At 45.9% G+C, this 1,153,433-nt stretch overlaps 3 protein-coding genes across 4 annotated transcripts in view; 1 reads left to right on the forward strand and 2 right to left on the reverse strand.

The window, feature by feature from the left end:
- Positions 1-14,361: 14,361 nt before the first annotated feature.
- LOC147730672 (peroxisomal bifunctional enzyme-like) lies at positions 14,362-527,617 on the reverse strand. Its single transcript, XM_086954100.1, has 7 exons — positions 527,506-527,617; positions 257,690-257,767; positions 201,001-201,104; positions 171,625-171,809; positions 122,960-123,071; positions 68,133-68,237; positions 14,362-14,723 (listed from the first exon to the last, which is right to left on the reverse strand). Exons 1-7 carry the CDS (start codon positions 527,580-527,582, stop codon positions 14,362-14,364), a joined length of 1,023 nt encoding a protein of 340 aa, XP_086810226.1. The 5' UTR covers positions 527,583-527,617.
- A 306-nt stretch (positions 527,618-527,923) lies between these two features.
- TMEM41A (transmembrane protein 41A) lies at positions 527,924-698,697 on the forward strand. Its single transcript, XM_086955433.1, has 5 exons — positions 527,924-528,302; positions 589,691-589,844; positions 621,979-622,140; positions 689,282-689,420; positions 690,066-698,697. The coding sequence occupies exons 1-5, from the start codon at positions 528,187-528,189 to the stop codon at positions 690,287-690,289; spliced, it is 795 nt and encodes a 264-aa protein (XP_086811559.1). The 5' UTR covers positions 527,924-528,186; the 3' UTR covers positions 690,290-698,697.
- A 17,417-nt stretch (positions 698,698-716,114) lies between these two features.
- Positions 716,115-1,153,433, reverse strand: part of MAP3K13 (mitogen-activated protein kinase kinase kinase 13) — a 624,460-nt gene continuing 187,141 nt past the window's right edge. Inside the window, exons 2-16 of one of the 2 annotated variants that reach the window (XM_086955435.1) lie at positions 1,122,815-1,122,883; positions 1,122,469-1,122,547; positions 984,626-985,200; positions 953,314-953,497; positions 901,340-901,531; positions 895,560-895,718; positions 856,291-856,449; positions 854,082-854,190; positions 852,668-852,777; positions 848,961-849,077; positions 843,544-843,681; positions 798,593-799,349; positions 791,046-791,116; positions 746,859-747,156; positions 716,115-723,558 (exon numbers count right to left, since the gene is read on the reverse strand). In XM_086955435.1, the coding sequence (XP_086811561.1) occupies positions 723,457-723,558; positions 746,859-747,156; positions 791,046-791,116; positions 798,593-799,349; positions 843,544-843,681; positions 848,961-849,077; positions 852,668-852,777; positions 854,082-854,190; positions 856,291-856,449; positions 895,560-895,718; positions 901,340-901,531; positions 953,314-953,497; positions 984,626-985,127 (2,898 nt within the window). In that variant the 5' untranslated portion in view covers positions 985,128-985,200; positions 1,122,469-1,122,547; positions 1,122,815-1,122,883 and the 3' untranslated portion in view covers positions 716,115-723,456. Of the gene's footprint in view, positions 723,559-746,858; positions 747,157-791,045; positions 791,117-798,592; positions 799,350-843,543; positions 843,682-848,960; positions 849,078-852,667; positions 852,778-854,081; positions 854,191-856,290; positions 856,450-895,559; positions 895,719-901,339; positions 901,532-953,313; positions 953,498-984,625; positions 985,201-1,024,962; positions 1,025,314-1,122,468; positions 1,122,548-1,122,814; positions 1,122,884-1,153,433 lie in introns of those variants that run through there. The other variant, XM_086955436.1, reaches the window with a different exon arrangement.

Raw genomic sequence — 1,153,433 nt, forward strand, 5'->3', positions numbered from 1 at the left:
GCTCACTACTCTGCGCTCACTACTCTGCGCTCACTACTCTGCACTCACTACTCTGCACTCACTACTCTGCACTCACTACTCTGCACTCACTACTCTGCACTCTGCACTCACTACTCTGCACTCTGCACTCACTACTCTGCACTCTGCACTCACTACTCTGCACTCACTACTCTGCACTCACTACTCTGCACTCACTACTCTGCACTCACTACTCTGCACTCACTACTCTGCACTCACTACTCTGCACTCACTACTCTGCACTCACTACTCTGCACTCTGCACTCACTACTCTGCACTCACTACTCTGCACTCACTACTCTGCACTCACTACTCTGCACTCACTACTCTGCACTCACTACTCTGCACTCACTACTCTGCATTCACTACTCTGCACTCACTACTCTGCACTCACTACTCTGCACTCACTACTCTGCACTCTGACCTCACTACTCTGCACTCACTACTCTGCACTCACTACTCACACTCACTACTCTGCACTCTGCACTCTGCACTCACTACTCTGCACTCACTACTCACACTCACTACTCTGCACTCACTACAGCTTCCTTCCACAGCTAGAACTAGTGCATAATGTCAAAACAGAGAAAACAAGGAAACACACTGAAGCTGTCTGTACCACGCCAAGTTCACATTTCGAGCAGCATGTGTTAAATCACGCTTTAGACTACTTCTCTACTCAAAAGTAGTACATTTCCTTCAAAAAGATAAAAATATGACATGCAAACAGTAATGCCGAAACAAACTGTTCAGCATGGGTTCTGATTTACATGAAAACATTAATTTCACTTAAAATAATAATAGTTTTTAGCTAAATTAAATTTACATTTGGATTTAGGGCATATTCACATATTTTTAGTAAATTTAAATGTCAGTGGCAGATGGACACGCTTTCATTTAGCAGCCAAATATACAATAACTCTTACTGCCCCCGGAATTCCGCCGCGGCCGCACCGGAAGTCAGGCAAGGTCGCCTGTGACGGGGGCGGAGCCGCGTCCGGACCGGAAGAGGAGGCAGGCGGAGGAAATGCGTGGAGCGGCCCGGGGCTCCTGCGAGCGTGGAGAGCCCCCGGGGCCGACAACAGGACGTTGCACGCGTGTTGCGGGGCTCCCTTGACCAAGAGGGAGTCCCGGGATAGGAGCCGCAGCGTCAACTCTCCCTGCCGGTGCGGAGAGCGGAGTCCCTCAGATTGCCACAGTAAGTTAAAGGGGAGAGGGGGGGCCGGTGCGCGCGCGTGTGTGTGTGTGTGTGTGTGTGTGTGTGTATGAGTGGGGGGGTTCTGTATGTATGTGCGTGCGTGAGCGCTTCTGTTTCTATGTATGCGTGTGTTGTGTGGGAGCCTCGCGCTGCGCTCGTACTAATGCGCGTGCCAGTTTAGATTCGCCTGCGCGCGGCCAGGAGTGTCTCCTGGGAAGCACGCTCGGTGACATAAGATCTCGGCGGAGACGCGCTTCCGCGCGTCTTTAGCCGAGACCTAAAAAGGGGCGAAGATGAGCTCCTCCATAAACATAATAAACAAAGCCGAGATAGGGATATCCTTGGGGGTACCGGAGACAAGCAATGCAGGTGAAAATGAGGGGCTAGCACAAGGAACAATAGGAGTAAACATAAGCCCGCACCATGACTCTGAGCCTGGGGCATCAAATGAGGAAATAGTAAATGTAACAAAAGCCGGCATAGGTAGCTGAGAAAATCTTAGCCCCAAAATAAAAGTGATCTCCTGGAATATCGCAGGCCTTGCCAAGAACTTAGTAGACGGGTCATAGAATGAATACATAGACCAGGGTGATATAGTACTCCTCCAGGAGACCTGGTCGTTAGAAACCCCGCATAGACTAGGCTACAAAGCACATAGCATAAATGCTAGCCAGAGTGGCAGAGGTAGGCCATTCGGAGGTTTGGTTATATGGACAAGTATCACACTAGAAGTAGAAGTAACGCCCTTATATACTGACTACCTAGATATATTGGGAGTTAAACTAATGACTTTAGAAAAAAGGGTTATTTATCTACTTAACGTCTATAATAGACCAAATAGCAGTGGTAAAGAATCTCTAGTAATAGAACAACTGGGTACATTCTTTGACTCAATTGAGTCTGGGTCAAGCATAATTGTAAATATGAACCCATGGTGGGAATGAATGATCTCTTTGAAGACCAAGAAACGGCATATAGAATTCCCAGCCTAGACTCCATTAGAGAAGTAAAATGCACGGTTGCGGCAGCCCAAATCATGAAAGTAATGGTGGGACATTAATTACGGGCGTGCAATGGGCGCCTCCCATCTGATAGGCCCAGCGGTTCTACATTTTGTAGAGGCAACATACATAGTCAGATAGATTATATCATAGTTTCTATGAATCTGTGGCATATTACCATAGATTTAGTAATTGGTAATAGAGTAGAGATCGATCATTACCCTCTAGAACTTTTATTTGAACCTCATCCCTTTAAATCTACTGAGGTATTGGCGGAGGGGAATATCCAACAAATTGCTGAACTATGTATAAGCAAAAACAGGCGTACATTGAAATGGCCTTATATACTGACAAAAGATGCCATAATGATAAATATATATAATGCTTTCTCCAAAACTATTAGCTCATTTGATGAATTAAGAAAAGGGGATGAAGATGTGCAAAAACTGCATCATACTTTGGTAGAAGCCCTCCATCCATTGCTGACAAAGTTATATAAAAAGGATGATGGATGTAGTGGTAATCTAAACACGATGGCTAATCCTTGGTTTAACAAAGAATGTAGGAAAGCAAAGCTGGAGCTAATACAGACAATTAAAACAAAGAGCCCTATAGAAATTAGCACAAGCAGGCACAAATATAAAAGGCTATTAGCAGAATCAAAAAAAGCCTGGGACAATGATATATGGATGGTTTTAATCACTGCTGCAAAATCCGAAGATCAGGTAGCCTTTTGGAGCATATTTGCAAAGGGCAACAGGTCTGAGAAAAGCTCAAAGGATTTTTTCCTGGATGAGAAAACCTGGGTTGACCATTTTACTAACCTTTACCAAGACAGCAGTAATGGCACATTTGCCACAAGAAATGTCCCAGAAAAAGAAATATGCAATGAGACAGAATTGCTTTTTAGTTTAGAGTCAAAAAAAGCAATAGCAACTATTAAACCAGGGAATGCGCCAGGTCCGTATAAGATCCCAGGTGACCTGCTAAAACACGATCTAGAAGTTTGGAGCCCCTATGTTAATTTTCTATGCAATTCAATAGCGGCTGGGACGCCGATCCCTGACACATGGAAAGGGGCAGAGATCGTGACCATTTTTTAAAAAGGAGACCGTCACAACCCAGCTAATTATCGCCCTATCAGCTTAATTGATATCCTACAAAAAGTATATGCTCAGTGGAGAAGTGTGGCTCAGGGGTTAGAGTGGAGAAGTGTGGCTCAGGGGTTAGAGGCGGCAGACACGGAAGCTGAGATCGGTCCTGGACCAGGGTTCAATTCCCCGCCTCGGCGGGTCTTGGGCTAAAAATTCCACGGACTCGATAATTCTCGCTCCGGTGCCTTCTCGACTCACGGGTTCACACTCTGCGACTCTGGGCAATAGCTTGCTTAATCTCCACAACGGCCCCTCGCGGCGGGATGCCTGACTTTCACCTTGTGGATACCCACTGGGGCTATCACACAGGGGAATATCAGGACGGGTTCCCTAAGCAAGCGCCGGGACACCCACTGCGGGTAGCTGTGCGCTATATAAGCTCAACTACATTTACATTTACATTTACATTTTACATTTTAAATAGATTATTAGAGTGGATGGATGAGGAGGAAATTTTAACAAAGTATCAAGCATGTTCAGACCAAAAACAAGCCCCATTGACCAAGTTTTTAGGTTCTTGTGAATTTATTGGAAATACGTAATTTTTAGGGAGGGTAGCCTATATATAGCTTTTATAGATTTAAGAGCTGCATTCGACCTGGTTCCCCAACCTCAATTATGGGCTACACTACAGGGAATAGGAGTACCTCCAGAGTTATTAAGGCAATTAATTAGGCTACACACAGGGAACTACGCAATGGTAAAATGGGGACCAAAGGGAGAATTACCTAAACCAATCCCGGTGAGAAGAGGAGTTAGACAAGGGTGCGTGTTGGCACCAACCCTCTTCTCACTTTATGTAAATGATATCCCCAAGTTCTTTTTAAATTGTAAGCATGACTCCCCACACCTTGGGGAGGAAGCGGTCCCGGCTTTATTATTCGCCGATGACACCATTTTAATCCCTCAAACCCCCAAGGGATTACAATGCTTGATGGATGCTTTTAATTGCTGTTGTACACAAAAAGGTCTTGAAATAAACTCATCTAAGACTAAATATATGGCTCTGAACCCCCACAAGTGTTTTTAAAAAAATCTTGTTTTAAATAGTCAGCAATTAGAATATGCTGATAGTTTTAATTATCTGGGAATCACTCTGGATAGTAAAATGGCTTGGAAGGGACAATTAGAAAAAAGCAGGACAACGCTGCTTCAAATTTCGATCCCCATAGTAAAGAAGCATAAAGCCAGTACTTCCAAGGCTGTTTCCCCGGCTTTGGAAGTATATAAATTTAAAGCCCAATCAGCAGCCCTCTATGGGGCTGAGATCTGGGGCTCTCACTGTAAAAAGAACTTGGAGCGGGAATAAAATAAATATTTTAGACAATTGTTAAAACTCCCAAATAGGACACCTTTGTTGCCAGTACCTATGGACTTGAATATCAAACGCACAGATCACTGTGCTGTACTAAGACCGTTATTGTTGTGGATAAGGATCTGGGTGACCCCAGAACTAATCCACTATAAAGTTGGGCTGGAGGAAATTACAAAGGTGGGCCGACCAGGAGATATCCCATGGCTGAAACATGTAATGTCCTGGATGGAAAAACTAGGCCTGCCCCATTATTGGAGTGGCCCTCAAAAACTTACGCCACCTTGTAAAAAGCATTTAAAATTGACTTAATGGAGTTATATAGCCAATAGTTTGTTGAATAGTGCCACTGCAGGTTCTTTAACTTTGAGGTTCTTATCTTTTAAAGATGTTGCTATTTGAGAACCCTTTCTAGATGAGATAGAACCGCCACTAGCAAAATCATTATTTCTACAGTTCAGGTACGGAATTTTGCAAATAGGTGCTAATACATCCAACTGGAGCAGAGAGAAGGGAGAAAAGGGAAGTGACCTTTGCCCCCTATGCATAAAACCAGCAAGGGAAAATGATGTGCACATATTATTTTTTTGCACAGCATACATTACTGCAAGGAAACATTGGATCAAACCCCTTTGGAGGCTTCTAGGCACCAGGAGTTGTAGTAATGCTTTGCGTATTTTAAGAACTGACTCTTCGCAAAAATAGTTTTTGCTGTAAGTAGTTATCTATTTAATGTATTTTTGACAAGGAAGAGAAGGGGTTTAAAGCTATAAAAGGAAAACAAGTAATATTATCCCTGCCCAGTTCACAACGTAGGCCAAAATAAGCACTTGCACTTTTGAACAATTGAGACTGTATGATTCATCCGTTCTATTTTTGTATATTTTTAATGATGTGAAGGTTTTAATTTTGAAAATAGATGGCCAGCATGTTTTATTGTTATTTAGGGACTAGATAGGTTTTATGTCGAAGCGGAGGCTGTGTATTTTTAATGTTGAGCTAAGATTGCTGCCCCATCCTTTGTGTCCTACCCGCTTTTGATTACATATGAAATTAAGGAGGAAGTTCGGAAAATGTAATATTTTAATTGTATCTTTTATGGTTATATGTGACCGAAATAAAGATTAAAATAAATGAAATGAAATGAAAATGTCATGGCTGCCATTACAGGACTTGGGGACTGGGTACCCAAATCCTGCACACAAAAAAATTAAAGTGATATTGCAGTACCATTACTCGGGGGAAGGGGAGGATGTAGATCCTAAAAGGAACCTCCCCAAAGTCAATTTAAACACATTATTATTTTGGAATAATACAGAATACAGTACCCGACAAAGCACCACTGTGGTGCTGCAGTACTATTACCAGTCAAAAAAAAACAAGGGTCTGGTCAAAGATAAGACTTTGTTGCCAACTGCCATTTTGAAGTCTAAGCCTTGCACAGTGGGCATTAGCTGCCTGCAGAGGGTTGGGAGCAGGGTCAACCGACTGCTGCACACTGCTGAACTTGTGCGCATGAGAGGGTTGGGTGCCTGTGGGAGGGTTGGGCACCAGCAGTGGATTGGACGCAAGGCCTTCTTGAAGGCTAGCTCCTGTGGCCATGCCCTGCTGCACACAGAAAAAGGTTGTGTGCAGCTGGCATATGCCAGTCCCAGCAGGTTGGGTGCAGGGGCTAGCCACAGACCAGGCCCTCTTGCCAACTACCACAGCGCACAGTGGTGGCTGCTCCATGCCCGTTTTGGACACGGGTTGTCTAAGGAAATTGGGCAAATGCTCAACATTAATAATTGAAAAATAATGTCATTTAAAAAAAAAATCTGAAAAAAACAAAGATTAAAGTGACAGCATAGTTTGGTATGGAGAGAAAGATCTGGGCTATGTAAAAAAAAGATGGAAATTCACTGAAAAAAACTGTTTGAATTTTCATCATGGTTAGGTAATAAAATAAGATAACTAAGATGACTAAGGTTTAAAAAACAAAAAACCCTTGAAAATTGCCAGTGAAAATTTAGGGAACTAACCATAAAGTATGCCCATGCCAAAAACAGCTTGGACCTACATATTACATCACTCATGACATGCTAAATTACATCAATGGTGACATCTCAAATGACATCACTGACAACATCATCCAGTCATTTGACAGCGTCCTAAAGGGTTTGTGGACTTGAAGTAATTCTACGTACTACACCTCTACCCAATCAAGTTACAATGGACATAACCTATGACCACACGCTGGACACAACATATCTGTCCCAGGTACCCTCATTTGGTTAAGGTTACCTTCTTTCTATTGGTATTAACCCACTTCAGAAACAAAATGCTTCCTGAGACTTTATTTGTATCACCCATTTGAACACTATCTAAAATAGAGCCTGTACTCTATTCACCTTAATGAGATCACCTTTTTAAAGACAATGTGACCCGCAGGTATGCATTTACCACTGATAAGACATTTTTGCCAGGTATTAATGACAACCCTCTGAAGTTTGCTACACACATTCTTGAGATGAGCACAATGCTAAACAACCTGAGACCCATGCTTAAAGCACCTCAAAATGGGCCACCTCTACATACTACAATCTTTAACAATTGCCAATGCCTCAAAATCTTCAGCAAAGGGCTAGACTAAACATCCACACTTCACAAACGTCCTTGCTACATAGAATTTGTCCATAGCAGTGTTTTACACAACTTAACATAGCACATGCCCAGACATCATCTGGAGGATAATCTATTGTTAGCAGAAGCTTTGCCCATTCTCTTTGATTTTCTGCAACAGGATTTGGCTTTAAGCCGCAGCCTACTTTCATACACCCTCTATAACCCACACAAACTGCACTAAACATTTACCGTATTTCACTTGGAGTACTATTTGCACTTAAAAACATTACTGGTTTGTAAACGGTGCACAGCACCTATACCTTTCAACGTGCAGAACCTAACTTGCCTCCAGGGCTCGCGCTATTTCCATTCTATGCACCCACATAAGCACACACAGTAGCTCTATGCTGTGCATGACTACTGGCCCTTATTAATACCTTTCTTTTATAAAATGTTGTAAGGTCTTACGAAGTAATGTGAATAACAAGTCAAGTCATTATACTTTTATTCGACACATGTATCATAAAAAGTACAAACATAAAGTGCACACATAATTATAAAAACAGTTCATTATTTACAAAAATACATATAAGAGTTATGTGGAAAAATTGACTTGATGAGCATTTTTTAAAATCTTAGTCCTAATGATCCAGGCACATGATAAGAACTTTGCAACCCCACAAATAGTAACCATAGAAGAGGTGTCGGAGATAAGAATACGCAAAGCTGATTTGTAATCTCTAACACCAAGATTCTTTAGTACTGGTTTTAACCATTTCTTCCTAGGTAAGATGTATGCCTTACAGGCAAAGAAAAAGTGGCCCAATGATTCTTCGGGATTTATACACCCTGGACACATTGTATTCTCTTCCCTCCTATTGTTCCATCTAGATGTAAAAGTTTTGAGGGGCAATGTTCCATGTCTAAATTTAAGATATAAAGTCCTTTCCCGAGGAATCTGAATAAAATCCAAAAACAATTCCAATTTTAGGGTGCATTTATGGGTCAAAAAAGTCTCGGTCAAATGTCCCCAGTTTGGGTTCTGTTGCGCCTTGGTCTCTATCCAATCCCAATATAATTTTTTCACCATTTGTTTTGGTGGAGGTGATTGGGATACCCAAGCGTCGCTTAAACCCACACTTACTACAAGCTTTTTTAAAGCATTTAGCCACTTGATTTTGCCTGAAGTGTTTAATTTTAGCATTTCATCTAACACAAGGGCATAGTTAGCTAGTTCGGGAGTCCTCCTCAAACGAACCCAATATAAGAGGGGACGGAGCTGGAGGATGTCCCGAATAGATTTTCTACCCAGGTCTAAGAATAAAGGTTTAAGTGGGGTAGAGGATGGAAGCGACACCAAGTCCCTCATAAACTTGTTCTCTGATCGGACGTGGTCGTTGGTATTCTCATTGCCCCACAATTCCGAGCCATAAACAGCTGAGGCAATTGCTTTCCCCTCATAGACTGATAAGGCAGGGGCAACTGGCCTGCTTACAGAGAGACGTTGGTTTTTTAAAATAGCGCCGGAAACCCTTTTAAGATTTAAAATCATTTTACATATATGGGGTTCCCATTTCAAATGATTATTAATCCTAACACCAAGGTAGTCAAACTCATCGACCACCTCTAAAGGAGATCCATTCAAGGTCAAGTGGATATTCCTATATTTCCTCTTGGCGGTCATAACCATTAGTTTAGTTTTGGTTGTGTTTATTGTAAGTCCCCGTTCCTGACAAAAAACACTGAACTGATCGAGAAGGGTTTGGAGACCTGTGGGGGTTTTTGATAAGAGGAGGGTGTCGTCGGCAAAGAGGAGGGATGGCGTTTTCTCCCCAGCCACAATGGCGGCATCGGCCGGTGTATCTTGCAGATGTTTCACCACCCCATTTATAAAGAGGGAAAATAAAGTAGGGGCTATCACACACCCCTGCCGCACCCCTCTATTAACAGGTATACTCTTAGTGAGTTGCCCCTGCGCCCCCCAGCGTATCTTCGCATATGTACCCTCATGGAGTTTAATGATAAGATTTAGCAGGTAGGATGGGAAACCCATATCCAGTAGGACGTTCCAAAGTTTAACACGGGGTATTACATCAAAAGCCGTTTTGAGGTCAATAAAAGCCAGGTAAAGGCTCCCTTTGGCTATTGTCACTGTTTTCCAGAAAACTGCACAAAATCTGAAAACTTGGTCAATGGCCCCAACATTGTTTCTGAATCCAGCCTGAAAGTGGGACAAAATGTTTCCTTCCATAAGCCAGCCCTCAATCCTATTTACAATTACCCTGCCAACTACTTTTTGAATAACATCAATTAGACTAATTGGTCTGTAGTTGGCAGGGTCCTCTCTCTCACCCTTTTTAAAAACGGTAACAACTTCAGCACCCTTCCATGAGTCCGGTACCTGGCGGCCTAAATGAATAAGATTCAAAACATTTACAATAAAATCAGCCCAGACCAGTGGGTTAGACATCAATAAATCACCCGGTATTCCGTCCGGGCCAGGTGCCCTACCCGGTTTTATTTTAAGGATTGCCTCCTGTACCTCACGGGGCGAAAACAGTACATCTGTAAAGCCATCATTCCGATGGACCGTACGATCAATACCTAATATAGGGGGTACTGGCGCAACTTCTAAGGAGCCTACGCCATATAAATTTGAGAAGTGGGAATACCATTGGGACTCAGTTATATGGTTTGGTATGGGCTCAACGCCTCGTCTATCCATGACGTTGATCAATTTCCAAAATGCAGTGGCATTTTTCCCATGAGCCGCTTCCTTTAGAGCCTGCCAATGATCCTCTTCCCAATCTTTTTTGGCTTTTGTAATACTAGTGCGATACTCATTTCTAGCTAATCTAGCAGCTGGGGCATCCTTATTTTTAATAGCTAGTGAAATTGCTTTCCTTTTCTCTCTACAGGAGGCAGTATACCAAGGGTTCCCCTTTTTTTGCGTGCATTTAGACAAATGACCTCCCTTGTTTTTTTTAGAGAAAAACATACTGATCTCCCCTATTAGGTCTTTATACTTAGTTGCCAGCCCCGACCCCTGAAGCTGGAGTGAAATTTGGTTCACTGGAACCAGGGCAGATGAGGCAGCCGAAACTAGAACCCTAATATTCTCAAGTGTCCCCTCATTGCACCTAACCACATTCCATTTAATCCTGCGATTACAGTTAGAAGGGACTAGTTCTTTAGTAATCAGCTCATTGTGAACCTCCTCACCAATGTTGTCTCCCCAGAACATACCCATGCAAAGGGGATTATGGTCGCTATCAATCCTCTGACTGACCTCCATATCAACCAGATTAGCCCATGACCCTATATCCAAAAGGATGTAGTCAATCCGTGACGGGCAACCTATTCGATTGAAGGTCATAGCGCCCATACGATCAGATGTGGTACGGCCATTTAAGGCACATAGGTCATATGCAGACACCAGGGCATTCAACTGAATAGCTCGAGCCGACCACTTCTTAATTGGGGCCAGAGATAAGGATGGAATTAACTGATTTCCTGGCTTATTATAACAGCCCAAAAATTCATCCTCATCAAGAGGCTCAAATGTACAATTAAAATCACCTCCCACTAATACTGAGGATTTAGAAGGGAGGGCAGAAAGCCTGTTGTCTAACAACTCCAGTATTGGAGACAATTGCCCCCCTGGGAGCCCCCTGGCATAAATACAGAAAAGTTCGAAAGCATTCCTGGCAGACTGCCTTTTAACAGTTATATGGAGAATATCATTACAGGGGACATAATTAACAGTAATCTTACAGTTCAAATCTGTCCTGATCCAAATAAGTAAACCCCGATGGGCGCCCCCTCCCAAGCTGTATTGCAGGGACAAAAAACGTAGAATAACCCTGTTTGTGTTCTGGCTCTACACACCAGGTTTCCTGGAACATACAAATGTGGAAATCATCTACAAAATTATTCCATTCCGGATCGGGCAAATTTTTCTTTAAGCCGGCTATGTTCCAGGACAGAATTTTAACAAGGGAAGGGGACAGCATAGGTGTATCCATGGCGGCCTGAGTATCAACATCCCCTGACAAGGGGTCTGGAATAGTGCTACCCTGGTCAGGTACTTCTTCCCTAATAGGAACAATAGAACCACTATCTACGGTAGAAAGTACCCCACAGCCCCTGGCATCTTCAATACACTGGGGTGATGGTCAGTCCACTTCTTCCAACCCACTAAATCGATTGTAACAAGGGAATAAAGGATAATTGAGCTGTGGGCCCCACCCTTCTCCATTAAAATGTGTATCCCCCTTCCACTGATGCCCCCTCCTCCTATGGACTAAGTTCCATCCTTCCTCCGCAGGCATTCCCCATTGTTGCGGATTCTGGTATGTACCACCTCTACCCAAGCCTTTCCTAGCAGGCCTCATCCAACTCCATCTAACATCCTCATGGCCCTCCTGCATATAAAAAAAAGACAGGGGTTTGGCTGATACCACTGACTTACTATCACAGGGAGGAGTTGAACATATAAATTCTACAAGTCGTGGGTCCTCAAACGTGATAACGACACAATCACCCTTTATACTTTTCTTCTTCCCACCTACCCATGGTGCCCGTTCGACCATAAGTATGTTCTTGTTTAGGCTGGGTGGTGGAGGGTAATTTTTGTCAAGCCAGTGGCATATTTTATTTTTAATCGCCCAGAAGGGCTCAGAAGTGGATATTGGCAGCTCAGGAATCCCTGTCAGAACAACCACGTACGGACAAGCATCTGGTGGTAAATTGATGTTACGTCGCGATGTGGTTTTTCTGGACTGTGACTGTGGAATGATAGGAGCTGGGTTGTTAGGAGTCTTTTTGGTAGCTGCATTTCTATTCACTGTACTTGGACATGTAGAAGTGGAGGGTTTGATATTATTCACTGTATTAGTTGCCGGCAGAGAAGGAACTGGAAGGATAATTGCGGGAGCCGGAATACTCCCCGTGGGTGGATTTGTGACGACAATCCCAGTGTTAATAACAGGCGGTGAAACCACCGGAATAGAGGGGCCAGGGGTAATCAGCCTAGGGTCTTGTAGGGCAAGAATAGTAGCTAATTGATGTTCTATGTTAGAAAGCCTATTCTCCAGGGGCAAAAGCAAAGATTTTAACAAACTAGACATAGACTCCATTAGGGAGTCAAGCCCGTCTCCTGAATTAGTTAGTGAGTCATTGCTTCCGCTCATATCCAGAAGACTGGCCAGACTGCTATCAGGAGTTATATCGTCCGGAACCCCTAAAGATAATAAATGGGGGGTAGAATCTAAGGGGTCAGACTCAGTTTGAACAATGGGTGCCTGAAGAGTCCCATCATTTGCTATCGTCACACCTGTATTGTCCCCCCCGGAGTTGGAACCCATAGACCCTTGTAAAGTGATGACGGGATTGTCTATAGGAAGATTTGTTGGGTTCACAACAATTGAAGTTAACGTAATGGTGTCTGACCCAGCCGTAATAGAAGAGTCAATAACATCATGATTAACTATCACGGGTACGTGGGGGATATTAGAGGGTAGTGTGCTCATGACAGGGGCATTAATAGGAGTTAGTGGTTGACTGCTGGCGGGAGTAGAATCATTAATGGGGTTCCCAGCAGAAGTAACAACAGGGTTTATCAAACTTGGCGGCGGGGAATGCATCATTGCAATGTTGCCCAATGAAGATCTTTTTGCGTGAGCAAGGTCCAATGATACCCTCCTTTCCATTATAGAAATGCCCTCGTCTATCAAAGAGTGTGTTCGAGAAATAAAATTATCTAGGGTACCAATTACTTTTTTAGTTTTGACGTTTCCGGCTCTCTGGCTCCTAGTTTTACGAGTAGACATCTCTGACAAATAAAAAAAGGAAACAAGCTATAGTAAAATACCTCAACAAATGACCCAAAGATAACAGTAAACACAAGGTAAGCAAATAAGCTAACCGGAGAAAAAGTGACCCCAGTAGCTTCAATCAGAAAGGCAACTGTAACAATCAATACGAGCCTATGGTACAGAGGACTAATAAGGGTGCGCCCAGACCAGGCACTACAGGCCACGGAGGGCCCGCCCTTTGCCCGGGCTTAGCCCCGGGCGTCCCGCACGCGTCCCGCGTAGCGGGGGTCAGACGTTCCCAATATAGTGATGAGGTGGTTGGGGGCGGGGCAAGCAGGGAGAGCGTCCAGGTGCAGGTGATGGCAACCCAGGGACTCCTGGGAAATGGAGTCCCTGTCCCTCACCTGGCGCTCGCAGCCCTGAAGGAGTGTTCCTCTCCCGCCCTCGGGTGCCGCAGATGACTCCAGCGATGATCCTACTCCTTGCACGGAAACCCAGGCAAACGGGCGATGCGGGACCCGCGCAGCGGGTACCGCGAGGTTCAGCGTGGTCAGCAACGTCCAAGATCCGGTTAACAGCAGGCGTGTTGCAGGGATTAGGCGGTGAGCTGCCTGATCAGTAATTGGCGGTATAGGCGTTTCCCACAGTGTCCTGGAGAGGCGGCACCTTTAGCTCGGCGGTCGGGGGCGGGGCAAGCAGGGAGAGCGTCCAGGTGCAGGTGATGGCAACCCAGGGACTCCTGGGAAATGGAGTCCCTGTCCCTCACCTGGCGCTCGCAGCCCTGAAGGAGTGTTCCTCTCCCGCCCTCGGGTGCCGCAGATGACTCCAGCGATGATCCTACTCCTTGCACGGAAACCCAGGCAAACGGGCGATGCGGGACCCGCGCAGCGGGTACCGCGAGGTTCAGCGTGGTCAGCAAGGTCCAAGATCCGGTTAACAGCAGGCGTGTTGCAGGGATTAGGCGGTGAGCTCCCTGATCAGTAATTGGCGGTATAGGTATATCGCCAAGTGAATAACAGTAACAAGGATATTGTCATTTGAGGTGTCATCAGTCATGTCATCAATGATGTAATTTAAACGTCAGTTCTTATGTCTTTTTAAAACCTAACACCACCTTTCTGTTTTCAGTGAATATTAGTTATTTCTTAATGTAAAGTAATCTCTTATTACTATAAATATCCATTACATCACTTTAACTTTGTTTTCAGTGAATCTGTGAGCGTGTGAGATTATAATTACAGTATTGTGCACTTCACATCTATTTACCTATCACTGCGGCTACCCCAATAGGATGAGGTGAGGCGGATTTCCAGTTGGCTCCTGAAGGTGTCGTCCATTTAGCCACTTTTCTTTCTGCAAAGAAGGCATACTGGCGGGCTGCTGCCTGATCTCTGCCCTGTTCTGAGTTAAAGATACTATACAACAATTCTCTTTCTTTCAAAATTCCTTCAGCAAATGGCAGTTGCACTGCAGCTCGGATTGCGTCCACGCAAAGTTGATGAGATATGGCTCCACGGAACTGCTTCTTCAATTTAACTTTTGCATCATTAAAAATAGTTTCCACGTTTGGCGGACACTGGATGGGCTTCATGCAAAGTCTGCGAGATTCCAGTGGCTTGCCTGCAAAGGACAAATAGTATCAGGTGAATAAACAAAGAATGCATATATCTATATATGCATATACCTGAAAATATATTGTTTAAAACCTCCTCTAAACAATTAACTTGCTTGACTGCATGCCAATAGCAAATGTCCTACTGCATTTCTACCACCCATAAGCGTATCTATTAGATGGTGTAAGGCTTACTCAATTTAATTACCACAGAAGAATGGAGAGACGACTTGGAAGTGCCCAAATTACCTAGAAGTGTTAATGAATTCCTATCAAAAGAGTCACAGAGAAATAAAGAGTATTGGAAACTTTATACTAAAATCCTCTATCTCAAACCCAATACATTGGTTACATGTAGCTAAAGAAGAGACAGAATACCAACAATAGGAAAACCATTTCTCATACACACAAGAATAATACAAAACATTTCTAAATCACATCCATTACCTGTACCTTCAAATGTGGCCCCTGGGCCCTTGTGCATATCAAGACTATCCCCCACTTCAGTGCTGTTATTGAATAGCTGCACAGGCTTTCCCTTAGTTATGTATTACAACCACCCTAGGACATTCGATAACTCAAAATCCCTAAGTAAAGAAAGGACATCGGATTGGTAATAAGTATTCCACAGAAGGCTTAATGATTCAAAATTATGGAGAAGAGCGATAAGCTTATGTCTATTTTGGATGATCATTTTTTTTATTTTAATTCTAATCAATAGCACTGCAAGACTGAAGAAGCAGAAGTGTAGAGATCTTAGAAGATAGAACTTCACAGGAATGCTCTTCTAAATTTGATGACAACACCTTTAAGGTGTCAGTTTTTGCTGACGATATCCTAATCACATCTCCAGAGGCCCAGAGCTTACTTCATGCCTTGTTCCCACTCCTTAAGGAATTCCAAGCAGTCACCGGCCTAAAGGCAAACATCACCAAATCTGATGGTTAATTTTAGTGTAAGGGAACCCCTTAGCATTCTTGTTGTCCAGGACAATGCAATTCCTATTAAATACTTGAGCATCCTCCTAATGCCATCCCGCTTCACCTGCACCAAAGTCACCTCGTCCTGTGAGAGGCTAAGTCCTCAATGGTGGCCTGGAAAAATAACTCCCTTTCAGGGATGTGGAGCATTGCTAACACATACCTTTTACTTGTCCAGAGTGATGCCTCTTCCCATCAACAGGGAGGATATTGCTTGCCTATATGTTGTATGTTTGGGAAGAAAAGCGTTTGAGATTGGCCTTCAAGTCTTGAACAATACACCCCAAGGAGGGAGGGGGGTTGGTAGCCCTGACTACCAGGCATCTCAAATATGCTATATGGTAGAGTGGCTTAGAGGGGAACGGATAAACAATGGTCCTTCATAGTTCAGAACCTTGCAACCAGACCATTGGGTGAGGTACCGTAGCCAAGAACATGAATTTAGAATCCATGCGGCTTAGCACTTGTACTCTTTTCAGATCCAGAACAGGATCTTGCATAGTAATTTCAAAGCTCATGCCACAAGTGCACCTAATCCCTTTTGAGAAATTCCCCCAGCATCTCGCCTCCTTCAAACACCAACAATTTTGCCAATCATGCCCATGGTAGGAGGATCCTCTATAACATACTGTTTCATTGACACCTTACACAACACCACCTCCACATCATCAATCCTACCTAATCCCGAGTCCTGCTATTGCAGATGCTGAGGCATAGGCTCTTTCATGAACATCCTATGGCCATGCCCCCGACTGGTAGACTTATGAGACACTACCTTTCTTGCAGTCTCTCAGATTCCAGGCCAGGACCTAGACAAGCTCGCCGAGTTCACCGTACTTGGCAGACCCTCAGTGGGTTTCTGTTTACTCTATTCCACTGTGAGCAAAATGAAAAAGTTACTTACCTTTGGTAACGCTTTATCTGGTAGAGATTTAATTTTGCCGCAGATTCTTTACCTTAGAATTCCTCCAGTCATCAGACTGGATTCTGAAGATTTTTCGTGAGCAATTCCCCTGCGCACTGGTGGGTGGCGTTGATCGGCTCTGTGTCTGTCGTCGTGGTTGTCCACACCAGAAGTGCCACTGTGGTACCTATATAGGCGCTAACCAGGCACACTGACGTCAGTTACTTGTCATGACTTTCCACACTAGAAGCGCAGAGCCATTAAGAACACTGACCACCAGTGTCTCAACTAAGACCCTGTCCCTAGAAATTCGTTCTCAGAGTGAGTAGGATGGGTGGGCCGGTAAGGAATCTGTGGCTAGATAGTCTCTATCAGATCAATATTATCCCAAAATCAAAACATAAGAAATGGGGATGGAGGGAAATCAGTACCATAGATGTGTACTCTATAATTCACAAGCCATCGGGCCTAAACAAGAAATAAAACATCTGAAACTCCAGAAACAATTCAAACTTGTTGCTCGCATATACATTTTTGCTGGCAAAGGTAATAATTTGAACTGCACAGTTATGGGTGAACATTGTACTTCATAAATACAATACTACTACTAATATTATTAATAATAATATCTATTATTAATGTTAAGAATTATTAGAATATGTTTAAGCATCATAAACAATAGTTATGATTAGCAAACCAATTAAGGAACATTTTATCTACAACTATTAATAACAAATCTCGGGTGATAGCCATTTAAGGTTATGGTCACCAACACATGTACCTTAATGCCCTCATAGCCAAGCTGAAGCAGAAAGACCACAAATTTGGAGGATTAAGATGGCCCTAGTGATTGAAAATACAAATCTGGGTTAAAGACAGATCTAGCTCCTTCCATTTGCCCGGGTAGGAAATTATGATTATGAGCTAAAAACAAAACACTAAATTCAAAAGATCACCTATATAACTATATCTTCCTCAATGCACGGTTCATGAAGTCACACAAGACTTTATAATCAGATGGGGCAACATTTAGACCAAGATTCTATGACTGGCAAAGAACTGTTTAAGTGTTATGACATTTAGATAAATTGTTCTTCGTGTCTTCTGGTACCTGTTCATTAGTTCATGAGGCAACATGCACCTCACACAACACAGAATTCAAGGAAACGTACTTTACTCACCACCTTCAGGAAACACCTCAAGGTTCAACTCTTAAGACAATTTCTAAATGAAAACAAAGCCAATTGGACTGACTTCAATGTGGTAATGGATGAAATCACAGGTATGGAAAGTGTGAACTTATGAATACCTCTGTTTGATTACTTTAAAGGCTGAAAGATTGGCTTTGTCGATATTTCTTTGGTATACATGTGTTAATTCAACCAGCAAAAGCTTCAAATTTAGTAGGCTGGCTAGCAAACAGGAGAGCTACTTACAGGCCGATGGAGAACTACCTCTAGCTCACGAGCTAGTCATTGGAGAAGCCTGAGATATCCTCTATAGTAAAAGGAACACGGATATGAAAAGCTATCTACCAAAAAGTAACTCACAAAGGCGATTGAGGAACTGAAGTACCGTATTTTCCGGCGTATAAGACGACTTTTTAACCCCTTAAAATGTTCTGGAAAGTTGGGGGTCGTCTTATACGCCAGGTACCAAACTTTACGGTATGTGTTCATGCGTTTTTACATAGTGCGGACTTCACCCGAAGGTTTCAGAACGCTTCTCAATAGAAAATGGTGCATTACAGGAGGAAAAAGTGACATGTGTGCAAGTAGAGGTACGGTATAATATTGAAATAAATGGAGGGCACTCAAACACAAGAACTAATGTTACGTAGGTGATGGTGGCACTGTAGAAGCACTGTGCAAGTATCGATAGCAAATAAAAAGTAATAGGCAAATAGAACAAATGGCGCCGTGAATGACCAAAATCGCTATGCAGGACTGCGTTGGAAGTGGGGGTAGTCTTATACGGCAAGTATAGCATGAAACCTACATTTTATCATGAAAAGTAGGGGGTCGTCTTATACGCCGAGTCGTCTTATGCGCCGGAAAATACGGTAGTTAAGTCCCAGGATAAAATTTCTAAACCCTGACTTACGTCGGGGCATAAATGTTCAAATCTTCTTAAGCCAGCTATAGATTGAGAATATAAATAGGGGCATAGTCTCCTTTGGCAAGCACTCATGAAAGACACAAATAGGAAACACAGTATTATTTTTTATTTCAAAAGATTTTATTATTTTGAGGGAGCGCATAAGGAAATAAGGTATAAACATTAGTGATACCATAGAAATCAGATAAGTACAAGCAACATATGAGGCTAAAAAATAAATGTCTCGATGCATATGTCTAATAAATTAAAGCTACTGAAGTCAGGTAAATAAATCACTAAAAGGAGAAAAATTAAGAAACAGTAGCCGTAACTGTCAAAAGTAACACTATCAGGTAATATATTAAGGGAAAAAAGGGGAGGGAGAAGAAAGAATAGAAAAGAGGAAAAAGAGGACAGGGAAAGGAAGAAAGAGAAGAGAACGAGAGAAAAGAACGAGAGAAAGTGGACTTCCAAAGAACCTTCCTAAAAAGGAGAACACCATTTAAACAGACAAATCAAGGGGAAACTGAGCAACCAACCCTTTCAAGGCTGAATCCATGTATGAATCTAAGGCAGACCAAACACCAGCGGATATGGTAGGAGAAAGATGAGCATGATCAACTGAAGTATGAGCACTCCGTAAATAGGAGACCCAAGCCCACCAGGTATGATAGGAAAGTGAAGAAAAAGACTTCCATTCCATGAGAATGATTTTCACTGCCACGGTTAACAACAGGTCCAACAATTGCAATTCCGTAAAAGCCAAAGGAAGGGGGACCGGGGCAGCTAACGGGCCTAATAGAATTAATGGAAAGGAAAGGTGGAATTTAATACCAAAAATAATCATAAGATGCTTATGTATTAGATCCCAAAAGGGTTGGAGGAGGGAGCACCCAAAGAACATATGCTGAAAATCCCCAGGTAACAAACCACAACTCCAACACAAGTTATCGTCTTTAAGATGAAGCGAATGCAAGCGAGTAGGAGTCCAATGAAGGAGATTCATAGAGAAAAATTTAGATTGCATTAGTGAAGGGGCAATTTTATTACGAAGAGAAAACTTACCAATAAGCTGCCAGGTGTCGGGAGAGATATGGTCCGTAACGTCATGATCAAAGTGATGCAACCGTTTCCGTTGTGTAACAGTTGGGGTAGGTAATAGAGAAGACGATAAGAATTTATAGATTCTGGAGGCTACATGTCCAGACAGTATCCATAAGTGAAAAAGAGTGATTGTGGGGGAAGAAGGATGAAGGTGCACCTTGGCAAGTGCTACTTTAATCTTAAGGAAGGTATAAAAATCCAAGTTAGTTAAAGAGAATTGACTTGCTAAGGAAGAAAAAGGTAACGGTTGATCATCAGCATCATAGTGATGTTTAACAAGCGAAATCCCTTTGTTAGCCCAATAGGACACCAGAGAAGGATCAATATTGATTTTTATTTTAGAATTTCGCCAAATAGACGACCATCTAGATTTATGCAATGGAACCGCAACTCTTCTACCAATCTTGCGGACCGCAGCAATAGTATCTAAAATAATGGAACGGGAGAAAAGGATAGAAAGGGTGTTCGTAGTCATAAAAGAAGCGATCTGTAGTGGGGAGGCAAGAGTTTGTTCAATCAACAGCCAAGATGGAATATGAATAGAGGGGGAAGAAAACCATAAAGCACCTTGAGATGCCAAGAAGGCAACTTGGTACTTCTCCCAATCAGGAAGATTACATCCACCCATGTCACAAGGTTGACGCAAAGATTTATAGGCAATCCTAGCCCGTTTATCATTCCATAAGAATTTAGAAGTGAGAACATCAATTTCATGAAAGAAGGAAGCAGAAAGTTTAACCGGAAGCATAGAGGAAACAAAATTAATAATAGGGGTAATCATCATCTTAAGCGTTTGCAGGCGACCCCACCAAGAGATGTGTTTCGGAGACCAGGTTTCCAAAAGACGCCGCACTTTAAGAATGGTTTGGGATTCATTATAAGAGACTGTAGCAGCTAAGGAAGAACAAAAATAAATACCCAAATATTTCAATTGTTTAGTTTGCCACTTAAAGCCAGCAGACCCCATATGGTGAGAAAAACAGTACGCATTCAAAGGGAACATCTCAGTTTTATCCTTATTCAAGGTGTACCCAGAGACCTTTGAAAAGAGACAAATCGTGTCAGAAATAGCAGGGATGGCCAATGCAATGTCATCAGAGAAAATAAGGACATCATCTGCATAAGCAGCTGTTTTGAAACAATGCGAACCAAAAGAAAAGCCTTTAATATCTGGGTGGAGGTCAATCAGTCTGAGAAGAGGGTCAATGGATAATAAAAATAAAAGAGGGGATAAAGGGCAACCCTGTCTAGTACCTTGGCGAAGGTTAAAAAAGGATGAGGTAGCACCATTAACTTGTATGTTAGCTCTAGGGCAAGAATACAGAGACATAACCATCTGAATAAAGGAGTCCCCAAGATTATGGGCACATAAAATCGCACGCAGGAAAGGCCAAGAAACCGTATCAAAGGCCTTCTCAGCATCGAGTGCCAAGGCCGCAGCTGGAAGTTGAGAACGTTTAGCTGATCCAAGAATGTGACAGAATGTTCGAAAATAGGAAACACGGTATTGAATGTAACTGCGTAACAGTTAGGAGACAACCAAATGTGTTAATTCTATGCTGTAGTGAGAATAACAATGTATAGAATGCGTGTACATGATAAACGACAAAGTACTAAGGTTTCTGAAAAACTCAATTAAAGCACCAATAAAAAGATTTTTTTTAAAAAGAAAATATAAATAGGGGAAAATGCAGTTCTTCTGTAGCAAGCACACACTGAAAGCCTACCTACCATATGCAGTGACCATAACTGAATGTCTTCACACACAGCTCGAGTTATAAAGCATTCTGTCCTTAAAGGCTAACACCCACATGGCCTGTCTGCTGTAAACATTTTCAAACAAGCTTCACAGAGATCAGGAAGAATAAAGCAAAGAATAGAGAGGATGAAATAGGTGGACTAGGCGTGAATTTTAATTTTTGGGTCGGGCATGCTTTTCCCAAATTGGCTACCTGATGTCTTGCAATATTAAAGATTTTGTGACGTCGAGCACAATGTAAACAAAAAACAATAGTGCATCAAACGCTGACTAGCAGGCTTGCAAATACATGAAAACTTACTGTAAATATTTTGACAAAGCTTCTAAACAATCGTAATTACAATACCATTATTAAAAGAAAACTCTTGTTGCCTCTGTGCGTTTTATTGTGGAAGGGCTGGTAAGGTTGGGACTGAGCACTGAGTCAGTTATCTATCAAATAGTTTGCCTCACATAGATGGCTCCCGGTTTTTCTAAATGCACTGGGTCTCGTGGATGCGTGGAGACTGTACCACCCAGGAAGTATCCAACATACCTTCCATTCAGGGGCACACAATAGCTTGTGTCGCATTGACTATCTTCTTACCCCGGCGTCCCAAGTGGGAAATATTTGAGACATTTGACATCTTGCCCGAGGCATATCTGACCACTCCCCACTATGAGCAGAGGTGGTCATGAGCAAGAAGAAGGTAGGGAGAATAGCACCCATTAACCCCTGGTACTTGCGGAATCCGGTGGTAAGTGGTGAACTGGTAAAAGCTACTGATAATTATTTTCTGGAAAATAGAGAATCCGTACGGTCATCCTAAACCCTGTGGGAAGCCTTTAAAATGGTAGTGGGGGTCAAGCAATCTTGTCTTTAACCGGGGTGCGGAAGGAAAAGTTCAAAGACCTAGCTCGTTTGGAGAATGAAATTCTCCTAATGGAGGAAGACGAGGAGGGGCCAGTGACTCAAGATAGACACCATGCCTTGAAACTTAAGAGAGATGAGTATAGGCCCATCCTTACTGACATGGCCAAGTCGCTGAGCAGAGACAAAGAATGTAATGTAATGTAATGATGATACTTGTAAAGCGCACTGTTACCCCATCTCAGGGTGTCCTGGCGCTGAAGACCGCTGGGGAACCCGTCCTGGCTTTCCCTGTGAGATGGTCCCTTCTGGGTATCTCCAAGGTGAAACCAGGCATCCCCGGCGTCTGTGGGGGGCCGTTGTAGAGATGAGGCAAGCTTAATGCCCAGAGTTGGCGAGTGTGATCCCTGGTTAGATTAGGCACCGAGGTGAGAATTATCGAGTCCGTTGACCCTGGTCCACAACCCTGCCGCGTCGGCAATTGAACCCTGGTCCCGGGCCGTTCTCTGCTTCCGGGTCTGCCGCCTCTAACCAGTGAGCCACACCACTCCTCAAGTCATACAAGACTGTATGACTTGGGGGACAAGGCTGGAAAGTTATTGGCGTGGCTTGACAAAAAAGAGCTGGCGAGCACACTAGTGCCTGAACTATTAATGTGGTCAGGGGAGACTATAGACCCGCAGGAGATTACCAATTAATTCGCAGAATACTATCACTCTATATATCGAGCGAGTTCCTCTTTCACAGAAGAGGACTCGCAAGCCTTGCTCTCAGACATATCACTTCCTAACCTGACTTCTGACGAAAGGGAAGTGCTCGACAGTGACTTCACTCAGGCAATCAGAAACCTTCAGTCAGGTAAAGCTTTGGGCCTTAATGGGCTCCTGATCGAGCTATACAAGCTGAAGCCAGAGGTACCTGCCCCACACCTGCGGGCCATGTTCATTGAAAGCCGTGACGTAGGGCTGCTCCCCTTGGAACAAAGGGTTGCCACAATGGTCACCATACATAAAGAGGGCAAACCCAGAGACTTGTGCTTTTCTTATAGGCCCATATCGTTATTAAATGTGGAGCCTAAAGTGCCAGCGAAGCTCCTGGCTGGTAAGTTGGCTCAATGATTGGTAAATTAGTACACCCAGAGCAATCGGGCTTTATTCCTCACCAAAACACTGCCTTAAAATTTGAGGAGATTGCATAGAGTATTGGGGCGACAGGACACGATCCGAGAAGCAGCTGTAGTGGTTTGGCTAGATGCCACGATGGCCTTCGACACCATTGAGTGGCCGTACCTGTTTGCAGCCTTGACTAAGATGGGATTTGGGCCCAACTTCATACAGTGGGTGCGCCTACTATACTCGGAGCCCCTGATGCAAGTAGTCATCAACAATAAAAAGTCGGAAATATTTGCGCTGAGCAGGAGGACCCGGCAAGGCTGCCCGCTATTCCCTTACATTTTGCCCTAACCTTGGAGCCACTGGCAGAGTGGATTCGTAGAGACCCAGTAATCAGTGGGCTGAAGTGGGCCGACACATGGGAAGACTGAATCTCTTTATATGCGGATGACATTTTACTCTACCGTGGTCCCCTAAGGCATCGCTCCACAGGGTACTTCGCATATTCACCAACTTTGGGAAATACTCGGGGTATACGATTAACTGGAGTAAATTCCTGATGTATGTTCTCAGTGGCGAGCCACCCCCTCTCCCGGTGCAAGAAGCAAAAGAGGGCTTCTGATACTTGGGAATATTCATCACAACTGACCCCAAAACCAGTTATGAATGCAACATGCTCCCCCCACTGCAGAGGCTGAGGCGAGATGGGGCAGCCGGGAAGACTCTCCCGCTCTCGCGGTTAAGAAGGGCAGCGCTGTTCAAATTTATGTCATTGCCACGCTTTTCTTATGCGCTCCAGAATTTCTCAGTCCCAGCAATATATTTTAGTATTAAATCGATTTTATTGGCAGAACACAAGGTATGGCAAACACAGGACAGCATCGCCTACAACCCAGTGGTAGTCAGTTCAAACGCCTAGTCAGTTCAAGATAGCAAGACAATGAAAGAGAAGCACACTCAGACTGATAATTAACACAGCATGTCTCCTACAACCCAGACCGGGTCTGCCGCATGCATAAAATGGGGGAGTCAGCAAGCCACCCCCATTATGATGGATAACTACAAAGACTGGTGTGCTGCAAAGCTTGTGAGCAGTAGTAAGCCAAAGCGTGTAACAGATAGTGACGCATTAGTAATTCTGCTTTTGACAAGAAACAAAGAAGAGTAAGAAAAAAAAGGGTCAACCCCAAAATCCACCCCCACCTATTCTCCTCAGTGAGCAAGAAACAAAAAAAAAAAAAAAGGAATCCAGCCTGTAAACACTGTTAGATGCGGAACCCCGCAGAGTCTGGAGGGTTGAGGAAGGCCAGTGGGGAAAGACCACATTAGGCGGCCGCACCGTCATCGGGAATCAATTTCAGAATCTGGTGTTAACTAGGGCAGGACAGTTCCCAGAATTTAGTGGAAAGGATGGATATAAAGGGAGCCCAAATCTTGGCGTAGTCTGCGCAGTTCCCCAAAGTAGCCATTGAAAGTCGTTCCATGCCTAAGAGGTACCATAGTTGATGAAGCTGTTGTGAGTGCACCGGAATCCTGTCTGATTTCCAGCCCGCCAGTATCACCTGATGTGCAGCATTCAGCGCTAGCGCCACCTGTCTCCCTCTAGAAGAGCGCAGGGGAAAGGTCAGTGCGTTGGGCAAGCCTAAGAAAGTGTAAGCTGGAAGCCTGGGAATGGTGGTGTTGAAGGCCTTATCAATATCATCAAGTATTCTCTCCCAGTATCTCGTGAGCTTTGGGCAGTTCCTTAACAGGTGGAGGAGGGTACCAGGGCTACCACAGCCACGCCAGCAGAGGCCATCGCATCGAGAGTGCCACTTGGCTAGGTGGGCTGGGGTATACCAATAAGACGCAATTTTAAAAGCAGTTTCAGCGTGTCCCATGGAATAGTCAGTATGTTGGGACCTATAAAAGACATCCTCCCATTCCTTATCTGACAGTGTGCGTCCTAGCTCTGCCTCTCAGTGCCTCTGTCCAGCCGTGCGTACTTTCCGAATGCCTAGGGTGAGAAAGGAGTATATTTCAGAAATAAGTCTGCGATCATCCTTTTTACTGATGAGCCATTTCTTGAACGGCCTCATCGGCCTAGTAGCCAAGGGGCGGGTTGTGGCACCCGAGATTCAGTGCGTTATTTGTGAATGTAGGAAGAGATCGGAGCTGGAGACGCCGTTGTCCTCCTGCAGCTCCCCGAAGGGAATAAGATCCTAGATGTCAAATAAATGCCCTAAGCACTTTCAAACGCCCTCCAACTAGCGCATAGCTACTCTCTTGTCCATCCTAGGTGGGAAGGCCAGGCTTGAGAAGATCGGGGTCATTGGCGATGAAAAAGTAGTCAGGTTAGCCGTCACAGAAACCCTATCCCAGACAAGCAGTGTGGGGCAGGTAACTGGCCCGGAGTAGAGCCCCTGTGCACGAGCAGGTCTCAGCAACCAGGCCTCTCGCAAGATGTGGTGACCCGCCACCGTCTGGTCCATGAAGACCTAGTATTTCTCAGTCATGGGACGGCTCCATTCAACAAGGTCCCGTAGTGGTGAAGCTTGGAAATAGCCTGTAATGTTAAGAAAGGCGAAGCTGCCCTCTTTCTTAGGGCCTTGCAGCAAAGTCCTTTGCCGCCGAGGAGAGATTGGGCTCCACACAAAGCGCTCAATTTCGGTCTGGATGTGGCAGAGTGAGTGCGGCTGGGGTTCCAGGGGGAGCCTTTGAAAGAGATACAGGGCCCGGGGAAGTACGTTAATTTTAACAGCAGCCAACCTCCCAAACCATGTCAAAGGCAGGCGCTGCCAGAGGGCCAAGTCCTCAAGGATGCGGGAGAGAAGCGCTGAATAGTTCACGTCCAATGTCTTAGTGAGACTTTTGTGGAGTACCAACCCAAGATATGTAATACTGTCTGACACCCAGTCGAAGGCAAATTGGGCCTGTAAGGAGTCGACTGTTGGTTGTGCTGCAGTAGGATTAAGTACTTGAGACTTCTGCATATTCAAGCCAGAGACTTGGCTGCAGGCCAGTAGATCATCCACAATAGCCAGCAGTGAAATCAAGGGGTAAGCCCCCGAGAAGATGACGTCATCAGCATAAAGGCTAATGAGATGGCCATCCAACCCAAACGAGATACCTTGCGCCATTGGGTTATCCCAAAGCCGTTGTGTGAAGGGCTCCAAATAAAGGGTGAAAAGTAGAGGGGAGAGGGGGCAGACCTGCCTCGTTCCTCTCCCCACCACAAAGCCGTCCGAGAGCAAGCCGTTCACCCGTACGGTCACTGATGGAGCGCAATAAATGCTCGCTACCCAACGCTGAAATCCGGCCCCCAATCCGAAACGCTCAAGAGTGGCAAATAAATATGGCCAATGCACACGGTCGAAAGCCTTTTCTGCGTCGACCGCCAGCAGTAGGGCTTCTTCATTAGACCGTTCCACCTTGTCGATTAAGTGGCAAATCCGTTTGGTATTGTCCCCACACTGCCGACCCGGAATGAAGGCAGATTGGTCCGGGTCGACCAAGCTGGGCATGCGAGGATTCAATCTGTAGGCCAGGATGCTCGAGAACAGCTTTGCGTCGATGTTCAGTAGGGCAATTGGCCGGTAGGAACTGCAAAGCGCCGGGTCTTTCCCCGGGTTGGGGATGACCAAAATAGTAGCTTGCAACATGGAGGCCATAAGGAAGCCCGTGTCCGCAAAGGAGTTAAACAAACGGGTGAGCAACGGGGCCAGTTTGGCGCCAAAGGTTTTATAAAAAAGGGTGCTAAAGCCGTCTGGGCCCAGAGCCTTCAGGGGCTTTAACCGGGCAATCGCCGAGATCGCCTCCTCTATACGTATCGGGGCCTCCAGAGCCTCAGCCTCACTGGGAGGGAGAGGGGTGACTGCCGCACCCTGTAGGTCCTCAGTGAGATCATTCAGAATGGAAGGATCCACAGAATAAAGGGTTTCCTAAAAAGATCAGACACAGCAATAGATTTTAAAGAGGTAGAAAGTCTCCAGAGGGAACTGCTTTGGGGGGGCGCCCTTGTATAGCCTTCTCTAAGTTGGTAAGACGGAGGGATTGGACTCCCAGGTATTAAAAAGTACTATTGGGCGACCCATCTGGCTGCAATCAATCGTACCGTAAATGGGATGACCCAGGGTATAGGATGGACAAGGGTTGTTGCCGGAAGTAATTATAATTTGGCCCTCTATTCCAAGTCCAAGAGATTTCCCCCGACAGGACCGACCAGACACTCACTGCAAGTGTGGAATACAGTCAATAGGAGCTTGGGGTGGGAGCGGAAGCTTACGCAGGCTACCCCTCTTTGGGATTCGGAACAGTTGGGTACCCTGGGGAGCTCGAAGGGCTTCAACAAGTGGCACTTGATAGGGATCACGAGAATTGGCGACCTATGGAAGAAGGGAGAAGTGGTCTCGTTCACCGACCTGCAACAATAGTATGACCTGGCCAACACAGAGTACTTTGCAAGTGAGGCACACACTCATAACACAGCTGCCAAAGGGGATAACTCCCCCAGAGTCCACACCAGTTGGAAGACACATTGCTTGATGGGTACCCACAAACAAAATCCGTGTCCCTGACTTATAAAAAACTGATCAACAACCCCCCAGACCCCCTTGGGTTGCTATGGAAACAATGGGAGGGAGAGAGGGTTGGGTTGGAACTCGATGATGAAGAGTGGCAAGAGGCAGTAGCCTCCCCGCGAGAGGTCGCAATCTCCTCCAGACTACAGCTGGTACAACTCAAAATCCTCCATAGAATTTACATTACGGAGTCTTGGCTGGTCAAAATGGGCAGAGCAGACGACAGTATGTGCAGAAGGCAGTGTGGCCAGACAGGCACATTTATACATATGTTGTGGGAATGTGCATACATCCAGTATTGGAAGGAGATTCATGACTGCATTGGCGAGGCCCTCGAACTAGAGATGAGAACAGAGGCTAAAAGATGTCTTTTGAATGTCTGGTCCCTACCGATTTAAACAGAAAAGATAGAATATGGGTCACCCTGGGCCTAATGGTAGCCAAAAGAAACCTGGCTCTACTGTGGGGGGCACGGGTACCGCCCACTGTGGAGGCATGGGAGGCGGACACGGATTGTTGTTTGATAAGGGAAAAATATGTCTATATTGCGAGGGGATGCCCAAAGAAATGGATTTCTATACAGACTAAGTGGAATGACTATTGTGGTAATATATGTGTCCCACCAACTGTGGGACGGGGCTAAAGACGAGGCCCTCTTTCTGTGCCCCCACAGGTGCAACAGGATCAAACCAGCTTGTCTATTCCTCTGCGGTACTCCAACAAATCCGTAGGAATGCTTCCTTATCCGAGGGGGTTCTGCCAAACTGCTCCATCAAGTTCCCAATGCAGCTAGAAGGCCCAGTAGCGTGCTGCTGCTGTTCCTTTCAAAGCGACGTTATGTCAAACCCTCTTACACCTAATCACATTCCCAGATCATTCAAGAAAGAGCAGCATACCTATATGCTATGTAACATTAGATCCCTTCCCAAACACCAGTTTGACATTTGGGACATGTTAAATTCCCACTCCCCTGAGATCTCTTTTATGACTGAAACATGGCTGAATGACACCAACCTCTCGTCTGTCAAGATTGCGATCCCCGAAAATTATAAATTTATGCATCTTGACAGGAAGGGTAAAACAGGGGGGCATATCCATTGCCTATAAACAGCACCTTAATATATCATGGGCTCACTCACGTCAGGATGAGCTGTAAACTTCACAGCCTCAGAGTGTTGGACGGCCGCATTAGTCTATAGACCACCTGGCCCAAAAAATGCTTTCTCTGACACACTCACAGATCTGATAGCCACATATGCCCTGGCAACAACTAAGTTTATAGTACCTGGAGATTTTAACTATCATGGGGGACAAACCTCCCTCTCAGAGGTTAACAAACTGTTCTCAGACATGGAACATATGGGCCTTTATCAAAGAATCTTCGGTCCCACGCATAAGGGAGGCCATACTCTCGACCTAGTTTTCACTAATATCGAGGATTTTAGATGTGACCATCCACAGCCTTTGGTATGGTCGGACCACCTGATGATTAAGTTCACTTCCCCCCTGTCAATCCAGGTCCCCTCTGGCCTGCCTAATGCCATGGGCCCCAAGGGATATAGGCAATGGGACAAACTCACCCCTCAGGACTTTGAGATGGCTTATCGGTTAGCAGAGGGATCAGAAGACCTGGATGTAGAGAATAGACTGTCAGAATTTAACAAGGGGATGAAGGAGGCACTGGACTTCATTATCCCTCTGAAACATAAACCTAGTCCCACTCCCAGCCGAATGTCGGCTAAATGGTTCACCTCAGATTTGAGACAGGAAAAGTTGTCATGTAAAAAATTTGAAAGGCAATGGAGACACAATAAAACCAAGCAAACAAAACAACAATATAAAGTCGCACTCGCCACATATCATCGGAACCTTAAGGCGGCTCGGTGCGCGTCCATTACTAATCAAATTGAACAGTCCAAAAATTCGGCTAAGGCCCTTTTCGATATAGTAAAAGATTTCGTAGAACCCACAGTATGCAAATTACCCACCATTGAGACGAAGGGTCTATGTGACTCACTGGCCGAGTTCTTTCATGAAAAGATTGAAAAGATCTATGCAAACTTTTCCATGGATATCCAGGTTAGCCCCCCTGCTCTAGACAATTTTGAGGATGACCCTGTTAGCCCTAGTTGTCCTCTTGAATATTTCGACTTTATCACTTTAGCAGAGACCCAAAGGGCGTTAACCTTTGCCAAATCAGGATCCCCAATGGATCTATGCCCACCTAAAATCATGTCACTCCTATCCCACATACTAGCCCCTACAGTACAAAAAATGTTCAACCTTTCCATTAGCGAGGGGATGATCCCTGCCTCATGGAAGGAGGCCTTTGTACGCCCTATTCTGAAGAAACCCACGGCCGACCCGGCTGAACTTGCTAATTACCGCGCCATCTCCCTGCTCCCTCTGTTGGGTAAAATACTGGAAGGCCTGATTAACAGCCAACTGAATAGATACCTGGAATCAAATAACATCTTGGATTCCTCACAGTCAGGCTTCTGCTGAGGATTTAGCACAGAGACGGCCCTCCTATCTGTGACTGACTCCTTGAGAATAAACATGGACAGAGGTGGTTCAGCCATCCTGATTTTGCTTGACCTCTCCGCAGCCTTTGATACCATCTCTCATTCTAGGCTCGCGGAGAGGCTAAGCGCCTGCGGCATTCAGGGGCTGGGCTTCAAATGGCTTCGGAATTTTTTGGCAGACTGTTTTCAAACGATCATATTTTGTCCCCACCAATCTAAAAGAACTTCATTGGATAAGGGCGTCCCCCAGGGCTCCTGCCTTAGCCCCACGCTCTTTAATATCTATATGGCTCCGTTGGGTAAGGTGGTAGAAGCCCTGGGGTTTGAAATAATATCGTACGCCGATGACACCCAGCTGCTTTTTAACATCGGCCAACATCCCGAAGCTGACAGAATCCGCTTTGCTAAAGGGATCTTGGCAATCGCCAAGTGGATGACTTCCAACTGTTTACAACTTAACCCCAGCAAGACGGAAGTCATGCTTTTCGGGAAGGCTGAAGCACCAATGAGTGGTGGCCGTTACAACTGGGCCCCCCTCCCATTCCGAAGCCATGTGTAAACAATCTGGGCATAAAACTCAAACAGTCCCTGTCCATGCGTGAACAGGTGGCCGCAATATCAGGGGCATGTTACTACAGACTGAGGCTACTGCGAAAGATCCTGCCATTTATCCCCATGGAACATTGGAGAACCATAAACCAAGCCTTAGTCATGAGCCGTATGGATTATGGCAATGCTTTGCTGGCTGATGTGGGAGCCACAGCCCTGCAAAAACTGCAGGTCATTCAGAACACGGCAGCAAGGCTGGTCCTGAACATGCCAGCAGGCACCCCCTCTCGACCCCTGCTACGTCAGCTGCACTGGCTGCCAATTAAACAAAGGGCGTTTTTCAAGATCTGCTGCTTCACTTTCGGCGCGCTTCAGGGTCAAGGCCCTCGGTATCTCCAGGACAAACTAGTAAGATCTGGTTCATTGCAGCTACTTCAGGTGCCCCGCATTAGGTGACCTAGAGTAAAGTGCTGAGATGCCCCCCGGTGATTCGTGCGCTATAAAAGAGAGAATAACATAACATAACTGTCCCCTCTCCGGAGGATCCCCATATGCCATAATTGGAACTACGTTATTGCCCCATGTCAAGTACTGTGTAATGGTGGACTGTATAAATGTATTAGTGAAATGTGACCAGCCCTATCGAACTGTGTACAAAAAGTTGTCTCTTTATTGTTTAATAAAAAGATTTAACAAGCATTGCAATGCAATAGGTCTCGCATTTGTGAGAGGTAGAGCTATTGGCGTTGTTAATGACAATGTCTTTTACCCATACATTTTGGTTTGGTGTTTGCTTGGACTGACACAGATGGGAGTTAACAAAGGAGATGTGAAGGGAAGAAGGAAAACAGACAGGGGGTGGGAATGGAAGAAGCCACAGGGACCTCATGCAGTTAAAAGTTAAAATGTGTACATATCAAATTAACATTTGCCACAAGAGCCACAAAGAACATTAAATACTATCCCCACTCCTGTTTTCCAGTGCACAAGAGACTGAGAGGCACCAAAACAGTAATAAGAGTAATATGTTGCCTGACAAAAAATGAGCACACATTGTATGCTTTACAAATAAACACTCCTGCAGGGGAACTGCTTTATGCCGTGCATACAGAGACCTTGCAGGGGTACGCAAAATATTTAATGCACTTCCCTAAAACACTCCCACTGGAGGAGCCTGAAAGGTACATTAATACTGAACACTTGGTAGACACACACTTTGAATTACTTTTGCTGTGAAATACACAAACTGAGATGCAAGCACACCAGTTACATTACCTGAAAACACACACATAATAGCACATCAATCAACATGTGTGGGACTGCCACATCACCGCATCGTTGACAGTCCGACCACCATTGATGACTGTATTACTGCCCGCCATATTTCAATGGCGGGTGGTTCCCTGGCACTCGAAGAGACCGATCGCCACGCACACTTTTCCCTTCCATAGGGAAGGGAGAAGGCTAGGATCCTTGTGTCTTGCAGAAAGGAGAGAAAAGGGTGTATCTGCTCTTCAGGAAGGATATACAATGCAGAAAGGGCCGGAATAGCCACTCTGGCATTTCCTTTGTGGGCTGCAAGCTAATGATGCTTAATTTAAGTTGGTGTCTGTAGGTGAGGCGAACTGTATTCTTTGTTAGAGACCGGTACATTATTTAAACCATCAGACTGTAAAACTGAACAACAGAAAGGCATCAAGAGTTGTTGGCAGACGGAGGAAGGGAAATATGGAAAACAGAGAATAAGGAGAAAGCAAAGATGAGAAAGAACCTGGAAGAGTGAGATAATGTGGAGGGAGAGTATGTTGTTGGATAAAGGAGGCAGGAGATGAAATCAGATAGACAGCCTTGGTATTCAACAACCCAGCTCCGACACAGATTCACTCACTACCACCCTTTAATAGTGCTGCCCAAGTCTCCATACCTACTCTCTCAGAACCATAAAATTAGTTATATAGCGCCACTCATACCAGTGCAGGGTGTCAACACTTTACATCATTCACACTACACAGAGGCAGTCAATCATAGGTGTGTAAATCTGTGTATAGGAAATGTTAAATAAAACTACAGGGTGTAGGAGTCACATGTCATCCATACTTGTAGACAGTATTGTTTAAGAGTGCTTGGTCTGGATGTTGGAAAGTGGGTTAATAGTAGGGGCAAATGAATATCTGTCCCCAGCAATAAGGACACTACCTCAATATATAGCTCCATACCAGTCTTTGAAAATTATTCTCATGCACAACCCTTGCTAGCTACGTAAAGCATTTAAAAACACCAATTCAGTAAATAATTAAGACACAACACAATAAAAATCCAACACCAATTTCTAAAATTAAAAAATATTTTTCTCTTTAAAATGAAAAAAATCCAATGCAGGGAAATGGGAAATATGACTTTTAAAATTTTTTGCACGATATAGCACATAGAAACGTATATCCCCTTTTGGTACATCTGGTCATGCTGGACCTGCTCAAAGTCAAAGTTTCAGGCCGACCACGATAAAGCCCTGCAGGGGCTACTCCTTGAGGTAGGTCTCGGTCAAGGTTTTTACCTTCTGACTTAGAAACTTTTCTGGAGCTTTTCTTCACGGGGTCCGCCGAAGCTCTCAGCCACCCCTGATTCCGTGAGGGTTCGCCAGCATGTCTTGCAACGAACTCCCAGTCAAACTTATGGAAGTCCAACCTGTGGGGCTTTCCAGCGGTACGAGCTAGGGATGCAGGCTGGCACACAGTTGATGGTGGGTGGCTTGGCTCTCATGGTTGGCCCGGTCACCTTTTCTAGGTTCAGAATTAGAAATGTTTGCAGAGCTTTTTCTTGCAGGGTCCCTCAATGCTTTCACTAGGCCGTATTCGGTGAGGGTTCGCCAGCTTGGGATTCTACCTATGCCCGATCAAACTCTGGAAGTCGGACCCCTGGAGCTTTTCAGCCGAAAGAACCTGGGCGGCAGGCCAACTCATGGTTGATGGTTGTCGGCTTGGCTGGCCTGAGTGAGTCAGTCCATTTATAGAGCTTTTTACCATAGTTGCTCCAAACTTCTCCAAACCTCTGGAACGTCTTCCTGAAGTTTTCCAAAGGGTCTCAAAGTGTCCAAAACTTACTCCACGGGTCTGGAATCTCCAAGATGGTCCTTGAAATGGACTTCAGTTACCACAATCCACTTGTACAAAACCCTTTCAAATTCACTGGTAGTTCTCCAGGCTGGGGATTCTTGGTGGGCCAGGTTAGCTCTGTTAACCTTCAGCTTGCAGGGAGTCCACTTGGTAGTCCTTTTGAAGCAAGGTTGTCCATAGGACTGTAATTCCAGATTGTGCAACAGGCACAATCTTCAGTCCAGAGCCTGGTTGGTTCAAATCAAACTCCTCAGCAGGGACCCTTCTTCTCCCAAGTTTGAAGCAGCATCATGTGAGAGGCTTTGTCCCATTCAGATACTTATTCCAAGTTCTCTGGGTCAAGGAGGAGGGCACTCCTGTCCAATGAGGTGCAGGGCAATGCTCCAGGGTATGACCACATCCTCTAAAGTGGGGCATTATTTTCCCAAAGAGAGCATCAATTCTCCAAAATTCATCATGGCTGATTTTCCAGCAGGAGGAGCAGAACTAACTCAACCATCCTACAGGATGGCTTCATATACCTAGGTCCACTCCCCTTATATCTGGGAATTCATCCTTAATCCCCCCATCCGGCTGTGGGAGAGGTGTAAATGAAAGTGATTTTTCCAGCTTGTCTCCTTCTCTTGAAGAGCATTGTTTACTACCACTCCCCCTGGCTCTGGCATTCCTATGCCCAGCAACCTCTACTCTCAGACAGGCCACCTAACTCCAGGGGTAATTTATCACCTCTTCAAACAGCCAGTCCAATCCATTTACCTCTGATAAATCAAGGCAGGGCTGAATTGTGGCTTACAGACAAGAAAATCTTATAACTTCTTGTCTGTACATTTTAGAATAAATTCAACAATACCACATTGTTGCATTTATCATTAACATTCTTCTGAGCCCTTTAAGAGACACTTACAAATACAGTAAAAACACCTTGATACACTAGGGTGCACTATGGGTTAGGGTACCTCCATGATTAACATGACCTCTCCTATACGGCCCTAGTACATGATAGGGCATGGGGAGTCGTTTAATCCTAGTTGTATGGCTTTCCTTTCTCCAGGTATTAATTAATAACCTCTTGCAATGTTAACCTATGGGCTGGGGATCTGCAATGGAAAAATTAACTGGCCAATTTCTCCAATACCAGGGCCCGTATAAGGATCCTCCTTATACCTACAGGACCTCCACCCCTAGAATACACAGGAAAGACTTTAGGGGTTCTGATTATATCAAAATATTGCAGATCCTCACTTCACAGTGCTCCTAGCACAAAAGCCGATTTTCGGAAGCACTATACTACAGTGTAGGCAGTGAAATGTGCAATTTCACTAAACCCAGGGCATATAACACTCATTTTATAAGGGCCCTCCTTGTAGATACCTGACCTCTAACCCCATGGACACGTAGGGGAACCCATGGGGAAACCTAATATGCCCCAACATTGTAGTTTATCAATTTGTTAGTGCCCTAAACCCAAAAGTCAAGATTGGGCACAATTTGCATTTTAAAAGCAGTACTCCAACACGGGTCTGCTTTTAAACTGACCTCAGGCTACAGCAGTGCACACATGCAAGAGCAGAAAGGGGTTCTGGCCTCTAAACCACTATGCCCTAATATATACTAGGGACTTAAAGGTAGCTTCAATCCCGTGCCCTATTATGTACTAGGGCCGTATAGGAGAGGTCATGTCAATCATGGAGGTACCCTACCCATAGTGCACCCTAGTGTATGTAGGTGTTTTTACTGTATTTCTAAGTGTCTCTTTCAACATAGCACTGGCCCTGGGCCTGGTTAGTCAGAGGCCAGGGTCAGTCAGAGTCAAGTACCACCAGTACCAGTCAGCAAAAAGTTGGGGAGTGCCCAGGGCACAGATGGCTTTGCAAAACTAGAGAAGCACAAACCCAGAATTTAAAACATAACACCATGGTTGGGGGTTCTCTTTAATAATCGGAATTGATTTCCATCCTAATTAAACCATTTTCAAACTTTAGGATAATGAAAGACTGGGTAAAAATCATAATGTTCTAATCTATACCTTGCAGTTTTCATGCAGCTCTTTGATGACGGTTAATAGCTCACTGTTCAGTGTTAGGATTTTAACTTATAAACTGCAAATAGCAAAAGAATCTCTCAGTCAAAAGCAGTAACTCACTGACCTATTTACATTATATGCATTTTGTGATCTGCGTGGTACACGATCTTTGTAGCGGGCATATTACCCCACTGTGGCTACCTTACCATGAGTCAAAACTTCCAGTACTCAGACCTCTGATCTCTCTCAATAAAGATCATTACGTAATCACCTAAGTTATCTTCACATTTTTATTGTTGCCTGAAAATTTCTGGAGACCAGGAATGCAGCAGCAGATACTTTTCAAGCCATAATGCACTTACAACCATGACGCCCTTACCCGAAGTCAGCATCCTTTTTTGCTTGGTGCATGAAGATGCAAGATTCATATACATTGTTTTTTTAACATTTGGTCTGATTACTATGTGAATGTAAACAACAATAAAGCATACATGCAAACTGTGACTACATGCCTGCTTTTCTCAATATTTCACTTCAAAACTATGCGAATGTATTTGTTTAACGGGTGGTGATTTGTATAGGGTCAATGGAAAATCCACAAGGTTGTCTCTGTCCCCCTCAGAATTTTAGTGTCTCCTACGCCCCAGAATGTAAGGGCATTTATTAGATGTAAAAGTGGTAATTTTAGGAATAATACGAAAGGAGAGGGAACTGCGGTGAGTGACAGTTTGTTAAATAGGGGCTGGCAGGCACTGCCGGCGGAGCTGTCACTGACAAAGAAAGGGCAAGCTAACGGGCACAGGGCAGCTCAGCTCATGTTCAGGTGGAGTCCCGCCGGATTCGAGAAATTGAGACAAGAGAGTGGTGCAGTTCACCTGTGGCATGGCGCGGTGATGGTGCCACAACAGTGCCACCATCAGGTGGCACTGTTGTGGCAGAATAGCCGATTGAGCTGTTGAAATAAATCACGCTAGAATTAACAACAGAAAATCAATTATTTTTTAAACATTTGGGTTCAAGTAAGACCACCGCTCGCTCGAGTCATACATGAGTTACAGCCGTGACTACAGTCAGTAGGGGTGTGAAAGAATGCAACACTGCTACTGAATCTCAGTTGCATGGGCCGCCACTGTCCCAAACCTCGCGTCTAGTGGGAACAAAGCACGGATAGCTCAGTCATAGGGGCACCATAGGGAGGGGGCAAGAGGCCTCGTTCCCTGGAAAGGGTACACACACACAAACTTACGTGGTCATAAATATGCCTTACAACACACATCGGAAACTTCCAGGGAGGCCCCCGTGCAAATGAAGCGTGCATCGGGCAGTCCAAATTCTAGTTTCTGTAACAATGACGTCTGTGTGGGTTCAGCTTGCTGCTAGCGGTGTCCCACACACTGACCTGAGCAGACTGCAAAGCGGCGCCCCAGATGAGGCTGCCTTCATAAGAATATCAATCGGTTTGATGTGCCATGCGTTACCGCACATGGTGGGGATACTTCCTCAAGGAAGCGGCGGCCATGGCGTGCAGAAATTTGTCATTAAATCCAAAGTTCATCAAGACGGGCACACTTAAGGTTGCCACTGGTTTTAAGTCTGGCATGATGACAGATTTAACTACTTCGTCACGGCATGATTTAAAAATAGATAAATAACTAAACAAGTGGTCGAGTACTCGAAAGTATGGACAAGGGGTTGCGTTGAGGAGCCAGGGCACGGGTGCGAGGAGTAGCCAGGGCATCGAATTGTGCCAGCTTGCTATTAGGCGCACAAGCACGCACGACATGCACAGCAAGCCAGATGGCAGCTGTGCACGTCACACGCGTAAATTTGACAGCAGCTGCAAATCCGTAGAGAAGAGTAAAGATGCAGAGACTAATGTAGCGATAAACACACGGGTCAGGGGAGGGCGCCTTAACGAGATCGGTGGCGTTCGAGCTGGATTAAATCACTGCAGGGACTGGGTGCGGTGGGATGGAATGCGTGCGCGTGAACTCTGCACTACCCTCTTCGCGAATGGACGCTACCAGCAAGCGCTAAACAAAAGCCGTTGTTTTCCTCTCTCCTTCTTGATGTTATGCATGAAGAAAAAGCACGTCAACATTGTCAACGGGAGCTGAAGCACAGAGCAGTGAGCACCGGCTGGTGAGACGTCTCCCATTCCGCAAGTGCCGGCCTACTGCTTGTGTGCACCTGCCTCACCAACAAGCGAATGCCTAGCGCGATCGCCCAAAATAAAAAACAAGTGGTGCGCACGTCACGCCTGTGTGGGCACAATTATAGCTCCTCCCACGGCCTATTGGTGTCTATTACGCGCTTGGTGCGTGTAATAGACACCAATAGGCCATGGGAGGAGCTATGCGCATGCTTCGGGCCAATTGCGTGCAGTCTTTTATGATAAGACGCACGCAAAGGCCAATTCAGGAGCTGAATAGGAAACGCACAAGCACGAGCGTGTGCGATTCCTAGGTCAGCTCACAATCCCCGTTTTTTACCTACTATAGCTCACGCGATTTGCTTGAGTACTGCTACGCAGTGCACCACAGGTGGCGAGACCTAAAAAAATAAAATGTCTAAATGTTTAAGATAAACCCTTAAAAAGATAAACAAAATCCTCTGTCTTATGTCAAGGTCTTGAAGCAGAGCAGGAGAGAACCATACTCATGTATATATTCAGCCTCATCCATTGAAAAGTGGAAAGTTGTTAAAACTCTCTTGCCAAGCAGGCTGTCTACAAATACAGTGAGCTGTGTTAAGACTGTAGGGCCAGCTTTAGCATTGGTGGTGCCCAGTGCGACAATCTGTGGGGCACTTGTCCAACAGCAATGACCTGCTCCTTCATAGATTCCCTCACTAACACCCTCCAATGGTGGCGCTCATCTCGCCATAGCCTCTTTATGTATTTTATTATGGCACACATCCCAATTTAGAATGTCAGAGTGATTTGCATCACAAACATTATACAGAGACCACGAGTCATACAAGTGTGTAAATCAATGTATAGGATACAATGAGGACTACAAGGTGTAGGAGTCACATGTCATGAATACTGGTATCCATTTTATATTATGAGTGATTGGCCTGGGGAGATGAAGGAGCATATTTACTTGGTTTTCACCCAACATAGTAGCTAAAGTTGTGCCCTGCACTGTGTGAAAAGGAGAGAGCACAATACCACCATATCTTCCAAGGTATGATGCTGTTTCCTTCTCCTCTAGCCCATGGTGTACCTTGGGCTGTCTTTCTCTAATACACACACCCTTGCACCATAGCCGGGGGGAGGGGTGATACCATGCATAGGTTTTACTCTGAAGGTTGCCAGTTTAACACTTTGTATATGTGCTGTACAGTGCAGTAAACATGACAATGTTTAAAGGTTTATAGAAAATAAATCTTTTCTCCAAGTTTACGCCTGCCTCAGGGAGGTTGAAATTGTGATGCAAACCCCTTTGTGACAAAGTTAGTATACAGGAATTAGCATCACAATCCATGAATCAATGCATAGAAACTCCCATTTACCACCCATGGTACGTCTTCTTGAAGCAAAGAACAGTACAGTGTTACTTTGTGTTACTTTAGGGTATTTTCCAACACAGTTCCAGATTTCTGCTGGAGATTAAACCCCAACACTCTGTGCACAAGATTTGCATTACTATTCAAAGCGTTACAAAATACAGTCCATAAGCTCTGGATTGGAAATGTAACAATAATTAAGGGTTGTACGTACCTAATAAAATTGTATTACTATCCAAAAAAACATTTTCAGCAATCTTAGATTGAAAATATAATATGGTTCTAAACTTATGCTTGCAAATTGCATGTAGTGCTTTGATATCAGGCTATTGCTCAAAGTACTACATTAGAACAATTATAACTTATAAACTCCAAGTAACAAAAGGATCTCTGTAACATAAGCAGTAACCCACTGAACAATCTACAGAGAATACAAAACTGTATATTACTTTTATAGGCTACTTTATCATGAGTCAAAACTGAGTAGATAAATCAGAGATCTCACCATAAGGTGCATTAACCACCAACGTTATGCCATTAGAATCCCCTGAAAATATTCAGCACACAAATATCTCTGAAGGTTACTCTCAACTCACCTCAGCTTGTCATGCAAAGGGCTCCCCCTCGTGACTGGCGCTCAGTGCGATGCCACTGGTCACACCGCCATAGGCTACAACTAACATGAGGCATGTCTTAGCTTCTGGCTAATATTCTCCTGAACAGATGTTAACTAGCTTGGGGCCAATTAAAATGCAGTATTCTGGATGCAGATGAAGTGTTATGGATTAAAAAAGATAGTACTTTTTTATTGAAACAGGCAATACAGTGCAACAGATTTAAGTGCAATTTTCTGGATTTTTAAAACATTTAACCGTTCCTTTTTGTATTATTAAAAAACATAGAAAATGGGTCATTTAGATTATGGTAAGGGGCTTCTATGAGACTTTCTTCCAAATCACACGACGGCATCCAGATTATGTATGCAAAAAGGGGGGTTAGGCCCCCAAAAGCCCTAAAGAGAATCTGCCGTATGGCCAACTGCTTCGCATTCGCAGAAATTGCACATCTAAAGATGGTTTCGAAATGCATGCAGGCACTTTTTGTGACCAGATGTAAGTAAGAGGGTACCCTAAAAAGATGCTTAAACATGCCAAATAAAGAGCGTGGTTTACTCCAAGGGAGACACTATTACAAAAGAAAGAAAAACCTACTTTAGATAGATTGGTCTGTGTATCCACCTTCGGACCAGGGACAAATACGTTTAAACAGATAATAATGCACAACTGGCATTTATTGGAAAATCTAGATGCGACATACACAAGACCATTGTTTGCGATGAGAAAAAGCAAAAGTATTGGCCAAGAATTGGTAAGAGCAGACCTTCCCAAAAGAGAATTGAAACAAGACTTATTGTCACCATGGGGAATGAAACAGATTGAAGGTCATCACAAGTGTGGTAATTGCATTGCTTGTGAGAACACTGTAGAAGGAACAGAATTTGTACATCAAAATATCAAATGGAAACACTCAACGTTTACTAACTGCAGGACGAAAAACGTAGTCTACGCGGTCATTTGCCCATGTGAAAAGATTTACATAGGTAAAACAAATCAACAAATAAACCAAAGAATAACACAGCATCGTTCTTGTATTAAAAGGAAAGTGAACACAGCCCCTATGGTTGACCACTTCATAAAAGAGAGCCACTCTGAATATGATTTTAAATGGACAGTATTGTTATCTGTGAATGCGTCCAAAATCACTGCAGATATCGATTCAATGTTGTTGGCTAAGGAGGCGTATCTAATAATGAAATTTAACAGTGTCTTAACAGGCCTGAATGAGATGTCAGAGTTGTCAAGAGCTTAAGAATAGTCCGGACTATGGCATTTATCTAATAGCCAATATAATATGCAGCCACTTGTTTTATATGAATTGTTAAAATTCCAGGCATGGAAGTTGTTTTCCAGACAAATCCACATTAGGAGGTGTACACTCTTTGAGCCTTTTCTAGGTTGTGCTGCACCACAGCTGGGGACCATTTGCTGGGGACAGTTTTTTCTCTCCACACCAAGTTGTCCCGGGTGAACGGGAGGCGACCTCTCAAAACTTGGAAGGGGCTATACCCTACCACCGTGGGGGTGATCCTGTACACCCACAACATGCTCTGTACTTCTGCCTCCCAGTCTTTCCCTTGCATGATGGCTGCCTGTATGGAGCCCATTAGCATGCGGTTGAACCGCTCCACTTGGCCGTTACACGCTGGGTGGTAGATAGCGGTGTGTTTCGATTTGATCCCATTCCTCTTCATGAATCGTGTCCATTTGTCTGAGACGAACTGAGGTCCGTTGTCACTAAGTATTGTCTTTGGTATTCCTTCCCTTAAGAACAGGGAAGTTAGGAACTTCAGCACTGTTTCGGTGTCCATGGACTCTTGCACGTCAACCTCCGGCCATTTTGAATATTTGTCGATGACCACACACAAGAATTTATTTATTCCTCTGTTGTCAAGCACTGGTCCTAGGAGGTCAACAGCTAAGTCTTCCCACGGGTTCTGAGGGTTCTCGAATTTCCCTAGCACTGGTCTGAGAGGTCGAAGTATTTTGTCAGCTCCTTGGCATTGTTCACATTCTCTCACCTGCCTTTCTATTTGGGTATCCATGCCAGGCCACCAATACATTTGTTTCACACTGGCTTTTGTCTTTACGATGCCCAGGTGTCCTTCGTGCAGTTGGTTCAATAACGTCGGTACAAGGGCTTCAGGTGGGATGACTCTCTCACCTCTGTACAGGTAGACTCCCGAGTCGCTCAGGGACAGTTCCTCCCGAATTTCATAGAACTTCCTCACCCCCGCTGTGAGCCTCCGTTTGTCCGGCCATCCTGACGTGAGGTGTTGTTTGACCTCAGACTTCTCCACGTCTTGCTCATAAGCTGCTGCCCATTCTTGCCTGCTTATTGTCATCTCATGGTCAGCCATATTCGCTACCATCTCATCCATGTCCGGTGCGATTTCCGGAGCATCCTCCATGGCAGAAGCTCTACTGAGGTAGTCAGCCACCCTGTTCTGAGTTCCTGGTAGATATTCGACATCATAAGTGTAGTCCAATAATTTGAGCGTCATTTTTGCAATGCGCGGGGTAGCAGTGTCATGGCCAGAGGACGTCAGGACCTTGACCAATGGTTTGTGGTCTGTTTGGAGTTTGAACCTGGTGCCCCAGATAAATTGTCGGAATTTGCACATTGCCCAGGTGACCGCTAGCATCTCTTTCTCAATGACGCTATATCTTTGTTCCGTGGGAGAGAGAGCTCGTGAAGCAAAACTGATAGTCTCAACTGAACCATTCGCCCTCTCCTGTGCTAGCACCGCTCCCAGGCCTTTGTCACTGGCGTCCGTTGTCAGGATGGTGCTGCCTGAGGGGTCGTAACCTTGCAAGGGGATGGCCTCGCTGATGTCTTTCTTTACGGTTTCAAATTCACTTTGAGCTTCAGTATCCCAGTCGAACTTTGACTTGTCTCTGATGAGCTGTCGCATCCTGTGCGTTTTGGTGGCAAAGTGTCTCACAAATTTACTATAGTACTCGGCCATACTGAGGAACGACCGTACCTCTTCTTTGGTTCTCGGGGCCTTGGCTTCCTTGATGGCTCTCACGTTCTGTTCCTTGGGAGATATGCCGTGTGTCCCAATCTCGTGTCCCAAGTAGGTGACCGATGACATCCCTATTTTGCATTTGCTCCACTCCGCCGTGAGGCCTTTGTCTTGCAGCACGGTGAGGACCTTGGTCAGCTTACCGTCATGATCTTCTCGGGTGGACCCCATTACCAGGATGTCGTCCTGGAAATACTGGACTCCTGGTATTTCTTTGAATAATCGATGCATCAACTTTTGGAAGACCGCGGCTGCCGATGCCAGGCTAAAAGGCATGCGGCGGAATTGGTAGCACCCAAAGGGCGTGATGAAAGAGGTGTATTTTCTGCTTGTGGGATGCAGGTCGATTTGGTGGTACGCCGACGTGAGATCAATGGTTGAGAAGTGGGTGATGCCTTTTGTTCTCGCCAGCATTTCCTCGATTCTGGGGAGGGGGAACTTTTCGACGATGAGACACTTGTTGAGTTCGCGGATGTCCACACATAGACGGACTTTGCCATTGGGCTTCTTGGCTACCACCAGGGGGGCCAACCACTCTGAACTGTCTATGGGTTCTATGATGCCCTGTCTTTCCAGCCTCTGGAGTTCCTGTTGTATGGCTTCAATGGTGGATATGGGGATGTTTCTGACCTTGTGGGACACCGGTGTCGCCCCTTCTTTGAGCATTATCTTGTGGACGAATTTGTCCAGTTTTCCTACTGTTCCGTCAAATACCTTGGGGTAGGTCAATTTCCAATCTTCGCCGTTGGTGGTTCGCAGTTCTTCCGTTAGGAGGATTTGTTCCTTGCCGCCAGGGTCTAATTTGATTCCTAGGTCTCCAGCATCTCTCCACCCGAGTACAGAGGGACCCCTCTCCGCCACATACAATTTGCAGGTGCCGATCTCCCTCTGAACTCGAACTTCAATGGACGAAAGCCTATCATGGGAATGGTGTTTTCGGTGTATGAGATTGCACGAATGTCCGGTGGGTGTAGTTCGGGCCCTACTACGGGTGCGAAGTCTCCTTCCCATATGGACCGTTGCACTATCGTCCAGGGAGACCCCGAGTCAACGGCCACATGCACTTTTACTCCGCCGATGAACATGTCCGTGCGTGGTTTGTCCGTGCGTTTTCCTGTCACATCTAGTACCTGACCTTCTATACACAGTACCATGTCGCCGTCCTCCAGATCGTCCTCCGCACAGATTTCTGACGGTGCTGACTCCACACACTTTACCGTGGACCTCTTCCCCTTTTTGCGGCATACTTTCTCAAAATGGCCGACCAGGCCGCAGAACGCGCATCTGGCGCGAAACGCCGGGCAACGTTTGTCCTGAGCTGAGTGAGCTGTGCTCCCGCACCTATAACATGAAAACTTGCTGTCTGTGGACTGTCGACCCATTTGCTTCCCTGCCCATCTGGGTTCCTGCTTCTGGTCTCCGTATGATCCTTTTTGCTTGTGTGTGGTCGAGGCCTCATCGATCTTGTTGACCATCTGCTTCTGCGTGCCTTCTTGTTTGGCCGCGTCTGCACAGCGCTTCGACATCTCTGCTTTTTTCACCATGGCTATGACGTCCTTAAGCGATGTTTCGCTCTGTGCCCATAGTTTGTCCTGGACTGATTTGTTGGTAGTATGCATAACTATCTGGTCCTTTATATACTCATCTTGCAGTGTTCCATACTTGCACGTGATGGCCAGACGCCGAAGTGCGGCCACGTAGTCATCTATTGATTCACCAGCTTCCTGTTTCCTTTGCTGGAAATTGTAACGGTCTATGGATACGCACACGGCGGGGCGAAAGTGGTTGTCTAGGTCTTCTAGCGCATTCTTGAAGACGTCGTTCTCTGTTGCGTCACGTTCCTTGGGCACTATGTTGGCAAACACCCTCACCCCTTCGGGACCCAGGTTGTGGAGCAACAACCTCTTCTTCCTTGCTGGGGCATATGGTTCTCCATTCTCATCCTCTAGCGCTTCTATGTAGTTCCTGAAGTACTCCCTCCAGTCTTCCCACTTCATTTGGGGTTCACCTGGTCTGGGTAGGAATGGGATAGGGGCCATCAACGCTGAGGACTGGTTTGCCATCTTGGGTTCGCCTCTGGGTGCTTCTACTTGGGCCCTGGGGCTATTGGGCGCACTGGAGGCTTCCGCTCCACCTGCGGCGTCTCCTTGGCTTCTGGGGCTGCCTGGGGTGTTATCCCCTGTCCCTTGCGGTGAGTTGGTGGACTGCTCGCCCTCCTCTGGCTTCTGGTTTGTTCCTTTAGTTGCCAGTGTGCTGGCTGAGAGACCCCCCGCCTCTGGGACGGCACTGACCTGAGGGTTTGTCAGTGACTGGTCCCCTGCCGAGTAGTGGGGGTGCGCTGCTGCCACGCTCTATGCTTCTTCGTTGGTGCTGCTTCTGTGCGCTGCTCTCTGGGCCTGGGTTGGTCTCTTGAAGTTCAGGATCAACTCCCAGTCTGACTGTGTGTGGACAGTGGGGTGATCCCACCCTCGTCGCCACTGTAATGATGTTCTTGTGTCCCCCACACAGTGCTCAGAGCCTCTTACGTTTGGAACAGCTTTATTCCACATAAAGTAACAACTACAAATCACATAGAGCGCCGAGCGTCTATCTAGCTACTGCTACAGTCGCCAACTGCCGTTCTCTCCTTTCGCGCCCTACGTTTTCTCCTTCTGCGCATGCGCGCGTGTCTCGCTCTCGTCTACAGCGTGACGCGTCATCGCGTTCACGCTCGTAGACTAGAGCGCAACACCACAGGAGGTGAGGCTCAGAAGACAAGACAGTACAAGACTTGCCAGCCTTCCGAGTTTCAAACGACATGACGGTGGCTTTATAAAGACTTATTCGTTTTGAATAATAATATTTGGGCTACTAAAATAACAAAATGAGAGGTCCATTCGAACACCTTAACAGGTTGATGTTTCCACATCATGATTAACTTAGTTTGCTTTGTATAAAAATATGTTCCGATTAAATGGTTCCCAAAATTCTTTTGACGGAAACTACGGTTCCCAGATACCAATTGGGCGCCACCCTGAATGTCAGAGACTCACATAATAACTTCCGGGTTATCGCGCTGGCGTCTAACAACCATTCGGTGGCGACCGGCGTGGGTGGAAAGTACGAACACGGCTTTGCCCTGCAAGGAAAGAATCACAAATCAGCAGGTGAGATACGCGGGTCCGCTCTGGCTCACTCGCGTCTGCCCACAGTAATGTAGAAAACGCCACTGACGAGATTGTTTGCCCCCAGCAGAATAAGAATGGATTAATACGAAAGCAGACTCTTGCCGTAAGAGAGGATATTGTTATAAAAGGCAGTACTGATTATTCAGGTAGGATTTGCGCCGCAATTTTTATTACATCATTAAGGAAACTTTTTTGTAAAGCATCGTTTTAACAAGCGAATGCTCCCTTTTGCAGGATATCTTTTGAGAAAAAACACGCATACCCCCAAAATTTAAAGGAGAGTAATTCATCCACATAAAATAAGGTATTCCTTGAGTTTTTTTGAAATTCTTTCCCATTCAAAACAAGTGTAGCCCACAGGTTCATTTCGTATAATTGGTTTGTTCTTCGAGTAAAACCTCAGCCCCGCCGCCTCAGGATTGATTGAAGTTACCCTGTTTTCTTCTGCTAGGAGGCTATCAGAAGGTATGAGTTTTAGCCAAATTTACCAAATGAAGTGTGTTAAGGGTAAAAAGGAGCACAAGTAGTGATAAATGTATATACTTTTGTTGTTTTAGATTGCCTCAATATGCTTTTACTATGGAGCCCTGATGAAATTCCGTAAAGGAATTAACCGTGGCCAGAAACGCGTCCGCAGATTCTTTATTTGATATAACTATTAAATCAGGACATCTATACTGAATTTATTTGTGAAGGGTTCAGTTTTTCTGGTTGTACATAATAATCTTTTATAATTTGTATAACCAAACGTGATTCGTTCACGATTCACATGATGTATTGTGCAATCTATGAATGTGTGTCATTGGATTATTATTGATTTTGTTCATTGTAAATGTCCATATGTAATTATAAGTTTGAATTTTTTGTAGACCTTGTTCGGGTTTCTTTTGGAAATAAGAGAGTTCCCTATTCAAATTAAGAATTAATGATAAAAACAAATGGGTAAATAAACAGCCCGCACCACTAAAAGCATATAGTGTGGTCATTTTTCATAAAATAGTTGGGATTTCAGGTACTTTTTTCTTTACACAAAAGGCATCCAGATTATGGCATGGGGCTCACCAGGGATGCGGAGACCTAGGGCTCTGATCCCTTGGTAAAAGCCACTCATCATAGATTCCCATCTGCCTGGCTTCTCGAGACTATTGTTCTTCATGATTTTGAATCATTTTTCTATCCTTACAAGTAGACTCACTGGTTTCCTATTACCAGGTTTCTGCAGAAGTACTATTGTGTTCTCTCTTACATGGTCATTAGCCTCCAAAGTGCTATGAATCTACCGCAAGGTGTTTAGAAGTGCTGTACAAAACCCCATGTAGGAAAGTAAGATCTGCTTTCATGGTCTCCCCACTTTTTGCTGGTGTCATTATGTTTTACTGACTAGCCTGACTGAGATACTGCTAATCAGGACCCCAGCCTCTGTGCTTTCTCCCTAAATTATACATGGTGAGTACACCCCCAGATTGGCTACTAGTTTACCCTTGTAAGTCCTTAATATATGGTACTAAGGTACCCAGCGCATAGGCCGACCAGGGGTCCCCTATGGGCTGAAGCATGTATTATGCCACCCATTGAAGACCAGTCAAATTGTGACTACAGGCCTGCTGTTGCAGCCAGTGTAAGCAGGTGCTAGCACCACTTACGGTTTACCTATATCTGAGGTCACTTCACTTAAAACCTATAAGTCATGCCTTTCAATCCTGAAGGCAAGGTGCTTGGTTAGTAGTGTGAGGGTGCCCCTGCATGAGCAGGACACACATAAAACCTAAGGAGTCTAGTCTACCGGGTTTTTAAATGCATCAGCCATTACGATACATAAAGTGGTCATGCGTCATTACGCGATGGCTAACCCAAAACTGTAACAAATCCTGTTGTGTTTGGTATCAAATAAGTTGGAATCATTCCCAAACACCGTAAATTCCATGCACTGTACAGCTCCTCCAGGAGGCCCTCAGTACTCCTAGTACCAGTCTTCTAGATCCGGACAGCAAACTATGAATGCTGCCGACCAGAGACACAACTCTGTCCTCCTGCTGCTGAGCCAAGCTCGAGCAGGGGAAGGCAGGACAATAGGTTTCCTGTCACAGGCAGGAATGACCACTTCCCAGACAGGACTTAGTGTATTGGGACAGGGTGGGGGCACATGCCAGCACCACCAGACTACTTTGAAGGGCACATTTGGTGCCCTCCTTGCATACTCTAGTTAGAACCAGTTCAGTGAGCCATGGGCTCCCACTGTGGCATGAAACTGGACAAAGGACATGGGAGTATCCTACCCACTATCCAGCCCCTCCTGTGAGAAGGACCCCTGAATCATGCCTAACCCTTTAATTAGGGTACATAAGGGCTTACATGTGGGTGGTTCCTTAGATTCGTCGTGGGACAAGATTCAGATCCAAAACCACTCCATCTTCAACCATCTGGGCACTTTGGTGTTGGCTGGACTTCACTTTGGGAACCGAGACTGCTACTGGGAAAACTAATGCTGCTCCTGGTCTCATCGTCTTGCCAGTCTTCTGCGTTGTCTGCGCCTGTACTCCATACAGGTTATTCTACAGGGCTGTGGACATCCAAGACACCCGAAGGTATCTCCCTTGATGAGAAGGAGTCACTTCCCTGCATCTGCAGGTACCTTAACAAAGCTGACCGGTCTGCTATTCCTGAGCTCTGCCAGACTCCAAAAGGTTTAGCAACATAGGTGGTGGTTCTGCAACTCCCTTGAGGCCTGCACTGTCTTTACGGCATGTTTGAAGCCAATATCCCTTGTCAGAACCGCTGGAGTAGTAGCGCTGTGCACTGTTTTGACTTGCTGCTGCCAAGGCTTGTTGACTCCCTTCATCAGAGATCTTCAGGCTCCAACAATCTCCAGCCTCAAGCAACTCCTGCCACCAAGATCTTCGCTTGCACCACATCCTCTACACTGTGGGCCTTCATAATTTGGTGAGCTGCTCGAGGTCCTCTTGTGACTCCAGTGCCTTCGGTTTGTGGGTCCTCTTGAGGGTCTTCTTTGGCTCTAGTGGTCTCCCTTGCTTGCTGAATTACCTGCTCACGGTGAGTCACTTGGACCTTGCTGGTCCCGACACAGCACCTTTTTTTGCATATCACATTGGTTGCCTTTGCCAAGGCTTGTTGGTGCTCCTGACTGATACAGACCCCCTGGCTCTTGACATCTGACGTGGGACAGCTCGTAAACGGCTTCTGTTCTTCCACAGTGTATCCTGGTCAGCACAGCTGCAACTTCAAGGGCACTGTCAACTCTCCTGCATCTCCGACATCAGTGGCCATTTGTCTTCCTTTTCTCCTGGTCACTCCTGAGAGGCATAGACTCTGTCCCCTCTGCTTACAGGTACCTCTCATCTTGAATCCAACTTTGGTTTCCCCGGACTCTTCACCTTCTTTGCCAGTGGCATCTTCACTGAAGTCCTCTATTGTAGTCAATTCGCACCTATGCATCCAGCTTCCCTGGTGTAGGTATCCTGGTTCCCGGGGTATTCACTGGTGGGGTGACTCTACAACCTTCCATCTTCCACAGGGTTTCTTCAGGGTCCTTTGGGAAGGGTTTTTTCCCTAAAATCTGCAACCGCTTCTTACCCATTGCCTTGTATTGAGCATGCAGTCGTATTACCACTATGCGCACAGCCTTCGTGGGGTTCGTGGTTACTTAGCTTGGGTGGTTCCTTGGGTCCCTGGCTCTTCTACGTCTTCTGGGTCCAGTCTTGACTTAGGTTGTGGCACCCATTGAAGACCAGTCAAATTGTGACTACAGGCCTGCTGTTGCAGCCAGTGTAAGCAGGTGCTAGCACCACTTACGGTTTACCTATATCTGAGGTCACTTCACTTAAAACCTATAAGTCATGCCTTTCAATCCTGAAGGCAAGGCGCTTGGTTAGAAGTGTGAGGGTGCCGCTGCATGAGCAGGACACACATACAACCTAAGGAGTCTATTCTACCGGGTTTTTAAATGCATCAGCCATTACGATACATAAAGTGGTCATGCGTCATTACGTGATGGCTAACCCAAAACTGTAACAAATCCTGTTGTGTTTGGTATCAAATAAGTTGGAATCATTCCTAAACACCGTAAATTCCATGCACTGTACAGCTCCTCCAGGAGGCCCTCGGTACTCCCGGTACCAGTCTTCTAGACCCGGACAGCAAACTAAGACTGCTGCCGACCAGAGACACAACTCTGCCCTCCTGCTGCTGAGCCAAGCTCGAGCAGGGGAAGGCAGGACAATAGGTTTCCTGTCACAGGCAGGAATGACCACTTCCCAGACAGGACTTAGTGTATTGGGACAGGGTGGAGGCACATGCCAGCACCACAAGACTGCTTTGAAGGGCACATTTGGTGCCCTCCTTGCATACTCCAGTTAGAACCAGTTCAGTGAGCCATGGGCTCCCACTGTGGCATGAAACTGGACAAAGGGCATGGGAGTATTCTACCCACTATCCAGCCCCTTCTGTGAGAAGGACCCTTGAATCATGCCTAACCCTTTTGTGAAGGTTTGGACTGGGAAAAGGAGAGACGCTACGAACTGAGGTATGTGGGTAACCGTTTTATTCGTAGGTTCATTGCTTTGGGTTCTCGAATCTTCAAGGGTGCATATAGTGCAAGATCCAATAAGGCACAGAGTACAATAGTCCGGGTTTCCCTCCTCGTTTGGGTGTCCTGTTTCTTTAATCCCCGTCTTGGTTTTCCCTGGGGAGTCGTCTCTGGTCCTGACGTAGGCTCAGGAGAAAAGGAAAAGAAACAGCCGTAAAGTGGCTGGGACCGGGATTAGCGAGTGTGAGGGGGTCAGGGAAGTGAGGGATCACCAGGGTACTACCACCTTCTACAGCAACCTTTGTGTGTTGGCGGAAACAGTGCACGGGATTAGTGACCACCCTCAGGCTACCCCGTCCCACCCCGTTATTTAAACAGTCCCTGAAAACGCCCTCGTACCTTGTGGAGCCACACTTCTCCCCTGGAAGTGTGGCAGGGCGGCTCTCGGTACCGTTGGCCTCCTGGCTTGTCGAGTCTCTGCTCCCGTGGTCCTAGAAGCGGTTCTTCGGCACTTCCTTCTTCTTCGTCTTTGGTGTTCTCCTCGTGGGTCGGCTTCTCTCCTAGAGGTTCCCTGCCGACAGACAGAGACTGGTCTTCCTTAAACGCCCCCGGCTCCTCTGATTGGGTTGGTTCATATGACGACGCCCCTCCTGATTGGTCGACTGTCGGAAACGCCGGGGGACACACCCCCAGCGTCACGGAAGGGGGGTCCTGTGACGGGGTCAGCGAAGGCAGAGGCGAGGAAATCCAGGAGACGTTCAAGGGATCCTGCGGACGGGGTGGAAACGGACAAACGTTAGCAGGTACACCCCGTCCGTCCGAGTCAGGGACCGTGACCTCGGGACACATTTACTTAGGGTACTTAAGGGCTTACCTGTGGGTGGTTCCTTAGATTCGTCGTGGGACAAGATTCAGATCCGAAACCACTCCATCTTCAACCATCCGGGCACTTTGGTGTTGGCTGGACTTCACTTTGGGAACCGAGACTGCAACTGGGAAGACTAATGCTGCTCCTGGTCTTATCGTCCTGCCAGTCTTCTGCGTTGTCTGCGCCTGTGCTCCATACAGGTTATTCTATAGGGCTGTGGACATCCAAGACACCCAAAGGTATCTCCCTTGATGAAAAGGAGTCACTTCCCTGCATCTGCAGGTACCTTAACAAAGCTGACCGGTCTGCTATTCCTGAGCTCTGCCAGACTCCAAAAGGTTTAGCAACACAGGTGGTGGTTCTGCAACTCCCTTGAGGCCTGCACTGTCTTTACGGCAAGTTTGAAGCCAATATCCCTTGTCAGAACCGCTGGAGTAGTAGCCCTGTGCACTGTGTTGACTTGCTGTTGCCAAGGCTTGTTGACTCCCTTCATCAGAGATCTTCAGGCTCCAAGAATCTCCAGCCTCAAGCAACTCCTGCCACCAAGATCTTCGCTTGCACCACATCCTCTACACTGTGGGCCTTCATAATTTGGTGAGCTGCTCGAGGTCCTCTTGTGACTCCAGTGCCTTCAGTTTGTGGGCCCTCTTGAGGGTCTTCTTTGGCTCTGGTGGTCTCCCTTGCTTGCTGAATTACCTGCTCGCGGTGACTCACTTGGACCTTGCTGATCCCGACACACCACCTTTTTTTGCATATCACATTGGTTGCCATTGCCAAGGCTTGTTGGTGCTCCTGACTGACACCGACCCCCTGGCTCTTGACATCTGACGTGGGACAGCTCGTAAACGGCTTCTGTTCTTCCACAGTGTTTCCTGGTCAGCACAGCTGCAACTTCAAGGGCACTGTCAACTCTCCTGCATCTCCGACATCAGTGGCCATTTGTCTTCCTTGCCTCCTGGTCACTCCTGAGAGGCATAGACTCTGTCCCCTCTGCTTACAGGTACCTCTCATCTTGAATCCAACTTTGGTTTCCCCGGACTCTTCACCTTCTTCGTCAGTGGCATCTTCACTGAAGTCCTCTATTGTAGTCAATTCGCACCTATGCATCCAGCTTCCCTGGTGTAGGTATCCTGGTTCCCGGGGTATTCACTGGTGGGGTGACTCTACAACCTTCCATCTTCCACAGGGTTTCTTCAGGGTCCTTTGGGAAGGGTTTTTTCCCTAAAATCTGCAACCGCTTCTTACCGATTGCCTTGTATTGAGCATGCAGTCGTATTACCACTCTGCGCACAGCCTTTGTGGGGTTCGTGGTTACTTAGCTTGGGTGGTTCCTTGGGTCCCCGGCTCTTCTACATCTTCTGGGTCCAGTCTTGACTTTGGTTGTTGTTTGCCTTCCACTATTTTAGTATATGGTTTGGTCTCCGCCTGGAGACCACTGTGTATTTGTGCTACTTACTTGCTCTATTATCAAATTATTGTGTGTATTGTGGTTATATCTCCGGGTAGGAGATATTGCAACGTGTTAGTAAGTGTTTATAATAAATACATATTTTTATAACTACACTGTGTGGTTCTTTTTTCACTTAACCTACACTATAAGATTAAGTTCTGGTAAAAAGAGCTGCTTTACACTCCTGGGCTAAGCCTGAAGGCTGATCTCCACAGCTACAACTTAGAGAGCTTCTTAACCCCTTCGATGCTGATGACGAGCTCAGCTAAGGGAAAAATCACCGCAGCAGCGATGCGGTTAAAGTTGTCTAAGCCCACTAAAATCACCATAAGGGTTGTCTGGGTTTGTGCAGGGTGCTACACTTACACAAGTGTGCACCATATGCTAAGCCAGCCTCCTACACCCCGGATGAAATAAAACCAAAATGCATTGTGCAATTCAGTTTTTGTTTTCTAACAACAGTAGCTAAATTGGTGAATAAGGGAAAAACCATTGTGTAGCTATAGTCATTGTACTCCATGTAATCAAGCAAAAAAAGGAGTACAACTTCCTTGAACTATAAAACATGGCACCATACATTAATCATCCATTTTGTTTCCACCTGTGATACATTCTGTGAAAAAAAAGGTTTTTAGGGATCCTGGATTTGCCCTCACCCTGTTACAAATCTGCAAGATGATAATGTGGGATGGGTCAATAGCACAGTTTTGTTGCCAATAAGGATCAAACATAGAAAACATCCTCTCCAAACAAAAAAAACCTAGGGGTATATTAGCAAGAACCTTGTTAAAATTATCGCCGTTTTAGTGTCAGAAACTGCTGCTAAAATGGCGATAATGGGCTTGCTAATATGCCTTATAGAATTCCAATAGAAACCCAGGTTAGATGTGCAGGACATCTAACCTGGGCTTCTATTGGAATTCTATAACGCATATTAGCAAGCCCATTATCGCCGTTTTAGTGGCAGTTTCCTGCTGCTAAAACGGCAATCATTTTAACGAGGTTCTTGCTAATAGCCCCCTTCATTCCAGTAATCTTCCAAAATATAAAACAAGACACCGAATCAGAATTTCAAACGCTTATCAACAGCAGGGCAAACACCGTCACATTTTTGTGAAATTGAAGAGTAAAACCTATGACCTTCACGACTGCACTAGCTCCATAGTGAAGGGACTGCTAGGCTGACACGAGAAGGCGATGAGATGGCGAATTTACAAGAAGATAGAGTAATTCAGGAGTCTGCATGTTGCTCACTAGGTGAACCTACTACAGAATCTGAAATATCTGTAGGTCAATGCACAGGTAAGATGCCATACATCATGAATAAAAATGCAATCAAGCAACGTCTGATGAATGTGAATGGCTAGTCTGTAACTGACAAACAATACAACCAATGAGTGAGAGGGCTTGACCTTTTGCCCCTTTTCTGTGTAGAATATAATTATGTACTATGAATAATTCCATTACAAGTCAAACCCCCAACGCACTCAGAAGTAAAAAGAGAGTGGCACAGCAAATGTATTATTACTTTACAGTCGTTGGTATTTACCAGCATCCTCCACTGGTACATGGTTGTGCTCAAACTATAAACCAATCAATCGTCTGACCTTTTGTCTGCAAGATGCATTAATGCTAGTGAACGTATATAGAATTACAGATGGTTAACAGTGAATTACGGGGATGTTTTCACCAAGGGGTTCTGAGTGACATTAAATAGACAAAAAGAGAGCGAAACTTGAGTTGTCCATGATATCACTCATAACCCCGTGGTGAAAATACATCACCACAATTCACTCATTACCCATCTATAATTGTATGGTATGTGCAGTGTTGGGAAGTAACCTCCAAGCAAGCATGCAATGGCCACACAAACACAGCGCTTTAATTAGTGGTCTTCTAAACTGACCCATGCCTAGCTCCACAGTCTTTTTATTCAATGCGTCTGGCCGTACGCCAGACGTTCTCATTACACTCACGCAAGCGGGGGTCCACAAGTCTACCCCCTGGTACGTAAAATACACTGTGGTGTCCCTAGCTCCTTGTGACACTAAATTCCTCCTACAAAACGGGAAACAAAACATCAAACTTTAAATGTCAAACATTAAAGGCCCACATTGCTGTAGTCCATCATGATCATGAACATTATGAAAGTTCTCTTCGGAGTTATTCACGACGACAGCAGCGCCATCCGCCTCTTGTCAGCCGCACACAAAGGTACCGTCCTTGACCACCCCTGGCATGGGGTCTGGTGAGAACCCCCTTGGACTCGAAGCCCCAGCCGGTCTTTTGCTTCTGCTGATTGCTGCTGGGGAAGTATTCAGTGTATGTGACGGAGGGACAGTTGAGAGTGTTGGGAACAAATCTTCTGAGTAAGCGTACCATTCCTGGTTCTAGCTACTGTCTTCCTCCTTGTCTTTTAGCGGGTCGATGGATGTTATTTCTGGTATGGATCTCGGCGGAATCCTCTTGAATTGAGACACATTCCGTGTGACACACTTCGTGTCTTTCTGAGCTGCTACTTTCCTCCGGGATGGCAATCTTTCACCAACACGTGGTCACCCACTTTGAGGGGACTCTCTTTAGCTTGCTGCTATTGGGAAGAGTACTCGTTGTTGTGGAGTCTTCGAGAGTCAGATCGGTTCGAACGATTGCACAAACTCTCTCATGCGGGGTGGTGGGGAATGGTGTCCACCTTAGACCTTCCGAAACGCCGCTTGCTGAGGGAAACACCTGTTGTGGAATTGGGGTGAGTCTGTACTCTTGCAGGAACTGGTACAGAGCATATTCAATACTGGTGCCTTGGTCTACCGTGATCTGGATCACCTTGGTGAGAATTCTCATCAGACACTCCACCTCCCCATTGGCTTGGGGCCACCGGGGGGTTATATGGCAGTGTTTGATGCTTCGGGGTCTCAGGTAGTTATCCAGTTCAGAGCCATTGATGGGTGCCCATTGTCGGTGTTGATCTTTGCAAACAGGCCATATGTGACTATGAGTTTCTTGAGCTTTGGGACGACCTCAGAGGCCAATGTTGTCGCTACGATTTCAACCTCGGGACAGCATGAGTAGTCGTCTGCCACAAATAACATGTGTGCTACATTGGGGAGGCTGCTGAAATGTGCATTAACTCTCTGCTATGGGGCACTCGGACCTACCTCTGTGATGACGTGTGCAGGCTGGTTGGGCTGGTTCGTTGCAAGGCAGACTGGGTGTTCCTGTACTACCGTTTCCACCTTCTGGTCCAGTCCGGGAAACCATACCTTGGTCCTGAGACTACTCTTGGACTCCACTATGCCTGATGGGGATAGGCGGGTTTGGGGGTCAAGCATGCCTGGAAAAGAAATTTGCTGGGTTCCAAGTGCCAGGTTGGTAGCTCACCGTGAACTGGAACTCCTGCAGCTGTAGGATCCATTTTTCGATCCTGGGAGGAGGCCTCGACTAAGACCCTTGGAACAGCAGGATCAGCGGTTTGTGGTCCCTGATGACAGAGAAGGGGTGTCCATAAAGTTAGATGAAAAAATGGCGGCAACCCCACAAGATGGCGATCGCTTCACGCTCTATTTGAGAATAGCGCTGTTCTGTGGGTCCAAGTGTGCAGCTGGCATATGCCACTGGTCTAACTCTCCGCAATCCTGTTGTTGAGCTAGCACAGCCCCCAGACCTGTGGGGCTGGCATGGACTACTAGCTGTGACTCTCTATGCAGGTTGAAATACACCAGAGTGGGATAGGCTGATAGGGCGTCTTTTGTCTGCCAGAATACTTTCTTCTGTTCTGGCCCCCTCACTCAAGGACTGGACGATTTGGTGAGCTCCATGAGAGGGCCGGAGATGTCTGATCTATTTTTCATGAAGCTCCCACAATACGTCACCATTCCCAGGAAGCTGCAGACTCCCGATTCTGAGGAGGGGTGCAGGAGCATCCCGGATGTCCTTTACTTTTTCAGGGTCGGGACCAATGCCTTTGTCTGAGAAACTATCTGAAAAAGCTGATGTCCTTTCATAAAAAGTAGCATTTCTCTCGGTGTAGTGTCAGCCCATGTTCTGTTAGCCGCGTGAAGACTGCCTGAAGGCGGGTATGGTGTTCCACTAGTGTAGCCAAGTGAACAAGGATGTCATTGCTCACATTCAGCACACAGTGCAAGCCATGCAGGACGTTCTTTGCGATGTTCTGGAAAACTTCGGCAGTACTGGAGATGCCGAAGTTTAGTCTGGCGTTTTTCCACAGGCCGGCATGTGTTGAGAATGTAGTAATGGGCCGACAGTCCAGGTGTAGCGGGATTTGGTGGTAACCCGACCTGAGGTCCACTTTGGAGAACTATTTAGAGCCCAACAACTCCCCAATGATGTTGTCTATGGTCGGCGTAAGGTGTCGTTCAAGCTTGATCGGTAGGTTCGGGAGCCTAATATCCCCACAAATGTGGACTGCGTCTGTCTATTTGAGCTTCTTCGCCATGAAATTTGGTAACACCCCTCACCTGCTTGATGATGCCTGCCTTCTTCAAGAGCTTCAGTTCGGCCTCTACCTTGGGCCTAGGGTGGAAACCTATCCTGCGATGTCTGAGAGGAACGGAAGCTATGGACTAGACAATGTGAAGTTGAATTTGAATTTACAGGAATTTCTATAGCGCACGTATACTCAGCGGTTTCATGGCGCTGCCAGGCGGTTTGAATGGCCAGCACTGCCAGGCAGCCAATTCCTTCAAACAGGGGTGTGAAGTCCTGCAGGAAGTGGTCCAGATACTGTTCATGCATGTTGAAGACGAACTGAATGAGATTGAGATCTTGAGCAGTGCGGCAGCTGAGGAGACTCCTGACCCTTCTTGCAACACGTACACTCTCGCCCTTCATTGGGTGGACTCATGGTACAGGTCTGCATGGAACACAGCACTAAGCCGTAGAGGAGAGCAGTTGCTGAAAGTATATACTTGCCTGCTAGTACGAAGGAGAGTTGGTTGGTCCAGCAAGCTGGAGTAGACATCCTCTGCAAAGAGATTATTGATGCTCAGTATCTTTGCAGGCTGAGACGGTGTGTTCCTGCACTCTGACTCGGCACATGGGGGCTGTCTGATGATTAGCTTTGAGGGTGTCAAGTGTTCGAACTACATGAACAACAGCTGCGTCATCTTCATCCATGTCGTAGTCGGACACAACAGGTTCCAGTGTGAAGGTAAGGGCCACCACACTACCCTCATGGGTAGGTATGCAATCCTTGTTTGGTGAACCCTCATAAAAGCTTGGCGGGGTCTTGTTTATCCACTTCCACCTAATTTTGAATGTCATTGAGGGGCTCTTCCTTGATGGAATGGATAAGTTAGGGGACAAGTTAGGGTCCATGTGGGCTGACTGAGCATTTGAAAGTTCCTTGCAGCGACCCAAAGCCAGTATGTCTCTCACAGTCATGTTGGGCTCCTGGAGGATCCTTTCCCTAAGAGTGGTGGATGCTCAGCCCTGGATGAACTTGGCGTCTGGGAGAATGCAGATGCTGACAAGTTCTCTCAGCCAACTGCGGACATCCACAGATTCCTCCGGGTGTAGCCGAGCCTGGCGCAGGAGGAACTGCTCATAGTCGGGGTTGCCAGAAGGTTCAAAGTGTGCCGTGATAGCGTCCCTCAGAGGTTTACGTAATTCCATGGGGTGCCTGCTTCCTCGACCATCTTCGATATTTTATGGGTGGCTGCCCCATCTAGATGCAGGAGCATGGGACAGCTGTGGCCTGCAGGCATCTCAACGGCCTCCAAATAGTTTTCCAACCACTCCACCTATGCTTTCCAGCGGGCAGCCTGGGAGGGTGGTTCTAATGCAGAGATAGAAGCTTGAGGCTACGAGGTTGACCACAAAAGGGGCACCTGGAGGCTAGAGAAGCTCACTGTCAGGAATCTGAGGCACTGCAGGGCCGGTAGCTGGACAGAGATCTCACGTGCTGGACAGACAGTAGGGCCTACTATGAACGGAGCAGGTTGTAGGCGGGTGATGCTGCACAGATTCCTTTTATAAGCCACCCTGAGGGGTGTCAGTGATGCAGAATATATGCACTGGCTCGTTTTGTTCTGCTGGGAATTGGAGGGGTGGATCACTGACCTCTGGAGGCGCTTCTCTGGGCAGGATGTATCTATGTTGGGCCCAGTAGGTCAGCACCAGGCTGCCGTGCAGATACACGCACCGGCAGGCGAGGCAGGGCACTTGAGCTCAAGATGCGGAAAGAAGGAGAGCGCTCCACCAGTCGGGCTCAACGAGGGAGTGCCACTGTCAGAGGATTAAAACAGGCCAATGCACTCGGTCAAATGTAGCGCTGACCAGAGAGATCCTTGGAGTCGCCGTCACGGATACCAGTTGCTGCACGAGGTGCAGGCAGCACGACCGGCCCCAGAGAAGTGAAGAGCTGTAAACAAGGTGGGAAGGGGGGAAGCACACATGGATAGCGCAGGCCCCCTCGTCACCAGTGTAGTGTTGGGGAGTAAGCCCCATGCATGCATGGAATGAAATTAAATGAAAATTGCACTTGTATAGCGCGTAACTACCGGGAGGCCTCGCAGCGCTTTAGACTGTATACTGGTGGCGAGCTCAGGGGAGATCAGCACATCTTTGCAAACAAGTGCGTTTTTAAAGCCTTTCTGAAGGAAAGGTGGTTGTTGATTTCTCGAAGGGAGAGGGGGTGGGAGTTCCAGAGCCTGGCTGCGGTATGAGAAAAGGAACGACCACCCCAACGGGCTTTGTTAATTTTGGTGGTGGTTAACAGTTGCAGAGAACTAGAGCGTAAGGCTCTGGACGGTGCATAGGGTGTGGCTATAAGGTGCAGGATTGCTGGGCCAGTGCGGTGAAAACATTTGTGCACAATGCACATGGCCTTGAACTGCACTCTGGCCGCTACTGGGAGCCAATGAAGCTCTTTCAGAGCTTTTTTTGCTGACTGCCAACGGGGGATGTTGTACAGTAAGCGGGCAGCACAGTTTTGTGTGACCTGAAGCCTATGGGTCACTGCTGCTGGGGCTCCCATATAGAGGGCATTCCCATAATCCAGGCGAGAGAGGATCAGGGCCTGGACCATGATCCTCCTAGCCTGGAATGGGAGCAGGGGAAGCACCTTACGGAGCATTTTCATCATCCCGATACAGGTAGAGGCGGTTTTTGTGGCTTGGGCTGAAAAATCAAGCGCTTTGTCCAGCCAAACTCCCAGGCTCTTAATCTGGGGTTTGGGGGGAGGAGGCGGGCCAAGAGATGGAGGCCAGATGGATGCTAGGGCAGATGGAGGGGGGTTGCCCAACAGCATAATATCTGTTTTCTCCCCATTAAGCTTGAGGTATGAGGATTGCATCCATCTGGCAACAGCCTCTAGACAGGGACCTAAGGTGGAAGATGATCCCGCGGAGTGGTCCAGGGAGACCACCAGTTGGGTGTCATCTGCGTAGGTAACATTATGCACACCGAAGGGATGGACTAACCTCTCTAGGGGCTCCATATAGGCGTTAAAAAGAGTAGGGCTCAGGGAGGAGCCCTGGGGTACTCCACAGCTGAGAGGATGTTTTGGGGAGACCGACTCACCCTCAAACACCTGGAAGAATCTATTATCCAGGAAGGAGGTAAGCCATTCCAGGGCCGCGCCCGACGGAGAACTCCTGAGGCGGAAAGCCGGGAGCAACGATCTTTTTAAAACTTGTCTTTTAAACAGCGTATCTTGTGTTTTTAATACCTGTTGTGCACTGAAAACCCTGGCATTTCTGCGATAGCGCTCAGCAGCAGACAGCTGTTGTTGTTGCCCTAGTCCCGCATCTTGCCGCCACTTCCTGGTTGAGGGACCCGCCAGACACGCCCACCGCGGCTGGCCACGCACCCCTCTCCCACGCAGTCACTCTCTATTTATTATGTGCCTCGGCAGGAAGCGCAGCGGACGAGCGCAGCGGGCGCGACGAATGCGCGCCGAAGGAGCGCATAAGGCAAGCTCGTCTGCGCTCGTCCGCGCCTCGGCAGCGCCCGGTGCGCCACCCGCGGCCCCGATCTCCTCGTCCACCATTAGCTCTCCGCACTTGACGCGTGAGGCTCTACTCCTCCTTAGAGACTTCGCTCATGAAGGTCAACTGTCCTTCCAGGACACCGCCTATCCTCTGCACGATTTTGCGCGCAAAGGCTTATTCACAGGTGGCCTGCTGAATGTCAGGTCCCTGCCCAAACACGCTCACGAAATCGCCCAGCTCATAGATAATCACCACCTTGATGCTTTATTCCTGACGGAAACATGGACCCACTCTGACTGCAATATAGAACTGGATTGGGCCTGCCCACAAGACTTCAAAATCCTGCATCTCCCTCGACCTAAGGGTCGGGGCGGTGGAGTCGGTTTAATCTATAGAGCTTCTTGGTCAGTAAAAACTATTGTTATGGACCCAGTGGTCGGGACCGAAATACTTGGCCTCTGTATCGATTGTCATCTTGGAACGACTTTTACGGCTGTGATTTGCTACCGCCCGCCGGGAGCGTTCAATTCCACTCAGCAGCAGTCGCTCCTCACCACCCTTACTAATATGGCTACCTCTCACAACAACCTGATTGTCTTGGGCGATTTCAACCTTTGGCCCAACGGCAGCCTAGATTCTGCCCTTAACAATCTCCTACTTTCCTGTGAAGGAATGGGACTTTCCCAGCTAGTGAACAAACCCACACACTCAGCGGGGCACCAGCTCGATTTAATCTTCTCCTCCCCCCAGCTAGCACTTCTGAGCGATATTTTGCCGATGTGCTGGACCGACCATGCACTCATCAAATTTCATATAGCAGGCAGCAGGTCTTGCAGACCGGCACCCCGCCACGGCCTTGAACCCCCGTACAGAGACTGGAAGGCTCTGGACAAACTCAGACTGAATGGCCCAGTATTTGAAGTGGAAGACAGTTTTTCCATTACTCAACCAGTAGAGGCTAACTATCTATCCCTCTGCACAAGGATTTCCAACATCTCGGAACGCCTCGTCCCTCAGAAAAAGGGCAAACCACAGAGACGAGTACCGGCCCCATGGTTCGACGACTCTTTAAGAGCTCTCAAACTAGCATGCAGACAAGCAGAGAGAAAATGGAGGCAAGGTTATTCTGACACCCACAAAACTCTTTGGAAAGAAAACCTCCGGGAGTACAAAACTGCCATCGCCCAAAATAAGGCTAAACATTACTGCTCCATCATTACCAACGCCACCAACAGCTCAAAAAGTATTTTTCAGATACTCAAAAACTTAACCAATCCAGACTGTGTCATCTCTACACAGCCTCCCACCCAAGCCCTCTGCGACAATCTTGCAGTGTTTTTCATTAATAAAATAAACACCATTATTCAAAACCTGAAAACACCTCCCTCTTCGGGAACTTCCAACACGCAGGGACCGGACACCAGCTCTCAAAACTTGTCGTCTCCAGGCTCTGTCCTTTTGGCTAGACTACGGGAATTTCCCCCAATCCCGGCCTCCGAGTTTGAAAGACTGGCGCTTGGTATCACCTCGGGTTCTCCACTCGACCCCCTGCCTCCAAAAGTTTGGAAAAATTTTGGAAATGAACTTTTTGGCACTATGCGCCTAATATGTAACCAGTCTTTGCACAGTGGCTTTGTCCCAACCCCGTGGAAACAGGCGTTAATCACTCCTCTCTTGAAGAAACCCTCCCTGAGCCCAGATTGTCTTTCAAACTACCGACCCATCTCCCTGCTGCCTTTCCCAGCGAAAGTCGCCGAACGATGGGTCAGTTCGTGCCTGTCCGCCCACCTAGAACAGAACAAACTTCTTGACGATCACCAGTTTGGGTTCCGTCCTGCCCACGGCACCGAAACAGCAGTCTTAACAGCCATGGAGAATCTTCGCATGCGTGCAGACAGGGGCCAGCCAGTGGCGCTGATACTGCTGGACCTGTCTGCCGCATTCGATACGGTCAACCATGGTACGCTGCTGCAGAGACTTGGTGAAGTGGGAGTGGAGGGCACTGCACTGCTCTGGTTTCACTCCTACCTTCGGGACAGAAGACAGGCTGTCTCCCTTCCCCCATTCCAATCCACCTTTGCTCCAGTACCCCAGGGAGTCCCTCAGGGCTCCTCCATCAGCCCCATCCTTTTTAACGTGTACCTCATCCCGCTAGTCAAGCTAATCCAATCCTTTGGGATCAAAACAATAAATTACGCTGATGACACGCAGCTCATCCTCTCTTGGGAAGGTGAAGATGCCATTCCTTTTTCCACCTTCCACGACTGCCTAAGAGAGACGGCTGGATGGCTACACAGAAACTCCCTCCAGTTTAATTCCTCCAAAACGGAGGTCCTGTTCTGTTCAGGCACCAAGATACCCCGCCAGTTTCCGAATGAATTCTGGCCCCCAGAGATTAGAGACAAACCTCTGCCAGTTGCCTCGGTTCGCAACCTGGGAGCCATGCTTGACAACAAATTAAGTATGGAAACCCAGGTAACGAAAACTGTGGGGATCTGCACAGCCCTGCTTCGCTCACTGCGGAAAATCATGCCACTTCTCCCGGCACAAGCCCGGGCGTCGATAGTCAGGTGTACGATACTTAGTCGCCTCGACTATTGTAACGCCCTGCTCCTGGAGTCTCCAGTCACGTTGATGGATCGACTACAGCGAATTCAATCTGCCGCCGCCAAGCTGGCTCTTGGCTGGACGAGGAGGGCTTCGGCCACAGCAGCTCTGGCCGAGCTACACTGGCTACCCTTAAAACAACGTGTGGCTTTCAAGTCCCTCTGCATTGTCTTTAAGGCTCTGCACGGACTTGGACCCAAACCTCTGCAAGCCCTGTTTCGGTGGTACACTCCTGCCAGAGATCTACGCTCATCCTCGGCCTGTCTGGTAAAGGTACCCAGATTCAATAAAACCAGAACAGGGGGCAGATCCTTCAGGGTTGCAGCGGCCAAGTTGTGGAACAGCCTGCCCACTGACATACGTCAGATTTCACAGCTTCTTCCATTCAGGAGACGTATCAAGACCTGGCTTTTCCCCCAATAAATGTCCGTCTGACTGTTTTCCCGGTTATCCGTCAGCAGAGTATTCTCCAGCGCCAGGAAGCCTGCAAGGTATCAGTCGCGCTTTATAAATACTCAAAATAACAAAAAATAAAATAAATAATAATGCCCAAACCACTCAGCCGATGTAATAGAGTAGAGTGGTTGACCGTGTCGAACGCGGCACTGAGGTCAAGTAGTATGATGGCAGCCTTACCTCCCTGGTCCAGCACAGCTCTAGCTTCTTCCATCACCGCCAAAAGAGCGGTTTCGGTTCCGTGCTGAGGGCGGAACCCTGTCTGAGAGGCACGGAGCAGGCTATTGGACTCGAAGTAGTCCACTAAGATGTTATTAACGTGCCTCTCAAGTAGCTTGCTCATCCATGGAAGTAAGGAGATGGGGCGGTAGTTGGCCAAGTTGTTCTGGTCCAAAGTAGTTTTTTTCAATAAAGCTTTGACCATCACACACTTCCAAGGGGGCGGAACGGTTTTGGAGGCGATGGAGGCATTAAGGACATCTAAGATGACCGGACGAATAACGTCTATGACCTTAATGAGAGTCTGGGGGGTGCATGGTCATTAGGAGATCCCGAGGTGATTTTAGGGATCAGCCTGTCTAATGAGGAAGGGTCAAGGAGTGGAAATGTTTCGAGCGTACAAGGGGTTGGGGGATCAGGAACCGGAGGGGAGATGGGTTTTGTGTTGCAATCACCGGTGGTAAATGAAGAGTAGATGGCCTAGATTTTCTGGGAGAAAAAAGTAGCAAGATTGTTGCACCGGGTTTGTGCGCCGTCTGATGATGGACGCTCAGGGGGTGGGGATATTAAAGATTTAGCTATTTTAAAAATTTCCTTGGGCGCATTAGCAGCCATATTAATTTTCAAGTCGTAGAAGTGCGATTGAGTGGCATAGATTTCCCTTTTATAGAGTTTTATGGCGGCTCTGTAGTCGGCCTTCCTCTGTTGAGAATGGTCCTGCCTCCAAGCTCTCTCGAGTTTGCGACATGATTGCTTCATGGTTCTAAGGACGGGTGTGTACCACGGAGCAACCTTAGATCTTGGTATTGATTTTAAGGGGGTAAAAGGGAGAACTTGATCGAGGGTGCTGGAGATCCAGTTGTCGAAGTTGATCGTGGCAATGTTGGGGTTAGTGGACCTCTGAGGAGGATGTTCAGTAAGGGCAAGTTCCCATTCAGGGAACGGAAGAGAGGACCATTTCCTTCCCCGGTGCTTATTAGGATTATGGAAAATAGGGGGGCGGGGACTATTGGACCAAATAAAAGGTATTAGAAAATGGTCCGTCCATGGAAGTGGGATGGGGGTCTCAACTTTTAGATTATCTAGGTTGCTATAGATATGGTCCAAAAGGTGTCCCTTGATGTGAGTCGCAAGAAAACCCTTTTGGCAAAGATCGATAGCCTGAAGGTTGGACCTAAGGTTGTTGGCTGAAGTGTCACACGGGTCGTCCAGGTGCAGATTGAGGTCACCCAGCAAAGTAAAATTTGCTGAGGAAAACAGGGCGCTAGCGAAAATAGAAACAAAGTTGCTAAGGGCGCCAGGAGGGCGATAGGCCAACATGCCAGAAAATGAGGTGGTGGGCGAGAACTCTAGGGTAAAATAAAAACTCTCACACGTAGGTATAGTGGAAGAGGTGATGCGGCATTTATAAGTATCTCTATAAATGATGGCGAGTCCGCCACCTCTGCCCGACTGGCGGTCTAGGCGTTTCATGGTATAGCCTTGAGGGGTCGCCCACACAGTAGATAGATCGCTTTCCAGCTGAAGCCATGTTTCTGTCAAGAAGAGAGCCTCAGGATTGAGCTCTTCTATCAACATGCTAAGCTCTGTGTGGTGTTTTGGTAGAGACCGACAGTTAAGGAGAAACATTCTCCATTTATGTGAGGGTTGTGGTTTATCGGTGTATGCGGGAGATAAACTCCAGTCACATGAAGTACAATGAGACCCAGTATTGGACGGAAGAATCGAGTGAAGGTACAAAGAGTTGGAGGGGGGACTTAGCAAATGCAGAAAAGAAGAACTATAAAAGAGGCGATTTCCTACCATGGTGACAAGCCAAGAGAAATGCAGGAAGCTGGAAGCGTCTGGACGCGGACTGGCTTCTCTTTGGCGCATCTTCGGCGCAACTATGGCGCTACCGCTGCGCGAGAGAGCCAAAGTATAAGTAGATTAGGGGATGGTAGAGACTAGAGCGTCACCCTCCAAAGATGGCCGCCCGGCGTGGAGTGGCTAGGAAGTGAGGACGCGTTACCTCCCTCCACAGCAAACAGCAAGAAATGCTGCGGTGGACCGGGGAGTCAGCGTGTGAATGAGGCAGAAGAATAACAGTTTTAAAATACAGTCAACACAACAGTTTTAAAATCACTGCTTGCAGCAATGCGAATAATCTGCCAAGCGCTTGCACAACGATGTTCTCAATTCAACAATTTGTGCACGAGTGCGCTGAGCCCTTTAGTAGTCAGGGGGACGGTAGAGACTAGAGCGTCACCCTCCAAAGATGGCCGCCTGGCGTGGAGTGGCCAGGAAGTGAGGACGCGTTACCTCCCTCCACAGCAAACAGCAAGAAATGCTGCGGTGGACCGGGGAGTCAGCGTGTGAATGAGGCAGAAGAATAACAGTTTCAAAATACAGTCAACACAACAGTTTTAAAATCACTGCTTGCAGCAATGCGAATAATCTGCCAAGCGCTTGCACAACGATGTTCTCAATTCAACAATTTGTGCGCGAGTGCGCGGAGCCCTTTAGTAATCAGGGGGACGGTAGAGACTAGAGCGTCACCCTCCAAAGATGGCCGCCCGGCGTGGAGTGGCCAGGAAGTGAGGACGCGTTACCTCCCTCCACAGCAAACAGCAAGAAATGCTGCGGTGGACCGGGGAGTCAGCGTGTGAATGAGGCAGAAGAATAACAGTTTTAAAATACAGCCAACACAACAGTTTTAAAATCACTGCTTGCAGCAATGCGAATTATCTGCCAAGCGCTTGCACAACGATGTTCTCAATGACTACACAAACGCAGTAGTTTAATTAGTGGTGTTCTAAACTGAGCCACGCCTGGCTCCCAGGGATTTTTATTTAGTGTGTCTGGCTTTAAGCCATTCTCATTACATTCACGCACGCGGGGGTCCATAAGCCTACCCTCCTGTGCATAACATACACAGTGGTGTCGCCCAGCTCTTTGCGACACTACTATATGCATGGCCCCAAAATCATCTGCCTTCGATTGTTACGCAGTGGCAGAGGGGTAACGGGGAAGCCATACATAATATGGCCTCTGTAAATTACCTGCCATCCTTGACTAACCCCCACCACCTTCCCTGCCATCCTTCCCCCTCCTGCACCTGTGCTTTCTGCTTTCGGTCAAAGCCGACAAGCAGCGCTACACTGACGAGCTCTAATAGAGCCCAGTCTACCTGGCTTGGAAGGCCTTTATGACATCAAAACAGTGGGTAACCACTTTTGTTATCAACTGTTATGTCATAGCAGTAGGTATTGAAATTCTTAACAATACAACACACGTTATGATTTTTATGGCGATTGTATTATTTAGCAGAGGTATGTTATAATTAAACATTTTAAATCCACAGATTATTTATTTTTGTTTTTCTGAAAGAAAGGCCCTCATCTCTTTAAAACTTTTTTAAGCATGAATGTTTAAGCTCTATACATACCAATGACTTTTTGAGCAAAGTGGATTGCTGCTTTGACTGCGTTGTCTTCAGTGACTGAATCTACAAGCCCCAATTGCAGTGCTACCGGTGCAAGTACAACATTTCCTGAGAGACACGAAAATACAAAAAAATGCAAGAGCAAGCATGAGCAAAATACAACAAATTCAAGGTTTTATCATCCGGACTATATATAAAACAAGCATTGGCAATAAAAACACTTCTTGCCTTGGCTAGCTGGTGTGATGTTATGAAACCGGAGAAGGAAAACAGAAAACTAATGGTATTTGAATGTAACAGTCATATGCTTGCAATACAAATTATAAATTTCAATATAAATTAGCTTCTTTAATCTTCCATTGCTAATCGATCGCCCTTGAAAGGGGGATTACAATGTATGCAACGGGGGAGGGGGGGGGGGGGGGGGGAGAGAGATGTCGAAAGGCTGTCACACAGCTGTGTGGTAAACTCAGGACACTAGGACAGGAAATGGGAGAATTGTGATCGTATTAAATATAAATGTATGTAACTGGGCAAAGAGTTCACTAAGGCAGAAGACAGGATGCGCAGTTTAATTTTTTTTAATATAAAAACGCATGATTTAAATGTATACATTTGAATTATTTACAAACTACACACCTGATCACGGAAGATTGCATCGTGAACACCTGCTCCAAACAGAATAGGAAGAAAAAGCATTGGAAAGGTAATGCATGAGCGTATCTACCGGGACATTGAAGTGTACTTCTTGGCGAACGTGCAAGTGGACCGAAATAAATGCCCCCGCACAGTGCAAGAGAACCAATGGCTGACGTGGGCTGACTCGTTGCCCCAAACTGTATGCTGAGGTGGGCAGAAGCTAAGTGGGAATGACTAGACCAATGGTTGAAAAGGGCAGACCAAAATACCTCTATTCATGTATATATGCTTTATTTAGGAATTGTTTTGACCACTTGAGGCTGGCAAGACAGCTAAAGCGGTCCATAAGCCAACCCTAATAAATAACACTGCCTGGGCTGAATAGAAGCACACAAGAGATGGAGAGGCCGTGGCTTATCGAATCCGCCCAGGTCTCCAAGCGGCTGCACACAGTGACAGGGGCAGGAGCCGCCTGGGCTTCAGTACCCAGCCACCTGCATATGGAACGACCTGCTATCCGCTTAGTATATTTAACTGGGGGGTGGCGCAGTCTCTCTGACTCGTTGCCATGTGTCATATTGTTGACTAAGAAAACCGGATGTTGTAATTCTTTTGTTGTCTGTAGAAGGCAGGTTTGATTACCAAAGGGCAGGCACAGGATTTTTGAAGAGCACACCTGTTTAGGCATTTAAAAAGCAAAGTTAATAATTAGCACCACTGAGAAAGAAGGAGTAGGAATTGGGTACATTAGTTTTGACTTGAGCTAGGGGTTGCAAACAGTGACAGCCTCTCGATGGCCCATGATCTTTGCAACAAGTCTGGAATGCAGACAGCTGTTGCTCGGATGACACATGCTTCGCGCAATAAACAGACCATGCAGTGTCAGCGTAAAAGGCCATTTTATTAGACCAGAACTGCGAATCTGTACATAACAATAAATCAACAATAACAGTAACAGCAAACCCCCACTCACACTCCCCCCCCCCATTCGTTTCATTCATTCCGCGTCATCACTAAGCCCTAGCGGCTCCAAACACCCTTCTCTTGGCCGTCAATCACCGTCTTCCAGCCCCCAGTCATTGCAAACTTCCATTCAAACTTCGGTCCGTCCTGTGCCAACTCCCCCCCCAAGGGATGGGTATGCCCGCTCTTGACCCCCTGTCCCTTCGAATCCTGCCTACAGCAGCTCTGGCCTAAACTGGCAACGCTATCGACCAACCCAGAAACCACCTCCAACTGCCGGGTGGGTGGGTGGCCTTTCGAGGTCCCTCCCGATGGTGCCAGGCGCGGAAAAGAGGAAGATCCCTTCCTCCCCCGCGCTTAAGTACCCACTCCCTAACTCCTCCCCTTCCCCTACCTGGCCTATCCCCTGCGCGAAAGACCCCGGGGAAAGACTAGTCTGCGACTCTGCTCTCCCCGGGGCCCGGCATTGCGCAATAAACAGACCACGCAGTGTCAGCGTAAAAGGCCATTTTATTAGACCAGAACTGCAAATCTGTACATAACAATAAATCAACAATAACAGTAACAGCAAACCCCCACTCACACTCCCCCCCCCCCCCCATTCGTTTCATTCATTCCGCGTCATCACTAAGCCCTAGCGGCTCCAAACACCCTTCTCTTGGCCATCAATCACCGTCTTCCAGCCCCCAGTCATTGCAAACTTCCATTCAAACTTCGGTCCGTCCTGTGCCAACTCCCCCCCCAAGGGATGGTTATGCCCGCTCTTGACCCCCTGTCCCTTCGAATCCTGCCAACCAGTGGACCCCCTGTAGGGCGGTTCACTGCCCCACCCCCCCCAGGGCCGTCCGTCCGTCGCTGCACAGTCACTCCCGCCGGCACCATATAGACTCGTTCCACAACTTGCTCACCACATCCCGCAACTCCATCATGTACCACACATTACCCAGCCGAGACAGGTGCACACCGTCCTCCCTGAAAGCTAAAGGCTCCTCCAGTCGAATCCCAGGATGCGAAATGACCTTAACGTCCCTGTCCGCACAGTACAGTCTCATTGCCCGATTAAGTTTCCTCCGGGCCTTCTCAATGGCCCCATGTTTCATAGCTCCCCTCCATACTTTCCTGGGGACCAGCTCCGTCCAGGCAATGCAGGCCCCCGCCATCCTTGATTTCAACACTTCCAAGTCCCTTTGCATAAGCTGTAACAATGCCAATCCAGACAGTTGCACCAGGTCGTTCTCTCCCAAATGAATGGTCCCTCTGTGGGACCATCTTCGCGAGCCAGGGCAGTAGTGCCCCCCATCGCATTCCGCTCTTTCCCCACCATTTCACCTCGTGCAATTGTCCTCTCAGTCCCAGGTTACGGCCGTAAACCTGCTGGTCAGCATATTTGGATGCCCAGTGCACGAATGAGTGCCCAACGATCCAAGTCACCGTCCTACCGCCCGGGCCACCCACGCAACCTACGAAGAAAAAGATGTTAGAACAGGCAAACAAAAACAGTGCAACACCAACAACTTGCCTGGGACCCCACTACTTCCTCACATACCGCTCGCAACAGCGCGACTTCCAACGTCCAATCCTCCTAATCCTGTCCCAAGACCAACCCAGGCGAGCCGCCGCTGTCGCAGCCCCAATGCGAAATGAATGGGTACCGTAACCAGTTCCATCAATCCCCAATCGACCCAAAGCCATACGCAACACCGCCAACAGTTGGCCAGCCGACACTCTCGCACCAGAGGCATGGCAGAAAATCTCTCCACCCCGGGCCCCAGCCGACCCCCAGAAAGACCTCCACTTCTGAACCGGGCAAACCGCCCCGCCAGACTCATTCAACCACACCCACTTGCCCCTGCCCACCTGATCCGTCTTCGAGCGACCCAGCCAGATCCCCAGATGCCCCGCATCCACACGCACATCCTCATACAACCTGCCCGCCCCCCGTCTCGTGCCCAACAGCTCAGACACCCGAAACGCCCCAAAGAACATCCATACCATGCACAAACGAAACAGTCCCACCTCAACCCGGTCATAACAACAATCCGGCAACACCCCAACCAGCCGAACCAACAAATCAAACGTCACTGCCTCCCGCAGTCGGCCCCCCCGGCCCCCCTCTCCCAACCCCACCCCCGCAACATGCGAGCCAGCACCACATCCTTGGTGGGGTCAAAACCCAAAAACAAAACACAGTAAAAGGAAATACCAGCCAATTTCCCAGAGATTGTAGCAGCAGTCAGACCCCGGTCCATACATGCCAGCACATAGCCCCTCAAACCCTCCAGCACAGCCGACTCCCCACTCACGACACCGTCCACCGTCCAGCCCATAAAAGTACTAAATTCAGACCATGCCAGACGATAAGTCCTCCTCGTGGACGGAGCCAACGAACCCTCCACCAGACCAATCATCCTCACTCCCCCAAGGCCCAGATGCCGGCCGGCAGCTCGGTCTTGCAGGCGTCCGCTCCCGGCGCCAGGTGTCGGAACCGCTGCCACTGCGAACGAGACAAAGCATCCGCAATGTCATTATTCGCCCCAGGGACATGCTTGGCCCGAAACACCACATTCTACTGCAGGCACGCCAACATGAATCTGCGCAACAGCCGCAGCACTCGCAGGTCCCTCGCCCTCTGGTTATTAACAAGGTCCACCACCGTCATGTTGTCAACGTGAAAGAGCACAGTCCTGTTCCGAAAGTCCTCCCCCCACACCACCAGTGCCACCAGCAATGGGAAGCACTCCAAAAAGGCAATGCTCCTGCCTTGCTTGATCCAGGAGGCCGGCCAGCTCTCCGCACACCACCGACCATCCCAGAAAACACCAAACCCCGCTGACCCAGCCGCGTCAGAGAAAATTTGGCATTGCCAGACCGCCTTTTCTTCATCAAAATCCAAAGGCACCCCGTTGAAATCCTGCAGGAACGTAATCCAAGTCCTCAAATCCGTCCTCACCCCCAGGGAAATCCTCACTCTGTGATGCGGAAGCACTGCCCCCGACATGGCCATGCCGAGCCGTCTGCAGAACGTCCGCCCTGCCCGCACCACCCTGCACGGAAAATTAAGGAAACCCAGAAGCTTCTGAACCGCCCGCAAAGGGATCCGCCGTTCCCCCACAGCCCACTCCAAACACGCAAGAATCTCCTTCACCTTAGCTGCCGGCAGGCGCGCCAACCAGTCCACCGAGTCCAGTTCAATCCCCAGAAACGTGAGGCAACAGCTGGGACCAGCCGTCTTCTCGGGCGCCAAAGGCACCCCAAACTGCACGGCCAAGGCCTGGAAACGCGACAGGGCCCTGCCGCAATCCCCCGACCCCGCCCTGCCCAGGAAGAGGAAGTCGTCCAAGTAGTGAGTGACTTCACGGCACCCACTCACCCGCACCATGACCCACTGCAGAAAAGTGCTAAAAAGCTCAAACAACGCACAGGAGATGGCACACCCCATGGGCAGGACCTTGTCCACGTAGATGGCTCCCCCGAACTGCATGCCCAACAGCGCAAAATCAGCCGGGTGAATAGGCAGGAGCCGGAAAGCCGACTTAATGTCACACTTCGCCAACTCCGTACCGGGACCACACAACCGCACCATCCGTACCACATCGTCCACCGACGCATACAGCACCCTCGTGTCCTCCTCTGCAATGAAGTCATTCACCGACCACCCCTCTGGCCACGACAAGTGGTGAATCATCCTGAACTCCCCTTCCTCTTTCTTGGGCACCACCCCCAAAGGAGAAATGATCAGATCCGGCAAAGGCCAGTCAGCAAACGGGCCTGCCACTCTCCCCTCCGCCACCTCCTTGTCCAACTTCGCAGCCACCACTCCCGGCAACTCCCTCGCCGATCTCAAATTCTCAGCCCACCGACGCTCCCTGGGACCCTGGTAGCCTACCCTAAAGCCCTCAGTGAAACCAGAGAAGAGCCGCGCCGCGGCCTCGCGATCAGGATAGCGCGCGAGCCACGGGGCCATCGCCTCCACCCTAACCGGAGTAGGCGCCCTTTGGGCCAGGCTGGCCCCGACCCCTCGCGTTCCTCCACTGCTCAGAGGGGGTGGTGAGGGAGAGGCACTGCGTAAGGGGGTGCTTCCCGCTGCACTTCAAGCACTCGTGCTTGAACTTACATGGGTACCGAGAGCAGAAACCCCGATTGTAGCTCCAACACGCCCCCGTAGTGGGCCCCCCGGGTTTGGACGGCTGACCGGACACAATGGTGCTGGGCACAGTTCCGCCCCCCGCCCCGCCCTGGGCGGGACGCGTCGGAAAAGACCGATACAACACCGGTAAACCACTGGCCGTGTTAGTAGAGGCCGACGAGTGCGAAGACGCCATCCACTGCCTCCAAAGCTACTTTGTCCACCTCGCCCCAACTCTTCTCCGGATCAGCGCTAACCCGGGCCCGAAACTCCTCGTCGTAGCTCAACCATACAAACCCACCAAACTGCATCTGGGCCTTGCGAATGATATCCATATACTTGAACAGCGCAATCGCCCGGTCCAGATACTTCTGGCAATACACGCTGGCATAAATCAAAAAGGCCGACGTCCAGTTTTCCATAGTTATAGGCACCCTAGGCCGCCTCGTCAACTCCCACTCCTCCTCCTTGGAGCCCTCCTTAGCCTGAACTTCCTGATGCAGCAACGTTAAAAACATCCACAAATTCGTGTTTCCATATTTTGTCCCTCATTTTTTCCGACAAGTGCGACCCCAAAGGCATCGCCAACCCCATGTAAGGCATTTTCTTCGGGACCTTTACCCCCTTTTCCTCCTTGCCATCACCTTTGTCCGTTTGCACCCCCAAAGTCACCGACTTACCATCCACCTTCTTACCATCCTCAGGTGGACTGCCTGACGGCGCCCCCCCCCTCCCTCACAGACCCATCCCCCACACCCACTGACCGGCAGGTGCGTTTACGGCCATCCCCACCCCGAGGAGCGTCATCCCAAGCCGCCCACTAGGCACCCTCACCTGTCAGTGCCGCCGTCCGCTCCCGGGGCCTTCCTCTGGACTCCTTTCCACGGACCACCATGGATCCCGCCTTCTTGCTCGTCCCGGGCTCGACCTGCAACACACCAAGGTCGTCGTCTCCCGCTGCGCGGCCTACGCCTTCCAAGTTATCCCGCACCTCCCCCTCTTCCAATTCTCATCACTGTAATCCAGCTCAAGCACCGGTTCCAGATCCACTCCATCGCAGGCCACATCTTGCACAGCACGCTTCACACCTTTCTGCACACATCCGCGGCCACGCATTCCGGTGGCGCTACGTGCCGAAGTCGCCCGATCCCGCGGAGGAGGGACAGCCGCCGCGGACTGCCCTACTTCTTCCGGCCTGCGTCTCGGAGCCGTGGTGCGCCCCGCTAGGCCCCCCTTCGCTCTGCCGACAACCGCCGACTTGGAACCCCTCCCGCCCCCCAGGTCGCTCGAACCTGGCAGGGCCCCGGCACCATCGGGCCTCAAAGCCGTGCAGGCCGTCCCTACTCCGGCCGCGCCCCTAGGAAGGTGGGCGGCCGGCCCTGACTTCTTCAACCTTGCTTTCCTGGCCTCCTCCTCCTGCCTCTCCGCCTCCCTCTCCTCTTCGGAGGTGGGGGTGGGAGGACCCTCAATCTCAGGGCCCCAAACTGCACCCACTCTGACCCTCGTCTCCTCAGCCCATCTGACCTCCTGAATCTGCTCCAGAATCCGCTCCCCACGCGACCTCTCCTCCCAGGAAACGGAACCCCAAATCAGCGGTGGGGGCGGGCCGTAGCCAAAGAAATCACTCCCCCGGGGGAAAAAACCCACCTGCTGAAAACCCTGCACCCAACCCGGGCCGCCAATGGGGACCAGAGCGGGCGAAGCGCTCCGGCCCGCCGGAAACCCAGGCGCCAACGGCCTCACAACGGCCGGGGTGCCTGCCCTGGAACCCCTGGACAAGTCAATAGGGGCCTCCCCCAACACCCCGCCCGACTCCCGAAGCACAAACCCAGACCCATCCTCCTGGACAGAGACATCCTCCAGTCGGACCAAAGGCCCAGAGGCCCTACTGCCACCCGGCGACCCCACCGGACCACAGCAGGCCCGGCCGGGGCGTCCGCCTGCCCCTCCCCCTGCAAGGCGCCGGCCGGCCGGCACCGTCAGGGGCCCGCGGAGCGGAAGCGCAGGAGGCGCGGCCGTCACGGCCGCACCCGAGGCCCCAGGCAAAAAATCCAGCGGGGGGAAGGGCCGCGCGGAGGTTGTCCTGCGCTTCCCGCCCCGCGCCGTATCCTTGGGAACACCCCCCCCCCCTCCTAACCCCAGACCCCCCCCTCCTGGTCCGGCTCATCCTCCAAGCAGGCGAACACCGCTGCCTGAACCCCGGCTGAGGCAGCCCTCGTGCCCCTCGTGGCCCCCACCCAGGCTTGATCCATGACCCCAGGCCTAATAAGATCGTTGCGGCCGGCCCTAGCAAGCAGCAACAAGGCCTCACGGACCTGTTCCGCAGACACACCAGACATCCTACCCAAGCAAGAGAACAAACAAGAGCAAAAGCTAAACCCCAGCTGCAGTGAAACAGCTCCGAGCAAAAATTCCCCCAAAAGTAGGACTAGGCCTCAAACTAAGCACTAACTAACTCCTTTCGAGCTCCCTCCCGATGGTGCCAGGCGCGGAAAAGAGGAAGATCCCTTCCTCCCCCGTGCTTAAGTACCCACCCCCTAACTCCTCCCCTTCCCCTACCTGGCCTATCCCCTGCGCGAAAGACCCCGGGGAAAGACTAGTCTGCGACTCTGCTCTCCCCGGGGCCCGGCATAATGTGAGAGGAAAACTGGAAGATCAATTCACAACTCTGGCTTGAATCTCTCTCCTTTCAAAATAGAGAAAGTAATGTTACTAAATAGGAAGATGAATACATTTGGACCTTGCACTCTTGGGGACAGCGGGTGCTCTCCTTGGGATAGCACCACCTTCGATCCTGAAGAGCTACAAGACTAAAGATCGCGGGTTAATAAGGCTGACCAATAAGTCACAAAAATCCCAGTTCCATGGTGTGCTACCAGAAGACTGAGAAGACCTGTTGTGCGGGGTCAACAATAGCTATTTCCAAGGCAACAGAAGTCAATGGAGCAAGTGCAGGAGTAACCAGCACGAAGAACTACCGCCTCAGAAAGGTGCATTGCACCATACTTCCTGGAGCTTTTTCAAGTCTGCAAAAGGTGATCACCGTCATTTCCTGCCACAACACCTGGAGCTCTCATCAGAAACAGTTCAAATTCATTTAGACTGCTTACATTTTGCACTGGGACCAACCGCTGTAATGAATCTGACTACAAGCATGAGCGTTCACTGGTCGGCCTGTCTCCGCCCATATTGCCGGGTCTGAGCTTTCTACACCAGAAGTCAAGTGTCACTGCTTGGTACCCCTTCTTGTATGCAACGTCCTTTGGAACTGCCTAGGTACAGTCCTCAGATTTATACTACTACACATGAACTTGCTCCAGATGTGTGAAAGTAGAAATTCCTACTGGAAACTATAGCTTTATTCCACCCGGATGAATGCACTTGTGGACTTCCCACTTAAACTGTTGAGTAGACCCAAGAGAAATGTAATTTATCCTGCCATAATCGTGTGTGATATCCAGCATTTCACATTATAATTGCTATGCGGAATGCCTGAGATTACGCCATCATGCCTTACTGCATAATTGTGACTTTGTCCGAGTAAAAATCCTATCAAAAGCAGAACGCAAACTAAATGCGAGTCCCTCCTGTTTGTGTTACACCTAATTTTGGGCTATATTTTAGTGCCACATGCATCCTCATGCAAAACATGGATGCAAGGATGCATTTCACGGTATAAATGGTGAATTTCACATAACGTATCATTTTGGAGCATTTCTTAGAAGTTCCACAAAGGATATATAAACAGGTCAAGCCAACAACTACCTTATTTTGCCCTCACATTATTGAGGGTAGGAGAAGGTAGATTATGTATATCCAAGCATAATACTTACAAAAAACATATCAGCAAAGCCAGGACTTCCTTTGTTAAACCTAAAATCAACTGGGCAAACCCGAGAAACTATTCAAGCCTATAAAAAACATTTCAGCTCCCTTTTTCACTCAACATCTCTGACTTTGAGAACAATGGCAAGAAACCACTGCCTTCTTCGAGATTGGTCTCCCACTTGCCTCCATCTCCTTAGTCCCTTTCTTTGATAACCAGAACACGCAAACAATCTGGTCGCTGTTCCACTAGATTTTCTCAAGCTATGCTGTCTAAAACTCCTGCCGATTTTAAACCTTCTCACTTTTCCAAACAATCTCTACCAATTTAGTAAACGTCACCAGTCCTTCTCTTATCCTGTTACTTAGATCTCTGGTCGGTGCCTTCCCAATGAAGCAAGATATTGTTTATGCGGCCCTGAATAATTGCTAAGTCATCCTGTTTCAAAAAGAAATAGTGAGTGGACCCTCTGGCTCTTAAAACGTTCAAATGCACTTATATCTGGTGAAACAACTAAGGGCCCGATGTAGGTCGGTCGGTAATGGCCGAAAATCGGTATTTTCGGCCGTTACCGATCGGTAAATAGGTGAATGGTATGTAGGGGGCATTATTTTACCGAATCGGTAAAATTACCGATTCGGTAATTTTACCGATTCGGTAAAATAAGTAATCGGTAAATTTACCGATTCGGAGCCACCCATATGTAGCTGGGACTCTTCAGAGTCCCAGGAGCCTTACGAATCGGTATTTTACCATCAAATCCAATTTGATGGTAAAATACCGATTCTGGTGTGCATGAACATTTGTGCATGCACACCTATGCCATGTGACAGGCAGACCTGCCCTTAGGGCAGGTATGCCTGCCACATGGCACCCGTGCCTGTTTTGGGGGTGCAAGAGGGTGTCAAAGTGACACCCCCTGCACCCTTGTGTGAATCGGTATTTACCGAATCGGTAAATATCGATTCGGTAATGCCCATTCATTCCTATGGGCTTCAAAGCCCATAGGAATGAATGGGCATTACCGATTCGGTATTTACCGAATCGGTAAATACCGAATTCATCCGATTCGGTATTCCAGCACATCTGGAATACCTAGATGTCGGACCCATAGATTTACCGATTTTAAATTACCGAATCAGTAAAATTCGGTAATTTAAAATCGGTAAATATTTCCTACCTACATCTAGCCCTTACTCTCTTCATCCATGCAAATCACCCAATGCATTTCGGGAATAATCCCTTCTTCGGGGGTTTCTAAGATGCAAAAAAAATTAATCTTGATCAGTTTCATAATAATCATTGTTAAAATAAGGGGGAGTTTAAATATTAAGCATGGGGAGTGCTCGAAGCTATTAATGCACAATAATAATGTAAGTTATCATTTGTGTATAGATTGTACAATAGAGAAATATGGTAGATAATAATTTGCTTATTTTAACAATGATTATTATTAAACTGATCAAGATTAATTTTTTTTTGCATTTTAGAAAGCCCCGAAGAAGGGATTATTCCCGAAATGCATTGGGTGATTTGCAATGAAAACGTGGCATGAGGAAACAGTGATTTCCCTGTGTTTTTTTGAAAAGCAGGAACAATTAAAATGGATATAATGGATTGAAGACAAGCAGAGAAATATAAGGATTAACATTTTTGGTCAAAATGTGGAATAATGAAAAGGTTGATTCAGAATTTAATTAATTAAATTCATTATAATAGGCTGTCGCAACTATATGGTGACCGGAATCCGCTTCCCTTGGGTTTTCACTTGTTTGCAGCGCAAATGGGCGGAGCGCATAGAGCTAGCACACCGACAAAGTTGAAAGTGACATTAGAAGTATCGTTGAATAATTACCAGAGAACAAAGGAGTGCACCTCTCCACTATCCATGTGTTACTGGATCCATATTTTCCCAGCACTAACCTGTGCATGGAGCCATCAGGCTCCCTCTTGAGCTGGTCCAACTGATCCTTTCACCTCTTTGCAGAAGTCACACAGCTGTACCTCAAGGCTATATTCCAGATGGCATTGCAGACCTCACTCACACCTAAGAATCCTTCAATCCTGGTCGTTTTTTATCATCTCTTGAAGTTAGATTCTCATGAGACAGCTGTCCTCTTCTTTCTCTCCTTAATTGCTCCATCCCAGTTTGGATGGATGCTGCAAACCTACAAGACCATGAACCCACTATAAACTATCCTTCCTGGAAATTTTCGGGGTGATCTGTCAAGCGAGGGCCAAGAAAACAGGGGCCTTCCAAAATGCGTTTTTATAACGCAATTTCCTAGGGGAATTTTAGACCGCAATACAGGAAAAACCAGCAGAACAAAATTACACCAATTTTGGCAGAAAGCTATATATTTAATCAGAAATTTTAGGTCTCACCTGTGACAGTGTATGTGCTCTCGTTGGCGAGCAATACTGTTTACTAGAAGGGCGTGGAGCCCACGCATTGCTTACCATTTGTTGGCTTCACTGTCACTTATTAGTTGCCTCCTAATTAGTTTCAATTCCTCTTCTTTCATCTGGGGCATGGACCAAATACTGATTGCCTCATCTTGATTAGTGTCCTTTGGCTGCTCATGCTGTGATGGAGGAACTATTGTCCTTTCTTCTTCCCCTGTCGTCCTTGTTTATTTTAGTTGTAGCACTCCATAAGAATGCATGTGCTTGCAAGCCGTCTCCCTTCCACCCTTTTACACACTCCGCCTCCAGCTCTAGATAATAATCTTCAAAACAGGGCAGCATACATGGAAACAGCTTTTGCAGCAACAAAAATTTCCTGGTCTCATGCCATGATACTGTCATTTATTCTTTGCAGATTATTCGTATTTTGCAGAAAATCTGTGCATTCTAACAAAGCATTTATGAAACAGCAACCTGCTTATTTCCAAAGCTCACAGGTGATTATGCCCACCATGGAGCTTTGCTCCACATGGCTAAATAACCCATTCCCCTACGCTCTTGTGAAAGCAACCAATGCAAAACAGCATGAACACCCCTGACTCCCCTCTCTTTCCTGTAAATAAAAGTACCAGCATTCTGTACTGAAGAATACGAGAGCACGAAGATAACAGGCCGAGAACACGCGCTACTCCAGAAGCCGATACAGTTTATTGCACAAAACAGCCCTAGAGTCAGCACCTGGGGATTTGAGCGTGCAGCAACTGTGAACACTACAAATTAAGGGCTAGAGACATAACCCAAAGTGCTAAATTTTAGATTGGCATATCTGACACCAATGGTCAACACTAGGTACACGTACAATTGCACATATTTATAACAGTACCTATAAAACTACAAGCCCAGTAATGCACAAAGACAGTGCAGGACACCGCATACCGGAGTCAGATTGTGAGAAAGCTGCCCCGACCCTTCCCTCCCCGCGCTTAGCTGGACACGGGGTCTTGACAGTCAGGATAGGTCTGGATTTACACCCCCCACCCATGCCACCTTGCCTCGCCCCTCTTCTCATTTGTCACAACATCCTCCCCAGAAGTATCTGGGGCTTCTTCACATCACAAGATGAATGTTAACTGGAAGTAATAGATTCCACTATGTGGAGAGGCAGTGTGTGCACTGTAGCTATCCAACATGTGCTTCGTTGTACTCCTGTCTGTTAATTCAGTGCTCTACTCACATCAATAAATGTTAACTGTCAAGTGCTCATGACAATTTGGCCAGCCAAACCATCATGCGCACTTGCTTTTCTCCACCAAGCTGCATTGTACAGCTGGGTGTAGAAAGCAATACAGGCTCCCAGTCCATGTCTGAGCGCCGAACCGAGGTGCCAATAGTATTCCCAGCATGTGAGCAGCACTGGGATTGGGAGCTGGGAGCCTGCGCAGTGTGCATGGATCAGGGAGAAGGCTGCGGCCATCGGAGCAGGTAAGTGCATTTTTTTTTCTTTATAATTAATTTTTTCTTTGTGTTCCTCCTGCCCCACCACTTCTCAATACGAGTGGCCGCTCCTGCTTGTTCTAAATGGAATGAAGCATTTTCTTGCCCAAGTCGATAACGTATAAACCTTTTTTGCACCAGCCCAAAAAAGGGAATACATCTCCTTCATATGCTCTAAAATACCAACTGCATTCAAGCATGCCAAGTAGGGATCTAGTTACCTACAGACATCCAAAAATGCCCAGTATCTTAACCGCAATAAGAGTGCCTCATAGTGAATCTGTATACCTACTGCACTACAATTTACAGCAAGCACTGGGAGCATGGTGCATGACTGAAAGTAAAAAAAAGCCCTATTACGCGGGCATGGCACTTTTGTTTGTTTTGCTTTCAGACATGCTGCTGTACAACATAACTAAAAGAATAGTGACAAAGTTAATAGGTCTCTCGTAGGTGAAACCTATGGGCTTTGCGAATGCTTGTTGTGATTTGGTGTGAATCCGTACAATTGGCTTTGACAAATTAAGGTGAAATATTTAATGACATCTGCGCGTGGCTGAGTGATTCGATTGACGGGCCGTGAAATCAACAGAAACATTGCGGCTGCCATTTTGAGTACACGGGCATTCGGTTCCCTTGTCTTGAGTTTATAAAACATATAAGGTACTAGAGAACAGGGTAGGGGTATGTGGACCCCCAGGCCTTTATAATGGGGAAGAAAGATCCCCGGGTCAAAATATATATATATTTTTCATGCCACCACTCCAGTGGAACCCAGCACTCCCTCCTCGCGTGGTCCAGCGGGAGGGAGTACGGCAGGACCGGAATAAAATGTGGGGTGGGTGTCCATGGGGTTGGCAGACTGCAGTGGGTTGAGCCCAACGTGCCCCATAATGCATGGTTGAATATATTTGATTAGGTATGGTAATAATATTTTACTTTTCATTTTGAGAGCCCCAGAAATTCACTGAAAAAAATCACTGAAAAAACAAAGTTAAAGTGGAGTTATACGTAGGTAACGTACTAAGATTTTAACTTGTGTCACTGAAAAATGGAAATTCACTGAAAAAACACCAAGGTTAAAGTGGAGTCATAGATAGGTCTTCTAATAATCTAAAAACAAATGTTTTAAAGACAAAAAACCTGAAATTCGCCATTAATAGGTAACTGACATAATTATTATAACATGTACCCTCATGATGCACTGCTTAGGACTTCACATTAAATTAATCATGACATCTAAAATGACATCATTGATGATATCACTGATGACTCCTCAAATCTATGGGGTGCAAGTTATACTTAGGCCAGTTACACACACACATATATGTATATATTACCTACTGGCAGTTGCCAGTAGGTAGTTATTATTAGGACCATGTTTCCATAGGAAAAGCGTTTTTTGACTTACCTCTATCTTTGGCACTGTTTGACAAATTTTCAAGACATTTTCCAAAAAGTGACCCGGTGAATCTTGTTGTGCATGGGAATTCTCGGAGCAATACATCAAGGTGGGGCAGGAAAACAGGTGGGGGTTTAAAAAAAGTGTTTTTTTTGGTCCACAGATTATGCTTTTTGTTATTTGATGCAGTAGTTTGCGAGATGTTAAGGCATATCCAAATTTGTATATCTATGATTGCGAATAATAACAAGCTTGTACAGAGATCTGCAGAGGTCTGATTAGCTGCCAACATTTCAATCAGGAACTGTTAGGAGCCATAATGGGTTTCGATTCAGCCGAGTCCCGAAAACAAAATGCAAAACAAAAAAAGGGGGGGGGGCAGGGTACAAATTCCCTAATCCGTTAGCCAATGGACTCCGGCAAGGCAAAAAAGCATTTGTTTTTAAAATCAGTAATGTAATTTGAGATGTCATCAGTGATGCCACTGACCATGTAATGAATGATGTAGTATGTGAGGTCATAAGCAGTGCATTGCTGGGGCGTAAGTTATAGTTAGCTAATAAACTGATGAATTTCTATGGTACTCTACGAGTGAAATCTGAGCCTAACTATAATGTCCCTGCAACCTTTGTTTTTTTCAGAGAATATATATATATATATATATATATATATATATATATATATATATATATATATATATATTGATGGACTGGACATTACTGACAGCACAACATGATGACGGCATATCTATAGAGCTTTCAGGACTGCATTGATTCCACATTCAAAATGGAATCTTCACTCATGATGCTTTTTAAAAATTCAGCTGTGTCATCTGTGAAGCCACTGAGCAAACCATCTTGTACTACCTGAGGAAGGTGGAAGCTGAAACTTTGTAGTGGAAATATATTTTTGTTCTTTGGTGAATCTATCTGTTTGAGTCACTTCTTTCTTGGATATTTTATTTCTTTGTGACTCATTGTATCCTTTGGGATCAAGATGTTTGCCCTGGCTGGTTGTTGTTTTCTTGTGATCCTTCATTTTCAAGTATACTGTTTTTGGGATTACAAACCTGCATCCTCCCTGGATCCGACATTCAAGCCAGAAGCAACCCCATGTCAAGAACAAATCTACATCCTAGGTATGCGCTGTTCATAAAGAGAAATTCAGTAAGTGCCAATTTACAATAGCACATTTACAAATCTATAGAAAACTTAACATCTATCCTATGGGGTTGGAGGTTAAGACTAAGCCACCTTTTAAACTAACTCTTTGGGAATTGGTCGCTACATTGACTATTTTACTGCATAACTCATCAATGGGCCAACTATTGGTATCTATTAAAGTAACCATTCAAAAAATGAAGATGCTTAAAGCGAAGCTACAAAAAGAACTGAAACTTTTAAAGAACACAATAAGTGACTTTGAAGTGGCACACATACTACAGAGGATTGAGTAGTAAAAAAGATGATAGCCAGGAATGCTATTGAAATTAAATCTGCAAAACTAAAAAGAGATATGTTAAGATTTCATATACCTCCTCTTCCAATTTACCACTTCATAAAACATTCTGTTTTTGGAGATGTTCTTGCCAGTGACAGCCCTGTGAGCAAACAGCATAAAAAGAATAGAAGATTTATAAGACAAAAAAGGCTGCATAGCATCAGCCAGCTACAACCTTTCCAGACATCCGACCCAGTTATTGACTTGACTGGAGGGCTCCTATCACCAGGTGAATTGAACCTCTTGAGCAAAGGCTTCTATTTCTGTCCTGTACCAAAGGACCATAATACGGCTAACATGATGACCTAAAAACCTTCGAGAGAAGATGCAGACTTGCAGAATACTTTTCCAATAATTCTAATGTTGGTCTGCCAAGCTACCATCCAGATCCATTTAAGAAGTTCCACCATTCCAAGTCACGGACTCCTCAATGTTGTAGAAATCCTCTTCTTGATACATACATTTTATCCATCAATAAACTCATCAAGGAATCAACACCTAAAAGGATTTTTGATAACATTACTTGAGAAGAAAGAAAAGCTATCCACCTCCTTCAACAGAGAATGGATGTCATTATAAAACCGGCAGACAAAGGTGGTGCAGTGGTTGCCATGAAAGTAAGCGATTATATTGAGGAAGGAATGAGACAACTAATGGATACCAACACTTACAAACCTTTAGAAACTGATCCCACAGAAGAAATGAACAAAGAAGTTAAGAACATGGTTGTAAGGTACAGGAGCTTAAATCTCATTGATGAAACAACAGCAGATATACTTGTTCATCCCAAACCAAGACCAGGGAGGTTTTATATGCATCCCAAAATTTACAAAATGAAAAGTCCAGGGCATCCCATCATCTCTAGCAATGAAACAGCCACTGAGACACTATCTTTATTTGTCGACCTGCACCTCAAGCCCATTGTACAGGAACTTCCATCATTTGTTAAAGATACCATTTACTCCCTTCAGAATACTCCTCAAGCTACATTTGATGTTACATCATTATACACCAATATACCACATGAGGATGGGCTTATGGCATTATCTGAAGCTCTTAATATAAGAACTGTGAAAAAGCCATCAACAAATGTGCTTACCAACTTTGCAAGAGTTATCCTTAAATCCAACATTTTACATTCAATAGTAAACACTATCTGCAGATTCAATGGACTTCCATAGGCACTCGGATGGCTCCATCCTATGCAAATATCTTCATGGGCAAACTAGAGAACTGTATACTTGCTACTTCTAGCATCAAACCACTGCTATGGCTACGATACATTGATGGCATGTTTATAATATGGAATGAAGGAAGTAGAACATTGGAACAATTTACAGCTTATATCAACAATATCCATTCTACCATCAAATTTACCAGCAGCAATACTAAACAGAACTATCATCTTGCTTTTCTGGATGTGCTACTCACCATTCATGTATCTATTTTAAACAACAAGGGGACCCCAATTAGTGTCAGCGAGGGACCTCGGGGAGCTTTATCATATAGAAACAACAATGGTCCCTGGCAAGGAGACGAATGAACGAAAATGAATATAGACTCAGTCAGTTCTATATATAGAACTGACTGAGTCTATATTCATTTTCGTTCATTCGTCTCCTTGCCACTCACCATTCATGAACACAAAATGACAACTGATCTGTACCACAAGCCTACAGATGCTCATTTGTATCTAAACTGGACTTCATGTCACCCACACCACACTAAATTGAGCTTCATCTACAGCCAAGCACTCGGAATAAGCAATGAGAAAACCTGTAATGACCATCTACCAGAACTTGCTACATTATTTTAAAGGCGTGGCTATCCTCTGCATATCATACAGCAACAAATTGACAAGTCTTTGCAGTTACACAGAGAAGCACTTATTTGGAATCGGCAGAAACAAAAGTGACTATCATCCATCAGCTCCTAACGGCAGAAATATTATGCAAAAAACAGTTCCCTTACTGTCCACTTGTGAAAAATTGCAAAAGGTTTTTCCAAAACCGCCAGTCATTGCTTACCGCAGAGCTTCAAATTCATGATCTCTTATTGTGAGAGCTGAACTCAAGCACACTATAACAAATGCAGGGGTTCATTGCTGTGACTCTAAAAGGTGCATCACATTTGCATATCTTTTACAAACATCATCAGTAACTAGTTCTGTTACAAGAAGGACCTATGTAATAAGGCAGCATCTTACATGTCGCTCAACATGCATTATTTATGTGATTCAGGGCCAATGGCAAAGCTGTAAAAAACAATATGTAGGCCAAACAGTGAATGACTTCCGTACACGATTGAGGAACCACAAATCAGCAATAATAAGAAAATTGACCAGCATGTAGCCAATCATTTTAACCTTGTGGATCATTCACTATCAGATTTGAAGATTTTCCCAGTGGAACATGTTTCAAAGGAAGAACTACTGGACTCCAGGGAAAACTTCTGGCTGTACCGTTTAAAATCACTGCACCCAGATGGACTGAACATTACTAACAACACAACCTGATTACTGCATATCTCTAGAGCTCTCAGGACTGCATTGATTCCACATTCCAAATGGAATCTTCACTTATGATGCTTTTTGAAAATTCAGCTGTCATGTGTGCAGTCACTGAGCAAACCATCTTGTACTACCTGAGGAAGGCAGAAGCTGAAACGTTGTAGTGGAAAGAAAATGCTACTTACCAGTATGCATCTGTTCTTGGCATGTAGAGCTGCAGATTCGTACACTATGCATTAGATGGCCACCTGGTGTTGGGCTCGTATGATTGTAGGTTGTTGTATTCTTGGAGAAGTCTTTGTAGTCACGATATAGGTGACTCCTCCCTTGGACAATACTGCGCATGGGCATCGGCTCCATCCTTAGATTGTTTTTCGCCATGATGGGGAATGATGGAGAAGGCGCAATGTCATCAGTTCTGCGCGTTGGAATTTCCAAGGCGGCACTCGCTCTGAGACGCTTTTCATCGCGAGTGGAGTTACGGTCTGTTGTACGCCTTTCCGCCTATACCACTTCTGCCCAGAGTGCTGAAGAAGATCAAGCGCGACCGGGCACAAGTCATCCTTGTGGCTCCGGACTGGGCACGAAGATACTGGTATCCCGAGCTACTCAGTATGGTGTTGCGGTGGCATGGCTGGAGGGGTCGTCTCGAAGGGGAGGGAGTAGTCCCTTCAAACGATTTGTAGCACCCACATGTCCGACGTGACAGTGCGCCAGTGAGAGTGGTGAAGGCGACCCCTGCCCCACACTGGCATCACATGGGCCAAAAAGCACAGACTAGGAGGGTTGTGAGGCGGATGCTGCAGGGGAGGGTGTGGACTGGCCTCGTCGTTGTCCCCGACCGCCTCCACGGCGATTTCCACGGCCGCCACCGCGTTGGATGTTAGTCTGCGGTGCGTGGCTGGCAGCACGTGTGGGGGCGCCCCTTCCTTGGACACGAAAGGAGCGAAAGGCACCCGTTTGCTGGCACGGGGCCGAGAGGCCCAAGGACTAGGCCGTAGCCCTAGAGTCCCTAAAGCGCTCAAGCGCATGGTCTGCCTTGTCGCCAAACAGGCGACGTTCATCAAACGGCATGTCCATCAGCGTGTTCTGGACATCGGCTGAAAAGTTGGCGGACCTCAACCAGGCGTGGCGACGAATTGCCACCGTCGTTGCCATTGCTCTACCTAGTGAGTCGGTGGTATCCAGCACACACCGGATAGAATATTTCGCTGCATCCCGGCCTTCCACAAGGGCTTGGCCGAGTTTGGCCCGTACCTCCAACGGACACTAAGGCAGCACTTCACAGAGAGTGGGTGTAGCGGCCCAAGAGGCATGCAGTGTTGGAAGACCACAGTCCCAAACTAAAGGAGGAGAATATCTTCTTACCATAATTCTCATACCTCTTGGATTCCTTGTCCGGCGGAGCCGACGGGAATGCGGTCTGGGAATTCGATGCCTGGATGACCAGGCTCTCGGGGGTGGGTGGGTGGACAGGAAACATGGGTCGCCCGGGGCCGGGTGGTGGTGTCTGGCCACGTTCCTATCTACGGGCGAACCCGTAGCGGGCCTGGACCAAGTGCCCAAAAGAACGTCGGTCAAGGCATCATTAAAGGGCAGCAGAGGCTCGGCCGAGCCTGACTGCGGTTTAAGGACCTTGGTGAGGAGGTTAGTCTTCAAGGCCGTGACGGGCCTTGGCTGCCCTCATCAACACCACACTGTAGGTTGCCCCTGTGAGAAGTTGGCCCGATATGCAGCGTTCGCTATTCTAGCGACCGCTATGTATCGTTCCAAACGACCCTAATGATGATTGGTTGTAAGTCAACCTAAAGACCAGCTATCCTAGTAGCGTGGATACGAGCAGTCTAAGGCTAAAGACTCGAGAGGGCGTGTTAAGCCAGCTGTTTACCACACATGTACCCCTTGAACACCAAGTGAAAGGACACCACACAAGTGTTATGAAAATAAACAGGATATTTATTGAGATTCACAACAGCCCTGTACTCTTTATGAGGACAGGGTACTAAGCACAAACCAAATCTCTTAGGAAAATACTTCAAGTGCACAATTAAAACAAGTGTCCGAGGACACGGAAAGTTTAGAGGTCTCGGGCGGACCCGATAAGGCAAGTCGGAAGCGAGGGACTCGGGACCCTAGAGTAAAGAGGCTATGCAGGCACCGAAATGCCGAGTTACCTAGCCACGAGGGCTGCGGCTGCACAAGTCTTACAGGCGTCGGGGTCTTCGCTGACGAGCCAGGAGCCGGAAGAAAAGGAGTTGCTGGCCGGCGACCAGTGATGAATAGTTCGTAGAGATCCAAGCCTGGATCAGAGATCGTTGATACCTGAAAGCAGAGGGGACCAAGTTCGTACTACTAGCCAGTAGTCAGAGGGTACCAGGAGGGCACCGGTTGGCCGTCACCTCGACCAGGTGAGTGGGCGACGCTAGGCTCTGCAGTCTCACAGACCAGGAGGCGTTGTCGGCGACCAGGATGGAGGTGCGAGCTGTCCCACGAAGGATGATGCTGTCGGCGTCGCTGGGCCCAGGATTGGGGCAACAAGCCTTGGCAGATCTCAGGGCCACGTGGTAGGCCTAAGATGGCGTCTTGAATGGACCAGGAGGGTCCGGGGTGCTCCTCTCGGAAAAGGGGAGCAAGGGCCGGTCTGGAGCAACCAGACCAGCAGCGTTGATTGTCGGATGTCGTCACAGAAGGGCACAAGCCAGCGGCTAGTGACCAGACAACGTGCTGAGCAGCGAGCAGAAGGGCCCCACGCAGATCGTGGAGATGCTGGGAGACTGCACTTCGGTGCTGGAGCGGCTCAGGGTCGGGGCTTCTCGGACCCCAGAGCACTCACCAGAGAATGGCTTCGATGGTCGTGCTGGTTAAGAAAGCGTGCAGGTTTTGACGATGGCCGGTCCCTCGAGGTCTCGTCGCACCCACAGATCACAGCTGAGCTGATGACGTGGGTAGAGGTCAGAGGTGCCAGGGAAGCCGGTTCTCGTCGAGCTGGGCCGTCGGATTCCTTGAGGAAGGACTTACAGCAAACCGCAGAGTTCTTAGATGGTGCCCGCTGATGCAGGGTGACTACTCCTTAGTCACAAGGGAGAAATCTTGAGAAGAGTCTCGAATGTCCTTTCGTAGAAAGTAGTTCTTGATTCAAAGATGATCTAATTTGGAAGGGTCCCCGCTCCGGTCTTTATCCTAAAGAAAGGGGTGGGTACATGACTAGGTCCTGCCCTAAGGGTGGGACCAGGAAGGGGGGTAGTTACACCCCTCTCCCCTGCCGGACTTTCCCCAGGCCAGGGCTGGCGCCCCTGGAACTGGTTCTAACCGGCAGATGCGTAGTGAGCACCGGGGTGCCACTCCGCAGTCACCTTCTCGCAAAAGCCCTACCTACCCAGAATACACAAACCCTGTCTGGGACGGTGCGAACACCGCCCTTGACAGGAAACCCTTTGTCCAAGCGCTCCTCGCTGGAAGGACTCCCAGCAGCAGGAGGTCAGACTCGTGTCTGTGGTGGCAGCATCCATTTTGTGGAGCTGAGGCTTTAGTTAACTTTAACTGGGGTTCACAGTTACGTACATGTCGTGTCCCTCTAGAAGGGCGGAATGCTAACCTCATCGCCAGAATTGGTGAGGGGGCCGCATCCCGATTCGTATGACACCTTACTCGACATGTCTTGATAACGCGACACCGAAGTTACCGATGTGGTACGCGTTATCATGGAACAGCCATTGGGTCGTTGTTCCGCAAGCTGCAACCGGGCTCGGCTCGGGCCAGAGCCTAGTTCACACGAGCCCACGCACTCTGCCTTCAGGATTGTCAAGGCCTGCCATAGGAGTGACTGATAGGAACTCGTGCGTCCATTGTACGGTTAGATATAGGGCTACTATACCTAAAGCAAAGGGTGAGTACACGACTTTGCCCCAGCTGTCATGCAGCCAGTTGTGTCAAATTTAGGAGGCCAGCCAGGGGTGGCATAATACATGCTGCAGCCCCTGGCGGCCCTGGGTACACCTATGCCCTGCGTTACGGGGTCTGATAAGGTGGCCCAGTACCAATTGGTAAATGCACCTAGGGTACATGTCGTAATTTAGAAAGAGAACAGCCAGGCTGTGGGTCTGAATGGCAGGCCCACAGCCAGAGAAAGTCGTAAACCAGTGAAACAAAAGCAAAAAATGTGGGTGATCATGGGATTGCAGACCCTACTCTCCTACATGCCCCCCCCCCAAACGTTGGGACAATAAGCTAACCTTGACCAGGTGAGTCTTCTTGTTCTAAGTGGAAATATCTGGAGAGCCCATCGGCATTGCCATGATCAGTGCCAGGTCTATGTTCCACTGTAAAGTCCATCCCCTGTAGGGAAATGGACCACCTAAGCAGTTTGGGGTTTTCACCCTTCATCTGATTTAGCCATAAGAGGGGCTTATGGTCGGTCTGAATCTTGAAGTGAGTGCCAAACAAGTATGGCCTCAGCTTCTTCAGGGCCCAAACCACAGCAAAGGCCTCCCTCTCAATAGCTGACCAATTCTTCTCTCTAGGGGTCAGCCTTCTGCTTATAAAAGCAATGGGCTGGTCTTGACCATCAAAATTCAGTTGAGATAGAACAGCTCCCACACCCAACTCAGAAGCATCTGTTTGGACAATGAATGGTTTGGAGTAGTCTGGACTCTTAAGGATAGGCGCCGTGCACATGGCCTGCTTTAGGTCATCGAATGCTTTTTGACAGCTCGCTGTCCACTGAACCTTTTTTGGCATTTTCTTACTTGTCAGTTCATTTAATGGTGTCACGATGGAACCATAGTTCCTGACAAACTTCCGGTAGTAACCAGTCAGGCCCAAGAAAGCTCGAACCTGAGTCTGGGTGGTTGGAGGAGCCCAGTCCCTGATTGACTGTATTTTGCTCTCCAGTGGCTGAACCTGGCCTCCACCTACAAGGTGGCCCAGGTATACAACCTGTGTCTGCCCTATCTGGCACTTGGTGGCCTTGATAGTGAGGCCTGCTGCTTGCAGAGCCTCTAACGCTTTCCGCAGGTGGACCAGGTGATCCTCCCAGGTGGAGCTAAAGACGGCAATATCGTCAAGATACGCCGCACAGAAGTCATCCAGCCCAGTAAGGACTTGATTCACCAACCTTTGGAAGGTGGCAGGTGCATTTTTCAGACCAAAGGGCATTACCACAAATTGATAATGCCCACCAGGGGTTGAAAATGCTGTCTTGGGCTTGGCATCCTCAGCTAACCTGATTTGCCAATACCCAGCTGTTAAGTCAAATGTGCTTAAGTAGTTGGCAGAAGCCAATCTATCTATCAGCTCATCTGCCCTTGGTATTGGATGGGCATCAGTCTTAGTGACTGCATTGAGACCCCTGTAGTCTACGCAAAACCTCATCTCTCTCTTACCACCCTGGGTGTGAGGCTTTGGCACTAGAACTACGGGACTAGCCCAAGGGCTATCCGAGGGTTCGATGACTCCCAACTCCAACATTTTCTGCACTTCAGTTTTTATGCAGTCTCTAACATGATCAGGCTGCCGGTAGATTTTACTCTTAACTGGCAGACTGTCACCAGTGTCAACCTCATGGGTACACCAATTGGTCTGACTGGGTGTCAGAGAAAACATATGTCTGAAAGACTGAAGAACCTGTTTACAGTCTTTCTGTTGATGCTCAGAGAGGCTGCCACAAAAGACAACACCATCTACTGACCCATCATCAGGATTCTGAGTGAGCAGGTCTGGGAGAGGGTCACTCTCTTCCTCCTGTCCCTCATCTATGGCCATGAGCAAACTCATGTCCTTCCTGTCGACATATGCTTTGAGCCTGTTGACATGGAGCACCCTGTGGGGGCTCCTGGGAGTTCCAAGGTCCACCAGGTAGGTGACCTCTCCCTTTTGCTCAAGAATTGTGTGGGGCCCAGACCATTTGTCTTTGAGTGCTGCTGGGGCCACTGGCTCCAACACCCACACCTTCTGTCCGGGCTGGTAAACAGTCAAGACAGCCTTTTGGTCATGCCAAGCTTTCTGGAGTTCTTGGCTGGCCTTAAGGTTTTCGGATGCCTTCTCCATGTATTCACGTGTATAAAATAAAACAAGCAAGGGGAAGGTAATTGCACAAAAGCAAGAAATTCAACCAAATGTATTAAAAAAATTATATCTCACTTTTAATTAATATAACAAGTTTAAAAACAATAAGTTCACACAAAAAGATTAAATCAATCTGACATTTACATACAATACAGTCTAATTTATAAAATCGTCACATAACAAAAAATGTATCCTAAACCATAATACAATATACAATAGTTAAAAATTACACAACAGGTGGCAATTAATATTCGACGCGCGTTTCGGCGTTCAAAGCAACGCCTTCTTCAGGAGCCACAAGAATAACTTTAAAAGACACCTAATGACAAAAGACATAGAAAAATATACATTAACGATGATATCTATCTACACATGCATAAAAAACAATACATTTTAGACAATAATTTCTTCCAATTATATACATACTAGCGCAATAGAACCTCCCTACACATTTTAGGCAATATATCATTTGCAAAAAACACGTTACAAATTTGAATACATGTATCTGAGCAGTTTGTGGTGTCTCTCTATTCCATATAGGAGAGAAACTAAGAAAACAGTTATTACCGTATAATAACTCACAAAACTGAAATAAAACCAACTAATGTTCACAACCAGTGGTCACGTGATTCTAGCCAGGTATCTTTTCATATTTCTAAAATTTAAGGTTTTCACCTAAGATAACCAGTCTAATCGAAATGGGCTGAGGGTGAACATTTATTAAAAAGAGCATTGTGCAGGATAAAATACGGAAAGTAACAAATCCCCAGAAAGACAGTATGGCCTAATAACCATGAAGAAAGGGTTTCCAATGTTAAAAAACTCTCCTAATGTACGAAAATCCGAAAATTGGATCAAAACAAGTGCTAATGGGTATTACACACATTGTACGTTCAGGCTTACCTCTAAATCATAGAAGCAAAAGCCGAACTCAGAGTATATGAGTATGTTTGTGAAGACGGCTTCTCAGCGAATGAAACTATAAGATTTAGTTCACTCCTGGCTTCTCGGTTTCTTAGTTTCCAATGAGCTTCTAGATAATATCAGAAAACTACAGATCAGCCTACAGGCAATTCGACGCTTTTTCGGGGTGCTCTATACTTAATAATATATAACAACAGGCTTACCTCTAAATCATAGAAGCAAAAGCCGAACTCAGAGTATATGAGTATGTTTGTGAAGACGGCTTCTCAGCAAATGAAACTACAGGATTTAGTTCACTCCTGGCTTCTCGGTTTCTTAGTTTCCAATGAGCTTCTAGATAATATCAGAAAACTACAGATCAGCCTACAGGCAATTCGACGCTTTTTCGGGGTGCTCTATACTTAATAATATGTAACAACCAATATAACCATATCTTACCATGATTATGTTTCAGGATAATTTCTTTGACGGATAATTGGTAGTTAAAAATATCGATGCACGGTCCCACTATTTGTTTATTATTTCGGATTCTTTGTAGCCAGTTACTACAGGGAAATTTGAGAGGATACAGGCTTTTAGTTAGTTTTAAAGACCACATTAGAAGGGATTACGTATAACAAACAATTATGTGAGAATACCCTAGATGTGCTCACCGTATATAAAAAGAGCGCTGCCTTCAAAGACTGCTAGCATCTCGGAGACATCGACCGAGTTTTAGCGGTTTTGTTATTCACCGGCTTGTCTTGCGAGGCTTTCGTTGGCACAAAGTTAACCACGAAAAAAAGGATAAGCTGAAATAAAGAGCCGCTCTTTAGTAATTATATACTACACTATTATAGATCTAATATAGTTATTTAAGAGTCTTACAGCAAGTTCTTACCATGAATGCACGGACGTTGAGCGTGATAACCGCCGACGTCAATATGGGACCGTTGGAAAAGAGTTACACCTGTGAAAGTCACATGTCCATTTTAAATATGCTCTGACACGTGACTCCAGCTATCCAATAGGGAATCAAACCATTATACATAGTGGTAGATTATCTTGCACAATGCTCTTTTTAATAAATGTTCACCCTCAGCCCATTTCGATTAGACTGGTTATCTTAGGTGAAAACCTTAAATTTTAGAAATATGAAAAGATACCTGGCTAGAATCACGTGACCACTGGTTGTGAACATTAGTTGGTTTTATTTCAGTTTTGTGAGTTATTATACGGTAATAACTGTTTTCTTAGTTTCTCTCCTATATGGAATAGAGAGACACCACAAACTGCTCAGATACATGTATTCAAATTTGTAACGTGTTTTTTGCAAATGATATATTGCCTAAAATGTGTAGGGAGGTTCTATTGCGCTAGTATGTATATAATTGGAAGAAATTATTGTCTAAAATGTATTGTTTTTTATGCATGTGTAGATAGATATCATTGTTAATGTATATTTTTCTATGTCTTTTGTCATTAGGTGTCTTTTAAAGTTATTCTTGTGTCTCCTGAAGAAGGCGTTGCTTTGAACGCCGAAACGCGCGTCGAATATTAATTGCCACCTGTTGTGTAATTTTTAACTATTGTATATTGTATTATGGTTTAGGATACATTTTTTGTTATGTGACGATTTTATAAATTAGACTGTATTGTATGTAAATGTCAGATTGATTTAATCTTTTTGTGTGAACTTATTGTTTTTAAACTTGTTATATTAATTAAAAGTGAGATATAATTTTTTTAATACATTTGGTTGAATTTCTTCCTTTTGTGCAATTACCTTCCCCTTGCTTGTTTTATTTTATACACGTGATTGAATTTTCCCTGAGGTACAAAAGTATCATATGTTATCAGGGGGTCCTTGTTACTTACACTATAATTCTCCATGTATTCAGCCATCCGCGAGCGGAGGCCAAGCACATAGTCCACTATGTTGGTTGCAGGTTTTTTGAGAGGTCTCTCCCATCCTTCCTTCACCAAACACAGGGGTCCTCTTACAGGATGCCCGTACAAAAGTTCAAAAGGGCTGTAGCCAACCCCCTTCTGTGGGACCTCTCTGTAAGCGAATAAAAGGCAGGGGATCAGGACGTCCCATCTACGCCGAAGCTTTTCAGGTAGTCCATGAATCATCCCTTTTAGGGTCCTGTTGAATCTCTCAACAAGCCCATTGCATTGTGGGTGATAGGGTGTAGTGAACTTGTAGTTGACACCACATTCCTTCCACACAGCAGTTAAGTAGCTCGACATAAAGTTTGCACCTCTGTCGGAGACGACCTCCTTAGGGAAGCCCACTCTGGAGAATACTCCAACTAGGGCTCTTGCCACAACAGGTGCTGTAGTGGTCCTAAGGGGAATAGCTTCAGGATACCTGGTGGCATGATCCACTACCACCAGTATAAACTTGTGCCCTGATGCTGTTGGTGGTTCCATGGGACCGACGATGTCGATCCCCACCCGTTCAAAGGGCACCCCCACCACAGGCATTGGTATAAGGGGGGCCTTTGTCGTGCCACCTGACTTACCACTGGCTTGGCAAGTGACACAGGAGCGGCAAAACTCCTTGGTATCTTCGTTCATATGAGGCCAGTGAAAGTGCGAGACAAGCCTGTCCCACGTCTTCGTCTGGCCTAAGTGACCTGCTAAGGGAATCTCGTGGGCCAAGGTAAGTAGGAAACCACGCTGAGACAAGGGTACAACCAGCCTCCTGATCATGCCAGGCTTGGGGTCTCTTGACTCAGTGTACAGGAGTCCATCTTCCCAGTATACCTTGTGGGTACCTGTGGCGTTCCCAGCAGCCTCAGCAGCAGCCTGCTGTCTGAGGGGTTCAAGAGAAGGGCAGTCTAACTGGTCCTTCCCCAGGTCTTCCCTTGAGGGTCCCCCTGAACCCAAGAATTCAACTTGATCAAGTTCGAACTCTCTCGGCTCAGTTTCCCTCAATTCCTGTAGGTCAGCCTCCTCTGAGACTTGATCCACGACCTGGGGCAAGGGGGAAGGCGCAGCCTTAACCCTACCGCTCTTTTTCTTGGGAGGTGTCTGGTCCGTTGTTCCAGGATCCAGCACCTGTTCAGTGGGGCATTTCCTGACCTGTGACCTGGTCACAGCGAACACATGTGCTGGCAAACCTAACATTTCCATGTGAGTCCGGTGCTCCACTTCTGACCATTGTGATGACTCCAAATCATTGCCCAACAAACAATCCACTGGGAGGTCTGAACTAACTACAACCTTCTTTTGGCCAGTTACCCCTCCCCAGGAGAAAGCTACAATTGCCATACTGTGATTGGTAGTGACATTGCTTGCATTGGTCACCAGGAATTCTGTACCTGGCATGATCTGTCCAGGGTCCACAAAGTTAGGTGTCACCATGGTGACACTGGCACAAGTGTCCCTATAGGCCTGAGCCATTTTTCCATTTATGAAAGGCGTCTGTCTGTATTTGCCCAAAGTATTGGGACTTACGTCAGGGGACATATCCACATCCCCTGTACTGACAAGGACAGCCTGAGTGAGTGTACAAACTAAGTTGTCACGCCCCTCAGAACCCAGGGTTAACCCTACTAAACCCTTGGGAGGTGCACTACCACTGCTGGCTGTACTAGGGGGCACAGGTGCCTTAGGGGCTGCAGTGGCAGGAGTCTGCCCTCCTCCTTTCTTGGTGCACTCACTAAACCAGTGAGATTTACTTTTGCAGTACTGGCACCATCTTTTGGATTGGCCTTCTTTCTTCTTTTGGGGAGCCTGACCCCCACCCTCTTTGGGTTGTTGGGGACCTGTCGAAGACTTCTGGTCATTTTGTTCCCCCTTAGAATCTTTACCCTTCTGGTCTGCTTTCTTCTGACCACCTTGATTCTGGCCCTGGTTCTGTTTAACTCTTGTACGAACCCATCTGTCTGCCTTCTTTCCCAATTCTTGGGGAGAGGTCAGATCCGAGTCGACAAGATGCTGATGCAACAACTGGTTCTGACAATTGTTTAAAATTTGTTCTCTCATCATCAAATTATACAATCCTTGGTAATCAGTAACCTTACTGCCCAGCAACCAGCCCTCAAAAGCCTTAGTGGCACAATCGACAAAGTCAGACCAATCTTGAGACTGCGTTTTCTGGGTATCCCTGAACAGCACCCTGTACTGCTCAGTGGTTAGGCCAAACCCTTCAACGAGTGTATTCTTCAAGACGTGGTAATTATTAGCATCCTCTACCCTTGTGGTGAGGAGCTTGTCTCTTCCTTTACCTTCAAAGGAGAGCCACAAGATAGCTGCCCACTGACTCTGGGGAACACCTTGCACAGTGCAGGCCCTCTCCAAAGCAGTAATCCATTTGTGGATGTCGTCCCCTTGTTTAAAGGGGGGCACTATCTTACCAAGGTGTTTCGTATCAAAACTCCTTTCCCTATTACTAGGTACAATGCTGCCACCAGTGGGGACTACCCCACTTAACTGTTGCTCTCTAGCAAAGGCAAGCCTTTCTTTGGCCAGGGCAAGTTCTTCCCGTTCGATCCTCAGATTAGACGCCCTTTCCTTAGCTTCGTACACTCTCCGCTGAGGGGACGTCATCCCTCTTTGCGAAGAGTTGTGAGAGCCATTGGTTTGAAGGGATCTGCCAGAGTTTCTTGACAGAGATCTGGCTCGTCCATTCCCAATGTTAAGCTGACCTGATAGTGGCCCCAGGAGTCCCCCAGTACCACTGTCATGTTTGCTTAAGTTGGACCTGCTTAGTCTACCGACTTCTACCTGTCCCTTATCTGCCTCATCCCCAGAGGGATCCTCATTCTCATCGTCCTCTACATCTTCAGTCTCAGTTGAGAGGTGGATGAGGTCAGGATCGCCTCTGGTTCCCTCAAGGGGAGGCATGTCTCCTTCTGGATTAGAAGAGCTGGGAAGGGTCTCAGCTTTTCTGGCATCATAAGTCTCCAAGAGACCAATCAGAAAGGACGTTGTGGGGTTAGACCCCTGCTTGATCTTCCTGGAGTGACACACTTGTCTTAACTCCTTGAAGCTCAGCACAGTATATCTTGAAGGGATGACCTGTGGAGGGTCAACTGACACAAGGGGAGACTCAGAGTTTCCTCCTTTGTCCGACATACTGTTTCTAGTGTGGTGTAAGTGATGCACCTACCTACACTATGTGTTTACCTACTGTTCCCTTGCTAAGAGTTGCAGCCAAGGTGTGCTAAGCCTTGAGGAGCTGCAACAGCTGGTTCAGTAGAACTCAGAGTATTCTAAGCTTTAGTTATATGTACTAACAGTACTTATGCGATCTTTCAACAAGATATTCTTAGGATACGTGTGGTAAAACAACAGCAAGCTCAAATCCCAACCGCTGCTCACCAATGTGAGAAGTTGGCCCGATATGCAGCGTTCGCTATTCTAGCGACCGCTATGTATCGTTCCAAACGACCCTAATGATGATTGGTTGTAAGTCAACCTAAAGACCAGCTATCCTAGTAGCGTGGATACGAGCAGTCTAAGGCTAAAGACTCGAGAGGGCGTGTTAAGCCAGCTGTTTACCACACATGTACCCCTTGAACACCAAGTGAAAGGACACCACACAAGTGTTATGAAAATAAACAGGATATTTATTAAGATTCACAACAGCCCTGTACTCTTTATGAGGACAGGGTACTAAGCACAAACCAAATCTCTTAGGAAAATACTTCAAGTGCACAATTAAAACAAGTGTCCGAGGACACGGAAAGTTTAGAGGTCTCGGGCGGACCCGATAAGGCAAGTCGGAAGCGAGGGACTCGGGACCCTAGAGTAAAGAGGCTATGCAGGCACCGAAATGCCGAGTTACCTAGCCACGAGGGCTGCGGCTGCACAAGTCTTACAGGCGTCGGGGTCTTCGCTGACGAGCCAGGAGCCGGAAGAAAAGGAGTTGCTGGCCGGCGACCAGTGATGAATAGTTCGTAGAGATCCAAGCCTGGATCAGAGATCGTTGATACCTGAAAGCAGAGGGGACCAAGTTCGTACTACTAGCCAGTAGTCAGAGGGTACCAGGAGGGCACCGGTTGGCCGTCACCTCGACCAGGTGAGTGGGCGACGCTAGGCTCTGCAGTCTCACAGACCAGGAGGCGTTGTCGGCGACCAGGATGGAGGTGCGAGCTGTCCCACGAAGGATGATGCTGTCGGCGTCGCTGGGCCCAGGATTGGGGCAACAAGCCTTGGCAGATCTCAGGGCCACGTGGTAGGCCTAAGATGGCGTCTTGAATGGACCAGGAGGGTCCGGGGTGCTCCTCTCGGAAAAGGGGAGCAAGGGCCGGTCTGGAGCAACCAGACCAGCAGCGTTGATTGTCGGATGTCGTCACAGAAGGGCACAAGCCAGCGGCTAGTGACCAGACAACGTGCTGAGCAGCGAGCAGAAGGGCCCCACGCAGATCGTGGAGATGCTGGGAGACTGCACTTCGGTGCTGGAGCGGCTCAGGGTCGGGGCTTCTCGGACCCCAGAGCACTCACCAGAGAATGGCTTCGATGGTCGTGCTGGTTAAGAAAGCGTGCAGGTTTTGACGATGGCCGGTCCCTCGAGGTCTCGTCGCACCCACAGATCACAGCTGAGCTGATGACGTGGGTAGAGGTCAGAGGTGCCAGGGAAGCCGGTTCTCGTCGAGCTGGGCCGTCGGATTCCTTGAGGAAGGACTTACAGCAAACCGCAGAGTTCTTAGATGGTGCCCGCTGATGCAGGGTGACTACTCCTTAGTCACAAGGGAGAAATCTTGAGAAGAGTCTCGAATGTCCTTTCGTAGAAAGTAGTTCTTGATTCAAAGATGATCTAATTTGGAAGGGTCCCCGCTCCGGTCTTTATCCTAAAGAAAGGGGTGGGTACATGACTAGGTCCTGACCTAAGGGTGGGACCAGGAAGGGGGGTAGTTACACCCCTCTTCCCTGCCGGACTTTCCCCAGGCCAGGGCTGGCGCCCCTGGAACTGGTTCTAACCGGCAGATGCGTAGTGAGCACCGGGGTGCCACTCCGCAGTCACCTTCTCGCAAAAGCCCTACCTACCCAGAATACACAAACCCTGTCTGGGACGGTGCGAACACCGCCCTTGACAGGAAACCCTTTGTCCAAGCGCTCCTCGCTGGAAGGACTCCCAGCAGCAGGAGGTCAGACTCGTGTCTGTGGTGGCAGCATCCATTTTGTGGAGCTGAGGCTTTAGTTAACTTTAACTGGGGTTCACAGTTACGTACATGTCGTGTCCCTCTAGAAGGGCGGAATGCTAACCTCATCGCCAGAATTGGTGAGGGGGCCGCATCCCGATTCGTATGACACCTTACTCGACATGTCTTGATAACGCGACACCGAAGTTACCGATGTGGTACGCGTTATCATGGAACAGCCATTGGGTCGTTGTTCCGCAAGCTGCAACCGGGCTCGGCTCGGGCCAGAGCCTAGTTCACACGAGCCCACGCACTCTGCCTTCAGGATTGTCAAGGCCTGCCATAGGAGTGACTGATAGGAACTCGTGCGTCCATTGTACGGTTAGATATAGGGCTACTATACCTAAAGCAAAGGGTGAGTACACGACTTTGCCCCAGCTGTCATGCAGCCAGTTGTGTCAAATTTAGGAGGCCAGCCAGGGGTGGCATAATACATGCTGCAGCCCCTGGCGGCCCTGGGTACACCTATGCCCTGCGTTACGGGGTCTGATAAGGTGGCCCAGTACCAATTGGTAAATGCACCTAGGGTACATGTCGTAATTTAGAAAGAGAACAGCCAGGCTGTGGGTCTGATTGGCAGGCCCACAGCCAGAGAAAGTCGTAAACCAGTGAAACAAAAGCAAAAAATCTGGGTGATCATGGGATTGCAGACCCTACTCTCCTACAGCCCCCTTCTCCGTAGCCACGGTAGGAGGTGAGACAAAGCCAGTGTCTGGCGATGTGTCCAGACCACTGGCATCCCCAAGTCCACCTGTCCAGTTCTCTTGAGACTGACACTCTCTGGTTAGAGGGTCCTCAGACCCCTCCCAATACTCCTCATCACCCATCCCCTGATAATCAGGGTTGTCAAACGATGAGGCCGGTTCATAGAAGCTAAACTCTCCAAGCGGCGTCGAAAGCGCCGCCTAGCGGCGCCGTTCCGACGCCAGAACCGGAGCGAGGGAGGCATCGGGCCTGAAGCGGATCCAGTGAGATCCTGCACCGCAGCCCGAAGGCGCAGGCGGTGTCGGGGCCGAAGCACCCGACGGCGTCGGGGCCGAAGCCCCTGACCCGCTAGGGGCCCCAGACGGGTCCGCTGGGCCCGAAGGCGCCATGGAACCCGTCGGGGAAGAGAGGTTCCTCATGGCCATGAGGAATCGCTCGATCTCCCCCAGCGTCGCGCCCGGCCCAGGGACCGGAGGGTGTGGAGCAGGCCGCGACGCCCGCGACTCCGGCGGAGCCGCTTGGGCGGTGTCACCCGAACCCCTGGCCGCGTCGCGCGAGCGTCGGGGGCAGTCGGAAGAGCGATGACGTCTCTTCGACTTCTTGTGTTTCTTACCTGACGACAACTTCGACCCGGAGCAGCGATGCCGACTCTCGGAGCTGTGATGGTTCCGGCCCTGCGACCTGTCCCTCGACCTCCTGCGGGACCGGGACCTCTCTCGGCGCGGGGGCCGACTGCCGGAGTTCGAGTCGCTTGCGGGACCGCTCCCGCCTAGCTTTCGAAGTAAGGGCCCGGCAGTCGAGGCAGGCCTTGTCGTCGTGGTCGACGCCGAGACAGTGGAGACACCGACGGTGAGGATCCGTAACCGACATCAGTCGGGCGCAATCTTCACAGGGCTTGAACCAGGCATCCCTAGGCACCGTCTGGAGTCGCAAGACTCGAGAAATATGATCAAAAGAGATCAAAAAAGACTAGTCAAAAAGTGACTAAAGTACTGCTTTATCCAGATTTGCGCTTGCTGGTGCGGAAAAAAGAAGAACTGACGTCAGCACGCGGAGGCGGCGTCTAAGTACTCCGACGACGTCATCACGGCGCCCACGACGGACGTGGAGCCTACCGACGCGCAAGGGTACTGCTACGCAAAAATTTCCGGATCCAGTCTGACGCCTGGGGATATTCTAAGGTAAGGAATCTATCACTAACGTGTCTCTTTCAGATATAGTGTTCTAAGGACAGCCTGGCCTACTGCAGCTTGCTGCTTGGCTTGCACATCAACACAATAGTGTTTAGTGAAGGTGTGTGGTGTAGACCATGTTGCTGCTTTACATATGTCCCCCAATGGTATATTTCCTAAGAAAGCCATAGAGGCTCCTAGTTTGCGAGTGGAGTGTGCTCTAGGAGGAACTGTTAGTGTGCGTTTAGCTTTTTGATAGCATATCTGTATACACTTTACAATCCCACCTTTAGAGATAGGGTTGCTTTTGTGTGGAGGAGAGAAAGATACAAACAATTATTTTGTCTTTCTAAAGGATTTAGTTCTATCTAGGTAGTATAGCAGAGCTCTTTTAACATCTAACGTGTGTAAGGCCCTTTCTGATACAGAGTCTGGGTTTTGGAAAAACACAGGTAACTCTACAGATTGGTTTAGGGGAAAAGGTGAGATAACCTTTGGAGATATTTTGGATTAGATCTGAGAACCACTTTATTAGGATGTATTTAAAAAAATGGTTCTTGGATAGTGAACGCTTGAGAGGTGATGGCAACAAGGAAAGCAGTTTTCCAAGTGAGAAATTGCAGTTCACATTTATGTAGAGGCTTAAAAGGGGGTCCCATGAGTCTTGTAAGGACAAGATTTAGGTTCCATACGGTAAAAGGTGGCAGCCTGAGAGGGATTATTCTCTTTAATCCTTCCATAAATGCTTTGATTGCAGGTACCCTAAAAAGAGACAGGTGTTGCCTGTTTTGTAAATAGGCTGCAATTGCTGCAAGATGTAGGCGTATGGAAGAGTATGCCAAATTAGACCTTTGTAGATGTAAAAGGTAGCAAATGATATTTTGGATGGAAGCATCCAGTGGATCAATTTGATTAGCTTTGCAATAAATTGCAAATCTTTTCCATTTAGCGCCATAACACGCTCTGGTAGTAGGTCTCCTAGCCTCTTTAATGATATTCATGCAGTCTGATGGTAGGTTGAGATAACCAAACTCTAAGACTTCAGGAGCCAGATCGCCAAATTCAGTTGGTTTGGGTCTGGGTGTCTGATTTCTTCATGATTCTGTGTTAACAGCGAGGGTGTGAGCTGTAACTTTTGATGTGGAACCAGAGAGAGGTCTAGTAGTGTGGTGAACCACGGCTGGCGTGCCCATGTGGGAGCTACTAGTATGAGCTTGAGAGACTGTTGTTTGAGCTTGCACACCACTAGTGGACTTAGGGGGAGAGGCGGAAAAGCGTACGCAAATCTGCCTGACCAGTTCATCCATATTTCATTGCCTTCAGACCGTGGGTGTGGGAACCTGACGGCGAAGGTTGGGCATTTTGCATTTTCGTGGGTGGCAAACAGGTCTATGTGTGGGTGCCCCCACTGTTGGAAGAATGGCTGAAGAACTTGTGGATGTAGTTCCCATTCGTGAATCTTTTGTGACTGCCGACTTAACAGATCCGCTATCTGATTATGAACCCCTGGAAGGTGTTCCGCTAACAGATATATGTTCTGAGGAATGGCCCATCTCCGAATGTTCTGTGCGAGCTGGGACAGTTGCAGAGAGTGTGTCCCCCCCTGTTTTTGTATATAGTACATTGCTGTCATATTGTCCGTCCGAATTAAGACAGCTTTGTTTTGTACTTGAAATTGAAAAGTTTTGAGTGCTAAGAATATCGCTAGCAGCTCTAGATGGTTGATATGGAACAGCTTTTGTTGGTTGTTCCATCGCCCTTTAGAAGTATGGTGTAAGAGATGGGCTCCCCATCCTGTGAGGGATGTGTCTGTGGTGAGCACTATCTGTGGAACAGGCTCGAGGAACGGCCGTCCTCTTGTCAAGTTTTTGGTGTTGTTACTGCTGACAGTAATAATTATTCATGCAACGCTGTAATGCTTTTTTAATTATAATGTGCTGATCTGTTTGCAATGCTTTATCTCTAATTAATATTGCAGATGGATTATGGTTGCTGAGGTTAGTGATGGATTGAGGTATTAGGAAATGTGATTTTGGTCTTTAAATGTGGTAAACCTGACCTCATGTAAAGCAGTAGTGTACACAGTGTTAGAGCTAGAGCTACTTGTGTTATAGGTACACTACAGTACCCAGAATGCACTGTAAGGGAAATAGGTTCTGAGCTATCCCATACTGCCGTGGGGCTGACCAGGTGAGGAGGAGGTTGTTAACCCTCCAGGTGCAAGGGGCTAGTGCCTGGCTTTCCTTGCTCGTTCAATCTCGGGCAAGGAAACAGGGATTCATTAGAACTCCCCATGCCAGGATTCTGTGGACCTCTGTGGTGTTTCCTTGAGTATGGTACCTTCCCTTCTTTTTTTCCAATTCCATTTGTTCCCGCGCGATCTACACAAGCTGTGGACCCGACCTGCCATGCCCTGCTGTGCCCCTTATCCTTCAGCGCGAGCCGCGCTGCATCGGGTAGTTCAATCCCCCTTGTGAAGTCTCGACTCCTGCAGCGATAGACGCGCTGCAACGTTTCTTTTCATTTAATCCCTGGTGACTCATTTCGTCCAGCGTGAGACGCGCTGCAACGTTTCTTTTCATTTAATCCCCGGTGCCTCATTTCGTCCAGCGTGAGACGCGCTGCAACGTTTCTTTTCATTTAATCACCTGTGCCTCATTTCGTCCAGCGCAAGACGCGCTGCAATGTTCCTTTAAACCCTCAGCTATGCCTCCTCATTTGTAGCGCTGGTAGCGCGTCAAAGGATTTTTGTGCAAAACTCTTTTCTTTTTTGTACATATTGAAAAAACTTAAATAAGCGCTGTGGTGCACCGCTACAATTATCTATCCTTTTGAACTCAACCTTGTTTTGGAAGTCACCAGTAGTGGATAGTCCATCCATTAGGAAATTACTGACACTATCAGTTGTACCTGCCTGTCAAAACGGATCTTTCTATAAACCCTGTATAAATACCCTGGATCTCTAGACTGCTCTTTTTGCCCACAGTGTTATATTCATTTTAAGAGACCAAAGATCTTTTTCCTGCACACTCCAGTGAGACCCTTCGCAGCTGAGGCACAAGCAAGTGTGGGATGGCACACAATAAAGGGTAATAGTGTAGGAAAACATTAGTATTTACTTATTAGACTTTTGTTGCACACTTACGAAGTTTGTTTATTTTGTACAGGGATTTCACCTTCGCCTGGCTTTGACCCACCTCATTTTGGCTTGGACTACTTTATTTTGGCGTCTTTACTTGGTCTCTTCATTTTCCAGGGTTACTTACCCTTCTCTGTTGTGTTTCTTGGTGACACAGAGGGGGTGGTACCTTTGGGAAAAGTGGAGAACTTCGCTCCTGGGGAATGTTCCCTCTTGGCGGGAATACCTGTGGAACCCGACAGTCCTGACACACGGAGGAGGGTACTGTGATTTTTTGGTCATGAGCCTTTATGGGTCAAATGTAATGTAATGTTATGTTCTGCTATCCAATTGTATAGACCGCATGGCAACCCAAACACGGGCTTCCCAACGCTGACAAAGGCATTTCCACCAGCCTTATGTATATTTGTAAACTACTGCAAAGTATTTAGTAGTGTTTGTGTAATAAATGTACTTTTCCTTTTCTAAGGAAAAAGCTTAGACTGGACATTAATTAGTTATAATTGCATGCCAGTGAAAGGTGATTAGTAGCCCACTCCACCTCCCCTACTAGGCCTTGGATTGTGCTGCATCACTACCCTGAGAAAGTCAAGAGCTTAATGGGGTGATTAGTTTCCAGAAAGGGGTGGAATGTTGACCCATTTTTTGAACAGGCAACCCAACTAATGGCCCATTTACTTACATAAGCAGGGAAGTCCCACTGGTAACCCTTATGGGTTGGTGTTATATGGTAGGCGCCCAAAGTCTTATTTTTTACTAATACCAATCACACAATAGTATTACCAAACCTTATCTGCAGCTTCATTAAGTTACACATTAGCCAACATTGTATTAAAGAACTATCAGATGTTTTTGATAGCTGTCAAGCTCACACATTACTTATATTTTAGCAAAATTAAAAAGAACAGGAAAGTTAGTTTTAGAAAAAATATATACCATTTGTATGTTTATTTCGGAATCACGAATAAGTCACAATGATCACAGTTAATTAAAACAATTTTACAGTAACATGTTAAAAAGCATTCAAAATCATTGGTATAAACAATAAACAAACAATTTATGCATTTGTCAAGTTAAAAATGTTCACAAGAACAGGGGTCGACGCGGCGTTTCGGTTCTGGGACAACAATTAAAACCTTCTTCAGGACCAAGTTCTAGAAGGAAACACACAATTACTTTTTTGTGTTTACAAATCTTTTTTAACAACAACGCATAATCCTAAAACAATTCCTGTGGCACTAGTCTAATTCTAGTTTTTGGTAATGTTATTGGTATATGTAAAAGACATTTTAGTTACTGATCAGTAACTAAAATTATATATATGTATATGTAAAAGACATTTTAGTTACTGATCAGTAACTAAAATGTCTTTTACATATACCAATAACATTACCAAAAACTAGAATTAGACTAGTGCCAACTGCGAAATAGCTGTAGTATGTTCTTATAGACAACAGGAATTGTTTTAGGATTATGTGTTGTTGTTAAAAAAGATTTGTAAACACAAAAAAGTAATTGTGTGTTTCCTTCTAGAACTTGGTCCTGAAGAAGGTTTTAATTGTTGTCCCAGAACCGAAACGCCGCGTCAACCCCTGTTCTTGTGAACATTTTTAACTTGACAAATGCATAAATTGTTTGTTTATTGTTTATACCAATGATTTTGAATGCTTTTTAACATGTTACTGTAAAATTGTTTTAATTAACTGTGATCATTGTGACTTATTCGTGATTCCGAAATAAACATACAAATGGTATATATCTTTTCTAAAACTAATTTTCCTGTTCTTTTTAATTTTGCTAAAATATAAGTAATGTGTGAGCTTGACAGCTATCAAAAACATCTGATAGTTCTTTAATACAATGTTGGCTAATGTGTAACTTAATGAAGCTGCAGATAAGGTTTGGTAATACTATTGTGTGATTGGTATTAGTAAAAAATAAGACTTTGGGCGCCTACCATATAACACCAACCCATAAGGATACCAGTGGGACTTCCCTGCCTTTTCAACTTTCCTCCCCTGTCCCAGAATTGACAGACAAGGGGGCCTCCTTCACTTTTCTCCATTTACTTACATAGCCCTTTTAGAAAATGAGTCACAACCGGTGACTTAAACAGGGATGGTTGGTCCGGCCGATGCTCATGCTCAGGAGTTTAAAATACCATAGTCAGTGTGCCCAATCTGGGCAGCAAGAATGACATTAGTCCGGTCATTCCTGATCCTCTTGAGAATGCTGGGCAGTAGTGGCATCAGCAGAAAGGCGTGAGCGCCACTTGAGATGATGAGCATCTGAGAGTGAAAGTCGCCTTGGAAACGCCAGCATGCAGAAGTGCTGACTTTGTGTGGACTCGGCAATGGTGAATAGATCTAACCAAAGTGCTCACCAATCTTTGACAAGGCTTTGCACCACCTCTGGAAGGAGCCACCATTTGTGATCTGCTAATCATCGACGGCTGAGTTTGTCCGCTCTTGCATACAGAGAGCACGCCACATGTTGAACCACCAGGGAAATGCCCTAACATCCCAGTAATGTCCAGAGATGCTGAGCCTCTTGGCACAGGGTTCACGACCCCACCCTGCCCTGCTTATTACAATACTACATGGTGGTGGTGTTGTCTGTGAACACCTGAACTGGCCTTCCCTTGATGGAAGGAAGAAAGGCTTTCATTGCCAGTTGGATCGCTCTCAGCTCTAACAGATCAGTGTGGCTAAGACTCAGCTGGAAACCATAGTCCTCTGATCTCCAAATCTCTCAACAACCCCAGCCCAGGAGAGAGGCATCTGTCACTACAGTCAGCTCTGGTTGGGGAAGGGAGAGGCATCTACCGCTGACCCAATCACTATGGCAGGTCTTTTGCATTTCCTTCTGCTGTCTGGACCAGGGCAGATATATAGCCCCTGATGCTGCACCCAATAGGACTGCAGAGCCTGCATATACCAGCAGGTGTGTGTTACCAGGAAGATGAAGAAGGCCATGAGGCCCAGCAGCCTCAGAGTCAGTCTCATCAAAATCCAGAATAGTTGCTAAAACATCGAATCACAGCCTGCATATTCTGGACTTGCCGCACAGGAGTTTAAGCCGGAAAGTGCACTGTATCCAAAAAAACTCTGATGAAAGGAAGTGTCTGAGAAGGAGCCAAGTTTGACTTCAGCACATTTATAGTGAACCCCAGAGAATGCAGGAGGTCTGCCATAGTCTGGAGGTAGTAGATGACCGCCTAGGGCGAGACTGCCTTCAACAGGGAATCGTCGAGGTAGAGGTAGACTGGAACACCCGACATCGCGGTTGTGCTGCAACCACCGCCATCGCCTTGGTAAACACCCAAGGGGCTTTGGTGAGGCCAAAAGGGAGCACACCAAACTGATAATGTGCTTGGTCCACCATGAACCAGAGGTATCATCTGTGGGCTGCTGGATGGGAGTGTGGAAGTAGACGTACTTCAAGTCCAACACTACTATTTAGTCTACAGCCTCTAGGGCCGACAGAACCTGAGCTAATATTAGCATCTTGAATTTCTCCTTCTTCAAGAAGAAATTGAGAGAGTGCAGGTCTAATATAGGGCAGAGGCCTCCATCCTCCTTGGGCACTAAAAAGGGGCGTGAATTACAACCACTGCATATTTCTGATGCCACCACCCTTTGGTCAAAAGGGCCAGAACTTCCTGACGGAGCACGGAGACGTTACCTCTGTCAGCTGGTCTGAGGATGGTGGCATGAGTGGTGCGGTTTCTAGCAAGGGGATGGAGTAAACCAACTGAACAATTTGTAGTAGCAACTTACCCCAAGTTATGGACTACCAGCAAGACAGGTGATGATGGATCCTGCCAATAACTGGGTGCCCTTGATGGTACAAGGGCAAACTAAAGTGCATTAGAGACTGCAGCTACTGGGGAGTTTGGGGATGGACTAAGTGAACCTCTGGTTGTGTACCCTGAGGCTTATGGGAACTGCATCTGCAGCTATGAAAGGACTGCAGAGTCTGTTGGCCTGGCTGGCTGGGCAGGTATGGACACAGTTGGTAGCCCCTACCATAGCCACAGATGAAGTCAAAGCCAGAATGGGGTTGGCAAGGGGACATGGAGGGGACATGGAGAGAACATGGAGAGGCCCAAGAACCTGGCAGTGGCTCAGCTATCCTTAAAGCCCTCCAGCATTTAATCTACCTTGTCTCTGAAGAGCCAAGTGCCATTGAACAACTGGTCCATCAGGGATGCCTAGATATCCGCTGAAAAGCCAGCAGATGTCAGCCAGGTGTGGTGTCTGAGTATCACTGTCAACACAATCGTTCTGTCTAGCAAGTCCTCATATCCAGTCTGCAGAAAATGCAATAGCCTCTGTCAGTATGGCTTCTGCATCCTTCTAGACCGTAAGCAGCACTTGTGCAACCAATTCCCAAACCATGTGGGTATATTGCCCAGAATGCATGTGGTGTTCAAAGACCACAGTGCAAGGCTGGTGGAAGAGAACCTCCCCTAGCCAAAGGTGTCTAGCTTCTTGGATTCCCTAAATGGTGGTTAGGTAGGAAATGCGCCACAGTTGGCCTTGCAGGTGGAGGTCTGTACAGCAAGACTCTCCGAGTGGAATGCTGTGTGAGAAAAGTTGGGTTCCCAGGAATGGGGCGATGGTGCTAGGCAATTGTCCTGTGCAGGGCTTGCCCCAGGCCCCAAGCAGGACATCAGTGAGGGCTTCGTTAAAAAGGGAGGAGAGGTTCTGAGGGGGCAAATCCCAGTTGAAATAACTCAATCAAGACATTAGTCTTGACTGGCAACGAAAGAAGTGTAAGATCCAGAACCTCAGCAGCCCTTCTTACCATCCTAGCAAAATAATCCCCTTCCTCCCTAGGCACACTAGGAGGAGAGACCAGCCCAGTGTCTGTAATGGTGTGCACACCACTGGCATCTACCTGTTCCACGTACCAGTTATCCTCAGCCACATCAAAGAGGTTGGGGTAAGTACCCTCAGATCCTCCCAAATCATAATCCTTTCCCGACCTGTCGAAAAAAGGAGGCATTGGCTCTGACTCAAAAGGTTGAGTCCCAGCTGGCGCCAGAGTATATGTAGGGCGACACCAATACGGCTCCATATCAGAGGCAGGCATAATTATAGGGTGGACGTCCCGGGAACAATGTCACTGGAACAGGCTCCGGGGAAGGTCACGATCACCCATTGTGAGTCATTCCGGGATGAGAATCGGATCCAGGTGACCCTACTTGAGCCTACTGGGGGCACCCACCAAACCCATGGGGTCCAAAGGCGTTCTAGAAGGGTCGGCCCACCACAAATGAGGTGCATGGCAGAGAGCGGATTCAGAGGCAGGCTCAATGTGGGAACTGGGCCTAGAATGACATTGTTTCCATGTCTCATCCAAAGATTTGGAATGGCGCAGTAAAGTCAAAGAGCGCATCAACTTCTTAGAGTTTTTTTTACTTTTGGTGGGAATTACCCGACAACTTTGAGCACAATAAGGATCACCTGCAAACGGGCCAGCGACCTTCCTCGCAACCAAGACATAGAGCGATGTGGAGGCGACTGGTGCAGGGCAACTAGGAGCTTCAAGGAGCGCGCTCTCAACACCTATGGATTTATGGTGCAGCACACCTTACAAGTCTTAGAGCTGTAGTCCAGCTCCAAACACCAAAGGCAAACCAGATGGGGGTCTGTCACAGACATCTGTTTGTGACCGCAATCAAAAGGCTTGAACCCCACAATTATTTTAGGGGGGGTCCCGCTACCACAATGGGAAACAAAGTCCCAAAAACAGGTTTAAAAAAATATTTAAAAAGTCAGTCAAACATTGACTGGTGGTAGCTCTCTCCGGATCTACTCTGACTCGCGTGGAAAGAAGAGACCTGATGCAAGCACACTCGGGGGAGCAGAGATACTGCTCGAAAAGTTTACGACACATGAGGGTTATTATAATGTAAGGAATCTGCAGCTAGAAGTTTATATCAGATATACCACATACATACATACACATGCCAACTGGTCCCACCAGCTCACATTGTGTCATCAAGACAACAGCCAGATTGCACAGCTCCATGGTAATGCTAAAAGCGGAGCTTGCCTTTCTGGCAAATACAGGGTTAGATTATGATGTAATGCACTTATGCACTTTAAAGCATAAAGTGATTTAAAGATTTAGAGAAGCAGTGGTAAAAGGGCAGAACCAGGAAAGGTGGACAAATAGATAGGTGCAGATAAGGAAATAGGTAGATAGATAGATAGATAGATAGATAGATAGATAGATAGATAGATAGATAGATAGATAGATAGATAGATAGGTGTAGATATTTAAATATATGCAGATGGTTATAGATATATGTGAAGATAGATAGGTAAGAGAGTGGAGAGGGATTGGTAGAAATAGGTTTGTGTCTTCATATAAAAGGGGAGCAAGTGCAAAACGGTAAGTGGGTGGCTGTGTGCACCCTAATGAGATGGGGCTAGCTGCACATAAAAAACAAGCATTGGCTTAGCCAATAGGTCTCGCTTTTTGGACTTTATAAGTATTTACTTAAGCAGCACAACATCCTTGGTGCAACAACATCAACTGTTGCATGGCTAAACACGTATAAGATCCCAAAGGCGAGAAATATTGGCTATGCCAATGCTTGTTTCCTCTTTCAATGTGTGCTGCATTCTACAACACACACTGAAAGAGGTTAATGCCTGTAATGATTGTTTTTGTGCAGGAAGGTGCCTCTTCCTGCACAAAAACAATCTCCCCACGAAACAGTGCAAGGGTGCCTGCGTTGGTGCATGGCTGCAGTTTGTGCGCCAGCGCAGGGGGAAGCACAGAGATGCAACATATTGTAAATATGTTGTATCCCTGTGCTTTGAAAGTGACTCAGTGCGGCGCAGCCAAATGGCTTGCGGAATGCACTGAGTCACTTTCATTGTAAATCTGCCCCAGGGTACTTACCTGTCCCAAGTTTTCTGCACTCTCATATAAATTCTTAAGGGCTCTTCTGATCGCTGGAAATTTAAGCCTGCTTATCTTTGTCAGCTTCTGGATACACCCAAGATTTGTTTCTTTGTTGCACACTTTTTGCTCGGGGTTTTACGTACAGAACGTTAATATTGTATTTCTTTTACAACCTTGTATTTTTTTTTGTTGAAATGTTTATTTTATGTTATAGAAACACAAAGAACAAAAACAGCGGTGACCCCGCACATCTTCCCACACAGGGGGCACAATCAAAAGCAAATAGCAGTGTCAGTCTATGGCAGCAAAGTTGCATCGAATCCGCAGCCAGTCAATGCCGTAGGGCAGTGGTGCAAGAGTGGCAGGAGCATACTGCTAAAGGACAATGTGCGCAAAATACAGCCAAAGGTGGGTAGCCTTCCGCGCCCAAGAAGTTATCATGTCCAGATTGAGAAGCATTGGCCTTTCCTGTGGGTGCCGCAACAAAACAGATAACTAAAAAACTAAACAACCCCTCCCCCCCCAGTGGTGGTGACTTCAGACATTCCATTCAAACACACGGATCCTAAACTAAACCTGAAAGAGGTGCAGTGATCGCAATGAGGATGGGCAAACCGCAGAAGGTAGACCTTTAGAAAGAAAGCTAACCAGGGGGACCCATCGTAACTGGAAGTTTTTGAAGTTACCCAGGAAGATGTCCGCCACTCTCTCCATACTAAGCAGCCTTCAGAGCCTTGCGTGCCATAAGGAAATCGCCGGCGCCTCAGTTTTTTTCCAAGCGGCGGCCAGAGTAAGTTTGGCCGCTCCAAGACAGAGCCACAGAATCCGTTTGTCAGCGCGCGTCTGATACTCAAGGGCTGGATCACGAAGAACCAGCAGAACACAGGCCATAGAGTCCGCCTCAGGATAGCCAAGTATCTCCTTGATATGTGAGAGGATCTCATCCCAATATGGTCTAATAACCGGGCAATCCCACCAAATGTGGCGGAAATCCCCAAGCAGGCCACAGCCCCTCCAGCACCTGTCAGAGGTAGCCGGAAATATGCGATTGAGTCTGGCTGGGCACATGTACCAGTCCATGAGCGTCTTAAGGTGGGCTTCCCTCAGGTGCAACGAGTGATTAAATGTAGCTATATTTCGCCACAGCGCTGACCACTCTTTATAGGAGATATCTCTCCCCAAGATCTCCTCCCAATGTCCCATGTAGCGGGGACGAGGCGCCACTGCTGATATGAGCAAGAGTTGGTAAATAAAGGAGATGACCCCTTTCATGGCAGAGGTCCGGAGTATGAAGGCCTCAAAGGGCGAAGGGGGTCTCGTAGCCGCCTCAAGAACCTCGGGTGACGTGGCCCAATGGAGTAATTGGATGTGGTGATATCGTTCCGACGGCGGAACACCGTAGTCCCTCATACAATTGTCAAAGGAGAGGGGAGTATGGCCGTGAAATAGATGGGTCAAAGCCCTGCAACCCCCTTCCCTCCACACTTCGAAAGGCCCCTCCCGTAGCGCCGGCAAGAAGGCCGGATTAAAATGTAGGGGTGTGAACGGGGAAGGAAACGTGGTCCAGCGCTCATCAGCAGCCAACGTATCCCAGACCTTCAGAGTGGTACTAGTCGGAGTACTAATGTAGGCGTTCGGGGGCCGGTCCTTCTTGGGCTTCCAGGCCAAGTCCCAGACTGATCTGCCAGCGACATTCCTGTCCATATGCAGCCAGTGTTTCTCAGACGTTTGTTGGGACCATTCCACCAGCACTCTTAACTGTGCTGCTTTGCAATACAGCTGTAAATCAGGAAGGCCCACGCCTCCCTCTCCCCGTGATCATCGCAAGACCGCGAAGGAGAATCGCGCTCGGCCCCCCTGCCAGACAAATCGAAGTATCTGGGTCCTAAGGCGTCGAAAGAAGTCCCCGTCAAGGGGAATAGGCAGTGCCTGGTAGAGGTATTTAGGGAGGAGGACCATCTTAATGGCATGGATTCTGCCCAGCCACGATAGGTATTTAGGCTTCCATCGTTCTAAGTCTGCTCGAGTCTTCGCTAATAAAGGTGGGAAGTTAGCCGAGAACAACTTTCCAATCGTAGGCGTCAGATGAATCCCCAGGTAAATTATGGAGTTGGAGGCCCAGGCCAACGGTGTTAAAAGGCGCACTCGTTCCACCTCTGAATATGAAAGCGTAAGGTTCAGCACATATGATTTGTCGTAATTGACTTTGAAGCCGGCCACCTCCTCAAAACGCAACAAGGCCCCCCGAATACACGGCAGCGAGTGTACTGGGTCCGTGACAGAGAACAGGATATCATCCGCAAAGAGAATAATTTTATGTTGTTCCCCGGTAAACGGAAGGCCCTGAATCCCCTCGTGCTCCCGTACCGCAATCGCCAGCGGCTCAATGCTCAAGGCAAAGAGCAGGGGGGAAAGAGGACAGCCCTGCCTAGTGCCGCGAGAATGCGGGAAGAACGCCGTAAGGTGGCCATTCACCGCCACCCTAGAGCGGGGACTGCAGTAATTCGCCTTCACCATAGAGATGAATTTGTCCGAGAAGCCGAAGGCCATCAGGGCATTGAACAGGAAGCCCCAGTTCACGCGATCAAAGGCTTTTTCAGCATCAAGGCCTACGAGTACCGCCGGGATTCGGACCTGTCAGCTTTTTCTATCAGATGAACCACCCGCCTAGTGTTGTCGTGGGTCTGGCGCCCCTTAATAAACCCAGATTGGTCCGGATGTATAATCGCTGGCATCAAATCCTGTAGCCTATGTGCTATGATTGTGGAGTATAGCTTGGCGTCGATGTTAAGAAGGGCTATGGGGCGGAATGAAGAGCAAAGGGCGAGATCCTTCCCTGGCTTAGGCAAGACCGAAATCATGGCCTCGGCGAGGGAGCCGGCTGAAGAGCTGGTGCTAGCCATGTCATTAAAAAGGGAAACGAGAAAATCGCACACCTCAGTGGCATACGATTTGTAAAAAAGGGCGGTGTAGCCGTCTGGATCCAGCGCCTTGTGAAGTTTCAAATCTTTGATGGCATCAAGCACCTCCTCCCTAGTAATCGGAGCCTCCAGTAATTCGTTCCACTCCTTAGAAACCTGTGGAATGGGCAGGTGCCGCAAATATTCCTGTTGGTCATCAGCGTCAAGAACGTCCCCCGTATAGAGATCCGCATAGAAGCGGCCAAAAATGGCAGCTTTAGTATCGTCACGGTACTAAAGTTCACCCGTCGAGTCGCGGATCCCTCCGATATACTCCTGCTCCCTCTTGTCCCGCAATTGGCGAGCCAGGTGTCTCCCCACCTTACTCCCGTGCGAATATGATAGTCGTCTCAGCCTCAACAACGTAAATTCCGCCCTGTTGTTGTAGTGGGCCCTCAATTTCCCCCGAACCGCCGTCAATGGACGGAGGGTCAACTTTGAAGGATTAAGTCTATGGGCCTGTTCAAGTACCGCCAACTCAGCCTCCAACTCCTCCCGCTCCCGGCGCCCCATCTGATTGAGATGAGCATTGAGGGCTAAGCAGGTGCCCCTGATTGACGCCTTAAAGGCGTCCCAGGTAGTGGAAATCGAAGTATCAGACACCGGGTTGAGAACAAAAAACTCCCTGATGGCCCTCCGCAATTCCTTATTTGAGGTATCCTCCCTAACCACCGATGCCGGGAAGTACCATTTCCGCTGCTCGTCGCCAGCCGGCGACCAGCGCAGATTGAGCACGAGCAGACTGCGATCGGAGACTGATAGTGGAAAAATTCTAGAGTCGAGGACATCCCCCCTAAGAGCTTGACTTAGAAAAATATGATCCAGACGAAAGTAGGAGTGGTGAACATGTGAAAAAAACGTGTAGTCTCGGGACAGGGGGTGTGTGGAGCGCCAGCTATCAAGTAAACCCAGCTCCCCAACCAGCCGCTGTGTTTCAGAAGAGAACATACCCGTTTCAGCCCTGTGAGGACCAGAGTTATCCATCTCTCTATTCCACACCAAATTAAAGTCCCCCATTAAGAACAAGTGTCCCTCAGCAAAGTCTCCCACCTTCTGCAGTAAGCCTTGGATAAACCCATTCTGTCCAGCATTGGGGACATACACCACCACGAATGTGCATAGCTTGCCATGGATAAGACCCTTCACCATCAGCCAGTGACCATCCTTGTCACTGCGCACGTCCACAGGTTGAAAGTGCAGCGCTGCACGGAAGAGAAGAGCCACACCCCTATGTTTCGTGGATGCCGATGACCTATATATGAGGGGGAAAGTTTTATGCTGGAGGCGAAGCTCATCCTTACGCGCCAAGTGAGTCTCCTGGAGACCCACAACGTCTAACTGATGGTCCACCACATACTTCCACGCCGTCTGACGCTTTTGCGGGGAGTTCAAGCCTTTAACGTTCCATGTCCCAATACTAAGAGGCATCATTAATCAACAGGTCCACTCTAGCTACAATCACATCACGTCTCCCCCCCACCCACGCCTCCATCTCCACCAACCACAGAGAAAGCAGGATGACATCCCAAATAGCCCTCCCAGCCCCCACTATCCAAATAAAAATTTGCCAGAGCCCTCGAGCCTAACCGCACCCCTCCCGTGCACACAACAACCATCCGCAAGAGTACCAGGCGCACACTCCACCACACACCCACGTCACCCCCAACTCCCCAACACCCCCCACAGGACCACCACCCCCACCCAAAGGAACCCCAAAGTAGGCCCCAAACCAACAGAACAAGAAGAGACACAAGAAGGTGTACAGAGGACATGGAAGACTAGAGTACCGAACCACCCCTGTGGGTAGAAGTCCATGAAGTCCTCCAAGGGGCGAGGACGGGACACCTTATGTCCCATAGACCACATACCGGGGTGTCTTCCCACAAAGTACAGATTTACCCACGGTACCTGCAAGACCATGTCCCTCCAACGCCAGGCAGAGGACAATCCACGGCTCAAGCCGCCCCGGAGCCAAGCTGTGAGTCCACCATAGTGGCTGATGCTTCTGAAGCTACCGCCTCACCCCTTTCCTGGAGACTGGTCGCTCAATCTGGCCTTCTCCGCTCCGGATCCCTGCCCACTCTCTGCCAAGAGGAGAACCGCCGTCGTCTCCGTGACGGAGAGCCACTGCTCCCAGGAGAAGGATCCGTGTCCTCAATGCCCAAGAGGTCCTTTGCCACCTGCAGCGATCTGATCTGCGCAAGCCTATTTTGCCATCGGAAAATGATGCGGAAGGGATGACCCCAGGAGTAAGCAATGTTACGTTCCCTCAGAAAGGTGGTCACAGGACGAAACTCACGCCTCTTTTGGGTCGATGCCGCCAAATCCTGGTACAATTGAGGATGATGACCCCGGAACTGCAATGATGGAGTCTCCCGGGCCTTTCGCAGGATGCGCTCCTTTAACTGAAAATCGTGGACACACACCAAGATATCTGGCGGGGGGCCCCCTCCATGTCTAGGCAGCCCGACCCTATGAGGCCTGTCCATCTTGATCTCATGGAGCTCCTCATCATCCAAGATCTGTAGGAAGAGTGCCAGGACATAGCCCCTTAGATCACCAGATTCCCCGTCCCAGGGCACCAACCTTATGCGGATGTTGTTTCTGCAGGAACGATTCTCCAGGTCCTCCGCATGCGCTTGAAGGTCCAGGTTCTGCTCTGTGAGCCGAATCACATCCTGTTGCAACTGGTGCACATCGTTCGCCACATTCAAGTCATGATCCTCCAAGGTGGCCACCCGCTCACCGATACCGTCCACATCCCTCCCTGACGCGATTAGGCCAGAGTCACCAAAGTGCAGTCAAGCAACGAGCCCCAGCACGACCGGCCTTCCAGGGCCCCGAGGCCAGCGTCAGTCAGTGACCCGCTCCTCAACCTCACTCAGCTCCGGTCCTTCTGCGAGCTAGGTGGGCGTGAGGGCCGATTCTCCCCATAGTCCGCTCCAGGCCGGGGGTCCCTCACCGGGCCTCAGCTGCAGTCTAGATGCGTCGGCGCTCTGCAGGCAGACCACGTGGCCCCAGGCCTCTGTCCCTTAATGGCGGCCCCACGCCGCAGCACCAACACCAGCCAAGCAGGGAGAAGGGCGTCCCCCCTGAGGCCCCCGACTCTATCGAGCCGCGTGGCAACTCGCACCGATCACCCCCAGGAGCGGGTCCAAGACTGGTCGGGACGCTGCTCTGCAATCGATGGGGGGACCCCACCGCAGCAACGCCGATCACCCCCGCAAGGCCAAAGTAGATCTTCCTTCCCTTCCCCCTGCCCCGCGGAGATCAGCGGCAGCAGACAGCTCAGGTATTGGGAGGGGAGGGGGGTGCTGCACGAGCGCGGCGGGTCACTTCAATGTCCAACCCTCCGCCGGCCCTCTCCTGCCGCAGGCCTGCTCCTAAGCTCCGGCACCCGCCTCAACCCGAGGGCGGGGACTTCCAGGCCGCTCTGCGCCGCGGCCCTTGCAGCCCTCCTGCTCCGTCGTGCCGATCACCCCCAAGAGCGGGTCCAAGACTGGTAGGGACGCTGCTCTGCAATCGGTGGGGGAGCCGCACCGCAGCAGCGCCGATCACCCCCGCAAGGCCAAAGTTGATCTTCCTTCACTTCCCCCTGCCCCGCGGAGATCAGCGGCAGCAGACAGCTCAGGTATCGGGAGGGGAGGGTGGTGATGTACGAGCGCGGCGGGTCACTACAGTGTTCAACCCTCCGCCGGCGCTCTCCTACCGCAGGCCTGCTCCTAAGCTCCGGCGCCCGCCTCAACTCGAGGGCGGGGACTTCCAGGCCGCTCTCCGCCACGGCCTCTGCAGCGCCCCTGCTCCGTCGTGCCGCCTCCGGGGGCCCGGTTCACTCAGCCCGATTGCTCTCCTGGGTGGCAAGGAGCACCCCTGGGGTGAGGTCTCCAAAAGCGCACTGCTCCGGGGTGCTATACAAAGCTCAGCGGTAATCGGCGCCGGAGAGACAGCAAAACGCGTCTCACTCCGTCGCCATCTTGGCCACGCCCCCCACAACCTTGTATTTTAACAATATTTGATCTCTTAACACAACTGATTTGTTTTATATGTATTCTATGATATTGATGTATTTAGGAAATCTATTTATATTGCTTTTTTATCTGCTTCTATTTTATGATGTACACTTGTATGTTTTTTAACAAAAATCGAATAAAGGATTATTGATTGATTGACTAGCACCCTTCACTTTTAGGCACTACCTCATGCCCATACGCATTAGGAAGTAGAAGTTTATCTACATATGCCACTGTGTCTATTCTTGAATTAGTCATACCCATGTGCAGCTAAGTGCCGTCTGCGACACAATTTGAGCATTTTTGGACATAAAGTCACGACTAGGGTTGCCTTCTCACTCATGATATTATGGACAGGTTCCAGTCCTGAACGGTTAACCTACAATTGATTCCTATGGGATTAGTTGTTCTAAATAGGTTATAGGAAGCAAAGCAAGACTACAATACCCAAAATGCACTAGGGTTGTCACAGAGTAGCCCAAAACTGAAAACAGTATTGATAATGACAGAGGGAGGTGCTGACCGTGCAGCTTGAACCAAAAGCCATCCCAGTTGGGCCACACAACACTAACACATTTTCTGTTCATTCATACATTAGAAGCGAATGTTTTTCGCTTCAAATTCACGATAGGGCGCATCAAAAAACAACAATAAGGTACAACTCTGGTCCTTGAAGACAACATGAGAGTACTACAGTGTGACAGACACACACTCTTCCATACACAGCACTCCCACAGAGCAGCATGCAGTTCTTCGACAAACGCACTCTAACGCCTCGTCCAGAGCAGGAGGAGCTATATAAATGCAGCACCAGTTAGACACAATATTGTGACTGTATTCTCTACACAATGTTAGACACATGAAGCAGCACTGGTGAGTGTCATCTCTGGGGTCATGTTTCATTCTTTGCCTCCATTACACTTCCACCAGGAGATTTCTAAGCCCAGGGTCGGGCAGAGAACAAGAGCAGCTCTGAAATACTTTGTAATGCCGCCCTCAGAGGGTTCCAAAGGAGTGATTCCAAGCCCCGCTGGGTGTGTGGGGGACACAAGGGTTGAGCGCAGTATTCCTTTCACAAGCAAAACAGTATTCGGCAAAATAGGGGTGTCCAACGACTAACTCCCAGAAGGCATTTGGCTGATACTAAAGCCCAGGGCTAGAACCTGGTGTATCTGGTGATAACAAGTGAACCGGTAAGCTTAAACATGGAAGCGTTCCTGCGGAACCTAAAGGGCCTCAACCTACAACTTATAGCCTAGTGTGAGCTGGTTTCTACACGGAAGACACCGCACAGGCCCTGACGTTAACCCGGAGACAGAGGCCTCCTCTTACCTGCCGGAACAGTACTGCCTTCTGCCCAGACCCTGCCAGCTCGTGGAGTCCGCTTCAGTCTGCACGCACAGCAGCGGGCACCGCTCAGGTCAGTCCGGAGTTAGGTATTATCCAAGTAAGTAAATAATTATGTGTTGAAATTAAACTGAGCGCCTCCTCTGGGAACACAAATCCGCTTATTCACAGACTGCATCACCCCCTCTGTGCCAGCTGCCATATCAGCAACCCTCAGTGCCAAACACCGGAGAGCCGTCCTCCCCCCTTCACCCGGCTCAACACAAGACCTAAGTGCAAGCCCTTTAATTATTTATCTGTTGAAACTTTTATTCTAAAAGGTGTGTGGTAACTCACTTTTGGGTGAAGGATTTTAGTGCTATAAGTAGACCTTTATAAAAGACCAATGCTCATCACAAAATGTTAGCCTTGCTCCACAAACAAATGCATAGACCTGAATAGCTTTAACATCTATTATTTTAAGTACTCTTAGGAAAAATTCTGCCTTTTTGGGTTTTAATGACAGCAGCACTTCGAATAAGAGTAAATGATTTATAGAAATTATAGAAACATCTTTCTGCTTACATAAAAAAACAAGCACAAGTGCGTGTGTGCCTCGCGTTGCAGCAGGGGGAGGGGAGAGAGGCGGGGTCCTGCGCGATTCCTTTGCGGGAGCGAGCAGCAAGGCGCGATAATTGATAACCACTGCTCGCTCCCGCAAGGGAATCACCAAACGTGCATGCGTTGCCATTGAAAGCAATGCAACGCGTGCACGTTTTTGGGCGAAAAAGGGAACCGATGGCTAAAGGTCTTTTTCCTATGCAACGCATGCGTGCTGCGTAGGCGAGACCTAATAAAGTAGACAAAGTTGACGGAGGCCAACAACAAATGGGCCACAGAGGCATTGGTGCTCACAGGTTAGAAGTGGTTATATGCACACAAGTAAGAAGGCCTAAATGCCTGCATTTGAAGTACAGAGCAGTACAGAGCTGGCCGGAAATTGTGTTCACCGAGGTGACATTGGGGTTTGGCGCACACAAAATAGGTGGAGCCAGGTGAGGAGGCTAGGTGACCCCAGATAATTCAGTTCGTCCTGTTTAAGCCTAGATATCCGTGTAAGGCTATTTAGAAACAGGTAATAAATAATAACAATAATAACAATATAATAATAATAATAAATCCTATGTGTAAAGCGTGGACAAGGCGCTGGGGGCCATCAGGAAGATAAAGTCAGCTATTGCCCAGAGTCACATGGAGCTGAGTTGCCTTCGGGGATCAAACCTGAGCCTCGCTCTATGGAGTCAGTCGCTCTGGCCGCTGCGCCACACCGCTTCCTTCAGGTGACAGAGGTTAGGCGGACACAAGTGATAGCAAGCAAGATACCCAGGTGAGTGCCAAGTGTATATAGGTGATATCAGCCTCCAGTCCTGCAATGTACCCTAGCCTGGTTGATTATTCTGGTCCTGTTTGAAGGTGATGAAGTGTACTTCTTTCCATGCAAGAGCTAGCTTACTGCCTGCCTAGTCCCATTAAATATAACTCTTAACATCCCTATAATTGAAGTAAACAAGCTGGAACAGAAGGTTGAGAAAATAAATCAAATTACCTGTTGTGATCATTTCAAGAGCAGGAAGTAGCCCAATAAGCCGAGGAAGTCGCTGTGTTCCTCCTGCTCCAGGAAATATACCAAGGAGTACCTCTGTGAGACCAAGCTGGGCCTAAATCAGAGAATTGGGAAACACAACACAAATTAGTTTAAAGTATGATCATAATCTCCAGTCACACCATTGTCCATCATGTTATTTGAGCTATTAACCTTAAATAGGCAACACAGAGAATTATAATGTGTTTCAGTGTCACAGTACTAAGACCTAGCAACATGTACAACGGTACCATTCAACGTCAAAAAGCAAGCAACAGAATCTTTCAGCAAGATCACAGGTTGTTCATCATTTGCATTGCAGAAGTTCATATACTGAATCACAAACAACAGCAAATAACTTAGGAAAAACACAGCCAGAACACACCAAACAACCACTGACAAGTCTTTCCTGAAAGATTTCACCCTAGAAAGAAGATGCTCACAGAATCCAAGTATATTAAAACATAAAAAGAGGACATTAATTTTTTAGCTTGATTGTGTCTCAGTCAAAACACAGAATGGCATCACAGTGTTACTTTAAACATACCACTGCTTACATTAGCACAAGTTATTGGTGTGCAGTGTTAGTAGTTACACTTCGAGGGCGTTCACCTTCAGCTTCCAGGGTAAATGTATAACAAACGCCAGAGAAACATTTTGAGCATGAATTTCTGTACTCAGAAGAGTATGGTTCTTGAAGTCCAGTTGACAATGGATTATAGACCAAGGATGTTAAGGGGGAGGGATACAGAACTGGGGTAGTAATAACAGAGGAGACCGGCCAGTCCTAAGCAGTTCCTTTATCGTCATCTATGACAACTGTGAAGATTATACCAATCATCCTCAGACTCGTGAAGTCTGAAAATGTTTGGACTTTGTCTGCTGGAAACTCAAGACTGGGTGGGCGTGCATCACTTAAAACAATGCTTCCAAACCTGAAACACTAACCTGCAGGGACTGGAGATCATTTCTGGCTGCCCTGACTGGGATGTCAGAAATGGGTGAAACACCAAAACCAGTGAGCAGCGTAAAAAGCTTGGAGCTACAATGGACTCTACTCTACCTCTCAAATGTCTTCTCGTGTCGACACATCTGTGCAGAATATTCACGTTCCGTGGACTTTATTAAAGTGATAAGGCTACCACAACTCTAGCTCGCTCTATATGTACTATTCATTCATACGTGCATAAGGACACCATTACAGATTTTACAAGCAGAGTTCATGTTCACTTCTTCATGTACCAAACAAACTTTGGCATCCTGTGCAATTTAAATCACTGTTGGGCCTTTCTTTCTCGCCCTGGGACAGTCAATGATTACTGGACATTACATGGCCATTAACCACTTGGGCAACAAGGCCTGGGATACCACTGAACTCTGATTACAATGGCCAAGTACTCCATGGACCTGACTCTCCAAAGTTAGTTTGAGAAAAGAGTCAATACTTATTCCAAGAGGTAGCATTAGATTTGGAAGTCAGATATAGTATGAAACAGTAATCATACAAAAGTGTTATAGTCCTGCGAGGGTTATAGCTTTCTAAAAGGAGTAAGCATATATTTACACAAAGCAAATGATGTGGGGTGAATTAAGTAATGCAAAACACAACAGTTGAAGGACAGAATGCAGAACAATGTCATACATTCACCCCAGTACAGAGATCTGGGCCTAAATCCATTTTTTTTTGCACTCCACACCACCCCAGTTCATACATGGCCAAATGCAAATCAGCCTTGACCCTGTGCCTCATGGGAACAGTCCAGCCCGAACCGCTAAGCCATGTCTTTCCTAGACAGGAATCAAGCATCCTAGGACCGGTTTCTGGCTATCAGCCGTCTTCAGCCAGGATAGCTTGACTCCAGTGGTGTGGAGAGCATGGGACTCACGTCTGAGTATACCCATCCCACTCGGGTGGACAAATGCAAAAACAACAGTTGATGGACAGAATGCAGAACAATGTCATACATTCACCCCAGTACAGAGATCTGGGCCTAAATCCATCTTTTTTTTGCACTCCACACCACCCCAGTTTAGACATGGCCAATTGCAAATCAGCCTTGACCCTGTGCCTCATGGGAACAGTCCAGCCCGAACTGCCAAGCCATGTCAGGGTATGCTCAGACACGAGTCCCTTGCTCACTTGGCCACTGGATTTAAGATAGCCTGGCTGATGAGGATTATGAATCCGAAACCGGTCCCAGGATGCTTGTTTTCGGTCCAGGGAAGACATGGCTTGGCAGTTCGGGCTGGACTGTTCCCATGAGGCACAGGGTCAGACTGATTTGCATATGGCCATGTCTGAACTGGGGTGGCTGAGTGAGCTAAAGAATGGTGATGGATTAAACCCAGATCAGTTGACTGGGGGTGAGGGTTTGATTTGCTCAAACGTTCCGTCCATCATCCCCTTTTGTATCACTGTGAATTAAGTAATGTACAACACTTCCAGTTAGCCAGTAATCTACACACTGGTTATTATCAGCAATATTACTCAGTCCTAAAACTGTTTATTCGCTGGTAACTCCAAAGGTTACTACCAGATTTATCTCTTACACTGAAGCAATGACTGGTAACAATTTTTGAGGTGTTTGCCTTTAACTACTTTTCTCTGCAGCTCATAATTGAATGAGCAGTGCTTCAGAGATTGTACCCAAAATCCAAACAACCCATCCCACTCCAAATGTAAACTGGGATTCCTAAAACCACTGGATAGGGTTGCTACTTTTTGCAAAGGAAAACTGCAAAAAGTCTCAAATGTCTGGTATCTTTGGTTTACTAGGCTTCTAAGACCTCAAACTGGTAAATGGGGTTATTTAATACAGTTCAGGATAAGAAATGACTCACCACGGGTGCCAAAGGAGAACACACCCAGAGGATCTAGGGTGAAAGGGGCAATCCCTAAAGTTTGTCTTGTCTCAAAATGAGCATCTCTGGATCCCAGAAAGGGAGAGGAATGATGTAACCTTCTCACAGCCACATTCTCTGATAGCATTGGGTTATACGTTGAAATGCTCAAAAGCAGATATTTAGGGTGGCAGCAGAAGGCACAGTATTTCTGAATCTCTGGCATGTCCTTGGCTATGTCTTGCTTCATAGTTTCAGTGTAGAACCAGCTTGGATGATGACGGCCTAGAAGATGGATAGCTTATCTTCCATGAGGTCTTTTGTGTGAAAGTCTTTCTTACAATGAAAAAATATATTTTGTCTACTGGGCTTGCTCCCAGTTAGTGCTGCAGATCTTGAATGTGAAGCCAAGGCAAAACATAGGTTTTAACCCAACAGAAGCTGTACTCATGATTAACCGGAGACACTGGCAGAGACCCAGGGCGCAAACAAAAGATTCTATCTTCCAATGCCCAGTCAAACAAAACTAATGGAAAGCAACTTTGCAGGTTACGGACTTGATATCTCAATAAAAGAGTGGGGGATACACAGACACTGGCATCTGCTCTGGGAAGTCGCAGGCCAGGCCTACAAAGAGGGGTTGACTTACTGTTAGGTAGATAAGGAGACCTGGCTATCCAGGCAACCAAATCTGTTTCACTTTGGTCGAGATGAAATGTTGATATCAGTCAGAAACCAAAATAGAGTTAACCAATACAGAACACTAGCGATACAGGCCTCTGGGATTTTTTCAAAGACAAGTAAAGCAGAATGGCTTTAATACTGTGTAAAGGGCCACCATATTGTGTGATATGGAATGCCACAAACAGATGCTTACAGGACACATAACATTTTCTATTCAAGGCATGTGTGGCTGTAGATACACATGGTGTGCATAGACTGTAAAGCAGTCCTGCACAACAGAGGTGGCTAACCTGTGGGTGTTGCAGTTGTTTGGAAAAGTGTACATAGCACTGCCAGACACACATTATCTTATTGGCGAGCTATAACATTTACACTGTAGTGTTTAGTGAAAGTGTGTGGTGTAGTCCAAGTAGCAGCTTTACATAAGGCAGCTGCTGGTATATTCCCCAGAAAGTCAATAGATGCTCCTTTATTTCGACTGGAGTGTTATCTAAGAGGAGCAGGTAAAGTTTTTTTAGCTTTGGCATTACATTGAATGCATCTAACTATCCCTCTGGCAATAGCTGTTTTGGATATAGCCTTTCCTTTATCAGTTAGAGAAAAAGCCACAGAAAGTTGTTGAATCTTTCTAAAAGTTGTTCTACCAATATGGTACATGAGTGCTCTCTTGATATCTAAAGTATGGAGCTCTTGCTCCACGACAGAGTCTGGTTGTGGAAAAAAGACAGGTAGGTTGATTGTTTTTTTTTTTTACATATTTTTATTGACATTTTGCATTTACAGTGACATTTTGCATCATGTAGAGATTCATCAGATCACATTTACTTGTATTTATATCATAATACATTGTTATTTGTGCAGTTATTAGTCGAGTTTCTTGTCACTAATAAGGTCTTTCTACAGAGAATTGCTGAATATAACTGGGGGGAAAAAATGGGGGGGGGGGGGTGCGCATGTAATACCGGGTATAGGTGTCAAATGAGGTCTTCGGGAGGCATGTGCCCCGGAAAATGGTGGTTCCGCGAGTTACCAGGGGCGAGGGGGGACCTGTGGTCGGTCTAGCTCCGGGGGTCCGGCTTACACTTGAGGCGCATTGCCTGGCAATAATACATAGCAAAGACAGGTAAGGTTGATTGATTGAGATGGAAAATCACCTTTGGAAAGAATTTGAGGTTGTTGCAAAGGACAACCCGGTCTCTATGGAGTTGGAAGAAGGGTTCTTCCAAGGGTAATACATTAAACCTACTAACACGCTGTTCTGACATGGTTTTTGGCTCTATTTCGGAGTGATGAAGACTTTAAGCTTGCTAACATCTATAGTCTGTATTCTTACCTTGTGTTGGCCCTTTTAAGCCCTTTTTTCCAGACCTAGAAGAGGATAGCTGCTTTATATGATGATAGATCCCTTATTCTTGACTCTAATCCATCTATTGCCTATTGGCTTTGACATAATTATGTGTCCTTTCATTATCCTGCCTATAGTAGAGGGTGGATCCTGTGGTCCTGACTTTATATTACACATTGGTATGGTTTGTGTAGGTACTCTGACAGAGCTAAGGGTTATTTCATCCTTCTCAGGCCTACAAGGCCCAGAACTATAGAGACTTCATTTTGCTTTCTGTCCCTGCAGAGCTGAGATGCTTGAAGGGTAAAGGTAATGTTTATAGTTAAGCCTGTTGTCTGCTAGGGGAAAACCAGCCAGGACTGGTTCTTATCGGAAGAATGTGTTTGTCTCTTGGGCCCAGACGTAACATGCAGATGCGCACTGCGGTTGCGCGGAGAGCCCTGGAGCTAGCACAGGAATTCGGTGGGAGGCAGCCCTCTGTTGGAAATTTCCATGAGGGGAGAGGATTCCATATCAGTGAAGTGCAGGAGAGGAGGAGTGGTCAGTTTGGTTCTTGAAGAGTGAAGAGTAGAATGTTTGCTGGAGCTGAAAAGTATAGTTCAGTTCAATTGGTTTTCTGGAATGGAGAAAGAAGGCAGATGATTGCTGAAGCTGGAGAGAGCAGTCATATGAACAAAGTTGGAACTATCAGCTGGGGCTGCCAGTTTATCAGAATGCATTAAAGCAGATGGAGGAGTTGAAGCTGCCAGCTGAAGCAGTTGAGCCAGAGGAGTGAAGCTGTGGTGACGGAGGGAGAGAGAGAGAGCCCTGATCCCACCAGAGAGAGAGAGAAACATTCCTTCTAATAGGTGAGGTAGTCTGAATTAGTCTGCTTTACACTTACACCTTAATCTTGTCTTTATTCCCTAGGCTATTGTATGTCTAATCCTTTTTCTTTTAGCGGTGTGTTACAGTTTCTGTTAGTTACAGAGACCCCGCAGATAACCTTGTCCTTATACTGTATGTCTAATCCCTTTTCTTTCAGCGGTGTGTTACAGTTCCTGTTAGTTACAGAGACCCCGCAGATCTGTGTATGTGTCTATTCCCATTCTATTGTTATTGTAATAAAGATACCCCAGTTCTTAGTGAACCAGTGTGCATGTGTTGTTCTTATGATAGTAGGAGCGTTTAAATCAGGGAGTAACTCTTGCATACAGTGTGTGTCTCTTGTTCTTAAAGCGCAGGTAATCTTTCCTTCTAGTCAGGTGTTACAGCCAAAACAGATGCTGGCCCTGATCCGGTAAGTAGCCACTGAATAATTAGGGAGAGAGAGGAGCCCTCAGCTAGGGAAACATTGATACACTAAGTGATTCGGCCATCCCATAATATTATTGTAGTAGTGAACCTTTAGTGAATAGTGAGAGAGACTTCCCAACATAGAGAGAGAGAGAGCTGAAGGTATTCCTAGGAAAGTGATCGTCGTTGGTAAGCGGCGTTAGAGAGCATCAGGTGGAAGCATGATGTGTAGGTCCGCCGGATTGCGGATCGGGCTGTGAGTTAGAGAACACTGGGGGGACACCAGTGCTTAGGTCCGCCGGATTGCGGATCGGGCTGTGAGTTAGAGAACACTGGGGGGGACACCAGTGCTTAGGTCCGCCGGATTGTGGACCGGGCTGTGAGGAAGAGAGCACTAGGGCTGCAGACCGGTGTGTAGGCACGCAGGATTGCAGAGGTGCCGAGTGAGCACTGACTGTAGTCAGTGTGTAATGGTAAATAATCAGAACTGCCCCAGGGTAGATTAGTCTGGACCCATGTGGTCACGAGACTACGAGGTATGAGTGTGGTGTAGAGCATGGACGTCCTTAGTAATCAGTGAGTATTCCTAGTAATCCCTATAGATTTAGTGGTGTTTCTGATGATATGAGCTTGTTTATTGCGAGTTCCCCATCCTCAGGTAGGTACCCAGGTGCCTGGATAGATGGGTCCTGAGGAGGGAGGTGGTTACGTTTTGGCCAGGTTGGTGGTGCTCTGGTGAGCTGGTTCTATCTGGTCTGAGAATCTGGTCATAACATCTGGCGTCACGAATTGTTTACGTAGCCTGTGTGCGCTGTATTGTTTTTATCTTGTTGGCTTGCACTCGGCACGAAAATTGGCCTATGGGCTTGAACAGTTGGAGTGTAAGGAGATTGCAGTACATGATGGCATTTGACTTATGCAGGGTGGAAGAAATGCTTTTCATCTTGGTGTTTGAACTGTCAGGCTTGAAGGGTGACATTATATGAGGGAGCCAATTACATCTTGGTATTGATGCAATTGTACATATGTGTGTGAAAAATGCTTTTAAATTGCCCATTAAATTGCTTGCTGCATTTGCTTATGCTGTGCAATGTGAAATGTATTCAGTGTAATATGACTTGTGGAGTTCCTTGTAAATAGCGCCATGTGAATATGGCTTGTGAGGAGCATGTTCTCATTTTGACTTGCTGTGTTCCTTCGTGAATTGCGCCTTGTATATATGCCTTGTGAAGAGCATGTCATTTTTTTGGGACTTGTTGAATTTCTTGTAAATGTGGCTTGTGAATAGCGCCATGTGGTTATGGCTTGTACAGAGCATGCTATTGTTGCGTTAGGCAGGAGAGAGCTGGATCTCTTTCAATTGCTTGGAGAAAATGTTTTGAAGATGTGCGCACGTGTTATTTGAAAACGTGGAGAGATAAGTTCTTGAATTTCCCATGTACTGCAGACATTGGGGAATGATTGTGTTTGAGCTGCCAAAGGGTTAATATCTTGGATTGAGACGGCAGTATTTATTTTAACATGCTGTTTAACATGCATGGTTATGTGAGCTGACACTAAAAGTCAGTGATTGTTTAGATGTATGATGGTTTGATTTGACTTTTTCATTGGTTGCTGGGTCTGCCTATGTGCTTTGTCAGCTTGCTGACAGAATGGTAACATCTTGCATGGAGAACAGAAAGCAGTGTTCGTTTCACATTCTATTTGAAATGCGTCCACGAATTTGTGTGGGTTTGCCTTTGAACACATGATTTAATGTGTCTGACTCGGAGGTCGGTAAGTTATAAATCAACCAGTCGGATTGAGATAAGGGTTTTCAGCTGTGGATGGCACACGAACCAGTGTTTTAGAATTAGTGCGTTAACGGTTGTGAAGAACAAAATATAAAAACAGACCCATCATGGAATGTGCTTTTAATTAGTGAAATGCAACCGTGTGCTTTTAAAAAAATGTGTTCTAGAAATTATACATTATTATTTTTTCAATGCAAGCTGCCCTTTAGAATAGCGTGTGACAGTTAACCCACTTAGTTAGAAAAATAAATGGCTATCTGCAAATATAAATCTGGCCCTTTTAATAGGTAGAATAGAAAAACTTGCACACTAAATTATGAATTCTTGGTTATGCAATGCAAAATTACATGTTGCCCCTTGTTTAATTTGATGGTGTTTCACATGTTATTTTTAAAAAGAAAAAATGAAATGTGTTTGCATGCAATGTTGTTCTAATATTTTTTTCCTTTCAGCAAGTAGCAGTACTTTATGACAGAATTATTTTAAAATGCTAGCATGTGACTTAGTTACAAAAAATACGTCTTTATTAATTTGCTTTTTAGCACGTTTCAATCTGCTTCGGTTAGTTAGAAAATAATGGTCAGTATTTCTGGCCTGGGAAAGGCTGTATGTTTTCAGTTTGAAGGCATTTGTTTGACCTTGACTGATATGAGCCCGGCATCTGTTCGCGGCTCAAGTCTTGAAAGGGTGGAGGCCGTGGGTATCTTCTGAGAGCAGAGAGAGCCAGCTTGTTATTCTTGGCTATGTTACAATTTCTTTCCGCGGAGAAATGTTTATGTAAGGGGGGGGTCAAGTCGCTCTTCCTTGCTGTCGGCGCAGACAGCTTAATTGACTTCAGATAAGGGATCCTTGCACATGCAGAATAATTGGCAGACGCTTGGCCCTTGGAGTTAGATAAATACAGTAGGCCCAGTGAGCTTCCCTGACTAGAGATTAGAGATGCTTAAACAGAATGGTTGGCAGTAGCTTTGCTCCTGCAATGAGATCAGCATTTGGCAGTGATTCAAAATTACATCACAGTGTAGCCGAGCTCCTGCTTATTATGGTTGGAGCTAATTCAAAACTTTGAGCGCGAACATCTTTCTGAAGGAAGGGGCTGTTTCTCAGATGAGTAAGGAGTAGCCAGGCCCCAGCCCTTCTGGCTGTGTATGACAAAATTAGATTTTGCCCAAACAAATTTAAAGAATATGAAATAAATAGAATGTTTAAATCATTCCTTGGATTTAGAAGAATTATTTTCATGAATTAGGAGGTTTCTTTCGAAAATAAAAAGCACTAGGGGTGCTTTTTCAATGGAAAATGTATTTTTGCAAGATTGATGATGCGTGTTTCTTGTTTCAGATGGCTTTATCGTGTGGGGGTCCTGGATGAGTGTCATTTTCTTATTTTGGAGTGCTGTGTTTTTTTGTTCTCTGTTTATTGTTTTCGGAATGATTGTTTCCCAACCCCCAAAACCCCCGAGGCTGAATCCAGGATTAGAAGCAGACGTACCAGGCTGAATCCAGGATTAGAAGCAGACGTACCAGGCTGACCAGACTGGAGGATGTGCGTCCTTGGCACCGGATACAGATGAAGATGGAGAATGATGGCCTTTGCAATAGACTTTCTTCGTGAGAAGAGACCAACTATAAATTGACTATTGACTGCCTTAGCAGTCAGGTTGAAATTACAGATACTCAATTTTTGAAAAAATTTTCATTGACCTGAAAGTAATTCCTTGGCCTGCATTCTTGAGCCTTGCATTTTTCCCATGTTTCTATTTCAGATGGACATTATGCCACTTTTGCAGTTACCATATACAGGCCCCACTTGAAAAAAAAGTCTCACAGTCCTGTTCATGGTTTTGATGTTTAAGCAGTGCCACATTTATTCAAGATTTATATATATATTTTGCTTTTAGTATGCTATGCTATTTCATTATTGATACACTTGTTTACCTTTCACATATTTCATAGTTTTCCTGTTTTCTGCAAAACAGTCTTGCCAATGGAAGAGAAAGCAGTGTTTTAAATGATGGTGCACACATGTGTTCCACAGCATAATACAGTGAGGAACTAGGTGCAAACTGTTTTATGATTTGTGATCTTTACCTATTGCCTTTGGCATGGTTCACATTTAATTCTATGATCTTTTAGACAATATATACACCACATTTAGATAATTTTCTTTGAGTTATTTCTTGATATGCATAGTGCTACACCAGCTATTTTGTAGGAATGGGGTTATCCTTATTTTCCTGTTATTACACTTTCACTTTGATTTATCAACTCTTATTTAGAACAGTGGGATTAGTTCCAAGGGTGGTCACCCTAGACTTTAAGTTGTCCTGGGAGGTGTGTCTTTTATTCAGGTTATGTCCTACATCTATTAGTAATGTTTGCCCAGACCTTGAAGACCCTTTGTCATGTTTATTTGTCAGATTTCACCAAATCCTTTCTTAAGTTGACCAAAGTTGGTAGGCCTCATTTAGGCCCATTGTTATTTCCATTTCACAAACATATCCCTACATCAATAGATTTCATCAGTTATCACTAGAAGTTGAGGCACATTTAGTTCGAGGGTGCTTTGGTTAGTTTCTGTTGTTATCAGATCACTTTTAGTTACATTTCAGCATTCAGGTCAAGGGTGTTTTGATTTGTTTTCAGTTGGTTGTTAGATTTGTATTACCTATATCAAGTTTTAGGTGGAATTTCCTTAAGTTGTCATTTATTTTATGGAGACTTTTGGTTTTTGGTTTTGTTGATAGATTATGTTGATGTTTGTTTATTAGTTTGTTGTTGTTTATAGATGTTCACAAGATAAAGTCTAGGTTGGAATGTTCCGACATGGTTTTTGGCTCTATTTCGGAGTGATGAAGACTTTAAGCTTGCTAACATCTATAGTCTGTATTCTTACCTTGTGTTGGCCCTTTTAAGCCCTTTTTTCCAGACCTAGAAGAGGATAGCTGCTTTATATGATGATAGATCCCTTATTCTTGACTCTAATCCATCTATTGCCTATTGGCTTTGACATAATTATGTGTCCTTTCATTATCCTGCCTATAGTAGAGGGTGGATCCTGTGGTCCTGACTTTATATTACACATTGGTATGGTTTGTGTAGGTACTCTGACGGAGCTAAGGGTTATTTCATCCTTCTCAGGCCTACAAGGCCCAGAACTAGAGAGACTCCATTTTGCTTTCTGTCCCTGCAGAGCTGAGATGCTTGAAGGGTAAAGGTAATGTTTATAGTTAAGCCTGTTGTCTGCTAGGGGAAAACCAGCCAGGACTGGTTCTTATCGGAAGAATGTGTTTGTCTCTTGGGCCCAGACGTAACATGCAGATGCGCACTGCGGTTGCGCAGAGAGCCCTGGAGCTAGCACAGGAATTCGGTGGGAGGCAGCCCTCTGTTGGAAATTTCCATGAGGGGAGAGGATTCCATATCAGCGAAGTTAAGCATGGGCGGAAAATCCGTTACGCTCGTGGATTTTGCGGATTTTCGGGAAATCCGCAATCCGCGAGATTTGCGAATTTCCCGCAAAATCCGCAAATTCGCACGCAGCGGATTTTTTTGGCGGCGCGCGGCGTTGGTGATACAATTTTTGCGGCGCGCGGCGTTTATCATCGTTTGCCGAGTTGTTTTTTTCGATAGTTTGCGAGTGCTGCGCCATTTTGGATCTTGCTGTGTGATCCCGCGGGAATTGGCGAGCGCGATTACGTCATCGCGGCTTGCCAGCGATAGTTTGTCAACGCGAGTACGGCGAGATCACGTCTCGCGGTACTTCGCAATTGCGAGATTTGAGATGCGGCGAGCGAAAATATAAATTTGCAATTCTGCACAAGAAATCCACCAGCAAGCAGCATAAACCTTCTAGAAATGATGATTTTTATCTGAATAACTCCTTAGTTTGACATTTGCCTGCACTTTTTTAGCGAGGAGTCCATTTTGGGGAGGGGGGCAGGGGGGTGGGAGGAAGGAAGTGCCCCACAGTCTTCAACTTCCTGTTCCTGTTCAGCAGGCTCCTCCCAGTGCTTTGTCCATCTCCTGGTCACTTTTCATTTGGGTCTGGAGCTGGAAGGATTACTTTTTGTGGATGCTGCTGGATATTTGGATTTGAGGCCTTTTTGACTTTCTTTGGATCACTGTTGGATTAGAAATTTTACAAGTAAGTTTGTTTGGGGCATTACAGTTGCTGCAATTAAAATTTTGGAATTTTCGATTTTTGGGCTGTTTTGGGGCCTTTTGCCCAGGGGTACTCAGTGGTGGGTGGACTGAGTCTTTCTGTGGGGTGTCTTGAATTTAAACATCATGGAGGGGCTGGATGGCTTGGGATTGTGCTTATTTTTCAGTGATTTTCGTTTTTTTGGGCTGTACTTGTGGCCTTTTCACCAGGGGTAGTGAGTGTTGCATGGGCCTAGTCTTTCTGTGGGGTGTCTTGAATTTAAACATCATGGAGGGCATGGATGGAATGGGATTGTGCTGATTTTTCTGTGTTTTTCGATTTTTGACCTGTTGTTGGGGCCTTGACCAGGGGTAGTGAGTGGTGCATGGGCCTAGTCTTTCTGTGGGCTGTCTTGAACTTTAACATCATGGAGGGCATGGATGGAATGGAATTGTGCTGATTTTGCAGTGTTTTTCGATTTTTGGGGGTGTTCATGGGGAGGGACATGCCATGTGGCTGGTGGCCATTTTGAGTGCAGCTACAGGCACTGGCCATGTGCTGGCAGGCAAGTGGCCATTTTGAATGCAGGCTTTGTTGTTAGGCCTCCAACCATTTTGCCTACTTTTCAACCTTTATTTATGCCCAGGGGTAGTGAGTCTTGCATGGGCCTAGTCTTTCTGTGGGTTGTCTTGAATTTAAACATCATGGAGGCCATGGATGGAATGGGATTGTGCTGATTTTGCAGTGTTTTTCGATTTTTGGGGGTGTTCATGGGGAGGGACATGCCATGTGGCTGGTGGCCATTTTGAGTGCAGCTACAGGCACTGGCCATGTGCTGGCAGGCAAGTGGCCATTTTGAATGCAGGCTTTGTTGTTAGGCCTCCAACCATTTTGCCTACTTTTCAACCTTTATTTATGCCCAGGGGTAGTGAGTCTTGCATGGGCCTAGTCTTTCTGTGGGTTGTCTTGAATTTAAACATCATGGAGGCCATGGATGGAATGGGATTGTGCAGATTTTTCAGTGATTTTCGTTTTTTGGGCCTGTACTTGTGGCCTTTTCACCAGGGGTATTTGAGTCTAGCATGGGCCTAGTCTTTCTGTGGGGTGTCTTGAACTTAAACATCATGGAGGGCATGGATGGAATGGGATTGTGCTGATTTTTCTGTGTTTTTCGATTTTTGACCTGTTGTTGGGGCCTTGACCAGGGGTAGTGAGTGGTGCATGGGCCTAGTCTTTCTGTGGGGTGTCTTGAATTTAAACATCATGGAGGGCATGGATGGAATTGGATTGTGCTGATTTTGCAGTGTTTTTCGATTTTTGGGGGTGTTCATGGGGAGGGACATGCCATGTGGCTGGTGGCCATTTTGAGTGCAGCTACAGGCACTGGCCATGTGCTGGCAGGCAAGTGGCCATTTTGAATGCAGGCTTTGTTGTTAGGCCTCCAACCATTTTGCCTACTTTTCAACCTTTATTTATGCCCAGGGGTAGTGAGTCTTGCATGGGCCTAGTCTTTCTGTGGGTTGTCTTGAATTTAAACATCATGGAGGCCATGGATGGAATGGGATTGTGCTGATTTTGCAGTGTTTTTCGATTTTTGGGGGTGTTCATGGGGAGGGACATGCCATGTGGCTGGTGGCCATTTTGAGTGCAGCTACAGGCACTGGCCATGTGCTGGCACTGGCAGGCAAGTGGCCATTTTGAATGCAGGCTTTGTTGTTAGGCCTCCAACCATTTTGCCTACTTTTCAACCTTTATTTATGCCCAGGGGTAGTGAGTCTTGCATGGGCCTAGTCTTTCTGTGGGTTGTCTTGAATTTAAACATCATGGAGGCCATGGATGGAATGGGATTGTGCAGATTTTTCAGTGGTTTTCGTTTTTTGGGCCTGTACTTGTGGCCTTTTCACCAGGGGTATTTGAGTCTAGCATGGGCCTAGTCTTTCTGTGGGCTGTCTTGAACTTAAACATCATGGAGGGCATGGATGGAATGGGATTGTGCTGATTTTTCTGTGTTTTTCGATTTTTGACCTGTTGTTGGGGCCTTGACCAGGGGTAGTGAGTGGTGCATGGGCCTAGTCTTTCTGTGGGGTGTCTTGAATTTAAACATCATGGAGGGCATGGATGGAATGGGAGTGTGCTGATTTTGCAGTGTTTTTCGATTTTTGGGGGTGTTCATGGGGAGGGACATGCCATGTGGCTGGTGGCCATTTTGAGTGCAGCTACAGGCACTGGCCATGTGCTGGCAGGCAAGTGGCCATTTTGAATGCAGGCTTTGTTGTTAGGCCTCCAACCATTTTGCCTACTTTTCAACCTTTATTTATGCCCAGGGGTAGTGAGTCTTGCATGGGCCTAGTCTTTCTGTGGGTTGTCTTGAATTTAAACATTATGGAGGGCATGGATGGATTGGGATTGTGCTGATTTTGCAGTGTTTTTCGATTTTTTTGTGCTCTATAACTGAACTGATGTTCCTCTGTCTTCCATTTTTTTTAGGTGCACAAGACTCAAGAGAACCACCAGTGCCAGGAAGAAGTCCTGCAGCGGTGTGTGTGTGCAGCATAACGTCACGCGACGTCACGTCTGGCCTCAGACAACTCTACAATTCGTGCAACTGCGGCCTGCTGTCTGACCTGCTCTGAAGATGGCCCCGCCCCCAAAGAAAGTTCTCCGTAGCTCCTCTAGCAAGAAAGTTGCTAGTAAGGAGCAGAAGAAGCAAGTTACCAAGGAGGCTGGTGTGCCACCCGCCACGTTTTTTGGGAGCAAAAAAAAAAGTACGCCTGCAGCAGCAGGATCTGCTGGGGACCAAGCTGGGAGCAGCACCCCTGCTCCATTGGGTTCAGTGCCTCCACCACCACGCCAACTTAAGTCAAAGCCCTTGAGTGCTTCAGAGGCAGTCAGTGTACTTCTCCAATCACCATCGACCAGTGATGTTGGCTCATCGCAAGAAAGTAGCAGCAATGTCCCTGAATCAACACAGGTTGTTGTAACTCATCTGACAAGTGTTGAACAACCACAGCCGCAACAACAACACCATGTGCAAGTACACGCCCAAGTACATGTGGAAGGAGAGGCAGCAAAAGGAGATGCGCAAGCAAAGGTGCATGGAGGTTCACAAGTGCCCACAATAGTTGTTCCTCCCGAAGTAGGGGCACATCAGGAAATCGACAATGAAGCTGAGGTATCATTGGAAGCCACTCCTCCTGATGATCATTCATTGTCTTCCACATCCCTAGCAAGGAAAAGATCAAGGGGGGTGTCTACATCTTCTTCAAGCCCACCTCGTTCTGATGCAAGTGATCTGTCTTGGGAACCACAACTGCGGTCTGACAGTGAGGCACACCATGATCTGACACCGGTACCTAAGCGTAAAAGGAAGGTCGTCCAAAAACTCAAACCTACGGAGTGTGATGAGGCTCAACAAGAAGTGACAGATACTGCTGGTGATAAAGCCTCTCACGATGACGACGAGCCAGTCATCACAAAGGTCACTGCAGCCCCACCGGGCATGCAGCAAAGAGACATTTTGACCCTATCCCGAGAAGCTGCTGAGCGTGATGATGATGTCGGCGAGGAGGCAATGGAAATGGAATCATTAGATTTGGAGTTAAGTAGTACACCAAAACCTACCGCTTCCATATTTCTTCCTCGCAAGAAGGTACCCACCTCGTCCTCTACCTCAATTCGTGGTGGTGAAAGTGCAAAACGTACTGAAGTTCGGCAATCCACATCCTCCACTTCATCTGGCATTAGCAGCAGGACCACCACCACCAGTATCGCCGCCTCCTCCGGCCCCCGAAGACATTTCAAGTCTCCAGTTTGGGACTTCTTTAGTGTTTGCCCAAAAAAGGAAAACGTAGCCATTTGTAGCCTTTGTAAGCTTCGATTTAGTCGTGGTAAGCTTGGTTCTAACTATGGTACCGGAGGCCAGAGAGGTCATCTTGAGAGAGCGCACCCTGTCCAATGGTTTCCGCACCTAGAGGCGGTCAAGAAAGCCGGAATTGCACGTAATGAAAACGTTGATTTTTCATCTGCTGATGACGAGGAGGTAGAAGACGATTCAAACACTTCACTTACACCCAGTTCCCATGTCAGCAGCACACCCCATGGGAGCCACACTAAGAGTGTGGGAGAGAGTGAGACATCAATGCGGAAAAGTTCATCAGCGAGCGTAACTGGGTCGAAGAGATCATCATCATCCCGTAAATCCTTGGTCCAGGGCAACATTAAAAAGATGTTGTTTACAGAAGCGCAATATGAACGCAACCACCCAATGACCCGTCTGTATAACACTAAGCTGGCTAAAATGCTAGCTCTGGACCTTCTCCCTTTTTCTTTTGTAGAAGGGGTTGGTTTTCTAGAATTAGTGACAGCGCTCTGCCCTAAATGGAAGGTTCCTAGCCGGTTCTATTTTGCCCGAGTTGCGGTTCCAGCACTACATGAAGATGTTCTGAAGGTGATTGGGGCAGCTTTGCAGAAGAGTGCTGTTCACACTATACATCTGACAACAGACATGTGGACCAGTGGCGCAGGCGCTGATTACATGTGCATCACTGCACACTGGGTCTCTTTTTCAGGGGCTAAAGCAAAGCTAAACGCAGGTGTTGACACGAACATTGTTTTTAACGGTGCTCGGAAACATGCAACACTAGCCATGTTTGGTTTGGAGAAACGTCACACAGCAGAAAACATTTTGGATGTCTTTAACACAAAGGTCCTTAACTGGCTGTCCCCACTAAAACGCAAGGTTGGTTATGTTTCCACGGACAATGGCGCCAATATAGTTAAGGCCATGAGGGACGGTTACTATTTCAGAGTGCCGTGTTTGGCGCACTGTATAAACCTGGTTGTCCAAAAATTCTTGGGTAATAAAGGCAGTGCAGCGTACAGTGTATTGGACACCTGCCGAAAAATGTGCAAGCATTTCAGCCATTCTTTTAAGGCCCGGAAGCAGCTGAGGAGCCTGCTATATCAACATCAAATGCCAGTGAAAGCACTCATCCAGGAGGTGGTAACACGTTGGAACTCAACCTTCTACATGCTTGAGCGTCTGTATGAGCAGTATACGGAACTCGATCAATATTTCCTTAAAGAGGGTGCAGAGGAGCTGAGGATGGGTGGGCCGCAATGGAACATAGTTGAAAGCCTGACACGCATGCTTCGTCCTTTTGAGTTCTTCACGCGTGCAGTCAGCAAGGAGGACTCTAATTTGGGAAAAGCTATCCCATTGTTGTACATGCTGGAGGACCAACTGAAGGAGGTGTGTTCTGTGTTTGGAAAATATAAAAACCAAGACTCTTTGCTTCTGGCTGAGCAATTATTAGAGCTCCTACAAGGTGATGAACGTCTTAAAAAGATCCACTCAGAACAGCATTACATTTGTGCTACTATTCTGGATCCACGCTACAAAAAGGCGCTGGCAGGCCAAGCATTCTTTCCTTTTGATGATGAACATGTTCCAAAGTACAAACGTTGGCTAGCCTTGTCAGCCAAGAAGTTTGAAACAGAACGGCTGGAAATTGAAGGAAATGGCAGTACATCAGCAGGCCATCCCCAGTCAAAACAATCCACTTCTGCACCTGTGGCTGTGGCACAAGTGACCTCTCAGCCGTTAAAGACACCGGCAACCGGATCATCTGCACGAAAGACAACAGAAACATTGGAGGCTGAAGAGGATTGGCTAGCTCTGCGTGGGTTTGGTTCTCAAAATGTCAGAGGCACAGCAAGAGCTAAGCAAAGTGGAGGAACCTTGGATGAGGACCTTGAGTCGATGGTGAAGGACTATCTGAATGACTCAACAGAGGTCTATGTTAATTCTGACCCATTGGCGTATTGGCATGGGAAAAAAGAATTGTGGCCACAGCTCACCAACCTGGCTTTAAACTACTTGTCTTGCCCACTCGCAAGCGTGTCTTCTGAACGGGTTTTCAGTGCGGCTGGTGGGATTGTAACTCCCAAACGGAGCCGCCTCTCGCCCAAAAATGTGGAGAGGTTAACAATGATCAAGATGAATCAGCACCTCATACCACCAGATTTCAGAGTACGAGAGAGCGTGCCGGATGAAGAGGAGGTGGGCAGCAACATAGATGAGGGAATTTCTACTCTGTCAGGTGACACTGAGCTCACCCTGCCTGAATTCGCAGAGTATGATGATGAAGCCTTATTCTTATTCCTGGACCGTGATACCGAGCCCTGAAAATGAGACAACGAATCAATAACTTTCTTTTTCATCCTTATTCACTTTTATTCCTTTGTGTCTGTCTTTCTTTGTTGTGCACAGTTAATATAATTCAAACTTTAATCAGATAATCACAAAAACAACCCCATCAGCAGAACTGTCTTCACTTGTTTGCTAATTGATTTGAAGGTGCCGCAGTCTGCATTCCTCAGGTTCACAAGTTCAGAAGAACATGCTCCTCTATCCTCCTCCTCCAGACTCCTATTTCCATCAAAGCAGAGGGCTGGTTTACGCCCAATGAAGAAAGACTCAGCACTTGTGGGGGTGTTGTTCTACCTCTTTGAAGGTGAGTTGACGGGTCTGGGGCCATTGCTGGGAAGCACTAAAAGTGGTTTGGACCAAATCCGAGGCGGAAATTGTTTTGTGTTTTTGATGACTTGCTTGCCTTTGAGGTGCTCTTAGGGGGGGTTCCGTCTGTTTGTGGGTGAGTTTCGTGGTCTGGGAGCATTGCTGGGACACTCTAATCTTGATTGCATTTGCTTTTCAGGAAATCCGTCGTGCCAACCCCGACTTATGGCCTAGCTACGCAGCGCGTTTGGACCGAAGGCCCAGAAATATTGCAAGTATGAGATTTTGCTTTTGGCCTGTTTGGGGGTGTTATGCTTCTTGGCGGGTGGGTTGCCGGGTCTTGGGGCATTCCTGGGAAGGTCTAATACCGGGTAGAAGTGGTTGGGACTAAATCCAGGCCGATTTTTTTTTGGCTATTTCTGACATTTTGCTCTATGTAGCGTTTTCGGGGGCCTGTTTGGGGGGCTTCCTGGTGTTTGTGGGTGAGTTTCGTGGTCTGGGAGCACTGCTGGGACACTCTAATCTTGATTGCATTTGCTTTTCAGGAAATCCGTCGTGGCAACCCCGACTTATGGCCTAGCTACGCAGCGCGTTTGGACCGAAGGCCCAGAAATATTGCAAGTATGAGATTTTGCTTTTGGCGTGTTTGGGGGTGTTATGCTTCTTGGCGGGTGGGTTGCCGGGTCTTGGGGCATTCCTGGGAAGGTCTAATACCGGGTAGAAGTGGTTGGGACAAAATCCAGGCCGATTTTTTTTTTGGCTATATCTGACATTTTGCTCTATGTAGCGTTTTCGGGGGCCTGTTTGGGGGGCTTCCTGGTGTTTGTGGGTGAGTTTCGTGGTCTGGGAGCACTGCTGGCTATATATACTTTACTTTGCAAGAGGTTTGAAGCAAATCCATGGTGGCAGAGGGGACTTAGGGCCTAGCTGCAGAGCGCGCGCGGAGTGATTTGGGAAATTTGTGAAAAATTGACTAAGTCCCCATTTTTGTACTTTTGCTCTTTGGCTGTTTGGGGGTCTTCTACTCGTTTTCTCCTGGGTTGACGGCTCTGGGGCCATTGCTGGGAAGCTCTAATACCGGATAAAAGTGTTTTGGACCAAATCCCAGGCGGAATTTTTTTTGTGTTTTTGATGACTTGCTTGCCTTTGAGGTGCTCTTAGGGGGGGTTCCGTCTGTTTGTGGGTGAGTTTCGTGGTCTGGGAGCATTGCTGGGACACTCTAATCTTGATTGCATTTGCTTTTCAGGAAATCCGTCGTGCCAACCCCGACTTATGGCCTAGCTACGCAGCGCGTTTGGACCGAAGGCCCAGAAATATTGCAAGTATGAGATTTTGCTTTTGGCCTGTTTGGGGGTGTTATGCTTCTTGGCGGGTGGGTTGCCGGGTCTTGGGGCATTCCTGGGAAGGTCTAATACCGGGTAGAAGTGGTTGGGACAAAATCCGCGCGGAAAAGCCTTTAGTTTTGGCACTTTTTGTAACTTAGGGTTTGTTAGGGTTAGCCCTAGCAGCAGGATTGCATGTGTTTCGGGGTGTTCTAGATTTTTCCAACTGAGTTCTGGGGTCTTAGAGCACTCGTGAGAATGTGTAATTTTGGTTGCAAGTCATTTGAAGAAAATCCATGGTGGGAAAGGGGGGATTTGGCATAGTTAAAGAAAGCCTTTGCCACTATTCTTAACTTAGGGTTCGTTAGGGTTAGCAGTATTTCTATTGCATGTGTTTGAGTGGGGGGGATTTCGAGTCTTGGAGCGATGCTGGCTATGGCTACTTTTGCTTGGTTGCTTGCAAGTGGTTTGAATGCAATCCACGGTGGGTAATGGGTAATTAGGAAGGGGGTACTTCGGCCTACTTTTACTTTCAAAGTAAGTTTTGTCACCAGTTTTCTGCTAGGCCTCGTTTTTTGAGATTTGATTGGGGGTCTTCTACATTTTTGCGACTGGCTTTAGTAAGGGTCTGGGTGGGAGCACTGCTAGGAAGATCTAATTTTGTTCTAAAACACAGTTTACAGTACACCTAGCTTGAGGGGCAAGATCCGCTACATTAATTTGCCCATACTTATTTATCCTTCAAAAGGTGACTCAGAGTACGCACTTTCAAAAATATTGTACTGTCTACTAGGAAAATCAAATTGTGACTTTTTGCACTCCACAGCCTACATACCTTATATTTATTTATCAGTGGTGTTGTAATATTATATCACTTCCTGTTTTTCGTTGAATAATTACAGGCCGGGTTTCAGTCTCTGCAATGGGGAAAAAAGGATGGAGTCAGGCTTCACAGTAGCGAGCCACAATTCAGCATCAGGCAGGCAGTGGACAGGGTGTATTCTGGTGACCAACATCGATGGACGAAGCGTCGGCTGCAATGGAGGAGTGCCGCTAATAGGAGGATTTTTTTTCTGCAGGCAACTTACTTACCACTTCCAACAGGACCACTACAACCACATAGATACAGTATCCCTTGCCTTTTTCTCTGACTGTGACTGCATTTCTTGGCTCTGTCTCGGCTTCTAAATTGATCCCTTAACACATCACTTAGTCCACTCCACTATCACATCTGCACCACACATAGTCATTTGTAAGTGCTCCTACGTAATTCGCAAGTCGCAGCACGCCCCAGGCCGTAGAGGACTGGGATGGCCCCAATGATGAAGCATGTCACCAAGGGGCAACCCTGGTGAGTGAGGGGACACCTAGAAAAAAAGCAATTTCTCCTTTTCTATCTACTATACCTTCTGTCAGGTTACGCAGCCCCTAAGCGCCTACCGTACTATGAAACTACATTTCCCATGAGTAGGCGGGAGACTTGCAGGAAGTTTATCTGGGGAACAGACGCGCTTCCTGTTGCGCGTTATTCTGGTTTCTGTTCTGCACCGGCATGAGAGCGGACGCTCTGCATGCTTTTCTATCGTGTCTCCTGTGGACTATCACCTTCCCCCCCCCCCCCTGAGGCTCAGTGGGGAGCGCTTCCGTGTTCTGTCCTTGGCGGTAGACGGACTTCACGCGTCTTCAGGTAAAGCCGCTCTAAACTCTTCGGCCGCCCGTGCGGTCAGCTGATTACTGCCTGAACGGATTGTTAAGGGAGGTTCTGTGACTGTTTTCTAACAGAATTCTACCTTTGCTGAATTCCTGTTTGGTTGAATTGTGTGTGGCGGAGCACAGTGGCGGTCTATACCACGTGTTACCGTTCACATCGGGGATCGTTTTTGTACTATTAAAACGGAGCGCGGTAGTAAGGACAACTACGCGTCTCCGTTGTATAACTGTGTATTTCAAAGGACCTCCATAACTGGGCATGTAGTGAGGTAACTACAGGCTACCCCAGTTCTCTTTGTGTAGTGCACCGTGGGGTGTGTTGTTGGCAGAATTCAGTGGTGGTCGCAACTACGTTTTTCTGTTTGACCTTCACCAAAGATTCTCTACTGGGTCATTACTTAGAGAGCGCAGTGTTGTAGTTCTTGCTTCCTACACACTACCGTTTCCCTCTTCCTTTTTGTTGGACCATACATCTTTGCTTTGACTATTTGGAACCCCCTTTGTACATTGAGTCCTCTACCATGTTTGTGGTATGTTGTGAGTAGTGGGTTTGATGTCTTAGTATAACGCGAGTGTGTTTGGTGCGACAGGAGTGTGTTCGTTAACTATATGTTTATGTGTTTCTTAGGCCTTCCTCACAGATTGTGGCAGAAGGGCTATAGTATTTCCTATCCAAGGTCATGTTTTCTTGGTGCTCAGGTACTTGTCTACTTCCTTGGTTATTTAGTGAGACTATATGAGAGTAGCCTTGTATGTTAGGACAGCACTTCACTGATGCCTGTCTTGTCTTCTGTTACAGGTATCCTTTCCCTGCTGACCCTACCTTTACCCATCCCACATTTTTTATTTTAGTTTGTTATTTTTCTCCCCCGCCTAATGGCTCGAACACCCTGTGTTTACACTTCTGGGTGTTGGTGACATTTGGAGGTGGAACCATATTTGCATCGACTGGATCACGGGGAGTAAACCTGACACCTTCCAGACCAACCCCATTGAGTGTTTTTTTTTTTTTTTTTGCTCCCCATCTCAACCATGGCTGGCCCAATAGTACCGTGGACTGGGAAAAAATGTGATTTTGAGAAAAAGACATACTGTCTCAGTGCAGGACTGGTAGAGGGTCGATCGTAGTGAGAAGGCGCCCGGACCCTACAGTCATGTCGATTTCACTGATAATCACGAACCCTTGTGTACTATTTCGGTAGTGTATGCCATTAGCCAGATTCCACCATTGCCGTAAACACCAATTGACCTTAAAGAAACAAGGACGTAGGTGATAGAGCAGAGAGAGTGTGTCATGGCTTCATAATCATTGGAACTGTGGGGAAAAAAAAAAAAATAAAAAAAAATAAAAACACTCTCCTTATTGGGACCAGTCTAGTTTCAACCAAAAAGCTCTTTTGTCGATTTTCCCAGCCCTAGAAAGGTCCAATTTTGATATATGAAGCATCGAAGAACTCCAGTCCCACAACGCCGGTGGAGAGGCCTCTTTCCAGCGCCTACAAATCTCACGTCGAGCCACCAGCATTGAGTAGAACAAGAGGTTGTTATTAGTACTACGTTTTTTGTCCATTACCCCAAAAATTACCAGGCTAAGATCTATATTCACAGTAGAACCTATTGATGATGTTAGTGTATTGCCTATTGATTGCCAGAAAGATGTTAAAAGTGGACAGTCGTAAAACATATGAGCATCTGAGGCTGCGACTTGGCCGCATCGGGGACAAGCCACTGGTGGACCTGTTGAAAATTTGGACAACCTCTGGGGAGAATAATAAGCCCTGTGAAGGGTAAAGAGATGGTTTCTGCGTAGCCAGGCAGGTTTAACAATATCCCAAAGAACGTTGCAAGATGTTAGCCAAAGTTCATTCACATTTGCTGCAGGCAATAAAGAACCCCATAGCTGGACCGGAAGGTGAAATGTTCCGTCTATTTCCTCTAGGATTAAGTTGTAAAAGTAGGAAACCTCTTTACATTTTGGTGTGTTGCCAAGTAAGCATGGTTCTAGTTGGCTACTTCCTCCCAAAGGTCCTTGTTGAAGGCGTGTGGAACCCAATTTTTGTGCTTGCGCCCAACTTGAGATTTGCAAGAATTTAAGTCTGGAGAGATTGGGGCCTACCTGACTCACTAGATGTTCCCAGGAAAGCATTTCCCCTTCAAAAAACAAATCTCCCCATGTTGAAATTCCTGCATCTTTTAGTGGGCTTATCAGTGCATCCTTAGTCCAGCCCGGCGCAGCAGGAAGGTCCCATATAGGAGCACCATTAGAGTAGTAGCCTATTTTGGTTGTGGTTCTAAGGTTATACCAGGTTCTTGCTAGGTCCTGCAGTACCTTCAGCTTGATTTTCTTAAAGAATTTGGGGTCTCCAAACTTAAATAGAAACCCCAACTGACTTAGGCCTTCGCATTGTAATAATGCTGAAAACATTAACCCAATACCCCGGTCTGATGGAGTTTTAAGTAGCATTCGGGCATGTGTCAGCTGAAAGGCCCAAGCATAAATCTGAATGTCTGGGCCGGCTAGTCCACCCTTCTCCCTACGACGTCTTAATTTATTCCAAGAGATTCTAGCAGTCTTGTTCCCCCATGCAAATGAGGTAATGTCACTCTGCATCTTGGCTATCAATTTCTTATCAAAGTAGAGTGGTAAGCTGTTAAAGATAAAGGTTAGTCTAGGTAGGATGGACATCTTAACTAAGTTTGAACGACCTAGGAGCGTTAATGGAAGATGTCTCCAAGAACTCATTAGTTTCCTACATTCTTTAGCCACCATTGTGAAATTTGAATGGGCGATCAGATTAATGTCTTTTACAATTTTTATGCCTAGATATCTCATGTTGTCACAAGGTTGTACTGGGAGTCTCGGTATTATGCTGTTCCATGCCATAACCTCAGTCTTTGTGGCGTTAACTTCATAGCCAGAGATGTTACCAAATTGTTGAGCTAAGTTTATGACTGTCGGGAACGCTATGCTGATATCAGAGGTTATGATCATAAGATCATCAGCATACAAAGATACTTTTTTTTCCCAATCTCTATATTTAAATGGAACGATGTTAATATCATCACGAATTATTTGAGCAAATGGCTCTATATAGATATCGAAAAGTAGAGGGGAAAGCGGGCAGCCCTGCCGAGTGCCCCTTGTGATGGTAAATGGTTCCGACAGTCCGCCATTAACCAAGACTGAGGCCGATGGGCTATGGTACAGTAATTCAACCGCTCTGCGAAAGGCCCTGCCAACGCCAAATTTTTCCAAGGCCCCCGACAAGTATACCCAATTGACCCTGTCGAAGGCCTTGGCTGCGTCCAAGGTGAGAATGGCCAAGGGTTGCGATGAACTGGTTGCCATATCAATCGCTCCTATTAAGTCATATATCAACTCATAGAGTTGGCGACCTTTAACAAAGCCCTTTTGGTTAGAATGTAGCACTGCGGGGGCTACCTGACCTAATCTCTTGGCTAGTAAGGACGCGAAGATCTTATAGTCAGCGTTAAGAACTGAAATTGGGCGATAGGAGCTGCAGGCGGTGGATGCCTTCCCTGGTTTCAGAATAAGCGTAATAGAACCCCATTGAGTGTTGTTGTGAATGGATTTATAGTGACCAGCAAGGCTCTCGGGTATCTGGCTACAGAGACCTTATGTTGAATATCGTTATCAATAATTCCACACAGGCCCTGTACTGTCGCATTCTTTCTTTCCACAGTTGTCGAATGTACTACTTACTTTTCACTGACATGCATGCAGTAGTGCATGCACTTTCAAAGATTGATGGATAGGTTTGTACCCAAAGATTTGTTTATGTTCACAATTGTTTGTCTATGCTGTGCTATTTTTTCTTGTCTCCCAAAACCTTTCCCAAAAACCCCCGTACCCATCCATTTTTCAAACCCTAACCCTCTTCCCCCGGGCTGTGTGGTTTTGATTGATGTGTGACTAAATTATTATTACAGCAATAAATCCACACACTTGCTGGGGAGGATAAGGTGATAGCAACAGGCTGGTGAAGAAATCCGAGGATATATTCTTACTCTGCTTGACAAAGAACCATTGCTAATGTGAAAGAACTTCAACCGAATTAGTAGTTATACTTTACCATTTGTTAGGCTACAATGTGGCACTGTTCTACTGTACTTCTGTCACCTGCTATATTCTCAGTTGTACCGTTGAATTGCTCAGGAGGACAAACCAGATTTCATTTTCTTTTTTTTCATAGGCATGCAACTGCCACTGTGTCACACCACTAGTACCACCGCTATGAGGAAATTTTATCCGACCAAGATTGCCAACCTTATTCGGTGTTTCCCGTGGAGCCAGCCCTGGGTCTAGCCCTACTTTCAAACACAAATTACAGGTAAGATAAGCGTTTGGTGGTTTGGGGGTATAATGGAGTATTAGTACGAGAGACGAGAGACTGAAGGTAGTACTACTAAAGTCCTAGGACTCTTGGATTCACTTCACTTAGTCTGTGAGGCACTTAGTGTTGAAAACATTTGGGCATTTACACTTAAAGGAAGAAAATGGAACTAAACTTTCAGGAAAACAGTCAACGTTAAACCCCCACCCACTAGGCAAGCAGTAAAAAACAGGTATGCTCAGATAAAGTTTGAAAAAGTATATTTATATCCCTAACAAAATAATCTCCCGCAAGACCCTCCCTAACCCCAACGATTGTCCTTCAAAAGTCCCCAAAAACCCAACTCCCAATTCCCACCCCCCAAAAGTCTCTAAAAAAGGGGCAAGGGACACTATGGGTGGATGCTGTTAACTTTTTGGGCCAGGGCATCATGCTCCTCGCGGAGCAAGGCGAGCTCCTGCTGAAGGCGGGACACCATCAGGGTAGTGCGGCGCAGGCGTGCCTTCACTGCCTTGCAGGTGCAATGCCTGTGAGAGGCAGCTGTTGGCCTTGCTGCTCGGCGGTGGCGTTTGCCTTTGGCAGCCCGGCTCAGTCTGGGTGGACCACTGTGCTGGGTGGCAGCCCGTGGGGCCACGGAGGCCGATGCAGACGACGTTGTTGTTGTTGTTGTCGACTGCACACTTTCCTCGTCCTCCAGGGCCACCAGCCGCCGATATTCCGCAACAGTGGCCTCGATCCTCCGTTGCCGGGCCGCTCTAGCCAGCTCCTTCCTCCTTGTTCGTTTGGAAGGAGCATCTATATGAAGAAAGAAAGACATAGTCTGTAACCAATGCTCTTTAAGATTAACTCAATCATTCAGCAGAAATTTGTGTTGCAGTACAACTAGCAACTTGCAAGCGCATTACATAACTATTGAGGCCAGTATCTATCTAACCTCACACTTCTTCATCCTTGCTCTAACATTAGTGGGAGTTTAAGGAACAAATTCTACGAGCACTGTGGACTTCCATTGGAGTCGACTATGAAAGTACACCAGTCTTATTCTTCTTCTTATCTCTTGTTTTGGAAAATTGGTACGTTATTTTCTGCAAGCCGGCATAATGCCAGCGCAGTAAACTTGCACCCGAGAAAAAGAGACGCACGCCATGAGGAGTGACCTAGACTTGCGTTGCGTTACTGTACCCGTCCAGTACATGCAGGTGGTGAAGCTCTTACTTTTCTATTACGGGTGGCACTGAGAATACTCTGTTACAACTCAAGGGCTACTGCTTAATTAATTTAACTTTCACCCTACAGTGGAAATGAGTACTAGAAATGGAAAATTGAAGAAGATAAATAATCTGATTATCTATCACTTCACATGGGATGTTTTTGCTTATATATGGGATGACTTTAGGTGCTTTGCTTTTTATTGAGTGACCAGTGATACATCCACACATGAATGACTGAGTACTACTAAACTTATTAAGAGAGGTAGGGAGTGGCCACCGTAATAACCGGATCTATGCAGTGCTTGCAATACAAACTACTGCTACTATTTATGGTAGTATTTGGACAAAATTAAAAGTTCTTTTCCTTGCCTTTCCTACACTGGAACGGACGTGCGGGTGCAGTGTTACATGCTCTTCAAAGTTACACTTAGTTCATCCACTGACCGTCTACTCTCTCTAGATCATGGGTACTCACAAACTTTCTCTCAGGGGCTACATTTACAGTGTAGTTTGGGGCCGAGGGCCGCACTGGTGGGGGCGGAGTCAGAGGGGGCGGGGCTAAAGCAAAACGATAACTTGTGACCATGAGGTTGCACACAGGTCCCTGCAGCAGATGCCCTCATCCACTGAGCCACCAGACCCAGCATTTACATACATCTCTCTCCCTCCTGCTCTCCCTCCTGCCCTCCCTCCATCTCTCTCTCCCTCCTGCCCTCCCTCTCCCTCCCCCTCTGTCATCTCACTGTGTGTGTGTCTATCTGTGTCAGCCTTCAGCCCGGGTTGAGACCGCTTCCTCAACGCGCACACACAGACAACAACACCAAAGTACTTAACAGGTCTTTAAAAGACCATTAACATATTATTGAGGCTTTGTTTGTTGTAGCGCCCCTGCTTCTCCACCCTGACAATCACTGCTTGCCCGGCCCCACAGAGCAGATGCTTTGTTCTATTTCACCTCTTTGTGGCCTTGCATCTCCACTCTGCTCTGTGGGGGCCGGGGGAGCAGTGATTGTCAGAGTGGAGATGCAGGGGCGCTAACAGGTGAAATACAAAAAAGCCTCTGCTCTGTGGGGGCCGGGGGAGCAGTGATTGTCTGCAAGGTCTGCGCACCGCCAAGGAAGGCTTGCCGGGCCACCACCGGCCCGCGGGCCGTACTAGGAGTACCCCTGCTCTAGATACACATATGCTATCTAAGAGTCAGATAGTAGCATGATCCAGGTATATGGACACATACAGTTTCTGTGTCACCCACCCAGGCTGTTGTCCTTCCACCCATCATTGCTTCATCATTCACCCAGCCATGCATCTCATATTCTTGCCTTCCCAGCTAGTCTTCAATCTCAATAAGTAAGGAATATATAAGAGCTTACCTCTGGCCGCCACCACCACCGTCTCAACTCTCACAGCCGCCGCCTCCTCCCCTGAAGAATCGCCCTCCGCCTCCGTGTCGAGCACCACCACCTCCACACTGGCCCCGCACCAGATGTTCCACCTACAAAGTACATTTAAGAATGTTAGAATAAAGCACTCACTAGTCTTTGGTCTAGGAATGAAGACATGTGAAAACAATGTAATTTGTGACTGTCTACGTTAAAGTTAAAAAAAATGTCCCTTTTTCCAGGGAAGGTTGTCTTGCTGCACTTTTTGGCACAACTGATGAAGGCTGTTTTTTTAACACGCACCATTTTTCTCCACACAGACAGAAGATGGACTTCTAACAACAAGATCAAGTTGAAACCAGGTGAGAGCTCGGCTCGACCACAAGAAATGTCTTCAATTAATCGTCAGCACTAACCACTTTTCCATTATCAGTTAAACGTTTAGTTTTATTATGACTTCATTTTAATAAATGTGTTTACTTTAAATAAAGCTTTTAAACTTAAATACAATCTGTGTTTTTTGGTCCAGACTAGAGTGACTGAGCGAAAGGTTTTGCAATTTTTGCAAGCATGAGTCCAGATAGAACAGGGGGGCGTGGCTTGGGCGCCGATGGCGATGGTCGCCTGAGAGCTCGGCTCCGGGACTGAGCCCGGAATTATCCTGTAAATCGGAGGCTGCGGGGCACCCCAGACCCCGCATTCTGCTGAGCGGACCGACGGAGACCTGCCGGGGCCCATGGTGGGGCTCGGACGAGGGTTGATCCGGAGTGAAACCGAAGTTTGCGGAGTTGCGGAGTGCGACCCAACATGGCGCCCGGACCTCTTTGTCCCCCTGGTCGGTCCCACTGATTCGGAGGAGCGTCGCGAGCAGCGACTTGCGCCCGGCTTTGCCATCCCCGGCTGCTCTGTGCACTATATATCAATTTGATCTGACTTTTTACAACGAGTCTGCACTCGGTTGGGTGACTGGGCGGATGCCCACGATATAGGGGACCCCGGGAGCGGACGCCCTGTGATCCAGGCGGTGGCCCAACTCACGACACCGCACCTAGCTACGTTTTCCTGGCCAGTCCACTTCGATGGGGGGCGCGACACTTTGGCGCCACAAATCGTCCGGTGGAGTTGGTGACCCTCACCCCGGGTCTCTAGCGGCTGAGCGGGCCTGCCCGACTCGGCGGCGGTTGTCTCCGCCCCCTCATCGGTGCCCTCGGACGCCGTGGCGGTGGCGTGAGCCGAAGCGGAGAAGTCTCCACAGGCCCTGGAGAAGGAGGTCTCCCATACTTGATTTGAAGACCAGTAACCGGGAGGGTCGTGGTCGGAATCTGCACCCGGTGACGCCTACGCCGGGACCTTCACGGAGTGCCCCCGGTGACATGGGGAAACCTAGAGGAGCCAAGGGGACTACCCCGACTGCCTCGGACTCGGAAGCCCAGGACAAAGAGGAACATGGGGACTCAAAGAGTTCTGGTGGCGCACCGATGCAACAACAGTTCGACCGCGTCCTGGAGGCGATAGCGACCACGAGATCGGCCCTCCAACAGGACATTGCCCAGGTGGCGACGAGCCTAGGCCTCCTCAGAGCGGACCACGGTAAACTGTCAGACCGGGTCAAGGAAGTGGAGAGCTTGGTGAAAACCTTGGAGCCGGCGCAGCGAACCTTGGCTGCAACGATGAAGGATGCCTTATCCCGAATTGCGACCCTGGAGCAGAGGGCGGAAGATGCGGAAGGCCGCAACAGAAGGAACAACATCCGTGTAGTGGGCCTCCCGGAAAAGATTGAGGATGGCGACATGGTGACATACTTGGAGACCTGGCTCCGTGACACGGTGGCCCCGGAGGGGCTATCCTCCTTCTACACTCTGGAGCGTGCCCACAGAGTTCCGGCGCGGCCACCGCAACAGGGACGCACCCCGAGACCGGTGGTGGCGCGGTTATTGCACTTTCGGGACAGGGACTTAATCCTTAATGCCGCCAGACATAATGGTCCATTCAAAGTGGCGAACAGTCAGGTGAACATCTTCCCGGATTACACCTACGAGACTCAACGCAAGCGGTTCTCCTTCCTGGCGGTCAAGCGCGAGCTCAGGAGCGAGGGCATCCAGTACTCGCTCCTCTATCCTGCAAGGCTCCGCATCATTGTCGATGACAAAACTCAGTTCTTCGACACCCCGGAGGATGTCTGTGCCTGGCTTGAGCTTTACAGGACAGGGAAAGATGGCTTCGGCTCCTCGTCCCAACAGGCAGATGAGCCGGAACAGAGACGGCGATCCAGGAGGATCAGGAATTGCCGCGGCCGCACGGGAGGGCCCTCAACTGCAGAGACGTCGTCGGAACGGAGGGGAGTGTTGGAAGTCTTGTCGGAGTTGTCTGGTGCACGGGACGAAACCATTGAGGAGGAAGACAACCCGGGTGATGAGGAGGCACCATCGGAATCGGAGGACTCAGTGACTGATAGTGCCCATACACCGGTAATCACACCGAAGTCGGTGGAGGACCTTTTGGATGGACAAGGGTAACAAGGGGTGCTGCCTTATTTTGGGTGGGGGCCCGGCAGGGGGGAGGCGGTTGCCGTCCATTGATGCTGACAAAGAGGGAGGGAGGGGTGGGGTGCCCCTGTTCCTGCCCCGAGGGGTTTTTGGTACTGTTTAGGGCTTGTTTTAGTCCTGGTGGCCTGAGCGTCGAGGGCCCACTGCCTCCGCCCGGCCCGCACCTGGGCCTTAAGGCCTTCCTACGGTGGCGACCGTAGGAGTAGTGGGGGTTATTGGGTTGATAGAAGGCGAGGTTTGGATGGGATCTGGATGGTGCAGTTTGGGTCCTGTTCTGGGGTGGTTGGGTGGGAGTTCGGTTTGTTCTTGGGTTGTTTGGTTTTGGTTGGGGAAAATGGCCGCCATCAGTGCTGGGATGGATGATGTTTTTTCTTTGTGGGAGCCCGGACGGGGAGACTGTGCGAGAACAATATGGGACAATGGCTGATGTTGCTAACTTGAAATGTGTTACTTGGAACGTAAGGGGGCTTCATACCATGTCCAGGCGCCACAAAGTCCACGCTTATTTAGTGCGTAGGGGAGTGCAAATGGCGCTGCTGCAGGAAACTCATCTGACCAAGGCGGAAGGGGCGGCGCTACAGCGTAGATGGAGGGGGCAGGTCTTTTCCACGTCGTACTCTGCGTATGCCAGAGGGGCGCTAATATGGATCAGAGCAGGGGTCCCCTTCCAAGTCACGAGAACAGTGATAGATCCGGAGGGGCGTTACGTGGCCATCTCGGGCACTCTAGGAGGGAGGGACTTGAACGTTTGCTGTGTGTACGCTCCTAATGTGGACCAGACTGCCTTCCTTTCCAGGTTATCGGGCTCGTTGGCCCACTTCTTCTCCGGGCCCCTTCTGCTTGGGGGAGACTTCAACTCCGTAGTGGACGTGGATATTGACCGCTCCCATCCACCACTTCCCGATTCTCCGGTTCGTCGCACGGCTAAGGGTCGTCAAGATTGGCAGACCCGATGGGGTTTGACGGACATCTGGAGGGCGCATCACCCCGCATCTAGGGATTATTCATACTTCTCGGGCCTGCATGAGTTGCATGTCCGACTGGATGGCTTTCTTGGGTCGCCCGAACTGGTTTCGGCAGCGGTCCGATCTGAGTACTTGTCCTGAACCATTTCAGACCATAACCCACTCCTGCTGGACCTTCGCTGGTTCCCCGGGGCGCCGGCGGTGCCCACCTGGAAGCTGCGACCCGAGATTCTTGAGGACAGTGTTTTTAGAGCGGACCTGGGAGACAAGGTATTGGAATATTTTGCGTCCAACGGCGGCACCGCGAGTACACGAGCGTTAGAATGGGACGCTTTTAAGGTAGTGGTGAGGGGTTACTGTATTTCTAAGAAAGTGGGCATGAGGCGCGTTATTCTGGCTGACTTAGATGCAGCGGACCAGCAACTCCGCGAGCTTGAAATTCGCCGCCCTGGACACCCGGAATTGCAGGTACGAACGGCGGAGGCGAGGGAAAAGGTAGCGGCAGAGGTCGAACGGCTTCGCTGTTTTGATTATAAAGCCTATGCGGTCCGATCCATCGCAGAGGGGGACAGATCGAGCGCGCTGCTGGCATGGTTGGCCAACCCTACGCGCCAGTCCCAATTGACAAGTATGTGTGCGGCAAACGGCACCCAGGTACACACTCAACCGGAGATTCTTAGCTGCTTCCGGCATTATTATGAACGTTTGTACCGCAGTCGCTCCGCACGAGACCCTGCCCGGCTCGATAATTATCTACGTCCACTGGAGCTCCGCGCAGTGGAGCAAGAAGTGGCGAAGGCCCTGGGGTCCGACATTGAATTGGGGGAGATCCGCGGCGCCATTCAACGGATGGCGAGAAACAAGACCCCGGGCCTGGATGGCCTACCCGTGGAGTTTTATGCAGCTTACGCTGATCTCCTAGCCCCTCGATTGTTGGTGGTCTACAGGGAGGCGAAGAGGCTGGGGCGACTCCCGAGCTCGATGTGTGAGGCGCTGGTGGTTCCTCTCCTCAAACCGGGACGAGACTCGTCCGACCCGGGGTCTTACCGTCCCCTATCGATGTTGACGGTGGACTATAAAATACTGAGCAGCATCTTGGCCTCGAGGCTGCTGGGACACATGAGTTCCCTAGTGCATGAAGACCAAGCTGGTTTCATCCCACGGCGAAACACGACTATGAATATTCGCAGGCTGTTCCGTTTGCTGGGGGAACCATTTGTGGATGCCCCGTCCCCGGTCGTCTTGTCGGTGGACCTAGAGAAGGCTTTTGATAGCCTCGAGTGGGACTACCTCTGCACGGTGCTGCGGAGATTCGGCCTCGGGGAGGGCTTTGTCAGGTGGACCGCGGTTCTTTATGCCTCTGCATCAGCCAGGGTCCGGGCGGGTCCACTGATTTCCTCACAGTATCCGGTAGAACGAGGCACGCGGCAAGGGTGTTCATTGTCCCCACTTCTCTTTGCGCTGGCGGTGGAGCCGCTCGCGCTGCACCTTCGATCGGGAGCCCACTATACGGGCTTGTGGACGCCTGCGGGCCCGCACTATGTTTCGCTGTATGCGGACGACCTATTGCTCTTCCTAGAGGACCCGCTCGACGCTTTACGTGGAGCGGCGGTGGCGCTCACAGAGTTTGGGGAGGTTTCGGGCCTCCGAGTGAACTGGTCCAAGACCGGTCTCTTTCCGGTACGCAAAGGTGCTCCCGCCCCTACCCTACATAGGGAGATTAGATGGGAACCCGACTGCTTTAAGTACCTTGGGGTGTTCGTCCATCACGACCAACCCGACCTCCTGGATGGGAACATTGCCCGCAGCATTCGAGCACTTCGAGGCTGCATGGACTTTTGGGCCACGCTGCCGCTTTCGGTGGCGGGACGGATCTCCCTGCTTAAAATGGTGGCGCTTCCCCGGCTATTATATTATTTTCGGACTCTACCGATCTGGGTCCCACCGGCCACGTTTCGACTGTTACGCTCTATGGTGGTCGGATTCCTCTGGGGGTCGGGCCGCCGGCGGGTAGCCCTCAAAACCCTGATGAGGCCGAAGGACGAGGGGGGGCTCGCGGTGCCGGACTTTGAAAAGTATTATTTAGCGGCGCAGCTTCACACCTTCACCCAGGAGATCGTCAGGGAATTCCGGGGCCCGGAAGACAGGAGGGGAACGGGCATGGCCAGGCATGTTCTCTCCTTTATAGCGCTGCGACAACGTTTGGCCCTGCGGGATTTGTCGATGGAGGAGCGGACTGTCCGCCTGTGTTGGAATCGGGCTCACGCCCGAGGCCAACTGAGAACACCATATGCGCCTGATATACCGTTAGGGATGCTGACGGCCCTCCCCCACGGAGGGGATTGGTCACGTTTGGCGGCCTGGGAGGATGCCGGCTTACAGCTGGTTGGAGATCTGTACGAGAACGGAGCGCTCTTGTCCTTCCAGGATCTTATCGACCGCTTCGAGATCCCCCGTGGTGATTTTCTGCTGCACTCGGCCATTGTCCGAGCAATCCAGGCACACTGGAAGAGCGGGCAGGAGGAACCCCCCTTATCTCAGGTGTGCCAGTACGTGATGATGTCTGCGGGCACGGTGAAGGCGGTCACTTGCCTTTACGGCAGGTTGATTAACGAAGGGTTGGCTCCCCTCACCACTCTGAGAAACCGCTGGGAGGAGGACATTGGCAGGGAGATCCCAGAGACGACCTGGGCCCAGTTGGTGAGACGAGCCTGGAAGGGCACACGTAACGCCCGTTTCCAGCTGGTCCACTATTACGTTCTCCATAGAGCGTACCTGACCCCAGTGAAAATTAGGCGGTATTTTGCCACGAATTCGGCGGAATGCCCTAGGTGCCCAGCTCAGGAAGCGGACCTCCTACATATGTTATGGGCCTGTCCGGGATTGTCATCTTACTGGCAGGAAGTAGAGAAGACCCTGGAGGAGGTGACGGGGAGATCCTTATCATTTGATGCGGCGGTGGGGCTCCTACACTGGTTCCCCCATACCCCCAGGAATAAAATTTCTAGTAAATTTATCGACCTAGGGCTCCTCCTTGCTAAACGAGAGGTGACCAGGAACTGGAAGGCACGAGTTGGTCCGACGGGCAGCAGATGGCACAGTGAGCTTTTGAAGTGGGCGGCGGGGGAGAGCGCGCTGAGATATCAACTGGCTTGGAGGCAGCGTAATGAGAAGGCGCAGGAGGCCGCGTTGGAGTGGGAAATGTTGGTGCAGGCCCTCAGGGATTATTGTGCCCCCAGCGACTCTGAAGGTGAAGAAGCGACTTGCCCCGAGTCCCGGTAAACATTTGCACTGTTAGTCCTATTGCTTTCCCCGTGGGTCCCATGGCAGATCCTGTGGCGGTGGCTCCCAGGCGCTGGTGGCGGGGTTGGGTGGGGTTTCTTTTGGTTAGTAGTATTTTGAGGGTGGGGGTTTTCTTTTGGGTTTATAGGCTTGTTTGGAAAAGCAGATGACGGACAGTGGATCATCCGGACCAGCTCAAGCATCCTGCTGAGCCCCCATTGCATATCGCCGCCCGACCCCAGGGTTGTGGGCCGGATGGCTGTGTACGAAACTTACGGTGGGGGGCCAGAGGGTTTTACTATGTTGATATTGCTTGTGATACAATGCTGGTCGATATTGTAACGATTTACTAATTCCTGCAATAAAAAAATATATTTTAAATAAAAAATGAGTCCAGATAGAACACTTCAAAAGACATTATGGACAATCCCAGAGGACTGCACTAAGTTGATAGAGCTATTGCTGACTAGAATCATGGGAGTTTCGCCAACCGTGCAATCTTAGTTAGCTACACAGACAGACTAATAAGAATAATCTAGTAATACCACAGGGAGTCATAGTAGAGGCAGGATAAGAATTTAGATACAGTCTACAAGAAGAGCAGAGACAATTTTGAAAAAAGTCAAATGAGGAACGCTAGGAAAAATAGGTACTAGTCTAAAATGAAAACTTACTGGGGCCAGCAGAGGAGCCCTCGCCTGCCCGATCCTGGCCCTGTTGAACAGCATCCGCCGCCTGCTGCTCCTGTGTCCTCCTCTCGCCCCTGGGGGGAGCTGACGTACAACATGAAAGAAAGAACAGAAAACATGGATGATTGTTGCTTGTCAATGTCAACCAAATCAAACATTTCAAAAGAACAATAACAAAATATTTCCGCGAAATTATATTGATTATGGTTAGTTTTCATTTATTTGCGGACCTGTGACTTCGAAAGTCACGTAACTCACTAAACAAAGTACTGAAACGTTCACCTAGGACTGGCAGGCAGCAGTCCGCAGGCAAGACGCAAAGTGACAGACAAACTCCATTGTGATTTCAGTCAGATCAGTGACAACACTAACAGTTGCCTGCTACATTACCAGTCATTTAAATAGTCAAACTATCAATCCACCGCCACTATTTTTCTTATTGTCAGGGGTATAAAGGAAGGGGCAGATTTAAGCCCTTGCGGCTCTTTTGCGCCGTTCTTGCGTGACTTTTGTGACGCAGCAGCTAAACAAAAAAGGGCGCCATGGTGCGGCGTATAATATTATAACAACGTGACGCATTTGGGAGATGCATCCCGTTATAAAGCCCTGCGCCATCAGGGGGCGTTCCGGCGCAAGGGAGGGCATTCCTGCGCTGGAACACATCCTAATAGTGGCTGATGGAAATCTACAAAATTTCAATCAGTCACCTTTAGGACAATGATGCGTCACACAAACCCTGCACCTGCTTGAAGCAGACGTACGGCTTGACCCAGCATTGGGGAGATAGGGTACCCCAGAGCATTGATGGAGCTGCGCCATCGTTGCGACGCAACTCCAGCAGTAAAGCTTCGGTGACGTTTTGGGCCCATGGTGCGCCGCATTGCAAATACGGCGCACCATGTTTGGTGGTGGTAGCGGGCCGCACAATTAATGGCGCATCCCTGCTACTTTGCAGGGATGCGACGGTAATTGCAATTCTGCCCCTTAGGGGCATACTTACTTACGCGTTCTGGCGCATCTCCAGAGATGCGCCAGATCAAATGCGTCACGCAAAACTACCCTTGCGACACGGCAGATGTGCCTCATTTACAATGCGGCGCGCCCTGGCGCAAGGGTAGGCACTTGCGTGACGCATCTCGTCACGTAAGAGCGGCGCATCGCTGGAGTCACGTCTCCAACGCAATGCAACTCCAGTAATGCTCAGGGCCACCCAATACTTAACATGCTGTGTCAGTCCTTTCGCCTGCTTCGAGCAGACATAAGGAATTGAATTGACGTAGCAGCGTCGCAGAAGTGCCTGCGTTAAATCTTGTAGATTTCACGCAGGCAATTTTGCGAGGCGCACAGCCGCTGGACCGCCCACCCTGCGTACTAGGAACGCACCCATTGTGGTGCAGGCCCATGGCTTTATAACGTGACGCATCTCCCTAGATGCGTCATGCTGTAAATGACTCGCAGGGATGCGGCACGTTTACGCCGCTGTTGCGTCACGCAAGGCAACGTAAACGTGGCGCAAGGGGCTTGTAAATGTAATCTGCCCCCTAGTGTCTAGCATTACGCAGTTCTGTAAAGTACACTCATACATAATAGTTACTCAGGCCAATGAGACCACGAAATAGAAAACAAATAAGCATAGTAGCAACGCCACTGAGAAGGAGAGCAGTGCACCTGAAATGCACAGAAGATTTTGAAATATAATTTAACTACAATGTAATCGTCATCAGCGGCATTATTGGCTTGCTCCATGTAAAAAACAAATATTTGCAATACAACAACACAGAGCAGGAGAAAACATCATAGTAGTGAGTGATTAAATGGCTACTACTACTCACCAAGCCCGGGGATCTCCAAGCCGAGCTGGTCCAGCAGGTCGCGCTCGCGGTCCAGGAGGTCCGTCCAGCGATGGGTGACCTGGCTGTAGGTGCGCTGGACCCCGTAGAGGTGGGATATGGCCCAGCACACCTTCTCCCACCGCTTCCGGCGCTCCCGCATGTTGTAGCCGCCGGCCGCGATCCTGCCGCCTCCCGCGATGGTCCTGGGCAGGCAGCGCTGGACGAAGTAGACCAGCGCGCCCACTTCCTCCGGGCTGAATATCTCCCGTCGCGTCACCTGCTCCCCCCTCAATCTCCCGCATGCTGTCCTGGCACTGGGTCCAGCACTACTCCCCGCCGCCGCTGCGGCCCTCAAGTGCCTGGGCAGCTTCACGGCGCCTGGCTTGACCATGGTCTGGGCAGGTAAGGTAGGAAGAAGTAGAAAATTAAGAAAGAATAGGATAGGGAAGAAGAAAAGAAAAGAGTTTAAAAAAGTAGTTTAAAAGTAAAGAAAAATAGCAGAAAAGACAAAAATATACAGCTAGGAAAAGAGAGGGATAGATAAGAAGCAAAATCGTAAAAAAAAACTGAAAACAAGCAAAGGATGGCAAAGATACCAAGAGGATTAAACACCATGCCCAGACACAGGAAATGAATGGAAAACAAGATGGCCGGCGCCCGTTCACGAGCGCGAAAGTAAGTTCGCACGAGATTTTCCTCGCGATCTCGTGCGAACCTCTAGATTTCCCGCGCGATCTCGTGCGAACCTCTACTCGCAATGCGCTTACTGCGCGAGATTATACATAGCGGGCGGAAACGGAAATACGTCACGCAAACAAAATGGCCGCGCCCGTACTCGACCTTGGGGTAAATTCGCGCGTTGCGCTGCAAGCGGCTCGCGAATACTGCAAAAAAACTCGCGAAACAACAAGCCGCAAAAAAATAAAATGCTCATTCGCACGAATTGGCGGCTTCCGCGGTCGGTTTCGCACGACGCCGCGCCCAGCGAATAGCGCGAAAAAAACCGAAAAACGATTTCAGCAAAAGCAAAAGCAATGAGCAGGTGCAAAAGGTCAACCTCATGATTTGTAACGATTCTTTGTAGTGCTTCCTGAGGGGGCCCTCCAGAATTCGGTTGCCTGCTTGCAACTATTGTGTGACCCTGCTCTGACCTTAACTGTATGCCACAAAGGTGCTGATTTACAGCTAAAGGAGCAGACAAGCAGGTGCCAGGCTGGAACTTGAAATTCTTTCAGTGACACATTAATTAGCCCCTAATTCATTATTGTCAGTTGGGGCAGGGCAGGTGTTGTTAATAAACTAACCCCAAATTAATTCATGTCAGTTCAAGCAGGGCAGGTGGGCTTGCTTTTCCCCCCCATCTTCTACAGTGATGATGAACCAGAGGGTGGCATTGATGTAACAGAGGGTGGCATGGGTCAAAGAGAGGGTGCCAGTGGTAAAACAGAGGGTGCTGGGAGGCTGTGATGATGAACCAGACGTAGAAACAACATAGTCGCGACCGTTGCGAGCCGACAAGTAAGTTCGCAATTGCGAACTAGTACCAAATCCTCGCGAACTGGTAGAAACACTTGCGAACACAAAAAAAAAAAAATCCGCAAATTTGCGAGAATTCGCGGATTTTGCGGATTGCCAATTCGCAAATCCGCAAAATTCGCGAACGCGAGATTCGCAAAATTCGCCCATGCTTAAGCGAAGTGCAGGAGAGGAGGAGTGGTCAATTTGGTTCTTGAAGAGTGAAGAGTTGAATGTTTGCTGGAGCTGAAAAGTATAGTTCAGTTCAATTGGTTTTCTGGAATGGAGAAAGAAGGCAGATGATTGCTGAAGCTGGAGAGAGCAGTCATATGAACAAAGTTGGAACTATCAGCTGGGGCTGCCAGTTTATCAGAATGCATTAAAGCAGATGAAGGAGTTGAAGCTGCCAGCTGAAGCAGTTGAGCCAGAGGAGTGAAGCTGTGGTGACGGAGGGAGAGAGAGAGAGAGAGAGCCCTGATCCCACCAGAGAGAGAGAGAAACATTCCTTCTAATAGGTGAGGTAGTCTGAATTAGTCTGCTTTACACTTGCACCTTAATATTGTCTTTATTCCCTAGGCTATTGTATGTCTAATCCTTTTTCTTTCAGCGGTGTGTTACAGTTCCTGTTAGTTACAGAGACCCCACAGATCTGTGTATGTGTCTATTCCCATTCTATTGTTATTGTAATAAAGATACCCCAGTTCTTAGTGAACCAGTGTGCATGTGTTGTTCTTATGATAGTAGGTGCGTTTAAATCAGGGAATAACTCTTGCATACAGTGTGTGTCTCTTGTTCTTAAAGCGCAGGTAACCTTTCCTTCTAGTCAGGTGTTACAGCCAAAACAGATGCTGCCCCTGATCCGGTAAGTAGCCACTGAATAATTAGGGAGAGAGAGGAGCCCTTGAGCTAGGGAAACATTGATACACTAAGTGATTCGGCCATCCCATAATATTATTGTAGTAGTGAACCTTTAGTGAATAGTGAGAGAGACTTCCCAACATAGAGAGAGAGAGAGCTGAAGGTATTCATAGGAAAGTGATCGTCGTTGGTAAGCAGCTTTAAAGAGAGCATCAGGTGGAAGCCTGATGTGTAGGTCCGCCGGATTGCGGATCGGCTTGTGAGTTAGAGAACACTGGGGGGGACATCAGTGCTTAGGTCCGCCGGATTGTGGACCGGGCTGTGAGGAAGAGAGCACTAGGGCTGCAGACCGGTGTGTAGGCACGCAGGATTGCAGAGGTGCCGAGTGAGCACTGACTGTAGTCAGTGTGTAATGGTAAATAATAAGAACTGCCCCAGGGTAGATTAGTCTGGACCCATGTGGTCGCGAGACTACGAGGTATGAGTGTGGTGTAGGGCATGGACGTCCTTAGTAATCAGTGAGTATTCCTAGTAATCCCTATAGATTTAGTGGTGTTTCTGATATGAGCTTGTATATTGCGAGTTCCCCATCCTCAGGTAGGTACCCAGGTGCCTGGATAGATGGGTCCTGAGGAGGGAGGTGGTTACGTTTTGGCCAGGTTGGTGGTGCTCTGGTGAGCTGGTTCTATCTGGTCTGAGAATCTGGTCATCACACACGCCTGAGTGAGGAAATAGCAATTCAAAAAATGCCACTTTACAAGAAGAAATTGAAGGGGGCAAGTGTGAAGGGGCTCAAATTGAGGGCCCATGAGTCATGTGAGAACAATATTAAGAGTCCATAAGGGTGCAGGTAGGACCCATGGTGGATTCACGCTTTGGACACCTTCTGTAAAGGCCTTAATTACTGGTATGTGGAAGAGAGAAATGTGTTGCCTATTTAGAAGATTGGCAGCTACTTCGGCTAGATGTAATCTTTTAGAAACTAAGGCTAGGCCAGAGATCTGTAAATGAAGCAAGTAACAGACAACGTTGTACTGTAACTTTAAAAGGGTCAATTTGTTTGAAGTGACAATAACATACAACCTTCTTCCATTTGGCTGCATAGAATGCCTGAGTGGTAGGTCCAGAGGCTTCCCAGAGAATGCTCATGCACTCAGGGGGAAGAATTAGCTATCCAGATTCTATGATCTCAGGAGCCAAAGCGCTAGGTTGAGGGACCTGGGATCTGGGTGCCTGATATGTCCGAGGTTCTGCGTGAGAAGGTCCGGCCTGCTGGGGAGCTTCTCATGTGGAACAAGAGAAAGGTCTAGGAGAGTTGTGAATCAGGGCTGGCGAGCTTAAGTGGGAGCTATCAGGAAGACTGTGAGAGACATTTGCCTGAGATTCAGAACCACAAATGGAAGAAAAGGGAGAGGAGGAAAAGTTTAGGCCTATGTCCCTAAACAAATCATTCATACTGCATTGCCACTGGACTATGGGTGTGGTATGGTTTGGGCATTTGGCTTTGTCCTTGGTTGCGAAGAGATCTATTTGAAGGAAACAAGCAATGCTTGTCCCCATACTGGATCCATGGTGGATGCTGACCCATCCATACTCAGCAATTACCGCCCCATTTCCCTCCTACCCAAGCCTGCCAAGATCTTGGAAAAGGTGGTACAGGAGCAGCTGGCCAACTACCTGGAATCTAACTCCCTATTGCATGACTCTCAATCCGGATTTAGATCCGGGTATAGTACTGAGACGGCCCTCCTGGAAGTATCAGAGACTATAAGAGAAAGCGTGGACAGAGACGAGGCTGCCATGTTGGTCCTCCTCGATCTGTCCGCAGCTTTTGACACCGTGACCCACTCTATAAAACTGAATAGACTCCATGATTTAGGTATTCAGGGCACTCCATTGGCGTGGATAAAATCCTATCTAACAGGCAGAACACAACATGTATTGTGCCGTCCCTTTCTGTCAAAAAATAAGATGCCCCTCGAGTGTGGTGTCCCACAGGGTTCGGTACTCAGCCCTCTGTTTTTTAATGTCTACATGTCACCATTGGCAAAGGTTGTGGAGAGCTGTTGTGTCAGAGTGGTCTCTTATGCTGATGATATTCAGCTTATCCTCTCATTTAGAGACCACTCTGACAAAGGGTTCGACAATTTTAAATCTTGCCTTATTAAAATTGTCGATTGGATGACATCTAATACATTAAAACTGAATACGGATAAGACTGAGGTGCTGTTTTTCAATTCAAAAACACCCCTGCTGACGTCTATATGGTGGCCGACTGAGCTTAACCCACCACCTATCCCCGCCCACTCTGCCCGGAACCTTGGGTTCCACTTGACAATGAACTGTCATTCAAAACTCAAATCCAAAAGGTCACATCTGCTTGTTTTGGCAAACTAAAAATGATTTAAAAAATTTCCCCTTATCTTTCAAATGATTCAATGAGGACGGTGGTGCACGCCCTCATCACCTCACATTTGGATTATGCCAATAGTCTGTATGTAGGGGCACCTGCATACCTTTGCCATCGACTGCAAGTCGCCCAAAATGCGGCGGCAAGCCTGATTTGTCATGTCCCCTATCGGCACTCCATCTCCCCTTACCTGAAGAATTTACATTGGCTTCAAATCTCCTATCGCATACAGTTTAAAACCCTGGTCCTAGCTTTTAGAGCGCTCAATGGTCATGGGCCGCGCTATCTCAGAGACAGACTGCAGCAGGTTAATACTGCCCGCTCTTCAACACCTTGGGTGCTAAGGGTTTTCCCGCTGTGTGCTGCTTATAAGGCTTTCCCGTTGTTCATGACAAGGTCAACTCGTCATAAGCACAGCTCAACCGTGCCTCATTACGAGCTGACCTTGTCATGAGCATGGAAGGGGTTAAGATCCAACCACCTCCGTCTCATACTTCCTCCCCGTTTTCATCATTCAAGAAGAGGTGGTAGAGCTTTTGCGGTAGTCACCGCCAAGCTGTGGAACTCCCTGCCGCTGGACCTCAGACTTACTGAATCAGAATGCCTCTTCAGATCCAAGTTAAAAATATACCTGTTCTCACGCTGCTAGTTGCCTAATCACTGATGTCCCTGTCCTTAGGCCCGGGACACCCCCGGTGGGGGGTAGCCGTGCGCTCTATCAAATTCCATAATAATAATAATAATAACCCCATTTGCAAAATGGTGGAGGATTTGCGGGTGGAGTTGCAGCATCCGGCTGAGTAGGTTGGTAAACCACTGTTCATCCCCGGACGTTACTCCACTAATAGGTAGATATTGGGACGTCAAATGGTTTGAGACAGATGAGACAGTTGTGGAGAGCGTGTTCCCCCGTTTCTGTAGGTAATACATGGCTGTCACATTGTCCATCAGGACTAGGACAACCTTGCCTATTAGGTGAGGTAGAAATGCTTTCAATGCTAGGTGAACAGCAAGTAGCTCTAGGTAGTTGATGTGGAGACCAAGGTATTTATTCTCCCACAGGCTCTGGACTGTCAAATCCTGTAAGTGTGCATCCAACCTCATAAGTGGTGCATCTGTTGTAACAATGGTGTGTGGAACAGGGTCTAGGGAAGGTCGGCCCTGCAACAGGTTGTTAGTGTTCCCCCTAGATCATTCCATTGATCCTCTGTCTGAGACCACTGTTGAGCTAAGTTTTCCAGCAACAGACTCACATGTAGCCTTAGAGGAGGTACTATGGTTGATCAGGAGGCCATCATGCCTAAGAAGCACATGACTGCCATGACTAAGCTGCTTATTTAGTTGAAACAAAGGGATTAGTGTTGAAATGTGTTTGAAAAGGTCCAAATTACTCTGCCCCCAGTGTTTAGAATGCATTAAATAAATAGGAACAAAGGCAAAATTGCCCCAGTGGGCAATGATGCTTTCTCCCTAGTGATGGAAGGACATTAAAATAAATCAAATAAGAGAAACTGTGTAGGGTTAGGGGAAGAGGGAGCAGCAAAAAAGATATAAAAAATAGGAAACAAAATGTATAAATTAAGGAAAATCAGTAGTGATGAAAAAGGAGAAAAGGGCAGAATAGGTCGAGCCTCTTCAGACTGATGGGTAACCTTTGAATTGTTCTGGTCAATGGGGATGGTCGTCTGAAGATAATGAAATAATCTATTTTTGGCTTACTTTGAACATTCTACAGTTGATGCTATTCTTTCCAGAAGATCCTCTGACAGCAGCCAATTTTCATCTCTTGTCTAGAAAGCGTTGGGATCAGAGAACAGTTTGTTCAAATGCTACTGCAACTATTGTGAGTTTGCTAGCATTATAAGGACAATCGAAATTGTGATCTTTAGGATCTTGTCAGGACAGGTAGCGTAGGTGGCATTACTGCACAGGAGTAAAGACACCCAACAACCATAGTCTACTGAAAGAAATGATGCTTGAATTGAACAGTTCCCTTCCTGTAATATTTGGGGAAAGTTTTTATGTAAACTTTAATGATTAGCTCTCCAGCTCTGGATCGTGCATGAATGCTCCCAGAAGGGGGTAAGACTACGAATGGCCTTATGTGTTCTATTTGTTTTGAATTTTCTGGATATTCTGGATTTGGCTGATGTCTGGTGCACTCATATTAGGATATATATTAGTTTGAAATATTTAACTAAAAATTCTATAAGAAATTTGGTTTTTGGTTGACTGGACCTGAGCAGCAACCACAATCCTTGTCCGGTGAGGCACAAACCAAATCTAAATTGACGTGTGCCCAACCCTCTGGTAGCTTGCCGTGGATCAGTCAGGATTCATTTAGAGAGCAGTGTTTAAAGTACCTGTGCAACACTTATAATAGTAATAAAGTAAAAACACCACACAAAAAAAGATCCAATAGGAGGGTAGAAAAATAGAACCTTCTTTAATAAATAAATGAGCGGTCTGCGTATTGCACAGAGGTACTTCAGTATCCTTTGGTGATTGGAAGTTTTGCTTTTCTTCTATTTTCCTTCCTGTCTGCAGATTGACTGTTTATTGTCATCAAGGACTTTACAGTACCAGGCTGCTGAAGGCTTTGGCTTGCATTTACGTGATTTCATTGGGGAGTGGAAGTTCACATAGTTTTCCACAAGAGTGTTGAAATTGTTTAGAAAGGTGTTAGTGTCTGGTGTGGAGCTGAAAGGGTAAGAGCCAAAGTTAAGTATTGGGTTGTCTAAGGAGAAGTCGCCATAGGATCTGAGGGTTTGGTCTTCTCTTTTGTGTTGACATTCATTTGTTGGTAAGATGCTGAGCAGGGATATAGGGATGGAAACGTATTTTGTCCAGTCCAGAATATGGGTGTTCTCCATTGGATTGTTGGTGATGTTGAGAAAACAAGTTTGAGGATGTAGTCCTTGGAGTATGTTGCTTGTGTGAGATGCTGTAAGAGGGTATTTCTGTTTCTTTTTTTTCAGATTATGAGGCCTGGGAGGTTGAAGTCGCCCAAAAGTGTGGTATGGACATGGCGGATCAATGGGGTGGTGAGAAGATCTGAGAATTCATCAATGAAGTCCTTGTTCTACCCCCTAAGACCTAGTCATCTGGTTCTTCTGCAAAGATGCCCTTCTTGTCCTTGGTACCTCCTGGAGGCAAGGGATCATTTTTCTGACCATGGAGAATCACTTCTAAATCTTGGGTACAAGGGAAAGCAGGATCAAAGGCCTCAGTCCTTTACTCAGCCAGATGTTAGTCAAGTTTTTTGGAACTGGACATGTTTCAAGAAAACAGAGAAGAGCATCACAGATAAATGGTGGAGTTAACCATTGTTTTCCAAACACCTCTTTTTCCTCCAAACAAACCAAATAAACTAAGCCGTCCACATTACATGTAATATAATGGATAGCGAATTACATAACATAACGTCCATAGACGTTCCCTCCTCTCTACGAAGGAGTATAAATCCCCCAAATGAAGTAGAGTAACATCTGAGTGAATCACTCAATTCTATTCTTGCCCAAAGTCTTATTTATTTAATGAGTTTTATATAGCGCTGGCTAGACCCGTGGGTATCAGAGCGCTTTTCCGTTAGGAAACACATTATTACACAGTTAAAAAGAGTTACAGTTTACATCGGTTGTACGAAACACATTTAAGGAGTATGGAGGAGGGATAAATATGGCGGAAAGGGTGAAGGGGAAGGGTGTAGGGGGAAGAAGGGAGATAACGGCAGGAGAGACGAAGGAAGGTCTGCCCAATGTCCGGCTGAGTAGGTGATGGCCGAGGAGGGAATCCACAGCCCATCTCCCCTATAGCTATCGGGATAGCTCCACCGGGCATCAGTCAGGTAGCAAGGTCTCAGCAGGAGAGGGAAAGTTCACAGGGTAAATGTCCTGAAGGGTGTGCAGGATCCAGGTTGGATGAGGGCTAAGATCAAGGTCTGGTCAATGACCAGTTGTTTGATTTTCCAAGAGTCGAAGTACATAGTGGTGAGGTCAACAGTGGCGGCTATCTTGTGGTCAGGTAAAGTTCTTCTCGCTTAATCCTCAGGCTGATCCGGTTTATCCCAGTAGGTCTCAAACCAATGATTGCTGTTTCAATCTATTTCGCGGCATTTGAGCTGAAGAAGCAGTCTTCATGACTAATCCTCCAGGGTGGGCATCAAGATCTCCCTACAATAAGTTAGTTGCTATGGATTGTTTGGCAGCCAATAACATGTGGGCGAGTGATGATAAATCATTCTTTGTAAAGCCTTTTTAACACCAAAAGACTTTTTCCCAACACCTGGATAGATGGGTTTTATTACAACCCGGCAGGGACATATGGGAGGTTTAAATGAGCGGGCCAATGCTATTCCACACTCTCCACCAAATATGATCTGCTGGCGCGACTTCAATTAACTCAACCTACAGATGCTCGAAGGGGGCAGGAGGGTAGCGAGTAGAAGAGAAACAAAGTAGACATTTCAGTTTCATCTCCTCACGGTCAGGATTACATACTTTTTTTTTTTAAGAATGCAGAACAACTGTAGCAATGGACATGCCAGAGGGACAGCATGTCTAGATATAAAGATAAGCACACACAGGTTGATTATGAACATAAGAGTTAATATATACTGAGCAAATCCGAAAGTAGCATGGCTCACCTGAATGCTCTGACAGGTGAATGGCCCAGGAATGTCAACAATACAATTCCTCCACCCCACTAAAAGCAATGTCTAATCTGAGTAGCATACTGAGAGTGTTAATCGGACACTGAAAAGGACAACTTCCACAAGATCCAAACAATTAGACTCATAGGTTAAACTAACACCTCGTAAAGCCCCACCATACAATCATTCATTAGGAGACCACTCATATTAGGAGGGCCACTGGAGCATTAGCAGTTACCCAAATTAAAACAAGCTCATCGTTGTGGACATTGCCTCGCTGGCACACAAAATAAGCAGGCCTGCTGTAAAAAAATCTAGCATTTTAAGATGTCTAACACCACAGCTAAGAAGGACAAAACAGTAAAACATATGCTCATGGACGTTGATTCACTGAATTGCCAGGGATAATGGAAGGGACAATACATACCCTTTAACCTCGATGGCATCACAGAAAGGGACATCATAGGACCCTTGAGACGAATCTGTTACTAGGAAGGCATGTCACATGACCCTAACATCAAAACAATTGACAAAGCTGAAGTTCCATAATAACTGCATGATTGGTATAAGAATATAACACAGGCAATGTCTATTTTAGATACCACCTATACTATGGTGCTGACCTGATCTATGAAAATTGTGGGGCATAATAATTTCCCTGAATTGTAGTGAGCGAGCAAAGCAAGAAACCCTGACCTTTTCTACAGGGGGTTCTCCCACAAGATAAAATGAACAAGCATAGTGCATTTTACAGCACACTTTTCACATACATTTGCTAAATTTGCATTAAGCACTGAAAGAGCACTCCTTACATATTCAAATCATTTCATGGTGTCCCAAGCATATGAAACCAGACATTACCCATTTTTTTCAAAATGTACTATGGGTATCCTTACATTCAACAAATCACCTCCAGTGTGCAAGGGCGAGCATTTCGTCATGGCTGCACCCTTATGCCATGGGTGTCCCCTTATATCAAAAGTAAAATATGCCAGGGCCAGAAATTAGCAATTTATGCCATCCATATATTATAGGTGACCATTATTTAAAAAAATACCTAAGTATGTCAGGGCCAGCATTTTGTCATGGGTGCCACCATGTAGTAGTAATAACAGCAACACATAGTAGACCATTTTATGTCATCCATATATTATAGGTGACCATTATTTAAAAAAATATCTAAGTATGTCAGGGCCAGCATTTTGTCATGGGTGCCACCATGTAGTAGTAGATAACAGCAACACATAGTAGACCATTTTAAAATGGGAAAACATAAAAGCAGATAAATATTACAAAGAAATTAGGATACCTTCACATGTGCTACCCTGTAATGACAACCAAGAGCAATCTCCAGACCACCTCCGAGAGCGACCCCTTCAATAGCAGCAATTACAGGTTTCTCACTTTTTTCAGCTGCGCTATTTAGATCCTCCAGAAAATTTTCCGGTGAGTCCCTCTTTTGACCAATGTTTTCAAATGTTCGTATGTCAGCACCTAAATAAAAGAACATTAAAGAAGATGCTTTTACTGATGTTTGCTCACCACCAATATCTCAGACACTACACTTTCATGACCATTACCAAGTCGCTAGATATGAATAGCATTGCTTACGGGCAAACTACTGCTCGTGAATGTAACCAAAATACCTTTTGTAGTATTACATAGCCCAGAGGGCAGAATAATGTTTGTTTGGGATGTGAGCAGTGCTTAATTTGTAATAGAATAACTGTTGGTGGCCATAGCTCTGCTCAGAACCACGCAGCTGGTGCAATTAAATGCCAGCACACTCAATAACAAGGTTGCTTAGTCTTGAATTTGCCTGAGGCCTCATTCAATCCAGTACTACACACCTCCTGCCACTTTATTTCACTCTTGCAAGTTCCTGCCTTCTCCTTGTATGATAGTGATGCAGAATAATGAGTGATAGTCCTCGGAAATCAGTGCTGGTGGCCCCTGGCGCAAATAAAGCCCTGGATGTTCGCTATGTTTGATGAAGGCAGATGATTTCCTATGCTCCACAACTGTGTTAAGTATATAGGGGACAAGGGTTCACATTTAATATAAAGAAAAATATTCCTGATTCAGACTGAACTGAACGCATAGGACTGGACTGAACGTATAGATCAATATTTATCATGCTTGCACATTGACTGACATATGGGTAATGAGACCAGCCCAGGTGAGAGCTGCTTTCCACCTCGACTGGAACAGTCCGGTGAATCTCACGGCACCAGGGTTTCTGAGGCTGTTTTAATTAAGATGCATACTAATGAATATTACTTGCATCCGAATTAACAGCACTGGAACTACTGCAGAATAACTGATAAACTGGCAGAAGAATCACCCTAAATACACTTGAGGAGTTTTAAGGACCTGCGTGAGCAAATTCCCCACCAAACTAATGTCACACAAGAAAAGAGCCATGGGTCCGGATTAGGAGGAGGTTAGTTAACTGTTTAGATAAGGTATGTTATGTTATGTTATGTTATAACAATTTATTGTGCGCACAGCGACTCCAGCGAAGGAGCGTCCCGGCGCAGAGACACGGAGCAACATAACACAACAGGGAGATAGTACCACAGAAGGAAGGCTAAAACAGGAAGGTCTTAATGGCTCTACGGAAAGACAACAGGTCCTCGAGCAGCCGGATTTCAACTGGGAGGGTGTTCCAGATTAACGCAGCTTTCACCCTGAAGGAGCGACCCCCCCATCCTGCTGAGCCTGAATCTGGGGACAACAGCATGGGCCTGACCTTGAGATCGGAGGTTGCGGGTGGGGACATAGAAAGAAATAGAGTTGGCCAAGATCTCAGGGCCTATGCCTCTTAGGATTTTGAAGGTCAAACACAAGACCTTGAAAAGAATACGCTTCCTAACCGGAAGCCAGTGCAGGGAGCGGAGGACATTAGTCACCGGGCAAAACCTAGGTAGGCCAACAATGGCTCTCGCCGCGGCGTTTTGCACCCTCTGCAGACGGGTTAACTCAGCCTGGTTAGCCCCAGCCAGCAAGGAGCTTGCGTAGTCCAGACGAGAGATGATGGTTGCCTGGACTACAAGCTGTCTGGTAGGGGCATTGAAGAATTTAAGCACTGGCCTTAAACCTCTTAAGAGTCCAAAGCAACAGGCTGCAATTTTTTTGGTGTGCCCTATGAATGTGAGACCAGCGTCTAACCAGACCCCTAGATTCTTCACCTCCGACACCGGGGTCGGAGTGGGGACCAGCTCCGAAGGCCACCACTGATCGCCATGTCATGTCATGCAAGATGGGGGGAGATTCCCTTTTCAGGACAGTTCCCCTCACACACCAGAGGTGTCATGCTTCATCATGGGGGGGACTAGTCTTCGTGTGTGCTACAACCTCCTCTCTACGAGGGAGGAGCTCAGAGATGTTTTTATTGAATCAAAGAGGGTGTACTAAACCCCTATGTGAGCTTGGTGTGTGCATGAAAAGGGTGCAGTGCTGTAATGTGGGAGGTTAAAACTGGCTACATGGTTAGCTATATTGTAACTTTGTGCCATCCTGTGCCCTGTGCCCTTTTTTGTCTTCTGTACCCCTCGCCGTTCCTCCTGTGGTTTTCCCGTCGCTGCGTCCTCTGCGGCCCGCCCCCCGCTAGCTTCACTCTTGCCTTAACATAACAGTATTGCGTGTTGCCAGTTATTTTGTCATGTACCATCCTGTGCCCCCTTTTGCCTTCTGTACCCCTCGCAGTTCCTCACTTCTGTTTCCCGCCGCTGTGTCCCCAGCGGCCCACCCCCCTGCTCTTCCATTCGTCCACTCCCGCCTCCTAGCTGCTCCTCCCTCCCACCTTCCCTTCTTATAGCGGCCGCGCCGCTGGCACGCCGAAAGCATGGCTACGGCAAGCCCGTCAGCAACCGCCGCGTCTGGACCACGCCCAGCTCCAGGACCCCTGACTCCCGCGAACGCCACGACGCCCGTCTCCGCCACGACTCCAGGACCCTCCATGCACACAGCACCAGACGATCATGCCCCTGCTGCCTGGCCGCCCGAAGCGCACCCAAGGACCTTGCTCCTGCCGGCCAGGAAAGAACCCAACTACCTCAGATGCATCCTTCTCAACACCCGCTCCGCCCGCAAATACGCCGTCGAACTCTGGGACCTGCTTGGCTGAGCCTCCCCAGATGTCACCTTCCTGACGGAGACCTGGCTGAACCCCTCCTCGGCACCTGACATCGCCAAAGCCATCCCAGAAGGCTACAAGATCACCCACAGGGACCACACCAACGAAGTAGGAGGAGGAATCGCCATTGTCCACAGGAACACTCTCAGAGTCTCGACCAACACCGAAGAAACCCTCAGCACCGCCAAACACCTGCACTTCCAGATCGGCACCGACCCCAAAACCACCCTCAGAGGAACCCTCAGCTACAGCACCCCCGGACTGCGACTACAGTTCAGCAACTCCATCGCCGACTTAGTCAGCAAACACGCCCTCGCCTCCACGGACTACATCCTCCTTGGGGACCTGAACTTCCACCTAGAGAACAACAACAACACCAACTCCACCACCCTGATCGACAACCCCGGACTCAGACAACTCATCACAACCCTCACCCACTCTGCCGGCCACACGCTTGACCCCCACGTCTCCTTCAACCACACCACCGAACTCCAGTTGACCGAGCTGCATCCACTTCACCTTCCGGAAACCCACCACACACCATCACACCATCTGGAGACCACCCACCGCCCCGACACAGCCGCCCGCAACCTCAGACAGTGGTTCGACAACTGAGCCAACACCCTTACCCCATTCAAGAAACTCTCTAACAGCCACACCAGCAAGAAAGCGAGCTGGTTCACTGAAGACCTCCAGGCCTCCAAGCAAACCTGCCGAAATCTTGAGAAGAACTGGCACCATGAATGTACACTGGATAGCAGCGCAGCCTTCAAAAACTCCACCCACAGACACCATCACATCATAGATCCACCAAAAGGGCCTCCTTCAAAGACCGCCTAGACAACAACGCACACAACAGCAAAGAGCTCTTCAACATCGTGAAAGAACTCTCCAACTCCAGCTCCAACACCAACAACATCCCACCTTCGCAAGACATGTGCGACTCGCTTGCCACCTTCCATCGCAAGATTGCAGACATCCACAACAGCTTCAACGCCACGACCGCCACGACAACCAATGAGACCTCCGTCCCCACAACCAACATCCGCACTGACCGCCTGCTCACCTGGACCAACATAAACAACAATGACAACATCAAAATCATGAACACCATCCACTCCGGATCTCCGTCAGACCCATGCCCACACCACATGTTCAACAAAGCCAGCAACGCCATCGCACCCCACCTCCGGAAAGCCATCAACATCTCCTTCGAGACAGCAACCTTCCCGGAGAGCTGGAAGCACGCCGAGATAAACGCCTTACTCAAGAAACCCAAAGCGAACCCCAAGGACCGTAAGAACTACCAGCCGATCTCCCTGCTCCCGTTCCCGGCGAAGGTCATCCAGAAGACCGTCAACAAACAACTGACCCGCTACCTCGAGGAGAACAGCATCCTGGACCCGTCCGAGTCCGGGTTCCACAGCAACCACAGCACTGAAACTGCCTTCATCGCCGCCACCGATGACATCAAGGCTCTGCTAAACAACGGAGAAACCGCAGCCCTCATCCTCCTGGACCTGTCAGCCGCCTGCGACACGGTCTGCCACCGCACACTACGCACACGCCTCCACGACGCCGGGATCATAGAGAAGGCCCTGGACTGGACCACCTCCTTCCTCTCCGACAGAACACAGAGCGTTAGCCTCCCCCCCCCTTCTGCTCCGAAGCAACCATGATCATCTGCAGCGTACCCCAGGGCTCATCCCTCAGCCAACGCTGTTCAACATCTACATGGCACCGCTCGCCTACGTTGCCCTACTTCACGACCTCAACATTATCTCTTACGCCGATGACACCCAGCTAATCCTCTCCCTCACCAAGGACCCCCACAACGCCAAAACCAACCTCCACAAAGGAATGAAAGCCGTTGCGGAGTGGATGAAGAACAGCCGACTGAAGCTAAACTCGGACAAGACAGAGGTTCTCAACCTCGGATCCAACCCCTCGACACCCCCTCCCGCCAGCTACGCTCTTCCAACCAAGCCCTTGCTGCTGTACCTCGCATCAACAAAACCACCATGGGAGGAAGATCCTTCTCCTACCTGACGGCTAAAACCTGGAACTCACTTCCCATTCACCTTCGCCTCACTCAGAACCACCTAGCATTCAGAAAGCAACTTAAAACCTGGATATTCGACAAGTAATTCCCCACCCTTCTTCAAGCGCCTTGAGACCCTCTGGGTATGTAGCGCGCTATATAGATTAATTGAATTGAATTGAATTGAACACCCACAGGCCACGCATGCAACCGAGGGGTAATCCTCGACTCTGCTTCAACATCCTCCGCATGCTCTGCAACATCTACTAGTGGATCCCCACCAAAACGAGAAGAACGGTCACCCAGCCTCAGCCAAACTCCTAAAACGACTTCAACGCATTTAGAATGACTCGGCTCACCTGAACCTCGACATCCCTCGCCGCAGCCACATCACAACCCACCTGAGAGACCTGCACTGGCTCCCCGTCAACAAGAGGATAACCTTCAAGCTTCTTAAGCCGCACTCGCCATGCCCGCTGGATTCGGACTAGTCGCAAGGCTCACATCGGAGCAGCCGGCAGGACAGTAACATTACTGCGAGACGCGATATATCCCGCTCTAATTGACGAGCCCAGAGACCATCGGGCACTGGCGACTGAGGTTGCCCCGGTCGGAGGAATTATCCAGTTTCCTTCCACGACAGGACGCTGTCCAAGCTGTAGTTCCCGGAGGGATCCTATTGGATCGGGTGTGCTGGGGTCTTTTCACTTGCTCTGAGAGGTGTCTGACTCTGTGCGCCCTGGACGTTTTGGGTAATGTTGGGTAAAGTTGGGTGGGTGGGATCCATTGGGGGAACTGCTTGTGTCATCATGTTGGGGCCTGGGACAAGATTCCACCGCAACAGATACTCCTTGTTTTTTGAAGTATGGGGTGGGGGAGTGGGGAGGGACATGTTGGGTTTCATGTTGTTTGCTTTATGTTTTACGCACCACACACCCAAATCCATTCTACGCCACTGCCACACCGTTGGTCATTGCACACTTTGAAGACTAGGGATGGCTCTCGCCACAAGCAACTCTCAGTTAGGAGAACTTAATATTCTTGCTTGGAATGTTCGGAGACTGCTGAACAAGATCAAGCGGGCGGTGCTTCACTTAGCGAAGCGGTACTCGGCGGACATCCTATTATTGCAGGAGACTCATCTTCTGGGCACTAAAGCCCCCTGCCTTTCCCGGTATGGTTTTGCTACGGTGTACCACTCCGGTTTTGCGAGGGGTGCACGTGGCATTGCGATACTCATCCACCGCCGAGTGCCGCTTCAAATCAAGCAGCAATGGCTGGACCCGGGCAGGCACTTCACGTTCAGCTCTGGCACCAAAGCTGATGAACAGATTACACTTGGGACTGTCTATGTCCCTCCACCGTTAAGCCAGACATTCATAGATGGAATTACACAGGTATGGGGGGACCTCCCGGGCGGTCTGACGATATTGGGTGGCGACTGAAATGACGTCATGGCCCTCCTTGACAGGTGGCGTGCTAGGCGGCCTGATGTACCTCCTCCCAGATCCAAACTGAATATACTGGCACATACACTAGGTTGGACAGACTCGTGGCGGGCATTTCACCCTTCGGAGGCCGGGCTCACCTATACATCGTCAGTTCACCCCTCTCCCTCACGTCTGAAATACTAGTTCCTCCCACATAGCTACATACACAGAATGGCACTCACATCTATCTTGCCCCGGGGTCTCTCTGATCACTCGCCGGTCCAATTCAAGCTGCACCTGCTGACCCCTCGGGCTCCGTGTCGGTGGCGCATGTCCCCATGGCTTCTCTGGGATGCCAATTATTAGGAAATTATAACTCGGGCGATCGCCGATTATCTCAGTTTCAATGTAGGTACGTTCCCGTCCAAAGCTACCATAGGGGAGGCTCTCAAGCCCACGGTTAGAGGTGCCGCCATACGTTACCGCTCGGCCGTGCACCGGGTCTGAACGGGTTCCCCTGTGACTTTCTGCGGCCCCATATGGGAACCTTGGGGCCTCATCTGCTATGGGCGCTTCACGAAGCCTTGGAGCAGCGAATTTTGCCCCCAGATTGGCGGCACGTCAAAATCGTGGTCTTCCTCAAACCCGGTCACCCTCCATAAGATCCGGGTTCGTATCGCCCCATCTCCTTGTTGAATTTTGAGCCTAGACTCCTGAGGAAGGTTCTGGCCGACCGCCTCCGCACCTGCATTCAGGATTTGGTACATCCGGATCAGGCGGGCTTTATGACATAGTGGTCCACCTGACACAATATCAGGCAGGTGCACAAAGCGGTCGCAGAGGCCCCTCGCCTGGGCCGCTCTACGGTAGTCATGTTGGTTGACATTGACCAGGCGTTTGATTTGCTGAGCTGGACCTACCTTTTTAAACTCCTTGAGGCTGTTAACTTGGGACGAGGTTCCGGGCATATGTGAAACTCTTATATACGGATCTCACGGCCTCGGTTCATGCAGCTGGTTGCTGCTCTGCTCTCTCAGATCCGCAGAGGCACGAGGCAGGGGTGCCCCCTATCCCCTCTTCTATTAGCCCTTGCGATCCAGCCTTTGGGTGTGTGGGTGCACCAGGACCCGGTTCTCTGGGGGCTGGACTGGTCGCCGGGGTACTCTGACAGGATAGCGCTCTTCGCCGACAATGCTCTGTTTTTTATGTCCGATCCCTTCGCTTCTGGGCCCGTGTCCTCCAAATTCTTTGAATATTCGGGTAGACTTCTGGACAATGCGCCAATCCGGCAAAATCTATCCTGTTCCCCATCCACGGTGAGCAAAGAAGTCAGGCTTGGGCCTCGCAATTGATCATTGCAGACACAGGCCTTAAGTACTTGGGGGTGTATATAATGCGGTCTTCCACTGCCGCTTGGATGCGCAATATAGCTCAGCTGCTCCCCGCTGTCCAGGATGAAAAAATGATCTGGTCCCATTTACCGCTATTACTCTATGGCAGTTCCACAATCTTCAAAATGGTGTCTCTGCCACGCCTGCTGTACATGCTCCAGAACTATCCGTACCCTATCCCCCCGACGTGGTTTCTCCAAATAAATGCACTACTGAATAGGTTCCGCTGGTAAGGGGGTGAGATCCGCGTGGCGCTTGCAACATGCATTCAGTCCACGTATTGCGGTGGCCCACGTCCGCGCGTACTACGGGGCTTCGCTCCTTTTGGTGATCAACGAATGGTGGTATGGTTCCAAGACAGACCCGGCCTACGCCATGGAGCAGCTCACCATGGCGGGTACCCCGCTGCTTCACTTTCTATATAGTTGCTTGTCCCTGGAGGCGTTTCCCCGGCCTGCCGGACAGTTATTCAGACCTGGAGGTGGGTGGTTGGTCCATGGGTTGGTGAGGTACGCTGACTGGCGCCACTTCTTTCTGGCAGGGAACACACCTCCGGCCCGTTGTGGCATTCGTGGGGTTTCGCAGATGGGATGATATCGGGATCTCTACTCTCTGAGACATCATGCAGAGGACCACTCTTAAATCATTTCAAAGGCTGCAGGCGGACTTTGACCTTCACAAATCACAGATTCATCGCTATCTGCAGCTCTGTTCCCCATTGACCCTACTGATGCGGCATTTTGTGTCACTGCCTGAGTTGCACCCACTAGAAGGCCGTCTGTTGATGGGGGATCTGGGAGCCCACAAAATCTGGCAAATTTATCAAACTCTCAATTCACATTCCACGAGACTGTTCACAGCACATGGGCGGCGTGGGAGGCAGACCTGCCTGCCCCGACAGGCGATGACTTGGCCGAGGCACTGGCTAGCCCCACAATTTAACTATCTCCATAGGATATATTAGACGCATCTTCACCTCTGGAAAATAGAGGACATTCAGTCCCCCATTTGTCTCCGTTGTGGCACGGACGAGGTGTCGTTCCTTCACTCGGTGTGGAGTTGCGGGGAGTTGCAGCTCTTCTGGTCTTGCATGCTGTCTTGCATGAGGCATGTTCTGGCATGGGACATCCGACAGTTCCCAGACTGGCGCTTTTACACAGCACGGAAGACATCGGGGGAAACAGGTATAAAAGACACTTACTGTATCTCGGTCTCACAATAGCTAAGACAGACATAGCACAACACTAGAAAGATACGTCCAGGAACCAGTATAACTACCTTGAAAACGGCCATGGATAGTTGCATGTCGGCGGAGGTTGCTGTGTTCCAGGTGAGGGGTTGCCCGCAGAAGCATGGGAAGATCTGGGCCAAGTGGGCCTAGTACAGGGGTATTAATCTGTCATCGATGGCGCAGCCAGCCACCCAGGACCCTATAAAACGGCTGGTGGTGAGCGATTTACCAGTTTAAAGTGTTGATGCTGCAAAGACGTAGACAGGAATCTCTACGATATGTGCATATAATGTTTCTAAAGTATGTGTGGTGTGCACTTGGGGGGGGGGGGCGTTTGTCTTGGTCTGATGTTCCGCAGACCTTAGGGGTGGGTAATGTACAGTACCTAGAGACCTTGCTGTATGTATTTCAAATGCACTGTGCCTGCTGGGCTTCGATCATCTGGTACTATGGAAAATCAATAAAATCTGTTGTGGAAAAAAAAATCATGCAGATGTTTTGTTGAACACTTCTTTGCATAAGAGTGATAATGAAGATTTAGGCCCGTAAATATACGTGTAGGAATGTCTTCATCATACACCTGAGTGCATCCTAAACGTTTCGATTGAATAACTTGGTTTAGGCAAATTCGTGCTTACGATCAGTTTTTTGGGCAGCCTGCCTATCAGTGCAAATATGCAATACATGAGCTATGACTTTACTTTTGGAAATAAACATTGTGACTCCTCTGCATTCCCCAGGAGGTAGCTGCCCTGGAACTGCTGCGGTCTGAGAGGGCATATTAACTGAACTGAGTATGTTCTTTATGTGAATTTGTGGAGCGCGGCTAATCACTTGTGGGGGTATCCAGGCGCTGAGGAGGGCAGGCCTTTTGGGTGTGAGGGGGAAAGGAGATCATGCCAGTTTCGTCAGGAAGAGCCATGTCTTAAGGTTTCTTTGCAAGTACATGAAGGACGGGGGAGGTATGGAGAAGTTTCGGGGGGGTTGTTCCAGGTCTTGGCTGCTGGGTTATGAGAAGGAGCGTCGTCGGCTTCTCGCCGTATGGAAAATGAAGCCCGCCCTCACTGTACTTATTTCTTTTTGAGTCTTTGCCAGACGTTAAAACTTTACTGAATTCCATCTTCTTAGTCACATTGTCTTGTCTCCTGACTTCTCAGTCACCATCATATGGGAAATCCTCACCCTCGCCACACATTCTGAGTATCCTATTGGTACATTGTCTTGCCATTGGCAGACAAGGCCCTGTCTCACCTCTCAGTGTCACACTAAAACATGGAGAGGAGATATTGATCTGGGCCTGGATTCCAGACACCTGGACCTTCCCATGCTCTGAAATGAAAAAGGTCCAGCAGATTATTTTACTAAGAAATTCTACCCTGGGAATATATTCATGAAGGCCTCTTGAGAAGAAACTGACCTGTAGCAGCTTTCAGCCTGCAATTCCTCTATGCGCTCTCCAACTCAATTGTAACAACCCCCACAGAGCTTATCTGTAAAGTTGAAACATCCAACCAGTGCTTAATTTGTGCAAGAAGGAGGCCAAAATTCTTCACAGCAACCAGCGGCTGGTGCAATTAAAGGTCAGAGTGCCGAATACCAATGTGGACACTCTTTAATTCACTAGCAGACACCCCCTGCCTCTTTTTCTCTTTGTTGCAGGGTTCAGCTTTTCCCTTTTGTGACGATGTTGCCGACGTTCCGTTCTGTGTGCTTTTCCCCCTCTTGCACTTGGTAACCATCTGATGCGGTAAATATGTACTGGTCCCCAAAAATAAGTACTGTGGCCTCCCACCTGCTCAAATTAAACACTGCATCCAACCTTCCATAGATGGCATCACAAAGTGACTCATCACAGGTTAATCCAGTAACATTCTCTCCCGGACCACAACACCCCTGAGAGAAAGGCGGGCCGGCATCGAACACGCCAAAAGTATGGCGGTCGTGCCGGCCTCTGACGACCACAGAGGTGGACCTGTCGCGCACAGTAGTGACGTGACAGGTGTGCCTCTATCGCGACTGGTTAAGGTCCTGAACGTGACCCGGAAGGGATTAAGATCACTTCCGGGTCACATGTTGGGACAACGCCAGGCTGGTTAGAACCGGCCTGGCAGGAAAAGCAGCATAAAAAGATAGGGAGCAGAGGAGTCATTCTCCACTGGCCCTGGCAAAAACACTAAAAAACGGCAAGGCACCAGGGAAGGACAGAATAGTCAACCAAGCAATCAAGATGCTCCCAGATACCGCAGTGGAGCACCTTGCTGAGATATTTAACGCATGTATGCAGCATCAGTATTTCCCAAACGCCTGGAAAGAAGCAAGAGTCGTCGTATTCCCCAAGGCTGGGAAACCACTGCGAGATCCTGCAAACTACCGCCCCATAAGTCTGCTATCTGGCCTATCAAAACTCTTTGAAAAAGTTATCCTCGCCCGTCTCGTGGATTTCGCGACAAGCAACAACCTCCTTGCTAAAGAACAGTTTGGGTTCCGGAAAGACCACTCAACCAATCACCAACTCCTCAGAGTTGTGGACATCATCAGCCATGGATTCAACATCAACAAGTCTACCGGAGTAGTCTTTCTGGATGTAGCCAAAGCATTTGACCGAGTATGGCACGAGGGACTGCTTTACAAACTTATCAAGCTCCAGTTTCCCAGCTACCTGGTCAAGCTACTGTCCAGCTACCTGACAAAACGGACCTTCCACGTGGCGGTGCGAGAAGAATGCTCATCGCCACGCCCTATTCTTGCTGGGGTGCCTCAGGGATCAATCCTAGGACCATTCCTCTTCAACATATTCACAAACGACATCCCCACGGACCTAAAGAAGACTGATCTTGCCCTTTACGCAGATGATGTTGCAGTCATCTCTCAATCTTTCAGCGACAAAGAAGTGGCTAAGAACCTGGAGACATCGCTCTGCAGACTCTCCGAATGGTACAGCGACTGGCAGATAAACACAGGAAAAACCACTGCAACATTATTTACCAGGAAGCAGAACAGGAACCACCCACAGATCCTCCTCAATGGGGCACGGTCAAATGGGAAAACAGCAGCTCCTACCTGGGGGTGACTCTGGACTCTAAACTCAGCTGGAGAAACCACATAGAGAAGACCTGCCAGAAAGCAGCATCCAAACTGGCTGCATTATACCCACTCCTGAAGACTAAGTCGATGCCCATGCAGAGCAAGGTACGAGTAATCACTGCAATAATTCGACCAACTATGACATACGCTTCACCAGTTTGGAGTGGCTGCCGCCCACATCTTCGGAAGGACCTACAAAAACTACAGAGTAAGGCCTTACGGATTGCAGCAGGTGCTCCCATGTTCACACGAACAGCAGACCTCCACAGGGACCTAGGCATCGAGATGTTGGACGACCATCTCCTCAAACTCAACAGAACATTCTACAATGGACTGGATCAAAAAGAAAACCCACTGATCAGAAAACTTGCAGATATCTCTACAAACCCATTTGACCGCTACCCGCGCCCCATTGAAGCGCTAACCCTGCGAACCTGAAACAGCAACGCAGCATCCAAAAACTCATTACTGCCTGAAGGCAAACGCCGGCAGATACGCAAAACTCACCGCTGCCCTGATGGCATAATAGCCTCGGCAAGCACCTAAAACCCGCTCACTGCCCGATGGCATTATAGCCGCGGCAGGCACCCAAACCTCAATACTAACAGAAGGATCTACACAGACAAAGACGAGGCTCTTGAAGGAAACATGCTGACAATTCTGCAAACACTACTGACCGCTACCCGCGGCCCATCACTAAGCTGACCATGTGATGCAACCTCAACTGTGACAAAGCGTCACATACCAATAAGACAACCTAAACAGCGACTACAAAATTCCAAACGAATATGGAGTAATGAGGCTATTGCCTCGGTATCCAAAAACTCACCACTGTCAGAAGGTATCTGACAGGAGAAGACAAGAATCAGGCCAGAGTCATTCTCTTTGCTCCTCGCTCCCCCAGCCTGCCAGGTCAGCCTCGCTAGGAGGTTGTACTTTTATTTCCCCACCCACCATCCCCTAAAGCAAATGTTTTGTTGGTGTATGCTTTGTTTTCTTTACAGGTAGGACATGCATAGTTGTGATGTCTAAAGTTGTAAATCTATTGCCGTATTTAGTGCAAATCCTTGGTCCTGACATCTGTACTTATCAATGTAATCAATGTAATTCTATGTTTTCTGCGTATTTTGTAAATATTGTAAATATTAATTTTCGATTACATTTTTTATGTTAATAAATACGGCTGGGGGTTATTTACGACCCCCTCATCTAAAACTCTTGTTATGATATTATCTGGGTCTTGACAAGGGAGGAGGGGGTATAGGTAGTACCAGGCCAAATAGTCATTCAACGATATTCCAGACAAAAGGTAAACAGTGCGCCGCATTATACAGGTGTCTATGCTGAGAAAACACGTGACTATGAAAACAAGAGTCGCAGTCCAGCTGAAGCACTCCTGCTTCAGGTAAGGGACTCCCTTGCACTAACAACCACATTTTTGCATCTCAGGCGCTCCATTACTACCAGGTACTCCGCTCTCTGCACATTAACCCAGATGCCTGCTTTGCTATTTTTTGAACTGCGGTCCGATGCTGTGGTCCGAATCCCCCTTCTTTTGCACAGTGTCTTCCCAAATGAATATCCCTTGTTTCTTTACATTCGGTATGAATTATAGTTCAATTTAGTATGCCCTAGACTCCATGTTGAGTTCTTTGAGCCTGCCGGTTTAGTCCAATTGTCCAGGTACAGCTGAATTTTACAACCAGATTCCTTTCTACTGTTTTGTACTACGAATGATAACTATAACTTGTTTTATGTAGCACCTCATATTGCAGTTTTGCCACCTTTTAAAAGCTGTAAGTAGCAGTTTTTAAATTTTCCCGAGTCAATGCCCCTCAGTTTACCTCAGAAGGAGGCGCTGGGATTTGTGACCACACTAATGTCAGCAGTAAACATGTCATCGCGGAGTCATTTCACCAGCTCTCTGGTTAGAGACCATTCTCCTCATTTAGGTTTCTTGATAGTTTATTCCTGGGCGGGTCTGTCTGTGTTTCGGTTATGCTTTAGTGTAGCAAAGGCTTCTGTGTTCATCTATCTTTGCGGCGACCCCAGCGTAACTATTTTCATTTCTTATCTGTACGATATCGCCACTGCTACGTTCCCACCTGGTTTTAATGTTCCAAGACATTTGGGCTAACGACAATTCTTAAATTCTAGCCACGTCAACGACAGTATCCACCTTATTCGAATTATATTTTTATATTGTTGTAAGCAAGCTACATGGGTATGAGCAGAGGACGAAGTGCATTAAAAGAAGCGTGGGTACTTTGAAGCTGCGTGCAATTTGAGGAAGAGTGAGTGAGCGTGGGGGCGGGGCCAAAGACATGACTAAAAAGACAATATTCTGTAACTTTCACCTTCAGGTAACTACATATAAAATACCACATAGCTTAAATGAAAAATAAATGTAAGTTGAGTTAAACAGTGAGAAATGCACTAAGTACATTATGAAACCTCTATTAGGTAATGCACTGCGGAGGTCTGTGTCTGTAACCAGAGAGCCACAGAATTGAATCCTGGTGGGTGCGGTGGAGAATAGTGACTTGTGTATGTTAGTACTACAAAGTCTCAGTCTGTAACAGAAAGTACTGTGAATATCAAGCCATTATTTCAAACTTGCATTACACACGGTAGAAGATAGGCGGATACAAAAATGCACCAAAAGGTTTAAGGGAAAAAAAAGCTTCTAAAATGTAGATTTTACTAATACCAAGACTGTACAAAGTGCAATTTTTTATAACTATCCTTTAGAAGCACACTCTTCCCAGGACAGCTGGAAACTCCCTGTCAATATACCTCCCAGACAGAATAAATCTGTGTCATCAGGAAGCTTTAAGTGATTCCCTCACTTAAAGCCAATACCGCCTCTCAAGCAGGCGGCACATTGACCAGTTGTGCTGATTTACATTTATTTCAGGCAAGCGCGCACCCTGGCAAGAAGCCTTGTTTAGCTGTCAAGGAATCCTGTGTCTGAAACTGGCAGCTAGCCCGTAGTGTCGCTGATGGCCCTTCAAGAACTTGTCATTTAGTTTTTATTTTTAATGCAGCGCTGGCAGTTTAAGTGCGAACGCCTGACATGATTTAATTTAGAAGTCTAGCAAAGTGCTGTATCTGGAGGAGAGGATTAGAGGGGGAGGCGGCGCACAATGTGAATCTGGGGGTTCTCACTAAGCATAAAGAGAGCATGTACCTATGCCCAGCATTACAGGCACACCCTAGTGAACAAGGCCGGACTATGCAGAAAGGGCAGTCGAATGGGATTACTTCTCGGCTCGAGCCCTCTCATTGCATCGTGCCAGAGACTGTTAGGAGTACTGTCTCTCAAAACCATTGCTGTGGAGTGAGAGAGCACCAGGATACTTATTAATATCCTTAAGAGGTGGGATATTTTGTGAACTCCTTAGTACAGATTATACAATATACCCTCTTAGGCAATATATGGGATATTGCCCTGTAATGCAGCATCTGTCCCCATTTATACAAGGTCTTAGTGGTTCCCTCCAGATAATCCTTCACCTCTAACTCTAGACACCCCCAATGATGACCTTTAATTGCACACACACCTTAGCAGCGTGACTGCTGCTCCCATAATCCATCTGGACTATGTGCTGCATATATATTAGCTTCTAAACTCCCCTATATATGCGTAGACGTACAAGGGAATCTGATGCAGCCTAAAGTACATCAGGGTTTAAATACAAGAACCAGGCTCGAATTAAACCAAAACCTGTAAAAAGGTGCTACCTTTTCAATGCATGTTTTTAAACAAATGGCACAGTGTCCCCGATTTTTTCTTGTAGCGGTCAGTATATCCCCTCTAACGTAATAACGCCCAAATCCATTTATTCGTGTAAAGCACACATACATCTTGTAAACAGGAGTCTGAGAGAGACAAACCATGAATAAATATATGAATACATAAAGTAATGGACCCATGTCTTGCAGATGATGCAAAACAGAAATCATAAATATATAATCAAATTGGAAAAAAATGGTGCTCCATGTTATTGTTAGATCCTGAAGAAATGTTTTGCCTCTGCGCTGTTTAAAACCAAATGTTTCAATCGGTTTCCAACAAAGCCTAGCCTGCAAATGCAAGCCTCTCCCTGGGGCCCTTCGCATATCTAATCAGCTGTCGGCTCCTGACAATCTGTGCAGTGTATACTCAACGCAACCGCATGGGTCACCATTCTAGGGGGTAAATGGTCATGGTGAATGGGAGGGGTGGGGGAGGAGGAGGTTTTTGGAATAAAGAGAAACAAAGCTAGGGTATTTAGCCCTTCAAAAGGTGGGGCATTGGTCTGAACACTCAGCTCATCCAGGGGAAGCCCACTGTGGAATCCATATTGTGTGTCAAGGAGACATCCTAGGCTGCGCGGCAAAAGGACGGGTGAAGTGCGTGTGAGAGAAGAAAGAGAGTGGAAGAGTCAAAGGCAAACACAAGGGTAGGAAGGGAAGGGAGGACAGGGCTGGCATCACGGAAACGTAAGAGTTCTGGAGGGGTTGCTGGGCAGAGCCGAACCGAGAATAAAAAAATCAGTCTTGACAAATTCCCTCATATCTGCCACCATTCTGTGTAGTCTGAGTGAGTGCAATCAATCAAGGGTTGGTGAAGCACAAGCTACTCACCCGAACGGGTCTCAAGGCGCTGAGGGACTGGGAGACAGGGGGAGGGAGGAATGCGGGGGGGGGGGCGCAGTTCCCAGAAGTTCAGGAAGCTCCATCGAAGAGCCAGGTCTTTAGGTCTTTTAAGAACTTGGGGAGTGATGGAGTCTATCGGAGGTGGAGAGGGAGGGAGTTCCATGCCTTGGCAGCAAGGAGGGAGAAGAAGCGTCCTCCTTCTCTGGTTTTCTTGATGCGAGGTACCATCGTGAGGGAGAGCTGGGCCGAGAGGAGGGAACGCGAGGCGGCGGTTCATGTCGGCGGGTCCGGTGTTGTGGAAGGCATTGTGAGCGTGGGTGAGGAGTTTGAAGGTGATTCTCTTCTTGACGGGGAGCCACTGTAGTGTCCGTAGGTGTTGGCTGATGTGGCAGTGGCACGGTAGGTTGAGGACTAGTCTGGCGATAGCGTTCTGGAGTTTGCGGGTGAGGTTGTTGTTGATCCCGGCTTAGAGTGTGTTGCTGTAGTCCAGTCTGTTGCTGATGAGGGCTTGTTTGACGGTTTTCCTGTGTTCGAGGGGGATCCAGTTGTAGGTGCAGTGACTGGGCGTGCACACACAGCATTTGTACCTTTGGCTTTTACTTCCCTTGCTGCATTATTCAAATATAATTTCAAAATGTACCTATTGCACGCACATTATGTTAACAGAGATTAGAACACTAATGAGTTTTCAATAATAATGAGTTTTCAATTATAAGGCCTCACAGCGCAAGTCCCAGTATGCCTAGAGCTTTTGCAAAAAACGCGGGAGGTCAAGCTGCTGCACGTGGGGAAGAGGTTGGAGGAGAAGGGGACAGGCAGGGGGATGACACACTCACAAATAAGAAAGAAGTTTGTCAAAAGCAGATGAAAAGTAGTACTTGGACCATGGGCCACTGATAAGAAAACAAACGATGAACAACAGGTAATGGCAAGCGACAGCCAATACAAACGGAGGAAAAGTAAGTGGCAAGCACACAACCAAATGAAAAGTAAGGGCGCAATGTAACCCCTTTATACATTTATATTAAATACAATAAGTTGCAGCAAGCGCTGTGCAGGTGAAACCTAAAAAGTAGAGGGACTACTGTTCTTGTATTAAAAAAGTATTGGCATGTCGTGCCCCTCAGATCCCACCCATTTCGACCACTATGAAAAATAAACTAAATCCAGACCTCGTTTGTGTAGGAGCGGCATCAAATGCCCTTCTGCACTATATATTTTCTGCACAAATATAATACAATTGTTTGCTGTGGCTAATGACAGTGTCTTTTTTTAGCTTGCAGAGTTGCAAATTAGAGATATTCATATTGCCGAAGTCTGTTGTACTAGTTTTATTGACTCGAGAAGCATGCCGGGCTAAAGCTCTGCTTGGGTTCAAAATTGTAGGCTGTAGGGCACTTAAAGCTCTCATCAGTAAATGCTAAACTCACTGAGCTATCTCAGGAGTTCATATTCACATAAATGATCTTGGTGCTGGAAGATGATAATATAAAACCTATATAACACAAAAAGTGAAGTATTATTTATGATGGTTTTATTAGAATCTGAATATATTTTTGGTACAACATCCTTCAAATCTTCTTGACTATACTTTACCTGAGGTTTCCTTACCTAGCTACTTCCAAAAGGCAAGGACAGATGACCAGGGTCAAGGAGCTCCATTACTTATAGGTCATGTAAATGGGAAGTTTAGTTTAGATTGTTCTCTTATTGAATTTAATGCACCACTCTCTCACCCCAATGAAAAGAAATAGGGAACTGTAAATTGAACCCACCTCCAGTAGAAGACGGCTGTCTTTTTTTTATAGGTGACTAGTAAACTTTCCATAAACAACCCTTTTACAAAACAAACAGTAATGCAGTACATCAACCAGGAGATTCTTACAATCATCTGTAGAGTTCTTATGAGGTTGACACAATTCACGCCTGGACTGCGTCCAGCGCCAGAACTCTTGGCCCCAGCCGATGCCAGGGCACCCGATTGAGGTACGACAGCGCCCCCCCTCACCACACTCAACACCGGACGACCAGCTGCCTGCCACCGAGCCACCCCGAGAGGCACCCACGGACCCTTCACCTGCCAAGCCTGCAAATTCACCTGCCTCCAAATCTGCACCCCGCCCACCTCGCCACCGTCGCACGCATACACAACATCAACATCATCTCCTATGCCGACGACACCCAAATGATACTCTCCCTCACCACCAAAGCCAACTTCCAGGACGGAATGAAAGATGTCGCAGAATGGATGAAGCACAGCCGTCTGAAGCTCAACTCTGACAAGACAGAGGTCCTCATCCTCGGGCAATCCCCATCCGCCTGAGATGACTCCTGGTGGCCCACAACGCTGGGCAACGCACCAACACCCACAGACCACGCACGAAACCTGGGATTCATCATGGACTCCTCCCTCACGATGACCAAGCAAGTCAATGCAGTCTCATCCTCATGCTTCAACACCCTGCGCATGCTCCGAAAGATCTTCCGGTGGATCCCCACCGAAACCAGAAAGACGGTCACCCAGGCCCTTGTCACCAGCCGACTGGACTACGGAAATGCCCTGTACGCAGGAACCACAGCCAAACTTCAGAAACGCCTTCAACGCATACAGAACGCCCCCGCAAGACTTGTCCTCGACATCCCTCGCCATAGCCACATATCCGCCCACCGGAGGAACCTGAATACCTCAACAGCCGCCTCTCGTTCTACACTCCCACCCGCGAGCTCCGCTCCACCAGCCTCGCCCTCACCAGCGTCCCACCGATTCGCAGAAACACCACAGGAGGAAGATCGTTCTCCTACCTAGCAGCCAAGACATGGAACTCCCTCCCTGCACACCTACGACTGACCCAGGACCATCTCACCTTCAGGAAACACCTCCAGACCTGGTTATTCGAACAATAGCAGGCACCCCCCACCCCCTCCCTTCAGCGCCTTGAGACCCTCACGGGTGAGTAGCGCGCTTTACAAGTGGATTGATTGATTGATTGATTGATTCAGCACAGTTGATTTGGCTGCCTAGGTATGTCTCAGTTATGTATTTGTGAACTTCTAGATATGAAATTTAATGCAAACAGACTTTGATCTTCACAAGTCGCAGGTCCATCGCTATTTGTAGCTCCGCCATGCCCTGATACCCCTGCCCCGGCAGCTGGAGGCTTTACCCGAGTTTCATCCGTTGGAGGGTTGCATGTTGATGGGGAGTATTGGGGTTCACAAAATCCGGCAAATTTACCAGACACCCATCACACATACAAAACCCGGGAGGCATGGGCCGCCGACCTGCCGGCCCATAAAGACGATGACTGGGCTGAGGCTTTGGCTAGTCCTCGATATGCGGCTGTGTCTACCAGATACAGAATAAACCAGTTCAAATACCTCCATAGGGTGTATTACACTCGCCAGAGACTCTGGAAAATGGGAGCTATCCAATCTCCGATCTGTCTCCGCTGCCACGGGGATGATGGTTCATGTCCTGGCGTGGGATATCCAGTAAGACCCAAGACTGCCGCTTTTACACAGTACAGAGGACATTGGCGGAAATCGCTACAAGAGACACCTTTTATTTTTGGGTCTCACCTTGGCAAAGCGTGGCATAGCACAACATTGGAAGGACTCGTCCCCACCCGGCATCACCACCTGCATAAAGGCACTGGACAGGTGCATGTCTGCAGAGAATGTAGTGTCTCAGACAAGGGGATGCCCATAGAAGCATGGAAAGATCTGTTCCCGGTGGGCCGCCTATAGAAGCATCGAATTACCCCCAGTGTGGCAGTCTGCTGCTCGTAACCCCATTGAACAATTAGCGGGATTGCAAATTACCTGTTTAGTGCCTCAATGCTAATGAAAAGTGGTTGGGAACGCCTTAGGTATGAACTTGTAATGTTTCTTAAGTATATATGGTGCGCTTCGGAGGGATGGGGGGGGTTCATGTTTCCTTGGTCTGATGTTCTGCAGGAAATTGGGGATTTGTATAAGGTGTCCAGACATATTATTTGATGCGCTTCCTCTGCATTTTTCTTGTTGGGCTTTTCCCATCAGGTATGCTGAAAATTCAATATAATCTGTTGTTAAAAAAGATATGAAATTTAATCTGGGGTTTGTTTTAGTGAGAGCGGACATATTCCATTACACATGAAGCTGTTAAAGATATGATACTCAGAACTTTGAATTTATGTGTTTGGAAACAACTAGACCTTAAAGGAGCCCTGCCCAAACTACAGTCTTCATTAGTTACGTGGTTAGAAAGCATAGTTAAGTCTTCTGCAAACCTTTCATTGAAACTTGAGATATTATAGCCATAGAGGGAAAGGAAGGAGGGAAACTCATGCCATTCAGTAGGAAGGCCACTAAGAAGGAAGGAAGCATGTTGACCAACATGGAAACCGAGAAAGCTTAAGTGCCAAAGAAAGCTCATTCTATTTATTAGATAAGCGTATAAACTAGGTTGAGGCTCGATTTTTAAATTGCACAATTAAAACGTCTGAAAGTATTCAAGGTATGCAGAGAGCAATTACACCCACTTGGGTGGGACCAGATGTCCTCGGCACTTAAAAGTAAGGATATTCCTCTGTCTTTTGGGCCCAATAGCAAAGGCAATGGGCAGACACTATGTTTTAAGAACCATAACCACTGAACTCAAAAATGGAAATGCTATTTAGATCGTTGTAATAAAGATCATGGGTGTAGGAAGGTGGAATCTGACTATATGGTTACCCCCACTTTTTTCCTGGTGTTTTGCTGGTTTTCGACTTAGTTGGACTGGGACCCTGCTATTCAGGGCCCCAGTCTATCTGTTTTCCCTATAAAATGGACTCCATGTACTTTAGGTACATACCAGATTGGTTACTGGTTCACCCTTGTGAGCCCCTGTATAGTGTACCATAGGTGCCTGGGGCATAGGTGCACCCTAGGCCTACCGGGGGCTGCAGCGTGTATTGTGCCACCCCTGGTTTCCTTTCCAAACTGACACCACAGGTCTGTTCATACAGCCTGGGTAAGTTGGTGTAATCACCCCTTATTTAGATATAGTATACCTATACCTATATCTATATATACATATAGACACATATACACCTATAAGTCACTCCTATGGCAGGCCTTAACAATCCTGGAGGCAGAGTGCTTGGTTTTATGTGAGAGGATGTCCTAGCATAAGCTGAGCCCCTCTGCAGCTTTTGGAACCATCTCCTTGTAGCTGTTCTATGATATAGCCATACCATATACTATTAAGTACATTATAATCCTCGCGGTTAATGCTAACTTTGGTTTGGCTTTATCAAAACATGTCGTGTAAGGTGTCAAGCACTTTGGAATACTACCGCCCAGCCAGTCCTGGCGGCGGGGGTACCATTCCACCCTTTTATAGGGAGAAGACATGTAGTTACTGGTTTACCCGGTTAAAGTTTAACAGAGCCTCAGCATCACAAATTGGATGATGCTGCCACAGACACGAGTCTGATATCCTGTTGCTGGACGAAACTCCAGCAGGGGAGGCCTGGACAATAGGTTTCCTGTCCAGGGAGGTGCCAGCACCTCCCCAGACAGGCTTTAGTGTATTGGGGCAGGGAGGGCTGCATTCAGTGAATGCTTTCCAGACACTGCCTGGGGCACACAAGGTGCTCCATGCATTTTCCAGTTCAAACCGGTTGCTGGGGCACTCTGCCCCAGCTCTGGCGCAAAACTGGACAAAGGGAAAGGGGTGTAACGACCCCCTTCCCAGGTCCACCCATAGGAGGGAGCTTAAGGGTAGTCCAGCCCCTAAACTTAGTATAAGTATAGGAGCTCAGTCACTAGGAATTTAGATTACCCTGGACGAAACTTTGAAACATAAATCCTGGACCTTCGAAATTCTATTTTGACTGTAAGACGGAAGACATCTCCCTTGTGGTCAAGGAGTGACCATCCTGTTCATACAGGCACCAACAGTAACTTTGCCGGTCTGCATTTTCGAGGCTCCCGCCGGATCCCGAAGAATCTGCGACACAAGACACAGACTTTCAAACATCTCTGACCCCGACCTTTGCTCACAGCAAAGCTGAGACCCGTGGCGGACACGAGAGACGTGGGACCGGAACTCCTGGACATCTGCATTTTGCAAGCTGCACTCACTTCACAAGGTAACTCAAAGTTGTGCATTGGGGTGCTTGAAGCCCCAGACCCGAGCACCATTTGCACCGAAGCTCAGAGGCCCCCACTCCACGAGTGACCCGTAGGCCCTGCTTTTGCATTTCAGCTCGACACGTCTTCCCGGTTCCTAGTCCGGTGGCAAGTGAGCCCCAAGAATACTCCATTTTGAATCTAACTTGCTCAAGGCTTGCTCCAACTTCCCTGCAAAGGAGAAGTTCCTCAGACCTTGCTGGTCTGCACCAAAGCCAATCTTGACATCCTGTGTGGGTTGCGTTTGCCAAGGCTTGTTGGTTTTAATCTGGATTCCGAGACCGCAGTCAACTAGATCCTTCATGGGTCATCTTGAATCCAGCTCCTGGTTGTCGTCGAGTCCTCCAGGTCCTCGTGGCTTAAGAGACAAACATCACTTCTTCATCTGAAATCACCCGACATCTGGTGGCATCTTTCTATTGCCGCCCTGGTCACTGGCAAGTGACCCAGACTCTGTCCCTTCTGCTTTCAGGTTCTACAGATCTTCGATCCACCCTTGGATCCACCCAGACACTTTTCCTCTGGTCGCCTGCAGCACTTCTTTGCAGCTCTCCATTGAAAACTACGACGAAATCTGACACGAAAAGACACCTATGCACCCGGCTTATCTGGGAGAGGTAACACGAGTACTCCGATGCTCCCCTGGGTCTTGACTCTCGAAGTGTCCTAGTTTAAAAGGGTTCCATCGTAGTCCATCCGGAAGTGTCCTTAAATTGTATATTTGTAACTTCTACGTTTCCCAAATAAAGTCAATGGTAACCTGCGGCTGTGTTTAGACACTGCACGCGTCTTCTGTGTGCCTCCTACTTCCTAACCTTTGGTTGTTTAGAGTAGCCCCAGCGATTCCACAGGTCCCAGGCCTGCTTTCTAATTCTCTCATGGTTCTTATACCACTATTTTAGTATATGGTTTGTGAGACCCCTAGGGCATAACGTATACTGTGCAACGTATCGTATAGTAATTGAGTACCTTGTATTGTACATTTACCTCTTACCTCATAAAGAGTGCAGAGGGGTTGTGTTTAGAATAAATACATATATATTTGATATATACCTTGTGTGGTGTCCTTTCATTTGGTACTCAAGGGATTATAATTGGTGAAACAACTTGCTTAATACGCCCTCTGAAGTCTTAGCCTGACGACTTCTGGTCCATGCTACCACTAGGATAGCTTTCTATAAGGTTGACTTTACAAGCACCATCAATAAGGGTCGATTAGACTGGTGCAAGGGGCCCACTAGAACTAGTGGACATCATATGCCAGGCTAACCTCTCACAATGGGGTTAATGAGAGTGCAGATCCCTTACATTAGCAGCACAGAAACCGTACAATCCTTCTTCATCACCAATTTAATAACAGATGTGAAAGCATCTGGGGTGCAGGGCACTGATGAAATCCCCACCGCTGTATGTAGACTAACTCTAAAAAAAAACAATGCTATTATGAAGGCTTTCTGTATTCAGTCAGGCTATGTATGCCCTTATAAATTATTATATGATGTTAGGGGATCCTATTTTTTTTATTTTTTTTTACAGTTTATGAATGAGTGAGAGGGGTCAATCTGGCTAGTTAACACTGTTGCTCTTTGAAAGATGGTGGAAATTGTTCACCAAGTAGCTGCTTCAAAACCTAAAAGAGCTAGTGGAAGAAGGAAGTGTACTATCTAGAGAACAGAGGGTGGTGGGCTCAGTGGTCTATGCTAAAGAGACGGAGCAGGCTCCACATCTTCTGAAGTGACTTCAGTCACATCATACGACACCACAATGGCAAGTAAGGTCAGGATTCTTCTACCCTCCATTAACAATGGTAATAAATGGCATATTATATTCTGTGCATCTGTAGTTGTTTTAATATAAAGTATTTAACAAAATCAACATTTAAAGGGTTACATTGCCGACTACTAGGAGAGTGGTTTCCCTGTATAAAGTAATTGTTTCATGCAATTCGTGAGTCAGTAAAAAGTGTATTTCTAATGTAAATTTTCCCATACCTAAGTAAATACCCCATATTTGACCTTTGCACTGCAGTGATAAGTGCGTAAATATGCCTTTATTGGTATAGTTTCTACAAATAACATGATATATATTTATTTTCGCTAGCATGGCATTTATGCAGATGCGAGAAGTGTAATATACTATTTCTTACCATTGTTCTGTGTGAGGAGGTCCCATGGCCCATGAAAGACAAAGCCTTGAGTGGGCCATGAAGCCAACTCTTCATTGAACAGCTGTAATAAATAACATACAATACTCTGGACATCCACACATAGGATTTAGGCCACTGTCTTTTTCATATGTATTTGTTTTCACAAAAGCTATTTAACCAAAACCAGCATTGAAGTGGTTTGATTAGCATAGCAATTTAAAATCATACTAAAAAGCCCTTGTGACTGTTAGGAGAGTGGTTTCCCTGTATAAAGTATTTCTTCCATGCAATCTGTGAGGCTATAAAATGTGCTTTTCTACTGTCAAGTTTGCTATTCTGTGATAATAAACTTGTATTTGAGCTTGCACTATTGCGGTAAATGCGTGAATGCATATTTGGAAGTACAGTTGCTCTACATAACTTTTTGTTGGGTCACATTGATTTTTACTGCCATAGCACAAATATATATTTCAAGTCTTTTCGATTGTGTGGAAGGAACACCCCATGGGTATAGTTGTCCTTTCTGAGGGTGCCCAAATAATTTTTATTTCTGTTAGGATCCTCAATCCTTTTACCTGGGTACTATAATAAATATTCCGACAGAATTAAAGTGATACATAGTTATTAAAAAGGCTTCCATCCAGTTGTTCACAAGATACATCTCATCTCTCCCTAATGCTGTGGTGATGCCGTCCCTTATCCCCAAAATTGAGGATTAATGGCTTGGTGGTTCTTATATAATCAGATAAGATTATCCTCTTACACATGGCTCTGATTGGTCTTCACCGGAAATTTGACAGGTTATATATACATATATATATATATATATATATATATGCAAAAAATCAACACAATGAAAAGTAGCATCATGGTTATTGCTAAAGGTCAGGCAGTAACAAAACATAGGTAGTGGCTGAAGTGTCCCCTTTAGAAATAGCAAACACACACACAACCGTGTTTCCATAGGAAAAGCGTTGTATGACTTCGCTATATCTTTGCCGCCCATTGCCGAATCTTCAAGATTTTTTTTTTAAAGTGTGCCAGCGATTCTTGTGCATGGAACGTTCCGGGGTGGTCAGGTAAGCCGGGGGCAAGAGGTGGGGGCAAGAAAAAGGGTAGGGGCAAAAAAAAGTACGTTCCCCAAGTTTATTCCCATAGGAGTACACAGCCCGAACCGTTGAACGGAATTACACCGAATTTGGTAGGAAGGTAGATTTGTTTACACAGATTATGCTTTTCATTATTGGGTGTAAATCCATTCAGTAGTTTACTCAATATAAAAGGAAATCCAAATTTGTATAACTAGGATTGCGATGACTTTGTGTAGCTCTGGCAGAGATCTGCGGAGCTCTGATTGGTTGATAACACTTCAGCCAGGCCAAAAACGCATTTTTAAAAAACGAATTGCCTCAAAATTGTGACATTCACTGCAAAAATAATTTACAAAAAAAACATGTATGGGCTCCCGCTCCTATTTTGAAAAGGGCCCCTAGGTGGGTCAGGTCCTGGGGGTATTTTATTAAAAAAGGAGAGAGGAACTAGGAGCCAGGGGACCACCAACTCCCTGGGGCTTGATTTTAAACAATGGAGGGGGCAGTGTGGACCCCCCACCATGAGCCCTTGGGCATACCACCTCTCTGGGGCTTTAAATAATTAATAGAGGAGTGCCTCCTGGACTCCCCCCCCCCCTTCTGGGCTGTTTTAAGCCCCAAGGACCACCACCTCCTTGGGGCTAATAGAATAATGTGCAGGGGCCACATATAGGGGGGCCGCCCAGACACCAGTGCCCTGGAGACCACCACCTCCCTGGGGCTAATGCAACGATAGTGAGAGGGCCGCACTGACCTCCCTGCAACCTGGGGACCACCCACTTCTTGGGCCTAAAAACCCATTTCGAAACGGGAGAGGGGCAGAATGCCCCCCTCCTGGGCCACACACAGTCCTCCCCAGCCCGTGCATAACAAAGGAGGGGGGGCGCGCAGCCCCCCTCCTGGAGCCACATATGGCCCTGGGGACTGCCACCCCCTTAGTTTGGCTCCTGCAATGTCCTGGGGTGCCCACCCATGGGACATAGCTGTTTGCTTTTGCCAAGCAAAAGGAAACACTCTAGTTACAGCAGGCGGGAGCTGTCAAAGTGCTCCCACCTGACGGAAGGGGTGGTTTCGTATCTTTCCCTGCTGCCCACAGGCAACTATTGCTCCTGCACAGACGGAGCTGCATTTCCAGCAGCTCTCTAAGTGCAGCAGCTATTCCAGCTCCTGCAGGAGGCGGAGTGCCGACTATGACCGCAGGGACCTTAAGGATCCCCCTGCTGACCCCAGCATGAACACCAAGTGCCCTGGCAGGGATCAGGTTACCCAGAGATACATGGTCAGGGCCCGTGGGATGGTGTCCCCTGGGCCTAAATCTACCAGGGGAGGGAGGCCACGCATCCCCCTCCCCATTGAATAATGGCCAGACCCTTGTGGATGGGGTGCCCGGGGCCTAAATCGCCATTACATTTCATAGACAACACAGTCAATTTTGAGGTGTTTACTAACTGTTTGCCACACCTCCTAGATGGCAGGCAAGGCATTCCTCAATAGCTTATGCGCTGTGCTCCTTCATTGATAATATGGTATAAGTGTAGGGTGCTCAGCAGATACAGAATGTGTGCCCAGTCAATGGGTAACACAAAAGAGTGTGCACTAAAAACTGATGATAACACCTGTTGAGCTCCCAGGACACTTTAGTAATACAGCCATCAGTGTACTCATGCACGCACTCACACAACCACTCAGACACTCTCATAGCCATTAACAGGCCCATTCAGACACTCCTGCACCCACTCACAGACCCACTCAGACACACCCACTCAGAAACTCATAAACCCACTTACAGAATCACTTATACTCTCTCACACCCACTCACAAGCCTACTCAGAGACTCACACACCGACTTACAGGCCGCTCAGAGACTTAAACACACTCACAGACCCACTCAGAGACTCACTCACAGACTGACAGACACACACACATGAAGGAATTCACCTATATATAGGATTGTTAGCTCTTAGCAATTTATCTTGGCAGGCACATATTTAGATGGTCAGTTTACTTCAATTGCTAGAGGTTTGTTAGACCTACATACTTTGATGGACAATAGCCTCAGAGGAAGGTGCCCACATTGCCTCCATGGTGTTGTGTGAGGCTGAATATATCTTAGAGCAATATCGCACACTGCTGAAATCCTTTGATGGTATGTATTGAAATTGCGTTTGAAGCATTCGCCTCGTGCTGGGACTGCATAGAATTGTTTATAAAAGTTATGCTCAAATTGTAAGAACATTTGATCAATTATATGTGGCTCCAGTAGGCTCTCTAAACTGTGTGAATTAACAAGTGAAATAAGGGAAACTTGTAATTGTAGTCGCTTAGCTAAAGGCAATCTGAAAAAAAGAAATCTGAAGAAAGTGCATTTCTCTCCTTGTCTCTTTTTCATTGCTGGCCTCTCCCTTCAATGCTTCATTTACTTATTTAGATATTTCTTTTTTTAAATACATGTTTTTGCGAGGGCCCTGGTAGGTGCTCTTTGTGATCAGGCAGCTCGGTCCTTGCTCCCTGACCCTCACCCCGGCTCATCCATTGCTCCCCCTGCCAATCTATTTTCTATGTATGTATTTATGTATGTATTTATTTTACAAACACAGACTTTTTTTGAGGACCTGGCAGCCCGACATTTCTGCCAGGATACTCGTTTCGTGCTCTTTCACCCTGCGCCTCAACTTGTTCATTGCTCTCCTACACCTTCAACTCCACTTCCCAATCCATTTTTTATTCATTAAAACTACTTTGAAGAAAAAAAAAGAAGTATGTGTCAGAAACTGGAACACGACATATCCCTGGCTAGGACATACTAGACTGCTGCAGACACCGAAACCCACTGAAGAAAATAAAATTACAATATCAACAAAAAATACTCATTTTGGTCAGGAGGCTGGCAGCTGCAGCTACTGCCAGGCCGTTTGCTTCTGTTTGTGCTTGTATGCATGCTTTCTAGGTCTCGCCCACCCTGAGAGCTTTAGATGTCTGGTTGAGAAAAGCCTTTGTCTTCCTCTTCATGTGATTCCCCTTCTTTTGATTGGCTGATTAGCATCCTTCCACTGCTCACGTTTAAGGAAATACTTGTTTACAACACAACTTTGTCAAATTCATAAAATTGCTGTAGAAACACCACTCCCTCATGCCTTAAACCGGATTATCTGCGGATAATCAGATTTTGTCTTCACTGCATGACTTCATTGTGTCACTGATTTTTCCGCTATAAGTCCACCCTAAGGGTGCTCTCAGGTAACCACAGACTGCATCTGTGCTACACAAAAACAATCAAGAAAACACATTAAATTTCCCAAAAATATTTTGATAGTGCACGTTATACATGTTTACCTGCACTGAACTTGCCATTTTCTCCACAGATAACAATAGCTTTTACAGCAGGGTCGAGCTTGACTTCCTCCAGCACTTTCAAAATAGACGCTGTAACCTGTCGACTAATAAATAAAATAACACATTAAAAAGAAGCGTAGTCAGGGATATCTTAATTCTGGCCCTAGCAGGATCACTTGCAACCTTTGCAAAATACTGATATGGTTATTTTGTTAAAAGCAGCCAAATTATTGATCAGAAAACTGGAAGCAAGCCCATTTTGTATGAGGGCTGCTGTATGGTGTTCTGCTTATTTTAAGGACTGAACAATAATTTGAAAAAATATTTTGAACAATTGTGAGAGTATTTAAAGCCAGCCTTAACAGAAATGGTGAGCATTAACAGTCCACAAACAACGAACAATCCATAACACACACTTTACCTTTTCAGCCACCATTTCATTGACAGATATTTGATATGTACGGTTTCTAAATATATAAGGCCAAGGCCTGATGTAGAAATGGATGGTAACAAACATATCAGAATAACACAGGTGATTGAATTTCTTCCATAAACTTGAGTTTCTAAGGCGATATTGTTGGTGCCATGCTGTAAGTCCTTCAGGGCAGAATCTTATGGTGAAAATAAAAATGATGAGGACTTCGGGTGCATTTTCGAGGTTTTAACCAATGAAGCAGTTATTGAGCACATTAAATGTGGCATATGAACAACACCAAATGTTTTTTTCATTGTGTACTATACTGATACTAAGTTTAGTTGAATAAGAAATCTGCAAGATGCATGGATTGATCACATTGAATTATTAATTGTGGAAGCAAATTTTACAAATAATAATTCAATGCATTTAATGAATATTGAAGTTAAGCAATTGTAATATTTATACTGTGTTATGTTTAGGAAAGTGATTAAGTTAACATCAGTGGGCCTAGTTGCGCTTCAATTGTACTTTCAAATGTGTGCGAAGTAAAAAGTTTTAATTCATTTCATGCTTTCTTGTTTCTCTGTCTGTGCACCGAGAACCTGCAAAAGTGACCTTCAGTAGTCATTAATTGTAGGAAATCCAATTATCCTTACTATCCTGCTTGCACTGTATCCATTTAAGTTCATCTTTATGTGTGCATAATGTTCCTTTAGGAAAGAAAGTACAACTGGGGAGAGGAGTTGGCCTAACGACAAGGGAAGTCGACCTGGAATCGGGGAACCAGATTCGAATCTCGGCAATGGTGCTGAACATCCTGTGATTCTGGGCAAATCACTTAATCTCCCCGTGCCTAACAAAAATGAATGTGTCCTCATGTATCTATACTTGGGATTTTCCTCTGTTCTTCTCTTCCTCTGAATTGAGCAATCCATATGACAGAATACTCTTTGATTCATTATTTGTTTAGAGGTAGACCTCAAACAGCTTCTGGCTATTGATTAGATAGGGATCGGCGTCCACTGAATTCATGATTAACATTTATTTGCACTTTGTGTATTTAAAACTGATAGACTAAAGATTATCTTTTGCCTTCTGTAAATATTCTTTAGTTTTAATAAACCTTCTATTGTACTTTGAACCTTGTCTCATGTGGATTTTTCAGTATGAATTTTCATACGAGAACAGTCCAGGTTTACATGAAGTATTCTAGGGCTCTCACCTTTTTAGAGTCACATATAGCCCCAATCCATCAATCAGCCCTCTTAATGCTGAAAAGCACCACAATGTGTCCCAGTATGAAAAGAGCATTGGTTGGCTGTAACTTTATTACCAGTAATGCTTAAGGCATTGTTTCTTAAATATAAACAATATTCTACCTAAATTCAAAGAAGTACTGAATAAAAGGGAATTCATATTCCTAGCTGGTGGTCTGTAGTGCACACCCACTTCTGACTTCTGGCCTGGGTAAGCCAATGATTTTTATTTCAAAGAAACATCACACAATAGCTCAGAAAGGGAGGACATTTTTACAGCGAGGCCATCTAGATCACAGCTTTAACTAGCCCCTGTGAGTGCAAACTTCATTTGAGCGAAGAGACTACCCAGCCAACAGCCATATGGGGCTAGAGCAGATCAGGACTTGGAAGTGGAGGTTCCTATTTATGTCTAGTGGGAGTAATTGAACTAGCTTAAGTTTGTCTTTAGAGACTTTGTGAGCTCAGCACAAGTAAACAAATGTTCCACCATTTTGAAGGTTCTGCAATGAAAGGGACTTAAGGGTAGACTTCTTATGACAGCAGATCAACAGAACAGGATCTCATTGGTGCACAACGAGGAAGAATGCAGCTGGGGATAGCTGGTGTGACCTTTTAAAATTACCTATTTGACTCATTTCCAGCAAAGAGCTAATTCAAATCGAAGATATAAAATAGGAGACCTTCTATATTGACAAATTCCAGAATGTTTGGCACAGTTTCTAGCTCTTCAAACCCTTTAACAAAAATCTCCTCCAGGGATTCTGGTGCTAATTCTTGCTGTCCCCAAGTTTATAGGGCTCCAGATGTTGTCAGTGAAGTAAACTTGTCCTAGTGGAAGTTCTCTTTTGTTGCTAGAGATTACACAAAGTGCGGGAATTAGCAAGCTGTGACCACCTGAGATAACCATCTGAACATTTCTCATGCCTGTTATTGTAAAACTACTGAGGAGAGCAAACGTTACAAATATTTTTATTTTTATTTTTATTTTTTGGTATTTAACAAACAGCCAAAACATCAGCAGGAACATTTGGTACAGGACAGGTTCAACATCATGTACATTAAGTATTGCCACGAATACAACCAAGGGTACATTCACGTAGTAGCTTCTCCCACATCTCTCCTTCTCGCTCCCATCTCGCATCAGGAGTGGTCCAGGCACTTTATACATTCTTAGGGCCTATGTTATGCTGCCTAGCTATTTTGGGTCTAGCGTGGAATGTTGTGTCATATGTGTCCCATCCTCCATCATGTCAAGGACATAATACCGCAGCCAGGGCTGCCAAACCTTCCGGAATTTCTTGGGGCACCCTCTGGCTGTGTATATCGTTTTTTCAGCCCCCATGTAAAGGTCCAAACTAGCCCGCCATTTTGCCATGGCGGGTAAGTCCGCCTGTCCCCAGTACTTAGCAATGTCAAACTTTGCCACTATGAGGCCTAAGTTACTCAATAGGAGTTTATATCTGGGGACGACAATGTCAGTGGAGAAGCCCAAGAGGTTATATTTAGAGTCCATTAAAATCTGGGTTTCTAGTATGCTATTTAGTTCCGGTATTATATGTACCCCGTATCTGTGTATTAGTGAGCCTCCCCAAAAAGTATGTGTGAAGAAACCGCAGTCTGTTATACAGCATAGACAGTAAGATGTTTCTGCCCATCGTGTGGATTCTCACTCTATCATTGTAGACCCTATGCAGGACCTTAAACTGTATCAGTCTCAGCCAGAGCTTAATCGCTACCTCCCTCGGGTGCATAAGTGCAGCTTCCCAGTCGATATCTTCTAGAGGGCCTTTAGTTTCTTCCCAGCGACTTCTGTCTTTTAGCAATCTATCAGATACATTATTTATCAACGTTTGGTATGTCCAAGAAACGGCCTTCCAGGGTATCTCTTCCTGCAATAATCGCCCTTCCAGTGGTGCATATTCAGGGATATCTGTAATATCAGGCTTTTGTGTTCCTTAAGCGCACCGGAGTTGCAGGTACTTGTATCGCTGTGTGATTGACAGACTATACTGTGCTTGGAAGTCTGTGAAAGTAATGAAGTTACGTTTCATGATTATATCTCCTAATGTTGTGATCCCCACTGTGTACCAGTTTCTAAAGCCCCATAGTTTTGAAAGCTTCGGAAGCTGGTTACCTTCCCATATCGGTGTAGACCTAGTCAGTCGTTTGTATCACTGCATTTGCTTTTCCGCCCCTTTCCAGGCTTCAATTGTCCTTGGTGTCGCTGAGAGCAAGCCTCTCACCCCGCTCCGCCATATAGGTAATGTAGATGGGAATGTTTTTGGAATTTAAGCCTTTCCAAGGCATATGTTGGGTAGTCTCCCGGAGCATGACCCCATTAGTTAATAACTATTAAATGTGCTGCCCGATAATAGGCTTGAATATCGGGCAGAGCTATGCCTTCGTTATATTGACTGCGCTGTAGCACTTGTAGTGCAACTCTGGCCCCCCCCCCTCTCATAAAAAAAGTATTCAATTCGTCGTTTATTGCCATGAAGATCGTTTTTGGGATCTTACAATATGTGTCTTGGAGTATATATAATGCTTTGGGGATTGGTATCATCTTGTACATACATGGCTGCCTTCCCTAACAGCGTCAGAGGAGGACGCCTCTACCTGACCACATCCTCAACAAATTCAGCCAGGACATGCCTGATGTTATGAGTAAGGCAGTCCATCACATTAGAGATGTATAGACCCAGATACTTAAAGCTTTCTTCTGGTACCCGGAGGTACTCCGGAATTACATGTGAGTCTACGGGGCTTCCTACCGGATAGAGATTTGATTTTCACCAATTAATGTTATACCCTGCATGTTTACCATAGTCCTTTACTAGTTGGAATGTCAACGGGAGTGTCGTATCTGGGCTGGTGACAAAGCAAGATGTCGTCAGCATATAAGGAGATTCGCTCATCTCTTAGCTGGTCTTCGTCATCTTGGAAGGCCCTTAAGCCTGGATGGGTTCTGATCTGCCATGCCAATGGCTCCAGGACCAATGCAAATAATAGGGGCGACCTTGGTTAGCCCTGTCTAGTCCCCCGTTGAATTGTGAAGGTCGCTGATTTAATCCCATTGACTCTAACTTGTGCTCTGGGATTGGTGTACAAGAGTTCCACCCATGTCCTGAATTCCGGTCTAAATCCCAACTTTACCAGGACCTGTCTCATGAACAGCCAATGGACTGTGTCAAAAGCTTTTTCTGTGTCTAAGGATAAAAGAATCTGTGGGCTAGGCCTCTCTTTCACAGTGTCTAGCCAATTGGCTAGTCTATGTAGGTTGAGACGCGTGGCCAGTCCGGGCATAAAGCCTGACTGGTCCCGATGAACCAGTGAGGTAATTACTGGTAGAAGCCTCGTCGCTAGGATGGATGCTAAGAGGTTAGTTTCGACATTTAGTAACGAAATAGGGCGGTAGGAGCCGCATTTGTCTAAGGGTTTACCGGGTTTCAGTATAACTACCACTGTTGCCAGGTAGAGATCTGGTGGTAGCATCCCTTCCTCCTGTGCTGCCAAGAACATGTTTAAAAGGTGAGGGGCTAATAAGCTCAGGTTCTGCCTAAAAAGTCAACTGGCAGCCCATTTTCCTTGGTGTTTGCTTGGATTTTTGCTTGGCTTTGATTTCCTGTACTTCGATTAGGGTGAGTTCTGCCTCTAGGGTATCACTGTCATCCTGCCCCAAAGTGGGCATATCTATGCCGTCAAGGTAGTTTGTTATTTTTGTCTCCTCCAATAGTGGTCTAGCCCTGTAGAGGTCTGCGTAAAAGTGTGTGAAGGCTTCTGCTATAGGGCGTGCTCATCTTGGATGTGGGTCACCCAGCTCGCCTCCCTGTCTTTTTGACTCAGCCAAGCCAAAAGTCATCCCGCCCTATTCGGCTTCATATAGCCTATGATGTATGGCCGGTATTTGGGTCTGCAGCTCCCGCTCCGCCAGGGCATGGAGCTTCCCACGCGTGACCACCAGTTGTCATAGTATAGTGAAAGGATGAAGAATAATCCAAGTGAATTTAAGTTCTTTATTGAAGTACAAGAAAGGATGTATCCAGTATAGCGACCGGCCAGAGCGACAGCAAGTTACAACTGCCTCCAACCATTCCACATGCCACCATTTCAGGATGGAATATGAATCATGGTGGCATGTGCTACACTCAAAGATACACAACATTAATTAAAGGTACATGAAACCCAACACATCTTCCCCCGTAACATTTGAAACAAAATAATAAATAACATATAATATTACAATTAAAGTATGAAGAAAAATTATAAAAACTATACATAATCTTTGTACTTGATGGGAGGTTTTCGTACTCTTGCAGAAACTCTGATACCAGGTTTATCGTGTGTGATAGCAGGTCCATGATGTGCTGAAACTGGCACCTTTTTAGGTTCCAAATCTGAGTTAATATGCAATTCTTGATTACCAGATTCAAAATGTGAAGAACCAGACACACTTTGATTTTGCATGCCAGAGTTACCATGCAAACTTTGTTTAGACAATCTTTCCATGTGCCACCACTTTCCATCCTTTAACATCACAGACCTGCCCCTTACAGAAACAATTTGTTGGGGACACGAAAACTTGGAATGACCCTTGGCAATGTAACCAGAAAGCTTCACTTTAACCCAATCTCCTTCTCTGAAACTAACTTGTTTCCTTCCTTTAATTGGTTCCTTTGTAATGTACTTAGCCTGAGCTATGAGACAATTAGCCTTTACCAAATCAGAATTAATTTTGGGAACACTCAAATCACGCATCCAAGGTCTGACTAACTTGGAAGAGGCTGACCTCCCTTTTAATAAAGTAAAAGGAGAAACTTTAGTGGCTGCATTGGGAGTGGCACACAAAGCCCAGAGGAAATTGGAAAGTTCTTTCTTCCAGTTCAAACCATTTACCATAGACAACTGAATGTTATCCTTTATAATTCTATTACAGCGTTCTACAAGGCCATTACTGCGAGGGTGATATAAAGAAGTAGTGATGTGTTTAACGCCGAAATGAGACAAAAATTCTTGAAATTCTTTCGACACAAATTGTACTCCATTATCCATTACCAGTTCAATAGGAGCACCTTCCCTTCTAAAACAACGATTGAAGCAAAAACACCACTTTATCAGTAGTTGCAGCCCTTACAAATTTTACCTCTGGCCACTTTCACCCGTAATCTATTTTTCATCCAAAATAAACATGGGACCTATGATATCTAAAGCTAGTTTGACCCACGGTTTGTCAGGAACAGGAATGGCTTCCACCAGACTGGGAAAAGTCACTTGGGTTTTATCACTAGTGGCACATGAAATACAATCTCTTACAAAATGCTCTACAGAACGATCCATGCCTGGCCACCAAAATATTTCCCTAAGTCTCCTTTTCATTGCTCTCATACCAATGTGTCCTTCGTGAGCAATCCCAAGACTTTACTCTGAAGAGATACCGGAACAACTAATAAATCTAGTCTCCTGAGCATACGACACTCAAAATTTAATCCATAAAAAACATGTTTAAAAGCATCTGTCTCCTCTCGTTTGGATGACCAACGTTTATTCAGCATAGCAATGATTTCTTGTAACACCACATCTTGGTGGACTGCTGATTTCCACTCTTCCTCTGAGATACACGTAAAATCTGAATCCACTAAGGAAGCTACAATACAAAATTCCTCCTCTTCGTTCTGGCTAGATTGTTCTGTGGCTAAAGGAAGTCTAGACAGACAAGCAGCAAAAATGTTCTTTGCGCCGGGAATATACTCTAACTGAAAATGAAATTCCATTAACCTGTAATGCCGCTTAGCAATACGTGGAGTACCATTCCCAGCACCGTTGGTCGAAAACAAATTAACAAGAGGGTTGTGGTCCATTCAAATCGTAAATTTAGAACCCCATAGATATTGTCTGAAGTGCTTAACACCCCACCAACACGCTAAGGCTTCTCGCTCCACGACTGAATAAGTTGCCTCAGCACCCCTCAAAGTGCATGAGGGGAAGGCTGCAACTACTTCTTTTCCATCTCTTTTTTGGAGTAATACACACCTAGACCGTATTGGCTGGCGTCTGTGACTACAATGGAATGATCATGTGTGTTAAATGCTGTAAAGGAATTGCATTACTCAACTCCAACTTTATAGACTGAAATTCATTCTCAAGATCATTAGACCGCTCAAAGAGTTGATTTTTCTTCGTGAGTAATTTCAAACCATGTCTGTTACTGCTACAGTTAGGTATAAAACTCTAACATACCAAAAAATTATCGAAGTTGATCTTTGTTTTGAGGAGTGGGAAAACACTTTATAGCAGAGACCAAATCTTCTTTGGGTTCTACTCCCTTTGCTGATAATTTGTAACCCACATAATTTACTTCCTGTACTGCAAATTTGCACTTCAGCTTTTAAAGTTGCACCACGATCTGCTAAAATGGATAGCACAGTAGCCAGAGTTTTATCATGAGATTCTGTGTCTTTTCCATAAATTAGCATATCGTCTTGTAAACACTTAACATTAGGTACATTGGCAAACATGGACACCATTACTCTCTGGAATATAGCTGATGCCGTTGCTAGCCCAAAGGGCATTCTTCTAAAGCGATAAGCACCAGAAGGTGTAACAAATGAGGTAAAAATGACAACACTTTTTTTAGAGTAATTTGTTGATATGCCGATGACATATATAAGGTAGTGAAGACCTTTGCACCTTGAAGAGAACCGAGCATTTCCGTGATATTCAGAAGGGGATGTCTATCTACCCATATTCTGTGGTTAAGATCTCTCAAATCGATGCACATTCCGAGTGCTCCATTGGGTTTTCTAGCTAGAACGACTGGAGAAAGTCATTCTGAGCTTTCAATGGGCTCAATTATCTTTTGTTTACATAGGGAATCTAGTTCCAGGGATAATTCTCTTCTCATGGCTAGAGGAATTCTTCTAGATTTGTGCACCACAGGTTGGGCATCATGCTTAAGGGTGATTTGATGGGAATACCTTTCATCTTACCCAGAGTTTCACAAAACACAGTTGGAAAAGCAGATATCCAATCATGAGAGTTTATGGTGCAAACAGGTACAAAATGATCTCTGAGTAGAACTTGTTCCTCACTGTTGGGATCTAAAATTATACCCACATTTTTCTGTTCCAACCAACCCAGAAGTGAAGATTTATCATCAGCAACATACACAGTAGCTGGAGTCGAACGCTCTTTGAAAGTTAAGGTACACTCAAATTCACCTAAAACTTCAACAGGTTTACCACCATATGCTACAGGTTTGATGAATGACTTCCTTAAGGAAATACCAGATGATTTTAATTTGTGCCAGTCTTCAGGACCAATTAATGTGAAAAAGGAACCTGAATCAGCCATCATAGCCATTTGATTACCATGTATTACCACTTGACAATAAGGACGCTTAATGTTTGAAAATTGTAGTTTCGAAATCTGCGAAACACCTTCCTCAAAAGTGGGAGTGGATAACATGTTTTGAGACTCAGTAACACACATTTCATGAGCATCAGACAACATCATAATTTCATTACCATCCTCACTGTCCGAACTGGGATCAGGCTCAGGTTTGGCCTCAATAGCCAGAATTTTCTTAAAGGAAGATTTGACATTTGGATTGGAACTAGCATATGTTATTTTGATTTACAAACCTTAGAAAAGTGGTCTTTCTTTTTGCATTTAGCACAGAATTTGTCCATGGTAGGACAAAAAGGAGCATTTCCCAAATGATTTCTGCTACCACACCTATAACATTCAAAAGTTTGACGTTGTTTGTCATACCTAACATCTTTCTTGACTACAGTCTTGTCTATAGCTAGGGTAGGTGCCTTAGTGTCTAAAGCCATTTGATCCATATACATGGCAGTTGATGCTATATTTTTCACTATTTCCAAAGTTTTATCTAAAGTAAGATCCTGTGTAATTAGCAACTTTTCTTGTATCTTTTTGCCATTTATTTTTCCAACAATTTGATCTCTTAACATTTCATAATGAAAAGTTTTATAATCGCATGTAGCAGCTAAAACTCTTAAATCACTTACAAACGTTTCAATAGATTCACCAGGTAACTGTTTCCTCATAAAAAATGTATGTCTCTCCATAATAATGTTACGCTTCTTTTTAAATCTAAGATCTAATACCTTTAAGGCTGATGCATATTCATCAATGGCATCGCCCTCACCCATGATGACAGAAGGAGGAAGAGGTTTTAAAACTTTCCTTCCTTCTGTACCTAAAGAGTGACGTAACAATGCACATTTTTTCTTTTGAGTGAAAACATCTGCTTCAATGGCTTCTAAATAAGGCTTCAAAACCCTCAAGCCACAATTCCATTCTAGAGAAGAGCTTCCAGGAGTGGAGAGAAAAGGAGGAGGTGGCAAAATAGATTGTTGCATTGTAAGAAATAATTCTAAATAATATCAAATTAATTAAAATGATATATATCTTGAGGAGAAAGAAAAACAAAAATACAGTTCCTGTTGAAATGGAAATATATAGTTAACACAAATTAAATGGCAATATATGCATAATAATATACAATGTGGTTATGATATGTAATTATGCAATAAATGTAAGCTTCACATTCTAAGATTGGTGTGAAACTATTTTAAATCTCTTCAATTAAAGAAAAATCCACTCAGAAGTAAGGTGTGTGCATCACCGAAGAGCACGTAGAACCTTTCCCAACTAATGTGCTTTATACAGTTAATCAAACAATGAAAATGTTGAGAAGGAACACTCCCAAAATGCGGATTAAAAGCAAGTTGTATTAAAACATTTCCACAGCTAGAAGTCGACGATCAGCATGAAAATAGAGTAAATGCTGCGGAAATGAAAGTATTAGGTGAAAACAAGGTTTGAAACACGTAGCAGTCACTGTTGTTAGGGAAACAGTAAAAGCTTTGACGCTCACGTAGTAAAAACACTTTGGCGTTAAATAGCCAATTACTGTTGCTTATATAAACAATGATATGACGTAAGGACACTTCGATGTAGACATTTGATCCACGCTCTGGGTACGTTTGAACACAAGCGCAATTGCCTTCACGCTTGACCGAGGAAGAGAATGCATGCGCTGTTTACTTTCAATGAGCAGCACGAGTCCTTTCACGCGACCCCCTTCACGCTGAAATCAGGCGTTGAAAAGAAGTAAGCACTCGTTATTCACATATAGAAATATTTGCAAGTTTAAAGTTATATGCTCAAGGTCATCCGGGCTCCACTTTTAACACGACATTTGTCTCCGCGCTTGGCTGCACACAAGTTGTTTAAATTAAAACTGACAGCAAACTTTCCTTTGCGCTTGGAAAGGGGCGACCACTCGGTCCCCCCGAACGTATGATCGGGTGCCCTGATCCTCCCGGGAAACCATTTTGGGCGGGGGGCGTGTCTCGGCTGGTATGCCCGAAGCGGCATAGCCGGGGCGCGCCTCTTTCCCGCCCAAGAGAGGTTGTCCTAGACACTCACACCGATGACCACGCCCAGGAGGCGTACCTGGGGCGGGTACACGCCCCCCCGAAGAAGAATAAAGAGAGCGGGAATCCGAAGAAGCGTCCTCTTGTTCCTGTGCTTGGAAGGCTGCACCCACTCGTTGCTCGTGAGCCCTCGACGGAACAAGGAGCCATTTTTGAGAACTTGTAATTCTTGTGTTTCTCTTTCAGTGACTGTACAGCGAAGGATCCAGGACCGTGTCGATCGACTCGGAGGAGATACTCGAAACCATGTCTGGCAAGAAGGCAGGAAAGGGTTCCGTGACAGACCAGGTTCTTCGCATGTTGGTGAACAGGATGGCGAGAATAGAACGGAGCATCGGGCAGGTCCCAGCGCTTGGTCGAGATATGGCGGGCATCAAGAAACAACTGGCCGCAATGAACAAGCCTGGTAACCCGAAGAAGGGAATAGGTCCGATATTGACAGGTGTCGTCCCCGAGGGTAGAGGGAAACGGGTGAAGAGGAGGGCGGCAGCAGGGGAGGATCCGGCCCCGGAGGTGCCCCCGGTCAGCCCTGCCGTACCAGTCGATGACCCAGTACCAACCCCAGACGCGGGTCAACCGATTCCGGTTGTGATTACGCCCGCTCATGAGGAGGATATGCCTCCTGAATTGGCCACACAGTTGGCCGCATGGCTCAGTAAGAAGGCAGGAGGTGCTGCGGCACCAGGAGACATGGCCGAAGAGGCCAAATTACTAATCGAGCAGTTGCGGAAGTCACGAGATGCCGCAAAGGCGAATCTCCCTCTTGTCTCCCCACAGGCGACGCCGGAAGGACCGGCAGCAGGTCTCGAGAAAACGGCGGGAACATCGACCGCACCAGGTAAGCTTGCCTTGCCAGTGGCAGGGGAGGGCTCATTGCCCTCAAGGAGGGAGAGGGTGGTTCAACATATACCATTGGCTACAAAAGAGTTGATCTGGGCAGACAAATATGTCAATATGTTTTCGTTGTTAACTGACCATCGCGAGATGGAGTATGCTAAAACACAGAAAGACTTGTGGCACCCGCGCGTTTGGCGCGCCAAGATGTCAGAGTTCAGGGTGGAAGAGATGATAACTAATTGGGCTAAGGCCTTTGCAATGTTTACTGCGATTATTGGGGAACGTAAGCCCGAGGTATTGCCCGAGCGGTCTTGTTATCAGGCACGTATAATGGATTTTTATGAAACGTATGAGGGGGTGAATGGAAAGGTTACGACATGAAGTTCCGTAAAGCAAAAGAGTATGATGCCTCTCTGACATGGGATTGCCTCGACTCCATTTCTTGGCATAAACAGCTCCTGCCTGGGGCAGCAAAAACTTCCTCGGCAGGAGGGAATTGGTCGGGGGTTTCCCGCCAGAAGTCTGTGGTGCCCTTTTGAGCGGGCCCCGGCGACGATCACCAGCCGAAATCCGGCGGGAATGGTGGTAGGCGGGGGGTCTGTTGGGGCTTCAACAGAGGCAGTTGCAACAGACCGCAAGGTACCTGTAAGTTCAAGCACGTGTGTGCGGGTTGTGGGAGTCCCTCTCACACGGAGAGTTCATGCAGATCAAAAAATAGCGGGTCGGGAGGTAAAGGGGGGCCCAATCAGGACTAAAGTGGATTGTTGGGTACAATTGCCTACTCCCGTTGATCTCATGGCTATGACTCCTTGGTTGAACAAATACCCGGATTATGTCTCTGCTGGGGTGTTACGGAAGGGATTCTTATATGGCTTCCACATCCCGGCAGGGGATTTTCATGGGGAACCTTTTTGCAGAAACCAGCTTTCCGCACAACGGAATCCAGATGTTGTGGAAAGAAAAATCGATAAAGAAGTGAGACTGGGCCGAGTGGCTGGGCCATTTCGGCTCCCGCCAGTGGCAGATTTTGTCTGTTCCCCGTTAGGGGTGGTCCCCAAGAGGGACCCAGGGGAGTTTAGGCTGATCCATAATTTGTCTGCTCCAAGGGGCTTCTCAGTAAATGATGCGATTGACCAAGAAGTCTGTTCGGTGCGGTACGCATCGTTCGATGATGCCGTCACCATGTTAAATCGCCTGGGCCCCGGAGCGCTGATGGCGAAATCCGATATCGAATCGGCGTTCCGGTTGCTCCCGGTATACCCACAGGATCAGCGTTTGTTAGGTTTTGCATTCCAAGGAAGTTATTACATGGATAAATGCATGCCGATGGGTTGCTCTATTTCCTGTGCCTATTTTGAAAAATTCAGCTGTTTCTTAGAGTGGGCATTCACCGAGGCCACGGGGCATAAGCATGTTATGCATTACCTAGATGACTTTCTGTTCTTGGGAGCGGCCGGCGACACGAAATGTGCGCAGGCGCTACACGATTTTTGCATCCTTATGAGGGAGTTTGGAGTGCCATTGGCACCAGGTAAGACGGTTGGACCATCTACTTCACTCGAGTTTCTGGGAATTGAGCTCGATTCTGTGGAGGGGTGTTTCCGTTTGCCAGTGGGAAAAGTTTCTAAATTTAGGGCTTCCCTGGAACTGTGCCTTAGTAAGGCGAAAGTGACCCTGCACCAGTTACAGCAAACAGTGGGTCAGCTTAACTTTGCCTTGAGAGTGATACCAATGGCCCGCCCCTTCTCACGCTCTATTGCACAGGCTATGGTTGGTCTCAAAGAAGGACACCACCGCACAAGACTGTCTGCAGAGGTTCGCCAGGACATGCGCATTTGGTTGGCATTCTTGGCGGACTTCAACGGTCGAGTGGTGTGGAACAAGCCGCCAGCGTCCTCGGACGAGCTGGGTTTGTGGACCGACTCAGCGGGAAGCGTGGGATTTGGCGCCATCTTTGGTAATCGATGGTCGGCGCAAACGTGGCCGACGTGGTGGCACACCAGCGGTCTCACAGGTAACATAGGGTTCCTCGAGCTATTCCCTATTCTTGTTGCGTTAATGGCATGGCCGAACGAATTCCGAGACCGCTCGGTGGTATTTTGGTCTGATAATATGACTGTTGTCGAATGCATCAACCAACAGGCAGCACGCTGCAAATGGATCTTGAGATTGTTGAAGGAAATTGTGCTGCTTTGCATGAGACTGAATGTACAGTTCAGGGCGAAACATGTGCCGGGTGTACTGAATCATGCGGCTGATGCACTCTCTCGTTCACATATGCAGGCGTTCAGGGTTTATCTACCTACAGCGGACCTAGTGGCTGCACCATTCCCCGAAGCGCTCTGGCTAATCGGTGCCCCGGATTACAAGACCTCGTGGCAGCAAGCTTAGCCCCCAGGACGAGGAAAGCATACGAAGGAGCGTTTCGTTCCTATTGTGCATTTTTGGGTCCGACGGGGAGTCAGACCTGGGGTCGGGAGGATTCCTTCCTTGGGTTCCTGGTAGCACTGCACAGAGGGGGCCGATCAGCGGCTACGGCCAATAGACACAGGGCGGCCATCTCATTCATGGCGCAGGTGCATGGCATCGAAGACCCAACGGGTTCCTTTTTGGCGAAAAAAGCCCTTCGCGGCTGGCAGCGCCTCGAGGGTCGCAAGCAAGACGTGAGGCGCCCGATTGGCTTAGAAAGGTTATCCCTGCTCATGGCAAAACTAGGCACGACATGCTCCTCCCAATTCGAGGCGGTGCTGTTCCGAGCAGCTTTCGCATTAGCGTTCCATGGGGCTATGCGGGTGAGCGAACTGGTCGCAAGAAATAAGAAAGATGTGGAAGGTGGCTTGTGCAGGGATCACATCCTAATTAGGGGTGATTCGATGATAGTCACGATAGCTAAGTCCAAAACTGACCAGGGAGCGATGGGAAACAGTGTTGTTGTCCAGCGCATGCGAGGGTCCCCCACGTGCCCGATAAGGTGTATAGAGGAATACTTGGCACTGAGGGCGGATACATGGGGGGGGAGTCTGCTGAGGCACATCGATGCCACCCCACTGACGAGGTTTCAGTTCCAGAGGGTGCTAGCACTGACAATCGCTGCGGCGGGCATGGACCCGTGCGATTTCGGGACCCACTCCTTTAGGATACGGGCTGCTACTGAGGCTACAGCCAGGGGTCAGAGTTCAGGAGAAGTGAAACAGTTAGGACGATGGTCCTCGAATTGTTTTAAAAGGTATGTGCGATTGCACATGTTGTGAAGTCAAGTTACATGCACTCACGCTTCTTGTCTTCTGTTTGATTTACAGTTTCGCGAGCATGTCATGCGGGGCGGAATTTACAGTCGACCCAGTACCAGGGGACCAGCGGTCGTGGAACACCGTCTGAGGAGAGAGTGGTTTGGGTCGTGGGCCACTCATACGTGAGGCGGGCCGGGGACGTATTCAAAGCAGGTGACGCGACTCGCGCAGCTGGGGAATACAGGTACAGAGTGGCCTTCCACGGAAGGGGCGGGCTCTGTGTTGCCCAATTTGAATCATTTATGGAGGGTCTCTTAGGGCGGCAGAGGTCACCGCCGTCGGTAGTCATAGTACACCTGGGGGGCAACGACTTGGTGACTCTGGGTAGACGAGTATTGCTCGAGCAAATATTGTCAGCCGTTAGCTGGTTGGCAAAAAGAATCCCGGGGTGCACGATTGCCTGGTCCCATATGGTTCCCAGAAAGGTGTGGCGGGGGGGCCTTTCGGTGTCAGCACTGAACCATTCAGTGAAGAAGGTTAATAACAAAATTGGTAGATTGTTTCGCTCGGCGCAGTTGCATAGCATTCCGCATGGGTGTATTCGGGGGGATCACATGTACCTGAATGATGGGGTTCACCTGTCCCGGGAGGGGAATGTTTTACTCATAGGAGACTTCATAGCTTGGCTAAGGGGTTTGAGGAAGCATGACCTTTAGGAGGGTTTGGGGGGGCCGGATAGCCGGTCAACTATCCCGCCTGTGGCGGTAAGGTCATGATCGGTGAGCAGTAATTTCAAGGTCCCTAGAGGGGGGCGCCACCCACTATGGATGGGAGCGCCCGGGGGGAGGTGGCCATTGGCCCCTCCCACTGGGAGGCGGCACCCACTAAGTATGGGTCGCCTAAGGGGAGACGGCCATAGGCCCCTCCCAGGGGAGGAGGCGGCTATATGCCCCTCCTATGAATTTCCCGGGGCCCGGATATCCGCGACGGCAGATGTGAAGAGAGTGTGGGGGTGGGGGGGGCGGGGGGGGGGGGGGGGGTGGAGTCCACGATGTCCTTCCTACGGATACCTCACACGGGTGCTCGGACGACCTTTAAGATGGCGTCGAGCGGAAAGACCCCCAACAAGACAAGGGAAATTACAGTTGGCCATGAGGGTACAGTCCTCTGCGCGTCCGTCACTCACACCGTGAGGGCGAGAGTTTTTGGTAGTAGGGATCTGACACCGGTTAAGACCTTGCCGTTGGCCCTTAATGCTAGGATGTACAATTTTAATTTAGAAAGTATGCATTTGCAGGATGTTAGACTCGGCTAGGATACCTTTTGTATTAGAGATTTGTTAAGGTTAGCCAAATAACATGTCTTCATCGAAATGTAATAAATGAAAATTGTACATGATTATGAAACTTTTATTTAATGTTTTAATTTTGTTTCATATTTTAATAAATACGGCCGGGAGGGTGACTCCCTCCCGCCTTCCAAAAGTTCTGAACTGCGTCCGTCTTCCCATCCTTGGGGATTGTGTTGGGAGGGGGTGACGGGCATCCCGGGCATATGGTTGTGCTTGCTCGAGTTTCCTTTAATTAACAAAACATTCCTTTATGCGCTTGGCTGCACATACGTTGTTTATTTTAAAAGTAACAGCTAATTTCCATTGAGCTTGGTTGAATTAGTTTGAGCTTCGGCACAATATAGTTTATTTATAAACTGAAGATAATTCCGCTGTCACAGGTTATGAAAAACTGACATTAAGCAACACAACGTGGGTTGATAAGTCAATAATTCTTTTTGCTAGCAGTAAATAAATCATGCTGGGAGCTTGGGCAGGAGAAGGTCTTGAAAAATAATAGAGGTAAATGGAAAAATCCAAATAGAAACAATGACGTTCTTACCAAGATTCGAGTTCAAGTGAACTACAGAGAAGTAAATGCTGTTCAAAAGGTGTACAGCCTTATAAATGGGTCTGTGCCAGTCCAGGGTTCGTCCAATCGTCACCAGTTCTTTATTGAAGTACAAGAAAGGATGTATCCAGTATAGCAACCGGCCAGAGCGACAGCAAGTTACAACTGCCTCCAACCATTCCACATGCCACCATTCCAGGATGGAATATGAATCATAGTGGCATGTGCTACACTCAAAGATACACAACATTAATTAAAGGTACATGAGACCCAACAAACAGCCGTGTCAGTGTCTGGGGTTATACTCTTCTCTAACTCCAGGAGTTTGCACTCCAGAGTTTCTATATGTTGAGTGTCTTCCCTGCATTTGCGAGCAATTACATCTTGTACTCTGCCTCTGAGTACTGACTTATAGGCCTCTCATAAAGTGGCCGCTGAGGATACAGAGTTTTCATTTTCCTGGAAGAAGAGTGTGGTCTCCGCTTTTATGGCTCCCACTAGTGCTATGTCATGGAGCTCCCAGGCATTCAGTCTCCATCCCAGGCATCGTCTTGGCCTCCCTTCCTGTACTGAGAGCCATAACGGTGAGTGATCAGAAATGCCCCGTGCCAAGTAGTCTATCTTGTCAATCGTCTAGATTTCTCCTGCTGGGGCGAAGAAGTAGTCCAGTCTAGGAAATACCTTGTGTGCCCCTGAGAAGAAGGAGTAAGTTCAATCTAATAAATGGTGGTGGCACCAGAGGTAGGTCAGCCTTAACGACTTCACAAAGTCCGCCAGTGGGGTGGGACCTCAGGTACCTGGTGCTATCTGTGTGCGGTCCAGACTAGGATCTAGAACGCCATTAAAGTCACCACCAATGAGATGTATAGAGGATCCTGAGTCAAGTAATATCTTGGCTACTGCTTCCATCGTGCCGGGCTGTAATCATGGCGGGGCGTAGACACTGACAAGTGTAAATTTGCATTGTCTCCATGTTCCTTGAATGGCGACATAAGTCCCATTAGGTTCAATCCAGACTTTTGTTGGATGAAAGGGGAAGGTTTTCCTAAATAATATGGCCACCCCATATGCCCCGGGGAAGAATCCCGCGTGTGCCAGAGTGGTGTATAGTTCTCGGCCAATGAAAGCGCAATGCGTACCGCACAGGTGGGTTTCCTGCAAGAAAACAACATCGGGTTTAAGCCTTTTAATATACCTGTTGACTAATCTCCTCTTTATTATGCTACCGAGCCCATTGACGTTCAACATCAACGCAGTGTATGTGTCAGTGGTCAATGTATGTGGTTCTTATGATTGTCCAGTCGGGTGTCGGCTGGTACCTCTGCTGGTCCCCTATCCTCTGACCCAGTCTTCCGAGTCCAAGATTCCTGCTGTGGAGTACCTTATAACTAATATGAACTTCCAAAACTGTGGAGTAACTTTTCCCCTACCCACCTCCCCCCGCCCCACTTCCTCCCCCAGCATTCGGCCATTCTCTGACCCATCAACATAACAACTCGACGTAAGGACGGTTTGAGAAGTCAGTAGTCCCACCCAGCCCGTCTAACTCCTAAACATTAAAACTATGCCGATAAAGGATATAAAGTTTTCAAAATAATGTTCCTCCCAGGCAATGGCTTAGTCCAGTAGTGCCTGGGGAAGGACTCCTGTGGCTATACAGTCATGTTTCCATGCCCCTATCTCAGCTTTCCTGGTCACCATCATATTGCTGTTGTTGTGTGCCTTCTGCAACTAGTGTCCCCGCTGCTAGGGTCTCCATGCGATTGATTTCTTTAATGTGCGGGTGATCGCTGTCGGTATCCCCTAGGGATTCTTTGTCCTATTGATCCTTGTGTGTGCTATCCCCCTGGTTGGAGTATCCAGTTCTGTCTTGCGTCTGCGTCGAGTGTCCGCCAGAAGTCCCCCGCCGCTGTCCATATGGGGCACCAGCCACCGGGGTCCCGTCCATTTTTTATGTCCTTGCTTAAGTAGTCTTTTCCTTTTTATCCTCTGCGGCTTGGGTTCCCATCTCGTTGTCTCTTCCTTATCTTGTAGCTCACTGATTTTCACTTTCTGTTGCAACCTTGGGTGCTCTTCGATCCAGGCTCAATCTTACTCAGGGTTCTGAAAAAACTGTGTTGTGCCTTGATAACCTTCAGTTTGGCCGGGATCAGGAGCATGTATTGCACTTGCATGGCTCTCAGCTTGGCCTTTACTGAGTCAAATGTTCGTCTCAGTTTCTGTACCTCCCTGGAGTAGTCGGGAAAGATCATGATCTTCGCATTGGCCAGCTTAAGTTCCCCCATCCGCCGGGACTCCCAGAGTATAGCATCGCGATCTTGATAGTTGAGGAATTTCTCTATTAGCGGACGCCGAAGGGCCCCCGGTGGCGGCTTTGCGCTCGGACTCCTATGAGCCCGCTCAATGATGAAGCAGGGTGAGAATTTCACCGCAAGGAGGAAATAACATGCTTTAATTAGGTCATCTTTCACTTCCAAACTCATAGCAAAAATGTAATTGCAAATTATAAATATATAGAAATGTTATATTGCGGAGGATGACACAGATGTTTTGCTTGCCCGAAATTCATGGTGTGGCTCCCTTCACCCACACAATCCACCAGCAACATGGTCAGGATGGATTGAAGGACAAAGTCTTGACTTCGGTAGTGCAGACAAACTGACACATGTATCTGTTTATCCTGGTGCTATTACTGGAATTTAACCCATTACATTTTAATATTTAACTTTAAAGAAAATACATATTACTTCAAAATTTCCAAACTGTATTGTTGATTTGGTTAGTTGCTCCAAATGTACAAAATACATTTCTCCCGAGGAAGGTCTCGCTATCTGATGCACACTATAAGGGGTGATCTAGGGATTTCTTATAGAAGGGGTGGTCAAGAAATTCTTTATAGGAACCTCTGTACCTTTTTAGTAGTCGGACAGATTGGGGCTTGTAGGAGCTCAATCACAACACACATCAAGACTAATGTTTCTCTCTCAAAGGGCTTAACAGTGCAATCTCTTCCAGTTTGATTCTAGTCAGAATATTCAGTTGGAACCAGGCTGTATAAACTTTCTTGTTCACATATCTCAGAGAGGCAGATTAGTCAAACGGAGATGCTAGGAGAAACACTGTGAAGAGTCACGTCAGAAAGCCTTGTATGAATGCAAGGTTGAATCATTCTGAGTTTGATCTATTTCTTTGTCTGATCAAAATTCTAATTACTGCTGACATCAATGTTTAAAAGGTGTGAAAGCAGGGGCTATCATCAAACCCTGGCATTGATCAACCCTTTCTGGGCGTATGATGGCCACCGCTGGTGTAAAGGATGTTCTGCACTCTGAACTGTTGACCAACGTAACATTAAGAATAATTAAGTATTTAACCTACAACAATACTTCAAGGAAAAGTCGCACAGCATCTGTGCACAGATGAAGAGAGCAAATTGAATAATTAAGAGCTCACTCATTTGATCCAAGGTCATGTTTTTTTGGGCCTTCAATATCTTTACAACACATCTAAAGACTTTGGGTGAGTTTGTATTCCCCAATAGTCATTCAGTGAGTGCCTGCTAGGTTGCAAGGGCTCTAAAGATACATTGTTGGATCATCCTGAAAGCATGCAAACCCAGCAGTTTGGTGACTGTTGTCTGCTTAAGGTTTTTAGTGACTGCTGGTATCTGACAATCTACACATTGCAAGTCGAGTGTGGGAACTACTAATTTCACACTTCAGGGCTTCATCTATCTTGCAATGATAAATGCATCTGCTGTGGTGTGGTCTGGTTGTTGCATTTGCAATCAATGACTGTTGTCATTCTGAACCCTTTTATCGGCCACCGTTAATATAAGGTGGAAAAGAAAAGGTGCCAATCAGCAAAGAAGCACTTTCGAGAAACTGTTGATTTGTTTCTGGATGGCCTATTATCTGTTCAATAAATGTGGTGTTCACTCCTTGAGTTTCCTCTACATCCCTTTCAGATAGAATGGATACCACAGATCTGGCTGCCTGATTCCCTCTTCCTTCTGCCATACTTCCTGGATAATTCACCAAAATCAAGTGTGCCAGTGTCAACAGCTGACACTTGTTTGGAAATTACTCCAGTGTGGCCTACCATGTTCAAAAACAAGAGATAAGCAAGGTAGGCACCTCATGGGAAGGTGACTGGACCGTCTGAAAAGCTGACCTACTTATACAGTCTCTTTGGTTCAACCAAAAATGTACTTCATGGTATAGTCTAGAGTTAAGCTGTCGATCCCAAACTGGTATGTTGCTAACCTTTCGGCAGTCCACAGATATTCCACAGGCTCACAGACAGACACGTTTTATAAGTCTGCTCTTCCACATAGGAGACGGGTGTTGCTCTTTCTTCCGGCCTGGCTCTTTTGAGCAGGATGTCACAGTGCAAGCTCGGTCTTGGTCTTAACTAACTCAGACCTTTCCATGTGATGTGCTTTCTTCAAGAGCACTCTGATAGGAGACTGACAAGGTCTCTCACTTCTAAATCGGTCTCTACGCTCCTTAATATATCACTCACCTCCCATCTTCCCTCTAAAAATAGTTTCTGAAACTTCTTGTGATCCACAGGCTGAGTACAAGATGGGTCCTTTTAGAGTTATCTATGCTACAGGAATGTACAAATTGTTTATCCATTCCTCAATGACTTCCACACCTGTACTGCAATAGTATTTTCCCAAATCCATAAAGGTTTCTCTCTACAGATTACTTTTGCTATTTGTTTCTTGATTTTTCTGCCCTCAGGACTCTGGTTCTCTAAAGGGAATTCCTTTGCCTTTCCTTTGAATCCTGCTACAGCTAGATCCAGATCTCATCTACTCCAGTCCGTATTTTATGAGTGCCAAGTTACACTAGTATTATCCATCTTGTATTTTACTGAAGGCTCAAGATTCACAAGTGAAAACACGTTACTATATGGACGTTGGCTACTTAAATTCTTTCTGTAAGCACTCCAAATATCCTCTGTTTCTTTTCCAATCAAATCAAATTGTTCCTTACTTCTGGCAGCGTTGACAAGAGAAGAAGATGCAACCATTGCATCCAGCCGTTTACACAAATAGTCAATTAAGATTTTTTTATTGCAGACATGTTCTATAATTACAGCTGTGCCTAGCTTGCAGGAGTATGTTCCTGCACCTATTGTGGAATGTGATCTCTCTTATCTGTTCAGGAGCAGTTAGTTTTAGGAGACCTTCCTTCTAGAGACAACTCGGGGCTTGTTACCCACCATGCACATCTACATCTCTCTAGAGCTGTGTAAGCTTCCAAACAAATTATAAATGAAGCTCCATCATTGTCTAGGGCATAGGGCACACATGAGTTCCTTATTTACCCCATGCGGTCTTCTTGGGATAATAAAGACATATAGTGTTGCATGGTATCATATTACAGTCCATTGCTTGGATAATCTCTTCTGTATGCAAAAGAAAACATAATTCTTTTTTTGTGCTACAATACACGGTTTTCTTGCACTGTGCCAAGTTCACGTTTTGTGTTCTCATTATGCAAGTGCCAAAGCACAACACAATCTGTTACTATTGGTTAATACCAGCACCATATTTCGTCCAGTAAGTGTTAATCATGTATTTCTGGGAGAAACTGAATTCTGAAAACTCTAAATATAGAGCTTGTTCATCAAAGTAAAAGGCAATTGATTAACAATTTTAACACAACCAGGCAGAAATGACAGAATGTGTATAAAACACTATTTCTATATTCCTCTAATGCAAGAATACACACAATCAAAATAAATGCTACATAATATTGTGCAGGTCACCTCCCAACCAACCAAATAAGTCCTTAATAGCGATTATTAAGGAATCGCTATTAAGGACTTGCAAAACGGGATTCATGTAGGAATCGCTAAATAAATAGCGATTCCTACACATTTCTTATTTGCGATTAGCAAATTGCTAATCGCAAATAAGATAGCGATTTCAAGGGTGCCAGGGGTGTCCAAAGGACACCCTGTAGCACCCCAGAAAAGCAAATTTACACAGGTGTTGCGCACACACGTCCAAAGGACATGTGTGTGTAACATGCAACAGATAAAAATGCACTAAAGTGCATTTTTCCGCTATTTACCACGAAGTGAGACTGTGTGGTAAATAGCAGCCAAATATTGCTAAGTCGCAATTTAAATTTGGTTAATGAATTGCATTTAAGGAATCTCTAATAGAGATTCCTTAAATGCTATTCCTCGCAAATATGCGAATTCGCAAATAGCGATTTTTGCATTTGGGATGATGAATCCCAAATGCAAATATTGCGCTCGCAAAGGGCCAGATTCTCAGAATCTGCCCCTTTGCGAGCGCAATTACCTTTCATGAATCTGGCTGCTAATGTCTGAGGATACATTTTGAGGTCCTACTTGTCTATTGGAAAGGCATACGTGTTCACCCGTTTTTAGGGGGCAAGGGAAATATTACTGAACTTGACAAAACCCAGGAACAAGTACAAGAAATAGATCCAAGAGACAGGACAGAGGAAATAGGGTAACCAAACAGCAATCTTTTGGCTATTTTAAAATGTAAGAACCCCCAACTGCAGCAGGATTAAAAGTGTTGTACAGTGCTTTGCTCCTTCCTTGAGCCAGCACTCTGGATCTCTCCCTAGGTTCTAGGTTCTGGAGTTCTCCTTCGCCTGGTTGGCAGTTGGAGCTGTGGTTGGACGGGGGGCTGTTCTACCTATACCTGTGCTGCAAATAAACCTCTGCTTCACTTACCAGCTTGTTGAGTCAACTTCTCATTTATAACATTTGGCGACTTGGACTTGTGGAGTGTCCAACCATCTTCTCTCCGTGTATTGCTGCAGCCAACGGAACCACTACAGTGCGGTAGAACCAAGAAACCCAGAAGTCCCTCAAGAACCCCGTGTGGACAGCGAGGACACCGACATCGTTTCCACTTCAGTGATGACCGCCTGAAAAAATTAGTTTTCTTGATGTTTTCGTTGTTCCAAGATTTCCGAAAGGTCTTTGACGTCATCTCATCCGCCGCGCAGGAATCACGGTGAGTTGCCTAGCAACGCTAACTCACACTGTGCTCTAACGCATATAAACACAAGCGGCGTAAGCGGCAGCGTCATTGAAACGCAAACGGCGTCTGTAACGGCATCTTTGGAACGCAAGCGACGCTAGCTGCAGCGTCTGACGTCAGCGACAGCATCACTGGAAAGCAAGCGGCAACACCGGCAGCGTCACTGTAACGCAAGCAGCGCCGTTGTCGACATCTCGAAAACACAAGTAGCAGCGGCATCACCGGAACACAGTCGGCAGCGTCATTAGAACGTTTAACTAAGCGGAAACGTCAGCGTATCCAATTCTGACACCTGATGTGTCTCTGAAGCACATTTCTTTTGTGCATCGACCCTCGCTGCAATCCAGTGTTACACGCACGCCATATTTGGCCATTTTGTTGGTATTTGCCTGTGATGTTATTTATCTCCATGGAAACGCTCCTGATTGAGCGTTAAGCATCGCTTCTTTACCACAGACTTTCTCTTTTGAAGTAAGCATTTATTTAAAAACTCTTTTTACATTACTGTTTGGTATACTTGTTTCTCTTTACCCAGCTAGTAGTATATGAACATGGCTCAAGCGATCAATGTCGCTCTTCCTCCTCAATTTTTGTCAGAACCAGGCAATCCCCCTATAGCCTGGGAAGACTGGATAGTCATGTTCCATAATTATATTGAGGCTTTGGATGGTGAGGACTATTCACCTAAACGGAAAAAAGCATTGTTAATGACCACTTTGGGTAAAGAGGGACAGCGCCTGTTCAGATACTTACCACAAGTTCTACCTGCAGGGTCACAAGCTGACTTTGATGAGTTTAAAGAGGCTGTAACAAGATTAGAAACCCGTTTTGGTAAAGAAGAGAATCTTATCCTTCAGAGATACAAATTTTATAAAAACAAATAATTAGCTGAAGAAAGTATTGATGAGTTTGTAGCGAGACTGCGTGAGTTATCAATCAAATGTAACTTTGGCCAGATGGCAGACAAATTAATTAGAGACCAGCTAGTTGTTCAAGCCAACAATAGAAAAGTACAGGAACGTTTGTGGGCGGCGAAGAACCCAACTTTGAAAGACGCTATAGAACTTGCCAAGGTTGTGGAGGAAAGCGAAAAGTGTATGAGAGAACTACAGAAAAGTGGTTTGGAGTCCAAAGTGGCAGAAATCTCTCATAAGAGCACTTTTAGCGAAAATAGTGAAGATGAAGCTACTGCCATTGCAATTGTTAGGAAGAAGGGTTATGTTCTTCAGAAAAAGAATGTACAACAATCATCTTTTAGCAAAAATAATCAAAAGATGTGTTCTAGATGTGGTAGTTTTTCCCATTCTTCGGATGGGAAATTTTGTTTTGCAAACAACAAAGAGTGTCTACGGTGTGGTAAGACGGGACACTTCGCTAAAATGTGTAAGAATAAGAATAATTCGAGAATTACGGTTGTTAATGAATGTGATGATTTGAGACGTGACGTCAACAAAATCTTAGTTCTGACTGACACTGTGTGCGCGTGTGATAACCAGAGGGGTAATCCTTTTAAGGATGATTTTGTAATTGATGGGAAAGTCATTACACTCATGGTTGACACTGGTTCAAAGTGGACCATAATTCCCAATTCATTAATGAAGAGTGTGTGGGGTGAAAGAGTTTTGAAGACATGCGACATCTTCCCGTCTGGTTACCAGGGTGAGAAGATTGACATACTGGGCTTCTTCGAAGCTGATATTGATTTCAAAGGAAGATCAGCTCGTGGTAAAATATATATATCAGCAGATGGACCAGCAATTTTAGGCCGTCATCATCAATATGATCTGCACATAGTGGTTGATCCTAGATCTGTTAATCCTATTTCAATTGTCGAGACCTCATCCATAGAGGATATATTGGCCCGATTTAAAAATGTTTTTAGGGATCAGTTGGGTGAACTGATTGGCTACTCTCATCGCATAATTCTCAAGGAGGGCAGTTCACCTGTACAACACAAAGTAAGGAGGGTGCCCTTTGCTTTGCGAGACGAAGTTAAGGCTACTCTTGAGGAGATGCTCCAAGGGGGTATCATTGAACCCATCGAAGCATCTCCTTGGGTTTCGCCTGTTGTGATCTCGCAGAAACCAGACAACAAGATCAGGTTCTGTGTGGATCTTCGCTCCCTAAATAAGTGTGTTGTAGCTGACGTATTTCCCCTACCAAACATTGGCGAATTGGTTTCAACCCTTAAAGGAGCAAGGTTCTTTAGTAAGTTGGACCTTAAACACGCCTACCAACAAATTTGCCTGGACGAAAGCTCAAAGCATTTAACTGCCTTCATCACCAGTGAGGGCACATTCCAATTCACCAGGCTACCCTTTGGGCTAGTCTCAGCTGCTAGCGTTTTCCCGAGACTTGTCTCGGAAGTCTTTAAGGGTCTTGATAAGGTGCTGTACTTTCAAGATGATATCTTGATTTATGGCAATTCTCTACAGGAACACAACAAAATCTTACAAGATGTGTTACTTAGAGTGGATGAGGCTGGTTTGACATTAAGAAAAGAGAAGTGTGCCTTTCTGTTGAGAGAAATAGAGTACTTAGGATTTTGCTTGTCAGAAGAAGGCATCAAACCCAAGAAAAACTTACTTGAAGCCATTGAGTTAGCACCCTCCCCAGTGGATAAGGATCAACTTCGGTCCTTTATGGGCTTGATCGAGTTTTACTCGAAATTTGTAAGAGATTTCTCTTCCAAGACTGCTTCCCTCAGATCCTTACTTAAAAAAGGTGTCAAATTTTGTTGGACCACTGAGCACGAATCCTGTTTTAAATTGATCAAAGGGGAACTCAAAACTGCAAATGTACTCACCCCTTTTGATACTGCTCGGTCCTCCATTCTCATGGTTGACGCCAGTGCCATTGGCCTTGGTGCGGTCCTCTTACAAAGACATGGCAGTGTTGAGAAAACCATAGCATTCGCGTCTAGGCCTTTGTCCGCCTCTGAGTCTAACTACTCGGTAATAGAGCGTGAGGCTCTTGCCGCAGTCTGGGGAACAAGTTACTTTCGTACCTACTTGTGGGGTTACAAGTTCGTTTTGCGTACAGACCACAAGCCCCTTTTAAACGTCTTAGCTCCAGGTGGGGCTGGTAAGGGTTCCCCAAGGTTGGCGAGACTGGCTTCTCGCTTGCAAGATTATCAGTGTGAGATCGAATTTGTCCACGGGTGGAGAAATATCCAAGCGGATTGCCTATCTAGGCTCCCTATTCCTTCCACTTGTGGTGGTTCTGAGATTAAGTCCGATGATCTAGCGGTTGCTGTTATGGAGGATGTTTTGTTGGTGGGCGGTGGTTCATTTTCCCGTGATGAATGGTCCAAGGGAATGGAGGAAGATCTGACCTTGAAGGCTGTCATCAGTCTCGTCTCTAATGGTACGAGGAGAGAAAGTACGGTTAGTCCTTCTGTCAGACCCTTCCTGAAAATTTTAGATGAACTTTCTTTAGAAGGTAAAGATGTTTTGATGCGAGGTGATCGTTTTGTCCCTCCCAGTCTATTAAGAAGGAGGATTCTAGACTTGGCCCATGAGGGACATTTGGGTCAAAGTCTCACTCAACGCCGTGTCAAACAGAACTTTTGGTGGCCCTCTATTGATAATGATGCAGTTGATTGTGTTCTAAAGTGTAGCTTCTGCAAAGAAGGGGAGAAGCGCCTCAAGGTCTTGGGCTCTCGGCCCGCACACAAAATTGTTTTTGATGATACTCCCTGGCATAGTGTCTGCATAGACTTCATAGGTCCCATGAGTGAACTACCCACCGACCACCGCTTCGCAATTGTTCTAATCGATTGTTTTTCAAAATGGCTGTGTGTACAATTTGTAAAAGAGATCACCACTGATGCCACCATTAAGTTTTTGAAGGGTATTTTTATCAACGAGGGGTATCCTTCTGTCCTCATCTCAGACAATGGGACTCAACTCACCTCCTCGAAAATGACTTCATTTGTTAATGAGTGTGGCATCAGGCATCAGAAGACTAGTCTTTACAACCCACAGGGTAATGGCCTTTGCGAAAGGGTGAATCGCCTTGTCAAGGGTGTGATTCAGATGTTTATTGAGACTGGCTGTTTTTCTGATGAGCGTGTCCAGGAACTGGTCTGGGCCTACCGCTCCACACCTCACAAGAGTGGTGAAAAGTCTCCTTTTGAACTTATGCGTGCTCGCACTCCTGTAAGCAAATTGACCCCTGCTTGGTTAAAGGGTTCTGGCGGCGATGTCCCCTTAATTCATGACAATACCCTTTTTCCCATCTCTGTTGGTGACCTAGTTAAGGTTAAGCCGGGAAGACTTGCTAAGGGTCTCAGCAAGTTTAGGGGTCCTTACAGAGTCAAGAAGGTTTTTCCCCACTTCATCGTTTTGGCCAATGGTGAAAGTTGGAACTTCCGCAGAGTAGCACTCTATCAGAAACGTAAAGATTCTTCTTCTGATGACCTGTTTCCTCCTCAGAGTGTTGGTTGTAATGGTTATTTACTGTCCTCTGGTGGTCCTTATGTGCCCATCCCCTTGTCAACTGGACGGGGGGAGGTGGGTGGTGGTGATGCCTCCACATCTTCATGTTCCTACTATAATGGTTCTGTGGTTAATTCTTCCGCTCCTGTCTCTCTTGCTCCTGCTTCTGTATCTTGTGTTCCTGTTTCTTCCTCCTCTTCCTTGGTTGATGCTAGTTTGAGGAGCTCTCGCTACCGTCGCCCACCCATGTACTTGAATGATTATGTGCATTAGTGTTTCTTTCTTCTTTTCCGTGTTTTCTTTCCTTACAAAGAGGGGAGATATGTTGTACAGTGCTTTGCTCCTTCCTTGAGCCAGCACTCTGGATCTCTCCCTAGGTTCTAGGTTCTGGAGTTCTCCTTCGCCTGGTTGGCAGTTGGAGCTGTGGTTGGACGGGGGGCTGTTCTACCTATACCTGTGCTGCAAATAAACCTCTGCTTCACTTACCAGCTTGTTGAGTCAACTTCTCATTTATAACAAAAAGATTATTGCAGCATGTGCAGTGTGAAGGGAATAGTTTGCAGAAGACAATGTACTTCAAAGAGGTAATCTGTCAAGTTAGTTATAATGAGTATTTGTGTGTGCAAGAGACCAACACAGGCACAAAACTGCATGCGCCTGCATTACCTTTGTACAAGTATTAATGTATTTTTAGGCATGCGAGTTGCCAAAATATGCTTCTTGTGTAATAGTTAAACGTTGGAAGTTGGAAGTTGAGTACTTGATTAGGAAAGTAGGACAAATAAATTATTTAGCCATGGACTCGGGAAGCCTGAGAAAAACAGCTGTTACATAATATGATAATGCAGCACACCAGATGTCTCCATGGAATCTGAAATTAACATGTAGCAAATAAGAGGGTAGTTCAGGACAGGTAAGTGAATCTCTCAGGACCGGCTTCTAAAGGAATGCTACTGTCCCCTACACTGTTACATGTGTGGTCCCGGGCAAGCTTTCCGGTGCTACAAGGAACTAACAGAAGAAAGGATTGTAGTGCCTCCTTTCCACTTAGAAACCTTGCCTTGTGGATGACCAGAGCACTGTGTGGAGGCTCTTACCCTTCCTGACTGTCGTCGCTGGATTTCTTCGTGGGAAAACTCTACACCTTGCTGGACCCGCTGCGCGGGTCCCGCTGCGCCTGCGCCCACTGAGAGGCTCGTGTGGGGAGCTGGAAACTTCCTGGACCATTTGCACTCCGGCAGGGCTGCGAGCAGCCTAGCAGGGACTCCATTGCCCAGGAGTCCCTGCGTCTCACACTTGTGGCAGCTCTCCCTGCCGGCCACGCCCCCTGGCTGATTAAAAGTGCACAAGATCTACAAACCTGTGGGAAACCTTGCCTTGTGGATGACCAGAGCACTGTGTGGAGGCTCTTACCCTTCCTGACTGTCGTCGCTGGATTTCTTCGAGGGAAAACTCTACACCTTGCAGGACCCGCTGCGCAGGTCCCGCTGCGCCTGCACCCACTGAGAGGCTTGTGTGGGGAGCTGGAAACTTCCTGGACCATTTGCACTCCGGCAGGGCTGCGAGCAGCCTAGCAGGGACTCCATTGCCCAGGAGTCCCTGCGTCGCACACCTGTGGCCGCTCTCCCTGCCGGCCACGCCCCCTGCCCTACCCCAGCTCTATTTCAAAGCTAGAAGTTACCGCTGCGCGGTAGCGACCGGGAGCGACCGGGGGGAAGACTGGGCAAAGAGCGGGCCGTTTGAGGCCGTTCGAGGTCTGAAGAGTCTGGGCTGGGCCCCACCCCTTTCGTCCTTCCTTGTACCTTTTCCCTGCTGTTTTCACCTTATTATATCTGTCTCGCTAGTCCAGTTGGAGATGAGTACACGGGTAAGCCGCAGCAGGGCTGCCAAGGGGAATGCGAAACAAAATGGGACCCTAGATGACTTTATTAAGAGGACAAACTTTGCTATAGATAAGGAAATCTCCAAAATGCAACAACGTGTTTCCTTAGATTTGGAGGCTGCTAGGAGACTGTCCCAGGACATTGCTAAGTCTAAAAAATCTTCCTTGGGCCACATAGCGTCAGCTTTAACCCCTGAGCGTTTGGTTAATCCGCAATGTATTATAACGCATGTGAACGTCCATCATATGCCAGCTCCGTCCCTTGCGACATTACCAACCCTGAGTCCTTCACATCAGTTGGCTAGCCAAACTTCTACAGTGGTTACCCAGGACCCAGACCCCGGGCAAACAAATGTTGGTGCTTCTCAGATCATTATGTCACATGATGATCCCCCATGCACCAACACCAAAGATACAACACATAAGAGGAAACGCAACACGAGGTCTGCTTACACACGAAAGAAGGCTAAAATTGCTAGGGCCCACCAAACTACTGTTAGCAATCTTCCTTTGCATGGTGTTGAAGGTGGAACTTCTTCTGTTGTACAGACACCTCCAGGAGTTGTTGAGGATGGCGCCACCGTGGACCATTCCAAGGGTAATGTTACAGCAGAGGACATTGGGGTAGAACTAACTGACCAGGAGGGGAAGGATGTGGACTTTATCAAAACGGTCTGGGAAACCCTAAAAAAGCTGCTATCTCCCCTTGATCTAAGACTGTCACGCATTGAGAACCATCTCTTAGAGGTGGAAAAGAGTATCCTAGCCCTAGCAACTCTTGCTTTGCGAGGACAGGAAAACACTAGTACTCCAGATGGCAACTTAGCTCCACCGATAACTAACACTACTCCCCATGTACCACCCTCAAGCAGGCCAATACCCAAACCTCAAACTAAGGGTTATGATCATAAAGCCCCCAAACCCCCTCCAAAGTTATTGAGGCATCCGAGTACACAACCTGCTACTCATGTTGCAGCAGGAATTGAACACAGGTCGAATGTTAACAAGGCTGATTGTCCAACCCCCCAGGTCCCACAAATTAAAAGTAATTTTCGTGGGGGTTACATAGATCTTCCCCCTGATGCAAAGCCATATGTGGTGGTCTTGACAGGTGTCCCGGAAATTGAGAACGACCGACAAGAAAACCACTGGTCCTTAAAGAACAAGGTTACCCACTGGCTAAATGTGAACAGACCAATCCCAAATGGTATGAGAAGTAAAATTCTAATGGTGCGCAGGGTCCCCTGGGTAGGCCCTTCCCGGAAATCTTACCCAGGCGATTGTATAGTTGTGTCCTTTGAGGACCCACATACGGCTCACCATATATGCTCATGGTCTACCTATGGGGAAGACTCAGCCATTGTACCTAGGCCTTTAACATTCTTTTATCCCCCACGCCCCTACAATAACTTTGGGGGGGAATGGTCCTTAGTACGCCATCAAGCCCGAGGAGGGGCAAGAGACAAATGGCAAGCACCGCATAGTGGGTGGCTCGGGGCACCAACATCCAATAGGTTTGGATGTCTTCAAGAAGTAGATTGACTTCCCATGCCTGTTGGTTTTTCATCTCCTGCCCATGTTCCACCTTCTTGTGCGGTTTCTGACCCTCTACCTTTCGCTAGCAAACCTATTGGATTCAGGACCTATTCTCCCAGTCACCTACTGGAGTATGGTAATGAAGAAGGGGGGTTGCGGGAAATTGCTAACAACATCACAACCCCAGACACAGCTCAGGAAACAGCCCCTCTTTTACTGTCCCCCTTAGCACCACACCTACTGGTACCACTCATAAGTAAAAGGAGTAATGTTGTTTGTCCCCACGATACCTTGGTATGTATCCCTGATAAAGAGGAGGTCAACGTAACCTCACATGGGGTTACTACTGAGGCCATAGGGTTAACACAGAGTCCAAGAGGGTCTTGCCTTGTCTCTGCCCCCCCTGCAATTGCCCCCGCCTTGGGGCTGAGTGTTTCTGGAATTCCATCGTTAAAAGTCCTTAGTTGGAATGTTGCAGGTCCTGCACGTAACATGGACAGTCCCGATTGGATCTCGTTTGTGGAACCGTTCGGGATTTGTCTATTGCAAGAAACCTGGTCCCTGGAACCGCGCCACAGGGTGGGTTATACAACATTTTTTGTGCCTGCATCCCAGGTATTTGGAACTAAAGGTCGCCCTTCTGGCGGCCTTTTGATCTGGGTTAGTATTACACTAGGATTAATTATAAGACACATCCCCACTAAATCTCCTGATCTGCAGAGACTATCCATCCATTGTCAGGGGGGGCAAAAGCTTGAAGTGTTTAACCTCTATTTAAGGGGGGCTAGGGGTGGTGGTTCTAGGCTTTCCTCAACAGGAATTGAGGAGGAGCTTGGTACCTGCAACACAGACTCCTTGATCATATTGGCTGGAGACCTAAATTGTTGTTTCGAGCCACTAGCCTGTGAGGACATATTAGATATATGGGAAGATGATGCTAGGAGAGGTATTCCCTTGCTCTCTCTAAATCCAATTAAAAAATGGACTCCTAGTGCCATTGATATCAATGGCCTTTGTATGGAATCTGATCTCAGAGCGACTAATGGCAGATCCAAGTCTGACACCAAGGGAGCACATACCTATAATAGGGTGGGGCACACCTCACGTATTGACTACATTCTGTTGAACCATAAGCTTTGGCCTCACCTTCAAGACATGGAGGTCCTACCGACTTCCGATAGTGACCACAATCCACTAGCCCTGACCCTCACTCCCCCGTGGCAAGGCTTGCCCCCAACTCAGCCACCGCACACATGGAAATCATCCCATGATATAGTCCCTTCGAACTGCGCTAGGCGGTTGAAATGGAACAAAGTTGCCGCGGATGAGGGAAGGATAGCCCAAGCAAACTCCATAATGCCTAGTGTGGAGTTGAGGATTGATTCCTCGGAACTTAGTAACTCTGAAATCTCTAACGTCTTTTCAGAAACAACTCTAGCACTAAGTAAGCTGTTTGTTGTCCCCCAGGGAAGAGCTAGGGATAAGAATAGAGCCATGTCTAAGGGTAGAGCTAAATGGTATACTTCCACCTGTGCCAAAGCCAAACGTGAACTTATACTGGCAGTGAAATCTAAAGTTCCTGGCCAAATCAGCCTTGCTAGGAAAAAGCACAAAAAAGTCCTGTCTATCGCTAGGGGTGTTTACGAAACTAACTTTTGGAATGATTTAATGATGGCTAGTTCCCAGAAAGATTCGAAGGCCTTTTGGGAACTGTTGAGAGCCAGGGATAAACCCGTTGACTCTCATCTGACATGTAACATCACGGGGGAGGCCTGATTTGCTTACTTTTCTAAGCTTTATTCTCTTGCTGTGGGTTCTGTAGACGCTACGTCGGATCCTCCTCACCAAGTGCCGGTTGACCACTTAAATGAAGACCACTTCTTTCTCACTGAGGAAGTTGAAAGGGCAATTAAGTGCCTGTTGCCAACAAAGCTGCAGGTCCTGATGGCATTCCTGGTGACTTAATGCGGGCCAATCCGGAGGTGTGGAGCAAACTCATTGCCTTACTCCTAAATGCAGCACTGATGGGGGGATGTTTGCCCGATTCCTGGAGGGGCGCGGAGGTCGTCCCGATCTTTAAAAAAGGTTGTCGGGACGACCCCGCCAATTATCGCCCAATTAGTTTGTTAGACTCCACCCAGAAGATAGCGGGCAAGGTAGTTTTAGGCAGGATCCTTCAGTGGGTTGATGACAATCAAGTACTGTCAGACTTCCAGGCTGGTTTTAGATTCGGAACAGGGACCATCGAACAGACATTCCGCTTACTGATGTTATACTGGAAAGTGGTCGTATTGGGCAAGGGCAGTCTGTACCTCGCATTTATAGACCTACGGACTACTGCCTTTGACCTGGTCCCACGCGCCCAGCTGTGGAGTGTCTTAGAGGGCTTGGGTATTCCCTCCTACCTTCTTAGCATGCTCACCAAGTTCCATGAGAGTAACTTTGCGCAGATCAGGTGGGGAGATCAGGGCCAAAAAACACCACGTATTCCTGTAAATAGGGGAGTCCGCCAGGGTTGTGTGCTAGCCCCCACCCTGTATTCTCTTCATATTAATGGGGTGGTGGAGCATCTCCTTAAACATCCAGCAGATGCACCTTCCCTGGCTGGCAGAAAAATCCCTACTCTCCTATTTGCAGATGACACCCTCCTGATCTCAAAGACTCCAACAGGCCTCCAATCCTTACTATCCAGCTTTAAACTATTCTGTGATCTGAGGGGTCTTGCCATTAATGTAGGCAAAACTAAGTTTCTGGTTTTAAACCCCCCAAGGAAAACTGTCACTCCACCCACCTTGGACTCAGCCCCTCTCGAAAGGGTAAAAGAGTTCGATTATTTGGGTATCCGCCTCTCAGATTCTATGAATTGGAAGGCCCACCATCAAAAGATTTCCCTGTCACATAAGAGGTTAACAGGAGCCCTATTGAAGGAACAACGTGCTTCGTCCCTCAAACCAATTGGTGCTGTTCTTGACATCTATAGGACAAGGGTGGTGAGCGCAGCTCTGTATGGGTCTGAATTGTGGGGCGTGCAGAACGCAGACTTCTTGGGGAGCCTAGAAAACAAATTTTACAAAGACCTCATGAGACTACCGCATGGCACCCCTTCCCTCCCACTTTTATTAGATGCGGGCACCCGCCCAACAAAAGATCAGGCGAGGTTACGTCCCCTTCTATTGTGGGCACGAATATGGAGGGTACCAGAATTATCCAGTTATGCTGAAGGCTTGAGGGAACTCCTCATTACATCTGGCTGGCCCAAGGTCCGCTGGCTTAGAGAAGTTAAGCGGCTTCTCTATGACCTAGGACTTGAAGATGCCTGGGCTAATAGATCTGCCCCTCCAAAAGAGATACTTAAGAAGCTATACTGGTCCTGGGTGGCAAATGAGCGAAACATTAACTCCAAACTATGTAGATCTACTGCAGAATTCTTGATGGTTAAGGAGCTCCCACTTAGAGAACCCTATCTAGATATGATCCACAAATCTTGGGACAGGGCATTATACTTTAAATTTAGGGTGGGTGTCTTGCCACTAGGACAGTTAACATCAACTTGGAAAACATCGTTTCAATCTAGTCCATATTGCCCTTTTTGTGATAATAGACAAGAGACAGTCCCCCACCTAATGTTCGAATGCCCAGCCTATGCAGCCCCGCGCTGCGTGTGGCTAAAACCGTTATGTAGGAACCTTGGCACTAGATCTTACTTGGAAGCGTTACGCATACTAAGATCTGATGCCCGCCCCCTGTTTGCGTGTTGTTTGGCAAAATTTCTGGGTTGGGCCTGGCGTATTAGATCCGCCAGACAATTGAGTCTCCAATAATATGTACTGTATTGCACTATTGCTCTCCTTTTTGCTGCTATCAAAATTTCTCCACTAATGAGTGTTTCCCCCAATCGCATTTTGAGGGCTTTGCCTTTTTAACATTTTTTAATGTAGGATATAATACCAAAATGTACTGCTGTTTTATTTACTTACACTTTAATGCTAGTACGGTGTTTTTATATTTCTTGTATTGTAATGCTTTTATGATATGACTAAAATATCGAAATAAAGCTTTTCTACTACTACTACTTAGATCTTGCTTTTGATGCTTTAGATGCAAAGCATTACATTTATGCTACCTCCGACTTACTACAGCCAATATTAAGTCACATGTTAGTAAAATGTTGAATGCCATCATACGATGCGGTTGATTATTGCAGATCCTTAATGCAGAAGGAAGCACGAGAAGTGAGGTAGCTTTTTCTTGCTGCGATTTAAGCAACAGACCAATATAGAACAAGTGCTGACCTTAAAAGAAAGCAGATGGATCTGTTGCACTGATAATATCAATAAAGGTTTAAATTTGTCAACTGAATGGCACACCTTATTCTGTAAATCTTTTTTTTAATAAATTTTTTATTGAAGTCCATAGTCGCATCATTAATTATGACATACAAACAAATTTAGCAAAAATCATAGCATACAACATAATCTTGTAACAAAATCAACCGGGGAATACGGACATCCATTGACATTCATTTTGATCTACAAAATCGTATTAACAATTAATCAAAATATGATCCCCAGATTTTTTCAAATTCTCTAGCCCCCCGATCCTATGAGCGTACATTTGTTTGCTTTTTCTGACTTTTTGCTTTCTGAAACCATTCCTGTACCGAGGGAATCTGCTCTGAACGCCAATTCTGCAGTAACAATGATCTAGCCACCGCCATTACGATGTACACCAGTTTTGCCAGTTGGTCTGGAAGTTTGAGATCCGGATCGCAATCATACAACATTAATTTGACATTCAAGAAAATCATAATCTTATAATGAGTTCGAAGAAAAACAAAAATGTTATCCCAGAATGCCTTAATTTTAGAGCAGTGAACCATTATGTGAGACCAATTGGCTGGGGCATATTGTAAACATCTAAAACAATTTGATGGATTATCAGTGTACATCTTGGCAATAGCCGCAGTAGTACGATACAGAAGCCATTTACTGAAAAATAACATTCTGCGCCAATTGGCTCCCCTTAATACACTAAAATTAAATGTAATAATGGTCTTCCAAATATTCAACGATAGCCCATGATTTTCTTGTTCCTGCCATTTTCTAATTGCTTTTGAACTTAAATCCATCTCCCTACTCTGTGCTAAGCAGCATTTCCATTCCCCAGGTTTCTGTACCCGTGGATCCATGAAAAGATCATTAGTCAATTTGCTAGGTTGGCTAAACTGCGTTGGATCCATTTATCCCAAAATTTTATAAATCAAATTATAGGAGCCTATCAGCAAAAAATTCCCCCGAATTAAACGTACAATCTCTGTCAGGGTTATCCAGGATCCATTCTTTACAAAATCCATTAGCTTAGTGAACCCTGCCCGCCCCCAATTTTCGACTATCTCCAATCCTATTTTAATCCCTAAGGAGAATGCACTAATCAGGGGAGTTATTAAATAAAGAGGAGAAGAGAGTATCTTTTAAGCATGACACAACGTCTCTTAAAAAAACAGGTCAATGTCTTATAGCGAACAAATTTGGGTGATTTAAGTACCTGAAGAGGGGAGGGTATCAATCTCAAGGCAAAATAAATCAAAAAAGACATTTATAAATAAGTTCTGACCGTAAGTTTGGTTTTTGAATCTTGCCAGATTCTGTGCGAAATATGCATTGTATTAGTCCCTAAGATTTGGTAGAGAAAGACCACCTTTCTCCGTGTCCTAATACAAGGACCCTTTTGCGATTCGTGGTGTCTTTTTTGCCCAGACAAAGGCTGAGAACAAAGATTATACTTTAGAAAAAAACGCGCCCGGTAAAAAGCAAGGAAGGTCGAAAACAAAAAATTAAATAAGGGGAGGACGGACATTTTTATGAGCGCCACCCGTCCAGGAATAGACAATGGCAATGAATTCCACTGTGCGAGCATTGTACGAACTTTTTGAAGAAGAGGGTCAAAATTAAGTATATACAAATCTTTAACTGAAGCAGAAAAACAGACCCCTAGATATCTTTTGGGTCTATTATTTACACAGCTGCCTATATCAGGATGGAATTCAGGATCTATACCACCACAAACCAAAATTTCCGTTTTCTTATTATTAATCCGGTATCCCCCCAAAAATCTGTAGTGCCCGAGATTGCATGTCCAGTTTGATTAATAACATAATATCGTCGGCATATAATTTGATCTTGGCCATAGAAGGGACGGGAGGAGAAATATTTACACAATTCCGAAATGCAACGGCTAGTGGTTCAATAAAAAATGCAAAAAGAGCAGGTGACAATGGGCATCCCTGTCTCGTGCCCCACTTAACTAATACTGATCCCACCATGGCTGTATTGATAATAATATTGGCTTTGGCACCCGTGTAGAGATTCTGAATTAAATTGATGATATTTTTTTGGGATCCCAAAATGCTGTAAAATAATAAAAAGTGTCGCCCAAACCACCAAGTCAAAAGCTTTTTCCGCATCTAATAACAAAATTAATGCCGGGACCCCCTGTGTCTCAAAAAATTCTAATGCCTCAGTCAAATAATGAGTATTAGTTATCAATTGTCGACCTGCGATGAAACCATTTTGATCAGGATGGATCAAATCTGCTGAAATAAAGTTGAAGCGTGTTGATAATAGTTTTGTGGTGATTTTGTAATCAGAATTTAGTAATGTGATAGGTCTATAAGAGTAGGATCTTTAGGTTCCTTCCCCTTATTCAAAAAGCTCACCATGGTTCCTTCCCGAAAAGAATCTGGAATTTAACCGCCATCCAACATAGAATTTAATAACTGTAAAAAAAGATCGGAAAAGGAACTGAAAAAACCTTAAAAAATTCGGCAGGAAGCCCATCGGGGCCACAAACCTTACCATTTGGGAGGTCTTTCACCACAAGCTCTATTTCTTCACTGGTAAATAGACTCGCCATTGTCAATTGATCTATTTGAGAGAGAGTAGGCAATGGATGTCTACCTAAAAAATCAGTTATCTTTTGATGGTCTATGTTATGTTGTGTACTATAAATCTTCTTGTAATGGGAAAGCATTAGCAACCCTATCTCAGCCGACTTTGATGTCTCAATATGAGTGACTGGGCATTGTAAGCAACGGATCAAATTTGCGACAGCTTGTTCTCTGGCCTGCCAAGCTAAAAATTTCCCCATAAAATTACTTTCTTCGTAAATTTTTTGCGATTGCCTACGAAATATCTCTTCACTCTGGGCAAAAAAATGTGCACTAAGTTTCCGCTTGGCCTCATTCAGTTGGTTTTTAATACTGCCAGAGGGGTTCTGCTGTCGTAGGTCCGTTAGAACCTGTATTTTTTGTTGCAGTGAGTACTTTGTATCCCTAGCAGCAGACAATTCTGCTGCATCTTTTCCCTATAACTATACCCCGAATAAAGGCCTTTAAGGAATCCCAGACAATATTAAGAGGAGCCGTGTCGATGTTACGGGCGATAAAATCTGTGATCTCTAGTTTTAATGATGCAACCCACGCTTCATCATACAAATATGTTTTATTGAACACCCATCTTTTGGGGACTCTCGTATTTTCCCCCAGAGCAAATTCAATGACTAACATCGCATGGTCAGAAAACCCATTGGGCCAAATTTTCTGATAAAAAAAGTTAAGTTGTCTAGATACGAGAAAAAAATCAATACGGGAGAAGGATTTAAATCTCCCTGACCAACAGGTAAACTCTTTTTTAATGGGTTTTGCAGACGCCTTGGGTCACAGAGATCCAGTGTTGTCACGTTATTAGAAATAGATCTGAATGATTAAGATTTAATCTGCTTTTTTAAATAATTAGTAGAGTCCAACTTTGAATTCATGAGAATATTAAAATCGCCACCAATGACAATATCCCCTCCGACCATCAGTAGATTGAAACAGGTCCTCATAAATCTCAGAGTTATCATCCACAGGGGCATAGAAACTGACAAAAGTAATAGGTCTTTGTCTATTTTTAATTTTACATGTAGCCCAGCACCAACGACCCGAGCCACACTGTTCTGTCTGTATGACTTTCAGCATATATATGCTAATTTAGGAAGAGCGCCACTCCCCGTTGAGACTCGGTAAACAAGGAATAGCCTTGATACGAAGCCCATGATTTAAACATAGAGAACTCTTCGATTTTAGTAACTGGAATATGAGTTTCCTGTAAAAGTATTACAGCGGGGTTTTCAGACTTAATCCATGTTTCTATGGCTCGCATTTTTTTTAAATTATTTAACCCGTTGACGTTAAAGGAAATTATTTTCAGACCCATTCTAGTAGACATTCAAAAATATTCAAAAACGTATAAACTTGGATGAAACATTGCAGAAATACTACACATTCTCTGTCTATCCACACTGACTTTTGTCACTTGCAGCTGGCAAAAAAAAACCTCAGTCAAAAAAAAAAATAGAAAAAATAGCGGCAAGGACTTCATTTCTTTTTCTTTTTTCCACCCCACTCCCCCGTGCCCCCAACCACATCACCCCCCATCCTGTGGCCATTCTCCAACGCCTACTTACTTACCCCACGCAGCCACAGAGCTCTAACCCCTGACATTGAGGGGTTGTGTTATTACACCCCTAAACCCCCCAGACCTCCTGCCCCTCGTCCCTCCCTCTCCACGAGCCCCTAAGAGCACATTATCAGCATTTCAGAGAAAGAAGAAAGAAAAAAAAATGTACATAGCTTGACAAAATCAAGCCCTTTTAACCATGCGAAATATCTGTTAACAGCTCCTGTGCTTCATCAACATCTGACAAGATATAAAATTTGCGCTTAACCAAAACTTTCAATTTTGACTGCTGGGCAATCGTAGCTTGAACTCCCATAGCTTTAAACAAATGCAAAATTTTAACAAACTCCTTCCTTCTGCGAGCCGCGACTGCGGACATATCGGAGAAGATCGGGCATTTAATAGTTTCATTAACTGCGAATTGTCTCCGTTGAATAGCCTTGGACAGAATTGTTTCTTTTATCCGGAGTTCTGAAAAGTTTAACAGAATGGTACGTGGGAGTGTGGAATTAGGGAACGGCTGAGCTGGGACCCGATGAGCACGAGTAATCGTTAGGTCACGCTTAAATTCTGGAATCACTTTGTGTTGTAGAAAAGAGGTGACCCAATGAAGCGTGTTGGATCCCTCTATTCCTTCTGGAACCCCCACTATTCTGAGATTAGATCTTAGATTATAGTTCTTCAAATCGTCCAGTTTTGTTTCCAATCCCCTTAAGGACTTAGACATAATTTTGACATCTTTCTTAACCTCTGTCATTTGACCCTGCAAACTAGAAATTCTACCCTCAGCCTCTTGTAGACGAGCAGGGAAGGTGGACACTAAATCTTAAATTTTATCCAATCGCTGGTGTATTGAAGCCAGTTCAGCTGTTTGGAACCTCTTCATCTCCCTTACTTCATCTAGAATCAGATTTACCATATCTTTGACCGACATCTGCAGCTCCCCCACAGTCTCGGTGTCCATATCAAAGATAGGGCTAACTAGATCAACAGAACCCGCAGATCGGAGATCAACTTGTAACACTGCAGCATTTACCTTTTCGTCTCCTCCTTGACCTACAAGTGGTGGGCTTTTTTCTCCATGTGGTGAGGTGGTAGCGGGCATTATATTAGCTGCCGCTTTTAAACCTGGGCACAAGTTATCTGGCAACACTGAAAAAACAACAGGCTGAACTGGACTGCTTGCGATAGTCATAGTAGTCTTTTTTTCGAACAGAGGAAATTGCTTTGGGACTTTGAGCGCCCGCGGTGTCTTAACTTTGTTTGCGTCCTTCAGACCATCTTTTTTTTTTTTTTTTTTTTTTAGTCCTCATTTTGCGACATATATGTTTAAGGTTTTACTCGGGAACCCATTTCATCCAAACATTTTATGCCTTCACGACCCCTTATTGGTCTATCGGAGGAGGGGTGTTTCTCACATCCATTGTTTTTAGGATTTGGGAGCTCCTGTGACCTTTACCATAATCAATAATTCTGGTTACGTGGGAATGAGCTAGCCTTCCTGGCTACTCGGCGGGAATGATTCCAGTCTGAATTATTGTCTCCGCTTTAATCATAGGACTTTGTTTTTCGAGACCACATTCGCTCATTAAGAGTCCTGCTCCAAATTATAAAAGTTTTCCCAGATTTCCCAAAAATTAAACTTTTTACCCGGTTTCCCTTGTCTGTCATTTCTATTAGTTTTTATTACTGAGTTTAGCCAATCCCCATACTGAGGCGGTGTTGGTTTAATCCAATTTATACAAATTTGACGTCTAGCCAGAAGTATCAGTACAAACAATAGGCTTTCTTGGTTTTTAGTTAACTTAACCAATTCGTTATTCAAGTCAATCCCAAAAATAATAAGAGTTATACTTACATTTACTTGTTTTCCCAGAGCCAATGATATCATCTTACCCACTTCTTTCCAGAAGGTGTCTATCATGGGGCAGTCTATAAACATATGTAGATCATTTGCCCTTTCCAGTCCGCATTTTGGGCAAGCTTTGACGGTGGCACCTTTGAATTTAGATAGTTTTTTAGGGGTCCAATATGCCCTATGTATTGTAAAAAGATGATTTCTCTTCAGCGCGGCTGGTTTTATGTGAGACCAACACTTTTCCAACGATTTTGTCCAAATTTTATATACATCTACATCTGGTATGTCATTTCTCCATAATGTATCTAGAATCTGTACATCTTCTTCTCCTGCTGTGATTAAAGCCCAGTACCACCTAGATATTTCCTTTTTTATTGGGGAGGATTTCAGCATTTCTTTCTCCATGTTTTCATTTCCTTCTTTTTTATCTGTGATCGATTTTGCCCAGCTTGTCAATTGATAGTACTTAAATTTGGACACTGTTTCGTTTGTATTTATAGCTAACTGCTTCCAGGGGATTATGATACTTCCTGTCATCAGTTTACCCCATTTCACAATTCCATTTTCCTTTAAAGGGAGGGCCAAGGAGTCTTTTAAACATTCTGGAGTGCCTGGCGAATCCCAGACCATTTTGAACGAATTGCCCAATCTAAGCCACCTCCAAGCCAGTATTCGTTACCCCCGTCTCCACTAGCACCAAATTACCTCCTGGGCTAGTTTGATTAGGTAAAACTGTAAGACACCCCTCCAGTTCATCTGAACTTTCAGAAGAGTGTATGGAAACCTCTTCCTTGCAATCATCTTTGCCCGCAGATTTAGCGGCATCTGCTGCTTCTTTAGCTTGCTGACGGCAGGCCTTCGCCTTGGCTCGTGCATTCAGGAGTTTACCCACATTAGGCCTCTCCAGCGATAACTCTCTGAGCGCGGAGAAAGACCAAGGGGAAAACAAGGAACTGGATGCTGAAGTCCTGAGCAAAAAATGCAGCAAAGCTTGCGGACACCAGCTCAGAAGCCCGAAAGTAAAGGTGAGTGTTCAATGCAGTATAGCCAGGTATTGCACAAAAAGGGTTTTACAAAAGAAAACGTCCACCAACACCTTTGTGTGCCCAGTGCCCTGAGCTTACCGCTGCCACTGGCGCTGCGCGCAAAGTTCTCTGTACGGTAATGCATTAAGGTGGAAAGGACTCAACAAACGCCGCTGAACTAAAGAGTAAAAGTCATTGGGACAGAAAGCGAGTCCACAAGTCCGCAGGTCTGTAGGTCAGCGGTCTCAGATCCACAAGCCCGTAAATCCGTAGGTCCACATGGGTCAGAGCTCAGAGAAGGCACGGAATCAAATGCTTTACGCCCTCGCTGATTTTCTCCCGATTCACCCTTAAAATGAAGGTTTCTTTTGAAGATGTTTCATTGCTGTAATTCCAAACGCCGAAGAACGCTCAATCTTTTCACAGAGAGCGGGAGCCGGCAGAACGCCAGCTACCTTCCGCCATCATCCTCGTGGAGGGGAGGAGCCAGGAACAGGGTGCACAGGTGCTACGTGGAGGCGTGGAGCTCCACCGTAGCGGTCCGCCCGAAGTTTATTCTGTAAATCTGACTGTATTTTTATACAAAATCTATGAAACGCGGTTAGAAAAATTGTGTATATGAATTTGGTCTTCTCAAATGTATGCATTATATAACATACTATGACCAGTTTCAATTTCTGTTCAACATATAATGTTCTTAAGAATTCACAGAATAACCTCTATATCTGTTGATTATTGTCAAGTACCAATTGTGATATACTAAGAAAGCCATATTGATATATAACTAAGACATTTTTACTGGATTGGATTGAAGATATTGTATATATACATTCTTATTTGGTGAATGGGATGTCTCTTCATCTATAAATCCATTCTAACTATACTCCTTGGACTAATATATACCTTTTCAAACATTCTATGATACTCATGATCATTCAGGTTATAAATCTTCAAAATATATTCATAAAACAGAAGAATGTGTATTGAGCAAGAGTACTACATCTTTTGGCTGCCATAACCAATCGATTCACGTCTTAAACACATTTCAAGATGGCCACAATTTCTATACAGATATAGCCTAACACGAAGTATGACTAACTCAGTAACCACGAGTATTGAGGTTACTTAAACTTTTGTCCTAAATTTATGAAGAACATCGTGAATGATCACGGTTATTGAATTACTAAAACAGGTTGATTAGGGCCATCAACTCATCAAAACAAGTTATTGGAGTCAAGTCAAAAGATCTTTATTCGGATGTAAAAAACCATCCATAAAAGTACAGGTACATCACAACAATTCATCCTAATAAAAGCAAAAACAATCATTTAAAAAGCTGATAAAAGGTGGCACAATTGATTTCATAAAATAGCCTTCCAGTGGCATTATTTTAAAATACAACGTATAATATGTTTAGCCAGGCTTTTACTACAATAGAGGCAATACACGATCTAATTAACTATAATATGTGCAACAATACAGTCGCTTAGTGCACATATACAAGAGTGCAAAATATGCAAAAACAGTGCAAACTTTATCAGACCATATTCATTGTTGCTCGAGAACTAACAGCGGATTGGAAAAAGCAGCTAACTCTGAAGATTACATCATCAGTACCTAGCATCAATAAATCTCTAAATGCTAAGTTAAAATCCATCAAGGCATTCTCTCTAAAATATGGAATTAAGTAATGTTTAGTATATTTTACATAAAAACCACAGAAAAACATAAAGTGTAAAAGGCTTTGTTTACCACCTAAATTACAGGGACAGCTTAAATTTTCCAAATTTTTATTAAAGCCTAATGGGAAGCAGAGTAGATTTTTAATGCTCCCGTCCCTAAAGCAAAACAACAAGCTCCTATTCCATCTGCCCAATTTTTTCCGCAAGTAGCCCTGAGGCATATTGTTAAACTTACCAAATGTTTCAAGAAGGGGGATATACTTTATAATAGTAGGCTTTACAAGCTCGGTCATTTCCCTCTCCTTTCTGTACTAGTTATACAAAGCCCTTTTTACTATGTTCTTATGTAAGCAGTCAATAGTTGGGGGTGATGAAAATAGATGCCCCTTCTCCAAACTTACTAAGCTTTTCTCTACTGCTCTGAGCCAGGGTATGTGATTAGCCTGCTCACATTTTAAACAATCCGTTATAATTTTGCGGGTTAAAGAGGCAGCAGGATTTTGCCATATTTTCAACCAAAACAAGGCGGGCCTAGATCTTATAAAATTCTCTACATATGGGAAATTCAATTCCCTATGACAAACATAAGTTGGAGCAGAAATTACCCCCCAACCCAGAACCTTCCTACAGAATCTATTCTCTTCGGTCTGTATGTTGGTACAATTCGAATAGCCCCACACCTCTGCACCATAGGTTCCTGTTGGTAGACATTAGGTTTTGTAAATTTGTAGCAGTGGTATTATAACCTCAGCGTGTTTGGGTTGGCGGAGGCTAATAATAGATTTGATGGCTTTGCCCATTTTGTTCCTCCCACTGGCAACATGCGGCTGCCAAGATCCAGAATCTGAAAACAACAGATCTAAGTAAGGGAAAGTGCTAGTGCTTTTTAAAACATTATTCCCTGAAACAATATGACAGATTTTATGCTTTTTTGGGCCACAGGACATTATAAAAGATTTGCTAAAATTAGTGTATAGACCAAGGTCGCCCATATATAAAACAAAGCCTGTTATTAAAGTGCGTAATGCATTGGGTGTGCGGCCCATAAGGACCGCATCATCAGCGTAAAGAAGTGCGGGAAGTGGTTTTCTGTTAATATTCGGGACATCACTAGTCAATTTACACAAAGAGTTGCTCAATTCATTTATGTACCAAATAAAAAGCAGGGGGGCCAGGACACAGCCTTGTCCGACCACCCTGCCAATGAAAATGTCCCCTGAAACTTCACCGTCATTATTTATTCGGACGCGGGCTTTCAAGTCACTATGTAGGTGGGCTAAAAAATAAACAAGTGACTCATCTAACCCATAATTTGGCAAAACAGACCATAAGTGGGAACGATTAACAAAATCAAAAGCTGAACTTAAATGCATAAATCCCAAATACAATGGGGATTTTTTGGCAATGGTGTATTTAGCCAATATTAGATTTAAATTTAAGCATTGCTGTACAGTCCTCACATTGCTTCTAAAGCCTAACTGACATGGATGTAAAATCATATTTTCCTCTGCCCAGATCCTGATCTTGTTAAAAATAACCCTACCTAAAATCTTCAAGGTGTTGTCTATTAGGGATATGGGGCGATAACAGCCAGGGTCTAGTCTATCGCCTTTCTTAAAGATTGGAACAATAAAGCTGTTTGACCAGGATGCCGGGATTTGGCTGTTAGATAAATTATTAAAAACATTGCACAATAAAGGTGACCAAAAATCGGGTTCTGATTTAATTTGGTCGATGGATAATCCATCGGGACCAGGTGCTTTATTACTTGCACTTTGGGAGATAGCATCTTCCACCTCCGTTATTGAGATGTTCAATGCCGTAGGGGGGTAATGTATTTCAGTTAATGGGTGTGGTGCAGCGTAAATGCTTGAGAAATGGTCTACCCACCTATCCCCTGATATATTGCAGTTTATGGGGGTGATATTTGATCCAAACGATCTCAAATTCTTAACCTCACCCCAGAATCCAGCGGCATCTCTGAGTGCCGCTGTGCGTGCAAGAGAATCCCAGTGATCTTTTAATAGCTCCTCTGTTCGTGTTTTTACGGAGCGCTTGTAACTTGACCCAAGTCTCCTCACCAAAAGCTGGTCCCATGGATCGGCCTTAAGAGCAGCCTGAAAATCACGGTTTGCCTTGGAACATGAAGTGTCAAACCACATAGGATTTTTATGATTATTTACGGGCGGGTTTAGAAATCTCCTTTTTTATGGCCCTACACAACCCTGTAAAAGCCTCGATAATGTCATGTCCAGAATTATCACAAGATAACAGACAGACACTAATGAAGGGTACTTTTTAATTGTACGGGCTAGGACGCCCTTATTGTCTATCCCCTTCCAAACTACCCTAAGATTATCTGTTGACGTCACCAGATTTTTTGCCCCCGGTTCTTTACGTTTACACGGTTTTTTAAAGATTTAAAAGTTGACAGAATAGGGTTATGGCAGGAAAGATATAAAAACATAATCTATTGTGGTTGAACTCCCACCCCCAACATAGGTGGCCACTGGTCCTGTATTCACATTAGTATTTACCTTCTCTAAGACATTGACTATGTCTTGTGTGGCTAGATGACTCAACAGTTCTTCCCCTCTTTTACAGCGAGGGGTTCGAGAATAAATGGGGAGCATTAAAATCACCTCCAACACAAATGCCATAAAGTTTACCATACTTTTGCGCATCCACAATTCCATCAATAAAATCAAACAACCTTATAAAATTTGTGTTTGGATGTGTTGTGAAATCGTTATTATGAAAGTTAATTAAACATACCTTTACCTTATTAATATAAATCAGAGCCTGGAAATTCATATCATTGGTCGTCAGGGATTCAATTTTGGCTTCTGATGTGATCTTGACCCAAATAGATAAGCCCCCACTTGGTCGGCCCATGGCCGGAACGGCTGCGGTTTGGTTATGGCAGCTATAACCCTCAAGGAGCAGGGAAGTAGTGCACCATGTTTCTTGGAACATTAAAATATCATAGTTAGTGACCCAATCTAACTAGTCCCTAGATTACATTTTTGTATTTAAGCCAGCAATGTTCCAACTCAAGATTGTTAGTCTATCTGAGAATATAGGGGTGGCAGTGGCATAAGTGGTTATTTTCGGGTAAGATGGCGATACAACCTCGATATTACCAATCGACACCTCTATAGGGGAACGGGTTATCAGTCCTTCAGCAGGTCCAGTTGCATTAAGGTGATCACTGCATGCTATGTCTGGGGGGATAGCTGGTGGTCAGTCCTGGGTCTCTAGCTCAGATAGTATGCTGTATCTATTAAACAGTGGGTAGGGTGGTGGGCCAGGGCCAGGTAATCTCTGTGGGGGCCTGTAAATATAACCCAGCGGAAGTGGAGTTACAACAGTTGAAGGACTAGGATAGAAGTTGTTGCTATTGAGTATGAATCTTGCTGTTGAAGGGTGCCTAAAGTTAATTACAATGCAATCTCCATTGATGTTCTTGAATAGGGGGCCAACCCAGCTCACGCGGCGGACTGACAGAATTTCACTCGCAATATTTGGCCTTAACCCTTTATGCTTAACCAACCAATTGATGCACTTGTTATTCAGCTGGACCCAGGACTCACCTTGTCCCTCCTTCAGCAAAGGTACACCTGCTAAGATTAGAACGTAAGGGCAAGCTTCTGGGGGCAGGTGCAGTGCTGGCCCAGGAAGTTTTAATGGCCTAGAGTCAGCAACTTGTCCCTTGTCGGAACCCATATTAGTTGTGTTCCCTGTCTTCCTAGTGTCTGAGCTAGGACCTCCTTTTGAGGTACCAGCAACCGCACTAGCGGGGCACGATGGTCCAACTGCAGCGGCAGAGGTGTGCTATGATACTGTTACAGATTTACCCTTGCCTGCAGAGACATCCCTGGATACAGTATTAGTTACTGGTGTGCTACTAGGGGTAATTGGCCCACCTCCCAAAATGGCCTTACAAGCAGTCTCCATATCTTTCAATAGCCGTTCTCCCCTCAGTAGATCAAGACTGATTACCACTTTCCTTTTTACATCTTCCTTTTTTACCAGATTATCCAGTCTATCTAATCTTTTAAAAATTGTATTAAACTGTTTGATCATTTGACTTTCCATTTGTTTAAAAATTGTATCCACTATAGTCTCAATAAAATTCCCATGTAGCTTTTTTTTGAGTAACACTTTCATTTATAGGCTCAGTCTGTGTACAGGCGAAGTTTTGTCCTGCATTAGAGGGACTTATAGCCATATCCCCCTCCACTGATTGCATAGAGTCATTGATATCAGTGACACCCTCTGATGGTTGTTTCCCTTTGTTCCACATACTCTGAAGTGTAGGTTGACTTTTGTTACATGGGGGTTGTTTTCTTTTATTTAATGTTACTTTCGCAGGGCCTCTTTTCCTTTTCTCTCCAACAGTCTTATTACTCGGGGTCAGGGAAGAATTAACAGCTGGAGCATCAGAATCCTGCTGCGAGTCAATGATAATAGTTGGACAACTGCCCCCAGGTTGAGCTATTGGTGGAATGGCCGACGAGGATGGTTTAGTAATTATAACCTTAGGAGATAGCGGCACTGCATTGGTAGAGCAATCTTGCTGGGGTTGTGAACTCATGAGGCCCATTGACATTCTCCTCTCAGTATTAGCAATTTCTGTGCTAACTAACTGAAAGGCATTTTCCAACATGCTCTCAAAGGTGAGCGGCAGCACAATAGGACCTTCAGGGGCCTGAGTAATGGTGCTGGTATTTCGTTTCCCCATGATCTATATGTGGGCTCATCTTAATAACAACTTAGAGGGGTGGCCCTCCCGTCCACTGATGTCCCCTGAGGGCCACAGAGGGCCCGCCCTTTGCCCGGCGTCCCGCGACGCATGGGGGTTCGCAGGCTTTGTAGCGCCTCCTGGCGCAGACATGACGCTTCCAGCATGCCCCGCCGCAGGGGTCGATGGGGAGCAGAGTCCTCCGCTAGGCGGCCGCGGGGCTGACAAGAGCGGCGGCGGGAGGACTCGTGCAGCACAGCAGCAGGGTAGGAAGGTGGTCCAAATTGCTATTCAAAATGCCCCAAGTTATTCAAAAGCCTCACCCGCTCCAATGGGGGTTCGCAGGCTTTGTAGCGCTTCCTGGCGCAGGGATGACGCTTCCAGCATGCGCCGCCGCAGGGGTCGATGGGGAGCCAAGTCCTCCGCTCAGTGGCCGCGGGGATGACAAGAGCGGCGGTGGGAGGACTCTTGCAGCACAGCAGCAGGGTAGGAAGGTGGTCCAAATTGCCATTCAAAATGCCCCAAGTTATTCAAAAGTTATTTGAGTACATGATAAGCAGGCCACGAAACACATGGATACATGTATGTACGTTAGTCCGATTTTGATCTCCAAACGGGACAACGTGGCAAAGGGCAAGGGTTTAAATAGATGCTGTAACACACTAAGCATTCCGAGAGGCCGACTTTTGAGCAAGCTTTACCGACTCTGGGATTCACGTTGTGGTAATACAGGTAATTACAATCTAGGCTAGAATATAATATATGTAAGAGTGGTATATCATACCATTAGTTATCAATATCTTCGTTAATGAAATAAATCAAGGATGTGTTTTCGCATCGTTTGTTAGATTTATCTATCTTTGGCCAGTTTGCGTATAGAAGAATTTATCCTGGTCTTCAATTGAAGTAATATTGAAGTAAGATCTGTACTTTTCCCGTTTTGAATATAAATATGTTAAAATAAGTGTTGGATTAAGATCATAATCCTTTAACCCGCTAACAGACTATTTTTATTGTTGGTTGCAATATAAGAGGATAAATACATAGGTCAAGGTTTAATGTTCCTGTTTGTATTTCATTTATAGTTGAGAGGTGACACTTTGATGAAAGACACACGATCCCTCCTCCAGTCACTCAACATGGGTTAATTATGACTAGTACAACTTGAATGATTACAATAAGCATAGCTCAAGATCATATGCGATTTCTCTTCTGAGAATGAAACGGGTCATCTTATTTATAGTCTAGAGGTGACGTCTGGATAATGACACACAATCCCTCCCCCGGTCACCCAATAAGGGTCTCTCATGTACACTAGAATATGTTTGACTATAACAAACATTTCTCGAGATAATAATGGATTTCTCAATTGATAATGACCCGGGTTAATTTAAGCCTGACATATATAAATAGACTATCTGTTCAGTTGGCCTTGGATATTCGACACAAGCTCAAAGCTATTCTTGAAGGTATAAACAGTTAATTTTGAAACATTGGATACACTTAGATAGATCTTGTTATCCAAATGCAAAGAACTTCTTCCTTATTTTGGGAAGTGAGTTAAAATTGAAGATGCACCCCATGCAGAGAGCTTGAATTTAGGTGGTTGTATCTACTTTCATTAAACATATATTTATGCTTTCATCCTCTAGCTTTGTTTGCTGGATAAGTTGTAGGCATTTGTGCTACTACATATTGGTTTGGATTCTAATACCAACAATCACTTTCAATACTGTTGAAGTAAGTGATTAAACAAATCTTTTAAATATCTTTTGACCTGCTCTTTTTACGTAGTCATGTGAAACTATTTCCTCACGAGAAGGGTGGAGTCTTCCTTATGGTCACTTTTATCTGTCTTTCTAAACACATCTCATTTCAATTCACACAGGTGAGATTCTCATTAAAATGTTTTAATATTACACGGTAATCATTGTTTTTTCCGTGTTTATACAGGTGTCATTCATCTGTATTCGTAAAAGTCCTGAAGATGGCCATGGGGATGTAAACAGTTGTAGACCGAAATGCTGACATTTACATCGATTTCCTAGATCATTGTATCAAAGGCAAAGTTTTTTGCAGAATTTAGTTACACTGCCTTGGAACTATCAGAAAAAGGTGTCCACAATTGTGACCAAGAAGGATATACAGAATTGTAACTTCTAGTGGCTTTGTTCTTTGTATGATTGTGTACCCTTTTTAATTAATGAAATTTGATTAATATAAAATTCAACTTTTAATATATACACCCGTGTGATAAATTTTTCTTTGATAATTTGTTTGTATGTAAAGAATTGGAACTTGGTTCTGGAAATTTGAATTGCAAACTACTTTGATAGAATTTGTTAACATTGAATGCAATAATTATACAACTTTTCGTTTAATAAACCCCTTGTAGGCCGATTTACCCGTCAATATTTGTTTGCCCATGCGGTCAAGGGTTAATTGGTTTTCCTATTTACTTTCAAGAATCTTTTTGCACTGCATGAGAGGCAACTTAAGATGAATGGGATGGTAGAAAGTGCAGCAGCAATGCATGGCCTTGGCATCAAGGATGGCTAAAATCAAGAGTAAGCACATGTCAAAAATTCCATCAGCTGTGCAGGTGATGGCACAAGTACTCAACGCTAAATGCAATATTGGTACATGGGCAAATTGGTCTCTGACAGTGACCAGGAGTGAGTCTGGGATGAGGAAGTTGAGGTACGGATGGCAGATGTAGGTGATTAAGAAAGTGAGAAAAAGGGAGTGGCAGAAGTTTGTTCCTTGGTATAAAATTAAAGCAAGGAAAATGAAGCACATCCACCACAGAATTCATAGATGATGCATGACTATAACCAATATAAATTATTAGACTTAATGTGTATGTTTAGACAAAACCTGAAGGAAGGACTTTTTTACATAGCTGGTGAGCTTGTGGAATACTAGTGCAGATGATGCATTTTTTAATTTTTTTTTTTTAAAGACGTTTATTATTGTTCAAACGTGCAGTACATATAGCAAAGCCTACAACCCTGCGGGCCAGCTGCAACAAGGCGATGGATCGTGAGGGTAAGGGTGTACAGGGGAAGGTGCTCCGTTGCACCTTACTTGTCTTCAGTGAGCTAGTCTTCAGGTACTTTGGTCATATCACACTTGTTCAGCACACAATTATTTCTGCAAGTGACGTCTTATTTTTCATTTTTCCTATAAGTAAACCGTTAACTCTGCAAACAAAACAGAACAGTTCGTATCGGTGTGTCCCATTTTTTTTGTAGCTGCGCTGCCTCGTGCCCTTCAGGCATGCATGGCACCAAAACCCACTGAACGGAGCAGTGATCACTGAGGGCGTGTCAGTGGAGTAGGGGGCTAGTGGTGTGCGTGCACAGATTGCCTTAGACCTGATGTAGGACAGCCTTAGTGAGCAGTAGGGCCTCACTGGTTGTCGGCCTAGTGTGTGGTGCGCTTAGCAGACGGATGGAGTAGCCTAGCTGCGGTTTCGGAAGATGCTGCCCGCGCCCGGTCTCGCGGCCCTAGCGCAGATGATGCATTATTGACATCCTGAGTTATTGACAATGGGTTCAGTTACCAATCATGCTATGTTGGGGCAATAGGGTAAAATCAGCAGTCCCTATTACAATGGATTTCAGATGTACTTACTGTACTCCATCCAACCAATCATAGCGCACAACAGCTGAATCAAATGTTCAGCTGCAAGAGTTGGGAATGAGAGCAACCATGTATAGTCCGAATTTTCAGGGCCCCAATATGGAACCTCTGACTATTTGTTAAGGTGCCACCACAAATGAAGGAGCATGCTGGCTCTGCTAGGACCTGCCAAGTGGCAAGGAATAGGGGACATGGTGCTGTTAGACTAATTAGAAGGATTGGATGCATCTAAAGTGGTATGTTCTGTGACGTCCAACAAAAGGGAGGGTAAAGAACAAACCATACAGGTCACCCTATAGCAAATGGGATTTGACTAATTAAAGCTGTGGGTAGAATATGGAAATGGAAGGCATTACTGCAGCAACAGCAGAATAGTAAAAGCAAGAAATCCATATTAAAGGTTAGGACCAATTGGGGGTGAGCGCATTGTAAGAGGTATGCCTTAGAGATGGGAGGTCAGGTACACATCTCATAGTTTGTTAGAAGATTAGTAAATGGTAGGTAATGGAATTGATGGATATGTGAGGAGAGGTAACAGTCCAGGGAAAGTGTTATTGTTAATGGCTCTGGAGAGGGGGGTTAAAACTGAATCTAAAACCGCTAACAATCGAAATGTCTATTGGTAAAGGATCACCTTCTACAGCTACTGTGTAATAGTTCAGGTGCCGGAATAATTAATTGTGCATGGACATACTGATAGAGAAAATGACATTCGTTTAAGAGGGAAAATGTGTGTTTGGTATAAGGAGTATACAGCTTAAGAAACACAAGAAAACTTTGGTCGAACATCTGAAGTGAAACCTGTTGTATGAACAGCCCCTTCTGAGCCACTCTACATTAAACACTATGAAATACCAGAGAAGTACATGAATATTTTCATCACAAACCAGAAGTTATCAGAATCTGTGGTACTTAGGGCAGCAATTTCCCCTTTTAAGTACCATATAGTCATTGTGAAAGCCAGATAATTCTTGCAATATGATAATGTTGTCCTAACAGATTTGTTTATACTGAAAGAGCTACCTGAACAGTTGTTTGCAGTAAATCCCAGTTATAGCATCAGATGCAGATTAATGACAATGAAGCAAACCAGGATGTTGTATTCATGCGCAACATTTACAGTTTGCCTGTGCACTTGCTACTCATCACAATGTAGCATCACCCCAAGAACATGGAGAATATAAAGCTTGGGACCTTGACCTTGCTCAAGGTAATTCAGTTACAAAGGGGGCACAAAGGAAATAATGTCACAGATCCCGCCCCTAAAGTGGGGAAGAAAGTATAACCTGATGATGAGGGAGACAAAATATCCACAATCTAAGGAACAGCTTTAAAAGTCAGCATATTTGAGCCTGACTTAGTGGTGGAAGTAATGGGGAATCTGCCAAAAGCAGGCAGATATAACACACGCCCTACTGGATACGGCCTTACCCATTTAGAGAGTGAGGAAGAGGCCGGTCAGATGGCAGAGTCAGCCCCATAGTTGAGAACACCACAGTTTCTAGCAGGGCTCGAGTCAGGGGTACACGCAGGTACACGGCGTCACCCCTGCCACAGAAATATGCTGAACGTGTCCCGGTGTAATTTTCAGACACCGGGACACGTTCAGCACGTGACGTCATGAGGTATTGTCAGTCCCCCACTTCTTTTTATAGGACTTGTGCCCTGGTTTCTAGCAAATTTCTGCTAAAAGTGATAGTACATCAGTCCCAATTTTAGGGTTGCCAGTCTGGCACCACTTTCAGCTTTATCTCCTAATAGATTGTCCTGCAAACCATGGTGGGCTAAAAAGGGAACCACACAAAAAGGGTGCTTAAAATACCGGGAGACTTTTTCCTCAGTGTCAGAGACTGCTGAATGTGTACCCATGCATGGAAATACCGGTCCACGGGTTACATGTTGTGGCAGCAGTTCCACTACGCTACCTGGTCATGCCCGGACAGAGATTGCCTCTCCGTCCCCGACAAAGCTTTTACTATGGAAACAGGAGCCACAGACCATCCATCCTCCACCACTGTAGAGCAAGGGTTTCCTCCAACGCACTGGTGGAACGGGGAGCTGACAACAGACCACTAAACTAAACTTGGGATTTGGCCTATCATGCATACAGTGAGGTGCTGATGCAGCACACATTGAAAGGAGCCTTTCCCTCTGCCTAGATACAGCAGATAATCTTGCCGAAGGTACATCACGTATGCGACGACCCAGTGGTCCCTATGTGACAACTGACAGGGAGTGCACTCCACCGAATTCCAACACACAAAACGCATTGCCTCAGAATAGCTCGCTGGTGCCCGCTTTTCGGGAAAGGTCCTTACAGGATCTTTCTTGCATATACCCTGCCATACCCATAATGGCACACCGTTTCTGATCGTTTTCCGCCAAAGCTGTGAATGATCTCTCCCCCGTCCTGGCATGATGATCAGCTCATGAGAGAGTTCCTTCATAGTTCTGCTTGCCCCGCTAGAGTTCTGCTCGGCGCACTCCGTAACAGCATCGGCCATGAAGGGAGGACTCATGAAACCACGCAATATCCTCTAAGAGTAAATTAAGAGGGAAACCAGAGGGATATTTTCTATAAAATAAGGAGATCCGGTTCTTGAATTTGACAATGCGATGATGATTATATGTTATTTGTTATATGTTGTATGTGTAAAAAACGATAAAAAATATATATTTTTAAAAGTATTATAGAGTCATACAGGTGAACAGCTCCAATATACTAAAACATATTGTTCACCCTAACAACATATACAGCTTTACACACTATCACTAAACTCTCCTAAGCAAACATTTATAGAAATTGCATCTCTACAATCTAACGGACTCCTCAAGTATCTGGACAAGTCACCAGTCAAACTACTCCCAGTCAAAGAGACACATGTTTTTTGTAAATATCTTCGAAGATATACCATTTAGTATGAGTGATGTTTTTTGCCCTTCCCAGTGACTTTCAATACTGTGAATCATAACAAGCTAAAAGAGCATGTGAAACTGATGGCAAGACAGTCTGCGGTAACCCTGGCTTGGTTTCTCGGCCTTTTTTCATGATGCAAATCATTATATGAGAATAATGTCCTTTTCTAATCCAGTACCTTGCTTGCAGAATAGAATAGTATCATTATGATGCACCCTTTTTTTTAGATATTATTATAACGAGACAGACCGCTGTAAAGAGCAACACAACGGAAGCACGAGAGTGAGCACAAGCAAAGGCAGCGTGTATACTAACCTTAAAGCATTCACAGGTGGGTTTCGTATGGTTATCACAGCGACAGGACCCACAGTCTCCTTTAAAGCGGACATTTTCCTTATTCAGACACAGAAAAAAACAGAGAAGTTAGTCAAAAAGACAGGACGCAAACGAGAGATAAAGCAGCTCGGCTCGTAGACTTTGAACTCTGGGTAATAAGTGCAGGTGGACCTCAGACCGGCCCCTCCCACGCAAACATTCAAGCTGCTGGCCGTGGCACGAGCCAGGAGCTGGCAAGAGCAGCGCGATCACGCATGTGAACCAAAGAATCCTTTACCTATCTGTGCTCGCGCGCTCACACCTCGTACTTTACCATATTATTTCCTTTAGTGAAGCTTTCCTCGACCTCTGCCTTGAATCTCTCCTCCTTTTCAACTCTTTACATACTCTCAACCGAAAAGCAATCATCTACTCACTTGGGGACATATGTATCAAGCAAATTCCCATTCGCCAACGCCGAAATTCGAAGAATTTCGGCGTTTGTGAATGCAAATTTGCTAAATGGTATGAATTAAGGAAAATCAGGTGCAAAATAAGTAATCACAAAATTTGCGATTCCTTACTTTGCAATTGCATTTAAGGAATCGCAAATTTTTCGATTCCTTAAATGCAATGAATGTAGCAAAAAAAAAAATTGCAAATTGTCCTTAAGGAATCGCAAATTACCACCAACTTCAAGTTGGTGGTAAGTTGCGAATTCCTTGAAAAATGCACATTTTTGCATTTTTCAAAGTGCCATGTGACGCACATACATGCCCTTAAGGCATGTATGTGCGCCACATGTGCACCCATGCTTATTTCAGGGGTGCAACAGGGTGTGTTTTGGACACCCCTGCACCCTTGAAATTAATCTCAATTTGCGATTCTCAAATTGCGAATTGCAAATTGAGAATAACTTCCCATTCATTCCTATGGTGCTCCTGGCCCAGAGAAATGAATGGGAAAGTATTCCTTAATTGCGATTCGCAATTTGCTAAATCGCAATTAAGGCATACTAAGAATTCGCAAAAAAATTGCGAATTTGTACATACATCCCAATTTGCGATTCTGAAATATTTCCCATACATCCCAATTTGCGATTCTGAAATATTTCAAATCAGGTTGATGATACATATGGCCCTAAGCCCCTTCTTACGTCTGTCTATCAAACTCCTAAGATTGTTCTGACTAATAGATAGAATTACCAGCCTGATAATCTCTTTTTCAATACACTAAGTCTCCGATTGCCCGACTTCCCAGAGGTATTTTTTATCCATAAGGATTTTAAAAATGAAGCTCACAGTTCATCTGCTCCTCGTGATATTTCCTGTGAGGAAGGCTTCATGGGTGCGCTGCCTGGATCAACACATATTCAGAGTGTTTTTATCACCTCACTGGTGCTGGAAAAACTGCCAGCCCTGGCATTAGTAATATATTGAATTACTGACCAGTAATCCCATTACTCAGATTCCATCTTCCTTATCCCAGTTCTGACCTAATACCACGCAAGGACTGGGTCAAGGAAGATGGAAACACAGTACCTGGAACCAGTAAACAATCTAGGTATTACTTCCTCATTCACTGCCCTGCCCCTACTAACACAAGAAGACACACCTGAGCCGTTTTATGCTTCATCCCCAAAAAAGTTACCACATGATATGGCCACTCAACACACATCTTTCTTCAAAAGGTGAAACAAATGTACCCCCCTAATCAGACAGCATGGACCAGAGCACACAAGTACCAGGTTTACCCCTATACCAGCAGATGGGCCACCCAGTCAACCAAACCACTGGCCATGGCAACAACAGATGGTAGCCATCTACTTAAGGCAGTATTGAATGGTATGATCCCTTGCCATGAAGTCCCCACAAATGATAATCAAGCTGCCAAGCAGAAAAAAATTGTCAGCAGTGCGAAGCAAGTGGGTGATCACAGCAAGCTGAACATCCAGGGCATGGAGACAACCCTTCCCTAAGGAATACTCGTCCACAAAGAAAAACCCAAGGACGAATGCCTGCTGACAATGAAACGAGGTGGCAACCTTCAGAGCAAACACTATGCCACAACAAGCAATCCAGGAAGATGCAAAGATAAGGAGCACTAGATGCCGGAGATCTCATCTCACACACTAGAAAGAAGACCTAAAAAGTCAAAAGCTGCATGCTCTGAAAGAAGGCCACCGAACATCATAAGCCTGAAGGGCTTGTCCTGGTTAGTGAAAGAATTACATTCAAAACTTTCCACATCTGAGGAAATCAAAGAGTGATGGAGGGTATCACCCAAATGGTAACTAGGGAAACAAGCCCTTTGTCTAGCATGACTCTGCAGCAGGAATCAATCAGAATGCCTAGAAGGTGAGCCTCAGTGACAGTGTTAAGTATTAAAATTTAAAAAGGCGTTGAGCACTTGTGAGAATATATGATTTTAAAGAGATTTTTTAGTTGGCACAGCACATGTGTGTTTGGAACTCGCAGCAAAGACCATGAAAAAAAAGCACTGGCACTGGCACAGAATCAGTAGCAATGCAGACACAGAGTACTTTAAAGTACGAGTAGGTCGAGGATAGAGACAGGTTTGCACACAGACCAAATATTTCTGTGGTAGTTGACAGAAATCCAAACCAGAAAGTTTGGCAGAGAGACAACGCCGAAACATGTAAAAAGATACAAGGATCAAAAGGAAGATAACAAAACAAGAAAACAAAATAGGTTGGAAGAAAAAAATTGCCATTTATAATTCCAATGACTCCAACTTTGTAAGCATGCAGTGCTGGTGCCTTGCCCACTAGGCACCTCTAGGAGCAGCTTGCGGTACTGTACCTAGACATGCAGTGCTGGTGCCTTGCTCACTAGGGACCTCTAGGAGCAGCTTGCAGTACTGCACCTAGACATGCAGTGCCGGAGGCTTGCTAACTAGGGACCTCTAGGAGAAGCTTGCGGTACTGCACCGAGACATGCAATGCTGATGCCTTGCTCACTAGGGAGATCTCGTAGCAGCTTGCGGTACTGCACCTAGACATGCAGTGCTGGTGCCTTGCTCACTAGGGACCTCTAGGAGCAGCTTGTGTAACTGCACTGAGACATACAATGATGGTTCCTGGCTCACTACGAAGCATTTACAATGCACTAGGTCTCACATTACTGAAAGTATGGGCTATTGGCGTTGCATTATTATTTGCAATGCAAATACGTCAAACTATCAGTAATGCAAGGCCTATTGCATTGCAAATGATTGTTTAAAAATGTTATTAGTGCGAACTCGACATTGGGGCGCTTACATGAGCACCAGATTACATTACATAAGGTCAGAGTCATTATGTTTTTTAGGCACGGATAATAAGCGATTTGCCTAGAATCATAGAATGTTCAGCAGACGCCAGGACTCGAACCAGTGGTTCTCAAATTCCAAGGTCGCCAACTCCACAACCCACCCACCACCCTCCCCTCAGCCATGAGATCAATATTAAACAGTTGCACAATGTGGTACGGAGCTGTGAACCCTCGTTTTTCTACCCTATGCAAGACCTCCCATTTCTCCCTCATTATCAAAGCCACTCTATGGCGCAGATAGCATTGTTTGTGAGCCCCGCCCCAGACTTCTGCATTTCCTCCCATTCTACACATTCTAATGATAATAATAATACAATTAAGGCAGGGTAAGTTTTGTATTTGTGTGAAAGACCTACTAAAAGCGGATTCCTCTGAATACAAAAACACAACGCATATGCCATATTTTCATTTGAGCAGAAGGTGCCACTACTAAACCTCAACCGTAGCATGCTGCGTGATACATACTGTCGCTGGCGCACGCGCTGCTCCAGGTTAGTCCAGTGTTACCACTGAGTGGAGACAGCACTTTTGCTACTTGTTTTCCCCTCCAAGGGGCCAGGGAGAGTGTCTGCGGGTGTGCCTGGGAAATTACTCGGAAATCCACAGAGCTATAGAGCATCTAGGTGTTGTGTGAGGGCAGGCTCTGGCTGCAGTTATTGCTAAAGGGGAAACTAATAGGTCACGGAAGCTTGCTGCAATCAGTGGGCCCATGTCAGCTGAGAGCTCTCTATTTTGGTGTTCTGTCTGCCAATGCAGTGCTGTGTGAACAAGTTGTGTATGTTTTATACACTGTATATTCAGCAGACTTCTGTTCACAAAACTGTTCAGATCCTGATGAGAGCCACAACCGATCTTTAGCTCTGAGTTCATCATTGCTGTGTGTGTTGGTACTGTTTTGCCTGGCAACAAAAGAGTGTTTTTGCTACCAACCTTGGGCCATGCATTTGCCTGTCTCTGGATGATACTGCTGGCCATTAGGCAGTGTATGTGAATTATTCTTGAGCACACACTGCCCTACCCTGCAGGAGGTATGACTGGGCAGGAAAGCCTGCTTCTGAGGCACTCAGACATCAAGGCGATGAGCACAGCTCAAACGCGAATGAATGATTCTTTCGGACGCTCTTCCGCAATTATTATGGCCAGGAAGTGCCGGAGGACCCCCCACCCTTCCGTTAACCAACATTGTTAACCAGGACATGAGAGGGATTTCTTTGAGAGGCGGGGGGTTTTACAACCCCCGCCGTATTTATTAAAACATACAAATAAATAAAAAATTGTAAATAAACAATATTTAAAAATTACGCAGAAAACGTTCCATGACATTCTATTACAATTGAATATATACAAATATCAGATGGCTAACCTTAACATACTTCTAGTACAAGGTATTTACTATCCGAATCTAACGTAACAGTCATATTATACAATATTGTTTTCTGCATATCCTATTTGGGCCTACGGCAAGGTCACTAACTGGTGTCAGATCCTTATCACTTAAACCACGCCCTCCTATCGGAGTGCGCATGCGCAGAGGGCCCATTTAATGTGGGGGTACACCCCCTCCCCGGTTACCCCCGTACACAATATTAACCACGCCCTTCCGTCAAAATGCGTATGCACAGAGGGCCCGCTTACCGTGAGGGTACTTCCGCCTCCCGGTTACCCCAGTACGCTCTATTAACTCCATTAAAGGGGGCCCTTGCATCTCTGCGCCATTTACAGGCGTCATTATGCACCTGCGGGTGGCCAACCAGTCTAGAGAAAGCGTGACTCTCCTCTCCCCCGTACCCATGTAGCCAACAGGCTGTAACTGCCCCTGGAGTCCAAAGTTGTTTTCTTCCAACAAACTTAACAGCTTTTAGATAGATCCTAAATACTCCCAATTTTAAAAAAACAAACGTTGCCACAAATGTCCCAAATGGGTAGGCCGGATTTAAAATTAAAATTACCTGGTTAAACAGTTTCCAACCAGCACACTAGACAATAACTGGTGCAGCAGTAATTCGTATGGAAAGGCCAAGGGACTACCTTCGCAGGGAAATATCAGTGTTGTGGTCCTGCCCAGATTGGTAATTCAGTGTTTATTTCCACCATATTTAAGTAAAGTGGTGAAGCTAGGATTGGATGTAAAGTCTCTTTGTGGTTTCTGTTCATCGGAGTTAACTACCCACTTTCATTGGAATCCTGTTAAGGTGTTTTATAGCACTCACTGCTTCGTTGTGCCTCTGCTTTAGCCCCCCAACAGTTTGATATAATGGGGGATAGGGTAGAAGTAGATTGAGACACATTTTCTTTAGGCCCTAGGGCAGTAGGTGAATAATGGGCAGCATCAATGGGCGACCGCTTGTTTATCATTGGCGTTTCAGGTCTTAAAACTATTTCATTTGATTTGGATGATGCAGTTATTCATTTTGTAAACTTGTCTCTGCAAAGTCGTCAACAGTGAGCATTCAAGTCTTACTCCTGGAGACGGTAAAGGGGATGGAACCAAATACAGTACGACACTGTAATAAGTCTCAATGAGCTCAATATCCAGCCTAGTGATAGCTTTTGAAATGGCCTTATGCAGAGGACAGAGCTGTGGAATTAAACCCCGAAAATGCATTATTTAATGGCGGGGGTTAGGGATTTAAACCTCTAAATCGCTCTGTGACTCAATCTTTCTGCTCCTCAACAAAAGTCTTCTGATATGTCCGCACAAGCAATTAAAATGTCCACACGAGTGCAAAGTGCCTATGCTAAGTTGGCTAGTCTACTGCAAGGACGTCCTTTTTTGCAACAATTATTTAGCAGATATAAAAATAATAATAAAGGGCAATGCAGATGTTCATATATTTTAGCAAATTCATGTTTTGTTCTTATTAAAGACAAAGAGGCGAGTATTGTGCTTTCTTTTCCTACTTTATAAAGTACATTAACAAAGGAAAATTACTAAATTTGACAAGAAACAGTCGAAAGGCACCTGCAAAATACCAATCAGAACACACTCTGCTCTATAACATTATTGATAGAGAGCATAAAGTCCTCTTTTATTGCAATAGAAGGCTATTTGACAAGAATGAAACCGAGGAGTAAGAAAAACAATACAGGCAGCTACAAACAAAGTAAGGACAAAAACAATGCAAGGAGTTCTTGATATAAATCAAACAAGCATTTGCAATGCAATCGGTCTCACCTTTGGGACCTTGTATGTATTTACCTATGCAACACATTATTGTGGGTACAGCAACATTTACTGCTCTAATGCGCATGAAACAGGGAAAGGGTGCAGAACCACAGGCTGTCACTAGGTATCCCTTGATAAAGTGGTAGGTTTCGGAGTGAAGGAATCTATAAGTGAAACACATTTGGCCAAAGTGAGACATTTAAGAGGCTACATTTCTAAGATCAATACCCTGTCAAAGGCCATGAAAGTGTTTTTGCGCAGACACAGACTGCCCTAGGCCATTTCACAGGGCATAGTGGGAAGGGACTGGATGACAGCAAAGGAAGATACAGGGAAGAAGGGAACACAGTATTATTGCATAGTTCTTTCTTGTGCATAGCCTACACTAAGGCTGTTTCATAGCACTAAGTGCAAAAAGGGCAAAATAAGGAAGACAGAATCGAAGCTGGATGGCGGGTATAGAGGAGGACCAGGGGTGCATAGCTGCCAAGTTTACAAGTTCTATGCGTGATATGCCACTCCAGCCTAGCTTTTTCTATGATTTTTGGGGCATTGTATCTTTTTTAGAATCGAATAAATAGGACTACATGACACCTGGACAAAAGACAGGCTGCACTCCGATGGTCTTTAACTGATCCTGGGAAATGGTGCCCCATGTTACGTGCAGAGCATCCACCTTGCAATGGCAGGGAATATGAAAGGGGCTGCCTCCTCTTCCTGCATAACTTCTTGAAACAGCAAGAGTCAGGGATTCACGAGACAGTGCTTCCAAAGGTGTTGGCAGGCAGGCAACTCTATGTCACACCTTTGCCAAGTAGGACCTGTGAGCCTGACTGCTTATGGCACAAAATGACATACCAAGGTTTCCATGGCTCTAGGAAAAATGTCCCTCATCCCCCAGTTTAAAAGAAACCAAACTTTAATTTATATACAGTGGCTCCTTAACCAGCAGGCACTCGGTGGCATTGCACCTGCTGCACTATTCATAGCTGCGCCCTGGATGGCAGAGCAGTAGCCCTTTATATCTGTATATTTTGACATAAACTTAAGAAACCTGAACATAATGGTTCAGGTGCTGAAAATAACTCCTTTAGCTATACAGAACATGGTTGTCTTGCTCCACATTTCATCCTCATCTCCCGATTTCACCTCTGACTTCGGTTTCGCAGTCATAGCCCAAGACGATAATTGATAAAGCAATGAATGTAAATATTTTATTTGCTTCACAAGAATATAAACAAAGTAAACAGCAATTTAATGCTTCACTGCCAAAGCACAGGTTTATTTATTCATTATATTCCTTTTATCAAACAATCCGCTTATAAAGGCACAATTACTGAAAAACGTAATAGTTGACAACAGCACTCCTCCAACAAATTCTAAACCAGGGGTCTCCAACCTTTTCTGTAGTGAGAGCTACTTCTGGTCAGTGAAAATCGTCGTGAGCTACTAAACCCCAAGCAACTCACACATTTTTTCGGACCCCTGATCTATAAAGCACTTAACTCAATTATAACACATGCTTCAACTCTGCGTAGTCCATTTTCAGAAAATGCATAGTTCTTCACTCTGTTCAGCAACACACTGTCTGCTAAGCCTTGCACTCTCTGCCCAGTCTTCTACTTCCAATAATCTAACTCCACTCCCTTTGCAGCTTTTTATTTCATCAAAATGTAGTCTACTTTACAATGGTTTACTTTGCAGTCTAGTTTTCGTTTAACTCAATTATGTTCATTACACCTCATGCTGCACTGCACAGATTTCAGATGGCAGCATTCTCTCTGCACCATCCTGTCCTACACTAAGCACATACCCATTTTCATTGTGCGTGCTTCAATCGAATCTAAACTATCATTAAGGAATACGCTGATCTCACACAGAGGGTTACAGAGGCCACAACATCACTATATAAATACAGTTAAAGTGTGGATTACAATAACGAAAAGGGTCGTCCCTGTTCAGATATGATTCATCAGTATTATAAAAAAATATATATATAAAAAAATAAACGAAGAAAATATGAAGCTTTGAATGAACGAATATGACGAGCTATTGTAAGTTTAACAACTCGCATTAATTCATCGAAAAGAAGATTAACTGGAGTTAAGAGAGCCCAGCTTTAGCAAAATACTATTGATACTTTGCAAAGAAACAGCTGGTTTCACGTCGTGTGATAATATGGCTCAGAAGAGTCCGGCAGGGGCAAGGTCGGAGAGGCAAAAGGCTGGGGTGGTGGAGGGCAGCGGAGGAGATACAAATCCGAAAGGAAAGGAGAGAGGTCTCTAGAACAGTGAAGAAGTACGGGATGAAGCAGTGAAAGAATAAAAAGTGTGAGGTGAGATCGGCATACGAAGAGATTGCAGACGGATGGCAGGCCGAGGGAGAAAGACTGAACACAAAAGACTGACAAACACAGATGGAAGAGGCAGAACAAGCATTTACAATGCAACGGTCTCGCCTTTGAAAAAGTTAGAGCTATTGGCATTGTAAATGACAACATTTTTATTTGTGTTGGTTTTGAAAATAGATAAATGGCACTGTCATTTACAATGCCAATAGCTTAATCTCTCGCAAATGCCACACACAAACACATAGACCCACACAGAGTCCCACACACATACATACCTACAGAGCCACAGGCAGAGCCACACACACACACACACACACACAGAGCCACACACTTCCAGTAGTCGGTGGGCAGCGTGGAGCAGACCAGCACCCAGCCCGACAGGGCCAGCAGGAAGGCCACGATCTCCCCCGCCATGCTGGCCATGGTTTGCGAGGGTGACGGGGCACAGGTGTCAGAGCTGAGGGCACGGGTGAGGGCAGAGGGCACAGGGGTAAGAGCTGAGGGCAGAGCGGTGAGAGCTGAGGGCAGAGCGGTGAGAGCTGAGGGCAGAGCGGTGAGAGCTGAGGGCACAGGAGTCAGAAGCAAGGGCCTAAGAAGAGCTGAGGGCACAGGGCAGGGTAAGGAGCTGAGGGCACAGGTGTAAGAGCTGAGGGCACAGGTGTAAGAGCCGAGGGCACAGGGGTAAGAGCTGAGGGCACAGGGGTAAGAGCTGAGGGCACAGGGGTAAGAGCTGAGGGCACAGGTAAGAGTTGCGGGCACAAGGGTAAGAGCTGAGGGCACAGGGGCAAGAGCGAGGGCACAGGGGCAAGAGCGAGGGCACAGGGGCAAGAGCGAGGGCACAGGGGCAAGAGCGAGGGCACAGGGGTAAGAGCGAGGGCACAGGGGTAAGAGCTGAGGGCACAGGGGTAAGAGCTGAGGGCACAGGGGTAAGAGCTGAGGGCACAAGGATAAGAGCTGAGGGCACAAGGATAAGAGCTGAGGGCACAGGAGTCAGTGAGGGCACAGGTGAGGGCAGCGTGCTGAGGGCTGGAGGCCTGGGTTGAGGTCAGAGGGCACAGGTGCCAGAAGTGAGGGCCTAGGAAGAGCGGAGGGCAGAGGGGTAAGAGCTTAGGGCAGAGGGGTAAGAGCTGAGAGTACAGAGTAAGAAGTGAGTGAGGGCCTGGGGTGAGATCCGATGGCAGAGGATTCAGAGCTGAGGGCACCTGCGAGGGCAGAGAGCAACGCGGCAAGGGACGAAGGCCCTGCTTGAGGTCAGAGGGCAGTACGGTGCAAGAGTTGATGACCAAGGTGTAAGAGCGCTATGTCGGAGCCGGGCACCGGTCAGAGCTGAGGGCACAAGAGGGGGTGGAGCAGATGGACGCGGGGCTCAGAATAGAGCCCTTCAGGCAAACGCACTGGTTAAACTTGGGAAACAGCAAGTGGAAATGCGCGGGTGCTGGGGTGAGAGCAGTGGTGGTGAGGGTGGGCGTCACTGTGGTTTCTTCTTGCTCCAAGTTCTTGCCCCGTGGTTGGTGTGTGCTCTCCAGACCATAGCTTCTCTCCCGCAGTGCTTCTACCGCACCCTCACACACACACACACACACACCTGGCCACCAGCGGACTCCTCCCACCACCCTCCCCCTAACCCCACCTAACAAAGCAACTGGGTCACAAGCAGGGAATAGCGTGCACAACAAGGGTTTCCCCTGCTTCTGCCTGCGTATTTTGGCTCCAGGGGGCCCTAATCTTTTATGTAAACCCACAATACCAGACGGCAGCCTGACAAGAATTTAATACACCAAGAAGTCCGGAAAATATCGGCAGTTGCAGTACCGAAAAAAACATGCAATAAGAACAACTGCTCTGAAAACCAAAGCGACACACCCATCTCATGCAGTCTGCCCTTTCTGGAATACCAGGTTCCAAAGGACAACTTGCAGTATTCCTACTGCCTGCCCTAGATGACAATGACCACGTCTGCGAACATTCAGTATCATCTTTAGAATGCTACCCGTGTAAGACTTCACCGATTTAGGAAGCCAGGCCTCCCTACCCACTGCAGCATGTCTCTTCGTGCCCCTATTACTACCTAGTAACCTCCACCTGACTAAAAGTTGCTAAGTGGCAACACGGCACGTTTGATACTTCTTACATGTTGTTCCTTTTTGGACAAAAGACAGTACTTCGCAACGTGGTATTCTTCAAGCCACACTTTCAATTTTAAAAGCAAAACCAACAAGTTCTATACATCAACATGTTGTATGTAGTCCAAACAGGCAGGAGTGGTTAAATTACTGCATCATCTATGCCACGCTGCTGCGACCACTTGGCATGCCACTTCTTTCACCCAACCACACTAGTACCCCATGACCTCAGCAATCCTCTTTCTGCATCCCATGCTGAAGACCCACCATCTCCTACTCCCTCCCGTGCTTCATACGCACCAATGAGCACCTCTCCTGTCATTGACCTCTCCTTCCACAGTGGGTGACCCCCCTCCCCGGGGCTCACCTGGACTGTCAGAGGCTTTCTGGGCCAGCACAGGGTGGCGGTGGCGGAGGCAGCCTCTCTGCGGGGCTCGGTGAGCCGGAGGAGCGCGACGCCTCTGATAAAAGCGGCGGCCGGTGGCACGCGAAGGGCGCCCACACTACGGACACAGCACCAGAGGGCACGCAACGCCATGACTGCTCCCACTGTACTCCGCACCGGAAGAGCAAGTCAAGGAGGGTAGACTGGCCGCGGAAACAATAGAGGGGAGGAGTGTACAAACAGGAGATAGAGCGTCTCCCAGACTAGAGCAACTACAGAGCGGTGAAATTGAGAGTCGCCTCAACGGCTAGAGCGTCTCCAGCAGAACCGAGCTGGTGGGATAGAGCGACTCCAATGTCACTCACAACTGTCATCCGCTTTCATCGCTCTCCTTGACCGTTTTCAGTTACTGTGTAGGTCTGCAGAGCATGAACCTGATCGCTTAAAGTTTTGCAATTTCTTAAAAAAATAAAAACATTTCCGAAATTGTCAAGGCATCAATTCTTCTTGTAAAGGGCCGTAACTGTATTATTTATAATGGGAAACAGTTCCAACAACAAGCACTCACCAGAGGACGATTTCAGGACGATTTCTTCCGGCTGGCGGCGGTCGGGGGAAATGAGTAAACGCCTACCTCCGAATGACGGAGAGAAAAGGGGCGGGACTTAAAAAAAGACCCAGAAACACCCACGAATCGCGTTGTGGCGGGGGAAAGAGTGATTGACAACCATCTCTTCCAATGGCTAGCCTCCATTTATGGAGCTAGCCAATGGAAGAAGGGGCGGGTGCAAGTCCCCAATACTGTGCTAACATAAAATCTCGGCCTGCTCCAACACTGCTGAGCAGTGTACGCTAGGTCGAGACCTAAAAAGGGTTTCCGATTGAGTCCACCAAGAGAGATGCCGGCCCAGCCCTCGAGGTATGCTCAGTAGCAGCACCCTCTGTCAGGGGGCGTGGAGGGCCGATAATACCTCCATTGGTGAAGGGACAAGGGAGAGATAGCAGCACAGCCTTAGCACTGGGATGGAACCCAGGCCAGGAAAGGGGCAGCCAGAAGCGTGGGGGCCATGGGCAAACTTCGCCCGGAGGCGGCAAGCCCTCCACACATCGCAGAAGCCCGTGAAAAAGGGGATGACCAGGATTGGTCATCCCAGAGTAGCCGACGGCCCCCCCCAATCAGGGGGCGAGGTGGCAAACAGCTTGGGGGTTTAGGAAGGGGCGCTGGCCCGAAGTCAGCTCTCAACCCCCCCCCCCTCCCTCCCCCCCACCCGCTGCAGGAGGAAGACTGAATCCCACCCACCCAAACCAAAGGAAGAGGGTGTTGCAGCCGCAAGTAGAGGGGAGGCAGAAGAAACCCAGGAAAGATACACAAAAGAGAGAAAATTTACTAGAGGTAGATGGAAGACACACAGTGTCCTTGGGATGCCTCATGGCAGAGGCACTGAGGAAGCTAATGACGGCACACAACCACAGGCAGGCTAGATGTGATACTCCCACAGGGCCCTTGGGATGCCTCAAGGCAGGGGTACAGAGGGAGCTAAATGACAGCAGAAAGCCACAGGCAGAATAGAAGAAATGCTCACACCGGGTCCTTGCGATGCCGCACGACAGGGGCCCTTGAGGAGCAGGCGAGTGGCCAACAAAGGGTTCAGGGCAAGCGGAACTGCACTTGCAGCCGGGGCAGGTCCTGATGGACGCCCACAAGATTCGTTAGCAAGGTGAAGCTGGGAACCGTAGACCTAAAGGCCTGGCAAAAGGCGCACCTCACAAAGTTGACTGTCTGGGAACAAGCAACGAGAATTAATGTACAAGGACAATGAAGATATACAATAACATGGATGTTTCTGAATGACCAAGTGAAATTGTGTAATGTACAACCATGGTATGTTTAAATAAACTTCGACCTTTCAAGGCACCAAATCATGTTGTCAGTGGAATAATTAAAAGGTAAAAGGGACGCAGTTATGCGGGCGGGCGGGGATGGACTCACCCTTGGGAGGGGTTAGCAGCAGTCATGGCATCGGAGCCGCCCCAGTGCCTGGCCTCCACCACGTCCGTAAAACAGTAACGTGAACTCTGCCATGCAGATTCCTGTGCATCCCACGAGTAGTGTGTGGGCTGAAAAAAAAAAGTAGGGACCTCGGAGGGGTGGTGGGGCTGGCAAACACAGCACCAGGAGATGCAATATAAATGAAACAACAGCGTCCCACGAGTGGTGGTGTGCGCGCAAGTGAAAATAAAATAAAGCTGCGTTCTTGGAATGGTGGTGGGGGCGGGCAAACACAGCACAGGGAAACACAATATAAATGAAAGAACAGCGTCCCATGAGTAGGATGCACGCAAATGAACATTTAAAAAAGCAGCAATCTCAGAACTGTGGTGGGGCTGGCAAACACTGTAGAAAGCACACATGGCATGCTGAATGTAACAAAGCATGTCATGCCTGCAAGTAAGAGACACTCAATAAACAAAATAGTGCTAACACTGCAAAAAGAACAGTTGATGGATAGAATGCAGAACAATGTCATACATTCACCCCAGTACAAAGATATGGGCCTAAATCTTTTGCGGCAACTTAAGTCAGGATCCCTTAACTTGCTTAACTTGGTCTCAGAGATTGTCTCTCCTGTTATTCAGGACGTAATAAATTCTTCCTTTTCAAGGGGGCAGGTCCCTCCTCTTTGGAAACAAGCGAGAGTTAAAGCTTTTTTTGAAAAAGCCCAATTTAGACCCTGATGATTGGGCCAACTATCGCCCATCTCTTTGCTGCCAGGTATTAGTAAATTAGCAGAAAAATATGTGGACACCTTACTGGCAGCTTTTTTTAGAGGAAAATAACTGCCTCCATACCACCCAGACCGGCTTCAGGTGCCATCAGGGCACGGAAACCGCCCTTCTTGCCGTGGTTGACGAGTCTAGAATAATCTTGGACAACGGAGGCTGCGCTGCCAATATTTTGTTAGATCTCAGAGCAGCCTTTGATACAGTAAACCATCAAATTTTGATCCAAAGACTCAGGGAGGTGGGGGTAGCTGGCACGGTCCTGGAATGGTTGCAGTCCTTCCTGGCAGATAGTTCATTTGTGATCTTTGAAGAAGAGGTTTTCTCGAAGCAGATTCCTTTACAGCAGTGGTCTTCAAACTTTTTGATGTCGAGACCCCCTTGTCAAACCATTTTAGGCGTAAGGACCCCCTACTGACAACATTTTCTAGAAACTGGTTCTTCTTGTCATCAACATTTATCGATAACTATAAATGCTCGTGTTATACCTGCCATATTTTGGCATGTTTCTCTGGTTGTTTTCCTTTCTGACCTAGTTTTGCCTCTGTTTTTGCTGGTTCAGTGTCTCTGCACATTTCCTCATTGCTGTTCAGTATTAAAGTGCAAGTGCTCCTATTATAAATTGCATTATGGATTAATGTTTCCATGTTTGGCATGTTTGACTTACTTGTAAGTCCCTAGTAAAGTACTCTGAGGGTGCCAGAACCTGTAACTCAAATGGTGCTGGTGGTCCTGCAGTGCTGATAGTGCCACTCACCCAAGCAGCCCTTAAAAGGGTTATCAGACCTGCCACTGCAGTGTCTGCGTGAAGTTTGTAACTGCCATGTCGACCTGGCAAGTGCACCCACTTGCCAAGCTCTAATCTTCACTTTTCTTACCTGTAAGTCATCCCTAAGGTAGGCCCAAGGTACCCCTGTGGGCAGGGTGCTGTGTATGTTATAGGTAAGACATGTACTGGTGCGTGTGACATGTTCTGGTAGTGAATTACAGCGCATTTCATTTTTCACTATGGAAAGGCTATCTGTCCTACAGGATAGAATGGGATATCCAAACCAAAGGTCATTGAGCGTAGGGGTGTAGCCAAAGGTGTAGCTAAAAACAAAGGGCTGTATTTATGAGGAATTGGCGAAGGACAGCGCTGCAAGTCTTCTTGCGGCGCTGCCCAATGCCAATGTGAAAGGGTTGTATGGCATTACAACGCGGGCTTTTACCCCGCATGCCATTACTTCGCGGGATTACAACGAAAGTCGTTACAACGACTTTCGCTGGAGGGCGCTGGATAGTGGAATAGTTTAATTTTCTATTCCAACTCCAGCCCACGTTGACAGTAGGGAAGGTGTTGGATAGAAAATTAAAATATTCCCTATCCAACAGCACCCTCCAGCTAAAGCCGTTGTAACAACTTTCGTTGTAATGGCATTGCGGGGTAATCCCCACGTTGTCATGGCTGTTCTCCATGTGAAAGGGCAGGAATAAACTGGAATTATGAAATACGGTGCATTCCAGTTCTTTTCCCTTCACAAATTGCTGCCTAGCACCAACGTTGGCAGAATTGTTTTTGTGCGGGAAGAGGCACCTTAATTCACCAAAACAATCCTGAGGGGCGTTTTCCTATTTCTATGAGAGCTCAAGAATGCAGCACACATGGAAAGAGGAAATAACAAGGAGAAATTAGAACATTTCTCCTTGTTACGCCTCCACTGGAGAGGCGTCAGTTTTTGGAGCTGCCCCAGGTTTACATGATTTTGTAAATATGGGGCAGCATCAAAATCCATGGACTTTGCGTGGGAACCCCATGCAGAGCCCATGGAATGCCTCCTTGACGCAAAGTAAAGCAACGCAGTGACTTGCACTGCCATGTCTTACTGATTACTCCATATGAGGCAATGCAAAGCCATGCAGGGTGACTTAGCACTGTCTCATAGGTATGGTTGAGATGGTTGCGCCACCGGAGCATCAAAAAAAGTGATGCTCTGGCGATGCAAGCCTCTCATAAATAAGCCCAAAATATTCTTACGTTTTTTAGGTATTTCACCTTCAGGTATCTACATATAAAATAATGACAAAGTGTAAATGAAAAATAAATAAAATAAGTTATTGCTTAGTGGGAAATGCACTGTAGTACATTGTGAAACATCTATTAGCTAATGCACTGCAGAGGTCTGTGTGCAACCAGAGACCCACAGAATTCAATCTTGATTGGTGCAGTGGAGAATAGTGATGTGTATTTTTAGTGCTACAAAATCACAGTCTGTGACAGAAAGCACTGTGAATATGCAAGTCAATGTTTTATACTTGCATTACACACAGGGTAAGATACAATGCTGTAAAACTTGTGAATAGTTTTGCAATACAATGGTGCTTTCAAAATGTAGGTTTTTATAATACCAGACCATATGTAATGCAGTTTTCTGTTTTTTACATACCTGCCCCTTCAACACCTCCTTAGGGCACAAAGGGCGGTGTAAATGCAGTTAAAATTAAAAGAGAGAACTCCCCAGCCCAGTAGTTAACTCTTTCCACTTCAACAAAAAAAAACACACATATTTCGCTTTCAGGAAGAGACAGAACTGCTCCCAAGCATCCTTTACACTTGCAGATTACCAGCGCATTTGCCTTTCATTCAGGCAAACAGCTGATAACGATCTCAATCAGCCGTCCCAGGAGGGCAGATGGCTGTCTTTTCACAGAGACAAGTGAAGCTGGGGAATCTGCGACCCCCTTCCTAGGGCTCCAGGACCCCCCAGGGGGTCGCGCCCCACAGTTTGAAGACCTCTGCTTTACAGTATGGAGTTCCCGAGGGATCCTCTTTGAGTCCCACCATGTTTAACATCTACATGAGGTCCCTTGCGTATGTGGTACTCCCCTGTGGGATCCATACTGTTACTTATGCTGACGACACCCAGTTGGTGGTGTAACTTAGTCAGCAAGACAAAGCTGATTCGAGTTTACCGTCTTGTATTGTGAAGGTTTCTGAGTGGATGGATCTGTCCTTTCTTAAAATGAATGACTCCAAGACAGAAATTATGATACTGGGCCATGCGGCACCCATGAATTTAGATCCCATGTGGCCTAGTTGTCTTGGTCCCCCTCCTGTACCGAAAAGACAGATTAAGAGTCTGGGAGTTTGGTTTGACTGTAACCTGAACTTTATAAGGACATAAAGTAGCTGCTAGCTGCTATGGTCTTCTCAGGCTGATAAGGAGAATTCTTCCTCTTCTTCTCTTTGAAGGCAGGCGTATGTTGGTCCAAGCACTCATTTTATCCCGTTTGGACTACGCAAATGCAGTTTACTTGGGTGCACCACAAGGAACTATAAAGATCCTGCAGATTGTTCAGAATTGTGCGGCCCATCTCTTAATGAAGGTGCCTAAACGTAATTCTGCTAAATTGGCACTTAGTCGGCTGCACTGGCTTCCTGTCCAGGAAAGAATCAGGTTCAAGGCAATGTGCATCGTTCACAAGTCCATTGCTGGCAATGGCCCTCCTCTGATTCAGTCCATGGTGCAATTATACCGCACCAATAGGACTCTTTGATCTAATAATAAGCGACTACTTGTAGTCCCTAGGATTAAACGATCACGGACTGAAGGCCGAAGGTTTCCTTACAACACGGCCAAGTTCTGGAACCAGCTTCCAGACGTCATCCGTCTCAAATCTGATTATCTTAGGTTCAGGAAGCAGTTGAAGACTTTTCTTTTTCCATGATCGGGGTGAATGATAAGGTTTCACAGGAAGCGCTGGGATGCCCTTTGGTAGCCATGCGCTATACAAGGGCGTATTCATTCATCCATTCATTGATTGTTTTTTGCTCCCCATTTTATTGCAGTTAGTTTGAACCCAGCCATATGCATGTCAGTCTTGACCCTGCGCCCAATGGGAACAGTCCAGCCCGAACTGCCAGGCCAGCTCCTCTCTGGACTGGAAAAAGTATTCTAGGACCGGTTTCGGGGCTTCACCCCTCATCAGCCAGGATAATTTGTGTCCAGTGGCATGGAGAGCACGGGACCCACGTCTGGGCATACCCATCCCACTCGGGGTGACAAATGCAAAAAGAACAGTTGATGGACAGAATGCAGAACAATGTTAACATTCACCCCAGTACAAAGATATGGGCCTAAATCCATCTTTTTATGCTTCCCATGCCATTGCAGTTTGAACCCAGCCATATGCAAGTCAGTATTTTATTTTTATTGAACAGTTTTTATTGATGAAAAAAGAAGAGAAACATAAAACAATAATAAAGCAATAGTTGGGTCCACAATACACATTTAAACACTTCAGTACAGATGGCATTTGAAAAACACTGTACACGCCCTCCCGTTTAATCATAGTGATAATGTCCGATATGTCCACCAAGTAACCAACACATAAGAGATCAGATTTGCAAAGCAGAAACATTCGCCAGGTGGTACTTATTAAACGAGGGATCACCTTATTCAGTTCCGGGTAAGAGCACAGTATCGATATCAGAAATGTCCAATAGTGTATGTCATGCAGATATTGCTTTATTATCTATTCCACTTCCCTCATTTGTGGTCCCATTTCTTGGGGCAACCCCTGTGTTTGAACTCATCCTTCTCGGCGATCATTGCCCTGTCCATGTCAACTGCCCAGTCGGGTAGGGTCGGAGCCGCCCCCACCTCCCATTTTTGCACAATATTACGCTTTGCGATGGCTCTCCCCAGTGAAGCCCACGTTTTCTCTGTTTGCGGTAAATCAGTGGCTTCCCATATATTTAGGAGACATAGTTGGGGGGAGGCCTTCAGAGTCTTACCAACCGCTCTCTCCATCTGCTTTGTAACCCTACTCCGGTATTGTTGCACTATTGAGCAGTTCCATAGGATATGAAAAAAGGTTCTCCGTTGGTGGTATTGCTGGAGGAGTCAGTACTACCTACCCATTTTGACCAAGATCCCGCGTCACAGTATACACAATGGAGGATCTTCAATTGGACCAGGCGCAATCTCATTGGGACAGCCAGTTCTCTGGGAGAAGCCAAAGCATCGTGCCAATCATCCTCATCTAAATCCCCTAGATCTGCCTCCCAGTGTTGCCGCAGACACACCACGGGGTCAGGGTGATTATTTAACAGCTTTTTATTTCTATGGGATATGTTTTTTTTTAGGCATAGGGTCAAGTATCAATCTGTCCTCCAGTGGAGAGGCCTCGGGTATAGGGGCATCCTTAGGTAAGGTGGCTGTGACTGCGTGGCTAATTTATAAATATCTGAACGTCTCATTTTGCGCTACTTGGTATTTAGTCTGCAGGTCTGCAAAGGTGGCCAATTTTCCCCACCCACATGTCCCCCACTGTCGAGATGTCTATCATGTCCCACCTGTCAAACTCAGGGCATCTGCTGATCTGACCCAGTAGGCCTGGTTCCCAGAGTGGTGTGGCTTTTGTGTGTTTGTTATGCCAGCCCCATCTCCTATTCACTCCATGCCAGACCCCCACTGTGCGTGCAGCGGGTCTCAGGAGGGTAAGCTTGCAGGGTTTGTATAGAGTGCCCTATTACATTCCGCCCGTCCCAGGAGCCATCGGTCTGTACGGAAATTTGGGTCATTGTATTCCCCGTGTACCCATTAGTTGATTGCAACCAGTTGGGATGCTTGATAATTAAGCTGCATGTTGGGTAGTGCAATACCCCCATCACACCATCCCATCGTCAGTTTTTTATGACTATATGCGGGGCCCAACCATCCCACAACAGCCCTCGCACCACGCTTTCAATACTGGAAAAACAAGTGTCAGGAATCGTAGTAGGGGTGTTTGCAATGCATAAAGGCAGCGTGGCAGTGCTAACATCTTGAAAAGTGCAAGAACAAATAAGTTGGGGGCCGTTCCCGGAGTGATACCTCCAATATGTGTAACAATCAATAAAGAACACAGTTGCGGCACCTTTAGTCGGGTACCGGAGTCGTAGGTCGCCAAAGGTTCGAGACCTTTGGCGACCTACAACTCCGGTACCCGACTAAATTATTTAATTTTGGAACCTGGCCAGATTTGAAGGGAGGTACTTTCTCTGCGGGGGAAATATAATTCCTTTCTTGGGTGCGAAGTTCTACTGACTAAGGTCTCTATTTTCAACTGTCGCAATCACCCTTCAACCTAAAAGAACAGCGATTCATTTTTGGTGCTTATCTGTTAGTAATGGGACTGTATTAAGAACAAATTGATAAAACCCCTGGGGAACATGAATGTGGTACCCTCAGAATCGTTTTAAAAAGTTCTACATTATTGGGACGCCTACTACAAGGATAGATTACTCCCCTATAAACGTGACGTTTGGTTTCACACCAAATATACCGTTTTGCCCTGACGAAGTTCCCGTGGCACAAAGGGGAACGAAAGGCGTTGGCTGTGCCTTTGATGATTGAAAAAAAACTTTGATGCTGAATAAAGAAGAGACTTTTAAAAATACTTTTTGCCCTATTGACTTCAATGGAGTGCACCTTCCCTTTTGTTCTTGTATACTGGTTGAATTTAGACATCCTTAAACAGCGTATGTTGGAAGCGACTGCACCACCTGATAATTGGAAGACACGGAATTAATGTGCTTGACCTTGGTCTGCTGTTTGTGCTTTTATAGTGTTTAATCTTGAAAAGTGAAGCCCATTCCCGGAGAGTAAGGGGAGGGACCGCCAATGTTTAGGGTCGGATCGAAGTCGGGTGAGGGGTACTAGCTAGTTTGACTCATAGAATAAGGTCAGATCTGGAGTAATATATATGCCGAGGTACTTGCAGCCCTGTGATGCCGCTGGTATGTCATAGCCCCTAGGGTTGTGTGTCGATGTACCCACAGCACATAAAATTAGGACTTAGGCCAATTAATAGCATACCCCGAGTGGGTGCCAAAGATAAGAAATATATGGAGGACGCAGGCAGAGAGACTGTGAGGGTGAGGCCAAATATTGGAGTATTTCGTACACATGTGAGGAGATACGGTCTTCGTGGTCCTCTGTCCACTTCAGACCCCTGATCTCCGGGTCTCCCCTGACCCAAACAGCCAATGGCTCTAGTACTAGGGTAAAGAGCAGGGGCGACAGAGGGCACCCCTGTATAGTGCCCCTCACCAATGGGAATTGCCTAGAGACGTGATTGTTAACTGTCACATGAGCGGTCGGTTGGACATAGAGCAGTTGGATCCACTTTATAAAGTTAGGTCCAAATCCCTTCCTTGTCAGCACTGCAAAAAGAAAGTCCCACTCAATGGTATTGAACGCCATAGATGCATCCAAAGATAGCAGAGCTGCGTCCTCCCTGATCGTATCACGTCTGCCCAGGACCCCATGCAATCGGTTTACGTTCAAGGCTGTGTTCCTAACTGGCATAATCCCTGATTGAGCCGTGTGTACTTGCTAGGAAATACAGGGGCTGAGTCAGTTGGCCAACTATTTTGCTAGTATTTTCACCTCAACCGTCAGCATTATTAGAACATTGGAATGTTGGGAGCTCCATGGAAAACAATGGAGTGCTCCGGGCTTATAATGGCTGGTATAAGCCTGGAGCTCCAACATTCCAATGTTTCTTTATTCACAGCTCTGGCTGTGAACAAAGGGTTCAGGGAGCCTGAGGGGATTCCAATCCCCTGACGCTCCCATAAGGCTTTGTTTTTTTGTTAGAACATTCTGTCCTCTAGTGACAGAATGTTCTAATAGCCTTATAGCCCTTCGCAGATGGGCTATACCGCTATTAAAGTCCCTCTCCCTTGTTAAAGGCCCTCGCCTTCGGCTCGGGGCCTTTAATAGCCGGTATAGCCCTCTACGGCGGGCTATAAGGCTATAATATGGGACGATAGGCTCTACAATTTTTACAGTTTTAGCAGTCTCTTCCACTTTGAAATAGGCATGTTTAAAGTGTCTGCAGCTCTACGTAAGCACAGCATCAGTCCTAACCTCGTGGGAGGGAGCTGTATTTATCCCTGACATGTTCTAGTGCCATGTATGCACCCCTATTGTGGGGCACCACTGCCTATGGATCCGAGAGGCAGGACACCTCTTCCTCAGGCACCCTCTTTTGCCAATTGCGGGTGCCACTGATGCCCTGCAACATTGGTAGCAGCATAATATTTCTTTTTTTTTTAATTTGCTGCAAAGATATTGCTAAAAGATGACAAATGTGCCAGTAAATCTGTTCTAGCTTACTTAATTGGTTACATAGAGGCTGCATTTTAAAATATCTTACAGGGTTAAGATACCTGTTGTAGAGACCATTGTGTGCCCTGCAATTTCAATGGGATTTTAATAGAGGTAAGATAACTTTTGCTCCCAGCTGAATATTGAAATAAGAAAGCCCTCCTACTGACTACACGTTGCGGCACCCAGCCGAATACAAACAGCTTGCAGGCGCTGCTGAGTTATCAGACACCAGGATAAATTCCGCATTTTTCTCTGGGAAATCTCCCCTTTCTCTTTTCTCATTTTCAGTTTTGTTCTTGATTCCATCACTTCTCATCCCTATAATTCCCCTTCCAGTGCTTCTTATCATTCTCTTTCAAATTGTCTTTCCTCCTTACTCGCTCAGTTCGGTTATTCATTGTTTTTTCTCTCTTTTTCACTCCAATTTTCTTCCTCGGTTCTTTTCAGTGCGTAGCTCTTCCTTTCATGCCTTTCCCTCCTGCTTTCAGTTTGTCCTTCCTGCCTCTCTCGTGCATTCACTTCCAGCACTTCTCATTTGTCTTCCAATGTCTTCTATCTTTGTCTCTCGTTTATATTAAAACTCCCCACCTCTCCTCCTCTTCTCTTCCCTTCTCTTTGCCCCCCTCCCCCACTTCAGCTCTCAAGCACTCATCGCCCCCCTCCATTTCCTCTCGGGGAACCTTTTACTCATTCTCCTCGCAACTCTATTCTCCTGTCCCACCGTTCTCTACATCTTGTACTCTTTCTCCCTTCTGTTCCCATCTCTTCTATTCATCTTTTCCCCATCTCAACCTCGTTCTGCCCCCCTCAAGGCCCCTCCCTTCCCTCCCCTCTTTAGCCTTGGCCTCCTTTCGCACACCTAATTCTTCTATCCCAGCTCTCCTTTGCCATCTCTATCTTCCTCCCACCCTCTGCAACTCACACCTTCCATGTCTTTCCAACCTTTCCCTTTCTAGCTCCTTCACGCTTCCTTCACATCTCACACTTCTCTCCCCTATCGTCTCTTCACCTTCCCCCCTCCTCCAATCTCTCTTCCCCTCGCCTCTACATCATCCAGCCCTCCCCCGTTTGGGCCCCCTCACGTCTCATTCACAGCTCCCCCCTCTCCACGCTGCACATCTTTCCGTTCCTCGCAATTTGCTCTTCATTTAAATGCCCGCAGTTGCCGCTCGTCATATCAGCTCACCTCCCCCCACACCTCCTTTGCCTGCTCCACCACACGATGCACAGGCTGTTCGAAATCTCACTTTCCCTAGAGATTCACCATGGGTGGGAGGGGGGCGGGGTTACTTCTAGGAGTGAAGCCGCCGTCTGTTCTCAACAAGGGCGATGTGTAGGAATACACACGTGGGGCCAGCATACCAGCTGAGCAGGTCGGGCGAGATCTGCTAAAAAAAAAAAGACTTCCCCCCAGCTCCTGAAATCATAGACGGACATTATTGTAACTGATGCCTACAAAGGCCTAACAAATATCCCCCACATTTTGACATTGCGGACAGCTGTTCTGTCATCACAGACAACTAAAAGGGGCCTCCTTCCAAGCGCTGACCAACCGTCCAAATTTCGCGGGCAGTTTTGTAAAAATCGGGGGATTTTTACAAAACTGCCGATTTCGCGATTTTTTTGCAAATCGCGAAATCGCGAAATCCTGGAGGGTCTGATTAGAATGCGTAATAATGCTATTATTCAACCCCCAAACCACTTGAGTGAATTTAGGAACTATGAATTAATAGGGGGCTACAAATTAAACTCAAACAAAACTGAAGCCTTAGCCCGTAACGCAGATTTAAACTTTCTTTCACCTTGTCTGAGGCACAAGCCGCAAAGTCAGACCCAATCAGATATCTGGGGATATGTGTCTAACCAATAGCAACAATTATACAAATTAAATTATGTAAAAATGCAAGAAAAAAATCAAGAGAGTTTTAGAACAGTGGCTTTTACTCCCCCTAACATTGGTGGGAAGAGTTTCATTAATTAAAATATCCATACTTCCGTTACTTATTTTTCTCTTTATTAATGTCCCTATTAAAATAAATGTGTCTTTCTTTAAAGAAATTGAAATTCTGATTAGAGAGTTCGTCTGGGCGAAGAAAGTTTCAAGGGTTAAATTGACAGTATTACAATTATCGACTGCACAAGTGGGTCAGGCTCTACCTCACTTAAGAACTTACTATGAGGCTGCGTTTCTTGATCTATTAGCGGGATTAATGGGATCTAAGAGCGCCAGAGACAGCTTCTTTATTGATAAAATGATACAGGAACCCAGATCCCAAATTCCAGTGTTTTTAAAAACTTCTACACTCCCAAAAAAACAGATACAAGACATTGAAGGACTACTCTTCCAGACTTTAGTCCTTCTTTAAATTGACAAGTTCCTCTGAACTACAGTACTTGAAACTAGGGGAATGTAAAAGTTTCGGCCTCCAGATTCGATCAAGCCATTTGAATAATTGGTAAGGATGCAGGTTAGGTGAGTTAAGATATTTTGTTATTCAAAATAGGGTGATCTCCTGGCAGGAGGCGTTGCTAAGGGTCGGGAGTCAAAGGAAACCTGCCTTTTTTGGATATCTACAAATTGCCCATTTTGTAAAAAATGTAAAGGGTATTCTTGATACACCGAATAAACTTGTGGTAGCTCTTTATGGGGGCTAAAGTAAACAGTGTAGGGAATTGGTACTGTTTGCTACTTGATCAGGGTCAACTACCCTTGATAGAGAACCATCTGGAAAGAATAGTCTGTGAAACACACTGTACAACGAATGGGAAGCCCTATGCCACCTAGGAAGCAAATCACTGCAAGCAGCCAATTTCAAAAGGATTGGCTGCTCACCACCCCCTTTTGTACCGCTTTTGGCCGCCATAAGTGTGGCAGGGTATGCTCAGACGTGAGTCCCTTGCTCACTTTGCCACTGGATTCAAGCAAGCCGGGCTGAAGACCTCGGAAGCTTGTTTCCGGTCCAGGGAAGACATGGCTTGGCAGTTCGGGCTGGACGGTTCCCATGAGGCACAGGGTCAGACTGATTTGCATATAGCCATGTCTGAACTGGGGTGGCAGAGTGGGCTAAAGAACGGTGATGGATTAAACCCAGATCTTTTGGCTGGGTGTGGATGTTTGATTGATTCAGATGCTCCGTCCATCACCACCCCCCTTTTGTACTGCTTTTGGCCGCCATAAGTGTGGCAGGGTATGCTCAGACGTGAGTCCCTTGCTCACTTTGCCACTGGATTAATGCAAGACGGGCTGAAGACGGCTGGAATGCCAGAAACCGGTCCTCGGAAGCTTGTTTCCGGTCCAGGGAAGACATGGCTTGGCAGTTTCGGCTGGACTGTTCCCATGAGGCACAGGGTCAGACTGATTTTCATATAGCCATGTCTGAACTGGGGTGGCAGGGTGGGCTAAAGAACGGTGATGGATTAAACCCAGATCATTTGACTAGGTGTGGATGTTTGATTGATTCAGATGATCCGTCCATCACCACCCCCTTTTTTACCGCAATTTCAAAAGGATGGCCTTCCTATCTCGTTGGCTAGCCTACCTTACTCCGGAAGCACTGGAGAAAAGATATCTGGATGCCAAAAATAGGTGCTTCCGTTGCCAGGCGGATGGAGAGGAGGGCTGGCTACATATTTTTCTTTACATGTCCTAGGTTGAGTCTCTTTTGGGAGGCAATCTTGGCGGACCTAAATCGGGCATTCGGAAAGAGAGTTGTGCCAGAGGCCGAGGCTTCCCTGTTTGGACTTTGTAGTGACAGAACGATTTTATCAGAGGCCGAGGCAACTTTTCTCTCTGTTTCTTGTATTGTAGCTCGTTCTTTAATACTTCAAAATTGGAAATCCAGGGATGTTCCTACCCACAATAAATGGCTTAATAAAATTTAAAAAATGCGGGCTTTTGAAGGAGCTTATGCAAGATGGGTGGGAGCTTTTAGGAAATTCAGTAAGAATTGGAAGTTTTTAAGAAATTTAGAAAACTTAATGGAGGGATAATACTACCCGCTATTTAGAATTAAATAGATGTCTTATCATTCTCCGATATGGTTTTGGATGAATTAGAATTACTGGTTGTTAAGTAGTCAAGAACTTGAATATTGCAATTTAGCAATCTAGCATAAGTAGCACTAGCACTTTCATTCTCTTATTGCACTTTATTGCAATTTTTGCACTTTGTCACGTCGCAACTATTAGTGATTTATATTTTATTTGCTATAGTCATGTTTTAAAAAAGAATTGTCTCAGAAAGAAGAAGCTATCGTTTCCGTGTCAAATGGTTTTAATGTTTGCTCAGATCTAAATGTTTGTATTATGTTCTTAATGCTCTGCTCAATAAAAAAAATTAGAAAAAAAATAAAGAGTAGCGTTTCTTTGATGTGGGATACCTTGAGCGCCCAGGGATTTATAGTGAGGGCGGTGCGGCGTGTGGGTAGTCCAAGTGTGAGCGTTGTGAGGACGGGGGAATGATCAGAGACTCCACGCGCAAGTCACCTGGACTCAGTGAAAACATGTATATCCTGAGCATAAGTGAACACGTGGTCAATGTGTGAACGACTATTGTGAGCCCAAGAGTGAAATGTAAATTGCATGGCGGTAGGGTTAAGCTGTCTCCAGATATCCACCAAGCCCATAGCAGACAGGAAAGTCGCCAATAGAGATTCACCGGGGGGTCCCTACAAGGCGGAAGGCGCTTCTTGTCGCCATCTACCGCCAAATTAAAGTCCCCCCCCAGCACCAATAACCCCAAGGGCAAGTCAAGCAGGAGCGCTCCGAGGTCACGCAGTGTGGGACGCTGAGGTCCAGGGGGCATATACAACATTGAGAGTCTGTCCCTCCCAGGTGTCAAAGAGCGCTACGTACCTACCCTGTTCATCCGACCGACTATACGGACATGATCTGTGTAGGGACACACCGGCCCCATGAGAACCCGAAGTAAACCCTGAGTGAGCGACCAAACGATATCCCCGTCTATTCAATGCCCCGCATGAGTTGCCAATTAAATGCGTCTCCTGGAGAAGGACAATCTCTGGCGCCTGCCACTTCAGGTAGTGGAGAACTATGTCCCGCTTGATTTTCTCTCCAAAGCCATGAACAATCCATGTACGGAGTTTAAGAGCTAAATGAGGTCCCGTGTGTATTGGTAGGTGAGCAATGTAGAGCCGTGAAACAGATGGCATGCCTACGGCTGGATAGTGAGAGTAGTGGATGTAGGCGGGCATGTGATGTATCAGTAAATCAGACTGTGTATTCATAGAATCCACAAGTGGACTAATGGACACATCCATACCTACTTCTGTGCTCCCTATGGTGATGTGATAAAAACATAGAGAAGGAGAAGTGCTGCACAAAACGACTTGACCCATCAATGAGAGAGAAAACAAACATAAAAAAGCGGAAGGAACATGACTGTGGACATATGATACAGTAGAGAAGGAAAATTGCTGCAGAAAGTAACAGGACCCAACAATAAAAAAAGAAACAAACAGAATCATCATAAAGAAACAAACTTCAAAGCAGCTGAAACAAACCTCTCTAGTCCCCCAACACCCACCCTCCACCCTGCCTCCCAGCACAACGGGTACAAAACTACACCCCACCTCAAACTTGCAGAGTGGCTGTCACCCACCCTTAATAGTATTGGGAACGTGGTCCAACCGTACTCCCTGAAGCATCAACACATGACAGTTCTTGCATCCCCAGCATTTGACCCCACAGTGTGCAAATCTGACATGGTGAACTTTAGTCAAAAAGCATTACAAAAGACAACAATGTCAGCACCACTGGAACAATCAGCAACGTAATGCTGGACATTTAGAATCTGCATTGTGTTAGAGGTCAAGTAAAGGGTGGTCGACGCCAGAACAATCTGCACCTATCAGGCCTTTGCTCAAGAAGACAATTTGACCAAGGAACAGTTTATTACACTTTCAAACCACTGATCTCGTAAGTGGGATCACTTGATGTTGCGTCCACACTGAAGCAAGTCAGTATTGACCCTCGCCCGATGGGAACAGTCCAGCCCGAACTGCCAGGCCAGGTCCTCCCTTGACTGGAAACAAGCCTGGACCTAGCATGGCAGTTGGGGCTGGACTGTTCCCATGAGGCCCAGGGTCAATACTGATTTGCATATGGCCAGGTTCAAACTGGGGTGGTGTGGGGTGCAAAAGAACAATGGATAAAAACACAGATCTTTGTGACTGGGGAAGAATGTCTGCATTGTTCGGCATTGCATCCATCATTTGTTCCTTTTGCTACCGACTAAATAAAGCATCCTGTCTAACATCCGAAGTAACAGGGTCAGTCACCATGGGAGGTTACAAATAAAGACAAGGCAGTACTAAGGAGGTACTAAGAAGCCTATTTACAAATCAGAAGCCAGCATTTACGAAGGACAATGAGACAAGTCAATGACAAATATGGGCAAAGAGTGGGCGGGGCTTCTATTCCATACTCTAGTACAACAAGTCTCGCAGAGCAGAGCATGCGCGCCGACTCTAGGATCAACCTAAAAATAGCAATGAAGAATGAGACAACTTTCCTAGTTGACTGGAGGTCAGAGAAGTTTCTTGTCAATAAGAGCCATTAGGAAGGGGAAGAAAACCTCTAGCATTTGTGGTGAACTTCAAACCTTCAGTTTGCAGCAGGAGAAGGGCTAGATAAAGTTCAAATAAAAGGATGGGTAGTGAGGGCTTTTAAACGTAATAGATTGAATAATGCTCACCTCAGTGTCTTTAGTAAAATTAAGACTTTTCTTTCCTAAAACCTAGGGGAATCTGCATTAATGTCAAGATCAGAGGTTGCTATTATGCTTTTTAAAAATATATTAAAAACAGTAGTAGCAAAATGAAGAACATGTTAACAATATAAGATAGGAAAAAGTTGAATTATCGCACCAATCAGCATATCTAAAAATTTATTCAAGATTCACCCTGAACCAAAAGGCTTTGGAAGTCTTGACTGCCTTAGCGGGATGCGCCCTAAAGGTTCCTGTGTCAATGCAGGCAAGACTCATAAATCAACAAGCATAGGTTGTGGGATGAAACCGGCTGGTGAGATTTTCTAATACTAAAAGGTGGGAAGAAGAATACATTCTAAGACTATTGGTTCTCTGGTCATAGACTTTAAGGCAGTTGCCTACACACAAGTTATTTTGAGGAGGAGAATATGTATAAATCACAGTTGTTAAATTGGCCTTAGTTTGACAACATAAATTGAAACAAATACCTTTTGCGAGAAGAAATATCTAAACTGACTGTACTTTCAACACAAAGGATTAGGAAAACGCACTTCTTTAGAAAGCCACACATCAGGGGATGTTCTCCAATAGTCAGGCAGTGTTCTCCAATCATTTTTCCATCCACACAGACGCATGTTCAGTAAAGACAACAGAAAAATAAGTGTTAACTGTTCTGTAAGAGTTTCTTTGACTCAGTAAGAAGGCTTGAAATTCCACAATTAACACTATATCTGCTAAAAAGGGATCGAAATGTTTGAACCAATTTAGCCACCCCAAACATTCAAAGTGGATCAGTAGGCTTTAGTGGTTACCTGAAGCCAATTCTGTTTGATAGATTGAGCAACTTCTGACAAAATGCCGGACATTTCCTTGCCGACACAAAATCTTCAAAGATAGAAAAAGGAGGGGCTGATTCAGTAGTAGTTTGTGGCGATTTCCTTCAGGATTCAAGAAAAAACTGGAAACCGAAGAAACCTGAATTTTACATTGTATTGCCAATTCCCAAAGGAATGGATATCAGTCTTGGGATGGTCAAAATGGATGTTTAAAAACAAAGAGAAGCGTCAGGCCTCTGCACCCGAGCGAGAACTCTGGCGATCATTTAAAGAGAGGAACGGTATAATTAAGACTTTGGGAACAATCTTGTAAGAATGTATCTCTTGCAAGAGCCTGGGGATTCATTATCCAACTAAATGATAGAGGGGAGACTTTAATTTAGAAGGGAGGCAAAAAGATTGGGAGATAAAGGACCCCACTTGAAAAAGGCTTTTTGAAGATGGGCGAATACAAATGCCTCTCGCTCGAATCCTGAAGGTCTCCTGAGCGCTAATGCATTATGGAATTTAAATTTCCTGGAAGATATTAAGCCCAAACAAAGAATTTGCTTTGTGAACAAAATACTCAACTTTTCTTGGCTAACTCTGCAACAGGTTTGAACATTGTTCCTCTTGGGTGGTTGGCGTACTTGACTGCCGCGAGATTGTCCATTTAAAAGAGAGTTGAGCAACTTACTCTGTGTCTGGTGAAGCTCTGTATTGCAATGAAGTCTGCAACCTTTTGTAAACAATGTATATGTCAAGACAACTCTTGACTATATAAACATGATTAAATGAGAGGAAAAGGGCCTGCTTGATTATTTAGAGAACAATTGTGAGGAATTGCAAGGCTGGAGTAATAAACCGAAACAGAATAGTCTTTGTACCATGTACTGAAAAGTGATTTTAAATAGTGGTAGGAATGAAGTAAACATATAGGGCCCGATTCACAGCACTGACAAGACAAAATCCTAAACTTACTACCATTTTCGTATTCACAGAAGTCACTTACTCATTTTGGTATTCACAGAAGTTAGGAGTCCTAACTTTAGGACTCCTAAATGCCTTCTGTGAATACCGAAAGCCTTAACCCCTTCCATGCTGGTGACGAACCCCAGCCGTCACGCTCCACGGTGCTCGTGTGCTGATGACGGCTGGGGTTCGTCACGGCCCTGCCCTGTTCGTTCGGCGGCCGCACACGGGGGGAATCGCGGCCGCACGGAAGGGGTTAAAATTAGGATTTTTCTCAGTTTAGTAGAAAAGTTAGGACTCCTAACTTTAGGACTCCTAAATGCCTTCTGTGAATACCTAAAGTCTTAAAATTGGGATTTTTCTCAGTTTAGTAGTAGTAAAGTTAGGACTCCTAACTTTAGGACTCCTAAATGACTTCTGTGAATACCGAAAGTCTTAAAATTAGGATATTTCTCAGTTTAGGAGTCCTAAAGTTAGGACTCCGAACTTTACTACTACTAAATTGAGAAAAATCTTAATTTTAAGACTTTCGATATTCACAGAAGGCATTTAGGAGTCCTAAAGTTAGGAGTCCTAACTTTACTACTACTAAACTGAGAAAAATCCTAACTTTAAGACTTTCGATATTCACAGAAAGCATTTGGGAGTCCTAAAGTTAGGAGTCCTAAAGTTAGGACTCCTAACTTCTGTGAATACTGAAATTAGTAAGTGCCTTCTGTGAATACCAAAATAAGTAAGTGCCTTCTGTGAATACCAAAATGGTAGTAAGTTTAGGATTTTGTCTTAAGTTAGTTCTGTGAATCAGGCCCATAGTAGGCATTTAGTTGGTGGCAGACAAACACCGTGACCCTATGAAGCCCTGAACAAAATGTATTCCTCGCCAAGAAAATGTTGGGAAGTTGGGGATCTGAAGGCTTACGGTCCGTCAACTCCAGAGTCCAGACTAGATAAGGAAGCTGGGGAGAAATAAGCCCATTCACTTGACTGGGCAAAGTGACAGCAGAACTTTGGTTATTGAGAGGGGTGAGGAAATGCACACACACGTAAAGACCACGTCATGAAAACCTGGGGGAAATAAACTGTTAAACAATACTAGAGTAAACATACACATATAATAGCATATAAAGAGAAAATGTATATATTAACTTGACAATGGAAAAAGGACAAGCAGGTAGACTTAGTGTGAGCAGAAGAAGAAATACTGAGAGTGGAAGAAGAATTAGCTCAGGCTGTGACACCGGAAAAACTACATCTCCTTAACCTGAAACAAGACGACTTTAAAAGCATAGCGGAGGACAGAGCCAGGGCACAGGGCAGAGACACGCAGAGCAGAATCTATGAACATGGTGATAAGGCCGGGAAGCTAATTGCATGGTTGGATAGGAGGGAATGGGCGGCCCAGTCTGGTGCCTGAGTTACAAGTCGAGGACAACATCCCCATAATTGAACCGCAGGAAATAGGTGACTAGTTTGCAGGCTATTATCAAACGGGTGTACCACAAGACTGGTAAATACACATATGAAGACAACAGTGAATTGCTTATAGAGATCAGACTTCCCACCCTCTCAGTGAATAGTGAATTATCAACTCGGGAAAAGCGTCAGGTCCCAATGGCATTCCAATTGAATTGTACTAATTGAGAGCGGACAAGATAGCCCAGTACCTCCGTTCGATGTGCATAGAGAGCAGAGACATGGGGATGCTCCCCTTGGATCAACGGGTTGCAAATATCGTGGTCATTCATAAGAAGGGTAAACCCAATACCAGCTGTGGGTCCTATAGATCAATATAGCTGCTTAAAGCAGAACCTTGCAAAACTATTAGCTATGCGTTTGATTAAAGTTATTGATACACTAATGCATCCCGATCAGTCAGGCTTCATGCCACATCGAAATACCGCACTCAATTTACGCCAATTGCATGGTGTTCTGGGCAGAATACCAAATATCCTAGAACCCGCCATATTGGCATTCCTAGATGCCACCATAGCATTCAATATAGTTGAATGGCCATATCTCTTCGCTGTGCTGGACAAATTGGGATTTGGTTACGCCTTTAGAGCTGGGTCTGCCTGCTCTACTCCAGCCCCATGGCTCAGGTTGTTGTGAACAACCGCAAGTCTCCAGCTTTCTAACTGAGCCGTGGCACGCGCCATGGGCGCCCACTGTCTCCGCTCCTCTTTGCATTAGCCTAGGAGCCCCTGGTAGCATGGATCCGTAGAGATCATGGGATTCAAGGGATGCGGTGTTCTCCGGGTTGGGAAGATAAGATATCGCTATACGCAGATGACATTCTGCTGTATCTGTCCTCCCCAAGAGCCTCATTGATCGGCCTCCTGGACATTCTCGCGGTGTTAGGGAGATATTCCGGATTCACCATAAACTGGTCAAAGTCTGTGGTCTACGTTCTACAGGGAGAACCACCCACTCTCCCGAGGGACTGCCTGAAACAGATAGTGCCGGACGACTTCCGTTATCTTGGCATCTTCATCATGCTGAGCTCGAAGCTCCCCTTTGCCCGCAACCTGTTGCCACCTATACAAAGGCTGAAAAGTGACGTCAAGCACTGGAAGTCTCTACCCCTCTCGTTGTTCGTTAAAGCGGTCCTTTTCAAAATGATGGTACTGCCCCGCTTCCTATACGCTCTCCAGAACTCAATGGACCCAGTTCTCACATCTTACTTCAAAGAAATAGAGAACCTTCAAAGAGATCTCTTATGAGACGGTAAGCCCCTAATTGCCTAAACCAAATTGACCCTTAATTGGTATGACGTGGGAAGCCTCCCAGATATTAGGAAGTATTATTGGGTGTCCCATTTGGCAGCTATAAACCAAGGGATTTATGGTTTATCGGGTGACTCTGGGTATGCCATGGATAGATGGCTACTCCCAGGGGATAGGGGGGGTGGAGTACAGCAGAGCCCTATATGCCAGGCCCGCAGGTACCCTCTCACAGGACCGACTGCGCACTCGGTCTATGTTTGGCATGTAACTAACATCGAGCTGGGATGTGACCGTAGACTTACCATGGCAACTCCACTGTGGAACTCAGAGAGGCTGGGATGTCTGTGACAGTCCAAGGGCTTCAATAAATGGGACCTTATTGGAATCTCACAGATGAAAGATATCTGGGGTAAGGAGTCTATTCATCCCTTCGCCTCCCTCCAACAGCAGTACCGGCTTACGAATTCTGAATATTATTGGTATCTTCAAATATGGCATGCCCTGCTCACCAGGTCAATAAATACAACAAGTATTTACAATGCAATAGGTCTTGCAGCATTAAAATTTGAGTTATTGGCATTGTGTATGACAATGCCAATAGTTATAACTTTTGCAAATGTGACACATAGCATTTGTAATGCAATATGTGTTGTATTTACGTGACTTAGATGTATTGATATTCCAAATAACAATGGGTTTTAATTTTTTTAATAATTAATACTTAAATAAAAGTTATTGTAATTGAGTCGGTGGAAGGGTGAAGCTACTGCGGTTTGTGACTAATAAATTCCAAATTCAAGCTAGGAGAATTGAATATAAGCGCCTGATTAATTGTGCTAAGGCAGAATGGGACCATGATAAATGGGTAAATGTAACCGCTGCACTTGCAACCAGAGACTCAAGTAAATTTTGGTCAATCGTGAACACAGGGTCAGGAGAGCCATTACCGGCCGTCGAAGCAAATATAGCAGCATGGCACTGCATAGGGCCCAAGGCAAAGACACAGTCAGCAAGTGTTTGGAGGAGTAGCTGGTTACTAAGAGCGAAAGTGGAATGTTACTGCATCGTAATGCAGTATTTTTTTAAGTGCTGAGTTTTCTAATTGGAGCATTGGTGAGGCAGTCCTGTTGGATACGGATGAAATTCTAACCTGGGTGCATGCTTTAAGAAAGCTGCTGCCTTTTGTTGTTTTTTTATATAGCGCTAACTCGACCAGAAGGTGTTGGGGCGCTTTAAATGAGCACCAGTCACGTTACACAAGGACACATTCATTATTGGTAGGCACGGGGAGCTTAAGTGATTTCCCCAGGATCACAGGATGTTGAGCCAACGCCAAGGCTCGAACCTTGCTCCCCAGCTCCAGGTCACATGGGCACCTTGTAGCTTTAGCAACCTTTAGTGCACGGATATGTGAAAGGCACTGTGTTAGAAAAGCATCAATGCAAGGACATATATGAGAATCTGAGGAGTTAAAAGCCTTCATGTATTTGAAGCACTATCCTCCTTGAAAAGCAGAGCATTATGTATGTGTTCAAAATGCTGAGATTCACAATAATTGTTTTATAGGTTGCATAAACAAACTACTTGTCGCCAATACACTGTGCCTAACTTTTTGGTGAAGTAACCGAAACACCATCATAACAAAATCCATTGGAAAGTGTAAATATCGGCAATTTGGAAATGAAGGAGGTTTATTCAATTTTATTTGAAACGACAATACAATATGCTACTAATCTGAAATGGACACATAGTAAACCCACACAACATTTTGTGCTATCATATTTTAAAACTGTTCAATCCATCCCTGCCAAGTAAGATTCTCGCATGAACCACCGCAGGAACGTCCTTTCCCAACAGCAAATCAGGAAAACAATAAGGATCAAGAGAGGGGGCTCGTTATCAACAAACACTGATGCACCAAGTGCTCCATAAAGGACCGTCAACCGGGAGAGTCCGCTGCCTGAAAGCTGCAAAAACTGCATGAACAATTATACACCTCTTATGGGCCTGTGCTCACATACAGTCTTATTGGCAAGCCATACATCGCACTCTACGGGAGGTACTCAATATCGACCTGCAGCCCGAGGCCCGCAGGTGCTTCCTAAACATTTGGGAACCCACGGATCTCACCTCTAATACTACACAATGGGCAACTCTGGCACTAAAGATTGCGAAAAGGAATATTGTCAGCCACCTACACTGGATTATTGGGAGGACTTAGATTGGTGTATGTTTAGGGAGAAGGTGCCCTGGGAAATGGAATAGAGTGTGGGGGCCATGGAACCAATGCAGAGGTGATATCTGTACTCCACCGACTCCCTTGCATTAATCTGAGACTCTTGAGACCCTTGATTTGTTTTGTATTGTAAAATGCGACTTGATTTACTGTGTTCCAGATTGAAAATTCAGAATTTGTAATGTCTCTTGCTCGTGAATTTCAATGGTGAATTTTGTGGATGATGTTTAATAAAAAGATTTATTAAAAAAAGAAAAGAGGACTTATTTTCAAGCAAGACTCATTTACAACAGATCATGTTTTGATTAGTGCACTGCGCTTGCATTTCCAAAGGTCATTTCTCCAAATGTTTTATGAAAACTGTAGTAGTTGTCTTCCTTGGCTCCTAAACTTTATAAAGTAAGAATAGAAAATATAATAGGAGCCTCCAGTCTATAAAATGTGGTACACTGTGTGGAATTTCCAGCTTTGGTACTTGGTGAGCCAGAGATAGTTGACTCTTTGTCAGGCACACAGGCTGTAATTTGTTTTTCAAAAGACTTGTCACTTTAGCTCTAAAATATTCAAATTAGTTATAGCCAGCCCGCAGCCGACGCGGCACCATACTTCTACAATCCATCATTAGCTTGAGGCATCAGAGCCTGTCTGTTGAGAGCTCTCAGGCAGCGGCTGGTGCCACTCTGGCTGCAGGGGTGGGTATAACTCATTTCGATATTTTAGAGAGCTAGCAAGCAGCTGAGCTAATGTGACAAATCTTATGAAAATTAATTACAGCTTGTGCGCCTCAGCCTCTTACTCTAAGTCAGGCTTGCCTGGTTCTGCGACGGGTTGGGTAGCCTCCAAGTTGGCGCGTCAGCTGATTGTAAAGACAGTAATTATGATCATTTATTGGCAGCTGTGATCGTCCCGTTTGGTGCAGTTGGGTCCCACAAGCCCTGCCATTTCCGGTGCTTTGCAGCAGTTTTAAGATCTTCTTAGCATTTCTCGTTGATCAAACTGGTGTCATTTAGGCGGGCGTGGCTTGCGCCCGGCGTAGATGGCCGCTCGCCCGTAGCTCTCAGAGAAAGACGGGAGGGGAGGCGGACTAACGATGCCCTCTCGCCCTGCAGACTGAGCCCATTTTGGAGGAGTGTTCGTCGGAACCTGTGAGGTGCATTTTCCTGGCATTTGCGGCTAAAGGTATTTTGCTGTTTCCAAGTTTTTCACCCTAATGTGGCTCTGACACCTTTTCTCCGCCGCCATCTTGTGACGCTCGGAACGGCTTTTCGCGCCGCTCCCCACATCACCGCAACTCCTTTCTTCTCAGCTCAGCTGACTCCATTCCTGCGTGCTGCGCTGTTGTGCACCCCTTTGAGGTTATTTTCGACACAGGATGCTCGAATTTTGAGGCTTTTCTTCAGTATCCTCAATCCCTGGCCGCCATTTTGAAATGCTGCCTTCCAATCTCCTCAGCATGCATAGACTGCTTCATTCTGTGTAATGCCTGCAAGTAGCTTCTCATAGTTGCCGCATTGAAGAAGAGCTGTTCTACTGATTTGAGGTGAAGTTTTTTCTCGCTGCATTTATATTTTCTCTCACGACTACATGTTCTTCATGTTTCTATTCAGAAGTCTTCATTTTGCTGCCAGGATTGCTTTTTTCTATGCCTTGATGTTTTCTCAGCTTTTATCTCCACGCCGACTACGCCTACATCACCTCAACGTAACTTTTTAAGCTGGCATATACTTCCTGACAGGATTTGGAGCTAACACTTTTGCCCTGTGTCTTTTCACGCTGATATTTTTTACTTTTATTGACTTGCAGCTGTTTCGCCTGCTTTTCGATTTCCTCCTTGCAAAGAGCCTGATTCCATTGATGCTCTGGTATCTTTGATCGATTCTAATCTGCTGATACTTTTTCCACAGCATTGCTTCTTCTTATTCCCCTATATTGGACCTTACTTATGGGTAAACTGCTCAAGGAGGCTTCTCATGATAAAACCACTGCTCGTAAGTTCCTGATTCATACAAGCTCACGGTATCAGTGTTTGGCCATGGAAGAGTCAAATACCTCCTCCTCTCAATCTGCTTCTCTTAAGAAGACCTCTCCACCAGCAGGTAACTCTACTACTCTTAGTGGTAAGGCTTCCTCCAAGAGACTAAAAAAGGATCCACCTTCTCCTCCTACGTCAACCTCTTCAGTCACCATGGATTTACTCCTTGAGGAAATCAGGGCTTTGCGCCCCTTTGTTGAGGAGACTACTGCCACTCTCCAGGAAACCACCTCTAATCTTCAAGAACTTTCCAACAAATGGTTGACTGTGGAAGGTCGTGTCACAACGTTGGAACACAATGTAGACTCCTTAAATGCCTCTGCCTCCAAGGGTGACTCCCTCTGCTCTCAGGTATCTAGTCTCCACAAACAAATTGAAAATTTGGAAAATAGAAATTGTCGCAACAACCTTCGTATTTATGGCCTGGTGGAAAATTCAGAGGGATCGGATCCAATTTCTTTCTTTAAGTCCTTCTTGCCTAAACTTTTGAAACTTCCAGAAAGCCCTCCGCTGAACATCCAAAGAGCGCATCGTCTGGGTTCTTTGCCACATCATACACCTGCTCCTTCAATGAGTAAGCCCAGGGGAATGATTCTTTACTTTCTTGAATACACAGACCTTTTGAAAGTCCTAGCAGCCGCTCGGGCACTGAAGAAAATTACTTGGTCTGGAAATACTTTCTTTTTTGTTCAAGACTACGCAAAATCAACAGCAGATCGTCGCAAATAATTTTCGGCATTGAGACCCCAGTTACGCTCCATCTGTGCCAGATATGGCCTCTACCATCCATGCCTCTTTAGAGTTACTGTCAACAATAAGACTACTTCATATGAAGACCCACTGAAACTCAAGAGCTTTCTTTACTCCTTCAATGCTGACTCCATAGATACTGCTTCTTCATCTGCTGCTCCATAATATGTCTTAGTATCTGTTACATTTTTTATCATCTACATATATATTCTTCGCTTCTTTCTAGGTTGTGCCTATGCACTACTTCCCTGTCGCTTTATTGTTCATGTAGTTTAATTTTCTTGATTCTATCCTCCTCTCCTGTTTTCTAGTCCTCCATCTCCTATCCCTGAGATCTTCCTTTTTTCTATGCTTTCCACTTCTACTTTTTCTCGTTACTTGTTTTTTCTTTTAGTTGATTAACATGTTTCTTCTCTTCACAGGTTGTCTACCCATTACTCCTCCCTCTCCTGTGTTCATTTGTGGCTCGTTGGTGCTGTTTCCCTCCTCGCTTCTCCTCCGTGAGTCCGGATAAGCGTCATTCCTTCGTATGGCCTCCCACCCTCCCTCCCTGCCTCCCTCCGTTTGACCTACAGTTTATGTAAGTTGTCATTTCTTTCCTTCTCTCTTCTCTTTATGTTTTCTTCTGTTCTCTTCAATGGTTCTCCCTCTCTTCTTTTCTCTCTTCTTGTTCTCCCTATATTTTTCTCCTTTTTCTCTCTCTTTTTGCTTTACTTCCTCTTTTACCTCCTTGCTTTACTATTTCAGTTTATTTTACCGATTCTGTTTGTTTCTATGGATGTTCTGTTATATTGTATGCTTTACGTATTATTGTACTATTTTTATCTTGTTACATTCAGAGTTACCTCATGGAATGTTAAAGGATTAAATAATCCTTTTATAAGACAGCAAGTGTTATCTCACCTGTCTAACTTAAAGACTGATATTGCATTGTTACAAGAGACTCATCTTTCTGATGTTGAAACTTCTAAATTAACAAGACTTTGGGTTGGTAATGTTTTCTCTTCCCCAGCTCTAGGGAAAAAGAATGGGGTGGTTATCTTAGTTCATAAAAAATTAACAGTTTATGTTATTCATCAAGAATCAGACTCCGATGGTTGTTGGGTACTTATTAAATTGCTAATTGACAATGTACCTTTGGTTATTTTTAATGTGTATGCCCCAGTAACTGTTGATAACACTTTTTGGCCATTTATTTCTGATAAGCTGGTATCCCTTGACAATGATTATATCATTTTAGGTGAGGACTGTAACCAAATCCTTGATCCCATTCTTGATAGGAAATCTTCTGTTAAATTTGTTAATTCTAAAATGCATAACCAATTTACCTCAGCCACCCGTCGTAAACCCTTAGTTGATATATGGAGACTTTGCCATCCTGATCTCCAGAAGTTTAGTTACTTTTCCCCTCCACACAAGACACAGTCTCGCATTGATTATCTTTTTCTCAGTAAATCCTTAACGCAGTGTACACTAGCTTCAGAAATAGGCTCTATTCTTATCTCTGACCACGCCCCAGTTTTTGTTGATTTTGATTTAGTCCCTTTTTCTTCCCCCTCTGGCAGATGGCGTTTTAATAACTCCCTCCTTGCAGACCCTAAATTCTCTTGTCAATCCAGTTCTTTTATTACTGACTTTTTTGCTGTCAATTCCACCCCGGACTCCTCTCCAACAATGATTTGGGACTCTTTTAAAGCAACCGCTAGAGGTTTTATCATTAATTACGTCTCCCAGAAGAAAAAGAAATTAGAGAAACAGTCCTCCCAACTTTTAGCTCAAATTAAACAATTAGAATATGCTTACTTTCATTCCTACTCGGACGCCTCTTTAAAAGAACTCATTACTGCTAAGGCTGCCTTCAATAAATTATCTACTGATGCTGCTGCTTCCTATCTTTTAAAAAGCAGTGCTCGGTACTATGGAGGCCAAAATAAAATGGGCAGGCTTTTAGCTAATTATTTGAAAATTCGCCGCGATAGAACTCGGATTTCCTCTATAATTGATTCCTCTGGTACTTCTCACTTTAAAGATGATGACATTTTGCAGGAGTTTGTTTCTTTCTACAAAGATCTCTACACCCCTGAGTCCTCTCCCCTTCCCTCTGAGTTATCCTCTTACTTTCATTTCATCCCTCCTTTGCCCTCTTCCCATGTTGATTTTGCCTCACTTGAAGCGGATATATCCCTCCAAGAAATATCCCACGCTGTATCCGTTTTAAAGCGTGGTAAAGCCCCTGGCCCTGATGGCTTCTCTATTGAATTCTATGATCATTTTTCGAAACTTCTTCTTCCACACTTGCTTGTTTTATTTAATTCATTTATCACACATGGCTCTTCCCAAGGTACCTTTCAAGATGCTATGATCTGCCTCATCCCCAAAGATAACAAAGATCCTTCTTTTTGTAAAAACTACCGCCCCATTTCCCTTGTTAATACGGATTATAAGATTTTTGCCAAATTACTTGCCCTGCGTATTGATCCCATTTTACCCGAACTTATAGGTCCTGAACAATCAGGTTTTGTGAAGGGACGTTTGTCCTCTGATAACTCCAGAGTTTTCTTTAATGTTCTTAGTAAGGCTTCTTCCCTATCCTACCCACTTGCGGCCATCACATTAGATGCTGAAAAAGCCTTTGATAGGATTAGTTGGAACTTTATGTTTCGTGCCCTCACTTGGATTGACTTTTCTCCTAAATTGATATCCCTCATCTCCCTTTTGTACTCCGGCCCTAGAGCTTCTATTTTTGCTAATGGAAAACTTTCTGACTATTTCTCCCTCTCCAGGGGTGTCCGGCAAGGTTGTCCCTTATCTCCCTTATTGTTTATTGTAGCCTTGGAACCTTTTCTTACCAAACTTCATCTAGATGCCCAAATCACTGGTTTTAACCCTGGTCCCCATCAAGTTAAATTGTCGGTATATGCAGACAACATTCTTTTCTATTGCTCTAACCCCGAGTCCACTCTTCCTGCCTTTTTATTCCAAGTTGATGCCTTCTCACAGGTTTCGGGATACCGTCTCAATCGTGACAAATTTGAAGTTTTACCCCTTAATGTTTTATGTCAACGTCACTACTTTGATCATACTGGTTTCTCTTGGCAGTCGACTAAAGTAAAATATTTAGGATTATGGTTTTCTCCTTCCTTATCAGACACTTTGAAGGCTAATTTTGATTACATCACAAAGAAATTGAGTGACTCTATTACTAGATGGCATCCCCTTTTTCTTTCATGGTGGGGTCGTTTGGACTCCATCAAAATGATGCTAGCTCCTATTGTCTTATATTCTCTATCCATGATTCCCGTCCGCATACCCTGCTACTATTTTAAACGGCTAGATTCACTCTTGGTGAAATTTCTTTGGAAAGATAAGCCTCCTCGAATCGCCTTATCCTCTCTCAAAAAAGATAAACAATCTGGAGGTCTTACATTTCCAGACTTTAAGGCATACCACCATTCTTTCATCCTTAAACAGACCTCTCGCTGGCTATCCACGGATACTCCCACTTACTCTCCTGTTTGGCTTACTTTGGAGAAATCTCTTATTTCACCGTTTACTTTCTCAGAGATTCTTGCCTTTTCAGCCAACGTTTCTCTCTTGAAGTCCCCTGTTATTGCTCATTCCCGTCATCTCTTAACTCCCCTTTTACCCTCTTCTTATCCCTCTCTTACTTCTTTGTCTCATCAATCTATCTGGCATAATAAGTTACTTCGCATCAAGAATCGCTCCTTTTATTGGAAATCTTGGCAATCCAAAGGTCTCTCTTGGATCTCCCAACTTCTATCCCATAACGTTCCTCTCTCTTTTACAGATCTTCAAATTCAATTTTCTCTCCCTGCTTCTTTTCGGAAACAGTATGACCTATTACTTCCTGCTCTTCTTCAGTATCTTCAAACTCTTCCCTCTTCCTCTGAAATACCCTCCTCTTACTCTGCTATTCGCCCACTTTTAGACTCTTCCCCGCCCGCTTCTCACTTTTACAAATGTCTCATGACTTCACCTCATCGACTCAAGTCGAAGACTGAATTGACCTGGGAACAGGATTTATCAGTATCCTGGCCCATCTCTCTAATGGGATAAGCTATGGTTAAAAATACACAAAACATCCAGAGCTGCTAATACCACTCAAACCCTTTACTTTGTCTATCATCGTCTACTTTTTACTCCACAGAAGTTAGCCACTTTCGCCTAAATGTTGGTCTTGTTCCTGTACACATGCAGATTTACTTCACATGCTGTTCCACTGCCCCAGCATTGCTTCCTTTTGGAAACTAGTCTTGTCTCGTTTACATAAGATTTTTGGTTTTACACTCCCTTTCTCCCTTCCCAATGTCCTTTTAGGTTCCTTCTCCCCTTCTCACTATAAGTTGCTCTACTTGTTTTTGGCCGTTGCATTTCATCTCATTACCTCCAATTGGAAAGATTCCACTAAAGTTAGTTATTCAGCCTGGTGGAATGCTATTTGTTTTCATCATAGACTGGATACCAACTTTGTTACCCCCGTTTCCCTGGCTGTTAAACGTGACATATTATGGATTCCTCTCACTACCTACCTTTCCAACACCTCTCCCCCTCCTCAAGTTAATACTGTTAATTACCAACATCCATCTGATGTTCGCAAACCACCATGATTTTGCTTATTTCTCTGTTTTATTTCGATTTACCGGTTTTAATGCTTATTTATTGCTTGCTGTCTCACACATTTTTTATTTACATTCATTATCTGCATACAATGTTATATTTTATGAATTGCCATATTTCATCTCCCTTTTATTTTTATTTATTTTCCCTTCCTTGTTTTTCTCTGTCTCATGATTTAGCTATAGGTGTTTATTGATTCCGTTTTATTATATCTTCTTAAAATTCATCTGTATACCTTTTATGCCTCTCATTGTTTGAATGTATTATACTTTGTATTTTATGCTATGTTTTTGGTTTCAATAAACTTGAACTTTAAAAAAAAAAAAACTGGTGTCATTTATGATATTTATGATTCCCTTGACTTCACTGCTTGATTTTGCTTGCTAGAAAGTGTCACTCAGAGTCATTGAATGTCACTCATAATTACACTTAAATTATGAAAATGTCACACATAGCAATCTGAAACAACTATGGTGATGCGGACCACCACACTGAAATGCGTTGGTCCAACATCTGATGTGGGGTACTTGGCAAGTATTTACCAAATAATGAGCACAGAAGATTAACGTGTGACTAGATGGCTCAGTGTCGTCACCAGGACACCACATTCCCAGTTCAATGTTTTTCTTTGACAGTTTATCATTAAATCTATTCAAATAAAAAAAAAATCAATATTGCAACTTTCACAATACAAGTGTTTTGGTTAAATAAAAAACCTGCACTGGAAACTAGTTAGCCCACAAGGAATCCTCTGCCCCCTTCACCCCTCGCGACGCATGCAAATATCGTCTCGGACTGGTTTCCAAACATATTTTAACACTGAAAGGAAAGTATGACAAAGTCCTACCATAGTTGAAAGAGGTTCTCCCAGAATCTAGGAGTCCTGGGCCATTTGATATGAGCCTGCAACAGTAAATAACTGAAAGACCATTACAATAACTAACTAACGTGGTGTTAATGCTCTGCAAACAATGTTTAATTAACCCACAACGGCAGGAACCCCAGCTGAAACTCACGAGGCAGAAACGGGATCCAGGGGAACTTACTTCTACGGTGCAGAGAAGACCCAAGATGCTCCAGTCTACCGATATCTTGCACGAATTTCTGTAACACGCTGCAGTTTTTCGATTACCAATTGCAATATTACAAATAGCGCCCTACTCTCCGTAAAGCACTTCAACGTCTCGTCAAGGGTAGTAAGTGCTATAACAATCCAATTACAATTACTCCTTTTACTTCCTAGTAGCTACGCAACGCATTTGCTTCACAAATGTGAGGACGTAAAAGCACCCCCGCGCCAGCCTTTCTCCCGTTCCCTCCTACTTTCGAAGTGATTTTACCTTACATAATCTCTGTAGCTTTCGATTTCCTTCTGGTCATGTGATTGTTTTTTCAGCTCGCAGGGGTTATCTGAAAAATACAGCAACTCTCTAAGAACGTACATTTTGAGTTTATGTGCCAAGAACAGGTCACATAACTAAATGTCAACTTTGATATTTAGGAGAGGCTCCCGGAGACCCGTCGGTGATTCTTTTTTCATACAAAAATTATAAACATGTTTACCCTTTATTTAATTTGCCTACCGTCTCTCATAACTGGCTACACTACGAACACATAAAATTGCATTAATATAAACAAAAACAAATAGTGATAGAACTGAAAGAAGTCCCTTACAGAGCCATCTTGTCAAATGATTGTATACTCCATGTGTAGTCCATTGCTGTCACAGCAGCGTAGTTGTTCTTGTCTTTCAATTGTTTTAGGCCTCATTGCAGTAGTTCTCTCTCGTCCGCAGGACTATGTTCCCACCCTTATCTAATCGTGCTGGTATTGATTGCTCTTCTCTGCCCTAGATTCTTTTTTTTTTAAAAGACCTTTATTGATAGCATAGCCGTTTGTCAACATATATAGATCTTACAGTTCCCATTACATTGGAAAGTACAGCTGGAGGACCAGATGAATTATACTCAAGTTACACTGTACACAGCCAGAATGCCGGCATCCCGGGGGCCCGGCGGCGTGATGTCACGGAGCTGGTCAGCATATACTAGACATATATCCCACTGTAAGCCTTAAATAGTGAAGTAGTTCAGTCGGCTGTCTTAAAATGCAAACATGACATTGCGGTCTTGTAACAAGAGAACATTAAAGGAAACTACCCCACAAACCCCCCCAACTTCCCCCCCGGTTTGCTCTCGAATGTGCTCTCGGAATCCGTCCCAACCTCTCATTGCTAATAATGTTGTGCGTATCCTTCGTGTGTTGAGTGCCCTCCCTCCACCCGTGCCACCCAATACTCTAAACCCCCCCCCCTGTCCGCCCCCCATTAGGGGTACGTCTACACTTCGCCTCCCCCGCTCCCATTCTTCAATCTTTAGTCCTCCCCTCGGGGTGGGCTACCCGAACCCAAACCACAGTCCTCCCCCTGGGCCTGAAGCTCAGCAATCTCGGAGGTGTCTGAGCCACCCTCCTCCCCTTTGAGTAGATATTCCTTGTAGAGGTCCCAGAAGTTTTTCGGCCTGCTTCGGGGCGGAAGCAAGTCGCTGTACAGTTCCGTTTGGGTGCAGCAGTACTGTAAGTCCCTAAGCCATCTCGCTTTGGTAGGGAGTGGCCCGCGCATCCAGCAAGCAGCGACCACTCTCCTGGCTAACAACAACGCCATATCCACCATCCTACGCAGTGAGGGGGCTAGCGGTTTGGAAAAGCCAAGGAGCGCAAGTGCCGGAGATCTCAGCAGCGGTTCCCCCAAAATCCGGCCTAGCTCTGCAAATACTTCCTCCCAGAAGGACCAAACTCCCGGGCAATGCCACGCTAAATGAAAGAAATCAGCGACCTGTGCTCGACAGCGTTCACACTCCGCGGAAGTGCGAAGGCCATAGCGTTGCAGCCGTTCGGGGGTGTAGTACACCCGCTGAAGGAACTTGAAGTGCACCAACCGGTGCCTGCCATTCAGAGAGATTCTGCGAGTGTTGGAGCAACAATAGCGCCACATGACGTCGTCTATGGGGGCCTGGAGATCAGCTTCCCACGCCGTTCTAGCTTTAGAAGATTGTGAAGTCTGATGTAACACCCCTAACTTGTTAACCTGTGATACCAATTTGGCAGGCGTTTTGGTTTTAATAATATACGTCAATTCGGGTAACTCTTCAGGCTCCTCTAGAGTGGGGCCCAGTACCTCCCTGCAAGCCGAACGGAGCCTGTGGAACTGGAATCTCTGCAGCAAGGAGGGGCCCGTTGTAGTGGGGGGGAGTTGTTCCCATGTTTTCAGAGTACCTTCCAAGAACAAATCCTCCATTTTTACTATTCCCAGGGCACGTAGGGCCTCTATCACACCTTTCTCGTTAAGTGGGTCTAGCCAGAGTGCCCAGGCCACCGGCATCAGTGGAGAGTACATCAGCACACAACCCCGCGCTCTCGCTAGCGCATGCCAGGCGTGATTGGTCGCCTTAAGTGAGTCCATCTGTCCGACCGAGCGGTCCGTAGGAAGGCAAATCGTGGCAGGCAGGGGGAGCGGGTCGGCAAACAGCCTCTCTAGAATGAGATGCGGCGTGCGTGCGTCACCATGTATCCATGAGTGCAGGTGCGTCGCCTGCGCCACTCGATAGTAGCGTTCCATATCAGGGGCCCCCAATCCCCCCCTCTCACATGGGAGAGTCAGTGTTGCCCATTTGACTCGTGGTTGTTTCCCGCCCCAGGCCAGCCTGATCAAAACCTGCGTGAGCCGCTTGAAGAAAACCCTCGACAGGACCACCGGGATGTTAATGAAGAGGAATAGGAACCGGGGTAGCACTATCATCTTCATGATGGCAATCCTGCCTAGCAGCGAAAGTGGGAGTCTTATCCAGGTATCTACGTCATCTTCCAGTTTAGTAAAGGCGATGCCATAGTTGTCCCGGATCAGGATCTCGGGGTCAGTATGTAGGCGAATGCCCAAGTATCTGACCGGGTCGTCTGTCCACTGTAAAGGGAACTCCATGTCAAAGGGCCGTGTAACCGGGGTCAGGGGGAAGGCAATAGACTTGTCCCAATTCACTCGGAGGCCAGAGAGTGACCCAAAGCGGGTTACTTCTCTGAGGATCGGGGATAGGTTGGACTCCGGATCACGCACGTAAAGCAAAGTGTCGTCGGCGTATGTCGAGATACCTATTTTATAGGTGGGGAAGCTGATACCTTCCAGACTGTGGTATTCTCGCATGGCACAGGCTAGTGGCTCCGCTACCAGCGCATAGAGCAGGGGCGACAGAGGACATCCCTGTCGTGTTCCTCTACTGATGTGTATCGGCTCCGATACCCTATCTCCCAGTCGTAGACGGGCCGAGGGGTGATGGTACAGTGCCCCTATCCTCTGCAAGAACGGTTCGCCCAGGCCCAGTTTCCGCAGCACTCTAATCATGAACGGCCATTCGACAGAGTCGAACGCCTTTTCCATGTCCAGAAAAATCGCCAGCGCGCGGTTCTCCTGTTTGACATGCTGCATCGTGCCTAGCACTGTGCGGATGTTATAGGTTAAGTTCCTGCTAGGGACGAAGCCAGCTTGCTCCGGGGCGACCAGCTCAGGGACCAATAGGGCCAGTCGGTTGGCCAGCACTTTGGCATACAGTTTTGCGTCTACGTTCAGTAGGCTGAGCGGTCTGTACGAGCTGCAGAGATCCGGGGGCTTCCCCGGCTTGGGGATCGTTATCAGCAAAGCCTCCCGCATGGAGAGTGGCATCTCACCATCCTCGCAAATAGTGTCAAAGAGGGTTATTAGTTGTGGGAGTAGAAGATCTTTAAAGGCTTTGTAAAAGCCCACCGTGAGGCCGTTGGAGCCCGGAGCGCTACCCGACTTCATGCTCCCCAGGGCCTCTAAAATCTCGTCTTCGTGTATTGGGGCCATCAGAAATTCCCTGTCCGAATTCTTAAGGAATGGCATGGAAATGTGATCTAGGTAGTCCTCTATCTCGTTTTCCGCGCCCCCTGCCCTGGATCGATAGAGTTCCGTGTAATAGCGTCTAAAGGTCTCTAGCATTTGATCTTCCTCCGTGATCCTGTCACCCTCCAGGGTCTGCAGTTCTTCAATCACTAAGGGTCTCCGGGAGCTCTTGACCATACGAGCTAATAACGCCCCTGGCCTCTCCCCCTCACCATATGCCCGGGCTGTGGCGTATTTTCCCATGAAGAGAACTTCTCTGTCCGCAAGCGTGTTGTATTCCGACAGCAATTGCGACAGCGCCGGACCATCCTCACTACCAGGTGCCACAATTCTACGGTTCTCTGACTCCGCCAATTTTGTTTCTAAGGTGGAAAGGTCTCTCCTAATGGCGCGTAATACGCTAGAGTGTTTGGACATGGCCATTCCTCTAATGAACACTTTGAAGGCCTCCCAGACCGTGAAGAAATCGTCAACCGAGTTGATATTGGTAGCAAAGTAATGTTCTATGTCTTCCGTCAGTTCCCCACGGAAGGCGTCGTCAAGCAACGCAAAGGGGGGGAATCGCCAGGTATGGGGGGGAATCCCCTTTCTGTCAGTGGACAGTCGGATCAGTATGGGGGAGTGGTCAGAGAGTGTGCGTGGCAGAACCTCACAGGAGCATATACCACCCAGGACCCGATGGGAGGCCAGCCAGTAGTCTATCCTAGTATGTATGTTGTGGTAAGCAGAGTAGTGTGTAAAGCCTCCCTGCAGGGGGTGTTTGTCCCTCCAGACATCAATTAGGTCCAATTTGGTCATCTCCGCTTTCATATAGACAGCAGATGCAACCGGTCTCCGAGTTGGGCCCGCGGAGCGGTCCTTCGCGGGGTCAAACACGAAGTTGAAGTCCCCCCCCCACAACATCTTAGACTGGGCGTGTGGTCTGCATTTTGCAGACAGGGTCGTGTAGAACTCCGGATCATCATAATTGGGGCCATAGACATTCACTAACAATATATCCAATCCTCTTCCCACACATCTAGCAAGGACATACCTACCCTCCAAGTCCACATGCACCGGGGTCAACTTCAATCTCGAGGAGGGGTTAGCCCAAGTAAGCACCCCACGGGCGTGTGTAGTGAAACCCGCTGCCACGATATTACCCGCCAACCCCCTGGTTTGTAACATCCTGCTGTTGGTAGGCAGGTGGGTTTCCTGCAGTAAAGCCAAGTCTACCTGATGTCTGTGGAGGTAGCTAAGGACCTTTCTCAGCTTGCGGTGGTCATTTAATCCCCGCACATTCCAGGTCATGAGTTTGAGTATGTGGTGAGCCTGTGTATGAGCAGACATTACAGCGCTAGACCTTGCAACATTATACCGACCACTTTGTGTTCAGGGGCAGAGAGAGCACAACACTGTAGGGCACAATTACTATTTGTGGCTAGCCAGCCACTCCATACATTTACATTTCCATAAATCAAGTCATACGCAGCAAACCTCGGGTTCTTCAACATACCAACGTAAAAAATTCCAACTAAACAATCCTTGTTCCCCATCCCCCCGTCCCTCACCCACCCACAGCCGACCACCCCCAACCCGGCCAGACTGGTCCCCGCAATAATCCCCACCAACCCAAAAACCTTTTAGTCTGTTAGGTAGTGCGAAACCCAACTCCCTGGGGAGTGTCACAACCAAAAGCACTGGGGCAAAGCGCGCCAAAACTGTGCAGAACCAACAACGGTCACAAAGTACATTACCATTTCGGTACCTCAGTTCAGCCCCAAGTCTATTTCAGTGCCCATAACGAAATGCATCTGTGGAGAAAACAAGGGGGGGGGGGGATCCCCTCCTCCCCCTCCCCAGCGCCCCCCGACCCCGAACCCGTGCTCCAGCGTCCTTCCACAGCGGTGCCCCGCCCTGCCCTCCCCAAAGCCCATGCAAGGAGGACACTGTGCATTGCTGTCTCCTTCCCCACCCCGCCAGCCACAGTTCCCAAGTTTACGTGGACTTACTGCCCCCATTGGGGGAGGTGTAGCGCAGTCACGGCGGGGAGTCAAGTCTCATCTTCTGAAGGGAGGGTGATACATTCCAGTAGTGTCCTCCTAGTCTTGATCATCCATGTTCGACGCCGCTCCTGTGTCATCACTCTGGTGCTGTCGATGCTCCTTGCGCTCCCGGGTCCACACCTTCAGGGATTTTTGCAGTTCTTTGGGATCCGTGAAGAAGTACGATTTCCCACCTGTATTGATCCTTAGCTTGGCAGGGTAAAGCATCGCGTAATCGAGTCCTAGCTCGCGGAGCTGCTTTTTATGTGGTGCAAACTGCCGGCGCTCCTCCTGTACTTTGGCTGTAAAGTCTGGGTATAGGGAAATGTTCATACCTTCCATTTGGAGCTTACCCTTTTCCCTAGCCAAGCGCAAAGCTGTGTCTCTGTCTCGGTAATTCAGGAGTTTCGCGATGATGGGACGGGGAGGCGCGCCAGGCTGTGGTTGAGGGCCCAGCGTGCGGTGCGCACGCTCCACGATGAACATCGGGGAGAAAGCCTCCTCCCCAAGCAGTACTTTCAACATGTTCTCGACATAGAGTTCCATCTTGCCAGTCCGAGTCGATTCCGCCACTCCCGTTATGCGAATGTTCGATCTGCGGGAGCGTGCTTCCAAATCCTCAGCTTTGTCACGGATGACCTGCAGCAGTCTGCCAAATTGCTTCCTATCCTTGTCCCATTCGGTTTGTGCTTCCTCTGCTTCTGTGAGGCGGCGTTCCGCCATATCGAGGCGCTCCGCATGTTTGTCTACTCGTTCCGACATGCGGTCCATGCGGTACGACAAAGCGTCAATCTTGGAGCCTACCGCCTCAATGCTGTTTTGGATTCCTTTTTCCATAGCAGCCAACAGCTCTCGGAGCTCTGTAGGAGCCGGGGACGCTGTTGCTGGTCCTTTAGGGGAAGTTTCCGGCGCTGGCACCTCGGTCCCCTTCGGCTTGCGTCGGTCAAAAGAGAGCTTCGCCTGGGTAGTATCATTTTTCCCCATGATTCCTTCTGTACGCAGTGTAACACGGCTCCGAAGGGGACCTCTACGTCCCAGGACAGGTAGTGTTGCAGGGGTGGTGCCCCAGCCGCCTATACTCCGCAACCCGAGGCCTGGCTTGGGCAAGAGGAGCGAATGAGCCAAGATGGCTACCTTAGGGAAGGGTTCGTCGCTGTCGAGCGTTCTGGTCAAGCCCCTGCACCTCGCTGTGTGGTCTTAGTCCCCCTGCCCCGCCGCCGACAGTATCTTCCAGTATAATCGCTGAAACGCGGTGGCCTCCGTGTGGGTCAGGGTCTGCCCGAGTCCGTGGCCGTCTCAGAGTGTCTGTGCCCCGCGCTGGATTGCCGGTGCACCCCCGGTGCTCCGCCGCGGTGCCTCTGCGTGGGGGTGCCAAATCGTACTCTACGGGGTGCCGGGGTAGAGCAGGGGACCTCTACGTCCCAGGACAGGTAGTGTTGCAGGGGTGGTGCCCCAGCCGCCTATACTCCGCAATCCGAGGCCTGGCCTGGGCAAGGGGAGCGAATGAGCCAAGATGGCTACATTAGGGAAAGGTTCGTAGCTGTCGAGCGTTCTGGTCAAGCCCCTGCACCTCGCTGAGTGGTCTTAGTCCCCCTGCCCCGCCGCCGACAGTACCTTCCTGTATAATCGCTGATACGCGATGGCTTCCGTGTGGTTCAGGGTCTGCCCGAGTCCGTGGCCGTCTCAGAGTGTCTGTGCCCCGCGCTGGATTGCCGGTGCACCCCCGGTGCTCCGCCGCTGTGCCTCTGCGTGGGGGTGCCAAATCGTACTCTACGGGGTGCCGGGGGAGAGCAGGGGGATGCCCCGTAAGCAAAGTGTTTTCTCGCGCTGCCAAGCGCGGAGCACCCCGTCTTCTCCAGTGATCGGGGCCGCACGTCGGGTGACGTCGCTCGGCCCGTGACACAGGACAGCCCGCTGCTGCAGGCCTGGTCCGCCGTCTCTCCGCGACGCAGATCTCCGCGTTGATTTCTCGGAGGGGAGAGCTCGCTCGGGTCCGCCGGTCTTTCAGTCGGGTCCGGTGGCACTGGGGGGCGCAGAGTCCCAGCACACAGTAAATCAGGCACTTTTCAGGATGATTTAACAGGATATTATCAGGGCTTAGATGAGGAGCCGAGAGCTCACGCGTCCGACATCGACGCTGGCTAGCTCCGCCCCCCCCTCTGCCCTAGATTCTTCACTTTGAAGAACTTGTACAACTTCATTTTCCGAATATACTTAAATAAATCAATTCGGTCTGCCTATATTCGAATTCTTCAGTTGGGTAAAATGTCAAACCTAACCTCAAAACGTACGCCTCTGTTGTTAAAGTTTTTCTTGTAAGGTTGACAGCCGTCAGGTTATCCCTCATTGTTTGATGTTCCTGCCCCTCCTGTTCCTGGTAATCTTGGAGTTTGTGCCGGTGTTTCCAGCCGCCTCTTCTGGTGACTCTATGGGTTTTGACTCGGGTGGTCGTCCTTTGCCTCCCCTCAGCCACGTCTGCCACATTAGGCTGAATTCCTTGTGAAAAAGGCTCTGGCATGAGGTACCCAGGTTTGGATTACCACCTTCCTCAACAGACTGCTCTGCGCTGGTCACCTCTGATTCTGAGGTGTCTTGATGCTCCACCACAGGTCGTTTCTTCAATCTCAGGTCACGTCTTTGGGCGTCGTACCTTATAGCAAAGGTCAGTATCCTTCCTAGTTCGTAATCCTTGGTTTCCCTCTCGAATTTCTGTTGCTTTCTTTCCTAGATCTTGTTCTCATAGGTAGTTAGCCGTTTCTTGATGAGCTGTTTCTCTTCTGTATGTTTGATATTGTCCGCAGTCTCCAAGATGCTTTGCTCAAGGGTTTCTATTTCCACCAGTGTCTTTTCACAGTCACTTCACACAAATATTATCTTCAGCATCCCCTGCGATGAACCTGCGGTAAGTTTGCCCATTCATTGAGCAGTTCTGGGTCCGGGTTCTCGTACTCTGTTCACCTCAATGTAGTTCTGTAGCCTCCCACGATTTCCTTATCTCCCTCTCATCAATCAATCAATCAATCACAAAATTTGTATAGCGCGCTACACACCCGGAGGGTCTCAAGGCGCTTGGGGGAAGGGGGTCCGCTACTGCTCGAACAGCCTGGTCTTGAGTTGCTTCCTGAAGGAGAGGTGGTCCTGGGTCAGGCGGAGGTGGATGGGGAGGGAGTTCCAAGTCTTGGCCGCCAGGTAGGAGAACGATCTTCCTCCCATGGTGGCTCTTCGGATGCGTGGAACGGCGGCGAGGGCGTGGCTGGTCGATCGTAGCTGGCGGGTGGGAATGTAAAGGTCAGGCGGTTGTTGAGGTACCTGGGTCCCAGGTCCTGGAGGGCCTTGTGTGCATGGGTGAGGAGTCGGAACGTGATTCTCTTGCTGACGGGGAGCCAGTGCAGGTCTCTCAGGTGTCCGGAGATGTGGCTGTGTCGCGGGATGTCCAGGATGAGTCGTGCGGAGGCGTTCTGGATTCGTTGGAGTCTTTTCTGAAGTTTGGCTGTGGTTCCGGTGTAGAGGGTGTTCCCGTAGTCCAGTCGGCTGGTGACGAGTGCCTGGGTGACCGTCTTTCTGGTTTCGGTGGGGATCCATCGGAAGACCTTTCGGAGCATGCGTAGGATGTTAAAGCATGATGATGAGACGGCGTTGACTTGTCTGGTCATTGAGAGGTAGGAGTCCAGGATGAAGCCCAAGTTGCGTGCGTGGTCCGTTGGTTTGGGTGCGCTGCCCAGGGCGGGGGGCCACCAGGAGTCGTCCCAGGCAGAGGGTGAAGATCCCAGGATGAGGACTTCGTCTTGTCTGAGTTGAGTTTCAGGCGGCTGTTCATCATCCACTCGGCTACGTTTTTCATCCCTTTGTGAAGGTTGGTTCTGGCGGTGATTGGGTCGTTGGTGAGGGAGAGGATCAGCTGGGTGTCGTCGGCGTAGGAGATGATGTTGAGGTTGTGTTGGCGTGCGATGGCTGCGAGGGGGCTCATGTAAACGTTGAAGAGGGTGGGGCTGAGTGATGATCCTTGTGGTACGCCGCAGATGACCTCGGTGGCCTCGGATCGGAACGGGGGGAGGCGGACTCTCTGGGTTCTTCCAGCGAGGAACGAGATGATCCACTCTAGTGCCTTCTCTTGGATTCCGATGGTCTTTAGGCGCTGTACTAGGTAACACCATTTGAGAAGACGCCACGCGATGGAGCCGGCTTGATTCATATTTTCAAATAGTTACTTTTGGGCTATCTGACCCTATCTAGAAAAAACCTAATGAAATTGGAATGTGTCTTCACAAAATAAACGAATAAATCTTTTCTAACCTGGAACCTATTCTGGAGGAAATTTAAGTCAACTATTTAAAAAAACTGAGAAGAGTTCACTCCAACTGTTTGTAGCCCTGAAGAAGTCCGTGGAGGACGAAACGCGTTGGCTACTGCATAGAAGAAATGAATAAAGATTTAATCTCCCAAAATACACCTAAGGACTCTGCTACTCAATTCATTGCATAATTTTGGACTTGTGTTGAATGCTCTTTAGTGTAACAGATTTCTGAAATACTTACGTGTGTGCTGGATCAATTGTTAAAAATTGTTTGTTAGAACAAGCTTCTTGTCTTAGGAGATCTAGGGAAAGGAATCTCCGATCCGTGTCACCACTCTAATAAGGCATTATATAGGATAAGTGCAATTGTGCTGTAAACCCCATTTCCCCCAAAACATTTTTGTAGCTTGCTGTACTAGGGTGCGGTGGCAGACAGTGTTGAACGCTGCGGAGAGGTCCAGGAGGATGAGGGCCGCCGTTTCCCCGTTGTCGAGCAGGGCACGGATGTCGTCAGTGGCTGCGATGAGGGCGGTCTCGGTGCTATGGTTGTGCCGGAAGCCAGACTGCAAGTGGTCGAGGGATCCGTTTGTCTCGAGGAAGGCGGCAAGCTGTCTGTTTACGGTCTTCTCGATGACTTTGGCAGGAAAAGGGAGGAGCGAGATGGGGCGGTAGTTTTGAGGTCGGTGGGGTCTGCTGAAGGTTTCTTCAGGAGGGCGCTGAGTTCGGCATGCTTCCAGCTCTCCGGGAAGGTGGCGGTGTCAAAGGAGCAGTTGATGATGTCCCGGAGTTGGGGTGCGATGATGGAGTCGGCCTTGTTAAAGACGTGGTGGGGGCATGGGTTGGTTGGAGATCCGGAGTGGATGGTGTTCAACGTGTGGATGGTCTCTTCGGTGCTGATCGGGGTCCAGGCACGGAGGGTGGTGGTGGGGGGCGTTGGTTCGGTGTTTGGGTGCATGGTCTGTGCGCCGAAGCTGTTGTGTATGTCGGTGATCTTGCTGTGGAAGAACAAGGCAAGTGAGTCGCAGAGGTCTTGTGATGGGGTGATGTCGTTGTTTCCGGCGCTGGGATTGGAGAGCTCTTTGACGATGCTGAAGAGTTCTTTGCTGTTGTGTGCGTTGTTGTCTAGTCGTTCCTTGAATGCTGTCTTCTTGGTGATGCGGATCAGCTGGTGGTGTTTGCGGGAGGCGTGCTTGAGGGTGGTCATGTTGTCTGTAGTTGGGTCTTTGCGCCAGGCTTTCTCGAGGATGCGGCAGTTCTTCTTGGAGGTCTTGAGGTCAGCGTTGAACCAGGAAACATTCTTGCTGCCTGGCCTGCTGGGATGGTTTTTCAAAGGTGCGAGGTCGTCGGCGCAGTTGGTGATCCACCTTGTCAGGTTGTTGGCTGCTTGGTTGGGGTCCGTTGAGCTGGCAGGAGGGTTCTGGCTCATGGATGTGGTGAGCTGGTCGGTGGTGATCTTGTTCCAGCTCCTGCGGGGAGCCTGATGCGGGTGGCGGTGGGTCGTGTTTCTTCTGAAGCTGAAGTGGACGCAGCTGTGGTCTGTCCAGTGGAGTCCGGTGGAGTGGCTGAGAGAGATGTGCTTGCTGGAGGAGAAGACTGGGTCCAGCGCGTGTCCGGCGTAGTGGGTGGGGGTGTTCACTAGTTGCTTGAGTTCTAGGTTGGCGAGGTTGTCCAGCAGGGCGGTGGTGTTGTTCTCCAGGTGGAAGTTGAGGTCCCCTAGGAGGATGTAGTCAGCGGAGGCGAGGGCGTGTGGGCTGATGAAGTCTGCGATGTCATTGCTGAATTGTGTGCGAGGTCCTGGGGGTCTGTAGATGAGGGTGCCTCTGAGTGTGGTCTTGGGGTCAGTGTGTATTTGGAAGTGAAGATGTTCGGCGGCTGTGAGGGTGTCGTCGGAGTTGGTCGTGATGCGGATGGTGTTCTTGTGGACGATGGCGATGCCTCCTCCTGTCTGGTTGATGCGGTCCCTCCGGGTGATCTTGTATCCATCCGGGCTGGCGATGGCGATGTCGGGCGCTGAGGAGGCGTTCATCCATGTTTCCGTGAGGAAGGCGACGTCTGGAGATGTGGTGTCGAGTAGGTTCCAGAGTTCCACGGCGTGTCTGTGGACGGAGCGGGTGTTGAGCAGGATGCACTTCAGGTGATTGCTGCTATTGCTCGGCTTGGCGGGTGCAGTATAGGTCCGGATGCAGGAGAATTTGCAGGATCGGCAGGTGAAGGGTCCGTGGGTGCGTCTTGGGGTGGCTCGGTAGCAGCCGGGGATCCGGCCGGTGTTGAGTGCGTTGAGGGTGGCGGCGTCGTAAGTCTGGCGGGAGGGCTGGCTTCCGTGGGGGCCAGGGGTTCTGGCGCTGGGCGCGGTCCAGACGCGGACGGGCGCAGACGGGCTTGCCTTTGGCGTGCCTTCGGCGCGCTTAGGGCGCGCCCGCTGCGCGAGAACGCTGCGCGTACGTGCGGACTCTGCCATAAATGGAGAGTGGGGGGGGCGGAGCGAGGGAGGAGCAGCTGGGAGGCGGGAGTGGGGTAGCCAATGGGCGGGTAACAGAAGCGAAAAGGGGCAGGGCTGCAGGGGAGCAGCGGCGGGGATCGGGGAGGGGGAGAAGCGGTCTTTCCAATTGTAGGTACTTGTTTCTCAAACTTAGAAGGCCTGTTTTAGATGCTGCTCCTTCGCCTCGTGCTCCTGCTCCTTGGCGATTTTGAAAAATGTCTGTTGCCACCTCACTAAACATCTAGTGATGCTATCAGTTTGCCTGCTAACTCGCTCTACTGCACACAACGCACTTGAGCTGACGTCTTCTTACCCACCTGACTCCTCTAGATGTCCGCGCCTCGGGGGTTCACGTATTGTCTGGGACTACCGACTACCCCCTCCCTGTTCTGTGCACCACCACATCAACCCTTAAAGCAATTAGCCATGCGAGGAGTTTTCTTTGGAAGGCAGTGGCAGTGGGTCTGGCGACCCCCCGGCCGTATTTAATAAAATATGAAAACAAATAAAAAATTGTTGAAATAAAACATTACTTACACAAGCATTAAGATGCAAAATTCTGACATTAGATTTACAGCAATGTAGACAGGTATGAAAGGGCTAACCTTAACAAATGTCTAATACAGCGTGTTTCCTAACCAAATCTAACATCCTCATCTGAATTTTGCATCTTATAATTTATGGGCTTACGGCAAGGTCGCTAACCGGTGTCAGATCCTTATTATCCAGCTACGCCCTCACATATGAGTGCGCATGCGCTACAGGGCCCGGTTACCAGGAGAGTACGTCCCTCTCCCGGTTACCCCGTGCGCTCCGTGAACTCCATTAAACCGAAAGGAGGGCCCTTTCACTCTGCGCCGTTTGATGACGTCATACTGTACGTGCGGGGTGGCTAACAGCCCAAAGAAAGCATGACTCCCTCCCCCGCATCCTTCCGACCAAGCGGATATCCTGCCCCTGAAGTTCTAGGAGAGAGCATTGGCACCTGCCCCTGGGTGACCCCATTCCAGAATGGTGACGCCCCTAAGGACCTTAAATTGCTGCTCACCGATCATGACCTTACCGCCTGACCAAGGATTACAATAAATACGACAAATATGGCACCTGTGAAAGGGAAAAAGGCCTAAGGAGAAAAACAAGCACACGCACTTTAATGCACACAAAATTGTTCGAATTCCAATACTACCGCCTGTAAAAGGGAAAAAAGGCCTAAGGAACCAATGCAAGCCAAACAATTTACAATGACATAGTACCATTAACGGTAAGACCGACCTATATACGAATTAAAATTCTGCTTCAAGGGCTGGTGGGTGGGAAAATTATTCAGCCCTTAGCTGGGGGCACGGAGCGGGCCTGGAGAGCGTGGGGGCAAGAGGGCGCCTCCCGCGCTCTCCCAGCCTTTAATCTGATTATTAGGTTGGGGGCTTACCAGCTCTCGCTGGCCCCCCTCCCCTTGACCCGGAAGCAATCCTATCGCTTCCGGGTCAACGGTGAGCCGGCACCAATCGGTGGTGGGGCGCCCCCCCGCCGTGTCATCAAGACGCGGCGAAAAAAAGGGGGGGCACGCCCCACCACCGAAGATACGGGGGGAAGGGGAAGCCGGTGCCCTGCCATACGTGCGTGGGAGCCGAGCATCCCCCCCTTACCTTTCTCCGGCTTGTGCAGTGGTGCAGGTACTTGTCTCGGGCTTCCCAGAGCTCCGTGATGTCTGGCAAAAGTACCCGCACTCCCGAACGGGTGCTACGGTCCTGCAGCAGCAGTGTCGCTTGTAATATCCAGCTCCTCACACAAAGTAGGATAGACCAGCACTCCACTCTCGTTAGTTCAATCTGATTAAAGATTTATAGGCGAAAAAATTCAAAACAAACGCGTTTCGGTAATCCTGCCTTTGTCAATGTCGGCGGGCACTGTTGTCATGGCGATTTTTAAACACATGATTCGCCCTTCACATCGAAGATGGAAACACAAAATAAATGCATTACTACAGACGCCATATTGGAACATGTCTGGGACTCCTTGAATTCATTATAGTTCTATAAACAATAAATGTGTATTACATCATAGGCACTCCATGCATCAAGAAAATTCATCAATCAATTGAATTATAGTCATTCTCTATACGCAGTATATACACACATAGCACAGTTATTATATGCAATCTCACCGCTGGGCACGTTAATCTATTGCTTTGATCTGAGTGGGGTGTACCTCTTAGGTGTCTCTTCAAACGGTGTATCCAGACAACTACATCTATTTAAAAGCTTATATTGCCCTGATTGGGCTATAAACCTAGTGCTGCCTCATTGGTAATCCCCCATCTGGGCTTTGTACCCTTTAAGTGATACTCCCCATTGCGATGAGTGAACGCACTACAGTGATTGAACTTGTCTTAGGCTGTGTCGTGACTTACATATATATATATATATATCCAAACCAACTCCTACTCAACACCGGAAGAAGGCACGCACAAAAGGGCTGCAAATTAAATGCTTCTTTATTTCATCGGGCGTTTTGGCTGACACAGCAGTCTTTTTCAGTCTAGCAAGCGCCATTAAAATCAAATAATTTATACCCCATCTCAGTCATAGGCATAAAAGAAATTTCATAAAAATGAAAGAGGTAGATCAGTTGTGCAGTGCTCCACCTCAAACACATGATATGCTGTATAAGAATACCGAAAATATCATAATATCCAAAACACTATTAGTAGCTGGTTTAAATATATTTGACACCAAAATATAAGCCCGCTTAGTGCAGAAAAGATATGCCTACACATTGAATGCATAATGCATTCACGACCACATTGTCTTATATTATATATTAAAGCTTCTAAATGCACACTGAACATATCGCCTGCTTATATATAAAACCTGTGATGCTCAAATTAATTAAAATAAACTCCATTGTATGGCGCAAACCCCCTCCGGATATGCAAAATAACTAAAATAACATGGAATCTAATCGAAGGTGCAGAGTACAAACAAATATATATATATTGTATGAGAGAGACAACAATCACATAATTAGATAAGTTTGGGCTTGAAATAATAAAGGGGTTGTGTCCATAAACCTTGCTCTTTTTTCGTTCACTGCCTGACTTTATTTACACATTAATATGTCATGAATGTATTAGGGCACAACAACAAAAGGTTGAAAAGTAAACCTTGGAGACTGAAAACACTATGGGGCCCATTATGATAACGGGCGGATCGCCAAAACCACCGCCCACCTCTAATTTCCCCCCTGCCACATTACCATGGCAGGGGGACCCCGACGGACGGGAAGACCGTCCTCCGGTTTTTCGTTGGTAGGCAATCCGCCTGATTGCCTACATGGCGGAAAAGCTGTTTATATGGTGGCAGTGTCTGGTGGACACCGCCATCCATATTTGTATGCAGGCGTTGCCACCACGGAAAGGCAGGCGGTTCTTAACATTGGGGGCCTGAAGCGGGCCCCCAGGGATTCTGGGGTTGGGGGGTGCACATGGGGGGTACCTATGGTACTTCAGTGACACGGGGGTTTTTTAGAAAATAGGACTAAAAGGGCGCGCTGCCTGGGTTAATACGTTACAAAGTGTGTGAGAAGCAAAACAGTAGTTATTGTAGTGCGTGAAGAGCAGACGGCAAAACACCCTTAACCGTCCAAACAAGTCAAAAGACAAAACATTTGTACATAGCCAGGCTCTCGCAACTACATTTATGTATGTTCCAACAAGGTACAATGACCAAAGTCAAAAGGAAGCGCAGAAGCAGGTTCTCTGATGTAAGTCTTCTTGTCACAGCAAGATGTTTATTTTCTCCAGACTTGAAATAATACAAACGCCGACACGTGTTTCGTCGTGTGCGGTTGAGTCACACGACTCATCAGGGCTTCCACTCCGATTCCAATATGTGGATGGAGTAAGTCTGGACCTCAGAAAGCTCTGTATCGAGCAATGGGTTTACTAGGAGATTATGCAACAGTAGATGCTGTGTGGCATAATGTTCGGTTGCAGTATAAGGGTAATAGTTGTCTTATCCCACTGGTAATTTTCTTATGTAGAAATAGCACTGCTAGTTGCTTTGTAGTAAAGCGGTATCCCCCAGCAGTTCCATGCACAACATGGCAGACACAGCGCAGTGCCTGCCATGTTGTGCATGGACGTGCACAATATGGCAGCACCGCCGGCCACAATGTCACGAATGCTGGGGTATTCAGAGGCCACGCCCCTTTTTACAACACTCTGCAACACAGCTCCATGGCACTTACTGGAAGTACCTGGTGGGCTAGTTGGCCCCTAGGGGACCTCTGGATTGAAGATAAAATGCACCCCGTGGCGTGTTTTAAGTTGGGGGATTAAGTCCCCTTGAATCCTGAGGTCCCCTGGCGGCCAACTATCCCACCAGGTATCTCCAGTATGCGCCAGGGAGCTGCGTTGCAGAGAGGTGTTCAGAGGCCATGCCCCTTTTTACAACACTCTGCAATGCAGCTCCCTGGCGCTTAGTGGAGGTATCTAGTGGGCTAGTTGGCCCCCAGAGGACCTCTGGATTGAAGAGGAATTCATTCCCCAACTTAAAACACGCCACAGGGCGTGTTTGCACACATATCACCTCAGGCCCCACCCACTACCTTCACCACTGTGCAAACGCGCCCCGTGGCACGTTTTAAGTTGGGGGATTAAGTCCCCTTGAATCCTGAGGTCCCCTGGCGGCCAACTAGCCCACCAGGTACCTCCAATAAGAGCCACAGAGCTGCGTAGCAGAGAGATGTAAAAAGGGGCGTGACCTCGGAACACCTCTCTACAACGCAGACCCTGGAACAAACTGGAAGTTCCTGGTGGGCTAGTTGGTCCCCAGGGACCCCCAGTATTCAAGGGGAATTTTATCCCCCTCTTCAAAAGCGCCAGCGGGTGTGTTTGCAAAGTGGTGCAACGAGGGAGCCTGGCCACCGGCCGATCCCGTTTTTTGGGTTTTTTTTTTAAAGAAGGGTGGCTGTGTAGCCCCTTTTCTTTTACTAATTTATTGGCCCTGGGGACCCCATGCCCCAGAGCCTGTCCCCAATTTTTATTTGAAAAAAAATAATCGGGAAGGGGGCCGGGTGGCTCCCCTCCTAAAGCCATAATTTGCCCTGGGGACCCCATCCCCCAGGGCATGGCCCTTTTTTAAAAAAAAATATTATTTTGGAGGGGGGCTGCTTTGCACCTCTCCTCTGGCTAGTTGTGGCCCCCCAGGGACCGTTTCTTTTTTTTTTAAATGTTTTATTTTTTGGGAGGGGGGCCATGTGAACCCCCCAAGACCACTACTAGCCCCGGTGGACCCCTTTCCCCGAGGCTGGCCCTCTTCATTGGGGGCTGTGGGGGGCATTGCTTTTCTATATGGGGAGCAGCTAATATGCTGCTCCCCATATGGAAAAGCAATCTGCTTTCCTATTTGGAAGCACCTGCTCTCTCTTCCAAATAGGAAAGCAGTTTGCAATGATAGGGTGGGAGCTGCGAGGGGGTGGCAGTCCCCGGGGCTGGGGAGGCCTGAGAGCCCACACTACATAATTTTCAAACGCCCAGGGGGGTGGTGGTACCCAGAGCCCCCCTCACCTAATTTGTAGTTTTGTATTAGCCCCGGGGGTGGTGGTCCCAGGGCTGGGGTGGCCTCAGAGCCCCCACACCTACTTTAAAGTAGCCCCGGGGGGTGGCGGTCCCTAGGGCTGTCGGGCCTGAGAGCCCGCCCACCCAATTTTAATAAGCCCCGGGGGTGGCGGCCCCCGGGGCTGAGGGGGCCTGAGAGCCCCCCGTACATAGGTCGGGGGCTAAAAACCAAAGATGCGCGTGAGTCCGCGCTTCTTTTTTAAAACATTTCAGCCAAAATTTGCGCTGGGTGCACGAATCTCAACAATTTTTTTTAATGCTTTTTTTGGCCCTGGGGGTCCTTGAGCAGGCCTAGGGGGTCAGAGTGTTTCTACCCTGCCCCCATTTCGCGCTTTTTCAACGTTTTTCCTTTGGTTTCTTGTGCCTCGGTTCTACCGAGGCACAAGAAGGCTGCCACACTTCCTGATTTAGAGTGTTGACAGCCACCTAAAATACAGCTTGTGCATGGCAGGGTGCGTGTAGGCTGCGCTTAGGGTACGCGAATAGGTCCGTGGATCCACCACGCCCATAGATATATAAATGAGTTTAACTGTCATTTTCTCAGGAACTACTGAACGGATTTACACCAAGCAAGAACTACCTCTTTGCCAAATTTGGTGTAATTCCGTTCAGCAGTTTGGGCTGTAGCTGTGGCTAAAGTCCTATAGAAAATTGCATGGGGAAAACGCGTTTTGGGACCCCCCTTTTTTTCTCGGTCTCCGCTTGATGAATCATCGTGAAACTTTGAGGATAGGAGCAGACCAACGTTATTCCAAATAGAATGTTGTGGATTTCCTATGGGTAATAGGTCCTAACTATAATTACCTATTGGCGACTGCCAGTAAGTTATATATATAACACAGGAAATAAAACAGTTTCAATTTCTTCTATGAATGCGAGTATAACATCGGGCAGTGAGGCGGAAAACGAAGCTGCGGGATCCTCCACGGTGGGATCAGAAAAGCTTTCATTAGCCCAGGAAGTGAGTTGCTTGTGCCAAGATCATCGCGACACTCTGCGACCGAGAATAGAAGGGAAAACACAAGCAAGCGGCTCCGGAACAACCAGAAACGACGGGCAAGGAGAAAATGCCGGCGTTACAAAACAAACCAGCAAAAAGCAAACAACCAGAGGCCGTTGGAAGAAATCAAAGAAAAAAACAGCGCTGAATTAATAAAGGAAAAATCAATCATCAACCTTTCAAAAATCCCTTTATCACCTAATGACGAAATGATTCTTGGATTAGGCTTATCGTATTGTCCGCTATCTAATTTTAATTATGCGGACACGAGAATGGACTCATACCGTTTTGTACGCAAGCTAAAACTGAGCAAATATTTCTTATTACAACCAAAAAGAAAAAAGCAAACAGGATTGCATACTAGGCCTTCATTGTTAGAGTCAGCTGATCGACCAGTGTTCGATGAAATTTGGGACTTGCAACAAGAGGGAGGTGTCTCTGGAGACTTACCTTTAATGACATCAAGGGAAGATCAAGGAGCCAGTTACACTCATTTCAAGCCAAAGTCCACTTTTCAGCCGATTCTGACAAATGACAACATGGATGTGTACCATGATTTGGTTATCAAAGAACTTAAACAACTATATGTAAAAACCAACAAAAAACATGAAGTCGCTAACAAAAAGAACCAATGCTACTATAATCTGATTAAAAAACTGGAATCAGATAAGAATGTGATCGTCCGCCAGGCCGATAAAGGCGGAAACATAGTCCTTTGGCCACGGGACATGTATGTAGCAGAGGCGGAAAAACAACTACTTGACACTTCTTGCTACAGAAAAAGCAACATGCTAGCTCTTAGATCTTCTTGGCAAGAACAAAGTTCTAAATTAATGGCATGAAGGAGTGCCAAGTTATTATCGGATGATGAACACAAATTCCTGAAAAAAGACTATCCGGTGATTCCGACATTCTATTTGATACCAAAAGTACACAAGGACATTGCAATGCCACCTGGACGTCCGATAATATCGGCGATAAATAGCTCAATGGAAAACATCTCTCGTTATATAGATTTTTATCTCCAGGACTGGGTAAAAGGTCTTAAATCCTACGTACAGGATACTTCTGATTTCATTAGAAAACTGAACAATGTGGTTTGGGACTCTAATTGTTTACTTATAACACTGGATGTAACATCATTGTATACCTCGATCAAACACACTGACGGGTTACGAGCTGTAGAATTTCACTTAAACAAACGACCCATGAACTTTTCTGCACACAACAAAATGCTTCTGTCTATGATACGAATTTGCTTGGAACAAAACTTTTTTCTATTCAATAACCAGATGTACCAGCAGGTCCGAGGTGTCGCAATGGGGTCATGCTTCTCCCCGAGTCTAGCATGTCTCCACATGGGGCTTTGGGAGGAGCATGTCCTGGGCGGCCCCTTGGAGGGTACAATGCAGGAACATGTATCATTGTATCTACGATACATAGATGATTTGTTCTTAATATGGCGAGGTTCAATGACAGAAGCGCAAGAATTTGTTGGGGACCTTAACAAGAACAGTTTAAATCTGCAGTTCACCTCTCACATAAATGATAAGTCAGTGGTGTTTTGGGATACTGAGGTTTATGTCGCTGGCAATGGGTTAGCTACCAAAATGCATAGGAAACCTACAGCCGGAAATACGGTATTGCATGCCTCTAGCCAGCATCCTTATCACCTAATAAACAGTATTCCCTTTGGGGAAATGCTGCGAATTAGGCGGATATGCAGCTCGGAGTCTGAGTGCCACAAAATACAGGAGGAAAGCAAGGAACGTTTCTTGGCTCGAGGCTACTTAGTCAAAACAATACAACAAGCAATAAATAGGTCTTTAACAATATCTAGAGAAGAGGCTTTAACTGTGAAGGAGAAATCCAGAGAGGGGTTATCCGAAGAAAAACTGATTACACCCAGAGTTATCATAACTTTTAGTAAACAGCATAAGGAGATTAGACGAATTTTCTATAAAAACTGGAACTTAATAACAGGGGACCCTGTTATTGGTGAGTTCGTAGTGAAAAAACCAAACATCACGTTCAGAAAGTCTATCTCTATGTCTGACAGACTAGTGAATAATTTTTGGGAAAAACCTATTTCAGATACCTGGGGTGCCCTGGGAGGTGGTTTTAAAAAATGTGCTGTATGTAAAGCCTGCAAAAATTGGTGTAGCAAAACTCAATGTACAGTGCCTTTTAACAGCAAACCTGTACTGATTAAAAAACGCATGTCTTGCAAAACTGATTTTGCAGTCTACGTGCTGCAGTGCCCGTGTGAGTTATGATATATAGGCAGCACTCGCTTGCTGGTACACAGACTGGTACTGCAGCATATCAGAGCAATTGTGAGTAAAGACCAATCTTACCCCGTGGCACGTCACTTTGAAAAAGCACATAAAAGTGATCCATCTGGCCTTTTATACTTTGCAATTGACTGTGTTATGCCTCTGAAAAGAGGAGGAGACAGGGATGCTAAACTCCTCCTGCTGGAAACTAGATACATAATCAAACTTGACAGTAAGGCCCCACGGGGCCTTAATGCAAGTGAAGATCTGTACACATGCTTATAGGCACCTTGAATAAGAAATTATATTATCTGTCAGATCATTAAAATGGGAGATATTAGATTTTAAGCGACAATTCAACCGTGACTTCCGTATATTAAATAGATGTGTCTGCCAATATGGGAATGACAACTGTTTTACATCTTGGTTGGTGCGTTCAAAATGCTGCCTTAAGTAGAAAGAACAACTTACAATCATAAATTATGAACTAATTACCTCCCACTCCATGAAAATTGAAAATGAGTAAAAAATTGTTTTCAAAAATACTTATAACAAAAAGAAAGAAACATAATTGAACTATTATTTCTTTAAATTTGACACAAACATGCACTTTGGTCTTTCTTTTTCCCGGGGTCACGATGCAATATGGTACTTTAGCTGAAATGAATTAAGATATTTGAAGTTGTTTTATACGACTTGAATGTACTAATTTTTTTGAAATTTGAAATGGTGTTCTCTAAATTATATATTGACATTTCCTTTATACAAACTTCTGGTCATAAGATTGGCTTATGAAATACATAAGAAATAAGTTTTGGTAATAATTTGCACTAAAATTGCTTTAGTTTGCGCAATATAAATGCTGCTAGAATCAAATTCAGAGAGGATTATTTATTTAGACACTGTGTCTTTTATTGTAAATAAGATGTATATATCATGAATTTTAGCTATTTATGAGGTACTATATATATTTCTCCTAAAAAAATTGAATCTTAGCTGCTTGTGCACCGAGCTATTTTTCTACTGTATATAGAAGGTTAAATGAATTGTGTATATATTCTTCTGTATGATTAGAAATGTTATAAACAGGGCACTGTGCCTTTTATTTATAAAGAAAACACCAATGTTTGACTACGAACAAAATGAGAGACATTAATGAGTTAATGTGGGCGGATTGCTTTTACAAGGTTCCGCCTCAGTGGAGTTCACGAAAGCAATAAGTACCCTCTTTTATGTCCAGTAACGTATCATGTGATCAAGCCACTGGCTAGAGGCGAAACGCGTCATGCAGGACTGCTTGGGTGTTAAACATTTGATGGAATAAACACTACTTTTGCACAAGAGCTGGGTCTGGCTTGTTCGTTCTAATCCAGTCGGAGTAGCAGAACTGGGATGCGGCAGCGTCGAGCGATACAAGTGAAATATATATATATATATATGTATATATATATATATATATATACTGCACTTCCCAAGTGCATCACTGCACCGAACAGAACCACAGACATGGTAATGGTAATGGTAATGGTTGCTTGACAGATTTTTATTTACTGTGCAAAAGAACATGGATGCCTCAGACGCGTTTCGGACACCCGGCTGTGTCCTTGTTCACTACAAACAAACGGGCGGTAAGGCGAACATTTAAAAATCACAAAGGGCGCCAAACAGTGATGTCACTGCGCAAATAGCAGACAGGGAAAACATACTTGTGAAACAATTTTGTAGTTCTTTGCCTTCAAAATGCCTATACATAAAGTATCTCTACACAAAGTAATTTCATCATAAATATTTTTTCCTGGCATTAGTATGTTAAAATATAAAACATAAATCACAGATGTGTGTACACAAAACATTTTTTATTAATATTGCACGAATGCATCATTTTTTAAAGTATGTTCTATCTTAATGCTTATGTCTTCGTTAGCTAAATTAAAAGTGCTCAAATGCAAATCAATCCCGACTTAAAAAATATATATATATATTTACAGTGATTCATCTTAAGTATTGCATCAACAGTGAGCTTGTTATTATAAAAATGCTATAGCCTACAGACATTGTTATCTTATAGATGGAATTCGATACTGCTAATTGTATTTCATCAATGTACACATGTTAAATATTGCACCAGTGAAAATATTAAAAATAAGGTATTAACCCTACTGTGAATTAGAGATGCATAGCATTATTGCAGCGTCATGGATTCTTTCAATAGTACAAATACAAAAAAGACACTTCAATATAACATCCAATGGTCCATGTATATATCTGTGTGCAAACGTTTAGATAATAGGCAGGCATTCTAAAGTATCTATGTCAATACAAGGAAAAACGTCCCTAATGTGTTCCTCTAAAATGTGCAAACAGTACTTAACAAGTGTCAAGTGTAGTAAATGAAAAAAGTTAAAAACTAGTTAAAAACTATTATACTACGGGGATATGGAATATGATAGATCATATTCCTATAGCAGCAGGGTGAAAAATATTGAAACCACTATCTTATAAGTAATGCTAATATTACTTATAAAGGAGGTAAAATAAGGTAAATATAGATACTTGGGTCAATCCATGTGTGGAACTCAGTAACTGAATACAAAAACGAGAGGCAATGGGTCGACTGAGCATCATCCAATGCTAATTGTGAGTCGTGCGTAATCCAAAAGATTACGTTAAAATGTAAAGGCTACTGGAGAAAGAATCAAATAAGTCATATGTAAGCAAGATCACAAAATCAGATGGAAATACATGACAAGGTGTATGCATGATCTACTATAGATCTGAACAGAACAGGGAACGTCAAGGCACTAAAAGGTCCCCAGTTGCATCTATAGGAAATTGTACATGTCTTCCCCAAGACTAAGCCCCATTGGGGACTTACTGTCCAGCTCTATTATGTACTTCGACTCTAATTGCCGTAGAGTCTTTTCCCTGTTGCCCCCCTGATGTTAGGTGCCACAGCGTCAATGACAAAGTATTATAAGCAAATGAGATTGTTGTTATGAAAAGCTTTAAAGTGGCGGGCCACGGAGTAGGCTGGATCAGAGTTTACAATCGCTCTAAAATGTTGCAGCACCCATACATGGGCTTGTAATTTGCTGCTGCTCACATAATAAAAATTGCAGCTACATTTAAGGATGTATACTGCGAATTCAGTACAGCAAGTATAGTGTGCTTTCAAGGCGATGGTTTTGTCTGTAAAAGGGGTAGTGTACATGGTGGTGTTGATACCGAACTTACACGCCTGGCATGAACTGCACTTAAAAATACCTTTGCTTGGTGCTAGCCAGTTTGTGGTTTTGGCAGTTTCCGGGCTATTTTTGACCAACTCATTGCGCATGGAATATGCGCGTCTAAAAGTGGTGGTAGGGGTGGCAGGGATGACTTCTTTAAGGATGGGATCTGTGAGTATAATCGGCCATTGTTTCTTAATGATGTTTTTAATCATGTTGGCCTGTTTACTATACCCTGTGATTAATCTAATTGTTTCTTCATACTCTGTGTCTTTATGAGCATCATTGTCATCTCTTTGACTTTTCCTGTTAGGGTCTAGAAGGTTGTTACGGTCATGGGTTTTGGCTTTTCTCATGGCTACCTCCAAATTGTTAGGGGCATAGCCTCTGCTTACCTATCTTTTAAAAGCCTCTGATTGGTGTTGTTGTCTGGATTCTTCAGTGCTGCATGCTCTATGGATTCTTAAAAATTCACCATAGGGAATACTAGCGATGGTGTGGCTAGGATGGAAGCTGTCTGCATGTAGAATAGTGTTCCCAGATGTGGGCTTTCTATACAAGCAGGTTTCAATTTTATCATCTTTTATCTGCACTTGAATATCTAAAAAATTGGTGGTTTGTTAGTCTATGTGAGCTGTAAATTTCAGATTTAATTCATTCCTGTTGATGTCATTCACAAAATTTTCTGCTTGGAGCTTAGTACCTCGCCATACAATGAATACGTCATCTATGTAACGCCAATATTTAATGATATGTTCAGACCAAGCCTTAGCATGTAGTACCATGAGGAAATACTCCTCCCGCCAGCCAACGTGGAGCCCGCGTAGCTGGGGGAGAAGCATGCCCCCATAGCCACACCCCTCAATTGTTTGAACACAGTGCTCTCAAACATGAAGATGTTATTATAAAGACACCATTCAATCATCTTGGTAAGCATTTCATTATGGCGATGCATCTCTATAGGTCTCTTGTTCAAATAATGTTTAACTGCCCTTATCCCATCCAAGTGGGAAATGCTAGTATAGAGAGTGGATATGTCCATTGTAAGCAATAGGTATTCACTATCAGTTGTATCTTTGATGTAAGCCAGTAAGTTAATGATGAACTCTTGAAGGAAAAAGTCGATATATTTTGAGGTGTTTTCAAAAGTACTGTTTATATAGGTCACAATAGGTCTCCCGGTAACCGGTATTTTGTTCTTATGTACTTTAGGTACAAAATAGATGTTGGGTATCATGGGGAAGTCTTTATTTAAAAGTTGAATTCGCCCTTGGAAATGAGGCTGTCTCTCTTCCATTGGTGAAGATCATCTTTGTAGTTTTTCTGAATAGTTCTCACTGATGCCATATTGGTTTTGGAGTAACATTCAGTGTCATGAAGGTGACGATGGGCCTATTTAATGTAAGCTTTTTTGTCCCATAACACCAATTTGCCCCCTTTGTCTGATTTGTTAATCACAATAGTGTTATCATTCTTCAATTTCTTCATTAGGGCAAAATATTGTTTCATTTTGTTATTCGGTGGATTGTGCTGGGATTGGATTTTATGTTCTAATTTCTCAGTCACCCGATCATGATAGATCTCAATGGCATCACGCGGCATATTAGGAACAAACGTCGATGTCGGTGTGAACGGACTTGTCCCTTGCTTGGCTATGTCTACTCCTACATTATCAGCTGCCTCCTGTGTCCCAGCGATGTCATCGATATTTTCTTTGAGGCAGTGTAAAGTGCGCATTAACCCCTTCCATGCTGATGACGTACCCCAGCCGTCATGCACTACGGTGCTCGTGTGCTGATGACGGCTGGGGTTCGTCACGGCCCGCCCCTGTTCGTGCTGTTTACAGCACACCAGGGGAATCGCGGCCGCATTGAAGGGGTTAAGGATATATCTATGGCTTGCAGGTCACCTGAAGCAATGGTGTTGGTGTTATGCACATTTGTCTGCTGTTGTTGTGTTGCCAAATTGTTTTTGATGGTGAAATATTTTTTTAGTTTGATTTTACGAATGAATTTAAAAACATCGATGCCTGTGCTACTGTATCCAAAGTTACTTTCTGGGCTGAAAGATGATCCCAATGATAGGAGTTGTTTTTCGGCTTCATTTAAGACCACATCACTTAGGTTGATTATAGTATTTTCATTTATAAATTTTTCTTCCTCCAGTACCGGTTTGGTTGCCTCTTTCCCCTTATTGCGGGAGCATTTCCATCGTTCTCTCCTCCTTGCATTGCGCCTTTACTTAATGAGGCGTTTTGACTCCTCTGGCGTAATGTCTGTTTGCGCTGCATTCTGATGTATTCGAGTTCTTCCGCCAGGGTAAGTTGACCTAGATCCCCTCGTTTTGCACCTGGGTTACTATCATCAGAATCCTCTTCACTTGGTACCAGGCTGGCATCGGATACTGATAAATTTGAATCGCTAGTCGCCAAGTCAGGGTTTTTTAGGAGTCATAGCGCTTTTTTGTGCTTCATTGCCCTTCTGTTTTCGTAAATTGTTAAATTTTCGTGCAAACATAAAAATTAGCCCCAGCTCGTAATCTTGTTTGTCATGGGCAAACGTATACGCTTTTCTCGCCTTGATGGTTTCCTCTTGTTTGCGCAATCTATCGTTCATCTCTTTGGTACTTTTGTCAATAAAGTCTTTGCCTTTCAAATGTTCCGGTTTGCAAAGTTCATTCTGTAGTCGTTCAATTTCTTTCTTGTTTTTATCTCGGTCGATCTTAGCATACTTGACCAGGAGGCATACCAAGCGCATTGATGCTTCCAAGTTGCTTTCTGCCCATTCTTTTAATAGAAGTGGATTGGGACTATCGAAGCTTGGTTCTAACATTATTCTAAGGCCCCTTGGTATGTGACCCGCTTCGTGATACTTCACCAGTGATTTTATTTCCCACCATTTAGTGAGCTCTCCTCTGCAGTTCTTCTCCAATGCCTTCATCAAGTTTTTGACATCATTGTTACTGCCAACTTCCGTGGGTTTGTCTTTACTGCCCCCTTGTGGAACTTTTGGTAAATTTAGAAACAATTCCTCAGCTACTTTCTCCCGTTCCCGTTTGTCTGACATGGCACTACGATAATGTTCCAAATGTTATGCACAAAGAGCTGGCTCGTACTGGCTTTTGCAACACCTCCCCAACTGCACGGATATCGTTTATAGCGGTACAAAAGGGGGTGGTGATGGACTGAGCATCTGAACCACTCAAACACTCACACCCAGTCAACAGATCTGGGTTTAATCCATCACCGTTCTTTAGCCCACTCTGCCACCCCAGTTCAGACATGGCCATATGCAAATTAGTCTGACCCTGTGCCTCATGGGAACAGTCCAGCCTGAACTGCCAAGCCATGCCTTCCCTGGACCGGAAACAAGCTTCCTAGGACCGGTTTCTGGCATTTCAGCCATCTTCAGCCCGGCTTGCTTGAATCCAGTGGCAAAGTGAGCAAGGGACTCACGTCTGAGCATACCCTGCTCAGAGTTCACGCAGCATGCCATCAATGAAGGGCTCCATTTTGGATATGGGCGTGTTTTCCGATAGGCCAAGAATGCATATATTATTTCGCCTGGAGCGTGCTTCTAAATCCTCATTCTTTGTACTGATCACCGCGAGAATCTTCTCCATTTGTAGGATCCATGTGCGTGCCTCAGCCCGTTCATCATGCCCATCAGTCACCCAATTTTCAAGGACATCCAAGCGATGTTCATGTTTATCCACCTTCTTCTTAACAACATCCAATCCAGTCACCAAGGCGTCAATTTTGCTGTCTATGGATTTCATCCCTGCACGAAGCTCGAGTATTATTGTTCTGGTGTCATCTTCCGCGTCGTCCAACAGGCCCGAGGCACCTCTCGAATCCTCTTGCTCACCCAGGCCATCAGTTGTGCGCGTCGATCTTTTGTTTTCAAAGGTCAGCTTCGCTTGCTTGGGCTCCGACTTGCCCATGGCGATCTGCTATATGGACCGACCACCTGGTAGTAGCAACAAGCCGGCTGGGAATCAAGCTACAAAACAATCCTGCCACACAACAACACAGGTCACTGCCCTGTAGTGTGGTGCTCTCGCGTAGGCCCAGCAGGGCCCAGCAGGCGCGTAGGTCTTGTGATCCAGTGCCACGCAGCTCTCCCGCAGGCCGGGCCACACTTCCGCACCTCCTATGCGTCTCGCTCCTCAGTGCCGCCACTACACACAGCCAGGCCTCAGTTGACTGTTTCTCTCATTCGCCCCCCAGCCGCAGAGCTCTCAGGGCAGGCACCCGCGGACTAGCTCAGGCACTGCCACCACCCCGGCCACCTCAGAGGCCCCCCCTCAGAGGCCCCCCGCAGCCGCTCGACCGCTCGCAACCTACTCGGCCCTGCAGTGAGTCAAGGCGGCCAGCAGGCAGCAACCCCCTGCCCACGAGGGATAGCCCAGCGCCCAACCAGCCATAGTGAGCAGCGCCGCTCCAGCCTCGACCCCCCGCATCCCCGCAGTGCAGGCCCCACTGGGGCGCCGCCACACCGAAGGGCGAAGCACCCCGCTAGGTCCGCGCAACCAGGCCCACCAGGCCTGACCGTCCCCAGCGCCTCTCTCACCACACCAGCGCCTCTGATGCAGGTCTCGTCATCGTGCCTTATATCCACAGCTATCAGCAATTGCAGCAGTGCAGCGTCTCTTCTCCGGCCTCAAAGTGCGAAAGCATACAGTCGGCCTCACACAGAGCAGCGCGGGCCGTAGATCTCCAGCAGGGTGAGGTTGCGCTCTCCGCCAGCCAAGGCCCACCGTTACAGCCGGACCTCCGCACTCTGCCGAGCCACAGCTCCTCAGCAGTGAGCTGGCTCCGACAGCAGAGCCGTCAACAGTGGTCCGCCAGACGCACCGGTGCAGTCCTAACACGGCAGCCGAGCCGGGAAGCCTCACTGGGTCAAAGCGCTCAGGCCGCTCGTCGCGCCGGCGCCATTTTCTCGTTCCCCTCGCTGGTCACTGGCTGCCTCGGTCCGTTCGGATGGGGAGCGCGGGACAGAAGCCACCACAACCGGTTCAAATCATGCCGTAGGCATCCCGGGGCCCACCCAGGGGTTTTCTACGAAGCACAGCAGTTCTGAAAGGATGGTATTTACCCAGTGTTTGGCTCTGGCGTGCGGAGCTCCCCTACCAGGCAGCCATTCCGCTTTGCGCCGTAGCCACGCCCATCATCTGCGAATAAAGTTGTTTTACACTGTTTGCCACCTACCTCAATCCCCCAAATGTTAGGATTAGCTTCACAATGATGGTTCAAATGCCTCTTCGTTAGGGCAATTACCAGAGGGGAGAGTGGACCCCCCTGTCTAGTTCCTCTGCTCAGGGGAATTGAGGAGGATATTACTCACTTTATTTCAATTTGCGCCACTGGAGCAGCGTAGTTGGCCAGTAAGTAGGTAATCATGTTGGGCCCCAAACTGTTTTTTTTTCTCAATAATTCTTTTTATTAAGCATCAATATAACGAATAAGTCTCAGAACAAGCCCAAACTGTTTTTTAAAGGAGGGTCTGAAGATAGTTGTTGAAAAGAAAATCAGTGCAAATAGTTTTGAAGTATTTATTCTCATAAAGGCAGCACAGCAACAGGGTGCGATTGGCCAGCAATCAGGGACAGTGCAACTGACTAGATTGCCTGGCAGGAGCCACAAAGTTCTAGATGGAATTAGAACACACATTGTAAAATGCAGAATACATTGAAGAGGGAGTAGGGAAAGAGAAACATAACAAGCACAGAAAATGCAAATACAACATACCTCCCTTTTTTCAAACGGAAACAGACATAAGGCAAAATGTAGAGCTATCTATTGAAATCCGCTAATATTTTGGGAAATCGTCTTAAGCTATCTGACACTTTGACTCTAGAAACAACTGTGTCTTCAGGATGGTTGTGATCTTCAGGGGGAGAGTCTCTTACTCTATTAGATACATAGGGACACTTGGCAACAAGCCTAGCATTCCATAACCTGCCATCTTGTGTGATGACGCTGTTATCAAATGCTTTAACAATCTTCATGGACTTGCCAAATTTATCAGAACATTTGCTGGTGAAACCAGGCTTCCTATCTCTGACCCAATCACCAATTTTGAAATTGGGGAGTTTAGTATTACATTTGAAGTCATACCACCTCTTGGTTTTGAATTGTTTTGCTTCTACCCTTTGTGCAACACCACTTACCATTTCATCTGAGAAAAACTTGTTTTTGCACTTCTCTTTGAACAACCAAGGACAGGTTTTCGAAGCAGACTCTCGTCCTTTCAAAAGGTGGGAATGACTAACTTATGTAGTGGTCTGAGGCGTAATACGGTATAACCAAAGTTTCTATCTCATTGAGTTCTTCCAACTTTCTCCCACCTTGACCACATCAGACACATAACCCTTCAAACCCTAATAAAGAGTTCAACGCCATTCTCATGCGGTTCGTATACCGATACATTGTGGTGTCTGATATTTTCGCACCCTTAGGAAAGTTTCCATTTCTGTGGAAGTGAGTTGCACCCCATTATCAGTCACGAGGACTGAAGGACAACCCTCTCTGGAGAAAACGTCTTTGAAAAATTCTATGACCATGTTAATGGAGGAACTGGATGCAAATTTCACCTCTGGCCACTTGGAGTGGTAGTCTGCAAGCACAAATGAGTAATGTGAATCATGTGGTAGACACATAAAAGGACCAGAAATGTCAAAAGCCACATTCTTCCAAGATTCATCAGGCCACTCAGAACACTTTCAAGGTGGTATGTTAAATTTCAACATTTTCTCGCTACTGATGCAAACTTCACATTCTCTGACGGAGCGATCAACCATGCGATCTAAACCTGGACCTTAGAAATAATTTCTGACGCACCGTTTCATTGAAGACATGCCAGGATGACATTTGTGTGCCAACTCTAAAATACATTTTTGAATACCAAAGGGTGGCACACATGTCCCATTTTATACATCAGTTCTCCTTCCAATTCTAATTCATCTGACACCTTGAACATAGGCATGAATTCTTCTGCCAAATTCCTTTTGTCTGGGCATCTCTTGAGGATGTACTCCTTGACAGTCTCACTAATAATAATGGTGATAACCTGCACTCCTAAAAAGTATAAACTTTTTATCAAATATTTAAAGTACGTCATGTTAAACTTAATGGTGCGGTCCTCAGAGCGTGACTAGCCCCTGTCAGGTATTTAATACAACAAATAACAACCAGAAAACTGCTTGCATATGAGGACGCACTTTTCACATGCCCTTACGGTGCGTACAATTAGTACAAAATGCAACTGAAAAAAGATAATCTCAGCATAATCGCCTGTGATCTCTGTAGTTCAATTCCGATAATATTCCTTGTACAAATGCATGGTTACAATTTCACACCATGTTTTCAATGTAAAGAAACACTTTAAAATGTAAACAAAAACAGCAATTTTTTGGAAAATTCAAATAACAATCGTTATTTCTCTTATTTTATTCTTTTGGTCATTATCTTCATTGCTTGAGGCAAAAAAAATTACAATTCCTAATGCATTTCGGTGCAACACCTTCATCAGGGGAATACTGCAATCGAAACAATGTAATCTTTAAGCAACATAACTGTCTTCTGTCTTAAAATACATTAATAAGATATAACAAAAGGCTTTCAGGACACCACCAGCGGTCCCATCAATAATTAAGCAATAAATAAAAGTAATAAGTAAAAGAGGAAGGGAAATTACACATGAGAATAAGTGCACATGTATAGTCTATTCATTGCCCTCAGTGATCAAAATCACACACAGTGCACATTGTTGCCATACTCTGTAAAAATGAAAGAAAAGTGTACTAGATATCACCCAGTGTAAGTGCAGCTGTGCCTGCTCCACGAAAAAAAAATCAAAAAAGTGTGTCAATGTGACGAATTGTGAACACGCGACCGTGCTAACAAAAATGCTCACCTACGCCCAGTCTAAAATGCTTAGATGTTTAACAGGAGTCTGAAAAAATAGTCTGGAAAAATAGATGGAACATAGGTTATGAGCCACGTACTTGGTTGCATGCGTTCGTCTATTTTGAAATGAAAACTCGCTCGGTATCTATACTTACAGTTCACTAGAACTGTCTATCCGTGCTCACACCAGCCTTATTAGCAATGATTCACGTGGTCTAAAGAAAATGGTAAAAAATAACTTGAAAAACCCTCAGTATAATCACATCATGCAGGTATCATATATTATAAATGAAACACGTGTTTAAACAAACAAACCTCGTACACACTTGTCTCTGTTAATCCAGCGGCCTTTCTCTGCCGTGTACTTAATGTCGGTTGAGACACCAGCGTCTCAGCTGTAAAAATCCTGCCTGTCCGTGTGATGTAACGGACAACCCTCAACACTGGAAACGGACTCTTGTAATGTTTGATGTTATGGGCCCTGGGCCCTCATGTTAGGCGCAGCAAGGATGGACACGGACACCAGGAATGAGTGGTAGGAAAGGTCCTGAGCACGTGCGCTCAGCCTCTTTTATTGGCAGCGTCATGTGACACCATGACGTCTGTGGTGGGTGGGTGTAGAGTGTGTTACATTACACAGGAACACTAGAACGTGTACACACCAAGTCACTACATCACTCCCCTTTTTAATCAATGGAAAGACCCAACTTAATAATTCACATTTGGGGAATTAACTTATCTCAGGATGCAGTGAAGTGTTCAGTTCCACCAAGCTTTTCTATCCGCCGCAGCTTGGGAATGGGCGGATGGAGTTCAGTCTGTTTCGGGGAACTTTTGTCCGCTTTAGCACAGGTTGGTGGTGCTAGATGGAAACAGTCTGCAAGCAACTGGGTAGCCCCTTTGTACTCACAGTCTTTCAGTTGCTGACTTCCGTGGTCACGGGTGCGGTTGGAGTTCTTGTGGTTCGCCGTGGAATGATGGTTACGTACCCTATTTGGCCTTGGACTCACTGTGGAAACCTATTTTGCACTGACATATTCTTCACTCTGAACTGTGGCAACGGCCACGTGGATTTACTCCCTTCCTTCCTTAACTGTGGCAACGGCCACGTGAGATATACTTCCTTCCATTCTTAACTGTGGCAATGGCCACGTGGATTTATTTCCTTCCGCTCTCCAACTGTGGCAACGGCCACGAGGATATACTTCCTTGCGCTCTGGCAGTGGCAGAGGTGCCACATGTCTCTCCTTTTCTTCCTTTCTTTTCACGGTGACAAACGTGCCACGCAGATCTCTCCTTTTCTTCCTTTCTGTTCACAGTGGCAGACATGCCACACAGCTCTCTCCTCTTCTTCCTTTCTTTTCGCAGTGGCAGACGTGCCACACAGCTCTCTCCTCTTCTTCCTTTCTTTTCACGGTGGCAGACGTGCCACACAGATCTCTCCTTTTCTCCCTTCCTGTTTCGCGACATCACTCGGTCCGATCTTGCATCTTCTCTCCTGACCTGGCTCCTCCATGCAGGGCGCGCCCGCTGCATGTGTGATCCTGGTTTGTCCCCGACTGGAACACTTCCTCCTTCTTCCTCAGCTTCCTGAGTTGGTGTCGCGAACCCTCTTCTCTAGATTCTTGTTGGTGATGTTCGTGGGATGGTGTTCAGAGACCTTGACTAGGTCGAACGTCCTGGACCATTTGGCGGTCCGCTCCTGCTGATGTTTTGGCAGGTTTCTTCGGTTGTCCTGTCGGACTTTCTGATGTAGTATAGAGAACCCGTCGCGGGTCATACTTGGTACGCGATCTTTCTGTGGATCGGCTTCTGGGGGCGCCACGCTTAGTGGTCGTCTTCGGTAACTGTTCTGCACTGTGGCGTTACCTGTGCCCTTCTTCCATCTCATGGGGGCTGTGCCTTGCCACGTGGCACGTTATCTGCGCCCGTACTTTTCAAGGCTCTCGGACACTTGTTGTGTGTCGTCGGTATTTGCAGCTTTTGCTGGCGTCGTTTTCTTGCTGCTTTGGCTGACGTCCAGTACTTTGCTGCTTTGGACCGTCGGGTACTTGCTGCATTGGCTGGCGTCAGGTTGTTTGCTGCTTCGGACCGTTGGCGGGAGTAGTTGATGCTGCGGTGATCCCCTGTGGCCACTAGGAGTCACTTCTCTCCCCGTCTTCTGATTTCGGCAGTTTTTTCCTTGATCGTTCCTCCAGAGCTTGGCAGTCGTTTTCTCCAGACGTTTTGTCCTTGCTTGGATGCTTGGTGAGGCGTTGATGTTAAGTGAGACATTCGCGCCTCTTCCCACGTCGCTTCAGAAGTGGCAGCCGCCGACTCCTTGCTGGTGCGTGTGGGTGTCTTCTGCGCAGAGCGCGCTTTCTGGATTCGGGCGTTAAGATGCTTTCCCTTGGGGCGCTACTCCGTCTGTTGCCTCTAGATGGTGCTAACTTCTTTTGCGTTGTGCAATGCTTGTTTCAGTGCTGGAGGATGTTGGTGCACTCATGCTTTTGGCCACTGGGTGGCAGAGTTGCTGGATCTGTTAGCAGCCTGTCTTGTCTTTCCCGGGTGTGCACTCTACTGCTTCAGTGCACAGGGGGTTGGAGCTGCTGCTGAGAATAGGTGAGTCACTTTTCCTTGCTTTAGGTGTTCCAGATATATACTGAAGCATAAATGTACTGAAGTCAGGACGGCATTGCAAAAGCTCAGTTTATATCCCTTTGTGTTGTGCAGGCTTAGATGCTGGGGGCCAATTTGGCAGTCTTTGTGGGTGCACCGGTGGTTCCTTTTGTTTCAGTGTCCCGGTGGGGCTTATGTAAACTTTTGGCGGTGTTGACCGCTTTGCCAGCACTCTGCCCCTCACGGAGCACGCAAGGAGGGGGCTCTTTGAAGACGGCAGCGCTGGCCGCGTGCAGACGCTCACTTCACTCCTGCTTCCCTGCACTCTGCTCCTCACACGGAGCACACGAGGAGGGGGGCGCCTTCTGATCTTGGCAGCGCTGGCCGCCTGCAGACGCTTGCTTCTCCCTGGCGTCCTCTCCCCGTCCGCAGCCGCCTCGGCAGTACTCACGCGGGCGGGGGGGAAGGTGTTGTACTCCGGCGGGGAAGCGCGTCGCTCCGGTCACTCCTGTTCTTGGTCCGCTGGCCCCACTTTCGCCGGTCTCCCGCCGCTGCAGCTTCTACACGCACACGCTGCGCGGCGGAGACCTGCCTTGCTTCTCGCAGGCCGCGGGTGGGCTCCGCTGGCTCTGCAGTGACTGTCCTTCACTGGGCGCTACCGGCGGGCCGCGGGTGGGCTCCGCTGGCGCTGCTTAGTCTTTACTTCGCTGGGGCGCTGCCGGCAGGTCGCGGGTGGGCTCCGCTGGCGCTGCTGAGTCTTCCTTCAGTGGAGGTGCCGCCAACTGGTCGCGGGTGGACTCCGCTGGGCCGGACCACGTCGCGAGGGGGGTCGGGAGGCGGTTAGCTACTCCGCTCCCTCCCCCTCGTTGATTTTGTTAACTTTCGGGTCCGGCCGCCTTCCCTTCACGCCGTGGCTTACTCTGGGCCCCGCCGCTTCCGTTACACACGCGGCGGGGGCAAGGGATGACTCGGGCAGGCCGCGGGTAGGCTCCGCTGGCACTGCTTATTTACTGGCACAGTTAATGTTGGGCACTTCGCCCCAGGGGCTCACCTTCGGCCGGCAGGCCAGATGCTGCGTCGCGGTCGTGGCGGGTGGACTCCGCCCGGCCCGTGCACCACTCTGGTAGGGTTCTTGCTTTGCGGCCGTCTCAGGTGGGCTCTGGGCGGTCCGCTCATTCCTCGTGGCACATGTTGGTGGCGGCTGACGCGGGAGGCTACCGTCGGTGTTGTAGGCCTCTTGGTGGCTGCTGGGCTCCGACGTGCTCACCGGCTACTCGGCTCGCTGTGCCTTGCTGCAGGGGGTGCCCTTCAGGCGGGCACTCTCTCCCCCTTTTCCTCAGTGTAGGGTAGTGGCACGCATGGGTTTCACTACCGACCTCGTCGCCATTGTAATGTTTTAAGTTATGGGCCCTGGGCCCTCATGTTAGGCGCAGCAAGGATGGACACGGACACCAGGAATGAGTGGTAGGAAAGGTCCTGAGCACGTGCGCTCAGCCTCTTTTATTGGCAGCATCATGTGACACCATGACGTCTGTGGTGGGTGGGTGTAGAGTGTGTTACATTACACAGGAACACTAGAACGTGTACACACCAAGTCACTACAACTCTGTGCTACCACTAATGCGAATTTGGAGATACCGAAGAATCTAACCAACTGTTATGCGAAAACACACAAAATAAATAGGACGGAAAATTAAATCAGGGTAAAAATAAAATAAAGTGACACCAATAAAGTAGTTCCTCTTTGGGTTCTGACGTGCATTGAACTACAGAGATCCCAGGAGATTATGTTGAGATTATCTTTTTTCAGTTGAATTATGTGCTAATTTTGCGCACCGTAAGGGCATGTGAAAAGTGCGTCTTCATATGCAAGCCGATCTTCCTTTTCACTGAGTCTCCAGGACTCTTCAGTATAATCTTCAAATGCACCAGAAATCACATCTTGGATGGTGGTTACCACCTTAGAGTCATCAAGCAGTCACTACAGCTAACCTGGCAAAGTAGTTGAGACATGAAATCGGCCATGGCATTTTCCTTTCCAGGGACAAACTCTGGGTTAAAGCAGTTTTCCTGCAATCTGGACGTAAGTCTCGCAATACGGGCCATGGAATTCTATCCACCACCTGGGGAGAGAATGTTTACTAGAAGTTTGTGGTCCGTTCTTAATAGGAATTTGCTTTCCCATTGCGGTAATGATCAATCGTCCACACACAGGCCAAAAGTTCTTTCTCAATCACAGCATATCTGCGTTCTGTCTCATTGAGAGTGCGGGAGGCAAAGCACACATTCTATTCATCCTTCCCACACCTCTGAGACAACACCCCACCTATTCCGTACAAACTAGCATCAACTGTAATGATACACTCCTTGTTCAAACAGAATGGTTTGAGAGTGGGAGCCTTAAGGATATCTGTTTTGATGGACTCAAAGGCTTGTTGTTGCTCTTCTTTCCATTCGAAAGCCATTATGTGTCTCAACAACTTCCTAAGAGGTTCAATTTTTGATGCAAAGTTGTCTACAAATGTACTATAATATTCGCACATGCCTGCGAAACATAGCAATTGTTCTTTATTTGTGGGGAAAGGAGCATGCCTGCGAAACATAGCAATTGTTCTTTATTTGTGGGGAAAGGAGCATTGATTATACCATCAACATTCAATTTTTTAGGCACTACACAGTCACCAGATTAGGTGCAGCCCAAATACTTCACAGTGGTTTTACACTTATTGGCTTTGAGGGTTAAACCACTTTTTCTCAATCTTTCATAAACTTCCATTAAGTGCTTAAAATGCTCCTCCTTGTTGCTTGAAAACATTACGATATCATCTTGGAAGCACCTAACAAATTTGTCAGCATCCCTGAAAATGTTAAATATAACTATTAGAAACACAGAGACCGCAGATGTCAAGTCAAAAGGCATTCTGGTATATTGGTATAGGCCCTGCAGTGTGATAAAGGCTGTAATCATCTTGGAGTATACAGTAAGGGGAATCTGGTGGTACCCTGACCTTAGATCCAATGTGGAGAATACTTTGGCACCCTCCAGCATTGAGACCATTTCATTGATGTTAGGGAGCGGGTGACAGTCTACAACAATACAAGAATTCAATGCCCTAAGATCAACACAGACTCTCAATTCTTTGTCGGGTTTTCGTACTAAAACAATGGGAGAAACCCATTCGGCTGAATCAATAGGCTCAATGATTCCTTCAGACACTAATTCATCAAGCATATTCTTCAGCTCTTCTCTGACATTTAGCGGCACACCCCTAAATTTTTGTTTTAAAGGCGTGACATCATTCTTGAGTCTGATTTTGTGCAAAAAATTCTAGTTCACCCAAAACATCTGAAAATATATCTTTGAATTTTTCCTTAATCAAAATGTCTTTTTCATCAGAAGTAACCACTTCTTCAGAAGTAACCTTCTACAGACGTGTTCTCATCTAACATCACAGGTTCTTTCGCACAGGGATTAAGGATAGTGCCCAACTTTATTTTTTTTAATTTTTTTTTTATTGAGAATTGACACAGTAGCAAAAAGACAGCATAATCCAGGTATTATATAACAATTAATATCACATAATTCATATATTAAATCATCCTGACAATACAAAGATACATAAATATATAAGCTTAGAAAACCCAGATAGATAACATTATATAAATATATACATGTAAATCTTGTAAAAGAAATTGATAAAATACACACTGAGTATTAATAGGTTAAATCAGAGCAATATTAGTAGATATACCCTCCCTCCATAGCTTCACTGGAGCCCACATTTTACAGCCAAAGTCCCGCAGTTTTTTGCCTTTATACAGGTACAGCGAAGATTCTATGTTATGGATAGCGAGGAATCTGGCCATCCACATTGAGAAGGTCGGGGGAGAGGAGTCCTTCCAAGCAGCTGATATTAGGATCCGTAGAACGGCCACTGCTAGAAAAATTAGGGCTTCTACTTCTCTCCTACTACTCAGCCCTAGCTTACCATCAATCCCGAGTATCATAGCTGTTGGGGATAGACTGATTTTTGAGCCTAGCAGCCCCTCCAGGAATTTTTCGATCTCGGTTTTAATTGTGGCAAGTTTGTCGCAGGAGAAAAACATATGTACCAAATCGGCCGAGTCTTGTTGACATCTCGGGCATTTACAATCCTCCCTCATACCCCAGTCATGTAACTTAGAGGGAGTGTAATATAAATTGAAGATAGTCATAAAGTGTTGAGCCTTCAGATTAGAGGACCTAAGTACCTGCTTATCTAGAGACAAAGCTTTATCAAGATCTACATCTGGGTCTTGTAGTTTCGCTGCCCAAGCTGCCTCATGTTTCTCCAAATCGTTAGGTAGCCTGTCCACCAGCTCCTGATAGACTACCCTGATCCTATCGCCATCATTCAATAAATAATCTAGGATAGGGCTGGGAGCGAGAGAACAAGCGGCTAATAAATCTGCGTTGAGTGTTCGTGCAATTTGGATATATTTAAAGCTATGGCCCATAGGTAGATCATATTTCTGCTGAATAGCTTCAAGTGACATCACCTTGCCATTGCACGTAACATCTCCTACTGTCTGAATGCCGTGTTGTTCCCAACTTTTCCAAGCCCCATCCATACTTAGGTTCGGGAAGAAACCTGATTGCCATAAAGGTGTATGTCTATTGATTCTGGGAATCTGCAAGGATTTCTGTAGCATTTTCCATAGGTCCCAGGCTCCTAGCGTAACCTTAAGCCTTGGTTTCTTAAAAAATCTGCACCAGTTTTTTCTTAACAATGCACCTGCAGCTTCTTTCCCCATGAGGAGCTCATATATTGAGGGGAGAATATATAGGTTTGAAGTTGGATCCAGAGAATGTCTCTCCCTGCTACCCGCTTTGAATAAAATAGACATCTGGGTTATTAAGCAGGCCCAATGGTAGAAACTTATATTTGGAGCGCCCAGACCTCCAAGTTCCTGGGGAAAAGACATATACTTGGCTGCCCTTCTAATCTTGCCATATTGCCACATAAAGCTATTAAAAATGGATTCAGTTTTATTTAACACTTGTTCCTCAATTAGAAAAGGGATAGACCTATATAAATACAAGAGCTTGGGCAGCATTGTCATTTTCAGAACATTTGTTCTGCCGATAAGGGACAGATGTAATGCATCCATACGTTTTAAATCTATTTCTATTTTTTTAAGGAGTGGATTGAAATTATCTTGTATAATTGACCCTGTATCCGCCTTGATAATAGCCCCCAGATAAATAGCAGAGTCAACATACCGTTGGTCCATTTTTATTATATTCTTTGAGCAAATCACCTGTGTTTTTGCCTCGTTTAACCTGTACCCTGAATAGTGTCCGAATTGCTTGGTGATCTCAACTAGTATTCGCATGGTCTCTGCCGGATCAGGTGTAAGCACCGCCAGATCGTCAGCGTATGCTAAAATTTTACTCTCGAACCCGTTGGTTGTTACTGGTTTGATGCTGTTGTTTATCAATATCTGCCTGGTGAGCAGGGACACCCCTGACGAGTGCCCCTTTCTATCCTAATTCCATCCGAACTCAGGCCCATCATCTGTATACGAGCCGATGGATCGCGATACATGGCCCTGATACCTGTTAGTATTTTTGGGCCAAAGCCTCTCTCCTGTAGTACATCCCAGAGATACTGCCATCTAACTTGGTCGAACGCCTTTTCGGCGTCGAGGAGGATCATGGCGATCTCTTCCCCCCCAGCATGGGCTACAAATATAGAGATGGCTCTTCTCACATGGTCCGTTGTTCCACGGCTAGGGATGAACCCATGCTGCCAGGGGGAGATGAGGCCACCGATGACTCTCCCCAACCGCGTGGCGATAATTTTGGCGTACATCTTATTATAAGAATTTATAAGAGAGATCGATCTGTAAGATCCGGTGCTTTCTTTTGGCTTTCCCTTTTTATGAAATACAACTATATTGGTATCTCTCCAGGTATCAGGTATTTTACTTGTACAGATAATTCCATTAAAAAGATCTAGCAAAAATGGCATAATCTCGTTCCTCAGGCATCTATAGAGCTCCAGGGGTATACTGTCGGGGCCAGCAGCCTTACCTGCGGCCAGCTGAGATAATGCTTCCAATACCTCTTCTATTGTTATATTAGACTCCAGGTTTGCCATTTCACATTGCTTCAACCTGGGGCCTAAGTCTGGGTAATGTCTGCCTGAGGTATTCGAAAGTATATCCCCTGCTTCTTCCCTATACAGACTTTTATAACATTTTGCAAATATCGATACAATATCTTGGGGTACAGTGTAGTCTCGTCCCTCATCGTGTATACATGTTATGGCATTTTTAACGCTATCTTGCCTGATTCTTAAAGATAGCGCCCTCCCAGCCTGCTCCCCTGTCTCGTACATTTTCTTCTTGTATGTTCAATACTCTATAGATGCCTTTTCAGCCATTTGCTTCTGTATTTCAGCTTTGATCAGACAGATTTTGGTTTGGCTCGGAGTACTCTCCTTCCTAGTGCCCAACTTTCATTGATCTCTCCATCCTAGGACATTTACCCCCTTGACAGCAATGTATAGCTTAATAAAAGCAATTCTTGTTATGAAAGGGAAGCTTACTTCCAAGTAACCTACCACATCTATGCTGTAACCATCATAGCTCTCAGCAATGATGCCAGATGGTAATACTTTAATAAAAAAAATCTAACACACTGCTTAGTTCATCTAAGAAATACTCTTTAGAAATAATAGTATATGGTGAGCCCGAACCAGCCATGAGATCTAGAGCCACACCAGCAACTTCAACCATGCACATGGGAATCTCTTGATGTGCTCGGGGTCAGGATCATTCATACTGGAAATTCCTTCAGAAAGAGAAACTACAAAACCCTTGTTTTCTTCTGTAGACCCACAACACTCACATTTGTGTAGGTCATTACTCTCTGATGTGCAGGACACCTTACCACGTATGGGTGCAACATTCCTTCTTAAATCTTTACAGACGGAAGCAAAATGCACCCATTCTGCCACACTTCCTACACTCTTTGTTGATAGCAGGGCACCCTCCGTAGGAGGCCATGTGTGTTCTGCTGCACACCTGTAGCTTTACTCATTTCTCTCATTTCTGTCAAACCTTTTAAAACGCCCATAGTTACTGAAATAAGGGGTATTCAACCCTGAGGACAAATTTTCACTACGTTGTATTTCTGGACTTTTAGTAGCACATATCTCCTCGTTTGATTCTGTCTTATTACTGTTAGTGTTCCTCACAGTAAGCATCCATTTTGCAGATTGTTCTAACGCCTTGGCTGGAGAAATAGCTTCAGATAACTTTGGATCTCCGAATTCCCATAAGCGTTCTTGAGTTTTTACATTTTTTTAAGTGGACTGTTATCGGATCCCTCCTCATTTTGTCGCACATGTTGCCAAAATTGCAATGTAAGCTCAAAGATCTCAAAGAAGTCAAAAACTCATCAAAAGACTCACTTTTGTTTTGTACCCTCGTATAAAATTTATATCTGTTGAGAGCTATGTTGGTGACAGGTTCAAACCTCTGTTCCATTCTCTGTAAGGCCTCTTTGTACACGTTGGTACCTTCACCTTCACCTTCAGTGGGAGGAACTTGAGGTAATGCTCTAAAAACAACTTGGCCCTTGGAGCCTAAACAGTGTAGAAATATACTTGTTTTCCTTTCTGCTCCCATGCACTACCCAGCAATAGTCCTCATGTAATTTAAGAATTCTTCTTTCCATCGTGTCCAAGAGATTGGAGGATCTCCCTTATTTTGTAGGAACTTGTCAGGCGAGACAAATTGCATGGTTCTTGTAGAGGAAGATAAAAGCACATTGTGACAAACTTGAGAAAAGAATCTTAGGTAAATGGAACCGACTGTATCAAAAAGCTTACTTTAGTATGTGTCTGACAGTAAATATAAATTTACAGTGCAATAAATTTCGACTACTTTGTATACTTGAGTTGAGAGTCAAATGGAACACGTGCAAAAGGAAATTGAATAACCTGGGTCAGGGACAACTTACTTGCATCGAGGACTTATCAGTAAAGCTGCTCCTTAAAATACTGTTACAGTGCTTGAAATGTGCGACCATGAAATAATGCGCTAAAGATAACATCAAATGAATTTGAAGCACTAGAAATATATGCTCCAGGTGGCTTGAAATAAATGCTTCAAGTATCGTCAAAGATGTGGAGCACGAAGACACTTTAAGAAAAAATGTGAGAAATTGCACTTCTCATAGGTACGTCGCACTATACCAGCAGGTAGTGAAGCGTTGACAGAAACGTACGTGAGTATTTGTGCCAGCCTTCACCAGTGACGCAACACGGAGAGATTTCTCCGTTGAGAGGTAGCCATGGAAACGGTGGTGTTTGCAATTAGCCACGTAGCGTGTTACGTCACTGCATAACGTGTGTGCCTTCTCACCGTAACTAGGGAAAAGAAGAAAGAGGAGTCTGGAATCCTGTGTCAGACTTATCTTTCGTCACTTGTCTCGCTCCTCTGGCACCTGCAGGTATTTATTTTTGAAACTTGGGTTCCAATGTTCCTTTTACCAAACAAATCAAAATGTTGAAAATCCTAAAAACAGCATAGGATGGTTCTTTTGATAGCAGGTTTTCGACAGGTGGTTTCTTATGGTAGAATCCTTCTCTACAGTTCAGAGAGATGCACTGCGAAGGCTTAAACAGATTCTTCAATGGGTTCAGGAACACTCCACTCCTGCCGCAAAATGTTGGTAGGGGTGTTCCTCTCCTCATCTCGTCGCCATTTGCTGAAAAGAAAATCAGTCCAAATAGTTTTGAAGTATTTATTCTCATAAAGGCAGCACAGCAACAGGGTGCGACTGGCCAGCAATCAGGGACAGTGCAACTGACTATAGATTGCCTGGCAGCAGTCACAAAGTTCCAGGTGGAACTGGGACACACACGGTAAAATGCAGAATACATTGATGAGGGAGTGGGGAAAGAGAAACATAACAAGCACAAAAAATGCAAATACAACAATAGTGCCAGTCCACACAGCCAAAAGGCCTTGTTCACGTCAAGTGAGAGGAAGATGATCTTGGTCCGCTCTGCTATGAAGATAAAGTTGACTGCCAATCTAACATTATCTGTAGCCAGTCTGTTCCAGGCAAATCCAGGCTGCAGCTTGACAACAATAGCGGCAATACGGAATGTAATCGGGAGACCAAGATAGAGGTGACTATTTTTACATCGAAGTTGAGTAATGCAATGGGTCTGAACAAGAAGCAATTCATTGGGTGCTTATTAGGTTTTGATAGAAGCATTATTACCGATTATTGACATAGTAGGAGCATCTGACCCAGTGTGGAGGAAAGAGTTGAAGATCTTGGCCAGAGGTTCTGACAGCAACTTACAGTGTGCTTTAAAGAAAAACACTGAGAAGCAATCTGGCCAGAGGCTTTGTTAGGTTTCAAGGTGTGAATAGTTTTATTTACCTCCTCAGGCGTAATCGGCTTGTCTACTTCTTGCAGGAAGGTGGGGCCTATGTAAGGGAAGACAAAGCCATTCAGTTAGCCCTCCTGGTCCTCTGAGGCTGGTGGGCTGAAAACAATCAATCAGTGACACTTGTATAGCGCGCTACCTACCCGTAGGGTCTCAAGGCGCTGGGGGGGGGGGGAGAAGGACCTTCCTCCCGTAGTCGCTCTTCGGATGCGGGGGACGGCGGCAAGGGCGTGGTTGGCTGATCGGAGGTGGCGTTTGGGAGCATAGAAGTTGATTCGGCTGTTGAGGTAGCTCGGGCCCTGGTCGTGTAGGGCTTTGTGTGCGTGGGTGAGGAGGCGGAAGGTGATTCTTTTGTTGACGGGGAGCCAGTGAAGGTCTCTTAGATGTCCGGTGATGTGGCTGGTTCGTGGGATGTCGAGGATGAGTCTGGCTGAGGCGTTCTGGATCCGCTGGAGTCTCTTCTGGAGCTTGGCGGTGGTACCGGCGTAGAGGGCGTTGCCGTAGTCCAGACGGCTGGTGACGAGGGCCTGGGTGACGGTCTTCCTGGTCTCGGTGGGGATCCACCAGAGATCTTCCGTAGCATGCGTAGGATGTTGAAGCACGCCGAGGAGACGTTGTTGACTTGCCTGGTCATGGAGAGGGAGGAGTCCAGGATGAAGCCCAGGTTGCGTGCATGGTGTGTCGGTTTGGGTGCGGTGCCCAGGGCGGGGGGCCACCAGGAGTCGTCCCAGGCGGAGGGTGAAGAGCCCAGGATGAGGACCTCCGTCTTGTCAGAGTTCAGTTTCAGGCGGCTGGTCGTCATCCACTCGGCTACCTCTTTCATCCCTTCGTGCAGGTTGGCTCTGGCGGAGGCGGGGTCGTTGGTCAGGGAGAGGATCAGCTGGGTGTCGTCGGCGTAGGAGATTATGCTGAGGTTGTGTTTGCGTACGATGGCCACGAGGGGGCTCATGTAGACGTTGACGAGGGTGGGGCTCAGATATGACCCTTGAGGGACGCCGCAGATGACTTCGGAGGCCTCTGACTTGTACGGTGGTAGGCGGACTCTCTGTGTTCTTCCGTCGAGGAAGGAGATGATCCATTCCTGCGCCTTGTCCTGGATTCCAACGTTGCTGAGGCGCTGTACTAGGGTGCGGTGGCAGACAGTGTCGAATGCCGCGGAGAGGTCTAGGAGGATGAGGGCCGCTGTTTCTCCATTGTCCATCAGGGCTCGGATGTCATCGGTGGCGGCGATGAGGGCGGTCTCGGTGCTGTGATTGGCTCGGAAGCCGGACTGTGAGGGGTCGAGGGATCCGTTCGTCTCGAGGAAGGCGGCCATCTGCTTGTTGACGGTCTTCTCGATGACTTTGGCTGGAAACGGGAGGAGCGAGATGGGGCGGTAGTTCTTGAGTTCGGTGGGGTCCGCTGTTGGTTTCTTGAGGAGAGCGCTGAGTTCGGCGTGTTTCCAGCTCTCAGGGAAGGTGGCGGTGTCGAAGGAGGTGTTGATGATGTCCCGCAGGTGGGGTGCGATGACAGCGTCGGCCTTGTTGAAGACGTGGTGGGGGCAGGGGTCGGTTGGTGATCCGGAGTGGATGGAGTTCATGGTGCGGATGGTGTCTTCGGTGCTGATCGGGGTCTAGGCGTGGAGGGTGGTGGTGGGGGGTGGTTGTTCGGTCAAGGTGTGCGTTGGTTGGTTGTTGAAGCTGTTGTGTATGTCCGCGATCTTGTTGTGGAAGTATGAAGCGAGGGAGTTGCAGAGGTCTTGTGATGGGGTGATGTCGTTGTTTCCTGCGCTGGGGTTGGAGAGCTCTTTCACGATGTTGAAGAGCTCTTTGCAGTTGTGTGCGTTGTTGTCCAGTCGGTCCTTGAATGCTGTTTTCTTGGCGGCGCGGATCAGCTGGTGGTGCTTCCGGGTGGCAAGCTTGAGGGAGGTCCTGTTGTCCGGTGTGGGTTCCCTTCTCCAGACTTTCTCGAGGGCTCGGCAGTTCTTCTTGGAGCTCTTGAGTTCGTCGGTGAACCACGGGGCTTTCTTGCTGCCGGGTCTGCTGGGCGGGGTCCTCAGCGGGGCGAGCTCGTCCGCACAGTTGCTGATCCACTTCGTGAGGTTGTCGGCGGCCTGGCTGGGGTTCGCTGAGCTGGCAGGAGGGTGCTGGCTCAGGGAGGTGGCGAGCTGGTCTGCTGTGATCTTGTTCCAGCTTCTGCGGGCGGCCTGTTGCTGGTGGTGGTTGCAGAAGCATTAAGAATATTGGTTGTGTCTGGGTACGGTCATAATCGAGCATCCTTTATAATGCGATATGATTTTTAGTCTGTTTATTTCCTAACATGTGTACTGGCAACTTATTGGCCTTATATCCTTTTTTGTAGTTTTAGTTAGGATACAGCAGTTTCCGTGCCTCGCCCATCAGATAAAGCTGCTCCAGTTCTCCCCTGACCTCTCGTAGCTGTTTATACAGCTTACTTGAGCCCGATGCCCTATGTTGTGCCTCCAATTGTGCCAACTGGGCTTCGAGGTCTAATGTCTTAGTTTTGGCCAGTTTGGAGAATGTTGCTGTGTGAGCTATGATTTTGTCTCTCAGCATGGCCTTAGCTGCTTCCCATGAAAAGGTAACGGAGATCTCTATTGTATCATATTCCTTGAAATAGTTCTCGAGGGACTCGCGTATCTAGTCCCTCAGTGGCGATTCTTGGAAAGCAGTCTCCGATAAAGGAAGTGGGATGCGGGAGTATGCCTACCTCTAGTACATGGGACACCGGGGTGACCTAAGAGAACCTGAGTACCTATTGTGGCCACTAAGGTCTGTGAGGGTAGAGATTGGGATATTAGGAAAAAAATTAATCTTGTGTGATTAGTAGGTATAATCACTTTCTTCCAGTTGCGTTTCCCTCCACATGCCCATTAAATGTTTAACAGCAAGGCCCTGCAGTAGTGTTGGGGGACGGGGTAGGTGTTATAGACCGTTATCAATGTATCTAATGCGGTATCTAAAACAGTAGTGAAGTCCACCCCAAGCATCAGGTCACCCCTAGGGAAATCCACAATCAGTGAAAGCAGAAAGTCAAAGAACAGATCTTTGTCCATATTTGGTCCATAGATGGGAAACAGCTTAATAGTATGAGTACTGAGTCGGCCCGCAGACCCACCACTCTACCCTCCCTGTCCACATATCTCTAGTTCATTTTGAAAGCTAGATTACATCTGAACAACATGGCCACCCCGCTGGCTTTGCTAGCACTAGGCGAGTGGAACTGAAGTTGGAACCAGTAAGAGCAGAGGCTCCTGGGGTCAGCCAACAACAGTTGAGTTTCCTGGACGATAGCTATGTCATTCTCCTTGGCTGAAGCCATTTCAGTAATGCTTTCTGCTTCATAGGGGAGTTTAGCCCTTGTATGTTGTGGGAGGTTATGGTAAGTTGATGTGTCATTGGCTGGGGAAGGTTGCTTTATGAGAGCGCAGACACAGGTCAACTAGTCCTCCGTAAAGAAGATAATTTGATCCCTGTTGCCAGAGAGGTACATCCAGTAAATGTGTGCATGGTAGGTTTTTACAACCCTTAAAGACATAGAAAGGGGAACATAGGGTAAACAGTACAACATGAAGCGAACCAATATTTGCAGTCTTGTCAAAACCTGGCAAACAAATGAGGTAACTCACATACCTACTATGAGCACTGACGAAGCACCGATAACAGCATGCTGTGAAGCATAACAGGGACACCTGTTGGGGCCAATAGGTGGGCTGCCAGATGGCCCTATATCCTAGAACCTCACACACATACCCAGGATCCATACCATCTGACGGGAAAAGTGGATATCACCACTGATTAAAACTGTGGGTGGAAAGGAAGCGCTAGGGGAACGACAGAGAGATAAGTTGGGCAGGCGTTTATACTATTCATACCTTGACCCCACCTCTTCCTCCTCCCCCCTGTCCGCAGGGAGTGGACGCTGGTCTCCTGTGCCCTCTGATATAGGACAACCTCCTGCCCGTTGGGAGCATCGCTGCCGGACAGGTCCCCCACTGCTCACAAGGGTCCTATGACAAGATATGGATTGGTCTATCCCTGGCCAAGCGGCACACAGTGCCGCATTCTAATCTAGGACCCCGATCAATACTGTGACCTTATGCCCCTATACGGCTATAATCCATTTATTCCCCTATAGCGGCATAAACGATCAAGAGTGATATTTCAGAAACTCGTCTCTGGCCTAACACGATCAGAGCCACATTTCAGAATCTCTTCCTCTGCAGCTCATTAGAGCAAATGACACAGCAGAAGCCACTATCTAAGATTCCTAGATTACACTCCGAGTTCTTCAACAAGATAAAACTCAGCAACCTGGGAAAACCCCGCTTGCTATGTTTTGATTAGTAATAGAGCTTTAATGAGCACTGAGAGACGATCACTTCCTAGTGACATCTTTATTGACGTCTTATGTCCAAAAACTTACGTCAAACCAGGCACTTTTCAGGTATAAATATTACCAACGTTGCCTTAAGCAAACGCTGCCTCAACGACATCGATGATAGCGATGGTGTGGTGAACATAGGAGCAGAACAGCTGTCCCCTGCAGAGCCCAGCAGATACAAGCTGCCCACGGACGCTGCCCCTCCTCCTCCTCGACGCGCTGAGAGAGACGCTGTCTTTTCTCCTGCCGAGAAAATCCAGCTCCGCGTTTCCAGCCTACTCTTGCGAGTGACTGGGATATCGAGTCCTGGAAGGAGATACAAGACCTCCAACATTCTGTTCCAGAGGTATGGTGTTGACTAAACCCTTAGAGAGAATTCTTGAAGCAAACCTTGGCAAAACCAACTTAACTAAAACTGCTACTTACTTACTCCCTCCCAAGTATTAGGCTTAGGTCAGGTACACTGGGGTAGGCGTAGTTAGAAGCACCAGTTGAGTACGTTAGTCAAATGTATATATGAATGTATATATTTTATTCATTTTAACCATTGTATGGCTAAGAAACCATATCAATGCTTTTACAGTATTATTTCGCAATCCTCATTTTACTCTACGCACTTTTTATAAAAACTAGTCTTGCAATTGTGGCAATTCATTTCTCTTGCACGAGAAGAAAGACTGTTCAATAAATAATACCTTTTTATTAAAAACGCCCGTCTCTCTATTCTCTGCATATTGGTGAAAGTAATCTGCACAAAACTGACTGAGTAAAATAACTGTCTATTGTTTCACACGACTCTAGAGATTGACTCTTATTCTAAGGAGCAAAGTTGTCATGTTTATGTGGTTGTTGGAAAACTGAATCCCTTCTTGTCTGTACCAGGGAAGCTGATCACTTCCTATTCAGTCAAGAAAGTTTCCAGTGACCTCTGAGCTAGTTGGTAACAAACCCAATTAAGTTTAGCATAGTCAGTGGAGACCTGGAAGATCCGCACTTCTACGTCCATACTACTGTTTATGTTATTCCAATGCGCAGGGCCTATTGGGAAAATAGGAACTACACTACATGGCGCCCAACGTTTGGTAAGGCGATAAAACTAACGCAAGACGTTAGAGTAACTCAGTCATGCATTTTTCACACAGAACCCTTTCTACCGTAAATACTCCAATAGACGTCTGGAGTGGGTGAAAGGTTAAAATCCACCTGAACTTAGTAGGAAGAGATTCCTATGTAACGCTCTGGTTTATTCAACGTTGAAGGATACAGTGTTCCAAAATATTGTGCACCTAATCTTTGTCTCCTTGGAGACCTGCTCTGCAAAACCTTCCTGACAACAAAATGTCAGACGATGATGCCGCAGTAAATGCGACTCTGCAGGGTCCCGATGGTACAGGAACTACTGAACCGGGTGGAATAATAATCCCGGCACATTTAAGAAAATCTATAACGTCAAAACTATAGAAAATGGACTGACCACACAAGGTGGCACAGTCGTCTTCGTGATAGAGGCACACGAATATCGGCAGACAGAGGTATTCTATTCTTGGATAAACACACGAGTTCCACTACTACATAGTAGGGGATCCACCGGATGAGTACGCTCCTTTCGAGGAGATTGAAATCCCATTAAAATTCCAAGAGCATTTGCTCTGGTTTAAAGGCGCCCTAAAACATAATGATCATATTACCAGGCTCGGTCCACTAGGTAGACCAGGAGCAACGTGGCCGGTTCTAGCCAGCTACACACCACATCCAGACATTGCAAAAATGTCTAGAGAAGAACTTTTAGCACAGCTAAAAACATTAATTAAAATACATAGGCAATTAGTCCAATATGTAATGCGGACTGCTACAGTCCAAACAGCTGTTAACATACCACAGCTGACCCCTCATCAGAGGAACACAAATAAAATTACACCACAGAACATACAGTCATGTCTTGGTAAAACACCTATAAAACGGGAACAAATTCCTTTCTGGTTAGTGCAGAAAATTACTCAAATAGAGGCAGTGTTTCCGAATACTACCCCTATTGAGAAACATGGGGGTCACACCACACGTGGAGGACTGTGACACTTGGGGTACAGTCTTGCTTCCATTTACACAAAAACACATGGGGTTCCGTCAATGGCGGTAATACCAGAAGTGCTAAAACAGATTCAGAATGAATACGTTCCAGAACCTGCTTTAACTCTTGGTATGAAATTACTGAAAGACTTCAAGCAGGTCTCGGCTATATTACTAGCCAATATAAAAGGAGAAGCAGCATCTGTGGCGATCCGCCAGAAATTGAAGGAAACAGATATAACAGATAAACCAATTGAGCTTGCCAGAATCATAGAAAAATGCTATGAAGAACTAGGTAGAGACAGCTTGGGTGAAAAACAGTAAAGCCACAACTGCTCGAAAATCCTGAAAAATGATTTATTAAAAATAATTCAAACACTCCTAAAAAGAGCTGGGATGGAAATAAACAATCCACTCCCAAGGAAAAAGTTTTCCAGTCCAGAGGAAGGTCTCCTCGACGGAGGGAAAGAACTCCGACTTGAGAACACCAGTCTCCCCAGAGGGAGCCCTCTGATAAGAGATATAACCTTAGAATAGGGATATTGTATACAGAAAATGGTAGTGGTGTTTCCAAACGATTGAAAATAACCACACATACACTAATGACAATATAATTGGAGATAGTATTTGGATAGTCACAATTCTTTCAAAATATCAAAGACAGAGTGCTACATGGACCAATGTCCCCCACTACCAGGAAGGAACACAATTTATCAAGCCAAAGGTTTGAAAAATAAACATATGAGCACTTGATACTGGCACTCTGCAAACCAGAGTGCCAGTATCAAGTGGTACCAGACCGTGGATTACGCTTCACGTATTTCTGTAGCTAGTGTGTCGGTGTTAATACACACCGCAGAGACACCATCGTGACTGTCGATGGGTGCTACCATTACGTCTCATACTATCTGAACCGGACGTTTGTGTACCTGAATTCTGCAGCTACATTGACGCGTTTCGACAGTATTCATGCTACAAGACTCTATTTCATTGGCCTTGAAAAAGTCCCAGTACTGATTTATAGTACGGACGAAACACGTGTCGGCTGTTATTTTATCATTTGGATTACCACTTCTAAGAACTAATAAAAAGGAAAAGGTGACATAACATGAACTTTATCCATCATTTTGTCCTGCACATTACGAATATCTGAGGACTCTATTTGGTTTGACTGGTGTTTAGACTTTTCATTACATCAGTCTTTTATATACTGGCATCGTAGGATTGTGCTCTCTAGACCAATTTCGCTCATTAGAATAGGGATAATTTGAAGAGGCCTGATAGATATCAAAGTATTGATACACGTCCCTCTCGATCTTTTTCGCAGAAATCGGAAAGAAGAGGACGGTCAGACCCAGGAGAGCACACCATGTCCAAAGACAAGGAACCTGCTCAAAGTAAAAAATCTCAATTTCCAAGAAAGAAGGTAGCCAGTATTAGAGTAATCGAACATGCCGAGAATACTGAGGACACAGTTGAAAAACGGGGAGTGGGCACAGACAATGCTAGACAGTGCAGCAGAAATCACCATAGCTCGCAAGATCCTGATGAGTCATCTGGAGACAGTGGACACGAATAAATACATTCAGGTGGAAACTGCCGACACCAGAGTTAGCGAGCCCCATAAGATATACGAAATAACCCTGCATATAGAGGGTGATAAGACTAGGAGAATAAGGGGACTATTTTGGGATAAACTCTCAAAAGGCTATGACATTCTGTTAGCTGAAAAAGATTTGCCCCCAGAGTTTGTCAGGGAGTGCCCTCGTGGCGAAGAAATGATTATGCCTGCCTTCTCGAATCACATTCCGATTCACAAAAAATATATATATGCAAGGAAATGGGCAGTAGCCCAGGCACCAGCATTATATAAAAATCATGTAGGATGGGATGAGGGCTCTCCTCCTCACAAAATCCAGTTAAAAAGTCAACCGACTGCACAAAGGCAGTATCCCATTAAGCAAGAAGCTAAAAAACAAGTCAGGGAGATTTTAGATCAACTTGAATACCAGGGGGTGATTGAAACATGCGCCTCTCAAATGAACAATCCTTTGTTTCCTGTCTCCAAACCAGACAATTCATATCGTCTAGTTTTGGACTACAGACACCTTAACGCATGTTGCAAAACATTTGCAGTACAAAATTCGCATAGTGCTGCACTAATGAATAACATAGTTAGGAAAAAATATAAAACGACATTAGACATATCAAATGGTTTCTTTTGTCAAAACATTGCACCAGAAAGCAGATACTTGACCGCTTTCTCAGTAATGGGGTCACAGAAAAATTTCTGTAGGCTCCCACAGGGATTCAAGAACATGATGAGGCATTATCCTATGTAGATGATATCTATATCACAGTTGACGACTTGGAGACTCACTTAAAAAGAGTGAAAACCATTATACTTGGGTTCGCAGCAGAGGGTTACAAATTCAACTTTAAAAAGTCTCGAATTGCCCATCTGACAGTATTATTTTTAGGATACGAATTGTCAAGTGAAGGAAAAAGCCTAGCGGACAACTTCTTAGAGAAGTGCGCTGTACTCCAAGCTCCAAAAACGCTGAAGAACTTACAATCGATTCTAGGCTTTCTGAATTTCGGTAGAACTTACATTCTAAATTATGCGGAGAGGGTTAAACCTCTCTACGAACTAATTAAACCTGATTTTAAACCAATCACTTGGACTCAAAAACACACAGAAATTTTGAGATCACTGCAAACAGACATGTTAGCAAAAACAAAACTAGATACACGTGACAATACACGCGATCTTGTAATCCGAATCATCCCAGGAAGATGCGGATTCACGTACCTGACCTCTAATGAGGGAAAAAAGGTACCAATTTCCATTAAATCTCACTTGTACACACAAGCGGAAAAAACATTCAGTCTCACAGAAAAAACCGTGAAAGCAGTGGAAACTGCATTAGCGAAGGAATGAGAACTAGCACATGGTAAAGGATCAATATCCTCACAGCGGAATCCGCCTTCGAGGCGCTATTCAGCCCAGTAAATCTGCCCAAAGTGTCACTGGATCCGAAATGGATACAGTGTATAGATTCTCTTGGAGCGGAAGATGTGAAATACTATTTCGCCCCGCAATTCGAAAAACTGAATGAATTCACATATGAAGAAGAATATCCTCTGCCAGTCGAACTTCTGCCTCTCCCACAGTACGCCTGTATAATCTATACAGATAGATTTGTACAGCATTTCAACGTAGAGAGCAAATCCTACGATGCAGCCTGCGCGATTGTTAAAGGTTGCTGGCTGTGCGGTAAATTCAGACCGAAAATAACAAAAACTGAATCAGTTAGAAACTGTTCGGCTCAGAGAGCTGAAATCAGATGTTTAAAGATGGCGCTTGAAAATGCAGGACGTGAATTCCCGACACTAATCGTGTGCGATTCGCATTTTTGTGTCAACTATTACAATAACAAGTTACAGAGCTGGATTGAAATTGATTACAAAGATGACACAGGTGCCACAATAAAGCATAACATGCTTTGGAAACAGGTAGTTCTTTTACAGAAGGAACTACAAAAGACTCACGTGATACACTCTCTGAGTCATCAACGTGATGGCGTTCACGTTGCAGGGAATTCATTGGCTAATACAGCCTCAGCGGAAGCAACTAAACCGGCTTCCGTAGCCACAAAAAAGCGTTCAGAAAAATACATAGACGGGGAAACCATGCTGGCAGTAAAAACGTCCGTAAAAGGCGACTGTGCAGCACTACCCGTGAACTATCCACTCAATTATGCATACGTAATTGATGCAAAATCCGTTCCTTTTGCTCGAATCCCTGGAGTGGGGGATAGGATAATTCCAAACATGAACCGGAGAAAGTTATTACTAGCAGACGCACACATGGGTGAAGGTCCTAGGCACAAAAAGATCAAGGAATCTCTGACTGAATTACAATCAGTATACTGGTGGCCGGGAATGAGCGTGCAACATCAAATATATGTAAAGAACTGTCCCGACTGTGACAGGATCGCAGTAGTGAACTGGTCCAGTCTGTTGCCCGGCTACCAATTAGAAACAGCGTAATGCTGTCTACATGCCATCCAGCGTCCTATTAATTATTAAGGCTAAATCCACTTAAAAAATGTGGCCCCAGCGCTCGGCTGACGCCAGAACGGTTATAAAAGATCTGCGAGTCTTTATCAGCACATACGCTATTGCCATGTTCCATTCTGACCAGGGTCCTGCTTTCAGCTCTCAAGCTTATAAGGAGGCCATGGCCAGCATGGGCGTTGGCTTGCGGTATTCTTGTCCGTCACACCCCGAAGGGAACAGTGTGGTAGAAAGAAAAAAACGGGACATAAAGCAATCTATAACAGCGAAGGTATTAGGTTCGGGTGATGGGTGGGTCAAACATTTAATAAGTGTCCAGTTAAGCCTAAACAACTTGCCAAGAAATTCTCTAAAAGGTTTCCGCCCATATGAACTATTGTTCGGAAATAGAATGCACATTCAGGACTTAGATAGTCAGGTATCAGTGGTAAAAGATAAGAAAACAGACTTTGACATCAAAGACCGTTTGGCTGTTTTACAGGACTTTAATGAAACAAGAAAATCCTTAAGCAACATAAAGTTAAAACAACAGCCAACTACCACTGACGAGGCACCACCAGCCCCAGCAAGGCCTGTCTGGATTCCAAAGATTGGGGATCTAGTCAGAGAAAAAATAGCGGTGAAGAAGGAATTTGGGCCTTCTTACAGAAAAGCAGTACCTGTCTTAGCAATCAACGGAACAAGATCAGTAGTACTACAGCCCCTTGCTGGTAAAAAGGAGAACAGAGTTGTATCAATCGACCTGGTAAAACCACAAGCATGTGTCCTATAATCAACAGTAGGCCCAGTGGACGCCCGAGAAACAACAGAATTCCCAAACTTGCAACAATCCAAGAGGTTCAAACTGAAAGACTAATCACATTCGATAAGCCTGCAGTGCGCAGAGAGGGACTATGCAATAATGCCATGGAACTCGTGCCTCTTGAAACACAGATTGAAACAGTTTGTCAAGAAACACCAGTCTAGAATGATGTGGCATCAGAATGTGCTACCGAAAGACAAATTGAAAGAACAATCCCAACAATTGACAGAACTGCCTCTGGCTACTTCATCAATTTCGATAACTTTTCTGAAGATCAAAACGACGCTGAAGTGATGCCAGAAATAAAAAAGACTTTTAAAGAAAAAGCAACAGAACTCTTTCAACAAATCAAAGAAGTATATCTGGATGCACCATTGATTGAGCATTGGATTATTTCAGGGGTATTCATACTCCTACTATGCCTAATTTTAGTTTTAATTTTAGGAATGTTTATTATAATTCAATGGACACAGCAAGTCAGAACATCAACTTAGTCCTCAAAACACACAGATCATCCCATGTGAAGAAAAGAGAACTGTCAACAGTAAATGTCACAGCCATTCCAATACCCGGCGGGGTAGTATGGGACAAAACTGACTATGAAATATATGGTCCGGTCGAAATCCTGAAATATCCTCATCAATTCAAGGTTTCCTTAAGTGACTTTGTAAAACCTAGTACATTCTCTGATGATTGGGACTTTGAAAGTATTAATAATATGATGTCTGATTTAGTAATGTCAGCAAGATTCACAGAACATGATTATTTACAAGGTTCGTCTAGTTATGAACAGATGTTCTGCTACACACACTATGGTGATCATTACTTGCATAAATCTGCACAACCTAGAAATGTTTTTAAGTATAACCAATGGGAACATTGTGCTACTCCACCTAAAAGCAGTTCTAAAACATTCTATGAGAAATTTCAGTACTTCTCAGGGTTTAACACCAGTGATGCAGTGACGTTTTATTATAAACTGTTAGATAAAACAGGATTGAAAACTATGCTGACAAATACTAAATTGATATATTCAGAAGCATTTTATGAAAAAATGCTGACATTTGGTTTTGATTATTGGAAAAATAACATTGAAACAAAAACAATCAGAGGTACAAAAGATTGGCAGGTACAAGGCATAGAAGCGCTATTTCGAGCCTGCATGATCCCAGAGCAAATAATGTTTTTAAATGAAACAATTCACCAAACAACCTGTCTTGGCCTAGCTAAGATTAAAGACCTTAACAAACCGTCTATTTCAAAGCCAATACCTGATAATACAACTACTGATATTGAAATAGACGTATCCAAAATTTTACATCTAAACAGAACACATCCTGATTGGAAAAAGTGGTTAATCTGGCCTACTGACACGAATAACTGTCAAGATAGATTCCTGAACAAAACACAGGGGTTAGCAATGTCCAGACCACACCCTAGATACTCCCAGAGACAACATCCAGGGATAGTAACAACATACAGTGTAGGGAAGCTGTGCCTTGAATGGCTAGAATCATCCACACTGGCTGAAATTAAGCAACACTTATCTTTACTTAAAGATGGTGCTGATTTGCGCGATTTCATTCTGGGACCACGCAAACAACGTCAAAAATGCTTCATAGCGGCTAGCATCTATGCGCCATACAACGAGGCTTGGAAAGTCACACAAATTGAAACAGCTGAAAAAATACGAGAAATTGATTGTATTAATTTGGAAAAATCACTTTCTGTAGTGGACAATGGGTTAATGACTCTGTCCTCCAGAATATATTCACTGGACAGTATTGTATCATCTGCCATAGATATAATAGACAAAGACTTGCTAATGTTACAGCATGGCCAGTCACAATTGCGTTCTATTGTACAGTTAAGCTGGACGCTGCAAAATCTTCGTTCAGGCTATGTGCCTTGGCGTTTAATCAACACAACGTCATTGTTTTCCATCTTTAACCTTACTGATAAACAAATCAGCTTGGCACAGAAAGGAGCAGACTATACAATCCTGAGCATCGAAAAACTTGAGAGATTACCTTTGACAATGTCAGAAAGTCCTGTCATTGAATGGAGAATACACAGGATTATCACAATTCCGATAACAACTTTCCGATTTAAAAATTGCCTTGAATACATACCTACTGGCCAGTATGAACGATTGAGTAAAGGATACGTTAAGTCAACATGGAAATTACCATACACACACACATGCTATAGTGACAGCAACAAAAATGTATTTCTTAGTGGTAAAAACTGTAAACATTCACTAAGCGGTATACTTTTGTGCCAGGGTATTAATTTACACGGAGCCTGTGAAGGAAATTCTAATAACCTTTCATGCCACCAACATGTCACACCTACAACGCAGATAGAGCCTTTCTTTAAGCAGCTCTCGAACAGGAGTTACATTCTAAGAACGGATCGCAGCTGTTGTGGCCTTTTGCCAGGGAAAGCATATCTCGTAAGCGTAAACTTCCATGGTCAAATGCTGTATGCAAGCATTGTTTCCAAACCGCCCTGGAGACACTGAGACTCCCATATGGCCTTGTTTCTCTTCTATACGAATTGATACTTTAAGAAGAATGAAGTCTGTGCTTTTGCAGACAACAGTGCCCATCACGTCATCAAAAGAGACGTATGATCTCCTAGTTGCAAGGACAACATCAGAGATTCATTACCTTTTATCAACAAATTGCCCCGTGCATTTCACAGAAATGCTTAGCCAACTCCTTAACATGTCTAGTGCCACAGGCATCCCAGGCATATTTAAGACGATTTTTACGGGACTGCTAACACCATTCAAAGCAATTCTAGGAATCATTCCTAATTTTGTCCATTCAGTCTTTGGCGGCATACCCCTGATTTTGGGACTTGTAGCAAGCATTTTATTTTTGACCCTCCTGCTCCGATATGGCAAGCCAAAATTCAGACATGACTCCGGCAGGAATGGAAGAAACGATCCTAGCAATACGCTACCGGGACCGAATAACTAGAGTCCTTGGATTGGCCAGGCTGAGAGATCTGAACATGACCTGGTTTCTTTCATTCAGACCTATATGGCAGACCTGCATCTTACCTGTGCTTCGATGTATGCTATGCGGAGATGAGTGCGTGTTGGACATCTGTCTTGCACTTCCATCAGCAGTACCAATGGATATCGATACTTTGCTAAGTCCTATAACGGCTCACGCATTGTGTTGTCCCCAGCGGCTACCAACCCTGATGACGGCATTCGTTGAGACTCCTGTGCTACGACTAGGTGGTGACAGTGGAGCGAGAAATAAAAGCAACATCACCCAGGTACGACCTTCTGTGAGCATTGCTGATCCAGACTTTAATGATAGCAATCATTCTCACACCTGCCAAGTTACAGCATAATCGAACTTGGTCGAACTGTCACCTGATTTTGTAGACCAATTTTTGGAGAGCCTGTCTGATATGATGTTCTCCCCCGAACAGAAACAATACTTTTAGAAAAGCATTCCGACACACAGCGTTCCCATGAACTCTGAATTCGGCCTTCAGTTTTGATCAATAAAAACTGCTGAAAAGCGTTGGAACTCTATTCCTCCGTTCAACAAGAATTTTTTTGAATTGAACACTTTTTTTTTTTAAACCTTTATTATGTAAAGAGTGATACAGTTACAGACCTACAACCACAGAGGCTGGTCAGTCAAACACGACAACATCGACATCAAAGTACACAGCTCTTCAGCCGACAACCCGAGGGTCCGGCAGCGATATTTCGCGATGATGTAGAAGCAGGTGGTATAACTAGGAGCAGTGAAAGGTTTCACATTTTTTCTTTTATATAAATAAAACCACAGACAATACACAAAAAAGATCGAGGCATAGCTATGGATAAACTGGCTGTCCCTTATGGCAGTGGGAGACGGGCGAAAGACATGTTACAATATAAGAGAGGAGAAATATCGGGGAGGGTGGGGGAGGAACCCAGGAGCAAAACAATACAGTATAGTCAACAAAAACTAAGTACAGGGAACGCTCGGTCAAGGGAGAAGAAGCGGATCCGAAAGATCGGTGAATGGGGGGTGCAAATCTCTCCATGGTATGCGTTCCATTGACCCCATATCCTACTCCACTTCCCGGGTCTGCCGCGAGAAACATATACAGTCTTCTCTCTAAACATCGACCAGTCCATATTTTCTTTCCACATTAAAAGCGTTGGCGACCTTGGGGAACCCCATAACTGGGCTATGTCCCGTTTAGCGACCATATTACCCAATGTGACCCATTGAGTTTGAGCAACAGTACAGTCATTCGGTTCCCAGACATTCAACAGACAACGTCTGGCCTCGGACAACAACACAACCCCCGTCACTTCACCCATAACCGCATGCACTCGGCGCCAAAACGTCGCCACCTCCGGACATTCCCAGAGAGTATGCAAAAAGGTAGCCAGCATACCACATCCGCGCCTACACAATCCATCTGCAAATAAACCCATATGTATCAGTCGTGGGCCCGTGACATATACCCGATGCAGTATTTTGAGTTGCACCAACCTAAGACGTGCCGGAATCGCCACCTCCTTATGGGAAGATATCGCCGCCTCCCAGTCTTCATCGTCCAATTCTAACCCGTCACTGGTCCAGGTGTTCCGCAGTTGCAGAAGGAGATCCGAGCGATCGTTGATCAATTTCTTATAAATAAGAGATATAGTGCTGTCGGGGACGTATTCATCAAGCACTCTATCCTCAAGAGGGGAGGAATCCGGGATAGTAGTTTCAGCCGGGAAAACCGAGTTAATCGCATGGCTGACTTGGAGATAATGATAATATTCCCTGTCGCTCAGTTTATATTCCCGCTGGAGTGTCTCGAAGGTCTTAACTTTGCCCTTGGCCCAGAGGTCGCCCACCCTGCTGATACCGATGAGATCCCATCTGTCAAAACCCTTCGACGTCCACAGACCACCTAGCGCTTCTGCGGCATACAATGGGGTCGATTTCGTCAATTTATCCGTCCATCCTGTGGCGGCAGTCGCGTTTCCCCAGACCCGCACCGCCACTGCAGTAGGGCCTGTGAGGTGCTTCCGGTCGGCTTTAGAATAGAGCGCTGATTATAATCCCCCCCGGGGAGTTGCCATCTGTCCATCTTGAACGTGGGGTTCGGGACAGGACCGTACATAGCGTGGTTCAAAGCACTCAACTGGGAAGCCCAGTAGTAACGCTTGATGTCAGGCAACGCGATACCTCTATCGTACCATGGCAAAGTCAATTTCGCCAGTGCTATACGTGGTCGCCCACCCCATACCAACCGCCTCTGCAAGCCTTCGATCTCTCGGAAGTAGCTGGCAGGTACCAAATCAAGTGTATTTTGAATGGCATACAAGAAGCGGGGGAGAGACATCATTTTGAACAGGGCCGTCCTTCCCAAGGGGGAGAGTGGCAAGCCGCACCACGCCGCAACATCCGACCGGAGCCGAGAGAGCGGAGGTAACAAATTCCGCTCATAGCGGGATTTGGGGTCCAGTGAGATGTAGATCCCCAAATATTTAAAGCCATCCCTAGAAACCGGTATCGGACAGTTGCGAGGTAGAAGAGGCTCATCATTCGTGAGTGGATAAATACAGGATTTGGCCCAGTTAATGACCAGACCGGAATTCCTCCAGAAGGAGCGTAGCACATCGAACAGGACGCCCAATGACTTACGAGGAGAGGTAAGATACAACAAAATATCATCAGCATAGAGTGATATCCGGTCCTCGAAGTCAGGCGACCATCGGATGCCCTTAAGCGATGGTTCCCACCGCAACCATGCAGCCAGGGGCTCAAGAGCAAGCGCAAAGAGGAGCTGTGACAAGGGGCATCCCTGTCTCGTTCCCCGTCCGAGGGTAAAGGGCTCCGAAGCCCTACCATTAACCACAACCTGTGCCAGCGGCTGCTCATACAAAAGCCTAATACACCCAATGAATTTAGGGCCGAAACCAAACTTAGCAAGAGCAGCCCACAAATATGGCCACTCAACCGTGTTGAAGGCCATCGAGGCATCGAGCGAAACCAAAATGGCCGGCTCTTGAAGAGACCCCGCCCTTGCTAAGACGCCATGGAGGCGACGCAGATTGAGCGCAGTATTACGGTGGGGTATAAATCCAGATTGGTCCCGATGGATCAAGTCTGCAATCACTGTAACCAGCCGATTTGCCAGAAGTTTAGCGAGAATTTTGGGCTCAACGTTCAAAAGCGAAATCGGCCGATACGATGAGCAATGATCACGGGGCTTGCCATCTTTATGGATGACCACAATGGATGCCAACCTCTGATCTCGAGGAAGAGAGCCGAGATCTCGCGATGACAGGAACATCCGACGAAAATACAGCGCCATTTTGTCGGGGCAAAGTTTATACAGTTCCACCGGTATCCCATTTGGGCCCGAGGCCTTCCCGGAACGGAGTGACCGGATAGCGAGCGCTACTTCATCAGTGGAGAAATCCGCCTCCATAAGCTCCTTGTCCGAATCCGACAGGCTGGGAAGGGCGATATCTCGAAGCAAAAGATGCAAATCCTCTTCCGGCCTATCAGAGACCGGCGCATAAACCGCCTGAAAGTGTTGGGCAAATGCTTGGACTATATCAATCGGGTCCACGACACGCTCACCATCCATACGCTCAACAACAGGCACCACCCGGTTCAATCTATCCTTTTTGTCCAGCCATGCAATCAACTTTCCCGCCTTATCACCAACATCATACAAACGCCCCTGTTGCTCACGGTGCATCGCCTTGGCCGCATCAGTGACCAGCGCCTTATAATCAAATTGTTTCAGGGCCAAAGAATGCATCACCTCCGGAGTGACCCCGGACTCCATCCGCCCCTCCAAGTCAGTGATCTCATTTTCCAGTTCTACCACAGCAGCATTCTTACACCTCCTTTCGCTGGCAATGAGGGACAAGGCTTGACCACGAATCACTGGTTTATAGGCCTCCCACAATGTAACCGGGGAGGATACCGATCCCTCATTCTCAGCGAAGTAGTAGTCCATACACTTCACTACCTCTGACCTGATCTTAGGGATACGGAGGTGCCAGGGGTTAATCGGAGCGACACGGCCCTCGGCACTCAATTGCAAGTCAACTGTAAGCCAAAGCGGGGAATGATCAGAGCTCCCCCTGGCCAAATGCCTAACTTCCTGCACAGAGACCATTTGTGCTGCTGGCAGAAGAATATAATCTAATCTCGATAGACTCCCGTGTGCACCTGAGTGGAAGGTATATTGGAGCTGACCAGGGTGTAGCTGTCTCCAACAGTCAACTAACCCGAGTGTATCCAGGAGCTTCCCGAGCCAGAGCCGAGACGCAGGCAGAGCTCTGGGGGGGCTACGATCCTCATCCCCACTAACTACAGAGTTAAAATCGCCACCCACTACCAGTATGCCATCAGGAAGCCCCAGGATCACATCACCCAAATCAGCAAATGTGGTAGACTGTAGGCCAGGGGGGACATATTCAGACAGAATGGAAACCGTTTTCCCTTCCCATCGACCCGTAATAGCCGCATAGCGGACCCTGTCGTCTAACACTACGTCATCTATCTCCAAGGGGAGGGAAGTACGTACCAGGACCCCCACCCCTCTCGAGCCAGATGTGAATGCTGAGTGTGCCACCATAAGGTAGCCACGTCTGTTCAGCGTGCGGCATGCATTACAAACCAAGTGCGTCTCCTGAAGCAAAATCACATCTGGGGCACAGCTTTTCAAATATTGCAATACAACACCCCGCTTTATTCTATCTCCAAGACCGTTAACGTTCCAACTCAGCATTGTAGGAAGGTGGATACCTGACTATGGTTGCCCCCAACTTTTTGCCTGGTGTTTTGCTGGTTTTCCGACTTAGTTGACCTGGGACCCTGCTATTCAGGGCCCCAGGCCTACTGCTCTCTCTGTAAAATGGATTCCATGTACCTTAGGTACATATCTAATTGGATACTGAGTCACCTTATCAGCCCCTGTACAGTGTACCTTAGGTACCCAGGGCATAGGTGCACCCAGGGCCTACCAGGGGCTGCAGCATGTATTATGCCACCCCTGGCTGGCCATCCAAATCTGACACAACTGGCTGCACGACAGCTGGGGCAAGGTGGTGTAATCACCCTTTGCTTTAGATATAGTATTTCTATATCTAACCCTAAAATGGACACATGTATTCCTATCAGTCACTCCTATGGCAGGCCTTATCAATCCTGAAGGCAGAGTGCTTTGAATTATGTGAGATGGTGCTCTCGCATGAGCTGAGCCCGTTTGCAGCTTGCGGAACCAAGGCCCAATAGCTGTTCCATGATAACGCGTACCATATACTCTTAAGTGCATTATAATCCTCGCGGTTATTTGCCAACTTTGGTATCGCTTTATCAAAACATGTCGAGTAAGGTGTCATACGAATTGGAATACTAACCCTTCGCCAATTCTGGTGACGGGGTTAGCATTCCACCCTTCTAGGGGGACACGACATGTATGTAACTGTGAACCCGGTTAAAGTTAACTCGAGCCTCAGCATCACAAAATGGATGCTGCCACCACAGACACAAGTCTGACCTCCTGCTGCTGGGAGTCCTTCCAGCGAGGAGAGCTTGGACAAAGGGTTTCCTGTCAGGGGCGGTGCTAGCACCATCCCAGACAGGGTTTTGTGTATCCCAGGTAGGCAGGGCTGAGAGGAAGGTGACTGCAAGTGGCACCTCGGTGCTCACTGTGCGTATGCCGGCTTGAACCAGTTCCAGGGGCACACCAGCCCCTGAGCTGGGGAGAGTCCGGACAAGGGAGAGGGGTGTAACCACCCCCCTCCTGGTCCCACCCATGGGCAGGACCTAGTCGCGTGCCAGCCCCTTTCTTTAGTATAAAGGTAGGAGCAGGCCCCCTTCCCAGATTAGATCATTCTGAATCTTGACTACTTTCCACGAAAGAACTCTTGAACATTTCTGAAGACTCTCCCTTGTGGCTAAGGAGTAGCCACCCTGCACCAGCGGGCACCATCTAAGCGCATGCGGTTTGCTGCAAGTCAATCCTCCGGATCAAGACTGCCCAGCTCGACGAGACCCGGATTCCCTGGCATCTCTGACCTCTACCTACATCATCAGCCCAGCTGAGATTCGTGGGTGTGACGAGACCTGAAGGGACCGGCCATCTTCAAGACTGCACGACGCTTATCCAGCACGACCGCCGAGGGATCCTCGAGTGAGTGCTTTGGGGTTTGAGAAGCCCTGACCCTGAGCAGCTTCAGCACCGAAGTCCAGCCCCCCAGCATCCACGAGATCTGCGTGGGGCCCTTCTGTTCTTTGCTGCTCACCGCGTTGTCTGGCCACTTGCCTGTTGGCTTGTAGCCCTCCTGACGACGAACCACGACACTACCATCGCTGGTCTGGTTGCTCCAGACTGGCCCTTGCTCCCCTCTAAAAGAGGAGCACCCCAGACCCTCCTGGTCCACTCCAGACGCCATCTTGAGTCCACCGCGTGGGCTTGACTTTGCCAAGGTTTGTTGCCCCAATCCTGGGTCCAGCATCGCCGACAGCAGACACCTTCGTGGGACAGCTTGCACCTCCATCCTGGTCGCCGACAACGCCTCCTGGTCCGAGAGACTGCAGAGCCCAGCGTCGCCCACTCACCTGGTCGAGGTGACTTCATCCGGTGCCATCCTGGTGCCCACCTAATCACTGGCTAGTGATTAAGAACTGAGTCCCCTCTGCTTTCAGGTCGGCTCCATCACCGATCCAGGCTTGGATCACATCGAACTTCATCACTGGTCGCCTGCCAGCAACTTCTTCTTTCAGGCTCCATAGACTGTAACGAGGATTCCCGACGTCTTTTGAACCCTATGCAGCCGCAGCCCCTGGGCTAGGTAACCTGAGCATTTCGGTGCTCCAACATAGGTTCACTATCTAAGTGTCCAGATCCTTTTTCGTTTTCAGCCTAACTAGTCGGATTCGTCCGATAACTGTAACTTTACGAAATACTAGTATCCATAGACTTTGTCCCGCATCCCGCGTGAGAGTGCACACTCTGCACCCGATCTCCCTAGGCCTCCTGCTCCTAACCTTAGGGTTCTGTAGTGTAGTCCTAGCGATCCTGAAGCCTCTGGATCTTGTTATTTACCTGCTAGTATTTTGCATTCCACTTTTGTAGTATATGGTTTTTCGTGCCCCTCGGGCATTTGTGCAAATTGTGCAACTTAAAGTATTTTCGTAAGAGTTTTGTTGTGTGCTTAGCTCCCTGACTCATAAAGAGATCAGGGTAGACTTGAAAAAGATCAGGGTAGACTTGTTATAAATAAATATCCTTTTATTTTTATAACAACTTGTGTGGTGTCCTTTCACTTGGTGTTCAAGGGGTATATGTGATGGTATAACAGCTGGCTTAACACGCCCTCTAGAGTTTAGCCTAAAGACTGCTCTTGTCCATGCTACTAGGATAGCTGGTCTATAAGGTTGACTTACAACCAATCATCAATAAGGGTTGTTTGGAATGATACAAAGTGATCACTAGAATAGTGTGCACTATATATCAGGCCAACTTCTCACATGCATCCTAAGCTCCCTCCCCCATCCCGGCACTGAGCACCCAGCCCCCCTCGCCCGGGAGTAAGCACACAGAACAAACAAAAGGATATAAAGCAGCCTCGAAAGAAACAAAAGGGAAAAGACCCCCCCACCACCCTCACGGAACCCTGAAAAACACCCCCCCCACCCTGCACCCCTGCATTAGACCAGAAAGCCACCCCAACTTGCAGTGTGCTTGTCGCCCCATTAAACTAACCTACAAGAAGAGAGAGAAAGCCCCCAGAGGAGGAAGAGGAGGCCCGATTCCCCCCACACCCCGGGTACCCACATTATAAAGCAAGCCCATTAAAAAGCCACTGCTAGAAGTCCAAAGTAACCAGTTCGCCGTTGCAGACTCACTACTCCTGTTCAGCCAGGCCTCCCTCGGCACCTCTCAAGCTCTCGCCGCTCGTGCGATTCGATGGTAATGTGTCCAACCAGTCACTGGCGACTTCGGGGCAATCGAAGAAAAATGCCCGCTCCTCATACTCGATCCTCTGTCGGGCAGGAAAAAGCATGGCATATTTCAGGCCCATATCTCTAAGCCCTCTCTTCACCCCGGTGAAACCCATACGCTGTTTCTGCACCGCCTGAGTGAAGTCCGGATAGAAACTGACCAAGGCATTGTCAAATTTGGTGGGACCCGTGGTTCGTGAAGCTTGCAGGATTGCGTCCCGGTCCCGAAAATTAAAAATCCTGGCGATGATGGGTCTTGGCGCGGCCCCCAGCTTGGGCTTCCCGCCGGGAACTCTATGTGCTCGCTCCACGGTAAAAAAGTTGCTGAGGCCCTTAGGTGCAAGATGTTTAAGGACCAGGTCCTCCACCAGAAGGTCCGTGGAGACGTCCGCATAGTTCTTCGGAACCCCCACGATGCGGACGTTGTTGCGCCTGGCCCGGCTCTCGAAATCCTCCAGCCGGCGTGCAAGCAGGTCGTTGGAGGTATGGAGAGTGCGAACCTCAGCATGGAGGTCCGAGACATCAGTGGTCAAGCTCGCAGTTTTAATGTCCAGAGACTTGACCCGTTCATTCGTCGTACCCAGGTCCGCCCTGATGAGGTTAACCTCGATCGCCACTGTGTCGATCTTTGCAGCGAGAGTTTCATATTGTTGGCCCATAGCAGTCTGAACACTAGTAATGGCACCCATGATGTCCTTTAGTGTCAGCTCTTCCGATGAAGGAGTACCATCTCCAGTCCCATCAAGAGCCTTGCTCGCTCCCCCCGGGGATCCTTTCGGGCGGGTGTAGCGCTCTATGGTCTGGGTTTGAATAATACCCCCACGTGCGTGCCCTTGGTGTTCCGCTTCTCGGCATCCGCCTTACCCGCCATAGTCGGCTGTGAACTCCCACGGAGTCGTTTTGATCTGGTCAGAATGATCCCGATCTCGATGGACCCCAAGGGCAAGCGGGCGAGGCACCAGATCAAACGTAGGATCTGCAGCTAGGACGAGAAGTCGAATGGGGCAGCTGTAGAGCGTCGTCAACAATGGCCCAAAAACGAAACCGAAAGTACCACAGGGGCTATGGGCGTGCCAACCTGGCCGTTGTTGTTGAGTTGCCACCTGGGTACCTCGGGGACTCAAGTCCGGGGATGGTCCACGATATAGGCCGCAGATTTTCAGGACGCAGCAAGTCCGGTTTTCGGCGTCCAATTTGAGTTGCGAAAAAATCCTCAGAATCAGCAGGGCACAATCAACAAGTACCCGTCGTTCAAATCAGGATTTGTGGCAGGATAGATGCGGGAGGCTAAGAGGTTCTCGGGAGCCCTGTGCTCACGCGTCCATCTTGGATCCGCGCGAAGCTCCTCCCCCGAATTGAACACTTTTTAAAAATATTTTCCTTTTTCTGGCACGGAAATTCTTTGCTTAAAGTAGACCTATTCATAAAGAACAGAAGCTTCTGTTTTTAGGTAATTCTAGAGACATAATAACTTTACATCAGCCTCTAGCAAAATTTACAGCAATGCATTTATATGTGATGAAATTATCTCGCCTTTCTTTACTGTATTAAGAGGTATTTCATGTGTAATTTTTTCGCAAAATCGTTCATTTATTACATATGCTATAATTTTGAATGATTTCTATGCTTAAAGACATACAGTACAATCCATGTATTTCAAATACGCCATTTCAAATGCAAATATGTATTTTGGGGTGGGTAATGTTACACATGCATCTTATTGCTATAGTTTTTAGTAATTTGATGGAAATAAATTCGTGGAGTGGGTGTCGCGTTCTAATCTAGGACCCCGATCAATACTGTGACCTTATGCCCCTATACGGCTATAATCCATTTATTCCCCTATAATGGCATAAACGATCAAGAGTGATATTTCAGAAACTCGTCTCTGGTCTAACACGATCAGAGCCACATTTCAGAATCTCTTCCTCTGCAGCTTCCTCTGCAGCTCATTAGAGCAAATGACACAGCAGAAGCCACTATCTAAGATTCCTAGATTACACTCCGAGTTCTTCAACAAGATAAAACTCAGCAACCTGGGAAAACCCCGCTTGCTATGTTTTGATTAGTAATAGAACTCTAATGAGCACTGAGAGACGATCACTTCCTAGTGACATCTTTATTGACGTCTTATGTCCAAAAACTTACGTCAAACCAGACACCTTTCAGGTATAAATATTACCAACGTTGCCTTAAGCAAATGCTGCCTCAACGACATTGATGATAGCGATGGTGTGGTGAACATAGGAGCAGAACAGCTGTCCCCTGCAGAGCCCAGCAGATACAAGCTGCCCACGGACGCTGCCCCTCCTCTTCCTCGACGCCCTGAGAGAGAAACTGTCTTTTCTCCTGCCGAGAAAATCCAGCTCTGATGTTTCCAGCCTACTCTTGCGAGTGACTGGGATATCGAGTCCTGGAAGGAGATGCAAGACCTCCAACATTCTATTCCAGAGGTATGGTGTTGACTAAACCCTTAGAGAGAATTCTTGAAGCAAACCTTGGCAAAACCAACTTAACTAAAACTGCTACTTACTTACTCCCTCCCAAGTATTAGGCTTAGGTCAGGTACACTGGGGTAGGCGTAGTTAGAAGCACCAGTTGAGCACGTTAGTCAAATGTATATATGAATGTATATATTTTATTCATTTTAACCATTGTATGGCTAAGAAACCATATCAATGCTTTTACAGTATTATTTCGCAGTCCTCATTTTACTGTACGCACTTTTTATAATAACTAGTCTTGCAATTGTGGCAATTCATTTCTCTTGCACGAGAAGAAAGACTGTTCAATAAATAATACCTTTTTATTAAAAACGCCCGTCACTCTATTCTCTGCATATTGGTGAAAGTAATCTGCACAAAACTGACTGAGTAAAATAACTGTCTATTGTTTCACACGACTCTAGAGATTGACTCTTATTCTAAGGAGCAAAGTTGTCATGTTTATGCGGTTGTTGGAAAACTGAATCCCTTCTTGTCTGTACCAGGGAAGCTGATCACTTCCTATTCAGTCAAGAAAGTTTCCAGTGACCTCTGAGCTAGTTGGTAACAAACCCAATTAAGTTTAGCATAGTCAGTGGAGACCTGGAAGATCCGCACTTCTACGTCCATACTACTGTTTATGTTATTCCAATGCGCAGGGCCTATTGGGAAAATAGGAACTACACTACAACAGCACTCATCGTATCCCCTCACTCCTCTGACAGCGGCCTCATGGACACTGCCCCACCAGTGGGAACATTCAAACTACTTCTTGCCTCAATGGTTGAAGGCCTCATGGATCTGGATGGCCTTGAATCTGCAGTCGCCATCGTACCGTCCCACAGATCCAGACCTTTGTGGAGTGACTTCTCTTGTATGGCTGGCGTTGTCATGCGCTGGCCCTGCCAAGTCCTGGGTCAACAGTTTAGACCCTGTTGGCCTGTGCTTATTGTTCATATTAACGTGCACTTTTCTTCTTCTAGGTTGTACCGCACTCTGAGGGTCCTCCGCTCCCACACTGTCTGTACCCAAATCACTGCACATGCCATGTGGCGTCCTCTCGTGGAGTAAGCGACTTCCACCGACCTATCCTTCCCACTCGACTGCCCCACAGCATTCCATGATGGCAGTGCGCTGTCAAGTTATTGCTTGCCGCCCTCCCTCCCCCGCTCGCTCCCGCTCTCTCTGTCTCTGGCCTATCCCATGTCGGACCCTCGCACTCATCACAATGGCTTATCTTATAGTATTCACTTATGGCCACTGACACCAGTGTTACATTTTTCACTTTCAACGTGAAAGGACTCAACGCTCCAAACAAGAGAAAACAGGTGAGGCGGAATCTCCTCAGAGCGCCAATGTTATTTTCTTACAGGAAACGCACCTCCTCCAGCACGACACCCCTTGCATGGCATACCCCATTTTTCACTAGGCTTATGTTTCTTCTAAAACTGCTGGGGTTGCAATTCTCTACTTCACAACCTTCTGTTCCAAGGTCCTGTGGCTGGTCCAGGATGGGGATGGTTGTTTCTTGAAGCATACTGTTCATTGTGGCTCACAACTCCTCACTCTTTTAAATATATATGCTTCCACCCACCCACACAATGCTTATCTCATGAATAAGCTCAATGTGGTGGTGTGGTGATGGGGGCAGACTTAAACCTGGTCTGACCCTACACTTGATTGCAGTGATGCCTCCTTCCAGGGCACTAGTGCTATCTCGGCAGCCCTCAAACATGATATTACTGACATGGGCCTGGTTGACATATGCTGATACCGCCCCCTCAGACACCAGGTATTTTCCATTCCTTTCCCATGCCTACCAGTCATATTCAAGTATCAACTACTTCTTTCTCATCAACTGTGAGACCTTGACAGCACCCTCATATTGGATATTTCAATCTCCAACCATATGCACTTAAACTGACATGGTCTAGAATGGGTAGACAACCTGATCTTGCCTGGTGTGGAGACTTCCCCCACAGCTCCTATGTGATATCTCAATGCATACACCCTGGGAAAGTTCAAAGCCACCATTAGAGGTGCTATCACTACAATATCTATAGCTTGGGCGAGGGTGGCCTAGCTGGTTGAGTCGGGCCTGACAGCTGACATCAATGACCTGGAGCTTCTGACCACTTTGCCTCGGCCCAATAAACGTCATTTAGCCTTATTGAGGGATCATCTAAGGGCACAGTATACAAACAAGGCAGAGTGATCGCTGCTTCCTCTGAAACAAAAATACTTTGAGGGAGGTGACAAGGTGGGAACCCTCTTGGTGCAAAAGCTCCTGCAGCAACCCTGGGATTCAGACTGCGACGTGTATCAGAGCTACTTCAGAAACGTCCAAGCAGCATGAGACTTCTACCAAGCCCTTTGCAATGGTGACGTGGACTCTCAGGACATCTTTGACAACTACCTTGTGGGCTGTAGATGGGACTCACTTGACCCACTCCACTCGGAGCTGCTTGATGCCTGTATCTATATGGAGGAGCTTCAACACACCATGGAGAGCCTCCCCATGGTAAAACTCCAGTTCCTGATGACCTCCCAGTGTCCTTTTATCATAGATTTTCCCACAACTACATGAGCATCTCGTGGCTTTTTTAAACATTTTCACAGCCACCTCAGGGTTCAGTCCCACCATGTCAGAGGTGGAAATTTCAATGATCCCAAAATCGGGCAAATACCCTTCCCTTTGCACCTCATATCATACAATTGCACTTTGAAGCATAGACGCAGAACTTTATACTAACAAAACAAAGTTCCTGGTCCTAAACCCACCCAAATAAATGGGCCGCCCCCGGTGTTGAATTCCGTGACTCTGGAGAGGGTGTCTGGATTTGATTATTTAGGCATCCGTCTGACAGACTCAATGCATTGGAACTCACACATCCAAAAGATGCTTTTAAAAGGGTGGGTTGCGCCCTCCTGAAGGAGTAACGCTCCTCTACAACCAAGCCTATTGCCCCAGCCCTCGAGATTTATCAAGCTAGGGGGGTTAGTGCTGCTTTGTATGGGGCGCAACTGTGGGGCACTTGCAACCTCGAAGTTTTAGCTAGATCAGAGACCAAATTCCTGAAAGATCTGTTGGTTCTCCCCCAGAGCACCCCTTCAGTACCTGTACTAATGGATATGGGTTGTTGATCAATCAAGGATCAAGCCCAAATTCGCCCCTTGCTGCTCTGGGCTCGACTGTGGCGAGTGCCCGAGCTAGCCCCATATCCAGAGGCCTTAGCAGAGGTTATGGCTCTGGAGGGCTGGTCCAAGATTAAGTGGCTGAGGGACGTGAAACATCTGCTAGGAGCTTTGGGGCTTGGGGATGCGTGGGAAGCAAGGACCGCCCCCCCCCCCCCCCCCCCCCCCCCCAAGGCAGTTCTAAAGAAACTTTACTGGAGCTGGGTACTCTGTAAGAATTCCCTTGATGTAAAACATTGTAAATCCACGGAGGAATTTCTGAAGATGAAGGAAGTGGTGGCCTACGAACCCTATCTCGACACTATTTCCAATCCTATTGACAGAGCTCTGTATTTTAAATTCAGAGTAGGCAAGCTACCTGTAGGTGATTTTACCTCCCGTTGGAATCTCGCCTACCCCCGCTCCTCCTCCTGTGCGACCTGCCCATCACGTGTAGAGTCGGTCGCTCATATTTTCTTTGAATGTCCCGCATATGCACGGTCTAGGCAGAGATGGCTCAAACCCCTGTGCAGGCAGCTAGGCACCCGGCAGTACAGAGAGGCGCTGCGTATTTTAAAATCTGATACCTGTACCCTGGTTATATGTTGTGTGTCCAAGTTTTTTAAAATGGGCATGGATAATTCGTCTGAATAGGCTTTCTGTGACTATTTAATGCTTGTTTTATCTGTTTTGGTTAATACGATTTTATCGGTGTAAATATTATGCAGTTGTTTTTATATGATTTTAAAATTGTTGTATCTGCTTTTATGATATTTTTATATCGAAATAAAGCCATTCATTCATTCATTCACTAAAAATCTATCCAATAGACTGGGGCCCTACCTTCTAGGTCTTATAGACCTAGATTTGGCTTCATACATAACAGACAGGGGGTGAACAAATATTGCCACCTGGCTCATCTAGTGGAGAAAGAAATCACAGTGCTATGCTATCCCCTTTTGCCTTCCTTCGCTTGATGCATAGGAGGCCTTTTATAGGGTCAACTGGCCCTTCTAAAGGTTAGTACTCCATAGGATAGGTAACAGCACTGTGATGATCAACAGGATAATGGCCTCTTACTCCTCTCTAACTGCTAGAATCCACATTAATGGAGGCCTATCTCAAACTATATACTTAATGAGGGGCAGCAGACAAGGCTGCCCCCTCTCGCAGCTTCTGTTTGCACTGAAAGTAGAGCCCTTGGCAGTTTTTATCTGACAAACTGAGGACATTGTGGGTATAACCTTTTGGGGGCGAACCCATAAATCTTCCTGGTTCATCAATGACCTTCTATCGACTCTTGCCCAGCGGGAGTCATCCCTTCCAGCACTACTAAGTACTTAGTACTTTGAGTGCATTTGACTACGTCTTGGGTTTCAAAATCAACATGTATAAGTCACAAGCATTGAATTTAAGCATTCCCCCGCTGAACTATTGGCATTATAATCAGGGCAGCTTCTCTACTAGGGCGGAGTAGTGTCACCCAATTGCTTTCTCGCAGTGCGAAAAGCAGAAACATGAAATGTTAATAACGCAGTTATTACCATTTTATGTGTGGTTGTGGGTGGGCGGATGGGCAGGGCTGCTATGCGAGCAGGGCAGGGGAGAAGTGGTGTGCCTGCCCACTCCCAAGTGTGAAAAGACTGTTTGGTCGGCCCCCTGGGAGCGCCCAAACCAGTAATGCGCACTCTTCCCTTCTCCATGCAGGCTGCAATGCAGCCTGCATGGAGAACATGGCCTCCTCATAAGCCCCTGACTGGGCGGCATCCCAACCAATCACAACGCTGCTTGCTGCATTGTGATGGGCTTAGGGGAGGGAGCCTGGCTGTCTGCCTCCTGTTCCTGCCATGTGCAGGAGAGCAGGAGCAGAGCAGACGCAGGACCCGGCCGGCGGAAAGGTAAGTTTAATTATTTAACCCCACCTCCCTGCCTGGGCCTATGTCTTACCCCAAATTTATCTACATAGACAATGGCCAAAGGGTCAGAATGTTGGAAATCCGTCTTGGAAGACCTTTGATATTGGAAGTTCCTCCAGGTTTTATCGCTAGGTCGTTTACATGAAGTAAAGATGTGTCTCTTGCCAAAACTCCTTTACCTCTTTCAAAGTCTGCCCACATCGATCCCTCAAAATGAGATCATGCACCTCTAATGTGACATATGATACTTTATTTGGGGTGGGAAATGTCCTTGCTTTTCTACGGTATTGATGCTACCCCAAGCTAGGGGAAAGCTGGGGTACTCTAACCTCTTTGAATATTACTGGGCTGAACACGGACGTTACAGCCAAGAGTGGGTTGTGCACAAAAGCGACAAGTACTGGTTTCATATGGACCGGGTTGTGGCTTGTCGACGCCACCTGGTATCTGGTGTGGTTCCCCAAATATACGAGGCTGCAGAGCGCCCATATTGCAATCCCTACAAGAACAGTTCTGGAGATATGGGACAAAATAGCTTTAAAAAGATACCTCACAACCTTTCCCTCGCCCAACATCCCCTTGGCACGGATGATTGACGGTACAACGCGTACCGTCACAACGCATCCCTTTAGCACGCATCCCTTACAACGCACGTCGTTACCACGACTTGCGTTGGGGGTGCGGATTTCGAATAGTATAATTTACTATTCTAACACCAGTCCCCGTGGACCCTAGGGAAGGTGTTGGGATAGTAAATTTACTATTTTTAATCCTTTAGCGCCCTCCAGCGCAAGTCGTGGTAACGACTTGCGTTGTAAGGGATGCGTGCTAAAGGTACTGCGTTGTGAAAACTTCGTGGTAAACGATGTTTACCCCTTGGCACATAATCCAGATTACACTCTAGCCCTGCCACCACAAGTTTACAGCGACTGGAGGACGGGAGACTGCAGAACTCTCAGGGACCTGTTTAAGGGCAAATCCTTTAAGACATTTGACAAATGTCGACAAGAGTTCTGTCTCCCTGATCCACTAGCAAATCAAATAGTCCTGTTTTTTTAAACATACATTTCATTGATTTTAGATAATCCAGTTCACAATGGTACGCAGATCAAAGTGAATATCACAAGCAGTCCATTAAAGTAGATGTCAACAATAACTGTTCTCATCACAGCGATATCACAGTGTTATGTTATTACAATCAAGGTAGTCTTGTACATTCTAGCATCGTACAGTAACAGTCTACAGGGGTCACAATTCTGCGTACAAGCAAAGACAGAGAGGGTAGGAAGCAGTCATAAACTATTAGTGTGGGCCTCTATGACCCTTATTCATTGAATGACCTCACTTTCTGCCTGTTTCGTTTACAGATATTGCGCATAATGACCCCAAAAACGTTTAGGGCGTTTTTTAGGGGGCAGTAGTTCATCATAAACATCTGACTGGGTTTTGAAGTACAGCATAGCTCACTCCCACTCTTTCACATCCGGTATAGGCCCACACATCCATCTCATCGCTATCCATCGCTTGGCTAATAATACGCCCATAGAGATCAATTTCCTAACTTTCTTATTCAGAGGGTTAGTGCACCCCCATAGAGCTAGCAAAGGGTCAGGCGAGAGGGATAGGCCTGTAATATCGTTTAATAAGTGAAAAATGTGTGTCCAGTACTCCACAACGGGCTGGTATGACCATGCAACATGCAGAAACCCAGCCTCTGCCTTCCAACAGCGCTCGCATAAATCTGAATGCCTAAGCCCATCCATACTAATATAATAAAGAGAGAGCCCAAACCTTTGAGGCGGGTAATCTCAGGAACCACAGCACCAATCACAACACCCAATACAGCGTTGGAAAGGGCAGTTGCAGCAGAAGGACATAGGCTATGCAGACGCCCACCATATACATTTAAAAGGTAAAAGAACTGTGCCAGCAAAGTAGTCCCTCGTGGGCGTGTCTGCATTGTGCTGTGGGCGTGTGCTGGGGGCGTGACAAATGCTGGGGGCGTGTGGTACGTTCTGCCCTTCATGCCATGTCTCATATTGTGTGCTAATCCCACCCTGCTCCCTTTAAATACCCCTGCACCCCATAATCATAACCCACCCTTACTCCTTAAAATACCCCAACGCCCTTAAACACTAACCCATCTTAACCCTATAAATATACCCTGTACCCCAAAACCCAAACCTATCCCTAAACCCTAAAAATACCCCTGTACCCCAAAACCCAAACCTAGCCCTGAACTCTATAAATACCCCTGTACCTCAAAACCCAAACCTTCCCCATAACCCTAAAAATACCCCTGTACCCCAAAACCCAAACCTACCCCTGAACCCTAAAAATACCACTGTACCCCAAAACCCAAACCTACCTCTGAACCCTAAAATACCCCTGTACCCCAAAACCCAACCCTAGCCCTGAACCCTTAAATACCCCTTTACCTCAAAACCCAAACCTACCCCTGAACCCTAAAAATACCCCTGTACCCCAAAGTCCAAACCTAGCCCTGAACCCTAAAAATAACCCTATACCCCAAAACCCAAACCTACCCCTGAACCCTAAAATACCCCTGTACCCCAAAACCCAAACATAGCCCTGAACCCTAAAAATACCCCTGTACCCCAAAACCCATACCTATCCCTAAACCCTAAAACTACCCCTGTACCCCATAACCAAAAACTATATCTGAACCCTTAAAATACCCAAACACCCCAAAACATATACCTCAGTACCCCAACTTACCTTATCCAAACATAAAAAAAACATGCTTTTACCATTCATGCATTTGCAACGAATTTCGTTGTAAATGTATGCGTGGTAAAAGCATATAAAATGTAATGCCATGCGTTATAATGGCATTGCGGAGTCATGGTACTTTCGTAATGAAAGTATGCGGAGTGATGGTATGCGGAAAGAGAGTTGCGGAATAAAGGGTGTTTACCCTCCCCCGGTAAGTACATTGGTGGCACGGCGGCCCACATCTCCAGCAACATACTCATATTTTTTCACCACCCATTTGAAAAATGCACAGGTCTCTCTCATTGATGGCCAGCACCGACATACACTTTTAGACACACCTCCCGCCACAAGTTCTAGAATTGCAAACTTTAGAGCTGAGGAGCTACGTTCGAATCTCGGCATCAGCTCAACATCCTGTGATTCCAGGCAAATCGATTTGTCTCCCCGTGCCTACCACAAATGAATGTGTTCTTCTGTAATGTAAACTGTGCTCATGCCATGTTGTCGAGTTCGCGCTATATAATATTGCAAGGAAAAATAAAGTAGGGAAACTCGAGTTCACACACTACTGAACGCGCACTCTTAAGTGCATCAGCAGTGCACTGTGAATCGGAGCGTTTCACAGGCATGTCACTGATAAGAAATGCTACCAAAACGAAATCCTACAAAACAATATACTACTGGCCGGCAGCAATTCATACCCGGACAACGTCGGGACGGGCTGCTAGTATCGATATAATCTCAACGGAGTGTAGTGAACCCTATTGAGGTACTTAAAAAGGGCCAGCCTATGTCGCCCGTTAAGCAAAATCTTCTGTGTGGCCTCACAGCAGTACCGCCGGATCTCATCAGAAAGATCACCCCCTAAATCGTGCTGCCACTCCAGTCTGGCCTTAGTGTATTGGGAAAATTTAAATGCTTGTGAGCTGGCATAAACCTTCGACACTAACTTATTAGGGGAGGTCAAACGGATCACTAGCGACAGTGCCGGCAGCTCCGGTGGTTCCTTCAGTTCGTCCCCTAGCAAGTCCCTCATTGCATGACGCGCTCTAAAGAATTGAAATCGCGTGAAGGAGGTATGGTCGGGTACACCATCCACTATTTTCTCCGAAGTGTGCATTCTTCTCTCCACAAACAGGTCACCCATCGCATGGATATTTAAAACGCCCAAAGAGTGAATCGCTCCTCGGTCAGTGCTGAGGCTAAACCAATGACACCACTCCACCGACATGAGCGGGGAATATAATAAAACGCCAGACTGCTTTCTCAGCAGGCCGTGCCAGGCGTGGACCATGGAGTTTATAGAGTCTAGCACACTACTGCACCGGTCAGGGGCCTGAAAAAGACTGCGAGGGAGGGGGTCATGGCTAGTAACTACTTTCTCTATTTGTAGATGTGGCAGATTATGTGGGCCATGGATCCAACTGTGGGAGTGCGAGCACTGTGCCATCCGGTAATTTAGTTCTAGGTCTGGTTCCCCTCCAGACCCCCCACAGAATAAGGCAGTGTAAGTATGTCTAATTTAACACACACAGTTTCCCCGTCCAAGCCAATTTACCTAGTAGGGTCCTTTGTGTCTTAAAAATAGGTTGGGGTATCACGATTGGGAAATAACAAACAGGAAAGGGAATCTAGGGAATATGATCATCATCATCAGGGACACATGCCCAACCAGCGAGATAGGAAGGCATATCCACCGGTCATTGTCTTCCTCCAATTTAGCAATGGCTCTCCCATAATTTGCCCTGATAATTTGTTCCGCATCAGAGTGTATTTGTATACCCAGATATCTGACCGGGTCTGTCGTCCATTGGAGAGGGTAGTCTAAATCAATCTGCTCTGTGGCCTGGTTCAGAGGGAAGAAGATGGACTTGTCCCAATTAATTTTAAGACTAGACACTCCGCCGAATCGCAGCACCTCACATATAACCAGAGAGAGATTGGTGTCCGGGTCCCGTATGTACGATAACATGTCATCCGCATAAGCAGAGACAACAAGATTATAGCGTGGGAACCAAATGCCTCTTTTACCATTATATTCACGAAAAGCACAAATCAAGGGCTCCGCGGCAACAGCGCAAAGTAGAGGCAACAGGGGGCACCCTTGTCTCAGGCACCTGGAGATTTGTATGGGAGACAAAACATCACCACCGAAACGCACACAAGCTGTGGGGGAATTGTATTATACTGATATCAGTTTCAAGACGATCTCTCCATCTCCACGTTGCCTAAGCACCACAAGCATGTATTTCCACTCAACCGAATCAAAGGCTTTTTTAGCGTCTAAGAACACTGCAGCCGCCTTAACGATTGGTTTAACGTGCTGTAGGACCGTGAACACTGTTCTCAGATTATAGGTTAGCGTGCGGCCGAATATGAAACCCGCCTGCTCAGGGTCCATCAAAAAAGGCAGAAGCGGTGTCAGTTTATTAGCCAATATTTTTACAAAACGTTTTGCATTAACATTTATCAACGAAAGGGATCTGTAAGACGAGCACTCATGGGGATCCTTGCCGGGCTTCAAGATGGTTACTATGAGTGTCTCACGCATATAGGGGGCATAATACCGGTCTCACCCAGTTCCTGATACAAAGTGGACAGTTGTGGAATCAGTAAGTCGCTGTAGGCTTGTAAAAAGCCACAAGTGTGAGCGTGAGCCCATCTTGGCCTGGCGCGCTTCCATCTCGCATTCCTCATCTAGAATTGCTCGGATAGTTACAGACTCGTACAGTCAGCGAACAATTGTCACTAGCTCTGAACCCGGCCTGTCTCCTTCACCGTTAGATCTGGCCAATGCATATTTCCCCATGTGTTTAATCTCTCTGTTAGCTTCCTCGTGATATTCCTCCAGGGTGCTTTTCAGTTGTTCTGTAGCCTGAGGGTCTTTACTCTCAAACACCTCAGCTTCCAGGACACCTAAACGATCGTCCAAAAGAGCAAGTCTACCCCTATTAGAAAGGAGCACCTCGGAATGTTTGGTCATGGCAACCCCGTGTATATATACTTTAAACGCCTCCCAGACCGTGGCAAACTGATCTACAGAGCCAACTTTAATGGCAAAGAATTCAGTGATAGCAGCAGCTAATTCAACTTAAAATACCGCATCCAGTAGGGAGTACTGGGGTAAACTCTCTTCAGAAAGGGGGGGGGGGCATGAGGGGATGTCAATCGTAAGCAGAATTGGAGAGTGGTCAGAGTAGGAGCGTGCTAGCAATACCACATCTGCTCTAGCCCTAGCAGCCGCAAGGCCACCTAAAGGGTCCCTTCGATCGGTCAAGCAACGGATCTAAAACACAGTTAAGATCCCCTCCCCAAATCAGTGGCAATGGTTGGCAGCGCTTAATAAGGATTAACAGTGTGTGGTAAAACTGCTGGTCATCATAGTTAGGTCTGTATGTGTTTATAATTAGAAAGTCAGCATCCCTACCACTGCATCTGGAAATGGTAAATCTGCCCGCAGGGTCCGTCTTGCATTCTTCGAGCTGTATGCTTGATTTGGGATTAACCCAGGGAAGTATGCCCCTAGCATGTGAGTTAAAGCCTGCGCATGGAATGGCCCTGCCAGGTTGCGTCTAGTGAGCATAGCGCATTTAGGGGCAAGATGCTTCTCCTGCAGTAGCGCAATGTCTACCTCCTTTCTACGCAAACACAACAAGACTATCCGCATCTTTCTGTTGTCATTTAGGCCCCTCACATTCCATCTTATCAATCGCAGGTGTCTCCTATAACCATGTTCACGTGCACTGCACGTCATCCTGCCTTCACACATATTGTAATAGTCTCTGCTGCTATTGTACAAACACTATTGTGAACTGTCATACTCAGTGTGACCATGTGAGCTGTAAAAAGGAAATCACACCCCCTCTACCCATGCCAAGACATCCCTAATTAGTCATTGGCGGCATACTTCCACCCCCCTGTTAATTGTTAGTGCCGATAGCAAAAATACTACACGTGTAACAATAAAGACTATTCCACCCGTGGCGTGTGAGTGTGAGACGCATTGGGGCAGATGTTACCGGCCATCTCTTCAGCATGGTCTCAGTGCCGCTCTGCCACCTACCAAGGAGTAAGAGACTGACACTGGAGACGCTAGGTCACTCAGGTAGTCTCATAAGCCACTAATGATGAATAGCATCTCTCACCCTAGAAGACACCATTGTATCACACTAAGAAACTAGGCTTTCCAAGTGGAGGTTGTCCTCCACATACAACTGAACATCAACTTACCCGTGAAGAAGGCACCTTTGAAAGGGCAACGTACCCAAGCCCCCCAGGCCTTCTCTGGCAAACTACTAACAGGATGGAGTGACACCTCAGACTGGCACACAATGTCACTTATCAGTCATTTTCGTCAAGACCACCGCTCTCTTCAGTAGCTTGACCGTCCTCCATCTTGTCTTTCCTGCTCTTTCTGGTCAAGTTCCAGTCTTGGAAGGCTTTTTACAGGGACTGAGGGTCAGAGAAAATCTTTGCCTTGCGTCGATCATCACTCTGAGCCGCGCAGGGTACCTCATTGTGTATTCCACTTTGTGCTCCTGCAACTTCTGTTTCAGTGGCACAAATTGCTTCCTGGCCTCCTGGACTCTAATAGTAAATCCGGGAACAAGGAGAGAGAAGAGCCTTCATATTGCAAGTCGCCCAGTTCTCTGGCCTTTCACAGCGCTGCATCCTGGTCTCTATAGTTGAGGAGATTTGTTATTATAGGTCGAAAAGGAGCACCCAGGGGCCGCTTGGGTCCCAGCGAGCAGTGCGCTCTCTCCAAAAAAACATAGAGGAGAAGGTCTCAGAGCCAAGCTGCGTGGTCAGCAATCGTTCTATAAAAGTCTCCATGTTACCTGTCGCAGTGGACTCAGGCATACCGGTAATACGCAGATAACTACATTGCAACCTGGCTTCCAAGTCCTCAGCTCTATATTGCAAAATAGACAAAGCTCTCTCCATTTGTTTTTGCACAGTTGTAGCGTCGGTTTTGCACCTCTTCCGTTTAATTAATCCTGCGTTCGGCCATATCAAGAAGCTCCGCGTGTTTGTCAACTCTCTCAGTCATATGGTCCATCCTGTAGGATAGGGTATCAATTTTTGTGTCTATCGCTGATAGTCCTTTTTGCATAGTGGCAAGGATTGCTTTGATTGCGCAAATTAGATCGTCCGACATTGTGTCCGGCTCTGATGCAGCTGACTCTGCGGCATCATCTCTATGCCGAGTTTTCCTATGCTCAAAGTTCAACTTGGGCTGTATTTTATCTGGTTTGCCCATGGGAGCATCAGGCAGGAGAAGGGCAAAGCACCCTGGAAAAATAGCAGCCATCCCCCAGCCGCCCTGTCCGTAAGATATCACAGATGCTTGACAGGGGCAAATGGCACCCAGGGTTAGTTTAAGAACTGCCACTGTTCCTGCCTGACCTCCCAAAAATCGTGGGACTCTGCTTTGGTACCACAGGGTGTGGTAAGTTCTCACTGTGGACATCCAATTGCACCCAGCCTCAGCACAGCACCATAAGGGAAGCACAGTATTGGTGTGTAGTGTTGTACCCACATGCCGCACCTTAACTGCTGTCTCGGAGGCCCTCCACAGGCAGGCCCGCCGGCACGGCAAGTAACCGCCAGTCCATGCGGTGAAGCGCGTCACCACCTCCCAGCCGCAGAGGCCGCAGCGCCGGGATGCAGCGGCAGTCAGGAGCCTCGCTATGACGAACCCAGGGGTCAGACCTTCAACAGGTAGGGGGTCTCGTCGCCTCTGCTCCGCAACAAGGATAAGTGCAAGCAAATACGCACTACCGCCACCGCAGGAAACTCCTCTCTCCCCAGAAGTCGCAAAACACAGCGTAGAGGCCGGCCGCGTCCGAGGCTGTATCTTCGGGTTGGCAGGGTTGTGTGATTCCGTTGTTTCTGCCTCCGATTCACCACAACGAGAGGACAGCAGGCACAGCATCCAAGGTGAGAAAGCAGGATTTTCACTGCCAATAATTGTCGGATAAGTGTGGCGGCGATCGGAGCTCACTGAACAAGTGGCCATCTTTGGGCCAGGCAAGCTCCGCCCCCATCAAATAGTCCTGGTTTCTTGTAGATGCAATGTAACTCGTTGTATCAGATTACTTGATGTTGTGCAATGTCAGAAGAAGGAATCTATATTGTGTGTAGGACAATATACCAATCACAGTTGTATAATTCACATGTTTGTAAGCCACACCCTTATGTACATCAGCCACGCCCATTTGATAGACCACCCAGTAAACTCATTCCGCTCAAAGTGCTATTGTGGAGAACACGAAGAACACAATTAAACACATATTTCACAACACTGTACAAGTCCACCACAATATAGAAGACCGAGAGCATGTGTATTTCAGTTTATGTAGGCCACACATCCCTGGTGAAAATCTACAGACACTGCACATCACCTGACCAACGACCCCGCCGCCGCCAGAGCCAACCTGCACGAAGGGATGAAAGAGGTAGCCGAGTGGATGACGACCAGCCGCCTGAAACTGAACTCGGACAAGACGGAGGTCCTCATCCTGGGCTCCTCACCCTCCGCCTGGGACGACTCCTGGTGGCCTCTCGCCCTGGGCACCGCACCCAAACCGACAGACCATGCACGCAACCTGGGCTTCATCCTGGACCCCTCCCTCTCCATGACCAGGCAAGTCAACAACGTCTCCTCGGCGTGCTTCAACATCCTACGCATGCTACGGAAGATCTTCTGGTGGATCCCCACCGAGACCAGGAAGACCGTCACCCAGGCCCTCGTCACCAGCCGACTGGACTACGGCAACGCCCTCTACGCCGGTACCACCGCCAAGCTCCAGAAGAGACTCCAGCGGATCCAGAACGCCTCAGCCAGACTCATCCTCGACATTCCACGAACCAGCCACATCTCCGGACATCTGAGAGACCTTCACTGGCTCCCCGTCAACAAAAGAATCACCTTCCGCCTCCTCACCCACGCACACAAAGCCCTACACGACCAAGGCCCGAGCTACCTCAACAGCCGAGTCAACTTCTACGCTCCCAAACGCCACCTCCGATCAGCCAACCACGCCCTCGCCGCCGTCCCCCGCATCCGAAGAGCGACTACAGGAGGAAGGTCCTTCTCCTACCTGGCCGCCAAGACCTGGAACTCCCTCCCGACCGACCTGCGCCTGACCCAAGACCACCTCTCCTTCAGGAAGAAGCTGAAGACCTGGCTGTTCGAGCAGTAGCGGCACCTCCCCCCCCCAGCGCCTTGAGACCCTACGGGTATGTAGCGCGCTTTATAAGTGTCACTGATTGATTGATTGATTGATTGACTGAAAGCGCTCCTAGCCAACTTTATCCAACACTATACATCAATAATGTGGTTAAGACACTCCATACACACCCTTTCCCCCAGAGCCACAACACCGTAGATAAGGCTAGGGGCGTTGTATACCTGGTCCAAACATATCTTGTGGTCCCTGTACGCAACATCAAAGAATGTATGTTCTCATCACATCTGAATGGTTCCCCTTTTGTTCAGATCAGTGATAATGTACAGTCACACACTCACAAAATCTACATGTGTGGACATCTCAGAAGCTGGTGTGATGATGTGTGAAAAAAACAGTGTCACAAAACAGCACCTCCTCATGAATACCATAGCTATCATTTTGTGCGTCACCCTCACATTGTTCATAAGCCAGATCCTGTTGTGACATTGAAAATACATCAGTGTGGATGTCTCAGGAAAATAAAACACGCCTCCACTTCTAAAGCACTGTAATGGGCCTTCACATATCACCCACATGAAAATGGAAAGTCAGATAAATGGTCTTCCCGCAAATCACGGTCTCATATATTTAAAGGCCACGCTGTAAGGACTCCCTGAAGATGTGGGTTAGCCAAACCAGGGGGACTCCTGGAAGGCAACGGGCCAAGTCCACAGTCCATGTTGCACCTCCATCAATGTCTCCATGGGCATAGGACGTGTGGCATGGGGTATATCAGGGACAACCAATATTGTCACAAAGTGGCATGCAAATATGGGCAATGTGTAAGTGCAAGAGCTTAAAATGACGCAACTGCAGTTTTCAGACATCTATGAAAAGTATGTGGAAAGAACACACATATAAATGCTTACATGTGCCTCCAAAGTGACAAAAAGCTATGGCAATCCCAATCCCCTAGGTGTAGTGTGACACGGGGCATCTCGAGCAGTAACCAAGTAGGTTGACCGCCAGACGAACAGAAGCCGCAAGTGACGGACACTGGCCGTCTTGGAAGTTCTAATGCCCATGAAGCGATAGTTACCGCCTCAAGTGTTTTTCTCCTGAATGAGGAAAAGACACACCCTTTTACACCAGATCACAATTTTGTGGTCTTTAAATTGCACGAGGGCTGGGCACACACCTTAGAGTGTGCGTACCACCCCGTACAATCTTCACGGTCCTGACGAAAACCTTAGAATCTTTTTAATGGTTGAAACATGTAGACCTTATTATATATTTTTTCTTATAATATTCACATAGCACGCTTCGCTATTTTTAAACGTATTACACTTCTTGAGACACCAAAGCCTTCCTAATTAGGCACGGGTGCCACACTGATTTTAAAGGGGTTCATGCACTCAGTAATAAAGTCTTGAAGTGAGTAGTATTGGCCCCTTTTTAACACACTTTTTCACTGTAATTTTATGCACATATAAAAGAAAAAGAAACCCGCTCCACTGTAGTCAGGTGTCGCAGCACACCCTATGGGCACTCGGCCTATAGGGTGGGACCCCAATGATGAAGCATGTCACCAACTAGGTTGGTGAGTGAGGGGTCTTATTAAAGGACATGCATTGTCCGGTAACGGGTTGGGGCACACTGTGCTGACCTGAGCTTTCAGCTCTAGAAGCAGAGATGTTTCTGTTTTTCTCCCTCAGGGGGTACTCCTCCATTGTTGTTATAATTGTAGTGTGACAAATACCTACTTTGCACACATTAAACACATATCCACCCTACATCTCAGGTAGTACTGCAAGCCTGAAGACGTGTACATTGGTCAAGGCAAGATGTTATACTTACTATAGCATATACCACCAAAAGCAATGCCTGCCCCAATTGGAACTCATCCCACATACACATCCATCGAACATTGAGCCTCAGCCTCTGTAACTTGTCGCAACGTATAACTATACTTACCACTGCAAATGGATCAGCTATCATGGTGAAACAAACACAACTGTTGTCACACATCCCAATATATCCTATAACAACAATTAGCATCAGTAGCAATGGCAGGAAAAAGGTCTACATAAACAATAAAGTTTTAATTTAGACAACATATCAGTGTCTGAAAATAAAGACCAATGGCCAGTCCAAAATAGGGGATGTGGTCGAGCACCATGCTGTGCCAAGTAACTTGCCAACCAGATAATTACTAAGGAAACCTTCCCAGGAAAGGGGCATCTAATGGGCAGTCCAGGCACCTCCAAGAAGTTATTTGGGTGGGCTGGTATTTGTATTGGAGGGGGCTGGGGGCTTTGGAGGGCTGGGTTCTGGATTAGGAGGGATGGGTTGGTTTGTGGGAGGTGTGGGTTGGTCTGTGGGAGGGCTGAGCTTGAGTTTGGGTCAGATCATATGGGGTATAATGTGGGCTTTTAGGGTAGTGATGGGTATTGGGAGGGTAGTAACAGGTTTAGATTTTTTTCTTTTCTGATTAGAAGATCTGGGGATGGGGTGGGGAAGAGGTCCTTTGGGTTTTGGAAAGGGGTGGGCTGTTATTAAGATGGATGGGTTTCCTTTTCGTAAGCCCTTGTGTGGTAGGGAGTGGTTTAGTAGGGGAGTGCAGGTGTTTTTGGGATTGACCTGAAGTGGAAGGGTAGGGGTGGGAAAGAAGACCATTTGGGTTTAGGACAGGCAGTTGTGGTAGGAAAGAGGTCAAGGGCAAATAGGGTAAGTTCTTTGGAAGATTAGGGAGGAGGTAAGGCAAGGTGCCGGAGGTAGAGGGATGTGAGATCTGAGGTGTGGATGTGTGTGCTGTGCATGTGTGTAGAATGTTGCTGGTGCTTGGTAATATGTGCTGTGTCTGTGGCTGACAGTGTGGGTGTTCTGTCTGGGTGTTTGATGCCAGTAGTGGCTGTGACTGGTGGTGTGGGTGTGGTGTCTGGGTGTGTGATGTCAGTAGTGGATGTGGCTGGTAGTGTGGATGTCTTTTTGCTTCTTATGTTTGTCTTTGCATGGGCTGCATGTGGATTTTGAGGTAGATGCATGCTGATGTGTGTGTGTGCTTTGGGCAAGTATGGGAATTGGGATAGTGGATGGGAAAGAGGCAGGAGGTGGGGTGGAAATCTGGAAATGTTGTAAGGGAAGGATGCTGTGAGTGTGGAAGCCAGAGCCTGAAAAGATCTCTGTATGCTAGACATGTCGGCGTGAATGCCTTCCATCTACGAGACCATCTGAGTAAGCTTGGGGCTTTGCACCTGAATGGCATTCAGCACTGCAGTCTGACCGACAGAGATCTACCTCAGGATATCAAGTGCCTCCACACTCAGTGCAGCAGGGGAGACAGTGGAAGGGGGTGAGGTGCCTGGTTGAAGGAGATGCTCCCCTTATGTATTAATGCTACATGACCTGTGCACAGTCACACATAATGGTGTCATAACAATAGTCTGCTCCAACTGCTGTGTGACCTTGTCCCAAATCTGCCCTCATGTGTGTAGCAGGCAATGTCATTACCCTGTCAACCTAGGCCCTTGTAGCAGACCACAGTTACCTGATGTCACCAAATGGGATGTCCACATGGTATGCATAACTACCTATCCACACAAGGCCCTGCAATCAGCAAATGTTCAGGTGTCTCTAACCCACAACATGTAGAATTGTCGGGCACCTGATACAGAGAAGTAGCAGCAACAGGTGACTAGCAATAATCAGTTGACATGGAAGTGCCCATCCACACTGTTCACCATTCCCAAATGACACTTTTACATTTGTCCACTTCCAAAGGACACAGTTGATAGATGCACTTGAGCAGCCTACCTAGGTGTCACATATAGTACAGAAGGTTACAATGAAGACAATCTGGCTACAAGTGTTGTGAGATTGCAGCACAAATAACCATTGTACATTAGCCTGCCTAGGAACATCCCCAGTCAAGATTGGTTCATGTGAGCACACCTTTTCAAATGTCATTCATTAGAACACTGAAAGTATTTATTTATTTGAAGAGTTTTATATAGCGCTGGCTAGACCCAGAGGTATCAGAGCGCTTTTCACGAGTTACAAAATGACATTCGTTACTGGAGCCTAAAATACCAATAGGAAAAGACAGTGTTACACAGTAACATGAGTTCTAAAGTAAAGCATAACAAAGAGAAACCGTCTGGAGGGGCATAGAGGGGGAGAAGTAGAAAAGGTATTGGAAAAACAATTGGATCGGACCCGCTAGGGGGAAAGTATTTCAGAGAAACCCAAAGTCAGAAGAGAAAGTCAGACACATTTTCTCTTCTGGGAGAAAGTCGCCGATGATGAGAAAACATGGGCACACTGGCGAGAACCTACCAGAAGCCCCAATGGGGAAGAGCATGTGAGGTACTTTCTCTCCTTCACTCACATTTTTCCGCAAATATCTCTTGCTTGTTTTCATACACCTGCTCAGTAGGGGGGTATATCTATATGGAGATGACTGATGCACATATTTTGTTTTAAAAGAAATATCTGGGCATTTAGGACTAGATAAGACTGGTAAAGGTTAAAAATCAGCAGTTGGGTTGAGGTAGTAGCCGCCCGGCACTGGTCCTACAAAGTAAAGTAGTGTATGCCCTTTCTAATCAGGTCTTTGTTGTTCATTGTGATGAAAAGTAACATTGCCTGTAAGTACTGGAAGTGTTCCAGCCATGTGTGTCATTGACACATTTTGACCTGGGTAATGACATCCATCAATGTATAACTCACCCACCCATGTCTACAAACCCGTTTGTAATTTCCATCTACTCTGTATACCCATCACTTAATTATATTGGCATGTACACACTGGCCAACACATGCAAATATGATGGATTCTGATTGAAAACCTAGTACAGTCTTTGATCATGTATGGAACAGTTGTGCATGTGACAGTAGAACATGTAAAGGTACACATGCCAGCATGTAGTCAACAAAACAGATGGCACCAGTGGTGTTAGTCACTTCATGATACTGTATATTTCCCAAGTACCAAGGGGATGTAGTGCATATATTATATGCCATGCCAAAAGTAAGTGGTCCACCTTCACATGAGACACAGTAGTAGGGAGCATCACTCCAGAATGACAGTGGCCTGTTTGGGACCACTGTCACACATGACATCAAAAGATAATGTGGGATATCTGAGACATTAGGCAGCCATGTGGAAACACAATTTTGACTGGACCCTGCTTAGATCCTGGTTACATAGACAATAGTCTACGGTGAACACCATGCACCTATTACCAGACCTACATATGCAACAACGTTCCCATTGCGTGGGACATGAGTCACCTTCAATCTTGAAGGGGAAATGGCCGCCTGTAACAAAAGAGAGTTGGTCATTCATAATGATTTACTCAGGCCAATATTCACTCCCTCCTTGCTGTTGTTGGGCTCTCAACTGCCCATCAAGGTCCCGGTATGCCACTACCAGTATGCGGGCCATTACGTGGGTCAGGGTCCGATGCGTGCCCCTGTGCACAGTCCCAGCTGGACCTCCACAATCTTCTGGGTACAGCGTTTCAGGTCTACCCACCTTTTCCCACAGTGAACACTGCGCCGACAGGACCGCACCTTCCGGGCAATGGCTTTCCACATGGACACCTTCTGATGGGCATTGAACTGTATGGATTTAATAGATAAAGAGACTGAGTGGACATGCACAATATAGGTCTCCTGCCAGGGTGACCCAGAAGTAGTACACAGCTATTATAGCCACTAACCACATTGCACACATTATATGTTTGAAGCACAGATAATGAGTGCTAGAAAAACCATTACTGCACACTATTAAAGTCCTCTGAGTACTACCCTCTATCCTGATCATGCCTAGACTGATTACACCAGATTACTAACATCACGTAGCCCTGGCCCCTTTGCACGTGTGCTCTGAAAGGTGTTACCATGTGGCACAGCACATCATTGTGTTCTCCTGAAGGCTACAATAGTAGTGCAGCCCTGGACATACACCCAAACTGTCTGGACAAATGACTTGATTCAAACTGTCCAAGACATCACTGCTAGGATTTCATTGAGTACATTCAAAGTTTTGAGTCATAAACAAAGAGTTGCCATGTGTGTGACTGAGAACTAATGGGCATAAAACAACATATGGGAAGTCCTGGCATCACTTGACACACTTTATGCCATATGTGGCAGTATGTATAGGACAACATCAACATACCATTGTGCATGCTGCATGATTGTACGTTATTACACAGCAGGTGATGCACTTCGGAACTGCACTGCAGATGTAACCACCTATCTGCAGTGAACAGTTGCGTGGCTCTTACCTTGTGATTGGTGTGTGGCACGGGAGATGTCCAGCTGAGTGACCCCCACGCAGGCTGCAGGGTTGATGGTGTCCTCCACCAAGTCCTCCAGTGATGTGTTTGCAGGAACTGGGGAGTCTCCTCCCATGGCCAGTCTCTCCCCCACTCTCTCCGCAATGCGCTCCTTGGCACAGCCTCTGAGGTCGTACCACCTCTTCTTGAGGTCATCGATTGACCGCTGTGTCATTCCAAGGGCGTTGACCTTTGCCCTGATGCGCAGCCAGATGTGCCTTTTGGTAGCCTCGGGCACCTTCCGGGACAGCTTACCAAACAGCTGGTCATGGTCTCTGCTGACTCCCTCTATCAAGTACTTCAGCTCTTGTTCAGAGAACTTTATTTTGCACTTCCTGCCTGTGTCTCTGGATCCTGCTGCATCATGGGACATTCTGGAATCAATGTGTGTCCTGTCTTGGGACTGCAGGGAGTGTCTTCTGGAGCTCAGTGCTGTGCCTTCTCCTCTATCCAGCTCTATGTTCCAAATGAGGCATGGAGCTGCCTACTTCCTGGTTGTGATGTCATCATTGGGCTCAAAATGTGACTTCCCGTTTTTGCGATCTCGCAATCTACGAGATCGCTATTTGCGATTTCGGTATTTGCTAAATCTCAATTTGGGGTTGGGAAACAACCGATTCTGCGATTTAATAGCGATTTTGGGTAATTCGCATACGGCGATTGTGGCCGATTGCGAATCGCAGTGGATTCGCAATTTTGATGATGCATCCCATTCTGTGAATTCTAGATAGCGATTCGGTATTTTTTGCTATTTAGAATTCGCAGAGTGGGTGCTTGATGCATCTGGGGGTTAATCCTGTATTCTGGAGGGATTCTGTTCCCTTTGTTAGTTTATTTATTAGTCCCTAAAGTTCACTGCTGTTTGGTAGTTTACTTGCCCACAGTAATTTCTCCCAGAGGTTTTCGGTATGTACCCTTTTTGCCTCTCTGCACGTTTCCTTGTATGCCTTTCTCATTTTTGTGATCTTGCTGTAATCTGTGTCTTTTCCCAATCTGGCCGCTAAGGCCATTACTTTTGCTTCCTTTGCGATATTTTTCTTCTGCTCTCTCAGCTTTGTATTGTACCATGGTTCTTTTCTAGATCCGTACCAGGCTTTTCCTGCTGAGCCTGCTGAAAATTTGTCTAACAAAAACGTGCTCAGGTTCTCCCAGTCCTGTACTAATAAGTGAGCGCCTAGTGCCTCATTATTCCCCACTTATAGTTTCACTGTGTTCATTATTTCTTCCATATTTGTTCCTCTCCAGTTAAGTCTCCTTTGATTATGCACTTCAGGCATTACAACTAAGGATGCTGTGCTCTTTTTATGCATCAAATTCAGGTGAAATACTGTTTCTTGGGGACATGATCACTCTCCGGAGGAATTTTTATGGAAAAAGATTCCACTAATTTCAATAGGTCCTTACTAATTATAGTATAATCTATAGTGGATTGTTTCTTTCCACTTAGGTAGGTGACTCCCGCTGGTTGGTCTCCCTTTGTATTCCCGTTAAAGATGACAAAGCCTAGGGATTCCAAGTCTTGCTTCCATCTGGTTAATTCAGGCCCGCTTTGACATCCTTTCTTCTTTAAGTGAACCCCTATTAAATTGCAATTGAAATCACCAGATATTATCATACCGTAGTTTTGATATATTACTTGTAGGGTTTTATTAAGTTTGTCAAGTTTAGCAATTTTTCCAGTTTCTTTGTCTTTTCCGGATGGATGTAGATATTTAAAATCAGTAATTTCCACAAAGCTATGTGGATGGGACGCTTACATTCCAGTTTAAAAACTTGTATCCAGTTTACGCCGGAATCCAGTTCCTCTACTTTCCAGTTATATTTTACAGTTAAGTACCTTGATAGGCCCCCCTAGGATGTCTGTAGTTTGAAACTTTTTCTGCCATTACGTGGTATTTTTCATATCCTGCTATATGCCTTGGTGTTAAATTCCAAGTTTCTTACAATAGGATTATAGCGAAATTTCCCAAAAAGGAAATCGTTTCTTGATCATATGTAAATGTAAATGTAAATGTATAGGCATTTATATAGCGCACTACTTACCCGGAGGGTCCCAAGGCGCTTCCAACCGCTGCGAAACCCTTCCTGGCTTCCCTGAGAGATGGTCCCTTAATGGGTATCTCCACGGTGAGACCAGGCATCCCCGGCAGTCTGGTGGGGCCGTTAGTGAAGATGAGGCAAGCTAATGCCCAGAGTTGCCGAGTGTGATCGCTGATCAGAGTGGGCACCGAGGCGAGAGAATTATCGAGTCCGCTGACCCTGGTCCAGAAACCTGCCGCGCCGGGAATCGAACCCTGGTCCCGGGCCGTCCTCTGCTCTCGGGTCTGCCGCCTCTAACCAGTGAGCCACACTACTTCACATTCATATTCCATTTCCCTAAATCCATGGGTGTTCCAGGAGCAAATTCTTATTGTTTCTCCTTTTTGAACGAATGATTGATTTGCTCCACACTGATCCCTTCTCTCCTTTTTATTTTCATCAGGGTCGCTGTTGGTTCAGGATATGTGGGACCCAGGACCAGTCTCGCTGTTCTTCAGTCCCAGAATCTGGCTGTCTGATAGTTAGGCTGTTTAAATGTGTATCCTGGTTTGCTTGATATATTGGGTTTGTACTTCTTGCCCCCTTCAACACAGAAATTGTTGCTGTTTGATTTACTTTAGGTGCCTGATTTGCCTCCTCATTTAATAGCGAATATGGATATTTTATGCGCTTTGGATATGTTAGTGATATACCCCACGCTTCAAAGACCTTTATTGCGGAATATATCAACTCTATTATTTTTTTTGACGCCCATGTTGTACAAGTTGCTTCTGGTTTTGTCCCCTTATCCACTTGCATGAATTCAACTGCCAAAAGGTCTGCTGTTGTAATTTCCTTTAATTTTGGAATTTCCTTAAACAGTCTCATTAAGTTTCTCCTGTTTAAAGTGTTCAGTCTGCCTTTAGATGAATATTCTGGCATAAAAATAAATTTATGGCCATGCTCTACTAGGTTGCTTTGTTGTTTTCGGCCTGTGTGCAATTCCCGTTCTTCCCTACTAGGAGCTTGAAAGTTATTCGATTGATGGCTTGCAATCTCTACCATGACCCTTTCTTGTGTGGGTTTTTTCGGTCTTTAGTCCACCCTGTTGATTTTTTCTTGCTCTATCTTTGATGTTTTCTGGCTTATTTCCAGCCAAGAATTTTCTGTTGTAGGTTCCCTTTCAATCAGTAGCTTGCATATCCTTCCTTCTTTGTTCAGGGTAATTTTTATTTTATTACTGTAACGGGGTCAGGGTGGGAGGCCCTGAGGACTGGTGGACCCCTCTCCCTAACCCCCTCACTTCCCCACAGACTGATACTCCGAGGGCAGACTGGGACAGCGTATCGGAAAGGGACGATGAAAACGACCCCGGCGCCTTTAACTGGGAGTACAATGAATGGGACGAGACTCCGCCCCCTTCTGACGTTGATGGCTCCAGACTGGACAAAGGGCAGGAAGTCCTGTATGGGAGGTGTGTCATCACCCCGGAGGTCGGAGAAGGAAGCGGAGAAGCGGGACCGGAGACAAAAGAAGAAAACGGAGAGGACGAGAGACACGAGAGCGGAGGAAAGCCAGGAGGCCAACGATATCGTGTTCCGCCGTGCCACACTCCCGAGGGAGGAGTGTGGCTGTCTCAGGTACGGCGGCGTTGGGCAGCCTGGGTGGGGAAAAAGAGTGCCCCTTAGTAAATACTGTTGATAACCCAGTGTGTGCCTTTCCCGTGTTTGTTCCCATACCCTTCGCCCCTCCTTACCCCTACCGTTCTCCTCACTCTCTCCCACCCTGAGCACGAGCACGTCTATTCTATACAAAGCACTGGTGCTCCCTCACTTCCACTCGGTCCTAAATCGGGTACGCCGGTATCAGGTCATTAAACTAATGGCTTCCCTCTGTTGGTCTCTTTTTCCCTGACGGTCCGGAGACGGCGTAGAGGAGGAGAAATCGCAGACACCAGACAGAAGATATCTCACCCTGAAGACTCGTCACCACGGACAACCTGGAGTTTGCACGAGAGAGACTCACTTTACGAACCCTGCGCACCCTGAAAATAAAACCCAGTTTAAAAAGATACTCGGGTCTTCAGCCTCTTACTGTTTCCGAGCCCATTTCCACCTCCCCTCCCACACCCACGCCCACAATTACTAATAGTTTTTGCATTTTCTTTTTGCAATTCTGTTTGTTCAAATGTTGTAAATGCTCTATTTGCCCGGTCTACAATCTCAGCATCGAGTTTCTCTGTACTTCTATTTACTTGCTCCATGTTTTTTATTTCTATGTTTGGAAAAACATTTAATTCCACCCGATTCGTTTCTTCTTCCTGGTTTTTTATTGCTAATTTATGTTCCAACCCTTTGTCCTCCGCCTCCTCTGTTGCCTTTGTGTTATTTATCTTTTTTTCTCCCACATTCGAATCGGTAAATGTTTTCCTGTGGACCCTTGTGAGTGCCTGATGTTTACTTTGCCTCGAAATACTAGGACTCCCCGTGCCATCTGGTGCTTTTATTCCTGGACTGTATTGCTCTACCTTTGTGGTATTTCCATCTTGGTCAATGCTTATTTGACTTGACTTTTGAGTGAATATTGCATAGGTTTGACTTCTTTCCTTAATAGCATTTTTACCGGTGTTGTTCCTAGCTTCCCGCGCTCTCTTACATTGTCTTTTTATTGGATTGACTAAAAAACTTTGTGTATCTGTTGTTTTATTTCCGCTTTGACCATTACTTTCTTCATTTGTTTTCTTAACTTCTATCAGTTTTATACTATCTTCATGCGGAGGGACAGGCCTTGTCTTTCCTTGTCCTCCAGTTCTAATTTTTCCCCATTTTGCTCTATTAAGGGTTTTTCTCCTGGCTTTCCTGAGGATTGTGCAACACACAAAATTTCTGTCAATATTTCAGGAAGGAACTCCAGTTTATCTATTATTTGTCCATATCCGCAACTTTGATCCAACAATTTGCATTTATTTTGTGCAACGTTATTGTTACCTTTTGTGATTTGTGCTGTGATTTTGTCCAATTTTGTGTTTATTCCTGCTATATGCACTGCGATTAGGTTCATAAGGTCTACTTGAACCTCTAATTTATCTGCTTGAAAGTTTAAAACATCATTTGCTTGCTGCAGAGACTTTAGCAATGATTCACTCCAAGTATTTGTTATATTATTATTGTGTTCCGTCAAAATCCCCGATATTGAGTCAATTCCGCTGACTGATGAGATCCTAATTGGCGACTGTATTTTTTCTCTTTCTTGGGGTCGACCGTTGTTCTCCTTGTTTTGTTCCTCCCGTTGATCCATGTTAAATGGGAATTTAATAGGTGTTTAAGCTGCCCCCCCTTCCTCCACGTTTTCCTTTTTTTAAACGGGTCGGGTTCTGTGGTGTTCATTTCCCTATTTGCCTGTAAAACCTCTTCCGATTGTGCATTACATTCTAGAGCTTCGATAAGTTCTTTTTCCTCTGAAATGGAAAAGGATCTTGACCACTCTAATTTTTGTACGTTGTCTTGGTTTTCCGTTTGGCCTAAATTTCCTTTTTTCCGTTGCCTTTTTTCACTTTCTACGTTTTGTTCCTCCTCCCTTTTTCCTTGTGTAATCGATGATTGGTGCACCTGCGCTGTTGTTTTTATCAGCCATTTTTACCTTTGAATTTTTTTCTTGAACAACTACTCCTACACTTTTTTCCTGTCCACTTCTAGTGTTTTTGTTGTTGTTGTTGTTGTTGATTTGTTTGTAGTTCCAAGTGAAAAGGGCTAGTTTCTCCTGATTTTTTGGGAATTATTAGGTTTATCGGTTTTATTGAGCTTTGTAAGCCAGACGTCTCTTCAGTGGGCGCGTAAATTGCAGCCATTGGATCTTTTAGAAAATAGAATTTTTGCTTCTGGTTCTTCCCCCCAAACTTAAATAATTCACGAGTTAAAAGTGGAACCAATATCTTTTTTTTGTAGTATAGGCTCCTCTTTTATTTTGCTTTTATTTGCAATCCGGGTTGGGTCTTTTGTAAGCACCTTTCTCCTGCTTTTTCGCGTAGGTGCTTGCCGAATTTTTCCTGACTTCATACCCTCTATAGTTGTGTCAGGTGCTTTTGCTAGTTTGTCTTTGCTTTTGAGCGCAAGCACCTGAGTGGTGTTACCAAATATTCTCTTTTAGAGTATTGTAATCCCACTGTGCAGGGAATGTGAAGGATAGGGAGTCTGGTTCTCTGCTCCTCAGTGACTGCCACTGTTTCTGCTCTCTCCACTAGCTGTGGGCTAGTATGCTACAAGGACCACGGGAAGCTCACCTGAAGGAAGAGGGAGTTTTTACGAGTCTTCTAAAGCAGGTGCAGTCTGAAACCTGCTCTGAGCTCCTCGAGCTGACTGAAGAGAAACAAAGTAACACATTACATTGTTTCTCTTCAGTCAGAGCCAGAGCCAGGCCAGAAAAGGGATGGGGGTGGGGGCCCTCAGAGTTACAGGCCTGGGATGTGCATTTAGAGGGCTCTGTAAGTAAGAGTGTTAACCCATTGATCAGGGACATCTTAAGGAATTTGGGGGCCCAGGGACAAACAGATTTTGGGGGCCCCTGTTCAGAACAGTATTGAATTTCTGATCCTATTTTAGCTCTATTATGCCATCTTTGGCCAGGTCAATGAAAATGCACAGACTCACTCTTCTAAATTCTAAATGTGTTTATTTCTAATAATTCAGGGACAGTGATGTGTGTTTTCAATATTGTAACACAGCAGCAGCTAACTAATATTACTGCGAATAATCTCTCGAGACCCCCTCCCATTTCTCATACATGGGGCCTGGTTTTGATCTGAAAGAAAAATATTTATGGATGTTTGATGAAACCTAAACACAACATTTGGCTGCAAAATGCCCGTAATAGACTCTCACACATCACCCACAAAATAAAAATAAATTAAAGGTAAACAGTATTTAAAAGATTTTGTGTAAAAATTAGTCAGTCATCAGGGCAAGACTCTGCAGAACAGAACTGGCTCTGTAAGGGGGCCACTTGAAAGGCTGGGTCCCTGGGCAAGAGCCCACTTTGCCCATGCGTTAAAACGTCTCTGCATCTGTGCACCTACCTGCATGTACCCACGTGTGCCACCCATAAACCCTTACCTGTGACTGCACCCCCGGCCACCACCTGTGGTTCAAATTTATTTTCGTGTCCCCTGCCTACGAGCAGGAGACACACTGTGCGCCCCAGGTATGCTCCACCCTTATTCCCGGGCGAGAGAGGTGCTACCCACGCACCCTATGCAGGGCCTTATCAGTAATTAGGAAGTGCCTTTAAGGAAAAACGGAAGACGGCCAATCGACAAAAGCCACCCAGGCACCAGCTGCAGGGGCACCCAGCCGATCACGCATCCTCATCATCCACACAGTTTAATAATCCTACGACCTTCCTGTTACTGGTCAAAAAAGTTGTTCAGAAGACAGCCGTCCAATCGTTTGCCTCTCTGTAGAGGGCACAGAGCAATTGGTCATTATTCGAGTTGCCATTTTGTGTAATATTTGCGCTGGAGATACACAGCTGTCTAAAGGCTGATAAGGCAAAATAAAATACAGTGTTTCTAGGTGAGTGGGTGCATTGTGTGTTTGAGCGATTAAAACATTCTGAAGATCACTACACCTTCCACAGGTCCCATAATTAAAAAAATCAATAGTAATTATTTATAGCAAAATAATTGCTGTTACTTATTTATCTTGAAGAGCTAACGATCATTGATAAAGCCAATAGTCCTGGTTGATTTTAGGTTGTCAGTTGTAAAAAAAATGTAGATGTAGTGCTTATATAGCGCACGTTTCACCCCCGAAAGGGTCTCAAGGCACTGTATACATACCGCTGTGGAATCCTTCCTGGCCTTTAGCTGTGAAGTGACCACTCCTGGACACCCCCCAAGGTGAGGCCAGGCATCCTAGCGCTGTTGGGGCCGTTGTGGAGATTAAGCAAGCTATTGCCCAGTGTTGCAGAGTGGGACCCATGGTTAGAATAGGCACCAAGGCGAGAATTATCAGGTCCGGGGAAATTAAGCGCAAGACCTACCTCTGCATCAGGGTCTGCCGCTCTAACCATTGAGCCACACTTCTCCAATTAATTGATTAGTTGTGTTATATATCTGGATACAAGTACTGAAAGCTAAAAGAGGAACCAAAATACCGATTGGTTGGCACAATATCAGAATCATAGAAATGTAGTTTACTTCTTTAAGTCACACCCTTAATTACATAGACCACTCCCCTTTCAGAGACCCTCGCTTTTTGCATCCCACGTAAAGCCCTTGTCAGTGGCGTCAAGAAGGCTCTGCATGGTACTGGCTGCATCATTCTGTATTAGGCCGGTCCCTACACATTCTTCTGCTGTATCGCAATTCTTGTACGTGAAGTCATTTATAGCGCTTCACAACCCACTTAATCAGCTCTAGTTAGGGTGATGAACTGACATAGGTGCAAATTCAGGACAGTGAGTGTAAAAATTTAGGACAAAGGGTTAAAATTCAGGACAAAAATTAAGGACAGGAAGTCGGAATTCAGGACAACAGGTACGTTTTACAGACACATCAGAGGAGGTTGAGCAAAAGTATATCAGAAAGTAAATAGACAACCACTTAAGTACAAGTGAAAATAAGTTTATATTAGGTTGAGCCAATTGTGTACTTCATAGTTTTTCAGTATGCGCAGCTTTGAGCAAATGTGCAGGTATTTTTGTGGTAACAAAACTACCCCACCCCACCTTTCCAGCCTCCCAGGGAAACGCATGGTGCCCGGTCCAGCCAGTCCGGCATTGCAACCACCCTCCAATGGTGCCCCTAATCGCCACAAAGACCCTCTCTCATGTGTATTTAATTTCTTTTATATTGCTACTCATCCCAAGTAAGTCGGACAGGGTGTTGGGTGTGTTACATCACACACATCATACAGAGACAATGACTCATATAAACGTGAAATTCAATGTATAGGAAATGTTACTTAAGATAATGGGGGTTACAAGGTGTAATCATTCTTTCATCCATCATTCAATCTTTCACCATTCATTCTGTCCTTCCCTCTGTGTGCCCATCTATATCAATATTCAACCATTTGCAAGCCTATCCATCATCTATCCTTCCATCCATCCATCATTCCACTCATTTATCCCCCACCCATCCTTTTACTCATCCATACCTCCATTCATCCTTTCACCCTATCCATTCGTACACATCCATCCAATTTTCCACTCATCCATCCATTCACTCATCCATCTAGCCATTTAACCTTTAACCCATCCAGCCATACTTTCCTGTACTCATTTATCCACCCATTCACCCTTTGTCATTCATCCATTCTCCCTTTCTCTCTCCATCCCCTTTCACTTGGTCATCCATCCTTCCATCTATTCATCTATCTACTCATCCACTCATGAATCCATCCATTGACCCTATTACTCATCCATCCTTTCACTCATCCATTCATCCTTTCTCTCATCCATCCACCCTTTCACTCCGTCACTCATCCATCCATCCTTTCTCTCATCCATCCACCCTTTTACTCCTTCACTCATCTATCCACCCTTTTGTCCATTTACCCTCCCTTGTACTCATTTATCCAGCCTTACATCCACCCTTTCACTCATCCATCCATAGTTTCATCGTTTCACTTATCAATTCATGAATCCTCCCATCAGTTCACTCATCCATCCACCCATTCACTCACCTATCATCCACCCTTTCACTCATCCATCCACTCATCCATCTTTTTACCCGCCCATCTACCCTTCCACCCATACATCCATGTATTTACCTTCTTTCATCCTTCTATCCACTCACTTATCCGTCTATCCTTTCTCTCATTATCCATTCATTCACCCTTTCATTCATCCATTCACCCTTTCACTAATCCATCCATGCATCCACTTATTCACTTTTTCACATTCATTATGAGCTTAGCCTTTGTCTGCAGAGTTGCAGACAGAAGGGGCCCATAAAGTGCTTCACCCCTGCTGTAGTTCATAAAGCATGGGGTGGGACAGGGTAGGGATCACTATACCCCTGTACATAGGCAATCCAAAAAAGGTTGAAGATATGAGTTATGCATGAAGCACAGTGCCACTGTGACATGATGTTGTTTTCAGGGCTTTAAGTGGGATGAAAAAACTGGGGGGTAGCTCTGAAGGGGGTGTTCGATGTAACTAAGGGCATGGCTTAAAATATCTAAGCTAAAAATCTGTGCTTAGCATAGTGTGCCGCCCGACTGGTAATTTGCTGCTTCTTTCATTGCATCCAGATATATACCACAACAAGTAGAGTTACACCTACAAGCCAGAACTATTGGCTTCGTCAATGGTTGTCAGTTGCATAAAATAAAAAAGCAGCAAGCGTGGCTTTGTCGATTATAACACTGAAAATGCGTCCGTTTTAAAATGATGAGACAGTAAAAGACCCATAACCCTTTTTTTAGGTCTCGACTATTCTATCCCGCAGGGATGGATAGGCGAGTGTATCGTAGGCAAAAAAAACTCTTGACCAAGTGCGGATTCAGTACAGTTCATGTGGACACAATCACGCGCATTGTCACCAGCTGCCACAACCACGCGCATTTTTTTAAGAGCTTTCATTGGCTTCTATACACTTCGTGCGCGTGCACCATCTCTCTCTTGCCACACGCATTCAACTGCCCAGGCATCCCACCCCCTCCCTCCCTCTCCAGCGCGCGCCGCGCTCTCCGTTTGTTGACAAATGCAAACAGGCAGCCCACCCCCTCCCTCCCCATATGTTCGCTGGAGTAGTCTTTCAGCTTTTCAGCGTGTTCCACTTCAAAGGCTGCCCCTCCCCCGCCTGCTGCCTCAGACTTGAAAGGAATGGCTCCCGCTCCCACCCCCCCTGGCCACAGCAATGCCGATTGACTATAGAACGTTAAAATACACTGTGAAAATGTGCATGGACTCCTCTTCCTGTGAACTACTATGTTAGGGTATCCGAGGCCGTACCCTGCCCCCACTCTAGCTTAATGCTACACGCAGCCTCTGTCTCAGCTGCCTGATCAGTATAAGTTACACTCAGGAACACAAAGTGCGCAGAGTTACTAAACAGCATTTTGTCACCTCTGGATTTGACTAGGTGGCATGTTGTCCAAAGCTGCAAGGGAAGCTGACAATTGGAGGGGTGCGGGAGGAACAACAAACATGTTATGTTATATATACCGACCGACGCAGAAGTTAGCCTTTTACTCCATCTTCGGTACTAGTTCTTTCTGAGTGTCTAAAGGCACTTTTTAAATGTCTTAGATAGATTTTTATATACTTCCTTACTAACCTCCACACCCTCTGCCGAAGTGAAGGGTGGTGCCTTGTCAGTAGTTGCAGTATATGATGTTATTTGAGAATGGTCAACTGTATTCAATTTTTTTGTTACTTATATATGTATAATTGCATTTATTTACACATTTCTTCTTAAATCTTTTTTCGTTCACAGCCCTGATGAGGTCCCGGATGGGGACGAAACGCGTCAGCTGTTAAATGTGTTTTGCTGTCATATGTGTTCAAATTTATGATGTTTTTCACATGTAAAATTGTATATATATTTTGTTTGAAAGCTGACTGACTTGAATATTTGTTCAATGAATAAAATAAATATCAATGCTAAATAGTGGGGGTTTTAAGAACCATTTTGCGATACCATTTGAATGTTACTATAGCATTTGATTCAGTCTATGATTTGATTCAGCACACTCCCTTCGTCTCTTGAGTACTTTTAGTATCAGTGTGAGGTTTTAGACGGTATACCTTAAAAGGTAGAGTGTGCATTTAGATATTGTTTAAAGCGTTGATACATTTGTGTGAGACTTCCCTTAGGTGCACATTGAGCAACCCTTAAACCGTGATACCTCGTATAGCTGACTTGGTGGGGTGACACATAATTTATTATTGCCAGGATGAATATATTTATTTCACAAAACAGAAAGCGGCTGACAAAAGAATAAGAAGTTTCTGAAAGTAAACAGTTCTTATCAGCATCCTGTTTGCCCTCTGCTCTTCATTTTGATCTACCTGCCATGGGTCGCAAGGGGAGTGCCATGGGTCACAAGGGGAGTGCCATTGGTAGCAAGGTGTCGCAGGTGAGATCCCTGGCGACTTCTAAATGATAGTCCATGGTTGCATCCTTTCTCTTGGTACTTTCATTGGCTCCTGCCTCTGCTGCAGTGCCTCATTAGGAGCCCCTGCCTCGCAGCTAGCACTGACTACTGGAGAAGAGCACATGCCACCAACCTCTGGAGGGGCTAGGGGCCTGGATTCGCCAGGACAGTCCAGGTTTTTCACCAGCTGTCCCATTAGATTTCGAAAATTTTAGCACATGTCCTGGTTTTCAGAGAGGGTCGACTAAAGACATAGGGAGGCATGTTTTTACGTGTTTCATGGGCAGTATGGTGGGTCGTTGGCTTGAGAGCTCCTGACTGGCATGGAGAATGGGGGGGCCCCTCCATGTACTTTGTACGGGGGTCCGCTCAAGTTTTGTTATGTCACTGCGCAAGCCACCAACCTCTGGAGGGGCTATGGGTCTGGATTCGCCAGGACAGTCCAGGTTTTTCACCAGCTGTCCCATTAGATTTCGAGAATTTTAGCACGTGTCCTGGTTTTCAGAGAGAGTCGACTAAAGACATAGGGAGGCATGTTTTTACGTGTTTCGTGGGCAGTATTGTGGGTCGCTGGCTTGAGAGCTCTTGACAAGCACAGAAAATGGGGGGGACCCCTCCATGTTCTTTGCAGGGGGGCCCCCTCAAGTTTTGTTACGCCACTGGTGTCATGCATCATCAAAGGGCGTGCCTCAGCACTCTGATGCAGACCAATGTACAGAGTAGAGCTGAGGGGGGTTTGTTTCCAATTGATGTGGAGCCAAAACCATTTATTCTGTCCTGCCTGGATATAGGATCCTCACAACACAAACAAATCTAAAACTACCTCAGGGAGCCTCCACCTCATCTTTAATCTGCACCTCTCCTGACAAGTTTCATAAATGGCTGATTGAGGTATGTCTGGCTCATCAGAATCTGTCACTCCTACCTATTAAATTATTAGTCTACATGTTTCGGCTTCAAAGTTGCCCTGTATGGTCAATCGCTTTCATCCAGACTGGGATCCCAACTGCCTGTGCACAACTCACACTCCCCCTAGTACAAATACCTTGTATGCTCAGGCATGTGTGGGGGTTTGTTGTTTATATCGTCGCCTTACTTAATAGTAATGTGACTCTCCCCCCGAACAATCCGAGTTTCATCCCTTTTACTCCTATAACCGGGGTAGTAATGGTAACGTCTGTCTTTTGTCACATTTTCATCAGAGGAGTGCTGTTAGCCTTCTGCCATTTGCTACCCTCCGTTGGTGTTGGCATCTCTCTGACAACAATTTAGTGAGGCCTCATGTGTGTTGAGTGCTTTGAGGGACTGTACAAATGTCTCACATAAACCACACTTACTACTCATAAGAAACATACACAAGTTAGGGTGTAAGGCCTATACATATGTTATCACATGTGGCATGAAATGATTTGCAAATACAACATTGGCAACAGTAGGTTTATACATGCATAGATATGTGCAAAGAACCAGTGTAGGGTTTAGGACTGTAGGCACATCACTTTGATGATGTGAACTCCACAAAGTGCAGTGCCACATGAACCATGACATAATTGTCCTCTGTTGGGGCCTCACCATCTGACTTGCTTCCTGGAAGTCACCACACAGAGCAGGACGTCCTGCTGAAGAGATAAGTAAATGTATTATTTTATTTGTTTTATTGTGCCCCCCACCACCCTCTATACAAGCCAGCTGCAACTGGTTGCAACATCCTTAAACAAAAAGAGAGGTAGGGAGAGTTGATGTGACACTCTTATTCCCCGGTTATGATCAGTCAACAAGAAAAGAGTGCCCTATGGTTTATTTTTTACCACATTTACGGAGCAAAAAGAAAGTACAACAAACAGCCTGATTTAGGGTGTTTTTGAAGAAAGCCCTCACTCACCACCTGGTGATGACATGCTTCATCATTGGGCTCCACCAAAGAGACTGAATGTCTCTTTGGTGTGCTACAACGCTAGGTCTACTGCGGAGCTGGTAGGTGGGAGTTAAAGCGTGTTTTTGTGCAAAACTAAGCTAGTGAGTGATGAGGGAATAAAAATTAGTCTGTAGTGTATCAACCGGAACTTTATTCCATGATCACTAAAGACAGTATTTAAAATCAATGTGTATAGAAGCAGTCCACATTTAGTTGAGTGGTAGTTTCCTAGGTATCAGTCGACATGTTTCTTGTCATGAAATTAGTGTAAATTTACCGGGCAATCCCAAATGTCATTGATGGCACATATTGCCTTAGTATCACCGCAAGCCAGTGAACAGGTCTATAACAACAGGAAGCACTTTCCTTCTACCAACATGCAAGTGGCATGTCTAGCGGATTTTCACATCTCACATGTCTGTGCTAGATTCCCAGGATCTGCCCAGAACTCCTTAGTAGTGCGGAACAGCACCATACCCCAGTTGATGTCACAACTACTACTGGTGAGGGCCTGGCTCGTTGATGAGTAAGATGTGTCCAACCTTTGTATGTGTGATGTCTGGTCTCATTTTCTGCAAATGTGTGACTCATTATTGCACCTATGTCTGTCTTACATCCGCCCATGGTTCTTGGCACGGCGGAGGAATGCAACAACACCAGGGGAAGTCTGCATTAATGACACTCATGGTAGAACATGACAGCCAGTGGAGCATGCTTTTGGGCTCCTGAAGGCCAGATTCAGAGGTCTGGACAAGACTGAGGGAGTCTTCCTCTATTCACTCGGGAAGGTGTGCAATGTCAATGTAGCCTGCTGCATGCTCCACAAATCACTGACAGAATATCAACGTCAAAAATATCGAAGTCAAAAATATCGGAGCTGAAATCTCGACATCAAGAATATCGATGTCCTATCTCTACATTATGGTAAGTACAAAAATATCGAGAGAAAAAATATCCTTGTCAAAAATATCGTTGTCAAATACATTGGTTTTTTTAATGTTTAAAAATAATATAAAATTAAGTAAATAATACATATATTTAAAATAAACATAGTTAAAATATGTTTAAAATTATAAGTAATACATATAATATTTAAAAAAATTAACATATACATATAAAATATAATATATATACTTAATATTTACAATAAATTATTGTAAAAACGTATAAACTGTTAAAAACATTTTATACATTTTAAATACATGCATACACATAAAACAATAATATAAATAAAAATATAAAAAATATATATAACAATTTTTTTTAAAATGTAAACAAATTATACAGTACATTAACTAAAACAGTAAATATTGGATAGCGTAGGGGTAAAAATACAAGTTCCACTCCAGAGAGTGCAACAGTAGGGAAAGTGTTGGATAGCGTAGGGGTAAAAATTACTATTCCCACTCCAGACAGTTCAACAGTAGGTAAAGTGTTGGATAGCATTGAGGTAAAAATTACTATTACAACTCCAGAGAGTGCAACAGTAGGGAAAGTTTTGGATAGCGTAGGGGTACAAATTAGTATTCCAACTCCAGAGAGTGCAACAGTAGGGAAAGTGTTGGATAGCGTAGGGATTAAAATTACTATTCCAACTCCAGAGAGTGCAACAGTAGGGAAAGTGTTTGATAGCGAGGAGTAAAAATTACTATTCTAACTCCTGAGAGTGCAACAGTAGGGAAAGTGTTGGATAGCGTAGGGTCAAAAACTACTATTACCACTCCAGAGATTGCAACAGGAGGGAAAGTGTTGGATAGCGTAGGGGTTAAAATGACTATTCCATCTCCAGAGAGTGAAACAGTAGGGAAAGTGTTGGATAGCGTAGGGATTAAAATTACTATTCCAACTCCAGAGAGCGCAACAGTATGGAAAGTGTAGGGTAGCGTAGGGGTAAAACTACTATTCCCACTCCAGGGAGTGCAACAGCAGGGAAAGTGTTGGATAGCGTAGGGGTAAAAATAACTTTCTAATAATTAAAATACTTTTTTTTAAATAAATGATAATTTAATTATTTAATAACAAAACATTTATTAACAACACCAATAAAAATTACTTAAAAATAATTACCAATTAATAATTAATTAACAATTAAATTGATGATAAATACAATTAAATCATATTAAAAATGTATTACCAAATATTAATTAAATAACAAATAATTAATTTCCAACACCCAAAACAATAAGTATTAAAATATATTTAACAATTAATTAACAAACAATTATTGATAAATACCAATAAACAATAATTATTCAAAAATAATTACCAATTATTAATTTATGAATAATAAAATAATTCCTAAAACAAAAAGGATTAATTATTAAAAAATTATTGCCAATTAAAAATTAATTAACAATAAATTAATTAGCAATACTCAACAATAAAATAAATAATTACTTAATTACAAATAAATTACTTCCCACCCTATTGCCCTATACACTCACAGCACACTTCAATAATAAATTAATACACTTAATATAATTACCAATTAATCAATTAATACAAATGAATTACCAATTAATAAAAATTAATTACCAATTAATAATTATTTAACATAAAATTAAGTATCATTACCAGTGAATAAAAATAAATAATTACTTAATTACAATTAAATTACTTCCCACCCTATTCCCCTATAAACCCACAACCCACTACAGAACTAAGAAGCAAAATTTACTGAAAAATACTGACTAATTCCTAAACAAAAAAAAATCACAAATTTACTATAATTAAATTACTTCCTGCCCTAGTCCCCTATAAACCCACAACCCGCTACGGTACTAAAACGAATAATTTACTTTAAAAAAAATTACTAAGTTCTAAAAACTGGATACATATATTCTAAAACTAGTACAATAATTAACAAAAAATATAAACACAAACATATAAAATATATAATAAAATACATAACACAATGTGGTTGTTGGACAAAATCATTTTAGTCTCTCTTCACATTGCCTAAGTCTTCAATGTGTATGAACTGGATCTAGGTTTTGCTTTGTCTCATCATTGTATGCCACAGAGGGCGTGGCACACCACTGACAAATGTGTGTGACATTCCACCAGATGCAACAACATTGGATTGGATTAAACCTATGCCCTGAAACTGTTGTAATGCCATGTTTTGGTTCCTTGTTTTCAATGAAGTGGGATTCCTATTTTGAAGCTGTTGATTTGGCTCTAGCTGATTCCAGAAACCAATTGTCGTTTGGCTACTCTATTTGGCATTCTCCGATGTATCACCTCTAACCATGTTGCTGAGGTGACATTTGTGGTCACTGACACAGATCATTTCAGTGATGTATCACTTTACTCTGTTTCTGACGTTAGGTTGGAACAATGGAATTAAGATGTCATGAGACTGTAAATTTGTATGTCTGTGTTGGGGTGACATGGTTGTGATACTCAGTTGCACATTTTTTACATTCAAATGTCCAATCATACACAAGTAGCCTCTATTTACATTTGGTGGCACACATGATAAATTAAGTATTTGCTAGTTGTGAATAAAACTACATGAGCTAATGTTTTTGTGAAAAGAGATTTTATTGTAGTGCATATTGTGAAAAATGTTCACTAAATACATAGCGAATTGGTGACTACACAGGAGTATAATTGTCATTGTTGGTGGTTGAAACCTTTTTGGTAGGAGCCACATTGTCTGATATCCAATGGCCAACAAACTCCTCCCATCAGAAACGAAGTGTGTACAAGAATAGTCAACAAAGTAGGACATATAGTGCAAACGTTCTTCCTGGCTGTGGTGGGTGTCTTGCCAACTGTTGGGATCTTGTAGAATGTAGGCATTGTGGATGTGGAATGTGTATTCTTGAACAGGGAGTGAAAGTTGATGCAAGCCTGCTTTCCTGTCGCTCCATACTTAAAGATGCTTGTCAATAAATGCAGATTTGGAGAAATACTCACCTGACTCTGTATCTTTATATTGGAGACGAGCGAACTGACAGGGTCCCAAGCATGCCTTCTGCGTGCCGTCCATGCCCTCCTGCACCTTCATTACTTTGTTGTTGCTGTGAGTGAATCCCGGTTTTCCTGTGTTCCTTTCACTCGGCGAGATCTTCTTGCTCTGCTTAGCTGATGCGTTTCCATGGGTTTTCGCCCGATTCCTCCTTTGTGTCATTTCCTGGAGTTTCCATTTTTGTTGCTTTGAGGGCCTCATGGATAGTCTGGTCGTTCCTAAGCAGCACGCTTTGTTAATGCGCCTACATCACTTCTCCCAATAGCATTGGATGGATTTCTCCTGGTTTTCTAATTCCTCTGTGCCGGCAACGTAATTTCTTCTGGCAGTATTACAGGACTCTCTTCGTTGCAAAGCAACCTGTGCCTGCAACGTCATCCTCACGGCTTTGTAGAAACCATGCGTACCAGTTTCTCATAGAAGATAAAAACAAAATAAAATAACAAGCGGTGCCTGGCACACCAAGGAATCCCTAGAAGCATTAAATAACGCATAAAACAACGTTTACAGTAAGGATGCAGTGACAGGCACACCTTATAAAGCCTGTCCTCATTATTTCAAAATTTCAGTGATAGGCACATATTATCTAATGCATAAATTTATGTGTTTTCACTCTGATCATTATAATTAGTTTCAGGTGTTTTCCACAATGATTATAATAGTTTAAGGTTGTTGTTATTCAAATATTTGCAGGCTACGCACTTGCTTTACATATTCTGTTTGGGTATTATTGTTAGTATTTCAATGATTGAATTACACACCTGATACATATATATGTATTAACTGATTTTGTCTCTACTTCTCTCTTCTTTTTTTTCTGCCATGTATCAAAGCATAGTTCCTCCACCCTCATTTTCTCCTTGTACGAACAATGCTGGTGTTGACTGGGAACTGTGGAAAGAAAGTTTCTAAGTGTATATGGCTGCTAATAATGGTGAAGATTTCACTTATAAAAAGAAATATTGCTTTATTGCACCATTGTTTAGGGTCGGTGGGTAGACATCTCTTAAAACATTTACCACGTCTGTCGATTTTGGGGGAAGTTGATGTTGTTGATTTTATGTCTGCATGAGGATGCTAGATATGAGATTCAAACTACATAAAAATGTAGTGCTAGAAAAGCATACATTTCGTAAACGTCATCAATTGCCAGGAGAACCAATTAGACTTACGTTGGAGTTTTAAGGATGTTGGCGTCCACATGTGAGTACAAGGAGTTTGAAGAAGACTTGATCAGAAACCAAATTGTTGAGTACACCTACAGCAAAAAAATTCAAAAGACCTTACTAGCGACACCTAATCTCACTTTACATACAGTGGTAGAGTTAGCAACAGGTATTGTGAGCACTGCATCTTTTATGTCAGAAATGTCTCTTGGGGCGATCCATCGAACAATAAGGCAGCTGTTGTTTGTGTTTGTGACAAAAAGAAAGAGAATAGAAAGAAAACCAAAATATCATTATCCTACAGGTGTGGTAATGCTAATCATTTAGAAAATTCAATGTTATGCCCTGCTCGTGACAAAGTATGTTCTGGCTTTAAGAAAAAAGGGAATTTTGTACAAGTGTGCCGATCTAAAATGAAAGCTAAGGTATCCACATCTAAGCTTGGAGTAATGTGTGCAAACAATAAGAACACTCATCCGATAACAGAGATGAAAGTGTAGTGTTGTGTGTGGATATAATTCCCAGTGAACCACAGGACAAAAGTGAAATTATGCAGGTGGATAGCAATCCCATTAAAATGCCCTGTTGTCAAAATATGGTCAATGATATTGCAGTCACCATAATGGCAGATTTTGGTTCTCCATTCACGTTGTTAAGGATTGATGAGTGGAAAAATTTGAATGGGGTAGAGTTGGTAAAGTCCTCCATTAAACCTTTAGCGTTTGGTGGGACACCTATTGACGTTGTGGGAGAATTTAGGGCCATACTTTCCTTCAAAGGGAATAACACATCTGCTGTTAAATATGTTGCCACACATGGTACTTCATTGTTGGGGTGGTTAGAACAACGACATTTGGGAATCATTTTGGATCCCAATAGTACTGAGCAAGTATTGCTCAAGAAAGAATTGTTGTGTGTAAATGAAGTACAAGAGTCTGATTGAGTGTTCAGATTTCACACGTTTTTTTCTGAAACACGTGGGAGGTTAGAAGGGTTCAAACATCGTATTCAGCTAAAATTTGGAGCCGAACCAGTTGTACATAAGGTACGGAGAGAACCTTTTGCCATCAGAGCTGAGCTACGGAAGGAACTGGACAAGTTACAAAGTCAAGATATCATAGAACCAACAGAAAGTTTGGAATGGTTATCTCCCATAGTTCTGGCAAGGAAGCCAAATGGCAGTTTGAGAATGTGTGTAGACCTCAGGGACTTAAATGCCAACATATGGGTGGATCCATTACCGACCATATCAGACATTCTGTCTTGAATTAAGGGTGCTGGTTGGTTTTCTACTCTAGACATGACCTCTGCTTACAATCAAATTGTTTTTCATTAAGAATCTCGTCATTTGACTTAATTTGTCACACCAGAAGGAGCTTTTTGTTTTAAGAGGATGCCTTTTTGGACTTTGTTCTGCGCATGCAGTGTTCTAATGACTAATGGAGGTGTTGTTTAAAGATGTAAAGGGTATTTTATGTTTTCAAGATGATGTGCTAGTGTTTGGTGATTCCAAGACCAATCATGACAGACGTCTTGCTCACGTTTTGAATGTTTTAGAACAGAACTGTGACACTCTTTAGAGCTGATAAGTGCAAATTTGGTGTGTCCGAAGATACTTATTTGGGGCATAAGTTGAACCCAAAGAAAGTTTAGTTAAATCCATCGTTAACGTCCCTGTGCCTCAAGGAAAAGTTCAACTCAGATCATTCATGGGGTTGATGCAATATTATTCCAAGCTTATCACAAAGAACACATGCTATGCATAGTTTGTTAAAGAAAAATAAGAAATTTGTATGGGATGATTCATGTGAGAAAGAGTTCAGTGATGTGAAAAGAGAGATTGCAAGCTCCATTCCTCTACAACCTTTTTACTCTAAGAATCCCAGTATAATTATCACGGATGCAAGTCCATATGGTTTGGGAGCGGTCTTCCGTCAAAGGAAAAATGGGAGAGAAGAAGTGGTTGCTTTTGTCAGTCTCACTCTCAAGGTTGCCGAGGCGTCAGTTTGTTGGTGGAGTGTGAACCATTTTTGACAGTATTTGTGGGGCACAGAGTTTGTTGTTAATGTAGATCATAAACCTTTGATCGACATGTTTACTACGAAATGCGCTGGCATGGCGATTCACAGAATTGTCAAGTGACAGTACAGAATGCAGGAGTATTGTTACAAAATGGAGTATATTCCTGGTATCAAGAATATAATGGCTGACTGTTTGTTGAGGTTTCCTGTGAGAAGTGGAGGATGATGTGGTGATAAGTGAGTTAACAAATGTATTGCAGAGTGCTATTTCTAAATCCGAGTGGATTGAGGCTTTGAAAAGTGACTGCACACAGAATAAAGTGATTGAATATACTTGTAAGGGGTGGCCCAGAGGAAAACTTCATGATGATCTTTTGGATGCTTTCAGAAAAATTGAATCAGAGTTATCTATGGTGAGAGATGTATTGAGACGAGCTGATTTGTTAGTGGTACCTTGTAAAATTCTGGAACCTGCTCATGAGGGCCATATTGGCATGAGAGCGATGAAAAAAAGGGTGAGAGAATTGTTTTGGTGGCTTGGTGTTGACAGTCAAGTGGAACAATGTGTTTCGCTAGTGATAAGACGCAAGTCATATTTTCTAGTCCCATTGTGGCTGTTCCAGTTCCGGATGTTGCACTGTCAAAACTGGCTTAGGACATAATTGGCCCGGTGGGTGTAAGCCATCCTCACATGTAGTATGGCAGTGATTGTTGATTATCATACTAGGTGGTCGGAGGTAGCCTTTGTCAATAGTATTACTTTCTCTGTAGTGTAGGGGGTGCTGAAAAAGCAGTTTTTTCGTGAAGGTGTTCCAGAAGAAATTGTCACTTACAATGGGCCGCAATTCATATCCCTTGAGTTTGAATCTTTTCTAGTTCGTTTCGGTGTCAAACATGATACTAACTCATTATATCAACCAAGGAGTAACGGTTTGGTTGAGAGGTGCAACAGGATAATAAAGGAGAACATACAATTATATGTTGCAAGTGGGTTAGACTGGATTCAAAAGGTGAGGAATTTGGGCTCTTTGCACTACATGCAGAAACCAAATTTTCTCCTTTTGTATTACTAAGGGAGATTGCCAGGATCACTGTTGAATAGGTTGAGGTTGGAAAAGAAAATAGTTCCTTCAGAAGTTTTGCGTGGGGTGAAAGAGAGGAGTGTGGAAGCTCAAAACAAGTACCTCTGTGTCCAAATCTCTGGATGTAGGTGAAGGAGATTACGTCGGGTGAGAGTTCCATTTAGAGGTGCAAGGAGGACATCTCGCTTCTCATCACCCAAAAGAGTGGTTCCTGTTAGAAAGTATTCAGTAATACTTGAGGATGGGAAGTGTTGGAACAAAGGCAAGTTATCTGTTGTGCACAAAAGTAATCCAGGGGTTGTGGAGTAAAAGTGTGTTGTTAACCCTGGTGTTGTTCTCAGAAGGTTTGGTAGGAACTTTCACTTGCCTTCCATGTTTCAGGATTATGTTTTAAATTAATGATTTTGTCACGCTTCTGTCTGGGTATGTCTTACCTGATCAGTCATGTGCTGTCATATCCATTTATCCTTTTTGATGTTGAGAGGTACATGTCATGCTATATTTTGTTTTCCATTATTATCTCTTTTCAGTTCCTATGTACTGACTTTTGTGTGTTGTTGTTCTATTGTTGTGTAAGGGGAAGATGTGTTGGGATCTTGTTGCATAATCTAGAATGTAGAAATTGTGAATGTGGAATGTGTATTCTTGAACCGGGAGCGGCAGTTGATGTGAGCCTGCTTCCCTGTTGGTCTATACTTAAAGATGCTCTTCAATAAAAACAGATTTGGAGAAATACTCACCTGACTCTGCATCTTTATACAATCCAAATCTCCTGCTGCAGGCTCAGGGGTGTCTGAGGAGTCTTCATATACCAGGGCCTCCCTTCCTGTGGCTGCTGCAGATGTAAAAGGGCAAGATGTAGTTGGACCACAGTAAGGGGTAGGTGGTGGGGGAAAGTCCTGCAGTGTGTGTTGTTGATGTCCCTCAGCACCCCAATGAGCTTGCTCATATTGTCATTGTGAGTGTCCAGTCTCTGGTCTATGGAACTCTGCAGCTGCTTTATCTCCCGGAGTTTCTAAAGTACCTGGCCCATCACTCCTTGATTTTCCTCATAGGTGTCCTGGACTCAGGCGATGTTGGCCTGTGTGTCAGTGACACCAATGGCCTCACTTAACTGGCCTACATTTACCCTCCTAGCACCCCTACCACCAAGGGTCTGTGCCCTTGGCCCAGCCTGCGCCCTCTTACTGGCTCCACCATCCTCAGTGAGAGTGTTGTCATTGCTCACCTCTATAGAGGTCCATTAGGATGGCGGCGGATTGCCCCCACCAGGCCAGCGATGGTCACCGCCGGCCTGGCGGGGGCAATCCGCCCGCTATCCGCTCTGGAATGACCCACTGCCATATTAGTATGGCTGGGGGGTCCGCGGTGGACAGAAAGACCATCCGCTGCATTTCCGCCCCGGTCGCCTTGAAAGGGTTTATATGGTGGCGATGTCTATCAGACACCGCCAGCCATATTAGGATGGGCCTTTGAAGATGCTTTTCCGTGGCAATGCTGCCACGGGAAAGCATGCAGTCTTTGCTATGTGGGCCCCCTGCGGCCCCCATGGTGAAGGCGAGGTGGGGGTTGCACATGGGGGGTACCTGTGGTACCCCCCTGCATTTGCATACACAATGCGGCAGGCACGACGCGGTGCCTGTTGCTTTGTGTATGCAAAAGCATCACAAGCATTTTTAGCATTGTGGCGGGCAGTGCTGAGAGCACCGCCCACCACAATGTTAAACATGCATGATGCGCCCGCCACTGTGGCGGGGGCATCCTAATATCCCCCACAGGACCCCTGCCCTAATGGCGGGCAGTCCCTTCCCCCGATGGGATGGGATGGCGGGTGGACTAAGTCCGCCCGTCATCCTAATGACCCCCATAGTGTGGGATTGACCTGTTGAGACATAAAGTAGATTATTATTGTTGTAAGTGTGGTATGTACATTCCACATAATTTGGTACACAGTGAGTTCAGGCCTGGGAGGGACAAAAGTGCTGGAGGTTGACATAGTGAACTATCTCTGCTGTGTTTGACTATTGCAAGCCTTTGGGAGACATCCATTTAAAGGTTTATTTGCCTGATAATTGGCTGCACTGATATGCTTTATGTTGACATGAGGGATGGACATGGTATCTCCCAATACCTTGAAGCCAAGACAGTGTAGAAATTACATGCGTATTAGTAAATTCAAAGACCCAGCTGTGTACAATACAGGCATACACACTATTTGGTAGTAGGTTTTGCACTAGTAATCATGTGTGCTGTGCAGTATCAATGGCTCACCTGCCATTACATATCAGCTGTGTTACATTCACACATTACTGATATTTCAGTTACACTCTTGATATGGTGTAACTCATGTTCTCTTTCTTTTCATTCATGGAGACCAGGTGAAGTTCAGGCGGAGTAGGCAGACATGCCTGAGCAGAGCATTGTTTGTAAGGTTCTCAGTCCATATGACATGGGATCAGTGGTGCACAGACAAAATATCGACTCCAAAATATCGAATGGACAAAATATCGAGTTAAAAATATCGACAACAATAAAATATCGATAACAAAAATATCGTTGGTCAAAATATCGAATAAAATAATGATAAAAAAATATTGAGTACAAAAATATCGACTAAAAAAAATTGACAAGACAAAATATTGATAAATAGTCAAAGTAAAAAATATAGATAATATGTAGAAAAAAGGTTAAATTTTTTTATTTTTTATTAATAGTAATATAAATTGTAGTTAATGTTTAGGAGCGGGATGTTGGGTTAATAGGGGATAAGGGTGGGGAGTAATTTAATAATAATTAATTAATTAATATATGTTTGTAAATATTTTTAATTAATAATTAATTGGTAATTAATTAATATTAATTAGTTAATTAATTAATATAATTTTGTACATATTTTTAATTAGTAATTAATTGGTAATTAAATAATATTAATTTGTTAATTACATTAATTAGAGTAATTTATTTATATATATAATTTTTAGTTATTGTTAATTAATTAATTGGGAAAAAATAATATTAATTATTAAATTAAATTAATTACAGCTAATGTGCTAATATATTTACTTTATTGTTATTGTTAATTAATAATTAATTGGTAATTAAATAATATTAATTAATTTTGGGTAAATGAGTATTTTTAGGGTTCAGGGTCAGTTTTTAGTTTTTTGGGTAAAGGGGTATTTTTAGGGTTCAGGGTCAGTTTTTGTTTTTTGGGTAAAGGGGTATTTTTAGGGTTCTGGGTCAGTTTTCAGTTTTTGGGTAAAGGGGTATTTTTAGGGTTCAGGGTCAGTTTTCAGTTTTTGAGTAAAGGGGTATTTTTAGGGTACAGGGTCAGTTTTCAGTTTTTGGGTAAAGGGGTATTTTTAGGGTTCAGGGTCAGTTTTCAGTTTTTGGGTAAAGGGGTATTTTTAGGGTTCAGGGTCAGTTTTTAGTTTTTGGGTAAAGGGGTATTTTTAGGGTACAGGGTCAGTTTTCAGTTTTTGGGTAAAGGTTTTTTTTAGGGTTCAGGGTCAGTTTTCAGTTTTTGGGTAAAGGGGTATTTTTAGGGTTCAGGGTCAGTTTTCAGTTCTTGGGTAAAGGGGTATTTTTTGGGTTCAGGGTCAGTTTTCAGTTTTTGGGTAAAGGGGTATTTTTAGGGTTCAGGGTCAGTTTTGGGTTTTTGGGTAAATGGGTATTTTTAGGTTTAAGGGTCAGTTTTCAGTTCTTGGGTAAAGGGGTATTCTTTGGGTTAAGGGTCAGTTTTCCCTACTGTTGCACCCACTGGAGTGGGAATAGTAATTTTAACCACTACGCTATCCAACGCTTTCCCTACGCTTGCACTCTTTGGAGTGGGAATAGTATTTTTTACACTTCTGGTATCGTACGGTAATATAATAGTATCTTATTTAATTATAGTATGTTACTATATATATATGTTTTAACAAATAAGATTGTAAAACATTTTTTTTATTATTTTCATGTATTATTTAATTATTATAAGATAATTTAAGTATTTTTAAGTATATTTTAGTAATTAAATTTGAATAATAATTTAATTTAACACTGTTTTTAATAAAGTCGATATTTTTTACAACTATATTATTGTAAACGATATTTTGTACTCGATATTTTTGTACTTACCTGTTTGTAGATACAAACTCGATATTTTGACTGTCGATATTTTGTCCACGATATTTTTGCAAGTCGATATTTTGTCCCTCGATATTATTTCAGTGATCCGGGATCAGTGTTGCCATTGCTGACAAGTGGTATGGAGAAACATCACTAGTGCATCTTGTTAAGTGTTGCAGTAATAGGGCCTCATGGTAGTTGTAGTCATTTCATTCTCTCCTACCCCACGCTTGACCAATGGCTACCTAACTGTGAGATGAATCTCAGTAGCCACATGACTGACAAGAGTATGGACAAACATACTGGTGCCTCTTGTTAAGTGTTCAGGAAACAAGGCCTCATGGTAGATATAGTTGTTTCAATTTCGACTTTGCAACACTATCAGAACTGCTTTGTGTTGAATACCGGTTAGCAAAATGCTGTTGTTGTGGGCCATTCAGTTATACATTTGCACATATAATGGGTCCTGGCATGATGATTTGATGGAAGTGCACTTACAGACAGCAGTCCCACATGTGGGATGTAATGGATGAAGATACATGTGGGCTTATGTGCAGGGCTACTAATTGTAACTGCCAATCACACATCTCTCATACTTTAGCTACTGTATATGGGAAAAGTGGATGAGATAGATGATAGCAAGAGGTGAGATGTGTACAGTACATTGATTTATTGTGAGAGTTGAGTTGGTGTTACTTATCAGTCTCCACTCCCCCAGGTATTACTGTCAGGCCCTCAGTATGCAGGATGGCATGCAACTTTTCCTCCACAGGTGTGAGTTCTATAGGTGGACGGGAAGTGCCACCGCCAGTGTTCTATGTTGCCAGGTGGTGCCTGGAGGCGAGGCTCTTTCCCCTCGTCGTCAGGTGGTGCCACCCCTTCCTGATGTCCTCCTTTGTACGCAGGGTGGTATCTCCAGCATTGACTTTGTTTTTTTTTTTTTGGGGGGGGGGGGGAAACTTTATTGTGCAAAACAACATCATTACAGAGATGGGCCTACAACCACAGGGGCCGGCCGCTAGTGTATGTAGATCAATTACTTGGCGTCAAGAAGCAGCGACTGATCCCCAGAGGTCCAGCAGAAGTACAGGATACATGTTCGGCAACTCAGGAGGTAGGCAGGATATAAATATTTTAAATTTTTTAGAAAAGGAACAAAAAGAAAAACAAGAGAACAAAACTCAAGGCGAGAAACATTTTAGTAGATGTCGAGCTCCAGCGGGGGAGACCTGCCATACCGGATAGAGAATCAGGAGGACAATAGAGATGACCGGGGGGGAGGCAGTGGGGAAGTCAGGACAATCAGCAAAGGAGTACATTATTCTAGGAACCTCAGGGTCAGGGGGACAGAGACATATCCGGAGTGTCTTCGAAGGGGGGCGTACAGATGTTCCCTCGGTAGGTGTTCCACTGGCCCCAAATTTTACGCCACGCCCTAGGCTTGCCTCTAGCCAAATATACCGTCTTCTCTCTAAACATGCACCAATCCATGTTCTCCTTCCATACTGACACGGTGGGAGGCCATTGGGAACCCCAAAGCTGCGCAATATCCCTTTTGGCAATCATGTTCCCAAGTGCCGCCCACCGGGCCTGGGCAACGTTGTAGTCATTCGGCTCCCACACATTCAACAAACATCTACGAGCCTCAGGCAGCAGAGCGACCCCAGTGACACACTCCATTACGGCATGCAGGCGGTGCCAATACGCCGCGATATCACAGCACTCCCAAGGATATGAAGGAAGGTGGCACTCATTCCACATCCACGTCTACACAACCCATCCGAGTAGAAACCCATAGCAACCAAACGAGGACCCATTACATACACACGGTGAAGAATTTTGAGCTGGACGAGACGGAGACGGGCAGGAATGGCGACCTCTTTCGGGGAGGATAGTGCAGACTGTCAGTCCTCGTCATCCAATTCCAACCCGTCTCCGGTCCAGGCCTCCTGAAGACGCACAAGGAGATCCGCCCAATTGTTGTTTAATTTCTTATAAATCAAGGAAATCGTACCATCGGGCAGATGACCATCGAGTATACGGTCCTCAAGCGGGGAAGATTCCGGGACAGTGGTACCGGCCGTGAAGACCGACAACAAAGCGTGACGCACCTGTGCATATCTGAAGAACTCCCTCTCACTCAACTCATACTCACTCTGAAGCTCCGCGAAGGATTTGACCGCACCTTTCACCCAGAGATCACCCACTCTGCTAATGCCAATCGTATCCCAGTTCTCAAAACCTTTCGTTGTCCAGAGGCATCCCAATCTTTCCGAAGCAAACAAAGGGGTCGCTCGCGTCAGTCGATCATTCCATCCCGTGGCCACATTGGCATCCTTCCACACACTCACTGCAATCTTAGTCGGTCCCGTTAGGTTCCTCCCCGCCGTCCGAGAGTAGAGCGCTCTGTTGAAGTCGACACCAGGTAACAGATATTTATCCATCTAAAAAGCCGGATTTGGACCGGGTGCATACGTAGCATGGTTGATGGCGGACAACTGGGAGGCCCAATAATACCTCCTGATGTCCGGGAGCGCGATGCCCCCGTCATACCAGGGGAGAGTTAGTTTTGCGAGAGCGATACGTGCGCGACCGTCCCAAACAAGTCTCCTCTGTAAACCCTCCACCTCCCGAAAGTAGGTCGCCGGAATAATATCAAAAGAGTTCTGAAGTGCGTAGAGGAATCGGGGCAGGGACATCATTTTAAATAGTGCCGCTCGACCAAGTGGCGACAACGGCAATCTACGCCAATGAGCCACGTCCAGCTTCAAGCGACGGAGAGGAGAAAGTAGATTATGCTCGTAGCGGACAGCCGGGTCCAACGATATGTAGACCCCCAAGTACTTGAAACTGGATTGTGAAATTTGAATGGGAAACCTTACCTATTCGGCAAGGGAGGAAGGCCGCCGGAGATGACATACACACACGATTTAGACTAATTAATGATCAAACCTGAGTTTTTGCCAAAAGAAGTGAGGACGTCAACTAGGGCGTTAAGGGATTTGCGAGGGGAAGTGAGATACAAGAGAATATCGTCGGCATACAACAAAACTAAATCGGGGGTCCACTTAATGCCCTTTATCGATGGTTCCCATCGGAGCCAGGCCGCGAGGATTTCTAGGGCAAAAGCAAAGAGCAGGGGGGACAGCGGACACCCCTGCCTAGTACCCCTCCCGAGAGCGAAGGACTTGGACACCCTACCATTTACAACAACCTGAGCCAGCGGATCCGTATATAAAAGTCTCACCCAACTGATAAATCCTGCACCGAAACCAAACTTCTCCAGAGTGGCCCAAAGATATGGCCACTCTATCGTGTCAAAGGCCATCGTGGCGTCCAAGGAAGCCAAGATGGCCGTCTCGGACAGAAACTCCGCCCTAGCGAGAACGCCATGTAGGTGCCTCAAATTAAGAGCAGTGTTCCGGTGCGGAATGAAACCAGATTGATTCGGATGGATCAGGTCACAAATAACAGTGAGTAGACAATTAGCAAGGACCTTGGCGAGAATCTTCGGCTCAGCATTCAGTAGGGAGATAGGCCTGTATGAGGCACAACGGTCACGAGGCTTGTCCTCCTTGGGAATTACAACTATAGAAGCCAGACGCTGGTCACAAGGCCAAGATCACGCGACTCCGTAAACATATCACGAAGATAGGGTGCAACCTTATCCAGGCGCAATTTGTACAATTCAATAGGCAGGCCATTTGGGCCCATGGCTTTGCCAGAATGGAGGGAACGGATCGCAGTCGCAATCTCGTCGACCGACAACGATGCCTCCATACACTCCCGATCCTCTTCAGACAGGCAGGGCAGCGCGATGTCCCTCAGCAATAAACAAGAGTCGTCCTCATCTCTGTCGGACACCGGGGAGTAGACCACACGAAAATAGTCAGCAAAACATTCCACAATCTCGCCAGGGTCAGTCACATTCACACCGTCAGAATTTTGAATCACAGGGACCACACGATTCACTCTCTCCTTCTTATCTCTCCTATTTCGGCCTCCAGACTCAACCTCCCCATTCCTAACTTTTTTGGTCTCAGCTATTAAAGATAGGGCAAGTCTGCGAATAACAGTTTTGAAGGCTTCCCACAGGGACACTGAGGAAAAAACAGACCCCTCATTCTCCAGGAAGTAGTGGTCGAGCGACTTTATGAGGCAGGTGCGGGTCTTGGGGTTGCGCAGATGCCAGGGATTGATAGGGGCGACCCGCCCGCAGCGTGCAGCCCCGTATCGAAAATAAGTCACACAGGAGAGTGATCCAAAATGCCCCGGGCCAAGTGGCTAACCTCCCCTACGTAGGAGGGCTGGACAGTGGGCATGAGGAAGTAATCTTTTCTGGAGAGACTCCCATGAGCCCCGGAGTGATAGGTGTATTGACGTAGGGTCGGATGCATTAACCTCCAGCAATCCACCAGACCAAAGGTGTCCAAGAACCCACCAAGCCATGATTGGGAAGCGGGAAGGTCCCTGGGGAGGGGTGGCGGTCCAAATCGCCGGACAGTACAGAATTAAAGTCCCCAATCATAAGGAGAAGACTATCAGGGAGCCCCAGCATCATCCGACCAACATCCGAGAAAGTAGAGGTCTGGAGGCCTGGGGGAACATATATCGTGACTAAAGAAAGAGTCTTACTCTCCCACCTACCGGTGAGGGTGGCGTAATGCCCTCTGTCATCAAGCATGACATTATCAATCACCAGAGGGAGGTAAGACCGGACCAGTATACCAACCCCTCTAGAACCAGTGGTGAACCCGGAGTGTGCAACCAATCGGTAACCCCACCTATTCATAGCGTGACACACATTGCCAACCAAATGCGTCTCCTGCATGAGTACCACATCAGGGGACAAACGACTTAAATATTGCAGTACAACACCCTGTTTTATACGATCCCCCAATCCATTGACGTTCCAAGATATGAACTTCAACCCACTACCCCCCATCCCAAAAAGTGTTGCATGAGTCTCCCCACAAAGAGCAGGACACCTGAAGCAGAGAAAGAACCAATATGCTGCCTTGAGAAAGGAAAACACAAACACCCCCTCCCACCCCCCAACTAAAACCCGTTACAACTCCCCCCTCCCTGCACCCCTGCAGTAGACTAAAAAGCCACCCCAAAATGCAGTGTGCCTGTCGCCCTAACAATCCCATTCTACAAAAAGACCCCGGAGGAGGAAAGAGGCCCGTCCCCACCCGTCACCCAGGAGTGGACTACCATAAGGCAACATATACAAAAAAAAGCACCCAGCTGAGCGACGTCCAATATTCCGAGGTCAGGGACCGAAAAGTCACTTCTGTGTAGGCTCACCACCCTCGGCACCGCCAGGGTGCTCCATCCGATCGACTCGGCCAGGCAGGGAATCCAACCAGTCACTCACAATTTCCGGGCGATCGAAAAAGAAGGTCCGTTCCTCATATTCCACTCGAAGCCTGGTAGGGAAAAGCATTGCGTACTTCAATCCCAGCTCCCGGAGACGTCGCTTAACCCCCTGAAAGCCCATCCTTTGTCTCTGGACAAGTTGAGTGAAGTCCGGGAAAAAATTGACAGAGGAGTTTTCGAATTTCACCGGGCCATGTACTCTCGATGCCTGCAAGATCGCATCACGGTCTCTGAAATGAAAAAGTTTTGCGATGATAGGCCTCGGAGGGGCGCCCGGCTTGGGCTTACCACCCGGGATACGATGTGCACGCTCCACAGCGAAGAACTTGCTCAGTCAAGAAGGGGCAAGATGGGTGAGGATTAGATCTTCCACCAGGAGGTCCACCAAGTGAGTCTCGGGATTTTCTGGAACACCTATGACGCGAATGTTGTTGCGTCTTGTCCTGTTCTCGATATCCTCCAGCCGATGGGACATTAGGTCATTGGCCGATTTCAAATTCCCAAGTTCGGTTTGGAGTTCTGACACATCGCCCGTGAGGCTGGAAGTCTTCAAATCCAATGACTTCACTTTCTCGTTAGTTTTAGACAGGTCGGCACTGATCAGAGTGACGTCAATGGCGACCGTGTCGATTTTACGAGCCAGAGCCTCATACTGCTGGCCGATGGTTTCCCTCATGCCGGTAATGGCACCCATAATGTCCTGCAGGGACAAGTCAACAGGAGCAGAATGGTCGTCTCTGGCGTCCTCCGGGGTACGGCTGGAAAGCCCGGTGGATCCTTTGGCTTGAGTGTACCGGTCCATAACGTTTGTCTGGACCGGTCCCCCACGAAGAGACGTCTTGGTCTTCCGCTTCTCGGCGTCACCCCTGCCCGCCATACTGGAAGATGCGCCCCGGAGGGGCCCGCGCGACCTGGTGAAAATGGCCACCGGCAGGCCGGGCGCCAACAAACCACAAGGGTTGGCTCGTACGCCAAGAGAAAGTCACAATTTGACCCAGAAGAGCTAAAAAGAGGAAGCAGTGCTGACACTAAATGGAGGCTGGATTGGTCCCCAGCTGGGCGAAACGGTCTCTCAATCAGACCCTGCCAGGATCCGGAAACAAAACCGAAAGTGGAGGTACGGCCACCAAGGAGGCCCCACTGCCGTTGTTGTTCAACTTCGTCCCGGATCCACAAGCCGCCAAGTCCCCGGCACAACCTCCAGGTGGGCCTCAAAAGTTCAAAGTGCTGTAATTTCGGTTACCCATGTCCGATTTCAATTCTGAAAAGAGTTATGGACTAAGTCGAGGTTCATCTTCGAAAGTCCGTCCAAGAAATCAGGATATCATCAGGATAAATTGCAAGGAGTGGCGAGGGTCCGGGGAGCCCTGTGCTCAAGCGACCATCTTGGATGCGCGCTAAGCTCCTCCTCCCAGCATTGACTTTGTTGACTATTCTGTCGCACATTTCATTCTTCCTAGCGAGGGAGTTTGTTGGACTTGGGCTCCAAACACTTGTGGCTCAACTGTAATGATTTCATCCACCATCACTGACAACTTGGTGTCAAAAACCATGGATTTTTAGCAGGTGACATGTTGAATGAAATCAGGGAGTGCCAGTGACGATAATGCAAAATGGATAAAAACCAAGGAATGAGACTGTGTGTAGTGCAATACATGTTTGTGGAGTGTGTGTGATGGTATAGTGTAGTAAGGACTGCCTTCTCTCACAAACAATATAGTGTGTATTGCTGTGCTGCAGTGTAATGGCAAAGGATCATGGTCTGAGATGGGGTGTGTTGTATACTTTGAATAGTAGGTGTTTCCACTTTGGCTATAGCCATTTGCTGTGTAATTTTTGACAGCATCCAATGGACACTTTTGTGATGTTTTCCAGTATCGCAACGGTCTATCGCTGTGGTGTGGCTGACAAGGGAATGCCAGTACTTCTGATCGTAATATGCTTGGTGGACGTACCCCAGCTCAGACTGCATCGGAATCCCTATTGGCAAGTTTTCCGACCACCGCAGTCCAAGCAGGAGTTTTCCTACCACTGCGGTCTATGCAGAGAACACTCCGACCGCCGCAGTCGGAGGTTAGGACTGTGTGCTCGGAATAGGGCCACAGCGGTCGAATGGTTGGTCTGACCGGCATCGTAGTCAGCCCATAGTTACACTCATCTCTTGCAAGACTTTGTTTCATATCTCAAGAACCATTTTTACCATGAAGAATATAGACACGTTTTAGGGTTTCTCATTTCTTATTAGCGACAGAAAGTTCCAAGGGGATCTATCTACCACCTCCATTTGCCTAAATAACCATTTATATTGTGTTCCAACAGCTGTCCATTCCCCAATCACACTGCAAGTTGGATGCTCTGTAGTAGGTCACAGTGTAGGAGGGTCCTAAACTTCCCTCTTCCTACAGGCTTCTTATAAGTGTTGCACTTATTCTAGCTCTTTTCCCCACCCAGATAAACGCAATTAGGTGTTGTTGGAGTGACCAGAGAGGTCTCTGTGGGATAGGGACAGGCAGGACTTGGAAAAAGTACAGAAATTGGGTTAGAATATTAATTTTATTAACACTGATACTGCCAGTCCAGAATAACTAAAGGGAATGAATTCCAGGTCTCCAGGTATTTCGTAATCTGTTTCCTCAACTCAGCTGGCTTTACTCCATCCATCTATTTGTCTAGTGATATTTAGACCAAAATATCTTAGTGATGTTACAGCCTATTTAAAAGGGCATATCAATGTTAGATCATCAACCTCCTTTTCCAAAAAGTTGGAGAGATGTCAGGGTTATGGCTGGATTAGTTTTAAAGCCAGAGACCTTCTCAAACTCAATCAATATGTAAACCACTACTGGTAAAGATTTGCCAGGTTTTGAGAGAGTTAGTAAAATATCATCAACAGGCAGACATTTGTAAGGCAAATGCTTAAATGTTGGCTCTCCTTCATATTCTTCAGCATAACTGCAATGTCCTCAACTGCTAAATCAAAAAGGAGAGGGAGTAGGGAGCATCTTGAACAGATATGATGGGATACCATTAAGTCTGATTCTTGCCTTCGAACTTCTATAATTAGCTAGGATCCAGCCAATCATCACTGAGTCAAACCCTATTTTGTGTAGTAATAACTCATGGTACTTCCAGCTCACCCTATCAATTGCCTTCTCAGTATCCAAACTTAACAAGACTCAAGTATGTTTTTGCATGTGGCTTTCTGAACTGAATGGACAACCCAACAAACAGTGTTGCTCCTCTGTCTGTTTTGCAAAAACCTCACCTAGTCAACGTACACCACTACCAGCATGTACTCCATTATTCTATCTGGGTAGACTTTTGGGAAACTGTTTAAGACTGTGTTGAGAAGGGCCATTGATAGGGTAGCATGTGCATCTTGCTAGACAGAATTAAAAAGTCTTATTAGTAGCTCCACTAGAAACACACTATAGGTCTTATAAAATATCATTGTGAAGCTGTGTTTTCAAAGACCGTGACTTGCTAGGAACTCTCTTTTACTGCATTTCTAGGTTTGAATGTCTCAATGGGCAGATCCAGGCCTTCCCTCCACTTGGGGTCAGAGGGGCCTAGTGATGGAGAAGTACTACAAATCATTTTTCTTTTGCTTCTTCATCTTAAGGTTCTTGTAAATTCAGGTTTTGGGAGACTTACCTTATTGTTTCCCTATTGTTGGGCTCCATGTGTATCAGCCTCACTTGCTGCCTATGTATCCTTCCTATAAATCCTTCAGTCTGCTGTACACATATTTGTTTGGCTAACAGAGTACCCACTTTATTGCACCGGTCATAAAACTTGTTACACAACCTCAGTAATTGCTGCTGCATTCTGTTAGTCCAAAGAACACAACTTAGCACATAGCATTGCTGTCTGTCTTTGGTTCCTAATATAAGGCAGTTTATCATCCAGCTGTTCTATGGTAGATAGTTCCATTGTTAACTTATCTTCTGTTATCCTGGATTCTCGCCTTTTGGCCACCAAAATTTCCATGGCCCCATGTACCACAATGGCTTTAAAGGCATCCCATCTATTGACTAAGGTGGCCTTACTTTCTTGATTCAATTCAAATATTCTGATATCGGGGGGAGAAGCAATGCACGAGACCAAGATGGCCGTGTGAGCCCATGGGTCCCGAGACCCCAGCCACCTCCGGCACTATCCTGCCCACTATCCTGAGCCCTGAACAGGGAATCTAGCGGCCGACAAGAAGCGATGCCCGGCGCGGCAACTCCGAGCAGGATCTGAGGTCGGGTCCTCGAGATCTGCCGTCCGCCGGATCGAGGCCTGCCGCCCTGCAAGCCGGGGCCTGTGGTGAGCCCGATCCCCGACCGCGAGTGCATCAACATCGAGGCCAGAACCCGGAAGTAACCGGTCCGGCCCCGCTTACGTAACTGCCTCAGCCTGGCCCTGCGGCGGGGCTGCGTTGGCAAAAAGACTATCTGGCGTGCCTATAAGGGGCGAGTGCTGCATCAGAGCCGCCCGGTGTGGCGGAGAGGCGTTGCCAGGGGGGAGAGGAGACGCAGGGTTAAACCGCGCTGCAGACGCCAAGTCCCTGCGAGTCACGGTGCCCGTAGGATGCCCCTGTGGCTAAAGATCATATACTGAGGAGAGCAACCGTGCGTGGAGCCTCATACTGTGCGGGGGAGGCGCCGGGACGGAGAGGCAAGTTCTATCAGTGGCTGCAACTCAGCGAAAGCTGGAGCGGTGCCAGGCACAGGGCTTGGACCCGATGGGGCTAGGAGACGCACACTAAATTACTGGCAAGGGACAGAAACAACTGGAATTACTTGCAGACTGTGGCGGCTGGCAGAGAGCTGGCGGGCCGAATGCAATCCAGGATAACTGCCATGGTATAGATGGTGGGGGACGCCAGCCGTGACTGTCTTGATGTCTGTCCTGTAAGTGCAGCTCTGAAAAGTGGTAGCCCGCGTATCTATATGCTCAAAATACGGAGGTCTGGTGCGGAGGGAGACAGAGACGTCTAGTGATGCATTCAGGCGGTGGCTTGGCAGCTACAGGTATTTGTGGGGGCAGAGTTCACGAACCAAGGAACCTACAGCTGCAGGGGTCTCCAATATAAGCAAAGCTAAAGCGGAATATAGCCGACCCCCGATCTGGTGCGCTCAGTTCAGGTTCACAGCATACCGCGGACGAGTGACACCCACAGCAATGGCGACAAAGCTTGACTCCGATAAGTCCACAGCCGAGACCTCGAGTGGGCGAGAAACGTGCAATCTAATAAGCTGGATCGCTACACAATGCCCATGGGGTCCCCGGTGAAGCTTAGGAAAACTCAGTCGTCGGGGGGAGTCGCGATTGGAACCCCCACAGAGCCAACGCTGACAGATCTCATGGCTGCAATAAACAGGGTCCAATCTTCCCTAGAGGGAAAGATGGAGTCCATGGACAATAAACTGGATGCAGTCACAATTGAGGTTAACCTGATTCGCGCTGACCTCACTAAGGCTAGCGAGAATGTAAAGTCGCTTGATATCAAGACCGCTAGTTTAACAGATGACGTGGCTGAATTGCAACGGGAGGTGTGCGACCTCAAGGCATCTTGAGACGCCACGGACCGGAAGCTTGATGACTACGAAGGCAGAGCCCGGAGCAAAAATGTTCGCATTCTTGGAATTCCCCAGAGGTCAGAAGCTCCCGCTCCAGACTGGTTCATAGAAGATATTATCCTTAACCATCTCAAGCCGAAGGGACTCAGCAATTTTTTCACCATTGAAAGGGCCCACAGAGTGCCAGGGGGAAAACCTAGACCTGGGGCGCCCCCTCGCCCGATGATTGTTAGAGTGCTTAATTTTCGGGATCGGGATGCTATTCTGCAAGCAGCGCGGACGGGGCCCCCACTGAGGTACGAAAACACGACTCTCTCCTTCTCCTAGACTTCACTCAGAGGGTGCAGAGGCTGAGACAAAGCTTCCTCCCAGTGAAAAGGAAGCTCTGGGACAAGGGATTGCGATATGGTATGATGTATCCGGCCTGATTACGAGTGGAACTGGAGGGGAAGGCCTGGTTTTTCGATAATCCAGAAGTTGCGTCTGACTGGTTCAATAGTAGATTTACGGCTGGGACCGAGGGTCACGAGCTCAGAGAAGAGGTGGACCTATCAGAACAGTAAAGTTGTAGCCGCAGGGTTTTATGCACTGTCGGAGAGAACTTACTCTTTGGGGGAAAATTTGTAGCAGTTTCTTCTTTGTCACGTCGGTCTCAATAAGGGTTGTGAATATGCTCAGGGCGCGAGATGTTACTCTGGAGGGTGGAGGTGGGGGGGCAACGGTTACCTCCTCGTTACTACTTTTAATTAATCATAGGGGGGGGTATTGGGTGACAAGCACACTGCGAGTTGGGGATGGGCATTTGCCATATGCAGGGGTGCAGGGAGGAGGGGTGGAAGATGGGGTGGGAGGTGTGGTTTTGTTTTGAGATTTTTTTGATTGTAGTATTATTTGTATTGTTTGTCTTCTTTTCGGAGGGGAACATGGGGGAGCTGTGGTTTTGTCTTGAAAGCCTTTTGTACGTAGCATTGCTTGCATTGTTTGGTTCTTCTTGGAACTTTCTTTTTCTTTATGCATCAGGTGGCAAGGTGGCAGTTGAAAGATGCTTGTGTAAGTCGAATGACGCACGCTAGCCAGGTATCGGGGATAAAGGTGCTTAGCTGGAATGTTAACGGCCTGGGTGACAGAATCAAGAGAGGGATTGTGAATCAGCTTGTTAGACGACACTCCCCGGATGTGGTACTATTGCAAGAGACACATCTCATTGGTAAGCGCTGCATGGCCCTTCATAAAGGAGGGTATAAATTTGTAGCACATGCTGGGTTTACCACAGGGTCACGGGGTGTCGGTATTTTGATGAAAAGCTCCTTTCCTTTGGTAATTCAGGTGACGTGGTCTGATATCTGTACCCCCTGGCCTCAAATCTGATACGTTACGGGATCCGGGAGTAGTCTTCCTGACCCTGCCTCTGGGCCTGTTTGTATTGGGGGGTGACTTTAATGCTGTACTTGACGGTGAGATCGATCGACATCCGGCGCGGGTAGTTAGACCGTCGAAGAGGTGGCTGCCGGATTTTCTTGATACAATGGGGCTTGCAGATAGCTGGTGGGTACGGAATCCAACGCACGCGCATTTCACTCACGTGTCTGCCGCGCATCATAGCTTGTCCAGACTGGACTACGTGTTGATACCAGCGGTTATGGCAGAGACGGTTAGGGAGGCGCGTTATCTTGGCAGGAGTATTTCTGATCATTCCCCAATGTGGTTACACGTCGAGCTCGGGCAAACGGCGGTAGGCAGAGTAGCCCCCATCAGTGCGTGGCTCATAATGGACCCAGCCACCAAAAAAGAGATAGTTGAGATGTCGGATCGTTACTTCCGGGAACATGTGGGTACTGTTGACTCAGCGCAATCACTGTGGGAGGCATACAAGACAGTGATGCGTGGTGAGGTCCTGCCTCTGGTGGCCGGGAAGAAAAGGAGGCATCAGGCAGAAGTGGTCAGGGCAGAGGCAGAGGTGATTCGGTCAGAGGAGGGGGTGGCGAGGTTGGTTCCTGAGTGGCAGGGTACGGATTCCGATATAGTTATTGATCCGCAGGCAGTTGCAGATGCATTCGCGGATTACTATAGGTGGGTATATCCCACTGTCGGTGGATATACGGAGGCAGAAAACAGTGAAGTGATTAAGGATATTAACATGCCTAAATTGTCCGATGACGATAGGGGATATTTGGACTCCCCTTTCACAAACGATGAGGTTGCGCAGGCGTTTAGGGGGGTAAAATCTGGGAAGGCTACTGGCCCAAATGGAATACCAATAGAGCTGTACAAATTGAATGCCCATAAACTCGCCCCTTAAGTCCGAGCCATGTTTATAGAAAGCAGGGAGGTGGGTCGACTTCCATATGATCAGCGGGTGGCGAATATTGCAGTTATCCACAAGGTAGATACGTCTAAGACACTCTGTTCCTCATATAGACCCATTTCGCTGCTCAACGCTGAGCCTAAAATCCTGGCAAAACTTCTCGCTACCAGATTGGTTAAAGTAATCACAACCTTGATACACCCGATCAGTCTGGCTTCATGCCGCGCCGTAACACGGCTCTGAATTTGCGGAGGCTACATGGAGTCCTGGGCAGTTCCCCGAAGATACACGAGCCTGCGGTCCTGGTCTCCTCAGATGCCACCATGGCGTTCGCTAGGGTTGAGTGGGCTTACTTATTTGCGGTATTGGCAAAGTTTGGCTTTGGACCAGAGTTCATCGGTTGGGTACGCTTATTGTATGCGGATCCCTTGGCCAGGGTGGTTGTGAACAACTGTAAATCAGCTGACTTTCCGTTGGGGAGAGGCACGAGACAGGGATTTCCTTTGTCCCTGCTTCTCTTTGCTCTTGCATTGGAGCCTCTGGCGGCGTGGGTCCGGTGGGATCGGTCAACACAGGGCTTGCGGTGGACGCCGGAGTGGGAGGATAACATTTCACTGTATGCAGACGATATCCTGCATTATCTTACCAACCCCAGGGCGTCTTTGAGTAATTTTCTGGATATTCTTGCCATAATTGGTAGGTATTCCGGATTCGCTATAAATTGGTCGAACTCAGTGCTCTTCGTCCTCGTGGGTGAAATCCCGGCGTCGTGTCCGATTCAGATAGAGCCAGTGGGCTTTAAAAACCTTGGTATCTATGTAACACTTGACCCAAAACTGTGTTATGCCAACAATCTGGGTCCCCCTTTGAGCCGGTTCCAAAAGGATGTGGAGCGCTGGAAGGCACTCCTGCTGTCCTTGCTTAGTAGGGCAGTGCTGTTTAAAATGATGGCACTCCTCTGATTTTTACACGTGCTTCAGAATACAATGGACCCGATGCCTATATCCTATTTTAAAGAAATAGAGGACCTTCAGAGGAAGCTTCTCTGGGACGGAAGACCCCGAATAGCCTTTACCAAGCTCACTCTCCCATGGTATGACGGCGGGATTGGACTGTCAGACGTGCCAGAAAGAACTATTGGGCTTCGCAGCTTGCAGCAGTGAACCATGCCGTGTACGGGCCCCCGGAGATACAGGGTATGCCATGGACAGAGGACAGGTTCCAGGCGGGGACATCACGAGGGCGCTCTATGCCAGGCCCGGGCGGTTTATGCTTATGGGTCCAACAGCACATGCAGTCCATGTGTGGCATGCTGCCAATAGGTATCTCGTCTGGGAAGGGAAACTGACCATGGCCACCCCCCTGTGGAACTCGGAGAAACTTGGGAGCTTGTGGAAATCCAGGGAATTTGATAAGTGGGATCTCATTGGAATCTCTTGGATCAAGGATGTTTGGAGGGGTGATACGATACATACCTTTGAATCCTTTAAGCAACAGTACAGTCTACATGATAAGGAGTATTATCGGTACCTCCAGACTAGGCATGCCCTCCTCGCCCACATACCCGGGGGAACCCTGCTTCCAGAGGCCTCTCCTCTCGAGGACCGAGTGTTAGACAGACATCTCCCTGAGAAAATCAATCTCTTAAATATACAAAAAGCTTATTAATCATATGGAAAGCCCCTGGGACTTATCGGATCACAATGGAGCGCGGATGGGATAGAGCTTGATGACGAGGACTGGACAGAGGCGATTTCCTCCTCGAAGGTGGTAGCGATTCAGATGAGGCTTCGGCTGGGGCAATTACAGATCTTGCATAGGTCGCATATTACAGGGGCGAGATTGGTGCGTATGGGGCGAGTGGAAAGTGGTGAGTGCCGAAGGGGGTGCAGAGAGTTGGGCACCTTCATGCAAATTCTGTGGAACTGCGTGGAAGTGCAGGAGTATTGGATGAAGGTTAATGACGAGATAATGGAGGCCTTGGGGGAGAGGATGGAAAGGGGCGACCACTCGGTCCCCCCGAACGTATGGTTGGGTGACCCGATCCCCCCGGGAAACCATTTTGGGCGGGGGGCGTGGCTCGGCTGGTATGCCCGAAGCGGCGTAGCTGGGGCACGCCTTTTCCTGCCCAAGAGGGGTTGTCCTAGACACCTACACCGAAGACCACGCCCAGTAGGCGTACCGGAGGAGGGTACACGCCCTCCTGCAGAAGAATAAATAGAGCGGGAATCCGAAGAAGCGTCCTCTTGTTCCTGTGCTCTGAAGGCTGCACCCACTCGTTGCTCGTGAGCCCTCGACGGAACAAGCAGCAATTTTGAGAACTTGTAATCTTGTTGTTTCTCTTTCAGTTATTTGGAGTGCGAGGAGTCCAGGACCTCGTCGTCGACTACAAGCGGAATACTCGAAACCATGGCTGGCAAGAAAGCGGGAAAGGGTTCCGAGACGGATAAGGTGTTACGCCTATTGTCGAACCGGATGGCTTGCATGGACCGAAAACTCGGACAAGTCCAATCGATCAGTAGAGGTTTGGCGGAGGTAAAAAAACAGCTGGCTGCACTGAGCAACCCGGGTCATCCTAAGAAGGTAATAGGCCCGGCCTTGCCGGGAGTCGTCCCCGAGGGTAGAGGGAAACGGGTCAAGAAGAGGGCGGTTTCGGGGGAGGTCCCGGTTCCAGAGGTACCCCCAGTCGCCCCCCTCATGCCGGCAGACAACCCGGTACCAAACCCAGATATAGGTCAGCCGATCCCGGTTGTGATTACTCCCGCTAATGATGAGGAAATGCCTCCCGAATTGGCCATCCAGTTGGCAGCATGGCTCAAGAAAAAGGCAGGGGGCGCAGTGGCCCCTGGAGACCCGGCCGAAGTGGCCAGAATACTAATCGAGCAATTGCGGCAGTCGAGAGATGTCGCAAAGGCGAATGTTCCTCTTGTTCCCCCACAGGTGGCACCGGTAGGACCTGCAGTTGGTCACGAGAAGACGGCGGGAACAACGGCCGAACCGGGTAAGCTCGCATTGCCAATGCGGGGGAGGGTTCAATACCCGCGAGGCGGGAGAAGGTGGCACAGCACATCCCTATGGCCACGAAAGAGTTAATATGGGGAGACAAATATGTTAACATGTTTTCATTATTAACTGACCATCGCGAGATGGAATATGCTAAAACCCAGAAGGATTTGTGGCACCTGAGCGTCTGGCGCGCCAAGATGGCGGAATTTAGGGTGGATGAGACAGTAACGAACTGGGTTAAGGCCTTTTCTATATTTACTGCAGTTATGGGGGAACGTAAACCCGAGGTGATGACTGAGTTGACTTGCTACCAAAATCGTATTATGGATTTTTATTCAATGTATGAGGGGAGGAATGGAAAGGTTATGACATGAAATTCCGGAAAGCGAACGAATATGATGCTACTTTGACTTGGGATTGCCTGGACTCGGTGTCATGGCACAAGCAGCTCCTGCCAGGGGCGGCAGGTACGTCCTCGCCAGGCGGGAGTGGGTCAGGAGTCGTCCGCCAAAAGCCCGCGGTGCCCTTTCGAGCGGGAGCCGGTGGGGATTGCCAGCCTAAGACCGGCGGGAATGGCGGCAAGCGTGGGGTCTGTTGGGGCTTCAATCGAGGCAACTGTAACAGACCGCAGGGAACATGTAGGTTCAAGCATGTGTGTGCGGGCTGTGGGAATTCCTCACACTCGGAAAGTTCATGTAGATCTAAAAATAGCGGGACGGGAGGAAAAGGAGGGTCTAAGCAGGAGTGAGGTAGAACGTTGTGACCGATTGCCTACACCCATTGATCTCATGGCTATGACTCCTTGGTTGAACAAATACCCTGATCATCTATCCGCTGGGGTGTTGAGGAAGGGATTTTTACATGGCTTCCACATCCCGGCGGGGGATTTTCGGGGGGACTCCTTTTGTAGAAACCAGTTATCGGTACAGCTCAACCCAAGCGTGGCAGGGAAGAAAATAGCAAAAGAAGTCAGCTTAGGGCGAGTGGCAGGGCCTTTTCATCGCCCACCGGTGGCGGAGTACATCTGTTCCCCGTTGGGGGTTGTCCCAAAGAAAGACCCAGGGGAGTTTAGACTCATTCATAACCTATCTGCTCCAAGGGGGTCCTCGGTGAACGAGGCCATTGACCCAGAAGTTTGTTCAGTGCGGTACGCATCGTTCGACGATGCCGTGGCCATGTTAAATCACCTGGGCCCCGGGGCGCTGATGGCGAAATCAGATATCGAATCGGCGTTCCGGTTGCTCCCGGTACACCCACAGGATCAGCGCTTGCTAGGTTTTGCATTTCAAGGGAGTTATTACATGGATAAATGCATGCCTATGGGTTGCTCCATTTCTTGTGCCTATTTTGAAATGTTCAGCTGTTTTCTAGAGTGGGCATTCACCGAGGCCACAGGGCATAAGCATGTTATGCACTATCTTGATGACTTCCTGTTCTTGGGAGTAGCCGGCGATACGAAATGTGCGCAGGCGCTGCACGACTTCTGCATCCTCAGGAGGGAGTTTGGAGTCCCATTGGCACCAGGTAAGACGGTTGGACCATCTACTTCACTGGAGTTTCTGGGAATTGAGCTCGATTCTGTGGAGGGATGTTTCCGTTTACCGATGGAAAAGGTGGCCAAGTTTAGGGCTTCCTTGACGCAATGCCTGGGCAAGGAGAAAGTGACCCTGCACCAGTTACAACAAACAGTGGGTCAGCTTAACTTTGCTTTGAGGGTGATACCAATGGCCCGCCCCTTCTCACGCTCTATTGCACAAGCTATGGTTGGACTCAAAGAGGGGCACCACCGTACGAGACTGTCGGCAGAGGTTCGCCAGGATATGCGCATTTGGTTGGCATCTCTGGCGGACTTCAACGGTCGAGTCGTGTGGAACAAGCCGCCAGCGTCTTCAGATGAACTAGGTCTGTGGACTGACTCAGCGGGGAGCGTGGGATTTGGCGCCATCTTAGGTAATCGATGGTCGGCGCAAACATGGCCGACGTGGTGGCACTCCAGCGGTCTCACAGGTAACATTGGGTTCTTGGAGTTATTCCCCATTTGGGTTGCTCTGATGGCATGGCCTGACGACTTCAGGGACCGCTCAGTGGTGTTTTGGTCTGATAATATGACTGTTGTCGAATGCATTAACCAACAGGCAGCACGCTGCAAATGGATCTTGAGGTTGTTGAAAGAAGTTGTGCTGCTTTGCATGAGACTGAATGTACAGTTCAGGGCGAAACATGTGCCAGGCGTACTGAATCATGCAGCTGATGTACTCTCTCGTTCACAAATGCAGGCGTTCAAGGGTTATCTACCTACAGCGGACCTAGTGGCGGCACCATTCCCCGAAGCACTATGGCTAATCGGTGCCCCGGATTACAAGACCTCGTGGCAGCAAGCTTAGCCCCCAGGACAAGGAATGCATACGAAGGAGCGTTTCGTTCCTATTGCACATTTTTGGGTCCCACAGGGAGTCAGAGCTGGGGTCAGGAGGAATCCTTCCTGGGGTTCCTGGTAGCGCTGCACAGAGAAGGCCGATCAGCGGCAACGGCCAGTAGGCATAGGGCGGCCATTTCATTCATGGCGCAGGTGCATGGCATAGAAGACCCAACGGGTTCCTTTTTGGTTAAGAAGGCCCTTCGTAGCGAAACTAGACGAGACGTGCTCCTCCCATTTCGAAGCAGTTCTGTTCCGGGCAGCTTTCGCATTAGCATTCCATGGGGCTATGCGGGTGAGCGAACTGGTCGCAAGACCAGAAGCTCAGAGATGTATACTAAATGTGTGGGAACCCACGGACCTGAATGTGTATCGTAAGCAATGGGTAATGCTGGCATGTATGATAGCCAAACTGAATATTGTTCAGCTTTGGGGAGCCAGCCAACCACCTCGGGTTACTAAATGGGTGGAGGACCTAGATTGGTGCATGTTCAGGGAGAAGTCGGTGTATGTGGCCAGGGGTTGTCCAGAGAAATGGGGAAAGGTCTGGTGAGATCTGCATGCCCCAGGCGCGGCGGGTAGCGGAGGAGGCGCAGGAATCCCCGTGATCTTATGAATCGTATATTGTTTTATTGATTCTGTATGTGCGATATTTTATTCATTTACTGTGAAGTTATCACCTCACCTGATGTATTTTTCTTTTCTTTTGTTAATTTGTTATTAAAAAAAATGTTTAAAAAAATATTCTGATATCTTCTGAGCCAATTTCTTCCGTACCACCAGATTCTCCAGTAATGCCTGGTTGGGCTTGACCCTGGTCTCATATCACCTGAACGTGTGCGTTAACCGAAGAACGACATTTGCTGAAGTCAATCTGCGAAACATAGTTTGCAACATACAAATTCAATGTGTGTGAGTTTTGTGAACATGCAAATAAAATGCTCAACATCTCGGTCAAGTGTACGCCATTAATTGTTCAATCTCCATTCAAGTAGTAGTTTCTTAAGGTTGTTAGAGGCCACCTCTGCTATGTAGCTCCCCACGGGACCTCTGTCCCAGAAGGGATCCCAGGCTAGAATGAAGTTGCCTCCCAACTTCATTCTTTGCTAGCCCTTCCATTAGTTTATCTATGGTGTTTCTGAGAAATTTGTTTTGGATAGTGTTTGAGGAATAAACATTAATATCTGAGGTGTGGATGTGGTCCCTCTGGGTGTGTATCTTCAGAAAACCCACTCTAGATCCTGCACCAACTTCACATTTCCCCCTATAAAGTTGCTCTTTCCCAGGATCCTGACATGGCCATTTTAAATGAGTTCCATGTCCAGAAATGCAGTGGATAATCTGTGTGGCTCATTCTGTAGAGGTCTTGTCACATTAGACGAGTCTCTTGGAGAACAAAAAGGTCTGGCATGTAGCTTTACTGCCACAAATTATGTTTCCCGGAAGGAGCGTTCAGTCCTTTAAGTCTAAGTGAGATTTGTTTGATCGTGCCAGTTTAGGTGTCATGCACTAGTTATGGCAGCTAAGCACACTCATGAGCATATAAACATAAAATTTAGAGAGGAAGCCCTAAACAACCCCAAACAAGAGTAAATACTAATTAACATCAAATACCCGAATAACCCATTTTGGCTCTCTCAGTGTGATCCATCAGCCGCATGTCAATGTCCCTCCTCTCATGTCCCTCTTCTGCCTTTCAGATGCCCGCCTTTGAATTAGGATCTCAGGTCTCTCTCCATTCACTTGGATTGTTCACGTTTTTTGTGTGTACTGCTGCTGCTCAGGGGAACGCTGTGAGTCACTTTCCTGAGCTGAGTGATTACTTTCTCTCTTTCCCTAGAAATTGCTTGTCTGGAGGGTCTCGCCCCCCTGGATTCATTTGACACAGTTATCCATCTGTTCAATTAAGGATTCAACCTAGACCAGGTTTCTGGTTGAGATCCATGTTATTGGCCGGATGTTACTTCCTCTGGCAGTTGAAGGATTGGCTGTCTTCATGGAGAGAGCTGGTATTATACTTTTCATTCTCCCAGAAGGAAATCAGCCTAAAGAAGTTCCCCCATCTATAAGGTATCTTTTGTGTGTGGAGGAATTCTGTGACTCATTTATAGGATCTCCTCCTTTGTAGTGTAGTTGTTGAAAGATCTTAGAAGAGTTGTTTCACTTTGTGTCCTCCAAACATACTGTCTCCTTTCCCCAATGCAATGGAGCACTCTTGTGATAATGTCCCATGAACTGTTGAAGAGTGCCTTTTGGGCCAACATGTGTGCAGTTTCCTGCAGGAGGAAGGTGACACCTTCTTCCAGAGCAGGCCCCTAGTGTATCCTTTCCTGGGAGTCATTAGTAGGTCTCCTAGGAGGGCGGATAGCTGTTTTGGCGACAGGACCTTGTGTGCTACTGGTTTGGGCACAGGGGACTAAAGGCAAAAAAGTGGCAATTTTTATAAAGTTGCACACTGCAACTGGTTTCACCAATTTCGACCTGAGAATCAAGTCAGGCTTAATATAACAAATTGTTTGATAACTTGGATGACCCACTTTGTTCAAACCATTTCATAGCTAGCACAGTGGAAGGGTCAGGGTGTCACTCTGTACTCGCCAATTGGGCTACTACGCATTACCACAGTAAAAATAACAGTTTTGCGTTTTTACTATCAGAACATGTAAAATACATGTGAGACATTAGGACTCGATAGGCCTGCCATAGGGGTGACGTACACATATTCCAGGTGGAAGTTTGGCTTTGTCATTACTTTAAATGACAAAGGCAGGCTAGCAGTTTAAACTGCCCTTTCAGCCTGCAAATGGTGGGCTGTTGAGTCTCATTTTCCTTGTGTCACACCTAGGGTGGTACAACCACTGCTGACTCTCTAACTTGCATGCCCTGGGTACCATTTACAGGGGACTTACAGGCAAGTTAGCTTAGCTAATTGGGTATGAGGTACTCATTGCCAATTCCATACCAGAGGAGCATACACCACCCTAGCACATGCGGGACTTCTGGATCTCAGGGGGTAGCGATATAGATAAGGAAAGCACCCCCCCTATGAGTGCTGAAAACATGGTTGCTCCCCTAGGTTTATACGGCCCCTGGGAAAGACGTAATGTAATGATAATCAGTGCCCCTCCACCCCCCGCACCAGAGCTATATCTTGGCTAAAGTCACAGATATCCTTTTGGAGACGACCTCTTCTACACACATCTGAGTGGGTGACTTTAACGAAGAAATATACCCAGAACGTGACAGGACATTCAGGTGGGAGCACGCCCCTAGCCCAATTTGTCACATCCCTGGGTCTTATTGATTTAATGAGGAAGCAACATCAATTGCAATGTGATTATTCCTACTACTCAAGGTCCCATAAGTATACTCTTGAGTTGTTTATATTGTCACACCAGCAGGCGAAGCAGATATTTTGAGCAGAATACCTAGCAAGGGGCCTTTCTGACCACTCTCCACTGTGGGCGACTATAGGGCTTAAACACAACTCTGCATGCCACCAATACTGAACACTTGGGAACTTAGAGACATGAATACGATGTGTGAAATTCATACCAAAACCAAACTATACTTCTTAGATAACAAAGAATCAGTTGACTCAGTTGTTACAGTATGGGAAGAGTAAAAAGCAGTTATGCGAGATAGAATTCAGAATATCATTGCCTATAAAAAGAAGGCGGCAAACCGTGAAATGGAAAAGCTTGAATCAAGACATTTGAACACAGAAGCCAAACACATCCTCTGACTGCACCCGTCACAAACAACAAAGAAGGAAAGTCTGTGATCTGAGTATATTGAACTGGCCACTGACGCAGTTCGCCAACATATGCTTGCCACAGAGCATCGGCTTTACGAATCCGGAGACAAAGTCGAGAAACTTTTAGCATGGTTAAAATTAGCGGGAAATGGAGGCCCGGTGGATATCGCATATACAGAGTGGTGAAGGCCCCATTTACTCCACTGATGCTGCAATGCTGGGAGAATTTAAGAGACATTATACCGAACAGGAGGACAAAAGCGCTTTGGCGGATTCTGCCCAGATCGATAACTACCGCGCAGATATTAAATTCCCAGTCTTGCTTACCAACAGCAGTGTATCTCTCGATGCAGAGATCTCCCTAGAAGAAGTGAAAAAAGCTATCCTTCACTTAAATTCAGGCAAGACCCCAGGCCCCAGTGGGCTCCCGGTAGAATTTCTCGAAAAGCAAGCAACACTTCTGGCCACCCCCATGGCAAGGTAAGATTGTATCCTCCCGACAGACCTCTGTAGGGCCATCATTATAGTGGTACATTACCCAGGGAAGTCCTCCCGCTCCTCCACCTCCTATCACCCGATCTCCCTTATAAATGCTGAAACTAAGGTTCTAGCGAAGATTCTTGCCACCTAGCGCCTAAGCGTAATCACTACCTTCATACACAATGACCAGCCGGTTTCATGCCGAAACGCTCCACCAGAGGGACCCTGCGCAGGCTTTACAACTGGATTGCACAGGTCCAACATAGGTCTGACCCCCAACTTTTTCTTTTACTGGATGCCGAGAAGGCCTTTGATGCAATTCATTGGCCTTTTATGAAGCAAACCTTCAGTGATGGCTCCTTCGCAGTAGTAGAGGAGCGTCGCCCCACTGCTTTCAAGCAGTGCGACAAGAGGAAACACGACATGATAATAACTTTCAATTATTAACATGTTATGTTTCCTTTGCGGGTGGGAAGATAGGCGGGGCTACTCTGCTCACGGAGCAGGGCAGGGGCAGAGTGGTTTGCCCACTCAAGTGTGCAATGACTATTTGGTCAGCCCTCATGGGCCGCTCAAAGCAGTGATGTGCACTTCCCTGTTCTCAGGCCTGGCTGCCTGCTTCCTGCTTTTGGAAGTGGACTCAGGGGAGCAGGAGCACAGAAGATGCTGGACCCAGGCTTGAATAATTGTTTGTATTTTTTATTTCTAAGTCCCGCACAACATCCCCGCGGCCCCAGCATGCACCTGCCACCCCCACCCATGAGCCATGCCGGCTGCCCCTGCAAAACTTGCAGAAGCTGGGATGTGGACCCCAGTTCCGAGGATGGGTAATTCTGTTATACACAAATCTGACAGCTGTGGACAGAGTGAATAACATGCTATATCTCCTGACTTCCCCATTAAGAGGGGAACCCAACAAAGTTGCCCACTCTCCCCACTCCTCTTTAGAGCCACTGGCATCCCTGATTTGAGCCCATCCCGACGTGACGGTCTTTGGAATGTAAGGATTCCCTATCCCAGAGAAGACAATCTTATTAAATGCAGATGACATTCTGCTCTATCTCACTCTGCCTACAATCTCGATACCGACGGTCTTCCAAATGTTTGAAAACTACCGCTACCATGCTGAATATACGATAAACTGGGATAAGTCTGTGATTTTTCCCATAGGTGACCCCTTTGACCCGACTGATCTCCTGCGACAGCTCAACATTACTGAGGAAAGATTACGCTATTTAGGAGTTTATGGTACGTCGAACAAGAAGCGATGTATTCAGCATAATATAAAAACTATTCTAGGTGACTTGCATTCAGATGCAGCCAGCAGGAAGAAAATCTCCTGGACACTCGTGGGAAAATCTGCAATGTTTGAGATGATCACCCTGCCAAAACTAATATACGTTTTCCAAAACACATACTACAGACTCAAAGTGGAGGTATTTAACAATATCAAGACCAAGCTGAGAAAACTCTTGTGGCATGACAGAGATCCGGGAATCGCAGTCCGTAAACTAAAATGTAGCCCATAGAACGAGGCATAGGACTCCCCGATCCCTGGGCCCACTACTGGGCATCCCATTTATTTATGATTAATGACTAGGAATATGTAGATAGGAACCATCCCACCTCTGCCCTGGAACAGACCCAATTCCATAGGCATTAATACCATCACTTCCTTTATGACGGAACAGGGAAATCCAACCCCCTACCAGCTAACCCAACTTGCTTAAGATGCCTGGGACAAGTCAAATTCCTTTATTAGAAGGAAATACAAAACGGAAAACACCACTATGGCTATTCAAACCCCTAAAATAAATCACTACATTCAAGGGTTTTGCTTCCTGGGACAACATAGGAATCTCCAAGGTGGATGACGTACTGAAAGGTGGTGCCCTCATGCCCTTTACCTCCCTACAGTGTGATTTTCAACTCAAAGATTACCAGCAGTACAAATACTTACAGTTAGCACATGCATGGGAAGCCGACAATATTTGTCAAGACCTCCCAGAATATGCCCTCTTAAAAGGAAGACTCCTATTGTATGAACTATCTGAAAAAGCGCAATCATACATGCATAAAACAATCAATAACAACATGCTGGATGCCTTCCGGAAACTGAGGCTAACATGGGAAGCAGAGGTGGACACACTTAAGGGCATTGACTGGGAGGCGGCACTATTGTTACCGAGAAAAGTGTCGATCAGGTCCTGGCTCCTCCTACAACTAAAAATCCTTCACATATTGTGAATATATTGTGACAGGGCCTGCCTCTATAAGATGGGCAGAGCATACTCACCCAAATGCCTGCGGTGTGGGAGGTACCGGGGAGAACAACAATATATTCATGGAGATGTAGGTTCTTCTTGCAGCGGAGGCTGGTGGGTAATACATTTTGAGCTAAACCATCCGAAAAGATTAGAACTGGAGACCAAATAATGCCTCTTTTAATAGCAAGCAAAACAGGGGTGGGATATGCTCTGTTAAGTCTATGATTATAACAAATGCTGCACCACCAATCTTGATAAGAAAGTTCTGAGGAGCGTTTCCAATGTTTTGTAATTAACTGAGAAGCAACTTCAATTATTAAATCAAGTATAACAATTTTACATAAACTATTTTCTCAAATATCTGAATGACGTCTGAGAAAACCTTTTAAAAAAGAGAATGGAATCAGCAAAAACTATAATAACATTTTTTACACAAACATTCCATTTACAAAATGCCATTTTAATCTTTATCAAAAATGAGAGCACCTTCAAATACGCAAGTTCAGCACGTCTGTGGTACAGAATACTATTTTGTTTGATTTAAAAGACTAAACATTAGCTCCATATAGAATGCAAATCTAGCCACATATTACACGCACTTGACTGCAGACTTGCCGGTTAGTTCATTAAGGGCCAGATGTAGGTAATCCAATTTTACTGACTCTAAAATACCGAATCATACCGATTCAGTATTTCAAAATTGGAAAATGGGATGTAGGTAAAAAAAATCGGTAAAAAATAAAGATTCAGTAAAATTTGGATACGAATCGGTAAATACCGATTCAGTAACACCCATTCAACCCTATGGGCTTCCAGGCCCATAGGAATGAATGGTAATACCGAATCAGTAAATACTGATTCGGAAATACGAAACACACCCAATTGAGCCTGTCAAACAATCAGGAACACCCACCACACCCCACAACAAAGCAACAGAGGAACCAACCAATCAAATGCAGCTACCCCACCCCCAGGAAGTGGCCACACCCATGCAGGTGCAGAGCAACTGAACAGCATTGAGAGCAGTGAGGCACTGCTCTCAATGAACAGAAGGAAGGAGCTGAGCGGAAGAGGAAACTCAAATTCAGCACAGCTGAACTGCAAGTGCTGGGACTTTGGCAAGCAGTCTCTGCATGTTGCAGAGCCTGTGAAAAGGAACACTTGGCTGGGCATCCAGTCCAAGGTGAATGCCATTGGGGTCACAACCAGGGACATTGATGACCTGAAAAAAAGGTGGTATGATCTTCGGATCATAAAAAAAAGTTTGCAGCCCAGAGAAAAGAAGCTGGTGCCACAGGTGGAGGAAGGAACCGTGCACCTGCACTTACAGACCTGGAGCTGATGGTGGAGTCTATGGGATAGGGGATGCTGACAGCTCAGCCAGAGCTGCAAGACAACAAGGTAAGCTGCATGGACATAAATCCCCACCCCTTTCCCTGTCCCCCTTCCCCAATGTGGTAGTGTGCATCACACTCCAGTATAGGTTTTAGGATTTACCTGCAATGCATCATGGGAGACATAGTCATAGAAACATATATCAATACAGTCATCACAGAAAACAGCAAGGCATGCCACACACTACATCCAGAAGCAGTTGAGGACTATGCAATTGTGTGACATGAATGTGATTTAATAATGACACACAGGTGTATATCACCACTGAGCCAATGTTCATATCTGTCCACAGGAGAGTCATCGCGGAGTACAGTGCAGGAAAGGGAGAAGAGGGGATCAGCAACAGAGCGGAGTGAGGATGCAGACAAAGGTGCAGGTCATGGGCAACATCGACCGGGGGATTGGCTCCATGGCAGAGAGCATGCAGTCCATGGCAGAGGGAATGATAGACATGTCACAGTGCGTGAAATCTCTCTGTGAGAGACTAGACTCTGACCACACAGAGAGGCGCCGGGATCGACAGTGCATGCACCAACACACAAAGGCCATGAACCGGCTTGCCACAGCAATCTCCCTGCTATGTCGGCGCTCTGTCGCCATGCAAGATGGCATTGTGCACTGTTGCACGGATTTTGACAAGGGGGATGTGGAGAGGCACCTCTGCCATGGAGCTACTGCTCACCAACCAGGCAGCCACTGCTGGGGACACAGGTGTCGGGGACACAGAAGACTCTACCAGCAGGAGTAGCTGTAGCACTCCTGTTCCTGACATTCGAAGGAGCAGCAGGCGCCAACCTGCTGACCCAGCCTCCAATGCCACTGTTGCTACCCAGCCTCGTGCATCCCGCACTGTTGTGCGTGGGTGCAAACAATGAGGATGCCCACAACCCACAGGACATGTCACGGTGAGGCAACCTGTGACCACCCAGTGGGGTATTCAGACATTGAAGTACCATGGTGTGCTATCAGTAAATTGCCGTAGTGCCCATTAAACTACGTCATTCAAATACAAAGCCTAGCTGTGTCTCCTTACTTACTTAGAAATAGCTGTGTGTGATCTCTGCCCGTCTCAGTCTCCCATCTGTGCCTTGAGCTGCTCCTGCTGCATAGGGCTCTGGCTGTTCAGTTCCATCATCAATTTCCTCATGATGTGTTATTTCCACTTCTGTGCCTTTCTTGGTGGCAAGGTTGTGCAGCATTGCACAGGTCGCAATGATTTTACAGCAGATGATAGGAGGGTACTATCGTGCTCCTCCACTCTTGTGAAGACAGCAGAACCTCCTTTTAAGGAGTTCGAATGTGCGTTCTACAACGCTGCGTGTTGCTCTGTGTGCCACATTGTAACGCCTCTCACTCCTGGTAGATGGATTAAGGTAGGGGGTGAGCACGAAGGAACGCACAGCATAAGCGCTATTGCCTAGGTGGAAAAGAGAGTGCCATTAGTTACATACTCATCATACATTCATCTGCAGTTACTATCAGGGTGTGTCACAGTTGGTTACCTAGCAGGTATCCGTCTCCAAATTCTCCAGCAGCAAGGTGTGTGTAGATCCCACTATTCTGGAATATGTAAGAGTCGAGGGTGCTACCAGGGAATTTTGCCACAATGTCTGTTATGATGTTTCCTGCGTTGCATATCACCTGCACATTCATTGAGTGTGTTGACTTCTGGTTCCTGTATATATATTCTGTGGCTGCAGGTGGGCAGATTGGGATGTGGGTGCCATCTATGCAGCCTATGACGTGAGGGAAGTGTGCCAGTTGATAAAAATCAGTTTTGGTCTTCACCAGTTCCGCTTGTGTGGCAGGAAAGCTAATGTAATAATGTATTCTCCGCATCATGGCCTCCAGGAACTTTCAGAAGTAAAGGGATAAGCAGCTCTGGGACACGCCACCTACCGCAGCAATGACACTCTGGTAACTCCCAGAGGCCAGGAGGTGTACTCTACACAGCACCTGCACATGGGGTGGGATGGCGGGCGCCCTTGGTGTTGGGTGCTCCAGGACTGGGTGCAGGTCAATGATCAAGTCCAGGATGGTTTGTGGGTCAAGCCTGTACCTCTGCAATATCTCTGGCTCAGTGAGTTGAAAGAGCGTAATCCTCTGCCTGTAGACTTGCTCCTCCCTTCTCCAGACCCTCTCTCCTGCTGCCTGTAGCCGTAGCCGCCTTGCAATGACGTGGAATGCCGCCATTCTGGTCACAGTGTTGCATTTTGGGTCCTTTTTTATAGCCTGCACCTGGTTACCACCTGTTTTCACTCCATGATAAATAGCGACTCTTAAATACCGAATTTCATGAAATTCGGTATTTTTTAGCTTTGCTACATTTCAATGGTTAGTTTTTACCATTTCTTATTTACAGATTCGGTAAATAGGGATTCGGTAAATTAGAATTCAGTAAATTAGAATTCGGTACTTTACGATTCGGTAAATTCCGATTCGGTATGATACCGAATCATATTTACCGAATCGGTCTATTTTTTACTCCTACATCGCAATAGCCCAATACCGGTCGGTAACGGCTGAAATTCGGTATTTTCGGCTGTTACCGACCAGTATTTGGCTACCTACATCTGGCCCTAAATGCATTGTCATCAGGGCTTGGTAAGGAATGTCTCTCACACCATGTTTAAAGACTATCACTTTTAATACATACATAACTAAAGCATAAAGTAGCAGCGCACTGTTATTTGCAATCAATTAGCAGATTTTACATTGAAATGGCCACAGAATTAATCACTGATATGTGGTTTTAAAACTATCTAGTGTACAATGTTTGGAAATAAAGTTTCTGCAAATATTTGTCACTTGCACATCACCAAGTAAAGTGTTCTGATTTGTTTTCCTCCAATTTAAATATTTGTTTGCATCACACTTCTGAATTACAAAATAAAATACTTTAATCCTATTTATTTATTTATTTAGTGTTTTATAGAGTGCGACGTGATCCGTTAGGGTATCAGAGCACTTTACAGGGATAACACGTTGTATACAAGTACAAAATAGTCAAAGAAAAAAACACATGAGTTTAGTAGAAGAAGGTGAAACATTTGGGGAATAAAAGGGTGTATACAATGTTCAGATCATAATGCAGAGAAATCCAGCAAATACATCTGTGGGAGTACAAGGTCAGTACAAGATAGATAGCAGCCAGTCAGTCCAAACTCTAACGGCAACAAATATAAGCAAAGCTACTGAGCAGTGTGTGTAATGCATGATTTATGAGAGAAACTTGCCCATTAAGAAGGTTTTGGCTTCCTTTTTAAATATTGATAGAGAGGGAATTTTTCTGATGAAAGATGGTAGCAAGATCCAGATTCTTGGTGCGGCCCCAGAGAAATCATGATTGTACGTTTTTTCCTTTCGGAAGCGGGGTGGCTGGAGCACAAAGTCTCTGGCGGACCTGGAGTTCCTGGCTCCTCCAGAAACCATGATTTTCTGGGTTAGATATGCTGGGAATTTCGTATGTAGTGCTTTGTGGGTGATACATGCCAGTTTGAGTTGATGTGCCTTCAAGAGGAAGCGAGTTTAGCGCCTTCAGATGCGGCGAGATGTGGTTGCATTTTTTTACACCTTTTAAGAGTCTGGCGGTGGCGTTGAGGCGAGCTTTTAGGGGGCTGTGGAGATCTTGGGCAGGCCTGAAAGGGTTGAGCATCCGTATTCGATTCTGGAGATAACCAATGCCTGGACTGCCATTTTTAAGTCCAAAGGCATCAAGGAAAGGTTATAGTCTCCTCAGGTAACTCAGGTGAAACATGGCAGTTTTAGCCATCAAGTTGATGTGGTCTCGCATATTCAGCTTGCTGTCCAGGGTTATGCCGAGATATTTGGCAGATTCCACTATGGTCGGTGTGCAGTTTAGTGCTGTGATCGACTTGGTCTATTCCCGGATATCAGTTTTACTTTTAGGGGGGGATTAGAAGGAACTCCATTTTTTGTGCATTTAGTTTGAGCTGGTTGCAGGCGAGCCATTGAACAGGCAGCTTTAGGGCGTCATTAAAAGAGTACATCTCCTCTAGAGATGGGATTTTTTTTCTTTTTTTTTACTTTTCACCCTCCCATCACCAAACCCCATCCCCCCTTCCCTCCCCACCAACTCCCTCCCAGCAGCCCCCAACCCCACACCCTTGAACCCCCCCCCCCCCACACATGAGGCCCAGGGAATAGCGGTCCCTGCATAATATGGAGTACCGTGCCCCCCTCCATCGGGTCCATCCGGAGAATACTAAGCCCATCTCTACAAAGTTGCTCCTACAGAGAGAGGAATAAGATAAACACACCCAAGAAAAAAAAAATTTGAAAATGGAGATAACCTAGAAGTCACTTAATTCTTAGATGTAACTCTAAAATATCACTCATTAATCATTCCTCTCATACCCTACTACTGCATGGTTCCCAAATATTCTTTGGCCTTGACCTCTGAAAAAAAGAATTTCATTTGCCCTTTATACAACACTTTGAGCTTAGCCTGGTTCTGCAGATATACCGCAGCCCCTTTACTCTTGAATTCTGGCATCAGTTGACGGAGATGTCACCGTTTAGACACCGTTGCTGCACAGAAATCAGGTCTTACAAAAAAACTACAACCTTTAGCCATAGCTTTCTTATCTGGACGAGCACGGGCATAAATATTTTCCCTTGCGAGAAGGTTATTGAAACAGACTAGGATGGCACAAGGGAGAGTTTCTTCTGGCTGTCGAGTTTGTTTCTTAGTGAACGGAAAACGGTGGGCCCTTTGAATTTCTTTTGCCCAGTCCCATGTTTTTAACTCCGGGTATGCCTCCTGTAGTAGTTCAGCCACAAATTTCTGTGTGTCCGAGCCCTCTTTCTCTTCAGGGATCCCCAAGAATCGCAAATTATTCCGGCAGGTGTGGTTTTCCAATTCCATGAGTTTATTGCTGAGATCGTCCCTGTGACCCTTAACTAAATCTAATTCCGCTTTCTGAGCGCCCAACTCGTCTTCCAACACAGAGATTCTAGTCTCCGTTTCTGTTACCCTGTCCGCCGTCTCTGCGCAGCTCTTGATTACCTTCCTTACAGCATTTTTTACTTTACAGCAAGTAGCCTGTGTACGCAGGTTCTCAGCCTTACTCTCTTCCCTATGTTTCATCATGGTTTCATATATGGTTGTTAATGTTATCTCTTGAGGAACATTTCTGTCCTTATTGCCCAAGTTTGAGTCCAAAGCATCTACAACCCTTCCCATACCTTTATCTTTAGATTTGATAACAGAATCACCTCCTTTGCCACCATGGAGCTGGTGGGGTCGCTTCGTTCGCTTCTTAACGGTTACATTACTTGAGTTCAGGGAGGTCAAACTTGGCCTCAAATCCTCAGGTGAAGAGCTTCCCTCACAAGAATCCGCCCAATCTTTATTGATATTTATACTCTCGTCTGATGAATGATCCGACATAGAGTAAAACTTTTCTCCGACCTCGAGGCTTTTACTCATTGGCTGAATGGTTGCGTCAAATGTCCCATCAAGTGTCCCATTTTCTAACTCAAGCTCTTCCATTCTATTGTCGTTACAGATTTCCTGAGTCTGAGGCAGGATTTGTACAATTCCTGAAATAAGAGTTGGTTCAGGCAGGACTACATCTCCCAGAACCTCATTCTCAACAGTATTTAAAACAATAGTTTTAATAATGGATGCAGTATTCAACTCGCTTTGATTTATCTGCAATTCTTCCAGTGTCAACAGCATTAGACTGCTTAAGTGTAGTTATAGCAGTGTTAACTGGGAATGTAAAATCTGCCGTTCCAGCAGCAGAAATACTGTTCGTGATTAATGTGACCGCAGGAGGTGTTCCTTGTATGGGAGCCTGCAGCGCAGAGTTCTTTGTGGTCTGTCGCTCAAACATTGCAACCAAATTTTGTGACGATATACGTGAGGGGGCACTATTCTTAGACCCAGCATTACTTTTCTGTAAAGTCTTAGAAGAGCATACCTGAGCACTCTCACGCTCACCTCCGGCGCAATCAGACACGACGGGTCCCGTTTCAATAATCTCGGGAGCTGCGGAAGCCTCGATAGATTTTCTCAACTCCTGTCCTGTGATGCGCTGATTTCCATTCTTTGCGCTACGAGTCAGAAGAGTAGTTTGTATTTTACGCAGGTTTAGGTGGCATTTTCTCCCACGTTGCAGTACCACCGCTACAGTCCATAACACAATGCTGAGTCCCCCAGAATAGTGCAGGAAGGCGCCAAAAGAGGAACCACCTGCGAGCAGACAGACAGCCGACCTGCATTAGAATTTCAAACCAACAGTGTCAGCCGTGAGCTCCGTCCCGATATTCAATTCGATCTTTACAGTGCTACAAAGTTGCAAGATAGCCCGGATTTTAAACAATGTTCAATTTTAAAAGCTTTCGAGTCTCATTTTTCTCCGACTAGGGTAACCACCGCTAATCGCGGCGCTTTTCCTTCTGAGCTCTCTGTTACTCCATAAACTTTTTTTTTTACCAAGCTGCACACTCCCAAAGGCTTTTCAGCGGGGAGGCAGTAAAGTCGGCTCCGGCGTTTTCAGATGTCGACGGGATTCTGCGTCCCGCTAGCTCCCGCTATCTTCAATCAGTGGAAAAGACACCTCTGCTCAGCTTGAAATGAAATAATACTGCACATTTCCAACCTCGCCACCGCCTGTATTTTCCCTAATGTTGTAATCCCTGAAAGATCCCTCGCAGGACCCGCTTTTCCAGACTTCCACGGAGAAGGGGGATAGAGCTGCTCACACAGCCCACGCCACGGTCGCCATCTTGCCTCCCCGACAGATGTGGGATTATTATTATTTTTTTAACACCTTGCCTGCGGCGCCGATTCTCCCCCGGTGCTGAACATTCCATTCGCGGGTGTGGTCATGACGGAACGGTTCCGTCATGAGCACAGCGCGACCGATGCTCATGACGGAACCGTTCCATCATGAGCATCGAAGGGGTTAAATCTTTTTATTATTTTCAAAACAAAGAAAGAAATAGACATATCGGGTGCCATACATTCAGATACAATAATAAGGTGAACCGTCATAGAAACAGGATAGATACAAGCAATGCAAAAATAGTCGAGACGCCTACACTAACGTTTGAGAAGCAGGATGTGCAATATTACACTATACAATCCACGTTAAGCGCCAGCTCTCAGAGCCTGTCCACCTATAAAATCAGAATAATAACAGAAGCATGATCACCAGATATTAGAAGACAATCGAAATCAGGATAGTCCATCAACTATACTCATAAAGAAAAATAAAGAGAGAGTGAAGAAAAAGAAACCATAGAACAAAAAACGAAGACAAAATAAAAAACCCATCCGCCCACCCTGCACCCCTGCATATGGCTATTGCCTAACCCCAACTAGCAGTGTGCCTGTGTCCCTTGAGCTTCTCCTGCTGCATAGGGCTCTGGCTGTTCAGTTCCATCATCAATTTCCTCATGATGTGTTATTTCCACTTCTGTGCCTTTCTTGGTGGCAAGGTTGTGCAGCATTGCACAGGTCGCAATGATTTTACAGCAGATGATAGGAGGGTACTATTGTGCTCCTCCACTCTTGTGAAGACAGCAGAACCTCCTTTTAAGGAGTTCGAATGTGCGTTCTACAACGCTGCGTGTTGCTCTGTGTGCCACATTGTAACGCCTCTCACTCCTGGTAGATGGATTAAGGTAGGGGGTGAGCACGAAGGAACGCACAGCATAAGCGCTATTGCCTAGGTGGAAAAGAGAGTGCCATTACTTACATACTCATCATACATTCATCTGCAGTTACTATCAGGGTGTGTCACAGTTGGTTACCTAGCAGGTATCCGTCTCCAAATTCTCCAGCAGCAAGGTGTGTGTAGATCCCACTATTCTGGAATATGTAAGAGTCGAGGGTGCTACCAGGGAATTTTGCCACAATGTCTGTTATGATGTTTCCTGCGTTGCATATCACCTGCACATTCATTGAGTGTGTGGACTTCTGGTTCCTGTATATATATTCTGTGGCTGCAGATGGGCAGATTGGGATGTGGGTGCCATCTATGCAGCCTATGACGTGAGGGAAGTGTGCCAGTTGATAAAAATCAGTTTTGGTCTTCACCAGTTCCGCTTGTGTGGCAGGAAAGCTAATGTAATAATGTATTCTCCGCATCATGGCCTCCAGGAACTTTCAGAAGTAAAGGGATAAGCAGCTCTGGGACACGCCACCTACCGCAGCAATGACACTCTGGTAACTCCCAGAGGCCAGGAGGTGTAGGCTACACAGCACCTGCACATGGGGTGGGATGGCGGGCGCCCTTGGTGTTGGGTGCTCCAGGACTGGGTGCAGGTCAATGATCAAGTCCAGGATGGTTTGTGGGTCAAGCCTGTACCTCTGCAATATCTCTGGCTCAGTGAGTTGAAAGAGCGTAATCCTCTGCCTGTAGACTTGCTCCTCCCTTCTCCAGACCCTCTCTCCTGCTGCCTGTAGCCGTAGCCGCCTTGCAATGACGTAGAATGCCGCCATTCTGGTCACAGTGTTGCATTTTGGGTCCTTTTTTATAGCCTGCACCTGGTTACCACCTGTTTTCACTCCATGATAAATACCGACTCTTAAATACCGAATTTCATGAAATTCGGTATTTTTTAGCTTTGCTACATTTCAATGGTTAGTTTTTACCATTTCTTATTTACAGATTCGGTAAATAGGGATTCGGTAAATTAGAATTCAGTAAATTAGAATTCGGTACTTTACGATTCGGTAAATTCCGATTCGGTATGATACCGAATCATATTTACCGAATCGGTCTATTTTTTACTCCTACATCGCAATAGCCCAATACCGGTCGGTAACGGCTGAAATTCGGTATTTTCGGCTGTTACCGACCAGTATTTGGCTACCTACATCTGGCCCTAAATGCATTGTCATCAGGGCTTGGTAAGGAATGTTTCTCACACCATGTTTAAAGACTATCACTTTTAATACATACATAACTAAAGCATAAAGTAGCAGCGCACTGTTATTTGCAATCAATTAGCAGATTTTACATTGAAATGGCCACAGAATTAATCACTGATATGTGGTTTTAAAACTATCTAGTGTACAATGTTTGGAAATAAAGTTTCTGCAAATATTTGTCACTTGCACATCACCAAGTAAAGTGTTCTGATTTGTTTTCCTCCAATTTAAATATTTGTTTGCATCACACTTCTGAATTACAAAATAAAATACTTTAATTCTATTTATTTATTTATTTAGTGTTTTATAGAGTGCGACGTGATCCGTTAGGGTATCAGAGCACTTTACAGGGATAACACGTTGTATACAAGTACAAAATAGTCAAAGAAAAAAACACATGAGTTTAGTAGAAGAAGGTGAAACATTTGGGGAATAAAAGGGTGTATACAATGTTCAGATCATAATGCAGAGAAATCCAGCAAATACATCTGTGGGAGTACAAGGTCAGTACAAGATAGATAGCAGCCAGTCAGTCCAAACTCTAACGGCAACAAATATAAGCAAAGCTACTGAGCAGTATGTGTAATGCATGATTTATGAGAGAAACTTGCCCATTAAGAAGGTTTTGGCTTCCTTTTTAAATATTGATAGAGAGGGAATTTTTCTGATGAAAGATGGTAGCAAGATCCAGATTCTTGGTGCGGCCCCAGAGAAATCATGATTGTACGTTTTTTCCTTTCGGAAGCGGGGTGGCTGGAGCACAAAGTCTCTGGCGGACCTGGAGTTCCTGGCTCCTCCAGAAACCATGATTTTCTGGGTTAGATATGCTGGGAATTTCGTATGTAGTGCTTTGTGGGTGATACATGCCAGTTTGAGTTGATGTGCCTTCAAGAGGAAGCGAGTTTAGCGCCTTCAGATGCGGCGAGATGTGGTTGCATTTTTTTACACCTTTTAAGAGTCTGGCGGTGGCGTTGAGGCGAGCTTTTAGGGGGCTGTGGAGATCTTGGGCAGGCCTGAAAGGGTTGAGCATCCGTATTCGATTCTGGAGATAACCAATGCCTGGACTGCCATTTTTAAGTCCAAAGGCATCAAGGAAAGGTTATAGTCTCCTCAGGTAACTCAGGTGAAACCTGGCAGTTTTAGCCATCAAGTTGATGTGGTCTCGCATATTCAGCTTGCTGTCCAGGGTTATGCCGAGATATTTGGCAGATTCCACTATGGTCGGTGTGCAGTTTAGTGCTGTGATCGACTTGGTCTATTCCCGGATATCAGTTTTACTTTTAGGGGGGGATTAGAAGGAACTCCATTTTTTGTGCATTTAGTTTGAGCTGGTTGCAGGCGAGCCATTGAACAGGCAGCTTTAGGGCGTCATTAAAAGAGTACATCTCCTCTAGAGATGGGATTTTTTTTCTTTTTTTTTACTTTTCACCCTCCCATCACCAAACCCCATCCCCCCTTCCCTCCCCACCAACTCCCTCCCAGCAGCCCCCAACCCCACACCCTTGAACCCCCCCCCCCACACATGAGGCCCAGGGAATAGCGGTCCCTGCATAATATGGAGTACCGTGCCCCCCTCCATCCGGGTCCATCCGGAGAATACTAAGCCCATCTCTACAAAGTTGCTCCTACAGAGAGAGGAATAAGATAAACACACCCAAGAAAAAAAAAATTTGAAAACGGAGATAACCTAGAAGTCACTTAATTCTTAGATGTAACTCTAAAATATCACTCATTAATCATTCCTCTCATACCCTACTACTGCATGGTTCCCAAATATTCTTTGGCCTTGACCTCTGAAAAAAAGAATTTCATTTGCCCTTTATACAACACTTTGAGCTTAGCCTGGTTCTGCAGATATACCGCAGCCCCTTTACTCTTGAATTCTGGCATCAGTTGACGGAGATGTCACCGTTTAGACACCGTTGCTGCACAGAAATCAGGTCTTACAAAAAAACTACAACCTTTAGCCATAGCTTTCTTATCTGGACGAGCACGGGCATAAATATTTTCCCTTGCGAGAAGGTTATTGAAACAGACTAGGATGGCACGAGGGAGAGTTTCTTCTGGCTGTCGAGTTTGTTTCTTAGTGAACGGAAAACGGTGGGCCCTTTGAATTTCTTTTGCCCAGTCCCATGTTTTTAACTCCGGGTATGCCTCCTGTAGTAGTTCAGCCACAAATTTCTGTGTGTCCGAGCCCTCTTTCTCTTCAGGGATCCCCAAGAATCGCAAATTATTCCGGCAGGTGTGGTTTTCCAATTCCATGAGTTTATTGCTGAGATCGTCCCTGTGACCCTTAACTAAATCTAATTCCGCTTTCTGAGCGCCCAACTCGTCTTCCAACACAGAGATTCTAGTCTCCGTTTCTATTACCCTGTCCGCCGTCTCTGCGCAGCTCTTGATTACCTTCCTTACAGCATTTTTTACTTTACAGCAAGTAGCCTGTGTACGCAGGTTCTCAGCCTTACTCTCTTCCCTATGTTTCATCATGGTTTCATATATGGTTGTTAATGTTATCTCTTGAGGAACATTTCTGTCCTTATTGCCCAAGTTTGAGTCCAAAGCATCTACAACCCTTCCCATACCTTTATCTTTAGATTTGATAACAGAATCACTTCCTTTGCCACCATGGAGCTGGTGGGGTCGCTTTGTTCGCTTCTTAACGGTTACATTACTTGAGTTCAGGGAGGTCAAACTTGGCCTCAAATCCTCAGGTGAAGAACTTCCCTCACAAGAATCCGCCCAATCTTTATTGATATTTATACTCTCGTCTGATGAATGATCCGACATAGAGTAAAACTTTTCTCCGACCTCGAGGCTTTTACTCATCGGCTGAATGGTTGCGTCAAATGTCCCATCAAGTGTCCCATTTTCTAACTCAAGCTCTTCCATTCTATTGTCGTTACAGATTTCCTGAGTCTGAGGCAGGATTTGTACAATTCCTGAAATAAGAGTTGGTTCCGGCAGGACTACATCTCCCAGAACCTCATTCTCAACAGTATTTAAAACAATAGTTTTAATAATGGATGCAGTATTCAACTCGCTTTGATTTATCTGCAATTCTTCCAGAGTGTCAACAGCATTAGACAGCTTAAGTGTAGTTATAGCAGTGTTAACTGGGAATGTAAAATCTGCCGTTCCAGCAGCAGAAATACTGTTCGTGATTAATGTGACCGCAGGAGGTGTTCCTTCTATGGGAGCCTGCAGCGCAGAGTTCTTTGTGGTCTGTCGCTCAAACATTGCAACCAAATTTTGTGACGATATACGTGAGGGGGCACTATTCTTAGACCCAGCATTACTTTTCTGTAAAGTCTTAGAAGAGCATACCTGAGCACTCTCACGCTCACCTCCGGCGCAATCAGACACAACGGGTCCCGTTTCAATAATCTCGGGAGCTGCGGAAGCCTCGATAGATTTTCTCAACTCCTGTCCTGTGATGCGCTGATTTCCATTCTTTGCGCTACGAGTCAGAAGAGTAGTTTGTATTTTACGCAGGTTTAGGTGGCATTTTCTCCCGCGTTGCAGTACCACCGCTACAGTCCATAACACAATGCTGAGTCCCCCAGAATAGTGCAGGAAGGCGCCAAAAGAGGAACCACCTGCGAGCAGACAGACAGCCGACCTGCATTAGAATTTCAAACCAGCAGTGTCAGCCGTGAGCTCCGTCCCGATATTCAATTCGATCTTTACAGTGCTACAAAGTTACAAGATAGCCCGGATTTTAAACAATGTTCAATTTTAAAAGCTTTCGAGTCTCATTTTTCTCCGACTAGGGTAACCACCGCTAATCATGGCGCTTTTCCTTCTGAGCTCTCTGTTACTCCATAAACTTTTTTTTTTACCAAGCTGCACACTCCCAAAGGCTTTTCAGCGGGGAGGCAGTGAAGTCGGCTCCGGCGTTTTCAGATGTCGACGGGATTCTGCGTCCCGCTAGCTCCCGCTATCTTCAATCAGTGGAAAAGACACCTCTGCTCAGCTTGAAATGAAATAATACTGCACATTTCCAACCTCGCCACCGCCTGTATTTTCCCTAATGTTGTAATCCCTGAAAGATCCCTCGCAGGACCCGCTTTTCCAGACTTCCACGGAGAAGGGGGATAGAGCTGCTCACACAGCCCACGCCACGGTCGCCATCTTGCCTCCCCGACAGATGTGGGATTATTATTTTTTTTTTTAACACCTTGCCTGCGGCGCCGATTCTCCCCCGGTGCTGAACATTCCATTCGCGGGTGTGGTCATGACGGAACGGTTCCGTCATGAGCACAGCGCGGCCGATGCTCATGACAGAACCGTTCCGTCATGAGCATCGAAGGGGTTAAATCTTTTTATTATTTTCAAAACAAAGAAATAAATAGACATATCGGGTGCCATACATTCAGATACAATAATAAGGTGAACCGTCATAGAAACAGGATAGATACAAGCAATGCAAAAATAGTCGAGACGCCTACACTAACGTTTGAGAAGCAGGATGTGCAATATTACACTATACAATCCACGTTAAGCGCCAGCTCTCAGAGCCTGTCCACCTATAAAATCAGAATAATAACAGAAGCATGATCACCAGATATTAGAAGACAATCGAAATCAGGATAGTCCATCAACTATACTCATAAAGAAAAATAAAGAGAGAGTGAAGAAAAAGAAACCATAGAACAAAAAACGAAGACAAAATAAAAAACCCATCCCCCCACCCTGCACCCCTGCATATGGCTATTGCCTAACCCCAACTAGCAGTGTGCCTGTCGCCCCAACTAACTAACTACTAAAAATAGTAAGTGGAGGAGGGCATATTCATACATGCCCCCGGTCCCCCCTCCTCCCCGCCAGAACCGAGAATCCCCAGACTAAGATCAAGAAATCTATTAAGCCGTATATACGTGGCGCAACAGGGGAGACTTTAAACACCGCCCAACCTCCCAAACGCATCATGATAGCAAACCCCATGTCCAACAAGACTCGATGTTAAACCTAGTCACTCAGGCTCATCCTTGACCCGTCCGATCAGCCGTGTGAGCCCCTTCCGGACAAACTGTCGCTTCCGCAGGATAGTCAGAACACGAAAAAGATGTATCAAAGTTCAAATCAAGATGTAGCAGAGAGATGGAAACGCTGAAAACACCATCAAGTCCATAGACTCTCCTCGCCGTTATGAACTCCCAGCTTCGTTTCGACCGCCATCTTAGTGGTGCTGCTGTATGGGGGAGAGACGCGGTTTCAGGCCAATAACAGTGCCCATCAAAAGACTCTGGAAAGGGAGCACCAAGCAGTCCTTCTTTAATCGTCAACGATCGTAGGCCAGGCAATCCTTTTACAGCATCGAGCTTGCTTCCATCACCCAAAACATTGGTCAGAGGCTCCGACACCTTCCACAGTACGGGGTCTGCTTCTTCCATCAACGTGGCCATCTTGGGGGTCTCGAGTCATTTCATTTCTTGTAGTGAAGTAGGGTCCCGTCCACTCCGCCCGATTCCAGACAAACACTCCATAATTTTTTGAATGCGGGCTTCAACACGATCATGAAGTGACCCAATGGCTGTCAGCACAGTTCGTAGTGAGTGGTCACTCTTAGTCCGTTCCATCACTCCTTGTTCGATTTCGGTCATGTTCATGTCCCCAGAGAGCCCGGTCTCCCCGGGGGGGAACAGATAGATGTGGAACGGACAACGGCAGAGGGGGACTTATCGTTCGGTTCAATATCAATCCGGACTCCGCTACTGCAGGCGGAGATCCCAACCCAGCGAACACCGGTGGGGGCCAGACCGGGCCACTGGCAGGGACCCCCGCCCACCGCTTCAGTTGTTCATCGTCACCCCTCCTTCGATGTTTACCAACTCAGCCAATCGCCGTCAACTTCGGCCCAAAAATACTTCCACTTCGGTAGACCGGACTGTCGCACAACTACTGCCGATGTTGTTCAACTGAAACTCGGATGGGCCAGTACTCGAGACCCCGGCTTCCAAGCTGATCTAAGCCACAAACTGCCACACAACGTAACTTCATCTACCAACCCGGTATAAATCTCGGGATTGCACCATTAAGTTGTAGCTCGGTTCATACACACGGAGGCAGGGCGCAAAATCAGGATAAATGACAGGATCTTCTGGCAGGAGTCGGAGGTCGGCGGAGCCGGGAGCTTATGCGGCCATCTGTTTGCTAGCGTAGCTCCTCCTAGAGATGAGATTTTTTTTTTTTAATATATTTTTATTGAAAGAAGAAAAACAAGAGGAAATATTACACATATCAGGTGTCATACAGTAAATACATTGCAACGGTGAGTAGGCGAATAAGCCAATATGGTAAAATCAATGCACAGGAGAGTGGGACGTCAACATGAATATGTATATGAATAAGAAGCAACAATACGATCCACAACCCCGTTAAGCTGACGCCAGCTGAGTCCGACCACCCCACGATTCAGGATAATTGAGACTAGAGCAGACACCCAGATTATGCGAAGAAGATCGACTCAGGATAAGTAACCCACCTCTCGTGAAAAGGGGATAAGAAAGAAAAGGCCATAGAACTAAAACATGGACAAAATTAAAAAAACCTTCCCCGTTCCCCCCACCCTGCACCCCTGCAATGGCTACGGCCTAACCCCACTAGCAGCGTGCCTGTCGCCCCACAACTAAAACCTAAAAGAAGGTAAAGAATGGAGGAGGAGATGTCATACAGGCTCCCGGCCCCCCTCACTCCCCGCCAGAAGCAAACCACCCCGAAATACAGTCAAAACACTATGAAGCAGCAATTACAAAACAACCGGGGGGGGTCGTAAAAACCGCCCGACTCCCGCATCATTGTAGGCTACAAGTCCCAAATCAAATAAAGCCGTGTTATCCAACCCATACAATCAAACTCAACCCTGGCCACTCCGATTTTCCGTACGAGCTCTCTCCGCAGGAACCGCCATCCCGACAGGAAAATCAAAACGTTCAAGAAAGTCAAAGTCTGTGTGGTACGATCGGATCCAAAGTCTACCAACAGTAAGGCACTAGAACGTAGTCGAGTCAGCTGGGAGGAAAAGAATGATAAGGCAATCCGATAGTCACTGGGGAAATTATCTTGAAATATAAAATCAGCGGTGTCTATCTTGGGCGGTATCGGCATTAAGTATGATGAGTTATTGATAGTTACCGGCTCGCAAGCTGTTGTTCGGAAGCAGACAGAAAACACCAGATCTAGGGTCCACTCGGGGTCCTCTGTCTCAGGCATACCCTGCTTCGCGGGTAACACAACGTGTTTCAGATTTATTGAAGGGTCGTAGTCCGGTCCCAGATGCATATTTTAGGCAGTTACGACCATTTTGTGGATGATGGCGGTGACCTGCGAGTGAAGCGCCCCAATGGCGGCCATTACGGTTTGCAACAACGGCGTACATTCCACCCGCTCCATATCCTCTCACCAAACGACAGATCAGATCTTTGACCCCGGAGGTCGACTACTCCGGGGTAACAGGCACAAGCGGGTCCGACGTTTATAGTTCTTTCTCGCGGTCTAGACACCGTCGCCACCAGCGAGGATCCACGCCCGTCAACCCCGGGGGCTCAGCAGGGCCTTCGGGCAACGGACTCCCAGCCACAGCAACCGGTGCGTCCCACCGCTGTATCCTTAAAATCAACCTGGCCACCGTACCACCATCCAAACCGGTCAGGATATTCTCCACCTTGGGAGACCGGACGCCGCCCAAGTCCTGCGGCCGATGTTGTTCAACTCCAACCCGGATGGGTTAGAAATCGAGGCACTGGCATCCACGCTGAATTAGGCCGAGAATGAAAACACGGCGTAACTTCATCATTCGAGAAGATGGAAATCTCTGGAGTACACCTTTAAGCTCAGCAATACTTCAGCTACACGGGAGTCTGGTGCGAATTCAGGATAAATATCAGGATTTATAAGCTGCTGGCGGAGGTCATCGGAGCCGGGAGCTTACTCGGCCATCTTGGTTGATAGCATAGCTCCTCCCCTAGAGATGAGATTTTGATGTAGATCTCGGTTTTATCTGCATACATGTGGAAGGATGTGTTGGCGGTACGTAGTAATTCACTTAACGGTTCAAGGTAGAGATTGAAGAGGGTAGGGGAAAGAGTTGATCCTTGAGGGACTCCGATCGTTATCGGGGAAGGAACAGATAGATTACTGTTGACTCAGAATCTCTGGGTGCGTTTCCGGGGGAAAGGATCTAAACCATTCGCTAATGGTTCCCCTTACTCCCATCCTGAATTTGAGGTGTTCAAGTAGTTTTTAGTGGTTGATTGTATCAAATGCCAAGGATACATCCAGTAGAATTAGGAGACATGTTTTGCCTTCTTTAAGGGCTTGGAGAGTATCATCCACAAAATGGAGAATAGTAGTTTCCATGCTGTGCCCAGGCCTGAACCCGGATTGGAATTTGTCTAGCAGATTAAAGTTGGTGATATGTTGGCTCAATTGAAGTTGCACACATTTCTAGAGAGCTTTCGCTAGAAGTGAGATATTGGTCTGAAATTGTCTGGAGTAGCAGGATTCAAGGTGGGTTTTTTTAAAATGGGGATGACTTGACAGACTTTTAGAGACCCTTGTGGTAGCGAAGCGTTGATTATTGTAGCCCAATGATACATTGGGAGATTGCGGCCACGCAGCTGGAGGGGAGTGGGTCAATAAGGTGGTTATTCAGATTTAAGGAGGATAGAATTTTCGAGATGTAATGGTCGTCATATAACTTGAAGTTGGACCAGTGCACTTGGTTCTTGGGTGTTGTCTAGGGGGAAGAGAGGAGAGATGGGACCCAGCAGGAAGAGGTCGGATGTTGGTGATGGAATTAAGTTTCTTTCCTAGGAAGGTAATTTTGGCTGTAAAGAAGTAAGAGAACTCCACACAGGTTATTAGGGATTTTGGGGTGTCTTTGGAAGTTTTAGCCAATTTGTTAGATTGGTGTTTGACCATTTCAAAGAGCTTACGAGGTCTGTGCTTAGCATTTACCAGTTCCGATCTAAAGAACTCTTTTTTGATTTGAGGATGTTCCTTTTGTAAGCATTTCTGATCTGTTGGAGAGGTTTTAGATGGGAGGCTGAGGAATGCTGTCTCCAGGTTCTTTCTGTTAGCCGGAGGGTTCTCCTTTCATTGTTGAGGGATCCGTTGAACCAGGGGTTTTTATCTTTAACTCTGGATCATTTTAGCTTTAGTGGAGCAAAATCATCAATTATGTCAGACATAGTTGAGTTGTAGTGTTCTGTAAGGTCGTTGACTTTTGAGAGATGTGGGGGGGAGGAAGTAATTCTCGTAACGTGCAGCCACCTTCTCAAGATCTAGGCTCTTTGTGTCCCTGAGCCAGAGTTTCGGTTTCACAGGTTGCGCTGGCCTGGTCTTGTGGGTGCCTGGCAATTGGAAGGTAATAGAGTGGTGGTCAGACCAGTCACATGGATCTATTGAGTTAAGCCTGACTGCAGTTGCCTTAGCAATGATCCAATCCAGTGTGGCACCTTTTGTGTGAGTTGTAATGTAAAGGCTCGAGTAAGCAACTGGACAGCAAGGAAGTCTTTGAGGGCATTAATCTGATTTTGATTAACTGATTTTAAAGCGCCCACTTTCCGCTGCATATTTTGTACATTTCCACCCTTCCTACGGCCTCCCTCGCCCCGTTCCACCGCAGCTGACAGTGCTGTTTGAGTGGAGGGCGAGGCGCCATCTTGGGCTGAGTTTCCACTGAAGCCTGGCCGGAGTTAGCGGTCTAGCGCTTCTTGGGGAGGCTGGGCATTAAAAGCAAATGTGCTTCCGGGAGCGCAGCGGACGGGCGCAGCGGGCGCGTCGATGGCGCGCCGAAGGCGCGCCTAAGGTAAGCCCGTCTGCGCCCGTCCGCGCCCCGGCAGCGCGCAGGGCCAGAGATGCTGCTCGGCCTGAGCCCCAGCAGGCGACCCCCCACATAAGGTATAGTAGAGAAGCTCTCCAATCCCTCAACAAAATCACCTGTGGTATCGGCAAGGCATGGGAGGTCCAACATTGTGCTAACATGTCCTGTCCTGTATGCCAGTTCCAACTTAAACCGGACCTTCCCTCCCCATACGACCCGGGGAAAAAAGTGGGAGATCCCCTAATCCGAGCTGCTCTCATTAACGCCCGGTCCCTAGTCAAACACACGGAAGAGGTCCGCGAGCTGATACTCGACAGCTCGCTTGACCTCTTATTTGTGACTGAGACCTGGCTGCACACTCATTGTGCCCCCACTATTGAGTTAGCTATCCCCAGGGGCTTCAAAATTACTAGGGTGGATCGCAGCTCTGGTAGGGGAGGAGGACTGGCAGTTATCTATAGAGATAGATGGTCCCTAACCAAGGAATGTACTGGGGTCATCGAGGATGGGGAAGCATTGGAATTCTCAATTGCCCTCACGCCTAATTTCACCTTGGGTGGGCTTCTCATCTATCGCCCTCCGGGCGCCTTGGGCTCCTTCATTCCATCATTGGAGGAATTAGTGGTCCAGAGAGCGCTGAGATTCCCTAGGTTCCTGCTCCTGGGGGACTTTAACAAACACACGGATGTCCCTTCAGCCCCTGGGGTTAGTGACCTTGTGGAATTATGCACCTTAGCACAGCTAAAAATGGAAGGACCGGATGCTACTCATTGTGGAGGCCATTGCCTCGACTTGGTTTATTCCAATTTTGGTGCTATCATCGAAACTCCTTCCCCAGTTACATGGTCGGACCATTTCTTGGTGAACTTTTCCTGGGCAACGGATAGGGCTCGCGCCACAGCGGATAAACATCAGCCCCCCTTCCCCCCTAGGATTAGTATCCCAGCCCTGGCAACCTCCCTATCCCACACCCTGCCGGACAAATCGGGAAATCTCGAAGAAGCTGTCGAGAATTTCTCGTCATGGATCAGCACCTCCGCAAGCCGGTTATCGCTTACCAAAGCGAAGATTCGCCCACGAGCCACCCCGGCTTCCCCCTGGTATACGGATCAGCTTAAAAATCTAAAAATAAATTGTAAAATGTTGGAAAGATTGTGGAGAAGGGAGTATTGCCCGTTAGCAAAGACAAAACTCCGAGCAGGGCAAAAAGATTACTATGATGCAATTAAGAAAGCCAAGGGAGACTACTACGCAGATAGGATCTTTAAAGCTAAAAATAATAGTAAATAAATATTTGCCATAGTAAAAAGTTTCACGTCCCCGGTTGCAGAAACTCAGGCAGCCCCCCCCTCGGAGGAGTGGTGTGAAAAACTGTCTACTTACTTTATCGATAAAATAAAGAAAATTCAAGACAGCCTTAAGATCATTGGCTTTGCCCATCCCCCACCTGCTCAGGCCACACAAGAACAGGACATCTCTCCCCCCCTCCTCATTCCTTCTATCGACATAAAGACCAAAGAAGTAATGTGTTCTTTCACAGAGGTTGAGGTGAAGGATGTCTTGACCATTCTAAAGGCGCTGAAATCAGGCTCCCCGGCGGACCCCTGTCCGGCCAGAGTTCTGAGTGGAGTGGCGGAAATCATTGCACCGATAGTCACTGACCTGGTTAACGAATCTCTTTTAACAAGTAACGTACCATCTCAGTGGAAACAAGCCAAACTTCTCCCACTAATTAAAAAACCTTCCGCAGACCCCCTGGCTGCCTCCAACTACAGACCCATCTCTCTGCTCCCTGCAATAGCCAAAGTCTGTGAGAAAGTGGCTTTTCGTCAACTTGAGAGGTTCGTGGAATCCACGGGGGCATTACACCCTGCCCAGTCAGGTTTCCGTTCCTCCTTTAGTACTGAGACCGCGCTAGTGGAGGTCACCGAGGCTATTAGAGACTGTCTGGACGGGGGCGGCAGAGCGGCCCTAATTCTTTTGGACCTCTCTGCCGTGTTCGACACGGTTCCACATGTCCAGCTGATCTCTAGGCTAGAGGACATTGGCATCACTGGCGCGGCTCTCAAATGGGTCAAGTCCTTTCTCACAGACCGTTCACAACAAATCTGGCTCCCTCCCTACCAGTCATCGATTAGCAAGGTGGACACTGGAGTCCCCCAAGGGTCGACTCTAAGCCCCCTGCTCTTCAATGTATACCTGACCCCCCTTGTACATCTTGCAGAGAGTCTGGGTGCTAAAATAATGGCCTACGCCGATGACACCCAGCTTCTCTTCACGTGGGACAAGAACAACCTCGATACAATGAGAGTCCAATTGTGCCTGTCCTCAGTATTTGCCTGGCTGGCCAAGGCTGCCCTCAAATGCAATGAGGACAAGTCGGAGATTCTCTTGTATGGCCAATTCCCAGCGGGATTCAGGGAATCCATCTGGCCCACTGGATTGCCGTGCCCGTCTGGAAATTGCGGAGTTGCTAAAAACTTAGGGATCTGGTTTGGCGCCGATCTGTGCTTTCGAGATCAGATCTCGAGATTGGCGGGAACCTGTTATGGTACCCTTATTACCCTCCGGAAGTTCTTTCCACTTCTTCCCCAGGAAGCGAAGGAAACAGTGGCTAGAGCACTCATTCTTTCGCGTCTGGATTACGCCAACGCATTATATGTGGGCGCTCCTGATTTTCTGATTCGCAAACTGCAAGTAGTCCAGAACGCGACAGTGAGGCTCCTATACAACATCCCCAAATGCCATAGTGTACGAAGACAACTTGCGGAACTCCACTGGCTTCCAGTTGCCCTCAGAGTGCGCTTCAAAATCCTAACACTAGCTTTCAAGGCCTTACACGGTCCATGCCCACCATACCTCAGTGCCAGGTTTGCCTTTTATCAGCCCCCGCGTCAATTGAGATCTGCCTCCCTCAGACATCTGGTCACTCCCAGATTTAAGAGAGCCCGTCTGGGGGGAAAATCCATGACGGTTAGAGCCGCCCAGCTATGGAATAGTCTCCCTGACCATCTGAGACACACGACAAACCTTACATACTTTAAAAAACACCTAAAAACCTTTTTATTCAAGCAAGTCACGTAATCCACATGTCTTTTCTTGGCATCTCTTTCGTTTCTGACACTGAACTTCTCTCGCGCCAGGACAGTCTCGACTAGCAGTGCGCGTTATAAGAAATATATAACATAACATAACATAACATTAACCTCAGGGTCATTGAGGTCATTCCAGTGCAGTTTAAAGTCTCAGAGGAAAATGTCATTGGAGTGGGGGGGACACTTTAGCTGTAATGATTTCCGTGAGGTGGTCGATGAAAGTGTCGGTCTTGCCTGGGGGTGGTAGAAGATGTGCAGTTTGCACAACTGGGTAGTGTTTTTACATATGGAGAGTGCAAGATATTCGCAGGAGTCGGTGGGGTCAGCGTGAAGTTCAGTGATGAGGAGGTCTGAGCGGTAAATGCAAGCAATAACTCCCCCTTTTTTTAATTGCCTTTCAAGCCTTACAATGCTATAATTTGAAGGGATCAATAAATCTAGGTACGATGACGATGATTCATTGAGCCATGATTCAGTAAGGATTGCAACATCAAATTTTTGGCTCAGGATGAGAGCGGGAATGTCGGAGACATGCTTTGCTGTTGATCAGCAGTTAATTAGGAGACGGAGAGAGGAGGGTCAGAGCATATCTTGTGAATTAAGGAGCATAAGGGTACTTGCGTTAAGTTGTTGCTGTTTACTCCTCTGTTACAGAGATTATGGTCTATTAGAGTTGATTGCAACAGTGTGAATTAAGCATTCATCTTTCTTGTCTGGAGAACTGGGGGCATCTGGAGAGGACTTATAGGATAAGAGCAGGGTTTGATTTGTGTCCTCCAAGAGCTAATTGGGATGCTTGCGAGGGCAAGGTGTCTAAAAGCTAGCAGCAAGGGTTGAAGGAAGGGCTTGGTGAGTGAGAGCTTGATATTCAAGATAGATTATTCCGTGAGGTTAAGGATGCTTTTCAATTCAAGAACGGAGTTGTGGATGCTCTGAGCTATGTTGGTTGCTCTGAGGTTCAGAGTTTCAAGGTCCATAAGTGAAGGTTGAAATTGCGGGAAGGCGACCAGTGGGTCAGGATTTGTTCAGCTGGCATGGTTGGGTAGCCTGGTAGTTGAGCTCAACCACCCTGCGTCTAGGTTTCTGAGAGGAGGGGTGTGTGAAGGGCTGGGCACGCTCAGCAGGGTGGACATAGGGCTATTCGGGCGGGTGTCCTCTGCCCTGTAAGTGACTAGTGTGTTACTCACTATGAGTGATGGAGTGGAGCGAGGATTGGAAGAGGGCGGCGGTGGCAGCGTTGTCTTATTGAGAGATGATAGAGTGTGGGGGGGGTGGAGGAAGGTTCACTAGTAGATATAGGGGAGATGCTGCCCAGTGTCGTCTTGCATGGGGAATACCAAGTGGTATTGGTTTGGGTCAGTCTGAACCTTAGGAGAGAGGGTGCAAGTGGAGCGGCTGAAGCTTTGGTTGACATTAATGAATAGCCCTTAGCCTTATCCTTAGAGCTGCATTGACCGGAGCTATGAGAAGAGCCAGATGCGACAGCAGGCGGGGGAAGCATAGAGGGATAGGAGTCATGCACATGTTTTTTAAAGAAGGTAAAAAAAGTCAGCAAATTTGTTGAGATCTGTGTTTGGCGCTTGGATCAGAAATGTGCCGTTTGGCACTGTACAGAATGTTCCTGGATTTATGTACATTAGGCAGGTAATATATGGCTGCACACCATAGTGCTGTTTTTCTAGAGTAGAAAATAAGGTCATTGATAATTGTGCCCTTGTTGGCGTTAAAGTACAGGTCAGAGATCAGAGTCTCAGGGTGTCTTCTCAGGAGGGTATGTTTGAGGTTTTAGCAGCTTTTATCATTTCTGATCTACTTGTACTATTCATTTACAAGCTGTTCAAATGTTTTAGAGAAAAAATTGACATTGTACTACATTTTGTTTCACACCTATTGTCAAATAACTCACTTGACAAAATGCATTAACTGTAAAGAGAAAGAAAAATAAACACCATTTTCCAAGGAACTTATGAGCAACAATTAGTAAAAAGACAAACTGACATTTGACCTCTGTCCTTGAGAAGTTGGCTAATGTGTCAAGATAAAACAAGATTTAAAGGCGTTTTAATTGCTCATTCACTTTCTGAACGAACAGAACACCTGTTTCTTCCAGCTTAATTTTACGCGCCAGCAGGGTCGAGTAAGTGGTAAAAATAGCTCGACCTGCCACTTACCATTGCGAGTGAGCGAGTGATTTTTCGAGGCCTGCCATGCATCTATAGTGATTATTATCTAGACTTGTAAAACAACACAACGCGGCTAGATGCATGTATGATGACTGTTCAACACCATTCAGGGTGGTTTATCATTGGATTTAGAGTTCATCTGCAGCAGAATTGTTTCCCCTTCCTTCAATTCTGCAGGCTGCTGTTGTCACAGTAGGGGAATTTCAGGCTCTTGCACTTATTTGGGACTTATATCATAAATCTGGATCCCTACAATGAGCCACAAAGAAATAAAACATTCAAGAAAGAAGCGACTCAAACAGATGGACTCACCAAAGAACAAAACTATATTTCCACCACACCGTTTCAGCTTCAGCCTTCCTCAGGTACTACAAGGTGATTTGCTCAGTGGCAGCACAGATGACACTACTGAATTTCCAAAAAGCATCATAAATGAAGAATACATTTGAAATGTGTAATCAATGCATTCCTGGGATCGCTTGAGATATGCAGTTATCAGATGGTATTGTCAGCGATGTTCAGTCCATCTGGATGCAGTGATTTTAAATGGTACATACAGAAGTTTTCTCTGGACTCCAGCCGTCCTTCTTTTAAGAAATTTTCCAAAGGGAAAATCTTCAAATCTGGTAGTAAAAATAAATAAAATAAAAATACTTTATTTGATTTGGTTTAAATCATACAAAGATGGTTGATCGCTAAAAACACATAAACACTTGTGACTTAAAATTCATGTCTGAATACTAGTTAATTAGTAGACTTTCCCTTTAAAACATTGTAATCAGTAAGACGAAGGAAAGAAAAGAAAAACTGCAAATTGTGCCTTTTAGTCTTATGGAGTTGTTTAACCTTGCGGGATCTGGTTCTTGTATATTTGCTTTGAAGTAAATGTCTAAGCGCTTTCTGAATCAAGTTCCGTGTCTTTCTTTTCTAACGCTTTTGCAGCTAGATTCAAAAGCTTTAATGATTTGCATGCCAATTGCACTGTTGACCCTCCTAGACATTTTATTACTGCGGACCTGCATGTCCTTATCAGTTCTATTTTCAATAACGCCCACAGCAGTCTTTTCCGTTCTGATAATAGTGCCGGGCAAATACAAAGTAGATGGAGCACTGATTCGTCATCTTGTCCGCAAAGGCGACAGTCCATTGAAGGCTAGGTGCGTTTCCATTTGGGTGTTAAATCTTTAGTTGGGTACACTCCCAGTCTCAGTAGAATTAATTGCAGTTTCATTCGGTTTGCAAAGTGTTCCAAAAGGTATGGTTGGGGCTTTAGCTTTTTATATGTCGGCAGCACCATCCATGCATTTGTTTTCATCGACAACGAGGCTTTGTCCTGGTCTTGGGACATTTGGTTGACTACTTTGTTGACCAATTGTTTGAACTCCGAGTAGGACAGTGCAGTGTGCCATGCTTCCTCTAACTTTAAAGCCTCTATTGAATCTGGTAGTAAAGGATCCACAAGGTTGAACTGACTAGCTACAGTGTGGTCAAGTTTCTTAATAATTATTAACGATTTGTGGTTCCTGAATCGTGTACGGAGGTCCTTCAATATTTGGCCTGTTTTTTGCAGCTTTGGCACTGAATCACATTAAAAAATGCATGTTGAGCGACATGTAAGATGCTGTCGTGCCTGCAAACGTGGTTGGCAGGAACACAGTGTAGATGGTTGGCAAAATCCCGACAATGCCTCTGTAGCGCATGCGCAAAGGTCAGCGCATGCGTCGGGAATAGAGAGCGAGATTTAAACCCTCCTCTCATCCCCCGATATGCTTTGCTTTTGCGTAGGTTTCCTGCTTCCTCGTCTGGGTCACAGTGGTGGCGTCCGAGGAGACACGGCGGTCAGCGATTATCGTGAAGCGTCCGAGGAGACTTGGCAGGCAGCGTTAGAGTGAGTAACGCATCTCGTGTTGAGTGAAACGCACTGATTGTGGTTTCACATATTTGCATTGTCCAGATTTGTCTATTAGGCACGTTCCGAGGTTCGGCTGGGTTAGGTTTTGTGCATGGCTCTCTATATTAGTTGTATTCCAGAGAGACGCTTATACTTGTTGACACAAGGCAGGTGGTTACTGCTTTGTACCTTATGGTGATCCGTATATTGGTAAATCCGTGTTTACTTTCCGGGCATGGATTTCATGGTTTTGTGATTGGGAACAGACCATGAACTTGGTTTACACATATAGCGTTCTTTGGATGCTGATGACAAGTACTCGAAGTATACGCTAATTGAATATCCGATTTCTTTTACCTGCATTAATTCAATTCGCAAGGAGGACAAGAGACTTAGAATAGACATATTAATTTTTCCGTATTTAAAAGGCTACAACTAAGCCCAAGTTATATATTACAGAGTCAGAGATCCCTCACATCAAGAATATCCTGTGTATGCATGTTTTTAATGAAGAAATACAGAGAAGGAAACAAACACAATAAATTAGGGTATACATGAATAAATAGCACACACACTATAGGATAGCGATAGGTAGGGACTGATATTAATTGTTTGTTTTCTCTTTTATGCAGTAACACTACTCCGAAGATTTACGGGCATCCTGACCCTAGTGATTGGAGAAGAATTCTTGTTTCCCCTTCTACCCTTGTTATGTTTTCCCTCCTTCCCCCTAATCACCAGTGGATGTATCAGTCTCTTCTCTGACATATGGTGGTGATAGGGTGAAGTTGTGGACCTAACTTCTTACTCCGTGGCACTCCTGAGGCAACAAGGTGAGAGCACGACAGATGCTATCTTAATCCATAGGTCCTTCTTGTAACAGAACTAGTTACTGATGATGTTTGTACACGTGATGCATCTTTTAGAGTCTCAGCAATGAACCCCTGCATTTGTTACAGCTTGCTTGAGTTCACCTCTGATCCAGCAGTAAAACCAGCCTCAGATACTCTAATACCTCATTCTCACCTTTGGCCCATAAACACACACTCGCACACACAGGCCAGTAAAATCCATTGGTGCCAATTTTTATATTTTATGTCTCTAAGATTAATTATCTAACATTTCTAACCAATCTTTCACAGATCAAAAGTTCTTTCCTCTGGTCAATGGACCATTAGTTGAACTAGTTGATGGTGAAGTGACATGAATTAAATCTACTTTCTCTGCAATGAAATAACCACAGACTCGTGAAAATGTTTAAATGTTTATCTAAATGAATTTCATGTGAGCCAAATTCAAAGTACAGAATGGTCTCTGTCACCAATGGAAGGAAAAAGGAAAAAGTATTCAAATTAATAAAACCTTTAATGACAGTACTTGACAAGGAGAGAATAGAGAGAGAAGTACAATTTAAATTCTAAAGAACATTATAGTTACCTAGAATGGTGTGAGAACCGACCCCATAGCTAAGGAATTGGGAAAGGTCCCCTGGAAACGTCAGAAAACAGAGGCTTCCGGATTCAGGACAGGATAAGGCGACCTCTTCTAGATCCGATGCCTCCTTTGCACCCTTCTCTGACACTATCTTCCTCCTCGATTCTTCCGTATTCTTCTTCTAATTATTTGGCTTAAAATTCTAAGTCTGCAATATGATTCTTCTTCAGCATTTGTTTGTTACTCCGACAGCATGCCAAGCTCTGCAGCATTCCGTCTCTCTGTTCTAATTAAGTAACTAAACTACCTCAATTATATCTTTCTAATGCCATGTACCACCCCTTAATGTTTCAGTTTCATAGAACCTCTAATTCTGGTTGGAAAGGCAAAAGGGATGATCATCACACCAGTTTTCGTCATTTTCTTTAGTTCATTGTCTAGTAATCCCGCCCCTTAATTTTTATTAAAAAATCTTTATTCCCACCCGTATTCACGTTTTTATCGTCACAAAGTATACATTTGGTGTAAAATGTCTTCCTTTCACAGGACATCATGCGGACTCCCAGGCCATGTTGCTGTTTCTTTTCTTGGATGGCATTCAAGGATGACAGTGTGGCGTCTGGCTCATTTAGACAGCGCATTTGTAATGATCACAAGGGATACAGATTTTAGACTTCGACAAAGGCCCGAATACAAACTAATAAGAAAATCAGAAAGAAATATATTAATTTAAAATTAAAAAGATTTCACTGTATACCACCTATCTCTACTCTAGTCCCATTTACTTTTAAATGCTCTCCCCGCATTAGCAATTAGTAAAATAGTGTAATTTAGTTTTAACAAAGCAGATGCTCAGCTTGTGAGCTTTCAAGCAGCCATTTTAGAGGTGTCTGCGCAAGTTCAGAAAATTCCCTCCAAGCAAAAACTTGTCATACTACGTAGGTGCAGTTGACCTATGCGCAATACAATTTCCAGCGTTAGCGGGCATTTTAGATTTCACTCAAGTTACTTGTTAATAGACAAATACGCAAGCTTCTCTATTCTTGATATTTTAAATGTGGTGCATATTAACTATACAATACACAATTAGTATGACGTTATTAGCTATATGAGAGGATTGTCCCCAAGCAAGTCTCTTTTTTACGAGTACTTGCTCCATCACCTCTCACAATAGGAGATCATAAATAGGGAGCTCTGTGGTACCTGAGGAAAGAGGAAACCTTGTAGTGGAAATATATTTTTGTTCTTTGATATAGATATATATCCAAAAACAAGTTTGCAGAGCCTCTCCTTTCACTAAATCATCAGAAAGAAAAACGTCACAAACTCCTCTTGAAGGTACGCAGAAAGTCTTTATTTTAGGGTAAGTTGCAGTCACTACGCGTTTCGGTAACAGCCGTTATTTTGATCACATGGATACCCTTCATTTCCACCAAACATAAATACCTCCTCCTACTGATGACATCACACTGTAGACATGGTCAACAGACTTCATTTCGCTACTTTCAATATATTCAATGTCTTTAAGTCCGAAATTCGGGACTTTACTCTGCCTTAATTTAATAATTATAACAGATCATTTGAGTATCTTGGTAAACATCCTGGCTGAGCACACGTATGTAACTACATCTTAAGAGTGTATACATGTACGAATGGATCTTTTTATAATGCAGTATATAGTTTTACAGCATAACATCATCTGTATTTATATGCTATATCTAAACTGCATTAAAACCCGCTCTCTTGTGCCTGAATATACGCCAAAATGGTCTGCATAAATATTCATAATAAATACATAAGTACATAAATATGGTTCAATTGAAAATATAGACATAATAACTGTATAAATACATCATCTTAAATTCATGAATGGCAGAATAAAACCATCTAAAAATGATCTGGTCTTATTAAAGTACTAATAAACACTTGAATAAATATCTGTATAAATACATATTAAACTAGTGTAAAAATAGCAGTAAAAAGTATTATGTGCAAATAGCAGCGAAGTTAAACGTCTGTAACTTGATTTTGATTACAGTGCTAGTCTGCCTAACTTTACAACAAAGTGCTAATATTTAAAGTGCTACTGTGCCCCGTGCTATAGTAGGTGTCAAAAAATAAGGAGAAATGGTAAAATAATAAATAAACTAATGGTAAGAGAACTAAAATCTCTTAGTTCATATTGAAAATATTTTTTTGAATTTTTCAGTTGAGTTAAAAATTGTGGCGGGCTGGGGAATTAAACTAATAATCATTAAAATCTGAATTGTACAATGACGGGCTCCTCAACGCTAAGAATCTTACAGGTAATTGTGCATATCTTCATTATTGTTCAGACCGTTCGGGGTTTTACTATCCAGCTCCAGTATGTAACGTGTTTCAAGCTGGTGTAACATCTTTTCTCTATTACCCCCTCTTCTCTGGCTAGGTACTGAATCAATTACAAAATATTTTAGACATTCAAGCTTATTATTATGCATAGCTTTAAAATGTCTGGACACTGGATATGTTGCATCACTGTTTACAATGGCTCTCAGATGTTGTAAAATTATCACGTGCACCTGTAGCTTGGTACTCCCAACATATTTTAAACCACAGGTGCACGTGAGAATATAATCTGCAAAATCAGTCCTACAACTGTAATTCCCTTTTATCTCTTTCCTCGTTGTGTCAAAGGCTGCCTCATAATGGGTACTGTTGATCCCAAATTTACACTCTCTACAGGATAAGCATTTGAAAAAGCCTTTTTCGCGGTTCAAGCCATGAGGTTAGAGGGTTTAGTTCAGGGCTATTTTTAACCAATTGGGTTCTCATAGATGGTGCCCTTCTGAAGGTAATAGAAGATGTTGTAGGTAATCTGAGGGCCAGGACTGCGTCCGTCATTACAATTGGCCAGTTCTTTTTAATAATAGCGTTAATCTGTCTTTGTTGATTACTATATCTCGTAATCAGCCTAATGGTGTCAATTTGTTCTTTGCTAACCAGGGGTGGTATAGAAGCAATCTTCCTACTACATAAACCTATTTCCTGATATTGTGACAGGAGGATTCCCTTGTTCTCATGTTAGCTTTCCAAGTTGCCTCTTTTAGGATTTGATTACTATTTCTGCTAGCTTTAAATCTCAGTATTGAATTAGCCAAGTTGTTGTCCAGTTCCTCTTTGGTGCTACAGATTCTTTTTAATCTTAAAAACTCACCAAATGGAATACTAGCTATAAGGTGCTTGGGATGTGAACTTTGGCCATGTAGTGTAGTATTGCCCGCTGTGTTTTTTCTGTGTAATGTGGTTTCAATTTTCATGTCAGAGAATATACTTGCACATCAAGGAATTCAACTGATCTATCACTAATTTTAGATGTGAAGGTAAGGTTTAGGTTGTTCGCATTGATATCTTGGATGAAGATGACAGCACTACCTTCTTCCCCTTTCCAAATTATACATTTTTTGTCAATTAATCTAAACCAGTTAGATAAATGAGCATTGTATTGTACAGCATGGGTGACCCTGAGTACCTGCTCCTCCCACCAGCCTACATGTAAACATGCATAGCTGGGGGAGAAGCAGGCTCCCATGGCCACGCCACGTTTCTGTCTATGTACAATTGCTTCCCAAAAAGGAAAAAGTTGTTAAATAAACACCGTCTGATCATATTAATCAACATAATATTGTGGTTGTAATACATCAGAGATCTTGTATCTAAAAAGTGTTTAGTAGTTGTTAGTCCCCTCTCATGATCTATACTAGTATACAGGGACTCAATGTCCAATGTTATCAATAACATTCCTTCAGTCCATTTGACAGATTCTAGTTTGGACAAGAAGTCTCCTGTGTCCTTGATGTAGCTGGGCAAACCTCTGACATGTTCTTGTAAAAAATAGTCCACATATTTTGCAATATTTTCATTAGCTCCTCCGATTGCTGATATAATCGGTCTTCCCGGTACAGGTATTCTTTCCTTAAGTATTTTAGGAATAAAATACAACGTTGGCAAAACTGAAAATTCTTTGTATAAAAAGTTGAACTCTTCTTTTGAAATAAGACTCTCTTTTTTCCATTGTTGGAGCTCTTTTTTTAGTCCTTCTATAGCTTCTTGTACATTTTCATTTCAGATTTTTCATAACATTCTTCCTGATTCAGATGACAGTAGGCTTCCTGTATGTACTCTTTCTTGGCCATATGACGAGACGACATTGTCGCCTTTGTCAGACTTATTTATTACTAATTCATTATTTGTCTTAAACACCTGCATCAGTTTTCTGTATTGAATATCACGATATTTCATTTTGCTTCTAGTGCGTTTCACTTTGAAATTAAGGGTTTTTAGATCTTCTGTAACCTGTGGTAAATAAAATTACCGGGACTATTTTTCCATACATTAATAACAATAAGATTAGCTCATAAAATGAGAGGCAGAGTCCGTGGTATCTGAGTCATACGGGCTTTAATTAAGATGACTCGAGTCACTGAGAATCGGGTTCCATCACCACTAAGGTTCAGGAAGGGATATCTAACGTTTTATTAACATCACGCATTATATATAGTAAAACCATACAATTGCAATGAATACAGTAGGCGTAACAAGTGAGAAGAGAGAGATAAGAACATATGGGCGTAAAAGAAGGCGTGTAAGGAGGCGTACACAGGGGTGTGCACTTGATGAGTCATAGAAGTGTCATAGGTGGGTGGATGCATAGAAAAAGTCTGCAGGGTCAGCAGAAACCTTTACCCTACATGTGCGCGTAACTGATCATGACGTGAGATTGACGTGCAACTGGGGAGAGCTGGGGGGTTGACTTTAGCACTAGTAGAGGAGCCTGGAGTCTGGGATGTCAGAACGACCTGCACCTTTGGCATATCGGATATCTTGTGTTTGGAGGATGTATTATCTGAAGGAAAGGTCTCTCGAGCAGAGGCCGTTCATCACTAAATGCTAGTGGGTGCATATATTTCTTCGTGCAATGCGCGGGGCCATAGGCCTACTATGGCAACGGGTTCAGTAAATCACTTGCATCGAGACAGGAAGGCTAGGCCCTATGCTCTGCAGGCGGAAGATGTTTACCTATTTCACTAGACTGGAATGTGTTTTTGCGGAGGCTGAGCAGATAACTGTAGGCAAAATACCGTCTTGGCAGGCAGGCAGGCCAGGCCGGGCACCTCTCGGCTGGGAAGGGAGTAAGGTAGAGGTCAGGGATGCATATCTAAGCTGCAGCTTTCAGAGACAAAAAAAAGACTCGGAGCCTGAATTCAGGGCCTGGCTCGGCTGGAGCACAAAAACGTGTGCTTCGCGATATTTAAACGTGTACCATGTAAATGCATTGGAAACGTAGGCCTCAGTGCAGAATTAACGTTTCATTCATGGAAGGCCTAATGACTGACATGCTAACATTAGACGGAAATGCAGGGGCATTGTTATGGCAGGCACAGGAAGGGAATTACATGATAACATGAACATACAAGGGGCATATGTACGTGAATAGGGTGCGAGGGGGGGACACACTGACTACCTAAAATTTCTGTTTCCTCATTCCCTCCTTGTCCCCTACTGCGCCCTTTACGATATATCTATTTTCATGAGACCATCTATTTGTTCATATAGCATCATTTGCTCGTCTTTCTTTATTCGAGCACGGGAACGTGAACGTGGATGGGGAATGCAAGCAGTGGCACACAAGCCGCAAATCGCTGGGCCACATTGCAGACAGAGACAACAACTGAATAGTATGAGCAGTATTATTCCTAGGAATGACAATACTTTCCATCCCCAGGCGGAGATCACACTCCAGAGCCAACCGGACCAAGTCCAAGTGCCAGGATTCTGGTGTATCTGGTGAGCTATTTTATGGAGCCTTGTTATTGCTGAATACACTGATGGTGCGTTATTAGGAATAAACACACAACAACTGGAGCCGATCCCTCTACAAGCTCCACCCCTATCGGCCAGGATGACGTCAAGAACAAGGCGGTTCTGAAGAACAACAAGTCTCATAGCAGACTGCTCTTCGGTTAAATACCTAGGGCAGAAGTAGTTTCGTTCACTACTGCTTCCAATGTTCTGGTTATCCTACGTATTAATTTACTATTTTGAATGGGACCTATGAAGAAAAAGAATCCTTTATAGAAATCTGTATATTGCTCCAATGTTGTCTCAGTCTGATCGACAATTGGGGACTCGATCTCCCTCTTGTGTCTTACATGTACTAGCCGGGAATCTCGATGATAATTGGATGGGGCTAGAAAAACTGGTGGCAGTAAGAATGCAATATAACACGTTCCACCCCAATCTAAGGGCAGACGTACATAAGCTGTCTGACCACAAATGAAATAGGAATGGCGGGAAGCTTTGAAAGTAGACTTTCCTTTATCACTGAATTCGACCACAGTTGTACAATCACTGTGTCCTAAGTGTACTGAACCATTTTTCCTTACACATAATTCACCTTTCACTGGTAAGACGGTTATGAACGGTAAATCTGTATTGGCCTCGGACTGGACATTCAGAATCATGAGGTTAAGGGAATAATTTCCTAATTCGTACACTTCATTTTCGAGATTGGTCCCTGTCCTTTGGGGAAAACCGTCCTGGTCTGGGAAACATGCTTTATTCATAACTATATTCAGGTCTCCCCATATCCAATCGCTCTGGGAAACTGTGGACTGACTGCCTAGTGATGACATTAAAGCAAACCATGCTCCGCACGAACCATTGTGCGAAAACGGATAAGGAAAGAGGGGCAGAGCTCCCTTCATTTTCTGGTAAGGTGGGAGTCGGCCACATACCCAGCAATTCGTGACATTGCTGGTCTGGTGAGAATGGTGTAACATACGGATAAAAGTGTTGTTGCGCAGTGCTAGTCGATAGGATAGTTCGTGAGGTGGCAGATCACTGAATGAGTGTTCTAAAGTGTCATTGAAAGAAGAATGTACATGTGAACCAAGCGGAGGAAAGAAAACATGTAGCGTCAAGCTTATACATATAATCGAAATACTTAAAAGAAACATAATGATCAAAGTTATTATGCATCTGCTGCGTAGATTCTTGCAGTATTTGTCTTTCATTTTTTTCTGTCTATCTCTCTCACTATTTGGGTCTACAGTCTTATACATGCCAGGAACCTGTCTAACCGCTTCACCCGAGGGGGACTTAAACAATTAAACACTGTCTGACTTACTAGACCGTAATTTAGACCTGTACTCCTGTTGCGGAGTTTTTTCTAGCAAAGGGAGTTTAGTGTCAATATCAGAACTGTTCTCAGAAACCTTCGCGAAACAGTCTTTGGAATCCTTTCCTGAGCCAAGTCCATGAAATCGCTTCACGTGGTGGGCATGGATCCAGCCCTTACGTCCTTCCACTTTGATAGCCGTCTTCATCGTCAGTAGCACAAGTTTCGGTGACTTCCAACGCGGCTCCAGGGACGATGACGTGATCCTTAACCTGGGTGTTGTCTGGGAAAGCGGCGGCAACCTGTGAACGACAAGAGAGTAGTGCAGACATCAAGGAAGCCAGGTAATCTGTCAGCATATTACTGTCGACATCTGTAATTTTTCTTGGCATAGGCGTACCCCACATATTCGGTGGTCTACCGAAAACTACCTCATACGGAGATAGTCCGGTTCTGGAATGAGCTACCATACGCATGTAAAAGAGGGCAACTGGCAAGGCTACCATCCAATCTACGCCTTTTTCTGCACAGACCTTCGCTAGCCGGGTTTTCAGAGTCTGATTGTGTCTCTCGACGAGGCCAGCTGCCTCTGGATGTCGTACGCAATGGAACTTCCACTGGCACCCTAACAGGAGAGATACTTGTTTCATTAATTCAGAAGAGAATGGCTGTCCATTATCTGAGTACACGACACGGGGCAAGCCGTATCGCGGGAAGAATTCACGGACCAACTGCTTAGCAGTGGTCACAGCGGTGTAATCTGGGACTGGGTACGCTTCTGTCCATCTGGATAGGGCACATACAACTACGAGGACATACTTGAATCCTCGACATTTGTCCATCTGAATATAATCCATCTGGAGGACTTCAAAAGGGTGGTCGGGAGGATGAAATCCACCTTGTTCCACGGGAATGCCTTTGCATGGATTGAACTGACAACAGATCATGCAGGTACGCACTTTCTGTTTCGCTGCTGCACCTAAATGCTTGTTGAACCAGATGTTCTGTATACTGTCTAACATGGCTTTTTCTCCTAAGTGTGCTGGACTATGTGCTGTATTAATAATAGCTTGAACCATGGAGTCAGGGAGAAACCATGTAGCTTTTCCTTTCGTCATCCATCCCTGATCTGTCTGGACCCCTCCTTGTTCAGTCCATTTCTTGATTTCGTCTGGAGTGGCATGTGTCTGTATGTCGAGTACATCTTGTGAGGGATCCCTGACTGTCATGCAATTCGTCTGTACTAGTACTTCAGTCTTTGTCGTGTCAGCTGGAATATCTGCATGAGTCTGTGCTGTAAGTTTGTCTGTTCGATCTGCCAGGTCGTTACCCTGGGAAATGGTGTCTGTGACTTTAGTATGTGCTTTGCACTTCATGATGGCTATAGCTGTAGGCAAGTGTATTGCATCTAACAGAGCTTGAATGAGGGGACCATGCTGTATCTTGGCTCCATGGGAGGTCAGAAAACCTCTTTCTTGCCAGAGGACACCGAAGTCGTGAACGACTCCGAAGGCATACTGTGAATCTGTGTATATATTTACTTTCAGGTTCTTGGCTCGTATGCAGGCTTGGGTCAGAGCGATGAGCTCTGCTGCTTGGGCAGACAAGGTGTCTATTCGCTGTGTTTCTATGACTTCAGTTTCAGTGGTCACTGCATATGCGGCCACTAACTCTCCTGTGCTTGTTCTCATACATGAACCATCCACATAAAGTGTCAGGTCTGGGTCGGACAATGCAATGTCTGTCAAGTCTTGTCTTGGCTTCGTCACTGTGTTAATGACTTCCACACAGTCATGTTATGTTATGTTATGTTATGTTATGTTATGTTAAATGGGACTTTTATAGCGCAACGGCTACTCCAAAGGAGTGTCCCGGCGCTTTTGTGCTCCAGACCAAAGAAAGAGCTGGAAAACATAACAGTAAAAAGAGCAGGGGCCTAAAGAGGGGGCAGATTATCCAGTGAACAGCCAGGTTTTTAAGTCTTTTCTGAAGGCAAGCAGGTTAGCGGTGTTTCGCAAGGACACCGGTAAGGAATTCCATAGCTGCGGAGCAAGAAAGCTAAAGGACCGGCCGCCTAGCCGAGCCCTTTTGATGCGTGGCACCCGAGCCAAAGCCAAAGCTTCTGACCTGAGGGATCGTACAGGTCGATAGAAGTCCAGCCTCCTCTGAAGATATTTGGCACCATTGCCATGCAAGGCCTTATGGGCGAGAGTCATGGCCTTGAAAAGTATCCTCTTCCGCACCGGAAGCCAGTGAAGGGATACGAGGAGATTGGAGGCACTGGTGCGGCGGTGCAGGCCAAAAATTGCACGAGCAGCAGCGTTCTGAGTAACCTGCAAACGCTGGAGGAGGTATTCAGGCAGACCCAGATATAGGACATTTGCATAGTCCAATCTGGACCCTATGAGTGCCTGAACAGTGATCCTCCGATGTTCCTCCGAGAGAAGGGGAAAGAACTTGCGCAACATTCTGAGTATCCCAAAGCATGTTCCCGTAAGAGTGGAAACCTGGGATTTGAGCGAGAGCTCGTTGTCAATTTTAACCTCCAGGTTCTTAGCCCACTTAGAGGACTGAGTGGGAGGGAACATGTCAGCAGGCCACCATCCCTGCCAATCTGGTTCTGATGGGCATCCGAAGAATAGTATTTCGGATTTGTCCGAGTTGCATTTGAGGCTGTTGTGTGAAAACCAGCTAAAGACAGCCCCAAGGCACTCGCAGATCCTTTCTCCATCGAACTCTTCGCTCTTACGACAGGTGAATAGAAGCTGGGTGTCGTCCGCATAAGAGACGATCCGGGCCCCGTAGGACTCCGCCAGTGTCGCCAGAGGGGTCATAAGGATGTTAAATAGAGTGGGGCTCAGTACAGAGCCCTGAGGCACTCCGACTCCCAATGGCGGCATCTCGGCGGACCCGGGTGGGACCCAGACCGTCTGCCGGCGGTTGGCCAGAAAGGAACGAAACCAGTTGAGCACCGTCCCCCCTAGACCGATGTTATGAAGTCTAGTGAGGAGATCCTCGTGGGGGACGGTGTCAAACGCCGCCGACAGGTCTAACATGACTAACATCACCCTGCCTCCTGTGTCCAGCACCTCCTTCACGATCTCCGAGACTTCCAGGAGCGCCGTCTCGGTGCTTAAGTTGGAACGAAAGCCCGATTGGGATTCATGAAGTAACTCATTAGACTCCAGGAAGTTAGAAAGCACGCTGTGCACGTGTTTCTCTAGGATCTTGGTCAGTGCTGGAAGGAGCGAGATTGGCCTATAATTAGAAGGCGCCTCTGGATCAAGATTGGGCTTCTTGATCAGGGGGATGACCATGGCTTGCTTCCAGGCCTGGGGCAGAAAACCCTGACTCAGGGATAAATTGAGGATAGGATTAGCTATGGGATTAATGACATCTGCCATTTTCGCTAAGAATTTTGCTGGACACGGATCTAATGGTGAGCCTGATTTAAGGTTCCTCATCAAGGCTAAGGATGCGGCAACCGGAAGGGGAGGAAAGTGTAGCAAAGCTGGGCCAGGAGGAGACAGGAAGACTGTCTCCGTCGGCATCGTAGATAAATCATCTAACGCTCTCGACGGGAAAGAATCCTGAATTAGCCTGATTTTGGTGGTGAAGAAATTGGCAATAGTGTTAGCCCAGGTCTCCACCGGGGCACCCTGAGTAGAGGTTGTCCGGGGGCTGGTGAATTCACGTACAATTGAAAAAATCTCCTTACAGGAGTTAGCTGCGTCTTCAATCCTTTTAGCGAAGTAACATTTCTTGCCCTGTAAGATAAGATCGTGGTAGGACTTCATCATGATTTTATAGCGTTGTTTGGCTTCAGGCTCATACTGGACTCTCCACGCCCGCTCAGCAGCTTTACATTGCCTACGAGCGTGGGCTAAATCCTCCATAAACCAGGGGGCAGAGACCCGCCGGGCAGCAGATCTGGGTGGCTGTGAGGGAGCGAGCTCATTTAGTCTGGCAAGAAGCCAGGATTGTAGGCTCTCCAGATCTTTCTCCAGGTCGCCAGTACAGGAAACAGGGTGATCTGCCAGGGCATGCGTTAGCATGTCTGGGGTCACTCGGTGGAATGCCCTATAGCTGCTGCCCTGCTGCCTCATGACACTGGCCGGAGAGGTCACAGTAGAAGGTATTTCAAAGTGGGCAAGATAATGATCAGACCAGACGACTGGCAGAAGAGTTACAGCCATGATAGGTGTGGTGGAAAACACCTGATCGAGTGTGTGGCCTTTGTTGTGGGTCGGACCAGAAAGATAGGGGGAAAGGCCTAGAGTGGATGCAATATCCAGCAATTTGATGGCGTCCTGGTCATTATGGTCGTCCATATGGAAATTAAAATCTCCCGCCAGTAGGCACAGCTCCGATCTAAGGACAAGGATCGACATGGCCTGCTGGAGATCATCAAGAAAGGATCCCACTGGGCCCGGAGGTCTGTAAACAATCAGACCCTTCAGCGCTTGTTGCGGCGATAGGGAGATGGTAAAGGCTAAAGAGTCCGCCCCTGCGATGGTGTGAGTATGCGTGACCGTGCACGGAAAAGATTTTTTAACAACCAAGGCAACTCCTCCTCCCCTACCCTTGTCTCTGTCCTGTCGATGGATGGTATAGTCCGTGGGGATGGCTGCCACAATGTCCGGGTGGGAGGAATCATTCAGCCATGTTTCAGTAAGCATCAGACAGGTAGGACTGGTCGTTGAGAGGAGATCAAAAATCTCTCGAGTGTGTCGGTGCAACGACCTCGTATTGAGGAGTAAACAAAGGTGTTTTATGCTACACTCCTTAGCAGGGATAGGGGAAGGGAAGGAGCGAACAGGGTGCCAATGGCAAGCAGGGCACGTATGTTTACCCTTATATCGGCCAGGAAAAACCGTGTAACACGACGCATTCCAGTTACGCAAAGAGTATAGCTCCTGAGCGGAGTAGGAGAGCATAGTGGCCAGAGGTACCAGCCACGCCAGACGCTTCCGGGACGCAGACGGGCAGGACTCTAGCACGACTCCGGCGCAGGTCCGGCGCATCCGCTGGTCGCGTCCGCTGCACGGAGCCGTAAGTGCCTGTTTTTATAGTCCTTGTCTATGTGGTGTAGGGTCTGCTGTGATTGAGGGTAAAAGTGTAGCAGGGTTTAATATGTTACAAAGTCTGATTTCTATGTGAGGCTGGAACAGTGTCAGTTCATATCCTGTCAGTCTTGCTATGGTCAAATGTTGTGTCTGTGTCCTGTTTAAGAGGACTTCCACTGAGTGTGGAACCTGTACGGTCAGGGGATGTCCTAACACTATGGAATCGCTTTGTCTGATTGCTAGAGCTGTTGCTGCGACTGATTTTAGGCACGCAGGCAGAGCCTGGGCCACTGGATCCAATGTACTAGAAAAGTAAGCACAAGGCTTGTGTTTTTCTGCTTGATCCTGTGTAAGAACAGATAATGCTGTGCCATCGCGTTCAGTGACAAATAGAGTAAAAGGTTTGCTGTAACATGGTGTCGCTAAAACGGGTGCTTGACATAGAGCTTTCTTCAGTTCATCAAAAGCAAGTGTATGTTCCTGAGTCCAAGGGAGGACAGTCGAAGTCGCTGCCTCCTGTGTTGTCAACTGTATAAGTGGTTTGGCTAGGTATGCATACTGGGGAATCCATTGTCTGCAGTAAGAAGTGAGGCCAATGAAGGCCCGTACTTCCTTTTGTGTCTTGGGCTGTGGAAGATGTGCAATTAACTGAATTCGGTCAGGTGTCAACTGTCTACCCCTCTTGGACAGCAAGTGTCCAAGATATACCACTTGCTGGGCACAGAATTGGAGCTTTGAAGGGGACACTTTGTGCCCCTTTTCTGCCAGAAAATATAGGACTGTCAGTGATGCACGTTCGCAGTCTCGTTCTGTCCGTGCTGTGATCAATAGATCATCAACGTATTGGAGCAGCGCAGTGTCAGAAGGCATGTGAATACTGTCTAGTTGTCGTTTCAGTGCTTGACTGTAAATACTAGGGCTTTCTGTGAACCCTTGAGGAGCCCTTGCAAATTTGAAGCTTTGGCCATTTAAACAGAATCCGAAAAGGTACTGGCTTTCCGGATGGATTGGGACACTAAAGAAGGCGTTCTTGAGATCTATGACAGTAAAGAACGCTGCTTCGGAATCAATTGCAGTCAATAGTGAAGAAATGTCTGGGACCACTGGGTACTGGGGTATTATACATTTGTTCAATTCTTGGAGGTCAATCACTAGTCTGTAGACCGGTGGTGCATTTGGGTCAGTTCGTTTAAGAATCGGAATGATAGGAGAATTACATACATTGGAGTCAGTTTCTACAACCACTCCTTGTGCAATGAGTTCGCCAACAATTTTCAGTAAGGCTACTACAGCCTCGGGTGGTAACCTGTATTGTCGGATTCGGGGCAGTACAACACCTTGTTTGAGTGTGACACGGTATGGTGTAATGTGCATGTAACCTACATCAGTCGGAACTTGCGCCCATAAATGCTGTGGTACATTCTGAAGTCTGGGATCGAAATCTCTCAACACATAATGTCCTTTAAAATCACGTAAAAACAATCTCACTCCTTCCGGAGAACAACAAATCACTGCTCCTAGTTCTTTCAACGTTTTTATACCAAGCAAGTTCTCTGGACATGTTTTCGTAAGCAACAAGTCTGTAGTACGGGACAATGGACCAACTTCTAGGGAAACTGGTTTAGACACTTCGTTAACAATAGGTTTTCCTGAAAATCCCAGGGAAGTATTTCGTGAGCCTGAGAGGGGTGCCCCTGGAACCTCGTCGTGACTGATGGTAGTTCTGCTCGCCCCTGTGTCAATCAGAAATTTTCTGTCTTTCCCCAATACGTGACTATGTACATAGGGACCCTCTTGATCTACAGGAACCTCGATAAGGTGCAAGCCAACCTCCCTCTCTAGGCTGTTTCATGAGTACTGTTGATAATCTGGGTAATCTGACTGTGCGTACTGATACATTTGTTGCGTGACATGTTGTGTGGCAGCTATGGGTTGGGGTACAGCTACTGTCTGTTGCGCGTTCTGTGGAGGTGGCGTGTTCTGCAGAATGTTTTCCTGTCTAGGAGGACGCGGTCTTTCTTTCGTCTTGCCTGTAGCTATATTGTGTTTCAGGACAGTACATTCATTTATATAATGACCTGGCTGCTTTCAGTAGTTGCAGTTCCCTTTGACAGGTGCCGCGCCCTTTCTCTGACTATCGGCGGCTGGAACTGATTGGGCAACTAATACTTTCATTTTCGTGTCTTTCATACGTCTCTTTTCATGTTCCTGTTCTTCTCTAATTCGATTCTGGTGATACTGTAACATTTGTAACATTTGGGAAGGGCTATTAGCTTGCCAGGTACTTTCAACCTTCAGTACTCTATTTTTAATCTGGGGTAAGGAATTCTCTACTAATTTGGTCACAAACAGATGTGGATACGATTCACTACTTGTCTTCAGGCCACTGTTAATAATAAAACATTTTTCGAATCTAGAATAGAAATCACTAGTGTCTTCATCTTGTTTCTGTTTGCAAGCTGAAATAGCATCCCAATCTTCCTTTTTGGTAATCAATAATCTCGGCAAAACCTGTATCAATAGCTCGGGTAATTCTTTAACTTTATCCCCGAGAACAGTACCAGGAGTTCGTGTATTATCCTCGTTTTCTAATTCTGTCCAGTTAATCTTTTTCTCTCCCACCTCCCACTCTTTTTCTTTGAGTTTTTCGTAAATGCCTGCAGGTAACAGGACTTTCAACATTTTAATCGTATCAGCATATGTATACTCTCCCATGCGGAGCATATCTTTTAATTCACGGTGGAACCCTGCTGGATCTTTATCATGACAGGGCAGTAATTTTTTCATTTCCAATAATTCCATTTTAGTCAAGGGAGTGTACACGTATACTCGTTGAAGCGTACCCGCGTCAGTTCTGACTGGGTGAACCTCTCGTAAGGGATTCTGTCTGTCTATGTAAAAGGTCTTTCTTTCTCGAGATGGAACTGAAATCAAGTGTGGGGTCAGGAATGTCATGTATTTATGTCGTTGATCTAGAATAACATTAATTAATTCGGTACCTAGACCTCTCCATCTTGCTAGGAGTAAATCGTCCAATAATTTATATAGGGGACCTGGATCAGAATGCTGATTCTCGTACAGTGTGATGAGAAGTTGAATCATGTAAGTACCAGCTAAACGCTGTTCTTCCGGAGGAAGACTCAAAAATGTTTGCGCTACTATGTCATCCTTATATATGTTAGAATTGCCAGCCCATTGAACTGCTGACCGGGCTAGTTCCTGTTCATGCATAGTACTAAGTTCGCTACTCCCTACTCGTTGTTTTAATGCTTGATCAGTGGCTTGGAATATGTGTTCAAGGGAATATTGTTCTGGTATGGGAGAAAGAGAACGTTTCTTGTATTCTAGGCGTATGGGTCTATCAAAAGGTCTTGCCCTACCTACGTAATTTATTCTACTAGTGTCCTCAATTGCTAAATCATCGTCCTCTGAGACTTCGTCATCTTCATCTTTCTCTGCTTCTTTCTCTGCCTGCTCTTTCTTGTGTATCTCAACAATTTCTTAACGAATTTTTCTGTACATGGCTTCTACACAACTCTGTTTATCATGTTTACCAGCAGCTATGTTGTCACTCCAATTTGTCAGGACTTTAGTTACTTCTTTATTTGGCTGGTCTTGTTCCCTGATCAAACAATTAATCAAAAACTGTAAGAGCATACGTTGAAGCTCCACTTTTCTATGTGCCATGGCCTCGTGAATACTTTCTGGTCCCTCCCCCGTTCTAATGAATTGGTATATCTTGTCTAAATGTTCCTTCATGTCTGGTAGAATAAGCAAGTAATTTGTAACGCGTCTTAATCGTACTGAGTATATAATCATTGAACCCTCCCCTGGTACTGGATCATATATGCAATCAGTAAGGCACTGTCTAAGAGATGCGTGTGTAGCTGCTTTTGGCGTGTGCTGTAATGCTAGATCTCGTAGTGATGATCGTTTTAACGGTGGTGGGGTTGAGGGACCCCCTCCCGCTGCTCCCAAACTGGAATCACCTAGGCTTGAATCGGCTTTTACTGGCAGCGCTGTCGCTGTCATCGTTGTCGGTGGTAATGCAGGTTGATCTTGGGCTACAGGTGCTGTGTGAAACGGATTGGTAGGACCAGTGGCAGGAGGAACAGTGGGGGGATTTGTGTTATTAACAGGGTTGGGAGGATTATTAGTAGGGGGTACGCGTACATTTACATACTCTGGAGCAGCGTCATCTAGATAGGAGGAAAGAAAAATGTCCGCTGCGGTCTGTTTATGACTACGGATTTTAGTCGGGATCAGTGGTTGCGGCAAATTACTGGGTACTTCCGGGGTCACTTTAGGTAGGCCCTCGGCGAGAAGGGGATACATGCCTTTAATAAGGGCATTTCTTTGTCTGTCTAATTGTTCTGCTCTAACTCGTTCACCTTCTTCTAGTAGTTCTTTTTCTTGGGCTTTTTCGGATGCTTCTCTACTTCTCTCTGCTTTCTTAATTGCTTTCTCTGTTCTTCTATGCACTTCTTTACGCCACAATTCAATGGCATCCTTCTGGGATTGTCTGGCTTTCTTTTTCCACAGTGCTTCCTCTACTCTCATGATGCAATCAGCATCCCATGTCCCTGAGACAGGCCATCTATATTTCTCTTCCAGATCTTTTGTGTAGTCTACCCATAAGTCTAAGTACAGTATGGCATCTAAGCCATGTTTGTGATACATAAAATGTCCGGGAGTGTCCCTAGGCGGGACGGGAACTGCTTCTTCGAGTATCCCTTTCCTGGTTCCTATCTGACGTAATTTCGAAAACAGCGGCATGTTTGAACTGACTTGAACGAGAACACATTAAGCACAATAATAGACTGCAAACAATCATTCATACCACGACATTAAAACATTGCGAACAGATACTACTTGGTACATAGAATAACACAATTCTGAAAATCTCGAAATGTAACACTAGAATACTGGATGCACTGCTAGAACAGTACAGTCATACCGGTCTCCTAAAGAGACACGTCATACCGCATCCACCTAAATGGACACGTCTTTACCGGATCTGTGTACCCAGACCCGTCTTGACCGGGCTCAAATAAATGAACCCGTCTATATGCGTTCCCAACAACGGTACTCACCGGGAAGCAAAACTGAAGGCCTCGGAAACTCGATACTGGACTGGACTGCTACGGCTTCTTGCTGCTACGCATGCGCCTCGGAACAGGTGGGCCTCCGGATACCTCAGACCTTGCTCTCTCGGCTTGGGCTCTGGTCGGGACAGTCCGCAATCCTCACCGCCTCGTGTGGATGCCTGGTCGCAGTCTCCGTCTCCTCCATGGGCCTGAGGGAGTTAGCAGGAAAACCCGCGGATGTGCACAGAAGGGGGTCCGTCACGGCTGTAGAAGGGGTCAGGGGGCTGCGTTACATCGCCGGCGCGTGGGGAAGGGGACCGGTCCCTGTTTGGGCGCCAGATTATGTGGTAAATAAAATTACCGGGACTATTTTTCCATACATTAATAACAATAAGATTAGCTCATAAAATGAGAGGCAGAGTCCGTGGTATCTGAGTCATACGGGCTTTAATTAAGATGACTCGAGTCACTGAGAATCGGGTTCCATCACCACTAAGGTTCAGGAAGGGATATCTAACGTTTTATTAACATCACACATTATATATAGTAAAACCATACAATTGCAATGAATACAGTAGGCGTAAAAAGTGAGAAGAGAGAGATAAGAACATATGGGCGTAAAAGAAGGCGTGTAAGGAGGCGTACACAGGGGTGTGCACTTGATGAGTCATAGAAGTGTCATAGGTGGGTGGATGCAAAGAAAAAGTCTGCAGGGTCAGCAGAAACCTTTACCCTACATGTGCGCGTAACTGATCATGAAGTGAGATTGAGGTGCAACTGGGGAGAGCTGGGGTTTTGACTTTAGCACTAGTAGAGGAGCCTGGAGTCTGGGATGTCAGAACGACCTGCACCTTTGGCATATCGGATATCTTGTGTTTGGAGGATGTATTATCTGAAGGAAAGGTCTCTCGAGCAGAGGCCGTTCATCACTAAATGCTAGTGGGTGCATATATTTCTTCGTGCAATGCGCGGGGCCATGGGCCTACTATGGCAACGGGTTCAGTAAATCACTTGCATGGAGACAGGAAGGCTAGGCCCTATGCTCTGCAGGCGGAAGATGTTTACCTATTTCACTAGACTGGAATGTGTTTTTGCGGAGGCTGAGCAGATAACTGTAGGCAAAATACCGTCTTGGCAGGCAGGCCAGGCCGGGCACCTCTCGGCTGGGAAGGGAGTAAGGTAGAGGTCAGGGATGCATATCTAAGCTGCAGCTTTCAGAGACAAAAAAAAGACTCGGAGCCTTAATTCAGGGCCTGGCTCGGCTGGAGCACAAAAACGTGTGCTTCGCGATATTTAAACGTGTACCATGTAAATGCATTGGAAACGTAGGCCTCAGTGCAGAATTAACGTTTCATTCATGGAAGGCCTAATGACTGACATGCTAACATTAGACGGAAATGCAGGGGCATTGTTATGGCAGGCACAGGAAGGGAATTACATGATAACATGAACATACAAGGGGCATAGGTACGTGAATAGGGTGCGAGGGGGGGACACACTGACTACCTAAAATTTCTGTTTCCTCAAACCCTATCAGGGAAAATATCCACGGCGTCTTTTGGCATTATTGGTAGGAATGTGGATTTCGATTTGAATGGACTTAAACCAGCACTGGTCTTTATAATGTGCAGTGCCTCTAATTGTTCTTGTGTTGAACATGACTCCTGTTCCAATTGGGTTGCTGTTTTTCCACATTTTCCCTGCCCAAACTGTGTATTGCTACAAAGGTGGATGCATCAGATACTGCAATATTACTGCTGAGTTCATTTTCCATTTCAACTGCATTGGTTCTAGAGTTGAAGGACTGGGTTTTTTAGAACCCAGCGGTGCCAGGGCACAACACCTGAAACCTTCGTGGGTAACCTGCTCCGGCGTACAAATCAAAGAGACACGGGACACTTCCTTCGACGTCAAAGATTCAAGGTTTATTTACTGCAGGGAACACAGAAATCACGACAAGTACAACTCGTGCAACTTGGGGAGACTGCTTCAAATTGGTTCTGTGGATCGCTCCTTTTATACAGAATTTACCCATAGGACAGCATGATACACAAAGGTTTACAACCCGGTTCCCATAATTATCCCCCAGAGTGGTCGCTTTGGTCACTTTGAAACATACAAGGTCCGGGACATAAGTGCGGAAACATTTGGCGGTTCCCAACTGTAAAAACCCATCTTCCCAACATTAGTGCATTCCAATCGGCAGTAAAACAGATCGAAATAGGAACAAGGACAGGTGCAGAGGAAGAGGGAAACAGTGGGGAGATCGGAAAGGGTGTAAAAGGGGAGGTATCGGGAAACACGAGATACAGGCATCAAAGGGAAGTGCCTAATGAGATGCACGGCTGAAACAATAAGTCCGTGCGGCAAGATGAGCCTCGAGCGGCGCCATCTGCTTTACAGTAGCATCCCCCTCATCATAAAGACACTCACAAAGAACATGTGTCTTCCGCAAATATCTTGGGAGTCCCAGGGTCGCGAAGCGGACAGCGTCCGTTCGCTGGCTACTTGAGGGCAAGAGACAAAATGGATGCCGTATCTAAGATGGAACCCGTGGGTACAGATGAAAAACCCGCATAACAAACGAACGGTTTAAGTTAGCACAGCGAAACTGCGCACACTTACTAAACTCGTCATTTGCGGTTCATAGATACCAGACTCGACCATATTCGTGCGAGTCGAAAACACCACTTATAATTGTCACGGAACCTCAGACGCTCCTTTTGCCCTCATGTAGGCAAGCACTAGTCGGAATCATACTCGATATTCATCAGACCATCTAGATGTTGCTGTAGCATAGCTCTGTCCAACCGAGTTCCATTGGTAACAGGCGGCTGTCTCATACACGTTGTAGCACAGAGGCCACATAAGGCAGGACCGCACTGCACACAAAGGCAACACGTGAACAGGAATGCCACAACGACTCCGATGATCATCAGAATCTTCCAACCCCAAGTCGACATTAGGCCCCAAAACCATCCAAGCAGCGTCCAATCTCCTGCATCCACGTGTATGGATTCGGAGATCTTATGCAACTTAGAGATGGCTTGATAGACAGTCGGAGCATTATCAGGAATGAAAATGCAGCAGCTCGAATGGATCACCTTACATACCCCACCTCGATCTGCTAAGATCACGTCTAAAACCATACGGTTTTGTAACGTCATGAGTCTATCCGCCTGAAGTTCTGTGGTGATATTACCAAGGGCACTGGCAGTAATATTAGCTGTCGATTCTACCACTCGAGTCAACTGTCTCAGGTTCCTACTATTAACCATAGGTCCCCAAAACGGGAGGAAACCCTTGAAAAAGTCTCCTGCCTCTTGACCAGCAGTATCCTCTTCGCTAATTACGCCTCTCACAACTCTAGTCTTGTGATAATCTGCATCTACAGTGAACGTCGGAGGCAACAGATTTGCAATGAAGCATGAGCCCATGAAGTCAGCGGGCAACCATGCGTATGCACGATCATGGCAGATAAAGTATGTACCCTTGGCAGCCAGAAACACAGGGGACGAGACCATCGGCAGAATGTAATTTTCAGTGCAAGCACTCTCTCCAAGTCGGGCTTTCGATCTTCGGCCACGACCCATCAGACAAAAACTACCAATGTGGGGTACGACCCATATCGGAGGTGAGCTTTTAAGCTGCTTTTCACTCGTGAACACACTATACTCGCCTCTACTCAGGACCCTGTAAGCTTGTACCTCTTCTTCGGGGATAAGCGAGGGATCATAGATATCGCTGTCTAAGTCCTCTATTGCTATCGACAAAGGTTTTTGATACGAGGTAGGACCAGAGTAGGGGGAACGTGGTTCTCGAATGGGGTGGAAACCTAGTGCGCTTCGAAACATTGTTTGAAATGCTCGAGCAGACCCTTGGGAGCTGTACGGTAACACCAGATATGGAATTCCCTTATCCGTAGTATGTGGCATCAACCCACACACCCAACAATTAGTAGTGTTAACCACTAACTGATGCTGATGAAGGAGCTGAATAAAGGAATTATTGCGGAATTCTGCACGTCTAGCCTGCTCGTGTTCAGGTAAGATATGAAAAGAATGAGGAGAAGCAGTGGAGGTAAGTTTAGGGTCAGGGGTAGGAGTAGGTGTAGCAGAGGGTAAGAAGTAAGACATCGTGTAATACACCCCACCCGCCAATAATGCAGAAACAGTCAAAAACAATACGAATATTTGGAATTTAAAACATTTGGTACGACTGAGTTGCTGCAGCTTGAATCTTTGTACTTGAGCTTCCTCCAAGTCCATCAGCTTCGAAAATGCCATTCCCTACGACCGTCCGCAACGTTTCTTGACGCACTTCGTTCTGTGTAGCAATAGTCAATCCCTAGGAGTTCCCAGGAACCGACGGTCTTTAACCTAGCGTCAAGACCTACTATCCAGAAGGAAGTACGCGCGCGGCCCTACGGCCTTTAATGCACAATATATATATATATGCACAAACAATGTCTCTCGGCTGTGGAAGCAAAAAGTATAAGGAATGAAGCTCAATGTATATACACAGGAATAATCACAATAATATGAATGTTCAAAACTGATCACGGAAAACGGGATAATGCAGTTGTCAATACAGCAAAGCCTTAGTGCTAGATCGCAAAAAGTACCGGGTTTTCCCAGGACGTGTCTGCTCGTCGAACAAAGGATCCGTTGAAGAGACAGCGTCCTGCTGATCAGTTGAGTGTTCTGGTCTTGAGTCTTTTGATGACAATTGTTCAACAATGTCTTTCTGCTGCGCTGAGGATCCTCCAACCGGCTGTGCGTCGCTGAAAGGTACAAACGCCGGCAATCCTTCGGTTTCCGTTGATGCAATGCCTCTCCTCACCCACGGGTCTGCCGGAAAAGGGATAGGGACCTTTTTGGTATGGGTGGCGTGCACCCAATTCTTCCGTCCCTCGAGACGAACAGCAGTCCTCGTGGCAACGAGAACCTGGTAGGGTCCAGTAAACCTCGGGTCCAAGTTGTTCTTGCGCGAAAAGTTCCGCGTCACCACCCAATCTCCGGGCTGGAGCTGGTGGCCTGGACCCTCCGTCTGCGTCGGCAGTGCGTCGTAAACCTGTTGGTGAATTAACCTCAGTTTAGCAGTCAAGTCATGAAGATAATCGATCAACATTGGATACTCAAGATCACAGAAAATACCTGGCCTAGGAACCCCCCACACATTCGCAGGACGGCCGAACACTATTTCATAGGGACTAAGCCCTACTCGGGAGTGTACAGTCGCCCTAGTTGACAGTAATGCTAAAGGTAAAGCATCAGGCCACGAAAGTCCAGTGGTAGCCTGAATCTTTGCTAGTTTCAGTTTAAGGGTACCGTTATACCCCTCAACCAATCCAGCTGACTGGGGATGATTGGCGCTGTGGAATTTCTGATTAATTCCAAGGCCCTTACACACACTCTTCATCACACTACCCACAAACTCACTTCCGTTATCTGACCACACGACTCTAGGCATTCCATACCGAGGAAAATATTCCTTCAGTAGGATTTTCGCAGTAGACAAAGCAGTATTGTCTTTGAGAGGATAGGCCTCAATCCATCGGGAGAATGCGCAAACCACAACTAAAACGTATTTCAGGTTATTGCATCGCTCCATATGGATGAAGTCCAATTGAATCACCTCAAAGGGACATGAAGGGGGAGCAAAACTGCCAGGAGGAGTTGGGGGTTCCTTTGCCAGGATTGTACATCATGCACACCATACAATTCTTCACCAGACGTTCAGCACATTTCGTAATACCATCATTCTTCCACACAGGGGACAGCAACTTACAAATACCTTTCGCGCTAATATGTGCTAACCCATGCGCCATTGTCACAACAGCCAGCACATACGCATCGGGCAACAACCATCTTTTCTGATCCGATAAATCAATCCAACAACCATTCGCATCCAACTTTCCCGTACTTTCTTTCCACTTCGCCTTTTCAGTCTCGGTGGCCTCATTCTGAATTTCTTTCACACTTTCAATAGTGTCTTCACACATGCTCGATTCTGTAGGCCATCTAACCGAACTCGTCACATACATTCGAGTGCTAAGGTTCCGGGCAGTCTCCTTAGCAGTCTCATCCGCAAACGCATTACCACGACCAACATCATCCGTCACCTTACGATGCGCACTACATTTAACAATCGCTACTTGTTTAGGCAACGTTAGTGCATCCAAAAGATCATTCACAAGCTGGCCATGCTGAATCTTCGTACCATGCGATGTCAGAAAACCTCTCTCTCTCCACAATCGTCCAAAGCTATGTGCAACGCCAAAGGCATATTGGCTGTCGGTAAACACATTCACACGTTTCCCTTTTGCTAACACACACGCTCTAGTGAGAGCGATCAACTCTGCAGCTTGGGCAGAATTCTGATTCAATCTTGCAGTCTCAACAACAGTATTCAACGTTACAACAGCATAAGCAGTAGTCACATCACCATTCGGCAGCTTGAAACATGAACCATCCACATACAGTGTACCGTCTGGTTCTTTCAATGGGGTGTTTTTAAGGTCCACTCGACCTTTTGTTTCCTCTTCCGCCCTCAAGTAACAATCATGTTCTGCTACTTCATCTGACTCTGAGCTAATTGGTAACAAAGTTGCCGGGTTCAGAACATTGCAACGTTTTATCTGGATATGACTTGCCAGCAACGTCAGCTCGTACCCAGACAATCTCGCGCTCGTCAAGTGCTGGGTTTTCGTACGATTCAAAAGAGTATCGACTGCATGCGGAACCATCACCGTAAGCATATTATCCATGACCAGTCCTGCTGATTGTCGGATGGAGACCGCAGCTGCCGCAGTTGCTCTCAAACAACTCGGCAATGCTCTAGCTACTGGGTCCAAGGTCGAGGAAAAATATGCACATGGACGCTGCTTACCACCAAAAGGTTGCGTTAAGACACTCAAAGCACAACCTTCCCTTTCGTGAACATATAATGTAAACGGCTTACTGTAGTCAGGAGTACCCAACACAGGAGCCGAACACAATGAATCACGCAATTCAGAAAAACTTTTCTGACATTCTTCCGTCCATGGTAAAGGAGTTGAAACATCCTTGCACGTAAGAGCCACCAATGGTTTCGCTAGCAATGAAAAATTAGGAATCCATTGCCTGCAGTACAACGTGATACCTAGAAAGGCACGCACATCTCTTTGGGTTTGTGGCACAGCCATTCGCGCAATTGCTGCAATTCTCTCTGGGGTCAACCGTCTTCCCTCCTTTGACAATAAGTGACCTAGATAGGTTACTTCTTGACAACAATATTGGAGTTTAGAAGGGGACACCTTGTGATTTAACTCGCAGAGATGTTGCAGCAGCGACACCGTAGCAATTTTGCAAATGTCCTGAGTATCTGCAGCCACCAATAGGTCATCGACGTATTGGATTAAGGCCGCACCAGCCGGCAACCTAAACGCATCCAGTTGACCCTTCAAGGCTTGACTGTAAATCGATGGACTTTCACAGTAGCCCCGAGGAGCGCGTTTGAACCGGAAGCTGCGTCCACCAAGAGAGAAACCGAAAAGGTCTCTGCTCTCGTCTGCAATCGGGATGCTGAAGAACGCATTCTTCAAGTCAATCACCGAGAACCATGATGCAGAAGCTGGAATCAGAGTCAGTAGCGCCGTGATGTCAGGCACAACAGGGAATTGAGGAACCACAATTTTATTCACCTCCCGCAAATCGATAACAAAGCGATAAACAGGCGGTTTTGAAGGATCAGTACGTTTAAGAATGGGCAGTACAGGGCTGTTGCACACGTTTCCCCGAGTCTCTTCAATAACTTCTTTCTCGATCAGATCATAAATGATCGCTAACAGTGCTCGTTCACCATCAAGAGAGATACGATATTGGGGAATACGTGGCAATCGCACATTAGATTTCAACTGAACAACATAAGGGGAGATGTCAAGCAGGCCCACATCATTGGGACCTGTTGCCCACAAAGACGCAGGAAGAGAACTCAATTCCGGTGGGAGCTTATCGAGAGACAAGTACATAGGAGAGACAACCCTCTCTCCTAACGTAAGCTGTACACCCGCAGGAGAACAATACAAAGTTGCATACAAACGTTTAAGCAAATCCAGGCCCAAAAGATTTTCACCACAACCAGTAGTCAAAATCAACGGAGCTTGAAGCTCACGTGGCCCAATTGTAAGGGGCAAAGGGCGCGAAACTGGATTGCTAACAGGGGCGCCAGAGAATCCAACGGAAACATTTGTTAAGCCAGACAAAGGTGCGCCAGGGAGTTTCGAATGCCTAATAGAACTTTTCGCTGCACCAGTGTCCAACAGAAAAGGCTCAACGACGCCCGATGTAGCAACTGCGACGTAAGGCCCTCTCTGATCAACCGGAACTGATACTACTCCCTTTCCTTGTCTTTGGCTGTCCTAGTAATTACTGTCGTCAGTTCCCTGATCGACGTAATAATCGTCTACATTGTACTGCGCAGATCGTCCTTGCGACGATCCACGTTGATCGAAACAATTGTTAGAATTAGAGGAGTTGTCAGAACGATCATTCTGAGCACCACGACCCCTACCGCGTGATACCTGATGAGAACCACCACGACCTCCCTTGGACGAATTACCACTATTGCGTTCATTCAGAACAGGGCAATTGAATTTAATGTGTCCCTCCTGTCTACAATAAGCACATTGATTGTACCCTAACGAAGATCTCTGGGAGGAGGAATCATTACGCGGCTGCGATCGATTCGATTGCGACTGCGATCTATTTTGTTGAGATGCATTCTGGTTCGAACGCGGAGGATACGCTTGTTGCAGCAACACTTTAGTTTTGAGCTCTTTCGTCTTTTTATCAGCACGGTCGTTTTCTTCTTTCTCTCTGTTCTCATAATATTGTGCCGTAGCCAATATCTGAGCTGAGGTAGAAACGGCCCATGCACTTTCCGAATTCTTTAATTTATTGCTCAAATCGGGCAGTAAGTTCGAAACAAATTTATCCACAAACAATCGCTGACCACCCTCGGTACCCATATCCTGTCCACTATGGTCAATGAATGCTTCCTCGAACCTCGTAAAGAAGTCGGAGACACTCTCGTCCTTTTTCTGTTTACAAGCCGACAATTTGTCCCAATTTACCCTCATAGCTGGCATAAGAGTTTTCATTAACGTTATTATTCTTTGAGGAAGATCAGCAATCAGCTGATCGGGTTTAGCACCACCAACTTGTCGGGCATCCGCCGCTACTATGGCAGCCCAAGCACCACCTAATTCATTGGGATGGTTTTCCTGACGAATCTTAGCCCATACCGGTTGCGGTACGACATTGCCGAACAACATATCGATATCGGCAAGATTCATTATCGTAGCATCCACGAGCTGCGATAATTCCTTGTAATACCCTGCAGGATTTTTGCGAGGGTCAGGCAAAGATTGCTTCACCTGTAGCACTTCCAATCGTTTCCATGGGAGATGTATCCACACTCTCTGAAAGAACGGCAAAATCGGTGGAGCAGCTCCAGGATTACCAGGCATCCACACTGGTGGAACTTCTCGCATAGGAAACTGACCGGACTCATCCGGTTGTCTCTCAATATCCTCAACAAACAAGGCTTGAGGTATAGGAGTGGGACGAAAAGATAGTAACCATTCGACAGCACGTCGAACATTGGTATCCACTATCAGTCCAGCCGAAAATTGAAGTTGTAGATCAGACAAAGCGGTCAGCACCTCGTCAGGTGCATCGGCCGATATCTGATCACGAAGGACCTTACACATTTCCTCGAACACAAATCTTTGGGTTGGTATATTGAATTGACAAAACGTATCGAGTACGACACGTGGTGGGTTTCTAAGGGGATGTGTCATCCAACCCATCGCCATATTATATAGCGAAGCACGTTCCCTGTTACCAGGAAGCTGACTACGTCTCTGAGGACCATCGGAACCAGCGGACCCAAGAACAGGTCCGAGCGAATGAAAGAAACTAGCCGCAAGAGGGGTAGTACGGGAACGAGTAGAGGGAGAAGTATAGGACACAGGACTAACAAGTGAAGGAGTAGAAACCGTAGCGACAGCAGGAGTTAACAAAACAGGAGCAGTAGCGTGAGCAGGAGTATGTGGAAGCGGAGGAGCAGTAGGGATAGCAGTAGGCAAAGGAGCAGGAACAGTCGGAAGTACGGGTGCAGGTTGAGGAACAGGCAAAGGAAGAATAGGCGGAAGAACAGGTACAGCGGGAACCACAGGAGCTGCGGTACCCTGTACATACGGAGGTGGCGACTTCATAAGATAAGACATTAAAGGATCCTCAACTGACTCATCCTTCTTTTCCGACTCCGTAGGCAAAGTAGGATAGCATTTATCTATAGTCATACGCTGTAATCTATCAAACACTTCCTTTTCCTTAACCTCCTTATCATGCTGAAATTGCTCTGCTTTCTTCACAATAGTAGCAACATTATCTTTCTGATTACGTCTAGTCTGTCTGATTTCTTTCTGTCGGGCTTCTTTGCGCCACAACCGAAAGGCATCAAACATGGCCGGCCTTGACTTTCTCTCGAACAATTTAGCCTCTAGATTATCTAAGATCGGGGCCTCGAAGCTACCATGAGGTGGCCATCGAAGGTCACCGTCCTTCTTCGTGTATTTGATCCAGTAATCATTAAAAGTAATCGGACCTAGCCCATGTTTACTGTAGAGCTCATAAGTGGGAGTTCCAACCGGAGGTATCGGACAAGAGTCCTCCAGTCGGGAATCCGTACCACAAGGTCTGAAACAACTAAACAAAGTACTGCGACCAGGCATCTTGCACACTAGCCGAGTTTCACAAACGTCAAGGGTTACGGGATTTACCAAGTCCCAGCAAAGAACAAAACCCTCGGTTTTTGGCGGCTGCAGTCGTCAAACAACACAACAAAGTACTAAGAACTACAAATGCAATGGAACCATGCAACCACTAAGTAACCACAACCAAGAATTCTGGGAGCGACCCACAAATACTTAACTCAAAGATCGATGGCGTCACCAGGAAGGCCCGTCAATCGTCTCGCTCTACCAAGGTCTACGCCAGGCGCCAAAACAGGTCTACAGTCAGGGCAGCAGTCCGTCGCAGCCGTCAGGAGGCGGGAATCTTCGCGGGAAAAGTCTTCGGGCCACTTATTTCGACAACAGGATCGATGAAGCGGAGTGCACCTTCCCTCGGAGATTTCACACGAAGTTCCTCACAATCGTCGGGCTTGGACCGGTACCACTGATGCAGCCCCACGTTGGGCGCCAACTGAAGGACTGGGTTTTTTAGAACCCAGCGGTGCCAGGGCACAACACCTGAAACCTTCGTGGGTAACCTGCTCCGGCGTACAAATCACAGAGACACGGGACACTTCCTTCGACGTCAAAGATTCAAGGTTTATTTACTGCAGGGAACACAGAAATCACGACAAGTACAACTCGTGCAACTTGGGGAGACTGCTTCAAATTGGTTCTGTGGATCGCTCCTTTTATACAGAATTTACCCATAGGACAGCATGATACACAAAGGTTTACAACCCGGTTCCCATAATTATCCCCCAGAGTGGTCGCTTTGGTCACTTTGAAACATACAAGGTCCGGGACATAAGTGCGGAAACATTTGGCGGTTCCCAACTGTAAAAACCCATCTTCCCAACATTAGTGCATTCCAATCGGCAGTAAAACAGATCGAAATAGGAACAAGGACAGGTGCAGAGGAAGAGGGAAACAGTGGGGAGATCGGAAAGGGTGTAAAAGGGGAGGTATCGGGAAACACGAGATACAGGCATCAAAGGGACGTGCCTAATGAGATGCACGGCTGAAACAATAAGTCCGTGCGGCAAGATGAGCCTCGAGCGGCGCCATCTGCTTTACAGTAGCATCCCCCTCATCATAAAGACACTCACAAAGAACATGTGTCTTCCGCAAATATCTTGGGAGTCTCAGGGTCGCGAAGCGGACAGCGTCCGTTCGCTGGCTACTTGAGGGCAAGAGACAAAATGGATGCCGTATCTAAGATGGAACCCGTGGGTACAGATGAAAAACCCACATAACAAACGAACGGTTTAAGTTAGCACAGCGAAACTGCGCACACTTACTAAACTCGTCATTTGCGGTTCATAGATACCAGACTCGACCATATTCGTGCGAGTCGAAAACACCACTTATAATTGTCACGGAACCTCAGAGTCTCCTTCTTTGATCAGGGGTGGGGGAATCATATCGCCCGAACCATGTAGATTTTCATAATGGGCAAGAAGATTTAATGTCTATTTTGTCCGACGGACAAGAAGACATTAAATCACTAAACACGGGTCTCTGCCCTCCAGCTCCCTGGCTCTGTGACCTGGAAGCGCGATGCTGCTGCCCCAGAAGTGGAGCTGCGGGGCTGACACAGAGATAGGCAGAGAACTGCACTGTCTCTGCAGCTGCTGGCAGGTAGAGGCCAGTGTGCGCAGGAGCAGATGGACGGGCACAGGGCCCCAAGAGTGGAGCGGGGCTGGAGACATAGGCCAGGCCAGTGAGAGGGCACTGGAAAACAGTGGCCGGGTAGGGGGCTCAGAGACAGACATCCGAGAGAGGAGGACCAGGTCTGAGGCTGCATAGAGGACAGACGCGGTCTGGTGTACTTAGGATGGTGGGAGGAACAAGAGGCTGTCTGCCTGGGGTTGCGGGAGAAAGAGGCTGGCCAAGGGGCAGAGACGGAGACAGGCTCACAGTAGCTATGATCGGAGCAGTGGGCAGGCTGCTCAGAGGGAAGGCTTGGAAGAAATTATCCGAGGGTCAGAACCGGATGCAGCTCCCGGAATTACAGACCAGATGGGCTCGGCAAAAAGCAGCCTGTGAACGGGGATAGGTGTGCCTCCCTGTCGGGACGGCCTCAGGGAGGGGCTGGCGCTGGGGAGGGAGAAAGGGGCAGCCACCAGAGGAGGAGAACCGGCAGCGTGGGACAGGAGAGAGACACCGAGGTAGCCGCTCTGCAGTGCTTAATTTGTAAAATTTGAAGTGCAGGTTCTCAAATCTTTGTCGGAGGCACACCTACTTGTCTTTGGCTCCAGTGTTTGTAAGTGTGCGTGGTTCTATCTATATGTCTTTGAGTGCGTGTCTGCCTGTTGTGTCTTTGTCTATGTGCGAGTATTTAAGTTTGGGTGGGAGTTTTTAGGACTGTGTATGGAAGTATTTGTGTCTGGGGTGTGGGCATCTATGTATCTGTGTGTCTGCCTGTATGAGTGTGTTATGCGTGTCCAGGTTAATGTTTGCATGCGTGTTCCAGTTGCGACTAATGAATTCTCATGAAGTGCCTTTCTGTTGTAAAATAAAAACTGCGTTTTTCTTGGTCCAGATGTTCCTGTGTCAAGAGGAGGGCGCGGAGGTCCACCCTTTCCTTCCCACATGGTTCTTCCATTCCCCGAGACCCTGCACCTTCCTTGCGTGACTCTATTTCTCTCTGAACAGGTGTCTGCCCCGACCTGTTCTTTGAACCACCAGCGCCCGGTGCTCAGCCGCCTAGAGAGGGTTGGCAAGTGCCTTGGGGAGCATGATGGGTATTTCGTGCAGCAGGGGATTTAAACCTCAGCCCTTGAGAATGAGTGGGGTGTCTCTAAGAAGTGAAGGAAGTCATATTGGCAGACAGTGTCTCCGGACGAGTAGTTGTTGAACACTTGAGTTCAACAGTAACACTGTGCCACTGCCAAGTCCCGTAGCAGTAGCTAAGCATGGAAATTACTGTACATCAAATACGTGCACCAGCGTGTGTAGACCCAGCCCTGCTAATTAGGTGTCGGTGCTAAGCACCAGCACAAATTAAGCACTGCTGCTATGGCCCTGCCACTAAGCAGAGAGAATAGGCTGCAGTTAAGGGACTTTCAAGGATGAGGCTGTGGAGCAGATACATTACCAGTGCTAGGATCACCCTTAACCTGCAGTATGTCATGCGGCTGTAGCAGTGGGGGCATAGGCCACACCTCCTTTCACAGACCATCTTCACTTGGCACCGACCCGCCCTCCATGATCCTCCACTCGTACCCCAATCTTGCAATCTCCACTTATCCTCGGGGGATTGGCCTGTCCCCCGTTTAACGACTCTTCCCTTTTACCAGCCCTAACCAAAGAACCAACTCCAGCCCCTACCTGAAAACTGTCTCTGGTACCAGCTACCTCCCTCAGTTTCAAAGACTGTGCTATAAATCTAGCCATAACAGGGGCCTTCCCTAGAACTAACTTCTTCAAACGGCTCACAGCAGAATTCCTCGCTTTTTGAAAGATGCTTCCCAGTCTGCCTCTCCTCCCCTGCAATTCGTGCAAGGGCTTGTTGGATCTGTTCTTCCCAGGACAGAATGTAATCATGCTTAAAATCATTATACCCTCATTGATGTACAGTCTTTGTGCGTCTTTCTCTAACCTGTGTATCCCTGATTCAGGCAGGATGAGCCCCTTAATGCGCCTTTCTTTTGGGTGGAGAGAGTAGGTCTTCCCCTACTCTCTGTACACACCTCATATACTAACCCCTCTCTAGGAGTCAGGGAAATGGTCCCCTCCCCCTTGCCTCTCTGTACACATCACATTCACCTTAGTGCAGGGACGCAAGCTTTGTGCCTGTCCCATTGACCCCTCTGGTCCGGATGGTTGCAGGGAGAAGGGTTCTACCTGCTCAGTGCGTGCTGCATATTCCCACTTCTGGGTGCAGGGGGTGGACTGTCCGTTACCTCATATCTCTCAAACTTTTCTCCTTTGCGCAGGTTGTTGGTTGTCCGCTTTTACCTTTCTCTGATTGGATGGGCTCTGTTCTCCAGTTCTCTATACTCATTCACTTAATTTACACCCCTTGCTTGTGGTATTACAAGTAGTTTCAGTTGTGAAATTTAAGTAAGTTGTTTCCCCCCCTCGCCCCCACCCAATAAAGGGTGAATTCTGCGTTTGGGGAATGCTGTTGGAGTCTTGTAAGTTTTCAGCTTTTTTTAATGTGGAATTACAGGGATGTCAAGAGGGACAACACACACAAATAAGGGGGAGTTGATGTGTGGTTTATGCTTTTAATCCTTCCAAAGTTGCTAGATTGAGAATTAATTCCCATCATGGATGTAATGTATATATTCTTCCGATTGAGTGCAAGTAGGCAGTTTATGCTCTTGGCTGCTTTTCCCTCCTGCAGAAGTTACCTTTTTGGCTCTAGTCCCCTGTGCGCTGGAGTAGCAGACTTCAGCTCTCTTTTCTGTGATCATCAGCGAGTTCTCAGTCCAGTATGCTTGCCTGCTTCCTCATCTGTGGACATGTGCAAAGTGTAGACTGTCCAGCTGTACATTATTTATGCACATCGCTCCCTCTGTGACTAGTTTAGAGGAAATTCTTGCTCCTGGGCCGTGTTTCGGAGGGGGGGACGCTTGCTTCTTGACCTTGTGTTTAATAGGAGTAATACAGTGGCAGATCAGCCTGTTTTAGAGGGCTGGCAAAACTGTCTTATTGGCCTTGTTTGACAGTAGGTATGGTGGCTTGTAGGCCTGAGTTATTTGGGTGTGAATGGGGTGCTGACTTGTGGCCTGGTTTGGGAGGATTTGATTTTTTCTTGCAGGAGGCAGAGCCCAGCATGGGTCATATGGTGGTTGGAGGACTACGAATCCCATAAGTCCAAAGATGACGTCCGCAATAACTGCTATGAAACAGGACGAACCAGGGACTTGTTCTCTTCCTACGTCTGCCGCTGCATGCCCGCCCCGTGAGCAAGGAGCATAAGGAGCTCCGAAACGCGTTGGGGCTGTATGAAATATCCAGCGTTGTGTTCCGTTGTGCCTCAATAAAGGACTTAACCTTGGTGGCCGAGTTCGCCTGTCATTGCGTGCACCTCCAAATGTGGCAGCGTAATGGAACATATTTACCAGCTGAGCCAGGTCGGGGAGGTAGCAACATCACAACAATGTTTGTGGACTGCAGGATTCTATAAATTGAGAAACCGTATTGCAGAATGACAGGTTTTGTGCATTTAACTTGCAACGGACACAGATTTGGAGGCCCGACTAAGGGTTTGATTTTATCTTGCAGGAGGCAGAGCCCAACATGGCTCATATGGTGGTTGGAGGACTACGAATCCCATAAGTCCAAAGATGTCGTCAGCAATAACTGCTATGAAACAGGACGAACCAGGAACTTGTTCTCTTCCTACGTCTGCCGCTGCATGCCCGCCCCGTGAGCAAGGAGCATAGGGAGCTCCGAAACGCGTTGGGGCTGTATGAAATATCCAGCGTTGTGTTCTGTTGTGCCTCAATAAAGGACTTAACCGCGGTGGCTGAGTTTGCATGTCATTGCGTGCACCTCCAACTGTGGCAGCGTAATGGAACTTTTATATATATATATATATATATATATATATATATATATATATATATATATATATATATATATATATATATATTTCGGTATAAATACATTTCACCATCTATTGCACAAATGTCAACCCTTGGACTCCATCCTTTTGGGGTCAAACTAGGTTATATTCCTGTACAAATACACAAAGATTTTATCACATGTGAAGCCTTCCCTTCATAAGATTATAATGACTGCATAAATCATCCAGAGTCTTTAAACTACTTAATAGTTATACTAGTGCAAATAACAAAACAGCAGCTAATTCACTGTGCAAAACTGTGCAATGTTGTGCAAATAAGCTTAAAAAGTGCAAACCGTACGATGGATAATATGTATAAATATTGTTAAAAATAATAAACCAATGTTTGGATAAAATTGTTAAAAGCATATAAATAACATTAAAAAATTCATCATATCGGTAAAAATAGTGCAAAAAGAGGTAATACATATATTATTTAAATCAGGCATACTTAAAGAGTTAAATAAGTTATTTTAGACAGGAAATAACTTTCTTGTGTGCTTATTATTGAGGAACCTATATATTAAGACAGTTTCACGAATACATTTGAACCCAATATCCTATACAGCATCAGAGAAGGGGGGTGCCACAATTGCATTACTCATATCAGGGATTGGATTGATCGAGATTAAAAAAAGGGGAACCGAGGACTTAACCCGTTTGCCGTGGCCGCGATTTCGAAGGCAGTGCGGCACTTCCGCAAAATGGGCGGGCCGTGTCGGCCGTTGGACGTACGCAGCACTACGAAGGTAGTGCTCGCGACGTCCAACTGCAGCACTTAAGGGGTTAAAGGAAATTGTGCATCTCTTCAGTATTGTTCAACCCATTCAGCCATTTGCTGTCGAACTCCAAGATCATCTTAGTTTCCAGTTGTCTCAGCTGGCGCTCACGATTTCCACCCCTACGCAATTTAGGAACTGCCACCACTACAAAATATTTTATACAGGCAACGTCATTATTGTGACTTCTCTTAAAGTGACGTGCCACTGGGTAAGGGGGGGTCTCTGTGCAGAATAGCACAGAGATGCTGCAAAATTCTGACATGCACCTTTAGCCTTGTTATACCGATGTAGTTTAAGCCACAGGTGCACGTCAAGACATATACAGCAAATTCCGTTTTGCAATTGTAGCTACCAGAAATAGCCACATCCTACGTTCTGAACGGGGTTTGATAATGAGTGGTGTTAGCCCCAAATTTGCAGGCTCTACAACTGGTGCATTTACGGATTCCCTGTGCAGCTTGAAGCCACATAATATTTTGTCTAATCGCTGGGCTACTCTTATCTAGCACTGCACCCATGTTTTTTGCTCTCCTGAATGGAATAGTGGGAGTACTAGGTAGCCTGGGGTTGAGTACTGCATCTGTTTACAGTATGGGCCAATTCTTCTTTACAACGACCTTGATCTTTCTTTCTTCACTACTGTATGTTCTTATCAGTCTAGGACTTTCATTTTTTGCAATCACCTCTCCTGTGGCCAAATCTATTTCCGTACCCGATTCACTGGATTCCTTGGATTTGAAAAGGCTTTCTCTAGATCTTAATTTTGCCTTTTTCAACAGTCTACTGTAGTATTTTGTTAGTGTACCCGCGTGCTTTCAATCTTATGATCATGTCAGTAAGGCATTGATCAAAATCCATGGTAGAACTACAGATGCGTTTTAATCTTAATAGCTAGCATTCCCTATGGTCAGATTTTAAGTGCTTGGGATGCAAACTAGTGGCATGAAGCGTGGCATTCCCGGCAGTGGGTTTTCTGTACAAAGTTGTTTCAATCTTTTCATTTTTGATATACACTTTCACATCTAAAAACTCTACACTTGTTTTATTAATGTGAGATGTGAAGTGAAGGTTGAGGGAGTTGTGATGAATCTCTTCTACAAATATATATATATATATATATATTACCTATGGGATTTTTGAAAATTCTATGTCGAATAACTTTGATGTTTGTGGACGGAATTGGCTGAAATTTTCAGGAAAATGGCACATTTCGTTTCTGAGCAGCCCTTGAAAATTTGGGGGGGTTTCGTCAAGGGGGGGCCGAGAAAAAAGGGGGGTCCCAAAACGCGTTTTTCCCATTCATTTTTCCATAGGGCGGTTGGAATCACTTTTAGCTCGAACGGCTGAATGGATTTACACGAAACTTGGCAAAATTGTAGATATGGTTTGCCCGACGTGCCTTTGCTATGTCTTAAAATATGTGCTCCAGTGGATTTTGAGAAATTAACGTTTTAAAAAACAGATATATCTGTGACAGCGTCCCGGTTAGCGCCCCGGTTCGCGTACCTGACGCGCAACGGAACTTCGCTAGGAGAAGCGGATTGGCTCCCCGGTGACTGTGAACATTCTAAACAGTCCGGAGCGGCCGCCATCTTGTGTCTCGGTAGGATCGAGACACAAGATGTGGCAAAAACAAAGGGGGAAATGAGCATAAGGGGGCAGAGTACATCCTCCCTGACCCCCTAGGTTTGATGAGGAGGCTTTAAAAGGGCCCCGCGGGGAGAAAAAAAAAATGTATTATTGTTTTTTTTGCGGGGGGAGCGCTCGGTACGCGCACCGGGAAGCGGTCCGGGAAGCGTAATATAGGGAAAATAGGATTAAAGAATGTTCAAATAATGTATGTATATTGATTGTTCTTTTTGTTGTATTTTTTTTAATTTTTTTTATTTAAGTACCAACATGTAGGTACCAATGCAGAGTCTAAAAATAAAAATGCACCGTTTCCTTTGTAGATATCTTGCATGTTGTTTCAGAAGTTATTGTGGTATATGGAATTCATAGCGTAGTCTGTCAGGAAAGCAGAAACACCATGGAGGCAGGAGATGATAAAGAGATGTTAAATACACATTGGAGATAATATAGTGGAAGAAAGGAAGTAACTATGAGCAAACTTACTATGTAACACAAAAAAGTTGCACAGTATATTTGAAGTCTGATTTTACATTATAATCAATTTGGTACTAGTTTAAAAAATACATATAAAAATGAATAATGTCTCAAACAATTTTTGAATTATTAAATATAAATGTATTTCTCTGATTCGTTTTCAAAATTAAAAAGAACTTCTAATAATTGATTGTCAGAAATGTTCTCATTTTCAATCAGGTAATCTACTGATTCTACACATTGCAGAAGTTCAAAGTCCCGTGATTCATCAAAGAATTCAGAGTCATTGGGTTCAATTTCTGTATCTTTGTTGCTTTCCAGAACAATTTCGATGGTATTAATTTGCTCTCCTTCCATTTTTGTGCTGTAAATTGGATTTTAAAAAAATATATCAGTAAAGATAGGGCACTGTTGGGTTTAAGTACAGACAGGTAGTTTGGTTTTTTAAACAGTGATTTTATCTTTGGGCAGTGTATGGTATCAGACTGGAAGTAGAAATATAAAAAATGTATGTGATAAAGCCTAAGTAAATTCTTAATTATACAAGACAAGCCTAACTCCATCCATAACTAAAACAGAGAAGTCTATCTTATTCTATAACTATTACAAAGGGATAGTATATAACTATCAGAAAATGTTTTCCTAATTAACTTAAAGTGCAGAACATACTTCAGTTTTTAAAATAACATCTTACCTTTCAAAAAGAAGTTTAAGTTCTCAGTTGAAATGCACTTGATATGTACTTCAGGAAGTAGTAGTCAAAATGGCTGTGTTTCTCTCTCTTTCTTTATATATATATATTCAGGTACATAACCAATCAAATGTCATGAAATAATAGAAGATATTGAAAGTAGCATTTTAATTGGTTGTCAATTCTAACACTTCATAAGTGTTTTTGTTAGGTAATTTACCTCAGGATATTTAGTCAGGCTTACAGCATAATTTTCTCAATGGAATTCCATCAAATTTGGGTAAATGGTAGGGACTGCTATGTAGTAGGGCCTAATCTATATTTGATGAAAGTGTCTGTAGTGGTTTTTCTGTAAATTACTTTCCCACCTTTTTTTATCGAGCGCTTACCGGTGCACTCCCCGGTACGCGAACCGGCAGCGTTACGGGAGTCCTCCATTTTGTGTATCGGTAGAATTGAGACACAAGATGGAGGACAAACAATGTTCGGAATTGGTAGAAGGGGGCACGGTAGACACTTTGTGACCCTCTAGGTTTTCTGAGGGGGGCTTAGGACGCTGATATATGCAAAAATAAAAAAATAAAAATTGAAAAATATCGCGGGGGCGCCCGGTACGCGCACCGGTAAGCGAACCGGGGAGCGTACTTTGGTGAAAAAAAAAAGTTAGAAAAAGATAAACGTTTTCAATGATCAGAGGTAGGGTAGCTCTGAAAAGAGCTATTGGGTTCTGTGGCTAATTTAGGTACCTACAAGTAGGTTCCAATGCACAGTTTTAAATAAAGGACGAATATTCTATTCCCTTCATCGGAGAAGTGCACACCATCTCTTCTGTAGATGTCTTGAATGTTGTAACGCAAGTTATTGTTGTATATTAAACTCATTCCATAGTCTGTCATGTAAGCAGAAACAGATTTATTCACATGTTTCCGTGCTTTCTCAAATTGTGGAAAAAATTGGTTGGACCACTTCCATTTCTGTCTTTGGCATATATTGGAATATACCAAGGCAGTTTGGGGAAAATGTGTCATCAATTGATGAAAGGTGTTCTTTAAAAGCATTTCCAGACCAATCCCAGTCATAGTGCCCAAATCATTTCCACCACAGTGCACTATTAAGAGGTCAGGGTTTGGCAGATGCATAAATTCTTTTTATTAAAAACATATAAAATATATTTTTCATTTAAAAGAATAATACATTTTACAGCTTTTGATATTTGCTATTAAAAAACCATTGATATTCACTGAAAAAACCATAGGTTATAGACCATATATAGTTAGGAATTAGCTTTTACAAAACCTTGAAAATTCAATTTAAAAAACCATAGTTTATAGACCATATATAGTTAGGGATTAGCATTTACAAAACCTTATTTTACTCACACAAAACCATTGAAATTCGCATATATAGTTAGTTGCACTAACTATATATCGCGCACCCGCAATCCACTGCTGATGATGTCACATATTACATCATTCATGACATGGTCAGTGACATCACTGATGACATCACTGATGACAACTCAAATGACATCACTGACAACATCATAGATGACATCATTCATGTGTTAATACGATGAACCTCTACAGACTCTGATATAACCTTAGATACACTCAGTGAAAACAGACACTCACAGATTGTCACTCATCCATGGAGTTACTCATACACCTAGACAGTCATGCAAAGAATCAATCACACCTCCATTTCCTCAACTATACAGTTATACACACCTTACTTATTGAAACATATTCTAACACATATTTACTCTCTTATACAATCACTGATACAAGTTTTCAATGATCCATGCAGCCACTCACACATTCACTGGCTCTTAAACACAGTAATTTATATATGTCAACTCTCACATGTACTGTGTTTTACATATGTACTTACTTTGACATGTAGCATTGAGATATCCATTCACTCACCAATACACTCATGCACACAGTCAACCACCCGTACAGCTGTTTCCACATGCAGTTTTGAACCCATACATCTAGTGAATCAACTGTTCACACATCTATGCACAGAGTCACACACCTCCCAGCCACCCCCACACACACACTCACTCTCTCATACAAATACTTGGGCAACCAATTAATAACCCATATAGTTACTCATATAGCTACTGATCAACACATGCGGCAGTTTACAGAACAACAGATATAATGATGCACAAATTAAGACAGTTTAATCACGAACCCATGCACTCAGTGAGACGCATTTAATCACTCTCTCATACAATCAGTCATGCACCTACTAAATCCTTCATCCAGACATTTATACATCCACTCATTCTTCAATATGTAAGACATATTTTAACTTTACAGAAACATACAGTCACTGGATGTTGTCATCCGTGATGTCATTTGAGTTGTCATCAGTGATGTCATCAGTGATGTCACTGACCATGTCCTGAATGATGTAATATGTGACATCATCAGCAGTGGATTGCGGGTGCGCGATATATAGTTAGTGCAACTAACTATATATGCGAATTTCAATGGTTTTGTGTGAGTGAAATAAGGTTTTGTAAATGCTAATCCCTAACTATATATGGTCTATAACCTATGGTTTTTTCAGTGAATATATATATATATATATATATATATATATATATATATATATACACACACCCTAGCAGCCCGTCCCGATGTTGTCCGGGTATGAATTGCTGCCGGCCAGTAGTATATTGTTTTGTAGGATTTCGTTTTGATAGCATTTCTTATCTGTGACAGGCCTGTGAAATGCTCCGATTCACAGTGCACTGCTGATGCACTTAAGAGTGCGCGTTCAGTAGTGTGTGAACTCGAGTTTCCCTACTTTATTTTTCCTTGCAATATTATATAGCGCGAACTCGACAACATGGCATGAGCACAATTTACATTACAGCAGAACACATTGATTTGTGGTAGGCACAGGGAGACAAAGCGATTTGCCTGGAATTACAGGATGTTGAGCTGATGCAGAGATTCGAACGTTGCTCCCCAGTTCTAAAGTTCGCAATTCTAGAACTTGTGGCGGGAGGGGTGTCTAAAAGTGTATGTCGGTGCTGGCCATCAATGAGAGAGACTTGTGCATTTTTCAAATGGGTGGTGAAAAAATATGGAGTATGTTGCTGGAGATGTGGGCCGCCGTGCCACCAATGTACTTACCGGGGGAGGGTAAACACCCATTATTCCGCAACTTTCTTTCCGCATACCATCACTCCGCATACTTTCATTACGAAAGTACCATGACTCGCAATGCCATTATAATGCATGGCATTACATTTTATATGCTTTTACCACGCATACATTTACAACGAAATTCGTTGTAAATGCATGCATGGTAAAACCATGTTTTTTTAATGTTTGGATAAGGTAAGTATGTGTATCGGGTATATGTTTTGGGGTACTGAGGTATATGTTTGGGGTGTTTGGGTATTTTAAGGGTTCAGATATAGTTTTAGGTTATGGGGTACAGGGGTAGTTTTAGGGTTTAGGGATAGGTATGGGTTTTGGGTACAGGGGTATTTTTAGGGTTCAGGGGTAGGTTTGGGTTTTGGGGTACAGAGGTATTTTAAGGGTTCAGGGCTAGGTTTGGGTTTTGGGGTACAGGGGTATTTTTAGGGTTCAGGGCTAGGTTTGGGGTACACGGTTATTTTAGGGTTCACGGGTAGGTTTGGGTTTTGGGGTACAGGGTTATTTTTAGGGTTCAGGGTTAGGTTTGGGTTTTGGGGTACAGGGGTATTTTTAGGGTTTAGGGGTAGGTTTGGGTTTTGGGGTACAGGGGTATTTTAAGGGTTTAGGGCTAGGTTTGGGTTTTGGGGTACAGGGGTATTTTAGGGTTCAGGGGTAGGTTTGGGTTTTGGGGTACAGTGGTATTTTTAGGATTCAGGGCTAGGTTTGGGTTTTGGGGTACAGGGGAATTTTTAGGGTTCATGGGTAGGTTTGGGTTTTGAGGTACAGGGGTATTTATAGGGTTCAGGGCTAGGTTTGGGTTTTGGGGTACAGGGGTATTTTTAGGGTTTAGGGATAGGTTTGGGTTTTGGGGTACAGGGCATATTTGTAGGGTTAAGATAGTTTAGTGTTTAAGGGTGTTAGAGTATTTTAAGGAGTAAGGGTGGGTTATGATTATGGGGTGCAGTGGTATTTAAAGGGAGCAGGGTGGGATTCGTTTTTAGGGTGTAAAGGGTAATAAAATAAAATATTAAATAAAAATAATATGAATAATGCAATTTAAAAGAATAAATGTTTGAATTAAATTTAAAAAATGTGTATTTTATATATATATATATATATATATATATATTCACTGAAAAAACCATAGGTTTCACACTCGTTATAGTTAGTAATTAGCATTTAAAAAACCTTTGAAATTCACTGAAAAAACCATCGGTTTCACACCAGTTCTAGTTAGCTGAACATTTTACTCATACAAAACCATTGAAATTCCCACGTTATAGTTAGTTGGACTCACTATAACTCGCGCGCCAGCAATCCACTGCTGATGATGTCACATATTACATCATTCATGACATGGTCAGTGACATCACTGATGACATCTCAAATGACATCACTGATGACATCACTGATGACATCACTGATGACATCACTGATGACATCACTGATGACATCATCCAGTGTCTGTGTGTTTCTGAAAAGTTAAAATACAATTAAGTTAAAGTTAATAATTTACATATTGAAGAATGAGTGGATGTAAGAGTGTCTGGATGAAGGATTTAGTAGGTGCGTGACTGACCGTATGAGTGATTAAATGTGTCTTACTGAATGCATTGGTTAGTGACTAAACTGTCTGAATATGTGCATCAGTATGTCTGTTGTTGTGTAAGCTGCTGTATGTGTTGATCAGTAGCTATATGAGTGGCTATATGGGTTATTGATTGGTTTTTCAAGTATTTGTATGTGAGGGTGAGTGTGTGGGTGGGTGGCTGGGAGGTGTGTGACTGTGCATATATATGTGAGCAGTTGATTCACTTGGTATATGGGTTCAAGAGTGCATGTGGAAAGAGCTATATGGGGGGTTGACTGTCTGCATGGATGTGTTGGTGAGTGAATGGCTACCTCAGTGCTCCATGTCCAAGTAGGTACATATGTAAAACACAGTGCATGTGAGAGTTGCCATATATAAATGAATGTACATGAGAGCCTGTGATTGCGTAAGTGACTGTATGGTTCAATGTGTACTTGTATCAGTGATTGTAAAAGAGAGTAAGTATGTGTTAGTATATGTATTGATGAGTGACCGTATGTATGAGTGATTGTATGGGTGAATGAGTGGATGTGTGTGTAGACCTAGAAATCAGTGAGTGCGTATGTAGTTACTGGTAATGGTGTGTCAATAATTTCAGGAATGGTAGTTTGTATTTAACACTGGGTGTATCAAAGGTTAGATTAGAGTGTGAGGAGGTGCATCGTATTATCACATGGATGATGTCATCAGTGATGTCATCCGTGATGTCACTGACCATGTCATGAATGATGTAATATGTGACATCATCAGCAGTGGATTGCGGGCGCGCGAGTTATAGTGAGTCCAACTAAATATAACGTGGGAATTTCAATGGTTTTGTATGAGTAAAATGTTCAGCTAACTATAACTGGTGTGAAACCTATGGTTTTTTCTGTGAATTTCAAAGGTTTTTTAAATGCTAATTCCTAACTATAACGAGTGTGAAACCTATAGTTTTTTCAGTGAATATTTCAAAGGTTTTTTAAATGCTAATTCCTAACTATAACGAGTGTGAAACCTATGGTTTTTTCAGTGAATATTTCAAAGGTTTTTTAAAAACTAATTCCCAACTATAACGTTTGTGAATCTTATGGTTTTTTCAGTGAATTTCATAGTTTTTTTAAAAGCTAATTCCTTTGTATATCGACTTTGTAACCTACGATTTTTTTTTATTAGCTGTTTTTTACAAAAATTTATTATATATATATATATATATATATATATATATATGTATATATATATTTTTTTTATTATTTGTTCAATGTATATATATTTATTTACATTTTTTCCTGGTGCGCTCAGGGTGCACGCACCGGCAAGCTCTCCCGAGAGCGCACCGAGAGCGCTATTTCTGCGTTCGTAAAAAAAATATGTATGAAATTTAACTAATAATGCAAGACATTTAGTACCATACTTATTAAAGCAGTATTTTTGATTTACGAAATGAAAATGATTTTACATTTCCGTAAAGCTATCAAAACGTCACTCAAGCGCGCCGCGTAAGCGCCCCCGGAAGTGCCTACGTTCGCGCCGTGTAAGCGCCCCCGGAAGCGCTCCGATGCACGCAGCGTAAGCACGTCAAGTCATGTGACCTTAAAATAACTCTTTTCATTGGTTGCTAACAGTTTTTTTTACAAAGAATGAAATCCCCACCCATTTCCTTCACTTCTTCTTAGCTTTTGTGACTGCAAGACTTGTCTTTTTGCTCTTGGATCATTGTTGGATTACCATGGCTGCCAGAACATCCAGCAGCGATGATGACACAGAGAGATTTATTGATGAAGAGGTTCCTCAGCCCCAGGTAAAAGAACACTTCATATGGAAGTTTTTTTCCATTCCAGATGATAAAAAAAAAGTAAATGCTCCAAAGGTGGAGTGCCGAATTTGTCACACTGTCCTCTCACAGGGTGACCCCACCAAAAAATATTCATTTGGTAACTCCACCATGATTTGCCACGTCGAGAGGAGGCACCCCCAGAACTATGCCCGGGAGAGTCTAAGTGCTCTGGCACAAGAGGCTCCCAGGGATGGTGCTTCTACTTCAACCGGAGGACCAACTACATCGGTGAGGGGGCGACCAGAAGAGCTGATCGCTAATATTCAGCCTGCTTTTAATGAAGCCGTAATTAAATGCAGAAAATATGATCAGCTACTTTGTTATGGGGAACAAAGTGTTATAGTCATGGTTCGAGCATTAGACAACCACCGCTGCCGACCCCACTCCTAATTTTGATTCTTTTTTTTTGCTCCTGTTGAGCAGTTTCCCATTCCCTGTTTTTGTTTCAAAAAAAGGAAAAAAGAAGAAAAAAAAAGTTCTTTTTAGAACCACCTCCAATTCTCATCAAAGAGCTGTATTCCTAAAAAAATGAAAAAGAGTAACTGAAGTGGAGTGCAGTGAGAGAAGAGAGGAAAATGAGTGAGAAAGCAAAGAAAAGGACGAGAGGGGAAGGGAAGTGAAGTAGGGGGACTGAAAGAAGAGGAGTGTGGGGAACTAGAGTGAGGAGAAGGAGGGGAACATGGGGAATGTGGATAAGTGAAGACAATGTAGTAAAAGAACGGTGGTGTGGAAGGGTAAGAAAAGAGCAGTGATATTTAGGAAAGAGTGGAGATACAGACTGGATAAAGACAATTGAGTGTGAGACAAGGTGAGTAAGGCAGTTAAGAAACAGAGAAGTGAAAGAAAAAGTAAGAGTAGAAGACTGAAGGCCTCATGTATGAGGCCATGCGTCACTTTTACGCCGCCGGTGCGTCACTTTTTGTGATGCACCAGTGGTGTAAAAAATGCACCTTGTTGAGTCACATTTACAAAGTGACGCATCACTTTGTAAACCCCTGCGCCACATTATACCTGCGCCAGATGTAATGTATGCAAAGGGGGCGTATTGACGCAAGAAAGGGTCGTAGAAGTGACGCAGTGAAATCTATGAGATTTCACTGCATCACTTTTACGACACCGTTGCGTTAAAATCTTGCGCCTGCCTCACAGCAGGCGTAAGACTGACGCAGGCCCTTTCACATGGGGCTGGCCCCATGTGAAAGGATGCATTGCTGGAGTTGCGTCACTTTTGTGACACACTCCAGCAATGCATCACTTTTGCGCTTACAGATAAGTCAGAAATACTGACGTATCTGTAACTCCTTGCGACATATTGCGTCATACATTAAATATGACGCATGAGTAGAAGACTGAAGGCCTCATTTATGAGGCCATGCGTCACTTTTACGCCGCCGGTGCGTCACTTTTTGTGATGCACCAGTGGTGTAAAAAATGCACCTTGTTAAGTCATATTTACAAAGTGACGCATCTAGGTACATGCGTCACTTTGTAAACCCCTGCACCACATTATACCTGCACCATTTGTAATGTATGCAAAGGGGGCGTATTAACATAAGGAAGGGTCGTAGAAACGACGCAGTAAAATCTATGAGATTTCACTGCATCACTTTTACGACGCTGTTGCGTCTTAATCTTGCGCCTGCCTCACAGCAGGCATAAGACTGACGCAGTCCCTTTCACATGGGACTAGCCCCATGTGAAAGGATGCATTGCTGGAGTTGCACCATTTTTGTGACATACTCCAGCAATGCATCACTTTCCTTTAAACACTCTACTTTATTTTTTTACTCTATTTTTCTACACTGTTTTTCCCCTTGGTGCGCATACCGGAGAGCGTACCGGGGAGCGGCGCCAGCGCTTACCCTGCGAAAATTTCAACAAAAAAAAAAAGTTGTTTTGCCCTTCAAGGTCCTTCTAGGCCCCCCTCAGAAAACCTAGGGGATCAGGGGGTGTCTACTCTGCCCCCTTTTAATTATTTGCCCCTTTCTTTTTCACCTCTTGTGTCTCGATTCTACCGAGACACAAGATGGCGGACTCTTCGGACTGTTTAGAATGTTGACAGACACCCGACAGCCAATCAGCTTTCCGCTCGCGCACTCCCGTAGCGCGCCGGGTGCGCTCCCCGGTGCGCGCACCTGTGAGCGCTCGGAGAGCGCCTATAGATATGTGTGTTTTTGAAGTTAATTTTCGTAAAAATCACTGAAGCAATTTTCACCAAACATAGCAAAGGCACATCTGCCTACCAGTCCCTACAATTTTGCCAAGTTTGGCGTAATGCCGTTCAGCGGTTCGGGCTGTAGACTTGTCAGACCGTCCTATGGAAATTAACATGGGGAAAACACGTTTTGGGACCCCCCTTTTTTCTCAGCCCCCACTTCACGAATCCCCCTGAAACTTTCAGGGAAGGAGCGCAGTGGAGCTGGCCAAAATTTTGGAAAATTACACACAAATTCCTCAACCAGCGTCAGAGTTATTCCCAATAGAATGTTGCGGATTTCCTATGGTAGCCAATCCTAACTATAACTACCTGCTGGCGACCGCCAGTAGGTAATATATATATATATATGTCTGCTCCGAGAACCCCCCACCACACAGGGAAGGAAGCGGCCACACTCGGATGGCTGGTTAAAGAAAGTTTAGTTTATTAACGAACAAACAGGACGCGTTTCGGCGAACGTGCCTTTTTCCCCCTGTTTCAACCTAATTACAGAGGCTGCCGCCATTTAAAGCATTTGAAAAAGCAAAATCAAATTTTTTCTCGTGAATTCATGAACACAGAGGAAGGACAAGTTAGCAATGTTACTTTGGCGGCCATTTTAGAGTGGTTAAATGCAGTTAAGAAAACAATCATAACACTGCACAATGTTATTCATAGTAATAGCATTTCAATTCAAGATTACAATAAATGATAACTCTAAGGCCATAATTAATAGTTTAAAGTCCTAAGCATTTAGATTATGCAAATTGACAACACTATTGAGCCCTGTATGGGCAAAATCACTATCCTGATGGTGTGTCTAATTGATGCGGATAAAGTGAAGATAAGCGAGATTATTCAGATATGGACATAACAATACATGGCACAATTTTTACATCTTAGTCAATAACCATCCTGATTGCATTTGGTACGGAGATTTATTTGTTGGTACAAACAGAGAGAACTTAACCTAATGGGCCTAAGGGAACATAGCATTGTTAGCCCAAGTGTATTGAAATTTCCTCTTCAGAATTAAGACCAAAGGGAATTATGGTATGCAAATCGATAATGTACCTCGATTCGAGTCTGCCTAATTTTTGTAGTGTATCTCCACCCCGTTCACTCACTGGGACATGGTCAATACAGTAAAACTTTAACAATGAGCAATCACCATTGTGGATTTCAGAGAAATGACGGGCCACCGGATATGTAGGATCCCTGTTCTCGATGGCTCGAGCATGCTCTAGAATTCTCTTTTTGGCAGGATGTTTAGTGCTGCCAACATAAATTTTGATGCAGGGACATACTAAACAATAAACACAAAAAGGTGTGGTACAGGTCAAAAAGTGATTGATCTTTTTCGTTACATTTTTACCTGGCAATTGGAATGTTTGTACCTTTGTGCTATTCTTTCACGCCTTGCATTTTGAGCAAGGAAAAAATCCTGTCATAGCATCTAGCCTAGGGACAAAAGGGACTGGTTGATAATGACTCTTCACTAAATGATCTTTCAGTGATCTGCTTCGTCTGAAGGTAATCTGTGGTTGTTCTGGTAAGTCCTTACCAATCACCAGACCTGCCTTAAGTATATGCCAGTTTCGATGTAATATCTTTCTTAGTCCCTCAGCTTCTCCAGAGAACGTGGTGATAAATCTACTTGATTTTACATCACATTCTGAGGGGTGTCCGCGTGCTTTCAAAAGGCTGCTGCGTGAGATTTTCTTTATTTTTTCCAAAGTTTTACTGAGTAACCCACTCTTATATCCTCTGACCTTAAAACGATCAATAGCATCTGTTGCTGCTTGTTCATAATCCCTATCATTTGAACAATTCCTCATGAGGCGAAGTAGTTCCCCACAGAGGATACTATTCTTCAATGATTTCTGATGACTGCTGCTTGCCTCTAAAGTGGAATTACCCGCTGTGGATTTCCTAAACAGCTTGGTACATAGTCTACCATTGTGAATGAATACGTGCAGGTCTAAAAAGGATACCACAGTCTGGCTCATCTGTCCAATGAAGTGGAGGTTAAGAGAATTCTTATTTAGTTGATCAAAATAAGCCTCTGCTTGTGATTTGGGACCCTTCCAAAGGATAAATAGATAGTCTATGTACCTATTCCATAATACAGTACAATTCACAAATTCATTGAGAGGTTCCGCCCAGGCCTCCTGCTTCTCCCACCAGCCCACAAACAAGTTTGCGTAGCTGGGGGCGAAGCAGGTGCCCATCGCAGTCTCCCTTACCTGCCGGTAATGCTGTTTGTCAAAGAGAAAAATATTATTGTGAAGAACAAAGTCAACAAATTCCAAAAGCATTTCATTGTGTTCAGAATATTCAAGTGATCTTCCCTTAAGAAAATACCGGACTGCCTGCATACCCTTTTGGTGATCAATCACGGTATACAGATTGGTTATGTCTAATGTGATCATCCACATGTCAGGTTCCTATGGTATGTCCATAATATTCTTGATGAAGTGAGTAGAATCTTGTATGTAGGAAGGCAAAGTTCTGACAAAGTCTGCAAAGAAATGATCAATGTACTGGGACATGGAGTCGGTTAAGCAGTGAATTGAGGAGACAATAGGTCTTCCGGGTGGTCGTTGGATGTCCTTGTGTATTTTTGGCAAATGGTAAAATGTGGATGTTACAGGATAAGGACAAGTCAGGAATTTATGTTTGTTGTCATTAATCATGCATATCTCTGCCCATTTCACAAGTAGTTTATGGTATTGATCAATACTTCTGATGTAGTCATCTCTGCTGATTTTTAGATAGCAGTTACCATCCGACAATTGACGCATCGCCTCCTGCGTATAATATGCTCTCGTCATCAATACCACATTGCCGCCTTTATCAGAGGGTTTAACTATTAACTGATGATTATTCTGTAATTCTTTTAGAGCCTTTTGTTGTCCTCTGGTTAGATTATATTGTAGGCTAGGCGATGTAGTTGTTCTCATTCTCAAGAGATCTTGATTTACTGCTTCCTCAAATACATCGATAGCATCATAAGCTGATGTTGGTATGAAAGTAGATTTCGGTTTAAAATTCATAGGTGCTGATCTTTGTTTGATGCCAAATCTCATGGCTTCCATCACGTTCATTTGAGGGTCCTGGGAGTCAGTTGGTACTTGGCTAGAAATCAGTTGCATTGCTCTTAGATCACTGCCTGACAAGTTGGAAAGTTCGGTGTGAGCACTGGATGTTGCTTCAGAGGGTGGTCGATTTTCACCTTGTAATTTAAAGAATTTTTGCAGTTTCAATTTGCGGGAGAAAAGATACAAGTCAATGCGAGTTTGGGTATATTCCAATTTTTTAGAGTGGCAGAAGGTCATGCTTTTTTTCAGCACACTTTCTTGGTCTTTAGTTAGCTTGTGTTGTGTTAAATTAACAATGGAGAGATCTGCAGATCGTTCTACTTTCGCAGGACTCTCTGGCTTCGTGTCTGGGTAGCTATTCCTAGTTGTCGTCCTGTATCTGTCACCCCTTCTTGTCTTCCTGTTGCTCGGCTTTGTCGGCTCTGTTGGGCCTGTGGTCTGCCTCTCCCCCCTCGTTGTTGTGAATTGTGCATAAGTTGAAACTCTTCTAAAAAACGCCCTCTGCCACTCACAGGATAAAGCGTTGTATCTGTAGTTTCCTCCCCTGATTGTTCCGTGTCGGTGCTCACAGCTGATTCCGATGTCTCCTTCGATTGTGTATTCCGTGACGCTGCTCCTCACGTGGGGTTAGAGAACAAATAAAATATAGACAGAGTCAATCTATATTTAGAAAGACATGTCCAGCCGGACAGTGGTCTTTCAGAGTTTTTACTCAAGTTACATGTAGTTAAATCACACTGAGTACCTTCCACAAGTCAGCCAGTGTGGAACACAAGCCTGTGCCCAGCACTTACAGAACGGGTACAAAGGTTAGATGTTGAAAGCAAAGAAGGGCTTTATAAGGCAAAGCAAGTATCTCCGACATGAATACAATTGTACAGAGTATAACAACTAAGCACCTTAAAACACATAGTAATCACGTTTATAAGTTTTGGTGCTTTAAAAGGTCGACGGCGTTTCGGACCCCTATTAAATCACGGGGTCCATCATCAGGACAATTTCAATGAAAGCCTTAAATGATTTAGCCTCTAAATGCCAAGTTGCCTCGGAGGGTATAGGCCGGATATAGAGTGACCGCCCACAATCGGGCAGCAGTCGCCGCGATACTCAGTGGTATCCGTCGTCAGCCAGGGGATCATTTAAGGCTTTCATTGAAATTGTCCTGATGATGGACCCCGTGATTTAATAGGGGTCCGAAACGCCGTCGACCTTTTAAAGCACCAAAACTTATAAACGTGATTACTATGTGTTTTAAGGTGCTTAGTTGTTATACTCTGTACAATTGTATTCATGTCGGACATACTTGCTTTGCCTTATAAAGCCCTTCTTTGCTTTCTACATCTAACCTTTGTACCCGTTCTGTAAGTGCTGGGCACAGGCTTGTGTTCCACACTGGCTGACTTGTGGAAGGTACTCAGTGTGATTTAACTACATGTAACTTGAGTAAAAACTCTGAAAGACCACTGTCCGGCTGGACATGTCTTTCTAAATATAGATTGACTCTGTCTATATTTTATTTGTTCTCTAATCTCCTGTATGCATGGGACCAATGTTGTTTGAAAAAAAGTACGCTCCCCGAGGTCCCTGCTGACTGAAATTGGGGCCCCTTGTTGTTGTAAAATTAAAAAAAGCTCCTCACGTGGGGCATCAAATTTGAGTGCAAAGGTGAGGATCCTTCCTTGTTCATAGTCCTTCGCATCACGATTAAATTTCGTGTGTTTTCTTAGTTTGGTTTTTTCTTGATATGCGATCAGACGAGTTTTCATTTTTTCGCGTAAATCAGCTTTGTCTGCTGTTTCGGTATTTGCATCAATTAAGGCCTCTGTCTCCGCTATTTCCTTCAAGCATTTCTCCCTGTCGCTCCAGGCAAACTTAATGAGAATCTTTAGCATCCCGGCGCTTGACTCAGCGGTATACTCTGCTCACTCTTCGAGAGGCGCAGGGTCCGGATTCTCATAAGAAGGGATGGTATACATACGTAATCCGCGTGGTACTCTTTTTGCCTCTAAATAACGCTGTAGTGAGGTCGCTTCCCACCATTTACAGATTTCACGTTCCATTAGTCTTTCTATTTTATTCAACAGTGCCTTAAGTGAGTCAGGAACCTCATTCGCGGTGGGTTTGTCAGAGCGCTGCATTGGGCTGCATTTAAACACATCATTAGCTTCTTCGTTTCTCGCGGTGTCAGAAAACATTGTGTCTTCAAATGCTAAGGCAGTGGCATGCAAGCGGGTTGAATGTGCGTTTATTGAAAGGCGAAGAATTATTTTCGCCGCTTGTGTAGTACCACTCACTCCAGCTGCTAATTACTTAGACAACTCCAGCTCTGCGTGTTCGCATTTAATAAGCAAGCGGGCAGGCGCGATGAAGACTCACCCGCCTTGTTGTTTCCCGCAGGTCCGTTGCTCTGGGTCATTCAAATTGCAGCGGTGCTCCAACGGCAATAAGCAAGCTCCTTTTCCACCGTAGCCGTACAAGCACTCAGGAGTGGGTGCGGTCCAGAAACGCGGTGGTGGCTCCGCGAAGAAAATCTGCTCCGAGAACTCCCACTCCACCCCCCCCCCCCCCCCCCCCCCCCCCCCCACACAGGGAAGGAAGCGGCCGCACTCGCGTGGCTGGTTAAAGAAAGTTTAGTTTATTAACGGACAAATAGGACTCGTTTCGGCAAACGTGCCTTTTTCAACCTCATTACAGAGGCTGCCGCCATTTAAAGCATTTGAAAAAACAAAATCACATTTTTTCTCATGAATTCATTAACACAGAGAAAGGACAAGTTAGCAATGTTACTTTGGCGGCCATTTTAGAGTGGTTATATGCAGTTAAGAAAACAATCATAACACTGCACAATGTTACTCATAGTAATAGCATTTCAATTCAAGATTTCAATAAATGATAACTCTAAGGCCATAATTAATGGTTTAAAGTCCTAAGCATTTAGATTATGCAAATTGACAACACAATTGAGCCCTGTATGGGCAAAATCACTATCCTGATGGTGTGTCTAATTGATGCGGATAAAGTGAAGATAAGCAAGATTATTCAGATATGGACATAACGATACATGCCACCATTTTTACATCTTAGTCAATAACCATCCTGATTGCATTTGGTACAGAGACTTATTTGTTGGTACAAACAGAGAGAACTTAACCTAATGGGCCTAAGGGAACATAGCATTGTTAGCCCAAGTGTATTGAAAGTTCCTCTTCAGAATTAAGACCAAAGGGAATTATGGTATGCAAATCGATAATGTACCTCGATTCAAGTCTGCGTAATTTTTGTAGTCTATCTCCACCCCGGCAGAACATACCACACGCCCCCAGAGTTTGTCACGCCCCCAGCACATGCCCACAGCACAACGCAGACACGCCCACAAGGGATTACTTTGCTGGCATGGTTCTTTTACCTTTTAAATGTATATGGTGGGTGTCTGCATAGCCTATGTCCTTCTGCTGCAACTGCCCTTTCCAAATCTGTATTGGGTATTGTGATTGGTGCTGTGGTTCCTGATATTACCCGCCTCAAAGGTTTGGGCTATCTCTTTATTATATATATATATATATATATATATATATATATATATATATATATATATATAGATACACACACACAGCCACACACACACATACATATATTTGGTGAATGTGAAGCCTTCCAGTGAACTGCAATTGAATGTTTAGTTTGGAGGCCTCAGGGTAGCCATGCGCTATATAAATACAAATTCATTCAGTTATAATCGATGCAATATATGCAGATTTACAAGTCACTTTGGCATGATTCGCCTATGGCGTTAAACCCAAAAAGCAGATCTGAGGATCCAGTAAGTGAGTTGTGTTCCTCCTGGAAGAAAGATAGTCTGTTACTATGGCCCAGTAATGATTTACAAAAAAGGGGTGACCCGGTGTCCCTCAGAACCTGGGTATGTAATAGTTAAACAAAAAATTGGTTCTGTTGGGTAAGAAAGGTTGAATTTGGAGCAGCTGCTATCGGACCCAGCCGCTGAGAGCGAGTGAAAGCCTCCGACCGTTGCTCCAACACGATAGATGCGACAGGCCATTGAGCCATACAAGATCAACTTGAGGAACCCCTGCCTTGATCTTGAAACTGTCCTTCCCCTCCTGTCTTGAGAAAGACCCGCCGTGACCACCTACAGGGGCACACTAGGGTCGAAACGTCGACGAATCCATAGGTTCAGAATCACCAGGATTCCCACAGAAATCATAGGAATCCTTGGTTGAGATCAAACCATCTTCTGACCAAACTCCAACTGTACCTGTATATACACCTGTATAGATTCATTTCCCCACACTGTATATATTATCATGCTCACTGAGCACTCCTTCAAAAAAAAGTCAAGAATTTGTATGACAGTCTTGTTATGTACTCATAATTAATCCACGAATGAAGTAATTCGGGTTTGTATAGAAGCAACCATGTATTAATATGTATAATACAATACTTTGACCCTATGACTTTGTTCTTCCGTGTTTTGAGCATTGATTTCTCACTAAACACTAGTCCCTGTATCATAGAGCTGATTTGTTTTCATTTGCATCTAGGAGCATAGTTCAAATAACCTGTCTTACCCAACAGAACCAGTAGCTACTCGTGGTCATACAAGATCATTCCTTGTTTATAAACGTAGTATGCGGCCTGCAAATCTTGGACTTATGTCAGAAATTACAGGAAACATCTTATGCTGTCTAGCATGTGATAAATATGTGCGGTGCAAGTAATCAAATTGCAAAAATTTCAGGTGTGCATTCATGAAAACCTCTCTCGCATGCAGTCAACACTCCCAACTATATTTTCCTTATATGGTAAAAGTTTGTTACAGATTTTTTATTACCAATTGAATGTATTATATATTTTCGGTAATTAATATTTTGTTCTGTGGAACAAAAGTAAAATACATTTTTTAATTACTGTTTAATTATGAGTGATCATATACCCGCAAGCTCAATGGATCCACATTCAACTCTCTCTGATGCAGGTGTACTGTGCCCCTAAGCTTTACATACCAACAGACCCGATTCAGGCGGCAGAATCCCGATTTTTTTTTACTTTCTCCTTTTTTCATCCAAAATGTTGGCATATATCTCAATAGAAAGTCTAGTTGATACCAATTACGTAAGCCAGAACTATTTACTACCACATATTTGTATTGAAGTTCATTGGGGGAGAAGGGTAGAGTTTTTACAAGGAAAATCCATGTACTTTGTATCTCCTGACGCCATCCCCCACGACTCCGGGCGGCCCTTTTCAACCGCCAACTTACCCTTGGAATTTGCGGGCGGCCAAAGTAAAAGGATTTCCATTTCCAGCACCTCCAAATAGATCGCGTTCCAGAGACATGAGCCGTATCGAGGTGAGTTAACAGTGGCATTGACTTTGACGTGCGAACGCCAGCTTCCTTAAAGCTGGTGCCTCTGGTGGCCATATTGGAGTGGCAATTCATTCTTACAACGAATTAAAAAAATTAATTGCAGAACAAACGCTGTTTGCACTTTAAATGTATAAAAAATGGGGCTTTCTCAGTTAACTTTCGTATGGGGGTATATAACAGAGAAAATATAAATGTTTAGTGACATAGGCTCGTTGTTATATGAAATTACCCCATGATATAACAGAAATGTTTAGGAAGATGTAGTCTTTCTTGACTGTTACTAAAACCCCGGTTGATTGCACCTAGCGGCATCTCTGAGATCGCAGTCCACGCCAAGAAAGCATACAAGTTGTCTGTGTGTTTCCTCCCCCCTACCCCTGCAGTCCTATCTCTACCTCTTCAAAAGACGCATGCAGTTCTATTATTACCCGCGGCTCGCTCTGTAAATGTAGACAGTGGTACGATGTGTGTATTCTCTGTCACTGAGCTTCTCAGTCCCTGAACCCGTTACTCCGGCTTGCGGGTTAAGTCGATGAAAGTAGGGCCTGTCACTTGGGGACACGCCGCGGCAGTATGCGCTCCTTGTCCGGCTTCTTGGTGATCTTCGGCACGGCAACTTTCTATTTGTACTTGCTGTCTACGAGCCTTCGGCCGGGGAGGCGAGGCGTTCCCGCGGACACCGAGAGCAGGTGCGTGCTGGAGGCGTCAGAGGGCAGGGGAGCGAGGGCTCAGTGCCACGTACTTTGAGAGCATGGATTGGGGTGGCAGGTCTGGGGAGCACTCTGGCGTAACACATCGGAACCCTACTTACGCCGCAGAGGCGCTGTATCGCACACAGACACTGGCAGGTGTTCACAACAGGAAGTGTATTTATCACACTCGGGCAATAACAAAGAGCAACTTTGCTCCTGTCCACATTTAGAGTGAGAAAAAAGGCGAGTCAACGGGAAACAGGGCAGAGACCTCAAGTTTAGTGCCGTACCTGTACTGTACTTTCTCATGTGTAAGTCATTCTTTGTAATCCACCCTTGACCGTCACAAGAGTTTTTTTTGCTGCGACATATTTCTTTACTTTCGGATCTACTTTTTGACTCTGAACTTCAGTTTTCCGAGTGCTTAGCTGCCACTTATTCACAGCACAAACTCATAAAGCCAAGAGCCATTAGTTTCAACCCCTCGTGAAATGGGGATAGCTGATTTACGTAGGTTGTGTGACTTTGGCTTGTTAAGACAAAGCTGCTAGTACCCTACGCACACGGGCCTCCTCCAAGTGGTGCTGGATCTCACATCAGAGTATTTTTTGAAGGTGAATGGTCTCTATTGAGAACTTATCACAGAACAGAAACCAATGCCCTTGCAGTATGCTTAAATGTTAGTATATTATCCCCATTCTATCCCCTTTAAAGACCGCTAAATACTCACAAGCACCTTTACTTTGCTGTGCTTACTATAAAATCATTCACAGCATTCCAGTGGCGTGTTCCAGCTGTTTTCCATGTGCTTAATTTGTAAAACATTAAGTTCCAGAGCCACTGCAGCTTGCATCACCCCTGCATTGTCCATGCCAGCATGGCCAGTGACAACTACTAACCATCACACTCCTACAAGTGTGACAATTAAGACTATTCCAGTCGCCCAAAGCCATACGAATGGCTCGGGCGGCAGGTATTGCAATTTAAAAAAATATATATTCAATTAATAAAGAAATGTTCTTGTGCTCATCTGTCACTTAGACAAGCTGCAAGCAGCGCCATCATGTGGCAGACTGCCATAAGTATAAGTACTGGTGCTGACAAATAGGCGCTAGTGCGCAGTACCGACAATCACCAGTTGAAATTAGGCATGGATTGTTGCCCTTGCTGACACTATTCATCTGCAGCAGTGCCACAATTCTGACACAGGCATTTTATTAACAGTATGAAAGTTATCGACATACATTTAATTCAAGGTAAAAGGAAAAGCATGCCTTATATGCAACATTGGCATCACCCCCACCTCTGCTCATCTTTAACAGGTCAGTCCGATTTTTCTCATTAGGTCTGCCGCTGTCTATTATTACGAACTCTTCAGGATAGATACCCACGGCTACTAACCTGCAGTAGTAATATATCACTAGTTATAAGCAGGGCACCTACAGTGGTACTCGGAGAGTGTTATACCATTGCAGCATATCTGTTGACTTTGTTCTACTGCACGGACCTTTAGACATCATAACCGTGTTTTTACTTTTTTTTTTAAGAGTGTCTGCAGCAGCGCGAGAGACTATGCTGCTCTGTGGGGGCTGGGCGATCCTAGCGATAGCCAGAGTAAAGCTGCAGGCGCCTAAGAAGAGGTTATCTACATCAAGGCCTCATTAACATGAAAATGGTCTTTTAGACCTGTTAAGTGCTCGGGTGCGGCTGTGAGTGTGTGCCCCGGCTGACACACAGGCAGGGTGAGATGAGAGGGAGGGAGAGTGAGAGGGAGGAAAAGGGAGGGAGAGGGAGTGAGAGGGAGGAAAAGGGAGGGGGAGGGAGATGGAGATGGAGAGGGAGTGAGTGAGATAAAGAGACTGGGAATGTTGGGTGGTGGAATAAAAAGACGTAACCTTGGATCAAAACTACACAGACTTCTTTTCAGCATCTTCGGCTGTCGGCACTGCCAATGGCCGAACCCCAAGAAAAACTTTGAGCCACTGAAGTTGTTTTGTTTGTTTTTACAAATTAGCCACTAATAGCTTGAGTATTTTTGCCTCGTGCTTACAAAGTTACCGTGGTCTTATGAGTCACGCATACCCCATTTGTATTTGGTAATTATTCAATCCTCAGGTGACATTAGCAAAAACAGTTCCCAACCACGCACCAGCTAACTATTTACAAAGTAATAGACAGTCAGTATTTTAAGACGCTTTTTTTTATTAATCGAAAGCCAGTGCTTCATTTTTCCGCATACTGTATTTCTTCTCGGAAAGCTGCCAAGCACTCGTTAGCGAGTATGAATATCTGAGCAGCTACCTTAGGCACTGTAGCCCTGATAACTGTCTCGAAGTTGGCAGGCGAATTCCCACATGGGAGTGCTGTTCTCCATTTTTCTTATAAACACAGGCACACTTCAAAAGAAAAGCGCTTTCTTTGGCTGGAAAACTACCTACTTAATCGGCACTTCTCGCTCGCTCAGTCTATTGCCCCACATTCAGTGTTTACCACGGAATGCAAGACCACCAGAGAGAAAATTACGATTTACATTTTTGTCCAAAAATAATCAGCGCTAACAAATGCTACTGCAGCTTTGAGTAACCTTCTTACATGTAATCGGTTTTAAACCCAAACAAGGTAATTTAGCACTTTCCCTATCCTGGATACCTGTAAGAATTCGAATACTCTTTCATATTCAGCAACACATTTATAGCACAGGCCAGGTTTTACTTAGAGGGATTGCCCAGCGTTTATTTGGGTAAAGTAGTGTATGTTATGTACTATTGATTCAGCGCCGACTATTAGTTCTATATTTGACCCTATGGCTTCCGGTAATGATGCGCTACATTCGTTTTAAAAGATATTATGTTTTTGTAGGTGTTATCTATTCACAACCCTGTTTACGGCTGTGAGTGTGTGTGTGACCCGGCTGACACACAGGCAGGGTGAGATGAGAGGGAGGGGGACGGAGAGGGAGGGAGGGAGAGGGTGGAAAAGGGAGGGAAAGTGAGAGGGAGGAAAAGGGAGGGAGATCGGGAGAGGGAGTGGGAGGGAAAGGGAGGGAGACGGAGGGGGAGGGAAAGGGAGGGAGAGAAAGGGAGGGAAAGGGAGTGAGAGGGAGGGAAAGGGAGTGAGACGGAGAGGGAGGGAGACGGAGAGAGAGTGAGAGGGAGGGAAAGGGAGTGAGATGGAGTGGGAGGGAAAGGGAGGGAGATGGAGTGGGAGGGAACGGGAGGGAGAAAGAGAGGGAGTGAGAGGGAGGGAAAGGGCGAGAGAGAGAGAGAGAGAGGTAGAGAGGGAGTGAGACTGAGTGAGACAGAGGGAGTGATAAGGAGTGGGAGAGAGGGAGAGGGAGAGGGAGAGGGAGAGGGAGAGAAAGAGAGAGAGAGACCAAGAGAGAAAGAGAGAGAGAGACCGAGAGAGAGAGAGAGAGAGAGAGAGAGAGAGACCAAGAGAGAGACCAAGACCAAGAGAGAGAGAGACCAAGAGAGATAGAGACCAAGAGAGAAAAAGAGAGAGAGAGAGACCAAGAGAGAAAAAGAGAGAGAGATGTGTGTATGCCGGTTCTGGTGGCTCAGTGGACGAAGGCGTCCGCTGCAGTAACCTGTGATCAAACTCATGGTCAGTTTTTTTTATTGCTCTAGCCCCGCCCCCTCCCCCACTGACCCCGCCCCGCCGGTGCGGCCCTCGGACACAAACCAAACTGTAAATTTTGCCCCCGAGAGAAAGTTTGTGAATACCCATGTTCTACTGGTTCTCAGTAATACCACTGCATGTCTACTTGAACAGTACTGGATCTTCTCTACAGCACTGCTGCCCCTCTAGTGGGGCAAAGTAGTAACTCCTCAGCAGGATTGTTTAACTTTTTTCAGATCGTACCACTGCTTTTCAGCAAGGCTGCTTTTACCTCTTGGGAAAGTTCCGCTGCTTTTCCCCTGCTTCCCCGCTGATCTGCTGCTTGTCTGCAGAAATAGCATGAAGACGTATCAGCTTCTATTGTATTGTGCTGGCTTTTTTCTATAGGACTGCCACATCTTTAGGGGGATTGGAGGTGGTGCTCGGTTATTCAGGTTAACTTCTTATGGGTTGTCCTTCTCAAAAGAACTTTCATACTCTCTCGCATGGGTTTATAACCTTTTGTGTAATAAGAGCTACATATGTTAAATGAAAATCGTTACAAGCTATTTATTAGTGTTGTAATAGAGACTGTATCAGATGAGATTACATTTGTGACCACCATGTCCAAGATTACCGACAGTGATCACCTGATTGCATCAGGAGGGTAGCCAGCAGTAATGTTGAAAAAGGCTTTGTCAATTTGAAATGCCTATAGGTAGGTAATGGGTGTCGGGCACAGCTGCAGTGCCCCTGGCACAAAAGTAATCGCAAATGAGTTATAAGCAGGGCAACTGGAATTATGTGACAGGGGAGGGTCAAATTATTAATCAGGTTTGAGTAAATTATGCAGCATAAATAGGAAAATTATGCAGCATAATGCAGCACATGTTGTTATAGTGTTACTTTATTATTTTGTCATTTTTAAACATGGTAACATTTAGCACCCACATATAGCAATAAGCAACAACAAGGTGACATACCAACCTTTACCAAGGGCCTTCCACTGTGCTGCAACACGTGTTGCTGTGTTTTTAGTAACTTTTGAACTAATTGTTCTAGAAACAAATATTTCTTTTTTGTTCAAAGCAGCAGATTGTGCACCAGATGATGGATTATGTGGCACATCTATAATTAGGTGAAAATTTCCACAGTCACACAATTGCATAATTCCCACATCCTTGGTAATCAGTGGCGACTCCTCTGCTAAGGAGGATCGTCGCCCCACTGCTTTTGAGTGGTGTAACTAAAATAGAACAATAACACAGTTATCATTCAATTTGTTCGTGCTGGTTTGCGGCCAAGTCGGGGTGGGGCTGCTCTGCTCTCAGAGCAGGAAAGGGGAGGAGTGTTTTGGCCACTTCAAGTGCTTATGAATGTTCAGCCGGCCCATTCGGGCTGGCCAAACAGTCATGCGCATTTTGCATGTTCTCCACGCAGGCTGCATTACGGCCTGGGTGGAGGTTCCCTGTCCCCATCTGAGCGCCAAACCACAGTGCTCGGACCAATCACAACGCTGCATTGCAGTGTTGTGACCAGTTAGGGGCGCCTGGGTGCTTCCTGTACCGGCCCGAGTCACGGAGATAAGGAAAGTTTTTTTATCTTTTACATTAACAGCCCCCCTCCTCCGCAATCCATGCCAGCCACCACTGCTGGTAATAAGTCTCTGCACATGATGCATCACTCAAAAATCACTTTCAAATATATTTTGGAAATTCAACAACTTTTCTCCAAACCAGCATACTGTTGTGACGTCATTCCACTCCGTGCGCCACCGTGGAATGTTGGAATGCGGAACGTTCGAAGTCGAGCGCTGCATGCCAGCTGTCAGTTCTCTCCGGCTGACTGGTGGCGGCGGGCGCGCTGATGTCTTGTTGCTGATATGAATAAAGCTTGCTGTTTAAACCAAACCCCTATCTCATGTTGTGGTCACAACACATACGAGTTCCTGAAATTCACACATTTTCATCTTGGAATAAACAATTTTGTCATACATATATTAATTTAACCACACAAACTGTTACAATTTAGAAGGCTGGGATGCACACAGGAGTGCTACTGACTGGTAGCTGTAGACCTACCAGTAGCTTATGAGCTACTCGTTGGAGAAGACTGCTCTATCGGCACAAGATTGGTGCGGGTCAATATGTATTTTGGATAATGATTTCATGCACTGTTTTTTCTGTTCGCTACCTCTATGCTTATGGACGGATTGCTTGACCCTCCACCAATATTCTTCCTTCCACGATTAGGTGTGTCTTGCTTTTGGAAAGGAGTAAGCCACATCTGCTCACAGAATTCGAATGGGTTTTTGAAATGCACTCCAGCTTATTTTTTGCTGAGAGCCATGTTTTTACTGATCTGCTAATGGCGTGGTTCAGAAATAATCTTAGCTGACAGGTCTCATGGTAGTTACTCGAGAAGCTGCTTGCCTCCAGTGTGACGGGAAGCATTCAGGCATGTACACTTTCCAAAATTCTTAGTACGTGTTCGCTATTTATTTAATGAATTTTAGCAGTGATTACAGTGTATTTTTTTTAATCAATGTTGTCCTAGTGTGTATCTTTGCATTTTGCTGAATGTAGCAGCGAAAGTATACTTGGGAGTCTAAAAATAAAATGAACAGCATGTGATGTTTTTTCCTCTGGGTGTGCAATCCTTAAAAAATGTCGAATTGAATTTTTGGGTGCTAAGTTTAGCACAGGCAAGTGTGTATGAAACCAGATAGTCATTTACCAATGACTGAGGACTCCAAAGCCGCAAAATAAGATTCCTTTGAACCAGCATGTATTAGTTGTTGACAGTCTTTTACATCCATTGCTTATTATGATTTATAGGATTAGGAAGATGGTGTCTTTATGTCTGCTAATTAAATGGGAGTAGCCGACAACTGTAGCTAATTGTACCTCTCGTTGTTTGACTAGCGAGATACTCCTTGTACTGTCACGTGATTGATAGAATGTAAGTGTTTCAATTTTAGGAACGTGTGTTTTTATGGGATGCATACATTTTACAGCGGGATATGTATTACTGAATTTAGTTAAGAGTACTGGGAGCTTCCAAAGCAATATTTTTTTCTATTTCAGCTCATATGCACCACTGTTTCTATGAAATGTGTTTTTATTGCTTTAAGACGTTTTGGTGCTTTGTGAAGATCAGTCAAGTGGGAAGAAGTATAGGTGCGGTCCAAGTATACTTTACCATTGATACTACTTCTAGTACTTTTTTTTTTTAATTCACTAATACTGCTCACTAAAATCTCTCTATTCGGAAGTTGAATTGCACTTGCCTCGAGGCAGTACGTTTTGCAAATTTGATAAAATAGATTTTTCTGATTAGTTTAAAAAATATTAAAATAAATTACGTTATACATCTCATAAAAAAATAACATTTAGTTGACTGCTGTTGTAACCGAAAACCATAAGATGGCACCAGTGATCTAAAAATGGAAAGTAAGATATTTCAGTGCTTCAGAGTCAGCACCCCAATTATCTAAACTTGACCAAAATAACCACATGCCTTTACCCACAGATTTAAAGGTCAATCCACCAGTATCACCCACCACAGCTCGGCCAATCTGTTTACTTACCGTAAGGCCCAAGGATCACATCAAAAAACTGTCAAAAATGGCATTTATGAAAGACGAGAGTGTCATTCTGTATCCATCTCCGGAGGAAGTCAGAGAGGTGCTCCCAGCACTACAACCTTCCATGATTCCTCAGTCTGACATTCTGAACAAAGATGCCTGCTCCGGCCTACTAACACAAGCTGACACTTCAACTGACCGACTCTCCTTACAAAATTGCTTGCAAAACTCCTTTACTTACAAAACTCCACTCGCTACAAATCTAATCAGTTTTATGAATATGAACTTAGCCTTGAATCCCATCGAATCCCTCAATTCAAACAACAAGCACTCGAAAAGCTTCTTCAGCAGAGCATCTCAATCTGCAGTCTCCTTCAGCCAGAATCTCGCCCAAAGACTTGGATGAAACCATGCACAGCACACAATAGGATGTCTCCGACATCTTCCAGTTATCCCAATTATAACTTTTGCAACCTGAAGGGGGCTCTCAGTTATCACTGAGGGATCGTTCCAAAAGCCCTTAGATGCCTGCAGACATCGAACACTAGCAGGTAACCGAGTTCCCGTATTCCTTTACAACAGCCTTTTGTTATTCCCTTCCCTTTGCATGAATCAACCTTCATTGAAGACCTCTATATCGGGCTGCCATCCCCAAACTGCAGTTTAAACTCGCCTATCGATTAAAAGGACCTGACAATAACTCCTTAACACTCCCAACATGACCGCCAAGGCGCTGCAACACCAATCTAACAAGTTTGATATTCTAATTTTCCTGCTAGAGGCACTAGCTCCGTACACTTAATCTATTGACTCTTGCTTCGAATTCCTCAATGCCACTGTCAGCAGCCTGGTATCAACTGCTCCTAATACTACTGACCCGAAACTATCAACTCTTATTACGCCCAGACCACAAGAATGTGTCTGTGCAACCTTGCTAGAAAAGCTTTTCGCCTTACTGTTGATAGTCGTCAACTTACTGCAGGAAGTCAAATTAATCAGAAAAGTTCAGCCCTCCACACACAACAGTCCAACTGTGCCATCTTTTTTTTTTTCAGAACAAACTTTATTGCAATGTTGACAAATTACACATGGGACACTGTCCCTCAGAACGTCGAAGGACCAGTGAGCAAATAATGAAACATCACATACAGTTAGTTCCGTCAACATTCGGTATTGCAATTGCCCTCCCAACATTCCCACCCCTTACCCCCCTACCCGGTTCCCACCCCAGTCCCAACACAGTGTCTACATAGTCCAACAGCAAAGATTCTCGAATAGCTAATAGTGTGTACTCCTTTTCACCCATGTTCAACTAGCAATTGTTCTGCACCAGCGTCCTGTGAAGCAGGCGGTTCCAGCCATAGTCCTCTATATTCCGCCCAATGCTTCCAAATCTTATAATGTTTCCGGGGGCAGCCCCTGGCCTCAAACACTGGACGCTCCAGTCCCATGCAAAAGTCCAGCCCCCTCCTCCACACCTCCAGCAAGGGGGCCCTGGGGTCCTTCCAGGCCCGGGCTATATCACGTTTGGCCACTGTAAGGCCCAGGACTAGTAGATGCCGTTTATATATATATTCCCTCCAACCTGTTCCATGATGTGCAGAAGGCCCAGCTGCGGTGAGCGGGGAAGGTCCCAGCCCAACACTTCAGATAGGCAATCCCAGACACCCAGCCAGAACCTCGACAGCTTCTCGCACGACCATACCGTGTGAATAAACGTATCCACCTCCCGCTCGCACCTCAAGCATACAGGGAAGACAATCAAACCAGCTCTGCACAGTCGGTCTCTGGTAAAATAGGCCCTATGCAGGTATTTGAATTGTATGAATCGTAGCCGTATAGCTACCGCCGCTCCTCTCGGGGCCTCCAGGGCCTCCCTCCAGTCCTCCTCGAAAGTTCCAATGTCTCCCTCCCAGACCGAACGCAATTTGTCTAGCAGGGAGGAGCAATGCGTCACCAAGGTCTGATAGATGTTAGAGATCTTTTTTTCCTCCAATTCCCCCATAAACACCTTAGCCTCTAGGGGACTAAATTCGGGCAGTGATTCTAGACCTACCAGGTAGGGGGACAGGGCTTGTTGCAGCTGTAAGTATTAAAAAAATTGGGTCTTAGGCATATCGTATTCTTCACGCAGTGCTTGAAACGACTTGAGTTGTGCCTCGTTCCCCAGCGCTGAAATGCCAATGGCATCCCAGCCCCGAAACCCCTGTAAGGACGCCAGAACCGGCAGCTGTCCGTTCTGCCACAACGGAGTCTCTCTTGTTAATTTATTCCACCACCCCATGCGGCGCAGAGCCCCACGCCATACTCGGAAGATCACCTGGGTAACCACGGGAAGCCTCTTCCTGATGGCCGCCGAGTACAGGATGGTATGTAGCGTATCTGGATCCATCAGGTACCGCTCAAGGGCGTAGGCCGGGTCCCCTCTGTCCCCATACCACCATTCATTCAGCACCAGCAAATGAGACGCTTGGTAGTAGGATAGGATGTCGGAGGTAGCTAAACCCCCACAGTACGTGGATAGAAAGCAAGTACGAAGAGCCACTCTCGCCACGCCTCCGGCCCAGAGAAACTGACTTAACGCCGAGTTCACGTGGCGAAACCACTGCGGCGCAATGGGATATGGGTGGTTCTGCAGCTGGTACAAGAGGCGCGGGAGGGCCACCATCTTAAATATCGCAGAGCGACCATAGATGTTTAGGGGCATTCTGGATCATGTCTTCATATCAGTTCGCACCCGATCCCAGACCGGCACCACGTTGCGCGCCCAAGCTACTCCCGGTACGTCCGTCAGAAATACCCCCAGGTATTTAATACCACCGATTGCCTCCTGTAGCACCGATGCCCAAGGACCCTTTGGCTCCCCTCCCCCCAGGGGGGACTTCCGTACGTTCAAGTGTAGGCCTGACACCTCTCCGAAGACACGCATTATCTCAAGGACTCTAGGTCCGGACCTATTGACATCCGTAAGGAAGAAGAGGACATCGTCGGCGTAAAGAGCAATACGGTCAGACGAGCCCATCTCCCACTCGAGTCCCCGCATCTGAGCATCCATCCGCACCCACGCCGCTAGTGGCTCCATAGCCAATGCAAAGAGATAGGGCGAGAGGGGGCATCCCTGTCTGGTGCCCCGGGCAATAGTGAAAGGGTCCGACACCACTCCCGCCACTCTCACGGACGCCGTCAGGTCCGTGTACAACAACTGTACGTAGGAGAGGAAGTGAGGCCCAAGGTTTAGATGGGACAAAAGTGCACGGAGATAGACCCAGCTTAGGGAGTCAAACGCTCTATCAATGTCCGCCAATAGGAGTGCCGTCGGGATCCCGGCAGCCCGGGCCGCCTCAACCACCACCTGTGCGCGACGAATATTGTGTCACGTCGCCCTATGGGGCATAAACCCAGCCTGGTCAGGGTGGACTAAATCTGTGATGTAGGGGAGGAGACGATTGGCCAGGGCCTTCGCCAAAAGTTTCGCCTCAAAGTTCAGAAGCGATATCGGCCTATATGAAGAGTGGTGTTCGGGGGGCCTCGCGGGCTTACAGAAGACCACAATTTCTGCATGCCGCCAGTCCGCCGGAAGGCGACCCCGCTCCCTGGCTGCCTCCAGCGCTCTTCCATATTGCACCCCCAATTGGAGATGAAAGTTCTTCATGAATTTGCAGGGGAACCCGTTAGGACCAGGGGCCTTACCCGTGTTCAGTTCCCCAAGCGCCGTATGCAGCTCTTCTGACGATAAAGGGAGCTCCAGCCGGTCACGACCCTCGTCCGAAAGCGCGCGTGACGGAAGGTCCGACAGGAATTTTTCTACATCCTCCGCAGGGAGAGCTTCTTGGGGGGCATACAGCGCCGCATAATACTGCGCGAAGCTGGCTGCGAGATCCCCCGGAGCCGTCACAGGGTTCCCCAGTCCGTCTCGAAGTCCCGGCAGGGACTGCGCCTGGAAAGTATTTTGACAGTCTGTGGAGCATGGTTCTGGATTTGACCCCCCATTGATAGATCCTACTCTGCGTGGCCAACCACAACTGGCGAACTTCGTTCAGTAACAGTGAGGTATACGATTGTTGCGCCAACAACAGTTGTCCGACAGCCTCAGCCGAGTCGCCAACGCTACTCTCCCCTTCCAAGTCCCGGACCCGCCCCGTCCGCCTCCTCTATGTCCTTCGTGCGAGTCCTACGAGCTTCTGCACACCAGGCAATGTTTACTCCCCGGATCACGGGTTTCAAGGCCTCCCACTGGGTAACCGCATCTGTATCGGGTCTATCATTGTCTTCCCAGTAGTGAGATATGGCCTCCCGAATATGAGACCGGTAACTCTCTTGTTGTAGGTGCCTCGTGGACAGGCGCCACCTGAAGGGCAGTCTCCTCCTATCTAAGTACAGGTCCAGCGTCACCGGAGAGTGATCGGATACACCACGTGGGAGTATAGACGTAGAGGCCACTCTCCCCACCCAGGGGGATGGAATGAATAGGTAGTCCAGTCTGGAGAAGGACCAGTGCACAGCAGAAACATACGAGTATTCGCGGCCAAGAGTATGTTGGTATCGCCATGAATCGATCCATCCCATTCCCTGTACCAAGCCGCTCAGTTTCGTAGGGGTGTCTACTGAGGGCTCCCCCCCGGGCCTATAGTGGTCCAGTCGTCCATCCATCACATAATTCCAGTTGCCCCCCACAATCGCCAAAACATTCGGGATATCAGTCCACACCTCGAACAGCCTTTCAATGAGAGCTGGCTGCAATGGGGGGTGGGGCATACACACTACCAAAGACCATCGGCTCATCCCCAACCGTACCTTTTAATAAAGACAAAACGGCCATGGTCGTCTACCCACTGCGTCTCATGGATGTAGGAGAGCCTCCGATGCACTAGGACTGCTACTCCCCGGGACCCTCTCACAAAACCGGCATGAAACACCTGCTGATAGCCATACCGTTGTAAGCTAAGAGTTTTAGTGCCCTGGAGGTGAGTCTCCTGCAGGAGGAGGACATCAGCTCGTTAACGTTTCCCCAGTTTCAGCACTGCCCCTTGTTTTATTTTATCCAGTACCCCCCCGGACTTTCCAGCTCACCACTCTCAGTAACGCCTGTGATAGGCCCGCTTCCTGGACGTCAGCCATTATCCATGGGAGGGAAAAACCAGGTCATGGGTTTTTGGAACCACACACACACACATTTTTGCAGTTGGACTCGCACTACCACTGTGTCTAGATGAACTACCCCCCCATCCCTCCCCCCGTCCCACCCAGCTGCACCCACCTCCCCTTCTCCTCTCCCACTCCCTACAGCTCCCCAAACACCCCCTCCTCCCCCCACCCCATACCTCAGCAACATTGAAGTACCTGTCGCGGTATAGAACGTCCCCGGCCCCCAACGGGAGGTCCGAGACCCTCTATCCCAATGGATCCCCAAAAACTACCCAAGCACTCTCAACTAACCCCATTCTAACACCCCTCCCGAACTGAGGGGCTAAGTCCGCCCTCCTTAAGTCGTTTCCCAACCCACACCCCTAAACCACAAAGTTACTTGTTCAGCTGAAGTCTCGAGCAGCAGGCCGCCAAAGTTGTCCACAGTCAGGAGGAGTATATATCCGAAGTCTGCCACACCCCTTGTGGGTTACGATTCTGGATGTTGGGAGTCTGTAGCCTCAACGACCTCTGCAGCGTGTTGCTCCGGGGGAGGATTCTTCTTAGTGCGGGACCTCCAATTGGTTCTGCTACGTGACCGCCGGGGGGTCCGAGGGGGCCCCGTCGTGGAGGATGCATCCGAATCTCGACCTGGGGGAGTATGTACCCTGACCCAGTCCGTCTCATCCGTCCAGGCAAAAACTTCTTCCGGAGTATTGAAGAATTGGGTTTTGGACTGGAAAATCACCCGCAGGCGGGCTGGGTAGAGCAAAGCATATTGGATATTTAAGCCCCGCAGTCGCACCTTGGCCTCGGTGAAGGATTGACGTTGTTGCTGTACCTGCCCGGTGTAGTCCTGAAAGATCAGAATTTTGTGGCTTTCGAACAGCAGAGGCTCCTTCGTGCGTGCCTGCCGCAGGATCGTGTCGCGATCGTGGTAGTTAAGCAGCCTGGCTTTCACTGGTCTGGGACGGGCCCCCGGCGGCGGCTTTTGGATCAGTGCCCGATGCGCGCGTTCTATGATAAAGCAGCGCGACAGAGTCCGGAGGGAGCCACCCCTCTAGCCAGTTGGTCAGGAAGGCCTCCATGTTGCCCTTTTCGCAGCCTTCCGGGAATCCCACAAAGCGTAGGTTGTTTCTTCGAGCGCGCCCTTCAGAGTCCTCAACCCGTAGGGCCAGGCCCTTCTGGATCCCCTCCATATTGGCCACCTTCTTCTTCAGGGTCACCACATCGTCCTCCACCCCCGTGATCCTCGTCTCTGCTTCGGTAATGCGGGCCACCGCGTTACGCAAGTCTTGTTGCAGCAATGTGACGTCGGCTCCAACTGCTCCGATTTTCGCGTCCAGCATATCTCTGGACTGAGTTATCGCCGCCATGAGGGCTGCATTATCAGGGCCAGACGCCGGGGGGCCCCCCGCTGCACCTGCGCTCTCAGCCAGCCCAGTGAACTTGTCTATTGTACCTTGCTTCGAGTTGTGCCCACTATTGCCGCCCCTCGTCATGGTAACCGACAGGTGCAGGCCCCAAGTCCTGGGCGTCGCGGGGGTATGGACAATGGTGCGGACGTCCACCTCCAGGCCAGTATATGTGCCAGACTGCGCCGTTTCGCCTCCTCGCGCCAGGGACGCCGCATTGGGTCCCAGTAAATCCCCTGCCGGCTGATGCACAGCGGTAGGCGCCGGGGCCGCGTTGATCTCACTGTCCCTCAGGCTTCACAATAAGGGCCCCATCGTCCGTCCCCCACAGATTGCCATCTCGGGGCCAGGGCTCTGAATGCTGAGAAGCCCCGGGGGTGGCGCACCCCCACTGTCCAGCACGCAACAGCGCCGCTCGTAGTCCGCCACCGCAGAACCAGCCAGCAAGTCTCAGGGGGTCCCCAACAGTGACCCCGCAGTGTGGCACACCGTGTCTGTGTTACCTCACCGAGCGCGGCGGTCAGCCCTAACCGGGATTCCCCGCCTCCCCCTGCAGAAGCCCCCGGCTCCCAGGCTATCGGCAAATGTCCAGCAGGGGAGGAGAGGGAAGGGTAGACAGCCGCCTCCACAGGCCAGTTGCGTCCCCTCGGTCTGGTCCGACCGCCGAGTGGGGCCGGTGTGATCCCTGCCGCTACCTCACCTCGGCAGCCTCAGAGGGTAGGATATCGTATCTGTGCTGCCCAGCACAGTGCCTCACCCCCGCTGCTTCATGGAGCACTTCGCATCCTCTCGGGCACCGGAAGTGTCGGGCCGCTCTCCGCTCTCCTGCCGCGCCGGCTCCGTCGCACTTCCGCCCGGTGGCTCGCAAATCGAGGCCCCGGCTTCACCCACGGCAGCAGGCCGCACCACCTTGAGGCCCGGACAGCCGTCCCGCAGCCGACTCCAGCCACCATAGTGCGATCGGAGCACCGCAGCCGGCTCCGACTGCCAAATATTCAGAGTAGGGCGTCCTGGGGTTGGGGAAATACAGGATAATTGCCGGATTACTGATCGGCGGGACGGTGCTCGCCTAGGCTACGTCCGCCATGCTCGCCGCCGTAGCCACGCCCCCCACCTGTGCCATCTTTAACCGCTAGGTTAAGTCAAGAAACACAGACTCCAAAGCCGACAGTAGAGGCAACAACATTGGACCCATGCATGGTAAATAGTACATAGTGTGGAAGTGGATCTGGTTCCACTGCTCCTCGAATCATCAAATGATGACAGTATACAAATCCCTAATGTGGACACAGAAACATTTGCACCACCCAATATCGCACATAATCCACAAACAATTGAGGATAATACAATTTTTAGTGCTCCCAATACATCTTTCCTCCAATAACCAAAGCTCCTCAGGAAACTAAACAAGTTACAGAAAAAAAAAAAATAGAGAGCTGCCGACCAGGCATGTAAGAATAAAAACTTTTTCCATCCCATAGCGAACAAGGTCCACATCGAACCCTCTCCACCAGCAAATTCGTTCAGCTGCAAGAACAAAACAGTAAATCAACTGTTTGGCACCTTATTAAAGCCTCAGGAAGGCACCGGAGCATTCGCCACCCCACCCCTCGTTCAGCGAATACAGAAATTGACACACCAGCTACTGCTGTTCCGCCGATGTCCCTGGTCTAAGAACTTTGTCCCAGTCATGCTCCTCCATTAAATGAGGCAGTCACAGAGTTCTCCTTTTCTATTGTCCCTTTATAACCCTTAAAGGAGAATGACCATTCTTTCACAACCATTGGTCACTCGAGAGGCTATGCCCCCAAAGAACGCCGGTTTTCTGTACCAGCGCCGTATAGCAACCCGGACCCTGCCGTAACCCAAAACTGCTTGTCCCACGAATCCAGAGCACTAACAACAATCTTGCACCTGGACTGCATTTTCGTGGGCTCATATGGCATACTGAACCAGGACAATATCATCAAACGTTTGGCCTCTCCTCCAAATTTCCATCACTTAAACTTCAGCTACATCAGAAGTATACCGTTTATCCTTTCAATCATATTTAAATCATATTTTCTCAGAACAAAGCAACTGCTGTGACTTGGACAAATCACACATAGACACCCCCTCTGGCCGTGACCAAATTAAAAGCCCCAGCAGGCAACGTATACCATCAAGAACCTTATCCATGCTCAAAAACACAATAGGCCCCCTGTATGTTAATACTGTCAGCAATAGGCAAGAACCAAATATATCTTCCCATGATCAAACAGGAAAACTGTGCAAGCTTATCACACCTTCATTGGAAACTAAGCATGAGGATTGGAATTGGTTGGCCAATTTTGGAAAAGGTGATGGACGGAGTTTCTGAATGATGCAGAATACTCCTACCCAGTCAAGAGATCAGGGCTTCATCCATCACCGTTTTTTAGCTCACTGCACCATCCCAGCTTCAGAACCTGGCTATATGCAAATTAGTCTGTTCCTGTCCCAGTGCATGATGGGAATAGGGCAAACCAAACTACCAAGCCAATTCTTATACTGGGAAGGAGACAAGCTACCGGGGACCGGTTTCTGGCATTTCAGCCTCGTCGGCCCGGCTTGCTTGAATCCTGATGGTGCAATGAGCTAGGGACTCACGTCTGAGTATACCCTCCCACACATAGTGTGGATAAAATCAATTTTGGAAAAGGTGATGGACGGAGTTTCTGAATGATGCAGAATACTCCTACCCAGTCAAGAGATCAGGGCTTCATCCATCACCGTTTTTTAGCTCACTGCACCATCCCAGCTTCAGAACCTGGCTATATGCAAATTAGTCTGTTCCTGTCCCAGTGCATGATGGGAATAGGGCAAACCAAACTACCAAGCCAATTCTTATACTGGGAAGGAGACAAGCTACCGGGGACCGGTTTCTGGCATTTCAGCCTCGTCGGCCCGGCTTGCTTGAATCCTGATGGTGCAATGAGCTAGGGACTCACGTCTGAGTATACCCTCCCACACATAGTGTGGATAAAATCAATTTTGGAAAAGGTGATGGACGGAGTTTCTGAATGATGCAGAATACTCCTACCCAGTCAAGAGATCAGGGCTTCATCCATCACCGTTTTTTAGCTCACTGCACCATCCCAGCTTCAGAACCTGGCTATATGCAAATTAGTCTGTTCCTGTCCCAGTGCATGATGGGAATAGGGCAAACCAAACTACCAAGCCAATTCTTATACTGGGAAGGAGACAAGCTACCGGGGACCGGTTTCTGGCATTTCAGCCTCGTCGGCCCGGCTTGCTTGAATCCTGATGGTGCAATGAGCTAGGGACTCACGTCTGAGTATACCCTCCCACACATAGTGTGGATAAAATCAATTTTGGAAAAGGTGATGGACGGAGTTTCTGAATGATGCAGAATACTCCTACCCAGTCAAGAGATCAGGGCTTCATCCATCACCGTTTTTTAGCTCACTGCACCATCCCAGCTTCAGAACCTGGCTATATGCAAATTAGTCTGTTCCTGTCCCAGTGCATGATGGGAATAGGGCAAACCAAACTACCAAGCCAATTCTTATACTGGGAAGGAGACAAGCTACCGGGGACCGGTTTCTGGCATTTCAGCCTCGTCGGCCCGGCTTGCTTGAATCCTGATGGTGCAATGAGCTAGGGACTCACGTCTGAGTATACCCTCCCACACATAGTGTGGATAAAATCAATTTTGGAAAAGGTGATGGACGGAGTTTCTGAATGATGCAGAATACTCCTACCCAGTCAAGAGATCAGGGCTTCATCCATCACCGTTTTTTAGCTCACTGCACCATCCCAGCTTCAGAACCTGGCTATATGCAAATTAGTCTGTTCCTGTCCCAGTGCATGATGGGAATAGGGCAAACCAAACTACCAAGCCAATTCTTATACTGGGAAGGAGACAAGCTACCGGGGACCGGTTTCTGGCATTTCAGCCTCGTCGGCCCGGCTTGCTTGAATCCTGATGGTGCAATGAGCTAGGGACTCACGTCTGAGTATACCCTCCCACACATAGTGTGGATAAAATCAATTTTGGAAAAGGTGATGGACGGAGTTTCTGAATGATGCAGAATACTCCTACCCAGTCAAGAGATCAGGGCTTCATCCATCACCGTTTTTTAGCTCACTGCACCATCCCAGCTTCAGAACCTGGCTATATGCAAATTAGTCTGTTCCTGTCCCAGTGCATGATGGGAATAGGGCAAACCAAACTACCAAGCCAATTCTTATACTGGGAAGGAGACAAGCTACCGGGGACCGGTTTCTGGCATTTCAGCCTCGTCGGCCCGGCTTGCTTGAATCCTGATGGTGCAATGAGCTAGGGACTCACGTCTGAGTATACCCTCCCACACATAGTGTGGATAAAATCAATTTTGGAAAAGGTGATGGACGGAGTTTCTGAATGATGCAGAATACTCCTACCCAGTCAAGAGATCAGGGCTTCATCCATCACCGTTTTTTAGCTCACTGCACCATCCCAGCTTCAGAACCTGGCTATATGCAAATTAGTCTGTTCCTGTCCCAGTGCATGATGGGAATAGGGCAAACCAAACTACCAAGCCAATTCTTATACTGGGAAGGAGACAAGCTACCGGGGACCGGTTTCTGGCATTTCAGCCTCGTCGGCCCGGCTTGCTTGAATCCTGATGGTGCAATGAGCTAGGGACTCACGTCTGAGTATACCCTCCCACACATAGTGTGGATAAAATCAATTTTGGAAAAGGTGATGGACGGAGTTTCTGAATGATGCAGAATACTCCTACCCAGTCAAGAGATCAGGGCTTCATCCATCACCGTTTTTTAGCTCACTGCACCATCCCAGCTTCAGAACCTGGCTATATGCAAATTAGTCTGTTCCTGTCCCAGTGCATGATGGGAATAGGGCAAACCAAACTACCAAGCCAATTCTTATACTGGGAAGGAGACAAGCTACCGGGGACCGGTTTCTGGCATTTCAGCCTCGTCGGCCCGGCTTGCTTGAATCCTGATGGTGCAATGAGCTAGGGACTCACGTCTGAGTATACCCTCCCACACATAGTGTGGATAAAATCAATTTTGGAAAAGGTGATGGACGGAGTTTCTGAATGATGCAGAATACTCCTACCCAGTCAAGAGATCAGGGCTTCATCCATCACCGTTTTTTAGCTCACTGCACCATCCCAGCTTCAGAACCTGGCTATATGCAAATTAGTCTGTTCCTGTCCCAGTGCATGATGGGAATAGGGCAAACCAAACTACCAAGCCAATTCTTATACTGGGAAGGAGACAAGCTACCGGGGACCGGTTTCTGGCATTTCAGCCTCGTCGGCCCGGCTTGCTTGAATCCTGATGGTGCAATGAGCTAGGGACTCACGTCTGAGTATACCCTCCCACACATAGTGTGGATAAAATCAATTTTGGAAAAGGTGATGGACGGAGTTTCTGAATGATGCAGAATACTCCTACCCAGTCAAGAGATCAGGGCTTCATCCATCACCGTTTTTTAGCTCACTGCACCATCCCAGCTTCAGAACCTGGCTATATGCAAATTAGTCTGTTCCTGTCCCAGTGCATGATGGGAATAGGGCAAACCAAACTACCAAGCCAATTCTTATACTGGGAAGGAGACAAGCTACCGGGGACCGGTTTCTGGCATTTCAGCCTCGTCGGCCCGGCTTGCTTGAATCCTGATGGTGCAATGAGCTAGGGACTCACGTCTGAGTATACCCTCCCACACATAGTGTGGATAAAATCAATTTTGGAAAAGGTGATGGACGGAGTTTCTGAATGATGCAGAATACTCCTACCCAGTCAAGAGATCAGGGCTTCATCCATCACCGTTTTTTAGCTCACTGCACCATCCCAGCTTCAGAACCTGGCTATATGCAAATTAGTCTGTTCCTGTCCCAGTGCATGATGGGAATAGGGCAAACCAAACTACCAAGCCAATTCTTATACTGGGAAGGAGACAAGCTACCGGGGACCGGTTTCTGGCATTTCAGCCTCGTCGGCCCGGCTTGCTTGAATCCTGATGGTGCAATGAGCTAGGGACTCACGTCTGAGTATACCCTCCCACACATAGTGTGGATAAAATCAATTTTGGAAAAGGTGATGGACGGAGTTTCTGAATGATGCAGAATACTCCTACCCAGTCAAGAGATCAGGGCTTCATCCATCACCGTTTTTTAGCTCACTGCACCATCCCAGCTTCAGAACCTGGCTATATGCAAATTAGTCTGTTCCTGTCCCAGTGCATGATGGGAATAGGGCAAACCAAACTACCAAGCCAATTCTTATACTGGGAAGGAGACAAGCTACCGGGGACCGGTTTCTGGCATTTCAGCCTCGTCGGCCCGGCTTGCTTGAATCCTGATGGTGCAATGAGCTAGGGACTCACGTCTGAGTATACCCTCCCACACATAGTGTGGATAAAATCAATTTTGGAAAAGGTGATGGACGGAGTTTCTGAATGATGCAGAATACTCCTACCCAGTCAAGAGATCAGGGCTTCATCCATCACCGTTTTTTAGCTCACTGCACCATCCCAGCTTCAGAACCTGGCTATATGCAAATTAGTCTGTTCCTGTCCCAGTGCATGATGGGAATAGGGCAAACCAAACTACCAAGCCAATTCTTATACTGGGAAGGAGACAAGCTACCGGGGACCGGTTTCTGGCATTTCAGCCTCGTCGGCCCGGCTTGCTTGAATCCTGATGGTGCAATGAGCTAGGGACTCACGTCTGAGTATACCCTCCCACACATAGTGTGGATAAAATCAATTTTGGAAAAGGTGATGGACGGAGTTTCTGAATGATGCAGAATACTCCTACCCAGTCAAGAGATCAGGGCTTCATCCATCACCGTTTTTTAGCTCACTGCACCATCCCAGCTTCAGAACCTGGCTATATGCAAATTAGTCTGTTCCTGTCCCAGTGCATGATGGGAATAGGGCAAACCAAACTACCAAGCCAATTCTTATACTGGGAAGGAGACAAGCTACCGGGGACCGGTTTCTGGCATTTCAGCCTCGTCGGCCCGGCTTGCTTGAATCCTGATGGTGCAATGAGCTAGGGACTCACGTCTGAGTATACCCTCCCACACATAGTGTGGATAAAATCAATTTTGGAAAAGGTGATGGACGGAGTTTCTGAATGATGCAGAATACTCCTACCCAGTCAAGAGATCAGGGCTTCATCCATCACCGTTTTTTAGCTCACTGCACCATCCCAGCTTCAGAACCTGGCTATATGCAAATTAGTCTGTTCCTGTCCCAGTGCATGATGGGAATAGGGCAAACCAAACTACCAAGCCAATTCTTATACTGGGAAGGAGACAAGCTACCGGGGACCGGTTTCTGGCATTTCAGCCTCGTCGGCCCGGCTTGCTTGAATCCTGATGGTGCAATGAGCTAGGGACTCACGTCTGAGTATACCCTCCCACACATAGTGTGGATAAAATCAATTTTGGAAAAGGTGATGGACGGAGTTTCTGAATGATGCAGAATACTCCTACCCAGTCAAGAGATCAGGGCTTCATCCATCACCGTTTTTTAGCTCACTGCACCATCCCAGCTTCAGAACCTGGCTATATGCAAATTAGTCTGTTCCTGTCCCAGTGCATGATGGGAATAGGGCAAACCAAACTACCAAGCCAATTCTTATACTGGGAAGGAGACAAGCTACCGGGGACCGGTTTCTGGCATTTCAGCCTCGTCGGCCCGGCTTGCTTGAATCCTGATGGTGCAATGAGCTAGGGACTCACGTCTGAGTATACCCTCCCACACATAGTGTGGATAAAATCAATTTTGGAAAAGGTGATGGACGGAGTTTCTGAATGATGCAGAATACTCCTACCCAGTCAAGAGATCAGGGCTTCATCCATCACCGTTTTTTAGCTCACTGCACCATCCCAGCTTCAGAACCTGGCTATATGCAAATTAGTCTGTTCCTGTCCCAGTGCATGATGGGAATAGGGCAAACCAAACTACCAAGCCAATTCTTATACTGGGAAGGAGACAAGCTACCGGGGACCGGTTTCTGGCATTTCAGCCTCGTCGGCCCGGCTTGCTTGAATCCTGATGGTGCAATGAGCTAGGGACTCACGTCTGAGTATACCCTCCCACACATAGTGTGGATAAAATCAATTATGGAAAAGGTGATGGACGGAGTTTCTGAATGATGCAGAATACTCCTACCCAGTCAAGAGATCAGGGCTTCATCCATCACCGTTTTTTAGCTCACTGCACCATCCCAGCTTCAGAACCTGGCTATATGCAAATTAGTCTGTTCCTGTCCCAGTGCATGATGGGAATAGGGCAAACCAAACTACCAAGCCAATTCTTATACTGGGAAGGAGACAAGCTACCGGGGACCGGTTTCTGGCATTTCAGCCTCGTCGGCCCGGCTTGCTTGAATCCTGATGGTGCAATGAGCTAGGGACTCACGTCTGAGTATACCCTCCCACACATAGTGTGGATAAAATCAATTTTGGAATTGGTTGGCCGCCACTCTGGCTAGTCCCTCATCGTCAAACCGACTCTCTCCTAAAAATAACTCTACCCCAGTCAAAAGCTTGGAGGATAAGCCTAGTCATAAGAGTCATGAGTCTACTTTCTGGAACGTGGTTGGCCTTGAGAACATCCTAATAGACCCGGATGTAAAGTCCTTATTAACATCACACAATATCATATGCATCCAGGATTCATGGGCAGGAGTGGAAACACCATTAGAAGGCTACCCAAAATTTTACAATCCTACCTTGAGACAATCTGCCAAGGGCCACGCAACAGCCGGCCTATCTATTCTTTCTATCCTCACACGGGAACTTTAAGGACTCAGCCCATGCCACTGGTCAGCATACATTTTTACAAGTTGACCTCCAGAACTAAAATCAGAATGCCACTATGGGTAGATTAACCCTGCTAAATGTGCACATACACCCGTCAGCCCCTGGGAATAGGCAACAAGTCAAGGAACTCGAGCTCCTGATCACGGATATCAGGGCCACTCGTCCCAAAGAACATCTCATCTTGACTGGAGACTTTAATCTAAGTTTGCTTCAAAACCTGTTTCGAAATTTCTTTTGGGAAATGTTGGACTACAGCTTGCTTATCTCAGCAGAGATCTTAATCTGACGTCACAGGACCGTGTCTGACTGCCGCTTTAGAGTGAATGTCACTTCGTACTCTGAATGAATGCTACCCCGATGATCAACAATACTGTTACACACACTTTTCCATGAAAGTATCTGCAGTGTTTGACTATACTTTCTGTTCAATTTCACTGATCAAGGAGGTAAAGATCTTCTCCATTATCCCACACATCGAAAGCAACCATACGTCCCAGAGCATGACCGTAGTCCATTGGAATAAGGCAAACAACATCCTAATGGCCTCCAGCTCTAGCATTATGCATCAAACCTGGAAATGACTCCGATGGTCCTTGAACGTTGCAGCAAAATACTTTTTAAAACCATTTGTTTATTTTTTATAAACATGAATAAAACATTACAAGCCATGTTTAGATTACAGCTTTACATGTTACAGGACATACCAAGGCATGTCCTGTTTATAGACCAGAGTTTAAATGGATGCTATAATTTATATAATTAATCCACCGCAAAAGAATTGTCATGTAATATAAAGACAGTATCTCGGTGTCTACATTCATAAAAGCATCAAAATAATACATCAAGGCAGTATTAAAATATCTAACAGGTTACCCTGGCAGCGCACAAAGCACATACTTGTGTAAGATTGCGTATAGAAGTGCTGCGGGCGAATAAAACTTTTCCGACTTCCAAGAGGCTTCGGTATCTAGAGGAAAGGGTTTTAGCGCTTGGCTTAGAAGCTCAGATTGTTATGAATCTAACGCGCCTTTGTGGGTGTCTGACAGTGTCATATTCTTCCTCCTGGCCCATGCTATGTATGGCTCCCAAATATCAGTCGGTCGAGACGCTAGTTGCATTAGTTCCCAGAAGGCAGCTAGCTGTTCTTGACCGTATGGGATATCATTTATCCAGGTGTCTATTTGAGGGACTGTTTTAGCACCCCAGTGTATTGCTATTCTGCTTTGGGCGAGCTGTAACATCATGGCTGTGAGGCAACCCATCCCAGGGGGGACCTCCCTGACGTGGCCCAATAAAGCAACCAGCAGTGTGCACTGCAGTTTGACTCAGGTAACTTCATGTATGATCTCATTTACTTTCTCCCATGATCGGGATATGGGGGGACAGGACCATGCTAGATGCTGAAAAGTTGTTTGTTCCGGTTTACGTTTCCAACAGTAACATCTTACCAAATAGCAATGACTCGGCAGCTAACCAAGATACCCTGAGTCTGCCGCCGGCCGCTTGCCCTACGTTCTGGTCTGAGCAGGGGTACCAACACTAAAACAGGACCGGCGGGAGACATGGGAACAACTGCGTAACAAATGTGTTCAACTGGCTATCAAGGTTCAGGAGGTTTCAAGCCTCCGATTGGAGGGACATTATTATGGTACATAGAGTTGGGTGGGTTGGCGCCTCTACAAAAAACATCGAAGGAGACTGCATTGTAATAAATTTTCGCAGGCCAGTCTTGGTGAGATACCTACTGAGGCCCTGTGAGCTTGAAACTTCCATGAATACTAACATCTGCCCCTTACCTCTTGGCTATTTGTATAAACCACACAATGGGTTAGGCTTTAATGCGTCCCCTCCTGTTTTTTTTGGGTAAATAGGTTTGAACCCCTTTCAGGTCTGGATAGGCAAGATTGACTACCATCTTTTGCGGCAGCACCAGCCCATATTGAAACTTACCAGCATTTTACGAAAGCAGAAATACCCAACACTGAAACTGGTCCCTATAATTCCACTACATTTTGCCCTCCAATACAGTCGATATGGGCAAACCGAGAAAAACCTGGTCCCATTGACCCTATAACTGATCAAGTCAGGTTGAGAGTGCTTTCATGGAACATGGCTGGGCTAAGTTAAAAAAAATGGTGATACTGCTTGGCTATGTTTTGTGACCACTTGCCATATCATAGCATTACAAGAAACCTGGGAGCCCACTGACCATTTTTTTTGGGATGGCTATGTATCATTTTGGAAACCCGCTGTAAAGTCAAACATGTGCAGAGCCAGGGGGGTCTTCTTTTGTTGCTTAGCCTTAAACTCTCCTACAATACCAATCTGATTGACGTCTGCTCACCCCACGTGTTAGCTGTAGAACTGACAGGGAAGAACTTACCCACACTCCTTGTAGTCCATTTCTACAACTCCTTTACCAGGACCAATGTGACTGAGCACCTGAGGGCTTTTTAGTGGCTTATGGGGAAAGCACCGAAGCCTACTACAATACACTAATTCTGGGAGATTTTAACACCCGTACTTGCCCTCTTAATTGTTTCGCATTGTTTGAGGAGGAGGTCGGTTTGCCGGTGCAAAACCTTTTTGAACATTCCCTGTCCAGTACCTTCATAGAAGGTATTCTTTCTGCCCCATAACCTAACCTGCCTACAGCAATCAGACAGGCTTGTACCCGTAGCAACCTATACTGGCCATGGCTGTCAAAGTGTAATTGAGCACATACTGGTATCCGCCTGTTAATATCTGCTGTAGGAAACTTAAGTGTTACTCAGAATCCATTTAGTGATCATAACCCCTTGCAACTAAATCTCTATCTACGTCTACGAGATGCTTTTAAGATCAGTATTGCTAGTCAACTCACCATTACCAACATCAAACCTAAAGACCAAGCACGTAGAGTAAGGTGGGACATGATCACTCCCAAAAGTTTTTAGGATAATCTGTATAATTGCTGTGCCCCAGAGCTTAAAGTGTGTTTAGATCAGGAATATCATGCCAGTTCTATTTTGGACGCTTTTGAGTTGATTACTAAACAGGTTGCCTCTAATTTATCTACTACGACTAGAGCAAGGTGCCCGAACCTGAAAAGATGGTTTGATGACACCTGTATGACCACCCATAAGGAGCTCATGCAGGCTCTTAAGCAAAAACCAAGGGTGGTCTCTTCAATCCAAAACCGTAGAAAGGCTTATAAACTTGCAGTACAGACTAGAAAAATACAACTGAGGGAGATGGCCTGGGAGGGGCTCAGCCAAGTCAGCGTGCTGGCAAACAGTTCCAAATGTTGGTCTGTTGTTAATAGCCCACTCTTTGATGATTCACCCAACTCCTGCACAGTGTTTAGTTCCCGCAGAGATATGGGTCCAGCACTTTGGCAAAATCTACAGTGATGAAAACCTTGGGAATTCCGTGGGGCAAACCGTTCCCGGACTAGTAGGTTCCCCGCTTGTTTTTAACACAGTTGAGGTTTTCAAAGCTATCTTCACAATTTCAGGAGGAAAAGCACCCGGCCCGATGAAGTACCCGCTGACTTATAAGGCAGATCCAAAGGTTAGGGCCATTATTTTAACACATGTTTTTAATGCAGCCAGTATGTTTGGTTTTCCCTTGTCATGGGCAAAGGCGGTGATTATCACAATTTTTAAAAAAGGTGCCAGGGAGGAGTCAGCATGTTATAGGTCCATTTCGCTTCTTGATTCCCTGGCCAAAATCATGGGAAAAGTAGTGCTGGAGCGCATGACAGCCTGACTTGACAGCGCCAACATTGTTTTGGACCTCCAGTATGGTTTTAGGTGGTGGAGGGGGACTTTAGACCAGTGCCTTAACCTTCACCTGGTGATAGGGAAGTATACTATCGCAGGTAGGGGGGGAGGTCTGAACTTGGCCTTCATGGACCTCTCCTCGGCTTTTGATCTTATTAACCGGTCCAAGCTGTGGTTGGTTCTTCAGGAAATGGGGCTAGATGCTGATCTGATCTCCTTCCTGGCAACTGCCCATGATAACACCACGGTCACAGTACGCTTCAACGAAAACGGCAGCCTGACTGACTCCTGGGTGGTAAAAAGAGGGGTGCGGCAGGGATGCATATTGGCCCCTCTGCTGTTCACCCTCTATATTAATAAATTAGGGGATTGCTTAACAGCTTGCTCCAAAGACATACCACGAGCCAACACCAAAATGATTCCAGCACTCCTGTATGCTGACGACGCGGTCCTAGTGTCCAGAACCACCAGGGGCTGCAACTGCTTTTAAATTGTTTTATAGATTTTATGGATTCCTTGGATTTAATTACACATTTAAAAAAAATCACACTCTGACAATAGGTTCTAAAAGGGCAGATAATGCAAAATTCTACTGTAAGGGGGCTGAGCTAATCAAAGTGTCTACCTTTCCGTACCTAGGGGTGCTCTTTGATGACCAGCGCTCGTGATGTGCACAACGCACACTTAAAAAGAATGTCTTAGCTAGAGGAGCAGGGGCAACCCTAGATTTTGCTTAAAGAATTGGCTGCGATTTTAAAGGTGTATAACGCTAAGTGCATCCCCATGACCACTTATGGCAGTGATATCTGGGGTTATAAGGATGTGAAAGAAATACAAGGAGCAGAAAATAATTGTATGCGTAAACTTCTTTTCGTCCTGGCATCCACCCCAATTTTTAATTTACATGAGGTGTTGGGAGCGGGCTATATTTCAGACATGATCGCTGTTGCTCCCCTTCTCCGCTGGCTGAGAATTTGGGCTCAACCAACTCCAAACTTAAACCAACTGATCATTCAGGATTGCTTAGCCTCGGAGAAGGCATTACATATTCCATGGCTCAAATCCATTAAAACTCAGACTGAGAACCTTGGATTCCCCGACTTGTTTTTTGTTCCCTACTCCCCTGACTAAGTCGGCCGTTAGAGCAGTTACATTGAAGTTTTTAGATAGATGTCCATGTTTAAGGGAGGAAAAAGAACTAATTAAGCCCTCAGTGAGAAAATATTGAGCTTGGGCCAGCAGATGCAACCATATTAGCATATATAAACAAAGCTTACCATCTTTTTGTTTTAACAAGATTTTTGTTGAACATGGTTCAGTGGTTACTGGCCTTTCCTAAAGGCTATTTTATACCGGACTCAGCAAATTTGTGCACATGTGACAACTTCTCAGAGCAAGACACTTTACGTATTATGTTCTTTTGTACTCCTTATAACCCCCTGCGCAGAATGCACATTCTTCCTGTGTTAAGAAGCCAACATTTTGTGCAAGTAAGGCCAGCCCTGGTTTATTTACAAATGTTAGGCTCACCTATAATCTGTGTCAGGGTAGCAACCTTCTTAATTGGAGCAATCAGACATAGGAATAGGATGACGCAGAGTTACTGTAGCGGGTTCGGCAGTAAAGGGTAGGATACGGGTCTTAGTTTTAGAAGGTTTTATCCGTGAAAACAAATAGTCTGTGCAAGTTGTCCGGACTGGGGCTCTTCTTGGTGATCGGCTTCGGGCTGTTCGCCGCCTCCGTGTCCTGACGTTTTCCTCCTCTCTCTGGGTCTGTCCGGGACTCCTCCTGATATGGGGTGTGGAAGGCTCCGTGGTGCTTGGTTGCCGTCTCGAAGCGTGCAAAAGAAAGGACAGAAAGGGAACGTATCAGTCCTTTTGTGTATTTCCTTAAAAAGTGCAGGGATAGGGAGTGAGGGAACACCGCCCGTGACAACACTAAGACCTACGGTGCAAATAAGGGGGTTTGAAAGAAGATGCAGGGAAGGGATATAAAACCGGGGAACTACCAAGGGACCAGGTCACGTTACCGACCCACCCTTTTTCTCCACCCAGCTTGCTATACGCCCCCGTACCTGGGAGAGCCACACACCTCCAGGCGTGCGGCTGTGCGGCTCGTGTTGCCGATGGCCTCCTGGCTCCCGCGCCGCCAACGGGTCGTCTTTCCTCCTCTCCTCCGTCGATGGTATTTCGGTTCTACGCTCTTCCGACTCTCCAACTCTTGTCTCCGCCAACTCCTCACTCGACTCCGCTCTCCAAACACCACCTATGCCTCCGGTGAACAAGCACACCCCGGCGTCCTCGCTCGCTGCTCTTGACAGTGTTGGTGGCTCCTCCCACTCTCCTAGCTCTTGCCAGTTAAAGGGACCACTGTCTTCCTCCTCGTCCTGTGTACCATACTGCCCTCCGGAGTACGTCCAATCAGTATTCTGTGAAGATAAGAGGAGGGGGTCACGACATGAGTCCCCTAAAGAAGTTACAGAGTTCCTGGGCCGCTGGGGCAGCGGTCTCTCCCCGTTAGTTACCCAATCTGAATAAGTTGGTAGTATGTCTATGTCTATTACCACTCAATGTAACATTACAGTCATAAATATGGTTTTTATCCTTTTTTGAATAATATTTTTATGGGTTTTAAGCACATCAAGACATGAATTACTATTCGATTTATATGACTCTTTATACTGATTTGCTGTCTTGTGTTGCACTTTTATGGCTCTAATCAGCCGAATAAAGTTGATTTTGACTTTGACTTTGATTTCCAACAGTCCAGATAGGTGTCTGAGCTGGGAGCAGCAATAGTATCACTGGTCGTCCGTGAGGGGCGCGCCTAGGTCTGCCCGCCACTGTTCTGGTGCATGAGCTATGGAGAGAGTTGCAGTTGTTTGCGTTGAATTATAAAGCATAGTGACTAGTTTACAAGGTGAGGAGGTGCTTAATACATTTTCTAATGGTGTCAGTGTGGCTGGGGCGTCTGGCAACGAGCTATGTGGCTTTTTGCATGTATCTCTGGGTTGGTAATATAGGAGCATTTCTAGAATGGACTTTGAAGCCTCTCTAAAAGTGAGCCATTTGAGTATAATTTGCGTACGGTATTTAGGCCCATTTTGTGGGCATGTTTTATAGCACCTCTATCTTGTAGAGAGGGGATAAGTGAGTTGTACGCTAGTGGGATGGAAGGCACATACAGCAACGGGGTCCTAGTAGGCTTCCTTACACCCTTCCAAGCCCATCACAATGTCTCTCCAGTATTCACCTCCCTGTTTGTTATGTGATATGGTTGGTATAGAGCTACCTGCAGTTGGGTGGGTTCCGCTACATCCTTCTCAACTGCCACATGAGGCTGAAATTGAATCGGGTACACCAAATAATGGAGATACTGAGCTTGTGCATATAGTTCGAAGTCTGGTGCACCAAGCCTGCCCCACGAGAGCAGCTGTGTCAGTAGTTCCCACTTAGCTCGTGGCTGTTTCCCAGCCCATACCAGGGCAGTCATCATGGAACGGAAAGTTTTGAAGAATGTTTGTGTGAGGGGAATTGGTACATTGGCGAATAAATATAAGAGCTTGGGCAGGACTTAAGATTTTGGTTATGGCTATTCTGCCCACCAGAGGCAGTGGTAGTGCGGACCAGATTTCTGTCTTACGCACCAGCCACTCCAGCAGGTGGCCATAGTTCATATGCCCAGATATTTCACTGATCCATGTGCCCAGGTCAATGGAAATTCCAGCTCCGTCCTAAGTGGGGCAACGGTCAAAGGCAAAAGCGTTGATTAGGGCCAATTTACATTTACTGCAGACATGCCACCAAACTGAAGAATCTCCTTCAACACTGGGTTTTGATTTTCATCTGGCTTACTGATGTATAAAGTGATGTCGTCAGCGTACACTGATCTCATTAAGCCTGTGTCCGTGAACCCCAACCCCTTGTCGTGTGGTGTTGACGTATTCTGGCTGCCGGTGGCTCTATGGCCACCGCAAACAGCAGCAGTGAGAGAGGGCATCCCTGCCTGTTATGTTATGTGTTATGTTAAAAAATTTGTACCGCGCACGTACACCGAAACGGTTTCATGGCGCTCATAACAAACGTAACTAGCCAGGGCAGGAGGTATTACTCAAAGGCCGCCTTAAAGAGGTAAGTTTTCAGGGTTTTTCGGAACAGTTCGTAAGAGGGACAATGGCGAAAGGAGGAAGGGAGGGAGTTCCAGAAAGTAGAGCCTAAAAAAGAAAAACGTAGACCGCCGTGTTTTTTGCGGCGGTTCGATGGGATGCATAGGAGATTGTCAGCAGAGGATCGAAGATTGCGGATAGGGAGGTATCGCTTAAGTTTAGAGGAAATGAACTCAGGGGCTTGATTGTGAAGGAATTTGAATAAGGTGCATCCAAGTTTGAAGGAGCACCGTTTAGCCACAGGGAGCCAATGGAGGCTCCTCAAAAGGGGAGAAACATGCTGGTGTTTGGGTTGGTGAAAGACCAGGCGGGCGGCCTGGTTTTGGATTAACTGAAGTTTTTGAAGCTGGTAGACAGGGATCCCCGCGTACAGGATATTAGCAAAGTCAACCCTGGAGATGACCAAAGCCAATATAACTAGTATGAGTGCCTCTCTGGTTAGAAATCTACAGATCTTGCGGATCCTGCGCAGCTGGAAAAAGCAGGATGATGTTACTGCTGAGATCTGAGGTTTCATAGATAGATCCTCAGAGATGATCACTCCTAGGCTTTTCACAGAGCTGACTGGGCGAGGAGGGGAGCCAAGAGAAGGGGGCCAGTAGTTGTCATCCCATGGATTGGTAGGGCCACCCACCAGAACAAGTTCCGTTTTAGACGGATTCAACTTGAGCTGGCTGTGAGCCATCCAGTCAGAGATGAGTAACATTGTGGTTTGGATGTTAAGGCGGGAAGAAGGTGAAGTGTCCAAAGAGAAAATCAATTGCAGATCGTCTGCATAATTATATATTGTAGCTGGGGAATGACGAAGGGAAGCCATGAGTGGTTGCATATATAAGTTGAAAAGAAGAGGGGAAAGAGCTGAGCCCTGGGGAACACCACAAGTGAGGGGGATAAAAGGAGCAGAGAAGGTGGAGAGGTGGACTGCCTGGGATCGACCCTGCAAAAAGGATCGAACCCAATCAAGGGCGACACCCCGGATGCCGGCGTTGCTGACACGGTCGATCAGAATGGTGTGATCGACCGTGTCAAAAGCCGCCGACCGATCTAACAGTACAAGGGCTTGGGGGATATTGTTGTCGGCACCAGTTCTAAGTGTGTCCATTACTGCCGCAATCACCATCTCTGTGGAATGCATAGGGCGAAAACCAGCTTGTTGGGGATCGAGGAAGGAAGAAGTCTCCATGAAGGTACTCAGACACTTGGTTACGTAAGTCTCCAAGATCTTTCCCAAGAAAGGGAGGAGAGAGATAGGTCTATAGTTGCTCATCACAAGAGGATCTGCGCTAGGTTTTTTCAAGATGGGTAACACTATGGCCTGCTTAAAAGCCTCTGGAACAACTCCTGATGTTAAGGAGGAGTTGAGAAGGGCCAGGGCGGGATCAGGGCAGAGCCTAAAGATTTCTTTGAAAATATGTGGGGGGCAGCAGTCCTTGGGGGAGCCAGAACTGACTTTATGGAGGAGGCTGTGAAATTCGGTGATGGAAATGGGAGGGAAAGTATGGAATTTCTGGGGGTTTTCAGAGGGGAGGAGAAATGATTTGGAAGGGGCAGGAGGAGAGATATTGTTTTTAATTGTGGAAATCTTGTCCTGAAAGAAGGCATTGAGCTCATCACACAAGGCCTGGGTAGGAGCGGGCGGGAGGGTAATGCGGTCGGGAAGGGAGAGCTCATTGACAATCGCGAAGATGTCTTTGGCTTTTGAAGCCGACTCCAGGATTTTACGTGAAAAGTAGGAAGTCTTTGCCTCTAATATAGAAGATTTATATTTATTTAGTAAGGTCGTGAATTCAGTCTTGAGTACGGGATCGTAGGTGTGACGCCAGCGACGTTCAGCCTGGCGGAGGGCTAGCTTGTCAAGTTTCAGCTGGTCAGTAAACCATCGCTGGGCGTCATGGGGGCGTGAGACTTTAATAGTCTTTAGAGGAGCTACAGCGTCGGCAGCTGCCTGCAGCCAAAGCTCAAGAGTAGTGTTGCTGTGGGCTCTGTATAGAGCAGAAAGATCAGTTTGATCAGAAAGATCAGTTTGATGATGTTAGGACTGAAACCCATCATGGACAATATGGTAAACTGGTATGGCGGCTCCAATGAATCAAACGCTTTTGTAGCGTCAAAGGCTGCAAGGGCTGGTAATTGAGGATCAATTTGATGTAAGACAGAGAAAAAGGTGCGCAGGTTGTGTGCTGTGGATCTACTGGGTATAAATCTAGACTGGTCCGGTGTAGCAATGAGCAGCAGGAGCAGCTGCAATCTGCTGGCAATCAACTTAGCTAGAATTCAGGCATCAACATTATTTAGCGAGAGAGCAGTATGAGTCCCATTGGGGGGCTGGCTGGTCCGGCTTCAGGAGAGATATGATCACTGCTTCTTTCATTGTGGGCGGCAGGGAACCACGATCTAGAGATTCCTGATAAACTGCTAGGAGGTGGGGTGCAAGCTCGACCACGTATGTCTTACAAAATGATGTCATCAGTACAACTAGTCCTTGGGCCTTTTCACTAGGCATACCACATATTACCTGTATATTGTCTTCTGTGGAAAAAGGATTGTCCAGATAAGCCCAGTGGGCCTCGCTTAGCCATACCAACTCAGTGGAAACCAAATATGTTTGTAGCCCAGGGTTGGGGCCGTCCTGTGTGGCTGTGATCGAATAGTTTGCGTGGCAAGTGTCTAATGTCGGTGGTCCAGGTCGCAACATCGCCCGAGACTAGCTAGTAGTCCAATCTGGACCAGGCATTGTGGTGCAATGTGATACATGTGTCCTCTTTAAGGTCCCAATGATAACGGCGCCATCATTCCGTTTTCATGTATAACGGAGAGCATTTGCTGGGTGGCGCTGGGATGCATTTGCGGGCAGAGCCCACTCTGTCCAGTGTGTCTTGCAGGGTTGTGTTTAAATCGCCCCCCCCTGAATATTATTGTGTCTCTGCGCAGCAAGGCAACTTTAGATTACACAGTGGCGAAGAAACTGGGGCCATCTGTGTTAGGCCAGTAGATAGTGACCAGCGTCACATGGGTAGAATACAACAAGCCTCTTAAAATAACATAGCATCCCTCTGGGTCTATTAGTGTGTGAGAGGTTGTCCAACCAGACCCCGCCTTATCAATGTCGTCACACCTCTAGCCTAATGGGAGTATGGTGCTGAATGTGCCTCGCCCCAGTGTTTGTTTAGTTTCGGTTCTACCCCCACCTCCAGGTGCGTTTCTTGTAAGAAGCATATATCAATTTTATGCCTCATTAGATATGAATGCATTAGCCTAGCTTTCCTGAAGTTGTTCAGTCCTTCTATGTTCCATGTGAGGAACTTTTCTTCTGTCATGTACCTGTTGCTGTGTTGTATGGATATCTGAGCGTTGCGTTGATGTACACAAAGACATGGGCCTTTAATCTCTGAAGTGCACAGTCACTGTGACATAAACTATAGGTTAAGCTGTATGTCTTGCCTGAATTCACTAACTTGTGATCGATCGCAGCAGATTGTGGCAAAGTTAACTTCCCCTCCCCGAAGACTTAATAACTACCCTTTTCCTTTCCCCCACCCACACCAACCCCCATCTAGGTTGTGATACATTTCCTGCCCCCTCCCTATATTTACCCAGTATGAACAAACATTGAGAAACATGGGAGTTCTCCCACTGGGGCCTGGGTCGCCGGCATATGCCCCTACTGTGTGGCAGGGTGGCCAGGTTGTGTTAAGAGTTCACTGAGGGAGTCTCTCTCCCTTGATGGGCCCTTTCTACACCTACGGGCCTACTCTAGCTCCTTTTGCATATATCTGTGATAACGTACCTAACTACAAATCCCAACTCTCCAACCCGTAGAGCGCCTGTCGCCGCTGAACGTACGTAACAGTTCTAACTAATAGATTGAGGGGACGGTTGATCCAGCTGGACCCGCAAACAATAGACTTGTACTCCGCCCCCTCCCGTCCCAGCCCTTCCCCCAGCTCGTAGTCTCTGTTAGTCTCAATGGAGAGTCGCTGTCAAGTAGTTCAGTCACAACTTAGAGTCTCAATAATCCCCATTCTCTCCGGGTCGCCATCAGGGGCAGGGTTGAGATTGCTTCAGTCTTGCCTCTACCCTGAACTTTCCTTTCACTCTTCCTGAGCGGATCCCGCATCAGCAGGGCCAAACTGACTCGAGGATGTAGCTCGCTGACTTCGTCCGACAGCTGTCTCACCGCTCCCTTTAGTGAATCATCTCTCCAACCACTCCTGTGCCTCTTCTGGAGTTGCAAAGTGCCTGGTCTTTCCCTCTGCTATTACCCTCAGTCGAGACGAGCATCATATAATTCAGCTCTCTGGATTGTTGCTCCTTTTTCACCGGTTCTAAATTATTTCTCTGTCGATGCACTTGAAGAGTGAAATCTGGAAAGAACATGATCACCGTGTTTTCCAATGGTAAGTCCCCTTTTACTCTGGCCGTCTGGAGTATCGCATCCCTGTCTTGGTGGTTAAATATTCTGCCAATTGTCGTACGCGGCGGGGTTCCAGGTCTGGGAGGAGGTACCAGCACTCTATTTGCTCTCTTTATAGAGTAGAACATTGACCGGCCTTGGGGCTGCAATTTATCAACAATAAGATCTTCTAGGAACAAGTCAACTCTTGGTCCTTCTGCTCCTTCGGACACCCCCACTACCTGTATATTGTTCCTTTTTGCTCTCCCTTCCTGGTCCTCAAGCCGCGCCGCCTTGTGCATTGCTTACTGTGTCAGTGTGCATACCTGTTCTTCTAGTCATTTTTTCTTGGACTGAAGCTGGGCACGATATCGGTTTCAGCGGTGGACACTTTTTCAGTTAGTTTGGAAAGGTCCACTCTGATGAGGGTGACCTCCGAAGACAGAGTCTATTTAACGCTCTAGGGATCCCTTGACGTCTCGTATTGCTGCCATTATCACCGTCTATGATGGCTCTTCGATCTCTACTTCCTCTTCGGCAATCGTGACTGACTTTGTGACCTCCTAATTATCCATTTTATTGGATTGAATTGGGCCTTCTCCTCTGGGCTTCCCCATCTTCCTTTTAGTTGTCCAGCTTTCACAGTGGGGGTCTCAGTCCCCTGTTTAGGAGCTCTTTATACAATGGAGCCTTCCTCTCTTCCTAGTCGGGAATTATGGCATTGGTTAGTCAGGCCTGCCGGGAGTTAACCCTCGGACCCTGGTCATCTGTGGTCGTACAGAGTATCTTTCTTGGCACTGTGGGTTAGTTTGGGTTCTTATCTCTGCCCCTTGTGCGCTCCCAGTGTCCATCCTGTGAGTCCGCTTTTACTTGTGGGCTATAGGGTGTGCTGCATCTCTCTGTAGAATAAAGGCCTTGGATGTAGCCCTCTACATCCGGCCCACATCCCTTTCAATGTTTGTGCCACTTTGATTCCTCCATACCCCCATTTCCTCTGGATTCAGTTTATAAGTGCGCCCTCCAGCCCCGAGAGCCACCACTTTCCTCTTCTGTGGGGCCACCGTTGCTCAGCAGGAGTATGTGAGACCGTTCTGGGCCCCCTCAATAGACTCCGCTCAGTGGTGTGTTGTCGGCCTAATCACCACGAATGCTTGCAGTAGTAGGCCATGCACAGCATGTCCTTTCTCCTCCGCAGGGCTTGCGTCAATTTGTGACCAGGATATGCCGCATGTGGTTGTCCTATCTCGAGGGAACCAGCCTTGTTGCGTCTTCTTCCTCAGGCTACGCATATCCCCGGCAACGCTCCCGCCCCAGGACACAGCCCGCAACGCTTAGGCTGCAGGGCCCCTCCGGCGGTACTCCTAGTCACTACCGCTAGACCTCGCTCATGAGGCCTCTGTGGTGTGCTCAACCACTGATTCGCCTCACGGCCTCTTATTTCTCTGGGGTGCCGGTACCTGGCGATCCACTCCGTGGGTGATAGGCCCCCACTGCAGTTCACGGGAGGCCATCGGATCACCAAGCTGAACACCAGGAAGACTCCTCTTCCCCCGCTGCTATTCCCCAACGAGGATACGATCTCCAGAGGCATGGATAATTACCGATGTTAAGGGCTTAGACGGGAGCTCTGCTACTCTGTGGCCATTTTGGTCCATGACCAAGCCACGCCCCCTCGCAAACATTTTAAGTGAGGTTTCTTGTGCACTTTTATGCTCCTTTCCCGATTTTGACAAATTATCCATCTGCCCTACATTCACAAGCTAATTGGTTATTTTATTTTAACAAATTTAAACCATTGCTAAACATGTTGCTAGGTGTGGATACATTATGCCTCCTCTTTAATATGATATTTCCTTTGTCTACTTGTTTGACTTTTTCCCTGTAAATTAGTTTGTTAAATTTACTCCAGTATTCTATTTTCGCCCAGGTCCATGTCATTTGCATGGATTTCGGCTTAGATCTCTATGCAAGACATTTCTAATATATTTTGCTAAATTATACCCTTCTATATTGCATGATTGTATTTCTTATTCGTTGTTGAATTTATGGAATTCACAGTGTGTTATGACTTTCATAATCTTGTTGCAAAGCCATCCAACCCATGACCGGTTGTGTTAATGGGAAGTCTTTTAAAAACTATATTCTCTCCGCAAACAATGCGTTCATTAATGTACTTCAGAATAGCTTCAGGTTTTCTGGTGGGTATGTATTAGAAATTGGGTTATTAGTTGAGGGAGTTAGTGCCCGCTACATGTAATAATCACTATCCTTTTCAGGGTGAACCATAAGTCACTAAATAAACATAAGCTCAACCCCTTGGTAGCTATGGCATAATGCAAACAGGCTTATCTTAAATGTAAAATGTTAAGTATTTACAGAGCAGACCGGTTCAACTTAAAGGCCAAAATGTAAAGTATGCAGTACTAACCCAGTAAGAAAGGTGAAATACGAAATAATAAAAATCCATAAAATGTAGTTAATAAAATGACAAAAATCCAATAAAGGGAACTGAAGATATGAATTTTAAAAATGTAAGTAGAAATAACACCAAGAACCACAAAGTGCCAATGATAATCAGTGGTCACTGTAGCACCGGCCCAAGGCATAATTTGATGCTGAACATGATGCACAAGTTTGATACACTAACCAGGTTTACCTTTTAACTTAGGTCCTTTAATTACCAATCCACCACAGGAATTAACTTCTAAAATCCTCCAAGACCTACCTCCGGGGAGGCAGTTAGACACTCAGAGTATCCGGTAGAGTCCAGTACAGGTCAAATTCCCCTTGATCAGTTGAGTAGTTGTAGAAAAGGCCTCCTGGAGCTTTTTATATCCCTGTTGCTGGAACAGGTCAGACGTAGGACCTTTGGAGTCCACTTTTTTGTCCTGGGTACAAGAAAGCAGGTCCAGTCCTCCACGGATCTTCTCAGTTGCAGACTGAAGTTTCAGTTCTCTTCTGATCTCCTGCAGGCTCAGGATTGCTCTGAAGTGGGTGCCTGAAGATGCCACATTTATGCATGGCACAAGTTAGTTGGTGTGAATGAACCGTGGGGATGCCCTAACCAATGAGGTGAAGGTTCCTGTAGTAAACCCTACCATCTTTGGGCATTTTCAAGATGGCCAAAGTCCTCGGCCATACTATACTTGGGTTGCGAGGGCTGGTGGTGTGTGGGTGTGTACTATGGTAATTCTGGTGGCCTCCCACTTCCAGCACTAAAATCCTGTTTGAGGCTGGACCTGTACCCAAAACAACCTCAGACAGAGGCCTGGTTCAACAAAGCTGTGTTTTCAGCGACCAGGCAGGAGATTCACAATAATTGTTTTGGCTTATAGTCTAGGCCCTTTAAAGTGTGTCCAAAATGTGAGATGAAAACCCCCTAAAGTACTGTCATTCAAGCAGGATTTTAGTTCAATATAAAAGAAAATGGTCCGCTGTATTGGGGCCTGTCTGGCTATGGGGACAAAAGAAGAGCTCTGCCCAAGTTTCCACTAACATTTGCCTATGACAGTGGAGGCCTCTTTGAAGTGCTCGCAATGTGTCATGTGAAATTAAATCCAGCAGACCTGTGAAGCAAAATGTGCCATTCAAGCAAGATTTGACACTTTAAAGTAAAAAAAGGATACTCTCAGCCCCACCCTGCATATTCCGTCAGGTCCAGTTGTGTCATCTCTGCCTATTCAGTTCAACATATTGTTTGGTCCTGTGAGCAAGTTCACACCACTGTTCAGTAATAATTATTGTCGAGGAGACCAAAATGCAGATTTAGCTTCCAGGCAGTTGAGGCAGGGCCAAGGTACCTTTGTAAAAGTCTCCTTTCCAAAATATTCATTACAAATCCGACTTAACCAGTGAATTCTGATTGTAATAAATATTTCAAAAATAATATTTATAATCCTTTTCTAGCAAGTGGTAACATTGACTAAACTTTGTTGTATACCAATGCTTTTCTATGGATCAGCCATCTGTGCTACAGTGAAAATAGCTTTTAGGGGTTTTCACTGTAAATGCATGTTTAACATCAACGTTTTACATGTCCTACTTTTAAATACCAAGCTCTGCCATATGGGCAATGAGTCGTATTATTATTTAAAAAAAAAGGTTTTGGCCTGTCAAAGCGGTTATTTTGACAAATCGAGCGTGGGGATCGGCACTGACGCAGCTTTTTTCTCTGGCCTCTAGCACCGCCGTCCTCCGATGTCTGCAAGGGTAGGCCTATGATGCCACTGGCTCGGTTTTTGAGATTGCCCGGCCCACACTTTCACCGCGTTCCAGCTTCTCAGTCGCTGCTCCCAGTCACAGAGTGTCACCCGTGGGCCACTCAAAATTAGTTCCACTGCAGGCACCGGTGGTTCCGAAGTCCAGGGAGGCTCACTGGCACCGCTATAGCCTCACCATATGCAGGATTTCATCCCGGCCGCCGGAGCTCGCTTAAGAAGTGGCCATTTCGCAGCTCGGCCAGCCAGGCCCTAGCTCTTTTGCACTTAATGCCACATTTATTTACTGCTGCTAAAACCTACCTCTTTAATACTTATGCTATAAAATGTAATATCAGATTGGATCCACCTTAATTACCTAAATTACCCAGATATATATATATATATATATATATATATATATATATATATATATATATATAGTCCAGTTGAAGGCAAGGAGCCGAAACGCGTAGACCGTCCGTTTTTTGATGCACTTTTATTTTGCACATGGTGTGTAAATAAATCAAGTGAGAACTTACCTGTTGCTGTGCCGTGTCTTCATCTGCGGGAATCGTGGGGAGAAGAAGCTGAAGCAATAGACGAGACGCGCGCTGTTCTGGCAGGTGGCAGTTTTCTTCTGAAGTTAAGAGGAGTAGAATATATATATATATATATATATCCAAACAGCTTAGCGAAGATCATGCCGGCGCCTCTTCGTTTGTGGCGGGCCTCGACGGGGTTTCGCCACACCCCGTTCAATCCAAACAATTACCGTCTTGCTTCACAGACAGAGAGTCGAGGCCCAGATTAGCTTTTCAAGTGTTTTTTATTCCGCAACACTAACACTCAACGCGTTTCGCAGCCTCCGCCGCTTTCTCACGAGTGAATAGCAGTGTAGTACAATAAAGTTTTATACAATAACAAAAAAGGCTCATCATGTGACTTTTCAAGTGAAAGTGAAAACATACTCTTTTGTATAAGTGTCTCATTTTTAACTTTTTGCATACTTTGTCACGAGTTGATTAAATTAACTAAACATAAGCGTAAAACATATTTAGTTATTTAGCAGTCCATTTTGGGAGATTCCGTCCGTTTAGCATTCACGGACTACTGCTCCCACAAGTCAGTGTTTTTAGAGGTTGCTCGCCTCACAAAGTGGTTATTTCTTTGAATTTCTTCATTCAGAATTAAATAAGGCTGCATCATTGCCAAGTAATGTGCATTTGTTTGCGCAGTACCCCAGATGTTTGCATTGGCGGATGAACGGTTTAGCATTTCATTTGCTCATGAAAGCATGGACCCGTTCTTTAACGCGGGACTAGATTGAGTTGTTCCACTCATTCTGCATACGCTATAACTACACTGATAAATAGTCTCAGTGAGTTAACATTCTAGTAGTATTGGCTTCTTGCGTAAAGCCCCAGTGGGCATGATCCGCTAAATGCTGCTGCTGCGCGCACTTAATCCTCACTGATAATTCACCTCAGTGGGCTGACAGTCAAAGAATACCACATTCATTAGAAAGTGTCCTCTTGCATAAAGCCCCAGTGGGCTTAATCCATTAGTGTGCTGCTATTTCATTTATTGCTTGAATCATTCCCTGCTGTGCTTGTGACTTTCATTACATTCATGCCATTAGCTCACCCCTCGTGACCTGCAAAATAAGAGAGCATATTCATTAAAATCATAACCTCAGTTATCATAAGTGCATTAAAACAAACATATGTCATAGAATACTCTGTAGGCTTAAAGATTAGATTCAACATCAGTTTCAACTAAACGCTTCTTAATGTCCCAAGTGAGATGCTAGTCCTTCATCAATATTGTGCCCTAAAGGAGACAATGTCTGGAATCCAATTATAAATCTAGATTCTAGTCTACGTAATTCTTTTATCCTGTCTCCCCCTCTCTCTCTTTTAGGAACACAGTCCAACACCACAAATGACAAAAGGTTCGTGTTTTGGTTGTGCTCATTAAAAAAGTGACGGGCAATGGGGTATTGTTGGTCATGGTGGTTAATGGCCCTCAGGTGTTCAAGTACTCTTTTCTTTGCTTTGTGAACCGTACTCCCTATGTAAACCAATTCACATGGGCATTTGAGGGCATACACGGCGTATTCTGTCTCGCATGTTAAATGTTTCTGAATTCTGAATGGCTTAGTTTTCTTGGATAACCTGACACTTTTGCAATTCTTGCTGTTTTTACAAGCTTTGCACTTGCCACAAATAAAAAACCCCTGAACTGGATTCATTTTTTTGGGGACAAGTTTGGGCAGGTTGGCTGGGCTTACTAGGTCCCTGATCGATTTTCCTTTTCTGAAAGTGATTTGAGGATAATCTCTAACTGACTTCCCAATCTCAAGGTCTGTTTGTAAAATACTCCAATGTTTTTCAAGGCATTTCCTAACTTCATGGGACTTGTTGCTGTATGTGGTAACAAATCTAATTGTTTCTTCACTGGATATGCTACCTACTGCTACCTCTTTTGTAAGTAAATCATTTCTGGTTCTTAGTTTCACCTTGGAACAGGCTGTAGATATATTTTGGTCACTATATCCTCTTTCCTTAAATCGTTTGGTCATCACTCTGCACTCTTCTTCATATCCCTCTATCGTGCTGCAATTGCGTTTAGCACGCAGCAACTCTCCATATGGGATACTTTCTATAAGGCTTTTAGGGTGACAGCTCCACGCATGCAACATGCTGTTGCCCGCCGTGGCTTTGCGATGTAGTACAGTCTCAATATTGCCATTCTGTACTTTCAACAACACATCTAGAAATTCCATCTGAGTAGGGTGCACCTGGTGTGTGAATGATAGGTTCAATTGGTTATCATTCAGATTTTTCACAAAGGTGTCCGCTTCCTCTGTAGTGCCTTCCCACACACAGAACACGTCATCAATAAATCGTGCCCATTTTTTGACATGTTTTTTGTATAAGGTGTGGGGTCTCACAAATTGTTCCTCCCACCATCCCAAGAAGAGGCAGGCAAAACTCGGGGCAAAACAAGTGCCCATCGAGGTCCCCATCAATTGTCTGTACACCTGATTGTCAAACAGAAAATAAGTTTCCGTCAAGCAGGTGTTTATCATGCTTAACAGAACCTCTGTGTGCATCAGGTAGGAAATGGATCTTTCATTCAAATAGTGTCTGCAGGCCTTCAATCCTAGATCATGGGAGATGCTGGTGTAAAGACTAGTAACGTCTAAACTTAACATCAAATAATTGTCATTCCACACAAACTCATTCATCATTCTCAAGAAATCGCCTGTGTCCTTGATGTATGAGGGTAGTTCTTTCATATATTGTTGCAAGAAATAATCTGCATACCTAGATGTGTTCTCAAGGCTGGACCCTCTGGATGACACTATAGGCCTCCCTGGTGGATTGTCCTTATCTTTGTGGACTTTTGGTAACAAATACAGTACCGGCAGTTTTGGATATTTACAAAATAAATAATCATATTCATTCTGCTCAAGTAAGCCCTTTTGTTTCCATTCAAATAATTCATCAAAATATTTTTTGTTAGACTCTTCAAAACATTTCTTGGAACTTTTTTCATGTTGCTTAACATTGCTCAATTGTCTCAAACCCTCCTTCACATACCTGTCTCTTCCCCATACCACCACATTACCCCCCTTATCAGATTTTTTTATCACAATGTTAAGGTCATTCTGCAATGTCTCGATGGCTGAGGTCTGTTCCTTGGTCAGGTTTCTCCTTGCTTTGGAGGTCATGCCGCTTATTTTTTTGAGGCCATTTTTGACTCCTTTCTCAAAGACATCTAATGCCTCATTCATTATTTGCGGCATGAATATGGATGTGGGTTTAAAGTGACTTTTACTGCTCAAGTCAGTTGCAATATCATCATTAAGCAAATTCAGTATTGGATCGCTATTGAAATTGGCTTGGTCCCCCAATTCATTTAACAAGTGCAGTGTCTTAATGTCACTGATACACAGATTACTAACCTCTTCTCTGCTGGTCTTCTCTTTCTCCAGAACCGCCTTAGTGGAAAACCATTTCTTCAGGCGCAGCTTCCTTGTAAAATATAAGAGGTCAATTCTTGTTTGGGTGTAATCATATTCATTGGTAGGGACAAACGTTAATCCCCTGGAAAGGACATCAATTTCAATGTTGGTCAATTCGCGATTTGATAAATTCAATACTGTCTTGGTTTTCATTTCGGTTTGCTCCATTCTTTTGTTCTTTTTTGCCAACGTGTGCGAGATCCTACCGGACTCCCCATCACTTCCTTTGGCGTATTCTGCAGCCTTTCTACGCCTCTTCCTGCGCGTCCACGACCTCGTCCTCTTTGGTTGCTCGATTCGGCGGTTTCTGGTGCTGTTAGCCTGTCTTGTGCTAACATTGAGAATTCCATTAAAATTTTGTCTTTTACTGACATATTAGGATTTTGGGCTTGTTCACTGGTTGTGGCTCTCGATTCTGGTGTTTTCTCTACAAAACTCGCTCCATTCCCTTGGTCAGCATTATCCAATACTTTTTTGGCATTCAAGTTTTGGCCTCTTAACCGGTCGAATTTCTTGGCAAAGGTTAATATCTGTCCTTTCTCATAGTCTATGAAATCACGTAGAAATTCCCTCTGCTTTTTTTCTTTAATATCTTTTTCAATTCGTTCCAGCTTGGTTTCAAGTTTTGCCATATCTTGGTTGAATTCTTCTGTGTCACAGAGTGCCTTTAATTTAGCTGTTACCTCTTCTATTTTGCCACTCAGCGTTTCACAGTCACGGTTTGCGTATTTAACCAGTAATTTTAGCATCACCATTGAACAATGGTGATTATTTTCAGCCCACTCGCCGATCAAATCAGGGTCTGGATCACTAAATGTGGGAGTGATAAAGATCCGGAGTCCTCGAGGCACTCTCCCTGCCTCTATGTATTTTTGTAGTGTAGTCGCCTCCCACCATTTATTTTGCTCTGCTTTCATGTGTTTCCAAAGCAGATCCCATTTGTGCTCTTTTCGACATATTCTCACCCACAGAGGGCGCAGCATTGCTCACTTCGCTCTGCGTCAGTGTTGATGTCTCAAACATTCTGCTCGCTGCCTCACAGCGTTTCTCATTTCTCGATGTTGCCATACTGATTGCGTGGGGTCAGTATAAATTACACTTCTTTTGCTTACCGCTTACTGTGATACTTTTATCAGTTCGGCGGGATTCCACTTGCCTTGTTGTCTGTGTTGTCTTCGCTCGGCTCGGCTCTAACACGTTAGCTTTGACGTGTTGGTGATAATTTACGAGGTTCACCTTCTCAGCGTTCTTCCGTTTGTGTTTGTAGCGCTGAAAGGTCAGGATCCTCTGATGCCGTCTCCGGGTCAATTACAGGCGGGCGCTGGCTTTGAAACTTGTAATCCAAACAGCTTAGCGAAGATCATGCCGGCGCCTCTTCGTTTGTGGCGGGCCTCGACGGGGTTTCGCCACACCCCGTTCAATCCAAACAATTACCGTCTTGCTTCACAGACAGAGAGTCGAGGCCCAGATTAGCTTTTCAAGTGTTTTTTATTCCGCAACACTAACACTCAACGCGTTTCGCAGCCTCCGCCGCTTTCTCACGAGTGAATAGCAGTGTAGTACAATAAAGTTTTATACAATAACAAAAAAGGCTCATCATGTGACTTTTCAAGTGAAAGTGAAAACATACTCTTTTGTATAAGTGTCTCATTTTTAACTTTTTGCATACTTTGTCACGAGTTGATTAAATTAACTAAACATAAGCGTAAAACATATTTAGTTATTTAGCAGTCCATTTTGGGAGATTCCGTCCGTTTAGCATTCACGGACTACTGCTCTCACAAGTCAGTGTTTTTAGAGGTTGCTCGCCTCACAAAGTGGTTATTTCTTTGAATTTCTTCATTCAGAATTAAATAAGGCTGCATCATTGCCAAGTAATGTGCATTTGTTTGCGCAGTACCCCAGATGTTTGCATTGGCGGATGAACGGTTTAGCATTTCATTTGCTCATGAAAGCATGGACCCGTTCTTTAACGCGGGACTAGATTGAGTTGTTCCACTCATTCTGCATACGCTATAACTACACTGATAAATAGTCTCAGTGAGTTAACATTCTAGTAGTATTGGCTTCTTGCGTAAAGCCCCAGTGGGCATGATCCGCTAAATGCTGCTGCTGCGCGCACTTAATCCTCACTGATAATTCACCTCAGTGGGCTGACAGTCAAAGAATACCACATTCATTAGAAAGTGTCCTCTTGCATAAAGCCCTCATTCATTAGAAAGTGTCCAAAGCAAAGCCACGGCGGGCAACAGCATGTTGCATGCGTGGAGCTGTCACCCTAAAAGCCTTATAGAAAGTATCCCATATGGAGAGTTGCTGCGTGCTAAACGCAATTGCAGCACGATAGAGGGATATGAAGAAGAGTGCAGAGTGATGACCAAACGATTTAAGGAAAGAGGATATAGTGACCAAAATATATCTACAGCCTGTTCCAAGGTGAAACTAAGAACCAGAAATGATTTACTTACAAAAGAGGTAGCAGTAGGTAGCATATCCAGTGAAGAAACAATTAGATTTGTTACCACATACAGCAACAAGTCCCATGAAGTTAGGAAATGCCTTGAAAAACATTGGAGTATTTTACAAACAGACCTTGAGATTGGGAAGTCAGTTAGAGATTATCCTCAAATCACTTTCAGAAAAGGAAAATCGATCAGGGACCTAGTAAGCCCAGCCAACCTGCCCAAACTTGTCCCCAAAAAAATGAATCCAGTTCAGGGGTTTTTTATTTGTGGCAAGTGCAAAGCTTGTAAAAACAGCAAGAATTGCAAAAGTGTCAGGTTATCCAAGAAAACTAAGCCATTCAGAATTCAGAAACATTTAACATGCGAGACAGAATACGCCGTGTATGCCCTCAAATGCCCATGTGAATTGGTTTACATAGGGAGTACGGTTCACAAAGCAAAGAAAAGAGTACTTGAACACCTGAGGGCCATTAACCACCATGACCAACAATACCCCATTGCCCGTCACTTTTTTAATGAGCACAACCAAAACACGAACCTTTTGTCATTTGTGGTGTTGGACTGTGTTCCTAAAAGAGAGAGAGGGGGAGACAGGATAAAAGAATTACGTAGACTAGAATCTAGATTTATAATTGGATTCCAGACATTGTCTCCTTTAGGGCACAATATTGATGAAGGACTAGCATCTCACTTGGGACATTAAGAAGCGTTTAGTTGAAACTGATGTTGAATCTAATCTTTAAGCCTACAGAGTATTCTATGACATATGTTTGTTTTAATGCACTTATGATAACTGAGGTTATGATTTTAATGAATATGCTCTCTTATTTTGCAGGTCACGAGGGGTGAGCTAATGGCATGAATGTAATGAAAGTCACAAGCACAGCAGGGAATGATTCAAGCAATAAATGAAATAGCAGCACACTAATGGATTAAGCCCACTGGGGCTTTATGCAAGAGGACACTTTCTAATGAATGTGGTATTCTTTGACTGTCAGCCCACTGAGGTGAATTATCAGTGAGGATCAAGTGCGCGCAGCAGCAGCATTTAGCGGATCATGCCCACTGGGGCTTTACGCAAGAAGCCAATACTACTAGAATGTTAACTCACTGAGACTATTTATCAGTGTAGTTATAGCGTATGCAGAATGAGTGGAACAACTCAATCTAGTCCCGCGTTAAAGAACGGGTCCATGCTTTCATGAGCAAATGAAATGCTAAACCGTTCATCCGCCAATGCAAACATCTGGGGTACTGCGCAAACAAATGCACATTACTTGGCAATGATGCAGCCTTATTTAATTCTGAATGAAGAAATTCAAAGAAATAACCACTTTGTGAGGCGAGCAACCTCTAAAAACACTGACTTGTGGGAGCAGTAGTCCGTGAATGCTAAACGGACGGAATCTCCCAAAATGGACTGCTAAATAACTAAATATGTTTTACGCTTATGTTTAGTTAATTTAATCAACTCGTGACAAAGTATGCAAAAAGTTAAAAATGAGACACTTATACAAAAGAGTATGTTTTCACTTTCACTTGAAAAGTCACATGATGAGCCTTTTTTGTTATTGTATAAAACTTTATTGTACTACACTGCTATTCACTCGTGAGAAAGCGGCGGAGGCTGCGAAACGCGTTGAGTGTTAGTGTTGCGGAATAAAAAACACTTGAAAAGCTAATCTGGGCCTCGACTCTCTGTCTGTGAAGCAAGACGGTAATTGTTTGGATATATATATATATATATATATATATATTATATATATATATATTGACAAACTCCTGGCAGTTTTAGAGCTAATAAATCAGCATCACACCAGAGCCGGGGCCCAAATGTTCGTTCAAAGTGCTAAATATTTATTGGCACACGGACAAACCCAACCCGTGAGCAAGAGGCGCAAGCTTCGAAACGCGTTGGGTTTGTCCGTGTGCCAATAAATATTTAGCACTTTGAACGAACATTTGGGCCCCGGCTCTGGTGTGATGCTGATTTATTAGCTCTAAAACTGCCAGGAGTTTGTCAATATTTCGGGAGGTGGCGATCCCGCCGTGAGCCCGCTGTGGAAAGAGGCTGGAGTTAAACGCCAAACGCGTGTGTGAAAATAAATATATATATATATATATATATATATATATATATATATATATATATTCTACTCCTCTTAACTTCAGAAGAAAACTGCCGCCTGCCAGAACAGCGGGCGTCTCGTCAGAAAGAAGGACCTCTGAAGTCGGGTCATGACAACACTCCACCTCTCAAGTAGAAAACTACAGGTGACGAGACTGTGTGCTGACCATAAAATATTTACTTCATGTCGCCCTCGGACGCGTTTCGCCTGACCAGCAGGCTTGTTCACCGAAGAACAAGCCTGCTGGTCAAGCGAAACGCGTCCGAGGGCGACATGAAATAAATAAATCCGGAAACGGATAGTTTTCAAGGCACTTACTCTGGCCCACAAGGCTTTTCATGCTACGGGGGCCAAATACATTCAGAAGAGGCTAGCTCTCTGTCAGCCTGCCAGATCGCTGAGGTCAGAGTCACTGGCTCTAGCTGTGGTCCCAGTTATAAGAAGAGCACGAACTGGTGGCCGATCTTTTAAACGTCTGGCGCCTCAGTTTTGGAATTCCTTGCCGATTTCTCTTCGCAGGAATACCAAACTGTTGGCCTTTAGGAAGGACCTCAAATCCTGGCTTTTTGCTCAGTAGGACTGCCCCCGCGCCGTCTGCCACCCTGCTCCCTCTGGAGGTCATTTAAAGCGCCGGGAAACTCCCCGGAGTAGCCAAGCGCTATACAAAACACCACCTAACATTAACATTAATTAATATATATATATATATATATATATATATATATATATATATATATCCCCAAAGATGCTTACCTAGTCAGGTAATGTATGTATTGTTATATTCCTTTCTTGGAAACAAATTGTTTAAACCAAATATCCAACACATCCATTGTATGCTATCTATAAATTGCCTTTAATATAATGTATTTTATGTAAGCAAATGTTTCATTGTCATTTGGTTCCAACAATTTACCTCTCCAATTAGTTTTGAAATAGGATTTAGAAATAGTAGCGAATGGAATGGATGAATCTGTGAGAACCTTAAACACATTACCATCAATAGAAATGAATCATTTAGAAATTTGCTTGTTTCTTCATCCACAACTAAATTCATATTCGTTACAAAACCTCCTTGCAAATTCAAGCTTCCATATGTTTTGAAGTATCTCCAAAACGGACCTGCAAATTCACTGTTAGATCTCATTGTGAGGTTGATCACTGATTTGTTTTGTTAGACTCCACTAGAATAACAGTGATTCTTGGTAAATCTATTACAAACACCAGAGAAATGGCCCAGTTTACCACATTTGAAACATTCTGTTGGGGTCCAGCTACCCCTGCACCTGCAATCTGACTCACCCATTGCGAGTTGAGGGGTTGGACTGCCCTGAGACTGCCGCCAGGGATCCCCCAATCCCCGGCAGTGGCACAGAGGTCTTGAGGGTGCATTATGCTGTCAAGTATATTTTGTGGTTCCTCTCTGCCGGTTGTGTCATGGAGGTTCCTACTCCATGAACACAATTGTGGAGAAGAAATAAAATGGGCCCCCTGGGCATCCTCGCATGGAGATGCATACAGGTGGCCAATTATGTGCCCTCTGTGAGCATGCACCCCAGTTCCTGCATGGCATGGACTTTTAGTCGAGGCTGTGCAGAAACCTTGCTGTCGGGTTCCATTACAGTGCCTGTTTTCTAAAGCAAAGCCGCAGGAGCATCACCCTCCTGCCCGCCAGACCACTTTAAAATTGTAATCGGGCAGTCAGGCAGCAGTGGTATACCTGCACCGCCAAAAGATATAATTAGGCCCTCGATGTTTTGAATGACTTGATAGACCTTAAAGTGCTTTTTGCAATGTCAGTACCCTCAACCAACTTGGGGTTTCTATCTTTCAGTAATTATTCCTGATTGTTTTTACTGTGGCAGTCCATGATGATCTGGTGCCTGATGTTTTGATACAGAATGTCTCCAAAATCACAAGTTAGTGCTCGAACTCTGAGCAGGCCTACATAGATGTCAATATGTTCGTTATAAAGTGGTCGCTCTGACTATAAATACAACTTTCCTTTAACATGACTTTCTTCTGTGAAATACTGGATACATAGGCCCATGGAATTTCCCCAATAGTGAATGCATAGTAGAACCTTCATATGTTGTCTTTATTGCATAATTTATTTAAATCTTAGCAATGTATGTACAAGATCATGAATATAAAACACATCTATTACGTGCAAAAACTTAGAAACGGGATAAAAAATATACAACTTGCTTGACCACCATTAAAGCAGTTCTGCAACTAACAATAAAAAGTAGAGATTCCAAGTGGATGGGCAAAGGCAAGGTGAAAGTCGATCATTAATGTACAAAAATGCTACAGATTGGTAAACGTTATTTAGTGTTATTGTCTTAAATGCTGAAAATAAAGTTTTGAAAAAAAAATTACACAAATAATACCTGGTTTTCAATGGCTACTCAAGTATGTAAAAAGTAGATAACATTTTTGTAAAGTAGTACATAGTACCGGAAGGGTATTAAGGGCCAATTGTTCAAGGTTATACAAAATGATGAATCTTCGCGCTAGCAATTTAGGCTTTACTCTGGCTTGTCAGTGTTTTTAAGTAATGTTTGTAGCAGGCTGGTCTACTTGCGAAAGGTAGCCAAGTCCCTTGGGTCAACTATGTTAAAAGCTTTACAAGTTTGTGTATTTGAGAAACCTAGGTTTAAGTGCGACGAACATTCAGTAGTGCGGGCAGCAGCATAAAAGGTGGTTAAACGTTTCTTTTTGGGATCCACAGAGTCTGCACTCAACTATCATGGAAAGGGAGTGCTATTTTGGATTCAGCTCTTTGGTCTTTAGGCACATTAACCTTGCAGCCATGCTTTAAGCATGAGTATCCAATCGCGCACTGAAGATATGTCTCAAATATGAGGGGTCTTGAGTGTCAAATGCAGTGGCCAAATCAGCTGTGCTCGACTTTGTCTTTATCTGTCATTTGAGGATTTTTTTGAAGGTAGAGTGTGATAATTGTCTGCTATTTAACAGCGACAGATCTATTTGGAGTGTACTTTTTTTTTATATTGAATGGATGTTTATTAAACATAACCTAATCACAAAATGTTGTTACCAATATACAAAAGTGTAACTCCGTGGAATGCACAGAGTTAAAAATAAAGTAACCCCCCCCTTAATTGTTTGTATTCCCCTCTCCAACATATTTACTAATATTTACCCAGTTTAGCAAAAGTGACAGTGAGCACTTTAAAACAATCCATATCCCAAAAATGCATTTCTGAAAAAGTGTCATAAAGGAAGTTATCAGTTCTATAAATCCCCCTGCGGAAATCAAGTAACGATGCAAAGCAGTTTGAAATCAAAATAACTAGATGTACTAAGATCTCCCACCTACTCTTTCACTCCAGCAGCACATACAACAAATTCACACATTATGAAAAATTGCCCAAAAATATTGAAATGTGGATGTTTCAAAACAGTGTAAAATCTAATGGCTTGAGCCATGCCACCTACTCCGCTATTGGCTGCCATTCGGCCATCTTAAGAGAAGCTCTTCCATTCCAATCCAGTTGTCAGTAGTGGCAGCTCCTGCGCTAAGGCAGAGCATCGCCCTCTGCTTTGCAGCAGTGATATAAAGGGAAAATAAAATGATAATAACTCAATGTTATTATCATTGTATTTTGTCCTGCTGCAGCAGCTTTGCAGGGCGGGACTGCTCTGATGACAAAGGAGTAGGGGGAGTGGTGAGCGCACTCTGTAAGTGAGCATAAATGTTTGGCTGGCCGTCTTGGGCCGGCCAAACATTCGTGTGCACTTTGCATGTTCTCCAAACAGGCTGTATTGCAGCGAACCACAGCACTCTGACCAAACACAAAGCTGCATTGACGAAGGAGAAAGGCGGCGCGGAGGTTCGTTTCTTTTTCTTCTTTTTTTTTCACCTCAACCCCTTCCCGCCACCCCCATCCCCAATCCGTGCCGGCCGCCACTGGTTGCCAGTGTCCGATTGAGACACTAATCTCCATCTGAACCCCCAAGGTAGAGGAGAGAGCACCTCCTTTAAAAAAAAAAAAAAGTTGCCGTCTCTTCCACTTTCTGACATTGCTGAAACAAAAAATCTACATTCCTCTGTATAGAAAACCATTCAGTAATTGCAGAACTAGTGAATTCCTAGTAAGTTAACAACCACTACCTCTGTTAGATTTCCAAGCTCCCAAATCAAGAGACTCCCAAGGAGTCTGAAATGCAACAGTATGCCTCTTAATGGTGGACAAGTCCAGTTGAAAGCCTCCAGTGGCTTCTGGTGTATGTATATTTTTATGCTTGTAAAGCGCCTGAATGCTGAGGCGCCATGGCGCTGAGGTGTGGGCATGGTCACATTATGGTTGAAAGCCTATGCGGTTGTGAACAGCCAGGTTTTCAGACTCTTCCTAAAAAGTTGATAGTTGGATTGAAGCATCATAGGAAGTGGCAGTTTGTTCCAGAGTTTGGCCGCACAGTGTGTGATTGAACCGCCCCCCATCTCGCCCGTCTAATCTTTTTGGTTTTAATGAGACCTAGACTGGCCGATCTAAGAGTGCGTGAGGGGACATATGGTGTAAATAGTTTTTGACGGTCCTCGGCACTGCTGCCGTGAATTACCTTATGCACAAGACTTGCGTTTTGAAGGGATTGCAGTTTTTCCAGTTGAAATTTATCGATTCCCATGAATAGAGCGTTACAGTAATCCAATTTGGATAAAAAAAGAGCTACCGTCACTCTTTTGTAGCTCTTGAGGGATGAAAGGAAAAATCTTTTTCAAGATTTTCAGAAGAAAAAAACACGATGAGGTAAGGCTGTTTTATCTGGGAACCGAAATTCAATTTATCATCAAAGATGATCCCCCAAGTTCCTGACCTTCTTTACTGGGCGGGGACACTCTCCGGCTTCGGTTGGCCACCAGGACCTGTTCCATCGGGTCTGGCCTGACCCAAACTCCATCACCTCTGTCTTATCTGTGTTTATTTTCTGATAGCTCTGACACATCCAGGCCATAAACTTGGTGAGACGTGTGAAACCTGACTGCTGATGTCTCTGGCTGATTGTTGACAGAGATGACAAGTTGGGTGTCATCAGTGTACGAGACCAGAGCAAAATCATGCCTCCTGACGAGATTGGCAAGAGGGGTGACGTAAAGATTGAACATGGTCAGGGAGAGGGCAGACCCTTGTGGAACACAGCAACGAAGATGGAAACTGCTCGACTTCATGCCATCCCAGAACAGCCTCTGCTCTCTGGCCTCCAAGAAGGAGTACAGGAGGGCGAGTGCGGCCCCTCCTACCCCAATGCTCGTCAGCCGCTGCGCCAGGATGGTATGGTTTACGGTGTCAAACGTGGCTGATAGATCAAGGAGCACGAGGACCGCCCTCCCTCCCTCATCCACCACCCTGCGGATCTCTTCTACTGCAAGGATTAAGGCAGATTCGGTGGAATGGCGTGAGCGGAAGCTGTGTTGCGAAGTGCCCAGCAGGTTGTTTACATCGGTATTCGGTCAGCGATGTATTCAGTTGTATCTCTAGAACCTTGGCCATGATTGGTAGGCCTGCAATCGGGCGGTATTCCTTAGGGTCATTAGGGTCTAGGCTTGGTTTCTTAAAGAGAGGTGTAATAGATGCCATTTTCCAGGTTTTTGGATACCATCCCGAAGTTAAAACTTGGTTCAGGATTGGGGTGAGATTTTCGCAGATCTTGTGGGCAGCTTCGTGCATAATGGAAGGGGGACAGGAGTCAGTGGGAGCGCTAGATTTTATAGAGAATTGAAGTTTGTGTACTTCAGCACTGTTTAGAGGCTGGAAGCAGGTTAGCAGCCTACAGTGGGGACGGACGTACCACAGGTATTATCGTCTCCTGAGGTCCTGGAGCACTTAAGAAATCATTATAGATTCCTTGCACCTTCTCTTGAAAGTGCCCGGCCAGTTTATCGCATAGGGCCTGATCAGGCTTAAAAGCGTTATCCTGCTGGGGTTTGGTTAACATATTAATGGATGTAAACAGTTCCTTTGTGGAGTTGCCCGCCTCCTTTATTTTCGTAGTAAAGCACTGTTTTTTTTGCGACAGTGATTGCCTCCTTGTATTGTGAAATGGTGTGATTATAGATAAGTTTATTTTCATTGCTGTAGTCTTGCCTCCAGAGACGCTCTGCTCTTCTACAGCTAATCTTCGAGCGTTTTAAGTTCTGGGGTGTACCAAGGTGACGCGATCTTGACTCTTTTGACCGTCACAAGTTTCTGTGTCGCACCCGATCGGCTGCTGACAATATCCAATCATTTAACTGTCGGACTGCCCCATTGTTGTCAGTTTCTAGAATAGTAGGGAACACGTCGAGGGCCAGCTCAGTCGCCATCCTTCAGTTTGTTCCACCATCTGATTAATACCTTAGATGATTTAGGTTGTGATTTTAGATGAATCTCAGTGGTTTTAAGGTCGAAATATATGGTCTTGTGGTCGGTCCATGGCAGGGTTAAAAGAGGCTAGTTAGAGTAATATCAGGATTGTTCGTAAAAATCCCATCTAACGTGTGTCCCGCCTTTTGCGTGAGTTCGGCTATAATTTGGTTGAGGCTGAAAGCTTCAAGATTATCTAGCAGCCTGATAGTGTCTGTGTTGCTTTTCGATTCTAGATGGTAGTTAAAATCCCCAAGAATTGTGAGGGGGTGCGAGTCAGTATATGATTCTAAGAGCATCAGGAGGGCTTGGGAAAAAGCGGTTTTAGTGCCAGTAGATGGACAATAGATCAATATTCCCAGAAAAATCTGAAGATTATTTAGCTTTATACAAAAGTGAAGTGCTTCTGCAGGCATGGCAGATATTGTCTCCACCTGTGCTTTAAAACTATTGCGATGGATAATCGCTATGCCCCCCCATTGCCAGTCTCTCTATCCTTTGAAAAGAGGGCATACCCAGATGGAATGGCGATGTTCCAGTATGGCACTGATGTAGTACCTGTCCTGGTTTCAGTTATGAAAATTAAATCTGGTGAGGAGAGTTGGATTAAGTCTTCCAGCTCATGTTTGTGCTTGACTACAGAGCGGGCATTGAGCAGCCAGCACTTAGCATACTCCATAGAAGCTGCCTTATGGTCCCTGTTTATCCTGTCCATGTCCTTGTCTGCTCCCTTTCCCGCTATTTCTGTCCGTTTCAGGCTCCTTTGCCTATCACCCTTTCCCTGGTATGTTTGTAGACATGGGACCGGGAGGGGTTTATAGTTAGTTTTGAAGGAGCAATTTGAACATAGTCTCTATCTCAGTACCATTTTGGGGAGCATGTTGTGAGGAACACATGTTTCCTTGTAAATCAAGCAATTTTTGTCTACCATATATGGGGTCCGATTTGACCAGGGGTTCCGGCACTGCTCGCACTCCGGGCGCCGACGGGCTTGACTTTGCACGGACGTTCCAGCGTGCAAGATATAGTGGTGGCTGTCAAAAAAGACTAGTGTCCACCCCAGTGCAGTGCGGTCCCGTCTAACTTCCGGGTACTGCAGGGGCCGAAAGCTGAGCTGCTGGTGATTATTTAATGAAATTCAGGCTAAAAAGGTACCATGTTCAATTTTAACAATAGTGCAGATAATCAGCATTTAACACTGCCATCTGGTCAACGACAGTCCTCTTCAAAATCTGCTGGCTTGTCTTCAAGGTTCAGCTCCTTTCCACCTTTTAAACATAATCAGGAGAGACACCCCGTTTAAGAAACACACCTCATTTATGAACACAACTCCCTGAGAACAACCCCAGCCTCCTCTCTATATCTAAAGGAGGAAAAATCAGCAAGAAGTTCTTCTTAGTTGCTGGGTCCTGCATGTTGCACAACATACTCCAACGCATGCATAGCTTGCACAAGTGTTTCACCTTCAGAACAACACTAAAGACGTATCCAATCTGAATCTCATTAGCACCCACTCCTTCTCTAAATACTTTCTCACTATTGTCTGGAAGCAATTCAGTTATGCAAAGTGTTTATATTAAATGTGTAAACATATTAACAGATTTTCAAACAGGCTACAATTTTAGAGGATCTCGTTTGAGAGTAAAATATATTTAAACATAGTGACCTTGGCCTGCATAGAGCTAGAAAAGGTAATGTAATGTAATGTAAAATAGCTCTTCTATAGCGCGTTCTATCACTCCAAGGAGCATCTTGGCGCTTAATACCAACCCAGAATGGAAAAGGTGGTTAGCTGGAGCAATTCCCAAGAACAAATCATTTACACTAAAGCTCTACAGGCAGCATCGGTAAGCGTGAAGACCCAGGTCTTCAAGGCTTTCCTGAAAAGAGATTCTGAAGACTTAAACAAAAGAAATTATACGTACTGCTCACTGACAACTCAGAAGTCAGAAAAAGGAGCAGAATATAGTGTGACATGGTAGAGGAAAATGCATTATTCTAAAGGACACAAACTGCCGGAACCACAAAGTTGTTACTCAGTATACATTCCATGGGGCCCTTCCTAAATGTACAAATGAATAGGAAAAAACGAAACAAAGCACTCACTGACTGGTCAAAAGAACATTTTCTACATAGTTAAAAACAATTAAAAATCACCAAATGTATAATAATCTGTTTTCTTTCCAAGTCCATGTGCAACCAATTTGAAAATGTATTGCTAAATAAAGTCACGTATCAGGGAATAAGTACCCACTACTCCTAATTTACAAGTTGAAGCCACACTACCACCCATTTCTACTGTTGCATGCGCAGATTGAGCACATTTCTTGAGTATGTCTGGTAAAGTCATTAAGGACCAAGGGTGGAAAGTCTATTTTACTACAATGGTAGCCTCTTGGCCATCACAATTGCAAATAATGTCCATCAATTCTGCAGGATGTGGTGCCTATTTTTTTAACTCTTCGCTGAAAAATGCATTTTCCCAATTACACTATAATGTTCAAATACCACCATTTTAAGGAGATCTCATGTTGATCCCAATCAACTCACTAACATCTAGACTAAAAAGCTTGCTTTAGCTAGACAACATAATCAGGAAATGTATGGCTGACCAACGCTGTGCAGTCAATGATATGGGTAGTCTGTATGTTCCTTACCTATTGGGGTTCAATAAAGGCTCTAGAACTGAAAAGGCAACTAGTAAAATATTCTAGGACATCCACTCTCCTTGTTCTCTTGTCGTTGTCAGCAGCCTAAGACATTGTTGAGCACCAAACGCTTAATTACATCCTTGAAAACAGTCTATGGTTTAATGTAAGAATTCTCAGCTATTTCACTTTTTTCTTGCCAGTTGTACACTCGTACTTCCAAATCATGTGATGTTCCTTGAGATTCCTTTCTTAGCTCCATTGTTATACAGTTTATATACAGAATCACTCAGAAGTTTGATGGAGAAGCCAGAGTGAAAAATACACTTGCAACTCTTTTTAACCCGTTGGCCACGGGGGTATTTCCCCCGCTGTGCTGGGCGGGGGAGGGGGGGCGCGCACGAGCGTTCGGACCGTTATGACAAGCTCAGCTCGCCATGAGTCCCAGAGCACCGTGGCTCATGACGAGCTCAGCTCGTCAAAAACGGCTATTCTCAGTAGTCATCTAACTTCTTTAGACTAAACCCTGGAAACTCAAAATGTATCCTGTGAGTGTTCCCAGCAACTTTATACTACAATATACGGAGATCGGGTGTTTGAACTGTTGATATCTGGACTAGCATCCCCTTAAATTACAAAGAAAAATTGTATTGTATCCACCTCAAGCCTCTTAATGGTAATTGCACACGCAACATTCTGTAAAATCATCAGCAGCGGCTGTTCACTCAAAAAGCATGCAGCACATGCGTTCAATATCTTGCATTGAAAAAGCACTCTTGTCTGAGTAACAATGGTAATATGGACCCACTCATTCCAATTCTGCTTTTGGAGTCGGGCTTCGGTCAAAGAAAAAAACATTGAAAATCAACCAAGTCTCTCCTTTTCTGAGGTAACTACATTGGCTATCCATAGAAGCGAAAGATCCTAGCTTTAATTACCCAACTTTTCTGGTGTGCTAATAAGGCTGAGTCTCTCAAAAGTATTAGATAGGGAGCAAGCCAACATAGCGGACGCGACTCCCTCGAGCTCCACCATCCACCCTTACGGCTTAGCATTAACTAAATGTTGAATGCTTATTTTATTGAAACAAGGTTGGCTGCCTATTTGCTTAAGTTGGTACACCCGGATTATGACCAGATTGAATTTGAAGCGGGCTGAGTCAATTGCACTTATCCCTCAGTGGCTCCAGGCACACTTAAAATGGTGACACCTACTCGGAAGACAGACCCCACAAATGAAGACTATACACAACTGATGCAAGTGTAAAGAAATATTTGAGTTGCTGATTGATGCCACCCGCTTGCACTGGTGAGTCGATCATCCTGGGGGATCTTCTAGACAACAGGGATATTTTCACTGATCCGCGAGATAAAGGGGACCTGTGGCAGCCTGGCGACACTGGGACTCATTCTGACAGACACTAGAACTGTTGTGGGGCCCAGCACAATTAACTGCCGCACATATGATGAAATTTAAGGCTCCCCTCAAACACTGTATTGACTCACCTGTTTGCTGAGGGAATGCTCTGGCCTTGGTCTGTCCCAACTGCGTGACCTGTGCATCTCCCAGCTCAGGATACCTTTTAAATGCCAGTACTTAAACGGGGCGATGTGCCCCACTGATGGAGATTCTTAACAATCCTCTTTTATCTCGAGAAGGCTGGGTTGAGAAAACAGTTGCCATCTGTGAGGTGTTCGCTTTGTGACGTGGTTGCACAGAAGCACATGTTGCTGAAAGCGAGGGGTAGCCTTGGCAGGATTGCACATCACGGGCTGATATACCTGCCTAAAGATATCTAGCTTGCTGTGATTGTTGATGTGTGATCAGCAAGAACTTGCAATGTAGTTCATTAATTAGCTGGAAGCTTTGATTGCGATAAAGTAGAAGGTTGACCAGTGCACATAAGGCTTATGCTCTAGTATACCTCAATGCATTGAAGATCTTCAAAAGTTGCAGCCAAGGGAAGTGCTGATCCAAACCAGAGGAACCTGAACATGTCCCAGCAGGACAAGGCTCCTCCATTGTCTCAAAATAAGACAAAGCAACGTTAATGAAGAGTGATCTAAAGTCATGCCTCCAAGAACTATGACAGGAGAGGAAAAATTATCTGTGGCAAGAATTGAAATCTATGGGGAAAAGCATCAGTGCTCCCCTGCTATTTTCTGTATATAACCCCCATACGCATCCTCTCCCCCCTCTACCCAGGACACACAGGTACCACAAGCACACCAGACACTATCAAAGATCTAACCCCCGATCAATAACGATCAGTAAAACCCATATCTTAACTAACCTCGGTTTGATATACCCCTTTTGACATAGTATTGTCCCCATACACTCCCAACACCTTACAGAACCATTGCAGCAGGTAGGAGCAGTGGATCTTCCCTCCCTTTTCTTTCTTCACGTCACCTGTGATAGCAGAGCTAGCATCTATCCCTTCTGCCGTCACTGCGGACCGACATTGAGAGTCCCATCCTGATGCCCTACCGTCACCCTGTCTCCTCATGCAAGACAACGCTTCCTGTCTAAAGTGTGCAACCTCACATACTCTTGCCCAACCACACTTAACTCCATAGTCGATAACACACATGCGCCGTTCCAGCTCCTCCCATACCAAGAACACATCCCTCCACATCCCTCCCTTTCCCCGAGTCACCCTTCCAGCCCAGGGTTCACCTCAGGAATTCTCAAGCACCCCATGAACACCATCAGCCCTGCGCCCGGTGACTTCCCCTCCTACCTCCCATCCCCCTACCAGAATAAGAAGACTACTTTGTACTATATTATCTACTTTATTACTGTATGATGCTGTTACTCCTGGCCAATTGATGCCAATTACTCATGTTGTACCGATTTTCTCTGTTCAATATGAATCAATACAACACGAACAAAAAGCATCAATGGCACAGTTTCAACTCCTAACAAAGATGTACACCAATTCGATTGAAATTAGGCAAACTGGAGCTAGACATACTCTAGATAATCAGGACACATGTACCACACTTGTAAGTCCTATCCCTAGAAACTCAGGTGGACACTCTCCAATTGAAATGTGAGGATCTAGAAGATAGGACGAGGAGAGACCACATTATACTAGACTAATGACTGTTTCAGATGAAGTTGAAGGTACAGTTATTATCGCCCATGTGCAGGCCATCTTTGGCCATATTCAGATAGGGATTGAGAGGGTACATCGAATGGAATGAAATTAAAGGCCAAAAACACAAGACCCAAAAGCAATAGATGGAAGTTGGTATTGAACTGAGTAATAAATTACAGTACCCACAACAGATCATTCCAGTGAAAAGTCCTCAGTTCTGGTCTTCTCAGGTGTTCTTTCTCACTGCATATCCCCCCGAAAATTCAGAGCTTTTTAGGTACTGTTTTTGTTATTGCCTGCTGAAATGATTTTTTGGCAGAGTTTGTCCACTTATCAAGAAAGCTGTGCAGATCTGCATAAATAGATATTCAAGAAACTGGCCAAATGTGGGGCGAGGGAGGTGGCTCATTGGGGGTTGTTCGCTTCAAGAGAATGTTCTGTAGTGAACTGTTACTTGTTTTTCCTCCTACTGCATAGCAGTTCTTGTCTGCCCGTAGATTATCAGAAGCTACTGGCAATAGGGTCTACGTCCTGCCACACATGGCATCGGACATGCAAGTCAAGACAACACGTGAACAAGGCGCAGATGGGTTGACTGAATGACCTTAGACAAGTCGAAAAAGTATGTTATCAGCTGGCGAGCTAAGTGCACATTCGAAACGATGGGCCATGAAAAACAATTCCAGACGGCACCTCCAAGTTACAGGTGTGCGAATTATTGTCTAGCATTGAATGGACAACATAGGAGTTCATCCTAATTCAGTAATACTTCTATGTAAATATCCAGGAAAATTAAAAGCCTTTGATTCTTCTGATTGCCCCACAGCAAAGTGACAGACATTGGTAAAATCAGCAAGTCTCACATTTCAGTACCGTGAACTGACCTTTTGGCTTTGCCAGTGTTTGCTGATGAGGATCTGCAGCTGGGCTCGTATTGGGGATGTGGGGGGAGGGGCACATTGATCAGTGATATTAAGTTAAAAAAACGAAGTTTCTCAATAAGGGGTTGGAGAAATAATTTTAAAGCTGGCGGAGAGGAGGAAGCAACACAGAGCGTGGGAGTGGGGATTTGAAGGCGGACACCAGGGAGAAAGGAAGAGCATCTATGCACTCCCATGTAGTGCTCAAGTCAAATGAAAAAAGTAGTTCCCTTAATGTAAACAGTCGAAAGATCCAAGTCATTCAATTAAAGGATGGTAAAGAAGATGTGCTTCAGGGGTTGGACAAACACAAGAAGAGCAAGGTGGGCCTTCAAATAAGAAGCAAGCAAATGAGATTGACAAGGTAGCCAACTAATGGCAAACAGTAGGCTGACCCAAAGCCCTGCGAACGCATTGGTATGAAGCCTAATATTTTTAGACTACTCTTTACATTTTTATATATCATTTTTCACTATACTAGCTTTTTTGTGAATGTTTGTCGTTTGTAACGCCTACTCGGTTTCTTTTCCCTAATGTTTTATTTATAATTTCCAATGGGCTAATTTGTATATTGCCGAGTTTGGTGGGATTGGATACCACATGGATTGTTCTTTAGATTAATGATCTATATATTTCTCTTCACCCTATAGATCATTGACATTCCCTTCAGACCTTGATGAGCTGCGGGAACTTGCAGAAGATTTACAGTTTTATAAGCGAGAGCACCAGACTTATGTCTTGCTGCTTTTCTGTAGTGCATACCTTTACAAGCAATGCTTTGCTATACCTGGCTCCAGCTTTCTGGTAAGCAACTTTTTTTTAAAAGTGCATTTCACTTTTATTTGTCCGATTATCCGCATCTCCTTTTTTCTGTGCATTCCCAACATCTGATTGCAACACAATCCTTTGAAATATTCATAAAACTGTGCCTAGATAACATGCTATGGATATACAATCTCAACCAAATCTGTGTTTGTTGCCTATGTTTTCCAGCGACCCATGGGTACTGGAATTATCTTCCATATGTCATTTTGATAGTTTCTATAGTGTCTTCCTCGATATTTTTTTAGACATGCAAATAATTATTTAATGCTTGCCTTTTGAGTATTAATTCTGCAGCTCTCTAGTATTATAGCGCACAGGCCCTCACTTTGAAATTCTTAATTATTTATTATGCTTGGCAGTTCGGGCTGGACTGTTCCCATGAGGCACAGGGTCAGACTGATTTGCATATGGCCATGTCTGAACTGGGGTGGTGTGGAGTGCAAAAAAACGAAGGATTTGGGCCCAGATCTCTGTACTGGGGTGAATGTATGACATTGTTCTGCATTCTGTCCATCAACTGTGGTTTTTGCATTTGTCACCCTGAGTGGGATGGGTATGCTCAGACATGAGTCCCATGCTCTCCACACCACTGGATTCAAGCAAGCCAGGCTGAAGACGGCTGGAATGCCAGAAACCGGTCCTCGGAAGCTTGTTTACGGTCCAGGGAAGGCATGACTTGGCAGTTCGGGCTGGACTGTTCCCATGAGGCACAGGGTCAGACTGATTTGCATATTGCCATGTCTGAACTGGGATGGTGTGGAGTGCAAAAAAACGATGGATTTGGGCCCAGATCTCTGTACTGGGGTGAATGTATGACATTGGTCTGCATTCTGTCCATCAACTGTGGTTTTTGCATTAGTACTGGGAAAGACATACTTGCTCTGACTTTCTTTTTCCATAATGTTTTACCTTAAAGAAAGCCTACTTGGCAGCTTGCCATCTTGAAGCTGTTTTACAAAAAGTGCCCTATGGGCTCAATGGGAGTTTGCGCCCAGTTCTGGCGCACCTGGATACATTTTTGATATTATTGAAGTGGTCGCGATGCGCGTGCAGTCCCTTCTGTAATACAGATCTCGCTTTAGTTGCGCACATTTTTTAATAGTTTGAGCGTGAGTGGGCAGTCCCTCTTTTGGATGCAAATCATGCAATATTGTGCCATTGCACCCCTTCCTTATTACAAATGCGGGCATAGAGCCAACAACGCTGTTGGGAAGTCCATGCACCAGGAGGTCGCACCTGTGGATTGTGGAGGAGGATTAAGGCCAGAGACTCCACCCAGGTGCCACCCTCTAGGCGGGTGCAGCTTGTAACACGCATGCGGGGTATTTCATCTCCCCACCTCTCCCTTTAAACTGAGGCTGTGCCTCCAGGTGCAAGTGAAAGGCAGCCTGCTTCAAACAGCCAAACCGATTTCCATTATTGCCCTGTTCAGAGGACACGTACAAATTCATCTCCACATTCTGAACAGCATATTCTCTGTAATAGCGTGAGTCGAGAATGCACACAGCCAAGGTGGAATGCAAATATGTTGATTTGGAATTACGGTTACGCAAATTCCAAACTGGTCTTGGTGGTCTTCCAAGACTCCTGCACTTTCACTCTGTAAACAAGAAACCTGCGATAGTGAAAGCCGAACTAGCGTCCACATGAACTCAGAATACGGAAACGGAATCTAATTGGGAAGCCTTATGATGGAATACCCTGCTATTACGGGTTAAGTTGGAAAAACGTTCACAACAATTTATTCCTTAGCAAAATGGCTAGAATGATTAAAACCGAGGTCAATTTCAGTTCGCATGGGATTTTTTTCTACCTTTAAATGGAATGTAAATTCTCAGCAAACAATAGTACAGTAACAATTAAGGTCTAGACGTGGCATCAAATTAATGGCATTGTTCGGTATGCTTCCTTCATACAAAACACGTCTTATTACATATGCTACTTTGATGGACACCATACGACTAAGCATAGGACTAAGCATATGAATATTTAATCGCAAAATTGAGGCCACAATATAAAACCAAAGATGGACCTAATTCAGATCTTGACAGCACAGTTCCTGAATTGTAGGCCTACATCAAAACATTGTGGTGTATATTTGAAATAATGTTTGAGCTGGACTGGACATTTTGCAGATGGAGCAGAGCACCTCTACATCGGCCATTTTTAGAACAGGCCTTCCCTAGGATTCCCAAACATTTTTCACAAACTTGTTGCACCACTGAGTCGGGAACAATATTTCAAAAAAATTATTGGAATTGGCCGTCCCATTTTAATTACCTGTATTCCTCTTTCTTCCAGTTTGTAGAAGAAAAGGTCAATTATGTGTCAGTAAAGAAAGTGATGATGCTTAGGATTCCCAATGTTGTAGTGTCAAAGGTGCCTAGGAATTGAATTTAGCAACCTGTCTCTATTTTGAAATTACCTACTAAATCTAGTCTCTTTTGGAGGAACAGCTCATTCACTGGAGTACGAAATGCAGGAGGGAGCGCAGGCTCCATGTAACAGTTGAGTTTAAAAATATTAGGTCAAATCTCTTCTGTTTAGAAAATAATTCGAGGCTAAGGACTTTCAATTCATTTTCTTTTTTGCCTCCTTTCTTCATAAAGAGTTGTGAGGGAGGAAGTTTACACGTTGTCCTTTTTCGCCAACACCCAGTGTAGTGTGCACGTGCACTTCATCGACCTTTACTGGTTGTCTTTGTACAGGACACCTGATTAGATTGTTTACCTGGGTTGTGTGCTGCCATGAGTTAAATCATAAGTGAGTTCCTTAGGCCTTATTTGTTCCTGCTTCGATTTATGTTGTTGTGTTGTCTTTTTTGTTGTTTTTGTCCTACTTGCCTGCTAAGCTTGCTGGTTTTGATGTTTTGATTGTTGGTCTAAATATTGTAAATCTTTTCTTTGTTATAAGAAGGTAAATGTCTGTAATATTCGCTATATAGTAAAACCATTATTCTGTTTACTTGTCCTTACCTGTATCCTAATGGTACCACGTTTGAATGTGACGTTAGGTTTCTGGTGTGTTCCTGATATTCTGGTTTCATCAGTTGCTGAGTTGCCCCTGGGCTGGCAGGTCTGTTCTTGTCGTGGGCTTTTAGATTCATCATCATCTTCAATCAAATCTAGGAAACTTGCGGTGTGGCATTCCCCACCCTTAAACTTGTCAGGCCCGATTCCTGGGCCACTTAAAAATTAGGGCAATTGAGTAATGCTTTTCCTGTCGAGCCTAATGAACACATCTGAGACAGCCAGAGTTACCAGGCACCATAAAATCAATTCAAGAGACGTTCTCCAAAAATGAAAAAAAAACATAGCAGACCTGCAAGATCTGAATAAGGTTTTCTCAGTAACTAATCTCACGTTCCTATCTTAAGTCATAGAGAGCTGTTTAGCTCCCCAACTGAAACCATTCTTTTTTTTAAAAAAGTATTCTTTTTATTGTTAACGAAAACATCATCACAGCTTGCAAATTGTACAGCTCAAGTGGCCTGACAGTAAGTGACACATTGCAACGCAGCTCCATCTTATCATGGGAAGAAAACCTTGCAGTGAACGTAGGTACATCAGCGTGCCAAATCATCCGGGGATGGCTTTGACGCAGTGGCGGCTAATGAACTGTAAAAGTAGTGAGGCGTAAAAGTTAGTAGTGAGTGGAATGAAAATGTGTATCTTACAAGCGGCACCTGAGAGTGCACAGAGTGTGTGGGATAAAGAGCCCCAATAGCCAACACCTATACTAGTGGATTTCTTTCATAGTGCCAGTAGCATGAACGGCCACCACATTTCGATCCCTAGCTCATCATCACAACAGCATTTACAGATTGGGCACAAGCTCATAGACTTAGTCAAACCAGATGAAGTTTAAGACGCCTCTCCCCTCATCCTAATAAGATTCTAAACTTCAGTTAGGACAGAATAAAAAACGTTTTTAACTAGAACTATTATGGTTTTCCATTATTTACATGCTTCAGGTACTTTTCTGCCATGCTTTCCTTTACCACAGCTTCAACTCCTTTTGTGAAACACCGATGTATTCTGGTAATTGTAGTCTCTGATTATGATACTATGAAAAAGACAGATATCACCAGATTAGTAGCAGATTTAGTACGTGGGTTGCTAACCTCATGTGGCCCTCAAGTCAGGATGTGTGACGCACAGCAAATTACCAGGGTTGCATCTCTAGCTGACAAGCATGTCATCAGCAGCAGCGTAAAGCTTTCTATGTCGTGCAGGACACTTTACTGAAGTCCGTGGCATCTAATACAAAGCAGGCACATTTAAAATATAAAAAACAGTTAGAGTACTGTGACTATCTCGCCTGGTGCTCTGGCAATGGCCTCATTCTTCAGTCAGTCTTTTGCTCGCAAATGCTGACGCGGTTTCAGCGTGCCCTTATTTACACCAGTAGACAGAAATTGAGTCATTCTGTCATTGTGTTGCACCATTGCTCACTGATTTGTAGACATTTCCAAAGGGGTAGAACCCCATCTACCTTGTAAAGTGAACTTCGAAACACTTGTGAGAAATTGACGAAGATAGTGTAATAAAGGAAGATGCACAGTCCACTGTGTAAGAAGGATTCTTTATTCTTAGTTTCTTCCATGATGTTAAGTACAGGAGTAGACCCCACCTGGAGCCAGCTGTTAGCAGCTCAGCCTCAGATGACCAACTGCCAAGTAAGTTATAGAGAGCCACTGAGAGCCAGAGGGACACCCAGGCATTCTATGATGTCACAGGTATCATAGTACGGTCTATCCAAAAGAGAGCAGTGGAGAGGACATTTACTACACATCCTCTTCCCTTATGGAGAAAGAACAGAATAAGAAACAATTTGGTAAAGTACTTTAAAGGCAACAAGTACTGCATGAGATATCATTAGCATGAACGGAAATACAATAACATGCTAGATTTTAAATGAACAAAAACAACTAAATGCTACTATATGCCACATCCCCTTCCCTTAGAGTAAAAGCATGGTTCAAAATGAAAGAGAACCAAAGTAGCAAAGAAAGGTGGTCATGCTCACAAAAGGGTACACCAGAGAGTAAACACCCTGATAAAGGGAAGAAGATGTGTAGTAAATGTCCTCTCCACTGTTCTCCTCTGGATAGACTGTACTATGATACTTGTGACATCATAGAATGCCTGGGTGTCCCTCTGGCTCTCAGTGCCTCTCTATAACTTACTGGGCAGTTGGTCATCTGAGGCTGAGCTGTTAACAGCTGGCTCCTGGTGGGGTCTACTCCTGTACTTAACATCTGTGAAGGAACTTACAATAAAGGATCTTAACATACACAGTGGACTATATATATTAGGTTTAGCCCCAAAGAGAGAAGCCACCGCAGCGTGAATTCTTCGAGTAATTTATTGGTGACAGCTTAGACAGATCACGAGGCAAGTCTGTTCATCAGGCAAATAATGGCAACACCAGACGCGTTTCGGGAGCGCCAGTTCCCTTCTTCAATGGCACCAGCTCTGTGAAACACCAAACAGTGTTACTTGCACTTTTAATTTCCCAGGCTGCTTCAGTGAGTGGGGCCACTCCTGTGGCCTTCTGGTCTTGGTAGTGCAGGTAAAATATACAAAACTCATGTGAGTCCGTTCAGTGCACACTCGTGTAAAAACAAATATTCCCCAAGTGGGTCGATGTACAGCATGTCTCTGATTCAGCCTTTGTTTTTACACGAGTGTGCACTGAACGGACTCACATGAGTCTTCATGCTGCTGTGGCTTCTCTCTTTGGGGCTAAACCTATTGATGGATATGGAGATATATATATATCTCCATATCCATACTAATATAATAAAGAGAGAGCCCAAACCTTTGAGGCGCGTAATCTCAGGAACCATAGCACCAATCACAACACCCAATACAGCATTGGAAAGGGCAGTTGCAGCAGAAGGACATAGGCTATGCAGACGCCGACCATATACATTTAAAAGGTAAAAGAACTGTGCCAGCAAAGTAGTCCCTTGTGGGTGTGTCTGCGTTGTGCTGTGGGCGTGTGCTGGGGGGCGTGACAAACGCTGGGGGCTTGTGGTACGTTCCGTGCTTCATGCCATGTCTCATATCGTGTGCTAATCCCACCCTGCTCCCTTTAAATACCCCTGCACCCCATAATTATAACCCACCCTTACTCCTTAAAATACCCCAACACCCTTAAATACTAACCCATCTTAACCCTATAAATATACCCTATACCCCAAAACCCAAACCTATCCCTAAACCCTAAAAATACTCCTGAACCCAAACCTAGCTCTGATCCCTACAAATACCCCTGTACCTCAAACCCTAACCCACCCCTGAACCCTAAAAATACCCCTGTACCCCAAAACCCAAACCTAGTCCTGAACCCTAAAAATACCACTGTACCCCAAAACCCACACCTACCCCTGAACCCTAAAATGCCCCTGTACCCCAAAACCAGCCCTGAACCATTAAAATACCTCTGTACCTCAAAACCCAAATCTACCCCTGAACCCTAAAAATACCCCTATACCCCAAACCTAGCCCTGAATACTAAAAATACCCCAGTACCCCAAAACCCATACCTATCCCTAAACCTACCCCTGTACCCCATAACCCAAAACTATATCTGAACCCTTAAAATACCCAAACAACCCAAAACATATACCTCAGTACCCCAAAACTTATACCCCTATACCCTTACTTACCTTATCCAAACATAAAAAACATGCTTTTACCATTCATGCATTTACAAAGTTGTAAATATATGCGTGGTAAAAGCATATAAAATGTAATACCATGTGTTATAATGGCATTGCGGAGTCATGGTACTTTCGTAATGAAAGTATGCGGAGTGATGGTATGCGGAAAGAAAGTTGCGGAATAACGGGTGTTTACCCTCCCCCGGTAAGTAAATTGGTGGCACGGCGGCCCACATCTCCAGCAACATACTCATATTTTTTCACCACCCATTTGAAAAATGCACAGGTCTCTATCATTGATGGCCAGCACCGACATACACTTTTAGACACACCTCCTAGAATTGCGAACTTTAGAGCTGGGGAGCTATGTTCGAATCTCGGCATCCGCTCTACATCCTGTGATTCCAGACAAATCGCTTTGTCTCCCCGTGCCTACCACAAATGAATGTGTTCTTCTGTAATGTAAATTGTGCTCATGCCATGTTGTCGAGTTCACGCTATATAATATTGCAAGGAAAAATAAAGTAGAGAAACTCGAGTTCACACACTACTGAACGAGCACTCTTAAGTGCATCAGCAGTGCACTGTGAATCGGAGCGTTTCACAGGCCTGTCACAGATAAGAAATGCTATCAAAACGAAATCCTACAAAACATTATACTACTGACCGGCAGTAATTCATACTACGTCGGGACGGACAGCCCAGCTTGACTGTGTGTTCGAGGGCAGAACGTTGGGGACTCGAGGGAGTTCACGATTCAAGCTTCGGGGTTTGGCCGCATCATCAAACTTCCCCCCTTGACTGGCAATTCAGCGTCCATTGTAGGACATCACCGCAGCTCCGCACCTGGTCTCACTGGAGAGGTGAATTTTGGGAACTGTAGTTCGGAACAATAGACTACAGCTGCAACACAACCAGAGGAGCTTGCTGACCTCGCAACAATGGGAGGGGCCTAGGAGTACAAGAAGGAAGTTGGACTCACCTTGTTTTTAGCTACGGCATCTGAGGAAGGCTCATGCGAGCAGAAATGCATTATGCCACAAAAGCTGCTGAATAAAGAACCCCCGACAATCTCCCCGCTGTGTCCTCATGCTTCTTTGTTGGAGAGGCGTTCTTTGGATATTTCACGCGCTTGCCAGTGCGCGTTCTGAGGACCTCGTTCTACAAGTATCCTGCAGCATACTGGCAATGTGGCACTTGTTTCTCCGAGTTATCGGAATCTGCAGGATCGCCTCCGGATCAAGCCTTGCTGGTGTCTCGATCCTACCGAGACACAAGATGGCGGCCGCTCTGGACTGTTTGGAATGTTGACAGACACCCGAGAGCCAATCAGCTTTCCGCTCGCGAACTCGCGTAGCGCGCTGGAGCGCGCTCCGGTGCACGTACCGGGGCGCGCTTATAGATATATATATATATTTTATTTAACCTAAATTACTCAAAATCCACTGGAGCACATATTTTGAGACATAGCAAAGGCACATCGGGCTACCAGTCCCTACAATTTTGCCAAGTTTGGTGGAAATCCATTCAGCCGTTCGGGCTAAAAGTGAGTCCAACCGCCCTATGGAAATTAACATGGGGAAAACACGTTTTGGGACCCCCCTTTTATCTCGGCCCCCGCTTGACGAATCCCCCCCCAAACTTTCAGGGAAGGAGCGGAGCGCAGAGAGACAAATTTAAGGAAAATTACAGGCAGATTCCTCAACTGGCGCCAAAGTACTTCCCAATAGAATGTTGCAGATTTCTTATGGAAAACAATCCTAACTATAACTACCTACTGGCGACTGCCAGTAGGTAATATATATATATATATATTAATATATTAATTCCCTTGTATGTATTTATTTATTTATGCATCTATATTTATTGTACATTAAGGTTCTCATAAATGGGTCATCAAGGAGAGCATATACATATGTATTTTTCAAATGTAATTTTGACTGTACATTCTTGCACGTTGAACCGTCATCTTTTACTATTCGAGCATTTATGCAGTTAGTTAAACTAGCCAGTGTGTTTTCTATGTTTGTTACACCTGGCATGCAATAATTGGCCAAGAGCCCTTTAAATTGAGCACACCCACCATGTAACAGTGTCATGTGATCACGCGTCGTGGTGGTAAGCTAATAAAAACCACTTTTCACTATACCTGGGTTTGCCTCATCTTCTTTTGCTGCCAGACCGCTGCAGGACGTCTTTATGCTGAATAAATAAATAAATATATATATATATATATATATATATATATATATATATATACACATACATACACACACACACACACTGGTTTTTCTCGATATATGCACCAATCCATGTCGCCCTCCCACTCCCTTAGTGTCTGAAGCATACGTACCCCCCATTTCCGTGCATCATTCCTCTTGGCAACCATCAGTCCTAATGTCACCCAAGTCTTCTCCTTACTACCCAAGTCCGTTGGTCCCCATATGTTTAGGAGACATCGCTTGGTTTCTATTGTTGTTGTCTGTCCCAGGACTTCTCCCATAACTGAAACAATTCTTAGTAGAAAGTGAGCTTGTCTATACTCTCCAATCGGGTTAGATCTGGTTGTAGAACAGAGACAGCACTGAAGAAACGGTATCCGATTGGCTTTCCTACTGCTTAGAAAATATGAATCGGCAAACAAAAAATGCACCCAGGTATCCATCTTGTTGACCACGAGATATATAATATATGTGTGTGTGTATGTATGTATATATAATATATATTATTAGCTACTGCCTACGGGTGGTCGCCAGGAGGTAGTTCTAGTGAGGACCTGGTTTCATTAAAGAAAAGCGTTTTTTCCTTTGCCAATATCTTTGGTGCCGTTTGACGAATCTTCGCTCAGGTCAGCTGCTGTCAAGCAGGGGCTGATTTAAAAAAAAAAGGGGGGGGGGGGTCCGAAAACGCGTTTTCTCCATGTTAATTTCAATAGGAAACTTTGGACAAGAATACAGCATGTACTGCTTAATTGCAGCAAATTTGTCGAAAAAGTCGCTCTTGGTTAATAACACGTTCTTTTTGCTAAATGGTGTAAATCATTTAGGGAGTTCCTGAGAAAAGTAAATATTTACAGATATACAACTGGGGATGCAGAGGATCTGCAAACTCTCTCGATCTTGAGCCTGAGATCGGATTGGTTGCCAACACTTCAAACCAGGAAGAATTGCCAGGCATCTTGTGACTCGGTTGAACAAAGTCACAAGCCAAACGATAACAAAAACAAGAAAAGGGGGGCAGGGTAGAAACACCCTGACCGCCTGCTCAGGGTCCCACAGGAACTCTGAGGGCCAAAAAAATCATTAATAAAAATAAAACTTTGGTACCATTCGCGTTTCCCGATGTATTTTCTTTTTTTTAAACTAAGCGTGGGCTCCTGTGCTTTGTTTGTACTAAGCCCCCGGGTGGGCCAGGTCCTGGGGGTAATGAGATTATGTAGCGGGGCCCCCGCTGAACACCACCTCCCCAGGGCTAAACTGGTTAAATGTGGGCCACACGGCCCCGCAGCAACAGGGACCGCCACCTCCCTGAGGCGATAATTATTAAATGCGGGGGACACGTGCCCCCCCCCCCCCAGGCAGCCCCAAGGACCGCCATCTCCCACGAGCTTATTTGATCACATTGGGGGGGCACGTGACCCCTACAGCCCGGGGACAGCCACCTCCCAAGGGGCTATACTCCATAAAAGTGGGGGGCCACGCGGCCCCTCTGCAGCCCCAGGGACCGCCACCTCCCTGGGGCTACATTTTTAAATATAGTGTGCGGGGGCAGGAGGCGTGGCCCCAGCAGGCACTGCGGGGCATTAGGGCTCCCCTGGGGTCCCAACGTTGTGGCCATGCCCTGGGGGATGGGGTCCCTGGGGCTGAAATGGCTTAGGAGGGGGGACCACTCTGCCCCACTTCCATTATTTTTTGAAACCCAAGGCCTGGCCGCAGGGAATGGGGAGTCCCCGTGGCCCGTAATTTGGCCCAGGGAAGGGGACTACATGTCCCCCTTCCTTAAAAAAAAAAAAAATAAAGCAAGAAAATGGCCAGGCACCGGGGCCAAAATCGGCCTGGGAAGGGGGCCGCGCACCCCTCCCTTTTTATTTTAATTAAAATGGGTCAGGTCCTGGGGGCTGGAGGCCCGGGGCCAAAATAGTTAATAGGAACGGGAGCCAAAAAAAAAAATAAACCGTCAACTCGTTGGAAGCCCCACCTCCTTTCACCACTACTCTGCAGAAGCATCTCCTGGTGCGCTTCTGGTTGGGGGATGAAGACCCGTCGCTACTGTGGGCCCCTAGGGGCCAACTAGCCCACCAGGTACCTCCAGTAAGCCCTCTACAGTGGGATTGCTGAGAGGTAGTAGGAGCCCACGCCTCTTTTTACACAACTCTACAAACAAGTCTCTTGGCACACTGCTGGTGAGGCAGTGAGGTCCCCTTTGTCCTTAGGACCTCAAGACTAAAGTGGACATCATACCCCAAGCAGCAGTGGTGTAAAAAGGGGGCGTGGTCTCCGACTACCTCATAGCAATCCAGCTGTGTGGGCCTTACTGGAGGTAACAGGAGGGCTCGGTGGCCTCCAGGGACCCTCAAGAGGCAAGGAGACTTCATCCTCCAACCAAGAGTGCGCCAGGAGGTGCGTTTGCAGAGTGGTGGAGAAAGGGGGCGTGGCCTGTGACCAACTCTCAGCAAGCCCACTGTGTGGGACTTACTGGAGGTAACAGGTAGGCTAGTTGGCCCCTGAACACCCCCAGCAGTGAAAGGCACTCCATCCCCAACCAAGGGCGCGCCAGGAGGCACGTCTGCAGAGTGGTGGACAAAGGGGGTGATTTCTGGTGTCACAACTCCGCAATTCTGATGTGTGGCACTTACTGGAGGTAATAGGAGGGGTAATTGGCCCCTAAGGACGTCCTTGGGTGCCAACTGCCCTCTCCTGTTTCCTCCAGTAAGTCCAACACAGTTGGATTGCTCAGAGGTTTAAGGAGGCCATGCCCCCCTTTTTCCACTACTCTGCAAATGCACCTTGTGGCACACTACAGGTTGGGAGATGAAGTCCACTTTAATCCTGAGGGACTTTAGGGCCAAGAAGCCCTCCTGGTTCTGCCTGTAAGTACTACGCAGCAGAATTCCTGATCGCAGGTACCAGTGACTGTGAGTGTTTTTATTAAAAGTTTTATGAGTGTTGAATATATATACCAAGGTGTATTGGTGAATCAGTGGGTTTATGAGTGAGTGTATGGATGATTAAGTGTATGCATGACTGACTGTATATGTGAGTAATTAGTTGTCTCAGTGAAAGTGTGGGTGAGGGACTGGTTGTATGAATGTGTGTATCTGTCAGTTAATGGCTAAGTGGGTGTATGAGTGTGTTGGAGGGTACGTGAATGGCTGTATGGGTGATTGATTGGTTGGCTACGTCTATGGTTTTCTGGGTGTCTGTTTGGGTGAGGAGGTGTGTGACTGCCAGTATGGATCAGTGAGTGGATGAGTCAGTGGCTGTAAGGGGTACTGTTGGGTATGTAAAGTTGTATGAGTGAGTGACTGTTTTATGGCTGTGTCAGTGATTGAGTGCATGTGTCAGTATGGGTGAGTAACTGAATATCTGAAAGGCAGTATACTTGAGTGACTGTATGCGTGCGTGAGTGAGTGAATGTGAGAGTTGCTATGTAGATAAGTGCATGCTTCGGTCAGTGACTGTATAGCTGTGTAAGTAAGTGTTCCTATTTCTATGGGTAAGTGGGTGGGTGTGTAACTTTGGGTAAATGGCTGTATGATTGACTGTATGGTCGAGTGTCTAGATGTGTGAGTAGTTTTATGGGTGACACAGTATGTCCGCGCTTGTATGAGTAGATATGTCAATGGCTGTATTAGTGTGTGAGTGGCAGTATGGGTGAGCAAGCGAATGTGTGTGTATAGGTCAATGAATCAGTGGGTGGGTGTGTAAGTACTGGTATGGCTTTGTGAATGGGTTTGTGAATGGTTGTGTTGGAGCGCAGTGGGTGTATAAAAGATTCTACAGTGGTATGAGTAGCTGCGTCTTCGAAAACATGGTGAGACTTACAGCAGTGACATGAGAAGGGTTGCTGTTTTATATTTCGCTAGGCCCAACATTCTGAGCAGTTGGTGAATAGTGAAGCTTCCAGAGAAAAGTGAGTTTTAAGACATGTTGGCAGAGGGATTAGGCTACTTTGTACAAGTCTCTGGAACTACCCAAGCAGTTATGCAGTGACCCAGGCACTACCTTTGCACTCATCCATTCACTGAAGCACTACCCATTCACTCATTCAATCACTCAGGCACTACCTTTGCACTACACTATTCACCGACTGCTCAGAATGTTTGGCCTAGCCAAATATAAAATAGCAACCCTTTCCATGTCACTGTTGTAAGTCTTGCCATGTTTCTGCACCGCACTTGCTTCTTTCTACACCTCTCTTGCCTCTTTCTGCACCTCTCTTGCCTCTTTCTGCGCTTCTCTTGCCTCTTTCTGCGCTTCTCTTGCCTCTTTCTGCGCTTCTCTAGCCTCTTTCTGCGCTTCTCTTGCCTCTTTCTGCGCTTCTCTTGCCTCTTTCTGCGCTTCTCTAGCCTCTTTCTGCGCTTCTCTTGCCTCTTTCTGCACTCCTCTTTCTGCGCTTCCGTTGCCTCTTTCTGCACCTCTCTTCTTTCATCACCTATCTTCTTTCACCACCTCTCTCTCCTTTCATCACCCCTCTCCCCTTTCATCAACTCTGTTATGTTATGTTATTTGGGACTTAAAAAGCAAACGGCTACTCAATAGTGTGTCTCGGTGCTAAACCTTCTGGGTGGGGCTAACGGTGAGCTATAGGCTAGCTGATTTACACTATAGCTGGAATAGCCAGGTTTTCAATAGCTTCCTGAAAGGGAGAAGATCCTGCATGTCTGAGTGCCAGAAGAAGCTTATTCCAAAGTTGCACTGCTTTTACCTGGAAGGGCTTGGGAAAATTTGGGGGTGCAAGCTAACTGAAGATCAGCAGACCTCAAAGCACGACGCGGGTAATAGAATTGCACTCTCTTCCTAAGGTGCGGGTCCTCATCCCATGGAGAGATTCAAAGGTCCGGACCAAGGCATTAAATATGATCATCTTACGGATCGGCAGCCAGTGCTTGGCTTTCAGATGGTAGACATTAGTGTTCTGGGCCAGAGCTTAAGTAGTGCCCTGGCCGCAGCATTCTGGACCACCTGAAGGCGTGTCAACAAGTATTCAGGGATTCCCAAGTAAAGGCTATTGCCTCCACCTTGGGGGTGCCCAGGAGTGGATGCCTCACAGGGAAAGCCAGGATGGGTTCCACAGAGGTATTCGTACAAGCACCTTGAGACCCTTGCGGGTGAGTAGTGCGCTATACAAGTATCCATTTTTTACATAGTCCAGCCTGAATAAAACCAGCGTCTGGACCACAGTTTTTCTGAGTACTACCGACAGAAGGGGCAAGAACTGTTTAAGCATTTTAAGCACTCCAAAACAAGAACCCACTACAGCTAGTACTTGAGAGTTCATGGATAGTTTATCCTCCATCCTGACTCCCAAATTTTTTACAGACTTGACTGAGGCGATGGGGGAAAAAATGTCCTGTGGCCTCCAATTCCGGCACACATTGTCTAAAGGAAGACCATAGAGGATCATTTCCAATTTATCGGGATTACACTTAAGTTGGTGTGATTGGAACCATAAAAACACCTCTGCGAGGCAGGCATTTATTGCTTCTCCTCTGAAGTCTGACTTCTTATCACAAGTGAATGACAATTGTGTATCATCCGCATGCGATACAATTTTGGCTCCGTGGGCTTTGGCCAGATGCGCCAAGTGGGTCATATGAAGGTTGAAAAGTGTGGGACTACGCATTTAGCCCTGCGGAACCCCCACCTTTAAGGAGGGAATGGGCGCTGCGAAAGGGGGAGACCAGACCGTTTGTTGGCCGTTATCCAGAAACGAGGCGAACCATTGTAGTACCACACCCCCATAACTACATTTTTGAAGTCTCAAAAGAAGCTGATCATGGGGCACGGTATCGAAGGCTGCTGATAAAGCCAAAAGAATCAGCACAGCCTTCCCACCTTGGCCTAAGGTCTCCTTGATGGCCTCCAAGACATCTAGAAGCGCTGTCTCCGTACTAAAATGTGACCTGAAGCCAGTCTGACTCTGGTGGAATACTTGATTGGTTTCAGTATATGTGGTGATGACACCATTAACATATTTTTCCAAAACTTTCGAGAAAACAAGGGGGCAGAGATATTGGCCTATAATTGGCGGCTACCTCCGGGTCTGCCCTTGGGTTTTTCAGTAGGGGGAGTATTTTGGCAATCTTCCGCATGTCCGGAACATGTCCGGACTCCAAAGAGGTATTAAGAATCTGATTCACCGCAGGGTTAATTATCTCTGCTAGTGATGCCAGCATCTTGGCTGGACACGGGTCAAACCTATAGCCCGATTTAAGGTCCTTCATAATATCCAGAGAGTTGTCCAAGGATATTGGGGGTGACTGAATGAGTAGCGGGCCCTTTGGCTGCATAGGCGTTGTGAAAAACGCTCGATTTTCACCCTCTATCTTAGACAGCATAGAAAAGGTGTCTTGGATGGATTTAATTTTCTCATCGAAGTAGGAGGCTCGTCCATGCTTCAGTCGGAGTAAATGGCCTTGCGACCATGCTTAGTAATAAAAACTCCTGGACTGTTTTAAACATTTCTTTACTATGCTTAGCAGACTGTGCTATTTTAGAGGAGAGGAAACTAAAACTTTTTTATAATGCACCTTCAGTGCCTGTTCAAAGGTTATTTTATCAATAGGGTCAAAGTTTTTTCGCCATGCCCTTTCGAGGCGTTTACAATCACTCTTGCTTTTCCTAAGGGCGACCGTAAACCATGGTGCCGAGGCACGCAAGACCTTGACAGGTCGCACAGAGCAGGGAGCGAGCTCATCAGCCCGCTATTGAAGACCATTGACCAGACCTTCTGCATCCTCCTCCACATTCTCGTGGAAGGGGATTGGGTGATTTCTGAGGGCAGTAGTGAGAGCCTTAGCTGTAATTAGGCTAAAAGGTCCGAAGCTACGGGAGGGGGGGCTTTCCTGGAGTTTGCAGGGGTTAAGCACCTGCTCAATCGTGAAATCAATCATCGAGTGATCTGACCATACTATCAGGACCGGGACTGGGTCACTTTTGAATCAGTGGAGAAAATCTGGTCCAAAATATGTCCTTTAGAATCGAGAAACAGGCCCGCAGGACTGGGGGGGTCTATAGATCTAAATGCCTGCCACAGATTGTTGCGCTGATGTTAGAAACGGGACCCTGGCTGGCCAAGACTCGCGTCGAGGTCAGTCAGGGATCACCATTCCCAAGGTCAGGGCAAGGGAGTTACACGCCAAGATAACCCCTACTCGCCCTCTAGGTAACGTGGCGCGAGCAGCAAGGCTAAACTTGGAGGCGATATGAGTTAAGTATTTGCGCACGCACCCCAGCAACAACACCCAAGGCCCACCACAAAGGAAACTCCACACAAGGTTATATAAAAAATAGCCTTTGTATTACAATAAACACATTAGATAAAAACACACACTTTACAATGTGCCAGGGGCACGGGCAGAATTTACAGGGGATATGTACAAGACAGGGCCACCTGGACCACTGTCAGGAATCAGAAGTAACACTTTCAGAGATAGCACTTAGTACGTAGAATATAGCACAAAATAGCACACAACCAGTAATCACTGGTAACCAGGACCTCACTAGCACCACCTGCACTAGGGAGAAAACAACCACCTAAGTATTACAATACCTGTAGGGGTCTAAGGAAGGAAACACATGATGCATCACAATACATTCAGAGGTGTAAAAGCAACAACACACATGATGAATACACTACCCATTCAGAGGTGTAAAGGTAAAGCACATGACGCATAACATACACATTCAGCGGTGCAGCGCAGGAGAACACAATTGCGCAAAATCCACATTAGCCACCACCTGTGGCAGTCCCTGTGTCCAAATGTCAGGGTCCTAAACGTGGCAGTTGCCCACAAAGTGCTGGGCAACTGGGTGAGGATGGGGCAACACGAGGGAGCCTCGCAGGCTCTGAGTAAACCACTGTCCCCTTGAGCCTCCTCTGGGCTCTAAAACATCAAGGGGCGCAGGGAGCCTCTCTCAGGCTTTAAAACAATAACATGCCCCCCTCAAGCCTCTTCTGGGCTCGTAACAAGGGTGCCGCCTTGGTTGGAGTCCCCCCTCTGGGGGACTCGAGACGCAGAAAATGCCCCTTGAGCCTCTCAGGGCTCAAACAACAAATGCGAGGCCTGGAGCCCTCGTGGCTCTGTAAGGAGAGAAAATGCACCCTTTTCCGTTGGAGCGGCCCTCTTTCAACCGGGCCCGCTCTATAAACAAAAAGGAAACTGGCCCCGCACTCACCGGGGCGTCGGGGCTCCCTTCTGACGCTGCTCCGGCTCTCTTTGGGGGACTTGTGGACAATGCTCCACTCACCGGCTGGCTGCGGAGGTCCGGGGCTCTCCTCACAGGCTGCGGAGACTCTGCAGGCGGCGGCTGGGGCTGGAAGACTCCCGCTTCTCCCACGGGACAGGCCAGACCTCCGGGGCTCCCCCTTCACTCGGGAGCCTCGGCAGGACGCGCAGGCTGCTTCCTGCTTCTCCTGCCTGGCCCAGTCACACCGCAATCCGCCTGACTTCCTCTGGGGCCGCCAATGGCAGCGCGGCCCTGGGGGTTGAAGGCGGGACTTCCGGGTCGCACTTGGCAGCGGCCCGGCAACGTTTTCAGAGCACTCCGGGCTGCGGCGGTGATTCGATGCTCTAATGTAGATAGCAGGCGAGGTGGGCTCTCGCTATGGCCACAACAATAGCGGCCCAGTCCCTGGCGAGGTGGGCACTCGCCAGGGGCTTCTAAATTGGCAAATTAGAGCGGGCAAATGCCGGGTGGGCACCGGCTGTGCACAAAAGCGCTCCCAGGTGCTGGGACCTAAAATAAAGCGCTCTCAAGCGCTAAAGACAAATAAAGCGCTTCCAGGCTCCAGGGAAAGTCCAAAAGCGCTCCCAGGTGTTAGGACAGCGCCCCAGCAAACAAGTCCTTGGGCAGGCAGGGGGGGGCAAGGCTGGGCCAGGGGCCAGCTCACTGGCCCTCCAGGCAGGGAGGCAGTCCAAGTGGCGGTTCCTCCTGGCCCCAGCAGCAGCAGCCCCTCAAGTAGGATCAGGAAAAGAACAACTTCTGTGGGGACACAGCCCCATTTTTATACAGTACATTCCTTTGTCTGAAGGTGCAGGGTGGGGGCGGAACCAGTCGCAGCTGGTTCTTGAGTACCCTTGATGGCCCAACCACCCCTTTCTTTCACTGGCAGGGCTAGGGACATCAGTCACACCACAGGGGGGCGGAGCCAGCATTGTCTGGGGAAAACCCAGCCTCATTCAGGCCACAGGTACACTCCTCCCCAGCCATCAGCATGCTAATCTCCCACTCACCACCGGGCAGACCCATCCAGCCTTCCTGGAGCCAGGCTCACCAGCCTGCTTCAGCCAATCACACACCAGGCACATTTTATATTAATATGCCAACTCCTAGAAGTGGCACTTCTACATATGACACACTCATGCAACACACACCATTGCGAAGCATTCACTCCCACGAGTTCGCACATATCAGATTCGAACCTGTACACCCCACGCATCAGGAACTACCAGGGACACCTACATTCCCCATGCATTCCTATGGGAGGGCAGGCCTATCTCATCACATGCACTCAGAGTGCGCACGCACTTTCCACTGGGACACAGTGAAAGTGCGCAGAACCCAAAAATCACCATCACCAGGTCACCATTACAAGCAAAAAGTCTAAGGGTGAACCTGCCATAAGGGCCAAGTCCAACACAACCCCCTTCCAGCCAAAACGCAGGGTAGAACAATCACCACCGTGATGGACTTCCCTGCTTGGGGCGATAGAACACGGACGCGGGCCCGCAACTGCAGGGACACCCTCCTGTTCTACGCTACGGTGAACCCATGGGATTCCTTCTCAACACACTGTCTGGACCAACTGGGCTACCCCACTGGTACTCCCGAGCTGTCCGCGGCCAGGACCAGGCCCTGGGCCACCCAGCTGCCACCGGTCCTTGCCTATTCACAGAGTGGGGGGTAGTAACCCCTGGTACATAGTAGCCATTCTCCACTCTTCCTGCCTGCAAGACAGGACTAGACTGCCACTGGTTCTCCAGCCTAGGGTCTACAACCTCAGGCGGACCAGGAGTCTCGGGGAAGGCTTTCCTCCCCCTACCTCTTCTTCTAGGGTTCCTCCTCCTCCTGCGAGGGGTACCCTTACAACGCCACTCCAACACAGGGTTTAACCCCTCATGCTGCACCGGGGTCAGAGGTGGGCTCTCCCACCCTCTGCACCCCCTTCCAGAGGTCTGCCCTCTCCCAACTGGAGAAGTTCCTCTGGAAGAAGAACCGGTCAGGACACTGGTTACAGTCGTCCTACCCTTCAGGTCAGGCTGATCCTGAACCTGGCCTTCCAACCTCTGGTCTAAAACCTTCGGTGGAACAATTGCCTGGCACTCCAGGACTTCTGGGGATTCACACACCATCCCCCTGAGGCTAACAAATGACACATATGTTGTGTGACTGTCTGCCTGGCGCAGATCTCCCGCCTCCTGTCCACCTGACAGTGCGCAAAGATCCCCCAGCACAGAAGTGGTGTCACCATGGTCACTACACGGGATCCTAGCCCAACTGGGTAGTCCCTGACCCACTGGTTCTTCCACTGGGGAACTCCCCCAATCACTCCTCACGCTGGACTCCTGTACCCTCCCTACTGGAGCGATACTGCCAGACTCTAGAACCACAGGAGCTCTGGTTACAGACGCTCCAGGTCCTCTACTCACTAGGAGATCTTCCTCAAATGGACTAACAGGACAGCCTAGGTCCCCAACCTGGTGTTCCCTACAGAAACCATCCAAGTCCTGAGGCAGGGCTTCGGGCGTCTGGGGAACCTCGGTCTCCCCCTCACTCCTGCTCCACTGAGCCAGGCAGTGAGCCCCTACACTCTCCTCGCTATCCTGGGACCTAGCTGGGCTACACTGAGCCTCCTCCACCACGCTGGGCTGGAGGATACCTGAACCACTACTTTTGGAGTCACTCACCAATGACTCTAGAGAACCTCTAGCACTCTCCCAGCGGTCTGCTTCCTCTGCAAGCTCGTATGGTTCAGACAATCCACACCCTACTAGGTGTTGGCGCAATCCTGGATAAACAACACTGAGCAACTGCTCTCTGAGAAACATATCAAACAATATGCCCCAATCACATTTCGTGGGCTCCCGTACCCAATCACACAGGGCTCCACAACAGTCATCCACAAAATCTTCCCAAGACTGATGAGACGGTTTCCTAAGGTTCCTAAACCTCAACCTATTCTCCTCCTCTGGGGAAACAGGAACCATACTCTGGGAACTGGGAGTGGGATTTCCTACACTGAAATCTATGTAGCTGCCACCACTGGACTCAACCCTCCCTGGAGAATCCAGACAAGCAACACTGCGCGCAGGGGATAGTCTACCCTCCAGAGCTACTTTGCCTCTGGTGGAGGCCCTCTCAGCCTCCTCTATCCTTTCCTGCGCTAAGACCCTCTCAGTCTCTAGCTGTTGCTTCTTAACCTCCAGCTGCGCCATAGCCTGGGCATGCTCTAACCTGAGCTTCTCTAAGGCCAGCTGGTGTTCCCTTTCTCTCCTCCTATCTTCCAGCTCCTCTGGGGACAGGGAAAGGGATGAGGCGCTGCCTCCTACGCTGGACCCAGCAAGGGACTCCCTATCTATGGGGTCCTCACTATCTGCTGGCGTCCCTGTGCTATCATTTTCTTCCTCCTCTTCTGAATCTTCAGGGCTCCCCACAGACCCACCACCCTCATGGTGTGAGGCCCAGGCCCTTTCCTCACTGCGCTCAAGATCCCATTGATCCTCTTGCCATTTGACCATGCATCTCCTAAGTGCATACCAGCCTGACTGATCCGCCCCTATGCCTCTCTCTTCACAGAACTTTCTCAGCTCCCACACACCGTATGTGGCTAGATCATTGAAATCAAAAACAAGCTCCATTCTGGCAGACGTTCTGGTGAAAAGATTACACAGGGAACCTAGGGGTCTGAGCTAACACAGGAGTACACAATTCACAAAGGTTCAGCAAGTTCCCTCTCCCAGAGAACTCACACTCACTTGCCTAGTGCCACACACCATTCATTCACACACAACCCCCCCCTCGGACTGGTAAGGCAGTTTCTACCACCCCTGATACCTCAACCTGACCACACGTGACACAGGTACCAAACTCTGGGAGCGGGGCAGGGGAACAAATGTACTGGACACAATTAAACAATGATACCTTCAGGAGAAGAAAATAATGGAACTTCAAAAACAATAATCCCCTAAAATGTGGTCATCTAAAATGCAGAGTTTTGTAGTGTGGCCTGTCGCCACTGTGGTACATCGCAAACACAAATCCCTATCCTCACCGCTGCGTCCAATGTTAGAAACGGGACCCTGGCTGGCCAAGACTCGCGTCGAGGTCAGTCAGGGATCACCATTCCCAAGGTCAGGGCAAGGGAGTTACACGCCAAGATAACCCCTACTCGCCCTCTAGGTAACGTGGCGCGAGCAGCAAGGCTAAACTTGGAGGCGATATGAGTTAAGTATTTGCGCACGCACCCCAGCAACAACACCCAAGGCCCACCACAAAGGAAACTCCACACAAGGTTATATAAAAAATAGCCTTTGTATTACAATAAACACATTAGATAAAAACACACACTTTACAATGTGCCAGGGGCACGGGCAGAATTTACAGGGGATATGTACAAGACAGGGCCACCTGGACCACTGTCAGGAATCAGAAGTAACACTTTCAGAGATAGCACTTAGTACGTAGAATATAGCACAAAATAGCACACAACCAGTAATCACTGGTAACCAGGACCTCACTAGCACCACCTGCACTAGGGAGAAAACAACCACCTAAGTATTACAATACCTGTAGGGGTCTAAGGAAGGAAACACATGATGCATCACAATACATTCAGAGGTGTAAAAGCAACAACACACATGATGAATACACTACCCATTCAGAGGTGTAAAGGTAAAGCACATGACGCATAACATACACATTCAGCGGTGCAGCGCAGGAGAACACAATTGCGCAAAATCCACATTAGCCACCACCTGTGGCAGTCCCTGTGTCCAAATGTCAGGGTCCTAAACGTGGCAGTTGCCCACAAAGTGCTGGGCAACTGGGTGAGGATGGGGCAACACGAGGGAGCCTCGCAGGCTCTGAGTAAACCACTGTCCCCTTGAGCCTCCTCTGGGCTCTAAAACATCAAGGGGCGCAGGGAGCCTCTCTCAGGCTTTAAAACAATAACATGCCCCCCTCAAGCCTCTTCTGGGCTCGTAACAAGGGTGCCGCCTTGGTTGGAGTCCCCCCCTCTGGGGGACTCGAGACGCAGAAAATGCCCCTTGAGCCTCTCAGGGCTCAAACAACAAATGCGAGGCCTGGAGCCCTCGTGGCTCTGTAAGGAGAGAAAATGCACCCTTTTCCGTTGGAGCGGCCCTCTTTCAACCGGGCCCGCTCTATAAACAAAAAGGAAACTGGCCCCGCACTCACCGGGGCGTCGGGGCTCCCTTCTGACGCTGCTCCGGCTCTCTTTGGGGGACTTGTGGACAATGCTCCACTCACCGGCTGGCTGCGGAGGTCCGGGGCTCTCCTCACAGGCTGCGGAGACTCTGCAGGCGGCGGCTGCGGCTGGAAGACTCCCGCTTCTCCCACGGGACAGGCCAGACCTCCGGGGCTCCCCCTTCACTCGGGAGCCTCGGCAGGACGCGCAGGCTGCTTCCTGCTTCTCCTGCCTGGCCCAGTCACACCGCAATCCGCCTGACTTCCTCTGGGGCCGCCAATGGCAGCGCGGCCCTGGGGGTTGAAGGCGGGACTTCCGGGTCGCACTTGGCAGCGGCCCGGCAACGTTTTCAGAGCACTCCGGGCTGCGGCGGTGATTCGATGCTCTAATGTAGATAGCAGGCGAGGTGGGCTCTCGCTATGGCCACAACAATAGCGGCCCAGTCCCTGGCGAGGTGGGCACTCGCCAGGGGCTTCTAAATTGGCAAATTAGAGCGGGCAAATGCCGGGTGGGCACCGGCTGTGCACAAAAGCGCTCCCAGGTGCTGGGACCTAAAATAAAGCGCTCTCAAGCGCTAAAGACAAATAAAGCGCTTCCAGGCTCCAGGGAAAGTCCAAAAGCGCTCCCAGGTGTTAGGACAGCGCCCCAGCAAACAAGTCCTTGGGCAGGCAGGGGGGGGCAAGGCTGGGCCAGGGGCCAGCTCACTGGCCCTCCAGGCAGGGAGGCAGTCCAAGTGGCGGTTCCTCCTGGCCCCAGCAGCAGCAGCCCCTCAAGTAGGATCAGGAAAAGAACAACTTCTGTGGGGACACAGCCCCATTTTTATACAGTACATTCCTTTGTCTGAAGGTGCAGGGTGGGGGCGGAACCAGTCGCAGCTGGTTCTTGAGTACCCTTGATGGCCCAACCACCCCTTTCTTTCACTGGCAGGGCTAGGGACATCAGTCACACCACAGGGGGGCGGAGCCAGCATTGTCTGGGGAAAACCCAGCCTCATTCAGGCCACAGGTACACTCCTCCCCAGCCATCAGCATGCTAATCTCCCACTCACCACCGGGCAGACCCATCCAGCCTTCCTGGAGCCAGGCTCACCAGCCTGCTTCAGCCAATCACACACCAGGCACATTTTATATTAATATGCCAACTCCTAGAAGTGGCACTTCTACATATGACACACTCATGCAACACACACCATTGCGAAGCATTCACTCCCACGAGTTCGCACATATCAGATTCGAACCTGTACACCCCACGCATCAGGAACTACCAGGGACACCTACATTCCCCATGCATTCCTATGGGAGGGCAGGCCTATCTCATCACATGCACTCAGAGTGCGCACGCACTTTCCACTGGGACACAGTGAAAGTGCGCAGAACCCAAAAATCACCATCACCAGGTCACCATTACAAGCAAAAAGTCTAAGGGTGAACCTGCCATAAGGGCCAAGTCCAACACAACCCCCTTCCAGCCAAAACGCAGGGTAGAACAATCACCACCGTGATGGACTTCCCTGCTTGGGGCGATAGAACACGGACGCGGGCCCGCAACTGCAGGGACACCCTCCTGTTCTACGCCACGGTGAACCCATGGGATTCCTTCTCAACACACTGTCTGGACCAACTGGGCTACCCCACTGGTACTCCCGAGCTGTCCGCGGCCAGGACCAGGCCCTGGGCCACCCAGCTGCCACCGGTCCTTGCCTATTCACAGAGTGGGGGGTAGTAACCCCTGGTACATAGTAGCCATTCTCCACTCTTCCTGCCTGCAAGACAGGACTAGACTGCCACTGGTTCTCCAGCCTAGGGTCTACAACCTCAGGCGGACCAGGAGTCTCGGGGAAGGCTTTCCTCCCCCTACCTCTTCTTCTAGGGTTCCTCCTCCTCCTGCGAGGGGTACCCTTACAACGCCACTCCAACACAGGGTTTAACCCCTCATGCTGCACCGGGGTCAGAGGTGGGCTCTCCCACCCTCTGCACCCCCTTCCAGAGGTCTGCCCTCTCCCAACTGGAGAAGTTCCTCTGGAAGAAGAACCGGTCAGGACACTGGTTACAGTCGTCCTACCCTTCAGGTCAGGCTGATCCTGAACCTGGCCTTCCAACCTCTGGTCTAAAACCTTCGGTGGAACAATTGCCTGGCACTCCAGGACTTCTGGGGATTCACACACCATCCCCCTGAGGCTAACAAATGACACATATGTTGTGTGACTGTCTGCCTGGCGCAGATCTCCCGCCTCCTGTCCACCTGACAGTGCGCAAAGATCCCCCAGCACAGAAGTGGTGTCACCATGGTCACTACACGGGATCCTAGCCCAACTGGGTAGTCCCTGACCCACTGGTTCTTCCACTGGGGAACTCCCCCAATCACTCCTCACGCTGGACTCCTGTACCCTCCCTACTGGAGCGATACTGCCAGACTCTAGAACCACAGGAGCTCTGGTTACAGACGCTCCAGGTCCTCTACTCACTAGGAGATCTTCCTCAAATGGACTAACAGGACAGCCTAGGTCCCCAACCTGGTGTTCCCTACAGAAACCATCCAAGTCCTGAGGCAGGGCTTCGGGCGTCTGGGGAACCTCGGTCTCCCCCTCACTCCTGCTCCACTGAGCCAGGCAGTGAGCCCCTACACTCTCCTCGCTATCCTGGGACCTAGCTGGGCTACACTGAGCCTCCTCCACCACGCTGGGCTGGAGGATACCTGAACCACTACTTTTGGAGTCACTCACCAATGACTCTAGAGAACCTCTAGCACTCTCCCAGCGGTCTGCTTCCTCTGCAAGCTCGTATGGTTCAGACAATCCACACCCTACTAGGTGTTGGCGCAATCCTGGATAAACAACACTGAGCAACTGCTCTCTGAGAAACATATCAAACAATATGCCCCAATCACATTTCGTGGGCTCCCGTACCCAATCACACAGGGCTCCACAACAGTCATCCACAAAATCTTCCCAAGACTGATGAGACGGTTTCCTAAGGTTCCTAAACCTCAACCTATTCTCCTCCTCTGGGGAAACAGGAACCATACTCTGGGAACTGGGAGTGGGATTTCCTACACTGAAATCTATGTAGCTGCCACCACTGGACTCAACCCTCCCTGGAGAATCCAGACAAGCAACACTGCGCGCAGGGGATAGTCTACCCTCCAGAGCTACTTTGCCTCTGGTGGAGGCCCTCTCAGCCTCCTCTATCCTTTCCTGCGCTAAGACCCTCTCAGTCTCTAGCTGTTGCTTCTTAACCTCCAGCTGCGCCATAGCCTGGGCATGCTCTAACCTGAGCTTCTCTAAGGCCAGCTGGTGTTCCCTTTCTCTCCTCCTATCTTCCAGCTCCTCTGGGGACAGGGAAAGGGATGAGGCGCTGCCTCCTACGCTGGACCCAGCAAGGGACTCCCTATCTATGGGGTCCTCACTATCTGCTGGCGTCCCTGTGCTATCATTTTCTTCCTCCTCTTCTGAATCTTCAGGGCTCCCCACAGACCCACCACCCTCATGGTGTGAGGCCCAGGCCCTTTCCTCACTGCGCTCAAGATCCCATTGATCCTCTTGCCATTTGACCATGCATCTCCTAAGTGCATACCAGCCTGACTGATCCGCCCCTATGCCTCTCTCTTCACAGAACTTTCTCAGCTCCCACACACCGTATGTGGCTAGATCATTGAAATCAAAAACAAGCTCCATTCTGGCAGACGTTCTGGTGAAAAGATTACACAGGGAACCTAGGGGTCTGAGCTAACACAGGAGTACACAATTCACAAAGGTTCAGCAAGTTCCCTCTCCCAGAGAACTCACACTCACTTGCCTAGTGCCACACACCATTCATTCACACACAACCCCCCCCTCGGACTGGTAAGGCAGTTTCTACCACCCCTGATACCTCAACCTGACCACACGTGACACAGGTACCAAACTCTGGGAGCGGGGCAGGGGAACAAATGTACTGGACACAATTAAACAATGATACCTTCAGGAGAAGAAAATAATGGAACTTCAAAAACAATAATCCCCTAAAATGTGGTCATCTAAAATGCAGAGTTTTGTAGTGTGGCCTGTCGCCACTGTGGTACATCGCAAACACAAATCCCTATCCTCACCGCTGCGTCCAATGTTAGAAACGGGACCCTGGCTGGCCAAGACTCGCGTCGAGGTCAGTCAGGGATCACCATTCCCAAGGTCAGGGCAAGGGAGTTACACGCCAAGATAACCCCTACTCGCCCTCTAGGTAACGTGGCGCGAGCAGCAAGGCTAAACTTGGAGGCGATATGAGTTAAGTATTTGCGCACGCACCCCAGCAACAACACCCAAGGCCCACCACAAAGGAAACTCCACACAAGGTTATATAAAAAATAGCCTTTGTATTACAATAAACACATTAGATAAAAACACACACTTTACAATGTGCCAGGGGCACGGGCAGAATTTACAGGGGATATGTACAAGACAGGGCCACCTGGACCACTGTCAGGAATCAGAAGTAACACTTTCAGAGATAGCACTTAGTACGTAGAATATAGCACAAAATAGCACACAACCAGTAATCACTGGTAACCAGGACCTCACTAGCACCACCTGCACTAGGGAGAAAACAACCACCTAAGTATTACAATACCTGTAGGGGTCTAAGGAAGGAAACACATGATGCATCACAATACATTCAGAGGTGTAAAAGCAACAACACACATGATGAATACACTACCCATTCAGAGGTGTAAAGGTAAAGCACATGACGCATAACATACACATTCAGCGGTGCAGCGCAGGAGAACACAATTGCGCAAAATCCACATTAGCCACCACCTGTGGCAGTCCCTGTGTCCAAATGTCAGGGTCCTAAACGTGGCAGTTGCCCACAAAGTGCTGGGCAACTGGGTGAGGATGGGGCAACACGAGGGAGCCTCGCAGGCTCTGAGTAAACCACTGTCCCCTTGAGCCTCCTCTGGGCTCTAAAACATCAAGGGGCGCAGGGAGCCTCTCTCAGGCTTTAAAACAATAACATGCCCCCCTCAAGCCTCTTCTGGGCTCGTAACAAGGGTGCCGCCTTGGTTGGAGTCCCCCCTCTGGGGGACTCGAGACGCAGAAAATGCCCCTTGAGCCTCTCAGGGCTCAAACAACAAATGCGAGGCCTGGAGCCCTCGTGGCTCTGTAAGGAGAGAAAATGCACCCTTTTCCGTTGGAGCGGCCCTCTTTCAACCGGGCCCGCTCTATAAACAAAAAGGAAACTGGCCCCGCACTCACCGGGGCGTCGGGGCTCCCTTCTGACGCTGCTCCGGCTCTCTTTGGGGGACTTGTGGACAATGCTCCACTCACCGGCTGGCTGCGGAGGTCCGGGGCTCTCCTCACAGGCTGCGGAGACTCTGCAGGCGGCGGCTGCGGCTGGAAGACTCCCGCTTCTCCCACGGGACAGGCCAGACCTCCGGGGCTCCCCCTTCACTCGGGAGCCTCGGCAGGACGCGCAGGCTGCTTCCTGCTTCTCCTGCCTGGCCCAGTCACACCGCAATCCGCCTGACTTCCTCTGGGGCCGCCAATGGCAGCGCGGCCCTGGGGGTTGAAGGCGGGACTTCCGGGTCGCACTTGGCAGCGGCCCGGCAACGTTTTCAGAGCACTCCGGGCTGCGGCGGTGATTCGATGCTCTAATGTAGATAGCAGGCGAGGTGGGCTCTCGCTATGGCCACAACAATAGCGGCCCAGTCCCTGGCGAGGTGGGCACTCGCCAGGGGCTTCTAAATTGGCAAATTAGAGCGGGCAAATGCCGGGTGGGCACCGGCTGTGCACAAAAGCGCTCCCAGGTGCTGGGACCTAAAATAAAGCGCTCTCAAGCGCTAAAGACAAATAAAGCGCTTCCAGGCTCCAGGGAAAGTCCAAAAGCGCTCCCAGGTGTTAGGACAGCGCCCCAGCAAACAAGTCCTTGGGCAGGCAGGGGGGGGCAAGGCTGGGCCAGGGGCCAGCTCACTGGCCCTCCAGGCAGGGAGGCAGTCCAAGTGGCGGTTCCTCCTGGCCCCAGCAGCAGCAGCCCCTCAAGTAGGATCAGGAAAAGAACAACTTCTGTGGGGACACAGCCCCATTTTTATACAGTACATTCCTTTGTCTGAAGGTGCAGGGTGGGGGCGGAACCAGTCGCAGCTGGTTCTTGAGTACCCTTGATGGCCCAACCACCCCTTTCTTTCACTGGCAGGGCTAGGGACATCAGTCACACCACAGGGGGGCGGAGCCAGCATTGTCTGGGGAAAACCCAGCCTCATTCAGGCCACAGGTACACTCCTCCCCCAGCCATCAGCATGCTAATCTCCCACTCACCACCGGGCAGACCCATCCAGCCTTCCTGGAGCCAGGCTCACCAGCCTGCTTCAGCCAATCACACACCAGGCACATTTTATATTAATATGCCAACTCCTAGAAGTGGCACTTCTACATATGACACACTAATGCAACACACACCATTGCGAAGCATTCACTCCCACGAGTTCGCACATATCAGATTCGAACCTGTACACCCCACGCATCAGGAACTACCAGGGACACCTACATTCCCCATGCATTCCTATGGGAGGGCAGGCCTATCTCATCACATGCACTCAGAGTGCGCACGCACTTTCCACTGGGACACAGTGAAAGTGCGCAGAACCCAAAAATCACCATCACCAGGTCACCATTACAAGCAAAAAGTCTAAGGGTGAACCTGCCATAAGGGCCAAGTCCAACAGCTGACACCTCTCTCTTCTTTCATCACCTCTCTCTTCTTTCATCACCTCGCTCTTCTTTCATCACCTCGCTCTTCTTTCATCACCTCTCTCTTCTTTCATCACCTCTTTCATCACCTCTCTCTTTCATCACCTCTCTCTTTCATCACCTCTCTCTTCTTTCATCACCTCTTTCTTCTTTCATCACCTCTTTCTTCTTTCATCACCTCTTTCTTCTTTCATCACCTCTCTTGCTTCTTTTTGTTTCTCTCGTGCCTCTTTCTGCACTTTCCTTGTATCTTTCTGCACTTCCCTTGCACCTTTCTGCAATTCTCTTGCCTCTTTCTGTACCTATCTTTCCTCTTTCTGCACATTTCGTCCTCTTTCTGCACCTCTCTTGCTTCTTTCTTTGTTTCTTCCTCGTTCCGCACTTCTCTTACCTCTTTACAGAGACATTGTAGTTCCGAATTAGCATTTAAAAAAACCTTGGAAATTCACTGAAAAAAAACACAGGTGTCTTGGACGTTATAGTTAGGAAGTAGCATTTAAAAAATCTTAGGAATTCACTGAAAAAAACACAAGTTTCAGGGACATTATAGATATGAATTAGCATTTAGAAAACCTTAGATATTCACTGAAAAAACCCAAAGATTACAGGGACGTTCTAGTGAGGCTGGCATTTCACTCGCACAAAACTAGAGAAATTTAGCTGTTATAGTTAACTGAGCTAGCTATGACTTGAGCCCCTGCAATGCACTGCTGATAACACAACATATTACATCAGTCATGACATGGTCAGTGACATCACTGATGACATCACTGATGGAATCTCAAATGACATCAGTGATGACATCATCCACATATTCTCTGATGCACTTGCTCACACTCCAATATAACGTATCATATACCCACTCCAAATTTCAGACTACCATTCCTAAACCATTGACACACCAATACCAGTATCTACATACCCACTCACTGATTCACAGGTCTACATACACATCAACTCACTCACCCATACAGGTGCTCGTTCAGCCAGTCACTCACAAATACAGCCAGAGATATCCACTCATACACCGATACAGCCACTTGTATACCTTCATTCATCCATAGAGCTACTCACACACCTACTCACTCACCCAAACATTCAATCACACAGCCACTTACAACTGATACAGATACTAACAAATACTTACTCTCCTTACAGTTGCTGACACAAGCACACACTCACCCATACAGCCACTCTCACAATCATTCACTCACATATACAGTCACTTATATACTCTAACACTCACATATTCTGACTTTCACATATGAAGTTACTCACCCATATACCACTGAGACATCCATTCATTCACTGACACAGCCATACGCACACTTACTCGCCCATACAGTCCCTCACAGACTCACTCATGAACCCATACACCCAGGGATTCACCCACTCATACATCCATGCAGGGAGTCACACACCCCTCAACCACCCACAGCCACTCAGGCACCCATACAGGTACTCCGACAACTAATCAAAAAACCATATAGACACTTGTGTACCTACTCACCAACCCATGCAGCCACTTACACACCAACTGAAAGACATGCACACATTCACACAGATTAGTCACTCACCCATTCATTCACTAAGACACGTTTAATCACTTTAATCACTCACTTATACAGTCAGTCCCACACGCACTAAATCATCCATACAGACACTAATACACCAACTCATTCTTCAATACACCTTGAAGTGTGTGTATATATATATATGTATATGTATGTGTATATATATATATATATATATATATATATATATATATATATATATATATATATTCATTCTTAAACTTGTAAGACACACTCACTTACTGGATGATGTCATCAGTGATGTCACAGGCCATGTCATAAGTGATGTAATATGTGATGTCATCAGCAGAGCATTGCGGGGAGTGAAGTAACTATAACAGCTGAATTTATCTGGTTGTGTGCAAGTGAAATGTTAGTCTAACTAGAATGGACCTGAAACCTTCTGGGTTTTTTCAGTGAAAAAATAAATAAAAATATATGTATATTTCAGCTCTACCTCCTCCCACATTAACATCTCACCAGTTTCTGTGAGTCTTGATGACTTTCCACAACGATAAAATGAATTATCTAAAAAAAAAAGCTCTCCTAATCTCACCTCCATTAGCCCCTACTCACTGCTCTACCTGGGTCTTGGGTTGACTGAGTTAAAATCTTGGGTAGAAGCTGGGATTTATTAAGTGTACCAAATCCAAGGCTTCACTGTGGACAAAAAACTTAAGGGGCTAATCACAAAGGTAACTTTACACATTAGTAAATCTGCATGTGTAAAATTACTATTATTCTTTATTGATCCAGGTGATATTCTGCCAATTTTAAATCGAGTCTTAGAGATGCTAAGAAATGCTTCCTGGATGATCTTACTCCAAAGATCCTGTTTTCCCCGCTAATAGTATTTACTAGGACACTGGCGTTCGGTCCATAAGAAAGGCATGTTTGACCCATTCCTGATACACACAAACTAGCCTTCCCGTTACAGCAAGATAAAGGTCTGAATGAAGCCTGGCGACATGCCAAACCTAGTCCCTGGGTATGGATAATGTGTCTCCTACATTCCTTCTGATGCAGAATTTCAGCAGGCTATGTGAAGACCTGAGTTTGAATTTCCTACCTTCAAAATAGGTGTGTGAACAAAAATATTGAGCGAATAGGGTGACCAAGTAGAATTATACTTTTTAGATCTGGAGACCTCAGAAAGCAAGTTTACTGCTGTGAAAGGCATAGCAAAGAACGTTTTCAGACTTGGAATTGAGGTGTAGGTGAAGAGCTGTCTCCATATGGAAAACACAATTTACCTGTGGAGCACAAAAAAATGTGCTCCTGTTTATTTTCCCACCCGATCTATATGTGCACATTTTATGGGTTTGAGTGGGACATTTCTCCTCCTTATTTTAGCAACTATTCTTGGTTACATTTATTTTTTTGGTGCTTTAATATATTTATATTTTTAATAATGTCTCTAAAGCATTGTCCCCACTTCGCCAGCAAAAACAAATTGAAATAGTTTTCTTGATGAGCATTCACTTTTTGGTTTTTTCATTTCAGAACATGCTTGCAGGTGCCTTATTTGGCCCATCGTTGGGACTTTTCCTGTGCTGTACGTTGACGTCTCTGGGTGCAACATGCTGTTACCTGCTTTCTGATGCCTTTGGAAAACAGTTTGTAGTCTACTATTTTCCTGATAAAGTAGCAGTGCTTCAGACTAAGGTAAATATAATATGAAAGCTTGAACCCCTTCACTGATAAGATCCCCATTATCTTATATTCACTCCACTAGCGGCAAGCTACTGCAGTGCAAAACATTTGCAAACTGTTTCCCAACTTTGCAGTTTGAAATTCACATTTAAGTGATTACAGCCAAAACAACAAGCATTTGCAATGCAATAGGTCTTGCATTAGGAAAGTTTGAGCTATTGGTATTGTAAATGACAAATTTTTTATTTATGTGTTGGTTTTGAAAATAGCGAACTTAATAGCTTTGTCATTTACAATGCCAATAGTTTTAACTTTTGCAAATGTGACACCTATAGCATTTGTAATGCAATATGTGTTGTATTTACGTGATTTAGATGTATTGATATTACAAATAACAATGGCTTTTACATTTTTTAATAATTAATACTTAAATAAAAGTTATTGTAATTTATAATGGCAATAGCTTAAACTTTTGTAATTAATTTTTGTGAAGATTAAAGCTTGAAACATTGAGAGAACATATTTGAACTAGTTGTCGAATGGTTGCACAGATTGATTGTGTGGAGGCGTTGAGTGATGTTGTGGTGGCGACGAGAGATGCTGTGGCGTTCAGTGATGCTGTGGTAGCGCCTAGTGATGTGATATTTCCCATGAGTGATGCTGTGGTGGTGCTGAGTGATGCTGTGGTGAAGCAATAGATAGATCGAGTGAGGGAGATAGATAGATAGATAGATAGATAGATAGATAGAGGGAGGGAGGGCGATAGATAGATAGAGGGAGGGCAAAAGATAGATGGACAGATAGAGTGATGGCGATAAATAGAGTGAGTGCGATAGATAGTGTATTTATGTTGCATTGAGTAGTGTAAGTATGAGGTGTGTAATTATATGGCACTGAGTGATAATATGGGGAGTGTATGTTGTATTCAGTCGAGTAAATATGTGGCACTGAGTGGTATTTGGAGTGTATGTTGCATTGAGTGCAGTGTAATTACGTAGCATATAATTATATGGCTCTGAGTGGTATTGTGTGGAGTGTGTGTTACATTCATTAGAGTAATTATATGGTGTGTAATTATGTGGCACTGAGTAGTATGTGTAGTGTATGTTGCATTGAGTGCAGTGTAATTATTTAGCATGTAATTATGTGGCACTGAGTGGTATTGTGTGGAGTGTGTGTTGCATTCAGTAGAGTGTAATTATGTGGTGTGTAGTTATGTGGCACTGAGCGGAATTTGTAGTGTATGTTGCATTGAGTGCAGTGTAATTATGTTGCATATAACTATGTGGCACTGAGTGGTATTTGGAGTGTATGTTGCATTGATAGCTGTGTAATTGTGTGGCAGTGCAGTGTGTGTGAGGCAGCGCAGTGTGTGTGTGTGTGTGTGTGAGGCAGCGCAGTGTGGGTGTGTGTGAGGCAGCGCAGTGTGTGTGTGTGTGTGAGGCAGCACAGTGTGTGTGTGTGAGGCAGTGTGTGTGTGTGAGGGTGTGTGTGTGTGTGTGAGGCAGCACTGTGTGTGTGTGTGGCAGCGCAGAGTGTGTGTTTGTGAGGCACCGCAGAGTGTGTGTGTGTGTGTGTGAGGCACCGCAGTGTGTGCGTGTGTGAGGCAGCGCAGTGTGTGTGTGTGTGTGTGTGAGGCAGCGCAGTGTGGGTGTGAGGCAGCACAGTGTGGGTGTGAGGCAGCACAGTGTGGGTGTGAGGCAGCGCAGTGTGGGTGTGAGGCAGCGCAGTGTGTGTGTGATGCAGCGCAGTGTGTGTGTGAAGCAGCGCAGTGAGTGTGTGTTGAGGCAGCGCATTGTGTGTGTGTTGAGGCAGCGCATTGTGTGTGTGGCAGCGCATTGTGTGTGTGGCAGGGCAGTGTGTGTGTGAGGCAAGGCAGTGTGTGTGTGAGGCAAGGCAGTGTGTGAGGCAGCACAGTGTGTATCATGGCTGTGTGTGTGATGCAGCGCAGTGTGTGTGTGATGCAGTGCAGTGTGTCTCACAGTGCAGTTTGTGTGTAACAGTGCAGTGTATGTGATAGGACAGTGTGAGTGACACACAGCAGTGTGTGACTACATACTGTGTGACAGCGCAGTGTGTATGTGTGAGGCAGCGCAGTGTGTATGTGTGAGGCAGCGCAGTGTGTGTGTGTGTGAGGCAGCGTAGTGTGTGTGTGTGAGGCAGCGTAGTGTGTGTGTGAGGCAGCGCAGTGTGTGTGTGTGAGGCAGCGCAGTGTGTGTGTGTGAGGCAGCGCAGTGTGTGTTTGTGAGGCAGCGCAGCGCAGTGTGTGTGAGGCAGCGCAGTGTGTGTGAGGCAGGGCAGTGTGTGTGAGGCAGCGCAGTGTGTGCGTGTGTGAGGCAGCGCTGTGTGTGTGTGAGGCAGCGCTGTGTGTGTGTGAGGCAGCGCTGTGTGTGTGTGAGGCAGCGATGTGTGTGTGTGAGGCAGCGCAGTGTGTGTGAGGCAGCGCAGTGTGTGTGTGTGAGGCAGCGCAGTGTGTGTGTGATGCAATGTGTGTGTGATGCAGCGCAGTGTGTGTGTGTGAGGCAGCGCTGTGTGTGTGTGAGGCAGCGCTGTGTGTGTGAGGCAGCGCTGTGTGTGTGTGTGAGGCAGCGCAGTGTGTGTGAGGCAGCGCAGTGTGTGTGGGTGTGAGGCAGCGCAGTGTGTGTGTGTGTGAGGCAGCGCAGTGTGTGTGTGTGAGGCAGCGCAGTGTGTGTGTGTGAGGCAGCGCAGTGTGTGTGTGTGAGGCAGCGCAGTGTGTGTGTGTGAGGCAGCGCAGTGTGTGTGTGTGAGGCAGCGCAGTGTGTGTGTGTGAGGCAGCGCAGTGTGTGTGTGTGAGGCAACGCAGTGTGTGTGTGAGTGAGGCAGCGCAGTGTGTGTGTGTGTGAGGCAGCGCAGTGTGTGTGTGAGGCAGCGCAGTGTGTGTGTGAGGCAGCGCAGTGTGTGTGTGAGGCAGCGCAGTGTGTGTATGTGAGAGGCAGCGCAGTGTGTGTATGTGAGAGGCAGCGCAGTGTGTGTGTGAGAGAGGCAGCGCAGTGTGTGTGTGTGAGAGGCAGCGCAGTGTGTGTATGTGAGAGGCAGCGCAGTGTGTGTATGTGAGAGGCAGCGCAGTGTGTGTGTGAGAGAGGCAGCGCAGTGTGTGTGTGTGAGAGGCAGCGCAGTGTGTGTGTGAGGAAGCGCAGTGCGTGTGTGTGAGGCAGCACAGTGTGTGTGTGTGCGTGAGGCAGCGCAGTGTGTGAGGCAGCGCTGTGTGTGTGTGTGAGGCAGCGCTGTGTGTGTGTGTGTGTGAGGCAGCGCAGTGTGTGTGTGTGAGGCAGCGCAGTGTGTGTGTGGCAGCGCAATGTGTGTGTGGCAGCGCAATGTGTGTGAGGCAGCGCAGTGTGTGTGTGAGGCAGCGCAGTGTGTGTTTGTGAGGCAGCGCAGTGTGTGTTTGTGAGGCAGCGCAGTGTGTGTTTGTGAGGCAGCGCAGTGTGTGTTTGTGAGGCAGCGCAGTGTGTGTTTGTGAGGCAGCGCAGTGTGTGTTTGTGAGGCAGCGCAGTGTGTGTGTGTGAGGCAGCGCAGTGTGTGTTTGTGAGGCAGCGCAGCTCAGTGTGTGTGAGGCAGCGCAGTGTGTGAAGCAGCGCAGTGTGTGAAGCAGCGCAGTGTGTGAAGCAGCGCAGTGTGTGAGGCAGCGCAGTGTGTGTGAGGCAGCGCAGTGTGTGTGAGGCAGCGCAGTGTGTGTGTGAGGCAGCGCTCTGTGTGTGTGAGGCAGCGCTCTGTGTGTGTGAGGCAGCGCTCTGTGTGTGTGAGGCAGCGCTCTGTGTGTGTGAGGCAGCGCTCTGTGTGTGTGAGGCAGCGCAGTGTGTGTGTGAGGCAGCGCAGTGTGTGTGTGCCAGGCAGCGCAGTGTGTGTGTGAGGCAGCGCAGTGTGTGTGTGAGGCAGCGCAGTGTGTGTGTGAGGCAGCGCAGTGTGTGTGTGTGAGGCAGCGCAGTGTGTGTGTGTGGCAGCGCAGTGTGTGTGTGTGTGAGGCAGCGCAGTGTGTGTGTGTGTGAGGCAGCGCATGTGTGTGTGTATGAGGCAGCGCATGTGTGTGTGTATGAGGCAGCGCAGTGTGTGTGTGTGAGGCAGCGCAGTGTGTGTGTGTGAGGCAGCGCCGTGTGTGTGTGTGAGGCAGCGCCGTGTGTGTGTGTGAGGCAGCGCAGTGTGTGTGTGTGTGTGTGTGTGAGGCAGCGCAGTGTGTGTGTGTGAGGCAGCGCAGTGTGTGTGTGAGGCAGCGCAGTGTGTGTGTGAGGCAGCGCAGTGTGTGTGTGAGGCAGCGCAGTGTGTGTGTGAGGCAGCGCAGTGTGTGTGTGAGGCAGCGCAGTGTGTGTGTGAGGCAGCGCAGTGTGTGAGGCAGCGCTGTGTGTGTGTGTGAGGCAGCGCAGTGTGTGTGTGTGAGGCAGCGCAGTGTGTGTGTGTGAGGCAGCGCAGTGTGTGTGTGTGTGAGGCAGCGCAGTGTGTGTGTGTGAGGCAGCGCAGTGTGTGTGTGTGTGAGGCAGCGCAGTGTGTGTGTGTGAGGCAGCGCAGTGTGTGTGTGAGGCAGAGCTGTGTCTGTGTGTGAGGCAGAGCTGTGTCTGTGTGTGAGGCAGAGCTGTGTCTGTGTGTGAGGCAGAGCTGTGTCTGTGTGTGAGGCAGCGCAGTGTGTGTGTGTGTGTGAGGCAGCGCAGTGTGTGTGTGTGTGTGAGGCAGCGCAGTGTGTGTGTGAGGCAGCGCAGTGTGTGTGTGTGTGAGGCAGCGCAGTGTGTGTGAGGCAGCGCAGTGTGTGTGGGTGTGAGGCAGCGCAGTGTGTGTGTGTGTGAGGCAGCGCAGTGTGTGTGTGTGAGGCAGCGCAGTGTGTGTGTGTGAGGCAGCGCAGTGTGTGTGTGTGAGGCAGCGCAGTGTGTGTGTGTGAGGCAGCGCAGTGTGTGTGTGGCAGCGCAATGTGTGTGTGGCAGCGCAATGTGTGTGAGGCAGCGCAGTGTGTGTGTGAGGCAGCGCAGTGTGTGTGTGAGGCAGCGCAGTGTGTGTTTGTGAGGCAGCGCAGTGTGTGTTTGTGAGGCAGCGCAGTGTGTGTTTGTGAGGCAGCGCAGTGTGTGTTTGTGAGGCAGCGCAGTGTGTGTTTGTGAGGCAGCGCAGTGTGTGTTTGTGAGGCAGCGCAGTGTGTGTGTGTGAGGCAGCGCAGTGTGTGTTTGTGAGGCAGCGCAGCTCAGTGTGTGTGAGGCAGCGCAGTGTGTGAGGCAGCGCAGTGTGTGAGGCAGCGCAGTGTGTGAGGCAGCGCAGTGTGTGAGGCAGCGCAGTGTGTGTGAGGCAGCGCAGTGTGTGTGAGGCAGCGCAGTGTGTGTGTGTGAGGCAGCGCTCTGTGTGTGTGAGGCAGCGCTCTGTGTGTGTGAGGCAGCGCTCTGTGTGTGTGAGGCAGCGCTCTGTGTGTGTGAGGCAGCGCAGTGTGTGTGAGGCAGCGCAGTGTGTGTGTGAGGCAGCGCAGTGTGTGTGTGCCAGGCAGCGCAGTGTGTGTGTGAGGCAGCGCAGTGTGTGTGTGAGGCAGCGCAGTGTGTGTGTGAGGCAGCGCAGTGTGTGTGTGAGGCAGCGCAGTGTGTGTGTGTGAGGCAGCGCAGTGTGTGTGTGTGAGGCAGCGCAGTGTGTGTGTGTGAGGCAGCGCAGTGTGTGTGTGAGGCAGCGCAGTGTGTGTGTGTGTGAGGCAGCGCAGTGTGTGTGTGAGGCAGCGCATGTGTGTGTGTATGAGGCAGCGCATGTGTGTGTGTATGAGGCAGCGCATGTGTGTGTGTATGAGGCAGCGCAGTGTGTGTGTGTGAGGCAGCGCAGTGTGTGTGTGTGAGGCAGCGCCGTGTGTGTGTGTGAGGCAGCGCCGTGTGTGTGTGTGAGGCAGCGCAGTGTGTGTGTGTGTGTGTGTGTGAGGCAGCGCAGTGTGTGTGTGTGAGGCAGCGCAGTGTGTGTGTGTGAGGCAGCGCAGTGTGTGTGTGAGGCAGCGCAGTGTGTGTGTGAGGCAGCGCAGTGTGTGTGTGAGGCAGCGCAGTGTGTGTGTGAGGCAGCGCAGTGTGTGTGTGAGGCAGCACAGTGTGTGAGGCAGCGCAGTGTGTGTGTGTGAGGCAGCGCAGTGTGTGTGTGTGAGGCAGCGCAGTGTGTGTGTGTGTGAGGCAGCGCAGTGTGTGTGTGTGAGGCAGCGCAGTGTGTGTGTGTGTGAGGCAGCGCAGTGTGTGTGTGTGAGGCAGCGCAGTGTGTGTGTGAGGCAGAGCTGTGTCTGTGTGTGAGGCAGAGCTGTGTCTGTGTGTGAGGCAGAGCTGTGTCTGTGTGTGAGGCAGAGCTGTGTCTGTGTGTGAGGCAGAGCTGTGTCTGTGTGTGAGGCAGAGCTGTGTCTGTGTGTGAGGCAGCGCAGTGTGTGTGTGTGTGTGAGGCAGCGCAGTGTGTGTGTGTGTGTGAGGCAGCGCAGTGTGTGTGTGTGTGAGGCAGCGCAGTGTGTGTGTGTGTGAGGCAGCGCAGTGTGTGTGAGGCAGCGCAGTGTGTGTGGGTGTGAGGCAGCGCAGTGTGTGTGTGTGTGAGGCAGCGCAGTGTGTGTGTGTGAGGCAGCGCAGTGTGTGTGTGTGAGGCAGCGCAGTGTGTGTGTGTGAGGCAGCGCAGTGTGTGTGTGTGAGGCAGCGCAGTGTGTGTGTGTGAGGCAGCGCAGTGTGTGTGTGTGAGGCAGCGCAGTGTGTGTGTGTGAGGCAGCGCAGTGTGTGTTAGGCAGCGCAGTGTGTGTGTGTGAGGCAGCGCAGTGTGTGTGTGTGAGGCAGCGCAGTGTGTGTGTGTGAGGCAGCGCAGTGTGTATGTGTGAGGAAGCGCAGTGTGTATGTGTGAGGCAGCGCAGTGTGTATGTGTGAGGCAGCGCAGTGTGTGTGTGTGAGGCAGCGCAGTGTCTGTGTGTGAGGCAGCGCAGTGTCTGTGTGTGAGGCAGCGCAGTGTCTGTGTGTGAGGCAGCGCAGTGTCTGTGTGTGAGGCAGCGCAGTGTCTGTGTGTGAGGCAGCGCAGTGTCTGTGTGTGAGGCAGCGCAGTGTCTGTGTGTGAGGCAGCGCAGTGTCTGTGTGTGAGGCAGCGCAGTGTCTGTGTGTGAGGCAGCGCAGTGTCTGTGTGTGAGGCAGCGCAGTGTGTGTGTGAGGCAGCGCTGTGTGTGTGTGTGAGGCAGCGCAGTGTGTGTGTGAGAGGCAGCGGTGTGTGTGTGAGGCAGTGCAGTGTGTGTGTATGTGAGGCAGCGCAGTGTGTGTGTGTGAGGCAGCGCTGTGTGTGTGTGAGGCAGCGCAGTGTGTGCGTGTGGGTGAGAGAGGCAGCGGTGTGTGTGTGTGTGTGAGGCAGTGCAGTGTGTGTGTGTGAGGCAGTGCAGTGTGTGTGTGAGGCAGTGCAGTGTGTGTGTGTGGCAGCGCCGTGTGTGTGAGGCAACGCTGTGTGTGAGGCAACGCTGTGTGTGTGTGTGAGGCAGCGCTGTGTGTGTGTGTGAGGCAGCGCTGTGTGTGTGTGTGAGGCAGCGCTGTGTGTGTGTGAGGCAGCGCTGTGTGTGTGTGTATGAGGCAGCGCAGTGTGTGTGTGTGAGGCAGCGCAGTGTGTGTGTGAGGCAGCGCAGTGTGTGTGTGAAGCAGCGCAGTGTGTGTGTGAAGCAGCGCAGTGTGTGTGTGAAGCAGCGCAGTGTGTGTGTGAAGCAGAGCAGTGTGTGTGTGAAGCAGCGCAGTGTGTGTGTGAGGCAGCGCAGTGTGTGAGGCAGCGCAGTGTGTGAGGCAGCGCAGTGTGTGAGGCAGCGCAGTGTGTGTGGCAGCCCAGTGTGTGTGGCAGCCCAGTGTGTGTGTGAGGCAGCGCAGTGTGTGTGTGTGAGGCAGCGCAGTGTGTGTGTGTGAGGCAGCGCAGTGTGTGTGTGTGAGGCAGCGCAGTGTGTGTTTGTGTGTGAGGCAGCACAGTGTGTGTGTATGTGAGGCAGCGCTGTGTGTGTGTGAGGCAGCTCAGTGTGTGTGTATGTGAGGCAGGGCAGTGTGTGTGTATGTGAGGCAGGGCAGTGTGTGTGTGAGGCAGCGCAGTGTGTGAGGCAGCGCAGTGTGTGTGAGGCAGCGCAGTGTGTGTGAGGCAGCGCAGTGTGTGTGAGGAAGCTCAGTGTGTAGCAGGGCAGTGTGTGTGTGTGTGTGATGCAGCGCAGTGTGTGAGGCAGTGCAGTGTGTGTTTCACAGTGCAGTTTGTGTGTAACAGCGCAGTGTGTGTGATAGGGCAGTGTGAGTGACACAGCAGTGTGTGAGGCAGCGCAGTGTGTGTGTGTGTGTGTGAGGCAGCGTAGTGTGTGTGTGAGGCAAATGCAAAAGTGTGTTATAAACCTTGAATCGCCGCGGAATCAATTCCACTGGCCCCGCCCAATGTATTTATGTATTTAATTGTATTTTAATGTATTTAACACAGTATTTATGAAAGGTAATAGAAAGAAATCAAAATTTCACGCAACGCGGGCCTCTGAATATTTCAAAATTCCATTTTTAAGAGCACGTCACTTTGGAAATGTTCTTCCCAGGAGGTAACGGTAGCAGTCCCAAAATAAACAAAAACACAGAGCGGGAACATGCTGCAATCGCCTGTCATTTCCAAACCGGGCGAGCCGGGAGGGGGCACATTCGCTGCAGAAATAGCATTTATCTGGCGGGAGGCGCTGTGCAGGGAGGGCCTGGCGCTCTTCTTGACCTCAACCTATGACGCGAGGCGCGGCAGCAAGCCTCTCTGCCCCAAGATCCCACCTTTACCAATAACATCAATTGCTCAAGCGCCTAACTACGGGTCACATGAAGCGCTATATCAATAGCCTTCAAAAACTAAGGGCAGAGTGTTTTAACAGCTACGGGTGAGGGAAAGGACATAAGCGAAAGCGCTCGCACACATTCACAGCAAACAGCCAGCAGCAAAAGCGCGCTCACAAGGACAAATCTGACACTGCAAAAGCGCGCGTCCGACTCGTGTCCACATTCAAGTAAGTATATACTAATTATATATATATTATATTTATATATAGTATATTTAGCGCCAAGAAACCTAAGGGTGTACGTTGCGCTTTAGAAATAGTTATTAACATAACATACAAGAGGTCTCGTGCTCGACCTAAAAAGGCATACTTGTCTAATTAATCTAAATTTGATTTAATTAATACACATGTAAAGTCGAAGTTTATAAAAGGTAATGTGTTGTGATCCAAACTTGTATAGTGTTTTTAACCTCTGCTGAAAACAGTGGTGTACACAACTAAGGGGTGCTCAGCTCAACATGTTAACTGCGTATTTACCCAGTCAGAAAATGCCCATGTTCTGTCCATTTTGACGTTTTTTCTTTTTTTTTTTATGTTTTAGCATTTTTATTAAGTTTCAAGAACACTCACTTATCCCGATGACTTAACCCCGTCCATGCTCATGACAGAACCATTCCATCATGAGCACACTTTCAAAAAATCCCTCTGCTGTAAACAGCAGAGGGATTTCCCATTTTCTTTTTTTTGCTTTCGGTGGTGGGTGAGAGCTTCCCCAACCTCCTAAAGTATGTTTAGGGTTTTCATTGCAATGAGGATCACGCGCATGGCTCGCTGTCGTCATTCTAATGAAAACAAAACAGACTTTGTTTCAGTTTCACAGTTTCGGTGCTTGTGGGGCTATCTTAGCCCCCGAGCACTGAAAAACATGGGAGGGGTATCGTTGGAAAGGGGAAAAATCTCTTTCCAATTGTACCCTTCTCTAGTGGATCCCTACTTGGGGATTGCCCCAGGAGGGCAATCCTCAAGCAGGGATCCACCCACAAGCCACCAGGGAGGGCAGAGTGGCTCCTTGGCCAAGGGTCTTTGCTCCCCATACAATTCTGCCAGACAGCCTTTCTGCCCCCGAGGGGGCAGAAAGCACCCTAGACACCAGGAGTTTATAAAAAATGTATAGGCCAGGACAGGGGCTGCCCAAAGTGGGCATGCCAATGCCCCCACCCTACCCACCCAAAGAAGGCATAAGACTTTCTGCCCACCTCAGAGACAGATGTGGCCAATAGCCCCTGATCTTCCCCCAGAGGGGGGGGGGGGCAGAAAGCTCACTAGGCCCCAGGGACTTTTTTTATATATAAAAGTAAGAGTGGGGGCTGCCCACCTGGGAGGCAGATGGGGCAATAGAAAACCCACTAGGCAGCAGGGATTTCTTTTCTCCAAAGTTCGGTGCGGGGGCTGCCCAGAATAGGCATGCCAATGCCCCCACCACCCCCAAAAAATGCCACAGGTTTTCTGCCCCCCCCCCCCCCCCCGGAGGCAGATGGGGGCAGTAGCCCCTGATCAGCCCTCCAGGGGGGGGGCAGAAAGCCCACAAGGCACCAGGGATTTCTTTTCATATACTTAGAGCTGCCCAGAATTGGCATGCCAATGCCCGCACCCCCAAAAAATGCTACAGTCTTTCTGCCCTCCTGGAGACAGATGGGGCAGTAGCCCCTTATCTGCCCCCACTAGGTGGTAGGAAGCCCCCAGACACCAGGGATTTAATTCCCTTAAAGTTCAGGGTGGGGGCTGGCCAGAATGGGCATGCCAATGCCCTCACCACCCCCCAAAAAGCCACAGGCTTTCTGCCCCCCCCCCAGGAGGCAGATGGGGGCAGTAGCCCCTGATCTGCCCCCGGGGGGGGGGGGGGGGGGCAGAAAGCCCATTAGGCACCAGGGATTTCTTGTTTTATTTTACACGTAGGGGTGGGGGCTGCCCAGAGTGGGCATGCCAGTGCCCCCACCCACAGAAAATTACCACATTTTTTCTGCCCCCCCGGGAGCCAGATGGGGGCAATATCCCCCCCCACCGCCCCCACCCCCCCTTCCGAGGGTGCCAGAAAGCCCACTAGGCACAGACTTTTTTTTTTGGAATGTGCCTACCTGTGAATTTTGGGACCTAGTGCAGCTGGCACCCGAGGAAACCTAGCAAACCTATACATTTTTTTAAGCTAGACACACAGGGGAATACAGGATGGGGGGACTTGTCTGGCTCTCACCAGGTTCTGTTACCCGGAATCCCTTGCAAACCTCAAACTTTGTATTAAAAAAATACACACACACATTTTCCTCACATTTTTGTGGTGGCAACTTCTGGAATCTGTGTGGATCCCAAAGATTCCATCCACCCGCATTCCCCAAAGTCTTCAGAGAAAAATGGTACCTCACTTGTGTGGGTAGCCTAGTGCTCGCGACAGGAAACAGCCCAAAACGCAACATGGACATACCACATTTTCACAGTGAAAGCGGACCCTTTTTTTGCAAATTCATAGCTGTAGATTTTGAACCCTAGCTCTGCAAGCACGTATGGAAACCTAGCAAACCTATACATTTATGAAAACTAGACTCCAAGGGGAATCCAGGATGGTGTGACTTTCTCACCAGGTTCTGTTACCCAGAATCCCTTGCAAACCTCAAACTTTGTAAAAATTAAAAATAAAACACATTTTCCTCACATTTCTGTGGTGGAAAGTTCTGGAATCTGCATGGATCCACAAAATTCCACCCACCCTGCATTCCTCAAAGTCTTCATAGACAAATGGTGCCTCACTTGTGTGGGTAGGCCTGGTGTCCGCAACAGGAAACGGCCCAAAACGCAGCATGGACTCACCACATTTTCAGAATGAAAACTGCCCCTTATTTTGCAAAGTGCCTAGCTGTGGATTTTGAACCCTAGCTCTGCCAGCACTTAGGGAAACAGTGTAAAAAAAAGGTTTTCTGACAAAGTCAGTCCCTGAAACCTGGGAAAATTGTGATTACAGCCCCACAAACCCTTTGTTGATACCATTTGCGGGGGGGAGGGGGGGAGGAAACAGACACTTTCATTTACAGCACTTCCCCCCCACCCTCCTCTGCCCCCTCCCCCCTCCCCCAAATAAAGAAATGTAGCTGTGTTTTGGCTAATTTCTGGGTCCCCTCTTGGGGAATCCACAAACCCTGGGTACCTTCAGAATCCCCATCATGTTAGAAGAAAAGGACGCAAATTTGGCATGGAAACATTATGTGGCAAAAAGTTACAGGGGGGCTAAGCGCGAACTACCCCAAATAGCCAAAAAAAAGGCTTAGCACGGGGAAGTGGGGGAAGACCTAGCAGCGAAGGGGTTAATACAATATGCATAAAACAATGACTACAATACTAATGGTCCCAAACATGTTCCTTTGATACTTGGTTATCTTGTGTCTTCAACTGCTACTTGGAGATTAGTTTTTCACCCGTAAAGTGCAGGGCATAATCATTTATTTAATAATAATTCACCACAGTGCAATGGCAGATGACCGTTTTCCAGTTTTGTTTTTGGCGAATTGCTTTCATTTTCTTCAGTGTTTACAAGGTCAGTAGATTGACTTCACATATATTATAAACTTAAAATGTGTGAACCTTATTGATTCATGAGTTTTATATAGCGCTGGCTCGACCCAAAGGTATCAGAGTGCTTTATATATTATGTGAGTAAGTTTACTTGAAGTACATGTGGGATACATATCGGAACCGGACATTCTTAATACAATGTAGTAAGGAAAGTATAGAAAATATAGAATTGAGATAGTGTAAAATAGTCACAGAAAGTATAGCCCGAACAAGGTATCAGACTACTTTACATATAATGTGAGTACGTTTATTCGAAGTACGTGTGGGGATTCGTAAGGAACATAATTAATAGTCTTCATCCAATACAGTAAAGAATTGAGGCAGTGTTAAATAATCACAAAGAGTATATAACAAAAACTATTATTTTTGTCCTGGAGTTGGAGACAGAATAGAGACTGAACGAGTCGGATGACTGCTTGCATTGAGGAAATAGTAGTTGAGTAGTAGAGCTTTAAGGTCCTGTTTGAAGCAGGAAAAGGAAGAGTTCAGTTGCTGAATGTCTCCGACATCCAGCAACATGGAATGTCTTATTAATGTCTACCTGAGTGGTGAGCAACTCACGGTGGTTATTTCGTATGGCCAGACTAGGTGTGGGGGAAAGCTGGAGTCTAATCAATCTAGACAGCAGTGTGCCTGGCCTGTCGGAATCCGCGTGTTTGCATAGCATGTAGGCACATAAGTCTATCACTCTCAAGTGTTCTAATAGCTCAGCATATCTAATTCTGGCCACCTGTAGGTCCGGTTCTTTCCTGTTACCTGTATGAGATGCTACTTCTAGCACTTGTAACAAATCTTCTTGATCTGTGAAATCTCGTACAGCTTCTCGCCGAATCCCTACCAGAGTCCTCATTGAAACCCCTCAGATTATTACGTTAAATGCTTCCCATTCCATAATCCTAGACGTTGCCGTACCCTCGTTGTCAGTAAAGTATGTGTTAATGGCTAATCTACCCCGATAAATCAGGTCTTCTAATTGTAGTGGATGTAGGCACCATGTGGGAATAGGCCTGGGGGCCCGACCCCAATTAAGAACCAACTCCAAGGGATTGTGGTCGGAAATAGTTTTACCTAAATACGTGGTACGCGCTATCATAGGGAATAGGTCTGAAGAACAGAGGAAATGGTGTAGACCGGTGTGCAGATAAGAATAGAACGTGTATTCCCAAAAACCAATGTGTTACAGCCTCCATATGTCCAACAGTTCCCACCCCTTATACCAATTTGTCAAGTTGACCGCTTGTACAGTGGCCGCCACATTAAGTAAGGTAGGGTGTGATCGGTCAAGGTGAGTTTCAAACACAGCATTGAACCCCCCCCCAATTATCCATGGACATTGCGTCCAGTCTGATAGGGCCTGTGAAAGGCGAGAAAGGAAGGCATCCTGATCAGTATTAGGCACATAGATTGAGCCCGAGACCACTCGTACACCATCTAATATTCCAAGTAATAACACATATCTCCCTTTATTGTCGATTCTACTCTCGGTCAGTGAGAAAGGGACTCCTGCTCGCAGCCAAATCGCCGCTCCCCGGGAGAAGGAAGAGTAGACCATACCATATAAATGGCCCCTTCAATGTCTCTGTACCTTATTAAGTTCAGTAGAGATCAAATGTGTTTCTTGGAGATATACTATCTGTGCCCAGCGGCGGTGTAATTGGGCAAATATCTTATGCCGCATTTGTATCGAACCCATCCCCAGTATATTCCAGGAGATGATAGTATATGACTTTTCTACAGACATAACATCCAATCATGTATCCCATCCCTCCCCCACCACCCCACAGGCCCCCATCTCCCACACCCCCACGAACATCTAGAAACAGACCAGTAGCTTAAACAAGGGAACAAAAACCCAATACCGGGTGAAACGACTAAACTTCGGTCGACCAAACTGTGTGCGAGCAAAGAGCATAGATCACTGAACAACAAAAAGGCTTCTCGCCCGTGGGGATAGGCTGCTTACTTTAGATACTTAAGTATCGACTAGAAAAGGTGGCGTAATCCAGGAGAGGCCGGGCCACGGGATCATAATATCTAAGTTTACCCTGCAGCCTCCTGCGGAGTAGTCTATGTTTAGAACATGATACAGCAAATAAAGTAGCAACTGTAAAGTGGGGACTAGCCCAGGACATGTCTGGTCATAAAACCATAATGAATAAACACCCTGCATCTCACAGTCAAGCAGTCCATATTTGACTCCTAAATCAACCAACATTACATAACAGACAAGGAAGAAATGGGATCCCACCTAACTGTAACATTAATCCAGATCATGACACATTTACAACATCATTCAGCTAGCGGGTCGTTGCTCACTTGCATGGATACAGAAGGAAATAATGTCATACTTCCCCCAGAGTCTGTGGGAACTTCCAGCGATGCACTAGACCTAATAGGCACACGAGTGATCCGGAACGCCAAAGTTGAACGGAGAGTGGCACGTCTGCTTTCCAGCACCGACTGTTGTGATGTAGGAGTGGCCACCGTGCTCTGCATGGTGAGACCTCTTCGCCTCCGACGCGGAAGGCGCCAGGGCTTTGGCTGTGACTGTGTGGGGCCACAACACTTGCAGCGTCAGGAAAATTCCTTTCCAGCCATTCCAAGCACTGTCAGGTGTGTCAAAGAAACAAGCACGCTGATTATAGATGATCTTAAGTTTAGCAGGAAATAACAGGGCAGATGTCAGGCCTGCTGTGCGGGCACGGGCCTTGGCCTCCATAAATGAAGCACATAGGCGTTGGACTGTTAATGTATAATCTGAAAAGATGGAGATTTTGGTATTGTCAAAAAGGATAGGGCCAGTATCCCGGTCTGCCTGCAAGATGTGATCTAGGTCCCTGTAATTCAGAATTCTGGCCAGCAGTGGTCTAGGGTTAGCACGAGGGAGAGGTTTCCACATAGTGCAATTCACAGTGGAACGGGCCTACCGAGTGCCTGAGAGGCCTGTGGGGGCCACTTTAGTTTTCAGCCAGTCCTCTATGAAGGTAGTGAGGTGCTGGCCCTCCACCCCCTCCGGAAGCCCCATAATGCGAAGGTTGTTAAGACGGGCCCTACCTTCCGCATTGTCAGCTCGGGCATGCAAGTTCTCAACCTGTTGCTGCAGAAGCTGTATGTGCACATCATGCTCCTTCACTTGTGGTTGGAGCGTTGAAATAGAGTGGTCAAAATCTTACTTTGTCCAGCAGTTTTTTATGGTCATCCTTAAGTAGGTTCAGGTCGGTAGATATAGTGCCTATTTGTTGCGCTACAGCTGAGCTCGATTCACTGATTTCCTGGAGGATCATATCCAGCTTGTCAATGGGAGGAAGAGGTGTAGTGCAGTCATCTGTCCGATGTGATTGCATGGAGGAGGTCTCGGAAGGAGGTGAGCCGGCCCGAGTCCACAGTCGTCTTAGTCTTATTTCTACCGATTGTTGCCTGGAGTACAGCCATGTCACAGAGTAGTCCACAACCAGGGTCACCCCATGAGAATAGGCAATTGACAACACATTTGAGTGATGAATACCCTTGCAACCAGTTTCTCCGATCGTCCGTCCCTATTGGGGGAAGTAAAGGCACGCCCGATGAATGCAGGCACTATTGGTGGCAAAGAAGTTCTGGGTATACAGCCGGGTAAATGGTATTGGGGGGGGGGCGTTTCCTGGACCACTATAGAATCAGAAGCGGGGCAGTACCCGCCAGCACCGCCTGTGAAGGATTAGTGTCTAGATAGGCCCCTATCCCTTTCCAACACTAGGGGCAAACACAGGCGCAGGGATGATCAGCACCTTCTCCCTGCGCCATTGAAGAGACCCTTCTGGATCACTGCAGGCAGTGAAGGAACAGGTAGAAAAAGGGAAGGGGAGAACCACCACCCTCACAGTACTTGCTGCAAAGAGCTCCCCAGTATACACATCAGGCTGTAGGTAGAGGCTGCGCGTGAGGAGGTGCTCCAAAACCCCAAATCCGCAATGGAAATTAAGCCACAGGAATGACTGGTAGCACGAGGTCCATCCCTATGCAGCAGCAGTCCATCCCGAATTCCAGCAGGTAGAAAGGGGGCCCTAGAGTCAAGCCACGCACTCGCAGCTTCAGGAGAAGCCGATGAGGAGAAGGGCCAGGCCGCCAGTGCTCCCTCTATGGCAGCCACCGCAGGACACTAGCGCAGGCACTGCAGACAGCACAAGCACAGCCACATATACTGCAGAAGCCGGAGGCGCCCACCCCCGCACACAGCATCGCTGGTCTAGGCCAGGGGATCGTGCAGCTCCTAAAGCACCAGACTCACTCACCGCGTCCTGGACACAGAGACCACTGTGCCAGGCCAGGAGGCTGATCAAGGAGCAATTAAGTGGTAGGGAAGGGGGGAGACCCCGGTTCACCAGGGCTAGAGTTCCGGCAGTCCCGGACCAGCGTATGTCTCACGATGACAGGAACCCCTCAGGTAGGCCGGCAGCCTTAGCCTCGTGCTGTGGGCCACCCCGTTGCTCTAGGTATGCAGCGTGGCCCAGAGCATTAGGATAGTCCAATGCTCACAGGCCTAGGTCACCTCCGCACCAGGCAGCCACATCGGGTACACTCCGGGACTCTGGGTAGCCCGCAATCGCACTCCACAGGGTCTGAAGAGCGTGCACTACAGTCGTCAGAAGCTCCTGCAGCCATGCACCACCTCGCAGGAATGTAGGGCCGCCAGGGGCAGGCAGGAAATGCCGGATGAAAATCCCAGGCCCAGTGCTCGTCGCTTATGCGACCTCCATCTTGGGCTGCTAGCCACGCCCCCCTGAGTTGTGTGTCTGGATTGTGGTGTATTGAGCGTGTGGTCTAGAGGATATGTTAGCTCAAGGGATTCTATTTGTGCCCATGATAACAGGGATAGTGGGGGGAGGCTCGGATCCACTCGCTGGGTTTTTGTGATGTATGATTCCATAGACAAAATTAAGTAAATGAAAAGCTCCTTTGAATACTAGTTAATCTTTATCTATTCAAAATGTAAGTCAGATTGTTTTCTAACAGACCACAAAATTCAGTACCCCTTACTAAATTCTAAAATATTTGAATCCTTTTAAACTATAAATGAATTTTAGTCAGTGGAAATATTTTAAATGTTTAAATAGGAACGATAGCTGTAGTGAACTTAGCCCAAATAAGGAGGAACTATTGCAGTTGATACTAATTTCTAAAAAGGTACATATGAATGGAAATATTATTCTCTTCCAGGGGATACTCATCAATAGTCATAAGCAGTGAATTATCCCCGCTGATGTGCGGAACCGCGGAGCTTATAACAATATATATACATATATTTATAAATATAATAACTATGCAGCCCTATAAAATCCCAGCTAAAACAGGGGCAAACAGCCAGAAAATAACTCAGCCATACTTGTATAGTAACACATTACTTAAGAAAACTTGTAATAGAGACCATACACTCAAATGGCTTCATACAAGAATTTCTTTTTTTTCCAGAACAAGGAAAGAAACACAAGTTTTTGAAGGCAGTTTGGCCCATAGGCTGCATAGGAATTACTGTTCTGGGACTGAAAAGAAAACCGGCACCTCGCCTTTAAGACTTCCAAGAATCTAGGTACTTTGCCTTTAAGAACCTCAGAGAGCCCTATGCTCCCAGCATGCACCACAGGTGACAGTTAGGTCAGTTCTTTTTTCCGGCTCCTTCTGTGAGGATCCTGGAGCTTGCGCTCGACAGTTTTTTGACTTTGTAGTCAGAAATTGTTAATTTTCTTGCTGTTTAGCATTTCTCTTGTGCTGGAAGAAGATTTTTCTTCTTTTTCTGACAGAAACTTGTCATCTTTTTCTGTCAAAATGAAAGCTCTTTTCAGAAATTGTCCATCTTGTGGAAAAAAGATGGCTAGATCAGATCCACACTCTGTGTGTATCGCCTGTCTTCCTTCTCCTCATAAAGTGGACTCTTGTTATTATTGCCAGAAGTTTTCTTCAAGAACAATCCATGATAGAGAGAGGATTCAGCTTCAGGCGGTGATGGAGAGAGAAAAAACACGTCCAGAAAGTGGCCTTGGGGATCAAGAGCCCTCTTCTCATCAGAAACATCGACACCTTCTGCAGTCTGCCTCTACTACGTCGAGAAAAAGGAAGATTCCAGCTTGTTTGCCGTCTGTGTCGAAGCCACCGTCAAAGAAAAGGCCTGAACAGTCTCAGACGTCGAGACGGCGTAGGTCTCTGCCGTTGAGAAAGGCCTCAATGTCGAAGCGTCCTGCTTCTGAACCGTGGTATGGCCAAGATGTGGGTCAATTGACGTCGAAGCATGTATCGTCGTCTAGAGCCCCATCGACGTCGAGACACTCTCCGTCACCTCATCGTAGGTCGACGTCGAGAAGCTTGCCGACATCGAAGAGACAGGAAGACCGGTCGACATCGAGTGTAATACACCATTTGACGTCGAGATCACCACGACGTCGACTGCGTTCGACGTTGAAGACTCCACGACGTCGACGGCGTTTGAGGTCAAGATCTCCGCGACGTCATGTCAGATCGAGGTTGAGGTCTCCTCTGAAGATGTCGAAATCTGCACAGCCCTTGACTCCTACAGGGCATCATCGTGGTTCGACGTCGAGGGAGGGACAGTTGCCGACGTCGAGGCCATCAACGTCAAGGGACAAAGAACATGATGGGCCTCGGAGGAGGTCGCCGGTGCATCTCGTTCTCCCTCAAGATCTTCGTCACCTGAACTTAATATTGTACAGATTTCACCGGAGGGCTCTCCGGAAGTTGGTGAAGATCCTCGGCAGAAGAAGGCGAAGTCCATCAGCAGTATTGGTTCGGACTACTCCCGTACCTACTCTCCTTCCCGTCTCTCAAAGTCTCCAGTTCAAACTCCTCGGAGATCTCCACGAAGATGGAGGACACCCACTGTGGTTTTTCAAGAAGAAGAACTCCACCAAGATCACGCCCTCCAAGATCCCGTCTGAGGCATTCAAGGGAACGATCTAGATCCTTGCATTCTTCTTCAAGGAGGAGTCCTCGAAGACCTCGCACTTGGTCTAATTCGTCTTCCAAGTCCTCTAGAAGAGATTACTCTCCTACTTGTACTTTTACACCTCAATCACGGGTTTCACCTGCGGACGATCTCACTACCTTTAATGAGGTGTTATGTCGAGGAGCGAGCAAATTAAATATAGCGATGTCGGTCCCTAAGGTATCCACCACGGTGATCTTTGAGACCCTACATCACCGTTCCTCAGCAAGGCCTTTGCTTCCACTTGTTCCTGGCATTATTGATCTTGCCACTCAGACTTTTCTTACTCCTGCAATAGTGGGGTCTGTGCCTTCGCGAACAGCTAAGAAGTATAAGGCTCCTGATCAGGACCCATTATTCCTTCGTTCAGATCCTCCCCCAGATTCCATCATTGTGGCAGCGGCGAGGAAAACGCAGCCATCGATGTCTTCACCCTCTGCTCCCCCTGATAAGGACAGCAAAGTGATGGATTCCATGGGAAGAAAAATGTGCAACACATCGCCCTCTTTTATGAAGGTATCCAGTGCGTCGGCTCCATTGGGAAGATACGACAGGTCCATATGGGTTTTCCTGGGTCGTTTTGTTGACAAGCTTCCTAAAGAAGATCAACAAGATTTTCGAGAAATCTTGCAAGAAGGAGGTCTTGTCGCTAACCAAGTGATTAGCGCCTCAGAGGATGGGGCTGGTTTGGCTGCTCACGGATACACTCTTGGTATCTGTTCAAGACTGGCTGCATGGCTACGACTAAAAGGCCTTAAACCAGAAGTACAGGGAAAAATCACTAACTTGCCGTTTAATGGTTCTTCTCTCTTCGGTGAGGAGATGACAAAAATAAAAGCGGAATTGGACACAGTTAAGGAGGTTGGTCTCGAAAAGAAGAAAGATTTTCGCAAACGTTTTCGTCCCAATGACAAACGTCAATTCCAACAGAAAGGTCAATCGAACCAGTGGTCGTCGCAAGGTCAACAGCAGCAGCAAAGGTCTCATTTCCAACAGAGACGTCCAGGGAGAGGAAGAGGCAACACTAGACAACAGGCCTCTACCTCAAAACAACCAGCGAAACAATGAGCAGTTACTTCCTCTAAACGTGTTCTCCACTCCGGTAGGAGGAAGTATCGTTGGTTTTCTGGAGGAGTGGCGCAAGATAACAAACGACAAGTGGGTGCTAAATATGGTAGAAAATGGATATCTGCTACGTTTCAAGACTCCTCCTCCTATCTTCTTGGATCGTGTCATCCCATACTTCTAAAGGAGGTACGCAGTCTTCTAAAAAAAGAAGCCATAGAACGTGTCCCAATTCATCAGACGCGCCAGGGCATATTCTCTCGTTACATCCTGGTCAAGAAAAAGGGTCCCTCTGTGGAGTACAGGCCTATTCTGGATCTTACATCTTAAACAGATACATAACTTAGGAAAAGTTCCGGATGCTGGCTCTACACCAGATCTTCCCATATTTACATCAAGGAGACTGGATGTGCTCCATAGATTTGCAGGACGCTTATTTCCACATTCCAGTGTCCAGGAAGCATCGAACGTTTGTCCATTTCCAAGTGGCTCGACATCATTATCAGTTTCAAATTCTGCCATTTGGACTCAAGTCAGCACCAAGAACGTTTTCAAAGTGCATGGCAGTGGTGGCAGCTTTTCTGCTCAAACGAGGAATTTTCATTTACCCATACCTCGACGACTGGCTTCTGAAGAGTTCCGCTCCATCTCTTCTTCAGTCGCATCTGTCTGTCACTCTTCACATTCTGAACAAAAATGGTCTTCAAGTCGATTACAAGAAATCGATTCTCAACCCCACTCACTATCACATTCACTATCTGGGATCGTCTCCGGACACCGTGGAAGGAAACGTGTGTCCTTCGGAGGAGAGGTTCATATCTATCAGGAAGAAGTCTCAAGAGCTTCTTCAGACTCTTCTCCCTACGGTCAGACAAGTGTCCTCTCTCCTAGGGTCCATGGCTACATGCACCTTCATTGTCCCCAATGCGCGATTGCACATGCGTCCTCTTCAGCAGGCTCTGGAGGACCAGTGGGCGCAGGCTTCAGGGAAGTGGGAGGATCGGATTGCACTTCCGCAGTCTGCCAAGGACTCTATCAGGTGGTGGACAAGTAGAGCGAATCTTCTGCAAGGGGTTCCTTTTCACCAAGAGACTCCAACACAAACTATTGTGACAGACGCCTCACTGCAGGGCTGGGGTGCCCATATGGATCACTTCCAAGTGCAAGGTCGGTGGACGGACACAGAGAAGGGTTATCATATCATCTTCCTGGAACTGAGAGCGGTCCAGCTGGCTCTCAAATCCTTCTTACCTTCTCTGAGATCTAACTCCCTCTTGGTTCAGACAGACAACACCACGACAATGTTTTACCTGAACAAGCAGGGAGGCACCAGATCCAGAATTCTGTCCCAGGAGGCGCAAGCAATTTGGAAGTGGTTACTGGCGAGACCTCTGACCAAGGCAGTTCACGTCCCGGGTGCCCTAAATGTTCAGGCGGACTTCCGCAGCAGAGAGTTTGTAGAGGCGCACGGCTGGATGCTCAACAACCACGTTGCTCTCGACATTTTTCAACACTGGGGTTTTCCAGACATAGACTTGTTCGCAGACGCAACAAATGCCAAATGCCCAGTCTACGCATCCAGGTTTCCCCAACCAGGTTCGAGCGGGAATGTGCTGCTGATGAGCGGGTCCCAGAACTTGCTCTATGCCTTTCTCCTACTGCCTCTCGTTCCAGTGGTGATCACCAAATTCTATTTATTTATTTATTTATTTATTTATTTGTATACTTGTATAGCGCAGGACTCGACCCACGAAGGAATATCTCCGCGCTTGTGTTCATCTAGGGTGCCCAAAACATAGCCAAGCGGTGCACAAAATTAGGATGTCTACAAGACCAACTCAAGGATGATACTGATAGCACCGGAGTGTCCGTGCCAGTGGTGGTACCCGGACTTTCTGCAGCTCTCAGAAGTTCCACCTCAGAGGTTGCCTTGCCGTCCAGGCCTGATGTCCAAGAGTCAAGGGAGAGTGTTCCATCCCTGCCTTCCTTCGCTGCGGCTGACAGCATGGCTCCTGAAGTCTTGCACTATGGGCACTTAGACTTACCAGATGACTGTATGAACATCCTCAAGGAGGCTAAAAGACCTTCCACTAGAGCCTCCTACGGTTTCAAATGGAGGCGTTTCTATATCTGGTGTTTGGATAATGGGCAAGACCCAGTCTCTGGACAGGAACAAGTCATACTGCCATATTTGTTATATCTGGCTAAGTCGGGGCTGCAATTTTCCTCCATCAAGGTACACTTAGCAGCCATCACAGCGTACAGAAAGTCTCCTACACAGGGCTTTTTCTTTAAGATGCCAGTGGTAAAGGATTTTTTAGAAGGACTAAAAAAGGTGTATCCTCCAGTGCGAGCGCCTTCTCTTCCGTGAGAGCTCAATGTGGCTCTGTGCTGTAAGGAAACTTACACAGTATTTCATGCAAATAGGGTGGAACTCACCCTAGTTTTCTGCCAAAGGTGGTGTCAGAGTTCCACATTAATCAAGGAATCACATTACCTACTTTCTTTCCCAATCCCTCTACGCCCCCTGAAAGGGCCTTACATTCTTTAGACCTTAAGAGGGTGTTGAAGTTCTACCTAGATAAAACTAAAGGTATTAGAAAAACGGACAGATTTGTCAATTATGGTCCTATTAATACGGGCTAAGCAACCTCTAAGCGGTACATCTCAAGATGGATAGTTTCTTGATTTCCTTGGCTTATCAGTTAGCTAACAAAGTTCTTCAAGGAAGGCCTAGAGCTCACTCAACCAGAGGAAAGGCCTCAACTACGGCTCGCCTCAGAAATGTGCCCATAGCAGAAATTTGCAAAGCAGCCACATGACGGTCTGTTCATACTTTTTCTCGCCATTACTGCTTAGATTCAGATACGCAAGTAGGTCAAGCATCTCTGAGGAATCTGTTTCGTTGATTGTTGATACCTATTACTTTAAGATTGTTTTTATTTCTAGTGCTACATTGCTAGTCTGCGAAGTGTGGGCTATGGGCTTGCTATTCTATTCACTGCTTAGGACTATTGATGAGTATCCCCTGGAAGAGATGGATAAATTACTCACCTGTAATCCTGGTTCTCTTCCAGGGGTATACTCCTCAAAGTCATAAGCACCCTCCCTCCTCCCCGGTCTAGCAATGTTTAGTACTGGTTTTAAATTATATTTTAGTCGCCTTTACAAAAAGACCTTACCTAACTGTCACCTGTGGTGCGTGCTGGGACCATAGGGCTCTCTGAGGTTCTTAAAGACAAAAGTACCTAGATTTTTTAAAGTCTTAAAGGCGAGGTGCCAGTTTTCTTTTCTGTCACAGGACAGTAATTCCTATGCAGCCTTTGGGCCAAACTGCCTTCAAAAACTTGTGTTTTTTTTCCTTGTTCTGGAAAATAAAGAAATTATTGTATGAAGCCATTTGAGTGTATGGTCTCGATTACAAGTTTTTTTAAGTAATGTGTTACTATACAAGTATGGCTGAGTTATTTTCTGGCTGTTTGCCCCTGTTTTCGTTGGATTTTTTAGGGCTGCATAGTTATTTTTTTAAATTTATATGTATATATATTGTTATAAGCTCCGGGGTCCCGCACATGGGTGGGGATAATTCACTGCTTATGACTTTGATGAGTATACCCCTGGAAGAGAACCAGGATTACAGGTAAGTAACTTATCCTACTGTGCAGTACATATCTACATCATGCCTTAATTGGGAGTCCTATGATTTTTGAGTCCAGTAATACCGAAAATGGGAACTAATATTACTGCAAGCTGTGGTATTTTCCCCGGAGAAGAATTTAGAATTTTGAAGGTCGGAATGCTTTGAGTCATGTGCTCAGTGCCACAGTGAACTAAACCATGTCACTTCAGACATACTGTTTCACTGTTTGAGTCCAACCTCTAGTCTGTGCCTGGTGTTCACAGTCAGCCATTCTACTGTGGTAACTAGTTTGCCTCCCTTTTTGTTTGTACTTCAACTAGTACATTGCATGATCTAGCACTCCTGCACTCTGGAGTTCTAGAGGTCTTTGTCCCACTCTGGTCGGGTATACCCAGGGAAACATCCCAAACAGAAGAGCCAACATCCTTCTGTGGGTAGATTCCTGTTTGGTCCATCTAGCTGACAAGGCTCCTTTTCCTCTCTAGGATATAAGTTATTCTCTTCACTGGAGACAGAAGTTGCAAATAAGTAAGCTCCCAGGTCTGTGAGCGAGAGTCTACACAACAAAAATCTACTGTCCCATAATTCATTGCTATATGGGAAGAAGCACAGTTGCTGTGATGGAAAAATACCCACTGAAACTACCACACTAGCCCCTAGGCTTGATTGACCTTGCTGGGCACTTTCTTCTGACTCGTGGAAGTGGAATGATCAATACATGACCCCGCAATTGTTTCTCCTTCATAAATTTTATAGGAGAATATCTGGACAATAAGTATATGCTACCTCCTTGATGCCATCAGAGTTATTTAGTGGTAGAGAGGATTCCTTTTCTTCTGAATGTCCCCCCTATAGAAGGGCTACCCCAGTGAATGGCATGTCAGATTGCAAAGACCATCCAGAGAATGATACGCACCAAAAGATGCAAGCTAAGGCTGATTCAGGTAGCCGTTTAGCTTTTCCTGCTAAATGTGATGAATCATGGTATCAGATTGCCTTTTTGGATCGCTGGAGCATTGTTGAAACCTAGAGATGCAGTGTTGTAAGATCAGGTCTTCCTGCAACACTTTTATTCATGTACCATCAATCCTGGTTGGAACCCTCCCCATATAATATTCTACCTTGCTGCCACCAACAGCTATGATTCCATTCAGCATGATTATCACTCTTGTGCTGCCAAATGAAGGCCTGTAGTGGCCTTTTCACTGCTCTTTTGAAACTGTTGCTTATTAGAGCGCACTAGGTCACAATAGCACCAAGCAATATGCTTATGTACCAACCACGATTGTTATGATCATACTTTAATTTCTGACCCTACCTCAGAAAATAAAACCGACCTTCCGTGTGTCTGTTGGTGTTGCGCATGTGCCAATATTTCACCATTGAATATGAGACATCTTTATCCTCTGAAGGATCCACAACAAAATGCTTTAATAGGGTGCGCATTTTAATCAGGAAAAGGTGGCTCCGCAAGATTACGTTTGACTCCATGCATTTAGAAAGGTATGACTTTTTCAGCTTATTTATATTTTGGGAGAAATTAGCACATCGCGATCAGTTGAACAACATAGGCAGAGAAAATAGAGATTGCACACCAGAGCTCAGCGGTCTAGCAGGGAGCGTGGTGAAGTGACTGTCCGAAAGGGCTGGAGGAGAGTGGTCGGTATGAAGAGATCTACCTGTGGGAGAAGCCTTTGTGAAGATGCTCCCTGCTGAGATGGGTGTAGGTTCCAGAAGTATACAGAACTCACCAGGAGGGCATACTAAAGTCCTGAGCATCTCCTAATGTTGGCACCAGTTGCCTTCTTGCTGCGGGCAGTAGGTGAGAGATTTGCCTAGTTTTATATATCCTCACAACATCACCAACCATTTGCTCTTTCAACGGCCAGCCAAATACCTGGATCGGCCACACACAACTGCCTGATTTTCCACCCACCAATATGCACTTTGGGTGCAGATCATTCCACACAGAAGGCTCCTAGCTCTGGGACTTGCTTCCTCCCATGCTGCACAATGAAGAACATTTCCTCAAATTGGCTTCAAATTTAGAAAATTATTGAAGACTCACCTTTTCTGACATTCAGTGTGTATTCCTCGATACCATAACATTTTAATTACTTGTACATACTCTTAAGTGACCCTCCGATTTCTCCTGTGCTATAAAAACACAAAATAATAATGAAATATAAATAAAAGTGAAAGCAATAGTGATATGAAGCAAGGGTACCTCTTTTCCTCTCCAATTGTTGCCCTCGTCATAAATCCACTAACACACACTGGATTAGATACAATTCCACCAATAAAGCCCTCAAATTTAGATTTAAGGCACAAACATTTATTGTTTGCAGATGATCTCTGGGTGTTGGAGAGATGATGAATTTGATTTCACAAATGATCCAAAATGTAAATGTGTAAAAATGGATTACTATGTGAAATCTGTGTGGGGAAAAATTAACTGCAGTGGTCAAATATACAGAAACTAAAAGTAGGAGGAGTAAAAACAATATTTAAATTTAGATGGGTGAAAAACTATTTGATATTGAGAGATTTTCATACAGAATGGCTGGTTTCATGCAAAAAGCAGAGCACTTTACATGTCACCAACAATCTTCTCTAAAGCTTTTCATAGCGACGTTTTAAACTATCTTCCACCATCTCCCTAATCATAACTCTGCCAGCCAAAATGATGTGGAAATACTCAAACCACCCTGTGCTCCATTGAAATTATGGTCCTTTCACCTACCTGGCCCTTTGACTCCACTATCTATAATCAGTCAGTCCTGCAGTGAGGAATTCAGATTAACCATAAATAACGATTTTACCTTATTTTACCTCACACTCACTGTGAATATGTAAGTTTGTTATGTTGTATTCTTCCCTATTTTTTGCTCCAGTTATAAATGAGAATGTCAGTCACTGTATTATTGTTAGATCTGTCTGTCATCATGCATATTTTATTTGCATAATGAAAACTTCCATGGGGTGCATGGCTTGCGAGCGCAAGATGGCGGGTATATTCCACCATTGCTCTGCACCACACCTAAATTATCTGTAATTTACCCTCCCAGAGTGGCGCCATCGTTAAGCCTGTAGCACGTCTACTGAAGCCCAAGTGCACCCAGTTTGTGCCGGTGACCCAGGCCTGGCTGTTGGACTTGTGCTGAGGCTCTGCACTAGGCATACAGTGAGACGGAGCAGTGATGCGGCCCGCTCCATGCACTGACCTGACCCAGAGTTGGAAGAGGCCTGAGGGGCGCTGCGGCGGAGTGGAATACCACACCTCCGACTGCGGAAGGAGGGGCTGCCGTGCTAGTCCCGGAGCATGAAAGCTGGTATGGCCAGAGAGTACCGGAACCCCCCCCCTTGCGTTAACCAACATTATTAAAATTGACATTAGAGGGATTTCTTTGGAGGCGGGGGTTGTATTTATTAAAACATCAAAACGAAAATTTAAATAAACAATATTTACACAATTACGCAGAATATTTTCCATGACATTTGATTACAATTGATATATACAGATATCAGATGGCTAACCTTAACATAATTCTAGTACAAGGTATATCCTATCCGAATCTAACATATGAACCATAATCATACAGTAAGTACTTTTCTGCGTATCCTATTTGGGCCTACGGCAAGGTCACTAACTTGTGTCAGATCCTTATCAATTAACCACGCCCTCCATTCGGAGTGCGCCTGCGCAGAGGGCCCGTTTACTGTGAATGTACTCCACCCTCCACCCCCCCTAGTTACCCCTGTATGCTCTATTAACTCCATGTAAGGGGGCCCTTGCATCTCTGCGCCGTTTACTGACGTCATTGTGCACGTGCAGGGTGGCCAACCAGCCTAGAGTAAGCGTGACTCCCCCCTCCCCCGCACCCATCCAGCCACCCGGCTGTACTGCCCCTGAAGTTCTAGGAGAGACCACTTTTCCCTCCCCTTGGGCGGCCCCATTTAAGAATGGGGCTGCCCTCTAAGGACCTTAAATTTACTGCTCACCAATCATGACCTTACCGCCACAGGCCAGCGTAGTTGACCAACTATCTGCCCCCCCCTCCCCCCTACACTGAAAGGTCATGCCTTGTCCTTGAAACTCTCTAGCCAAGCCATTATATTTTCTAACAGGATTTCATTACCTACCCTAGTCAGGTGGACCCCGTCTTTTTAAGAAGTACGATTTCCCCCTGATACACCCATGTGCGATCGTCTGTAGCTGAGGAGACCTGAACAATTTCCCTTTTTATTGTTGACCCTCCTTACTGAGTGATTCAACGCTTTCACAGAATCTCCCCCCCTCCATTAAATATGGGTACCATCTGAGACCAAACTATGGTGCACCCTGGCATGTCTTAGCTAACCACCCCACTTTCGAGGTTGTCCTCCATCAATCCTCTTCCACCCAGATTCACCAGGTCGTTCCCACCCAAGTGTAAGATAACTATCCTGGGAGGAGCCTTGTGTCTACGCAACAGATCTGTAACGAAACCCCTGAACTGACTAAGGCAGAGACCCCCTTTTCCATGGAAAGATACCCTAAAACCGTCTGCTTAGCTCTGTGTAATTTCCTGAAAGAAAAACTGAATTCAGACGTCTTCCATACGAATGACCAATGACTCAAACAACATGTGCTCCTGCGTCCTGTGGATGTGCCCGTCGTTTTGTTTAATCTTGTTGCTGGTGCGCCGACGCCTGTTTACCCCCTGCGTGACAGGTTTGAGAAACTGAAATGTAAGCAGAAGATGAGATGGGCACCAGTACAAGTAAGAAATGCCACACTCACAGCATGTGTAGCCGCACATAGCGCTTATAATAATTGGAGGGCCACCTCCCAATTTTCTTCACACTGTTGCTGTGCAAACTTCTAGCTGTTGCTTCTGTGGCAGCCCCTATTCTGAACGAATGTGTTCAAAAGAACTTTGGATCCAAACCTGTCCTGTCTATTGCCATGTCCAAGACCCTTTTGAACTGGAATCTGGTGAGTGGGGTACCGTCTGCATGTATCAGCAGTGCTCCCCTTATTGCCCTATTCCTCTGTCGGAGGAATGCTTCTAGCCGAGTCACGGGGCAGCAAGGATTATCCTGTGTGCGGTGAAGTACTATCCCTTCGCCAAGGGCTTCTTGGTCTGTTTTGGATTTTCTAATGGATATTAGTAAAGTGTCGCCCTGTACCCTTGCATGTTCCAGCTGCACCCACCAAGCCGGCCAATGTTGTGCCACCCGTTCGTTCCCAAGTATGGCTCCAAATCCCAAACTGCCTGCGGCGTCCGTCCATAAACCCAACTCTTCAGAAGTGGTGGGAGGACCGGGCCACACTACCCTGCCGTTGAAACCCTCCAGAAATGCCATCCAAATACGCATGTTCTGGCGAACCTCAGACGACAGTCTTGTGTGATGGTGTTTTTCCTGGAGGCCTGTCATGGCCTGTGAGATGGAGTTGGAGAAAGGTCGGGCCATAGGTATGACTCTTAGTGCAAAGGTCAACTGACCCACTGTCGCAGCTGATGTAAGGTTACTTTATCTTTTGCCAAGCATTGTTGCAGTGCTGCTCTAAATTTCACAATTTTATCTTTAGATAACCGGAAACACCCCTGTACTGAGTCCAATTCAATGCCTAAAAATTCTATTGTGGTTGCTGGATCCATCATCTTCCCTGGCGCCAGAGGAACCCCGAAGGCATGCAGGAGCACGCACAATTCCTGCAATGCCAAAGCGCACTCCCGGAAGCCCGCCGACCCCAGAAAGAGAAGTCATCTAGAAAATGCAGGACATATTGATGCCCTGTCGCCTGTCTTAAAACCCATTCAAGAAATGAACTGAATTTTTCAAAGTAAGCGCAGGAAACAGAGAAACCCATGGGCATGCACGTATCCATGTAGAATTTGTCCTGAAATTTAAGGCCCAGAAGGTGGTGATCCAGAGGATGTACAGGCAGCGGCCGAAAGGCCGACTCAATATCTGATTTGGCTAGCAAGGCCCCGGGGCCCAGAACCCTTAGCATATCCACTGCCTGGTCAAAGGAGGCATATTTCACGCTACAGGTTTCCTCGTTGATGGCATCATTTAATGAACTGCCTCTAGGGGCAGACAGATTGTGAATCAACCTGAACTCCCCCTCCTCCTTCTTCGGGACCACTCCCAAGGGGCGAGCAAACCAAATTGTGCACATGATGTGATCGAAAGGACCAGCTATTCTGCCCAAGTGTAATTCTTTTGCAATTTTTGTTGCTGCCACCCCCGGGTTGGTCCTTACAGAAAGCTGATTTTTACACTCTGGTGCCCCTATGTAATCACATGCAGGAATCCTGAAGATTTACAAAAACCTTCTTGTAAAGTCCTAGCTGTTGCATGATCTGGGTATCTGTTTAACAAAGGGGTCATAGCCATAACGTCAGTGAGTGAGTGTGTTACAAGTTGTGTCCCTTCCTTACTCATGTTTCTTCTTTCCCCTGTTCCCTGATTTTTTTAGGCATATTGATTGTGGGTGAGAAGGGTTGTTGCAGATAGAACATGCGTGCCTGAACGTACAAGTGCCTTGTGCCTGGTGCTTGTCAGTCTATTGAAATACCAACATGTCCCCTTCCCCCCCCCCCCCCCCCCCCCCCCCCGCCCCCGCTCCCTGGACTAGGGGCCGTGCCCGTGTTTTGGGATGGCCGAAAGGGCTGAGGCGCTTGAAATGTGGGACCCTTGTTCAAGTGCTGCGCAGCCTTACCCGGCTGCCCTGGCCCAAACTGATCCAACCATGAGAGTGTATCCACTCTGTCCCAGGAAAGTGATGGGTCAACTGCCTTGGCCTTCCTGAAATTCATGTCATAATCTTTCCACCCTACGCCCCCATATTTGTCATGGGACATAGTAATCCTGCTCTGGTAACAAGCCATCTCTGCTTGTAAGTTAGGTGAACGCTCAGCTATTATTGCCATAAATACAGAAAAGGCCCTAATCCAGTAGCTCAAATTCTACTCCACCCTGAATTTCAACAGTTCAGTGCGCCATTTACTAGGAAGCATCCAATCTTTCTGTTTCCTTAAATACTCCATTTCCCTGTCATCCACCAGTAGAGAGAACATATTGATGTAAACACCAGACCATACCAATTCTTTCACTTCGCGTGTTACATGCCTGGCCAAATGTTCCCTTCCTGTGGGTAGCACGCCCGCACCCAGTAATGGCAATGTCACTTCCTTGCCTATTGCCACAACTCCAGCTGGCTCTGTTATCTTGTCTTTTCCATTGCTGCTCGCTGGCACCTCTTTGTTGTCGCCTGCTAAAGGAACCCCCCCTCCCCCCTGTTGGTTGCAGGAGAGATGGAGCACCTGGCCCTTCGCCTGTTGCAATAATCTTCGCCACCATCTTTTTTGCCTCGGCCATAGGGTCTTCCCCTACTTCCTTTGCCCCCACTTAAGTTGGCAACCTCCCTTCCCTCCCTAAGCAAGGGAGAACTGCCGCTATCTGCGCCACTAATTCCTGTGGGACCTGATTGATGTCTGCTGGCGTTGTGACAGGCATAGGGACCACTGGGATAGGAACCGGAATCACTGCACTAGGAGTGGGCACCACTGGGAATGATGTAGGGACCACTGGTGTGGGTGCCACTGGGCTTGGTGTGGGAACCACTGGGCTAGGTGCAGGGACCACTGGGATACTTGTGGAGACCACTGGGGTAGGTGTAGGGACCAATGTCAATGGAACCCCTGAGGGAGCCCTCGCCGGAATCTCTCCCAAAGGATGGCCTGGCCTGGCCTTGGGACTAGCTCCTAATTCTTCCCCTTACTGGGCCTAGCCCGCCTAGGGAGCGGATCCAGTTCGCTCCTGGGTTTTGGGGGCTCTATGGTTCGCTTAGACCTCCCCACCACCTCACTCTGCCCTTCAACTCTTTCTCTGAGCTCAGCAAGGCTCTGCCCCAGTTTCTCAACCTTTCCCCATCTCCTGTCCATTGTCACCATTCTACGCCTCAGTGACTCCATCATGTGTTCCATGCAGGAACGCTTAGCGCCACGCTTACAGGCCATTACTCCTGAGCCTAAATTGAAAAGTCACTTATAAGCTGATAAGCAATAACACCGGAACACAATGTTATCTGTATAAGTGATTTCTCTTACTGAGAGCCTCCCCACAATATTTGCCTGGCCTGGAAACCTATCCAAGTCCTTAGCTGAGCACCAAAGGAGGTACACAAGCCGGCCGTAAGCACCACGCAACTGGAGCCACGCCACACCAGCTAGCCTGGGTGTTGGGCGAGTATTCTCGAGCCCGGCGGCACACACAAGCAGTGAAATGCAGGCCTGTCTGTGACCTCTGTGAGTAATATCCTCCTGCACGTCCGATGTGCCACTGCGGGGAGTCCTTGACCACAGAAGCAGAATAAGGAGTCTGTGAGAATGACAAGGAGAAATGTTAAGTCCCTGATATCAGCTTAAACTGCAGCTGAATCCCTTTTGACCGTACTCTGCAATGCAAAACTGCTGGCCAGGGGCAGTATTTAGCTTTCCTCCTACAGTGATTTTCCAACAGCACCCCCGCAGTAGTTACACACTTATGTTCTGGTTCACTGGTTAGAATAATGTCCCCTCTGATCGCTGTTCGGACAAATGCACAGCCCCTCTGACTTTAACTATTCACTTGGCTAGTCAATTACCAGAACACATACCTGCCCGAACAATGTGTTAAAGGTATCAGAGCGCTTTGCATGAGCAACAGTTATACAGACAGACGCATGCATTTGTTGTAGGCTCGGGGAGACTAAGCGATTTTCCCAGAGTCACAGGATGTTGAGCAAGGACTATTTAAAGAAGCAAAAGATCCAGTGATCAAACCTACAACCTTGGTGTTGTTAGCAACACACACTAATCAACCGACTTAATCGCCTACCCCTGCTCTAGCTCTTAGGTCACAGCCTTGCGGGCTCGCAGCATCCGTTGCACTGCTATTTACCAGACTGGCGCTTTAACCAACTAAGCAACAGTGCCTATTCTATTGTCAAGCTGTGTGTGCGCAATACCTCTGAAGAGCACTGCCCGTGCTCCTCAACAACAGCGCCTTCCACGAAGCAGGAGGGAAAGGCCGGTCCGGGCGTCCTCCGATCCGGGCGATGAAAACCGCTGCAGACCGGCGCGACGTCCTCAAAAGGGGCACCTCAATTCGCGGGAGACGCTCCCAGCACTCGGCGATCTCCTTCGCTGCTCGCGGCGGCGTAACGGCTCCCGATGTCGGATACCCTGCAGAAGAGAGAAAACAAAAGATTCTCCCACAGGGGTTTCAAGGCGGTTTCCGGACTGTTCCTCCTGCCGGCGTCCAGACGCGTAGATTCCTGTCAAGACGCGTAGATTCCTCCTCTCACAAAGAGGCAAGATGAGAAAAACAGAAAAAGAATTACAGCCTCCTGGAGGCTGGGGTGGCAGGCCCTGGAGCGCGGAGTCAAAAGAGGCAGACTCCCGCGCTCCCCGCCATTTAACCCCTCACTAGCCAGGCCAGTTCTAACCGGCCTGGCCTTTGCTCCCCAGTGACCCGGAAGTGATTCGATCACTTCCGGGTCACTAAGGAACGTGGGGTCCAATCCGCGATAAGGCGCACCCGCCGCGTCATTGTGAAGCGACAGGGCGCGCCCCACCACAGAGAGCGGGTGGGGGCCAGTGAGCCCACCATACTTGCGGTGGGCCAATGCCGGCCCCGCCTTTCTCAGAGGCGCCCTAATGAAAGGGCCGAGATGTGTGGGAAGAGTCATTGGCTGCAGCAGCTGGCTTCATCTGGGTGTGGGGGCCCGCAGCTGGGGGCTGTTTTGGAGCCTGCCGGGGTGCCATTTCAGGTGCTGTGCAGTGGCAGCATGGTGAAGCTGAGAGTCGAGAGGAGGCCCACTGACGGCACGGCTGGCCCCTGGGCCAGGAACTCCGTCCCGCTGCGTCGGAGCACTGGGCCTGGAGTTTTAACGGTCTGCTCCGGTCCTACTGAGAATTAAGACTCAATGAACGCTGGAGGCAACGGGTGAATGAAAAATTATGCCACCATCTGAAAACCCCAACAGTACAATAGCTGGCAGTTGCTTGGGCCGCACCCATCTGCGAGACTGTGCTCCCCCATTCCACGAGAACGTAGCATAGAATGCCTCCCTGCTCACTTTGCCCCACTAGGAACGGTTACATTTCTGAGCATCTGGACAAAAGGCACGACTGGTGAAGCGCTCTAACATGCACTCTACTAATTTGTTCTTTGAATGGCTGACCTCCCTTGCAGCAATCCACAGGACTGAGTCTTGGAGTGTAATCATTGGGGAAATTGTGGTTTGTCACAGTGCAGTGCATGTGGACCTGATATGTAACTTGTGTAATTCTGGACTGCCCATAATGTATTGAGGCGACACTGCCACAAATCTGGGAAAGTACAGGGGCAGTACCATGTAACGCCGGCACTGATTAGACATCAAGTTGCAATGCCGTGAGAACCCCCCACCCCCTTTTCTCTTGTGTACATCAGGCTCCTGAATGGTGTGAGTGGGAACTTGCAGGTGGAGGTTATTTGAATACGTGCCACCTACTCCCGACCAGAGAACGGTGGTCTTTAAGCTGCAAGTCATCATTGCATCACGAAGACAAATGAACAGTATTGCGCATGGCTGCTATCTACCGGAAGTAGATTTACTGCCCCATAAGAAACTGTTCCAGAACCTCTTCACAGTCTTCCTCTGTGATGGAGACAGACCAGCAGGACTATAACCAGAACCCAGTCTGGCTCTGGAGATGGCCTGGTCATTCATTTCCCTAGTAATTGATTAGGAAGTTGCTGATGGTACTCTATTTTTCCTATTACTCAGTGGATAAGCTGCATCTGATTGTGCTGAAGAGTCACGCCCCCTGACACACACACCTTGTAAGGGGTTACTCTGTTCACATATAATACAACTATAGGTTTGGGCAGTTCCTCACGTCTGTAAGGTCCACTCTTTTGGTATTACATGTTGGCATTTTGTTTTAAGAAAAGTTTGCTCTGGTGCTACTGCACTCGATTGACACTGATCTCAGACATATCTTCCAATGTGATCGCATTCAAGTACATGCTTTTTCCCAATTCATATACACAAACGCACTCTAGGCATGGCATCCCAACGCATAATATGGAATGTATGAGGGCTACCACCCCCTCTCATAGATACTCAGTCTATGCATATCTGAAATGACACCAAGTGCAGATAGCTTTTCTGCAGGAGGCCCACCTAACACACATGGAGACTAATAAACTGTGACGTAGGTGGAGGGGACACATTTATGCTACCAGTTACTCAGCATTTGCTCAGGGGCTGTTGGTCCGAGTCCGCCCTGGTAGCACCCTTCTAATAGAGGAGGTGGAGACAGATGTGGAGGAAGATATGTCTTTCAAAAAGGAAGGCAGGATGGGATATGTTTACTAACTGTTAACATATATGCACCAAACACAGAACAAGGGCCCGTCTAGAGTGAACTATCCACAGTTCTTTCCAAATGGTGTGATCTGCCATGGGTGATGGGGTGACTTTAACAACGTATTAGACATTACCTTGGATCGCTCATTGCCATTGTTGAGAGGTACAATGGTGCCTACTGGGGCCTTGGTACGGAAAAGCTGGGCCTGCGGATGGGGACTGGTAGAGATATTTGGAGACACTGCAACCCTACCAGACAAGTTTACATCTTTTATTCCGCACCACCTATATCAGTGAAGAGAGGCACTAGGCAGGGATGCCCTTCTCCCCCTTCTCTTCTCACTGGCCTTCAAGCCCCTGGCCTTGACCATAGGCAACCTGGTGAGGTTTTCATATGGGTGATGCAGTACATGCAATTTCTTTAAACGCGGATGACTTATTATATATAAAAGATGTAAGAGAACTCCTGTATATTATACCCAATACACTCGCTTTATTCGCCTGTCTCTCAGGGCTGCAGTCAATTGAAGAAAATATGGTTCGTTCCCATTCAATCCCAACATGCCTGACCCGTTGCTTACCATAGGCGGAATCCCAGTCAACTGGCAGCCGACCATGTTCCGCTATTTGGGCATTGGGGTGTACCACAAGGATTGTGACCTTCTTCACTGAAACCTTACGTAGGCCCTACATCACTATCATCTCAGATGACTTTCTAGAAACCGCTTGCTCTTTCAGTAGCATGCAGGGTGTCCCTCATTAAGATGGTGTTGCTTCCCTGTGTTCTTTATTACTTCTCTAACCTGCCATTCTAACTTTCGCTATCTTTCTTCCGACTCATTGAGCGACTGCTTCGTGATCTAATATGTGAGCTCCACTCTGCATCGCAATTTGTTCCAAAGTTATATTTACCATGAGACGGGGAGGGGTTAGCGGTACCATACTATTTGAACTATTATCTAGCATCACCGCTACAATGGGTGGCCCGCTAACTGGTGGATCGACACCTGTCAAATACAGTGGGTATAGATGCCCCGCAAACGCTTGGCGCTATTCTCTTTGTTTCACCATTGTGGCAGGAAAGCTGGCCCTCTCCCCCTGTTGCTCCAAGTGGCCTACCATTGCTTACAAACCCTTAACTCGCTGGTTTGTGGAAGCATTCCATCTGTACACAGCACACAACCTGTCCCTGCTGCGTACAAAATGAGAATCGGACCTATGTCACCCACCAAATGGAACGCAATCTTGGTGAGTCCCACATATGTCCCTCGTAATGTCTGGTTCAGATTAATTCAGCACTACATAGTACATACCTCACCCTGGAGAAACTCAACCTCTATTTTCATAGACCAGACATGAAATGCCCTCGATGTTCCTACCTAGTCGCTGATTGACTGCATATGCTATGGTCATGCCCTAAATTAAAACAGTAATGGAAGGGAGTGGCACAATATCGAACTGCACAGATAGACAAATATCAAACACATGGGAGGTATGTATATTAGGGCTGTTCACGAGAGACAAAAAACACAGAGACATGAGTCGCTTTCTAGATCTGGGGCTAATGGTGGCCAAACGGTGAATAACGAGATGCTAGAAATCTGCTAATCCACCTCCCTTTGTCCTCAACTGGGCCAAAGCAGAGTGTGTGTCCGTTCGTAGGGAGGATACCTTGGGAAAAGAAAATTCCAATCTCGGATAGCTGGAACACGATCCTCGTGGCGATGCACCCTGACCCAGCAGAAGACGACCCGCAGAATAGGATACTAGCACTCAACTGAAGGGTGAGGCTGTGCTCTCTCCATTAAGATGCAAATATAGTGATATAATCCAGGAAGAATTCTTGAATTGGAGTATCTAATATTTGGAACTATTGGTCGTATAACTGATCAGATGCATTCATCAACTGTCCTGGGACGGCGCACCGACCATGCACCCAACTACCGAACCGACGCCCCCCCCCACCACCACCCTCCAGGCCTGGACCCCGGTCAGCACCGAAGACACCACCCACACGATAAACACCATCCACTCCGGATCACCAACCGACATATGCCCCCACCACATCTTCAACAAGGCCACCTCCGTCATCGCACCCCAACTCCGAGACGTCATCAACTGCTCCTTCAACACCGCCACCTTCCCGGAGAGCTGGAAGCATGCTGAACTCAGCGCCCTCCTGAAGAAACCATCAGCAGACCCCATCGACCTCAAGAACTACCGCCCCATCTCGCTCCTCCCCTTTCCTGCCAAAGTCATTGAGACGACCGCCAACAGACAGCTTGCCGCCTTCCTCGAGACGAACGGATCCCTCGAACACTCACAGTCCGGCTTCCGAGCCAACCACAGCACCGAGACCGCCCTCATCGCAGTCACTGACCACATCAGAGCCCTGCTCGACAACGGGGAAACAGCTGCCCTCATCCTCCTGGACCTCTCCGCAGCGTTCAACACTGTCTGCCACCGCACCCTAGTACAACGCCTCAGCAACATCGGAATCCAAGAGAAGGCTCTGGAGTGGATCATCTCGTTCCTCGCCGGAAGAACCCAGAGAGTCCGCCTCCCCCCCGTTCAGATCTGAGGCCACCGAAGTCATCTGTGGCGTACCACAAGGATCATCACTCAGCCCCACCCTCTTCAACATCTACATGAGCCCCCTCGCGGCCATCGGACGCCAACACAACCTCAACATCATCTCCTATGCCGACGATACCCAGCTGATCCTCTCCCTCACCAACGACCCAGCCACCGCCAGAACCAACCTACACGAAGGGATGAAAGACGTAGCCAAATGGATGACGAACAGCCTCCTGAAACTGAACTCAGACAAGACGGAAGTCCTCATCCTAGGACCATCTCCCTCCGCCTGGGACGATTCCTGGTGGCCCCCGGCCCTGGGCAGCGCACCCAAACCAACGGACCATGCACGCAACCTGGGCTTCACCCTGGACTCCCCCCTCTCGATGACCAGACAAGTCAACGCCGTCTCATCTTCATGCTTCAACATCCTACGCATGCTCCGTAAGATCTTCCGATGGATCCCCACCGAAACCAGGAAGACGGTCACCCAGGCACTCGTCACCAGCCGACTGGACTACGGAAACACCCTCTACACCGGAACCACTGCCAAACTACAGAAAAGACTCCAACGCATCCAGAACGCCTCCGCACGACTCATCCTAGACATCCCCCGCCACAGCCACATCTCCGGACACCTGAGAGACCTGCACTGGCTCCCCGTCAACAAGAGAATCATGTTCCGACTCCTCACCCACGCACACAAGGCTCTCCACGACCTGGGCCCCAGGTACCTCAACAACAGCCTGACCTTCTACTCTCCCACCCGCCAGCTTCGATCGACCAGCCACGCCCTCGCTGCCGTTCCACGCATCCGGAGAGCCACCATGGGAGGAAGATCCTTCTCCTACCTGGCAGCCAAGACCTGGAACTCCCTCCCCATCCATCTCCGTCAGACCCAAGACCACCTCTCCTTCAGGAAGCAACTCAAAACCTGGCTGTTCGAGCAGTAGCAGACCCCTCTCCCCCAAACGCCTTGAGACCCTCCGCGTGAGTAGCGCGCTATACAAATTTCTTGATTGATTGATTGACGGGCGTTCGGAGTAGTGGTTGCCTGATGAGTTGGTTTAATGGTTTAGAAATGTATTGATCTCATGAAACTTAAATGCTATCAGCACTAGGTAAATTCTGATCTAGTATGATCACCCATTATATAATGAGGGCTGGGAATCATCTGTACTTTATCTGATGTGACTGCATGCTGTAGTACAGTGTTTCCCAAACTGGGGTCCGCGGACCCCAGGGGTCCTTGATACATTCCCATGGGGTCCATAGGCATCAGTTTTAAAAGCACAGCAAAGTTTCTTGTATAATTAGCACCTTTTGAGCAACAATAAAAGCGTCAAGATAATGCCAGTGATTAATGTACCTGCTGGAGAGAGATGAGTTTTGTTCAGTGGCAGCTTTGACTTAACCAATGTAGCACAGAGGGTTAATATGCTCACTGCAAAGAACGCGTAACATGCATTTTAAAAAGCTGTATTTTATGTGCATAGGTCCTTGGTTACTGCTTTTGTCACAGATATTCTTTTGTTACTGTGCACTTCAAAAGTGCCAATCGTAATATAGCAGGACCTATAACCTGTCATCAAAGCACTGCTTGCAAACTGCATGGTACTAGTTAGTTACTTGTTTTTTCCCAGTCATTAATTATCCTGATGTTGCTAAAAAGGTTCGTTTGGGTGGAAATCCACTGCGTTATGTTCTGAATCCTGAGTTTGTGCTTTCCCAGACCAAGCCCTATTTAAAAATGCCTACCAGTATGAATGACATGTGAATCCTACACCTTGTAGTCCCTTTACCTTATATAACATTTTCTATACACTGATTTACATGTATGGTTCATTGTCTCTACATGTGTATGATGTGAATTGCTCTGACATCCTACAATGGTATGAGAGATGCTATAAAATATGTAGAGATGAGAGGCACTGTTGGAGGGTGATAATAAGGGAATCATCGAAGAACCCCAACAAAGATTGTCACATCCTGGTGCATAGTAAGGCCTTCATTTACTATTCTTTAAAAGTTAATACAATTCAATATATAATGAAAAATGTGTTGTAGAATCACCATTGTTTCCTAAATAGTTTGAGGGGGAGAGCCTCCGAAAGCCCCCTTTGTAGTGGTCAGGCTCACTCCCGGCACTTGGGTGCACCGTGTGGGGACTGGTCTGAAAATATTTGCCAGGGCTGCTTTGGGTTTCCAGTCTGGCCCTAGCCAGGAGCAGGAGCCTCGTACTTTGGAAAAAAACAACATTTTATAAGTTAGTCACAGAGATGCAGCACCAACCTTCCCATTAAATGTTTTCCTTTTTTGCAAATTCCTTCAATATAAAATGCTAAGGGCCGGATGTATGACCTGTTTTTTTATGCGCAAACAGGTTTGCAAACCCGTATGCGCATGCAAAAACCTATTGGGCCATGTACATAGCCTATTTCAAGAGTCACAATTTTTTTGCGACTCACTAAATAGGTTTTGCGTTTGGAAGGGGCATTCCCGCAATTGCGGTTGCAAAACACTCGCAATTTCCACCTACTTCAAGTAGACAGTAATGCTTTTGCAAATGGGAAGGGGTCCCCAGGGGACCCCTTCCCCTTTGCAAATGCTTGCAAAATTATTTTTAAAGAGCAGGTAGTGGTCCAAGGGACCACTGCCTGCCCTTAAAAAATGAAAGGAAAACGTTTCATTTTCTTTTTTTTTTTTTTTTTAAATGCATGGAAAACGGGTTGCAAAAAAAAAAGTAAACTGCTATATTTAAAAGCAGTCCCAGACATAGTGGTCTGCTGAGCCCAACAGGCCACCATCCCTGGGAGGGCTGGCATTCCCAATGGGCTCGCAAATTGCGAAAGGCTCATTAATTATAATGAGTCTCGCAATTTGCAACCCCATTGGGAATCCCAAACAGTGTCAAACACACTGCTGTATTTCATTTTGCGACTCGCAATTTGCCACTCGCAATGTGTCGCCAATTGCGAGGCGCTAAATGAAATGTTCGTACATCTGGCCCCAAAATCCTTAGTAATTTGAGTATTTCTTTGGTGTGCACACGTTTTTTTCTCTCGAATTACTGTTTTTTTTTCTTTTTATTTAAATAACCAGCTCCATGACAGTGCACATCAGTTATCAACGGAAGTTCATTGACAATTACAAATCAGATCAGCCGCAGATTCAGAAATAAAGCCTTTAGACCCACCCACCACCACAGACCCCCCCCCCCCATAAACACCGACACAACCCCAGTGGACCCCCAAGTCTTTACCCATCAAGGATGACCTATTATATTCACCACCCCTACCCAGCTCCCCCTCCCTCCCCGCTAGGTCCGTAGTGCGGTCTTCCCTAGTGCAGCCGCATCCTAAGGAATCCAATGCAGAACGAGTGCCACAAGATGTCAGCAGTAAGTGCATAACTATGAAGTACAAAGTTCCACACCGATCCTCCCTCAGGTCGACTCCCCATCCATTTGGGAGTCTATCCACTCTCCTCTGTACCTTCTCCAAGCCACCCATATTTTCTCCCATTTCTTAGGACAGCCTCGACTCTTCAGCCTGTTGGCACCAGTCCAAATCTCACTCCCATTCCTCCACCGTAGGCACAAGATCACTTCCCCATAACCTCACGATATTTCTCTTGGCTACCATTCTCGCCAGAGCCAGCCACACTTTGTCCCATTTTAACCAGGTGATGTCACTAGTGACCCCTAAGACATGCCATCTAGCCTCCAGCATCACGTCCGCTCCCACCACCTCTGACATATAATGCCTGTTAGTCTGGACCAGTACTCCCTGTTTCTGGCGCAACCCCACAATATGTGGAAGAAGCTTCCTTCTTCACCACACCCCTGCAAGCAAAAGCATGAGTCCACATAGCCTATTATGTATTGCGTCATTCGTGGGGTGTATTACCTATGCAGGATGCGCAGTTGGACGTGTCGGAACCTAGCACGTATCGCCACTTCTCTGGGACACTGTAGGGCCTCCCCCCAGTCATCATCTTCCAGCATTCACAGATCTGACTCCCACTTTTCCTGTAGGGGGCCCAATGTGTCCGCGATGTTATTAATAAACTTCTTGTACGTGAGGGAGATAGCTTTATCAATCATAGGGTCTAGTAGAAATCTATCCTTCAACTGAGCATATTCAGGTAGTTCCACCGCTTGAGTCAAGTGTCGGTGCAGGGCATGTTTGAGCTGTTGGTAGTGAGGAACTCCCCATTCCCGATCTGGAACTCGGCCTGTAAGTCTGCAAAACTCACCATCTCTCCCAGTTTCTAAACACCAACCAGCACATCAATACCAATCACGCCCCACTGACGCAAACCCTGCAGTTTTGCCACTGCCGTCAGGAATGTCCCGGCCCACTGAGGAGTCTGCTCCGTGAGCTTTGCCTCCCATCCTAGCAATTTGGTTGCCCGTTTCCACACTTCAATCACCGCTGCCGTTTGGGGAGGTAGAGGACGACCGCGCCTGCCCTTAGTATAAAGGGCCGCTAAATAGGTACCGCTTGCAAAGGCTAACCTATCTACCCTGTAGGCTGGTTCGTCCATCGGGGCAAACACCCATCCATTGACATTAATCCACTGCGTCGCCCAATAATATAGGCGGACATCCGGCACAGCTAATCCTCCCTCATAGGGTCCCCTCTGCAGTTTCTTAAGAGCAATTCTTGGACACCCCCCACTCCAAAGCAGGGAACGTTGCTCCAACTCAATCGTCCTGAAAATTTGGTCTGAGATCGGGAAGGGTGTAATCTGTAGGGCATAAAGTAGGCGTGGGAGTGCCAACATTTTAAATAAAACAGCACGCCCCATCAAGGAGACCGGGAGGGACCTCCAGTGCTCCACGTTCCTGCGGAGTCGATCCAGTTACGCCGATACATCGGGAGGGACCTCCAGTGCTCCACGTCCCTGCGGAGTCGATCCAGTTGCGCCGATACATTCAGGCGCAGGAACTCCGAGTCAGACTGTGTAATCCAGATACCCAAGTATTTGAATACTTCCTTCCAGGCCAGGCCACAACAGTCTGTCGACAGCTGCGGCTGCGGCCCCACTAGGACATGTCCCAGGGACTTGTCCCAATTTATACGGTATCCGGAGTAGGTACCGAACTCTCACAGAATTTCCATCAGTCTTTGAATGGAGGCGGCCGGCCTCTGAACATATAGGAGGATGTTGTCGGCGTACAACAAGATACGCTCCTCCCAATCCCCTCCCAGGACTATGCCCCATACCATGGGGTCTGTCTGAACCCAGTGCGCCAACGGCTCTAGCGCTAACGCGAACAGGGTGGGAGAATGGGGGCAGCCCTGACGCGTGCCCCGACTCAGGCAGAACTCCCTTGACATTACTTCCTTTACTCGGACTCGTGCGAGCGGCTCAGTGTATAGCAGTCGTACCCATGCTCTAAATTGGTCTCCGAAGCCCATTTTCTCCAGAACTGCATATATGTACTGCCACTCCATACTGTCAAATGCCATATGGGCATCGAGGGATAATAGGGCTGCCGGCACCTCCGGTCTCACGGATACCTCCTGTAAGACCCCGATCAGGCGCCTTAGATTTGAGCGTGTGCACTCGAATTTCTGTTATAATATTTGAAATTTGAATCATACAAATTGCTTGGGGGTCCCCGGCTTCGAGTGGTGACTCAATGGGGTCCTCAGGAGTCAAATGTTTTGGAACCACTGCTGTAATGTTTATATAAATCATCTCAGTGTAACCCGTTTCCTATGCATATGCTGTACTTATGTGCTTTCTTTTAAAATAATGAAAAACTTTCATCAGATGCTCTAAAACCCATGCTTCTGTTAACACTCCACCCGCTGAGATATTAGGTACCGCTTTTCTTTATTGTAAAACACTTCTGTTCAAACTTTTGTGCCTTTAAATAAATGTGCCCAAAGGTTAGCAACACTCAATAATAAGACTAAAAAAAAATCACAAGACAAGTGGTTTGCTGATATTGTGTTCAAATTTCAGCGGATGAAACTAAAAGATGAAAAAGGAGTGTGCTAGGAGGCGAACAGGGAAAGGGAACACATCTATCTTTCACAATAGAAGATGACAATCACTAGTGAGAGAATTCCAATGGAAAGTTAAACAAAAGTTTATAGTGAGTCTTAAACAAATTGGCACACTGCCTGCAGACGTTCCAACAGTTTTGCTAGACCAAAGAAGGACCCATTGACACAAGTTTTAGGTATGTCCCACGTCAAGAGCAGTTCGTTCAGAATAAAATAACTAAAATACTTAAAAAACACCTCCCATTCCCATTTGGTTTTCAATCATCCACCAATTTGACTAGGTTTGAAAAATATGTATTTCAACAATTATAGTAAGATGGGTTAATACGTTTATTGCAATGAAAGGGAAGTTGCTGGCCGAATCGAAGACAATCATGTTGAGAAGTAAATCATGGGACTATAACAAGAACTATATAAGGGAACCTTGTCTATTTACAACTTGGCTGAACACGTAATATTACAGCACTAGAGTTCCTAGAGCACAACCCAAGGCTTTTATCCAAATCTATAATAAAAAAATAGGTTAAAGCACATGTACATGCAAAGATTACCAATCTGCATGAGGCACTACAAAAAATTTGGAAGAAACACCCAGTGTATTTACAAATGGTCAAATGTACTATAGACAAAAAAATCTATTAAAGGTATGCCCACTGAGGCTTGGAATAACCTGCCTCTAGAAAGGTTGAGCACATTGATTAATAGGAATTTAGCACCTTAGGGATATATGTTGATGTAAGAGGCAAATAAATAGTGGAGGGGCACTTAGCCACTCTCCTACACAAATGTCTTAGTGAAGGAAAGGGTGGCGGTCCAGTAGTTGGACGCCTCCCGCCCCCCCAAGTTACAAAAGACTGCACAAAGCGCAGCGCGCTGATTGATTCATGTTGCTCCCTTGAGGCGGAAGCCGGCGGATTAGCCTGCTCTATAGAATTTTTAAAACTGCTTATTTCATTTGCGCCGTGAATTTACTTTTTAAAATTAATTCTGCACTTTGTGACCTGCCCTCGCTCGAACCCGATCCTCGGCGCACACGAATAGGTGTGGACGCCCCCAGAGACAGGGTTACAGCCGCCATCTTAGTGGAGGAAAGGGTGGCGGTCCAGTAGTTGGACGCCTTCCTCCCTCCCAGGTTACAAAAGACTGCACAAAGCGCAGCGCGCTGATTGATTCATGTTGCTCCCTTGAGGCGGAAGCCAGCGGATTAGCCTGCTCTATAGAATTTTTAAAACTGCTTATTTTATTTGCGCCGTGAATTTACTTTTTAAAATTAATTCTGCACTTTGTGACCTGCCCTCACTCGAACCCGATCCTCGGCGCACACGAATAGGTGTGGACGCCCCCAGAGACAGGGTTACAGCCGCCATCTTAGTGGAGGAAAGGGTGGCGGTCCAGTAGTTGGACGCCTTCCTCCCTCCCAGGTTACAAAAGACTGCACAAAGCGCAGCGCGCTGATTGATTCATGTTGCTCCCTTGAGGCGGAAGCCGGGGGATTAGCCTGCTCTATAGAATTTTTAAAACTGCTTATTTCATTTGCGCCGTGAATTTACTTTTTAGGTTTAAAGCATTTTATTGAGCATTCACAAAAGGAAAAGAAAAACAAACAGTTGACACAAAGGAGCAAAGCGTCCGATACAATCATATAATAGCGCACCAGCGCGTTAGGATCCTGTAAAGAGCAGTGTACATTCGGGTGCAATGGCTGGCGCGTATGCTACCACAAGGCGCTCCAAAGTGAACAAACTCCAGCTCCCCTTCCTCCCCGAACCCAACGATGCCCCCTCCCTCCAGCCCCGTCCAGTGCCTCAGAACAACACCCGCCCCCCCCCCCCCAGAAACCGCTCCTCCCTCCCCTGTGCCCTCTCGTCTAGGCTCGCTGGCCATCCGAGTCTGCTAATGTAGTCAACCTCAACAGGCAGAGATATCTGAGGCATGTAAGCTCTGTAAATTCCCCTACAAGCAATGAGTGAAACGGTTACCATAGTTCATTAAATTGCTCCACCTCCCCCGCCACCATGAGCGACAATTTTTCCATTCCCAGGACATGCCATAGTCTATGCAACCACCCTGTGGTGGAGGGGAGTGTGGTAGTGCGCCAATGCATGAGTATATTTTGTACAGCAGAACCCAGTGCTATCGCAATTTGCCTCCCCCTACGAGACTTCAGAGGATACATCAGCCCGTTGGGTAAGCCCAACAGGACATATGCTGGAAAGCGAGTCAATTCAATCTCAAAGTTGGAGTCAATCAAGTCTAAGACCTCTTTCCAGTAAAGGGTTAGCATCGGGCATTCCCATAAAACATGAGTGAGGGTGCCAAATTGCCCGCATGCCCGCCAGCAGGTGGCGTCAATGTTGCGATTCATCTCCTGTAACCTTTGGGGCGTGTAATACCAGTATGTGGACACTTTTGTGAATGTTTCCGTAAGCCTAGTCTGATATGCGGAGTGTCGGGCCCTATATGTAATGCTGTCCCATTCCTTACGGCTTAAGGATCTCCCTAGTTCTCTTTCCCATCGTTCCCTACCCGGGTTATAGATGTCAAAAGGGGAGGGCTGCAAGAATTTGTACAAGTCCGAAATGAGTTTTTTGTCTGAAGTGCGTGTTATAAGCCATTTCTCATATGGAAGGAGCTTCCGATCTGCCGACTCCCGTGTCTGTGGCTGCAGCGCCCAGTGGCGCACCTGCATATAGCGCAACCTTTCTACCTCCGGCAGCCGATATTCTATCCTGAACTCTGGGAACGGAATTATGCCCTCCGGGCCATATAGAAGAAAAAGTGCTCTGCATCCTGCAGCCCGCCAGCGTGCAAAAGCCCCCCGGTTCCGTGCCAGGGCGAAACTCCGGGTTATCGATCAAAGGCATGAACGGAGAGGGGAAGGTGGTAAGTGTGTGAGTCAAGTTCGTGGCATCCCACACCCTCATGGGGACCCGTGTGATATAAGATGCATATAAATTGGGAGGGCGATGTGTCCGCCGCAAAAAGGGCACTTTCTGCAGGGTTCGGCCCGCCACTGCCTGCTCTTAAAAAAGCCAGTGTTTGTCGGTTTCCCATTTGCTCCACTCTACCAGATACCTTAGCTGGGCCGCCTGAAAATATTTACGGAGGTCCGGTATTCCTAGTCCCCCCGCTTCGGGTGCCAGGGTAGCCAAGGTCCTCTTGAGTCTGGGTTTACGGCCCTGCCATATGAAGCGCGCAATGTCCGCCTGAGTCTGAAGCAGCCATCCTTTCGGGGGCTGCAGCGGCAGGGCACGAAACAGGTAGAGCGCCTGCGGTAAGATGGTCATTTTCACCGCGGCAATTCTGCCTAGCCAGGACAATGTGCCCTTGCTCCAGCGGCCCAGTTCCTCCTTAATTTTAGAACCTAGGGCAGTGTAGTTCGCAGTCACCATAGCGGGTAGTGTAGGTGCCAGAAGAATGCCCAGGTAGGGCACCAGATCTTTCGACCAGTGCATGGGAAATCGCCTCTGCAAGTCAGTCGTGGTGGTCGTGGTGAGTGAGACGTCAAGGGCCGCCGACTTCCCCATATTCATCTTAAAGCCCGCTATGGCAGCAAAGGCTTCCATCTCATCGATGCAAGCAGGGAGCGACCTCCCCGGATCCTCCAATGTCAGAATGATATTATCTGCGTACAGACTGACAGTGTGCGTGTACTCCCCCATCTTAATTCCCAGAGCAGTCGGATTCTGACGTATTCTTTGGGCCAGGGGTTCCATATAGAGTGCGAATAGGAGGGGGGATAACGGACACCCCTGTCTGGTACCCCTTTTTATCGCGAATTGATGGGAGCTGCAGCCATTAACCCGTACCACTGCCGATGGAAACTTGTAGCAGTTAAACACCAGAGTGCGAAATTTCTCGCCAATACCTACCTTCGCCAGAACTTTCTCTAGATATGGCCAGTGCACCCTGTCGAAGGCTTTCTCCGCGTCGACTGCTAGTAACATCCTTTCTCCGGGTATCCTGGAGGCCTTCTCCAGTACATGAACAACCCTCTTGGTGTTGTCCACCGTTTGCCTCCCCGGAACGAACCCGGCTTGATCCGATTCTACTAGGCCCGGAAGGTGAAGCGCCAGACGGGCCGCCAGGATCCCAGAATACAACTTAAGGTCAATATTCAAGAGAGAGATTGGCCTGTAGGAGCCACATTGCGTCCGGTCCTTCCCCGGTTTGTGAATAACCGAGACCGTTGCCCTAAGCAGATCCGGAGGGATAGCCCCAGGAACGGAGAAGGAATTAAATAGGCGCGTGAGGATTGGGGCCATCATAGGGCAGAAAGTCTTATAGAAGAGGGAAGTATAACCATCAGGGCCCGGGGCCTTCCCATGTTTAAGCCTGGAGATGGTTGTGATTACTTCCTCCACTCGAATATCCCTCTTGAGATATTCTGCTTGCTCCGGAGCGAGGGAGGGAAGGTCAACCGAGGCAAGGTAGGCCTCCTCTGCTTGTGCCGACGGTGGATCGCCCTTGTAGAGGTCAGCATAAAATCTGCGGAAGCCTTCAGCTATTTGGTCGTCTTCCGTTACTGACCCCCCCAGAGGGTGTCGATAGCTCCTTCACTATGTGCTTCTGGTGTGCTTCCCTAAGTTTGTGTGCCAGGAGTTTCCCGCACCAGTCCCCACCTGTATAAAATGCATGCTTCAGGCGCAATGCAGCATATTCCGCCCTGTCCATATCCAAGGCTGCCAAAAGCTTCCTCGCTGCCTTAAGCTGCTTCCAGATTCTGGGAGCCCCCGTTCTCTGGTGAACCTGTTCCAGTTCTCGCACCTTGCCTTTGAGTTCCTCACGCTTCCGTTGACGCTCCCGATTCTCAGCTGAGGAGATGGCTATAAATTCCCCTCGGAGCACCACTTTCAATGCCGCCCATTGCGTTGCTAGGGAAGTGTCACCGTTATCATTGTGCTCCTGGTATTCCCGAATTGAGTCTTGAATATGCTTTATCACCGTCTGTCTGTGCAGCAAGGTATTTCGGAGGCGCCACACACCACGCCTCTGTGACATCGATGGCAATTGAAACGTTCCTAAAACCGGGGCGTGGTCCGATAGAGAGAGAACCTCTATCGTTGACGCTATGGCTAAGTCGCGGACCGGTTTGGATACCAGGAGATGGTCGAGGCGTGCGTAGGTCTTGTCGTCGTGTGAATAATAGGAATAATCCCGAGTGGTGGGGTGTAAGCAACGCCAAAGGTCATGGAGATCTGAGTCCTCCAGTTGGCGTTTACCCGTCTACGAGATCTCCCCAGTCTGCGGGCGTGGTTGCACCGACCTATTCAGGGAAGAGTCGAAGACCATATTCAGATCTCCCCCTATGATGACGTGTCTATCTGGTGTGGCGGTGATATCCACCACAACCGAGTGTAGGAATCGTTCTTGGTGTTCATTGGGGCTATACATCGATCCAATAGTGAAGATCAGTCCCCCGTACTTGACCCTATAAGCCAGGAGTCTACCCTTCTGCTCAGCAAACTTATGGAGGATCTCTCCCTTAAACTTTTTGGATACCAAAATTGCGACCCCAGCGGTCTTAGTGGTATTGCAGGAGAAGAGTTGTGTGGGAAACTTATGGGAGCGCATCCTCTGGCAGTCTCCGGCTAGGAGATGTGTCTCCTGTAAGAGACAAATGTCTGCGTGGGTATTCTCTAATAGGGAAAGAACCGCCCTTCTCTTGACAGCATTATTTAATCCCTTCACATTAAGGGTAACTACTGTGAAAGCCGTCATCTGTGTGGGTAAGACCAAGGTAGACGCAGTGTGTCACGGCCTAAGAGAGGTGGGTGCGGTGTAGGTGATGTATAAAAGCACAGCAAGGCTGCGGTGAGTGGCATAGTTGCACTGGACGGACCCCGTTATTCCGCCCCAACCCCCCCAAATGCCTTCCAAGCTGCCCGTTCTCCACCTCCCCCTCCCACCAACACTCTCCACACCCCAACAGACCCTTCATGCAAACATCCAAACGACCTCTTCCCACCCCCCCCAACAAACCCCTGAAGTTCAAACAAATGTCAGTCCCAGTCATGCCCTCGGGCAAGTCTGTGGTGAGTTACAAATATGGACGTCCAGCCACTTACCCCCTTCCTCACTTCCCCCCACCCCCCCGCCCTCCAAGACCCGAACCTGCTATTCCAGTAAGGCTGTGGTGTTCTCCCCCCGGAGCGTCATTATGCTGTAAGAGCCACATCACCGGTGGAGGCGTCGCTTCTGGCCGCCTCAGAGACTGCATCCGCCATGTTGGCTCTAATGGTGGGCGAGTCCGGCCTTCTGGGGTTGGCCGACCCATGTCTCCGTGACACCCTCTGCCAACCGTCTCTGGGGCTGCGTCTCCGGTTCGGCGTGTTCGTGTCTTCCTCCTCCGCCGTGATCCCCAGAACCTCACAGGTGTCCTGGAGCGATCTAAGTTGATGCATCGTGCCGTTCCATCTAAAAGATGAGGCGGAAGGGGTGGCCCCATGTATAGATGTATATGTAAATGTAAATGTAAATGTATAGGCATTTATATAGCGCACTACTTACCCTTAGGGTCCCAAGGCGCTTCGACCGCTGCGAAACCCTTCCTGGCTTCCCTGAGAGATGGTCCCTTAATGGGTATCTCCAGGGTGAGACCAGGCATCCCCGGCGGTCTGGTGGGGCCGTTAGTGAAGATGAGGCAAGCTAATGCCCAGAGTTGCCGAGTGTGATCGCTGATCAGAGTGGGCACCGAGGCGAGAGAATTATCGAGTCCGCTGACCCTGGTCCAGAAACCTGCCGCGCCGGGAATCGAACCCTGGTCCCGGGCCGTCCTCTGCTCTCGGGTCCCAGGCATAGGGTGTTTCGTGCTCTCTCAGAAAGTCTGTGGCGATCTTGAATGATTTCCGTTTTTGCAAAGTAATGGCGAACAAGTCCTGATACAGTCCCACAGAATGGCCACGGAAAGTGAACGCAGATTGTTTCCGGGCCTCAGCCATGATGCGTTCCTTTAGTGGGAAGTCCGGAAAGAAGGCCAAAATGTCGGGGGGGATGCTGATGCTCGCCGTGGCGGGCCCACTTGGTGCGCCCTGTCAATCCTGACCGGGAATTCAGGCGGTTCACCCATGATAGCTCTGAACAGGTCTCCCAGGTAGCCAGTCACATCTGTGCCTTCATCCGAGGACGGAACCCCCCGGACTCGAATATTGTTTCGCCGAGAGCGGTTCTCAAGGTCCTCATTATGCATTTGCAGATCTAGGTGCTGTTCTCTGAGGCGCAACACCTTCTGTTGCAGCAGGACTAACTCCTCATCGATATCGTGGTTCGTACCCTCCACCGTGGCCACTCGTTCCCCGATCTCTTCCACTTCTCTGCGTACCTTCCGAACCTCGCCCGCCACTTCCTGTTTCAGTGTCTGAAAATCGTCTCTGAGGGTGCCAAACAGCGACTCAAGGAACGATCTGGTGACCGGTGGTTCCCCTCCAGTCGAACTCTGCAAGCCTCCGGCCGGGCTTGCTGGTAACGGCCCCCTATCTCCTCTTTGCTGGGATCTGCTGAGCATGTCAGGGAGAGTGCGTTCTCCCCGCTTGGTGCCTCTGCCCGACGCCATCTTGGATTGATTGCGGGCCAGGTCTCCCTTTCCGCGGCAGACAAGGGACCGGCGATCGTCACCGGCAACTGCACCAAGCACCGTCTGGGAACAGCACCTCTGGGTCCAGACGCGGTCGCTATGGCGGGATGCGCACTCCTTCTGTAGGCCTCGCCAGTCTCCGTTCGCCGCGGCCTCCACTAGGCCCGGATAGGATCACCTGCGACTGTCCCCTCTTTCTGCCTCCGATCGCTCCCAAAGGGGGAGGCGTTGTGGACTCCTCCGGGAATGTGCAGGACTCTCCAGCCATCGCCGTTAACAGAGACCCCTCAGGGCGATTCCGCTATCTCCCACCTTCGGCTAGATTCGTCGTGCGTCACAGTGCTAATGGCCGAGAGTCGCTCCGGGTCCGACCATACAAGCTGTGGGGCCGCCAAGGACTCCAGTGTCACTGTGAGCCTCGGCGTTCACTGAGTTGTGGAGTCTCGCCACCAGAGGGGCTGGGGAGGGAAGGCTCCGTGCGAGGCCCCGGGTCCACACCTTTGCTGCTTCGATGCCCTCCCGGTGGGCGGCCAGACGCGTATGCCGGGACTCAAGCGCCTCACCCTGCTGTTCTCACGGGGCCAATACGATGGTCCCTCTAGGCTCCCAGGGCCTCCCGGTCGAGGCGCTGCGGTATCTCCTCCGGCTGCTCACTCCAAGCGGTACTGGGCGCGGCGTGCGTCCGGCCAACGTGCTCTGGGGTCGGCCTCCTCCTCTTCGCGCTTCCCGGGCCGGACCTTCAACACCGTCCGACGGGCTGTCCTGAGGCTAAACGGAGGCTAGGACTCGACCAGCGTCGTCTCTGCAGGTTCCTCTGCCTCTCCCCGTGCCGTTAAGCTCCGGAGGGGGGAGAAAGAGATCTATATTTCAGGGCTCGGGCCTACTTGGGCCGGGGAGCATCGAGAAGAAACGTCCTCTCACTCCGCCATCTTGGCCACGCCCCTGAATTTACTTTTTAAAATTAATCCTGCACTTTGTGACCTGCCCTCGCTCGAACCCGATCCTCGGCGCACACAAATAGGTGTGGACGCCCCCGGAGACAGGGTTACAGCCGCCATCTTAGTGGAGGAAAGGGTGGCGGTCCAGTAGTTGGACGCCTCCCGCCCTCCCAGGTTACAAAAGACTGCACAAAGCGCAGCGCGCTGTTTGATTCATGTTGCTCCCTTGAGGCGGAAGCCGGAGGATTAGCCTGCTCTATAGAATTTTTAAAACTGCTTATTTCATTTGCGCCGTGAATTTACTTTTTAAAATTAATTCTGCACTTTGTGACCTGCCCTCGCTCGAACCCGATCCTCGGCACACACAAATAGGTGTGGACGCCCCCGGAGACAGGGTTACAGTGCCATCTTAGTGGAGGAAAGGGTGGTGGTCCAGTAGTTGGACGCCTCCCACCCTCCTCAGGGCTGTATATAAGAACCATGCCATTTCGTCCACGCGGCGGGCGCAGTGGGCGCGCCAAAGGCAAGCCCGTCTGCGCCCGTCCGCACCGGGACCGGGCCTAGGGCCACGACCCCTGGAGGATCACAGGTTGGCAACCCCTTTTCTAGGACAGATTTATTAAAATTAAGACCTCCCACACAAGGCTGTTGTTTACGACACGACCTGGACACCATCTCTCTGCTGTCTAACAGTACTTGCCCCGATTGTAAATCCACTCTTCCATTCAGTACAAAGTATGTCCAGCTCAATAAAACGAGGGTTAAAAGAAAAACAAATATACTGATAGGACTTATCAACGCACGATCTTTAGTTAAACATCGACAGGAAATAGCAGACCTTATTAATGATAGGAACCTAGATATTCTGTTTGTGACCGAGACCTGGATGGATAGTGCCTCAGATCCTGATTTAGTGGTTGCAATTCCTATGGGATACAAGGTCTACAGACAGGACAGAGAGAGAAAGAAAGGTGGTGGTTTGGCAATAATTGCTCGTAATAATTTTACGGTAACAATAACGCCCATATTGTCACCTACTTGTGAATCAATTTTGTTCACAATTTTACTTACACCTTCACATAATTTTAAAGGATGCTTTTGTACAGACCACCTGGATCACGCACCGGCTTTATGGCGGACTTGAATACTTTGCTGGAGTCGGTAGCAATTGAGGACTCCTACACAATCTTAGGTGATTTTAATTATCACCTAGATAAGCAAGACGATAGAGAAACCTCGGACCTAATCTCAGATATGAAAATATTAGGACTTTCCCAGTTAGTTGGTTCTCCCACGCATGAGGCTGGTCATACTTTAGATGACCTTTTTTCCAACTATAATGGGATATTTGTACAGGATGTCCTTCCACTCGCATGGTCAGATCATTATGTCATTCTATGTTCCGTTCCTATTAATGAAGCATTAGTAGGTCGACCATCAGATACTTGTCGTACATCTTTTAAAGCTTGGAAGGAACTTAATACTGAAGACTTTAGAGCACTGCTTAACAACACCCGCCCGATGATTTCATCTGATCCCAACATAGCTTCGAATCAATACGCTGAGTGGTTGGGTGAGGCTGTTAATGCTCTAGTACCCCAAAAAACCATATCTAGGAATAGAACAGTCCCCTCCGCGCCTTGGTTTTCGGAAGACCTTAGGAGACAAAAACAGATTTGTAGGAATGCTGAAAGAATTTGGCGAAAAAATTACGATCAAGGAAACAAACTTTGTTACAAGAAAACGCTGGGCATCTATAAGAAAATGATTACTACAGCTAAAAAACAGTTTTTTAGTAACCAAATAGAAAAAGCCAAAAACTCTAGTAAACAGCTTTATGAAGTAGTGAAGGGACTAGTGGGGAAAACTGTAGATCTGGCCCCACATCCTTCGCAATCCTTCTGTGATGAACTAGCCAATTTTTTCTACACAAAGGTTAATGACATTTATATGGCCTTCTCCTCTAATCAAACTTCCTACTCAACCAGTACGATACCCAGGGAATGTTCTCTAACTCATTTCAGAGAGATGACACAGCAACAAATTCTGGATGTTATTAATAACATAAAATCAGGATCTGCCCTGGATCCATGTCCCCCAAAAATCCTCCCATCGGTCTTGGATCTGCTAATCCCTGTGGTTACACAAATCTGCAACGTCATCTTTAAATCAGCAACGTTTCCCACCACCTTGAAAAATACACTTTTAACCGCATCGCTGCTGCGGCGATTTTTGCGCTGTGCGGCAATTTTAAAATTACCGCGATACATGACGAGCTCAGCTCGTCATCAGCACACGCCACCCGTGGGTGATGACGAGCTGAGCTCGTCATCAGCATCGAAGGGGCTAAAACCCCTCCTGAAAAAACCTCACCTGGCAAAAGATGACTTAAAAAACTATCGACCTATAGCCAGTCTCCCCTTCCTGGCTAAGGTGGTAGAGAAAGCTATGAATTACCAACTATCAGAGTATATTGAAGAACATGCCTTGCTGGATAATACCCAGTTCGGGTTCCGCAACATCACGGCACAGAAACAGCTTTAATCAAAGCCGCTGACGATATCAGAACCATCAAAGATCAGGGAGGTACGGCAGTACTTGTACTATTGGATTTATCCGCTGCCTTCGACACGGTCGATCATTCCATCTTGATCGACCGTGTCGGAAAGATGGGAATCCAGCAACAAGCGAAGAATCTTCTGATTTCTTTTTTGTCAGATAGGACCCAGGCAGTTACCTTGGGCCCTTTCAAATCAAGTGAGCTTTCTCTACCTTGTGGGGTGCCTCAAGGCTCATCCCTGAGTCCGACACTTTTTAATATCTATGTGTCGGACCTAGCCACTGTCATCAAGCAATACGGGATGGGCCTTACCTCTTAGCAGACGACACCCAATTGGTCATCGCCATTAATAATGATGGAGAAAATGTGGCGAAACGTTTTCAGGAGGGTATGCTGGCTATTGGGGACTGGATGTCCGCCAGCTCCCTTGAATTAAACTCCCAAAAGACAGAGGTGGTAATTTTTGGGAACTTTTCCCCCTGCTGGTCTCCTGTGTGGTGGCCTTCATCCTTCGGAACCCCGCCATGTCCTGTCCCAAAGGTTAGGAATTTGGGAGTGGTATTTGATGATGATCTTAATTTTTTCGGCTCATGCAAATCAAGTTGCAGCCACAGCTTTTCATAAGCTGAAACTCATCAAAAAAATCACTCCGTATTTACATGACGCTGCAGGTAAAACCCTGGTGAGTGCACTGGTATTATCATCCCTCGATTATTGTAATGGATTATTTACTAGTGCACAAACCAGAGTCATCAATAAAATGCAATCTGTGCAGAATGCAGCAGCGAGACTGTTGACCAGAACCCCTAAATTCAAACCCATTGCTCAAACTATTCGCAATCTTCACTGGTTGACTATCAAAAATCGAGTAAAATTCAAAGCAATGTGCCTGGTTTTTAAGACTCTTCAGAATTCAGGTCCACAGTTTCTTAGGAATCAGATAATTCCATACCGTCCACTAAGACAATTGAGATCAGCCACCTTGTATCATTTAAACGTTCCCCGTACGAGAACAGTCTCTTGGGGGAGATAGACGGTTCACAGTTGCAGCATCCAGACTCTGGAATTCCCTTCCTCTGTCAATTCGGATGAGTCATACGCTGTTGTCATTCTGGAAGAACTTAAAGACTTGGCTGTTTAACCAATGACTTGGCCGATAACCTCACTAGGGAATCATGAATCAAATTTTTAGCGCCAAGACACCCTCGGGCATATGTTCGCGCTCTATAAATTTTATAAATAAATAAATAAATGTTATAAAGAATCCACCTGTACCAATGTTCTGAATGTTAGTATCAGACACTTTGGGCTTTTTTGCGAGTTTGGTGGAAAGACTGCCTGATCGCCGCGGCCTCCAGAAGACCACATGCCAGTGGTCTTCGACTTCCATATTAAGAAGTGCCCACAGTGTGGCTGCTCAGATTTTGCAGCGATGGTGATTACTTTTCCATATGTATTGACGCCTGTGTGAGCATTTCGACTACATATGTGTCAGATGCATACACATGCATGATACATGTGAAAGAATACCACCTACCCATTGCCGGAGTCTGACCCATATGTGGGCAGTCCAGGCAACGGGTATATAGTACAAAAAGGGCTCACCTATACATCACCACAAACAGAGTCATAATCCTCTCTGTGAAGAGACTGCTGGGAAGGGGGGACCTGAAGAAAGGGATCCACTTCGAACTCTGACTGAAATCACTGGAACAGGGCGAGTACGCACCCCAAATCATCTGTTTGTGCTGACTTGAAGCTGGCAGTCTTTCCGCCGTGATCAGTTTATGGAAAACCAAACTTGTAAAATGGACAGCAGTGAAACTACCCTGCACTGCCCTATGGTAGCTGCTTTTCCCCGACCGCGAACCTGGTGGTGTGCTGTGTGCCGACGGTGTCAGCAGTTCCTCCACAGTCTTTCCAAATGCCATCCGCACATCTTAATACGCCTGTCGGACCGCCACGCTCGGGCTGTTCGGACTGCGGCCCGGGTACAGAGGTTCATGGATCACCAAACTTGTAATAAGACTCTTAATGTCTTTCATCCCTGGGAGGGCAGCAGTTAAAAAGTGAAGGGAGGAAAATAATTGCAGCGGCTTCTAATTAGGCCAGGCGTTAACCATGACCTATTGTGTTTAATAAAATTCTGTTTCTCTCTCGCTCTCTTCTTCTCTCCGTCTATCAGATGGCTTCACTGTCGGTGACAGTATTCTGCTCTTTGACAAGGAGCATATTGGCACACAAAGTAGTTTTGTTCAGTGCCCAGAACTGCTGTGGCAATGTGTGCTTTTTGAGACCAAAAACAATTTTTGTTTTTGCCAATGCTTGTTAGAATGTTGAGGGCCCAGCAGCTTCCACACGGATACGGTTTTACAAAAACCATGCCTGAAAAAGTCGGGCATTGACAAAACCAAAAGGCTGACCACCAATTTCAGACCTACTGGCTTTGCCAATGCTTGTTTATTTTTGTTTCCTGTAATCGTATTTAAACTGGTTACACTGATTTTCAATTATGAATATTTTTGGGGAAATACAAGCATACATAAACATGTTGCTAAATGATGCTGCAAAGATATGGTACCTAAAATCTTACAGTAGCAAAATGTTTTTTTTCCTACTTGCATTTTTTTTTAAACATTTTATTTTGAAAGCAAAATCATCACTCTTGCCTTGAAGCTTCGGCAAATATTTGCATATAATCAGAGAGCATTCTGGGAGCATTATACATAGCCTCAAATTACTAAACTTTTAAAACGTGTATACACATTTATACTGAAACTACTGTCAGTAGTGCAGGCCGAGCTTACAGCGTTTACTTTTAGTGCTCATCCTAATAATAAAGGCTTTGCATTAATGAACCATAAATACAAGCTTGAACAGCATTGAACACATGGACACAAATATTACCTTAACTGCAGACATTGCCTTTTCCTGATCCATAAAGTGATACTGTAAACTGGCTGCCAAAGGGTTTGTACTGTAGGGGGTTGGGCCTACTTGTCCCAAGGACAAAATACACTTGAAAACTTGTTGCCCTTGACCCCAAACAATATGTCTCGGGAGTCGGGCTATAGGAATTCCACATCCTTGAGCGGATTTTGTAGATACTGTTTTCCATGAAAAGCCATGGCATATTTGTACACAGTTCAGATGGTTGCTTAAAAACTGAGATACAGAGGTCTTTACTGGTCTCTGGCTGCAAAGAAAGCCCCAATATTATATGAGAATTTGTAATTCTTCAATGTCTCCTTTCAGTAACTTATTTATTTTGAAAGCTTGCTTTGGCTATTGAGATGTGGGGTGTTAAGAGTCTGATCTGTGATATGAAAAGATATCTGGGGGTGGGGGGATGGAAGGAGAGTGAATATTCTGGTCCTTTCTTCCTGAAGGCTTTACAAATAATGCAAAGTAACCATAAATTTGTTTTAGCTTCCAGTAGTTAGCAGTAAACTTAGTTTAGTGCTGGTTTGATGTGACCGTCTTTACAAACGTTTAGTTGGTTTTTGGGTTTGTATTCGGTCAATTACATGGTTGGTGACTGAGTCTGAGTAAATACAACAGGCAGCATATGGCTGAGATACCCGCCACCCCCTCTCAACACAATCCCCAAGGATGGGAAACCGGAAACGGGTCTGAACTTTTGGAAGGCGGGAGGGAGTGACCCTCCCGGCCGTATTTATTAAAATATGAAACAAAATCAAAACATTAAAATAACAGTTTCATATTATGTACAATTTCATTTCCACATTACGATGTTTGGCTAACCTTAACAGATCTCTAATACAAAGGTTCTTCTAGCCGAACTAACATCCTACAAAACATTTGACTTGAAATTGTACATCCTAACGTTAAGGGCCAACGGCAAGGTCGTAACCGGTGTCAGATCCCTAAACCAGAAATACCACCCTCACTTGTGAGGGGGCCAACCGCACAGAGGCGTACCTCAAGTGCATCTACCAATTTCCCTTGTACTTGACGGGGGCCCCAATGAACTCGACGCCATTTAACGGTCGTCCGAGGACTCGTGTGAGGTGTCTAAAAGGTAGCGTAAACCCCCTCCCGAACCCCACACAACTTACACATCTGCCGTCGCAGATATCCTGGCCCCGGGAAATTCCCCAGGAGGGCCCGTAGCCCCATCTATCCAGGAAGGGGCCTTGACCACCTTTCCTTTCCTTCCGGCGGCCTATCCTTAGACGGGACCGCCTCCCCGTTGAGGGGCCAATGGCCACCTCCCCCGAGCGCTCCCATCCGTAATGGGTGACGCCCCCCCCATAGGGATCTTCCAATTACTGCTCACCGATCATGACCTTACCGCCCGACAATAAATACGACAGATCTACCTAAATTACTACATTACAAAACAATTATAATTTACTACAAGCATGATTACTGATCAACACTAGTGCAAAATACTTTATTTGAAAACATACTGAAAGTGACCATCTTTATTGCATCTTCAAAAATATATACCACGACAATCATCACAACCTGCAAGAAATAGAGTTACCACATCAACTTTATTCAAAAACATCTTGCTGTCCTCAGGGGCTGGTGGGTGGGTCAAAATTGGCTCTTCGTTCCGTCTCGAGCTCACGTGCAGCGAGGAGGTGCAGCTTCAGAGCACAGGAACAAGAGGAAGCTTCCTAGGCTTGTTGCTCCTTTTATCCGTCTTCAGGGCGGGCGTGAACCTGCCCCCGCCTGCCTCCGAAGGCGTGGCCGGTCGCGTCAGTGTCTAGGACAACCCACTCCAGGGCGGGAAAAAGGCGCGCCCCGGCTACGCCGCTTCGGGCATACCAGCCGAGACTCGCCTCCCGCCCAAGATGGCTTCCCGGGGGGATCGTGGTACTCCGCCATACGTTCGGGGGGACCGAATGGTCGCCCCTTTCCATATGGCTGAGATACCCGCCACCCCCTCTCAACACAATCCCCAAGGATGGGAAACCGGAAACGGGTCTGAACTTTTGGAAGGCGGGAGGGAGTGACCCTCCCGGCCGTATTTATTAAAATATGAAACAAAATCAAAACATTAAAATAACAGTTTCATATTATGTACAATTTCATTTCCACATTACGATGTTTGGCTAACCTTAACAGATCTCTAATACAAAGGTTCTTCTAGCCGAACTAACATCCTACAAAACATTTGACTTGAAATTGTACATCCTAACGTTAAGGGCCAACGGCAAGGTCGTAACCGGTGTCAGATCCCTAAACCAGAAATACCACCCTCACTTGTGAGGGGGCCAACCGCACAGAGGCGTACCTCAAGTGCATCTACCAATTTCCCTTGTACTTGACGGGGGCCCCAATGAACTCGACGCCATTTAACGGTCGTCCGAGGACTCGTGTGAGGTGTCTAAAAGGTAGCGTAAACCCCCTCCCGAACCCCACACAACTTACACATCTGCCGTCGCAGATATCCTGGCCCCGGGAAATTCCCCAGGAGGGCCCGTAGCCCCTCCTATCCAGGAAGGGGCCTTGACCACCTTTCCTTTCCTTCCGGCGGCCTATCCTTAGACGGGACCGCCTCCCCGTTGAGGGGCCAATGGCCACCTCCCCCGAGCGCTCCCATCCGTAATGGGTGACGCCCCCCCATAGGGATCTTCCAATTACTGCTCACCGATCATGACCTTACCGCCACAGGCCGGATAGTTGACCGGCTATCCGGACCCCCCCCCACAACACTCCTGCCTACAGGTCATGTTACAAACTCTTTAACCAAGCTATGAGGTCTCCTATGAGTAACTCGTTCCCCACCCGGGACAAATGAACACCGTCCCCCAAATACATACTATCCCCTTTAATACAACCATGTGAAACAGAATGCAGTGTACTTGTACGAAACAATCTACTCACTTTGTTATTAATTTTCCTTACTGAATGATTCAGAGCAGATACCGAAATAGCCCCCCGCCACACTTTTCGTGGGATCATATGGGACCATGCAATTGTGCACCCTGGAACTCTTCTTGCCAACCAACTTACTGTGGAAAGCATCGCCTCAAGAAGAAGTCGTCTACCAGTGGCCACCAAATCGTTGCCCCCAAGATGGACTATGATTATACACGGCGGTGACCTTGTCCGCCCTAACAAACCCTCGAAAAATGATTGAAACTGGTCAATACAGAGCCCGCCCTTTCCGTAGAAGGACACCCTGTACCCGTATTCCCCAGCCACGTGAATCATGTCACCTGCTTTGAATACGTCCGCGGCACGCCTCACGTATGAGTGGCCCACGACCCACACCTCTTTTTTCACCGCCGGTGATGTCTGACCGCTGGTCCCCAGGTGTCGGGTCGACTGCACAGTCCGCCCCGCCTCGTAGGCTCGCGCAACTGAAAACCAAACAAAAACAAGAAGCGTGAGTACATCATTAAAGCTTCACAACATGTGCAACCGCACGTACCTTTTATAACAGTTCGAGGACCAACGCCCCACACGTTTTACTTCTTCTACACTCAGACCCCTGGCTGTAGCCTCTGTAGCAGCCCCTATCCGAAAGGAATGGGTCCCAAACTCGCCGGGGTTCAAGCCCGCGGCCGAAATAGACATCGCAAGCACCCGCTGGAACTGAAACCTCGTCAGTGGGGTGGCGTCAGCGTGTCTCAGCAAGGTCCCCCCCCATGATGCCACCCTTTGCGCTAAATATTCTTCTACGCAAACCACAGGGCACATGGAAGACCCGGGAATCCTTTGTACGATTATGCAGTCCCCCACCGCACCCTGATCGGTTTTGGACCTGACAAACGAGACAGTCATCGTCTCCCCCTTGACCTGAATGTGTTCTCGGCACAGTCCCCCCATCGTATCCTGCTTGTTCCTCGCCACTAATTCGCTTACCCGCATAGCCCCATGGAATGCCAGCGCAAAAGCGGCTCGGAATAACACTGTTTCATACTGGGATGAACATGTTGCGGGGAGTACGGATAATAACAGGGCCAACCTATCCAGACCTATCGGGTGCCTCTCATCTACTCTGCGACCCTCAAGGCGTTGCCACCCACGTAGCGCCTTTTGCACAACGAAGGACGCTGTCGGGTCCTGGATCCCATGAGCCCTTGCCATAAAGGAAATGGCTGCCCGATGCCTCTAGGCCGTAGCCACTGACTTGCCTGCCTGATGTAAAGACAGCAGAAATTTTACTACAAACTCTTCCTGGCCCCAAAGCTCCCCCCCAGCAGTCCCCAAAAAGGCCCAATAGGAACGGAACACCCCTTCATATGCCTTCCTCGTCCTGGGTGCTAAACTCTCTCCCACGAGGTTTTGTAGTTCGGGCACCGAGAGACCAGAGAGCTTTGGGAAAGGGTGCCGCCACCGGGTCCGCTGTGGGCAGAAAACCCCAGAAGGCCTGCATACGGAAACGAGAAAGCGCATCAGCCGCTTGGTTCATTACCCCCGGCACATGTCTAGCCCTAAATAGCACATTCAACTGCATACACAATAACACAATTTCTTTGAGCAGTCTCAGAATCCATTTGCATCGTGCTGCCTGACTATTGATACACTCAACCACGGTCATGTTATCAGACCAGAACACCACAGAGTGATCTCTGAACCCCTCGGGCCACGTTTTCAAGGCCACCAGAATGGGAAAAAGTTCAAGAAAAGCAATGTTGCTTGTCAGCCCGCACTCGTTCCACCATGACGGCCATTTCTGAGCCGACCATTGTGTGCCGAATATAGCACCAAAACCAATACTCCCTGCCGAATCTGTCCACAGCCCCAGCTCCTCGGAGGACACCGCCGGTTTGCTCCAGACAATTCGACCATTGAAATCCGCCAGAAATGCCAACCAAATGCGCATATCCTGGCGAACTTCTGCCGAGAGCCTCGTGCGATGATGTCCTTCCTTCAGGCCGACCATGGCTTGTGCAATCGAGCGGGAAAAGGGGCGGGCCATTGGCATTACTCTCAGGGCAAAATTCAACTGGCCCACCACTTGTTGCAATTGATGCAGGGTTACTTTTGTCACACTAATACATGTTTCGAGGCATGCCCTGAATTTTAACACTTTCTCTCTTGGAAAACAACCTTCCTCCGAGTCGAGCTCGATCCCCAGGAACTCGAGGCAAGTCGAGGGACCCACAGTCTTACCTGGCGCCAATGGCACACCAAAATGGTTCATTAAGACACAAAATTCATTTAAGGCCTGTCCACATTCCGGGTCCCCGGCCGCCCCCAGGAACAGAAAATCATCGAGGTAATGCATAACATGTTTGAAACCCGTCTTTTTTGTAAAGACCCATTGCAGAAAACTACTGAACTTTTCAAAATAGGCACACGATATAGAGCATCCCATTGGCATACATCTATCCATGTAGTAGTAACCCTGAAACATGAAACCAAGTAGACGCTGATCGTCTGGATGTACCGGGAGCAACCGGAACGCTGACTCTATGTCTGATTTTGCCATCAGCGCCCCGGGCCCCAGGCGATTCAACATGGCGACGGCCTCATCGAATGATGCGTACCGCACCGAACACACTTCCGGGTCTATTGCATCATTCACCGAAAGACCACGTGGGGCTGATAAGTTATGTATCAGCCGAAACTCCCCCGGGTCCTTCTTGGGGACCACCCCTAACGGGGAACAAACAAAGTTAGCAACCGGTGGCAAATCAAATGGACCGGCGACTCGACCTCGAGTAACCTCCTTCCCAATTTTTACCTGTACCACGGCCGTATGCTGCAAGACCGACAGTTGATTCTTACATTTTGCAACACCCTGAAAATCCCCCACTGGGATGCGGAAACCATATGAAAACCCGTTTCGCAACACCCCAGCGGAAGCATGATCCGGGTATTCGTTGAGCCAAGGAATCATTGCCAAGGTATCAATCGGAGTAGGTAAGGGCGCCCCTCGGACTATTTCAGACCTGTTTGGCGCCTCCCTTACCACCGTTATCACCTGTTTTGGCTCTGCACATGGACTCAGGATGGGATGGCTGACCACAACCCCCACATTCATGTCTGAACTTGCATGACCCCTGGGGCCTCGTACATTTCCCTCTGTTAAAACTCCAACAAATCCCCTTTTTACCTGCGTTGCCACTCGGCTTCGAGTGATACTCATTACCTGCACCCGTCCGAAAGGATGTCCCAGAGTATTGGCGGGAAGATTCACCCCCGCTACTGCCTACCAGTGGTACTTTCAACATCCCTGAACTCTCCATTTTTTGCCATGAAACGGAGTCGTAACAATCCCAAGTCAGAATTGGATCGTGTTCCTTAGCCTTTCTAAAGATATTGTCATAGCAGAACCACTGATTGCCCCCATATGCTACGGAATACTCCATGATACGTGATTGATAAATAGGCAACTCGGTCAGCAACTCGGGCCTGCGCTCACCCATTATGGAGGTAAAAATGCCCCATGCTCTGCCCCAAGTACCAATGTTTTCGTCAATCTTAAAGGCGGCCATTTTGGCGCGCCAAACACTCGGATGCATGAGCTCCTTTTGGTTTTTAACATGCTCCATCTCATAATGGTCGGTAAGCAAAGAAAAAATGTTCACATATTTATTCGCCCAAATCTGTTCCTTAATCGCCAGTGGGACATGCTGCGCCACCTTCTCCCTTCGTGAAGGTGCAGACCCCTCCCCCGCGATCGGCAGTGGCCGCTTACCTGAACCAGAAGCTTCGTTTGCCGCCGAACCTGGGCCTGATGCCTTTTCTGATGGTGCCTTCACAGCCTCCCTAGATTCCCGCAGTTGTTTCATTACTGCCCGGGCGTCGTCAGCCGTGGTGCCCTCGCTATCTTTTCCCAACCACGCTGCTAATTGTGCCGCTAACTCAGGAGGCATATCCTCCCCGGTTACGGGAGTGACCACCACGGGGATCGGGTTCCCCTCCTTCGGCACCGGGGTTAGCTCCTCAAGTGGGGTGTCGGGCACTGGGGTTTCTCCCCCCGTTGCCCCCCTTCTGGACCTCTTGCCTCTCCCTCCGGGGGCTACTCCCGGCAAAGGCCGTTTCGGTCCTCCCTCTCCGTCTTTAGCCGCCATCTGCTTCTTCAAATCGGTTACTTCCTTCATGAGCATGCGGAGCATCTGATCGGTACTGACCCGCTTTCCGACTTTCTTGGGCATTCTCAGACGGAGTATCTGTAAGACAAAAAGAAAGATTACAACGCTCAAAATTGGCTCTTCGTTCCGTCTCGAGCTCACGTGCAGCGAGGAGGTGCAGCTTCAGAGCACAGGAACAAGAGGAAGCTTCCTAGGCTTGTTGCTCCTTTTATCCGTCTTCAGGGCGGGCGTGAACCCGCCCCCGCCTGCCTCCGAAGGCGTGGCCGGTCGCGTCAGTGTCTAGGACAACCCACTCCAGGGCGGGAAAAAGGCGCGCCCCGGCTACGCCGCTTCGGGCATACCAGCCGAGACTCGCCTCCCGCCCAAGATGGCTTCCCGGGGGGATCGTGGTACTCCGCCATACGTTCGGGGGGACCGAATGGTCGCCCCTTTCCACAAACATGTTTCTGTTTGGGATGGCTAAATAATTTTGCTATTATTTGTGCAAATATATTTTAATTTTCACTCATTTTCATCCAGCGTCAGTGGGCTTTAATAACGTGCCTAAAATTTTTGACTTGGGAGCTAGTGGCAAAAGGTTAGTCCAAATTTATGCCTGAAGGGTACAGTTTAGTTATATTAGTGTGTTGGGTATGCCCATCGGTTTGTCTTTGTTCGGCAGGATCTTTTGAAATACTTAATCTGTGGGTACTTCTGTAGTTTGCTAAAGTATCCCCAGATGAATTACTTTTTTCAGCAGGCCTTGATTAATTTTTTTGTTAATTCTATTTAATTCATCAACTCATAATTCTGCTGTAGTGAGACATTTACAATTTGCATAATAAAGGGGTTATGTCTTTTTAATCGCCATGCATTTAGAAGCAGATACAAGTCTAAATTTCTTCTGAGATGATTCGCAGATATTTCGTTTTTGACCTTCCCAATCCCTTCCCGTCTCTCATCCTCGCAACCCCCCATTCTGGATTGTGTATTTATTGCTTTTATTCATTTCATCAAGTAAACTGGAAATTTAAAGTACATTTTTTTAATTTGCTTTCTTCTCTGGATGAATAACAATATTTTCTAAAGCACAATTTCCTGTTCATTTTTCCAGTTCTGAGGATGTACATTTACAGAGCCAGAGTTTTTTTATTAATTTTAGTAACATGGTGTGTGAGCCAGAGTACTTTCACAAGTAGGAATGTCCTATTTGGGCATGGAAACATGTCATGCTTCTTATAATATGAAGAGATGTATGTGTAGGACAGACTACAGTTCTAAGTTCTCTAGCTGGTGATAACCACTTTTATTACTAACCTCAGTTATACAAATTTTCTTGGGTGTTAATATCCACTGGGGAGCAAATGTATTGGTTCTGAGGTTACCCATAGATCTTTGCTGTGGAAGCGGTCATAATAATGTATTATTGTTGAGCAGCATGTGCACTGAACTAATTCCATATGCTGAATAACAGGCCCTTACACATCATTGCTCTGTTCAGAGGACACATTTGGACCACTAAACTTCCCAGAGGCTGAAATTAATATATGCATAAAAACAAGAATCTATTCAAGAACAAATTGTAAATTGAATGGTCAAGCTTCTCACCTTATTTTCCCCTGATACTGATCTTGAGTGTTGTTATTCAGCATCCTAAGTTTACTTCTATATGGTGATCTGACACAAAAAGGGTGGTATTTTGAAGGTTGGAGGGTTCAAAAGTAAGAGTTACACATCATGGTAACCTATGATCCCTTACACCAAGGAACTCCTTCATATAAGCTACTGCTAAGGTTTGAAAACAGGTTGTTCTTTTTTAATTTTTATGCAACAATTTATTAACTTTAAAGTCTATTCAGGTGTAGACAAGAGTAATTGTCTTCCTATTCAGATTTTTCAATCACAGTGTTTATCTTTAGTCAATAACTTGTTCTGTCTCTGATAAATTCAGTGTTATCAATCACATTTATTTTATATTTGTACATCAAGAGATACGTAAAATCTGGTTTATGTGTAAGACATTTTAGTGAAACCATCCATTTCTTTCTTGTTATGGTAACAGGTGGAAGAGAACCGAAGTGGTTTATTTTTCTTTTTGCTGTTTTTGAGATTCTTCCCCATGACTCCAAATTGGTTCTTAAACATCACGTCTCCAATCTTGAATATTCCTCTGATCCAGTTCTTCTTTTCTGTGCTGATAGGTAAGGTAAAGATATACAGATATAGGGGTATATTCTGTTGTATTCAAAAAAATCAGAGCATTTTTAAAATTGTTTGCTTGAATCTGTGACATTATCGACTTAAAAGCTCCATAACATTTTGTTGAGCTTATTTGAAACAGTGGATCATTGTCTCAACTGTGTCTCTCTCTAGTAACCGTTTTTCCAAAATTATGTATTTTTCTTTCTTGAGTTCACTTTACATTTTTCTTTGTGCAGTCTGTGTGGAGGGGGAATAATGTGCTCAGAATTTATAACAAATGAATCATTAATGTGAGTCATGAGTTGATTTACTGTTTAATAGCCAAGATATTGTTCTTTGATGCATTTTAGTAAGTAGGATCTGATTTAACTAACCATGTTTACCTCATTAAGCCAAGATTTTTAACTGCAGGTGTGAACTCCAAATATTAATGTTTCTGTTTATTTCATTGGATGACTTTTGTCCTGTAATATAAGCTGGTATTGATTTAAAGTATATGTAATAGAAAACCAAGCTTCAGTTAACCTCTTTTGGGATACACATTTCTGTCAAACAAATATGTTCACTTACATTTGATGTCCAAGATCAATTTTGTCTTTCTCTCCTTGTGTGTATGTTAATCAATGCATATTTCTATATTACAGGTCTTGTACCCTACAACTTCATTTGTGTACAGACCGGCTCCATTCTTTCAAAAATCAAATCTCTTGATGACATTTTCTCCTGGGGTACATTGTTGAAACTGTTGGCTATAGCTGTAATGGCACTAATACCGGGAACCATCATCAAACATTTAAACTATGATCATCTAAGAACGGATATAAAGGACAATGGTGTTCTACTTACTAATGGCAAAAAGTCAGACTAGTGGGAAGCCAAAGCTTTGCAACAAATAACGTTTTAAAACTATAAGTTATTAAACAACACCCTGTTGTTTGAATTTTTGTATGAACTATTACTGCTGTTTGCAATTAATTGTTATGAACAATTTTTTAAGATAGAAATATAAATATGAAATTTAAAGTCTTACAATTTTTCCATGTTATTGTTTGAAAGTATATGCATAGAACATAATTCGATTTTGCATACTTTTATATTTAGACTTTTAAATGTAAGGGATGTATTCAAAAACTGCTGCACGCATACTGCTGTCTCATAAAAATTAATGGCCATAACAGAAGAGCAATGCCAGTACGAAAATCATTATTGTGGAAATTTTCTTTCAACTGTTGTCAGTTTAGATAGCATTTTTTACAGTGGAGTTCCAATGCGTATATATTTTTTTAATTATTAGATCATTGGGGTTGATGATCTGCTCTGATTTTATTGATGCACTTTTGTTATTTGATACTGTATCATCCTTTTAAGTTATGACCAGCAGTCTTCTTTTAGTAGAAGTTATTATTTGTGGAAAAACTTTAGTTGTGTAGAATTGCCACACTACATTTATATGAGCACAAGAAACCCACAGATAATATTAATGATGTTTTTCCGTTTGCATAGCATAATTTTGTTATTAATGATATTTTTCCGTTTGCATAGAATAATTTAATTTTTTACATATATTAGTAGAATATAAGAGCAATGTTTTTAGCGTGAAAACTATCATGTTCAGTATATTACTGAAAAATGGAGAACATATTCCATGATCTCGCGCAAGGCCTGCCAGGTCATTCCCATCATGAAGAAAAATTTGAAAACATGATAAGAAGTGCAACTGCGCTTTGTTTTTCTGAATTTTGGCGTCATTTATCAAATCAACTGCACTGCCATTTTGTGGCTTTTAACACAGTATCCTGGATTATACCAATAATCTGGAAACCATCACTTCCCGGTTTTGCTTTTGATCCCATCAGACATTATTTGCACCAGTATCCGTCCTTGCAGTATTATTAAACCATGATGTCACCTCTCTGTAGCGTTAATTAGAAAGGGCAAGTGTTTCACATTCTGTGTCTTTTTCATAAGTCACAAGATAAAAACAGGTTGGAAATGTTGACAGAGGAATCAAGATAGAAGTGTAATTTGGTTTATGCTGAGAAATGTGGCTGCCAGAATGACATTTTTAGTGCAGGATTAATTTAAAATTTAAAATTTAAAAACTTGGTCCAGCACTGTAATGTGTTCTATTTCTTTTTGTATTTGGAAATGTGAATTAGCTTTCTTTGTAATTGTTTATTCTTTTACAGTTTTACGGGAAAAGCTTAATCAACAACTCAAACTAATTTAAGTTTCTATTGACCTGTAAGCTACACACCGAAGTCATCTGTCATTTTTTGTTAGATCTGGCAGTCTCTAGTTGACAGAGGTAGGTACCAATGTCCAAAAAGGGACCCTTGCTTCTAGTCAGGGTAAGGGGGAATACACTCTTTAGATAACCCCCTGCTCACCCCCTCAGTAGCTTGGCATGAGCAGACAGGCTTATCAAAGGCAATGTGTAAAGTAATTGTACCAACACTCACAGTAACACAATGAAAACACCACAAATAGACTCCACACCAGTTTTGAAAAATAGAAGTATTTAATCTAAAATAAACAAGACCAAAACGACAAAAAGCCAACATACAGAGTTCAAGGATATGATTTCAAAAGAGTTCTTAAGGTTGCGTTAAAAATAATCCACAGTTGCGTCACGTTTTAGCTAAGAGTACCTTTAGATGCGACAAAAGTTCCAAGGGAAGTTGCAACGTTGAAAAACAAGGGATGCGTCACTCCTGCGACCCTGGGGAGGCGTTGCGAGAACCCTGCTGGACGCAGCGGGCATGTTGTGGTGACTCCGGTCTGTATGTGGAGGGATGCGATACCTTGAAAGGATTCCGGTGCGCAGGTTTCGTAGGAAGTGTCTCGCAAAGGTACGATGCGGCGATCTTCGGGACGGCGACTATCTCAGGTGCGGCGATGCGCAGCATCGATCTTCTCCTCTCGCAGGGAATGGTTAGGCCTGGCCAATGTGGACTCTGATCAGGTCAGAATGGCAGTTAGCGACTGCACACAGGCACTGCAGTGGCAGGCCTGAGACACCATTTTAGAGCTACTCATGTGGGTGGCACGATCATTGCTGCAGGCCCACTAGTAGCATTTGAATCACCAGCCTTTGCACACTCTGTGCACTTTACTAGGGGCCTACTGGTAAAACAAATATGCCAATCATGGATAACCAATCACAATAACAATTTATACAGAGAGCATATGCACCTTAGCACTGAACAGCAGTGGTAAAGTGCCCAGAGTCCTATTGCCAACAACCACAGGTCAGGAAAAACAAGTTTGGGGATAACCCTGCAAAAGTGGCCATTTCCAACAGTTTGCTTTTTGCAAACCGACTTTTGCTCCTTTTAATTTGGGAAGTGACAAACCATGTAGGCATGCATATAAGGAAGTCCTAAATTAAGACCATGTAAGGCTTCTTTTTACAAAGCTATTTTAAGCTGTTGCCATTGTTGAATTACCCACAAATCTGGTTTATTCCATCTGATAAACATTTGGCAAATGATTGTAAATTAAAGGACTTAAATTTCTGTAACAAAATCCATAGGATGTAATATTTAATTAGGGTTTCCTCATTGTGGGTGCACAGAAAATTCTAGCAATGTGATTTTATTTCAGTTTTTTAACATTTGTAGCATTAACAGATGTCCCAAATATCGATCAAATGAGCTAAAATATATGGAAGCTAATGGACACCAAACACTTCTACACATTTTCTTGTTCATACATTTTGGTCATATGTGCTTAAACTTTGAGTATTCTAGCAGATTAAAACGAGAGGTACTCCTATCTAACATACAGGTGTTAATTGAAGGGCAGTTCTGGTCATTGCGGTAAAAGTATACTATGTGTTTTTTTAATTGATTTGAGCTTAGGTTCAAACACGTATTAACTACTAATCTCTAAGTCTTCTGTGCTATTTCAAGGGTTATCTAACCAGACTTAAGAATCACGAACTCCTACAATATTAAAATGTTAAACTCTTGAATTAGTGTTAATGGTCATAAAATATGATATTTTTAACACCAATGTATTCGTTTTTTTAGGCACAGAGCAATATCCAAAAGTGTCGCCCAATGGAGGGGGGCTCCAGTAGTTGCAGCTGTAATGCCCATCCCCCAATACATATTACCCTCTGAGATGTGTGTAGTCCAATTGCATAGCTTGTAGTACCCCCATTTCCCCAAGATTTTCTGATGTTTCATGGGGCATCTCCGGCAACGTAAAGCATATGCATTTTATGTTTCTCTTCACTGGAGTAGTGTGACTGCAGTGTATATCAAACCTTAACCAATGTTTTTACAAAATCTACAAAAAAATACTTTGAAAAACTAAAATAATATTTTCTTTCTTAATGGTTAATAGTCCTATGGGAAAATAATTTTTCATATGGATCTCACAGGCTCGAGGCCCGGCACTTAAGTCTTGCTAGGGAATTTTTTTGAAAAGTTTTATTTTTTGTTATCCAGCTTTAGGTTATCTGATAGTCCAAGCAGAACCAGAAAGAGATTTCATACCTGCTTTTTTAGCTAAAAGAAAAGTTAAACATTCTAACAGTTAAACTGCCTAAATGTTGATAGAGCCAGATGAAGGGGACATCTGGCAGGTTTTGTTCATGATCAATGGAATTGTGACCTATATAGGTATTAAATATTTTGTATACTGAATGGGTGGAGAAAAAAAACCCTATACAAGCTTGGTGAACATGATACTCTGGTGACCTGATTCACAGAAAGGAGGTCTAAATAATTATTGTAAGCCACACATGTGAACCACTGAAGTTCAACCTCAGTCCGACTGGTAGTACTGCAGAGAAATGCTAGTCTCTAGAAAAGTTATTTTGAAGCATAAATCAGATTTAAAATCATTAAGAATCAAAAGTTATTTTGAATGACATTGCCCTGTAAAGCAAATCTGACAGCATCCTATAATTCAACACCCCTGCTCTTGTAAGAAACTAGAATTGTTGTTCCTTTTATTGTAGTCGGTGTGACTGTTCCAGTCTTTGGTATCATGGCTGCAGTAGGAAAACACCTTTGACCCCACAGGTATTACACCTAACCATCTCTAAATGAATGGCCGATCCGTGGCACTTCAGTTCCTTTCCAGCTCTACCAGATCTTTGACACATTCATTTCTTTGGAATGCTGTGAAAGGACACAAATTGTGTTTATGGTACAGAAATAAGACTCCACTTCTTGTGAGAGTTGAAGGAATCAAATGGAGATCATCATTCCCTCTCCCAGAGGGAGACTAACTTCAGCAAAACACTCGGCATCATTTCCTGAACCTTTGCTTGATGCCAAATTACCCTAAACGTGATGTGTTCGAGTACTCTGGGTTCAGCAATACAACTAAATTTGATGTGAATTAAAGGGCCATTTTTAATTGCAATTTAATTCAAATAGGGAATACCCGTCTAATTATGTTCTTTTTTTCCAAATCTTTTCTGTTGCACTCTCGAGTGTAACTGGCCAGATGAAGTTCTGTTAAGGCCCACATTTCAGGGGTTGATCGCCACAGAATTTAGCCTTGTGCCATTTCTTTGCATCAACATCTTGGTACGTTCATGTTCTTAACATGAAGCTATTTCTCCTATGTAGGTAGTTCGCATCTAGTAGCATGTTATTGAAAGAGGAGAGATGACATATTGTCACTTTGCCCAGACCTTTACATGCACAAGTCAAGGAAGTATATTCTGTACTTTTGGTTGTAAGAATTGTAATTTTCCAAGATTTTCTCAAGGATCGTACCTAGAATTTATTGGTTCTTTGTACTACTGCTCAGATTGTGCGCATCTACAAATGAAACCAGCACAGGCCTGGTTCATATTTGCCCTCTCATACACGTGTTGATGTACGGATAAACACTAGGTGAAAAATCCTGAAGTGGCAGGGAGCTTGCGTTTACCTCTAGTTATGTGATAGTCATTTCTCTGCTACTTTTAGTAATATGTGTGGGGGTAATCTGGGAGAAGATGTCCGCAAACCTTTTTTGCTCGTAAAGAGCGAAAGAGTAAATCTTCACTGGTTCCAGCTGCTGAATGTTCTGTGATAATGCACCAAGTTCCTGCAGCTCCTAATGTAAAGCAAGAGGGGTTGTCAAAGAATGGACCCAGCCAAACTGAACTTTGGACAGGAGTGGGGAGTGCCCAAACCTTGGGCAATAATGACTCTTTCACCACTATTTTGGCCCATGAGCCTGTGTGTGACCTGTTAAGGGAGTCATTCAGCAACTGCTGCAGAGTTTCCTCACCACTCCTATGTCAGTATGCATCTTCCGTTGGCTCCTACACTGATTGCAAAGATTCAGCGATACTAGCCCTGCATCTTGAACACTACTACTATGGTATGGTTCCTAGTGAGAAACCTAAATATGCATAGGAACTAACCCAGGCCCTCCACAGCTTTATAAAGGACATTATGGCATGGATGTGAGTGAAACAAATTAAAGTTGATTTAACCAACACTTTGAGTTACATTTGCAGCAATTGTTTTCGAACCTAAAGTGGATACTTTTGGTTTCCATGAAACTGCTGAGGAAAGCTTGGCTGCAGAGCCGTAGGTGTATGACGTCTTAAGCCAGGCTCCATTTTAACAGTGTATAGAAAGATATGTTTTATCTGTGCCTTCTAAACTAAGATACCTTTACCAACCAAGGAGTTCTCCTTAGACTCAGAAGTATTTTTGCTATGTGCATGACACTTGCTTCAGAATGGGCAACGGAGATGTGGTCAGAAAATTTAAGTAGATAGTTGGATTAATACAATACACAAGGGATGGTAGTTGGCCAGTAGAAAGACTAGCAAATAGAGTCGTTTATTGAAAGGTCTTTTTGAGGAGCACAAGGAGCCTTGGTTCTTTCACCATACTATCAGGAAAGAAATGTACTTCCAAAAGTAATTCAAACAATTTGGTGCCATACTCTGAAATGGAGAAATTATGTAGGTGTGATACTAGATTGCTACACTTGGTTATTCCTCTTTGTTTGGTAAATATCTTGATCAGTAGGGTAATACTTTGGGGCACTTTTTAAAACACACAGCAATGCACTGCAGGAACCAAAGATGATACAGGCAGACAAGCTGCCCTTTGTCGAGGTCTGTCCTACCACTACTAGTATTTGTCTCCACTGTTCTTGTAGCAACACTCTAGCACTTTCTTAATGAAAAATTCAGTATTTCCACTGGACTAGTTTTGAACCGATAACTATATTCCCTTTCCTTGCAGTGTGCGTTCTCTCTTAGTAATTGGCAGATTTTTTGGAATAGGTTTACCGCTGTGGTTTGAAGTTGGTATACTGTAAAGCATCACCAGAAAGTAACTTTTCTGTTGTTGTAGAAGGAGTTAGGATTGAAGCTGCAGACTTTGGAATACTTTAGCTGCCTCACAAGAAACCAGTTTCAATTAGGATCATAATGCAGTTTTGTTGTTAATGTGTTCATATAGAGTAAAGAAATAACAATGTATTTAAAATAATGAGAAGATTCCAATAATCATTTAGGGTGTGATCAGAGATGTGGTCCATTCGTACTTCTAGCTACTATAACTTGGAGTGAGTGCAATATCCTCGATAAAGGACAGGACAATAATTATTGTTTCCAAACTCAAAAAAAATTGTTTTCCTATGGACCAAAGTCTCCTTTTAACAACAAAATCGCTGAATTTACAGCTCAGCTGTAAAATTATGCCATTCGCTGGTGATGGCATGTAAGGCAATTGTCTACCTTGCCATATGCATGCAACGACTGCTTCCACCTAAAAATAAAGTCTGTAATTCATCAGATAGTTTTTGATATACCTCCACTTTTATTATCCCACACGGATAGTACTTGATAATTTATTTATGATTGCCTGGCTCGGTATAAACACTAGCATGCAGGAATTGGAGTGATCTTTAACATTAAATCATAGAAGTCTGTTTATGCAGAGGATCACCAAACCCCAATCTCCCTTCCATGTGTGACATATTTACCAACAGTTCTAATTATTCGGTTTTTATAGAATCTAAAAATTGAAGGCTACCGGAGAAGGACCTAGCTGACACACAGTGTAGGGCAGGGCACAAGTCCTAAAAAAAGAAGTGGGGGGGGGGCGCTGTCACCTGAAGTGACGTTACGACGGGAAGTGACGTCACGAAAGGTGGATTGCACCATAAGGCTCATTGCCTCCCCTCGCTCACCCCTTAGATGCGATTGCATCTGAGAAGTGAGCGCGTGAGCAGCGTTCCGTGAGCTCCGATCTCGTCTTGCGCGTGAACAGCGTGCTGTGAGCTCCGATCTGGTCTGAGGCCAAAGAGTTAAGTCTAGCTGTTTGATAGGGGAGGGGGGGGAGGGGGGGAGGGGGCGTCCACCCGGTAAAATAAGTGGGGGAACGTAGTCCACCCGCGTGGTACCCCGACTCGAGCCCTGGTGTAGGGCATGGACTTGGCTTTAGCATGTTTAATCACAAATAAAAGCCCGCCAATATGTAATCCAAGAGTTAGCATAACCGTTTTAGATGGTGATATCTCTTACAAGCCAGAGATGTAGCCAAATTAAGGCAAAATCTGCATTATCTTCACATGCACACAATCCCTCCCATCCGTTTATTTCTTTGTTTAACACATCTCTGTTGTCTTTGTGCTGCATTCTCCAGATGTTACCTCAAAGTGCATTGTACATTACTGTTTACACTGCGGGATTGTTTACATTTATTAACTGCCTGCTTCACACACTCAAGCTGATTGCCAAAAGATTTGTCCATGATGTGAAGGCTTTGTATCCCTTTAGGCATACATCTCTGATAAGAGTTTTGTTTCCCTTTATGGCCTGACACACTGTCGTGTAGGTATACTTTAATAGAAGTAGCATTTTAATAACTGATAGTCTTACAAGCCTTGTGCAATAAGGCAATGCAATCTGTGTTCTGATCGACAGACATTACACACTCGAAGAACATTAAGTTTGTGGAATCTCTCCTTGGCATATTATAATGATAATGAATTGTATATCAAGACATTTTGATTTATTTAAATATTTGCTTTTTCATTGAGACAATCTAGTTAGTAGGAGATCCTAGAGGCTGGTACTTATAAACGTTTAAATACTGTGATATTAATTAGTAATTCAACAACATGTTTAATTGCTATTCTGTGTTTTTAAATGGTGTTTGAATTGAGAAAATGTTTACAGAATTATTTGCAAAACTGAAGTCGACTAGCACTTGATAGTTTTAAACCAAAAAGTGCCTTACTGGTTATTGTATACATGTAAATGATAATTTGTCCTAATAAATATTGACGAATACATGTCTGCTTTTTAATTTGACTTTCCTGCTTTATTTAAGAACACAACAGCAAAGTAGTGACTATTTAACCCGTTAAGCGCGCCGCAAATTCCGCCCCAGTGCGGACGTTCGATTGCGCTAACGGGATCCGAACGTCCAACGGTCGTGCGCAGCACTAGCGAGGTAGTGCACGCGACGACCGTTGGACGTTCGCAGCACTGAACGGGTTAAGGTCACATTTCGAACATTAAATATCAAAGAAATACATATTTAAAGGGTATGAAGACCGTGCATAAATTCAATCCATATACAAAAAAAAATGACATTTGTGATCGTACATTACAGAATCAAAATTCACAATATGAAGAGCTGTTGACATGTACACCTGCAGATGACGTTTATACAAATGGCACAAATGTGGATTTCCACAGTTCTACGTTTAAGAGTGGGGAAGGAAAAGGTGGCTGCATGGTGTTGGTGATTTCAAAGTAGTACATCAGTGTGAATGCATGGGACACTCAAAAGGCGGAATACTTTGTGGGTTCTAAAAAACATGATCTCAATCAGACTTTGAAAACGCTGCTAAATATACCAAAAAAGGGATTACATTTTTTCCAGGGCAGGGACACCCTCATGTTTGACAGGTGCATAGGTGGGTGGGTTGATTGAAAGGGGAAATAGTTTGCTTGTTAATAAGTACATTTAAAACAAGCATTGGCATAGCCAATAGGTCTCGCTTTTGGGACCTTATAAGTATTTAGCTATGCAGCACAATCGTAGTTCAACAACATCAACTGTCGCATGGTTAAACACCTATAAGGTCCCAATGGCGAGACCTATTGGCTATGTCAGTGCTTGTTCCATATATTGCTGGCATATGGTGGACCCAGAACCCCTGTGCCTACCCAGAAGCCATTCATGCAGTCACTCATCATCTACGTCAACCTACTCATGCCATGCCTACGGTGCATGCTCGTTTATTCACCTGAGTCACCTGCTAAGTGCGGCTCTTTCTTATGGGGTCCAGGGCTACGCCTCCTTGTTCTCATGGCACGTTTCTAAAATACCAAGACTGAATGATAATATATTATACACTCCTGATCGAAATCATGAAGGCATCCGCACTAGCCATCATGGAGATTGCTCAGAGGTGAAGAAATCCTGGCCCCAGGGCGCTGGCACACCTCAGTACATCTCCTATCTGTAATGTGCGATGGCTTCACTGCTAAAGGTAGCCATGGGCGTTGCAGTCTTAAGTCCTGCTGTGCCCGCAGATACACAGCCATCAGCCAGTCCACCCACTGATTCCCCGATTGTTATTGAGTTGGAATAGTGCGGGGTGAGGCTGACAGAGAAAGAGACTGAAACATTCAACTAGAATCAGAAAGAAGCAACAACCCAAACAGGACCTGCAGAGTCAGAAAGGTAAGTATGACAGCTTTTACAAGTTGTGCGCTTATGGGTGAGAGTGGTTGTCTGTGAGAGAGTGCATGTGTATGTCTGTGCGAGTGAAAGGGAGAGAGAGTCAGTAAAAGAGTGAGTGATAATGAGTTCAAATGAGTGACAGTGAGAGTAAGTATGAGTCGGGATAAACATGACTAAGGGGGTATGACAGCGAGTGTTACTGTGGGTGAGACTTAGTGAGTCAGGGTGAGACTGAGTGAGTCGAGAATGAGTGAGAAATGAAGTCAGAGTGAAAATCAGAGAGTTATTGAGTCAGAGTGAGTGAGACAGTGAGAATGAGTAAGACTAGGTGAGACAGATTGAGACTGAGTGAGAATGAGTGGGACTTAGTAAGAATGAGTGACATTCAGTGACACTGAGTCACAATGACTGAGGCTGACTGACCACGAGTGAGACTAAGTGAAAATGAATGAGTCTGAGTGATAAGGATTGGGTCTGGGTGAGACTGAATCTGTCAGTGAGAATGAATGGGTCTGAGTGAGAAGGAGTGAGACTAATTGAGTATGAGCAAGACAGAGTGAGACTAAGTGAACTGGAAAGAGAGAGTAGGGCTGATTGGATCAGTGAGATCATGCGAGTCAGAGTGATTTGCAGTGAGTCTGAGTGATTCAGAATGAGTGGGACTAGGTGAGACTAAGTGAGAATTAGTGATACTGAGTAGGTCAGAGTGAGAATGAGTGAAACTGTGAGTCAGTGAGACAAGGTATGTGCAAGTGTAAGTGAATGAGACTTAGTGAGAATGATTGATAGTATAAGACTGATTGCAAGAGAGTGTGAACAAACCCCTCAAACACTTAGAAAACAAGCCAGGCTTGCTCACTGGAATTCGAGCTAGTGATTGTGCACCACCACATTTTACGGTCACCATCTGCCACTGCTGCTGAAGCAAAAATGGAAGCTAATCCACATTCACCAGGACTCAGCTCTTGAGGTAATTCATAGCCACACTCAAATGAGTCTACCGCCCCAGTCCCTGCATGTTCACTCACCCTTACTTGAGCCCACTTGCATGTGCCATCTTGTGCCTATGTCCACCTCGATTTGCTTACTCACGTTCACATACATCATATACTTAAGTGCACCAGGGAACAGCACTCTTGGCCCACCTCTTCCAGCCTTTAGCTATAAGATGCATGTGCTCCTGGGCCCATCTCACAAGGGCCCCCACCTAGACACACACACTCAACTGAGCCTATCTGCTTAGACCCCTCAGAGTCACACAATGGCCTTAATGAATCTGCTTAGCCCCCTCACACTCAGCCACACTAACCTCTATGCCCACCTGCACAAGTCCCATACCTACTCAGTAGCCACTGGGCTTCCCTCACCCATTCTCATGATGGTACTGCATACTCGCGGAGCTCTGCACGTACAGGGCACGGACCCTTACAATAGTCATCTGGTTCTCCATATCCCTGCCAGGTACACTAAAACTCATCCCTATGCACCTGCCCTGCACACTTGCTCACACTCATGTAAGGTCCCACGCGCTGATCAGCTCTCACCTGGGTCCACCTTCTACGATGCTGAACACTACTCAAACTGACTTAGCTGCTCAGGTGCCGCACAATCATTCTCAACTGATTCACTGATCATTTAATTACTGATTAATTTAATACTTCATTCTAATACAAGTTTTACTCATGAAAGTGCAATGCCAAACAGGTAAATATATGCAATACAAATTTAAGCTGTTAAAAACAGGTACATAAAAAGCATCCAATAATTGAAAATGACACTCCCCCTTCAAAAGTATATACAACATAAAATCCAGAATTTAAAAACTAGTTGTACATCTATAAAATAAAGTGATCATGGTGCGACAGGCTCTAACAGTTGCTTTTAAAAAGGCACCCAAATGAATTGTTTCCTCCTCATCCACCTCATTAAAAAGCATATTTAATGTATCCCTCAAATTCTTAATACATAATTTCCTTCCAAAAAAGGGAATCAGAAAATGCCTTGAATACATAACATAATGATACTGGATGGGCGAATAGGGGTGGGTAGGTTTCCTTTTCACTGAAAGTGCAAGAAAGAAAACAGAAATGCAGATGATTTATAAAGGAAAGCGAGGAGGAAGTTAGCGTTTCAGAAGTTTTTTTTGTTTACCACAGCCACCTACCTCGCTCCGCTGAGTCTCCCATGTTTGCACCTCAGGGCTCCAGCCCTCACGCGCCTTGGGGCTCTGGGTACAAGGGCCCTCTCCGGACACAGCGTGGCACTCGGTGCCGCTGGCATTATTATTATTATATTTTCTTGTAAAGCGCTAACAATCATCCGAGTCGGATATCACGGCGCTGTAATTACTAAAGTGCGTGGACAGTTGGCATGGGTCGAATTGGATTAATCTGGATGGGGGAAGAGGAAAGTTTTCAGATGTTTCCTAAATGCCAGGTGGCATTCTGTGAGTCGGAGGGCCACAGGCAGTTCGTTCCACTTGGAAGCAGCAATGTGGGAGAAGGCTCGCTCACCCATCCTGGCTCTTTACCCGAGGGGTTCTGGCAAGTGCCGAGAATTGAGAGCAGAGGTTCCTGGTGGGCGCGTAGAACTGAATCCCGTTTCTAAGAATAAGTGGGCCTGTCTTATACAGTGCTCTGTGTGTTATACACATCATTTTAAAAGTTGCTCTTTGCTTCATTGGCAGCCAATGGAGATCACGCAAACAGCTCTTGGCTGAGTCAAATTTTCTTTTCATGCAAATGGCTTTGGCCGCTGCGTTCTGCACCATTTGGAGCTTGGTGAAGAGATAATCTGCCATGCCTACGAACAGGGAGTTTCCATAGTCCAGCCTACTCATCAGGAGAGACTGGACTAGGATCTTTCTACACTCTGTGGGAATCCAGGGGAATACTCTTTTAAGCATTTTTAGTATTGCAAAGCCTTTGCCCCATATGGCAGCAACGTGGATTTTCATGGATAGGGAGGTGTCAATTGTTATTCCGAGATTCCTTGCTGTTGGTGTCGGAGCCGGTGGAATCCCCAGGGCTTCTGGCCACCAGCTGTTGTTCCACAATTGAGTGTGACCTCCAAACAGCAGTATCTCCGATTTATCTGCGTTTAGTTTAAGGCAGTGCTTGTGCATCCATTCAGCCAACTCGGAAAGACAGTTGAGTAACCTGTCTTTGGGGTTGTTCCTCTCATCCAAGATTACAGTTAGTTGGGTGTAGTCGGCGTAAGAACAGATTTCGACACCCCACTTTCTGCCTATTTCAGCCAGGGAAGACACAAAAACGTTGAACAATGTTGGGCGTAGCGAGGCCCCCTGTGGGACCCCGTATTTGATGTTCCGGCATGGGGATGAGAACTTGCCCATGCGCACTGATTGCGTTCTATCCAATAGGAAGGACCGCAGCCATTCCAGTGCTCTGTCCCTAATGCCCCTAGATGCAAGGGTTACAAGGAGCAGGTTGTGTGGGACGGTGTCGAATGCCGCCGAGAGATCCAACAGTATTAGGGCAACTGTTTTGCCATGATCTACATGTATTCTGATGTTATCCAGCACGGCCAGGAGTGTTGTTTCCGTGCTGTTGTTGGCCCTAAAACCCGTTTGTGAGAGATCCAGCAGGTTGTTTGTTTCGAGAAAACTGGCCAGTTGCCTGTTGACCAGTTTCTCTAGGACTTTCGACAGATAGGGAAGTTGGGATATGGGTCTGTAGTTGGCCGGGTTGTTGGTATCTAAGCCTCCTTTTTTTAGCAGGGGGGTGACTGGTGTTTTTCCAGCTGGTGGGGAATTCTGCCGCTTCTAAAGAGTGATTCAGTATTTGAGTCACTGCAGGACAGATTAGTGGAATAAGTTACCGAAAAATATGGTGAGGGCATGGGTCCAGGGGGGATCCAGATTTGATTTCAAGCATCACATGCCGCTGAGCCTGGAAGGAGGACCGGCAAGATCTTCACCGGAGCTGACCGACTTCCTGCCCACCCCTGCACGGCCATGCCAGGAAGCTGAGACATTCGCAGTGGTGCACAGCTACCAGGCAGGGCCAGGGCGGCCGTCGCGTGCGGATCTGGGCGGGAGGCCCTCGCGGAGGTGCCCACCTAGGCCATGTTACACGGCGGAACACCCTTCCTCACACTCAGAAGCGTTCCAAGCTACCAGCGCCGTGACAGGGCAACCTCACGGCAGAGATCCTCACACACTGTCTACCTCAGAAGGACCTAAAAAACAAGCAACAAACGAGCGCCTCGCGGCTGGAGAGGAGGGAGGGCGGAAGTGATAATTTCTACCAAAACATCGTGAAAATTGCCATGCAGCGTACAAATACAGTGAAGTATCACTCTTTAACTGACGGAGCGTATCACCATATAACCATACTTTTTAAGCCCTTGTTCACTCTTCAGGTCGGGCCCTCGCCAATCCAATACTATTGACATCGGTAGGAACCAATAATGACCGTGGACTCTGGTAAGCAGCTAAAACAAGTGTCCACTCCCAGAGCCGCTTCCTGTCTTGAGCTTGTAAATGGGGTTCGGCACCCCTTGCTGCCCCTGAGAGCCGTCGACAGACCCATGACCAGACCTGTTATTGAAGCGACAATATCACGCTCCCCTAGTTACGGAAGAGGGCTAGCTCTCGCCGCTAGGAGCAACGAGCATCAGTTTCCACTTAGTTATAAGTTAAAAATGTAAATAAAATATCACCATTAGAAATGCGACTGCCTGAATGTGGTTTATATGTGGCTAGGGGTGGGGACAACGAGACAGACAGCTCGTTGAGTGTCGGTCTGATTCAGTACGTGGTTCTGTCTTCACAGAGCAGCGTTGGTCTGTCGACCTCAGAAGGACCTAAAAAACAAGCAACAAATGAGCACCTCGCACAGCGGGGGGGAGTGGAGGGGTTGGGGGGGAGAGAAGGGGGGTGGGCGCGATTTACTCGCAGGAGCAATAATTGCCGCCAGATGATGGCGCACGCTCCCGCAAGCGAATCTCCTGACGTGCACGAGTTGCCATTGAAGGCAATGGAACGCGTGCATGTGTGTTAGACCTGTCTGACCTTTTGCATAGTCCCTACAATTGATTATTTATTTTGTCCCCTTTTTGCCCCTCATGCCTTTATTTATTTTTGTGTCCACTAGATTTTTCAAGGTGTTGGTCTAGGGGATAGGTGCTCTTTCACCCTCATAGTTTTTCACCTCAGGCCTAGAGGCCTTTCCTGACAGGAATTTCCTTGGAGTCACAAAATGGTGGCTACCAACTGTCATAACTGACATACCTGGGACCTGTCCCATAGGGTAGAGTAGGGCATTCCAGAACCTTCTGGTCCCTTCTGGAACTCTGAGGGTCAGCCTATATAAGGCGGAATGCTGGTCAGCCATTTTGTCTTGCCAGTGAGGAACAGCTAGAGTGAAGGCTGATGTCTGGTAGGGGTAGGGTCCTGAAGGGTGGATTGCTCTACAAGGGTTGCCCTCTGTCTGGGTTCTCCACACCCCATTCCTGTTGTCCTAGCCGAGTTAGTTTCGTCCTGCTGACCCTGGACAGTTAGGTGAAGGGGTTAATCCCAGTGGACTGTGGAGCTGCAAAGATCCCTGCTGTGAGAACGGAACTGAGTGCCCCCCCTTTCACCAGCCCCTGTCCAGTATGGAAGATTAGTGGGACCCTGCTAAGGATAGAGAACTGGGAACCTATACGTGTGAGGATCAATTTCTACCTCCTGTTGCCTTGGGTGTTGAAGCTGGCTACTGCCCTTGTGACCCTGAGATCACTTACTGGCGACCGGACGTGCAGCTGGTGAGGCACCTGTCCCACTCGTGGGACAGTGGAAGAAGAGGGGTGCCGGATTTGTAGGGGCAGTGCCGATCCCGCCGTGAGCAGGACCCCGGGGGCATCAGCCGCGTTGTTGTGGCGGCGCCACTGATCTGAGGAAAGGTGGGGGCTGGTTACAGAAGTCAGGCGCCATTGCGCATGCCCCAAGTGGATTCAGTCGTCCCTGGAAGGAGAGGCCTAGGAGCGAGCAGGCCCGTGGGAGAGCCACTGCCAGCGTCAGGCGGCCGGGGCAGACTCCGGACTGGTTCCGCTAGTCTCCCGCACATGCGCGGAAGTACCGCTGCGGGAGAAACGTCGCGGACCGGCTAAAGGGAGATCTCCAAGGAAGCGGGCGGGAAGCTAGCACCGGCGCTTCTCCACTTGTGAAACCCCTTTTCTCTGCTTAAGCTCCAACGAGGAGGAGCGGTCTTGAGCAGGGAAGGAGGGGCATAGGACCGCAACGAGCGCCTGGGAAGATTGGTTCCTTCCACCCCTGCCAGACAGAAACACAGGCCCACGAGGAGGGGGCCCAACACAAATGAAGTAAGGAGGTTTTGAGGGGGACGTTGGAGGCCATAGAGTCTCCTTCAAAGGAACACAGACTTCCAGGTGGCCAAACCAGGATTGGGCTGGTACTGGGGAATGCTATCAAGCTTCTTGTAAGAAACTACTGAGACATAATTTTCAATGCAGGATGTTCCCCCTCTGTGATTAGACTACTTTATACCCATCCCTCCCCCTTACTTTTGTCAGATCTGGTGAGGAGCCTTTATAGGGCAACTAAAGTGAGTAAGGCTCACCAATTCTTCTGGATGTAGTGGTGGAGAGGGAGTAAATGTGTAAATCTTTTCTAGAGAAGTGCAGACACTGCTTCTTTTGAACTACTGTAATGTGATGCAACGTTAGAAAGCCAAGTAGTGTGATTGTTCTGGCAATTTTGAGGAAGTTACTAAACTCATGACTAAATGTAATGTGCTGTTAAGTTGAAAAACTGTTTAATGACATGATTTGGCAACTTTAAAAGTATTAATATTTTCATGACAAAATGTAATATACTAAGCTGTGATTTCTGAAGACAAGAGAGCAAATCTCGTATTTTTCCAAAGATTGGTGTAGCGTCATTTTTGAGTGATTTTGCGTTGGATTACTGCTGGGTGGTTTTCAACCTTTACACATGTGCCTCTATTGATATTGTCTTACCCTAGGCCAGGCTACCCTAGGTGACCTGACATCTTTAGGTTCCAACAATGTGCTTGGCTGAAAAGCCAAAGCGACGGCAAAAGGTAATTTGCCTTTGCAGCGCATCCGCGCTGCGAAGGCAAGACCTAAAAAACGTATCTGCAAATGTTCAATTCCGCCATATTTATTGTGGATTGTCTACCCTGCTGACAAGCCACAGAAGTAGATATAAAGGAGAAATACTTGCACACATATATATGACTTGCATAGTTTTCCATGAGCAATTCTGGGAATCTTCATGAACGTACACTAAGGGGCATATGTACAAGCCCCTATCTCCACGGGAACATCACTTTTTACGACATTCCTGTGGCAATAGGGGCTTTGCCTTATTTACAAGGCAGAATTAGGCCACTTATTGTGGCCTAACGCTGCCTTGTAAATAAGACCCCTTTCACGCTATGCTCAGCATGAAAGGGGAGGGCAAATGGTGTTGCTGTGGGCATTCCACTGCAACACCCATTGATTTTGATGCTGACCCCTTTTTACAAGGGAGGCGTAAATAGGAGGCAGCACCAGAATTAACACCTGGGAAAACTTGGTCTTACCCTGGTGCATTTCTTTCTCGATTTTGCTGTTTTATTGTGTGCTGCGTTGTGCAGCACACATGGAAACAGCAAAAGGCAAATTATTGTTTATGTACATAAATAATCATTTTTTTAAATGGGGTTTTGCAACTTCTATGTGTGCTGCATCAGGCAGCACAGATAGATGTTACAAAACGGCATTTAAAGATTGTTTGTGCAGAAAGGGGGATCTTCCTACAAATAAACAATCCTCCATTCAACACAGGCACACTTGCACTATGGTGCTAGGGTGCCTGCTAAGTTTAGCGCCAGTGGAGTGGGAAACGCAGGGCTGCGCCATATTCTTGTAAATATGCTGCAGCCCTGCATTTCTGAAGTGGTGGAGTTAGGCGTTAGCCTGGAAGGCTAACGCCTCACTGCGCCACTTCCTTGTAAATATGCAACTAAGTTGTGAGACTGACCCAGAATGTTTACGATGATCTGCAATGTACTGAACAACTCTTATGATTGGTTTTCATAATATTGACTTAAACCAGAACCATGAGCCTGTCAATGTGTAAGACTTGAGTAAACTTAGTTCTACAGGTGTAAATGAGTTGATTTATTTTACTTGAGGTTGTTTTCTCTTATTACAACGAAAAAGGATGTTCTTTCAATCTAGAAAAAATACTATAGTAGGTTTGGATATCGGACTAAATAGGTTGGCTTATATGTAAACTAAATCCAGTCTTTTTTTTGTCACACAAGCCTTACAAATGAACCAGTATCGTAGAAAAGTTAGTAAATCGTTAAAACAGGGTAGCAGTACAAAAACTTACAGTTGGACCCGTTATACGGAAAGCCTAGTACATCGGCTATTTTCCTCTAAAACATGTTCTGGGTACTTTAGCCCAAAGAACTAGTGATGCAAGAAATATGTGCGGCGTCTTATGCTGCATTAGAGGATATCATGTAAATCCTGTTTTCAAAAAGAATGGGTCTGTAACTAAGTTACGTGCTTGCACAAATTAACTTTCATACAGCCCTTATGATATACAAAATTGGCATTTTGTTTGGTGTGGCTGTCCGTACGTGGCTGTCCATACTGCCCTGTCCAACTTTTTTTGTAAGGACAAAAAAGTAGATTGCTTTTAAAACCCTAAACGAGTGTTCTATTTATGTTGTTCTTTCTAGTGTAAATTGAAAGTAGCGAGCTACATCTACCATTTGGTCAACTCCAATCTCAATGTGGAGTTATGAGTCAGTAGTGCAAACTGTTGTCTTTCTGGAATGAAAAATTAGAATATTCACGGACACAGACCCTTTTGTTTTGCATTTCTACATGCGTCGAAGACTGGCAAACCAACCCATATCCCTTACACATCGCTCTGGTAAGCCCTAATTTGAGTCTTCTAGCCAGGAATGGCTCACTTTGATGCAGTTTCGGACCTACCTTCAGATTTTCCCATCTCTGCGTTTAAGATCAGCAGCATCCGCCTTACATTACCTATGGAAATTGAATTGTTATCCCACATTAACTAGCTATTCAGTTCGGATTTACATTTTACTAAATAAATGAACCATACTCCTTGGTAACAGCCACCTATCGCTATCATAATTAGAGTGCATGAAACAAACAGGTGTATGCTGCTTCATGATGTTTCCACACAACTAAGTCACATCGTGGTAGCCCAGTAGACCACAAACGTTTGAAGAATCACACGTCTAGATCTGAGTGTTTGTGGAGAGTCTATGCAGTAAAGAACAACCGGGTTGTATCAAAACAGCAACTCTGTTTAATGCCCATTTATGGAGGGGAATGTTTAATTTGGTTACTTAAACCCCAAACTAGACTTCTATGAAGGTGTATTACAGTCTTTAAGAGATCCTTATATTGTAAACAGCTATTTTATGACTGGGGCGTTTCCCATGGTCAAGAGCTGTAACGAAATCTTTGAAAGTTGTAGTGGCATTAAATTTCAATATACCATATATTTTTTCACCAGTCATGTAAAGCGAGGCAACTTTCAAATTAAGACTTATCTTTCCTTGGAGAATGGTTTTCACTCTAGGGCTTCTCGCTCCTCATAGCCTTGTGAGATACTTCTGGGGGCATTTCCAGTTGCATACTTAGCATGGGCAGAAATAACAATCTTATCACAATGTCACCTAAGACTGTCATCTTATTTGGTCAAGAATGTGGGTATAGACTGCATCCAGTACTGGAGTTAAGCACAATTTGCGCTCCATGTTGCAATCATTCAGAGGTGTTATCGAAGTCAGGAGATTCAAGACAAATGTCCCAGCTTCTTCACTATTTAGACTCCTCAAAATCTGACAGTCATTTAGTATTACGTCATTCCCTACCTGATTATCTAGTTTACATAAATCTGTGACTCAACTTTCATTATCAGGGAGTCCTAAATCTTATTTTAACTTACAGCCCGCTGCAGCAGTCCTTTGTATTGCTGGTCTAGACATGCTAATTTCTTTTAGTACAAAGTGAAGTAGGTGGGGTGTGTTAAACTTCCCTTCTGCTTGTTGTAAACAAACTCGTCTTCAAGAGGAAGTGCTACAAACTGCCCTGAGATGACATGAAGTTGAGACAAAATAATTGAAGTTGGGACATGGCCCTATAAAGAGATGGGTATTAGAGGGTTTAGGTCTAGACCAGCAGAACTGAGAAGAAGACCCTCCAGTGTAACCAAAACATCTACTTTCTTCAGTTCAGGAACATAACACTGATAAACCTATTGCTCTGGGACGTGCTAGAAATGAGATTAGTATTGAGTATGTCCCCATTTTGGTGTTGGGCCAGAAGTGGTGTGCACATTTTTAGGTCTCCCTAGAGCCAGTGCATGTGCTGCTCTGAGAGACATTTAGTAGAGGCTTTAAAAAGTGCTACCACAGCTGCTTTGACTGGCCTAGTGCTTACGTGCATGCGCGCAACCGCCAGCTTCTGTCTTTCATCTCACTTGATTGCTTTCACTCTCCTCTGCCCCTCACCTCCCCCCCCCGGGTATCACTGCTTTCACGTTCGCGTGAAGCCAATGCTTGTCTCCTTAACGTGGAACCCAGGACTTGACTGTATCTGATTATGTTCGAGAAAGGTCCCGAGGCACCACTTCCTCAACTGCATTCCCCAGCCGACATCGGATCGAGTGCTGCTCAGTGATTGTACAAGGGGCGTTTAACATCATGTTTACATGAGGTTCTCTAAAATCTCATAAAATGACTTTTCTTGCGATTTGCAGCCTGGTTGTCCGAGCCCATTGATCACAGACACGGCTGTCAAACCACCTGAACTGCCCTTTCTGCCTCCGGTGACCTCTAATCAGCTGTAGCGATTGAGGTACGGGATTAGCCCAACCAGTGGTAATCTCTTGCAGGAGAGACTTTGGCAAAGCGCAGGTTCAAGAACAAGTGAGGCTACCGAGACTTCGATAGAAATAGTGCGATACTGAGCCTGCTATATGTTAGTCATTGCCTTGTGTATTAATTCACAAAGCATTCCTCTAAACTTCCTTCTGACTTATCGTGACATTTTGTGCCTTGGCTTTCTAAATCGTGTTCTTTATTTACACCAAGTTCAGCACATGCAAGCATTGTAATGAGAACACTACGTGCCCCAGCACCATTTCGTTTTTAACCCTTAACTGAGGCTGCTTGTATAGCGAGCATGTGGCCTTTCCGCTCAGAGGGCTGCCTGACTTGGAACGAATGCACGCACTCTTTTCGCAGATTATTTTTACAGTTTTCTCTTCATATGTAAAGTGTACACTATGCGCCTAGCTCGTTATGTGCAATTTTTTTCTGTGAGTTACCCACATTCCTTGCCACTTGTGAAATGCACTGTATCTAAAGCGCCTCAAGCACTGCATGTTCGCGGATAACATTTAGTTCTCTCCTTCCTCGAGGGCATAATGTGCAGCATTTTATATCTATGCATGATGATGCTTTCCTTGCCACCTGTTTGTAACGAGCACTGTGTTTATAGCGCCTCGTACACCGTGTGCTCTGAGATTGCCTTTACTGTTCTGTCTCTGGATGTAAAGTGTGTGTGTACACTCCATCCTAGACCTTAATGTATGGTATGGGTGTGGTCAGTGTACGCCACTCCTTAATGCACAACGCGTACAGCTAACTTAGGCACTGTGCTCCTAGCGCCTGATGTAGTGTACATGTAGGAAGGTTTAACACATACACACATATTCATGCACCAGGCTGGCTTCTACTGTACAGTGTGTGTGGTGTCTTGTGCCCCTGTCTTCTGGCATGCTGTGTGTACTGATACTGAGCACACTGCTTCTGCTGTGTGCAGTCTGTGTGTACTATGAGTTCATCCTGCTCGCTCGAGGTACTAAGAAAAAAATAACATCTTCGATCTCAATTTTTGTTAAGACATATTCGGGACATCTTGATGGTTCTCACTAGTTGACATAACTCACGTGGTCCGGAGCAAATCCAGAATTGTATTGAGTAAGTTCTAAATATAGGTTTTCAGTAGGTAGCACTGCATTTCTGTGTGCTTCTTGGCTCTTTATGCCACGAATAACTCATGGCTGCTTGCAGATTTTCGTTTCTCGGGGTAATCTAAGCGAAAAAGGCAGCGGAAAGGAAAAAGCAAAAGAACTGAGATATTTGTATCTTTTTGTGACACAATAAGACTTTCGATCCACAGCATGGCTGTTTGTGACAATGTGAACATCTTACTTCTAGGTGACTGGCCCAGTGCGGCACTGCACATCATACACTTTTAGCTGCAAAGTTCTGTGAACCCTCACCTCTGACTGCACAACCACGTCTGGCACTCTGTGATTTTTTTCCCTCCTGGTGGGCCAATTACAATAGCATAATGTTCAAATGGCATGTTAAAATAATAGGTTTAGTTAAGCAATCTTTTGGAGTCACTCTACTTGAAACTAATAAGTAACACAAACCCTACTACACATTAGATTAGAAACTAAGGCATCCATTTTTCCCCTCGCTCTTTACTCATATCATCTACCATGTCAATCAATGAGGCCCCATTTAGAGAGATCTAGTCTTGTTGGACTCAAAGCTGCTTATTGAAGGGGTTCTCATATCTATGTCTCCTATACATTTTAACAGTATTCTATCCCTTACCATAATAAAACCTGTTTTTATAAATATTACTTTATCATAGCTTCTACTGCATTGCAGCCTCGCCCCTTCTTTTCGCTTGCTCCAGGCAGGTTGCTCAAATTTGCAACAACAACAAAATTATTAATAATTACACAGGCGAAACCTTTTGCATTTACCAATGCTTGCTAAACCTACATGTGGTCAGTACCCGCAGGACCATGCCCACTTAAGACCTGCTTGTTGGATATATGTGCCCCCCCCCCCCCAAATATGCCAGCTACACACTTGTGCACTGCCCTATATCCTTACCCATAGAATCTATATGCTGTGAAGCAACAGGCACTACCCATTGGGCTGTAACTTGTTTTTAGGTCGAGCCTGGGCAGTGCATGCGCTGCTCTGTGAGGAATGCTGTATTAGAGTATGGACTTGAAGCTCTGCCCACTCTACGCCCATATTTTTCATTGTCCTTTGTAAATGCTGGCTTCTGATTTGGTTTTTTTGTGGGTTTTTTTTGAAAACCTTCCTTCATAAAAGAAGGAGGTACATGGGCAGGCCCACAACCATCATGGCCGGCCGCAAAAACAGTCAACAAAACAGGAGAAACTAGAGCAAATCAGTAAACAGGATATATCGAAGTATATAAGGAGTGGTTGTGGGGCCCGCAAAAAGGATATGAGGTTTTCATTTTAAAAGTTTAGAAGAGAAGTGGGGGCTGCAACAACAAGGACATCACACCTCAAAGGATAGAAGCACCAAGGAGACGAAAGGGAATTCACCCCGCGTACTATCGGAGATAGGCAATGACAAAAGCATCTATGCAATCTGGGCAGCCACAGCGATGACATTGGACAATAAACCATATTACAATAATCCACATTTCTAAAATCACCCCAGAGAGCCTACCCCCCAAGAACAGAAAACAGAGGCTCATCAAAAAGGCGGAAAAAGAAAGAAAGGTGCGAGACCAAGAGACAGCCAACCCACAAAGAGGAAAGAACCCTCCCAAAGACGGAAAAGAGCGATAGGGACCATAGAACAAAACAAACTAAAACAACAAACCCCCCCCCCCCCACACCCGCCACCCTGCACCCCTGTAATGGCTACGGCCTAACCCACTAACAGCGTGCCTGTCGCCCCGAAACTGCCCCACAGTAGGGAAAATATAAGAAGAAGCGGAGGAGGAGAAAAAACAAACAAGCCCCCGGACACCTGGCACCCCCCACCAGCGGCGACCCACCCATAGCACAATCATCATCAAGCAATACTAAACAAGCAGCTATATTACGGGAAGGATAGTCACCATGAACCCCCCCCTGCCTACCCCGAGCCCGGTGAGGGATTTGGTGCAGTCCCGGCAAAACTAAACGGAGCAACCCCGGGGAAACAGAAGTCAACCCTGCAAGCCTCACGAGGAGATCCATTACCAAAGGCATATCAGTTGCAAACAAAGGGATCGTCTCAGATGGTCCGAAGCAGTGGCAAGGGGCAAATAATCCTCAAAGTCAAAGTCAGCCCTGACCAGTGCGAATCCGTTCCGGAGCACATCCCGACCAAGTCACATCCGACCAGAGGCAGCCAAAGCGTCCGTGGCAGATCAAGGCTTTGAAGATGGAACAGAGTCTGGTCACAAAATGGCGGTATCCCTCATGCAGACGGGCCGAAACAAAGGAAAATGGGGAGCCCCGTAGACGGGACCCTGAGACTCGACAATGAAGTGCAGGACAGCCAGCGACGATACACCATCGAATAGGAGACGTAGAGGGAAGACCATGTACTGTAGAGGATGAGAGAAAAGTGAGGCCGACTCTCAGAAAAACAAAGTCGGGCTGCCGCACGGGCCCCTTGAGATGGCGGGTCAATTCACTCGACTGGACCACAGGTTTATGTGCAGGCGTTGTAGCGTCTGTGGCCGGTCTCGAGCAGAGATCATCCAGTTTCGCCGCCAGGAAACACATGCGTCGGTAAATTGCGAGCGGAGCGCCCCAATAGCCGCCATTACGGATTTCAGTGAATGTGCGCCATCCACCCCCTCCATCCCTGGGTCCAGAGGACGGAAGGGGACACAATCTCCAGCCCACATCGCGGGCTTCGGATACACATTTGGCGATAGTAACAACACGGGCGCCCCAGACTAGCAAACTCAGCACACACACCGGCCGTGGGTGCACCCCGTCAGCCCCCGGGACGGGAAACGAGGGTCAGGCACACAACCCACAGTCACGGCGCGGGAGGATCACAGCACAGCACAGTGTCTCTACTCCGGCATCATCCATCAACGAGGACAAGGGACTCAAAGGTGGAAAAAATATTCAGACCTGGAAGACCGGCCACAATCGCGGTCCCACAGTCGATGTTGATCAGGCCCCTCTCGGGTAGGTCAAAAATCGAGGTCCCGGCGGCAGCCCGGGAGTAGGCCAAAATTGGAACACGACATAACTTCGTCGCTGAAGTGAACAGAAAATCCGGGAAAGCTCCGTTGGCATCAGGCGACCTTCATACATCCAGGCTCAGGGCGTGGGTAGAGGATAGATAACAGGATCGACGGGCCGCCGGTGGAGGTTGGCGGAGCCGGGAGCTTATGCGGCCATCTTGGTTCACGGCGTAGCTCCTCCTCCGTCGGCTTCTGATTTGTTAATTGGCTTGTTAGTCCCTCCTTAGTACCGCCTTGTCTTAATTTGTAAACTCCTTGAGGACTGGTCCTTTTACTTCCGTTGTTACACCGTACGTCTTATTTAGTCTGTAAGCACAATTTTCTTTGAGTTTCTCCTACTGCAGGAACGACATCCTTCCCTACAACATTCAGCACCCCATGCGTGCTTTCACTTTCCAAGCAGCCCGGGACAATGGCAGCCGCTTCTTTGAAATGAAATAGGCCTCACATTTATAAGAGTTTCAGCTACTGGCGTTATAAATGACAATGCCTCTTATTTATGTGTTTATTATCAAAAGAGATACATAAAAGGCATTGCCCTTTACAATGCCAATAGCTTTAACTCTTGCAAATGTGAGAAATATTGCATTGCAAATGCTTGTTCTTCTAGCTACTGATCTGGCTAATGCAAAAGCCTGCCCAGAAGTCACATGGCTCAGCAGATAATCCAGAGATCCAAATGCAGCTCACCTCGTATTGAATCAGCATGTTTTTCTCTTCACATTAGCTGCCAGCACCCTTTATGACTTTGGCTGCTGAAGGAAAGTGTTTGGGTGCAGGTTGTGATCAAGCTTCTAGACTATGTGGCACAATTCAGTGATTAACAGGTACTCTTTGAAAGAATACGTGGGAAGCAAAAAAAACAACAAAGAGAATGTTAACAAAACTTAGTAACTGAACTGTGCTTTTGGCATTTTACCAAAAAGAAATCACAAGCAAGAATCATAAAGTACACTGGCTCTTTATTCCATGCATTTGTTTGCTTTGATGATCATTCATTTTGCCCATCACTGTATACTAACAAAGTAAGAGTTTTGGAACTAGCAAGATTTATTCAAGAAATAGTCAAAAGACAGACAGAGAGAGGTTATGGTCCCAGTGGACATGAATGGAAGAAGGTACACTGCAGCTAGAAGATACTAAAAGAAAGTAGGTAAAGATGATGACACTTTGTGATCATTGAATGCAGATGAAAATAAATACAAGTACATGACAAATATGCAGCAGATAAAAATAAATGAGGAGCTCGACCAGAAAAAAAACAGGTTGCAGTGGTTAGACATAACGCTGGGAACAGAGACATCCTAAAATGTTACCAAAAACTGGAACAAACTAATGCAGCACTGGGAGGATTTGAAGGAAGTAAAGGAGATGGGACTTTGTAACCAATATGAAATGTTCAGTTTTAAAACAAAACAAATAACATCACGCATAAACAATAGATGGCCCTTTGAGACTGTCAGTGGAAATACCTTTCTTAATGACACATTGTAGCAGCAGGAGATAACAGCGATTAGCTACAATTGATACCAATGTAAATGTTTATTGTATAGCAAAAGCATTTTATTACTCATAGACAAGCAGCAAATATCCTTCCCACCGTGATAATACTTAAGTGCAACCATGTGAGAAGTACTGTAACAATTATGCCATAGGTGACAGGCTTTCAAAAAGAATAAAAAATATAATTTGCTATTATGTCTTTTAACAACGTTTTCCCGTGTACACAACTTTTTGTGGCATGGCGACTCCAGCTTGATAAAGGAAGTGCTCATGATATTAGAAATTAGAAGCAATTTTACACCGAACAGTATTAAGAATCTGCCTTCTTTGCCGTGAAAGTGGGCTTTAATAGCGCTCTAGAGGATTAGCTCTAAAGAAGGTATTTTCATGTATGATCTCAAATACCCAAATAAACTTCAAGATGTCCTCTATAGAAAGCACTTAGGCCATTGCATCTAATGGCTGCACCAAAGGAATCTTTCCTTTAAGTCACTGCGAAGATTTTCTAGATGAGGCTCTTCCACAAACAAATCATGTTCCTTGATGCGTCCTATGTGTAATAGCTGCGATAATGTCAAAAAACGAATGTCTACTCTGACCTATGAATTAGAAGCATGGTTAGTAAGTGCTTTAATCAGTCATTAGGTTAAAAGTATATATGTCACTTCCTTTAAAGTTATCAAAATAATTAACAGACATAATGTGTCCTTTTCTCTAGTTGATTTCTTTGGTTTTATACTCCAGTATCCCTCAGGAAGCAAGAGCCCCGTCTGCGTCCGATGCAGTGTAATTCCAAAGAAGCACATGCCATTGGAAATTAGCTTTTTCCACTGTAACGGTTCAATGTAAATGTTCTGGATGATCAAATTTCCCATTGGTGCAGAATTGCAAGCACTTTTTTTAGAATGGCGTTAACATTGACTAGCCTAATATGCATGAATATGTAATCTAACCACATCCCGCAAATATATTAAAGATGATAAAGCAGCATGTAAGGTTATACGGAATGCCTTGTTTAAAATTCACTTAAAGATACAGGCATGACAGAACAATGGCACTACTGGCACCCTTTTCTGGCTATGAAGATGTTTGAGAGCCCTAACCAAAGACTTATGGTGAGTCAGTCTTCCATAATCAAAATAAATAGTTGTCACATTCAGCGACACTGCCAAGAAAAGTACCCCTAGATTAAGTGGGGTAACGTAGCTAAGTGTGGGTAAAACCCACAACATAAGGGACTCAGATTCTTTGTGTACGTAAAAATGAGATTAGTTTGAATTTCTTCAAAAGAGGTGCATACTCCTAGTTCAAGCTATAGTTATAAATGTGTTAATGTTACATTGCTATAGTAAGGGACTTTTACTTTGTGTGCTTGCCAGCGAGATAGCTTTGTGGCACTGGATAGTCTAACAGAGAATAAGCAAAACCAAACTTGCCTGCAATCCCCATGGAAACCATGTGCTGTCAGTCCAAGACCTTACTGTGAAGAGAGCCAGGTTTTCCTAAATCCTCAATTACTTAATCTTTAGGGAAAAGGAGTTCCTTAGTCTGGTAGCCTCTATGAAAGAAGACTGTTAGTCTAGTTATAAACAGAAAAGGAAAGATATCCTGTGCTGTGTAGAGCACGCCAAGGTGGTGTGTATACTGTTCATGTGTGCCTATTATTCAGGCATGCCCCTAAAGTAATTCTGAAGTAAATAAGAAGTTTCAGGTGGAGACATGGCACACAACTCTGAATTCCTCTGAGTAGTTTTACCAGAGGAGTAGGCAACTGCGGTCGAATCTGATATGGTGGATACTTGAAACTAGATGCTTTGGAAGGCAAAATAAGATTTGGTGACAGCGTTGACTAGTTAAGGAGAGCTGAATCAGAGATGAACCATGGTTTACAACAAGGCCCGGGAGTGGGTCAGGAATCTATAATAGCATTTCACAGATATCGAGTTCACATTTGTAGAGGAGTTCTGATGACCATTACATGAGTCACAGATAGGTTTAGTTCTGACACATACAACAGTCTTATCAATTAATTTGTTTTGTGGGCTGTGGCTTATCTTGGACAAAGCATAAGTATAAAACATTAACACAAATACTGAGCTTGGACAAAGGATGACACTACAAACTAAAAAGGAAATTAATCCTAGGGGATGAAAATGAATTGGACTAGAGAAAATAGGTCAGGAATAATTCAGCCCCACAAAGATTATTTGTGAAGAATTTGTAAATTATCTAATGATATACCCATCAATAAAAACTCCAGAAGAATGCCCTCTGGTTGAACTCTAGACTGTATTAGTAACCTTCTGTTTCTGAATGTAAACAATCTCTAAAAAAAATGTTTTATGAATGAGGTAAGTAACCGGATTACAAACAGCCTCCTGCACCAGAGTATCCGTGCTGTAGAACATGCTTTTAAAATGGAGTATCTAGTTTATGGGTACTCCTACCTGTAAAGTGTGCTAATGGGCCACTGATACTCTGTGGCTCTATTCTTGTATCTCAGCACCTTGTATGGCACATGGCAGGTCAGCTGGGTGAATCCACCTCATATATGCCTCTTGGAGTGAAAGCTGATAGATTGTGCAGAAATGTACATAGATGGAACTTTCTACACGAAAATCTATCAGAAAAGCTCTAATGTAATGTCAGTAATGTCACACAAGTGCTGGGTCTTTTGTTGGGTCCGTCATATCATTCATAATCAGCGGGCCAAGATACATCCAGGTTTTGGTTTCCTTTAAGAAATCATTCTTATCTGGTGTCTTAGTTTAAGTGAACAAAGACTGCGAGTTCCAACAAACCGATATAAAGAATAGAAATCAATATTTATGACAACCTCAGGACTGAGAAAGCTCTAAGCACAAATACCCAAGAAGAGTGAAACGTTATGTAGTGTGGTGGATGGAGAAAGCAGAGTTTACTACAGGAATAGACTAGGGAGGAGAATGGACAATCCTCGGAAAGCATATCCTAAATAAATAACTCTCAAACTTCCAAAAGAGCCAGATATTTATAAATATTAACCAATGTGCTTTAGGAGACAACTCACTAAAATGTATCTCATTCCAACATTGTAGGTAGCAGTGACTCACAACTAGGGGGTAGGGGTAACCGCAGGGAAGAGGAGCCCTTAATACAAACATGTATACGTATGAATACCTGAACGTGCTCGGATAAAAGGCAATGTTGCTTGAACAGAGGGGAGCGCCCGAGAGCCCAAAACACTCCTTGTGTAACATTTGAATGTAAAATTAGTGGATGGATTAGAGATGGGGTTTTCTGGGAAAGGTTAACAACTAAATGAAGGAGTTCACACTGGCACTCACAATGTAGATTGCTTCCCCCATAAAGCATAGCCATATGCCTTTGCAAACATAGGTGCATCAGTCTCAAAGCACAATACACAGAGTTCATAGCAGAGGCAGGGCACACTGCTTCTGAACACCACTTTGGAAGGTTTACTGTAACTTATGGAGCTCGTCTGTCATTTGATAACTACCTCCTTCCAGCATGCTTTCACTGTACAGCATGCTGGGATGTCTTTTGGATAAACATCAGTCCCATGTTGCATTTTAAATAACTGGCAAAGTCCACTTTATATTTTTTTCATGGAAATCAAAAAACCACCTACACATAATAAAAAGCAGGTCGTAAAAGTACAGCAAACAAACACCTTACACTGTAGGTTGCTGTGGTATCCTTCACATTTATCTCTTGTTACGAGTTTATTTTCAAACACATACTATCTAGTGAACCAGATTGTCTAAAATAGCTTGTTTCCATTTTATAAGCGGGTGAAACATTCATGCTTGAGTAATAGAACGCTTCTGTACAACGGAAGGTAATTCACAGTATAGTATCCGTCAGCAGCTATTTGAGGTAAACATATGAGATGGAGAAGTCTTAAGCAATTCCTCAAGTCAACAGTAATAATAGACACACAAAAAAGACTGCCACCATGCACCAACCAAAACGCTGCAAACAAATGTAAAACATATCAACCCTCACTATTACTTGAGCAGGACAAGAGAGAGGTAAAATCGCCCAGATGGAAAAACTGTTAGCATACCTAGTAGTTTTTTCTCCGGGGCGATCTACCTCCTAGCTGTGCATATTGTAATATGGGATAATATGCCTTTTCAGTTTTTCTTTTGCTGGAAGGTTTGTACGGCTGCAAAACTCAGAATGGGACTTGAATACACCTGTTGGAATTTTAACAGGGAAAAAATATTGCAGGCCCGAATGAAATAACCCCGTCACGTATCTGGAATTGGGCGTAAACCACCGTTTGCGTTCAACTTCAGAGTCACTACTCAACTCGAATGACCATTCTACTGTAGGATACTGGAGAGGCACAACGCTGAAGAATCCCGTAGTTAGTCTTCTTATAGGAAGGGAGAGGCCATCTTAGGGTGAATAGAATGTGGGCCTGATGCACTGAAGTGGCAAAATGACAGAAGGAGGGTTTACTGTGTTGTCTGCTACAGTCTTTCAGTAAAGACTTTAGGTGCTCTTTAACAATGATCAATTGCTGCTTTAAACACAGTGAACTGTTACTTCCTTTCAGGGTATGAAGGCTGAAATATTCTCTTAATTACAGATTTCTAGGTACCACTGACAGACTCCAAGGGCACCAACAGTTTCAGTTGATCATGAAATCACACGTGCTAAAGGTAAACCATTGCATTCCGATCTACAGAAAATAAAGAATAATTAAAGTAATAACAATAATAATTACCATGCATAAATTAAAATCAATGTAGTCCAGCTACACAACAAAAATTGGAATAATTTAAAACTTGTTCAATACTGCTTGCCATAAAAAATTAACAATTGGCGTCAAACTAGTGGAATGGTTGAAGGATGGAATGGAAAGACTTACATCAAAAGTGCAGCAGAACCGTGTGCAGTAAATAAACATTAGCAAATAACTGTTTTAAATTCAGTCTTGCAATACATTTGGATTGCAATTGTTGCCAGTCACACACCTGGTGAGGCATGTTCATACTTAGCCAAGGAACAAATGCAGTATTTGAGACCAGAACCTGTTGCCCTTTACCATTAGATAAAACCGACTTTGTGGTCTCCGAGAAACTGATTAATGCCACAGGAAACTGTGCAAATCATATACTGCTTATCATGTTATAATCACACGCCAATCACTAGCATTGTATAGACTAGGTTGTAAACACAAACAAAATCAGGCAGGAGACGGGTCTAAGACAAATAAATAATTTTGCAAACTTTGATATAAAAAAACAATTTGCCGGTTGCCTAGAACACTATAGTATAGGTCAACATATGCATCAATTTCTGGCAATTACAATGCCTGACAAAAGTCAGACAGCATTCCTTCAACGCTCTGTGCAAATCAAAACAAACTATGAAAATAGGTTGGCGGAAATGGCAAAATCCAATTAACTGGCTTAGCACAAGTCCGCAACAGCTAAGCAATTAGATGAACTGATAATAGTCAATGAAAATGTTCATCACTTCTGCTGTGGAAATTCATTGGGTTTTGCCAGAGCTCAAACATACCTGTAGGCTTGTCAAAAAGAGCTCACCTCAACAACGCTACACACACCACCCATTTGTAAATGCCCTGTCCTTTTGTGGTGCTCTCCATTGTCAATGTCACAGATTTCCACCAGTTACATTTCATGTCACTCCCATGTGGATGGGTCCCTGATTTTCTTGAATGTGCTTTCAAAGTTCGGCATTGTGTCTCAAGAGACGTGGCATTTTCAACACTGATTTGGTGGATGGATTCCTTATCCTACACTAATTGCAGTAACTGTATGTGAAAGAAAATATCAGAGAAGGTAATGTAAGATATGGAATTAGATGGTGGGGAAAATTATATTTGTTCACCCAACAAATGTTTCTGAATTAATCACAAGTCAACATTGATCTTTTTTCTGCGACATTGAAGACAACTGTGTTGACATCATGATGGTTTATCGGCACTTGTTACCCAAAGGCTATCCAGATAGAAAGATTGCAAAGCCTGCAGATCATTTGCAAACTTAATTCCCAGGCTTTGATGTATCTATTCGTCTTCTTATTCCTCTCTGAGAGGAAACTGACAAGGATGCGGCGACATTATGTGGAGCTGAAGGTTATCCGTATGTTCACAGATGCTTTGTGAAGTAAACTTTACGTGATTTGTATCTCATGCCCCGGTAGGAGCACATTTTCCTCCTGAAAAATGCCAAATTCCAGCTTGCTCGAAATACAGTTTGTTCCAAGCATTCAATGTTGCCTTGCTGATCCAATGACAAACTGACAGCGGGCTAGACTCTTTCTTCCAACTACGAAAGGGTTCACGAGGCTCGTTCCCATAAAGAGCTGTGAGAATTGACTCCAGATGTTGAAATACCATGTAAGGTCTTCAGCTTGCCGTGCTCAAGTTATTTTCCTGAATAATTTTAATTCTTGCTGTACGTTTTTTTAATATAGATATATTTATTCCACTCTTTATAATAGAAAGAGTTAAAATATCAAACAAAAATAAATATTAGTTACAGTAGCGCGATTATTTTAAGAAAAATATCCCTGCCATTCTTGATTGAAATGTTTCCACGAGACCTAAACTTCATCTTTGAGATGTCCCCAAGTGAAGTTAGACTCTCTTATTATTGCAGATTGTTTTAGGAAGGGGTTGGCCAAAACGAGCGAAGTAGTAGGCCATGTACTGGCAATGGAGGAGAAAGCTGCAGAGAAATGCTGGGCAAAAAAATAGTGGCAATACCCAGAAACTGAAGGCCTGGACATCCCTACTTCTTTACCAAGTAGATGAAATGCCGGCCTTGTTGGTTCTGACGGTGACATCTGAGCATTCCCCTTCTGAAGAATCACAGTCCGATTCTCCAAAGTGACCTGAGTTCTGAAAAACAAGGAAAGGATTTGTAAAAGTCTGCCAAAACACACAGCCAGAAACACTTTGTGATTTGTCTTACTTCTGAGTTTTAAAAAAACATTTTTTTTTTACTTTTTAATAAAATATATTTTTATTGGCATTTATAATCATAAAACACATTCGCCCGGAGAAATTCAAAATGTATCACCTGCAAAACATCCGGGCATTTGGGCTGTAGCAGGATATATTCCGATCTGAGGTTTTTGTTTACATTCTCTGCCTGAGAAATCAAAGGATGTTCACAGTAGAAATTGTCAACTGATGTAAGCAAAGTCTAACCCAAGAAAGCAAAGGGACTTTGCAGTAGTTGTCTAAATCGGAGCCTAGACCAGGGTTTTTCTCACCTAAAAAAACACATCTGGGATAAATGTTAGGGCAAATTAGACCCCAATTTAAAAAGTGGTTGCCTCCCTTGGTGTCGTGTCATTTTACCATTTGATGAAGAAATTGCTGGTGCGATTTGTGTCTTATTGGCTTGACATAACCCGGTTGCAATACTTGTTTTTAAGAGCAGAAAAGCAAGCAAATTTCTGTTTTTGTGGCACAATTTATTACCTTACTAAAGTTTGCCAACAGGTATTTAATATTATCTTTTTATAAAGTGTTTACCAACTTGCTTTTGGACTCGAATGCACTGTAGATAAAAGCGCATACTTTTAACAAACCAACTTGAAGTTTTGCCCTTGCAAGGCTGAGCTAGCTATGTTGGGGTTACATGAGAAGACAGTCCAATTGGATATCAGCAGCAAGCACATGATTAATTAAACCATCATGCTAAAACAGAAATATCTTATCTGGCCTTACAATGCATCCTCATGGGATTTACCTTTTAGGATAGAATGGTCTCTCTCACTCTGTAGGTCTCATTTGCATAGTACCTGTATTTCTACCACAGCACAGAGAGGGGTGTAAGAGAGTGAGCCAAACCATTTACAGCACATCTATTTCCCTGAAGGGTACACAGCTGAGAATCCGCGGCTTTCAGTTGGGTCATTCTGTCTGTTTTTATAAATGATGGGGAAGGTCTCACAGGCCCTGGCATGAACTGTGATTTTGTTAGGACTGCTCCAAGATATGCCAAAATATACACTGGAACTTATGGGGGGTCATTTAAAATATGGTGGAAGGTCTGCCAAGTAGCTTGGGCATCAGAGGCCTTGTCCTTTCTACCCCAGCAGCAGCATGCATACCAGGTTCTCTTGAGCTCATGGGGGCACATTTTCACCACAAGTGCTCCTGCTGACCCAGCAGTGGATCTTTCGACGAAACTGCCCCACTTGAAGCCAGAAATTGTTTCTGACAATTTGTTAATATCATTGACACGCTGGAAATGTTCTGCCAGCCAGTGGACAACATTTTTTAAACATTTCTTGCCAGGTCTGCTGGCATGGGATTTCTGATGGTGGAAATTTATCAGTTCCCACAATTTTAAAATAGTTGAGGAACCGTCAGTGTGAGAGAACAAGCGATTTGCCGTTTACAGAGATCTTGTTTTGTCACGCTATAAATGAGACCTGTACCACATACAGCAGGGTGGCAAGCTTGTTTATACATTGGCATATCTACTGTCCTGTCATTTTACCTTATACAAAAGCTTACTAAAATGATCTCCGTTGGAAGTGCTAAAAGAAAATATTTTAAGAAAACCTTAACAAACATGGCCAACTGTACAGCATGTCTGGCAACTAAAATTTGTGTAAGCACAGACTTGGAGGTAAGGCTCTAATTTATTAGTTCTTTACATTTTCGCATTCAATTTCATTCAGTTTTCCTTATGATCACACAAGTAGGTAAACAAAACATCAATTAATATACAAACAACTGTAAGTTAATGTAGCAATTCATTTTAGTTAACATAATCACTGTTAGATCTGGGGGTCTCTAATTGGCAGAGGTAAATACCTTAGACCAAGTAGGGACCCTTGCTTCTAGTCAGAGTGAAGGAATACACACAGTAGATAACCCCTGCTCACCCTCTAGGTAGCTTGGCTCGAGCAGGAAGGCTTATCCCCAAGGCAATGTGTAAAATAAATGCACTTAACACAAACAATGACCCCCGATCCACCACAAACTGAGACCACACAGGTAAGTATATATATAAAAATATAACTTTATCTAGTTGCAGCAGTAGAAATCAACAATACACAATGGTTGCTTCTTTGGTAAAAGGTTGCACTTAACCTTGATGGTTGCACTTGTATTAGGAAGTTCTTAGTGTAAAAAGAATAGTCTCAAGTCTCTTTGAATCAGTGTTAAAAAGATAATAACACGGGTCTATTTCAAATTAGCTCTTTAAACGATTTGTCAAAGCAATGCCAGCGTGTTATTAACTTAATGATCAGGCCTTCAAACTACTGAGCCCCAGCAATGCGAGCGCGCCTCACCGATGATCATGTAGGCACCACCGTGCCGAGCAGAGCAGACTTGCACTTGGCCCCGGCCGCCCTCCGCCCGCTCTCGCACTTCAGGGAGCGGCGGGGAGCTAGCTCGGCTCTCCGACCAGGGACAAACAGGCCATGGGCAGAGATCACTCTTGTTGCTCCCTCGGCGAGGTCGGGTCACTCTTCCCCGGCAACAGCACACGGCTCCAGCGGCTTCCCCAGCGGTCCCGATGATGCGGACCAATCAGTGCGCGGCTCGGCAGACGAGCCTCCTTGGTGACGACGCGGCTCTTCTCCCGCGGCCCAATCATGTTGCGGCCTTCGCGGCGAGCCTTCTTCCTCACCCGGGAGTCAGCCAGTAGCAGCGCGGCTCCCGGGGCAGGCCCTTCTTCACAATGCAGCTTCTGCGGCCAGGCAGCCAATCAGAGCGCAGCTCTCTTGGGTAGGCCTAGGGCAAAGGCCAATCAGAGCGCGGCTCCTGATTTTGATTGACCAATCAGGTCGCGGCCCCTTCGTTTCTTTCTCCGCGGCTTTGCGGAGCGGGGAAACAGCTTCAGGTCTCTCTCAGGCCCCCGGGCCGCGGCGGTGAATTGCGGCTGATGATTTTCAAGGCCACAGGTCGCAGCAGGACCGTTTCAAGCCAGCAGATCGTCGGGTGATTCTGTACGCAGGGAGGCACCACGGGCCCCCTCTCACTCCTGAATTTGTGCCGATGTGCACAGCGATCTTCTCCCACAGTTGGCCAGCAGAAACACCCGTTGGGGCAAAACACCACACGATCTCCTCAGCAGTTTGGCAATGCTTAGGAACCTTTTAACCCTGGGTTCCAGTACAGGAGGCCAGCTCTTCTCAGGCCCTTGGAGATTCAGTTAGAAGACACAGCACACAGCAAAGTCTCTGTAGATCAAGCAAGCAGGGTCACAGCACACAGCAAAGTCCCTCTTCTCCTCAGCTTCAGTTGGTCAGCAGAACAGGTCAGCCCTTAGAGCACACAGCAAGGCAATCTTCCTTTAGTTCTCCAGCGGTCCTTTTTCCAGCAGAGGTTCCACTTGATTGTAGAATCTCATTTTCTGTTGTCAGGGGTCCTTCTCTTATACCCCTAAAAATCTTTGAAGTCTTTGTGCAAGTGAGCCCTGAGCCCGGTCCAAACCAGTTCTGGGTGTTGCTGGAGCCCTTGGGCTTCCTGGCTTCCTTCTTTCTTTCAGTGTGAGGGACAGAGGTGACAGTCGCCCAGCGGGAGGTGGAGCCAGCATTGTTGTCAGGCAGGCACAGCCCTATTCACTCCCTGGTGCTATCTCCTCCCACTTCCCTGGCAGCAGATGCATCCTTTCAACCACGGGCTGACTCAGACAACCTCCTGGGGGCTCTGCAGCCCCTGTCACCCTCAAACCAGACAGTCAATCCACAAGCAGGCTCACGCACACAGAAAGGTTAGACAAGAGAACAGCCACTTTCTAAAAGTACTATTCTCAAACACAGAATTTAAAAACAACCTTGCCTAAAAGATGAGTTATTAAATTCTGAGTTCAGGGATATCAATCACTTATGTCCCATCTTGTTCCTATGGGAAGATAGGCTGGTATCCATTGGGACCAGCCTCCCCCATGTTAGTCTATGAAGCAAGATAACCTTGCAGCAGTGAGCACACAAAATGGCTGCTGCTCACTACCAGAGCATGTTACCTGCACTAGTACATGCTCTACCTTACCCATACACTGCACCCTGCCCAGGGGGGTACCTTGAGCCTTCCATAGGGGTGACTGATGTGCACAGACAGGGAAGGGTTAGGCCCAGCCAGTGGGGACACTGGCCAGGCAGACATGGCAGTCCACTGACTGCACACAGGCACTGCGCTGGCAGGCCTGAGGCATTATTTTAGGGCTACTTATGTGGGTGGCGCAATCTGCGCTGCAGGCCCACTAGTAGCATCTGTCATCACCAGCCCTAACACACACAGTGCACTTTACTAGGGACTTCATGGTGACACAAATATGCCAATCAATATGACAATTTACATAGGGAGCACTTACACTCTGGCACTGATCAGCAGTGGCAGAGTGTCCAAAGCATCTAAACCAGCCAAAACGAAATCCAGCACAGCATCAAAAATACAGGAGGCAGAGGCAGAAAGATGGGGGAAAACCACGCCAAGGGTGTCAGGTCTAACAATCACAATCGATGTTAATAATATGTTACAAGCTCCGCAGTCTCCTTACCAAAATTCAACTTTAAACATTGGCTTAAATATTTAAAAATCCTATACCCATCTGTTATATTTTGTTGAGCCATTATAAATTGGAGGCCAGGATGTGCCTTTTATGGTTTTTTTTTTACCTTATCCCAAAGGAACGAACTCCTCAGACAACAACAAAGATTCTGCACCAAGAGGGAGAAAACAAATAAATGTTTCAGAACCTGGAGTTTGGAGTTGCAAAGCGCTCAAAAAGTCCCTCCACAATTGATCCTGCACACTTTCCCACATTAACTCTTAGGAAAGGGTTCTGAGTCAGTATTGTATCTCTAGGGTCATTACACCGCATGATGATTTACATCCCACTTTACTTCACAGTATTTTACATTGGGAGTGCCTTTACTTTGCAGGAAAGAAGGAAAGTATATGTGTGTGTGTGTGTGTGTGTGTGTGTGTATATATATATGCCCAATTACAAACTATGTTCATTCCCTCTACCATGTCAGCTCCCATGAATCCCTCCTGTCCTCAGAATAGCCTATACTTACTTTTTACAAAACATAACATATGGTATCTAACTTCATTCCAGATGTAAGACATACACTGGCAAATATCGATTGCAATAATGAATTTTACAATACTGTATGTTTATGTATGCATAGTAATGTATGACTATAGAAATTTTAATTGACCAGTTTAGTGAGTATTTATTGCACGCCGAACACATTTTTTATCAATTTTTCTTTTTGCACTATTATCACAGGAAGCACTTTATGTCGAAATTTGTTGGAAATCTGTCATGGTTTAACAGTATTCGCATTATTCTGATTTTGAACACATGATTGCAGGATGTAATGTACATATGGCATATACTAGTGGTTTAAGCAAATATATATTTTTTTAGGAGGTTGTATAAATGACCCATAGCGGGCAAAAACTTTATAAATGGATTTAACCTGTCATTTAAAGCCTGATGCCATATATCAGTGGTCCTCACATTTGCATATTATAAAACCACTATGCCATAATAATTGTTCAAACCTGCATTTAAGCAGTTAGTAAAACATCACTTTTAATCAAAAATATATATTTTTGTAAATTAACCTGGGAAAGACGTAGATCCATGTGATAGTCTTTTTATCATGTTTATTAATCATGTGACCTACTGACCATGCAGTGCAGGGGGGTGTGTACATTTGGTGTTGAAAAAACGTATAAAACTTTAAACGGTCGCGATATTTGCTGAATGTGATCAAGGGCTCTTGAAGCCCGAAACGCGTCGTTGCAGGCTGGAAAAGAAACGCAAATAAAATCTGCATCTTGCCTGACTCGCTGTGGTGGTTTGAGTTCCTTCCTCGCCGCACGCCGGAAGTGGTGGAAATTGTTTGGTGCATATATATATATATATATATATATATATATATATATATATATATATATATATATATATATATATATATACGAGATGTTTACAATATTGCGTATTTTGCACACATAATTGCTATTTGATTGCATCTATATAGACATGGATTATAAACTATGCACTACGCACTTTATTGCGTACTTTTGCACTGTGATATCGATCTATATGCGGGGGCATTCACTGTTAGTATTTGGTATAATGAAATACAGGCATTTTATGCATTGATTTCTTTTCCACTATTTTTATGAACTACACATTTTTTTATTGTCGCATTATGTTTGGATTTTAGCCATGAAATGTACCTTATTTCCGATATATAAATTTGTAAATGTTTGGAAAACAGACTACAAGATGAAGTATTGGTAGTTTGTCCTCTCTTTCAGTAATCACGTGGTACTGAGCAAAAAAACGAAAAAAATGCACTTTCACTGTGATGCACAGGGTATTTAAATGTGGCCATTTCCAACACTGACTGTCTGTGAGCAAGGGCGGATGCCCGAAATGCGTCAGATTGTTTGGTTCAGCTCGTAAATAAACTTGTGCCTGTAAAAAAGCTGTATTGGATCTGCGTGATTTCCTGGGTCGCTGCGGTTGGAGCCTGGGAGGTTGCACTTGTTGGAGATATATATATATATATATATATATATACACACACATATACATATATATAGGAAAGTATTGGAACTACCTGTTGCCTGCCTCTCTACACAAGGAAAACCAGGGCGGCTGTGAAGCTGTCCGTGACTTCACTGAGGATCAGATTGCATTGTCGTCTCAATCTGTTATCATACAGACGACCGGAGAAACGCGATCGAGCGGAGCTACTTTTGCAAGCAGGCATACCCCTGTTTATCCCTCGCTTCGAAGGCACTGACCGCCAACCCTCAATATAGGACTACCACGTAATTCAACGACAGTGTGCCCGGCTGGGTTCACTGTACGTCAATTTATTTACTTCGTCAAGCATGCGGTGCGTAATTAAAAGACACCACGAGATGTCCCTCACTGTTTAGTCCTGACGAGACCCTCATCCAACGGGTCGAAACGCCGTCGACGCCATAGGAAATGAACCCTTCAAACACAGTGTTCTATGATTGTAGATAGCCACTGATTATAAATTGACTTTATTATTGCGTTTGGTCATTTTCCTTTTGTAAATATCCATAGCTGAAAATTGTACAGATCACTTACTGTCTTATGTTTTGTGTTTTTCGCTCACAATATCACTGGGGACACATTGCACTTTCTTTGTATATATGTCGCTGATATGATTACAGTACTATCTGTCTTATTTGAAATACAAAAGCAATTTCTATAAATTAGTATGAGTGTGCTTTTTTCTTTGCCAACCCCTCTCTGATAAACGAATAGTGCTATTTAGCCGTTGTACTAAATATAAATTGTACAAGTAATTTTGCCACAGGAACCACTGTTCTTTGGATAAACACATTACCCTGGTTCCGTCGTGAGTAGGGTCTCCCTTGTTCCCCCTTTTCGCACCCTCCTCGACCAGGGCAAAACGGCAGCCCTCATTCTCCTGGACCTCTCGGTTGCGTTCAACACATCTCCCAATGCAACCTAACCACCAGACTCCACGATAGAAGTCCTCACCCTTGGCACCACCCGTCCATATTGAACGACTCCTGGTGGCCCTCCACCCTCGGAAATCTCCTAACACCGAACGGACCATGCACAAAACCTCAGCATCATACTAGACTCATCGCTCACAAAGAACCGCCAGATCAACGTCATCTCCTCGACTTGCTGCAGCACCCTCCGCATGCTTCAAAAGACTTTCAGATGGATCCCAACCCAAACCAGAAAAACTGTCAAGCACGCACTCATCAGCAGCAGACTGAACTATGGTATTGCTGTCCACGCCGGAGTCAACAAGAAACTCCTCCGCAAACTCGACTGTACAAAATGCTGCAGCCAGATTGATCCTCGACATCCCCCCCTCGCAGCCACATCACCCAACACCTCTGCGATCTCCACTGGCTTCCAGTTGACAGAAGAATAACCTTCAAACTCCTGACCCATTTTTAAAGGTTATTCACAACACCGTACTCGTATACCTGAACAACCTCCTCTCCTTCCATGCACACAAAAGACACCTCCGATCAGCTCAGCTCTCTCTGGCCACTGGCACCCTTATCAGCAAGACTTGAACGGGAGGAAAGTCCTTCTCCTACCTAGCAACCAAAGCCTGGAACACCCTCCCCCATTCACATCCAGCAATCTCCCACACTACCCCAGTTCAGGAAGGACCTCAAGACCTGGCTTTTTGGATGACCCGAGCACTCAACGGGGTGAGTAGTTGTGCTTTCCAAACACCTGGTTGATTGACTGAATTAAATTTACGAATAGAAAGTATATATAACAATTAAAGGTCACATTATTCACCATTGTGTAAGTCATGGGTAAAAAGGACAAGCTTTGTATATATCTTGTGAATTTACTCAGAGTTTTTTGGATTCATTAAATAAGAGGGAGGTGAGATTGTTAAAGCCCTCTGGGGTAAAATGCAGTATATTTGAAGGGTGTAGTTTGCAAAAATAAAACCATGGACATTTATCAGTTGTTCATGTTTGGGTGTAACTTCAAACGTGTAATTATATATAATTATCAAAAATCACACTATTCTTCAATCTGTAGATCTTGGTTAAAAGACATAGGGCCGGATTATGAGTTTGGTGCTCTGATGGATCGTCAGAACCACAGTAGCATTGTGGCAAACGTAACACCGGCGATCTGACCGCCCTATTACGAGTTTGGCTGTTGGACCGCCACTGGACTGCCGCAAATGCTGGAGATCTGTGATCCTTTGGTGGTGACGCGGTGGTCAGAGGCTTGCAAAATGCTGCTGGTGCCCCTGCGGCACCGCCAAGCATTTTACGAGATTCCTCACTGCCACAGTTATCATGACGGTGAACCCACCATGAAAAGTGTGGCGGTGAAGAAACAATTGGGGCCCTACAAGGCCCCCTGATACCTCAAAGCCAGGGTATACATGTGGGGGGTAACATAGTGTTCCCCCGTGTGTGAAAGTACCACCTGTTTCTGCACGGCATGTAATTCTGAGGCCCTGCAGTGCAGGAAAAGGCTTTGATGCCCCCACGGCGCTGCTTTGCTAGGGCCACATATGAGCCTTAGTACAACACCGCTATGGGATCATTGAGTTTGGCAGAGTGGGATGGTGGCATGCTGGGCTGCTCCCACACCACCAGACTTGTAATCAGACCCATAATCCCTTTATATTTTGTGAATTTATTGAACCACTCTATGATGGCTGCCATGGAATAATATTCATATTACTTTTTTTAGTCCCTTTTCACTGTTTAGGAAACTATCATGCATATGTAGTTGCGTCATAATGACTCCCCGATAACCTGTGAGCCAGCTTTTGGTAGCCGAAACATGTTAAGGAGGGCAGCCAAATCAATAAAGTGTTTTTTTTTATCCTCGTCTATACAACTTATTTCCTATGGGAAGTATGTGGAAAAAATGTGTATAATTGGGCTCCAGCCTGTAGTCATACTGCTGCGAAGGTTGATTCGGACTCTTGGGATATATATATAAATATATACCTATACATATATATACACACACGAACACACACACACATATATATATATATATATATTTTTTTTTTTTCAACAAAAAAAAACAAAGGTTACAGGGACGGTATAGTTAAGGTCAGATTTCACTGGTACTAAACCAGAGAATTTCTGCTGTTACAGTCAGTGAACTAACTATAGCTCGCGCCCCCACAATGCATTGCTTATAACCTCATATATTACATCACTCAAGACATGGTCAGTGACATCGTTGATGACATCTCAAATGAAATCACGGATGATATCATCCACAAACACTTTGACACACTCACTCACATCTCCATATAACCTTTCATACACCCACTCCAAGTACCACACTACCATTCCCAAACCCATTCACACACACATACCAGTACTTACACAGCCACTCAATGATTCATAGATCAACACACACATCCACTCACTCAACTAACCCTTCTGTTACCCCCAGTAAGACCCACACAGGTAGATTGCTGAGAGGTCGTCAGCAGCCATGCCCCTTTCTGCACCACTCTGCAAATGCGCCTCTTCGTGCAAGACTCGTTGGGGAAGTAGTCTACTTTAGTCCTGAGGCCCTCAGGAGCCAAGGGGACCTCATCCCTCCACCAGCAGTGCACTAAGAGGCACATTTGCAGAGTGGTGGAGAAAGGGGGCATGGCCTTCAACCACCTCTCAGCAATCCGACTGTATGGGGCTTATTGGAGGTCTTGTTGGCCCCTACGGTCTCTCAGCAGCCAAGGGGACTTTATACTCTCCATTAGGAGTGTGCCAGGAGGCGTATTTGCAGAGTAGTGGAGAAAGGGGGCACACCTTTACCTAGTTGTTCTGGGTACGTGGAGATGTAGGGTGGAAGATGAGCAAAGGGATCTGCAAGGGGAGTACCAGCTATACATGGATTTTAGTCTCGTTGGGTAGTGGAGATGGAGAGCCTTATGGACCATACAAGGAGATTTGAAGCTGATGCGCTTGTTAAGTGTAAGCCAGTGTGGGGTTTCCGGACCCTTGGCAGCTGAGTGTCGTTTAGGGATGTTCAGAACCAGTCTCGCAAGGGCATTCTGCACCAGTTGGAGTTTGTACTGCACATCCATGTTCGAGTCTAGGTAGAATGAATTGCAGTAATCTAATCCAAAGGGAGGGGAGGGAAAGTGGCCCCTCTCCCGGGCCATTGTTGGCCTGGGGCCCATTCCTTGGGGCCCAGCCTGTAATGTGGGTGCCCTGGTCCCAACCAGGACACACACATTTTCGATGCTGGAGACCGTGGGGGAAGCCTCAAGGCCCCTGCAGTCCCCGTCTCCTGCAGGAGCCGGCATTGCTTTGGAATCCAGGGAGCTATTGACATGCAGCTTCCTGAATCCCAAAGCAAAGTGTCTGTTTCCCTGCTCGCTTTACAGTGAGCAGGGAACAGACTCCTGCCCTGCTTTCAGCAAGTGAGAGCATTTTTGCTCTCACTTTCTGAAAGCAGAGCTGATTTTGCTATGGCGCCAAACCAAAGCAAACTACAATATCCCAGGGGTGGGCACCTGAGTTATTGCAGGAGCCGGCCCTGGGGATTGGTAGTCCCCAGGGCCATCCAAGGCACCTGGATGGAGGCTGCACGCCCCATCCCCCTCTTTTCTGATTTAAGCCCTGGGGAAGTGCTGGTCCATGGGGCAGCAGGAGAAACCTTAGGGCCTACCTCACATTTTGTATAAATTAAAAACACTGTGCCCGAGGAGGTGGCGGTCCCCGGAGCTGCTTGGGGGAGGTCACGCATTATTTTATAGTAATGACCTGGCAAGGTGGTGGCCACCGGGGCGGGCGCGTGACCCCTGTATTTCTTTTGTCTTTAGCCCCGGGGAGGTGGCTGTCCCCAGGGCTGTATGGGGAGGGCAGGAGCCCACCCCCACGCATTATTATATAACTCAGCCACGTGGCAGTCTCCAGGGAGGTGGCGGTCTTCAGCCCAGGGAAGGTGGCAGTCTCCAGGGAGGTGGCAGTCCCCAGGAGTTGCGGGGGCCCCATGCAGGCCCCTTATCATTATTTTCATAATGCCCCCAGGACCTGACCCAACCAGCGGCCTAAATTAAACAAAAAGCTGGAGCCCATGCTTTGTGGCGTTTTTTTTTATTTTCAGCGGGAACCGTGTTTCTAACGTGATTCCTGCTGATTTGTTTTTTAAAAAAATGCTTTTTTGGCCCTGAGGGGTCCCTAAAGTACTCAGTCAAGAGGCGTAGTGGGTCAGGGTGTTTCTACCCTGCCCCCTTTTCTTTAAAAAAATTAAATATTTTTCTTGCGACTAGGTTCATCTGAGTCACAAGAAGGCTGCAAACACTTGCAAGTTTAAAGTGCTGGCAGCCAATCAGATCTAAGGTAAGAAATCGGGAGGGTTTGCGAATCCACTGCATCCCTAGATATACAACTGGGAATTTCTTTAAATGTATCCACAACTACTGAAAGGATTTACACCATTTAACAAAAAGGGTGCTTTCTGGACCAAGAGCTTCCCTTCTGCCAAATTTGGTGTAATTCCCTTTTGTGAACAACCCTTTTTCTTGGCCCCCACCTGACAGATCCCCCTGAAATGTTGAAGGCAGCAGCTGAAGTGAGCATTAAACTAATTTCGAAAACTTTGTGAAGATTCGTCAAACAATGCCAAAGTTATTTGCAAATGAAAAAATCCATATTACTATCGAAACTAGGTCCTAACAATAACTACCTACTGGCGATCACTAGTAGTAGACAGACACAGACACAGACATACAGACAGACAGACACACGCGCACACACACACACACACACACCTCCCCCCCCCTCCTTCCCCCCTACAAAAAAAGTGCTGCTAGTTTGCATATGGAACGTTTCGGGGCTATCCATCAGGTGTGGGCTGAGAAAAGGGAGGGGGCCTTTAACACGTTTTCCACATAAATTTTTCCATAACAACTTTAGACACAACCACAGCCAATAACACTGAACAGAATTACATCACATTTGCTAGATCTTGGTCCAGACAAAGTACTTTCTGTGTAAATCCATTCAATAGGATTTTAGCAATTAGTGCTCAGAAAATTAATATATTCCGCACTGCAAAGGATCCGCGGAACCAAAAGATCCACTGCTGAGATCTGTGTGGCCACCACATCAACCAGGAAGTGGTGGCAACAGTCTTAGGACTTGGGACTCAGTCCAGAGTCCTAATAAAAATGCAACATAAAAAAGACTTAGGGCTTGGGTAGGGACCCCATCCCTAGGTCCAAAATGAAAAATTAAAGGGGGAAGGGGTTCCACAGACCCCTACCCTGAGACTTTAAATGGCATGGGGATCCCATCCCTGGGGCCGGCTCAGTGACTGTGTCCCAGGCAGCTCACCCCCGGGACACAGTAGTTTCCCTATCTGCACCAGCGTGGGCAAGGAAACATATGTGTGCCCCCATCTGGCGGGAGCATTTTTAAAACTCCCACCAAACAAGAGCAAACATATAAGTCTGCTTCTAGCCAGTGGGAGCTTTAAACATGCTCCCGCTGGGTGGGAGAAGACTTCTGTTCTGTTTCCCACGGCCGCACTCCTGCGGGCAGGGAAACAGAACACATATTGCTCCTGCCCAGAGGGAGGACCCGGAAAACAACTGTCCCTCTGAACGGAAGCAGTTGCGACTCCAGCACCATACAGGGAGATGAAGGGGGACCTGGATCTCCACTGATGGCCACAATGTGGTGGTCCGTGGGTGCTCCACGTGGGCATCTTTAATAATGAAATGCTCCCAGGGAATGGGGTTCCTGGGACCTCATAAGGCTTGGAAGAGGGGCCCGGCATATTTGGCCCAGGGGGCCTACTAAGGCTTCGGGAGGGTGGGCGCATGCCCTCCTCCCCTTAGAATCTGGCCCTGGGGCAATGGAGTCTCAGAAGGCTTGAGGTGGGGGGGGAGAAAGCTCCTCCCCATTTAATTGTTTTTGGATAGGGGCCCAGAGCCTAATGAGGTTCAGGGAGAGGGGCTGCATTGCTCCTTTTCGTTTTCTATTGGCTTCGGCCCAGGGGTACAGGAGATGGAGGCCGCAGGGCCTATGAAGGATTAGGGAGGGGCGTGCATGTCCCCCTCCCCATTTTTAATGAATTTGGCCCTGGAGGATGGGATCCCCTTTCATGTGTCCCGGTTATGCCTAGAGGGAAACACTACCATTTTAAGTACACACATGGGTTTCTCCTAAATTGCCTTCTCTCACACACAATGACTTTTGCCACACATTTGCAACCATGACAGTGCATATTAGTTTCCATGAAACTATACTTGCTTACAAAATCAACTTCGCAAGAACACTATAATGATACCTTGAACTTCACGTACAAGGTCCATGCATACATTGTGCAAATGTGATTGTTTTTCATCTTATGGTGACAAAGCTGTCTATAGTACATAGACAATGGCAGCCCGACTATAATCTCTTCCAAAGGCAAGGATGCTTTCTGTTATAGACAAGCATTTCTGGGTTTAGGGAGAGGAGTGCTTGTGTCATCTGCGAGGTCGCTACATGCTGAAGACGCAGCCTAGCTTTTAGCTGATCCCTCCGTGAGGGATGTCTAACTTTTGAGCACAAGGGGGACCTACATTCTTTCCCTTCAGGTAATGGGACTGTGTCATCCAATGGGGATTCTGGCAGTACGCATTCATATACCCTAGGCACTTACGTTAGGGAACAAGTAGTAGGAGAAGTCTCTCTATAGTGTTTTATATGCCTGCATATATACATAGTCTTAGCAAGATGGTGTAACTTTTCATTCTGTTCACTGTCATTATATTGTTAATTAGTTTCATCTGCTTTGGTCTGTTGATCAGTGCAGCACATATATTCTATACAAGGATCATGTTGGTTTAATGAATATTGAAAACTCCTGATTGTGTATTCCTTGCATACTTCACTGAAAGAACAATCGTACCAGTGACTGAGCAAAAAGGTTCTAGATCTGTCTGCACGATCACTGGGAGAGCTCAGGGTAGTCATGTTCTGTGGTTGCCAAAACCGTCTGTTACCTGTCTTAGCTTAGGGACGCATGTGGTCGCACTGTGGGCTAACCGGTCTCTTGCAGGGGTGCACGGAATCAGTCTGTTACTATACCAATGTTTATGTTGTCCAACAAACGCGTTGCGCTGTTCCTATTGAGAAGTGAGGAACTACACAGCATGGCGCCGCGAACGTTGGTAGAATTAGTTCTTAGTCAATGGATCACATGAGTAGTTCTATTGTGCTTTCTCAGAGACCCGTACTTACCTCATTACCAGAAATGTCTGTGGTGGTAGGGACGTTCCTCCTCAGCTGAGTAGGTAACCCCAATGTATTGGCTGTAGGTTGGTCAAGTTTGAACTTATCAAAGGATCTATTTCCCATTGTGTTACCCTTTCTGTAACATATATTAATACATTTTTAGACAAGAGGAGATTCCGTTCTGGATTGCACAAAAACGAAGCCAGGTTGAGGTGGAATTTCCCCATACCGGACCACAGGAAAAACACAGACTACTGATTATTTGCTTGCCAATGGATATGGCTCCCTCTATGGAATACTGCAAAACTTGAGGTACAGTCTTTGCTGCCGTATATACCAGAACACATGGAACTGAAAAGCGTCTGCATGGAACACAAGTAGGCAGCAACCAGGACCACAGGATGGTTGCTGGTGGGGGAGCCGGCAGGCCCCATTTATTAGTCACCGCTCCCGGCCAGGAGATCCCCATAATGCCCTTCAAGAGCTCATTTACATATTTTCCCCGGTTTGTTGTGCCCCCGTCCGGCCACTTATAAAAGTGTCTTGGAAGGCTGCAAGGAGAACAGCACATCCCAAGATGCATGACTTAAGGAGAGCTTACCAATATATTTAAAGCACTTCAAGCTGGAGCTATGTGCTCTTCAGCTGAAGTGCAGGGACCCCTTGTGTTTAGTTCTATGGCTGCATTTTGTGGCTTGAAGAATGATTACGACATTCCTATAACACGTTAATGGTTGTTTTGAAAAAAATATTTTATAATGGGAGAGTGATTTTTAATCATTGCCATGTATATTCATGGAAGTACACTGCATTATAGTTAATGATAAAATAAATAACTGTTCATTTATTGACAAAGCAATAAGTCAGCATTATATATGATGATGTGCTGGTCTTTTGATAAAGACAATAGATCTGCTTTTTATATTTTGGTGTTCTGAACCTTAGACAAAGCCAGTAGGTCTGCCTACTTTAGATGACACACGTTTTATTGATACATTGGCAGTCAGCCGTCCCGAGCAGCGGGGGGTTGGGGGCAGACCCTGCACTTCACCCCACAGGACAATGAACATCTTACTTTATGTTAAAGAAAATAGAAATTCACTGAAAAAACTAAAAATTAAAGTGACGTTATAGTTAGGAATTTTAAGTTAGGTGAAAATGGCAGTTGAAACAAAATGTTTTAAACTAACAAAAACCACTGGAATTCTCCAACTATTGTTATTTCAAGTAACTATAAGTTGTGACCAAAAGTAACTTATGCCCCCAGCCTGCAATGCTTGTACCCTCACACATTACATCACTCACAACATCTTCACTGACTGGATAGATAACATCCGTAATGACATCTGAAATTACATAATTCATAACAACACTGTGCATGGCAGGGGCGCGAGCTCTGGATACTTGAAATACCTACAAATGATGAATTTCCGTGGTTTAAAATGTTATGTTTTAACTGACACTTTCCATAACTACAACGTCCTTTTAACCTTTTTTTTCATTTAATTTTTAAGGCTTTTATTTAATGTAAAATAAAACATTATTACAATTCCTAACTATAACGTCACTTTAAGCTTTGGTTTATATTATGTGATATATCGTTTTGGGGATTATCTGTAACTCTCTCCTTTTTAGGTCTCACCTAGGCAGCGCATGCGCTGTCTCTTAGAGACATTCTGTATCTTCTCTGTGGGCTTCAAGCACACCCATTGTTTCTCATTTGTTCTTTTCTTTTTAATTGATGAACTGCCTGTATTTGTCCCTTCTTTTGGCGTTTGGTTCCCTCCCATGGCTACTGACCCTATTACATGTACTGCTCCCCTCCTGTTTATTTAGGTTAGTTTTGGAGCACAATTGCTTTCTTCTGTCTGTTTCCTTGGCATGGGCAGACTGTCCTTAGCACAGCTGCTCCCCCTGCCTTTCCATTTTGTTTGGAGCGCAAGTGAAAACAGGCCTGTTAATGTTGTGATGGCATCCACTTTCAAGTTTCACCATCAGGCACCTTTTATTTGATCAGCCAGGTGCACAACAGCTGCTCCTGATTGCAGTAGGGCATGGAGACCCGGTGATTTGATTGTTTTTGCATTCCTTTCCTCTGATCCAGCGTGCACTTTACAGTGCCCCTGGGGCACAAGCAGGGACCAACTAGAGTGTTACCATATCTATCACTCCATGATTCCCCCAGGGAGCAAGCAGGCGTCGACTCCAGTGTGCCTGCTGAAATCTGTGTAACTTGAATCACCAGTTCAAATCCCAGCAGGAGGCAAGCCTCCAGTAAAACTTCTGAAAGGTATTATCTGCTGCAATGCCTCATTGGGTTTTCCAAGTCAGTCTTTGTAGTGTTTCTTGAGCCTTGTTGGCATCTAACCTGAACAGAGTGCGTTGCAACCAAAGTTCAAGATGAGCCACATTTTAACTGCCTACAGTCAGTGTTTGCAGCATCAGGTGAAGCCTTAGCACAGGTATGTGTAATGATCTTCCATTGGTTCACAGCTGCACAAGTTTTGTGTCTCTTCCTTTGGGAGATTCACCACCTCCTCCTATGGTTGTCTATTATACCCACAAAGCAATTCAGTGGAACTCTAGAATAATGGATTAGAAACCAAATACACCATGTTTCAAAAATATAGATTACGTCCGCTTGACTAAAAATCCTCAGTTTTCGAATTTATTTTCAATATGGGTTCAATCCCTTCATTTCCATGTTAATTCTACGCTGGTTGTAGTGTGTGTGTGTAATGGAACAAAAGCTGGGCTCGGCCAGCATTTCCATTTTATTCAGCAGCAGCCGGCATTCCAACAAGAGTTTATTATTGCAAAAAGGAGGGGGCATGCTCCTGCTCTGACTACAGTTAACTTTGCCCGTTGAATGCAAAAGGTACACTGATGATGTGCAGTGGTTTTCAACTGATTGTGCTATTTCTCTGCTCTGCTCTCCGAGCGGACCTGGGTGTTGCTCTAAAAAGATTATGTTGACCTCTATGTTGACAGTCAGCCTGGTCATTATGGGAGGAAAAAACATACAGATTGCCTCTTAGCGACTTAACACATTTCTTGAATATTATCAGAAACACTGCAGTGCACATTTTTGTTAGGGCTCTCCGCGTTCTCTTTAACGGCCTTAGTGTGCTCTTTTTGTGGCAAAGAAGCTGTATTTTTAGAACACGATGGTCTGTCCTTGTTGCTCTAAAAGTTCATTTTAATTGCAGTACTTTCTCTTTTAATTTTATTAATAAATATTCGTTAAGTTTACAGTAGTTTCATAGTGAGGAACTGACGCATAGTCACAGGCTGCTTCCAGAACAATAATTCCATCCTCAATCACAAGAACAGAGCCACACAGACACCTTCTGCACAGCTACTGATCTGGCTTTAAACCACGCTGAAGCACCAGAGTGGCTCCAAGGTTTCCTCATAGAGTTTCTGGCTCAGAGTTGCGGGTCCTGCCGTTTCTCTATACACCTTTGCAAAGCCAAAAATTAGGAATGGAGTAGTAGAGTGGGTATATCCTCTTTAATTTTACGATTAGAGTTCAGTGACTGTTGTTCTAGGGAATAAGACTTTACAGGGAGTCTCTCTTTTCAAGAATATGAACCTAAAACAAGAACAGGTTTTTAACCAGAGTTCAAGGTTAACCATCTATGTTGGCAAAGATACTGTTAATCTGGACATACTCTTCACAGTGTAATTGTATTTACATTTTTAAATGCTTCAGGCCGTTGTCTCATGACAGCTTTCGTTTAACATTAGCGTCTATTAACATGTGTTCCAGTTTCCCAGCATTAATGTGTCTTCTCATGACACATTTATAGCCATTTCTTGAGAACTTGATCTTTCTAGGAACATTTTGCATAGGGTATAGTTACCCTCTTTAGTGTAATGCAGCATTATCTTTATCAAGTAAGAGGGTGCTCCAAAAACATAAAACACATTTGTCTCTACCTCCTTGGAAAAATAAGATCAGGCTTATCATCTATAGAGTGTTGCAGCATGAGGGATTCGAGGGCAGCCTTATGGGTAATGTGCCTGTTGCAGAAATTTGTGCACTTAAGGTCAGTCTCAAATGCAAGCAGACTGATGCAGCTTTTCATCTTGCAGGGGCTGATAAAAACCAGTCCTGTTGAATTGGGCAATGGATTGGGAATGTGCACTGTTGTTTACAGCATTAATTTAACTCCTGATCTAGGCTGCAAAGGCTGTGTGGAACAAGGTAATTTTCTATCATGCCTATACAGCAGTTAATGACTTTACTGCATGAGAGACCACTTATCGGGGTTGGGAGAGTGTGAGAGAAAGAGCGTGTGAGAGAGAGTGCGTGAGTGTGTGTGTTAGAGCACATCTTTCCATAAGCTATACTGCCTTTCTTCATGGCTAGCTCTTCTGTTGCTTTTGAATAGTGATTTCCCTGTGTCCTTACTGAGTTCTCAGTTCCCACTGCATCCATCACATCTTTATCTCAGGTTGGGGGAAAGTGAATGGGGTAGCCTGTTGAAGCTCCCCACCCACAACCTCCTTCTGTCAACCACTGCTTCTCTACCCTGTCTCCTCCCTGACTCTGTGTTCCTTTCATCCCCACCCCCCACCCTTTTTTTCTTAAACACCCAAAAACACAGATCTGTAGCTTAGCTCCTGCCTACTTTTCTTTTGGTCATCAAAAAGGCAAAGCGATCCACACATTTCCACGCCACACAATTTAACTCTGCACATTTCCAATCCACATCACATAATTTGACACTAAACCACATAATTCAACTAAACAGAATTACACAACACAATACATGCAATCCACACCAAAGAATTTCACATCATGCCATACAATTCAATAGTGGTACAAAAAGGGGTGGTGATGGACGGAGCATCTGAATCAATCAAACACTCACACCCAGTCAAAAGATCTGGGTTTAATCCATCGCCGTTCTTTAGCCCACTCTGCCACCCCAGTTCAGACAGTTCCCATGATGCACTGGGCCAGGGACAGACTGATTTGCATATAGCCAGGTTCTGAGCTGGGATGGTGCAGTGAGATAAATAACGGTGATGGATCAAGCCCTGATCTTTGGACTGGGTAAGAGTGGTCTGCTTAATTCAGACACTCTGTTCATCACCACCCCCTTTTCTGAATTGCTTGAATCTAGTGGCAAAGTGAGCAAGGGACTCACATCTGAGCATACCCTGCCACACTTATGTCGGCCAAAAGCGGTACAAAAGGGGGTGGTGATGGACGGAGCATATGAATCAATCAAACACTCACACCCAGTCAAAAGATCTGGGTTCAATCCATCACCGCTCTTTAGCCCACTCTGCCACCCCAGTTCAGACATGGCTATATGCAAATCAGTCTGACCCTGTGCCTCATGGGAACAGTCCAGCCCGAACTGCCAATCCAAGTCTTCCCTGGACCGGAAACAAGCTTCCGAGGACCGGTTTCTGGCATTCCAGCCTTCTTCAGCCCGGCTGGCTTGAATCCAGTGGCAAAGTGAGCAAGGGGCTCACGTCTGAGCATACCCTGCCACACTTATGGTGGCCAAAAGCGGTACAAAAGGGGGTGGTGATGGACGGAGCATCTGAATCAATCAAACACTCACACCCAGTCAAAAGATCTGGGTTTAATCCATCACCGTTCTTTAGCACACTCTGCCACCCCAGTTCAGACATGGCTATATGCAAATCAGTCTGACCCTGTGCCTCATGGGAACAGTTCAATAGCACACCACATAATTGAACTCCACAACACAAAGTACTGTTCCACATAATTACACTCCATAACACAAAATCCCACTCCACATAATTTCAGTACACTCAATACCAGATAATCGCTATCCACATAATTCCCCTGCACACCATGCCATTTAATTCCACTACACAAATTAACTCCACAACACACAATTCCACTCCACACAATTCCACAACTAACAATTCCAATCCAACCCACATAATTCCACTACACACCACATACATACACTTCACAAAACATGGGTAAAAACATTGTCATTTACAACACCAACAGCACTAAATTAAGCAAAAGGGAGACCAATTGTATTTCCAATGCTTGTTTTATGTTGGCTGTAAAATACTGCCCCTTGAAGAACTCAGAATTATTCCAAAGTTTAAGCATCATTTTTACTTACGTACACAAATTTCTCTCAGTGACAGAACCTGTCCTTAGTCCTGAAATGGAAATGTTATTATTAAGTTTCTGTACGCAGGAGTATCTTGCCTTCTTTGGGAATATAGCAAACTTCTTCAGGAATTGTCATATCTTTCAGATATGGGAAAGAAGGAATAGCGACGGCTTCAGTATCACTGAATGAGCATGTGCTGCTGAATACAGCTGTGTAATGTAGTCAATCCGTGCCAGTTTAGGAGTTTAAACTGTTCATCAAGCAGTCTTCATGTCTTATGTACAGTTTGCAACACAAGATGCTCGGCCAAAGCGAAAACCGTATTTAGAGTTCCATTGACTATAATGTTCTTGTACACCCTGTATGTCAAACTTCTTTGTTCCTCAATTTCCTTTGGCTGCTTTTTATTCTCCTGAACATGCCAAAGGGTTCATCATCACACTCGAACAATTCATGAATGGCATGAAGGTAAATGTGACGTGCTTTTGCAGTGTTCGTTCCATTTCTTTTTTTACAATTAACATGACACATTTTTGAAGCTGCAGGTTGGTTATTGTTTTTACATGACAAAACAATTTGGGACTTTTCAAAAATCTACCTCTAGGCTCCTATCTGTCAACATGAATGCTAATCCAACAATACACCAAAGTGTGTATAAGGATTAGGGTTATTTTTGATTAAAGTACATTATTGTTAGCAAAATATTTTAACTGTGCTGCACATGTTCCTGATGTCTACCATTGGCAACAATGCAGTACACATTGAATAAAGCAGTGTTTTAGTTTAGCCCCTCTTACTTTGGGACAGGACCTGGGGACACTCTTGTAGAAGCCCCATTTTTGGCTCTACTTAACTCAACAAGGAACTAACACTTTTTTACACAGGTGACTACATCACTGCACAGATCAAAAAAAATCTCCGTGATTTTCTATCTCACATGCCAATAGAGGACATAATGGTGCAGCTCTGATAAAACAGCCAGTACATTTACCCATTTCCTTGGCTGGGCATAAGCACTTGCTGAATGCTAACAACTGGGAACATAACAAGGGACATGGATGTAATATTGTATTATATACTGGCAATACCGTTACTCCTAGTCCAACTTTTTTTTGTATCAGTGCTCATGCCCCATCCATTCTGGCAAGCTTGGCTGCCTGTGGTTCGATAATGCATGGGTATGCTCAAGAGGTTTCTAGGATAGGTAAACTCCTTTGTAGCAGCCATTATTGATTGGAAAGTGTGATCGATAATTTTGGATCTACTAGTATGAATTATATACAATCCCCTTTATTACAGGGGTAGAAGGCAGTGCTAAAGGGGAAAACCCCCAATTGAGAGCATAGCTGCTAGCTGGCCAGATCTTTTTTCATTCTAGGGGCCTCTTTTACAGGGGGCTTCAACTGGTAGGTCCCTGAAGTGCAACCCAGCACAGTACATCTATTCTAGCCATATTGAAAAATGTAGTTTTTCAAGAAAAAGTCAAGTTTTTCTTTGAGTGTGTTATCACAAAATAGAAGTCGCATATTTAATAGAAACACATCTGTTTTGAGAAAATGATATGTTGATGTTGGTAAACAAAATGATAGAAAATGCAAAGCATATTTAAACTGCTCTTTGAATTACAGTTCATACCGAGTTGGTTAGATTTTTAGCTTTTGATATTCTTTAGTGCCAGTGGGCACTTACTGTTGTGACTGTTATGTCATTTGTCATGTGGAGGCATATTGATAACGTTTTCTGACACTGTAGTCAGTAACCCCATCTTATGGGTGGTTGTTGTTCAACTACAATATTGAATTTTAAATATTTTCTAACCAAAATAATGTATCCAGAAAATAGACTCACAATGGTAAGTATATAAAGGTAAGTACAGTTTTATTTACATTCTTAAATGTAGCTTGACGATATGTATAGCTACAAGTTACAAAGGTTCTGAGTTTAGAAAAGTAAATCTGTACGTACCTCTGTATGTGGCTTCATAATATTTTAGTGGTCAATATTCTGGGTCGGATATTTTAGCATTGCTCAGTATTGTGACATTCATCTGGGTAGCCACTACTAGTAATTCTGCAACGCGTGGCCACTATTGTGACTGTCTCTGATGTGGTCACTACTGCAACAATTGCAAGTCATTAGAAGATCTGAACTATTTTCATCGATCAGAAGTAGCTCTTAAGATATAAATGGTTGGAGACCACTGCTCATATCCTGATATTTCTATAGCGCTGTGAAACCTTTAGCATAAGCATACCTAAATAGTGATTGCACACTTATTCAAAGGACCATCATCTCATATTTCTATAGGTTTCCACTTACTTCATAATTGTGCTCCTCTGTACAGAGTTTTCCCAAGGACATCTGTGTTTTCACCCGGCGAACAGCACATTCCTTGTCTGAAAGACCATCTGACTGCATTGAGATCTCAATAGGGATCTCCGGGGTGTGGGAGAGCATATCTTCTAGTTTATCAGCAGATCGTTCCTTATTCCCATGAGCCAAGTCCTCCGGGCTGTTTGAGTGGTCGCTTGTGTTCCCTTCCTCCCCATCAGATGCTGATAAATTCTCCGAGCTGAAAGTGGAGTAGGACTTGCATGTTCTCATACAGAGAGGAGGCCTGATACAAGGAAAAACATATAACGCAAACACAATAGTTAATCAAAGACCACACTAGATTTCATTGAATACTATTATGTAAGTAATATGATTACATATTATGTTTCAGCCTATTTGTGTAATAACAAACAATTTACTTTGTTAAATGTCAACCTAAAGATATGTGGGGACCATATCGGCAATACCTATTGGAAAAAGCTGCAGAAGATGCTGCCCAAGCAGAACAAGATAGAACCGGAGTGGGTGGAGAAATGTGTTGGTTTAGGGGTCAAATGGGAGTATGGGCTGTGAGTGCCAAGGCAGGTTGATCTGTAGTGTAGCTAGAAATACGGAAGTTGTCTCTGGGAAATGTAGTAATTCTTTTTGACATTGAGCTGGCGGGTTGTTGAGCATGTGTTGAAAATGACATGTACATTGCATCCTATTGTTATACCGATCAATGTATATGCTGTGGCACCTGCTATGTGTACATTCCAAAAATACTGCTGTAACGTTTTATATATTTTTTTATTTTATTTCTGAAAAATCATAAATAAAGTTTAAAAAAACAAATAAACAATTTACTTCATTGGCTCAATGAATTAAGGATGCAGTTAGGACTTAATCCTATAACGACCCACATCAACTAGCTAGGTAACCAATAAAGTGAATATATGTGTATTAAAATTAAAAGTGAATCCATGCGTATTAAAATTAAAACAAACAAATAATCATTTGTGGTATAACTGAGTTTTGCTTTTCATTTTTAACAAAGATAATGAAGGCCATGAATCAAGCACAGAAGCCATATGACACCATTAATTTGAACCAATCCAGAGTAGACTAAAATATCTCTTCTGGTGAGCTAAATTAAGAGGTGTTTTAAGGTATGGGCATAGTGGACAATTGACCATGTCCAGCACTTTCTATGGGGCTCCTTGGTAGAGTGATATTTCTCAGTTTATCTCACTCTTGTAGCGTCTGGCGAGTTTTACGAAAGATCCCTTTTGGCTCCTAATAACACTGCCAAGCTGTGGTGTAGGTGTCAGAGCGGAATGAAATGAAATCTTGTTTTAGAATGTTGGGTTCGCAGTTAAACTCAGACAAATAAGGATGTGTAATATTAAGTTCCTTATGTGGTGAGGTGATTGGCGGGTACCCAGGCTGCGGAGGATGCTACAACTGCCGACAAGATAGGGGATAAATAAAACAGAGAATGGTCGTGCTCTACCAGAGAGTTTGCTTTGGTCCAAGCAAACTGCTAGTGCGTGCAACGTGTGTCGTTGGCAAAGTATGGCTTCAACACTTCGTGCATGTGGAGTCAAAGCACAACTCCAGCCGCTGTAAAGCGGGTGAAGACAACGGAAGCGTTGCAAAGCATCTACACATCAATGGCTGAGAACCAGTTGGTCAGGCTATACATAAAGGTACTGCACTGCCACGCAAGATACAATTGCACATTATTGGAGGAATATCGCAAAATACAATTATGTATTGAAATAGGAAAAAGTGCTAAAAACTGCAGTAGTGAAATACTAACACATTGCATACAAGAGCTGGCTGACAGAATAAGTAAGAAAGAAGTATAATATCATGTCAAGGTGGCCCAAGAAGAAGTACAAGGGTTACTGAGCTGTGCAATACCTGAAGTGGGTCACCACCAAAGCAGCCAGGTGACAGCTCAGAACAACTCCAGAGGTTTCTAACAAGCGAAGGGGCACCAATAGAGACCAAGGAGGAGGTCACAGTTCCCCCGACTGTCCCAGATGACTCTGAAGCAGGTTGATCACAAGGTCTCAGAAACAGAGCAAATGCTGCAGGCTCAAATGGACAACCAACTGCAGCAGAAAGAACTCCACCCTCAATGGCAGTCACTCTCATAACTAGTTACCATGCTGCTGCCTTCCTGAAATCACTAACACCTTTCGATTTAGCCAAAGAGCAAAATATTGGCGATAGATGGACTGCATGGATGGAGACATTTGATGATTTCATTTATGCACTTGAAAGAGACTGATAATAAAAAGTTTATCAAGTATCTCAAAAATCTTGCTGGTGATGGTGTGAAAGAAGTCGTAAAGAAAATGTAATTGATGAAGAAATCACATATCTCAGATTGAAGAAACGCTGAATCTCAAGTTCAATCCAATACCAAACATTGATTATGAAAGATACATTTTCAGTCAAGAACGCCAAAAGGTTGGTGAAACAATTTATGAATTTGTGGAGAGATTCGATACATTTATCAACCACTGTAAGTTCAATTAATTTAATGACAAAGAAGCTATGCATCTTAGAGATGTTGATTGATGCTTGTCAGATTCATTCAGATGACGAATGCTGAGAGGAACTCTTAGTCTGGAGTGAGTGTTGATGGCTGTCAGAGCCGAAGAGCATGCTGAAAGACAAGCTGCTGACATGTTGACCGGAGGTGTCCACAGTGAATCAGTCATGAGTTTATAAAGTAAGTCAAAGCAAAAATACTGAAGGACACAAAGTGATGTCCACACGTAAAACAAAGTTATGTTAATGATAAGAATGATTTGTAAAGCGCACGTACACGGGTGGTTTCATGGCGCTCTGACAGGCTCTGTCCATTACCTATGGAGAAGTCAATTGTAGGCTTGTGCAAATAGCCATGTTTTTTGAGGGGCCTTCTGAACTTCGTAAGGTCAGATCAAGACCGATCTTGAAAGGGAAGGAGTTCCACAGTCTAGGGGAAAGGGTTGCAAATCTGCAGCCTCCTTGACGTTTCTTGAACGCGGGGGTGGAAAGAAGCGAAAGGTGAGCAGAGCGCAGGTTGCGAGAGGGTGTGTGCCTGAATATCAAGTTGTTTATAAATTTGGGGTTTTGACATCAGTGATGTAATTTGAGATGTCATCAGTGATGTCATTTGAGATGTCATCAGTGATGTCATCAGTGATGTCACTGACCATGTCATAAATGATGTAATATTTGACATCATCAGCAGTGGATTGCGGGCGCGCGAGTTATAGTGAGTCCAACTAACTATAACGTGGGAATTTCAATAGTTTTGTATGAGTAAAATGTCCAACTAACTAGAACTTGTGTTAAACCTATTGTTTTTTCAATGAATTTCAAAGGTTTTTTAAATGCTAATTCCTAACTCTAACGAGTGTTAAACCTATGGTTTTTTCAGTGAATTTCAAAGGTTTTTTAAATGCTAATTCCTAACTATAATGTGTTAAACAAACGGTTTTATCATTGAATTTCAAAGGTTTTTTAAAAGCTAATTCCTTACTATAACGAGTTTGTAACCTACAATTGTTACAGTGAATTATTAATTTTTGTAATAGTTGTTTTTTAGAACTATTAATTATAATATTTTTTATAAAACATTTTTTTTTATTTTTTTCAAAAATAACTTTTTCAATGTATTTTTCCTGTTTTTTTTTTTTACCATTTTACCTCGGAGCACTCTGGGTGCGCGCACCCGTAAACGCACCCGTACACGTAACGAGAGCGCTATTCCCGCGTGTGAAAAAATATATAATTATGTAGTTAAAGTAAATATTAATGCAAGACATTCAGTGGCATACTCATAAAAGTACTCATTTTAATTTTTAATAACCGTATTTCAACTTTAAACGCATTTCCTAAAATCTAACAAAACGTCAATCAGGCGTGCTGCGTAAGCGCCCCCGGAAGCGCCTACGTACGTGCCGCGTAAGCGCCCCCGGAAGCGCTCCGGAGCACGTAGCGAAAGCGCGTCAAGGCATGTGACCTTAAAATAACACTTTTCATTGGTTGTTAACAGGGTTTTTTTTACAACTAATGAAAACCCCATCCATTTCCTTCACTACCTCTTTTACTTTGGGGAGAGCAAGACCTATTCCCTTCTTCTCTTCAATTCTTTGCAAAAAATGGCTGCAAGACCACCAAGCAGCAGTGATGACTCTGATGAGTTTCTCCAGGAGCAACCTCCTCAGCCAAAAGTGAAGCAGCACTTCATCTGGAAGTTTTTTACCATTCCAGAAGGGGAGAAGAAGGTAAATGCTCCTAAGGTGGAGTGTAAGATCTGCCACGCTTTTCTGTCTCGTGGTGAGCCGAGAAAAAAATACAGCATTGGTAACTCTACCATGATCAGGCATGTGCAAAGGAGGCACCCCCAGAACTATGCCCGGGAGAGTGTCAGGGACCTGGCACAGAATGCACCAAGAGATGGCGCCTCGACTTCCACCGGAGGAGCAACATCATTGGGGAGAGAAAGAGCAGTCGAGCTGATACCAAACATTCAGCCTGTTTTTACTAACATTACCATTAGGTGTAAGCAGTGTAACGAACTGCTTTGTTATGGAGAGCAGAGTATCCTACTAATTGTTCGAAAAAGAGAAGGACACCGCTGCGCTCCCCAGCCCTAATTTTTCCCCTTTTTTTTGCTCCTGTTGAGCAGTTTGGCATTCCCTATTTTTTCCCCTTTTTTTTGTTCTGAAATAAACCCCCCAAAAAATTAAAAACGTTCGGAAAAAGTAAAAAAAAAAAAAACTAAAAAAGAAGAAAAAAAACAGTTCTTTTTAGAACTACCTCCAATTTTCCAAAAAGAGCTATATTCTTTATATATTGTAAAGGAGTGTGTGGTGCGTTCAGGTTGCCCGTACCGGTGAGCGTACATGGGAATGCACCCAGCGCTTACCCTGCGAAAATTGCAAAAAAAAACCAAAAACTTTGTTTTGCCCTTCAGGGTCCTTCTAGGCCCCCCTCAGAAAACCTAGGGGGTCAGGGGGTGTGTACCCTGCCCCCTTTTTATTTTCACCTCTTGTGTCTCGATTCTACAGAGACACAAGATGGCGGACTCTCCGGACTGTTTAGAATGTCGACAGCCAATCACCTATCCGCTCGTGCACTCTTGTACCACGCCGGGTGCGCTCCCCGGTACGCGTACCGGTGAGCGCTCGGAGCGTGCCTATAGATATATATGTGTTTTTGAAGTTCATTTAAAAAAAAAACACTGGAGGAAATTTCACCAAATATAGCAAAGGCACATCTGTGTACGGTCCCTACAATTTTGCAAACTTTGGGGTAATTCCGTTCAGCGGTTCAGGCTGTAGCCTTGTCAATTTGTCCTATGGAAATTAACATGGGGAAAATACGTTTTGGGACCCCCCTTTTTTCTCAGCCCCCACTTCACGAATACCCCCAAAACTTTTAGGGAAGGAGCGGAGCGGAGCTGGCCTAAATTTTGGAAAATTACACACAAATTCCTCAACCGGCGCCAAAGTTATTCCCAATAGAATGTTGCGGATTTCCTATGGTAGCTAGGTCCTAACTATAACTACCTACTGGCGACCGCCAGTAGGATATATATATATATATATATATATATATATAAATATATATATATATATATATATATATATGCCAAGGTGTATTGAAGAATGAATGAGTGTTTGACTGTCTGAATGGATGATTTAGTAAGTGTATGACTGACTGTATAAGTGAGTGATTAAACGTGTCTTTCTGAATGCATGGGTTAGTGACTAAACTGTGTGAATGTCTGTATCAGTCTGTCTGTTGGTGTGTAAGCGGTTGCATGGGTTGGTGAGTAGCTACATGAGTGTCTATCTGGGTTATTGATTTCTTGTCTGAGTATCTGTATGGGTGCCGGAGTGTCTGTGTGGGTGCATGGATGTGTGAGTGGATGATTCACTGGGTGTATGGGTTCAAGAGTGCATCTGTAAGGGGCTGATTGGGTGGGTGAGCATGTGCATGGATGTGTTGGTGAGTGAATGGATGCTTCAGTGGTACACGTGTCAGTAACTACACATGTGCAAGGCAGTATATGAGAGTGTTGGAGTATATAAATGACTATATGTGTGAGTGATTGTGAGAGTGGCTGTGTGGATGAGTGTGCGCTTGTATCAGTGATGGTATAAGAGAGTAAGTATGTGTTAGTAACTGTGTGAATAAGTGAGGTGGTGTGCGTATAGCTGTATAGGTGAGTAAATGGGAGTGTGCATGACTGAGTAGCTGTGTAAGTAACTCAATAGGTGAGTGGCAGTATGTGAGTCTCTGTATAGGTGTACGAGTGCATATGATAGTGGCTGTATTGATGAGTGACTGCATGTATGAGTTACTGTATGGGTGAGTAAGTGGATGTGTGTGTAGACCTAGGAATCTGTGAGTGGATATGTAGTAATTGGTATTGGTGTTTCTATGATTTCGACAATGGTAGTCTGTATTTTGGAGTGGGTGTATCAAAGCTTATATTAGGGTATGAGGTAGTGCATCAGAATATCACGTGGATGATGTCATGAGTGATGTCACTGACCATGCGATGTGTGATGTAATATGTGATGTCATCAGCAGTACATTGCGAGAGAGCAAGTTATACTTAGCTCAACTGACTAGAACAACCAAATTTCTCTGGTTTTGTACAAATATAATGTCCAACTATCTGTAACGGGTCTGAAACCTGTGGGTTTTTTTTGTGAATGCCTAAGGATTTTTTATGTTGATTTCTAGCTATAACGTCCCTGTAACCTATGTTTTTTCAGTGAATGTCAAAGGTTTTTTAAATGCAAATTTCTAACTATAACGTCCCTGAAACACATGGTTTTTTCAGTGAATTTCAAAGTTTTTTTAAATGCTAATTTCTAACTATAACGTCCCCGAAACCTATGTTTTTTTCAGTGAATTTCAAAGGTTTTTTTGAATGCTAATTTCTAACTATGCCTACAGAGGTAGGACATGTGCAGAAAGAGGAAGAAAGGCGCAGAAAGAAGCAAGAGAAATGCAGAAATAGGCACCAGAAGTCCATATAGATGAAGAAAAGTGCAGAAAGAAGGTAGAGATATGCAGCAAGTACCAACAGAGGTGCAGAAAGAGGCCTTATTGCAAAGTCATCCTATGCCCCCAACTTTAGCTGACTGGTACTGGTGGAACTGACTGACTAACCAGGCCCGGAGCCAGTGCTATGCTGAAAGGTACTTAGAATACAGTGAAAAGACCTACATACACTAGGGTACACTATGGGTTGGGGTACCATTGTGATTGGCATGATTTACCCTGTAAGGCCCTCGTACACAGCTTTCCAAACTTTTCATGTTGGTGACACACCTTTTTGTGAAAAAAAATTCAGGGACACGGTAACGCGAGGAAGCGCAGAGAGTGAGCCCGAACCACCTATGGTGGGTTCGGGCCCCACACACAACCCCACACACACCACCCCACAGACACACCACCCCACAGACACACCACCCCACAGACACACCACCCCACAGACACAAACCCACCCCATACGCACACACCCAGCTCACACGCACACACAACCCCCCCACAGAAACCCCCTCACACACCCCACCCTAGCACTCGGATTACTATATTCTCTATGGTCGTTATGCTCCAGGTGAAATATATTTCCCTTTTTGGGCTGCCAGAGTCTACCAATATGTGGGAGGTTGAAACATGTTGAAAATATCCTACTGGACTTGTTTGGAAGGAATTTCTCCGTTATTTTCATTACTGAAAAAGTCCACAGAATGTTAGCACAAACTCCTGTGCCAAGATAAAGCAACAACCAATACTTGCGGACTGCCGCCTGAATTAAAGAGATAAAGATGTCACCCTGCATATGACCAGAGAAAATGGAGCACTGACGCCTCAAGATCTGAACATCTCCATGTAACCAGATTTTACATTGGTGATCCAGGAGGCTAAGAAAATATTTCCACCTGTCAAAAAGAAACTACAATAGCAGGTAAAATATTCTAAGCCATGCGTCGCTGCAGTGGAGAAAGCATTTTGCTGCTTTTTTTTGGCACTGTTCTGATCTTGATTCAGCTGACCGCATGTTGATGAATGAGTAATTAGATTAGACAGACCCATCTCTGAAATGATGTAATTGTTACATTTTGGTCGATTTAACAAAAGGCTCGGGCGATGAAAAGGTACCGCACAACTTGAAGACATATGTCCTACCAGGGGATTTGTTTAAAATGAGCGAGTTAAGCAAAATGCCTGCATATCACCTTCATCTTGAACAAGAGAAAACAAATACAATTAACTTTGTTTAACCTCATCGCTGCTATGGAGATTTTTCTCCTGTGCTGCCATTCCTTGATTTTATGTGTTTATGACGGAAAGGTTCCGTCATCAGCACAGCTCCACTGTGCCTCATGACGGAACCGTTCCGTCATGAGCATCGAAGGGGTTAATGTTGCTGCATGCTCGATTTTCAAGGGAAAGAGCTATTCAGCGTCTGTGACTTTCGGAAAAGTACAATTGGATTTTTTTTACAATAGTTGGGGCTTATTTACGACTGCTTGTGGTGCTAAAAATACACCAGGCACACGGATTACCCCCGTTAAAGGCACGCTTGTTGGAAACTCGCTGCAGTCACCACTGATTAACTAAATGGTCTGGTAATTCTCCTATATTGCTGTGCATTTAAAATACATTTGAAAGGCGAAAAGTAGTGTCCTTTCATATTCTACGCAGAATTTTAAGGCTGGCTCTGCCCAAAAAAATGTGGCTGATTGAAGGTGGGAAGGCAAAACAGATCAATGTTCGAGTGGACAAGCGTTACATCACCTACAGCACTCTGCCAAAGAAACTCCAGAGAGCAGAGCAATCTTCGTTCTATTCAGCTTCAAAGCTGTCCACCTGTGGATATTCCTGCATCCGAAAGGGCTTCAAGCACCCCCCACCCCGTCGCCGTGTGTGGCATCCCGGGCCCGCTTACAGCCGCACCCGAGCGCTTCACAGGTCGTTAAAGACCTGTGCACGTTAATAGGGCTTTGTTATTGTTTCACCCCTTCTAAGAGCCCCTGCAGCCCTCTGCTGATTGCCGGCAGATGTCAGATCGCATCTCGCGACACACCTACATATGGGGCGCGACACAGTAATGTGTCGCGCCACACAGTTTGGAAAGCTGTGCCCTAGTACATAATGGGGCAGGGGGATTAAAACTACCTATAAATCAAAGGTGCAGAAAGAAGCAAGAGAGGTGGCGAAAGAGGCAAGAGGAGTACAGAAAGAGGCAAGACGAGTACAGAAAAAGGTAGGAGAGGTGCAAAAAGAGGCAAGAGAGGTACACAAAGAGGCAGGAGCAGTGCAGAAAGAAGCAAGAGAAGTGCAGAAAGAGGCAAGTGATGTGCAGAACCAAGCAAGAGCAGTGCAGAAAGAACGAAAAAGGGGTGCTGAAAGAGGCGCAAAGAGTGCAGAAAGCAAGAGAAGTATAGAAAGAGGCAACAGAGGTACATAATGAGGCAAGAGAGGTATAGAAACAGGCAAGAAAGGTACAGAAACAGGGAACAGGGGTACAAAAATAGGCAAGTAGGGTGCAAAAAAAGAAAAGAGATCTGCAGAAAAAAGCAACAGAGGTGCTGCAAGAGGCAAGTGAGATGCAGAAAGAGGCCAGAAAAATACAGAAAGAAGTAATAGAACTACAGAAAGAAGCAACAGAGGTGTAGAAAGAGGCAAGAGGGGTACACAAAGAGGATAGAGAAGAGCAGAAAGAAGAAAAAAAGAGGTGCTCAAAGAGGCAAGAGGGATGCAGAAAGAGGCAAGAGCAGTGCAGAAAGAACCAAGAGAATTGTAGAAAGAAGCAGCAGAGGTGCAAAAGGAGGCACGAGGGGTGCAGAAAGAAGGAAGAGAAGTACAGAAAGAAGCAACAGAAGTGCTAAAAGAGGCAGAAAGGGTGCAGAAAGAGGCAAAAGTGCAGAATGTAGCAACAGAGGTACAAAAAGAGGCAATAGTGTTGCAGAAAGGGGAAGAAAGGTGTAGAAAGAGGCAGGAGAGGTGCAGAAAGAAGCAACAGAGGTGCCGAAAGAAGAAAGTGAAGTGCAGAAAGAGGCAACAGAGGTGCAGAAAGACACAAGAGAGGTGCAGAAACAAGCAAGAGAAATGCAGAAAGAGGCAAGTGAGGTGTAAAAAGAAGCAAGAGTAATGCAGAAACAACCAACAGAGGTACAAAAAGAGGTTAGAGGGGTACAGAAAGAGGTAGGATAAGTGCACAAAGAGGCAAGAGAGGTACAGAAAAAGGCAGGAAGGGTGCAGAAAAAAGGAAGAGAAGTGCAGAAAGAGGCAAGTGAGGTGTAGAAAGAAGCAAGTGTAGTGACGAAAAAACCAACAGAGGTGCAAAAAGAGGTAAGAGGGTGCAGAAAGAGGTAGGAGAGGTGCACAAAGAGGCAAGAGAGGTACAGAAAAAGGCAGGAAGGGTGCAGGAAAAAGGGAGAGAAGTGCAAAAAGAGGCAAGAGAATTGCTGAAAGAAGCATCACAGGGGCAGAAAAGAAGCAAGAGACGGGCAGAGGAAGAACCAACAGAGGTACAAAAAGAGGTAGGAGGGTGCAGACAAAGGTAGGAGGGATGCACAAAGAGGCACGAGATATACAGAAAAAAGTAACAAAGGTGCTGAAAGAGGCGCAAAGGGTGCAGAAAGAGCAAGAGAAGTGCAGAAAGCGGCAAGAGTGGTACAGAAAGAGGCAAAGGAGGTCTAGAAACAGGCAGGAAAGGTGCAGAAAGAGGGACCAGGGGTGCAGAAAGAGGTAAGAGAAGTGCACAAAGAAGCAACAGAGGTGTAGAAAGAGGCAAAAGCGGTTCAGAACGAGGCAGGAAAAGTGCAGAAAGGGTCAACAGGGGTACAGAAAGAGGCAAGAGAGTTGAAGAAAGCAAAAAGAGGGATGCAGAAAGAGCAAGAGAAGTGAAGAAAGAGGCAAGAGAGGTACAGAAAGAGGCAGGGGAGGTACAGAAAGAGGCAAGAGAGGTGCAGAAAGAGAAAAGAGGGATTCAGAAAGAGGCAAGAGATCTGCAGAAAAAAGCAAGAGGTGCGGAAAGAGGCAACTGAGGTTCAGAAAGAAGAAAGTGAAGTACAGAAAGTGCAACAGAGGAGCAGAAAGATGCAAGAGAGGTGCAGAAACAAGCAAGAGAAGTGCAGAAAAAGACAGGTGAGGTGCCGAAAAAACCATTGTAAAAAGAGGTAAGAGGGTGCAGAAAGAGGTAGGAGAGGTGTGCAAAGAGGCAAGAGAGGTACAGAAAAAAGCAGGAAGGGTGCAGAGAGAAGGAAGAAAAGTGGAGAAATAAGTAACAGAGGTGCTGAAAGAGGCGCAAAGGGTGCAGAAAGAGGCAAGAGAGGTACAGAAAGAAGCAAGAGAGGTGCAGAAACAGACAGGAGAGGTGCAGAAAGGGACAAAGGGGGTGCAGAAAGGCAAGAGACGAGCAGAAAGAAGCAACAGAGGTGCAGAAAGAGCTAAAAGGGTGCAGAAAGAGGCAGGAAAAGTTCAGAATGGGGCAACAGGGGTACAGAAAAAGGCAAGAGAGGTAAAGAAAGAGGCAGAAAAGGTACAGAAAGAGGGAACAGGGGTGCAGAAAGAGGCAATAGAAGTGCAGAAAGACAAAACAGGGGTGCGGAAAGAGTTGAGCAGAAAAAAGCAAGAGGTGCAGAAAGAGGCAAGTGAGATACAGAAAGAGGCAAGAGATCTGCAGAAAAAAAAGCATTGGTGGTACCAAAAGAGGCAAGTGAGGTGCCGAAAGAAGCAAGAGGTGTGGAAAGAAGGAAGAAACGTGCAGGAAGTAGTAACAGAGGTGCATAAAGAGGAGCAATGTGTGTAGAAAGAGCAAAGGAGTGAAGAAAGAGGCAACAGAGGTACAGAAAGAGGCAAAAGGTGTAGAAACAGGGAACAGGGGTGAGAAAGAGGCCAGGGTTCTGCAGAAAAAAGCATCTGAGGTGCTGAAAGAGGCAAGTGAGGTGCAGAAAGAGGCAAGTGAGGTACGGAAAGAGGCAAGAGATCTGCAGAAACAGCAACAGAAGAACTGGAAGAGGCAAGTGAAGTGCAGAAAGAAGCAAGAGGGGTGCAGAAAGAGACAAGGGTTCTGCAGAAAGAAGCAACAGAAGTGCAGAAGGAGGCACAAGGTGTGCAGAAATAAGGAACAGAAATGCAGAAAGAGGCTAAAGGGGTGCAGAAAGAGGCAAGAAATGTACAGACAGGGGCACAAGGTACAGAAAGAGGCAAGAGAGGTGTAGAAACAGGGAACAGGGGTGCAGAAAGATGCAAGAGTTCTGCAGAAAAAAGCAACTGAGGTGCTGGAAGAGGCAAGTGAGGTGATGAAAGAGGCAAAAGGAATGCAGAAAGAGGCAAAAGGGGTGCAGAAAGAGGCAAAAGAGGTGCAGAAAGAGGCAAGTGAGATGCAGAAAGAGACAAGAGATCCGCGGAAAGAAGGAAGAAAAGTGCAGAAAGTAGTAAAAGAGGTGCATAAAGAGGTGCAATGTGTGTAGAAAGAGCAAAGAAGTGAAGAAAGAGTCAAAAGAGGTAGAGAAAGAGGCAAGAGAGTTTCAGAAAGAGGGAACGGGGTGCAGAAATAGGCAAGAGAGGTGCAGAAAGAGAAAAGAGGGGTACAGAAAGAGACAAGAAAAGTGCAGAAAGGGGCAACAGAGGTACAGAAAGAGGCAAGAGGTGTAGAAACAGGGAACATGGGTGCAGAAAGAGGCAAGGGTGCTGCACAAAAAAAGCATTTGAGGTGCTGAAAGAGGCAAGTGAGGTGCAGAAAGAGGCAAATGAGGTCCAGAAAGAGGCAAGTGGGGTACGGAAAGAGGCAAGAGATCTGCAGAAACAGCAACAGAAGTGCTGGAAGAGGCGAGTGAGGTACTGAAAGAAGCAAAAGAGGTGCAGAACGAGGCAAGAGAGGTGTAGAAACAAGGTACAGGGGTGCAGAAAGAGGCAAGAGGGGTGCAGAAAGAGGCAAGGGTTCTGCAGAAACAACAACAGAGGTGCTGGAAGAGGCAATTGAGGTGCAGGAAGAAGCAAGAGAGGTGCAGAATGAGACAAGTGAGGTACAGAAAGAGGAAAACAGAGGTGCAGAAAGAGGCAAGAAAAGTGCTGAAATAGGCAAGAGAGAAATAGAAACAGGGAACAGGGTTGCAGAAAGAGGCAAGAGGGGTGCAGGAAAAGGCAAGAGTTCTGCAGAAAAAAGCAACTGAGGTGCTGAAAGAGGCAAGTGAGGCACAGAAAGAGGGCAGTAAGGTACAGAAAGAGGCAAGTGAGGTGCAGAAAGAAACAAGAGAACTGCAGCAACAGAGGTGCTGGGAGAGGCAAGTGAGGTGCAGAAAGAAGCAAGAGAGGTGCAGAAAGAGGCAAGTGAGATACAGAAAGAGGCAACAGAGGTGCAGAAAGAGGCAAGAAAAGTGCAGAAAGGGGCAACATAGGTACAGAAAGAGGCCAGAGAGGTGCAGAAACAGGGGCCAGGGGTGCAGAAAGAGACAAGAGGGGTGCAGAAAGAGGTAAGAGGGGTGCTGAAAGAAGCAACTGAGGTGCTGAAAGAAGCAAGTAGGTGGAGAAAGAGGCAAGTGAGGTACAGAAAGAAGCAAGTGAGGTACCGAAAGAGGCAGCACAGTTGCAAAAAGAGGCAAGAAAAGTGCAGAAAGGGGAAACAGAGGTACAAAAGAGAGGTGTAGAAACAGGGAACAGGGGTGCAGAAAGAGGCAAGTGAGGTGCAGAAAGAGGCAAACAGGATGAAGAAAGATGCAAAAGGGGTGCAGAAAGAGGCAAGAAAAGTGCAGAAAGGGGCAAGAAAAGTGCAGAAAGGGGCAACAGAGGTACAGAAAGAGGCAAAAGAGGTATAGAAACAGAAAACAGAGGTGCAGAAAGAGGCATGGGTTCTGCAGAAAAAAAGCATCTGAGGTGCAGAAAGAGGCAAGTGAGGTACAGAAAGTGTCAAGTGAGGTACGGAAAGAGGCAAGAGATCTGCAGAAACAGCAAGAGAGGTGCTGGAAGAGGCAAGTGAGGTGCAGAAAAAAGCAAGAGAGGTGCAGAACAAGGCATATGAGGGACAGAAAGAGGCAAAATGGGTGCAGAAAGAGGCAAGCAAAGTGCAGAAAGCGGCAAGAGAGGTATAGAAACAGGGAACAGGGGTGCAGAAAGAGGCAAGAGAGGTACAGAAAGGAAAGAGTTCTGTAGAAAAAAAGCAACAGGTGCTGAAAGAGGCAAGTGAGGCACAGAAAGAGGCAAGTAAGGTACAGAAAGAGGCAAGGGAGGTACAGAAAGAGGCAAGGGAGGTACAGAAAGAGGCAAGAGAACTGCAGCAACCAAGGTGCTGGGAGAGGCAAGTGAGGTGTAGAAAGAAGCAAGAGAGGTGCAGAAAGAGGTAAGTGAGGTACAGAAAGAGGCAACAGAGGTGCAGAAAGAGGCAACACCGATGTACAAAGAGGCAAGTGGGGTACAGAAAGAGACAAGAGTTCTGCAGAAAAAAGCAAGTGAGGTGCTGAAAGAGGCAAGTAAGGTGCAGAAAGACGTAAGTGAGGTACAGAAAGAGGCAAGTGAGGAAAGGAAAGAGGCAACAGAGGTGCGGAAAGAGGCAAGAAAAAGGTGTAGAAACAGGGAACAGGGGTGCAGAAAGATGCAAGAGGGTGCAGAAAGAGGCAAGAGGTCTGCAGAAAAATGCAACTGTGGTGCTGAATTAGGCAAGTAAGGTGCAGAAAGAGGCAAGTGAGGTACAGAAAGAGGCAAGTGAGGTACAGAAAGAGGCAGTAGATCTGCAGGAGAAAGCAAAAGAGGTGCTGGAAGCGGCAAGTGAGGTGCAGAAAGAAGGAAGAGAGGTGCAGAAAGAGGCAACAGAAGTGCAGAAAGAAGCAACAGATGCAGAAAGAGGCAAAGAGGGGTGCAAAAAGAGGGTAGAGAAGTGCAAAAAGAGGCAAGAGGGATACAGAAAGAGGCAAGAGGAGTGCAGAAAGAAGCCGCAGAGGTGCAGTAGGAGGCAGGAGGGGTGCAGAAAGAAGGAAGAGAAGTGCAGAAAGAATCAACAGAGGTACAGAAAGAGGCAAGAGTGGTGCAGAAAGAGAGAAGAGAGGTGTAGGAAGTAGTCAAGAGAGTTGCACAAAGATGAAAGAAGGGTGCAGAAGGAAGCAACAGAGGTGCCAAAAGAGGCAAGATATGTGCAGAAAGACGCAAGAGAGGTGCAGAATCAAGCAAAAGAAGTACAGAAAGAGGCAAGTAATGTTGCGGAAGAAGCAAGAGCAGTGCAGAAAGAACCAATTGGGGTGCAAAAAAATAGGTCAAGGGGTACAAAACAAGGTAAGAGAGGTGCACAAAGAGGCAAGAGAGGTACAGAAAGAGGCAGGAAGGGTGCAGAAAGGAAGAAAAGTTCAGAAAGAAGCAATAGATGGGATGAAAGAGGCCCGAAGGGTACAAAAAGAGGTAAGAGAAGTGCAGAAAGAATCAGCAGAGGTACAGAAAGAGGCAAGAGTGGTACGGAAAGAGAGAAGAGAGGTGTAGAAAGAGTCAAGAAAGTGGCACAAAGCGCGGAATAGGGTGCAGAAGGAAGCAACAGAGGTGCCAAAAGAGGCAAGAGAGGTACAGAAAGACGCAAGAGAGGTACAGAATCACGCAAGAGAAATGCAGAAAGAGGCAAGAGAATTGCTGAAAGAAGTCACAGAGTTTTAGAAAGAAGCAAGAGAATTGGAGAAAGAGGAAAGTGAGGTGCAGAAAGAAGCAAGGGAGGCGCAGATAGAGGCAAGTGAGGTACAGAAAGAGGCAAGAGAAGTGCAGAAAGAAGAAACAGAGGTGCTGAAAGAGGCAAGAGTGGTGCAGAAAGAGGGGTGTAGAAAGAATCAAGAGAGTTGCACAAAGACGGAAGAGGGATGCGGAAAGAGACAGAAGGGGTGCAGAAAGAGGCAACAGAGGTTCCGAAAGAGAGGTGCAGAAAGACGAAAGAGAGGTGCAGAAAGACGCAAGAGAGGTGCAGAAACAGGCAAGAGAAATGCAGAAAGAGGCAAGAGAATTGCTGAAAGAAGCCAGAGTTTTAAAAAGAAGCAAGAAAAGTGGAGATAGAGGCAAGTGAGGTGCAGAAAGAAGAAAGAGAGGTACAGACAGAGGCAAGTGAGGTACAAAAAGAGGCAAGAGATCAGCAGAAAAAAGCAACAGAGGTGCTGGAAGATGCAAGAGAGGTGCAGAAAGAAGCAAGAGAGGTGCAGAAAGAGGCAAGAGGGGTGCGGAAAGAGGATAGAGAAGTGTAGAAAGAAATAAAAGAGGTGCAGAAGGAGGCAGGAGGGGTGCAGAAGGAAGGAAGAGAAGTGCAGAAAGAAGCAACAGAGGTGCTAAAAGAGGCGCAAAGGGTGCAAAAAGAGACAAGAGAAGTGCAGAAAGAATAAACAGAAGTACAGAAAGAGCCAAGAGTGATGCAGAAAGAGTCAAGAGAGTTCCATAAAGATGGAAGAGGGGTGCAGAAAGAGGCAAGTGAGGTGCAGAAAGAAGCCAGAGCAGTGCAGAAAGAACCAACAGAGATGCAAAAAGAGGTAAGTGGGGCGCACAAAGAGGTAAGATTGGTGCAGAAAGAGGTAGGAGAGGGGCACAAAGAGGCAAGAGAGGTACAGATAGAGGCAAGTGAGGTGCAGAAAGAAGAAAGAGAGGAACAGACAGAGGCAAGTAAGGTACAGAAAGGCAAGAGATCTGCAGAAAAAAGCAACAGAGGTGCTGGAAGATACAAGATAGGTGAAGAAAGAAGCAAGAGAGGTGCAGAAAGAGGCAACAGAAGTGTGGATACAAGCAACAGAGGTGCAGAAAGAGGCAAGAGGGGTGCGGAAAGAGGATAGAGAAGTTCAGAAAGAAACAAAAGAGGTGCAGAAGGAGGCATGAGGGGTGAAGAAGGAAGAGAAGTGCAGAAAGAAGCAACAGAGGTGCTAAAAGAGGCGAAAAGGGTGAAAAAAGAGACAAGAGAAGTGCAGAAAGAATCAACAGAAGTACAGAAAGAGGCAAGAGTGATGCAGAAAGAGTCAAGAGAGTTCCATAAAGATGGAAGAGGGGTGCAGAAAGAGGCAAGTGAGGTGCAGAAAGAAGCAAGAGCAGTGCAGAAAGAACCAACAGAGATGCAAAAAGAGGTAAGTGGGGTGCACAAAGAGGTAAGATTGGTGCTGAAAGAGGTAGGAGAGGGGCACAAAGAGGCAAGAGAGGTACAGAAAGAGGTAAGAAGGGTGCTGGAAGTAGGAAGATCAGTGCAGAAAGAACCAAGAAAAGTGTAGAAGGAAGCAGCAGAGGTGCAGAAGGAGGCAGGAGGGGTGCAGAAAGAAGAAAGAGAAGTGCAGAAAGAATCGGCAGAGGTACAGAAAGAGGCAAGAGTGGTACAGAAAGAGGGAACAGATATATAGAAAGAGTCAAGAGAGTTGCACAAAGACGGAAGAGGGGTGCAGAAAGAGGCAGGAAGGGTGCAGAAACAAGCGACAGAGGTACCAAAAGAGGCAAGAGAGGTGCAAAAAGAAGCAAGAGAAATGCAGAAAGAGGCAAGAGAATTGCTGAAAGAAGCAAGAAAAGTGGAGATAAAGGCAAGTGAGGTGCAGAAAGAAGCAAGAGAGGTGCAGATAGAGGCAAGAGAGGTACAGAAGGAGGCAAGAGATCTGCAGAAAAAAACAACAGAGGTGTGGAAGAGGCAAGTGAGGTGCAGAAAGAAGCAAGAGAGGTGCAGAAAGAGGCAACAGAAGTGCAGAAAAAAGCAACAGACGTGCAGAAAGAGGCAAGAGGGGTGCAGAAAGAGGATAGAGAAGTGCAGAAAGAAACAAAAGAGGTACAGAAAGAGGCGTGAGGGGTGCAGAAAGAAGGAAGAGAAGTGCAGAAAGAAGCAACAGAGGTGCTAAAAGAGGCAGAGATGGTGCAAAAAGAGGCAAGAAAAATGCAGAAAGAATTAACAGAGGTACAGAAATAGTCATGAGAGTTGCACAAAGATGGAACAGGGGTGCAGAAAGAAGCAACAGAGGTGCCGAAAGAGGCAATAGAGATACAGAAACCAGCAAGAGAGGTGCAGAAACAAACAAGAGAAATGCAGAAAGAGGCCAGAGAATTGTTGAAAGAAGCCACAGAGGTGCAGAAAGAGGCAGTAGGGGTGCAGAAAGGGGGTAGAGAAGTACAGAAAGAGTCACGAGAGCTGCATGAAGATGGACGAGGGGTGCAGAAAGAAGCAACAGAGGTGCTGAAAGAGGCACGAAGGGTGCAAAAAGAGGCAAGAGAAGTGCAGAAAGAATCAACAGAGGTAGAGAAAGAGGCAAGAGTGGTGCAGAAAGACGGAAGAGAGTTGTAGAGAGAGGCAAGAGAGTTGCAGAAAGACAGAAGAGGGGTGCAGGAAGGGGCAGGAGGGGTGCAGAAAGAAGCAACAGAGGTGCCAAAAGAGGCAAGAGATGTGCAGAAAGAACCAAGTAAAGTGCACAAAGAGGCAACAGGGGTGAAGAAAGACGCAAGAGAGGTGCAGAAACAAGCAAGCAAGTGCAGAAAGAGGCAAAAGAATTGCTGAAAGAAGCCACAGAGTTTTAGAAAGCAAAAAGAGGCAACAGAGGTAGAGAGAGAGGTAAGAGAGATATAGAAAGAAGGAACAGGGGTGCAGAAAGAGGTAAGAGAGGTGCAGAAAGAGAAAAGAGGGGTGCAGAAAGAGGCAAAAGATCTTCAGAAAAAAGCAAGTGAGGTGCTAAAAGAGGCAAGTGAGGTACAGAAAGAAGCCAGAGAGGCGCAGAAAGAGGCAACAGAAGTGCAGAAAGAAGCAACAGAGGTGCAGAAACAAAAAGTGTATTTCATTGACTGCAAAACTGTTTCACCCTAGTAAATCAAATTATAGCAGTGCATTTAGTAGTAATTTTTTTAAATGATGGTTTTCAAACATTAATTTAGAAACATTCATGCGCCCCCTACCCTGACAACAATGCCATTAGTGATTACATCCAAGCACCGGAGATGGGTTTGTAAAGCACATATCCTGAAGTCATGTATTTCGAGGTCCATATATATGTTATAATGAAGAAAAAGGAGGGAAATTGAAATTAAACAATTGCCCATGGTCACACAATTTGGTCAACTGGAACAGCTGGGATTCAGCTCATGTTTTCTGGTTTCACATTGCCAATTGAGTTCAGTTACTAGATATGCATACTTCACTTCCCCCTACACCCACTTTACACCCCATCTCCCCCGCTGGAATTAGTGCGGCCCTCGGTCACACAAAAGACCAAACTTTGTGGCCCCCGGAAAAATATTTGTGAGTACCCATGCCCTAAGGGCACCCCGAATAAAGAGGCCCAAATCGGCCCTAGGAGGGGGCCATGCAGCATCTCTCCCCTTATAAATGCAAATGATAAAAAAGGCCAAGGGATTGGGTTTATAGTGCTACAAAGTTCCAGCCGGTAAGCACTGCGTATGTCAGTCATTATTAATATCTATATATATTACCAATAAGTAATTAGACTACACCTCAGCACATTTTTTGAATTGTCAGTTAAAAGGACACACTGCAGAACTCACCTGGTAACACCGTCACATTACCTCTCAAGAAGGATAAATATTTTCCACTGTGGAGCTCCATGTAAAGTCTATAGTGACTCCCAAGCACTCTTTATATTTAGCTTTTAGGTAGCATAGATGAGATTTGTTTTGTTTTGTTTTACACAAAGGGGCAGAAAGCTTGCTTTGTGTCTCAGGCCTAGAAGTAATGGCCTAGTGGAGTGCTAGAGCAGCATTTCTGCTTCTCAGAGTTGTAGGTATGATTGGTGCATCCGGTGCTATGCACCAGGACCGAGTGGTATGAGAGGACAGCTAAACCCATGTCTGTTTTACTATTCGTCCTAATGTGTATTAGGGCCCAGTCGCCACTTGCTCTGGCAGTGTTGCTTTGGGCCTCTGAGTAATGCTCCTGGGGTGGGGAAAATCGAAGAAGAGGAGACAACTTACTGTGCGCATCAGAGAGAGGACAGTGACTGGGATGGAGGCAAAATGTTTTTAACAAATGGCAGACAAAACATCTAACTTGGAGAGGCAGTAAGTTCCCAGGATCTAAAGGGTCCACTGATTTAAAATTATGTTTTTTTTTTAAAATAATAAAAAAAGGTTATGGGTCTCATTTTCCTTCTAGCATTAGGGCCAAGGGCACCTTTGCTGCAAAAAGGGGGGCAACCTTTGAAAGCTCATGTTTTTCTGAAAGGGAGGAAATGTGGGCTTATTGTGAGAGCTGCTGACTTCGGAATTGTGAAACTATATTCAAGCCCCAGAGTTCGCTCAGCATCCTGTGATTCTTGGTGAATCACTTAATTTTTCTGATCCTTGCAAAAATCTCATCTTGTGTAATGTAATTGGAGGCTAGTTCTTGCTACTCAGGGCCACGGTTATCATTACTGCAGCAGGTGCAGTTTCATTAGTTTAATGAATTTGCTCTTTTAGACGTCTCACATCCATTGTGGAATATACAGTATAAAAAAATATCTCCCAGAAATGATCTCCTAAGTCTTGCCGCCTGTGCTCAGCCCTGCTCCTCCCCCAATCCTAGTCATAAATGTTTGAAGGGGCCCCTGTTTTAAAAATATTTTATTTGGGGGGCTTAGAATAAAGACATATAAAGACCTCTGCTTTAACATTTGTTTTTTTTTCAGTGAAAAAAATAAATATATATATATATATGTGTGTATATATATATATATATATATATATTTGCAGCGCACCTTTCCCCCCGCTATTTGCTTGAATTTCTCAAGACCGCTCCACAGCCATACTCACCTGGGCGCCACTGATGCATCCTGGGAGATGGAGTCCGCTGATGTACACGGACCCTTCATATTGAGGACTTTTGTGCTGAAGGGCGGAGCCAGGACACTGCACCTATCACTGTGGGGTTGGGTGCCTTATTAAGCTGCAGAACGCCAGGACTTCCGCTTTTACTACCGCAGGCGCTGACGAGGCCACACCGGCCGAAATGCATACGCCACTTGTTTGAAATAAAGGTGCTGCCGCTTCTCATCCCCACTGAGGCTCCTGCTTCTTTCTTCTGAGAGGAGGTGTTTTTTATATATATAAATATATATATATATATATATATATATATATGCGAAGAATCGTCACCACCACTCACAGGCCCTTGACAGGCAGAAATGATGAGGAGTAGACCCAAAATTTGCTGGTGCAAAGTTTAAAGTAGATTTATTGTGCCCAGCGCGTCCGCCATACGTATATATACATATATATATATATATATATCATATTTCATATAAAATCCAGCGGTGATCACAACAAGGTGGTTCTAGTTAGGACAACCTTTCCTGGAATTTTTTTTTGTTTGCTAATACCTTTGGTGCTAACTGACAAGTCCTTATTATTATTATTATTATTATTATTATTATAATTATTATTATGGCGGATTTATTGAGAGCGCATGGCTGCCATAGGGCTTCCCAGCGCTAATGATCAGTTACGAGAGTAGAGTGGAAAGTTCAAAGATATTGTCTGAACAGCCATGTTTTAATTTGCTTCCGAAATTGCAATGCATTGTCGAGTTTTCTACATTCTGATGGATTGGAGTTCCAAAGTTTGGGAGCTAGATGTGAAAAAGCTCTGCACCCCCATCTTTCTCTTTTGACCTCTGTATCAGGCGATCTGCTGTACTAGACTGCAGCTGTCTGCGTGGTATGTATGGGGAAATAAGCTTCTTGATCTTCCCTGGACCTTTGTCATGGCGTGCTCTGTATGTAATGATTAGCGTTTTGAATTTTATTCTTGCTTCTATTGGGAGCCAGTGTAAATTAACTGGGTGTTTTTTTACCGGTTCCCAACGGGGATGTTACATAGCCGTCTAGCCCCTGCGTTTTGCACCGTCTGTAGTTTTCGTGTAACCTCTTTAGGTGCACCAAGAAACAGTGCATTTCCATAATCCAGTCGGGCGGTGACTAGAGAATCGGTTACTGTCTTCCTTAAGTGAGTTGGCACTCTGTCCAGGATTTTCCTGATGCTTCTTAGTAGGCCTAGACATATTGCAGCTACCTTTATGGCTTGTGTCCGCATAGATACATCAGATTCTAACCAGAAGCCCAGGCTTTTAATAGTATCTACTGGCATAGGTATCTTACCTAAGCTCTCTGGCCAGGCTAAAATGGGGCTGGGTATTCATTTGTTCCCTAGATATAGAATCTCTGTTAGCTCCCCATTTACCTTTAGGCAGCTTTTTGTCTTACACTCTTTGACTTTTATCAAGCAGGGAGACAGCTTGTCTCGGTCTGTGCTGTTTTTTGGGTCTAATGATATCACTAATTGGGTATCATCAGCAGAGGCGTATGAGGTCATTGATATGTTGAACTCTCGTACAATATCTGCAAGGGGTTCCATATAAACATTAAAAAGGGTAGGGCTCAAGGCCGATCCCTGCGGCACCCCACACTTTAGGTTCATACTTTCTGAGAGGATGGAGTTTTTCTGAACTTGGAAGGTTCTTTTGTTCAAAAAAGATTGCAGCCACTTGAGCATTGCCCTGTATCCCAATATTGGCTAGCCTTCTACCTAGTATACGATGATCCACCGTATCACCACCAAAAGTGCAGATTCTGTGCTATGTTGTGCTCGGAAGCCCATCTGGGTGGGATGAATACATTGATTGCTTTCCAGAAAATTAGACAGATGCTTGTTCACGTGTTTTTCTAGCAGTTTGCCTGCATATGGTAACAGGGATATTGGTCGTAAGTTTCCCAGCTGCCCAGGATCTGCATTAACTTTCTTCAATAGGGGCTTTATTACTGCATGTTTCCATGTTCCTGGGACTTCTCCTGACTCTAGTGGTTGGTTCAATATTGTCACTAACTTTGGTGTAATGACAAGGGTGATGGCTTTAAGAAATTTTGGTGGGGCTGGATCTAACAGGGAGACAGATTTAACCCTTTCCATCAGTGCTATAGCCTCTTGCAACTCCAAAGGGGGGAACTGTGTCAGCATTTGTACAGACGCTGACTCTATAACTTCATCCTCCTCTGGGGCTGTATCTCCCCCTTTCTTAAAGTTAATATATATATATCCATTATTTTCTAGAGAAAGTATGTAGCCAGTTCATTACATCAGTCTACTGTTTCCATGGGGCTAGAGGTTTATTTAATTTGGATAGTGATTTAATTACTCAGAATGGTTCTTTTGAGGAATTCTGAGCGTTGTTTATTTTTTCCTCAAAGAATCTTGCTTGGCTAAGTTTGATGTTCTGATGGTAGTTTCTGATGGCTTTTTTGTATTCAACTTTTAGGGATGGGTCGTATGTTTTACTCCTTTTTATACCTTTTGCATTGTTTTTTTAATTTAATAAGCTGAGGGTTGAACCATCCCTTGGCTCTTGTGCTAGTATTGAATTATGTTATTAATTTAGGAGCTACTTGGTCCAGAGATTTATTAATCCATGCTTCCCATCTTAACTACTCTTCTTCCACTGATCCTAGTTCATCTATGTCTGAGCTGGCTGTATTTGTTAGTATTTCTTCCCATTCTAGCTGATTAATCTTTGCCCAACATCTTTTTCCCGTTTTTTTTGGAGCTAGGCTTTCATCGTTATATCTTCCTGTTTTTTGTAATTCTATAGGAATAAAAAAGTTATCTGACCAGGGGACTGGTGTGGGTGGGGCTACTTTACGATCTGGGTTATTTGTAATTACCAGATCAAGGGTGTGTCCTTTATTGTGAGTGACTGATGTTACTAATTGAGTCAATTGTAGACTTTCCAGGTCCGACAACAGGCGTTTAGAGCTAGAGAGTTCCTTATTTTCTAAATGAAGGTTCAGGTCTCCAAGAACCAGGATGTGACTTTTTTCAGTAGGAGACTAGTCAGTATTTCAGGCAGTTCTGCTAGGAATTCCCCATGAGGGCTTGATACAGTGCAGCCCAGTCACCTTCAGAGAAGGGTAACAATGGGAGCAACTCTGATGAGCCCTTGTTTAACCTCAAATGCAAAAAGGACAGAGAGTAATAGGAGGTCCTATGGCTCAACCTGTATTTATATTATTGCAGCCTCGGGTGACTTTACGACCAGTTGGTTGGCACACTAGTTTGAGCTAAAAGCATTGTAAATGACAATGCCTTTTATTTATGTGTTAATTATCAAAACTGATAAATAAAAGGCATTGTCATTTACAATGCCAATAGCTTAAACTCTCGGAAATGCAAGACCTATTGCATTGCAAATGCTTGTTTTTAATGGAAGGTAAAACCCCTTCAAAATAAGTGTCATCTTTACCTATCTATTGTCTCTTTCTCTTTATATCTGATATACACTATTAGTATTACTTACTAAGAATACAATTCTAAAATCTATGGGTGGAATTTTCCATCTCTCCTATATTTTCTATGGAGAGATCTCTGTAAATGTAAGTTTACTACTTAGTAGTAAATGTGGGAGGGACTGGGGAGAGTGCAGGTAAAATGAATAATAGCTACTACTAAATGGGCAGTGTTTAAAAAAGGTTAATGCAACTAAAAGTCAGTGATGTATTAATTACATATAGTCATAAGGTTATGTGGGTATTAGTGGCTTACGGTGTTACAAATTATTGATTTTAAACATGCAATTAAGCCATCATGAGTGAAAAAGTTGTATTTGAAATTTGTTAATATATTGAGTATGCATTTAAGCTTTGATTGATCAAATTAATGGACTCCAATAGACAACTTTCTTTTAAAAGCAAATAATTATTTGTTTTACCCATTACTATGTTGCATTTATGCTTTTATTAGTTGGGTCCTTTTCTTGTATTCATTTTAAGGGACAAGTTTACCATGTATTAACAACCACAGGTATAAATACTTTTTCTATGTTTATCATACCATGTGACAGGGCACTTGCACTTTAAATATGGTGAGTCACAATGTTAACGCTGTCATGTGATCAAGGAAGAAGGAGCTGCCGAAACGCGTCATGGCTGAGTGCTTTCATATGCAAAAAAGAAAATTAGCACTTACTTGGGTCCACTCTCGTTTGTTCGACAAATGGATTCATATATGTGTGTGTGTACATATATATATATATATGAAACAGACGACCTCTCCGTGAAGAAAGCCAGAGGACACAGCAGGGAGTTTTCGGGAACGCTTTTAATGACAGCTTGTTTGAATGGCATGATGCATTTCGGCGCTTTGCCTTCCTCGGATGCCGCAAGCTTTGACTGGAAACACTCCTCCTTACACCTTGATATTCACAGGCCCTCCCAATCAGAGGAGGTCAGCTGGCTCCACCTACTTGAAGGATGCGACTGCAGTTAGTAAGACTGCAATTCCCATGATGCAGTGTGCTGGTAAGTACCGTATGTGGAGCCATAGAGTAAGTTCTTGTAATGAATGCTGTAAGTCCTGGCAAGGAGTAGGGGTAGAGTCGAAGCGGAGTGCTTCCGTGAATAAGAGTCCAAGCAGTTCCTCGGGTCCCCACGCGTTCAAACCTCACTTCCAAAATCCGACCGAGCCTTGAAACAAAGGATACAGTGATCCTGCTTCCCTCGTGAAGTCACGGGCTGTGCAGTACAGAAAGCCACATGCCTGAATTTGAACTTGAGGCGGTCCTGCAAAGTCCGAACCTCGGGTAATTAAGCAGCAAAACGCCAGCATTCGCAGGACACTTTGAAGAACGGGTCCTCTTTCCGTGCTGCCGGCAGGCACGCAAACAATGAAACAGACGACCTCTCCGTGAAGAAACCCAGAGGACACAGCAGGGAGTTTTCGGGAACGCTTTTAATGACAGCTTGTTTGAATGGCATGATGCATTTCGGCGCTTTGCCTTCCTCGGATGCCGCAAGCTTTGACTGGAAACACTCCTCCTTACACCTTGATATTCACAGGCCCTCCCAATCAGAGGAGGTCAGCTGGCTCCACCTACTTGAAGGATGCGACTGCAGTTAGTAAGACTGCAATTCCCATGATGCAGTGTGCCGGTAAGTGCCGTATGTGGAGCCATAGAGTAAGTTCTTGTAATGAATGCTGTAAGTCCTGGCAAGGAGTAGGGGTAGAGTCGAAGCGGAGTGCTTCCGTGAATAAGAGTCCAAGCAGTTCCTCGGGTCCCCACGCGTTCAAACCTCACTTCCAAAATCCGACCGAGCCTTGAAACAAAGGATACAGTGATCCTGCTTCCCTCGTGAAGTCACGGGCTGTGCAGTACAGAAAGCCACATGCCTGAATTTGAACTTGAGGCGGTCCTGCAAAGTCCGAACCTCGGGTAATTAAGCAGCAAAACGCCAGCATTCGCAGGACACTTTGAAGAACGGGTCCTCTTTCCGTGCTGCCGGCAGGCACGCAAACAATGAAACAGACAACCTCTCCGTGAAGAAAGCCAGAGGACACAGCAGGGAGTTTTCGGGAACGCTTTTAATGACAGCTTGTTTGAATGGCATGATGCATTTCGGCGCTTTGCCTTCCTCGGATGCCGCAAGCTTTGACTGGAAACACTCCTCCTTACACCTTGATATTCACAGGCCCTCCCAATCAGAGGAGGTCAGCTGGCTCCACCTACTTGAAGGATGCGACTGCAGTTAGTAAGACTGCAATTCCCATGATGCAGTGTGCCGGTAAGTACCGTATGTGGAGCCATAGAGTAAGTTCTTGTAATGAATGCTGTAAGTCCTGGCAAGGAGTAGGGGTAGAGTCGAAGCGGAGTGCTTCCGTGAATAAGAGTCCAAGCAGTTCCTCGGGTCCCCACGCGTTCAAACCTCACTTCCAAAATCCGACCGAGCCTTGAAACAAAGGATACAGTGATCCTGCTTCCCTCGTGAAGTCACGGGCTGTGCAGTACAGAAAGCCACATGCCTGAATTTGAACTTGAGGCGGTCCTGCAAAGTCCGAACCTCGGGTAATTAAGCAGCAAAACGCCAGCATTCGCAGGACACTTTGAAGAACGGGTCCTCTTTCCGTGCTGCCGGCAGGCACGCAAACAATGAAACAGACGACCTCTCCGTGAAGAAAGCCAGAGGACACAGCAGGGAGTTTTCGGGAACGCTTTTAATGACAGCTTGTTTGAATGGCATGATGCATTTCGGCGCTTTGCCTTCCTCGGATGCCGCAAGCTTTGACTGGAAACACTCCTCCTTACACCTTGATATTCACAGGCCCTCCCAATCAGAGGAGGTCAGCTGGCTCCACCTACTTGAAGGATGCGACTGCAGTTAGTAAGACTGCAATTCCCATGATGCAGTGTGCCGGTAAGTACCGTATGTGGAGCCATAGAGTAAGTTCTTGTAATGAATGCTGTAAGTCCTGGCAAGGAGTAGGGGTAGAGTCGAAGTGGAGTGCTTCCGTGAATAAGAGTCCAAGCAGTTCCTCGGGTCCCCACGCGTTCAAACCTCACTTCCAAAATCCGACCGAGCCTTGAAACAAAGGATACAGTGATCCTGCTTCCCTCGTGAAGTCACGGGCTGTGCAGTACAGAAAGCCACATGCCTGAATTTGAACTTGAGGCGGTCCTGCAAAGTCCGAACCTCGGGTAATTAAGCAGCAAAACGCCAGCATTCGCAGGACACTTTGAAGAACGGGTCCTCTTTCCGTGCTGCCGGCAGGCACGCAAACAATGAAACAGACGACCTCTCCATGAAGAAAGCCAGAGGACACAGCAGGGAGTTTTCGGGAACGCTTTTAATGACAGCTTGTTTGAATGGCATGATGCATTTCGGCGCTTTGCCTTCCTCGGATGCCGCAAGCTTTGACTGGAAACACTCCTCCTTACACCTTGATATTCACAGGCCCTCCCAATCAGAGGAGGTCAGCTGGCTCCACCTACTTGAAGGATGCGACTGCAGTTAGTAAGACTGCAATTCCCATGATGCAGTGTGCCGGTAAGTACCGTATGTGGAGCCATAGAGTAAGTTCTTGTAATGAATGCTGTAAGTCCTGGCAAGGAGTAGGGGTAGAGTCGAAGCGGAGTGCTTCCGTGAATAAGAGTCCAAGCAGTTCCTCGGGTCCCCACGCGTTCAAACCTCACTTCCAAAATCCGACGAGCCTTGAAACAAAGGATACAGTGATCCTGCTTCCCTCGTGAAGTCACGGGCTGTGCAGTACAGAAAGCCACATGCCTGAATTTGAACTTGAGGCGGTCCTGCAAAGTCCGAACCTCGGGTAATTAAGCAGCAAAACGCCAGCGTTCGCAGGACACTTTGAAGAACGGGTCCTCTTTCCGTGCTGCCGGCAGGCACGCAAACAATGAAACAGACGACCTCTCCGTGAAGAAAGCCAGAGGACACAGCAGGGAGTTTTCGGGAACGCTTTTAATGACAGCTTGTTTGAATGGCATGATGCATTTCGGCGCTTTGCCTTCCTCGGATGCCGCAAGCTTTGACTGGAAACACTCCTCCTTACACCTTGATATTCACAGGCCCTCCCAATCAGAGGAGGTCAGCTGGCTCCACCTACTTGAAGGATGCGACTGCAGTTAGTAAGACTGCAATTCCCATGATGCAGTGTGCCGGTAAGTACCGTATGTGGAGCCATAGAGTAAGGTCTTGTAATGAATGCTGTAAGTCCTGGCAAGGAGTAGGGGTAGAGTCGAAGCGGAGTGCTTCCGTGAATAAGAGTCCAAGCAGTTCCTCGGGTCCCCACGCGTTCAAACCTCACTTCCAAAATCCGACCGAGCCTTGAAACAAAGGATACAGTGATCCTGCTTCCCTCGTGAAGTCACGGGCTGTGCAGTACAGAAAGCCACATGCCTGAATTTGAACTTGAGGCGGTCCTGCAAAGTCCGAACCTCGGGTAATTAAGCAGCAAAACGCCAGCATTCGCAGGACACTTTGAAGAACAGGTCCTCTTTCCGTGCTGCCGGCAGGCACGCAAACAATGAAACAGACGACCTCTCCGTGAAGAAAGCCAGAGGACACAGCAGGGAGTTTTCGGGAACGCTTTTAATGACAGCTTGTTTGAATGGCATGATGCATTTCGGCGCTTTGCCTTCCTCGGATGCCGCAAGCTTTGACTGGAAACACTCCTCCTTACACCTTGATATTCACAGGCCCTCCCAATCAGAGGAGGTCAGCTGGCTCCACCTACTTGAAGGATGCGACTGCAGTTAGTAAGACTGCAATTCCCATGATGCAGTGTGCCGGTAAGTACCGTATGTGGAGCCATAGAGTAAGTTCTTGTAATGAATGCTGTAAGTCCTGGCAAGGAGTAGGGGTAGAGTCGAAGCGGAGTGCTTCCGTGAATAAGAGTCCAAGCAGTTCCTCGGGTCCCCACGCGTTCAAACCTCACTTCCAAAATCCGACCGAGCCTTGAAACAAAGGATACAGTGATCCTGCTTCCCTCGTGAAGTCACGGGCTGTGCAGTACAGAAAGCCACATGCCTGAATTTGAACTTGAGGCGGTCCTGCAAAGTCCGAACCTCAGGTAATTAAGCAGCAAAACGCCAGCATTCGCAGGACACTTTGAAGAACGGGTCCTCTTTCCGTGCTGCCGACAGGCACGCAAACAATGAAACAGACGACCTCTCCGTGAAGAAAGCCAGAGGACACAGCAGGGAGTTTTCGGGAACGCTTTTAATGACAGCTTGTTTGAATGGCATGATGCATTTCGGCGCTTTGCCTTCCTCGGATGCCGCAAGCTTTGACTGGAAACACTCCTCCTTACACCTTGATATTCACAGGCCCTCCCAATCAGAGGAGGTCAGCTGGCTCCACCTACTTGAAGGATGCGACTGCAGTTAGTAAGACTGCAATTCCCATGATGCAGTGTGCCGGTAAGTACCGTATGTGGAGCCATAGAGTAAGTTCTTGTAATGAATGCTGTAAGTCCTGGCAAGGAGTAGGGGTAGAGTCGAAGCGGAGTGCTTCCGTGAATAAGAGTCCAAGCAGTTCCTCGGGTCCCCACGCGTTCAAACCTCACTTCCAAAATCCGACCGAGCCTTGAAACAAAGGATACAGTGATCCTGCTTCCCTCGTGAAGTCACGGGCTGTGCAGTACAGAAAGCCACATGCCTGAATTTGAACTTGAGGCGGTCCTGCAAAGTCCGAACCTCGGGTAATTAAGCAGCAAAACGCCAGCATTCGCAGGACACTTTGAAGAACGGGTCCTCTTTCCGTGCTGCCGGCAGGCACGCAAACAATGAAACAGACGACCTCTCCGTGAAGAAAGCCAGAGGACACAGCAGGGAGTTTTCGGGAACGCTTTTAATGACAGCTTGTTTGAATGGCATGATGCATTTCGGCGCTTTGCCTTCCTCGGATGCCGCAAGCTTTGACTGGAAACACTCCTCCTTACACCTTGATATTCACAGGCCCTCCCAATCAGAGGAGGTCAGCTGGCTCCACCTACTTGAAGGATGCGACTGCAGTTAGTAAGACTGCAATTCCCATGATGCAGTGTGCCGGTAAGTACCGTATGTGGAGCCATAGAGTAAGTTCTTGTAATGAATGCTGTAAGTCCTGGCAAGGAGTAGGGGTAGAGTCGAAGCGGAGTGCTTCCGTGAATAAGAGTCCAAGCAGTTCCTCGGGTCCCCACGCGTTCAAACCTCACTTCCAAAATCCGACCGAGCCTTGAAACAAAGGATACAGTGATCCTGCTTCCCTCGTGAAGTCACGGGCTGTGCAGTACAGAAAGCCACATGCCTGAATTTGAACTTGAGGCGGTCCTGCAAAGTCCGAACCTCGGGTAATTAAGCAGCAAAACGCCAGCATTCGCAGGACACTTTGAAGAACGGGTCCTCTTTCCGTGCTGCCGGCAGGCACGCAAACAATGAAACAGACGACCTCTCCGTGAAGAAAGCCAGAGGACACAGCAGGGAGTTTTCGGGAACTATTTATTTGTTTTACCCATTACTATGTTGCATTTATGCTTTTATTAGTTGGGTCCTTTTCTTGTATTCATTTTAAGGGACAAGTTTACCATGTATTAACAACCACGGGTATAAATACTTTTTCTATGTTTATCATACCATGTGACAGGGCACTTGCACTTTAAATATGGTGAGTCACAATGTTAACGCTGTCATGTGATCAAGGAAGAAGGAGCTGCCGAAACGCGTCATGGCTGAGTGCTTTCATATGCAAAAAAGAAAATTAGCACTTACTTGGGTCCACTCTCGTTTGTTCGACAAATGGATTCATATATGTGTGTGTGTACATATATATATATATATATATATATATATATATATGTGTGTGTGTACGTAGGTGTATATATATATTCACTGAAAAAACTATAGGTTTCAGGCCTTATATAGTTATGAATTAGCATTTAAAAAACCATTGAAATTGCTCCTATATAGTTAGTTGTACTAACTATATTTCGCGCACCCACAATCCACTGCTGATGATGTCACATATTACATCATTCATGACATGGTCAGTGACATCACTGACCATGTCGTGAATGAAATGCACGAAATATAGTTAGTACAATTAACTATATAGGAGCAATTTCAATGTTTTTTTAAATGCTAATTCCTAACTATATAAGGCCTGAAACCTATGGTTTTTTCAGTGAATTTCAAAGATTTTTTATATGTTAATTCCTAACTATATAAGGCCTGAAACCTATGGTTTTTTCAGTGAATTTGCAAGGTTTTTTAAATGCTAATTCCTACCTATATAAGGTCTGAAACCTATGGTTTTTTCAGTGAATTTGCAAGGTTTTTAAATGCTAATTCTATTGGCGGATAACGTTTAAATATGTTAATATCCTTGTGGGACCACCTGAGCAGCCCTAGGGGGTCAGGGTGTTTCTACCTTGCCCCCTTTTTGTATTCTACACGTTTGTTTTTCTGCTTCTTTTGTGCCTCGGTCTACCTAGCACAAGATGAATGCCAACACTTCCTGGTTAGAAGTGTTGACAGCCAATGAGCATGCTGCTTTCCTGTGAAAGGCATGCTGATTGGCTGCCACTGTCTGTCAACACTTCAAACCAGGAAGTGTTGGCAGCCATCTTGTGCCTCAGTAGAACCAAGGCACAAGAGAGCAGTGAAACAAAGGTGCACAACACACAAAGGGGGCAGGGTAGAAGCACCCTGACCCCCTAGGCCTGCTCAGGGGGTCCCACAAGGCACCCCCTGACCCCCCCAAAAAATGTGTTTTTTTTCGGAAAATCGCGGGGGTACGCGCACTGTACGCGCACCGAACGCACGCATACGGTACGCGTACGGTGCGCGTACCCCCGCGATTTTCCCCAAAAAAATTGTATTTTTTTTTGGGCCTGGGGAGGCCTTGTGGGACCCCCTGAGCAGGCCTAGGGGTTCAGGGTGCTTCTACTCTACCCCCTTTTTGAGTTCTACACGTTTGTTTTTCTGCTTTCCTGTGCCTCAGTCTACTGAGGCACAAGATCGCTGCCAATAATTTCTGTTTTAGAGTGTTGACAGACAGTGGTAGCCAATCAGCATGCAGCTCATACTCGGGAAGGTACAGAGTACAGTAAGCTTACAGTGCACTCACGGTGTCCCGCCCATAGATATATAATTTGGGAAAATTCAATTTTCTCAACTACTGGAGCGATTTTCACCAAATATAAAAAAGGCACTACTGCATACCAGAAAGTTTCCGGGTGATTTGGCAAGCGGAGGCCGAAAAAAAAGGGGGTCCCAAAACGTGTTTTCTCCATGTTAATTCCCATAGGAAACTTTCGACACGGCATCAGCCCTAACTGCTGAACGGAATTACACCAAATTTGGCAAAAAGGTAGCCCTTGATGTAGAAAGAACTCTTTTTGTTAAATGGTGTAAATCAGTTCAGTAGTTGCTGAGAAAAACAAAATAAAAAAAATTGATATATAGAGGCACTGTGGATGCAGGTACCCTGCCGATTACGAGCTGCATGCTAATTGGCTGTCAACACTTCAAACCAGGAAGTGTTGGCAGCCATCTTGTGCCTCGACACAAGAAAAGCGACAAACAAAGGCACAAAACAAGAAAAGGGGGCAGGGTAGAAACACCCTGACCCCCTTGGCTTGCTCAGGGGGTCCCACAAGTACCCCCAGGGCCAAAAAAAGCATTTTTTTTCTCAATAGTCGCGAGATGTGCGCTGGATCCGGCCAGGAAAATAAAAAAACAATATTATTTCATTTAAGCCCCCGGGTGGGCCAGGTCCAGCGGGCAGTTAAAAAATGTGTTGGGAGGGGCCCCAATCCCCCCACACTGCCCCAGGGACCGCCACCCCCGGGGCTTTTCAAAAATATTTGCGGGGGCACACGGCCCCCCGCAGCCCTGGGGACCGCCACCCCCAGGGCTGCTTTCATTAATTAATTAGTGGGGACTGCCACCCCCGGAGCTTTTTTAGAAAAAAAAATACCCCTGTTGTGGGGGGTCTTAAGCCCCCCCCCCCACAGCCCTGGGGACTGCACTATTATTCTAATTTGGGCCCAAGGACTGCGCATTGGTCATAAGGGGGGCTGTGCGGCCCCCCTTATGGAGCCAGTGATGGGCCTGGGGCTCCCCACCTTCCAGGGCCGGCTTCTGTAGTGTCCCGGGGTGCCCACCCCCGGGACACTGCTGTTTGCAATGACAGGGCGGAAGCCTCCCGGCTCCCGCCCTGTCATTGTAAACTGCTTTGCTTCATTGAAGCGAGAGCAGGGAAACCTGATCTCGCTCAAATGAAGCAAAGCAGATTGCTTTTCCACATGGAGTGCTGCATGTTAGCAGCTACCCATGTGGAAAAGCAGTGCCGGCTCCCGCTGAACGCGGGGAGCCAGCGGGACCGTGGATGGAATGGCGCCATAAGTGGCCCGGGAGGGGTGCCACTCGCCCCCCTCCCCCATTATAGAAAAAAAAACACGGAAAGGTCAGCCCTGGGGGATGGGGTCCCCGGGGCCATAAATGGACTGAGGAGGGGGGCCATGTAGCCCCCCCTCCAATAATTAAATTTTGTTTAAACTGCCCATGCCCCGGCGAATGGTATCCCCGGGGCCGAATATGGCCTCGTGAGGGGGGGATCACAGCCCCCTTCCAATGTAAAATAAAAAATATATATACGGGTTAGGCCCTGGGGCATGGGGTCCCCAGGGCCAATAAAATAGGAAAGGAAGGAGGGCCACATAGCCCCTCTTCTTAAAAAAATTAAAAAGACTGGCATCGCGCCGGAGACCCCGCCCCCTACAGGCAGCACTCCCCCTGGTGCGCTGTAAGATGGAGAACTAATTCCCCTTGAATACTGGGGGTCCCTGGGGGACAACTAGCCCACCAGGAACCTCCATTATGTGCCAGGGAGCTGTGTTAGAGAGGTTTTCAGAGGCCACGCCCCTTTTTACACATTTCTGCAACACAGCTCTGTGGTGCTTAATGGAGGTACCTGATGGGCTAGTTGCACCCCAAGGACCCTCAGGATTCAAGGGACTTAATCCCTCAGAAGGCAAGAGGACCTCATCCACCCACCATCAGTGAGCCAAGAGGTGCATTTGCAGAGTGGTGGAGAAAGGGGGTATGGCTCAGACCAGCTTTCAGCAATCCCACTATGCAGGGCTTACTGGAGGTAACAGGAGGTGTTGTTGGCCCCTAAGCACCGTCAGCAGCCAAGGAGACTTCATCCCCCAAACAGCAGCATGCCAGGAGAAATGTTTGGAGAGTGGTGGAGAAACGAGCAGGCTTCCTCCTTCCCTGGACCATTTTGTGCCCCAGACACCCCATCCCCCAGTGCATGCCCTTTTTTAAAAAAAAAAAAAGGTAAGGGGGGCTGCGCTGTCCCCCTTCCAGTCTGATTTCAGCCCAGGTGAGCAATCCTCCAGGGCCCTGCTTGTAGAGTGGTCCCAACCAGGGCACCCACATTTCTAATGCTGGGGACAGAGAGGGAAGCCTGCAGGTCCCCACGGTCCCTTCCTCCTTGCGGGAACCGCATTGCTTTGAGACCGAGGGAGCTGCGAACATGCAGCTCCCTGGATATCAAAGCAAGGTGTCTGTTTTCCTGCTCACTTGACAGCGGAAACAGAAACAGACATCTCTGCTTTTAGCAAGCGAGAGCATTTTCTGCTCTTGCTTGCTGAAGGCAGAGCAGGTTTGTTATGGCTTAGTGTGAGCGCTGCTCCTGCAAAGCCATAGTAAACTGCAATGTCCCGGAAGTGGGCAACCCAGGACATTGCTGGAGCCTACACTGAGGGTTGGTAGTCCCCAGGGCCATTTAGGGGTTCCACGAGGGGGGGGTGGCCCTCTGCTTTTAAAACTAAGCCCCAAAGAGGTGATGGTCCCCGGGGCTACAGGTGCCATGCAGTCCCAGTATTTAATTTAAAAGATTTGTTCCGGGGAGGGAGGGCAGAACCCACCCCCAATATTATTTCATTTAGCCCCGGGGAGGTGGCGGTCTCCAGGGATGGGGGAGGCCCCGAGGTCCCTCCTGCATTTGTCTAATTTAGGGGATGCCGGGGACTGCCCCGGGGAGGGGGCGGTCCCTGGTACTGTAGGGAGGCGATAAGGCCTCTCGGCATTAATTTAATCCCATAGCCCCAGGGAGGTGGCGGTCCCCGGGGCTGCGGGAAGCTGTGCAGGTCCCATGCCTCCGTTTTCACATCTTTTCCCAGGAGAGGTAGCAGGCCATAGGGCCTACCCTGCATTATGTTCTCAAATACATAATTTATGTGCCCCGGGGAGGTGGCAGTACCCATGGCTAAAGAAAAGCCTAAGATGGGAACTCCATGAGCCCCCTCCTTGAATACCAGCATGCCCCAGTGATTTGGCCCACCCGGGTGCTTTTGAAAAAAAACACGCAGGAGCCTGCTTATCTTTTATTCTTAAAGTTTGCTGCAGATTTGCATATCCACCCACGAGTCCATAGCAAAATAAAAATAAAAAGGTTTTAAACTCCGGTGGGGTCCCAGTGGGACACCCCCCACTATATCTGGGGGGTTAGGGTATTCCTACCTTGCCCCCTTTTCTTTATTTTTCACTTTTGTTCTGCTTCAAGCTGAGTCCCAAGATGGCTGCCAACACTTCCTGGTTGAAGTGTTGGCAGCCAATCAACTTTTTGTAGGATCCAAGAGTCTGGACCATTTTGTGCCCTAGACACCCCATCTCCCAGGGCATGCCCTTTTTAAAAAAAAAAAAAAAGGTAAGGGGGGCTGCGTGGCCCCCCCCTTCCAGTCTGATTTTAGCCCTGACGACCAATCCTCCAGGGCCCTGCTTGTAGAGTGGGATCCCTGGTCCCAACCAGGGCACCCACATTTTGAATGCTGGGGACCAAGAGGGAAGCCTGCAGGTCCCCACGGCCCCTTCCTCCTTGCGGGAACCGCATTGCTTTGAAACCGAGGGAGCTGCGAACATGCAGCTCCTGGATATCAAAGCAAGGTGTCTGTTTTCCTGCTCACTTGACAGCGGACACAGAAACAGACATCTCTGCTTTTAGCAAGCGAGAGCATTTTCCGCTCTTGCTTTCTGAAGGCAGAGCAGGTTTGTTATGGCTTAGCGTGAGCGCTGCTCCTGCAAAGCCATAGTAAACTGCAATGTCCCGGAAGTGGGCAACCCAGGACATTGCTGGAGCCTACACACATACCAAGATATCTATATTTTTTAACCTTTAATTTCTTTGTAACTACAGAGTGGATTTACATCAAATCACAAAAAGCACACTTTCTGACCAAACATCTAGCTTTCTGCCAAATTTTGTGTAATTCTGTTCAGCAGTTAGGGCTGTAGTCATATTCAAAAAATGAACAATCCCCGTAGACATGGGAAGTTGCATCCCTTAAACAGTATATGCAAGTGGGTAGAGTCCGTAGTGGTCTGAGGATTATGATCACCCCCACATATAAAACCCAAATCCGGGACTCCTAGAGTCCTACGAGAGTGGGCAGACAATAGTGCAGAGAGCTCAAGGAACATGATTCGATTAGATTATTGATTAAATATGTGGAAATGGAAAGGCTCAAACTTATTGGAAAGATTAAAGAATTAAATGAAATTCTTGACAAGGAAGGAGATCAAGCCAGAGCAATAAAATTCAGGAGAGACTTAAAAAATAGACTTTAAAAATTTTAAAAACAGATTCAGGACAGAAAGGCAACACAATTCAATTCAGACCGACTAGATTACGAGAATGGGTGGATATATACATTCGCAAAATGATTTGATACAGTAAGGAGACAAAGTTCAGACCAGTAACACCATAGACAAAGAAACCTTGCAGAGTGAAATAAGCTCAGATACTGGCTCAGAGGTGGATCAGGAATATCTAGCAAGGACAGGGGCTACTAGTATGAAGCTCACAGTAACAGACTAACTACGCTTTTTACAATTGGACTAAAGAACCGACCATGAAATGATGAGAGGTCAGAGGAGGCCAAAAGGAAGAGGAAAAGGAAACAAAGGAGACGAGGACAAGGATATCGGAGGTGCGCAAGGAGGAACAATAGAGAGATCCATGCGCTCCAATGCGAGACCGAGGGTGAAACAAAAGAACCAAGCATTACAATCATCACTTCAATCATCACTTTAAGTTCCATCGAGCTAAAGGATGAAGATAAAGAAGTGTGCAAACTTGGTCTATCTTATTGTCAGAACAATGAATTTAACTAATCAAATAGCAGAATGGACCTATATAGACCGGAAACTTAAATTGATGAAGTTACATAAAATCAAAAGATCCTCTGAACCGATATAGGCAATGGAAACAATTTCTCCCCTTTTGGCTTCAGTAAGCCTAACTGTATCAGATATACCAATTCTAGGAGATATGTGGTCTCTACAGAATGAAAATGCAAATGAAAACTAGCAGGCGGATGAATACTTAGTAGAAGGTACAGCAGAGGACCTCATGAATTTGAATCTGGCAAGAGCTAACCCCCTTTCGTCCGAGGTCTCGATATATACCCCAAATGATGAGGGACAATTTGGATATCTTTTCCGAAAATGTGATCGCGGACATGCGTACATTTTATCAAAATATACGAACCAACATAAGAAAGGCTGACCCCAAGGAAATCAAAATCCATTGAGTCCTCAATAAGATCAAAAAGGAACAAGGAAGATTAGTAAAGCCCTCAGATAAGGGAGGGAATGTTGTCCTCTGGGGAAGAGAACTCTATAGAAAAGAAGCATTAAACCAACTGAACGATAAAAACGGTTATAAGAGAACTGCATCATCGGAATATGCGAGAGTGAAAGATCTAATTTTTGAAAGATTGAGCGAATAGAGGGAGCAGGAGTTACTGAGTTAGGATGAGTATTGATTCATGAAACAAGAACATCCAATCATTCCCGTCTTTTATAGTAATACAGAAGTATACAAAGATACTTTTAACTGACCAGGGAGGCCCATAATTTCATCTCGAAATAGTCTCTTTGAAAATGTTTCAAAATATATTGATTTCTTTTTAAATCTGATTGTCAAAACCCTCCCATCATACATGATACGAATTATGCTCAAGAAATAATTTTACTCATTTGAATTTATGCATTGCTATGAAATTGTCCAGGTATAATGCATTTGAATGAGGATAAAATATATTAACAATAGAAATAAGTAGTAATCTGTGAAGTACGGAAATGTTACAAAATAGCGGCATTATTATCTTAAAGTAGGAATTGTACAAAATGGGGCTCAATATCATGACCAAAGCTGCGAGCAGCAGTCGAAATGTGTAGATGTTCTATTTATATAGGGGGTTATCTACGAACGGTTCCTGCACTCTTCACGGCCGGGCTCAGCTCTGCTGCAGCGCCGCAGCACCATCAGCAAAGGGCCGGGCCTTGCTCCGCCTGTTTCCCGGCCGGGCTTGGCTCCGCTGGACCCCTCCCACCACCAGTGACGCCCTCAGCAGCGCCAGGAGGCGCATAAAGCCAGCGCCAGGGCCGAGTCCTGTTGGGGGTTATCTACGAACGGTTCCTGCTCTCTTCACGGCCGGGCTCAGCTCCGCCGCAGCGCCGCAGCACCAGCAGCAAAGGGCCGGGCCTTGCTCCGCCTGTTTCCCGGCCGGGCTTGGCTCTGCTGGGCCCTTCACACCATTAGTGACGCCCTCAGCAGCGCCAGGGGGCGCATAAAGCCAGCGCCAGTCCCTCGTCGCGCGGGACGCGTCGGGCGAAGCCCGGGCAAAGGGCGGGCCCTCTTAGGACCTCAGAGACCAGATGAGGCTGGGCTGGGCCATAGCCCCAACATCTGCAACAAGAGGTGAGCTGGGGATAATTCAACATGGGGAAGCGTAACAACATGCCTACAATGCCTGCTCTTGTCAGTTCCCCTACCCCACCCCCCTCTTTCGAATGTTTACTGGAAAATGCTCTAATAATGGTTCAGGAGGAAATAGCTAATACAGAAATGAGGATGTCACTGGGTTGCAGCATCATTGACCTACAGTCATCCCAAGCAAGTCCTCCTAACGATCTCCCGCTATCTCCTGCAATCACCATCCTGAAACCCTCTACCATAGTAACATCGTTGGAAATGCTGCCTGGGGATAGCAGTCCGGTCATAACCATTGCCTCACAGCCTGACTGCGCTGCACAGTTTATTACCTCATCTCTGCCTACGAACAATAAAACCGGCGAGGGCAAAAGGAAAAGGGGTCCCCTGAAATCTACTGTTAACAAAAGGAAGCAACCAGCCCGCAACAAGAACCAACCAACTCCGCAGAGCATGTGGACCAGAGGGAAACAGCAACAAACGGAGGGTAAAACTGTTAATATTGAGACGCCGCAAAATGGCCTCTCCCATAACCCTCTCCATTGATGATCACAATTCCCTCGACACACAGACTGAGTTTCTGACTGAAAGTATCATCCAACCCGAGCCCAATGGGAATTTCATCGAGACAATTGTAGATACTATTTTTAAACAACTGGAATGTCAAATGATCAGCAATTTAATATTGTTTTTAAAAGGTTAGATAAATTAGAAAATTTAGTCAAAAAGGAAGAGGTAAAAAAGAAAGGGGCGATCAGCCTTGATCAGCTTAGGGGTGATCGCCTTCTGAAAGACTTGGAGTCTGTTAGTAAGGCTATCTTGTGTGGTGCACCTAGTACTAGCAGCAGCACGAAGGGCGTTCCCAAACTTGCCAGCAGTACCCCAACAGCCAATAATATACCTAGGCATACCAACACAGGGCAAACTAAACCCGCCACTGAAGCCAAGCCAACTCCTCTCGTAGTTGCAGGTCCTTCCAACACTACTATCACATCCAACGGCACACCACAGGAGGGCCATAACACAACTACTGCAAAACCTGCGGCCCAAAGCAGTAATAACGCTAGGAATGAACAATCAGCAGTCAAGAGACCCAGAAAATCTCAAGAACGTGCCCTCCACTTACCACCTGACGCCTGCCCTTACGTTCTAGTACTGTCAGGCGTCCTTCCCTTAAGGAAGGACAAGGTGAATCCTGGGTTCAGCTGAACAATAAGTGTATTGATTGGCTGACCAAGCACAAGGGGGTAGGTCATGACATCTCAAATGAATTTCTGTCTGCCCGTCGTGTGAGTTGGGTTGGCCCCTTACGTAAAGACTTTAATGGGGACTGTATCGTTTTACATTTTAGGCACCCTGGTACTGTTAAATACATACTTAATCATAACAGCACCTACTCAGGACCATCTACTGTTGTCACTCCCTTCCCCTTGCTCTGGGGGTTAGACAGGGTTGTGTCTTGGCCCCCTGCTTTTTATTCTGTACATAAATGATCTGAGTGTCTCTTTGGGCAAATTAATTAATGATGTCCCGCAAGTCAATGGCAAACCTGTCCCTGCACTACTCTATGCGGATGATGCGGTCCTTATGGGCCGCACACCTAATGCCTTGCAAATTTTAAATTTGGGTTTTGTTAAATATATGGCATACCTGGGCCTCTGCACCAATTTAAAAAAATCATTCATAATGTCTTGCCGCCCTAAAAGCTATAAAATAAGCCATATTCAATCAGGGGATGATATTTTAAAAAGCACTTGCACTTTCCCTTATCTTGGTTTGTTATTTTCCAACACTGGCTCTTGGCAACCACATTTTGTCCAGGGAAGGAACAAAATGAGTAAGGCTATAAATTCTTTAACCTCCCCTCGTCAACCCAACCAGGCAGACGTTATTGTGTCACTTTTACAAATCTACAGAACACAATGTCTACCTGTGGGAACCTATGGTGCTGAGGTATGGGGTTATTCTAACTGCACCCAATTACAGACCGAAGAAAACAGATTTTGCCGGAAGATTTTGGGGGGGTCATTAGTGCAACAACTTAGATCTGTCACAGGGAACTAAACCTCCTTTATATAGAAGACTTCATAAAATCCAGACCCCCACTGTTCTGGATAAAAATCTGGCTTAATCCTGCTTCCTCTCTGTCACGCGATATTATTATGGACTGTTTAAACTGTGAGAGGGCTAACTGTATACCTTGGTTTAAGGCTGTGGAAAATAGTTTATCGAGTGTGGGGCTGGGTCATCTCTTTACATCCCCGCAACTGATTGACCACATGCACAAGAATTTAACAAAAATGGTGCTCTACGATTCTTACCGTAAGGAGAGGATAAGGCGTGACTTGGTAAAGCCTACTACAATTAGATACATCTCCCTCATGGAGCCAAGTGAGAAACCATCTGCCCTGCCTCAGGGCTATCTCAGCTTAAAGCTAGGTAGATGGAACAGGAGTTTGCTATTTCGGTTCAGGGACGGAAGCATTATAAATCTACTCTGCTTCCCGTTAGGCTTCAATAAACACGTGGAAAATCTAAGCTGTCCCTGTAACCTAGGCGGTACACAAAGTCTGCTTCATTTTATTTTCTTTTGTGGTTTTTATAGAATGCACACTTTGCACTTTCTAATGCCGTACTGTAGAAAAAACGCTCTGATTGATTTTAAATTAGCTCTTAAAGACTTATTAATGTTAAAGACGGATGAGGCCATCTTCAGAGTGAGCTGCTTTCTTAAAGCAGCTGTACGGTCCTGCACTTCTGTTAATTGACTAAAATACTTGCACTATGCACACCTTGCACATTGCTTATTGCACATTGCATATTTTGCACTAATGATTGTATTTTTGCACATGATAAAACTGTATATCGCTATGAATCTGTAATCAAGTGGGATGTCATTTGTGTTTTTATTTCTGCTGGATTTTATGTGTACTTTTATGGATGTTTTACAATCCGAATAAAGATCATTTGACTTGACTTGACATATATATATATATATTCACTTAAAAAACCATAGGTTTCAGGCCTTATATAGTTAGAAATTATCATTTTAAAAACCTTGCAAATTCACTTAAAAAAACATAGGTTTCAGGCCTTATAAAGTTAGGAATTAGCATTTAAAAAACCATTGAAATTGCTCCTATATAGTTAGTTGTACTAACTATATTTCGCGCACCCGCAATCCACTGCTGATGATGTCACATATTACATCATTCATGACATGGTCAGTGACATCACTGATGACATCACTGATGACATCACTGATGACATCACTGATGACATCTCATTTGACATCCCTGAAAGTTTCGGGGGGATTCGTCAAGCGTGGGCGAGAAAAAAAATATATATATATATATTTATATATATATATGATTTCCCTGTCCTCCCAGTGATGTATTTAATTCCTAAAATTCATAAAGGTATTTCTGCTATACCAGGAAGGCCTATTATATCAGCCATTAAAAGTGTTGCATAGCAGGTTGGTCAATATGTTGATTCTTTTTTGCAGGATTTGGTTAAAGATCTGCCTAGTTATATTAAAGATACAGTTGATTTTCTTGAAAAAAAACAAAGGTTTGACATGGACTGAAGAGCTTCGATTTCCCTGTCCTCCCAGTGATGTATTTAATTCCTAAAATTCATAAAGGTATTTCTGCTATACCTCGGCAGCTAAACTAATACCACAGGGTAAGGGATCTGTGGGCAAAAATGTAATGGTGATCAAATAAAAAAAACTGCACTGGCGACAGCATAATTTAATTTATGTGGGCAAGGATACAGTTCTTGCTTCACAAACCACTCATACATCACAACACAAGGGTTTGTAGACCACATGTAACCCATTTTTTTGGCTGTTGATTATCCTAAATGTTTGGTGATTTTATTCTGTAATGGCAACAGTAATCCGTTAATGTCTAGTTCTAATTGTGTTATCAGCAGTAAACTAGCTCAGTAAATTTTACAGCAGGACAGTAACTTTGGGGGTCATTAGGATGGAGGATTTTCCGCATCCTCCGGGCCGGCGGAAGCCACCGCCGGCCCGGAGGATGCGGAAAATCCTCTGCGGACCCACCAGGACCCACCGCCACATTAGGATGGCTGGTGGGTCATGGTTTAGGTCCGCAGCTTTTCCGCCGCGGCTGGCTTACAACCGCGGCGGAAAAGCACTAAAATGGTGAAGGTGTCTCTTAGACACCTTCAGCCAGATTAGGATGTGCATGGAAACATGCTTTTCCGCGGCGGCTTTTCCGCCGTGGAAAAGCATGTGTAACTGCACTGCAGGGGCCCATTGCGGGCCCCCTAGGTGTAGTGGGGGGTGGGGGGTGCACATGGGGGGTACCTATGGTACCCCCCTGCATTTGCGTGCACAATGCAGCAGGCACCGCGCGGTGCCTGCCGCTTTGTGCACGCAAATGCTGTGCATGCATTTTTAACATTGCTGCGGGTGCAGCTTGAAGCTCCACCCGCAGCAATGTTAAAAATAGAGGATGTGACCGCCACCCTGGCGGTCACATCCTAATCTGCACAGAGGGAACGCCGCAGCCCATGCGGACGTTCCCTCATGCTCTGGGGTCGCGGACGGACTCAAGTCCGTCCGCGATCCTAATGACCCCCTTTGTCTTCTGTTGTTGACACCGCCAGAAGTAATTAGTTGCAGTACTTCTTCTGCCACTGTTTGCAATGGTGTCTGATGATAAGAAAAACAAAATATGCATCTATGCAGTCGTTTACTAAATATCTCTTATTTGCTTTATTTTAAATGCAATGCAATCTTGGGAGTTGTGCTTCCAGTAAGATATGGGTGAGTACACTGACTATTATTTGGTTGACTACCCGCAAGGGAATAATTATTAGTCAAGGACAAGTTATTCATTACTTTTACTTTAATAATTATATACAATTAATACAATTATTTTTGAAGTTAATGCAAGCAGTCACAATGAAATGAAAAGCAACTAAAGGTGGTAGCCTTTTATAGCACAATTATGCTACAATGTTGCTGTGATTCCTAAAATTCAATATCATTTATCAAAGTTTACACCATGTTGTACACGCAACAGTTTTATAAGTCAGAGGGAGAGTGTATAATATCACTAAAGAATTATGTTTGTAATAGTTCGCATTTGCAATGTGCATCATTTCTTGTTATCTTTACCTGTGTCGCCTAGGAAATTCCACTTCACTGTCCACTTCTCCCTCCTCTTCTTCTGATGACTCGTCTCCAAGCTATGAAGAGTAAGGAAGAAATCAAGATACGTATACATTACATACGGTTTGTATGTTGTATACATTATACATATGTCAATGAACAACTTCAACAGAAGAGGTACAATGTGATGGTTAATGTTATTCTCTTAAGCACCACTTTGTTCTGAAACCATTGGAAGTCAGTTTTCTCATGTGAAAAATGTCAGTGTCTCAGATTTCCTTAAGGTTGCGTCAACCCTTAATATGAAATCTTTGATTACTCATTGAGGTACTCGACGACTGCAATAGTTTCCCTTAAAATTTTTATTATACCTTTGTGTGAAACAGACTTGTCAACAAGTCCAGATCAGATGGCAAACTAGATTGAGAGGCTGTGTGGAATGAACCTCTTTAAAAACGGATACTCTTTCGTATTCGTATTCTGGAAAATGGGCTTTGAGCAGGTGGCCCTGTTGGGGTTAGCGGTTAAGGCGGCCGCTGGAGTGAGGTTTTTAAAAAGAGCTTTCTCTACGGCTAGCCACACCGGGGTGTAGTCAATAGGGGGTGAGAGCCAGTAGGAACCTTGCTTGGCAAGGAAGTCTGTCTGGTACAATTTAAAGTCCCCTAAGTTGATTCCCCCTAAGGATCTATCAAGGCGGAGTTTCTTCAAACTAATCCTTGCCCTTTTCCCTTTCCAAAGGAATTTGGTAAGTAGAACGTCTAGTTTGCGGTGAAAGTCCTGGGTCAGGGTGAGAGGGAGCATTGTAATGAGATAATTCACTAGGGGGGGAGATCATCATTTTGATGGTCTCGATCCTTCCCCACCAGGTTATAAAGCGGGGTGACCAGCCGGCTAGCGGTGATTTAATCTTTTCTAACATGATTGATTTGTTGCGTTGGAGTGCTAAAAATTGACAGGCTCCTAGGAAATAGGATAAGACATTCTAACTGGGAATCGATATGGTATAATAGCACACTACTCTACAAAGGGAGGCCGCTACACAATGAAATATGGATTAAAAAGGGCATCTTCTTCCCACACCAACTGCTTGGAGAACCTTATCCCCCTCACCTTCAAGGAACTACAAGCCAAATAGGACCTAGAGCCCATAGAGTTTTACAACTTTTTAAGTATTAAAGCTGCGATATCTAAAGCAAAACTATCCACAAAACTCTCCTCACTTCCGAAATACCTAGCTAATCTGAATAAATTGGGCTATCAGGTCTCCAGGCTATACAAGCTACTGCACCCACAACACTCTACCCTCAATAAACACCTCACACAGTTCTGGGATTCTCCCTCCTCTGTACCTATTTCAGACTTAGGGGCCGATTATGATAGGGGTTTTTCCGCATCCTCCGGGCCGGCGGATTCCTCCGCCGGCCCGGAGGATGAGGAAAAACCGCTGCGGAGCCTCCATAGACCCACCGCCAAATTAGGATTGCTGGTGGGTCTGGAATTCCGTCCGCAGCTTCTCCCCCACGGTCGCCTTCCGACTGCGGCGGAAAAGCTCTAACATGGCTGGCGGACCGCCAGCCATATTAGGATGGTGGTGAATACATGCTTTTCCACAGCGGCTTTTCCGATGTGGCAAAGCATACGGACTTTCATTTCGGGGGCCCGTTGTGGGCCCCCTGGGTGAAGGGGGGTGGGGGGTGAACATGGGGGGTACCTATGGTACCCCCCTGCATTTGTAGCAGAAATCGGCAGGCACCGCACGGTGCCTGCCGCTTTCTGCATACAAATGCAATGGTAAAAATAGAGGATGTGACCGCCAGGGTGGCGGTCACATCCTAATTTCGCAGGAGGGAACACCGCAGGCCATGCGGAGGTTCCCTCCTACTCTGGGGTCACGGACGGACGCATGCGTAGTACCCTTTTAGGATCAAATATTTGCCTTCCTCTCCCAACTTTTCCCCTTTTCTCCCACCAGGGAGCTCTACACTTTGGTATTTGTGTTCCTAAGAGCCGATTCTCTCACAGATAATGACAAGGCCCTTCTAGACCTACTCCTCACTGCCGATGTGAATACCGTTCTTAGCAACTGGAAAGACACTCGAAAAGCCTCTTTTAAATGTTGGGTGAATTGGATTACCAACTTAAGAGGAGCTGATAACATTTCCCTTCAAAACACTCCTTGGCGCCCACACAGACAAATGTGGGTCACTCTCGACAATTACTTCAGTGTACAAAACCTCCCTGAATTCTACACCGCCCTAGCTGACATGACTCCTTATGCTCCCTACTCACCTTAGCTCATCACGCCCCTATATTCTCTTCATGTGCTAGACCACCGAGTCCATCAGCTCCTATGTACGTGTCTATCATCAGGCCACAGCACTTATATGACGTTACCTACACAAGGTATGCAACTGCATCATGCTTTTACCTACAGACCATTGTACTTGGGGGATGTTGCGTTTACATCGTATGTGACTGCTCTGCTTGTCCCATATTCTCATACTGTTCTCCTAATGTCTACCTCCACCCATGCACTTATCGTCTTATCTTTTTTTCTTTTTTTCTTTTTTCTACAACCAAATCGCAATTATTACCGTACCCATCATTGGTTTCTTGTTTGTATACTGTTTTACTTTTCTTATACTATGTTTTGAAACAACCAATAAAAACTTTTGAAATCGAAAAATGGATACTCTTAAACATTAGGATTGTACCGCTAGATCTACTGGCGGACAAATGTTTTTATTAGTGGAGGGAAGAAAGAATGGAATTACTGTCCCTGGTTCTGAGGTATGTGAGGGTATTTCCTGATACAGGTATACAGAGAAGTATACAGGCCTAAGAGAACACAGTGTTCAAGCAAATCGCAGTGATTCTGCTTTACAGACACTCAAATACTTTTTTTGCATAAAAAAGACAAGTGCCAGACTCAGAAATATATTTGCGCGTCTAAGTTTATCTCACTCGTGCAAATGGCTAGATCTAGAAGTTCCAGTATTTCTTCTTGGATGAATGCAGTCGCTTGTGTGTGACCACACACTTATTCACAATCCATTCTCATCCTGGAAACAGTGGGACATTGAGTAATGTCAAGTACAAAAGAATATCTTCTTCCAGGGTGGGAATTGAACACTGGTGGGGTTAATTGTGAAGGGGCTTCTTCAAAGGGAAAACTTTTCCTTCCTGGCGACGGTAATAAGGTGCAATAACAAATCATTTCACATTAGCAAATACAAGCAAATACGCAGTTTTGTTTTTGTGCACGGCAATATTCTGCTAATGTGCAGAAAAAGGAACTCACGTGGAAACATGCAATAGTTTGGGGTTTACATTAGTTCTCTTGCAAAGGTTTATGAATTTCAAATATCTGTAAAGTTGCGCCTGTTCGAGGGTGTAAACCTTTGAGTTCAAATTTATGAATATGAATCGGACCCTTGATGCTCTGTGAATCCTAGGGATAGCATTATCACTTCATATAATACATTTAAAGCAAGCCTCTGGAGTGCTGTGTAATGGGCTCAAATACGGTTTACATTCCACCAGATCTGCCCCCGCTGCTACGGCCTTCTTTGTTCCCTGATGTCATGCTAGCCTTCCTGCTTTAGGCAGCTGGTACCTTTTAAACCAGAAATAAGTCACCCCTCTAAGGAAATAATAACTCAATATCCTATACATTCAACCAGAAGAACCAGCTCGGTGGGCACATATTTGGTTTGTGTGGTTTAGGTGAGTTAAGAGGCAGCACAGGAGTAAATGTCTGAAGGGAAACAAGTGTTAGATGGTCTCAAGGGAGAACTGAATAACTCCGGCATTGTGGTTGTAGACAATTGGAACTGCAAACACTATGTTGGACAGCCCTGGGTTTCTGGTATGGAGTTTCATGCCTACCTCAATGCAATGGCATATCAAGGCTGCCATGAATCAAGGAAATTGGACCCCTCACTCCTGGTAATAATTCTGGATGCAGCTGAGCAATTAGACACCTGGTTGCTGGGCCTGGCACCAGTGATACCCATGCCCCTGCATCAAATCAAACACAGGAGAAGTTAATTCTGGGCTCTGGGATAAGAACAATGGTAGTAAATGTCAGCTACCCGACTCTATTGGCAACTAATATAAAGTCAAGAGGTAAATGTTTTTGTAGAACACCCAAAAATAGTCAGCGTGAAAATTTGACAATGTTCCTGAAAAGAGCAGTTATTTGACTTACCGTGGGGTTGACTATCATATAGGCAATGTTAGAACTGGGGGTCTCTAGTTGGCAGAGGTAGGTACCACTGTCCAAATAGGGACCCTTGCTTCTAGTCAGGGCAAGGAAATAACCCTCTGAGATAACCTCTGCTCACACTCTAGGAAGCTTGGCACGAGCAGTCTAAGCTAACCAGAGGAAATGCGTAAAGTATTTGCACCAACACTCACAGTAACACAGTGAAAACATCACAAACTGACTCCACAACAGTTTAGAAAAATAAAGGTATTTAATCTAAACTACACAAGACCAAAAGGACAAAAATCCAACATACACAGTTCAAGAATATGGTTTCAAAAGAGTTCTTAAGGTTGTAATGTAAGTTCTTTAAGTTGCGATAAAATAATCCATAGATGCGTGAAAAGTTCACAGTTGCGTCACGTTTACTCACAGTACCTTTGAGTTGCAACAAAGTTCCAAACGCAGAAGCTGGTGCGGTGGAAAACAAGAGATGCGTTGCTCCTGAGACCCTGGGGAGGCGATGCGACAGGCCCGCAGCAGCAGCGGGCGTGTTGCGACGAATCCGGTCTGTATGGGGAGGAAGGCCACTTGTATGGATTCCGGTGCGTAGGTTCCGTAGGAAGTTTGTTCTCGTAAAGGCACGATGCGACAATCTCGTAGGGGCTGCGTCGATCTCCGGGGCGACGATGCACGGTCCAGCGGTGATCCTCTCTCTCGCAGCTCCTCGATGCGATGGTTCTGCGTCGATGCACGCAGCGACGTGATGCGGTCCGCAAGTAAGCGGTGCGTCGATCTCACCCAGCGACGACAGGCTCTGCGACGACACTCGCAGCAATGTTCGATTTTCCCGCACCGGACTGGTGCGTCCCACAAACGAAGGATGCGACGGCTCTGGTAGAGGCGTCAGGCGCTGCGACTATCTCAGCCTTCGTAGCGGCGGGAAACTTCTCGCACTGTCAGGGATGCGCTCCGCAAGCGAGCGATGCAACACTTTTCAATTGCAAAAGTCTCTCAAGCTTAGTTTCAAGCTTCCCAGCACAGGTACAACTTCCAGAGGCCCCACAACTGGATCAAGCACTCTAGGAAGGACAGAACTCTCTCAGCAGAGTTCGGGGAAGCTGGGGGTGAAGTTTTTTTGTTCCTGGGACTTCAGAACAGGGAGCCAGCTCTTCTCAGGCCCTTGGAGATTCCTTCAAGACAGGGGACACAGCACAACAGCAAAGTCCTTCCCCTCTCCTTGGCAGCAAAGCAACAGGTCAGTCCAGCAGAGCAACAGCAGGACAGTCTTCCTTCTTCAGATTCAGCTTTCTCCTTGGCAGAGGTCCCTTCTTGATTCCAGGATGATCTAATTTTCTGTTGTCAGGGGTCCTGTACTTATACCCCTAAAAGTCTTTGTTCTCTTTGTGCATGTGGACCCTGAGCCCGGTCTGAACCAGTTTTGGGTGTTGCTTGAGCACTTTGTTTGCCTGGCTTCTCCTTTCCTTTCAGAATGAGGGGCAGGGTCGTCAGCCGCCCATCAGGAGGTGGAGCCAGCATTGTGGCAGGCAGGCACAGCCATATTCAGGCCCAGGTGATATCTCGACCCACCACTCAGGTTGCAAATGCAGTCATTCAGCCTAGGGCTGACTCAGCCAGCCTCCTGGGGAATCCCCAGCCCCTGTAACTCTCAAACCAGACAGTCAATACACAAACAGGCCAAGGCACACAGAAGGGTCAGACAAGAGAACAGCAACTTTCTAAAAGTGCTGTTCTCAAACACAGGATTTAAAAACCACCTTTCCTAAAAGATGTGTTATTAAATTCTGAGTTCAGAGATACTAGACTCTTATGTCCTATCTTATTCCTATGAGAAGAAATGCTGGTAGCCACTGTAGCCAGCAACCCCCATGTTAATCTATGGAGCAAGATAGCCTTACAATAGTGAAAAACGAAAATGGCTGCCTTTCACTACCAGAGCATGTCACCTGCACCAGTACATGCTCTATCTTTCACATACACTGCACCCTGCCCAGGGGGGTACCTTGGGCCTTCCATAGGGGTGACGAATGTGCACAAAAAGGGAAGGGTTAGGCCTGATCAGTGGGGACACTGACCAGGAGGACACTGCAGTTCCTAGACTGCACACAGGCACTGCAGTGGCAGGCCCGAGACACCATTTTAGGGCTACTCATGTGGGTGGCACAATCAGTGCTGCAGGCCCACTAGTAGCATTTGTCATCACCAGCCCTGGCACACCCAGTGCACTTTACTAGGCACTTCGTGGTGATACAAATATGCCAATCATGTATATCCAATTATGATAACAATTTACAGAGAGAGCATATGCACTTTAGCACTGATCAGCAGTGGTAAAGTGCGCAGAGTCCTATTGCTAACAGCCACGGGTCAGGAAAAATAAGGGAGGAAGAAGCAAAAAGTTTGGGGATGACCCTGCAAGAAGGGCCAGTTCCAACAGGCAACAATCGCTCACCTACAGTGCTTGGGTTTGACCCAGAGCCAGGAAAATTACTATCTAAAAGGCATTGACGTTTTATAAAGTGCTGCATATGCATTTTCAGAAACTTCAGAGCACAGAAAGTCCTTTCAGAAAAGCCTTCTGGATCGATCAAGTATTGGAGGACAATACAACCTGAATGGGTGAAGTTCAATTATAAGTTTTTTTTTAAGCTCACAGGCATTGCCCCATGCTGGAAAAAGCTAGATTGCAAAAAAAAAAAAAAAGAACTTAGCGACCATTCATCCAATCACTGACCTTCTCCTCCAAAAAGAGCGAATAGGATAATTTCCAAAGGAATGAGTTGCAAGAAAGTAAAGTCTTATTCATACCAGACTATACTACTAACTCAGCCTGACATACAACTTCCCTGACAGGCGTATCTGGCAGTCCTTCACCTGTGTAAAACGTGATCCAAATACACACAAAGACTATTGTTTCACTATCCACCTTATACTCATTGCCCATACACACAATTTGTAGGCTCAGAGGATGGTCATTTCGCAGAAGATGCCTAAAAACTCTGGAATGTTGTTGTCCTCACATAATAGCACTGCCCACACTAATATCTTTCAGTTATTTCGTAAAAACAATCATCCTCACCTAGTTCCATTTTGCAGGGTTCTCAAAAGATCTTTCAATTTTTAGAGCTCACATTACAAATAACAAAAATATTTATATTGAGTCTTTAAAATGTGGTTCATTGTGGTAGAAAATATTACAGTAATGAAAGGCAACTAATAAAAGAAGCCCAATTCATCTGGTATTGCTTCTGACACTCATTTAGATATAGTGACAATATTTTCTCCACTGCAAAAATGTAGTGCATGCTAACTAAACAGGCTTTACCTTTCGAAGAGGTCTTGTGTTTCCAGATAGTGTTGGTGGAGTAAAGTGTTGCGGAGTCCCTGTGGATATACTTGGCTTAAGACTATTGAACTCTTCCATCTTCTCTGCACATTTTAAACTGTTATGCAAGTCACCATGCCTCTGTGATTCAGGAAGACTGACAATGGACTCCTGGTTGCTATTAGCCTCCCTGCATACGTTACACAGGTTCTCTGGGTCCCTTAAACAAGATTCACAGTGTTCAATTTCTTTATGCTCTTTTTCCAAATGTCTCCTACAGTCTGCTTCCATCGTGGTAGAGAGTAGATCAGGACTGGATCCCGACATACGCCTCTGTGCATGATTGCTGAGGGGGCTCCTCAGAGCCGCAGCAGGGCCAAAGTATCTCAGGTTATTAGCGCAATTTGCAATGTCTTGTCCATGGACACCGAGACTGTGGTGAGTACTCGAAGTATGGAAGTTATGGTGATTTTGATCTCGCTCTGGCTGCTCAGTGTTATATTGTTGGCTACAACGTGAAGGGTAGCAATGTTCCGGTTGAGGAGATGGTTGCAAAAGGTCCTCTTGTGGTGAATGAATTTTTAATGTTCCCAGAAAATCACTGTGGCTGCCTTTGCTGTTAACACGTCGATGTCGTGTTTTGCTACGGTAACGGCCCTTTCCAGGGGGTGTTGATATTTTTGGGCTGCCAGAGAGTGGTGAACAACTAGGTGCTACTTCTGTGCTTGGTATACCATCAGATTTCAGCAAATCCGGACTAAAATTCAAACAGAAATAGCAGTATTAATAGAGTTACATATTACACAATCAATATTTTATTAGTGAAACCAATTTTAAATGCAGATATATCCTTATTACATACCATTTTGGTAAGGGTAAAGTGAATTTTGCAAATAGATACAGGCTAACTCATGACACATTGTTGATTAGCTACATAATGTTTGTTTCTTGAGGGAATGCAAAACAGGAATGCGGAGGTACTTCCCAAATAAACAATCATGTCAAAAAGCTAATTATTTGGAGGCATAAAGATTGTTACAATCATGACTTGGATGGGGAAATCTGGGTGGAATTGGAAATCCGTGTACTGAAGTTCTGCCATTTTCTGAGAGAACATGTAGAGTGAGAAATAGATGAGTCCTTGGCTGCAAACGATGTGTTTTACACTGTTCCTTGGCTGAGCATGTCCTGGGGTTGGCAAAATTGTGATGTGGTGGTGGGTGAGGATATGGTTATGTTGGAAGAGAGGGTTAGCTAAAGTATAGCGTAGCGGGCTACCTATCTCTGCAGTATAGTGGTGGCATTCACTTATGTCAGACAGGGCTGATGACAGCTTGTAAGTAAGGGGTAGGTGGGTGTAGATAAGACCCGCTAGGTAGTGTGCTATATGAGTGAGTTTCCGTGATTTCATGGGTGGCTGTCTGTGATTGGGGTTTTGGGAGTGGATTCAAGGGCATTATGCTGGGGTGATTTTTGGGAGGAAGTTTCGAGTGATTTCTTTGTTGGGGGTGTTTAAAAATCAGCTCTTTCGCTACTGCTGCTCCACATGCTAACACTCTTTTTTGTAAATAATGGGTATTTCTACTTTAATTCGGAAATGTTAAACAAACTGACCTCAATAAGAGATATGCCTGACTCTTATTGAAAAAAATTATGTGATGTGTTATTGTAACATGTTTTTTTTTTTGTTTAAAATATTTTATTGAACAAAAACAGCCGTAGTGGGGAGGAGCCAAGATGGCGACCGGAGCAGAAGTGTAGGCTCCCGGCTCCGCCAGCCGTTGAGCCCCGCACCGACATCCTGCTTACTATCCTGGTACATTTTCGCAGCGGGACGCCTTCGATGTTGCGCTGACATCGCTCATGTTCCCCCGAGGTCTCTGCCTGCCCGGTGACCGGAGATATCTGCAAAGCCGTTTCGCGGCCCTGGACCCATGCTTGAGCCGCCGTGCGCCGCCGGACTCCGATGGATCAGTAGCGGCCGGGCTGGCCCGGGTGGTGCCGGCGGCTGGGAAGTGTTGCCTCCTGAACGAGACACGGACCGGATTGCATTGCCCTGACATGGTTTCTCGCACACCGCGACTGCAGCACGCTTGCGAGTAAGGGGCATACTGTGCGTGCGGCTTCTTTGTTCGGTGTTGGAGGTGTGCCGCATAGACTCCATTGCTGTTCTTGTCCGACATCGGCGGACTACTCCTGGCTTTGCCCCAACTCTATACCGGAGACGAGATGGCTCCCTGCAAAGGACGTTCGATTGCAATTAGCGTTGGTGGCATCAGTGGCTCGGATTGCAGCTCATTCATGCCGCACCCGCCCCAGCTTTCACATTGGATTACCGGCAGGATGGACATGCCCGATGACTCACTGCATGGGGAAGATCGCTCACCCTCGCCCTGGGACTGCAGTACCCTGACTGAGCTGGGGGACGGATTGCATGAGCCCTCTCGTGATTTTGAGACAGGGGGACCGCAGTCTGCACTGTCCTATGGGGCCGTCCTAGCTGCCCTTTGTGATCTACGGGCCGCGCTGGAAGATGGCTCCCGCATACTGGGTGAGAAGCTTGATGACACTGTGTTCGAACTGGGGCGGGAGCGGCGGGTCTGCTCCTGGCAACGCTTGGATTTGCCTTTGCCGGTGATTGAAGGGGCTACAATGTTTCCACATGTTCATAGCGATGAGGGGACCGTTATTGACTGTACTGGAACCCGCGGACGGCCGTCCGCCAGTTCTACCTGTGCTACTATGTTTCCCCCTCCTCCGACGACTGAGTCTTTGTCTCTTTTACCATCACTATTGACTCGGGCGCCGTCTATGCGGCCACTGGCCCCCTCGATTGCTATCTCTTTGTGGCCTCCGTTTTCCCCACTGTGGGGCTTGTGCCATCGGGCGATCCTGGAGGCGCTTTTCATTGAGGACGACGGACTTATTGGTGACTGGCGACGTCCATTTTGTGTTCACGAGTCTCCCCTTTCCCATTTGTGGCCATTTTGTTTCTTTGTTTCAGAGGGGGCTGGCTTTCCTCGGAGGGTATGTCTCGGGGGGCATCCAAGATCGGGCCAGGGCTAGGCGGTTTCCTTCGTAGTGTTGATTCACTGGCTGGCGGAGACTAGGTTAGGAATGCTTCGTATCTGATTCGGACGCACAACAAGTGATGACTCTCCCCATTTGCAATCTTAATTGTTATTTGCTCTTTTACTGTCGTTACATGGGGTGGAGGATGTATGTGTCGCTGGGGAGACCGGGAGAATATAGAATTGGCCCTCCTCTCGGTTCATTCGTGACTCTTTTTTTTTCTTTCTTCCTTTCTTTCTTGCTGTATTTCGGGTACTCTTTTTGGGCGACAGGCACACTGCAAGGGGGGGGTAGGCCGTAGCCTCTGCATGCGTGTAGGGTGGGGGGATGGGGGGAGCTTCTGTTTGTCTTCGGTTCTATGGGCCTTAATTGTTCTTCCCTTTTGATCTTGCTAATCTCTTTCCTTTTTCTTTGGATCGGTGGGGTGGCTAGGTGGAGGGGGGTAACGATCGGCATGTGGTATGATTAGTTATTACCTGTCCTTCTGTATTGCTTCGTGCCGCTATATTGCCTATGTTTTTGCCTAATTAATGACTGCTGGTGGATGTTGCCCGCTCCAGTTTTTTGATGGTTGTTTGGTCCCTGATCCTTCTTAGTCTCTATTCTTCATAGTATATTATTAAAAAAAAATTAAAATTAACCTTCATACCTCCTGTTCCCCGGCAGTTCTCCTATGTTCAGTGTAACTTGGACTGTTTACTAACTTGTACTGTGATACTGCTGGGATCCGTCTACCTGCAACTGTGCTTACAATGTTCTCGAGGCCGGCCGGATGGTTGTAGGCCCGTATTTGTTTGCTTTTTTGAACAATAAAGGTTTTCAAAAATAAAAAAAAAATAAAAAAAACAGAGGTAGTGTTTAGCAAACAGTCATGAGTTACAATCTTGCCATAGAACACATACATTACAGCAGTACACCACAATCACGAGTACAAGGGGGGAGTAGGTCTGGCCATTCCCATGTCTGCTGAGGGGGAAGTACACAGTTCGCCTCTATAAATATTCCATCGACCCCATTTTTTATCCCAAACACCAGGACATCCCCTGGTCTTGTAGACCATTTTCTCGGATAACATGCACACATCCATGGCGGCCACCCATCTAATCAGGAGCGGTTAAGATGGTGAACCCCACCGCATAGCTATCTCACGTTTCAGTAAAAGAAAACCTAGAGCCGCCCATTGTTGTTCTATTGCAGTTAGGTCTGTGGGGTCCCATATATTGAGGAGTTCACATTTGGGGGTCAGAGGGACAGGTTTTCCTATTGCATCAGTCATTTTTTGAGTGGTGCGGTTCCAGATGTCTTGAATCACCGGGCATTCCCACAGAATGTGGTAGAAGGTACCAGTTTGACCAAAGTTGCGGAGACAGAGGTCAGATGAGCGTCTACCAATTCTGGCTAAGAGAGGAGCGGACATGTAAGCTCTGTGCAAAATCTTTAGTTGTATAAGTCTGAATCTGTGGTTGATAGCTGATTCGCGCGGAGACATCAATGCCGAATCGGCCTCATCTAAGAGTCCGATGTCGTTCTGCCATTTATCTCGTAGAAGGTGGAAAGAGTTCGGCATGTTATTACATAATTTACGGTTGGTGTGGGATATTGCTTTAGCCTGAAGGGGTTCTGACAGGAGTCTGTCTTCGAGGGTCGAAAATGTGGGAGAGAGGAGAGGTCCGGGACGCTGGCAAGTACGGCATGTTTAATTTGGAGGTAACGGAAAGCCTCAGATTGGGTCAAGTCATGTGTCTCTTGGAGCTCTTCAAATGTCAGCAATTTGCCCTTGTGAAGCATGTCACCTATGGTGGATATGCCAATTGCGTCCCATTTATCGAAGCCTCGATAGTGACATAGGGTGCCGAGCTTATGTGAAGTCCAGAGTAGGGTGGACAATGTAAGGGTGTCATCCCATCCGAGTCGCTTGTTTGCATGGTGCCAGATCGTTATTGTGTGGGACATCGGGCCTATATACCGGGCACAGGAGTGTTTGCCATACAGAGCCTCGAGGTAACCCCCGCGGCCTGCCTGGCACTTCTCTAGGTGAAAAGCAGGGTTCGTGGGTGAACCAAAGATCCATGAGTTAGTGGCAACCAATTGAGTAGCCCAGTAGTAAAGTCGAACATTGGGAAGAGCAATACCTCCATCGTACCACCCCTGTGTGAGTGAAATAAGAGCTATGCGGGGAGAACCACCGTCCCATAGGAGGAGGCGAAGGTCTCCTTTGAGTGAGTTAAAGTAGGAGTCGGCTATGGGAAATGGACAATTTTGTAGGGCGTATAGAAATCGAGGGAGTGCAAGCATTTTAAATAGGGCCGCTCTACCTGGGAGAGAGAGAGGGAGTGTTCTCCAATGAGAGATGTCGGTATGAAGTCTTTGAAGTGGGCCTTTGAGGTTGCGGTCATGGAATATTTTGGGGTCTGGGGTGATAAAAATTCCCAGATATTTAAATCCGTCCCGGGCAACTTCAATTGAATAGCCTTGCGGGAGGGGAGGGGGCGGGCCGTGTAAAACGTACAGTATAGATTTGGACCAATTGATGGAGAAGCCTGAGTATTTGCCAAAGTTAGTGATAACATGTAGCAGGCTGTTAAGGGAGGACCTAGGGGAGGAGATGTACACGAGGATGTCGTCTGCGTACAGCGAGACTTTGTCGATTGTATCGGCATTCCACCGGAGGCCGCGGATGGAATTGTCAGTTCTGATCCAATGAGCCAGAGGTTCGAGGGTAAGTGCAAACAACAAAGGGGACAGAGGGCACCCCTGTCTCGTACCTCTGTGTAAGGGAAATCGCCTGGATGTATGTCCATTGACATAAACTTGACCCCAGAGATCAGTGTACAGTAGTCGGATCCATTGAATGAATTTGGGGCCAAAGCTATAGCGGGGGAGTACCTCGAAGAGGTACGACCATTCGATAGAATCAAAGGCAAGCGTAGCGTCAAGGGAGAGGATGGCTGCGTCCTCCTGAAGATGTGGTATCCTGCTCATAACGTTGTGGACCCGTCTGAGATTGAGCGCTGTATTGCGGCCTGGCAAGAAGCCTGACTGATCCTCATGTATCAAGACGGGGAGGACTGTCATAAGCCTTGTAGCTAGGAGTTTCTCTAGAACTTTCACTTCGGCATTAATAAGAGAGATTGGTCGGTAGGAGCTGCAGTCATTAGCCGGTTTGTTGGGCTTACGAATGACTACTATTGATGCTAACCGTTGGTCTAACGGGAGGCAACCGGCATCGCGGCTCTCCTGAAACATTGCTTTGAGGTGTGGGAGGATCTCGCCCGCCATGCCCTTCAGGAACTCGACAGGGACTCCGTTGGGGCCCATAGCTTTACGTGATTGGATGGCGAACAAGGCATTGCCAACCTCCTCCACCGTAAGGTCTGCTTCCAGTTCCTGTACCTCAGGCTCAGAGAGAGTGGGAAGTTTCATTTCGGCCAGAAGTAGTTTAGATTCTTCAGCACCATAGTGAGCTCTGGCTGTGTAGACGCCTTCTAGGTGGGTGGCAAAGGCCTCTGCTATGTCACCTGGATCCGTGACGGAAGAGTGGTCTGAAAGGGTCAGCTCTGGGATCCAACAAGACCCCTGCTCGCATTTTTCAAGCCATGCCAGCATTTTACCTGCCCTGTCCCCCAGTTCGTAGACGCGATGACGGGTCTTCAAGAGCTTGGCTTGCGCCTTCTCGAGGGCCAGTGCTTTGTATTCTAGTTGTTTCGCGTGGAGGCGGGTCGCCGATTCGTTAGTGGGGCTTGCATTGTGGAGGGATTCCAGGTTAGTCAGGTCTGTTTCCACCTGTAGCAGGTGCTCACTTTGTTTGTGGATGTAGCCAGTTTTTAGAGCTAGCGCCTTTCCCTTTAGTACTGCCTTGTATGCCTCCCATATAGTTATGGCCGATGTCACAGAGCCCACATTTTCCGCAAAGTAGTATTCAGTAAGCAGTCTTTTATGTCAGGGATTTTTAAGAGCCAGGGCGTTATGATTATGGGGCCACGTGTCCGTTGGCGGTAGTGTGTGAATTTCACAGTGAGTGGGGGGTGGTCGGAGATTCCTCTAGGGAGCCCTTCCGGGTGGCGAAAAAACTCGAGATCAATGGTAGGAGAGAACAAGTAATCTATACGGGAGCTGCTGCTGTGGGCGTTGGAGTAGTGTGTATAATAGTAAGTAGTCGGTGGGACAGGCGCCATAGGTCTTCAAGCCCCATTGTCTGTGTGAAGTCAAATAGGTCGGAGCCCGGCCTGTGGGAGGTGCGATGGGGGTGCTGATCTAGGGCATGATTCATCGTCATATTGAAATCGCCCCCGACAAGCAAGGATCCTTGTGGGAGATCTAACAGTATGCGCTGTAGGGTCTGCAGAGCATCTGTGCCTAAGGTCGGAGGGATGTAGACCGAAACGACATTCAGCGGTCTGTCTTCCCAGGTGGCCTCTAGTACAGCGAAGCGGCCCAGGGGGTCAGCCCATGTTTTCGTACATGTCAGTGCCACACTCCTCCGAACCAGGATTCCGGTCCCTCTGGATCCAGAGGTGAAGCCTGCGTGTACGAGTAGTCTATAGCTTCCCCGGTGTAGTGCTTGGCATGCATTGCCCATCAGGTGCGTTTCCTGGAGGAGAACCAGGTCTGGAGTGTGACGTTTAAGATATTGCATGACTATCCCTCTTTTAATTCTGCTGCCTAGGCCGTTAACATTTCACGTCATGATGGAAAGGGACGTCATCAGTGGAGGTGTCATGGTGGCTTAAAAAACAGAGATTGTGCACGGATCATTGGCTTTTGGGGCATCAAGTGTATTTTGTAGGAAATGACAGCCAAGGAAGAGCCTATGGTGGAATACGTGAGAGGCCTAGTGTATCCAGACACTGAGCAATAGGTATGCTGTAGAAACATATAGTGTCGTGCAGCTGGGCTCGTGTCTGAGAAGCCGCAATAGTTGTTATACGAGGGTGTGTTTCACTGTGTAACATGCTCCATGGTCAAGAATTCTCTGCAGTGAATGAACAAAAACAAAAATAGAAACCATACCAGTTTCATCATCAACCCACCAACATCTTCCATCCCTCCCAAACCCGCCCCCCTTACCATTCCCCCCTTCCAACCACCCTCCCTGCCCCCCTGCCCGCGGATTTGAAACTATCCACTCCCCAACTAGGCAGAGTGCCTGTCGCCCACCCAAACATTGATGAGGTGCGTGGAGACCCTTGCGTGCCCCCGCTAGCTATTGACAGGATGATATCGTCTAGTGCGGTTACAAACAACTTAAATCAGTGATAGCATTCATATAGTAGAAATTATTAACAAGTAGGCCCAGGTCGGCCTCACGCCAGGGGCCCCGTCTATATTAGTTCAGACCAGGGACAGCGTCATTGAGGCGCCACTCGGTGTACATAGACAGTATGTGACAATTTACATGGGAAGGATGGTCAGAGTCTGTGGCATTTCACCCCTCCTCGGGTATAACATTCATCACCTCTTAATGTATCGATAAGTGGTTGCTAGGGCCTAAATTTACCACCCCTTCAAAGGTACTAGGTAAGTAAGTCTATCATACCTCAGAGTAGGCTGTTAGGACAGTATTGTTCACAGGTCACTTGAGGATAACAGTTAGAGCAACATGTAGAAGTATAAAAGACCAGCAAAAGGATATATAGGAGTCCAGGCCTGCTGCAGAGTACGAGGTGAACTGTTCTTCGGAGTGGAAGGTCAGCGAGATACAGGGTTTGGTTCATAGCGGTGATCCGGAGGAAACTCCTGAAGGCTAAAGCTGCGAGGAGTTCACCTCCGTGGAGACAGGATATGGTGGCTAAGAGCCGCCCCGACGAACTTTAAAAAGCCCCAGCAGCACTGGTTTTGTGACGGACCAATGGAAGGGCGGTTCCCCACTTAAGAGGTCAGCACGGAGCCCCATGGCGAGTAGGAGCAGTATCCCGAACGGCATGTAGTCAGTTGGTTCAGAGAAAAAGTGTTCCAGTAATTCGATCAGACTAAAACTTATGGGTTACTGCTCTCCTTGTGTATTGTCCACGAACAGGTCTTGACTTTCAGGCGGCTCCACATCGTCAGAGCGGTCTGCCGATTTTTTGCGCCGGTCGTGGGTGGTCGCCGAATGACGCCATCCCTCAAGCCAGTCCCACACTTCAGCAGGAGACTCAAAGAACCAGGTCTTGCTATCTGATTCAATGCGGAGCTTCCCGAGAAGCAGCTTGAAGTACTTAATGGACTTTGCACGGAATGCCTTCTTCACTTCCAGGAAGCTTCGTCGACGAGCCTCCACTTTCATGGTGAAGTCCGGGAAAATTGTGATCTGTGCATTGTCAATCCGTATCTCTGAACTTGGGTGGCAGAGTGGGCTAAAGAACGGTGATGGATCGAACCCAGATCTCTTGACTGGGTGTGAGTGTCTGATTGATTCAGAAGCTCGGTCCATCACCAATCCCTTTTGTACTGCTTTTGGCCGCCATAAGTGTGGCAGGGTATACTCAGACGTGAGTCCCTTGCTCACTTTGCCACTGGATTCAAGCAAGCCGGGCTGAAGAAGGCTGGAATGCCAGAAACCGGTCCTCGGAAGCTTGTTTCCGGTCCAGGGAAGACATGGCTTGGCAGTTCGGGCTGCACTGTTCCCATGAGGCACAGGGTCAGACTGATTTGAATATAGCCATGTCTGAACTGGGGTGGCAGAGTGGGCTAAAGAACGGTGATGGATCAAACCCAGATCTCTTGACTGGGTGTGAGTGTCTGATTGATTCAGAAGCTCCGTCCATCACCAATCCCTTTTGTACTGCTTTTGGCCGCCATAAGTGTGGCAGGGTATACTCAGACGTGAGTCCCTTGCTCACTTTGCCACTGGATTCAAGCAAGCTGGGCTAAAGAAGGCTGGAATGCCAGAAAACGGTCCTCGGAAGCTTGTTTCCGGTCCAGGGAAGACATGGCTTGGCAGTTCGGGCTGCACTGTTCCCATGAGGCACAAGGTCAGACTGATTTGCATATAGCCATGTCTGAACTGGGGTGGCAGAGTGGGCTAAAGAACGGTGATGGATCAAACCCAGATCTCTTGACTGGGTGTGAGTGTCTGATTGATTCAGAAGCTCCGTCCATCACCAATCCCTTTTGTACTTGTAATCCGTAAGGGCGGTCCCGCCCGTGCCGTCTGGAGGATGACATCTCGGTCACGGAAATTGAATACACAAGCTACGATAGACGGGGGAGCGCCGGCTTCGGACTGCCTCCTGGGACCCTATGCGACCTTTCAATGGAGAAATAATTGAAGAGTTGCTTCGGTTGAAGGTTTTGCAGGACCAGTTTCTCCACAAAGAGATCAGCGGCCGGCTCCTCAAGGCGCTCCGGAACACTGAGGATGCAGAGATTGTTGCGTCGCGCGCGTCCTTCGTAATCATCATTTGGTGTTGTTGTTTCTGGAGTTGAGTTACCTGCTGTTGCAGTGTGGAGGTATCGTCCACAAGCGCCAGGGTCTTGATTTCTATGTCTTTCACTTTGGAGTCCATTTTACGAAGGTCCGTACGCAACAGTGTCACTACTATGTTTACGGAGTCAATGCGAGTCTCTAATGAGGAGCGGACCCCGCGATTGCTTCCATGACATCGTCCAAGGTGGGAGGGGTCTCGCCGTAGGAGGGGGAGTCGCTGTTTTGCGAGCAGCCTCTGGGGCATTGTCTTTGGGTTCCCCCTTGGAGCCCCATGAGAGCTTGTTGATTTGCCTTTGGGTGGGAGGTCGATTTCCTTTACCGGAGGCCATCCTGAGATCCAGGTCCTGCAGGGGGTCATTTAGGCGCTAGTCTGCAAGGCGCACTTATCGGATAGAAGAGAGAGGAGGGGAAGTCTCTTGCTCAATATCTGGGGGAGGGGAGGGGGGGGAATGCGTACCCCGCGTCTCCTGAGATCTCAGTTCCGGGAGAGGCCGCGAATCCACAGGGTTAGGGGGGGCAAGAACGAGTATCTGTCCACTGGTGAGGAATGGGGGTCGGGCAAAACCACTCACAGTTATGCCTGTTTCATCACCTAAGCAGGACGCAGTCACACCCGGGCAGTAGTGGCAGTCATACAGGCAGTAATCTCCACAGCGTGGGGGCCCTTCTCCCGTTGGGCGCCTTCAGCAGTAAGGGTGGGAACAGGGGACAAGAGAACCAAATCGGAGCGCAGATGGAGAGGCAGGTGTTGTGCAAAGCGTGCCGAAATGAGGTCCAGAGTAGAGGGTCACGGTGATGTCATGAGCCTTGATGGTGTCATGAAGTCCCCCAAGTGTGAGCCAGTCTAGGCAGGTCGGGGGGAAGGTGGGCTGGATGTCGAGGCCTTAGGCGCAGTGGCTACTCATCAGAGTAGGAGAAGCAGCATCAGCAGCAGTTGCAGTTCTGTGTCCCCGGCGGTAGGCCCAAAGGCGGGGACTCGCCTAGGTGTTGGCGCCGAGCGGGTGGGGGAGGCCGTTGATGACTGCACCGGGCCTCACCGGTGGGGGCTACCAGGGCGTGGGTGTGCGTCAAAGGTGGGGAATCGCCTCCCCAAGACTCGGCGGGCAGCTCACCGTAATTCAGGATCCTCCGGCGTGCAGGGCAGCCCCGGAGTGTAGCGCGGGATGAGAGACGGCTGCGTCCGCCATCTTGAGCTGAAAGAAGGTCCGATCGCCAGGATCCGGTCGCGGCAGTCTAGGGCGACCCAGCGGGCAGCAGGGACCAGGCAGGAGCGCCCAGAAAGGCAGCAATGTATTGTTAGTCGATCCTGGGCTTTATGAGAGCACTAGCGCAGGATCGAAGGCAGTTACGCATCGAGGGCGGAGGAGTCGCCTTAGAGTGCGACCATTCCCCTCGGCTGCAAACCACGCCCCCTCTGTAACATGTTTTTAATGTAAATCAGTTATCTTTATCTTGCCATGTGTGTGAACAAGCCAAACACATTCTTGCATTGGCCGATTCATCTTATAAAATTGCAAATGTTATATTGGATAGTAATTCACAGCTTGCTTATAATTGGTGATTTCATATAACAATTTTGAGCATGGATTTTGGGCAATAAGAGTAAGTAATTAAAGGATAACTGATGATTTCCTTAAATTCCAGAACCAATTTGAGGTGGTTCTCATTCAAGTGTCCTTCTAAGGCTACTCTTCATGTACAAACTTTGTGTACAGTGATGCTTTTCACAGCAGATAGCACAGGAGCTTTTTCGAAATTGGATCACCCACTAAAAAGGAATAATAACGAATGAAGTTTTTGCACCTGGCTCTCAACAGCCTCTATGAAGCAGTGATCAGGACAAGACAAAAAGACAAGCCTGACCCAGAAACAGCTGCACCTTGAACAATAGAAACTGCAGTTTCACCTCTCACCCCTATTGTCATTCAAATGACAGTGCTCAAGAAAAACTCATCTGTTGGCCCGTGCTAAAGACCAGTCGTCATGGAATTATTAAAAGTATCCCTGTCTTCATCCTCACTTCAGTGTTTGGATCACCACCCTCTAGCCAAAGTGATGCAGGAAATACACTTAAACACCCTGGGGTAGCTATTCTCACCCTCCATCCTGTGCCATTCTACTCGGGGGTTATCCAGAATGGATCCCACTGACCTCAGGACTCCGACTCACACAACACAGACTACTAATACCATACATGTGCTGCACATGCACACACATTCAACATACATACCAGATGTCAGCGCAAGGTTCCGGGTGTCACATAACAGTAGAACTTTACAAGAGAGTGGTCAGTATGCCACACTTTCAGTGGCACATATGTCTAGTCAACTATAAGCTCACAAAATAAGTATGTTGCCACCACCTTATGTACTAACCCCAGAACATGGACAGTAGTTATTTGACCACTATGAGGTCATGCTTTGTGCAACACTACAGGCTTCAGTGGAGAAGTGTGGCTCAATGGTTAGAGCCGCAGACCCTGATGCAGAGGTCTAGCCTGGGACCAGGGTTCAATTCCTGTCTCGGCGGGTCTTGGGCTCAATTTCCACAGACCTAATAATTCTCGCCTCGGTGCCCATTCTAATCATGGGTCCCACCCTGCAACTCTGGGCAATAGCTTGCCTAATCTCCACAACGGCCCCAACAACGCTAGGATGCCTGGTTTCACCTTGGGGGTGCCCAGGAGTGGGCACTTCACTGGGAAAAGCCAGGAAGGGTTCCACAGCGGTCTGCGTACAAGCGCCTGAGATACCCCTTCGGGGGTCAATTCGGTGCGCTATACAAATACTACTACATTTACATTCAGGACAGGTCCCGGACATCACATTGTCAAAGATAGGCCTACGCTTTTATGGACACACTAAATGAGTAACATGAGAGTGCAAAAATAAGCCAGGTTACCAGAAGCACATGCAATTGAACACCCAGGGCAGGGACAGATGCCTGTGTACCATGCAATGGCCATGTATATCCCAAAAGAAATGAATCCTGGTACCGGACAGACAATTTGCCTGATTCTGGTGCCTACCAATAACTATCTCACGGGCAAATACATTTGTTTTCTTCCTTCATTTGTTCCTACAGTTTGCATCCTATTCCACAAAGCCTCCTCAGACTTCATTCTAAAGCCTAAATGAAAACCTGAGTGTATCTAAAACTTTCAATTGGTCCTTCTTTTCTCTTTCTTTGGAAGACCCCCTTCTTAACTCCATCTTCTGCATGCCACCTCTCTCTTAGTGTAGCCTATTGAAAGTTGAAAGCCTGTCCCTTAATCTCCTTAATTGTACATCTGTAAATCCCCTTCACCTCACTTCAGAGATCACAACCTCTCTCTTTGAATCCATATCCATGCAACTTAACAATAGCTGATTTCCTCTAGCCTATCTCTTCATCCCACCAATCATTTGCAAGGACGCACAGACCCCCACAAATGATCACATCTACCCTCCATCTAATGTAATTTGCTACACATAAAATAGACCAAATGAACAAAATGGTTTCCCTCGGAGCACAAAAATAATCCCAAAAATAATCAATAACCATCGGAGTAGTCACTTACTCGAGTAGTGTGCTACTCATCATAAAATGCTTCAGCGCCCCGTTAGGAGTAGTAAAAACTGTATAAACCCAGTTCCAATACATGACATCTTTGAATGAAGAATTACTTAAGAAAACTGCGAATAAAATTTTTAAATAAAGCATTGTCAAACCTTCCTGAATAACACTTTTCAATAAAGTATTGGTGAAACTATTGTGAATGACACCTTTAAGTGAAGCCCTTTTCAACATACACCAGGTGTCTGTGTCTTTTTTAGGCGACATAACCTGCGGCCAAAGACTAGTGGGCACTGCACTCCCAGCTGTAGAGCTCCACGGTGGTCATCCTTTTGCAAACCCTCCAGACTTAGGGTCTGCACCTTTGTAAATTTCCTTTGGGGGGACTGCTGTACTCCGGCAGCCTCTCAACTCTCCTGGTTATGTTGGCGGGGCTTCTGCCTTCCTGCGGGCACCACAGTTCCAAAACATCCGGTTGAGCACAGTCCTGCAGGGCATTATTGGGCGCTCCTTCCGGGAATCGTGCATAACTGATGAGCAGCTTCACCAATTTGTTGCAGCTATTCTGCGCGGCTTGCCTTTGTTTAATGGTTTTGTTTTTGTGGTCTTGTGGGGGTGGCCTCTCCACCCAGGCACCACTGCCAGCCTCCACGCATGGGGCAGTCCAGGGAGCCCACCCCAAGCTGCACCGCCAGCTCCCTGTATGGGCAGTTCTTCCCCATGCTGCAATGAGTGCAAGCAGTCCCTCTCCCCAGCCCGCTCCTGTAAGCTTAATATACACCTCCGTTCTAATTCTAAATCCTCTAGTTGCAAGGTGAGAAATGTTCCCTTGTCGGTGAGGGATGAAATGAGAAATGAATTGGACAAACTTAAGCAGGGCGGAATAATTGAGGAAGTTGAAGGGACGGATTGGTTGACTCCTGTGGTTGCAGCCCGCAAGGCCAATGGATCCCTCTGTGTATGTGTAGACTTGAGGCAACCCAATAAATGTGTAGTGATAGATCGTTATCCTCTGCCTAATATTTCAGAGCTTTTGGTATTTTTAGGAGGAGCTAAGGTTTTCAGCACCATTGACTGAGCTTCATCTTATCACCAAATTGATCTTGCTGAAGCTTGAAGGGACTATACAGCATTTATAACACCCTTTGGGACATTCAGCTTTATAAGGATGCCATTTGTGTCAGCGGCGTCCATCTTTCAGCGTGTAATGGAAAAGCTCCTTAAGGATTGCAAGGGTGTGTGTATCTACCAAGATGATATCCTAGTGTTTGGGAAGGATCATAGAGAACGCGAAGATTGTCTGTTCAGCGTTTTGGGTAGATTGAGCGAAGCAAACTTCACAAGTAACGCTGAAAAGTGTCAGTATGCAACATCTTCCATTCACTATTTAGGACATACTGTCTCAGGTGAGGGTATTGCTCCTAAGGCCAATCTCGTTGACCCCATCACTCATATGTCTGCTCCTACCTCTAGGGAGGAACTCATTAAGTTGTTTAGAATGATTGCATATTATAATAACTTCATTGAGAACTTTGCTGAGAAAAGTTGTTTTATGAGATCTCTCTTGAGGAAAGGGGTAGATTTTAAGTGGTCTAAAGAGTGTGGTCTTGAGTTTGAGGCTCATAAAAAAAGCTCAGTAGTGCCCCATAACTCATAAGTTTTGATCCATCCAAGACTTCCTTTATCACTACTGATGCCAATCTTAAATATTTGGAAGCTGTTCTTCAGCAGGAAGGTGAGGGGAGAATGCAAACCATTATGTTTCTCTATCGTTGTCTTAAAGACATTGAATCTCGCTATTCCGTTATTGAACGGGAGGCCTTGGCAGTATTCTGGGCTGTAAAGAAGCTTAAAACGTTTTTGTGGGGTACCACATTTGTGATAAGGACTGATCACAAGCCTCTCTGTGAAACCTTCAAGATTAGGGGATAGACATGGTGTCTAGAATAATAATAAAATGGGTCATAGCTCTTTAGAAGTATGACTTTGATATAATATACATTTTTGGCATAGAGAATGGTATAGCTGAAACGCTTTCAAGACTTGTGGAAAAGGTTGAAAATTATGTTCAAGGTGAGGATTACGATGATAATGATATTCAAGTTTGTGGTATTGAGCATGTGTTTATTGATGAACATCAATGGTGTCTAGAACTATCTGCTGATCCTGTTCTTTCTGAACTCGTGTCCCTCATTCAGAATGGTTGGCACTCTAAGAAGCAAGCATCAGAAGAGGCTAGCAAGTTTTGGGGTCTTTCAGATGAAATGTCTGTATGTGATGGTACTCTTCTACGTGGTACAAGACTTGTTCCTCCTCTTAAACTTCATTAAACTTTAATCGAGTTAGCACACAAGTCACATTCGGGATGTCAAGAACCAAGGAGAGACTTCGCTCTTCTTGCTGGTGGCCAGGAATGGATTTAAATGTTGAGAGTTGTTAGGGATTGCATTGTGTGTTCAATGAGTGATACGTCAAAATGTACACGAGTTCAGCCCTTGGTCATAAGGGAACTTTCTTCTGGGCCCTGGAAAAATGTTGCGTTGGATATACTTGGGCCAGTTTACTCTAATGGTCAACAAATTTTTATTTTGGTGCTTATAGATCTTTTCTCCAGGTGGCCTGAAGTTCACTTTACTGTTAATATAGAGACTTTGCAAGTAATCAAATTCTTAGAATCTCTAATGATGTTCAATTAGTTTCACGAGAAATTGAAGCATTTCTTAAAAGCTGTGGCATCAGGCACAAGAAATGTTCTCTTTATCACCCAGAGACAAATGGAATGGTGGAAAGGTTCAATAGAGTGTTGTAGGAAACTATCTCTTGGGCCAAGGGTGCTGGTCTGCATTAGAAGGAAGAAGTTCTAAAAAAAAGTTGAAAGGTATAGGGTGACACCACAAAGCAAGGCTGGAAAGCCGCCTTTTGCTTTGTTTAGAGGTAGGTCTCCCTGTACGTTGGTTGAGCCCTCTAGGGTAAGACACTTTGAAGGTTCCGCTTCTCTCTCTTTATCTGAGAATGTCAATCCTGACATTGCGCAAAAGAGAATAAGCTAAGTGTTTATCCAGGAAATCATATTTTGACCCAAAAAATCCACTAAAGAAACCAAGGTTTTGGTAGGTGACTTAGTTGTCATTAAGCAATTTGGTACCAAGGCCAAGTTTTCTAAACCCATACGAGTCATAAAGGTGTTCAAAAATGCTGCCAGAACTCAAGGCCACAGGGTTTGGAATTTGAACAGAGTCTGTGTGTACAATGGGGGGGAATGTTGTGATAAATCTTAATTATTAAAGATGCAGTTACTGTTTTTGGTTCTCCACGTTTTTCTTCTAAGAATGTTAAAAGGCCAAGCTATTTAAAAGACTTTGAATCTTGAAGGTTATCTTTATTGTTACTGGTATAGTTTCTGGTTCTCCATGCATATCGTCTAGAAAGTTAAAAGGTTATTTAGTTAAAAGATTTTTGTATCCTGAATATTTTGTTTATTGTTACTTCTTATTTCTCTATTGTACCACGCTCCTTCCCTTTTTCTCTCTTTTGTTTTTCTATGTTAACGGGGGAAGGTGTGTGGTATGCTGCATGCCATAGCATGTAGCAGGTTCTTCTGCTGATGTCATAGGTCATTGCAACTAGGGGTTCTGTACTTGCTCCTGGACTCCCAGGTGATGGAATGTATTAGTTCAAATGACAAGGACTGTTGCCTTGACTGGATGTGGAGCTTTGGATGGGTTCTTCTTTCAGAGAAATAAACCTGAATTTCTCTTGCAAACCTGCCTCCTTGCGTGATTCTTTCGCTCATCTCAGGATCTTACACAGGCTTTCTCCTCTGGTGCTTCTTTTCCCCTTGGTGCAGAAGCCCAGTTCTTTCCTCAGCTAGTCCTTTTGGGCTGTAAGGGGACCGATTTTCCTAGTCATGAGCAGAGCCCCACAGGTCCTGGGGTGTTCTGTAGTCAGAGTCCTTAGTCCAGATGGGCATTAGGGGGTTCCTCCTTCTAGATGTCCATGGCTGTCACCTCTAGTCACAGCATCTAGCAAAAACCAAAACAAAGAAAGAGCTCTGTCCATTGCCCTGGGGTTTTTAAGTGGAGGCGGAAAGTTCTACAAGATAGGCATCCTTGAACAATCCTAGGGTGCCACATCACCTCTCTGCCCATTACAGCCGTTCTGCACAGCATGCTGGGACAATTAAAGATGGCATCACCAAAGAGTCACTTGTCCTCTGGGGGTCTCAGCTCTGCCGCTTGCTGACATCACTGCTAGGGCCTTTCCCACCAAAACATTAAAGCGGAGCTCCCTTCTGTGTTGGCTTCAGAGGCTCCATTGGGCTGGCCCATCCCTAGTACAGTGTGACAGCTAATTGACTCATGCAGATCCTTCACCCACACCCCTTTCCTCCTCAGCAGCTGAGTGAAGCACTGTTAATTGCTCCCTGACTGGGGAAGCCTTTGTTCCAGCTGTGCTGGAGCGAAATGTAATTAACTTGGTACAGCAGGGTGACAAAAGGTATGGGCTCATGGTACTGAGCGGAGCCATAGAGATATGACAATCATGGATGACCCATAAGCTATACAGATACCTTCTTGGGAATCTCAGATTAGGTTTTGGCATACACTTTCTACCTTATTTTGACATATCACTGTCAGTAAAACTGCTCTCCCACCCTCGCTGCTCCCCCATAAGTGAGGCCTCTCCTGAGCCCCTGCACTCACGTAGTGTAGGTGTTCGAGGCCCTCCTCCACCCGCAGGTTAAACCTGCGCCTCATCCTTGTTGGTCCAGTGGACCTATAACTCCTTTTTCTCGCTCCGCTTCTGCCCCTTTTTCACCCTTTAGCTTTTTCACCCTTTCACCCTTTATAGCACTCTTCTTCTGCTTTCTGCTCCGTTTCACCCTTTATTCTTCTCACCCTTTAACTCTTTATATCTTTTTCTTTTTTCTCCCTTTAGCTCTTAAGATTTTTCCTCTTCCTTATTGCTTGCTTTATCCTGTTTTTCCCGCCACTGCTGCCCTCGTGGCACCTCCACCCCCAGCGTGACCAGCCCCAGACAGTTCCCCTCCCGCCTCCCAGCTGTCCAGCCCTCCCGACCGCTACTTAATGGCGGCCCCTGCGGGGACAGTTAAGCAAGACCACTGTGGATACAGGATACAAGATCTCCCGGAAGAAGCATCCGGGAGGAGGATTCGCCATCATCCACAAATACACCGTCTGCCATAACACACTCCCTGATGAGCCCACAGACCTGATGAAACCCCTACATTCAAGATACAGGCCAGCCCTACTCCCACATTCTGAGGAACTCTCATCTACCGAACCCCCGGACCCCGTGCACCTTTCACCAACTCCATCACGGGCATCATCTCCCCGCAAGCCATTGAATCCACTAACTACACCCTGCTGGGAGACCTCAACTTCTACCTCGACAACCAACTAGACTCCAACACCACATCACTCCTGGACAACCGCCACAACATTGGATTCCGCCAGATCATGACCAAACCCACGCGCTCAGCAGGACACACCCTCGATTCCCTCTTCACAACAGGAAACTCCATCACTTTCGGCCACACCACCGAACTTCCTTGGACAGACCATCAATGCGTCCACTTCACCTTCAGAACACCCACTATCCACAGACACCCGCACCTGAAACTGGACCAAAATCACTGAGGACCAGCTCACCTCCTCACTCAGCAACTCTACCCCAACCACCACAGAAGACGACAACCCCAACACCGCAGCCAGAATTCTGCACAGATGGATCTCCAACAGCGCCAACACCATAGCCCTCCTCAAGAAGAAGAACAACAACACACACGCCAAGAAAGCCAGATGGTTTACCACCGAACTTTAAGAGTCCAGACGCACATGCAGCCGCCTTCAAAAAGGACTGGAGGAACTTCAGAAGCCCACAACAACTTCAGAGATGTCACCAACGCCCACCACTAACTCATCAGAAATAAGAGGAAAGCAGCGATCGAAGACAGAATCACCACACACGCACACAACAGCATAGAACTCTTCAGCATCATCAAGGAGTTCACCTAAACAACCAGCGAGTCTATTGACATTCTTCCCTCACAAGAGCTTTGCAACAAACACACTACTATCTTCCACCATAAAATCAAGAACATTTACGACGAAGACAACCAACACACTGAACCCTCACCAGCCACCCCGACACCCTGAAGCCGTCACCTATATCTCCCCCATGGTAGAGGAATAGATAGGCCATGTGTGATGCGAGATGCAGTGATACATGCTGCGCAATGGCGTGCACAGAGCATTTTCACCATTGTAGAAATGCACCTTTGTAAAAAGTCACTTTTAAAATGGACAGTATAAGTCAAAAGAGAGAAACTCTTCTCTACCAAGGAAAATAGGGTAAGTAGTAACCAAAAATGCAAATGTTTCCCTTGGGTTTTGTTATAATCTACGGTTAAATCTCCAATTGGAATATCTGGGATTCTTCCATTAGTGTAAGTAACTTACTTCCTCATACATTCTACGCTCACAAACCTTTGATGGAACCACAAATGTAAGCACTTACAATCTAGAACTATATGAACTACGTAGCCGAGATATGTATTTGTAAAAAAAATGTCTTTAATTTAAAATTTCATGAAACAAAATATTACACATTCATATTATATAAAACACAGTAATCTATATCTCATTTGGTGTTGATATACATATGAAGACCACACCAAATGAGATATAGATTACTGTGTTTTATATAATATGAATGTGTAATATTTTGTTTCATGAAATTTCAAATTAAAGAACATATCTCAGCTACGTAGTTCATATAGTTCTAGATTGTAAGTGCTTAAATTTGTGGTTCCATCAAAGGTTTGTGAGCGTAGAATGTATGAGGAAGTAAGTTACTTACACTACTGGAAGAATCCCAGATATTCCAAGTGGTGATTTAACCGTAGATTATAACAAAACCCAAGGGAAACATTTGCATTTTTGGTTACTTTTAAAATGGACGCCATTTCTGTCTGCTTGTGCCGCCTGACTGAGATGGGTTGGCGGTCTAGTGTTTGAAGTGACAAGGTGCTCTACACTTCCTCCAGTGACAGTGAGGCTGGAACTGTCAGGGACCTTCTAGAAACTTCCAGCTCCTTCTGGTAGGTGGGAGGAGGGGTGTATATGTAGAGCAGTAGAGATGCCATGTGCTCGGACTGAGGGAGGACTGGACAGAGAGGGGACACTCTGCCAGGAGGTACCGCCGCATGGCCTGTGTGCTGGCCCTTAAGCCCATCTATACACCTCTGCGGTCCACAGGGCCAGTGAGAGCCTTTGCTGGAGTGAAGATTGCGGAGTCTGGAGGAGCGCCACTTTATGGGAGATGACTGCTTCTAGGGGCTGCTGTCCTGTACTGATGAGTGCCCACTGTTTGCTGATTTTGCCCAGCCTGGCCTGCCTGCTCTGCTGCCTTAGTGCCTCGTGAGTGCTATACTTTGACAGCCTGCACTCCAAGGAGGTGAGGAGCGTGGGCCTTACTCCCACGGGTGGGACCCCAGGAACTGTGAGTCACCTAGCACCAGGTGAGCGCCATATTTGAAGTGACTGTGCTGCTCTGCCTGCATTCTAGCGCCTGGTGGGCACTGTTTTCCTGATTACCATGAGAGGTACACTATCTTCTGTCCTTGAAGCTTCTAGTGGGACCTAGTACCTCACAAGCGCTATATATCCAGGGGAAGAGGAGCTGACAACTGCAGGGCTGTGCTGGTAAAGCACTATATTTCAATTCCCCTGCATGTGTGCTGCTTTGGGGTGCTGCTAGAGTGCCATATTTGCATTGTTTGTGCTCTGCTTGCTGCCAAGGCGCTACAACTGTGCACAGGAGAAGAGGAGCAGCGCCAGGATTCTAAAGCGCTACAAGGGGATCCCGGGGTGTGGGATTCCCCCCTGCCTGCTTGGTTGACAGTGGGCAGCTGCAACGTATTGGGGGGCATTGTACTCCTCAGGAGAAGAGAGAGAGAGGAGTGAGAGACACTCCTGCCCTGCCCCAGTGCTTTGCGCACTTTGCTTTTGCAGCCAGCCCTGACTTTGCGGGACATAGGGCATTTGAGCCCTGGAGAGAGGCCAGTTGGCCTGAGGCCAGTTTCAGAGTGTTGTGCCCCCGATTGGGGCGAAATGTGTTTATGCTGGCGAGGCCTATTGCCCCATATGATTTCTTGCATAATATTGTTGGATAATGCATTTGTATCTAGGATGATACCTTATGCTTTTCCCTCCGGTTTGTAATGCTGATTTTGGGCCTAGTATTTTCCAGCTACCGAGAGACCATATGCTAATGCTGTTTCCTCCATGTTAATTTTGGTTATGCTAATGATGATGCCTTATGTTTAGGCCCCAGGCTAGAGTGAGTTATGCAAACCCAGTGATGATGCCAGAAGGTATACATAATGTATGGATGCCTGGTTCCACTTTTATGCCTCACGCTAATGTGGCTTGACTTATGCCTAACCTGACGTTTCAGTTTATGCCTAATGTTGCCTTTATGCTTATGTGAAACCTAATGGGACCTAGGTCCACTGCAGAGGTTCCTGCCTAATGAGTCATGCTGATGTGATTTATGCGACAGGTTTATACCTACTTTATGGTCTGCCTAACGTTTATTGCAGGGTGGCCAAGCGTCTGGTGTTGCCAGAAGTTACTGGTCGGTACAGTTACTGTTCTACATAATGTGCTGATGCTAAGTCTACTTCCATTCCCCAGTAGGTACGGACTGTGATACCCCAATGCTTATGGACTCTCATTTATCCTTTGTCCTTTTGCCATGATTCTGGCAGCAGCCCGATTGGCCCTGCCATGTACATAGTCCCCCCTGTAAATGGTTACCTGGTGACTAGCTGGCACAGTTTATCTGCACCTGTGATCCCCTGTTTATATTGACTTGGCGCCAGGTGGTGCAGTGTAGCGATCACTGTGATTACTATCTTGTGTTTTACACAATACAAAAGTTATTCTTTCACAACCTTGTGTAGCGTCTCTTTTTGTAGTGTTCCTTGTGTGTCGCCTGTGTGTACTGCGAGGATGCTTTACACATGTCCTCTGGAGTTTGGCCCGCCCGCTCTGCACCACGCTACCCCATTTCTAACACTGGTGTTCAGCGGCGGGATAGGACTTGTGTTTGCGCAGTACCAGTGCAACAACGGGTTGCACTGCAAACTGAGAAGTTAAAGTAATCACAGTTTTTTTGGGGGATTATTGTTTTCCTGATTTTATTTCCTCCAAAAAGTGTCATTTTTTAATTGTGTTCCCCTGTTGCACTGTGGGTGGTGTGTCCCGGATGTACCTCGCCAGGATGGGGTTAACCTACAATGAGGATTACCTTATGGAAAACACAGAGCAGGAAGTGATAGACTTCTGCATAGAGAGAGGGATACCCCCAGTAGGCAACACTCACAGGAAGTTATTTCTCCATGAGGCCTTCAAGAGGGGGGAACCCTTAGAACCCTGTGGTGACCTTTCCCATTACCCCTCCACATATTTAAAGGGTGGAGACCAGGGGGAGGACTCTGAGAGTGAGGGTTCCCGGTCCATAACCCTGGAGGGTGGTGATAATGATGAGGAGGAAGAAGTTGATAGGGCGGAGACGCCAGTAGTGAATGAGGACGCCATAGTCTGGGTGTCCCATGCTGGGTCCAGTCCAGGGGCACTGCCCCATCCCTTTCCCTGTCCCCAGAAGAGTAAATAGATAGGAGGGAAGAAAGGGAACATCAGCTGGCGTTGGAGAAGCTCAGGTTGGAGCATGCCAAGAAGTTAGAGCAGCTGAGGGTGGAAGAAAAGAGGTTAGAGACCGAAAAGGTCCTAGCGCAGGAAAGGATGGCGGAGGCAGAGAGGACCTTCGCTAGAGAGAGACGAGCTCAGGAGGGTAGGCTGTCCCCTGAGAGTGGTTTCAGGAGTCTGGATTCACCAGTGAGGGTGGGATCCAGTGGTGGCAGAGAGAGTGAATTCAACGTGGGAGACCCACTTCCAGATCCTGGGAGACGGTGCCTGATTCCCAGGAGGGGGACAGGTTGGAGTTCAGGGGCAGAGGAAAACTGTCCCAACAGTCCTGGGGGGAGTATGTGGACGTGTGTTGGACTGCATTGGAGGATTGGGTGGTGGATAGCGCAGTGACTGATGGGGAAGGGTTGTTCCAGGTAGTTATCAAGGAGCACATGATAAGAAGTTTTGTTTTCCCAGTTTGCGCCACCGCCTGTTGCAGTGTGGGTTCTCCAACCCCAGGCAACTTGCACGGGAGGCAGACCTTTGGGTGAGTGCCAGAGAGTCTAAGAGGGCATTGGGGAGTGATCCTGAAGTGAGTGGTGAAGGGATCTTCCGACCCAGCGAGGCCGGAGAGGTGCAGAATAGCCCAGCTAGGTCCCGGGTTAGTTAGAGGGGTGTAGGGCCTCATCCTATCTACAGGAAGGAGTGAGACAGGGAGGTGTCCAGAGGTGCCCCAACCACAGTCTCAGGGCCTGGAGAGTTCCATAAGGGAACCCCAGTTTGGGAGCCTAGGCTGTCCTGATGTGCTGTCCATCGAGGGGGATCCCCTAGTGTCAGGAGAACCAGGTGCATCTGTCAACGGAGCTCCAGTGGTTTGGGGGTCTGCTCAGTCGCAGGGTTTATATCCTGGGCTGGGATGCCAGGTTCAGGGGTTGCCTGACCTGGAGGGAGGGGCACTTGTAATCAAGGTCCCTACCGGTTTGACTTCCAGGGGTACTTCTCCAGGTGGGAGGGTGCGGAACTCTGGAAGGGGGTGCAGAGGGAGGAAGATCTCGCCTCTGGCACCGGCTCAGCCAGAGGGCTTAGATCTTGGGTTGGGAGGCCAGGCACAGGTACTGCCTGACCTGGCGGGTGGGAAGTCTGTAAGCAGTGTCCCCCCAGAATTGTCTTCATGGGGTACTACTCCAGTTGGGAGGGTGCGGAACACTGGAAGGGGGTGCAGAGGGAGGAAGGGCTCGCCTCTGGCACCGGCTCAGCCAAGGGGTTTAGATCCTGGGTTGGGGGGCCAGGGACAGGTACTGCCTGACCTGGCGGGTGGGACATCTGTATGCAGTGTCCCTCCAGAATTGTCTTACAGGGGTACTAACTACTCCAGTTAGGAGGGTGTGGAACTCTGCGAGGGGGTGCAGGGGGAGGGAGGACTCAACCCTGCCACCGGTGCAACCTGAGGATTTTGACCCTAGGTTGGGGGAGCAGTTGGAGGGCCACGGCCCTGGACGAGTGAGAGAGTGGTGGTCTGGGGGTGCCCAGCATAGGAGGAGAGGGCGGAACCCCAGTAGGAGAGGTAGGGGGAAGAGGGCCTTGCCCCTGATCGCTGGTCAGTCTGAGGGTGCGGGCCCCAGGTGGGAGGACCGTTGGCAGTTTTGAACTGCACTGAGGAGGAGAGTGGTAAAAGGGTACTACGGGTCTGGGGCTAAAGACCCCAACACTGTGAGAGAGCAAGGGTCAGAGACATCTGGATGGCTTTGCGGGATATACGGCATTTGACCCCCGGAGAGAGGCCAGTTGGCCTAGGGCCAGTTTCAGAGTGTTGTGCCCCAGATTGGGGCAAAATGTGTTTATGCTGGCGAGGCCTATTGCCCCATATGATTTCTTGCATAATATTGTTGCATAATGCATTCGTACCTAGGGTGATACCTAATGCTTTTCCCTCCGGTTTGCAGTGCTGATTTTGGGCCTAGTGTTTTCCAGCTACCGAGAGACCATATGCTAATGCTGCTTCCTCCATGTTAATTTTGGTTATGCTAATGGTGATGCCTTATGTTTAAACCCCAGGCTAGAGTGAGTTATGCAAATGGGTTTATACCCCAGTGATGATGCCAGAAGGTATACATAATGTATGGATGCCTGGTTCCACTATTATGCCTCACGCTAATGTGACTTGGCCTATGCCTAATGTTGCCTTTATGCTTATGTGTAACCTAATGGGACTTAGGCCCACTGCAGAGGTTCCTGCCTAATGAGTCATGCTGATGTGATTTATGCCACAGGATTATGCCTACTTTGTTGTCTGCCTAATGTTTATTGCAGGGTGGCCAAGCGTCTGGTGTTGCCAGAAGTTACTGGTCGGTACACATTCACTGTAATACATAATGTGCTGATGCTAAGTTTACTTCAATTCCCCAGTAGGTACAGACTGTGATAACTCTATTGCTTACGGACTCTCATTTATCCTTTGTCCTTTTGCGATGATTCCGGCAGCGGTCCGATTGGCTCTGCCATGTATATAGTCCCCCCTGTAAATGGTTATCTGGTGCCTAGCTGGCACAGTTCATCTTCACCTGTGATCCCCCTGTATATATTGACTTAGCGCCAGGTGGCGCAGTGTAGAGATTACTGTGATTATTACAAGTTATTCTTACACAACCTTGTGTAGCGTCTCTTTTTGGAGTGTGCCCTTGTGTGTCGCCTGTGTGTACTGCGTGGATGCTTTACACATTTCCTCCGGAGTATGGCCCGCCCGCTCTGCACCACGCTATTCGTTTCGAACACCTCCTCCTTGATGGACTGGAACCTGCACCTCCCCTCCTCCCCAGCGCCTTGAGACCCTTACGGGTGAGTAGTCGCACTTAACAAACGCAATTGATTGATTGATCACTGGATTCTGTAGACCAAAGCGAATCAAAAACTGCACTTTAAGGCATTCGTCCCTCATGTGTATAATGGAGTGACACTGCAGGAAAGACAGTAAATCACGCTGACTTTCCCTCTGAGGGTCCACTAACATTATGAGGCCTACCCCAGGTCAATATCTAATTCTGCAGAGTCACCTCTGCGCCAGGCTACCTGTGCGCAGTTACTGGCCTGCAGATGACAAGAGTTTCACACATGCAGCCTTCACATGTTAGCACAAGTGTGTGAGTACATGTTCAAGTGTAACCAGCCAAGTGCCCTTTACACTTGCTGTGTCGCAGCCATACGTGGTCCATTTACTTTTCATTTACTAAGGATGAGTTACTAGGTGTGGGGCCCACCCACAACAAAAAGTTCTAAAACCAGGTGATCAAAAAGAGCAAAATGTGGATGAACTAGAGCAGAATTCATTATGTCACAAAGGGCAACTCTGAGTAAGGTTTTTTCACAAAGGTTCTTCACAAGACTGAATACTTCAAATTCTGTGCAGAATACAGTTTTTGTTCCTAAAGAAAGCTTTGTACAATAATTTAAGGGGCAGAGTAACTGGTGCTGTGGATTATATTTTAAATCTTACAACCATTAATAATTAATAATTTAATAGTGTGACATTGTGTGAACCAGGAAGAAGGAGAAAGATGATTGCCAACTTGTGCATCTAAATGGGTATGAGTGCAGACTTGAATGTGTGGTGGTGTTATACATTAATTTAGAATATGTGTTGGTTAGCCCAGTCTGCACAGATAACTATGAGTACCATATAGTGCTGTGTCTGAATTCAACGTTTTGGAGGACATTGTTGGCATTTTTAACCTGTGTACAACAAATTTAACTTTGATATTACTTTTTGATTTGCCCATAAATAATCAATACATATGTTTTCCTTTCTAAATTAGTACGTAACCAATGAGTGATTTAATATCCAAAGGTTGGATCTAATGGATTTGCTGGCAATGAATCTGTTGTAGTCAGAAATTATCAAGTGCATCTTCACCAAAGCAACAATCACCCTTTCTAATATCTTATATTTCCGATTAGTCAATTAATGTGACCTATGAAACCCACACCTTTCTCAGATCATTGATTGACTTGGATAAAACAATTATCTTAGCTTTTCTCAGGGTCTTGGGCAGTAACGGTTTCCCAAATGCTTCCTTATATGCCCTGATCTTTATATGCTCCCAAAACTCGAGAATGGGGCTGTTGAGAGCTCCACAGGCACCGAATCCATTCCAATACCTCATTAAGAGTAAAAATACATTCCAACAGAGTCCACAAAGCACCATCTGACCTACTGCTCCTGAACCATATCTAGAGGTTAAAAGATTTGGAAGAATTGTGCTATCTTCTGACTGGTACATGATTTGAATACAGGATGCGATACATGCCTGCCCTAACTAACCATGCTTTAACAAGCCTATTAGTTTCAGACTTACTGAAGGCTAGTGAAATGAGCAGGCAAGTGAGCTGGCAGCAAGCACTGAAATACTATGCATTCTCTGGCAGGAGTGTTTTGTTTTTAAAAGTCAAAAGTAATCTATATGTGACAAGTTAATTGCTTAGAATAACTTTTGTAAACATCTCAGAGCATTGACTAAGTCAAGGAAGTCAGTAATTTCAGTGATCAATTAAGCCATCATGGACTATTGCCTGACAGACTAGGATTCCTTGTCAAAGAGAATCCAAACACCTCCAGGTGCTCTTGCATAATCCTTTCTTGGTAAGTAATTTTAATAGGAGTCTTTCAATGCTCTTAACAATTATGCGGAACAAACACTTCAAGCATGGTCTTCAAAGAATACCCATGAGTGGTTTCTAATTGATGTGATTTCCCTGGAAATCCTATTTATGGGAAACTCATATTCCAAGTGACTGAGGGCTAGATGTAGGTAAATAGGTTTTACCGATTCATAAATACCGAATTTTACCGATTCGGTATTTAAGAATCGGTAAGACCTATGTAGGTAAAAAATCGGTAAGAAATACCTATCGTTATTTGCCATTGATTCCTATGGGCCTGGAAGCCCATAGGAATAAAGAGCAAATACCGATTCGGTAATTACCGAATCGGTAAATTTACCGAATTGACAGGGGGAACAGGGTGTCACTTTGACACCCTGTTGCACCCCTGTTTCAGGCTTGTTTGCCATGTGACACACATACATGCCCTTAGGGCATGTCTGTGTGCCATGGCACAGGTGTACATGCACACATGTGCATGTACACAGGAATTCGTTACATGGTAAATACCAAATCCTGAATGGCCTGTAGCACTGTTAACAGTGCTACCTACATAGCAAATTACAGATTCAGTAAATTTACAGATTCTGTAATTTTACCCATTCGGTAAAATTACAGATTCGGTAAAATTACCGAATCTGTAAGTTTTTCAAACCAGTACATACAATGTCCAAATACCGGTCGGAAACGGCCAAAAATCGGTATTTTCGGCCGTTTCCGACCGGTATTTGGACACCTACAACTGGCCCTATATCTCTTATCTTTATCCTTTTAAAATCAATATTATGTGTCCAAAACTGTAAATGCGCAAGTCAATATGTGGTTCAATGTTGATATGATGTCACCAATCGAAAGCTTTTGCCAGAAAAATGTAAGATTTAGTTTGACAAAATAAACGGTCACATGCTGAGGTATTTAGCTGGGGATTTTCACTATGTGAAGAGGAAGCATGAGACAGCTACTTCTTTTGATTTTCCATAATATAATATATTTTTTTCCAGCACTTAGCCTTCACTTGTACTGGGTGCTTGCCCATTTATGGACAAAGCTATACTCCTCTAGTGAGCAGACCTACTGGGCAGAAGTTTATTTCATTAAAGGTGGCCATTGTAGGGATTCATAAATGGAGTAGTAAAAAGATAATTAAATTGGCTCAGCATATATAGTATTTAAATTGTCCAGTTTTTAAAGACTTTACCAGAAATTAGACATTTGGGGAGGCAACATAAACTGTTTCTGGTAGACTCTGGCATTTCCCTGTGAATGCTTCCCATCTAAAGCAGATTTTTTTTTATTTTTGTGGCATTTTGATTAGAGTGCACATTATGTTTTTATTTTTTATTGAGCAGAGCATTAGGTTTATACAATACATGGCATATTTAAAAATCATTATAAAAACCAGTTTGTACAAAAACTGAAGCAACTGCCTCTCAATACACAATAAAGAGCAGGTAGTCCTATACTCATTAACGAATTAACAATGTGCAAATTTATCTTAAAAAGCAGCAGTACTGACAAAAGTTTCTTGTGCATCTAAAGTGCAATACCAATAAAGTGCTAGTGACTTCTTATCGCCTAAAAGCCATCAAAACTACGACATCTTATTAAAAAGAGAAAATTTTGACTGTAGCGACTGACAGCATCGTTGAGTAATAAAACAGAATACGGAATGCATCATTCTATACAGTGCAATGACTAGAAAAGTGCTAGTGATTCTAAAGTGCCATGAAGAAAGTGCTACTGCCTTATAATGAGAGCTGCTACATCAATTTCCCAACCTGAGTGTTAAAATCCCTCTTTAAGCTTTTCTAATTCACTAAAAAACTTCCAATTTTTTTCACATTTCCTAATAGCCCCCACCCGTCTAGCATAAGCTTCTTTGAATTTAAGGGCTCTTTTCATTTTATTGAACCAACCATTTCAAGTGAGAGGGAGTTTCACTAGATTTCCAATTTTGCAGAATTAGAGAGCGAGCTACTGTACAAGAAATAAATACAAAGGCTTTTTCGGCCTCGGGTAGCATTGTTCCTTCTCTGCAAACTCCAAACAAAGCTGCTTCGGCCTCTAACAAGACACTCTTTCCGATTGCTTGCCTGATGTCAAAAACAGACTGCCTCCCAAAAGAGCCTCAGCCCTGGACATTCATAAAAACTATGGAGCCATCCACCTTCCCCATCTGTCTGACAGCGAAAGCACTTGTTCACTACTCCGGGGAATCTTTTTTTTTAAGGCAGCCGGAGTTAAATAAGAAAGCCATCGCGATAGGAAGGCCATCCTTTTAAAGTTTGCAGCACGTAAAGATTTACTTGCTAGATAGCAGATGGCCTCCCACTCCTTTGAAGCCATCCTACATCCTGTCTCCCGAGTTATTTTGTCCAAATGGCTCTCTATCACAGGAGCTTGACGGTGTTTATATAGCAGCCTATAACAGTTTCCCACCCCTTTAACATTAGCCCCATAAAGTTGGTTACGGGCGCCCAATATACCGCTGATGTTTTTCAGCAGATGAACAACTCGTAAATATTCAAAAAAGGACGGTTTGCTGTGGTTCTCCGCCCTTGCCATTACTTCTTGCCAGGAAATCGGCCTATTTTGTATTATAAAATGTCGTAACTCGGATAATCCACAGCCTTCCCAGAGGTTTATATGCCTTAATTGCAGCTGGAGACCGAGACTAGTACATTTAACAATTCCTTAAACTTAAAAAATGCGCGATGAAAGACCACTTTGCCGCTCAAATTAATAAAGCTAAAAATTCATCAAAAACGCTCTTTAGCATCGTTAAAGACTTTATTAACCCTCCGGCTAGGGCCCCCCAGAACACCGCTTGTCAGGCTCTTTGCGAGGGACTCTCAGATTTCTTTCTGGAAAAGATCAACAAACTCTGTGTCTCCTTCCCCACAGAGTCTGTCACCCCGTCTTCTTTCACTAGTCCCCCAGAGTCTCCGTCCTTCCTTTCATTTAACAAACTCAACCAGGACGAGGCTATCAGACTACTCATTTGCTGTAAATCCGGTGCCCCCTCTGATCCGGTCCCCGCAAAAATCATGGGAGAACTGGCGCCTTCACTTGCCTGCCCTTTCCTTTCCGTCTGGAATGCCTCCCTCCACCATGGCTTCTTCCCTACCACCTGGAAGGAGGCATTGGTGATCCCCTATTTTGAAAAAGGCAGACGCAGACCCCGCTGTCTTTACTAACTACCGTCCCATTTCCCTTCTTCCTAAACCCGCCAAGGTCCTGGAAAAAGCCGTGCAGCTCCAACTTACGGAATATTTAGAAGACCATTCTCTGCTTCATGGATCTCAATCCGGTTTCAGAGCCGGATTCAGCACTGAGACGGCCCTGCTGGAAGTATCTGAAACCATCCGAGAATGCGTGGACAGGGGCGAGGAGGCCATGTTGGTTCTCCTCGACCTGTCCGCAGCATTCGACACGGTCTCTCACCCCATCCTCCTTGATCGACTTAAGCAGATAGGCATCGGTGGCACTGCCCTCAGCTGGATCGAGTCCTTCCTCTCATCCAGAAGTCAAAGGGTACTGTTACGTCCTTTTAAGTCAGAAAAAAACCTCTGTCATGTGGGGTGCCGCAGGGCTCCGCCCTCAGCCCCCTGTTCTTCAACGTCTATCTGGCCCCCTTGGCTGACGTTGTGGAGTCTTACGGAGTCAGGGTGGTCTCTTACGCGGACGACACACAGTTGGTGTTTTCCTTTAGGGACCACTCGGACTCCGCATTCCTCAATTTTCGCCAATGCCTCAATAACATCAGTGGCTGGATGACTGCGAACCACCTTAGATTGAATGCAGATAAAACAGAGGTTCTGTTTTTCAATCAGAAAACCTCTATCCCCTCTTCTTGGTGGTGGCCCACGGCGCTTGACCCTGCCCCGTCCCCTGTTCACTCGGCGCGGAATCTTGGTTTCCAATTTGATGACTCCCTGTCATGCAAAACCCAGATCAATAAAGTTACTTCCGCCTGCTTTATGAAACTACGCATGATAAGAAAGATCCTCCCCTATCTCCCCCTGGATTCCCGCCGCACAGTCACCCAGGCCCTCATCACGTCCCACTTGGATTATGCCAATAGTCTCTATGCAGGGGCTCCCCAGTACCTGATAGGCCGGCTGCAGATTGTCCAGAATGCTGCAGCCAGACTGATCGGTAATATCCCGTACCGTCAATCTGTTTCTGCCTACCGGAGGGAACTCCATTGGCTCCCTGTGGCTAGCCGCATTCAGTTTAAGGTCCTCACCCTTACCTATCGAGCCGTCAACAACTACGGTCCTACTTATTTGAAAAAACGGGTCTCGATATCCCGCTCCACCAGATCCCTGAGATCCAATGACCTCCGCCTCCTGATCTCGCCCCGTTTCAGACTGTCTAGAACCGGTGGCAGAGGTTTCAGTGTCATTGCTGCCAGACTGTGGAACTCCCTTCCACTTGAGCTGAGGTTCTGTCCTTCCGAAACCATCTTCCGAGCCAAACCTAAAACCTGGCTCTTCTCCGGACTCTAGTCTCTCCACTATTCCTTTTTCTTCACTCCCCCTCTCCCTTGGTAAACCCTGGATTTTAGCGCCGGGACACCCCTTCGGGGGTAGCTGCGCGCTCTACAAACTACATAAAATAAATAAAATAAATAAATTCACTCAATTTTAGGTACTGGACGCCCGAAGAGCCTGTCTTTCTAAACAAGCATTGGCATAGCCAATAGGTCTCGCCTTTGGGACCTTATAAGTGTTTAACCATGCAACAGTAATGTTGGTGCACAAGGATATTGTGCTGCATAACTTAATATTTAGAAGGTCCCAAAGGCGAGACCTATTGGCTATGCCAATGCTTGTTTTCTCTCTCTTTCCAGAATCTCCCATTTTCCTGTTCTATAATGTTGGCATGTATGCCCCCTACCTCCATTTGAGGCAGTTTGTGAAACCTACTCGCCCACTCCATGCCAATATGAATTGTACAGAATGTGAATGTGACTGACATTGTATTGTCCACTCTAAACCTCAGCTACCACAATAATATATATTTTTGTGTGTAATTAACCTCCTGAATATGAGCTTTTTACTCACTTTAACAGGTACATACTTGTGGTAACAAGATTTGTAAATCAATAAAGACATGTATTAAAAACACCACGTTTATGGTACGTTTTCTCTGTGCAGAAGGGATGGACACGTGTAGAATGAACAGACGGAAAAGTAGTCCTTGGCTCCCACAAGACTGCCTACCACAAGGCAGTAAGGAAAAGTGGTGCTAAGGGATCAAATTGCCAACCAAACTAACTAGTAAAACCATCAGTAAAGATAAAAAAAATTAAATATACATGCAAATTATTTACCACATCATACAACTCTCACAGTGCTTTAATACCTGCATAAAAAAATACATATTCCTTCAAACAGAATAACACTAATAATTCAAAAGCTCCAAAACCACCTTGCATACTATACCATTTTATCTCCAAATATCAGTGAGAGGTGCCCCCCAAGGGCCTTTCTTTAATGTTGCGTCTTAACAGGGGGACATACCCCTCTTGAAATATATTTCTGGACTTCTGCCAGCTGAACTACCTCACAGCTTTGGGTAAAGAAAACACAAATGTGATGTTCACCAAGTTTGAAACTACCCCTCTTTTATTGTTTGAGATTTTTTCTTGAGACTGTAACACAATTTGAAAATCTGCACGCGGTTTCAGCAGTAGAACGATAACATAATGTTCAGTTCCTCGTTAGAGTGCTCAAAATAAAATGTGCGCATCTTTGTAGTGGAAAAATAAATAATGCTCACTAGAGCTCTTTGCGCAGTAAAAGCCAAAGCTGCATTAGTGACATTTGTCGCAAGGCATTGGCCATATGTTAAGACATTTCAAGCGTTGTCAAGTTGAAGGCTTTAAGTGATAGAAACATATCTAACTTCAAACTGGCCTTAAACGTATTGCACAGTCCGCACCAGTATCACCCGCCCAGACAAACTACAACAGAGGGAGGCCATATGTCAGTGACGTTTAGACAGCTAGGATTGAAAGGTAATGCGCCCTAATGTGAAGTCCGCGCAGGGCAACACGTATGTTGGTCCTTCAAAACACTGAGAGAACAACTAGGTTTACCAGATGTCATGCCATCTACTCGCGTACCTTGTGCTCTATTTCAGCTTGGCACTCAGAGTCAGAAACAAAGGTATATGTATGCATGTTATGGCCCAGCAAGAGTCTTGACAGAGCTAAAATGTATAGATTTTCATGTGTAGCAGTAGATTCAAACTAAATCCCCCCAAGTAACTCACATTTGCTTAGCTAACTAAGGAAATGTGGCATAGGGTGGGATTTAATTCATACAATGTAAGAACATACACCAAAACACGCATGAGAGCCATGCTGATCAAGAGTACATCTTAAAGTGACACATGGTGAATCAGCAATGCTTTTGGCAGTCAGATTGGGAACACCGAGAGCGACACTGGTACAGGTAAGCAAGACTTGTGAAGGGGCTTGCCCGCGAGCAGAAGGTGAGCCTGAGGCACAATGTGAGCATGTTACTTGCCCATAACGAGGGGGGACCCACAATGAGATTCAAAGCTGCTTTCTTAATTTATGAAAATATCCTTATTTCAGGGAAAATGCTAAGCATTCTTTGGAAAGAGTCTTTTAAATTAATGCGTTCTGAAGTATTTTAACGTATATTGATTTTTCTAATGAAAGAACACAAGTGTTTTGAAATGAGTTATTGGATTTCCTCACCAGGAAAGTACAGTCATTATTTGCAGCACCCATAGATACAGTGCAGTTTGTAATTAAAATGTTGACATTTTCACACAACTGGCTTTATCTGACAAGAGGTTGCTACTTCATTGGAAGACACTGCCAGCCTACGATCACCCGATGTGATCAGCTTTCCGTGCTCACCCCCAGGCAGCAGAGGCCCACGCCGCAGACCCTTCTAACACTGCCACCCAGGCCTTCGCGAATTGCTGCCCAGGCGCATACTTGTCCCTCATTGTTTGTATAGCACTTGCTGTAACTGCGGCAGCACCTGCAACCATCACAGGGCCATTGAAGAAGGGCACCAAGGTGTTCCTGTCATTTATGGTCCTCTGCCTACACTTATTAAGCACTGTAGCAAAAAGAGTGAGGGTGATTTTTCATGCCGTTCATTTGAAGAAATAAGCAGCTGAATACTGTACTTTCTCTTGTGTGTAGTGTGTGCTCTGAGGTGCGTGGTACCTGAGCACGTTCGCGTGCTAAGTAAAGGCAGGGTGCCTGCTCGCCGTAGAGGGAACATGGGCCACATGTTCGAATTTGTAGAAAAACCTTCAACGACGCCACAGCAAAAAGTAAAATATTGGCATCTGCATCTATTACAAACATATCAACGTCAGCTAGAACTAGTTCTTGTAATAACCTCGCCTAACTCATTGTGTGGCGAGGATACTCGGATAGAGTCCTTCATATTTCCTAATTTCAAATTGAGCAAGTCTCGTGAGTATTTACCGCATGCAGAGAGGCGTCGCATGCGTTATTTACCCGCACCGAATTTTAAAGTTTTGCCTCCGAAGAATTTTTCGTCGACACCTATTTCCCCAGAGAAACATGACTAGTTTGTCCTTATGTAATTTTCTGACACCAGGACATAAGCAAAAATGCTGGATTGCTCCAATACAATCACGCGGAAGCTTTAAGAGCAAGAAGTTAACAGCCAATTGGACAGCTACGCTCAATGACCAATGGGAAGCTTCGACGCATCGGGAAGTAAGTTTCACTTCTGCAACGGGGAGACGTTCGTTATTCATGGAGCCAGAATTACAAAATGATGGTTTCAAATTAGACAAAGCAGCTCCGCATCACATGAATAATTCTGAAGGTAAGCTTGGGCAATCCTGGCGCCCCTGTAGCTGCAGAAATAATTGCACGTTCCGGTTTACGCTTCTACCGGTGAGTTTGGAGGGGGGGTGTGTGTGTGTGTGTGCGTGCGTCTGTCTGCGTGTGTGTGTGTTGTGTGTGCCTGCGTGTGTGCCTGCCTGTGCCTGCGTGTGTGCCTGCCTGTGCCTGCGTGTGCCTGCCTGCGTGTGCATGTGTTGTGAACAGCCGGCCGGGATCGGAGCGCGTGACCTGATCTGATTCCGGCCGGCTGCGTGCGCGTGACAGTCTGTTGTCTCCTATGCCTAGTCCTTGAAAGGGAAATTACTGAAATGATTACAATAGATCGCTTTGCGACAGCAGGCGCGACCTAAAAAGGACTGAAGTCTAAAAAAGTAGTCTTTTAGCGTCTTGTATCTTGTTTTTTTTGGGCGTTTGGGTGTTTTTAAAAACACAAGTTAGTGATCCAATTTCTTGATCATTTTATGTATAAAAAAGCTGTCGCTGGTGCATTTAGCTCCCATCAAGCCGGACACCAAATCTAAAAAAGCGGCCTCATAGTATGTTCTCAAATGTGGCAGCGCTAGGCCCCCTTGTACTACAGGCAATTGCACCACAGGCTATTCGACCCTAAGAGCTTTCTTGCCCCAAACAAATTCCCTAAATAGAGTGTCGATTTCCCTAAAACAGGGCTGATTTATCTTGATCGGGACATTGGTGAACAAAAAAATAAGCAATGGTAGTATGGACATTTTAATCAATGAAACTATACCCACTATCGATAAAGGGAGTAATATCCATTGTTCCAAGAGCTTCTTAATCTTGTCCTTCATTGGTAAATAATTCAACTCGAATAGATGTTGGTACTGGTTGGATACAAATATCCCAAGATATCTTATGGGGTCAGACTTAGTGCTTGTGTCTTTAAGCAGGATGGAAAAGAATTCAGATCTGTATTGAGGGCCAGAACCTCGGTTTTATTGGCATTTATTTTATACCCACCTATTTGTTTGAAGTTCAAAAATTCCCTTAAAACTATTTCGAAATTCTCCTTATCAAGAGTCAGGTATCAAATAATATCATCAGCAAAGAGTTTTAGCTTGGCCATGCCAGGGATCGGTGATTGACTAGCAGCTTTGTTTCGTATTTTGATTACCAAAGGCTCTATAAAAAAAGTAAAGAGCAATGGCGAAAGCGGAAAGCCCTGCCTCGTTCCATGGTTTATTTTTATGGTTCCTGCATGACTTGAGTTTATAACTACCAGAGCCGTGGCTCCCTGGTAGATATTGTTTAGCATATTAAGTACCTGGGCATGAAACCCAAACCGACCAAGGGTAACAGACAGTGTTCTCCAATTCGCGAGGTCAAAAGCTTTCTCCGCATAGACCATTACAATACTTGCCGGAATAAAATTTGTGTTAAAATAATGCAAAGCATGTATTAAAAACTGAGTTTTGGCCGCCATTGATCTACCTGCTATGAAGCCAGTCTGATCTCTATGGATTATCTCTTGAGCGGCAAATAAAAAACGTTCTGCCCATACTTTCATCAGAATTTTATAGTCTGAATTCAAAAGACTAATAGGTCTATAAAGAATTTACTTCTACCGGGTTTTTGTCTTTTTTAACAAAGGAAACAATTTTGCTTCTTTAAAATCTGCTGGAACGGCACCACCATTTTTAACAAACTTAAATAGATTTTTTAAGGGGGTAATTAATTCCTTTGAAAAAACTTCATAAAACTCGATAGGGAAACCATCCTGCCCACAAGCTTTTCCCCCAGCTGTTGTTTTGATGGCTGTCGAGATCTCAGCGGCTTCCACTTTCGAACCCAGTTCACTGATCCGGATATCTGACAATTTAGGAAAATTCATATTTATGAAGTACTCCTGGATTATCTCCTGCTCCACTAAGTATTCAGTAGAGTAAAGCTGGCTAAAGTAGTCGACAAAAATCTGTGGGATATCGCTGCCTTTGACTACTTCTCGACCAGTCCGGGGGTCAAAAACCTTAGATATTATTGCTGATTCTTGTTTTTTCCTCGTTGAATTTGCCAAGAATTTGCCAATTAACTGGCTTCCTTCATAGACCCTTTGTTGGAATATTTGTGAATTGCAGACCTCTTCTAAAATGAAATAATCCCTCACCTCTGTTCTTGCCTGCTCATATTGATTTGGAAGAAGCTGAAGTTGAAGAGCATATTCCTGATCCACCGTAGCTTGAAATTTAGCTATCTTAGCCCTCCGGGTGTTGGACTGGGCAGCCGTAAAGGCTATTATCTGCCCGCGGGCTGCTACCTTAACCCCCCCCCCGCACACTGAGAAAAGGCTGCCGTATTCTTGTTGATCTGGAAATATTCCAGAATTCACTCTCTAAACCTTTTCACCCAATCCTCGTCGTGCAGAAGGAGACGATCCAGCTGCCACCTGGGCCGTTTCCTACTTCCTCCCCCGAGCATCATTTCTACCCCAACATAAGCATGATCTGAAAAAAGGTTACAACCTATGCTAGCTTCTTGCACCTGGAGGGATCTGGAGGTAAGAAAAAAATCTATTTGAGACGCCGTCCGAAACGGTTCTAATAGCAGGTATAGAACTCCTTATCTGGATTAATTTCCCACCATGGATCTACCAGTTGGTATTCTTGTCTGATTGTTCCCACTAATTTCTTTGTATTTGGTTTAGTTGTTTTTTGTTTTTATTCCAAGTATCTTTCCTTACATCCTGTATAAAGTTAAAGTTTCCTCAGAGAATCACCTGCCCGGGAGCTCCTATCAATAGATCATTGATTTGGACCAGGGATACCACATCATCCGAGACAGGGTCATAATAATTTATAAAATTCAATGTTTTCCCGTATAGCCTAGTTACCACCCAAATCCATCTCCCATGTGTATCCCTATGCACCTGTAAAAATTCCAGAGGAAGTTTACTCGAGAAATAGATTGCTACTCCTCTCACCGCAAGGCTTGAAGAAGCAAAAAAAAACTTTTGATAAAACCTTGGGTATAAATAGTTTAGGGAAGTTTGCTTTCAAATGTGTCTCCTGAAAGAACAGAACTTGGGGATTTAGTGATGTAAGCCATCTAATAAGAGCAGCTAATTTTTTAATTTAGAATTCCGTTAGCATTGACTGATAGGATCTTACATTTCCTGGTTTCTATGATTGACTCTAACTTGAATGTTTGCTGTACCTTCTGCTCGTGCTCTTTTATCTGCTATGAACCCTACCTCAAACCCTCCCTTCCCATCCCAAAAAAGAAACACCAACTCCTCGAAATTTGAAAGAACCCCTACCAACCATGCTGCCCACATTTCGTCCCTTCCATCTAACCTCATGGGTGTCATGAGATTACACCCTGGGAGACCCCGCTGACACCGAGACCCCCAGCAATACCTTAGAGCCAATCCATAGACTGGCTAGCCCGACTTATTTTTGGAGAGAGGAAGCCCTTTATGTTACCATATGGTAATTCTAGCTCTAAATATATACCGATGTCTAGGCACTAGATATTGAAAGGGAGAAAAAAAAATCTAGATATATACCAATGTTCAGCAGTACCTTTAAAACAATCCAAATTGGCTAGTAGATAAACGCATCTTATCTCAAAGGAATTGGAACCATTCTCCCCCCCATTGCCATATGATGCTCTATCTATCTAAGTATCTTTGCTTACACACTGGATCCTGCCAAAATCTCATTTAACAGCCCCATGGCTTCTACTAAATCAGAGAATATCAATAAAAAATGTCCCCTTTACCAAAACTCTCAATTTGGATTGCTGAGCGATCGAAGCTTGAGCACCATGGGTTTTAAACAGATGGAGAATCTTGATAAATCTTGATAAATTCCTTTCTTCTTCGAGCGGCAACGGAAGTCATATTTGAAAAAATGCGAAACTTAGTAGTGGCGTTTTTTTTGTTGTTGCTAGTCAGCGGCTATGACGGAGAACCACGCCTCCGCCTAGCCACAGGTGACCCGCTGCTCCTCCCCCCAGCGATCAGCGATGGCGATTCTTACCTGACTGGCATGCTTTTAGTGCTTGGCGGTTTTGGCAATACGGGGGGATTTGATGAAGACGACAGCAGGACGTGAGGCTCCATTGACCCCCTTTAGCCCCCGAGGCGGGCTGCAAGAAGTCCGACCTCCAAGGCAGCAGTTGAAGGAGTGAAGTGTGTCGGGGTGCTGAGAGGCAGGCGCAAGACATGGCAAGACGCAAGACTTCTTGTCCTCCGAAGGTTGTATGGGGAGCTGAGAGCGCCGAGAACGCAGAGAGGCTGTTGGCTGTTGGTGGCTGCTGGTTGCGCTATTAGGAGAGAGCGAGCGTCTCCTAAACTGCTTTTTTTTTTAGCTTTTAAGCAGCACAAAGCTCTTACACGTTCAGCTGCTGGGGTACTGGGGATAACCGCGGCTGAAAGCAGACAGTGAGACAAGGCTCTGGTAAAAGGGGTGCGGTATCAGCGCTCGGAAAGCCTGAAGCTCACAGCTAATTACAAGGAACACCTCCCTGCCCTGGTGAGATGTGAGCATTATTCAGGCTGCAGTTTCCTCCTCTTTCAGAAGGTTTACCAGTGAGTGAGATAGAGGATGGTTCTGAGGCTTTGAGCGGCGGCTCCTCTGTGCCTTCTCTGTGCCTCTGTGGGTTTTTGAGGATGGAAAGGCTTACACTGGTGTCCCTTGAAGCTGTGCTGGTCTGCTGCTATGGAGACAGCTGACGTGATATTCAGGTACGGAGGACCTGGGGGGCAATACCCTGAAGGAGAGGCAATCAGGGGGAAAAATTATTAAAAGAGTGACATTGTTATACTGAAATTAAAGAGGGGGCAAGGATTTGAAAACCTTCAAAGAATGGCTAGGTTCAAACTGGAATGGCATGGTGAGCAAAAAATCGATAGATTTAGACCCAGATCACTGGGGTGAATATATGACTTTGCTCTGCATTCTGTCTATCAACTGTTGTTTTTGCAATGTTTCCACCAAACCAGATTCCGCGGCTCGCACTAAGGCAAACACCCACCTAGCAAAGGCAATAGGCCCTACACATAGGGCCAAACAGGAAAAAAACCTTAACCCCAATTCTAATTCTTCTGGGCTGTTAGTACTTTTGAAAGTTCGGAGGAGGAGTTGCCTCCCTCCACTTCTCTGAGACGTGACAGACTTGTTGCTAATCAAGGGCTGCCACATCGATGTGGGTTGAAGCGGCTGCTGTTCCTTTCCAGTCGCCACAAGGTAACTCCACATTAGATGACCCATAAGAAAAACTAAAGGAGATGAAGGAAATTCCACTATTTCAAAAAACAGAAAGCCACTCCACAATTTCCCTCCCTAAGCCCTAGCTCAGCATCAACAACATCTAAGTGTCCATTATTGAAAGTGGGGGAAGGACCGGTCTTCTTAGACCAGGCTAGTAAAGAGCGGGAAGCACCTCAAGCTAATCTCGAATCGGAGAGTTCAGAAGGCTTAATGACACATCAAGGTTGAACCCCAGGTCATGCACAACCCCCTTGAGCCTAGTGGAGATGCCTACATCTACACAAATTTTAGCCCAGCCACAAGGAGCAGTAGGTGAAGAAAGGAGGACAGCGACTGATACTTAATTGATAAACCCCCAAATGAAGCTCCAGGCTCAATCTCAACTTCAACCAAGACCCCAAGGGATAGAATTACCAGAAGCTCTAGCTGGTCGGGTAGATCCCAAGGTTGGAAGTATGAGTATTTGCAATGCAGATCTACAAAGCAATCTTAATCAGAATGCAGAGACTTTGGGTGTCCATCAGCTAGATATAAGGGACATGCTGAATTTAATACTGGAAGAGGTCCGTGAAATGAAAAACAATAACAAATCACCTCTTTACATCAACGGTTGGGGAAAATTGAAGAAGTGATGACATGTTTCCCCATTAAACTCCAGGAGGGCGGAAGCCAGAATTTCAGTGTTGGAGGACCAAATGACTTTGGTCATTGGAGAAGTAAAGGAGGCAGCTAAAAATAAAAGGCATCTGGAAAAAAAACTAGAGGAACTTGAAAATCATTCTCAGAGATCCAACATCCGAATTGGTGGGGTTCCCGAAGGGATTGAAGGCTCCCAACCCCTCCTCTGGGTTAACGCATTTATAAAGCAGAAAGTGCTTCCCGAGTTTGAGGGCGATCTCACGATTACAAGAGCTCACTGCGTCCCAGCCCATCCTTTTCCCAATTCCACGATACCCAGAACAATTCTATATAATTTCGCATTAAGGAAAAAATCTTGACAAAAGCGATCCAGGAGAGGCAGTTTTTAGTAAATATAGTGCACATTATGTTGATATCAGATTGTGCAACAACTAGTGATCACTTTTCAAAGCATATTATATTAAGAGGTGCCTATAGGCATGAGTTATAAGACACACCTTTAGACTTTGCGTTTTTCAAGCCCACTAACTTTTTCACACAAGTAGATTTAACAATCCTTGATTTCACCTATCTTCTCATTTCTATGGAATTGCACAAATGCATTATTTGCAGGTAACGTATGAAATTATAGCTGGGTAATGGTCAATAGAGGGATTATCTTTCTTCCATGATTCCATCTGGAACACCGAAGTGGAAAACACCACATTTTGTATGGCAACCCATGTACAATTTTATGATATATATGCCCTCAAAACCTCTTCAGCTTAGGCTGAGCAGATTTAGAGAAGTCAAAGGGGAACCAGGAATAACAAAGCTGTGAGACACCTTGCGCCACGCCTTGGTGCCCTGGTGTCCTACTATTTTGGCAGTCTTCTTCCCTCACCTAAATACTGATGGAAAACAAGGTGCCGAATCCACAGAAAAGTAATACAATCACAAGTTTACAGGCATACCCCTAAAAATGGCATTTATAATATTTCACATTGCTATTCCAATGCGGCTATTGCATGTACAGTGTAGTTCAACACTGAGGAAAAGCAGCTCTGCTGTGCAACTGTACAGCTTTTTTCTCTGTGGGGAAAACAAAGATTGACTACTGTTCTATTTCCTGTCCAACCCTAGAAGTAGATATTTTCAAGCCTTTTGATGGAGCAAATCTATAAGCATTTCCAGGGCAGAATAAGATCAGAAAAGAGTTTGTGACTGTCCAGATAGCCAAGAACTTGTCAAGATTCACAAACTTAAAAGGCCCTCGCCCCATACTTCGGGTTTACTACCACATATTTGTACACAGTCGTTGCATATACCTATACTGTGGTAAATGCATTTATACCACTGATATATACTTTTGTGGTTATCCGCCAGGTGTAAATCTAGACAATTCTGGCCATAAAAATATACTTAGGGCTGAAAAATGGCTTGGTGAATTTTTCTCTTTGTGTGCTATTCTTCTCCCTCACTGTCACATTTTATAATGATATTACCTGGAACCCTACTCTGCCACCCTTAGATAGTGGCTTTAGATTCTGGTGCTTTGTCTAGTCTTATGTCAGAGTGAAACAAAAGGGGATGATGGATGGAGCGTTTGAGCAAATCAAACACTCACCCCCAGTCAACAGATCTGGGTTTAATCCATCACCATTCACTCAGCCACCCCAGTTCAGACATGGCCATATGCAAATCAGTCTGACCCTGTGCCTCATGGGAAAAGTCCAGCCCGAACTGCCAAGCCATGTCTTCCCTGGACCGGAAGCAAGCATCCCGGGACCGGTTTCGGATTCATAATCCTCATCAGCCAGGCTATCTTGAATCCAGTGGCCAAGTGAGCAAGGGACTCTTGTCTGAGCATACCCTGCCAACTTAGGGCGAACAAAGGGAAACAAAAGGGGATGATGGACGGAGGGTTTGAGCAAATCAAACACTCACCCCCAGTCAACAGATCTGGGTTTAATCCATCACCATTCTTTAGCTCACTCAGCCACCCCAGTTCAGACAAGCTATCCTGGCTGAAGACGGCTGATAGCCAGAAACTGGTCCTAGGATGCTTGATTCCAGTCCAGGAAAGACATGGCTTGGCAGTTCGGGATGGACTGTTCCCATGAGGCACAGGGTCAAGGCTGATTTGCATATGGCCATGTCTGAACTGGGGTGGTGTGGAGTGCAAAAAAACGATGGATTTAGGCCCAGATCTCTGTACTGGGGTGAATGTATGACATTGTTCTGCATTCTGTCCATCAATTGTTGTTTTTGCAATGGTCACCCCGAGTGGTAAGGGTATGCTCAGACGTGAGTCCCACGCTCTCCACACCGTTGGAGTGAAGCTATCCTGGCTGAAGACGGCTGATAGCCAGAAACCGGTCCCAGGATGCTTGATTATGTTCCAGGAAAGACATGGCTTGGCAGTTCGGGCTGGACTGTTCCCATGAGGCACAGGGTCAAGGCTGATTTGCATATGGCCATGTCTGAACTGGGGTGGTGTGGAGTGCAAAAAAACGATGGATTTAGGCCTAGATCTCTCTACTGGGGTAAATGTATGACGTTGTTCTGCATTCTGTCCATAAATTGTTGTTTTTGTATTAGTCTTATGTCAGAGCAGTGCACAAAATAAATTCAGGTTTTACGCTGACCTGATGTCAAAGCAGTGAATATCCAGGCTTCAATACTCATGTTTACAATAATGGCTTTTAACAGAAGCCATAAATAACGAGAGGATAAAAGCACTTGTTAGTAACCTAGAGCTGCTATGCGGCAATCTTTTATCCCAATAGTTCATATACACATATACTACAGGTACACCGTCTTACCGCTTGCACTGAACCCCTGGCTTATGAAGTGTGCCTTTTCTTTTCATTAGCTTCTCAACAGCATTTGGGTGGACAATGGGTCTCAGTGGGTACCGTTTGTATGTTCCTGGGTATTTCTTTTCCACTGCTTGTTCACGCCTATAACAAAAAAAATTATCATAATGTATTTTCAATCCATTTCTTGATAAATATTAAAACATGTTTATAAACATTACACTTTTGACTTAGAGCTTATTTTAATGCTTCAATTGTGTGGAGTTGTAGGGCTCTTTTATCATTCTTATGTCAGTTCCACTGGAATTTGGAAGTGAAAGTTGGGAAAATCTGTAGGGTTAGAGATTTCGCATTTTTTATCAACTCCTGGATTTAATTCTCTCTACATTTTCTCATTAGAGTTATGAAAGTGGACAGGTTTGATGCAACAAGTTGTTGCAAAGTGGTTATATGTTGGCTGCAATGCAAAACACTCCTAATGATCTTCATTCAAAATACAAATGAATGCTACCAGCATCTTAGTGCGTGTGCCACACATGTGCCCCCATGCTACCAGAGTTTTTATAATTTGAAAGTGAGAGAAAAAGGTATACAACCCTGGTGTAGGCATAAATATTTCTAGTTGTTAATGCCTCTTTGCCAAAGAATACAGGACCTTTGCCCTGAACTTACCTCTGCCACAAAGCGACAGTTCCCAGCAGATTACCTACCTCCCCTGCTGTTGCTATCTATACCCTATGCAAATCAACAAATGGCAAAAGACAGCATTAAAGTTTAACTATGGGTACGCAGTTAGTCATTTTTAAACATGAAAATTTCACCAATTTCATGAAATTGGGGACATTTTTAATACTGTACTTTAATAGGGAATGAATGGGGGAAGCATCAACATATTTGCTATTAATACCAACTTTTAGAAAAATAAATTTCCTGTTAAAAGATTATTGAACTTGAACTAATCAATTTCTTTTAGGACATGCTGTATATTGAAATTAACATAAGTTATAACTATCTACCAACCAATACACATTTTTCTTGAACAACATTAACTAGTGTAGCTTTAAAAAAAAATTGGACTGGTCATTTAAAATTATTTTGGGCCTTTCCAAAAATATGTTCAGGTATGATAAATATTTTATTGTAATCACAATATATCCTGAAATTATTTTAATTCTATGCGCAATCAATAAGTATTATTTTGTTTTACTTATTAGTACTTTCAAGGTTTTTTACCTGTGTTTGTAAACTTAACTTATCATTAGCGAGTACTAGTATATGTAAATATTGCAATACAAACATTACAGCTTATTTATGTTATATGTAGGTCACAAATAGGCCATATTATTTTTATTAAAAAATGGAGAAACCTGCACTGCCAGGGACAGATTGGCCATTCTAGCTACGGAGCAATTCTCCAGTGAAAGAGGATTTTGAGGCACGTGACATGCAGCTGATCACAAAGCTCCTGAATCATGGAGCGGGGCACTTGTTAGACCAAATATTGTCAAATTTTAGCAATATCCAGTCCAACTTGCCCCTTCCTTTGCACAGACCACGTGGCAGTCCTGTTTTCTACCCAGATTCTGTTGGGGTCTCAAACTCGAGATGATCAGATGAATTCCATGTGTAAGAATTAGTCCAATCTGGCTATTTCAGAGCTTAATTCATTGCTTGAAGTACACCGCCCCACACTAAGAAATGTAGGAGAAGCTGAGGCTGATACCAGCAAAATATGGATTAGATCTGCAGTAGACGTCTCGGCCCCCACTTTGTGGGGGAAACAACTTAAAGTTCTTCCTCAGGCACCTTGGTATAATGATGCCCTCCATCACATGAAAAAAACGTTTTTAAAGGCTTCGAAAGAACATGCCGCAAAACATACAATCAGGAAGACAAACATACCTACAGGATGGCCTTAAATGACTATTTAAAAAATTGCCACATCAGCAGAGCTAATTACTACACAAAACCTCTTTGTGGAGTTGTTAAGAATCTGTCTGATCAGAGTTCTACAGCCCCCATCACTCCTCTTACACAAGCTCAATGTGACAAGATCGCAAACTTTTTCATAAATAAAATAGATCCTATGCAAGCCACTTTCTCTGATACTTCAAGTGCCGGCACAAGTGTCCTTCCTCCACGGATGTTAGGTGCCCTGAACGTTTTGCCCCAAAAGACGGGTCTGCTTTCATCTCCTTGCTGCCATTAAGGCTAGCTCCCTGCTTGACCCCTGCCCCCCTTTAATATTGAGTAAGTTGGCCATGTTTACTATGGTGCCTTTAGCATGGAAGATGGCTTTCGTTGCACCCTTACTAAAAAAAGTCCAAATTCGACCCCCTTTTTTGGTCCATTATAGGCCAATATCTCTACTGCCTACTTTAGCTAAGGTACTGGAAAAGCATGGAAACGGGCAACTTACATCTTAGGTACAGCAAATGGAAATCTTGCATTCATCGCACTCAGGATTTAGGGCGGGTTACAGCACTCAATCCGCTCTCCTTGGTGTCATGGAATACATGCAGGGCCAATTAGATTCTAGCAGATCAGTGGCACTGAATCTACTAGACGTTAGTGTCGTATTTGACACTGTGAATCATTTCAACTTGCTCGGTCGTCTGGAAGGAATGGGAGTGCAGGGTACAGCCCTGGCTTTGATTAGATCTTTCCTGCATAATCGCACCTTCCAGGTATATTCACATCAATATAGTTTGAAATCCCATATGTTACTCTCTGGGGTGCCTCAGGGCTCGATCCTAAGTCCTCTCCTGTTCAATGCATATGTATGGTCTCTTGCTGAAACGTGGTGTCCCATGGATTGAATCTTTTCTCATAGGCCGACAACACAAAAATGTTGGTTTCCTTATCTACAAAGACAATCAGAATACAGAAGCTCTCAGTACCTGTTTAGCCCAAGTTTCAGCATGGATGAACAAACATATATTTGCTGAAACTAAATGGGGACAAAACAGAGGTCCTGTTAGGAGGTATCCATCCTCATCTCTGCTGTCCCCATCTCTAACCTTCTACTTCGGGCTTGACCCCCTCTCCAAAGCAGGTGGTAAAAAGTCTGGAATGATGATAATCTAATAGTCTCCAGATAAAGAAAGTAGTGGCCACATGTTTTGCGATTCTCAAGTGACTAAAGAAAATGTTGCCTTGTCTGCCGGCTACAGCCCAATATACAGGAGCGCAGGCGTTGGGGATATCCAGAATGGATTACGGCAATGTTCTTTACCTAGGTATTTATGTCTAAATTCCTGCTCAAACAACTCCAAATTGTTCAAAATGTGACAGCCTGTATTTTTATTTGTCCACCTAGGAATACTTCCACAGCCAGTTTGCTTTGTTCCTTGCACTGGCTGCCCCTTGAGCAGTGGGTCTAATTTAAGACAGTTTTGCTACATGTACAAGTGCTTAAGATTTTGGTGTCAAAATACAATACCAACCGTGCCTTGCGTTCAAGCCAGCTAGATCTGGCCATGATTCCCAGGATCAGGAAGTCACAGCAGGGCGGGCAGTCTTTCGCATAAATTGTGGAATGGTCTACCATTCTCACTGAGAGGTTGTGATTCGCTTGCACTGTTCCAGAAGAAACTAAAGACATGATGTTTCAATCGTTATAATTTGATGGCTGGCATAATTTGAAGTTAACAGACGTTTCCTTTGTACAGCTCTTGGAACGGTCCAAGCATTTGTTTTGGTGAGGAGGCCAGCGCTGGGAAACCTAACAAGGTAGGCGTGCACTTTACAAGTCACTATAACATAACATTTCAAACCTCTTTCAATCCAAATAAGGGATCGATACTTAGCAAAGTTTCACCTGTCTTAATCAGACTGCAAGTGGAATGCCTCACTGTGCATTGTTCTCAGGATGCTTCGTCCCAACAACTGGCCCCTGATGTCAAGGAAACACCACCGTACCAGCCAGAGGGGCTTGATGTCTCAACAGCTTGCCCACTGGCAGGCTGCAGCCCTGCAACTCCCAATAACAGTCATAGGTCTGTTATCACAGAGCGCCATTGCACCACCTTCCAATGCACTACGCACCACTTTCCTGCCACTCACCCAGTGAGAAAATGATTCTGCGGCCACCGTTACCAGCACAGATTGCAGGTGTGCCTCAACATGTTGCACAGTGTTAGACTGATAGGCTTACAGGAATGCACGGTGGTGCTTCCCACCATTCTTGCACCACCTACAGTGCCAGCATGCCTCTTCTCCACTACTGGATAATGGCACTGGAGCATATACGGAGGAGTCAAAAGTCTAACGCGGCTGGGCAAACCCCTTTTGCCCATTCCAAGAGATGCATAAGACGGCATCTCAAAAAAAAATTGTAGCAACATGTTCTAGTTAGGCACAAAATTTACTTATACAGACTTTGTTTGATGCTGTGGAGATATATAATGCTAATCACTCCTGTGGGACACTGTGAAATATTAGAATAGTTCACCAGCCCCACTTCAGAACTGCTTGCAACATATTACTTTTTTGCCAATGTGTTTGAAAAATTGTACTGCAAAATAGGTATTTTGGCTTTACTTTTCCTTGACCTCCAAGTATGCAAGGGAGACGGGCTTGTTTGCTCGATGCCAACATGGGCAGAATTGATCATTTTTGACAGTGTTTCCTTCAGCTCTCCGTATAGCCCTGAGCACTTCTGGTATCCAGAATATACCATCTTTCATTCTAAAAAAGTAGTACTTACCAAGCGAGATTCCACTTTTCCGACATGTAAAAAATTCAGAAAGTTAAGTATTTGTGTGTTAAATATTTTTGACTGTTCCAGTAGTTTAGCAAAAAGGCATGAACATTTTCACAAGAGATCTTTTCCTTAGAAATAAGAAAACAATCCTAAATAAGTAGCTTATGATTTGTAACTGATTTTGCATCTCATCTCTTTTCTATTAAGAAAATGCTTGTAAATACAATAATGGTGTCAGAACTATCTACTAAAATAAGCAGAAATTGATACATAAATCACTTGAATTTTCACTTATATTTGCTCACCAAAAATATGGCAAATTATATTTATGCAGGAGGACTTCATACTCTAAACATTTACACATAATAACACCTGAAGATTTTCCACCCGTAAAAGTCTGCCATATTAACTTTTTGCTTCAGGATGTACTATTTTTAAAAAGAAAATATGAAAATCTCGCAACTGCATCAGGGATACCAATGTAATTTTGCCCAGTTACAGCACAAAAAAATGTAACTTTGAATTGGTCTAGTTTAAAAAAAATATGGTGGAGATTTTTTTTTTATTGAAACCTAATGATGAAACTCGGCATCTTAATCACTACCACTTAGGAAGACATTACAAACGGTATCTAGCGTTCAGTCAATACGGCAGACAGCAAGGGCTTTCTTACTTTAATCCAATTCACACACACACACACACACTCATGCAGACCTACTTAATGAGTTCCTTCTCTCGGACCTCCAGCTGTAGCATGATAGCACTTAGTTCCATGTACAAGTTGTTGGCTCGCTCAAGTTTTCTTTCATAGTGCTCTCGTATGTCCAGTGCATGCCTGATTCAGGGATAAAGGCAGATGTTCATTGCTTTCACAGTATTGCTCAAAGTATACCAGAATCAAGAGAGACAGCTTGAAAGAGGACTGATATCATTTATTTTGATGGCACTTCATATTGCAGAAAAATGTATTCAAACACTATGCATCAAAATGCCCATGCAATTATAAAAACGTTCATTAGTAGATGCATACATTTTCTTTTAATTTTATCATCTTGAATTAAAATTAAAAACAAATTATTCGAGCTCCAATTTCTGTGCATTCCTCAAGGTATGACATTGATGAGCACGACCCAACCCTATCCTATCCTACTGTAAAAATGCAACAGAAGATTAACTTTGATATTAGGCTAGTCAGTTTTCTTGTTAGGTGCAGGTGTATTTACAGATAACTGAGCAAATCTACAAATAACGTATTTGCATTATTCAGATTTTAACCGGTAGGACAATCACCGACTTTGCTTTGTTCATGGAGCATAGTAAAACCATATGACCAGCTATAATTACAACCAGCATTCGTTAAATTAACCAGTATATGAGAAATATAAACTACAAAGCAACCAGAAGAAAACAGAAAACCCCAGTAAACTGCATCCTTGGCAGATACTTACATTTGTTCAACAAATCACAAACCAGAGGATGCTATTATCACAATGTATATTTATTTGCATTTTTGTAAATGAGCACAAACAAAAGTCTGTTTATAAAATACAAAACCGAATTGCCTTCCCTGCCCGTTGCGGTGAAGATATGTTGAAAATGCATTATATTAATCACAAGACAAGGTATAGGTCCAGCTGCAGATGAGTCTGGAAATTGCAGGCATTGGTTTTGTGCAAAATATCGAAATGCACTTACCTTACTGGTTACTAATATTATATAGTGATGTTAATAATAATAATTATAATTTTTGATTGGCAGAGTGAGTCCCACACATCTTTTTCATGGTTCTTTTGAATTATCCGTAGTTTTTCCTTTTTGTGTATGGAAATATTTTGTTATGCCATCAACAGTGTAAATTTTAATTTTCTTTGTGTGTGAAATTCAAAACATATAATATAAAACCATCTTGAAAAAAACTGTTTTGGAAAAAATCTGAAATCATAGAGAATGGAATTATTCTGCATCTTTGTGTCATTAATAAAAATACAACTTTGCACAATAGGTACCACACGGAGATTTGAATAATGTGCAAGTTCAAAGCCTAATTTTTAGCAGCCCAACCTGGTAAATATTAGGAGCTAGAAGCGACTGGAGGTAAAAAGCTGCAATGTTTCTGGGACTTTTCAAACCCTCTCCCACCCTCATTCTGTCAGCTACTGTCAAATCCTCCAAACTGCTAAGGGAGAGGAGAGAAGAATAGTTTTGGAACTAGCCCATACCCAAATGCACAACCATTGAACACTACAGGGTCATAGTGCATGGGCTGCCATGTAACGAAGAAATGGATACACGCTGCAGCGAGAGAGAAGCGAGCGGTCACAAAGACATTTTGGGTGTAGTTGTTGATGCAGGTAAGAGAGCTTCTGGCAGCAGAATAACAAAGATGTGCGAGCTGGTGTTGAAGTACAGTTGACTCCTTTCGCTTCATCGATGTGAGGACAGGGCGACAGGCTATTTCCTGCAAATCGGGATGGAGCTCAGATACATCCGGACCGTCCCATCCTCTCCATTATGGACAAAAGGGACGGGAGGAAAATGCAGGTGAGAAATGGAGACTGTGGAATTATGGGCACCAGGCAAAGGCTAGATGCAATATGGTCGACAATAAATCAGAAAAGTATCTACCATGGACAATTCTATGATGGCAGATTATAGAGTCGTGTAATTCCCTTTAGCCTAATGAAACTAATTGCTGTAAAAAAAAAACACAGCTCAACAAATACATGGGACTAAGGGGCATGTGCATACCAATTTTCGAAATAGAAAGCACTTCCTCACCCAGTCTGTGCAAACCTCATTATGTCAAAGGAAGTAATTTTACAAAATGATCACACGACTGAAAAGGACATACACTAAGACAAAGAAATACTAGCTAAAAGACCTGTGTGCAAAACTAACCAATGGTTTGGATGGTAAGAGTGGGGTATAGCAGAATGCATCATACTTCAACCAGAGATTTCACATCAAAGCACAATACATTAAACAGGAAAAACACCCCTTACTATAAAGCATAGCACAGTTTCCTACAAGAAGGAAGATGTGACTGTGGAGTGGTGGGTGGTGGAATGAGGAGCAGATAAGAGCTTACATTTGAATCAACGAGCAGCTGAGCTACCATGGTTACAGCATCTCTGACTGTATCACAGAATGCCTAAATTAGCTAATACATCAGAGTGGTGATGTACAGCTCCTCCCATTTAAGCAAACAGTTGCCCTTTGGATTATATTTATATGAAACAATGCAAGCTATGAAGGTATGGCTGAACCAATTTGAGTAACTTCTAATGATCTACTTTTAGGTTTTTACCTTTTATAGTTTGTGTGTTTATGTTTTTCTTATTTAACAGCTATGTGATGCATCAAAACCACTGATACTATCCAATGAGCCATATCCTATTTGCATTTAGCTACCAAGTAATCAATTAGTAATCAATTAAAAAGAGATGATTATAAATGTTTTTAAGTGTCAGAGTATCAGACTCTAGTCTCAGATAAATGGCCTACATGTAAGTATTACATTTAAACTTCAGATGGAGCCTGTGGTCGTTTTGAGGTATAATCATTTTAAGGCCAACCATGACAGCCTTAGCCACAGGGATTTTAAAAAGGGATGAGGATTCGCTATTTTACATGGCATGTATGCTGAGACTGAAGTCAAATGTAGGCGGACAAAAGTGTAAACTAATCCAGCCTTCTGAAGGTGAAGCAGGGTGCAAATTATATCTTGCATTGAGACCTTGAGGGATCTATTCATTTGATGATGTAGAAACCGCTTGGCTGGCAGCCAAATAAAAAAATATTTCCTTTCTAAACTAAATGCTGAAAATCTGCAGTGGTCACCTGTGATCAAATGTGGCTGCCAGAATAAAAAAAAAAAACACTAGAACGCATGAACATCACATCTCACCCTACATGTTCATGGACGTACCACCTCAAATTCAGAATTTATGTTAGGGTCTTTTATATTGTATTTAAGGTTGAGAAGAATGCTGGCCAGTCTACCTCAAATGATCTTGTTTGTTGTATTCCAAGCATGTCACAATACAACATTTTTAAGACTCAACCAACATTTTTAAGACTCGACAAAACTATCTAGTAGTGATCATATTTTTTCAAATGCTGCTAGTTGACCATGGAATACTACTCACATAAATAGAGCTTTTCTTAACAAAAAGGCAATAAACATTTAATAGCACACATAAATGAGAGCACTCATTCACCTCTTTTGTACTTGTATGCTGTGCACTCTATTTTGCTTTAGAACTTTTATAAATGTTTTTCTTTCATAGTGTTTATCTGTAAATTAATCAACGTATACCCTCAGAGTGTTGGAATGGTCTAGCCTTTGACAATCTATTCCTAAATTAAAACACACAGAACTGATGTTGAATAGGAGAGAATGGTGTGATACAATGGTTACAGTACCTCAGTTCATCTCTTCGACGCTTGATCAGTTCTTCATCTAAACGATGTATGCAGGTGCCTTCACTCTTAATTTTTTCGAAGTGCTTTTTAACTTCTTCTCGCCATTCAGCCTTCAGAGAAAGTAGTTAACATTTAAGGTTTTAAAATTATTCATAGCCCAGTATTTACATGTACATTTTGTAGCATAACTCCATCGCCCCCTTATTGTCATGAATATTGGTGTAGAGCACAATATATCAGGAAACAGTACATTGGATTAGCCAGAGAATTTATAGCAACATTAAAAATAACTTAATGATAATTTTTGGCCTACAATATCATCACTATAATCAATGTTATTTATGTTACATTTTGGCAGTAAGGCCAATTCAGAGAAGGATCCAAACTACCTTGTCAATATCTCCACACCAATTCCACTTTTTTCATTCCCCATTACTTTAGAAAATTCTTTGAATCAACACAAACTTTGATAGTGAACCTGAGATTTGTAAAATAACTATTGATTACTTTCATGTTCACATTCTGAAATCATCAGAAACTGTACCCTCTGGTGAATGTAAGTAATTTGAGCATGGAAATTTGATATTGGGTGTAAATGGCACAGTAGGAATGATGAGTTAGTTTTGTAAGTCAAATTGATGTTAAAATGATGGATTGAAAGTGCTGTTTGATGGTGGGGTCTAAATTAGTTCTTAATTCCTTAGTTACACTTCTCTGATCAGAGTTTTTAAATAACCCTTGTTTAGCTATAGGGGAGATGGGTCGTGGATTCCCTCCTAGGCCATCACCTACCCAGTCGGTATTTAGACAGACTTCTTTTCGTCTCTATGGTTGTCTCCTCCCTTATCCTCACTTTCTCACCTCCCCTACCCCCCACTACTTTTCTCTCTCCTTTCTCTCCTCTCCTAATGTATCGCTGATTATTTGATGTAATGTGTAATTGTTGATCTTTTTCTGTTATACTGTTGAACCACATTGTTGAACTTCCTTTCGTCTCTCCTGTTGTCTCCTCCCTCACCCTCCCTCTATTTTTGTCTCTCCCTCTATCCTCTCTCAATGTACTGAGACTCAACTATTTTGTCTGACGCCCGATGGAGCTACCTGGTTTAGCTATAGGGGAGATGGGCCGTGGATTCTCTCCTTGGTCATCACCTACCCAGTCGGTCTTTAGACAGACTTCCTTTCGTCTCTCCTTGTTGTCTCTTCCCTTATCCTCCCTTTCTCACCGCCCCTTCCACTACTTCTCTCTCTCCTTTCTATCCTCTCCTGATTGTATTGCCTATTTTTTGATGTATTGTGTAATTGTTTAACTTTTTCTGTTACAGTGTTGATTCTCATGTAAAGCGCTCTGATACCTTCGGGTCTAACCAGCGCTATATAAAACTCTTTTAAATAAATAAAAATAAATAAATACCTGAGTTTTGAAGTACGTCTCCTGTGGTGTACCGAGCACATCAGCAGAAGCAATGTCAAGGTGCATGAGGATCTGTCTGAAGGAGGGACGATTCCGTGGTTTGCTCTGCCTGCAAGAAACATATGAACAGAAGCGGTTTTCCAGATTATTTAATGACTTTCAAAGCGCAATTATCAAGAGCTGGAAACAATAAATAAGTAGTATTGTAACTAATTAGAGCACATGCAATAAAATGCATAAACAAGAAGCTTCTTTTTATTGATGTTTTTACTAGTTTACTATTAGAATGCATACAATCCCATGTACTGAACAATATAGTGAATCCAGACATGTGCATAGTACAGCAATTTACCTAGCTTATTTGTGTTTGTTTTGTACCATATTTGATTTTAAAAAACTAAACATGGTGTTTACTAACAAAATAAATAAACAATAGCAACTATTAAACATAAAACTACATTTACTTTGGCTAATGAACAACAGTCACTATCTTATTATTACATTTTTGTAAGCAATTTTCACTTGGACGCTTTAATATTTCATGATATCCGTTGAGGAGAGGATATGGAGAGTACTTTTATATTACAGCAGAAAAAGTGAAGTGTAAAATGGTTAAATTTTTGTTTACTTTTCAACAGTACAATAATGACATGTAATATTTTGTTTTGCTGTAATTGATCTACATACTTCAGTCTGTCTTCCTTTTATTGTAATGTCCTGTATGAAAGATTGAAACCAGTTGAGAAAATGAAGAACAGACTCTAGAGGCAAAATAATACCATAAGAATTGACTAGAGGGAGGCCTACTCCTGTAATCATGCACAGCCCTTGCAACACCTTCTAAAAGTAATGAAGGAAGCAACAGGATCAGAATGTAAACACAGCTTTACATCCCTGTTTCCTAGCCTTTACCAACCTACTGAGTGGCTAAATTTGGAATGAGGTCAACTTTTTGATGTGATCAGAAGTCAGAGGATGTCTGATGTTACTGTCACCACCTCTGCAATTGTGTTTTGTGTTGAATTCCATGCCTACACTGGAGCTTATCAACGTTTTATAATGTTTGCTTCATCAGTGTTCCTCATAATGTAAGGAGACCGAGCATAATAGTGGTTTAGTCTGAGTGAACTAGAGTCATTGGTGTGCCCCAGTTTCCTGCTCCAACTGCAAAACAGCAGACTTATGTAGTACAGAATAGGGCAGTAGCTTAGTAAGTCTTGTGGTAGTTTATGGATTCCAATTGTTCTGTGCTGTCACTATTGGGGCAAAGCAAAAATTGTCTAGTCATACTTATTACTGCAATGTGCATGGCAAAGAAATTGTTCTGATTAACCGGGGTGGGCGAAGAGTCAAGCGTGAGGTAGTAGAAGTTGGCCAAGTCTGAAATATTTTTAATAGTTTCTTCTTTAGGGATGGAGCCACACTGGATGTGGGAGAAAGTGACAGAACACCAGGTATTTGTGTTTATATTAGGGGGCTTATGTGAGGTAGGTGGATAGCAGCAGACACAAAATTGCTTTATCTGTTTTGTGATGTAAGAGGAAAGTAGAGTAATAATATAAGAATGGTGAGTACTACGTATCACTAGATGGGAAGAAGCAAAACCCGAAGAAGGTAAGAATGTGACAGGGTTTCAGGTATTTTTGTTAGGTGACTGGAAAAATGCCATCGTAGAGTAGCAGATGAAGATATGGTACTAATCTGTAATATATCTATTGTGGGACAAAAAAAAAAGAATTGGTTGAAGGAGACCACACACTATTGTTATTTCAACTGGTGAAGGAGAACCATACATGAGGCAGGGAGTCAAAGGTGAAACAAAGTCCATGTTGTTTATGTGCCCTCCACTCCTCAAACTAACTTCAGGGAACAGTTCAGGGGTCTTAGCCATTGAGGGCAAACACTATATATAAATGAATTCACCATCCACAAATAGGCGATTTTCAAGTGAGCCAGTTACACATTTAACTTAGCTTTCATAGCCTATGACACACAAAACGCTTAGCGTAAATCTGCCTCGTTGTGGATGGAGAGGTATCCACAATTCTTTTCATCATAAGACAGGACTTTTGTGAGGATTTTTGAACAATTTTCACAATTCAGGCATTTTGGAGGAATTTGAAGCTCCAGAAAAGTAAGGGTGTCAAAAGTATTTATCATGTCTTAATATGTTCACATTTCTGTGATTTTAGGTGTATGGAAGTCTTACCATGTTTGCTTCATGAGTATTTTGAAGCCATCAGGGCAGGTCGATGGGACAGGTAGGTGCAGGCTATTACTACCTACTCCCCAGATAATGGCTGATGAGTCAACATCCTTGTAGGGAACTTCTCCTGTCAATAGTTCCCATAAAAGAACCCCAAAGGACCTGAAACAGAGAGAGAAAACACAATTAACATTCTAAAATGGACATAGTAGATAATATATATACGCACATATATGTTTATACACAGACTCACAATCCTAGGTTAAGTAATGTTGAATGATGAAACAAAAATACAATATCAAAAGACAACTGGTTCTTGGGTATTAGTTTTAGATAACATAGTAGAATGACTTTAAAGATTAGAGTCCCCCTCATTAGTGAGTCGCAAACAATATATGGTTAAATATTCATAAACAGAGACAAAATTAAACGTAATACAACTTTTTAATACATTCACTTGTAGACATTCGGAACAAACTACAGACACCATGGTATACAGTATAAAAAGTGATACGCAAAGAAGGTGAGTGAGATAACTGCAGTCCCGACTCGAAAATATCACAAGTCTTTCAAAGACAGTCAAAGTTGGGAAAATAAGCGACGTTTCAGCCCCAGTAGAACAATCCACAAGTCATATAGGTACAAAAACAGTGTGTTAGTAGCCTTTTTCAAAGAAACAAGCAAAAAAAGGTGGAGTGACAGAACAGAGGTGTATGTATGTTGTCAGTGGCTAAAGTAAAGGTAGTACTGACAGTAACTGGACGAGGAATAAGCGAGTGAGAAATATCACAGGCAAGCACATTAAAGATCTCTTGTTAATAATGTCATGCAGTCCTACAATGCCAGTGAAATGGCAGGAGTAATATGCTTGACTGTTCAAACTCTACTCCAATTTGTGTCAATTTCCATAAACTGGTGCTCTGCTAGAAGAATGAAACTTGATGAGGAAACTGAGCTGTCTCCTTTTCCAGCACATATTGTTAGGCAACCACTTTCTGGTTCCATACTCATAAAAGCGAGGGTAACCCTACTGGGTCTTGCCTGTGCTTTGGGAGGCACACCTCCCACGCAGTGAGTTAATCCCAAAAAAAGATGCATTACATTTTTTAACTATTACTGTTAAATATTGAGCTTGTTTGAGATTGCAGGGAGTAAGGCAGGATTTGTAGAGCAGTGGTGACATATGTTGAAATTATCTGGCAATTTTCAGACCAGCTGATGTGTGGCTGGTAACATGTCAACAATAGGAACCTGTAACAGCAACCTTAAAATACATAATAAACATGCGTAAAGTAATTAATTAAATGTTAAGGGTCTGAATTCACCTGATAAATATACAGCAATGTAGAAGGTACTCCTGGGACATCACTACGACATTGCCTGTCTCCAAGAGACTCATAACCTTATCTGATCAATGAAGAATGAAACATACACAATATTCAGATGCAACATACTCCTAAGCAACCACTAAAGACAAAGAGTTAGACTTTCTACACAACAAGATCTCCGTTTTCTTCAACTAGTCTAGAAAATAATATAGACCAACATTTTTTTAAAGTAAAGGATGAACTGGAGAGCTCCATGTTAACTCTGGCAATAATCTACGCACCCAATGTGGGATAGGATACTTTTCTTCTGGATTTTCTGTTAAACTTCTACAAGTTTACTGAGACCAATATATATCCACTGGATTTCAACCTGGAGTGCAACAAAGAGCTGGAGAGATCAAAAATGGGAATGGTGCCTCTAATGCTTTCTTTAAAAAAACACAAGTTCTTCTCAACACTTTGGGCTAGAGACATAAATGGAAAAAGCTAAATGACCTTGAGATAGACACTGCACGCTTAAAGAGCTTATTCTAGAATGGATTATATTTGTATAAGCAACATCCTTTCACAGAACTAACACTGAACTTAGATTGAAGATATTTGGTAAATGGTGCCTACATGCTTCGCTTCTTATAGACTTGGTAGAAGAAAAAAAAAATAAAAGAGGCACATATTAAACAGTACGTCAAGCTCAATAACGGTACAGATGTATCATCCCTTGGTGTGTGGGATTAATGAAAGGCGATGCTTAGGGCAAGTTTCATTGATATAACGGTTAGACTTCTGGGACTCTTTGCCTTAGAAATAAAGAAACTGGAACTTGAACGGGGGCGCTAGGTGGCGCCAAACCATGATGGCCGTTCCGATGTAAGGCTCCCGACAGACTGAGCGCTTACACTCACTTTTTCATCATCCTCTCCAGTGCTGGCTACTCATGAATGGTCCCGGAGTGATCCCTGAACTGTGGTGAATCCATCGGTGCCACAATCTTACCGATCGGCCGAAGGGGTCGGGAGCTGCGGAGACACTTGCCTGGCGCCGACCACTGCTGCTGGAGGGGTCGCCCTACGTGAGCAGATCCGACTCGCGGGAGAGGCCGGTGCTTTGGGGCCTGCCCGCTCCGGACCTGCGGGCCTACACGCTCCGGCCGCCGGTCCCTATTTAGATTGGAGCCTGAGGAGACGGGCTCACGCTCTGCTGCCACACTTGCGCCTGAGGCCCCGAGAGTGCCCAGCCGCCTGCGACTTGGGACTACACCGCCGGACGGTGGAGCCGGAGCGCTGGGCTCCCGCCCCCCACCCCCTGCCTCTGCCTCTCCGCCCGCCTGCTCCTGACCACGAGGCGTTCCCCTCGGGCCGCTTGTGGTGTGCGGCGGGAAGCCTGTTCTCGGCGGGGGGCCCTCACGCTACAGTGTGGGACCTACAGATTCTGGTCCTGAGCCCCCCCCTCCCATTGGACCGCGGGCTGCAACCTACCTACTCCAGCTCCAGGGGGCCTGAGGAGCTACACACAAGGTACGGACTTCGCTCCCCCGCGCTGCATGCTTGATCATTCAGGGTGGGCCCTCGATTGACCATTCAGAGCGGACCCCCCCCGGTGTGCACCCCTCCTGGTCCCCCCCCCCCCCCCCCCCCCACGAAGACTCAACATTGTGCGACCCGCGCGTGCTGGAGGGGAGGGGGTAATCCTCCCCGTGACCCCCACTGCTAAGAGGCGGGACCGCTGGCAGTTGGCCTGCGGCTTTCTGTCCCCCCCCCTCACTCGGTCACTGGCCGCACTTGGGGGCCCCCTGGCTGGCGAGGGCCTGGAGTCGCTGTTACTACAATGCTGGGCCCCACCCTCGGACTCGGCTGTTTGCCCCTCTGTGATGGCCCCTGACTCTGTCATTCAACCCACTGGCTAGTTCATTTGCGGCCTAGTACCTGGGAAACACGTAGTGCTGTGGTCGCTCGCCTGCCTGACTTCCCGGTGCCTGCTGTACCGCGCCTTCGCTGCTCTTTGGCTCTCATCCCCTGACATCGGCTAACACCATCCCACGCCCTGGCCTCCTCTCAGACCGCGACACCGCGGACGCCACGGCGCGACATGGGCCGCAACGACGCCAGACAATCTAAGCTCCCCTTTGAAACCCACAAGAAAGCATCCAAAGCACAGTCGGAGGGTGCGGAAAGGCCGGCCACCCCCGTGCCCCAAGAAGATGAATGGAAAACGCTCCTGCTGGGCATGAGGCAGAGTCTCTCCTCGATAGACGCCAAGATCGACACCATCTATACCCGTATGGATGGTGTCGTCGCTAAACTCGAAAACCATGACACTCGTATAAAGGAGGCTGAAGACAGGGTCTCAGCGCTCGAGGATGGGGCCACCTCCACTGCCAAGCAAGTCACGCAGATGGACAGACTGTTGAAAATAATAGCGGACAAGAATGAGGACTTAGAAGCTAGGTCCCGACGCAACAACGTCCGCGTCCTGGGCCTTGCGGAGTCAACCAACACAGGGAGGATGGAAGTGTTTATGGAAAAGCTGCTCGTGGAACTGTTTGGGAGGGAATCCTTCTCCCCGCACCTCATTGTGGATAGGGCACATAGATCTCTTGCTGCCCGCCCACCTCCCGGGGCACCACCGCGCCCTGTTATTGCTCGCTTCCTCAATTACAGAGACAGGGATGCGGTGCTGCGCAGAGCGAGGGAAGTGGGCACGGTCACATATGGCAACACGACGCTCTCATTCTTCCCTGACTTTACCCCCCTCCGTACAAGAGGCCCGCCGTAAGTTTGTAGGGGTGAAGAAGAAACTCCTATCCCTGGACATTTCCTATGCCATGCTCTATCCGGCCAAACTGAAAGTAACGCATCGTGGCTCACAGCACTTTTTTCTGAATCCGCAGCAGGTGGAGGACTTTCTCAAGCGCCACCAGAAAGAACGATCCACAGACCAGGCTGGAATCCAACGCTCCAGGTCACAGTCACCAATGTCTCAACAAGACTGACTATCAGAGCCTCTGGTGTGACCATGACGACGCTGCCTTGAACTAACCACATGACCGAACACTGTAATGCTTGGTGAGGTACATTTTCTTATACTGTCTCAAATCTCACTGGAGAAAAAAAAAAAAAAAACCTCTGTAAGTGCTTGGTCGCCCACCTCCGTCCCATGTGGGGTAGCTGGGGTTCCCTAGCGTCCTGTGGGTGAAAGTAAGGAGGTGGTGGGCAGGTCTGGCGCCCCTGGATTTCCGTCCCCAATGGGTGATCCCCTACAGAACTTTATCGTATCTTTAGTTTTGGGGTTGTTGCTGTTAGGGAGGGGGGTGGGGAGTCCTAATTCCCGGCTAGTTGGGAATGCCGGTGTGGGTGGGGTCTTAATGTACCTTCAGGCAGTGGTAACTTATGGGCCACTTCTACAGTCTATTTGCACCATGCCACAACAGACTATTGTTATGTATTGCCGGCCTGTTGGGGTTGCCGGACAAGTTGGGTTCTTTACCTGTTTTAGAGCCCGCTGCGTAGCCGCGGTGGGAACTACTGAGACTTTGAGGAATGATATGATCAATCTGCTATGTGAAAGTCTTGCATATATTGCTATTACTGTATTGCTATTGTGGGCGGTAGGCTTGTGCTTCATTTGCATTTCCGGGATGGGATGGGTGACGTGAACAGTCCTCAACCGGCTTTGAACATTCAACTTGTTACTTGGAATGTAAGAGGCCTTAATAACCCTAGGAAACGGCGACAGATACTGGGGTATATGGACAGGCACGGGATCTCAGTCGCTCTATTGCAGGAAACGCATCTGGTGCCCTCTGTGTCCCCCTCGTTTGCTTCCCGATGGGCGGCATGCAGGGTGTTCTCTACTTACTCGAATTATGCTAGAGGTACCACAATTCTGGTTAAAAGAGGTCTGGGGTTTACACCGTTTGGCTCTGAGATTGATTCCTCGGGCAGATATTGCTTGCTCTGGGGGAAACTGCACGTACATACTGTTTTATTTGCCTGCTATTATGGCCCCAACACGGATGACCCTTCTGCCCTCCTCACCATGTGGGGCAAGATACAGACCCTAGGCATATCTCATGTTGTTTTAGGCGGAGATTTTAACACCGCGCCGGTCCCCGCGCTTGACCGGTCACACCCGCAAGCCGGACATTATACACACACGCAACGCACCCTGCTAGGTATAGTGGAAGATCACCACCTGACGGACGCATGGAGGCACTTGCATCCTTCTCTTCTACAGGGTACACACATCTCCGCGATCCACTCCACCTGGGCACGCATAGACTATGTCTTCCTTTCTGCTGGTCTCACCCCATGGCTTGTCAAGGCGCAACACCTCCCCCGCACCTACTCGGATCACTCCCCAGTCCTATTGACACTGCGCATTCCGCTGGATACTTCTCCTTTCTTGAGTTGGCGTCTGAACCCCGCACACCTCACAGATTCGGCCTTTAAGGCTGATTTAGAACAAGACATAACTGATTTCTTTGACCGCAACGTCAACTCTGTTTCAAGTCTCACCGTTGTTTGGGAGGCGTTCAAGGTTACAGTGCGCGGGTGGTGCATATCCAAAGGGGGTGGGATCCTCAAGGCCCTTCGTGGAGACCTGCGGAAACTGGAGGGGGAGATAGGCAAGCTAGAGGGCGAACTGGCCAACGGGACGGGAGGTCACGCAGTTCAGGCGCAGCTCAGGGAAAAGATTAATGAGTACACTGAAGCAGCAGACAAAGAATGTAAGTTCTTAGGGAAACCTTACACAGCTCGGGTATATGGAGAAGGAGATAGGCCAGGTAGGGCCCTCGCTTCTGCTATCAGACCACCCAGGCACAGTTCTTACGTCACCACACTGCTTGATAGACACGGGACGCCCCAAAGGGACCTCACTTGCCAGCTTAGGGTCCTCACAGAACACTACGCTACACTATACACCTCTCATAGACAGACGCCACTGGACCTATCTAAATGACACTGCTATTGCCTGGCTTGGCCCAACCCAACAAAAGTTTTTGCACCTGGAATTGGAAGTTGATGAAATTAAGGATGCCATTATGTCTATGAAATCAGGCAAGACCCCGGGCTCAGACGGTCTACCGATAGACTTCTATAAAGCTTTTATACACTTATTGGCCCCGATTCTTAAAAATGTGTACTATTCGGCCCTTGAGGAGGGAGTCCTGCCGCTGAGTATGCGGGAGGCCCTTATTACCTCCCTGTTGAAACCTGGTAAGCCCCCGGAACATTGTGACTCATATAGACCCCTCTCCCTGCTAAATACTGACGTCAAGATACTAGCAAAAGTATTAGTGACCCGCCTGAACCTCCTTATGGAACGCCTGGTCTTGCCGGATCAAGCGGGTTTCGTCCCAAATCGCGCCACTTCCCACAACCTCCGCACCCTCCAGGCGGTGCTGCAAGATATAGACCCCGATTGCGAGGCCGCGGCAGTCTTTTTAGACGCCACGAAGGCGTTCGATTCCCTAGAATGGGACTATCTCTTAAAACTGCTGGAACGTATGGGCACCCCCTTTAGCTTCCTTGATTGGGTTCGATTACTGTACTGTAAACCGCAGGCTGCAGTCCTCCTAAATGGGGCTCGCTCAGACCCCTTTGAAATACACAGGGGCACTCGACAGGGCTGCCCTCTCTCCCCAGTTCTCTTCGCGATTGCCATAGAACCCCTGGCTGCCAAACTACGTCAGCACCACAACCATCGCTCCCTTATCTACCCCGAGAGACAGTTACTCATATCACTATATGCCGATGACATGACCCTCTACATACACAAACCTCAAGAAAACCTAAACCCCATCTTGCGCGAGGTCACCAAGTTCGGTGCCATCGCAGGTGTACAAATAAACTGGGGAAAGTCTGCCCTCTTCCCACTCACGGACAAAACCCACAGGTTCCCTCTCGACTACCCATTAGTATGGGAAGACGAAGAACTGAAATATCTGGGGATACATGTCACCAGAGACCGGGAGGCCATTATGCGAGCTAATTACGGCACGGTTCTGGATAGGTTGACGGATAATATCACTAAGTGGATCCACCTCCCCCTATCCATGGCGGGGCGTATCTCGCTGCTCAAGATGGTTGTTCTCCCCAAGTTATTGTACCTCTTTACTAATATCCCCTACAGCCCTGGCCCACATTTCTTCCGTGCTATAGACTCTCAGGTGTCCCGGCTGATATGGGGAGGAAAGCAAGCCAGAATCGGACTCAAAACCCTCATGCTTCCATACCATCAGGGTGGCTTTGACGTACCTAACTTTCGCCTTTACTATGATTGTGCGCAGGGCCATTTTGCTGCGTACTGGCTGCATCCCCCACCCTTCATGGCGCACCTTGCTGTCGAGGACGGCTATATGCGGCCCGCGAAGCCATCTGGCTACCTCTACTTGGACAATCGAATCCCCGACCGCGACCCTACTACAGTAGATTGCACTGTGCTTGCATGGCGCCGGATCCAGTCGCGTATGGACGCTTCTCTCCTATACTCCCCTCACATGGTGCTCGCGCACGATCCCAGACTGAGTATTACCCAGGAGGAAATTGGACGTAGGTTGCTGACTAAGCTGGCATTGCACACGTGGGGGGATCTCTTCATTCAGGGCCGTTTCCGTTCCGCTGCACAGTTCTTTGGAGGGCATGCACCTACTGTGATGGACACTTTTCTTTACACACGGCTACGCCAAAATATTCGGGCGATTACGCCTGACTTCCCTGATGAACCCAACACGGTCGCCCCACTACATGCGCTTTTACAATCTGACACCCCGAAACACGTGGTGTCCATGTTATACAAGCATGCATATACTGCCTCCGACCCCCCGCTGCTGAAAGCTAGGCAGGCATGGGATGGGGACCTTGATGCCCCCCTCTCGGATGAACAATGGGAGGAAAGCTGCTCCCACACCAACGCGGTTACGGGCAACGCACGCCTCCGCCTAGTGCATTTCAAATTCCTGCACCGCCTTTACTATACACCTGCCAAGTTATATCGCTTTGGACTACGGGACAATGATCGCTGCCTCCGTTGTAAAAGTGCTGAGGCGGACTTTGCCCATCTTGCCTGGACTTGTCGGGATGTTGCGACATACTGGACTGATGTGTTCGGTGCCTTGTCCGACATGGTGGGATTAACGCTTGCTCCCTGCCCCAAAGTAGCTCTGCTGGGGCTAGCCCCACCCTCCCTTAAGAAGCATCGTAAATTTTTTGCACTAAGTTTCTTACTGGCGAAACGCCATCTAGCCTGCAGGTGGGGAAGGGGACGAGCCCCCAAATTTAAGTCTTGGCTGTCAACCATGTCCACTTGGCAGGAACAACTGCACAACTATGCGGACCTGCTGCCCCATAAAATGCGTCCCAAGGACCTATGGGGACCCCTCACTGACTATCTTCTCCGAGCACAGGACGACGACACAGAAGAACCGGACAGTTAACTAAATCCGGCCCATGCCTCATAATGGATCCGTCTGGGAGAATACTCAATCCTTACCACAACCCTCCCCGTCAGACCTCCTTCACCCCCCCCCCCACTCGTCCAATCACCCGCACGGTGACCTCCACGAACGAACATTATACCATGTCAGGGATAATTGCAGCGGCACACACTTGCATTGCAGTAAACCTTTCGTGACAGAACCCGAGCCAACCTGTATACGCCACACCACTAGGGGCTATGGGCCTTCTCGCACATTCCATGCACGTTTCCCAACTACAAATGCTCACGCAGGGCTTGCCCGTCACTTGCACGCATGGAGCACTTTCCTGACCGCAGACACGTTACCTAACAGCTCGATTCACTCCCCCTCTACAGTACCCCTTGCCAGGGATTGCAGGGCGCTATACCTACGCCTCAGCCATTCCCCTGCAGGGAATTTTTCCCTCTGCCCGCTCTTGCTCCGGTCATTACGCTGAATCACATACTCTGTATGGTGGACATACATGAGGGGGAGATTGTACTGTTGATTCCTCACTTTTGTTCTCAGGTTTTGATGGTTGGAGGGTGGGGGAGGAGGGTGAAAACAGAAAAATAAGAGACCTCTGATGTCCAGCTGCTGAGTTATAATTGCTCTGGAACATAATTAGTAAGATGACGTAATGTACATGGCCTTGTTCTACTTTTGACGCGGCCGGCCCGAAAGGGTTGTAGGCGACATGCTGTGTTTAACGAACTGTCTCCACCTAATTGTGCTTTGCTGCTGTGTTACTACTCTAAGCTGCTGCCGGCCTGCTATCTCAGGTTGTAGGCTGACGAGGCTGTGTAAGTTCCTTTTTTTACACCTAATAAAGGTCTTGGGGAAAAAAAAAAAAAAAAAAAAAAAAAAACTGGAACTTGAACTAAAAATGAACAAGTATCCAGGCAAAACTACTTCACTTAAATTGTTATCCGAGATCTACTGTGGTGAAAAGTCAGAACTAACTCTGCATCTTCTAAAGAGACTCTCATAAGAAGGGAGTAATGTGGCGGGCACAAACTTAGCAAAATAGCCAGCTCACCACATACAATTTACTCTCTGGGTAAGTGATAATTTGTATTAACAAGCATTTGCAATACAATAGGTCTCGCATTAGGAAAGTTTAAGCTATTGGTACTGTAAATGACAACGTTTTTATTTATGTGTTGGTTTTGAAAATAGCGAAATTAATAGCTTTGTCATTTACAATGGCAATAGTTTTAACTTTCGCAAATGTGACACCTATAGCATTTGTAATGCAATATGTGTTGTATTTACGTGACCTAGATGTATTGATATTACAAATAAAAATGGCTTTACATTTTTTAAAGAATTAATACTGAAATAAAAGTTATTGTAATTTATAATGGAAATAGCTTTTGTAAATATTTAAAGATTATGTTCATTGTATTTTATTGTGACGGAAATCCAAGAACAGAAGTGAAATATTAACATTTTTTTGTGACATTTGTAATAACGCTTGAAACATTGAGAGAACATATTTGAACCAGTTGTTGTTGAATGGTTGCACATATTGATGCTGTGGTGGCGCTGAGTGATGTTGTGGTGGTGACGAGTGATGCTGTAGCGTTCAGTGATGCTGTGGTAGCGCATACTGATGTTGTGATGCCCCTGAGTGATGCTGTAGTGGTGCTGAGTGATGCTGTAGTGATGCGATAGCTAGATAGAGTGAGTGCGATAGAGAGAGTAAGTACGATAGATAGATAGAGGGAGGGCGATAGATAGAGGGAGGGTGATAGAGAGATAGAGGGAGGGCGATAGATAGAGGGAGGGCAACATATAGATAGATAGAGTGAGGGCGATAGAGTGAGTGCGATAGATAGATAGACAGATAGATAAAGTGTATTTATGTTGCATTGAGTAGAGTGTAAGTAAGAGGTGTGTAATTATGTTGCATATAATTATGTGGCACTGAGTGGTATTTGGAGTGTATGTTCCGTTGCAGAGTGTGTGAGGGTGCAGAGTGTGTGAGGGTGCAGAGTGTGTGAGGGTGCAGAGTGTGCAGTGTGTGTGAGGGTGCAGTGTGTGTGTGGGTGCAGTGTGTGTGCAGGTGCAGTGTGTGTGCAGGTGCAGTGTGTGTGCAGGTGCAGTGTGTGTGAGGTTGTGGCATGTGAGGGTGCAATGTGTGAGGGTGCAGTGTGTGAGGATCAGTGTGTGAGGGTGCAGTATGTGAGGGTGCAGTGTGTGTGAGGGTGCAGAGTGTGTGTGGGTGTGGTGTGTGTGGTGTGTGTGTGGGTGTGGTGTGTGTGTGTGGGTGCGGTGTGGGAGCGTTGTGTGTGTGGGTACAGTGTATGGGTGTGGGTGTGGGCGGTGTGTGTGGGTGTGGTGTGTGAGGGTGCGGCGTGTGCGAGGGTGCAGTGTGTGTGCGAGGGTGCAGTGTGTGTAAGGGTGCAGTGTGTGTAAGGGTGCAGTGTGTGTGAGGTTGCAATGTGTGTGAGGGTGCAATGTGTGTGAGGGTGCAATGTGTGTGAGGGTGCAGCGTGTGTGAGGGTGCAGTGTGTGTAAGGTTGTGGTGTGTGAGGGTGCGGTGTGTGTGAGGGTGCAGTGTGGCTGCAGACATGATCTATTAGCCATAAACAGGACCAGGCAGCTGTGTTCAGATCTTAAAGGGAGTAAACTTTGCAATGAATGAAGAAAATAACAGATAAGCTGTGTGTGAGGGTGCAGAGTGTGTGAGGGTGCAGAGTGTGTGTGTGAGGGTGCAGAGTGTGTGTGTGTGTGGGTGCGGTGTGTGTGTGGGTGTGGGTTCAGTGTATGGGTGTGGGTGTGTGCGGGGTGTGTGTGGGTGCGGTGTGTGATGGTGCAGTGTGTGAGGGTTCAGTGTGTGAGGGTGCGGTGTGTGTGAGGGTGCGGTATATGAGGGTACGGTGTGTGAGGGTGGACAGCATCAGGGGAGGTTCTCATCCCTTATGTCTCAGACGTGAACAACCACCTAGATAATTCAAGCAATTTCTGGTGCAACCCTGGCGTAGCACAGGTACATTCATTCCCAAAAGGCAGAGTGGGTTCAATGAAGGTTCTTGATATCAAGGCACTATGGAACCTTCCTGCGGTTATCGTGGACAATACACTCATGTCTTTAGGATGTCCCCATTATGAAAGTAATATTCAGGCCAATATTCCCCCAGAACGGGGCTGACTGAAATGATTCTCAAACATATAAGGATGCCTGACCAGCTGAAGCCCCGTTCTGTGGTTTCCCTACATTTTGACTAAAAGTGTGACTTGTCACAGCAAGTATGAAATGGGACTGTGAACCTAGCCTCCATTGCTAAACCCTATGACAGGTAAGCCAAGGAGGCTACAGTGGTTTTATTTATAGATGTAGCTGTTTGGTAAGGCACTGGTTGTCATTTTACGACCACTTACGGGGACTTAAGCCAGGCGTTTGCAGTCTACAGTATCTACGTTTGCGGAAGTGCAGACCACGTCACCTATGCGATCGCAGGTGCAGACTTTAGGCATCACAGCTCTGGCACAAGCTGAGAACGGTTCCGAAGGATCGAATTACTGTAATTCCTGCAGGGGCGTGGATTTCTATTACCCATCCGACAAAACCCAGATTTCCTATTAGCTCTTAAGGGCAGTGAACTCTTTTCCGCATGTAACTGTGCAAGTGCAACCTGTTCTAACCAGAGCCCTGCTGGGAACTCGCCCTACACAGGTGCCTGCACAGCAACCATGTGAGCTAATTGCCGGTCACCGTCGTGTTATGCAAGGCCTGCAGCACTGGCAGACGCGCTCCGCTGTCCCTCTGTGTACTGATCATTTCTGAAGGGACGGGAGCCCCCTGTCGAACTCGCACTTGCATGATTTGGGTCAAACCACATGAGTCAGCGCCAGGCCTTTGCTGCCGACCGAGTATGTATAACGGAAGAACGCCAGGCACCCGGGAGCTGCAGGCCAAGCACATGGCAAACGCTGCTGGCACTAATCCAAGCAATTTGAGGAACATTCCCTTCCTGTCCCTTCAGCGTCCAGCGGTCATGAGCACATTGACATCACAGGCCAGCCTCCCAGCGCTGAGGGACAATTGTGTACTAGACTGCCCCCATCAACTAACGTCCCGACTCCCGAGGGAGGCTGCAGAAGTGCACTATAGCCAGCGTTCAGCAGAGGGGGCCGGAAGTCGCTGGAGCAGCGCTCTGAATGACAGCTGTTCAGAACAAGGCCTGACACGCAAATAGGTTTTCCAGCCGGGAAAAAGAAGAGGCGTGACACGCACGAACTTCCTGAAGGGGCGGAGAAACAACGGAGCGGGCTGCGGAGTCTGGACATGGAGGGACAGGACGAGAGGAGCCGGTGAGGGGGGGCGCCGGGGCACATTGACGGTGCCCGCCCCCCCCCAGTGATGGAAGCCCTGCATGTGCCCGGTGAGCAAGGTTGGGAGTGTGTGTGCGCGCATTTGTGTGTGTATATATGTAAGCCCTTGGGGGGGGTGCGATGCGTGCCTGCGTGTGTTGTACCTGTGTGTGTGCCTGCCTGCGTGTATGTGTGTGGTGCGGTGAGGGGGGTGGGGGAGGGGGTGTGTGCGAGCGGGTGTCTGTCTGTGTATATGCGCGTGCATGTGTGCCAACTTTACGACATCGGAGGGATGTGCACGGCATGGCGCGGGACGGAACGTGCGCGTTCGCGCACCCAAATCTGGCAGCAAAAGCTCGTAACACCCTCTTGTCCCTCATTCCCCCGAGACCGGCAACTAAAAGTCTCCAGCTGGACGCATCCTTCGGATGCAGTACCAGCGAGACCTAAAAAGGACTTCCCTTCTTTCCATCTTTCTATGCCCCAATTCACTTCCGCCCTGACTTTTCACCAGCTTTTCCCTGTGGTCTAATTCATAAATGGAAACAGGGACTGTGCAGATTTACCTTAAGTTTGCTTATGAAGGGCAATATTAAGTCTGTCTCACAATGTAAGGAAAATGCTACTTACCAGTATGCATCTGTTCTTGGCATGTAGGGCTGCAGAGCCACACACTATTGCATATACCGCCATCTGGTGGTGGGCCAGGTTGATTACACTTTGTTGTTGTCTTGGAAGAGTCTTTGTCTGTTGGATGACTCCTCCTGTAGATCGTAGTGCGCATGGGCATCGACTCCATCGTCATATTGTTTTCCCCATTGGGGAAATGATGGAGTTGTATGAGTACATAAAAGGATGTCCATGTGTTGTGTATCTAATTAAGATATTACTGGAACAGATATAAGTAGCCGGGGAGGCGGGTGGGCGTGTGTGGCTCTGCAGCCCTACATGCCGAGAACAGATGCATACAGGTAAATAGCATTTTCCATTCGAGGGATATAGGCTGCAGACCACACACTATTGCATTGATTGCATATAAGTTTTTCTCCCTTAGCGGCGACCACCAGTATCTGTTGCAGTAGTTTGAAATAATGTCTTGAGTACAGCCTGGCCCACAGTAGCTTGTTGTTTTGCCTGCACATCTACACAGTAGTGTTTTGTAAATGTGTGCGGTGCAGACCATGTAGCCGCTTTACAGATATCATCTAGGGGTATATTTCCTAGGAATGCCATAGATGCCCTTAATTTAGGAGTGGAATGAGCTTTAGGAGGAATGGATAGAGTGCATTTTGCTTTTTGATAACAAATTTGAATGCACTTAACAATTCACCTTGCAATCCCAAATTTTGAAATGGGATTACCTTATTGTGGAGGAGAAAAGGACACAAACAATTGTTTTATTTTACGAAATGGTTTTGTCCTATCAATGTAGTAGAGGAGTGCTCTTTTAACATCTAAAGTATGTAGAGCTTTTTCCGCAACTGTTTGTGGTTGGGAAAAGAATACTGGCAACTCAATAGATTGGTTGAGGTGGAACGGTGAAATGACTTAGAAGGAATTTCGGGGTTGTTTTAAGAACCACTTTGTTGTGATGGAGTTGTATGAATGGTTCTTGAATTGTTAATGCGTGGATCTCACTTACTCTTCTGAGTGAGGTAATAGCAACTAAAAAAGCAACTTTCCATGTAAGGAACTGTAATTCACACTTATGCAATGGTTCAAATGGAGGACTCATAAGTCAAGTGAAAACAATATTCAAATTCCATACAGGGGAGGGTGGTATCCTGGGAGGAATTAATATTTTGAGTCCTTCCATAAATGCTTTGATGGCAGGTACTCTAAATAATGACAAAGATTGTCTGTTTTGAAGGTAGGCTGCTATAGCAGCAAGATGTAACCTGATTGAGGAGTACGCTAAATTACACCTTTGTAGATCTAGCAGGGAGCATATGATGTTTTGGATGGAAACATCAAATGGGTCAATGTTGTTATTTGTGCAATACACAACAAACCTTTTCCACTTGGCTGCATAGCATGCTCTAGTGGTGGGGCGCCTCGCTTCTTTAATGACATTCATGCAATCAGGCGGAAGATTGAGGTATCCAAATTCTAAGACCTCAGGAGCCAAATCGCTAGATTGAGCTGCATTGTTCTGTGTCAGTAGATGTGGAGAGAGTTTTAATTTTAGATGTGGTACTACCGAGAGCTCTAGTAGTGTGGTTTACCACGGAATGTAGCTGTAGCTTGCGTATCACTAACGCAATTAGTGGGAGAGGTAGAAATGTGTATGCAAATTTGTTTGACCAACTCATCCATACCGCATTGCCTTTGGACAATGGGTGTGGGTATCTGGCGGTGAAGCTTGGGCATTTGAAGTTGCAGTGTGTGGCAAACAGATCTATCTCTGGTTGGCACCACTTGTGAAAGAACGGTTGCAGAACTTGAGGATGAAGTTTCCACTTGTGAATCTGTGGTCTTTGACGACTTAATAGATCCGCAACTTGATTGTGAACTCCTGGTAGATGTTCTGCTAATAGAAAGATTTTCTGAGGAATGGCCCACCTCCATATGCTCTGCGCCAGCCGGGAGAGCTGTAAGGAGTGTGTTCCTCCCTGTTTTTGGATGTAATACATGGCTGTCATATTGTCGGTACGGACTAGTACAGTCTTGCTTGATGGGTAATGTTTAAACAATATTAGAGCTAGAAAAATTGCTAACAACTCCAGATGATTTATGCGGTGACCATGTACCCTGTACTGTGTGTTCTTCCAAATGGGCTCCCCATCTTGTGTTTTTGGTGTTCCACCACTGCAGAGAGAGATATGTCCGGTCGTCCACCACCACCAGATCTGATATTTGTTGTTGAGCCTGATTCCACTGACTTGCTAAGCACTCTTGTATGGATCACATTTGTAGTCTTGCGTGTGGTACTATGAAAATGCAAGATGCCATCATTCCGATTAATTGCCTGAACACTCGAGCTGGTAGTGAGTGTTGCGGCTGGAATTTTTGTATAACAGCTTGCATGCTTTGTATCCTTGTTGGATTGGGGGATGGAATTGCTTTGGAGGTATCTACTGTGGCACCTAGATACTGTGAGACGGGGACTGTTGGAGATGTGACTTCTTTTGATTTACTCTGATTCCTAGCTTGTGTAACAGACAGATTGTCTGATGCGTGTGCTGTACACATTGGTGGTATGACTTGGGTTTTATTAACCAGTCGTCTAGGTATGGGAAGACATGAATGTTGTCCCTTCTTAAGTGTGCTGCTACTACTTCTAGGCACTTTGCAAAAACTCGAGGTGCTGTAGTTACTCTGAAAGGGAGTACTGTTGACCTTCTAGTACAAATCGAAGGTACTTTCTGTGAGATGGATGGATAGGAATGTAGAAGTAGGCGTCCTTAAGATCTAATGTGGCAAGGAAGTCAGCTTGTTTTAACAGCGGCGGAACCTGCTGTAATGTGACCATATGGAAGTGGTCGGACTGTATGTATAGGTTCAGAGGTCTTAGATCTAGCATAGGTCTGAGGGAACCGTCCTTTTTGGGTAAGAGAAAGTATAGGGAGTAAACTCCTGTGTTTTGGGACTGGTTCTATTGCATTCTTTTGCAGTAGAGGTGCAACCTCTTGTTTTAGGAGTGTGAGATGCTCTTGTGACATGAGACGTTGTCTGGATGGTATTGTTGGAAGAGGGGAAGTGAGCTCCAGACAATAAACTGACTGAACTATTTGCCTTACCCACCTGTCTGTGGTGATGGAGTTCGAGAGAGGTAGGAACTGTTTTAATCTCCCCCCGACAGGAGTGGAATGGTCTGGGGGGGATGGGAGGGAAGTCACTGTTTGGGAGTAGAGGCATTGTGGTTGTTGTTGCCTCTGCCTCTACCCTTATTGTTGTTACATCTATATCCTCCTCTGTAATACCCTCTGGGCGTGGTTTGGATGGGCGCTTTATAAGAAGAGGAGGTGTTGTCAGTTTGAAAACCTTTAGAGGCGCCCCTGTAGGAGGAGCGACGAAAGGATGCTCGATGGGTCTGCGTTTGTAAGGCTCCCATGGATTTTGCTGTATCTTTGTTCATTTTCTCTAGTGCATTATCAACCGTTGGACAAAGAGATGTTGCTGGTCAAAGGGTTGATTTAGGATACTGGCCTGTACTTCTGGCTTGAACCCAGAGATGCGTAACCAGGCATGTCTACGCAACAGTACTCCTGTATTTATTGTTCTAGAGGCTGTGTCGGCAGCATCTAATGCACAGCGGATTGAGGTATTGGTAATAACTTTGCCTTCTTGTATTAAGTCAGAAGCCCTGGTTTTATATTGTTCTGGTAAGTGTTGCATTTATGTTTCTAGCTCATCATAATGAGCTCGATCATATCTTGCTAACAAAGCTTGAGTGTTGGCAATTCTCCAGACATTGGATGCTTGTGAGATGGTGTGTTTTCCTGAAGCATCTAAAAGCTTGAACTCCTTATCAGGGGGTGGGGCATCCCCTGTTGTCTGCGAGTTAGCGCTTTTCCTCGCATTTGAAACTACTAATGAGTCCAATGGCAGCTGACCCTTGATTTATGCTGGGTCAGATGGGGCTGCTATATACTTTTTTTCTAGTCTGGGGTTAATTACCCTGGCTCAGACGGGGTCTTTCAATACCTCTGGTGCATGTCTCACCACTCCACTAAGTATTGGTAATGTGGTCGTGGTTTTATGTGATGACAGTAGTGTATCCATAAGGAAGTCGTCTTCCACTGGATCTGTATGTAAGTCTACTCCATGAAAAGTAGCTGCTCTATGAATGAGCTGTGTAAACCCAATAGCGTCATCAGGGGGAGATGGTCTAGAAAGGTATGCATCATCTTGTGGCGATCTGGTGCACCTGGCGCATTATAATCTTCCCAGGGATCATCTGATGGCCCAGGAATATTGTCTGGGTCATCTGTGTCATCTATGTGTTGCTCACTTTCTACCCCATGTGAATAATTGTCTACATCCTCATCATCTTGTGGTATAGGGCTACGTGTAAAGGATGGTGAGTGTGCAGGAGAAATATCTATTGGTATGTCTAGTAATGGTGAAGGAATTCTTATGGGGGAAGTTTGAGCATGCTTTTTAAGAGGAATTGGATGTGGTTTGGGAGAGTCCAATTTCCTCTTTTCATGCACTGTAATTACAAGTCCAGTCTTTGGATTCATACGAAGAGTCTTTTGTTTTGCATCTGGGTAGAAAAGCACTTCTACGGAAATTATCTTTTTTTGTGCCAATATATCTTGCCTGGGACCGAAATTCTTCTGAGGTTTTACAGTGTCTATTATCTTACGAGCAGATCTTGGCTTCGGTTCCGAAGACTTGATGTCATGCTTCTTTTTTGGATCAGAGCTTTTTGGATTTGGAATTACTGGTCCCGAAGCACGTTTGGAAACATCGACCTTCGGAGCCGAAGTGTGTTTCGGTGCCGGAGCGGGCTTCGGGTCGACTTTTTTCGGAACGGGAGTGGTCTTCGGTTTGTTAAACTTGGGAACCTCTTTCGGTGCTTAGCTTGTTTTCGGCTCGACCGGTTTCGGTACCGAGGGCTGCTTCGGTGCCGGAGTTAGTTTTGGTTTGAGGACTTTCTAGAGTCGACTAGAGGCTATTTTGGATTCTTCTTTGCCGAGCCAGAAGGAGGGGCGTCAGAAGGTTTTGGTCGGTGTGCACTTGGACCCAGAGGTGGAACCGAAGCCTGTACCGGTATAGGGGGTGGGGGGGTGAACAGGGTCGACGCTTGTACTCACAACCTGTTGACCAGCTGGAAGAAGATCGTCGTCTTCTGATTGTTCCTCGGCACCGGAAGCTGAATCCTCTGCTTCCGAAACAATGTCGTCCTGCTGTTGTTCTTCGGACTCTATCTCGATCGGAGCCTCGTCTATGATGAGGTTTGGTGTTGATGAAGAGCACTGCGTCATGACTCTTCGAGGCCGACGGTCTCTGGTTTTCTTGGACCGGAACAAAGCACAGTCCTCGCAATCTCGACTCTCGTGCTCCGGGGACAAGCACAGATTGCAAACCTCATGAAGATCAGTATGAGGAAATTTGTGTCCACACTGAGTGCACTTCTTGAAGGGTGTTCTTTCCATGAGCCAAAGGTCCAATGGCACTGTTGGGCCAGACGGCCCCGACGAACGCTGGAATCGAGAAGCGCAAGCCTTTCTTTGACGCGGGTAGCTGGAATTACTGTCTAAGACAATACCGATGGTATGATGTAGGACTGGAAGTCGAAAAGAAATCGGTAACGGGACCGAACGATAAACACATCCGAGCCCGATGGCGGAAAAAAAACAATCTGACGATGGAGTTGATGCCCATGCGCACTACAATCTACAGGAGGAGTCATCCAACAGACAAAGACTCTTCCAAGACAACAACAAAGTGTAATCATCCGGGCTCACCACCAGATGGCGATCTATGCAATTTTGTGTGGTCTGCAGCCCATATGCCTCGAACATTAAAGTTTTGTTTAGAGGAAAATTAACATCTGTCCTACACCCAAATATGCCTCTGAGTAATTTACCCTGGCTTTATTAGTGCTTTCGAAACTTGCTTAAGGTGTGAGTAAGGATGCTTAGTGCCCTTGGATTGGATAGGGCTGGATGGCTAATGAGAATCAACACATTTGGGTGGAGCCTTTGTCAGCTTTCATGCCATCCAGCACCTAAAGGTGGCCGAGGCAATGGAGGTGGCAGTGTTTTGTGTCCGTGCTCAGGGATTGATGCTGTTTGGTGTTTGAGCAGAGTTGCATGCCTACAACCCTGGATGCAGACTTTGTTCAAAGGCTGCTAATCTGCATTGTCTCAACTTCCTCTTCCTCGAGCTCTGACACCATCCAGGAGTCTGTCTCTGGACTATGTTTTACCTGGGCTGCTGAAATTCTGGATGGGCCAGGCGCTTTGAACTCTTCAGTGATAAACGGGTCATGAAGATGTCAGGAGTCTTTAGAAATTCTGTTGATACATGTAACAGTGTACCCATCACCTTTCCTTTTGCTTCTTGCTTTAGTACTCTAAGTCTTCTTTGAAAGGAAGGAGCGGCATAAATCTCAAGAAGAGTTGTCGTGGTCAGAAACAAGACAAGTTGCAGATGTGATGAAGGTCCTACAACGGGCATTTAAAGTTGCACTGGGGCCCGTGTTGGAAGAGTGTCCGTTGCATCACCCGATTCTCTGGTGTCAAGGTTTGATGGAGGCCACACGTTCCCCAAGGGACACAGGAAGGCTCCCGCCATCCAGCATTGGTCAGAGTTGTTAAGGCACAGATTGTTTTTCTAGTGTCAGTGTCAATAGCATGTGAAGCTGACAAAAATATGTGAGAAACACAACAAACTCTGTACCCTCTCGGTGTACATCCAAACCCTCTGGCTGAAAAAATTCCCCCCAAAAAACAATCTAACAGGGTGCCATCAATCAATCAATCAATCACAGAACTTATAAAGCGCACTACTCACCTGTGAGGGTCTCAAGGTGCTGAGGGGGGGGGGGCTGCTGCTACTGCTCGAAGAGCAAGGTCTTGAGGAGCTTCCTGAAGGCGAGCAGGTCCTGGGTCTACCACAGGTGGGTGGGGAGGGTGTTCCAGGTCTTGGCAGCAAGGAAGGAGAAGGATCTGCCTCCAGAGGTGGTACGTTGGATTTGTGGAACTGCGGTGAGGGCGAGGCTGGCAGAGCAGAGCTGGCGGGTGGGAGTGTAGAAGTTGAATCTGTTGTTCAGGTAGGCTGGTCTGGAGTTGTGAAGTGCTTTGTGTGCGTGGTTGAGGAGCTTGAAGGTGAACCTCTTGTTAGTGAAGGTCTCTTAGGTTGGGGGTGATGTGGTTGCGTCGAGGGAGGTTTAGGATTAGGTGGGCAGAGGCGTTCTGGATGCGTTGTAGTCCTTGTAGGTGTGTGGTCAGAATTCCTGCAAAAAGTGCGTTGCCGTAGTCCAGCCGGCTGCTGACAAGGGCATGGGTCACCGTTCTTCTAGTTTTGATCGGGATCCACTTGTAGATCCTGCGAAGCATGCGGAGGGTGTTGTAGCAGGTGGAGGAGACGGCGCCAACCTGCTTGGACATGGAGATGGACATGGAGAGGGAGGAGTCGAAGATTAATCCCAAGTTGCGTGCGTGGTCTGTGGGCGTCGGTGCTGTTCCTAGAGTTGTCGGCCACCAGGAGTCGTCCCAGGCGGACGGGGTAGGGCCGAGGATCCTCATCCTCATCCACTCGGCGAAGGCCTTCATACCCTCGAGGAGGTTGGTTTTGGCAGTATGTGGGTCCTTGGTAAGGGAGAGGATGAGCTGGGTGTCGTCGGCATAGGAGATAATGTTCAGGTCGTTTTGGTGGGCCGCTTGTGCGAGGGCGGCCATGTAGATGTTGAACAGCGACGGGCTGAGGGATGAGCCCTGAGGTACGTCACAGATGAGGTTGGTTGCTTTGGATCGATAGGGTGGGAGGCGGACTCCCTGGGTTCTGCCAGAGAGGAAGGAAGTAGTCAAGTCCAGGGCTTTCTCCCGAATTCTGGCTTCTTGCAGGCGTGTTCTTAGTGTGCGTTAGCAGACCATGTCGAAGGTGGCTGACAGGTCCAGGAGGATGAGAGCCGAGGTTTAGCCGTTGTCTAGTTGGCGTCGGATGGCGTCTAGGATGTTGTTGTACTCGAGGTGGCGGGTCAGCTGTATGTTGGCGATTTTCTCAATGACCTTCGCCGGGAAGGGGAGCAGGGAGATGGGGCGGTAGTTCTTGAGGTCCTTTGGGTCCTCCTTGGGCTTCTTGAGGTGGGCGTTGATTTCGGCGTGCTTCCTGTTTTCCGGGAATGTTGTTGAGTCGAAAAAGATGTTGATGACCTTTCGTAGTTGGGGTGCGATGGTGGCGTCTGCTTTGTTGAATATGTGGTGTGGCCAGGGGTCTGCTGGTGATCCCGAGTGGATGGAGTTCATGATCTTTCGTATCTCGTTGTCGTTGACGTGGGCCCTGAAGGTCAGCTGATTGGTGCAGGTGGCGTTCGGGTGGGGTCTGTCATGGTCGGGGGCGGGACGTTGAAACTGTCATGGATGTCGACGATCTTGCGGTGGAAGAAGGTGGCCAGTGAGTCGCACAGTCCTTGCGAGGGTGTGATGTCGTTGGTGTTAGCGCTGGGGTTGGAGAGTTCCGTCACGATGCTGAAGTGCTCTTTGCAATTGTACGCGTTGTTGTCCAGGCGGGCTTTGAAGGAGGATCTCTTGGTTATTCTGATGAGTTGATGATGTCTGCAAATGGCGTTCTTGTGGGCAGCGTGGTTGTCTGATGTGCGGTCTTGGGGCCATTTCTTCTCTAGCATCCGGCATGTCTGTTTGGAGGTCTGGAGTTCCTTGGTGAACCAGTCGGCTTTCTTGCTGGAGTGGTTGATGGAGGGCTTCTTTAAGCGGGTGAGAGTGTTGGCCCAGTCTTCGATCCACTGTCTGATGTTCCAGGCGGCCGTGTCTGGGCCGGTGGGGTGGGCTGGAGAGTACAGGGCGAGGGCGGAGGTTAGCTGGTCCGCTGTGATTTTGCCCCAGCTGCGGCGCGGCAGCTGTTGGGTGCGTTGGTGCTTGGTTGCTTTCTTGAATGTGAAGTGGATGCAGCGGTGGTCGGTCCAGTGGAGATCAGTGGTGTGGTTGAAGGCGACGTGGGTGCTTGTGAAGAAGATGGGGTCGAGCGTGTGGCCGGCGGAGTGGGTGGGTTCATTGACGAGTTGTCGGAAGCTGAGGTTGGCGGGTTGTCGATCAGGGTGGCGGAGTTGGTGTTGTTGTTCTCGAGGTGGTAGTTCAGGTCCCCGAGGAGGATGTAGTCCGTGGAGGTGAGTGCGTGGGTGCTGACGAGGTCAGCGATGGAGTTGCTGAACAGGGCCCGGGTCCGGGAGGTCTGTAGATGAGTGTTCCTCTGAGAGTGGTGTTGGGGGTCGGTGTGGATCCGGAAGTGGAGGTGTTCGGCGGGGTTGAGAGAGTCGTCTGCGAGGGTGTGGATCTGGAGTGTGGACTTGTGGACGATGGCTATTCCTCCTCCAATTCCGTAGGTGCGAGCTCTGCGGGATATCTTGTATCATGTGCATTGTCCACTAACGGAGTCACAACAAATCTTCTGATTTGAAAGACTACTTCTAAAAAAACACATCATGCAAAAGTCCATGCCCAACAAGAGATAGTAGGAGTACCAACATTTGAAGCAGGAGGATGAAGAGCATTTGTATTTATAGTCACACATGATCCACACATATTGTTGACAAAAAAACCTCAAGCAGACCCAATTAGAGAGCTGCAGTAAATCTTACAGAAATGTAATTGAGAAATGTGCAACTGGCCAACTCACCACATCCCTTGAGAAGAGTAAGTGTTAACCTGGCAATCAGCAACAATAAAAATTAGTTATCTGCAATCTGGGCAAAGAGGGACAGCTGACTCCTTATTCGTCTTGATCTCTTAGGTGCTTGCGATACAACTGACCATTACAGGCTCCTACACATCCCTGAAACACACGTGTTTCAAAAGCATGGTCCTGAGCTGTTTGTATTCATTCCTAACCTACCACATACTGGTTAGGTTAGGAACCCCTCCTAACGGTGAACCATTTGCCTGAAGAGTCCCACAGGAACCCATGCTTGCATCAACATTGTTCATTCGTCCAGAATTATGAAGGCCGATAACAGGGGCAAGGAGATCTTCGCCGTTGTTCAAAGCTTCATGTCCCCCCGAGCGGAGCAAAAGATCATCCCCGTCTCGGCAGGCTGGTGTGAGGAGCTTTCATCTTTCTTCCTCAATAAGATTAAACTTATTGAAGAGGGTCTAGCACTGTTCACCGCCCCTCCTCACCCGTCTCCTGACTGCACATCCTGCCCTCCCCCTAGCATGCACCTATCCCAGTTTGACAGGGCAGAACTACCTGATATTCTGGCCATTCTCAAATCTTTAAAGTCTGGTTCACCATCTGATCCTTGCCCTGCCAGGGTTCTGGCTGGAGTGGCGGACACTACAGGCACTGAAGTCACAAGCCTGGTAAATAGGTTGCTGCAATCAGCCACGGTGCCAAGACAATGGAAGCAAGCTATGCTCCTTCCACTACTAAAGAAACCCTCAGCAGAACCATTCATAACAGCTAACTATCGGCCCATCTCACTACTACCAGCGCTGGCTAAAGTCTGCGAGAAGGTTGTCTTTCGCCAATTGAACGCTTTTGTTGAAGACTCGGGGGCTCTCCACCCAGCGCAGTCAGGCTTCAGATCCTCTTTTAGCACTGAGACGGCCCTGGTCGAGGTGACGGAATCAATCAAGGAATGTCTGGACAGGGGCGGCAGAGCGGCTTTGATTTTATTGGACCTCTCTGCCGCCTTTCATACGTGTAACGTCCTGGAGGTCTCAGGATCTTTAACAGACACTCTCACAATGAGGACACAACCACCTTAGTACGTATTGGTACTTTAATAACGGTAAAAGAAATACAATAAGTCAACGAAAAAGAGTCGCTGGAATCCTCCAGTCTTAATACGTTACCAACCCACAGCACGGAATGGCCCTGACCGTCCTCTGCAATTACGCCGGTCCCGGCGTACGCCAACAGAGGGCAGATAACACAATGGCCAAAAATGCCACTCGATATGCTGCGAGAGGCACGAGGAGTATGTGGTAGAACAGAGGAGTAAGGGAGACACCCAGCTGGGGGGTGCAGCCGCTCTACCTCTTCCTCTGACTGCACCGGGACGCTGAGTCACCTCCTGGTGCTGCTTCACCGATGCCCAAAACAAATGCAGCGTTGGGATCGAGAGCAGCCGCTCGATCGACCCTGGGGACCCCTCGGCTGTGACGCGGCAAACACCTCCAGGTGTGCGTCACAGCTGGTATTCCCTGAAACACAGGCCGGGCTGGGAGCTTCGGCTCACACCAACCGTTACCCGTGGGGATTGTCTTAACACCGCAATCACCTCCTGGTGTGCGTGTTAGCGTGCAATGCGGCAAGGTAACTCTGGGATCCACTGCGGCTGGGAGCCACGGCTCCAACCAGCGTAAGTGCTACTGCGCTCTGACTCAGCCGAGTCAAAGCAGTGGTCAACGAATGCCCGGTAGAGCTTCTGGGACTGAAACAGGGTGAGCTAGGCAAGACACGGCCCAGGGAGTAACGACTCGACCTACCTCCGTTCTTGCTAGACGCTTCCACTGTTTCCCTACTCTTCGGGACGCTGCTAACCACGATGTGGTGATGTCGGAGGAAAACTCAATATCCGACAGCGTTCCTTCCCCAGGTTCCTCTTTTATGGGCGTGTTTCCTCGAGTTATGCAACGGCTCTCCCGTTTGCATAACATCTCTCCCGCTAAGCATCCTGGGAGTCGTAGTCCATCTTCGTCGGTCACGGCTTTTCCCCCGCACGACGGGAATTCTTGACAATACGGTACCCCACCAACTTCTCCTGGCGCGCCTATCATCTATTGGCCTCTCCGGGGCCGTGCGGTCATGACTGGAATCCTTTCTCAGCTCCCGCACCCAGCAAGTCTGGATGCCTCCCTACTCGCTCTCGACCCGAGAAGTTCAGACAGGGGTCCCTCAGGGCTCGACGCTGAGCCCGTTTCTCTTTAACATCTATATGACCCCCCTGATCTATCTGGCCGAAGAACTAGGTGCCAAGATTATGGCCTATGCCGACGACACCCAGCTGCTGTTTACCTGGGAAAACTCAAACTTAGAAGTAGATGCGGCGCAAAAATGTCTGGCCGCCGTATTCACCTGGCTTGCCCAGGCCAAACTTAAATGCCACGAGGGAAAGTCGGAAATCATTCTCTATGGGCAATTCCCCGCTCAGTTCACAGAAGCATTGTGGCCCTCTGATTTTCCCCGCCCTCTCTCTGAAGGTGGCCTAGCTAAGAATCTAGGCATTTGGTTTGGGGAAGATCTAAGGTTTTCAGAGCACATAAAAAGACTCTCGGGTATCTGCTTTGGGACCCTGAAGTCCTTAAGCCACTTTTTTTCCCTGCTTCCCCAACAGGCCAAGGAGATGGTTGCCCGAGCACTCATCCGGTCTCGCCTGGACTATGCCAACGCACTCTATCTGGGCATACCAGCATTCCTGGTCAATAAGCTTATCCAGAATGCTGCGGCGAGACTCCTCTTGGGCATCTCTAAACAAACTAGCATAAGATCGCAAATGTCCTCACTGCACTGGATGCCAGTGGCACAGAGGATACAATTTAAGGCCCTGGTCTTAACCCACAGAGCCCTACATGACGCAGGCCCCTCTTACATTAGGAAGAGAGTGGCCCTCTACATTCCCGACGATCTTTAAGGTCGGCAGCCCAGCGTTTGATGGTAATTCCTCACTTCCGTCGCGCCAGGTTGGGCGGTCAATCGTTTTCTGTAAAAGCAGCCATTCTTTAGAATGCCTTACCAATTGTCCTACGCCACATTCAGGATATAAGATGTTTCAAAAAACTTCTCAAAACTCACCTCTTCAGCCAGGCCTACTAATTCATTTTCTCTTGCCATATGTGTATTATTGTTTCGCTCCAGGATACTCATGAGTAGTTGTGCGCGCTATAAATACCAATATAACATAACATAACATTCGGTCGATTGAAACACTGAGACTCTCGATGGATTAATTTACCACTATGTAGAATGTGCCCACATTTACCTAAATCATATGTACCATGAACATCTGTCCAATTAATTTTATAACTTGATGTTAACCAACTTTCTCAGTTAAACCAAACAGACTTAATTTTTCTATGCCAGCAAAATTAATTCAAATTCAACTTAAACTGGCTTTCTCTACTTCACATGGTCAGATTCAATGCAAATATTGCCTCTGCAGTAAAAATCATTGGCTCTATCCATGACCGGACTTGTAATTTCAAGTATGGACTACAGCAGTGCAATTCTCATGGATCTATCAAATCCACCCTGGCACCTCTCAAAGCCTTGCTCTATTCCACTGTACTCTACTGATTGGCTAGTTTCGATCAGATCGGATCAAACAACTTCAGTGGCTTCCTCCTTAGAGCAGAATCCAATCTAAGTCAGCCTGCACCACATTTAAAGGTTTTCATCTTCGGCAAGCTGGCTGTGTTCAATCCTCCTTGAAAATTTCAGGGGCATCAGAATCTCTGAAGCATAGAAGTTTTAAGACTTGAGATGGAGAACTTTAAAGCATGAACCTTCTGCAACTTGCTCCATGAGGGTTTCAGGTATTTTGAAAGTCTTCTACAATTCAGGAAAAAATAAACCGTACATGGTCAGTCATTATCTATCCCTGTGAGTTCTATTTTCCACTAGTCTCTATTTTTCTACCTCACTTGTATATAGAGTCTTAATAACTATCTCATCCATTTTCTCCCTCCCATAACATTTTAATTTATGTGTTTGCCTTTATAGGTAAAAATAGAAAGGGAATTGCAATTTTAAAATGTTTGTTCTTTGTGAAGCACAAGGACACCTATTATTTGATACAGATGCACAAAAAAAAGAAATGCCATCAGTGATTCAGCAGTGTTATGATAGTGCAGTTAAGATCCATCATTGTACAGCATAGGATTTAGTGCTCCCCATAAGATAGGTCCCATTCTGAACTTCATACTGCATTAATAGGTTGCCTTAATCCTGTTGCACAACAGAGGTACTCAAAAAACATTTACATGCCCACTATACTCTGTGGCATAGACAAACCTTGGAATACAATGATACAGTTTGTGCAGCACAATTATACATAAATAGAGCATGGATATGGACTGAAATACATTACTAGTGGATCACAGGTGAATATAAGAAACGTTATTTGGTGTACCTAGAAAAGTCTCTCTTTTGACGTGGTTATACTCCACTTTTTGCCTGTCTGATGTAATTTCGAACTGTAAATGCACTGGACCCCTGCTAATCAGGTTCCCAGTGGCGGATCTCTTCCCCCAAAACTGTACCCTGATTGGCACAACTTCAGCGGCCCCTGCAAGCCCCTAATAGATGGTATCCCTGGTGCCCATGCTACGGGTAATGAAGAGGGTCCTCTCGAGCTGAAGTACTGATTGTGCCACCCCAGGGACCCCTTACCAAGACAAGGCACTATGCCACTGCAGGCTGAGTGTCTTATTGCAAGAAATGCTGAAGAGTTGGCAGGGCTGTGCCCTGTGTGTCATGTTTCCCTTGCACTGCATAAGATATAGGTAAGTCACCCCTACTGCAGGCCTTTAGCCCTAAGGCAGGGTGCATTATATCCTATGTGTGGACATACCTGCATGAGCAGATATGTCCCTACAATGTCCAGTCTATTCTGGGATATTGTAAGTGAACAGGCAAGCCATAAAGAGTGCATGGGCTGGATACTTGTCATTGTCAACTCGAGTTTCCTAACTCCTACACATAGCTGCAGTCAAAGAACAATGAGTAATTTATTGACATGAACAGAGCGTGACTTCTATTCAGTTGAACTTCCTGCCATGTTTGCTGCATTTATGTGTCACATGTGCTGCAAACTGTTCACTCTTTCACACAGCGATGCAAAAATACTGCACAGACCCAACTCTAGGCAATGAAGTTGTGTATCAAAAAATGCTGCAAAAAGCACAGTGAGTTCATTAATTCTTTGAGGAGGCCCTAAACACCGTGAAGCTGCCTAGAAGATATCTTAGGTCCATGTAAATGTTTTGTTTTTGTACTTGTATAGCGCACAGCTACCCGCAGTGGGTTTCCCGGCGCTTGTACGAATACCGCAAGGGAACCCTTCCTGGCTTTCCCTGTGAAGTGTCCACTCCTGGGCACCCCCATGGTGCAGACCAGGCATCCCTCGCGTTGTGGGGGCCGTTGTGGAGACTAAGCAAGCTATTGCCCAGAGTTGCAGCGTGGGACCCATGATCAGAATAGGCACTGAGGCGAGAATATCCGGTCAGGGGAATTAATAAGCCCGAGACCCGCCGGGGCAGGAATCGAACCATGGTCCCTGGCCAGAGCTCTGCCAGGTTTGCCTGCTCTAACCATTGAGCCACACATCTCCATCAGGATACAAAGTGTAGAATTTGGTTGCTTGAGGGTGCTGTTATAATCAACTACAAAACTAAAAGCATATCTGCTATCTTTTAGCAAACCAAACGAACATTGGGGTTGAATGCAGTGCCCTTCAGATATTATTTTTTTGAACCCAAAAGTTTTACAGATTTTCATTTTACTGATTTTTATTGCAATACAAAAAGACTACATCTTTCCAGACAAATTACAACAGGACAGTTTTTTTGTTTCCACAACCTGTGCCATGGTAAAATAAGGCAAGTGTGCCATTGTCGATACTACTAATAAAAAATGGTACGTGCACTAGTTTCGGAAGTCATGTTCCGATGGGCTTAAGTAGAATGGGAACAGTGCTTGTTCGATCTCTTGCAATGTGGTCTCTGTCCTAAGGTTAAGGGAAACACTAGAAAATATGGCTAGAGGTACATCGTGTTTTTCAGTGCTTTTCTCGTGTGGAATACCGGGGTCAGTGTGCAGGTATGCCTGGGGTCCGGTCTCCCACTATAATAGCAGCCCCTGCTTCCAATTCTACCTTTTCCAGCCATGTTTGAATGCAGCTGTTTCGGGTGCCGAGCCACATGAGTAGCCTGGAGCACCAAGAACAACAGGAATGAAGTGGTAAAATAGATGATCAGATTTTACCTCAGCTTCTCCCACTTTGGCCCCAAGGGTGAATATGGTATGGAAAAAATACAGGTGGACCTGTGGTGGGGGCCAATTGGAAGCTGTGTGAGTGGGTGGCTCCTAGGATGGTCTAGTTTACTGGTATGAGATACTAGCTGGTGGGTTTGATGTGCTGGTCCTTTGCTGTAGCATGCGTGCAAGCAGTCGGGCAGTGGCACAGAAGGACTAGTGGTACAAATGGTGCTATGATCATCCATGCATGCCTCATACTGAACCTGCATGGTACAGAATGTTTTTAAAGTACAATGCTTACCTTTCTGTGATCCACAGAAACCAGGTAGTCACTGCAGCAAATAGGATAACATATACTTCACTAAAATAACAGTTAACACAATTCCTTTTTTGTAATTTCTTGCCCCTTGGCAGTGATCCTAACTGGCATATCTATGAACCATGTCTGAGCAGCTTACTGGCATATATGCACTGAAAAATTATCAAGATTTGGCCCAGAACGTATAAGCACTTTTACATGATCACACATTTCATTTTCCAACTCTCAATTTGATTCTTTTGACTTGTTAGCAGAATCATCCTGAGATATGGAAGAAGGGCCTGCCAGATGAAGACCTCGAAAATATTGGGCAAGTATCTATGTCTTCTTTATGGTCTTATGTAAATGCTGCACCTTTTTACAGTACACAAGGCCAACTGGACACCCCAGAAAACATTGAAAATGGGGAACCGGGAGATTAAGGAGTGCCCTAAATGTGGAGAAGATAGAGCAAACGAGGTCCATATGTTCTGGAGCTGCCCGGTAATACACTTATTGGAAAAAAGTGGGTAAGACCATTTCAGATATTATGGGGCTGGATATAAAATTAATAACTGTCTATAATTTTTGGGGTATTACCAAGGGAGTTAGATGGCCGTTTATTAACAAGAAGACACAATGCTCGCTGACCCTGCTCGCAGGCAGGTCGCTCCCCACGCCACCACACGGCTGTCAGCTGCCTCGTACCTGCTCCCCGCCGCCCGCCTGTTTTCCCGCTCCACCCACCGCTGAGTCCCTGCGGCCCGCCCCCCCTGCTCCCCATTGGTCACCCCACTCCCGCCTGCCAGTTGCTTCTCCCTCCCTATCCCCCTCTTATGGAGGCCGCGCACAGCGGCCGCGCCGCTAGCGCCAAAGGCAAGCCCGTCATCGCCTGGATCGCGCCAGAACCCCTGGACCACGCGAGCGCCACAACACAAGACTCCGCTACGACACCAGCACCCTCTACGCACTCAGACCGGCCGAAACCACACCTGCTACCAAGCCGCCCCGAAACAGACTCACGGACCTTTCTCCTGCCACACCTGCAGCTTCACCTATGATAGAACCACCAAACCTCCAAGGACTGGACCCAACCACTTCCGCTGCATACTCCTCAACACCCGCTCCGCACGCAAACACGCCGTCAAGCTCTGGGATGTGCTCAACACCTCCGCCCCAGACGTGGCCTACCTGACCGAGACCTGGTGGAACGACTCCTCGGCACCAGACATCGCAATAGCCATCCCGGACGGCTACAAGATCACCCGCAGGGATCGCGCCAATGGAACCGTAGGAGGAAAAGCCATCGTCCACAAGTCCACCCTCAAGGTCGCCACCCATGCAGACGACACCCTCCACACCGCCGAACACCTGCACTTCCAGATCCACACCGACCCAAACACCACCCTCAGAGGAACACTCATCTACAGACCCCCCAGACCCTGAGCTCAATTCAGCGACTCCATCGCCGATTTCGCCAGCACCCACGCACTCGCCTCCACGGACTACATCCTCCTCGGCGACCTAAATTTCCACCTCGAGAACAACAACAACGCCAACTCCGCCACCCTGATCAACAACCTCGGCCTCAGACAACTCGTCACTGCACCCACCCACGCCGCTGGCCACAAACTGGACCCCATCTTCTCCACAGGCACCCACGACATCTTCGACCACACCACCGAACTCTACTGGACCGACCACCGCTGCATCCATTTCACCTTCAATAAACCAACCACGCAACACCGCACCCAACAGCTACCTCGCCGCTGCTGGAGCAAAGTCACCGAAGACAAGCTGATCACCACCCTCGCCCAAAACCCACCCACCGACCCCACCAACCCAGATACCGCAGCCCGCCACCTCAGACAGGATCGACGACTGCGCCAACACCCTCGCCCCACTCAAGAAACCCTCCAACAACCACGCCAGCAAGAGAGCCACCTGGTTCACCAACGGGCTGCAGACCTCCAAACGTGCATGCCGGAAACTGGAAAAGATATGGCTCCACGAACGCACTCCGGACAACCACACAGCCTACAAGGACGCCACCCGCAGACATCACCACCTCATCAGATTAGCCAAGAGATCCTCCTTCAAAGACCGCCTGGATAACAATGCACATGACAGCAAATAGCTTTTCAGCATCGTAAAGGAACTCTCCAACCCCAGCGCCAACGACATACCACCCTCACTGTGCAACTCACTGGCCATCTACTTCCACCGCAAGATCGTAGACATCCATGACAGCTTCAACACCATGACCGCCCCGACTACGCCAGACCCCACCTCCCCTGTGAACACCACCAACGCCAACCGCCTGACCTCCTGGTCCAACGTCAATGACAATGAGACACGCAAGGTCATGAATTCCATCCACTCAGGATCTCCGTCAGACCCGTGCCCACACCATGTATTCAACAAAGCAGACGCTGCCATCGCACCCCAACTACGGAAGGTTATCAACATCTCTTTCGAAACAGCCACATTCCCGGAAATCTGGAAACACGTCGAAATCAACGCCCTCCTCAAGAAGCCCAAGGCGGACCCCAAGGACCTCAAGAACTTCCGGCCCATCTCCCTGCTCCCATTCCCAGCGAAGGTCATCGAGAAAATCGTCAACATGTAACTGGCCCGCCACCTGGAAGACAACATCTTGGACCCGTCCCAGTCCGGGTTCAGACGAAACCACAGCACAGAGACAGCCCTCATTGCTACCACAGACGACATCAGGCGCCAACTAGACAACGGCGAAACATCAGCCCTCATCCTCCTGGACGTGTCAGCCGCCTTTGACACGGTCATCACACTCTAAAGACACGCCTCCTAGAAGCCGGAATCCAAGAGAAGGCCCTTGACTGGACCAAGTCCTTCCTCTCCGGCAGAACCCAGAGTGTTCGCCTCCTGCCCTTCCAATCCGAGGCCACCGACATCATCTGCGGCGTCCCCCAGGGCTCATCCCTCAGCCTGACGCTGTTCAACGTCTACATGGCCCCCCTCGCACAAGTGGCCCGCCAACACGACCTCAATATCATCTCCTAGGGTGACGACACCCAGCTCATCCTCTCCCTCCCCAAGGACCCGCACACCTTCAAAACCAACCTCCACAAGGGAATGAAGGCCATCACCAACTGGATGAGGAACAGCCGTCTGAAGCTGAACCATGCACGCAACCTCGACTCCTCCCTCTCCATGTCTAAACAGGTCAACACCGTCTCCTCCTCCGCATGCTCCGCAGGATCTACAAGTGGATCCCGACTGAAACAAGAAAAATGGTGACACAGGCCCTCGTCAGCAGCAGACTGGACTACGGCAACGCACTCTACGCAGGAATCCCAGCCAAACACCTACAACGACTACAACGAATCCAAAACGCCTCTGCCCGACTGATCGTCAACGTCCCCTGCCACTGCCACATCACCCCCCACCGGAGAGACCTATACTGGCTCCCCGTGGACAAGAGGATCACCTTCAAGCTCCGCACCCACACACACAAAGCATTCCACAACGCCGGACCAGCCTACCTGAACAGCAGACTCAGCTTCTACTTCCCCACCTGCCAGCTCCGCTCTGCCAGTCTCGCCTGCGCCGCTGTCTCCCGCATCCAACGAATAACCTCCTGTGGCAGATCCTTCTCCTACCTCGCTGCCAAGACCTGGAACACCCTCCCTACCCACCTACGGCAGACCCAAGACCTACTCGCCTTCAGAAGACTCCTTAAGACCTGGCTCTTCGAGCAGTAGAGCACCCCCTCCCCTCAGCGCCTTGAAACCCTCACGGGTAAGTAGCGCGCTTTATAAGTACTCTGATTGATTGATTGATTTTTCACTTTGATACTATTAGCTCGTAGGGAGATTTGCATTAAATGGATTCTGCCTTGTCCCCCTACGGAAGAAGAATGGATTAATTCCATCCAGAGGGTATCTTCTTTAGATCAATCTGGTAAATACAATCCAAAAAACAAGATACTGGGAAAATTGGGATAATTGGGATAAGTGGGTGGAGGCAGGTCCTCCCTAACACATAATGTTTTTGGTCACAGGCTTTGATAGCTTTTTTTTCTCTCTCTTCGCTCTATCTTTGATGGTATCTTTTATTGTTTCCCACTCTTATGGCATTATGATTTCTTGGTCTAATGACTAAAAATATGCTCTAGATAGAGCCCCTTTGATGGGGCCATTATTATCTTTGAAAAGAAGGAACTCATTAGTTTATTAGACAATTCAAGATCAGGGTTGGAAGCCACACACGAAACCAAAGGTGCAGCTCTGGAGATACGTGGTATCCTTCTCTCCCTTGGGGGTGTGACCAGGCCGGTAAAAACTACCCTTGGATACTTGAAATGGTCAGAGTACCCCTTTCTTGAATTTGGAGCATATTGTGGCGAAATGAGGACATAAAAAAAAAAGAATCATCCTGCTATAAAATGGTAACGCATGGACAAGGTTCCTGATAAGTTTAGAACGCTAGGGGTGAGAAACAAGAGTGCAGGAAAATGGGTGAGTAAAATTCTTTAGCAAAATGCACTACAAGGACTTGCAACTGACACTGTCTTTTACCACTCTCACCCACTAACCCTCATGTGCAGATGTTTTTACTGGGCCCTCTATTGATAACTGATGCAGATAAGTCAAGCACACAAAATGTGACAGGAGGAATGCTTGCCATTTATCTAACCACTAAAACAAAAAGAACAAATAATGAACGGAATGCTGAACAAATCAAACATTACCCCCAGTCACAGATCTGGGTTTAATCCATTGTTTTTTTGCTCACAACACTACCCCAGTTTGGACTCATCCATACGCAAATCAGTCTTGACTCTGCTTCCAATGGAAACAGTCCAGCCCGAACTGCCAGGCCAAGTCCTCCATGGAATGGAAACAGGCATCCTGGGATCGGTTTCGGGGTATCACCCCTCATCAGCCAGGCTAGCTTGAATCCAGCACAGGACCCATGTCTGTACATACCCTTCCCACTTAGAGCAACAAAAGCAAAAAGAACAAATGATGGACGGAATGTTGAATAAATCAAACATTCACCCTCAATCACAGATCTAGCTTTTTTTGCAAAGAATGATGTGTATTTATTTATTTATTTAAAAAGGTTTGTAGAGCGCGAACATGACCCTAGAGGGTATCAGAGCGCTTTACAGAGAATTGCGACACACGTAGGAGAGAGACAAGTGTGGTAAAACAGCAAAATAGACAAAACATATACAGGGTCGTAAGTCCATAATAGTGGAGGGGATCAGTATAGCAAAAATGCAAGATATCATAAGTATGCAGAAAAACATGACAAGGTAGGCAGAAGAACATGGATGTTGCATACAGCAAAGGGAGTTGTTGTGACAATAGATGAGGTGGAGCAGTCCATTGGGCTAGGAGGCCCAGCCAGAGTTAGGTTGACACGACAATAGGCCGTGGCTAAACCTCCAATTTAGAAAAGTACTCATCAGTAAAGCTTTCACTACCTTTTTGAGGACACAGTTGAAGGATTCAGTCTAGTTTCCATAAGCAGGGAATTCCAGATTCTCAAGGCAATACCTGACAAGGACCGATTATAAGTTTTCATGTTTTAAAAGCAACAAGGTACTGGAGCTCCTGGAGGATCGAGCACCGTCCGAAAGATCTAGCTTTTTTGCGAGGTACAGGGGAGTGTGGAAATGCAGGGCTTTATGTGTCATGCAGGCAAGTTTTGGTTGTATCCTTGCCGCAAAAGGTATCCAATTTAGCGATTTCAAATCCAGAGAGATGTAGTTGCTTTTCGTGGAGCCTGTGATGAGCCTGGCAGCAGAATTCAAAGAAGCCCTAAGAGGGGCCAGTCTGTACCTAGGTAGACTGCAGAGGGTTGCACTGCCATATTCCAACCTTGAGAAGAATAATGCTTGCACAGCGGGATTGAAGTCATCTGGGGGGGGGGGGGGGGGGAGGGTTTTAATTTCCTTAGGATGCTCCATTGGAAGTTCGCTCCTTTGGTAGATGCGCTGATGTGATCCTGCATGTTCAGGTTCTTATCCAGAACTATTCCCAGAGATCTCGTACAGTCTATGATATGTGGTGTGCAGTTGTGAGCTGATAGATTGTTCATGTATTGTGGTGCACAAAGTTGTTGCAATAGTATATATGAGGCTAGGCTCTATGTCTGATGCTAGCCTCCAAGTCTGGTGCCTAGCTCCATCTTTGCCAGGCCAAACTAGTGTTTCATAGCACCCTAGCAGGATTTCTACTTAAGTTATGGAAACTAGTGTATGTGTGTAGATTTAAGAACACTTTAGTAAAATCATAAGATGTAAGCTGACAGAGATGACACAGATATAAGTGGACACATGCATAAGATCATTCAGGATGTGCCTTAAGGATAGTTCAATATGATATCTCATGTCACTATTTTCCATCATTAAGTCCACCTCCCAGTGGTAGTTCTCAGTCATTTAGTCCTTCTCTGAGTCTCTCAGATGGCCACCTTTGCCTATTCCGCCCAATAGGGTTGAAAGAACAAATCAGTATTGGCAGACGCTGAGTTAGATTCTCATCATATGGTGAGTCTCCCTTTAGGTTTCCAATGGTTCTGTTGTTCCTTTTCCTCTAATGTTTTCCCATCTCTTCACCTCCTTGGTTCTATGTAGTTCTGTGTACCCTCTTTCTTGAAGTCATCCATATGAAAGACACTGATCAGACTCAGAACCACAGCCTCCTCTGGCTGGTCACTGCCTATTCCACCCTCAGGTATAGAGACTGCCCAAGCTGACTGGGAAGCTCTGATGCCCTGCCAGCGTAAGCTCTTTGACTATCAGTGAAGCCTGCAGATGCCATGGAGGAGCTATCACCCATGACACTTCAAATTTAAGGCTTCGCAGGTTAAATGTGCCGATAAATCTCATAGACAGCTCGAGCATCCAGCACTGCATGAGTGAAGTTTCTGGTCTGCGGTAAAACTCCATTGGGAACATGTATCTAGAAGTCTGTGGTTGGGCATCGCATAAGAACAGGAAAAGGGGGACTTACACCAGCATGGATACAGTATGATACAGGAGTGGAGTGCTTTTGCATGGAATGGGGGCTACTGCACTGCTTGGTGTCCTGGGGGGCCAAAACGTTAAGGCTGATTTCACTGTTCTCCTGCACCCTACTTTTAATTCCACAGACAAGACCAATAAAGTGATATAATCTGTTTTCAAAGAAGGGATTGTACTTTGACAAACGTTTACTTTAATACAAATTTGTGATGAACACAAGTAGTTTATTGGCGGAGGATCTTTGTATTGCTGACCATGTTGCTCACAGAAGCAAGTGAAACTATTCACTGACAAACAACAGAACGACAAATTGTGCAATCAATACCTAAGGTCACTTCAATATGTTGCACCTCAAGCTGGCTTTGAGCACATACTTGGTGTGTAGAACGTCAAACTCACTGTAGACTCTCCAGCAATGGGTTAAGTACAAAGTACATAAACTACATCCATTTAGTTAAACCCATTAATTGGGTTTACCCAACTGGACAGCAACTTTAACTTCATGTAATTCATATCTGGGCCAGCAATTATTAACAGGTTCCTATATTGCCTACTTTTTCTTTATTCAGTCATCTATCATTTAATTTCTGATTAAAGTATACAAGGTTTTAACCAAGCGTCACTCCTTCATTAAAGAGTATTTCAAATGAGAAAATATGTTGTGTTTAACTTGTCATGTGGCGATTTCTTTGGAATCTGTGATGAATCCATTCAAAAAGAGTACAGTCCAAGCCTTTGGAAGACCAAGCTGAGAAATGTATAAATCCACAAATTTTAAACTTTTTACTGCAATGGCCAATATTTATCAAGTTTATGAGAATCAAAAATCATGTGTACAAAATTGCCTCTTTCCATTATACATCTGTGATACGCTTAGCTAGGGCTTAATACAATTTGTGGGTGGTGAAAAGCTGGTTATTTTGCAACTTTTACTTATGCAATAGAAGCGGCATGATGACCCACACTTATGAACTGGTGGCTGTGGTGAAGACATTGAAAAAGAGTCTTAGGATGTTGTCTTTATTTTGATTAGCACTTTTTCTTTATAAAATATCTCCTTGCACAAATAGGAGATGTTTCTGCATATAGAACGTTGCCATTAGCATTGCAGCTATACACCATGGGTAGTTGTATCACACTTAGTGCAATCTAGGTACTTTCTACCAGTTCTTTGGTACATGTCGAAATTTGAAGAGTGTCACACCCAAGATAGCCCTTGTGTGTTCACTTTCTTTAGTGCACAAATAGGCAGTGGGAGATTAGCTGTTTCCTACGAAGACTAGTGAAGTCGAGTACAAAAACCCAGATCCGAAATGGGAAGACTGCGATTGCCATTTGCTTTCTACCAAATACATAGTTTGCATTTCAAAAAGTAGGCAGAGTATGGGTAACAGCAGACCACTTAATGAAGAAAAAGCCAGAGTAATAAGTGAGGAAGCACCTCTTCCAGAGGTCATTACCCCAGTAGCGGCCAGTGTTCGCTACGAGTGGCCGGGAGGAATGGGGACGGAGGGAGGCAATGGGGTCATGAAGGGAGGGGGGAAAATAAAAAATAATGATAATGTAAAAAACCTTCATCTGGCCGCGTAGCGCTCCTCTGCTCCACTTTTTCAGGCACAGGATCCCAGCCTGCCCTGCAGCCAATACTGAAGCGGCTCTCACGTGAGAGCAGCTTCAGAATTGGCCTGAGCGCTCTCCATTAGTGCTCCAGGACAGACTGGGAGTCTGTGCCTGCTCTCTCCATCCCCAGCAATGCAGCTGGGATTGGAGAGCGCTCCCCTGAGCATGATGGTTTGGTCGGCCTGAGATGGCCAGCCAAACCCTCATGCCCAGAGAAGGGAGTTTACTACCACTCCCCTCAGTGCGGGACTCCTCAAGTCTCGCCCCCAAGATTCACCATGAAAGGAGAAATCAAACGCGTGTCGCTTTATTTTTCCTTTCCTGACGTTTTTGGGGGGAGAGGGGGAAAGCTCCTCTGCCATGGCAGAGGAGCCACCGCTGCATTTCCCATATTTGGGTTACAAACTCAGAACGGCAAAGTAATACAACAACCCAGAAGTACCTAATCCAGCAATACTTGAAATATGGCCCTAAATAAGGCTAATTTTCCATTCATAAAAACCCAAATAATAAAGTCTGTTTTCAAGTTCTACTTTACCCTGCTCACTGAGCTTGACATCATCCAACTGTACTTCATGTTTTTTACCATGAGATTTTGTTATCATTCGCATTTTCACTTACCAAATATCCACTTTTTCAGAAACAGGCTCATTGCGGATAACCTCTGGTGCCATCCATGCCACAGTGCCAGCGAAGGACATTTTAGTACTTTTATCATTAAGCTCCTTCGAAGTGCCAAAGTCAGAAATCTTGACGGTGTCAGTATGCGTGACTAATACACTTTGAAGAGAGAATGAAAACAAATATTTTAGTTGTATAAAATAATCACGGGAGCATGTCAGTTCTGTCTTCACATAATGGTGAATGATAAATAATTGACTTTAAAACTGCGAAATAAGATCATTGAAAAGTCTACTAATATATGTGAATTGTAATTTATCTATGTAGCCTTGTTCTTTTATGTTTATTGATCCTGAAATAATTGCACTGTACTAATACTGTTTTTTTGTGCACAAACGTTTTGATAAAAAGTTTTAGCAGAGGTGCTGATGTTGCACCAATGTATTTTTTTATTTGTATTACTTGTCTACCATTGCAGTCCTGGATCCCCCTTAGCAGAGTCAGAGGCACTCCTATTTAGTCTGCACAGCCATCTAGGCTATGATATTTCTCTTAAGTGCAAAATGGGCTCTTTTGCAGAATTCCTCTACCCAGCGAGGTCAATTGTACAGATGTAGGGCTTTCACCAGTCTAGCTAGCCGCTGGCTTTCTTGGTTTGACCCGACCAGCTGTGATGATGTTACCTTCGGCTCACTGGAGGCCAGATCTAAGTACAACTGGTCACAAAATACGGGTCACAATTTGCAAACAGTATTTTTGCGACCAGTCTGGTAATTTGCGATCAACCTACTTACTACTAGGGCAGTCTGCAAGTTACTGATTCATAGTGGGCTGCAATTCGACCAACCTCATGAAAAGTAATGAGGTAGGTCGCAAATTGCGATTTACTCACTATGAATTACAGCGATCACACGGATGATGGCCTGCTGGCGTCAGCAGACCACCATGTCTGTGATTGCTTTTTAATAAAGCAATCTGTTTTTTTGTAATATAAAGGAAACAGGGTTGAATTTAAGAAGAAAAGTTTTTTTTTGGTTTGATTAAGTAGATTAAGTGGTCCCGTGGACCACTGACTACTCAAACCATTTTTTTTTAAATTTATAAATGGGAAGGGGTCCCAAGGAGACCCCTTCCCAAGCATTAATGTTTTGCAATTGAAATTTGGGTGCAGAACATTAATACATAACAATCAGATTTAGTATTTGGAAGGGATGCTCTAAACATGCCGCTTCCAAATACGTAATCAGTATTTGGTTTTAAAGCCGAAATACGATTTACTAACATGTTACCGAATTGCAGCTCGTGTTTCATGCATACAAAAATGAAAAAAAGCTTGGTACATATGGCCCTAGGCGAGGATTACCCCTTTATAACCCATTCAATCATAGAAGAATGCAGCATAGCCTACAAAACACATGCATACACACAATCACTCAACTGCCATACGAAAAAAATGTAATTGAGGGAAAATAGTTCTTCACTATTATTCCTTCTACTTCACCTATAAACTGAGTTTTAAAAGAAAATTAGAATTAGGGAGATCAAACACATGTACCACTTTTGTTTCTTGTGCCGGTTTACAAATTATATGTTTTTTTCTATCACATTCTGGGCTATATATTACAGCCTGAACATATAATGAAAGCTGTGGAGATATTTTCATCATTTCTGACAAATTTGCTGAATATTTTGTTGCATTTCTCTAAAGGACAAATATAAATCCTGGAACACTAAGTAAGGAAATGCTGCCCTGAATGTCTGGAGTCTGGCAATATCAAATATGTATGGGGTTTCCTAGAGAATCTAATCTGCCCAATAAATTATCTTTTAGCACAGACCACAAAATTGTGACATAATCATTGTTTATGGTACACTGTTCATGTTATTATTAGATTTCAAAGTCAGCTCTGTATGGAAAGAATGAAAACTATATATTTTCAACTTCTATACGATGTAAGGAATCTATTGGTGCTAGCCAGACCTCTCTTGCCCTGTGTTGTTGGCTAGTAAAACTATCTGAACATTACGTTTGTCAGAGTTTTATCATTTTTTCCCCAAACTATGGTAATATCCTCAAGTCTACCTCAAGCTAGAGCACATCTCTGCCAAGCCCTGACCCCCAAACTTGCTTCTCTGGGTTTCCTGTGTGTGGGGGTAGAAAGACATGTATGTATTTTCTATGCGTTCAAGGAACCCACGGGCGATAAACTAAGTGCAATGAATTTGAAAATTTTGAAAATCAGTCGCAAAAGAAATGCATGTTTAGGGTTACCTATCTTTTTTACCACAAATAACGTCCCTGGGATGAATGTAAACATACCACAATCACATATTGTCCCCATCTATATGAAGACATCTTCAACATCTACACCCTATAAGATCAGTAGGTGCCAGACAGCGCTCACTTTGATTGGCTTGCCAGTAAAACACTCTGAACAAGACAATTATAGGATACTCTAAAACACAGTAGTTTCCTTCAGTCTTTCCAAAATAAGAACAAATCTCTTCAAAGGCTTGATCCAAATCGCTATTCCTCTAGGTCTTCTGATTGAGGGGTTATCATATATGTGTGGGTTTACTTTTGATTTGAGCAGAGGGCCACAAATTAGGCGCCAAGGAATGTTTTTGATGGGGAGTTTCTATATGGTATGTCTGCTGTATTTGGACCTGACATTGCCTGGCAGGCAGGGGGACGTACCAAATCCAAGACCACATTGACATGATATTACATTCAAACAGGGACATACTTGGCCTGTTCCTGTTAGTTATATTAGGCCCACCCAAATACATATGATAATGTTTCTATTGGCAGAAGTATGGGAACGCCAGTTGGTGTGAGTTTTGCTGTTCTACACATTCACTGAAATTTGTAACAGAAATATGAGGAAATTCTTTTTTTTTAAAACAACATTTGACCTGTACAGGGAATTCTAGTTAAGAATAAGTGGGGGTATCCTCGCAAGCTACTTAGCTACACCACCATGGACTCCTCAACATGTCTACCATTCAGAAATGTCTGGGGTTCCTAATGTCCCCTAGTTACCAGATGACCCAATTCTAAGCATGGGCGAATTTTGCGAATCTCGCGTTCGCGAATTTTGCGGATTTGCAAACTCGCAATCCGCAAAATCCGCGAATTCTCGCAAATTTTTTTTTTGTGTTTGCGCGGGTTTCTGCCAGTTCGCGAGGGTTTTGTACAATTTCGCAAATTGCGAACTTACCTGTCGGGTCGCAAGTTTCGCGAACTTGTTGTTTCTAGGTGTCCAGCCTGTTTGGGACACTCTTCTTCATCACTGCCACTCTCTGTCACCACTGCCACTCTCTGACTACTCATGCCACCCTCTGGCCCACCCATGCCACCCTCTGTTTCATCACAGCACCCTCTGGTTGTCCAGTCAGTGTACATTATTGTGGCAACGCAAGCACACCTTCCCTGCCTCAAGTGACCTGAATTAATTTGGGGCTGATTAATGTGTCACAGAATATTTTTTTAGCTGGCACCTGATTCCTTAGTGCTTCCTGATTAGTTATCTTTTGCACTTGCTAAGTGCTTTCATTGTTGCAAAATTAGTTACACCACCTGCCCTGCCCCAACTGACAATAATGAATTAGGGGCTGATTAATGGATTTGAACTTCCAGCCTGGCTCCTGCTTGTCTCCCTTAGCTGTAATTCAGGACCTTTGTGGCATATGTGTAACTATTCTGAGGTTCAGAGCAGGGTCACATAATAGTTGCAACTGGCAACTGAACTCTGGAGGGGCCCCTCAGGAAGCACTACAGGAAATGGCTACTAATGATGAGCCTGAACTTTTGAACCTGGTAAGTAGTTTCAGTTTTGCTAAGATCGTATTTCTGCAATTTTGCACTTATTCGCGGGGCGCGAAGTTGTACTGGGAAGCCGCGAACTCACGCGAACAGTGCGAGCAAAATCCGCTGCTCGCGGATTTGCGGATTTTGCGGGAGATTCGCGAATCTCGCGGATTGCGAATTTACCGAAAATCTGCAAAATCCGCGAGCGAAACGGATTTTCCGCCCATGCTTACCCAATTCTAGATAAATGTTTCTGTTACCAAAGGAGGAGCTGGACGCTGTTTGAAAAAGGGAAAATGCTAAGATTGCAGGACTGTTCTTTGGGAGCAAACGTGTTTTTCTGTGCTTCAGCACACTGCTGGGATGCAAATGCGTGTTTTGCACCCATGCAAGGAACTAGGCACTATTTGGATTTTAGCTTAGGCTGAGAAATAAAATGCATACAGCATCCGGTCTTTTTCCTAGGGTGCAGAGGCAGGTGGGTGGGTGGGTGTGTGTGTCCCACTAATGAGCTGGGTGGGCACTGTTTACATTTTCCTTCGTGTAAGAAAAAGGCAAAAGCATCTTGGCTCCTTACTGGGTCACAGAAGTGTGTGTGCCACCCAGGAAGAAGCCCGGTGCAGGAGGCTAAGAAAAAAGAAGTTCCTCGCTGGGCTGCAGAACTGTTTGTATATGCCCCCACAAACAGCTGGACAATGTGTGGATTTTTTTCTAAGCAAATATTTATTTATTTATGTGCGGGATCCTCACTAGGGCACAGAGGTGTGTGCCTGTGTCTTGTGCTGTTTGAAATTTGACTTAGCGTCAGATAAAATCCAAACTGCGTAATGCTCCTTACCTGGAAACAAAGCTGTGTGTCTTGGCCCCAGAACAGTGTCTGACTCCTTGCTGGGGAACAGACACAGCTCCTTCCTCTCTCAATGCTTCTCTTGCACATAGAAGAATTCGGAGAGGAAAAAGCTGTGTGAAACCACATCAGGAAGTGGATGTTGGACAAGGCGGGACTAGAAACAAACCGAGTCCATCCCCTTCCCATCTCCACCTGTTGCTTCATATCTTCGGAGGATGGGTTTGGAAGTAGTGAGAAGCGGGTGATGGGAGTATGGGATGAGCATAATTGCTCCTTCAGCCAACTGATAGTACCACATTACAAGACAAAACTACACAGGTATCATTTTTTTCAGGGTGTACCCACTACTGTGGCTAGTGCTTCTTGTGTGACAATACAAGGTCTACCACTGGTCAGCTGCACTGAACTCTTAAGAGCAACAGCAGAAGATTTGGTGCACTGCAAGGGCAATAAATGGCACTCTTTGAAGGGTTTCAATACCTATCTATTAACAGTTGTAAAACAACTCTGCTAGCTCCCAACGTGTGGCCGATATCTTCAACTCATGTTCCTGTAACTATGACAGATACTTCATTAAACATGACAGAGCCAAACGTTAAAGTTAATTGTTTTTTTTTTTGTAAACCCAAAGCAGAATTTTTTTTTAAATAAAAAAAACACAATGCCCCCACCCGAGGAGGACATTGGTCACTTTTCAGTGCCCCTTACCACTAGTTTTTTTTTCTGGTGGTGATGGGGCTGACAAATGGCTATATATCCACCCATTTAAATGAAGCAGGCCGGCAGCCCATTGGAGTTTGACCACGGCGGAGATGGAGTAGCCTCTGCCATCGTGAAACTATGGTCTGCCCAAATTTAAATTGAGTGGGGAGACCATAGTCTTGGCGGGGAGGGAACTCTGTCAACATTACAACAGAGTTCCCTCTCCGCCAACATATACATCAGGCCTATAATCTTCAGAATCATTTTCTTTTCTGAAAGAATGTCCTTTTCTAAATACATTTGCTAAGCCAAGTCGTGTAAAACTGGGGAATGACAAAATTACATTTAAGTACTTCACTCACATAAAATATAAAAATACGATGTCAGATATTAAATTGCAAGATTACGGAAGCTTACTTTGGTGATTTGAGGTCCCGGTGAATGATCTTGTGCAAGTGCAGGTAGCTCATCCCACTGGCAATCCCCGAAGACCAATCCACCAGCATGTGAGGGGTGACTTTGCGGCCTGCTCGAAGCACTTCATAAAGTTGCCCCTGTGCACAATATTCCATAATGATGCAGTAACATGGTGCCTGGGTGCAAACAGCCCTGCCAAGAGAAAAGTGTACCTCTGTTATCACAGATGAAAATGCAGACTGCTATATCTTTATTACCATCTATGTTTAGAGTGCCACATGAAAGCACGCCACTACACAGCTCGGCCTTGCCTATGTTTGTATGTAATACTTGCAGGATTCACAAACCACTGTAAAATTCATCATCCATCAGAATTAGCTCCGACAGTAGACCAATGTCGGGTATGCTTGTCACTGGTGTAATTTCACCTAATATTAATTTGGACGGGGATACAGTTTGCCCATCTCGAGGTACAGAGTTGGGGAGAAGTACTTGCATTTTGCCACTTGCAACATCAAACTTCCACTACTTTTCGCTATAAAGAACCATCACGTAAACGGTTAAGGCAGATCTTCATGAGCATACGGGTGAAAAGTAAGTGTGTGTGATGGGGGCGTCTGCTCTGCCTTGAAGCCAGGAAGGGGCAGGGAGCTAAACAAGAAGCCTTCTCGCCTGGGCACCTACTACCTGAAAGAAATGTAAATAAGTGCAATTGGTGAATCACAAAATGTAAAGCCTTTCTGAGGGCCAGAACAGACATTAAAATGTTGGAGTCCGTTGAATCCCCAAGGTGATAAAGATATGTTCTTTTGAGAGGTAATGTAAAGGATATTACCAGCTGAATTACAGTTCTTTTAATGGACACTAATTAAAAATGTTATAACTAAGTGCAGTCTGATTGTGAAATACGAAAATAGATGTTTTGAACCACTTCTTTTATCTCAAACACAAAGAGGTCCTTTAGGATGGCGTGTGGACTTCAGTATCCCGAAACATTGGCGGTGCTGGGACCGGCTGTCAGTGGTGTAGCGGTCCCGCCATGGCAATTAGGATGCCACTGCCACCATGGCGGTGGCATTCCGCATATATTACATTGTGGCGAGAGGTGCTGTAAGCAGCACCCGTCACAATGCAATATATGCATGTTGTGTATTGGCATGCAAAACGTGACCGGCACCGCGCGGTGCCTGCCAACTTGTGCATGCCAATGTTGGTGGGTATCATGGGTACCCCCCAAGTGCAGCAGCCAACCCCTCCACCCCCAACCCTCCTGGGGGCCCGCAAAGAGCCCCCAAAGAGAACTCCACATGCCTTTCCATGGCAGAGTCACAGCCATGGAAAGGCATTGAAAATACCACATACTAATATGGATGGCGGTGCCTGCAAGGCACCGCCACCATTTTATGGGCCGTTTCCGCCCAGAAGGCAATCTTGACGATTGCCTACCAGTGGAAAAGCGGCAGACGGTCTTTCGTTCGCCTCGGTACCCTCTGCCATGCTAATGTGATGGGGGTAACAGGCCGTCCGGCAGAGTGTTTTGGTGGGTGGATCGCCACTGCCAGTCGGGCGGTAGTCATCCGCCCGCCATGCTAATGCCCTCCCAAATCTTTTTGCACATTTTGCCGCAGTCAATCTTATACAATGTATAATACATTTTTAAATGGATGACAACATATTGGCCGCATTGAACTATAAATACACAAGCCAACCAGGATTTATTTCTGTGACTCGGGTTACACACAAAGGCATCTGCAGTAATCGCATTAATTAATTTAGGGTTCATAACGTAAACCGTTTACCTTGCATTTATCAGTTTGTTTTGTTTTATATGCTGTTGCATGGAAGTGGAACGGAGATGCCAACAAAATAGTTGCAGTATAATGTGTAGTTTTTGCCACATCTTTGACCCTGCCCCCACAATTACTGACTCAGCCCCCACTGCACTCTGGATCACAGTTCCCACACGTAAAAATGACAATACTTAAAACCAGTAAAAAAACATTCTTGATCATGGACGTGAGGCCTTCAGTTCCTGGCAGTTTTTGCAGTATGGGGTTGGTACATAAAAGTGCCAGTGTATCTTCTACAATGTGTGCAGAGATTCATGAAGAAAATCACCTGAAAGTTCGGTCACATGAATCAAGGGCTTGGTGGCAACCTCTGGTACCCAATAAATGACAAGATATTCCCTAATAGCATTCATACAGTGAGGAAATTAGGCTCTGAAACACTTCCCCCTCATGACAGGAATGTTCAGCTGAGGTGAAAGAGGCAGGACTACTGGACTGGAGGGAAATGGTGGCATCCAAAGCTAAAGTAATCAAGTGGTGGAATGGACACTTGTAACTGTTCAACCATTGGTTGGCATGGAACACCCTCAAAAACGCTATGTTTATCGAATGCGGTATATTACTGTACTCCGCCCCACATTAGCGTTACGGCATTTATTATAGGATGTCCAATAACGTGCTGTATGCCGGCCTCTCCAAGAGGCAACCTCAGGTTCTGGCAGCAGTGTCCAGAGAAAGAGGGATGGGAATGTGAAAGGGAATTATTTAAAAAACAGAACTTAGCCAAAAAGGATTTTATTAAGAGAGGTTAAGTCTGTCATTAAAAAAAGTGATGGGTATAGAGAAAAGAACTAGTTACTGGATCTTGCTATACCACTTAATGAATGGTGTCGACATGTTTCAGCTCCCTAGTGCCCAGCCGGGTCTATGGAGCCTTCGTCAGGACAAAACAAACAGATTAATTACACCACTTGTGCAGTAATTCACAGTGTTAATTTTAGCACTTGATTGTTTCTGTTTACACTCTCAGACCTGTAGTGAAAAGAGAGAAGGATAAAACAGGCAAACGCAGACAGATACATCTTTATCATGCATATCAGCACAGTTCTACAACTTCCAAAGGTTTAGGGTTTTTTTGGAGCTTATTTTAAGCTAACATTTCAGGGGGAGGGGTCTTACAGGGGACCTACTGAGGCTCAAGTCTAACTGAGATTCTGTTACAAGACCAGATGGATTAAGGTCATAGTAGGACGATATTTTTAAGCTCCAAAATAACCCTAAACTTTAAGTGGTATAGCAAGATCCAGTAACTAGTTCTTTTCTCTATACCCATCACTTTTTTTAATGACAGACTTAACCTCTCTTAATAAAATCCTTTTTGGCTAAGTTCTGTTTTTTAAAATATATATATATATATATATATATATATATATATACACACAAATGTGGAAAAAGGTAGGGCTAGGACCTTTCTCAAGATTTGCCCGGCGCTAACCGCCCTTGTACCATTCAAATTACCAAGCAATGAGGCAGGCGCCGGAGACCAGAAGGCAGGAAAACAGAAGTTTATTCCGACGGAGCAGAACACATCAGATCAGACAACAAGGTATCGTCTCGAGGTGCTCTAACAGCCTCTCGGAGGCCTGGCCTCTTATACACTGGTTTATGGCATGTGACCTTTCTTTATTACAATCAGAACTTTGTAAAGCAAGGAAAAGACATCCCCGTAATCCTTGTGTCAATCCCACCCCCATATACCTTCACAATAGAGGTCCTCAACCTGCTGATAAGAGGAGGGGGTCATCACGCAGCTGAGTGTTCTGTCGAGTCTTAGGATGTGTGCGCCTGATCATATCACAGGGGGTGGGGAGGCCTGGATCAATAGAGGGTCCTTTGAGGGAGAGCGACCGCATACAATAAGGGGCAGTAAATGATATCTCCCGGCTTAGGCGATGGCCTCGGACCTGTGTGGACAGTCGGACACGGGGTGAGGGGCCATCAATGGAGTGGTATTCATGCTGCGTGGACAATCCAGTGCAGAGGGAAGGTTTATCAACAGAGGGGCATTCATGGGAGGAGAGGAGGTGTTGGTCAGGCGCTGGCGTGACTCCCAAGGACAGGGTCATGCAGAAGGGTCATGCTCATGAGGGGGAGGGAGGGGGAGCCAGGGTGCGCGGAGGATGCTTGCTGGGTCAGTGGGGCGCGCTGGTGATCGATCGTGGACAGGGAGACCATGATATCTAAAATGGCTGCCGTGCACGTAGTACATAGGTGACCTAAAATGGCTGCCGTGCACGTAGTACATAGGTGACAAGCTGGCGCAGACGATGTTCAGATCGCAAACTAAAATTCCACAGTCCTCCCTTTTAACATGTCTCGCCAACTTGTCAGTTTGGATTTATCCCCATAAGGCCACGTATTTCTACTTCATAGAGGGGGCTCATGTGCTCATTTCGGAAGTCCCAAGTCTTTGGGCACATACAGTTAGAAACAAGGCCGCACAAAGGTGGCAGACATTGGATACCTAAGCAACACCCACATAATATCACAACAGGTATCAGCACGAAGGAAAACAACTTCCAACCCCAATTCTTCAAAGTGTCCCAAAACCAGCTCCCGAGCGACCATCCTTCTTGTTCTTGGTGAACCTCCGAGGAAAGTCTGTGGAGGTGCTCAATGGCTTTGTAGACTGAAGGCGAGTTATCTGGCACGTAGGTGCAGCAGCTAGATCCGATGATGCGGCATGCTCCTCCTCGGTCGGCTAGGACCACATCCAGGACAAGACGATTTTGGAGGGTCACAAGGCGGACCGCCTGAAGCTCCGCCGTGTTGTTGGCGAGGATGCCAGCCGTGATGTTGATCGTTGTTTCTACTGCCTGGGTCAGGTGTCGGATAGCGCGGCTGTTTGCCATTGGGCCCCACAGAGGAACAAGTCCCTTTGCTGCATCTAGGAACTGAGCTCCAGTGGAGGCGGCTTGTTCCATGTCATCTGCACGCCTCTGCCGGTGATGGTTAGCCGGGGCTACATACGTGGGGGGGAAGGACGAAGGCAATGTAGCAGGTACCCTTCCAACCTTTCGGGAGCCAGGTGTAAGCTTTGGTGCCGCACACAAAGTACATGTTCGGAGAAGCAACAAAGGAAGGGGGGTCAACTGAGTCCAATGTTCTGGTGATTCGGCAGGAGCTGTGACCCACCAGTTGCGTTCCCTGGCCTTCTAGGCACACAAGACCGGTGACATTGATAACAGACAGAGCCACAGTCAGGGTGGCGGTAGTTTGTTTTTGCAGATGAGAGAAGGTGGTTCTGGCTGGATTGTGGAGTACCTGTACTTCGACTCGTTCTTTGGCTGGAATGTCTTTGAGGAAGGTGGCGCCTGCGAGCGCAGGACACAGGGCAGTAGGGGCCTTTCCGGTTCTGTTCAGCCAGAACCCAGAGTAGAAGTGCGACACTGTCCGGCTGGAGGTGGCGTTGTCCTTGTGGCTCTCTTGCATGAGGATCAACCAGGCGAGGCAGGAGCCGTGAACTGAGAAAGGAGAAGGGATGAAGGGGATGGAGTGTCCTGTGGCATGCGGGAGCAACCCGCAGATCCAGCAGTTCGTAGCATTTGCAGCAAGGTTGTGTTGGTGCAACAGTTGCACGAAGGAATTGTTCCAGAATTCCCTGCGCCTTTCTCGGAGCTGAGGCGACAGAGAGATTAGGTGATGCTCTTTCAGGGGTGTTGGTTGTGCAGTAGGTAGCAATGCCTCATGAGCCGGTGTGCTTTCCTCCAGAATCCAGAAGGAGGTCATGAGGAGGAGGCAGAAGAGGAAGACAATGAAGAGTGCGATTGTCTTTGATTTGTGCAAGTTGTCAGTCTTTGGATTTCTATACTGGGTATTTCCTGTTGCTTCCATCATCTTCTTATCTGGCGCTTCCATCATCTTCTTATCTGGCGCTTCCATCACCTTCAAGGGGCTCGGTAGTGGGCAGAACCACAGACTTCGTTTAGCTTCTCTCCCGGTAACCCTTGATTGTGTTTAGGTCACCGTTCTGAGATTTAACTTAGTCCGTGGCCTACTTAGCCGAAACTCCCTCCTTTCGACGCAGGAAATACCCTTCTCTGGATGGCACAGTGGGATCAGAGAATTTTGCAAGTTCGAGTGCCTCAGTATCGGGATAACAGTCCAATATCGGTCGGTCTTTGCTCAGGAGCTCTTCTTGGGTGCTGACGTTTTCTGTCGTGGCCAGGTTTGCAGAGACCTTCCGGCAATGATGTGCGTGCAGCCAGTGCTTCTTCCCCTCCACTCGAAGTGCCGTTCGGGTGGTAATCAGCACTTGCCAGGGGCCCGTCCACCGCGGTTCCAGACTCTTGGTCCGCTGGAAATTTCGTATCAACACGAAATCTCCCGGTTTGATGTCATGGCCGGGGCCCCTGGAAGCATCGGGGATGGCCTGCTGCACCTGTTGATGAATGACAGACAACGTTTTAGTTAACTTGCACAAATAATCAGATAGTAGGACGTCTGGGACGTCATGAATGGAGGTCGGTTTGGGAGCAGTCCAGAGATTCATCGGTCGCCCAAACACGACCTCGTAGGGGGTCAAATGGTGCTTGGTGGGAGTGGAGCGCATCGATAACAAGGCCAGTGGGAGGGCATCCGGCCAGTTAAGTCCAGTGGTGGCCACTATTTTTGACAATTTCAGCTTCAGTGTGGCATTATGGCGTTCCACTAGACCGGCGGATTGGGGGTGGAAGACCGCATGAAACCTTTGCTTCACCCCCAACCCCTTTAGGATTAGTTGGATAACCTCAGCTATGAAGTGGGGGCCATTGTCGCTCCATAGAATTCGACAAAGGCCATAGCGAGGGAAGAATTCCTTCAGTAGTACTTTGGCAGTAGTCATGGCAGTGTTGTCACGGGTTGGATAGGCCTCTACCCATTTGCTGAAGGCACATACGATGACTAGTACATACTTCAGGCTTTGGCATCTCTCTAGTTGGATGTAGTCCATCTGGAGGACCTCAAAGGGGTGATTGGGGGTCCCAAACCCTCCCCGTGGTACCACAGTTCCTTTCCCGGGGTTGTGTTGCAGACAGATAAGGCACTGCTGAACTAGGCGTCTGGCCGAGTCAGGGATTTTGTCGTTGTGCCAGACTTTGGAAATGAGTTCGATCATGGGTGCAGATCCTATGTGTGCGGGGGAATGTGCCATCGTCAGTATGGGGATCAGATATGAGTCGGGCAGCAACCATTTGTTTGCATCCTTCGTTCGCCAGCAGCCCTCCTCATCCTTTAAACCCACCCTTGCCCACTTAGTCAGCTCGTGAGGGGTGCTGGCCGACTGTATGTCTCTGATCATTACCCTTGTGTCACTCCATTTTTCTGCTTGTGACCTGGTCACATACATGCGTGTTACCGTCCTATTCTCAGCTGTGGTTCGTGCAGGGATGTCGGCCAATGCATTCCCTTGTCCGACTAAGTCTGTCACCCTTTTGTGTGCCTGACATTTGATCACCGCTAATCGTTTGGGGAGGAGAACTGCTTCAATCAGAGCGGAGACTAGATCTCCGTGGAGGATCGGGGTGCCGTGGGACGTCAGGAATCCCCTCTCCCTCCACAGGAGTCCAAAATGATGGACCACTCCGAAGGCATACTGGCTGTCTGTATATACGTTCGCGGTGGTCCCTGTGGCGATGATGCATGCTCGTGTGAGGGCTATCAGCTCTGCTGCCTGGGCAGATCGTTGTGTGATGCAGGCTGTCTCAACTACTGTTCGGGCTGTCGTTACTGCATAAGCGGCTGAAGTGGTGCCATCTGGGAGTTTGATGCATGAGCCGTCTACCCATAGCTCTCCATCGGGGTCAGAAAAAGCAGTGTCTCGGAGGTCAACCCTACTCCTAGTTTGTTCGTCCGTGAGGGTCACACAGTCGTGGATGGGAGGAATGTCGGGGTCATTTTCAGGCAGGGGTAACAATGTGGCAGGATTCAAAGTCGTGCATCTCTTTAGTGTGATGTGGGGTGCAAGCAGAGTCAACTCGTACCCTGTCAGTCGTGCGCTAGTCAGGTGTTGGGTCTTTGTCTGGTTCAAAAGGGTGTCGACTGCATGGGGTACTAATACTGTGAGGGAGTTGGAAAGTACGATTCCCTCGCTCTGACAGATAGAGACAGCAGCGGCAGCTACTGCTCGAAGGCAGGCAGGCAAAGCTCTGGCTACAGGATCAAGAGTGGCGGAGAAGTAGGCACAAGGGCGTTGCTTAGGACCAATTGATTGAGTTAGGACAGACAATGCACATCCCTCCCTTTCGTGGGTGAAGAGGGAGAAGGGTTTGGAGTAATCCGGCGTTCCGAGGACGGGTGCTGAGCAGAGTGCATCCAGTAATTCCTTAAAGGAGGCTTGACACTCAGTGGTCCAAGGAAGCAAGGAGGGGGCATCTTTGGTCAGCAGGGCAAGTAATGGTTTCACAATGAGGCTGTAATTAGGTAACCACTGTCTGCAAAAAGAGGTTAGGCCAACCAAGGAGCGGACCTGCTTTTGTGTTTTTGGGATGGGGGTGTCTAGGATGGTTTGAATTCGGTCGGGTGTAAGTTTCCTCCCTTCTTTGGACAGAAGATGGCCTAGGTAAGTCACTTGTGGCTGGCAGAACTGTAACTTCTTTTTGGAGACTTTATGGCCATTTTCTGCAAGAAAGTGCAGGAGTTGGACAGTGGCTGTCGTGGCAAGTGGGGTGGTGTCGGCCGCCAAAAGGATATCATCGACATATTGGATCAACACCACCCCCTCTGGTAGCTGGAAGGCATCCAGCTGTCTTTTGAGGGCCTGGCTGTAAATGCTGGGACTTTCAGTGTACCCCTGGGGAGCTCTACAAAATCGGTACGAGCGGGATTTTAAAGTGAAGCTGAAGAGATAACGGCTGTCTGGATGGATGGGGATAGAGAAAAACGCGTTCTTAAGGTCGATAACAGTGAAGGTGGTGGCAGTGGACGGGATGAGGGTCAGAATGGTGGTGATATCAGAGACTACAGGATATTGGGGTACAACCACTTTGTTAATCTCTCGCAAGTCGATGATGAAGCGGTACGCTTTCTCATCTCCTTCACCTTGCTTCTTAACAATAGGTAGGATTGGGCTGTTGCAGACGTTGCTAACCACCTCTTCAACCACTCCTGCATTTACCAGTGACTGAATGATCGCTACCAGTGCCTTCTCACCCTCTGGCGATATCCGATATTGCGGGAGTTTCGGGAGCATAGCGTCCTGTCGTACAGTTATGTGAATAGGATCAATCATCATTCGCCCCACATCAGAGTCATTTTTGGCCCATAGGTACGGAGGCAGGGTGTCAAGCAAGGACATGTCAGCATCAGTTATGGAGCACATGTGTCGTGGGGGACGGGATCTGGGCAGGTCTGGGTTGTCGTACAGGATGACTCGTATTCCATCTGGGGAACACCTAATGGTAGCTCGAAAATGTTTCAGTAAGTCAATGCCCATAATGGCGTCAGGGGAGTTGGAGGAAAGCAGAAATGTCGCGTCCGTGGTGTTGTTTTCTAGGTCAAAGGTAATAGGTACGGACATAGGGGTTAGTGGAGGGCGTTCCATCGAAACCTATCGACGTTATGTGTGAGCCAGACAAGGGTGCCCTTGGAATCAGTCGTTTTGATAACACACTACGTGTCGCCCCAGTGTCTACCAAGAATGGAGACTCTGTACCCAGGACCTTAGCGGTGACATAAGGACCTTGCTGGTCAACACAGAGCTCGACTGGATCCCTCCCTTGCCCCTGGCAGTCCTATGCAAAATCGGGGGCATTTTCACCTTCGGATAGCTGATATTGGTTCTGTCGGGGACGGTCAAATGTGTTCAGTCTCCCTGATCTGTCATTGTTGGTGTCGTTGGGGTGCCCTCGTCCCTGTACTCTATTCCTCGGACCACCTGCCACATCCCTGGAATCCCTATTTCTATTCATCTCTAGCAGAACCGGACACTGGGATTTCCAATGGCCGAACCCTTTGCAGAAGGCGCATTGGTCATTGCTAATGTCTCTACGTCCAGTGTGGGGTGCTGGGGTGTGATCTTTAGAAGGTAGATCTCTGGGGGTGGTTGATTGGTAGTTCCCCCTTTGGTGTTCCCGTCCTACCGCTATACCCTGTATCTGGGCTATCATTACCCTTTCCTTTAAATCTTTCTTCTTTTTCTCGGACGCCCTATCATTCTCATTCTTTTGGTGCTCGTAATACTGAGCCATCTGAAGGATAGCTGCGGGTTTGGAGGCCCCCCAACTACTCTCACTCGTCTGCAGTTTTTGGGAGACTTCTTGTGTTAGGCCCTTTACATAATTTTGTACAAATAGGTGTTGTCCGGTTGCGGTGGTCATGTCTTGGCCACTGTAGTTGGAGAACACTGTCTCGAATCGGGAGAAGTATTCTGACACATCTTCCTGGGGTTTCTGTCGACAGGCCGTGACTATCGACCAATCTACCTTTCTTTCCGGGATCAGTGTTTTTAACTTCTGAACTAGTTTGTCTGGGAGTTCCAGTATGTCTTTTACTGGTTTCCTTCCAGGCTCTCTTTGTCCATCTAGTTTACCGAGTTGGTCCCAGGTATGTCCAAACAGATCCGTGTGGTCAGCCTTCCGGATTTGCTTCCACACGTCAGCTGGCAGGCATAACCCAAAGAACAAGTCAATGTCCGCTAAAGTCATTATTGTCGAACCCAAGGCTGTGCCTAATTCGGTATAAAATGCCGTCGGGTTCTTTCTTAAATCGGGCAGGGTTTGTTTGAAGGTTAGGATATCTTGTCGGTCCCATGGTTGGTAAACCCAATTGTACACAACCCTCCCTTTTGCATTTTCATTATTGACATCATCGCTTGTTCCCTGGCCCCGTGGCGGGATCCAGTAAGGGGCCGCTTCTCTGATAGGCATCATAGTATTGGCTACTTCTACCGAGGTTGTTTCAGGGACTGTAACCTTGGCTTCTGGTTTCTGTTCCGTGAGGTGGCGGAAGACCTCAAGCATTTGCATGAAGAGCTCCGTCGCCTCACGTTCAGTCCCATCTCCAACATCAATCTTCCTATACAGCGTTGTTAGTTTAGCGGGACCCTTACTTTGATACCTATCTTCATATGCGTTCAGGGTGTAGTAGCTGAATCGCAAGATGAAATGCCGTCTGTGGCTGTCGGCATGTGAATTATATACGCTCATTGTATAATCTTCGCTCTCCCTTCGTTCTACTAATGTCTTTGCTATTTTGTCGATCCCATCCCGTTCATCTTTGCTCAACCTATTTAGTCTGGCTGGTGATTGTTTGCTAGCCTCGGGATCGTCTGATGAAGTTGTTAATGTGGCTGGTGCAGAGGCCGTGAGGGCTGGTGCACTAGTGCTAGGATCACTTTCACTCACACTTGGGGCTTGCAGGCTTTGTTGGCTGGGAGCATACGGAGGGGGCATGTAGATGATTGGGGGACCTAGTAGTAACTCATCGTTCGCCCGCTGTTTGGAGGGTAATTCAGGGTAGAGCGCAGAGGGGGTCCTAACAGGACATTGGCCTGTCGACCCTGATTCTTGGTTTTGTGTAGCTTGCTTTCTTTCTTTTATTTCCTCTTCTAGTTGCTTTGCGGCCAGGTGGGCTGCCTTTCGTAATTCTTTCCCTATTTTTGCTTCTTCTCTTTTCTTTCGTTGTTCCATTTCTCTGCGCCACATGCCGATACTGTCGAGCATAGTGGGCGTAGTTTTATTTTTCTGGAGCGCTATTTCTAATGTTTTTATTTTATTTTCGTTAAAGGAACCTATCAGTGGCCACTGACTTTCAGGGTTCTTTTTCGTATATTTATGCCATAGTTTAGTGTAAGCTATAGCGACTAGTCCATACTTAGTGAACATGTCCTTATTAGGGGTACCCTCCAGTGGAGCTGGATGGTTCATCTCTAATAAGCGGTCCAGGCTAAACAGGCTACCAACCAGTGGGGAGAAGATAGGCATGACGGATTACAACGGGGACAAAAGTCTGCACTACCTATCTTATCACGGCGGGCAAAGACTAGACAGAATATTTCTATTCTCCGTTGTTTGCCGGCGGTGAATACCTCAAACGAACCAATACCGAATAATCGGTCAATCAAAACAATTCAGTGGGGAGAATAAGTGGGCACGAAAAGTTATCGTTACCCACTCTTTCTCTACCTGCAAAGAGAGACCTTGTTCTTCCCTGTTTGCAGACAAAGAATCTCCAGACAATAATCCACGAACGACAGTTCGGGAAACAGTGGGGGAGGAAGATAGGCACGACGGATTACAACGGGGACAAAAGTCTGCGTTACCTATCCTTCACTGTTTGCAAAGAGAGAGCCTGTTGTTTTCTCCGTTTGCAGACAGCGAATCTCCAGAGGTTTCAACAAAGCGTAATACTAGTATTATCCAAACAAAACAATCTTTTCTCAATTCGTCGTGTTTACACGACCTTACCCGGACCGCATGGACGGTTTCCTGTCCTCTGGATCCAGCGCCCGATCGTCCTCTCTCCTTCGTGATGCCCGTGGCACTCCTGATGGTTCCCAGTCAGGACCGTAGATCACTCGAGAGAGGTCTGTTCAGAACTAGTGAAGGTCGGATGATCGGCTGTCAGACGAGGGTCTATCGGACACGAGCTCTTCCCGATCGTTGCAGTCGTTCACTCTGTCGTCGGGACCTCTCCCACTGGATCCACGTGTCGCTGATGGGCCCCACGCTTTGGGACGCCAATTGTGGAAAAAGGTAGGGCTAGGACCTTTCTCAAGATTTGCCCGGCGCTAACCGCCCTTGTACCATTCAAATTACCAAGCAATGAGGCAGGCGCCGGAGACCAGAAGGCAGGAAAACAGAAGTTTATTCCGACGGAGCAGAACACATCAGATCAGACAACAAGGTATCGTCTCGAGGTGCTCTAACAGCCTCTCGGAGGCCTGGCCTCTTATACACTGGTTTATGGCATGTGACCTTTCTTTATTACAATCAGAACTTTGTAAAGCAAGGAAAAGACATCCCCGTAATCCTTGTGTCAATCCCACCCCCATATACCTTCACAATAGAGGTCCTCAACCTGCTGATAAGAGGAGGGGGTCATCACGCAGCTGAGTGTTCTGTCGAGTCTTAGGATGTGTGCGCCTGATCATATCACAGGGGGTGGGGAGGCCTGGATCAATAGAGGGTCCTTTGAGGGAGAGCGACCGCATACAATAAGGGGCAGTAAATGATATCTCCCGGCTTAGGCGATGGCCTCGGACCTGGGTGGACAGTCGGACACGGGGTGAGGGGCCATCAATGGAGTGGTATTCATGCTGCGTGGACAATCCAGTGCAGAGGGAAGGTTTATCAACAGAGGGGCATTCATGGGAGGAGAGGAGGTGTTGGTCAGGCGCTGGCGTGACTCCCAAGGACAGGGTCATGCAGAAGGGTCATGCTCATGAGGGGGAGGGAGGGGGAGCCAGGGTGCGCGGAGGATGCTTGCTGGGTCAGAGGGGCGCGCTGGTGATCGATCGTGGACAGGGAGACCATGATATCTAAAATGGCTGCCGGGCACGTAGTACATAGGTGACCTAAAATGGCTGCCGTGCACGTAGTACATAGGTGACAAGCTGGCGCAGACGATGTTCAGATCGCAAACTAAAATTCCACACAAAAGTTTCCGCTTTACCGGGGGCCTCCAACACTGCAGGGCGGGCTCTCAAAAAACAGGAACGGAGATCCTGGTAATTAAGTTTCCACACAGACAGAGAGCCCACAGCTTGCGTGTACACCTCAAACCAACATTTTATTAAGTCAGCATCACGTGGCAGTGCATCCACCTCTTTATAAACCGAACATGTTTCAGCGCCCCAGCGCCTTGATCACAGGTGAGAATAATTCAAAACCAAGTGGTCATGTGGTGAAAGGTGAGAACCACAATGCCCACAATGCATTCAAACACAGTCTTTGGCAGAATATGAATTTTCGCCGTAATTGCACTGCATCATGTCAAAGTCCGGCACATTTAAAAGCATTGTGAGAATGTCCATTGCAAGCGTAGTGCTCTTTGCTGCCACATGGTGCAAATAAGTGTTTGAAGGGAAAACACGAAGTCTGCAAGAAGGAAGCCCAAGCCTCCATCACTCCCTTTCTCCTCTGTTTAACACATCAGCATGGCAATCCTTTTAAGCTTGTTTTCGCAGAAGAGCGCGTCATGCCCCCTCATTTTAAGGTTCCAAAAGTTTCCGCTTTACCGGGGGCCTCCAACACTGCAGGGCGGGCTCTCAAAAAACAGGAACGAAGATCCTGGTAATTAAGTTTCCACACAGACAGAGAGCCCACAGCTTGCGTGTACACCTCAAACCGACATCACGAGGCAGTGCATCCACCTCTTTATAAACCTAACATGTTTCAGCGCCCCAGCGCCTTGATCACAGGTGAGAATAATTCAAAACCAAGTGGTCATGTGGTGAAATATTCATTGAAAAAAACAAAGGTTACAGGGACGATATAGTTGGGCTCAAGTTTCACTCATACAAAACCAGTTAAGTCAGGCGCCATAGTGACCTGAGCTAACTATTACTTATTCCACCACAATCCACTGCTTAGGACCTCACATATTACATCACTTATGACATGGTCAGTGACATTACTGATGACATCACTGATGGCATCACTGATCACCTTATCCAGTGAGTGTGTTTTGAAAACTTGTCTGAGAATTAAAGCTATATAGTAAGCTACTGCATAAGTTAAATTACTATTCTTACTATACTACTAATGAGTGATACTATTTCTATTGATCTGAATGATTGTGTGATTGTATCCATGTGTGAGTTGCTGTATGGGTATGTGAGTGGGTGTATGAGTGAGTATATGGGTGAATATGTCGGTGTATGAGTAGCTGCATGGGAAGATAAGTGGGTGTATGACTAGCTGTATGGGTGAGTAAGTGGCTGTTTGAGTGGCTGTATTGGTGAGTAGCTGTGTGAGTGGCTGTATGGATGGGTGAGTTGGTGTTGGAGTCACTGTATGGGTCACTGAGTGGCTGTTAGGAGTGGATGTGTGGGTGAGTGACTGTGCGTATAAGTTGCTTAATGGGTGAGTGGTTGGCTATTTGAGTGGGTGTTTGGTTAACTGCGTGGATGTGTGAGTGACTGTATTGGAGAGTGAGTGTCTGTGAGAGTGTTTGTATGGATGTGTGAATGTGTATAAAAGTGGGTGTGTGAGTAGGTGCATGAGTGGCTGTATGGGTGAGTGGGTGGCTGTGTGACTAGATGGGTAAGAAAGTGGCTGTATTGGTGAGTAGCTATGCGAGTGGCTGTATGGATGGGTGAGTTGGTGTGTGAGTGACAGTATGGGTGAGTGACTGGGTGTATAAGTTGCTGTATGGGTGGGTGTTTGGTTAACTGAGTGGGTGTGTGAGTGGCTGTATTGGAGAGTGAGTGTCTGTGAGAGTGTTTATATGGGTATGTGAAGGAGTATAAAAGTGGGTGTGAGTGGGTGCATGCGTAATTGTGTGGGTATGTGCATGAGTGGTTGATTGTGTGAGTGAGTGGCTGTGAGTAGGTGTATGGGTAAGAAAGTGGCTGTGAGTGGCTGTATGGGTGACTCAATGGGTGTGAGTGACTATAGTTGAGTGAGGGGTGCGTGGGTGGTTGTATGGGTGAGTGAGCAGATGTATGAGTGGTTGTGTGGATGATGTCATCAGTGATGTAATCAGCGATGGTAACTGGTGAATTTTACTGTTCTTACGTTGTTTTTTTTGGGGTGGAGTGAAATTTGAGCCGAACTATAACATCCCTGTAATCCTTGTTCTTTTCAGTGAAATTCTATGTTTTTAAAGTTACTTCTAACTATAAAGTCCCTGTAATCTTTGGTTTTTCAGTAAATTTCTATGGGTTTTTAAAAAAAACATTTCCTAACTGTAGCCTGTCACCTTTTAGAGTGGGTGTGTGAGTGGCTGTATAGCAAGTGAGTAGGTGTGACTGGCTCTATAGGTCAGTGAGGGAGTATAGGAGTGTTTTGGTGGGTGTGTGAGTGGCTGTAAGGGTCAGTGAATGGGAGTGGCTGTATGGGTGTGCGAGTGGCTGTGTGGATCTGTGAATGGATGTGCGAGTGGCTGTACGGGTCTGTGAATGGATGTGTGAGTGGCTGTATGGGTCTGTGAGTGGCTGTGTGGGTGGCTGAAAAGGTCAGTGACTGAGTTTGTGAGTACGTGTGAGTGTTCAGGTGCCTGTATGGGGCTGTGAGTGCCTGTGTGGGTTTGTGAGGGGGTATGTGATTGCCTGTGATTGCCTGTGTGGGCCTGTGAGTGGGCATGTGAGCGCCTATGTATGTTTGTGAGTAGTTGTGTGAGTGATGCTATGGATTTTGGGCATGATCATACTAAGGATATTCAAAAGGGAGAACCATGGACTCTGCTCTCACCAGGAGATGACACGAAACAAAACACTCATCACAATCACTACACATAAGATTGTGTTTCAATAGATCAACGATTAGTTCACCTCCATTAAGGATTTAAAAGTGGAAAACAAGAGAATGCACACTTGCTCTTCCTTTGCGAAGCATGAGAAGTTAGGATCATTTGTGATTTACAGAAGTGGCACTTCAAATACTGTGTTTACAATTGTAAGTGATTCCCGTTGAGGTTTAATTTCTGTAAAATGAGCCCCAGGGCCATAATGGAACTTCATAGTTTCCAAGAAGAGTCTACAATTTTGCCGAAAATGTTTACCCAACAGGAGTACTTCCTACTGGTTAATTAGTAAGTGCTACCTTGCTGGGTAAATGTCTAGTGCATATTCTACACTATCGCTGAGTAAAGGACCACGAGATATTGTCTCCAATGACCTTGTGTGTAAGTAATTTCAGCAAAGTGATTGTTCCTGCAGCGTCTTCATCCACAAATCTGTGATAACATGAATCCTCGTCAAGCAGGCACATCAAGACTACAAAGAGGAGGAGTTTGGTGGAGATGTCCTCGTATTCCTCTGCATCAAGAACTCATCACCAAAATTGGTGGGAAGCGAGCTAGGGGGTCTTTTGGTAAACTGCCCATCAACATAGGAAAAGGTGGAAAGACCTTTGCATACCACTAATGAAACCGGGGGGTGGGGGGGGGAGGCAAATGGGCGGCGCTTGCAGATGATTTCTGGCATTTGCATACTCAGGATAATCAAAAGGGAGACCCAAGGTCACAATTCTTATTCTTTTCCAAGGGCCGATTTCAGCTCCAGGGTTCTATCACCTGGGGCTTAACCAAAAATAAAAGTGGGATTGCGATTCTGCGGCCCCCCCTCTTGGGGCCAATTGCGGCCCTGGTAATGCACCCCCGGGGCCCAGACTCTTGCTCCGGAGTGATCTGGACACCACCCAGGGCACATAGTGTGCTAGGTTGAGGATCCTGGGGAGAGCCTCAATGCCCTGCAGTCCCCCTGCCTCCAGCGGAAGTCAGCATTGCTCCCACACATAGGGGGCAGCAAAAAGTGCTGCTCCATGGATGTGAGGGCAATTTTTTCATCTGTTTTCCTGCCCGGGCAAAAACCTGATGAAAAGTCTGCTGCCAGCGAGCGGGAGCGAGCTTACAAATTGTTCTCACTTGGCAGGATGTCACGGTTTAGGTGTGATAGACTTGGACTTCATGTCCCAGAATGCCTGCGGGTGTGTCTGTTCTTTGTGTCTGTTCGGTGGTTTCCCCTCCCTTTTGCATAAGTGCTTCACTTCCTGCTTACTCGGGGCTTGTCACCTGGAGTGTTAGCCTTCTTCGAGTTCAGAGTTTAGTTTACGTGTGCCATTGATTCGATTTTGGAACATTTACTGACTGGATACGTGTGCGGGGTTCCAGACCTTGCATTCTGTTCTCTCCGCGTTCGGCAGGAGCCGCGCTGGGATTCAGAGGAGACGCCTGCAGAGCAGCGCGGCGCTCCTCACCTTAGAACTGTTGTGCCGTTCTGAGCAGGAAGACTCGTGCAGTACAAGTCACGCTGAGAGCGGTTCCTTACGCTTTCAGTTATTCCTTTTGTTCTTTGTGGGAGTCGTGACTTTTCCTTTGATCAACGGATCCCGGATTGTGTTTATTTTTGGAAGCCTCAACATTGCAGTTAGGGTGGACATCCAGGCTGGGTGTCAGTTCAAAAGGGGAACTCTAACGAACACTAAGGAGGCAAGTGAATTACTTTATGGATGAACCCTGAACCTATTAAGGTATTTCTCTTCTCTGGAAACACCAGCAGCTGAAAAGTTCCAAGCCCTATGCTTTTTTGGGCTTTCTGTTAAAACATTCAATATATACAAAACTGTGAGGTGCTGCTGGTTCGTTTTCTTTTTCTTCCATTTTTTTTTACTTTATTTTTGCTACTCCTGGATTACTTGGATGTTTGTGGCAGCTTCTATCAGTGAGTGTCATTGTAAACTGCCCTTATAGTATATGTCAAGAGCAGGAAAGGGGGGGGAGTACTTACAGTGTTTATTGTGTATTTCTGCAGGTACACAGATCAGAGCCCCGATGTGAAGGTCCCACTGTCCTTCTGTGCTGTAGATGATTTCTGGCTGCCAGTCCTTTATATTTTATTTCTCCACTTTTCCCCTTCCCTGGGTGGGGTTCTCTGGGTGAGGTGTTATCAGAATCGCTCACTTGGAGTACCTTCCCTAGGGAGGAGTGAATCTAGCATCTTCCTCGCTCCCGCCGTGTCTGGAACTACAGGTGGGTCAATCTGTTCTGAAGTGTGACAGAGTGACAAGCCCAAGTATTCAAAACGGCCTGAGCGATGGATACTAATACGGTCTTGACTACTCTGTTGGAGTCCCTTACAGCATTAAGACTGGAAGTGGATACTTTCAGAGGAGAGAATCAGGAAATGCGGAACGAGGTTAGTCAGTTACGAGGTGAAATATCAGGTTTAACTAGGACTAGCCCCTCCAGTTCTAAAGGCGCCCCATATATCAGGCCCGCAACCCTACAGCCTCCCTCTCAAAACCCTTCCCTCTTAGCTCAAGGGACACAAGGCCCTTCCACCATACAGGTTATTCAACCAGTGCAGTTACCTTTAGCTCCTCCTGAGAGGTTTTTAGGGGATCCTAAAAAATTTGGAACATTTTTAGGGCAGTGTAAGTTACACTTCATGTGTAAACCCGCTGTCTTTCCTGACGACTATTCCAAGACAGCCTTCATGTTATCTTATTTAGGCGGCAACGCAGCCACCTGGTCATTCCCTCTTATTGATAGAAATGATCCAGTCCTAGGCAAGTATGACGCTTTTTTTGTGAGGAGATGCGCAAGTTATTTGACAGGAAGGCCGATATGCTATCCTTAGACAGAGAGCTTATCACACTTAAACAAGGGTCACAGGATTTGTTAACATATATAACGAACTTTAATCGTCTTGTTGTTGAGACTGACTGGCCGCCTGCCAAAAGAGTTTCCTTGTTCTATCAGGGATTGAGAGGGGAATTAAAGGATGTGCTGGCTCAGGTGGTGAATATGCCGTCCTCATGTGAAGAGCTCATTGACCTCACGGTTCAGTTGGATCATCGATTGCAAGAACGGAAAGGCGACAAACATCGTTACGAACTGCGATTCCCTTTGTCAAAACCCAAAACAGTGACAGAGGGTGCATCGACTCCCGACACAACTGAACCAATGCAAATAGGAGGAGTAAGAGGCCCCTTAAGTCCAGAGGAAAGAACCCGGAGACGCAATCAGAAACTTTGTATGTACTGTGGAAAGGCGGGGCATTTCATCAAAGACTGCAAAGCTAAAACAAAAAACACACGGAATGTACCTGCAGTTGATTACCCTCTCTCCTCGTCGGGAAACGAGAATGCTCAAGCAAGTTAGAGACCCCTTGTTTGAGCCCAGACCAGGAAAAAGAGGTCTATCATGCATTAGCCAACACCATGCAACCTTCAGTGCCGCATATGAACTTGTGTGTCACCATTAAATGGCCAGAAAAGACGCCTGTAATGGTACACGCCATGCTCGATTCAGGAGCTACGGGCAACTTCATCGACCAACAATATGCATTAAGCATTGGGGTACCACGCATCCAGAAAGAAACACCCGAAGCTGTTAAGGCTGTGGATGGATCTGATCTGACATCAGGGCCAGTATGTTACCATACGCGGCAACTGGTCATGCAAATAGGACAAAACCATTATGAGTACATTTCCTTTGACATAATCGATGCTCCTCAGTTTAAATTGATTTTAGGAATGCCCTGGCTGACCAAACATGACCCTGTTGTGAAATGGGCAGATCGTACCATCTCTCTCTGTTCCCAGTATTGCGCAGAGCATTGTACCATTCTTCACATGTGCGAGGAAAATAACACGGAAACTCCTGCCAGTGCCCTAGCTAGCGGAGGAAGAAGCTTGAGAGTTAACGCTATCACAACTCTCCCAGAGGTTTACCAGAAGTTTCGGGAGGTCTTCAGTGAAAAAGAAGCCAGCAAACTACCTCCACACAAGGAATATGACTGTGTCATAGAGCTAGAACCAGGAGCCAGTATCCCTTGCAGCAGAATATACGCCCTCACTGAGGCTGAAAACACCTATCTTCAACAGTATCTGCACAAAATGCTCCAGTCAGGGTTTATCCGTCCTTCTACATCCCATGCTTCCTCGCCTCTGTTTTTTATCCAGAAGAGGGAGGGGGGATTGCGAACCTGCATCGACTATAGAGCCATCAATAGATTCACACGAAAGAACCGATATCCTCTCCCTCTCATTCCTGTCCTTCTGGACCAGTTGAAAGACGCCAAAATATTCACAAAATTGGATTTGCGAGGAGCGTATCACTTAGTGAGAGTTCGCAGAGGGGATGAGTGGAAAACTGCTTTTCGCACGAAATATGGGCTCTATGAGTATCAGGTTATGCCTTTCGGCTTGTGTAATGCCCCTGCGGCATTTCAATACTTTATGGATGAGGTGCTGAGGGGTTTACTGGATGTGTCGTGCATCGTTTATATTGACGACATTTTGATTTATTCAGCCTCACGTGAAGACCATGTCCAGCATGTAACTGAAGTATTGGAACGTTTGCAGCAGCATGAGTTGTATGCGAAATTGGAGAAGTGTTTGTTCCATGCCACGGAAGTGGACTTCCTGGGGTATGTTATTGGTCCTATGGGGTTACAAATGGACCAAAAGAAGATACAAGCCATACTTCAATGGAAACCTCCCTCTTCGGTGAAGTCCCTGCAGAGCTTCATGGGATTCGCGAATTTCTACAGGCGTTTCATTAAGAACTTTTCGGGTATAATACAGCCTTTAACCCAGCTGCTGAAGAAAGGAGTGGCCTTCAAGTGGACGGAGGCAGCTGACATGGCCTTTCAAGACTTAAAACACTGCTTTGTAACAGCCCCCATCCTTCGCCATCCAGATGCCAGTCTGCCATTCGTGATGGAAACAGATGCCTCGTACTACGCCTTAGGTGGAATATTGTCACAGAGACACCCCGAGACTGGCCAACTACATCCTGTGGCATATTTCTCTAGGAAAATGACACCAAGTGAAATCAACTACAGTATTATGGACAAGGAATTGCTGGCCATTAAGAGGGCGTGTGAAGAATGGCGCCACCATCTGTTAGGAGCCAGACACACTGTAGAAATGTACACAGATCACCGAAATCTCCTGTTCCTAAAAAGTGCAAAGGCATTAACCCCCAGACAATTACGATGGTCTTTGTTCTTTTCTGATTTCGACTTCGTTATTAAATACCGTCCTGGCCCCCAAAATGGGAAAGCAGATGCCCTTTCAAGACCTGCATCTGTTATGCAGGAGTACACAACAGAGACAGAAGATTGCCCATCATTTTGAATAAAGCGTCCTTTTTACCTTCGGCCTCTGCGATCACCTGTCCTTCAGAATTCCTAAAAGAAGTGAAAGAGAGGACGGCGGTCATGGACGTGCCGGCCTGGATAGCCAAAGAACCTTTGCAAAGAACATTAAAAGATGGGTTACTCTTCAGAGACAAAAAACTATACCTTCCTGTGAATGAATTACAGAATCAAGTGCTTCAATGGACACATGATTCGTCTTTGAGTGGACATATGGGAATCCAAAAAACTATGCAGACTACGTTACGTCATTTCTGGTGGGAAACCCTCCGAAAGGACATCGAGGAGTACATAGCTAGGTGTCCTATCTGCATTCAGGGGAAGGCCACCCACCAGCGAAGCAGCGGATTGCTACGTCCCATACCTATTCCTCCGGCTCCATGGCACACTGTGTCCATGGATTTCATTGTGGAGATGCCTCTCAGTCTCGGCAACAATACCATATTGGTGGTAATAGACCATCTAACAAAAATGGGTCATTTCATTGCTCTACCTAAGTTACCCACATCAGGAGAACTAGCTACAGTCTTTTTACAAAATGTAGTCAGGTTACACGGTGTTCCTTCTGTTCTCATTACGGATAGAGGAACACAATTCACCTCCAGATTCTGGAAGGCATTGTGTGACATCATGAAAATCAATGCGAGATTGTCCACAAGCTATCACCCACAGACAGATGGCAAAACCGAAAGGTTAAACTAAACCCTTGAACAGTATTTACAGTGTTTTTCTCTCCAGCAGGAAGAGGAGTGGGGAACATTGTTGTGGATGGCGGAGTTCGCCTATAACAATGCTACTCATTCCTCGCTGGGTTGTTCACCATTCGTCTGTGTTCAGGGGTATCATCCCAATTTTCTGCCCTTTGAAAATCCTAGTCCCTCCGCTCACCCTACCGTTCAGGACCATCACGCTCATCTTGTATTGGTGGGGCAGAACGCCAGGGAGTGCCTGGAGGCAGCCAGAAATTGTGACAAGGGGCAGGCAGATAGGAAAAGGACCCTTGAACCCGCATACTCCCCTGGAGACAAAGTGTGGTTAAGCACTAGGTACTTGAAATTTAAGGGGAACACTCGACTGCAACCTAAGTATGTAGGTCCATATCCCATTCTTGAGGTGATTAATCCCGTGGCCTTGAAGTTGCAACTTCCTTCCTCTTGGCACATCCACCCGGTGTTTCATGTATCCCTACTGAAGCCATATGTGCAAGGCACCAGACCATCCTTGAGACCCCAGCCTCTAGAGATAGACGGGGAGGTGGAGTATGAAGTGCGGGCCGTGCTAGATTCTAGGAGGGTGAGGGGTGTCCTGCAATACTTGATAGATTGGAAAGGATATGGTCCCGAGGAGCGATCCTGGGAACCTCGTGCCAATCTGCACTGTCCTGGGCTCCTGAGGCGTTTTCATGCGAGGTATCCCACCAAACCTGGTGGCCCGCCGAGACGTCGGTCCTTAAGAGGGGGTTCTGTCACGGTTTAGGTGTGATAGACTTGGACTTCATGTCCCAGAATGCCTGCGGGTGTGTCTGTTCTTTGTGTCTGTTCGGTGGTTCCCCCTCCCTTTTCCATAAGTGCTTCACTTCCTGCTTACTCGGGGCTTGTCACCTGGAGTGTTAGCCTTCTTCGAGTTCAGAGTTTACTTACGTGTGCCATTGATTCGATTTTGGAACGTTTACTGACTGGATACGTGTGCGGGGTTCCAGACCTTGCATTCTGTTCTCTCCGCGTTCGGCAGGAGCCGCGCTGGGATTCAGAGGAGACGCCTGCAGAGCAGCGCGGCGCTCCTCACCTTAGAACTGTTGTGCCGTTCTGAGCAGGAAGACTCGTGCAGTACAAGTCACGCTGAGAGCGGTTCCTTACGCTTTCAGTTATTCCTTTTGTTCTTTGTGGGAGTCGTGACTTTTCCTTTGATCAACGGATCCCGGATTGTGTTTATTTTTGGAAGCCTCAACATTGCAGTTAGGGTGGACATCCAGGCTGGGTGTCAGTTCAAAAGGGGAACTCTAACGAACACTAAGGAGGCAAGTGAATTACTTTATGGACGAACCCTGAACCTATTAAGGTATTTCTCTTCTCTGGAAACACCAGCAGCTGAAAAGTTCCAAGCCCTATGCTTTTTTGGGCTTTCTGTTAAAACATTCAATATATACAAAACTGTGAGGTGCTGCTGGTTCGTTTTCTTTTTCTTCCATTTTTTTTTACTTTATTTTTGCTACTCCTGGATTACTTGGATGTTTGTGGCAGCTTCTATCAGTGAGTGTCATTGTAAACTGCCCTTATAGTATATGTCAAGAGCAGGAAAGGGGGGGGGGGAGTACTTACAGTGTTTATTGTGTATTTCTGCAGGTACACAGATCAGAGCCCCGATGTGAAGGTCCCACTGTCCTTCTGTGCTGTAGATGATTTCTGGCTGCCAGTCCTTTATATTTTATTTCTCCACTTTTCCCCTTCCCTGGGTGGGGTTCTCTGGGTGAGGTGTTATCAGAATCGCTCACTTGGAGTACCTTCCCTAGGGAGGAGTGAATCTAGCATCTTCCTCGCTCCCGCCGTGTCTGGAACTACAGGTGGGTCAATCTGTTCTGAAGTGTGACAGAGTGACAAGCCCAAGTATTCAAAACGGCCTGAGCGATGGATACTAATACGGTCTTGACTACTCTGTTGGAGTCCCTTACAGCATTAAGACTGGAAGTGGATACTTTCAGAGGAGAGAATCAGGAAATGCGGAACGAGGTTAGTCAGTTACGAGGTGAAATATCAGGTTTAACTAGGACTAGCCCCTCCAGTTCTAAAGGCGCCCCATATATCAGGCCCGCAACCCTACAGCCTCCCTCTCAAAACCCTTCCCTCTTAGCTCAAGGGACACAAGGCCCTTCCACCATACAGGTTATTCAACCAGTGCAGTTACCTTTAGCTCCTCCTGAGAGGTTTTTAGGGGATCCTAAAAAATTTGGAACATTTTTAGGGCAGTGTAAGTTACACTTCATGTGTAAACCCGCTGTCTTTCCTGACGACTATTCCAAGACAGCCTTCATGTTATCTTATTTAGGCGGCAACGCAGCCACCTGGTCATTCCCTCTTATTGATAGAAATGATCCAGTCCTAGGCAAGTATGACGATTTTTGTGAGGAGATGCGCAAGTTATTTGACAGGAAGGCCGATATGCTATCCTTAGACAGAGAGCTTATCACACTTAAACAAGGGTCACAGGATTTGTTAACATATATAACGAACTTTAATCGTCTTGTTGTTGAGACTGACTGGCCGCCTGCCAAAAGAGTTTCCTTGTTCTATCAGGGATTGAGAGGGGAATTAAAGGATGTGCTGGCTCAGGTGGTGAATATGCCGTCCTCATGTGAAGAGCTCATTGACCTCACGGTTCAGTTGGATCATCGATTGCAAGAACGGAAAGGCGACAAACATCGTTACGAACTGCGATTCCCTTTGTCAAAACCCAAAACAGTGACAGAGGGTGCATCGACTCCCGACACAACTGAACCAATGCAAATAGGAGGAGTAAGAGGCCCCTTAAGTCCAGAGGAAAGAACCCGGAGACGCAATCAGAAACTTTGTATGTACTGTGGAAAGGCGGGGCATTTCATCAAAGACTGCAAAGCTAAAACAAAAAACACACGGAATGTACCTGCAGTTGATTACCCTCTCTCCTCGTCGGGAAACGAGAATGCTCAAGCAAGTTAGAGACCCCTTGTTTGAGCCCAGACCAGGAAAAAGAGGTCTATCATGCATTAGCCAACACCATGCAACCTTCAGTGCCGCATATGAACTTGTGTGTCACCATTAAATGGCCAGAAAAGACGCCTGTAATGGTACACGCCATGCTCGATTCAGGAGCTACGGGCAACTTCATCGACCAACAATATGCATTAAGCATTGGGGTACCACGCATCCAGAAAGAAACACCCGAAGCTGTTAAGGCTGTGGATGGATCTGATCTGACATCAGGGCCAGTATGTTACCATACGCGGCAACTGGTCATGCAAATAGGACAAAACCATTATGAGTACATTTCCTTTGACATAATCGATGCTCCTCAGTTTAAATTGATTTTAGGAATGCCCTGGCTGACCAAACATGACCCTGTTGTGAAATGGGCAGATCGTACCATCTCTCTCTGTTCCCAGTATTGCGCAGAGCATTGTACCATTCTTCACATGTGCGAGGAAAATAACACGGAAACTCCTGCCAGTGCCCTAGCTAGCGGAGGAAGAAGCTTGAGAGTTAACGCTATCACAACTCTCCCAGAGGTTTACCAGAAGTTTCGGGAGGTCTTCAGTGAAAAAGAAGCCAGCAAACTACCTCCACACAAGGAATATGACTGTGTCATAGAGCTAGAACCAGGAGCCAGTATCCCTTGCAGCAGAATATACGCCCTCACTGAGGCTGAAAACACCTATCTTCAACAGTATCTGCACAAAATGCTCCAGTCAGGGTTTATCCGTCCTTCTACATCCCATGCTTCCTCGCCTCTGTTTTTTATCCCGAAGAGGGAGGGGGGATTGCGAACCTGCATCGACTATAGAGCCATCAATAGATTCACACGAAAGAACCGATATCCTCTCCCTCTCATTCCTGTCCTTCTGGACCAGTTGAAAGACGCCAAAATATTCACAAAATTGGATTTGCGAGGAGCGTATCACTTAGTGAGAGTTCGCAGAGGGGATGAGTGGAAAACTGCTTTTCGCACGAAATATGGGCTCTATGAGTATCAGGTTATGCCTTTCGGCTTGTGTAATGCCCCTGCGGCATTTCAATACTTTATGGATGAGGTGCTGAGGGGTTTACTGGATGTGTCGTGCATCGTTTATATTGACGACATTTTGATTTATTCAGCCTCACGTGAAGACAATGTCCAGCATGTAACTGAAGTATTGGAACGTTTGCAGCAGCATGAGTTGTATGCGAAATTGGAGAAGTGTTTGTTCCATGCCACGGAAGTGGACTTCCTGGGGTATGTTATTGGTCCTATGGGGTTACAAATGGACCAAAAGAAGATACAAGCCATACTTCAATGGAAACCTCCCTCTTCCGTGAAGTCCCTGCAGAGCTTCATGGGATTCGCGAATTTCTACAGGCGTTTCATTAAGAACTTTTCGGGTATAATACAGCCTTTAACCCAGCTGCTGAAGAAAGGAGTGGCCTTCAAGTGGACGGAGGCAGCTGACATGGCCTTTCAAGACTTAAAACACTGCTTTGTAACAGCCCCCATCCTTCGCCATCCAGATGCCAGTCTGCCATTCGTGATGGAAACAGATGCCTCGTACTACGCCTTAGGTGGAATATTGTCACAGAGACACCCCGAGACTGGCCAACTACATCCTGTGGCATATTTCTCTAGGAAAATGACACCAAGTGAAATCAACTACAGTATTATGGACAAGGAATTGCTGGCCATTAAGAGGGCGTGTGAAGAATGGCGCCACCATCTGTTAGGAGCCAGACACACTGTAGAAATGTACACAGATCACCGAAATCTCCTGTTCCTAAAAAGTGCAAAGGCATTAACCCCCAGACAATTACGATGGTCTTTGTTCTTTTCTGATTTCGACTTCGTTATTAAATACCGTCCTGGCCCCCAAAATGGGAAAGCAGATGCCCTTTCAAGACCTGCATCTGTTATGCAGGAGTACACAACAGAGACAGAAGATCGCCCATCATTTTGAATAAAGCGTCCTTTTTACCTTCGGCCTCTGCGATCACCTGTCCTTCAGAATTCCTAAAAGAAGTGAAAGAGAGGACGGCGGTCATGGACGTGCCGGCCTGGATAGCCAAAGAACCTTTGCAAAGAACATTAAAAGATGGGTTACTCTTCAGAGACAAAAAACTATACCTTCCTGTGAATGAATTACAGAATCAAGTGCTTCAATGGACACATGATTCGTCTTTGAGTGGACATATGGGAATCCAAAAAACTATGCAGACTACGTTACGTCATTTCTGGTGGGAAACCCTCCGAAAGGACATCGAGGAGTACATAGCTAGGTGTCCTATCTGCATTCAGGGGAAGGCCACCCACCAGCGAAGCAGCGGATTGCTACGTCCCATACCTATTCCTCCGGCTCCATGGCACACTGTGTCCATGGATTTCATTGTGGAGATGCCTCTCAGTCTCGGCAACAATACCATATTGGTGGTAATAGACCATCTAACAAAAATGGGTCATTTCATTGCTCTACCTAAGTTACCCACATCAGGAGAACTAGCTACAGTCTTTTTACAAAATGTAGTCAGGTTACACGGTGTTCCTTCTGTTCTCATTACGGATAGAGGAACACAATTCACCTCCAGATTCTGGAAGGCATTGTGTGACATCATGAAAATCAATGCGAGATTGTCCACAAGCTATCACCCACAGACAGATGGCAAAACCGAAAGGTTAAACTAAACCCTTGAACAGTATTTACAGTGTTTTTCTCTCCAGCAGGAAGAGGAGTGGGGAACATTGTTGTGGATGGCGGAGTTCGCCTATAACAATGCTACTCATTCCTCGCTGGGTTGTTCACCATTCGTCTGTGTTCAGGGGTATCATCCCAATTTTCTGCCCTTTGAAAATCCTAGTCCCTCCGCTCACCCTACCGTTCAGGACCATCACGCTCATCTTGTATTGGTGGGGCAGAACGCCAGGGAGTGCCTGGAGGCAGCCAGAAATTGTGACAAGGGGCAGGCAGATAGGAAAAGGACCCTTGAACCCGCATACTCCCCTGGAGACAAAGTGTGGTTAAGCACTAGGTACTTGAAATTTAAGGGGAACACTCGACTGCAACCTAAGTATGTAGGTCCATATCCCATTCTTGAGGTGATTAATCCCGTGGCCTTGAAGTTGCAACTTCCTTCCTCTTGGCACATCCACCCGGTGTTTCATGTATCCCTACTGAAGCCATATGTGCAAGGCACCAGACCATCCTTGAGACCCCAGCCTCTAGAGATAGACGGGGAGGTGGAGTATGAAGTGCGGGCCGTGCTAGATTCTAGGAGGGTGAGGGGTGTCCTGCAATACTTGATAGATTGGAAAGGATATGGTCCCGAGGAGCGATCCTGGGAACCTCGTGCCAATCTGCACTGTCCTGGGCTCCTGAGGCGTTTTCATGCGAGGTATCCCACCAAACCTGGTGGCCCGCCGAGACGTCGGTCCTTAAGAGGGGGTTCTGTCACGGTTTAGGTGTGATAGACTTGGACTTCATGTCCCAGAATGCCTGCGGGTGTGTCTGTTCTTTGTGTCTGTTCGGTGGTTCCCCCTCCCTTTTCCATAAGTGCTTCACTTCCTGCTTACTCGGGGCTTGTCACCTGGAGTGTTAGCCTTCTTCGAGTTCAGAGTTTACTTACGTGTGCCATTGATTCGATTTTGGAACGTTTACTGACTGGATACGTGTGCGGGGTTCCAGACCTTGCATTCTGTTCTCTCCGCGTTCGGCAGGAGCCGCGCTGGGATTCAGAGGAGACGCCTGCAGAGCAGCGCGGCGCTCCTCACCTTAGAACTGTTGTGCCGTTCTGAGCAGGAAGACTCGTGCAGTACAAGTCGCGCTGAGAGCGGTTGCTTACGCTTTCAGTTATTCCTTTTGTTCTTTGTGGGAGTCGTGACTTTTCCTTTGATCAACGGATCCCGGATTGTGTTTATTTTTGGAAGCCTCAACATTGCAGTTAGGGTGGACATCCAGGCTGGGTGTCAGTTCAGAAGGGGAACTCTAACGAACACTAAGGAGGCAAGTGAATTACTTTATGGACGAACCCTGAACCTATTAAGGTATATCTCTTCTCTGGAAACACCAGCAGCTGAAAAGTTCCAAGCCCTATGCTTTTTTGGGCTTTCTGTTAAAACATTCAATATATACAAAACTGTGAGGTGCTGCTGGTTCGTTTTCTTTTTCTTCCATTTTTTTAACTTTATTTTTGCTACTCCTGGATTACTTGGATGTTTGTGGCAGCTTCTATCAGTGAGTGTCATTGTAAACTGCCCTTATAGTATATGTCAAGAGCAGGAAAGGGGGGGGGGGAGTACTTACTGTGTTTATTGTGTATTTCTGCAGGTACACAGATCAGAGCCCCGATGTGAGGGCCCCACTGTCCTTCTGTGCTGTAGATGATTTCTGGCTGCCAGTCCTTTATATTTTATTTCTCCACTTTTCCCCTTCCCAGGGTGGGGTTCTCTGGGTGAGGTGTTATCAGAATCGCTCACTTGGAGTACCTTCCCTAGGGAGGAGTGAATCTAGCATCTTCCTCGCTCCCGCCGTGTCTGGAACTACAGGTGGGTCAATCTGTTCTGAAGTGTGACACAGGAGATGTCAAAGCTCAGGCCAAGCCAGAGCAAACAGGAATGTCCCAAGGGTGGGTTTTGAGAAATAAGGAGCCAGCCGCGGTGAGTGGTGACTATCTCCAGGGCCATTAGTGGCTGCAAGAGGGGACCTTGCTGCCCCTCCCCTATTGTTATCAAGGGCCTGACCTGAGGAGGTGGTGGTCCCCCGGGGCAGAGCCCGTAGCCCCCTTCCTTTGAAAAATGTACAAAGTCCAGGGGTGGTGGTGGTTTCCTGGGATCATAAATAGCCCGGAAGGGAGGCCCACAGAGCCCTCTCCTTCTGTTTTTGACTTACTGGCCCCAGGGAGGTGGTGGTCCCCATGGGGAGGAGGGCCTCTTGCACCCCTACTCTTATTTATACAATACTAGCAGCCCGCCCCAGCGTTGCCTGGGGCAGAAAGGGGCTGGGGGCAGTACACCCGCTCCCGCCCAGACCCCCTCCCGCACCGACTCCCTCTCGTCCCGACTCACTCGCGCCCCCCTCCCGCCCAGACTCACTCGCGCCCCCTGAATTGTTGTTCTAATCCTAAACCGTTTGCGCCCCAGTACCTCCTCCGAAACTGCTGCCTCCACACCTTTCCTCGGGCCCCGCAAAGATCCCGCAACCTTTGGCAGCTCCGAGCCGCGCGGCAGATGTCAGCGGCAGTAAGTCCTGGGGAGCAGAGGATGCGTTCCAGCAACTCTGCGGGCAGTGCGCTCAAGCGCGGACTCTCTGCTCCATCGCACTCGTCGCTCGGACTCTCCGGCCCGGCACTCGGCTCCCCCGTTGTCGCCATCTTTAGTGTGTACAAAAGTGACAGCTCCGAGGCCCGTCCACAGCTTGCTGCAGAGCCGTAGACATAGAAGAGAGACACAGCCCTGAAGACAAAACCTGATAATAGTAAAAGAAGAAAGACAATACCAGAATATAGAGACTGAAATCGAGGCATTACTGCACCGCCCTCCTCCTTGTCGTCATCACGCATGTCGCGTCGTGGCCAGCGCTAGGTCCCGGCCGGCACTACTTTCAGGGGACTACTTTGTTTACAAACGTAATTTTTTTAATTTACTTTTTTTTTTATTTATATAGCCTATGTCCATCTACACACCCTGACATTTTCATAGATGTATCGGGTGTGTAGATTGGCGCTGTGGTTCCCGAGTTTGCCTGGCCAAAAGGTGCAAGTTCTCTCTTTATAATAGTAGTATAGATATAAGCTCTCAGCTCTAAGGACCTGGCTCACCTGGGGCCCATATTTAAACAGGCGCAGGAGAAAGTGCTTGTTTTTTGTTTTTGTACTGCAAATTCACAAATCTGTCACGATTTTTGCAGCAAATTTGTTTAAAAATATGCTTTTTGGCCCTGACGGGGTCTCTGCAGGACCCCACCACCAGTCCTGTGGTGTTTAAGGTATTCCTACCCTGCCCCCTTCTCTTTTTTTACACCGTGTCTGTTTGGGACTCGGCTGCATCAGAGTCTCAAGATGGCTGCCAACACATCCTGGTTGAAGTGTTGGCAGCCAATCAAATCTCTGCATGAGATCGGGAGGATTCACGAAGGGTCCATGTCCTCAGATATACCAATCTGTTTATCTTTTAATAGCTTCAAAACTACTAAACTGATTTACACCAAATAAAAACAAGCATTTGCAATGCAACAGGTCTCGCATTTACGCGAGTTTCAGCTATTGGCATTGTAAATGACAATGACTTTTATTCATGTTTTGGTGTTTGAAACATAAATAAAACGCATTGTCATTTACAATGCCAATAGCTTAAACTTGAGTAAATGGAAGACCAATTTCATTGCAAATGCTTGTTCATTACTGTACACAGCTCTATGATAACCATGAGAACAGTCTTCCGAGCCTGACAGTGAGTAAGAATAACATTCTGACATCCTAACTAGAAAATGTGAATAAATCAGTTTTTATCGCGACTTCTGGCATGCATGCGGAAGGGTACATAAATGTGTAAGATGCAAATATATGAGTAGGAGCAATAAAACTGTATTGAATGAGTAAAGGTGACACAGCAGATTTGTCTAATATGCATAACTCAGCATTGCCATATTATATCAGTACAATTAACATTCTGATAAAAGTTGGCATGCGAGTTCCAGGGCCTGATGCTGAAAGGCTGTGACTTTAGACCTCATTTCATTTTGAAAGCACTGAAACTTCTCCAATTGCTAGAGGAAAAAATAAAAACAGAGTACACTGCACCAATTTCTTTTCTTCCATCATAGGGATGGTATTGGGGAGGAATACCAGCCAGTGGACTGTACACCATACTGCCTTGAGTCCTCGGATGCTTGTTTCCCGTCCAGGGAGGGCCTGGCTTGGCAGTTCGGGCTGAACTGTTTCCATGAGGCACAGGGTCAAGACCGATTTGCATATGTCCAGGTCTAAACTGGGTGGCATGTTGAGCAAAAGAATGATGGATTTAACCGAGATCTCTTGACTGGGGGAGAATGTTTTGATTTGTTCTGCATTCCGTCCATCAATTGTGTGTCTTTTGCATTCTCGCCCTAAGTGTGCAGGGTATGCCCAGACGTGGGTCCCGGGCTCACTGTGCCACTGGATTCAAGCTATCCTGGCTGATGAGGAGTGAATCCGAAACCGGTCGTATGATGCTTGTGTCCAGTCTAGGGAGGACCTGCTTGGTATTTCGGGTGTTTCGTCCATCAATTGTGTGTCTTTTGCATATGTACGATGACAGCACTGGAAAATCCAATAGATCAGGCTTTTAGAGCTGAAACGTCTTTGTTTTGCCAGTTCTTAGTAAAGTCAATTTGAATTACAATACAAAATAGCACTATAGCAAATAGGGTTTAAAAATGTCAACAAATGTAGATGCTCTATGTACAAAAATATGCAATGATTTTCCAGTAAGATATTGCTGAAACCAGTGGTAAAGCCAATAGGTCAGAAAGACGAGACCTATCAGCTTTGCCAATGCTTCTTTAATAAGAAACGGAACATTCTTGCAAAGTTTTCATAATACATATACCGATAACAGAAAGCAAAAATAAATAAACAATACAAACTAATGTAAAATGGGTATCTTACAAAAACCATCAGAGTCCCTTTTTAACTCACTGGCTTGCAACAAGAAAAAATGAAAGACAAAACATAGTTTTGGGCTTTTCAGTCAAGACGCCCCCACTGTTCTCAGAATAAGTGCTTTACCCGTGTGTAATGATTATGTGCAATGTAGAGATTTTATTTACTGTTATACTGAAGAGCGCAGATCAATATTAATATTTCTCTGTTTTCTCCAGCCCCACTACAATACCTGCTGGAAATGTTTTAAAATGTTAATATTAATTGAGAGAAAATATTACATTTTTGAAAGGAACTGGCCAAACTAATTTTAAGTAATTGGGGGCTCAGAATGGAAGAGTTTGAGGACCACTATCGTAGACCCGTATGACCAACGTCCCAAGGTTTGCTTACAGCCAATGCTGATGTCGCATTGTCATTGATGAGATATGAAAAGGCAATGCCAATTGCTGTAGGTGCCATGCGTGAGCAGTACATTGACAAGGCCTACATGCCCAACTAGACTTTGCCAACAATCTGATCGCTGAGGAGAAAACGCCAATACTTCAAATGCTGTGGGTCCAAGTCCAGACTGTGTGGTGTTCCACATGTGGGAAGAGAGGTTATTAAATGGCCATTAATACCTTTTTTTGGACAGCTCGCCGTGCAGCGGAGGGCTTAAACAACTTTCCACATGATTATAAGCACGCACCGGCCACAGTGCCAAGTAAGTCACACGCCAGCGCTAAGAGGGGTGGACAGTGGGCTGACCAGCTGTCCGGTGAATACAAGATCCTAGCTTACCCTGGGGTAGAAGTGAACCCCCCTTCTCGTTCCCAGGCTCCTAAAAGTGGACCCTTTTTCTCGAGCCATGCCTGCAGTGCCCTTGATCAGTTGTATGTGATCTGAAAGGTAATTCCTAAATCCCTTCATCATTCTCCTGTTTGGTGCATGCATGGCACATGGGTAGGGTGACAACCCTAACAAACAAGCATGTGCAATGCAATAGGTCTTGCATTTATGCGAGACCTATTGCATAGCAAATGATGAGCATCACGGACAGAGGGAGGGAGGGTTGAGAAGGCACGGACAACGGGCGGGAGGGTGGTGGGTGGAAACGAAGGCATCATAGCATGTTGTGCCTGCAGTAAATCGTAAATCATACGTTCTTATATAGCGCCTTTCACCGTAAGGTCTCAAGGCGCTTGCTTTGGGAACCCGTCCTGGCTTTTCCCTGCGAGATAACCCCTACTGGGCATCCCCAAGGTGAAAGCTAGGCATCCCATCGCGGTGGGGCCGTAGTGGAGATTAAGCAAGCTATTGCCCAGAGTTGCAGAGTGTGAACCCATGATTCGAGTAGGCACCGAGGCGAGAATTATCGAGTTTGTGGACATTTTGAGCTCAAGACCCTGCCGCGTCGGGGACTGAACCCTGGTCCCAGGTCTGACCTCTGCGTCCGGGTCTGCCTCCTCTAACTAGTGAGCCACACTTCTCCACTAGGAGAACCTTATTAAAGAAAATTGTGCTCACAATCTAAATAACACGTATCATGTAACAGCCGAAGTAAAGGGGTCAGTTGCTATGGGATGTGACAAATAAAGAGGAGGTGATACTAAGGAGGGATTAACAAGCCTATCGATGAATCAGAAGCCAGCATTTAGGTCAGAAGAGGGCACAACCCAATGGCAAATATGGGTGGAGAGTGGGCGGACCTTCTATTCACCTACTCCTCTACAATAAGTCTTGTAGAGCAGCGCATGCACGCTGGCTCTAGGCTTGACCTAAAAAAGTCGCTTTGTGAACCAACCTTACTGTCAAATTTGGTGTAATTCCGTTAAGTTGACTGGGCTGTAGTCGCATAATTAAAATGGGAAGCACACTTTTATTGACCACCCCTCTTTTTCTTGGACCCCGCTTCATGGATCACCCCGGAACTTTCCATGGAAAACTAGAAAGAGTACAGCACTTTTTGGGGAAGGTTTCGGGCAGATCTGTCAAACGGTGCTAAAGTTATAGGCAACTCTGGAAAAACGCTTTTCCTATGGAAACTAGGTCCTAACTGTAACTACCTACATGCGATTGCCAGTAGGAGATATGGAAAACAGTATTGTCTTTTCTATCCCTGCCCGGCTGACAACTGTAATTAGGGGGCTGGAACGTATGGGGGCCGGAGGAAGCATTCTGTAAATTCATCCACTGGATATCGACTTTTTTTTGGTCTGGGACTCTGCCACGCATCGCAAATCTATTTGGACACACCACATGCAGCACTCACCTGGGCAATGGATTCTGCGGCCTGTAGTTCCTATGAACAGCAAGCAGTGTGCAGTAATTGAACGAGGGGGTGTGGCGACCTATACCCAATGGGACAGTGGTGGGGTCATTACAAAAGATTGAATACGTCTCCAGAACAACTTTGAAGGCATCTGAGGAAGGCCGTTGCCAGGCCAAAATGCATTATGCCATAACAGCTAATAACATCCTTCCACCGGTATCCCTGCTGTGGCCTCTGCTTCTTCACTGGTGGGAGAAGTTGCAGCCATAGAGATATATATATACATATATATATATACACACACACACACACATATATATCCATCTATACTACTATTACAAAGATAGAACTTGCACCTCTTGGCCAGGTAAACTCAGGAACCACAGTGCCAATCTACACACCCGATACATCTATGAAAATGTCAGGGTGTGTAGATGGGCATAGGCTATATAAAAAAAAAAAAAGGAAATTAAAAAAATTACGTTTGTAAACAAAGTAGTCCCCTGAAAGTAGCGCCGGCCGGGACCTAGCGCTGGCCACGACGCGACATGCGTGATGACGACAAGGAGGAGGGTGGTGCAGTAATGCCTCGATTTCAGTCTCTATACTCTGGTATTGTCTTTCTTCTTTTACTATTATCAGGTTTTGTCTTCAGGGCCGTGTCTCTCTTCTATGTCTACGGCTCTGCAGCGAGCTGTGGACGGGCCTCGGAGCTGTCACTTTTGTACACACTAAAGATGGCGACAACGGGGGAGCCGAGTGCCGGGCCGGAGAGTCCGAGCGACGAGTGCGGTGGAGCGGAGGGTCCGCGCTTGAGCGCACTGCCCGGAGAGTTGCTGGAACGCATCCTCTGCTCCCCAGGACTTACTGCCGCTGACATCTGCCGCGCGGCTCGGAGCTGACGAAGGTTGCGGGATCTTTGCGGGCCCGAGGAAAGCTGTGGAGGCAGCAGTTTCGGAGGAGGTACTGGGGCGCAAAGGGTTTAGGATTAGAACAACAATTCGGGGGGCGCGAGTGAGTCTGGGCGGGAGGGGGGCGCGAGTGAGTCTGGGCAGGAGGGGGGCACGAGTGAGTCGGGACGGGAGGGAGTCGGTGCGGGAGGGGGTCGGGTGGGAGCGGGTGTACTGCCCCCAGCCCCTTTCTGCCCCAGGCAATGCTGGGGCGGGCTGCTAGTACTGATATAATAAAGAGAGAGCCCAAACCTTTGAGGCGGGTAATCTCAGGAACCACAGCACCAATCACAACACCCAATGCAGCATTGGAAAGGGCAGTTGCAGCAGAAGGACATAGGCTATGCAGACGCCCACCATATACATTTAAAAGGTAAAAGAACCGTGCCAGCAAAGTAGCCCCTTGTGGGCGTGTCTGCGTTGTGCTGTGGGCGTGTGCTGTGGGCATGACAAACGCTGGGGGCGTATGGTACGTTCCGCTCTTTATGCCATGTCTCATATTGTGTCCTAATCCCACCCTGCTCCTTTAAATACCGCTGCACCCCATAATCATAACCCACCCTTACTCCTTAAAACACCCCAACACCCTTAAACACTAACCCATCTTAACCCTATAAATATACCCTGTACCCCAAAACCCGAACCTATCCCTAAACCCTAAAAATACCCCTGTACCCCAAAACCTAGCCCTGAACCCTATAAATACCCCAGTACCCCAAAACCCAAACCTACCCCTCAACCCTAAAAATACCCCTGTACCCCAAAACCCAAACCTAGCCCTGAACCCTAAAAATACCACTGTACCCCAAAATCCAAACCTACCCCTGTACCCTAAAATACCACTGAACCCCAAAACCTAGCCCTGAACCTTTAAAATACCCCTGTACCCCAAAACCTACCCCTGAACCCTAAAAATACTACTGTACCCCAAAACCCAAACCTAGCCCTGAACCCTAAAAATAACCCTGTACCCCAAAACCCAAACCTACCCCAGAACCCTAAAATACCCCTGTACCCCAAAATCCAAACCTACCACTGAACCCTAAAAATACCCCTATACCCCAAAACCCAAACCTAGCCCTGAACCCTAAAAATACCCCTGTACCCCAAACCCCATACCTATCCCTAAACCCTAAAACTACCCCTGTACCCCATACCCCAAAACCCAAACCTAGCCCTGAACCCTATAAATACCCCAGTACCCCAAAACCCAAACCTACCCCTCAACCCTAAAAATACCCCTGTACCCCAAAACCCAAACCTAGCCCTGAACCCTAAAAATACCACTGTACCCCAAAATCCAAACCTACCCCTGTACCCTAAAATACCACTGAACCCCAAAACCTAGCCCGGAACCCTTAAAATACCCCTGTACCCCAAAACCTACCCCTGAACCCTAAAAACTACTACTGTACCCCAAAACCCAAACGTAGCCCTGATCCCTAAAATTAACCCAGAACCCCAAAACCGAAACCTACCCCAGAACCCTAAAATACCCGTCCCCCAAAATCCAAACCTACCCCTGAACCCTAAAAATACCCCTATACCCCAAAACCCAAACCTAGCCCTGAACCCTAAAAATACCCCTGTACCCCAAAACCCATACCTATCCCTAAACCCTAAAACTACCCCTGTACCCCATAACCTAAAACTATATCTGAACCCGGATCATTCTTCCATCTCCTTCTCCATCCATCTGGGAGCGGTCGACAAGCCCCCCCTTCCGAAAAACATCTTAGCCCGTAGTTGGAATCGGACCGATCTTGATTCCGATCTTGATTCCCTCTCGCTCACTTTGGCTTCCTCTGTTCCTAACCTCACCGATCTTCCCCTTGACTCCCAGGTCAACGCCATTGGCACATGGCTTTCCTCTTCGTGCGATCTAGTCGCTCCGCTCCGAAAGATCAAGGCGGTTCGCTCCCACGACGCGCACAAATGGTTCTCTCCAGAACTTAAAACACTCAAACTCGACCTTAGACGGTCGGAACGCCACTGGAGACGGAACTATTGCCCTTCCTTGCGCGCCAAATACAAATCACTCCTTACTGAATATAAAAAAGCGATCTTAGCGGCCAAAACCGCTTACTTTTCTGAAAGAGTAGCTCTCGCGGCCAATAAACCCCGTGAAATCTTCTCTCTGGTTCATAATCTTGCCACCTCTGATCGCTCCACCCCTAGCCTGGTTCCCTCACAATCCCTCTGCTCTTCTCTTAATGACTTTTTTATCGACAAGATCGTGAAGATCAAAGCCAACATTCCCACAGTACCTCAACCTCGTCCTACTTGTCCCTCCACCTGTCCCTCTTTCTCCTTCGCTCTTTTCCCTCCTATTTCTACCGATTCATTCTTAAAACTTCTGGTCAAAATCAAGTCTGGCTCTCCCGTGGATTGCGCGCCAGCACGCATTCTCAAAACTCTTTTCACCAACTGTCCTGCCCCCCCTCTTGCTCTCCTCAACTCCTCTTTGGCCCTTGGTTCAGTTCCCTCTTCCTTCAAATCCGCAGTAGTCCTCCCTATTCTAAAAAAAACCGGTCTAGACCCTTCTCTTCCTTCTAATTTCCGACCAATTTCTCTTCTTCCCTACCTCGGCAAGATCCTTGAAGCCCATGTCACTTCCTGCCTCTCCACTTATATAGAGGAGAATGGCCTTCTTGCATCCCATCAAGCAGGATTCCGCCCGGGCCACTCCACGGAGATGGTGGTCCTCGCAGTCTTGGACGAGCTCAAGAGGAAAGCCGACTCTAATCTCCCCCAAGCTTTGGTCCTCCTCGATCTGTCCGCTGCGTTTGACACGGTCGATCATTCCATCCTTCTCGACCGTGTCAGCGCAGCGGGCATTCGGGGTTCGGCCTTTTCCTGGCTGGCGTCCTTCCTTCGGGACAGGTCCCAGGCAGTTCATCTCCCCGGCTTTTCTGCTCCACCCCGCTCAGTCACTTGTGGCGTTCCCCAAGGCTCTTCTCTTTCCCCTCTTCTTTTCAATCTCTATATTCATCCTCTCATCACCTCTCTTCTTGAGCTGGGGGTCTCTGTGTACAATTACGCAGATGACCTCCAGCTCGTCTTTGATCTTTCTTCTACTCCTGATTCCCTTTCCAAGTTCTGTTCTACTTTAATTTTCATTTCTGACTGGATGAGCGCCAACCATCTGAAGCTCAATCCAGATAAGACGGAACTTGTTCTCACTGGTGGTCCTTCCAATCCTTGGTCCCCGGCACACTGGCCCCTTTCTTTTGGTCCCCCCCCGGTGCCTGCTTCTTCTGTCCGCACTCTTGGGATTAAGGTCAGTCATGACCTATCAATGCACAGTCAGATCAGCTCCGTGGTGTCTTCTTGTTTCTTTTCTCTCCGTTTAATTCGGAAAATTTCACGCTTTTTTTCCACCGATGCACTTAAATCCATAGTCATGGCCCTTGTCATCTCCCGCCTTGACTATGGGAACAGCCTGTACGTGGGCATCCCTGCTTACGAATCCCGCCGTCTACAGGCCATCCAAAATCAAGCTGCTCGTCTTATCCTTTCTTTCCCTAAATCTTCACACATCACCCCGGTTCTCAAATCACTTCACTGGCTCCCTGTTCGCTTTAGATCCTTTTTCAAACTGGCTTGTCTAGCTTTTCGGGCTCATTCCCGCTCTGCGCCCCTGTTCATCACCTGTCTTGTTTCTTCTCATGTCCCGGCCCGCACTCTTCGCTCCTCTTCTCTTTCTCTTCTTCATATCCCTCGCTTCCGTAAATCCAGAACAGGGGGCACTCGATTCTCTGTCCTGGCCCCCCAGTTCTGGAACAGCCTTCCCCTCTCCATCCGCTCCATTCCCATCTACACTCACTTCCGCAAAGCTCTTAAAACCTTTCTCTTCTCTCAGGCATTCCCCTCTTAAGTCTCCTTGGGTCCCCTCTGTTGAGTTCTGATCAGGTCCCCAGCGCCAGGAAGCCGCTCGGCCATCGTGCGCTTTATTAAATATTTTATTCATTCATTCATTCATTCATTCATTCATTCATTCAACCCTTAAAATAAACAAACACCCCAAAACATATACCTCAGTACCCCAAAACATACCCCTATACCCATACTTACCTTAACTAACATTTAAAAAAAAAATGCTTTTACCATTCATGCATTTACAACGAATTTCGTTGTGAATGTATGCGTGGTAAAAGCATATAAAATGTAATGCCATGCGTTATAATGGCATTGCGGAGTCATGGTACTTTCGTAATGAAAGTATGCGGAGTGATGGTATGCAGAAGGAAAGTTGCGGAATAATGGGTGTTTACCCTCTCCCGTTAAGTACATTGGTGGCACGGCGACCCACATCTCCAGCAACATGCTCATATTTTTTCACCACCCATTTGAAAAATGCACAGGTCTCTCTCATTGATGGCCAGCACCGACATACACTTTTAGACACCTCCCGCCACAAGTTTTAGAATTGCGAACTTTAGAGCTGGGGAGCTACGTTTGAATCTCGGAATCAGCTCAACATCCTGTGATTCCAGGCAAATCGCTTTGACTCCCCGTGCCTACCACAAATGAATGTGTTCTTCTGTAATGTAAATTGTGCTCATGCCATGTTGTCGAGTTCGTGCTATATAATATTGCAAGGAAAAATAAAGTAGGGAAACTCGAGTTCACACACTACTGAGCGCGCACTCTTAAGTGCATCAGCTGTGGACTGTGAATCTGAGCGTTTCACAGGCCTGTCACAGATAAGAAATGCTAGTAAAACCAAATCCTACAAAACAATATACTACTGGCCGGCAGCAATTCATACCCGGACAACGTCGGGACGGGCTGCTAGTATACTATATACCTCGGGTGTGGTCAAGATGGCGGAGACGGCATTCGGGCAAATCGAAGCTCCGTGCCAGGCCCAACAATTATCTGTGGATTATACTCTTCATCCCGGTGAATAGCAGCTGGAGGACTGCCCAGTTGCCTTCTGGGGCCTGATATGACAACCGATGCCCCTTTGGCGAAGGAAAATTCTGAACCAGCATGTGGCCTGACGTGTACTGCAGCCCAGCCGGGTCTATGCTCCAGCTGCCTGCTGATGTCCTGCTGAGGACCGCTGGATGTACTGTGGCTAACTAATAACGGTGGGCAGAGGTGAGGGTGAATGGATTGCGGGGCCAACAACTGCGGTCCCTACCCAGCATGGGACCCCAGGAGCTACGGGGCCTCCTGCTCACAGCCAGTGCCTTGCAGCCACTGCCATCAGACAGCACAGGGCGCAGGAGGCATCAAAGTGCCCTGCCCATCACCACGCCACTACACCTCACAGATTGCCTGAAGGATTCGGGTGCCCGCAGCCACTGTCCCTGATCGCTGCGAGGCCCTCAACGTTGTGGATGGCCCTGTCCCCTGTCCCTTCCTGTGGCCCACAGCGAGTGCTACCAAGCAGAAGGGACCTGGTGACCATCATCAGGGACCACCACTCGTGCAAGGGTGTGCCCGGCTGGGTCTGCCCCACACTAGGATTAACCCAGAGTTTGGCCTCACGATGAGGGCGCTGAGCACAGCTACCCCACCAATGACCAGGGCCTGATCACGGTGAGTTGCTCTGCAGTGCTTATAACCCTGCTACAGAGCTACTCGTGTGCGCCCGTGGATGCCCTCCTCCTTCTCGCCCACAAATGCGCACAGCTCTACTGCGCTGCAATACGGGGCTGACATAGCTCCACGGTGCAGGCAGTGCCCCGAGAGAGCCTTGACAGAGCACCAAGGATTTCTCCGAGGCCAGACCTGATAGTATCTGTTGACCCAACGCAGGCATCAGCCTGAAGATTAGGCCAGCTGGCCTACACCCTAGGGGTGTCACACTACCCCGACTCCTTGTCAGCGCAAAGGAAGGTGTAGCTGGCATGTATCCTTAGTCTATCTTCAATCGCTGATTGTGAGGACCGCTCATTCCAGTCATCTCACTCAGACCCAGGCACGGGCCTAGAGCACCCACACCAAAAGGTTTGTGAATCGCTGGAGACTGGCCTTCCCACAGACCCTCATCTCGACTGTGAGGAGTGTGCTGACACATTGGGTGCATCTGCACCGAGGAGTTATCTTGCCTGTTTGACTGACTCATTGTTGCGCACTGCTGGCCTGGACCCCGGCTCACCCAGTCGCTGCAGCCCTCGCTCCTGATAATTGCTAATCACACTACTGCCTCTGTGCAGACTGGACCGCACCAACCACTACTACTTGCCTTCTACCTCCAGGGAGGGGGATAACCTTATGTAGGCCTTCTTGCACCCTTTACATCTCATTGCCTACATCCACCCACGCAAGCTAAGTGCCTGCCCTGTGAGTTGACGCCCTACACAATTGGCTCATGGTGGGGTTACCGGGCGACCTGCTGGACTTGAGTTACTGCTTCCCTGAAGCCCTCTGGCGTGGAACTCACATACCCTGGAATCCCCTGGTTGTGCACAGAATTGTGCCCACCTTGCCCTCGACTGCCCACTTGTTGGGACACCTCGCTGTCAACAGCTGCTGTATAAATTGTCCACTGTTGCTCCTCTGAGAGGCCTCTATCATCCTACGGACATGGTGAAACTCAAAGGCACCAAACCGCAGCATATGGGCAGTGGTGAGACTGAAATGGATCCAACATCAGAGGTCAGGGGACAGGACCCTGGGTAGCCTTAACTAGCTTGAAAAGATCATCCAAACTCACTCCACACATTTACAAAGTACTCCAGGCCATTATGGACACTAAGACCTCACTTGCATCGTCTCAGTGGAGGTAAACCTACTACAAGCTAACACCGAATTTGTGCTGGCAGTCCTGCATCCCTCAACCCAGGAGCTACAGGAGCATCTAAAGAAGACAGAGGTGGAGGTTGTCTTACACTGCAGAGAAGAAGGCACCGAAGACAGATCTAGGTGCAACAACATTCATCTGATGGGATTCCCTGATTGCTCGGAGGGCCCCAGTGTGGAGCTGTTCTTGGAGGAGTGGCTAGGGCAAAATGTCCTTGAGGGCAAAGCACCGAACTTCTTCTATGATGAGGGGGTACACCGCACCCGGGCTGACCCCCCCCAGCCCCCTCCCGGGTGCTTCTCCATGCCCCATTATAGCTCGTATCCTCAACTACCGGGACCGTGACTTGCTTCTGCAGCGCTTCAGCACCAAGGGCCCATGGTCCTAAGAGAATGCGGAGATATCAGCATACCCTGACTTCACTATCGACGTGCAACGTCACTGGGGGTCATACTCCATAGTCAAACAACGCCTCCGGGAACTGAACTTCAAATGCGCGCTCCTATTTCCTGCCAAGCTTTCTGTCGTCAATGGGGACAAGACACATATTTTCCGATCGTTAGAGGACATATGGACATAGCTACGTGTGAAGAAACTGTTGCAACCGATATCCCTGGAACAGACTGATGATGACTGGCTGGTACCTAAACCAAGCAGCGGAGGAGGCCAGTGCAGTAGTGGTCTCCCTCCATAGTGTGAACTCCTTTGCTCACCTTCAGTACAGACACCCTTTGGAGTCGGGATTGGACTCGGGTGTCTCACACTCCTCATCGTTGGTTGATGATTTGTAGGTGCGGGGCCAAGACCAGGGCTGCGGCCTGGCACAGGGCAGTCTTCTCCCAAAATTCGCTACAGATTTGAAGGTAAGGTGCCAAGGTCATGGGTGTTTCTGTAGGCTGGGCCCACACCACTTACCAGTCATTGTTACTCTTGTACACGGGCCGACCTAGACCCTTCATCCAGATGCCACACCACTCACAAGCTTCTACATGGACTCTATGTTTTATTGCCATATTACCTGTTTTCTTTCGCTTAATGTTGCCTTTGTTGAATAGTTTGGGAATGCTGTTCTGGGTGGACCCTGAGTGGGTAACTATCCTGTGGGGGGAGGTTGTGTTCTTCACTATTGTTATGATTTCTTGAGCTGCTCTACTGGTGTCCAAGATGGTATTCACCACCTGTCTGCATGCCATGGATCAACACAGCACTTCATGGACACTCATGGGCTGATTTGGGAGTGGGATGGAGAATCGCACGCCCCTTCCCCTCGCTCAATGGTATGACTCCCATGACTGGCACACAGGTTGACACACATGTTCCCCACTACCACATTATTAGCTGGAATGTGAGGGCATGGCCACACCAGCGAAGCGTTACCGCATTCATGCTTATCTCAAGAGGTGACATGTCCACATAGCTATGCTCCAAGAAACACATCTTACTGCCACCGAATTACACAAACTCCACACTAAATGGAGGGGACAGTTGCACGGCACCACATCCTCCTCGTTTGCCTGCGGGGTACTAATATGGATTGCACAATGAGTACTTTATGTAGTGACCACACAGAAGGGGCACACAGCGGGCAGATATTCTGCTTTATAGCGACAGGCAGATTGGACTACTGTTTAGAATCAATCATCTTGAAATATAAACTTATTCTGTGCACAGCATATTAATAAGGTACATTATTTATCGACATATGATTACATATCCTACTGTTGGCGCTGCTAAGCGCTGAAACTGTTATTATTTCATAGGTAGCAGCATGTTTTCTTATTTTTGATTGCATATACTTAGGCTTTCCTGTTTTAGGTTTAACTCTAGAACAACTGATAAAACCCCACTGAAAGGGAAATAGCCCATAGACTAAAATGCCTTTTAATAAACACAACGCAAAGAGATGTGCCAATTATTTTCTTCCTGATGGGGCCAACATACTTTGGCATTGTTAAATAAGGCAGCAACAAGAAAGATTGGTCTAAGATTACTCTGCATTTATTTAGTTGTTTAGAGATGTCACTAAAATATTGTTTATTTTCCCTTCTGTTTCCAACTGTTTTGTGTGCTTGCAATCAAGATGCATGATTTCAAATAATGTGTTCTGGTCTTTAAGAAGTCCTGTTGTTAAGGCTGATGTTACAATACTTTATAATTTTCTACAGCACAAAGCGTATCTTCCAACCCCACCCATCTCAGAGCGGCTGAAAGGAAAGCCACATATGGTTACTACTCTGTCTTCACAGCGTTTATTGTATTTTAGTATTCAAGCCCCAGTTATTGTCCACAAACATACAAAAGTCACTCATTCTGATTAAGTAGGGAGAAAATGTATTGGCTCCGATTACCCATTTGAAACTCTTATTGAGTAGGTGAAAACTCTATGTTGGGAAAGATGCACTTTCATAAATTGTACCCAGAAACTCCGAGTCACAATAGCTTAATCAATAATTGATCCAGGTTAGCAATCAAGGAGAGAAGTAGTGAATGAAGCAAGTAGAAAAGAACAAGCATTGGAAATGCAATAGGTCTCGCACCATTAGAGTTAGTGCTTTTAGAATTGTTTATGGGTTTTTTTTTGTAAATGTTTAGCATTTTTGTTTCCTGTAGCCAATGCTAAAGAATTACAAATAAAAAAAGCCATAAACATTTCTTAAAGCTCTAACTGAAATGGTCTGAGACCTATTGCACTGTGTGAGGGTGAGGGGTTGAGGATGAGTGAGGGTGAGGGTGAGGGTGGGTGAGGGTGAGTGAGGGTGAGGGGTTGAGGGTGAGTGAGGGTGAGTGAGGGTGAGGGGTTGAGGGTGAGTGAGAGTGAGGGTGAGTGAGGGTGAGTGAGGGTGAGGGGTTGAGGGTGAGTGAGAGTGAGGGTGAGTGAGGGTGAGGGGTTGAGGTTGAGGGTGAGGTGTTGAGGGTGAGTGAGGGTGAGGGTGAGTGAGGTGTTGAGGGTGAGTGAGGGTGAGGGTGAGTTAGGGTGAGGGGTTGAGGGTGAGTGAGAGTAGTTGAGGCTGAGTGAGGGTGAGTGAGAGTGAGGGTGAGTGAGGGGTTGAGGGTGAAGGTTTGAGGGTGAGGGTGAGTCATAGACGCCACTGGTACCAGTCAGTTCCCCTCCACAGGTCCCGCTTCATGAGGCCGGTGTACTGTTGTGGTATAACTTGGCTGTGGAAGTAGGCTTTTCTGGAAGGGCGGATTGATGCGTTAGGGTTTTAAGCACTACATTGCAGAGTGAATGACAATGTCGTGGTGGTGGTGGTGGTGGGGGTGGTGGGGGGTGGAATAGTCTAAGGTAAAGAAAGTGCGCTTGCACTAAATGTCCTCGCCAGTGTTACTGAGATGGGTGTTCTGGTGGTACACGTCATATACTCCATTCCTCGTATTTTATTTATCCCAAATAGTTGTAGGGAGCAATCTTTTATTGACCTACTTTAATTCATACATCAGCTGGCCTTGCACACATCTTTTTACATGGTGGCAGGATGCAAGTGCAGCGATCTGTAGGCCCTCAGTTTGAATCCGGCAAGACTGATTCGGAGGTGGCTAAACTCGGTAGCATTAAAGTTCGTATTAGTAGCGCCCGTCACTTAATGTGCCGAAAACTGCAGAAGGGCGGTATTAGGCGCTGTATATAAAATACATAAATCTCCAATAATTGTGTAAATGCTGGCCGCGTTTTTTCTTCTAGAAAGGAGTTAAATCCTATGTTTGAAATAATCTAAACAATTAAACCTGTAGTGAAGTTGGTGGTTTAAACAAAGATCCGTTTGACCTCTCTCCCTCTTACCAACAGAGCTACAAACGCTACGACAGGCAATCATGAATTTCACGTGTCGTCTGGTCTGAATTGCATAGCAGGAGCGCGCCTTTGCATCCCCTGAAGTGGAAAGTTAGCTATTCAAGGGGTCTCTTCAACGTGATGGCATAATAATAATAATAATAATGCACGACTGAAAGGGAATCTGCGGTAATGCCTTAAGAGCATAGCCGATCTGGACTGGCAGTGCGCAGCATATAATTCAGCCTGTTATGCAGTGGCATTAAATATACATATTGTCGTGGAAGCGGATGCTTTCAGACATGTAAAATGGGGGTTTCTCGGTGGGGTGCTGCTCTCGCTGAGGCCCATCATACGCACTGAATAGGTGATATCTACAATGAAGTAGCTTCATGCAGACGCACTCGGGGCTGGGAGGGCAGCGAGAAACTTTGAACTGCAGGGGCAGCGCTTGTTTAGCAGCGGAGTGCTGGATGCTGCCAAGGTGAAACTGCAAGACTCAAACGCACGATTAGAAGCAATTTAATCTTATTAGCAGAGAGAGAGAGTGGGGAGGAGAGTAGGAGGAGGAGGGGGAGGAGAGGAGGAGGGGGGAGGAGAGTAGGGTAGGCACGGCGAAGGCAGAGAAGGGGAAGGGGAGGGGGAGGAGAAATGCGACACGGCGGGCAGGGGGGGGGGGGCGGAGCGGGGGTGTGGGAGGAGTGCGCCTTGAGGGAAAATACGGCTGGGGGCAAAGCGGATGCTTTCAGACATGTAAAATGGGGGTTTCTCGGTGGGGTGCTGCTCTCGCTGAGGCCCATCATACGCACTGAATAGGTGATATCTACAATGAAGTAGCTTCATGCAGACGCACTCGGGGCTGGGAGGGCAGCGAGAAACCTTGAACTGCAGGGGCAGCGCTTGTTTAGCAGCGGAGTGCTGGATGCTGCCAAGGTGAAACTGCAAGACTCAAACGCACGATTAGAAGCAATTTAATCTTATTAGCAGAGAGAGAGAGTGGGGAGGAGAGTAGGAGGAGGAGGAGGGAGGAGAAGAGGAGGGGGGAGGAGAGTAGGGTAGGCACGGCGAAGGCAGAGAAGGGGAAGGGGAGGGGGAGGAGAAATGCGACACGGCGGGCAGGGGGGGGGCGGAGCGGGGGTGTGGGAGGAGTGCGCCTTGAGGGAAAATACGGCTGGGGGCATGTGCACGCGCTTTTAAGCTCAATGCGCATGCGCATTGAGCTTAAAAGTCACGGGCACTGCAAGGAATCGCCACGATTCCTTGCAAGTTGGACAAAGAGTGGATAAGCCCCCATAGTCTCGCTTGCTCGATGTGCATGCGCATCGACAGGCGAGACCTAAAAAGGGCTACACGTGTCTCTCTTTTCAAGTCACTATGAAATCACATCCAAGTCGAAATCCAGGTGACCCATGTATATAGGGGGAATTAGTAGTACTATTGCACTGAAATAGGGCAATATGGAGAGAGGATAGTTGTACGAGTACTGCGGCGCTTGCAGACGTATTATAAAACAATCTAGAAAGAATCTTTCTTGTGTGAAAGCTAAATCACTTGCCAGTACAGCATGGGTGACAGATGAGGGCGAGTTTGGACAGTTTAGTTAAGCAGCATTGCTGTGCATAACGCTCCCACTGACGGCCCCCGGGGGAAGTGAAGGTCGCAGACCAGTCTTCCCCCGGGGCTATTCGCACAAGGCCGGAAGGACAAGGTGGGGTGGGATTTAGAGATTGGGGAAGGGGCAGGATTTTAGAAATGTTTATAAGGTGTCAGGAGAGGAGGATCGGGCCTCTTCCTGACACCTTAGCACCACCGAGGGGTTTAGAGTGAAAGGTTTGTGCAGGTTAGTAAGGGCGGGTGAGGGGCCCGCGGGGCGCAATTCTGGTGCCGGCGTCTAGGGATTCACTATTTGATAACTGCGACACTTGGGCGCACCCAGCTGGGTGGGGCACTGTGGCTCGGGATCGGTGGTCGGGGACCGGCCTTTGGGCATATGGGAGCTTCGTCTGCATTTATGCTTGGATTCCGAGGGGAGCAGGGAGTGCCCTTGCGAACCGCTTGGTGCCACCTTTGCGAGCCGTTTTGTGTGCCGCGGGGGCGGGGCGCATGTCGCCAGTTTGCTAGTGTCTGTTAATGGGCCTGGCAAGCGCTGTTTCCTCGTTTGCGCCTGTTGGATATAGGGGCCCAGAGTCACTCTGGCTGTGTGCCGGACTCCCTGGGAGCTGTGCACGTCTCTGCCTGCCACCGGCTGAAATATGGCGCCGGAGGGTTAAAGCAGAGGGGGTGGGCCGCGGCCCCCTCCGGGGCGGGAAACACGTTCCGTGGCGGCTAGCGGAGGTGGCAATTTCGTTGGTGGGGGCGGCCGGAACTTCCCGCCCGGCTGTCCCAATTGCTGGATATGGATTTGTGCCCTGAGCTGCGGCGGGGGCTCGAGGCCGGTCTGGGCCCTGCTAGCATGCAGCCGGCCATGCATGCGTGGGAGCTGCGATTAGCGAGGGGAGGGTGGGGTTGCCGCATGGGTGTACAGCCCCGAGCCTGCTTCCAAGGGGGGGGCAGCAGGGGGACGGCGGGCGGCGGCGGGTGATCGATAATCCTTTTCCGAGTGGTCTGCGGGAGCCTGCGCGTATGGGGTGGTGCCTGCCGCCTTCTGTAGCATTGTGTGCCCCTGCGTTGGATTGCGATGCGGGTTACACTGCCTTTTGGCTGGGCGTCTTGGTCCTTTTCGGTGGCTGGGAAGGGAAGTGGGGGGGGCCGGTCCGGTGGGCAGGGCAAGGTGAGGTTATAGCAGGTCAGGGTTTTTCTTGCGGCGGGCCATGGGCGCTCGGTGGGAGGGGTGGGTTTGTTGGGTGACACTGTGTTACTAGGGTAGGAGTGAGGGACTGCCAGCACGGAGTGCTGGGGACTCTCCAGGTTGGAGCAGGCTGGAAGGGGGGGAACCAGGACCGGGCGAGTGGGGCGCACAACGGCCCCGGGGTGCTGGCCTGAAGCAGTAGGGGGGGTCCGGGGCAGCCTGCCCCTCCAACGAGGGATCGCGCAGCGCATTCTCCAATTTGATGTTACAATCTGTGTGGAATGATCTTGTTTGGTGAGGGGATAAGGATTGCGAGTATGACGGATGGTGGGGACATGTGAAGATAGCTGTGGCTGAGTGGGGTTTTTCAGGGAGGGGATTGGGGGCCACTTGGTATGGTGCGATGGGAAGTGCTGGGGAGTGTGATGTGGTGACAGGAGGGGGGTTGTCTGAGGATGGAAGTGCTTTGTTGTGGTGGAATGGGGTTTTTCCGGGGGCGGGGAGGGGAGTTGCGGTAATCAGCCTGTTTTAGTTTTGCAGGAGGTGGGTATGGCCTTGGACGGACCGGTGGACGGGGAGCGACAGGACGCAGCAGCGCCGGACGGGCGGTGGAGGTCCTGGACGGACTCTCAGGTAACGAAATGAAGGGAGAGAGGACTTCAGCTGGTCGGCTAGGGTGTTTGGGGTTTGTGAGAGAGTTGGCACGGTGGCGTGTGCAGCGGTGGCATCCTGCTGGAGTAAGGGGAGCCTACCGATTTAGTGGGGATGGGTCTGGATGGACATGTTGGTACCACACGCAATGGAGGCCAACCCAAGGGATCTCAGATTGTAGCCGGCCAGGCTGGACGGGGGTATCGGATGGGGCCAGGGGTGCTAGTTCATGGAGGAGGACTTCGGTCTCCACTGGAATCGCGTCTTATGGGAGAGTCACTGTGGCCTAATGGTTAAGGTCTCAGACTCTTACTCTCAAGGTTGAGTGTTCAATTCTTGGTCTTTCAATGTATCAGTTTCTTCAATTAATCATGTAGGCAATAGTAATTTAACAGGGCAGTTGCCCCGAGGAATCGCCATGATGGCAGGCGGGCTGGGGTTTTTTAGTAAGACAGAGCATGGGGAGAGGAGATTCGCCCTGACTCATAAACCAGAAGGGGCGTTTATTTGTTGGCTAGCCTCTTGGCACAGCGAGGATTTACTTGTGTCGTCAGCATGTTCCCGAGGGATCACGTAACTAAGGGTTGGAGACTTGAGAGGCACCCCCTTTTATTACACGGGGCCACTCTGGGGATCTCAAGGAGGGCGTGCGAGAGTCACTGTGGACTAATGGTTGGAGGTCTTAAACTCCTATTCGCCAGGTTGAGTGTTCAATTCCTGGTTTGTCAATGTAGCTGTTTCTTCACTTACAGGTGTAGGCCATAGTAATTAGTTGACAACAGGGATGGATTGGGGGGAGGGGTCCGGGGGAATGGGTCTGTATATGGTTCATAGAGTCCAGGGGCTTATGGCGAGCGTCTTTTTCAGATCGGCAGCCAGTGCCGACACCGTAGCACCACAGGGGGGTTTAGAGTGAAAAGTTTGTCCACCCACCCACCCTACAGGTTTAGGGAGAGCATGAGACTAGGTCTGTCTTAGCGTGCCAATTTAGGGCAGGTTGCAGGGTAGCGATGTTACGGTACTTTAGAGGGGTGGTGAGTCACATACGGTCGGATCCATCTCTCAGGGGGGGGGAACGGTACACGGGTGACTGATAGCGGGTGCGGAAGCAATGAAGGAGATTCAACAGAGGATGCTTGGAGGGCAAGTGAAGGTGAGAATGGGGAGCAGAAGGAGGTCACTGAGTGAATGGGGAAGAGTCAAACTGGTGAGATGGTTTGGAGAAGGATGAATGGAGAATGAGTTGGTATGGGATGGGAAAGTATATTTGTTGCATGTATGTACTGTTTAATAATGTTTAAATGGTTGCAACCTTAATAAAATGGTCTTTTACGCTTCACGTAACAGCGTGGAGTGTTGTTATTGCGCGAAGCTTCCCTATCTTCATCAAGATTAATCAAAGTCCAATGGGAGAGGATGTGTTCTGACAGCTAGACTGTCGACTTTGGTGCTGGAAACTCAATGTTCGAGCCTCAGGGTCGCGTCCACATCCTGTGATTCTGGGCAAATCATCCCGTGCTTGAACGTGTCCTTGCGTAACGTAACCGGTGCTCATGAAAAGTGGTGCAATACCTTTTGGTCGAGTTTGCACTATATAAATCTGCATTTAAAAAAAATAAAAATGGAAGCTTTAAACACACTTGGTGGAGGGTGCCGCGCTATAATGGAAGTGGAAGAGTGCTGAAGGCAGCTGCATTGATATTTTTGAAACTCAAAATGCTTTTACACCTTTTCTATGTGGGTTTTGAAGGGTATTGATGCCTTCCTAAAAACAGAAATGTGTAAGTTATTCTCCATAAAATTCTTGTACGTTTTAAAATCAGGTTAGCCTTTTAAAATAATATACCAGTCATAACTTACTTGAAAGCAATGATGTTAGGGTGCTTCAATTTCCTCAGATGTTTTATTTCCGTTTCCTTCTGTTCTCTCACTTTCTTGATGGCTACTTCCTCACCTCGAAACTTGCCCAGAAATACAGCCCCTTGGGCACCACTGCCCAGCCACTGAAGCTCCGAGATCTCTTCGAATGGAACTTCCCAGGTATCTGGCAATGAAAATGCAATGCACTCGTTAAAAAACATAAACATGCTCTGTTAATTATAATAAACAATCACTTGCTTTTCACTTAAATTGATTTTTTTTATATCGTAGCATATATTAATCTTTTCAGTCATTCAAATAAAATTAAGCACAATCATGTGGCCATTTAGCACCTAAGAGATCTGATAAACCAGCAGCGCATTTCAATATACCAATGTTAAGATTTCCTAGCGTTCAAAAGCAACACATTTTGAACCACAAACCAACAGCATCATTAAAAATGGCAATATGTAATTCAACATACAAAGGCCTTCTATCAAAACAAGTTACAAAAATAATATCACTTACAGTAAAGCAAAGTTACACTTACCAACCAACCAACTAAAAAGGTGTCAAAGAGTGCTAATGGGCTACCAAACACCACAGAAAACCCTAGATCATTTCTCTGCACTATTCATTGAGTCAGGTATGTTGAGGGACCAGTGGACCTATAGATAAAAATCTTACTCCTCAACATGCTTCAATCACACTCAAGACAAACAGACTATCATTGTTAACTCATTAAATATTCATATAAGTAGCGAGCCAGTCTTCAAAAGCCAGATGCCGAGATACGGGAATACTCGCAACCCGGACCTCCTACAGATCGGCAGTGATGCCACCTTTGTGAGCACCCGAGGGGCAGCGGGTGGGGCAGAAGGAAAAGATGGCAAGCGGAAAATGCTTGCAGCCCACCTTGAACTGCAGCTAGCACCTGTGGGCCTGAACAATGGGGATGTGAAATTAGGTCCAGCTTCATCAACCAGTCTCCAGGACCATTGCAGAGAGAACCTGGGTCAGTGTGAACAACCCAAATTTGTTCCTTGTGCATGATGGCACGGAGAGTGAAGATTTTGGATGGGACAGGGTCCTCAAGCTTTCTTCTGCACTGAAAAGTAGTTGGAATAACATCCAGTCCATACTTCAGATGCTAGAAACCTCTCAATGGCTCCTTTGGCTAAAGGAGCCTGCACGTCATGATGCAAAATGGACAGATGGTCCTTTGCAAGTTGCTATGATGTGGGTGGCAGGTGCAATGGATTGAAAAAGAATGGCAGGGCATAACTCCGTTGGACAATTATTTATTTATTTTATTTATTTATTTATTTAGAGATTTGTAAAGCGCATAGCTGCCCCAGCAACGGGGCGACCCAGCGCTACCCAAGAGACAGATTCCAAAAGCCACTCTAACAAACCCTAACAGTTAAGCTGGAAAGAGCCAGGTCTTTCAAGCTTTGCGAAAGGTCAGAAGATTCTGAAGTCCTCTGATAGACAGCGGGAGGGAGTTCCAGAGTTGTGCCGCCTGGACCTTAAAAGATCGACCGCCAGCCCAGGCTCTTTGAAAACGGGGATACACATCAATCCCAAGTTGGCGGAGCGAAGGGGACGGTTCGGGATGTACTGAACCAGCAGATCAGCTAATATCGGAGGGCCTAGCTGAGACAAAATTTTATGCGCTAGGCACAAGGACTTGAACTGGATCCTTTTGGCTACTGGTAACCAATGAAGTTTAAATAAAGAATTAGATTCCGCACAAAACTTGGGCAATGCAAACAAAGCACGGGCCATGGAATTCTGAATTCTTTGAAGGCGTAAAATACAAGATTTATTAGCGCCTAAATAAAGGGAATTTCTGTAATCCAACCTGGCTAAAATTGTAGCCTGTATAATAGTTTCGTGGATTTTTGGATCAAAATATCCGAGTAGAGGTTTTAACCCCCTCAGGAGACCAAAGCAAACCCCAGCCAAAACTTTAGATTGGGTGTCGAAAGAGAGATCTTTGGAGAACCCACCTGTTGGATGTAATGCTCTGCCACCCCGACAGGAAGTGGTTGACTCTAAACGTAAACGTAAAACGTAAACGTAAATTGATACTTGTATAGCGCACTACTCACCCGCCAGGGTCTCAAGGCGCTTGTCCGAATACCGCTGTGGAACCCATCCTGGCTTCCACTCCTGGGCACCCCCAAGGTGGAGGCCAGGCATCCTTAGAGTTGTGGGGGCCGTTGTGGAGATTAAGCAAGCTCTTGCCCAGAGTTGCAGAGTGGGACTCCATGATTGGAATAGGCACCGAGGCGAGAATGATCAGGTCCGTGGAATTTTGAGCCCAGGCACCGAGGCGGGGAATTGAACCCTGGTCCTATATTGGATCTGTGTGCCACTAAGGGCACACTAAAGAGGTTTGGAGGTCATCGCCAAGGGGCAGAACTTGTTATGTACTCTGGTCTTAAAGGCCTGGTAATTGGCGGCTGGGCCCAAGGCCTCGACCCCAAAAATGCTGGGAGGCTAGTTGTGCGGGCTGCGGGCGTTGCAATTAAACTATGGCAGAATACCAAGGCTGGTAGTTTTAAACCCACCTCATACTTCTTTAATCTACCAGGTACACTTGCTCCCTTTATCTCACCCCTGTAGTTTCCTGAGTTCTCCTTTTGTGACGGTTTTGCCGCCTTTCTATTCCTCGGTCTTTCTAACCTGTGTAATCCCCCCTCTTGTGCTCTGTAAAATAAATGATGCAGAAAAATAAGTGCTGTGGACCCCCTGTGAAAGCTACTATTCAATTTAAGCACTGGGCCTCAATGTATTAGTTGAATGCTGAGCAGACTGATGGATATGGCAAGGCGATCAGTACAATCCAGCTGTAGGATATGTTTGCATTGGATGGTTGGTGATGTCAAGTAGATCGTAAGAGTTTGGCCAAGGATGTTTCTGGTTTTTTCATGCTTGAGATGTCTGGGAGTTGGAAGGAGGTGATCTGGGCGTGCCGGATGAATGTGGTAAATCGAGTATTTATCTATGAAGTTCTTCTTTCTGTCTGGTAGGCCTCTACATGAGATGGAAGGTGGCAGACTTATATGTGGAGAGTGGGAAGTGATATTTGAGAACTCCATGTCCGCTTGCTAAGTGCAGCTAGGCCTTCTTCGTTCTTGTGCGCTTATTCTGCATGTTGCAGCTCAGACAACACAGCTCTAGGGCATTCGGGTAAGCAAGGTATCCGTGTTGAGCAGTGCATCAAGCTGATGACAGGTTACGAGGTCTGTGACATCAGGAGTGTGGAGTACTCCAGGCCTTACGTCGGTGAGTTAGAGTGGGTGGGTGTCAGTTTGAGGGCGTGGGGTGGTTAGTGGGATATGTTTGCGGTTGGGTCTATGTGTTGTGAAGCTACAGTGTCTGTGTTTGTATGGCCTAGATCTGGGTGTAATTTTGGGGATTGGTAGTTAGGGACACTGAGCTACACACCTGATAGGATATGACCTGGTAGTTACTTGCCGAGACTGCAGTGGAGCAGAGGTTCTGGCCTAAAGCCTTTTCTGGCCTTCGGAAGCACAAACAGACATTGTTCTGGTCTCTGCTTGCCCTTAGCTTGGGATGCCTGGGCAGTGGAAACCCTCAGCGGCAGGCTCAAGTAGGAGAAAAGGCCAGAAGTAGGAACTAATGCTGTGACTTCCTCGATGGATGCTGGTACAGGATGTGCTGTCACTTCATTTAAAGATGGATACAGGGAACCGAAGTGATTTCACATCCCTTAGCGATGAATGCTGTGGAATCTGAAGAGCTGAAGTTTTTCGCTGCTGGTGATTACCAAGAGTGAAGCTGAAGCTTTCCTTGGATGAATTTTGGCAACAAGCCGCCGATATTTAACAGGTGAAAAATGCCTGGTTCAATTTTCGAGTGGATATTGCGAAATCTACATGTTGTGTGTGATAAATAGCATATAACCCTCAAGGGCACTTGTAATCACAGCCAAACAGTAAGTAGAGTGAAAGCTAAAAGTCTGTTGAAACTCACCGAACTTCAAATGGCTGTGGAACCTTTAATTTCCTGGCATCCTGGATTGCCACCCCTTTTACTCGTTTATGAAGCCAGCCGTGCAAACAGAACTCGAGCAAGTTGTGCAAGTTTAAGGTTGGTGGGTGCATTTTCCATTACATCGATTACATAACACAGACTCAGCTTTTAAAAGGCAAGTAAGTCGTATCCTTTTATAATCTGCAATGCGGATTTCAACGGAGTCACATACAATACCTTCCAATTAAAGAAGACAATGACGATAATTACAAGTAGGCTAATATGCATAGCTTTACATGGTCCTGACATCAGCTGTGTGAGCCCCTCTGCCAGGATGGCGGCCTGCTCCTAGAAAAGAACAAGGATGCTGTTCTACGCTTCCCATCCACATGACTCCCTCTGTTTGAGACAGTTTGACAAACATACAGTTCAGACAAACACATAACCAGCCACTTATCGCAAGACAATAAACACTTTAGACCCAAACAGAGACAATGGGCACAACAAGCCTTCGTATAAGCTACTGTGCATTGCACTACCACCTCGCAGAAATAATACAACAATAAACCTCTTAAAGTGGTGCGAACATGCTAATTCAAATATTGCTGGAAGGAATTTTGAAAAAAAAGGTTTTACACAATAAAAGGCAGCATGAACTATACAACGTTTCACAACCATAGCCAAATGCTAGCAGTAGTAAATCTAACATTTTCTAAATTTGCTTCTCCTTTTCAGACTTAATTAATACTTATTTGATAAAGGACGGGGGTCCATCCCCTGGGAGGGGGGGTGAGGGTGGTGTGGAGGAGGATACAGTGGCTAACCACACTGGAGAACAATTGTTAGTGTCTTACAGACCGCTACAAAGCCCATGTCAATGTTACAGGCCAATTACAACTGGCATTAAAGATTCGCAAAGGAACACTAAAAAAAATGAAGCTTCCTGTTTCTACTTTATTGTATTTTAATGGTGAAAGTCTGATCTACACCACATAATTCCAATCCGCCTCTCCACATCCCAGAAGCCTACCGAACTCGCAAGACGACCTGCACTCAACTTAAATTCTACCTCACTTTCAAACGTCTGGAAGGCTCTGCAATCACCTACATCCAGCGGAAGAAAACAAACGTTACCCAAACCTCCATGTCAATGGTACTGAGTATACAACATGTAAAAGTGGGGGAAGACCGCTGCTTCTTCACCACCTTTCTAGAATAACAGCATAGCACACACCATTTGCAATGCCACAGTTTCTTGCAATTCATGGCTAAAACGTAAACGGTCACCTCTTCAGACCAATCAACTCTCATGTAACCAAAGTAAATGCACTATAACAGGACATCCCAGTAAGAAACAGAACATTACAACTCTGGCATGAAACATGTAATGCTTTCGCATTATGCTACGCGATGAGCATTTGTGTAGCACAATTCTATGGTTTATATATTCTTGTAGCACTTTTGAAATGCACTCTACCACATCTTTCTGCAAGTTCTCTTTGAAAGGAATCCAATGGTTTAGAATCATGGTCCCCCAAAGGTCTGCCCTATCTCTTATACTCTTCAACTTGTTCCTGGAACCATTGGCTAATGCACTAGTGATACCATGGACATTCTCTTCCATATGTATGCAGATGACACCCAACTTTATCTGAAAATCTCCTCCCTGGATAACAATTTCACTCAACACTACCCTATTGACTACTCAAAACTGGTTAACTAAGAACCATCTCCTGCTCAACACCTCTAACACAGAATTCCTTCTAATTTCTCTTCCGAATCACATTCCTAAATTAGACCTCTGGATCAATCACCTCACCTCCTTCAACTGCTCTCCCCTCATTATTGGCTCAGCGTAATCTCTCGGAATCACCCTGGACAAGCACTTTAACATGAAGACTCATATTAGGAATGTTTTCAAGGGAGCTAACCACCTGATGAGGATACTCAGGAATCTCAAACCTTTCCTCCCACAAACGGACTTCAAGCAAGTGGTCCAATCGCTTGTTTTGCCAAGGCTAGTCTATGGCAGTGCTACGCTCTCTCTGGTCTCCCAAAATATACCTTGGCCCCACGAGGGGCCTCATTGAACGCGGCGGCCAGATTGGTTATGGGTACCAAAAGAAACGTGCACATCTTCCCAGTCTTAAAATCCCTAAATTGGTTGCCCTATGAAGCATGAATACAGCTAAAGATTGCCTGCTTATCCCACAAAGCCCTCCCTTTCAAAACCTCCAGTTTTCTAGCACAAAAGCCGGAACTATCCGGAGGGGGTAGACCTTCTAGGAGTGCTAACTCTCCACTCCTGAAACCTCAGATCTTTCGCAAAAAGAGAAAGTGTCACCGAGCTTTCTCCGGCTCTGCACCGAAGATCTGGAACTCTCTCCCACCGGAAATATGTAGAATCTCCTCCAAGGTTGCTTTCTGACTGGAAGTAATCTTTATAAATAATGGTGAATTGTCAGTGAGGTGAAGATCAGATTATTCAGTCCATTTTTTGGTGATGGTACATTATGTGGATTGTGCCAGCGACCCCTGATTTTGTAATTTTATTCATACCATAAGGCAGTAGTCTAATGCCTGGACTGAAGAGCTTTTTTGTTAAAAGGTGTATCTGGTCAGTTACATGATACAGAACTATGGGGGTATGGGTGTGGTGAGATTTTAAAAAGCATTTTCTGGCAGTTCTATGTAAGAAGTTAAGTGTGAAGAGTGGAGAAGTGTTGGAAGCAGTAATTTCTTGCGAGCTATATGACCTAGGTGCTGTGTTGGCAGCATCGTGGTTGGGATGAGGTCTGACTATGATGTACTGTTGGCTATGTCTGGTTAAGCTGTGTGAATAAGAGGTGGTTTTCTAACTGCATAGTTTTGATGCTTTAATGTGTGTATAATGGAGTCAAGTGAAATGAAATGAAATGAAATGAAGGTAAATTTAAAGAGCGCGAATTGCTGCCCAGGGGCGTCCAAGCAAGGAAGTAACAGAGGTGACCTCGTAGAGTGGCTAGCAGAGAATTAGTAGGGAGGGTTGAATAGTAATGTCTTTAATTGCTTGCGGAATGAAGAAAGGTCGGGGTTGGCTCTAAGAAGTAAGGGGAGAGTATTCTAGGTCTTGGATGCATTGTAGGATAACGTCCTGCCGCCAGACCTAGTCTTTTTTATTCTTGGGGCCATAGCCATAAAGGTCTGGCTTGAGCGGAGGTTTCTGCTGGGTTGGTTAAGGGATGACTAAGTCACGGGTGATCATAGGACCTGTGTCCCAGAAGGCCTGATGGGCAATGCACATGGCCTTGAAGAGGATTCTCTGGCGCACTGGCAGCCAGTGAAGGCTGACCAGACCGGCTCTCACTGATTGCCTGCGAGGAAGCTCGAGCAGTGAGCGAGCCGCACAGTTCTGCACTGTCTGGAGTCTGCGTAAGGTGTAATCTGGAGCGCCAAGGTAGAGCACGTTGTTAAAGTCTAGGCGAGACTGTATTAGACCCTGGATGGCTACCTGCTTAGCTTCCATGGGTAGGAGGGGGAGGATTTTCTTTAACATCCTAAGGAGGCCAAAACAGGTAGCTGAGAGTTTTGTGGCCTGGGTATTGAATGAGAGGGATCTATCCAGCCACACCCCAAGGCTCTTGATGTTGTCCTTGGGTGCTGGAGGGTGGCCTAGACAGGGGGGCCACAAAGAGTTGAAGAAGCTGGGATCGGAGGGGCCCAGGAGCATCAGCTCCGTTTTGTCCCCATTTAGTTTGAGGGATGATGAGGACATCCAGCTCTTTTCTTCCTCTAGGCACTCTCTAAGTCTGCCTGACATTGGCGTGTTGGCCTCCTGCGCCAGTGAGACCACCAGCTGGGTGTCGTCCGCGTAAGAAATAATCTTAACCCCAAATGGACGGACGACCTCAGCCAATGGCCTTATATAGATGTTGAAGAGTGCAGGGCTTAAAGAGGAGCCCTGAGGGACTCCGCACCTTAGTGGTCTACTAGTTGGCACAGACTCACCATCGAATACTCGAAAGGATCTGCCCTCCAGGAAGGATTTGAACCAAAGCCAGGCTTTGTCCTTGATTCCGACACTAGACAGATGGTACAGCAGGGTGTCGTGGCTGACCGTGTCGAATGCCACGCTGAGGTCGAGGAGGATCACTGCCACTGATCCTCCTTGATCCAGGATTTTTCTGGATATCTCATTGACCATAAGGAGGGCGGACTCGGTTCCGTGTTTGGGTCTGAAACCCGTCTGGGTGGGGTCTAACAATTGGTGGTCTTCTAAGAAATTTACCAGTTGGAGATTAATGTATCTTTCCAGGATTTTACTCACCCACGGGAGCAGGGAGATAGGCCGGTAGTTGCTGAAATCTGAGGGGTCCAGATTGGGTTTCTTTAACAATGCTCGGACCATGGCCTGTTTCCAGACAGGAGGGACAGTGCCGGAGGTGATAGATACGTTCAAGACATCCCTAATGGTTGGCAGTGTGATCTGGGATGCTGACATTATGATGTCTGGCGGGGCTGGATCATCAGGGGAACCGGATTTTACTTTCCAAGCCACAGACTCAAGGGTTGCAACATCCAGGAGGGGGAAGTGGTCCAGAGTAGGTTGAAGCTGAAGGGGGGGGGTTGCCATGATTTTATTGGTCTGGGCTGAGGGGGTGGTACCTATGGGGGGAAGGCTGAGTAGATTTTGTTAACTTTTTTGGTGGAAAAACTCAGCTACCTTATTGCAGTGGGTTGTGGATTTTGTTTCGTGCAGGCTAGGTGGGGGTTTGGTTAGTTTTTTCACAATTTGGAAAATTTCTTTTGGCTTTGATTTGGCTAGGATGATTCTGTTCGAAAAGTATATAGCCTGGGCAGCTTTGACTTCTGCTTTGTAGTCATTGATTGACTCTCGGTAGCGAATTTTATTTCCTGGAGAATAGTCTAAACGCCATCGTCTTTCGGTTTTTCTGCATTGGCGTTTCTTTTCCCTGAGAGCCTCCGTGTACCAGGGGGCAGTTTTGTGGGAGCGTTTCAGCGTGGTTTTACTTTTAGGGAGGGTGTCTTCAAGAGTTTGTGTGATCCAGTCTTCGTAAGCCTGGTTGGCTAGACAAGGATCCTCATTGTAGAGGGGTTGGTTGCTGTAGGAAGGTGGATATCTGACTATGGTTGCCCCCAACTTTTTGCCTGGTGTTTTGCTGGTTTTTCGACTTAGTTGACCTGGGACCCTGCTATTCAGGACCCCGGGCCCACTGCTCTCTCTGTAAAATGGATTCCATGTACCCTAGGTGCATTTACTAATTGGTACTGGGCCACCTTATCAGTCCCTGTACAGCATACCTTAGGTATCCAGGGCATAGGTGTACCCAGGGCCTACCAGGGGCTGCAGCATGTATTATGCCAACCCTGGCTGGCCACCCAAATCTGACACAACTGGCTGCACGACAGCTGGGGCAAGGTGGTGTAATCACCCTTTGCTTTAGATATAGTATTCCTATATCTAACCCTAAAATGGACACATATATTCCTATCAGTCACTCCTATGGCAGGCCTTATCAATCCTGAAGGCAGAGTGCTTGGAATTATGTGAGATGGTGCTCTGGCATGAGCTGAGCCCGTTTGCAGCTTGTGGAACCAAGTCCTAATAGCTGTTCCATGATAACGCGTACCATATACTCTTAAGTGCATTATAATCCTCGCAGTTATTTGCCAACTTTGGTATCGCTTTATCAAAACATGTCGAGTAATGTGTCATACGAATTGGAATACTAACCCCTCACCAATTCTGGGGACGGGGTTAGCATTCCACCCTTCTAGAGGGAAACGACATGTATGTAACAGTGAACCCCGGTTAAAGTTAACTCGAGCCTCAGCATCAGAAAATGGATGCTGCCACCACAGACACAAGTCTGACCTCCTTCTGCTGGGAGTCCTTCTAGCGAGGAGAGCTCGGACAAAGGGTTTCCTGTCAGGGGCGGTGCTAGCACCATCCCAGACAGGGTTTTGTGTATCCCAGGTAGGCAGGGCTGAGAGGAAGGTGACTGCAAGTGGCACCCCGGTGCTCACTGTGTATATGCCGGCTCAAACCAGTTCCAGGGGCACCCCAGCCCCTGAGCTGGGGAAAGTCCGGACAAGGGAGAGGGGTGTAACCACCCCGCTCCTGGTCCCACCCATGGGCAGGACCTAGGTGCGTGCCAGCCCCTTTTCTTAGAATAAAGGTAGGAGCGGGCTCCCTTCCCAAATTAGATAATCTTGAATCTTGAATGACTTTCCACGAAAGGAACTCTTGACTTTCTCTGAAGACTCTCCCTTGTGGCTGAGGAGTAGCCACCCTGCACCCGCAGGCACCACCTAAGCACCGCGGTTTGCTGCACGTCCATCCTCCGGATCAAGACTGACCAGCTCGACGAGACCCGGATTCCCTGGCATCTCTGACCTCTACCTGCATCATCAGCCCAGCTGAGATTCGTGGGTGTGACGAGACCTGAGGGACCGGCCATCTTCTAAACCTGCACGACGCTTAACCAGCACGACCGCCGAGGGATCCTCGAGTGAGTGCACTGGGGTTTGAGAAGCCCCAACCCAGAGCAGCTCCAGCACCAAAGTACAGCCCCCCAGCATCCACGAGATCTGCGTGGGGCCCTTCTGCTCTTTGCTGCTTGCCACGTTGTCCGGTCACTTGCCCGTTGGCTAGTGGCCCTCCTGACGACGTACCACGACGTTTTCACCACTGGTCTGGTTGCTCCCTGACTGGCCCTTGCTCCCTTCCAAAAGAGGAGCACCACAGACCCTCCTGGTCCACTCCAGACGCCATCTTGACTCCACCGCGTGGGCTTGCCTTAGCCAAGGCTTGTTGCTCCAATCCTGGTTCCAGCATCGCCGACAGCAGACACCCTCGTGGGACAGCTCCCGTGTGACTGCAGAGTCCAGCGTCGCCCACTCACCTGATCGCGGTGACCTCATCCGGTGCCATCCTGGTGCCCACTCAATCACTGGCTAGTGATTAAGAACTGAGTCCCCTCTGCTTTCAGGTCGTCTCCATCACCGATCCAGGCTTGGATCACACCGAACATCTTCACTGGTCGCCTGCCAGAAACTTCTTCTTTCAGGCTCCATAGACTACAACGAGGATTCCCGACGTCTTTTGAACCCTATGCAGCCGCAGCCCCTGGGCTAGGTAAACCGAGCATTTCGGTGCTCCAACGCAGGTTCACTATTCTAGTGTCCAGATCCTTTTTCGTTTTAAGTCTACCTAGTCGGATTCGTCCGGAAACAGTAACTTTAGAAATACTAGTCTCCATAGACTTTGTCCCGCATCCCGCGTGAGAGTGCACACTCTGCACCCGATCTCCCTAGGCCTCCTGCTCCTAACCTTAGAGTTCAGTAGTGTAGTCCTAGCGATCCTGAAGCCTCTGGATCTTGTTACCTGCTAGTATTTCGCATTCCACTTTTAGTGTATATGGTTTTTCGTGCCCCTCAGGCATTTGTGTAAATTGTGCAACTTGAAGTATTTTCGTAAGAGTTTTGTATTGTGCTTAGCTCCCTGACTCATAAAGAGTTCAGGGTAGACTTGTTATAAATAAATATACTTTATTTTTCATAACAACTTGTGTGGGGTCCTTTCACTTGGTGTTCAAGGGGTATATGTGATGGTAAAACAGCTGGCTTAACACGCCCTCTAGAGTTTAGCCTAAAGACTGCTTTTGTCCACGCTACTAGGATAGCTGGTCTATAAAGTTGACTTACAACCAATCATCAATAAGGGTCATTTGGTATGATACACAGTGATCACTAGAATAGTGAGCACTATATATCAGGCCAACTTCTCACAGTTGCTGGCGAGCTTGATGGACCATTCGTCGACTGAGAGGCGAGACCAGGCTCTGGTGAATCTTGTAGTGGGTCCAGTCGGTGGAGGCTTAAGTGTGGTCCAGGTGAAGGGGACCAGTAAGTGGTCCGTCCATGGGAGCGGAATTGGTAGTCCAACTACAAGGTCTACACAGTTGCTGAACACAGGGTCCAACAGGTGGCCCTTAACGTGAGTTGGGGTTTTGACATGTTGGGTTAGTTGCAGAGCAGCTAAGTCATCCACGAGCGTAGTGACTGTATGATCCAATGCAGAATCGAAATGAAGGTTGAGATCACCTAACAGAGTGAAATTAGAAGTGGTACTAACGCGTTACGCCACAATCGAAGGAAGAAGATTGTGGAATTGCTTAGGGGGGCCTGGGGGACGGTAGATAATTGTTCCTGAGAGGCAGTTATTGGGGGAAAGTTCGAGACTGAAGGCAAGGCTCTCACAGTCAGGAATGGTTTCAGGAGTAACTCAGCAATGAAACTGTTCTTTATAAATGATTGCTAGACCTCCTCCTCTCCCCTCAGGTCGGTCCTGCCGAGTGATTTGGAAGCTTGGAGGGAGGGCGGTTACTAGGGCAGGGTCGGAGTCTGTGGTGAGCCATGTTTCCGTCAGGAATACTATGTCCGGCATGCGTTCTTCTAATAGTAGGGCAATTTCCGCTCTGTGTTTCGGCAGGGATCTGCAATTTAGCATAAACATACGGTAGTCGTGTGTCAGTTCTGTGGCCGGCTTAGGTTTGAGGGTTGATTTGCATTTTGGACAGGTTTGTGGAATGTTTTCAGCGTGATAGAGATGCAATAGGCAGTTCATAGCAGGGGGCCTGAAACTGTGAAGGGTTTCAGCACTGTAATACCTGGGCTCTTGTAACTGAGGTATAGGGGGTATGGCCCTGGGCCCGGACTCGGCGCGGACGAGCGCAGACGAGCTTGCCTTAAGCGCGCCTTCGGCGCGCAATCGTCGCGCCCGCTGCGCTCGTCCACTGCGCTTCGGGTAGATATACATGTTTATGGGGCAGAGGGAGGGTACAGGGGGGCGTGGCCTCAAAGTGGGCGTGTCCCGTGGCTGGGCGTGGGTAATGGCGGCAGAAGTTTGTCAGAGATTCTCCCTCTTCAGCGCTAATTCCGCTGTGTGGGGGTGCCTGCACCAAGTAGATCGGGTGCCAGGGAAGCTTGGTGAGTGTTTTAAAAAAACAATTTCTACACAAGTTTTAAAAGGTGAAACGAGCGATAGTGACTACTCCCGGCTGAGCCTCAGGAGGTTCCAATGGTAAATACGATGCTTGTATTCAGCGCGCTTTAAGTAGTTGTTGCGGGGGGCGTGGCCTCAAAGTGGGCGTGTCCCGTGGCTGGGCTTGGGTAATGGCGGCAGAAGTTTGTCAGAGATTCTCCCTCTTCAGCGCTAATTCCGCTGTGTGGGGGTGCCTGCACCAAGTAGATCGGGTGCCAGGGAAGCTTGGTGAGTGCTTTAAAAAAACGATTTCTACACAAGTTTTGAAAGGTGAAACGAGCGATAGTGACTACTCCCGGCTGAGCCTCAGAAGGTTCCAATGTTAAAAAGTATTCTGCTAAAGTGTATATATGTGTGTCTAATACAAGGGAATGATAAACTCTTCTGAGGTTTAAGTGATAGTGTTAAGTACAAGTCCTGGGCTACCTGATGGTATAGCATACGATAGCTGTGATGTTAATTTGTGAAGCTGTGTTGTTTATTTGTGGTATGTTCTCCGTGTGAGTAAAGCAATAAATACAGACAGTATAGTTGCACAAATAAATTACTCTTTGAAGATATAAGCTGCGGGATGTAATCCATAGCAAGCATTGATTGAATTAGATCTCCAGGATGTTACGATGTTGTAAGGTAAGGTGTTGAACTAACAGATGTAGATGATGCACTATAATATGATGGTCTGTCAATCGGTCAGTCCTATACAATTTACGGTAAGCAAATACAGGTCAGTGGCTGTGCGCCCCACGAGCAAAGAGAGGAAAGAATTAGTTTCCTATGTGTGGGGAAGGTCCAGTGGTAGATGAAAGGGGTGGAAATTATACATGAAGAGGCAAAGCATTCCCATCCCCCACAAGAAGATAAAACCGTAGAAACAAATTAAGGTGGGAAGGAGAGAACTATCGAGGGATTAGCCCTGGTCAGAGGAGAACAATCCCACAAAGCATTACAACGGCAGCGCTCCTTGCTTAGTGGTGTCAAACAATCTGTCCAATAACTGCAAAGCAGTTGCCATCCTGCACACACATTCCTTTACTACAGGACAAGCATGGGCTCTTTCCTATTCATTCATCTAGCATGTCACCCAATAGTCGGGTGAGTGAGGGTAATTATAAAAAAAATTTTTTTTTTTCCACATTTCACTTCACTTTAAATCTGCTTTACCTAGTCACTCCTTTGTTGTTAATTATACTCTTTCCTATTCATTCATCTCTCAGCAGAATTAGTTCATGGAGAAAAGAGCTCAGCATCCATCAGTCTTACTTTAATGTACTTGAGACAGACCAAGGATCCTGCCATGAACACAGGACAATGATCTGTCCCTCCCCAGTGAGCCTAAAGGGTACTCTTTTATTTATTTATTTATTGGGCTTGCGCGACAGCTACCCAAAAAGGGTTTCCCGGTGCTAAGAGATACTTAACCACATGAGCAGATCGTAGAACTCAGGGGAGAGGCAGGAGCAAGTTACTGGTTGAAGAGCCAGGTCTTAATGGCTTTGCGGAAGTGGATGTAGCGGGTTTCCAAGCGTAGGTGCTGAGGGAGGGAATTCCAAAGCTTGCAAGCAACCATCCGTTTAGCTGGGCAGAGCCCATGGATGGGATGTACAGGCCATGTATATATCAGAGTACAGCAAGTCAGCGCTTTGGAAATATAAATCGTTCAGGTTTTTGTTGCCAAATGCATTTAAGGAGCTTGCATAAGTGCACAGAGTATCCACTGTAATATCTCCCTCCTGGTTTGATGCATGTTCATGCCTCTCCTTGAAAGAAGTGCTACCTTCTGCAAGGAAGGATCAGGGCCAGATTGGCCTTTGAGACAATCAAGCAGTGCCCAATGGACTGATTTTTTATGCAGGTGTGGGCTGGTTTTATGACCAGCTGGGGACGTTTTTTTACTGTTGATCTCCCTGATTTCCCTGATATTACCAATTTGTTTAGCTATCTGCTTCGCTAATGGGGGCCACTTTTATTTTGGTGCCCATGCCTTGTTTCTGTCCCGGTCCGACCCTGGGAAGGATCAGTGAAAGTACCATGGCCTGGCTACTCCGGTGTAACCAGGATGTGGTTTTCTGCCTCACAATCAGGAAGTAAATAAGCTATGTTGTTGAGGCCACGGGAATAAACAAGAATTAGCGAAGCTAGTAGGTCTCACCTATCCAGTTTTATCTCTTTGCCGATCGTTAACATCATTAGCTAAAAAATAAAAAAACAAATCCTTTCCTTTCAAACAGCCACACACAAAAAATAGCATTGCCACCTTAGTGATGTATCCAAGTGCATGCATGCGTTACCATGCATGCACTTATGTGTCATGACATTTCTTCTCTGCATGGCAAATCTCAGTTTGATTTAGTATGCATGTGCATGTGTCACTCAAGTAAGCCAAACATGAGAAACACGTCAGAACCCAGCTTCAATCAAGGGAGCTACAGCAATAGGGTGACTTATACCGAGGACGACATTTGTATGTTTATTTTTAATTTAGCATTCCAAGATGGAGGACACGTGTCTTGGAGCAGTAAATTAAACAATAACAAGTGTAAAAACGCATTATGTGGAAACGCAGAAAACGGAAACTGCTGGGCCCTCCGAAAAACACAAATTTAAAACAAATGGAAACGGAACATTGTGGGATGGAAGAGCAACGTAGAAGCAGGGAAAACTACCCAATGCCAATTGAGCAGCGCGGTGTGGAGGATTGGTGAACAGGGAGGGGCAGAAGATACGAAGGAGCCGGGAGTGGGAAGATTAAAAAGCAACATAAAATGCCCAGCGGAGCGATAGAGGAGAGGGAAGCAACAGATGAGCTGGGGTGGAAGAAACACAGAGCACTGAGGGGAGGGATTTTGAGAGGGGAAGCAAGACAAGGAGGAAGAGAGAGCAAGAACCACATACACTCCCAAGAGGTGCAAAAAGATGAATACATAAATAGTGCCCTAAATGTAAGCATTCGAAGCATTTTGATTCTACCAATCAAAAGTGTGGTAAAGAAACTATGCTCCAATGCAAGTCGACACCTATTAATTTTGCTTTATGAAGATGACATTTACCCTCTAAGTTCGCCAACCTAGGTTGTGTCAAATTGCCGAATACTGAGAATGTATTAAATGCAGGGCACTCTCTGGTATCCATATCAACTTGGGGAGGTCACAAATATTCCCTCTTACAACCAATTCGATACAATTCACAGCAGAATTTCCACTGCAATTGTTACCTGATGTGCTTAAATATCGTGGCATCTAGATGCATAGAAATAAGGAGGCGTCATACGTGCAAACTACGGTACTGCGCACAGCGTACTCAATGACCAGGTCACACAATGGATATGACTTCCGCAGTCACTAGCAGGTCAAATAGGATTTGGGAGTAACATCATAACATCATTGAGATGTCAGTATTTCCAAAACCGGTGTTATTATTCCGGACTGTACCTCACCAGCTCATATCAGCCTTTTTCGCCTAACACAAAGCTCAAATGGTCAGGCTGGCATGGGTGGGGAAGCCACCTAGAGTAAATTGCAAGACCCTTACTCTGCCATTCCATTTGAGGAGAATTCGAGGCACCTGACATGGAATTGTATTATCTGTGCATGCAGGCAGACTTTGCAATTTACTGGTACCACCCCCACCCATCCCCCTTTCTTCTACATCTGGAAGGGGAAATGAACTCATTGTCGCCGATATCCACATCCTCTTTTATTGAAACTCCCTCCATTAAACATGTAGTAGTCCCATCCACGGTCCAGTGCACGACCAGAGCATGGCAGACGCTTTGTAGGAAGGTAGTCACAAGGATTGCTTACTACCCCGCCTCCCTATAAGCTGCCACCCTCTATTGAGAGCCAAACATGAGAAACACGTCAGAACCCAGCTTCAATCAAGGGAGCTACAGCAATAGGGTGACTTATACCGTGACGGATCAGTTCTATATTTAACAGATTACATGTGAGACTCCCCAGGTTCCCCATGACCATTTCACAAATTTGCAGATACGAAGTAGGTGCAGACTGGATATCGCAGGATTCCCTAAGAAGCACTCAACGTATGCCACCCTAGATAGGTTACTGAATGCTGAAACAACCAACCATTCGGTTTGCATACCTTATTGTTCCTGCCACGGGGAAGCTCCCATGAGTTCCTAGAGGGCTATGCTGGGTTGGGGAAAATTGCTGGCACAGGCGATTTCAGATGAGGAATTGAATGTTTGTTGCTACCAAACTGGCTTGATCTCCTCTGGCATTTGGCTTCGAGTTATTCACTAAAAGTTCCTGTTCCTATACTGATTTGGGTTGAGGGAGGAAAATAACTGTGTCAGAAATTGTGCACTGGGGGTGGGTTTCCTTAATCTGGCATAGCCTGGTAATTGAGTACAACACTATTGGAAGGAGGTTTTGGCAGCACAGTCAGCCATGGTGGAGAGTATGGGCCAATCAGGCCCCAATGTTGACCTTCAGGGCATTGGTAGAGACATATAGGCATCGCACAAGAAGTTCACTGCAATAACCTTGCTAATAGCTAAGAGTCTGGTGCAAGTTTTCGACATACCGCTTAATAAAAGTCGAGTAGACAGGAGCAGGGAGAAGTGGCTTTATTCATGCAACCACCGACAGGTAAGAGATGTTCACAGCAGCATGTCCAGAGCAAAAGAATAAGATCATATTTTAATACAGAACATAATGCTTAAATTTCACAGGGAGGTGCCTGTGCCTGCTTGAACAACCAGTGTACTTATCTTCCTCTACGGAAGTAGGACCAGGGGTAACAGCAGTGCAGTGAGAAGTCTCAGTGAATTTAACAGGCCTGGACATACTCCAAGTAAAGCCATTGTCCAGGATTACTTCCTAATGGAAGTAATGGTAAAAGGGCCTAGGAAATTAGACAAACATTTGTGACCATGTTTAGCCCTTTTTACTATGAAACGGTCACCCAGATTCCACTTCTTCACTCTGACTGGCATTTTATTATCATACCGCAGTTTGTACCTCTGCTGGTAGTCAGCCAACCTGATCTTTCTCAAATCATCAGACACGACTCTCTCCCTCCGAATAGGATGCCATACTGGATTAAGCTTAGAGTTGGTTACCCTGCCTCTCAAGGCTTCAAACTGAGATTTTTGAGAAATGGCATTGAGAACAGTGCGGTGCGCCCACCAGATTTCCCTCAACACACTGCTGAGAGAAATCCTGGAATCCAATGCCCGCTGGGCACAGCTTTTGATAACCCTATTCATCCTTTCTGTGAGACCGTTGGCCTATGGGGAATATAGGGCTGTCTTTTGATGAACAATTCCATGATCTTTAAGGAAGGCATAGAACTCAAGGGAGGTGAATTGCACCCCGTTGTCAGTAACAATTATTTAGGAATCTCTTCCAACACAAACACATCTTTCAAGAACTCGATCACTGACCTAGAGTTAACAGCACTCATACAATTGGAGATCACACATTTAGAGGTGTAATCGACCTGGAAAACAACATATCTCTCATGAGAGGGCATCAACTCAAATGGACCAATTATGACTAACCCCAACTTGGTCCTTACAACATCAGGGACCTCAACGGGGGACAGCGGAGTATGAATGGTGGTATGAGACTTGTCATTAATAGCACACAGATGGCAGTCCTTGACCGCGCTCTCTATCACTCGGTCCATTCCAGTCCACCAATATCTTTCTCTGACAGGTGCCTTGGTAAGACTCCTACCTAAATGGCCTTCATGAGCTAGATTCACCACTTTCCCTTTTAGTTCATCAGGTGGAACCACTCTGTCGCCCCTCATGAGGTATCCTTGGCAAAAAGTAAGATCATCTTTCACAGCCCAGAAAGTCTTCCAATCAGAGTCAAGATCTTTGTACTCCGGCCATCCCTTAGAGATGACAACTTTAAGGGAGGAAAACATTCTATCATTACTAGTACAAGATAACCATTCTTCCCTTGATAGCGAGGGTTCAGACAGACAATTCCCACACTCAAACTCCACAACAACTTGTTTGCTGCTTAAAGGCAGACTTATTACTTTGGCCTGAGATATATTGCACACGGAAATTAAACTCTTGTAGACCTTCGCTCCATCTTTTCAGCCTAGGGGTCATGTGGTCACTGTTATGACACGAAAAAACGTGGACAAGGGGGTGATGATCGGGGCGATGATCTGATTTACCAGTGAACGGAATTCCCCAAAGATAAAATGTTAAGTGTTGTACTACCCAGAACACACGTAATGTCTCTCTTTCAATACAAGAGTAGTTGACATCAGCTTCTCTAAGAGCCCTTGAGGCAAAGGCTACAACTTTCTCCTCTGCATCAACCATTTGGGAGAGTACCGCTCCAAGTCCCTTCAAACTGGCATCAGTAGTCAAAACCGTTTTTAACTTGGTGTCGAAATGCCCCAAGATTGGCATTTTGCCAATTTCTGATTTAAGCAACTCCAATGCTGTTTCACATTCAGGGGACCAGTCAAAATGCACCCTTTCTTTAACAAGGCCTTAATAGGCTCTACAACACTAGCGAAATTTTTAACAAACTTCAAGTAGAACTCGGCCAATCCCAAAAAGGATCTGACCTGTTCTTTGTCTTCAGGTGCTGGAGCCTTACTAATACTCCTTGCAAGCTCTAACTTGGGTTGTATACCGTCTCCAAAAATAACGTGCCCAAGATAGGTAACAGACCTTAGCCCAATGTGACATTTCTCTCTCTTGACTGTGAGCCCTCTTCCTTTCGACCTTTCCAAAACTGACCTGAAGACAACACCATGTTCACACTCATCCTTACCATGAATCAAAATGTCGTCTTGGTAAAACAAGACATTTGGTAGGTCCCCCAAACCATTTTCATAATACTCTAAAAGCATGCCACTGCTGAGGCTAACCCGAAGGGCCTCCTCAGTAATCTCCCAAAGGGGTTACGAATGAAGTTAAATGCCTAGAATCCTTATGCAGCACAATCTGATGGTATGCGGATGAAGGTTCTAGAACACTAAAGATTTTGACTCCCTTCAATAGACTGATAGACTCTGAGATATTAGGTAAGGGCTGGCAGTCCACCCAGATCCACTCATTTAGTCCGCGTAAGTCCACACACATTCTCACAGCGGTCCCACCATCTTTGGGAGCCAAAACTACCGGAGCCAACCCCTCCAAGGCCTCAATTTCTTCAATCACCCCCAATTTTAGTAATCTATCAAGCTCAAGCCTCAACAGCTCAACCATTGGATTCTGCACTTTTCGCACCTTGTGCTCACATGGTTTAGCTGCATCCTTCAAGATGATCCGATGCTCGAAACCTTTGAGGCAACCAAGAGTGTCAGTAAACACCTCAGGAAAATCTTCAAAACACTAATTTGCATTATTCACATTGTCAATCAACATGACTTGGTCTTGCAGATTTTTGGCACAAAAGAAACTACAATTAGAAACAAAAATGCATGACAAGCCTTAAAGTAGTTGCAGTCACCCTTGTAAGAGCAGCTGATTATGAGAGATCTTAGTATTTAGATGTTGCTGATGCTGAGAACTGAAGGCCTTTGTTTCGGTTTGGAGGGAGGTTTGTAAGGAAAACCAATAAAAAGGACTATTGCAGACTTGTGCCACTTTAATTTAACCCACGTCTTTCTAATGCCAACAATAATTGTTATCTTGAACCAATGAACTGGCCTAGGTGCACAGGTATTGGTGAACTTGCTAGACTACGAGTGTTTTGCTAGAATCACCTAACGATGCTCCTATTTTAGAGTGCCTAAGATTGATTTTCACAGAGTATTCCAGCCATAGTTTGGGATTATATTGATAAGAAACAAAATACTATGTGAACCAAAATCAAAAACTCGGACATCATCCTGGAATCAAAGTCTCTTAGGTCCTGTTATAATGATCTTCCTGAGCTATCTCAGGGAAGTCTACAAAATCAGCAGAGCAAATTGTCTCAGGTACTTTACAATAGCGATACACATCCTGATGGATTCACTCAAGCACATGACTCAGGTGCTGGTGGTCCCTGTTAGTCAGTGCCTCCAAAAATGTAAAACTCAGCTCATGACATATTTAACAACTAAGATATTTGGTAGAGTGGTGAATGTTGAGAAAATTCGGTGTCCGAAGTGCAAGGAAGTCAATGCGTATCTGATACATGTGATGGCAACTTGTCCTGCATCATGTCATTTTTTGGGAAAGGGTTTTTAGTAAAACTAGCGATTTATGTAATATTTCTTCATAACAACCCAATAGACATCCTGCCTGTCATTCAAGTTCTTCAATCATATACTTGTCATAGATTTATCATTTTGGATCTAGTGATACTTGGTTGCAGTATCCAGAAAACAGCCTTAAAATAAGTTTCTTCAGGTTGGTATCAATACCACGTAAAAAGCTATTGGTATGAACATAACCTAAGTGTTTTGAGCAGCACCAAACAGAAATTCTATTTTAAACTGGTAAGTATGAAAGAATTAGAGTAGTAAATTGATTAATAGGGATTACCTTTCATTTGGAATCTATAATTTATCAGATCCTTAGACAAAAGTTTATATGTTGTTCAATCTGAATAGGATAAGCAACAGTCAGAAAACCTGCCTTGCTTTGTTATATTGTGTTGATTTTTGACATTATAGTCTATGTACCTACTTTGTAACCTAACTTCAATTAATGAAAAATATATACTAAGGACATGTGCGTAGAAATTATTAAAAACTCTGAAAAAACAACCAACAAAATACAAACCAGACCAATAAGACTGGCACTGTTTGTCGAATGCAAAATATAGTGTGTGAACATAAGGACCAGGTTTGATTGACAGAAGTCAATTTAAAGCTATGCGGTTTGGAGGAAAAGAGAAGCAAAGGGCGGATACCTAGTGGCTCATGGTATGTGTTAAATGCATTTAATGTGCATGTGATCACCATAATTCCTTTGAAGAAAAGCAGATTCGGCTTGATAGAGTTGGGGTTTACATTCCATGAGACACCAACCTGGCCATCATGGAGTGAATGGCTTCGTCCAGCAAAAAATGTCTTGGGTTGGTACCAAAATACCATGTCCCATATAAGGTTTCCTGTGGAGAAAATTGAACGGCAAGAATGGCTAGAACAAACATTTGCATTTGTGAAATGTAAAGAACAGATAACACTACCATTAACAGTCTCTTAACTGTACCATATTACGTTTTCCACTTTTTGTGTCTATTCTGTTTGAATAAATCGCTTGCATAACCAGTTCCATGTAAAGTGTTTAACCAACTTAAAGGTTTGGTGCACTCTATATAAAAGGGCTAGTACATAAATCAAAATATATCTGCCTATAATAATTAAGAGGCTGTACTTTAGCAAGTAAGAGTCTATAACACAAGGTTATAGGCAGACATTCAAAGCGTCTTTTTGTGGTGAAACTCCCCAACCGTACAAACTCGCATCCGATTCTATCTCCATCCCTGGCATCATTCCAAAAATCGCTCGACCGTTCCAAGCATCCAGACTCATCAGCCACCACTCCAACTCCTCCTGAGATTCCTGATTTATCACAATCCTCTGAGAATACCTCACATCCTTCCTTAAATAATGTGCCTTCAGCCTCTGCAAAGCACGATAATATAGAGGAGCTGGGAATATTGCCTGAATCGAAGAAGACAGAAGACCCAACAGACGTGCGAACTGTCTCAAAGTAATCCATTCTGCAGACTTCACTCTCCTTCCTTCCTTCCTGATCGTCTTCACCTTCTCCATAGGCAACGTCAACACACAATCCCACGTCTGTATCTTGAAACCTAAAAACGTCATCTCCTGGTTTGGAACCATACAAGACTTCTCCCTGTTCACAACAAATCCCAAATCCCAAATCCTGTATTACGCTCACCGCAAACTCTATTTGTTCTTTCGCCAAAAGTCTCCCTTCTGCCATAATCAGAATATCGTCTAGTTAAACAATCAAACGAATTCCCCTTGACCTCAACCAAGCCGCAATTAGCCTCATCACCTTGGTGAAACACCAAGGAGCTGACGTCAATCCGAAAGGGAGACTTTTGAACCTCCAGAGCCTTCCCAACCACCTGAACTGAAGGAAATCTCCCTGATCCTGACACATCGGGATCGTTAAATATGCATCCTTTAAGTCCAACCTCGTTAACCAATCCCCTTTTCTCAACAAATCTCTTAACATATGTATCCCTTCCATCTTGAAATGGTTGTAAACAACCCAATCGTTCAACTCCTTCAAGTTGATTACCGGTCTCATCTTCTTGTCTTTCTTTTCCACAAGAAACAAATTGCTTATGAAACAACTTTGCACCTCCTCTGCGTACTCTATCGCTCCTTTCTTTTCCTCTCCAACTCCAACACTTCTTTTGTTACTAATTTTTCCATCTCTTCTGAAAACCTTAACACCTCTGGCACCCTTTCCTGAACTGGCACACTGATAAAATCTATCCTGTATCCAACCACAGTTTCCAAAACCCATGGATCCTGTGTTATCTCTTGCCATCTGGAAACAAACTGGGCTAACTGCCGCCCAATTTTACTTCCATATATAAAGGGTCTTGTAAGCAACTTACCTGAGAATCCTCTTGGTCTCCTATCTGATCTTCCTCCTCTTCCTCTTCCCCTCTGTCTTTGTGGGAAGAAACTTCCTTGATTGGTCCTCTGATAACCAATCCTCCTGAATAACCATAGCCAAATCCATTTCCATTACTTGCTCAATAGGGTCTGTTACCTCTTCCATAAAATTCTCTGGTAACTCCATTTCCTCGGCCGGGGAACCGACCCCTTGTTCTCCCGGCCCAACCAAAAACACGCCTAATATCGTTCTGAGCATTTTGTAAAGTATTGAAAGTACCCACGTACTTAGACATGTCCTTCACAAAATCATCCCCGAACAGCAGCCCATTGCTCTGCTCACCCAATTCCTTGCCAGCCAAATCTGCAAGTTTTGGATCTATTTTAAACAAAATACTCTTTCTCCTTTCCAAACAGAGTGCTGCGTTAGCATTTCCCAGCAATCATACAGCACGCTGAACCCATTGACGCATTTCTGCCACGTCAACACCAGTGTTATTAGTATGTGCTTCTTCGCACAGATCAAAAATCTTAGTTAAGGGACCCAGAATATCAAGCATTCTATCCTGACATCCCTTCAATCCTTTGTCTAGACCCCTTCTCGGGTCTCTTCCCCCTTTGTTATTCAAAAAAGTTAACATCTTTTGATCTAATTCTGGCGTGAAGGCCACTTTACTATTTAGAGTTGGTCTCGGGCACTCCGACCTCAGCCGAGTTCTTACTTCCTTTGGCATCTCCCTCCTGATCCAATATCTTATGTACTTGGCAACATGTTCGACCGGGGACCACTGAGGAGATAGTGGATGTTGAATCAACAATGGGTCAAACATCTGTTCTCCTTGAGGATCCACAAAATCCTCAAACTCCAATTTAATCTCCTCATCCAACTGCCTTTTCTTTACCTTAACCTCTTCCACATCAGAATCCTCCATACTAGAGCTGCACGTGAGCTCCACATCCCCACTAGTCAAACTACTATCACAAGCCACAGTACTATGTTCTTTTCTCTGAGCCTTTATAGCACTCTCTCTGGCCTTTATAGCCTTCTCCTTCCTTAATAAATTTTCCATTTCTTTTGTTGTTTTCTTCTTAATCACATTATTCTTCTTCTCCTTTCTTTTAACTCCTCCAGAAGAAGTATCTGCCTCTAACTCAACCTCCTCTGTGGTGTAAAAACCATCCTCCTCACCAGTTCCCTGTCTGTTCTCACCTTCCTTAGCTTTCTTTGATATTTTGCTCTCAAATCTCCTTTCCATACAAGCACAAAACTCTCCAAACTTCTTTTCCATAAACTCTTTCATCCTTTCCTCCACACCCAAATATTCTTTCTCCATCTTTCTTTCCTTTTTCTTTCAAATTCTCCTTTAATAACTTATTACTTTCCTTTAATTCTTCCCTTTAATACTATCCAAAGTACTTTCAATCAAATAAATGCCTAAATCTAAAATCTCCTCTCTCAAAACCACAAACCGACACCTCCCTTTGACCTTCCGAACTTCGTCTGACTGAAACTGACACCGTTCAGTCAGACTACAAAATTCCTCCCAAAATATGGCCGACCACGTCTCCTAATTAAACACCTTCCGATTCCCAATCTTCTAAAATGGCCGCCGCACGTTACGTACGTACGGCGGCCCCTAATGCCCAGAAAGCTAAGCCTCTCTCCTTCAGTGCACTTCAGTCCCCGCGCTTCTCCCCTCAACGTTCCTGAAGCTGCCTCTCCTCACGCGCCTGTTCCTGACGAAACGCAGCATGCGCGCAGCATGCGCTCGTGACACATCGATACACGATGCCCCCCTGTTACGCAGCAAGCGCTCGAGACACTTCCACAAGCTCACCACCAACGGCCAACTTCCCAACTGTACCTAACTAAAGGTAATCGGTTATATTTCCAAACATAAATCTTCTACAATACCTCACCAAAACTTTCCATCTTATCATTAAAAAACACAAAATGTCCTTATTTATATCATTTCACACGTTTGAAAACAAAAAACGCTATTTTTTCCTCTATTATTTTTCCACTAATCTCTTATCTTACATACATATTCCGCTTATGATCCCAAATTAAATTTACCTCAAACCAGCTAATTAATCTTTCTTTCCAATTAACTTTAGACAGAGTAATAAAACATGGTACTTATCTTAGGTTTGAGCAGCAACAAAAGAGGAAGATGGCTGCTGCTCAAGGGGACTTATTCATGTTCTAAGTTCTGGAATGTTTTATAGTATTTTAAGTTCTAGATACTGTTGCTGCTGTGTTTGGGCAGTGATAAAAGGGATATATGCATATTATTAGCCTCCGTGCCTTTTTTAATAAAATCATGATTTTCTTTACATTAAAACTGTGGAAAATCTGCATTACATCTCCTTCATCTTTCTCTCCCCATTCCTTACTCCATAAGGGTTTATCCTAGATAGGCCACCTGAGTCACTACTTCCCCAAGATGTTTTCTGTGTCTATTGGAAAAAGACAACCCCTATAAACTGGAAATATCCACTTTTTTCCCTTGTTCCATCCATGGGTTAACTGGTTTATCAAGCAGTGGTACTTTCTTTTTACAGGGTGGACTTGAACCTCCCTATCTTATGAATGTTGTGCCTGTTGTTATAAATATTAGCCGCACTCTGCCCTGTGATTTTCTTTCAGCAAGAAGACACTGTTTGTAGCTTGTTACACAGGCTGTGTAGCTCAGGTTGTGTGGTTCACCAGTCATATGTTCTAGTTATAGGTAAGTGCATATGCAGGTGCTGGGGCCTGCAATGTTTTTTCAGTAAGGGCATTGTTTATTGGCGGTGATAGGGTGGGCAGTGCTGGGGCTCATGGCACACCTGTATGTGGAGAAGTGCAGGGGCGTCTCCATTAATTATTCCTAAGGGGCGATTTTGAATGCACTTTTCTAACAATCAATAAGTCAAAAATATCTGATCCTGGAATTGTTGCTAATTTTGGACCACACTTTTAGTTTACTTCTGACCATTGGAAAAGAGAGGTACAGGGTGCCTGCTCTTCTCATTTTCTCACTCAAAAGGTGCAATTATTCATGTGGATATACATGGGGCATGTATGCTTGGTTAAGGAAGCAGCCACGACTAGAGGAGCAGCACTTACCTAGCTGTTCTTCAGTTGAGACTTAAGACTGGTGAGTAGTCAAGTTCCTTTTTCTATCATCTCTGATTTTTTTAAAAAAGAGAGGGGTTTTCTATGCCTGTTTTTCTGGTTAATTCTATTTTATTGACCTATATTAATTGGACCAGAATATTCAATTGTTTAAAATATGGGATCAGTCGTATGTTTTTCTCATAAAATGTCCTCAATTTCTCAGGAACCCATTCTTCTATTTAACAGGAAATGTTCTTTCCTTGGGCTGATATCAGTGGTGTGCCTTCCTTGCACAAGGATGGGTAAACACTTGTAGAAGAAAACCCACTACCTTCTCCCTTCTCAAGCGAGGACTACCTGAAAAGCGTGAAGAGGATTGGGGAAGGGGGTGGGAGGAGTTTCATCTGCCCCCTCAGACTGATAAATATTTGAAATAGATGTCGAAAGCACAAAGTCTTATACGGAACACAGGGAAAGGTTCTCTGCTGCCCACAGTCTCCAGATTATTTAGACAGCTCTCAGTTTTCGGTATTTTCTCTTTTTTACAGCTTCTCTTGGGCATCTCCATATTAGGAATAGGAGCAGGGAGGTTTTCATGGTGATTCTACTCCGGAGGGAAGTATGCACAGAGAAAAGACGTGAAGCCATTATTATTTCATACCTATCTTCTAATCTACTGTTGCCAGCTGATGAGGAGCAGCCTTCCATTAGTGGGTATTGGATTTGGCAGTTTCAAAAACCTTCTTTTACTAAACTTCCAGTGATCCCAGCTGTCGATAACCTTTTGAAAAGGGAATGAACCCCCTAATAGGATAGCAAGGCTGAGTTTTGTGGATAGATTAAATCCTTTGGCCATGTGAGATTTCAAACTTCCTTAATCGATGGTACTGATCCTCTTCTGGCTAATTTGTTTGGGCAGCTTTCTCTTCTCACAAAGGACATTATGATTTCTGACCCCATTGATAAGAAAACTGAGAGGGCTGTGAAGTTTGCATATGCTGGGTTGAATTTGTCAACGAGAGAAGAGATATATGCAGTATATGCTTTTCAGTCCCTGATTAATAGTTTTCAGACACAGTCTTCAGATATTCAGTAGGGAAAAGGCTGCACTCAGTTTGGGTTGCCTGGAAATCCAAGCAAAATTTCTATTATACATTGTTTAATCATCTCAAACATCTGCTATGGCTTCTGGTCGGATAGTGGCAGCTATAAGCCACTTACATTTGAGAGGATGGAAGGCAAATGCAAAACAAAAGAACTATTTCTAAAGAATGCCATTTGATGGGAGTAGACTGCTGAGAAGAGCTGAAGAGGTCTTCCATAAGTCTTTTAAGAATCAGAAAAAAGTTTTCTGAAAAGAATAAGAATAAGATCTTCTTTGCAAAGAATAAGAGGGGTAAACATGAAGTATTTTTAGAATACATCTTGGTTTCAGCCTAAGGGTGCCCCACAGCAATGGCTCCTGTTGGAAGCCATCTGAGGAAAATTACATCAAAAGCAGTGCCCTGACTACGCCATAGTAAAAGTGCACATGATTCATTTTCGAGTGGCCGGGAGGGACAGGTCATCTACCTCCATTTCTAGACCTCTGGAAACATTCAGCAACTGACAGATGAACATTTAAAATTCTTTCTCATTGATATACAACTGATTTTCTTCTGTCTTCACCGAGGTTTCGTATCGCCTAGACTCCTTGGCCATACTTTTTTTAGCTCCCTTAACTGAACAGTTTTGAAGACAACGTTACCCTGACCCTGGACTATATTTCCTTACTTTACATCAATTGTGCTTGTCACAAGGATCAGTAGATTATTCAACCTGCTCTGTTTGCCTCTTCATACTCTCAGATTCATCTTATGAACGTTATAAGAGGTTTGAAAATCTATCTGAATAATAAATACAGAGCTTTTAGACAGTGTGACAGATTGTCTGTTAACTCTTGACCAGAAATGAGAGGGTATGCCTTCCTAATCTATTACCAGTCGATGGATCAAACTATTTCCCTTGTATTCTTGGACTCAGGGACAGATTCTCCAGGTACAGTGCATGCCATTTCTACCAGAGATATTGCTGCTTCATGGGCAGAATGGGCAATTGTTCCAATAAAGATATTTGCAAATCTGGATTAATTAAGGGTAATCTTCATTCTTCTTCCTTGCCCCAGTACATCCGATCCCACTACCATTCCTACCTCACAGCTTTCATCAGTGTTTCTAATAAAGAGCTTGTTATTACAAGAAATATAAAAAGGTGAGTTTAGGATTTATAGAAAGGGATTGTCTATTTCTAAAGGAGAAGCAAAACAGCTTGGAGAGTGGGGACTCATGTGGTTGATACAAGATATGCCTCTTGGAGTAAACTACTAAGTAATTAACTGGTAATCAATTAAGTAATCCTGGCATTATTTGTAAAGAACAATATTGAACACTAACAAAAAAGATGGATTTTCAAGTTGCACCAGGAGACCCGTAAATAGACATTAAAATTGGTATTTCGAAGAGGAAACAAAAAACTGGAAAAGAGACAGTCAGATGTTTACGCCTATGTCAGCAATGGCTCCTCTCGTTTCAGGGTCCCCAAACTTTGGATCATAAATGCTTCCCTCTTTAGAGACGCCTGTCATTACCTCAACCAAATGTATTTGGACTAATGTGAGCAATTCAATGGCACTTTATGGTGCCAACCTTTTATTTTTAGGTCATATAATGTGAATTAGGGCTACCTGTTCTTTTCTTAGCTTTACTCAGAAATGTGTGTTTGAATAATATAATGAATGTTAACAAATTTAGGTAAACATACATGAAATGCAGCACCATGTTATTTCCTAATTAGCTAGTTGTTTACTTCCAAAAATTGAGTTTACAAAAAATGCCTTTTGCATGTTGATAATTTTGATTTTTGTAACTTTTGTGTACCATGTTACCTTTATTAAAATATATGTCAGTATACAAGACTGATTGTTTACAAAAGGCAAAATTGCAGCTACGTTCCACATCTACCTGACTCCATCCAGTCATTTGTAACAATGTAGCAACTCCTCGCTTTTTAGCCAGTACCATTGTGCATGCCTTATTAAGCTACATTTATAATTATAATATCAAAATGAAAACCCTAGAATGCAAATCGACTGGTCGACTAGGTCAAAAATGACATGGACGTTACGGTGTTTAGAAAATGTACTGTACCTAAATTTTGCTCAAGTGATTACGCTATAGTTCTACGCTACTATAAGAGAAGCATGCTAACACAACATAATTTTGAGACGTATCATGATGGGGAATGAGTTTGGATACGTCCCTCATTGTTCAGCAAGTTTGACACACCCACAATAGCCTGTGAACTCCTCTATTTTGCACCAAACGAACAATTAGCAGATAATCACATTTAAAAAGTAGAACTGTTATCACAGACCCTCTAGATGCCAAAATCAAGTTGTGTTATCAGAAATGTCAACAACTGTGAGCATAAATAGCGGAGAAATGCATTGTGCAGAACTTTCTCTCACACATAATGATTGTGGAAATGTTAAAAAACTGATAAATGTACTTATTAGTGGGATGACAAGCCCAGCACTAGTGAAAACTACTGACAATAGTAAATGTCAAAGCATCCTACACTCTGACTTATAAAAACAGTGACTGATGTGTGTGGGTTGACATGGCTGGGCTGACATGGCTCACAAGAAAGATACAAATAGGTTTGGTGCCTTGTCACACATTTTATACTCAAACTTTATAATACATTTGCGTGAACTGCTTGTCTCAGACAAGCCAAGCAGGGAGGGAAAAGGGAAAAACTAGAAACATAATGGATTTCGTAAAAAAACAAACATTGTTTAGGAAACCTAGTAAGCTGTGATTTGTCTTAATTTCATACAATTTGGTTTTTAAGGATACATCAGCATTAAAAAAAAATAGGCACTGGACGAGTGGTCACTTGCGCCAATCGCAAAAGTTAGTTAACTAATGGGTTCCTGCATTCGAGAGGCAAAATAAAATATCATTATAGTTGGAAGGGAAATGTCAAAGAGGGGTTTCAGGTCAGGTCTCCTAGTCATCCAAGCAGTTGGAGGATTGCCCATCACTCACTGATAGATTCCTTGGGACATGCACAATAAGAAAGTATCACTTTTTGCAATGCTTCCCTGTGATTTTAGGATCATTACTAAATGTGAGCTGTTGGTTGCAGGTGGGGTCCAGGATTTACTTTTCACCATGAAAAGGAGAAAGGCAGGATTGGAGAAATAACTGAACAGTTTTCTTATAAATATTGAAAAACAGCCTTTTAAATGTTCTTGATTCCTTAAACGTGTAAACAGGAATCCGCACTTGGAATCAGCACTTGGATCACACCAAAAAAGATCCTGGATACAGTGATGAAAAAATGTACTATTTTGTCTTGGTACAATAAAAGGTAAATGTAAAGATATCAATTGACAGAGTCTACAATCACCCTAACATTAAAATAATTAAACAATCACCCTAACATTAAAATAATTAAACAATCAGTAAATCTAATGTCAAAACAGTTCATGTTGATACAAAAATGTTCATATTTAGATTCGTTTTACCGAATGTGATTCTATCAGAGTATCTAATATTCAAGTTGCGCAACCTAAGACTCACCTTGCTGCTGAAGTTTGTAGTCCGTTGAGTATGCTTTCCCTATGATATTCCACACAGGCCTAAGGCATCCAAAAAGTCCTTCTAGGAATCCACCGTTTCCACTCCCACTGCGGGTGAAATGTATTTTAATGTCTTCAGTTGAAATATTGTTCCCTCCATCCCTTGTGGTATTGTTCCCCTGTGGTCCAGGTGTTTCAGCTTCTTCATGCTCCCTCAGTTGTAGAACAGTGTTTTCAAACTGGTCCCTTGAGTCTTCACTAATACTGGTCAACCCTCCAGCTATTATTGGACCATTTGAGCTTTCAACATAGTCTCCCTGAAATAAAGTGTTCTCCCGCATGTCTTCAAGAATCTCAATTGAAGCATGATTACCAGTGTGTGCGTGCTCCACGCAGGACTCAATAAAGTGCTTGTCTTCATTCACAATTTCACTGATTAAGTTTGGAGACGAAGACCAGCCTAGGGGCTCATGAGGAGCGGCCATAGTACCATGAGTGTGCATGAGGTGGTCAAATTGGGGCAGGACTCAATTATATCTCCTTGCAAAATGTCCTTGTGGGAAATTCCACCAACATCTGGAACAGAAAGAAAACCAATATCATAAATCATAATGTGCGAGGCATAACACATTCATCAGCAAATTATATTTAATAACAAATAGTATTCATCTATAGTTTATTAATTAAACAATTGTAATACAATTTAAATAGTTGATACTGATTTTTTAGACACCAAAATCTTTCAGTCATGTTTTCATGAACGCCAATTCATACGAACGACTGTGGAAGTGGATGGGAGACCACACACCATTTGACCTCTTTTGACAGCACAATGTTGACCTTTAATTATGCCCTTATCTATCCAAACAACATCCTACTTGTTGCTAACCAGCTGGAGAAAGACAAAGGATTGGATTATACATAAAATAAACAGTAGTCCTCGAGCTCCGTTTACTTTCTGTTCCTTCAGCAGGTTTCACGACCCCCTGAGGGTTGGCAGTGGTAGTGGTAGTGGTAGCGAACCAAAAAGCACATAGCAGTTGTCATATATGGGAAAATCCATTTTAAGATCTAAACTGATGAGTAAAGAAATGCAATAAAATACTAAGAGCAATACCTGCCTCTCAGGATAATAGAAACTAGAAATAACATAACATGATATGACATTTGTAAGCACACATTCACCGCTACAGGGTGGGATCGTTTACAACGCGGTGTTTACACCGCAGTGCCTTTACAACGATGCTATTACAACGCAAGTCGTTACTACGACTTGCGCTGGATGGCGCTGTTGGACAAGGAATGTTGTAATTTTATATTCCAACACCTTCCCTACTGTTACGTGGACTGGTGTTTGAATATAAAATTCCAAAATACGCGCCCTCCAATGCAAGTTGTTGTAACGACTTGCGTTGTAATGCCCGCGATGTCAAGTACCGCGATCTAAAAGATCGCGTTGTACTGACATACAACCCCGCTACAGGTATCTTGGCGCTGAAAAATAGATGTTTACTGTTACCCAACTCAATGGTATCTAAATCATAATTAATCCCAATTCTTACTATCACACACTTCAAAATATATGACTACCCCTCATTAGTGGCTGCTGTGTAGGTGTAGTGGTGGAGCGGGTGTTGGGGACGACTAAGGGGATGTGGGGGTAAAACAGATACAAATATTTAAAAAGAAAAATAAATTACCTTCTGCCTGCAGTCCGACGCTATACTCCATTTCCTCTTCTTGCTGCGGCCGAGAATCCAAGCCTCCCCTGCGACCAATCCCGATGCTGCTTTCAAGGTAGAAAGCAGTGTCAGGATTGGCCTGCGTGCTGTGAATTTGCGCTCCAAGGTAGCCTGTGCTTTGCTGTCTCTAACCCATAACGCAGCTGGGTTGGAGACAGTTCAGTGCTCATGTGGACGGACACATGTGCACTGAAAGCTGTGCTGCCCACCCCTCCCTATCCCGACTGCCCTAAAAAGGCCCGCCCCCAGGATGCAGCATGTAGAAGTTAAAAAATCAAAACGATAATAAGCTTTGTTTTGTTATTGCTTTACTTTTCCACTTTTGAGGATGGCGGGGGTGAACACTACTGCTACACCTATGCCGTTATCAATAAAATCTCCTCGTAATAAACACCACAGTATCACAGTGCTTTTCTCTTTGCAAAATTTCATATTTATAAAGGAATCAAAAGTATTTGTTCACAACACTACTGAAAAGACACTGGGCAGTCTGATTAAACATGAATCAAGGCTGAAAGCCCTTCCCGCAACCATTCACAGGAGGCGGCATTGGATATAAAAAAGTTATTTTTAGCTGGCTTTTTCCTTGTAGCTATTTTGGGACAATTTAAAAGTTAGAGAATTCTTAATTTCAGAAAAGTTTCAATCTACATTAAAGTATATTTCTGTGTTAACCGAGGTATTAACCGAATTGTAAAAATACACAAACACGGTTTCCTAATATTAATCGAGCACTCTTTATCTTCTGTTCTGAATGTGCTCTTAAATTCTCCTGGCAAAAATAGTGGTGGAATCTACTAACGGCTAAATAAAGCACCAGCACAATTGCCTGTGTAAATCGTTCTTGGTGGTCTATTTCATACTGTGCATTACTAGGCATTAATAATTCATCATTCATTTTCTCCTACCCTGAAAGTAAGCTAAGTGTGGATGTTTGCTTCATAAGTAGCATAGATGTAGATCAGCTCACATTTTAGTGTGACCACTGGGTCCAGACCCCAATGACACCCAACACTTTTACCCTCTACTGTTTTTAAACAAAATAGTAGAGCCATTTGTGATGACCACACTTCTTCTCCCCTTAGAAAATGGGTTTTAACCATTACTCCAGGGGTCTTTAACTGAGAAATAATCTAGTTTTAATCAAACATAATTTTAAAATGCTTAATATCCCTTGTTCATTAATGTTCTCTATTAAATTGGGTCAAATGCTCCTTCCAACAAGCAATTAACATTCACAAAATATATATTCCTATAAATATTTAATCATACTTGTCAAGAAAATGGGATTACACCAGTATTATTCCTAATTCCAATTAGTTATTTAAATGAGTGCATAGCTGGCTTTCTCTGTTTACAGGTAGAATCATACCTGCCAGCACTAGATGCCAGAAATAGTTGAATAAAACTTAACATGGGTAAGCCTGCATCCATTTTGGCTTAAGTGCAACTATTATGTAAGTATGCTTTTTACAAAAACAATATTTCAGTCATGAAAGTATATGCAGATGTAGGGATTAAAGTCAATACATTGATTGATGAAAGGTGTCATTTCCGAGACTTGACAACAGTGTGTACACTGGAGTTAGCCCATGTGTTTTGTGGTGCTCATTAGTGGAGCATAAAGCTGCTGTAGGGTGATGTGCACCCAAAGGGCACCACCACCTTAAGTAAAGGGTAGGTACTACTCCTTCACAGGCTATATGAAGACTGACAGTTGGTAGATGGAGTTCTAGCAATTGGCAAGGGCCTTCACTCGCTCACTGAGTAAGTCTCATCTCTTAGGGGGTGCATGGAGACCTAGTGAGAAATAAATGATGCCCTCTGTGAGGCAATTTTACATGTCACATAAGGTAGTGGCTACCTGCATATAAGACCGCCCCGACTTCCCTGCCCTTGGAGAACATCATGGGCTGTAATTCAGAGACCCTCATTGTAGTGACAACCCTGACTGATTTCCGAAAGTAACATAATTCAGGAAAGAGCCCTGCCTGAAGGCAAAACACTGACCACAAGCAGCTTATCTCTGTTGCTTGTCATCTATGCGTATAGATCTGTCTGGATGTATCTAACTCCAATTGATGGTACCTATTTTGTTTGAAGCAAAATCCACATATTGAAGCTTCGGGGACTTCTCTCCATGTTCTGTACCTAGGTTCATCAGCAAGCACTATGAACCCCACTTTGGGATTCAGTCAGCCCTGCCTCCTGGAGGACCTGCAACTTGCTGACCGGAAGGTGCCTGCCTTTATCCTCTTTTGTGAAACACAGCAAGTAAGCCTTTGGAAGATATTCTCCACTTTGTTTTGATAGATTATGATTTCTCACTGTGGCCTTCTAAAGTGATTGGTCTTGGCTCATGTCACTGGATTGTATACATCTGGACTTCTGGAGAAGCCCGGCTGCAATAGCACATTGAATATTCGGATCAGAAGCACAGCTCTTGAAGCACCTGTACCACCAACCCCTTGGATAGAACATGACCGGATGAATAAGGCAGAAAGGTCAACTGACTGACGCCTGTGGAGGGCTTCATGAAAAGTGCTTAATTGGCTAGGACCAAACAGATGGCATCTGCTTTACAAGTCATTTCTGAGGGTGCTGAACCAGCATTACTCTGACCTGCTCATTACTATTTCCTCACTTTGTGGGAATATTTATCACCTCTTTTCCAGGCCAGGAGTGACATGAGGGATTATCCCATTTAGCATAAGTTCACTGGCCACGTCCGGTTATCTAAGGCCAATTCTGTAATGTTTTTGATCTTTCTAGGCCATACAGTTCTGTAGCTATTGTGACACAAAAACATAACTGACCCCAACAATACATTCCAGTTCCTCAGTTGCTATTTGAACCACAGGCTCCAGTGGATGCCCTACTTCTGTGGGTTCCTCTTGCACCTGGGTATTTTGATCAGCATTCACAAGATAAAGGCTTGTACAGTATGTGCTGGACAGTACACATCACTAGGCCCTGTATGTGACCTTGACTTGGTATATGAGATAGGGCATTAGCAGGATTTCCATCTAACCCCTTTGTCAGTGACCACCAGTGTAGGGTTGCCTCATTTACTGGAAACTAATATGAGCTAGGAACAGTTCTTTGCAACTCCAAAGCCATCTCTTTCAGTGGATGGGAGTCCCAGTTCATATTTGTGTGGTGGGGTTTAGTTTTTCAAAAATGTTGCGCTTTGTGGAATTTCTAGTTTTATTTTTAGCTGAATGGGCTCAAACGCACTTTGGGTCCTTGCAGAACTAAAACAAGGCAGACTTATCACAGCATATTATACCACAGCATTATTTGATACACTGTAACATTCTGTTTGACACTTGTAGTTCTATTAAATGGAAGCCACCCATAGGCTTGTAACGAAAGCCTAGAACTAAATATCCTGCACATAACCCTATCCATAGATGATAATGGTGTTTTAAGTATAGAACCATTGCACACAGGCCCACTAAACGGCACAAGGTAGTACCAGAACCTCCACAGGTTCTATTTATTTATGAAGATTTATATAGCTTAAATGATAGAAAATAGCTTAAATGATAGAAAATATCTATGGCACTAGTGATACGTTCATAATTATCTCTCATTTCCTTCCTTAGTTGACTAATAGCAACAAATCATCTGAGGAAGGGAAAGTTACTTTCAAAAAGGTTTTCTATCTGTATAAAAAAAACTGTTTCATAAAACAAATCTGGAAGCTTTGTGAGTAACTATTAATGAGCATACAAGAGTAGTCCGCCAATCAGGAGGCATCATGGGGCCAATTTACTAAGTAAACATTTATTTAATTTATAAACTGTGCGGGCACAGTTGGGCATGTGTCCAAATGCATATATGTCAACAAATTTATAAAGCCATTTTCAGAACCACATCATGGGATACTCATTAGCATATCCTTAAACAAATGACATATCCAAAAACAGTGGTTAACTTTTCAGGGTTATCTGCCTAATTGGGTTGTGCCGCTGTTGGGCCACCATTTTATCGGCAGGACTACCTTGGGGGAACTTTCATAGAAGACAAGTTATACTCTGCACAAGAGAAAACGCACATTAGACAGTAGTCAATTTGACCCCAGTGTGGCATGCTCCACTACTGTCAAGCAGTACTCGTGCGCAGATCAAGGGTTATTGCGCAAAGAGGAAGAACTGCGCAGCCTTTCTTTTACAACAGCCAGGAAGCATCCAAGGACATGGAGCTGGCAATAATATACACACCACATGCCACGCTGCTATTTTTAAGGAATCCTTGTAAAGCAGAATGCTTCTATAAAATGTTCAGTCTCTAGAGTTTTTTCGATTTCTCATGGAGCCGTCATCAAGCTTGGCAGGTAAAATGAGGTGAAACATGCCATTAGAATCAGGAACCAGTTATATGTATTTGTACTTCAGAAATCTATGCCACAAAAGTTAGTGTAGATGGAGAAAACAGGAAAGGTCTTTATTTACAAACCGAATCGGTCTTTATTTAGAAACAGAATTGTGTTGGTTCTAGGACCACCTAATACATGGGCACTCCTCAAACTCCATCTAATGTGCCTTCCGGTCAATCTTTAGGTGAGCTCCCAAAGAGGAGACCCCATTACACGTGGTGTAACTGAGAAGATGCCCCATCATCCCCTACTTAGCCTTATCGACTAAGCCTCTGACTGGTCGAAGGTGATGCAAGTGAACAACTGTGTCTCAGCCCTTCCAGAGTTGCATAGTATGCTGAACAATGCAGGTATCTCTGGAAGGCTGGGGGTCTGAGCCACGATTGTTCCTTTTCTACTTTTCTCAAGAGGTTAATCTACTGTTACCTACTGCAGTGATCTTTGTGTAACCTGCAGGTCAGAATTTGGGACTTGGACATGCAGGTTTCAATCTTTCATTGTTCTAAAGTCGATCATAAAGAGTTTCATTAGGTTGAGCACTATTAGCACCATATATTAAAAGCGTCAAAGGCTGGAACCTGTGATCTGCAAGCTACTAGCTCAGGTCTGCCACAGATGCCCAGACCACAGAGCTATTTTGAAGGGATGTACTGTATTTTCTCAGCTAAAAATACGTAGTTAATTTCTAGGTATTCTCTCCAGTTACCTTGTGATATTAGGTGCAAGTAATTAAAGAATTTTCTTCCTGCAGGTATTTGCAAGCAAGAAGTGCTGTGACAATGCAAGCCAATCTATATATATAAAAACGAAAGTATGTCTGTCTGTCTGTTTGTCCTTTATGCATTACTACACCATTCATCTGATCGCCATGAAACTTTGGGAAGTTGTTGAGTACACTCCAGCGAAGGTTTCTGTCAAAAAAACAATTTTTTAATCGGCCCCCCCAGGGCCCTCATAATCTTTCGACTACTGAAATAGACATGCGAATTTGCGAGCATCGTCGACAGTTGTGACCCACAAATGGAAATCGATTGGTCAATCTACATCAGAAGCACAAAAGAAAAAGGCATTACGAGCTTCAGAAACAGACGAGCAACGGGAAGCAAGATTAGTTGTTGTTTGAATACAAACTGCTCAAGCCCGTAATTCTCAAACGAACGAGCAACAAGAATTAAGGTTGGAAGCCGATCGAGTACGCACTGCTCAAGCCCGTTCTTCTCAAACCAACAAGCAACGAGAATCAAGATTGGAAACAGATTGATTACGCACTGCTCAAGCCCGTGCGAATGAAACAGGAGAGCAACGAGAATCAAGATTGGAAAACGATCAATTACACACTGCTCAAGCCCGCTCAAATGAAACAGGAGAGCAACCAGAATCAAGGTTGGAAGCCAATCGAGGATGCACTGCTCAAGCCACACTTAGAAATGTTTTCAAAAATTAAATGAATAAGTTTCAATAACAATGACACAATGTAAATTTAGTGTTATCATAACGAGTTTCCTTGAATTTCCTTTCTTCTGAGAACGCATCAACGCGCAACGGATAAGCTAGTGTTCAATAAAACTTTCACTGATCCTTTAAGAATTTGTACATTTCAGAAAACAACGAATCAGCCCAAAATTCGCACAGTTTAGGAAGTGTCTGGAGATTGCTCAACTCAGTTCACCCAGGCCTGGTTGTCCTACACTTGCTCTTCTAAATTCCTGAACTTGCAGGGTTGGATGTGGTGTTTTGTCGGATCCTAGACATTCACACATGTGTGACTGTTTGTTCCATTTTAGAAACACATTTAAATCAAAACTAATTTGGGTATTTATTCAATCAATCAATCATAGCATTTGTAAAGCGCACTACTTACCCATGAGGGTCTCAAGGTGCTGGGTGGGGGTGGGAGGATGGTGCTACTGCTCAAAAAGTCAGGTCTTGAGGAGTCTTCTGAACGTCAGCAGGTCTTGGGTCTGCCGTAGGTGGATGGAGAGGGCGTTCCAGGTCTTGGCGTCGAGGTGGGAGAACGATCTGCCGCCGGAGGTCGCTCTTCAGATGCGGGACACTGTGGCGAGGGTGAGGTCGGCGGAGCGAAGCTGGTGGGTGGGGGTGTAGAAGCTTAGTCGTATGTTGAGGTATGCTGGTTCAGTGCTGTGGAGTGCCTTGTGTGTGTGGGTAAGGAGCTTGAAGGTTATCCTCTTGTTGACGGGGAGCCAGTGCAGGTCTCTCAGGTGGTGTGTGATGTGGCTGCAGCGAGGGACATTGAGGATCAGGCGAGCTGAGTCGTTCTGAATGCGCTGAAGTCGTTTCAGGAGTTTGGCCGAGGCTCCTGCATAGAGGGCGTTTCCATAGTCCAACCTGCTGCTGACGAGGGCCAGGGTGACCGTTCTTCTCGTTTTGGTGGGGATCCACTTGTAGATCTTGTGGAGCATGTGGAGGGTGTTGAAGCAGGAGTAAGAGACGGCGTTGACCTGCTTGGTCATTGAGAGGGTGGAATCGAGGATGACCCCTAGGTTGCGTGCGTGGTCGGTGGGTGTTGGAGCTGTTCCCAGTGTGGTCGGCCACCAGGAGTCGTCCCAGGCCGAGGGGGTGGATCCAAGGATGAGGACCTCTGTCTTGTTCGAGTTTAGTTTCAGTCGGCTGTTCTCTATCCAATCCGTGACGGCTTTCATTCCTTCGTGGAGGTTGGTTTTGGCGGTGTGGGGGTCCTTGGTGAGGGAGAGGATCAGCTGGGTGTCCTCGGCGTAAGAGATGATGTTAAGGTCGTGCAGTCATGCGACGTGGGCGAGCGGTGCCATGTAGCTGTTGAAAAGCATTGGGCTGAGGGATGAGCCCTGGGGTGCGCCGCAGATGATCTTGGTAGTTTCGGAGCGGAAGGGGGGGGGGGGGAGGCGGACGCTCTGTGTTCTGCTGGAGAGGAAGAAGGCGGTCCAGTCCAGGACCTTCTCTTGGATCCCGGCGTCGTGGAGGCGTGTGCCTAGTGTGCGGTGGCAGACCGTGTCGAAGGTTGCTGACAGGTCCAGGAGGATGAGGGCCGTGGTTTCTCCGTTGTCTAGCAGGGCCCTGATGTCATCGGTGGCGGCGATGAGGGCAGTTTTGGTCCTGTGGTTGCTGCGGAACCCGGTCTGAGACAGGTCTAGGATGCTGTTCTCCTCGAGGCAGCGGGTCAGTTGTTTGTTGGTGGTCTTCTCGATGACCTTCGCCGGGACCGGGAGCAGGGAGATGGGCCGGAAGTTCTTAAGGTCCTGGGGCCCGCCTAGGGTTTCTTGAGTAAGGCGCTGATCTCAGCGTGGTTCCAGCTCTCTGGGAAGAATGCTGTCTCAAAGGAGATGTTGATGGCTTTCTGGAGATGGGGTGCGATGGCGGTGCTGGCTTTGTTGAAGATGTGGTGTGGGCATGGGTCTGACGGAGATCCAGAGTGGATGGTGTTCATGATTTTGATGGTGTCGTCGTCGTTTATGTTGGTCCAGGAGTGCAGGCAGTCGATGCGGATGGTGGTCATGGGGCGGAGGTCTCAGTGGTTGTCGGGGCGGTCATGGCGTTGAAGCTGTCGTGGATGTAAGCGATCTTGCGAGGGAAGAAGGTGGCAAGCAAGTCCCACAGGTCTTGCGAAGGCCGGCGGAGTGGGTGGGTGTTGTGACGAGTTGTCCGAGTTTAAGTTTGGAGAGGTTGTCGATCAGGGTGGTGGAGTTGGTGTCGTTGTTCTCGAGGTGGAAGTTTTGGTTCCCGAGGAGGATGTACTCTGTGGAGGTGAGGGCTTGTGTGCTGATGAAGTCGGCTAAGGAGTCGCTGAACTGAGGTTGGGGTCCGGAGACGAGGATTCCTTTGAGGGTGGTGTTGGGGTCGGTGTGGATCTGGAGGTGCAGGTGTTCCGCAGTGCTGAGGGTGTCGTCGGTGTTGGTCAAGACTCTCAGAGTGTTCTGTGGACGATGGCGATTCCTCCTCCAAGTCCGTTGGTGCGGTCACTGCGGGTGATCTTGTAGCCTTCCGGGATGGCTGTGGCCATGTCGGGTGCCGAGGAGGGGTTCAGCCAGGTCTTCGTCAGGAAAGCGAGGTCTGGGGAGGCTGAGTCGAGCAGGTCCCAGAGTTCGACGCCGTGTTTGCGGGCGGATCGGGTGTTGAGAAGGATGCATCTGAGGTAGTTGGGTTCTTTCCTGGTTGGTGGGTTGGCGGGCCAGAAGCTACTGAAGCTGCAGTTCTAGCAGGAGGAGGGTCCTAGGGTGCGCTTCGGGCAGCTAGGCAGCAGGATCATGATCGTCCGGTGTTGAGTGCGTGGAGGGTGCTGGAGTGGTAGCAGGGACAGGCGTCGTAGCGTTTGTGGGGGCCAGGGGTTCTGGCGCTGGCCGCGGTCTAGGCGCAGACAGGCGCAAACGGGCTTGCCTTAGGCACGCCTTCGGCGCCCGCGGCACGCGGCCTCGCAGCGGCCTCCATAAGAAGGGGAGGTGGGAGGGAGGAGCAGCTGGGAGGTGGGAGCGGACGAATGGAAGAGGTGGGGGGCGGGGATGAAGTGGACGCAGCGGCGGGAAACGGGAATGAGGAACAGCGAGGGGTACAGAAGGCAAAGAAAAAGGGCACAGGGCACAGGATGGCACAAGACAAATAACAGTGGCAACAAGCAATACAATTACGCTAAGGCAAGAGTGAAGCGAGCAGGGGGGTGGGGCCGCAGGGGACGCAGCGGCGGGAAAACCACAGGAGGTACGGCGAGGGGCACAGAAGGCAAAAAAGGGCACAGGGCACAAGATGGCACAAGACAAAATAACAGAGGCAACAAAAGCTATACTGTTACGCTAAGGCAAGAGTGAAGCGGGCGAGGGGGTGCGGGCCGCAGGGGACGCAGCAGCGGGAAAGCCATGGGAGGAACGGCGAGAAAGGAGAGAGGGGCACAGGGCACAAGAGGGTAAAGGGAGGAATGAAACGAAGAGAAAAAAATATCAAAGACAACAAGTAATGCAATAACACTGAGCAACCTATGGCCTACCACTGGCCACCAGGGATGAGGCGCAGGTGGTAGCCTGCACGTGGAGGAGGGCCTCGACTTCCTTCAGCAGCAGCGGCTGCTGGGCTAGGGGCACGGGGACACAGGTGGTGCTGTGCGGTGTGGGGAGCGACCAACCTAAAGGGTCGCTCCCTAAAGGGTGACGGGTCGTTATTAGCTTTTTGTTACTAATTGTTTTTTAATTGTGATTAGCTGTATGTTTCTGTTGCCCAAACGTTGACATTTGTCTTTGTTGAAAAGACCACTGTTAAATGGAATATTTTATGTTATTTCACTGCATTGCTCTTGGGCACTTTTTCTTCTTTGGTACTGTGAGATAGCTGACACCTCTGTGCTAATTCTCTACTACCTTCAACCACCGCAAAACTCCTTTTACTGATTATAAAGGATCTTAAAGAGGCAGTGCACACAATTGACATTTATTATCTGGCCCTTTACACTGGAGTGGGGATTTTGGAAGAGCACGAGGATTAATAATATTTCAAGAAGGGAGATGTCGAGTGACTTTAGGTGCTTAGTAGTGAGAATCAGAATGTTATCCTTATCATTCGTTCCAACCAAAAGACTAATGACTCCTTACAAAGTGAGTCAAAACATAGTCTATTGTATAGTCTATATAAACAGGATAACAGCAGTGGACCCAGAAAACAGAACCTCAAGTGATTGTTGGTGAGACTCAAAAGTAATCATTGGATTCCCATCAAAGTCTTGTCATGATCAATTTTCTCACTTGGTCATCCAAAGTGGGATGGTATGTCTCTTGATCATTGAGACCTTTTCCATTCGCCACCACAAAGTTGGGTCATGCCCACAATCACTTCTTAACCTTGAGAATATAGTGTCGATGGGACCATGTGCAGTGCAAAAAGAAAAAGTGGTGATTTAAAATAGGGTAAAGAGTCAAATACGGAATTCTAATGAATATTGACCTCTCCCTAACTAAAAACCAGAACAGTGCAAAAAAGCAGTTTCATCATATAGCTGCAAAAGGGCCAACATGTTTCAACCGACAGGGAAGAGGATCCCACAGCTTTCTTCAGGGCCTCTGTTCTAAATGTATTTGCTACTGCGTGAAATTATCACAAACACACAATAAAACGTACAGTATGGGAATAAATCAATTTACAAAAAAGGATATAAGTAAACAATCCATGCTACTATTCCTCTGTGTCAAACGGTGTATCTCACATCCAGAATGACCGGGACTGGACCTCACCTCTCCTGGAACAAGCTCAGGAAGTAGGAGGCCCGCTCTGTCCGTCGTTGCCTCTGACAGTGCCTGAGTCAGGGGGGAGGCCTCCCCGGTCATTCTGGATGTGAGATACACCGTTTGACACGGAGGAATAGTAGCATGGATATATTCAACTCTATCAACCCATCTGTATTTGTTGCTGTTTGCCCTGTCCTCCCTTCAACTTCCCTCCCATTGCTGCTTGCCGTAGCTACAGATCCCACCTCCCAACCCCCATCACTGATTTTCCCTTAGTTTCTTGCTCCTCCATAGTCGACTCCAGTGTCTTTTATTTCTTGATTTTCTTCTAATAGTCCGTTTTATTTTCAGCATAACCCACACGCCTCCAAGTCAGTTTTCTTCTCCCTTGTTGCTTTTTGGTGTAATGTATTTTTTCATTCAGAAAGACCCTGCATGTGACCAAAAAATCTTAGCATAAACACCCAAAATGCATTAGCATTGGTGAGAAAATAAGATACTACGGGCCAGATGTAGGTAATCTCAATTTACCTATTCTTAAATACCGAATTTTACTGATTAGGTATTTAAGAATAGGTAAATGGGATGTAGGTAATTTTTCGTAAAAAATTACCAAATCGATAAGATTCGGTAATTACCGAATCGGTATTCACTGATTCGGTAATTGCCATTCATTCCTATGGGCCTGGAGGCCCATAGGAATGAATGGCAATTACTGAATCAGTAAATACCGATTCGGTAAAAGGGGGAAAACATTGAAGGGTGGCAGGGTGTCACTTTGAAACCCTGTTGCACCCCTCAATTGTGCATGGGTGCACATGTGGCACGCATACATGCCCTAAGGGCATGTATGTCTGCCACATGGCACCTTAGAAAATGCACAGATTTGCATTTTCAAAGGTATTTGTTATTTACCACCAACTTATAGTTGGTGGTAAATAACGAATCCTAAAATGGGAAAAGCACTCATTTGAGTGCTCCCTACATTTCAGATTCGGTAATTTACTGATTCGGTATTTTTAAGAATCGGTAATTTACCGAATTCTTAAATACCGATTTGGTAAATTACCGAATCTGAAATGTAGCCATCTACATATGAAAAGCCTCATTCCGGTCTGTAACGGCCGAAATTCGGTAATTTTGGCCGTTACCGACCGGAATTAGGCTTCCTACATCTGGCCATACAATCCTTGTGTTGGAAATGGCCCTTTTTGCAGGGTTATCCCCAAACTTTTTGCTTCTTCCTCCTTTGTTTTTCCTGACCTGTGGCTGTTGGCTATAGGACTCTTGCGGCCACATGCATCATCCCGGCCGTTTGCGAATTCCAAATTGCGAAAAATAGGGAATCGCAATTTGGAATTCGCAAAATGGGATGCATGTATATTTTCGCATAATTTTTGCGATTCGGTAAAAATCGCAATTTTTACTGAATCGCAAATATTATGCGAATTCTAATTTGCGATTTCACATTTCCCATTAATTCCTATGGGCCAAAAGGCCCATAGGAATCAATGGGAATTGCGAATTCGCAAATTAGAATTCGCAAAATGTTAATGCATTCCATGGGTGCAGGGGGGGTCCAAAGGACCCGCCCCTGCACCCCTGAAATGTATTTTAAAGTGGATGTTTCACACACACATGTCCCAAGGACATGTGTGTCTGTAACATGACAGTGTTTAAAATGCTAATTTGAGCATTTTCATTCTTTTTCGCAAATTACCACGAGGTTCACCCTCGTGGTAATTTGCACCCCCTAATTGCGAATTCGCAATTTTAAAAACATTCATGCATTGCTTTTAAGGAATCGCAATATTTGCGATTCCTTAGAAGCAATTGCATTTTTGGAAATCGCTAAAAATAGCGATTTTTCCAAAAATGATTGATGCATACTAAAAAGATATTTAGGAATGGCAAACGGCCGATTTTACCGAATCGCACCGTTTGCGACTCCTAAATACCTTGATGCATGTGGCCGATGGTATTTTACCACTGCTGATCAGTGCTAAAGTGCATGTGTTCTCTGTGTAAATTGTTGTTGTGATTGGTTATCCACGAATGGCATATTTATTTTACCAGTAGGTCCCTCGTAAAGTGCACTAAGTGTGTCAGAGCTGGTAATTCAAATGCTACTAGCAGCTCTTTTGAGTTCGGGGGATCGTATACAAATTGTGCCTTGAGGAATATAGTAATAAATAATTCTCTCCTCGTGTGAAGGCAACATTGTTTTGAAAACATTCCCCCAGTCTCTTGGCATAGGCAGGACAACTAATAAGGAGTTCTGAAGAATATATTGTCCGCTTGGTGCTGTATGTAAAAATTAGGAATGGTGTAGTATTTCCAATGTCAAATGTCAATTCTTTATGAATGTTTAAGTTTCACTTGTCATTTTTTGTTTACGTATCATTTGTTTTCTATTGTACTATAACATTGTGTACAAATGTGTTTTGCATAAATGTGGTGTTTTATGAATGTAAGTTCTCTTTTTTTTTAAAACATGAAAAGTATTGAATTACTTTGCTGATCTAAAAAATTTGAAATAAGCAAAATAAAGCAATAAGAACCCTAGAATTGATGGTCTGGGAGATTCTCCTTACAGTGTGCCAACTAGTCCTTCTGGACACATTCTATTTTTTCTTGTATATACAATGGTCCAGTCCAAAAGGTTTAGGACCCGAACCTTCTTTTTTCCCACTAGTGGGCTTGCAGCACTGATTGTGCCACCCACATAAGTAGCCCTGAAAAGAGGTCTCAGGCTTGCCACAGCAGTGCCTGTGAGTAGTTTGTTAACTGCCATGTTGACCTGGCCAGTGTGCCCACTTGCCAGGCCTTACCCTTCCCTTTTCTTACACATAGGACACCACTATGGTAGGCCCAAGGTACCCCCCTGGGCAGGGTGCACTGTATGTGAAATGTAGGACATTGACTAGTGTGTGTAACATGTCCTGATAGAGAATACTGCCAATTTCGTTTTTTTACTATTGAATAAAAAAGCTATCATGCCCATAGGACAGAATGGGGAATGCTGTGTAACCTATTTACTTGAACATCTTCCGATAGGAGCAAGATAGAAAATTGGGAACTGGTATCCCTGAACTTAGAATTTAATAACACATATTTTCTTGTTCAACCTTTCTGTATGCCTCTGCCTGTTTGTGGGTTGACTGTCTGGTTTGAGAGTGACAGGGGCTGGGGTGGCTCCAGGAGTCTGGGTGAGTCAGCACTAGGCTGAATAGACCTATCTGCATTTGGAGGGGTGGTGTGTCTGATGGCCTTGGCCCACACTCGCAAAGGAAGAAGATGTGCACAGGCAGAGTGCCCCCTGAACTGCTTTGGACTGGGTCCAGGACCCCTAACACATAGAGAACGAAGACTTTTGGGGTATAAATATGAGAGCTGGAACCCTTGAGAGTTAGACTACTTTGGAATCAAGGAGAAACCTTTCCTGATGAGAAAAGCTGAAGGAGAAGTACTGGCCAAGTGTGTCTAGGGTTGGCCTGCAGTTGCCATTTCTGCCAAGGGAAGGAGAAGGACTTTGCTGTGTGCTGTGTCCCCCTGCTTAAAGAAAAGACTGTGCTGTGTGCTGTGTCCTAAAAATAAACTCTCCAAGGGCCTGAGAAGAGCTGGCCTCCTGTTGTGAAAACACAGGGATATAAAAGTTTCCAAGACTACTTTCTGATCAAGAGGAACCTCTGCCAAGGGGGCGTGCCACAACCGCAATGGCAGCAGATGTGTCCAAATAGAGCTGCACCGGAGGCTCCCCTTCACAGGCCCAGATCATCGAATGTAGCCGCCTGTGGGGTCCCCGCTGGGTGACACTTTATCAGGATTGCCACCAGGACCTCCGCTGTGAGCTGCGTCTCGCCCGAGCCCTGATCTGTGGATTTTGCTTGGGAGGGCCGCCCTGCATGTGAATCTTACTTCTGGCATAGACCACGCGAGCCTGGGGGCTAACTCCGCCCACAGGGCCGTGAGACATGGTGCAGCTGTGCTGATACGGTGGAGGCAGGCTATGGCCGCTTGCCCCGCCGCCGTCTGGCTAGACACGGACTGCTGGATGGCGAGGCTGTGACTGAGGCTCCTTAACAGTTGCCCGCCTGCCTTCAACATATGAGGCTCCTGGAGCGGCTGCATGGTGAGAGGAGGTAGATCGCTTGTGGGCCGTGGCGCTGCCGGTACTGCCTGAGTAGCCGTTGTCCTCACGGCGTGGCTGTTGTGCGATAACCCCAACAAGTGGCGGATACATGTAGCCGTGCAACCTGCCGCCAAGTGCTTATCTATCAGTGGGCGGCTGAGTAGATTTGGGCCCCGGCCGGACTATTTATCCACTTTCAATACGTGGCACCTCCCCGGTCCGCTTTGACCGCCGGAATGCATATGACGGATGTGGCTGCCCCAGACTCGTTAAGACTGCTGTGGCTCTTGTGGCGAGATCGGGGTAAATCCATCCACGCTCTCTGGAGAACTCTGTGACTGCCCGCCCTGTCATTGCTTTAATGGACATTCATCGCTGTGCAGCGGTGCGCGGCTGAGACCCCCCGCTGCATCGCTTACGCATTGCTGTCAGGTACACCCTCTGGACCAACTGCTGGCCACCACGAAGCTGGCAGACATCTGCTGGGTGATACCTCCTCCCGCTGGGTGGGCTGATGCTCCCATTGCCTGTTCTGACAAGGTGAGCCCCTGCTGAGTAGCTGCCTGCTTGTGAGACACTGGTCCCTGCCTGCGATGGTACTGTCCCCCTTTGATACTACTAATGACACTGTGCACTGTTATGTGGGAATACTGAGACGCATGCAACAACAATTGATGGACGGAATGTTGCACAATGGCAAAACATTCACCCCCAGTCACAGATCTAGGTTTAATCCATCGTTATTTTGCTCACCACACCACCCCAGTTCAGACATGGCCATATGAAAATCAGTCTTTTCACTCAACACGATATGCCAGGAGTCAGCATGCTAGGGCAGTTGTGCATTTCAAGGTCATTCACATTGCACGGGGTGGTTGGAATGCTGCAGATACATGGCCGCTTAACGCATTATCTTAGCTATGTCTGCGCTTAAAATAGGTATGTGGAATGTGAGGGGCATGCATACACCGTTACGTAGGTATCAGATATACTCCTACCTTAAACGGCACCACATACAAATAACTCTTCTGCAGGAGACACAGCTGGACAAACCGGAAATCCAACGCTTACACCGCCGATGGCGGGCCAATTGTATGCCAAGGGACATTCAGCTTTTGCACGCGGCGTGCTAATATGGGTAAGACCAGGGGTCCGACTTAACATCACGCAATCGCTGGTGGACACTGAGGGCAGGTATGTAGCAGTTAGGGGAACATTGGATGGACGGCAAATTGTCATTGCATCATTATACGCTCCCAACATGGAGCAGGCTGCTTACTTTGACAAAATATCACGTGTTTTAGCGCCATGGCATGACGTGCCTATACTATTGGGGAGGGGGAACTATAACAGTGTACTTGATGTATCATTAGATCGTTCCTTCCCACCCCTTCCGGGCACGAGCACACACACTGCCATGGAGGCGTTAACCAAACGGGCGACATAATGGCGCTTCAGGGACTACTGGAGACATCGCAATCCCCATGTTAAGGTGTATTCTTACTACACAGGTGCTCATGATTTACATGTGGGGCTGGACCGCTACATGGTTTCAGAGGAGTTGCTCCCGCATATTACCGCTGCTCATTATTTAGGCAGGACACATTCTGATCACAATCCGCATGCATTGGAGATGTCATGGGAACGCCCCCGGCCGCCAATTCCAACCTGGCGGTTACAGCCGGGTATGCTATTGGATGCACCCCTCCGGAACCTGTTAGCCACTAACATTGAGCAATACTTTGAAGAAAATACTGGCACCGCCACAACGCCTCAAGTAGAATGGGATGAGTTTAAAATAGTGGTAAGAGGCGATTGCCTCTGCACACAAGCAGGTATGCGGCGGTAGCTAGAGGCTGAACTCACACGCCTTGAAAATGTCCAGCTCCGCAGGGAAGGTGAGGCATTGGAGGGTGGCGACGACGGGTCCTTTGCGCAAAATAAAGAGGAATATTCCTGATTGCTAGATCGGCTCCGCAATTTGAATTATGCAGCACACTCGGCGCACACCCATCACATGGGAGACAAGCCTGGCAAGTTGCTAACGTGGCTGATACGGCTAGATGCAGCCACCGCGCCGGTGACATCCATACGGGATGCACGAGGCGTCACGGTGCATACCCAGAGTGAAATACACAATGCCTTTGTAGGGCACTACTCTACGCTGTACAGGTCCTGCCTACTAGCAACAGACATAGTCCTGCAAGAGTATCGTTCTGCCTTGACGCTGCCGAGACTGACGGAGCATGAGCAGGAGGAACTAGGGGCTCCTCTGCAACCGGAGAAATTAAGGGACAGTATTTTCTCCCTCTCGAATGGTAAATCCCCGGGTCTGGATGGACTACCGGCTGAATTTTATAAAGCCTACTCAGACATACTGATCCTGGAGCTGTTGCGGGTCTGTATGGTGGCTGTGGATGACTCAGCCCTAACACCCTCGCAGAATGAGACGGTGCTGATTTCCCCCTTAAAGCCAGGTAGAAATCCTGAACTACTGGGTTCTTATCGACCACTGGCTTTGTTGAACACTGACGATAAAATACTCGCCTCTGCTTTGGCTAAACGATTGGCCCCGTTTGTACCGCTCCTGGTGCATGAAGATCAAAATGGATTTGTCTCAGCCAGGAACACTTCCCTTAATATATGCCGTCTATTTAGGGTCCAAAAGTACGTGACGAAGAACTGGCCACGGTCTGGATGTTTAGTGTTGGACCTAGAGAAGGCCTTTGATTCTTTGAAGTGGCCCTACCTCGCTGCGGTCCTGCATAAATACGAGCTGGGCGATGAGTACCTACAGCTGGTGCAATTATTGTACCAGCACCCCACAGTGCGGGCCCGCACGGGTATGCACATCTTTAATACGATCAGAGTCAGACATGGAACCAGGCAGGGGTGCCCTCTATCTCCATTGCTCTTCTCCCTTGCCATGGAGACTCTTGCAGCCCTGCACCTTGAGAGCGTCGTGGACTGGGGTATCCCTTTGGACGATGGTCTCCACACAGTGTCCCTGTATGCAGATGACCTACTGCTGTACATAAGAGACCTCCACGCAGTACAGCCGGCCATATCTGCACTACTTCGCGGCTTCGAGGAAGTGTCAGGCCTGAAGGTGAATTGGGCTAAATCTGTGTATATTCTTTCCATGCAGACTTGGCCACAACCAATATTGTTATTAACGGGACTGTGCTTGCTTGGTATCCGACCATGTTCAGATATCTGGGCATCTATATCTATAGATCCCCAGCAGACATCCTGGAGGGTAACCTAATAGGCACTGTTTCCTCCGTAAGGGAGCAAATACAACTTTGGAAGACCCTACCACTCCCTGTGATGAGCCGTATTACTTTAGCAAAGCAAACCCCCTCTCTGAGCTCCCATTTAACTTTCACGATCAGGGCTTCCCCGCGCAGCTGATTTGAGCGCTGCTGCGGGCTTCAAACTTGCCGCCATTTCGTCAGCCCACAGGCGACGCCCACTGCATCAGGCCACGCCCCCGCCGATGTCATTTAAGAGCGCTGACTACTAGCACGAACTAGACAGTGGACACTAGAAACTCCTGAGGCACAGCCGGGAGCACGCTTGCACTTTGCACTTACTCGATTTTAAATTCTTTTAACAATTATTGTTGTGATACTATGTTAGAATTGTAAACGCCCTCTCTGAGCTCCCATTTACCTTTCACGATCAGGGCTTCCCTGCGCAGCTGATTTGAGCGCTGCTGCGGACTTCAAACTTGCCGCCATTTCGTCAGACACAGGCGACGCCCACTGCATCAGGCCATGCCCCCCGCCGATGTCATTTAAGAGCGCTGACTACTAGCGCAAACTAGATAGTGGACACTAGAAACTCCTGAGGCACAGCCAGGAACACGCTTGCACTTTGCACTTTCTCGATTTTAAATTCTTTTCAAAATTATTGTTGTGATACTATGTTAGAATTGCAGACCCCCTCTCTGAGCTCCCATTTACCTTTCACGATCAGGGCTTCCCCGCGCAGCCGATTTGAGCGCTGCTGCGGGCTTCAAACTTGCCACCATTTCGTCAGCCCACAGGCGACGCCCACTGCATCAGGCCACGCCCCCCCGCCGATATATTAATGTGCACTTCCCGGCCGCGCAGCGGACGAGAGCAGCGGGCGCACCGTCAGCGCGCCAAAGGAGTGCCTAAGGCAAGCCCGTCTGCGCCCCTCCGTGCCTGGATCGAGCCTAGGGCCACCCCCCCTGCCAGTTTCTCTAAAAGTTTCATTAAATATCGCACCTCATCATTGCCAGCACCTTGAATTTGCCAATCAGCCATACTCCCTTCCTTATGTCTGTCCTAGTTGCTCCTTTGTCACTAACAACTACCATCGCTCACCAACAAGCACCATTTGCAGGAAGAAAATATTGCCGAAACCATGCGTGGCAGCATTAATAAACGCACTCTCCCTGCCTAAGCACAAATATGAAATCTCAAATTTCATTGAGGACCGCAATCTTTTTTTTTTTTTAATTTTTGAAAACCTTTATTTATAAATAAGGTGCACACAGCTATTCAGCCGAACATCCCGGAGGCACGGCAGCAGGATTAGAGACCAGAACTGTTGCAGCACACACGATTTTTGCACAGGATGAGTGAGGTTAATTTTAAATGGTACAACAGGATATTTACCGTTAGAAGGAATGAATTTCAATATAATAACAAAAAGAGCAGAAAACGAGAAAGGAAGGCGGGATCAGTCACAGAATCTAGATCATATATCTATCGTTATCTTTAAGGGGGGGGCAATCAGTATACGCTTGCAATCAAACACTAAGCACACCCGGCCATCGCCCGTACATGGAGAGGCATATTGAGGAACACTTATAGGCGAAACCCACGGTCAAACGTCAAGAATTCAAAATCAGGTAATGCACTGCACCGATCCCAGAAAGAAGGAAAAAGAGCAGAGAGTCCAGTTAAACTAATGAAGAAAAGAAGGCCATAGAAACAAGAAACGGAAAAACAATAATACCCCATCCCCCCGCCTACCCTGCACCCCTGCAAATGGCTACGGCCTACCCCCCTAGCAGCGTGCCTATCGCCCAGCATCCAAAAACCCGAAATATAGCAAGAAAAGGGAAATATATAAAGATAGAAAAAGGAAAAAGTAAGAAAAGGAAAAAAGATGGAGGAGGAGAAAAATCACATTTGCCCTCGGTCCCCTTAGCCCCCCCTGCGACGCACAGCCTCAGTCCTAAGTCTAGCAATTATATAAGCAAGTTATTGAAAATAAAGCCCGGGGAAGGCGTCCGACACCGCCCCACCACCCGTAAGCAACAAGATGGCGGATCCCCCGAACTTCACGCACCCCCAAAGTCGAGATCTACAGCAGTCTCACCCTTGACCCCTCCGAATGTTCACAATGAGTTCAGCCAACTGCACCAGAACGTATCCCGGAAAAATCAAAGTTCCCGCCAATCTGTGGACCTGCATAAGGAGTCCGATCAAGCACCTCAGTCAGTCATGATCCGCCGCCGCCATGACACTTGCCGTCTTCCAGCCAAAGTACGACCATGTCGATCTCAAACTCAGGGCAAAGTCAAAGCAATCGAGTAATGTTCGCAGCATCCGCCAGGTCGTATTAGCCATAGGCTCAGGAGAAGAGAAGACTACAAACACGTCATTGGACGGATGCGCCGATAATGGCGGGCGTCTCTCCGAGACAACAGGTCCACTAGCACATAGTGTTCCAGGCGATAATTGCGAGGCTTCGACATGAAGGGAGTCTCGTTTCGTAAGTACCGGGAATAGCGTAGACAAAACAGCCAGCTCAGGGGCACCAGGCAGGTCAGGGTCTTTGCACGATCGGGCATTTTCGGTGACATCCGCGATCGTCTTCTGGAGGGTAGAGGCCATGAAGGATCGCAGCTCTCTAATGGCGGCCATCACGGTCCTCAAAGACGGCTCTACATTACCCCGCACCGCCTCCACACGGTCAGCTCCAGACATTTGAATGCCCTTCGGAGCACCCGATTACCCCGGGGACCGAAGTGCGGGTCGGGCAGGCGGGGATTGGAGGCGCACTTCCGAACAGTGACGGGGCCTCTCGGGTGGGGGCACCAGCCCGGCGAGGGGGCCAGCCGCCGAGAAGGCGACCCCCGACCTCTCAGCCATCTACAGGATACGTACACCTCCGCAGTGTGTACAGGACCGCAGGCACCTCACCAATATAGGGTTGGGAAACACTCCAGGTTAATCATCCGGACCGCGTCTGGGGCACCCAACCGCCGCTGCTGCCCCGTAACCCGGCTGGGTCAGTAATCGAGGTCCCGGCTTACAGGCAACTCTGGGCCAAGATCTTTCACACGGCACAACTCCGCCAATCCGGGTGGGAAAGTTCTCGGGACCACACCGCCAGTGTCAGCAAAGATTACCCCGCACGGGGGTGAGGCGCGAAAGCAGGATATATGTCAGGATCTTCAAGCAACAGGCGGAGGTTGACGGAGCCGAGAGCTTATGCGGCCATCTTCGTTCGTCGCTAGGCTCCTCCTAGGACCGCAATCTTGATCTCCTTTTCATAACCGAAACTTGGGGTGATCTTTCCTGTGGACCTGACTTTGTTACTGCAACCCCCGAAGGATTCTCGAACATTAGATTAGACAGACCCCATCCTAAAAAAGGAGGTGGCTTAACCATTATATATCGTAGCAATCTAATAGTTCGAATGGAGGCCGTCCCCACCACAAGCTGTGAAGCTATTGCTTTTACAATTTCCATCCCTCATGCTTCCCCTTTTAAAGGCACACTTATTTACCGTCCCCCAGGACCTCGCAGCCCATTTCTTGCTAATCTGCCAACTCTATTAGAACCACTGGCAGGCGAAAACTAGTACACCATTCTGGGCGATTTTAACTTTCACCTCGAGTTGCTGGACAATCCTGACACCGCGGCTCTTCTATCCAAATTGGAAGCAATAGGACTCCCACAACTAGTCACCGGTCCCACGCATACTGCGGGCCACCTTCTGGACGGTCTTTTCTCTAGCAATACATCACTCAGGATGAATGATGTTCTCCCCCTCACTTGGACTGATCACTCGGCCATTCTCTTCGACTTTTTTCAAAAAACCACTCCCCCCCCCCTAGCTAAAAATCCCTTACCCACTAATCAATTTAGAGCTTGGAAAAGCATTGACATTTCGGCTTCTCAGTCATCATTACTAAGTTCTCTGCCACCCACTGTGACTGATCCTGAGTTGGGAGCTAACAATTACACCAACTGGATACAGAACACAGTCAATATGACAGTCCCTCTAAAGAAACAATCTATCAACAGGGCTTCTAAATCTGCACCCTGGTACAATGATGCCCTCAGACAAGAAAAGCAAAAATGGAGACGACAGGAACGTAGATGGAGACGAGATTACGACCCAGATCAAAAATCCTGTTACAAAGTCATGATGCTTAAATACAAGCAACTTATCATTACGGAAAAAAGCAAATTTTATAGTGCCCAAATCAATCTTGCACATGACTCTACAAAACAACAGTTTCAGGTAGTAACACGTCTCTCCGGTCAAGGGACAACCACCCCCATCATAGCTACTCAAGAACTCTGTGACTCCTTGGAGAATCGCTTTCAAAGGAAAGTGACTGACATCTTTACTCAATTCAAGGCTCACACAACCAGTACTGGACATCCGTCTTCCACCCCTAAGGATCACAAGCTCCTGGCCCGGGCATGTTCCAACCTGCCTGACTCAACCCCCCATCGCTCCTTCCAGAACTTTACTCAGGTTCCGTCGGAACTGGTATCTCATTTACTTTGTACCACGAACTCTGGCTCACCGGAAGATCCATGCCCCCCTTCCATTCTCAAAAATTTTCGAGATATCATAGGTCCAAAACTTACGGAAATATTTGATGCCATGTTTTCCTCCAATATCTTTCCTTCCATCTGGAAGAAAGCGACTATCAAACCTCTCATCAAAAAGAGCTCCTTAGACCCTTCTATAGTCGCCAACTATCGCCCTATAGCCTGCCTCCCTCTCCCCGCCAAAATTGTGGAAAAGATCATGAACATCCAAATCTCAGATTTCATAGATCAGAACAACTGTCTGGATAATTCACAATTTGGTTTCCGGAAGGGACATGGAACGAAAACCGCGCTTATTAAGGCTACGGATGAAATCAGGATGACACTTGATGGTGGAGGATCGGCAGTGCTCATCTTGTTGGACCGGTCAGCAGCTTTTGACACGGTCGATCACTCTATCCTGATCGACCGTGTCACAGCGGCAGGGATCACAAATGGTGCTAAGGATCTTATCTCCTCTTTTCTTCCTGACCGAGTACAATCGGTCGCCTTCGGCAATTTCAACTCACCTCCTTTTACTCTTCCCTGTGGTGTCCCCCAGGGATCCTTGCTAAGTCTGACACTATTTAACATCTATGTGTCGGGCTTGTTGAGGGTCATAAAATCCCATCACCTGGCGGTGACATCTTACGCTAATGACACCCAGATTGTCTTAGCCATTAACAAAATTGGAGATGAAGTGGCTTCCAATTTTAATCAGGGAATGCTAGCAATAAGTGACTGGATGTCCACAAATTGCTTGAAGCTTAACTCCGACAAAACGGAGGTGATGGTGTTTGGTAATCTTTCCCCAGCTTGGTCACCCACATGGTGGCCTGCCACCCTGGGACCACCCCCTTTCCCAGTGGCCAAGGCAAGAAATCTGGGAGTTTTACTGGACACTAAACTTACTCTTACGCACCATGTTAACGCAGTAGTATCATCCTCATTTTACACCATGAGAATGATAAAAAAACTCCTACCTTATCTCCCCATGAGCATGGCCAAAACTCCTCAGCGCCGAGACACCCTCGGGCATTTGTGCGCTTAACAAATTTCCTAAAATAAATAAATAAATAAATAAAATAAAGATGATAGTACTGCCGAGACTGTTCTATTATTTTGCAAACCTTCCGGTATATGTTCCAGCGCAACTGTTTCCAGAGTTGGAGGGATTAATAAAAGGGTAATTCTGGAATGCAGGGCGACCTTGGATAGCACTACAGAAATTGTATGCACCACCGGAAAGCGGAGGCTTGGTAGTTCCACAATTAGAACTATATTACTTAGCTGCACAGCTACAATGGGTCGCAAGGTGGCTGAGTGGCCGGAATCTGACAGACACGGCGACCGAGTCATCGACATGGACGCAGACTCAAATATATAGTTTGTTTCATCCACTAGAGAAACTCCCCCGCATATAGACTTAGCCCATAGATGCTACCGGAGGAGCCTTCAGCTCACAAAAGACACAATCCCCTATGTCCCAATGCTGCAGCTTATCGGGACACCCAGAGGCAGGGACTCTGTGACAGATGTGGTGCTGGCACCCTGGACTGCAGCGGTGGTGGAGACGTTAGGAGACATATACGCTGATGGTGATCTTATGCCTTTCGTAATCCTAACGGCAGACAGCGGCGTACCAGTGGGTCAGTTCCTTCTACATGCACCATAATACGGAAGCTGACATCGATTTGGGGTGACTTGACAAATGAACCGCCGACCCATCAACTGTTGCACTATCTACATGTGATGGGGGAGGGGTCACATGTGATCCACTGGATGGTGCAGGCCTTACTTACTCATGTACTAAAATCGTCACAGAGTCTCCAGCCACGTTAGACTAAGGACAGAGGCCGACCATGGACTGACAAGGAATGAAAATGTGTTTTAGCCGGTGCCACACATATACCTCGCAATTCAAGGTTTAAACGTATACATATATATTACATAGAGCGTACCTCTCACCTGATAAGATCAACAAATACTTTCACATTACCACCTCCGATTATCAGCGATGCCGCCTACCAGATGCTGGCTTATACATATGCTGTGGTTTTGCCCCTCACTTCTATCCTACTGGCGCGCGGTAACAGAGACACTTACGAATAGCACTAACACTGAGGTACCCAACACATGGGAGGTATGTATTCTGGGGTTTTACAAACTAACAAAACCTAATAAAGTAAATTCTAGATTCTGTGACCTAGGCCTCATAACGGCAAAGCGATTGATAACCAAGAGGTGGAAACACAGGGAACCACCGGAGGTGCCCCACTGGTTAAAATCTCTAGAGATCTGGGCGCAGGCGGAGAGTACTATTTTGCACAGGGAGGAAACAGCAGGGTTACGTAAATATCCGATCGCACAGGCCTGGGATGATATCCTCAAAGCCCTTACACACTCTAATGCCACCCCATATACGTCCCCTACGCTACGGACAGGAGATAGGGTTTAACATGTCATCTGGGTGCAATATACACTCAGAAAGTACAAGGTTTTACGGCTAGCGGTGCAGGGGTGGGCAATGACCACACATTCCTTCATGGCACTTCATGCATGTGACTTTAGAGACAGGGAGCCCTGGTGGCCATGCAACTCATGGTTCAGGAACCGCAGCTTGCATTCAACACAAACCCATAGGCCTAGACATGACTGAACTCGAAAGGCACCTAATACACTATACACACAATCCTCAACAGCATTGGATATCTCCCTCTTCTTTTTGATTTTCTTTTATTTTGTTGATTGTGATTCAAATGTTTTAAACACAGATATCTTGCAATCAGTTATGATACTTGCTTATTCTGTCCAAGCAATATAGTGTTTTGTGACCCCCACAGCAGAATCACGGATGGGCTACACACTTCTATTTCTATTGGTGTACTTACATATTGACAACCACAGTTAGTTAGAGGCATGCATGACAGACATGTCCCACTCTTCAATCAGAGGTGATGGTATGCGTAGGCTATCGATATCCATGCTGACCTGCAAATGCACGTCAACTATCAAGCTGCCGAAGGACATCAAGCTATAACTGTAAGATTTAGATGCTCTGAACGGTGTAAACGGTGACGTACTACTGATTTTGTTATAAGTGCGACTTGTACCAATGTTTGGATTTTGTGGATTAAGGAAAGATAAAATGCAATAAAGATATTCTTTTTTTTTAAAGAGGAACCTCTGCCAAAGAAGAACAGCTGAAGAGACTGAGAAGAAGTACTGCCCTGTCTGTGTGCTCTGGGGCTGGCCTGCAGTTTGCGGATTCAACCGAGGAGAGGACAAGGGACTTTGCTGTGTGCTGTGTCCTGAAGGAACAAGTCTTCAAGGGCCTGAAGAGAGCTGGCCTCCTGTTGTGGAAAGTGGAAACTCAGGACATCAAAATTTCCATTCCCGTCTCAGCAACGCTGTGTGCGTGTGCTTTCTGCAGCCTGAGACCTTCGTGACACCTGTACTGTGACAGTGTGTCTAGAAACAGTCTTGCGCCCTTCTACGATCAGCAGCATGACCAGCGAAGTGCTGCGATCGTCACCGCCACCGGCCCAGGCCATCTGTGACAAAGGAGCTGCGAGTAATCACCACCGCCGGCTCGAGCTCTTAATTGACAGAGAAAGCCCTGTGAGCCTTCACCACTGCGGGCCCAAGTTCATCTGCTCAGAGTCAAGAAGCTGTGCCGGGAGTCGATCCGCTGCGAGGGGTCGCCTGGCAACCCGACTCCCTCTGTGAGGAACAGCCACGGTCCACGAAAAGCCGCCTAGCGGGAGGCCCAGCCACCAGGAGATGAGAGAGAAGCTGCACCACCCCAGGTAACACTCGAACCAACGGCCAGCGAGCGTGCGTGTGTCACCGCCTGGGGTGGAGTGCGTCTTGTAAGACACTGCTCTCGGCCTCTTTCCCATTCGTAGCGCAAGCCTCCGCTTAAGCAAACCCAGCGGCCCGTACTTGCCACAGAGGAGCAGAAGTTCCTGGGTCAGAGTTTGCACTTCTTTTCCACCCTAAGAGCATTGGGGGCATACTTTGGCAATCACTGACTGCGAGTCAGTTTACACGTGGCGAAGATTCCGTAACGAGCACTGTGAACTGTGTTGAACTGTACTTTTAAGCGTTTTTATCAATAATCACCTAAAGAAGCAAGAACTTACAAGTGACGGTCGTACCATCTTGATAGATTAATTATGTATGTTGGATTTATATTGTTTTGCTCGTGCCTGAATTAGATAAAGGTATCTACATTTTTATAACAACCTGTGTTGTGTCCATTTGTGGTGTTTCACTGTGTTACTGTGGATGTTGGTGCAAATACTTTACACATTGCCTTGGGGATAAGCCTGTATGCTCGGGCCAAGCTACCAATGGGGTGAGCAGGGGTTATCTACAGTGTTTCCCCCTTACCCTGACTAGAAGCAAGGGTCCCTATTTGGTCAAACGTACCTACCCCAGTCAACTAGAGTCCCCCATTTCTAATATTGTTGGCAGCGGTGGGATTTGAACTTGTATTTGTACTTGACCCACAGTGATTGGTGTACATCACTAGATTATTGCAGACCACAACGCAACCACATACTGTTTGTTTTGTTCCTGGTGTCCTCCTGGAAGTATTTTTTGATACTGAGACTCTGGTTAGTGTTGCACCTGGGAAGTCTTGGCAAAATAGAAGTCACCTTTTCCCACCTGTATATCTACACAATGTAGGAGGTAAAAGCGTTTTGCTAAAAGAAGGAGCTGCCTGTGGAGAGAGGATCCACAAGGAGGGATCTTGAGGCATGCCTGTATTCCAATAAGGCCAGAATTTGGGAAGCAACACTAACAGACGATTCTGAGGAGGAGGACTTCTCTGACAATGAGGGAGGAGAAGTAGTGCCCAAGTGTGTCTAGGGCTGGCCTGCAGTTTGCTGTTTCTACTGAGGGGAGGACCAAGGGACTTTGCTGTGTGCTGTGTCCCCCCTGCTTGAAGAAGGACTTTGCTTGGTGCTGTTTCCAAATGAAGAGAAGTGTCCAAGGGCCTGAGAAAAGCTGGCCTCCAGTTTCTGAAGTCCCAGGCACAAAAAGACTTCACCCCCAGCTTCCCTGAACTTCCTTGATGGGAGATCCAGTCTGCCAGGAGGGCCTGTAACTGTTTGTGAGGTATTTCTGCTGTTGGGAGCTGGAAGTGCGATGCAACTAGAAAGAAGCGTGACGCCGCTGCAGCAGCCGCTGTCGCATCACCAAGGAAGCGTGTCGCCGGATCACCAGAGAAGCGTGCAGCTGCCACAGAGGGTGCTGTTGCATCACCGGCAAAACGTGTCACCGCCACATAGGGTGCTGTCGCATCACCGGAGAAGCGTGTCGCCGTCACCGAGGGTGTTGTCGCATCGCCAGAGAAGTGAATTGCAGGGCCTGTTGCGGCTCAGAAAACCACGGAGTTCGCTACACGGCTGTTGGACGTGCACGTACCACCTCCACGTTTTCGAATCGCAACAGATGTCATTTTGTCGCATTGCACCGGATCGTAGCTATTCATAGAGGCCCCATCTTGTTGCATCAGAACCAACCAGAGCGCAGAAAGAATCAACGCATCGCCTTCTCTGCGCCCCTTTTGTTTGTTTGTGTTACGCATCCCAGATACTAAAGTGTCATATTGATCATCTACAAGTTTATTTTTGCAACAACCTTTTTAAAGACATTCTACTGAGTTTCTATGTGTTGGATTTTTTTCGTTTTGGTCTTGCTTAGAATAGATAAAGATATTTTATTTTTCTAAACTGGTGTGGTGTCCATTTGTGATGTTTTCACTGTGTTACTGTGAGTGTTGGTACACATACTTTACACATTGCCTTTGGGATAAGCCTGTCTGCTCGTGCCAAGCTACCAAGGGGGTGAGCAGGGTTATCTAAAGTGTGTATCCCCCTTACCCTGACTAGAAGCAAGGGTCCCTATTTGGTCAAAGGTACCTACCTCTGCCAACTAGAGACCCCCAGTTCTAACATAGTATAAGTGCAATTCCATGTTAGCGCATTTGCTTATTATGCAGCACACACAGTTTACCAGACTTCGAATTGTGCTAAAGGTCCTGGAAAGGCATGAGCATCTTAGGCTCACCTTTCCATGATACTTTTCTAGTTGTTTTCTGTGAAAACATTTAGTGGCTTCAGTCGGAAAGTTCAAAATATAAACAACTTGAGATTGACATTTACAGGTTTTAAATATAATGCCAGGGCTCTTTACATAGCAAAATGTGCACTTTTTTCCTAAAAAGAAATCTAGTATGGAGTAATGTGCAAGATGAAAAAAGACGAGTAACGGGTTCTTCAATTCTGCTCAGAAGTGAGTCATAGCACTACTTTAAACCTCATCTTTTTTATCAAGTACATGAAAGCAAATATAGCAGATCTGAAGACTCTAGGCCACTGTCTTGTCTTATACGTGTATCTGGCTAACAAGCTGGTGAAGATAGAGTACTTTTGTCGTAGAAGTTTAATGTCATTAATGGAACTCAGATCACTTTCCTTCCCTCAAATTCCATATACCGAGACCAATGATTACATTTTTTTATAAAGCATGTTGGAATCCCTAAACGCCTATTTAGCATTGTATATCAATGCATTATATTGTATTTGGATTTACATGGAGTGGACTACCCTCAAAAACGCCAAAGCAATTTTGGTTGTCAGGGAGAAAGCTGGTCTCTGGGATGCATTAAGGCACGTGTAGCTATTTTATCACTCAGGAATTTCCCCAGTGAGCTGCATGTTAGGGGGCTGTTTTCAGAGCAGGATGGGCTGCCATGACCCAACTGTGCTCCCAGGACCCCATTGTTGTCACAGCCTCCAGCAGTGTCAGGGTGCTCTGCACATTTTTGGGCCCCATTGTTGTCACAGCCTCCAGCAGTGTCAGGGTGCTCTGCACATTTTTGGGCCCCATTGTTGTCACAGCCTCCAGCAGTGTCAGGGTGCTCTGCACATTTTTACCGAGGCGGATGTTGGTTTCTGCTCCGGCCCTGGTTTCACTCCTCTTGAAGGTTGTGTTTGTAGCATGGTCTATGTGGGAAACGTTTTGGTGTTGAGCAGGAAGACCACAGAAGTAATCTTACCACAGAAGTGCTCTTACAATGTCATTTATTGCTGCACTTAAGCCGGCATTGCAGCAAAGAGGAATGAGCGGTAGAATGCTTAAGCTTACATATTATCATTTGGCATGCTTGTAAGGGTATGGGTTCCATGAACGGCATGGGTGGAAAGTGTTTTTGTTTTTTTGTTCTCTGTCCCATCTACACTCTGCCCACCTCAGTGTCTACCATGCAGAAACTGGACAACACCTACTCTTATTACTACGTAAAAACCAAAAACATAAATACATTTCCTCTTGTAATAAGAACTGATGGACTAAAATTGGACTAGTACTGCTATATTACTTAGGAGCAAATCGTGTATTGCTGTGTGCCAATACCCCATTTAGCTGGCAGGTATTCTGACCACTTTTTGAGCACTCAATACTGAGTGGTTCAGAGGATTTGTTTGACTTACATGAACTTGTTGTCTGTCGTCTGGGCAGCAAGTAAACAGCCAAACAATATTGTCTAAGGAAGGCAGAATGTTTTGCAGCAACCACAAATACAAAGCATATCAAAATGTACTTCTCATTAATTTGTATTCTTATAAAGCAGCATGAACCACAGTTGCTAGTACATAACTTATTGTGTTGAAGTAGAGCGGTAACCACTGAAATAACATGCTGTTGCAAATCTTGAACTTTGGAATGATACTTCAAGTACTGTAGAAAAATGAGTTGAAGTCATTTATATTCTTTCTTTCTTTTTAATTAGATGCTGAAAGGATCTACTTGAATAAAACACTCGTTATTTTTGTTTGTGCGTAGGCATTTAAAGTGCACACTGACTTCTCTTTCTTTACCAGAGCCCATTCTATTCTAGTCAAATAATTTCTGGTGCGATCTTCTATCCAAAGTCAGTTAAATGTTTAACCAGATCTCCCAACTATTTGCTGACTTCATGGGAATATTTTATAGAGCTAGTGCTAGTAATTAGTGAAAAAGATCAAAAGCTATTGATGCAGTCATTCATAAAAATTAAAAAGACTCAGGGACCTACACAAAAGGATACATTTACGAGTGAGAAAATCAATGTGTACATTTTCTCTTATACTTTGCAGTAAATTTACTAATTGTATCTATTTACTAATTTTTGCATGTCACAATATCAGAGTGTAAATTTACCTTAAAGTGCAGACTTATATATCAAAACCGGAGATACCCCTTAATGATTGATTGTGTGGAATGGGAGAAAATGGGAAAACAGAAATATATTTATGTACACAACCTCCCACCCGACCAACATTTATTATACAATGGCTATAACAAGCACTAACGGGCTGTATCTTTACTGTGAATATCAATAGGTACAATATAGATGCATTCGTTCATATCTTTATTTGTTGTCCACCTTTGCAGGTATATTGCAAAAATTATAAACCATATTTTTTCATTTAAATTTGTTTAAAGGGATTATAAAACCATGATTTTTTCTGAGTTCATATATACAGTGCAGATCATACATAATTCAAAATTAATCCAATTCTCCCAAATGTGCAAATTAAGCATAATTGTGCAATTTATACATACAAGATAACATATTTAACCCCTTCGCAGCGGGGGTAATTCCCTCGCTGTGCTGGGGGTGAAGGGGGCGTGCACAGCGCCCCGGTGCTGATGACGAGCTCAGCTCGTCATCAGCCACAGTGCTCGTGTGCTGATGACAAGCTGAGCTCGTCACGGCCACGCCCGTTCCTTAGAATGCTCAGCACAGCAGGGGAATTAGCCCCGCGTGTGAGCGTTCTAACGTCCATGACGAGCTCAGCTCGTCATCAGCATCCGAGCACCATAGCCGGTCATCAGCATGGGAGGGGTTAAACATGTTCCCATACTGTGATACGAACCATTATCACATCTAAGCTAACCTCACATACAGTCATTCCCTTGCATACTGAAGTAATTGGAAACACCAGTTGAAGTTGAAGTAGTTTATTCTGTAGAGGGAACAGCTTATACAACCACTAAGTTAGAAATGCCCAGGAGATCTGAGCAACTCCCACACAGAGAATGTGGAACACACATAGGAAACATAACAATTCTAAGTGAGATCATCTAAAAGGGATACTACACACCTCCCCCCCCCCTAAAAATGAAGAAAAAAAAATACTTCCTTCAACAAAAGAGTGGGTCCTTCTTCATGGTATCCCACCCTCGTCGCCAATTTGTGAAGTAATTGGAAACACCAGTTGAAATTGAAGTAGTTTATTCTGTAGAGGGAACAGCTTATACAACCACTAAGTTAGAAATGCCCAGGAAATCTGAGCAACTCCCACACAGAGAATGTGGAACACACATAGGAAACATAACAATTCTAAGTGAGATAATCTAAAAGGGATACTACACATACCAGACATACATATACACAGATCCATCACATTAATTGTTTTTCAGCTTAAAATGGCTTGCAACAAAAACTCATGGCGAAAACCCTTCATTATTATCCATGGTTATGCCGCTAGCTGGAAAGTAATCAGGCCGACGCACATTTCAGTGGATAAACATACTTGAATCCACATTCCTCAGGACCACTTGCTTTCTTTAAATTAATGCAGCGGAAGTTGGATGGGGGGGATCTAAAAACATAAGGGGATAAAAGTAATTTATGGCGCCCCTCATTAATTTCCTTTAAGGAAGTATTAATGGCAACTACTGCTCTTTAAGCAAAAATATGATGAATATAGAATAAGTCGAGACCATGATGAAATTACCACACCGTGCATTAAGTAACCATTGAGAGAAGGAAAAAAAGGGAGAAGGATTCCCTAAAGTTTAAAAAAAATGCTTCCCTGAGGCCTAACTATCTCATAGCGTGCTAGATTCCAAAATCCAAAGGATTTCAAATTATCTTTATTGAGTCTCGGGTGCAGTGAGACGCAGTTCCATGAGGTAGACAGCAGGCCAGCAGAATACCTTGGATAAAAGCATGAGAAGCTGCCATTCTGATATTTTTAGAATCACTGTTAGTTCTTTCTCAGTTACCTGATGACACATACAACACAGTATTCTTATCTTACACTAGCTGCAGGTCTTTTGCAAATCGGTCCAGAACAAAGTCTACATGTGTAGGGTATCACCGTTATGGATTATTCACCTGTGCTCGCAAACATCACCACAGGGACAGCCGTATGATCTCTTCTGCCTATGAAAATCACTTTTCAGCTGTCAATTAGCATGATTTCATCACAAGGGCAAAACATACATTAGAAGAAAGGTGCTTGTTACTTTCTTTAGGCTAAACAACTCCTCTGAGAGATTATGTTTCCTTTTACTCCTCCGGCCTGTTAGATTCCTGAACCTCTGCCCAGAACTCTTTATTATATGCTTCTATTTGGGATTTTGGACTTTGTTTCTGTTCTTGGCTAATTCTTTCCTGTTCCTCTTTCCTGACTTGCTATTCTGATTCTAAATTGCAGTACCTTTTCTGGGCCTTAACTAGAATGGTGGTTCTTCCCAGTTATTAATCTGCCATAATTCCTCCCCCTTCCTATTGGACCACAGTGCTGTCTGCTGAAGATTTCCTCTTTTGAATTACAAATGTGCATGCTAGAGGATTCCGCCTCATCACAACTCAACCTCTTTGTTCCTTGCAGGATCACTCATTGTCAACACTGAAGACGTACTACACTTGACTACTTTTTGGAATCTTGCTGTGACTGGTGAACTTTACTGCTTGCCTTGAACCTTTCTGGAGTCTGTGTTCGTTCTGCGGGAATACCACAGGACCCAGTTGCTGTTCTACTTGTTGGTATCTTGCTGTGACTGGTGAACTTTACTGCTTGCCTTGAACCTTTCTGGAGTCTGTGTTCGTTCTGCAGGAATACCAAAGGACCCAGTTGCTGTACTACTTTTTGGAATCTTGCTGTGACTGGTGAACTTTACTGCTTGCCTTGAACCTTTCTGGAGTCTGTGTTCGTTCTGCGGGAATACCACAGGACCCAGTTGCTGTACTACTTGTTGGTATCTTGCTGTGACTGGTGAACTTTACTGCTTGCCTTGAACCTTTCTGGAGTCTGTGTTCGTTCTGCAGGAATACCAAAGGACCCAGTTGCTGTACTACTTTTTGGAATCTTGCTGTGACTGGTGAACTTTACTGCTTGCCTTGAACCTTTCTGGAGTCTGTGTTCGTTCTGCAGGAATACCACAGGACCCAGTTGCTGTACTACTTGTTGGTATCTTGCTGTGACTGGTGAACTTTACTGCTTGCCTTGAACCTTTCTGGAGTCTGTGTTCGTTCTGCAGGAATACCACAGGACCCAGTTGCTGTACTACTTGTTGGTATCTTGCTGTGACTGGTGAACTTTACTGCTTGCCTTGAACCTTTCTGGAGTCTGTGTTCGTTCTGCAGGAATACCACAGGACCCAGTTGCTGTACTACTTGTTGGTATCTTGCTGTGACTGGTGAACTTTACTGCTTGCCTTGAACCTTTCTGGAGTCTGTGTTCGTTCTGCAGGAATACCAAAGGACCCAGTTGCTGTACTACTTTTTGGAATCTTGCTGTGACTGGTGAACTTTACTGCTTGCCTTGAACCTTTCTGGAGTCTGTGTTCGTTCTGCAGGAATACCACAGGACCCAGTTGCTGTACTACTTGTTGGTATCTTGCTGTGACTGGTGAACTTTACTGCTTGCCTTGAACCTTTCTGGAGTCTGTGTTCGTTCTGCAGGAATACCACAGGACCCAGTTGCTGTACTACTTTTTGGAATCTTGCTGTGACTGGTGAACTTTACTGCTTGCCTTGAACCTTTCTGGAGTCTGTGTTCGTTCTGCAGGAATACCACAGAACCCAGTTGCTGTACTACTTGTTGGTATCTTGCTGTGACTGGTGAACTTTACTGCTTGCCTTGAACCTTTCTGGAGTCTGTGTTCGTTCTGCAGGAATACCACAGGACCCAGTTGCTGTACTACTTGTTGGTATCTTGCTGTGACTGGTGAACTTTACTGCTTGCCTTGAACCTTTCTGGAGTCTGTGTTCGTTCTGCAGGAATACCAAAGGACCCAGTTGCTGTACTACTTTTTGGAATCTTGCTGTGACTGGTGAACTTTACTGCTTGCCTTGAACCTTTCTGGAGTCTGTGTTCGTTCTGCAGGAATACCACAGGACCCAGTTGCTGTACTACTTGTTGGTATCTTGCTGTGACTGGTGAACTTTACTGCTTGCCTTGAACCTTTCTGGAGTCTGTGTTCATACAGCAGCGACACCACAGTACCCAGTTTCTGTACATATTTCACCAGAGAGGGGCCAGCTGAGTTCGGATTTCCTCCTCTTTTTTGACTTAAGGTTTGGCTATCTTTGTTTGTTGCTGTGTAGCAATATCTTTTGTGGTACAGTCGGTGTCGCATTCAAACTACGCAACTAGCAAGTGCCTGTTTCGAAAGAAAACATTTCTGGAGAGTCTTCCGTGACTGTGTAATGTGTTAAGGGCTCAAAGAAACAAAGGTAAAACATGAACAGGGCTGCCTGGCTTTGGGCTCACAGACGTTCAACTTAAGTTTCAGTGATGGCTCACCAACAACGCCTTATCGATGATTAAAATATAAACCAGAAATGCACTTAAAAAACACTTTGTCGCCAAAATGCAAGACTACACTTTGGGATACAAGATCAACACGTTACTCTCAACCAACCAAAACATACACTGCATAGAACCTAGTACCTAGAACAAGAGGCATCTGCAGAGGCGGTCATGTCTGCACATGTCAGTGATGCTGGGCATAGACGCCCTCCTTATGTACATGAATCAGCCTAACACAAACCACTTCCCGTTCAGAGAGTACTCTAAAACCTGCCCAATGGCAAATCAGTCTGCATAACTACGCTAAACAAGCAATGTCATTGGTTCATTGTTATGCTAATTACAATTTATATGGCATACATTAAATAATTGTCTAGTTTGGCAATATAAAAATATATATATTACCCAGCAATGTTAATTTTAAGACCTTAGGCACGATATAGCACCAGTGATCTTATTTGTTACCTGTACTTATGATTTTACATTAAAGTCATCTTTTCTATGTAAACTTGTTTTTACTTAACATTTTAAAAACTTTACTGGTCGTCTCAAAGATAAGGCACCGACACCTGATGTAATGTGCAGTAGAAAGTATGCATTTTAATGAGAATAAGCTGCCTTTCTACTATCCATGTAAACAGAACAAAGTGGCTGGATAGGGAAAGTTTGTATCATAAATTTAGGTCACGCAGTCAATTTGTACTACGTAGCCAAGGTCTTCTGTACCAAAACAAATGTATTTAATTTTTATCTGGTTTTTCAGTTTTTTCAAAAACGCATGGGCAAACCAAAAACTGTCACGACAGTGAGTACATGAATACAATATTTACATATATACACACGTACCAATATACATTATTTACAGAGTGAAAGAAACACAATTGAATAAAGGCAATTTATAAATGACACACCAAAAAAGCAATAACGTGATTCAATATTCAGACATTAGTTGCATTTATGTGCAGTTAGAAAATTCATACAGAGCACAAGGGTACAACCAGTCCATGGAGATGTAAAACCAAGGGACAGGCGGGGACGGATGGATTAGTACACCTGCCTGCCTGACAACACTGTGGTTTAATGTTTATATTGGGTTGCACCGTTAGGGTCCCAGGTGGTATATTATTTCTTTTCCTAGGTGCACCCTTTTGAATAACCACAGGGTGGAAGTGTCGACGCGTTTCGAACCGGATTAGTGACGGTTCTCTTCAGGACGGGGACTGGGATCAGTAAGTCTGCACGTGGCAAAGAGTGTGCCGTGGTGTCGGTAAATCGCCAAGGAAGGAGAGATTTCTGTGGTTAGCCGGTTCAGGTTCTTTTACAATATGTTGTCCGCCACACGGTACCAACACGAGGGAGGGGGGCCGCTTACATGTTGGTTATTTTTTCTTTGCGCAAGCTGAGTTACTAGCTTGCAACACGTGTAGCGTCGGCTGTCAAAGAATCAGTTCGGAGCTGGTATCCGAATGAGTCGGGACTTTTTCTTTTTATGCAGGATTCAATCACTCGGAGACTCTTGACGCACGGTCTGTCAGTGTGTCTCAGCGTTTTCCCAGAGTATTTGAAAACTCCCTACTCTGTTGGCTTGTGGGTGTGACAGAGGGGCCGAGTGAAGGATCATGGTCCATGTAGTTCGGGCCTTGAGAAGGACCATGATCCTTCACTCGGCCCCTCTGTCACACCCACAAGCCAACAGAGTAGGGAGTTTTCAAATACTCTGGGAAAACGCTGAGACACACTGACAGACCGTGCGTCAAGAGTCTCCGAGTGATTGAATCCTGCCGAAAAAGAAAAAGTCCCGACTCATTCGGATACCAGCTCTGAACTGATTCTTTGACAGCCGACGCTACACGTGTTGCAAGCTAGTAACTCAGCTTGCGCAAAGAAAAAATAACCAACATGTAAGCGGCCCCCCTCCCTCGTGTTGGTACCGTGTGGCGGACAACATATTGTAAAAGAACCTGAACCGGCTAACCACAGAAATCTCTCCTTCCTTGGCGATTTACCGACACCACGGCACACTCTTTGCCACGTGCAGACTTACTGATCCCAGTCCCCGTCCTGAAGAGAACCGTCACTAATCCGGTTCGAAACGCGTCGACACTTCCACCCTGTGGTTATTCAAAAGGGTGCACCTAGGAAAAGAAATAATATACCACATGGGACCCTAACGGTGCAACCCAATATAAACATTAAACCACAGTGTTGTCAGGCAGGCAGGTGTACTAATCCATCCGTCCCCGCCTGTCCCTTGGTTTTACATCTCCATGGACTGGTTGTACCCTTGTGCTCTGTATGAATTTTCTAACTGCACATAAATGCAACTAATGTCTGAATATTGAATCACGTTATTGCTTTTTTGGTGTGTCATTTATAAATTGTCTTTATTCAATTGTGTTTCTTTCACTCTGTAAATAATGTATATTGGTACGTGTGTATATATGTAAATATTGTATTCATGTACTCACTGTCGTGACAGTTTTTGGTTTGCCCATGCGTTTTTGAAAAACTGAAAAACCAGATAAAAATTAAATAAATTTGTTTTGGTACAGAAGACCTTGGCTACGTAGTACAAATTGACTGCGTGACCTAAATTTATGATACAAACTTTCCCTATCCAGCCACTTTGTTCTGTTTACTTTGTAGTTGAGATCCGGGCTGGGTAGACGTAGGATCCAAAACCTTTCTTGTTTCACAGTTTCTACTATCCATGGCAGCATTTTGAGACCTCCCCTCCCCTTTCAGAACCAGTTTACAAGCACAAGCTGAGAGGTGCGCAAATTCGGATTCAAAACGTGACATATGTCCATCTTGGTCAGGCAAAGCCAGATCTAAAGTGGTACTGACTGCGCACTTTAAGCATCACCCCGTTTCGAGGTGCAGAACTCATGGATGCGATAACACCACAGCAGGTATATTCAGCCTGCGCCACCCCCGCCGTATTGGTATCTGCCGTATTACTGCACCATAACATGGGCACGAACGCCCTGGCGCGCTCCCAGTAAGAATGTGCATTCTCGCGGCTGCTATTCAGGGGTTTAAGCGTCATAGCGAAGTTCTGGAGCAGGGCTTTCCGAAGATTGTGTTTACTTGGGAAATATGACAGGTCTGCGTTTAGCATCATTAAAACTAGGCAGTTGGCCAGTTAAGCATTTGTTGGCGCTTGGTGATTCAAATCCATTTTTGGGGATTTCAAATCAATTCAAACACGGGTTAATGCTGTCAAATATCGTTCCATGCTGTGCAAAATAGGAACAAAACAATGCACTGTAATAATCAAGAAAATATAATTGTATCTAGGGAACAAAAAAAAGATTAGAAAGACATGCTCAGAGAAATGCATTCTTAAGGCAATCTTGTTCGACGCCTCGACAGTGGTAGTAAGCGCTATATACATTACAATTGCAAAATGCATCCAAGCAACAAAACAACAGAAAACGAGAATGTGTGTAAAGTGTCATTAAACGTACCCGAGCCACTGAGGCAGGTCCCGTCTGGGCCCGTGCAAACACAAGGACTGGTGCCGCTGGGAGGCTGCCTCCGCCGGATCCGGGGGCCTTGCACTGCCGCAGGCTGGCCGCGACGGAGAGGCATCACGCGGGTCTCCGCCAAGTGCCTCCAGCTGCTACTGCCTGGCGCCTCCACTCACTGCAGCGCAAGACACACTCGGCATTTCCTCGTTTGCCGGCTTTGTGGCACTGCACAACCCCGGGAGCTGAAGTACACCACCTCACCTTCGTGTGTTAGAATAAAGTCCAGAGTTTGTGTTTGCATTGCTCCGGTGAGCAGTCTGTGTTTACACAAACCTCCCATCATTCCTTGAGGTCGCACTGTAAAATTCCTCTTTTCAGCCGTGCGCGTGGCGGCTGAGTGAACTTTGCTGTTTTAAAACATACCTTTAGTCGTGCCTTGTGGCAAGGAAGCCAGGTATGCTGTTTGTTGTGATGACGTGGATGCTCCCCAGCCCGTGATGGCAGGGAGGAGCTCACAAACTAACTACCGCCTTGTACTGGTAATAACAGTGCTGCACTGCTGCCCGAGGAGCCAGCCTTGGTAGAAAAAGACACGAATAACACTTTGAAACTGAACGTCGTCGGCACATTCAGGGCCGCTGTAGAGAGGCTATTACTGCTGCACGGCAATGGTGCACAGACACCGTGCAAGGGGCGCCCCACCCCCCCGCCCCCACTCCAGTGAGAGACCACTTCGAATATGGTGGTTTGACCAAGACGTAGCTTTTTATTCACACAGTATTAGCGAGAAATGATTTGTTGGAGTGAATACAAGACGCAAGATCAACAAAGAGACTGATTACAGCACAACCCTACAGAATGCATTGTGCCAGGAGGGTCCCGTTTTCCTTATACATCACTCATGCCTTCACCAAGGGCTTCAGGAAGATTAGTGACAAACATACCTTAGTAACAGTTTCCACTCCATCTCAGAGGGATGGGCAATCAATACCCTTCATTCCAGACCAACAGATAAACAGCGACCAGGGCACAGCATAGAGGTCCATCCCTGCTGGGGTACCTGACACAAGGCTAAGGCTCCTAGAAAGTTCAACTCCAGGCATCACGGGGTAGAGCAGGAAGATCCAGGACCACCAGCAGGTCAGTCCCCCCTCCTGCGAGCCCTGTGCTCAGAGCAATCAACACCCCACCCAGGGCTCAGTCCAGTAAATGAGTCCAAATTTTGGGTAACACACAATTTCTGGTACCAGAAATTCTGCCAGGAGTGGGTGGGTGGGTGTTTAATCCGGTATGCTCGTGTGATGGAGAGAAAAGAAGCTGCTCCTTGCCTCGTGGTGCTTTAAATACCCCCATCACCTGACAGCACCTCTTGATAACGTCATTGGGGTGACACCAGTGACGACTGATACTTGACTCCTGCCCGTGGCGTGACGAATGGCGTCCCTTTCGCTATTTGCGGGGTGTAGTAGGTCAAGAAATTTGAAGAACTCTCGCAAACACCCAAACTCTCACATGCAGTGGGATTTTCAGTTCCATCTTTACTATTTCTTTTAAATGCTTCTTCATGAAAGCAGAGGAAAAGCTGTGCCATAATATACAATAGGTGTAGCCTCAACCATTACATCACTGCCACAGTAACCTATCACTCCACCAAGGGAGGTTATTGCTTCCTATCTAGAAAGCCACTGTCAAGGAGACAAAAGATCACTTTCTTTCTCTCAAAAAGGCCCCATTGCCTTGTGTCATTAAGTTTACTACTCCCATACTTCCTTCAGAGCACAGCTGCCAAACATTTTTTCAACACATCCTCTGGCTGACTTAACTGACGATGAGGCACTAGGAGCAATTGTATGAACAAAATGATGGGCGTTCATTAAATTGCTTTCTGATAAGCACTGCTAAAGAATCCAGCACTCTAGCACAAAAAACTTGACAACCCCCTGTGATATCTCTCTCTCTCTCTCTCTCCCCAAGAGCTCTCTCGCTGTTACATGACAAAAATACCTGTGCCAGCCCAGAACTACAAACGGTTTTATGTTGAGTAGGTAGGATAAACTATGTCAGCCACAGGCTCCCAAAACTGTTCCATAACAAGGCATGAAGTTCTCAAGCTGGTCCATGCCAGGTAAGTAGGCAAAGCAACGCCAACCAAGAAATCTGAAGCTGTCCATGTCAGCTAAACCAACCCAGCGCTCCCAAGCGCTTCCATGTCAGAGAGTTGCGAGTACTTAAGCTATTGCAGAGTTCAGTGGCAAGGAGGAGAACAGCATGGATCAGGGGTGAAGGTAGAGGTGTTGATGCACACTATTTGGAAAATCCCCACCACGGAAATTATTGGACTTTCACAGAGCTGTCAGTTGCCAGGGAATCAACTGGTGGCAGTTCTTCCACGTCAAAGATACGCTTCTTTTCACCTCCTCAAGAGTGCCTCGATCATAGTTTTATCAGAAAGTGTATGTACTTCATGCTAACTTGTACTTAAAGGTACAATTTCCATCTTGATTATGGTCAAGGTGAAAGTCTACAGAGAACCAACAATAAGGTTATTCATGAGACTGAAGCCTTCATTTAAACTAGACAGAGATTGTGGCTTTGTGCTCCAAGAGCAGCACAGGGTAGGAGGAACCTGCATGTGATGCATACAAGTCATAAGATTTTATTAAGTGCACTTATCACCCGGAAGGGTCTCAAAGCACTAACGAAAGCCAGTGAAGGAAAAGATAAACAAGCAACAGGAGGAGGACAGTCAAAAGAGCCAGGTTTTAAGCCTTTTTCGAAACTGTTTGTGATCATCTGATCACAAGAAGCTGCAATGGAAGTTCAGTCCAAAAGAGAGGAGCTAGATGAAAAAAGGATCTACCGCTGTTCCTGGCAGTATGAACCCTGAGTGGAGTAAGAAGATGTTTAGTTCCTGACCTGAGAGTCCTATTTGGTAAGTACCAGTTACGTTTTTTGGCAAAGTAGCTGGGCCCATTTCCATTCATGGTCCTATGAACCAGATAGATGATCTTGAAACGGATTAGCTTCCTGATAGGGAGCCAGTGAAGAGCTTTCAGACTGGGTGCAGACGGAACGTGATGGAAGATTTAGCACCAGTCTGTTGTCCGTGTTCTGCAAGACTTGGAGTCTGGTGAAAAGCTCTTTATTGATGGAGGCTATCAAAACATTTCCATAGTCAAGCCAACTTATATTTCGACCCTGAACAAGCGGTTTCCTTGATTCTACGGGTATCTATTAAAAGAACTTACGTAGACTTCGCATTAGGGCATAGCAAGTGCTTGTTTTATGGTTTACATGGTCTGTCATGCACAGCTTGTTGTTGATTTTCACTCCAAGGTTACGTACCATGTGTTTAGGAGATGGACAAAGGCCAAGGTTCTGTGGCCACCAGTCGTTGGACCAGAGTTCATGCGCCATTCCCAATAGGATGACCTCAGTCTTACTGGCATTAAGCTGAAGATGGTTGGTTCGCATCCAGATGTTAATGTGAGTCATGCACTTCTTAAATCTGATTCTGGGATCTGATGGATTGGGACCAAGAGTGATTAATACCTGCATATGACGGATCTATGACAGAATTTCGACAGACAGAATTTCGACCTACACAAATATCGGCGTAATTATATCGATTGCAAGAATATCGACGCCCTATGTACAACATGGTAAGTACCAAAATATCGAAAAAATAATATCGATGTTAAAAATATCGTTGTCAAATATATCGATTTTTTTTGGTTTAAAATAACATGAAAAATACTGTAAATAATACTTATAAATTACTTCAACATATTTAAATATATTTAATAATGGTAAAAAAAAAATACATATTTAATAAAAAAAATATATTAACAAATCATATATAATATATACTTACTTAACAATAATTACTATTCCCACTCCAGAGGGTGCAACAGTAGAGAAAGTGTTGGATAGCGTAGGGGTAAAAATTACTATTCCAACTCCAGAGGGTGCAACATTAGGGAAAGTGTTGGATAGCGTAGGGGTAAAAATTACTATTCCCACTCCAGAGGGTGCAACAGTAGGGAAAGTGTTGGATAGCGTAGGGGTTAAAATTACTATTCCCACTCCAGTGGGTGCAACAGTAGGGAAAACTGACCCTGAACCCAAAAAATATCCCTTTACCCAAAAACTGAAAACTGACCCAGAACCCTAAAAATACCCCTTTACCCAAAAACTGAAAACTGACCCTGAACCCTAAAAATACCCCTTTACCCAAAAACCCCACACTGACCCTGAACCCTAAAAATACCCCTTTACCCAAAAACTGAAAACTGACCCAGAACCCTAAAAATACCCCTTTACCCAAAAACTGAAAACTGACCCTGAACCCCAAAAATACCCCTTTACCCAAAAACTGAAAACTGACCCTGAACCCTAAAAATACCCCTTTACCCAAAAACTGAAAACTGACCCTGAACCCTAAAAATACCCCTTTACCCAAAAACTGAAAACTGACCCTGAACCCTAAAAATACCCTTTCACCCAAAAACTGAAAACTGACCCTGAACCCTAAAAATACCCCTTTACCCAAGAACTGAAAAGTGACCCTGAACCCTAAAAATACTCCTTTACCCAAAATTAATTAATATTACAATTAAATTACTTCCCACCCTATTCCCCTATAAACCTACAACCCGCTCCAGTAGTAAAACATATAATTTAGTTAAAAATATACATAAATTATCAATTAATTATTCAATTATTCAATTAAAATAAATCATTGTCAATTAATATTTAATTGCAAAATAAATTAATTAAAAAATAATTATTTAATTACAAATAAATTACTTCCCACCCTATTCCCCTATAAACCCACAACCCGCTCCAGTAGTAAAACATGTAATTTACTTAAAAATATACATAAATTATCAATTAATTAATCAATTAATCAATTAAAATAATTCATTGCCAATTAATATTTAATTGCAAAATATATGAATCATAAAAAAATAATTATTTAATTACAAATAAATTACTTCCCACCCTATTCCCCTATAAACCCACAACCCACTCCAGTAGTAAAACATATAATTTACTTAAAAATATACATAAATTATCAATTAATTAATCAATTAATCAATTAAAATAATTCATTGCCAATTAATATTTAATTGCAAAATAAATTAATTAAAAAATAATTATTTAATTACAAATAAATTACTTCCCACCCATTTCCCCTATAAACCCACAACCCGCTCCAGTAGTAAAACATATAATTTACTTAAAAATATACATAAATTATCAATTAATTAATCAATTAATCAATCAAAATAATTCATTGCCAATTAATATTTAATTGCAAAATAAATTAATAATTAAAAAATAATTATTTAATTACAAATAAATTATTTCCCACCCTATTCCCCTAAAAACCCACAACCCGCTCTGGTAGTAAAACATATAATTTACTTTTATATTTTTTTTATTTATAAAAACATATTAAACACATATTATAACAATTAATTTAAATACTTAACTAAAATTTCTAACACATATTAGTAAATCTAAATTACTTACATCAATATATATGCTATCGATATAAGTAATTTCGATATTACTTACCTTAGGGTCGATATTCTGGCCATCGATATTCTGGACATCGATATTCTGTCCCTTCGATATTAGCAACTCGATATAAGCGTAAGTCGAAATTAAAGATTCGATATTTTGACTGTGTACCGCATATGACACTACATCGAACCCATAGGATCTGATCACCCTGGCCAGGGGTGCCACATAGAGATTGAAAAGCATGAGACTTAGAATGGATCCCAGGGGGACTCCCTTGTCTACCAACTGACTGCGAGAGAAAAAGTGCCTAGTTGTAAGGTAGTTGTTCGGTCTTTTAGGTAGCTCCTAAGCCAGTTTAGGGCCGTTCCCCTTACTCCCATCTTCCACAGTCATTCTAAAATACTGTGGTAGATTGTACCGAAGGAAGCCGACAGGTCTAACAGGGCTGACTGCCCAATGTCCTGGGCAAGTCTTATATTGTCTACTACCTGTACCAGAGATGTTTCAGTGTTATCAATGGGATCTTAGTTTAAAACCACTCCACCTGTGAGGGTCTTCAATCACCAGCTCCACCTGCCAAAGAACATCAGCTTTTTTCCCACCTTAACAGACACATTAGCCAGGCATTTGATGATTTGTAGGCTAGAATTTGGAAATGATTGGCACATGGGACTTCTGCTCATGACACTGAAGTGCATCCAGCAGTTTCAGAACAAAAGTGGAGGGGTTCCTCTTACCTGTGTATAAAATTCAGTGTGCCATGAACACTTTATAGCAGCCATCCCACAGACGGCAGATCCACTTAATAACTATCACTTGCAGAGCAGCTATAGACAAGGCATGATCTAACTTCACTAGCAATCTCTCTCTTGGAGTTTGCACGTTGATATGCTTTCATCTAAAGCACTCTCAACCATTGGAAGTTTGAAAACATTTAAAAGTGATTATGGTGGGCCCTCGCCTCAGCCAGGCCATTGCGTGCAGTGCAATGGCTCCCCCACAATTACTATATGGGATGGAGGTTCTGTTTTTGAGTGGGTACCGAGAGTTGGCAAAGATTGAAGGTATGTGCTCAAAGAATCAGCTTTCCCTTCTGAAATGCGCAATGGCCAAAGCACTTAGGATGGAATCTGCTTTGAAGTCATGGTCAGTGATTACGAGACTCGCTTCATGAAGATTTTGAGATAACTGTATACAGTTCAAGTAACTAAAAGTAGTAACCTTGTTTAGGGATGACATAATAAAAAGTGATCTTAGATGGGCCAAAAAGGTTAAAATGTCATTGCAAGACATGGCAACATTTGTACAAATAAACAACTACAGTGTTGCACTACCCACGGTCCTTTTAAAGAAGGAATTAATTAAGCAAGGGCGTTGGTTAGGAGAGAACAACATCTGGTCTACATAAGACAAAAGTTCTTTGCAATTGAATGATGCTTGTCCTTTTGCATGATTTTTAATGGTTTTAAAATATTTGGGCCCAGGTCAAGTGTTTTATAATTATTTATAGATATTAAGGTATTTTTTTACATTTTATATTTCTAAGATTGTTTTAATATTGTGTTTTAATGTTTTGTTTTCTGGTTAAGGAACATTGTCCCAAATGAGCTTACATTTATGACTCACTGACTTTTCTGCCTGGTGACTATCTGTGTGGAGGGCTGCTATAAGGAGTGGAGGGTGTCCCTTATTTTTCTTAAATATGATTAATATAAAGTACACTGCTCCTTTCTTTAAAGGTGCATCAAATATTTTTTTCTTCTCTGGCAAACATTTAGAGAGACCCTTTTTAAAAGTCTTCAAGGTCTGCAGCCTTTTACTTCCTTCATTATAAGTCTTCCTATTATACAGCTTGAGAGTTTGCAAATGCTTGATGGGAATAAGTATTGTATACGAGAAACGGTTTTGAAGTTTCTTTTAATAAGAACAATAATCCATTTTCAATCAAAACCTTACTTTGAAAAACTCGCCGAATTTATCACTAACTGTTGAACACATTTCCTCATTTATGATTCAATTTAGTTTTTTTTTTATTCAATAAAATATCTTTGAACAGCAAATGGAGCACTTCACACGTAACAAGAAGTACAATGATATTTTTTTTCTCTGCATTGAGAACAGGTTAGGGCTAAATGGGAGATACTCGGGTAGACTCTACCATAGTGGTGGTGCTTGACAGGAGATCCTTCGACCATGCTTCACATTCCATCTATGCAGTTTCGCATCTCTCTTCCTGCATACTCTGCCTGTCCATTTCCCCACACGTTTCCAGCCTCTTTAGTAAGTAACCTGTCCACTCTTTGACCTCATCCTGTGCTTCTACCTTTTGTATCTAGTGACTCCCTCCTGCAACAGGTGACAGTTTACCTCTTACTCTCTGCCTTTTAACCTCTGTGCCCACTCTCTTCATTTATTATTTTTCTTGTAAAGCACACGGACACCTATCTTTGGATTAGTTGTTCTATATAAAATGTGAAATAAAAAAACGTTGTTCAGCGTTTTAGAACGTTACATTTTCAGTATTTCTAGTAGCAGTGCGCTTTACTTCAAGTGCTTACGTTTTCTCCTGTAAAGATGATTTAGTAAGGTGGCTGAAATGAAGGCTTTGGGAGTAATGAAAGCCACTGAGAAGTGTACACGGGCTTTAAGGGGAGCCAAAAGAGGTCTTTCCACTTTGCACTGATGTGTTGGATTTCTTTCTTGGTAAAATTTGCAAGTTGTGCTGCCGCACAGAGAAGGGCTTTGCCAGAGGCTATGCTCAGTTGTGGGGCTCTGCCTAAAAGGGAGCAGCCACCATCCAGGTGTGTGACAACCAATGCTTGCACCATAGTTCAGAAGTTGGAACGAGAAGTGTGTAGTTCTTATCACCTTTAGATCAATGATGATATCAAGTGACTTGGTCAGAAGTAGGAACGAGACGTGTGTAGACATTATCACCTTTAGATCAATGATGACATCAAATGACTTGGTCAGAAGTAGGAACTAGGCATGTGTAGACATTATCACCTTTAGGTGAGTGATGACGTCAAGTGACTTGGTCAGAAGTTGGAACCAGACATGTGTAGACATTATCACCTTTAAGCCAGTGATGACATCAAGTGACTTGGTCAGAAGTTGGAACGAGACGTGTGTAGTCATTATCACCTTTAGGTCAGTGATGACGTCAAGTGACTTGGTCAGAAGTTGGAACCAGACATGTGTAGACATTATCACCTTTAAGCCAGTGATGACATCAAGTGACTTGGTCAGAAGTTGGAACGAGGCGTGTGTAGTCATTATCACCTTTAGGCCAGTGATGACGTCAAGTGACTTGGTCAGAAGTAGGAACAAGGCATGTGTAGACATTATCACCTTTAGGCCAGTGATGACTTCAAGTGACTTGGTCAGAAGTTGGAACGAGACGTGTGTAGTCATTATCACCTTTAGGCCAGTGATGATGTCAAGTGACTTGGTCAGAAGTTGGAACGAGACGTGTGTAGACATTATCACCTTTAGGCCAGTGATGACTTCAAGTGACTTGGTCAGAAGTAGGAACAAGGCATGTGTAGACATTATCACCTTTAGGTCAGTGATGACGTCAAGTGACTTGGTCAGAAGTTGGAACCAGACATGTGTAGACATTATCACCTTTAAGCCAGTGATGACATCAAGTGACTTGGTCAGAAGTTGGAACGAGACGTGTGTAGTCATTATCACCTTTAGGCCAGTGATGACTTCAAGTGACTTGGTCAGAAGTAGGAACAAGGCGTGTGTAGACAGTATCACCTTTAGGTCAGTGATGACGTCAAGTGACTTGGGAAATCAGCCAAAGGGGAGAAATAGCAAGATGGGAGAATTGTCCAAGCCATATTTGGACTAGTGATGGGAAGTTCTTGGCGGATAAGATGATGGATTGGGTTTTTCTCGAGTTCGGTTTGAAACGGATTGAAGCTATGCAAATAATTGGCATATTTTGGAACATTTCCTGATTTGTTATATCAGCAGCTGCATTGTTATTTTTCTTATGTACGAATAGCAAAGGTACTTTTCTCTGCAATACATGATATGGTTGACAAAGGCATTGCTAGTATTGTTAAATACAGAATTCGTAAACAAAAACTGCCTTAGTGCACGTTGCAAAATCGCCAGGGTTGTTGTAACGACAAATCATGTTCTAAGTTTAGAAGTATAGAAGCGCTAATGAAAAGAATGACGAGGTCGAGAGACCATAATGACATCATCAATATTATGATATTTACTTTGCGTGAGTGAAACAGTCTTTATTTTCTTTTTCAGCAGAATGATTTAGGAAGCTAGTTGAAGGGTGGCTTGGTATATAGTCATGTATCAATTAGAATTTTGTAGAACGCCTCTGTTATATTTACAGCAGAAAGGATTCGTTCACACATTCACACTTTGGGCCCTCTCTGTTACACTTTTTGGTCAGTTCCTAATGCAGTTATTCGTATGTATTTATTTTTATTTTCCAAAAGTGCCACTCTACATCGAGGCACAGTGGACAGTTTTCCCACAGAAAAATTCAATAACAAGATAGGCATGCATTTAACCCTCAGGCTACCCCATAACCATCACGAATAGTAGAGATCCCGCACCTACTATTCTGACCCACTGCCAGCAGTGGCTCTTACAGAAGTAGAAGCAGTCCAATATTATACAATAATGCCCATTCAGGATGTCAGCGTGTCAAGGGAAAACTTAGAATGGAAAGGGAACATGGTGCAGCACAGGATAGAGCAAAAGAAACAGACTAGCCACGGGAGTAGATAAACACTAATCATCTCAGTGAGTGATGCAGCAATAACATAGCAGCTACTAAGGTTTTGATGCTACTTTTGCATGTGGACACTGAGGTCATAATGTGTTTGGTCCATTAGTTTACTACTGCTGACATGATATGGTAATAAAGGGATATCAGCATATTGTACTGCCTCCTTACGTTCTGTTAAAACGGAAGCATCTCCATCTACCAATATTTTGCTTATTGTATAACCCTAATTGGTGTTGGACATTGGACTCTTGCTTTCGAAGATGGTATAACATACGTGCTTATATGCTATACACTCCACATCAAGTCATTTTCTTTGGTAACGTGGTAACAATTCCATTGTTAAGGCTAGGAAGTCGAGACTAGATTTCACAGATCCATGGAAAGACTCCTTGTAAAGTGAAAGTAACAATGCACCACATTTTACAATAACTGTTTTAAAAATTGACGTCAAGAGCTTTAAGCAAACAGTCTAGCTGGATATGAAAACATGTACGTATAACATTTAAAAAACACCAGCATTTTCTATTGTTTGTAAAAATTAGGATGCTATGCCTGAAAAAGAGAGCAGGTGAATCAGTCTTAGGCTACATTTTAATACCCCATATCTCATTATTTGACATGTTAGTCAGGAGATGTATGCAAATATATCCTCCACATACAACAAATTTAATTTGAGGGAAATGAACAACTTCTTCTCTATACAGTCCTAATCTCTACTTTCAGAGATTTGTGTTGCTTACATTTTTCATCTCTAATTTTGAGGGAAATACGTCCAACTGCTGAGTCTCTAGTAACTAAACGTATGGGACTTTTAAGCTTTTATTTGCTTTACTACAGAAGTTGCACATCTACAGTCAATATTTTGAAGGTCGTTTCAGCACAATTTTATAGTGCATCTCGGATGATAGTACATGAATATATTAATGCCATGAAATATGGGCAAACTTGAGTCGAGATTTATGAGTTCAGAGGTTCACAACTGGTGCTACTTTTGTTTAATTAAATGATGGTTAGAGGTTATATTAGAAACTTTGTTAGAGCAGGAACCAGGAACTGGGCCAGAAACCAGCTCAAACTGGTATCAAATGGATTTATAAGTTATCCCAGATGGAGTGCCCGTGTTGTGTGTGTAGAGCGTGGGTTCCATGAAAGGAAACTGGGTTGGTGTTAATGATACATGTAGCACTAGAAACGTAAAAAACCCGCTCTTGTGTTTAGTTTACATAAGGATTAGGGGGATTTAATTAAAAAAGGGGTTCGGACTCCCAACTTGCACGTTTGCTTTGGCACAAACAGACTCGTTGTCATATATGAAACTCTTACACTGTTGTCGAATCGGTGCTTTCGTATTCTTTCCACTGTAATAAATGTAAGTGAAGCATTCGTCCATTGCTACAATCAAAATACACTTGAAACACAAGACTTCAAATGCACTTGGCTTTGCATGTGTTGTCTGCACAAATGATTGTAGAATTACACAACAGTGCACTGTGCGCGTGTGGGACGGTTTACAGTATCAAAAACAGCCAGCTCGAGGAAAAGTATGCATGTTCAAGGAAAACGCGTGCAAGAGTAGACATTGGTGTGCATGCCCTCGGGCAATGCTTGAAATGGAAAAATAGAACTGCTGAACCAGAGTACCTGCTTGTTTTGAGAAATGTCGGTACTCTCCAATTAAAACTACTACGTTTTTCTTGAGAAATGCAAGTACTCTACCTCGCAAAAATTGCAGGTACAGGCCCATTTAAAGCACTCTTACCTTGCATATGTTGTTTTAATTGTTTAAAGTTGTGCATGTATAAAAAAAGAGTGGAGGGAACAGGAAAGTGAAAGCGACCGCGAGACAAGCAGGAAAGTGAAAACGACTGGAGGGAACAGGAAAGTGAAAGCGACCGCAAGACAAGCAAGAAAGTGAAAGCGACCACGAGACAGGCAAATGTAAACAAGTGCGCGCTGCCACGCTAATTAGAAAGAGATGGCCCCAACGCGCCGCTGCTCGCTCACGCAAGGTGGATGCCTTCATACGCACAAGTGTTAGAAAAGTGCAGACCGATTCCAAAAGGTCATCTCCTAGAGCAGAGCATGCCCGCTGCAGTAGGCTCTACCTAAAAAGAGTGTCCCTGTTCACCTTAAGATGTGAGAAGAAAACGTCAAAGGAGTTGAGAGGATGGACTTTATACCAGAATCCATCACTACCCTGTCAATATCATCATACATTGTGATAAGTGTGTTCCAAGCAAAGCTCAGATGTGAGTATGGAAAGCATGGATGTGCATTGACAGCACCAGACTTAAGCTGCATTACCAATAAAGAACTAAGCATGGCCAAGGATGTGAGAATGTTGCTGACTGTACACAGTTCTTCAGTATGGCTGAAGGTACTCACAGTGTAGGCGATGGAGTACTTGTTGACCATGGCTCAGTCAGTCAAGGCACATTCAAAACTCATTAGCAAGGTCAGCACGGATTTTCAGTACCCTTTTATTGCAAGGTCTTTGTCGTGATTGCTACTAAAATGCTGAATCAAAAAAAAAATGGTTCACCAGTTAGAAAATATATTTCTAATACTGTATTGCATTTTTAACCTCTTGAGAATCATGTCTCTGAAAACTGCATCCATGATCCCGGGCTCTATGTCCTTGTAAATTGCACTGTTGCCTCACCTGAGAAGAATCTTTTGAAAGTATTCTAAAAATAAACAGGCAGTGGTAAAGCCACACACATTCTATGGTGATACTTATCTACGAAGAATCAAACAAAAAAGGTATGAAATTATGGTGCACAATGTCGTGTTATTAATTATGGCATGGAGTGAAATGTATGATCACATCATATATATTAACGTCAAATGGTGTCATTTTTTAGGCGTACATTTCACCTTCAACTTAAAAAAAGAACAATAATTAAAAAGTAAGACGTCCGGTGGATAAAAGTAATCCTGGCAAAAGCAAATAGCTACTGGTCTTTCTGCACTTGTCTATGCCAAGCAATGTCAATAAATGTATTTACAGACACAAAAGTAATTAAGAAAGCATATTTTCACCAATCTAGTTGTAGAGATTAGGCACTGCACTTCTTCAATTGGTGTGATATACATGTGGTTGTTAAGAGGCTGTGTCACGTCCTGCTCATGTCAAAGCATATTGCTGCTGTTAGGTTTTTCTCTAATTTTATTGTTTAGCGGCTATCTCCATAGAGCTTTCGGCATTGGTTTTTTTGCATTCTAGACGTTTAATACTTACGTGTCAGGTGGTTCATTTAAAATTTAGTATTGCACGTCTATGCAGACTTTGCCTATGAGAGTTTGCTGTCCTATACTCTGTCTTTTTAGGCCGAATCTGGGCAGCGCATGTGCTGCTCTGCGAGGCATGCTGTATTCAGGTATGGACTTGAAGCTCCGCCCAGTCTCCACCCATATTTTTCATTGGCTTGTGTCGTTGTCCTTTGTAAATGCTGGCTTCTGATTTTTTTGATAGGCTTATTAGTACCTCCCTGTCTTCTGATGTCACCTCCCATTTGGACTGACCCTCTTACATGGGTCCTTACTCGGGAGCTTTCTTTAAAAGTTTGGCGAACTATTTACTTAATTAATATAGACATGACTCGTGGGACGTCAGCAATCGCAGCCGCTTCTATGTATTAGCTATTAGAACAACACAAAAGCCAATGCTGAGAGAAACTTTTGAACCAAAAAAGGGGGGGAGAGGGAGATTTTGAAAAAAGCAAAACCGCCTGCTTAATTTCTTTAGCAACGTATCAAGATTTATTTTCTTGCAATTATTTTTTACTTTGTATAATACACAATTTTTAGTGCAAGGAGAAGCCAACAGTTTTCATATATACAATACATATTACAATGAAAAAAAGGAAAAACATAAGTATTTCAAGCATTCAGTCATACATGGCCGTCCAATCATACACAAACATTCATACACATACTAACATGATCAACAAACCAAGAGAAACAAATAAAACCACGTATTGGTCAAAAATAAATTGGAAAGAATCCCTTTGGATGATGCAGTTTTAGAGTCTTTTTTGTGTATTTACACCGGGACAAGTCTTTCTCTCAAAGTAAGTGAAGGTGCTCAGTCCTTAACACAACAGATAAAGACCAAATACGGGGTAGAGTGGTCTACGCGTTTCGAACCCCGCTTGTTAGGGGGGTTCTCCTCAGGACCAAGTGGTTCTGCAACAATAAAAATAAAAACGGGTGCTTAGGGAGGGGTTCCACAATTAATTATAATGTGAGACTCAACAATCCAGTGCGTACAACAGCCTACCTCAGCCAATGGACCAACAAGTCATCAAAATTCGTAGATGGTGAGTCAAGAAGTTTGAAAGTAGAATGCTCACAGTAGCTGTAACCAAAGCAGAAGAAATACCCGTGCTGGTCTTAGTGTCAAACACTCACAGTGATTCATTCGCTAAATCCTAATGTCTAACAGAAGCGGGACTCTTACCTGCGCTTCGACCGGCTGTTAGCTTGCCGGCGTGTCCATACTTCTCCTTAGTTCTGGGAAATGGATCTCCTAGTTTCTAAAGGAAGAAGGGGAGGGGACGGTTAGTGCTGCCTAGGGTAACATAAACCGTGTTGGCGCGTGAGTTGATGGCAAGGTTTCCGCGTTAAACTGGGCACATACCGATGGAAGGAAGGCGTCTGTCCTAGATTCCAAGGCGGGAGTTGTGATGAAATTCGCCTGTTTGGTCGGAACTCGGACTTCCTGTTTTAAAGCCCCATGTCATTATGGGACTTGTAGTTTATTTGGAAAACTAAACGGAAGTCAATTGGTGGAGCACTCCATAATGCGAGTAAATAAACAATAGCGAATTCTGGAAAACGCTTGTATGAAGAAACGGGAGTTAACACGTAAAGATTCATAGAAAGTCACAGAGAGAAGTTGTTGGTGGGATGCCAACCGCATAATCACTTTGCTGATAGTAGGAATCTAAGTGGTGTTTTTATAGATTTCAGCAATCTCGTTCAGGCCTTTTGAGGCGGTGTTGAATTTCATAATGAGTAATGCTTCACGTTGGGATAGTTTCGCGTCCAGGTCCCCACCTCTTGGATCTTTATCAATTTTTGATAGTACTGTCCATTTTAGATCAGTTAGGTCATGTTTCATCCTGGTCCAATGGTTAACCAATGGGGCATTTTCCACTCCTTTCCTGATCCTGGATTTGTGCTGGGTAATCCTATTTCTGACTTCCTGTGTGGTTTTACCAATATATATCAAAGGGCACGGGCAGACAATGGCATAAACTACATTTTTGCTTTTGCAATTTGTAAACGTTTCGCGCTTCCAATGAATGTTGTCGGCACTGAAGACGGAGTCTTCAATTGTTTCATTGCAACAAGTGCAAGTCCCGCACTTGTGGTGGCCCTTAGTTGGCGGGAGTCCAAATAGGCTTTGCAAGGTTGGTGCTTTACTTTTGGGGAGGGCAGCTCTAACGATATGGTTCGCTATACTCTTTTCTTTTTTGTACGCGAACAGTGGGGGTGCCACGAAATCCTCATGGAGGTCTTTTAGTAAGTGCCAGTTAGATAGAATCAGCTTCTTGTATGGATTGGCTGCTGGACAAAATGTAGTCACGCAGACAAGTCTTTTCAGATCTTTCTTGACTTTCTTTTCCAATAGGGTTTCTCTGGGAGTCCACCAAGCTCTTTTGAGAGAGTTCTTTAAAAGCCTTTTGGGGTAACCCCTTTGTATAAGGCGTTCCTTCAACTCACCGGCATGTTTAAAATATTCCTCCTTGTCTGAACAATTGCGGCGAATTCGGAGGAATTGTCCGTAGGGAAGATTTTCTTTCATGTTACGCGGGTGGTTACTGGTGAAATGTAGCGCCTTATTCCGATCCGATAGTTTGCGGAATAAGGTGGTTATGAGTCCCTGTGTAGTAGACTCTACTTTCACGTCCAAGAATGTTATAAATTCATTAGAGACCGTGGCTGAAAATTGAATATCAATAGTTCTTGAGTTCAGCCATTCAATGAATTGATTAAGTTCCTCCTGGTTTCCTGTCCAAATCAGGAACACATCATCTATATACCGCATATAGTTGGAAATGCGGGAACTGAATGGGTTGTTGTTATATATGAATTTTTCTTCATATAATCCCATGTACATTATAGCCAGCTCTGGGGCAAAGGGGCAGCCCATAGCTACCCCTTTAATCTGAAAAAAGAACTCAGAATCAAATGTAAAAAAGTTCTTCTGCAGTGCGAAGCGTGATAGATGCAGTATAAATTCTGTAGGGACCCTCACTGGTCTTTCCCGACTGTCTAAGAAAAAAGTTAAAGTTTCCAGGGCTTGGTCTTGAGGTATTTGTGTGTACAGCGACACTACGTCAAGGGTAACCAATAACTGTGTTCTGCTGTCAAAAGTGATATTAGCTAGTCGATTTAAAAATGAGGTGGTGTCTCGTAAGTGGGCTGGAATTGTGTCAATAAAGGGCTTCAAAAAGAAATCAATATATTTAGCAACCGGTTCAAAGAGGGATTCGCAACCAGATATGATGGGGCGTCCTGGTGGATTGAGCTCATCTTTATGCAGTTTAGGAAGAGCATAGAATACCGGAGTTCGAGGGTTTTTATTTTGTAGGAAGGATAGTTCCTTGGGTCCAACAAATCCTTCATCAAAGCCTTTTTGGATGACATCGAACAATTGGTTTTTAATTTCCAACGTAGGGTCCTTACCGATACGTCTGTAACAGGCTTGGTCACTTAGTTGGCGGTGGACTTCTTGTTTATATTTATTGACGTCCCAAATGACGATTGCTCCGCCTTTGTCGGCCTGTTTGACCACAATAGTCTCGTCTTTTTTAATTGTCAAAAGCGCGTCCCTTTCAGTTTTTGCTATGTTATACTTCACAAAGGTTTTCCTTTTTTCCAAGGCTGAAATCCCAGATAATATGGTATATTTCAAACGTTGTTACTTCCTTGGGAATTTTTGGGCCTTTGGGGCAAAATGTGGATTTTCTTTTTAGACCTGTGACTTCCTCTTGTTGTTCTTCAATAGAGTCTTGAAAGAATGTTTTCAAACGTATTTTACGGCAAAATTCAAGTGTCTCTAGTTTCATCTAATGAATTTATAACATTCTTGGACGTGAAAGTAGAGTCTACTACACAGGGACTCATAACCACCTTATTCCGCAAACCATCGGATCGGAATAAGGCGCTACATTTCACCAGTAACCACCCGCGTAACATGAAAGAAAATCTTCCCTACGGACAATTCCTCCGAATTCGCCGCAATTGTTCAGACAAGGAGGAATATTTTAAACATGCCGGTGAGTTGAAGGAACGCCTTATACAAAGGGGTTACCCCAAAAGGCTTTTAAAGAACTCTCTCAAAAGAGCTTGGTGGACTCCCAGAGAAACCCTATTGGAAAAGAAAGTCAAGAAAGATCTGAAAAGACTTGTCTGCGTGACTACATTTTGTCCAGCAGCCAATCCATACAAGAAGCTGATTCTATCTAACTGGCACTTACTAAAAGACCTCCATGAGGATTTCGTGGCACCCCCACTGTTCGCGTACAAAAAAGAAAAGAGTATAGCGAACCATATCGTTAGAGCTGCCCTCCCCAAAAGTAAAGCACCAACCTTGCAAAGCCTATTTGGACTCCCGCCAACTAAGGGCCACCACAAGTGCGGGACTTGCACTTGTTGCAATGAAACAATTGAAGACTCCGTCTTCAGTGCCGACAACATTCATTGGAAGCACGAAACGTTTACAAATTGCAAAAGCAAAAATGTAGTTTATGCCATCGTCTGCCCGTGCCCTTTGATATATATTGGTAAAACCACACAGGAAGTCAGAAATAGGATTACCCAGCACAAATCCAGGATCAGGAAAGGAGTGGAAAATGCCCCATTGGTTAACCATTGGACCAGGATGAAACATGACCTAACTGATCTAAAATGGACAGTACTATCAAAAATTGATAAAGATCCAAGAGGTGGGGACCTGGACGCGAAACTATCCCAACGTGAACCATTACTCATTATGAAATTCAACACCGCCTCAAAAGGCCTGAACGAGATTGCTGAAATCTATAAAAACACCACTTAGATTCCTACTATCAGCTAAGTGATTATGCGGTTGGCATCCCACCAACTTCTTCTCTCTGTGACTTTCTATGAATCTTTACGTGTTAACTCCCGTTTCTTCATACAAGCGTTTTCCAGAATTCGCTATTGTTTATTTACTCGCATTATGGAGTGCTCCACCAATTGACTTCCGTTTAGTTTTCCAAATAAACTACAAGTCCCATAATGACATGGGGCTTTAAAACAGGAAGTCCGAGTTCCGACCAAACAGGCGAATTTCATCACAACTCGCGCCTTGGAATCTAGGACAGACGCCTTCCTTCCATCGGTATGTGCCCAGTTTAACGCGGAAACCTTGCCATCAACTCACGCGCCAACACGGTTTATGTTACCCTAGGCAGCACTAACCGTCCCCTCCCCTTCTTCCTTTAGAAACTACGAGATCCATTTCCCAGAACTAAGGAGAAGTATGGACACGCCGGCAAGCTAACAGCCGGTCGAAGCGCAGGTAAGAGTCCCGCTTCTGTTAGACATTAGGATTTAGCGAATGAATCACTGTGAGTGTTTGACACTAAGACCAGCACGGGTATTTCTTCTGCTTTGGTTACAGCTACTGTGAGCATTCTACTTTCAAACTTCTTGACTCACCATCTACGAATTTTGATGACTTGTTGGTCCATTGGCTGAGGTAGGCTGTTGTACGCACTGGATTGTTGAGTCTCACATTATAATTAATTGTGGAACCCCTCCCTAAGCACCCGTTTTTATTTTTATTGTTGCAGAACCACTTGGTCCTGAGGAGAACCCCCCTAACAAGCGGGGTTCGAAACGCGTAGACCACTCTACCCCGTATTTGGTCTTTATCTGTTGTGTTAAGGACTGAGCACCTTCACTTACTTTGAGAGAAAGACTTGTCCCGGTGTAAATACACAAAAAAGACTCTAAAACTGCATCATCCAAAGGGATTCTTTCCAATTTATTTTTGACCAATACGTGGTTTTATTTGTTTCTCTTGGTTTGTTGATCATGTTAGTATGTGTATGAATGTTTGTGTATGATTGGACGGCCATGTATGACTGAATGCTTGAAATACTTATGTTTTTCCTTTTTTTCATTGTAATATGTATTGTATATATGAAAACTGTTGGCTTCTCCTTGCACTAAAAATTGTGTATTATACAAAGTAAAAAATAATTGCAAGAAAATAAATCTTGATACGTTGCTAAAGAAATTAAGCAGGCGGTTTTGCTTTTTTCAAAATCTCCCTCTCCCCCCCTTTTTTGGTTCAAAAGTTTCTCTCAGCATTGGCTTTTGTGTTGTTCTAATAGTGAATTTTTGGCTCAGCCTTGCTGAGTTAGGGGCCAAGACCCGGTATTGTTTTTTGGTCTATGTATTAGCAGCGCACCATGAGCGCTTTCACTATGGCTGCCCCCCAGCACTCGCGGGACGCCTGCAATGGTAAATGCTTCTATATAGTAGCAGCGGGCAATGCAGTAGGTCTTGCATTTGCGAGAGTTTGAGGTATTGGCATTGTAAATGACAATGCCTTTTATTTATGTGTTAGTTTTTAAAACATAAATAAAAGGCATTGTCATTTACAATGACAATAGTTTAAACTCTCGCAAATGCGCGACCTATTGCATTGCAAATGCTTGTTTACTTAGTGGATAGGTGCTTCTTTTATTGTGTGCATGTACATAGAACTTCTACTTTTTAACTGGTCAAGTTTAGCTTGATTTTTTCATATTTTAATAATATCTTAATCTAGTTTTTTAAAGTGTGGTCCTGCCCTTCTGCAGTCAAAGTTACGTTATTAACCTTCTAAGAATGAGAGGGAGAAGATTGAAATGGATGTAAACCTCTACCTGTAAATTACACACAGATTGCAACAGTGGGTGCTTCAGTCTACCCAGTAACCGTGCCAGATTACTCATTCTTGACGGTCCCACTTTACAGGATTGCTAATGCCGCATCGGCGTGGTATGTACTGTATGACATCTTCTCTTGTCAAGCGTATCCGCAAGACCATCCTACATGTTCAAATTACAGTAATGATAAAAGAAGTAAGCTGGCAAATGGATGAGAGATGCAATATTATATTTAGAATGGATCTCGCCCACCAACTGCGCAGGAAGAGAAGAGTAGGATGAAAGCCCAAGCTATTGAGACATTGCTCAGAGGAATGATTGCTTGAGGGCAGGCGTCAGTGGGCGTAGATGACACGTGAGAATGCGAAAGTACTGCAGCTCAAGAAGAATGCAAGAGAAACGAAGAGAAAAACAACTTTTTCCGTTTAGCTCTAGAGAGAAGAGCTCTCCAGAGAGATTCAATCTTACTGAGTTGAAGGGAGTCAGTCAGGTACCTCAAAATGCCACAGCTTCAGAGGCTAGAAAAGAGGTATGCTCTACGACTCAGCAGGGACAGCCTGCTGTGAGATTTGAGAAAATCTGGAGCACCCTACTTAGCCTAAAGCATTGAGAAAGCTTGACTTTAGAGCACTTCAAGCAGAGTGCACACTGCGTAGGAGGAAGGAAAAGTGGAGCTACAAGTGGGGTTTGTTATGTTTGTAATACCCCTTATAAACAAGTGAGACAGAAATGGTAGGCTCACCCTGGTCAAGGAATAGGATTGCCACAAAATGCAGTGCTGGTGCCTCTATGAGTTCAACAAATAGCATGTTCAATCAGCACACACAAATCCAGTTGACCTCTATACAAATGCATCCCAAGTTGAGGCTTTCGTTATCTCCCAGGGTTGCAGGAGATTTAGATGCGTGTTTCTCTCTCTCTCACTGTTGTGTAATGGCACAAATCCAGCTATTGGTCTCCACCATACCTGGCATCTGCGTTGTTCACAGGAATCCATCTTTTTGCCTATTACCTTTAACTTACTCGTGGGACCCATTCATGGTGCCTCTGACACTTATTGATAACGCGACTCAAACACAAATCAGAGTAATATGTCAGCAGCACTCAGCTCTACCTTTGTATCATGAGTCAGCGAAATCCAGCAAATGAAAAGATACCTCGCTTTTAGTGAATACTGGATTTCAGCTGTGTACCAAAAACTTGGGAGGCCTGTCCGTCTTACTGACCAAATAAACAATCTTTTTAGTGGACTAAAAACGTATGCCGCAAACATGCCAATAAAAATATTACAAACCTCCTGATATCTAATCTCATTTCTGTACTAGGCCAGGCCCTACTTATGCTCTTTTGAAAGATCAATTCTTTGTACAGGCCTCTCCCATCCTCGCATTTCTAGAAACAAATTGCCCTTCCGTCTCCTGCCCCAAACCACTCTATCGCCTTTAAAACAGTTCTCTATGCAGCAGATCTGAAAACTGGTCAGAAGTGTGACGAAATCAACACTCACAAGTATCTCTTTGGAACCTATTAAAAGGTAGAATGACGGACCAACTAACTGTCCGTATTAGAAACAAATACATATCATAAAGGAAATGCACAGCAGCCTTGTAACTGTGCACCTCGAGGTGCTGGAATGAACTGTTCTGGGTTCTCTGACTTGCTTCTCCCATCTGTAAATTAGGGAGGGGTTTGCTAATCTGCCCCTTGAGACAATTTCACCCTGAGCCCATCTGAATCCGATTAGTGAACAAGAACGTCTGATAGAGGTCTGCACCACCACCCTGAGCTGTCCCCGAGGCAGTGGAGATATATATGTGTATCTATTCCATGCTTATAGTTTTGGTTTGCATCTATTCGTGCAATGCATGCAATCCCAGGTGGTGCCCGGTGCTAAAAATGTGCCACTCTAAATGTAGGCAGAAACCCAAGTTCTTTGGAAATGTTATTTATCAATAAAGGTATATTCTAGCAATTAAACTTATATACTTGTTAACTATTAAAATGTATTGATGAAACTCCTGGGGTTAGAGCTGGTGTGTTAGTAGAGCTTCATACTTTAGCCTCACATCCTCAAGGTAAACCTAGCTTCCAAGCACATTAAAAATGGTTAACTAAAACAGCCAAATGAGGAATACAATCAGGATATTAGAGCCGCTTTGGAAATACTGCTTTAGATGATGACTTCATAATGAAACGAAAAATAGTTTTGTTAAGTGCGAGCAAGTACCCAAAAAAGTCTAGGCGCTAGCTCACAGAGCATCTAAAACGAGGTTATGATCAGAAATATCAAAGATTAAAAAGCCAGGTTTTTAGCATTTTTCTGAAGGCTAGCAGTTGAGTTTTTAAGGCAAAAGAGTTACAAAGTCTGGTGGTACCAACCAGGAAACTTCTACCACCCCAGGCGGTTTTCCTGAACCTGGAAATCCCAAGATTGTGAGCAAGAGGGAATATGAACGGACGGGGTGGAACGTACCATTGAAGTTTTTGTTTTAATTAAAATATCTTTTTATTGGTAATATAAACCAACAAAAACAACTCAGCAAGTCAAATTATTGAGACACAAAAATTCTTGTACATATGGCAGATATGTTGGGACATCTTTTACATCACGGACACACTACAAATATTGGAATGGTCATCTAAGAGACAGAGATTCATCTTCACTGGGGACAGACGGGCCGCACATATATCCCCCCCGGTAGGTGTTCCAATTACCCCATACTAGGGGCCATTTTTTGGGGCAACTCCTTGCCACAAACTTTTTTCACCCTGAACATACAGCAGTCTAGATTATTTTTCCAAGTGGCGAGCATCAGGGACAACTACCCCCCTTCCCCCCACCACCACTGTTGCGCTATACCTCACTTAGCAACCACCGCTCCCAGTGTAGCCCAAAGTTTCTCTTCCCCGGACCAATGAAGGTTTTGTTTAAAAAAACAAGGACCTGCACCATAAATTGCCTCAAATAATGCATAGCGCCTTGAACTCAATACGTCTCCTTACTGGGAGCCACTATAATTGTCAATGCCCAGATGCAGCGAATTTGTGCTTGGGGATATCCAGCAGAATACAAGCAGCAGCATTTTGCACAATTTATATTTTAGTGAGGCAATTTTTTCTCAGATTGACAAAAAGACCATTGCAATTAAAAGCTCGAGAAAGAACCAGAGCTGAGATGACAAGTTTCCGCAGCTCAAAGGGAATGAAAGGGAATATTTTCCTGAGCAGCTTTAGGGTGTGGAAAGATGCTGAAATGACCGTACTCATGTGCCCTTCAAACGAGAGACTAGAGTCAAAAGTGACTCCCAGATTCTTCACTTTGTTTGTGGGCACAGGGAGAGAGCCCAATTACTGTGGCCAGTAAGGGGATGACCAAAAAAGACGCCTTGCCACCAAAAAGAAGAACCTCAGTCTTGCTAGAACTGAGTCCTAGGCAATTCGCAGCGATCCATTGACCGACATGGAGAAGAGAGTCATGAAATCGTCTAGCTGTATTAGAGGAGTTACTCATCACAGATACAATACTTTGGGTGTCATCAGCATAGGATATAGCTGAGGAACCCAACGATCGTATCAATTGTGCCAAGGTAGCCACAGAGATATTAAAAAGATGGGTCTCAGAGAAGAGCCCTGGGGAACCCCACAAGGCAGAGTGAAAATGAGCGATTTAAACTCCGATAGAGCAACAAATTGTTCTCGGTCAGTTAAATAAGACTCAAGTAAAGACAGGGCTTTCCCTCTGATACCTATCAACTCCTGGCACTCTAACAATTTTCTGTGATTAACAGTATCGAACGTGGCAGAGAGGTCTAGCAGCACCAGTGTCGACTGTTTACCTAACCTGTTCTGATGCTGCGATCAAGGCCAATTCAGTACTGTGGTGTTTCCTAAAGCCATACTGAGTGGCAACCAAATATCCGTACTCTTCTATAAAGTCTCAGATAGCTGTGTTTGTGGTTTTTTCAATCTTTTTTGCTGGCAGTGGAAGCCTAGATACAGGACGATAATTACTCGGATCGCCATGGTCCAAGTTAGGCTTTTTTTTAAAGTAGGAGGATATATGCTAACTTCCACTTAATGGGAAAAATCCTTGATATGTACATTTGATCAAATATTGGTAATAAATGTGAGGCAAAAATTTCCAGCAAAAGATGGAAGGTCTTGGAAGGAGCCTGATTTTGTGGCCAGCAGTATTTTAATTGCTTGGTCAAGAGTCAACGGTGGTAAAGAAAATAGTGAATGGGAGTTGGGAGCTTCTATAGAAGAAGCAGAACCCACAAATGAAATGCTCCCAATGGCCCGAGGGCACTTTGAGAGGATAGGGCCCTGATGAAGACCCACCACAAAATTGCTATAGACTGCCTTAACTTTGTCTTAGAAGAAAGTGAGGAGTTACAAAAATCTTGACTCGCCTTTGTATTAACAGCCTCATGGGTTTTTTCTAATTCTTTTACTGTAACAAAAAGTTCTTGGAAAAAGTTTTTTTTATGCTACGATGGCAGCAGTAAAGCAGCGGGTTTTTTCGCTGGATATTAGCTGTTTGTATACTTGCAAAGACTGTTTATAGGTTTACCTATCACTGATTATGTAGTGAAGTCTCCATATCCTTTCTAGGGAGCGGCACTCTTGTTTTTGTAGTTTTAGTTGTTCTGAGAACCACGGTTCGGAGGGTTTAGTTCTACGATTGGGGTGTAACTTTTCTGGTGCTACAAGATCTATTGAACGGTGGAGCCATTGCTCAAAGGAGGCTGATGCTATGTTGGGATCATTACAGGGCTCCAAGCGTTTCAGGGTCAGGGTTCTTTCCAGGGTTTCAGCCGTGATTACATTCCAAGAACGGAACTGTTTCAGATTAGTTTTCAGGCCATTTTCTGACTGGGGACGCAGGGCGTTTAGAGTCAACAAAACTGCTTTATGATTGGACCACGTCAACGGGAGGGGGGTAGACACTAAAGAAGATCATTGTTAGAGAAAACCCCATCCAGCAGATGACCTGTTGTATGGGTGTCACCCATGACTCGTTGTGAGAGACCTAGGCTTTCCATAACGTCTATGAAGTGGGCAGCATCTCTATCACAGTGGTCCTCTGGGTCTAAGTTTCAGACGCCTAAGATTGTAAAATATTGTGACTACAAGATAACATCTAATGACTGACTTATAAGGTCTAAAAAGTCTGCTCTGGTGCCAGGGGGCATGTAGATAAGTAGGCCATTGAAAGAATAATGGTCATTGATTAAAATCTTTAAAAACATGTATTTCAGGGTTGCGGTATTGTTAGGGCTTAGAAAGATCCCTTTCCAGCTGCTCCTATAAATTACCACCGTACCACTGCCCTTTTTAGCTACCCGGTCCTCCCTAAAGATGGCGTAACCGATTGGGACTGCTATCGCTAGATCTGGGCCCAATTTGTCGTCAGTCCAGGTCTCGGTTATAAAAGCTAGATCTATAGATTGTGCATCCAAAAACTCGGCGAACTCGGATGCATGCTTGCTTAGTGAGCAAGCATTCATTAGAGTGCAACAGACTAACTCCGTTGAGGGCAGTGCCTTTATTTCCAGGACTGAGCTGACTGACAGCGTCTTCAACTTCGAGTTCAAAAGGCAAAGTTTGTAGTCAGGGCTGTATGTTGAGACCGGAGGAGCATCTAAGCGGAACACGGGGCCAGGGCCAGGCTTACTTGTTGTATTGCAATTAAGCAACTGGGTCCTGGAGTACGTCCTTCTGCTGTAAGGAAGGGAGTAGAAACCGGCAGCATGGTTGGGGCTGAGCGCGGACCGAGCGCGGACCGAGCGCGGACTGAGCGCGGACTGGTACAGACGGGATTGCCTTTGGCGTGCAGGCGGTGCGCCCGCTGCACGCATCCGCTGCACAGATGCGACATGTCCGTGATTAAGTACTCTTTGAAGGAGGATGGCGTGTCCAGCCTCGGTGCAGGAGCGCAAAAGAAAAAGTGAATGGGCAAATCAAATAGGACTTTTTAACTGGGGCCCAGCAACCCCTGGAGCACCCGCAGGCTCCTCTTGGGATGCTGCTACTGGTAACAAAAAAAGCGTAACAACTCAAAAGGTGTGAAATAAAGCATGAAACCATTAAAAGCAAGTTGGTGAGACCACAGTAAAATGGCATCCACCCAAACGAGAGCCAGGCACCTCCCAAACAGGAAATGCAGGGAGATTAGAGTCGGGTCCACGCTCTAGTGTGCTCAGGGGGAGCATAAATGAGGAATACAATCAGGTTGTTAGTGCCGCATTGGAAGTACTGCTTTAGACTTCATAGTCTTCAGAGGAGTTGGAAAATACTTTTTTCAGAGCAAAAATTACTATTTCACCATACAATACAAAATGCCAATATTGGTGCTGCAGAACCTTTCACAAGGATAAGAAACGTACGCCTTTGAATTGTGTTTACATCTTTATTCCTAATTTACCGACATCCAAAATACACCAATGAAATCTACAATTCTATTAAACTCACACACACATATTCATTTATCATATTTATGCCCCTGCCCATTTTCCACAAAATTTTTAATCCATAGAAGTAGGAATATTTTCCTTATTTAAAAAAAAAATTCTTTACTGGCATTTAGTTGTAACTCAACAGTAGATCACAATCATGTGTCAGCGAGACAGTGTATCAGCACTCAAGGTAATAAATTGCATTATGATAGGCTATCAGTAAACGGGGCAGAGAGCCATAGGAGCACAGTCAATCTTCTAATGCCAACGACAAAGCAAATAGAGTACATATTGCCATGACAAGCCCCAGGGTGATGCCAAGTATAAAGAAACGAAAAATATAACAGTATACAATTGTAACAACAAAAACGACCAGAATCAGCGAACCAGGACTGCAATGGCAATAGAAGAGGCACGAAAATACACGTAGGAATATAAGCAAGGAGTATGACAGTAGCATCTGTGTGGGAAGGGGTCTGGGAACAAGGCACATCTTGTGTTCAACCTCACAGTGCCCACCAGGTGGGCAACTAATGCTTGATGACTCTCTTAGGACTTCACATTGGAAATGCATTCATGGCCAGTCTCAATCACCATACTCCACATATACTTAAGAATTATGAAGGGGCAATCAATTGTTCCAGGAGTGTAAGTACATACCTATCCAGAGCGTGGCAGCTCCCCCTCCCACCCTGAGCTGTAGGTCTCTGGAAATGGCGTCTGCCTCAGCCGCTGCCCATTTATGTACTATCTGTAGCGATCATTTGCTATGGGGCAGCTGGCCAGCCTTCCAGGACATTGCTATCAAGAGATTAAAACAGGGCCATGACTGGATCGACTAACTTCATACAGTGTTTGGTGAATTTCGTATATTTGGTGATTGCCAATAGCCATAACAAGGGGTCTGGCGGCAACTGTACATATTTCACTGCTGATATCTGCTCTATCGCCTGCACACACACCAGGGCCAATGTTGGGAACCCCCATAACATGTGTAGAAAAGTCGCATCAGGGTGGTGATAGCGCGGGCATAGTGGAGCCACCACCTATAGTTTCTGTGCGGTAAAAGGTATGTGGATTGCGAGTAATTATAAAAACTTGAGGTGGGCATTACGGGAGACTCGCTTCACCTGCTCTGTGGCCATTATCCATTGCTTAACTGTTAGCACAGCCCCTAGGCACTCTCTCCAGCGGAGCTTACCGCACATGGCCTGATCTGCGTCCGCAGACTGTAAAGATGTGTATAGCATAGTGAGTGCATTTCTACCCAAGCCGTGTGTTAGGTAGCCGTAATGGAGAGTTGGTTCCTCCTGACCTACCGCCCAGGTACCTCTGATCTCCAGGATGAGCACATTAAAGGCAGGAAACACCCCAGCTCCCAGCCCATACACAGCCCGCAGCCACTGAAAGGAGCACAGGGTTCCATCATTATAGAGGTCACCTATGCAGGTCACCCCACCTCCTGCCATGGTATTGAATCATGTGCCCCCAACAGGGCTCCCATCCTAGGCACACTCCGAATTGACATTCGCGGAGCGTAGGGTGTCAGCCTACCTCTGGGTTGCATGTACTTTTTCTTGCAGAAATGAAATGAAATGAAACTTATATAGCGCACGACTTACCCTGGGGCATCTCCGCGCTTGCTTAGGGAACCCGTCCTGGTATTCCCCTGTGAGATAACCCTGGCAGGGTATCCACAAGGTGAAAGCCAGGCATCCCACCGCGAGGGGCCGTTGTGGAGATTAAGCAAGCTATTGCCCAGAGTCGCAGAGTGTGAACCCGTGAGTCGAGAAGGCACCGGAGCGAGAATTAACGAGTCCGTGGAATTTTGAGCCCAAGAACCGCCGAGGCGGGGAATTGAACCCTGGTCCAGGGCCGAACTCAAGCTCCAGGTCTGCCGTCTCTAACCCCTGAGCCACACTTCTCCACAGAACTTGGTGGCACACGCCAACCTGTCCAGGTCCTCTGTGTCAGCAGCTAGTCTAGGACCTCCATATCGCTCAGCTCCTCACAGTTGGCTCTACGCTCTCCCATGGTGTCACCCACCAGCCATCACATAGGCCACTGTGTCTGTGCCATCACAAAATGGTGTTCGAGGTCCGGCACCCTCAGGCCACCCTCCGACATTGGAAACTGGAGTATCCGAATAGACACTCGCTTGTGATCCCCATACCATACCAAGTCAAAAATGAACCCCCGCAGGCCTCTAAAGAATGCTTTAGTCGGAACCAATGGTACTGCCGCAAAGAAATATAAAAACCTTGGGAATACATACATCTGGGCTATGGAAGCCCACGACACAAGTAATAGGGTTAAATAGGGTTAAATAGATCCAGAAGTCCATAGATTGACCTACTGACACACATTGATACCCATGTATCAAAATGTGTCGAACTGCCAACGTAGGTGGCTAGGCACAGGTTAACCCACGTGTGCACACTCGACTGTGCTAGATGAAAAAACGTGACTTTCCCCAGTTTACTTGGAGGCCCATCATCTCCCTAAAAAGATCGAATAGGTCGATTAGTGTTGGCAACGAATGTTCCTGGTCACGTAGGTAGACCAACATGCCATACCGGTCCCACCGCTACACCTCAGTTTGGGCCCCTCACTTGCAGAACTGCAGCCAGTGGCTCCATGACTAGAACAAAAATTATGGGCGATAAATAACAGCCCTGACGTGTGCCTCTGCCATCTCAAACTGGTGGGATATTTGGCTCCTGTTCTCGCTCTGTCTCTCGGAGCAGAGTGGAGCAATGTGGCCCATCCTAAAAACACTGGTCCCATCCCCGGGGCCTCCAACTCTAATGGCAAATCCGACCACCTTAGGGTGTCGAAGTGTAGGGAGACCGCCACTGAGAGGCCCTCGGCCTCCTCAACAGTACCCATAATGTGACAAAGAGGACGTACAATATAGTAAATTGCCCTATGGGGAATAAATCCACACTGGTCAGGGTGGATAAGTGCCCGATTAAGGAGCAGCATGCTTAAAATCCTATAATCAATGTTGAGCACCTCTAAAGGATTCCTGCCCGGTTTGGGCAGCACCACTATGAGGGCCTCACTGAGGGAATCGGGTACCATGCCCATTGGTGCACCTCCTGCTAGACTGCCAGTTGTTTAAGGGCAAGGGTGGCCCTGAACATCGCATAATATTCTACAGGGAGTTCTACAGGGAACCTGTCAGTTCTCAGGACTTTGTTCCTGGCCATCTGATATATTACCGCCTGTATCTATACGAGTTGTAAGGGGTTTTCAGTTCCTGGAATTGGAGGAGGGATCATGTGGGGAAGGGTGGCCTCCTGAATATAGTTACAGACCTGGTCCAACGGAAGGTCTGGAGGAGGGGAGTAGATTACCTTATAGTATTGGAAGAACTCATTTATGTCCGCCTGATAGTTAACCATGTCTTCAGCGGAATTACAAATCGCTCCTATGAGGGTCCGGGGTACCGCCAAACTCAGCAGCCATTGAAAGGGTGACTTATAATCTAGGTTGCTCAGGCAGCGCATCACTTCCCTACATTGTTTCTGAAGCTCTGTCAGATGTGCATGAGCCTCGACCACCATCACTGCTTCTATGCACGCCTCCAATTCTAGGACACTATGGAGTAGAAAGGACCACTACCTCCAAGTGGCCTTAATGCAGGGACCTTGAATAAAAACTCTCATTATGCCCCATTCTACTCCTTTGGAATCTACACAGTTCTCGTTATCCTTACAATAATGAAGCAGGTGTGTCCTAATGGTGTCCCTATACGTCATGTCGGAAAGAGCCTCTGTACGCAGTCACCAAGACGGCATCGGTGCCCTGACTTCTCCCCAGCAAAATGCTGTCAGGGCTATAGTCTGACAATGTCCAGCCAATGTATTCAAAGCTGAGTACCTGATGTCAAAACTTTGCATTACAGAGGATACAGTTCAACCCAGTGTGTACCTGACGGCCTGGAGAGTAGTATGAGTATTCCTCTTTCCCCAGTTGACCCATCCGCCATATATCGCGTGGCTGTGGTGCAATCGTCACTGTCTAAAATGCCTGGTCGTTTGGAGGCCTAACATCCTAGAGAGGGGGTGAATCAAGCAGCCAATGCCAGTGTTGTGCACGCAGTTGAAATCCCCACCCCAGAGGTTCGGTACCGGGGAGGTCCAAAAGCAGGGCTGATGATAGTGTGTGAATGAAGTCTCCTGGTAGTGTATTTGGTATATCCACTGACATCACTGATGGAGGTCGGCCATTTAGTTTCCCCTTTAATAGCACATAGCGGCCATCAGTGTCTACCATGCTCCTACTCTTCATGTAGGGCACCCCCTGGAGCAATGCAAATCAGGTCACCATGAATGTGTAGGCGGAATATCCAGTGCTGAATATTTGTCCACTCTAGCGCTTGGAGACCTTGTCCAGCTACGTGGCAGAGAGGTGCACCTCTTGGAGGCAAGCAATATGAATGTACCTATGTCTAAGGTATGTATATATACTGAGTCACTCTATTGGTTTTGCCATGCCTCTGATATTCCAGGCCAGTATATTGTATGTGGTAGTCATGAATGCTGCGTAACTGGCTCTGGCTGTTCATAGCGCCCCTTCCCCACGTCGACTACCATCCACAAGCAGTCCCTGTTGCTGCTCTGCCCAGATCTAACAGGAAATATAAACAGTAACATACAACAGTGCAATAATTAACCAACACATGTCCTAAGTGGGAAACAGTCCCTGCGGAAGTCTCTGGGTGGTCGAGCCAAGAGCTTTATGTCGAAAGAACCTGTGGGAAGCTGGTCCTTTTGGGCCCAAATACGCAGTTCATGAAGTACGGAATTCCCGGCACAATTAACATATGTGTTAAGGAACATCCACACCCCTCCCCTCCCAACCAACCCCATCGTACAGGAGCTCAGTTTATTGCACTCGTCATCAATGGAAAGTTACGGAACTGTGGTCCCTCTTCACATAACTGGGGGCTCCATGCAGCAACTCCTGGTCCGTGCCAGGGGCCAGGACCTTACATCTGTTGTCGCCGTGTAGGGAAACCTTCGCCATAACTTGTGCCCGCTCCTCAGCAGCCTGTTCTTCAGAGGGGTGAGTTTGTGGTTGGCGCGAGCAGCAGCATCACCGGGCCCTCCATCAGATCATCCCAGCGAGTTGGCTCCAGTCGATCCTGGCTGGTCCTGCCCCTCCTTGGAATGCAAACATGCCCAAGCCTCCTATGGGTAAGGGAAGAATGCCGTTGTGTCAGCATCCACAACCCTAAGCTTGGCAGGAAAAATAAGCATACATTACTCCGAAGGTGTGCAGCTGCGCCTTGACTGCTCCAAAAGTGCTGTGACATCGCTAGACCTCCGCTGTGTAGGCTGGATACGCTGCGATGTTGTTTCCATTATAGGTCCAGGGGCCTTTTGCATGAAACAGTTGCAATAAGAGTTCCCTGTCCCTGTAACTGAGCAGGAGTGCTATCATGGGATGTAGAGGTTGTGAGAAGTTGGCCTGATATATGATGCTCACTAGTTCTAGTGATCACCTTGTATCAGTCCAAACAACCCTTATGGTGATTGGTTGTAAGTCAACCTTATAGACCAGCTATCCTAGTAGCGTGGACAAAAGCAGTCTTTAGGCTAAACTCTGAATGGCATGTGAAGCCAGCTGTTTTACCACATATAACCCCTTGAATACCAAGTGAAAGGACACCACACAGGTTGTTATGAAAATAAACAGATATTTATTAACTAACATACACCTCTGAACTCTTTCTGAGGTCAGAGGGCTAAGCACATGACAATACTTGAAAGGAAATACGTTTAAGTTGCACAATTTACAATGGTGCACTAGGGGCACGACAAACCATATACTAAGTAAGTGGAATGTGAAAGTCAATCAAAGGAATGGAGCTGTCCAGAGGCTGTAGGATCGTTGGACCACACTATACTAACTGGAGGTAAGTAATAGGAGGCCCACGGAGCGTGTGTGCAGAGTGTGAACTCACACGCAAGATGCGTACAATCGTCTATGGACAGTACAGTTTAAAGTAAAGGTGAGTACGGACGTCCCTGACTAGATAGGACTAATACGACTGTGGAACTGGACACTAGGAGAGTCAAGCTACCCTTGAGCACCGAAATGCTTGTGTTACCTCACCCACAGGCTGCGGGTGCATAGGTGCCAAGTCGTGTCGGGTTCCGGCGTTGAAGTCTATGGAGCCTGGAGGAAAAGATGCTGCAGGCGGTCAGGAGGAAGATGTCTGGTGTGATCCAAGGGTGGATCAGTGAAGAGAAGAACCTGAAAGCAGAGGGGACAATTTTCAAAGTCACTAGCCAGTGACTGGAGTGGAACCAGGAGTGGAACCAGATGTCGTTGTCGCTATCAGGTGAAGGTGGACGCTTGTCTCTGCAGCCACGTGGACCAGGTGGTGTCTTCGATGACCAGGATGGAGGCACGAGCTGTCCCACGCAGGCTCTCGCTGTCAGCGGTGTCGTCTCCGGATTCGGGTTCAACAGGCCTTGGCAAAGGCAACCCACGCGGTGAGTGGAAACGGCGTCTGGAGTGGACCAGGAGGGTCCGGGGTGCTCCTTTTTTGGAAGGGAGCAAGGGCCAGTCTGGAGCAACCAGACCAGCAGCAAAGTTGTCGGAGTTCGTCGTCTAGGAGGTCACAAGCCAGCCGGCAAGTGACCAGACAACGCGTCGAGCAGCAAACAGGCAGAAGGGCCCCACGCAGATCTCGTGGATGCTGGAGGGCTGATCTTCGATGCAGGAGCTGCTCGCGGTCGGGGCTTCTTAGTCCCCAAAGCACTTGGACGAGGATGCCTCTGAAGTCGTGCTGGAGCGAAGTGCTGCTTCTTCCAAGATGGCCGGTCCCACGTGTCTCGTTGCACCCACGGGTCTCAGCTGTGCTGCTGATGTGGGTAGAGGTCGGAGAGGTCTGGGAATCCGGGTCTCGACGGGCTCTGAAGTCTGGATCCTTGCAGGAAGACGACAAAGGGAAGCCGCTGTACGCTGATGGTGCCTGCTGGTGCAGGGTGGACACTCCTTGCCCACAAGGGAGATATCTTCAGTCTTCTGTGGAGCAGAACGTCGAAGTCCAGAGTTTCTTCTTGGGAAGTTGTTCAGGATAATCTGATTTGGAATGGGACCAGCTCCTACCTTTATTCGGCTAAAGGGGGGCTGCACTACGACTAGGTCCCTCCTCTGGGTGGGACCAGGAAGGGGGGTGGTTACACCCCCTTTCCTTTGTCCGGTCTTGCGCCAGCTCTGGGGCTGGCGTGCCCCAGAAACTGGTTCTGACCGGTGTATGCACAGGGCACCTTGTGTGCCCCAGGCATGTCTCATTCCTTTGAGCCCTGTCCTACCTAATACACAAAATCCTGTCTGGGGTGGTGCTAGCACCTCCCAAGGCAGGAAACCCTTTGTCTAAACCTCCCTCGCTGGAAGGACTCCCAGCAGCAGGAGGTCAGACTTGTGTCTGTGGTGGCAGCATCCATTTTGTGATGCTGAGGCTCGAGTTAACTTTAACCGGGGTTCACAGTTACATACATGTCGTGTCCCTCTAGAAGGGTGGAATGCTAACCCCGTCGCCAGAATTGGCGAGTGGTTAGTATTCCAATTCGTTGACACCTTACTCGACATGTTTTGGTAATGCTATGCCAAAGTTAGCATTTGACCGCGAGGTACATAATGCACTTAAGAGTATATGGTATAGAGTTATCATGGAACAGCTATTAGGACTTGGTTCCGCAAGCTGCAAACGGGCTCAGCTCATGCCAGAGCACCATCTCACATAATTCCAAGCACTCTGCCTTCAGGATTGATAAGGCCTGCCATAGGAGTGACTGATAGGAATATATGTGTCCATTTTAGGGTTAGATATAGGAATACTATATCTAAAGCAAAGGGTGATTACACCACCTTGCCCCAGCTGTCATGCAGCCAGTTGTGTCAGATTTGGATGGCCAGCCAGGGGTGGCACAATACATGCTGCAGCCCCTGGTAGGCCCTGGGTACACCTATGCCCTGGATACCTAAGGTATGCTGTACAGGGACTGATAAGGTGGCCCAGTACCAATTGGTAAATGCACCTAAGGTACATGCTTGTCAATTTAGAGAGAGAACAGCTAGGCTGTGGGTCTGATTAGCAGGCCCACAGCCAGGGAAAGTCGTAAACCAGTGAAGCAAAAAGCAAAAATTGGGGGTGACCATAGGATTGCAGACCCTACTCTCCGAAAGAGGTACCCCAGTGGAGAAGGCGGACGATATTCCTAGGTGCCCTTTCGATGGAAAATAACTTTGGCTTCGATTGGCTAAGACCGTAGTGGTCAACCATCCTTCCAGGAAAAGTTCTAAGTTGGGGCCTTCTGACCCCCCAGGGAAGCCCAAGAGATGGATATTATTGCACCAAGAGCAACCTCAGTGATCTCTGCCCTTACCTTGAGGTTGTGCACCTCGGTCTGTAGGGTTTTCAGCTGGCATTCCAAGGATCTCAGAGAGGGTCTCATGGAAGTCAAGGAGGGTTCAACGTCATCCACTCTCTCAGTAAGTTTTACATGATCAGCCTACTACAACTCATTCTCTATCTGGATCGTCCTCCACGTTGAGCCTCCACGACGGTCTTAAGAGTCTTGGATACTTAACAGCACCTTGCCAAGCACCCCGTATGTTTTTAGAGTGTACATTCCACCCGGCAGATCAGTTCCACTGGAGTGGAGGAGGCTGCCAGCATATCCGTGATAGATTTCTGGGGCAGAGGCTTGGATGTTTTCGGCCAGACCAGGCCCTGGCTGCCACCATTCACGTGTCTGAATACCTACGACACAGAGGAAGTACTTACCGACCAGCGATAGCGCCCAGGGGTGGTCAGGGGGTATCCAGAGAGACAGTGGGGAGTGGGACGACACGGCAGGTGAACTGTGTGTAAAGAGCAGTAATATCATGTGTCTAATGCTCGCACCCCGATAACACTGGGTCTGACTAATGATGCAGTTAGAGAGGTATCCTGTGTGTAGGGGAGCCCCACTCGAGGCTGGCCCAGGAATCACCTGCTGCAGTAAATGGGGGCGGGGGGAAGGGCATACCCAGTAAAGATTGTCTGGTGCACCACTCGGTAGGATCACCTGTTGTGCACGAGCTGGTATCCACAAGTGCTGCAGTTCAGAGGATGGTGAAACAACTACGGGTTGGCTCTAATCAGCAAGGCTGAGCCGGACTAGCAATAAACGAAAATGGGGTGCCAGTGCAGATGGGAATAATTTAAATAAACAAATCACCAAACAGAACTTGAAAAATTATTCAAGGACGGGAATTGCTAATTAATAGCTTTTTCAGTTCAGAGGAGGCTCCCCGTTTCCCTACCTAGCGACGCAGGCAGCAAATTGAAGTGTGGCCGCATTCACCAGTGTGGTTGCAGGGCTACTTCTTGATCGGCCACACAGGCCCATTTTCTGCTAGTCTTGTCCAGCGGTGCGGGTGGTTAGGGCGGGCGTGGCTGCCTCCACTCCCTGGGCAGCTGCACAAATACCTCTGGTGAGGCCGCTTAAGGATTGTCACAGGCGGCCCGGTAGCACCAACATCTCCTGCCTTTCTCAGGCTTCATCTAGCTGTAAAGGGGTCTGCACCCTTGGGCCTGGTCAACCCTTGTTTCAATGCCTAGTGGTGCAGCCGTTTCTCTTCGGGTTGCGAGGGTTCGCTTCACCGGTCCCTGTGTCTAATCACGGCCCGGGCCTCAGTCAATCCACTAGACTGGAACTGCCACGTCCCTGCTTCTGTTACCTTGCCAGCTCCTCCAGGAGTCAGCTGTAGCCCCCCTGTCTGAGGCTGCCATATTTTCCTTATTGCTGTTTTTTTTCTACATATGCAAATATTTTTCACGCAAAGAGATTTCTGTTCCTGCGGTCCCTTATAAGGGTGATTGGGGGCTTCCTCATTTACTCACACTTACAGATCCTTTATTTAGGTAGATTTAATTGTGCAACTGTTTTCCATACTGAAACATTGTGGTTATTCAGGAAATTGGAATGAAATACCCCGACGAAAATCATTTCTACCTTGTTATATCACAATACAAATATGGGAAAGCCACACATCCTGGAAATCTGCCATAGTTGAAAGTCCAATTTCTGTACAGAAATATCTGCTGATCTTGGTTATATGGTTGAGGCTCTGGGACTTTCAAAAGCGGACTCAACTTTTTGCTAGCAAAGATTCCATTGCCGTTCAAAGGATTAGTGTACCTGGCCAACAACTATTAGACGAAGAATAAAAGAATCATTCCAAGATGTGACCTACCAGTAGAGCTCAAATGTACCACCTTTTCTTGGATTCAAATCAGCACCCTGGTCCTTACAATGAATGAGCACAAGTTTTTCGTGAAAGGTTTAGTTTCACACAATTAAAACATATTTTCTTATGTTTTCCAAAAGTAAATCTCTCTCCTCTCAACTTATGCTCGATCTATAAACCCCCTTTCAGGCGTTGAAGGTGCGATGACAAAGAAAATATAGGCTCAAAAAGAAGAGCACTATTTTTTCACTCAATTGGTATGGCTTCTGTCCATACCATCGAGCATCCTGCACACCTTCTGTCACCATTGCATTATTGGTGTTACTGGATCTGTCAATAGCCTTGGACACGGTGCCCTCTGAGTGCCCAGATTCAGTTTCCGGTAACCACCATGTGTGTCTGTAAGTGCTATTACCTGAGAGGAAGAACGCAACAGGTCGAGTTTCAATACAGCAGCTCAGCAGTTGCCAGTATTTCAGTAGGTTCCCAACAGAGCTAAGTTCTGTGATACTGATATCATGGGGTCAAGGAAGATTTTGCTCGCAAAGAAGTATTTTGGTCCATTCACGTCTGCGAAGGTTTGTTTGCAGCTCATAAATGATTACATTACATTATTAGAGAATATTCAGGGGTTTATAAAATAGTTTTTGACCAGGGTTGCAGCAAATGGTTTGGAAATAAGAATTCAATAAAACCAGTTGTTTAGAGATAGTTGAACTCTGCTGAATAATCAAGTGACTTTGACTGCCACACCTTGAAATAACTAAAAAGCCTCAGTGCATCAGTTAAGGCACTTATGTAGCAGTGAGAAGACAAACATGCTCTATAGAAACAAGTTATAGAAACAAACACATCTCTAAGAAAAGAAACCAGTACATATAATCATTGTGTATGTCAAGAGAGATGGTGAACAAGGTATATCTTCATAGAAATACAAGACAAACACTACCACGGGCGTTGCGTATATCTGTGACGTTTTAAATACCCCAACTTCCCACAACGTATTTCAGCCCCAAAGGGCAAAGCAGATGACGCATTCTCTGCTGCCTCAAGGAAATCTTCTTGCAAGTATTTTCTGCAGCACTTAAGCACTTGTAATCCCCATAGCAACTCCTGTAAGAGGATTTGATTTTGCTACAGCCATGAATGTTAAATTGGATTTGTATTTTGAGCTCCGTGCTAGACTATTCACATCTGTATTTTTCTGCTAATTCCACTGTGGCTTAATTGAGACTTCCATTAAAAAAACTCCATTATATAAATGACATATGGTACATTCTAGTGCGCACATCTCTTGTTGATGCTGCTATCCGATTAGGAAATACTGTCATTGCCAGCCTTTATTTTTTTTTTTATATAAAATAACAAACACATCGTTTAAGGAATGTCTGAATTTAATAACAAAAATGATTAATTCACAAACCCCTGCCACACGGGAACTACATACATGGTTGGTTCATACAAGTGTGTGTAATCAGTAACACATAAGCATACAACTTTAAGTAGTAGAGAAATGATTCAGTAAGTTCTAATGCCAATGCAACACAAATGTGAACATATAAAAGTGATAAGTAATGCAATTAAGACAATGAGTTGTAATTTAGAATAGGATAAGCTCTCACTTGGAGAAATACTAGTTAGAAAATGGGATGCCTTAGCACTAGCCTTTTAAGTGGGGCAAAGGATGCTGTAACCGCTCAGTAATTAGGAAATTGTCAGAAAGGGGGATAGGAGGAAGCAACGAAGTTCATATAGGAACAAGTATCCAAAAAAGGAGACAATATGTCAGGCCACTCCAATCCAACAAGTCCTTCCTGGTTAGCGAGTTTTGGTTAATGTCTGGTTCGGACCTGTACTTTTACGAGCATTATGACTCCCGGACGGCGGATTCTTTGGAAGTTAGACGAGTTTGCGAACAAGTAAGTGAACACATCGATGTATACTTGTATTTATGGAGGCGGTCCTGTCATGGGCTAATGGGTGGAACATGCCCGCTTTAGTGTCAGTTTTGTAGGTCTCGGGCTATTTAGGAATTGTTTATTTCATTTTGTCTGGTAAGGAGTATTCCTCAGAGTAAAACGAGAAACCACACGTGATTTCATATGCTTAATGCTAAATGAGCATTTTGTTCGTTAATATGCCATTTTTGCTTATTAGAATTAGGGAGAGGAGGCCAAGATTTATTTTATTTAAAGGGTCTCCGGTTAGTGCGGTTTTTGAAGAAATAGAAAGCACGGACCTTACTTAGTACTGGTTGTAGAGCTGCCTTTTATTTACATGCAATGCGCTAGGGAGTTTATTAAAAGCTCAATAGGATTAGGGGAGTAATGTTAACTGTTTAAACTACTTCTCAGCAATACGACAAGCAAGGAGACACCATCTGTGTGAGGATATCGGACGAAACGTTATTGCGCGCTATTGGTGGTAGGCTCGACCTTGTGAGGAACCCAAACAGTGAAAAAAAGGTATATAATCAACCTACTAAGACAACACTATGAAGATCATTTGGTGATAAAACGGGGTTTAAATTGAATTCTATTTTTCCATCTAGAATTACGGGATAAAAAGACCTTATTGGTTATTGAGGAGGAGCATTCGCATTATAGATATAAGGGTAAGAGAATAGAGTTATTAGTAAACCGTCTAGGTCAAAGTCTTAGCAAGTCTAGGTCAAACTTACTTCAGATAGGTATAATTAAAAAGAAAAGTCTGTACCTTTTCTCTTAGAAAGTGGCAGTTATGGAAATTATTAGAAAGATGGTCTAACTACTTACCTCATACATAATAAGGACCTTGACAGAAAGTGAGCTCTGTCCCATATGAATTGCTTGTCGGCTGAGGTTTTGCAGCAATCTTTTACTTGAACCACACGTGTCTGTGTTTTGGTGTATCCTTTTGGTGATGGCAAGTAATAGCTATAGGTTTGACCACTATCTCTTGGCACTATCTTTGGGCACTATCTTATGAAAGTGATACCCTTGGTAAGTAAGGGTGTCACGATAAATATGCACATTTTCGGGGTCTTTTAGTGGTGGAGGTATTGTGGTTGTTTGAGATGAGAATTACATCTTGACTAGTAGGTATAGTGTAAATACCGGTCCAATTGTTATCACTAATATGTTTTGTATCCCTTGAAAATAGGTTATGTCTGGGTCGTTTATTGATACCAATTTGTATATATTTTTTCAGGTACTCCCTGGGTATTTTTACTTTGGTTGGTTCTGTAGTAGGTCCTGAAGAAGGTGGTGTGCATTTTCTACCAGAGCCACCGAAACGCGTCGACCACTGACATTTAGATCCTGCTTATTGCAGTTGTCTTTTTGGTCAAAGGAGATCACTTTGTACCTCTAAGTCTCCGACTTGCCAGAGTTTTGAATGTAGTATGAATGTTGATAATACTAGTATGAATGTATGAGAGCGTGTTTTTTTGTGTGTGTGTGAATATTTTTACCTGGCGTTTACATGTTGTCAAAAATTGTGAAAAGTTACAACTGTATATGAAGATAATATTCTTGTATGTTGATTAATTAGATATTGTTTATTGAGAATGAATTTGATATTTAACCGAAAAATGTTTAAAAAATGAATAAATAAAGCTATAAAGAATTTTAACATAATTGTATGATGTTGTAATTTATACTGCTCACTTTTGAATTCTACTGAATCATTGTAAAAGAAATATAGATCAAGAGGGAGCTTCTAAAGTGTGGTTTGCTTTCTTTCCCCTCTTCTCCCTGATCTTTAAGATATTGTTGAGGGGGTCCCATTCACCTTGCATACCTCTCAGTAATTATGAAATGGTCAGAAAGGGGCGATACGAGGAAGCAACGAAGTTCATATAGGAACAAGTATCCAAAAAAGGAGACAATATGTCAGGCCACTCCAAACCAACAAGTCCTTCCTGACCAAAAAAAAACTGTGAATTGCTTGGAGGGAATTCAATGATGGCTAACACATCGACCACAAGTATCTAGTGAATATATTATGGAAGCAGGAGGCCCAAGAATAATGGAAACCTACGCTGAAAACACTGTTCATTTAAAAGTAAGATTAAGTATTGGTTTCTTCGCATTAGTTGGGATATGGTACAGAAGCCAGAATGTGTAGATTGAGTCACAGACAGACCTGTTATATTTCACAACTTTAGTTCATGTGTTCTGGTTGTATTCTGCCAATTACAGATCACCATTTATAAGGAAAAGGTGAAAGCACTGATGATGAATTTTCATAAACAATGTATTGAGTAATTTAGTTAGGCTATGCAGAGGGCTGTAGTTTATTGACATTAAGATTTAGTGATATTCCAACTTTTGACTTTCTCCCAAAGTGGAAAGAAAACGGCCAAAGAGGAGACCAGAAATACCGCCTATGTCATCAGGCAGACAAAATTTTGCAGCATGTCATCTGTATCTGCCTGCTCTGGCCCCACAGTGTTAAAAAAATGATTTCATGCACTAAGGATCAGGTCCTGTAGGTCAGCCCTAATCGAGCCATTAGATCCAAGGAACACAATGCTGAACATTGGATTGGTGCAGTTCCTGGACATTTTTAAATCACATGCCAAGGGAGACCCACAGACTTAGGTGGGGTCAAGATAAACGGTGAAGAAAACCATGGATAGGAATTTTTTTAATGTATTTATGCTGTACAGCTGGAAGGAACTATATGCATCCTTGGTGTTTCCTATCCCGCCACGGGGGTATCAGCTTGATACATCCCCAAAGGTTCTTATGGTTAAATATTAACATTTTTGCACATTTTGCGTAAATCTTGACAGCTTACCTGAAAATAACAATCAAAAGGGCTAACCAACAATCACTGTACAGCCCCAGAAAAACATAATAGGAGAAAACTCATTGTAATAACAGTGATCACATTAGAGCTTAAAGATCACACACAAAACTTGAAAGAACTTAAACACATGGGCCTATGAAGTGCAGTAGTGCAACAGGATTGTACAAGGCTCCTCTTTTTCCCTGCATCGTTTTAACGTTGATATTCGTCTTCCAACCCCATCATTAAGCAATGCGAACTGCACAATTTAAAACAATGCACATAATGAGCTGCTTTTCAGGCTGATGGCTCTTTGGCCAAATGTTAGGAATACGATGTATTCCATTCGCGGCTGAATGAGTAGAAATTATCTCAAACTTAATGCAAATAAAACAGACACTGTCATCCTGAGCAGTAAAAGAGCTATCCTCAAGACCACAGCAAGGATCAGAAATAGCATTTTGTTTCATCATTAATAATGAGCATCCTTGATACTGAGCTAATCACCCCAAAGTTCACATTCTGGCAAACTCAGAATCTCAAAGATACAGTAGTCCACATGACAAACCTGGGCCAAAACCAACACTCATGCTATGAAATCTCCCACATTCACCATGCCTGTGGCACATGCAAAGTGTGTAGACAAACTATAACCAGCAGTGCAGCACGATGATAAATGGAGAAAAAGTAATATTGTATAAAAAAGATACACATGCTCTAAACCAAGAAATATCAGACTACTTATTGCAGGCCATTGATTCCTCACCTTTATTATGGAAGACCCCTTGCATGGCAAAAGTGAGAATGGAGGAGCCAAGACAATCATCATCATACAAGGCAAAGTGACTAAAAAAACAGTGAGGCATTTGATTTCAAGAACATGAACCATCATGCTGACCAATTTAAATGGATGATCCCTAAGAGAACATTTGCTTAGAATTCTAGCAGTGATATTTCCAAGACTTTACAGTGAAAAACATTACAAAGATTAAAAATTTCTGAATGAACCAATACCCTGGGGGCACAATGACAACATCTCAGTAAATGTTCTGACTCGTTAACTATAGATCCTGGCACAATGACAACATCTCAGTAAATGTTCTGACTCATTAACTATAGATCCTATCAGCTACCAATTTAGACTACTGGAGATTTGATAGAATGAGGAGTAGGATTAACAGGCGATGATTAGACGCACTTGGGGGATTCATGCCATAGCTCTGGTGTAAGTGATCCTAGATCCATTAAGCATAGGCTTTCTAAATTAAAAAGGCTTTAAGAAAACATGTGCTTTAGAAGTATACATACAGGGCACCAGGGGCCAGATGTGCTAAACACTGGTCAAAGAAACATAAGTGGTAATTTGCTGGTTCAAAGTATACCAGTCTAAAAGATCACAATGTGTTCAAATAAGGGATTCTCCGGCCAATCCCACAGCTGTTCTATTCAAAGTACAACAAGGTTCTATCCCAGCCCACCTATTATTCATAGCTGGGCTGGGTTTAATGCTGAACCCATGAGCGAGATATTCCCCAAGGCAGGTACTGACTTCCATCAGTATGTGGAACATATACTGGTGTACCTCAAAACTTATGGCACAGATGATATTGACATTCTGTCTACATGACATAAGCTCAAGGATGTTCCAGATGGTATTTAAACGTAATCCTCAAAGGGCTGAATTCCTCTGCGATCATCTAAAAGACCTGATGCCCTCTCTCCTGACTGGATGCAAAGCTACAGGCCCTAAACATATGGCCCTAGGCTGTGTAACTAGCCAAATACTCGGGCATCACCATGGACAGCTCCCTCAGTCTTAGCCTCCAAGTGAAAGAAATCAGGAAGTGCAATAGATTTCAACTGAAGCTGCTCCATCACATCATATCATTCACCCCCAACACACCTTCAAAACCGCCATACTGACACAAGTGACATCTCCCATGAAATATGGTAATTTCCTATTAATCGGACTTCACAACTCCCTCCTAAACCCTCTGAAATCCAACCTCGGTCGTGCAGGGAGGCTAATAAGTGAAAGTAAGGGAAAATTCAAAAGGATGACTCCCTATAGCGAGTAGCAGCGGAATCTTGCTCCACTTCTACAACGATTTGTAGCACAAAGAGTGGTACACCTTAATTCAGCACCCTGAACAGCAGCTGAAAGTGTCTAGTAAAAAGTGCAGCCTAAAATGCAAATCCAAACTACTTCTCGAAACACCTTGTTTCAGAAAAATGTCCCAATCGAGTGCGCGTACTCCGGAGTGCAGCTCGAATATAGAATGCCTTTCCACCCATGTACGATTACAAATCCTTAAAGCCAAACGAAGACATCGCCGATTAAAACTACCCTAACATCACTTACTGTGTTCTTGTCTGCTGATCTTGAAGACTTGCCACTGCTGCACTACCGTTGAACTGTTGCTGGCCTCAGCTGGATAAAACCAGTATCTTGCACCCAGTATTAGGCATATCATGTCAAATCCTCACGCCATGTATAGTTTTAATGAACTCTTATGCCTCCTCCATGACTAACCAAACTCTCAACACATCCTCCTTCCCAAAACTGATATGTATTGCAAACATATATATAGCATGTACCTTAATGCTCTACTGCTATTCTCTACATATGTTTGATCACTACTGACAAAGTGTGTATACCTTTTAGATGCTCTAAGGTTATACCGATGCCAGCCACAGCTCTCCCATGTCTCACTAACCTATTTTTAATATCATTTCTGTTCCACTTTCAGATTTTGTGCAAGTCCTTTTTCTAGAAACAAAAAGCCTGCCAGCGTTGGACTGTGCCCCAGGCTGACTCCTGGCTCCAGATCCAAATTACACATTCGTACCGTGTTCAGGTGGCGGGAGTTATTCGACCAGGGATTGGAACACTGCAGTAAAGGTTAACTGTAGAGCATGGGTGTGGCAGAGCTGTGGTAAAACTAAACTTAAATGCCCCCCAAAATGTATAACTCTCTTCCCCTGGAGACCAGGACCAACCCTTCAAGAACCCTCTTCAAGAAAGAAGAAATTATATTATTGAATAGTGCCTTACTTGTCTGATGCGATTTGTCCTACCTCCAGGAATCCAGCTGTTCCTTGTAATTCTTTTGTCTTTGTTTCCCTGGTGCGACATTCCATCGTTTTTCATTCTGACAATACCAGCTATGTTCTTATCATCCCCCGTCCCCACAACTTATGGTTATTCTCCATTGTACAGTACTTTGATATCACCCTATGATTCACTCCATGTGCATGCTGTGTTACTTTGCACTGTACAGCGCTCCGACACTATACATTAGCATTGTTCGGGCTATGTAAAACCTCATAAATAGAAATAGAAATGAGCATCCATGAAGTACATCACCAATGGACATGTATTTGATGGATCTCCAGGACTCTGGAGCATATTTTTTAGACTTTAAGTAACACAGACAATAAGTAGTTCTTTCACATTCGTGTAGGCTATTTGCCGGTAGTCACGTGATTTAAAATCGGTCCCTGAATTCATAAGCATGCCAAAAAGAGAACTTCAAGACAAAATCTGCCTCCCCTCCCCCGCGCAACAAACCTGTAATTAACTCGCTGTTAAGGTATATGGCTAGGCGGGTCGGGCGTTCTTATTCTGGCAGGGACAATGAGCGCTTTCTACCTCTAAAGTCACTAAAGTGAGTACCACTGAATTTGGGAATGGCAGTAAAAGCCTCTGTACAATAAAAAGGTAAGTCAGCGGCACTGGACGGTAAATAAAAAGAACTATTATTAAGTAATAGTAACAGTTTTAACCTCCGATTGTCCACTAATAAACATCAAGGACAAATTGTAGAAAAAAAGGTGCAGAATGACAGTTCTTCGTAGAAGGGTATGAAAACCAGACATCTGGTTGCAGAAATCAACCACTAGGGCCACCCTGCTGGCCCGCAACAACAACATCTGTACCGCCCTAAGCCCAGCTGATGCCAAGCAATAAACGTGTGTTCTGTTCAATTTTCCATGTGATACCTCTCAACAAGATTAGTTTGTGCATTCGTTGTTCTTTCTTTCCTCAAATCCGGTCTCTCTCATCCTGATTTCTCGAACCCCCACGGCCAAGGCATCGTCCTTCTCCTGAAGGATGCTAACCTCATACAGTATACCTGGTCCTCCGATGTCTCACTAGCCCTGCGTCGCTGCAGGCCTACAGCCCTCCGCGTCTCCACCTGCCCCATCCATTCCATCCCCCTTCTGGGGCCTGGGCAGGTCTCATCCGTTCCTTTTGAGGGGGAGGTCACAGAGCCCGGTCAGAGTTACGCCCTGTGAGTTATTACTTCACGTGTTCCTTTGCTGCTACCGTGTCCTCGCGGTGCCCCCACACTTCTCACCGGATAATACCGCCACCACTGTCCTTCCACGGCACATTAGCACTTTCAGATTACCATCGACAGCATGAACAGTTGTTTCTAATCACTTGCAAATAACAGGTAATGGGTTGTCCGATGAACCATTTAAAAGTGACGTCATGCTAACCAAGGTGCACATATTGTGCGTGTAAGCATGCAGTCTATAGGTGGGGCCACCCTCTCCCCTCACCACAGGGCCGGCCCAGCAATACACTGCCCTGCCGGCAAGGTTTGTGCTGAACGACACGATTCCTCCTTTTTAGGGACACTTTCTCGCCTAGAACATTACAGTACTAAAACAGACTGCAGCAAGCATAACAACCCAGCACAGGTGAAGGGAACAAGTATACTGGTACGAGAAGATCACGAAATCAAAGGGTGGGGTGGGGGGGGCATACTGCAGCAAGTCAGCAGAAACTCTCCCACTGCATTATGGTATACGGTGTCCATAGCATTTCTGAAACTACTCACACATAGAAAAGTTTTTGTTGCTGCGTGGTGCAGCCAGCGCTTCCATTTCTGGGCAGGTGTTTTCTGGTTCTCTCCCGTCGTCAGCAAAAAACTAGCACGGGGGTCTGGGGTATTAAAATGCCACTTTTGGTACATCAGGTAACTGACTCTCTAAAGCGAGCAGGCACATCCCATGCCATGTCAATCAAAGGGGGGGGGGGGCAGCCGGAGTTCTCCCAGTGCACGCTGGTACATGCAGTCCATAGTATTTCTGAATTCCAATTAGAAAGTGTTTGCCGACAGCGTGGCACCGTTCAAGAGATGATTACAGCATCTGACTTTTCGGACTGCTTCTTTAAACCAAGAGTAACTTCCTTGCAATCACAAGCAACGGAAATGTTGTTTCACTCTGTTCTTTTATTGTGTTTAATCTTGCTGAAAGTTATGTAAAGGCGCGCTGAAGTGTCAGAGTATTCTGCTGACAAAGCATATGCGTTATGTAAAATTCAAGCACGCGCGCGTGCCCACCCCCGCCACGTATCCTGCACAAAAATCATTTTATTGCACTAGACGCAAAAAAAGATGAACCCTCATTATACTCTTTGATTTACATTTGATTACATTTACTTTCAACCTCTGGCATGAAGACGGGAATCCGAGGATCGGCTCAATACGTAGACTTGCTTCAGAGTGAGTGCAGGGTACAGTATACCTGCCTCTCCTACCCCAGGGTGCGATGCCCGCCAGAGGACTGCCATCACATAACGTGCCCAGGCAAGGAGTACCACGTCTGCACTCGCTAACACTCCTCCTCATCGGTTCTTTATTTAATGTGTATCCCAAACAATCGAGGAACCAGGTCTTTCTTCCAACCTCTTCAGGTTTCTCGCATAACGTGACCCTTTGTTTTATAACGGGAAGCGGCTTTACGTAATACGTAGGCATGACATTGTAAAGCATATACATGCATTCTATAATGCCCACAAGCAAAATAAGGGTGAACATCTATCTACCATGCCAGCTGCACATGTGCTAAGTCTATTTTTCCTAAAAACAAAGGTTGCCTTTTCCTCTCCTCTGCATCAGTTTCTGCTCCAGTAATCCCTCCCGCACAGATGCACGCGCCATCCGTCCTTCAACGCTCAGCACGAACACTACACACCTCCCGCCCCTCCCCCCGCACATCGTCCAAATAAAACAAAGAGATGGGAAAATGCGAACTCACCAGGCTGAGGAATTCCTGCACATGCTCCTCTATTTTCCCAACCAGAAGCCAAGACTGCACAACGAAGGGTGCGAAGGAGACAACAATTGAGGGTTCCGGGAATGAGCGAGGAAATTCCACACCCACAATCCTGCAGCCCACTGAGCCCGGGGACTCTGCTGACGTCACAACGGTTTCATGAATGGATGGGAATGGGGCTGCTTCAGAATTCAGCACAGGCCACGCTCTGACGTCTGGAGTGTGCTGACAGGAGGGGGAGGAGTGTCAGCCAATCGCCGCCCCGCAGCCCATGCACTGCCTCTCGCCTACAATGGATCAGTACGGATAATAAACACAGCCCACCAATCCGGTGCGAGCCCCGCACGCTTCAGTGTTAACGAGCCACCGATCATACTGCTGGGAAGGGAGAAAGACAGCCGTGTAATTACTGCTGTGACGCCGGGTTACTACTACCTACAACACATGGGGGGCGATTTTTGTGTTGAACAATATAACCAGACGCCCCTCTCCCGGCCCCATCAAAGCATAGGCAATATTGAATTTCCAAGAACGATTTTGATTGCCTTTGTTTCCTCTCTATTGAGCACTCAGCTGTTCAGTATTCCAATAACTACCATCTGCCAGACACACGAGAACTGCGGCTTTTTGGCGCACTGCAAACGACATTCATTCGTGTTACGGAACATGGAAGCACTGACAGAGTGCAGGCATGACACAGTAGATATGTTTACTCATGTACGAGGTTCAGTGTATGGATACGTAACTTTAAAAAGGTTAAGAACGGTTGTAAGTGCTCTCGGGTGCAAGACACTAGACCGTGCTCAGCGTCGTCACATATACATGGTGCTTCCTGACGTTCTTTTGCTTTAATAAAAGGCAAAAAGCAGATGGGCAAAACCAGCTGCAGAGTCAGACGAAAGCTAAGGTGGAGAAGGAACCAGATGCATGGACATGTTAAAATGGCATTTTAATCCTCTTGAGGTAATTCGTGTTAAATACAAATTCAACAACAACGTTTGCTAGTCCTCCCTGATGACAACTATTGTGGAACCTAACAGAAAACCAACAAGGGGTTTGCTGAGAGGTCGAATAATTCTGATAGGTTTGCTACATATTTTTTTATTGTCTCTACATGTTATGCACAGGTATTCTGATAAGTAACCAATTGCATATCCGAGACTTTCTATGGTGTGGTACCATACCAGCATCCACTGCATATGCACCACGATTGCCACGCACAAGATGGCAGCTATCCAAATTTTAGCTGTGGGAATGCAAATCATGGTCAAGCCAGAAGGGTGGATTGTATTGTAGAAGTTTGCAGTCTAGCGTTGCAAAATAGAGGCAAAATATTCCATCCCCCAAAGAATGGAAACCAGCACCACCAATTGTAGCATGTTACAACACGCATGACCTATTCACATATGCAACTACTGTGAAGCACCAGCTATACATTGGTGAATGTCCGGACCTCCACAGGAGTCTCAGGGCAATCAAGGATTACTGGGTTCAGTTTGTGTCAATCAGAGCAATTTACCAATTGTGTCCTGGGGCTTCACCCTACAGTTGAAACCAAAACAAACCACCAAGTACAACATTTAGCACTTGACTCTCATGGAGGTGGTGTGGTGTTAGAAACTCAACACCTAACAACCTTCAACAACAGTCAATAAAACACTGTCTGGCCAGTACAATGGCGATTACTATTCAGACAACTAGAAATACAGAGGATAATCAACAGAGGGCATTGTCTTTTGGGTACTAATAGGAGCAGTTACCACTCTATCCTCAGGGGCAGTACCATATATTTGCCCATTTCCCACGAAGGGGTGTCTCTGTGGCCATAGGGGAAGCTTTTGTAGCTTACTCAGGAATCCCAGCAGATCATCTTTTACTCCCTCGCCTGGGTTCAGTGTCACGGTCCCCTCTGTCTGGTAAAGTTAATGTAGTTCATTTTGAGCAAAAGATACCTGTTGGTGTCACTGTCAGAAGTGACATGATGCTCTGGCGATGTTCATGTAGCAGGTACCACCAAGCACTGGTGATGTTCTCTTTCATTGAGAGAGCTGGCATCTGTCAATCCATTCAGTTGCAGCAGTGCCAGCACCAGTGAAAAGGGGGCTGCATCTGAGTCACAGTGCACGCAGCCCTGGTGGTCTGGCAGCTTGATTTTTTCTATGGGCCCAGTGACAAGCCACACACAGACAAGTTAAGCGCTCACTGTGGGTATCAGCAGTGATGTTCTCGTGTTGGGGCAGTCTCCTCACGGCACATCTAACATTCCTCTTCTACTTCAACCACAATGGCAGTCAGCTTCCTGAAGCACCTGCATGTTGATTTGTGTTACACAGTTGCCTCCATAATTTGTTCTGTTGAGAACCACTGGCAACCTCTAGCTCTGGTGACCGTGCAGATGCTAGGAATTCGCGCCTCTCCCATTGCATAGTGGTGCAGGTCTCATCCCCATGCCACAGTGCTGGTGTTGAGTCATCTCGCCTGGGTTCCTTTACAGCCCCTCACTTTCACAGTAATGTCTTCCTCGTGTAAAGGTACGCCTAGTGCCCCACCTAAACAGCTCTGTGCATGAAATAGAGTCCTGGCAGCCCCTTAAGGTGGATTCAACCAAATTTCGCCAGGTTACTGATCCCAAAACAGGAAAAGTAGAATGGGAGGTCGCTGCTCCAACCCTGTCACTCTAAGCATTCTCCAGACCTTTATTGATATGAACCCCTCTTTCGCCTGACCCCACCTTTAGGTAATGTGCCGGTCCCCTATCGCTTTCACATCAACAACGCCAACTCCATCGCCCTCCTAGAGAACCTGAACAACATCGGCCTCACTCAGTTGGTCTCTGAACCCACGTACAAAGCAGGACACGCACTCAACCCGATTTTCACTTCCAGTGACAGAATCAAATTCAGCCACACCACAGAACTCACCTGCACAGACCACACCATCGTACACTTCACCATCAAAGATGCCCAGCACATCATCACCAGGCCTCAGATCTCCTCCCACCGCAGCTGAAGCAAGGTCACCGTTTCTCAGTGGTCTCAAGCCCTCACCACCTCCCAACCCGAGGCCTGAACAAGCATCAACTAGGCCGTCCTGAACTTTGCCACCAACAGATTTGCCCCACTGGAACCTCAAAAATCCAACCAGACCTCCAAACATGCCAGCTGGCTCACCCCAGAACTAAGGATCACCAAGCACAACTGCCACCAACTGGAGAAACAATTGCGCACCACCAAGACCAACTACCACCAGCATATCAAAGAAGCCAAGAAAGCAGCCATCACCACCCGCATCAATCCGCGACCAACCACACAAAAAGAACTCTTCAAATAGTGAAATAAATCTCCAACCCGACAGCCATAGAGAACACCATCCACTCCTCTCAAGAACTCTGCGACACCCTCTCAGAGTACTTCCACAGCAAGATCATCAACATCTACAACAATTTCAATCTCCAACCTGCCACCCTCAACCCCAACGACCTCAACCAACCAACGAACATCAGCCAAAGTATTACCACCTGGTCTCCGCTCACAGCCATGGCCACCTCAGCCATCATGTCTTCCATCCACTGCAGGGCAATCACATCCCGCCCCCCCCCCCCCCACCACCTCTACAACATCGCAACAAACCCAATCTGCAAACAACTCACCAGCATCCTCAACACCTCCATCTCCATACTAACCTTCTCAGACAGATGAAAACACACAGACTTCAGACCACTGCTAAAGAAAGCCTCTGCTGACCCCAGAGTTCTCAAAAACTATCATCCTCTCTCCCTGCTCCCCTACCTGGTTCAAGTACTCGAGAAAGCCATTAACCAGCAGATCACCAAATTACTGGAACAAAACCACCTACTGGACCCCTCACAATCAGGATTTTGTGCAACTACAGCACTGAGCCCGCGCTGATCAATGCCACAGGTGACAGTAGAACACTCCTCGACTGTGGAGAAACAGTGACCTTGATCCTCCTCGACCTCTTTGGGGCGTTCTACACCGTCTCCAACAACACCCTCATTAACAGACTCTGAAACGTAGGTATACAGCAAGACACCCTCAGGTGGATCGCCTCCTTCCTTACAAGATGCACACAGAGCCTCCGACTGCCCCCCTTCACCTCCGCACCCAAAGACATCATATGCGGCGTACCACAAGGATCATCCCTCAGCCCCACCCTGTTCTACATCTACATGCCCCTCCCCGCCTTTGCAGACGTTGTCAGATCCCACGGTCCCAACATAATCTCATACACAGATAACACTCAACTGACCCTCTTGCTCATGGAGAACCCTTCCAATGCCAAAACCAACTTCTGCGATGCTATGACCAACGTAACCAAATGGATGAGAGACAACTGCCTCCAACTCAACTCTGACAAAACTGAAGTACTGATCTTCGGGAAGAACACATCCGCAAGGGACCTGCAGAACTCAGACCTACACCCACACCGACCAAACATGCATGCACCTCAGCATCATCCTAGACCGCCAACTGACCATGAAATGACAAGCCAGTGCAGTCGCCTCCTCCTGCTTTCACACACTTTGCATGCTCTGAAGAATCTTCAGATGGATCTCAGCCAACACCAGAAAGACCGTCACTCAGGCTCTTGTCACCAACTGCTTTGACTGCGGCAATGCCCTTAATGCCGGCATCTCCAACTAGCTTCTTAGAAGACTCCAGACCACACAGAATGCTGCAGCCAGACTCATCCTGGACCTCCCCAAACAAACCCACATCACCCCCCACCTGAGAGATCTCCACTGGCTCACCATCCAGAAGAGTGCCAGTTTAAGATCCTTACGCTTGCCTACAAAGCCCTCCACGACTTAGGACCTGCCTACATCGACCATTGACAACTTCCACCAACCCTCTAGACACCTGCGTTCCTCTTCACTTGGCCCCGCACCACCGCATCCATCACAGGCATGGCCGGTCTTTCTACATTGATGCCAAAACCTGGAATGACCTTCCCCTCCAACTCCATTCAGCCCCCTCGCTGGCAGAATTCAGAGAGTGACTAAAGACCTGGCTCTTCGAAGGAGCTACAGCACCCAGATACCACTAAGGGTAACATAGTTGCACTTTACAAATGTTGATTGATTGATTGATTGATTTATTATCCTAGGCTTCTGTTTATGAAATTCTGACACCCTAACTAGATATTTTCTTCCACATTGTCATGCTGAGCTTAGAGATGGACTTTGCAGATTCCAGCAATTCAGTTCTGTGTCTGGTTCTGTACAGTTCTACACTTTTGCTATTTCCACCGAGAATGGTCCAGTCATGGTCTTTGACAGGACTATGAGTAGGAAGCTGGAATGGAGCTTAGAGTCTCCTTTCAGGAAAACCCAAAACAAGGGCACAAAAGATAAGTGGGATGACCCAATCATCTTCTTGTTAATGGGTGGGAGGTAGCACTTCTAATGAACAAAGGAACTCACAGTGCTCTTGGAGACTGGGTAGACACATTTAAAAACACAGGGATGCCGGCAGACCACTTGTGAGGAATTGGGTCAAAGAGTCTGGTACAAAAAAAACACACACTCGAGTAATTTCACGTAACATTAAAATAGGTTTAGATACAACTTTGAGGGGAAGAGACTGGAGGGTTTGGAGGACTGGGAAATGGAAGCTTACTGCATCCAATAGAATCTAAACTGCTCACCTCCCTATAGTAAAATTAACTTTGGGTTGGATGATACACTTGCAGGGTACTTTGGGTAGCTGCAGCACAAAAGGCCAACTCACCATGTGTAACTTGCCTGGCAACATTGTATGTAGTTGCATTCATGTTGCATATAGGCCACACATAGTTCATGCAGTAGGGCCCAAAGGGGGAAGAAGGTATGCCTTTCTGCAAGGTGCTGAAACAACAACGCCAGAGACCTTTGAATGGGGACACTCACCAATAAACATCAAAGGGCATGAGCAAAGCAGAAGATACCGTCTGGCTCAGCACTCCTCCCTCACCTCTTCTCCTTAAAAGTGGTGCACGAGCAGAGAGCTAAAATGTGGCCTGTGAAGGGCCCTTTGAAATGGAGAAAGTGGCAAACAGGGTACCGGCCTCCATAACATGCATATTTGCTTTGTTTTCCCTCTCAGTTCCCCAGTACCCACATCCCCAGTTTCTTGTACTGTTGTATTTCTATCTAGGACCATAATTCGATATTCCCGATTCATGCCCTTATGTGGTTATAACTAATAATATCTTTATGAAGGCATAAGAATCATATCCATATTTAGTAATAGCCATGCAGTCCAAAACACGGCAAGGCTACTCCCATAGACTCCTAGAAAGCACAACACGTTCTTTAAACAAACCAAGCCTCCAGCAGTCCGGGAAAACCCCCTGCTTTTGTTTTGATTTGCACAAGAACTCCTAGAGTCCAGAAAGAACTGTTAGTTCTTAGTGACGTCTTATGTCCAACCTTACGTCAAACCCGGCACCTTTCAGGTATAAATATACCAACGTTGCCTTAAGCAAACACACGGTGGTTGTAAGCAGAGCGACGTTCTACTCGCCCGGGAGCACAGCTGTTATGAGAGCCGACGGAAACCGCCCCTCCCCTTGACGCACTGAGAGAGACGCTGTCTTTTTCTCCAGCCGAGAAAATCCAGCTCCGGTGTTCCCAAGTCACCCTCGCGGGTTGCTGGGAGATTGAGTCCTGAGAAGCGAGATACAAGACCTCCTTCATTCTATAACCAAGGTACGGAGCTGATTAAAACCTTAGAGAGAATTCTTGATTCCGATACTTGGCAAAAACTTAACTTAACTTAAAAACTGCAACTTACTAGCTTCTTCCCGCGTATTAGGCTTAGGTCAGGTACATCGGGGTAGGCATATTTAGAAGCACCAGTTGAGTTCGTTGGTCAATGTTTTTATGTATGTATATATTTGATCGATTTTAAAGTATCATAAGGCTAAGAAACCATATCAATGCTTTTACAGTATTATTTCATAATACTACTTTTACTGTACGCACTTTACTTTATAATTTGTATTGCAATTGTGGCAATTCATTTCTCTTGCATGAGAAAGAAGAATGCTCAATAAAATGACACCTTTGTATTAAAAACGCCCGTCTCTCTATTTCTCTGCACTCTGGTGGAACTAACAATGCACGATTGACTGAGTGAAATAGTTGTCTATTGTTTTCACACGACTCTAGAGATACACTCTTTTTCTGGGGGAGCAAAGTTGTCATGCTTATGCTATTGTCAGCAACGAATCCCTTCTTGTCTAAATCAGGACGGTTAACCCTTTCCTGAACATTTGAGAAAGTTTCTAGTGACCTCTGAGCTAGCTGGCAAAACTTATTAAGTCTAACATAGTCAGTAGAGACCTAGATGACCTCAGTACTACGTCTACACTGCTGTTTATGTTATTCCAATATGCAGAGCCTATTGGGAATATAGGAACTACACTACATGGCGCCCAACGTTTGGTAAGACGATAAAACGAACGCAAGACACTAGAGTAACTCAGTCGTCCTTTTCACACAGACCCCTTTCTCCCGTAAAAACTCCAACAGACGTCTGGAGTGGGTGAAAGGTTAATATCTGCCGGAACTTAGTAGGATTAGAATCCTATGTATTAGTTCTTGGTTTAGTCAACGTTGAAGGATACAGTGTTCCAAAATATTGTGCCCCTAATCTTTGTTTCCTTGAAACTTGATCTGCAACAAAACATTCTGTCAGTAAAATGGGAGAAAGTGAAGACGAAAGGGAACAAGCTAGAATAACAGCTCAACTCATAGCGGATGACACAACCATCCAAGAAACTGATCCGAATGCTATACTCATTCCGGTCAATATAAGAAGAACTATAACTCTTAAACTTATAGAAAATGGACTATCCCCAAGAGGTGGTACGGTCATATTCGTGATAGAGGCACATGAGTATCGGCAGACAGAGGTGTTCTACACATGGATACATTTTCCAGCAGCACACGCTGTAACAAAAGATTTCCACTCTTACAAAATAGAGGAACCTCCGGATATATATACACTCCTTTCGAGGACGTTGAAATCCCACTAACTTACCAAGAGCACCTGCTCTGGTTTAAAGGCGCCCTAAAACATCAAAATCACATCCCCAGGCACGGTCCACTAGGTAGACCAGGAGCCACGTGGCCGGTTCTAGCCAGCTACGCAACACACCCAGACATTGAAACAATGTCAAGCGAAGAACTCCTAGTTAAACTAAAAGAATTAACAAAGGCATATAGAGAATTAGTTCAATTGGCAAGGGACGATATAGAGTACCTCCAGAAATTGAAGGAGACAGATATAACAGACCAACCATTTGAACTTGCCAGAATCATAGAAAAATCCTATGAAGAGCTAGGAAGAGATAGTTTGGGTGGGAAACCGGTAAAACCCCAACTAACTGAAAATCCTGAAAAAACATTTATTAAAAATAATCTAAATACTCCAAAAAAGGGTTGGGAGGGTAATAAACAATCCACTCCCAAGGAAAAAAGTTTCCAGTCCAGAGGAAGGTCTCCTCAACGGAGAGAAAGATCTCCTGGCCGAGGAGGCAAGTCTCCCCAAAGGGAACCCTCCAAGAAAAGATACAGCCTTAGAGATAGGGATAAATTAAGAAAACCTGATAGATATCAAGATATTGATACACGTCCCTCTCAATCTTTTCAGACTTCCTCACAGAAATCGGAAAGAAGAGGACGGTCAGAACACAAGGAAGAGCACGTCAAGTCCAAATACAAAGAACCTGCTCATCAAAGTAAAATGTCAGAATTTCCCCGAAAGAAGGTAGCAAGTATTAAAATTAAACATGCCGAGGATTCTGAGAACACAACTGAAAACCGTAGAGTGGGCCCAGACAATGCTAGACAGTACAGAAGAAGTGACAATAGCTCGCAAGATCCTGATGAATCTTCTAGAGACAGTGGACACGAATGAATACATTCAGGTGGAAACTGCAGACACACGAGTTAGTGTGCCCCATAAACTATATGAAATAACATTACGCATAGAGGGAGATAAAACTAGGAAAATAAAAGGTCTCTTTTGGGTGAAACTTTCTAAAGGCTATGACATCCTGTTAGCTGAAAAAGACTGGCCCCCAGAGTTTGTCAGGGAGTGCCCTCATGGCGAAGAAATGATTATGCCTGCCTTCTCAAATCATATTCCGATTCATAAAAAATACACATTTGCAAGAAAATGGGCAGTGGCCCAAGCTCCTGCTTTATATAAGAATCATGTAGGATGGGATGAGAAGTCTCCTCCACACAAAATCCAGTTAAAAAGTCAACCTACTGCACAAAGGCAGTACTCAGTTAAACAAGAAGCTAAAAAGCAAGTCAGGGAGATCTTGGATCAACTTGAATATCAAGGGGTGATTAAAACATGCACCTCACAAATGAACAATCCTTTGTTTCCTGTCTCCAAGCCAGACGATTCATATCGCCTAGTTTAGGACTGCAGACATTTAAACTCCTGCTGCAAAACTTTTGCAGTACAAAACTCACACAGTGCAGCACTAATGAATAACATCATGCGCAAAAAATATAAAACGACATTAGATATCTCTAATGGATTCTTCTGTCAAAACATTGCACCTGAAAGTAGGTATTTGACCGCTTTCTCAATAATGGGGTCGCAAAAACTATTTTGCCGACTCCCACAGGGATTCAAGAATAGCCCAGGATTATTCTCACAAAGGGTAACAGAGTTACTACAAATATATGATGATGAGGCATTATCCTATGTCGATGACATCTATCTTACAGACGATGACCTGGAGACTCACTTAAAAAGAGTGAACACCATAATACTAGGGTTCGCATCAGAGGGTTACAAATTCAACTTTAAAAAGTCAAGAATTGCCCATCTAACAGTCCTATTTTTAGGATATGAATTATCAAGTGAAGGCAAAAGCCTGGCAGACAACTTTCTAGAGAAGTGTGCAGTACTCCAAGCACCAAAGACGCTGAAAAATTTACAATCAATACTAGGCTTTCTGAATTTCGGTAGAACATACATTCTAAATTACGCAGAGAGGGTTAAATCTCTCTATGAATTAATAAAACATCATTTCAAACCAATAAATTGGACTCAGAAAACACACAGAAATTTTAAGATCACTACCAACAGACATGTTAGCTAAAACAAAATTGCAAACTCGCGAAAACATACGCAACCTTGTAATCCGAATAATCCCAGGAAGATGCAGATTCACATACCTGACCTCTAATGAGGGAGAAACGGTACCTATAGCTTACAAATCACATTTGTACACTCAAGCTGAAATGAACTTCAGTTCTACAGAAAAAATTCTGACTGCGGTTCAAACTGCTGTAGCAAAAGAAAGAGCCCTAGCCCAAGGCAAGAGAATAACTGTTTATACAGCAGAATCAGCCCTTGAGGCATTAACAAGTCCACGCAATCTGAATACAGTGGCATTACATCCAAAATGGATACAATGGGTTATTTCTCTTGCTGCAACAGACGTAGTATACGAATTTGATCCTAATTTAAAAACACAAGAATTTCTCCAATATGAATACAAATGTCCTCTGCCGACTGAAATCCTGCCTCTAGAACATTACGGCTGTATAATATATACAGACGGATCAGCACAACCCGCAGTCGGGGGTAAACAAGCATATAGTGCTGCGTGCGCGATTGTTAAAGGTCGTTGGCACAAAGGAAAATTTAGACCACTGGTCACTAAAACTCAATCTCTAGGAGATTGTACAGCCCAGCAAGCTGAACTTCTGGCATTTAAGATGGCGCTTGAAAATGCAGATCGCGAATTCCCCACACTAATAGTGTGCGATTCGCATTACTGCGTCAAGTCATACAACAGTGACATGCAGACATGGAGCAAAAACGGTTGCAAAGATGAGACAGGTGCCACAATAAAGCATAAAGCGCTTTGGGAACAAGTAGTTCTTTTAAAGAAAGAACTACAAAAGACTCACGTGATACACACACTGAGTCATCAACGTGATGGCGTTCACGTTGCAGGGAATTCATTGGCTAACACAGCCACAGCGGAAGCGGTTCAACTGGCTTCCGTAGCCACAAAAAAGCGTTCAAAAAAACACATAGATGGAGAAACCATGCTGGTGGTAAAAGCCTCATTAAAAGGCGATTTTGCAGCATTACCTCTCAACTATCCACTCAGTAATACATACATAATTGATGCAAACTCCGTTCCTTTTGCTCAAATCCCTGGAGTGGGGGATAGAGTAATCCCAAACACGAACCGGAGAGTTTTCTTGATTGAAGACGCACACATGGGACTGGGTCCGAGGCACCAACAGATCTTGAAATCTTTAATAGAATTACAATCAGAATGCTGGTGGCCGGGGATGAGCTTGCAAATTTACAAATTTGCAATGGATTGTCCAGTCTGCAACAGAGATCGCAGTTGTGAACCAGACCAGACTATTGCCAGGACACCTTTATTAGAAAGCATCAGGCGTTCTATAACGCAGAAATCCAACCAGAGAAATGCGTCCCCATAATTATTAAGACAAAATTAACTTGAACATGTAGACCCCAGCGCTCGGCTGACGCCAGAACTGTTATAAAAGATTTGCGAGTCTTTATCGGCACATACGCAATTGGCATGCTACATTCTGACCAGGGTCCTGCGTTTAGCTCTCGAGCTTACAAAGAGGTCATGACCAGCATGGGCATTGCATTGCGGTACTCTTCTCCCTTCCATCCTGAGGGAAATGCGGTAGTGGGAAGAAAAAACTGTGACATAAAGCAATCTATAACGGCGAGGGTATTAGGTTCGGGTGATGGGTGGGTCAAACATTTAATAAGTGTCCAACGTAGTCTTAATAACATGCCAATAAATTCTCTAGGAGGTATCAGTCCGTACGAAATTTTGTTTGGTACTAGAATGATTATCCAGGATCTGGATCGTCAAACTTCAGTGGTGAAAGAAAAAAACTTTGATATCAAAGATCGTTTGGCTGTTTTACATGACTTGAATGAAACAAGAAAGAGTCTAAGTAACATAAAGTTTAAGCCAACAACCACTGAAGAACCACCTGTTCCAGAAAGACCTGTCTGGATTCCAAAGATTGGGGATCTGGTCAGAGAAAAGATTGCGGTACAGAAGGAATTTGGGCCTTCTTACAGAAAAGCAGTACCAGTCTTAGCTGTCAGCGGAACAAGATCAGTAGTACTACCGCCACTTGCTGGTAAAAAGGAAAACAGAATTGTTTCCATCGATCTGGTGAAACCACAAACATGTGGCCGATAATAAATAGCAGGCCCAGTGGACTACCAAGAAATAGCAGAAGACCAAACTTTGCTACAATCCAAGAGGTTCAAACTGAGAGACTAATCACATTCGATAAACCTGAAGTAAATAATAATAATAATAATAATAAGGGTGGCTTATAAAGCGCTTGGTTACGCAGAAGCGTGTCCCCGCGCTACAACTGAAGAACACTGTGCGAGGTTTGCAGACCAGTGATCAGTTATCTGGAGAACAGGTATGTTTTTAGATTCTTGCCGAAGCTGGATTCAGTTGAATCAAGGCGGAGATGGAGAGGGAGGGAATTCCAGCTTTTTGCTGCCAGATAGCGGAAGGAGCGTCCGCCCATACGGGCCCTTCTGACTCTAGGAACCTGGAGTAGGCCCCCATATGAGGAGCGCAGATCGCGTGCTGGTGTATACCTTGTCACTAAGTTCTGGAGTGGGATAGGTGATTTTTTAGCCAGGATGCGGTGACAGGTACAGAGGGCTTTGAATTCCACTCTGCTTTTTACTGGCAGCCAGTGGAGGGTTTTGAGAGCGGCTTTGGTGTCTGATCGTTTAGGGATTTTTAGGATGAGACGGGCTGCCGCGTTCTGTATTACCTGAAGGCGATTCATAGCTTTGCAGGTGGTACCCAGGTAAAGTAGGTTGCCATAGTCTAGGCGTGATGTCACAAGGGCATGTACCAGTGTTCTCCGTGCTGACATGGGAAGGAGGTCAAGGACCTTCCTTATGGTTTTTAAGACGCTAAAACAGACACCTGCAACTCGGTCTATTTGGGGTCCAAAAGATAGGTCAGCGTCGAGCCATACACCAAGGTTTTTAACTCCCTGGCTGGGTATGGGAGCCTCACCCAGGCATGGAGGCCACCACGCCGATGACCAAGCAGATGGGTTCCTCCCCACCACGAGCACCTCGGTCTTGTTGCCGTTTAATTTAAGGCAGTTGGTGGACATCCAGGCTGCAAGTTCTTGCATGCAATCCCTGAAATTGTCCATCGCAAGACCGGGTGCACGCGATAGGGAGATAGCCAGGAATAACATTTGTTATATTTGTTATAGCCAAATAACATTACATTTGTTATAGCCAAATAACAAGGGACTATGCAACAAAGCCATGGAACTTGTGCCTCTTGAAACCCAAATTGCAACAATTCGTGAAGATACACCAATCTACAACGATGCAGCATCAGAATGTACAAATGTAACAAAAGAAAATGCAAAGATCAATGGAAATCCGGAAGCAATCCCACCAATTGACAGAACAGCATCTGGCTATTTTATCAACTTTGATGACTTTTCCGATGATCCAAGTGAACATGGAGACAAGCCAGCAACAAAAACCTTCAAAGAAAAAATAACTGAACTTTTTCACCAACTAAAAGAAACATATCTGATTTCACCATGGATTGAATTTTGGACTGTGTTAGGTGTACTTTTCCTCCTGCTTTGGCTCATCATGGTTTTATACTTGGGTAGATTCATTGATGGAAAATATAGTACAATGGACACAGCAAGCCAGAACATCAACTTGGTCCTAAAGTCTCACACATCCTCTCACATCGAGAAAAGAGAACTATCATCAGTGAACATCACAGCCAACCGAATACCTGGTGGTATGGCATGGGACAATACTGACAATGATATTTATGGCCCGATTGAGCTTTTAAAGTATCCACACCAGCTTAAGGTTTCCTTAAGTGACTTTGTGATACCAAGTTCCTTCTCTGATGATTGGGATTTTGAAAATATTAATAATATGATGTCAGATTTGGTATTGTCAGCTAAATTCACAGAACATGATTATTTATAGGGTTCATCAAATTATGAAGAATTATACTGTTACAATCACTATGGTCATCACTATTTGCATAAATCTGCACAACCTAGAAATGTTTTTAATTATAATCAATGGGAAATTTGTCCAACTCCGCCAAAAGGCAGCTAGCTTCCCTGCTAAACAGTTTTGGCTTCCCCTGTCTCCCTCAGCTCCCCACCTCTAGCGCCAGGAAGCCGCTTGGTCACAGTGCGCTCTATTAAGAACCTTTTTCATTTCATTTCATTTCATTTTCATTTCATTTAGAAGACATCCTATGAGAAATTTCCATACTTCTCAGGGTTTAACAATAGTGCTCCAGAAACGTTTTATTTTAAGATGTTAAACAAAACAGGAATGAAAACAATGTTGACAAATACTAAATTGATTTATTCTGAAAAATGTTATGACAAAATGACTACATTTGGTTTTGAGTTCTGGAAAAATAACATTGAAACAAAAACCATCTGGGGTACAAAAGATTGGCAGGTACAAGGTCTAGAATCATTATTTAAAGCCTGAATGATCCCAGAACAAATAATATTCCTGAATGATACCATTCAACAAATGACCTGTCTTGGTTTAGCTAAGATAAAAGACTTAAATAAACCGTCTATTCCAAAGCTCATACTTGATAGTAATAGTACTGCGGATGTGGAAACAGACGTATCCCATATTTTTCACCAAAACAGAACAAATCCTGATTGGAAAAAATGGTTGATCTGGCCCGCAGACACCAATAACTGTCAAGATAGATTCCTGAACAAAAAACAGGGGTTCAAACTCACCAGGCCAGACCCAAGATACTCCCAGAGACAACATCCAGGGATAGTTACTTGCGAGATTTCATAATGGGACCTCTCAAACAGCGTCAAAAACATTTCATAGCGGCCGGTATATACGCTGCATACAACGAAGCTTGGAAAGTAATGCAAATTGAAACAGTGGAAAAAATACGAGAAATTGATCGTATAAATTTGGAAAAATCACTTTCTGTTGTGGACAATGGGTTAACGACTCTGTCTTCCAGAATATATTCACTGGACAGTATTGAATCATCTGCCTATGATATCATAGAGCAAGACTTACTAATGTAACAACATGGTCAGTCCCAATTACGTTCTATTGTACAGCTTGGCTGGACGTTGCAAAACCTACGTTCAGGCTACGTGCCATGGCGTCTAATCAACATAACGTCATTATTTTCTATCTTTAACCTTACTGATAAACAAATCAGTTTGGCACAAAAAAGAGCAGATTATAAGATTCTGAGCATTAAAAAACTTGAGAGATTACCATTGACAATGTCAGAAAGACCTGTCATTGAATGGATAATACACGGAACAATTACAATTCCGATAACAACTTTCCAGTTTAAATATTGCCAAGAATATATACCAGCAGGCCAGTATGAAAGGTTGGGTAAAGGATACATCAAATCAATCTTGGATTTACCTTATACACACAAATGTTATAGTGAAGGGAAATAGGAGGTATTCATTAGTGGCAATAATTGTAAAAATCACTAAGCGGTACACTTCTGTGTCAAGGTATTAACTTGCATGGAGCTTGCGAAGGGTCTTCAAATAACCTTTCATGTCACCTGCAAAACAGATAGAGACATTCTTCAGACAACTTTCCAATGACAGCTACGTTTTAATAAATGACCACAGCTGTTGTGGAATGGTGCCAGGAGAATGCTATCTCGTAACTGTAACTTCCATGGTCGTTTGCTGTATGCAAGTATTGTATCCAAACAGCAATCCAGACATGTAGGCGGCAATATGGCCTTATGTGAATATCTCTTCTATTCGAATTGATACTTTAAGCAGAATGAAGTCTATTCTTTTACAGACTACTGTGCCACTGACGTCGTCCAAAGAAACGTATGATCTACAAGTTGCAAGGACGACATCAGAGATACTTACCCTTTTATCAACAAACTGCCCTGTGCATTTCGTAGAAATGTTAAGTCAAATCTTAAACATGTCTGATACCAGTGGCATCGCACATGTATTTAAGACAGTTTTTCTGGACTGTTAGCACCCTTTGAAACAGTTCTGGGCATCTTCCCGAATTTTGTCCACTCTGTCTTTGGCGGCCTACCTTTAATTTTGGGACTCGTGGCAGGAATTTTATTTTTATTCTTTCTGCTCCGATATGGCAAGCCAATCCACAGACAAGACTCCAGCAACGATGGAATAAATGATCCTAGCAATACGATACAGAGACCGTATCACTAAGGTCCTCGGATTGGCCCGGCTAAGAGATCTGAGGACAACCTGGTTTCTTTCATTCAGACCAATCTGGCAGGATTGCATCTTACCTGTGCTTCGATGTCTGCTATGCGGAGAAGAATGCGTGTTGGACGTCTTTCTTACACTACCATCAGCAGTACCATTGGATATTGATACTTTGCTTTGTCCTGTAACGACTCATGCAACGTGTTGTCCCCAGCGGCTACCTATTCTGATGACGGCATTCGTTGAAACTGCACCATTATGAGTAGGTGGCGGTGAAGTACGAGAGGAAAGCAGCACCAATCAGGTACAACCTTCTGTGAACATTGCTGATCCAAACATCGATGATAGCAATCACGCACAGAACTGCACAGTTTCAGTATTTTCAAACTTGGTCGAACTTTCATCTGATGTCGTTGACCTAGTTTTTGAAAGCCTGTCGGATATTATATTCTCCCCTGAACAACGAGAATAACTTTTAAAAACAACAAGCACACAGCGTTCCCTGAACTCTGAATCTGGCCTTCAGTTCTGTTAAACAAAGCAACTGAAAACTTTTGGAACTATTTCTTCCCCTGAAAGCAAAATCATTTTTCTTTCACATCAAAAATAATTACCATTTTTTCCGGCACATGGTACTCTGCTTAAAGTAGAACTATTCTTAGAGAATATATCTTCTATTTTTAAAGACGTTAGAGACAATATTTACCTCAGCCTCTAGCACATGTACAATATCGTATAAATATGTGATTAAATGGTCTCGACCTTCTCTTCTGTATACAGAGCCATTTCATGTGTAATTTTGCAATTCATTCAGCTGATATATATATGCATTTAACTGAATGATAACCCTGCTTGAAAAGCGTACAGTACCAATACTCATTTTTCGTGTATAAACCATACACCATTTCAAATGCAATTATGTATTTTGGGGTGGGTTGGAAAACACACATGCATCGTTATATGTTTATATTGCTTATTATAGAGTAATGATGGACATTAATACGTGGAGTGGGTGTTGTATTTCTATCTAGGACCCTAATTCGATATTCCAGATTCATGCCCTTATGTGGTTATAACTAATAATATCCTTATAAAGGGATAAGAATCATATCCATATTTAGTAATAGCCCATGCAGTCCAAAACACGGCAATTCTACTCCCATAGACTCCTAGAAAGCACAACGCGTTCTTTAAACAAACCAAGCCTCCCACAGCCCAGGAAAAACCCCTGCTTTTGTTTTGATTTGCACAAGAACTCCTAGAGTCCAGAAAGAACTGTTAGTTCTTAGTGACGTCTTATGTCCAAACTTACATCAAACCCGGCACCTTTCAGGTATAAATATGCCAACGTTGCCTTAAGCAAACACACAGTGGTTGGGAGCAGAGCGACGTTCTACTCGCCCGGGAGCACAGCTATTATGAGAGCCGACGTAAACCGCCCCTCCCCTTGACGCACTGAGAGAGACGCTGTCTTTTTCTCCAGCTGAGAAAATCCAAGTCACCCTCGCGGGTAGCTGGGAGATCGAGTCCTGAGAAGCGAGATACAAGACCTCCTTCATTCTATAACCAAGGTACGGAGCTGATTAAAACCTTAGAGAGAATTCCTGATTCCGATACTTGGCAAAAACTTAACTTAACTTAAAATCTGCAACTTACTTACTCCTTCCCACCTATTAGGCTTAGGTCAGGTACACTGGGGTAGGCGTATTTAGAAGCACCAGTTGAGTTCGTTAGTCAATGCTTTTATGTATGTATATATTTTATCCATTTTAAAGTATCATATGGCTAAGAAACCATATCAATGCTTTTACAGTATTATTTTAAAATACTACTTTTACTGTACGCACTTTGCTTTATAATAAGTATTGCAATTGTGGCAATTCATTTCTCTTGCATGAGAAAGAAGATTGCTCAATAAAATGACACCTTTTTATTGAAAACACCCATCTCTGTATTTCTCTGCACTCTGGTGGAACTAAGCATGCACGATTGACTGAGTGAAATAGTTGTCTATTGTTTTCACACGACTCTAGAGATACACTCTTTATTCTGGGGGAGCAAAGGTTGTCATGTTTATGCGGTTGTCAGAAACTAATCCCTTCTTGTGTAAATCAGGACGGTTAACCCTTTCCTGAACATTCGAGAAAGTTTCTAGTGACCTCTGAGCTAGCTGGCAAAACTAATTAAGTCTAACATAGTCAGTAGAGACCTAGATGACCTCAGGCCTACGTCTACACTGCTGTTTATGTTATTCCAATGCGCAGAGCCTATTGGGAATATAGGAACTACACTACAGTACTTTACCTGGTACCCTTGTTTTGCTGTTTGGAGCCTTGGCTCATTTTGCTACGTTTACTACCTCTTGCTGTCTCATGCTGGTATTCCATGTTTCCATGGCCGCTGGAAAGGTTGTTGGTATTTACAGCGTCAGTCGACAGCCTGCTACATTCAGAGATGGGTAAGATGGAATGAAAAAGCTGAATTAACATGCCATCTAAAATGCTGGTATTTCAGTAATCAATTGTACCTCATTTGGTGTGTACACCTACATCCCACTGATCTGACCTTCTGCACTGTGTGAAAGAGATGCTGCAACCACTTTAGTACCCAATTGTTTTTCTCTCTATCCTCCATAAACCCCTTTCCCCTGGGTTACTTTTTCCGGTAGCAATTCAGTGTACTGTCAGCTTAGAGACTCGGTCAGGAGAGGATACTCATTTGGTTCACTGCTTGGCATCTCAAAACCTGACACCGCTCTCCCTAGCAGTTGATACGTAAGAAGACCTGTGTTGAAACTATCATCACATTGCTGCCACTAGTTTCAGATCTCTATAGCTTACTGAGAGGACAGCAGTCACTCTTTAGACAAGCATTGGCCTAGCCAATAGGTCTCGCCTTTGGGACCTTATAAGTATTTAGTTATGCAGCACAATATCCTTACTGCAACAACATTAACTGTTGCATGGCTAAACACTTATAAGGTCTCCGAGGAGAGACCTATTGGCTATGCCAGTGCTTGTTTTATTGATCTTTCCTCTACACTTGTCTTTGGTTTGCCATGCCAGGTTTCAACTTTCATCTGTTTGCTAACTTTAGTAATGTTTTAGTCAGCAACAAGAAACTCACCGAATATGCACTTAAATTGCAATTCTGCACTCTACTAATACATTAACATAACATAACATTGAAGATTTCTGGCGAGATCCGAGTTTACAGAGAACCTTACAGTGCAACAACGACTGATGTCATAGCTTTCAATATAGGCTAGTATATCACAATGCATTGGTTAATGTCGTCAGAGTTTTATTAATGAAATTGAACATCACAATGAACTAAACAATGATAGCACTGCTTTAATAACGAGCTGTAATATCACAATACAATGACCAATCGTGACAAACTTGAATGATGAGCTATTACATCAAAATGCACGACCTGATGACCCAACTTTAAAAACAAGTCTTGACATCACAAAGCACGAACCAATGGCAGAGCTTTAATAATGCACCTTGACAACACAATGCACAAATCAACAGTGACTGAGCTTAAAAAAAAAAAACAGGACACAACAATGTACTAATCTACGAGAGTTGTGTTTAACAATGTTCTTTCACATAATAATGCATTCATTAGCCAATGATGACTTACCTTTAATAGTTAGCCACACTGATGGTTTAGGTTTAAAACAAGCCATGACACAGATTTAAACAGTGGCCATACACGCGTTTCCATCGCCACCACATGAGCCCAGCATTATCCCCAGAGGTCAAATGCATTGATAATTGCATAAAAAGTGAACATGCTGCAAACCAATCCACGTGTAGCTAAACACAACATAAGAGCAAAGATACCCACCCGCACATGGCATTTCTGCAATGACATACTTCCTCAGGTCATTAAGTTGAACAAAAAGTTGGTAATCTAACCTCATGGAAGCCCATCAGGGATTGCAGGCAAATGTATGTAATCCATCCTCATGTGTCACAAAAATAACCTCCAGTCCACGTCCCCTCTCGCCCACCATTACTAAAGCCGGAAATACCTGAGTTGCAGAAGAAAAGGAAGTATGCAAGAAGGAAATAAAGAAAGTGCAGGACGGTTGAAGGACACAGAGGGGGACAAGGGAAGTGAGGGCAAGACACAACGTTGCTGTTATGAACTCACAGTGGAAAAGCTCATGATAAATGGAAAGTGTAGCATAAACACTAGTCAAATAGAAACAGGAAAATAAAGAAATACGAGTGAATAGCAAAAGAAAAAGAGGGAGAAAAATATGAAAAATGTAGTAAGAGAATTGCCAAGTAAGAGAACGAGCTAAAGAGAGAAATGGAAAACAGACGTGGGAAACTAGAGAAATGCAATACGTGTGAGAGAAAATCAACAGCAAAGAGATACAAACCTAAAGGAAAACAAGCGCACGAGCCTAGTGCTGAAAGTTTTTTTAAAAAAAGGCGTGCAGCGCGAGAGAGAGGCGGAGAGGTGCACCCGCAAGTGGTGTGCGCAAGCTGGGGAGAGCAGTCTGCTCTTTTTCAAAGCACATACTCATGCATGTGGCGCGCCGCTGCGCACTCACGCAAGGTGTATGCCGAGTGTGTGCTTCAAAAAAGAGCTGAACGACGGCTAAAGGTCTCCTATGTAGTGCATGCGTGCTGCGTAGGCGAGACCTAAAAAAGGTGCACATGGTGTGCCCCTCTAACTACAGAACACACTCTAGATTATACATGACTTTGCCTACCACCACTAGGCTATGTCAAGGACTGGACAGTGAGAAGGTCTGTTCAGGGCCCTCCGTAATTGCCCCAGGAAAGGGTGACTCTTTCCAGCAGCCATAATGCCATCTTGCACAGAATAATGTACGTGGGAGGTGACAAGGGTCTCCGCTAAACATCACAGCATGGAGGAAAAATCCACAAAATGGAATACAAATACCCTTGGCAATCTTAGCAAATCTTGATTAAAGATAGCATTGGTGAGAACATTGAGGCACCGACCTCCTCCAAGCATCGGCAAGGAGAGTTAAGCAGAGGAAGAAGGGCCAATGATTAATACACAAAGAGAACGATCCAACCAGCTAAAATTGGGACAAAAATGAAAAGCAAGCATGATCAAAAAAGAAAAATCAGGGAAAGCAACATTTTGAAATACATCATGCCCTTCCAAGTGCTGTATTATATATACTTGAAACAGGAACTGACATCACAGGAATAAAAATCTTCAACATCTTGAAGTGGGATTCTCCAGTAACGTCTGATGATCATCTTGGGAAGGCATTTTATAAGGCTTAGCTTCGTCCCTCTTTGAAAATATATGGCATTCGTTCCACCTTGAAGAAGCAGCACACGTTTAATAACCGCTTAGCAGTTGGAAACTCTGCTGCTGCTGCCCACACTCCACACTACCTGCAACCCATGGGTCACCACAAGCGCAGAAGCTGTGAAGCAGCCCCGTCGGCGCAGGAGCTTCAGGTCTGATTGAACATGGCATTCAGTAACGCTCTGATAAGAAGCTCGCTAGAGACTTTTCTTTCTTTTATAAACTTTAAAAGAGTTCTTGGCAAGGTCTTCCTCACAAATGTAACAAGCGGTCATAAAATGCACCATAAAAAGAATCATACGCACCTTCAGCAGAGTAACTTACTTGTACATTCTGACAGGAGCTAGAACTCTCTCTGCTAATCCATTCCTTTCTAACCTGTGTATCTTGTACCCAAAAGTGTTCAAAACAGGAGGCTACCTTTTGGCTGATCTGCTGTTAAGTACAAATGCCCACATGCTGTGCCCAACCCATATAAAGAAAGGTCAGGCTGGGGGATAAGGCCTAGGCCTGCCGTCTCCTAGCCATGAACCAGGCCTCAATCAATGGCCCTGTTGCACATCCAGGATCTTAAAGGGCAGCACAGCTTATGTGAAATGATTATAGATGTACCTGATCTAGCTTGGGAAAAGAAACGAGCATCACAATTTCCAGAAGAACTCGGAGGAAATCCAGCATGGCCACCACCTAGTGTTACTGACAGATGGAGAAACCTACTGATCAGCTGAAACTAAGAGACCAGATGTGCATCCAACCCTCAGCGAAAAGGTGGAGTCTTCAGTCAAAACACATTCCACCTGAAATCGTGGTGACAGAGCAACAGGAAGCTGGTTCCAGGCATAGAAGAGCAGCTGCAGTCCATGCTATAGGGCTAGGAGACGAAATAAAGTATGCCTTACTGCAAGGTGCTAAACCAACTGCGCTAGAGACCCGCAAATGGGGAATTCTCCAATGAACAATAAAGGGTATGAGCAAAGCACAAGACTCTGTCTGGCTCAGCACTCCTCCCTCACCCCTTCTCCTTTAAAGTGGTGCACGAGCAGAGTGATAAGATGTGCCAAAACAAGGTTCCTCCCTCCTGCATTGTAGACCCACAGCAAAATGGCAGAAGGTGTGTGATTTGATGGCATGGCAGAAATATGCGGTGTGAACCGTGAATTGGAGCCTTAGAACAGGTTGGATGCAGGAAGAGCGGCAGAGAAAGAGGACATACACAGCTAGCCAGCTCAAGGGGTAAGGCACCCCTATCTGATATGAGATTAAAGTGTCAGAGGCGGACTGTCCACCGGGGGGACACCTCTCTCAGCATACAATAATAAGAGGTCCAGAGGTCCCGTAAAAAGATGCAGATATACTGGGTCCCCGATGAGGCTTTTATAGCTTGACTAAAACAGGGGTAAAAGAATAGCCAGCTGAAAGAGTAGGCCGGGTCCAAAAGAGAGAGAGTAAGATCCGGCCATTCGAAAAAAACGGTATGGGAGAGAAGAGGATATATATATATCCCTCGATCACAGTAGTACTTGGAGGAACTGCAAAGATGATAACCTCTCTTAGTAGTACACTAGCATTGACCCTGTAAACACTCTTCCAAGATAATAAATCTCTTGGGAAATGGTGAACAGACTCAACGGCGTCACACTCAGAGTTAACAAAGGACCTCAAGTTCCAGGCCTGTGCTGCTGTCTGTCTGCGATGCCTGCTGACAAAAGTAATTTGCCTGGTGGCAAAAGTAGTTTGCCTGCTGACCAAATTAGTTTGCAACACTGCTTCTAGACGGTCCAAGATCTCGGAGCAGATCAGATATCCTTAGATCATAACTTTGGGTAGCCTGCACTTAACTACAAGGTAATGGCAACAGTGAAAAGTAGCAAAAGTGAGACTTCAGTTAAGAATAGGTTCAACAAGTCCACCAGTAATAAAAGCGGTCTCCACAAAGTACATGCAGAAGATACCTACCCCAGAAGTAGCTCAGAGTCTTCGAACTCCAATCCACTAAATGAGGACCTTTCGACTGTCGCAGAAGATTTCATGGAGCAGATCCCCCAAAGCCTAAAGGATGAACTGTCCTCCCTGAGAACGGAAAGTAATGTAGATTTAAAATAAATAAAGCAAGACACTCTCTTTTGGAGATAGGTTTGCTCGCCCTCCAAATACTGTTGACAGTATATCAGAAGAGTAAAAATCCTTAAGACAGGAAGTAATGATGGTGCATGACTAGAATATCCTATTGTTGGAAAAGCTAGAGGATCTCGAGAACAGTTCACAATGCAACAATGTGCTTAAAAGATCGGTACCCTGAAGAGCGGAAGGATATGACATTTAGACCTATGTGCAAATCATGTTTAGATAATTATTCCAGATGAATGGAGGTTGAGCTTGACAAGACTCATGGAACAACAGAAGGTGGCTGGCCGACAGGCCGAGCATCTGACATCCTCACTATCATACATCATTTACAGCTCAAAGGGACAATAACGTCAATTGTCCAAAACTTGAAGAATTGTCATTTTATAGAAACCAAATGCCTCTCATCAGTTACCCAATAGAAGCATACAGTCTTTAATCCGACCTGCAACTTTCTTAGAGACAACAACACCTTATGTCGATGGGGTCCTCCTTTTCAAATGATCTTTGAATGGAATGGAAAGACCCACCACTTGAAACCTCTGGAGGAAAAAGCCCAATTGCTTAACTTGGAACTCAAACCAGATCAGACTCATGAAACACAATTCGAACAAATACAGTGTTCAACGATCCAGCAGAAACAATGAGAGTGGACCAAAGTATCCTGACCTTTGAGGTGACTTTCAACTGAAGCAGTAAAAAAGGAACAGGAAGATGCGGTCCAGAAGGTACAAGATATTGGTCTGCCAATTCAACAGAGAGATGGAAGTGAGACAACAAGATGGTTGGACAGCAGGGGATAAATAAATAATGCATATTTATAAAGCGCATGCATATTAACCCCTTAAGGTTTCAAGGCGCTGGGGTCTGTCGGGGAGTGAGCTATTGCTCAGAATCACATGATGCTGAGCTGAGTTCCGCCGGCACCGAGGATCAGATCAACGGAGCTGAATCAACCGCTCTGGCCGGCGCCACACTCCTCTTCCTGGATGAAATCTCAGAGGCTCTCACAAGATCCTCTCATCAGGAACTCAGAGGATAAAAGGTGGGCGGGGTAATGGGGAGAGTGGGGGTCGAGGGTGCAGTTCAAGGGTGCAGGAGGTTAGCATAGGACCAATTTTTTAAGAAAAGAGGATAAGTGACTTCTAGAACACTTTATTCCAAACATTGGCGTTAAGTTCTAAGTTTGGTTTTGTTGAGTCAGATTACCTGGGTTCCACACAACATGGATATTACATTGAAGGGCAGAAAACACACACCGACAGTGCATTAACCACATTAGCTCATTATGGCTAGAGATTTTACATCTATTTCCTTTCATGTTAGGAGTTTAAGCTCCCTGACAGAAAGAGCCAGGACTCTGCACTTAATCAAGATTGTCTGTTCTATCCTAGTCTCTCTCTAGTAAACTGAAAACAATAAACAGATTGTCAGAAATTAAAACTCACTTGGAGTTTAACAAAATATAGTTTCCTTCATGGAACTTTTCAGCTGAAGATAGTTCTCAAACACCAGTTAAATAATTGTATTCTGAGAACAAACTCACATCCGAATCAAAGTAGGTGTAGATCTGAACTAGCGTGCATGTACAAGCACCGTATTATAATTGCCTTTCAATTGTGATCTACTCTTTCAGTTACTTTGAACAGAAAAATAACTTTGAAATTTTTTTGTTGCTTTTCTCAGTAAAGCATTCGTGCCCCAGGAAAATATATCCTTTGCTTTCAAACCAATTTGCACTGACAATTATTTGTTTCAAGTGACTGCAATCTGAATGGGAGTATAATTCCCTCATCTATTTTTATTTGGTGTGTTTAGCAACATGCACAATTATTTCTGTTGGACTTTGTAATTATGCTTCCAAGAAAGGGGCAAAGATTGCAAGAAGATGGTCCTAGAAAACAATCAATGGTTACAATTTAATTTGTTTTTCTTTTCCCTGAATGAATGCTGTTTATTTTCAAACAGAGTATGTTGCTGGAGGAAAATATATTGTCACAAGTCAAAAAATAATTCCCTTTGGGCGAATTAACATGAATACATAGGTACTAACAAACAAACAGTGATCTGACAAATACCAACCATATAACAAGGAAGCAATGAAAATAGGTAAAAACTTCAAAACATGTGAAAACACTCTAAAGAAATAAAGTATTTAAAACAATTTATTAGCATACATTACATAAATTAAAAACTGAAAATCGGGAAACACATACAGGATGAAACGATAATCAATAAAATCAACATTCCAATAAAAAAGGAGCTTCAGGGAGACTAAACTCAAACACTAAACAGTTATTTTGAATTTCCCTCAGTTTATCATCCCGGATTAACTCCTTGCATCGACGCGTTTCGGCGGTATGTTCAGTTAAAAACCCGCCTTCATCAGGACAATGTGTATATATGTTTCCCAATACTTCTGAAAATTAAATAAAATCAGTCTTAGTCATAACTTATAGACACAACAGATGAAATTTAACACCAGAAGTTAAAAACAATATCCCTAAAAAACATAATGTATCTGGCTAAGTTTTTAAACACACATAAACATTGCTTCCAATATACAAAACATACAACATCAAATACATATAGGGCTAGCCAATTGATAGCCCAAGACCAATAAATTCATATCATCACATAGGTAAACTCATCAAATAGGTAAGCTCATCATATTTAACGTCAGTATAAACAGCCTTTCTTATGTCACCAAGTTTCAAATCCAGTAATATGTGGTCAAACATTATTACATGGTCTGGGTTTTAGTGAAGAAATCACTACATGAATAAACATGGGAGAGGCGGCAATACGGAGAGTCATGGTATAACACCTACCTCGAGCAAGCAAAGGGTATAGCAGTGTATCATAAGGGGTACGCTGCCCCCTTATCGTGTGGTAGAGATATTCGTCCAGCGAAATATCTTCTTTAAATACACAGAATTCCTAATTGCAAAATGAATGAATATCACATTTAGTGTATATCAAGGCCAATGCTTACTTCTATAACTAACACAGTTGGCTCAAACTATGCCTCATATTTTAGTTAAGTGGCATATATCTACTTTACCACAAAAAAGCTTCTTATCGATCTAGTTGGAGATAGTTACACTAAGATGTTGATGGCATAGCCTTCCTGGATAACATCTTATGTCTACCACATTTATAGGTAGCAATATATCGTGCCAGAACGCAACTCTATTACACGAAGTTATGGATGACTATCACAGTCCTCATATCTCTATCTGCACATAGCGTGCCAGTGATGCCAGAATAAAAAGAAAGCGTCATAGCTATATCTGCACATAGCGTGCCACTGATGCCAGGATAACGAAAAAGCGTCACAGTGAATCATACACATAATGGTGGCTATCCACCCTTATTACTTACTAATTGAAACAAATGGCGAGAACCTTTATCATCGATTCAGTATTAATGGCACATCCAGCGTAATGGCTGGGAGCTGAAAATAAAGGATATGCCATTATTAGCTAAACAGCCACCAGATGTAGCCAATAACTATTAACACGAGTCTCTGGGTATACTCACAAAGAATTAAAAAACGCAGCATCCAATGCACGCGGTAACTCTATGATCAATGGCGACTTTCACTCTTCAATGGGAGCGTTCACGACTTTCCGGGGGTTCAGGGTTCCAATAGAATACCCTCGACCCGACACGAGGGAATACCTCCGTGTTAGCCCTGCATGTTAAGAGAAGGCAAAAAACAGACACAAGCTGTGTCTCAAAACGTGTCCCTAAAATGACAGCGCATTAAAAGTAATGCCTCCCATATCAACCATTTACCTCGAATGTCCCGCGTGGATGTCTGCTCGTAGTGCCGGATACTAACATCTGCAGAAACCGCGCCGCAATAAGTACCTGAACACGGCACACATGTCGGAAGTCTTTCTTCACTGCCTATCACTTCCGCGTTCGTCACTAAAAACGCCCACGGACAATCGAGCTCAGGTACTTATTGCGGCGCGGTTTCTGCAGATGTTAGTATCCGGCACTACGAGCAGACATCCACGCGGGACGTTCGAGACCTTTTTACAAGAGGTAAATGGTTGATATGGGAGGCATTACTTTTAATGCGCTGTCATTTTAGGGACACGTTTTGAGACACAGCTTGTGTCTGTTTTTTGCCTTCTCTTAACATGCAGGGCTAACACGGAGGAATTCCCTCGTGTCGGGTCGAGGGTATTCTATTGGAACCCTGAACCCCCGGAAAGTCGTGAACGCTCCCATTGAAGAGTGAAAGTCGCCATTGATCATAGAGTTACCGCGTGCATTGGACGCTGCGTTTTTTGATTCTTTGTGAGTATACCCAGAGACTCGTGTTAATAGTTATTGGCTACATCTGGTGGCTGTTTAGCTAATAATGGCATATCCTTTATTTTCAGCTCCCAGCCATTACGCTGGATGTGCCATTAATACTGAATCGATGATAAAGGTTCTCGCCATTTGTTTCAATTAGTAAGTAATAAGGGTGGATAGCCACCATTATGTGTATGATTCACTGTGACGCTTTTTCGTTATCCTGGCATCAGTGGCACGCTATGTGCAGATATAGTTATGACGCTTTCTTTTTATTCTGGCATCACTGGCACGCTATGTGCAGATAGAGATATGAGGACTGTGATAGTCATCCATAACTTCGTGTAATAGAGTTGCGTTCTGGCACGATATATTGCTACCTATAAATGTGGTAGACATAAGATGTTATCCAGGAAGGCTATGCCATCAACATCTTAGTGTAACTATCTCCAACTAGATCGATAAGAAGCTTTTTTGTGGTAAAGTAGATATATGCCACTTAACTAAAATATGAGGCATAGTTTGAGCCAACTGTGTTAGTTATAGAAGTAAGCATTGGCCTTGATATACACTAAATGTGATATTCATTCATTTTGCAATTAGGAATTCTGTGTATTTAAAGAAGATATTTCGCTGGACGAATATCTCTACCACACGATAAGGGGGCAGCGTACCCCTTATGATACACTGCTATACCCTTTGCTTGCTCGAGGTAGGTGCTATACCATGACTCTCCGTATTGCCGCCTCTCCCATGTTTATTCATGTAGTGATTTCTTCACTAAAACCCAGACCATGTAATAATGTTTGACCACATATTACTGGATTTGAAACTTGGTGACATAAGAAAGGCTGTTTATACTGACGTTAAATATGATGAGCTTACCTATTTGATGAGTTTACCTATGTGATGATATGAATTTATTGGTCTTGGGCTATCAATTGGCTAGCCCTATATGTATTTGATGTTGTATGTTTTGTATATTGGAAGCAATGTTTATGTGTGTTTAAAAACTTAGCCAGATACATTATGTTTTTTTGGGGATATTGTTTTTAACTTCTGGTGTTAAATTTCATCTGTTGTGTCTATAAGTTATGACTAAGACTGATTTTATTTAATTTTCAGAAGTATTGGGAAACATTTATACACATTGTCCTGATGAAGGCGGGTTTTTAACTGAACATACCGCCGAAACGCGTCGATGCAAGGAGTTAATCCGGGATGATAAACTGAGGGAAATTCAAAATAACTGTTTAGTGTTTGAGTTTAGTCCTTTTTCCCCGAAGCTCCTTTTTTATTGGAATGTTGATTTTATTGATTATCGTTTCATCCTGTATGTGTTTCCCGATTTTCAGTTTTTAATTTATGTAATGTATGCTAATAAATTGTTTTAAATACTTTATTTCTTTAGAGTGTTTTCACATGTTTTGAAGTTTTTACCTATTTTCATTGCTTCCTTGTTATATGGTTGGTATTTGTCAGATCACTGTTTGTTTGTTAGTACCTATGTATTAATGTTAATTCGCCCAAAGGGAATTATTTTTTGACTTGTGTCAATTGTGGAACCCTATCCCTTTGGCTTTGGGGTCCCTCTCTCTTTTATTAGGGAAAATATATTGTAACAGAATGCAGACAGCCAAGAAAGTTCAGATAGTGCCAATGTGTATGTGAATAACCTTTGTGTGTTTAAATCCAAGTCCATTAAAACATGTGAATTAATTAGTGTTGCTCTATTTCTTCGGAAATCTGCCGTCGCAAAGGTGTACAGGTAAACTGACTGCAGTATTTATCTCAATTCTAGCTTCCCCACGAGCATCCTTTAGTCCAGTTTATTTTGGGCACAGAGTCTCAGTGGAAGGAGGACTGTAAAATTCCACAAAAGTCCATGATATTTCTGCTGTGGAGCTCAGTTATTAACGTTGAATTTGTGATACACAATTCTACGGTAGAAGAGGATGAACTTTTTTTTGTATTACTGATGGAAGGGCTGTATCGATGACTTTGACTGTTTTTTTACCTTCTCCCTCTTTCCTCTCCTCTAAGTTTCATGTTTTAGACTGTCAATCTGCAGTATCTAAATCCACCACAACCTGTTACAGTAATCTTTGGTATGACATTTACATCATTTTCGTTACTGAAATCTGGCTTATCCCCAATTTCATCCCTCACCCGGTGAATCTCATTCGTTGTAACTACAACATTAAACTAGGTTTGTGTAAACAAATCCAACAAGCATCTAAACGCTATCTGCAAAGATCACATATTTTGCTCCATCTATACGCAGCTGTCAGTTCTCATATATAGAGATCAACTAGGGAAAAAACCGAGCAGCTAGTAACACTACATCCGACCAATAGGAAATGCCACAACGTGGAAGGACTTCTGAGTGCAATGCCAACGCCATCCACTAATGTGTCAGAGAAACATTATCTGTTCAAAGCTCAGTACACATGGAAAGTAATGGTTCCTTCTTCTCTCTCCCTCTTTCTTCTCACCTATCTTATTTAAACTAGCCCATTATACATTACCTCAGGCCACTTATTGTTTTGTATTATTGCTTACCTTATTTACTTATGTATTATTTTTGTTTTACCTGTTTTCTCACAAAAATAAAAAAAAAATCTTTGAAATGAATGAAACATTCTCTGTTCAAGCAGCAGAGCTTTATAGTTATCTCAAACAAGAAACATCCAGACCAGAAATGCAAGGAAGTCTTGGTTCTTTCCAAGATAAAGTCACATCAAGTGGCCAGTGGTGCTTAATATTACTTGAAGGTTGAAAGACCCAGAACTCACAATTAAACAAACATCACAGACTGGAACAAACCACCCCTACAGATGGAAGGCACAATCACATGCATAGCTATCTTTTACTTCCTATTGTTCAACGGTATACACACGTGCTGTCACATGCTCTCAGCAGCACCATGTGAGCATACAGCCCCTGCCTTACACATACAACACCAAAATACTTTCCACAAAGGTATCACTACATTTAAAAAAAAAATCCTATGGAGTTTTATATAGCGCAAACTTGACCTCAAGGTATTGAGTATCGGAGCGCTTCACACGAGCACCAGCTGCGTTACATGGAAAACAAACTTTAATTTTATACCTATTTGGTCACTCCCAGGGAAGTACAATTTGCCAGCTCATTTCTAACATTCAGTGATTATTTTTTTCAACTATCGTAAGTAGTGTTGTATCCAAATCATATCCCTGTTTTATTGAACACTTCAGAGCTTTTTTTTCTATCGTAGGAGATGCCTTGTCATATTGGCTGCAGCAGCGTTTATATGCAGAGTTAGAAAACGTTGCCGTAAACAAGAAGTATAGAATAATATTTTTTCCAGACTACAAGAGTAGGAGGTCCTAGTACTACTGTGTAAGTTATTACTCTGTCTTCCACTAGACAAGCACCACACTCAAGAGTTGTTTCTTTTTTTCCAGTTGTAATGACAGCTTTAAAAGATTAGATCATGGTTCAAACATGCAACACTTAGCAGTAGGAATCAACAATTGCACTACCCTAGTATAAAAAGGGTCCACCTCAAAAGGGGGTCTGTTTGTATGTATCCTGGTGTTTCTGGAATACACACATTTGTTTAAAATACCCCTCACACACCAAAAGGGCCCTTGGTGTCATGCTTCATCATCGGGGTCTTCCCGCCCGGCTGCCGGACGGGGCAGTGCTGCGACAAGCGACTACGCTGGAGCACCTTTTTAATGTGGGTGCTATGTGAGTGAAATGGAGTGAGTGTCAGTGAGGTCAGGAGTGATAGGAAGGTGATGTTAAAAAATACCTGGCCTAGTGATACAAAAACTATTTAATAAACACTGGCTGGTATTATTAAAAAAGTGAAATCGGAAAGGATAAGCGGGGTTATGTGCTTACTTTCCTATGTGGGTCGACATGTTTCGGGGCTCCATGCCCCTTCGTCAGGACCGGGGTTAATGATCCCCCTGTCACTCACTAGAAAGTCGCCACAATGGGTGTATTTACAAAAAAGTGAAGGTAAAGGGAACTATGTGTATGGATATACAATTAATATTCTAACACACAACCCTTACTAACAAGATACTCATGTAGTATGCCTAAAAAGACAAGAGCACAGAGTTATTATTGCGCGGATCCCAAAGCGCTATTAACTAGGTACCTGTAAAGAAAGGGACAAACAAACATATAGTTGTTCTCCATTCTTAGAAAGAAAACCTGGGAGGGATCTGTACTTTTTCAATGGTAGTCATACACACACACAGAAATCACACATTCTATACATTTGTAGTAGAGAGAGGTTGGCTGTACATACTTATTATGATGAGGACCAGTGCCTCATGGGCCAACAGTAGATGGAGGGGTATTGGGGGGGTCCAGCTGTAGGTGCGATAAAAATAACACAGAGATGCATATGTAGAAGGTTCCTAAAAGGTTTAACAATGGCACCTCATATGCCTCTATTTTCTAGTCCTTTAATTTGGCTATGCCGTACTTACTCAACTCCCAGCCTCTATGTGCTTCCTCCTCCGTCCGTGGCCTCCGTGGTAATGAGGATGGAGGTCGGGGCGGGAGTTTAAGTAGCTGTAGTAATTAGTTAAGTGGGGTGGGTCTGATTGCCGATGTCCGACACCTGTGGTAGAACTTATGAAGTGCCGGGATATGGTTAATGTGGTGGCCATGTTTAAGGTATTCGCCTCCAGAGGGTTAATATAGAGTAAAGTTATGGGTAGAAAGATCCCCCGTAGGCTTAGTATTGTGATGCATTAATTCTAAATGGAATAATTTGGAAAAGCGGCCGCCGTGGAGGACGGTGTGGTGTCCTTGCTCCGCGCATGCGCCGAAATGCACGGCGCTAGCCGCGCATGTGCGGAACGGCGCGGTGCACAATGAGCATGCGTGGAGAAACGTGTACGGACTCCGCGCATGCCCAGTGAGGCCTGCAATGTAGTGCACCCGGTCCCCCAGTGACAATGAATATTCGAAATCACGCAGATTCATGAGAACCGGACTGGTGATACAGCGCTGGCACTATTATTCATAGTCAAGATAATCATTAGGGAATGATTTTTTTGGGTGATACAGTTAAAAAACGATCATTTAAGCTGGGTTGGTTGATACACACAATAAAGAAGTAAAGGTGACAATAAGATAATATGGTTCATCAGGTTGCAAAACTTGTTGAGAGACACCTAGAAGGCAGCAGGTTGGGTCATAAGGTTGAAAGAAAACAATGTTCAGCAGCAGCTCTTAAGGAGAAACACAGACAGAGACAGCTGTTAGTGCTGCCATAATCAGGGATTCAAACTGGACCAGGGTATATCATCATTCAGTCCGGTACGATGTGTACCTAGACGATGTACCCAGCGTTGTTCCTTTTCTAGTAAATTTCTGTCATTTTTGAACATTTCAATGACTGTCCATTTCAGGTCGTGGATGCTATGACCCTCAGTGACAAAGTGTGTCGCCATTTTCGTCGTAGTTTTTTTGCAGCGTACATTGCTGCGGTGTTCGTTCATACGAACTTTTACCGGTCTGCTCGTCATCCCTACGTATTCCTTCCCACAGGGACACGTGATTAGATATACCACGTTGCGACTATTACAGTTTGTGAAGGCGCGTTGTTCCCAAACGGTTTGGTTGGAGAACCTGATGGTGCGGCTCTTTTGTGTGTACTGACAAGATGTACATGAACCGCATGGGTGGTGGCCTCCTATCTCCGAGAGTCTGGCAGTGGCATTACCCTCCGTGGTTCTGGGTCTTGTGTGGACCAAAATATCTTTCAGATTTTTGCCTCTCCTGTGCGAGAACATTGGTTTTGGAAAGTCTAGTTTGCCGCAATTTAGCATTCTCCAATGTTTATTGACGATTTTCGTGATTTTGTTAGAGTTGGTGTTATATGTTGTAACACAGATGGGTCTTGGGTCAGGTTCTTTTGCCTCTGTTTCTTCTAGTAGGGCCTCTCTGTTATTGTTGCGGGCTCGCTTCTGGCCCTTCTTGATGATTGCCTTAGGATAGTTTCTACTGAGTAATTTGCACTCCAAGTCTGCTGCTTGGGTTTTAAAATCCTTGATGTCACTACAATTGCGTCGCAAACGGAGAAATTGCCCATATGGTAGATTCTCGCGTAGGTGTCGAGGGTGGAAGCTGTCAAAAAGTAACAAGCTATTCTTAGCTGTGGGTTTAAAATGGGTGCTGGTTTTTAGTCTCCCATCACTCGGGTAGATGTTCAGATCAAGGAACACCAGGTTGTCTTTGGAGACTGTGTGCGTAAATTTCAGGAACTGATCTTGTTGATTGAGCCGGACCATGAATAGATTGACTGAGTCATGATCGCCCTTCCAGATTACCAGCACATCATCGATGTACCTCTTCCACATTACTACATGGTCTCTGTAGGGATTTTCATTGCTCAGGATCTTGGACGTCTCAAGGTGGTGTACGTACAAGCCCGCCAGACTGGGCGCACAAGTACTGCCCATGCTCGTGCCATTTTTCTGTAGGTAGTAGGTGTTCTCGTACTGAAAGAAATTTTTCATCAATGTGAGGGAAATACACTCAAGTACCACCTGCCTGGGAGTGTGATATTGCCAGGCGGTGGAGAAGAGAACCTCCTCTATTATTTCCAAAGTTTCTTTATGGGGGAGGCTCGTGTAGAGACTCTCTACATCCAAACCTACTAAAAGGTGTTGCTCTGGGTCGAACTGTATCTCTTTCACCAGTTGTAAGACAGCTTTGGTGTCTTTTAAGTAGGTACTGGTAGTTTGTACGATAGGTCTGAGGAAAGCGTCTGCGAACTTAGACAATGGTTCTAAGATTGAATTGATGCCAGATACTATAGGGCGCCCAGGTGGATATGGGGCCACTTTATGAATTTTTGGTATCGTATAAAAATACGGGGTAGTCGGATTGTCTTGAATCAGAAATTCACTTTCTTTTTTAGAGATCCAGTCAAAAGCTGTCGCTTCCTCAATCATTATCTGGATGCAGATTCTAATTTCTTCTGTTGGGTCATCTCTCAGTACTTCATAGTTACGTCTGTCCTCCAGAAGTTTTCTACACTCCCTATCGTAGTTCTCATAGGTTTGTATAACTGTGGCCCCGCCTTTATCGGCCGGTTTAATCACAATTTCCTGATTATCAGCCAGCTCATGTAGTGCCATTCTCTCTAATCTGGAGATGTTCTGAAAGTTGTGGCCTGCGTCAGTGGGCAGTCTCTCCAGATCCTCCATGACAGCTTTCTCAAATGCTAAGAGTTCGACCGGTATGGTGGAGTCCGGTGGGGTAAACGTGGACTTTTTCTTAAGTCCCGTGTCAGATTGGTCATTGGGCGTATTCTCAGAGTTCTGGAAGAACGCCCTTAGTTTCAGTTTACGCATGAACTCTTTCATCTCTTGGCAGATTTTAAATTTACCCATTTTGTTCGTTGGGACAAAGCCCAATCCCTTGGACAGGACTTTTTCTTGGGCTTCTGTTAGGTCTAATCCAGAGAGGTTCACCACTAGGTTCCTCGACTGGTTGATGCTGTCTGGCTCCGGGTTGATACTCCTGGGGGTACTGTTGGTTGTTGGTTCCAATGTACCCGAGTGCCCTTTCTGTTTCTTCCCTTTCGGGTGCCTTGGCGCTGGCCTAAAAAAGGCGGTGGGCCATAGTAGTTGAATGGGGGTGCCTGTTGGTTCCAAGGTTGGAACTGGTTGTCCATATAGGGTTGCATAGGAGGGTATTGCATATAGCCAGGGTGCCCTTGGTAGGGAGTCCATCCTCTCCCGCCTTGTGGGTACGGTCTTCTATAGGATCGTCCCCCACCTCTAGCGCCCTGATTACTGTTCCTACTTGAACCTGAACTGTTGGAGCTAGTGTCAGAATTGTCTGTGTCATGATCACCGCTTTGATCCTTGGACACATAGTCTTTTTTGATATACGGGTATATGCGTTCATGTGTGAATGCCTCTGTGTCTTTTTTGTGTTTCTTATATTTACTTTTCTTTAGGGTGAGTTCAAATTCTGTCATTTCTTGGTTAAGTTCCTCAAGTCTTTTTTTGAGGGCAGCAGGAGAGAGGTAACTTTTAATCTTTACCTCTCCATATCCACCTGGGCGCCCTATAGTATCGGGCATCAATTCAATCTTAGAACCATTGTCTAAGTTCGCAGACGCTTTCCTCAGACCTATCGTACAAACTACCAGTACCTACTTAAAAGACACCAAAGCTGTCTTACAACTGGTGAAAGAGATACAGTTCGACCCAGAGCAACACCTTTTAGTAGGTTTGGATGTAGAGAGTCTCTACACGAGCCTCCCCCATAAAGAAACTTTGGAAATAATAGAGGAGGTTCTCTTCTCCACCGCCTGGCAATATCACACTCCCAGGCAGGTGGTACTTGAGTGTATTTCCCTCACATTGATGAAAAATTTCTTTCAGTACGAGAACACCTACTACCTACAGAAAAATGGCACGAGCATGGGCAGTACTTGTGCGCCCAGTCTGGCGGGCTTGTACGTACACCACCTTGAGACGTCCAAGATCCTGAGCAATGAAAATCCCTACAGAGACCATGTAGTAATGTGGAAGAGGTACATCGATGATGTGCTGGTAATCTGGAAGGGCGATCATGACTCAGTCAATCTATTCATGGTCTGGCTCAATCAACAAGATCAGTTCCTGAAATTTACGCACACAGTCTCCAAAGACAACCTGGTGTTCCTTGATCTGAACATCTACCCGAGTGATGGGAGACTAAAAACCAGCACCCATTTTAAACCCACAGCTAAGAATAGCTTGTTACTTTTTGACAGCTTCCACCCTCGACACCTACGCGAGAATCTACCATATGGGCAATTTCTCCGTTTGCGACGCAATTGTAGTGACATCAAGGATTTTAAAACCCAAGCAGCAGACTTGGAGTGCAAATTACTCAGTAGAAACTATCCTAAGGCAATCATCAAGAAGGGCCAGAAGCGAGCCCGCAACAATAACAGAGAGGCCCTACTAGAAGAAACAGAGGCAAAAGAACCTGACCCAAGACCCATCTGTGTTACAACATATAACACCAACTCTAACAAAATCATGAAAATCGTCAATAAACATTGGAGAATGCTAAATTGCGGCAAACTAGACTTTCCAAAACCAATGTTCTCGCACAGGAGAGGCAAAAATCTGAAAGATATTTTGGTCCACACAAGACCCAGAACCACGGAGGGTAATGCCACTGCCAGACTCTCGGAGATAGGAGGCCACCACCCATGCGGTTCATGTACATCTTGTCAGTACACACAAAAGAGCCGCACCATCAGGTTCTCCAACCAAACCGTTTGGGAACAACGCGCCTTCACAAACTGTAATAGTCGCAACGTGGTATATCTAATCACGTGTCCCTGTGGGAAGGAATACGTAGGGATGACGAGCAGACCGGTAAAAGTTCGTATGAACGAACACCGCAGCAATGTACGCTGCAAAAAAACTACGACGAAAATGGCGACACACTTTGTCACTGAGGGTCATAGCATCCACGACCTGAAATGGACAGTCATTGAAATGTTCAAAAATGACAGAAATTTACTAGAAAAGGAACAACGCTGGGTACATCGTCTAGGTACACATCGTACCGGACTGAATGATGATATACCCTGGTCCAGTTTGAATCCCTGATTATGGCAGCACTAACAGCTGTCTCTGTCTGTGTTTCTCCTTAAGAGCTGCTGCTGAACATTGTTTTCTTTCAACCTTATGACCCAACCTGCTGCCTTCTAGGTGTCTCTCAACAAGTTTTGCAACCTGATGAACCATATTATCTTATTGTCACCTTTACTTCTTTATTGTGTGTATCAACCAACCCAGCTTAAATGATCGTTTATTAACTGTATCACCCAAAAAAATCATTCCCTAATGATTATCTTGACTATGAATAATAGTGCCAGCGCTGTATCACCAGTCCGGCTCTCATGAATCTGCGTGATTTCGAATATTCATTGTCACTGGGGGACCGGGTGCACTACATTGCAGGCCTCACTGGGCATGCGCGGAGTCCGTACACGTTTCTCCACGCATGCTCATTGTGCACCGCGCCGTTCCGCACATGCGCGGCTAGCGCCGTGCATTTCGGCGCATGCGCGGAGCAAGGACACCACACCGTCCTCCACGGCGGCCGCTTTTCCAAATTATTCCATTTAGAATTAATGCATCACAATACTAAGCCTACGGGGGATCTTTCTACCCATAACTTTACTCTATATTAACCCTCTGGAGGCGAATACCTTAAACATGGCCACCACATTAACCATATCCCGGCACTTCATAAGTTCTACCACAGGTGTCGGACATCGGCAATCAGACCCACCCCACTTAACTAATTACTACAGCTACTTAAACTCCCGCCCCGACCTCCATCCTCATTACCACGGAGGCCACGGACGGAGGAGGAAGCACATAGAGGCTGGGAGTTGAGTAAGTACGGCATAGCCGAATTAAAGGACTAGAAAATAGAGGCATATGAGGTGCCATTGTTAAACCTTTTAGGAACCTTCTACATATGCATCTCTGTGTTATTTTTATCGCACCTACAGCTGGACCCCCCCAATACCCCTCCATCTACTGTTGGCCCATGAGGCACTGGTCCTCATCATAATAAGTATGTACAGCCAACCTCTCTCTACTACAAATGTATAGAATGTGTGATTTCTGTGTGTGTGTATGACTACCATTGAAAAAGTACAGATCCCTCCCAGGTTTTCTTTCTAAGAATGGAGAACAACTATATGTTTGTTTTTTAACTGTATCACCCAAAAAAATCATTCCCTAATGATTATCTTGACTATGAATAATAGTGCCAGCGCTGTATCACCAGTCCGGTTCTCATGAATCTGCGTGATTTCGAATATTCATTGTCACTGGGGGACCGGGTGCACTACATTGCACTACTTGTAGTAGTAGCTTTATTCGATAAAAACATATCATAAAAGCACATGTTACATCTTAAAAACAATTTTTCAGCAATCATCAACACAAATACATTTTATAAACAAAGCAGCTTTAAGATAGCATATTGAGCAGGGGACTCATTCACTGAATTAGTCGTTTTTTTGCAGTTCTTAAACGCCAGGCCCAACCTAAGAATTTTGCCATACAGGAGGCAAAGAGGGGTCTGGCATCTGTACGTAGTATGCGTAGGGCTTCTAGATGAGAACGAGTTCCCAAACTCCTACAGAGGGGCTTCAACCACCTCCGTCTAGGGGCAACGTAGACACTGCACTCAAACAACAGGTGGGACACAGACTCTACCCTTAAATCACAAAAGGGGCAGTAGGGTACAGTTTGGGCGGGCGGTTTCCAGGTAGAAGTAAACTCACACAATGGAAGCACCCCCACCCTAAACTTAATGTACAATGATCTGTCCCATGAACTCTGGATAATGTCTAAATAAGGTTCCCTATACGGGGTCTCTTTGGTTGACAAAAACAGGGCTACGGATTTACAATGGTTTGTGCTACAAACCCTCTTGTTATCTGCCCATAACCAATAAGCCTTCTTTAGCAGTTGTTTTGAAGGTGCAGATTTGTTAGCCCAAGCCTCTCCTAGGCCTAATTTATAAAGCAGCCTTTTGACCTCCCTAAGCCAAATGATCTTGTGGGAGCCCGGTAGGGACATAATGTCACTTAAGGCTTCTGCATAACTGCTAAGTTCTTGCACATTCCAAATTCTAGACCATAGGAGAAGCGGGCGTAATTTGGCTTGGTCACAGATTGGGCGGGTACCTGCATCTAGCAGCAATGGAATTGTTGGTGTACTGTGGGGCAAGCCCATAAGGTCTTTGTGGAAGTTATTCTCAAGATGAGCCAGAGTATCAACTCTATGGGTTCCCCACAGTTCGGCACCGTATAGTGCCGCGCTCACAACCCTTGCCCTATAAATGTCTAAGGGAGCCCCAATTGGTTTTCGGGATGAGGCGCGCTGTTCCTTGAGCAGTGCACCTGCCACCCTCTTGTGGGTCAGAAACACCTTTTGGTGGTGTGCCTTCCAACTCATGGTGTCACTGATACGTATTCCCAGGTAGTCAAATTCTTTAACTCGATCAAGTGGAACAGAATCTAGGACCGGTGGAAAAACAGATTTTTTGGGCGGGTTAAGGACTAAGAACTTAGTTTTACCTATGTTTATAGCCAAACCCCTTACATCACAGAAGGCCTTGAAGCTGGAGAGCAATGATTGAATGCCCATGGGTGATTTCGAAATTAGAAGGGTATCGTCCGCGAATAGGAGCGTTGGAATTTTCCTTCCAGCCAGGGTGGGTGCGTCTGATGGCTGCTGGAGAAGGTGCTCAACCACTCCGTTAATATAAAGAGAAAACAGAGTGGGGGCAAGCACACACCCTTGGCGGACGCCCCTGTCCACAGGGATACGAGGTGTTTTCTCTCCCTGTGCACCCCATCTAATTTGGGCAAAATTGCTGTCATGAAATTTTACAAGCAAAGACAACAAATAAGGGGGGAGGCCTAGCCCATCGAGGACGTTCCACAGTAGTGTTCGTGGTACCAGGTCGAAGGCAGTCCGTAAGTCAATAAAGACTAAGTACAAACTGCCCCCTCCCAGCACCACCACTTTCCAATAGATCATTAGAAGGCGGAACGTCTGCTCGATTGTGCCTGTTCCTGTTCTGAAGCCTGCTTGGAGATCTGACAGAATCCGATTTTCCTCTGCCCACTGGATGATCCTGCCCAGTACCACCTTCCCTGCTACCTTTTGGGATGAATCCAATAAACTAATGGGTCGATAATTCGCTGGGTCGTCCCTAGAGCCTTTTTTAAAAATAGGTACGACTTCAGCGCCCCTCCATGAGTCAGGAAATACCCCACCCAACAATACCTCGTTCAGAAGAGAGGCAATTAGCCTGCTCCAAAAAGGAGGGTGATTCTTGATTAGGTCTCCTGGGATTCCATCAGGACCTGCCGCTTTATTTGAAACAATACACCGAATTGCTCTCTCTACTTCCAGGCTGGTAAATAGACCATCATGACATGGGAGGTCCATTGTAAGGTTAGGCAGTGGACCCAGAGATGGGCAGGACAAATGAGATGCACCTGAAGGAGCGGAATACAATTTCAAAAAATGGGCAAACCATACGTCCCCAGGGATATTGCAAGTTAACTGCTGGTCAGTGGGCTTTTCCCTAGCTCTTAGTAGGTCCCAGAACCTCTTAGCATCCTTCCCATTGCTTGCCTCTACTAGATCCCCCCAAAAGTTGGAATCATAATCCTGCTTAGCTTCAGTTATAGTTTTTTTATAAAATTTTCTCGCGGCCCTAATATTAGCTGGGTCTTTAGACTTTAATGTGGCAACAAGTTCCCTTTTAGCTATACGACATTTGGTAGTGAACCACTTATCTGTAGTTTTGGGAAGAGTTTTCGAGGGACCCCTACGAGTGGATTGGGGGACAATAAACAAATCGCTCAGTGCCATTATAGTCTCAGTGAATAGGGGTAGAACCTTTTTACCAGTAGGACTTAAAGTGTCCATCCGAGGCTCCACTCCTGCCAAAATAGTCCCGGCTTGGGCCATCCTTGTTTCGTCTGCTGAGACTTTGGCCCACTTCAGGCGCCTGCTACAGTTTGTGGGGGCTAATTCATGGGAGGACTTCCACTTGTAATCAGATGTGCCATGACTTCCAACCTGCCAAGGAGGGGTAATGGTTAGCGAAAGGGGGTTATGATCACTGTCACCCGACTCCATAACCTCCATGTCTTGGTGGTATGACCAGAGGTTGTAGTTGAGCATAATAAAGTCGATTCTAGAGGAATGACCTGGTCTGTTATAAGTGTGAGCACCCGTACACTATAATAGGTGTCACTGGATGAAATGAGTTAAATCTCAAGGCGCAAAACAGCCATCCAACACTTCGTAAAGGTCGGTCAGGTAAAGAAACCGCGCGGTTTCTTTACCTGACCGACCTTTACGAAGGCTCTCAACCGGGTGTTGGATGGCTGTTTCGCGCCTTGAGATTTAACTCATTTCATCCAGTGACACCTGTTATAGTGTCCACCCGGAAACCCATGTATTACCTGTTCAGACCTGACCACTATATGAATTGGAGAAAAATCGATTTGTAAAGAAAAAGTTTTTCCTGCATCAGTACCGTGTTCATGTATAAAGCTTACTGGCATCCATCACTGAATAGAAACGCGTGGATCGTTTTACTCATAGACAGCTTCTAATTCAATACCTAAGAATTAGGTTTGTCCTCATGGTGACATCATATTGAAGTTCCTTTGATACTCATAAAATCATCTTGCCCTGAGGAAGCCCGATCTAGGCGAAACGCGTTGGCTGTCATCTTTGTCAAGATTATGTTTGAAGATTGAACTAAAAATTGAAGAATCACTTGAAGGATCATTACTCTCTCTTTTGTGTGAACATAGATGAACATTCTCCTGAAAATTACTTAATATATGTACTGCACTGTATATTGTTGCCTTTCTGTTCTTCGTCTGTAAAAGATTAGATCATAAAATGTTTCAGAAGGCAAATCTTGCAAGGCACACATTATTTCATCCTGAGAAAACGGCCTCTCCAGTTCCTCCCAGTCTAAGAGATCTACCTTCTGGGTAGGTATTTTATCTAAATTTTCGCAAAGACACTCCGGCGCCACACCTAAGTCACAAGAATATAGCTGGTGATAAAAAAAGCCTGAAAGTCTCGCGAATGCCTACTACATCGGTAATAACCCTCCTGCCCTCATCATAGATTTCAGAAATCTCCCCGGCTGATGCTTTTTGCCTACCTCCGACGGCCAGAGTATGTCCCCACCCGCTCATTAAATTCAAAACAGTGCTCTTTTTTGGACATGTAGATCTCAGCTGCTTTTTTAGCGTAATGATCCCCTACTTCCGCATTTTTCATAGCCAGCTGTAATAATATTTCCTCTGGCACTTCTTTATTAATTAATAGCTGTTACTAATGCTTCCTCGAGCCTACATAGATCCTGACTTACTTCAGATTCCCTTTGTCGCTCCTTTTTTTTGCCGACGCAGACTATAGCTTCTTGTCTCCCCTCTCACCCAGCCTTAAAAGCATCCCAAACAATTCCATCCCTGGTGCTCCCCCGATTAAAATCCCAGAATTCCTTAATCCATCCCCTCATATATGTGACATAATCAGGGTCATATAATAACCTCTGCTCAAAAGTCCAGCCAACGTTCTTTTTTTCCATCATTGAGAAGTTGACACTCAAGATTAATGGGTTATGATCTGAAATAATACGAGGGTGCCTCTCAATCCCAAAATTGGTGGTACATTGACTGGACACACAAAAATAATCCAAACGGGAAACAGCCTTGTGTGGGGAAGAAAAAAAAGTGCTACCTGCTTCAGAGGGTTTCAGGTAAGCCCATGCATCTACTAAGCCATTATTATAAACTAAATTAGATAAGGCAGAGCCCATCTTTTTTCTGCCTACATACTTACTACCTGGGTCGCCCCATCGTACCCCCAAGCCATTAATGTTGAAATCCCCACTGATGATTATCGGAACAAACCATGATGCCAAGCTAGAGTCTACGTATTCTAGCATCTCTGGATCATCACATGTTGAGCCGTATACCGAACAGAGTGTGAATTTAAAACCACTTAGCAGACATTCGATCAGGACCCACCGTCCCCATTGATCAGTTGACTTTCTCAGAACCCTCACATCATTCCTCCGGGTGAGGATTGCCACCCCCCGGGTTCGCGAGCCCTGAGTTGTATATGCCAGTAGTTTAAATTAAAGTTGTTCCAGTATACGCACTCTGCCACCCTCTATATGTGTTTCCTGAACACACAAGAAGTCCACCCATAAGGATTTCAACCAGATTGCTGCCTTAGTTTTTGACATGGTCATTAAGCCCGCAGATATTTACTGTCAGAATCCGTAAAACGCAAACCATGTTTTAAGGTTTCTGAGTTCCCTACAGTTAACCATATTTGAAATAGATCTCCCACATTCCATGCTTCCATACAAAATTGTCAATCGAATTGCATAAAAAAACAACTAAAGCCAACTTAAATCCAACTATACTTTCCCTGTCCAAACCTCACACCTCGAAATATCTCATGCAGTGCTGATCGCTTGCCTAGCCACACCCCACGCACCCCCCCAGAACCACCCACCACCCCCACCCCCCTACCTCCCATACAGGCAATTAGGTCAAACATGACCTAAGTATGACCACTGATGCACCCTCTCCGCTAGCGCCCACCCCCCCACACCCCAAGAGACCACCGCCACTCACAACCTTTCCCCCCTTATCTTACAAAGAAAAGAAAAAAAAGGCATACAAAAAGCACGCTCGGGACCAGAAACATTTCTATAGAGTTAAGTGCCTCTGCACAGATTTTACAATAGATCTCAGTCATTTCCAGCAGCCTCCCCTTTCTAATGCATTGCTGAGGAACTTTCCCCCCCGTGAATCAGTTTTTTCTGTGAGAAAGTCTTGGGCTTTAATCTCTGAAAAAAATATCCTGACCCTTGCTTTATAGATAGCCTTAAGCCTTGCAGGAAAAAGTAAAAAAGCTTCACAACCTGCAGCCTGAAATGGAGTGATTAGTTGGCGCAATCTCCATCCCGGCTCGACCGTCGTGTGGCAAACATCCGTCCGAGCTTAGAAGGTGTGCCCCTCAAAAGATCTTTTTGAATCTGGTCTGGCCCGATCCATAATTGCCTGCCTTAGTAGAAAATCTCCCACAAATATCAGCATAGCCCTGGGTTGACCCCCTTGATTTTTTTACTGCGTTTTTTTAAACATTGGAAATCGGTGCGCTCGCTGTATTTCTAGTACCCAGTTCCAATGCGCCAGTTCTAGTAAGGCACCCTTCAACAGCTTTCCAACAAAGGCCACATTATTCTCTCCTCCAGACCAAGAAGGCGAGCATTATTACGATGCTGTCGATTTTCGAAATCCTCGAGTTTCCAGTCTTTATCACAAGCTTGTTTCTCCTGTGCCGCCTTGAATATCTGAATTTTCTCGATCTCTTCCCCAACTGCTGCCGTACGATTCTCCCCGTGTGTTTTTCGATTATCCATATCTGAGCACAATTTATTCATCTTCCTGATAGCCCCTTGAATCTTCTTGGTAGCAAGTTGTGATTTTTTGCTTTCATGCCTAGCCTCCCCCTGCATTTGTTTAAGAGTCATATACAGCAATTCCAATGTTGGTGTCGCAGGGGTGCTGCGCGGATTGCTAACCCCATCAGCACCTACTTCTTCAGGGCTACATGTGGTCAATGTTGAAGCAGAATAATCCCACTCTAGCCGCCTAGTGGCTGAATCAGAGGATCTACCTTTAACCCTGGCACGTCACTTAGAGCCCTTAGATTTACTAGGATTTCTCTGCAATGTGGCTGGAGACTCCTCTTCACTATCGCTTTCTTGCGAAGTCTCCTGCTCACTGCGCTGAGACGTGTCTATATCATCATTCAGAGAGAAAAATGTATCTCCTTCTGGAGAAAGCAGGGGAGCACTTGCCCAGGTAGAGGTAGCCCTTGATCCACATGTTCACGGGAGGTGTTACTCAAATTGTCAGCATGCCTCTCCACCATTTCCAATGTTTGGGGAGCTTGCAGGGGTAAGTTCAATTTACTTGTTGTAGGCTGAGTGACTGTTACCTCCCCGTTAGTATTTAGTACTGCCATTTCTACAGTTTCTGCCGATTCTTCACATACAGTGCAATGAACAGGGTCCGCTTCCCCTTTCTCACCTTCAACTAAGCTGATGATTAATGCGTCCAATGCATTCAGCGTTAACAGATGATTCCCAACACCCGACTTTGGGGCAGCCAATATGCCAACAGTCTCTTTTCTTCCCAGCTGACTTGCGCTGTTCATACCTGAAGCCACCGTGATATCTCCTTCATTCTGGTATGAGTCCAAAGGTGGAGGGATGGTAGCAGAACTACCTGGCCCAGAATGCAGCAGAGTATCTACAGAAAGATCTGTCTACACTGTCCAGCAATTCAAGCCGTCTAACTGTGGGGGAAGTTCTGCATCTGGAATTGTAGAGGAGTCAGGAAGACTAGCAGGAACATCCAGAGCCCTCACTGGTGTTGCGGCCAAGGTAACACTTGATCCTCCAAAAGCTTCCCTTACCTTAGGCTGGCGCATCGTACCCTCCCCAGCGTTAGCCGTGCACAGTCTTGTCCTGCCCATAACACCGACTTCTTGACTTCTGATGTCATCCCCTTTCTTTTTCGGGCCACCGCGTCGTGTCTGCCCGAGTTTCCTGCCAGTGTCGGGACCCACTCATTGCTCACTCTTATCTTTACATTCCTTAGCTGTTGGTGCTGATCATATCCCGCTAGCATTTTATAAGATCTTCAAAGATGTTATTGGACCAGATTTAATTGAGGTTATGCTACTAGCCCAAAAAAGGGAGCCGGCTCCCGAATCATGGTCGGGGGCGGACAGCATTGTCTTTCTGTAAAAAAAAAAAACAGCTAGGGAGCCGGGGTCATATCGGCCAATCACTCTTCTGAACAGTGATGTTAAAGTATTTTCTAAAGTTTTGGCCACTCGCTAAATGGCATCTTAAAAAAAACTATTCACCCATGTCACAATGGGTTCATTATGGGTGGTGGGACAACGCAACACATGCGGCGGGTGATTGCGCTTTTTGACGCAATGGAGATCTCAGGAGACCCTATGGCTGTTTTGTTATTCGATTCCGAAAAAGCATTTGATAGGGTCTCCTGGGATTTTCTCTGGGAGGCTATGAGATGGTTTGGGTTGGGGGGGGGGTTTATTAAATCTGTTCAAGTGTTATATAGGGACCCTACGGCTCGAATAAAGGTTAATGGCAATTACACCACCCCTTTTAACATACAGAGGGGGACGCGGCAGGGTTGCCCGTCTTCCCCTCTGTTATTCGCTATCTATATGGACCCCTAAATACAACTATTTATGGCTAGTAATGAAATTTGTCCAGTTGTTAGTCAGGGGATTGAAACCAAAGTCCTCGCCTACGTGGATGATGTGGCTATAGTCACTGCAGATCCATACTTGGCTTTGGAAGCGGTTGAATCATTAGCATCAGAGTTTGGTATATTTACTGGGTATGCACTCAATAAATCTACGACCCAAGTAATTAAGAACCGGTCAGTTTAATTTATCACTTTAGCAGGTTTAGTTAATCGGTTTATAAGGGCACACTGTAAAACTAGGCGGGCACTTCTGTTTATGTCTTTATCACGGGATGGGGGGGTTTCGGTTCCTGATTTTAGAAGCTAATACTGGGCCGCTGCCTTACAATATATGGGGATATTGGTAGGGGTGTCCCGCGGATATGGAAGGGGAATATGAGCTTCCGGATGTTTATAAATTGCTACTGGGCGAAAATGCTGGGAGGTGTTTTTTTTAATTCTCAGAGCCCAGTTACTATAAAAGGACAACATTTAAGATGTTGTCGGCTGCCTTTAAGATCTGGGGTGCGCTAATAAAGAAGATTGGTTTGGGGAGACTCATCCACTATACGGTGTTATACGATAACCCTACATTCCCTGAAATTTTCTCTGATGAGACTACGGCAGGATGAGATGCTAAAGGGGTCCGAAAGGTGGGAGACCTTGTTTAGAGAAGGGTTTCGCCAATTCAATGATATACAGACCGAGTTTGGGTTGGAGAAACGCAATTCTTTCAAGTATTTACAACTCCGCAGCTTTTTTAGCAAAAAAACAAGTGGGGAAAGTGGGTTTGATAGTACAAAAATATCACTCATATTAATTCTCTTTTTGAAGTCTTGTTTGATTAATTACTTAACTTCAGAACGTCTAATGTGTGACAACTTCGAGTCTCACAATGCCTCCTATGGAAACCCTTAATTTATAAATCTGCAATGTCAGATACTGTTCTACTTTGGTGTTTCTTAATGGAAAGATGTGCTTCAAGAGGGCCATAGAGTGAAACCAAAATAGAAGGCCCGTTCTAAAACAAAACTGGGATGTATAGTACAAAGTAGCCATATCTTTTATTACACGTAGACTTATATTCAGCTTAGAGAAGCATTTATGTTTTAAACAAACTATTTTATTCCAGGGACAATGCAAATGGTATTGCTATGCTTCCATGCAAAACAAATATCAGTAGCTGTTGGTGAACAACATCTCAGTAGGGTCTGGTGAATGTGTATACTTTTCCTTCTTCAGAAAAGTTTTATGTTGCGTAAGATTTAGGCCGCTTTTGTGCAAACGCATTCAAATGACAAAATAGCAACAAAATATGCTGTATAATTTGTCTTTTCTTGTTGCATTATTTGGTCAACCCAGCCTCATACTTTGGTCGTCCACTGCTGCATGACTCCAGTGGCTCTGATTTACCAATCTGCCTGCTAAAGAATTATATGAGTTTCTCTATCTATTCATATTTCCAAAGGTAGTTGGGAATCTCAAAATACTTCCTGTAAGACAACTATACTTTTTGTACTGAATTTATATTCAAATGACAATCACACTAATGTGTTAAAAACATGGGCACTTAGTACAATTAACTCCTTGCAAAATGTGTAATGCAATTTGAAAAAAATATATAAAAAATGCAATACATGTACAATGGTCACAAAATAATAAAAACAGGTCTTCTAAACATGAATGGTACCGTAAAATATTCAATGTGCATAATAAATAATTACACTTTTGATATATATGCACTGTATTTATGGCATGCACAATAGTTTGCTGAACTTAAGAGTTTTGGGAGCATTCTAATTTGTGATGCCACATTACACGTATTTTGGTTGCGTATGTCATGAGTTCCAAATTAGACCAGTGAAGTTGCAATTGACTGCAATTTACCTTTGGGGTTGTTGTGGCATTGCAGTTTCACCAGTGTACCCTTTTGTCCCTAGATCTACATCAAGTGTAATTGAAAGTCCAAGATTACCACTGGGCAAAATGGTACTGTCCTTCTAAACATGTACTGTGCTCCCATTATTTGCTTATAGACATTCATCCGAGTTTCTAGGCGATGTGCGTAGGGCCATTAACAATAATGGAGGGGATACTTTGATTTGATTTCATTTTAATAGGGGCATTTACAAACCTCAACCCTACACTCAGATGGCAGTGGAGCACTAGATACATAGCCAAAGTAAACATATCCAAATATGGAGATACTTTTTCGATGAAATCGCAAGACAATAAATGCATTCAAATAAACTGTATCACAACGGGTGAAGTGGAAGAAGGGAAACAAAACAATCTAGGATGGTGTGAAGATTGTAAAGATATAGGTTTTGAGACCATTCTTGAGTAGCAACAATGAAGGAACAAACCAGAGGTGCAAATGGGGGTTGTTTGAGAGTTCTGACTCGTATGCCCATCGGTGTCTTAAGGATTTTGAGCCTGGCAAGGGATGTATGTTTAATAATGCGTGCATCACCAGGCACTTTGTTGAGCACATGCATTAAAACAAGAGTTAAGCACGCAAAATACACTTACCCATAAAATGCAAATCACACAAATGGATGAATGGATACATTAGAACATAGCCTTACAAGAGATAATATATCTCTACAATTAAATTAATTGGCTAATAATTCAACCAACATCACTTGATACAATCAGCTACTTTCCACAAAAATTTGAATTTTCAGGGCAAGAGGCACCTGTATCAACCAAGGAAATATGTATGTAATTTCACTGAGGTTTCCAGTCTCACCTACCAAAAAATGTACAGGTTTCTGAATCTGACATACTCGCCCTGCAACCACACATCTCTGCAAATCCGAATCAGACTCCCATCTGTAAAGAAAACATGTTCAAAGTCATGTTATGTTATGTTACGTTAATAACTTTTATTTGGCGCACAGCTGCCCCAGCGAAGGGGCGTCCTGGCGCCTGATCAAGTACCACAACATAACAGGAGGAGCTGAGAAGAAAAATCAGTTAGCAGAGGCTTCGTGAAAAGCACTGTGATGCCATCATAATGGCAGACTGTGGCCTACACAGGTTCTAATTAACAATAACCTTAAGATTTTTATTTCGCAGTCTAAGGTTTGTCACTCTCACCTGTCTCACGGGTGGCCTTTGGCATTCTTGAATCCACAGATGTGTTTGAAGAATCATCATGCTCCACCCCTGTTGAATTTCGTATGAACAGTTAATGATTTGAATGCAAACTGCATGCAGCTCATGAAAATACATGATTTCTTTGACTTGCCATAAACTCATAAGTCAAAAGCACTTTGCACAAATTATTAGCTACAAAACACATCTGTACACTGAGCTTTATCCCATCAAAGCTGCCTTGATCTTTATGAAGGTCAGACATTATCACACAAAACGATGCTCCTAAGTAAAACCCCCTATTTCATATGAAGTTCGTATTGCAATGGCTAAGTACACATGCGCAGAAAAAATATAAACTAACACTTGTGTGAAAATCCCAAATACTTCTCATGTAGCTGTTTTTCAGCCCGGCTCCTGCACATCTCAAGCAATGGAGCATGTATTATAAAGTAATATCTGGAAAAGATCATGTGTGCTCAAACCTGAAGAGCTTGTTGACCTTCTAGGGCCAGAGGAGATGAAAGGCTCAAGATGAGAGAGATCAGCAAACTTCCAGTACTGCTCTGACTTCAATGCAGAGGCCATCACCTCCAGGACACCAATCCCGGGAGGAGAATTAACAATGTATCATCAAATAAGGAAAATACTTTGACTGCAAAATGGGACTTGATTGACAGGAGCGTTAAGCCCACAGTGAATTGTTTCAGGACAGAGAAGCAGGTGAATGTTAAATTGGAGAGTGTGTCACATCCTGGGGTACCGGGGACTCTCAAAGAAGGGGATGCAAATGGGAAAGACCACTCCTTATTAACTAGCATAGGCAAGAATACCCATTGTATTAGGGTTGAAATGGCAATGTTTGTGCGATAAAAACATTGGGTATTCACTCAGATGTTAGGGTAGCAGCAGTTTGATGGGTAAAGACTTTTGTTTTTTTTGTATATGTTCCAATATTTGTTTTGAAAGCAGGGAAGATATGAACGGGCAAGGAGTTTGCCAAAATGGATGTCTGCATTAGGGTGCCTGGCCCTGATATGGGATACTATCAGTAGGGCATTTAATTACAATTGTTTGTGCAGTGAAAGCTCTGAATAAATGCTTTACATGGAATTTCCATGAGTTGTATAACCACATTATGAATAGAAGATTAATGTCATTTAAAAATAGACTTAAAGTAAGTACTATGATGCTTCATCAGATCATCCCATTCAAGGTCAGGGCAATGTATATATTTTGCAGTTCATAGGACAGGTTAATGGGGAGCTCAGCAAATTCACAAGTTGTCATAACAGAGTAGTCGCTTGAGTATACAATGTCACATGCACGTACAGGTATTATGGGATCACAGACTAATTAAGCAAAGTTTGAGGTACCTATAGAGCAAGGCTGCATTGACTTGGTAGTTTATTGCAAGAGCATTGCTAGGCTCTAGAGGACGTATTTCAACAAATATATGTAGGCATCATCAAATCTCGCTCAACGCACACCACCGTTTAATAAGCATCAGTATTCCTATTCCAGGAGAGTGTTTTTCTCCAGAATGGTAATTCATAGGCCTTTCTAATGAGACACTGGATGAACAGAAGAGTTTCTACAGCAACTAGTGTAGAGGTTTGAAGTGAAAAGAACAAATATCCCTAGGTGAATTAGGAAAACTATAGAGCACACCAACACAACACGCAACAGGAAGATCCTCCCATAATGCAATGCCCTTAAAGTATTTAACAGTCAAGAGGCAGGGGAATATCCCAGCATGGTTATAAAGAATGAACATGAATGCCTCAAGTGTCCAACTCTGGTCGCTGTATCAAAGTTCCTGATAGGAGGCATTGCCTACATTTGCAGTTATTCTTCAAATGCTGATTAAATGAGGAACTTTGGATACCTTGCTTAGTGGACCACACCTGCAATTGAACATGTGATGTGTAAGACACACAGACGTGCATGTGTGGGCAACCACACAATACGTATTATTGGGGAATATACTCAAGAGAAATAGTGCACTGCCGTTAGGAAAATGAGTTCACAGTGAAAATGCGGGGGTAGAAACAAAGAGAAAAAGATGGGGAGAGATGCACCAAGTAAAAGTGTTGCTGGAGGTAGAGAAAAGAAGACATGGAAGAAAAGAGGCAGATGATGAAGGAATGGCATGAGCATGGGAGCAGCAAGGAATGACAGTGAGAACAGAATCCATGAAAGAGGGAATCTGTGAGAGACTGAAAAGGGATATGTGCTGAGCAAGAGAAAGAGAGTAGGCATAAAGGGAGGGATACCTCGTGATTCCAAAAACAAAAGATGGTGTTGTCTTTATGTGAAAACGAAAAGTAAGATGAGAGAACAAACAAGTATATTGCGGGAAAGATGCAAAAAACAGTCTTTATTCAGATCATGTTATGCTTCACCATTGGGTATTAGCATTTATACAGCGATTATGGTAGGTAAAATACCCACAAAGCTTATTTCTTTTCAATCACTGGCCACTGAAGGCAAGTGACTAGACCCCAACGGCATTGGATACAGGGACATTCTCTCTTGGTATGGCACTGCTGGAAACTGAAGTTATTGTTCTATAAATTTATTTTTTTTACAAATTTGGTTTTCACAATTTTGTGGGCATTACATACAGGACAGCAACCACTAGAGTACTGTCATAGAGAATAAACACCAAGAAATGGGCATTATAAAAAGCTGAAGCTGTGGTAAGAGGCTTTGGCTGATCCGCACTTGAAATCAGATTTAAAGTAGAGAGGTTGCCACATTTCCCCCGATCTTATGCAGCTAAATTGGCTATCTATTGAAGCTAGAATCAGACTCAAGATAGCTTGCCTGACTCATAAAGCCATATGCTACAACACCCCGTACTATCTGGCAAATAAGCTTGAACTATCAGGCTCCAGCTGGAACCTTAGAGGTACGTTCATCCCTCTCTTTAAACGTCCAAGATTCATAAAGAAAAGATTTTACAACTATGCTTTCACTGGTCTTGCTCCGAGAATCTGGAACTGCCTGCCCTCCGAGATCAGATACAATCCTTCTACTACATCCTTTAAAAAACTGGTCAAACGACTACTTCTGAATGCACGTTAACAGCATCATCCTGTGATCATGCTATTGTTTTTATTAATACCCTAATTATTGTTGTACTTAACCGATGCATTTTATTGTATCCTTTTACGTTATTCTGCTCTAGTCCTGTAGGGCTCCTTAACTGCATTAACTTATGATATCGCTCTTGTCTTTGTTAAATTCCCTGATTCTTATGGCACTTCTCTGGTGCGTTTTATCTTATGCTATTTTTCTCTTCATGTTCTAGGGCACCGCTGATACCCCCAACTCTTAACCTGTTCGATTTCCCCTTTGTTGTAACTTCACCTACTGTCACATTGTGTTTGTACCTTTGCTTTTGCCAATTCTGTACTGCGCTTTGATACCCATATGGGTCTTCTTTGCACTTTATAAAACTATTCAAATAAACAAACAAACAAATAAATAAATAAGTGAAAATACTTCACCTTTGTTTCTATTACATTTTATACATCTCTAAATCACGCGCACATCCTCTGGGAAACTCATTTGAAAAGGCTTGACAATCCTTTAGAAGATGTTCTTAGAGGTTCTCTTGCACATAATCTAATGTAGGGATGCTTATGGGACTTTCTTGTAAATATTCCAGTAGCAGAAATAACAGTACGACATCAAAGACAGTATGTCTTAAATGTTGGGTACCGAAAACAACATGTCAAGTGGAAATGTAGTCCTTTTCCTCCATATCATTGAGATGCTTTCAGGATTTCAACCGCCTGCTTAAAAGGCTGATGGTATTTTTTGACTGACAATCAGCATTGCATATATAATGACATAAAACCTATAAATATTTAATTATGTTCACTTTCTCTCAAATTGTAGCGCCGATCAGCTTCAGTTTGCTAATTCGGTAACTCTGATGCAAGAGGACGAGCACTCATTTTTAAAAAATATTCCTTTCTATTAACAAAATGAATCAACGTCACAAGGCATATCACAGTACATTATCTTTTCCCCCCACATATCAGTTAAGTCCATGTCTAAATGTACATTGGCTTACAGCTTGGTATCTAAAATTCTGTCTACATTTGTTCATTATGAGCTGGAATTATTCGCGGAGTACAGATGTTCCCTCTATATTCATTCCAGTCCTTCCAGATGCGAGTCCATTTTTACGTACATCCCCTGGCCACACATACAGTCTTTTCACGAAACATACACCAGTCCATATCCCTCTTCCAGGCGGATACTGTGGTCACCTGCATTGCCCCCCATTGCTGTGTAATATTACGTTTCACTATCATCAACCCAGACGTAACTCGCGTGATACGTGTGTGATTCAGGTCAGTTGGTTCCCACACATTTAGGAGGCACCTTTTAGCCTCCGAAGTGATGTAGTGTGTGAGCACCTCGCTCTTTACTTTATGTACCTTTCCCCAATATCTCTGTATGTGTGTGCATTTCCATAATATATGGAGGAATGTTCCTTCAGTGCCACAGCCCCTTCTACATTTACTATCCTCTGCTTTCCCCATATGCACCAAACTCAGCCCAGTAATGTAGAAACGGTGCAGAATCTTTAGCTGCACCAGCCTCAGTCTGGCTGCTATGGCCACTTCTCGTAGTGAGGTGACAGCTATTGCCCAATCTTCGTCGTCAAATGTAATGTCGTCCCTTTCCCATTTTTCCCGTATCTTCAGGAGGGGTTCGCCAGAATGGTTCACTAACTTTTTGTAGGTAAGCAAGATGGTTTTCGTTGGTACATAGCCGTCCAAACTTCAGTCCTCCAGCGGGGAGGATTCAGGAGGGGTTACTCCCTTCCGGAGACACAACTACAATGCATGCCGAACCTGCTTGTATCGAAAGTATTCTGTGGGGGCTAGATCCTATTCCTGTTGCAAGGCGGGAAATGATTTAACCTCACCCTTCACCCAGAGATCACTGATTTTTGAGATACCTATAAGGTCCCACTTGTCAAAGCCTCTAGATGACCATAGATTCTAAAGCAATTCCGAATCCCATAGTGGGATGGCCAGAGTTACTTTGTGTTCCCATCCCAAGCTTCTACAGGTGGTGCCTCCCTGCACTGGAGTAAAGCGCCCGGTTATAATTCCCTCCTGGTAGTAACCACCGATCCATCACGTATCCCGGATCGTCTGCTTGCACAAGTACTCATTCTTGCCATCTGGCCATATTCCCATTGCCAAGTCACTGATTCCCCCTCATGGGCACTTCCCAGCTGTATTCTTCTTGAATCTCTTGCAACGCTCAAAGGAAGGCAATATTTTGTCAATACTAAGGTGTTTCACTGAATGTTGCCGATCAAAGCAGCGGAAGGAGAGTGTCTACCCACCTCCATGTTTGCCGCTACACTGTAGCTCAATTTGCCCGTTTTACACTTATTCCTTGATGTCACCAAGTTGATGTAGCACTTTTGTCTGTTCCTTGCATCCTTTGGGAAGTAATTATGACAAATTACTCACCCTCAAAAGAGAAACCCGGTTACTGGCTCAAAATATGGTAAGATGTTTATTAAGGCTAAAAGTTCTGTAAGAAAATATTGATATTTTCAATAGTACCCAAATCTACCACCCAAGACACTGCCTTGGTCTGCTTAATCACACTTCTTGATAATAGTCATCCTATAGGAATCCATGTCTTCATTCTTCAAGTTTAGCTAGATGTGTTATGTATAACAGAGACATGGCTAAAAGAGTGGCATCGGGTCACTGTAGTAGAAGCTGTATCCACTGGCTAGATCGGCCAGATGAACGCTGTATGGGAGGAGTTGTGATTATAGTCACTATTCTCCTTGAAAAACATACAATCTGATGTTGAGGGTGCAGAAATACTGCCCTCATCAATCAGTTAATATAACTAATGTTTTTCAGTTGCATTCTTGCTGTATATCATACTCCTTTTACACCTCCAGGATTTCTGGATACATTTGGGGAATGTGCCCTCCTTTTTATTTGACACCAAATGTTTGATTATTTTAGGAGACATTAACTGTACTCTCTCTTCTCCTATGAAAACTAAACCCAATAAGTTCTCCTCTTACCTTACAATAGCAGGGAGGTAACACATAGCCTCACAGGAGGCGTCCCTACAGTAAAGTGAACAAGACAGGTGGCAGAGATGGATTTGGCAATGCTTATTTCAAACTTACTTCTTGAGTCACTTGCTGTTTTTTTATCAAATCTGTGTTCATTTTAACTGAAATACATACACATATATCCCCCTGCACCCGAAGGCTAGCAGAGATGACTCGGGCATAAACCAGACAAAAGAAGGAACTACATACTAGAAACCCATTCCCACTCCCCCAACACAGAGGCCGATAAATCTGTTCTGAGTAAGCATAGGTTTGGTAATGGAATAACCTATCCACCGGTACAAGAAGCCCCAACTCTGTCGACCTCGAGCCTGGAAAACCTGTTCCAGCGAGCCCTACCCCCAACGCAGAGGTCAGTTGGATCACCCTTAAATATATTGAGCTCCCGGAATTAATTAGAAAGGAAGTGTAGCAAAAACACCCACTTGTCTATGAAATTCCCCTCCCTCTTCTCAAATGAGTGGGTGGGTCAGTTTTTCCATGGCTAGAATATGCCACATTTCATATACCCAAGTAGTGTGGTCTGGAAAGTTGGCTATCCCCCTAAGACACGTAATTGCCTGTCTTACCTAACATACTACCAGTGTAATTTGCCTTCCTTTCCACTAGCACAGTGGAAAAGTTTGTGCGTTAGGAAGGCCCGATAACATGTATGATGGGAATCTCAAGATCTGAATGTCAAAAATAGCCTCAATGCATGTTGCACCCCTTCCTAGTAGTTAATTTGTGACAGTGTCAAATAAGATGGCTCAAGGTGCCAGGGGTCCGCAGACCCTCCAGCAATCCGCGGATCGAGCAGCATTTAAGGTATGCACTCTGGCAGGGGTGCAGTACCAGTAATGAGTACGTTTTATAGTTGCCTCTTGTCCCACTATACACCTGGTTGTTTGGCCTATTCTATGGTAAATCTCTGACCACTCTCAGTGCGAGAGAGTGTGACTCAATCTGGCTTTCCAGAACTTGACTTGGGGATATCTCAGACTATCTGGCCATAATAAGGAATTTTTACATTTCAGATCAAAGACGCATATTCTCTTTGTTTGTCAGAATCTATTTTTCAAGTTACTTGCCAGGGGTTTGATAGACTTGTGAGAGATATTAATCAAACCAACCTGTTCATAATCTAAATAGGCAATGTATTCCTTATCATCCTCTGTTGACTAGTGTGTGTGGTTATACTTAGCCTTACACCCACTCTGCAAGTCACAACAGGGTGTGCCTAACTTTTTTGATCCTATGGTAATAGAGTAAGCATGGGCGGAAAATCCGTTTCGCTCGCGGATTTTGCGGATTTTCGGTAAATTCGCAATCCGCGAGATTCGCGAATCTCCCGCAAAATCCGCAAATCCGCGAGCAGCGGATTTTATGGCTTGCTCGCACTGTTCGCGTGAGTTCGCGGCTTCCCAGTACAACTTCGCGCCCCGCGAATAAGCGCAAAATTGCAGAAATACGATCTTAGCAAAACTGAAACTACTTACCAGGTTCAAAAGTTCAGGCTCATCATTAGTAGCCATTTCCTGTAGTGCTTCCTGAGGGGCCCCTCCAGAGTTCAGTTGCCAGTTGCAACTATTATGTGACCCTGCTCTGAACCTCAGAATAGTTACACATATGCCACAAAGGTCCTGAATTACAGCTAAGGGAGACAAGCAGGAGCCAGGCTGGAAGTTCAAATCCATTAATCAGCCCCTAATTCATTATTGTCAGTTGGGGCAGGGCAGGTGTTGTAACTAATTTTGCAACAATGAAAGCACTTAGCAAGTGCAAAAGATCACTAATCAGGAAGCACTAAGGAAGCAGGTGCCAGCTAAAAAAATATTCTGTGACACATTAATCAGCCCCAAATTAATTCAGGTCACTTGAGGCAGGGAAGGTGTGCTTGCTTTGCCACAATAATGTACACTGACTGGACAACCAGAGGGTGCTGTGATGAAACAGAGGGTGGCATGGGTGGGCCAGAGGGTGGCATGAGTAGTCAGAGAGTGGCAGTGGTGACAGAGAGTGGCAGTGATGAAGAAGAGTGTCCCAAACAGGCTGGACACGTAGAAACAATAAGTTCGCGAAACTTGCGACCCGACAGGTAAGTTCGCGTTTTGCGAAATTGTACAAAACCCTCGCGAACTGGCAGAAACGCGCGCGAACACAAAAAAAAAAAATCCGCAAATTCGCGAGAATTCGCTGATTTTGCGGATTGCGAGTTCGCAAATCCGCAAAATTCGCGAACGCGAGATTCGCAAAATTCGCCCATGCTTATAATAGAGCTCTCGCTCCGTCGTCCGTCTTGCCATCGCACAAAAACAAGCAGATGGTATTGGAGCACTTTAAATGCTCACCAGTTACATTACACAATGACACATACATTTTTATTTCTCATCCTGCTTTGATTAAGTTTTTTTCCCCTCATCATTGCTTGCCCATCTCCTCCTGCTTCCCTGCTTGGCCCATCCTTTCACTACCTCCCTCGTCACTGCTACTTTTTTTTCCATTTTTATTTGCACAATTCACTGGAATTGGAGAGCTTGTTCCTTCCTCCACCTTGCCATAGTGCTAACACAAGCCGATTAAGCGATTTCAGTGATCGCCAATTGCATTACACAATAACACATTCATTGTCGTAGGTAGAGGGAAGCATAAGTGATTTGTTCAGAATCACAAATTGTTCATCCGACACGGAGGTTCAAACCTGATTCCCCATCGACAGCTTTGGCCACTACGCCACATCCTTGCTTCACTGCAAAGCTCCTCTACTGCTTTATTTATTTATTTATTTATAAAGCGCGACATTCATCCCATTGGGATATCACGGCACTAGATGTAGCAGAGGAGTGGTGAGATAGGTTGCGATTAATTGGGGCAACGGCAGACGGCAGTGATACGGATATAGGTGTGTTTTGAGTTTCTTCCTGAACGCCATGTGTTCATCGGTTAGTCGTAACTCCAGTGGAAGCTCATTCCAATGAAGTGTTGCAAGGTGCGAAAAAGAGCGTCCATCTGTTCTGCTCTCACTGATTCTTTTGATCTCAGCTAATGCTAAGGAGCGTGACCTTAGGCATCTGGGTGGAACATAAAATTTGATTCTGTTCTAGAGAATCTTGGGGCCTGTGTGATGAAGTGCCTGATGGGAGTGTCCTAGGAGTTTAAAATGCGCTCTTTGGTGCATGAGCAGTCCGTGAAGCTGTTTCAGACATTTTGTCGCAGAACTATATTCTCTAATTGCACACCAGTCTAGCTGCTGCATTCTGTATGACCTGCAGATGTTTAAAAAGATAATCTGGCATGTCGACAAAAAGTGCATTGCCGTAATCCAGTCGCCTGACAAGCAGTGCCGGTGTAATGGTCCTCCTGTTTTCCAGAGGGATCCGCAGAAATAGTCTTTTTAGGAGCTTCAGGGTGGCGAAGCTTCTGCCACACAGGATTCGCACGTGATCTTTCATCGATAAGTTATTGTCAATGGTGATGCCCAGGTTTTTGACGCACTGTTTTGGAGCTGGGGCTATGCCCAATGAGGGACCACCAGGATGAATCCCAAATGTGATTGGCTCCTCCGAGAAGCAGTATTTCTGATTTCTCTGTATTGAGCTTTAGACAATGCTGTGACATCCAGTTTGCCATCTCAGTGAGACAATTATTGAGTTTGGTACAGGTGTCATCATGTCCGTTTCCGATGGCTATTGTCAGTTGGGTGTCGTCTGCATAGGAGCAAATTCCGAAGCCCCATTTCATGCCATTCTTGGCGAAAGATGAAACATAGGCATTGAATAATGTGGGGCTTAGGGATGCTCCCTGCGGAACTCCACAATAGATGTTTATTTGGGCTGGAGGAAAAGGTACCCAACTGGACAGTTTGGGTTCTATTGCATAGAACTGCTTCTCACTATCACTTTCACATTTATTCAGCAAGACCCCTTCAACACTGCACAAGCATTGTCAAAGCCAACAGATCTCAGCAATGCCTGAGTTATTGGCCTTGTCAATGTAAATGTCTTTAAGCCATGTTGTCTAGCAGCACATCTGCTGTTTAGCAGGGCTAACAGTCACTGAAAAAAGTGCTATGATGCAGTCAGTGCAGGCCACGTCATAGTGATTTTTTGTGTTAGGTCGGCCAGGACAATAAACTCATAAAGTGGGGCAAAGAGACTCGGCGTCGGCTCAACATCTTTTGATTCTAGGCTTTCAGTTACTTTCAGCCATGCTTTTTTATACTTGTGGCCAGAGAAGAAGAGGCTGCAGCACAGCATGCCCCTGTGTGTTACATCACAGAATCTGATGCAAAAAAGCTTGAGAACACACTTTCTACAATCCGACTCAGCACCCAGCACAATACACAATACCCACTTCAAACAAACCTACTACACCAACGACTACCTACTTAGAAACTAAAAATCAAGCATCGCATAAACACACAAAAACATAGCTGCCAAGGTTTCAGATTGCTTATGTGTGACATTTTCATAATTTCAGTGTAATTATGAATGACATTCAAAGACTTTGAGTGACACAAACTCGCGAGCAAAAATAAAGCAATGAAGACAAGGGAAATTTATGAATATCAGACATTACACCCATTTGAGCAACGAGAAACTCAAAGAGATCATAAATCTGCTGCAAATCACCAGAAACATAGCTGCCGAGTTTTCAGGCTGCATAAGTGTGACATTTTGGTGGTATCAGTGTGCATATGAGCAGGGCCACTGGAATTATGTGATTGTGCTGGTATTTTCGCATAATTGTAGATTTACCACATTTGCCACATAATCCATCATCTGCTGCATAATCTGCAGATGAGCAGGGGAAGGCCCTTTGCAAACGTTGACTGGTCAAATTTATATAGTTTATTGCTATAGTTGTGTGTTAAAATGGTACTAATGAGGCACAACAAATGCCTACACACTGTTAACAAGCCTAAAAATGATAAAATACTGAAGTAGTACCATCACAAAATGCACCGCATAATTTGCCTTTTCTTGCCTCATAGTTTACTCTACCCTGCCGCATAATTTGACCCTCCCTTGCCACATAATTCCAATGGACCTGCATATGAGTGAAATTCTACTGTCAAATGAGCAACACTGAGTGATACTTTCTTGCAAGTAAATGTAAGCAGTAATTAACCATTACTAAGATCTGTGAAAGGGCTACTGGTCTTCGGAGTTTCTGATCGCTCCTGTTCTCTTTTCACACTGCTTTCATTTGCAGTCTTTCACCATTAGCCACAACCCCCCCCCCTTTTCCTATGCATCTTGAAAACCTTATTCTGCATATATTGCATTATCTCTTTCCTTATCCTCTTATTTTTAACTGTGCCCTGCAAGCACTACGTGTATGGCCCCCTTCACCACGTACCTACCCACCTCCTCTTTCCTCACATTCAAACACTTTTCTTTTTATGCAATCAGTATTTTGACATTTTATTTATTTATTTATTTATTTATAGTGTTTTGTATAGCGCGAACAAGACCCGTGGGTATCAGAGCGCTGAACATAAAAAGATTACAGACTTGACAATTATCACATCAATTATAACAACAAACAGTTATGAGGTAGAAGCGGTATGGTAAAAGGGTGACTAGATAAAAGGCATTGAGAGGTGCATTAGTCTCAGCTTGTGTCATAGTCATATCTTCAAGCTCGTTGAGGTAAGGTTATATAACATTATCAATACAATTACCTATATAGTTAGCCATTAAGAGTTGCGTAGGTTTAGCTTGTCATAGTAGTCATAAACATAATAAAGTGAGGTAGAGGTTATATAGTTTGAGCTGTGAGATACAGTGTATAAGCTCCCAAATATATGAGGTAGCAGTACAGTGTGTAGCCGAGGCTTGGACGGGAGTCTTTCATTTGTTTGATATTGAACTTCAAATTATTCATGATGAGTACCTCCTCTTTGGCGTAGATGTTCATATCAATAGTCTGTAGTTTCTCTACGTAGGGTATTTACTCATCAAGTGGCTCTTTAGTTCCCGTTTGAATGTTTCCGTATTTTGAATCTTCCTGATGTTTGGAGGGAGTGAATTCCAGACTCTGGGTGCAGCTCCGGAGAAGGCCCGATCGTAGGTCCTTTTCTTGCGGAAGAAGGCCGGTCGCAATAGCAGCTCTTTGGCACTTCTGCTTGGTCTGTTGCCTCCCGAAAGTTTAATTTTCTTGGCTAGGTATCTAGGCATGTTGTAGTGAACCGCTTTGTGGGTAATACAGGCCATTTTCATTTGAATTCTGGCCTCGTAAGGTAGCCAGTTTAGGGCTTTCAGGTGGGGCGATATATGATCAAATTTCTTCGTTCCCGTGATGAGTCTTGCCGCTGCGTTGAGGCAGGCTTTTAGTGGTGCTATGGATGTCTTGGGTAGGCCAGCTAACGTGGTACAGCCATATTCAATCCTCGAGATAACTAGCGATTGGGTGGCCAGTTTTAGATCCGCCTCAGAGATAAAGTGTTTTAGTTTTCTTAAATAGTTCAAATGGAAGCGGGCGCTCTTAGCCATTGAGTTAATGTGGGCTTTCATGTCGAGGTTCTCATCTAACGTGATTCCCAGTGATTTAGCTGAGTTAACTAGGGTCGGAGTGCAGTTTAACGCAGTCACCAATTTCACCCATTCCTTTACCTCAGGTTGGCTCCTTGTTGGTGAGATTAGCAGGAATTCAGTTTTGTGGGCATTTAGTTTCAGATGATTAGTTGTTAACCATTGCAACGCTTTATTTAGTGTGTCATTCATTCGGTCGACGTCATCACGGGAGGCGATCTTTATATATATTTGCGTGTCGTCTGCATACATGTGATAGGATATCCGTGATTTTTGAAGAATCTCCGTAAGGGGTTCTACATATAAGTTGAATAGATCTGGGGATAGAGTTGAGCCTTGTGGGACCCCGATTGTGTTGGGGCATGGGGAGGAGGTTGCTTGGTTGATCAGGAATAGTTGAGTCCTGTTCTGTAGGAAAGAGTTGAACCATTTCAGTACGTTTCCGGACAAACCCATCCTGTCTTGAAGCCTGGTTATTAGTATTTCGTGATTTACCGTGTCAAAAGCTGATGACAGGTCTAGTAGGATCAGTAGGCATGCCTGATTTTGGTCTAGGGCTTGTAAGGCGTCATCAACAATATGCAGGATCGCAGTTTCAGTACTATGTCCTGTTCTAAATCCTGATTGGCAGTCGTCTAGTAATGCGAACTTAGCGATGTGTTGACTCAGTTGGCCTTGTACGCATTTCTCAATAAGTTTGGCCAGTAAAGGTATGTTGGTCACTGGTCGATAGTTATTCGGGTCTGTCGCATCCGCTGTTGGTTTTTTGATGATGGGCACTACCTGCCCCGTTTTTAGGCAGTCAGGGAGGGTCCCTTGTGTAAGTGAAGCATTTATTATTTCGGTCCAGATCGGAACTAGAGTGTGGCTGATTTCTCTTACACACTTTGACGGTAGAGGGTCTTGATAGTGGTTGTTCGGTCTAAGTTCGGCTAGCTTTTTGGCAATCTTACCCTGGTCATATAGTTCAAATGTGTCCCAATTTGCTTTATTTTTTGTTTGAGGACCCTCTGTTGTCTCATTAGCCTCATTTTTAGGTGAAGGAAGGGTCACAAGGTTGGCTGCTGCACTTATGAGCTCAACTTCTAGTAGTTTGGTTTTTTCGGAGAAAAATGAGGAGAATTCCTCGCAGCTTATGGGAGTTTTTGAGTTCTCTTGGGTCGTTTTGGTTAGTTTGTTTGACTGTTGTTTTAGGATCTCGAAGAGTTTTCGTGGTCTGTTTATGGCATTATCCAGTTCAGCCCTTATAAATTCTTTTTTGGAGTTGATTATCTTTTTGTTATATTGTTTTCTGGTTTTTCTGAGGGCTTTCAACTCGGGGGAGGAGGGATGTTGTCTCCATTTCCTTTCGGCCATTCTTAGTTTTCGCCTGTCCTCGTTCAGTGCCTCATTAAACCAAGGATTTTTTGGCTTCTCTGAGACGTTTTTCAGTTTTTGAGGCATGGTGTCATTGACGATGTTACCGATCGAGGTTATGTAATGGTCAGTCAGCTCATTGACATTCTGCCTGTTATTAGGTGGCTTCAGGTCTTTCTCACATCTTTCAACCAATTGTTGAATATTGGCTTCCTTTGTCTCACGAATCAGTTTTTTGAACTTGCGGGGTTGCACGGTCTTGCCCTTTTTTATTGTAGGTATCGTGAATGTTATGGCGTGATGGTCAGACCAATCGCATGGATCTATAGCAAGGATTGATGTCTCATTATTTCTTGAGATAATCCAGTCTAACGTCGCTTCTTGTGAGTGAGTGGGCTGGGTGCATGCTTGAGTAAGGTTTAGTTCATTGAGGAAGTCTTTCAACGTGTTAACCAGCTTGTCATTGTCGTCGTCCCAGTGTAGGTTAAAGTCACCTAGGAATATATTGTTGGCATCCGGGTTTGAGTTAGCCGTTATGATCTCTATTAGTTCCTCTGTGAACTTTGCGTTATCCCCAGGAGGGTGGTAGAATGCATGCAGGTTGCAGCTTTGCTTATTTAGTGCTCTTATATTAAGACCAAGGTATTCACAGGACTCTATGGGGTCAGATTGGAATTGGCTGACCTCGATCTCCGAGCGGTGAATGCACGCTATACCTCCTCCCACTTTCTTTGGTCTGTCTAACCTGACGATGTTATATTGTGGTGGTACTAGGAGATCAATGATAGGAGATGATGATTCGTTGAGCCATGTTTCTGTGAGGATGGCCAGGTCGATATCCTTGTTAATGATGAGTGCGGCTATGTCTGATGCATGTTTATTTGCCGAACGGCAGTTGAGATATAGGCAATTCAGGGTTTTCTGTGAGTTATCGACATTACTGTTTTCGGTTTCCGTTGTAGTTAACTGAATATGTTGTAGGTTGTGGTGTATTGCTTTCCTGTCATTCTTTCTGGACATTCTATTGGAGTCAATGGGTACTATTTTGATATTCTCCTCGCTTCCCTGGGCCGGATGTTCATAAGATCGAAGTAACACCAGGGTTTCTTCATTTGACAAGGGATAGGTCCTGTTAGGTCTGTTGGGTCGGAGTGCAAGATTCTGGATGTGTGAAACCTTCGTGTGCATACTTATCGTCATCTCCCAGATTTTTCCAATTGTCTGTGCGACTTTCAGCGAGTCTTGTGCCAGGTTTCCTACTAGTTTCTTGAGTTCCTTGATTTCTTTCTGGGTTCGGGGTGATTTCTTATGTGAGCTAGACTTGGCTGTTTGGGTTCTGCATTTTGCTCTTCTTCGTGAATGATTAGTTCTCGTATCCCCAGATCTTTCCATTGACTCCTTGGTTTGGTTGTTGTTCCTGACTCTATTAGGAGTGACCTCATTGTTTCCTATGTTGCGAGGTGTAACGGGTGCCTTTGTGGATCGGGATCTAGGGGATTCCAATCTTGAATTCTGGGGAGGTTGAGGAAGGTAGATATCTTCTGCTTTGTTCATTTCGTGGTTATCTTCATAGGGGGACTCGTTAGGTGTTGAGTTACCCTCTTCCGGCGAAGTGGCATCGATTGATAGCGGCAACCGCTCTTCCATTGGGGCCATTTTCTTTTCTTTGTTTCCAAGGTTATTAGATGTCGCAGTCCTTTCACTCTCCTTCTCCGTTGTTGCCATCGCCGTTTCCGGTAAATCTCCAGCGTTAGAGATTTGATTGTTCTGGCAGTTGGTTTGATTAGCATCTCTAGTGATAGAGTCGTTGTTGTCAGTTGTGATAACTGGTGGGGTCCTGTTTTGCTGGTAGTTTTGTCCTTCTATGCATTCCTTTAAGGTTTGGAAAGCTGCCTCAAATTTCTCGAGTTCTTTGTTAGTTGCTTGTATCAGCACTATTCCCGTTTTGTACATAGTAATGAATAATTCTGAGCTACATCCTTTAGTTAGTGAAGTCGTTATTTTTGTGCCATGTGGTATGTTTTTTATGGTTTTTGTGAACAGCCTATTTGTAATGATATTGCGCCATTTGGCAGTTTTGTCTGTGTAGAATATCAGGTCATTCATCATGACGCCTTTAACTCTATCGAAATATGGGTCGGAGAACAGGCTGTTCGGGTTTTTTCTCAAGGTGTTATGTTTGAATTTTTTGGCAGCATGTTTGGATAGAGTCGGAGGATATTCTATATTCTTTGCATTGGACCCCGTCGATCCTCGGTGTCTTTCATCCATTTCCGCTTCACCTTTACGTTGTAAGTCTTCAGAAAGCCTTTGCCTAACTGTACTGAGTAGTTTCTAAGTGTCCCCAGTACTGCTGTTTCGTGTTGGTAGGTATAGTTATTTTGTTGTGGAGAAGTGTGGCTCAGGGGTTAGAGGCGGCAGACCCGGAAGCTGAGATCGGCCCTGGACCAGGGTTCAATTCCCTGCCTCGGCGGGTCTTGGGCTCAAAAATTCCACGGACTCGATAATTCTCGCTCCGGTGCCTTCTCGACTCACGGGTTCATACTCTGCGACTCTGGGCAATAGCTTGCTTAATCTCCATAACGGCCCCTCGCGGCGGGATGCCTGGCTTTCACCTTGTGGATACCCTGCCGGGGTTATCTCACAGGGGAATACCAGGACGGGTTCCCTAAGCAAGCGCCGGGAAACCCTTTGTGGGTAGCTGTGCGCTATATAAGCTCAAATACATTTACACATTTACAGTTCCGTTTGCTTTTATACCTTTGTACACATGGAAGATAAAGAGGTTTGAGTGATTTCTAGATTATTATTTCGTAATGGTAGGTGTCGTTGCTCTGTAGTGGGAATCCTCTAATTACTCCTTTATAGTTATGTTACCTTATTCTAATCAATCCTTTGTACTTAAGGTGCCATCAACAGTAAAATAATTAATTAATTGACTATCTCTCTTTGTGAGAGGAGTTTGTCTGAAGATTCTTTAGTTAATCCTTTGTAATAGTGTTACTTCTTCTAATCAATCCTTTGTAATTATGGTGCTCTCACCAGTAATTAATCAATTAATTGACTCTCCTTCTTTGTGAGCAAGCGCTATCTGGTGATATGTTGCAGGATGTCAGCCAAATCTGCCCTGATGCTTTCCTGAGGGGAAGAGAACTTTCTCTCTTTTTCCTCGTGAGATTGTGTAGTCCCTTTTCAGTTTTCCTAGTCCTTTCTCTCTTTCCCTCTTGGGATAGTTAGGTCGGTGCAAGAAGTCATCTAAATCTGCCCTGATGATTTCCTGGGGGGGGGAGGACTTTCTCTCTTTCCCTTGAGCTTGTGTAGTCCCTTTTTTCAGATTTTCCTTGTCCTTTCTCTCTTTCCTCTTGGGATTGTGTAGTCCCTTTTCCGTTTTCCTTGTCCTTTCTTTCTTTTCAGTCTCTTTTCCCTTGAGCTTGTGTAGTCCCTTTTCGGTTTTCCTTGTCCTTTCTCTCTTTTCAGTCTCTTTCCCTTGAGCTAGTGTAGTCCCTTTTCCGTTTTCCTTGTCTTTTCTTTCTTTTCAGTCCTAAGTATTGGTTGGTCCCATTTCCCTTTTCCTCATCTGTTCGGGGGGGCGTCTGTGATATCTCACTCCCTTTCCTCAGGTCGCCCGTCCTTTAACACCGATTCTGCTCCTGTGGTGTTGATCGGTGGAGTCATTTGTGTAATGTTTAGTGCAGACGTCTTATGCGGCCGCCATGTTAAGGTCAGGCGCGCCGCATCTCAGTCCCTTCGCTTCAGTTATCCTGCGTTTCCCCTTTTCATGTGCTAGGGAAGTTGCGAGTTGCGAGCTGGTAGGGCCGCATAGGTATTAAGGATGACCATACCTTTTTCAGATGGTCTGGATAACCGAGGCCACTCCGCTCCGCCTTCCGAGATGACCCGTCCGTCTACAGGCACCGAAGCTGCTGGCGATCGTTTTTCAGGGATCTCCGACTTGTGCAGTCCAGGGTGGCATCCGGAGGCTATTTAATGTCTTCCACAACCGCTCCACATCAGGACGTTCATCTCACGCGGTGTCCGACGTCCGAGGGGTCCCAGGCGCGGAGGCAGTCTTCTCTACTGACCAGGTAAAGGATTTCCTCCCGCGTCTTGCTTCTCCTGCGTTCCTTTGCGTTTTCTGTTGTTCCGATCTTGTAACAGTGGTTCCGCTGTTCAGGGGTTATTCAGGGATTTAATCCTTATTTGGAGATCCCTTGCCCCGGAGCTCCTCACTAGAGCTCCCCTACAGCGGCCATCTTGTCACGTTGCGCCCAAGCACCTTTTAATACTGCTCCCCCAAATTTTGACTGCCCCCTCCCAACAGAAATCAGAGAGTATAGGGGGGGTGCAGTAAAAAAGTATTTGCAGTACCCCTGCAGACATCTGCTTATTACTCCCTCACACACTTTTATATAAGATAGAAATCACAATTGGCACACACGTGAACATCTCTCTGCAGAGAGGCCACGGGTTGGATAGTCTGAACACCTTTATTTGACCCACCGACAGGCACTGCTGGAAGCTCTCTATGCCTTCAGCCTCAGCCACACAGCGCTCTATCATACCCCAACCATCATCTATAACTTTTAACTAACTCAGACAGTTATAACCAACCAACTCAGTGCACTGAGGGAGAGGCCTATCTGTTTCATAAAAACACTACTTTAAAATGCAAATACTTTTAGGGAATGTAAGATACAGTAAAAATAGTTGTATGCGTTTGGATTTTCTTATAATGCGTCACTCTGGGATACTGTACCGCTGTGAAACAATGGTAAAGAAAATTGACAGGCCTGAATCGATGCTCTGTCACACCGACCCCAATGCTGTGCGGGGAGAGTGGCATCATGGGGCTGTAACAGACGTGGGAGTGGCTCTATTACCTTGACTCAAACAAAGTCTTGTTTTTGCCCACAGTAACAGGTTTACACAGCAGCTTCAGAGCAGGGTGGGAGGGGACGCAGAGGCGATCTGTCTGAAATCTGATCCAAAGATAGCGCTGTATATAACCCTGCCACACACTTACACAAACGCTTACGGGGGCACGAGCAGAATGAAAAATAAAAGATTACGGAATTTAAACAATAATGTAAAACATGCATAATTATGGAGGTCAACATTCAGTAAAATGTGTCACTATTGCTAAACCAAGTTACCTAGAGGCAGAGTGCTGCTGGTGGATTCACGTTCATTTTCAAACATGAGTCGGTCCAGTGGCAAAGCTAGAGGGGTTTGGGGGGGTACCGCCCTAGGCGGCACTGTTTTGGAGGCACTTGTGGCCCGTTGCGGTGGCCTTTATGATTTATTTGGGGACACTCACTGTCTGACACTTTGTCAGTCAGTGTCCCCAGCCCCCAAATAAATTATAAAGGCCACAGCAACGGGCCACCAGTGCCGCGCCCGCGCCGCGGCTCAGTTTGAAGTGCAAGCAAACTCACCTGCTTGCAACTGCTGCCTGCCTTAGGGCACGCACGATGCAAGCACCACCAATAGTGGTGGTGGTGTGGTGCGCGCGGAAGTCTCGACCGGGTCACCCCGAGGTCATGCAGTCTCTCCTCTTCTGGGCAATGCCAACCTCCAGCACACAGACACAACCACGGGCTAAGACGGGCTGAAGGCCAGGATTACGGCTATTTTACATTTACACTGTGGGACTCCTGCTAATTTCCTAAAAAACAGCCCCTTTTTATAGCGTGGCAGTCAAGTAGGCATTATATCATTATTGTTTCACAAGTAACTCTTCAAAGTTAGTCAATGTTGCAAAAGCAATCCGAATATTGTTATGCACCAAGATGGACTTGAAGAAAAAGCAATCAGTCTAATAATCTATGAGCATGATTCACACTTTCACAGTCAGTAGTTTACAGGGTATTTACAAAAGGTGATCTTGCACTTGTAATGCCATTCACTCATACACAATATTACCTGACAACAGTGTAATAATTTCCATGTCTAAATCCTGCTACAGGGTCACAAAGCACACAACCCTGCAAAGTTTTGAAACACCCACAGACTCTTGAGTTTCTTCATACTCACAAACCTTTTTAGGTCCTTTCCTGCCTGTGGCGGGAATGGGAAGGAATTGGCAAGATTCAACATTGTGAGTTCTTAAAAGAGATAAATCTACAACAACACACAGGAGTACACCTTCTGGTGTGGATTCATGTATTATTTAAGGAATCGGGCTATGCGCCTCCACCCTATCAGCATAGCTAGTGCAGATAAGCAATTACTGCTTACATATGAATGTGAGTGCTTGTTCACGCATTAAATAAAGTTTGTATGGTTTTGCAATTATGGCTTAAATCTGTATGTGATTTTTAAATAAGAACACAACGCATAGGAAAGCCCAAACCCAAACAGCGTTCATACAAAATTTCAGGCAGCCAAGCTAAAATATCACAGTCAATTGTCATTTCAACTGACCAGTGATCAGGCTAGAAAGGTGTCAGTTGGAGCAGTGGCTAAAACATGCCAATGTCGGGCTGTTATATATACATTTTCTCCTAATACCAGTCAATGTGAGGAGATCAACAGCAACTCATTGTTTTTAGTAGCTAATTTGTTTCAGTAAAAACATATTTAGCATTCAGGTTTTTCTCCAAGGAAGCACCGGACAGCCCTGAAGGAAATATTGCATTCATATCCACACATACTAACTCTATTCTTCTCACAAAACCCTCCTATGACAGGTTTGAAAACAAGGTTGCTCTTACTAAAATGTGCAATGTACAACATGAAGTATCATGGTTGCCGGGGTTAACATGGCCCAATGAAGCGATCAGCAGACCCAATGCTAGGTAAAACTTTTAAACAGGAGACACGTTTTCTAGCTGACACATGGTGAATACAAACACAAATGTGTATTGATAGTTACATACACTTCTCTCCACCAGCATATTGAGTATAATATAACATAATAGAGTATGTTTTCACAGCCCACCATTTGTCGTGAGGAAATACTTCAATCTTCTCTGCTCTTCATCACCACACTTCAAGTCGTTTTTTCGTGTTACCTCGCTCCTGACTTTCTTTTGGGCTTTTTCCAGTTCTGTCTCTTGTCCTTCAGCCTTTCTTCCTTCAGGCCCCTCAGTTGCTTTTCTCCATTAACTTTGTGACCCTTGATTCCAACTCAGAGGCTTTTTGCCTTAGGGTTTGTACCTCATTTGGGGCAATTTCCCTTCCTGCTAGGCGCTACCCATTGTCCATGGCAACATGGCTACAGGAAGGGGTCGCACCTACCTGTTGCAGACTAAGCACCACATCCAAGTGTTTATAGCGGGCACAATTAGGTTGTAGCTGAAGGCAGTGCGAGTTTCTCTCAGTGGGGCAGTATGGTGTTCAGTGGGGGATAGGATGTGGCACTATGGTCAGAGCTGTCCAATTGGGAACTGGGGAACCGGGTTCAGCCTTCATGACCAGTCTACCAGACCACTCTACCGAGGGAGCATATTCCCATTCTAGGACCTTAGAAGGCCCCAGTAGACCTTAGAAGGCTTGATATCTTAGCACAAGCAGGTGTACGCTAGTGGTGTCAATTGTGGGTTATCCTTGAAGGCCTGTCCACCACAATCCATACTGAGGTTCATCTCAATCTTGTGGGAAGGCCTACGAAGCAGCACACCCTTGAGCAACAGTGATCCAGTCACTGTGACTCTGTCACTGAGGTCACATGTACCTTGAGCAGGTTAGGGCGGTGCAAACGGTGTGACCGCACTGGGTACCTATTTCAGGTGGGTGCGTAGTGTTTGCAAGTATATTATGGTTTTAAAAAACTTGCTGCCTCCTTCCTGGCCTCCAGCAATTTTCAGAAACAATAAAAATGTCATGATAACTTCAGTAATTAATGTTCTTCCTAGAGAGAGATCGGAGTTTTGTCTAGTGGAAGGGTTGACTCCTGGAAAGGTAGCACAGAGTGTTAATGTGCCTGCTACAAAGAACATGTACCATGCAGATCACAAAGTGCACTGCTTTAATGGGGGGGACCATGATGAATGGTCATTTAATGTCAACTGTAGATGATGGATCCCTGAACAGTGTCATGCATGTGCATGTTTGCATTGTGCTGAGGGGATTACCAGGTAATTGTTCACACAGCTCTCTGATGGATGTCACATGCAGTTTTTCTGAGTCCCCAGATAGATCATGCAGTCTGTGTGTTCTCCTTTGTACTGCTGGTCACCGGTGTATTCAAATGTGTAGCCTTGGACCGTGTCATGTATAGTCATGTAACTTGCATGATCGAGGTAACTATTATAGGCGATACTACGTGTCTCTCGAACCTCTTTCAAGTGCTCGCTGTCCTTTTTCCCCAGCACCCCCCCCCCCACCCCCCCAGGGGCGGCAGTCTGAGGGATAGCCCCGAGCGCCACAAGCTCTAGCTACGCCTCTAAGTCAGTCACAGCCTTTGACCTGCTCTCGCTCCAGAAGAATCCTGAGTGCACGGAGGAGGGGACACCCAACCCCACTCTTAGGTCACTGACGACACGCTGGATAAATTAACTGAATCTCTGAGGGACGGGGCGTCAAAGCACAATTTATTTTTGCCGCGCTGCAACAAAACAAATGCTTGGTGCTTATTGGTTTATGAGGAAGACCCCTCTGACACAATAACCAGCCTGCAGCCTGAGAAATGAAACCGTGCAACACGTGAATCTCTGAGGGGCAGGGCGAGGCGTCAGAGCACAATTTATTCTTGCCGCGCAGCACTGAAACAATATTTCTGACTGAAGTCTTAAACTTGCAAGGTTCACCATCACAACGAGGAATTGCCCACACAGGTGGCTTTTATTTGGCAATGAAGCACCTCAAGATCTCCCAGTGTATCTGGGAGCTTTGTAAAAATGCGTGACTAATGCATTTGAGTGTGATGATGCAGCCACCAGCACAAACATTTGTTAGTATCACGCCTGATGTGTGGTACTTGGCAGGGCTTCAAAAATACATACCCCTAAAAGCCAATCCCTTTGGCTTTGTCTGTCCTTGTTTTTACAATCCTACAGCAGCATGTAAAACAACTACAATTCAACAATCCAGCTTAAAAGAGAACAAAGAACAAATCTAAGGAACTTCCAGCCATGGCTATTATCAGCATGTATTGCTAAGAGTTAGAGAGACCCCTCTAAGAGGATCTATTCACCAGGCAATGGGCTAAGTTGCTACCCTTATTAAAGTGCCAATAGAGTTGACAAATAGATCCATAAAGATATAGTCCTGGTCTTTTCTTTGACAGCATGGAGAGCTTGCCTCAAGCAAACTCTCCACGCTCCTGCTAGCCAAGCTCTCCTCTCGAGCACTCACCGCACCTGCCAGTGTCTGCACACTGTGACTTCCACCTAATGTTTGCATCCATAACTTTGCCTTCTATCCGACTTTCACCCCCCTCAGCTCTGTACTACTTTGCCTCTGTTTCTCACCTTAATTATGGCTTCCCGCCCCGACTTTTGCACTCTGCTAACTTCTGTGTTATCTGACTTTTGCCTCCGTTTTAATAACTGCCTCCCCTCTGATTTTTACCTCGTGCTAACTTCTGTTTTGTCCAACATTTGCCCTGTCTTAATTACTGCCTTCTCCCCAACTTTTGCCTCCCGCTAACTTCTGTATTGTTGGAATTTGCTTCCGTTTTAATTACTACCTTTTCTCAGACTTTTGCCTCCTGCTAACTTCTGTACTGTGACTTTTGCCTCAGTATTTTTTTACTCTTCTCCTTAACATTTGACTCCTGCTAACTCCTGTATTGTCTGACTTTTGCCTCAGATTTACCCTCAACTTTGGCCTGTTTCTCTGACTTTTTCCTCCACCTAACTTTAAATATATCTAACGTTTGCCTCCTTTTTGTTGCCGTTTCCCCTAACCACATTTTTCCCACTCTCTCCCACTGTTTTGGTGCCTTTAAGTGCCGCTTTCCATCCCACTTTCTGTGGACCATGCCCAGCGCCCCTCCCAGGAACCAACTTAATGGAGGCTGCAGCACTGTCGCACAGAGGCAGCACTCAGCGGGTGCACCCAAGGCAAGCCCGTCTGTGCCCATCTGAGTCTGGACGGCACCCAGTGTCAGGACCCCTGGATCTCCACCCCACAGCTACACCTATGCTGAGTTAAAAGCCCTGAACTTCGAGCTCCACTGCACCATCCGCAACCACGCATTCCCTCGTGCTACCGCAAGACCATTCTCTTGCCATCGTTCCCTTTTCTCCTGCAACATCAGTTCACCCGCCCACGGACCCCCGCTCACCACTGAACCGGGTCAACTCCAATGCCTCCAGACCAACTCCTGATCACGGAGAATGACCTTTACAACGCGGTCGTTACACCTCAATAGCTTTACAACGCGGTAATTACAACACAAGTCATTACAAGGAATTGCGCTGGATGGCGCTCTTCACTAAGGAATAGTATGATTTACTATTCCAACATCTTCCCTACTGTTCCACACACTGGAGTTGGAATAGTAAATCATAATATTCCTAAGTTCAGCGCAAGTCATTGTAACGACTTGCGTTGTAACGAACGCAATGTAAACTACTGCGTTGTGAATGTATGCAATGTAAAATCATACATTCCTGATCACTATCCAAACATATGACAGAGATCTGGGACAAACACAGAGGTGGCATAGTCATCATCCACAAGAACCACTCCACTTCCCAGCCGTAACTAACGATACCACCCCCCTCATGGAACACCTCAAATTCCAACTCAACACAGACGGCAAAACCACCGTCCTCGAAGACCTCAACTTCCACATGGATGACCCAAAAATAGCCAACTTACCTGAGAGCATGAACGACCTCAGCCTCACCAAACTGGTCATCGACCACACGCACACCGCCGGATATACACTGGACCCCATCTTCACAGCAAGCAAGCAACAGAATCAAGTACAGCCACACATCCGAAATCACTTAGGCCAATCCCCCTGCCGGACACTATCTCTAACCTTGAGGTGGCCACCAAAAACTTCAAAGCATGGATCACCCAGTGTGCTGACATAGTCGCTCCACTAAAACCCATAAACCAGGCAGACCCACCAAACACACCAGCTAGCTCACTCCTGAGCTTAGAACCACCAAACTCAACTGCAGATGACTGGAAATGGTCTGGCGTGCAAGCAAAAAAGCCAAAGACCAAGCCACCTACACTGCTCTCAACAACTACCACCAATGCCCGAAAGATACCAAAAAGGACACCCTGAACACCCACCTCGAGGCTAGCTCCAACCACATCAAAGAACTCTTCAGAATTGTTCAAGAGTTCTCCAATCCCCTGGCAACAAAAAACACCAACATCCCCTCGCAAGACCTCTGCGACACATTAGCAGACTTCTTTCACAGCAAAGTCTCTACCATCTAGAAAAACTTCAACCCCACAACCGACCATCGCAAGCATCCACTGCCTCCTCAACCCCTCCGACTCCCGCTCTAACCCAAGAATCACAACTAGGGATCAACTCCCCTTGCAGATCACCTCAACAATCATGAGCTCCATCCACTCAGAACAACCCCACCATGCCCATGTTTAACCTGAGGAACAGCACCGTCAGCTGAGAGCTCGCCACTACCCTCAACATAGCCATCACCACTGCCACCTTTCCATAGGAATGGAACCATACCAAAATAAAACCACTCCTCAAAAAACCTTCTGCTGACCCAGAAGAGCTCAAGAAGGACTGGCCCATCTCCTTACTTCCCTTGCCTGTGAAAGTTATGGAAAAAGCTATCAACCATCAGCTCACCACCCGCAGTGGCCCCTCAGCTAAGCACATGGAGGGCCCCCGCGGCGGCCTGGCCCACCACTTTGCCCTACCACCCAGAAATCTAGTATATTTTGAGATGAAACCTCCAACATTTAAATGAAATGCCTCTATACTGTATTGCTAAGTTCTAATGAGAAAGTGGGAAATACTCTTAACATACAAGCTATGCCATTTGTAACAATAATGTCAAAAGCAGATCACTTAACTGGGGCAGCAATCAGAGCAATGCCAAGGAGCGATCATATTGTCTCAGAAACTGCCTATGGCTGAAGAACAAAGAACTATGAAAGTTCTGACTAGAATTGGCATTAATGGACAATAACTTGAAACTTTGAAAGACAAACCCAGACCTGTAATTCCATAAAAACTCGACTGACAATACACATGAGAAGTACACAAAGTATAACTTGGTATCCTGTGAAAGGCATGAGAAATAGACTGGTGAATTATCTGCATACCACACACTAGCGACTACCAAGGGTTGTGCATGATAATAACCTGAACTGAGGAAGCAATTTCAATTTCTACCATCATGACTTTATTAGTAAGCATTGCAAAACAGGCAGGCACACAAGGCTGAGGAAGAAAACTGTTTGGATACTTCAGAACATTGATGCAGATATTTTGTCTGTTTTAATTGATCATTTCTGTAGTGTTAACAAAGCTAAATACAAGATTTAAGGCACACATAGACACCTCCGGGCATTCATTGAGCTTTATAAATTTATAAATCAAATCAAATCAAATAAATAACACTGCATGTAGAATAAAAACAAAGCATACCAGCAAGTACCTACTGACAATCTATGCAAACTGTAGTTGGTAAAGCAAAAGAAAAAGTGCAAATACTTTCAAAGTGCATAATAAAGCAATCACCAGTCCAGTAATATACAAACATCATGCATGTTTTGTAAAATAATCAAACTTTCTTCTTGCATCAAGGTGAAAATACTTTTAAAGTGCATAGTAAAAACAAGTCCAGCAGTATGGAAAAATGAAGCCAGGTTAGTCAAACAATTCCCCGTTTGGTGTGTGCATCAACTACAGCACCATACAATAATCAAACCAGTATAAACTAACAATTCCCTTTTTGAAGGCTCAAATATTTCAAAGTGACTGTCAAAACGGTACAAGTACAGCAGGCAGCAGCATACAAAAATCAAACCACTCTAGTCAACCAATGCCCTTTTGGTTTGTGCATAAATGTGCAAATATTTCAAAGTAACTGGTAAAACAATAACAAGTACAGCAAGCAGCAGCATACATAAACCAAACCTATTTAGTAAGACTAATTCCCCTTCTGTTTTTGCTTGAAGGCATAAATATTGCAAAGTGCCTGGTAAAGTAATAACAATTTAGCAGCATAAACATCAAACCCCTCCAGTCAAACAATGCACCTTTTATTTGTGCATAAAGGTGCAAATATTTCAACGTGAGTGGTAAAAACGATAACAAGTTTAGCAGCATAAACATTAAACCAGTCTCTACAAAGTATGCCCCTTTAGTTTGTGCATATAGGCGCAAATATTTAAGTGAACGGCAAATCAATAACAAATTCAGAAGCAAAATAAACAAAGCGGTTTACTCAAATGATGCCCCTTTTGTCTGTGCAAAAGAAAGTGTCAAGGGGGTGCATATAGGTCATGTTAAACTGAATTCATTTCTGCTTGCCTCTATAAACGTATGTTCAGAATATTGAGATAGCTATATATAAGCAAACAATATTTAAAGTATGATATACTGACAGAATGCTGGGGGCATAGTCGCCAAGGTTTCAGATTGCCATGTATGACATTTTCACAATTTCAGTGTAATTATGAGTGACATTTCAACCATTATGAGTGACACTTTCTTGCTAGCAAAATTAAGCAATGAAGACGATCAACGCATATAAATATCAGAAATAACACCACAAAGACCATTCCGGTCGAAACACGTCAGTCTTTCGAATACACTTTTGAATAAACTACTATGGCAACTATATCTCAGAATGCGAGCTTTCCTCTCTGTGTGACCACGACACAGTGCTGTTTGCATTTTTATAGTGGGACATGCTCCCACTACTGTGCACCAACCCTGACATGTGGGTGCGATCGGAAGAATTTTCAGTCCTTTCAAATATCTCTGTGACTTTTTCTCCCACTTGCTCTCTCCCTCTTTTTATCCCTCTCTCTCTTTATCGCTCTCTCTTTATTCCTCTCCTCTCCCTTCGTCACTCTCCTCTCTCTTTTTATCCCTCTCCCTCACTCTCTATATCTCTCTCCTCTCTATCCTTTTATCTCTCTCCTCTCTCTTTTTATCCCTCTCCTCTCTCTCACACGCTCTCTCTATCCCTCTTCTCTCTTTATCCCTCTCCCGACCTCTTGCATGGTCTCTCTCTCCCTCTCTTCTCTATCCCTTTATCCCTCTCCTCTCTCTCTTTTTATCCTTATCCTCTCCTCTCTCTGTCTCTTTTTATCCCTCTCCTCTCTGTGACTCTTAATATCCTCCTCCCCTTCTCACGAGTTCTCTCTCTATCCCTCTCCTCTTTGTCTTTATCCCTCTCCCCTTTTGCTCTCTACATCTTTTTATCCCCCTCTCTTTATTCCACTCCTTCCTCTGTATCCCTCTCCTCTCTGTCTTTATCCCTCTCCACCATTTTGCTCTCTCCCTCTTTTTATCCCTCTCTTTATTCCCCTCCCCTCTCTCTATCCCTCTCCACCCTTTTGCTCTCTCCCTCTTTTATCCCTCCCTTTATTCCACTCCTCTCGCTATCCCTCTCCTGTGTCTTTATCCCTCTCCACCCTTTTGCTCTCTCCTTTTTATCCCTCTCTTTATTCCACTCCACTCTCTCTATCCCTCTCTTCTGTCTTTATCCCTCTCCCCCTTTTGCTCTATCCCTCTTTTTATCCCTCTCTTTATTCCACTCATCTCTCTCTATCCCTCTCCTCTGTCTTTATCCCTCTCCCCCTCCCCTTTTTGCTCTCTCCCTCTTTTTTTCCATCTCTCTTTATCCCACTCCTCTCTCTATCCCTCTCCTCGCTGTCTATATCCCTCTCCATCCTTTTGCTCTCTCCCTCTTTTTAACCTCTCTCTTTATTCCATTCATCTCTCTCTATCCCTCTCCTCTGTCTTTATCCACCTCCCCCTTTTGCTCTCTCCCTCTTTGTATCCCTCTCTCTTTATTCCTCTCCTCTCTCTCGCCATCTCTTTTTATCCCTCTCCCCCTCTTGTGCGCTCTCTCTCTTTCCCTCCTTTCTCTCTTTATCCATCCACCCAACCCCTTTTTGCTCTCTGAATAGCCTTTGAGGCCTTCCTCGCTGCGGCCTCCTCTCTCTTTCGCACCCCCCCTATCCCGAGCATAGGCCCGGTGATAAAGGCCGTGATGCCTGAATGCACCAGTGAGGTGTTTTTGACAACACTCACCCGAACTACCACGTCAGGATATTACTCGTTTTATTTTAAGACCTGTAGAACATAATTGTATCCCCAACAAAGTCAACGCTTTACTTTACTTCCCAGAAGAATATTTTTTCTAATATGCAACTGATTGAATTTGCCAATGAACTGAGGGCGCGAGACGGGCTATCATGGACGGGCGGTGGCTGCGGTGTTCAGTGGTGACCTATTCAGACCCTCCAGGATTTCGCAATTTCGCGGTTTGCAGCGAAATCGGCACTTTTGTAAAAATGCCGTGATTTTTACAAAAGTGCCCGCGAAATCGGCACTTTTGTAGAAATCGCAGCGTTTTTACAAAAGCTAATCCATGCCGCTATATCCTGGGGGGTCTGCTCATTGCATCACTCAATGAGCTATCGGAAATGCATCTTTGGGCCTGCAGTTCATCTACTTCTATATCTTTCTTGATAAATAACCGACAGTCAGATCAGGGTTGTCAGCCTGGGTAGAGCCTACACTAATTAAAGAATTTGAACCTGATTCCAGACAAGGACAGGAGATGGTGGCCTGATTATTTCACCACAGTCTTCATCAATCCAAGTCCTCTAATTTTTGGTACAATTCTCATTCCCTCCCCCCGTCCTTGGTCTGATCTTGATCTCTTGTCTGCCATACTTGTCTTGATAATGTACAGTCCATTGCGGTGGAAGGAACGTCCTACAGTGTCGCGAAGGTGGTGGGCACGACTGAAAGGAAGCAATAAAAGGGCTGTTTCCAAGGGGGTCTCGAGCCTACGTTCAGGACTGTGATCAGAAAGTCCAGGACCGGGAGTAATGAAGATACCCATGATCAAGCCAATGACAGCTGTGGGAAAGGCTTACTCCTGTATCCTCTGGCAGGATTGTCGCACCATGGTACACAGCATCGCTTGACGTCAGTGTTTATGATTCTGGCAAGGAAGAGTAGCAATTGTTTCTGTTAAATTTAACTAAATTATGCCCTAGTGAGATGATGTTTTTCTTTTATGCAAAAGAACCATTGTAAATCACAGGTAGGAGGGGTTTTATGTCTGCTAAAATCTATATGGGTAAAGGCAGAGCAGAGTAGAAAACACCAGATGTTAACATAATTTTAGCAGTTTTTAAGACCAAACTCTGCCAACCGTATTTAAGCGCTTTGCCAATACATTACTTACATGCAGTGCTTCTGTGCATCACATCATACATACAAATTGTATGTATTCCACCACAGAAAGCTGCTTCTCCCAGCAGACAATGGCATGAAAATACGACTCGCTTTCACATGTACCCTCTCAGAAAATCTAGCAGACTACATCGAAGCATGTTGTCTAAATATATCTATTGTATAGACCGCTCTGACAACTACGGATAAAGTCTGCGCTATATAAAAACGCATAAATAAATAAATAAATAAAGGTCTGTACACAGGATATGTCTGTGTGGTGGAATACATACAGTT

This window comes from Lissotriton vulgaris, chromosome 2_1 (genome assembly GCF_964263255.1).
Source record: "Lissotriton vulgaris chromosome 2_1, aLisVul1.2, whole genome shotgun sequence".
NCBI classification, from domain to species: Eukaryota; Metazoa; Chordata; class Amphibia; order Caudata; family Salamandridae; genus Lissotriton; species Lissotriton vulgaris.

Coding starts and splice junctions, on each gene's coding strand:
- LOC147730672 (XM_086954100.1), bottom strand. CDS start 527,582: ATGTCTCTGGAACGCGATCTATTTGGAGGTGCTGGAAATGGAAATCCT. Junction 201,105..257,689: donor CCACCTGTGAATGCTTTAAG/GTTAGTATACAC, acceptor TTTATTTATTAG/TCGACAGGTTACAGCGTCTA. Junction 68,238..122,959: donor TCTTGAAATGATCACAACAG/GTAATTTGATTT, acceptor CGTGTCTCTCAG/GAAATGTTGTACTTGCACCG.
- TMEM41A (XM_086955433.1), top strand. CDS start 528,187: ATGCGCTCCTTGTCCGGCTTCTTGGTGATCTTCGGCACGGCAACTTTC. Junction 589,845..621,978: donor TACCTGGCTCCAGCTTTCTG/GTAAGCAACTTT, acceptor TTTTCATTTCAG/AACATGCTTGCAGGTGCCTT. Junction 622,141..689,281: donor TAGCAGTGCTTCAGACTAAG/GTAAATATAATA, acceptor TTATGGTAACAG/GTGGAAGAGAACCGAAGTGG.